The 1,153,433-nt window shown below is 44.2% G+C and overlaps 1 protein-coding gene, 1 non-coding gene and 1 pseudogene across 7 annotated transcripts; 1 reads left to right on the forward strand and 2 right to left on the reverse strand.

Annotated features, from left to right (window-relative positions):
- Positions 1-8,581: 8,581 nt before the first annotated feature.
- On the reverse strand, positions 8,582-938,185 carry NTM (neurotrimin). 6 transcript variants are annotated; one of them, XM_087868270.1, is made up of 11 exons: positions 937,881-937,959; positions 659,721-659,843; positions 403,645-403,729; positions 181,244-181,476; positions 121,105-121,230; positions 30,504-30,638; positions 28,431-28,551; positions 23,821-23,972; positions 20,677-20,712; positions 15,257-15,289; positions 8,582-10,330 (listed from the first exon to the last, which is right to left on the reverse strand). In XM_087868270.1, the coding sequence occupies exons 2-11, from the start codon at positions 659,776-659,778 to the stop codon at positions 10,230-10,232; spliced, it is 1,080 nt and encodes a 359-aa protein (XP_087724396.1). In that variant the 5' UTR covers positions 659,779-659,843; positions 937,881-937,959; the 3' UTR covers positions 8,582-10,229. The 6 variants fall into 6 exon arrangements, with proteins under 6 accessions (XP_087724396.1, XP_087724395.1, XP_045646690.1 ...); XM_087868269.1 differs by lacking the exon at positions 937,881-937,959 and adding an exon at positions 661,022-662,523; XM_045790734.2 differs by lacking the exon at positions 659,721-659,843 and having other exon boundaries at positions 937,881-938,185.
- Positions 287,672-289,571, forward strand: LOC123787873 (ribosome biogenesis protein NSA2 homolog pseudogene; annotated as a pseudogene).
- On the reverse strand, positions 923,544-923,670 carry LOC123787921 (U6atac minor spliceosomal RNA). Its single transcript, XR_006778375.2, has one exon. It is a non-coding gene; the product is annotated as a U6atac minor spliceosomal RNA (small nuclear RNA).
- Positions 938,186-1,153,433: the final 215,248 nt, after the last annotated feature.

Genomic DNA, 1,153,433 nt, shown 5'->3' on the forward strand with positions numbered 1-1,153,433 from the left:
CTCTTGCCAATGTTAGGGTATGCACAGAGGACTGGCCACAGGATGTGAGGGTGTGTGGATGAGGCATGCCAGATGCTGGGGGTAGGTGTGGGCCAACTGTGGGAATCCATGGATGAGGTATCACCAGCAGCTCATGGGAAGCCCTCCTGATGGAGACTGTGATGAGTTAGTAGGATCTGTGTCTTTTTTATAATGCCTTCCTAGAGTCCTATCTGCCACTCTTCGAGCCTCTTCCAGCCTTTCCAGCCCCCCAGCTCATGCAGCTCATGACAGTAGTATGGATGGAATGAGAGAGAAATGGACCCTGTCTGGGAAAGATGAGTGCTTACTCATACACTTTAGCTTTCCCCCACGGAAGAAATCATGGACTGAGAACGTCTCACTTGGCACTGAGCTGTGCTGCCTTGGAGAAAGGGTTATGTAAGTAAAGTCAAACAGTTCCTCTTACCCTTTCCAAGGCAACAAAACTTGTATTTTTAGCTCTAATGCTGTGCTGGAACTTTTCTGTCAGAAACCTGGACTTCCATAAAGGCTCTCAAGTTCATGCTTGATCTAAGATCATGTTCTCTAGGAGCTCCTGACTGTGACTGAGAGGGGCTGGGGCTGGTTCACGGGTCAGTGCAGGGTCCACAGCCAGAACCAAGGTCTGTAGTCTGTTACTTGATGCACAGTTGAGCAAGACTCCTTCTGGCCCCTAGGCATATGGTTCTGGATCCCACAGCTCCCACAAAGACACTTCTGCCTATGCATGGATACCAAATTGTTGTAGAAAGGGGGGATATGACAAGAATGTCTTACTGCCCATGTTGTTAATGTCACTCCTCAAGGAATTTTTGCAGTAATGGCACCTGGGTGTTCTTGGGCGATTGTTCTTTTGTGTGGCTCATCTGAATTAGTCACTAGATGGCGGAAGCTGGATAAATATGCTTGAGTCAAACTGGCTTCTGCCTCAAGTTAACCAAGGGCTAGCATCTACTGCAGTTCGTAGTATAGAACTGTCTTAGAGGTCTACCAAGCATCTGGCAATGATCTGGGCCAATGTGTAGTTCAGGGTACTATATATCTAACCCAAGGTAATGTGTATTCCTAGGTATAGCCCAACCAGATCGCATTTCTTTCATCAAAGTCACAATTACTCTCAGAATGCCTGGTGTAAACAGGGGTACTGGAACAACCCTATGGAACTGATTTTTTTTCCCCTCAAATTCTTAGATCTCTAGTTTCTTAGGTTATTAGTGCAAAGGTTAGGCTGTCCTAGAGGGAGGGAATGGAAGGAAAGGAAAGGAGATAAAGGGAAATATACAGGGGAAAAAATGCTACCAAAGAAGTCATAGTGGGTTATTTAATCAGAGAGACTTTCTCATTGATAGTTCAGGGATGTGTCTTAACACTGCTATGTTTGTTAATGAAAATAGCCTATGCTTCTACTCACAAATTCTAATTTGATGCCCAGTGTTCCAGAGCTCAGGTAATCCTATGCCATGGACTCTACCTGACAGATTATTCTTTTCTATTTTTGAAGACAAGGAATGATGAGACATTAATATAGATGCTCCTAGTGTGCCAGTGTTTAGAAGAATGATTCTACATGTGGCTGGGGGAAAAGACAGGTACTAATGCAAAAACGATCAGGAGGCCAGGGTGTCTGACGTATTTGTAAAGCAGCAGTGCTGAGGTACGTGAGAGAATGGCAACAAGCACATTGTAATGAATTTGCTGCCCTTGGGCTGCTGTGATGGAGGGCGATTACTTCTGACTGGTGAATTACACCGTGGAATATTGATTTCCTTGTTCAGAACTAGGGCTGGGCAAATGGTTTGCCTGACCCTTTTACACACGTGCTGTGCTACTGTTGGCTCAATCAAATGCTCCCTAGATGAAGAAAGCCTTTCACTCTTGGAGGGGGGCATCCTGTACCCAGAACATGAGGAAGAGAATGCTAGTGGGAAGGGTGAATTATCCATTATTCTGGATCATGGGGTGTCTGGCGAATTTATTTTTTATTAAGGAAAATGTCCTGACCACCTTAGGCCTAACAGACATGGGGAGAAAACAGTGGTGATTTAATTTCCTTGGCTTTCTGTGGACTGTGAGCTGTTTGGCTGACAGGAAGAGTCAGAATTACCAGCTAGCACAAATAAAAACACCAACAAGTTTGGTGTTATCTAAAATGGTGACACTGTCAGAGTAAGGAACATACCCTGAGAAGTCAGTCAACAAAAAGAGTTTGTAGGCAAAAAGCTTGAGCAATCTCATCATTATGGGTTTGATTCCTAAATGATGAGCTTTAATCCATATGGGACTCCCTGGGTGATTCCAGAAGCGGCTGTTTTCTGTTTATTTGATTAAAAATCAAAGCATGTAGGACACAATCTTTATCAAATATATTTGAGAAATGTAAACAGCCTATAAGAGAAATCCAGAATGAAGCATCACAGTAGGGTTTTTAAACATGGGTTTAGAATAGTCCACAAACCATCTATAACCATCTAGAGCATTTTATAAGCATTTTTGGAGCATGTGCACTTGTTTGGATTTCTTGTCTTAAGAGTGTGACTGTCTTTTTTTCCTTCAGATTCTCAAAGAAGAGCCTCACGTCCAATGCTTTGAGAATGGTAGCCTTTTTTTTTTGGATTCTTTTATTTTTTTTAATTTTTTTTATTTTAATTTTTTTTTTATTATATTATGTTAGTCACCATACAGTACATCCCCGGTTTCCGATGTAAAGTTCGATGATTCATTAGTTGCGTATAACACCCAGTGCTCCATGCAATACGTGCCCTCCTTACTACCCATCACCGGTCTATCCCATTCCCCCACCCCCCTCCCCTCTGAGGCCCTCAGTTTGTTTCTCAGAGTCCATAGTCTCTCATGCTTCATTCCCCCTTCTGGCCTTTTTAATCCTTATTTCCATGCCAGAAAAAGGGGCCCTTCCTAGCCAAGTGTGAATAGCAATACCTCTTACATAACTCCACAAGACCAATTCAAATGTGGACTTCTCTCATTTTGGGAAATAGATGTGAACTCTGGAAGAATGATGAAGGGAGGTCCAGCATGTTTCAGACCTCGGGGGGCCTTTTAAGACCAGCCTGTCCAATATTCATTTTAGCAATTAGGAAATCAAGGCCCTGGGAGGTTCGATGACCTGTTGGAGATCCCACCACAAACCCTAGCCTATGTTGGGCTAGAACACATCCTCTGGCTGCCTGTTTCATATTCTATTCTACTTACACTTGTTCCTCAAAAAATGAGGGAAAATTGGTATGCAATAGCACGTGCTACCTTTAATGTGGGAAATCTGATTGTATTGTGCCAAGAGCTGGTCTAGGAATGGTGCTCATAGTGACTGGTGAGGAAGGAGGCAGGGCCTCACCCCTACCCTCTAAGAACTTACTTTTGGCACCACAGGCCACATTTGCTGTGTGTCTATGTACACCCCCTCCCACATACAGACTCCGGAATAAGTTGTATCTTTTGAATTTCTTCTCTATTTTATCATTTTATTTTCATTGTTCTTGGTTATTAAACTCTCAGGTGGACACTTAGAGAACAGAATTTTGTGTTTACCAGACAGCAGCTATTACTGTACATCTTAGTTCCTGTCTGTCTTCCTTTCCAAGTGGCCGAGTACAAATGAGAATAATTATGGACAGGAATGAAAAGAATGACATGGCACTGGCTTGAATTGGTGACATGATAAAGCATTTATTTTCTTTTTCCTTCTCTTTCTACCCCATTCCTTCCAAAGGAAGACAAGGACCCCCTCACCCACGTGTGTGCTCTATGGCGTGTGTTCTTCTTCCCTTTGCAGTGCCCAGAGTGTAGGCGATATGGCTTGATGGCTCCACCTGATCCTTCCATCAACTCTGAAGCTTAAGAGGGTGGCCTGGAACAAACATTTGGAAAAAGGGACCAAGGATCATGCGGTTTCCAATGCCAAACTCAGTTTAATCTTTGCCCACTGCCTCTTATATCCTCGTGCTCTTCACGGAGGAGTTACAAATGAAGCACAGAGTCTAGAGGCAGGATGAAAAGTGGGGCACTCTGTGAACTTAGAATTGAACCAACAATACATAAATATGTCAAATGAGGCCTGCACAAACATTTCTGGACTCTTGAACAGAGCACTTATCAGGACGTTGTGATATAATTATGAAAAATCTTATCTGGAGACCTCTTTTCATCACTGTCTCCTATTATTTTAAAGATGGATCTTGGGAATAACAGGTGCCGTTTTTTTTGAAGGATTGTGTAATTTAATAATTACAGTAAATGCTTCCCCGCACACACGTCCACGTGCATGAACATCCAAGAACACGCACGCGCACCCCCATACACGCACACACACTCTTAGTGAGAACTCCCAGTATTTTGTCGAGCCCCAATATCTTTTGCTTCCCTAGACTTTAAAATGTATGGCATTTATTCTCTTGTTTTACTTGTGTCATATAGAGAGCAAAACTGAACAGCAGCTCGGGGCTAGCATCATTTCCTGTTCCAGAAAAAGCCACTGTCTTTTATTAGACAACACTCTTTTCCAGGGGCCTCGGTGTCCATCCCTCAAATCCTCCTTAAGGAGTTACTTCAAAAATCTGTAGAAATAAGAGCTTTGATCATGCATGTCCCCTTCTTATAAGGCATCCTGGGAACAAGGACAATGAATTGGCTCCAGAACTCACCCCAATTCACACCTTCCATTGTCATTTATCAAAAACACAACCTTCCAAAGTTTTTCTCGCTAAGATCTTATAAAGTCTGAAATTACATGATTGAATTTTAAAGATTGAAAATGATTAGTAATCCTCCATTATAACACCTTATATAAAAGCTAAAGAGAAACCACCTAGCTAGTAATAGAATCGGGACTAATTTCTAGTTCTGCTGCTCAGCAATTCAGTTCTATATCCAAAATAGTGCACTGATACTTAGAAATACCAAAATCAGAGTCACTGGAAACCAGGTAAATTCTATGGCCATAGCCAACTTGTATTTCTAGGAAGTTTTAATCAAAGAGATATGCTGGCAGAGGTATGATTCGTTTTCAAATAATGCCAACAATCCCTGAAGTATAGAAATAAATTCATGTACCTTAACAGTGTGTCAGAAGCAATGTCTAAGTTACATGGAGGCTTGGATAGGGATACGATCAACATTCAGAATATGAAAGCCAAACTAAGCCTCCTTCATAAAAAATAATGCGCCAACACGCTTCAGACATAAATTATAAGAAATGATCATATCTTGAGCTCAGGAATTGGACAGTCTGCTACAGAAAACTGTGTTGTTCTAGTCACATAATATGGATAAGATGGGAGAGAGATGAAGTTGTGAGGGACAGGGAAATTAGAACGAAGATGCAGAGACTCAGAGATCCCAGTTACTCACAAATCATGGGGATGTTCATTTGCATTTATTGCCTTGGAGAAAGATAGAGTTGGGCACTCGTGGAAATAGTGTCTGAATTAAAAGCAGAGAGAGGTAAGGATTGATGCTTTAGAATGACCCGATTGAGCAGTTTGGGATGATAAAGGGGAGGCTAACTATACGATCAAATGCCAGTGAGCAAGTTGTGAACCAAATTAGGTCTGGGATTTAGTTTACTTTTTTTTTTTTTTTAATGCTGGGAAGAGGTATTATTTAGTGCCACTAATCTCAGTTCTTTTAAGGTGCTTATCTGATGAAGAGTAAATGGCTGGCATGTGCGTATACACTTGGCCATAGAAGCACAAGGGTGTGTAGGCTTATTGTGAGCAGGGACCATCGACTCTGCCATATCTCTCTTGTTGCATAGATTTTTCTCCTGTCCTGAGAGGTACCTCAAATTTGTACCGTTGTAAGTATGAAAAATTGTGGATGTTTTGCTGATCCCAGATTTTACATTCTCTTAAAAAATTAAATACACGCCTTAAAGGGATATTTCGGTGATTGATTGGTGTGACTGCCCTCCCTCCTAAACTGAATTATACAATAGAGATGGGTCAGTCTAGTGAAACGTACTAAATCTCAGCCCGATTTTAGCGTTAATTCATTTGCTAACTTATCTCCAGCTTGAAGAACAATAGCTGTCATGCATCATCACCATCATTATCACCACCCACAGCAACAAAAACATTTATGGATCATCAACTGTGATTATAGTTCCAGACTTGCAAGTTCCACTCATCAGAAGGCCTTTCCACTCATAATGCTTCAGGTGACACATCTGAACCCACTATGTAGCAGAATTATGGGGAAAGACTTAACTACAACTTGTGAGCCATTGTGCATCTGTGTGGCTAGGAAGGAACAGATATTCTGTTGAAACGAGATGAACGGGGTTCTTCAGGAGTCTTCTTGGAGTGGTTAGGGCTAGAACATACCCCACCACCCCATACCCTAAATACAGGAGAGACTGTTATGGGATAAAACCTAAATATGAGATAAGACCTAAATCATGGCTCCCCCAAAGGACATCCTAGAGTGTGGGGGGGTGCTGGATGATTCCTAAAGTCTGCCAATGACTGGAGTCTCAAGGAGTCCAGTACACCTGAAATCCAGGCCAGCCTATAGGAATAGTCTTCCGTCAGTACCTGTACCGAGAAAGAGAACTTCAGACACTATTCAGGATGTTTTTCTTTAATGAACAACAACTCTCTAGCCAAGCTCCTTTTCCTGAAAAGAAACAGGTCCAAGAATTGTCCCTATAAGCTCCTAATCAAAGCCATGTCTTCTTGGATTGAACTGTACATTTGGTTAAAGGCCCTTTCTTGTGGGGCGCCTGGGTGGCACAGTTGTTAAGCGTCTGCCTTCAGCTCAGGGCGTGATCCCAGCGTTCTGGGATCGAGCCCCACATCAGGCTCCTCTGCTAGGAGCCTGCTTCTTCCTCTCCCACTCCCCCTGCTTGTGTTCCCTCTCTCGCTGGCTGCCTCTGTCGAATAAATAAAATAAAATCTTTAAAAAAAAAAAAAAGGCCCTTTCTTGTGAGCACACGGACGCTCCCTTTAAAGACTGAAATTTAGCAGATTGGGACTCCTGTGGAACGCAAAACAGAAGATGAGAGGATCTCCCTCCTGCCACAGGGTAGGGGGTTCTCCTTTCTGCTGAACCCATCGGTCACGCCAAAGCTGCTTCTACAAGGCCTGTGCTCTTGAATAACCAGTGTTCTAAAGAACCGCAAGACAAGAAGGGCTATTGAATTCTCCAATAGGTAAATTGAAGTCTTCCTCATCAACGCCACTTTATCGAGTTGGTCGTAACTGACAAGTCCCTCCTGGGAGGATAGCGAAGGAGTGATCTAACGCATGCTTGGTAAGTATGAAAGCGAAAGCTCTGATTCAAATGGAGGCCATGTGTCCCCATGCTGCCACGTCCCAGCAAACTCTAGGAAGTGTCTCTTTGCAGATGTCTTTGTACAATTTACTCAGAGGCGTCTGGGCTCACGTTTAGCAATATGGGAGTTACCAGTGTCCACTTTAATCCTGTGAACACCATCACCTGCTCAAAAACCCTCTTGCCAGTGTCTACAGTAGTTTCGGGCAAAGGAGAACTGATAAATGCCCACCATCCACTTTCAGTCTAAGGACACCCAAATCCCACGCCCTAGCAGTTCCGGGATATAAGGGAGGGGTGACTCCAAAGAAGTCAAATTTGTGTGAGGTCTGGCCAGACTCCTCCAGATCACGCTGCCGGGAAGAAGGTGGGGTAGCTGGTGCCTGGTGGTGAGGGTGGAAGGCCAAAGGGCACAGAGAGACCTGAAGTCAACCATCTTTTCTCGGTTTTGCTAGTAACAGTCAGAGCTCCTTCCTAAACAGTGCCTGTTCCTCTGGGGTGGAACCGAGCCCTGAGGACACAGGTACGGTAATTCCTCAGTGTTTCGCCTCTGACCTATTTCTGCTTCTCAGCGAATCTGCAGCTATTTATTTAATTCCCAGAATCAATCAGCACAGATTAGAATTATTTGAATACTATTTGGTATTAAAATCTATTTTTCCTCTTATCTGTGACTGAAGGCAAGGTTTGGGGGTAGGCACGATGGGAAAAGAGTTCCCCAAAACACCGGTTGGTAGAATTTGGGATAATTTAATACTAATCCACAACGTTTTGAGCTTTTTTTCCCCTCTCCCCTGTCTTTTCTTTTTGTGATAGCTGCACTAGGCTGCCTCCCCAAAATAATCACACAGAAAAGCCTTTCCCTAACCGGGCTTGACATTTTGCCCAGGTTGAGAAGTGGGGTGTTTGGCCACCAGCGGAATGCTGCAAAGCTCAGCCAGCACCTTCTTGAAGACATTGGAGATGCAGTCCTCGTGACGGCCAGCCCTCCTTTGCTTCTGTTAGGAGGATGAGGGTGGTTCCCTGAACCCACCTGTCATCAGAGCACATCCCAGAAGGAACCCACTCCACCCCCACGAGGGGGCTAAGCAGCAGCAGCTTGAGTCAGATACAGGGTCGCCTCCATATTCTTCCCACTTGAGCCAGGCAGGCTCTCTTGGCCCTCAGGCCCGCCCCCCAGCTGAGAATGAGGTACCACACCAGGTGAAGAGGGACATGGAACACTTTTTAATGTCAAGTCAGAGACAACCCCCTCCCTCCCCTAGCCCCCAATCCCACTTTCCCTCATCACATCCAGGACCCCTCCCCGAGGCCTCTCCCGTTCCCAGACTTCGGGGGAGGAAAAAAAAAAAAGGTTATCTAAAAACTGCATTTTCTTCTCTTTCATACACACGCACACAAAGGTGGGAAATTAAATAAAATGAACTGAGAGGATTCAATTCTCCAGTAGTCACAAAGGCATCAGAGATTCCCGTAATGGGCTAAAGCAAGTGGTTACTGACTGTTCAGCTGGTCCAGTCGCTCGCTGTTTGCTCACAGCCCCGAGGCATGACGGAGAAGTCAGGCCTCCCGGTTGGGGCCTTCGCCTCCAAGAGCCACACCTGGAAAAGATGCTGTGCCTGGTATTACTGTTTTGTTTTGTTTTCTCTTTTCACTTTTTATAAATGTCTCTGACGTGTAAATAACCCAAGAAAACAAAAAGGCAGGAGCTGATTACACAAGTACCAGTAAACTCTATCATCTTTTAGAAGATCGACACACAGCTAACGCCATATACAGCATGCAGTAATGTCTGAGAAAGGACCCTGCTGAGAAATAAAATGGCTAGAACTCTAACAAAAAAAATATATGTATATATATACTGTATAATATATGTCATCAAAAGAAGCATAGCCAACAAACTCAAGATAGAGTGCGGATCACCCTTCCATTTCTAAACAGCAGGTAGAAGCATAGTATTGTCTGCATTAAATGCCAGGAGAAGGAGAAATGTGTAGCGCTGGTGGAGATGTTGGTTAAATCGTATGTGGTTTTTTTTTGGTGGATTTGACATATCCTCACCAGGTGGTTAATGCCCGGCGTGTGGTCCACCAGTTGTAAACCTAGTTAAGAAGTATACTATTTTTAATGTTTAACAAACATACTTCTCTTCACCCCTTTCATTTGTGTATTTTTTAGTCTCGTCTTGTTTTTGCACTAAATTCTAGACTCATATCAGAAAATATAATTAATAAAATTAATAATGAACCAGAATCCCTTATTATCCATGATGTCCATGTAGTAAAACGAAAACCAAAAAAAAAAAAAAAAGAAAGTGTAACAATATCTTTTGTGGCTGTTGATTGTGGGATTGTTGTAGCTGTCAGGCTGTCTTATTTAGTTTCCTTTTTCTTTATTTTTTTTTCTTTAATTTTGCATTTTGTAACACACACAACAGTGGCACAGTCTCTGAAAGGGGCCACAGTGGCACATCTGAGCCTGCACGACTCGCTCTGCGTTCGTCTCTGTTGAATTTGGGATGGCCGACGCCAGAATTTTCCTTGCTGGGGGTGCGTTAGAGGGCAGAGTGGCTGAGCCCGGCCCACCCTGGTCACAAACAGGTCACAATGCAGCTGCGGGTGGGTCCAAAGCCGGGTGTGCGTTCTTTCCGTTCGGACAAAGAAAGAAAACTCAGCTGTGCCTACGGAACTGCAAGGCCTGCAAGGCGATTCGCAATTTCCCTTTGAAATGTGTTTCGCCAAAGTATTCTTTGTTTCCCCTCCCTCGAATTTGTGTCCCATTAGGCTCTGTGTCTCGGAATTTCATTTGATTCTAGCTCATAAGAAACGGGGGTGCTCTTGTTGCTGTCGGAGTTGCCGTCGCTGTGGGGTGGGTGGTTGCTGTGGCAGCAGCTTCTCCCCAGGGGGGAAGTGGCACTCACATCAAAATTTGAGGAGTAGGTGCAAGACCAGAAGAGGTAGCAGCCAGATGCAGCCCGCCCTCCTCGACGTCCCGTTGTTCACTTCGCTGACTGCGCCGGGGCCTGTGGAGAGAACACACTCGTCATGGGCTGCCTGGTCTAAGAGGGGCCATCCGTCACCTGATCTGCCATCATTAGGCCTTGCCTCTGATGAGGCGTCCCTCTAACTGGGACACCTCATGTTCCCGCTCCATCCGTGGCAGGGGGGCCACACTAGAAATAACCTTGCACAGCTTGGCCCCCGCAGACGCACACTGTATCACAAGGAGCCTTCCTTTGCACGAAGAAAACATGAGGCTCAGGGTCAAGTGTGCTGGTGGCCACGACTCCTTTACTGTGTTGTAACGTGCTAAGGCCATGGCTCAGGGTCAACTTCAAGACGGTGGCAGAATTAATTCACATTCTATAAAGAGCTTTGAGGAAGTGCAGCCCTTGTAGCGTCGGCGTCATCATCTGACTACTTCTGAGCAGTGCCTGCCTTGAGCACGCACGTAACCCTCCAGCTGCTCACCCTGTTGTGCAGGGAAGGACCTGCTGGACACAGTGATCTGTCTCCCTGCTGCCGCTGCCTTGGACCCAGCGCCCGTTCTGTCGATCACTCCATCTCGGGCTGGGCACTGGGCTTCCACCTGCAGCCCTTGGCCTCTTCCCCACCTGGACGAGGTCACAGCAGCCCTAGCTCAAGTATCCCGTCCCTGAAAGGCCAGAACCAGCCCGCTGGATGTCGAGGTGGGATCAGCAAGGAAATAGGTGGCGTTGTGCTATGTACATGCAGTGAGGGAAGGCTTATGTGGACACTAGGATACAAAGCCTGCCCCAGGTACACCTGCGGGTGAGAGGAGCACCTCACCCCGGTCTGCAGCACACTCTTGGGAGACAGGACCAAATGCAGGAGACCAGAAAACCATGAGGTGCTTGAAATTTTCCAGCAGTTTCCCTACTGTTTGAAACATAAGCTTTCTAGCCAAGAATGCCCATAACAAATGGAGCCGGGGTTCATGAATAGTGCACACAAGTTTGGAGGCCCAGCTGGGTCAGTACCTACTGCAGCGGGGCACCTTGTCAGACTGGCCTTGCTCTGGAATGCTCTGTTGCGCGAAATGTAACAGAGGTATTTAAAGCTGCTTTGCCCCCTAGACCCATGTCCTCACTGGGGTCAGGAAACAAAGCCAGAACCTGCTTGCCTGACTTGCCTGCTACGCACCAGAGACACCTCTGGCTAGGGCAAGTCAGCAACAAAGCAGGCCTTTTCGATTCCATACGGGATGATTCCATCATGTCCATTCCAGAACCCCTAGCCTGGAAGCATTGCCTGTCTAACTTTAATTCCTAGACCTTTGGGACAAATCTCTGCTTCTGGGGCAGTGGCTAAAGAGACGGTCATGAGCTTGAAATGGACCGGGTCTTCAATCTTATGTGTCTGGGGTGTCTGGTTCACAGTATTCTCAAGGCCGGGCAGTGCAAGTTCTCATGATGGGAAACACAAAACACACGTATTCTGCGCTCCACCCAGCTGGGAAGTAAATTTCTGGGCAACACAAAACTACAGGCGTCTGTCATGGAATGCCCTCCTTCTCCCAGTCCACAGTGGGATAGAAGGGGACAAAGGGGCACTGCTTTTACGCTCCAATGCCTTACATTTCAACTTCAGAGATGCTTATCATTTACCACTCATCACTCATTGGCTGTCTTGTGACATCTAACTAGTGTGTTTCCATGTAAACCACCATCAGGACTCCTTTTTCCACATTCCATCTCTGCTGTCCGCAGAACATTCTTTGGAACCCCCGGAGAGAAGCCACTCGCCATGCCTTCAAGGCTGAGGTGCTCTGTTCTCTCCCTAGAGGAAGCCCTGCTGCTCTGGGCCACTCCAAGATCCTTCACATCAAGACCCTTGCCCGCATCTGAGGCTGACTTCAAGCCACAAAGGTTGTTTCTGAGGCCAGCGGGCCAGCAGGCCTTTGTGCAGCCGGGTTCCATGTTTAAGTGGGGCGGGCCTGGTGGCTGCACTCTCTCTTCCCATGCGCAAGGCACAGAATTCCAAGGGTGTTCTGCGGACCTGGCACATTGTGCTCCTGGCCAGACACGTGTCTGTGGGTGCCTGGCTCTCTTTCTCTTGCCTGTCTTTTGCTCTCTTGCATGCTTGCATACACAGCCTTGCAGCCCACTCCCCCACTCCCTCTAGCACATTCCCACCCTCACCCCCAGCCCTGGCTGTGGCTTGGAAGATGCCCTGTGGTAAAGGAGAAGAGAATAAATGCCAGTTCTCTGCATTCCGTGGCTCTGGGCTGCTCACCTGCACTCCCTCCTCTTGGGGCCGCCCAGCTCCGGGGAGTCTCCAGGGAGGGAAATGGAGAATGCCACAAGCCAAGCAGACAGCCCAGCGGGGACCTGGCTTCGTTACCATGTAGAAAAGTCAGAAAACCGTGTTTGCAGCCAGGGCCTCTGCAGGGCTGCACGGGAGGCGGCTGTGAGCGGGCAAACGACCCCCAAGGTACCTCACAATGGCTGGCCGCCTCTGCAGGTGCGTGCTCTGGGCACTTGTCTTTGGCTTCATTGCTAAGCCCCTAGGAGTTCCTTTGTGGCTCCGCTGCCTGCTGGGAAGCACCACAGAGAGCCTGCAGAGAGGGGTCCTGACCTGTTGTGTCAGAAAACTCTTCCCATAGAAGAAAGGCAAGGGCCACCAAGTGTGCGGGAGCCTCCTTTTGCCTGCATTGTTACCCTGGCCACGCTCACAGAGCCTCTCTGCTGCGCTCCTGTGCTAGGCCCACAAGCGACTATCACTCACTGCATGGGACCATGTCCGGCCTGCTTCCTCCCCCTCCACACGCTCTCTCCCCTCACCCTAACCCATCCTTCTCTTAGGCACGTCCAGGAAACCTGACCTGGACAAACCTGATCACAAGGAGGAGGACACAGGGGTTGACCCCTGGGAAACATCGAGACACAGGTACTCCAGTTGTCCTCTCAAAGAGGACAGCTGCATCAGCTCTCCTTTCAATTGCCATAAAAATTCACAGAGGACTGGGCCTTGCCCCCTATGGCCTTGACCCCTTGAAGTTATTCTTTATGCTAATTCCAGAGCGTTGTTTCCAGGAGTCCACATTCATCATGATATTAACCTGTGATTCCTACGAACTTTACAAAACTTCCCAGCTGCTTGGTAGAACATTCCCTACATTTTGTCATGTGCTTGCTATCTGCCTCCTCAGCCACTGTTCCTGCCACGTTTTTTGTTTCGTGGTTTCCCCTTGCCTCCCAAGCCCATGGGCGCCACGTACACGCATGCTCACGCAGGTGTGCGTGTGTGAGCCATATTCCCTTCCCTTCCCATCCTCATACCCTCATACCCTCTGCCTGAAATGCTCTTCATCCAAATGATTCCCATTCCTTCAAGATTCCCTTCCATTCCCAGTTACCTCCTCCAAGCAGACTTCCTTGACTTGCCTGCTGTTTTGCTTCCATAGCATCGCATACCATCTGTGTTATATTTCTCTTTATTTATCTAATATGTATTTCCTCCTCTGTGTTATAAGCTCCTTAAGGGCAGGGTCTGTGTCTAACAGGGCCGATGGCAGGCAGTTAACAAATGTTTGTTGAAAGAAGGAAGGAACCAGAATGTTTTGATGCATACTGATGTGTTCATGTTTACTTTGTCTCTGTGTTTTTCTTTCTAAGATTCTACTTGGAGAAAAAAGCAACAGACCAACAGAATCAAAACAAAACAAAACACTCTTTCCCTACCTTCTGCTTTATCTCAGTTTTCACTTCCAAACACCCTTCCCCTCTTTTTCTATTTCCAATAAAAGTCACTGAAAGTTCTTACAATTGAGAGAAAGTACACATAGGAGTAAAACCATATCGATTAGGATTTTGGGAAGAGTCCTTGCATTTGGAACAGTGTCCCAGCCCCTCAAAGACACTCAGGTACGAGATGAGGATTAGTCTCTTCAGTTCTCATATGTGGAGACTTAGCCTCAGAAGGCTTAAGTGACTTCCCCAAGCTCCTTTGACTTCTGTCTCCAAATACAATTTTCTTCCCACTAACTCGGGGCCGCCACTATGTGTAACTCACACATCTTCCAAGAACAAGGAGAGGAGAGGAAGTGAGGCTATGGGGCCTGTCCCACCTGGCCACTGGAGAAAGGGGGGGCCCACACAGGCTACCCCCCACCCGCCAGCACATGAAAGAATTCCTTGAGATGAGGCCCTTTTGTCTAGGCAGGTGTGGGTGCCAGCGTCCTAGGGCAGGCCCCTCTCAGCCTGCTCTGACCAGAACGGCAGCTCAACCCGTCCACCTGGTAACACGTGCCACACAGATGAGGCCTCTGGTCATCACGCAGCCACGCCTCCACTCTGTCTCGGATGCCTTTATTCCCTTTACCTCATTAGAGAGCTGTGGAGGCCTGAAGAGACTAATTACCAAGACAGTTAAGGTCTCAGAGAACTGTCAATTTATCCATCAGAAATACCCAGTGGGAATGAAAGCCTCAAATAAGACGTATTTTATTCGTAGCCAAGTGACTCACCCAAGAACCTCCCTCTTCCTTCCATGTTCCCCTCCCTCCCACCACTTCCCTTCCAGCTCCAAGTTAGAAAGAGAGAAAGAGAGAACAGGATAAGCAAAGGACAGCATGCAAGGCAAAGGTTTAAGATCACTGCATTAGAGCATCTGTGTGTGAGGAGAGGCCGGCCTGGTATGGAGCAGCCAAGACATGGAGCTATTCTGGGCCCTGGCAGGTGCTCATTAGTGCTGCCGGCAAACAGCAGTTAGACGTCTATGGGCGGAAGCTACCCAGGGGGAATGGCAGGTCCTTAGAGATAGGTTAATTGAGATTGGCACAGAGATGGCCCAAGGTCAGGGAAGGATCCCACTGGGCTGCTCCCTGAGGGGTTAGCTCAGAAGAGAAGGCATCTGGGAAGAAGGTGAAGAGTTTTGGATACCCATCCCCTACCCAGGCAGAGCTGCCTGGGAAGAAATATACCAACCTTTCCAAGGGGTCAGAGCTGTAGTTTTCACTTCTAAAAAAAATTAAAAACAAACCACTGTTAAAGTAGAAAGCAGTCAGAGGCATTTGCTTTGCCCTTGGCTCTTGCTGTCCTGACCACAGCCCAGCTCTCATACGTGCATCCCTCCACTTTGCTGGGAAGGCAGTTGCCACAAGATGGAGTGGGGAGGGGGTTGGGACAGGATATGAATGATGGTCAGATTGGATCATTGATCCAATGAGAGCCAGCACATCCATCGGTTCGTAGCAGGAGACTCAGTACACCTTGGAGCCCGAGGCCCCAAGCCAATAAATACTTCTTTGTACAACTTTCTTTCTTTGGCCACCAGACTATCCCCTAATTAGTTGACATGTGTAGGCCTTAAGTGTAAAATGGGCTGATAACAAATGGATTATACTACAGCAATCTGAACATAGGTGTCCGTGCTACATTTGAGATATAAAACTTTGGCATATATCTACGTGTTTTACAAACCCTGTGCCAGAGGGCTCAGACCTGTGATGCCTGACCTCCCTGCATGAGGGGTAACCTTGGGCAGTAAGACCCGCAAGCTGGTCCAGAGGGGTAACCTTGGGCAGTAAGACCCGCACCTATGGGGCTATACTTGCACTTGCTAAGTAAGACCTGCCCGTGGAAATGTACTGGGATGCCAGCTCTTCTCTGATGATTAGACCACAAAAGAACCACATTTCACCAACTCAAACCTTGGAACAATCCACAGAGCCTTTCCTGCTAATAGTAGATGTCCTGAGTGGCCAGAAGTGGTCCAATCTGAAATATTTTACTTCCCACTTTAACTAAGGGTCTCTGCAGTTGTTCAGCCTGGATACAGAGAGGTTGCAAATCCTTTCACAACGTGTTTGCGTATCAAATCAACATGATTACACTTTAAATATACTCTTATTTGTCAATTCTACCTCAATGAAGTAAAAAAAAATGCATGAAAGTGATACCACTCTCTGTGCTAAGGTCCTTGCATATAGAAGGAAAGATAACCTAGATATAATTCAACCTAACCTAAACTAAAATATCTGACCAACCTGAGATGAATACATATGTATGCTTTCAAGCTCTCTATCTATTCTTTCAGGGCACTGAGATATGATATCCCTCTTGACCAAAGTGGACATAGCAACTCAGGGAAGCCACTCTGAAAAAGATGTAAGGAGAGATGTATGACCAGAGATCAAAGGCATGATCCACAGAAGATCTGACGTCAAGTCGAGGTGGTAGAGAAAAGCCAGGAGTGCTGGCACCATGTTGTCTGTGCATGTAGTGAGGACAGTCCCTTGGAGTGATTGCTGGGGCCTCGAGACCCACCCAGAAGCAGAGGTGGGGCTATTTTCACGAAGCGTCTCACTCAGATATGACTGACTTGAGTCCCTCTGTACCAAGAAGAAGGGTGGCTGTCAGGAGGGAAGATGACGAGGGACTCGTGGAGCGATAAAGTAGTCCTAGGCCTTCAACCCCACAAACAGTGCAAATGTAGGGTGCATTTTGGGGGAGGGCAGCCATAGACTGCTGGGGTGCTGGTTTAGACTCTGCTGGAGGGAGGACACAGGGGAGGGTTCTACTTGGTAGTTTGGTTTGCTGGAACTATCAGAAAGAGAAATCAATTGAAAGCATAAGTTTCCACAGTGATCTAGATACCAGTTGTGATTTTCTGTAAGGTAGAGATCAACTTCAGCTGAACTGTCCCCATCTATCTACTCTTTTCCCTGAATCTCTAACACACACACTCCTTGAATGAAGGTCAGTAATCTTCAGTGTCCACCTTGGCAAAGGACTATTTGACATTGATCTTAAGCTAGAATGTATCCGTGAGCTTTGCCAGGTAACGATGTTTCGAAACTTCTAATTATCTGAAATGTCCTTCCGTGCCCTTTACATCTCACCACAATGAGGGGGGAAATGTAGCCAAGATATTCTTTGTATTTACCCTGATGCTGCACTCCATCCCACTGCCTTTGACTTGGTACCAAGGAGAGAGGCAGAAATGTTAACATGTTTTCTGTATCATGCTCGAGATGGTATCACTGTTGCACCAGTTTGCAGAACTGTGGGCCTTGTTTGAGCCTTCAAAGCGAGTGCTAGCCACCCATAAGCTCATGTTTCTGAGTTCATTCTTGGCTATCAAGAAAGCAAACAATCCCTGACAATCCAAGCATGCATTTTCCTTGCCAAGAGCTTGACCGGAATTTGTGATTTTTTGTTGTTGTTGTTGCTATATTAATGAGAAGCCAGGTAAAACTGGATAAAATATTCAAAATAAAGAAAGAATGAAAGAAAAGAGAAGAAGAAAAAAAAAGAAAAAGAAAAAAGAAGCATTCCCTTTAAGCCTCTAAGTCAATATCCCCCGTCAATTCATAACGTGATCTTTTTGCCACCAAAGCCAATGCTTGCGGCTAAATCTAAGTACCTAGGTAGGCACAGGGCTTCTGTCTGATTCTAGTGGGCAGAAGAGAGCTGGTTGCATGCCAGGATGGGTATATTCACCATCCAGGAAGAGGATGAGAGAATGCCTTTTTATACCTTCAGTATTTAGACACACGTGTCATAGAAATGCTCACTGCTGGATGGCTGGGCCTAATTAACTACCTTTAATCCTCTGCAGGGAAGAACTGATCCTCTTTCCTGCTGCAATTTTTTCCTTCTGATACACAGAGTTTACTGACTCCCCCATTCTTTAATAAGTTGGTTTGACAGTCACTGTGAGGTTCACAGGCAATAATCAGCCAACCTTTCCCAGCCCACTGATACCATCAAATCTGACTTCATGCCTAGGAGATAAAAGACAAAGGACCGTGGATGGGAAATGAATGGCTACCAAGACGCTGAGTTTGCAGTGTGGGCCGCGGCACGCTTGCCTGTGAGGGAGCTTGGTGAGGGATGGTGGCCCATCCCCGAGTCCTTATTTATCATGGCAGGAGTCCTGCACCACCAAATAGTAATACGAGAGGGTGACACGCAATCTGTTGTGCTTGCAAAAGGGGAGCAGAGAAATACTTCAAAGGTGGCAGAAAATGCTGAGGAGGAATGAAATTCTCTTATCAGAATCTCTCTAGCTCATCCAGATACTGAGTAACAAAATAGCTTAGAACTTCTCTTAAAAGCCACGTGGACCCTGTCCGTGGAAATCCATGCATTTGTATAAATCTTGTTTGGTATTTCTGAGATAAGAAGAGCATAACTTAGGGGTATTCCCTGAGAAAATAGATAGCTCTCTATTCCATGGGAGACTAGCAAAGGAGGAGGTAAAAAAAAAAAAAAAAAAAAAAAAAGAAAAGAAAAGAAAGAAAAGAAAGAAAAGAAAAGAAAGAAAGAAAGAACAGAACACAGATGAATGGGAGAAATGCCCCAGGTGCAAGGTCTGTTTTCTCTAAGATATTCTTCAGTTGTACAAAAGAGCCCAATAGCTATACTGAAAACCACACGAATCCAAATCTTGGCACGTTCCAGATGTCTACAATCTACAACTTCTGGCAATGACCCATTGCCCTGTATTCAACAAGAAGGATGTGGGATTGAGAGCAGCCCGAGAAGCTTAGAAGAGAGCTGGTGTACGGATTCTTTTACCCAAGTTCATTGTTACAGCAGAGAGGAGTGGGGTGGGATAGCTTTGTCTCTGCAGGTGAGCCTGGTCACAAACTGTCCTGCTCCCGCTCCCCTCCTCAACAGCCGGAAGTGCTGTTTGCTTCTGCTCTGCTGTGTTATCGTTGGGTCTGGTGTGGGACAATGCCCCCTCCATCAGGTGAGTCCACCTGCAGGGATACACTAACTCCTGAGCAGCCACTGACTATTTTAAAAGCTCCTATTCCCTCTGGAAATAAAGAGCGAAGGGATCAGAATGAGCTCGGTCACTTCTGAAAGCACAGCCTGTAACACCATCTGTCTTCGCTCCAGTCCCTCCTGCCTCCCTTTTACCATTTATGGTTCGCTACTTTCCCAACGCTCTTGATTTTAGATCTGTGGATATCACTGCACCAGGGTTCAATAAACATAAGTTGAATCATGAATTGGACCTGAATGCTTCCATTGACTTCACTTTCACTTTTTACTCCTTTGTTTCATTTTCCTGTTTGTGGAGTATCACTATAGTACCCTGCCTTACTAAGGTGAAGAATGCAGCCCTGGATTTTTTTGTGATAAAAGTATTTTTCCTCATCTGTCAAACAGCTTCCCATGCAATTTATCTCTTTCCATCTCCTTCCCCACCCTGCAAGTCTACCGCCAGCCTCTGACGAGTGTTCGGCGGCCAGATGGGAAGGGATGCGGGGGGATGGGTGTGGGGGCAGGTGGGAGGAGAAAGGTCAGCGAATTGGGGTGGCAGGTGGGCAAAACCTCACAGCTGCCTTCCTGCTGGGCCACCCTATGGTCAGCCCTGTCCTTCAGAGGAGCACAGAAGCACACTCGGCATGGGTTCAAATCCACCACTCGGCCAGGCTCACCGCTGCCCAAACGCTCAGGCACAGTCCTAGTGAACCAGCTCCGCTCGGTTTGTGGACCTTCGTGAGTCACTTACGGTCGGCTAGTGGGCCTTGAGGAAGTCGGAAGGCGGTGCAAACATGAGCAGGAGAGGCAGGAGCTGTATATGGGGAAAGGCTTGAAGTGGGATAGGACGTCAAGGGGCTGGGGAGAAGAGCTTTGACGCTCTGACGTGGCACCAAGGGAAATTCCTGCCTTTCGGTCTGCATCTGGAGATTGGACTGGAATGATTAAAAATGCACCTGGCAGTTTCCCAAGCCTTTGTACTATGTAGTTTCAGCCGAATGTTGGAACGACTCTAAAGTAGATACGGCAGATCAATTCTATTTTATAGAAGAGGAAATTGAGCCTCAATAACGTTTAGCGACTTGCTCAAGAGCACAGAACTGCTAAATGTCAGGCTCTGCACTGGACCTCAGTGGCATCCCACTCCAGGTCACTGCTTGCAGACTGTCATGCGTGCGGCGCCCTGCCTCCCTGCCTTTCTCAGAGAACCTTGCTTTGAACCAGCTGATGCATTTTAGGGGGTACTTAAATCTTCACACACACAGTGTTGCTCAGGGCCCATTGATAGGGTTCTTGCTCTGAAAACGGCTCGGGGGGTTGGACTGTCTTCCTACTGGTTCAGACTCATGCTCTCTACCTTTGGCCTTCACACAGATCTCGAGGCTTTGCGAGGTTAATGGTGTTTCTTTTTTTTCCCCGCACCTGGCCCTTCAGGGGAAGCGTGGGCAAGGTGTGAGCAGAGACAGGAGAGCTACCCTTGGAGCTCCAACAGCGCCAGTGACTGCCCGAGCTTCAGAGACCATCCTCTAAGCAACCTCACAGAGAGGAATGCGGGGTTGGGGAGGGGAAAGGGGGGCTCGGGGAGAAAGGAGAGGGGAGAAAAACCATAAAGCAAGGGGGATACTGACCTTGCAACAAAGTTGAGCTTGTAGGCTCATTTAGTTCTAAATCGGGTGAGGGACATACAGGAGAGAAAAATGAAAACAAAGACATTTATTATATACAGCCGCTATATATTTGTCATATATAGTTTGTATACTGCCTTTCACATACAGTTCTGGGGGAATGGATAAATAAGGGAAGACACAAAAACCAAAGGTGGTAGGACAAGATGCAGCATGAGAAACACTAACGTGCCTTATGTTTCCATCCTTGGACGTGATGGTTGGAAAGTGAGGGAGCTGACCCCTCCTATATTTCCCAGAGTTGTGCTGAGCTGGGGGACTGAGCTGGTAGCAAAGGACCAAAGTTCCTTTCCAGATGAGGTTTCTGTCCCACATCTTACCCCCAGTGTCTCACTTTGGGAGACCAAGTTCAGGAATTTCTGGTCCCACGGCACCACAGTAGGAACAAGATAGCCCCAAGAACCACCATGATTCAGCGTTCTGGGGGCCCTGCAATCCCCGCCATCTTAGAGAGCAGGTGCTCAGGACACTATTGGTTCATGATGGGAAGGATGACCCTGCTCCATTTGGATGCGGCCATGATGGAGCCTCCCTGCGCAGCATTCCTCACTTTCCGACGTTCAGGTCATGTGATGAGGGCACACGGTTTGTATGAAAGTTGGTGGCAAAATGGTGATAATGCAGCTGGCTTGTCATGATGCTATAGGACAATGGACTGCATCACAAAGTTCACGGATTTGTGTAACACAAATGCCGCTTTCCCATCGCCCCAGTCTGCTTGATGGGTCTGGGCTCGGGGTCTGCTGATAATGGGAGATGACATGGACGCCTCCAGGATAAGTTTGTATTTGTGATTGGTGGTGGGCCTCCATCTTGACTTTTGGGGCTGCCGTGTCTGGACTAAACCTCGGCAAGAGCCAATGGGGTGGAAACACCCACCTTGCACATTAATGACATTTGGCTAGTTCCTCAGGACTATGTCAGCCACGGGCATTTCGGTGATGAGCTCCTCACAAATGGTCTCTCATTTGAGGTGAAAATTGCTTTCTGTTGGATTAAATTTGGAAAACGCTCCATGCTTTTTCTCCCTCTTAGAGACTTAGCATGTAAAGAAAAGCTCAGAGATTTCCACATTAAAGAACATTCCCACGTGTACCCCATTCATCTTGGTTGACCCAGTCTTTCTAAACTTATCTGAATACATATTATCATTTTTCCATTTTTTTTTTAAGAGAATCCTGGACTCCAGAGAGCTGGCAATTGGAGGAGCGTCTCAATGGCACACAGGGTGAATACAGACAGACCGACGGTGGGGAGGCAGAGGTTCTAATTGCAACACAGGGGTCTGCCGAGAAGAGCAGATTTATGGCACATGCCTCACTGAATTCCTTGTCACAAACGCCAGCTATTTCACTCTCGAAGTTTGTGCTTTCTCCCTGTTCTCATCTTCAGATGGCTTAAGGGGAAGAGGCCAGGGAATTAGAGAGTAGTGATAAAGCCAATTGCAAAACCATGTCACGCATCCAAATCAGAAGAGCGAGGAGGTCCGTGGAGGAGGAAGACTGGGATGAGTGCTGCTGTGGGAGGAGGGCAGGCCTGGGGAGGGGTGGACGGCACGGCTAGGAGAGCCTCAGGTTTGCAAGGCCAGGGAAGGAGGGGTCTGCCCCTTTATAATCCTGGCCCTTCTGTTTCTGCTGACAGACACCTGCCAGAAAGCCAGGAAGGCCTGACAAATGTGAGGGGCAATTATGACTATCCCTGTGTGAGGGATGTCAGACAGATCAATCACTCTAATCACAGCTCTGCCCATTCTGAGCTACCAGCTCTGGGATCAAGGGCAGCCTTCCCCTTCCCAGCCCCCTTGGATAAAGCTGGGTTTTGTTTTATGTGCTGGATAGAAGGGGGGCCGAATGTGATTTGGAAGCCAAGATGGGACAATGGAGCCGCACAGGCAGGTTATTTGGGGCAGGCCAGATGCAATGTGCTGTGGAAGGATGTGGTAGGGGCTGGGGGCGAGGGTGAGGTAATTGAAGCTATGGGTTTTCCAGGAATTCTCAGAGTAAAAAGAATTTATGTTCTTGCTAATTATCTGCTACCTTCCTTGCTTTCCCTCACCATCATATTCAAGGCTGCTTGCTACCATGGGAGACTAGGGGAATGGATTTGAAAAATTCCAAGCTACCTGAGCTTGTGAGGGTACGGAGGAATTTTCCCGCAAAAGCAACCAGAAACTCACCCTGCGGCCTGCAGGGTGAATCTGGATCTACCAAGGGATGCAAGTCACCCCTGGACACCTGGAGTCCTGGCGGATGACACAGACCTACACATCAGCTCACTTCCGAGCGTGGCTGTTTGAGACATCCGGGGTCTGCAAGGAGCTTGTCTGTTTGCTTTCTTTACTTGCTCCCGGCACCAATATAGATGCCAGATAAGGAAGGAAGGAAGCGCAATCTGCTGTGCCCATATCAGTCCTTCAATAAACCGTTGTTTAATGAATTAATGCATGAATGACCATGTGACTTCTGTCAGGATGGTGGCTTGGCTGAACCGATATATCTTAATCCAGTCAGACAACACCCTTTGACACAAATGAAGAGCTGGGGAAATCCTCATTTCCTTTGTGAATTCTCCCTCCGAGGCTAATATTCAGGACCCCAAGGCCCATGATTCTACTTTTACAAACGGAACCCAGTTTCTCCTATGTCCCAACAGCCAGGAAAAGGTTCAGAAATGGTAACATTTTACACGGCTCTAGTGAACGAAGTATTGAAATAGTAAATGTTCCTCTCCAAGTGCTTTGCTATTATGCCCAGTTAGAACCGCCGCCCCCACCCCATCCCTAGTCAGCTGAGGAGCTGTTGAAGAGAAAAAATTAAATGTCACTTCATCATTGCCCACTACAAAATGAAGCATGAACAGTCTTTCTCATTTTTTTCCCTCCTACCGATCCCCAACCATGCACTAGCGCTCCCTCTCTCTTTTTTTTCTCTCTCTCTCTCTCCCCCTCCTCTCTTTTCTAACTCACCCCTACCCAGCTTCTCCTGATTCTCTTACACTTGCCACCTCACCCGGGCTGTTCCTTCTGACTCCTTCTGTCTCACAGGACCCTTTCCTGCTTTCACTGCCCAGCTCAGGGCTCAGTCTTACCAAAGAGCGTGATGCTGGCATTGGTGTGGCCCAACTTATTGGAGGCCACACAGGTGTAGTTCCCATAGTCGTGCTCTGAGACATTGAAGAAGATGAGTTTTGAGAGAAAAGGTCTGTTTTCCACTTTGACCCCCTTCTTTCCTTCAACCAGTCTGAGACCAACAAGAGAGAGACAAAAAAGGAGAAAAAAGGAGTTGGTTATATTTTTCTCATAGGAGGAAGACAGACTCTGGAACTAATGATCTTCTTATTGCCCCCTTCTTGACATCATGATGACTACTTTTTCCCCCACTCAGCTAATGCAATTCACACATACATAATGACACATAATTGTATTTCTCTATTTTTATGCATGTGCCTGGAGACACTCCTGACACTACACAGATATTCACCAAGTTCTCTGAAGGCAGGTGCCTTCAACACATCGAATGTGCCAACCGTGTGACATTCAGACAGTAGGTTCTCCAAGTGTGGACTTAATTGATGTTGATGATATGGCTAATGAACATGATGATGATGGAAATCATAAATAATTTAAAAAAAACCCTCAATCTTCAAAGAGAAGAGCTTGAGAGTTTTGAAAGAACAAAGTGTTTCCAAGGACCTGAGTGATAAATGTTCTCTTAGGAACTTGAGGCATTCTGCAGATAATACCTTATTTTTCTTGGTGAACAGAATACAAGAATCAGGGATCACTTTTACAGCAGGGTACTCTGAAGGGCTTGGGAGAGGTGGTCTGCCCAGAGTATTATAATAAGTCTGTCTGGAAAGGATCATAGATTCCTTAGAGTCTGACCGTATAGAGCCTTGTCAGTCTCCCTGAGCAATCCATTATGGTAGTCCAATATGCCACAAGGGCTAGCACTGGTGGTAGAGGCCACTAAAGAAAGGCCACAGAGGGTGAGTGGGGAAAACAGATATACCTGCTAGGGCCATAGACACCACCACTGGGCAGATGGAGAGGGTAGGGAGAACACTGCTAGGGGCTGGTGGGGTCATATACTCTATTTCAGGATGCTGTCAGCAAAAATTCTTACTGCCATAGCATGTCTACGTGGAAATTATGACACCAACCCTCTTCCTTTTAAAAACTCTGGAATGTCCTATTTCAGAGAATGGGCTTTAAGCCAACCTTTTACTTTCCCTGAAATAATTTGTCTTGCTTGCCCAGAAGCTGAGCCTATGCTATAGGAAAGATAAATGTAAGGGGGAAGAATCCTTCTGAATGGAAGATCTCAGAAAACATGGTTCAGGGCTTGTCTGGGGCAGGATGTGTAGGAAGTAAACAATGTCAAGACACAGGGGACAGGAATTGGGGCCAATGGCTGGTTTTGGAGTCATCAAACTGAGAAAGAAAATATTCAAGGCAGAATGGGAAGTGAATCCCAGCAAGAAAGACAGTGATGAGAAAACACTCCATAAACTATAAAATGTTATTCAATATACTATATTTCTGTTGAGTCAGACATCATGATCTCCTGCCTGTCCCTGGGTCCCAACGTGTTTTTGGCACACAGGACAGCTGCGTTGTCATCACCTGAAGACACTGTCTGTGTAGGACTACAGAACGGTTCTCTCCACCACCCCAACCCAATCAGAAGAGAAAGCCAGGCTCTGGCTTCAGTTCTCCTGCAACATCTGTCTCTTGGGAAGTCAGAAGGTTGGCTGGAGGAACTTGCTTGCTTTTCATTATGCAGATTTTCCTCTGGGAGCCTTTCTGTCTCATAAGCTGAGGGCAGTGAACTGGCCTGAGTCCATGGACTTCATTAAAATGTGAGCACTGTAGGAACTGAAGGAGGCATCCGGCTGTGATGCCAGACGCCGCCGTTCTATTTCCAGCTTGTTATGTAGATATTGATCCTCTAGGGGGTGCTGTCCAAAGAAGGCTCTACAAGCCCACCCACCAGGAGGTTTTCCAGAGCTCGTCAAGTGTATTGATCCCATTTGCCATTTTGACGCCATTCCTGGGCTGGGGAGGAAGCCTTCACATCAGATCCAAGCTGTGAATTAGATTTCAGCTCTGCAGTGGGGAGAGACACTTACCCGAAGCAGGTTCCTGCTTGACAGCTCTGAAATGTCTTTAGCTAAAAGCAGGGTGGGGTGGCGAGCAGCGCTTTGCAGCACTTTGCAGCTTCTGGGATGACACACTTGCTGCTTCTCTGTGTGGTCACACATTTCCCCATCCCATAACGCTCCCAGGCTACAGGTTTTTAAGGAACCTGAGGCTTTTCATTGGTTCATGCCCCCGTGGATGGGTGGCTCTTAGTAAGTATAGCATCCCATTTACTCTCCCTTTGATTGATGGCACACACCAGGGGCGCACAGTTGAGTAGTGCTAGGACGCAGACAAAAGAGGCTTCTACAGTAAATTTTGAGAAAACTGCCTGTCCCCATCATACAGACTCCTTTGATTTGCCTCGGAAGTCCGCTCATGTCCCTGGAAATGGAGCTAGGGCAGAGCTGCTCTTTCCTGCAGGGGGTCCCGTCTGGAGGAGGTTGCCTGCCAGCCTGCCAGGAAGGACTCACAGCAACAAGGACCTTGGAACCAGAGCTGTTTTTGCTGCACTGGGTGGCAGGAGGACAGACAACTCCACTCAGTGGGAGAACACGGGAAATAAATAAATGAGGAGCACATGGAAAGCTGACCAGAATCATTTAAAGGGAGAAAGGAGCCCCCATGAGAAGAGCTTGGACAGCAGAGGAATCAAGGCTGCCTGAGCCAGGGGTGTCTGAAACCCCACTGTGGGGAGGCAATCGGGCTTTCTCCTCCTGGGAAAATAACGCATACACAGCAGCCCCTCTGACGACACCAAGGGTACAAAGCAGGGCTGTCTTTTCATTTTTTTCTCACCACTGGCCATTTCTGCCTATGGCTGGCTCTACTTTCCTCCATGTATTTTAAGATCTCACTTTCCCTACTACCCATCACCAGTCTATCCCATTCCCCCACCCCCTCCCCTCTGAAGCCCTCAGTTTGTTGAGGGTAGTAAGGAGGGCACATATTGCATGGTGCACTGGGCGTTATACGCAAGTAATGAATCATCGAACTTTACATCAGAAACCAGGGATGTACTGTATGGTGACTAACATAATATAACAAAAAAACATTAAAAAAAAATCTCACTTTCCCCTACATTTTTGCTTATATCTTTTTCTCCCACCGAGAATTTAAAAAAATAAGATGCATCTGATTAGGCGAAGACTTGGATAATTGAAGGTTCAGGAACTGGCCGTACAGCTCCATGTTTTTTGTTATTGTTTTTTTTTTTTTTTTTTGGATACTAGACTTTCACCTAGGAGGTCCTTCAGCGGGAAGGCGGAGGGAAAAGGGAAACAAGACTTGCAAGAGAAATGCTTATTTATTGGGGAAATGGTACTCCCTTCAGCTTGATTCTGAGTTCTTAGAAGAAGGGGGAAAGACAGCTTTTTCTTCTTATCTCTTCATGTGTTTGCTTTTCTTCCTTCTGCCTCACGTCTTTCATCTCTAAAATGGGCCAGATGAATAGGATACACCTTGCCAAGTTGCTGCTAGGCTTTGTACTTCAAGATGGAAAAGCACTGCTTCTCATTTGGAAGGATTATGATCAGACACGGTGAAGCTTACAATGGAGTCACGTGATTCCGAGACTGGGAGAGCTTTTGGTGTCTGACCGACCTCATAAAGAAGGGCACCCAAGGCGTGCTGGAGATGTTCTAAGTAGTGCGGGCAACAGTTGGGTCACTGCTGGCCTGGACCCACTCCGTGTTCCCCGTCCCGCAATCCCTCTTGGGCTGTTTTTCTTCCCAGCTTCTCAGCCCCTGGAATGCCTTCCTCCTCCCAGCCATATGCACCTCGGACAGTGTTGCGTCACCCCCTCCCCATTTTTATCAAAGCATTTGGAGCACAGACAGCTCTTGCACATTTATTCGTTGTTCATCCACCTTAAAATAGCTCTTTGATCACAGTAATTGTCATGTTCCCGGGCTGTTTTGAGCCGCTGAACCTTGTGCTAACTCGCCATTTGATAACTCCTCGCAATGACAATCTTCCCTGAATCACAACAGATACCCCGATGATGGCTGCAACAATGAGAGGGAAGGGAATAGTCGCCTTTCTTTTCTTTTACCTTGAAAGAACAACCCGGGCACAAAGGTAGGGCTAAATCCGGTCACGGACTCTTTTATCCACCACCACCGAGGGTATCCGGAACTGAACTGGAAACCCGCTAACTTGTTGGCCACTCCCAGCGCCCTGTGAACATTCCCAGCTTCTTAATGCACGCCTGAGAGTGTGTTAAAAATAGCTTCAGGCAGAACACATTATTTTCTTGCCCTATAACAAAATTCACAGGGCTTGCAATGTTTCTGGTGGCCCTTCTTGGAGATTTTGCTTTCCTAAAAAACATGTTTTCTTTCAAGCCCGTCGATTGGCGGGGGCTAACTCTGCATGGAAACATTAAAAACAGAACTGGAAATCATGAATAATCAGAAAATATCCCCTCCCCAACCTTGCTAGCTAGTTGGAACTAGAAGAAGACTGTTCAGGGATTCATGTGTAAACATCTGGAAACAGAAAGCTGGAAAAACTTTCTTCTCCTTGGAGGCAGAGGGGGTAAGGAGGGAGGCTTTACCTTTTGTCATCTTTGTACCACTGGAATTCTGCGGAGGGAACAGCTGAGGCCTCACACTGCAGTGTTCCCTTCTGTCCCACGGGGACGCCTGTCCCCTTAGCTTCTGAAATGTACGGCGGGTCTGCAGAGAGAAGATGTGCTGTAGCATTTTAAAACGCATCCTAAAACGGGTCAGGTTGCCTCATTCACTGGTTTTGGTGTTTACTCCCTCCTCTACCTCTGCTTGCTCGAGCTGACAAATTGATACAGGAACTGAGCCTGGGAGTGAGACCATTCAACACAGTGCTAAGGAAAAGCTTGTCTTCCTAGCATGTATGGCTGCTGTTTCCCTCTGTGCAGAGGTGGAATGACCAGGTATTGAGGCATATTTCCTGTTTAAACTTCTTAACTCTCATAGGAGAATGCCAGCCCATCAACCCTACACTCCTTTAATCAGCCTTCTAGAATTTCTGCACACCGGGTTCTTGCCAGTCTATAACCTCAAACCATTCAGTTCCCATCAAAAGCTCGGTTGTAAGAAATAATATTCATGGAGAATAGCCTGAAGCATAGACAGATCAGTCATTCTTCCAGGCATCCTAAAATGGATCCCCAAATCCAGCCAGACCAAACTAGACCTATAAAGTTGGCCTGTGTTCATTTGAAGTCTTTACCTAACTACCCTTGGCAATTCCAACAGTTTGCATTGAAGTGCATTATGAAAAACAGCCGTAATAAACTTGGCATTCTATTTATTGCAGAAATACCGCGTGTGATGTTGACTATATCTCAAAGTGATCTTTTGTGGAGACACTAAGGAGAAATTTCTCTGGGGTCTCAGTACCAGGAAAAGCAGTGTTTCTCCCAAGCAACGGGTTTCCTTTCATCTTAGGGACATAAACCTTAAAGCAGATGATGTCTCCCCGCTTTGATTTCACAACTCAAAGCCAAATTCTGCACCTGCACCTACCCTCCTTGAGGTATATATTTCCTGGGTTCATTTATCCCTAGCTTTCACTTATTGTCCTAAAGAGGTTTTCCTTCTGTGCACATCTCCTTACTTTCCAGGTTAATTTTTATTAACTGCAAGTCATTTCAAATCCCTTTAAAAAAATCGGTAGTACACATTTTGGTATAAAAAACGGTGGCATTGTTGTACCTATTTCCTTGCTTCTTAAAGCGCTGGGTATTAAGTAGGTTCAAATTATAACAGAAAGCAAAATATTAAAGAATGAATAATCACCAAGGCACAATATTCTTCCCACACCTCCACCCCCAAGTTTTGAAAGGGAAAGGCTTCTTGTCTGCTGGTTTAGTTCTTGGGTTCTATCCTGTTGTAAGACTTCCTGAAATAAGCACAGCAGAGAAAACTTTCAAAATGTCATACAGAACTGAGTCAATGTATACTATACGGAAGCAAGAGGAGAGAGCGTGAGACAGGTGGGGTAGTGGAAGAAGCTCAATGTCAGAGAGAATCTGGGTGGCTGATAAGAGAAAATGAGGGTTCTAGAGCAGCGATTTCCAAACTTTTGGATTCTGTACTTCTGTTATTCAAAATCAGGTTTTGAGCTACATCCTCTAATATGTGCATGTTTATTTATATTTAAATTATGAATGTGTACTTTGTACATCAACATATGTAATCACAAAAGTATGAGATCACATAAGTATACCATCAATATGTACCATAAATTTCCATAAATATATCATAAATTTCCTTTATACACCTGGTATTTTGTTCCCCACTATGGACATGACTGGGCTAGAGAGGGAGGAGCTAGGAAACAGCACGAACAAAGTATGGGAAAAATTGGGATTCGAAGATGCATTTCTATAAATTATGCATCAAAGGCCATTTGATGATCTTCCAGGAATATAAGTCAAGCTTGGGATTGTATTAAATTACTTTCAGCTGCATTTTTTTTTAAAACTAGAATTTGGAATTGTTTCTCTTGAAAGCAGAGAATGGACAATGCTACGGCATTATTTCCCATCCTGAGTCAGCAGCTGGCTCTGTGATCCAGCTCTTTGCTGTGGCCATGACAGCAGCCAGGCTCACGCACACACAGGGTGGAGGTTCCTGAGACCACTTACAGTTCACGGTGACCTTTACTCTCCGGACCACTGGTGCAGCCACATCATTGGAGGCACTGCACTCATAGTCCCCCGACTGCTCCCGCGTGATGCCCTGGATTTCCAGGTATTCGTCTTCACTCACAAAGCCCACGGCTGCAGGAGAAGGTATGGTGAGAAGAAAAACAAAACACCAAAGGTATAAACTTAGAAAACAAAGTATAAAATGGTTATGTCTGCAGAGAATTGTGCCATTTCCAAGTTCGGATTCTTGGGAACGATGCCTATTCTCCTTCCCCCACTCCCAGCCCTTCTACTGCTTCCATCATTAACTTTCCTTTAATTCCCCAGTGGACCAGCTGAAATGTTTGTGCCCCTACCTAGGCTGAACACAGAGCCTGGAGAATTACTGGTCCTCGAGAAGTGATTTATAATTTTGACATTTACACTGCCCAACTCTTACCAAGCAGTGGGGCTCTGGGATCTAAGTTAGGCACCATAGGTGAATATTAACTCTTTCTGACTTCAGGATATCATTAAGGCTGAACCTTGAAATCTAGGGCTGATCACTGCAGCCTAGACCAGGAGTTAATTAAAAACATCACACTAGCAGTTACACACACACACACACACACACACACACACACAAGCCATGAAAGGCAGTGGAGACACTGACAAAATAAACCTAAACCCTTGCTTTTAGATTTAGACACTCAGTAAGATAAGCGAAGAACAGTTTCCTAAACTTTGATCTGCTAGGGCTCTCGTGTGGCCGATCCTGAAGACAAACCAACAACAAGGACACCACACTTCCACACAGATACGGAAGGAAGTCAAGAGCAAGAAGAAACAGCGGCAAATCTTATCCTGTCATGTCGCCACGCTGAGACGCAGTTTCTCTGTTGAAAAATTATGAATAATAATAACCACCCTCTACCTACCGGTTCCTACCTGAGCACTGGCCATGAGCATTGGCTTATGGAAGCCATAAGGTTAAAGCCGAGAAGACTGATTTCACAGTCCTCTCCCTTAGTCACGGTCAACTTCAGCCTACTCGCGGAAAGGCGAGGGAGGACAAAAAGAACTGCTCACATCCCAGCATCATTCCGCCTTCTCCGTTAAGTAAAGAGAGTTAGCGTGATGATATATAGTTATCGTGTAAACTGGGATACTTTTAAGAGTAAAAGGGGGACTAGTAATAGTTACTCTGGGACAGTAAGCGTAAGTTGAGACTAGACTGTCCCTGGCAACTGAGAGACAGTTCGCAGGCATGTTGTACATACAGTTCTATTACCTCCACGGGGTTGTTGGGGTAACAGATGAAAACGTATATACACGGAAGTGATCTAAAAACACTCACTCACACGCTGCACGCCTGTTGCTTTAGGAGCAAGCTGTGACCTGCTGGGAAGCAGACTCAGGCGGAGTGAAACTATTTTATCAGGAGTGGCCCACATGAGTAAAGGAAAGAGAGGAGCATTTCTCTCCGGGTGATACGACCCCTCCATAACGCCACAGGGAACTGCTGAGCCAAAGCAGGAAAAGGACAACAGTAACACACTAATCTAATACTAAGAACGATAGACACGGTATTTAAAGTTACCATTGTATTCGTTCTGTGACATTGCTAAGGTCGCCATCTTTATCAAGATAACAACAGAAATAACAGTGACAGCAATTAGAAAAGGACTATCTTGTATCTTGAAGGGCTGCTACCTGCCCACCACTGCCACCACTCCTTGCTCGTGAGAAGTCTGTGCCACCATCCAGTAATAAGCCCAACCTGAGGATTTCCTCACACACGTTTAGGTCACCTGGAACCCACACTGTATATGGGTGGACACTCTCTTGCCTCTACTACCTACAGAAGAGCAAAAGAACAGCCTGTGTGTGTTACAGCAAGCAACCCAAATTCACAAGAATCAGGAACACATTCATAAGTAGAAACCAGGGCCCGAAAGTCCAGGCTATGGGGAGAGGACCATCAATATTAACCCACAGAGACTGACAGTCCCAACCGGTAAGACATCTCTAATGATCAACAGTAGCTTTTTTGCTATTGTTTTGTAAGCATCTTTAGGGGGAGAAGTACTAACCTTGATTTGAGGAAGAGTGGAGAAAATAAGAAGGGAAGGGTTACACAAAGAAGTTGTGATTCCTTCTGTGTTGTCATTGTTTATTTTCTACCAACCTCAAGCCTACATTTGTCAGATCTTTCCCGGCTAGAATGCTATAATTACTGTGCAAAGCATCTCGGAGACCAGTGTCACACTTAATATTCCCATTAATTTTAAATGGTAGTCCTTGGTACATATGTGTGGCAATTGGTGTCATATTTTAATTAGGCTTGCCCTACACCATCTGAAATTAATAATAGCTCGAATTACCGATGTAATTTATAAATTAACAGTGCCGTAGCATTAGGAAATAAATTAGCTCTGGACAGCTGTTTCTGGATGGAGCTCCAGTGTCAAAGCAGTGATTGGTAGGACCTCACATCTCCTGGGAGGCTGTGTACTATACCACCAAAGCAAGGAAACTAAAGGACACAGGGGTCTCTGCATCTCTTGTCCTTGCCTCCAATTAAAGGCCATGACTTCACTTTAATTTCACCATCCAAATGGTGGTAATTTCACCACAGCAAGATTTACAAGGACCCAGCTTGGATGAGCTTGTTATATGGACGTCCAAATGAGAAGCAAGTCCGAGGGCTTACAGACTCAAATGCAAGTACATAAATGCCAGGGTGATCACAGTCATGAATTCAAGTGGGGACAGGTATATTAGTGTATGTGTAATTTTGTACATGGATATCAGGCAATCTTATGTAGGAAACGAAGTTGGATGGCTTAAGATTTGGGGAAGCCGTATGTTCTCCATCGATCCAGATTTCTATTACCAGAGGGAAGGGATTTACACTTAAGTCATTCTGCAAAAAGTAATGAGGCTTAATTTTACTATCATATGTTCTCCAGACCAAATGTAGAATTACAGAAAAACCACAAAGACTCCACTGCTCACCGATTGTTACATGTCTACCTTCTGATTAAATTGGGTAAGGCAGATGAAAAGTAATTCATAGAGTAAAATGCTTTATACATTGTAGGTTTCACTGTTATTATTTTCCCCTTTATCCTCACATACTTTTTTTTCTGCAGGAGAATCATGTATAGCAAAAACAGAGAGAAAAAGATCAGTAACGTAACAAATTAAACTCCGAACCACCAGAAATGAAATTCCTGTAGTCGCTGCTTAAAGCAAATGAAGAATTAAATAACAACAATAAAAAAAAAAACCCTAAACTGAAATTTACAGAGTCGATGGCTGAATTTATAGAGTTAATGATTCAAGGAGAGTTTTCTTTGAAACCGCAGTTGTGCTCTGGCTGTAAATGATCAATGCCTTATCACTCATATGAGGAACTTACAAAGAATATTGGGGGAAAAAACAGATAAGCAGAGCATACTTTAAAGTGCATTTAAAGTACTAAAGGAAGTTCTTGGTTAAGAGCTACCAGTAGGGAAAGGAGCAAATCACTTGATGAAATCCTACGAAAAGAAACCCTTCATGGTCAATAGCTTCTCATTTGTAAGTCTTTCTTTTCCAAAAAAAAAAAAAACAAAACATAACCCTCGGTGGAAATGACACGTTCATCTTCCTAAAATACCCCCTCCGTCATGTCACATCTCTCCAGACACCAGAAATGGCTCCCTATTTTCTGTAACATCAAACACAAACTGCACTGCCTTGTGGAAACACTTCAGCAACGAGCCCGATCTACTACTCACGGTGGTTCATCTCGCACCTGTGTCATGAGGAAGGCAACAGGTCATCCTGGGAAAAAGGAAACGCTTGGCATCAAACAAACCCAATCGTCTACTTGAAGCTTCCTGAGGAGTGGACTTCCGTGACTCCTCTGGGCCAACATCCCTTCCTCTCTACAACTCGGTTAGAATAAAGTTACCGACCTCTAGTGGTGATTTGAGGAGGGAATGCACCTGCCATGCCGTTGGCACAGTGAAAGGCATATGGTAAACTTTTGCAGGTGTTAGCACTGTCACCACTGTTGTCCCTGCCACAGCTTCCGAGCCAGGCCCTGCTATTTTTCATCTTGGACACACACCATCGTTCCTTTTGCACATATTGCATCTATCGCTCAGAGACCTATGTTCTTTCTGTCACCGAGGCAGGAAACCACCTGGCTTTCAAATCCCAATTCTTCCCTGAAAACTCCCTGCTATGCATTGAATTGTGTCCCCCAAAAGATCTGCTGAGGCCCTGATCATTAGCACTGCACAGTGTGGCCTTATTGGATATAGAGACTTCATCAAGGTAATCAAATTAAAATGAGGTATTAGGGTGGGCCTTAATGCAGTGTGACTGGTATCTTCATAAAAAGGAGAGATTTGGACACAGGCACAGAGGAAGACCGTGTGAAGACACACAGGGAGAAGATGGCCATGGGACCAAGCGATGCCTCTACAAGCCAAGGAAAGCCAGGGATTGCTGGCAAACCGCAGGAGCTAGAGGAGGCCAAGTAAAGATTGTCCCCTTGCAGTCAGAGAGCACCTGCACCAGCAGACACCAGATTTTGGACAATGCACTTGTGTTATTTATGCCATCCGGTTTGGGCTACTTTGCGATGGCGGCCTCAGGAAACTCACAACCCCCTTCTGTCTCCTATCAGTGCCTGTGGCTGTCCTGCACTCTTGTTCCATGCAGAGCTCTTCTAGGCTTTAAAACCATAAGGGAATTAAATGCAAGAGCTAAAAGAGACATTAATGGTTATATATAACTCCATAGTTGCTATATTAGGACATAGTCTGACTTTAGTAGAATTCCTTAGAATAGCAGTTTAAATATAGATTTCTAGATCCCACCCATACCTATTAAGTCAGAATCTTCAGGAATGAGGAGTTTTCATTTTACTAGGAAACTGCCACATACAGCCAAGTCTGGGAGTTAGCGATATCATTACATCCTTGCATCTTAATGTGGGAAACTGCAGGGCAGGGGAGTTCGTATCTGGGTAGTGACCGAACACCCCAGGTCTCCTGATGTCCGGCCCACAGCCCCTGCAACTACAATAGCATTTTCTGGTGGCCAGTTGTTTTATGCTGTTTGCACTGGTCTGATTTTCCAAGGGAAATGAAACTCTGGCAGCAGCGACCCATCTTGGATATCTCTGGCTCTCAAGGCACCTAGGAAAGTAGTTTACATAATCCAAAATTTGTCAACTTCTTGTTAATCAAATGATTGACTGTAGAACTACAGTCTGAGTTCAATTAAAAAGAAAGAAAAAAAAAAAACAAACATCCGGAGCTCCTTGTTGCTTACCTAATCTTCACGTGGCTCTACTCCCAAGACAGGGCCACTTCTGGTAATTGTTCTTAGCACAATATTTGTATTTCTCGACTTTAAAAAATACCATCACTATTAGTGTTCTAACAAAACAGACTTCCTTTAAATATGTGATTTTAAAAGGTTTATTGAGTGTTTAGTATAATTTATATTTAGTCTTGGGGCCAATTATTTCCTCAGAGGAATGCATTCTTAATTTAAAAATGTGGATCAATGAGGACGTATGATTTATCTAACAGGGCTTGTCTTACAGCCAACTTCTTAGGCACACAGCTATTTCATGAGGTGGAATCTGACAACCCAAGCAGGGAAAGGAAGCAAGCTGGAAATGGGATTACACCTGCCCCTCGATCCCCAAGGAGATTCACCTTGTCCAGAGGGTTGAGCTCAGCAGTTTATAACCAATCACAGGACTAAAACTGCCCGGTGTAAGGAATACTCGCTTGGAAAAGAAAACCCTAAGTTTCTGAGTTCATAGATTGGGTGTTAAAAACCTTTATAACTGAAAATAATAATAGCCACAATTATCATTTTTATTGCACCCAAGAATAAGCTTGTTGGGAGAACAGCTGTAGCTATTGGAGAGGAGAGGACACAGCTGTCTCCTTACTTAATATTTTTATGGCATATATACCAGCTGACATAAAAATCATGGGACCTCAGAAACTGGAAAAAAATGCAGAACACAGAATCCCAGAATTTGAAAGCTGGATTTTTTTTTTTTTAATTTAGATTCAAATACTGTGACTAGTTTAGTCCTAGACTAGTACTCGTGCCACTGCTTTCTGTTTCCCTCTCTGTTTCCATCGGGTTGTTCCCGTTAAACTCAGCCTGGGCTTCAGGGACAGCTCTTTCCAGAACTGGCTGGCAGGTATACCCCCGGGGCCTTGTTCTTTTGAGTTGACCAGCATGGGAGGTTTTGTATTTTGTTGCAGAAAGACTTGGTTTTGTTCAGAGGCTGGGAGGTCGGGGGGACAAGAGCAACGTGGCAGAAGTGTGGTTACTGTCCCACAACACCCACCCCTGCGAGCCGGAGGGAATGGTTTCAAGGTGCACGTGTTAGGGCACCGATGCAGTCCCCGTGCTGCTGGACCAGGCTGGGGACACACGGGATGCACATGGAATAGAGACAGCGACATCGACAGCAACAGGGCGAGACGATCGGTGCTACAAAAGCATTTCCAAACATGGTGACGGTATAGATCTGTCCACACAGCATAGCTCCTGAGGGTCCGGCATTATACGGACGAGCAGATCATGGTTACCAGCACCACTGGCCCGACTGCACGGTGGGCAGGGCGGAGTTCCCAGGCCCTCACGTGGGCCCCGGAGAATGCACTGGCTGCTACTTCCCTTCTCGGGGCTTCAGGTTCCTCCTCTGTAAAACGGGGCACATGATACCACCTTACAGGGTTACTGGGAGTATTAAGCAAATATGTGTACAGTACTTAGAACACAGCGGGTTCTCAATAGATGGTAGCTATCACTGACACCACAACTCTGAGTACATTTTAATACACAAGATCCTCGATACGAGGAAACCTCAATGTAGAGATGAAAGAATAATCAGATCTCTGCTTTCCTAGTAGGAATTTAATAATAATAAACTTTACAAAGGATTCACCACAGATCCTTTAACGAGAAAGTTCTACTCCCTTCACTTAAAATGGGATTTGATTTACAAGGGATGCAGATTCTTGGGATCATTTTTTCTAGGAAAGGCGGTGTCGCTGCACAGTCCGTGTGAGACCTGCTGAGGGTTTGAGAAATGTCTCTCATTTCACAAGTAAGAATAAAAGGAGACATAGACATAGATAGATGTAGATATAAAGATTTATATTCTATCTATAGATGCCAACTGTAAATTGCATGTCTATATCCAATCTTTCTATATTATTTGTCTGTACATATAGATCTATCTATATCAATATTTATATCTTTCTCTTTGACCTTTCCCTTGGATACAGAGAGTACGGCTGACAGAAAAGAGAGTCTGAGGCTTCTCCAAGAATAAGAGAACTTACAAGATCTCTTTCAGGAAAAAAAAAAAAACGTCTAGAGGACCCAGCATGCTTGGGTTAGCCCTGAAGTACAGCCACAAACATTCACTGAGAAAGCTACTCTTGGTAGCAACATAGGGGCCACCTCTGGGGAACGGGACAGACTGACTTGTTCTACACAGCCGGCTTCCACTACGGAAGAAGGCTCTTCCTGAAACATGGTGGTATTTGTTGTTAGAAAGCCGGGAGCTAAGACTGTGGAGTGTACAGCACGTGGCAATGTCCCCATGCCATTACCTCCCTGCCAGTCTCAGATCTGTATCAATGTCCCGTGGCTTCTTCTTCACCTGGGAACCTTATCTCATCAGTTCTGTTAGACACCTAAGGATTGGTTGTTCAGAGCAACATCGGCTGGCTGCAGCATCTCTTGTACCGTGTCCTACACACAGAAGATACCAACCCCCAGGCAGCTTCTATGCTCGTTATCTTCTCTGCTTAAGATGGGAATGCAAATTGAGAGTTGAAAAATTAATCTATTAACCTGATTCCATCATAAAGCGATAGAGATCCAATTAAAATATTACATACACTGATACCAACTATAAATTGCATGTCTATCTATCTATCTGTCTATCTATCTATCTATCTATCATCTATCTATCTATCATCTATCTATCTATCTATCTATCTATCATCTATCTATCTATCTATCATCTATCTATCTATCTACCTATCACAGGGAGAAACTTAGCATAGATCCTGGCATATAATAAGAAATCAGTTGAGGGGTGTCTGGGTGGCTCAATTGGTTAAGCACGAGAGAGAGAGAGCACAAGCAGGGGGAGTGGCAGACAGAGGGAGAAGCAGGCTCCCTGCTGAGCAAGGAGCCCGATGCAGGACTCGATCCCAGGACCCTGAGATCATGACCTGAGCCGAAGGCAGACGCTTAACTGGCTGAGCCACCCAGGGGGTTCCAGTATATATTTTGTTGGAATATGTGTGAATATGCATGCATAAAATGTAATGTTTTATTGTACAGATACATAGAAGGGCAGAAAAAGAATTTCCTTAATTTTTTGATTTTTGAAACTTTCTGGGAATCATCACTAGTGATGTATTCAGGAGGAGCTGAGGCCCACAATGTAATTATATGAAAATGAGCCCTGGGACTCCGCAGGGCCAAGCCCTGTGTATCTCTGCGGCCTAGCCGTCCCCGTAATGATAGGACACTAGTTCTCTGCGCAGATGCGGCTTCAGCAGCCGGCTGGGCCCTGGGAGCGGTGTGCTCTTCTGTGTGCCTTTTCACGAAGCCTGTCAGCTCGGTTTTGCATGCAGACCCTCTATTATGGGTGATGATATCAGAGTCAGAAAGCACACAGCTGGATGCTTGGAGTTTGCAGCTTGATGTCTGGAACCTGGGTATTTGCAGCAGTGCAGCTGATGGCTGCTAAAAAAAATAAAAAAATAAATAAAGAAATCAGCTTTTGATTTGTAAACTCAGCCAATTTGATCTGAAAGACATTGATAGGGGATAAATATAGAACTCCGCAGTGTCATATTACCTCAGTATCTTGGCTGTTTGCTTTCTCTTTTTCTAAATCTCTAGAGATGTAAGTCAGTACCGAGTGCTGAGAAACATGGAGGATTTAATTGGTTTGAAATTTCCTGCTCGGGTTAATGTAAGGAAATTATTTTTACCTGAGAGGCTCCCAATGGGTTAAGTCTCTCCTGACGGCAGCACGCACACCCTCAGGTCAGAAGTCCGCTCACAGAGAGTCCCCTTCATCACCTGGCTCTGAATTGCTTTGGAAGAGCAGAGCCGTGTGCACACCCAGCCTGTAATTTACTCATGAAGACCCTTCCTAGGTTAAGAACAGGAGTCCTTAATCTGAGAACGGTGGAACTCTAACCCCAGGAGGTTTTGAACTTTAAGAAATGAGAGGATGGGCATGTGCATACGAATGTGTATCTTCCCTAATGAAGGATTCTCTGTCTTTTTGCCAAAGATTAATAGTAACACTTCTATGTTTCTTTTGTTCATGATGATACAGAATCAAATCTCTACAACCCCCAGCCCCATAAAGAAAAAAACCGAAAAGCTCCTCCCAATGTAACTGACGATGGCAAAGACGTAATTCTAGAAGAAAAAGCACAGCCTTGTGCATATTTCATTTACTATTTTGTGGAGGATGGGGAGAGAAGTAACTTATAAATAATCTTTTTGAGGAAGAGCTATGCAGATCTGAAGAGTTCTTTTTTCACTAAAAGAGGGGAGTGCTTACCAAGACTCAGGGTGAAAGGAACGAAGTGTGCAGGGTTCTGCCCATTCCCACAGAGCCTCATGACCAGCAGTGATTCACCAGGCGCCCGCTGTACGTGGAGGGAGGAAGGACAAGGCCTTCCCTTCTCACGTGCCATCCCCAGATGCAGAGAAGAATGAAGGCTTTCCTGAAGACTCCCATGTACTGGTGACTGTATCAAGCACACACTCAATGACCATTTGGGGGAAGGGAGGCAGCAGAGAAGGTGGGGTGGGGTCATATCTATAGTTAAGGTAATCTAATATATATATAGTCAGATTAGATCATGACGGGAGACTACTAAGTACCACCCATACGGGAGATGTAAATACTATCCATGCATTTCCAACTGGCATGGCGTAAAAGAACGTGTGTAAGAGAATGCCTTGAGAAAATCCCATGGAAATGCCCATGGAATAGCAGGAAGCCTACCGGTGTAGGATGATCTGGGCCCAGAGAGAAGGGGAGATGTGGCTGAAAACCTTTGTATTTACCATATTTGATTACAGCCTATATATATATAGCCATATATATATGTATATATATATGCGCATGTATATGTGTATGCATGTATATGTATACGCATATATACATACATACACATGTATATATACATACATATGTATATACATATATACATATATGCACATGTATATATACATACATATGTATATACACGAATATATGTATATATGAATATATATGAATATGTACATATATGTATATATGAATATAAATATATCTCTGTATAATAATATATATAATCTTTGCAAATAGTTGTCAAAATCTACCCACCACCAAAGTTACTTGCTACCAAATCAGACTGCCTGCAATGCCCCATGGACCTTGCCCACTTGTCTGTTCTTAGTGTTCCACTACACACGGGTGGAATTTTCAAGCACATAAAATCTATGAAAAGAGAGAGTGTGTGGAAGAGGAAAGAAGGGTTGGCTTACTCTTTCATTATTTCCTTCTACCTCTTTTCATTTCACATAACGTCTAAAAATAGGCATGCACACATGGGTCCCAGATGAAATGCACTCTATGTAAACAAGGCAACCATGATCCACTGGAATAAACATGGTGTTTCTGAATCCTGATTATGGTTATTTCTCTCAGCAATTAGGTAACTTTGAGTAAATTACTGAGCCCCAGTTCCCTCATTACTAAAATGTGAGGGCTTTTCTTATTACTCATTGGTTGGGTCTGAGAATTATATGAGAGACTTTGTGCAGAGGCACAGAAGCGGGGTTGACACATGGAAGATGGCCAATAAATGTTAGAAGGAACAAACTATAGGAAAAAAGATGCCCGATCCAGAAATCAAGGCCACTCTGCTACATCTACCCCTTCTCCCAGGCCAATCTATACTTTGAAACCTCTTTCCTACATTTTAAATGACCCGCCGTGCTCATAATTTCCACATGTGTATCATCAGCCTCAGGAGGCTCTGTTGAACTCTCAGCCCACCAAACGCCTCATCCCTAAGTCTCAGACACCATGGGCTGAATTCATGGTCTTGCCCTTCAAACCTGCTCTCACCCCATATCCACTGATCTCTGTTGCTGGCACAGTTAACTCCCCACTCTCCTAAGATTAAAAAAAAAAAAAGAGAGAGAGAGAGAGAAAGAGAGTCACATGTGATCCTTTTTCTTTCACTCCTCATCTTCAGTCAACAAATCCTATTGTTTTTACCCTCTTTAGAGATTTCAAATCTATTTCCTTCTTTTTCTTGTCATTGTTAACTATCTTAATTCAGGTGCCCATTATCTACTGAGGATTATTTTAACACCCTTTTTAGTGATCTCCCTGCTTCCAGCTCATTGTTTTTATTTTTGTCCAATCATTGCCAAAAATAAAAATCAGCGCCAGCCCAGCTTAAATCTTTTCACTGCTCTGCATTCCTCCTTGTGGCATATACAGGTTTCTTATCAGCTGGCTGTTCTATAGCTCCAGATTTTTCTCTTACCAACTCCTTTCTCCCCACGTCCACTGGACACACTGGCAAATTTCCTAAAACACTAAACTATTGATCTGTGCCTTTGTACCTTCTTCTTCTCTGCCTGGGATCTAATATCCCTTTGTCCACTTTAAAATGTCTGTGTATAACACTCAGTGCACCATGCAATACGTGCCCTCCTTACTACCCATCACCAACTAATGAATCATCGAACTTTACATCGGAAACCGGGGATGTACTGTATGGTGACTAACATAATATAATAAAAAAATTAAAAAATAAAATAAAATAAAAGACAAGAAAAAAAAACCAAAACAAAATAAATAAATAAATAAATAAATAAATAAATAAATAAATAAACTGTCTGTGTATCCTTCAAAACCATCTTATGTATCATTCCTCTGGGAACCTTTTCTTGACATTCAATTTCCTTGCTTCCTTTCTACTCAGCTTATTTTTTGGGTTTGTTTCGAGTGTTGTACTAATCACGCTGCATTGTTATGTATTTACATATGTTTACCCATCTGGACTCACATCCTCAGACAGAAAGGAGCTCTTATTTGTTTCCACATCTCTAATATCTATAGCAGTGTTTAACACAGAGAGGGCACCAAACGATCATATGGTCGGAGACCGAATGAATGAACCGACTGACTATGATTTTGGGGGCTGTTCTTGCTATCATAATGAGCTATTTATTTTTTAATTTTTTAAAAATATTGTATATATTTATTTGACAGAGAGGGAGAGAGAAAGACAGAGCACAAGCAGAGGGTACGGCAGACAGAGGGAGAAGCAGGCTCCCCACAGAGCAGGGAGCCTGACATGGGGCTCGATCCCCAGACCCTGGGATCATGACCTGAGCAGAAGGTAGACACTTAACCGACTGAGCCACCCACACACCCCCATAATGAACTATTTAAAACCTTCTTTGGTGACTTTGGACAAAACAGCAGAGGTCTACTTTTTAAGGTTTATTTTTCTTCCTTCTGATAGAGGCCTGAACCTCTCAAATCTCCTTACGTGACAGAATTCTTCCCCCCCACATTTCCTAAGGGGAACTAAAAAAGCCTTCATCAAGCTAGGGCTGGAGTGAATAAGAGCTGGGTTTGGCCATCTCCACAAATATCCTTAGTTAAAAGCTCTTGTAACTAATGTTCCTGCTTCCTCTGAATGAGTTAGGATCCAGCGTGCCCTAATCAGAAGTGTCTCAGAGAGCTTTCTTATGTCATCGTCAATTTGGATGAATTTTTTCCGACTGGAATCAGCTTGGTGATTCAGCTCTGCCTATATGTAATTAGTGGTGGAATGATTGCAGGCAATGTGATTAGGCTCTTTACCTTCCTGGGACAGGCAGGGAAAAAAAGTGCTGTCATCAACACAAAATGGGCCTCAACAGGGGAAGGGGGAGCCTCTGCAGTAGAAACACCACCGCCAGCCAGCACTACATACAATAAGCCGCACCACAGCAGGAAGGGAAGCTGGCCCCCGGGGATGTGGTTTCAAGCAACGGCTGCTTCTATTGAGAAAATCCTGAGCTCCACCTCGTAGAGCAATGCTGTTCTGTGGCGTCAGAACCAGCCTGGGCTCTCCTCACACCTGCTTCATGATGTCTGAAACCAAAATGCACAAAAAGACTGAATGAATCCCTGTTCTCATGCATGTGCTCCTGAGACTTCCCTGCCTTCCTTCCTTCTCAGGTCCCAGGGGCTTGGCCCGCCACTGACGGTGTCATGGGCTTCTCCCCGCCGTCTGTCCTCAACTGCTTTACTGAAACTGCATTAGCTCCCACTCCTCTGGTCTTCTTCAAACCTAGCAACTTTCTTCCTATCCTACAGTCCCAAGAGATGGGATAAAGGAACATTTTACTCTATCACCAACCAAAATGCCACTGGTTCTTGAATTGAAAAAAACTAACCACCTGAACTGATGGGCCATACATTTTTTCTTTCTTTCTGTTCTAATTCTCTCCTTCAGAAGCTTCACTGCCACGTCTAAGACTCGACTGGCACCTTCCATGGTGCAGTGGGCAACTGGACAGGAGCTCAGGAAGCAAGCCATAGAGTCAGTGGCTGCCGAAGGTAGAGTTGAGAGAAAGACAGAGACAGAGGTAGAAAGACAGAGACATAGGCGGAGAGGGAAAAGGAGGAGAGGAGAGTGTGAGACAGCCAAAGCATAAGCAGATGATGAAATTACACATCAAACAACAAAGAAAGCAAGCAGAATGCAAGTGTTTTGCTAAAGGCTATTATGCATTTGCTTAGGTAAATCAGAATCTCGCTCCCATGACGACTGTGTTCTCATTAAAGCTCAAAGCCACTGTCACCACTCTGGAAGCAGTTAGACACAACCATTCTTTGGTATGAAGCCTGTGGAAGCAGCTGGCCTGAGCAGCACTAGAACATCGTACTATGCTTTACAGACCCCGGCGCTGGCTAGAATGACCGCTTTTTCCAAGAGACCCTCCTCCCCAGTCTTCTAGAAGAAGGTGGTCACACTTTTTCTATACAGATCAAATAGCAAATATTTTAGACCTCGTAGACCATACGGCCTCTGTAGCAGAACCTGAGTGAGAGTGCCTGCCTTCCAGTGAAGCTTTATTTATGGACAATAAAATTTCCATTTCATATCATCTTAATTCTCACGCGATATGATTTTTCTTTTGATTAATATTCAACTATTTTAAAAAGTAAAAGGCATTCTTAGCTTGCAGGACATGCAAAAAAACAGGTGGCTGTTGGATCTGGCCTGTAGATGGTAGTTTGCTGACCTCTGAGGTAGAAGCATGAATCTGTCCAGTCACTTTCTACTTCCCACAGTCTTGCCTCACACTGTTTCACAGGACCTTTCATCTGGCTCAACTCTATACTCTTCCTCTCCTTCCAGACTCTTCCATTCTGCTCTCTGCACGTCTACTGAGGACCAGTCACTCCCTTATCCTTTCCCACTCTTCTTGGACAGATACCTCCCCCTCACTGCCACTGAGTTCGACAGTATGGATTCCACTGTAGCCCTAGCCTGTCAAGTGGAGGCTACCAACTTATTTTATTGTTGGTTGGTATGTTTGCTCTCTAGTGAAATTTCTAGACTCCATCTTTATAAAACCTGTACCTACTTGCACACTCTTCTGCCTTCCCACAAGTCTGTTCTCCTGACCTTCTGGTCATTCCTTCCCATGCAATGAACACCATTGCTCCTGGTAGACTCTTCATCTCCATGCCAACTCTTACCCATCATTCCCAGGGACTTTGTTGTCCAGAAATATAATTTATCAAAAACTTGATTCTCACAATCTTGACCCCTTATCTCCAATGACTTTCTCCTCTGCTCACCTCAGTGACCTATTTCACACGTACACCTGGAACTTGGAAGAAACTGAACCACCTTGGAACTCATGAATCTGAGCACCTCATTCTGTCCATGACTTCCTATCTTTGCTAATACATTTGCTCGGTGACTTTATGGAGACAATGATTTTACTTCACAGAGGCCTCAAATCCACTGACACAACACTTTTTACTCTTTTTTTTTTCCTTTGACATGCCTTTTGATAAAACTTAGGTTTTTACGACCCATCATGGTAATCTCTCCCTGGAAAATACCCACCGTTATTTCACCTCCCCTTGTGTGCTACGTTAGCTTGAGGAAGCCCCACTCTACATGGATGCAGATATCTGTCTTCCGTGTGTCTGCTCTGGGAGTATCACCCCAACAGCAGCCTGAATTCACTGGACATTTACCACAAATAAGCTCTCACCACTGCCCTGGAATTTTACAGTGTTTCTCTGATAACCAGGCTCTCCCACTCTCGAGGTGTATTTTCCTTCTTCGCTCTCTCCAAACACCTCACTGTCTGGTCATCATCTCCCTCCAACTATGCTATCCTTGGATAATGATCTGCTAATGAGGGGGGGAACCCAGATGCCTTCAGACAGCATCACTCCTCTTCTCACGATCAAATTTACAGACCTCTACATCTGTGCCTGTCATCTCATTGTCTCCTGAGTTTTGGAAAATGATCCATCATTGCAATCTCTCACTGGAAAGCACCCTCAACTTCTTCACCTCTACTCCTGCTCTCTAATAGAACAGCTGTCTGTCTCCTCTCAAAAAAACAATTCCTCCTTTTGATCTATAATTTCTTCCCTTCTCACTTTTTTGAGGACTTCTCTCCATCTGTTTTATTTATTTATGCCTCAAAGATTTCTTTTTCATTTTTATTATTTTTAAAGACATCATTCCAGGCAGTAATACCAATTGACTTTGCTTGACTGACAGAAATCAGTTTGCTATCACAGTCTTAGTTCCTAATTGTAATCCACCCAGACATTTTTCATCTTTTAAATGTCTGTCTGAACACCACTCTTCACTGCTGACCCTGTGTTTCACAGTCCTGCTCAATAGCCAACCGTCTTGAAACTATTGTCCAAATGTGCCATCTTAGAATTCTTTACCTCAGATTCATACTTCAATCAGTCCAATTGAGCTTCTGTCCACATCTCTTAAATGAACCTGATCATACTAAGGTCACCGAATGACTGCCAAGTTTCCAAATTCATTGCACACATCGTAGCCTTTTCTTAAGAGATTTCTTGGCAGCAATCTACATGGTTGACAACTAGCTCCTTTAAATGGTCTTCTCTTGGCTTCTCTGATGCCATATTCTCCTAATTGTCTATGCACCCTGTCTGGATACCCTTTCTAAATCTCCTTCACTGGCTTCCCCTGTATTATCCAACTTCTGTGTGTTGGGATTCTCCAGAGCCAAGCCCTAGGCATTCCTTTCTTTTCTCACTGTGCAGCCATTTTTCAGACAATATCATTTGTTCTCTGGCTCTGAACCTCCAGTTATATGTCAACAACTCACAAATTTACACCTCTCCCCTGATTTCTCCTTCATGAGCCCTGGACTCATTTACGCAATAGCCTACCTAAAACAATCACTTGGAAGTCTCATAAACATCCAAATTTGTCCAAGTGGAATTCTTGGTTTCCTCCTTCAAATTTTACTATTTTCAGTTTTTCTCTTATTAATGAATGACATCTGTATTGACCTAATGAAAACTCTGGAAGCCATGCTCAGCCCTTACTCTCTTTGATGACAATACTGAATCCATTACTAAGTCTTGCCAGTTCTACCTCCAAAATATGCCTTGAGTCTATTCTCCTCTTTCTATTTTTACCTGTCTTACCTTACCCTTCAAGGACTACTGAAAAAGCCTCTGGACTTTCTAACTTACAAAACTTGTTTACAGATATTATCTATTTAATCTCTCCCAATAACACTATCAGGTAGGTAACATATGATCCAATCAACCCCCAATCAGCATAAACTATCACATGTCCTATCATGATTTAACCCCTTTTTATTTCTTTGTCACTTTTTCCTTAATATATTCCTGTACCTGGCTCAGGCCTCACTGAAAAAAAAAAAGTTATAATTCCAGAAGAATGTCATCTTTTATTTTGTTCCTGGTTTTACTCATGCTATCACCTAGAAACACCCTCTGTCTCAAGCTGTCTCTTCCTTTTCCTTCCTTTTCTTTCCTGTTCCTTAGATTTCATCTCTTATGAGAATCCTTCCTTAGCCGTCCTGGTGCCACTAGAATAACATCTTGGTCCTCTCTTCAATCTATGTCATGAGCACCCAGTGCTTTCTTCTACAATAACATTTATTATATCATATTAAAATGGTTTGGTTCTTTATCTGTTTCTCCCTTCAGACTAAAAGTCCGTTAAGGGCACATAATAGCTCTGTGTCTGTAGCATATAGTGTTCACAATATATAGTTGCTGAATGAACGAAGGAGTAAATTAATGCATTAGCTGATTTGTTTCCTGCCATCAATAAAGTTATAGTTAACTAGGCCAACACTTACTCTCTATCTATATTGAATGGACAGTTTGTCAAAGTAACCCACTTTACAATCAAATGCATATTGAGGGCCCCCAAAAGAAGACACCTGCCCTTCTTAAATTACTTAATAATCCATGACGCACATACCTGACTCTGTAGTCCCATTTTCTATTACTTCAGCTTCCATCTTTCCCATCAGTGGTTTACCAAGGGCAGGGCAGTGGGCAATGGGTGTTCGCGGACATTGTCCAAAAATTACACAAAAATTGGACTGATTTTAGTCAATTATTTTTAATTTTCTGCAGTTCCAGTTAAGATGAAGTAAGCACACCTTACCCTAAGCACATCTGGGATCTTCCACTCATTACAGCTAGACAGAATGCATCTACAAGTGATCTGATTACTCTGAAACAGAAACAATAGCAGGCAGATTGGGGAGGGAAATGAAAACTTGAGGAAAGACCACTACAGTGGGAACTTTCCAATTGTGCTTTGTTTCCCTATCTTTCTCAGCATAAACTCAGAGCAGCCAGAATCTTGAAATGGTATGGTATGTGCAAACTGAAAAACGCTTCAAGATAATCCCTCTCTTTTGGGTCTGAAGATGGAGAAAGGGGAAATTCCCAAGATGGGGAGAGTGAGGAACGTTGTTTTGGTTTTTTTGCTGTTTCCTTCTTGGCTCTGCCCTGAGCCGCAGTCCTGCAGCAGCAATGTTAGCAGCAGCAGTGGCCACATAAACACCTCAAACTTGGGGGAAAAAAAAAAAAAGTCTTCTTTATGACTCCGAGAACTGAGGAAAGGGGCCCTTGTGTCCTGAAACATATGAAGGAATTTCCATTATATATTTTTTCTTGTCTTTCACAGTTTTGCCCCAGAGTTTGACTCAGTCACAGGAAATGAGAAACATTAAGAGAAGGCTCATACTTTTGTTTTCTAGGCAGAGGGCAAGAAAAGGGGACCCATGGGCACTAGAGAGGAGGAGGAAATCACAGAGATGGGAGCTCAAGAAAGGGGTCACGTAAAGCAGTGGATAAAACCTCAGGTTCACCTCTGAACATGTGTCAAACCCACCCCACACAGCATGCCAAAAGCTTCAAGAACTGACGTCTTGTTTAAAGCAGAGTTCCAGTTAGCCAACGGATGATACATCTTAATAACACTGTGGAGACTTTGGAGGAGAACTAGCATTGGAATCACAGACAGCAAAAGGAAGATCAGTATTTGTGGCACGAACCTAACTGAACTAATTGGCTGTTTATCTCTGGGCATATTCTCAAGGGATTTTTATGAAATCTAGATAACCTAATATAAAATCTACCAACCTAATATTCAAAGTGTGAAGGATATGATCCAAAACCACTCATCGTACAAAGAACAAAGAAAAGCTCAACCGTACAAGGGAAAAGGCAACAGAGACAAATGCTCAGAAGATCTATATGTTGAAAATATCAAAGGCTTTCAAGCAGCTAGTAACTAGGACCCATGAAATAAAAGTAGACACCTTTTAAAGATTTATTTATTTATTTTAGAGAGAGAGCACGCAAATGGGGAGGGGGCAGAGGGAAAGGAAGAGAGAGAGAGAATCCTCAGGGAGACTCTCCACTGAGTGCAGAGCCCCACATGAGGTTAGATCCCAGGACCCTGAGAACATGACCTGAGCCGAAATCAAGAGCCAGACGCTTAACCAACTGAGCCACCCAGGTGTTTAAAAGTGGATACTTTTGAAATGAATATGAAGATATAAATGATACTTCAAATAAAAGACTGGTATCCAAGATCTACAAAGAACTTCTCAAACTCAATATGCGAGAAACAAATAAATCATAAAATGGGCAGAAGATATGAACAGACACTTTTCTAATGATGACATACAAATGGCTAACAGACACATGAAAAAATGTTCAAAATCATTAGCCATCGGGGAAATTCAAATCAAAACCACACTAAGATACCACCTTACGCCAGTTAGAATGGTACAAATTGACAAGGCAAGAAACAACAATTGCTGGAGAGGATGTGGAGAAAGGGGATCCCTCCTACATTGTTGGTGGGAATGCAAGTTGGTACGGCCACTCTGGAAAACAGTGTGGAGGTCCCTTAAAAAGTTAAAAATTGAGCTACCCTATGACCCAGCCATTGCACTACTGGGTATTTACCCCAAAGATATAGACGTAGTGAAGAGAAGGGCCATATGCACCCCAATGTTCATAGCAGCATTGTCCACAATAGCCAAAATGTGGAAAGAACCGAGATGCCCTTCAACAGATGACTGGATTAAGAAGTTGTGGTCCATATATACAATGGAATATTACTCAGCTATCAGAAAGAACAAGTTCTCAACATTTGCTGCAACATGGACGGCACGGGAGGAGATAATGCTAAGTGAAATAAGTCAAGCAGAGAAAGACAACTATCATATGATTTCTCTCATCTATGGAACATAAGAACTAGGATGATCGGTAGGGGAAGAAAGGGATAAAGAAAGGGGGGGTAATCAGAAGGGGGAATGAAGCATGCGAGACTATGGACTCTGAGAAACAAACTGAGGGCTTCGGAGGGTAGGGGGGTGGGGGAATGGGATGGACTGGTGATGGGTAGTGAGGAGGGCACGTGTTGCATGGTGCACTGGGTGTTCCATGCAACTAATGAATCATCGAACTTTACATCGGAAACCAGGGATGTACTGTACGGTGACTAACATAATATAATAAAAAAACATTTAAAAAAGAGATATAAATTTTCAACAGAAAACTAGAAGCCATAAACATGAGACAAATAAAACAAAAATGGAGCTAAACTTTAGATATTCATTGGATGGGCTCAGTAACAGTACAGAGATAACAGCATAAGTAGTTAATGAACTTGAAGAAGATGAATAGAAGTCATCCAATCTGAACAACATAGATTAAGAGAGGGCTAACAGCTTGATTACAAAAGGGCAGCATAATACATGTCTTGGGGTGATGGGGCTGTTGTATATTCTGTTCAGTTCCAGCAGTGGGGAACACATGAATCTATATACTCATAGAAATGTATACTTAAAAAAAAAAGCTAGCTAACTTTAGTAGTTAATACAGTGCATGGTACAACATAGGTGCCAAACAAATTGTATTTCATATGTCAGAATCTTGGATGTTCCCATGTTTTACAGCTTCTTAAAATTTACTTGTCCTTTAAATTTAAGTAAATCTGGATTTTCTGTGCACTGAGAAACTTAATGTTCCTTCAAATAGTTTGGGGTATTTGGGAAGCTCATAACTGTCTTGGCTTCTGTGGCTCTTGGTTCCTGATTCCACTGAGAATCACATTCTCCACTCTGTGCTGTGTCCTGTCCAGGCTGTCTCCCCTCTGCACTGTTTGGTAGAACTGTCTGCTTCAGTTCCCGGGGAAACACTAACTCTAGGCTCTGAGTATAGCACACAATGCTAAAGGTTTTTGACAAGAAAGGAGACTATATTTCACAAAGCATATAAAGAACTAAAATTTCACTTTTAAACAGTCTTGCCTCCAGGGATAAAATACATTGTTCCTGTCAAGCACATAAATGTATACTGAATGACTAGCCTTAATTATTCCTCAATGTTCTTCGAAATAGACACTTATATACCCAGCACATCCCCAGAATGTCCTTTTATTCCCATACACCACGTACGCTCTTTGGACATGCTCAGAGACCCCGAACTGTAAGCTAATAAAATTGTAAGCCTATTTGGGACACACTCACACGCATGCTCACACATACACATATGTTATCACATTTTCTTATTTCTCTACTTAGCAGAATGCTCACATTTGCCATTTATTTCCCTTTAAGTCTATTTTTCAGAAGTTCTATATTGGGAAACATTCATGGAATCTAAGTCCTTAATTCATTTGCACTTGACTTCCTATAATCATATTCTCCAGTGGTTGTTCAGTCTCCCAAATCCCTTTCTCAATTCTTTTTAGTGTATTATTTTCTCTTATAAACCAGATTTTTTTTTTCCCTAGGAAATCACATAACTTCAACCTCATGCACACCCATAGCTTGACACATACACAGCTCAAGGGCCCTCTGCTCAGTCACACGCACGCTGGGCCTGACGTGCAGGCCCGGTGCTGGATAAAAGAAGCTTCCCCAAAGGGACAGGCAAGGGGAGAGTGGGGAGACCAGAGGGAGGAAGATACCAGAAAAGGAGTGGGAGGAGGAGGTGGAAATGGAGACTGTGGGGCGACGACAGAACAAGGGCTTGCCACAGGAGCTGAGCAAGAGGAGTGTTTCATTTGCGGCCACCATTATTGGCAGGAAAATTTCCACTTTCCCTCATAAGCCCCTCATTTAACAGGGAAGGCCTATTTTAGTCTTGCCCATCTTGGCCTCCCTTCCAGCCCTCTTATCTAAAAGCACTGTCAGTCCCCGAGACCAACTTAGAACAGGGTGCTGTGAAGAAGAGCCTAAAGAAGAGATTTAAGCAACTGTAGGGCATATTGGATGCTTCTTTTTCCTTTTTTTTAATCCTCCAGGAATATACACATGATGCAAATATTTTTAAAAATGCCAAATTTTCCACCCAAATTCATGCTCAAACATTAATAGGCATCATGTTTTATCTTCCCAAGCTGTTTGATCTCTGGTCAGGATGCAGTCATAGTTGCCTTTCTCTAAAAAGACTTTGGGCGTCAAACCCTGCACTAAGACATTCAGTCTGTCTTCTCCGAAAGGCGGGGCTCATTACCTTGAAACACTCACTTCTGCTGCACAGGCCAAAGTAGGTTATGACCTTACCTACTTGGAAATAACTGAGAATTAAGAATTAGCCGGAGGTTTAATTTATACACTACATGGTAGGAATTGACCACGCCTTGTTTTTTCGAAGTATATACAACAGTATGAAGGCACGTTGACAAAGGTGTATAACCCTGTGTCTATCCAAACAATTAGTTAAAAATTACATATACCCTATAAACACAGACACAGACACAGACACACACACACACACACACACACACTACTTGTATTCAAGAAGTTACAGGTAAACACAGGCATTCATAGGTATAAGCTATAAGATTGTGTTTAGATTTCTCCCTTAAATTGAATAAGTATTCAATTTATCATTTTCCCTGCCCTAATTTGTTTTAAACCATCTTTCTTCCCCCTGTAAACGTAAAGGAGAAATTCATCCGAGCTGAGTGTAAATATCACAAATTATGAATTAGTCTAGTTGGAATTAATGATGTTTCACTGTATTGGGGATCAGATATTCTTTGGAACACATGAGATTGTCAAGTCATAAGCTGATCATGGAGAATATTTCTGCTCTGGGAGCTGTTTTAGACAAAATCCTCGATTTGGGGGTGGGGTTCTTGGTTTGTCATCCGAAAGCTCCTAATAATCACCATTATCCATCACCATAAAAAATGTGTCTTTGTGTAAACTTGGAAACCAGAACAATTTATAGCTATTTCAAGTTACCCACTCGCTTCCAGACACAAGCTATTCCCCAAACAGCTCTAGCTCAGCTACTCTGATGACAAGAGAATTTCTGAAGAATATTTCATGGAGATTTTTTAAATGTTTACAACAATGCAAATATTGATGTCTCAGCCAGTCAATATCAAAATTTATAGTCCTTCAATATGAACACTGAGCCAGGCTCCCTATTGGTCAATATTTGCACTCAGGTAAATAAATCTTTATACTGACTTCAGCAGATGTCAATAGCTACTTATTCCAGATAAGTAAAAGTAAAAACAGGAAGCATTATTTATTTTTTTGAGGTAAAATAGCAACTAGTTACATAAAGGCCCTGCGGCATTTCTGAAATATCAATATGTCGTTACTTTTGGCAATAAAACATAACAGTATTATAAGATGTGGGCTTAAAGCATGCTGGTTGAAATTTTAAAAGTAGGAGTTAATAAAAATAAATTTCATCTATGTTATTAATATCACAATGTTGTTTTTTAAGACTTGAAAGAATTCTCAGCTTTCTTGTTCTTTTCATCATGAGTGAGGTTAATTTTTGATATTATTCATAACTATGAAAATTCACAAAGAGATATTCCTGAATCCTTCCTAGATTGTGTGATTAACCCTTATTCTAAACCTAAAAGAAAAATATGAACACACTTGACCTATATGTGAGTGACTATGTACTGTCTAGTTGTCCTTTGGGCTTCTACGTTTCATGCTTTGGATCAGGCTTCACAGAGGACTTCTGGGCATCAGGGTTCTATATCTCTACGTATCTAATAAGAATAAATTTGGTTTCCGTTTATAAAAGAAGGTCCCTGTCCATTGGGTGAGCAAGGACCTCAATCATCTTATAGGACACAATAAACAGCACCCAACTGAAAGTGAACCAATGTTTCTGTGTTATTTGTATAAGTAGAATTGTGAAATATCTATCTATATATATTGTGAAATATCTATCTACCTATCTATCATCTATCTATCTATCTATCTAGATAGATAGATATTTCAATTCTTTTCTTTTTGGGGGGCACATTGTGATTTTTGTATGCACAGAATTCATTTACCTAGACACTGTCAGATATTTACTTAAAAATAATAATATACTGAGAAAAGCAGCAATGTTGGTTCACTGTACGAAGAGTTCCTGTACCCTTCAGGCTTGTGATTATGCTTTAGTAATTGGTGTGTGGACTAATAAAATTTAACCAATCAAAATGTGGCCATGCTCTAAATTACCCCTGGTCACACCCAGAGTTGCTCCTTTATAGCTGGTGGCAGAATTCAGTGGCTAAATGAATGATCTTCTGTGGTGATGTGGCACTGTTAAAGCAGCATATGTCAAATGACATTAAATGAAGATTTATGCCCATTATAAAAATGTCTACAATGCAATGGAGGCTAAGAGAGAGAGAGAGAGAGAGAGAGAGGGAAGCTGCTAAAAGTGAAATGTCATTTGTCTTAAGCCTGATTTTCCTGCAGAGTCTTTGTCGCCTGTGGGCAATGACAGCGAACTCTGTAGAATGGTGAAGAACTCATATTTGTTGCCTTGAAATCTGGGTGTGGTCTATATAACCCAAAGCAAATAGAGGCAAATTCAAGAGAATGCACCAAAGGAAGACTATTAGAACAGCATGAAGCTTGGGAGACTCTCCAGGTGTCCTCTAGGGGCGTTCAGACTTGTGTAGCCCCAAACACAAAAAAAGCTGGGCTCCCAGGTAATGTGGCTGGCGCATGTCTGTTGAAGAGACCTGGGATTGCATGATGCTACGTTACTATTTTTTCTTTAGGCTATGGATGTCAACAACCTTTAGGGTAAACGAAGAGAGTTTTAACAGCAAACCTCCAATTTACTTACTTGGATTATGTAAATCACAATTCCATCCCTAGGTGCACAGAAGACTTTCTCTAATGACCCCAGCTGAGATCCATGCAATGCAGGCACATTTCTTCTCAACAGCCTCTTAACAAACTGGTGAGCACCTACAATAGCTCATTGCTTATTTATTTGAAAACTCAACACGGATTTTCCAAATATCTACCAGGAGCTAGAGAGAGACTATGAATGAAGTCCTGGTTACCTGACAACACTGACTGGCATGTAGCAGGGGACACCAGCCACGATTTGTTAATAGAATGAATAATTAAGACGTCACTGAGGCAGAATTCTCACATTAAGAGACTTACAGCCTCGGGAGAGTTCTGTATTACAACCATTATAACACACTAGGATATTTTATACTGCAGGTATGGAGACGAAACAATGGAATCAGAGCATTACATCTAGAAGTCTCAGAGTTCTTGCAGCTGTTAAATTTTGGTGGGTTTGTGTATGTGTGTGGTTAAAGGGAGTTGCTTATCAAGGAAATGTTCATGGAAGAGGTAACACGTCTATTGAGATTCCATTTATTTATTTATTTTGAGATTTTAAAAGGCCAAATATAAAGAAAGAACCTAGAAGATGGTGCGGGGGGGGGATTCCAGGAAATTGGAATAGCATAAGCAAAGGTTCAGAAACATAAAAGAACATAATATTTTTTAAAAGTATTTTATTTATTCATCTGAGAGAGAGAGAGAGCATGAGCAGGGGGAGGGGAAGAGGGAGAGGGAAATGGAGAAGCAGACTCCCCACTGAGCATGGAGCCCAACACAGGGATCGATCTTAACCCCCTGAGAGCATGACCTGAGCTGAAGTCAGAGGCTTAACCAACTGAGCCACCCAGGTGCCCCAAAAGAACATGGTATTTTAAGATACGTTTATAAATAAAATGTTGATCTGTGGCTTAAAGTGAAATAGTGGAAAGAGTGGTGAGCATTTAGTGTGGACATTTGTGCAGGCATCTACATATGACAAACAAAAAGGTTTTAGGATATTCCTAAGGAACATGGGAAACCATTTGCAAAATCTGAGAAAGAGAAGAACAGAGTCAGATACATGTAATATAGACAGTGCCCTCTACCAGCAGAATGGAAGATGAAATAGAGAAGCGCGTATCTCAAAGAAGATTAGTAAGAGAAATAGTGAATGATCCTTATAAGAGATAACGTGTGCCCCAACCAGGCAGTGGTGGTGGTCATGGAGAGAAATTAATGTATTGAAAGGATTTTTAGCAGGATTGGAAGTGCTTCTACGGATCTTGGACTCGGAAACTGCGAAAGGATCAAAAGAAGGAGTCTACGTTAAAAAAAGAAGGAATTTAAGTTAACTTAACAATTTTCTGTCTGAGGCAATAGGACAGTGGTGTCGTTCCCTGTCGTAAAGAATGCAGGAAACGAATGATGGACTCCGCTTGGGAAGTGTAAGCTTAAAGTAGGTTTAAGTGCTTGTAAGGCATTAAAATAAGAATGCCTTTTACACGGTTCGATATTGGGATTTGGAGCTCCGGAGTCAAGCCCGAGCTATACAGACCTGCTTGTCTGGCTGTGTGTTGCAGCTACACATGGGTGCTGGTTACGGCTGCGGTCTGGAAGGAGATAAAAGGAGAAAATGTGGAATGAAAGGAGGAAGAGATCCATGTCAGTCCACCCTGGAGATCACTGTCACTTCTGTAGTAAGTGGAGAAAGAGCCCACACTAAGGTTAAGAAAGAAATTTCGATGAGGGAAGAGAATCTGAGAGTATTACAAGACTAAAGCAGAAGAGTTTCCCACAGATCTCTGGACAATGTCTCCACGTCACATTGACTTTGACGATACGCTCACCGAGGGGTGGCGTCAATGATGCCTTCTTATATCTGGGTGGGATTGTATTACATCCTCACTTGTCTGTAGGAACCCAGCTGCCTGCTGCGAGGGAGCCCAAACAAGGCCATGCAGAGAGACCACGCGTAGCTGTCTGGCCGACATCCTGCAGAGGTCCGAGCCAACACACACAGGTGAGTGAGGATACCCCGAGGTGATTCCAACACCCCCACCCCCAGCTGTCTAGTCAACCCTGCTTTCAGGTCTTCCCCGTCACAGAGCTGAGGCAAGCTGTCCCTGTGGGGCTCTGTCCAAACCCCTGTCTCAAGGTGTCTGTGAGTATAATAAAATGGTTGGTTTACACCACTAAGCTTGGGGATGGTTTCTGAGCTAAGGAGAACAGGGGCAAAGCAAAGGAACAGAAATCCTAAAGAAATAGTGAACAGTCTATAAACGCTACAGAGGGAGGTGGCAGTTGAAAGAAGGTGAGGAGGTGTCTATTAGATTTGGCAAGTACACAACCCATGGTGGTCTGAGTTTCTCCCACTGCAGTGCTGAGTTCAGAAGTCAGACCCTAGTGAGGTAAGCAGTGAACATGGCCTGAGGAAGATGAGGCAATGAAAGCAGACTGCTCTTTCTACAAGCATCTCTCTTATCTTTCAGTGACTGATGGTTTGTCAGTACCAATATCTCTTACAGTTCTCAATAAACTGTCCTGAAAAATTAGTTGTCAAATATGCTTTCCAGTTCTTGGAACTCAGAAAATAAAACTCCCCCAACCAGAATTTACTTATTTGTTTCAAAATTTTAGGGCAAGTGATTGATATTTCTAAAATGCACAAAAAATATAAATTAATTAATTAATTTTAAAAAATACAAGACTTTTAAATATGGTATACCTAGCACCAAGTTTTACAATGATCAATATTCTGAGACCCTCACTTTAGCTATTGTTGTTGTTTGCTGACAATTTAAAGTAATCTCCAGACATTACATCATTTTCCCTGGAAATACTTCAGAATATATCCCTAAAAAGTAATGCTTTTGGTATTACATTACCAAATACAATCATGCATATGACAAAATTAATAAGAACTCCTTTCAGTGATTGAGCTTTGATTCAAGTATTTTAAAAACTTAGTTTTTTTGAGAACCTACTATGTTAGGCATTGGGCAAGGAGCTAAGAGATTTGAGTGAAGAAGAAGAAAGGCAGATAAGAGGAAAAACTGCAAAAGAGGTCAAGTTGTTCTTTAGATACCACAATAGCATCTTTCACTTCTTTTTATCATCATATATAAAGGTCTTCCCCTTCAATTCCTGGTCATCTCATCCCTACACAGCATGTGCTATGATCTTATCTCCTGCTTGAGAGAAATACACTCCTAGAAAAATATCAAGCAACAGTAAAGTTATTAAGTCATAAGTCAGCTGAAAAAGTAAATAATAATAAATTAATAATGAGAGAATGAATGTCTTCCACCTTCAATAAGAAACAAGGCAAGAATAATGTGTCCGGGGTCCCTAAGACCACTCTCACACTCAGAGGTTCACTAGGACTCACAGAACTCAGCAGGTAGGTGTGCTCATGGCTAAGATTTATTACAGAGACATAGTCAAGACATACAGCTGAGTCATAAGGGACAAAGACACAGGCCGAGTCTGGAGGAATCCATCTGAGGCTTCCCTATGCTCTCTCCCTCCTATGAGGGGTCACACAGAACACAGTCTTTCCCCAAACAGTGAATATACAGCAACATGTGTGTGATGTTTCTGGCTAAGGAAGCCCATGAGGGACTCTGTGCCCAAGGTTTCAATTATAGGCTGGACATGTAGGCACCCTCTGCCTAGTATATACCAAAATTCCAGACTCCCAAAAGGAAAGCAGGTGTGCAGCATAAAACTAATTGTACAAACAGTCTAGGCACAGTGAACCTCCCTTTTGAGTTAGGGGAAGTTTTATCAAGTATAGGAACTGTTTACTCATCAAGAAGAAGGGTAAACTAAACCTAAAGTAAGCATAAGGGAGAAAAGAATAAAGAATATAGCAGATACTAATGAAACAGAGAATAGAAATCAATAGACAGGGGCGCCTGGGTGGCACAGCGGTTAAGCGTCTGCCTTCGGCTCAGGGCGTGATCCCGGCGTTCTGGGATCGAGCCCCACATCAGGCTCCTCTGCTATGAGCCTGCTTCTTCCTCTCCCACTCCCCCTGCTTGTGTTCCCTCTCTCGCTGGCTGTCTCTATCTCTGTCGAATAAATAAATAAAAATCTTAAAAAAAAAAAAGAAATCAATAGACAAAGTCAACAAAACTAAACATTAGTTCTTTGATAAGCCTTTAGAAAGAGTGACCAAGAAAATAGAAAGAAGGACCTAAATTATTAAAATCAGGAATGAAAGAGGAGCCAAGCTCACAGGGGAAAAAAAAAAAAGACCATAAAGGAATACTACAAATAATTATATGCAAATAAAATAAGTAACATGTGAAGTGACTAAATCTACAGAAAGATACAAATTATTAAAACTGACTCACAAAGAATTAAAAAATCTGAATAGACCTACAACAAATAAAAATATTAAATTGCTAACTAAAATTTTACTCACAAAGTAAAGCTATGGCTTTGCCAGTGAATCTACCAAATATTTAAAGAATTCATATAAATTCTTCACAAATTCTTCAAAAAATAAAAAAAAAGAAGAGAACACTTCCCAACTCATTGTATGAGGCCAGTATTACCCTGATTCCAAAACCAGACAAACATATCACAAAAAAAGAAAACTATAGTCCAATTTCTGTCACAAGTATAGATGTGGAAATCCTCAATAAGAAATGGAAGCAAACAAAACCCAGAAGCATGCAAAAACTATGACATATTATGACCAAATGAGATTTATACTGGGAATGCAACATCTGTTCAATATCTGAAAATCAATTAACGTAATATACCAGATCAACAGAATAAAGTACAAAAAATGCATGATCATCTCAATAGATCGGAAATATATTTGACAAAATCCAATACTCCTCCCTGATAAAACCACTCAACAGACTAGGAATAGAAGAGAACTTCCTCAAACTGATAAATTGAATCTATGAAAGACCTACAGCTTGCATTAAACTTAATGGTGAAAGACTGAATGCTTTCCCCTTCTTTTTCACGCCATTAGCCATGAATAAAATGCAAATCATAACCACAATGAGATAATACTTCACATCCACTAAGATGGTTATCATCAAAAAGATGGGTAATAGCAAGCGTTGGTGTGGATTTTGAAAAATGGACCCCTCATGCACTGGGGTAAGAATGTAAAATGATGCAGGGACCTTGAAAACAGTTTGGTAGTGTCTCAAAAGGTGAAACATAGGACTGCCATATGAACCCGCTATTCCACTCCTAGGTATATACCCCAAGAGGAATGAATATATTCACACAAAAACTCACACACAAAAGGGCACAGCTGAATTATTGACAATAGCCCAAAAGTGCAAATAATCCAAAAGCCCATAAACTGGTGAAAGGATAAATAACACCTGGTATCCCCATACACGGCATGTTGTTCCATCATGAAGAGGAATGAAGTACTGTTAAATGTCAAAACACGGATAAACTTTGAGACCACTCTGCTAAGTCAATGAAGGCAACAACAAAAATCCCAGATTAAGTAACATCGTGTATATGAAATATACCACGTAAGCCATACTATAAGGACAGAAAGTAGATTCCTGGTTGCCTAGGACTGAGGGCAGGTAAGGGAGTGGGCTGATCCAAAGAGGGATTTCTAAAGGATAGTTTCTTTTGGAGAGTGATAGAAATTTCTAAACTTGTGTTGCATAACAAAAAATGGATACTTGTCCAACACTGTGAATATATCAAAAACCACTAAATAGTACACATTTAAGCAGGTGAACTGTGAGCCCTGTTAATTACATTTCAATAATGCTGACAATTGTATTTATTTTAATGTATTATATTTTATATTTTAATCAAATAATTAATTGTGACACCAAAAATCTATGACACCGCTTCCAAATAATCAAGATGTGGATCAAATGGAAGGCTCGTCTATTTTTGGTAGTAAAGTGGCTCAGCTACCTTGAAAAAACGTCTTGATACATCTTATGAAGTTTAACATACACATAACACGTGATACAGGCTTCTAGTCCTTGGTATTTGTCTAAGGGAAATAAAAATATATACTAGTTAAAAGATACATATACAAATGTTCAGAACAGTCTTATTTATAACAGCCTGAAACTAGAAATAGCCTAAATGTTCTTGAACAAATGAATGGGTAAAATATTACAGTGCAATAATGCCATGGAATGCTACCTGCAGCAACATGGGTATATTTCCCGAACATCAAGCTAAGTGAATGAAAGCCTCATTCAAAGGAATACAGACTTCATGATTTCGTGTACCTGCAGTTCTATCTCTACTTACAGAAGTTACATCAGTGGCCGCCTGGGGCTGAGTGCCAGGGAGAAGGTGGCTCTACAGGGCCATGAAGAAGCCTCTTGGTAGATGGAAAGGTTTTACATCTTGATTAAGGTGCTGGTTGCATGACTACATACAATTTGTCAAAAGCCATCAACCTTAAAATGTTTGAATTTCACTGTATGCAGATTATAGGTCAGTAAAGTTGATTTCAGGAAAACAAATCCCTTGATGAAGTAAATCACACATCTCTCAGTTTTGTTCTCAGAACTTGCTCCGGATGATGGGATCCCGGTCCCATTTTTAAATTGTTGGTTTGCCGGGACCCCCAGATCACAGAATGGCTATGCTTTCTCACCTTCCTTGCTCAGCGGCACTATGCTGGAAATCTCAGTACAGCATTGTGTGACGCAGAGAGGAATCTTGATTAAATTCTGCCTATATCATTTATGAGCTGTGCAATTTTTGGTATAAATCCTGGCCTGTAAAACACCTATTCTGCAGGGTCGTTGCACAGATTGGACTATATAAGCCTATATAACTACCTGCCATATCGGATGGGATTGCTACAGCTAAGCGTTTTATTAACACAAGTCTACACAGAGAAGTACCACACTCCACTGAAATATTTGCCATTTTTAGTGGGGGTAGATGTTGCAATGGTCTCCTGGCCCAGGAGGCATGCCAGCCTGCAGGTTAGAGCTCGTCCCATCCTGTTTCCATCCAGACTCAAAGCGAAGATCTAATTACCTTTAGTTACTAATTAAAAAAACCCACAAAAACAAGAAACAAAAACCAAAAAACAAAAAACCTAAATCACTAGTATTGCTCTCTCTCTCCTTTCACTCCAGATCTTCAGATCTGCAGTGGAACATAAGTCTAAATGGAAGACAAATTCTCAAGCACATAAAACAGTTGGTAGCTATTCCTTATTTTATTTCTTGTGCTATTGTGTGTCCTCAGCCTCTGTGTTTCAGTGCAATAGCTTATCCTTCCTCCTGAGTTTTCCCTCTTTGCTTCACACAGCGGCCACCCTTACATTTAATTCAACTGGACACATGGAGTTAGCCTGCAGATCAATCCCCCACCGCCGCCGCCGCCACCCAACACACACACACACACACACCCTGCATAGCTTTTGCTCTGGAATACAGGGGATAAAAGCATCAGGAGGAATGGAGATTGAGATGATCCTTCCATTATGTCTGAGGCTGAGCCATCACAACTGACCTGGTCTGAATGATCACTTCAGGTCACTCAGAAATATAGCCAGGTTTCTCTGACCTTTACCAGACCCCTGACCCAGATTCAACATTATTTCTTTCCCGCTAGAGATGTTATTAACAATCTCACTGTCCTCTCAGCAAACTGGACCCTTCTTTCTTTCTCCTTTCTTTATCTCCCTCCCTCCCTCCCCCCTCCTCTCTTTTTCTTTCTTCTTCTTTTTTTTTTTAAAGATTTTATTTATTTATTTGACAGAGATAGAGACAGCCAGCGAGAGAGGGAACACAAGCAGGGGGAGTGGGAGAGGAAGAAGCAGGCTCATAGCAGAGGAGCCTGATGTGGGGCTCGATCCCATAACGCCGGGATCACGCCCTGAGCCGAAGGCGAGGCTTAACCGCTGTGCCACCCAGGCGCCCCTTTTTTCTTTCTTCTTGAACTACAAAATTAGCATTTGCTCAGACTGGCTTTAAAAACCGTGCAGGATTGGGGCTCCTGGGTGGCTCAGTCAGTTAAGCATCTGCCTCCAGTTCAGGTCATGATCCCAGAGTCCTGGGATGGAGCCAGGGACTGACTCCCTGCTCAGTGGGGAACCTGCTTCTCCTTCTCCCTCTGTCCCTCCTCCCCCCAGCTAGTGCTCTCTCTCTCTCTCTCTGTCTCTCTCAAACAAATAATACCTTTAAAAAATTCTTTAAATGACTATGGACTCTGAGAAACAAACTGGGGGCCTCAGAGGGGAGGGGGGTGGGGGAATGGGATAGACTGGTGATGGGTAGTAAGGAGGGCACATATTGCATGGAGCACTGGCTGTTATACGCAAATAATGAATCATTGAACTTTACATTGGAAACCGGGGATGTACTGTATGGTGACTAACATAATATAATAAAAAAAATTAAAAAAATTCGTTAAATGAAACAATACAGGTTTATCCAAAATTCATCTCTCCGTCCCAAAGACACGTGCGCACGCTCACACACACACACACACACACACACACTTGAATTAGTAATCACCACCATTAGCCAAGCCTAAACATATGGGCAGCCTCTTCGCTCACCAAACAAGATCCTATGCCAATCTTCTAAAACAAAAATAAAACATGATGCGGGAAGTGTTTGATTATTATGTGTGTGCTGCTAAATTTTTATTGAACTGTTCAGAGAGTCTGAATTCCTCATTTGGAAAATGAGGATAATATCTATTTAGCATGTTTGTGATATAGATTAAAATAACATAATAATGTACATTTAATGCACACAATACCTGGCACAAAGGGATAGTCGACACATTTTCCTTTTCTTCTTAGTTACACAGATCTCCTTTAGGTTTGCGATCATTAAGAAAATACAGGCTCCAAAAGTTTACCTTATAAGACACACCTTGTTGGAACCAGGTCCTTTGTACTTATATTATCTCCTAGGTCACACTGGCACAGAACTTTGGACACTGTAAGCACTCGATAAATATTTATTAAATTCATGATTTGGTAATAATATAGGTATGGATCCTTGGGTTAAGCCCCGAAGATCCAGTGTCTGGCTTTTAAGAGCTTCGTGCCTAAATGAGCCAAGGGGGATAGAATGTTCTCGGTGATATGTTTGATTATCTTTCCCATATATTAGTTTCTTTCCTGAATGTTGAAGAAAACACCACTTGGCTTCCATGGGAGAGGCTTCATAGATAAGGTATGATTTCCCTTGAGTTTTTAAGTGAAGAAAAATATAGGCATCTGGGCAAAGTTAGGACGAAAATTTGTTCCAAGAAAATGCCTAAGATGAGGGCTTGGGCATGTGTTTGAAACCTACTGAATGTGGGTAAAGACAGTGTGAGTGAATGAGACTGTGTAAATTCCAGTAGATTTAAAGAGAGTGGTATAGCCAAAGGGTGAGAAATGTGTATATCTAAATGATAACTTGTCTTCCAATGATCTTTACAATATTTTAGCAGCAGCATCTAAGTAACCAGCTATAATATATTACGCTGTGTTTTTCAAATTAATTGATTTTGCGCTCCCAGACTGTATATCCTGCCTTTCATCTACTGAATCTTTGCTATGAGATTAAATGAGATTTCATAAGGACTCCTTTGATCTAACTCCTCCAAGGAAGGGAAATACCGTAGATACTTATAAGATACTGCCTGTCCTTAGTACAAGATGCTAGCATATGAAAAGTGTGGTAAACGGTGAGTACCCTCCATCTTGCCTCTTATGTTACCTGCGCACGATGTGGGATGTTTTCATCACAAGGTCGTATGCCAACCTTCCCTGATGAGGACCAACAACCCCTAATATTTGTGCTCTCTAAAAAGATCATTCGGTTTCAAATGAAACATTTACAGTCAAACTCTATTAACAGACTTCTCTGGTTCAGATTTTAACTAGGTCATTCAACCATTACATATGCTTATTCCAAAACAGGGGGCCATGACCCATCTATACACACACCCATAGCTTTCCTCTCTGTAACCCTTCCCACACGACCCCAAACTGTCATGAGCATATTAGATCTATATTACTGACAAAAAATCAGAAATCTGGAAGTCTTCACTCAGAAAGGTCTAGGGCACCTGGATTCTCTTTCCACCGCCATGTCTAAATAGCTATAAAACCTCGGTCAAATCACATAATCCTTCTAGCCTTCAAGTTCTCTATCTTTAAAACTTAGATCATGCTGCCATGTCAGAGGAAGAGATTAAAGGCCTCTCTCCTCATTACATGTGGCTTCCGTTTGGCCCTGATAGAGTGATCATGTGAAATAATATTTGGAGGGTTCTCCAAATGGACGATGGAGGACAGGATTCACTTTCTACGCACCCCAGGTTGCTTCGGCTAAATGTTGTGCTTTTAGCGGCAGCGACCTTAGCCTGGGTGACCCTGTTCTGTGACAGTGGAGGCCCCTGCTGTGACAGACCCAGGCACCCACACAGCGCTGGGATGACAAGAGAGATAACAGCTCTGCGGCATCCTGGCCAGACTGCTTCTGGGGAGTTGTTGGCTTCCTGGGAGACTGCGTAACAGCCAGAGATGTGGGGAGTTAATGTCCCCTCGGGTGGTCTTCAGCCAGTGAAGACTGGCCATGAGAAGGGGCCAGTCGATAAATCATTGTCCCCGTTCTGTGTTTCACAGGATTCTCCTGAGTCATCCGAGGGACCAGGTCCCAAGTGCAGCACCGTGAAATTGCACCAGCTCTAGCAACACAACCCCTTTGCCCTTGGTTCTCCTCCTTTTCTGCTTTGTTTCATGTTTGTCCGAGTTCTCCCGTCCTTTGGATTGTTCCCCTGAATAGGGAGTTAGCAGATAAGATTTTGCCCCAAGGCTCTGTTTCCCATGAACCCTGCCCCAAGATGGATGGAGAACAGCGTACTTAGGTGGGAACGAGCTGCAGCTGGAGCCCACCACCTTGATTTGAGATCCAGGTCCACCGCTTTCTTAAGTATTTTAAAATACTTACCCCCACCTCAGGTTCCTTATCTGCAACATGGGGATAATAAGAATGCATACCTCATTCCAGTTGTTGTCACAACCAAGGGAGTTACTCCATGTACACTGATACACGGTGAGACCCATGTCAGTCGCTGTTCTCACTACCACCATCATCAGAATCCTCACTATCGTTTATGTGCTTCGTTCGATCCTCTTCTCTCATGTTCCCTGCTTCTTGCCAGGCTCTCAACAAATTCTGAAGTCCTCCAAATTCTTGACAGTCTACTCTTTTTGGCTTATGTTATTCAGAATCAGTGCAAGTTTTTATTTTTTTATTTTTTTAAAGCAAAGAATCCTAGCTGGTACAACCCAACTACTAGATAGGGTTCAGGAAGCCATGGAGAGATTAAGTGGTTTCTGGGCAAAGTCAGAGCAGATCCGATGCCCCCTTTGAGCCAGGAAAGAACGTTAGCCTATCAGAGAAGTTAGGTAATTTACCTGAAATCACACAGCTGAAACATGGCAGAGGCAGGAGTCCAGCCTAGGTTTGTCTATAGAAGTTGCCCTTTCAACCACACCGGAAGTCTTTGAAGTTTATAACTTCTTAATAAAAATATCTGGCTTTTCTTAAGAGATAGTTATGCTTCACATGCTTCAGATGTGTCATTTTATTTAATTGTCAGAATGATCATAGGAGCTAAGAGTAGATTCTAGTGTCACAGCAGTGGAAAGACAAATAGGGCCTGGGAAGTTAACTTGCCCCACCCCGACAACTAGTCTCCATGGAGCTGATAGGCTAACCTTAGCCTCTGGACTTTGATGCTCAGGTTGGCCTCTTTTCCTCTGTGTGGCCTCATTTTAACATTTTAAGATGTTTTTTGGACTGTCAGTATGTAATCAGTTACGTATAGGGCTGCCTGGACTGAAGTGCGAAGAGAAGTCCCTTTGCCTGCTACCCTCTCTCCCGACTCTGCTTCTCAGCACCCCAGGCAGAGTGACATTTGTAACTCCTGCCAGTCTTACAATGACGGCCTTCTTAGGGAAGAGATAGCTGGGGATTATAAACATCCAGTAAATGATGCCGTAAAGGGTCCACGCCCACTCCTCAATTAATGGGGCGTCCTGGAATACCTGGCACATGGTCCATGCCTGCATCCACTTACTAATGACTTCCCGGGGCGTTCTGGGGGGCAGTCTGGGACAATGGGCAAGGCTGTGGCCCTGGTTACAAACCTAAAGGGGCCTGCACATCCCTCCAGGGGTGGAGCAGAAGGAATGGTGGTAAATACAAGGAGCAGCTGCTTGAGGGAGCCTTCGGCAGCTCTGTCTATCGGATAAATTGCAGACCTGAGTAATGAGATAATAAAGTTGAAAGCACTTGGGAAGTAAAAGTACTATGTAAATATAAGGTGCCTCTGTCTTCCATGTGACGTGCCTGGGAGGAACGCTTCTTATTTTAATTCATTCATTTCTTTATGTCTTGCCTTTTTTTCTTAAAGGGATTTAAGATGGTTTACCGAGTACACAATACAGTATGTATGTGTGTGTGAATGCCTGCCTAAGCCAAACACGGCATGTGATGAAGTCAGAAAGGGAAAGATTGACAGATTTTATTGCATACAAATCTAAAACTGCTGTCTGACAAGCGACACCATAAAATAAAGTAAAAGACACGAGACAGACCAGAAGGGATATTGGCATATTGACAACCTGTTTAACAACGGGTTAACATATATAGTACTTCAACAAACCAATTTTAAAAATGATAAACAATCCAATGGAAAAATGGGTGAAGAACATGGACAAGGAATTCACAGAAGAAATACAAATACCCAAGAAATATGTGAAATATGAAAAAAAATATGCCCGGTAACTTCCCTACTAACAGAGATACACAAGTTCAAGTAAGGGGCAATTTCCTGCTGATCACATCGGCAGAAATGTAAGCCATTGAGAGCATCTCTTCTGAGCCACGGGGTGGGAAAACGGGCACGTCCACGTGTTGGCAAGATGGCTCATTGACATCACCCTCTTAGGGGGGCAATCTAGCTGGAAATACATAAAATTTTCAAATAAACATTTCCTGTGATCAAGGAAGTCCATTTAAGCAATTCAGCCTATGGAACTATTCATATATTCATATGAATATATATATATATACATATATATATTTGTATGTATGTATATATAATGTATATATATTTAATATATATAATTTTAAATTTTTATTATATATATTTAATATATATGATTTATATATATAATGTATATATATAATGTATATATATTTGTATATGTGTGTATATATATTTGTATGAGGTGATTCAGGGAAGTAGCCTTGGAAAGAGTGAAACACTAGAAATGCCTATCACAAAGTTTAATAAATTACAAATTACAATCTGGTCATATTACGGATTATGCAGGGCCACACTGAATGTCATCTAGCTATGCAGATGCAAGAAAATATTATATGATTTATTGTTAAGTTTGCAACATGTAGTTATAGAGGTCTGAGTATAGTAGAATCCCAATTATGCATGACTTGTGTGTTCTATATGCATATATGTATCAATGTACAGAAAATTTTCTGGAAGGGTAGTCACTAAACTATAAACAGGGATGAATGAGGGTTTTTATTAATTAAACAAATATTAATTGAGCGCTCATTACATGCCAAACACTATACTGGGCATTAGGGATAGATTAGTGAATGAAACAGACAAAGATCTTGCCCTCAGGGGGCTTACACCTTAAAGTAGGGAGACAGACAAATAAAATAAATACATAAATATACAGTACAGAAATAGTGATATATGCTGAGAGGCAGGGAAAGACAGTGGGATAGCAGTTCTGTGATGGGAGGATAAATTGACACTGGAAGCTCAGAAAAGATCAACAGAGGTGACGTTTGAGACAAAAACTAAAGGAAATGAGGAAATGAGCCATTTAGATATCTGGGGAAGGACTATTCCATGAAGTAATAACAAGTGCAAAGGCCCTGGGGTAGGATCTTCATGGTACATTTGAAGAACAGACAGAGAGGCGATATGGATGGAACAGAATGTTCAGAGAGAGGAGATGGAGGAAGTAAAGCCAGGGAGATCATGCAGGCTTGTTCTCTTATGACATGGGAGAGCACTGCAGGATTTGGTGCCCTGGAGTGACAAGACACAGTTTTAGTACGATCACTCTGGGTGCTGTGCCATTAACAGGATGAATCAGGGCTGAGGGGTGGCAGGGTGTTATTAGGCTATTGCAAAAATTCCAGGCAAGAGAAGAGAATGTCTTGGACCAGGTAGGCATTAAATAAGTAACAGTTCCCGTCCCTTAAGAAGAGAATACCACATTCTCTAATTTGAATTCTATGAGATTCCTAATGGACCATGATGTTATGCTTCCACCACAAAATAAAAGACAAACCTCTTAGGATAAACTCTATCCTTTTAGCATTGGCACGCACAAGGGGCAGAGACAGACTGAATTAGCAGGAGCCTTGGTTGTGACATGCTGGGGATGGGAGGGGATGGAGCTGGGGAGAAGAAGCTAAGAAAAGTGATAGACGAGACCAGGGCAGAAAGGGGAAGGGATCTGCAATCACAGGTTAAGTCCAAGAGGAAGGGTGCAACCCAGGAGGCATCCAGAGAGAATCAGGGAGAGAAAGGCAGGGGCTGGCCTTTTGAGAGGAAAGAGCGTCATGTTCAAGGTGAGGAGCATCCGGGCATTGCGCCACCTGGGCACTGGCCAGACACAAGACCGAGTCAGGGCAGGAGGCAGAGGCAATCCCTCAGCACAGTGTTGGGCAGGTCCTGCTTCCCCTGGGATTTCAGACCAAAGAGTGCAGAGAAATCCCAGGGACCTGGCACATGGAGGAGAAGGGACAGGGGCCTGGGCAGGTCGCAGGTTTGCATATGTGGGGCGCATCGGGGCGCTGCTAAGGAAGAAATCCATTGGGCTATGGTGGTGGGGGCTGCTGTCCTGCAGACACACCTGAAAGAAATTATTTCTGCATTCACCCTCCACTCCCCCGCCTCCCGTGGCCAGTGAGGTGCCTGGCTTTATTTCCTCCACCTCCTCTCTCTGAACATTCTGTTCGATCCTTATCACCTCCCCGTCTGTTCTTCATTATGTACCATGAAGATCCTGCCCCAGGGCCTTTGCACTTGTTATTACTTCATGGAATAATCCTTCCTCAGATATCTACATGGCTCACTTCCTCCTTTTTTTTTTTTTTTAGCTTTTGTCTCAAATGTCACCTCTGTAGATCTTTTCTGTGCTTCCTGTATCAATTTATCCTCCCATCATTCTGTAGGCAGGGCTCCTTGGATGCTGTGCGGGGAGGCAGCCGGTGGAAGCCAAAGGGACAGAATGCTGAGTGCTCACTGCACATGCCTGGGTGGGCTCCCATCTGGGTGAAGGCCACCAATTTGGAGGCTTCTCCATCCCATCTCGGCCTCATTAATGAGCCCATGAAGCAGGGCCTGGGCTGACAGCTGTTGGTAGACTGAACTCAGTCACTTGCTTCAGCACTAAGAGTTTCCAGTTCAGACTTCCTGAAAAGTTTCCACATTTGTCAAACACGATCGTCCTGCTTTCTCCCTTCCTCCATTCAAAATATTTATACTCATTTCTTTCCTTGAAATCTGCCTGCTCTTATTCTATTAAAACGGCTCGGATGGCAGCTCCCAGCCTACCAAACCCCAAACCCATCTCTTCTCTATCAATGCCTGTGCTCCTGCCACTTCCACGCTCCAATCTCCAATCTTAGAAGGCACCTCAGAGATGTTGCCTTCCAAATGAGCCCTCCAAATGTGGGAAGTTTGAATGCCCCCCAGTCCTGCATTTAACCAGTTCTGACCAAACACAGAAGAAGATCCTGGGTTTTCCCTCTTCCTGGGTGCTTCCCTCTTGCCCGCTGCTCTCCCAGACCCTCCAAAGTATCATAAGCCCCACAGTAGGGAGGAGTGGGTGGTTTCCCCTGCTGCAGAGCTGGGAGTGAGCATCGACAGGCACCAGGCGGACCCATTCCTGGGTGTATCATTACCACCCTGACTCTAGAGTTGAGGAGTTGACTATCTGAAGGCTCTTGAGAGCTTGCTTGGAAGTTCCGGCAGATAAGTGAAGCTACCCGTACTTCCTTGGTTAAAGAATGTTGTCTCAATGGAAAGCCCACCTGTTTCGACAGATAGAGCAGACGGCAATGGCTTAGTGCACCAGACCAACTGATGAAACGAGCAGATCGTCTACCCCCCTTGTCTAGTTAACAGCTATGCCCACGACCATGAAGCTAAAATGAGATGCAAGGAGGGAAACCAAATCCTCAGGCTCCTAAGCATAAACTCTATGCATGACGCCATTCCCACAGAAGCTGCAACGGCTCTTGCCTTCCTTTCCTGAAGAAGGTGAGCCTACAAGCGGTGTTCAGGAGGAAATGAGGACAAGACTCCTAAAAACTACTTTCCAAACCAGGCTGAGGATTATGACTTGCTGAGTCTAGGGCACATTTGAACAGAAGGTTCCCTGGTGTTCTGTCGCCAACACCTAAAAACTCAGCTGTGCATCAGGCCATGCTCTGGAGACAAAGGGCTTTCCCATCTGGTGACCCTCTTTCACTGCAGGTCTTCAGCCAAAACCAGTCAGTTTGGCCAGATTGTGAACAAAAGCATTTTTTGAAATATTTTATAATCTAGTTGGGCCAACTACAGACAAGTCTAATTGGAGGATACAGATTTGTCCCAGATTTTTTGCTCAACACTGCTGAGAACCCTATCAAAGATTTGTAGGGCCATCTTTATTCATCTTCTGGTTTCTTTAGCTTTAAATTATATCATTCACATTTTGAAGCCACTTTATCTAAAATAGAACTGTAAATTTTTCTTAAAGATGAACAAAATTAAATATCTGCATGGTGATACAAAAGGGCAGAAGGGTGTTTTAAGAAGGATATTACCATAAGAGTCAAACTCCAAGATCCTAGTTTTGCTTCTGCTACTAATTAGCTGTGTGACTTTGAGAAATTCACTTAACCTCTCTGAACTTGTGTTCTCTCATTTAAAAAAAAAAAAAAGGAGGGGGGGTTAAACTGTGTGATGTTTCAAATTCCTTCCAGAGTAAACATGTAATTTATCTCTGGCCCTCACTGATCATGGAGGAAAGGACTGCCTACTTAACCCAGTTTTCAGTTTGAGTTTAGGGTCAGGATGAGTTCTAGGCAAAGCAGAGAGTCACGGACTCTCCCAGATGGAAATCCTCTCCCTCCCCAGTAACCTAGTCACAAAATACCCCCCATATTTTCTCAGGGCACATCTTCCATGCTCCCCCTGGCAAATCCTTTCATCCACTGATTCTACAAAACACTCTCAAAACTACTGACTTACTATTTATTGTTGACTTATTAGTGACCAACCACAGGACTGCTTTATGGTTGTTCCTCTGTGGCAACTTTCTAATCCCTAATCCATGTTTCCTTTATTTTCATCTGAGCCACTCACTGAGCCCTCATCCTGCCCCGTGGTCTTCTCTCCTTTAAGTTTATGCTATGTAATTTAACTCCTTACAATATTAACCCCATCAAAATTTACATCCACATTTTACGATGATAACTGTTCTAAGGGCATGACTGTATTAGGAAATCATGTATCTGGGGGGAGAGAATTACAGATATAATAATCTTACATATCATCTGCCCCTCCCCACACCAGCTGCCCTATAGAACAGTGATTTCCCAAAGGGATGGGAGGCATGGAGGGCGGTCAATGCTTACATCATATTCACAAAATGTCGGTCAATATTTCTACCAGTGAAATCACCGGGAGTCTATAAACAGGAATCTTATGGCATTAAGCATAGAAGATGCTTCCAAACAGAACTGTTTTGAACATTTACTGAATTGGACTATTTTGACTGCATTCAGTCAAACATCTGTTTGACTGTCACATGTGTGTATGAAGGATGTCTGTCACTGCCTTACTTCTTGTTCACTATAATACTGTGCTTATGGATTTTTGATAATGCCATAGCATTATTCTGCCCACATGTGGTAACCTGGTGCTTGAGCTGAGTGGAGAGGGCGGGTCCGATAAAAGGCTCATTTTAGATCAGTGGTCTGTTTACGCTGTGGCCCTTGGTCTTGCGCTGGGTACTCTTCTTACTATGGCCAACGATCTTTGAAAGACTGCCAAAGTTATCTAAATGCAGACATTTAAAAAATACGCAGACAGAGCCCAAGTTAGCAGAGTGCACTGGCAAAGTACGAACCTGGGCCTGGGCGTTGCCCCGTTATGAAAGGGCAGCAAACAGACACCCCCTAGGGCAGCACATTCTGTTTGAAATGCACAGGCAGGTCAACAACTGCCCAAACATTTGGCAATGTTCAGAAATCCTCCAGGAGAAAATTAGAAAACTTACTGGTCACTTACCCCAGTGCCTGATATATTTTATCCAAACCCAACTCTGGATTTGAGGAAAGTGTACAATCGCAGAGTGTAATAACCCACAGATGGATACACAGGGATAGAAAAGAGGCGGTCAGGGCAGAGAAAATCAACCCTTCAGTCCTAGGTCCTTTCCACCAGACCAACAAAGAGCCTGGTGTGCATTTCCAGATCCTAAAACCAAAGGCTGAGTTGTCTAGCCTGGGATCTAATTAGAGGGGTCCGTGGGCTCCTCCTCTCCTGGAAGATGGAATCATGCTATCTGCAGTCAGGAGCTCTGCCTGGGAAGGGCCGCGTTAGAAATGCCTGCGCAGCTGTCCACGTGTTCCGTGCTGTCACAAAGTACAAATGTGTCTGGTGGGTAAGACTGCGGCTAAACCCACAGTGAATGCCAGCTCCACTACTATGGCAGGTGAGCAATCTATTAGGAAATCGAAGGCCCCTCCCTCATTATAGGAAAATAAATGAGCTGTGTCTCACGGGGAGCCGGGAGATGGAGAAATTCTTTTATAAAGAGACACAACGGGCTTTGAAATCAGACAGATGTAGATTTGAATCCTGGCCCCGCGGCACACAAATTGGATGGCTGTGAGGAACTGCTTTAAACTTGTTGAGGTCTCTCATCTGTAAAATGGGCAAAAATAACTATCTCATAGGAATGTGAGGCTTAGGAGACATCAAGTGTGGAGAAGTTCAGCCCTGTAAGGGACCTATAGGGAGGGTTTGGAAATGGTACGGCCAGTTCTCCAGGGGCCTGGGGTCTGAACTGGTCAGGAGGCGGAGGGTCAGTCCCGGTGTCCTCCCCTGCTCCCCCTGCTGCCCCAGCTCTCCTCCCCTCTGCAGGGGGCTGCTCATTCTCACTGTGCCTGCTCACATTCTCACCCTCCGGGAGCACCATGCGACTTGGGCTCTTCCCAGGCCTCGCAAAAGTCCTTTTCTCCCCGACTCCTCCCTTCCTTTCTACAGCCAGGAGTGCTTGAGGATACAGTCAAAGCTTGGAGAGACTTAGACCCACCACAAGTTCTTCTTTTATTATTTCCTTCTTGCAAGGTGAGAGAGGACAACGTCTCAGAATGAAAGATTCTCCTCCATGCCCTCTCTCAGCAGAAGCCCTAATTCATTTTTCATGGCCCCTTGCAGTGACAAAAGCCGCTGCTTTCTCTCTTGTAAGCGTGCTCCATGCAATAAGTCAAAGCTGATGTGCATTTTCCCCCTGGGTGCCAGAGCGCGCTTTGATTTAATTTGCCCTGTTGTTTGGCACGGAGCCTTTGCCAGCGAGTTTCTTCACAGACCTGGGGAGGCAGGGCCCTGACAGCGACGGGGCGCAGTGACAGATGGGGTTCAGTGGGTAGTGTTTAAATACTTTGCTGCAATGATAAAGGAAACGCTGGAGAGTGACAGATGCCCCTGCAGAAAGTCAGCCAGACAAACACACACAGCCCGTTTGTGGCAACTGGGGGCCGTGACGATGGCAACGCGGGTCCGTGGGAGGCGTGCCCACTTTCATTCAGCTGGAGTCAGCAGGTGTCACAGGTGAGCTGTGGGCTTCAGAGACTTTGCTTGATGAACCCATCTTGGCCTCTCCTGTAGTCACGGAGGCCCATCTGGAGGGACTTTGTATAGACACAGACATGCTGCATTTCCACTGCTTTCACACTCCCCACCTGAGGCCATGCCATGCCTGGTAGGACAGGCCCAGGAGAAAAAGCAACACAGTAGGAATCGGGCTGGATTCAGAAAGCATCCCTGTTTAAGAATGACCTGGGGTAAAAACCATGTGCGGAGCCGTGAATGCACAGACAGGCAAAAGGAGTCAGAAAAGACAGAGTTATGTGACGTAAAGGTGGAAAGCAATGGATTGGCTCTGCCAATAGGCCAGCACACACGTGACAGAAGCCAAGCACTGCAGGGGCCTGGGGCACTGATGACTTGAAGATCTGGTCAACTCGCTTTGCCTGCTATCTCTGTGATCACCAGCAGCCAGGGGGAAACGCTGGGCAACTGGCCCTACGGATTCCCAATGCTATAGTAATAACCATCACTGGGAGTCGTTAGTGCTGTCTTCCCAATGAACGGCTGTCCACAGGGGGGCCACACTGTGATGTGGACAAGAATACAAGGCAACAATCATATTCGAACCTTAGTGTGTGTGCAAGAAAACATCACAGGAGATGATTACGGGAACCCACCATACCCATGGCCTAGACCGAATTTTCCACATTTGCCTTCTAGGATGGAGCAAAGGCAAATGTGGTCCAGGGGAGAGAAGAGAAGGTGGGGGTGTTTTTTTTGGGGGGGGGTTCATTGAGTATGTGGGGTTTCTTTTATTCTTTGTGGTTTTTTTTTGTTTTGTTTTGTTTTGTTTTTTTGGCAGATTTGAGGATGTGATGGACTTTCTAGAGAAGCGTGGTAGAGAAGCACACCGGACACCAGCTTGTTGGTGGTGGGGGCAAGCTTAGAACAAAACAACAAGACAGCATCAGACTAGGGAAGGGGACGGCTGCCTGGAAAGGACAGGGGGCACCCAGCTGGGAACGGACCACTGAGCAGAGAGGGCAGCAAATAGCACTGAGCTGTCTCCAGTCAGGAGTCAGCAGCTGCAAGTTGAAGGGGACTCAGGTGCCACAGCAGATGGGAGGAGTCATGTCAGAGACGAGTCTGCTTGCTTGCTTACCTGTTGCACATGTAACAGCTGTGAAACTCACCACCCCCTCTGCCTTCTCTCCCCTGACTGGGCAGAGAGCTTCACTCTGAAAGGTGAATTGAGATTTGCCTCTTGGCATTTTCTGGATTTTGTTTTACAGCTAATCAAACAGGCATTAACCACCTGGGAGCCAAGAAGCTGAGTTCCCTCGAGCAGCTGAGTTACACCTTGACCTTCTGAGGGTACAGATGGAACACTGGCGGAGCCTCTTGTGGAGGAATCATTGAGAGGGTTTAATCAGGGACATTTTTAGCAGCCTGGGACTCACGCCTGTCATGTCATCACGTGAAAAAGAAGTCTGGGTTAGAGTGAAGGCAGGCTAAAGAGAACACGGATAAAAAGAAGAAAGAAGAGTTAGTAAAGAAGGTTGGGACAGAGCGAAAGGGACCAAAGACAACAACAAAGAGGCAAGCTCCAATTCATCCTGACAAATGCCTGCTACTTTTGTGTCCTCACCTCCTCACCCCTGCGGGCTGCGGGCTGCGGGCTGCGGGCTGCAGGCTGCGGGCTGTGGGCTGTGGCAGCAGTTCTCAATGTGGTCGTCACAACTGGGGGGTTGGTCTAGTGGCATGTAATGAACAGAACGCAGGCACGCTGCTAAATAGAATACACGGAACAGCATCCCACCCCCATCACAAAGGACCACTCGGCCCCAAATGTCAATAGTGCCAAGGCTGAGTATCTCCAGGTGATAGATCCAAGCGGGAGCCGGAGGACACTCACCCAACTAAATGCACCAGAGGAAGAAGTCCTGGTTCCCTTCAACCCATCAGCCATTGGCATGTCTGTGGAATGGAGCTGCTCTGTCCTCGGTAACAAGGAAAACAGTAACAGAGGTCAGGAGAGATGGAGGGGCTCCCACACAAACAGCAGAGGGATGGGGGAGCACCTTGAGGCAAGAAATGGGTGTTTTTATTTTTTTAATTTTTTAAAGATTTCATTTATTTATTCGAGAGTGAGTGAAAGGGAGAGCATGAATTGGGGGGATCAAAGGGAGAGGGAGAAGCAGGCTCCCTGCTGAGCAGGGAGCTTGACTCTGGGCTCGATCCTAGGACCCCAAGATCATGACCTGAGCCGAAGGTAGATGCTTAACCGACTGAGCCACCCAGGCGCCCCATGCAAAGGGTGTTGTTTAAAGGAAAAGTCAAACAGAAGAGGAATAGTATAAACAAAGGAAAAAGCAAATGAAGGGGGATGAGGAAGGAATGGCTAAGGGAAAGGGAGGGGTGGCAGTGACTCAGGGAGGACGCCATGGGCAGACTTGGGAAGCAATACTATGAAGATGTCTGATGAGCTGAAGAGAGAAATAAAGTGTATTTATTTACAGGGAGCGTGTCCGAAAGATGGTGAGGAGAAGAAGACTGGTGTTCTCAGACATATGGGGGGAGATGAGCAAGAATACAAAACAATAGCTCCAGGCAAAGAGAGGAGGAGAAGAGAAATCATACAAATAATAGGTAAAGCAAGTAAGAGACAAAAGACCGAGGAGAATTAAGAATGGAAGGGTAAAGGCAGAGGGAAAGACGCTTCCATGGGAAGAGACGGGGCAGAGAGGAACACAAGTCTACAGCCAGGAGCTGAGCTGAACACCGTCTGTCGGTGGCCCACTGTCGGCTTTACTTTGCAGCTCAAATCTAGAAGTCATTGGTGCCCTGGAGGCAGGGGGACAGGAAAGAAAGGACACACTGTGACAATGAGGCTTTGTGGAGAGTCTGCAGGTATGTTCCAGGTTCTCCTTGGGTTCATAGCTAGACCTGCAAAGACTCTCTCATTTCTTCAGACTCTGTATTTGAGGAGAATTCAGGAGAATCGTGGACAAGTAACTCAGCTGCTACTCTGTTCTGCACCAGGCACCGTGCTAGGCCGTCAGCAGGCACAGATGAATAGCAGGGTTTTTGTTCTTGAGGCCCTCTCATACATGGAATGAGCTACGTTGGCGGTGGTGATACGGTGGGGCGAGATCCTCATCTTCATTTTGCTAGTTGAAGGCTTTGGTAAATCTTAGCCTGATAAAAAGGTTTTGCTCATTTCAATGAGAGATGGGGGAGAAAGAGTTGCCATGGGTAAAAAGAACTCTAGACCAGGAGCTAGGGTAATTGGTGATGATCATATTGACATTGACACCAGCTGGCCATGTGATCTTGGGCAAGACATTGCACTTTCTCCAGTCTCAGTTTCCTTGTTTGCAAATAGAAATGAAAAGTAGGGCTGGATAATTTTTAGTTTTTTTTTTTTTTCCTGGAGCTAACATTAAATAGTGCTTGTATATAACTTTAGAAAGGTTGTTAAATGTATTTGCTTTTTTGAAAATTGTTTTGCTTTTTAAATGTGCCCCATTTTCCCACTGCCCAATTGATGTAGTGTGGTAGGAAAACACTGCATTAGAGTCAGGCAGACCTTACTGCCAGTCCTGGCTTAGCCACTGCCCTTGGTTGGGCACATTAATTAACAAGTCTGATTTTCAGTTTTCTCATCCATGAAATGGGGACAATGCTATCTATCCTGCAGGGTCATTGTGAGGATTAGAGTTTATGCATGGATAAAGCATGTAGGTCAAAAGTAGACCCTCCATAAATGGGAATATTTGTCATTGCCAGACAGTGAGCTCTTACGACATGGGGATGTGTTTCAGGAAGAGAGTTTTACTCACGGGTACCATTCTGGAAACATGTGGCTTGACAGAAAATCCCCCAATAGCAGAGATAAAACAGAGATGGCTATTGCTTCAGGATTAATGTTTTTTCCCCAAATTCTAAGTGTTCTACAAGTGGTGACTGTAATCAGCATTCTGGAAAGAATGACTTCTTTATTGAATAAGTTTGGGGAAACTTTGGGTTAAGCAGATTAAAGGGAGGGCTTTTCAGAATCTTTGATAGGTTCTTATACACCATGGATCTCCAAATGGGGAATAGAGTGCACACAGTTTTTTAAACTTATTTGACCAAGGTACATTTTTCCTTCCTACAGAAATATCTATTAACCTCTAAGAGACCATCAATGTTACTCTGAACACAATTTCAGAAATAGGGGTACACACAGATGCTTCCCTTGCTTACCCAGCTTAATGTCAGTCATGAACAGACCCAAGCATTCATGTACCCAAGCCCAGGTTTCTTATCCATCATGATCAAAGAGTATCCCAAAGCTGCAATAGTCCTTCTGTTTTTCAACTGGCAATGAACTTCTTGTTCCTACCCACCTACCCACCCACATCCATGGGGTAGATGTTTCCGTGTAGCTCCCCTTCTCCAGGCTTCCTCACAGAAAACTGTTGGTCTTTGTTGGGGCTCCTTTTCCCACTTCCCTACACCCTCCCCCATTTTACTCCTTGCCCACCCCAGCAACTCTGCTTTCAGAAAACGATGCATAGATGGTCTGGGACATCCAGGATGACTCACTGGACCCTGGGGCCAGCCCTGACGTCAGCTCACTGTTTTCCCTCTAGGCTGTATTAGCTCAGCAAATTAAGAATTTGTTAGATGATGCCTGTCAGAAGTAAATGAGGAGAAGTGTTGAGTGGGGGGAGCTGATAAGGAGGCGAGTTGAAAGGCTGATTATAGATAAATTTCTAATTTTTCATGAAACGGGGAGCAAATGTTAAAATAAAGATTAGGGAGTGAAGGTTTGCCAAGTAGAATTGCCACTGAGTAACCAGCCCTGGCTCAGAGAGGGAGACAGGGCCAGTGAGAGGAGGGAGTCTGGGGGCTTTGTGGAACGGGTGAGGGTTCCATTAGAGACACCCTTTCTAGACATGCCACTGGGAAGGTCACACTTCCTTAATGTCCCATAGTCTCCATCTCCACAGGCAGAAGGGTGGGGTAAGGCACCACCCTCAGGCTCATGTTCCCTTGGTGCTCTCATGATGCTGGGCTTTGTCACTTTTAACCTCAAGTCTTCTCTTGGGTAGGGCCGGAGGCAGCTGGAGGTCCTGCCTCTCCTCCTCAGTCTACTTTTGTCACATGACTCTGCCCTCTTTGAGAAGCAAGCAAACTCCAAGCTAGTAAATATGCAGTAGGCTTGGCATCTCACAAAGCACTTTCATAGACACCACCAAATCAGTAAAAAAACAAAAATTATGATCTTCTTTAAGCTTTTCAATAACCCTGTAAGGTAGGCAGTTCAGGTTATTGTCTCCCCATTTCACACGTGAGGAAATTGAAGCTCGAAAAGATAAAAACAGCCAGGGGATATTGGAGTGTAATCTACATGTCTTCCTCTCTCCCTGAGCGTAAACTCATCCTCACATAAATAAGTTTTGGCATGCGGATAGAAAGCTGATATGGATTGTAGTTTAAGAAAATACTGATCATCTTATTTCTGGAAAGGACAGATTAGGTTATCAGCCAGCTCTCCAATTGAAAACAACTGAAAGAGCCGGATAAGACATATTTACAGCCTTTTTGAAAGCACCATAGAGTTTCCTTCCTTGTGTGGATTTACCAAAAATTAAATTAAAGGGAAAACAGAACTCAAGGGGCAGCTGTCCCCTACTTAATGGCCTTTGCTAAGTCAGGCAGGTTTGAACCTTTGTTTGACAAAAGTCCAGGGGATAAGGAATCAAACCCAAGACCCTATTGAAGTGGGAGGACCTACAAGGACAATCTCTCTACTGTAAGTTGAGACTTCAGAAGGCTGCATCCCCAAGATGAGAGTGAGATGAACACTGAGTGTCCCATCTAAGACACTGCGGTTTCATTTGAATTTCCTGAGCTATCTGGGGGACCAGAAGAACCTTAATTCAGATTAAAGTGATTGTGAACAGAGAGTTCCTCAGCCATCTTACAGACACTAACCCAGATCATCTCTGAAGGAAGATACTATAATCGTAGGTCTCAAATTATTTCAAGTTATCTTTAACACAATGGACATCACACAGCAAATCATAACCAGGAACATAAGAAAACAAGATACTAAGAGTGAAAGCAGCATAAGACAGATAACAAAAAACAGACTGAAAAATGTGAGTTAATGGAATTATGAAACACAGACCATAAGACAGCCATGCTAATTTTGTATAAAGAAATAAATAACAAACTTGAAATATCTTCATGGAAAATAAAACCATATTGAGTAAATAGCATAAAAATAGAACTTCTTCAAATAAAAAATATAATAACTGAGACTAAAAATACTGATGGAAAGGCTTAAAAGATAAGACACAGCTGAAGAGACAATGCATTAACTGTAAATAAATAAGAAAAAAAAAATCCAGTAAGTAAAAATACAGAGAATGTAAAAGAATGAAGAAGGGGCAAAGACAGAAGGAGGAGGTCTAGCACACATTCATAAGGAATCCCAGAAAGAGAGGGAAAGGGAGAATGGGACATGAGGCGGTGTTTGAAGACCTATGGCTAAGAATTTTCCAGAACTAATGAAAACATCAATCTGCAAATTCAAGAATACCAACAAATCCCCAAGTAAAATTAAAAAGAAAAAAGAAAAGACGTCCATACCTAGACATAGCATAGTGAAATGGCAAACAAAAACAAAGCAAAAGCCTTAAAAGCAATAAAGATTGTTGGAGGTGGGGGAGAAAAATTAAATTTCGTGGAAGCAAAAATGAGATTGACAACTGAGTCCCTCATAATCTTGTTGAAAGTCAAAAGACCTGGGGCGCCTGGGTGGCGCAGTCGTTAAGCGTCTGCCTTTGGCTCAGGGCGTGATCCCAGCGTTCTGGGATCGAGCCCCACATCGGGCTCCTCCGCTGGGAGCCTGCTTCTTCCTCTCCCACTCCCCCTGCTTGTGTTCCCTCTCTCACTGGCTGTCTCTGTCAAATAAATAAATAAATAATCTTAAAAAAAAAAAGTCAAAAGACCTTTAGTAGCTGGGGGGAAAACAATAATAACAACAACCTTCCAACTCAAAATTCTCTACTCAAAAAATGTTCCTTTCAGAAATCAGGGAAAATTAAGTCATTTTCACTACTCAAAAACTGGGAAAATATACCAGAACAGACCTAGGTTTCTAAGAAGTTTCTAAGAAGAATCTTAAAGAAGCAGGAAAAAAAAAAATCCCAGATGGAGGTGCAGTGAGTAATAAAAAGCAAATTTATGATAAAGGAAAACTGTGTAAAATAATACTTTAAAATATGTTCTTAATTAAACTGCATCCCAGCAATGGCAATGAAGTCAGAATAGGGACAGATGAATTTAAAATACCCTGACATCCTCGGACTATCAGAAAAGAAGGTAAATATACCAATTAAAATTACCCTTTGAAAAAAAGTACAAAGGGAGGGCACACGGCTGTGGCCTTAACCTCTGCCACCACTTCAGGGCTGAGTATCACATTCATGAGTAAATCGGGCTCCTGGCTTCTTAGCCTCGCTCTTAATATTTCTATGTGGTTTTAAAGGTCATGTCCAATGTTGAAGAGAAGGTAGGTTTCCAAAAGGAAGCGAAACAGTGACACACCTGAGACCTAATCCCACAACCTGAACCATGAGACTGGATCTCCAAGCACTTTGTCCTGCCACCAGTCCTTTTGGGCACCGCAGCCAAGGAGACCAGCCACTCCAGCTAGGATAACAGTCTCCCTTTCCAGCGGGCCTGTGGCCTCCCCAGCACACCGGCTGGGGATAGCAGGCCCCGTCTTCCCCAGAGAGTTCCTTCTCCAGCTGGCATAAGGGCTGCATACTCCGAAGGGTGGGATAACCATCTCCACAAGGCCTGGGATTCACCCTCCCACTCACAGCACACACACATACACACACACACGCACGCGCACACACCCATTTTTCTAGCCTTCAGCCTTGTTCTGTCCCCTGTGTTTTATTGCAATGGCATCTTCCTTCATGAAAATCATTTACAATATGATTGCTTTGCCATCGCCAGTTCAGAGGGGGCTCTGGAGAGAGCTCGGGCAGAAAAGACAAGGCCAAAATCGCTTTCGGAGATACAGGTGCATACATGGAAATGAACTGACACGGGCACAAGCAGTGCGCAGTGAATTTTCCAGCAGAGTGATAACTAGCCAGAGATCCAAACCAGAAGCAGGGGGTGCTGTAACATCGGTGTGGGAAACACCAGGGTCAGGCACCCTCCTTCCTGATATCTAAAATAGATGACATTCCCCAGGGAAAGCAGCCCCCGGCCATCGCCTTTCAAGTACTTTGCCCATCCAGCTGAGGCAGAGATGCAGAAGGATGGGTGTGATTGGCACGGCGGCTGAGGAAAAGCTTGCATAGCAACAGCTGAACGCCTCTACACTTGGCGGCTGACAAATGTCCCCCTCCTGGCATCTAGGGGCACAATGAACTTCCTGCGTTCAGCTGACACTGCTTTGTTTGGATCTGATGCCTGGTAGCCACTGGGGGTCACCAGCTTAATATGATGACCATTTCAGAGGTAGGAGCATTTCTTGGACCTTGGCTTCCAAAGTCTTAAAAAATGCCTTGGGGGAAATCTAAACAGAGGCACCAACACCTCTGGTTTTCATGGCGGTGCTAAAGGGAACTGTGTCCTGGGCTAGACCAGGGGCCAGACTGGCCCTACCCTCCCTCTATGAAGGCACAAGGCAGTTTCCTGCTCAGGCAGCTTCCTGGTGCTCAGATGAAAGGCCATTTTAAATAACAGTCATGTATTAAAGCAAGGGGAGAAGAAAGAAAAAAAACACTCAAGGGCTAGAGCACTGCCACAGTTTTAAATTATAGTGTAGGAGGATAAAAATAAAAGAGAGAGAGAGGAAGAGAGAGCAAGGGAAAAAAATTGCCATTGTTTTATGAAGCAGATGGGAAAGTTCAGGGGATCAGAAAAAGACTATTATTATCTCAACTCTACAGTGACAAGCCAGGAGAAGGATGTACAGTTTCCCCCCCGTCTCTCCCTGAGAATGGGCCACTGGTGGAATTCATTCTGAGCGCAGTTTAAGGGCAGGGGTTCCGAGCAACAAGGGGTAGAACTAAAGATTCAGCAGGCGTGCATATGTTGAGAACACTTCCTCTTAATTTCTCATTTTTCTCCCATGTGTAGATGCTTTGGGCTGTGACTATTTAATGCCATTTCTATGTCAATTGAATGCCATGGAGAGAAGGTAAATTTCTTAGGAGATCCCAGGATTGAAGGGCTGCAAGAGTCCTTTCTTAGAGGTCAGGGATCTCAAATTTAACGTTAAAGAACATGGAGGAAACTCCATGAGGTAGGAAGTGTCAGCTACATTTTCAGCTCCAATAAATGAAAGGAATCAGAGAGTCAGAGAGAGAGAGAGAGGAGAGATTGAGAGGGGACAGAGACGGAGGGACCTACAAATATGTGGAGGTGAACCTCCTACGAGTTGGCAGAAGAAAGCACTTCTCCTGATCAAGGATCACTTGAAGGACACCTGCTCCTGGAAGACCTTGACCACACCTGCTCTTGGTCCTTTCCTTCTGCATCCCCCATACAATCTGAATCTGATTCGTTGATGAATTTTGTACTTCATCACATATTTTTCTTACTTATTCACTCAACAAACACTTATTGAAAAGAAGATATATTAACCAACATTTACTAAGTGCTTATTTTATGTTCCATATCTAAGTTTTCTATCATATAGGTATTTTTCACTGTTTTTTTTAAAATAATGTACCCTCTATGGAAGCTAATGATCCCCATTTTAGAAATGAGAAAGATCGAGGCACAAGTAGGTGATATGATTAAGCCAGAGACTCAGAGGCCATAAATAGTGGTGCTGAGTTGAAACCCAAATCTGTCTCATTCCAACGCCACGCTCACAGGCTCTGAGCTGGATATATGTTGAAGGATGGGCATTTTATCGTCCCTGCCCTGAGAGAGCCCACTGTCCCGTGAGGGAGCTGGACATGCAAATGGTTAACAAATCACAATGAGATTAATGCTGGAACTGAAGTGTGTGCCTGTCCAGCTCAAGCTCATAGGGAGCCCAGCAAGGGGGGGGCTGCGCTTCGGGGGCAAAATGGATGCCAAGGAAGGGTTCCCCAAGGAGGGGCATTTAAGCTGACTCTGGAAGAACTGCAAGGGTGAGCTGGAGGTGTGGGGGCGGGAGGAGGTGAGGGAGGGCTGTTCCGGGCAGGCAGAGGGAGCCCTATTTGCAGTGGTGAGCCAGAACAGTGGCTGGGGGCTCTTAGACACCACGTGAACAATCCCAACCTTGCTCTCAAGGTGCACCGCCAGTGAGCAGGCATGCGGCAGGTGCGAGACGGAATGGGTGAAGTATGAAACGACTCCCTGCCCTTGGATTATAGAGGGACACGTTGAGGATTTTGCTTGGCATAGCCCTCATCTTAGCCCACTCCACCATCTTTGCCCAGCTCATTGTCAGCTTCTTCCGCCCCATAGGTTTGTGTTTGAGAACCACGAAATTATTTGAATATTACTCAAAATGAAACAACTGGAAAAGGAAAAAGGGAGTCAAACAAAGAATTGCAGTATACGACTCCAAATCAGAATGTGGGCTTTTCCTTTGACCTCCACCGTAAGTTCCAGGCTGGGACCTTGGAGAAGTCACTTAACCTGGAAGCTGGCTATATTCCTTCATCACGAAGCTGAGGAAAATGACCACTGATGGCACGTTTGGAGCTGTGACCCTAAGCAGCTCAGGGCTCTGTAGCCGCTTGACTCTGATGTGGGATTGTGTACATACAGACACACAGACGTGTGCACACAGGCACACTCTCTCTCTGGGCCACCTGCCTGGGCTCGGAGGAGTCCCGCCTGGGCAGGAAGTACAGGCTGGGGCTCTCTGCCCCAATCAGCACTTTAGCTCTGGGAAGCCAAGGCCATGTCTTCGGGGACCCTCCCGCAGGGCACAGCCAGTTTCTGTCCCCTTTGCTGAGGAGGCTCTGAGCCTGAGGCAATGAGACCCTACTGGCTCCAGCTCAGTCTCCCTATTTGCCTCTCCTTCCCCTCTTAGCCTGGGGCAGCTATCACATCAAACCCTTGCAGGAGGGGAAGCCGCTCCCCTGGGAGGAAAGAACCTGACGCAGCAGCTGGGAGCTGGAATCCTGGAGCTTCGCGTTCTCTACATGCCACATGCCCCGCTGTGGCTCCCCAAGGCAAGTGCTCCCCGCACTCCAGGGAGGGGTGAACCATCTCAGCCCTGCCAACAATGAAATGGAGAGAAGGGATTTGGAAGCTAGAACTAGTTCGAATAGCCCCGGGAGTGGCCTGAGAGGAAAGGATCATAAGTTAGTGCCAGGAAGCCAGTAACTGCCACTCCAGGCCTGGGGGCAGCAGGTAACCTTTGTCCTTAGGCCCAAGCCCCTGGCCCCGCCCCACTACTGCCCTGCTCCAAGCTGCAGGCCAGCAGACAGAAGCTCTCTCAAGCTCTGTGGCTCCTGCCTGTCCCCGCACCTCCCCTGTGGCTCTCCTCATCCCTTTCCAGATGCTGCTGGAAGGCACTGTGCATAAAATGCTGCTGGCTTCCTGTAACCTTATGCCTGTGCACCAGCCTCTCCCTGCGCCCTCTCCACCCAGGCCTGCTCTCTCCTCTGCGACCCTTCCCACCTCCCCCTGGCCCCCTTGCCTCCTCACCCCTGCCCCAGCATCACTTTGCCCTCCACTTCTAGTCTCTGCCCCTGAACTTCCAGTCCCCTTTCACCTCCTGTCTGATTGCTTTTCATTGGCCCCTCGCTGCACATTCTCCATGATTCCTGACCCATCAGCTGCCTCTTACGGCATGTTTCCTCTCCTCCACCATCACTCCAGGAGGTGGCCTCGAAACCACAGGCTTCACACCACAGGGCTTCCCAGTCAAAGTCACACCCACAGCCCAGACAACCTCTGTCCTCTGCCAGGCCTGGGAGGGGCCGGGAAGCTCTTTACCTAATCCCACAGCCATTGCTTCAGTGCACTTAATATTCACGACAGATAGAACATTTCACGGCGAATTGGACGCACATTCAACTGGAAATGAAAATTTTATGACTGTTCTCACTCGGAGCTGCAGATTACACCAGCTGAGAAAACACGGGCGCAAACGTACAACCTGTGAACTGTAAAGTATATTAATAATGAAACCACAGCCTGGGAAATGAAGGCTTTATTCTGTTTATATTCTGCTCCATTAATAGAAGGCACTTGAGCTAGCTCCGCCCCATTAGCTAGCAATCTGTGCAGTGCATGGGCTGGGCTGGGAGACACAGGGCTGGGGGCGCTGGGGGCTCTGGGGGTGCTCCCTCCCAGCACACCACACCATGGCCACGGGACACCGTGGGCACAGGCTTTCTCAGAGCCACAGCCTTTAGCTGTGCACCTGGGCTATGCATGCAGTTTCAGTGTATGGAGAGGCTGAGCACGGTTTGAACCAGAAGGAAACTGCGTCCTTATCAGACCAGCAAGGCTGCGAAGAGAACGTCACCACCCTATCCAGAAACGGGTCAATGAGAGTCTGCACAGAGCCAGAGAGTACAGTGCAATCCGATGTTGAGCGGTTCTTAAAGTGGGATGCTGGTTTGCCACCCAGAAGCACTTGGGGTGCACATTTAAAATGCTTATCTTTACACCCCATGCCAGAACCAATGAATCAATCCATTGCATTATTAACAAAACTTGAGCTAGCCTGACTTCACAAAACTCCAGATGAACTATGAGCATCTCCTTTCACCTCAGCTGCCTCCACTATCAAGACAATACTGAAAACCTCTGGTCAGAGACGCCTACATTCTTCCACTCGGTTGTATTGCCTGAAAGAGGTCCCAGAGTAAGAAGGCGTTGGCAGGGACAGCCCAGGGCCAGAGAGGTCCCCGGGCCAGGGTGATTGGGCATCCCTCCCATCTGCACAGAGCCCTGATGGAGTGCGTGCCTCCGAGGGACCTGCTGCAGGTGTGGCTGGGAACTCCAGCTCCGTGTGGCAGAGGGCCTGCTTCTGTCCCTGTCAGCCTTAGCCTGGGATGATTTACTGATCTGCAGTGTAATTAGTGACAACTGGAAAGAAATCAGGAATCCGATGAAACCATCATGGGAGCTTTTGAGTTGGGGTGGCAGATGGCAGAGACAAAAATGAACTGGGACCCTATGGTGAGGGAAGGTCTGGACTCTGGCAGCATCCTTGTTCCACATCTTCTGCCTCTGCTCGGGGCCTGGGAGGGCTCTGGGCTGCACCGCAGTGCTGGAGGGTCTGGGTTATGATAGGCCAGTCTCACACTCTCCCAGAGACCGTTGGGCACGAGCCCCCCTCTTCCCCTGACCCTCCAGGCTCCCTGGCTGCACCAGGGGCCCACAGTTGGCTAGAAAGTGAGGCAGATGATCAGTTCTGGCAGTGGTCAAAACACACTGTCCTAAAGGCCCACGGAACACTGGAAGGTCATCTCGCTCAGTTTTCTGCTTTCAGCTGGACTGAATGAAGCCAGCAAAGGAAAGAAACAGCATCCCCCACTCCCTGGCTCTGTGCTCCAACAGCAGGCTATCGGTAAGGGAGAACCCCAGGCTTCTCTGATCACCTCTGATTTTGATAGTTTCATGGGACTCTGTGCCTGTGACTGGGTACATCTGCGGCAGAGTGATTCTGCTCTCCGAGGCCAGTCATGCAGAGCGTTCTCAGCAAGCACCAGCACAGGAAAGGGATCAGCTGGCATACACAGGTGCAATGAACCCCATCACGTTCCTCTAATAATGCCCCGATGCCTGAGTGTGTTTGATAGCACTTATAGACTGACCAGTCATTTTTATTTCAACTATATTGGGTGTGAGCCCTTATAAACGTGTACACCTAAATTCTGGGACAAATCAGGTTCTACTGACTTCTTATCAAGCTCTTCGGGAAAGTCCTCCTCCTCCAGATTTTGCTCTAAGACCTGCCCTAGGATTTGAGCAATGACATTAGGAAGCGCTGTTCCCTCATATGGAGAAAGGAAGCTTTGAGAAGGGAGGTGACATGTCCCCCCTCAAGTTAGAAGCTGTTTCAACCCAGATGTTGAGTGACTGCATTTACATCTGGGGTTAGAAGCCTGCAGCATCTGCTTAAAATCTGGGGGGCAAAAATGGATTCTCCTCGCGACTCGGCCCCTGTGTCTGAAGTCTCACTGCTGGGACCATACCCCCGGTGTGTGTTTTCCAGTACAGCTGTGCTCCCTCTGCGACCCTCCTGGCCACACCAGAGCACAAATGCCAGTTTATGCAAAGCACATCATGGAAACTAAAATGAGCTGGAGCCTGATTCCTGCAGCTGAAACATCATGATGTTGACAGAATGGGGACGCATTTCCTAGCTCAAAATTTTGTAATAATACCTCGGGGGAGTCATTGGCAAAGTTTGGCCAAAATATAATTAGTTTGCACAGCTATTAGAAGCTGATAAAGGTTTTAATTTGTGGAGTGATCTCACGAATCTCAGATACTCCTAGCTGCTCTTGCTTTCCTTTCAAACAGGGTGGCTACCTGGACCACATGAAACCCACCTCAAACCCAACACAAGCGGAGCTGGCTGCGGGCATCTGAGAGGGGAAGCCAAGCGGGGATTTCTTTGCTCTTTGAGACCCAGGGTAGGAGAAAGACAACTGAGATGTGCAAATGACTTCCTCTTCTTTCTTGCTTTGGTAGCTGTTCTTTCTTCCACCTGTCCCCTCCCCACCTTTTATTACTATTATCGTTATTATTATTTTTAAACTAAGCAGAACCTTTTAAAATGTACCCTTTGTCTTTTTTTATTTTTACTTTTATTTATTTATTTATTTATTTATTTATTTATTTATTCATATTTTTTGTGATATGTTAGTCACCATACAGCACATCATTAGATTTTGATGGAGTGTTCCATGATTCATTGTTTGCATATAACACCCAGTGCTCCATGCAATACGTGCCCTCCTTAATACCCATCACCAGGTCAGCCCATCCCCCACCCCCTCCCCTCTAAAACCCTCAGATTATTTCCTGTTTGTACCATTTGACTTTACAAATTGAAAATCTTGAAGAATGTACTCAGGATGAACCCCTCCCCCCCTTCCAGGCTTTGGTCATCTTGTATAAACTTAAATTGTTAAGATACTGCTTTCCTTGAGGGTGGATAAACGAAAATAATAACGCAAAGAAAGGAGGTTTGCTGTCCGGAGGGTCCCCCAGGATGGCAAAGGCTTGACTGGTTGATTTGAGGCTAAGGACAGAGACTACCTGCCGAGGGCTTCTGGATTCTGCCAATTAGCCAAGACAAACAAATGTGTTGACAGAAACCAAGGAGATGGTATCAAACTACCACAATCTACCGCGCCTCCGCAAAGTGCACTTGAACAAAGGCTGGGATGGCATCTGATAGCATAATGCATGTTTTACCCACAGCAATTTGCCTCTAAGGGAGAGAGAACACAGCGCACATACCCCGAAACCATTACAACAAAGGCTAGTTTACATTTTTCCTCCCAAACGCAGCTTCTTAACAGAGCATTTCTACTGTTTATGGGCAATTGGGCTTGATGGATGTACTAGAAATTAGGGAGCAGGACAGGAGGGTGTACTGACGGATGACAGGCTTCTGTACAAACACATGCAAAATAATTCTGCATTTTCATATAGCTTTTAAGGAAGGTCCCCAAAGTTTTTTGCTACATCTTGGTGTTAAGTGTTAAGAATAGGGGGCAACTTGCAATTAAACTTCAGTTTATGGAGAAAAATGTGATACATTAGAGGAGGAGGTGAAGGTTCCTGGAGAGAGCCAGTTACAAAAACGACACTGCTTGTATTTACAACTTCGAGTTATTCCGACTGTCTGTCCCTGCTCAGTAGTTGAAACAACACCCCCTTAGTTAATTTGGGTCATGTAACAGACATCACTGAATTGTATTGCTACGAGGGGATGAAGACGAAATAATATTAAATTTAATTACATAGTACTGTGTCCAACACATGGTTACCATTCAATAAATATGTTAATTCCATATCAGAAAAATAGCCACATGAATTTCAACCAAACAAGATGTGTTCACGTACCAAGAGGGAAAACATAACTATATGTATATATATCTTTCATATATTATCATATGCTTATTGTATGTATTAAATATTGTATTTATAGGGGCGACTGGGTGGCACAGAGGTTAAGCGTCTGCCTTCGGCTCAGGGCGTGATCCCGGCGTTATGGGATCGAGCCCCACATCAGGCTCTTCTGCTATGAACCTGCTTCTTCCTCTCCCACTCCCCCTGCTTGTGTTCCCTCTCTCACTGGCTGTCTCTATCTCTGTCAAATAAATAAATAAAATTTTTAAAAAAAATATTGCATTTATATAGGATATATTTAATATGTATTTATATATTAATATAAATTTATTTATATGTGTATATAGCATATATTATATTGTAGGCTTAGTATACAGTGTATATGTTATAACATATACGTGTATATATACATTATATATATATATACACATTATTTGATGCATGATTAAATTTTCTAATAGACAAATGTCATAATACATGCAATAGAAACATTTGGGACTCCCTTATGCCCAGTATTACCGGTTAACTGCTTAAATTCCTCCACTTGATAGGTCAAATGCCTTTGATTAATGACACATCTGTCTCAGAGTTTGGGATTCTTTCCCTCTATCATCATCTCACTTTCTTTTGAGCAGATTTTCTTCAGTAGAGTCTCCCACGTCTGGTTGCTTGAATAAAGGCCAGTGACAAAGCTTTTTCAGCAGGATGGAATTTTTGTCTCGAACATGTTGGGTTGACAGTGGTCAGCTGCTGTATAAAGTAGCTGGGGCTCCACCATGTTTGAAACAATACAGTTTCATTGGCGTGTATGGAAACATCTTTGAGATGGAATAATCAAGTTAGTATAGCCTAGTTTTAACATAGGGGAAATCACGACAAAGAGAGTTTTAGTTGTACTGGAAACCCCCCCCCCCGAAGACTTAAAATCATTATTTCAATATTATATCCAAGTGGACACTCTTAGCTTTCTGCTTGATTCTACACAATCTTTTGTCTCTGGTTCAGTAAAAAGAATTATAGATAATCTCAATAAACAAACTGTTTGCAGGATTAAGGGAAGTAGAGAACAACTGGAATGTATTAAATGGTATCACAATAAATTATTTAAGTGTTTGCCTCTGCTGTTAAATTGTGAAATCCCTGACAGCAGTAGCCATGTGTCATTCATCTTTACTTTTCCGGTCTATTTATTTTTCCAGGTTTACTGGATACTAGTAGATGTTAAATAAATGTTTCTAAATGGATGGACGAACAGATGGATGGATGGATGGATGGATGGATGGATGGATGGATGGATGGACAAATGAAGCATGGAAGGCGTAATACTCCCAAACCATATAAATGTTATTCAACGCCTACTGGAAGAGTTTGGTAGATAATAGGAAATTAACTTGGTAGTGTTCTTTTTCTGAACTATAATTAAATTTAAAAAGGAAAATTAGTATTGTTGTTCTGGTGTTATAAAGAATGAAAGATATGCACATCCTCACACCTCCTCATTATACTTCAGATGCATGCCCTGAGATAGAAATAATAATACTAAGTTTTCGAAATGTATACAACAGAAAGCTTTGGTGGGGAAGATATACAGTAAAAGATGTTCCCAATTTATACTGCCTGCCAGTTCCCGTTACTCCTGAGATTACCTATTAAATCACAGGGCCTTCTCTCCCGTCCTTTCTCTCCCCTCCCGCACTATCTTTTTCAGAAAAACTCAGTGCTACTTGGGAATAGGGATGCAGGGGCAAACTGAGACAAGTTTTTGAGAAGCACGTCAGCTCCACTCTTTAAGAAAAAACAAAAACCAAAAACAACCTCTAGAATGTTCTAGGAAACAATTTTGATAATTTCAACCCTGTTCACCAGGGCTGGATATATGGCATAATTGCTTAAGTTTCAAGTTTATTTAGGTTGTGTGGAGAAAAGGTTTCCAAGATCAAGAACATAGGGGATTTGGGGAAACTCACAAGTGGCATGGCAGAGCATGTATTTCTCTTTGAAAAAGATGATTAGATTGAGGTTTCAAGAGTCCGAAGTTGTATTCAAATCCTTTTGGTTCTTTTTCAGTTTGTGATATAAAAGTAATGCCTTAGGACACTTTAGGAATACAATGCTCTCTACCCTAAAAAACGAAGGCACCAATTTCCGGCAGCCTTTCTCTTCTCTTTTCTTGGAACATTATTTCTGAGTTTTGATGCCTCACTCGGGACCTATGTGGAAGTCACCAGCCTTTGATGGAGCAAAGCAACACATTTCCACTTCCCCACCTCTGAAGTAAGGACCATGCACTGTTTCTTCAGATGGGTCTGGGCATGCTCTGTAAAATCGGGGGCTGGCATTTCTGGAGGCAAAGCTGCTTCTGCTGGATGAGGCTCCTCCCTTTTCGGTAGGCCCTCCCTTCTCAGAGTGTGGTCCCTCTGTGAAGCTGCAGCCTCAGCACCCCTGGGAGCTGGTTACAAATACAATGGAATATTACTCAGCCATCAGAAAGAACGAGTTCTCAACATCTGCTACAACATGGACGGCACTGGAGGAGATAATGCTAAGTGAAATAAGTCAAGCAGAGAAAGACAACTATCATATGGTTTCTCTCATCTATGGAACATAAGAACTAGGAAGATCGGTAGGGGAAGAAAGGGATAAAGAAAGGGGGGGGTAATCAGAAGGGGGAACGAAGCATGAGAGACTATAGACTCTGAGAAACAAACTGAGGGCTTCAGGGGGGAGGGGGTGGGGGAATGGGACAGACTGGTGATGGGTAGTAAGGAGGGCACGTATTGCATGGTGCACTGGGTGTTATATGCAACTAATGAATCATCGAACTTTACATCAGAAACCAGGGATGGACTATATGGTGACTAACATAATATAATAAAAAAAAAAATTAAAAAAAAAAAAAAAGAAATGCCGAATTTCCAGCCCCACCCCAGACCTACTGAATCTGCACATGCATTTTAACAAGATGCCCAGGTAATTATATGCACCTTGAAGTCTGAGAAGTTGGAATGTAAGTGACAAGGGAGGCCTGATGAAGAAACTCTTTTCATCTGCCGCTGTGTTCCCCTGGTGTGCTTCCAGCTGTGTTTCATCCCAGGCAGTGAGCTCTGTGCACCCACACACAGGCCCCTCTGAGCTCAGCAAATGAGAGCTGCATGTTTCCAGGCATCTCTCCCACCCCTTGTGCCAAAAGACAATCGTATTGTCTCGCTCTGTTTTCTGCTTCTCCTAAATCTGTCTGTTGTGGGTTGCTGTGGTCATACTGAAGATGTCAAATAGAAGAAGACAAGAGCTGAAAGTGATCAGAAAACGGTTTCTGTGAATCCACACTCCTGAGCTGCAAGAGTGGAGGCATATTGATTATGTCTAACCCAGCACATCACCATTCCATCTTCCCGGGAGTTTGGTCCTAAAGGATCAGAGGATGAGTGGACTCTGTCTGCTTCCCTCTCCTGCTTCTTGAGACTCACCCACACCTCCAGTCTTCTTCGTCTTGCCCGTGCACCCAGGAACATGGACTGTCTCACCTTCACCTTTTCCTCTCCCCCCAGCCTCATCCCCTTCTCAAATGATGTCTCCCCTCCTCACTGATGAAGTGCACCTCAAAAACAGTGGCAGCTTTACAGGTTAAGAGTGATTTAGTGGTGCGCACAGCAGCCAAATTAATGCTGGCTATAATGTAGTTTACCTCATTAAACAATGCACACCAAGATCCTGTCTGTTGTAAAACAATTGGTCTCTGAAGCCCAGTATTCATCTTCCAGGGGTGCTGGGACATAATAAATGGGTAATATTCCAGTGATAATGGTAATGGAGTCACGGCTCAGAGCTAATATTATGGCAAAGTAGTAATTATTTCAACAGTAAACAAGAGGATGGTTGAGCTGCCGACAGAATTCAAGCCTGTTGAAATGGTTCACTTAATTTACTTGGAGCTCAGCCCTGGGACTGGCTGAGGGTAGGATGAAGTTTTTATCCTCTGCTCAAGTGTTCCAAATCTCTCTGTGCTCTCTGATTTCCTCTGGCTGTGGAGAGAGAGAGAGAAATTCCCTTGCTTCTACTTGCCCTGCTCCTGATTTATAGGGAATGACAGGGACAGTGGCTTTAGGCCTCGGCCTGTGGATTCCGGAAAGAGGGAATGGCAATGGATCCGCAGAGGATACCACAGTCTCAAATGTGAGACTAAGCAGGGATTTGTCAGGAAGAGCAAACGTTAACATATGGGTTAGAAAACCAGGGACCTTTATAGGACAGACTTCTCCAAATCTCCCGTTTTTATGGGTGCTCTGGCCCAAAGGCAGAGACAACAGTGAGTTAATTCTCAGGACACAGTTCTTAACTTAGCCCACTACAGTTCTAGAAGCTCCCTGAAGTCTGACAGAAACACCAGGCTCACCACGAATTCCTGAAGTCCGAAAGGAAAACTGAGATCAGATCATACATCGCAGACACTGGGAAACCCCCATGTGACCAAGATCATTAGGGACTAAGTTGTTTTTGGCCAGAAGGACTGAGTACAGGGAGAAAGGGAAATTAAGGTGAGAAACAGAAGGGCAGTATATCCAAGGGAGCAATTCTGTGATTTCCTCATACAACGTGCCCATGTTCTAGTAATTGACTGCTAAGTAACAAACCAGCCCAAACAGAGGCTCAAAACAGCAGTCGTATCATTTTGCGTATGGAGCTAGAGTTGTCTGGGCTCAGCCAGGCAACCTCACCATGGCTTTACATGAGGCTGTGAGCCAGGTGGCAGCTGGGCTTGGGGCCCTCTCCAAGGTCTGCCCCCTCTCACTCCACCAGCTGGGACTGTGGATCTGGGCTTCCTTGGTCTCTCTCTCCCAAGGTCTCCCCACATGGTCTCTCCATATGTCAACTTCAAGGTAATTGTATTTCTTAGGTGGTGGTTGAAGGGTCCCCAGCTAGTGCAAGTTTCACGGTCTTTTGTGACCTACTCACTGAAGTCACACGGCTTTGCTTCTACCCTATCCCATTCCATGGGAGGGAGCTATGAAAGCAGCTTAGTCCAGCCAAGGGGTTTCTGCTTAAGTTGATGGAGGGGGTCAACACCACTTGCTAACACCAGTACAGCTCACCAAGCCAGTTTTACTCATCCTTTGCCTTTCCCTAGTGGTACCATTTTTCATTGCTCTGTCCACCCATGGTTAACTCATATATAGAGAGGTCTCTCCATCATCTCTTCACCACAACACGAGTAATCATTGCAGCCTTTGATTAAATGTCCTTTATGCCTAGAGTTGACATAAAATAGTTATGCATTCCTACTTTCAGCAATATACTTTATTCCCAATTTATGAATGAGGAAACTGGCTGAAGCAGATTAAACAGAGGCCCTAAGATCCAAACACAGGTCTGTTTGGTTCCAAGTCTATGCTCTTTCCATCATGCTGCTTCCCTCTGTGCAAAATGATTGTCTATAGATACCCTAAGAGCTAATGAACAATAGCCACAGCAGTCATTACTGTGTGCCTTTGGAAAAGTTCCCTAACTTTTCTGAGGTTTCAACATTCTTATCTGTAGAATGGAAACTATAGGGTACCTGTCCCATTGGGCTGTTAACAAAGATTAAATGTAATCACAGGTGTTGAACATTCTGCACAGAGCTTGGCAAGAAATACATTCCCAAGTATGGTTACTAAATGATGGTTTTTGATAACCTCGATGAGAGCAAATCATTCTTCAAGCATAGCTTATATTTTGTAAATAGCCATTTGGATCAAAGTATCATGAATTGAATGAGGGATAAGATGTTTTATATATTATATATATATATATATATATATTTTTTTTTTTTGATGGTTTTATATTATGTATGTATGCGTGTATACATACATATATATCTCAAATATTTGATGGAAGGGATATATGTATTCCTATTTTTTTAAAAATTTTTATGTATTTGTTTGTGAGAGAGCGAGCATGAGCAGGAGGGAGGGTCAGAAGGAGAGGGAGAAGCAGACTCACCGCTGAGCAGAGAGCCTGATGTGGGGCTCCATCCCAGGACCCCAGGATCATGACCTGAGCCGAAGGCAGATGCCCAACCAACTGAGCCACCCAGGGGCCCCAGGTACTCCTGTTTTTTAAACCAGCACTTCCATGAATGGTATTTCAAAAAGGTTCCCAGCATTGCTGATGACTGAGGGTATGACTAAGTACAAAGTTCTGGTACTCGTCAACAACACCATATTGTTCAAAGAGATGGTATATGCAAAGGTGAACATTAATTAGTTGCAAGCTTTCCCAGGGGGTTCACTTTTAAAAGCCCGAATGATGAGATGATCAGATAATGCATACAGCATTCTGTGGAACTATCTTGGAAAACACATCTGACACTTGACTTGGTCAGCTGTTTAACCATTGATTTTCTAGACGGGGACAGTCTCTCTGAGTCCCATGTGTCTCGACATAAATTACCTCAGCTAACTGATAAAAAGCACCAAGGATTCTCACATGGTGGTACAAAGGGAGAGGGAAAAAGAGAAAAAAAGTTGAGAAAAGACACACAAAAAAAGTAATTTTAATAGTTTTTCCCCCTGTTCCAGTGTTACCCAAAGTACTAAATTCTAGTATTGCTAATGTAACTAGAATACAATTGGAAGACCAGTCTGGAGGCTAGAGATGCATGGGAACTAAGGACACACACACACACACACACACACACACACACACACACAGAACAATTACAGCTTGACAGGTCTTTGATAACACTGCTTCCCACTGATGCATTATCAGAGGACTCTAACATTTTTCATCTTCCCAAAAAGTCTGGAGATGATTCTAATGATATTGACTGAGATGGAAGCAGACATGACCACATACCTTTGTATCAGATAACACATTTGGGCTGACTTTAGGATCTGAGCTTTGTTCCAGAATGTATCCCTTGGCAACAACTAGGGAATGGCATGACGCTGACATCATCTAGAACAGAGTCTTAAAATCTGGAGCTCTATGAATCATGGAGCTCTATGGAGTTCTATGACTCACAGAAAAAGGGAAAATAAACCAATCGACCTTCGCTTTGTCTTCAGGAGAGAATTAGTCTCAGATACAGCAATTTACTGGTAGTTCACCCGCAAATTAAGGCCTTGCCTTCTTAATTCAATGTCTTGTCTCTTCTAAGCATATCTTACTAGAATTGAAAATCGAAAATCTACTTCTAAAGGTTAAATTTATGTTGATAAAATTGTTGCAAACACATACTAAACATTTTGAAAAGTAGAAAAGTTATGAAGAATATAAATAACACCTGTACTTCCAACAGTTAGCAGCAACCATTAATTAATTTTTTGATGTAAAAATTGGGATTCATGTTGAAAGTGAGTGACAGGATTTCAAAGTACATCTCAATAGAAAATACATTTCTTTGACAGAATGATCCTTTTTCTGATTGGTCAAATTATTATTATTATAATAATGTGTAGAAAGGGGGGGTAATCAGAAGGGGGAATGAAGCATGAGAGACTATGGACTCTGAGAAACAAACTGAGGGCTACAGAGGGGAGGGGGGTGGGGGAATGGGATAGGCTGGTGATGGGTAGTAAGGAGGGCACATATTACACGGTGCACTGGGTGTTATATGCAACTAATGAATCATCGAACTTTACATCAGAAACCAGGGATGTACTGTATGGTGACTAACATAATATAATAAAAAAACATTAAAAAAAATAATGTGTAAAATATTTTTGAAACTATAAAATAATAATGATGGGATTCTGAAAGACTCTTCATCTAGGAGATGCCTGAGGAACTCAAAAGGAATGTAATAAATGGAGTGGAGCACATATGACCATGATCATCCGGGAACATAAGGCCTGTCTTCACAAATAAACTTAGTTCCACAGACAGATTTTTGACAGAAATGGGAGGAGGGGGTAATGCTGGTGATGGTCAAATATGGATGTGAAACCAGAAGAGCTAAGAGTCTGCAATTACTTGGGATGGATGGAAGGTGCTGATTGAAATGCAGATGTGTTCTTCCCGGAAGATGGCGTCCATCATTAAAACTACTAGGGAAGGCAGGTTCTGATGTTACCAGAAACATATGAAAAAGACAAGCATCAACAACATATGAACACACTTCCCTGAGGGTAAATCAGGAATCAACAGCAGACCAGCGAGCATGTGTTCAGCTGACAGGATCAAAGACCCAGGGTTAGGGTTGCATTTTCATGACCCACCCACCCCCCACTTTGCCCCCGACAAAAGCAACCCAAAAAAAGACAAAGTGGGAAGAGTACAGACTCAGCTATCAGAAGTAACGAGTTCTCAACATTTGCTGCAACATGGACGGCATGGGAGGAGATAATGCTAAGTGAAATAAGTCAAACAGAGAAAGACAACTATCATATGATTTCTCTCATCTATGGAACATAAGAACTAGGAAGATCGGTAGGGGAAGAAAGGGATAAAGAAAGGGGGAGTAATCAGAAGGGGGAATGAAGCATGAGAGACTATGGACTCTGAGAAACAGACTGAGGGCTTCAGAGGGGAGGGGGGTGGGGGAATGGGATAGACTGGTGATGGGTAGTAAGGAGGGCACGTATTGCATGGTGCACTGGGTGTTATACGCAACTAATGAATCATCAAACTTTACATCAGAAACCGGGGATGTACTGTATGGTGACTAACATAATATAATAAAAAAATTAATAAAAAAATTATTAACTTTTATATTCATCAAAAGAAAAGAATGGTTTGAAAATCAGAAGTACTCCTCTGGGGCCCGATAAACGAGTACCTTGCGGTAGAAGACGTTAGAACATAGCTGTCAGGTGGAGCATTACAGCTGCGAGCCAGAGAGGAGCCCTTGAGGAGTAGCATGGGGCCACTCTCAAATGGACCACCCTTGGGAGAATCGTTTTGAATGTGGATGAGCACAGTCCGAATTGGAAGTTCAAGGAGTTACAAGAAAGAGAACCAAGGAAGGGAAATATGGATAAAAATAAGGATTTTTTTTTAATAATTTTTATTTTGTTATATTAGTCACCCTACAGTACATCCCCAGTTCTTGATGCAATGTTCCATGATTCATCACCTGCATACAACACCCAGTGCACCATGCAATACGTGCCCTCCCCAATACCCACCACCGGGCAATCAGTACTATCAAGAGTCAGTCTTCACATAGCACAGAGAGCAGCAAAGTTCTTCTCTAAAAGACTGGATAATAAATATTTCAGGCTCTGTGGGACATATGGTGTAGTGGCAACTAGTCAAGTCTGACATTGCAAGGCAAAAGCCGCTGTGCACAAATGGGTATGCCTGTGTTCTCTTAAAACTTTGTCTTATGTTCTCATAAAACATTTTAATTTCAAAGAGTTTGCACATGTCATGAAGTATTATGCTTATTTCGTTTTTCTTCAGCCATTTAAAAATGGCAAATCATTTCTGAACTCACGGGCTGTTCAAAAGCAGGTAGCAGGTCAGATGCGGCCTGCTGGCCACAGTCTGCAGATCCCTGGCGTCATGAATTAGGGCAAGAAGGACCAGCGCTGGCTCTGAGGTCCTGACTCCTTTGCAAGTCAGAGATCCTGGACTGATTCTAAAACTAGCACAGATCCAATTGTGCCTTTTGCCCTGTGATTTCCCTTTTGGTTTCTGGTCTGCAGGGTCGTGTCCTGTTATTCTGCTCTTTTTAAGCAGATTCAACCCCCCTCTCTCCCTTGGGCTACATTCTGTGTAACACTGGTGAAATGCTTAGTCTAACTTTCAAATTAGTTATGCTGCATAAATAAATAGAAGATTTACCAAATGATAATTGCTGTGGTTATAACAATGGTCATAATCAAAGGTTACAACATTTGCTTTTTTGAGTTTGTGTTGCAAAAATGTAAAAACATCTTTGTCTTAGAAGACTGTGCTGTAGTGGGATTCCATCTCTCCTCCCTGCCCTCTTGACTTGCTTGGCTTTGCCTGGAGACTCTGCGTGGATTAATACAGAACTTGAACGAAGGACCATGCAATCATGTTTTCATGTTTACAAAGCACCTGTGATGTAGGACTGTTAACCTCATATTGTGATCCTATCTTACAGTTGAGGAAGCAGAGGTTCACAGAGCTTAACTGGCTTGTTAACTTGTTAACTTGTCACTTAGTAACTGGCAGAACAAAGAGTCAAACCAAGTGTCCTAATAGCAGTGGGCTTCCCTTTCCAGTATTCCCTGCACCCTCCTCTCGTCATGTGTGACCCTGGGATGCCAGGTGGCATCTATGTATTGCAAATTCTCCTTTCCCAGGTGAAGAACAGAGGCAACCAAGCTGGGTAGAAGGGCCTGGGTGCCTGTTGCTTTTCATTAATGTGCCTCTGTCCGAGTTTCAAGGAATGCTGGAGGATGAGTTACCAGCCTCCCAACACACTCTACTTTCTTTTCTCTCTTTTTTTTCCTTTTTTCTCCTAATGTTTCCCAACATGGTGTATATCATCAGATGGTGAAATAACTTGCATTTGCCCCTCCAAGCACTTGGCAAGCACCTCCTTCCTTTATTCGCGCAGTGGGAGGTTTATAGTCAATATGAATTGTAATAGCTCCGAAGGCCTGTGTTCTCAGTGCTCTCCAGCTGGAGAACTCTCCCAGGCGAGACACGGGGAGAGTGACAACAACTCAACGTGAAGTTTTTAATTCCCTTTCGTATCTAACTTGGATCTTGAAAGAGACACCGCTGTGACCCTCCTGGCTCTCTCTCACTTTGCCTTCAACTCACTCAGCAGCCATGGCGCTCAGGGAGGGCTGCAGACGGGTCTTCTCCCACTAGGCTGCCCTATTGATTAGCTAGGCAGAGAAAAGGGTTTTCGTTTTTAAAAGCACATGGAAACATCCTCAAAGCCGATGTTTAATTTAAGTATCACACGAGGATAGCGGCAAAACATCTCGATATCATCAATCCCCGTGAACAGCATCGCCTCTATTTCCAAGCTATTTCTTTTCAAAGTGGGAATGGAGGAGGCTCTTTGTGTCACCTCACACCCCTGAGGAGAGACAGGTGTCCCAGCTTATGGCCAAATGCCCTTCATTTACGTGGCTAGAATGCTGCGTACCAGAAATGATGAGAACACATCCCACTTCAAGACTGGATCCTTATACGCCAAATAAATTGTTTTTTACAAATAGCAGTTCCTAATTGTGCTTTTGTTTATTAAACCTAGGATACAGTATTGTTTTTGGTTAAACTTCAGTTACTTTCTGCTATTTTAATTAATTAACATCCATTTCTCCCCAAATCAGACACTGCTAATTGTGAATGTGTGTTTTTACAGGTGAGAGAAAGGATGGTACAAAGCCAATGAGCAGTCAGGTATTCACCATTTCCATTCAACAGACGTTCATCAGGAACTTGTGGTGTCCACTGGGAATCTTAGAAGCGGCTAGAGGTTTGACTCAGCGGGAAACTGAGGCTCTGGAAAAGGCTGTCAAAAGGAAATGGTAGCCTGTGTACAAAAAAGTCATCTAAAATAGTATAGGCCAAAGTCTAGTGGACGAACTGAGTTATTGTGGAAAGGCATAAAAATGGAACAGCCCCATTTTACATGCCACACGTGACCTTTGACATGTCACTGAAGTATGTAGAACAGCCCGTTCATCTTTAAAAGTAAGATGCCACTGTCAATGACAGAGATAATTACACACTAATGCTCACTGACAGCACCATCTTTGATGAGATAAACATTTACCGAGCCTTCATGTCATACCAGGCACAGGACACGCATTTGCATACATTATCACATGTAACCTTACAACAAGCCCAGATACACATCCTATCACGATCTTCACTTTACAGATCAGATGCCTAAGGCTCAGAGAGGGTGGGCATTGTGGCCAAGGGGACGCTGCTTCGAGAGTGGTATAATCAGAACTCAAGTCTTGAAAGTTTACCATGTCATGCCTCTGATGAAGCTCAGGCAGTTTCTGGGACCCAGTCCATGCCCAAGAAAGACAACATGCCAATCTGCAGACAGATCTAGAAGGCAAAGTTAAATTTCCAGCTCTACCTCATACTAGCTACCTGACCTTTAATGAACTATTTAAGAGTTCTGTGCCTCAGTTTTTCATTCATCAAATATATAATGACAGCACCTAAACTCATAGGGTAGTTCCAAAGATTAGATGAGTTGGTACAGGTAAAGTGTTAGCACGTTATAAGAACACTATAAGCCTTTGCTACTATTGTGTTTGGTTTTTTCACCTTTATTACCTTAGTGCCGTTCTCCGCTCAGTATATCTCCCTCCAATCTCCTTGCACTCAAATAAGAAGATTCATCAACTCTTAGGCCTGAGCTCCCTCTGCCTTAAAAGCTGTACTTTCTTAGAGACCAGCTTCTGAGTAACTTATTTATGTTTAATTGTCATTTTCTGAAGATCAGCATAGATATAGAGCTGTAATTAACCTTTTATTGGGATTCTCCCACACAGGTTAAATGACTTGCTCAAAGTAGCACAGCGTCAATGGCGGCAGTTGGAATGGGATGAAGGCTGCTGCTCTCCTGCCTAGATTGTGATAGATGAAAGCAGCTACCACTAATAGTGGAGTTATTAGGCATAAAATAAGGAGGGCAAAAGAGGACAGATGGCTACTTGAATGACATTGTAAGGCCTATGGTTTATTCCTTCTATCACCATTATGTTGACTGCTAGCAACTTGAGGTGGTTTGGCCATTCTCTTCTCCAGAGCCAGAGTCAGGACTATATCACACGGTCCGTTACATGGTAGGGCAGAACAAAGCACTAGATTCTGAATGAGTGGTGGTCACGTGTTCAGGCCTAGTCTGGCACACAGTCTAGCAGCCATATTCTTGGGACATCATAGGCTTTCTCAACTTGGGTTTTCTCATCTGTCAAAGAGCAATACTCACCTCATATGGCTGTTAGAGAATCAAATGACAATATTTTAAAACTTAAAAAATGTTATAAAAATAGAAACTATATGAATTCTAGCAAAAAGAAAAAGACAATCTGAAGTAGCAACTCCTTTGGTTGATGGGCTGATTCATCTTGGCTTTCGCTATTGATTATAAAACAGGACAATAGTAAGCAGGAGAGTTATGGGTTCAGAGTGGAGCTTCTGCAACCCATCTACCTGGTTAAGTCTTGTCCAAATCCAAGGTAGTATATGTCTTTGAGCACCTATGTGAGCTCTCTGGGTCTCAGTTTCTTCAACTACAAAAGAACAGTAATAAAACCTATGTCATAAGGTCGTCAAGAAAATTAAAGAGTTCATACAGAGGAGAGGGGGGTGGGGGAATGGGATAGGCCAGTGATGGGTAGTAAGGAGGGCACGTATTGCATGGTGCACTGGGTGTTATACACAACTAATGAATCATTGAGCCTTACATCAGAAACCGGGGATGTACTATATGGTGACTAACATAATATAATAAAAAATCATTAAAAAAATAAAGAGTTCATACATGTAAAGCACTTAGAATAGTGCCTGAAACATAGACAACTACTGTAAAAAAATATTGGTGAAGACGATGATGATGGTGATGATGGAGAGCAGGAGCAAGACATGTTTATAGTAATGATTATGACAATGATAACCCCTCTTTCAGTCTTCTTTCCATGGGTATAGAATCTAATCATTTTAGACTGCTGCTATTTCTCTAATTACTGCAACTTGCATTTTTAGGCACAGAAACACTAGCTCCTAGCCTGAGAATTCAGGCTTGCCAAGAGATCCTAGGGTCCTTTACTGCTGTCTGCTTTATAACAATGAAGTAGGGCTCTCATCAAGAGGTCCTTATAACCATGACAACATGAGCAGCACCACTCTACTGAGGATGTCATTGCCATGACAACACCTGAGTGACCAAAATCAAGAGGCCTAGAAAAGTGCTGTGATAAAGAGAGAAAACATCAACACACAGAGGAATGTGACCGTTTAAGAGAAGAACAAGGACTGGCCAGTGTGGATGCTTGGCAGTGAAGCCAATGGAAGCAAAACTATGTTGACATAAACAGTGTGGTCACATTCATTAAGTTGCCCTTGATTCTCAAGGGCCAAGGGTTCTGGCTGGAAACAGAGATGCAAAGAATGATGGATCCAATCCCTTCTAATCCTTCCATGGATTTCACAATGTGCCTAACAATCAAGGGTTTTTCTTCTCTCGAAGGGAAGAAGTGTCTCTAGGGCAATGTGGGCAATGAGAAGGGAACTGTTAGGACTGTGAGGAGAAATAATTTGGAGGGATTCTCAGGAACTTACTTACAGGATTAGGTGGAGAAGATGTCATTACCTGTCACTGCTGGTACTTTTTTCCAGGTTGGCGAACTATCCCCCATCTCCAACATTATTCTAGATTAAACACAGTACGTCTGCTTCTTCTATCCTGCCTGACCTAGACTCAGCAACACTGAGGCAACAGAGATGTTCACACAATTTCCAGAGCATAGATCTGCAGAGAACTACAGTTATTTGCCCCAGACAGCTGTCTCCCCCAGAATAGGACGTGGGCTGTGTCTGTTGGCATTTCTAGAGTAGTTAATTGGCCTTCCTATCCCATCCCCTTTGGAGCTTCCTGGAGTGGTTTTACCTGGAAAATCATCTGTGGCCATAGGGGTGGCTGCCCAAGGCTCACTGGGTTTCTATTCTGGTGATGAAGAACAGATCAACTCAAATACACTGTTCTAGTTGAGTATCTGGTCATGGAAAGTCAAATATTGAGGACTTTTAGAACTTCTGCCCTGGTCTCTAAGGAAGGGTTGAGAGATAAGCGGATACCATCCTTAATGCTCCCTCTCACGGGCTCTTTCACACTGCAAGCAACATTTCCCATAAATGCTTCAGCTACCAATGCCCAGCGGGATCTTCACTAGATTTGGTGGCAAAGAGTCTCATCTCCAGGCAATGTTTCTTAGCGTCAGAGACAGTTGCTTTAGCAACATGGGTTCTTTGGCTTTAAGTTCCCAGCTCACTCAAAAGCCACGTAGAAAAATTTGGGTGTCACTCAAAATTTGTAGGTTGTGCCACAAGCACAGAGCAGTCTTAGCTAATTCTTTTATTTCACCGGAAGAGCAGGAATAGCTGAGAACCCTAACGCAAGTATGGCTGACCCTTGAACAACATGGGGGTTAGGGCTGCCGAGCCCTTGTGCAGTTGAAAGTCCACATAAAAACTTTTTTTTTTTTTTTTAAGATTTTATTTATTTGACAGAGAGAGAGACAGCCAGAGAGAGAGGGAACACAAGCAGGGGGAGTGGGAGAGGAAGAAGCAGGCTCTCAGAGGAGCAGGGAGTCCGATGCAGGGCTCGATCCCAGGACCCTGGGATCATGACCTGAGCCAGAGGCAGATGCTTAATGACTGAGCCACCCAGGCGCCCCCACATATAAACTTTTGCCCCCAAAACTTAGCTATTAATGGCCTGTCAACTGAGAGCTTTACCAATTACATAAACAGTCACTTAACACATATTTTGTATGTTACATGTATTTTATGCTGTATTCTTTCAATAAAGGAAGCTACTGAAAAGAAAATGTTATTAAGAAAACAATAAAGAATACAAAATACACCTACAATGCTGTAGTGCATTTATAAAAAACAGAAAAACAAAAAAAAACCCAAAAAAACAAAACCTCATCTAAGTGGACCCAGGCAGTTCAAACCCATGCTGTTCAAGGACCCACTGTAATTACACAGCAACAATAACCAAGGAATGGCCAAGGGAAGCCAGCTGCAGACTGGACTTTCAGAAACTATCCTTCTTTACCCTCATACTCCCCTCCAACAACTAACCCTATATTGTGCTATATTTTATAGCAAAACTTCTCAAAAGACTTTATAACCCTCTCTGTTAACCCAGCCCATTGTCTCCCTTTCCAATCCATCTTGTCCCGTACCTCCAGGCACCAGAACCATTCTCACCAGCCAGGGTCTCACGCAAGTGCATTTCGCCAATTCTCGGTCCCCATCTCCCTTGTCTTCCAAATGAGGCTCGTGCTATCGATCACTCCCCCCTTTTAGGAAGCCTCCTCTTCCCTTGTCTTTCAGATTTCTTTGGTAACTCTCTGGCTACTGCTTCACCATCATCCGTGCTGGCACATCCTCTCATCTTGACACCCCAGTATGGGAATGCCCCAAGGCCCGGTCCACAGAGAGTTCTGTAGGACTCCTTGTAGGGGGCGACAGCCCACTTCGTGGTGCCGAATGCCATCTGGATGCTGCTGACCGCTACATTTATTTCTCTAGCCAATGCCCCCTGGTATAGCCAGCCGTCTCCTAGCATTGCCACTTGTGTATCTGAAGTACCAAGCTCCTGTTTTCACTTACAAACATGTTCCTCTAGGAGCTCTTGGTGACAGAAAATGATATCTCTAGTCACCAGTGGCACTGGCCACAGATCTGGCCCTTGATTCCTAACTCGGCCTCATAACCCCCATGTTTAATCAGTCAGTGAATCTTGGCAGCTTTAATTCAGAATATATTTCACATTAAAAACGGTCTTACCACCTTCAACCCTACTACGATAGTCCGCATCATTATCATTTCTTGAGGGAACAGAGCAATATCTGAACTGGCATCCCAGTCGCTACCCTTACACACCTCTTGACCCCTGTCTTTCTCTTCAAGCAGTTAAAATGACTTTTGAGCAACACGTATTCAATCATTTCACTCTCTTGCTTAAGACTGGCCAATGTTTTTTATCCAAACAGATTCCAAAGTTTTTAACATGGTTTTCCAGGCAAGACCTGATCTGACCCTTGGCTCTCTCTAATCACATACCATGTCACTTCTTTGTGTCCACAGCTTCTCCGTACACAATAAGCATATTCTGGATGCATGGCCATGGTCTTTGCAAGTACGTGTGGCTGGAACACCCTCTCTTGATATATCCCATTCATGGGTTCGCTTCCCTCGGGCCTCTAGGTATCTGTCATGGCTGCTCCTGGTACTCTAACAAAAGTAGTACCACTCATCCTTCTTTGCCACATCTCTGGGTAAATGTGTCCTTTTCCTCCACAGTACTATCTCTCCCGAGACTAGGTGGCATGTTTATGTATGAAATATTACCTACACTCCCTTGCCGCAGCTCCATGGGGCAGAGGCTTTGAATGCTGTGTTCACCACACAGTCAGAAGCACCCAGATATGCACTGTTGTGTTTTAGGTAGTCAGTAAATATCTGTTGAATAAAAGATGATCCTTTCTGCCTGTTTATCATAACTCTGTTGTACTCTATCATTTCTGTTCAATCTAATGAATCCTGATTCTTTAAAAAAATAAATAAGTCTGGGGTTGTTATGATCACTTTTGGAGAAAGGGGAGCTAACCTACATGGATCAATGGACAGAAAAAAAATCTGACACCAGCTAGCTCCTAATATCCTACCAATTGCCCCATGGGAGAAAAGCCAGATAGATAGATAATCCCTAGTCCCCAAAAACAGGCAGTAAGGAGAGGAATCCAGACACCTAGGAGTTCTTGTCAACATAGTCTCCACCCGCACTCTTAACCCACACTGACCCTATCACCAGGTTTTGGTAATTTGCCCCCCTACGTATCTCTTAATTCCATACCCTCCTCTCTTCTCCTGTTATCTCATGATCTCTGAATTTGACCTTTTAATGGCCTCCTAAAAGTTAGTCCCCTTGGTTTGGGTCATAAAAAAAGACTTAAACTTGCCCAAAGCTACCACTTTCACCACCCCTCCTTAAGGTTTAGGAAGAAAAGGGATTCCTACCCCTTACCACGGGAACAGGCTACAGCTGAAATCTGAGAAGTATGGTTTTATATCTTCCACTGGGGGCAATTTAAATTCAACATGCCCCACACTGGTCACTGCCAGAGCGACTGTGTAACCGGAATGCCTGTTCCCTCAATGTCCTGCAACGCTTTCATTTCCCCTTCTCCCCACCTTATGTTTTCTGGAACACCTCTCACTACCTAAGCAAAATGCTCCGCTGGGCCCTCAGCCTCCAGGCCCCCTGAACGGCCTTAAGTGATGAAAACCCAGCTACTTCCTGAGGGCAACATTTCCTCGGTGGCTCTCTCAAGAAATTGCTGGATTATCTGTTTTGGCATCTGGAGGTCGGGGTGATGGTCCTTCTCACTCCTCAAGATCGCTTGGAGACCATTCCTCTTTCACACATTTATTGAAAATCCCTTTAAAGCTTTGCCTTCTGGCAATGTTGCATCTACCTATCTTTGCTGCCAATGGCTGATGTCCTGAAGCCCTCATGATTCTTTAAGGGCTTTCACATGTGGCTCACAGCCCTACTTGTCACTAACCTCAGCCATTATCTGCGGTGACTTCAATGTTCCCTTTGATGATTTTCCAGACACCTGCACCATCAGCCACCTGGACCCCTCTTCTCCATGGACCTTCCCCTCTGTCTCAGTCATATTCTATCACTATCATTGGCCTGACCATGTTATTTTCTAGAACCTGCAATCACTAATGAAGGGACTATAATTTCTAATTTGAACCTTGTAACTTTCCAGCATGCTCAACTATTCATCCTATAACCCCATGCTGCCTTGATTCACTCATTCCTTGAACAAATACTGAATGTCTATAATTGGACAGTCACGTGCTAAGCATTGGTGCACCTGGCAGTAAACAAGAAAGAGGATGTTCCTTCCCCTCGTAAAGCTTATAGTCTCTTGAGAGGAAGGTAGGCATTACATTAATCTGGTAGCCCCACGGGCTCCTTGATGATCCTGAACCTGTCAGCTGTGTCCCAATTCAGGCCCTTTGTATTCACTGCCAGCCGTGCCGAGAACTCTCCTGCTGGAGTTAGCCCAGTGTCCTCCCACAACCTTCATGGGCTGTCTTCTTAACGACTCCATCCCCGTCTGCTCTATTTAAGATTACAACACCTACGTAAGCTTAAACCGTGCAAAGCAATCTTAATAATTAATGACAAAAACATGATTTCCTGGAGGATTTAAGAACTTTTGCCACAACATGAAAAAGCTTAAGGTTGGTTCTAAGTGAGTATGGACAGCAAAATGGTTAAACTAATATTTACTTAGTACACTAAATTTGAAACATCAGAAACATTGACAATTAAAGGTGTTTTTTGGTTAAAAAAAAAAAAGATACCAACCCCAAAACACACGCAGATAATCTCTTTGCCTTTTATCCTGACTAATGTTTCTGCAGTAATTACTATACAACACATTATAACGTTTACATATCCATCCTTTTATTTTCTGTCTCTCCCCCTAGAACAGAAACTCTCTGAGGCCAGAATTTTGTCTGCTTTGTTCATTCATGTGTCTCCAATGCCTAGGACTGTCACCTAGCAGAGAGAAGGTAGCTTCATAAACAATTATTGAGTAATACACAAATTCATATAGGAACAGTCAAAATCGTTTTGCCAAGAAATTTTCCGGAGGAAGGTGTAATCTCTGCCACCTTCTCTGATTCAATCCTTTTCTGGAATGGTGGGTGACAGAATAAATAAATCAATGAAGGGAGAAAGCCATTTGTCTTTCTCTATCATGCTGATTATTGGCCAAATATCTTCAACCACGGTGACCCCAGTGAACCATTCAGTAGAGGGCAAAGCACTGATGCAGGAAATTAGAGAAGGAACACAAGGCCTCCTGGGTGCAGAACAGTTCAACAGGAGGAGTCCTGAATCCATTATGGAGGAACAGATGAAGTCCAAAGTCATTCCTTTTAACTCTCTGTGAGAAGAGGGAAGAGGGACTTGTTTTTCAGGGCGAGGGGCGGGTGTGAGCAGAGAATCAGTCACTGTTGGGGAGAAGTGGCTAAGATCTCTTTCTGGGGAAGGAAGAACTGCAGCATCCTGACCTCAGATTCAAAGGCGATGAGCAATCTGAACGTGCAGGAATTCTTGGAGAACCTGCAGAGTCTAGCCAGGAAGGAGGCTGGAGCCTCCTTGATCTGAGAGGATCCGCACTGGTATTCTGCTCATTCTTTCCCAACTGCCCTGGCTCCAGTAGTAAAAGCATTTTACACCACTAAGAAGATAAAATATGCCAAATACCACAAGGACACGTAGGAAAACTGAATGGAGTCAGATAATGAAAAACATACCCTGGAATCCAGCAATTTCTTTTCATATCCAAAGCTGTTAAAGTGTAAAACAACCTAATAATAACAATCAAAGCAGAAGACATACCATTGTGTGAGTGAATGATAGCATTTAACATGAAGAAAAAATAAATCAAGTCAGAAAGCAGCTGCATCACTGCCACAGGTCCTGGGCAAGGTGGAAGGGGAAGGGTAGAGAGCATAAAACTCACAAAGGCCGACTCGGTGGGAGGAACAGAAGTCACGGAGAACTGAGGCAAGGTCAACCCTTCATGCTGGGGCTCTGTCCTTTGCTCAGAGGTATTCATGTAAAGATCCACTGAAAGGAGCCTCAGATCGCTGGGGAGGATGGAATTCCAAGGCCAAGCACAATGCCCCCACTGGAGTCCAGTGTCTGAACAAGGGTGTGGGTGATTTTGCAAGAATGCTGTGAAAAAGTGGACAAGCCAAGGGCCATAAGCCCTGGGCTGGCAGGAAGTCTGAAGCCAGACTGTAGACATGTCTCAGAAGATCCAGAAGAAGCAATGGGTCAGAAATCAGGCAGGAAATCAATACACATTAAGAATATGGATCTTGGAGTCAAAGACACTTGGATTTGAATTTCACCTTGGCCATTTCATATTTGTGGGAAAAACATCCCCTAAAATCTCCATTTCTTATCACTAAAATGAAACTAATGTCTACTTATTAGGGCATTTGTGAGAATTAAGTGATAGAAAGTACGGAAAGCACAGTGCTCAGCACAAGGCAACTACTATAAGTAGTAGCTCTGAAACTCAACTGTAATCACAATCACCTGGGGGATCTGCTAGCGTTCAGTCTTCTGGGTCCCACCTTAGCTCTGGGGTATAAGCCCAATGATGCTAACGTTGCTAGGGCAGGAACCAGCCTTTGAGAAAGGTGCTATACAGCAGCGGTGAAGCACATGTGTTCTGGAGACACCGCTGGGGCCTGGATGTCAGCAGTGCACCTTGGAGCTGTGTGCCCTTGACCCATTAGCCTGACCTGTCTAAGCCTCCCTCTCTCGCTGGTAAAGCGGTGTAATCATGGGGTGTGTTTCACACTGCTGTTATGAAGAATCCATACCACCATGTGTAAATGTCCAGGAGAGTACCTAGCACATATTTAAGCATCCAGCAACTGTTAACTTTGGATAATAGAGACTCTGGTTATAATCTGGACTCCAGCGGAAAAGCAGTCACATCAGATCAAGCCAAGACTCAGGATCCAAAAGTTGGTATAAAGTCAGAACAACACATTGAAGTCCTGGTGATAAGGATATTTAGAAAGGAAACTTTCTCCAAGCTGCCATGGCAATTCTTGGTGGATCCTCGACAAGGGACTCCACAGCCTTTAGTAGTCTATAGAGGGGTGTGACGGTGAGGAGGTCACTGTGGTTGTGGTGGGCGGTGAAGCCCTGCTGAGACCCTTCTGATACCCCAAGTAGAGCTACCTACCATAGGTACTCATCAGAAATGGGGTCTCCAGGCCTGGAGGGGCTGCCATTTTAAGAAGCCCTTTGCAGCTTACTCAGCCAGGGCTGGTTAGCATCTGTGGGGCAGATGATACAATCTTCTTGCTTTTATGTTTCCTTTTTTGTTCTATCAAAACAATTCTGCATAGTAACGGTCACCAAGTACCAGCATAAATAGCCCGACTCAGGAGAGTGTGGGGAAAGATGCTGTTAGCAATGTCTGAATTCCGCAGACGTCTGATTCTACAACATTTTTCAAGGGTTTTAAAATAATTGGGTAAAACCACAAACAGTGCCTGTGGTATGCACTCCTGCCCTTGGTTTCTGGCGGAGGCTTGGTTTCATATGTTCTCAATCCAGGCACATTGAACTCATTAATTTCCCCACTAGTCTTTTTATGATTCTCCTCTTCTTTGAAGTAGGAAGTTGCACAGCTCTAATATTGCTTTAAACCAGATCATAAATTTTAAACTTACGAAAATGCTTATCGACACTGGCAAATTTTACCCTAACTGTATCTGTCCCGCAGTAGTTTTACAGTTAAAGAGAATTACTGAGTTAAACAGTCATCTGTAAATGCCTTCCTCGGCTTTCTTCTTTCCCACCTTGGTCTGTGTGTCTGTGTTTAAACCATTTGCTTAACGAGCTTCTGGATCACTTTGCCCCAGACTTGAAGTTGTGCCGCTGGTTTATCTTTATCATAATAAATCGCTTTCGCTGTATAGGTTGGGCCCCATACCGTATGCTCTCCTGCTATTCTGGACAGGAGATCTGCCAGTTTCACTTATGATGCAATTATTTTTTTTTCTTCCACCATCAATGACCACTGTAATATCTTTTGCAATAGCAATTACTTGGTTCTCCTGGGATAGCTACTTGGGGGTACTTTGGGAATTTCAATCAAGCACCTATGTTAATTAGAAAATGGGGGGGGGTGGGAGGTGCTGATTAAGCACCTTTGAATATCTATCCATTCTGGCAATTGACTGAGCTCCGGCTTTTGTTAAGGATTCAACCTTTCCAGAGAAAAGAATTTTAATTTTCTCCCCTTTTGTTCTTGTCTCCTGAGTGGGAGGGAGAGGTAGGTGAAAGCTGGGGCTACGGAAGCTCATGTCATTGGGCACCTACTACGTGTCATTACGGGGCCGGACGCTTGGCACTGATGAGCACATTTAATCCTCACTACATCCATGTCAGAAAGGCTTTATTATCTCAGTCTTGCAGATAAAGGGTCTTAGGCTCGGTCCTGGGGACAGACCAGTGGAGAGAACCTTTTCTTATAAATTCCTTGGACTGGTTTGGGAAATCTATGATAGACAGGAAAAGATGATGGGAAGAGATGAAACTCCTTTATCTTACCCTTTACTCACTAAAATTGCTTTTGTTTTCAATTTTGCACCAGAAAGACTTAATTTTTAAAAAGGGATGAAACATACTAAATCCATCGATTAGATGCCTCTTTGTTCAACAGTCACTTACAGGGCCTGCAAACATTTTGTGCTGTACGAGGCACTGAGGATAGAATAAAGCAGCTGAACTGTTCCTGCGGTCCTGATCCCTTGGACGAGTAGAGGGCCTCGTGAGCCTACGAGTCACGGTAAGAATTTCCATCATTAGAAACGCGTGTAAAGTGCTATGGGATCTCAAAAAAAGGGATGACTCACTTTGAAGAAAGTCACTAGAGGGTTTCAAACCGGTAATACTTGAGTGTGGTCTTCAAACAAGTGCAGAACTCTATCCAAAAGGTGCAAGGAGATGGTCTAGGGAGGCCAGATGGGAAGTGCAAAGGTAAGGACACCCACTATGTGGTAAATGTCAAGTCGTTACTGTGATTGCAGTGTGCGGGGCAAATGAGGTCCAGAACCAAACAATGAAAACTCTCAGTGCCATGCCAAGAAGCAAGAACAAAACTAATAAAGAAAAGTCCCTTCTGGAAGGTTCATCACTACCTTGATCTGAACTAGTAGTGGAGGGAACTTCAAATCCAGCTGGACCTGCTTTCAAGGCCCATCCCTCTCAGACAGATGGCCACCTTCTACTGGGCAGACTCCACCCATGAGGAGGGAGCCATTAGAGGTAGCCAAAATCTCAAAGAAGCACCAGACATTCCATAAAGCCTGAAGCAGAAGAATGGAGCTGGAAAATTCACACCTGCCCTCAGGAAGCAGAAAAATAGAGCCGACCCACTGGCCATTTCCCAAACCCACCTCCAGGATGAAGGAACAGAGGAAAAAAGCTCCTTCTCTCAACTGTGTCTCTTAGACTCTCACACTCCAACGGAAGACAGGCAGGCAGCTGGCAGCCCAGCACGTTCCCTGGGCAGGGGGCCTGCCCTGAAAAGTAGCAAAAAGACACAGATCCCAAAGCTTCCTTTTTTCCTCAGGTCCCTCTTTCTTTGGAACGTAGGCTACTTGCCCCCTGGTTTCATCGCACTGGCGGCCATGACTGGAGAGTTAATTTAGTCACCGAGTCCCCCTTGGTTTAGTGCAGAAAAGATTTATGGCCTGTATCGATTAACTACAGGGCAATCCAACCAAAATGAGAGTCCAAGAGTTGTCCAGAGTTGGCACAGAAATCTTTTATAAACATTTTTTTTCTTTTTTCTTGTGTGTGTGTGTGTGTGTGTGTGTGCACACGCACGCTTTTTGGTTCTCTCCTACTGGGTGGTAACCATCTGTGGGTAAGGAGATGCCTTTAGTTCCATTTTGTCCTCCTTTCCTCCCATCCTCGGCTCTTCTTTGCTGGATAAGTTTTTCTCGTCTGCCATCCTAATGATCTCTGTGCCACATGGGGCCCCTGATGCTGGTGCTGACAGGCTGCTCATTAGTGCCAGGGTGCTGTAGTCAGCCGATGGCATGCCACAGCTCTGCTCCTGACACTTTTTCACAGAGCTGTCACTGGAGTCATGGCGCCTGCCAGCTCTGGTTGAACTCATGCTGTGATACCTCCAGTGCCAATTAGTGCTTCAGTGTCCTGCTTGGCTGGGGAGGAAGACCTGTCAGTGCTGACAAATGGGGACATAGGTGGGCGTGGCGGGGGGGGCACGGAGGGAAGGACTCAGGGCATTGGCAAGGAGAAGAGCTTCCATCAAGGGTCACTTTGTCCTCACCAAGTTGGTGAGGCTTTTGGTGACTTTTAAAACTATGAGGAACAAGGCCCAGAAAAACCAACAGCTCCCTGGGCCTCTTCAAGTACAGCAGGAGAGCTGAGGTGGGGTGGGGGGAAGAGATTTGGCAGCCGAGGAAGGTTCTTGGTCCCGCGGGTATGGGTCCACTGCATGCTGTGGAAAGAAATGGGTTCCATGACAAGGGCTGGGTTTGGGACCTAATCGACATGTGGTCTTGCTCCAGTTCTGCCCCCAGGGTCTTTATATGGCCCTGGGAAAAACCAATCAATCTCTTTCCCCCTTCAATTCACATACTGTGGGGGGCAGGGAGAATTTTTCAACTAACATTTCTCCTGTTTTGTACTGATTTCTCTCTTCGTATTTTTATTTTTTTAACCCATGAGGAGCAGTGGATTTTCATATACCACTGAACTAACTTTCCCTGGAACTTCCAGGATTATTTTCTGAAACTGTTGGGAGCCACTGAGGGTTTAGGCACAATTAGTGTTGGGAAGAGTAAGACACCAAAAGGATCAAGAGCCCCAGAAAGGTCAGATGAAGACAGGGGAGAGAAACACACGTATCGGGGGAGTGATTGAGAGGGAATGAGGGGGCGCGGAAGAGAGCTCACAGAAGACCCACTTTCAAAGTCACTTGTGAGCCTTCTCAACTTTTTCAAAAGAGTACTTGAAAAGGAGTCTCTCCTTCAAGGACAAGTCAAGCCCTGCCACCGCAGGTCCCCCAGCAGGGGAACTTCAGGAAAGGCTTGACAATCCTGTGAAGACCAGAGAAAATGTCCTGGAGACTCCCCAGTAGAGTGGCAGCAGGAAACACACAGGTCTCAACAGCAACATCAAAGTGGAGGAGAATTCCTCAAGGATCAGGACGAAGTCTTTGAACCAGGAGAACAGGCTTCCCTCTCTGGGGCACTGGCGACGGTAAGTGCGTGTTCACTGCATCAACAAATACTTCTTGAATGCTTTCTAGGTGCTGGGCATTATGCTAGAAGGTGAAGAAGCAAAGTGAGATGTAGGCCCCCAAAGAGACATAGGCCTCAAAGAACTCATGGATCAGAAATCAGGACATCTCTGTAAACAGCTCACTGGACCTTAGCCCCCAACCAGTATCTGGGTACAAAGTATTCTCTAAGCCGCCTTGGTGAGCTTTTTATTTTCAGTGTTTTGTTTGATGGGAGAGAGGTGGAGGTCAGTGAGTGCACTCAGGAGGGCAGCTCCATTAGGACGCTCAGTGATCCCTGATTCCATATGTATGGAAGAACCCACGCATCAGCCATCAGACTGATGCTTTCACCCGAGTTTCATGTTGGGCTCCTGGGGTTGTGCCAATATAGGAATCTCAGCCTTCTCTCTAAAGCTTTACAATCCAACGGCAACTGGAGACATAAAAATTGGGCTTTGAGAACACTTTTCCATGAAGAGAGAGGTCCTAAAAAGCACCTTTTAGGATACCCTGAAAGAGACGGTGTTTTTATTTACTTAGGAAAGACTCAGAGGAATACAGAACATTAAAGGTATTCTTTTGGACACAGAAAGACTAGAGCTTAGGGCTGAGCAAAAACAAATTCTTGCATGCCTAGATGAGGACAAAAGACAAGGCACAGAGCTGTGAATAGGAAATGTGTCTAGAGGAGACAGGGGCCCCGGATGCCGCTTGGACCCCTGCGAGAGGATGCTAGCACTTATAGAGTTTGGCAAGGGGCCAATCAAACATTCATGCAGATCCAGGTGTAATTTCCAGGTGAGACAGGGACATGAGGGCACTTCTTTCTGAAAAGATCTAGGCCCGTGCAGGTAGAAACAACATCCGCACACTCCAGAACAACTATATAGCGGGAGGGCAGGTATCTTTATAAAACTCATGCACTTTCTTCTTGACCTCTTTGGAGTGGTAGGTTCATGAGGGCAACTAGAAGACATATTGCCAATAATAAGAGGAAACTACTCCCCATGATCAATGGTAGCACAGAGTTGTGGCTTGGGAGGCCACCTTGGATATGGACAATTGACACTGGATATGGACAACTGACTTTTTCTCCATCTGATGTGAAGTGCTAGGCAGACGATTCATGGACAAGGCCCCTCTACCCTCTTCCAATCAGATGTCGCTCCTAAATTGCTGTGTATCAAAATGTATGAACCATTTCTAAAATGGTGGTTAACACTCCTGTTCTCCTTTTCCACGTAAGAGGTGGTCAAGGCTAGAAATACATATTCTAAAGAAGTTTATATAAATTTATTGCAAGCAGCACCACATGAGTTATGATGGAAGAAACTAGGATTGTCAGAAATGTACAAAACAAACAGATCAGTCCGGAGGGAGAACATGCAATGAAGCCATCAGGGTTGCCAACGGGCTTAGCCTCCGTCAGCTAACCATTCAGTGTGTGAGAACGGTCCAGATTGAAACATGATCAACCCACACAGAACGGGACAAAAGTTGACAACAGCTCCCTGCCTCTGGAGCCTTTGCTGAAATGTGTCATATCTTTTTTTCTTCAAGGAACCCCAAGCCTGTCCCAACTTATTTAAAGTAAGTACCTTTTTGGACATATTTAGTGGGGAAAGATGAAGGTCTGACTGCTAAGGGTCTCTAGCTTCAGTTCAGATCTGGCAGCAGCCCAATGACACCTCCGATCTCCAAATAATCAGTCACAGGGAAAACGGCCCCCTGGTGAGTTTAAGGTGATTAGTTACTGCTTGGCATGGCTCATCAGTTTGAATCTGGCGGAGCTAATCTGGACCAGGGATCTGGAAAAGGCCGTTCATCTAAATGACTCTGATCCACAGGTAGATTCTGATTATCCTGCTTCTCTCCCCTTGATCCGTCTTCTGTTTCCATAGCAGCCAAAGCCCCAGTAAAATGGAAGCATCTGGCAGAGGCTCCGGTAAAGTCCCCCAGGGAAATGGGTCTGCTGAATGGCCACAACGGGGAAAAAGGCCTCTAAGGTGTGCCAGTGTGAACTTCAGCAAAATAAAAGGAAGAGGGCTCCAGTGCCAGAGGAGAGACAGAAGTAATTGTGAGAAGAGAGGGTGGGGGCTGGGGGAAGAAGGAAAAGGAAATGTGGAAAGAAAGGAAATTAATGAACAAATGTTTAAGATGTTAGGAGAGAATGGTAAAGTAAAGAATTAAAAGACAAAGCATGAAAGGGCAAGACAAAAGGAGAAGATGTACAGAGAAGGGGAAAAAAGGACCCAGGAAAGGACAAAGAGCTGAAGAGCCAGAAGAGAAAGAGAAGATACCCGACAGATACAGAGAGCTCCATGAGGGTGGGGCCCAGTGCTTCTTGACAGAAGGCACAGTGGGTCTCCCTGGGATGATGAATGTTCCACAGATTCTAAAGGCACAGACCACCTGGGCATCCAATAGCACTGGGGACTCAGCATGAGGCAGTGATGAATGGCATGCACCGTGGACTTAGAACTTTGCCCATTTCGATGGCCCCTCCTTCCAACGTGCCTCTGGGCCATGTCCTCTCATGGATGGTCCTGTGCACAGCGTAAGCCTCCTCCCAGATTTGGGGCCAGTGCATTGTAAGGCCATTACAAATCGAGAGAATCGCAGACATGCGGGTACTCTCTCCGATCCCTTTGCTCACAGTGGTAGCGTCAGAAATGGTGGCATGGGACAGCTCCCAGCAATCCAGGCCAAACACACCGAAAATTTCATGCTTTCTCTGAGAACCTCCATCAGGGCAAATCTGTCACTATCTGGGAGAGGGGATTAGGTATTAGGGCCCATTCATAGCCCTACACGGATTTTATTTACAGGTCCAAGCGGAGCGGACACCGTGATGCTCTGCCACCTTCAGAAAGGGAGGTCGCCTGCCCCAGGGGATCACATACTGCTGGTGGGCGGAACTCTAGGGCTACCACTGATGATGGCTGTCTCCTGTAAAGACCCCTGGCCCAAGGTTACAGTCCTCCAGGGGACAGCCCAAATTCCATGACTGCGCACTCTGCTGGTGTAAAAGACCACCCTCTCTCCTCCACAGAGAGCATTGCTAAAAGGTAATGCTAGCTCCAGAACTCTCCACAGCATCAGCTGAGACATTCTACTGGTCTTCATGCAACTTCTCCCTTGGCCCAACCCTGCTTCCTTCCTTTCCCTTTCACAGGAGTTGATCCCAAGAGCTCCTCCAATACAGCTTCTTATACACCAATCACGTTCTCAGGGTCTGCTTTTGGGGACCCAACTTGCAACACTAAGCAGATATCTACTACTGTGGTTCCTTCAGAATCCTTACACGTGCAGTACTCAGCAATACACATACATTCATGCATACATGCATGCACACACACACACACACACACACACACACACTTAAATATAGAATATAGTTCACATTAACCAGCAATTAACACTGAAATGAAGCATCTTTATTCACATCTCTGCTCAAATATCACCTTTTCAAAGGTCTTCCCTGACCAAACCTCTGGTTCTTCTGTCAATGTAAACTGCTCTATCTTCTCATCTTTCCCCCCACCTGTTATACTCTATATTCATTTTTTTTTTTTTTTGCCACTTGTCTCCTGAGATGTAAGCTCATGAGAACAGAAACTTGTATGTTTTGGCCTATAGCTAGAGCCTCATTGCTCAGAAGAGTGCCTGAACTACTACAAGCACTCAGTACATATTTAAAAACAAATGAAATAATTTAATGCGCCTTGCATAAAAGCTAGCTTAATGATAAATGGCATCTCTCCTTAAATTCTAAAGGTTTAATGTTCAATCCATGAAAGCACAAAACAACACTCAGTCTGGTCTACAAAACACCTAGACATTTAGACAAAGCAAATTTTGCAATTTAGTCACACATTGCCCTATATTTGTTATCTAGGATTAATCAGAGTAAAACAACAATAAAACCACAAAGCAATTAATGGGCTGAGGACCAGATATTTGTCAATGCTGAAGAAGCAGACTTGGACATTTTACTTTTAGGGCTACGGTCGTTCAAAGATTTCATTCATCATTGTGTGTTTGTGTTTTCAGTATTTTACTGAACAGTATTTACTGTTCCATCAGCAAAGAGGACCAGTGGAGTTCACCTGGAACATCTCACCACCATTTCACTGAACAACAACTAGGATTCATTTCCCCAGGATTCGAGAGATCCTCAAATATGATTTCTGAAATCTTACAAGATATATTCCTGTCTTGCAGAGAACACCAAAATGTTCGGCAGAGCCATGAGTATATTGTTATCAGGATATCAAAAATGTAGGCCCCTCTGGGCAAAGTCACCAGTGCCACGACCTCCTAGCTATGGCCAACAATTCTTCCATTTCCTCTCTTACCTTTTGGGGAGATGTGTCTCCAGGTAACCGTAGGCTCTGGTCTACCCGTCGCTATGCAGGTGAGGCTGATATTGTTCCCTTCATTAATGGAGATATCTGAAGAAATCTCCACAATTTTGGGAGATACTGTGGAAACAAAGCAGAGAGAAGGGAAATAAAAATCTTGTTGAAACATTTCTTAGTTGTCTTACGATGATAGTTGGCAGAACAACGCAGGGGCTGAAATATCGGGGCTGTAGGAGTAAATGATGAGAAATTAGAGGAATTACCTTAAACATGAAAGAAATATCTTACCTTGAATTTAGCTTCTATTTCCTCCCATTTAAACACAGAGTCAGGAAGTCCGAATGGGAATGGATTCCACTGCAATACCGCAAGAACTGTTCTCTTAGCCTCCACCCGCTTCCTTCTCCACTCTCACCCCCACCCACCTCCGACACACAACCACGAGTCATTCTCCACACTGCATTCAGAGTCCTCTTTATATAACACAATTCTGATTTTATCATATCTCTGCCTAAACACCTCCAGTTCCTCCCTACTGCCTACCTGAAAATACTCAAGCTTCTCGGCCCTGCATACTGGGCCTCTCAGAATCAAACATCAATCTATGTCTCCACTGACATTCCCAGTCATCCCCCCTTTCCTTACCCTCTCTGTTATCCCCGACCCGCCATGTCCTTCCTGGCCATCACACATTCGGGATCTATATTGTTCCTTATGTCCTTCCTGTAAAACTTCTAGTCATCCTTTAAGACCCAAATCAGATGCCACCTTGTTGCAGCTTTCCCTACCTCTCCACCTCTCTGTCCTCCGCAAATTTAAGTTGCTGCTGCTTCTCCTCTGTGTTTCCAGAGTACATTGCACGTACCTGATGGGGAGTCAGAGGGCATACTAGTTAGGTCTCTTTTCCTTCTGCACCCTAAATTAACCCCCCAAGGAGGGGAGGGATTTACCTAATTGGTGGAATTGGGAGTAGGACCCCTGTTTCCTTCAGTCTTTTGCTTTGGAACCAGGCTTCCCTTAGGAAGCTATATTCTGTTGTGTCTTCCTTGTACATGCTTCATGGACAGCATCCCGCGGGGAACTGTAGACCCCACAGGACAGCCAGCACTTGTCTGTGTGCACCTGTCTCGTTCTGGGGATCTGAGTTAGAAGCTCGTTGTTGCTGCACATCTAAGCCTAATTCTCTAGTACCATCTTCACTCCCAGTGAACATGATATTCAGTTCAAATATGACTGCTCACTTGTCTTATCTGCCAATTGGTTTACAAAGCCAGGGTGTCATTTATTGAGCTCCTAGACTCTAATTCTTGGCACTTATCCTACTATAGTCGGGTTATTTGCTTAGCATCTCTTATCCATTAACTAAGAGCATTTTGACAGGCTGAGCCATGATGTACTCATATTTATAGACACAGCAAAAGCCCAACAAATATTTATAGAATGGAATTATAATGGTATTCAAGGGAACCACCTTTCCAACATACTACACACTCATAACATCATGACTGGATCACTAACACGTATCAGTTCAGTCCCACAGACACTAGTTTTGACACCATAGATCTTTACAAATTAAGTGGCCCCTCCATCCAGCTCATTTAGGCTCCTTCATATTAGGTCCTTCCCTTGACTAAGCCCCCCTTTGAGCCATCAGACTGTGCAATTCCAAGGCGCACCATCCACCCAGTACACAATGCCAGCTGGCCTGCTGGAGACCCCACGAAACCTAAACGTCGAACTGACTCCCTGTCCCAAGGCCAGGGATGACCCTCATGTGGAAATCAGATTGATTGGAAATTTCCGTGATGGCCTTTCTTCTACTTGAACCATTAGTTACTCACTTCTAATTGTGTTGCAATTTCTACTCCATGAAAAGGGGGTATCATGGCAGCATCTTCTTCCAGCCTTCGTTCTTTCTTTCTTGCATATTGTCTCCCCCCCCCTTTCCTACACTCCAGCCAACTGGGAACACTTATTTCTAAGCATGTGTTGCACTTTTGGTTCCCAATCCTCATGCCCTTGCTGCTGATTTTGGTCACTTAGACTCTTCTCCCCAACTATGTATACCTATTGGAATTATTCAAGGTCCAGTTAAGTCACCACCCCTTCCATAACATCTTCCAGATATCTCCAAAAAGATGTGACCTCTCTTTCCTGGGGATCCCATAATCTCCTCCAAGGCATTTAAAATAAACTTGCTTATGTTATCCCAGTCTCATTTTTCTTCTATGATATAAAGTATCTGAATATAAGCTGCAGAGCAAGAGCCTTACTCTTCTTTTTATTTCCTGCCGTCTTGAATAGGGTGTCTTGCATAAAGTAAACACAAATTCATCATTTTTAGATTTAAATCCATATCAAGCTTCAGACAGTGAGGCTGTGTGTGTGTGTGTGTGTGTGTGTGTGTGTGTTTGCACATACATCTCACTCTCACAACTATTTGGTAGGAGAGTCAATATGGTGAGGGCTAGAGAGTAACCATTGGTTCTATGATCCTAAGACATAACATTGCAAATTTATGGCTGTACCATTTTAAAAGCTAGATTGAATCTTCCAGGACAGAAATATAATTGATGAGTTAATGACTGAACACTTGAATTGCTGACTGTCTGAAGGATCCAAATTTCTAAATGCTCTTAGTCTTAAAATCATTTAAACTTGATGTATTTTATTCACAGTTTTAACCGGAACAGTCATTTCTTGCGCCACCACTCCCCCAACCCATACATTCACCTGGCCCTTGCTCCCGCCCATCGTTGGCACCCACAGAGCTTTGCTTGCTTCCTGGAGGACAGGCTGCTTGCATAATGACTGTGCTGGCCTTGCAGACGTTGCTTCAACTGCGCAGGTAAGTAATTTATTGATCTGTAAAGCACTCTGAGATGCTCTGCAAGGGACTATGTCACGCCAACGCCATGCAATAAAATAAAAAATGATGGACTTTGTGAACACAGGGTGATTTAGGGTTTGTAGTTGGAAGTGTGCTTAAAGTACATTTTAAGTGGAAATCAGGCTGGGTAATGAATTACTCTTGCTTTGGAAGGGCTTACTGGGAGTTCATTTTCCTGGCTCCTTACATGATAGCTAATCTGCTAATCATACACTAGAGAACAATGGACAGTCCCCAAGTAGAATAGAAGGTGTTTGGGGCCAGAGCTGTCAGCACAGTAAGTATATTAAATGAGACAATCATACCTCATGCTTGGAAGAATCATCTAGAATTGTCTCCCTCCACTAACAATTGGAAAGTGTCCAACTTATGAAGAAGTTGGAGAAATGCTTGCTGTCCTTTCAATCCTGCACAGGAGTGCAGCTCAAAGGTGGCAAAAGGCCCCAGATGAGTTTGAAATGCAGACCATTCATGGCATTGAGCTGAGGGTTTTGACCGGAGGTGCAATCCCAATGATCAGAACTGAATTGGCATAGTGCCTAAGATGCTGGGGGATTAGAAGTATCATATGCTAGGTGGCAAGTGCTAGCACATTGTCAGTATTTAAAATTAAATTGAATTGATAAGGATGCACTGTGGCCTTAGCTACTTCATGTTCATAAAAAAGTTCTGGCCAACTAAGATAGAGCTATTTATATATTTATATTGTTTCCATGGATACATTCTGCATCTTACCTCTTCTCATGATGCAGGCTGTTAGAAACATATTAGGATTGCTTTGTCTTCCTTCCTTCCTTCCTTTCCTTCCTTTATCAATATTCATTGATCACTTCCATGTACTAGCATTGTGCTTAGCACTAAGAACTCAACACTAAAAAAGACAGCCCTTGTCCTCAAGGAGTTCGCAGTCTAGAAATGTAAAAATAGGTTCACAAGTATAACTTCTTAGGGCATCTGGGTGGCTCAGTCAGTTACGCATCTACCTTTGGCTCAGGTCATGATCTCAGGGTCCTGGGATTGAGTACCACACTGGGGGGGGGGTTCCCTGTTCAGTGGGGAGTCTGCTTCTCCCTCTGCCCCTCCCCCTGCTCATGCTTGTACACTCTCTCTCTCAAAAATAAATAAATAAAATCTTTCAAAAAAAAAGAAGTATATCCCCTTAATGTATTGTGACATAGAGGATTAGATTTGATGTTGAGGGAAGACAGAGGATAGATACCTAAGCCAGCCTAGAGATGGATGTCATGGAAGTTTTTGATGTGTGACACCTAAACTAAGCTCAAGATGATAAGTCAAAATGAATCTGAAGAGAAGAGGGAAGACATTGTAGGCAAAGGCAACACAAAAAGAATACTATTATTAAGAGTTCTTGTGGCCAGGCATAATTGGTAATGGACAAATAGCTGCTAAAGGAGCCTGGGCCAAAAGTCACTCAACAAACATTTAGTGAACACCTCCTAGATACACAGCTGTGTTGTAGGTATATGAATGACATGCAGAAATAGACAAATTTGGTTGGCCCTCCATGGACGTACAATCTGTTTGGGAAAACAGTGTGTATAAACATCCCAGAGAGTTGAAAAATAAAGCAAAATTTGTCCCCCAATTGTGTGTGGTTGAATGTCAAATGAGTGGTACAAACATTAAGCTCTGTAAGTTGAGAAGAGGGAAGATCACAGCAAGTAGGAGTGTCAGAGTGGCTTTGCCTTGGCTCTCGAGTCTATTCTGGATACCAACAAATGAAAAAAATAAAAACAGTCACAAAGGCTGAGAAAGTGAAGCTGCCTCACTGAAGTGAGACAGGAAGACATGAGCACAGAAGGGAAGGCAGAACTTCATGAAATGTATGAAAATGCAAAGTTGATTTACTACAAAAGACAAAAGACAGTCGTGGTTGAGACCCTGGCTCAACTATGTTCAAACTGGGTAATCTTAGCCAGATCACTTCACCTCTCTGTGCCTGACTTCCTCATCTCTGCAATGCAGCAATAATTCCATGCACCTCACAAGGTTCTTCTCAGAATTTAAGGAGCAAGTTTATAAAATGGACTTACAGGAGCTCCTAGCAATGTGAAGTACTTAATAAGTGAGTTTTAATATTGTGTGTGCTTGGCAGACACATATATGTAGCGTCAATACAGAATGGATGGTTGATAAATCTTAACTGTCTCAAGGAAGAATGGGATACAAGATCAATGAGGTAAGCTAAAACCAAAGTGGGGAACAGCCTGAATGACCTCGTCCTCGATTTTTATTCTATCCCATAGCCAATGGCAAGCATCTGGAATTTTTTAAAGAAAAAAATGCCATAAATTTTTAATGTACTTTAAGTGAAATAATCTGGTAACAATGTGTCAGAGGGAATGGAATATACAGAAATTAAAGTCAAAAAATTAATCTACAGGAGAGTGATATTCAAGGCATGGATTAAACTGCTGGCTCTATAAGGATGGAAGGAAAAGGATGGATTTGAAAGAAATGCCCAGGAAAATGTGCAGGTGCTTGATGATTCCTTGATGGGGAAATTAGAAACGAGGAGTCAAATAGGAATGCCACTTTGTTCCACAGCAGCTGAATGGCTAAGCTAGCAGATCCCAGGATGCTCTGCAAAGATCTTCTTTTGGGGAGGACATTATTTTGATGAGTTTGATTCTATTTTAGACATTCTGATGATGAGATTATCAAGGACATGCAGGCAGTTCTAGCCTTTCAGCAGTTACAGGGATACCATCAAAGGTCTGGGGCAAGGTCCCAGAACACAGGTTGAAAGTAAACAGCAGAGGAGTGAGAACCGAGGTCACAAAGGTCAATGAGATGGGCTAACAGTTCAGGGTTCCTTAAAAAAGGCCATTAGCTTGTTTCCACATACATGTATGTGACATCTCTGCTGACTTTGAGTTCTGAATCTAGAAAACACACCAGTATGGAAACAGGAAGACCAAGAAGTGAGTAGGTTATGTTTGGGAAGGTAGGCAGAAGCCCAGTGAACCACACTCTGAATACAGCTCCACATTTAATACATTATGTTAAGGTTTAATCTGGCTCTTATTGAATTCTAATTCAAAAGTGTAAATAATTAAATAAGATAATTATTGGAACAGTATTCTAGGGAACTTCTTCACTCTTGGTTTAGCTTCCATTGCCCAGGTGTTAAGTTTTAATAATTATGTCATTAATAAATAGCAATTTGCTGTTTCTAGCACACAGTAGATATCCTATTAAATCCAAATTAAGATGCTTTATTAAGCATTGCACAGTCCTGTGGGGCTGGGAATGCACATAAGCTGCTTGGACCAGGTTACTCTGCATGACACATGCAGATCTATGCATCCCAGATGGCCTCCTTTACCGCCAGTGGCACTCTCCTCCTGCCTCCTCTCTGTAGTGAAGATCTGAGATGCCCATGGCAACTCACAGTGGTTTTCACAGCAAGGACTCCTTCACTGCTAAAGTTTTAGGACCTCTGTCCTTACAGTACTAAAAGGACCAATCTGGAACACCCTTAACTTTCCCGGCTCCCACACAGAGACTCTCGGGAGTATGTCACTAGCCTGGTGCATGAATGTTCAATCTAGATCAAAAAGCTCTTAAAGATGCCATCAAGCAGAAGTTGGTTTGTAGACTAATCCATCTTTTCACACTCTCCACTCTGGACCAGGGCAAAGTCCAGTGCAAAACTGAGTTGTTGAACAATGGAGTCAGGCTATGGTAAAATATGCTTGATCTAGGACCTTCTTTCTTTCATCTAAACCGAACAAAGAGGAGTTGGTCATGGAGCATGAAAACTCCTTCCTTGAGGTCAAAATTCCTTTGTAAACCAGGCCTGCCTCTCTGTCTATACCTCATCCCAAGTCATTTTCTTCTTCTCACTCCCCTGCATGCCTTTCCTCCTATACACCACAAGCCATTCATTCCTTGACTCGGATCCATTATGCTTGTCTTTCTCCTGCTCTTCACCTGGCTGGTTCTGTCTTATTCTTTAAATCTTAGCTCTTCTATGAAGCCTTCCTTGATCACCTTTTCTAAAGTGGAGCCTCCCACGCCAGACAGTTGCATAATTGCCTGCCCCTTCCAAATAAAATGGAAGCCCTGTTGCTCATCTTGTTCAATGAAGATATACCATCATGTCTGGCACAGCTGTTCAATAAATATTTTTTGAACAAATGACTTAGGGTGTTTTAATAAGACTGTTTGGAAATGCAAATACATTGAAAGGAATGACCTTCCTTAAGATCTTGAAATGCCCCTAAAGACTCTCAGCATTTATGATAATACTGATAGTTACTATTTATTAAATACCTACTGTATAATAGATGTTTTGCATATATTGCCTTATTTTATCCCTGCATTAACCCCACAAGTAGATATTATGTCTAAAATGACCACGGTCCTGGTTTACCTGTAACTAAGGAATTTCCTGGAACCGAGGACTTTCAGTGTTAAAACCAGAAAAGTTCCAGGCAAAGGGGGTGTGTTGGTCACCCTAATTATTTCCTTTCCTACATTTCACAGATGAGGATAATTATATGCAGAGGCATCAAGAAAGTTGTTCAAGGACATACAACCTAAAATTGCAATGTTGTAGAGTGTTTTTTTTTTTTTAATGAGGGTTTCTATGATCTAGATTTTTTTTTTAAAGAAGCACGTGGAAACAGACACCAAGTACATACACACACGTACACATGGGCACTGACATATTACGAATCTGTTGTGCATTAGACACTTTACAGGGAGCTTGACTCCATTATTTGATTTAATCTTGATAGAATTCTCTGAGGCAGTACTACCACTATTCCTATTTACAGATGAAGAAACTAAGGCTTAGTGAGATTTTTAATTTGCTCAAAGTTATTTAAGTAAGTGTCAACTGTGGGACCTCAATGTAGGTTCTGTGTGATCCAAGACACACTGTCTTCATACGGAGATATAAGTCCAGTGGGATGCAGATTCCCAACACTGAGACCTCTGAGGCTTGCTGACCTCATCAGTCCCTCACCCATCATCCCCCTTTACCTCTCTGTTTGAATATCTGCATGCCCACAGTACATTCGGGAAAGGGAGCCCTCTCTGTTCATTTGTGTATGGTTGGTGCTATTTTCTGTCAGAAGAGTGGAGGGGAGGTTTCAGTAATATATTTCTTGGACCTTTCCACATTCGCATGCATATCTCCTCCTCCCCCCTGCTCCATCACCAGCACTTCCTAATCAGCACCCTCACATTCCGCTTCTAGTACCTGGAGACAGGGAGCTCTAGCCTTCTTGGATGGTTTTCAACACCTCAACCAGGTGTTCCTAGCTGTCTCTCCACCATGACAGATAAATGATCAATCAAATCCACCGCAAAGTCCACTGAGACCTTATTTGGCTTATTTGGACGGAAAAGACTGTCAGTCTGTCCTTCCATCTTCTGTCTTTCCTCCCTCCCTTTCTTTGTTCCTCGTTTCCATCTTTCCTTCTTATCAATAAAAATATTTGTATAATAGAATGCACATTCCAATATTGTGTGTTCTGTGGGACTTTTCATCCCTTGATAAAAAGAACTCTAACCTTCCCATCAGAAGATCAGGTAAGACCAGACCCAACAATTACTCGCTGCATAAACTCATGTAAATCACCTAACACACTGATTAGTTTAATTATGTTCCTATCTTGCCTCTTCAGAATAGATGTTCCATGCAGCAGACAAAACCACAAGAAATCACATTTTAAACGTAAAGTACTATTCCAATGTGATTTATTAGTGTTACTAAAAATGTGTACCTCTAGAGGCCCGTATGAGGACAAATACAGACATTAGGAGCTGTGGGGGAGGTGCTTCAGTTTCGAGGTTGAGATGGGACCCCCATCCCTCACCAGTGACGCCAACCACTACTGCAGACGAGCTAGCGGTTCAGAGACGAACGTATGTTTAGGTGAGGACGCAGGCTGCTACCTGGTGTGGGGATGTGCAACAGGACCCCACTTCCTTGCCCGTAGTGTGCTCGCTGCCTCTACTTTCCAGAAGGAAAAGGTCAGATTACAGACATTCGGAATCCCAAATTGGAGTTTGAAAACGCTCTTAATGACAAAGCTCGGGCAGACTGTTATTTCTTTTACCAGAACCCTTTTGTCACTTCTTACATCTCATTCTTTCTCTCTCTCCATATTAAAGCCCTTCATGTTGGCTGGAAAATCATGACGCCCTGGGAGAAAAGCTAGCGATTTATTCAGGATTAGTCATAAACCACTGGTTCTGAAGTTTGGAATTTGTTCCTTTCAGGATCAGCTGAAATGTGGAAGGAAGTTTTTATGAGCTCTGCTCCCTGACCCAGTTTAGTCATTCCTGATAGAGACGTAGGAGAATAAAATAAACACCATGCATTCCTCACTCTATGCTTTCCTGCTTCTGGGCATATTAGTGTAAATTGAATTTCACAGCAACTTACCTGTAACCGTAAGTGCTCCGTTATATTTGGCAACATCCAAGAAATTGCCAAGAAGCATGTCTTCATCAATTGTTTAATGTGGGAACAGAAGGGTATTATTACTAATCATGACGTCGACCTGCCATCCAGACAGGACCAGTTGGTTACCAGTTTCTAGGAGAATAACCCTTGCTTTAGGTTAAATGTGCATGACTGTCTTCATGCACCATTAGCCATATAAGACCAGATTTTTAGGGACCAGGTCATGAAGGAAGGAGAGAGGAACAGGAAGGGAAGGGAAGGGAAGGGAAGGGAAGGGAAGGGAAGGGAAGGGAAGGGAAGGGAAGGGAAGGGAAGGGCCACTGAACGCCTTCTATGCTAAGTACTTTGCTGGAGTGTGACATTCAGGGCTTCCTTTTAAATCCTCACGGTAATTTGTACGCATTATCCCCATTGCACAATAAAGACAACAAAACTCAGAGAAACAGCCAACTCAAGGTCTCCACACAGGAAGTCAGACAACTGCGATTCACTAATAAGGTGGCCTTAAAAAAAACAAAAATCGGCTGAAATTTACACAGACTAGAAGTCTTCAAAAACGAAAATAATGCTTCCCAAAAGGGACTCAGTTAATAATCTGATTCACTTACATCCTGTTGTGAATTAAAAAAAAAGAGAAATTCAAGATAATATTACTTTTTACTATTATTTCTCATAGACGAGAACTAATATTTGTTGAGCACTAGGTCCTTGCCATGTATTCACCCATTTAATGCAAAATACGGGGGCTTGACAAAGCCACTAACCTAGCAAGTGGCAGATCCCGGACCCCACCTCTTTTTACACAGTTTCAGAGATCCAGTGAAATATAAGGTATAATTGAAATCACTTAGTGAACTGCTAATCACTCCACAAATGAATGATATTGTGATTGAGAGAATGCAGAGTTCAATCAATTAGTGGTAAACAGCAGAATCGTTGGCTGTAAAAATCCACCCCGGAATCGCTGACCAGGATTTCTTTAGAGCACACCTGTGACATCTTCTGACATGCATGTTTTCTTCACATGCGTCTCCAAGGTGGCAGCTGGCAGGACATTTCTGATGCCCCCTGCTTCTAATTCCTGCCCACCAGGAACTGTCTACTCTTGTTTTTTTGCCAGCAGCCAGAGCCTGCCACGAAGCCTCTTCAAGCAGTTTCCTTTGTTCCCCTCGCCTCTGGCATCTGGCTATGTCTCTGTCTTCCTAAAGGGAGAATGCAGCTGATGTCCGTGAAACTCAAGTGGCCAGTTAAGGTAAGCCACAGAACTGTGTCTGCCACTTTGCTCCAAGCACAGACCCTATCAGCTGTCCCCACCTCCAGAAAGACTTTTTGCATAAGCTCCTAAAGATCTTTAGAGGCACGAGACACAGACCCCATCCGGCTCAGGACGAGGCTGGCTACCCTGGGCTTTAGCTGGAGAAAGTCTTTAGACACATTGCAGTTTTAGGAGCCTGCAGTTCCTGTCCTTTTTCTCCAAATTTAAGAAGAGTTTAGCTAACTCTACCCCTTGGATGTTCTTGCTTCTGCTCAGAAACCCACCTGGTGGAGAGAGGAACGGTCTAAGACAGTGCTGTCACCTGACCCCAGGACAGAGTTCACGCTTCTCCACCTTGTGACAGTACAAGTAACCACATATGTAAGTGTGTCTGTATATGTCACCGTAATCTCTTGGACTCCTGGCAACAGTTCTCTTCACTCATACTCTCCTCTTGCCTCTAAGAGCTGCCCAGATGGGCGGGTACCAGCCATTCCCCTCTCCTGGCTGCCCCGCCGAGGTCAGAGGGAGACTACGGGGCAGAGATGGAACCCCTGCTCCTGGAGGTCTCACACTCAGCCCTGCAGAAGCCTGCTTCCTGGGGCTGCCCATCTGCTGGCTGCTGACGGTGCCAAGATCGCTTACATCCTGACCCGCCTCAGTGGCATCTTCGTTTTCATTCCTAAATGCCTAAAAGCAGTGGTAGTTAGGCACTCACACATGGGCTAAGAAACTATGTGCAGCGGGGGACTGTGCTGGCTGCAGTTGGGAGGTCGTGGTTAAGTCCTCCCCCACCCCCTTGACTGGGGTATGGCATGGCTTCTCCATAGGCTCTTCTCTTTCCCCTCAAGTATGGGCGAGGTTGAATTCAGGGGAAGGGAGACAGCCCTGGGGGAGTTTCTGCCTCTCTCCATCTGAGCACCGCTATCACTTATGCCAGAATGAAAATCTGAGTTATACCCACACTCCCCGTGACCATGGTCTTTGGGAATAATTTAGGCATGTGCAAGAAACATCTCATTATCTGGCCTTGAATCCTGAAGCCCAGAAAGTGGCCCCAGTGCTGTCCAAAGTAACTTGTCAGGTGGTTTTAAACTGATTTCTTGTTCTGAGGCCTTATTGCCACTAAATCCCTCATAAAGGTTAAGGTCTGTGAACAGATCAAGGTGAAGCCTCTTCCCCTCCAGCACTAGGGGCGGAGACGCAGGCTGGTCTGTTTTAAGCTACAAGGTCTCCGTGATCGTGATGGCTCTGTTAATCCCCCTGTGAAATGTCACAGTGCTAGAGCAAGTGAGGGGAGCAGTTGGGGAAAGAAAAAAGTCCAACATGACTTCTTGTTAATACAAAGCTTGTCAAACACATCACCTAGAAATACCAAATGTCTTTATTAGATTCTTTTATCTCCCCCCGAGACTGGAGGGACGCAACCAGTTGCTTCTCAGTGGAGATGTCATCATCCAGAAACTAATTAAAGGCTACGCAGGAAGCTGGGTCTCTCGCACTCTGGAGAACAAAACGCATTAGCAACCGAAGTAAAAAAAAAAAAAAAAAAAAAATATATATATATATATATATATTACAAGTGAACTTTATATCGAAAAGGGCAAGTTGGGAATTTGACAATAACTCTCTTTCTCCCTCATCAGCTCACAGCAGGAGGAAGTGGGCCCATCAGGATGTCCATGAATCTTGACACGGGGCCATCTGCTCCCCCACATCACTCAGGCAGGGATTTCTGCTCTCCTGGTACCGACGGGTGGAGAACACCTGACCGCTTACTCTGGGAAATACAACTGCATGGTCTTCGTGCCAGCACCTGCCCTTCCCCATTAGCATGCAAGACACGCACACTTAGGACAACATTAATTTATCTGTGCACATCAAAGAGCCTCACTTCTCCCTCTGTAAGAAAAAGATGATCTAATAATTACCCTTCTCATAGGGCTTTCCTGGGGATTCAATGAGTTCATGCATCTAAACAGCTAAGAACAATACTGTGTATACAGTGTGTGCTCAATAAAGGATAGCGATTTGGCCTACTTGTCATTTTTATTTCATCGTTCCATAGAAAACTTCACTTACTTTGTCTCAAACAGAGTTCTGGATTCCTCACCTCCCCATTCTACCTACCCCATCCTAGTTAATGACAGCATCATCTATTTCGTTGTTCAGGATAAAGACACATGAACCTGTGATTTCTGTCTTTATCTCAATTTCCACACATATTATGAAGTCCTGTTGGATTTATCTCAAAAATAACCCTCATCCCACCTTGCTCCCATTTTATTCCCTCTTATTATGCAGGCCCATCATCTTTCTGGTCCTCCGGTTTCTATCACTAACATGGACATTCCATTACCTGCATCACAACGGGAGTAATTAAAAACAACAACATAATTCAGATCACATCCCCTGCTTAAAACCCTCTAAAGGCACCTGACTGCAGTGTAATTTGAAGTTCATACCTGTGTCTCTCACATAGTGGGTCCCAGGGGAGCTCTGGCTTTCCATGGACTGCTTTGCCCAAAATTAACTCCGCTCCAGTCCCCTGACCTGCTTTCTGTTCCCTGAAGGTGCCAAGCTGACTTTCCCCTCATGCCTTTGTGATTTCTGCTCCTTCTCCAGAAATGTTCTTTCCCCAGATCTTCATAGGGTTAGTTGTTTGTCATTTGATTCTGATTTCACTTGTCACCTACCCTGTATCCTTTCTGACCTTGCCACGCAGGACAGCTTCCTACCCCCGCTGGCGACCCTGCTTGTGTTATCTTGGGGCACACATCCATGCCCTGAAGTCCTCATTTGTTTGGCATTTGTCATTTACATTTTCTCATTAGAATGTGAAGCCCACGAGAACAAAACCTTATCCATATTTCCCCATGCTGTCCCTGTCACCTAGACTAGTGTTCAGCACACAGTAGGGACTCAGTAAATTTCTGATGGATACCTGAACTCCCCTGGTGAGAATTCATTGTTCCTTTCTTTGTCTTCCTGTGCCCCTTTGTTCAAACCCTCTCATACAGCATATCATATGCTGTCTTAATAAATGTTGGTATAAGCACCCAGCACCCTCCCTAGAATACGAGACTCAGAAGGAAAGATCTATACTATTTTTATTTCTTTTCTGTGCTTCACCTTTCATATCCCCCAGCATAGATCAGTGTTCCCTGCAAATAGTAGGGGCACAACAACTGAGTGTTCACTTGTATGTTTGAACTACATCATACATATTCTCTTCCCTGTGGCTCCATGGTATTAAAATAGATATTTTTGGTAATAGGTTCTGTGGCCTAACTATTGACACTGGAATGGTTAAACTGTTACTGCCACACCAGACACCCCAAAGGCCACACCAGCAGTCTACGTGCGCGCACACACACACACACACACACACAATCTGTCATGAATGAGGGGGCAGAACAACTGTATATCTTACTACAAAATTTGCTGCTTGTCATGAAGCCAGAGAAAATGTCAACACGCTTTTGGGAAGTCCGAGTTCAGCGTCTCCTTCTAGGGCACTAGGACATCAAAGAAAACAATGGCCTACGGGCTGTTCTTCTTTTACCGAGAAAGTTGTGTTGAGTAACACAGAAAAGCTAAACAAAAAATCTGTCACCAGACAATAAATTAAAAATAGGTCTGTGCTACTGAAGATAAATCAGTAACTTTAACACTCCTCCCCTGAGCTGGGCATCTTCAAGGAACATAGGACAGGTGTCTCCAAGCTGAAGTATTGGTTAAAAAGCTGTCCTTTAAATTACATTTGGGCTATTTCTTTTCTGGCTGGCTGTATGTTTTGTGATCTATCTGGAGGCTTAAAAAGACACACAGAAAAATAAATCTCAGTTCCATTAAGCACACACTATGGACTTGCATATTTGTTCTTATCTTTGGCCTCCCTTCCTTTCTATCATCCCCCGGTCCCCCCCGCCTCCCCAGCGCCATCAAACATCAGCACCAGAAAATGTTTACGATTACTCCAACACTGATACTAATCTAATTCCCTGTAACTGCTATTCATCCTCATGTAGGCTTCTTTTCTCTTTTATTAAGCTCTAGTGCTTGCATCCCACACACCCTGTAACTCCAGATACAAACTCATACATGCTTATTTCTAGAGTCAGAATGGTGGGCAAAGGAATCAGATCCCAACTACGCTGTCAATCAGAGAACGTGGGTCAGCGGAGACAGCCAAGGGTGCAACGCTATGGGTCTAGATGAGATTAGCACAAGTTAATGTACTTGCCTTCATTTGAAATCAGGCACAGGCCCCTGCTGAGATGAATCAATATTTAATAATTGTGAGCTACGGTTATGTGTATGGGAAGGGGTCTCCTTTCCACCCTCATGGGGAACTGTTTGCAACAGCATTGCACATGCAGCATCTCATAATGTCTGGTGCTGGCTCCTCTGGCGAGTCCTATTTTTATCAGCAGCACCATCCACTTCTAAAATGCATAACAAAGATAATAAGCTAACCCCCAAAAGAGATCTGCCTAGACCAAAGTGGTTAGGGACTGGCACGAGTTCATAAAAGTAGGCAATGGAATTTTCTTTCCTGGAGCTGTGGACTGGGAAGGGTGCTCTGGAGTCCGGGAGGAGAAGGAACAACTTTATTTCTTAAAGTACTTATCAGTGCAGAATTGGAAAGCCGGCCTCCCAGAGCTAGGGGCATGTCATTGAGAGAGAAAAGACAGGAGCTCCCTCCCCTCTCAGCTCTTCAGTCCTCCCACCCTGTAACCTGGAGCCAATCACGGTCTGCCAGGCTTCAGCTTTCTCAACCACAATGGGAGGGATTGGGGTGAGCCAGAGTTTCTTAGCCTTGGCACAACTGATGTTTGGCACTGGATGTTTCTTTGTTGTTGGGGGGGGGGCTGTCCTGTGCATGGTAGGATGCTTAACAGCATCTCTGGTCCACCTGCTAGATGCCAGTAATGTCTCAGTCCCCTAACCCCTGAAGGGAGTTGAAACAACCAAGAATGTCTCCAGACACTGCCAAAAGTCCCTGGAGGGTGAAGTCACCATCACACACCACCCCTCCACTCCCTCCCCCCCCCCCCACACACACACAGAATCACTGGGCTAGCCAACCCCAGTAAGGAATGTCTCCTAACTACCTGACTCTGTGACAGTTATAATTGTTTGAAGGCTTCTCCCACATATCCCTCTCCTACTAGTTGCCCAATCGGGGTTCACTTTCACAGCAGAGTCATACTTGGTCTGCCTGAACCTCACTTCTCAGCCTTGAAGGGCACGGGGAGCTACATGCATTCACATTCCCCCACCAGACACTGCTCAGTTCCAGCTCCAAAGGCAGATGCCATGTCCACTAGCACCTTCTCGCTCTTTCTTGTCCGGCGCAACTGGAGGTGCCAAAAGCTTCTCCGCTTTTGTACTCTACCTATGCCCGTTTCATCTCACTGCCCCCTTCTGCAGGTTACCAGCAGTGCAGGGTAGCAGCTGCTGAATGGCTCATTACCCAGGGCAAATTCGTCAGAGAGGAGCCTCAGCCTAAGCACTGTAATGAATCCTTCAATTGGCTAGGAATGAATGCATTAATCTGGGGCTATTAGAGTCTTTTATCAGGCTGCCTAAAATATACTGCCTTTCCGAAGCACACTGAGCAGGCATTTCACCCTAAAGGGATATGTGGGAGGGGAGCACTATATTGGCGCTAACTAAAACAGAACAGCTAAGAAAAATATAAAGGGGGGGGGTGCAGAGAAGCCAGATATGGTGTTGCTGAATGTACTTCTAGACTTTTCATCTTGTTTTTTTAAGGCACCCAAGCCTAAAAAAAAAAAAAAAAAGAAAGAAAGAAAGAAAGATCACACCATCTGAGCAACTTCCGTCCCAGTGAGGATAAAGGAAAGACAGGCAAGACTCTGCAAAGGTCCTCAGAGTAGCAAATTTCCCTGTGGAGTTGCATGGGGAGATTAGTGAGGCCACAGACCCGCCAGCTCTGACTGCATCGTGCACACAGCGGAGGCTGCGAGACGGCGCCTATGTGGATGCTGGCATTCAGAGACACACAGTGTTCTCCTAGCATGCGGTCGAGGGAGTGGTCATGTGCACACACCTGCCACCACCATCGCCCCTCTCTGAAAGTATGACCCCAAGCGCATTTCATGTGCCATCATCCAAGTAGTTAGACCCTCCCGCATGAGGTCACAGGGACCTACAGCTGGGGAACCTGGCATAGCAGTGCACTGGGCACTGCAGCCCAGGAGAAACCACAGGACTCCTCGACCCAGCACACACTGGGGCCAAAGGGTTGATGTCTCAGGGCTTATCGGCTCCATGCATAAAATAGACATTATTATGACTGCTTTGCCCGAGAAAGGTTTTGTGAGAGCTAAATTAGATGATTTCTGGGAAAGTGTTTTCATATCAAGAAGGAAAAGAGGATATGAAGTATAGCTGGGATGCCACGGCCCGAAGGCCTGAACATTCCAGAGTTGGGGGAAATACGGGCTGTCCAATGCAGTAGCCACGCAGACGATGAGATGGTGTCTCTACCTGCTGCCGCCATCAGGAATTTCAGGTGGCCCGCAGGTTCCTCCAGAAGTGATACACGATCCAAGCTAAGGACACGAGGCTGCCTGTGTAACCTGAGATGCAATGGGATTTCCACAGAGGAGATCGGGACTGTCAGAAATAGACAAACTAATTTATTCATGGGTCTGCCGGCCACTGACTGCTTCCTTTAACTGTGGCTGCTCTGTTTTTCAATTTGCTTTCCTGCCCTTACTGTGACTGTTGTTTCTCCCAAGCAGAACATCATAATGCGATGGGATCCAGTAAAACTTAGGCTTCTTCGAGGAAGTCCCAGGGAGGCGAGAGCTGATGCAGAGCTCTGTGGTCAAGTCCTGGTCACCAAAGGCTCCTGCTGGCATTTCTTTCTTTCTGTCTTTAGTAAATTCAGAATCATCTCGGCTTCCCAAAAGCCTGGAATTTATTGATTTCAATCATCCTCTTAACCATCTAAAGCAGAACACTTTAGATTTGACTTCAACATCCCCTAATCTCTCAATTTCTAGGGTGGCAAAGAGATTAATAGGCAAGCACGGCCATTATTTTTGATGAGGATGAATCAAGTCCAGTGCAGCTGTCTGCTTTTAAGTGCCTTGACCCATTATTTGCCTGTGCACAAAGCAGGGTCAACATTAGAAAATATAAGCACCCCCCCAAATCAAGTAAAAGTAATTGATGCTACCAAACCCTGCAGCCCCTTGTTATCTATCCTAGGCTGTCTCCCAGATTTCAGAAATGTCGTGCTCTTAGAGAACTAACTTTCTTTCTTTTTTTTTTTAAAGATTTTATTTATTTATTCGACAGAGACAGAGACAGCCAGTGAGAGAGGGAACACAAGCAGGGGGAGTGGGAGAGGAAGAAGCAGGCTCATAGCGGAAGAGCCTGATGTGGGGCTCGATCCCAGAACACCGAGATCATGCCCTGAGCTGAAGGCAGACGCTTAACCTCTGTGCCACCCAGGCGCCCCTAGAGAACTAACTTTCAACCCTCTTCCATGCCAGAGAGCTGGAGCCTACTTTGCTATTGTGACCAGCAGACACAAGAGAGTCCTGTTGTTGTTGTTGTTCTTTTTTTTTTTTTTTTTAATATAATGGAGGTTTGTTGTTTTTTTTTTTTTTTCCCACTATATACAGCAGAAATAGCAATGCCTGGCCATTTGTTTTGGAGTGGATTACCATGGCCCATTTATGTAGCTATTGGGGAAGGAAGAAAATAACTATTTGTGGTATAACAAAATCATATGCAATGGGATAATTGGAAGGCGGCAAGCTCTAATTTTGGGTATCGTTTCTCATTAGACAAGCACTGGAAAAACTCTACGTGCATTATAAATGCAGAGCTTTTTTCAGTTCGATGCTCTGATGAAAGACAACTTCCTCTCTAGAGAAAGAAAAGTGAGAAGAGAGCATTAAAGAACAACAAAAGGTTTGATATCTCTTGCAAACGCTGTGCGCAGATCTGCTTGTATACATGCCTACCTATCTGCATGCAGACGGACCTAGACACATATGTGTGCGTATCCACATACGTGCACACGTACTGGGAAGGGAGTGAGAGCAAAGGCCACAGAAAGGGAATTTGATGTGTAAGCATAGAAAGGCTTCCAACGTGGAGGGCTTCGAGTTTTTTGTTTTGTTTCTCATTTTTGCTAAAAAGTTCTATTTCTATGCCACTGAGCACAGACACGAGACTTTTTTAGAGGAACCAGAATAACAGATCAGATACCATCATAAGGCTGTCACAATGTAGAAACAGTCTCAGCAAAAGAATCTGGAGTGCTGAGGCGCAGTATAATAATAACCCAAATCAACAAAAATTAAAACAACAAAAAAGATGAGCTAAAAAACAAGGCACAGCTGTCCAGTTTCATAAGAATGCTGTTTCCGAATGCACACCTGACCTGACGGTGTGGAGCACAGTTCACAGTGACACAGTACATTAATAATGTGTGTTAACCTGACCGAAGGTCAACTGCTTATAACTGAGTATTTTGCCAGAAAACTATGTGTAGCTGACTCTTCATCAAATTCATGTGTCGGGATTACAAATAACGTACATTCAAAAAATGCAGCATTGAAATTTTAGGGTGCTAATCCTTCCGTGGTCCTTCCTTCCAGGTGCTAACAACTGAGGGATGGAGCAAAGCTTCAGGTGGCAACAAGGCTCTATACCAGTTTTACCAGCAGGACAGGCAGACTGGAGGTGTGGCAGGGCCTGCAGGAAGAGGAACTTCCTCTTCCCCCTCTTTTTATTGAAGTGTTGTGGATACACAATGCACTATGAGTTTCAGGTGTATAACACAGGGATTCAACAATTCTATGCATTACTCAGGGCTCCCCATGGTAAGTGTAGTCACCATGCAATTACTGCTATATTGCTGACTATATTCCTCATGCTGTACTGTTTAGCTCCAGGATTTATTTTATACCTGGAAGTCTATACCTCTTAAACCTCTTCATCCATTTCATCCATTCCCTCTTTTTCTGCCTCTCTGGCAACTAGCAGTTTGTTCTCTGTATTTAAGATCTGTTTTTGTTTGTTCATTTGTTTTGTTTTCTTAGATCCCGCATATAAGTGAAATCATATGGCATTTGTCTTTCTCTATCTGATTTCTTTCACTTAGCATAATACCCTCTAGGTCCGTCCATGTCATCACAAATGGCAAGATCTCATTAATTTTTTGTGGCTGAGTAATATTCCATTGTCTATATCTATATCTACATATCTTCTTTATCCATTCTTCTGTTGTTGGATGCCTGGGTTCCTTCCATATCTTGGCTTTTGTAAATAATGCTGCAATAAACATAGAGGTGTGTCTATCTTTTTTAATTAATGTTTTCATTTTCTTTGGGTAAGGGAGCTCTTTGCCTAAAACCAATCTGATCTACTTATCTGGTAGTAGGTGGAAAAGCTGAATAGAGAGAGGAGCACTCCACCTGTCTGTGTACTGCACGAACCCAGGGCTGCAAGTGTACAACTGGGCGAAGAAGAGTCTAAAATGAGCTTGAGAGAGAACTCTGCTTTGGAAATGGTAAACAATAATCTATGGGTCAGCTGGATCAGCCCATCCTAACCCTTTCTTCTCCAAGAGAGCAAAGTAGGAGAGAAGGAAGGAAATGTTTTCTCTGGCCCTAGCAAGGAGACACAAGTGTTGGTGGAATATCCCCTCTTCTGTTGGTGGACACAGGATATGGGGCAAGAAGAACCATGGGTACTCCTAAACCCAGTCCTTTCAAAAACCAAAATGCATTAAATATTTGAAAGGCAGAATCCCTACCTTTCTTATTTGAGTTCAACTCTATGTACAGGAATTGCTGAAGTCAAAGGATTTTCCACATAAGTAACATAAGCAACTCGTAAGTTAGGAGGGCCAGCAGTGCAGGAGGTTAAAGGGACGCAAGCATCATATTCCAAAGCAAAAGCAGTTACCATTTGGCAATGGAGAACTTGCTGCCATTTGCCCTGACTATAGGGAAGTCAGTGTGCTATACTTACGCTCTTGTGCATTTATTTGTTTATTAGATACTGATTTATAACTTCCAAGTACCCACTAAAATCCTTTATTTTTGAATTAGACGGGGATGGAAGCATTTTATACCAACATTTTCCCAGTCCTGGTCCCCAGAGCTTAATATTCCATGGGAATGTTTTCTGGGTAGTGTGGCATATTTTACAAATGGAAAGAGCATTCATGCATTTTTATAAAATCATTATTTTTCAATAATTAAATTTTGTGAAAATTATTTCTAAATAAGTATTTCTGGTCTCAACCAATAGTACTCTTTGTTTTCAAATACAATAAAGAAAGTGGCACTTCGCCTGATTACAAGTTTGTGACTTTATGTTATTTTGAGGGGAGGGGATCCAAACTTTCTATAACTTTTTAGATCTAGAGAAAATATACATGTCCTGGTTCTCTCAAGGAACATGGAGCTCTTCAGATGGCACATGTCTTTGTAAAGGTAGTCGTTTCTGATTTACAGTATTGTACTAGGAAATGCACAGTCCTTGGGCTCTTCCCTGTAACAGTGATTGCAAATTTGGCTCCAGAGTCCCTTAAGTATAATGTCCACTAATCTAGACTTTCTATTGGAATGAAAATTCCTTCAGAAAAGAAGACCATGTGCTCCTGGTATTCTGTTAAAGTTTCTAGCAAGGTGCCCAGTGCCAAGCACAAACCGGAAATGATTAAAGCAAAGCTGCAGGAGTCAAGGCCCTCAAATATTCCGCCTGTTCACTTCTCCGCCAAATGTAGCCAGTGAGACATGTGCGCTCATCTAAAACAAGTCGGTACACCTCTCCCTGGTCTCCTCTAAGTCTTCAAAGAGTCCTGACAAATGTGTTCATTAATGCAATAATTGAATAACCATTCCCTGAGTACCTACTATGTGCCAGTCCCACATAACAGAGACGGACATGAAAAGAGCAAGAGCATTCAGGGCAAGGGCACCCCATGAGTGCAGAAGTGGAGGATCTATGCAACAAATCCTTTACAGTGCCACCACACGAGATGCATGTGTCAAGTATGATGGGGACACAAGGAGCGGGCATGGGGGGGTGTGAAGTAAAATGCTGTGTGTTGGGGTCTTACAGGAAGTGTGGAAGTATCAAGGTCACAAAGGAAAGTGTTACAGGAAGCAAAAACAGTGTGCATGAAAGCTCGGAGAAGTAACATCTCTGAACTGCTGGGCAGTGAGTTGGTTCATGTTCTCTACTGTAACATGGGTAGTGATGAGTGGTAGGAGACAGTGGCAGAAAGATAATCCAGGGTCCCATTTTGCAGGATCTCATACGTCTCACTTAAGAGTTTGGATTTATCTCAGGAAATGGAGCCATCAAAGAATTCTAAGCAAGGGAGTAACAAAAGCAAATTTATGTTTTGGAAAGATAATTCTGGCAACAATATAGACTGCATATTCTAGACAGTACTGATGAGAGGAAGTTTCTACTCCTACTACCACAGTGTTAGCATCTTTACAACCTCAACTACCACCACTACTTTTCACTTTGGGCATCACCTTACCTTTATTGAATGGCTATTTTTTGTGAGCATTCAAAATGCTTTACACATACCACCTCCATCAATTCCTGCAGCAACTCCGTGTGGTAGGTATTATTATTAACTTTATTTTATGTATGACACAGAGCAAGGTTAGGTAAAATGCCTAAGGTCACTGAACTAGTGAATGGCAGAAGTAAGATCTGGACACATACAGGTGGTGTGACACTGGAGCCCATACCCATAACATCTTCAACCTCATTATTGCTTGAAAATATTAAAAGTACTCTTTTAAAAAGGCATAAGGTTGATCTAAGAGGGGAAAGGGTAGCGTGCAAAAGAGTTAAGGAATATTTGGTAGATGGACTTATAAGGCAGGGACTTACATAAACAGCACCAACAAATAGATTTGTACCATAAAGAAAAATAAAAATTTGCAGATGATACTGAGGTTTCTAGCTTGGTTGACTGGGTGGGTGTTTGCTGGTGTCACTTGTTGGGATGAGAAGTACCACTTGAAGAGAAGATTTAAGTCATGAAATATACAGTGGTAATTTGCATTTCATTAAAAATACTAATCAGAATCTGAGCCATTTTCCTATATTTAAGAAACCCTTCATAGTGTGAGTCCCCTGCAAAACCTGATAAGGTCAAAAAGTTGTGCTTTTACACTCTTGCAGCTGGACCATGGGTATATCACCTGGTCTCTGTCTACTGAATGCTCTCCTCAAGGACTCTGCCTTGATAGCAAATGATAAAGAGGCAGGGACAATTTGGAACTTATTCCTTTTGGGATGTTTAATGCTCAGACATGTCAGAAGGGCCACGACGGTGCCAAGAATGGTGCCTATGTTAGTTGTGATGGCTGCAGTGCCCTGGTGAGACTCTTCCTTCACTGTGATTTTTGTGTATGTGTATTGACCTCTTTCCCTTTTTTAAAATCAACCCTGTCAATTCCATGAGTTCTACATTGTACGTGTAATCAATTCCACTTTGTTAAGTCAGCCTGAATCAATCTCTGTTGATTGAAACCAAGAACCCAGTATGGTACAGAAGATAATAAGAACAGTTTGAAATATGTTGAGTTCAAGTTGTTTGCAGGACCTGGAAGTTATGATGCTCACTAGATATCCTGCAATCATTTGAGAATTTAGAAGAGATGAGACAGAGCACACCGTGATGGCTTCCCAAATCAACACACCCACGCTAATGCCATGACTGAGTAGCATCACCTGGGAAAGACCAGAAGGGAAGAAACTCAAAGTTAGAATCCAGAGGAATGCCAGATTTATGATTTGTGAGATCTAGGTTATCAAGCAAAGGGAACTGAGATAGAGTGGGTCAGAGCCGGGTGAAAATCAGGAGAGAGTGGTTTCATGAAAATTTGGGAAAGAAAGAATATCAGGGAGAGTGGTAGCAATTGAACCAATTTCAGCAGAAAGAATACCGAAAAGACATCAAGGGATTTGACAGTAAGAGATTATTGGTGTCCTTAGAAAAACAGCTTAATTTACCTTGTACTTTTTTGTAACTTTTCCCATGATCCTCGAGTAAAGTAAGTAGCCTTCATTGATACTGTTGAATGACTGAACATATCCATATAGTGCTGAATCAAATTTATCATTTCTTTCCTCTCCTCTCTGCTCATTCTTTTCTTTAATTTTTTCTTCTGTTACTCTACCCAGGAAAGGGCTCATGTGGGCCTGGGTCCAGTAGCAGCAGAAAGCAATGGAAGGGCAATGTGATGGCACAGCCTCATCAGATTTTAATTTTTCATCCTTTAAAAGTAAGTGGAGTAGAGGTGGAGAGCTGGACTACCAATTAGGGCGACTAAAAAGGTATCAGACATAGAAATTAGTAATTCAAGGCCTTGTATTCGTATCTAACTACCTAGGACAGAAATTATAGAAAAGCCTGAGGGGATCCTTTTATTTTGTTTTTCTTTCTCCTGTGAGCTTGGGAAACCATGAGCTTGCAGTTCTGAAATCCAGAACAGACCAGAATTATTTGTTTAGGCGAAGCTGTTCAGTTGCATAAATTTTCTATCATTTGTCCTTTTCCTTTAAGGATTTAAACACTCCCCCCCCCATTTTTCTTGTCCCTTTGCAGTTGTCTGCTCTACTTCTTGGCTAATATCTGCCTTTAATAATTATCTATCATACCTTAGTAACTTCTTTAAATTTGTGTTTGACTTAACATGACTATCAACTTCTCTCTGCCTTCTGATTACCAACATCCCTCTACTGGATTATTTTAGACTCTTTAAGGATGCCCTTATTCTCTTTCATCTTCACAGATTATGCAATAATTTATTAGTCTATGAATACATGATACAATGTGAATGTGAAGTCCCATACCGAAGGAACCACTCTTCTCACCAAACCCAAGATGTTCCTCGTTTACATTCCAACAGCTCTTAAAATGATGTTCATGAGTCTTTAAAGACAATACAGGAAGAGTGTCAGATTTTCCAATAATTTTTGAAAGTATATTTCAATTTACATTACTATTAACATTTGCCATTTTCAGGTGAAGAAACTGAAATCACATGTCAGGGTCAAACAACCAGATTTCAAAAGCACCAGTCGGCTTCAGAGGCCACATGCTAAACCACTATGCTATACTGTCCCTCAGTCAAGGGATTTCCCATTCTTCAGCTTCCTTACACCACACACCAATCAGTCACCGAGTCCCATGGATTCTCACTGATGAAAAATCATTCAACTCTTTATGTTCTTTATCATCAGGCGAATTACCTTAATTTAGGCCATTCTTACTGTTTCCCTGAAATTACTGTACTGGAGTACGACAGTTTTGTCCCCTTTCCAAACCATCTTCCAAAAAGACTTTGAATTAGCTTTTCAAAAATGCAAATCTCATCCTCTTGTAATATTTTAGAGTATTCACTTTTCATTCAGGTTGGCAGTATGTAAAATCCTTAGCTGAGCATATAAACCAAAAACCTGCAGGACTGGTGCATTTATACCTCTCCCATCTAATCTTCACCCAATCTTAGTGTTGATATTTCTCTCTAGATCTATAGCTATATATCTATATCTACCTATATCTATCTATCTATAGAGAGAGAGAGAGAAAGAGAGAGAGTCTCACACACACGCACACATGTTCAGAGCCTTTGCCCACCCCCACCTATCTTTCAACCATTATTACCTATAAGCTGGATTAGGATATTTGTCCTATCCCCCTCTTCCCAGAATTCTCTCTTGTGCATCCATTCTGGTTCCTTCCATTGGCAGACTCTCAATATTCATACAATTAACTACTCTTAGCCCTTTAAATCTAGACTCAGATTTGGAAGCCTTCCCAGACTCCACACCACCTTGAGCCAGTTCAGTATTGAACCTCTTTTTTGTTCCTCTAGCATCTTAAGACAGCTCATTGTCAGATGTTAATAGAGGGTGGAGTTTCCTGAAAATTCTGAGAATAGCGATTCTCTTGTATCTCTGAATGCCCAGACAGGACTGAGTGCCTGAAACATAACAGGTACTCAACAAATGAATGGCTAAATGAATAAAATCAGGAACAAAAAGCAAATTCAGCTTACTTAATTAATATAATTGTTTGAACTGAATGACTGAAATGCCCAAGGTTTTCTTTGCTTTGAATCCATTAATCCAATTGACAAGTTCAATGTGAAATTCTCAGAACTTATATTTTCCCGTAATATTTTAAAAACATTTTTGTTATGACTAAAAATCTTCCCTCTTTTCGATGGCCTAAATCTACACTAATAAAATTCCTATTCTTTTAACTTTTAATTCCCTTCTCCCACATCATGCTTCCCTGATGGACAAATGATAAGCATTCGTCCCCCACCCTCAATTTTTAAAAGGGACAAATCCATATCCACAGAAAGCACAAGTGCTCAACTGTCCAGGACATATTTTAAAACAATATTAAGTTAAGTTAAATAATATATACTAATTTTATGAATATATAATATATATTCATATATATATAATATATATATAATTATATATATATTCATATATATATCAAGTTATTCATAATTATTTATATCCCACTATCTGCACAATAAATCTGAGGCATCTTAAAATGGAAAAATAAAATAAAAGAGTAAAGCAAACACATAAAATAAGGTAAAAAGAATACCTCAAATGGCAATGATAAATGTCAATACAGATTTTGATGTTAAACTTTACATTTTTTTTGAGCTTCCTGACAGAAAGGGCAAAATGGGAGTACTGTTTAGTTATATGGATGCTTTGTTAAGTTAAAAGGAAACGTTACAGCTTCTCTGGGTAACAAAGGAAACAAAAAAGATAGCTTTACATACTATTAACTTTTATCCCCACCCCCTTTACATCAACCAAGTGATAAGCATAAGCCCCAGGTATGTTCGTCCCTGAGAGGACAGTCAAGTGATATGATCCGAATGATTCAGAGTCTAAGTTATCTGAAGCCTATATCATCTTATGTTATATAAATTTTTTTAAGATTTTATTTATTTAGTTGAGAGAGAGAGAGCACAAGCAGGGGGAGGGCAGAGGGAGAAAGCAGCAGACTCCCCGCTGAGCAGGGAGCCCTATATGGGGCCTGATAACCAGCACCCTGGGATCAGGTCCTGAGCCAAAGGCAGACACTTAATCAACTGAGCCACCCAGGTTCCCCTATATAAGTATTTTTAATTCAGGCATCAACATAAGTATACATAGTATAAACCAGTTTAATATTAATTATTCAGCAAAGCCCCTGAAGTTCTCCATCATTAGTTTTCATTTCTTTTGTCACGTGTATAAGGAGTAATAAAGTTGTTTTGGAACATTTATAATCAATCAATAAACAGTAAATAAGAAAGCAAACAGTATCCTGGATTAAGACTGTGTCTATTTTAAAAGTTTTTGAATAGATGCCTGAAGCAATTGGGAATTAACAAGAGGTTACCTAGTCAGGATAAATACATTAGTTCACAGTCATTAAGGCAGAGATCCTAATCTTCCCAGTATTTTACCCCATGCCCCACTGGGGCTTCTTTGCTTTCAACAACAAGATTTTCATTAGCTTTAGGCATTTTGTTAGTCTGTTCGGTTCATTGCTCAGGTGTGGAACCACTGAACTCAATTATGGCTCCTTGCATAGAGTTTTGAGTACAGAGTTACGAAGAATTTGCTTGTTAGGAAAAATCAAACGTCTTCTGAAATGTTCTGTATTTGATCTGATTTGTTGTAAAATATTATCCCTGGTTTCAGCAACAATAATGATAGCAATGATAATAATCTATTATAAAGTCATCCGATCCTGTCCCTTGTTCCATTTTGTGGCAATATAAGTGCAAAACAATGTATTAATGTTCTGGTACTCGCCAGTTGAAATTGTTAAAGCTATTAAATTGAATCATACTGTGGCCACTAGATTGGAGTGCTACTGTTGAGCTCTAATATTTACTTGTTTAAGGCCAACTGAATCTGAATGAAAGAGAGTTTCTGTCCGCGGTGCTGAAAGCAAATAGTCTCCCACAGGATTTGATACTGAACAAGTTCAAAGAAACCTCTTATGTTGAATCATGCATGTATTGTAATGTCTCTAATAAATCAATTACTTTTTGGCAGCAAAATGTCACAGCATTTCAAATTCTGATAATCACCTCCACTTTGCTGAGCTTTAGGCTGTAATAATCCGCACAATCTAGTATGGAATGCATCAAGGAGAAGGTTGAGTAACAAAGGAACAATAAAACTTAGGTTCATATACTTGACTAGGATTCAGAGAGGCTAAAAGCCTTCCTCACTCCCAGAATACTAAGGAATATACAGATATAATACCCCTTGTCAAGCATAAATCTGGGAGGAAGTCTACCCCTTGGTATCTTATTTAGAAAGTCCTTTGGAATGTATACAGAGGAATCCCTCAAATATTTATTATTTGTTAAACACTAGCATATGCATGATATCTTTTGTCCCTTATGTAACCCAGTTTTACGCCCTTCAAATGACAAGATGTGACAATATCTTCTACTTGTTATATCGAAAAGGGAAAGAAACTGCCTTCAACTTAAAAGTGTTTCATCTCCTATACAGATGAAAACTCTTTCTGAAATGGATTTTTTTCTGTGTGTTTTCTTTTCTTTGAAGACTGATTCTATCTCCCTAACTGACCAAAATGCCAAAAACCCATCTTTTGCAAATGCCTACTTTTTATCACCTAACCTTGTGCAAATAGCCCCACCTGAGGGACTGTACCTGACTACATCTCCCTCTGGAATGAGAAGTTATGTGAGTTTCCCAAGGACAGATGAATGAGTAAGCCTTCTGCACACTACACAGATTCTCTTCTGCATATGGTAACACATCACTGGAAGGAAAATCTGAATATGCTTTGATCAAGCAAAATCCTTTCATGGATTTATTCAATGAATCTTTCTTTAGTGTTAAACATATGTCAGGACCTCACTAGATGGTGATGATAGAGAAATAAATTTTAAAAACTTGACTTCTATCCTCAAGGAATGCAATGGGGGCAGAGAGAACACTCATGAGATGGATAATCACAGAACAGTGACAGGAATGCTGCAGTCATAATACAAACAAAAATTTTTTAAAGTTCAAGGGGAGAACCCAACAACTTTCTTAAGATGGGATGGGGTGGAGTGTGGGAATTTCTAAGGGAGGCTTCTCAAAGAAGGCAATTAATTTCAGTCTTAAAGAATGGAGTAGAATTTCTTTTTTCAGGCTGAGAAGGAAGAGACAGAGAATTCCAATTAAAAGTTCTTGGTATTATCTCCCACAACCATTCCAGGGGACTCAGTCTCTGCATCCCCATTCATGGAAAAGTGGAGGAATTATTCTTCATTTGCCATAAAGACCATGTTCGGGTATATTCTAAATTTACACAATCCTGGTTGACCTTACCAAATCTGAGGTTCTATTGCTTATGAACCTGGTATAAGGCAGAGTAAAACACAAAGTGTGGGCATACATGAATGATAATCGTGTGGGCAGACCTGTGTGCCAAAAGAGAGATACAGGGGATGAGAATAATGTGATCATTACAGAATTGAGAGAAGATCACAGGCTCAAGTGGAGAGGGCATGTACCCTCCACCCCGACTGTCACTGAGAACCACATATACCTCACACCTTTAATTAAAAATCTTACATGTATATATTATGCATTAAATCATTCTCTAGTACCAGAACTGGGCACTTTTATTACCCACTTTATCTGCAAAGAAGCAGCCTCCCCCATCCCAGGACTGAATGTTGCTGAGCTCCCTCCAGCATGCTGCAGGGGAAAAGTGAAGGTCCTTGGTCCCCTGGTTCAGAACAGCCATATCAGATAAATGTGAAGTCCTGTTACCCAGAAATATTCATCTAAGGAGAAGAGAGAATTTGATTATCGTAAATTCTGCTCCACACTCCTCTTCCTGCCTGACAATAACCTCCCTCTCTAGAGCAACAATAATCTGAACACAAACAGACGTGCAGCTTTTCAAAAAGTAATGAACTCCGAGGCGTTGGAGCCAAGGCAAGCATGGTTTAAATGCACGGCTCCAGCCACCCAGAGAGGCTATCAATTATACAGCCCTGCCATCGAGGAAGCAAAAATAATATTTCAAAGAGTCATTGCCAGAAAGAGAAAGAAAAAAGAAGAAAATGCCACAGAAATCACGCCATTCAGAGCAAGCAGTTCCAAAAGCAAAAATGAGTGGCTAAATCCTGCCCAAGGCAGCCTTCTCCACCCAGCGGGAAAAAGAGAGACAGGACATGGTGACTTCCCTCTTGCCCTGCCCTTCATCCAACACACCTGAGTCTGTGATGTCACTTTTCCGGCACTGTCTTTGGTTGCTCCTGGGACATGTAGAAAAGTACACTCTTCATTTGCCAAAATATTCAGAAACATTTTTGAAAGCTTAAAACAATGCATCGTATAAATACAGGAATTCATTAGTTTATATAACCAGCTCATACCCATGATTTTATTTTATTCTTACAATAACTATTTGAGGTAGGGAAAGGAACATTATTAAGTCTGTTCTGCAGATGATAGAATTAAGGTTTGGAGAAAGTTAAGTGACTTGTCCAAGGTCAGCCAGCTATTAAGTTTCCAGCTGAGGATGTAAAGTGCGGAAGGTCATCAAGAAGCATTTTTTTGGCAATAAAGATTGATGAGACTGAATCATTAGGTCTTTAAGGCATGAATCGGGTCTTCTAAGTAGTCAGTTAAGACCTCCTTCTAATGCATCTCTCTGTTGAAAGCATTCTGTTACAGGCTAGGTCTCACCAAAGAGTTTTATAAAACATTCTGTGCATAATGATAAAAACATAAGACACATTCTGTGTCTAAAGCATTCTGAACTGTTTTTCTTGGTGGTTGTTGTTGTTCCAGGATTTTAAGGGTGTGGAGGTGGAGACAATCCAATATTAAAGAAAAAGATTCATACCATTTAGGCTGTGATACCTTTAAAAGTAAACGCTTTAACGACATGGATGGAAGTGGAGGGTATTATGCTAAGTGAAATAAGTCAGTCGCAGGAAAACAAATACCATATGATTTCACTCATATGCAGAATTTAAGAAACAAAACAGATGAACATAGGGGAAGGGAAGGAAAAATGAAATTAGATGAAAATAGAGAGGGAGGCAAACCATAAGAGATGCTGAACTCTAGGAAACAAACTGAGAGTTGCTGGAGGGGAGGTAAGGGAGGAGATGGGGTAACTGGGTGATGGGCATTAAGGAGGGCACTTGACGTAATGAGCGTCAGGTGTTATATGCACCAGATGAATCACTGAATTCTACCCCTGAAACAATAATGCAGTATATATTAATTAAATTGAATTTAAATAAAGGGAATTTTTTTGAAGTAAATGTTTTACCTTGTAGAAATGCAAGGAATCAGTTAGACCAGCAGTCCTGAAGCCAGTGGGCTGCACTCTCCACTAACCTGGATGCTTGTCACATTCTGTGAGCCCCACATTCTTAACTTAGAAAATGGAATTAATAACACTTGTCCTACTTAGCCCACACCTTCCTAAGCTGATTGTGATAGGGAAACCACTTGATAAAGTCAGATATATGTTACTATTACAGATGCGATAGGAATTGGGACTACCTGTCCTCCAAGGATCCCAGTGGTCCTTCATGGAAAGTTGAAATGTCTAGCCTACTACACATCTGGTAGAATGAGTAAAATAACAACAACAGGGCAGCAATCATAGTGCTTATTCCTATTGGTATACATATTTGTGGTTTAAAAATACAAAAAAAAATAAATGGAGGTAGTTGAAACCATGGAATCTGGAGCCATCAGAAGGCCCAATGCCCACATTCTGTGCACTCACAGACAATCATAAAAAGATTACTTAACCTTTCCAGGTCTGATTCTTTAGTCATAAAATGCATTAATGATAAAGACAGTTAACTTCAAGCTTCTTTTGAAGATTAAATTAGAAATGTGCATACAGGATGTAACATAGTACCTGGGAAACATATCAAGCAATTATTATAATTATTTGTATTACTACTTGTTGTCTCACATTTTGCACATTTTGTGAAAAACTGCAGTTGGATTGACAGTGTTATTTCTCTCTCTTCTGGATGTCTAACATCGGACACTAACGGAACTCTTGGGGTATTATGAAGTTTAACTAATTGAACAGTGTTGAGGAAACTGGCAGAAGTTTAAACATGGAGAGTTACAGGTTGGCATGTGAGTTGCATGACTTTTTATACTAGTCCTTTGGTATTACAATTGATCTTGCCTGGTTTCCTCCTGCATTGATGTGTTCAGAATGCTCTTGACACAAATGCAATTTTCTATGGCCAGCAATCAAATTCACCAATCAAACACGGCAAAAGGGATTGAAACGAAGGGCAGAAGCTGTGCTATTTCCAGCACAAATGATCCGTTCCTGAGTTTCTGACAGCATCAAATGGAAAAATAAAAATAACTTGAGACAGAAATAGCTCAAAGACCCTGGATCCCAACCCATTTGCAAAATTCTTACGTGACCTGGAGCTCTCTGCTGTGTACCAGTGGGAAATTACACATCTCGTGAGGCTGCATGCTGGGGAGAACGGGGTGTTGGCACAAAGCATGGGTGGCCTTTCCAACACCATTGCTGATTTTAATTATTGGCACTTTGGTAGTTTTTAATAATCTCATTCCACTGTAAGGCCAAAACATTTCAAGTTGGGGTAATTTCAAGCCACTGAACATATTTGCCCAAGTCCAGTTTTTTGAAGAGAAGCCTTGCATTTCCTGGACACATCGACTGACTGTCTCAGGCTGAGACACAACCTTGGCTGTGCTCAGAAAGGAAGTATCTTAGATAAGGGGAACCAGAGAAAAGTAGAGAAGGTCCAAGCTGATCATCCTTGGTTAATAACCTTTCAGACATTACAAAACATCTCTGTATTAGAGCTGCCAATTGCTAACCTTATACTCATATCAACTTTCAAAATTAGCAGAGCCCTGAATAGATTAAAAAATAGCATCATAAATCATAGGATCTCTACCCTCACCCTAACCACAGCTGATTGGAACAAGGGTGAACACCGACTCAGGTAAAGGCAGTCTGACTCAATTTCCTGCTAATTTGAACTTGAGGCACCAAAACCAAGTCATGTAGCTGTGATCTATCACACACCAAGGCAGGACAAGGCCATAAATGAGATGAAGTTAGTGGGGACCAGAGAAAACCTAAAAAAGAGACTCAAGAGACCACAGAAGATGTGTAGAGAGTAGCATCAATAAGAACACCACACGGCCCCCAGGAGAGAAGCACAGAGAACAGTGGAGGACGGTCCCTTCTCACACAGTTTAAACGCCTGTTCTTCCTGCACCTGTTTGTATAAAGTCCATCTTTCCAATAAACCTTCTTTAACTAGTTGAGTGAATTCCTACAATTCAAACAGAATTCTTAATGATGACCCCGACTGGGTTGGTAGAAATTGTTAGTGAGAAAACCAAGGGAAAAATAGAGATAGTTGAAGTGCATGAAAGAGTAAGAAAGGTCTCAGCAACAGGACATGCAGTGACCACATCAAAGTCTGAGGGCTTGTTTGGCCTCCATGAGCTTGTGCTGCCCTGGAGAAAGTTAGCTAACATCTGAGGAGAAAAGGGAAGACACTAGAATCTATCACAGAAGGGAAGATGAAGAAGTAGAAATTCTTCAACAGGCCACATTTACTGAGAAAAATATGTGACATTCAGCGAATGACTCTTGAGCCAAAAGAGTGGGTGAAGTTTCTTTTGAATAAAGAAATAATTACAATACGATGAGGTGAGAACAATGACAGTCAGATGCAATGCCTGAACTATTTTGTTATGGGGAAAAGAGGAGGTTTGAGAAGAATAATAGACATCTTCAAAATTGTAATTCTCATGGTGAGGTCGGGGACCACTTAGGACTCATTTGCCTATGCCCAGCACATACCATTGTCCCTGACACACAGTAGGAGTTTAACAAATATTTGTCAAATTGAATTTTAAAAATATTGAATGCTACTTAATATTAGCCATTTCACCTAATTTCAATCCCCCGCCTCCAGAAACTGATGAGCGGTTATACTTGAGCTGAATAAATGAGAAAACTGGAACTCAAAGAGATTAAATATCAGATTGAAACATATACAGCTACTAATATTCAGCCATTTTTGTCCTATAAATTGTGAAAATTTGTAGGATTCTAAATTCCTAGCTCTTAATTGACAGCCAAGCACGTCTTATTATTACAAAAGATTCAAATTATTCTATATATTTCTAGTGGAAATCACTGAAAGGAACACATTAGAGAGAAGCAAATTTTGGCTTAATGTATTTTTGTAAAAAGCAAGAATTTTATTAAATTTTTTATTTATTTTTTTTATGTAAAGTTCGATGATTCATTAGTTGCGTATAACACCCAGTGCACCATGCAATACGTGCCCTCCTTACTACCCATCACCAGCCTATCCCATTCCCCCACCCCCTCCCCTCTGAAGCCCTCAGTTTGTTTCTCAGAGTCCATAGTCTCTCATGCTTCATTCCCCCTTCTGATTACCCCCCCCTTTCTTTATCCCTTTCTTCCCCTACCGATCATCCTAGTTCTTATGTTCCATAGATGAGAGAAACCATATGATAATTGTCTTTCTCTGCTTGACTTATTTCACTTAGCATTATCTCCTCCAGTGTCGTCCATGTTGCAGCAAATGTTGATAACTCGTTCTTTCTGATAGCTGAGTAATATTCCATTGTATATATGGAAGCAAGAACTTTTGTAAAGGAAGCACCTATACGACGAGGTAGTTAGTTGCCTATCACTGACAATGCTCAAATGAGTCATAGGTACTATTTATCTGCCTACTAAGTATGGAGAGATTTGGGTTTGGACAAAACTGTAAGAAGATCCACAGCCTGAGATTTCCCTTGACCTTTAAGAGCACATCTCTTATTTTTTGGAGGCTTAAGGATGTTGGTGACATGAGAGAGGTTGAAGGAAACGAAGTAAACAGACTCTTCCACCTTGACCATCACATGTATATCTATGAGATATTCCCCAAGAATCTTTTCTAGTTGCATCTGATGTGGCCATGAAGACTTAGCCATCGGCCCACAGCACCTGAAGGTTTACTTTTGGCAGGTGTCAGTGGCCAGTCTGAGTTAGTCGTGCTCTTTCTCTAACCCAGAATGAGTCATTCCTCATTCCCCTTCTAACCCATGGCCTTTTACCAGAAGCTTTGCTTGTTCCTGGAATGATTTCCTAACACCAGTCTTCTGGAGATGTAGGACCGGACAGGGCACAGAGAGAAAGAGGAGAGAAACTGCAGTCTAGACAGGAGGTGATCATTGCTTTCTGCAAACATCCTCCAGTCCTGCCAGAGAAATTCCATAAATATTTACTTGCATTTTTCTCCTGTTGGTCTGTCACTGTTGAAGACAGAGGCATGATGATCGCTTCTGCTTCTTATCCTCAGGCTCATGCCTCCAGGCTCAGGCCAGTGACAGCACTAGCCTAGGAAACTATTCAAAGGACATGGAATTAAACTTGGAGGTCACCATAGCAAACATAGCCAGCTGGAGATGTCAGCATCCCTCAGAAAGTTTGTGTTTGTGATGGCTCTATTCTACAACGGACTGACATAGTTGACCACTCAACCACTGGTCCTCAGAGAGAACAGAGAGGAAGAGGAAATAAGAATAAACCAGACACCCAAAATAAGTAAAAAGGCAAAGGTCTGTGTATTTATATCTGATGACTCAAATCCGAGGAATAATAGAGACCAAAGGAATAGGGGGTGAATGGATAGTGGATTAGAAAATGTCTGAAGAGTTCAGTGATGTCGGATTCTAAAATCAATTCAGCATATCATTTGCCTACTCAATTGTTTTGATGTTATGAATCCAAAAGACTTTCCTGGTACAACCACTTGAATTCCAATGGGGATAGGGTTCTGTGTCTGGAACAAGTATAAAGTGAAGATCTGCTTTGCGGAAGCTCAGTCATTTTTGTAGCGCCCTGGAGAGGCCAGCTACTTCTCAAGTCTGGGCTCCTCCCCTTCCTGCAGGCAGGTTTCTCTCAGGCCTTGGGTTGACTTAAAGATTCCCCAGGAGAGCTGGCCTGAAAATCAGTTCTAAAAGCCAAAAAAATGAGGAGAGCCAGATTAAAGTATCAGCCCAGAATTTATGCTCTGGACTTAAGGTTTAATAATGCAACAGAAAATCAATATTTAATAAAGCAAATGATGGAGAAAAACACTGCCTGGGAGATGAGGCTGCTGCACTGTTTTCAAACGTCTGGGTCCCAGAGGAGATTGAGCTGGCAGAATGGATTGGAGACTAGGTTGACAAGAGAATCTGGCATGCAGACAATGGCGGGTCCCATTGATTCCTATTCTGTTATCTCTGGGCTTGCTGGCCATTTTTATTGAAGGACTAACATAGAATTACAATGAGACTGATATGAGCTATCCAACAGAGCTGGGAAAAATGGTCTAAGCCAGCCTTCAATTAGCAACCCTGGATTGTCCTGACCCATGCAAGAGGGGCTCCAAAGTTCACCACCCGTTTGGAGAAATGGAAGGAGGAGGATGGGCCTAGAATTGTGCCTCTTTAAATGTATTTCAGAGAGGTGACAAAAGATGAGGTGGTGTGTCCTAGGTCATCATAAAATGAGGAACTGCAGTGGAATGTGACCTAGTCCACAAAGCAATTTCGCCAACAGTGGCTTGGGCTTAGTGGGGATGCAGATGGTGACTGAGTGATTATGTACTTTGAGAATACCAGGTTGAGGAATGCAACATTCCTTGGGTTCTCACTGATTACTCTGTGGACTGCAAAGCATTTCCAAGCTGCAGGAAAACAACTGAATTAGACAGTTCTCTATGGCTGTATCCTTTGATAGCAATTTGAGTATTTCTGTTTAATCATTTTATATTGCAAATTATTCTTCGTTTTGGGGAAAGACAGGTTTCATACTGTCAATTTCTTGCTGACCTAGACATCTGGGTCGCAGCTCATTTCATATTATTATTTTGTTGGAAGGAAATATAGTTGTTAGATACCCAACAACCTCTATCTGACCAGGAGAGGGGTTATGCATATCCACCTCGAACAAGCTCACTGTGTTACTGAAACTATGCATGACCACCATGTATAATACAATAAAATCTTTTGAGTTATTGTGTCTTCCGTTCATCTAGGGATCCCAGTGTAGCTGGGAAGAAGTACAGACAACTAAAGCCAATATGTTGCTCATAACGTAAGAAGCCTCAGGCAAGGTACGTGACAGCCGCTGCTTGAATAGGAATGAACTCATTTGTAATGGACAGATTGGCTACTTCCATTTGTTTTCTAAAAAAAAAAGGTAAAATCATGGAATGAAGACAACACAGTGTATTGCCCCTGATTAAATAGGAAACTTCTTCAGAAATCCTTAATACAACTGTAAATTGTGACAAGAATATTTTCTTGAGAGGGAGACATGTCAAGACAAAATGATAGGAAGTAAAGAACCCACACTCCAAAAGGAACTATGTACATCTTGTTCATCACTGTGCACGCCAGCCATCTGTTGGCATGTAGAAAGTGTGTAGTTCATTTTTATTGAATGGATGGCTGAATATAGTACATTAAAAAGAAGAGGAAAGAACCTGCTATGGGGGAACTCGAAGTGGGGGGCGGGGATCAAGTCCCCTAGAATGATTTGGGAGCTGTCCAGGGAAAAATCCCAGCTTGGCCATGGGTTTATCCTGCAAATTCTTCAACATGTCACTGACATTGTTTAAACAGAAGACAATGGTCCTCTCACATCTCTTGCTATGAAATTATGAGGTAGCAGGTAGGTTCCAGAAAACAGCCTTAGTGCTAGAAATGAAGGTGTGTAACCCAGTGACTTTTATCCTATTCCCCTTGTTTGGGCTCCACTTCCTTTCCAGACTGACACAAATTTTGTCTGTGCAAATCTCAAAGTTTAGAGATCTGAAATCCTAGGTGTCAAATAACTGCTGTGATGAACCCATATCCAGCTCTAGAGTACCCTGGAAGAGATTTCTACCACAGACTGATGGATAACGAGGTCTTATTTAGCATGAGCTGGGAAAGGAGGGTTGACTCATTCATTGCAAAACTGACATTTTAGGTCTAGCAAATGGCATTCAGAACCTCAGTGATTCAAAAAGCCTAAAGAAACTAGGTCATGCTCTCCATAATACATTACATGGAACTTTGGCCGAAGTGCTCTCTGCTTAATTCTGATGACGATATAAGGAGAAATGCTACACGACTGTGTCAAGATTACACAAGCAGGAGAGGGTAGCAAAAGACAAGGAAAACTTGGGCCATAAAGGGCTTTAGGTGAAAATTTTCAACACTGAGAGTAATTGATATATCTACTAAATAGCTCAGGGGCTGCTACTGGAGCAGCTGTAATAATAATTTTATTTATAAAGTTCTTGCTTCTCCCAATATGCTCAGGGCACTATACAATAGCACTAAATAAATTAAATTAAAGCATGAAATATTATGAAAATACAATGAAATCAACATTGCTGAGGAAACAAGAAAACCCCCAAAAATAGAAGAAAAAAAGACTCTTCTCTGCAAGAAGTAGCAGTTAGTGAGAGGATGATTTTGAGTAAGCCAAACAAGGGCTCAGCTTCCTGGGGAGGGGGTGGAGCCACCATGGGCATTCTATCAGCAGATAAGGGTTCAAACCCCATCTTCCACTTGTAAGTGTTATGGTCTCTAGTAAGATGTTGAGTCCTTAAGCTTAGCCTTGGTTTCCTCATTCACAAGATGTAAATATCATATTCTTATCTACCTTCTATGGTGGTGGGATTTAAACGAGATTTTATAAACTCTAAGCCTGGTACCCATCATCTAGTGAGAACTCAATAAATGCTTTCTATTACTTTTGCTGTGACCACTGGACAGAGGACACAGAGTGGAGGACTGAGGCTATACACAGGGAAATCAGGTAAAATGGGATAAAAGCCTGAACCAAGGCAGTGACATTAAGATGGAGAGATGTGAATAAGGGACATCTACAGGATCTGATGACTGACTTAATGAGAAGTGCCACTGGGCGGAAAACAAAGAATCAAAGATAACCTCTAGCTCTCTCTCCTGGGCAACAGGAAAATAGTTTCTCCATTTTTCAAGATTGCTAATACAGAAGCAAGAGGTATTTGGGGTGGCAAGAACGGTGGGATAAGATGATTCGTTTAATTTTGAACGTATTGTGGAACTTTCAAGAGGAGAAGCCAACAGGCTCTTACAGAGATATAGCTTTGCTGGTATTGGATATAAGGGTGTGACTGTCATTAGTGAAACCTCTGTAGTTGAAGTCAGGCTTGGGCAGGTCATTGGAGATGATGTAGCCCAAGGAGAAAAACAAGGGTAAGGAGTGGAGACCAACAGGTCATGGGAAGCTGATTATTAAAACAGCCATAGGGGAAAGGTCTAGCCAGGTAAGGGAAGACTTGGGAAGAATACTATTACATCAGCTATGGGAAATGATCTTTAGAATAAACTCCATTCTAGCATGGCTTCCTTGTTGGATAGAATTGAAACATAAGAACTAGGAAGATCGGTAGGGGAAGAAAGGGGTAAAGAAAGGGGGGGTAATCAGAAGGGGGAATGAAGCATGAGAGACTATGGACTCTGAGAAACAAACTGAGGGCTTCAGAGGGGAGAGGGGTGGGGGAATGGGATAGACCGGTGATGGGTAGTAAGGAGGGCACGTATTGCATGGTGCACTGGGTGTTATACGCAACTAATGAATCATCAAACTTTACATCAGAAACCAGGGATGTACTGTATGGTGACTAACATAATATAATAAAAAAAAACATTAAAAAAAGTCTAATACATAAAAAAAAAATTGAAAAAAATATGGAAAAAAAACCATGCCTCCTGAAGTAATAATTCCATAGAGGAAAAGGTCTAGTTAGCCTATAGGGTACCTGTTGACTCTTTCCCCCTTCATCATCATTATAAATGTCTTTACTTCTATTCTGGTGATGAGACTGAGAAGAACCTGGGGAGGCGGAACACTATCCCCATTTGTGATAACACGTTATAGGGGCAAGAACCACATTTGAATGCCTGGCCCACTGCAGCCAACCCAGTGGCTGGACATGACATCGGTAAACACTCAGTGAGGGTCCACAGGTGATGCCAACGTGCCCAAGATACATTTTAAAAACACATGTTATCTTCAATGGGTTTAGAACCTAAAAGCATTCTTGACTTATATACTACTTTATTTTTAAAATTTAAAGTTGCTATTCCTGCTAACTACCTTGAGGATGTCTTGTGAGACTAGTGTTTAATGAATGGTCCTTTCCATACAGTAAAAAAGTAACATATGCTGGGTGGGATTATGAAACTTTATGTGCTATCATCTCCCCACATGACATCACAGCAACTCCTCAAGGTAAGCTTTATTATTGTGCTCATTTTGCAGATGAGACAAACCCAAAACACAGATAACTGAAGCCCAAGCTTACACAGTGACTATTCTAGCCCAGTTCTGTCTCTGTCCAAAATCTTACCCACCATGTTGTTTTATTGTGCTCTTTCACGCACACAAGGAAAGATTTGTCCTTCATCAGGGGCAGGGGAAAGAGCCCTGGATGAGAACCAGGAGAACTGGGATGGGTCCTCACAACTGCCCTTAAGCAGTGGTGTGACCTTGGACAAGTCAGTTAACCTCTTAAGCTTCATGTTTTCCCATCTGTGGTATCAGAACAATGGTTCTCAACATGGGTGAACAATACAAGCACCCAGGGAGTTTAAAAAAAAAAAAAATCTTGCCACGACCTTACTCTCAATAAATTGAATTGGAATCTCTGTGGGGGAAACTTCAACATTGCTCCTGTTTAACAATACCCCAAGTAACTGTAATGTTCAAGAGTTGAGAATCACTGGCTAGATGGCCTTCAAAGTGGCTTCTGGCTCTGAAATGATCTGAACCCATGGCCCAAGCTTCTGGAGACCACGCCTACTTGGGAGCCAACCTCTGAGTCAGATTAACTTGAGTTTGCTCATAAAGGGAAGCACACTGCCTGGGGGTGGGCTATGCGGAGTCAGACTGCCTGATTTCAGATTCTGGCTCTGCCACGTAGTAACGTCTGGTCTTGCCCAGGTTAGCAGGTTACCCTTTCATCTCTAAAGTAAGGGCAATAATAGCATCTGGTATGTGGGGTTGTGTTGAACGTTAAATAATATTCATAAAGTGCTTAATCTGATTCCTGGCTGCTACATAATAGGGTTTCAATAAGGTGTAGCTATAAATATTGTTATTCTTGCACATGAAAACCTGCCAGCTACTGTTTTCCTATAGTTGCCTCTAACCATCCTATGAGATGAGAAGCTGTGTTTATAATCTTCTACGACCAGAACAGAGTCACTGTGCCCCAATAAAGTACTCCAGCCTGGAGCAGAAGAGGCCTCTGAGCATAGCAGAGGCCAGAGAAGACCCCTGTGACTCAGTAAATTTTTGTACTGTGACCACCGTACCACTGCAGGAAATCCCCTTTTCCTGATGCTGTGGCCTTTGGCCTGTAGCTGGTAACAGGCAGTGCTTCTCTGCAGAGAAGGGTTCCAGGTTGCTGGTGGAGTGGCCAGGACATTTCTTTTCTTTTCTTTTTAAAGATTTTATTTATTTATTTGAGAAACAGAGAGTGAGAGTGTGGGGGAGAGAGACAGGGAGAGAGAATCTGAAGTGGACTCTGCACTGAGCACAGAGCCCGATGTGGGGCTCGATCCCACAACTGGGAGATGGTGACCTGAGCCGAAAACAAGAGTCTGATGCTTAACCGACTTGGATTGTCCCTGTCAGTCCTGTTTCTGATGACTGGTGCCTTCACAACTTGTTCTTCAGATCAAGTACAGAGTTACATGGCATAAGGCATCAGGCCTTCTGGAACTGTCCCTCTTCTAGAGCCACCCCAGCAGTCCCCAGTCTTGGGTGGAAACGTTTTCCTCTATGGTCTTCACATTGCTCTGGATACATATTGTAAGTCCATTCCATCCACAATCAGCTGTAAGTTCCTTTGGGCTCAGAAACAGATGGAACCCTCCCCACACAAACACACAAACACACAATCACATACACCAGTACACATGGCATCAGGAACAGAGCACACAGACAACATGCTTGAGTCTCAACAAAGAAATCTTAAATATACCATCTTCCATCTCAGCACTGTGCAGGGAGAGAATTTCAACTAAGTTTGGATAGGAATTCCCCAGGGGAAATGATGTAACCCGAGTAGAACAGCATCTCAATTTCAAGATACGCTTATTAAAGGAAATGAGAAATAAACACATAAAAAGGCTCATTTGATTATCTTAGCCGCTTCATAATGGCAATGCGAGCTCTTAGTGCTGTTGGCAAAACCACGGATGCCGTGTCAAGGGGTAACGGCCCTCATGGACAGGTGGGACCCTGAGACTGCAGGGCTGAGAGGAGCCAGCAGGCTGGGGAGCATGGAGCTGTGACCTGGAAAGAAAGGGAACAGTGGGTGCCAAAGTGTAAGGGAGCCAAAAAAGAGGAGAAAGAAGAAAGGTATAGAGTTTGGAAGATGTAGGTGAGGGAAAGAAGAGTCCAGCAAATATTAGGACAAAGAGCACCTGAGCAAAAGGGCACAGTCCTGAGAACAAAAGTTCAAAACGAAGAACGGTGCTGGTGACAACGGAGAGAGGAGTGGGTCAAATAAGAGAATGGAGAGAGAAGTAAAACAGGTCAAAAGTGAAAAGAAATGAAAAAAATTTAAAAGAACACACAACAGGCTGAAGACAACAAAAAGTACATGTGGTAATGAAAAAGAAGTTGCTGGCAAGATCAAATGAAAGACGGCCTCCAAGAGACAGATGGAAAATGGCAAAGAGGAGAGAATCACCTATGGCCAAAGGGGAAGCTATGTCAACACTAACTCTACCGATCTGGATAGGTGCTCCCTGAAGCCAAGCTGGAGGCTCCAGCCACAACTGAAACCCTGCTCAAGGTTAAAATACAGGCTAAAAGATTGGTTTTGAAATTGCCTCCTGTTAACTCCCGGCAGCTCTGGGTAGGCATGAGTAAGGAATGATCTAGATAAGGGTAATGAACCATGAAGGGCCTTTTTGCCTTTGCTTTGCTCCCAGATACACTCTTTTCAAAACTGACATCCAGTGAGCAAGCCTCCTGAATAGGGTCTGCTCTCTCCTAATTTGGGCCCATTTTCCATTTTTTTTATAATAATTTTTTATTATGTTAGTCACCATACAGTACATCCCTAGTTTTTGATGTAATGTTCGATGATTCATTAGTTGCGTATAACACGCAGTGCACCATGCAATACGTGCCCTGCTTACTACCCATCAGCGGCCTATCCCAATTCCCCACCCCCTCCCCTCTGAAGCCCTCGGTTTGTTTCTCAGAGTCCATAGTCTCTCATGGTTCATTCCCCCTTCTGATTAACCCCCCTTCATTCTTCCCTTCCTTCTCCTACTGATCTTCCTACTTCTTATGTTCCATAAATGAGTGAAACCATATGATAATTGTCTTTCTCTGCTTGACTTATTTCACTTAGCATAATCTCCATTAAGAAAAATCCCACTCTTGCGATCTGGTTCCTGCCCACCTCTTGGGTCTTACCTTAGATCCCTCCGTCCCCTCCTCTAATGGTCTGCCTGTGGGATGCTTTCAGCTTCTCTGAATGGCCCATGTTCGCATTCACCTCCCGGCCGTTGTATATGCTGTTCCCTGTCTAGAACAGTTGACCTTCCCCACTTTACCTAACTAATCCTATTCAGCTCTCAACTAATGCAAAGTTTCCTTTTGGAAGTCTCCTGTAGTTCTCATTCTTAGGAGCCTCTCTAAGGGACTGCCCCAGCCATGGTTCTTGCCCCTACTCTCTGCCTATATTACAATGACCTATTTACTTCTTGAATAGCAATAGAAGAACTATTACTTCTCTTGTCACCCACTAGAATATTATTTCTTTGGAAACAAGTATCTGGTATTTGTGCTCTACCCTCAGAGTTCAGCATGATATGTGGCTCATAGTAGGAACTCAATGGATCTTTGGATAGTGAATGAATGAAGGAGGAAAGAGTTTATGGGATCAATGTTTCTTACTTTATCCAGGCTCTGAGCTGAAAGGTGAGGCAAGAGTTTCTGTGTGTTCAGTGGGAGAGACAGCACTGACTCTATTTCAGCTTACCTTCTCTTGCCAGGCCAGTGGGCTTCCCGCTCTTTTGGGCTATACTTGCCTAACTTTCCCAGTATCATGCAAGCGCCTATAGGGTTACACTTAGTCTAAGTCTGAGGAAGAATTTTAGCTTGAAAAACTCACTTGTCATCTGTATTAGCCAGGGTTCTCCAGAGGAACAGAGTTAATAGGATATATATATATAAATTATAGGAACTGTCTCATGCAATTATGGAGGGTGAGGAGTGCTGTGATCTGCTGTCTGCAAGCTGGAGAAGAGAACAGCCAGTAGTGTAATCCAGTCCTTGACTGAAGGCCTGAGAAGCAAGAGTGCCAACGTCTGAGGGCAGGAGATAGATGCGCTGGCTCAAGTAAAGAGCAAATTTGCCCTTCCTCTGGCTTTTTGTTACAGTCAGGCCTTCAAGGGATTGGAAGATGTGCATCTGCCTTTGTGAGGGCGACCTGCTTTACTCAGTCTACTGATTCAAATTCTGATCTCTTCTGGAAACACCCTCACAGACACACCCAGAAATGATGTCTTCCGGACTATCTGGGCATCCCTTTGCCCAGTTGAGTTGACACATAAAATTAACAATGACAAGCCTATCCCTAGCTAAACTGGCACCCATATCATTTCCTTAAATTATACCTAATCTCCAAATGAAGACAATAACAAGGTTATAATCCATTTAACATTATACATTCTCCTGCATACAACTGAGAGTGTACTAAACCCTTCCCTAGAAGAGGAGGTAAAGGCCTTGAGCGATGTTTGCTCTTCTCCTAATATCCTGTAACTTAAACACTATGATGTAAAATTCACAAGAAGTCAATACATCTTATGTTACATGATGAGGGAATAAGAGAGGAAAGAAAACAACGATGTTTGCTTAATATACGTACACATAACACAAAAGTACTCCTAACAAAACAGAGAGAAGCTACTGGAACCTCAAGACAGAGTCCTTGTGTCTGTAACTGGCCATGTGCTTACAGCTGCTATTTATAACTACCTCTTCTACTAACTACTCCACATTCCCTGTGTCATCAGCCAGCATCTCAGCTCATCAGAGTTCTTTACCTGGCAGGGTAACCATACCTTTATTCTTTTTTTTTTTTTAAAAGATTTTATTTATTCATTTGACAGACAGACAGCCAGAGAGGGAACACAAGCAGGGGGAGTGGGAGAGGAAGAAGCAGGCTCATAGTGGAGGAGCCTGATGTGGGGCTCGATCCCATAACACTGGGATCACGCCCTGAGCCGAAGGCAGACGCTTAACGACTGAGCCACCCAGGTGCCCCCACACCTTTATTCTTGAAAGGTCTGGGCTCTGCCCTCTCTTAGTCGTGCCTAGATTGGGTTGTTGGTTTTCCCTTAGCTTAGTCACAGAGCATGGTGATACGAAGAGATGCCCTAAGGGATCTCCTGGATTCTCAACATACTCTTCCTACCTCCATTTTGAATTTCGCTTGGTAGTCAGGATCAATGCCTAGAGTCAATACCTAACTCTCCTCCTCCTCGCGTGTTGATTCAGAGGCATGAGGAGCCCAGAGTGGACAGGGGGTGGTCTCAACTTCCGGTTCAATGGAATCATTGTTGTGTCTCCTATTGGAAGCATTCCTCCCTTTGGAACCAAGGTTTCTAGACCAGCGGATCATGAAGTTGAAGGAACTGGTGGCAAACATTTTGCTGGTGGGTCACTAGGGGTGATAGTAAGCAGTGCTACTGCCATTTCCACCACTTCATTCTTGGTCCCGCGGAGCGTGGCTATGGGAAAAATAGCCATCTGAGCTCCAGAAGAAGGCTGAACACGACTTGACTGAGCACTGAGTGCTCAGTCTGAGTACTGAAAAGACTGAATGTTGCCTAAAGAGAGAAAAGGGAGGGCTGCAGATGTCTTAGGATATAGCCATGCAGGATGACGATCTAATAGCTCTTTAGAAACATTTATTTATTTATTTATTTATTTATTTATTTATTTATTTATTTATTTATTTATTTAAAGTAGGCTCCACGCCCAGCATGGAGCTCAATGTGGGACTCAAACTCACAGCCCTGAGATCAAGACCTGAGCTGACATCAAGAGTCAGGCGCTTAATGGGTTGAGCCACCCAGGTGCCCCTAGAAACTATTTTAAAACAGAGTAGGGAAATATGGGGTAAGACTGTACTGACCCACTTAGGTGAATGGCTCTTCTTTCTGTCTCTGTTTCTTATTTTTCATTTGAACAACAATACAGCAACAAGGTCAGGGAGATGAAAGGCACACTGTAACTAGAAGCGTGGAACAAGCCCACTCACCTGATTTGACACAATTCCTACTAACAAGCATTCGCATAATTCAGGACACTTTATCAAAAAAATGTTCTCAATCTGACATTCAGTTGCCTCTGGCTCTTGGCTCTGCTGTGCCCTGACCTGTAACTCACAAACCCAGCTACACAGGGCTCTCTGATTCAGATCCAGTTGGACTGGGGAGAGTCAACTTCTTCTTATTACTTTTTTCCTAGAAAGTTCCTCACGAGCTTCTGAGACAGACATCAGGGTGGGCTGACAGGCAGTTTTTGGTATCATATTTTTGTGTTCTCTGAACCTGCCATTCTATTCCCAAATATCTTTTCCTGTTTAAAAGGCCCTCTCGGTGCTTGATTCTCTCCTATCTTGTCTTATTTTAAGCTTTACCCCTCTGTCATGGGCTGCTGTAAATCTTACCTCCTCTTTGCTGATCTGGTTTCGTTTCAACAAGCTGAAAGCCATATTCTCAGAATTCCAAACTGAAACAAAACATGGCACGATCTTTTTTTCCCTTATTTGTAAATATGGAAACCCAGAGCTTTAACAAATATGAAAACATTAAGTTCCCTTCACTTTCAAACTCAACAAACCACACACTGAGAAGAATACACATTTCTGGAATAGGACCATCCAGAAAACTGAGCCCAGTCCACTCCGACTATGTGTACACACCCATCCAGCTTCCACCAGCTGCTCTAAAGTGCTATTTGTCTAGCTGCTTAAGAAAAGAGGGAATCTTTCCAGGTCAGGGACACAGGATAACATGGTATAAACCATGTTCTCATTCTCTACCAGTGCCCCTGCCTCAAAACTCCCCCTCTGATCCATTCCCCATTCTGATGCCAAAAGTCTTTCTAAAATAGAACTCATGTAATTTCCTTGCTTCAAACTTTCCTGTGACTCCCCATCCCCTCCACAGTGAACTCTGACCTTCATGGGTTGGCAGAGAGTTGATCCTCTCCCCAGAGGGACAGTTGGGGCTACTTGCCCACAACTCATGCTTTCTCTCCAGCCTGCTATATAGCATAACCCACACTGAGGTCTCTCGACTCCTTGCCTGTGTGTGTTATTCCTTCCATCTGGAGCATGCGCCTCCTCTTTACCTTGGTAAAAAAAGCGACCCTATTAAACTTAGCTTCATGTCACCTGGTCTGAAAGCAATTTTGATAGAAGTAACAGAAAAGTTCACACTTTCACACTCAAGCAAAAAAAACACAATAAATGCTGGGGAAAATAATAATAATAATAGATCCCCAATGTTCATAGCAGCATTGTCCACAATAGCTAAATCGTGGAAGGAACCGAGATGCCCTTCAACAGATGACTGGATTAAGAAGTTGTGATCCATATATACAATGGAATATTACTCAGCTATCAGAACGAACGAGTTCTCAACACTTGCTGCAACATGGACGGCACTGGAGGAGATAATGCTAAGTGAAATAAGTCAAGCAGAGAAAGACAATTATCATATGGTTTCTCTCATCTATGGAACATAAGAACTAGGAAGATCGGTAGGGGAAGAAAGGGATAAAGAAAGGGGGGGTAATCAGAAGGGGGAATGAAGCATGAGAGACTATGGACTATGAGAAACAAACTGAGAGCCTCAGAGGGGAGGGGGGTGGGGGATTGGGATAGACTGGTGATGGGTAGTAAGGAGGGCACCGGGTAGTAAGCATGGTGCACTGGGTGTTATACGCAAGTAATGAATCATCGAACTTTAAATCAGAAACCAGGGATGTACTGTATGGTGACTAACATAATATAATAAAAAAACATTAAAATAAAAAAAATAATAATAGATCAAGTTCACTTAATGGAAAGCCCTGGTTTTCAATTTTTCACCCATATATGTATTCTACAGATATTCACTGAGTGTCTACTACGTGCCAAACCCTGTTCTAGGCACTTGGATACAACAGTGAACAAGGCAGGCCAAGTCCCTATCCTCGTGGAGCTTGTGCTCTCTTGGGGTGAAACAGACCACAACTCATAAACATGTAAATATATGCAATGCAATAGGTGATCTGTGTCATGAAGGAAGACATACCAGAAAGGTTCTAGGGAGTAACTAGGGGAGCTGGCGAGCTCTGTGTCATACAGCTGGTCAGAGAGGCCCTTCCTGTATGGTGACCTTTGGGAGGAGAGCACCAAGGGACACCTGGCATGGGGTGCCAGCATAGGGAGCTATAAGCCCAGAGATGGGTGCCCTCTTGGGGATTCTAGGAACATCAAGGAGACAAGTTAACAAAGAGAGAGTATCAGGAGGGAAGGCCAGAGAGATGCCAAAGGCTACACACTGTAGGACCTTTCAGGCCACAACAAGGTCTTTGGATTCTACCGTAAGTTGCCAGCAACTGGGGGGACAGATCAAAGGAATGACAGAACCTGTAAAGATGCCAGCAGGGCCATGCTTCCTCTGGATGCTTTAGAGGAGAACCTGTTCTTCACCTCTCCAAGCTTCTGATGGTTGCTGACATTCCTTGGCTCATAGCCACATCCCTCCAATTTTCCAGGCCAGTGACTGACTCCCTCTGGCCCATCTTCACATTGCTTTCTCCTCTGTGTGTGTATCAAATCTCCCTTTTCTTCCCCCTTAGAAGTATACGGGTGGCTATATTTAGGACCTACCTGGCTAATCCAGGATAATCGCCCCATCTCAAATGCTTCACTTCCTCAAAGCTGCAAAGATGCCATCATCTAAGGTGACATTTACAATTCCAAGGATTAGGATCTAATGTATTTGAGTGGCTGTATTCAGCCTACCATAGCCAGTCCCTACACACAATGAATCGTTTTTGCTTAATGATTTAAAAAAAAAAAAGAAGCTTTACATATTCACTTATTATTCAACCTATAGCCCATGGGCCCCTACTAAATTCCAGATATTGGGGACAGAGTGCAAAAGCAGATGGGTCCTTGCTCTCAGTCTACTGGCAAACAGACATAACCAAGTGATCACAAAAACAAATGTCAAATTATAACTGTGCCGAGAGACACAAGAATGGCGCGGCTCTGAATGCTGGGGGAGGGGAGGAACTAATACAAGACAGGCAGGTCTGAGAAAGCATCCCTAAGGAAGTGACGTTCAAGCTCATGCTTGAAGGATGAACAGGATTCACTGAGTGAAAAGAGAAAGAGAATGTAAGACAGAGGAGAGGGAATACAGAAAAAGCCCATGACCCCTTGACCCCATGAACAGAAAGAACAAGATGAGTGAAATAAAACCAAATGAGCAGGGGGAGGCAGGAGCACAGTGCAAACCAGGAGTGGAGAGGACACTCATCACAGGGCTCTGCAGGCCTTGATCGGGAACTGGCTCTCTTAGGTTAAGTCCTTGAGGTTCCATCAGATTCAGATCTGAGAAGATCACTCTGGCTGTGAGTGGAGAAAGGGTGAGTGATCAAGAGAGTGGCTGTGTGCAGACTAGCTATTTTATTTTCATTCTAATAGCCAGGATCTGAAACACTAGACCATCCATTTCCAAAGTCCTCTCTTTGTGTGGCCTTCCCACACCCATACCTTTCTCCCAACCTTGGGAAGTCTCCCGGCTCTCAGTCCTAGGATTCTGGTGAATGGCTCTGTCCCAGCAGCCCCCCTTTCAAACTCTAATTGCTGCCCTCACCCCCATATATATCCTGATGGGAGGAACTGGTCTCCTTCATATTTGTATCTATCTCAACCTGTATTTCATTACCTCACACATGGTGGTCTACACATGTACAAAAGGGAAGAAAGAAAACCAAAATGGCTGATCTGCCTTTCTCAGGGGTGGAAGAAAGGACTTGGCCAGCTTGGATCCTTAAGTGTGGGGCAGCATTAGCACGACAGCCCCTCTCTGAAGTCTGGTTTCGGAGCACTCTAAGACGACCATAAAATGAGTCCAGTTGGAATTCTGAGGCCAAAGGGGATGATGTCTGGAGAGAGGAGGAACATCACCATGCCAGAAGGTCAGAAAACCAGAGGCGCCTGGGTGGCACAGCGGTTAAGCGTCTGCCTTCGGCTCGGGGCGTGATCCCGGCATTGTGGGATTGAGCCCCACATCAGGCTCCTCCGCTGGGAGCCTGCTTCTTCCTCTCCCACTCCCCCTGCTTGTGTTCCCTGTCTCGCTGGCTGTCTCTATCTCTGTCGAATAAAAAAATAAATAAATAAATAAAGGTCAGAAAACCAGGAGAAGTAGAGTTCAAAGGAAGGGCCCAGAATGGAGAAAAGGGATACAATCCAGACAGGTTCTTGGGAATGAGGACCCACACCAGCAACAGAACATGGGGGTATCGCTGGAACAGAGGAGTGGTCTGTTTAAAGGAGTCAAAACAAAACGAATGGACAGGAGAGCCTGGCAACATTTACTATTGATAAATAGTTACAAAAATGAAGGATTTTAATATGTAATGGTGTTTGGCCTCCTTTTATTTGGTGCCTTTCTCCAAATTGGATTATGTGATATATCAAAACATTCTTATAAAGTGCATCTAATCTGAAATAGATTAAAGAAGTAGGTCATTCTTCCGGGTACTTATTGTCAACACTCGGACTGGAATCCAGGACTCCTAAATCCTGAAACTTCCTTCTTCCTACTAAGCTATTCAATCCCCAACAGAGCCAACACCGGGTTCATTGTGCAGACTCCCAATTAATCACAGTAGAAAGCACTATTTGCCAAGTGAAAATCCTCTATTTTGAATTCTTAATCCCCCCACCAGCTGAGTTTACCACAAAGACATGAATATATAATTGAGACATAAAGAAAACATGCCACCAAATTAAACTGTCCTAATTTTAAATCAATAAATTCTTTCTCAAATAACGTGAAATGAAGATCTCTCAAAAGAAAAACATTGTGCTCTGGCAACTGCGGGAGCATTTCACCACTGAGCCTACTTCCAGCAGAAGCCAATTAGGTTTCTACCAGCATTAGACACTAATTTACCATCATGATGTTCAACAGGAATAGAAAGAAGTCTTATGATATATGCCAAATGGTGACACCTTAGAGCCTAAATTAGGCTGTAGACATCTGAAAACTCTGAGACTCCTTCATTTGCATATGGTGGGCTCACGGGTACCAGTGAGAAGGGGCTGCTGGCAACGGGCCAGTCTCCCAGTTTCTAAGGGTAGGGGCCCCTTCCCGCTCACTGTGATCCTTCCTGGCATCCTCTCTCTCTCTCTGGTACAATCGCCACAATGGCAGATTAATGAGCCCCTGGGTCCTGTACTCTATTTGGTTGTGTATAAGGAAATGCAGCTTAACTTTACTATGGAAAAAGAATCATTAGTGTGACTGCAATGGTTATAAATCATACATTTTAGGGTTTTAAAAACTGGCCTGGTGGAAGAAGAGTGTTTGGCAATCTTCCCCTTTGTATCTTTACCATGCAAGGAGCATAGAACCAGTTGGGTTTGGATATATTCTTTCCCTCCAATACTTCCCTCTTCCTACCAAGGTTTATTAACCCCGGTGCTTGTTATTTTCTATACTACTGATAGACTTCTAGATATTTGTCCTTTGCCAGAACAACCTAATGGAACTTTCTTTGAGGAAGAGAAGTGATGTTCTCATAAACATCAAGGAAAACCAAGCCCGTTTTGAAAACCTGCAGGACTCCAAGACCTACCACTCCTCATTGTGCTCCTTCCCAAGGCACACAGGCCACCTATTACCTATGTGCAGACTATCTTTCTGGCCATACACTCGGTGACTTCACCAGAGGAACCCAGTCTTGTGACCACCTTAGTGTCGTCACTCTCCCTCCAACGTATCGTCCATCCTCAGAATGCCAAGCTTTGCACCTGTCACTGCTGCTGGAATGCCTTCTCTCCAGACCTAAAAATTCCTATTCACTGTTGAGGGGGTTGGCAAAATGCAGCCATACAGTTTTGCCTAGACTTACAGATAAATTTAATTGCTCCCTTTCAGTGTAGTAATAGCAGTTATATATAGAAGCCTCCTAACCCCTGTTACTCTATAAGAGAGCTATTTGTAAGTATATGAATGCCTTCTGCTAGACGGGGCAGGAACTCCCTCTGAATCTTTGTGTCCCCAGTGTCTGACTTCAAAATACTGTTCGATGGAATTGAAAGATCTCCATTGAGATTTCTCAATCCGACAACAGATGGACTGAGAGACACAATCACCAACTTCTCCCCATGCCCTAAAAAGCTAGGTATTTCAATTTTAGAAAAAAAAAAAAAAAACAGAAGAATTATCAGAGGCTTTTTGGGGTACCTGGGTGGCTCGGTCGGTTAAGCATCTGCCTTTGGCTCAGGTCATGATCCGAGGGTCCTGGGATCAAGCCCCACATGGATCTCCCTGCTCAGCGGGATGCCTGCTTCTCCTTCTCCTCCCCACTCGTGGCTCCTGCTTTCTCTTGCTATCTGTCTCCCTCTCTCTCAAATAAATAAATTATATCTAAAAAAAAAAGATTAAACAAAGAATTATCAGAGGCTTTTTAAGTCTTTTGAGTACCTAAGGGTCCTCTAGCCAAAGTCATGGTTTTCAGATCAATAGCACTGGTCTTGCTAACACTTTAGACACAACCTACAGGGGAGGCCGACTGAAACCTCTAGGGATGTTGTAAGAGGGCTTTTGTAAACACATTCTGGGATTAGTCAGATCCATACCAGTGGGTCTTGAGGCCATAAAGAGACATCGTGCCATCCTTAATTAAGACTATCTGTTTCAAGTTCTGCTCGGATACACTACAGGGAGCTTCTGCTATGGGAATAAGAATCTACAGGAATGTATCTTGGAAAGGCAACTCATTCAGGATCTGATGTTTGCCCTTCCCCCCAAATAAAAGGACAGCAGGTCTTATTTGGAGGCCGCAGGGGTCTGCAAGACCCAGGAGGAGTCAGAGCTACTATGCTATTCCAATCAGAGGCAGCTCAGACTCCCTGGGGAAAACCAGCTCAGGGACAAGAATTCTGTGGGAGCTTAAAGACCCTCCTTTGGGAGCCCTAACTGCTAACCTGGAGGAATGTTGCCTGGCTCCTGTAAGTGTTTTCGGTGAAGCAACAGGGCGGGTCACCTGAGCTTTCTGCTTCCTTAGAGCCATAAGTGGTAGGAAGGGCTTGGCCAGGGCCAACCTGTTGTTATTTACTGTTGTGACCAGGAAACACGGGAGGCAGAGGTCAAGTCTTCCAAACTTGCTTCTGAAACATGAGGGACCCTCTGAGCCACCCCAGAAGGCCCAGAAAATGCCATTATGAAACCACTGTGACTTTCATTACAGCAATTTTCTCAGATTCCTTTAGTCTAAGAGACTCTTCAGGCCCTCCATTGTCAGGAACTACACAGAGAAATTTAAAAACTCACCAGCTAGAACTGAAATGCTTCATTTGCATGCTGTCTAAATTCTGTAAATCAATTTCAGGTAAAATGCCCTACTTCCTTGTCATTCTCCAGGGGGCTTTGAGGATCACTCTAATTTTGTAGTGGGATTTAATTTCCCGACTTTTTGAAAGTTCTGTCGAATTCAGATGCACAGTCTTGCGATCACACTGAATGCGTGCGTTCATCTATTTCTTGAGCGGGGCAGGGAGAGGAAAGATAATTTGGAAAGCAGTTTGGGACGGCAAATGTGACCTACTGTCACACAGGCTATGGAAACCCGAAGCACACAGATGTACTCAGAAGGTGACTTCTGTTGATTTAGAACCCGATGGTGACGGTTCCCTCTACTACGGGCTCAGCAAGCTGTAGCTTGAATGGAAATGAGTTGGCACAAAGGTCTTCTTAACGCTACGGGGGACTTGCAATGCTAGGAGGGCATGTGGCTTTCTAGGTGATGTGGCTGCAAAGACAGAAATCTTTGCTCTCAATGTACGGATTAGAGCACATTATTCCTTTTGATATGTTGTGCTTCAAATTTCCTTTTGTACAGGTTCAGAGGGGAGGGGGGGCCATGGGGCGTAGGTGTCCAGAAATTAAAATTATTGTTCCTATTCCCTTAATCATAATAATGAGTTTAGTATGACAAGGTCAATTAATTATTCAGGATTGGAAAGCAACACGATTATACAGATCAGGGGGGTAAGAGGAGAGGGCTCGGAACACGAAGACAATAAAACATAAATGAAGGGCTGGTACCGCCAAAGCTCCATTGTTTGCAAGTCACCTGCCTCCGTGCTGACGATCTCCCTGGCCTAGGCCTTTTCTCTCTGGAATTCCTCTAACACAGGGAATGACAGCGACATCCTGGGTTCATTCTCTCATTCCTGCCCCATTCCAGAGGCTTTAGCGTCTCCTCCCTTTCGTGAGCTTGGGAGCTGTTTGACTCCAAAAGACAGGTAATTAAGTATCAAACAATAGCAGGGATTTTCAGATTAATTCTGCTTAGGAAGAAACTGGAAAACTCATTTACACCAAACAAAAGGGAGGGGGTGATTAGATACTCCAATGACAAAAGAGAGACCTCGATAGAGCCTGGAAAACCCGATAGAGACCAAAAATCTCTGTTAATTATTATTATTTCTATTATTACTGCTATTACACTAATATGGCTATCTTATGAGCACTGTATGCTAACATTCGCTATCATGCAAATGTGTCTCTGAGTGAGATTAAAGCCGCTCAGGGATAGCACGCCAGCCTCTGCACCTGGATGAGAGGGACCTTCGCTAATGTTTTACAGACCACAGGGAAGCTGTGCTCTACTGTTATACAAGGGAGCTTGCAAGACCATGAGGGCTTTGAGAGGGCTTCCACGTTGCCCTTAGCAAACAGTTCAGTCCCACCTTATTCACTCTGAGCTCTCCACGAGACATTCTCTTCCAAAGAGCTATGGAGACAGAGGTATAGCCATTTTAGATACCCCGAGAAGCAGCAGGATCAAGAGAGGAAAAGGGTTAAAATATGCAGCTGGACTCCCGAAGAAGCCCCTTATTAATTACACTCACAAAGCAGAACGCCCTAAGGTCAAAGGGATGGAAATCATTAGACCCACATTTCAATAAATCTAAAATGGATCTCCCTCACGCTGGCCTAAAAGATTGTGTTCTGGCTGCCTAAGTGGGCGTGAAAATACATGGGTGGTATTTCTTACTTTTCACAAACTCCTTTTGAATGGAGTATTCAAGGTATCTAAAAATTAAGAAGTCCGAGGGTCCGAAGTGCTTCATGACACTGCCACACGAAGCATTAGTGCATAAGGCTTTAGATGAGTTAGTCTCAACATGTTCCAGAACGCTCAGGTAAAATCTCAGTGCCCTGGTGCACTCCCTCCCCCGCCCCCGCCCCCGCCCCCACCAGTAACCAACCCCCAAATTCTATTTTCCTCCAGATACATCTTCAGACTCTGGCCTTTCTTCTCTGCCTTAGCTAACAGAAGAACTCAGTCCTCCATCTTTGTAATAATCCTCTCTTGTCTTTAACAGACGCCTGTCTTTTCTTATTTGTCTTGTCTCCAAAATTCCATTCTCTTTTCCATACCACACCTGACCTCTTACATTCATGAAACCCACTCTTGCTTTTACATGGACTGGCCTGTAATGATAGTCACCTACCGCATTGCCCAAAAGAACTCTCTAAGACGAGAGAATATTCTCCTGGCTAATAGAATAGCCACTGGTCATACATGGCTACAGAAGCACGTGAAATGTAGCTAGTGCGGCTGAAGGAGTAAATTTTAAATTTTATTTGGTTTTAGCTCATTTAATTTTCAATGGCCATTGTGGCGAGTAGGTACCTAGTTCAGTTCTCCTGTCGCCTCCCCCTCCCCCCCCACCAGCCCCTGCTGCCTTTTCCCTCTTCCTCTTCCCACACCGCCTCCAGAGCCACTCTCTTCATCAAAGCTGTCCCTTACTCCTGGCTCATCTAGAAGACTTGCTCCACGGGATCACCTGGGCTCAGTTCCTGCAGCCGTGAGATCGCACGTCCCTCCATGTTGACCCCGGACAATGCAAATCAGAAGAACTGTCACCTTCTCCTGGCAGGCTGGTCTAACATTCCCAGACACGGAGACTGAGATCTCTGTGACCTGCCACTCACCCTTACTCCACCTGGTGCTCCCCACGGCTCCACTGACTAGCTGGTCCTCCAACCCCTCCACTACCCACAGCAGGGACCCTGCAGCCCAGGCCAGACCAACCCAGTCCACATTCCAGCCACTTCACCAGCCCTGCCAGGACCTTCAGAAACCTTCCCCGCCCCCATCAGCCTGGGGAAGATTTAGGAGAATTTAGGTAGCCCCAGAGCTACCTTTTAAAGAAAAAACACACCTAGAACTTGCCACCAGTGAAAGGCTGTCCTGAGGATTGGAAGGACCAGAGATGCTGGAAGCCCTGGAAAGCATGAACCAAGGAAAGTCCCCTCGCCCTTCACCTCTGTGCCTGAGCTAAGGGACAGGCCATGCTCAGGAGCACTGCCACGCAAAAAGACCAGCCCGATTGCTGTACAAGTCATTTCTGAATTCTATTAAAATGTATAATCAGAGAACATGCAGGTAAGGGCACCCTCACTGCAGGTGTTTCCAGGGGCATCTGGAGTAGGTGGGTGCCCTAGAAGGATTCAGCCAACAGTAGCTATACTTCCAGAAAATGAATTCTTGGGTATGACTTGGACAAACGATATAGAAGCCGTTTCCACACGAATGGGAACTAACTCTTCGAGGGCAGCTTCCCGTTGATCTCCGTGAGCTAAGCAGTTGGCCAAAGTACGAGCAGCGGAGTTGTCAGTGCTTATTCCCCCATGAAGGAATGAAGCACTAAGAAGTGCATCACAAAGGGCCGAAGGTCTGATTCTCTGGCAGATGCAAAGGTGGCATCCCAGCCGCCAGCAAGAACTAAGCACACTCAATCACAACCATGGAGAAGATCCAGAACAAAGCCCTAGTGGGGACAAAGGGTGCTTTGATAACAAGAGGAAAGACATAATCTCTCCTTTAAGCGGCTCACATGATACCATGTAAGTGTGATTACCTTCCTTCTGCGTGGGGTTATTTGTATGTGAAGCTGACTACATATGTATAAATACATATACTCGGGGCGGACTGTCGGTTAGTTCTTCCTGCTACTACCGGTGTGTGTGTGTGTGTGTGTGTGTGTGTGTGTGTGTGCGCGCGCCTGCACGTGTGAGTATATGTCTGTGAGTGTTTAATGACTGTAATACCATTTTGAAAACTTAATATGTCTGACTTTCATTCCAGCAGCGCTGTATTCAGAGTTGAATAGCAACTTCAACAAAATCCAGACAGTCAGCTCCTGCTAGGGGAATTAGGGTTTATGTTCAGTACAATAAATGATCCCAAGATAAATATATTTCTTTTTTTTTTTAAATGCTGGATGGTGATGTATCCTCTTTCCAATACAGAAATGGGGGAGTCTGGCTCTATTTAGTTTGTCTGATTGCTTTTAAGAGGGGGGACAGGTCGGCTCTGAAAAACTATGGTCCACTATTCATTAAAGTGTCAATAATGCTCAGCCCAGGCATATCGACAGCGGATTAGCTTGGGCTGAGTCTGTGTACAAGACCAGTGCCTTTTTTAACCTAGCTTGTTTCCAGATCAATACACCCATCAGCATTCGAAAATTAGCCCAAGATGAGATTCCAATACTTGAGGTGGTGTGTCATGCTAAGAGGCCACCCAGCCAAGTCACAGATGTAAACACCTAGCTGGGGATTAGACATTTTCCATTAGCTTGGACATGAGTGAAGATTGATGTAGACCCCCTCGCCTCGCCCCCCCCACGTCTCTACCCCCACATGCACTCCACTTCCCCTCTTGCAGCCTGTATAACGCCTCTGCACTATAATTCCAGCCATTTGCTTCCATAAGCATTTATTCAATGTGCACTTTGGATCAGGCACTCTCCTGGGTACTTAGTAGGGCAGGGATGCGTGGGTATATAGGTGTGTGTGTTGAGAGGGGAGGGCTTAAGAAAAAAAAATGACAAAAGCATGGTCCTTATTTTCAGGGAGGTTTCAGCATTTTTCACTATTCTTTCCATATTCTGGTTCCAGAAAGGCTCTGCTTCCTAAAGCGCATATCTGTACTAGTGCGCATTTGCTAACTTCTCCTTGGCGGTGCAGGGTAGCCTGCTCCCAACAGTAAGCGTGTGCAGGTGGGGGCGTGAAGGGAGCATGGGGGGCGGCTTCAGAAGCACCCCCTGGGAAAGATGACAGATGGTGTCCCTGGAGCAGTCGCCAGACCTCCTCATCAGATGTGATCCTTAAACTTTTCAGTCAACTATCCACCATAAAAAATGTATTTTGATTGATTGACTGATTGATTGATTGATATTTTTTATTTTTTTAAGTAGGCCCCATGCCTAGTGTGGAGCCCAGTGTGGGGCCTGAACTCAAGACGCTGAGATCAAGACCTGAGCTGAGATCGAAAGTCGGACGCTTAACTGACTGAGCCACCCAGCCCCCCCCCCCGAAACTGTGTTTTGCATCAAAAACTTACACACCCTGAAACAAAAGTCTTATGGAAGGATACTTAGTCTGCTGTTTGTGATACCTTCTATGCAATTCCATCCTCTTTAAACAATGCTAGTTGCAGCCAGCAGTTTGAAAAATACTCATTTATAGAAACAATTAATAGAAAAAGCCATCATAATTTCTTTTTAGCATGAGAAAAAGAAATAAGAACCACATGGTATGGCCAAGCTCTGGCCCAGCACGAGGGGTGCAGACGTCCCTGCGGCCCCTGTTCAGAGCGAGGGCCACAGTGCCCTTGCTGTGGTATGTCTCATCCCCGCTCACCTTGCCTCACCTTTCCCGGCACATGTCCACAACCCAGGACGTGTATTCTCCTCCCTTCTCACAGTTCAGGTTCCCTTAATTCCACCAGCAACGTCACGCTCTTCCTTCTCCAGCCTCTTTCCTGCCCTTGTTTCTCTAGCCAAGCACCTAACAATCCCTTCCCCTTTCCTTGGGCGACCTGACGAGGAGGGGTGGCCAAAAGAGCCTCCGCTTAAGGGGCTTCTTGCCCTGGATGCCGTTCAGCTGCATGAAGGGAACCGGGAACTAGTCTGGGAAAGACGCCCCAGCAGAGGAGCCAGGCTCCACTACTCCAGGCTGAAGCTTCTGACATGAAAAAATGAGGTATTTGGCCCACTGCAAAAGAATTTTAAAAAGCTAAAAAGTAGTATCAGTATTAAAAAAAAATATTGATGGCTAACACTTACCCAACCCTGTAGCTGCCAGGCCCACTTCTAAGGGTCAGGTAAAATTCAGCAAGCTCAGCACAACAGTGACTCCGTTTTACAGAAGGAAACCCCAAAGCCCAGTCAGAAACTTGATCCACATCTCACACCCCATAAGCAGCCAAGTCTGGTTCTTGGCTCTTTCTCCCTAATTAGGAACTGTCCGCCATGGTAAAGTATTGTATGAATGTCCTGGGGCCAGTTTCGCTTCGCCAGGAACAGGTGAGCACCAGCCCCAGGGCCTGAGAAACACAGAGAGGTCGAAATCAAGGGAGAGGCAAAACCAAAACCAATACACAGGCCTCAAAAGCTGGGGGTGAGGGGTGCAGAAAGAGGGGGCAGGAACTTGGGGTGCCACCAAACACGGAGAATCAGAGGCAGGTTATTAAAAGGGAGAAGTGGCACCAGAAACCCAGGGCTGGGAGATGAGAGACACGAGCAGGCTGGAGACAGTGGGGGTGGCTGTGAAGGGCGTGTCCCAGGTGGGCGTTTCGAGCATCTGTGATGGGCTCTGTTTCTTTGAAGGCTGTGGGAGGGTATAGCGCGTGTGTGGTGAGTGCCAGAAGAGCTAAAACACGGGTCTTAAAATAAAGCAAGCTTAGAACTGGATGGAACCTAAAAAAAAAACTTAAGAGGAGAAAAAAGCCAAGGAAAGCAATAATTAGAAGATAATTTTCTGAGAAAATATATTATTGGAACAAAAGCAAAAAAAATAAAAATCCTAGTCCTATTCAACGGGAAAACTTATTTCAAAATTCAGCTTCTAATGGCAAAATGACAATTAGTTGTCCTGTTGTCCTGGCTGGATGGAACAAACAGAACTCATCTGTGCTGAGGATCATAGAAAAAGTGTTTGACAGGGGCTCTCCCAGCCACCCACCCAGACCGCTGCACCAAGCCCCGCCTACCTTGCACAATGAGGTGGACCCTCGAGGTCTTTGGGTGGTTGTCCGTCTGCACAGAGCAGGTGTACGGGCCCTCGTCATACACATCCACGTTCTGGATCTCGATGCTGTACTGGGTTTGAGTGTTGCTCAGGAGGACCACGCGTGGGTCCAGGCACCACTTATCATTCCCAGCGTAGAGGATGGTGCTGCGGTTTAGCCAGGCCACCCGGGTGACCCGGTTGTCAATTGTGCACCTGGGGGGAAAACCAGATGGGTAAGTCCAGGGACCAGAGAGGAAGTGGGGGCCATCAGGTCTTCTTGGCAGTGCTAGGACGACTTGTCACCATGCTCTGTCTTCACCCCCTCCCCGCCCCCCAGCTACCCTCAGTATACACATATACATGTCCTGTTTGGTTTGTCATGAGTGGCACTTTCTGGAACTGAGCAGCAGAGGTCTTGTGGGATTACGGCCTCAGAACACTGGCTATCTGAGACTTCTGGGTCCTGAGTAGTTCGGTGCTTCTAAAACCACCTGAGCAAAGGACTACTTCCGTGGTCACAACTGTTCAATACTTATAACTGGAGGCATCTTCCATACCCAGAACGGCTAGACCCTCGGAGCACCATCAGCTCTCCCTTTGCACAACGATTCCCACGCTGTAGGTATTTGGGAAGTACTAAGTCATCCGGTACTTCTATCAACCCTATGAGCAGGTTCTGTGGGGAAAACGAACGGAAGAACAAAGGAACTAAATATCTCTCCCAAGCCACACAGATAATATGTGCTAGATCACAGAGACCCAGATTTTAACTACTAAACATTATCTCAGAATAGCGAATTCTAACAGAAGGCTTCTGAAGTCAAAACTAAATATGGACCACCACCATCGCTATTTATCTTCATTATACCCAGGGGCAGAAATGTTCAATTACTGAGAGACTAAAGGCATTTTCCAAAATCTCAAAACTGTTTGCACATGTAAAAATAGATTTTGTCTTTTTTATTTTTGCATCTGGAGTCCCCAAATTGTGGAAGCTCCCTTCTCTTTCCTTACACTTTCAAATCTCCCAGCTTCTCTCGCCAAGTCCTAATCACATCTCTCTGTCTGTATTCATTTCCCTCTCTCAATACACCAAGTATGTTCTATGGCCTTAGGCGAAATTCACAAACACAGTGTCCTGATCCTAAGTATAATGCTGGAAATAGCAATGTAGCTCAGTATGTATAATGATGCCTCAAATTTATACATTCTTTTGCAGTGTACAAAATGCTTTTACATCCACACTGTCTCTTTTGATTCTTGCGGCAAATCTGTGAAGTAGATGATCTTACTCATTCTCTACTTTAAAGATCAGAACTCCATCGTTTGGAATGATCTGGTGACTTGGCCAGGTTAGAGAGCTAGGAAGTGACAGACATCTCAGCCAGGACATCTGTCTAATTCCTGGTCCCGTGTGCTCCTTGGAATGTACAAAGGGAGATTCTTTAGAGGGGAGGGATGACTGCCGCTGCTGAGTTCTCAAAATGGTCTGTGACCATAAAAAACCTAAGAAATGCCGCTGAGCACACCAGCTTCCCCGGGCGGTCCCTCTCGAGATGAGATATCCTGTATCATGCCTTCTTTCCGCTTGTACTTGTGTAAATGTCACAGGATCACTGCGGGGCCACTCAGGCACAGGTGGGGAGCCTTGCTGAGAACGCCTATAGGGAAAGCTGCTTCACCAGAAACACCTTTGTTCTGGTGTCTAGCAAGTTCTGTGCTGTTCATTGTGTTTCCTGGAAAATGCAGGACAGAAATGACTCTACTAGGGAAAGATCAAGGGAATGGGCCACTTGCATCAGAATCACACGAGGGGTTTGTTATAGGTGTTTAGTCTCACCTCCTATCCTACTGATTCAGTCTTAGGGTATCCAGAAATAAGAATTTCTAACAATATCCCAGTTGGGTTATAGACCTACCAAAGTTTGAAAAACACTGGTATAGAGCCATGTGTCTGGAATCAGCTCCATAATTTGGAGGGCTCAGTATAAAATGAAAAGGCAGAGCTCGTTGTTCAAGAATTGTTAAGATTTTCAAGATATTGAGAGCAGAACATTTAACCATGTGCAGGGTCCTTCTGAGTGTAGGGCTCTGTGCGAATAAATACATACCCCAGGTGGATCTTGGACTTTATCATGCTTACAACGCTTCTTGGAAATCTTATTAAAATGCACGTACTGATTCGGTAGGTCTGGCATGGGTCCTGAGAGTCTGCGGTTTTAGTAGGCTCTCAAGTGACACCAATGCGGATGGCTCCTTACCATTCCTTAAATAGCATAAACCTAGAGGTGAAATGTACGAACATTAGGGGCGGGGAAGCACTGAGCTAGCCCCTCACTATGTGGAAGTGTGGTCCAAAAACCAGCAGATCATCATCCCATGGGCGCCTGGTAGAAATGCAGAAACTCTGGCCCCATCTCAGTGGCAATGAATTAGAATGTGCATTTTAATAACATCTCTAGGTAACTAGAACACACGCTAAGTTTGGTCTGGTCCAGGGTGTACTTCAAGACTGCCTCTGGCTTTGGTGACAATACCCGGAAGTCTGAGAGTGAATGAGAAGTACAGAAGTCCAGCCAACAGAGGAAGCTCCTAATGCCATCCCTTCCCTTCGGTTCTTCACAGACTTCCGTGATGGTCGTCCTCTCAGGCTGCCTCACCTGAAATCCAGACTTGGAACCACAGTGGTTTGAAATCCCTGAAGAACAATACACTCCATAGCATATTTTCCTGGTAACACACTTGGGATGTTATTTGTCTTAATTACCTTAAGGGTGGTCCCTGCTCTAAATTATGCTTGGGGGACGCCTGAGCGGCTCAGTTGGTTAAGCATCCCACTCTGGATTTGGGCTCAGGTCGTGATCTCAGGGTCATGAGATTGAGCCCCACGCCGGGCTTTGTGCTGAGTTTGGAGCCTGCTTGAGATTCTCTCTCCCTCTTCTTGGCCCCTCCCTGCTGTCCTGGAATCACTCTTTCTCCCCCCCTCTCTAAAATCAATAAATAAATTAAAAAAAATAAATTTTGCTTGGATCCAAGCAGAGAAACTCTGAAATTCATATTCATGGCTAATGTTTATTGAACACATCTTCTCATATGCTTGGTACTACCCAAGCCTATTATACAGACTATGTTACTGTCTCAAAAATGGGGTGGGTTCGCTTATTGATGCTAGTTTACAGATAGGGTTAAGTCACGCTAAAAAAATATCCAAATTGAAAAAATACCTGAATTGATTAGAATCACTGTGATATTAAGTTGCAGAGTCAGGATTCAGACCCGCTTTATTTTAGTTTGTTTCAAATTCAGTGTTCTCGAATGTCCTTTTAAGCCCTCTCCAACGCCCTCCAACATTTAAATTCAGTGTGCGTCAGAATCATCTGGAAGCCCTGATAACGTACGGATTGCTGGTCCCTCCCTGGTCTGGAGACCACATCCTGAAATCCATTAATTCAGACATCTGGTTTCTGGTGAAACGAGATCTGCAGAGCAAGTGGGCACTAGGAAATGACCCTTGTTTGAAATAGGTTTCCATTACTTTACGGGAGAGAACTTCCTTGTAACCAATATGTTCTGGGAAGCCAGAGCTGAGGCCCAGCTATTTGCTCCTCCAGCCGCTCAAATGGAACCAGACACCAGGTGAATGGCCAGCCGTGGTGCAGGAAATTCTGATCAACAACCTCTACACGGCCTGAATAATTGTTTTTGATGCCCACAGTGGGGGCATCTCAGCCTCTCGATGAATCCGAGAAGACGGTCCTGGGCTTCCTGTGAGTGTCTAATTATTGGAAACTGACTGCAACGAAGTAGTCTCACTGCTTTGCACTGTGTTTCCAGGGCCAAAGATGTTCATTCGCAGATACGCTAACGCTCCGAACGCAGCCAATTCCAGCACGGTTATGCGGCCCCTGTGATATACTACACTGAAAAACTGGCACAGCTTCAGCTGTGGTTTTGGGCACATCCAAGGTCATGTCTACATGTCCAAACTGTCACTGCTGGAGATCAGTCTTGCTGAGTCTCCACGGCATTGCGGCCGGCTTCCGCAGAGATGGATCACAAAGGTAACTTGGCAGCCAACTACTGTCACCTCCTCATACCTGTCCCCATCTATCTGTCCCATTTATCGAGTCTCCACAACAATGCAGAGGAGACAATTCTCCTGGGTTAGAAAAAAAAAGAAAAGAAAAAAAGTAAAAGCAAGCATAATTATTCGCAAAGAATGCCCTGGTTGGTGGGGAGTCAGTAGAAGATTAGGGTGGGAAATTCCATCAACAGGCTCCCATTTTGCAGAGATGGCCCTTAACATAGGTCTACAAAATGACTCCTCAAACACACCACGGTATTTCGGTAATTGACGGTATGATTAATGGGAAGGAGGGAAGGCTTCAAACCCAACTCTCCCTAATCCAGGCAAGCACAGCTGGTCACGGCACTTGTCATCAGGAGATAGTCACAGATCAGGGTGAGATAGGCCAGCAAGGAGGATGGAGAGACAGAAAGAGGTGAAAGTGCCCTGCCCAAACCTTGAAATCCTCTCACCTTTATTTATTTTTTTAAGATTTATTTATTTATTTGAGAGAGAGAGAGAGAGAGAGCGTGGGAGCACAGGCAGGGGGAGGTGCAGAGGGAGGGAGAGAATCTCAATCTGACTCCCCACTGAGTGCAGAGCCCAGACCCAGGGCTCAATCTCATGACCCTGAGACGATGATCTGAGCCAAAATCCAGAGTGGGACACTCAACTGACTGAGCCACCCAGGTGCCCGGCCTCTGGCACCTTTTTCCCAAATTCTTGAGATACACTGGGCTCCCAACCCAAGCAACCTCTCCACGCATCCTGCCAGACAAACAAAGAGAAACAAGCCTTTGCAGACCTAAGCCTTCTGGATTGAGCCCTGGAACTCCCAACTCCCCAACTCCAAACATTTCTCAAATCTAAAAGCCTCCTGTCCTCCAGCCTCAGTGCTGTGCTCACTTCCATCCTCCAGCCCTCTGGCCAGTGGCCATCAGCCTTCAACGTTTGTGTGAATGATCTTCCTCTCCCATCATGTCTGTGTGTGGTCCCCATGGACAGCCCATGGCCTGACCTATGCAATATCCTGGCAGAATCCAGACAGACAGACAGATAGACAGAGCCTACTAGAGATGCTTGTTTATCATTTCACCGATGAGCCACAGGGCTATTCTCAGTCTGCATGTCTGTCTGCACCCTGCTCCTTGGAGAAATTTCTTCTTAAAGAAAGCCTGGTCTATTTGAACCGAGATCATCCAGGGTGTGCGGGTCACATGGATCGGCAATGCATTTTCTTTAATGATGAAAAGGTTCATGTGTAGTTGACCAGAAGAACACCAGCCACACATGCCCATGCTGGACCTCGCACCTGAGCCCAGTATACGGCAGAGAAAGCTGTCACACTTGTCATTTTCTGCAGCTGCATCAATTGTGCCAAAGCTCTAAAAATGCAGCCCTCTATGTCCTTCATTTCTTGCTGATGAATGATGGCTTTATTATACTTGCTGCATTTATACATTGAGGAGTAGCAAAAAAAAAAAATGATTAAGCAAGCCCAGGATGAGGGGTTGCAGAGATAAAACCATAAAAGTATGGACTCAGGGCATCAAGCTACTTCTGGATCTGGAATGAAATGAGAAAGGGAGGGAGATGGTGAGTGCGTGTCTAGAAACTGGAAGAAAATAGAGAAAAAGTATCTGCTTGGAATCTTCTAAGGAGAGACAAAGAGAGTGTTGAAATAAAGGGAAGGATTATTAAAGAAAGAGAGAAAAATCCAGGCTTGGCCTTTCTTAAACACCCTGCCTGAAGATCTGAGGACTATAATGGATCCAGACAGTGGGTAATCCAACCATTCCTTCTATCAAATGGTCCTTTAACTGCTTTTGAAAAGCAACACGTCTCAAGCAACGCTTGAGACTACAGTGAAATAAGAGCTTCCGCCCTTCACAGCACCTGGTCACAATCTCTTCTTATTGCAGAGAAATGCTCCAGCTGCCCCTAAATTTGGTTCCTCTGAGCATTTGGCTGGTGCCCTGCCCCTCCCCGCAAGCTTCATGGAGAATCGATGCGATGTGGATGGCTGAGAAATACCACCACCCAGTCCCACAGAGTTGGCATGGGCGTCTTCCAGACCTGTTCCTGGGGGGAAACCAACAAACAGACGAAGCCAGATGCTTTATCACCGACCTGCTGAAAATTCAGACATCACTGGTACCTTAGCTCTTTATTGCAGAAGAAGTCTTCCCTAGTGGGGTTGCTAATTTTGCCCCTACTAGGGTCTAAACTCAGGTTGATACTTATAAAATTGTTTGGGATCCTAGTGAGACAAAAACACTGAACTTAACTGGCCTTAAGTTCACACTGGCCTTGAATCCCTCAACTATGACTGTTTTGCTTTACATTAAAAAGAAAAACAGATGCATGTTAGCAAATCTTTCTTAGTTATGAAGACAACAAAGCTGTCCATGCCATGCCTGGGTAGAAGCAAAATCTTAGAGGAGAAAGAACTGGGGGTAAAACCCAGCCGTGCACATGCCGCCCTGGGAGCTCACACTGCTGCCGGGTAGTTGTGGTCTAAGGGAGGCGGTGGAGAGAGGCAAGAGAACAGGTTCTGAACTCAGACTGCTGGAATCAAAGTCCCAGGTCTGTGCTTATTGCCTCTCAATAAGCCCTCCGAACCTCTCTGAGTTTCACTGCACTCATCTGCAATGGAAATAACATTTTCTCCTGCATGGGGTTAATGAGAGATTGAATGGAACCATGCATGTAAATGCATGGCTTTGCATGTAGTCAAAACTCCCCAAACAATGCAAGTCTACAATCTATCATATATCCTGCTTTCCCATCTTCCATGCATGTATATTGCATCACTAACTAGACGGAAGTTCTTGAAAGCAAGGGCCACGCCTTATTTTTCTCATGTGCCCCTACACGACATCCTGTTGAGTACAGAGTAAGCATTCAATAAATATCCGTTGATGGGTTAATTTTTGTTTAAATTCTCTCACCTTCCACAAACTCCTGAGAAGTAAAAGATCACGGAGGCTGTGTCCAGAAAAGCCCTTGGCTGTAAGGGTTAAGGACTCTGCCTGCATTTACAACATAAAAAGCACACAAATCCATGGCTGCCCACTCACTCTTTGAGGGCATCCAAACAGTGGGATCTATCACCTTCTACTTCTCTAAAGTCTTGAAGATAAATCCGGAAGGCTTGGCTTTGTGGACGTCTGAGAAGTGTTCTCCATAAGCACACCTATCCATCTGTCCTTCCTGTCCAAGTCAAATAAAGTAGCATCCTCTCAAAAAAGCTGCTGAGCTCGGGGGGCCATGACTTGTCTGAAATGAATGGCGTAACATTGTGATTTGTGCCAGTGGCAAAACCCCGATGCCAGCTCAAATGCTAAAGGGCCTTGGGACTACCCAGTAGGTCATACCACGTTTCTAAGCCACAGCTCCCACAAGCCATTTCCTTATTCAATAGCTGCGTCACATGTATGTAGCAATGCGGGTGATGGGTCATCTTGCTCTCGTCATACAACCATAGAGAAAAGCAATAGAGCCTTTTTTTTCCCCAGGTGACCAAAGCCAAGCAGCCAGGAGGCATTTTTTTTTTTTCTCTCATTCCTTTTCCTGACATATACAAAATCGTCCAAACATAGGGGAGAGTCCCCTGACCCCCTTGTTAAAAACCAACATTCCCTAGGTGAGGGAACCCAGAAATGCTGAGGGAAAGTTTAGCGGAAGTTCATGTGGGACGTCATCTGGCATTTGAGCCCTGGGCTTCAGCGAATGATCTCCTGCAAAGCCTCATCTCAGCTGCCACCCCGACAGCTTTAGGCAAGATGTGTATGGTGTATGGACTACTTCTTACTGTTACCTGACACTCTGTTCGCATGTAGGATTCAGTAACTTACTGTATTTGGAATGGCCTTCCTCACTGTGTGTTAGACAAGTTCCTATCCCCTATCAAGGGCAGTTTTAAATATTGTTTTCTATCCCCACTACCCTTCCTCTGCAAAAATGTTTACTCCCCCATCAATGTTCTCCAGACATATTTTTATCCTGGTGTGTATTTCCGCTTATGGTCCATTTTCCTGTGATAGGTGGAATCTGGGAAGGCAGGAAGTAAATACTTGTTTTTTTATTCCCAGGACTCCTGGTTACTTTCGGGGCAATTTGGATCTTGTGAGAGTCAGGGTGGCCATTGAGGTGAGAAGGCACTTGCTAAATACAAGAGGGTAAGCACAGCCTTCCAGGCAGAGGGAAGAGCATAAGCAAAGTACAATGGAGCTTTAAAATTCCTGGTATGTTTGCAGAAGGTTGAAAATTTGGACTCTTTAGGCTCTCTGGCTTTGGGAGAAGAGAAAAGTTAGGGGAGATGAAGCCAGTGAGTGAGTGCACTGCTATTTCTGTGTCCCCTCGATCCACCGCAGACTGACCAATGTGAATCACATCAGTAGGGTCCTCTGTCCTCCAGCTTCCCATTGGGTTAGGCTGATGGGAAGCAGTGGCAGGAGATGGGGTGGAGGAGGTAGGAGAGAGGCTGCCACAGGCGGTCAATGTCCCTCTGTCAAAGATGACAGCCACTGGCCAGTGGGCCTCTTCATGCAGCCCTCTCTCTCTGGTGGGAGCTGTGACCTCCTCCTTTTTTATCCCCTCAGCCCTGCAGGTGTTAATGATGCCCTCCTATCCTAGCCATGCAGTCCGGACTCCCCCCTGCATTTTTCCTACACTCGGGCTCCAACTTTGCAAATATCCACTTTATTAAACTCTCCTCAAATTACTCGATTTCAGCATGCCATCCTTTTTCCCTGCAGGAACCCTGACTTTGGCAGGTAGATTGTGCAGTACGCTGTGTGGAAGATTTTTTTAGTTTATCCTGAAGACAAGAAGGACCAGAGAACCAAAGTGAAAACATTGCAGTGGCTACCTTAAAAAATTACCGATGGCTATAAAAGGCACCAAAATTGATCTTGTCCCTTTGTCTTCCAGTGAGTGGCCCTTCCCAGCATGGAAAGAAATGTGATTCCAGGGATTGAATCTGCCTGCAAACTTTTTGTTTCTTTTCTTTGTCTCCTATCCTGGTCCTCCCCAGCTGATCCATGCAAAGCCTGCACCCAAGATGAAGCTTCATCCTGAAGAAGCTGGACCCAGACCAGCAGGGTATAAGTAGGGAGCACACAACTAAATATTATCCAGTCCAAACACTTATCGCAATGACACTAGGAAAACCGGGACTCGCTCAGTTCAAGTGGGGTGGACAATACCTGTTAGACATGTAGTACCATGCTGGACAAGGGGTCTGGAAGTACCCACCTCCTCCCAAGCTCAGGGCCAGGAGCGGCTAAGAAAAATGTACCAGTCTAGCAGGCCTTGTGCCCAGGAGTCCGCCTCAGGTGAACTAGCATGGTGTCGCTCTGGCTCCAGCTCCGGGACTAGCCCCAACTCCAATTCCTTGTGGAGACAACTCTCAATCCCTCTCCCAGGCCTGGATCCTGCCTCTAGCGCCCCTCCCATCACCGATGAAGACCACCTGTAGTTAGGGCTTGAACATCCCCAGGATGGGAAGAACTTCATGGCCTGCAAAGCCAAAACCACATCCTAGACCAGGGGCAGCTGACGTCTTCCTTCCTGCCGGCAAGTGTGAAGGCCGACACCCAGGCAGTTCTGACCAATCCGAAACAGGCTGCCTTTCTACCTGGTCCTCACCCTGGAGACTGTGTACGTGCATGACCCTGTGTCGGGGGGAGGGTGGGCCGGAATGAAAGCAATCCAGTTTGAGGCCAGAGCTCTTCTTTTCATCCCCTAGGAAGGAAGAGACGGTCTGCTACCTCAAGCTCCCACAGCACACTAGAAGAAAGAACAGGCCAACTAAAGCTAGAATTCCAAAATGACAGAGCTCCTGGATTGGAGGAGACTTCTCTGTTTTCTCACTAAATGACCTGGCCACCCATTATCTCCCCTCTTTGCAGCGCCATTGTGTCTCCAGGGACTGCCCAGGGCCCACCTGGGAGTCAGGGGCAGCGGTAAGCCAGCCGTGCCCCTTCCACCACCTGAGAGGCTGTTCCACAAAGCTGGAACAGAGGAACAGAACCAACTCGGAGTTGCACGCCGGGCAGCTGCGAGGCTCTGCTGGCCTGTGAAGAGAGAGGGAGAGTCTCCAGGGTCCAGAAAAACAGCGTTTGCTACAACAAGGAAATATGAAAATAATTAAGTGGAAAGCGGCTAACTGGACCTCTCCAGATAGCTAATCTATGTGATGTGATGCCTTAGGAGGGACAGGGAGTATCCCCCAGAAAGACAGAAGCTCCCCTTGAAGGAACAGCCTTGGCCCGGGCCCACTGCCCCTCTGCATCCTCAGGCCCCAGGTGGAAGACCTCCCCGTTTGCATGTTTTCTGTCAGATTGCTTTGTCCTGTGACAGTCGTTTGTTAGAGGACCTCCCTCTTAGCGGAGTGCCAGTCTCGCACACTGGTTTATTGTTAAAGGCGTCTGTGGGCCAGCGTCGGCGCCCTCCCCTCCCCTCTCCCCTTCTCTGTCATAAACGGAAGTTGGCTACATGGAGGAGTGCAGGGGGGAGGAGGGCCAACTGGCACTCTTAGCCAATTTCATCTTGCTCATGTACCAAGGATGGTGAGAAGCCTTAAAAATACCTTTCCTAGGGGCGCCTGGGTGGCTCCGTCAGTTAAGTGTCTGCTCAGGTCATGATCCCAGGGTCCTGGGATGGAGCCCCTCATTGGGCTCCCTGCTCAGTGGAGAGCCTGCTTCTCCCTCTCCCTCTGCCTGTTGCTCTGCCTACTTGTGCTCTCTATCTCTCTGTCAAATAAATAAAATGAAAAATCTTCAAAAGAAAAAAAAAAAAAAAAAAAACCTTTCCTAGGCCAGAAGACCTAGAAAAACATCTCCCAGGTATGTTTACCTAAGGGAAAGACACACCTGTTGTTCTGCCTTAATTCCTGGAGGGAAAGGGTGTCCAGCCTCAGGTTAGACCAGGTCTCCAGAGCAGAGATGTGTCAGCCTGCCACGGGGATCCGAAGCATGGAGCCAGAGAATGGTGAGGAAAGGAGGCAGCAAACGGGGCCTGGATCCCTGGTTCTTGATCCTCTATAATGTCCCCACCTGGGCAGGACATGGCCCAGTGTTCAGCCCAGCTTCCTCGGGTCTGTGCCTCTCCAGGTTTCTGTGCGGTTCTGCTTTGAACAGTCCCCATCTGGAGCTCTTTGTAGGGCTGCCTTGAGGCCACAGAGCCCCTTTGCACTCACTCACAGAACTGGAAGTCTGGGAGCCTGTGCCCCCCCGGGGTAGCCAGCAGCAGGCTGGGGAGGAGTGGGGAAGCCGCTCTCCGTACTTGCCAGAGTCCCTTCGCACATCCAACGGAAGCCGCACTCCTGGATGTTTGCCTGAAATTGAGCCTCTCCTTGGCTTCTTGCCCTTCTCTGCCCTGCTTCTCCCACTCTCTCTGGGTTTCTCCTGGGAGCACTTCCTTAATAAGTCCCTTCAACACAAACTCCCATCCCCAGGGCCTGCTTCTGGGGCTCCAGAACTGAGACAGCCCTATTTGTAATGCTCACAAAGTTTTTGTGATCAGAAGGAGAAACCCTAAAGGAAAGGGCAATGCTCCAGAGGCTGCAGGAAGGTGCTAGAGGGAAGCAGACTGCCCTGTATAGGGCACTGGGTGGGTGGCAGGGGGTATCCTGGGCTCCAAAGAGAGGAGATGGGGCGGGGAGAGCCAGAAATCAACAAGAGCCAACAGGGAGGCGGGGCCATCTAGGGACACTGACACCAAGGGGAATACAATCTAGGCAGGTGTAAGTGTGGAAGGAGACAGCTGGTGAGGATTTCAGGTGTGTAGTGGGGGTGGATGGCGGGGGGCGGGGAGCAGGAAGGGTGTGCACTGGCAATCTCACGGAGGCAGGAGCCCTGGGCTCCTGTGGAATCACAAATACGTCTGCGTAAACAGAGAACAGGTGGGAAGGTATTCTCCATAAGTAGAAAACGGAGTCTAAAGCCAGGAAAGTGGAGACTGGGGCAGATGTTTAGGGTCTGGTCTGATAGAAGTAGGGGCTCTGGGGGGGGGGTGCAGAGGGAGTTGGCATAAGCAGGAAGGCTGCAGTCATCTTAGAGAGGGCCTAGAATGTTTCCGTGTATAGCACTGAACTGCATTTAAGGGGTCTGGGGAGGTGGCTGGCATGAGGAAAATCACTTTGGGGAGCAATGCAGGAGAGAGAATACAGCCGAGGTTGGGAGCCAGCCACTGCCAGAAACAACATAAATGCTGAGGTGTCCTCTTCTCAAGAAGGTTTTCCCTTCCCAACTATGCCGGATCTTATTCGTGCATCACATATCTGAACGCAGGCTTTCCTGTGGACAGGATCGAGTTAAACTGGGCTGATGGGAGAGATTGTGCTAAGGGCTGTCTGTGAATCACAGGACTCTCCCCTATTCTGCAACCCATTTAATAACCTTTGCCCTCCCAACGACCCTGTCCCCAGGCTTACCCTTCTCTTTCTCATTCTTTACCCTTCACGTCTAGTTGTTACTCCAAAGATGCGGACTAACTAAGGTGTGTAAGAATCGGTTTAAACAGAATTATCTGTTTATTGGCAAATGTTCACTGAGCACCTGCTACATGCCATGCATTGTGTTAAGCACTCCACATGATACCGAGACAAACGAGACAGACACAGACAGACATTCCGCTCATGCAGAAGAGAGGCAACGAAAAGCAGATCATCATGAAGTGTGAGTCTCCTATGAGCGGATACTACAGGGTGTTGTGCAGAAAACGGGTGGGTGCTCAGGAATCTACCCTCGCCTAAGGGGTCAGGGCAAGCCTTGCAGAAGTGGTGCTTTTGCTGAGAACTTTACAAACCAATATAAATTTGGTGCTTGGAGGGTCCTGAGAGATGGTCTACCACCCTACAGGTAAGAGTCTGAGGTTAAATCTATACAGTTACTTCATGCCTGAGCCTATGGCTGTGTGGCTATTCGATTCAAGAATGATTGGGGATAAGAATCTGCATCTCTTGATTCCTTAAACCAAGATTTAAAAAAAAAAAATTAGTGATTTCTGAGGCTAGTGGATTCCAAGAGAGATTCTGTAATGAACATTCTGAAAGCTTGACAAGGCACTGGGTGTTACTCAGACTTTAACAAGATCTCTACCATCTGGAAGCTGCCATGAATTAGTATATTTTATCTGATATAACCTCAGCTTGCATGTTCATATTTAAGAGAAGCAGTAATCATGCCCAGAGCTTTTGGTCTAATTTCCATGGAGTCGAACGAGCTGGGCCCTTGTTTTATTATCTAATCTGCCGTGACAAGCCTGAGGCCTTAGACTTTGTGTGACTCAGTTTTTTATATGTGTCAAAGGGGGGAAAGTGCGCCTGCCCACTCAACTCTTATGGCTGTCACGAGGGTCAAAGCAGGTAACACAGGAAGTATATGAAGGACTCTAAAGAACAGGGAGGGGTTAATGATTTTTTAATATTTACAAATCTTCTGTGTAAAAATACAGTCGCCCCGACTCTTCGGATATCCCAAATAACCGAACGCCTGCCTACGTCACCCTGCTCAACATTAAACATTCTATTACTGTGTTTCCAGAACTGTGGAGATGTGGTACTCACTCTTTGGGACCATATTTCCTTGCTCCATATTTCCCGAGCTTAGGATACAAACAGCTACTTAACTGGAAGAAAGTAGGGCCACTGCAGGACAAACAGCAGACAAACAGCAGTTCGATTTTAATCCTGAAAGTACAGCGCTCACCCCGGAACCCGAAGCAGGAAACCCTGCAGAGGGTCCTTCACTCTGGCCCATGTGCCCACGCTGGCAGGAAGCCCGGCACAGCCCTGACAGTGATGCCGGAGATGGAAAGGAGGTGGCGGGGGTGCAGAAGCAAAATTGTCACCCAACCGAGTCAGTCCTCTGAGCGCTAGGGCTGTCTTGGCCGCCTCTGCTGCCATAATTTCTTCACCCGGCACTGAGCAAATAATTATCCAAGTCCTTTACAGAAACTCTCCGTGCCTTTGGTGGTGTTCTCTATTAAGTGATCTCTATAGGAAGGAATTCTAGCTGCGCTGTAGGAGAGCCAGTTCTTTCTCTGCATAAAGTACTGCCTGATCTTGACCCAGCAAACTCAAATCATTCCTTAATCTCGCTCAGATCGACCCCCCTCAGAAGCCCAGGAAGCGGGGGTGTGTGGAGGGATCCAATGTGGCCTCACCCGGATGGTGGGTAGCACCACGGTCTCCTAACTGGGCTCTTGCCTCCAGTTGGAGCCCTTCTAGCTAATTCTCTTGCTGCCTCTTTTCTAGCAAAACCATTGGACTCATTTATTCGAAACCCTTCAGTGGCTCCCACGGCTTTCAGTATGAAGCTACAACATTACAGGACGACATACCGGGATGCCCTTGGCCTTGTCTAGACCCATCACCTTGCACAGGACCCACATCACAGCATGTGATTACAGTTTTCTCGCAGATTCCTCCATGCCGCGTGCCCTGCCATGACTCCAAACCGTGTCACATGCTGTCCCCTCTATCTAGAACATCCCTTGCCACCTTATCACCCCCCACACGCCTGCTTTTACAAGGGTCCCTCGGCTGTACCACACCTGCACCGACAGCCACACACCCCAGCGCCTGACACACCTCCACCACATCGCCTACCAAGCCCTATGGCACTTGGGAAGGCAGGACCAATGTATTTTCTTTATCTTTATTATTTTGACCTCCTCCCCCTGAGACCAGTTGTGTTACCATGGTACCTAGCCCATTATCACTGTCTGTTCGTAAATATCTGTTGCTAGAAGCAAACGCACACTGCAGCAGGCATCTATCCTAAACCAGGTGTCTTTGAGACAATAGCTGGCCTCAGGCACAACCCAAACACTGGAATCTCTCCAACTCTTCTCCATGGTTACTCGTCCAGGCTGCCAGGAGCCTGACATGCCTGCACGTGCAGCACGGGTGAGCCCCGCTACCAGAAGTCACCAAGACGCGGGGCACGCTCCACAAACGCTTGCAAAACGAGAAGGAAGGGTGCAACAGATATTCCATGAAAGCCTTTTGTTAATTAAGCAGACAAATATGAGCTCAAACTTTCCTCGTGCGTGACCGCACGCAGAGTCCTGCCACATATCATTGTATCTCGTGGAATCATCAAAACAAAGGCGGATGCTGAGACAAAGCTCTCTCCTCAGACCCAGGACTAGGAAATGTGTGATTGTAGGCAAGTCATTTCACCTCCCTGGACGTCCGTTCCCTCATCTGTACAAGACAAAGGGACCTCGGAGGGCCTGGCCGCTCTGTGTAACTCTCCAGGTCTGCGGTCTGCGCCACCAGAACGCCTTCCCTAGTCTGTGATGGGCAGAGCTGTCTGAAACCCTTAAGTGCTCCTCTCTTCGCCAAGGTGAACAGAGAGAGGACAGGTTAGGAGGTTAGAATAGAAAGTGGAGGAGAATTGTGAGAGCAAGGATGCCAATTACTCAAAATGCAATAAAGGCAAACATGACTTCACTTCTTATGCAAATTCTCGAGAGAAAGAGGGGGGAAAGTGTAAAGGAGCATATTTTCTTTCACCTCAGCAGGACACAGGAGAATCAAATAATATTAATTAGAATTTAAATGCATGGAATAAAATTAGCAACATGATTGCTCCTTTCATTGAAATTATCAAGAAAAGCACAAAAAAGTCAGAGGGATGAAAATGTAGTTCTTTCCCCTTCTTTCCACTTGGGAAACATTCCACTCTTAAGTCTTGTGACTTTATAAGGCATCCCCTAGCATTTCCCAAACAAAGCTCACCAGGTCTCATGATTGAGCTCTGTCTCTTTCCTCCTACCCCACTCATGAAATGATCGCTAGACGCAAGTGGTCCTGTCTGCCAAGATGATTTCCTATCATTGGTCACCTCTGAGCTCCTTTCTCTTGAGAATATTTAGTCTTGAAACAAGTCTCCTACTCCCCAAGTCCTGACAGCCTCTGGAATTAGGTACTTCTCATTAAGAATAGGATTTTAGCTTCATCAAAACCTGTTAAAAATGCTCAGTTATCAGCAGAACACCCAAAGAGAAAATGAACGGCAATACTTTATCCGCAGGAGCTAACGTTGTTCTTAATAAATAACCTGAGCCAAACTGCCCCCAGAAAATTCAGGAAAAGGGAAAAAGGAATAGGGTAAAGGAAAGGGTGGGGCAAGACATACTACTCTCTCAGCATCCCTGACATTGTCTTCCAGGGTTGTGGCCATATGCTCTTCGTACCTCTCATACTCTTTACGTTCTTCTTCCTTGTCTTTCTAATACAGCCATATGAAAAACAAATCGAAATGACTGGTGGAGGGAGGCAACTATTCTGTGTGTGTGTTGAAGAAAAAACAGCCAATCGTAATAAAAATCTACTTTTCATTTCCTAGCAAGTCTTTTTTTCAATGACTTAGATCTACAGGAGACAGAAAGCGGCAGATTGATCCAAAGCTGACATTACTTCCAGGCAGGCATGGAAAACCCACCCAAGGTCTGTATTTAGGAATTCCATCTTAAGTTCTATTTCTCCTGTCTTAAAAGTGAGGATAGAAACGCAGAGGATATAAATGATTGGGTCAGGTTTCCCAGAGTCCTCATGAAAGAGCTCATTTAGAATCAGCAAGACCTGGACAGGCTCCTGGTGCCTCTTCTCTATCCCTCTGTTATTTTATTGGAGATGAAGCCAAACACTTTACATCAATACATGTGTAAGAGACTGGAAAACTACTCTCTAGGTTGGCTCTAAACTATCATTGGAGACCCAACAGTGATGACACTTCTTACCCAGACGTGTGCATTCTACAGTACTGCTCTTTCAGAATGCAAACAGTTTAGGATACCAATCCCTATATGAAGACCTCCACATCTCTCTTCTAGAATACATGGCCAAATAGACTCTACCTGCCACCCCACCCCCACATACATACTGCTTCTTTGTAAACTGTGTTTTCCCAGAAGCACTGTACAAAGAGACGTCCTCCATGCCCAATCCCATCAGTCCGTGCCCAAGGACACCTGTTAGCCCTGTCCAGAGAGCTGCTGACCTTTGCCAGCTATTTGCACCTGCAGGATCTTCCGGCATGTCTGGCTGGCTGGGGGAGCTCCTCCAACTAAAACCCACAACTATAACCCACTGGGAGATGCTCTGTGGCTCTGGTTCCTATAAGAAGGCGAGATACATCTATACAGCCTGGGGCCGGCCCAGCATGAGCTGAGGCCTGTCCCCGGGGAGGCAGCCTCTGTCATTTTGCTCTCTGTTCCCCGAGTAGCTTCTAAATGTTCCCGTGAGGGAAGTGACAGTTGATATGTAACATTTTGTATACATATTCAAAAGACATTTATTATGTGTAGGACATTGTTTAGAAATTGCTCTACTATTTGATTTGTGATAAATGATTAGTAAACATGTTTATCAAAGTAAATAAAACCCGTGGAGTGATTTCAATTGGATTAATATGCATTAGTGTCTGGGAAACCTGAAAAGCAAACCACCCTAGAAAGACCCAGGGTGTCATTTGTCATGTGTTTCCCCTCTCCTTCTCCCTCCTGCCCATCCCTCTGTACCCAGACTTTATCTTCAGCCCTGCCCCGCCTTCTTCCAAAGGCAAACTGATGGTCACCATCAGGGGAAAGTGGAGGGCATACGGACGAGCTTGCCCCAAAGGAAGCACACTGTGTGTCCCCAAAAGCCTGAAAAGAGTGTAAAACTTTCAAAGGGTCACTTCCTTTGTGGGAATGCCGCTTAGTTCAGTCACTTAGAGGAAGAAAGGTGGATGTAGGCCAGAGCTAGGCTCTGGAACTTGCAGACCATAAACCTAGACATCACTAAGCCTGCCGGCATGACATCCTTTCTCCTATTAATAGCAACTTCTTCCATTCTGCTCGCCCCAGAAAACGAAATGAATGAGGCTTGGCTGCAAGTGTAGGAGAGAATAAAACCCAGGATGGCAATAAATCGGAGCGCAGAGTGGCAGACACTGTAATCCGCTGGAATGACGCTCTGGCTCAAGGAAAAGAACCTCTTTGGGGAACCAGTGAAGGGAATCAATGCCCATAAAAGCATCCGAGGCAGCAAGCAACAGCAGAAAAGATAGATACTGTTGACCAGGACATGCAGCAGATTGCAGGTTGTAAAACAAAATAGAAAGTCGTTAAAACGGCGGGCAAAGGGCACAATCGTGTGATGTGAATGTCACGCGGGACGTGTGTTATAAGGAGCTCAGGACTTGCCATCAGTCTGAAGGTCAGAATTGCCAAGACTCTGTCTGCACGGCCTTGGGATCCTACCCTATCGATGCTTCTCTATGCACAAACCACGGAGAGGGGAGCGATGGTTGGTATTTATTGCCACTTATGTAATAGGTCTATTTGGAAACACATTCTGACCAGCTTATCAGGATATTAATACATCACAGGCATATTGAGCTGTATTCATTTAGGGTTCAGGTTGCTTTATCCAAAGACTTTCCTGGGAAGCGTGCCAGGGTACGTTTTCTGGAACGAGTCCCCTTTTCCACCTCATTCTCCACCTTTTGATCCAGCAGAGGGCAGAGTCAACCCATAAGACTCAGCCTCAGGGACCCCGTGGGGGTAGTTTGCGGTAGGAGAAGGGGTCAGAAAAGCAAAAGAAACAAATACATTCTTCATCCTGTAAGGTGAAGGTGGGGACACTTTCTGGAATTTTCAGGACAAAGGAATGAGAATAGGAACCAAAACTGAGCAACTGAAAGTGCCCTGAGTGTGCTGTGCCTCAGTTTCCCAACCTGCCGAAGGAGCCGATGAGGGAATCATAAATTAAACCACATTTTACAGATCACAGAGAGCACCTCTAGCAACACGGGAGGGGCAGCTGGCAAAGAGAAGGGATGCAAAGTCCACAACCCGTGAAGAGGAGGAAAAGAAACATTCAGAAGGCTTCTTTGCTCTGCCATTGCCTCCCTCTCCCCTGGTCCCTTTGTACGGCTCTTTCTCCTCCTGCATTCCAATTCTTGCTCTCTTTCTGCTTTTCTTCCTTTGCTGCCTTGCCTACCCTCCCCAGCTCCTCTCCTCTTGGGAGAAATAAAAGTAAAACCCCAAACAACTCCTAGGGGGAAAATGACAGCAGCTGCTTCCTCCCCCTGCTCCTGCCCCCGCATGGGAGGTAGCTGTGAAGTCCCGGCACACTGCCAGCCGTGGTGAGAGCTTTGATTTCCAATCTGATCGCCTCATTTTGTCAGCCTCTGCACACCGCAAACAGCTCAGTCCCCATCTATCACAGAGAAGAAGGGGTGACGGAGGGGAGAAGAAGAAAGAGCCACCTTCGTCTCCCACAGTGAATACCCAGTGCTGGCATCCCTCGTCACCCTCAACACTGTCCCTGTAACTCAGCACCTAGCTACTAGGAAGTCACTCGCCACAGCTGGGTGCAGAAACACGCCATCTCCCTGCTATTGTTCCCTGCGCTCTCGTACCGACAATTTCGATCCATCCGACTTTTCTTCTAGAAGAATTGATGGATTCAGGGTCCTCTTGATCTTGGCTGTTCGTATTTCTGTTCTCGTCCACATGCGTTGGCTCTCACTACACAGAGAGCTGGACCCCTGCTTCCACTCAGCCCCCTATTCTCTCACATCACCCAGCAGTGCTCGTGGGGACTTGAGATACTTATAAAATGGGATGTTGCCCCTTTTCTGGGCTGGGCTCCTTCCTCTGCCAACAGCCCACACATCTCTTCCCACCCTGGACCCCAATCTCTGTCTGTCCCTACTTACCTACCAGCACGCTATCCCCTCTTCTACTTCCCCAAGTCTTGTGGGGACAGGAGACTTAGTCTAACTTCCTCAGGCCTCAAGGGAAACGGTATTTATTTATTCAGTCAGTCACCAAAACAAGTGTTTTGTATCCCTACTGTGTGAAAGTCAGTGTGCTAGGGGCTAGGGACACAAAAGTGAACAACAGGACAGTGTGCCTATTGCATACGGCTTGAAAGGCACAGGGAACACACTTGTAGATTCCTTTTTTTTTTTTTTTAATTTATTTGAGAGAAAGAAAGAGAAGCAGACTCTCCACTGAGCAGGGAGCCTGAGGTGGGGCTTGATCCCAGGACCCTGGGATCTCAAAGTGAGCCAAAGGCAGGTGCTTAACCAACTGAGCCACCCAGGAGCCCCTCACTTATGGTGTTTTCAACTGCATTTTATAAATAATGATCTACCCCCACGATTATTGAAAACAAGCTCTGCAGATTTTCTTGATGTGTAAAGATGAGGACCGCACGGAGAATGGCTGGAGAGTAGGCTTTGGGTAGGAAACAAATATATAAAAAACTGGGGCGAGTAAGCAAAGACATTTTCATGAAGGGTGTTCTGTGTTGTTGCCCTAAGGAATCTGTAAAACAACTGCAGGTACAAAGAGTTTCAAACAGGACAGGAAGGTACACAAATCTGTGTTCTGAGGCCATCGCTGCCCATGGGAGAGCGGGTTGGAGAAGCAGAGATCGCATTTACGAGGCCGTCATTTGCAAGGCCTGAGGTAGGGCAAGGCTCTGGGGTTGGAGGTGGGGGACAGAGACAAGGGACGTTTACCCAGATTGAACATTCAAGGTGGAAGGGAGAGGCAAGAACAAAGGCGTGTGTACAGTAATAATAGTTTTTTTTTTTAAGATTTTATTTATTTATTCAAGAGAGAAAGCACACGTGCGAGAGAGCACAAGCAGGGGGCAGGGAGAGGGAGAAGCAGGCTTCCCTTTGAGTGGGAGCCTACCGCGGGGCTCCACCCCAGGACCCTGGGATCACAGATGCTCACCGCCTAAGCCGCCCAGGTGCCCCCACGGTAATACTAGTTAACATACTGATCACCAGCACGCAGCAGGCACTGTGCGAAGTAAGCACCTGACGCACTTTGTCTAGTTTAATCTGCACAACCACTCTTTGAGGGCGATGTCAAAAATATCTCCATTTGACACACCAGGACCCTGAAGCCTACCCAATTGCTTAAGGTCACATACTAAGGTACCGAGTAGCGACTGGACCTCTGGTGGTCTCTCTCCGGGAGACCCGTAGTCTCCCCAGCAAGGTCCTATTCCGCCTCCTAGTTTCTGGCTAGCAAAAGGTCCTAGAAGGAACAGAAGTTGAGGGAAGGACTGGGCAGGCAGGGACTTCCGTCTGGGTAATGAACCGTCATCTGTGCCTTTCTAACTGATTCATGTGGGCTGGCCCGCTTGCCACCCTGGTTGTTAATGCCTTTAAGACAGGGCCTCCCTGCTGAGCCTCAGTGGTGGTTAACAGCAGCTGGCCCCATGGCAGGTACACAGACACCTGTTGAGGGGTATCCTGGACATGCACACGACATTGTTCATGGAAAGGACCACAGGAAGAATGACCGCCAGTCACACGCATAACCCTGTCCTTGGTTCCCCTGCACTCCCGTGCCTCGATCTATGTTCTCCGTGGCTCTGTACAACGGACCACACACACATCACATCACCGAAGCTCTTATTAACTGATGGGTCTCCTAGTGAGCCTTCCGGGGACATGTTTGGGTTTACACGAGATAGCAGATTTGTCTCCACGAATGCATTTTTGTGGAAAGCACATAGATTTACCTCCCCGCTCACCTACTCAAGATCCTCTCTTCTGTCTCCCCGCTTTTCCCCAAACCACCCCTGTGCCCTTCCAGCCCCTTCTCTGTCCTTGCCATGGACAGTGCATTTTATATGAAGCTGTAAAATTTGATGACAGCTTTCCTTGTCAATGTGGCCCTCACGCTGGTCCCTCGGTGATATACGGCACTGACCCTCCGGCAGCGAGCAGCCTCATTACAAATGAGAGAAAAGAGAAAGAAAGAAGCCAAGGAGGCGGGGGGAGTCAAGATGGAGAAAGAAGAAGGCTGACAGGACACGGCACAGGAGAGAAAGGGAAAAATCATAGAAGGCCAGAGAGGAAAAACATAGGAGAACATTTTGTAAACAGAGAGAAAAGAGAAAACAGAGAGACGGGGGTTCCCATTCTCTTGGGTTCTTTGTTGTTTCCTATTGGATGAATGTGTGTGTTTGAGTGTGTGCATGTGCGTGTGTGTGTAATGTGTATCACACATACCACCAATCTAATTCTGAGCAGCACTGTGACAGACTCCGAACTTGGGGAAATTCTGAGCAGGGTTAAGATTAAGTGTCTTTAAAGAAACGCCAAGCAACCAAGGAGCTCCAGAGAGAGACTGAGCAGGACGGGGGCGTGGGCAAGGCAGGCGGCAGTCCAGGCTCCGCTCTGGACCCCGCTGTGTCCCCCGGTCAGCTGTGTGCCTGGCCCTTTCTGAGGCTACACTCTGATACCTGCTGATGTCTGTCACTGGCAGCTCCAGGCCAGAGGAGCAACATCTCCAGGGCCCATATAGGCAGGGGACCCTGGTTTCCTTCCTCCTGGGCAGGGGAGACCCATCTTTCGGCTCCCTTACCAAATTTATGAAGTCTGGCAGTCGGTGGCATTGGTAGAGCCCAGGTTCTTTGTTATAAATATTTGTTCCCATGAAAACCCTGTTGATTTGCCTTTAACAGCCCCAGGGGAGGCTGATTTGCTGACTACAGAGTTGCCTAAATAAAAGCAGTTGGAAGAGAATCTTACAGAACACTACAGAGGGAAAAACCCACACAGCCTCTCCAGGTGTCCTATACACCAGGAGACACCCCTCTTTGGTCTCCCCTGTTGTTTACCTCGCTTGGGCTCCTCTCCAGAAGGGACTACCTTTAAGACTAATCTCAGCCTTGGCAGGGTCCAAAGGTCCCCAGTCCTGGATCTCCGCACAGTCTGGCATCAAGCCACCTCTCCCGAGCTTCTGAGCGAGGGCTCCCACCAGGGCACAGCTTGGAGCACGACGATGCTGTGCCACCTTGTCCCTAAACTTGCTATTCGGTGCCTACAGCACTTTCCCTACATTTCAAATTAATAGGCAGTTTGGGTGTTCCCCTTTCAGTCTCGCGCATCGAGGCGGAGGCTGCAATGAATGCCAGCCCATGGTGTCTAGGTTATTAGATATGTCTGCAGAATGCAGGTAATTTGTGTTTCTGCTTTATGCAATTGGCACTAATGGCACATGCATAAAACAGAGCCATCTTCCAAAACACACGTCAAAGGAATATATTTACCCGGCACAAAGGCTAGGAGCAGAAGAATTGAACTCTAATGATAACATGTTTGTAGAAAAGTGATGCACTTAAGTTATTATATATGAAAACTATTGGCAAAATTGTCAGTCTAGGCTTGTTAGAGAGAGAGGATGAACAGAAGGGGTGGGTCTGTCTGCGAGGAGAGAGGGGCGCGAAGCTGCGGAAGGACACAGATTACAAGCAGGAAAGGAAAATAAAATGAGAATTAAAGCTTCCAAAGTAGAATTTAAGAGAGGAACAGGAGGGGATTTCATGGGTCAAAAGGGGGGATGGCAAGAATAGAGCTCGGAATAGGATCTGTAATGGACCGGCTTTTCACTTATATTTTCCGTACTTCATAGTCTTTTTACTTAAATAAATGGAGTCGAGCATTTTCCATTTAGTCCCTCATCTCCCGCATTTCATCACGCCCCTGCTGACCCGGGAGTCTTGCACATGACTTGGGATATTTTCAGCATTCCATATTAGACTCTAGCCTCCACCGTGGCCACCAGTGGCTTTATGCATTTTGGTTTATAACTCCCTTTTTATACTTGGACCTTGATGCTGGTTTGTGTTTTAAGAGCAAGGAATTAACACCATGACCCAGATTTTATATTCAAAGCAAATGAGGTCCCGGGAAGAAGGGCTTCTGGATGTCATCACATGAGACAAGTTCAGTGATTAAGATGAATTATGCTTCCTCAGGCTCACGTAGGGAAAGCCTCCTCTGTCTCTAAAATGGGAACAAAATCACTGGCCTTTTCTACTTTTCTCCTGTAAACACTGCAAACTTGGAAGAGAGTTAAACCAGAAGAGCATATCAAGGTATTCATTTGACAGATTTTGATAGCGGAAAAGGGTGTCAAAATGGTTAGTGCAAGATATCAGATTATCAAAAAATGATACACGCACAGGCTCACACACAGCCCCATGCACGCACGCATGCACGCCGTAAAGTCTATTTCCATAGACTAGCCTCTTCTACCTTGGCTCCACTTGTAGTGGGCCAGTCAGATCCTATCGAGGGGTGCCCGTGGGGTTTAGACTACAGATCAGCTACAGAGTACCCACTGCATCGGTGGACAACCCAGAAAAGTATGCAAAGCTCTCTTTGGTTGCTACTGGCATGGCTCTCTCTGAGGGTCTGGAGGACAATCTTGCTATTAATCCTCGCAGAACCCTAGGCAGATAGGCAAATGCTATTTTCCTCCTATTCCCAGATGAGGGGAGGCAAAGGACCAATCAACACTGAAGATTAGTCCAATGTGGTATAGAAATTCCATCTTCAAAAGTAGCCCAAGGTCTGATTCTTTCTACGGAGTGGTTTAAAATGTCAGCACTGTAGATAGCCCTGTGGCAAAGTGGGACTAGTAGACCCACAGGGCATCAGAGGTCTTGGCCACAGTGAAGATTTGGTGGAGTGGTTTCTCTGCAACCTTGAGGCGGTACCTATAGTGCTAAATGAAAGCCACTGCCATGATCTTAAGGGTCTCAGTCCGTTGTTTCTAGGGAGACCTGAACTCAGCCAGAGAAGCTAAGTGTGGTCACACCTCCTCACGCCTGTTCTCTTTGCTCGTCTTTGAATTCATTGGCCCACCAATCCCTGGGGAGAAGGGAAACGTTCTGGCACCCTTTCAAAACTCTGCCTGGTCACATGGACCTGGAGATCTCCAGAAATACAACATGTACGTTTGAAGAAGCCATTATCTCCGATCAGTCTTAAAGCCAGAGCTGTTCAACATGTGCAGAAAGAAAATAGCAACATAAACAGAGAGAGAAACAAAGACAGGAATTAACAAAAATCATCAGCCGAGCTGTAAACCCAAGCGTGACTGGGGGGAGAGGCAAGCGAGGCTCAGACTGGGGGCTGGATTCAGCGTGGCGATAGTGAATTCGCAGAATCTCATTCTTCTTGATTTCCTATTAATTTCCCTCCTCTATAGCTCTGATGGGGACTCTTTTATTGAAACATATATTCTTTATACAGCATATTATAAATCCTTATCTCCTCAGGAGCTGAGGCACAGTTAGGCATGGCATTGTGATTTCAGCCCCTTGATGGGGAACTTGGTCTAGACCAGCCGCAGTGGTGCCATGTGAACCTCCAGCCCGGTTTTGCCAGGTGATTCATTTCGTTTACCGGCTCTGCCCATCTGTGGCCTTGCAGAAGGTCCCGGAGCCCAGCAGAGATGGCTCTGCAGTAGAGGGAAGTGATGCCACAGGACCAGAGGACTGCCAGCTCATTTCAATTGTGACCCAAAATCCCATTTCAGCTTAGGATGGCAAAGGCAAACAATTTAATGTGTTAACCTGCACTGACTCCTCACCCAGCTGCTTCCCATCTTGATGGAAGGGTAAGAAGGTTAATTATTCCCAGGCTCATCTTCGGACTTCACAGACCATATCATGGCTGCTGGGGTGGGAGGAGGGCCGATCTGGCTAGACCCAGGCGTTAGGAGGACGGTAGTGGTAATGAATTTGGCAAGCTGCTGCTGCTGGCTTTGATATCAGAAGAGTCAGTCATGAGGTCAAGCATGCATTTCCCCATATTCAGACACCAGGAGGACAAGGAGCAATGCTTCCTACCACGGCACAATGTGCTTTGGACACGATGACCAACCCTGGCAGTGCAAGTGTCAGAAACGGACAGTCTCAGTAAGAGACCATATGTGGAACAAGCATCTTCTCCCCATAGATCCTGCTTTGAGGGAAGACCACAGAGCTACCGTGGCTGGGAGCGTTCCCTGCCTCTGGGAATTAGGTCCAGACACTGTAAGAACGTGAGGAGGACCAGCAGATGTCTAGGGGGAAGACAGCATCCCTTTCGGTATCAGAAAATGGGAGCCACCCATGGGCAGACTAGGCTTTCACCCATTGGCAGTTGTTGGCGAAGAAGCCTGAGAAAGGATGAGGCAGGCGGGGGGAGAAGATTCTACTATACACTATCTCTACTCCTCTCCCCCTCCTAGCCCCTTCACCCCCTTGAGGACATCATCCTTAAAATATATTTCATTTCACAGCTGCATTATGGTACCACAAAATCCTGGGAATCCAATTTAAGAACAGATTACCTCCTCACTTACTTCATTTGAAGCAATTACATGTTAATTTTCATTGAAACCAGCCTAATGCATACCAATCTGATGCTGCAATCTCATTTGAATACTTAAGGGAACATCTACCGGGTTGGGGGCTCCAGAGATTTATATTTAAAGGGCCACTTCATCATTCTTTTCATTGGTGGGCTCTCGTCTATTCCCGGCCCCTCCCGCTGTTCCTCAGGAGGGCAGTTTTCCCATGGTGAAGGAAGGAAGAGCGAATCAGCTCGAAGGAGCTGTGCTTGGAGAGGAAACCCATGTTCTGGGGTTTCTATCTTTTCTCTGCCATTTTTGCCGTGTGTGTATGGTGAGGAAAACACCTCCACCTTGCTTTGTCTTCCTGGCAAAGTCAAGATTCATTCTCTGCCACCTGCACGGGAGAGCAGGGAGGGGCGATGCCAAGCCCCAGCCTTTTCTCAGCCTTGATCTACCCTCTCAGTCTACAACCATCTCAAATTGTTGATTACTACATATTGTATTCCCAGCCATTCACCTAAGGAGGAAATAGCTTTCTAGACAAACCCGCGCATTGATTTGAGCCACTGGTAATTAATAATACTCAGGGACTTTGAAATCAGCTGGCTTTTCAGTTTCAGAATGGGAGGTTTTTGTTTTTTGTTTTGTTTTAAGGCTTGTCTGCCTAGCTTATGCATTTAAACTAAAGAAATTCATGTCTGAAGCTACAATTCAATTAGACTGTAAGACTGTGAAGGACCCTGACACTATTGTGAAGAGGCAGTATCAATGTGTTTTCTATTATGCTGTAATTAATCTACACTGACATGGAGGCAGGCAGATGGGAGTGACAAGACTGATTTAATTCAAGATAGTCCAGAGTTGGTGGTTCCAAAGCAGCCCAAGTGCTTCTCCTGTTTCAAGTTAGGTACTTGGGGGATGTGGAGACGGTGAAGGAACTAGACAGGTACCTATAACTACTGGCTAAACTTGGCTGTGAAGTAGAACAGGTGTCTAAAATACATATTATTCTGCAAAACGCATATTTATTGAGCCCCCACCGTGTGCCTCTTCTTAGAGCCAGGAATAGATCAGTGAAATAAGAAAGAAATGACAGAGGCCCTGTTCTCCTGGAGCTCACACAAGCAAAACCAAAATAAGCAAATACATCAGATGATAAATGTGTTGGAGAAAAAGCAGTGAGGCTACGGAGGCGAGGCAACGTGGACGGTCGTAGTAGTTTACTATTGTAGTACGACTGCATCACAGCAGCCAAGCAGGTTAGAGCCTGTTGGCTTTGGGATTTTCTTCCTGGGAGGAATCAAAGGAGGATTTCTTCAGTATTAGTTACACAAATGACAGTAATGCTTTCTGGATCAGGGCATTTTAAAGCCCCTTGCCAAACCACAGCCCTCCACTTTACCAGTAATGACCCGTCACTCTTCCCACCAGCAGAACCCTGCAAAAGCCAAAGGATCATCTGTGATAAGGCCGGTAAGACAGACCGGGAGGTACACACAGACTGGGGAGAAGGGTCCCCACTCCAAAAGCCTAGTTTGAAGCCTGACATACCTTTCTAACCTTTTCAATCTCAACAACAGAAAGAACAAAAACCATGCTCCCTTCCCTGATAGAGAGCTTGGCAAATACACTTTTTGTCTTCACGTAGCAAGACTGAATACCATTTGCATTGCTAGAGGGTTTACGAGAATGGTAGAATATAGTGGCAATACAAAGAAATCATAATTTTAAAAGAACCCTCTTGATTTCTAATATAAATTTTCTAATGCAGAATTTGAAACAAATGTGAGTCACTCAGGAACTCTGGACTTCTATGGCTAGTGGGGGCTAGGGAGATTCGTCTTAATCCATCAATGCCAGGACATAGTCTCACCCCTTGAGAAAATACTAGCATAAGCTCTGTACTGTCCTCTGTGGACCCCTGCCACTTTCACTCCCCTTTCACTTGGGCTCCCCATGGCACTTTTCTTTCTTCCCTTTAACCTGTCATTCATTCATTCACAGTATTTTAATTAACTGCATTACTTTCCATCTTTACATCTACAAAGGAGGTTGGCACCAGGGAAAGGGTCTAGCCCTTTGTCTGTTACAGGTGGTAAAGAAAAGTCCATAACTCTGTCATCCTCAGCTGAGTTCTTGCTGATCTTAATAACAAGTACTTGCCTATCCTAGTCAGCCCAGCCACAGTATTCCTGCCAGACACTGGGCTAGGTGCCTGTGGTGTAAGAATCAGTCCTTGCCTTAACATAGCTCTAATGACAATCATGACACAATGGGGTGACCGCTATGATGGCAGTATTTGCAAGACACTCGAGTCCAGTGAAGGGGGCTTAGCCATCCACATATCTGTTTTCCTGTTCATATCCTGTTCTCTTCTACTCTGCTCTGTATCTAGAGAACCGCCTCTCTTGTGCTCTCCAGGCTTCCTGGTCCTCTTTTCCCAGCATCAGCTTGGTCGGTGGAAGGGCAGGAGGTTGGCAGAAGGCACCCTTCTCTGTTTGGATGGTAGCAAAGCCAGTGGCTGTGATTGACTCTCCTCCCTGCAGGTATAGCTTTTGCCAGCTTTTGCCAGCTCAAGCTAGTGCCATACCCTACATCCCTCCAGCCCTGGAGACACACGTGGATGGGGAGGAAGATAGTATAACTGGTTCTTGTTTAATCTCTTGGTTGCCCGGCCATCCCCTCGTTGGTTCCTGGCTCTCGCATCACCTTCGTCTCCAGTGTAACCAAATATGTGTGTTGATACACAGAGAGTGGTTTCTGGCTGGTAGAGACACCTAATCCAGGCTAGGGAGGAGAAGAAAACACCCATGGAGTAAGCATGGAGAGCCACACCTGCCTGAGCTGATTTGAAGAAGCTGTCGCAGCAAGCCAAGGACAAATGGAGGGTGGGGAGCAGACAGCGGGAGGAGGATTAACATGTTTACAGGCACCTTTAGGTTGTTTTGCTTATCCGTACAGAACTGCAATAGTCAGAGGACCTTCACTCATCTAGCGCTGGTGAAGGAGCTGAGCTCAACCATCTTTGCTGGGCAGTATCTGTAACGGTCTGCATTTCCAGACTCCCAGAAGGTTTGAGTGCTAATCAATGAAGCGACAGGAATGCAAAATCATCGTTTTGTAAATTAAGTAAACATTAGAATGACAAGGACAAGTGGTCAGGGGAACACTAAGTCATGGCATTTAGCACAGATCTTGGGCCCAGAGCTGGCTTCCTAGAATCCCCGCGCGGCACAGTTACCAAGTGTGGTGGAATGTCACTGGGTCCAGACGATGGCTGTGCCTCTCCTTACAAGACGCGTCTGCCTACTCCTTCAGAAATCCCTTCTTGAAGTCTGTATAGGAAAAGTTATGGAGGCCCACTCTTACTTTTACCTACAGGGTGATACAACTCAAGGTCATCAGCGGTAGAGTTGACAAACAATAGGTTAATAGATCACCGTGCACCTGGTGAGGGAGACTTTGGACTAAAAAGGCATTCAGAGTGTCCCACGGACTGGGTTTCAATTAGGGGCTGCGGATCATTACTGTATGACCTTGAGCAAGTCAGACCACCTTCTTGGACTTAGGTTTGCTTATCTTCACAAGGCTGAACTAGAGGCCCCACCAAGATCCTTCCCCTACAACTTACCTACTCTTGCAAACCGCAAGAGCCAACCTGGATTCCCCATACTCTCCCCTGCCCTACCGAACTGACTGTGGGGCATGCAGAGCAAATGGAAATGCAGAGGGGGGGGGCAGCAAAGGGAAGAGGGCAGCAGTGAGTCCACAAGCTATGTTTCCTATATGGGTGACACCATTCTCTCTGAAAAAACAATTTTACCTTATCAAAGTGGCTTAATTACCGTAATCAGAACAAGGCAGCAAACCAAGGGCCCCACCTGTCCCACTAGTGGTGGCCCAAGAAGGGGCGTGTGCTAGGGAGGCCCTGGGGCTGCGGGGACCTCAGGCATGAAAAGCTTTTGCAGGGGCAGAAAAGCATTTCAAGCGGTACCCAGCTCTCCCTACAGGAAGCCAACTGCCTTGACACACGCCTTGTACGACACTTGCTCTTTATTTTAAACACATTTTTAGATGTCATGTCTAAAGCAAGATAAGACCTTTTCAAAAGCATTCCATATTTACACTTCCTTTATTTTTTTAAACAAAAGCTTTTGTCTGAATGGAAACGCACCTTCAAAGGATGCCTTTTAAAGAATCCATGGGACAGAGAAAAATGTGTTGATGATGAAATAAGTTCAACTGTACAGTACGAAAAAAATATTCCTGCCCAGAGATGAGAAAGAATGACATGAGATGGGACAACAGGCTTGGGGCGGGTGAGGAAGGCCGCAGCAAGCGGATAAATTGGGTAATCAGGCTGGAGCTGTCATAAATGGGGCTGAAGTCTCATGCCTGATGTTTCCTTCAGATTCCTTTCCTGTCTCTGAGCATCACCAGCTCTTTGTCTCGTCACTCCCAGAAATGACAAGTCAATGAACCCAAAGAAGTGCATAGGGAGTCCCTTCAAAACACAACTGTACTCTGGAAAGAGGCCGCTGAAGTGACTTGGGGGGGGGGGGGTCTATGTTTACCGCCTCTTAATAACTCCCACATCAGATCGGCTTCCCTCACAGCCCAAGAGACCACGCTCTTCACTGGGGCAGGGCACACCATCTGGGGGTGGGGGTGGCCCAGGAGGCCTGCGTCCTGCCTCTCCGGGGTGGAGGTGCCGTGGTCACAGCTCGCTGGGATCCCTGCTGGGGATGAGCCTGCAAGGCAAGGAACCCAGGGCCCGCCTGAGCCTTCTGGGCACTTCCATCCTCACTCCAGCAAACGCTTGTTTTGATCAGGAGGGTACAGGGATCTGAATGAGACGCAGAGGGAAAATTTGTACTTGGCGCACACGGGCTGGCTTTGAGATGAGAAGAATTCAGGTCATGATGTGGAGTTAAGATAGCTTTCCTCTTTGTGATCTGTGGATGAAAATACTATTTAAATGCAAATACAGAGGCATTTATTACAACTGTGGTTATGATGCCAAAGTTATTTAAAAAGCAAGTCACTGGTTGAATATCTTACCAACCACCCAGGTGAAGTGTCTGGATGAGGTCGGCAGAGAATGCAGTGCCACAGAACACAGCAAGGAAGGAGCCCCCTCTTACCCTGAACTCTGTCAAGGTAATCAGGCAATTTGCATAATGGAAACAAACAAGAACATCCTTTGAGGGAGGGGCCCATAAATAGTAACTAGGAGAGGATGACAGGGAGGAGGAGCTTTCAAGATCTCTACTAGGGGAACCTTTCACTCTGTCTAAAAACCTAAAAAAAAAGATGGTCCAGTAGTCCCAGCAGGAATTCAAGTGCCTTCCAGAGCTTTTCTGGAGGTGGCAAGACCCCCTCTGGTTGTGTCCCCAACTGTGATCAAGGACCATTATCTTTGCCTTCTTTAAACTAAGAGAACAGAGTTGCTCTTGTTTTCATTCAAAGCCAGCCGAACAGAAGCCCTGGGAAGTGGGTGGATGGGCAGCCCCGTCCCCTAACTGGGAGACTGCAGGCCCTAATGTGTGTGCATGTGGAGGGAACAAATTTCTCAGTAAATGTTTATGAAGGACGACGCAGGCGTCCAGGTCCAAGCCTTGCCCTCTGAGAGCCCGGGGAGGTTCGGGTTTGAGAACAGGCACCATCTCTGACGCAGCGATGCACGGGGAGCCAGCGCCAGGTTTGCCCACGTAGTACTTAGCCGCACATGAGCTCCCAGTGGAAGTCTGGTTTTCGTGATGTTGACTCGGCTGGCCATGCCCCATACCAAGACTAAAACATCATTTTCTATCAATTCAGAGAAACTCAAGGGATTTTCTAAGAAGTCCCATTATTTACTAAGTGAATGGCTTCGGAAAAAATAAAAAATACTTTGTGTGTGTGTGTGTGTGTGTGGCTTTCTTCTTTTGTACTTTAACCCCCAATAGGTTATCTGTACCCTTCTACAAGACTTGCCTTTCAAGACATATAGTGAGGCTAAATGTTAGGGGACACTAGTTTCTTTCATTTATCATTCAATGCCTTATAGTGGGTAGAAGAAATGATGCAAGACTTCTTCAATTGTGGTCTGTTTGAGATGCATCCATCTGCATGGTGCTGTCCCAACCTGGGCCACACACTAGAAGCCACCCCATAAAGAAGGCCATGCATGGGGAGATGAGGAAGAAGGGAGGGCAGGGATAGCTTGGCCCTCATTCCAGACAATCGGGGAAGCAAAAGGAGAGGGAAGGAGTGAACTCCTCTTGTGCGGCAGAAAAGCCACTTGCAATCTGAGTCATTTCTAGCCTTGGTTGAAAACAGTAAAGTTTCCCCCTCCCATTGCCAAAATGCTTATGTTAGAATCAGACTGGTTTCCTTCTGCCTCAAGCACGAATCACTGACAGTCTCACCAGCAAATGCCAACTAGTGCCACAGGGCTTTTATTAACAATTGGGATTATGGAGACAGGCTTCGATCCCAGCTGGGGTTGACCAGCTGGAAGACATGTGTTCTATTTTACCTCTTGAAGAACTGAGATAAATAAAGATGTATCCAATGGAATAAATCGGAAGCCTAGTGCTTGTTTTTCCTTAGTTGACATGGATGTTTGAGACATCCACAACTCTTTTCAGAAGGTCAGTTCCTTTAACACTCATTGCTATTCCTGAGGTTTCCCACCTTACACACAGAAGACTCTGGACTTACTGAGGGCTGCCGAGGACCATAACATGGATTAGACATCACTTCCCCATGTCTACCCTGTGTTTCAATCTCTGGGCTGCATTGAAACCATATTCATATTTAAGCTTATCAAAACATAGCCCAGGATGATATATTCCTTCTGTTCACTTACGCTGCTCTAAAGAATTTGAAGTCTGAAGTTCTTCACCCCAAATTTTCCCCCAAAAAGGGAAAGAAAGGAAAAAAAGAAGTCAAGAGGTCAAAAACTTTGGACTGATAGATACATGTATAAGTGTACACTTACACACATACACACAAACACACACACACACACACACACACACACACACACACACACGTGGAAAGCTTTGGAAAATTCTTGCCATACATATTGCCACAAAGGAGACTAGCTTATTCTATTTCAAACTGAGTGTAAACTTTGAAGCATATTTTCACTTCTCTTGTAGCACAAAATGAGAATTCCACATCCTACTTTTCCTCTTTAGGAAAAGGACATGAGAATACATTCTCTATGAAGACGGAAGTGCAAGACACAATTCTGTTTACTCATTTAAATCTTGGAAATATGTCCAGAAATAATAGCATGTTTTAATGTAATTTTCAAATTTAAAAAAAAATCCCTCTTTCCTTAAATTACTTCTTGTCACAAAATTTTGACTTCGCGGGAATATGATTAAAAACATTTGCAGTGAAGCCATTTAGCCAAAAATGAAAAAGGCATTAAGACTGAGGCCACTAGAGGCTACAATATAAGGAACGTTCTTAGTGCAGGCCTACCATCCACTCGCTCACACTTCAGCCACAGGCTGACAATTCAGCTCTCCAGGGAGGTAATTGTCCTTGATAGAGATAAGGCGTATAGCAACACTGAAGAGGATACTATTTCTCAAGTCTGCCCATCTTAGGAAAACCAAAATTATGGGCAGAGGAGTTTGTCATTCCTTTATTCACTCATTCATTCACTTTGTCAACAATTACTTGTCACACTGAACTGGAGCCCAGCACGGTTCTAGGCACTAGCCTAGGGCACAGAAAAGACAAGACTCCTCTCCCATTGGTTGGAAGAGAGACATGCTAGAACAACGTACCAGTTTATATTAGACAGCACTGTGTGCTCTGAAGACCACACACAGGGCAAAGGATGAGAGGATGATAAGAAAATTGGGTGGTGAATGGGGAGTGTTTTATCTTCATGGAAGTCCACTTTGTGGAGGCAGTACTGGTCCTACAATTGAAATAGTGGGTGGGAGCCAACCACGTGCAGATCTGGGGTGGAGAGAAGGGAAGAACAGGGCGAAGGTGCTGAGAAAGGAGAGAATCTGGTGCGGCCCAAGAACAGAGGGAAGACCAGCATGGCCAGGCCAAGTGGGCCCCACTGAACGGAGAGGCTTGAGGTAAGGATGAAGGTAGACAACAGCTCTTGTGGGCCTTGATGCCTCGATAAGGAGACTGGATTTTAAGTGCAAAGATTTTGGTCTGAGGGTTCCAGGCCAAAAACCTAAGTGACTTGATTTACCTTTTGAAAAGATGTTTTGACTTCCTTCTGAAGACAGAGTGTCAAGAGAAGACCAAGAGAGCAGGAAGAATGTTAGGAAGCTCAAGGGATTATTATTATTATTATTATTATTATTATTATTATTATTATTATTTACAGTAATGGCTTTATTTTTTATTTACTTTGATTTTTTAAATAATATTTTTTATTATATTATGTTAGTCACCATACAGTACATCCCTAGTTTTTGATGTAAAGTTCCATGATTCATTACCTGCGTATAACACCCAGTGCACCGTGCAATACGTGCCGTCCTTACTACCAGTAATGGCTTTAAACAGAGGCTGTGGAGATACAGATCAAAGTGTGGGTTAGGGATGTATTCTGGAAGTACACTCTACAAAACCAGTGCATGGATTGGAAATAGGCATGACAGAGGAATAACATTTGACTTCTACCTTTGTTCTCAACAACACGGTGGAAGATGCCGTTCGTAATAAGATGGAGTAGGCCTGATTAGAAGCTTCGAGAGAAAAATCAGTCATTCTGTTTGAAACATGTGCATGTAACAGTCCGTTAAAATCACCCTTTGAAATCACAGTCAGCATCATCGTATGTTTGCATGGGACTGTCCAACAAATCATCCCAGAAGTCTGGCGATGTGGGGGCGCCTGGGTGGCACAGCGGTTAAGCGTCTGCCTTCAGCTCAGGGCGTGATCCCGGCGTTATGGGATCGAGCCCCACGTCAGGCTCCTCCGCTATGAGCCTGCTTCTTCCTCTCCCACTCCCCCTGCTTGTGTTCCCTCTCTCGCTGGCTGTCTCTATCTCGGTTGAATAAATAAATAAAATCTTTAAAAAAAAAAAAAAAGAAGTCTGGCGATGTGGAAGCAATGATGTAAATTTATGAAAGAGACCCCGAGAGTCTATGTGACGATAGGGTAGAGTTAGATGATATAACGGACCAAGCAATTGGCCAGGGGAGTGGGACAGAGAAAGCCAGGGGAGTAGGTGTGTCATGGAAATTCAGAAAATTAGGAACAATGAGAATGTTCCTAATTTCAGGATCTTTAACTCTTGAAAAAATACAGAGATTTTATTTGAACTACGACTCTATGTTGTCACAACCAGAAGACAGGAATGCCTCAGGTGTCATAAACTACTGGGACAAGTTAGTTTTGTGTCCCTGACGCCAGCTGGAAATTAGAAGGGGGAGTCTGTGTAGGGCTAGTCCACAGTCATGATGCCTGTTCACCTTTCCTTTGGCCAAGAGGTAGTATTTGTGAGAACGGGTCTCTACTCTAGCCACAGGGACTGCTACCGTGTCCGCCAAATAAATAGCTGTTGAATGAATAAATGCGTGCATTTGGGAGCTTTACCCGCCTTTCAGGGATTTTTTTATAAAAGCTTTCCAGAACTCAGAAACTCACTCAGTTTATGCTCAAGACTTCACAAAGACCTGCGCTGAAATAATCCAGACGCATCTCCCCTAACCCAGTTGTAAATATTTATGGATGAGCTATCAAGGTCCACATCACAGAATGAAGCATCCCACTGAACCACCGCACCTTTTGACTTATCACAGGGAAGCCGCAAAACGCCATCCAACACACAGGAGGTATGAGAAGGGATGCTGTGGATGTCTAAGATTTATTATCACAATCCACTTGGCTCTGGACTTTTAACATTTTAAACAAACTCAGACAGAGCCGAGTTGGTGTAAACCCTCTGCAGACAGCTTATAGGTGGGCAGCGGGCACGGACAGATGGGACACCGGAGAGAGGAAGCGGCACAAATGCCAAGTGACCAGAGCACTGGCCAACCTGGCCACCTTCTGCTGGGTACTTTTGTTTACTAATCTCCTGTTCTTGGCAGCTCCTTCCGTGTGGTCACATGGCTTCTCCACACGGAGCTGCTTAATTGCTGCCAGCGGAGACTTTGACCCTTTTCGTCCAGATGGCTCAAATCTCCCCAGCACCGATGATCCTGACACTCTCCCGGATGAAGCCCAGTTGCCTCATTACTTCTGAACAGGGCCCCTGTAAAGAATTCCCTGATGATGATCACCTTGGAAAAGCAAAGTGGAACTCTCAAGCAAAGAAAGGCAAAGGAAAAAGAGGGTGGGAAGACAGCGAGCAGTGCCGAGTAGCACTCCCCTAGCCCCTTGCATTTCTGGAATATGCATGTGTTTATTTATAACTCGACATTCGAACTAATTATTAGCTGAAGGCTTTCAAGTAAAAATGTAGGTCAAGCAATATTATATGGGGTAATGGCAATTGTTTCAGCTTCAGGGAACATGTAAGTAATTGAAACTCACTATTTCACTGACTTATTACAGGCCAACATCCACCCTATTAGCCATTGAGCACGTGCTCCCAGACCACCCTCAAACTGACTGGCTTCTAGATTCCCAAGGAGAGGCTGGTGTAGAGAGAGGACTTTGCAGGTTGGTGGAGCCAGGCACTCTACCCTTACCCCCTTTCAGAGCACATGCAGGTGCGGCTAGAACTCTCCCTCTTTCTCCGTCTCAAAAGGATCTTTAGGGTAGGAGAAAGAGCTGGGTATGGCGGAGGTGGGCCCAAAGCCAGGCACACCGTGCGTGAAGCAATCAGCTCAGCACTCAGCGGCCAGCCCAACTAGGCTGTGTGAGGACAGAAGCCTGCAGGGCCAGCCAGCCAAGCAGAGAAAAGTCAAACCACCTATCACCACCCCCCCCACACACACACCTAGGTAATAGAGGAGTCAACTCCTGATAATTAGGGACGATTAAGCATGTGATCAGTCTGCTGGAGGCCCCTGAGCTTTGTACTGACCCTGCAAACTTAGGATGAAAACTTCTCTGCTAGATCCCTTGGCTTGTTTCTTCCTGTTTCTTTCTGTTTCCTTCCACTCTTCTTTCTTAATAAGGCCTTCCACTCGCTCCTTTCTGCTGCTCATCCTTTTCTCTCCACTTCCTCACGACCCAGTGGTTACTCTGCTCCCTTCTCTTCCTCTTCGTTTCCCCCTGCTTTTTTCCTAAGAGATGATTTTTAATAGCTCTTTTCTGCACTAATACAAATGGGTTCCTGGTCTCACAGCACATATTAAATTAATAAGCAGACACATTTATTTATTGTGAACTTAGAGCATCTCCCTCCCTTGGGAGTTTCTATGTTGCAAGTTGCCATTCATCCTCACTAAATGGGGTGCAGCTTCAAGAAATTGCATTACATCTTAAACTCTGCTCAGACCTCTGGTCCCAAATCACGCTCCCTCCGCTGTGCTGGGTTAGAGCCTCGGCTGAGTCCTGTCAGGCGCCGCCGGTGGGAAGGTGACAGGAATCTGGGTCAGACTGGGGGTGAGCTGACCGTGGAGGAACTTGAGGTTTTTTTCATGGTGAGAGGAGGAGAGACACAAGTCAACCACCACTGTGAGGCTTTCTCATGTGACTTCAAGGTTGCTCCCTTCGTCTTGCTTCCCATGAAATCAATTTTTAAAGAGGTAGAGTAGTTTCATATCGTGTACTTTTTATCGAATGCTCACTACTGGGAAGAAAAAGACAGATGAATGGGAAGGAAGGAAGAAATGACGGGAACAAGGAAGGAAGGGAAGAAGAGAAGGAACAAAGGAAGGGGGGGGAAGGACATTATCGCAAAATGTCTTCACTCAGAAACGTCTACTATAAACATGCGGTGCATATCTTTGCACACATTCCTCAATAGCATACATACACTTGTGTGGTGTATGTGTGCATTATAGGCATGACATAAAATGAGATTACACTATTAATAAACTGCATTCAAAGGTGTTATAGGATAGGATCTGCCCGTGAAGGGACACTAGCTGGGGAAGGGCGGGGAAATGCGTGTATCGACTCCTGCTGGAGATCAGGCTTGGTGCCAGCCTGCTTCAAGCCTCTTACCTTGTTGAACCCTCACATCAACCCCGAAAGAGGTGAGGAAATGAAATCTCAGAAAAATTAAAGTGTCTTCCCTAAATTCACAAGCCGTTCGCAGTGTAGTCAGGACGTGGGCAAGGGAAACAAAGTCCGAGTATTGCTAGTTCTTCCCGGGCTACAGAACATGCATGTAGAAGCCACAGAGAACTCGGATAAAGAAAGACAGTAGGTATGTCCCTTAAGTCCTGCCGCCCCTCGCCGGCCCCATATAACTTCACTGGGAGGAATGTAACGGTATAGTCAGAAGCTCGTTTAGTAGTTTTGCTTTAAGACACATTAAGCAGAGCAACTGTACAAACAAAAAAGGCATCGCCACGCGGCTGCACATATCAAAGCTCCTAACCTGGAGATCGCATTGGTACTTATGCGCTTTGGAGCAACAAAACGCCCGGGATGAGAAATGCCAGCACGGTAGCAATGGGAAAACTGGCTGTGCAGCTAAGGACCACACTCCTGTACGTTTTCCTTGAAGCCACAATGGACCCCAAAGACGGTAGAAGGGCCTAATTCCAATCTGGCAGGGAAGGCTTGCCAATTGGTATCAGTCTGTCAAATCTGTCTTATAGAAGCCTGGATAGAGGCGGCTGAGAAGGGGGCTGCTGTGTGTGCCCGCGCGCATCTGGGGGTCACCTCCAGAAACATCTGCTGCTGACGTTCCACAATAGGCATGATGGGGATGAAATGAGGGCCAGCCCTGGCACTGTTTTGCTTTTCTATGGGGCCAATTTGCATTGTAGATGCCACAGGCTCTCCGGGGCCCTCAGGAAAGTGTGGCCTTTACAGTCCAATTTGGCTCTGTTGTGCTCAGTGAGGAATGAGAGTTGCGCTTAGTTTAATGCCTCGACACGAGATGTATGATGTTCACAGGCACCTGTAAGGGGCCGGGCTGCTGTGCCAGGGATGCGGGGAAGACAGGCTCCACACTTCTAGGCAGACCTGGGGGTGAGGGGTTGTCTCTCGGACAGCATGGAAGCCATGCCAGCCCATGAGGCTCAAGTGGACACCTGCAGAAACACCTAACGCTTGCTCTCCTTAGGAAATGTCCTTCAGAAAAGTGACACTGATGGTGTGATCTTCACTGCCAGGCGGGACAGAGACAAATTCCATTAGGAAAGCCAATGAGAGAGAACACCTCATTTCAATGTGTAGGCTGCCCAGCTATTTCACACCGTGCCACCAACCCAATCTCTTTGCACTAATACAATCTGCAATTCTGGATTCTCGGTGGTCAGAGGAAAACACCTTGCTATTCCCTTACCTGCAGCAGGAGCCATTTCCCACCTCTTCTCCCCACCCTGAGAGTAAGGAAGGCTCTACCTAGCTCTGGTTCATGGTACAGCTCTAGGGCCCAGCACTTTTCAGGCGCTAGGGACAAACCCTGTTTGACACAAAACATGCACCAGCTCTCGGAGGTCCACTGATTCTCTTCATAGGGATATTTATTTTCAGTATGAAAAAAACCACATTCTGGGTGCCTGGTCTCATTCCTCACATTGGGGGTAGAACAGAGAAAAATACACAGTCCCTGTCCCCAAGGGGTTTACCTTCTACTATGAAATGGAGACGCATAAAAAGAAAATGTATGCATATTCCACAAGAATCTCGGAGGACAGAAGGAAGACATACTTAGAGGACTCTGGGGGCTAGAGGAATGCTTCCTGAAAGAGATGCCATCGGAGCTCATTCCTGAGGGATGAGAAAGAATCGTCATGGAGAGAACAGATAGAAAGGCTATGACAGGCAAAATTAACAACTGAGCAAAGACTCTGAGGTGTGAGAAAGGTAGTGAGTAAGAAGAACTCTAGACACTTCTCTCCAGAGTGTGAAGTACCAACAGGGGTGGAGGGGGGATGGGACTTTGAGGTACAGAGAGATCAGGTCATAGAGCACTTTGTATGCCGAGAGCGCCTGGGTGGCTCAGTTGGTAAAGCGTCCAACTCTTGGTTTCAGCTCAGGTCATGATCTCAGGGTCCTGAAATCGAGCCCCGCATTGGGTTCCATGCTCAGTGTGGAGTCCGCTTGTCCCTCTTCCTCTGCTCCTCACCCCCACTCACGCTCTCTCTCTGTCTGTCTCTAAAATAAATAAATAAAATCTTAAAAAAAAAGTCTTTGTGTGACGAGAAACATTCAAAAGGAATAATAAGGGTGTATTTCACATTAACCTACCTGCCATCTATATGGAGGGTTTTAGGATGAAAGGCTGAGGTTAGCCAAGGCAGGATAGGAGGCAGGAGACCAGATAGTACACAATCACAACAGTTAAGGGAAGAGCTAGTGAGGAATAGGACTCTATCCTGGTGACAGAGAGACAGCGCTAGAAAGATACAGAAGAGAGGAAATATAATTAGGACATCGAATTGGAAAAACTTGGTGAGAAATAAGAAGGTCTTGGGATCCTGGCCTGCATGGAACAAATTGTGTGTGTGTGTGTGTGTGTGTGTGTGTGTGTGTGCACACGTGCGCGCGCACACCCACACACATGGTTTGGTTCATCAGTCTCCCCGAAAAGGAGCTACTGACCACCGGCTCCATGGCTTGTCTTCATGTGGCTCCCACCTAGTGGGATGGGCAGTGTGTGTGGTCCCATCAGAGGAGCAGAAGGTCGTGGGACCCAGGGATCTGGCCACAGGACCACAGCGGATGAGGCCGAGTGATGGCAAAGGTAGAAGCCCACTTAGGAATGGCGGCTGCTCGGCCGGCCGGTTCTCCTGGCCCTGAGGTTCCTTTTGTCTAAGTGAGCAGCCTCCTGTGGGGGAATGCAACTGGCAGGATCAATAGTAAAATAAAAGGTGGGGAGGGCAAGAGAGGAAGAAAACAGCAGCTCAAGTCCACAGAGGTAGGGAAGATTGATCAATGGCCTCAGGAACAATCCATACTAATTATGGTGATAAAAAGCTGTCAGTCAATACTCCGGATATTAAATTTAGTGGATTGGAGACAACAGGTCTGCTTTCCTTCCCCCCACCATTTTATTTATTGAAACACTCAGATACAAATGAGCATTCAGTGCGAAGATTACATTATTGTTTCACCTGCTTTGAACTGCAAATGCTTTGATAACTGGATTGAAAAAGCTGTCAAATTTCCCTCTGTAGTTTCTATGCAGACGTCTTCCTTCAGCATCGGATGAAATTCCATTTTGTAAAATCTGACAGTGATACTCTTCATTAAATCACAGCTGATAGCTCACCTCGCGTATCTCCACGCGGCTCTGCATCTGCATGCGCCGATGAGGGGCGGGGTGGGCGTGAACCCTCCGAGGGAAGAAAGGAGGGGATTCCCTCAGCAGAGAATGCAGCTAACCCAAGGCAGCCACAGCCGCCCCCCCTTTGGGGGAGAAAGTTGTGCTTCTATGAATGCAGCCATTCAAGTCGGCCAGTGCCCACGTGCCTGGCAATAGGAAATGAGGCAATGCAGTCCTAAGAAGTTAGTGGAGATCACCTGCCCCCCGCACCCCGGTTCTGCACATTGTAGTCCGACGGTCACAGAAGCATGTGCTCATGGGTGCAGCTCAAAGGAGGCTGGCGTCATGCCAACTCAATCTCCTCTACTCTTGGGGCCACCTCATGCCCTCATCCCCCTGACTCACTCCCTGCCTGCCCCGACCGCAGCATTGTGGGTGCCGGCTAAGCCTTGTCCGAATCAATCCCCTCTCTGGGACAACGCGACCAAATGCATACGTTATCAATGATGCCCATCAATATTACAGAAAGGTACTAAATAATCTCCGTTTGGGTCCACCGATTGCTTCCAAGAGTGATGGAGATGAAGCCGTGGGTGTGGTTATCAACCAGGAGGCTTTAATTTGGAAAACTTCTTTTGTTACATTAAATGTGTGCCAACACAGACAGAGAAATGAAGAAACATCTGTCATAATATCCCAAGTCTTTTCTTCTCCTCCTCCTCCTCCTCCTCCTCCTCCTCCTCCTCCTCCTTCTTCTTCTTTTTAATTTGGAGTTCTGGTCTTCCCGAGATGGCCACTTTTATTTACCAGTTCAGTCCAGTGGCTGGGAAGCAGCCCCATGAGTGGAGGGGAGTAGGACTCAGATTAGCTGGTGTGACGTGAGTGCAGGGGGAAAAGGGAGGGGTGGTGGCGAAGAAGGCGTGACGAGAGCTGGTTCTTATGATCTTATACTTCCAACTGCTTCAGCATGGGAACCCAAACCAGGGCACCAAGCACCAGGGGGTCTTACTCATACTTTTCATATGAGAAAGCAGCTGTCCCCACAAAGGGCAGCTCATTGATGTCTCAGCCTGAGTTCCACTGAGAGGAGCAAGGAGTGGCTATCCAGCAGTGACAGGGTTCAGGACATGGCAGGCATGGAGCTACTGGGGAAAAATCATAGACATGGATTTAAGAACAAGTTCTGCCACGGATAAGCTCCCCTGAACAAGTCACTTCACCTCTTTGGCTCTTAATCCTTAACTTTAAAATTCAGGAACTGGGCTGGATCACTGTTTTGCAGTCTTCATGTTGTCAGTCTGTTAGTGGGTCATGAAAGCAACTGGATGATTTTTAACTAGCAGGTTTTTTTTTTTAATGAAATGAATAGGAGAGAATAGAAAATAGCACAGTATATTGAACATTATAAGAATAAACAGTATGTCATGAAATTTTAAAAAAGTATTTGAAAGTCACTGGATTAGAAGAGCTTTAAGATTCCTTAAAAATGGAACAAAATATGATTTGATGTTTCTGAATCTCAGCGGGCCTCCAACAGCCAGCTTGCAGCCAACAACCGGCTCAGGAGAGAGTTCCATGCTCTGTTCCCTGGTCAGCAGAGCTCTTCCCCCTTTATCTTTCATTTACAATTTGATTTTACAATGCGGCTACAATTTCAGTTTCGATAACACGGAGTTAATTAAGACATGATCTCTAAAAGGCAGGTTGTTACAAGGAGATAAGCAGCAGCTTGCACAGGCAGTAAACAGCTGGTGCTCCTGCCCAGCTTCCGGGGATTTGCTGCTTTTATAAAGAAGACAAAACTATCGCTCTGACGAAACATAAACATAAAGTTCATGTGAATATTTAGAAGATCCCTCGGACATTGCTCTGGTTGTGATCAAAACAATCGAGATTGTAGGAGAGCAGGGCTCCACATAAAAGTTGCACAGGTTGTTCACTGCACAAAGGAGTCGGCCAAGGGGTACATGGAGGGCTAAAATTCAGATATGGCCCCAGGCTGGGGTTACATCTCTTGATCTAATCTGCACAAAGATGCTGTAGGTTTAACAAACCTTGCACTTGTGGGCTATGGTAGCCCACTGGGGCATGTTTTCTACTTCTTAAAAGGTACCCTATAGGCTAGCTGTCACCTGTGGCTGGAACTGAAATTGAAGATTGAAAAGCCACAGCCAAAGTAATAGCATTAGTCAGAAAAAGGCCATCTTCTGGGAACAACTGAGGCGTGTGGTCTGGAGCACAAGCCTCAGAGTAGTTCTAGCATCTGGGTAACAAGCGCAGCCCACAAGGAGAATTTCTAGTACTCTGGTTCAGCATGCACAGAGGTAGCCCTCTTTAAAAGAAAGGAACAGACACTGGAAGTTTCAGAATGGGTGACCTAATGGAGATGGTTGTGATGGCAAAGGATCTTTATGCTAAGAGCCTCTGTAGGAGTCCTTAAAATAATGGACCACCTCTTTGCATTTAAGACATTTTGACTTTTTATAAATGAGTCACAATTTGGGGGAGAAGAGATTAATTGCATAAATTAATGCATGTTCTTTCACACACAATGTAACATTGTTTTATCTTTGATTTGTAGGAAGCAGGCGTTATTATCATTTTTAATTTTTGGTCAACTACTGGTATAACTCCTGATGTTTTCACAGTTACTAAATTTAAATCAGCCAACACCTCATAATTAAACAGTATCCTAGCTGTTTTCGCTTTCCAAATCATGACACATTTCTTTCTAGTGGGCTCAATGGATATTCAAGATAACAAATATAACATGATATTGGCCACACATCTTTCTTTGTATTAGTTGGACAAAGGAGGAACTGGTAGAGGGAAAATTTAGGCTGTAGGCAAGTCTATGCAGCAGTGTAAGGTCTGACTCAACTGCACAAGGAGCACAGCAAACAAGCTCCCTTCTGTACAATAAGCAGCCTACCGTCTGTCCATTAGGAGGAACTCAACCAATGTCAGCCCTCTTTCCCTCTTGACCCTTGAAGGCGGATGGGCCTCTTCACAATTACCCAAGTAAAAATATAAGACTAATTTTAAGGAGAAAAACCTGTATTATCTATGAAGTCATTCTTCTCACAGGTGTATCCAGAGCCCCTCTTCCTTCTAGGGCCAAGACCCATAGACATTCTCAAATAGAAAATAGAAAATCGGCACATATTGCATGGTGCACTGGGTGTTATACGCATGTAATAAATCATGGAACTTTAAAAATAATTAATTAATTAATTAATTAAAAAAAGAAAGAAAGAAAGAAAAGAAAATCTGCCCAGACTGGCCTGATCTGAAAGCCCGTGTCCGTGTTACTCACTCACTTGCTATGTCAAGCCAATAGGAATTATAGCTAAAGCATAAAAGAAACTCATAGAGTTGTTTTTAAGTATGAAAAGGGACAAAGTCATTTCCCTAAAGGCTTCACTCATGATGGAACAAGTGGCATTACTGACCATTTAGAATCCAAAGTCACTGTTGTGCAGGAATGCCCTGGTCACCCGTGAACAACGCAAGCATGTTCTCAGCAGCCGGGCTGACATGGAGACGGTGGCCAAGGGAAGCTGACTCGGGATCTTCTGACTCCAGGTTCATTCACACTGGTCACTCTACAAGAGATCGTCTTCCCAAACTCTGTGTCCCCAGCAGAAGGGGGCTGTTATCAATGACACAGCCAGCCCACAGACACAAGACACACTCACATGCTCTCTCCAGAGGGCCAGGCCCCTTGCTGAACCTACAGAAGGGATAGGTATATATGTTGTAAGCTGGCCCTCCACAGCCTAAAGTGTAAGAAATTCCACTTATAGGGAATTCCATTTATCATCTGGAGGCCTTGCAGATCTAGCAGGAGATAAAACCCAAAGTAAGAGCTGGAGCTTTCCACCATGTGAAACACATTTAGTGAGCCAACGTTGGTGACCCTTGGTCATAATCCCATGAAAAGCAGCTACCATCTGCTCAGTGCCTACTATGCGTTGGACAGAGTAACATGCCTGAGGTCACTTGACTCAAAGGAGGCAGGGCCTGATCTATAAGGATTCCAAAGTCTGTTCTCTTTCCAGTACACCAGTGGGTCTCTGACCCTGGTGGCTAGTAGCGTGTTTCCCACTAATACGGAGATCCAGGCATGAGAGAACCCAACTAGTGATGGAGACTGGACGAGCTAGCACACTCCAGCCCCAATGGAAACACCAGAGAAGAGCCTGAGTCCCGGACACTGTGCATTCCCGAGAACCCTCCATCTTCCTTCCGAGGCCCCCTCCTCTGGACCTTCCACAGAGAACTCTTTGGTACCCTATCGCTCTCCCAGCAAGCTGGCTCTCCACCAACTGCGTGATGATTTATGGCTTGGTAAATGTCGACTCCCCTCCCGGCAGCCCTAGAACAAGGCAGTCAGGGAGATGAAGACTGAGGAGACAGCGAGGAAAGAATTCAGAGCTTCTGCTGGCCGAGCAGAGCCTGATTGCTCCTTGATGGGTCAGTAATTAATTGCTCCACAGTGTTGGATCCGAAACTGCAGAATTGTGCCTTGTGAATAGACCCTGGAGGGCGGGGGGAGTTACATTGCTTGTAAGGTCATTAAGAGAATATTATAAGTAATACTCCATGACTCCCTCATTAAATACTAAGTGAGTCATTCAATCTTGGGGTTCTATTTCTATTCCCCTTTCTAAATGCAACTTTAATGATTTAAAATCCCTTCAACCCAATTACAGCCCTGTATTCTGATTAGGAACTCGCGCCCATTGTGAGCGGGAACCATTATCCAGCAGCCTATAGCAAAATTAGCACCTAGAGAGGCTGCACTAGGAAATAAATCTTTCCTTGACATTTCAAGACCGATTCCCGGCCAATTACAACACACTCTGTTACTCTGGTAATGTGTAACTGAGTTGCTCCTTGCAATCAAAGGCCGCTGGTCAGAAAGAAAAAAAAAAAAATATTCAGAAAAAAAAAAAAAAGCCTAAAAGTTAAGAGGGGCAAGTATCTGGCCATGGTGTTGAAGGAGGAGGAGGAGCAGGCTGTGAGATGGTCTCTGTCCCTCTGGCTGGGCTGTACTTTGTCACAAAGGAGCTATGGCAAATGCAGGGGGCCGACAAGACAATAGGGAGCGGTTAGGAGGTGACATCCCACCACCTCCCACTGCCCGGGGAGCTGCTGCATTAGTTAGGATAGTAGTAAGCTCAATGATTTCAATGGCTGACACAAAAGAAAAGTCTCCGGCTCAGGTATAGTCCAGTGTGGGTGTTTCTGCTCATGAGATGGGACAGGGGCCACCGTGGGCTCTGCTCAGAGCAGTCGTTCCGTGGCCCGAGCTCATGAGGTTTCCTCTGTTGCTAATGTGAGTCTTCTACGATGGCCTTGCTTAGCAATAAAGAGCTGGCAGCAGGACTGAAAGTGGTACGTGCAACCACAGTAGGGAGAGCCAGACCCCTGGCCATCCCCAGACGCAAGGATGACTGGAGAGCTAGGTCCTTCTTTTTCAGACACAAGAGCACACAATCGAATGGGGAATACCAGTTGAAGCGGACAGGGGACCTCTGTGACACGCATGCCCTCTCTGGCTCTTGTCTTTTGTCTTCTCTACTGAAACGCCAATCAGAAGGAACGGCCCTCAGTCCGGGGATTGCAAGTCTGTTTCCTTCTTTGCCCTCTGTGTTCCGATACTGCCTAGACCATCATGGCCGTCCTCACGATCACGGCCGCAGTGGTACCAAGCGTGACCAGTCCCTCCAGAGCGGCAAGGAAGACGGCGGGGGATGTGTTCCCCTGGAAAGGGACCTCCTTGTGACCCTCTCCTGGTGGCTCAAGATGTTAGTGCTCTGCTTGACCATTCTGAAAAGGGGCCCCAGGCTGGCTCTTCTTCCACCCCCCAAATTAGGTAGAGCATCGCAGAGGCAGGGAGAAGCAACCGTTGAGAGCAGCAGATGCAAAGCCCAGGGACTGTCAGGCCTGCCAGGCAGCTGCCTTTCCCACGCCCCATTAAAGCCAAACGGGAGGCACCCAGAGCTTCCCGCTCTGAGGAGCACGAGAGGGGGACGCCGCCCAGCCGGTGATTCCATTTTTGAGTTATATCTGCCGCTCTGACACTCCTCCGGCTCACGTTCTGAATGTCTCCATCGCTGCCTTCCCTCCCCCTGCTATTAATCTGATGGAGCTGTCATTACAAAGGCTCCCTAATTGCTCAGAGCTGATAGTTGTCTCCTTGTTGAGCCCGATTGTAACAAATGCCGTGAATAAACATCACAATTTCCCCTGACCCAGCAGCGTGCTGGAGAAGTGAGCACGGCGCACGCATGCACACATAGACACACACGCACACAGACACACTCAGTCTTCTTAAGCATATGGGGGCCGCCTCATCACTTTAACCTCCCTGACTTTTTTGTTCTCTCACTCTGGTAGTTTCCATGGGAACCACAAAAATAATAATAATCATCACAATAAAAGAGGAGGAAAAGCCTGCTGCTCTTAAACTGAACGGGACCTCTATTTACCAACACACGGAGTCCAGAGTCCTGAACGGATTGCTAAATTCTAAGCAAGTAATTCAGCCCTTCCTAACCAGCCCCATCCCTCAGATATGTGGCACCCTAAACAGCTTGGGGGGCCTTCCTAAAGAGAGGGACTAAGATCTTCAAGGACTGAGGTGCTCACAGGGAGAAATGACATAGAGAGACACCAGAGTAGCCAGCCTCAAGTCCTGCCCCACTGGGAACAGCGGGGGGCCCCCTACTGGGTATCAGGAGATCTGTCCAACAGCACAGCCTTCCTGAGCCCACAGACAGCATGACAGACGAGGAGGAGCACACGATGTAACCAGAGATCAAGCCTGCCAACTCACTCCTCCATCTTTCTACCCAGCCAGCCAGCAGACCAATACTTTCTCGATAATCTACCATAATCCAGGAGTCGTGCTAGTTACTGGTACAACACAACTGTGAAATGCTCATTATCATAGCCCTCATGGGGCATATCATTCTACTGAGGAGACAGACAAGTATAGAAGCAATTTATAGTGTGGCCAGTGCCTAGCGCAGTGCCTGGTACAAGAGAGGCATTCAATACATATTTGTTAATTGAAAGAAGCTGCTATGATGGTGAAGCTCAGGGCACAACACGACTTCTACAAAAAGGGAGGTGTGTGTGTGTGTGTGTGTGTGTGTGTGTGTGTGTGTATGTGTGTGTGTGTGTGTGTGTGTGTATTAAAGAAGAGGTCTCCAGAGTAGCTTGTGACTAAGATGCAGCATGGAGACTAGGAGGAGACAGCCAGAAGAAGTGTGTTTTGGCAGAAAGAAGGAGAAGAATGCTTGATCCAATATCTATGGGATGGCTGGAGAGAGAGACAAAAAAAATAAATTGGTAAGCCAGTCTCTGGTTTCAAATCTTGTGTTCTTCCCAGCGCACTGTGCTCTCTGGAAGAGTGACACGTGGGCTCAGTAAGCACGTGCTACTAGAGCAGACCTCTGATCAGTGTCCCAGGCAGAAGGACCAGCATGCACAAAGGTCCAGAGGTGGAAGAGAGCAAGGAAGGAAGCTGGTATCAGTTCTGGGTTGCCAGAGAATAGAATGTCGGTAGTAGGGAATATGCGGTAAGGGATAGCATTGGGTAAGGATATAAGCATGGAAGGCAGAGGCAAGAAGACATCACATGATGAAAGAATTAGGGCTCCAAAAGCCGAGTGAGGGAGGTGGGACTTCATTCTGAACATAAGAAGAAAATCAATGTAAAGTTCAAAACAGGAGAAGGATAAAATCAGACCTCCATTGCCAAGGTTTTCTCTGACTGTAGCATGCGGAGTAAACTGGGTCTGGGTCAGCCTGAGGTGGGGAAGGTCAGTTAGGGGCTGCTACAGTAATCCCAAATGAGAGATCCAGGCAGCCTGAATCAGCCAAGTGGTGGTGGGGACAGAAAGACGTAGCCAGCTTTGAGTTGGCTTTGAGAAATAGAGCAGAAGAGTTGGGATGATCCCAAGGTTTCTGACTTTATCTTCTAGAGGGGGTAACTTGATGAAAAGTGAGGTTGGGAGAAAGGTAATGCACTCAGTTTGGACCTGCTGAGTCTGAGGTATCTGTGGGTCTCTACATGGAGATGTCTAGAGGACACGGATTGAGGGTCAGGGGAGAGAACAGACTGGAACTATTGATTAGGGAGTCATCAGCATATAGATGGCACTGAAGCCCAGGAGAAAGGATGGACTCAGCAATCAAGCTCACTGAGATGCTGACATTTCCATGGCTGTCACGGGGAGTATGGCCACAAAGAACACAGTTTCAGTGGAATGGTGGGGGCAGAGGTTAGGTATGGTGAGGACTGAAGGTGAGCTGAAGAATTAGAGACATCCAGTGAAACAATACCTAGGAAGAGACAAAAGAGAAGCCGGACATAGAATCAAGAAAAAGGTTTTAAGTATAAAATAGATTTGATCATGTTTAAATGCTAAAGAGAAACAATGAGAGGAAAGTACAGGAAAGACAAGGAGAACTGTAAAACAAGGGAGCTAAGAAGATGTGGAAACGAGGCCACAACATCACTGGAAGATGGAGGTTCAGGTGGGAGGGGCACAGCTTCATTTGTAAGAGGACAGAAGATGGAAAGGAAGGAGGACTCGCAGCTTCAGTGGCAAGAGATTATGAAAGCTCTTATGTGATGGTATATGTGTATTTTGTTCTCATTCGTTGATTTGCTTATTCATCCATTTCTCAACAAACATTTATTAGGCACCTATGAAAGTATATACTCACGGACGATGGAACACACACTTTCTGACCTCTTGAAACTTACAGAGAACGCTAAAGTTAAATGACTAATAAAACGTGGGATGTATTATAATTGGTAGGATTAGGAAATTATGAGAGGATGTAGGTATTACGAGGAACCTCTCTAACAAAAACGATGTTTAAGCTGTCTTCAAAGAAATTCGGCAAAGGAAGAAAGGCCAAGTTAAGAGGCCATGTAATCTCTGGGAAGAAGAGAGAAAAGCAGGATTAGAAGGACTAAACTTTATGGAGAAGACCAAAGATGGCCACTTTGGAGAACGGGAGGCAGAATTGCTGGGGTTTTTGTGCAATCGAGGTGAGGTTAGAGATCAAGTGTTTATGGAGACACCACCCCTATAAAGAGCTTTATGATTTTTCTCCAGCAGCACCCAGTGTAAGCTCTAATGACCTCATTTTTCCCGGAATTGTATTTTGCCAGGATACTATGACACAACGGTGGTGGGATAAGGACATGGAGGGTATCAGTGACAGCAGATGAAGCCATGGATGGCTACATCAAGACTAGACGGGGAAGGAAGTGAAGAAAGGATGAAATCTAGAGGTTGAGAGAAAAATGACGTGTTCAAAGAGCCTTGGGTTTCAATGAGGTCCAAGAGGAGACATAATTGAGCAAACCTGAGACAGGCCAGGAGGCTGTGGTCAAAGCACAGGAAATCTGACCCAGTGATTGAGGAGTGAGGAATCTGGGCATGATCATGAACTTCAGAGGCGAAGCACGGCTGGAAAGCCAAAATGGAAGGAACGTGAATGAAGCTCGCTACAGAGGGGGAGGTAGAAACACTCAAAGGGCAGAGTGTTTGCTGACTCATCGCCAAACATGGCATGACGGAGGTCTGAGCAGAGGAAGGCTGTGACCCTCAGGAGAAACCTTCTCTTTGCCTCAGTTTTCTTAAAGATGCAGTACTCTCTTTGGCATGGGAAGGATGAGAAGGACAGCAGAAACAACCCATGGGAAGGGTCAACTGCTCTGCAGATCCAGACAATTTTAAGAGATATAGCACATTGTTTAAATGTTTGCCTTATTCTGGAGTCTGCAGCCTCACCATATTATTTATTAATGTGCTGCCCTCGATCTCTCAGTGCCTCATTGTCTTTGTCTATGAATAGGATTAATAATGTCACCTGCCCTCAGAGGTCGTTATGAGGATTACATGAAACTACACACACACACACATATATAGAGACAGAGAGAGAGGGAGAGAGGGCGCTTAGCACACAGTAAGCACTCCAGGAAGTGTAACTAAAACAGGTTCTCACCTCCTGTGTGCCAGTCACTGTGATACTTGTGTGCTGTTTGGAAGGTTCTTCTGAATGTTACTTTAGACAAGTCTTAGCAAGCTTACAGAGCTACTCTGTCTTTCAAAATGCATAGTGTGCATCTTGTTGGGAAGTGAAAGAAGGTCTTACGAGAAAAATGCCGATGTGCATCACTATTGGCAACAGCAGTTATGTAGCTTTTAGTTATTAGCAAATTAAGTGAGAATGAAATGCTGTTGGTTTGTAGACTCTGTCTTGTATATGTGTGTGTGTGCTTTGGTTTCCATGTACAAGATGATTTCCCAATGATCCATCCTCATCCCCAAATCTCACCATTTCCAGTACCAACTAAATCCTATCCGGCTGAGAAGCCCAGATCCTGTCTTGTCTTCTGGACTTTTCTGGCCTATAGTTTCCTCTTCCTCATTTGAACAACCACAGTATTTATAGCCAGGAGCACATTCTTCAGCACGCACTTGCTTATTCTCCTATCACATTCTGTTACTTCCTCGACATAAAGTGTGGCCCTCCACCATGTTACACAGTCGTCAGGGCTGGGGGGAGGACAGGCAGCCGTCCCTTAAAGTTCTGCATTTTTCTGTCGAGCGCTGGGCCAGGTGCCTCTTAAGAATGCAGGTCCTGTTGCTTAATCAATTCTCTGCATTCCCACTTGTCATAAGCTGCCTATTAGATCTCCATGCAACCTCTCAGAAAAACATCATACGAAACAAGTACATTTCACAGTTTTCTGAGATTAAAATCCAAACCAAGGACTGTTCGCAAGAGAAGAAATTTCCATGGAGATGCATCTGAAAAGCTCTCAGGTTAAGTAAGGACCTGCAGGGACACCCCAGCTCGCAGGCAGAATAGGCCAATGAAGCTTACAGGGTCTGCCAAAACCCATGAGGACAGAGATGAAGTGTGCATAAAAAGTAAATGGAAAGACGGCCAGAGTCACCAGCAGGACCAGTCATCCCCAGGGCCTGGCTATTTCAGCTCAGTGGCCAGCAGTGGGCAAAGCACTCCCCTTGACCGGGAAGACCGGAGTGGCTTTGTCAAGCAGAGCTGCCTACCCTTGGCTGCTGGGGATTCCATGCAAATGCTCAAACCCGGTATTGATCTTTTTGGCATGGGATGCCAGTATGAAGATAAGGGAAATGAGTCCTGTCTGTTCTCTGAAAGCCAGTCCAGCTGAGCCGGCCAGGTGGGCACAGCTGGTGGACGCCTGCTGCAGTGACGGCACGTTTAGTCACTTGGCGGATTGAGAGATGTCCTACACACGCTGTAAGCTCGCTCTCCGTTGCTTACCCAATGGGAGGGCCAAGGGCAATCGATGTTTTCAGCTTTCTTCCAGCATAAAAGTCACCTGAGCTTCACAGTGACTCATCACATGGAGGTTCTGAAGGCCTGGGATCTGGGGGCTCTGAATTTAGTTCATATATGAATTCCTGAAACTCTTCCTGTTGGACCACATCCCCACTTACCATCTAAAGACTCAGTACAATATTCATTCTCCCATTGAATCTCTCATTTTGACCACTTCATCAAGATCCATAAGAAAGCACTATCTTTCACAACAAAAAATCAACTGCAGAAGTACAGGAGAGGATGAACTGCCAGAAAAATGGTTCATGGATGAAAAACTCAATTAGTGACATTATTTCTACGGGAAAAAAAGGGGGGTGATGTGACTTCCCCAAATGAAAGGATCAGAAGACCATATTAGTTAGGGTGTAAGTACAAAAGTGAGCAAAGCCCCGTCATGCTTCACACCGGTCAGACCCCATCTAACACACCCCGCTCACTCTAGTGTGTCAGGACGGTGCAACCAGGGAAGAGACGGCAGAAAGCAGGTCCCTCTCAGGAAGTGCACATCAGATACAGGTTAGGAACCTGGGAGAAGAAGTTTGAGTGCCTATCATAACTGTCTTCAAGTGTGTAAAGACCTGCCACACAGAAGAGGAGTTGGTCTAACTCTTATTTTAGAACTAAGTGATTTGTCAGGGGATCTGGAGACAGAAACACACACACACACACACACACACACACACACAGAGAGAGAGAGAAAGGCACAACTTTCTAACAGTAGTAGCTAACAATAGAAATGGCTTCCCCGTAAGATAATAGAGCGATGACAGCATCTGCAGCCACGCCATCCACAACAGGAGTGACAGGGACAAGAGCACATGGAGCCACAAATGGGGGGGGGCATTCGAGAGCTCTCCTAATGCACTAGAGCTTATAAATGCTGATGTTAGGATTCAAACACAGGTCAACCAATTCTAAAGCCTAAACTCATCTGCACTTTTACTACACCCCCACCTACCTCATAGAGCTGTGATGAGGATTAAGGAAGATGGGGGACATGAAGCACTAAAAGGCAGCTGGCAGTTGGTGGCATTCCATAAAGTCGTCATTACGTGTCACGCATGTCACCGAGTGGAAGCAAGGGCTGGGGACTTCTAAGGCTGACCCTACCCTTTGCTGGCTCTCGAGCAGGAGTGCTTGCCCTCTGAGGTGCACTGCCACTCTGCCCTGGGCCCTCACCGAGCACTGCTCCCCTTGCCGAGCGTACCCAGGATGCTGTGGGTCCCACGACCACGAAAGGATCAAGTGCGTGTCTCTACAGAGTCAGCTCAGACACCCTTCAGGTTCTGCATTTAATCCTAAAGTTGGACTTCTCTTGACTCAAATCCCATTCACAACTGGCACAATTCCATTTGCTGATTCAAAAGGGGGAAAGAGGTTTTGAAAAGGCTTATAACAAAGGCTCATAAGCCTTACAGATCAAACAGCTCTTAAAGAACAACATTTTGATGAGTTAAGTGTAAAAGAACCAGAAACATACGGATTAAATTCCCCTTGAAATTTGAATGCATTTAAAAATTAAAGGGAAAAGCACTTGGCAGAATGCATTGGGGCCCTTTGCTGAATCTAAAACATTTAGAAAAACAGCGCGAGACATCTCGCCCAAATGAGGCAGCTCCCAGTTTCTATCTGGCTTCTGTTAAGTGCTACTTTTTTCCCCCCCATGTCTCTTAGGAGACCATCTCAGATCCCCAGTTCCCCTCCGTCTCTTCTCCCTTGACGGCTAATTGCTAATTAGTAAGATATTTGTGCTGGAAGAAGCAGTTCATTTTTGAAATGGCCAGAGCCTACCGTCATTCAGCAGCACTCACTCAGCTCCCCACTCGGGTGGGCGAGTGCCTCACAGCAGCGGCCCTCAGCAGCTTGGAGGGAGGCTCTGGTCCCCTTTGGGGGGCATGCTAAGTCCCCGGCTATTGATTTGCTGAGGGATAAGGCCCCGCGCCAATGAGTGCCAGCTCCCTATACCATGAGCCAGCCTCACCAGACCATGCAGCCCTCATTTGGAATTCTTGAGAGATAAAGCCTATGTCGAAGAGCCACACGCAGAGATTAAACTGGATTTACCAGGGAGACAAAATAGTGTTAGACTTAATGTGTCTATTTGGCCTGCCTGGGTGGTCCTGTGTAGTGGTCTTCAAAAGTTTACACATTATTCCAAGCAGGGGGCGATCCCGTCACATGGGGGAAGGAGATAGGTGTCCTTCCATTTGTATTTATTTCTAGTGTATCCTTTTTACATTTCTTTTTTGGTGAATTTCGTTTTTGATCATTTGCTCAATATATATTAGCATAACAGATACTTGACTTGTTAATGAATATATATATGTATGTATATATATATGTATGTATATATATATATGTATATAAAATGGATAATACACAAATTATATGTATATGTATGGGTGGTTTTTTAAAATTGTTGTTCTTTTGTATGGTTTGTTTTTCTATTGGTTGACGTAAGCAATCAAAAAACTTTTAGAGACCACTTTCTGGTCAACAGAGTGTTAGCTTTCAAAAGGGCAGATCTTGGCTTCAATTCTGCCTCTGCCACTTACCAGCCAGATCTGACCTTGAGGAAGCTTCTCCAGGTCTTTATTTCCTCCTCAGTACAATGAGAACTTGACCATCTCTGAAGGTTGTGGTAGTGTAGAGCGTGGTTTGGAAAACAGTTGAATCCGATGTACTGGCACAGTTCCTGGCTTATAAGGGCTCAGCAAAGGTCAGCTGCTACGGTGTTTTCTTCTTGCTGTTTCAATTTCGCACACATGCATTCTCTGAGAACTCCGGACTTTTACTGAAATCATCCAGTAAATGGAAACAATATACATTATGCGTGGTCGTTCCGAATCAGAGAGGATTGAACGTGATAGAGTTTAATTATCTCAGTTTGTCATCAGCTTCATCAATCGATGTTTATAAAGCTTCTGATAAGCAAGGACAATTTCTCAGCTTTTTCCCACTTTCTCTGAGGGTCTAGACCAGTTCATGCTGGGTTTTTTCATGTGTTATCAACAAGTCCATGGGACTGGCAACTGACTATGACAGATACTCAGGTAGGGGTTCAGGGTAGATCATCAACACTGGTTTCTCGTGTCCGTTGAAATAAAGAGAGCAGCTTCAGCTTGCCAATGGCTTACAGAAATCCTCTCTCGAGGAGATATGAAAGGCAGAGAACTGCAGTCCACCCAGAATCGTTCAAGAACCTCTATCATGTTTTAGAACAAAACTGCCAAGCAAATGTGAGGGATAACAAAGATATGGGTGATAAGAACAACATCAAAAAGAACCCTTGGGTGCCTGGGTGGTTCAGTTGGTTCATCTCCCAACTCTTAATATAGGTTCAGGTTGTGATCTCAGGGCCGTGGGATCGAGCCCCGAGTCGGGCTCTGTGCTGAGCTCAGAGTCTGCTTGGGATTCTCTCTCTCCCTCTCTTTTTTCCCCTCCCCCCCACTCATGTACACTCTCTCTAAAAAATAATAAATAAATAAATAAATAAATAAATAAATAAATCTTATTTAAAAAAAAAAAAAAACAACTGACAATAGGATGTGATGAACATGGTGGCAAGTTCTACTGGTTCACAAAATCGTGTTTACTCATCCAGGTAATCCTATTGGATAAGGATTGCTATTAATGAACTTACAAATGAGGACACAGAGGTTGAGCAGATAATGCCAGACTCCTTGGAAAATGTGCCTCAAAACTGTTGAATCACTATCTTGTACACCTGAAGCTAATGTGACACTATTAACATACTGGAATTAAAATGAAAAACTTTGAAAAATTAAAAAAAAAATTAAAAAGACATGAAAGATGGTAGGTGCTGAATCGTGGGTTTGGACATGATTGACAAAAAAAATAACTGAAAATATTTTAACAAAATATCTAAAATTCTGTAAAGATTTATATTTAAAAGTATAGAGGTATATATGTAAACATTATTAGAAAAGGGAAAGGGCCTAACAATGCTTTCATAGGGATATTACAATCATAAGGAATATGAACAAAGAAGAAGAAGAGAAGAAAGATGGGTCCCAAAACATGAGTTCATATCCCAAACCCTGTCATCCCTCGCAACAAATCATACCCGACTAACTGTAAATTATTCTTTCACAAATTATCTTGCTTCCACATAGAGCTTACTGCCAACCAAAATTATTTCGTCAACTCATTTTCTTTCTCACTTTTCTGTTTCCCTACCCCCTACCGAGCAGCTTGCCACCCTGGCGTTGGCCCATGCCTTCTACGTAGCTGGCCCTCCACGAGTCATGGTGGTGATTTATGGTTTCTTTCTCCAACCTTGGACCTCCATGGGGAGCAACTAGAGCTTGCGGACTAAGTGTAAGCAAATGAAGTTTTATTGGAACACCGTCATGCCTGTTTGATTGCACATTATCCATAGCTGCTTCTGTGCTCAATGGCAGAGCTCACTAGTTACAGCAGAGACCATGTAGCCACAAAGCCTAAAGTATTTCCTACTTATCTGGCCCTTGATCGAAAAGTCTGTTGACCCTTGGTGCAACAATAGTCAAGCAGAAGTTATAGAAGAAGAAAAGAAATATTTAGCAAGCAGGACTGTTGCTTGCAACACACTTAACTTGTAGGACAGAAGTTTCTACAATGCATACTCATTAAGCAGATTAATGCAGCTACTTAGCATGTAATGTATGGGGTAATCAATACTATTGTGTCTGTTGTTTTAAAAAAAGAAGTGATGAGAGCATGTCATTGATTCCATACTCACCGATGCTACCAACATTTACCTTCGTTCAGGTAAATGCCACAAAGATAAAGGTTACCTATTGCATAAGAAGAATTAGATTTTCAGCCAATTCTCAGTCATTTCAAGGCAGACTGAGACCTTTGCTGTGCTTTCTTTTATCTCCGGATTCCCAACTTTAGGTGTTTCACTTTTTCTTCAGACTTTCAGGGGGAGGGAAGGGGTTGGAAAGAGTCATCCTTTAAGCATTCATAAACATTTCTGGAAAAAGACTGTGTGCTTAGAACAAAATATATTTAGAAATAATGAATAAAACTTTATTTTTAGATTTCTGTGTAGACTGCAATTATCTATACTCTCCTGGCTAAGAATAGCTTGGAAAATCCAGAGCTGTTTGGAGATGACAGGTCTTTGTTTGAAACCCAGAGCATCAGAAATTCTCTTCTTCCTTAGATGTACATGTGTATCAAACAACCAATAAAAGAGAAAATCCTTCACTATCCTAAGAAATGCAATATTAAGCAGGGAATGCCATTGGAAGGCGATGCGACACCGAGTGTGGAGCTTTTGCTGTGCTTTCACCAAAAATCCTGTTTTACCTCAGTTTTACAAAATACATGCTCACATTTTCATGTTTATGAATTAGAAATGTATCTTATAATCTGTATGTGCATGTAACATGGTATACCCATCTTCCCACTTCTCCCGACCCCCAGCAGCTGTTCTTAAATTGACAACACCTTACAGCTATGGCCCCTTCAAATCAACAAAATATCTTTTCCTGGGAACCAAAAGTGAGTGGTGGATAGCCACGTTTCACAAAATAGCTTCTCTGAAATGAACCCCTGCTGCTGATATAACAGCTCTAAGATGTCGAGCCCCCTATTTCTTCACAAGCCCTAACTGCTGAGACAGGCTTCTCCACCCACCTGTCTGATGTCCCCTCATGGGCAGGGATGGCACCCTGAAAAAAACCACAGCCAAATCTCTCACAAACCAAGCCTGTGGCCACCAGTGCCAAAGAGTCTCCAAGCCAGTCATGGGTTTCATTCCCTTGTGCCCTTTTGCTTCTAAAGACCTACCAAGTTCGTTCTATAACAAAAGCCACTGAGTCTGCACATTGTTTTCCAAACAACCCATTATCCCGTGGCCTATTGCAAAATTAGTTGAGGGAGAATCTGTGTGGAGAGATAAATCTTTCAGTGACATTTCAAGACTCATCTACAGCCAATTAGAAGGGCCACTGGGACACTGGCCTGATAGCACACATTCAAATCATGTCAATCTCCCCCAAAGTCCTTCAAGAAACCTCTTGGCAGACCTGCAGGGTTCTCCGCAGTCCTGACTTGATGGGGGAGCAGGTGCGCGTATCAAAGGCAGGCCTATCAAACTCAGAACAGGCTCGTGGCCAGAGATGAGCTTCCTGAAGAAACAGAGAATGGAATCCTGAGACCGTGGACAGTAAAAAGCTTTTACGGGAGGAATGGCTCCTTAGCCCCAGCACTTACTTTGGCCTCTGAATGCAGCCCTGGGCCCCACAGGAGCCTGGACTACTGGACAGATGAATTAATGGTGCTTTATTTCCAAACTGAATTGGCCTTAATGGTTAGCTTGGTGAATTTCTTCATAGGGTTTTGACCTGCAGTTTTTAAGGACTGCTCCAGGTCAGGGCATTTTGAATCTCTTCCCTCCCTATTTAAGTGGCCCTATATTCCTCGTGTACCTTTTCTGGAGAGCGGGTGAAGCCATCTCTCCCTTTTTCAATATTCATAGCCTGCAATTTCCAAGGCTCATTGTTATCAGAGGAGCTGGATACTTTGCAAACTTGTTACGACTAATACAATGCACCACTGATGCCGCTGATATCAGCAAATCATCACAGAGCATTGCTTCCTTAAGTCACGTAACATTCCCATAGAGAATGACGTACCTCTGCTCCCATTTCTCTAGTTGGATAAACTGAGACCCAGGGAAGACGTGTACATGCCCAGGGTCTCCAAAATAAATAAAAGTAATTTACTTTCTTTAGATTCTCTTCACAAATACAAAACTTCCCATTGTGGCTTCCTATTAATAATTCAGAAGGCCACTTAAGTCAGAAACCCTGGGCCTAGAGAAGTGCCAAACTCTCTTTTCTCTCGCCAGTGACACTCAGCCCCAGGGGTCCCCCAAACAAGTGGACCCAGCACACTGCTCAGCTGGGAGGTTCAGCGGCTGCAGGCAGTGTGCCAGAGGGCCGGACTCACACTGGCCTCATTTTTCAGAAATGACACCATCTTCTGATCTGTTCGGATCTGGCTAGAGAGTAACTTTCAGAAAGTGTTCATCAGAAACTTGTTCTTCTCCCAGAAGAGTTCCCAGGAGAGAGCTTCTAGTCCTCTCAGCAGTAAAAGAAAAGCACCCCCTCCCCACGATCCACACACATGCCCTGCAGTGCCGAGAAAATGATCATGTAAAAGAAAAAAACCAGAGACCCATAGAGACCGCCACGGGTCTCTCCTGGGGAGGTGGCAAGGAGATGTGTATCCACAGCATTCTTTCACGGAAATGGGCCTCCTGTCTTCTGTAAAACTGAAAATAAGGATGATAACAAGAAAGATTTATCGGGGTTTGAAAGGAAGTTCTGACATTACCGTAATGGCATCTCTCCGTTCACATCTCCATTTCGTACTTCTCTGAAAACATAGCTAAAGGGAACTATTCTTGCCCCGTGGTTCACAACAGTCGGATTGCCCGAGCTAGCACATACTTTCTCAAAACTTGGTTAATTACTCATCAACAGAAATACCAAAAGCAACAAAGCAGCTTTGTGCATATGTGTTTGAGAACCCTTATTGTTCTAAGAGACTCCTAATTATATGTTTCCTCTGGTATCTCCCCCCTACCCCTCCCTACTTCCCTACGGGAGACTGAGTAACACAATCGAAGAAGATTCTAAAGAGGCTTGTCATATCCTGGGGTTTACATACATGGTAGTCAAAAGGCAGTGATGTTAATATTGTTTTACAGTATGCCGACTGCTTGGGGGGTTCGCAGCCATCTGTGTGCCTTAACCCTTTTTCTAAGTCAGGGGAGGGGCTGGGATCGGCTCACTCACGGAGTTACTCAGTCTTATCACTCTCTCTTACTCTCCCTCATCATTGATGTGGGGCCAGCAGGCATCCGTTATTAGAGGGAACCATATGGAGGGGCCGAGGGCAAGCTACCCCAAGATGGGCCACTTTGGCATGCAGATTATTTCTAGCTGAAATCAGCAATCAAGTCCCAAAAGACTCAGGAAAGAAAAAAAAATTGAACTTTCCCCACCCGTGAAATACCTAAAAGAATTCAGCTAGAGGACGTGCTCCAGGAAGGGAGCTGTCACCACAGATGACTACAGTATGTCATGAAGTAGCTGTGGTAGACAGCCTAGCACAGCCTATCAGCGGCCTCCACGTGCCACTGCTTCTAAATGGCCCAGCCAACATGTATGTACCAAACCTCTACTCTTTTTCACCTTCCTGTGAATTGTATTCCTTCCCTCTGAAGTCTCAGACCCTTACCCTTTTTCCATAGCTCGGGATGACATATATACCTCATTTTGCCCGGAATTTCACCTCTGAATGGATTCCCAGTATGTACAGAATTAAATTTGATTTTCTCCTGTTAATCTGTCTCATGTCAACTTAATTCTTAGTCCAGTTATGAGAACACTGAAGGGCAGTATATTTTCCCCCATGAGGTCTCCAAGAGTTGACTCTAGATTATCCAGGTGGGTGTGAGTTTACAAACACGGAAGATTTTATTAGATCCACATTCTAGACTCCTACTACAAGACTATTTCTACTGATAGACGAGCTGGCTACCATATAAATGAGGTGGTATTTGTGAATCACTGTGAACATTCTTTTGATTCTGATGAACACTATGGACTCTAATTTCAGAAAAAAATGCAGGTGCTCTCTCCCAATCTCTCTCCCTCCCTTCTTCCCTCTCTCTCTCTCTCTCTCGCTCTCACACACACACACACACACACACACACAAACATACATGCACACCAAGCATATAAATCTGGGAAGCTTGTGGACCTCCTGAAGCTCATCTGGTTCCAACAGGCCCAGTGAATAAACTTCATTTTATTAGAAGTTTCACTTCCAGCATGTTCTTTCCCCCACAGTCCCATTATAACCATGTCTAATGGATTTTAATGTCTCTTTAATTGTCTTGTACTTCAATCAGATGATTTCCTCCCTGGTTTGAGGATAGCAGTCTACTACCACAGTATTTCATTGTAATCTGCACACATGCATCAAGCACCCGTTATAAGTAAGCATTCTGGCACCCCTGTGATGGTCACTTTTATGTGTCAACTTAACTAGGGATATGGCCTAGTTATTCATGCCAACAGACATGCTGTTGTTATCGATGTGATTCATGTTTAAAAATCATCTGACTTTGAGTAGATCATCCTAGATAATCTGAATGAGCCTCACCTAATCAGTTGGAAGGCCCCAAGAGCAGGGCTGAGACTTTGGGGAAGAAAAAGAATCCCACTACAGACAGCAGCTTCAACTCATGCCAGGAACTTCTAGCCTGCTCTTCCTGATGTTCTGCTGTATGGACCTTGGATGTCCCCAGCCAACCCCTACAATCACGTGAGTCTAGTACTGGCTCCATTTCTCTGTATAAACTTTGACTAACACAGATTGGGTACCAAAAGGTTAGGCGCTGTTAGAACAGTTACCCAAATATGTGAAGCTGGCCTTGGACTTGGATAATGAGTAGAGTCTGGAAGAATTCTTAGGCACAAGACAGAAAAAGCCTTTATTTACTTAAACAGATTATTAGTAGAAATACAGACCGTACAGGAACTTTTGGTGACATCTCAGAAGGAAATGAATAATATGTATTGGAAACTGGAGAAAAGACGGTACTCACTAGATAGCGGCAGAAAATGTGGTTGAATTTTGTCCTGCACTTAGTGGAAAGCAGAATTTGTAAGTTTTGAACTTGGATATTTAGCTGAGGAGATTCCCAAGCAAGGTGTGGGAGACATGACCTGGTTTTTAACTCCTGCCTGTAGCAAAATACAATAGGAAAAAGACAGATTGAGGGGAAGAAGTGTTAAAAAATTATGATGATTTGAAAAATTCTTAGCCTATTTAAATTGCAAAAGATGCTTAATTTAGGAGATTCACCGGAAAATGTGCTCTGAAAAGAAGACCAAGCACGCAGCTGGGCAACCTTTGGTAAGCACTAAAGGTATCAAGTGTACGACTCATAGATCCACTCAGCAGTATCTGCGGAAACCAGGATTAAGGGCGGGATTCTCTAGGAACGTTCTGTGGAAGATGTTTTTGCCTACTAGAATGAATACCCATGATATACATAGGAGACCCATGAAGTTTTGAGAAAAGTATAAAGAAGAAATATTGCCAGCTTAGATGGAAAAGGAGGGAATGACCTGAAAAAATAAAAGAAAGCTTCTGGGCTCCCAAAATTCTACAGATAGGATATAGGCTAATAAAACTACTGCATTGCAAACATGAACAATCCTTCAAGAAAAGGGAAGGTTGACTCTGAGAGCTAAGCTTTGGGCCCACAGTGTGAAGACAAGCTACAGAGAATTATTCCCAGTCCTTGCATCCTAATGGAATGTACCCTGCTGGATTTTTGAAAGTGCTCTGAACTGGTGACACTTTCCTTCCTTGAGTTTTCTCCCATTTGGAATAAGAATATTATAGAATGTCTATCCCATGCTTGTGCTACCACTGCATTTTGGAAACAGACCTTTTCTACTTTCACAGGTACACAGATAGTGAGGAATTTTGTCTCAGGATAGATCATACCCAGAGCGTTGCCCATCAGAGGATGAATGATTAGATATAGATGATGAAATTTGGGACTTTGGAGGCCGACAATATTTACATGTGATTTCTGAGCTGAGTTGACACATAATGGTTTGAGAAATGTGGGGGTGCCAGAATAGGGTGGTGGGTGTATTTTGCATTTGGAATTGATGTGAATCTTTGGGGGCCTGGGTGCAGATTCTGGTAGGATGGAAAATATGCTCCTGAAAGATATCTGCATCCCAATCCCTGGAACCTGTAGATGTAAGATTATTTGGGGGGGGGGGCGGGAAGAAAGATCTCTGCAGATGTAAGTAAGTTAAGGATCTTGATGGGGACATTATCCTGAATTATCCAGGTGGGCACTAAATGCAACGATATGCATCCCCATGAGAGGAAGGCAGAGGAAGATCTGAACATACAGAGAAGAGAAGGGAATGTGAAGATGGAGCAGAGACATTAAAAGACTCTGGTCTTGAAGACTCAAGCAATACAGCTGCAAGCCAAAGAACAGTGGTAGCCCCCAGAGGTCAAAAGAGGCAATGAAAGGATTTCTCCTAGAGACCTTGAAGGGAGCCTCGCCCTGCCAACAATACATTAGTTTCAGGGCCGTAAAACTGATTCTGGACTTCTGAGCTCCTGAGCTATGAGAGAATACATTTATGGCATTTTAAGTAACCAAGTATGTGGTTATTTGTTATAGTGGCCACAGGAAACCAACACGGACTCCATACAAAACTAAGATGAAAAAGTGATAACCTCCTTCCAAGAGCTCAGAACCCACAGAGGCTGAATATTTGATCACTGTAACACAGGGCTGACAACAACAGAGTCAAATGAAGTGTGAAGGACCTGGAACTGTTCTTTGGGTGCAGAGGATTGAGAAAGGGTTCACAGAAAGCAGAGTGTATGATATGAGAAGGAGAAGTAAAAGCATAGAAATGACTGGTGTGTTCTAAGAAGACTCTGTTGAACATGGAAGAACCATTAAATTCATGGTTCTGAGCGGGAACAGTACTGACTACAAGATACAATTAGAATGCCACAGCATTTTTCACAGAACTAGAACAAATAATAGTAAAATGTGTCTGGAACCACAGAAGACCCCAAATAGACAAAGCAATACTGAGAAAGAAGAACAAATCTAGAAGTATCATAATTCCAGATTTCAAGATATACTACAAAGCTGTAGAAATGAAAACAGTATGGTACTGGCACAAAAATAGGCAACAGAGATCAACAGAACAGAACAGAGAGTCCGGAAATAAACCCACACTTTCATGGTCAATTTAACTATAACAAAGGACACAAAAATGTACACTGTGGAAAAGACAGTCTCTTCAACAAATGGGGCTGGGAAAACTGGACAGCAACATGCAAAACAATGGAACTGGACCACCTTCTAACACCATACACAAAAAGAAACTCAAAATGGATTAAAGACCTAGATATGAGACCTAAAACCATAGAATCCTAGAAGAAAGTATAGGCAATAATTTTTTTGACACCAGCTGTAGCAGCATTTTTCTACATCTGTTTCCTAAGGCAAGAAAAACAAAAGCAAAAATAAAGTACTGGGACTACATCAAAATAAAAACTTTTGCATAGTGAAGGACACCATCAAGAAAACCAAAAGGCAACCTACTCAGTGGGACAAGATATTTGCAAGTGATATATCCAATAAGGGATTAATATTCAAAATATACAAATAACTTATACAACTCAATATCAAGAAAAAAGAAAAAAAACAATCTGATTGGAAAATGGGCCAAGGACCTGAATAGACATTTCTCCAGAGAAGACATCCAGATGGCCAACAGGCACATGAAAAGATGCTCAGTATCACTAATTATTAGGAAAATGCAAATCAAAACCACAATGAGATATTACCTCACAACTGTCAGAATGGCTAGAATCAAAGACAAGAAGTAACAAACACTGGTAAGAGAAAAGAACTCTGGGGGGGGGGAGATAAATTGGTACAGACACTCTGAAAAACAGTATGGAACTTCCTCAAAAAATTAAAAATAGAACTACCATGCGATCCAATAATTCCACTACTAGACATACACCCAAATAAAATGAAAACACTAATTTGAAAATATATATGCACCCCTATGTTTACCGTAGCATTATTTACAATAGTGAAGATACGGAAGTAACCTAAGCGTCCATCGATAGATAAATGGATAAAGAAGTTATGCTATATGTAAATACCATGGAATATTACTTAGCCATAAAAAGGATGAGATCTTGCATTTGTGATAACATGGATGGAACTAGAGGATAGTATACTTATTATGCAAAATAAGGCAGGCTGAGAAAGACAAATACATTATGATTTCACTCACATGTGGAATCTAAAAGAAAACAAACGAATAAACAAAAAACAGAATCAGACCTATAAATGCAGAGAACAAACTGATGGTGGCCAGAGGGAATGTGGGTGGGGGATGGGCAAAATGGGTGAAGGGGAGTGGGAGATACAGACTTCCAGTTATGGGATGGTAAGTATGGAGATGAAAGGCACAGCACAGGGGATAGAGTCCGTGGTATTTAACAGTGTTCTACGGTGACAGGTGCGCGATACGCTTGTGGTGTGCATAGCCTAACATACAGACATGTCGAGTCTCTACGGTGTACGCCTGAAACTAATCTAACGTGTGTGTCAACTATACTCAAATAAAACAAAGTAAATAAATATAAAAAAATTGAAAAGATGAATTTCTAAAAATTCGGGTGTCACAGCAGGTATCCTCTTAGAGGCATTCTATTGATTTTGAAATGGTGCTTCATGTGAAACAAGGAAAATTACACAAATATTGAGAACAACTGGTGTAGCCTACACCCCCACCTCTACTTTATATTGGAGAAGAGAGACACAGACTTTCCATGAATGCACGGGCAGAGGTGAAGAAAGGCATTATGGTAAGATGGTGAACATAGCACAGGAAAGTCACGGAACCTTTCTGAGTTCAGCATACCCAATGGTGGTAAGAGCATCTGCCTCACCCGGTTGGTAGAATAATGAACTACTGTTTGTCACACACCTCCATAGTTCCATGAACTTAATTCAGTGCTCACTAATAGTAAGGAAGCAAGCGGGGAACTCAGGACAATTACCTAGGCTCCCGAGCCTACACTCTTTCCCTGAGAGGCTGGAAAAGTTAGGCTCGCTTCAGAATTGTGAAGTTCCCGAATGACAGACCGAGGGCTTTGGCCTTCATGACATGAGGTGGAATCCATCGAGAGATTTTAAAATATGAACTAATGCAACCTCTTCCGTGTTCTAGACAGACAGTTGTCTGGTGGCAGAAAGACACAGAGTCAAACATCAGCGAGGAAGAAGCCAGTCTGGAACCTGCTGCAAGAGATCCCAGGAAGAAGATAATGAGGCCCCGAAGAACGATGGAGATAGTACAGGAAAGCGCATTTTCAAATACTGTGTCTTTCTAACTTGGAGGCAGAACAGTGGCCAGGCATGTAGGATGACTCAACGGCAGGAAGATGTTGTGTGTCTGTGCTGGTGAAGTGTGGGGGGCAGCCTAATTATGCAAGGCTACTCCAGAAAGGACATCTGAGCTTGGCATCTCTTCCGAAGGAGCTGGTTAAGAAATGCCACAATGTTCAATGGCTGGGGATGTATATAATGTTTACAGAGCCTGCCTTTCAGGATTCCTAAGGATCCTGACGGCCAGCTGCAAATGTTTTTCCAAGAGTCCTACACCCTGTGCTCTCATGCAGCTAGGCCAGGGGGTGCGCGCAACTCCCTAACTGCTTCCTTCAAGAGCAGAGACAAATGTGTTCTTAGAATCTAGCATGTGTGCACATCCTTGCAGGTATGACAATGAATCCATAATGCCCTGCATTTCATAACTAAGCAGAAATGCAGAAACACACACCCTGGATCATGTTCCAGAATGTGAATGAAATGCCGTGGTTTCTTGAAATGTTCATCCATGTGAAATAGGGAGGTATGATGTTCTGACCCCTGACCCAGGGTGGTGGTCACTTATGCTGCCTTCCCCGTGGAAAGTAAAGTCATTAGCCTGAAGAAAGACGAAATGGGAGGGTACCATGTGGCTCAAAGAGTAAAGATCTGTTCTCCTCTGCCTGCTCCTTTAGCTATTTTCAGGTTTATTTCCTGCACTGTGTTATCCAGGGCTTTAGTGAAGCTCATTTTAAATCATCCAAAACCTGTGTCTTCAAATCCTTTCCCTTGAAGAAGTCGCTACATTGTGGGAGGCCTCACCATTAACTCTTCATTCCTGACAGTCACCTTGAGCTTGTCTTTGCTCTGTTCCCTCTCGTTATTCACGCTTGTACCTTTTAGAAAATGAGAGATGGTATTTGATGTCTACGTCCTGTTTCCATCTGGGTAACTCATGGCTAACCTAACTGCAATTTAGTGTGTATGTGTGTGTGTGTACACATATACCTTCATACACACACATATGTATACATAGGTACAAGTCAGGCACATGTTTAGATAGTTACAGATGATAGAAATACAGATAGCTACAGACTGATAGGGTATGGGTATAGATCCCATAGATGGGATTTGTTTCTGGAGAAAAATAGCGTTTTAGCAGCGGCCTGTACAGGTTCTTAAAAATAGTGTGTATGGGGCACCTGGGTGGCACAGCGGTTAAGCATCTGCCTTCGGCTCAGGGCGTGATCCCGGCGTTATGGGATCGAGCCCCACATCAGGCTCCTCCGCTATGGGCCTGCTTCTTCCTCTCCCACTCCCCCTGCTTGTGTTCCCTCTCTCGCTGGCTGTCTCTATCTCTGTCAAATAAATAAAATCTTTTAAAAAAATAGTGTGTAACTCACAGAAGACTAATAAGCTCTTAGAAATAAGCTTTTCTTCTCCTCCCCCTTTCTTTCTCCCATATTTCCCTTCCTCGTGCCTCTCATGCTCTCTTCGTCATACGCTTGTCCAACCTGACCTCCCTCCTCCACCCTCTTCCATGTCCTTCACATTGCAGTTGAGCTAACCGAGCTGCCCCACAGCGCCTGCGACAGAACATTCTGCTCCCTAAACGCACGCTGCTTCTTTGGGACCTTCAGTGATTTCCACCTGGGTGTGACTCTGCAGAGAGGACCGGAAGTTTAGAGCAGGTAGAGATGGAGAGCGGGGCTGCTTTATCACAAGCACTATGCTTGACCCCTTTCTTTCAAAGGCTGTGAAGTGGGAGACTCACCTAAGAGGGTTTCGAATTGTGCGTCCTCTCCAGACAATGCCTGGGAGGCAGGAGAAAATGTCACTTCAGTTCCTCGCCTGCTCTGACCGCTGTGAAACTGAGCCAATGATCCAAGGAAATTTGGACGATGAGCCATTCCCCCTCCATCCTCCATCATTGCGATATGAAAATCGTGTCAAATGACCGAAGTCCAACTCTGAAATAACTGAATAATTAGGGCATAGAGGGGGTGGGGAGAGACTCGGTTCCGTGCGTTTATCAGTCCCCACTGGATCAGGGGCTCCCCAAAGAGGGTGCTATACAACTGGGGTTCACCTTCGCTGTAACCACTCTGTATCAGCTTTGCCGTCGGCCACTCTCTGGCCCTCCACCCCCTCATTAATAAAACAAGGCCTCTCACTAAATGATTTTGTAGGGCCTTTTCATCCCCAACCCTCCGGGATTATGACACTTCTGGAAGAATCACTGCCTTTCCGTGACTTATGGCGGTGTTCTGTCCACCTTTCTCCCAGGCTTCCGGAGACCATACATTTCATTCTGGCCAACTTCCAACTCCAGCTTTTCCATGGCTTCCCTGTAAGGCGATTTTGCAACTTGTACCTGCCCCCGCTAGGTAGGGCCCTCCCTGTGCTTCCCTTTCCAATGCTCAACCCATCCTGCCGGGCATCCACTCCCACACATCCATAAGACACTGAGAGCCTTGGATTTCGGTTTCTCTGTCTAATTCACTCCGTGGAGTTTTTCCTATTCAATAAAGGACTTCATTTCTATTGACTCGCAAAGACCACACATTTCACGTGCAGCCAAAACAAATCAATGTCACATGAGCCAAATAAATCCTTCTAACTACTCCAAAGAGCTAATGATTCTGAAGTCTTCTCACTATCTCTATTTGAGACTGGTTACATCCTCTGTGACCACAAGAATATCTAAAATACTGCTACTATGTAAACTGGACATGTTCAAAATATGTTTTTGGAGGGAAAAGCCCTTTTAGAAAGATTTCCCTCACTGCAAGGTGCATCCCATTTCACTCCTTAGCTCTCCAAAGCACACCGCTCTCTCCAGCCACATTTTTTGAGAAACTTGATTCTTAGGAAAAGTTCTTTTAATAACATCCAAATTTGTCAGACATTCAGAACTGGACCATTAAAATAGTTGCTCTAGAGTGAGTTCGAGGGATTTTCACTTTGCTGCTTGGAACTAGCTGGGTGAGCACCTGCCAAGTCTATTCTTGGCTCTGGTTTGCCTGATTAGCCCGTCACTTTTCCAAGCTCGAAAATATAAAAACAAACAGATAAAAATTACTATGTGACACTGTTCCTCTTTCATGCTCTGCTGGAACATCTTGAGGCAGCTTTACTGTTACTGACCTCAGGGTAATTTTTTTGCACCTGGGGTGGTAAATTACTTCCAGGTGAGGCAAAACCAGATGGCCTCAACTTTCCTGGAGTTGATTAAAATGATTGTACCTGCTTCAGAACTCTACTAATCAAACACCGTGGTTTGATTTACCATGGTAACGTCTCAGCCAGCGGCTTCTGCACTGTTAGTGGAAGATGTCGAATCTACCAATTAAAACTAGCAAATGATACCCCCTATCCGATACACACACACACACACACACACACATATGCATGCACGCACACACACACATCACTTTATTCTAAGTGCTTGCACAGAGCCAGCTGCTGCCGAACAAAAGGAAAAAAAATTTAATTATTTAAAAAATGGAACTCCTACTTCGTGACATATAGAATAATAAAGCAAGTATGTCACCCTCCTGGCATGGTCTCTACTGCTGCACAAATACAGAAGATGCTTGAACTGTGTAATCGCCTTGGGCCTCATGTGACTTTCATCTCCGCTTGGCAAGAATACCCAATAACATAGGAGGAGGGCAATTTTCTCACTTATGAGTTATCAAATGTCTCCGAAGTTGGGCCTATGAATTCCATATTCTGTTATTATTGGATGCTATTAGATCACCATGTATTTGCACTCTCTGGTTTGTAATTCAACACAATTCAATTTATTTCTGTTCAATTCAATTCGATTCAATCTAATTCAATTTAATTCAACACATTCATTAGCCACATACTCTATTAGGTGCAGGCTAGTATGAAAATTAGTGAAACACAACTCCTCCCTGCAAAGAACAGAAAACAATTTATCAGTCGGGGTTTGAGGGATCTTATGATTGCCACACGAAGCACGCTAGACGTCAGTGAGTGTAACACCTAAGAGGCTAAGGACATCCAGATGACTGTGATGTATTGGCCATTCCATTAAAATGTACGCCGAAAATATGCTAAGGCTAAGCAAGATATTACTTATGTATGACACAGAATAGCTGATACTGCTCGGAGAGGCTTTCTTTTTACATCTATTTGTTTCTGAGATTATGAACTTATCTTAATGCACGACAATCTTGATTTCTTGAATAAAAACTGCAACTAGAATGGATATGTTTCTAAAGACAAAGGAAAAGAAGAAACAGGCAAAAAATCGTGCTGTAGCCCGACTCCATCTCCAATGCAGCATTAACAGTAAAACAAATAAAAATCTAGCGGCATTTTAGTGTTCATTCAGAAAATGCCATCTTAAAATCTCTTAGATCTTCATTATTTTTTCAACATAGCAAACGTGTTTGCTTTTGCAGATGCTTTAACACAAACACTCGCATTCCAGACCAATAAAAATAGCAATAGTTTGCAGTTATGACCGCTAACACCATTTGTAGACATGTAAAATCAAAAAAAGATTAATCACACCATATGAAGCAGGCAATACACTGATTTCTAAATTATTCCGCAACCTCAGGTCTAGACCCTTCTGGAAGGAAAATCCTAGAAGCCTGCCATTGCACAAGAGATTGTATTTTCAAGGAAATCCAATGTAGTATATTACTTCTGTAACTGGAGTCAAAGTCCGCCTTTGGTTTCCACGAACAGTTTCCACCAATAACATGTGACAGGGTGAAATGTTTTCTGCATCACTCCCCACTCTCTATCTGCTTTACCAGTTTATCAGTAGCAAAAGCTATCTCCATCCACCTTACATCAGTAGAGAGTAGCAGTTCAAATATTTCACTTTCTCCTATTGCCTGTGTCCCATTAAACCTGGACACCCCCTTCCATTCACAGCACACTAGCATTTAAAATGTAGGAAGTCCTCATTCTAGGCTAGTCTCAAATAAGAAAACGAAAATTCTGCAGACAAGGTCTCCCTTCTCTGTGCTTTCTTAGGCCATCAGCCCTGAGTGCACTGGGTACAATGAGTCCTCCCTTTACCTGTCCCCTAATCAGGAGGGGGCTTGTAATCAGACACTTAAATTGTAAAAGAACACCAGAACTAACCATCAGCCCAAGCTGCCGGGTTTGTTGTGTCTTCAGGAAGAAGTCCAAAGTCAAGGTGTGGTCGTCATGAGAAATGGGGTGACTGAGTGTTGGGCTATGGAGGCAACAGCTCTACCACCAAACCGGAAGCCTGAGCCTCATGAGGAAGGAGACGTCCCTGCAGGGGCCATATTGCTAGAGCTCTGGGCCTTTTCCAGGACTCTTGCAGAAGCTGCGAGGCATTGGTCTGGGGATCTTGGAAGACTACAGGTGTCTAGAGGAGACTCGGACCTGGATAAAATATGCATCCAGCTCCTAGCACTGCTGGACGTGCTCTGGAGAACCCACTGTAGAGAGAGAGATCCCATGAGACAGTATGCGGTCTTGGGTCTGACTGGGGAATGGAGCCGGGGATCCACCGAGAGAGAAGGAAATAAAAAGGGGGGAATCCTTGACGTGAACATCCTGAAGAACGAAACCAGACTCTAAGGCGAAGGCAAATTCATGAAGAGGTTCAAAGGACACATAAATGGATTCCCATGGGAACCAGTCACCTGGCATCTACCCTGGGGCACATCTGGATGCTTACTTTTTGTACACATCGGCCAGGCTTAGGAAGTGAGGTCTGGCCGACCAGTTCATGGGACTGGTATTTTTGAGATCAGAGTTCCGTTCTGGTAAATGCCCTCGACTTTCTGGGAAAGTCATCTGATAGGTCTAGTCTCTGGTTCTTCATTTTTTAAAATAAATGTGTGACGTGATCATCACACATTCCCTAAGGCCCTTCCCTGCGTTCCCTATTCTATCACTTGAGGGAGGCATCTTATCGTAGGCAGCTCAAGGTGCATAACAAAGGAGCACAGACTGGGCAGCTGGAATAATAGAAATCCATGTTCTCACACCTCTGGAGGCAAGAAACCCAAAATCAGGGCACTAGCGTGGTCAGGTTCCGGTGAGAGCCCACTTCTGACCTGCGAACAGCTGCCTTCCCACTGTGTCTATAGATAAACAGCCTCTCGTCAATCCCTGTGTGTGAGGTGAGAGCTCTCTCTGTTTCTCTCCTTATAAGGCCTCTAGTCGTAATTGATTAGATCCCCACTCTTATGACCTCATATAACCACGATTACCTCCTCAAAGTCCTATCCCCAAATACAGTCACATCGGGAGTTAGGGCTTCCACATATGGGGGGGGCGTAATTCTGTCTATTGGTCCCCTGAGAGGCAGCAGGCATTGATTCAGTGGTTCACCCCTCCTTTGTTGGGGCCAGACACTCGAGAGGTCACACGCTCAATCTTGGGGCAGTCACGGGGCCAGGCTGGCCATGAGGAAGTCAGGAGGCTCTGTGCTGTCAGGAGATGTACCACGGAACCCATGTTCCCAGCAGATCAGACCAGCCCACTTCTCCCCACTCCTCCAGAGAGGCAAGAACTGGAGAGGAATCAAGCGGGCAACTAAAAGGGAAGTTGGAAGTCAAGGGCCTGACTCTGAAGCATATGGACTATAAAAAGGCATAGGTATGGTCAAGGCAAGAAAAGAGTTGGAAAGCACCACGCTGGGGATATATGAAATACGCATCTGAAATGCACAGATCACGTATCTATGACAGGTGAAAGGGTTCAAACAACACCATTGAGATCTTGTGCCATGAACCCCTGGTTTGGGGATGTTTTGAGAGTCAGCACATCTCAGACACAGAGAAGACATGTTCTAGATTTACGTGGCTTCCTAGAGTCTCCACCTTCTGCCCAAATCCCCCAGCCCCAGACAAACACACAGAAAAGGAGAGAAAAGAAACATACTAAAAATAAGAACTTGAATAATCCTTGAATGATCAAAAGCAAAGCAACCACCAGGGGGAAGCTTACTGACCAAGGAATGGAGAGTATCACGGAAAGTGCCCATGCCAAGAGGTGGATGAAGTGGTCAGAACCCACATGGCATTAGTTACTCCACTGCAGTGGGAACAGTCAGACAGACAAAGTCTATGCCAAGTAGCAAGACATGGAGTGTCTGACTTAAGGCTGGAACAGTGAGTAATAGGGGATTAGGTCTAACATACAGGGAGGAGCTCTCAAGGCTGGTGATTAGGGGAGGATAAGAGGCCATCCACGGCCAGTGCCAAGCGCATTGCCCCACAGCAGCTTCCACTCCTTCCCCGTTTTAACTGAATACAACACACATCCCACAAGCAGCACCCCCTGCCCACCTCCTCCATCCAAATGCACATAGACTTGCCCCAGGCAGTTTAATGGGCATTCGCGCTTACAGATATGTGTTCAAGAATCACCGCATGATTCACAAAGACCAATATCATGAAATTCAAATGAAAACAAAGAAGCTCAACAGAGAGAAAAACTTGAGAAGAATCAGGGCTAAAAGAGCAATGAGAACCGGACTCTCTACGTTATTTTCATATATACAGAAAGATACAGAAAGGCACTGTGCTTATAAACAAGGAAAGGAATTATGAGATAAGCACAGAGGGTTATGGGGAAAAAATATCCACTTACAAATCTTGGAAATGAGAAACAAACACACTCAGGGCAATGGTCTTAGGTAAGTTACCAAGTGACCATGAGATGAGGTAGAGGCAGAGGAAAGAAAAAAATACAAAACACCCAAACAGTGAAAGAGTAGTCCGTGGATCAACATTCTTAGTAAGAGGGAAAAATAAAATAAACTAGCTGAGAACGGACATAGGGATTCCAGGCCTACTTTAAGATTCAATTAAACTGTTTATTTAGAATTTACTACACGGGCATGATTGCCCATACAAAATAAGTGTCGGGAGTTCCCTGATGGAGTTGGCCCAGACTAATAAGACCAAATGGAAGGGGAAACATGCAGTCCTAGCAGGATCTAGAAGTAGAGAGGAGAAGAATGAGGGTGATGCAGAATTTGGAGAAAAGGCAGCATACAACGGACACTACATGTTGCGGGGGGCGGGGGTGCAGGGGAAATGACAAGTATTTTTTTCAGAGATGTTTTCCTACAAACTGGACAATTTTGAAGATACAACTCCAATTCTTGAAAATGAAACACATAGTCGTGTCTATCTCATGAATTAGGAAACCTCATGGAACATTCTGGAAAAGGAGTGAGAGGATAAAAGATGCATCGCAGTATGGGTACAAATCTGCCATGAAATGGGGCAGGGAGAGGGTGGGCTGGGAGACCAGTAAGAGATTCTTGCGTTGCCACAGGACCTGGCTTAAAAACATGCACACAAGTAAAAAGAACCCAGAGTTATATGTGCATTCCTAGAAACTTAAAGAAGACAATTCAGTTCCAAAATGTACCACGTATTTTTGACTTAATCTTTGACAATATTTACTGCATTGTGCCTGTTTTTGTTTCTTTTTTCTTTTTCCATTCCCTTTTTCATTTCCTTCACAGATGAACACACAGTCAGACAGCTCAAGTGTGATAAGCACCCCACGGAGGCTAAACATTTGCTCTTTTGTGCACGCCTCATGATTTCCATCTTGGCCTCAACTGTGTGAAGTTTATGAAACCTATGCTTCTTATCACTGGTATCAGCATTTTCATTTTTGTGCCAGGGCAGAAGGCCATAAAATATTCAAACAGTCGTACAAATCCTACTATACTACCAAGCAGGCGAACTCCCGAAACAAAGCTGTTGGCTGGCCAGCAGCACTGCTGGGCGATGGCTCACTCATGGGGGGCCCACACAGAAACACGTTTGGGTTTGCATGGTTTCACTGGAGTTACTGCAGACCGTGGATTGTGCAAGAGTGGAAGGCACAAAGGTTGAGGATCAGCCTGGAGGTGTCAGACCTTGGCTAACAATGAGATTAGGGGCCCATCAAATGAGGAAATAACACCTTGGGGGGCACCTGGGGGGTGCAGTCCTTAAGTGTCTGCCTTCAGCTCAGGGCGTGATCCCAGTGTTCTGGGATCGAGCCCCACATCAGGCTCCTCCGCTGGGAGCCTGCTTCTTCCTCTCCCACTCCCCCTGCTTGTGTTCCCTCTCTCGCTGGCTGTCTCTGTCAAATAAACAAAATCTTAAAAAAAAAAAAAAAAAAGAACACCTTGGGTTATAGAGTACAGGCCAGGGAGTTTGAGAAGAGCAAGACTGGGCTGTAGAATAGTTCCAGTGTTCAAGGAAAGAGCGCTTCCCATGTCCAAGAAAGTCGAATTTTCCCCACCTCTCCTTTCCCCTCCCCTCCTGACCTCTTCTCATCTTTCCATTCACTTACTCCAAGATGCATTAACTCATCCTACGGAGTAGAACGCCTACTATGTGCTCTCTGCCCTCAGGGAGAGATTAGTACAGGAGAACAGGCATCAGGTGATGTGCATCAGTGGCTGTCAAACCAGTTTCCAGACACTAGAAACCTCTCTGCCAATGAAATCCTATATTGAAAATTTGTCCAGTTATAAAATCGGTGCTGCTTCCTCGGGGAGGGGGAGATGGAAGGGTGTGGAGGCGCCCGGAACCCAGGCCTGTAATCCAGGATCATTCTCAGCCATTTGTGTCCTCATTCTCTCTCTCTCCCTCTCTCTCTCTCTCTCCCTCCTTACTCCCCCCTCTCTCTCTGCCTCCTTCTCTTTCTCTCTCTCCTCCCCCTCCCTCCCTCTCTCTTTTCTCACTCCCATTTAAATTACCAAAGTTTGGAACAAGGGTACAGATTAGTCACATTTTGTATTTATTGAATAATAATGAACGTTTCTAATCCTTAATTTTAAAAGATGAGGAGTTTGTCCTTCCACATTTCTTCACCCACTGCATAAATGAAATCATAAATCAAACGAGGTCTTCATGCCTTCTCTCCACCTTGCACCTCACCCTCCCTTCTCCCTTCTTGAAAGCACACCTGAATTGTGCCTGTGGAACCATGGAAAACTCCCTGTGGCCTTCTGGAATATTCTACCACAGAACTGCAGCGAGGACTAGTGTTTATTGAGCAACGCCTGGGTGCCAGGTTGTGTGCGAGATGCTTACAATATCATCATCTTGTGCGATTCTGAGACGTAAGACTACCAAGGATGGTTTATGATTGGGACTGTGTAGATAAAGCAGCAGTTTCTAAGAGTTTCTAAGAGTGCTACTAAAGGGACCACGGCCACCCAATTCCTGGGGGAAAGAGATGGGATTCAACCCCAGGTCCACCTGGGCCTCACATCCACCTGTTCCTGCCTAGTGACCTCCATTGTGGCTCTGTGCCTGTCCCTCTGCATCTCTCCAGCCTCTCTCTTTCTCACACACACACACGTACATGCATGACCACCTCCTCGCTTGGAAATGCCCACTCGTGACGTTAAGCACTTTGAAAATACATGTTTACTCTCTTCTCCTCCCTGCCCGTTGTCCCAGGCTGCAGCTGCCACTCCTGATGCTGTCATGCTAGCGGTGCCAAAAAGCTGTTTTTCTTCCACTCTAATAAACATGTTTCTAGTCATTTGCGAGTTGGTATGTTTCTTTATCTGATGGGTTCCTACTATTCAAATATGCCCAGATAATGTGTTAACCCCTCCAAGGCTATGGCTTTCCAGAAACGCGCTCTCCCCGTGCCAGCCTTCGCTTCAGACACATGGGCTCCACTGTGCTCAGAGGTAGTCCTGAGGGAGAGAAAGTGTCTTTGCGAGGAGACATGCAGGTGAGTGGGGTGAGGGCATAAATGGAACATCTGCTTTCATTATCCTAAAACAAATTTAGTGCCAATAAAAAGTGTTCGAGTGAGAAGATCTGAGGATGGAAACTGACAGTCAAAATTACAGCCACACTTGATCCCACCTCCAAGCCAGTGTCATCCTTTGCAGCCTGGCTGTCTCCATACTCAAGCTGAGCAGGGAACTCACACCCTCTCTGATGGTACTCACTGGCCCTGCTGGCTTTTCTCAAACGCTTGTGATATCAAATGCCACTGTCCTATGTGATTTACAAATACTCACTCATTTACTCTTCACACCAGTCTTATGAAGCACAGAGAGGTTACATGACTCAATCAAGGTCACACAGCTGGTGAATGACAGATCCAGGATCTGAACCCAGGGAGTCAACCACAATGCCATGCTGGTTACTGATCAAAAATACTTTGCTGCAGACATGTCCTGAGACCTAGAAGCCAATTGATGGGAATTTCAAATCCCTATCTAAATAAATTAAAAAGCCCTAGTGTAGTGGCTGAGTACCCAAGTTTTCTGGTCACTTTTTGCCGTGTGACCTTGGATTAGTTCCTGAACCTCTCAGAACCTTTAACTGCTCACATCCCAAATAGGGGTGACAATAACACACTGTGAAGGTAGAATGAGGTAATTCAGTTAAGGCCATTGACACAATGACTAGTGGCCTGTAATGTGTAATAAGTGGCATCCCCACTTGTCATTGATGATGTCCAGCACTGAATATGCAAAACCCAGATGAGATTTTTAGAAGGCTGGGGAGAAGCCAAATCAGCCAAAACAAAAGGCAACACACTGAACACATTCTTTCGGGGTGACTATCAGCTCTTGACAACCGCTGTTACATCTGCAATGCTAGCAGAAAGCAGGATATCCAAACGTTCACAGCAGTAAGGTTCTCTGAAGAAGAATCTCCCTGTGGGCAGAACATCTTAAAAGAAGACCCTTGTGTCTATATTCCAGAGCCTCTGAGATCTCTTCACACTCTGCTTCTTACCCATGTCCCACACTTCTAGTGCACCCCTGCACCAAGCCCTGGGGACACCTCATCAGGATCTCCTGCCTTTGTTCCGCAAACTCCCCCAGATCCACCGACATGTGAGCTCCAGCCCCAGCAGGAAGGGCATCTGATCAATTTCCACTTCCTCTGTCTCAACTCCATCATCTAATAGGACCATCTGGCTGCATTATAAACAACATAAATTACCTAGGTTAGCTTTTACACGGTTACCAAGAGAGATATATTTTTTTTTCCTTTCAAGGTAGATTTGATAATGCTCCTAAATTTCACATACGTAATTTGGTTTGCCCACTCCTGCCCCTTCTGCCCCCTTCTCTGTGCTGCTCTTAGATCCAGATCAGATTTTCTGTATTTAGTCTGTTTACTGGCCACCAGCACAATCAAGGGGATGCTGACAATCCTCTAACTTAACTGCAAACGAACCGTGCCTCCATCCATTTCCTTCTCCCTAATGTGAAAATGATCACCGTTGCCCTCCCATCTTAAAAGAATATTTTAAGTAGAAACGACATAATAAACACAAAGTTGCTTTGAGCTCTTCAGAGGAAGGATTTCACATCGAAGTATATTTGAAATTATTTGGCTATTTTCAGTGAGTATGGCTGCAGATTGGAATCACCTGTGTTCATGCCTAGACGGTGTAGACAAATGGCTTTGTAGCTAAATCTACAACTTTGCTTAAAAAAAAAAAGAAAAAGAAAGAAAGTCAAAATAGCAAATAGCTAATTCCAAGTCTTCTACAGAGATCATGTGCCCATATACCAAATCCTAGATCCTGTGTGCAGTGGGACGCAGAGGCACACAATTTTACTTTGACTTTCATTTTTGGTTTATTTTTGTTAAGTAACCACCTCATTTGCTATTGTAAATAGACCCCAAGATTCAGTGAAACTGCTCTGGTGGGGAACTGGCAGCTTCTACTGGAAAAGAACCCACCAATCAGGGTAAGCAGTCCAAGGAAAAGAAAGAACACATATTAACTGCCTTCTGTTATAGGAAACACCTGGACAACTTTAGAGACAATGAATCCACCATATGAAGTTTTGAAGCAAGTGTTTGCATAGTTTGCAAGAATTCTATTTGGAAGGTTGGGTGGCAAGGGAAGAGAGAGTATGTCTTCTTTGTCTCATGTTATTTCATCCTTAGAAGGTCAGCCCCCCCACCCTCATGAACCCCCCTCTACCTCCCCTGTCCCAAATAAACACCAATAGGCTTGGTCCAGAATTCCGCAATGCTTTTCTGTTCTAGTGAGACAAGGTCCCTATGCTACAGTAATTTGTTTTGGTGATTAGATTTTCTTCATCCTCAGCCTTGGCAGGGTAAGAAGCATAGCTGCGAGAGTTGACAAGACCTGAATCCAGTGCATGGAGCTGTTCTTCATTTATTTGCAATCTGGCAATTCCTTGCCTCGCTTTCATGACCTAGAGAGTGAACTTTTTCAGAGGTCAGGCTCTGGAGTCAACTACGCCTTGGATCAAATCTCATCTCTATCACTTACTGGGTGAGTGACCTTGGATGTGTTATTTAATCTCTAGCCTGAGTTTCTCCATTGGCGAGTGAGGACAACGACAGCTACATCCCTGTAGGGTGAATGTTAAACGTTAACTTAAAGTATGCATGGCCAGGGTTTAGTTGATAATTATTTTTGTTGTGACCGATACACCGTTACAATTAGCGATTTCGATCCAATGCAACGCGAAGCTATCCAACACTGCACAAGAAAGATGAGGAGAACTACAAAGGCTGTACTGTTACTATGTTTATTTTTATTATGTGAGCTCTGAATTTAGGTCTATTTTAGAGGTGACAAGAGACATCATAAGAAAGGAATTACAGCGATTCCTCCTTTTACTAAGAAGAGATTTAAAATACCCAATGTGGTTGAGAAATATACATTTGCAAAACATTAGTACATGTTTAAATGAGAATTTACACACAGAGAGACTCATCGAGCCTGGAAAATATGATTATGAAGACAGAGAATTAATTCTGCTCTTCTGCCTGCCTCATAGAAGGAAGAAGACGGGGTGGGTGGGGGAGGAGGAAGCGTCCACATCAAATAACATTTCCTTCAACTATAAAGCATGGAGTGAATAAGCGATTGACTTTTCCATTTGGTGCCTTAATTCCTGTCCGTCAGGTTTCCTGCCATTTCTTGGCTGGAAATGTTATTATCTATCACTCTTCTGGAATGAACGAGACCAGGTACATCTCTCTGAATCTCACTCTCCCTCTCTCTTTCTCTGATAAGCTGGCAGAACTGGGGGTTGTTGACAAGATTCACATTCTCACCTGATAAAGTGCCATTTACACTGTGAATGCCAAAGAGAGGGGTGGGGTGTAGACTCAAACACTACTCTTTGAGGGGGGAAATACCTCCGGACTCCCAAACTTAGAAGACTGGTACCCAAAAAAGCAGGGAAGGGTGGAAGAGAGGGTGAGTTCCAATTAGTATTCATGCCTGCTCTTACTTGGTAAAACTGTGGGATCGTAGCTTTGTGGATTAAGGATTAAGAGCAAATTTGGCTTAGTGACTATTCCTCCTCCGGATAAATGTCTGTTGAGGATTTAGAAAACACTTCTCTAAATCAGTTGGATATTTTCTTTACACGCCAATATCGTTTCTTTCCCTTTAATAATTATATTAACTTCTATACAAAAGGCCCGCTTTGTTGTTGTTTTCCACATTTGAAAGGTGAAACTTCTGCCACCAATGTAATCAATCCTCTTGCCTCCAACCTCTACACAGCCTGGGAGACGAGCACCCGGCCAGCTGGGGCAATCAGTCAGTGACCCCATGAGCAAGGTCGGGCACAGTACTCGGCCAGCTTCCACGGCACTGAATCCAGTCCTCGGGGATCGCAGTGCGATAAGCAACCGGCATCCATGGGTTCCTGACAATCATTTCCGAAATGGACTCAGCACTTGAGACAGCGCGTGCACGGCTTTGCTCCCCACAGCCCGGATCTCAGCTGTGGCTGGAGGTAGCTGGGTGAGCCATGAGAAGTGGCCAGGGCTTAGCAGAAGCCCTTCCCAGGAGCAAGAGAGGAGCAGGCAGCCCCCTGAGCCAGGCCTGCTGGCAGCTTAGCAGCCCGTCGACCAGCGGGGGCTGCTCGTCCAGGCTGCCAGAGCCCACCCTTCGGTTCTGCTAGCCCCAGCCCCGGGACCCAGGTGACCACATCACAGGCAAGTAATGACCCTAGACAAAATAGTGATACCCAGAGAAAGGAGGGTCAGCTCATCGTGGCCACCCCACTTCCTTCCCATGCGGTCACCAGGAACTCAGTATCACCGGCAACTCTGGACTCCACACAGACTAAAACTGTAAGAAAATACGGTAGTAGTAAGGGAGTCCATGCATTCCAAACCCGGGCTCTAACCCATATTAACGGTGTAATAACCTCTCCGTGCCTCAGGTTCCTCATCTGTGAAATGGGAATAAAAATAGCATCTGTCTTGGGGCATCTGGGTGGCTCAGTCGTTAAGCGTTTGCCTTCGGCTCAGGGGGTGATCCCAGAGTCCTGGGATCGAGCCCCACATCAGGATCATCCACTGGTAGCCTGCCTCTTCCTCTCCCACTCCCCCTGCCTGTGTTCCATCTCTTGCTGGCTGTCTCTCTCTCTCTGTCAAATAAATAAATAAAATCTTTAAAAAAAAAAATAGCATCTGTCTTACAGAGCCGTCCTCAGAACGGAATGAGTTAATAACTGTGAAACACTCAGCACTGTGCCTGGCGTGGAAATGTCACTACTACTATTATTATTATAATCATTATCATTATTTACAGGTGAATAAAGGTAAGTATTATCCATATTTTTCTACCAATATGACAGAAACTCACATTCTGCACCTTGGCCAAAGTCACAGGGTGAGGTTTCAAACTGACACATATCTGACTCCAGCGGGCAAACGCTTGACCGTAAAATGAGACACCACTCCTGCACAGTGTTAGCCAACCACCTGCCACCAAGACATCCTTCCCATCCTCGGACACGTGGCCTGACTCTCAATTCACCAGGTCCTACCGATGGAATTCCTGCTACCATTCAGGAGAAGTTATGCATAAGAGGGACAACGATGTAAATTGCTTATAGTGTCTGCGGGGAAGCAATACACATAAATAGGAAAAAGAAAAACAATAAAAGCAGATAAATGAAGCCAGAAAAGAGTAGTCACCCAACAGCCATGGGAGGTTCCCTCTGCTGCAGTCACTGCTGGGGCCTTCGGGTGTCTGTGTTCTCAGCAGCTGCTGGCTGCCGGACCTTTTGCTCATAGGTGTCCTATACCCTCCCTTTACCTAGCCACCTGCTCTTCATCCTTAAGTCTCAGAGGAAATGGTACCTCTTGAGGCGCCTGGGTGGCTCAGTCAGTTAAGTGTCAGCCCTCGGCTCAGGTCATGATCCCAGGGTCCTGGGATGGAGCCCCACGTCCGGCTCCCTGCTCAGTGGGGAGTCTGCTTCTCCCTCTCCTCCCCACCCATGTGCTCTCTCTCACTATCTCTGTCACTGTCTCTCTCTCGCAAATAAATACTTAAAAAAAAAAATTCTGTCCTTCTCTCTCTGCCCCTCCCTAAAAAATTCAAAAAAAAAAAAAAGAAAAAAAATGAAATGGTACCTCTTCACGGAGCTTCTAGACTCCTCAGTCTAGACTTTGTCCCTCATATGTCCTGCTCGGCATGCGCTTCTCATGTGTAAGCAATGATCTGTGTCAGTCTGTGCTTATGTATGTCTCCTCACTTGATAGTAACACCCATAAAGGCAGGGGCAGCTTCTTCCTTGCTCCTTGGGATCACAGTGCCCGGCACACAAAATAAACAGTGCAAAATGCATCTCCTCAAGGGATAGAACAGCCCAGCCCCTCTCCTTTCTCTGTCTCCTAGGAATCTACTTCCAGAATTTCCGGAACGGGAAAACTCTTGAAGAGGTGGGCTTGTTCACCAGGACTGTGAGGACCAACTGTGGCATGTTCTGCTGTTCTGGGAAGGCAGGGGCTGTGAAAACAGGTAGCTCTTTCAGTCTTGCCAGCTTCAGACCCAGGTTCTGCATTTCTCTCAAATAGCCCTGACTTGGGGTCTCCAGCTGTTTGCCCCTGGCTGGATATTATTAGCCAACCAGCTTGCCTTCAAGCTCGCATATCATTACAGAAAAGAGAAGCCTGTGTCTCCTCCTCCCACCTCCCTGCCCTCCTCATTCACCTACCAGCATTTTCTCTCTAAACCCTAAAGTCACCCAACTATGTCACACCATCAGCAGCCTTGGTTAGGTAAATGCCACTGAGCAAATTTCCGATTGCCTCTGGGATAGCCCAACCTAGAAATCCAGAAAAGGTCAGTGGGGAAGCTGGGAGGGAGACACTGCATCTTTCAAAGTAAGCTGGCAATCCCATGAACACTACTGGAAAAGTCCCACAGAAAAGGGCTCAGAAATGGGATGGCAGTTCTCCCCTGAGGGCAGACCCCCTGAGGGCAGACCTCCAAAATAGGCAGCTCCTCCTCCATCAGGTAGGTGCGTCAAAGGGACAGGAGCATTAATGGCTCCCCTCCTGACTGAGCTAAGCATCAATGTATGCCCCTCCTCGGTTTGGCTTTTCCTCCCCTCCAACTTTCCCACACTGCACCTCTTCCTGACACAGCACCACACTAGCTTCCCCAGAGGAGTCACAGCCCCACCTGTCATGCCACCACCAGCATAAGTAAAACCTGGTCCCAGGTGAGTGTGATGGGAGCAACAAACACGTCTAGCAGTGCTGACCACCAGCGAGGTCACAGTGAAGGGCACCCGCCTCCCACTGACTGCAGCTGCAAGAGAGACTTGATTGACTTCGAAAACAATGTTTTCAGCAGGGAGTTGATGCTTTGCTCACCCGAAGCGCTGCAGCCTGTCTCCTCGTCTCTCTAATCTCCAGCCCTGCCTCCACCCAGCCCTGCTTCCAGAGCAGAGCCTGATGTGGATAAAAGGATCCGAGAACCTCCTCATGGATAAGCAGCCCTGATGGCACTGAAGGAATGAAGGAAAAGACGTCAACTCCCCTTTCTCCTCAGAAGTGTCCCATGCCCACGGGATCCCAGATGGCCTCCATTCCTGAGCCATCTGGTGACATCTTCCTCCAGGGGTCACTTGGGATTTTTTTTTTCCCAGACAGACATACTTAATGTTCTGATGTTTCTCCTTTCTGTCAGATGGGTCGAAGTTGTTCTTTCTTTTTCCTGTCAGTAGGTATCTGAGGTTCACAGCCTTAAAGTCAAGTGGCTATCTCACCTTTCCATTACATTTTTCTTCAATTACATTTCCTCTTACCTGGTCATATCTGAAAAAAAAAATGGATTTCCTTTCTTTGGGGCTCCCAATTAACAATAAAATAAACACAAAAGTCCTGAGCCACAAGACAGAAGTCCTTCTCCGCTGAGTAAGTTAGACTGAGAGTCCTACAGGGTATAGGCTTCAGATGTCTCTCCACCTTGCACTGGGCGCAACTGGGGGCTGAAGGAAAGAACCTCTGGCTGTTTTGTGTTTTAGCAGCTGTTCAAATAGAAACATCTCTTTAGTTCTGGCGACCAGAGTTTTTGTTAGTTTTATCTGTTATTGTTGCTATTGCTGCTTTTGTGTCATTTGGTCTGTGTGTTTTATCTGTTTTGAGGATGTTGGACGCTAATGCTAAGACCAAAATGACTTCTGGAATTTCTCAGCTCCTGGGTCCCTGAGCCATTGTCACTGCCATCTGGACCCAACCATCCACAAACGTCAACCATGTCCACACTGCTTTCTCACATGCGGCTTCAGAGGGACTCTAGAGTCATGACAAGAAAATGCAGAATCCTCCACTCTGATGGTGGGGAAGACTCTGTTGTTTTTCTGCTTCCGGAGGTGAACACAAAGATTCAAGGGCTTCAATGGACCTTCTATTCACCACCAGGATGCAGTACTGGCCCCATAGTTCTCAGCGCTGCAGAATGACACACGCATTCCCCACACGGGGATTAAATTTGTGTGTGGTGTGAATCCAGAGATATTTACAGAGCACAAAAGATAATCTGGTCTTTGAGGGAGGCTCTTGGGCTCTGCTTGGGAGCTGGGGGGGAGGGGACAGGGATAAATGTATGCCTGTGGGGGATGTATTGCTACTCCACAAGCATGTTTTCAGATTCAGCAGAGGAGAGCAAGCCTTTGTGTCGGTCAAGCAGCAGTGTGTTTTGAGACCCTCACGAGCACCCCTAGGCTCTGAACTCATCCAAAAGGCAGATCAAGAAGGTAAGGCCTCTTCCTCCTAAAAGTTGAAATGTGGCTAAGGAGTGGCATGCACACATATACCTAGATGCACACACACAAGTTCACACGTCACAAAACAGAACTAATACAAACTAATTTGTATCCTTAATTCAACCGTACACTTGAGACCTCATACAATCAGTCCATCCAACTCTGACGTCAAGGGGAGCTCGCGTACTGGTCAAGGATAGAATGGGGTCCTCAAGACCATCCTGAGGAGTAGTTCATGGGAAAGAGTGTTCTCTTCTCTTGGCAACAGAGGAGTCTGCGAAGAAATGGGGATCCAAGAGAAGGAAGTTTGCCAAAGCCATGAATCTGCAGCTAAACTTGTATTGTCCAGCCCAGATCACTAGGGTCAAGAATAGAGGTTTGGCTATGTAACTAGTATTTCCCCCAAGAACTTTAATGATGACTGGGTTCTACCAGACTCCCTAATTTGGAGTTCTGAAAATTCTGTTTTGGAAATTTGGAATTCTGGCTTCCAAATGAATAATGGGGATTGAGACCAAGCTTTTAAAGAAAGAGGGAAATGACATCCAAGGTGGAAACACTGATATCCAAGTATTTAGAGATGAAGTATTCATAAGGGACATTCAGGATTCAGCATCAGGCTGGCCTGGACACTTTGCTTGAAACTTAGCCTCAACACTGAAAGATTAGTTAGTTAACTGGATAAGACTCCCTTCTTGAGCATTTGGTGCCAGAATCTTGCCCTCTTGCCTAGAATGCCTGATGTCTACGTCAGACCGTAGTCCTTAAGAGCACAGAAGTCTGGACTTAGGCAAGAAAGTCAAGCAGGAACTTGGGAAATAGGCAGATCTGTGTTCTAATTCCTGATCTATTACTTCTTCATCAGATGACCATGGACACAAAACAATCTCTGAGCCAAGATTCCAAATGTAAAATTGGAACAATCATATGAACCTCCTAGGCTACGGTAAGGATTAAATGAAATAGATCTTAATGTTATTTCTGACACAGAGTAAATTCTCAATCTGAGGGAGTAAGTATAAACTGGAGATGGATGGATGGATAGATGGATGGATGGATGAGGAGAGAGAGAGAGAAAGAGAGAGAGCAAGCACTCAGCTATCAGCTATCCTTTCTGCTTCATGCTGCAAGGTCCTTCTCCTCTCTCTAAAGAGTACCTTGTGTCCATCCTACATGCTGGTCAGGAAGACACGGAGAACACAAGGGAGCGCCGTCTGGGAATGATCTATTTTCTGTACTCAGCACGTTCCCGGAAACCTGTTGTCCCCAAGAGAACAGGTGAAAGCCTGACACTGTCGAAAAGTAGGGAGAGCTTGCTGCTTAATTTTTTATTAATGGTATTAAATTTCTTTGCATAAGTCATTAATCATTAGGTCATATGAAAGGCTTATGTTTATTCAGAGACTATAATAACTCACAGCAGTAAGTTTGCATGTTTCCTCCATTGGCCAGTAGAAGTGCTGTGTTATTATATAACAGAATAGATTTTTTTCTTCTTTTTTCCTATTTATTTATTTAGGTTTACTTAGAACTGTTAGTTCAATTTAACAAACATTTATTGAATGTCTCTGACAAAGAGCAATATGATCTGGTCTCTGCTGTGGAAAAGCTCAGGATGATGACAATAATGACAAAACAGTGAGAATTGTCACCATTTCTTGAGCAGTCACTAGGCGCCTATCTCTTTGAGAAGCACTTCATGCACATTATTTTATTTATCCCATTTAATACTCAAGCCATTCTACGAAGTAGACACTGTTATTATCCCCATTTTGTGGAAATGGAGGCTTGAGTACGTTGAGTAGCTCGTCCAAGTTCATGGTTATAGTCCAGTGGGGGAGAGAGATAGCCACACAGATAAAATTTCATTTCAGTTTCTTAACTTTATACAAGCAACCATATCTCTATACATAACCTATACCGGACCAGGACAGCAGTATTCTTGTCATTTAATTTTTTTCATCCACAACACTTCTATGGACCTTCTGATGGGAGTTCCAGAGACAGTGGAACTTCAGAAAGAGATAAGGGCAGGGGTGGGGAGTCACTGATTACAGGGAGACTTTCCCTCCCAGGGACATTAAAATATAGGGCTACCACACTGCATCATGGGAAAAGAGAAGAGAACAGGAAAGAAAATCTCAACCCATTACTATTGATCTATGTTAAGAAATGTGTTTAAGGAAGCCCCTGTCTCCGATCTAGCTGTACTCCAACTTGGGAGTTAAGTACATTCCATTGGTTTCTTGTTGAATTATATTTAAGGAAAACAGTGGAAGAGAATATTAGAAGGGAATATTAGTCGTTGAAATCATGTGTCTGAAAAATACTCAAAAGGGAAATCATAATATTGTATTTGTAAAAAAGCTAAATGTAAGGAAATACACCAAAATAATAACTTCAGATATCTCTTGATATAGAACTATAAACTGAAAAATGAACTGTTAGCAATCTCTAAAGAGCGTAGTCAAATCATAGATACATTTGTGAGGGCAAGTTCCATTATACCCACCCCTAACCTCCCCTTTCTCTCTTTGACTGCCTCCTTCACATTTCTCTCCCCTCCCAGCAATGCCATCAGTATCACCTTTTATTCCACTTCCTTTACATAGCAACTGCCTTACAGAGCTGCTGCCGCTTAACCCTTTGATGAGTACAAAGAGATGTGTAATTTTTCATCACAGGAATGCTCTATCCACCAAAAAAACCGAATGCAACTGACAACCTGATAAGAAACTCTAAAGCTGTTACCATAAAATGAAAACTGCCTTTTCCCTTCATCTTATTGCAGACCTGTCTCTCTAGGATTGCTTCATGGAGGTACAGTTGGGAAAGCACAGGTTGCTCTGGAATACAATTTCATTAGAGGATGTGTACCATCTAGAATCCTGTCATGGAGGCTGTTTTTCCCTGTACCCAAGGAAACACCCATGATAACATGGGGCAGCTTGGTTCTCTCTTGTTTCCCAGCCCTTCTCTCCTGTATTATTCATTTTCTCTCATAGCTGTGGGCTACCTCAAGGACATGGAAATGAGAAAATATTTTGATCCACGAGAAGATTCATAAAAGAGATACTATGGAAGGACAATAGTCGGGAGGTGCATCCTCTCCCTTAAGCTGACACACTTACTGATATCTACAATTCCTATTTCTTTTGGCCTCAGATTTCCCACATCAGAAAGACAAAGTGTCCCATCTGCCCCGATTTCCACATACTGCAGCAGGAATATAAATCTTACCATGCAAAGGCCCTACGTGTTCTTGAAAGAGAGAATCACACAGGCAAAATCATCACTGGAGCCCTGCTGTTGGGCTGAGATTATGAGAGACTGAGTGGCCATAAGCCGTAGCACAGCCTCATACTAGGTACTGCCTTAGGCCAGTTCCAAATATTACACACACATACACACACACACACCACGGAGTCAGCATCTGTCTTTGTAAATGCTGGGGTGGCAGCACTGTCACTTATCTCAGTAAGACTGGGTTTTCTTTAACCAGGAGAATGGTTCTAGGACAAAGTGACATTGGCCAAGGGATATATATTTCCCTAAACCAGAACTATTTATTCTCTCTGTGACTCTTAAATCTTAACACTCACCTCTCCCCCAACAGACACCAACTGATACTGCTAGGACAACAGTAAGTCCAGACCTTCCCTGAAAATCTCATGCTGTGACTGGTTTTCTCTGCCAGCCATCTATGGGGAGAGTAATTGAATCATGTGCTTGAACTGACCCAGAAGTAAGAGCCAAGGGCCATAATGGGTGACCACTTTCCAATCTTATAGAAACTTACATGAACCCAAATCAACAAACTGTGAAAATTGCCTGAGTCAGGGTCTATGGTTTCATGTAGGGGGACATATGCTTACTTCCCTGCACACTGGACTTCAATAATATTACAGCACTGGGTGATGCAAGAAGAGAGCTTGGTGAAGTCTAGACAGCCAGCCAAAAGCATCCTCCCCCCACCTTTTTTGATATGCATGTGGTTCTTATCTCTAAAAAGTGCCCTCGGTTAAGTGACATATGATTAGAATTGTTCTTTTTGCTTTTGGCAAACCCATTTACTAGAATCCACACATTTTGGAGTAGAAGAATTAGGTAAAATCTTATAACTGAGTCCAGTGCCTTTGGTGGCCATGCAGGGATTTGGAAAGATACAAACCCACACCAAAAACAAGCAGTAACAAGAACATGACAATAAAGACAGGAGTCCAGAGTGCACTGCAAAAAACAAATGCCTTTCAACTATCCCTTGGCCCATAGAGTACTATAAAAGGATTTCTAAATTCGACTTTTATGTTCTAGCATCCTAGGAGCAGTCCCTACCTCTAGAACTCCTCCACTTTAATCTTGGCCTCATCACACTTTCACTTACATAACAGAGGCATAAATCAAGTACCTAAGCCCCCTGTAGGAATAAGCTCAGTGAATGGAATAATGCTTAGAAATATTTTGAGCATCAACTGTATGCCAGGCAAAGTCCTATATGCCTGACAAAGTCCTAGTGCTGGGAATATAAGGTAAACATGTGGACCCTGTCCCTCTGGAGATCCAATGCAGTTTTTATTTGTTTAAAGAGTTCTTCTTCAGCAGGAAGAAACACATCTGGAGCCCCTGTAGCGAAGTGATTGACCAGTAGGAAGTATAAATCTCTCTTGGGCATTTCCAGCTACAGCGGTCATATTTGTGTTAGAAATGTAGCTGTTCCCCTCAGCTAATGCAGAGGCCATGGCTCCTTCCAACAAAACAAGGAAAGGGGGCATGCTATTTAACATCTAGGATCAAAGTAAAACATAACCTCTAAATCCTCTTTTTTTTTTTTTTAAAGATTGTATTTATTTATTTGACAGAGATAGAGACAGCCAGCAAGAGAGGGAACACAAGCAGGGGGAGTGGGAGAGGGAGAAGCAGGCTTCCAGTGGAGGAGCCTGATGTGGGGCTTGATCCCAGAACGCCGGGATCACGCCCTGAGCCAAAGGCAGATGCTTAAAGACTGAGCCACCCAGGCGCCCCAATCCTACTCTTTCCATTGATCTATTTTTCCAGTCTTTTGTCAATACCACACTGTCTTGATGACTGTAGCTTTATAATAAGTATTGAAGTCAGGTAGCGTCAATCCTCAACTTTGTTCTTTTTTTTTTTTTTTTGATATTGCATCCACTATTCTTTTACTTCTCCATATAAATTCTAGAATCTTTTCATTGATATCTACAAAATAACTTGCTGGGATTTTGACTGGGAATGTACTGAATCTATAGATCAAGTTGGGAAGGACTGACATCTTGTCAATAGTGTCTTCCTATCCATGAACATGGAATGTATCTCCATTTATTTAAGTTTTTTTGTGGGGGGGGGGCGGTTGGTCATCAGAGTTTTGTAGTTTGCCTCATAAAGATCTTATACATATTTTGTCAGATTTATACCCAAGTATTTCATTTGGGGGGATACTAATGTAAATAGTATCCACTTGTTCATTGCTGGTATATAGGAAAGAAGCCCGTCTAAATTCTGACACCAAATGATTTCTTCATTTTGGTTCTAGAGTCAAACATGTAGATGCTTACCTAACTTGCGATTTGAAGTGTAAGAGAGAGATGGTATTGAGAGTGACCTGACACTCACCAGCATTTAAAACAGTGTATGACAATAAACATGGTAGATACAGGCAGACACCTAATAATTAGGTTATGATCCTGGTACTCATTCCCCAAATTGGAAAACGGAGTAATAGCTCAGGGCAACCAATAACAAATATTATAAATGTAGTTAGTGTTTTACAATTTAACAATCTGCTAATACATGCAACTTACCTGATCATGACAACAAGACACATATTCTCCTCATTTTACAGATGAGGAAACTAAGCCTCAAAGTGGTTTGCTGACTTGCCTAAAGTCACACTGCTGATAAATGGCAGTGTCAGAATGGGTCCTCGTGTCTTCTGGCTCTAAATTCCAGTCTTTCCACTATCACTCAGAATTTTCCAATGATTCAGGAACAGTGGTGGGTATTTGCCCAGCTTCCGATATCAGTCATGTTCCTTTTTTTCTACTCCCATTTAACACGGAGAAGCAAGAATCCTAAATCTTGGGTTTGCTAATGATTGCACATTCATACCCACTGAGTGACAGAAATATATCTTGGGGAATTATAGTTTAATAATCCCACAAGTCAGCACATTAATGCCCAGAGACAAAAATAAAATGTATGACTGTCTAAATATGCTTAAGGTTATTCTGAATACATTTGAGAAGATTTGAAGAACTAAAGCCCTTTTCTTTCAGCACTTTAGACTGAGTCTTGTGACTCTCCTGCATTTCCACATTCTCGTCTTCAGCTATACCTGGATACTCTGTATGTCTTTCTCTCCCATTGCCTGCCTTGCAAATTAAACAGCAACAAAACAAAAAATGATTTCCTCAAATAAAAAAAAAAAACACCGTAACACACACATACAAAAACAAGAGCAAAAACAAGATGTAGGCTGAAATGTACATTTTATTTTTCAAGATTTTATTTATTTTTTTGAGAAATACCATGGGGGAGGGGCAGAGGGAGAGAGAGAAGCAGACTCCCTGCTGAGCAGGGAGCCCCACAAGAAGGGGTTCGATCCCAAGGTCCTGGGATCGTGACCTGAGCCAAAGGCCGATGCTTAACCAACTGAGCCACCCAGGTCCCCCGAAATGTACATTTTAAACAAAGAAAGGCTCCAATCCAGATACATGTAACTAAATAAATGAATCCCCTCCAATCTAAATAAATGAACCCCTTTTCTTCTTCAATATTGGATATGGAAGCTTCCAGCTTCTTTATTTTATGAACAGCAGGACAAGACTAACACTGTGGGATGCCTACTATATGCCAAGAATTGTGTCACATACTTCCACTTACATGAACTTAGTCTTGGCCACAACCAGAAGACTAGCCATTACCTCTTTCTATACCAGTAAGGAAACTGGGTGCTCCAGTGACATGCTTATGGGCATATAGCTGGCAAATAGTGAGCTGATTTCTGAATCAAAATCTGAAGTTAAATCTGTTTCCTTCTCTCAAGACCTGAACAGGTTAATGAGATCACCTGTTGGCAGAAGAAAAGATTCCGCAACAGGCTGAGGAAGATGAGAATATAGGACACTTCGTTCTCATATTTTAATGGCTAAAGAGATTTATAATGGACTGCCAACCACTCCTTACTCCCTGCACTGCAGGTTGGAGAGAGAGGGGATAGACAAGCCACCTCAATATAAAAAGGTTTCAGAGAGAAAGGGGTGATGTCCAGGACCCCAGGACCAATTATTCATTTTTGATCAGTATCCCCAATGTTTTGTGCCATGGGGGCATTGCTAATCTTAGGTTAATATGAAACAAGAAATGACCCCAGGGGTGCTAAGGAAGGCAAAAGCTCTTCTACCAAAAAGCGTCTCGCAAACTGGTCCGCTCCCTGGTACATGTAACTCCCGTTAGTCCTTCCTGTGAGTCGAGTCTTTGGAAGTGTCTAGTGTGCCCCGGGTCTGTGACACTAGTCCGTCTCACCTCTGTGCCCTATATAGGCTAGCTCATGAAAGTAATACATAAGTAATAATAGGGACAGACAGTCCTTCAGTCTCCATTCTCCTTAATCGCCCATTTCTCAGACTGGTAAACTGAGATGCAGAAATAATAAGAAACCCCTCACATTGGAATCGTGACATATCTATGAGATTACAGTCTCGTGGCTGCCTTAACGGATCCTCACCAAAAAAAACCCTATAAGGTAAATATGGCAGATATGTTTGTCATTTCCAGATGAGAAAACTAAGCTGCAGACCGATCAAGTGATTCACTCGGTCACATGCACAGCATGGGGGCATGACTGATTTGTACGGCTGGTGCTTCTCCCCTCTTTGACTGCTGATGTGTGCCTCCGCCCCCCCTCACCCCTGCCTTGATGTGTGCCTCTGCTCTCCCCACTCCCACCTTGACGCATGCCTCTGCACCCCCAACTCCTGCCACGGACTTGTGCTCTGCTCCCCACGCCCCTGCAGCTGATGTGTGCCTCTGCTCCCTTTGGTTCAGGCCCCCTTTGGGGCTCCCTGCCCACATGGCTGATAGCTCTATGTGCTCCCTCAGTTTTATTTCCTCTGACAGCCTCTGGTAAGGCTTCTCTGCTCCACATCCCCTGACCTCAGGTCCTTCTCACTTCAGTCCACCTGGATTCAAGGATGACAAATAGAGGAATATAGACAGGAATCTGTGATTACAGCTTAGGAGGGACCTTCCTAGAGTCATGCACAGACTGAGAATTTGACCAACGTTTATGAACAAAACAAAGACCCCACTTTCAAGGAGCTTATAAGCAAGCAGGGAGAAACAGACAGCAAACAAAATAAATAGGTAAAATGGCGTAAAATAGTAGAAGGTGATGATAGCTATGAAAAAGGAAAGACGAGGGCAGGTAACAAAAAGGGAGATCCAGGAGGCGGGGTGAGGGAGCAGGGTGGAGAGGGTCAGGGCAGGCTGCTCTGCCATAGGCAGGGGTGGGCCTGCTGGGGAAGGCGAGGTTTGAGTGAAGACCTGAAAGAGCTGAGGGCCAGAAGCCTGGGGGAGGGGGGGTCTCCGTGGGAAGAGTGTCCCAGGCAGAGGCAGCAGCCAGCGCGGGGAGCAAGGAGACCAGCATCGCGACAGTACCGTCCCTCCGAAGGCCCTTGCTCAAAATAACCACCCAGGGACAGGGCAAGTCTTGACAATGGGCCTCAAGAGGGTAAGGTTTTGAAAACAAGAAGCATGTCAGAGAAGCGAAGGGCAGGAGGGTCTGCCTGGGTGGAGCGCGGCTATGGAGGAGCTCCCTCATGCTGCACGGAGGAGGAGACGCTGAGCAGTGAGGGGAGGGGGGTGCAGAGAACACAGAAAAGATATACACATTTGACCTCCTTTTAGGGCCCACCTTGCCTGGTCAAAGTGGGTGTGATGGTGAATTTTACGTGTCACCTAGACCGGGCTAAAGGGGGCCCAGAGAGCTGGCAAAGTATCATTGTTGGGTGTGTCAGTGAGGATGGTTCTGGAAGAGAGCAGCACTTGAATGGGTAGGCTGAGGAAAGAGCATCCCTCCTCATCACTCAGCCAGGTACCGTCCATTCCAAGGCAGAAGAAGGGCTGAAATCCCTTTCTCTCTTCTTGAACCTCTTCTCCTTCCCTCAGACATGGAGCTCCTGGTTCTCGGGCCTTCAGACTTGGTCTCAATTATACCACCAGCTTCCCTGGCTCTCCAGCTGGTGGCTAGCATATCTTGGCATACTCCAGCCTCTGTAATCTCATGAGCCATTTCCTAGACTAAACTGTATCTTACATATCTCTGTATATCCTATTGGTTCTGTTTCCTTAGAGAACCCTCACTAACTTGGTGAGCTTCCTTTGGAGCCGATATCCCATGCTGGCAACCTGCCTGAAATTAGTCTCAACTGTGCTCACAGGGCCCACAGGAAGTTGCGCTGGAGTGGCCAGGGATGGCCATGGTGGCACCAAGCATGGCCACAGCAGCAGCAAGCACTGACTGAACCCTGATCACAAGCCAGCCCTGTGCTAAACACTACACACATACACTCACTCACTCGTTTAAACAGCCCTACGGGGCAAGTCCTAATATCACACCTTCCTTTGACAGTTAAGAAAACCAAGACTCAGGAAAGTGAGGTGACCCAAGGTGGAGCCAGAATTCAAATAGCCCTGTTTCACTCAAAATACCACACAGTCCTCGGGGCAATAACAGTCGCCAACACACACAGCCAACTCTCCTCTCCTCACAGGGAGAAAATCTTCACTCCATATTGAACACCGAGCTAGAGACAGCCATCTTGGAAGTGTCGTAGGCCAAGGGAACGCACGAGGATAGTAGGCGAGGTCAAGAAAGGTAGAGGGATCAAAATAACCCTTCACACGTAATGAAAACAATTTCACATTGCCTTCAGTCATCCACATTTGAGGGGAGTGACTCAGAATTACTACTGCAGGACAGGAAATCAAGGGAACCTGGAATCCAAGCAGACCACACATGCCGCAAGCTAGCTCCAGTTCTTCCCTGACACCATCATTCACGCAGGTAGAAAATCGCTTCTGCTCCGCCCCGTGCGTGTGCACACATGCACATTATAATATTTTGTTTGCAGATCTGCCTATTTACATAGTTAATTTGGGATCTGTTTGCAAACACAAATTAGTTTGGTGCAATTACTTTGTGCACGGACATAGAGTTATCCGCATGAGCAGTTTAACAGCATGGAAATGGCTGCATGGTAGCATATGGCTGTCTATATATAATCACAATATTACCTGCACATATTAGTTACATAACAGTTACATTATAATTAGGGCTGCTTTTAAGCCATTCAAAAGAAAAAAAAAGTATTTTAATTAAATCAGCAAGGTGTTTTAAGTGGAGAGAAGTGAGAGAGAGCGTTTACGATGCCCAGCATTCCATCAACTGAAATGTGACGTGCACGTCAGAACCTTTCTGGCTCCCATGTGGGGAGAAGCTTTTCTGGTAACGACACTGAATATTATCTTCCTGTGACCTTGCGCCCAAACAAGGCCAACTGCTCTCAGACTCACCTCGGGCCGACCTCCGATCATGGAGTCACAGGCAAATGTCAGAGCTGGAAAAGACCTCCATGGTTGTCTGGTCCACCTGACCATCATCCAGAAAAGCCAGCTGAGGCCTTGGCAGGCAGGGTAGCAGACTCAGAATCACACGGTTTAGTGGAAAAACAGATACCAGAACCCAGATGGCCTGCATTACGAGGCTGACTCTAGTATACCGCCCACATCATGGCACAGCCATCACACTTTTGAAAGGTGACAGAAATACCCCCTTCAGCCCAATTTCCCCCAAATTAGGAATCCACACATGTTATACACACTCAGAAAATGAAGTGGTATCACACACATCGGTTAATAAATAATAAAAATACAGGGTTAAAGAATTTATCATAAGCCACTCAAGCAAAATGTGGTAATATTCAAATTTCTTCACACCCCATCTAGTACTTGCAGTTTTAAAAGAATGTTGCTTTCAGGGGCACCTGGGTGGCACAGCGGTTAAGTGTCTGCCTTCGGCTCAGGGTGTGATCCCGGTGTTGTGGGATCGAGCCCCACATCGGGCTCCTCCGCTATGAGCCTGCTTCTTCCTCTCCCACTCCCCCTGCTTGTGTTCCCTCTCTCGCTGGCTGTCTCTATCTCTGTCGAATAAATAAATAAAATCTTTAAAAAAAATAAAATAAAAAATAAAAGAATGTTGCCTTCAAATGGGAGAAATCCATTTAAATGTATTAGAATGGAAGGAACCAAGCTTTGTCAGTTGAGTTCCAGACATACCAGGTGACACTGGGCAGGTTACTGAAACTTCTCATGATTTCTCTATGATACTGAATTACACACTTAAATGCTTCCTCTGCTTTATATCATGAGAAGGAACACTTCATCCAATAGGCACGGCATTACCATGAGCTTCAAATTACAAGAGGCAGGGCCATAGTCTTAAGGTTGATATTCCCATCTCATTGCTGGGTGATATGGGTCAGAATATTCCTTACACCCAATTTCCCCCATGCTGCCAAGTACAATATTGTCCCCATCCTCCCTTGTGGAGAAAATGTGAACTTGGAGCCTAGGGGAGGAAAGCCACAGGATGCTGTTATTATCACCAGGCCAATTGAGAAGAACAAATAGCATCTCAGCATAATCAACATCTTATCCCAAATCGCTTCTGTCCTTCCTCCCCACTACACCATTTAACACTCCATGCAGACGAGACTAAACATAGTTGGTTGCATAAGACAAGAAACAGACCACAGTAGAACAGGATAAGAGATCACTGGTGTCCATCAGGAACAAATGACCATGTAATAACTCTGTAATTACATGGTAACTAGAACTGATTGAGCCTGTAAATTATATCCTTGTCACCTCCGGGTAATGATGCAGTTCTATCTCCCATCTACAGAAAGCAGCAGCACATGGCCCACAGTCACTGAGAGATAAGGGAATTCTTGGCTGATAAAGCAGATTTGCCGCTGCTGATAGGTGATAGAGAGACACGCTGAAATCTGGGAGTTAATGATTTTCCAGTTGAGGCATCACTGCCTTGCCATCCATAGCAAGGCATCTATTACGCGGCCAGTGTTCTCCATCCTTAATCAAAGGGATTGATTAAAGTTCCCCAAATCAGAGATGAAAGGAACAGACTCCCCAACACATGCACACAAAATTGTTCCACATGTGCGTGGCCTCACACACACCGACAGCTAATGTGCACTCCCCCAGCCATTTAATCTGCAGACCTTTGAAACATCGCTATTGTAGCATTTCACCAAATATTTTAATACTAGGAAGAATATTGTCTCTTTTTATGCAACATTCTCTCTGGGACCATTATGCAGAGGCATTAAGAAATTGCGTGTGGTGGATTATTCAGGAAATATTGTTTGACAGCAGACTGTGCACATAGCATTCTGTTAGGTGTAAGAGAGGAAACAAAGAAGCATAATACTCAATTCTCTCCCTCAAGGATCTGAGTCCACTTACACAATAATATAAATATGTAAGAAGTTAAATTATAATGCCACAAGGCAGTATATAATTAACTGCCAAATGACTGGTACAGACAGTAAGAGCTGCGGAAATACAGAAAAGAGGAACTCACTTTGGGATGGTGTAATCATAAATATGGCTTCCTAACCGGTTCAAACGCACACATAAGAAAGCTGCAATATCACGTTCGTTGAGGTCTGTTAGAAAGAGACATTTCCAATTTCTCTCTATCCACAGTGCTCTCCGTTCTCCAAAAGCAAATTAACACAAAACTAACAACAACAATAGATATTTTTCTTTAATGAAAAACAGAAATGTTTTTATATAAGTGTTTATAACTTGGGGATAAATAGGTAGAGAGATAGAGAGATAGATTAAGATAGATACTCTGTCCACAGTAGTAGGAACGTCTTCTGGTGAACACAGGGACTTAGCAACTAGGCTAAAACCTGAATGTACAAAAGGCTTCATCAAGGCCCCCATCCGTTGGCAATAAACATGGGGCACAATCCACTGAGGATCAGTAGGGGTACATCTCTGAGATCATGAGGAGAGACAAAGAGCCTGTGAGTCTCTCCTGGTTCCCCTGCCCCTAAACTCCCAACCTTCTAACTGCTATTCCCAACTGGTGTCAAGAGATTAACAACAGGATGGGAGTTCTTATACAGCTATTGCTGAGGGGTAATCAAAATGGCCTCCTGCGTTTTATCTGGATTTATTGTAAACCCACTTGCCATTGTCCCATCACCACTTGAGCAAGCTTTTCACTGGCTGACCTTCCAGCCACAGATCTCCAGCCACATTTACCCTACAAATGTTCTTCACTGATGTGTGAGGTGCACAAACCCACCTGGTATAGATCTTCAAGTTAGTGACCTTCAGGTTCGGGACCCTCCAGAGATCTTGGAGATGCAAAATGTAGCACCTACTGGTAGCTGATCTCGGGGCGAGATTAAGGCACCAGGTAGACAGTGTGCATTTATCCAGGGAAGAAATATAACAATATACCATCTAGCCTCCGAAGCCAGAGGGAGTCAGCACTCCTCCTGACCCTTAAGTATTTGAAAGGTTTCCATGAAAATTTTCTCATTCTTGAGTGAATTAGTGCGATCCCAAAGAAAACATCCTCTACAATCACCAGAATTCTAGTAAGGTTAAAAAGAGTCATATGTTCCGATAATGCTTCACCAGAAAAAAATAATAAAATAAAATAAAATAAAATAAAATAAAATAAAATAAAATAGCCAAGTTAACTATGTCCTTTGTAATGTTACTCATCTCTGGGTCATCATTTCCTGGTTGAAGAAATAAAAGGATTAAATGAGATGATCCTTAAGGTCCTTCCTAGATTGAATAGTCTATGACCTAGAAAGGCTCTAATGATCAGTTCTTCAAAAGCTAATGAAGAATAATCACATCCTCAATCTCAAGCTGTAGATAAAGAAAAAGAGACCGCTGTTTTAACCAACCATTAAGTCTATAAAACAATTCAGTAATCTTGGCTCCTAACCTATGTCTGACTCATGAAACAGCTTCTCTCCAAGAACCAAGCAAGATCCTAGGGACTATACTGGGCTAAACCATGGCGGGTCCACAGAGGCCTTTGTTTGATTTCACATGTAGGAACTGTATTCCCAACAGGATGACGGAACCTGTGCTCCCATGCTGCATCTCATTCCCATGACACACCCCTAGACGAAAGTAACAGCATCAGGGGAACATCAAACTGCTCATAGGCAAGTTGGTCTTTCATTTGGCTTCAGAAGGCAGGTCCTTCTCTTAGTCAGAACTCGATGGCAATGACCGGATGGGACTTCTCTCTACACCTGTGATTCTCACTTTATTTACAGTGGCCACAGGATTGATATCTTCTCCCCTGGAAAGAAAGCTTTCTACTTTGCATTGGAATTTATCTTCAATAGCTGCTGGAAATCATTATCACACAATAATGTTCTATTCACGACTCACGTTATCTCTTCAGCTAGGCAGATTGCCAGACGTTTGACTGCCTGACACCAAGTCCATTTGGCGCACGACAAAAATAAAACCTTGCATTGCCTGGAAATAACATGAGGCACACTCATCATCTAGCTGGGGATGATTGGGCTACTTTCTCTTTCTGAGGAGATGTCAGAATCCATGTAAATCACCTAGTGCTTTTGCCTACAGTCACAAGCACACTCTCATTATGTGTGTATAGTGGGCACGAAGAAAAAGCTTGTGAATAGACCAAAGTTACTACGAATCCCACAGGTGAAGCTATGAGGTCTAGAAGACTATGGGTCCGTGGCTATACCCGGGCCTTGCTCATTTTTAGTTGGATTCATTGATCCAAATGTCATTTCTGTTAAATTGAAAAACGTTTATTGAGATCCTACCAAGTGCTGAGTACTGATGTCGGTACTTGAAGCACACTGATGAATACAGCCTCCTTCCCTGGAGAAGTCCGATTTTGAAAGCTGAACAAAAAGATGTGCACGTAATGATGACATCTAATGAGGCATGTGAACAGGGTGTTGGCGGGGTCCCGAGAAGGACCACCGTATCCTGGTTATGAACTCAGAGGAGCCTTTTCAGAGGACTTGCTATTTGAATCAGATGTCTTTTTTTTTTTTAAGATTTTATTTATTTATTTGACAGGGACAGCCAGCAGAGAGGGAACACAAGCAGGGGGAGTGGGAGAGGAAGAAGCAGGCTCCTAGTGGAGGAGCCTGATGTGGGGCTCGATCCCAGAACACTGGGATCACGCCCTGAGCCAAAGGCAGATGCTTAATGACTGCGCCACCCAGGCACCCCTGAATCTGATGTCTTAAAGCAGAGTCACTAAAAACAGAGGAGGGGCGCCTGGGTGGCACAGCGCTTAAGCGTCTACCTTCAGCTCAGGGCGTGATCCCAGTGTTCTGGGATCGAGCCCCACATCAGGCTCCTCCGCTATGAGCCTGCTTCTTCCTCTCCCACTCCCCCTGCTTGTGTTCCCTCTCTCGCTGGCTGTCTCTATCTCTGTCAAATAAATAAATAAAATCTTTAAAAAAAATAAAAAATAAAAACAGAGGAAAGGATGGTTTAGAAGACATACTCCTGTGGGAACATCACATGGCAGTTCAGAGGTGAATGGGTGTTGGCATGGGGACAAGGGAGTATGATATCTATAGGAAGCTCTGAGTCACTAGAGCTTACAGGAAGAGTGATGGTTTCTACCTCTCCAATCACCAGAGGATGTTTCCTTTTGGATATGCTGAGATTGAGGTCCCTACTGGACATTGACTTGGATGGAAGCTATATGTAGAGGGAAATAATTTGATTACATTCAAATAAGGCATCAGAGTCAGAGATGACCACTTGGGTAGCCCCGACACATTAACAACAGTGAAAATTCGGGAAAGAGATGAGGTTTCCCATGGAGAAAGCTAACAGCTTGGGTCATGGGCAGAACCCGTGTTACAGGGGCAAGCACAGGAGGGAAAGAGAGCACAGGAGACAAAGCCGTGGCAGCCAGAGCAGCACAAGGAAAACCAGGTGAGGAGGAAGCGCTGCAGAAGCCAGAGCGTGGGGTTTCAGGAAGGGGAGAGGTGGGGTGCAACAATTTGAATGCAGCAATGAAAGAAGCACTCTAGAGTGCACTCTGGATTTGCGCAGAGTTTGGAGGCTTAGGTCAGAGCCGTTTTTTAATAGCTGTAGCAGTACAGAATACAGATTCCAGCTGATTAAGGAATGAATAGAAATGAGGGAGTAAATTACTATTCAAAAATGTCAATTAAGAATGAAAGAAAGGGACAGAGAAAAAGCAGGAGAGGGAGCAGAGGGCTTGGGCGTGTTATGTTTTGGGAGAAAAGCCAGTAGATAAGGAGAGGATTTAGACTCCCGCCCACAAGAGATTAGATAAGAGTCTGACTCTGCGTGAAATATTATTTTCAACATCCAAGATAAATACAGGTCTAAGTCTATTCCAAACTTTTATTTAACCCCATCGCCAGCCTGGACCTTTTTCCCAAGCCCTAGGTTCATATAGGCAATTGCCAGCTTGGCATCTCTACTTGAAAGCCTACTGGACATCTCAAATCTTCATGTTCAAAACAGATCACCTGATTCTCCACTCCCAACTCTCAAACTTGTTCTCTGGCCAGTCTTCCTGCACATGGTTCCAGGTCCTCTAACTAAAAGACCTGGAGTCCTTGACCACTAGCCCTCTCTCTCACCCAAAACTCAATCCACCAGCCCGTCCTGATGGCTTCACCTGTGAAACAGACTCAGAAAATGACTATTCCAACCATGCCCACTTCCACCTGACGGCCAAAGCTGCCATCATCTCTCATCTGCAACATGGTAACAGTCTCTCCACTATTCTGATAACCGCTGGACCCTTACATCTATTCTCCCCATGTTATCAGAGTTACTCATTGAAAAAACAAGTCAATCCCTGGCTCAGTGTTCTTTAGTGACTTCCCTTCACATAAAGACTAAAGGTTAAAGACTTTTAGTGGTCTACGGACCCTCCCTAATTGTGTTAGATTCAGTTACTGGGCATAGTTCTTTACTCTTTTCCTCTCCCACTGTGGGCAGGGTGGATCTTCCCGCCTGTCAACTTTGGACTTGGCCCTATTACTTGCTTTGACTTCGGGGATGTTAGCAGACAGGATGCGAGCAGGCTTGAGTCTTGCAAAGTGCACGGGTGATTAGTTTTTCTTCTTGTACTCTGGAGAACAGATTTGGGGGTAGGAGATAGGTTCTGATTCTTCACCCTGGGTCCCAGATGAACCTCTGTTGAAGAGGCCTGGCCCAACTTACAGTCTACAGCCAACACAGCCAAACCACAAATTCAAAAGTGAGGGGAGAAATGCTATTGTCGTGTGCTCTGAGTTATATCTGCGGCACTTCCATGGTAATAGCTGACTAATTCAATTATCTAGCCTCCCACAACCTCTCAGTTCTCATCTCCTTATCCCTCCCTCCCTCACTTTGCCCAAGTCATATTTGCCTCTTATTTTTCTGATCCCAAACGTGAACTCCAGCCTCAGGGCCTTTGTACATGAAGTTCTACCTCCCTACTCCACACTAGCCCAGCGGTTTCATCTCTCTCTCTCTCACTCTTTTTTTTTTTTTTTACTTCCTTCAGGTCTCTACTCAAAATATCTTAACAAAAACGTTTTCTATGACTCCCTCCAGCCCTCCTACCCCATGCTATGGTTTATATTTCTCCATAATACTCCGTAATATAGCTGACATTTCATCCATTTATTTATTTTTTAGCCTATAGGCCAGAGCCTCTAACTTACTTTTGTACATATAATCTGCTTAGTAATTAAACAAACATAAATTCAAGTTCCCCTGCTGATTTTCAATTCTCCCTGTCCTATAGAGCAGTGTTTTTCCAACTGTTGTGTGTGCACCAGGAAGCAATGAGTGAGATGATTTTAGTAGAAAAATAGACAGATTTTATATCAATAAAATATATTTAATTTTATTCTAGATCGAGTAGATGAGCTGGGGGCTTTAAAAGTAATTGGTGAAAAGGGGAGGTAAAGAGAAGCATCGGGAAGCAGGACAGGTAGTGTGGTCAGGTGCAAATGACCCCAGTCACCTCCAGAGCCCTTGAGAGCTGCTCTGAATGACAACAGAGTTGCTCTGTGACTGATGTTTACAATAATGACCCAAGTAACAAAATAAGATAAATGATATTCTCTGTGCTTTGCTCAATAAGACAGAACAATATATTTTAGAAAAAGAACTCTATCAAAAAGGATTGTAATGTTTTAAGTTCAATTTAAAGGATGATAGCTCAGTTATATGACAAATTCATTCATGTGGAACACTGCTGGTACTTCATAAATAAGACTTTCCTATATAAACATAAGGATTTATAATGCATTTGCTGATTATTCTTTCCCCATGAATAATAGGCAGAATTGATTGTATACCCACTCCTCTTCTCTGACCCACCTCCTCCCACCCTGATAGGATTTTCTTCTTTTTGTCTTAAAAAAGGCAGTTTGTAACCAATAGTTGTAGCTATAAGTTAATGTATACTCCATTTCACATCGTTTCAACACTAAGTGCCCACACGATTATTTTTCTGCCTGATGGACTACACAGACTGAATTTGTTAAGTGATAATTATTGGATTAAACAGAACTTCTAGTTTCCAGTCTGGCATGAGAGGGAAGTCATTACTCCCATCCCACAAGAAAAATGCTGAGCAAACTGAAAATCAACAACTCTTCTTAGATCCAGCAGAGAACTGAGGCCACAGAGCAAAGTGCTGTCCCCAACACTGAAGAGACAGACGGGTGAATCACATACAGACAGACAGTCGCAACTTACAGGAGCAGAAGCCCGCAGCAAACAGCTTTGTGGAAATGAGTAGTGAGAAAGGAGCACTTGCACCGTGATCCAGGAATGACCACAGGAGCAGGGTGGACACTGTAGAGAGTTACAAACTCCAAGGGGCTCCAGTCTTCCACAGGCCCACACACACAGTTGTAAATATCCCCTCCAGGAGCCCTACCAGATTCTCTCAGTGATGATCGGAGAAAAATCCTCTTGTGTTCAGTAGCGGGGAAGTAAAGGTAGCCTTTTTAAAACACACCCAGAGCATTCTGTTCTTCTGATCCCAAGAGAAATTATTTTAACAGAGTCTGGGGAATAGGAAATACCCAACTGTAGTCTGTGACAGCCTTCCTACCTCAACTTAAGGGGGGAAAGCAAAATAAAACAGGTGCAACTGTAAAGCCCCCAATCCAGGCACACAGGCTCGCTGAAACACTGAGATTTAATCATAGGACTAGAGAATGCTTCTCTTCCTCCCACATGTTAATTACCTCCATATCAAAAGGGTTTTGTATACTGAAAGAATTACTCATCTCAGATGATATTTAAGAAGTCTCTAGGGAAACCCAAAGACAATCGGGTAGAAAAAAAACGAGAGCAGAAGTCGTAGCCTCTGACACCTGCAGCTACAGCAAACTATAAACACTGTTGAACCCGTAGCCAGATAAATATAAAACCTTACACAAAAATACCAATTTACCTCAGTTCCTTTCACCCTGTACATCCTGCATGGCTTTCAACAAAAAATTACAACACATACAAAAAGACATAAAACACGGGTTGAAGAAACGGTGAGCATCAGAACCAGACTCAGATATGGCAGAGATGTTGGAATAATCAGACTGTGAACTTCAGACGGCCAAAATTCTAAGGGCTCTGAAGGCAAAGGGGACAATGTTCTCATAAGAACAGATGGGCAATGTAAGCAGAAAGGCGGAAACTCTAAGAAAGAATCAAAAGGAAATTCTAGAGCCCAAAACCACCACAACAGAAAAGAAGAATGCCATTGATGGGCTCATCACTAGGCTGGACATGGCTGAGGAAAAATCAGTGAGTTGAAAGAAATGTCAACAGAAATTTCCAAAACTGAAATGGAAAAAGAAAGTGACAGGAAAAAATCAACCCCACAGGAACATAATATCCAAGAACTGTGAGCGGCTATGAAAGGCGCGGTATACGCGTAATGGGCATACCAGAAGGAAAAGAAAGAAAAAAGACCATGAGAAATATTTGAATATATGAATATTTGAATATATGATGGAGATTTTCCCAAAATTAACGACAGACACCAAACCACAGATCTAGAAGTTCAGAGAACACCAAGACGGGAGCCCAGAGAAGACCAAAAACTACACCTCAGCACATCATATTGAAACTGCAGAAAATCAACGACGAAGAGAAAATCTGGAAAGAAGTTAGTGGGGGTAGGGGTGGGGTATCATCTTACATATAGAGGAGCAAGAGAAAGAATCAGATCTGCCTTCTAGAAAATTGAGAGCTTCTTTGTGCCCCGAGAGCTGTAGCTGGTGGCTCCATGGCCGTCACCATGCCACAAAACGAATATATTGAGTTACACCGGAAGCGGTATGGCTACGGTTTGAATTACCATGAGGAAAAGAGAAAGAAAGAAGGTCAAAAGGCTCACGAATGTTCAAAGAAGACAAAAAAGCTGACAGGTCTGAAAGCTAAGCTCTACCATAAACAGCGCCATGCTGAGAAAATACAAACAAAAAAGACAATCAAGATGTATGAAAAGAGAAGCACCAAACAAAAGACTGATGGAAAGAATCCACAAGGAGCAATGCCTGCGTGTCTACGGGCCAGGAAGGGACTGTCCCGAGCTAAAGAACTTTCCAGTATGATTAAACGAAAATGAAAAGAGAAAGCGGGAAAATGGGAAGTCCCTTTACCCAAAGTTTGTGCCAAGGGAGAAACAGAAGTATTAAAGGTTATTCAAACAGGAAAGAGACAGAAGAAAGCATGGAAGAGGATGGTTACTAAAGCCTGCTTTGTTGGAGATGGATTTACTCAAAAACCACCTAAAGATGAAAGATTCATTAAGCCAATGGGCTTATGTTTCAAAAAGACCCATGTAACACAGCCTGAACTGAAAGCCACCTTTTGCCTGCCAATACTTGGTGTAAAAAAAGAATCCCTCATCCCCACTATATACAACTTTGGGTATTTTGGGGTTTTTTTGTTTTTTGTTTTTTGGGTTTTTTTTCCATTATTAAGGCTATTTTATTTTATTTTTTATTTTTTATTTTTTTTACAGTTGTTATCATTTATTTTGGGGTTTGGATTTTTTTTTAAGATATGTGTTTTATTTATTTATTTATTTATTTATTTATTTATTTATTTATTTATTTATTTTATTTTTTATAATTTTTTATTATGTTATGTTAGTCACCATACAATACATCCCTAGTTTTTGATGTAAAGTTCCATGATTCATTACTTGCATATAACATCAGTGCACCATGCAATAAGTGCCCTCCTTAATACCCATCACCGGCCTATCCCAATCCCCTACCCCCCTCCCCTCTAAAGCCCTCAGTTAGTTTCCTAGAGTCCATAGTCTTTCATGCTTCATTCCCCCTTCTGTTTACCCCCCCTTCCTTCTCCTATCTTCCTACTTCTTATGTTCCATAAATGAGTGAAACCATATGATAATTGTCTTTCTCTGCTTGACTTATTTTGCTTAGCATTATCTCCTCCAGTCCCGTCCATGTTGCTGCAAATGTTGTGAAATCATTCTTTCTGATGGCTGAGTAATATTCCATTGTATATATGGACCACATCTTCTTAATCCAGTCATCTGTTGAAGGGCATCTCAGCTCCTTCCACAATTTAGCTATTGTGGACAATGCTGCTATGAACATTGGGGTGCATATGGCCCTTCTCTTCACTACATCTGTATCTCTGGGATAAATACCCAGTAGTGCAATTGCTGGATCATAGGGTAACTCAATTTTTAACTTTATAAGGGGCAGCCCACGGAATGGGAGAAGATATTTGCAAATGACATTACAGATAAAAAATTAGTATCCAAGATCTACAAAGAACTTCTCAAACTCAATACATGGGAAACAAAACATCAAATCAAAAAATGGGCAGAAGATATGAACAGACACTTTTCCAATGAAGACATACAAATGGCTAACAGACACATGAAAAAAATGTTCAAAATCATTAGCCATCAGGGAAATTCAAATCAAAACCACACTGAGAGACCACCTTATGCTAGTTAGAATGGCAAAAATTGACAAGGCAGGAAACAACAAATGTGGAGAGGATGTGGAGAAAGGGGATCCCTCTTACATTGTTGGTGGGAATGCAAGTTGGTACACCGCTGTGGAAAACAGTGTGGAGGTCCCTTAAAAAGTTAACAACTTTGGGTGTTATTACCAAAGGTACTGTCCTTGAAGTGAATGTGAGTTGAGACTTGGGACATGAGGAAGTAAACTTATTTGGGGAAAATATGCCCAGTTTCCCATAATCCTAAAAGCGATGGGGCCTAGATGCAGTTCTGCTGATCTGACAGCAGTTTTAGACAAGGAACTCCTTATAATTATTGGAGACTACACACCAGTCAGGAAAACCGCCATTACTGTGGTAGTTCTGAATACCACCAAACAGCCTGACGTATTTGCAGTCATCAAGAGAACTATTTATTCTATCATGAAAAACATTAAAATAGCCCGGTTTAAATAAAAAAAGAAAAAAAAATCCCATCTGACTTCAGAAAACATGCCATCAAGAAGAGAGGAGGTTAAAAAATGTCATGTGTTGAGAGAAAAGAACCACTAACCTAGAATACTGTATACGGCAAAATTCTCCTTCGACGGTGAAAAAGAAATACTTCCCCAAATAATCAAAAACTGAGGGAACTGGTTGTCAGTAGGCTTGTCTCACAAGAAATTTTAGAAAGTTCTTCAGAAAGAAGGGCAATGATGTAGGTCAGAGACATGGAACCACATAAAGTGTTAATTATTTTGTTTTCCCATTCTTACTTATTTAAGACATCTCTGTCACTCAGAGCTTCTGATCAGCATAAGGCGATCAGCACAAACCCAGCAAGTTGATGCAGTTCCAGCCTTTCAGCAAATACATTTCAGTTCTCATGGATGGCCTCACCAAGGGAAGAAGGGAGAGCGCCATCAGGGTTTTGAAATGGTGATCACCGGAAGGCCTATAGAGGTCTATGGTAGGCACAATCTGGGAACTCTGTATTTTTTCTAAATTGGGATAGGATGAGTTTATTTTGTCAGCTTCTTTCCCATTTGCTACTAATAAATCAGGAATCTATAGTGTGGATAAAGTTGAAGCAATTTAGACTTCCGTGTCTTTATGATCAGGAATTAGGAGTCAGAAAAAACTTATTCAATGGTTTTTTAATTGCTAACTAAACATCATCTATTGATTTGCGCTTTTTTTTTTTCCAATCTGCTTGTCCCAAAGCAATCATGTAATCCTTAGTACAATTTATTTCTTGAGAAATGAAGAGACACAATTCTCTTTTCTTATGTCCCCTCCTCCAAATCAACTGTATGGTGACTAACATCATAAAAAAACATTAAAATAAAAAAAATAAAAATAAAAAAAAATCCAAGCTAAAACTGAACAAAATGAAACCACAGCAAAAATATTTGCCCTGTTCTCAACACCAACTGCTGCTGGTAATATCTGTGAATTGCCAGCACTGGAAGCTAGTTATACTCACCAACACACACTAGGATTCTCAGCAGCACATTTACAGCCGTATGAAAGCAGATGGCAAAAGCACTGTAGATAAAAGACCAGCAGAAGGGGGAAAAAAATGCCTCTCATGAAAATACCAAAAATGAATGGCTGAACTCTATATTCTGGGCACTTCCGTAACCTAAAGAAGAGCTTCTGCAACATGATCTGGCGATGACCCAACAGTCAGGGACATTTCATAACTGGACCCCAGGACGGTTTGCATACTTGACTATTTGCACTCCTGATGAGTGACACTTTGCGGGGAGGTACAGAGCGATGGTCATTAAACAGCTGCTTCTCAAGACTTCCTGACAATGCGGGGCAAAATGTTAACCCAAAGGACATCCTGAGCTCCCACGGCAGGGGAAATGTATTACTAGCAGCAATATTATTGGTATTAGCAATAATTATAATAATTATGAGCATATACACAGCACTTTTGTATCTGCGAAATGCACTGCATTCATCATAATGATTAGCATTTGTACAGTACTTTGTATTTCCCAAACATTCTCCGCTCATTAATTAGATAATGCTGGCAACATCTGTGGGCAAGTGTTACTACTCCCGTTTTATAGACGCAAGACAAAGAGAAATTAGTCGACTTGCCCAAGGCCGCGTGATGAGTCTATAACAGAATCAGGACTCCATTTTTAAGTTCCCAAATCTCTATTTTGTCTACACTCTCTACAAAGCCGGCTAGTTGCTTCCAGTTTAAGGGGAAAGCGAAGTGGGACAGTCATGAAATTTCCTCACTCCTATAGCCCAGGAGTTGTTAGGAAATGCCACTGAAGCCACATGGAATCTATTTTCATGGAAAACTTCAGGGAGGAAAAGTATTTCTCAAAAATCCTTCTAGGGCACTGGTTCCCATAATTGCCTCAGGCCACACCCCAGGGCAGTTCAATCAGAGTCTCCTGGGTGTGGCCCCAGAGATCAGTACTTTTTCAAGCACCCCAGGCGATCCCAATGAATGACCATGGTTGAGTTGAGAACTGTGGGTCTGAGGCAGTCTTAAAGTTCAAGAAGCATTAAAATTCCCTGGAGGGCTTATTAAAGCACAGATTGCATGGCTCCACTCCCCAACTCCTGATACAGGGGGTCCAAGAATTTGCATTTCTAACACCCTCCCACGTGATGCTGACCACCACCCTTGTCCCAGGACCACACTTTCAGAAGCACTGATCTAAGGTATTTTCAATGCAGACAGAAATTAAATTGCTTCAAAGATGCCTTCAAACTCAGGCACTAAGACTTTGATAACTAGGCAGACATATTAGCAGTTATAGTTAATATGGACAGACCAAATTCTGGCCACACAGGAAGGCTCCATTTTCCAGTTTCTGTTATATGGAACCTGAGAGCACGTGAATGACCACTATACAATGGAGCAGGAAGAGAACTGTCACTCTGAGCCTGGACATTCAACGTCCTGGTCCATCTCCCATGCTCTCCCACTGCTCAGTCCAGCCTCCCATTCTTTCACCTGAGGTGTGCAGGCCATGCGATTTCCAAGATGGCAGCACCTCACAAGGGGAAGAAGTCAGATCCGGGAGTCCTTGGTTAGCTGCAACACACTCCAGGCAGTAAAGGGCAGAAGAACTAACAGGATTGTATTTGGCCTGGAAGATCTCAGGGCTTATTTATTTCTGCAGCACAGTCTAGCCCTTCCTGAAACCTGCCCACATCATGGTCCCTGTACATGGTTGGGGGTTGCTCCTAACCTTCCTAAAACATCAATTAAATTCAACCAACAAGTGAGAAAGAGGCCTAAGGAAAATATTTAAAAGGAAGTGATAGCCACATGCCTCAGAGTTTAAGCACGTGACTGAGTCAGAAGTTGACAACTTCACAGAATGCTCAGAATATACCTATCCCAGTGTGAGTACAGACAGACTCCAGATGCATAGTCAGCTACTGGTGAGGCATAAATGTAAAAAGGACAAGCACAGCTCTGGGCTTGAACTACACAGGGCTCTCAAGACTCAGTGGTAAGAAACGGAATGGCAGGAACTGACCTATGCACATACTGGTAGGGAAGGGCGCAGCCTGGAGGTCTTTGGGAATATGAACAGATAAAAACTTTTTTAGATCACAAAACAAATTCTATTCTCCTCCCTGCCTAGAGTCTTTCCTCTTTAATTCCAGCACCCACACTGATGTTGTTCTCAACAGGAAACATCCTAAACAAACCTATGGGGCAGAGGGGTGCTCCTGTGAGTGGACCCTGGGAATCCAGAAACCCAGAGACTGGATTTCTGGGTGGGGTGTACTGTTTCAAAAACAATTAGGACAGCAAGCCACATAGGGTTGTCTGTCCCTAGCTTAGTCAGTCCTCCAGGCGGGGGCAACACCTTTGCCAGGGCTTCTGTCCCTCTCGCACGCCCAGCTGTAACCAGAGGGCCTAATTTCACAGCTGTTCAGTTTCAAATCATACTTATGTTCCCCAGCTGTAGTGCCATATTACTCGGGTTTGTTTGCCATCAGCTTTAATTAAAAGAGGTTTAATTTTCCAACATTATTTTGGCTCCTCCCTGGCCCAACACCCACGTCAAGAGATGCTATGTTTTCTCCCCAGCCTCCACTATGGCACGTGCCCAGTACCACTAGGGATCCTTTCCCACAGCTTCCCATGAGACATGGCGCGCAGAGGTTATAGCACATGGCTAGAGTCTATGGCTCATGAGTCTTCCCTGCACCACGGAGCCTTGTAATGAAAGTAAAATGTTCCCTCTGCAAACCCAGGCCCCTTTTTTATTCTCTACAGTATTTTTTTTTCAAGTCTTCCCACAAGCTTCACATGGAGCCAGCCTGAGGAACTCAAACTTGATTCCAATCTGATTATCCAACATGGTCCTATCAGCTGAGACAGCAACATTTATCACATTAATAGGAAGGATAGAAGAAAACTGGGATCCCATCCAACAGGAGCGTTTTTATCACATGTTGCACTGTCTTACAAATCCAATTATCACCAGCTGAAGGTCTTAACAGCCCTTGAATTGCAGCTTTCAAATCTTAAAGGACCACGATGCACATTTTCTTAGATTCTTTGAACCGTACATTTGTCAGTACAGTTCCAGGCATCCAGTCCACGTGGCAGTTTCAGAGCTAAAGCTGCCTATGGAATGTTTGTCCTGAGTTCAAGCAGTGAATTTAAGAGAAACTTAGATTGGGGATTTCCATTAACTTTATTCTACTCAGCAAATATGAGCCTCTGATTTTACCTCACCGTTAGAGCTAGCATCTTGGAAACAAAGTGTTGTAAGGCTCTGAGGTGAGATCACGGCAACTGTCAGAAACTGGTGGCAGTGCTTTTTGCGGGGCCACAGGGACTAAAAGTTCACTTACAAATTTAGAGAGCTGTGATAACAAATATCATGTGGACGCTGAAGAAACCTCACCCAAAGTTACAAATATAAAAGTCTGAGAACAGTACTAAATAAAACCCAGCAACTTCCACTAGAGCAAAGAAAGGAACTTGGACATGCTCCGTCCACCAAAAAATAGACTATAACATTGAACAAAATTGAAAAAAACAAAACACAACCATATAAGTTATGTGAAAACTGAGCAAAGGCAAACAATAACCGGAGCAGCATATATTCTTGTGAAAGTGCTGAACTTTAGTGAAGAATTCTGGGGATCTCTGGGTTCTGACCCCACCACCAACTCAGTCAATATGGAGGTTCTTTCATGGTAGGGCACGTTGCGAGGACCAGCAGCTCCACTGCCATGATTTAAGGGGCTCACCTAAGCTAGAGCAGTGAGTGATGCTGGTATTGTTGGCAGAAATGACACTCCAAAGGGCTACAGAGGGAAGCCAATGGTTCTACTAACATGAGGTTTGGGCAGGGTTGGGCAAGCATATAGCCACAAGCTTGTACAGCCTAGAAATCACTCATGTCAGCCATATACTCTTCATTGACTCTGAGGCTGTGAACATGAGTCTAAAGGACACGAAGGGCCCTGATAGAAGGTAAAAACCAAAACACATTGGAAAATGGCCTGAAGTCTGAATATGTTTCCCTATCCACACCCTAATCTATCAGCAGAAGATTTAATGGCTTGAGGTATTCAAGCACAGCCTTTGTTCAATCACTGGCTGACAACTCAGCTGCAAAGACCAAGGGGCAACAAGTAGGAGGTTAAGCGTTAAAATTAAAACAAAGTTTTTTGTTGTTGTTGTTTTTTTTTTTAATCTGAGGAGGAAAATTAGTGACTGCACACTGTATAGCAGAGAAGACAGATTTCACCGATTATTCTAGCCAATTTACTAAACAAAGAAAAAAACCCACAAAAATATAGGAAAAACAACAACCTTTACAGGGGGAGGACTAGAATCCAGGATCCAGATTTGCTACAATATATCATCTGAAATATCAACTTAAAAAAAAGAGAGAGAGATGCACAGAGAAACAGGAAACTGTGATCTATACCCCCAAAAATGTAGGCAATAGAAATTCTCTGAGTGTTCTGAGATATTCAGTTTAGCAGTTAAAACTTCAAAGCAGTTTTGATATATATATATATATATATATATATATATATATATATATATATATATAATATATATATTTTAATATATATAATATATATTAAAAACTAAAAGATATATATTATATTTGATATATATATTATATATATTTTTTAATATATATAATATATATATATATTAAAAACTAAAAGAAACCATGTTCTTAGCAATTGAAGTAGGACAACAATAAACCAGTAAATTGAGATTTTACAACACAGAAACAAAATTATAAAGAACCAAATGCAAATTATGGAGTAGAAAAGTATACAATGAGAAAAGGAAAATGTAATTGGAGGACTCAATAGCAGATTTGAGACGATAGAAGAAAGAATCAGTGAATTTGGAAACAGGTCAATAGAAATTATCCAAACTGAAAAACAGAGGGAAAAAAATAGCAGAAAAATAAACAGAGGCTAAGAGTATCAACATATACATAACGGGAGTCTCAGTATAAGACAAAGAAAGGGGCAGAAAATATATTCAAAGAAATTGTTGGGAAGATTTCCCAAAGTTGGTGAAAAACATTAATCTACATAACTAAGAAGTTCTCTAAATCCAAAGCAGGATAACTGCAAAGAGATCCACATCTAGAAACAAAAATCAAACAACTGCAAACAAAAGGGAAGAGAAAATCTTTTTTTTTTTTTTAATTTATTTGACAGAGATACAGACAGCCAGCGAAAGAGGAACACAAGCAGGGGGAGTGGGAGAGGAAGAAGCAGGCTCATAGCGGAAGCCTGATGTGGGGCTCGATCCCATAATGCTGGGATCACGCCCTGAGCCGAAGGCAGACGCTTAACCGCTGTGCCACCCAGGCGCCCCGGAAGAGAAAATCTTGACAGCAGCAAAGTAAAACCGACAGGAGAGCAGTCATATGGTTAGACTGACTTCTCATCTGAAACAATGGAGGCCAGGGCAGTGGAATGACATATTCAAAGTACTGACAGGAAAAAACACTGCAATCAAGAATTCTACATCCAGCAGAGCTCTCTGCCAACTATGAAGGTGAAACACAGGCATTCTCAAATAAACAATCTGTTGCTAGTGACCTACCTTTCAAGTAACACCAAAGAAAGTCTTTTAGGATGAAAAGAAATGACCAGGTGGTAACTTGAATTCACAGCAAGAAATGAAGAACAGAACAAATGGCAAGCACATAGAATAATATAAAAATCTTTATAAATACAAACCATAAAAAGTCTTTATTTTTTCTCATTTCTTCTCTAAAGTCTTTAAAATATAAAATTGAATAAAGCAAAAATTATAATATGTATTGCTATGTTGATAACATATATGGATACAGCATATCTAACAGTCATAGCACAAAGAAGGGGGGAGGAAATAGAGCTAAAATAAAGTAAGTTTTAAGGTCACCTGTGTGGCTCAGTTGGTTAAGCATCTGACTCTTGATTTCCCTTCAGGTCATGATCTCAGAGTCGTGAGATTGAGCCCTGTGTTGGGCTCCATGCTGGGCATGAACCCTGCTTGAGATATTCTCTCTTCCTCTCCTCTGCCCCTCCCCCAGGCTCACATGCTCTTTCTCTCTCTCTCAAAAAAAAAAAAAAGTAAATTTTCTACAGTTTGCCAGAATTTAGTTAGCATTAATCTGAAGTCGACTGTGATAAAATAAACTGAAGAATAAAATCATTAAAGTAACTGACAAAGCCACAATTCAAATATAGAGATAAAATGTCAATAGAAGAATGATAATGATACACTAAAAAAATGTTTAACACAAAAATAGTCAATTTAAAAGAAACAAAGGAACTTAGAAGATAGGCAACATACAGAAAACAAGTAGTAAAATGTCAAATGTAAATCCAGCCATAAAAATAATGATCATTAAATATAAATAGTATAAATATCCCCATCGAAAGACAGAGATGGTCCGATCAGATAAAAATGTAAGATCACGTTACAAGCTGTCTAAAAGAGATACGCCTTGCATTCAACGCTACAAATACGTTGAAAATAAAAAGATACTATGCAAACAGTAACCATAAGAAAGAAGGCATCCAGATTAGAAAGGAAGAAATTTAATATCAGAAAATTAGATTTTAAGACTAGAAACATTATTAATGACAAAGAGGCACATTGCATAATGAAATCCACACAGGATGTGTTTCATGGAAGGTCCATGTATCAGGAGGATAAAAAATGTACAGACGTATATGAACCCAAAAACTCAACCTCAAAATACAGCAAAGAAAAATGGACAAAATTGCAAGAAAAAATAGACTAATCAACAGTTAAATTCGAATATTTCAATACCTCAGTCTCAATAATTGATAGAAAAATCAGAAGTTTTAAAGAATACCAATGTAACCTGTTTATTTTCTACAAGACTCTAATCAGTGTCTGTAGCATAAGTGTGTACTTCCAATGCACATGGAACATTCACCAGAACTGAGCATATAATAACATTTAAAATAACATTTAAAAGGATTGAATCATGGAAAGTATCTTCCCAATATTTGCATACCTAATTATAAATCAATAAAAGAAAAACATCTGGGAAATCCCTAAATTTTGTAAATTAAACAATTTACTTATAAATAATCATTGATCAAAAAAGAAGTCACAAGAAAAATAAGAAAAAATATTTTGAGCTGAATGAAAACAAAATATAACATATCAACATTTACGGGATGTAACAAAAGCAGCATTTAGAGGGGAATTTATAACTATAAATACTTAAGGTTAGAAAAGAAGAAAAGCCTCAAGTGAATAACTTAAGCTTTCACCTTAGAAACTAGAAGAGAAAACTAAATTGAAATCAAACAGAAGAAGAAAAGTAATAATGATTTAGGGAGAAAAATCAATGAAATAAAATGAGGAAACAATAGAACCAATGAAACAGAAATCAGTTCTTGGAAAAATTAACAGAATTGGCAAATCTTTAGAGAAACCAAGAAAAAAGAAGAAAAAAAATCACCAAAATCAAATGAAAGGACATGATCCTACAGACCCTAAGATGATACAACTATAAACAGAAGGAAATATTAACAATTTTATACCAATAAATTATACGTTTTAGATAAATTCCTAGAAAGACAGAAGTTGCCAAACTGACTCAAGAGAAGTAAAATAGCTGAATAGAAATGAATCAAATGATTATATTGGTAATTAAAAATCTCCCCACAAAGGAAAGCCTGGTCCTTGTGGCTTCACAGTGAATTCTATCAAATATTTTAAAAAGAAAAACTAATCCATCACAAACTTTTCCAAAATATAGAGAAGGATGGAGCACTTCCAACTCATTTTATAAGGCTAGTATTACCTGATAGCAAATCCAGACAATGAAATCACAAGTAAAAAATCCCAAAACTACAGACAAATATCTCTCAATAACACAAATGCAAAACCCTTTAACAAAATATTAGTAAGCTGAATCTAGCAACATATAAAGAGAATTATATGCCAAGACCAACTGGGACTTATTACAGGAATAGTAACTTGACCTAGTATCTGAAAATCAACTAGTGAAATACATCATGTAAAAGAATAAAAGAAAAAGTCACATGGTCATCTCAATACATGAATAAAAAACACTCGATAAAATTCAATATCCATTCACAATAAAAACTCACAACCAAGATGATTAGAAAGAAACATCCTCAATCTGATAAAGTTACCTATGAAAAATCCTCAGATAACATCATACAATAATGATGAAAGACTTGGATTGTTCCTCCGAAGATCAATGAAAAGGCAAAGTAGATCCAATTTAGACACTTCTATTCAACACTGTACCAGAGGGTCGACTCAGTACAAACAGGAAGAAGGGAGGGAGGGAAGGAAGGAAGGAAGGAAGGAAGGAAGGAAGGAAGGAAGGAAGGAAGGAAGGAAGGAAGGAAGAAAGAAAGAAAGAAAGAAAGAAAGAAAGAAAGAAAGAAAGAAAGAAAGAAAGAGGGAGGGAGGGAGGGAGGGAGGAAGGAAGGAAGGAAGGAAGGAAGGAAGGAAGGAAGGAAGGAAGGAAGGAAGGAAGGAGAAAGAAAGAAAGAAGAAAGAAAGAAAGAAAGAAAGAAAGAAAGAAAGAAAGAAAGAAAGAAAGAAAGAGGAGGAAGGAAGGAAGGAAGGAAGGAAGGAAGGAGGAAGGAAGGAAGGAAGGAAGGAGAGAAAGAAAAGAAAAGAAAAAAGAAAAGAAAAGAAAAAAGAAAGAAAGAAAGAAAGAAAGAAAGAAAGAAAGAAAGAAAGAAAGAAAGAAAGAAAGAGAAAGAAAGAAAGAAGGAAGGAAGGAGGGAGGGAGGGAGGGAGGGAGGGAGGAAGGAAGGAAGGAAGGAAGGAAGGAAGGAAGGAAGGAAGGAAGGAAGGAGTGGGAAGGAGGAATAAACAAATCTGATTAAAGAGGAAGATAGAAAACTGTCTTTATTCTCAGGTTATAATCCTGGACGTAGAAGATTCTGAAGAGTTCACAAAGAAACTATTAGGACTAATACACAATTTTGCAATGTTGCAGGAATAGGGACAAATAAAAATGAATCGTATTTCTGTAAAGAATTAAATACTTAAGAATAGGGGGCGCCTGGGTGGCACAGCGGTTAAGCGTCTGCCTTCGGCTCAGGGCGTGATCCCGGCGTTATGGGATCGAGCCCCACATCAGGCTCCTCCGCTGGGAGCCTGCTTCTTCCTCTCCCACTCCCCCTGCTGTGTTCCCTCTCTCGCTGGCTGTCTCTATGTCTGTCAAATAAATAAATAAAAATCTTTAAATAAATAAATAAATAAATACTTAAGAATAAATGTCTACACTGATAACTAAAAAACAGTGTGGACAGAAATTTTAACAGAGTAAATGGAGACATTCCACGTTCATGGATATGAAGACTCAATATTGTCAAGACGGTAATTCTCCCCAAATAAATCTATAAATCCAATGCAATTCCTATCCAAACCTCAGCAGGCTGGTATACACTGACAATCTATTTCTAAACTATAAATGAAAATCCAAAGGACGTAGAAGAGCAAAAACAATTTCGAAAAAGATGATCTAGGTGGAGGACTTACACTACCTGACTTCAAACTTACTATAAAGCCACAGTAATTAATAACGCGTGTTACTGGTGCAAGGATAGACATTTAGATCAATGGAGTAGAACTGATATTCCAGAAATAAATCTCATTCAAAAAAGATTCATAAATCCCATTTATGGTCAATTAAATTTTGACAAAACTGGTCAAATTCAATGGGAGAAAGAGTGTATCTTCAACACAAGGACCGAAAGAGCAGTTGAATATCTGTGTGAATAAAAATGAATTTAAGGGGTGCCTGGGTGGTTCAGTAAGTTAAGTGTCGCCTTTGGCCCAAGTCATGATCCCAGGATCCTGGGATCTAGCCCCATATCAGGTTCCCTGCTCAGTGGGGAGCCTGCTTCTCCCTCTCCTTCTGCAGCTCCCCTTCTTGTGCTCTCTTGCTCTCTCTCTCTCCCCCCACCCCAGTCAAATAAATGAATAAATAAATAAATCTTTTAAGAAATGAATTTAAATCCTTGCTTTATATCATACAGAAAATAACTCAAATAGAATCACAGATTTAAATGTAAAACCTAAAACAGTATGATGCTTCTAGAAGAAAATATAGGAGAAACATTTTGAGCAGGGAGAGGGAGAGAGGGATAAGGAGAGAGACAAGAAGACTCCCTAAAGAGTGAGAAACCCAACTCAGGGCTTTATCCCAGGACCCTGAGATCATGACCTGAGCTGAAGGCAGACCTTTAACCAACTGAGCCACCCAGGTGCCCCAAACTTGTTTAAAAAAAAAAAAAAACACCATTAAGAAATGAAAAGACACGCCAAAGACAGGGAGAAAATATTTACAAATCATATATCTAATAAAGGACTTGTAACCAGAATACATAAAATATTCTTACAACTTAGTAAGGCTACAAACAACATGATTAAGAAATCACCGTAAGATTTGAACAGACACTTCACCCAAGAAGATATATAAAGGGTAATAAGCCATGAAGAGATGTTCAGCTTCATTAGTCATTAAGGAAATTCAAATTAAATCCACAAGGAGATACCCCCTGTGGTTTATACACCCCCTAGAATGGCTATAATCAAAAATAGAGACAAAAACAAGTGTTGGTAAGGATGTGGAGAAGATGCAGAACTCATCAATCTCTGGTGGAAATATAAAATGTTATAACCACTTTGGAAAAACAGTTGGCAGGGTTTTTTTTTTTAAGTCAAAAATAAATTTATTATACGACCTAGTGATTCCACTTCTAGGAATCTCTACAAGAGAAATGAAAACATATGTTCACATAAAGACATGTAGGTGAATGTTCATAGCAGTGTTATTCGTAATAGCCCCAAATCTGGGAACCATCCAAATGTCTAGCAACTAGTAAATTAATAACCAAAATGCGTGGTATCTTCACAATAGAATACTAGTAGGCAACAGCAAGGAACACATTGCTGATGCAGGCTACAACACGGATCAAACTCAAAAACATTATGAAAGAAGCCACATGCAAAAACTATGTATTATATAATTCCATTTATATGAAAGATCCAGAAAAGGAAAACATATAGGTACAGAAAGCAGATCAATGGTTGCCTACACCTGGGGGAGGGGTAGAAGTGAAGAATAACTGCAAATAGGCACAAAGGAACTTTCTGGAGTGATGCAAATGTTCTAAAAGTGAATTGTGGTGATGATTACACAAACATAAATTTACTTGAAAATAATTGAATTCTACACGGAAGCAGGTGAATTTTACCTTATGTAAATGGTACCTTACCAAAGCTATCACAAGCAAACAATGCAACAGTGAGCTATGCTCTTCACTCCCCTCCTTCTTGAAAGCACACATGCAGAACTACTCTACGCTACTCTCCCTGAAGGAGAGATGATGCTGGCCCTGATCAGGACTACTCCCATCACCCTTCTGCTAGATCCAATTTATTCCCAGCTCCCTTTGTTTCTCCCAAGTTCCCCACTAGCTGCTTCCTTTCACCACAGTCTGTGACACACATGGCCCTGTGCTCTCTTCCCAACTCACAACCAGCCCCACTGGGGCTCCCCTCACCGGGACAGAAAGCCTGCACTCATCTATAGGGGTCTAAATACCATAGCGTTGGATGCTTTGCACTTCTCCTCGAGATCCCTTCTTAAAAATATTTCCATTTAGGTTCCTTGACATCATTCTCTCCAGGTTTTCCTCTGACTTCTCTGCATACTCCGTCTCAATATCATTTGTCAGTTAACTTCTCTGAATCTTACCTTCAATCTCTGTGGGATCCTTCCCTGTTCAATTCCCTGTGGACCTAGCACATCCCACCTTCGTGAAAAGCTTCACCAATCACATCTGCCAATGACTCCACAATTGGTAATCTTCCAGTGACCCTCCCTTCTGAGTGGCAGGTATATATGTCACCTGCTATCTGAAGAGCTCTAGTTCAATATCAAAGAGACACTCTAGGGACAGTAGGTCCAGCATTAAATTCCACATTTTTCTTCTCCTTCTGTGCTCCTTCATTCCAAATAGTCACCTAAGTATGAAACCTGGAAGCTACCTGGCAGTCCTTCCTCTCCCTGATTCCCGCACTGGACTGCTCACACATCCCACCCTGCCATTTCTAGTTTTTATTTTCTCTCCTCCTTTTTGGCCTCTCTGCTACTGGCTTCATCGTTTTTATTACTCTCTCATTTCAGCATGTCTGAAATAGCCTCAAAATAATCATTTCTGATCTTTTTTTTTAAATGAGCGAATGAAACATTTACTTACTTGAACAAAGAGGAGAAAAGAAGTAATTCAAAACTCTAAGCAAATGTGCTATCATGTTAGCAAATAAGGGCCTATGTGTGTTTCACCAATTACGAAGACCCTGGTTAGTACTGGTTAAAGAGAAAAGCATTTAGAAGCCTCCTCTGCATTCTCTGTCTGCTTTCATCTTTAGACTACAATCTAAGCCTCTAAAAATCTCATTATTTCAGACTGTGCTAATTTTAAATTCTCAATAATCTGGAGATGGGCTGGGCTTAAGTCCACTTTTGCATTTATGCAAAAAGCATTGATTAATTACAGTGGGGATGACAAGACAGTTACCATTTTGTTAGCCATTAATTAACTTTATGTTCTTGAAAGTAACAAAACTACATTTCTTTAAAAGGCTTTATAATTAGTCTGAACCACATGATTTAGCACTTAATTATACACCGTCTTCTATTGTTCTCTAATTTCTTCCTTTCTCACCCTCCTTCCTTCCCCAACCCGATCTTCCATGCATGTGTCCAGAGGGACCACACTGCATTCACTGTTCCAGTCACTCCTGAAGAGTATAGGATGGGTCAAAGGGCATCAAGTCTGCCCTCAAGGAGCTTCCTGTACCAGAAGGAAGATGGAATCAGTCTATAAACGACTATATTATTGGATGAAAGTGATGAATTATGTTAAGGAGACTTAGATAAAAATCTAAAGTGCTGTGAGAATTCCCATTAAAAGGGTGATTACTTCCGAAGTGATGGAGAAGAGGGCTTGAAGATAAGGGGGGACACTCGCAGCAGTAGTGAATTGGGAAAGGCAGTTTGGGCTTCGGATTGAGCATGCAGAGAGACCGAGAAGCAGGAAAGTGCAGGGCATATATAGACATCACCTGATGCACTAGAAGGAACATGAGCTCTGTAATGAGATGGGTCTAGGTTGGAACGGTAGCTCCACCACTTACTGGCTGTGCGACCGTGGCCAAATTATTTACACTCTCTGAACCCTAGTTTTCTCAACTTTAAAATATGTATTATAATGTCTTGGTCATAGAATTATTATGAGAATTAATTGGGATAATGCTTGTAAAGCTCAGGTACATTGCAGGCAATAAAAATGTAAATCATAAATGCAAATATCCCCTTCTTACAAGAAAAAAGAGCGTGTTAGATATGAATACCCCTGCTGAAGTAACGACAGGACAGGCATTGGTCAATTGCTCATCCATTTCGTAGGGAGATGCTGATTTGACCCCCCTGTTATCGTCTATTTAACAGTTTCTCAACAGAAATGCAGGATTGCTTTCACTCCTGAGCACTGCTAGCATTCAGATCACTTCAAAGAAAAGACAACTTGATTGAATTCATTTATTTATACATCAGGAAAATGTTAGAAACAAACTGTTAACTCAAGGAGTTCCTCTCATGATTTATTTTTTTCTCAAATTACAGAGTCATTATAAAGTATGCATTTTTACTAAAAGTGGTTTCACTCAGTTCTTCACATATTTATGGAACAAAGTTTACGAAGTATAGACCTACCTGTTATGAAGGATGACGGTCATACAAGAAATAATGCCACACTTGCTGAGGCTTCTATTTAAAGGTGCAGAAACAACACACTGCCAGATAACATACATAGTGGTAATGCCCATATGAGATATATAAGTATTAGGTCACTTTCTGTTACAGATCAAGAGAGTGTAGAAAGCAGATATAGACAAGTAACTAACAGAAGTCTAAGGGTCTTATCCAAGAGCTATGGTTACACCTTGAGCCATCTGGCATCATGTAAATGAAACTTCCATCAGGGAATTCTAAGGAGGGATGGCATGTGGCTATGCCTTAGTAAAAATGTACGATTTTGATAAGTGAAAATAAAGGATGCAAAGTTTAACAGAGAGGCAGAGAGATGGTGGCAAAGTCCCAAACCTGGGCGAAGTGTAAGAGACCCTTCAGTGATTGCCATTAGTGCTATGCAGGTGCCATGAAACGCTCCTGGGGGAGTCGAGTGAAAGATAAGACGAAAAGAAGTAGAAGCAGATAACTTAATAGAGCACCTCAAGTGCCGGCATAAAACAGGAATGGCCATTGAAGGGAAAATTCACTGAACGTCATTCAAGGAGAGACTTGACACGATCAAGGCATTCTTTTAGCATAAAGAACTATACCTGAACACAGACAGATGGGAGGCTTGAGACTGGAAAGAAAGAAACTAGTTAGGAGGCCATCCTTCTCATCCAAGTCTGAGTCGAGTCATTGGGAAAAGCAGTGGGAGATTCTGAAGACAATTGACCTTTGTACTGTATCAGTCATCCCTATAACTTGATATCTACATCCTTGAAGCGGGTGGTCTAACCACAGAGAAACAGAATCCTTCCTCTCGTTCTCCTTTGATATCTGAGTCACCAAGGTGAGCTGAAAGTTTGGGGCTGCAACTGAATCACACATTAGTTGAATTTCAAATGCTCAGTTTTGTATTCAGTATATTTTACAGAAAAAAAAGTCATTTCTGAAACATTCAAATCCAAACTGATAGTAAGCACAAAGCTAACAAGAAGCAAAAAAGCTGATTAGGTATTATGTAAAAGCCATGGTGTGACTAAACATTTGGGTTTTCTAAAAATTCCAGAATTATCTGTGTGGACATCTACAATCTGCTCCCTAGCTTAAAAAAAAAAAAAATCAGCCTGTCCATTTTCTTCACTCCTGCTGTGCAGAACTGGTACAGTGAGCATGTGGCCGGCTCAGTGACCTTTCACAGCCATTTGAGCCACATGGTCAGCAGTGAGCGGAGAAAGAAGGGTCAACCCTCTCTGCAGGGTGAGTTCCTTAAATATCAAAATACACCCTCTCTTCTCCATCCTTCTGTTCCTCCAAGAACCGGCATCACGATCACCTTCCAACAAAATTGAAAAGGCAAAACACACTGATGACGGATCTTTTTAATCACAAATGTAATAACCCATCATGTCTCATGAAAAAGAAAGAGGGCAACAGGGAGGCAATTTGGTCCAGGAGTTTAATAAAAGCATGCTTTGCTCATTAGGAATCTCATAATGCCATCCTCCAAGTGTGGTATGCAAAACAGAGCTCCGGAAAGCAATGAGTCAGATTCAGGGCTCCATAGACGTCACCGAGGGCATACACTCCATTCTTGCAAGACCAGCCTGCTACGCAGCATCAGGGAGAGCCCAGGACAACACTAGACTGGGCACACAATCAGTGATGGAAAGGGATTCTCTTCCTGTCTGGCTCTCTGCCGTAGGATTTGAGTTTCCTTCTCCCTGCTTACACACTTTCTCTTCGCCCCCAATTTTGGCTTTATAGCCGCACATGTGTATTCATCTGACAGATACTTCCGTGAGATCTGCTGTTCCAATCGCAAGCTGTACCTGTGTTTAAAGACAGCCAGATACACAGTGAGCAGGAGGTCAGGGAAAGTCAGGGAAAATTAGGACACTTTCCTGGGCAGCAGGAATTAACTTGCAGGACCCTTGCGGGCACAGGCGTATTTCAAGAGAGCACACGGCGTGTTTAAAAATGCTTTTAAAAAAACAAACTTCCAACTGCAGCTTTTCCTAACAAAAGACAGGGGACTTCCTCCAGAGGTAAAGCTTCCAGGCCAATGGGCAGGGGGAGGGCGGGCAATAAGACAGCGGGGCGCAGAACAAGGGCAGACCGCCTTCCCCATGGCGCCCACACGGTGTCTGTCTGCCTGCCTTTCACCCTGCAGATTTCCACCTTGGTGCCCCACTGGTGAATTCTCTCCAGTTATAAAACACTTTGGTACCTTCATTCGCTCTTAATTAAAAAGGGAAAAGAAACTCCTACAGCTCTGACAACAGGGGGAAAAAAAAAGAAAACAAGGAAAGAAAGAAAAGGAAAGGAAAAAAGAAAGAAAAGATAGAGCTCTTTGAGTTGCTGAAATCAAATGGTCAGAGAACCTGATGTGCAAAACAGAAATGATAAAAAGGAACACGGATCTCTGAAATGGTTTTAATCTTTCTGAGCAATATGGATTCTGTGAAAAAGACATGATTTTCAGGGGAATTGGGGGCATTTGTAATGCTGGGGAGGAAAGGCACACAATATACACACAGAGACTCATTACCCCTCAGTACCCACGTCTGCTGTCCATTCCACACTCCTTGCACGACCGAGATGGCTCGCTCTTTCAACAAATATTTATAAAAGCCCTATCGCAGACTCGACACTGTACTAACACTCTACATTTAGGATCTTGGGAAAAAATAAATATGCAGTCAACAATATTGATAGTTTTAATTTCCTGAGTCCTGTCTGGGGTCAACTATAATATTAAGTACTTGACATTCGTGGGCTCCCAAGCCACACAGCAGTCCTGCAAGGAGGGATTATGACATTCAGCCTATGGATAGAAAATAGAGGCTCAGAAAGATTAAAATATTAATAAAATTTAAAAAATGCAAACCTTACCCAAAGAGATGCATTTAGCAAGTGGCAAGCGGCAGAGCTGGAATTTAATTTCCCATCTATCTTAAATCAGAAACCATGTTCTTTTTTACTATTTCTTTTCTTACTATTTCTGTGCAGAGTAGTCAAGGGCACATTGGGCAAATCCAATATCACTGCCCCATTTATGCATGCTTAGTACATTCAGACTTGTTCTCTTGCCTCTCCTCACTGAGAGCCTTGACAGGCCTGGGCAAATTTCCCCCAATCTTCTCATGCCAATACTAACACCTGTTCTAAAATCTAAGTTTGGTCCACTCAATGCTTCCTGGTCGACTCCTCATATCCCTTAGCTTCTACGACCTCCCATATAACCAAACGAAGCCCCCGGAGTAATCCCCACCACCTACCCCGCCCCACCTTCTCAAGGGGCAGAGCATTTTCAGTAAAAGCTCACACCTAGTTGTACCTTTGTTTTATCCTCATTACAATGTCAAACTACCTGTTTTTGCTGACCTAAGATTAAAATTCAGCTCTGTTGGACTCTGTTTGACATATGCGTTATGATGTGCCCTAAATTCATAAAATCCGATACACAACATCCATACAGACACACGCGCCCACACACACACTCACACACACACACAAAACCACAATTTACAAAGCAAATGCAAATCAGGGTGGATGATTATTCCTTCACAAAAGGATTCACCACAGACTTCCTTAAATAGTAAGCTTCTCTGATGCATTTATGATATGACTTGATTTTTCCCCCAGGGATATATCCTTTGCATAAATAAAGCAAAGCGGACTATAATGAAAAGGAGCATCAGAAATATTTGCCTGGAGAACTTACATTTTGGGCCTATTCATTTAGCCTGTAGCTGTTGGCAGGCCTCAAATCACTTACTGCTTCTGAAAGTATAGCAGGAGTTATGCCCTTCGGATTCTTCTAGTGGCCCTCCGGCTGCCAGTCTTTTCTGGGCTCACAAGCCATCTGGGTACGAATTACCACTATTCCGTTTTACCAAACTACCCTGCGGGAAAAGCGGAGCCACTGTAGACAGCCAGCCTTTAATTTCTGATTATTTTTGCATTAGAATCAGACTCTGATAGGTTAATTTATGCTGAGCTAATAAACACCTGGAAATTCTCAGCGGCTTAAAACAATAAAAGTTTGTCTGCCACATTAGATGGCCATCCCAGGTCGGTGGGTAGGAGATAGCCCAGGGGTTCTTTTTCATCCGTTAACTTCAGGGACTGAGGCTGAAGGACCAGTCACAATCTTTAAAGCCATTGGTTGCCATGATGGAGGGAAGAAAGAGTTCTGGAAGACCTCACACTGGAAATAAAATGTTTAACCCACCCCCCAGAGATGTCACTTCTACTTGCCTCTCACGGGGCAAGACTCGTCACATGCTCCCCTCTGCCCCACAAGAGAGGAAGGAGAATCCTACCAAAGGAAGTACTGGGGATGCAGAGAGCCCCAAATATTCATTGAGTAGCACCAGTGATTAGCAGAGGCCCACCGTGGGGCCCAAGGCTATTCCATGACCATGGATGACAAGGAGATCGGGTCCCGGGATCTGGGGAATGCACGCATGAAGGGAGCTCTGGATGACCTGGTCTCCGTTAGTCCTGTAGAAGAAATAGATTCCTGTGTACCCCTGATTACATCAGCCCCTTAAGCCTTGCCCCCAAAGAAAAGACTACCGAGCTCTCCTGACTACAGAATGGGTGCCTGGCTCACACCTGCCCTGTGGGATGCCTCCTCCAGCGCTGTCCTCAAGTGTGAAATCCAGGTCTTCTGTGCCATACTGGGGTTTTCAGTACTGCAGAGACACCTTTGTTCTACAATGTTCTTGCAACAGAGACTTTAATTTACACTCAAAGAGACTGTCTTCTCACATTCTCCAGATTCTTCTTCTTGTGGGATTTCTTTCCTCTTTTTTGGGTAGATTTAAACATTTCCTATTTCCCAAATTTCCCCTCCTACCTCTAGTCTTTCCGCAAGGAAGAGAAGAAAAGACACACAAACAAATCAAACTGTCTCTGTTAAATCAATGGCGGCTTCTCTTCCCTCAAGCTTTCTCACCATTTTGGGTTGAGAGATGCAGGTGCTAGGTGTCCCCGGGTGAAGTCGTTTATTTTCGAGCCATGGGAAGATTGCAAGGTAGATTTTTGTCAACTCCTACACATCCCTGAATGCTAACACCAAGCACTCTTATTAAAGGAGCTGTCGAGATGAATTAGCCAAATGGGATGAGTCTTCCTAAAGAAGGGAATACCTAATCAGAAGAGAAGGAGGGAAAGGGGCTGTGCTTCTGACAGGATAATAATGCAAAGTCTCACTTATCTGCACTAATGGGGGCACAGGTGAGCACTAATAACTGAAATATGCAGATGTGGTTAAAAACCTTTCGTTTTTATTTCTTCCGATCTTTTTTTTTATTTCTTGTTTAATGTTGTTTTAAAATTTCTAAGGAAAAGAAGCGTTCTCTTTAGGGAAGCAAGAAGAATTTGAGTCAGAAAGACAGTCTGTAAATCTAGGCGGGCTAATAATGTATGCTAAAAATCTGCTGTGGGTCCACGCGAGTGAAAGAGATACTAGGAAGACCAAAGTCTGAGGGTGCCTTTCCCCTTTGAGCAGGAGAAAGGAATATGAAAACAACGATGAGTGTGCCGGATATAGAAAAAGAGAAGGAGGAAGGAAATTTCTTTGAATTCCCACTCTATGTCAGAAGCATTGCATATGATTACCTCCTTGAAAACACACAACATCATCACACAACCCTTCCTTCCGATATTCATTCATTCACCCACTCACTCATCCATTCTAGAACAACTAGTCCCTGCTCTCTGCCTTGCACAACGAAGGAGCTGGTGACAAAGAGATAACATATAGAGATCCTGACCTCCAGTTGCTTTCCATCTAATGAGGAGATGGTTTAGAACCCCATAAACATGGGAAGAGAAGGATGAGACTCAGAGAGAATGCATCTGGCCTAAAGTTTTCTAGATACGAATTGGCCACAAGAAGATTCAAGCTCACGTCTTTCTGACACCATCTAAAACCAAAGGACCCAAACCGGGCAGGCTGTTAGAGTCAGCTGATGGAACTCCATCCCCAGACTTGCAGAATCTCTAGGCTTGGGGCTGAGGAGCCTGTATTTTTGAAAACTCCGTTGGGGAACCTAACCTAAGAACCAGATACACGGATGCTGTCACTTTGCAAAGCCATTCTACCTCTCCCACACCTTCCCTCACCGTTCCAGCCCTCAGCCACAGCCTCTTCCTATCAGGAGCAAAAGAGTACTCATGGCTGCTACCCCCAAGCACCCTGTTGTCATTCTGGGTGGGAAGGATGCATAAGTAACAAATTTCATGAATGGGTTAACACACATGTCACCCATTCTAAATATAACTAGAAGAACTCTCTCCATTCCAGTAAATTTCTCTCTGTCCTACTCAGAGGACACCAATAATGTCATTACCTAACAGTCCCCATGGAGAGCATTTTATCTTGTTGTCCATAGCTGCTCAAAAGACAGATCAATCTCCAAGGTAGAGTGGACTTCACAAGCTCTGAATGATTGTGATCCCACCATGGATGTGCCCATGTACCAGCTAAGGTGATGCATGTGTGTACAGGTGTGTGGCTCTTTTCTAGAGACAAAATATATTGAGATTCCCTCTAGTCTGTTACGGAGGACACCGATCAAGGGGAATCAGGATTCCAAACCAACCAAGTAGCCCAGACAGAAGTGTTATCAACAACATGGTGGTGAAGAAGTTAACTGGGCAAGGGAAGAGAAATCTTCCAAAGATGAATCAGAGAAGGGTGTATTTACAGAGAGCTAGCCATTTCAAAGAACAGAAGCTCAAAACTGCCCTCTACTTCTTACTTAATAAATGAGACACATTTTTTACAGATTTAATGAGATTAAGAGGAAGGAGAGGATTAGAAGCAATTAAAAATGGTACCTGTGTTCGGAATATATATACACACATGCCTTCTTATTGAAAATAGCCCAGAGAAGACGTGTAAGACAAAGTGGCAACTCAATTTTTCTTTTGCCACCATCACTAATCCACTAATCTGGTGGATACCAGACCCCATACACACACATGGTCTCTCCTTCCCTCCTCTATAATTCACCTCGGTGTAAACAGTCTAAATTATTTATGTCTAGATTGAAGGCATCTTTTAGTCGGACTGGGACTAGAGTAATCAAAATATAATTGTGCTATGGATATGCTAATACACTATGCTAATGTTTGATTAAGGAGACTATGTGACCTGAAAATTGAGGGTAAGGGTGCTGGGCCATCCAGCGGCTAAAGGATACTCAAGAAAGAGGTTCCAAGAGAACTTGTGGAGCTTTTAGAGAATCCACGTGGCTAAGTGAGAAATAAATTCTCAACACGAACCAGCTGGGCGAAGCTAGCTCTGTAAGCAGGAGATCCAGGAAAGGAAAAGCTGGTGAAGAGCTTGTTGAGTGCAGAACTGGTCTAAGCACTTTAGATGTAAAACTCACTTAATCATCAACTTCAAGAGCCTGGTACTAGTATTTCCCCATTTTCCAAATGAGTTAATGGAGACACAGAGAGTTTCAATAACTCATCTAAGATCACGAACAAGGAAAGGAAGGAACTTGAGTCCAAACCCAGGCAATATGGTACCACAAAATTTAATAGATGAGATTCTCGGGGAGAGGAATGATTCAGGAGAATCATGGGTATTAAGGGAAAAAGAGGGAAAAAAAAATGTCTGTCCGTAATAGAAAGTTATGCAAGCAATGACCAAAAGCCTCTTAGTGTGGGGAATACACATAAAGGAACTATTTCATTTTCCTGCATCCTGTTTAGAGGGTATTAATTGCATTCCCTTAGAAGAAATTGATACAGTGAGGTTTATCTAGGACCATTGCAACTCAAAACGTACCTTCTTATCCTCTTCACCCAAATTTTCCCTTCTGATATCCTCCTAATTCAGCTGCTTATCAGTAAACTCCCATTCCTGAATTCCCATTAAAAGATAGGCTATCTTTCTACAGTAATGTTCCAGATAACTGAGGAATTATTAAATATGATGGCTTTTGTACAATAAAGGTGCCACAAACAGCCCATAAGAGGAGTCTGACCAATACCGTGTCACTTCCCTACTCATACCTTCAGGGATGCCTTGTTGCCCAGTACCCTTAATACAACATTTGAAGACCCTCTTTGATCTGCAGACAACATACCTCCAGTCTCAGCTGCCAGGTGCACCCACTGACTCCCCTTCCAGCAAGTCCAATTCATTCAGCGCACTGTAATTCTGATCTGGATTTTCCCATCGTTTCTCTTTCTGTCAAATCTTTCTATAAACATCCAAACTCCACCTCTTCAAATCTTTCCAATCCTACTGGGTTCAGCTTCATTGACCTCCTTCGCATAGGCTTCCTTGACCATCCACGTCTATGTAATTACTCTGGCAAATGCTCCCATGATTTTTTGTCCTTAAGATTACTTGACAGTTACTCATGTATGATCTGATCTCATTTTCCACTGCTGTTGGATGTGTGTGTGAGCATATGTGTACCTGTGTATATGCTTTTAATGTTTTGGTGGTTTGTTTGGGTTTTTTCTGTTTATGCCCTGTTTCTGCAACAAAATGTCTAATCCTTAGAAGGCTGGTACTGAGACACATCTTTATATTGTCTTTGGATCTCTTCATCCTTGTATCGCTGGCACATCTATTAAGCTACTTTGTACACAGCAAGCACTCAATAAGTATTTGCTAAATTGAAGGGCCATGCAATCTCCCACAGTGATATGGTAACATTGGATGCTGTTTTTTTTTCTTTAGTAAAAGAAAACCCACATTTTGTACTTTCCAATACAAATACCTCTCCAAATCTGATCTTTGAATTTCTCTTCAGCCTCTTTATTGCTCAAGGCTTCTCTCACCTATTTGTCTTCAGCAGAGAACTATGAATGCCACAAACATGCTGTTTTATGTTTCTGGGCATTTCTTTTGTTGCTATCTCCACCTGGAATGCCCAGTCCTGTTTCTCTCCTCTTGAGGAAAATCCAAATAAGATTAAGCACTCCCAGAAAGTCACTGCTTATCTCTACTTCCTCCTTACATATCATTACATTTTCTACCATGCTTACTAAGTAATTGATTACACTTTCCCTGCCCGATTTGTTTATGAATTGCAAGAAGACAGACATTGTTTCTTATTTATCTCCATGTCTCCAGGCCCCAGCATAGTACCCAGCACACAGTCTGCGCTTTGTATACTGAATGAGTGAAGAATAAATGAACGATGAAATATAGATTGAAAACCAAAGCACTTTTATAAATTTGTGAAGGAATCTGTCATTAGCCCAGTGGAAAATGAGATGGAATTATGCCACACAATGGGATACAGAAGCACGTTAATATGAAAATGTACTTCCACACATTCACCCCAAATGCTCTCCAAGTTCAAGTCCTATCCTCTTGTAATTTATTGGGTTGCTGAAATCCCTGGGAGAAAACGCTTTACGGTAAATACACGGCAGCCACGGCCACTAGAATGGCATTGGGATCATGAGGAAGAGAAGCCAAAGCCACGTTGAAAGATGAGAGCTTGTGAAGACAGAGCTGCAGATATGGAAATCCTCCACTAGCAAAGAATCCCCCCCCCACCCCAGGTTTGACAAAGGGATGCTAGATATGTGCCTGTCTTTGGAAGGAGACTATAAGGGCAGAGCAGGAAACTCAGCACAGAAATCAGTGTCCATGAAAAAGTAACAAGGAAAGGAGGGGTGGGGGCGGGGCATGCCTGGTAGAGGCCCCCAGAACTTCCATGGGGCCAATTGCTTCTTTGCAACCGGACATCTGCTGCAGTGCTCACCTTCTAGACATACAGATGTAACTCCCAGAGCTGCTTTGGCTCATGGTTCCCTTGATGCCTTAAGAGAGATTTGATTAAGCCAGGTGGAGGAGGGAAAAAAAAAAAATGTCATGTTAGAAATCACCGGTATGGAGAAAGGGGAGGAGGAGAGGAAGAGGAGAGAAATCAACCGTGAAAAAGAAAAAGGGAAATATACCCAGAGACATAGAAAGCCTGTCAAATCTCTCCAAACTGCAACAAAAGCATAGGAGAGATAGTTTCTCTTTAATGAATGCTTTGATCAGCCACAGTTGATATAATAATTATATAAAACTAGAGCAAGACAGAAATAAGATGTGTTTTTCTCTTATGTAGCCTGTAACCTTTGTGATTGGTTCATATATTTAAAAAAAGAATAAGGCCCTTCAAAACAGAGGCATATGTCAGGAGAGAAACTGTTCTCTTCTCTGACTTATGCAGGAAATTTGCAGCAACGCCTGCATCCCACTACGTCCTTGCCTTGGCAGGGTGGATTGCCAGACCATGACCCTAGAAGGGAAGTAATGGTGGTAAAGCTTTCCCCCGATGTATCTTGGTCTAATTTCTCAGGCTAATCCCTAGCTGGCAGTACCTCTTACATTCCTTCCCTATCCCAAGCCTTTCTTCCTACTTCTCTTGGCTCTCCCTGCAATCTTAGTTGGGCATTTCCCATGTAATAAGATACCTCACGCTGCTGGAGGTATTGACTTGGCTAATCTCCAGAAGAGGAGGAGTACGCATCTTTTTTTTTTTTTTTCCAGAATGATACTCCCACAAGCACGTGCTTTTCAGAAACAGCAGGGGAGAGAGGTAGTTGCCATGGGAACAGAGGAGGCCACACAAACAGGAGTAGCACATTTCTCCTAAGGGGGCATGAGCAGAGCCTCCTCCTTCTTCTACCACCATCAGAGCATCTCCGGGAAGCTTTGTTTGCCTGAAAAGGAAGAGGGTCTGGAGAGGTAAAGCGTTAGTCCCTTTCTTCTTAACTTCCAAATTTTGATTGAAGAGTCTGATTGAACCTCCGGTGGTTAGCATGATAATTCAACTGGGCCTGACTGATGCTGGGTCTGGAAAGAAGGGAAGAAACAATGTCTGCTTCTCCATTCAATGTCCTGAGAATTTTCTAGACCATTAATATATTTGAGCCACAAGCTAATAGAAAGTTGATAATGGCACAAAACAAAGCAGCATCCCATAGTACTCACTCTGGTTTGATTTTCTGCCAGGCAAAACCAGTAGAAAATTAAGATGGGTCCAGAGAATGACATTCCCGCTGACCATGTTGGCACTATAATGGCCCTATGCTGGCCCACTGTAGGGCTATGACAGATCTGCTAAGACAACAGTAAGGCATGAGATGGGATATCAGGGGACCCATGGGGAGAAAGCAGGTTATACTCAGCAGGCATACTGCAGCCATGCTGACGGACAGAGTCTGAAATTGTGTCTCTTTAACTCTAATTGATTTAAAAATAAATCAATCGGGTATAAAATAATGAGCTTTATGGAAATAAAGAAGTCAACTAGCTATTTGGTAAAAAGCATAAAAACAGCAAGTTGATTAACAAGTCTTCTCTTGGAAAGAAGGGTTTTGGGCAATGATGGGGTCTCCGAGAGGGTGGCCCCAATCACAGCCTTGCCTTGAGATGGGACAAGGGAGGCCACAAGGAATGCAGCAGAGCTGTAAGCCTTCCCCCTGCCACATGCTGGATGCTGATTTATTGGGACTGGAACAATTTGTCTAAAGCTGTAATTTTAACTACCTCCGTGGTGAGCAGCCAATCAGAGGGTTCGCTCCACGCAGCTTTTACGAGTCCCCATAAAAGCAGCAAAATGAAAACTCAGGGGCCCTTAAAATATACTCCAAGGGTTTCTGCAGTGCAATTGGAGGCTTTTATGACTCCTGTCAGGACTTTTATGACCCTGTAAAACCAGGCAGCAGCCTGGCCCGAGATGAAAAGTGGCCCCACTGTCTTAAAGTCTAAATGGTCTGTACATTTACAAGGCCTCGAGGAAAGATGGAGGGAGCACCACCAGGGGGGGCTTGCCTTGAGTGAAGGCAGGTTGTGGGTGGGGCAGAAGAACTGGAGAGCGAGGGGAGGCAAGGGCAGGTAGAAGGTGGGATGAGCAATGCATCTGAATATGGCCTTCCGGTTCTTTAGCACCTCGGGGCACGCCGATGCCAAAGCCCCTGTGCTCGTCACCAGACACCATGAGAGCCGAAGGTTCAGCAGCAGATTCATAACCAACAGGAGCTGGGTGCCTTCAATGGAAAGATAAAAACTGAAGCTTCCAGGAAATCACAGGCTCCATAGCATTCTTCAAGGACATCTTCCCATTACTATGACACCTGCATCACAGAAGGAAACAAACAACCAAAACACACATACACACACACACACACACACACAGAAAGAATAGGGGCCTGAAATCCAGCTCAGAGCACTTTAGTGTTCCATGCAGTTCAGAGAAAATTTGTCAATCGGGTGAGAACACCTTTCCAGCCAGCTACAGAGCGCGCCCACCCTGCATGTTACCACTCCTAGCTGGGCTCTTAGCTGAGGCCCACACGACCGCTTCTGAGTCACTGTGACTGAGACAACCTGATCCTGTGCTTTGATCTGGAATCTTAAATCATCCAAACTTATTTGCCAGCCTCTGGGTTTTCCATGCCACCAAAGAAAGGCAGTATCATCCTGCAGAAGTCATGGACAGAGGCTGGAGAAATGCAGCATGGGTGTTCCTGCTGGAAGCACAAGGATGGGTGGGGGGGCAAGGGGAGCAGATTTTCTGGGCAGGTCCACGGGGGCCCTGAGGCCTGTACACAGACCCTGAGAAAGGCAGTTGAGGTGAGGCATACTGACTTTAAAGCTCAGAGAATATCTAAGAAACAGAGGTGATGGTGTGTTGAAATGCCTCGGGTAGAGTCAGCCACCACTGCTGCTTGGCCCCCAGAGCTTCTAGATCAGGTGAGGGCCATGGCAACGTTGCCAGGGTTCCTAACATGATTGACTGTGGAAGCTTTGGATTTTCCAGGTTGGGGATGACAGAAAGATAGGAAAGGCAGTGGTAGGTCTGGATGTCTTATGACTGTAGGGAGTGGGTCTCCCGCCATCTGGAGGGACACATATCCTAGAGCAAGGGAGGCAGTAAGGCCGAGGATCGAGTCCCTACAGAGGGCAAACACACATCCAGGGAGCAAGGTAAACCCTGGGACTGTAGCAATGCCTCACAGTCAGTAACTTATTCCTTTTAAATCACTCGTGTTTGCAGGAGCCTTGAAGAGTGGGGTAAACAGGTATGAAAACAAGGAGACTTGGCTGTAAATCCCCAAGCCCCCCATGTGACTCTAAGCAGTCCATAATCTTCCTGAGTCTCTCCTTCCTCATCTGTAAAGTGGAGATAAAACAGTTGCCTCATATAGTTGCTTTAAGGATTAAAGGAGATAAGGTGTGTAGGGTGCGATTTGAGCGGCATCTTAATGAGAGGAGAGGAGCCTGCGGAGAGGAGTATTTCCAGCCAAGGAGCCCTGTGCAGTGGCCGCAGACAGAAAAGAAGCACCCCTATTTTAGGTACAGTAAACCATCTGCTTGGCCTCAAGCGCCAGCTCCTTACAGGGAAGGTGTAGGTATTAAGTCCCTGGCTCGCCCCGTGTGCCAGGCGCTGTGTGGGCTGTGGAAGGGCCTGGGAGACAAGAGCAGATGAGTCCAGTAAGTGGCTGCATTTCCTGCCTTGACTCTTGACCTCATCCAACCCGTTCCCCTCAGAATAATCAAAACAGTCTTCTTGAAGCAAAAACTTGCCTTGTCACTACCCCTTCAAACTTGTTAGGTATTTGCTACAGCCCATGAAAGTCCAAATTCCCTAAGGCAGTCCTATGAGTGCTGGCCTGATCCGGCTCCTGCTAAATTCCAACCAAGTGCATCCTTTCACGAACTTGGCCCTTCGGCTCGCTCTTCTCTACGCACACCTCCACCTTTCACACACCACACTCCCTTCCAATCAGGATCCTGGAGAGTGCCATTCTCCTCCAGGCAGTTTGTATCTACCTGACTCCTCCTCATCCTCCCAGGCCTCAGCCTTGACAGGTGTCCTCGAAAGAGCTCCCATGACAGGCACCCTGTGCCACCATGCCGCCCATACTAACCAAGACAGCTATACGGTCCCATCCCTCCAGGCAGTCTTTCAAACACTCACCAGATTCTTAATCCCATGCTCCATTTGGGTCATCCACACTGGAATGTAAGCCCCATTAGAGCAGAACACTGCTATCACAGGCCCGGGCCCAGTGCCTGGCAGATAATATGAAGAAACAGACCTACACTGGAAACAAATTGAGGCATTACCTGACCTGATGAGTTGTTTAGATGGTAACCTACAGTTAGCACGGAGCCACCAATGGTGGGAGCAGGGCATTGGCCTAAAGGACGCAGAAAGACCACTGTAGCCATGCAGTGGGGGAGGATGCGTAGAGGAAGGGCATCCAAGGCAGGCAGCCCGGCTTACTTAAGTCATTCAGAAATGACAAGAGTCTGATCTACCACAGTGGCAGCATGAATGTAGATATGAGACAAAAGTCACTCGATAATGGGGTGCCTGGGTGGCTCAGTCAGTTAAGCTTCCGACTCTTGGTTTTGGCTCAGGTCATGATCTTGGGGCCCTGGGATGGAGTCCCAAGTGGGGCTCTGTGCTGGGCATGAAGTCTGCTTGAGATTCTCTCGCTCTCCTTCTCCCTGTGCCCCTCTCCCTTCAAATAAATAATGAAATAAAATACGCAACAGAAAAGTCATTCAATAATAAACTCAGCACACAATGGGGAATAGGGATGAGGGAGAAGTCTAGGATGTCCCTTGGGTATCAGGTCTGGGTGAACAGGTGGATAATGGATTTAGGAATAAGAATTCATAAAATGAAGCTGGAAATAGAGTCCTGTTGGGTCTTGTTAAATATGAGGTACATGGGAGACATAGAGGTGGAAATGTCCAGCAAGCGGCTTGAGAATTAGATCTGGTATCTGGAAAGGCCAGAAACATAAATTGGGGAGTTAGTGGCCCAAAGGCTAAAATCACTGAAGTGGGATGACATAATCCTTGACGTCCGCATGGAGCCAAAGAGGCTAGTGGGCTTATGAGAAAACCCTGAAAAATATAAGCATTTAAAAAACTTGGGGCGCCTGGGTGGCACAGCGGTTAAGCGTCTGCCTTCGGCTCAGGGCGTGATCCCGGCGTTATGGGATCGAGCCCCACATCAGGCTCCTCCGCTGGGAGCCTGCTTCTTCCTCTCCCACTCCCCCTGCTTGTGTTCCCTCTCTAGCTGGCTGTCTCTATCCTGTCGAATAAATAAATTAAAAAAAAATCTTAAAAAAAAAAAAAAAAACACAGAGGACTCGTTGCCTTTCTTAACAAACTTCTGCCAACACACCAGCCCGCATTAGCTGGTCTGTGCACTTAGTGATGATATTACTCATTTTTGCACCAGCAAATTTAATAAATATGCTAATTTAATAAAATTTTATTGAGTGCCTACTTAGTTAAGTGGTTAGATATGCCCCCATAGGCTCCCATAATACTCTGAATGTCTCCGTCGGAGCTTATCACTTTCTACTATAATCTTATTTGTCTTTTCATTAAATTATGAGCTTCTTGAGTCAGAAATTATGTATTTTAGGCCTCTCAACCCTGCCCACCACCTAATGTTTGCTCAATAAATGCAGGGATGAAGTTCACCATTAGATGGGGAGGACAGATGTATGAAAATAATATTAAAAAACAAAACTACAGTCCTTAAAGTCACAACTGACTTGCTACTAGCCAAACCCAGTGGACGGTTCTTTCTTTTTTTTTTTTTTTACTGTTGTTTCTTGTTGGCTAATTCTGTCTCCTTTAAAATTTCTCCCTAACTTCTCAAGATACCAATCTCTCTTGCTTTATATTCTACTTCTGTGATGTATCTCCTTCGCAGGCTTCTCTTTCCCGACCTTCTCACCCCTCCCTAAATTTTTGATGTCTCCAAAACTCTTTGTCCTTAATTATATCCACCCTCAGAAATCTGCACACAACATCTTCATCTATCATTTGCAAACAACGATTACAAAAGCCTCCACTGTAGCTCAGAATTTCCACAGAGCCAACTGCTTCCTCCACTTGCGCAATGGGAGGTCCTACCACCTGATGATCCCATTACCCATGGAAAAAACTGTGGGGATCGTTCTGGATGCATTCTTTGTCCCCCAGATACAACTGCTGACAACAAACTGCCAGTTCTACCTTCTAACTTTCCCTCCTGTTCATTGCACTGCTCCTGCCTTGCATGAGATCCCTTCCTGATGGATGAAACCGACTCCTAAGAATCCACTTCACTCTCACGCTCTCCTTGCCAAACTGTTAGCCAGAGTGGGTGTACAATGATGCAAATCTATGCCATGGCATCTCCTTCTTCCTCCTGAGGTTTCCTCTCTTCTTTGAGATAACATCTAAATTTCTTTAAATCATCCTCATTCTAGCTGGGCATTAGAATCATTACTGAACTTTTTAAAATGCAGGTCCTGGAGCTCATCTTAGATCTAATGAATCAGAATGTTGAGCAGATAAACCCCAGACACATACTGGGGTAGGCTCCCAAACTCCAGAAGGTAGAGTGATGTGCCTCCATCAGCGGATGATTTGTGACCCACTTATATTCTAGGTATGTCTTGTAAAATTCACAGTCTGTTTCTCTGGGAATTTCCAATGCACCGACTCCCCTGCACTCTTTTGGTCACAGAAACAATGTTCATGCAACAAAATCATCTTCGAGCCTCCGGCAGAGTGGTACAAGACTCAGGCACCAGATTCAGGCTGACCAAGCCAATTTCCTTTCAAAGAGAATTTGTAAAGACATTCAATCTTTCCTGGTGGTTGTATATGTAAGACATAACATCTTGGAGGATGGTCTTGCCTTCTGTGTTCCATCATCTGGATTGGAAAAGTAGGTAAGCAATCATTCATAAATGAGGAGTATAAAGGACTCATAAAGAGATCAGCAAAACAGGGGTTCCTGATGGCCCCAAAGGACACCTGACATCACTTTTGTCACAAGGCACTGGAGTCATTAGTTGACTTGTCTCCACTGGACTTAGAGATGAAGGCGAAGAGCTGTGCTTAGAACCTTGGCTCATGATCAGTTAACACAGCTCTGGGCACAAAGAGTGACCTCAATGAATATTTACTGAGGGGCTGAAGTAATCCGTGAAAGAATCCCTTTTTAATTACTAATTAATCAGAAGAGAATGCCAAATGAAGAAAAGGTCAGAAAAGTGACTGTCTGTGGCTTGTAATGACCTCCAATCTCTGAACTCTTTTGCTATGGAACTACTGTTCTCAACTATGCTACCTAGCAGATGGAATTTTTTTTCCCCATCTTAGGGAAAATAAAGTAGGTCAGATGGAGAAACGTTCCTTTCAACCCTGTTTCAGGAGATCTCCCCAAGATCGTATAACTCATCTCTGCAACAAGAACTCCCTGGCAGCCAGAAGGGTACTGCATCTCCTCTATAGGCTACACTTCAGTACTAAATGTATAGCAAACATGAATTGTACTGAATGAATCATCTAGTCTATTCACTGCGCAGTATTGGTTTTCCTTGTACCTGAAGTCAATGTTCTTGCATAGGTTAGAGACTGTGTGTATCACACATATAGAATGTGATTTATCAGGCAACTAAGTTTAGAGCCCACCCACTCTAAAAGCAAATATTCAAAATGAAACACTACATATATATATATTTTTTTTTTGAGTAAAGCGTGCATGTGGAAAATAGTTTATAGAGCTCGGTTCTTGCCTCATAGGAGATGAAAACGTGAGCCTTTGCTAGCTCAGACAAAATCCTCCATGCTACATTAGGCCTGATAGCAAATTTTGTACTTGCAAGCTTTTATCAAAACTGTATATCTGAAATCTTAATAATGCAGGAAGGTAGATTATGTTTCTCCTCTCTGTTTAGGTTTCTATCAACAGAATCAGAACTAATTTCTGATTTGAAACTCAGCAGTTCTAGCAGGATTTGTAAGAATATTTTGTTAAGTCCCTGCAGAGGACAGAAGGAGCCTGACATGGCACAGGCACACATACGTGTATATGCCAAATGAGAATCTTAATAAAATAACATAAAATAATGATTATATCCACAGATAGAAAGAACTACTTTGGTTCGATATTGGTCACCTGAAGAAATATGAAGTATATAAATAAAAATTTAACAACAAATCCTCCAGCATCCCATAGCTGGGCCATTTTCATTTTTCATTTTAGTTTCTGACGTAATACAGACACTTACATATGTAGCACGGCCATGCAGAGTATCAGATTTAGATTTAGGTTAGAAAGAGAGTCAGATTTAGATCAGTTTAAATTTAGAATTTGTCATTTACCAGCTATGAGACTTGAAAATGTTAAAAAAAAAATTAGCCTTAGGGTTTTTTTTTTCCCTATAAAACACAGTGAATAACATCTATTCTGCCAAACTTATGGTTACTTTTGAGGCTCAAAATCAGTATGAGATTAGTTATTCTAATGTTCAGATATCAATATTCCAACTATATATAACAGGATGGGATATATTGCTTAATTGTTCCAAGTATTTGCAGCTTCTCCCAATGAAAAGATTACACATTTTACCCCACGGTCATCAGTCTTGGTCATTTGACTTGCTTTGGCCAATGCAATGGAAATAGAAATTTCATGTGGCACTGTAAAATGGAAACTTCAAGAACCTTCATGTGGTTTTGCTCTTCTTTTCCCTCTGGAGCAAGACTGCACATCCCAAATCAAACCTACTCCTTCAGTCTTTGGTCCAAGAATTAAAGAAATATATGTGAGTGTATATGTTCATGTTTATGTGTATGCATGATTATAAATAAAAAAATACATAAATATTATATAACTATATATAAACATACTCACATATTATATAAATATATGTGTGTGTGTGTGTGTGTGTGTGTGTGTGTGTTTGCGCATGTGTATACAACATACATACTCGATTCCCCCCAAAAAGGAGTATTTCATTTTGGATCTTTGGTTGGTTTTAGACAGAGTGGGTTACTCAGTTATCTGATAAATCACATTCCAAATGTGTGATATACACACCCTTATAGCATGCATACAAGAGTATGTGTGCACGCTTGTGTGTGTGCACATATATATAAATAAACGAATAAATAAGTGTATACACATATATATGTGTGTACATATATATGCATGTGTGTATATATATGCATATATATGCCTGTGTGTATATATATATATGTAGATATAGAGAGAGAGACTATATATATAGCGAGAGAGAGAGAGAGAATCACACACACACACAAACACACACACACATAGTTGCAAGCCACCTTTGTGCTTGTAAGCCACTGACATATTGGGGACATTTGTTATTGCAACATAACTTAGCCAAAGCTGACTAATACACCTTAGAACCTCTCTAATTTTCACTGAAATAGCCACCAGATTAACAGATACCCTATTTCCTCTGAAAGACATAATGAAAGCCCAGAATCATTAGACTAATACTTAGTACATTAGCACTTTTCTGATCCCCAAGTTAGGTGAATAATTACCAAGAATCAGTTTCTTGTGTATCATGTATAACCACTGTGAGTTTATATTGTAATTTTATAAATTAAATAATTTGCAAAAACTTTCCAAGAACAAATCACTAAATAAATGGCTGTTGCTTTTGTTAAATCAAATGATGAAATGTATAAGAAAGTGTCATGTAAATTGCAGTTTTCTGTGTTGATGTATTCGTTGATACTAATTTGTCAATTAGTAGATTTCTGAGCAGCTACTTTGTTTTATAAAGCACCATGCTGGGGATAACATGAGGCATGTAACACAGAACTATCTTCAAAGGATATTCAGCCCACTATATTAGAAAAGCGAATCAGGGGCGCCTGGGTGGCACAGCGGTTAAGCGTCTGCCTTCGGCTCAGGGCATGATCCCGGCGTTATGGGATCGAGCCCCACATCAGGCTCTTCCTCTATGAGCCTGCTTCTTCCTCTCCCACTCCCCCTGCTTGTGTTCCCTCTCTCGCTGGTTGTCTCTCTCTGTCAAATAAATAAATAAATAAATCTTAAAAAAAAAAAAAAAGAATGGCAAAGGGAATCAACAGCAGCATATTCAGCAGCATAGCTCAGTGACTGATCACAGTGCCAATAAAAACTATTGTATCAATTAAATCAAAACAAACAAACGAAAAATGGTGCAGAATGTTCCAGGCTACTATTGCTAGATTTACAGGGCCAGAAGGGTGATGCCTCTTTCTATTTCATTTTGTGTTTATATATCTTAGTGTGTCATCTATCCATTCCAAAGTAATATAAGTTCATTACGTATAGGCTTAAAATAAGGAAATACATATTAACTGTTTGGGTATTATGTTTCAGTCATCGAAAGTCTATGTAAAATAGAAGGCTTCCGTTTGAAACCTGCTTGTGAGAGGTCTTGTTGCCTAAGCCCAGTTGCCCACTGGCCTCTTCTGGCAATCAATTCATCAGGCCCAGAAAACTGTTAAAATGAAGGTACTGCCCAGGGAGCCACACATAGCAATTTCTCTAGAGAATCCCTGATTTAAATGGATACGGCAACTTCCATTTCTCTTACTTGGGGGGAAAACCTGATCTGAAGCAAAAGAGGTGATAAAACCCACAAACCTACCTTACCATGTCTAGAACCATCATTAACATGGAATGCTCTTAACAAATGAAACCCACCTCCACAATCAATATGTCATCAGGCCACAACGAGTGGCTCTGTTTTAACACATAAATGCCTTTTGAAGATGGTAGAAAGGAGAGAGCAGTGCTGTATCCCCGCACACCCAGCATACAGCCAAGTAAGAGGAACACCAATTCCCCAGGGAAAGAGGAATACAGTTCAATACCCCCAGTTCAAATCAGTTCATGGGAAGAGTCATATAAACATATGTTCCCTAAGGGTAAAAAGCATGTTGAAGACATCTATGTTTTCAGTGCTGAGCCCCCTGCCTGATATTCAGCTAGAGCTCAAAAATTACTTCTTAAGTGAATGACAATGACTGACCCACTGACAGATGGATGGATGATTATTATGAATAAAACCACACATTAGAGCATTTTACTTTCCTTCAGCTTCATCATAAAATGCCAAGCATCAGGATTATTTGATAAAAACCTAAATTATATGAGTACTATTGCCTGAATGGGTGAAATGTTTATTATTTTAATATTTTCCTTACAGCCAACCCATCATTCAAAGCCTAACTCAAATGTTATCTCCTCAATAAAGTCTTCCCTAATCCTTGGCATGTCATCTGGGACCCCAGTACCTTTCAACACCAGGAAACAGGACAAAGAACAAATACTTTCAAATTCTGCTTTGCAGCCCATTTGTTTTACTGCAAAAACAATTTAATGTGTCAAAATCAAATTAAGAAATAAGGATGGGGAGGGATGGAATTCAACAGCACAGGGTAAGAAATATTAGAAAGCTTTACACAAAAGAAAGTAAATACTGTGTGTCTCTGTGTATATACATATACAAATGTGCAAGCACCTGTCTGTACAATATTACAATTAAAATATGGCTGTTTCTATAGGTTGATATGAAGACATTTATAGACCGCTGTTATAGTCCTGATTAATGTCTTGTTTCCACCACTTGCTAGTTATGTAACTTGAGACAAATAAATCTGCCCTTGTGTAACCATTTGTGTTAAAGGGAGATTTGTGACCTGTTCTTTTAGGTGATGTTGTGCCTTTTCTGGCTGTGTTCTTTCCTCTTCCAACAGCCCACACTGTACTTCCCATCCTGGACCCCAGTCTCTCTCTCTCTCTCTTACATACACACATATACATATAATGCAATATTATCCAGTTTCAAAGAAGAAGGAAATCCTATCATTTGTGACAACACAGATAAACCTGGAGGTCATTATGCTAAGTGAAATAAGCCAGAGGAAAATAAAAACTGCATGATATCACTTATAAGTGGAATCTTAAAAAAAAAAGAAAAATCAAACTTACAGGAATAGAGAGTAGAAAAGTCATTGCCAAGGGCTGAGAGGTGGAGGAAATAGGGAGAGGTTCGTAAAAGGCTACAGACGTTCATGTATAAGATGAAAAAGGCTTGAGGAGCGCCTGGGTGGCACAGCGGTTAAGCATCTGCCTTCAGCTCAGGGTGTGATCCCGGCGTTATGGGATCGAGCCCCACGTCAGGCTCCTCCGCTATGAGCCTGCTTCTTCCTCTCCCACTCCCCCTGCTTGTGTTCCCTCTCTCGCTGGCTGTCTCTATCTCTGTCGAATAAATAAATAAAATCTTTAAAAAAAAAAAAAAGATGAAAAAGGCTTGAGGGTCTACTGTATAACATGGTAACTATAGTGGATAACACTGTGTTGTATAATTAAAGTTTATTAAGAGAGTAGCGAACTGTCGTCAAAAAAAAAAAAAAGGTAAATGTGAGAGGTGATGGAAGTGTTAATTAACTCCAGGGGAGGCAGGAATTCTCTCACAATGTATACAGATATCCAACAATCATGCTGAATGCTTTCAATATCCTACAATTTTGTCAATTACACCTCAATAAAGCTGGCATAAATTAACCCGGCTGAAAAAAATCAAATGAATAGATGGTAAAAAGAAAAAAAAAAAGCAAACATTATAAACAAGTGTAAAATGAAATGGAACAAAAAGTATTCCTGTCGTCGGCAAAGTGATTTAAGATCTGGGGAAAAGAAAATCAAGCTTCTGTGTAAGGTACATTTTAGGGCATGTATGTAAAATTCAGCACAGCAGATGACTTTCACCCAATTTCTGCTATGCTATTTTATGCTAATAGTCAGCATAGACATATCCCTCAGGGCTTCATTCTTAGTGGCCAAAGGACCTGTCAGGGTTGAGGTTTCAACTTTGAAACAGTTTCCAATAGACCAGATGGGGTTCTTTGGAAAATGGTCTAGGTTTCCTCAGAGATGATTCTAATTCAAAGAAATTTCAGACCCAAAGAGATTCAGCAAAGTTCAGTCCAAAACAAGGTCAGATTTCAAAAGTCCCCAATTCAGAGGAGAAAAAACTACAAATATGAATTCATTTATTCTGTTTATTGAGTGCTTACTGAATACCTTCAGGCTATTTAGAGTGAGCGGGGAGTGAAGGGAATGAACACTTACCACGTACCTATGTGTGTTATCATCATGACGGGCCCTTTGTGCAACCCTTACCACAAAACATGGCGGGTATTTGCGAGATTGGAGGCTTATCAACAAAACTTGCCTTCTCTTCTTGGACACTTCATAAGATGCCATTTTCCACCCTCTCTTGCCATGATGTGTGATGCAGTAACCAAGTTCTACCCAGGTAGAACTACCCAGGTAGAAGGTAGATGTGACATGCACAACTTCCCAGGCCTTGCCCTTTAAAGCCTCTTTCTTGTGCTGCTCTACGCCCTCCTCCTCCCCTCGCTAGAAGCTGACACCCATGGCCAACCTAGAAGTCACATGCTGAAGGTAGAAAAGCCTCTGAAATGCAGCATCCCTGAATAAGCACAAAAGGCAGAGCCTCCCCACTTTACAAACAGTAGCATGACATATGGCCATCAAATGGTGAGAGACAAATGCCTACTGGAAAGCTACAAAGATGTGGGTATTTATTTATTATGATCACAAGTGTGACCCTAATTAATATCAAAATTGGTACCAGGAGTAGAGCTTTGGTGTAAACCGAAAATATGTGTTAATGGCTCTTTAGTGGGGCAATGGATGTCAATGAAACAGGCAGTGTGAGCTAGAAGCCTGGCGATCCCTGTTTTGAAATAGCAAACATTTGGTAAAACTGTCACTTGTGATCATTTCTAAAGCTAACTAAGTGCCAACCAAGCCCATAGCTCTAAAAAAGAAAAAGAAAAAAAAATGGGTAGAAAGAGCCAAAGCGTTTATATGTCTTAATTACTCCTCTCTGTTTATACCAGTGATTACAAAAAAGAGATGAGCTCAGAAAGAATGTACCAGTTTCCAATCAGATATTAAAATGAGAGAGAAAGAAAGAGAGATGCAGAAAAAGAGAGAAAGATTGATTCTAGAAATCTGAGGCATCCCTGGTTTGGAGAAGCCAACTGAATTGGACCCCAAATATCAGGAAGGCAGAAAAATAGTTCTAAGCAACCAAGGTCCATTAAGACTTCTCAGCTGGACAAAAGGGCTCACTTCAGTGGCAAATACAAAATCATGGCCATCACCCTTACAAAGCCCTTTCTTTCAGACCACCTCCATGAAGCCATATTAAGTGAAGAGAGAGCAGAACACAGGGGCACAAAAGGAAGGAAATACTGTAGGCTTGAAATTTATAGCCAGTTATGCCTTTGGTATTTTTCACATAGCAAATGGATTTGCCCGAAAAAAAAAAAAAAATAGAGCAGAAGTTTACGACATTTTTGAAGGAATTGTGTAGCCAAAGAAACCATGAGAGTCTGCGGCTGTCGGCAGTTCCAAGCTCTCCAACATGCACTAACAGAAAAGGAGCTACACAATGCCATTCGGCCCCCCAGGAGGAAGTGCTCTACAATAACCACGTTAGATGAGGTCATGGAAGATACCGAACAAAGAGCTACCCAGTGGGTGAACTTCCCAGGGAATGACAGACAAGAAAGTTCCTCCTGGAGAACAGAATCAGCATCTGAGTAAGGAATGTCTCCAACTGCCAGGACCAAGGCATCATCACCACCACAGAGCAGCAACTGTTCGTAGCTCAAGGTGTTTTCTTCTTCAAATTCCAAAATTTTCAAAGGTTTTCTTTTATAATCCTGTCCTACATCCCCATTAAAAAGGATGTTGGAATAAGGCATGGCAATCTTTTTAGTTTTCCCTGAAAAAGCCATGTCTGGTCATGAAGAAAAGGAATAAATATCACCCAGTGATCTTGGACTTGGAGTTAGATGTAATAGCTGGATTGAATTCTGAGTTGTCTAACTTGGGCCTGGGGATGTGAAGAGGGGTGTAAATGGGTATCTGGTGAAAATATTGTAGCGACAGTTGCTAGCTATACACCAAAATCCATTTCCTTTTATTTATTTATTTTTTTTTTGGTATTAGGCCAGATTCCTTTTCTCAGCATGTGTCATCACCAGGTAGACCGAGAGACTGCATTTTAGCCAAAGGAAAGCGAGCTGTACCATAATGACCTTAAGATCCCCCAAGTGTGCTCCTCCGTGCGTTTCCTCTTCCTATGGCCAGCAACGAATGCTTGGGGGCCACTTGGATGTCATGTGTTCCAGATAACACAACCTTTCTTAGCCTGGGTACCAGAGTGACTGTGTAGAGCAGAACCTCTCTCCTCGCCAACAGTTAGAAGCACCCAGAGGGTTCAGTGAATAAGACATAAACTTTTATCGCATCAACTCCATGGAGTTACAGCGTTTTTATTAGTAAATACAGTAAATACTATGCACTCCATTTTACAGATGTGAAAAGTGAGGCTCAGACAGCTTATTTTACGTAACGTACAGAGATTACAAGTGCGGATGTTAGGCTCAAACCTATGTCTCCCCCACACCGGCATCCCCCTTCATTGTACCACACTAACACTTGGCAATTGAAGATACACTACCAGTGTAAGAAAGGGATCTATCAGGGTCAAGATAAACCAAACAATCTTGTCCTACATTCAGATATTAGGTAGATTTGGTTTTGCCCCTAGGTTAGCTCATGGGTTTTCTTCCATACAGGACTTTAAAAAAAATAAATAAATAAAAACTAGTTTTCTTTGTAGAGCTAAGGAAGCAGTCAGGACTCAGTGCAAAGAAACAGAATCTGGGTGTGCCCTGCAAGCAAATGAGAGGACCCCCTCCCTCTACCTGCTAATTCCACAGGGATTCTTTAGGTAAATGAAAACCATAAGCCATTTGATCCTGAAAGTTTTTCTGCAGAAAGGCAAGATCAGGTCCTTTCTTTGTGTTAAATCTTGCCTTGATTAAATTGGCTTTTTTTCTTAGTGAGTTTTCCAAAGTGCCGAGTTACTAACAAGAAAGGTTTTAATAGGGACCTAGACTTTAAAACCATGAGCAACTCAGCCTGGGTCCTTTATGATGTGTAATGAATAAAAGAACCCAAATCACCACCCTTTAGGATCATCTGTCTAAGAACTATAATAATTTTCCCCTTTATCCCATTCTTCCTTCCTTCCATTTTATATGTCCCCAGTGTTGCTTTCTTTAAAGGGCACACATTCGAGAAGCAGACAGTCTACTTTTCGTAGGGCGATCGCCCTGGCTGGAAGGACCCTCTCCTCTGGGCAGGTCCTCTTGCACTGCAATTCAAGAAGAATTGCATCTGTTCCCCACATACCACCGTCCCTTCCCTCCATCCATGCAATGGCTCTTCTTTTCCTTCTCCCAGATGATTTCATCTCTGTTCCTTCACTCTCTTTACTCTCTTACTCCCCATGCCTTCTCTACGTCATTTTAACAAAGAAACCCCACACAGAGGAGACTCGCCAACTATTCTCCAATCAGGGCAATTCCTGTGTACAAAACATGCATGGTGACACTGTGCTGCTGTCTGAAAGTGTCTGTCCACCATCCTCAATAGTTTCGCATAGACTTCTTGTCCCTTTAGGCAGATGGACAGTCTCTGACATAACTGCAAGCTGTAGTTTTTTTGTTTATCTTCCTCTCTTTTCCAGGCCCCTAGAGCATATGCGGGGTTATCAGAAATGAACTAGAATGATTTTCAAATCCTATCTTAGCATAGAAATAGTGGATATTCTAACAGAGGAGGAAAAATAAACCACAAGGATGATGTGTGTCCCCTCTGGTCTTCTCTTGCCACAGAGACACTGCAGTGGTGCCAGGGAACACAGGGTAAGCAGAACATTTCCATAAAAGTGTTTTATTTTACTCGCTTAACAGCTTCATGCCAATGAATCATCCCTTGGTCGAGGAAGAAGTGCCTACAGAGATTCATCAGGACCACTCCAGCCCAAGCCTGAAGAGAGGGTGAGGGAAATGGCCGCAGGGGGCATCCAGCTGGTATCCCACAGTTCTCCAGAAAGCTACATGCTCTCACACAGCTGCACGGGAGGTTCTTAAGTGGAAAAATTGTTGCCTACTTAAAATCTAGGCAACCTGGGACACGGCATCAGGAAACTTTAATTCTCTCTTCCCCAGGCCTCAACAGGTAGCCTTTTCGACGCAGAGTACAAAGAGGCAGGGCATGACTAATGGGCCCAAATTGTTGAGGACTTGTCCACCTTAAACTTAAGGCTAAAGTCATATTTACTGAACATCTACAATATCCCTCCCTTATGTCAAAACAAATGGATCCCTATAGGGGTTGATGAGGCTGTAAAAGGATCCAGCTATGTAAACTTATTATAAACACACACACACACACACACACACACACACACACACACACACACACACTCCCTTCTCCCCCATCAAAGGTGCAGATTGCAGAACTATGAAGTCAACTTGAAATAAGGACAGGTGGTAGGTCTGCGGCACAAAGCATTTCCCATAATAATATAGACCCTGATTCTGATATACATTCATGGGGCTGGATAATCTACTCTTGAATCTACTTGAAAAAATTAACTCTTGCCCTCTTTCCCCCCATAACGGCTGAAACTTGCTCATACATCTGCTGATTGTAATTACACATTTACCTCCCTTTCACCATCAGACTAAGCACCTTAAGGGCCACAACCAAAGGTCCTTCTGTCAATAAATCCAGGGCTTAGCACACTGTTTGGCATATCATATGGCTCATTAAATACTTGGGAATGAAATAATGTATAAAATAATGGTAATCTCCCATTTGCTTTTCCAAGTAAAATGAAAATTCACTCAGTTTATATAGAGCACTAAAATTGGAGTATTCATTTCCTAAATTCTTTTTAAAAATTACTTATAGTAATCATAAAACAATCTGAGGTGTTTGGATGAGATCAATAGAGATAACACAATGCAGTTCCCTGGTTTTAATTAAAATTTCCATTATCAAGTAGGCATTTGGCACACAGACATTGGTTATAGCTACCAGGACCAATGGAACACCACCACTCAAGCTGAATTTGACTTGATAATAGAATCCAACATCTTTGGGGCTCTGTGGAGAGATACTAAATTAACCTTAATCTGGATATGCCAGACATCACTTTGCCAACACTCATCTGTTCAGGCTCTGGCTACTAATCCAGTAAATATTACCAATTCCTATTTTACAAATACATGAGAAGTAACTAACGTATCTAAATAGTTCAATGATGCCTTGAATTTTCCCTTGACATCCACTCCCTACCCTTCTCTACAGACCTTGTTCCTCCTCAATTAATTTTAAAACTATAGTACATGTGCTTTCAAATCAGCAAGCAATTAATTGTGGTATATTGGTAAAAGGCAATTTGAATATGACTCAGTTTACTCGCCAACAATAAAGGCATAAAGCTACCTCTCTGTCACCACCTCTTCATCTATATTAATCAATACGCACAGAGAGCAATGAGTCCCTTGTAGAGAATAGCCCTACATATTCACAAAAGACTATTATCATTAATTGCCATTTAGTAATTCGATGCCACTAGTTCCATTAACACATCCACAGACTTGTGAACGCTTGAACCATCATGTCTGAGGGTAAAGTACTGTCAAAAGGGGATGTGAAATATCTTTCAATGTCACACCCTCTTTTGGGCAGAAAGAATGACATCTTAGTGCTGCCTTCTGGGCACCTTTGAGTTAATAATGAGGCAAGTGTCTCTCAAAGGGCTTCAACAATAACCCCTTATTGGATTACCAGACAATGAATTAATGGCCACAAAGAGGCTGCCTGATCAGATCTTAATTAAGCGTGGGGCCGTTGAGAGGGTTCTAAAGCTCCCTTTCACTGTACCCCCATAGCTCACATGGGCCATACTTCATCTTGGCCAGAGGTCTGCACAATTTTCTAATGCCAACATAGCAAAACACCTTCAATTACTACAAAGGGTTGTGAAAGCACACTGATTTTGTCAAACCTTAAGAGATTACCATGCCAATGGTTAATAATGCCATCACACATTTCCTTTAGTTTAAATCTGTCTTAGCATGTCCTAATATCTAAAAATGGACAGCCCTACCTCTTCCCTTCATCAGGGAAATGAGTTGATTTAGCACCCAGGAAGCAAACCAGGGCACAGGAGGGGGAATTATACAGAGTTTGGGTGACCTTGACTCTCTGTGTCATACTGTACAGCAGGGACAGAACAGACTATGATTGCTACCTGCCCATGGACATGTAGAAATATTAAAGAGAATGTATCTGAAAAGCCCCTCAGCCTCGTGGATTCAAGAGTCCTACATCTGGTTCCTAACTATGCTTCCCACTATGTCACCCAGAAGAGGTTTTGTAATTTACCAGTTCTCTGAGCCTCAGTACCCCGCTTTGAAAAATGAGGGAATTAGACCAGAACCCCAACAAAATGTATGTTTCCTAACCTGCATTCTAGGGGACTTGTTTGCTGCAGATGTTAGTAGGTGTTTCTGAAGAAAGGATTCCCCAGGCAGGCACACTCACGTATGCAGGCAAAAAACTAGGTCAAACATACATCAGTGCATTTCAAAACCAAAGGATTCCTCACAGCCTTCAATGTGCTCCTGTGCATTGCAATTCTCCAAGCTCTGGGTTATATAAGCTGCATTACAAACTTATTAAACTAACAAAACCCGTTTTCGTAGAGTATTCACACGCCGAGTTCGGAACTAACACCAGGAAAAATAGGGTTCCAAACCCGTTCCATGGAACCCTGGGGTTCTGCTGTGGGGGACTCCAGGCCACACACAGGCAGAGAGGAAAGAGCCTCAAACCTCATCCGCTCCTTAGCCAGAGAAAGTCACTCACTTATTTTTTTCTTCTTATTTTGTTTGTTTGCTTTAATTTCTCAATATCAGGTCTGATCTGTCCAGAACAGTTTCTCTGACCAAAGTCATTTGAAAACCACCAGACTAGATGTTTCTAAAGGCACCTTCACTGTAAACAGTCTGTGAGTCTACTACTGTTTTGAAGGAAAATATGTGATAAGATAAAACATCTAAATCATTACTGTCCTTGAGCTTTCTAGATTCAGTTTATTATGATTTTGTTCCAGGACTTCCAGCCTACGCTCTCGTTCCTTCCATAGACAATTCACACTTCATATGAAGGATTATGAGACACACCTCTATTTTCAAAGTAGTTTTTTCATCTCCACTGAATAAATGGTGTGTGCTCTCATTCTTAACATTCCAGAAGTTACATCTAAGACTGACTTCAATGGCTCCCCCCTTTCCTTCTGACCACGGGCCACCCTCGAAAAAGGACCCTCCTCTTTGGACACCACTCCAGCTGCTCCCACTGACAGTACCTCCTGACTTTGTATCTATCTTTGCAGCACTCTTTTCTCCTTAGTTCATGATTGATTTTTCTCCATAAATTGTTTTGGGCTGTTCTTGCATATCAGAAGTCACATTATCCTGCGCCCTTAATAGCTTCCTGAGAATGGAGGCTTTTTTTTTTTTTTCCCCTGAGAACTCACACTGCATTGAATTACAAAAGGTCCTGCTTCAGATCGTCACTGGACATCAGATTTTTATAGTATCTAGTCAAAAGAAACAAAGTGTCCTCTTTCTGACTGTATTTTACCATCCCATCCCTTACGGGATATATTCACATCAGGCTTTAACCATGGCATCCGAGCACAATGTTCGCCATATAATGGCTTTATATATTCAGGGTTAAGAGCAAATTAGTCAATGAACTGGCAAGGCCTTAAAACCCAGACCCTTTTAGCCTTTATATGAGGGAAGCAATTGCTCATGAATGTTCTGACTTTGCTTGCCTGGGGTTGAAGAAGCAGTGTGCACCTGAGTAACTGGCAGAGCCCAATCTGAGGACAATTAAAATGTACACAACTATTTGGCAGGGGTAGAATCACCCTTGCAAGACATGCCCCAGCTCCCTGTTTTCACAATAGGAAGAGCAGATGCTCCTGGGAAATCTGGCAGCACACACGTGGGGAGACAAAGCAAACACCGAAGACATACGATGCGAAAACGGGGAAGCTCAGTTGGTTTTTTCTTCCATGAACAAAGCAGCAAGCTATTCTAGCACTTTCCAGCCCTATCAAGTGATGGTGGTGAGCACCGTGGCAGAGAGCAATCAATGCACTCCTGAAGGATGGGCACTGCAGCCTCAGTGTGTGATATGCCAAATCTATTTGATTTCCAATATGCATGTATGCATAGAAAGCTTCCAATGGCTGGAGCTGACATTTATCTTCAGCATCTAGGACTGGTGGGGCTGGTCACCCCTGTGCTCATGAGTGAAAGTAAATGTCAGGAAAGATTAGTGGCCATGTACTACCCACACACGTGGACATTTTTCATTCTCTGTGTATTCCTCACGCTGCTCTTCATTTAAGTAGCAGTTGAGAGAAATTAAATGTACCCGTGCTCCAGAGGGAGCAGAATTATGGAAATGAGAGTGGCGTTATCACGTGGGACTTTTTTTTGCTGGGGTTCTTTTCAATGCAAAATACTATTCGCCACACCGGCTTGTTTTCCTCTGCAAATTAGAAATGGAGGCATGATGAAGATTATGAGTTGCATCTATTCGTTTGTAAACATGGTTACTCCTGGACGGGGTGGGGGTGACGGGTAGGGGAGAGACAAACACTGAAGCATCCTTCTAAATTATCTGTGTTAACTAATGTGCCCATCTCCTGTAGTTAAAAAAAAGAAAACAGAAAGAACAAAGGAAGAATCTAAGAAAACATGGGCATATGAATGACTCCTTAGGATAGAAAATGTGAAGAGAACATTGCAAACTGTCTAATGTGAAAGGCAGCTCATAAGTAAGGGCCCACTGACGGCTTGTCCAGTAGAGCAGACCGCCTCCCACCTGGTCGATTGGTGGCTGAGACAAAAAAAGAACAGTAATAATCAGAAAAACTCACCTCTTTCTCCTCATCCGTCTCAGGTCTAAGCCCACCCATGGTCCTCCTCTCATGGTTTCAACTTTATGCCATTAAATATATTGAAAGCAGAATTAAAGTGCATTCAAGGGGCACCTGGGTGGCTCAGTGGGTTAAGCGGTCAGCTCTTGATTTCTGCTCAGGTCATGACCTCACAACGCTGAGGTGGAGCCGTGTCTGGCTCCATGCTCAGCGGGGAGTCCGCTTGAGATTCTCTCTCTCTCTCTCTCTCCCTCTGCCCCTCCCCCCACTCACATGACTGCTCTCTCTCTAAAGTAAGTAAATAAAATCTTCAAGAGAAAGTGCATTCAAGATTTTCCAAATTAAAAACAAACAGAAAAATAGCAAATTGCACCAATCACATGTTTAGGTGCATTCAAAGACCACTTAGTTCTTTCTGAAAGGGTAACAAGGCCCCGCGGAACAGGGGTTGGGCCTCACTAAGGACACTTGGCCGCCGATGCTGGAAGCACTTGATTCTCTGATGAGGCCCATGGGGTCCCACATCTGGCGCGTCACATCCCCGCTCCTGCACAGAGCGCACCACAGAGCTCTCCAAAATCAACAGCAGGAGAGTCTGTGCAGAACTTCTTCCTCTTCCCGCTCACCGCGGAGACTTGAAATTCCACTCCCCTCGTGACCCTCTTCCTTTCAAGTGTAAGAGCAGAAACCTGAGGACTCTCAAACTCAACCCATGCACTCCTTCATGAGAAGGAGACTGCTCAGAAAAGACACCCATCTTGTCTTGGGCTGAAATAGTGTGAAACAAGAAGTGTATGAAATCAGGCAGTAAGCAGCTCCCACTCGTGTGTGTGGCCCAGACACGCACACACTCATGCACTCACCTTCCCCTAATCCCGGAGGGTGCTACAAGAAAAGGAAGTCTCTGATGATGACACATTTATCCATGGAGGGGCCTAAGCATTTAAATTTTCATTCTTGATTTTTCATTTCCTAACTTTTTGTGGTTTATAAACATAGGAGACCAGACTTTCCCTAAGAATGAAAAATCCTGATTTTAGTCCCACCCATTACCTAACGATACAGAAGATACAAAGAAAATGGACCAGGAGAGCAGGCAGTTATATGATCAGAATGTTTTCTGAGATATAAAATGGTTCAGGGCATCTGGGTGGCTCAGTTGATTAAGCATCTGCCTTTGGCTCAGGTCATGATCCCGGGGTTCTGGGATCGAGTCCCACATCAGGCTTCTTGCTCAGCAGGGAGCCTGCTTCTCCCTCTGCCTGCTGCTCCCCCTGCTTGTACTCTCTCTCTCCCTCCGCCTCTGGCAAATAAATAAATAATTTTTTAAAAAATAAAATAAATATAAAATAAAATAAAATGGTTCAGGATCCCCTGGTTGAAGAACTTCCACTAAGAGAAGAAGACTCATCTGTCAATATTGGAAGACCCCTATGAGGAGTTTGCAAATTCTGCTCAAAAGACACAATGTAGGCATAAATAATCTAAACATCTCTGATATGCCTTAGCCTTTTCAAAAGTTTAAACTGCCCCAGCTATGCTTTATTTCCCCACCTAAATTTGAGAGTTTTGCTAGTTAAACTGTAATAACACTGGTACCTAGTAATTATAGGCTAAAAAATGTGCCAGGTTTTGCACACACATTATCTCACTAAATTTTCACAATAACTCATGAGAAAAATAGTATTTTTCAGATGAGAAGACTAAGGCAAAGGGCATTTTAGTGACTTCTCCAAATTCGTGTTCTTCTAAGTAACAGCGTCAAAATCTGAACTGAGGCAATCTGACCCAAGAGCTCATGCTCTCATGTTTTGATCTATTTTCACAATACACATCTTTCGCGCACCTTTCAGACATTCTACTGTGCTCATGGTAGACGTTAAATCAATACTTGTTGAATTAATTAACAGGAAAGCAAAGAGGCATGAATTCACATGCAAATGGTAAACAGGTCAATGCTGAGTATCACTCAAGTTACCCATAGAACGAATGTCCAGAGATGCTAAGCAAGGTGCAAAAGGATTCCTGTCTTAAAAGGGCTAGGCTACACATATTTGATGTAAGTAGAAAGTTCTCATTTATGGTTTTACCACAATTCATTCGCTCACCTAGTTTTTCATTCCTTCAAACAGGTCTCCAACGCCTATCTCGTGGGTCACTCTTCGAAACAAGGCAGGTGTAGAACAAGGGACATCACTCCTGCCCTAACAAGTTCACCACTGTGGAACAGAGGGGCGGGTATGGATAATTCACAGGAGAACCACTCATAAAGCCACCAGAGTCTACCCTTGGACAGTGAGGAGCTAAACTGAATCTGCATGCTGAGTGGAAAGGGGTAAGGGAGAGTCCCACGTTTAGACTTCTAGGCTTTGGAATTCCAAAAGCCTGGAGTTATTATAGCCGAGTCCTGTGCTCAACTCCCTCCTCTGCGTTCCCCCCAAAAGAGAGAATGAACCAAAAGGAATAAAAGGGAGATCTGGCCTTGTTTTCACTTCGCTTTCATGGAATCATCCTGCTGACATATTTGTAGATGGGAACATAGAGAAGATAGCTCTGGCTAGGCGAATGTTCTCTGGGGAGCTTAGAGTCCATTTGAATGAATCTAGACTTCTTTGCGAGTCCTCAAGACCCCTGAAGTTAAGTAAACTGTTCCGTACATAGTGTTTTGTTGTTAGTCAGCCTATTTGTTTATATGTCTGATTATTTGTTGGTCTGAACTGTTAGAGACTACACCATGATTTAGACCTCTCTGAATGAGATGAGTTCAAAATGAGAAAGCAGACTCACAATTTACTCACAGCCACAAAAGTCATTAGAGTCTCTTTCATTTAGAATGATATGGTGAGATGGTAAGTGGTGTTATTCTTTTATCCTTAAAAACATCTTAATTAACTGCCTCTGACACTATGCCTGGCAATTTATAGAGAAACAAAAGATGTATCAATGTTGCAGCTCTTAGAGGTTTATAATCAAACAACAGAAGAAGAAAATATATTAAGAGTCCTTTGGTCCAGAATAGCTTCTGAGAACCTTACGAGACCACGAGAGCTGTATCATAAGCTTTACCAACAATGGTGGACAGAAAAATGATGTAGGGATCCAGGCAGAAACACAGTCACAAGTAATAAAGCACACACACAGACACACACACACACACACACACACATAAAAGGAAAACTTTCCTGATTCATTTTAAGACTAGAATAATACACCAGTATAGGACAGGCCCAGAGACCAATGGAATTGACAGGAGCTCAGAGAAAGAACTGAGTATGTATAGGAACTCAACAGGGAAATAGAAGCCCAGCAAAGCAACAGAGAGAACTGACTGTTTAGTAGACGGTACTGAAAATCCTTCTGTGCAGGTACAGTTTGCCCTGTGCGGGCATGGAGAGGGGCCCAAAGGAAACACACTTCACCCCAAGCTCACTGGCAGGTAGAACATGGGACAAACAGGAAACACACAATGGAATCCCATGGCCTACAGAGACTGAGTCAAGGTGAAACGTAAGGAAATTGGAGCCATGATGAGTGTCTTTTAACACCATCATTCTTGACTTGGATGCATGCGGACAATTATTTGGCTGTGATAAGGTGTGGGTGAAGTTTCCACAGCATTACTTTCACTGCCTTTATATATGAATTGTCATCTCTTTTTCCTTACACTAACATGAAAACACAGAAAGGGGAGAAAGGGAAGAGGGCTCTTTGAGTTTAGAGAAAAAGTTCAGTCTGGAGAGCACGATATCATTTTCCAAAATATATAGAGTGTCCATTCTGTGAAGTACTCAAAATTAGAGATAATGAGACAACTTCAAAGCAGCAGATCTGCCCAAAGTCTAAAGTACTTCTGCTCACATCACGTACCACCAAACCCCAACATGGAAGCCCCTGACATCCATAGTGTGGCTCTAATCCATAGTAAGAGGCACGGAGACTCACCGTGCCCTCCCCCCTCCCCACCCAGCCTCGAAACCAACAGATTAAAGGGCCCTGCCCTCCAGAGTTGATCTCCAAATGGTATCAGGTTAAGAAGACATAGTTTTGAATGATCACAGAGGAACACGAACCAGTGCATATGACTCATACAGAGAATGGCTAAAACAACGGAGTGGTTTTGAGGTTAGGAAGACAAAAACCATGAAAGGTCTCCTAGAGAACATGGCCCGCCTTCAACCACCTCCCTCTCTCAGGGCACGTCCCATCTCTCATAATGAACCAAGACGCCTGAGTAAACTTGCTTTACTTCTGATTAAATACTCCTACAAAGACCTTGGCCTTTGTACTAGGATCCTTAAGCAGCCTACCACCCAAATGGAAAGCAGAATGAGTCCTCTTCTGCTGTTAATCCTGAGCTGCGTGCTAATCGATCTGTAAAAGCCCCGCTGCTGTATTGTATTGGCCCCATAATTAAATGTGTGTCATTACAGATGTTTCAGGGACAGAGGCAGAGTCCCCTCACCTGCTGACAAACAAATCCATCAGGTAGGTCTTAAACACCAACGGTCTTCGATAGACACAAGGTGCAGGAAGAGAAACAGGCGGCGGGGAGATAACTTGAAGTAATCATCCAGAGAATTAAGGGGACAGAAGGGTGTTTGTGTTCAGTCATTTAATGTGCTACTGAAAATGCCTTTTTTGGGAGGACTGGTGTGATTTATAGAACTGAAAGAGGAATTATGATACCTGTGCCTTGTGAGAGATCAAATACCCCAACGATCACCTCAGCTCGAAAGCAGACTATGCTCCTACCACACATGTGGGGGCAAAGGGCACAGAGTGAGGAAGACGAAACCCTGCTCAGGCAAGATGGCATACTTCGTGGATAAGAAATAAAGGAACAGACGCTCACTGCGACCCCCTCCACCAGCCCTGGAGTGGACCTTTCACCTTTGCTGGGTGCATTTGGGGATGGCGGCAGTAGCCCGCCACTCTTGAACCCGAATAGTTTCAAGACACAGTTGTCAAAGATGGTGCTGAGCTTACAGGACCATGAGCTCTGCCATGGCACACGACAGGCCTGAGGCTGCGGCAGACACCAGGGGTTCAGTGGCATGGCCCTCTGCGACCAGGTAGCACCTGCTGTGGGAAAGCAGACCTCGGCTTGCAGATCAGTTTGAATCCTGGTGCTGTTTGCCTGTGATGTGAGTAAGTCACTTCACCTGGTTAGGGCTTGGTTACTTTAGTAAAGATGGGGGAGGCAGGGAATCCCTGATTTCTTCACTGCCTTGTTGTGAGAATTCATTCTGATGAAGCCAATCACAGTAATTTTAAACCGGAAAGCAGGGGCACCTGGGTGGCCCAATTGGTTAAGTGTCTGCCTTCAGCTCAGGTCATGATCCCAGGGTCCTGGGATGGAGCCCCATATGGGGCTCCCTGCTCAGTAGGGAGTCTGCTTCCCCCTCTGCCTCTCCCTGCCCCCCCACACTAGTGCCCTCTCTCTCTCTCTTACTCTCTCTCTCAAATAAATAAATAAAATCTTTAAAAATAAATAAATACACTGGAAAGCATTCTTGTTGGCCAAATACTCGTTCCCATGTGCTATGCACATGGCTCGGTACCTCATGCATTTTAGTTTTACTCTATTCCTATGTAAGGTAGTATGACTGCAATTATTTAACAGGCCAAGGGAGTTGGGGGGATAGCGACACTTTCATCTTTCTATCAGAATGACTCGGTTCTATTTGTCTCACAAATTCTCTCTCAGATTCTGAGTAGGCTAACCAATGAATGAAAAGGGACAGCTCTTCACCCTCCACAGTTCAGCTAGGAACTGGTTTTCTGAAATACTTAAAACTCAACGTCTACTTTCCCTGCCTACTGCTGTCAGCTTCCCCCCCACCCCCCCACCACCCCACCCCCCGGCCAGGAAGCAAAGCATTGTAAACCATAGCCATACCTCAAGCACTTTAAAAAAATAAATAAATAAAAATAAAACAAAAACAGAGAGAAAGAAAACACAAAAACCTTCTTTTCAGGTTTAAATTATGCTTTCTTTTCTATTGATCTGGTGATTTCTGTTTTGAACTGGGTGAAAGGAAAATTGGTTTTGCTGTCTTGTCCCTTCTTGCCTTTATCTTTCCCCGCTTCCCTGCTCTCCTCCATCCCCACTACCATGGTTCCCTTTCGGGTCCTCATTATCCCTCCACACAGCCCCTTGAATCCATGCACCAACGTCCTGACTGGTCCTCCAGAGCCATCTGCCACAGGGCCACCAGAATGGCATGTGGATAAAACAGGCAAACAAAAAGCACCAACAAAACAAGCCCAGTTGAGATTTTGTTACCTGATTCTCAAAAAAACTATCAATAGCTTTCCATCAATCAAAAAATATAGTTTCAAACCTTAAGCACAGCATTTGAGAGCAGCTGTGATTTTTGGACCTTTTCTCTCTCTGCTTGTAAAACTATGGGGTTTTTGATTTTCCTTTTTTTGTTTTTTTGTGGAGTTTTTTTTTTTTTACATTTACCAAGTATTTATTAAGCATGCTCTGTGTCAGGCATTGTTTTAAGTACTGGGGATACATATCCATGAACAACATGTATCTATATGTAACTATTCTTTTTTTTAACTGATTATTGGAGTGTAATTGACATACCATGTATTAGTTTCAGGTGTACAATAGAGTGATTCAACAATTCTGTACATTACTCAGTGCTCACCACGGTAACGTAGTCACCGTCTGTCACCATACATTATTACAATATTGCTGTCTTCCCTTTGCCGTACTTGTCATCTCTGTGACTTATTTTATAACTGGAAGTTCGTACCTCTTAATCCCCTTCACCTATTTCCCCCTTTCCCCCACCCCTCCCCTCTGGCAACCACCAGTTTGTTCTCTTTATATGTCTGTTTTGGGTTTTTTGTTCATTTGTTTTGGTTTTAGATTCCACATATAAGTGAAATCACATGGTATGTGTCTTTTCCTATCTGAATTTCACTTAGCATAATACCCTCTAGGTCCATCCATGTTGTCACAAATGGCAAGACCTCATTTTTATACACATATATTCATTTATGTATATGAATATATAGAGACATATATATTCATTTATATAAATTCATTCATATATATGAACATATATATATAATGGAATATTATGTATATGCACACACACATATATATAAATATATATATTTTAAAGATTTTATTTATTTATTTGAGAGACAGAGCACAAGCTAGGGGAGGGTCAGAAGGAGAGGGACAAGCAGACTCCCCACAGGTCTTGATCCCAGGACCCCAAGATCATGACCTGAGCCAAAGGCAGATAGATGCTTAACCAACTGAGCCACCCAGATGCCCCCATACATCTTCTTTATCCATTCATCTATGGATGGACGCTTGGGCTGTTTCCATATCTTGGCTATTGTAAATAATGCTGCAATAAACATAGGGGTGCCTATATCTTTTCAAATTAGTGTTTTCTACCCTCATGACTTTAAATACCATCCATGTGCTTATGACTTCCCAGTGTTAAACCTCTTGCCTGGGTGCCCCCTTAAATTCCAACCTATTTCATATTCATATGCCCACTGCACGTCTCCTCTAGGGTATCTAACAGTCATCCCATCTTACTGTGCACGACATAACTCCTGATCTCTTCTGACATACTTGCATAACCCACAATATTTCCCAAGCCAGATGTTGGCAACTTTAGCCAGAAACCCTAGAGCCACCCTTGACTCCTCTGTTTCCCTCACACTCTGCATCTAATCCATCGGCAAATCTTATTGGCTCTTCCTTCTAAATGTACCCAGAACCTGGCCCGGGGAGCCCACCCACTGAAGACACCTTCCTCGCCATCATCTATGGCTTGTTCCTAACTGGCCCTCTGCGGCCACTCCTGCCCCCACAGAGCAGCCAGAGTACTGCTTTCCAAACGTATGTCACTCCTCTGCTCAAAACTGTCCGGTGGCTCCCTCTTGGTGAGACAGTCCTTGAGGCCTGACGTGACCCAGGCCGCTGTCACCTCTCCACCTGCCAACTTTGCCTGATGCACCCAGCCCGCCGCACTTGCCCCTGGCTGTCCTGTGACTACTTCACGTTCACTTCTCTCCTGGGCTGTGACACAGCCTATTCCCTCTGCCCAGAATTCCTTTCCTAGACAGATGTGTTCATCATTCCATCACCTCTTTCAAGGTATTACTCAAATGCCACCTTCCTAATGATTTACCCTAAATATACTACCTACCCTGTCCCTGTGTCTCATCTCACTATTCGGTTCCATTTTTCACTCGTAGGCACTTACTACTTTTTTACATTCTGTGTACTTTATTTCTATGTTTACTGCCTGTCTCTTTTCACTGGAATGTAAGATCCATAAGAGCGTATTTATCTTCACATTCACTAGCATATCCTGAGCCCTTGTAGCAATGCCTAGGCATAGTAGTCACTCAAAAAGTCTTTGTTGAATGAATGAATGAATGAATGAATGAGCACTCATTCTGTTTCAGCAATCTTATCTTCCACCATTGTCTTCAGTCTAGAATCTAGTTGGAATTCTTTGATCACACACACACACACACTCCATACTTTTGATTATGTTACTCAAGCTCCAGTGCTCGTCCTCCCACAACCATCCCCAGGAAATACAACCTACTCTTCTAGATTCGACCCAAATACAGTTCCTTTCCTCCCTCCCACTCTTCCTTCCTTCATGACTTCTTCCCTCCTTCACTCCCCCTCTGCCTCCCTCCATCTCTTCCTTGTTTCCACAAAGATTTTAGCATATTTTAGGCAGTATTTACTGTGTTAGCCATGGTAGGTGTAGAAAAGAAAAAGACACAGCCTCCACCTTCAATTAGCTTATAGTTCACTGAAGATTTTTCCAATGCCTCCCTAGGAATAAATCACTGTAATGCTTCACTGTGTAGGCGGCAGCCTCGGACGGTGAAAAGAGCATATAGGCTTAGCCTAAGAAACCAGTGCATAGTCAAGTTCCACCATTTACCAGTGAGCTTACTCAAAACACCCAACGTCTAGAAGCTCCCATCTCTTCGTCTTTAACATGGGGATAATTCCTACCTTAAAGTTATTTCATAATTAAACTAAAAAAATTAATTAATAATTATACACATATTAAGTACTACAAAATAATATCATCAGTAATAGATAAACGTATAATAAATAAGTAAACTAAGTGTTGTGCAGATGTCCTTTCAGCACATAGTTGCCATTCAGACATGAAGTCCCTTCCCTTCCTGCAATACACCGCAGTGACCTAATTCCTTTCTTCTGACCCGTACTTGACCCTGCCTCACTCTATAAGGCTCCTAGTTGTCTCCTTCCCGTGGGATGCTGAGTTCCTTGAGACGGCCCCAGTACAGCTCTGCATACTGTAGACTTCAATTCATGAGGGCTAAGGAATAAATCTCCTCCGTTCCTGTATTTCCCTCCCTCAGTTGTCCTTGTGCTTCTGTTTATTATTCTTCCAATACTCTTCTCTCTTTGTCAAGCCCCTTCTCTCCCCATCACTTTATTTTTCATTTCATCCTTCTGGAAAAGTATTTCTCTCTTCCGCTTCACATGCTTCCCATCCCCCCCCCCCGCCCCACCCCTCCACTGCCTCACACACCCTCCCTTTCCTGTTCCCTAGGTTATAGCACAATCTTTCCTTCCCTCTCCTCTTGATCATCACTCTGTCAGGCTCCTGTCCTCTCAGACCAGCCCAGGGAAGTTTTATTGATCTCTCAGTAATGCCCGAGTGCCTCTGAAGGTTAAGGTCAACAAGAGTAAAGCATCCTGCTGAACCACAAAACCTAAACTCGACTTCAGTCTGAGCGGGTATCAATTATTCAGAGCTGTCAGATCACAGGGCACTCTCCATCTGGAGATGCCAAGAAGGAAAACGTGGGCTGAACATATAGAAGGTTAGTGTGGGGAAGACCAATGTAACTGGGCTAGTGCTCACAGCCCAGGGAACCCCCCCTCCACGTGCTGCCAGGAGGTAGACAATGAAAGTAAGATGTAGCCATTGGTCAAGGGGAAAAGGATGCCTAATGCAATCCCATAATAAAGAGAGACCATCAAAGAAGTTGTCAATGTCCAAACAGATTTCCGGCTTTGAATCTTATTCTTCTCTCCCATAATCCCACACAAAGCTGGTCTTAATGTCTCTACTTGCTAACTAATTAGGCACCTGGGGTCTACGAGTTCTACATAAATGAAGCCCAGATAATGATGGGTTTTGTCATTTCCACTATGCCTTGGTTTACTTTGCTGACATTTTAGAAGCTCAGGCAACATCTCAATAATAAAAGTATAGAATATTTTAGTTAAAAAAAACACGTCAAAGAGCTGTGAATTAGAAGACTCATCAAGCTTCTTCGTTCCAAAGTAATATGTAATATTACCCATCATGATGAGTAAAAGAGCCATCAAAGTAGTATCATGACCCATCCCAACTCACTTCCAATGCCTTTGCACACACAGTTTCACTACTGGCAAATCTCTCCCCCCACCTTCAATGAGGCAGACCCACACACCCTTCAGGACTATTCTTCGGTGCCACATGCCTTTGGGATGCCTTTCGATGTGGCTTAGAACCTTCTCCTGCACAACCCCAGTTCTTGTATTGTAAAATAACGGAATTCATGATGCTGTGTGGTGACTCCACTAGAAGCAGGATAGGATAGTGGTTAGAAGCACAAAATGAAGAACCTACCTGGGTCTGAATCTTGACTCCACGACCTTCCCTCTCAGGGTCTCAGTTTTCTACTCTGTAAATATGGGCATAATAACAATGGTATCTGCCTCCAAGTGTCATTTTGATGAGTACAATGTAAATTACCTACAGAAGACCTAGGGCATAGTAGGCACTATGTCACTCTGCTCGTTATTTTGCCTATAGCAGCTCTGTCAGAGAAGAAATCATTTCTACATGAGTTACTATATATTCTGTGTCTATTCTAGAGCCTAGAACATTCTAGAACATTCTAGCAAGTAGTTGTTGAATCAAAGGATGCTCGAAAGCCAGGGGGGTTGGAGCTCTAACAGCCTACTTCCTCAGTGCCTCTGGCTCAAATCTTTTTATCAAAGTCTCAGGAAAAAGTCACCATGGGTCACTTACATTTCTGTTCCTCTTGCAAACAAGGGACCTGGCAATCATATCACAGATATTTATGGAGATAGTATCTCCTTCCAGAGAAGAGGACATGTTATTTACTGCCCAGTATAATGAAGATAATGTCTTCCTCTTAGACATATATCAAGCAGGTTTGCTTGCAGCTCATTATAAAAGATTCAGATTCCCTAAACTTGGGGTTAACTGCTATGAAGCAAAGCCACTCCGTGCATAGCACCCGCATGGCTGCTCTGCACATCGTCTGTGGGCTTTAGGAGCATGGAGAGCTGATGTGAACTCGAAGCTCACACTGTTTGCTGTGACAGAGTAATGAAGCCCTTTGCCTCTGACCCAGGAATCTTGTGCCTTCTGCAAGCATTTACACAACAGTAGCAGACTACCTTGTTGGTTTGATGGTTAAGTAAAATCTCAGACCCTCCACAGTTCCTGAAAGGTTTTGATAATAAGAATGTGAGGGTAATGGAGATATGGCCTTCTGGAACAGAAAGGATATGTGCCTCACAGGCTGCATGAGAGGACATAAACCAGTTAGGATCCCATAGCAAAGGCCATTGCCTAATCAAGAGTGGGTAGGGGGTAGTGAACGAGGGTTTCCATGGTCCTGCCTATGACTGAATGTTTGGAGACCGGTGAGAGGTAGGATTGAACAGTCTCATGAATGGGGATCGGTTGTTGCTTACACTCCTCCAAGTAGGAGGAGCAAGGGATGTTATCAGGACAATGGGGCAGCAAACCTCACAACCCCATTGGGAAGACAATATGGCTATAGCTGTTGAGCCCAGGAATCCCCAGAGCTAACATAAATGGCCTTAGCAATGATGATCCAGAACTCTGAGTAAATTGAAAATACCAGAAATTTGGTTGGTTGGTAGTTCCTGGCCTATTGGCACGGAGCTGCTCTCTCCCTCCAAACCCCTTCATCCTTCTGACTCCTTCTACTCTGTTTAGCGGTCTTAAGAAGAAAGATGATTAGGGATGGGGCTGAGATCCCCCTGTCCCCATGTATGCTCAGGAACCATGAGGAGGGGAGGGAATCAAAATATTCCCTAGGCCATCCCACTTAGGATGGCTTCTCACTCACTATTCTACCAGTTCCCATTGTGGAGAGGCACTCAGATTCAGCTCATGAGGTTTAAGCAGAGTTAAGAGAAGTTAATGCGAACCAGCAGGCTGGGCCTTTTAAGCCAATTCAATGTACCGTTGTTGTTGTGATTGCTTCTCCATCAACAGTAGGAACTGATGTGTTATAAACTTGTACTTTCACATCCCAGAAATGTCAGAGGGATCCTCTTGATTAGGGAGAGCTGGAGGTAGAGAAGTGCCAGGGTGACAAACTCCCCTGACATGTGTCATCAGGGCCTGGGTCAAGATTTAGCAGTGATGCCTCTATACTCTGATGTCCAAAGCTTTTACTCGCTGGTTGATATCTAGCTGATTGGCAAGTTAGAAGCCTCAGTCTCAATGACCCTGGATGCAGTGTTATCACACCTCCACCAGCAGGGAACTCTGGCTGATAAACCCCTATAAAATTCAAGGGCCTGCTTGCCAAGTAGTTTCTTTGGACGATGTGGATAGATTCATAATATCCAGCCCCCATGGACATCAAGGGAAAACTGCTGTCTCTTCAGCCCCTCGCCACCAAGAAGGTCTGGCATCTCATTGCTGGGTAATAGAAAAAAGGATGCACCTTACTTCAGCATCCTACTTGCTCTTCTATACTGACTAACTCTCGAATCACCTTCCTTTCATGGGGCCCAAACCAACAGGCTGTGTTGGCAGCTGTCCAACAACCTGCGGCACCTCTACTTTTGGTGTCCCATGACTCTAATAACCCCTCAGAGCTACTTGTTCCTGTGAGCAATGACTTTGCTGATTGGAGCCTGTGGCAAAGAGAGGCTGGCTCACCCAGAGGTGTACCTTGGAATTTTGGCCCCTCTCCCTCTTTGACATGGCTACCAGATACACCTCTTTTGAAAAGCGGCTATTAACTTGCTACTGGGCTCTTGTCAAAACTGAACATGTTACCTAAGAGGCCTTGAGACTCTCCAGTCTGATATTCCTATTCTGAGGTGTCTCAATTAGGGCCAAATGACTGTCAAGGTGGGAGAGCTCAACAAGCCTTGCTTGTCAAGTGGAAATGATCTCTTCAAGAATGAAGCATAAGAACTAGGAAGATCGGTACGGGAAGAAAGGGATAAAGAAGGGGGGGTAATCAGAAGGGGGAATGAAGCATGAGAGACTATGGACAATGAGAAACAAACTGAGGGCTTCAGAGGGAGGGGGTGGGGGATTGGGATAGACTGGTGATGGGTAGTAAGGAGGGCACGTATTGCATGGTGCACTGGGTGTTATACGCAACTAATAAATCATCGAACTTTACATCAAAAACCAGGGATGTACTGTATGGTGACTAACATAATAAAAAAATTTTAAAAAAAAAGAATGAAGGCTGCCTAGTTCAGCGGCATCTCAGCTTTACATGCAAAGTGTCAGCTATCCCTCTGAGGAAACTTTATCCCCACGTCCATTGTCTGAATCAAAGCCACTGACCCAGTGAAGCCCTCAGTTCAGACACTCCCCTAAATGCCTGAACTTGGCTGACTGATGGTTCAGCTAAGCTGAAACCCAATGGTATCCTCTAGATGGCAACAGCTGTTCAACCTTAGCTCCAATAGAACAGAACTGAAAATGGACATGGTCATTCTGCTCGGTGGGCAGAACTCAAAGCTGTTCACACAGTTCTGGTTAATACTCTCCTTGATGAATCTTGTTACATTTATACTGATTCCTGGACTATTGTCAACAGCCTAGCTGTTTGGTCTACCACCAAGAAAACTATGGAGTTAACGACGAGACACCCCTCTTTGGAGCCATGAACTGTGGAAACAAATCACAGAACTTCTAATCAAACCTTTGGTTTCTCATTTAGATTCCCCACAGCAAGGACTGGTTCTCTCATGACACCAACTGGGATGAAGTTACACAACTTTGATGGGCACCACTGATGTCTGGATGCTTTGCTGAACTTTTCATGACAATGCATCTACCATCCTAGCCTGGGCACATGGCAAATGACTCTATGTGTCCAATGCAAAGGCCACCACTTGTGACTCCTGCCAAAGTTGACCTGTTTATCTTGTGGTAGTGGGGAAGTCCATTGCCTGGGGGCATTGCTCCTGGCCATTACTGAAAAACTGACAACATCTGACCGTTCACTCCCCCTCTTCAGGGCTATTGATGCTGCCTCACTACCGGGGACATTTTTCAGGGTATGGTGCCACTGTTCCAATATAATCTGCTAATTTAGCCACAAACTCTGTGGCCCTTAAAACTAATCTGGGTCAGGTGTTGAGCATTCTAGAGCCTTTGCAGTCTAGCAGTGCTATAGCTTTCATCATTAAAGCAACTCAACAAAGGGCTGATAGTCAAGGTATTTGATGGACCTTTATTCTCCCTATCAGCCACAGGCATCTGATATCAGTGAGTATTGGAACAGCCTCTGAAAAATTGAATCAAAAAGATTTCTGACTCTTTCCCTTGCCTCCTCCTAATCCACACACCTTAATATATCACTTTGGTTCCTGAATGTGTCTGTTCCAAGAAAGAAATCATTTCTTTTTAGCCACTTCCTGGGTAATAAACAGGACAAAATAAATTGGGGATTAGGAAGAGGATAATAACAGCCTTTCCTGAAAATTCAAGATATCACCCTGACCATTCCTGGGCATGTTGTTCCTTCCTTCCCATAAAAGCAACCCCAGGACAGCCTGGTGGGTCTACCCTCTGGATGGCAACATGACCAAAAGGGGATCTAGAGGGTTCAAACTCAATTCTGGGGTAGCCTCCTGGATTCTCTTGTTGGACCAACATGGTCCTAAATCAAAAGGATAATGGCTACGTGGTTGCATATGCTCTTGTCCAAATCCCTCTACAGTGGCACACAGGCCAAGGCGGGAACATAATGCATCTCTGTAAGTTTTATGAAATGCCCTTGAGACTCTTGCACTTGATTCTTCTAGATAAAAGATCTAGGTACAAGCAGAAGATGATTGGAAAAGGTGAAATAATAGCTACTAGATAAGACACACCAATTTCGTTGAGACAGAGGCAAAAACCCAGGTCCCTGGGGAGGGATCGTCAGATCCTGGGAAGTACAGGGAGGAAGGGACACAAATCACCCTTTGTCTTTCAGAACTACCCATGCACCCTACCTCATGAGGAAAAGCACCTGGTACATTACTCCCAAACTGTGGCAAACACCTTAATTTAACCTACTGCTGAGTCTGCCATACCTCTCGTGATGGCTCTGATCACAACTCGGTCACTATTCCCCTTAAACTTACAGAAAATGTATCAGAAACAGTAGGGGATGGCCCCAGGCCCTGCAACACTCACAAGACATCTGCCAACATCCTTCGTTGTCCTCCCCTCCCCCTACCCATAGTCACACAAACGGAGTATATCACATCTACCTGGGCCACACACATCACCCTCCTGGGACTTGAAGGACAAAAGGGACTGGTATGAACACGAAACTCATGCCCCTTGCTGTGCCAGGAGTAGTGAAGTCCTTTGTCTCTGACCCAGGAGTCTTGTGTCTTCAGGCAGCATCCATGAAAGAGCAGCAAGCCACCCTGTTAGCTTAAAAGTCAGGTAAAATCTAGACTCTTCACAATTGTTGAACAGGGCACTAAGATGCCTTAGTAAGTGGGGGTTCCGGTCTCTCTTTCCAAAGACATTGTTCCCCCTGAAAGCTGGTCATACACTTAATGGAATGCCCACAATAAATGACAAGAACTCGCCATTGTGGGACAAAAGCAACATAATGGGAGGACTCCTCTGGGGAGGACTCCCGCTTTTCACTACTTTGCTAAGACACATTGAGCTGCCTGGTTTGTGAAATACCAAACTTCACATTACAAAGTGCAGAGTCACCCATCGGCATATACCAAAATGAATTTATCATCTTCAAAGCCCTTTTGTTTCAGATGGAGAAAAGGAATTAGGGTAGAGGGAAAGTGGTGTGTGTGTGTGTGTGTGTGTGTGTGCGCGTGTGTGTATTTCTCCAAGATCAAAGCCATTGATTTCAGGTTCACATCACAGGAATTGTTGATACAAATAATTTCGTGTTTTTCTTAATGTGATTTTCTCATTGATGAATAGAGTGATATGGGGAAGTTCTTGAAGTGTATGCTAAATTATAAATGAAGATTTAATCCCTGCAGTTTCTGCTCACCTGTGTGGCATTCTTTGTGGCCAGGATATCTCTTTACTCCATCCTGCACGGTTATTCCTTTTACCACCCAGCGGACTCTGGAACTTCAAGTCAAAGCATCCTGGGTGAGCAACGTCCCTTTCCTTGCCTGATGCCATTTCCCCTACGGCACTGAGGTACCCAAGATACTTTCTAAGAGCTTTTTATGTTCTATGTCTCTAAAGACTGCTAAATTGGGTCGGATGTGTGGGATTAAGCTCACCTCATAAAATTTGCTTGAGAAAATCTCAGATCCATTAATGCTTCATAAAAATTTTACAAGGTTTCTGCTAAAGGAAGGAAAACAAACAGAGGTGGTGTCAGCATCTAGGCGCTCTTTAAATCAAACATTCTCTCTCTAATGCATTTTTTTTTATGGCACCAATCAGAAAAGCAATCAACCATGAAGCCTGCGGCTTCTTCCACTTCCATTCCTAGAGCAACGTTTCCAGGATCTTTAAACATTCTACATGAAGCCATGGGAGAAGTAAATATGTATATCCACCTACTATATCCTTTGGAAGAGCTCTCTGGCTCTAAAAAGTCTCTATTAATATGAACATTCCACACCCTCCAATTTGAGATTAGGAAAATAGGATAAGATGATGAATGTATCTTCCCCATTCCAAAATGCTCCAGGGGGAGTGAGAGAGATATAGAAACAGTGGATGTTTACGACTAGCAGGATGAAAATTAAAATACTCTTACATATCTTATCTTTATTTTTGTGCGTGTTGTTCATGAAATAAATAAAAATACAATAAATCATGAGTAAGAATTGGGCTCCAGGGTTTAAGGGTGCATGAGCCCTGTGATGATAAAAGGAAATATTTCAGAATGATTTTAGCACAAGTAGACATAAGCAAAAGGGAAGCAGAGACTGGGCAGGGGAGCCCGGAGTCCAGAGCGGTGAAACTTACAGCCGAGCTGCGGCCACATTTCCAGTGTGACCAACAGACCTTCTGGAATGAGGCTATTGGGGAACTGGTTTCCTGGGATAAACAGAAAGAACAGACTCCCTCCCTTATTTCTCCAAGGCCCCTTATTTCTCCAGCGGTCTCATTTCCCTCCAAAGCCAGGGCCTTTGGAAACTTGCCTTTTCATAACAATTCAGTGACTACACTAGGGAAGCAATAGAACACTAACCAAATAACGGTAAGACTGTTTTATCTTTCATATGTGTTATAATCACCTGATCTTCAAGCAGTCCTGTGAAGTAAGGCAACTGTGATCTCTTGGAGAGAAAACAAGATTTGCATGAAAATAAAAACTGGTGTTTAAATCCCGGCATAACCACCCAGTAGCTTCCATGACTTTAGAGGGCTACAAGCCCCAGTTACCAAATATGTAAATCAGGGGTGACAGTCCCTACTGCAGATGAAATTAACAGCATTAAATGAGGTAACTGACGAGACACAAAGCAGCACAGAATGGATGGCTGGGGAATAAAAGCATATTCACCCACCCTCTCGGACAGTTCAGGAATCTGATTCATGCTACAGGGAGAGTTAGTGATAGAGCTTTGAATTCACGATCACTTCCGATTCCAAACCCTGAACTGTTCCTTTCTCTTACATGACTCAGGGTGTGTTCTAGCATTGCTCCGGGTAGATGGTGCTCCGCATGGACAAGAGGCTGACCTGGAGCAAAGGGGGTGCCTGGTGCCTGTCAATGAGTGGCAAGATAGCCAGCTAGGACAGAAATGCAAGTTTTAAGGGAATGAGAAGGAAGCTAGTAAATGTGAATGGGAGAACATCATCCCTGAGCTGGCAGGAAAGTCCTGGGGGGAGCATTCTTCTGCACTATGGTCCAACCCACCTGGAGACACATCTTAAGATGAATTTATGCTCCGTAGGAGCCCCAAAGGCTTGGAGTCTTCTCAAGGTTTCCTTCTTCCTAAAAGCCTCCCTGCTTAACTGAAAAATCTGGCCAGAGACCGAAAGTCATGACAAAGTATCATAAACGTCTGGAAAAGCCTGCTGAAATCACCTTTGTTGAGAAGAAATCAATCCAAACATCATGCCTGTCATTTTTCCATACCCCTCAACTCCCAAATGGCTTTTTACTGTGGACGGCTCTAATCACGTCTTTAATAACTAAGACTTTCAAACGTTCGAGGTCACTATTCCAACTTCGGTGTGGGGGTACCCATCTTCTCTCTGCCATTGTTATGGGAATTAAAGGAAGCAGCTGTCCAGAAGAGATGAAATCCGCACAAGGAATTCCCTATTCTCCTTGCCTGCCTCTGACCAGGTCTCTACAGTGCTGGCTAATGTAGGTCTGTGGCATTTGCAGAAAGGTTTGTTCTAAAGAAAATCAATGGCAGACTCCCTGACTCCAGGTATCAGACATCCTAGAGACACTGGCTTCCCCGCCAGGCCCTGGGAGTTCTCGAGCATGTTCAGAAAGGAAGCGCCTTCACTCAGGCTCTGCCCCCACGGGTTTTGTAAATAATTCAGCAAGACAAGGAGGGGGCTATCTTAAGAACATTCTGCCTTGCCCCAGGATTCTTAAACGTCACTGAGTGCCCCTCTGGTCATTTTCTGCCGTTGTTTTTAAAAGCTAAAGCACGGACTTTATATTTAGGAGAAGAATATTTTGGGATCAGTGAGCTAGGGTAGAATGTGTCCCTGGTGGGGACACTAGTACAAAATCACTCTGTCCTTAAGTCATAAGAGAGCACTGGGCGTGGGGAAGAGGGTGGTGTTTCTTCTAGCTTTTCTTGATGGAAAGCACTCGGTGCAGAATTCTCACCTAATGAGTGCATTTCCTAAGACATTTTGTTCTTTGGTCATTGTGTATCTTTGGAGTGTTTGCTTTTCTTAAAAATTATAATTGCCCTCAGTTTATAATCAGCCTCTCTGATCATCTACATTTTCCCCTTGTATTTTATAATATATTTTTAACCCATTTGATGAGGTATATTTTCTACCTGATGCCTCTCCAAAAAGAGAGAAAGCCTAACAGTTGCCATATTGTCACTTTTAGGAGCCCAGTCAGGATCCATGTGTGTAGGTAACTGGGGGAAAGCAAAATCAAAGAGTCAATCAGCAAGGGAGGGAAAAGTTCAAACTCATTGTACTCAAAGCAACGTACCTACGTACCAAACTAGCCAACCTACACAGTCAGCCTTGATGGAAACGGGGATGGGGAGGGGCGGGGTGACCCAAGAAATGACCCCGCCTTGTAGGCCTGCTAAGGAGCACACGAGGAACCTATCTGGAGGACAGTCTGACAGCCCATTCCAACAAGCACCGGCCATTTGCATATTCTCTGCTACAATTCCTCTTGGAATCATTTATCCTAAGGAAATAATCATGGTTTTGAATAAAGTCTTAACAACAAAGATGAAAGAACAGTATTTACAACAGCATGACAACTGGAAATAGCCTAACCGTCCAACCAGAGAGGGTGGTTAGTTAAATAAAGATGATCCATCTACAAAATGGAATATTTGGTAGCCATGAAATATAATCTGTAAGATATTTAAGGACATGGAAAGATACTTTATATATATGTAACAACATACCATGTAATATAGAAGTTCATTTCTGTAAATCAAAAATGTAGTTAGATCTATAACCACATAAAATAAAAACTAAATGCATATATATGATTATGTTAACAGTGATGAACTGTGGATGGTGAATTACAGATGGTTTTCATTGTGTGTGTGTGTGTGTGTGTGTGTGTGTGTGTGTGTGTGTGTGTGTTTCTTATCAATGTTTCCTAAAATTTCCCACCATAAACATACAATGACTTTGCTTCCGGAAAAAAAAAAAAAATGTGTTCTGTGAAAGTTAATTGAGCACACAGTTTGTGCCAAGCACTATGGGGAGAAATTACCAACCAAGCATGCAGGCTCCCAGGAGGTGCTGATGGGAAGGAAGAATCTATATAATCCTGCCACAGCATTGGGAACCTTAAGTCAACGTGTTGGCTGAATGTGGATTCAATGAAGGACGTAAGTGGGTCATCTTCTCTCTGCAGAGAGAAGAAGCCTCTGCACATATCCAGGTGCAGCCATAGCCCATAGCCTGGGTGCTGTTGAGCCATAAGAGCAGTCCTCATGCTTCTTTGGGCCTGGACCAGATGGCAGCAGGCTGGTCTTGCCCCTCCTGCCCCTTCCATAGGTCTATGAGACTCCCTGCCTGGAGCGGTGAGAGAATCCCCTTGTGCTACTCGCAATGCCTACGTCTCCTTCCCAAAACTAACCTGACAAGCAGACTCCCTTCAGTGCCAAGAGGCATCCTTCACAAGGTTGGTGACTTTACAGAAAAGGAAACCCTACCCTAAATCACAACTCTGTCAGCATCTCACCCTGGGAAACAGTGTCAGATGATGCTGTTGCATCCCTCTGGTCTGACTTACATAATTACAGATCATTAAACAAAAGGAACTCACCTCCCAACCTTACAGATGGGCTGATAGTCCCAAAGACAGTGGCCAATAAGGTGAGCAAGAAACAGGGTGGCCTTCTGCATCTCTGAAGAGTGACTGGGTTATTCAGACTCACTTTTAAGGTCTGCATTCTCCTTATGGCACATCATTTATTTTTCCTTCTCTTCATTCTGACCTCTGATCTCTTTGTCTTTTCTTCTGGTTTATTAAACATTTTTAAGGCTGCCATCAATTTTCTTTTTTTCTTAGTCTTTCCTCCTCCTCCCTTGTCATGAACGTGAACTGCAACTCTACAGAAGTCTGGGTGCCTAAGGCTGTTCTGTAGTTTGTCTCGCCCTCAGCCTCAACCAGACTTAATGGTGCCAGGCCAGTAAGACCACAGAAAAACAACCACATAATGTGACCGATTCAATGAAATTACTTACCTAGAGAAAGCTCCTTCCTTTGGATTAGCTGGTAGGAAATGTCTACTTGCCCAAAGAATTGAGCATAGTTTCAATACTTTAATCCCTTTATTTCATGCCCCTCCAGGTAGTGTAGTGTCTGGAAAGGCCTGTTGTCTATACTAGGTTGGATGCACACACGCACCCATGCACATACACACATACACACACGTGCGTGCACAAACGTGCCATACTAACTTGGCTTCTGCCATTCTAAGTACCTTACATACCACATACGCCTCACCCTTGTAACCAGGAGAATGGATCTCAACCATTAGTCCTAAGATATGTTTTGAAAATACCTTATAAAAATATCAGTGGGGGGGGGATATATTATGCCTCTATTTTTGGACAACATAGCACTTCATTTCCCATGCTTATTGCAACATCAAAGAAATGTTGCCAGGACAACAGACCATCCAATCTCTTCCTGATGCCTGAAAACTAACCAGTGTCTGACTTCTCTATCCCATGTTCTTCTTTACCAGAAGCTAAAGGAAGCTGAACTTTATGGTTTCTGTCCAGAAGCCGTGGTGAGTGGCAATCTTCTTATCTTGCTAAATCTATAAAACTAACCCAAACAAACAAGTGCGTTTCTGTTACTTAAAGGGTTAGGGATCTTCAATCTACATGACATCTCACTAGCAGAATTACAGCAAAAAACAAAACAACTCTAATTTATTTTATATTTCTTCTCTATGCTCTAGGGGAGCACTCTATAGCGGAGGTGAGAAGACAGCATGCACGTGAATGGTCACCAGCCAGAGCTAGCACACCTGGGAACCCGGCGTACTCATTCATGAAGTATCACTTGCAGTAAGGGTCTTGCATTGAGCAGTGAGTTTCTCTCTCTTTTTTTTTTAATGAAACTTGAGTTTTCAGCTTTTATTTGCTTCCAAAATTTAAGTTAAGAAATGCAGTCAACGCTTTCTAGAAGATGTCTGAATCTAACCCCTTGACAACCAGGTAATGAGCATTGACAGTTGATAGATATATTTTACAAATGCAAACACCTGTTTGCCCACATGCAGAAAGAATGTGGGTTCACTGTGGAGGAGCTGAGAGAAAGAGAGGATAAAGTGAAAATGTCTAGGAATTTGCAGGCGTTGATTCAAAAATTGTCTACATGTGCATGAACACATATGTATACATAACAACATAGTACAAGTAAGCTTAAACTTATAGGAAGTGCACAGATGAATAATACAGAGTCCCTACCCTTCAGAAACTGAATGTACCAAGGTTCATAATACAAGCATGAAAGTCATGAATACCATTAAATATTATGTTCAGATTCAGGGTGAAGGGTGCTCAGAGGAGGACACGGTCATTCGCAGTAGGGGTGAAACTGAGAAGCACTTCATGTTGAGACAGTTGCCTGGGGACAGAGACATTGAGACCCTTCCTTGAAGGATGTGTAGGGTTGCGGGGTTGGCTGGGAGGCATTCCTGGAGGAGGGCTCTCTAAGCAAAGATGCAGACCCAAGACAATTAAGAGTGATAAAGGAGGATTTACTGGCTTCTTGGCAGTAGGACAGAGGTATTGCTTCCTCACTGTGAACTTCTGAAGGCCATATATTATCCACTAACACAAGTTTTGACCAATGAAAGCAGAAATCACTGTGAGTTGTCCTCTTGGTAGGTGGCATGGAGGGTAAGAGCCAGGGGTGCAAGCTGGACTTTATAATCGGGACATTCTCCCCTCATCTCTAGAGTACAGACAACTCTCCTGCAGGCCTTCATCTTTGCAACTGAGTGGAAGGCTCCTTAGTCCCAGGACCAGGCTGACAGCATGGAGAGGGAGCATGCGCTTCCAAGAAGGCCATCAAGCGAGACGTAGTAACCCTGTCTCCAAACCAGCTTTTCATAGGCTCTTACTTGTTATTTAATTTGGCTGCCGTGTATGGAATTAGGCTAATGGCTGTTAAGTGGCTAAGGCACAAACATGGTCCATCTGCCGAGAAGGCTCCAGGCCATTGTCTATTTCAAAGACTAAAGAAAAAAGATGAGTGAGACATTCTGTTACACTAAGAGCCTCATCAAATGCCTTTTTATTCACCCTCTGATCTAGTTTCTTTCAACGCCAGTGATTTTCCTGGTACCATATTAAGAGCTCAAAATCAGGGCCTCACTGCTGGGCCATTACCAAAGTGAAAAATAGGCGATCCTTACCTAATCTACAGGATATTGTGATAGAAAGTAGTAGTCTGAGCAGCAGCAAAATGATTCAGTCCATTAAGACAGAAAAACAATTCTGGAGCAACTGTGATGTTCAGAGTACTGCGGAGAACACGAGACACGATTCCTAACTTCAAGGCGTTTCTCATCTTTGATGAATAGAAGGGAAGGCAGAACACGTGTATGAAGCATTCTGATACACAGCCAACTCTGCCCCAACCGTCAAGAGGATGGTAAGGAAGAAGAGAGACCATGTCTGGGAAGATGAGAAGGGAGTTGGCAGAGGGGGATGTTTTTGAGTTGGGCTTTGAAGAGCAATAACTACTTTATTTATGGAATAACTGCTTGCTCTGTGCCAAACCACATGTATACAGTATCTAATTGAACCTTCACAATATCCTGATAAGGTGGGTGCCATTCTTTCCACCATTGGACAGATTATTAAGCACAAGCTCAGGAAAGTGTTATCAATGGGCCAAACAGATTCAGGATTTGACCAGAGTCTTTGTTGTTTATAAGCCCAGGACCTAAAGATGCAAAGAACAGGCTGAGGAAGAGGGACAGTAAGGGGGCTCTTGGGACACAGGGCACTGCATGAACAAAACACATGAGAAAAATGCAGGTGTATCTAGTGAAAGTGAGTTGTCTGGTTTGGCAGAAGCAAGACGTTGGGCCCAGGAGAGGTGAGACGGAAGAGGAAGGTGAAGCCAGGGTGTCTGATGCCCAGAAAACCAGGTGAGGAAATCTGGATGCTGTCCAGTAAGCAAAGATTTGTATGCTGTGGAGACAAGAGGAAAGTGCTCTGGGCCACACTGTCAACAGCATCCTTCTAAGATCCCCGCTATAGGAGGTACACTGCGGGGTGAAGAATCTAGAGGGGAAAAGACCAAACAAACAGGAGGCCTCTAGAGCAACCTAGGAATGTGGTGGCGAAGGCCGGTGGGGGAAGGGGTGGGCAGCCCGTTTGTACCACCTTCAGGATGCAGTGTGGATGGGAAGGTGAAACAAAAGCCAGTCTGTCCATCGGTGCTCAATAAATTAATATTCTCTGACTATGACAAAGCCCTATGCCTGGTGGTCAGGACAGGGCAGTTCACAGAACAAACAGGGTACCATCCTTCATGGGGTTTACTTTCTAATGGGGAAAACTGTAACAAAATGATTACAAATTACAAAGATTAGCAAGTTTGCAAAGTTCTGGAAGAAAGAATTCTCGTAGCTGTAAGTCTCAACAGGACGCTAATGAATCATCGAACTTTACATCGAAAACCGGGGATTTACTGTATGGTGACTAACATAATATAATAAAAAAACATTAAAATAAAAAAAATTTTAAAAAGAATACAGAAAGGGCAGGAGGCAGGAGATGAAACATTCTGCAAATGATCTGTAAGGGTGATGGTGCTAATACTGAGTGGGTCTGGCTCTTCAACTGAAACTGGACTTGCAAGTGACTTGGGCCTAATACACGCCATTGTTCATGGCTCAAGAGGATGGGCCTCAGAGATCATGGCAATGTGGGTCACGGTTCTGGGACCAGTACTCCAGGGGGACCAGGCACAAGACCCTGAATTTCCAAGGGTACCAAAGCTGATCACTTCTCCAGCCACGCTGGCAGGTTTTTTCATACATGGCCTAGAACTTGGACTGAGAAGGTTTTCCATCTTAGGACATAATTAAAGACAAAGGAAACAGGTGCTGGGATCTGAGTCGAGGAGAGTGTTCTATTCTGGACTCTGAGGATACAGCAGTGAACAAAGCAAAGCTAAGTCCTCATGCCACTTAGGTTCTAATGGGGAACGAGGGGCAATACACAGGCAAACAATAAATATACAAAATATATCAGGACTCACATGTTCATGATTGCACTCTGCCCGATAGCCATGATGTGGAGAAAACCTAAATGCCCACTGATGGATGAATGAATAAAGAAAATGTGGCATATACATACAATGGAATAGTATCCAACCTTGAAAAAAGAAGGAAATCCTGTCATCTGTGACAACACGGATGAACCTAGAGGACACTATGCTAAGTGAAATAAGCCAGTTACAGGGGGACAAATACTGATTATACTTATATGACTTATTGAAAGCAAACTCTTAGAATCAGATAGTAGAATGGACATTGCCAGAGGCTGGGGAAGAGGAAACTCAGGGCTGCTAATCAGCAGGCATTAGGCCTCAATGGCACAAGATGAATGAGTTCTAGAGATCCACTGTTCCACAATGACCCTGCAGCTGACAATACTGTATTGTACACTTAACCACGTGTTAGGAGGGTAGATCTCATGTTAAATGTTCTTCCCACAATAAAATAAAACTAAAAAGATAAAAGTACATGCACATGTCTGGTGGTAGTAAGGGCTAAGGAACTGCCCGTGGTCGGGGTGGTGGTGCTGTGTGACACTGGTGGTCAGCAAAGGCCTCCCTGATACATGGCTCTTCTGAAAGAAGTAAGAAAAGAAGCCATTGAAATACAGAGAGGAAGACCTTTCCAGGCAGAGCAAAGAGTAAGTGCAAAGGCCCTGAGACTGAAGCGTGGAACAGGCAGCATTAATTCCCTTCAATCATTCTTTCTAGATGCAAAACAAGTCACCTTTCTGCTTTACACTAATTCCTGGTTAACAACAACCCATCATCAGAGGGACAGCGATGTTTTGGTAAAGCAAAGTGGCTAAGTTTTGTTAGTTCCCCAGAAATACATCTTTGGATACAATCATCATTGGGCTTAATATTTTTTTTATTGTATTGTCTTGCTCAGTGTAGTGCCTATGGCCTTATGGCCAAAGAAATACTTGCATTTATCATCTTATCACTGGATGATAATTACATAGCAGTAATGATAATAATAATAGTAATAATAACAGAAATCCTATTAGTAGGAGCTAACACTTATCAGTTGCTGACACAAAGTGTCAGGCTCTATGTTAATGCTTACCATTTCAACCTCACTGATAATCGAAGGAGGAAAAACTGAGGCTTACAAAAGTAAATTACACCACTCAAAACCCAGTAGGTGGTATGGCCATTACTTACATTCGCATCTGACTGATGCCAAAGTCAATGTTATTAACGGGTGTACTAACTACTCCCCATATGGGTAACTGAGTGGTATCAATGTGTGAGGAAACCAGACCCCAGAGTGCTAAAACACGAAAACAAGATCACAAGATCAAATTAAGAACAGACCTCAGGGCCCTTGCGTCTGACAGATGTTCTATTCATTCCAAATACTTGGTGCATTCATGCATCATCTTGTCCCTCTCCCCCTCCCTCCCTCTGGACCTTTCTTCCTTATCAATCACTTCTGGAGCACGCCGATGTGCCAGGAGCTCCACCGGGGGCCGGGATTCAGAGAAGACACACAGACACACGCCCGAGGAAATGGCAGGTTGACAGGAATGCAGAACCGCCTGGCTCCACAGGCAAAGAGAATTCTGCAGGTGGACACTGCCGCTATCTGTCCTTAACGCACAAGGAGAGGATGGACAATAAAATCAAGTATGAGGATAAAGCCAGTTTGTCAGTGCCAGGTAGGGGAAGAAATCACACAGGAGAGCATTGTACTAAAGAAAAAAAAAAAACAAAAAAAAAAACACCATAACCAAAAGGAGGAAGCCATGCTCCGACCAGCTGCACATGGAGTCCACAAGCAGAAGAGAAGCCACAAAACATAGCGCCGCCTTTGAGCCCTGACAGCTTTTCCATCCAAGGGGGCCCTATTACCAAGGAAGCTGAAGAAAGCCCTTTGGGGTTCACCAGCTGAACGTCCACTGTCTCAGCTGGAGAGCTGCACACCTAGAGGGCGATCGGGGATCCTGCGGGGGCACCCACACATTGAATGGATGTGTGCCCCCCAGGTGACAATTAGGGAAAATGAGAGGATACTTAATGTGGGGAAATTTCCTGGACAAGTATTGAAAGCATTTACAAAACTATACTACTTAAAAATAGCACAGAATTGACTGTGTTGGGACACCTGGGTGGCTCAGTCAGTTAAGCCTCTGCCTTCATCTCAGGTCATGATCCCAGAGTCCTGGGATCGAGCCCCATGTCTGGCTCTCTGCTCAGCGGGGAATCTGTTCTCCCTCTCCCTGTGCCTCTCCCTCCTGCCTGTGCTCCCTCTCTGTCTTCCACTCTCTCGCTCAAAATAAATAAATAAAATCTTTAAAAAAAAAAAAAAAAAGAATTGACTCAATGTTAGCCTGACAAATCAATGGAATAAAAGAGTCCAGAATCGGTTCCAAGAAAAGATGGCATTACCAATCAGTGGGGGTAGATAGCTTAGTTAACAGATGATGTTGGGACTATAAACCTGTTTATACAGAAGAAAAATACTGGATCTCCCTCTAACATAAAATACATTTCAGATGGATCAACGATTTAAATGTAAAATTCCAATTATGCAAACCATTAGGAAAATAATTCATACTGTTCAAAATCTTGGGATGGGGAGGGGCAAGATCTTTTTCACCATGAGTTCATAAGACATAAAGGTAACTTTGACTACGTAAAAATGAAACATTTTATATAAAAAAATATACTTGATAAACAAAAATAAGATTGTGAACGACCAACTGGACAGTAATTGATAACATACCTGGCTTGGTCAAAGTACTTTAACGTGTTTCATACTTCTTACAGGTCAAAAAGAAAAAGATGAAAAAAAAAAAAAAAGAAAAAAACAGGCAAATAATATAAAGAAGCAATACGGAGAAAAAGAAATAAAAATGCCCAGTAAATGTATGAAAAGATATTCAACTCCATAATTAAAGAAATATAAATTAAACATTTCTCACCTACCAGTCTGGCAATGTCAAAAGTGTGAAAACACCCACTACCGGCCAGCTTTTCTGGAAACTTCTACACATAGTTGGTGGGATGGCACATTGCAATAACCTTTTTGTTAGGCAGTTGTGCAATATTCCCCAGACTTTTAATTTGTGTACCTCTGGTTCTAGCAATTCCATATCTAGGAGCTTGCATTACAGAGACACTTACACGCATCCCCCAAGATGTTCCTGATAGCCTCGGTTGGCAGAGCAGAAGAACTACAAATAACTTGCAGGTGAATTTGTAATGTGAAAATTAATAAAGGCAAACCTCACTAAAATGGAGTCAGAAGCTAGAAGGGGGAGCACAGAAGGGGAAGCCTTATCACTCAAATATTAATGATAGAAATAATTGTCAATTACAGACTACAACAGATGTGTCAATTACAGACCCCAAAAGAATCTCGACAGGAAAGAATCATCAATTACAGGCCCCAACAGGGAAAGATGTATATTGCATCTCCTATAAAAAACTGACTACCCCTGCAGCTCAGGCAATGAGAAAGTGTCATCACTCTGAACTCTTGCTTTTCTCCGAGGGACTTTTGTTCAAAACAATCCCTCCCAAATTCCTCCTTCTCCTCCATAAAATAACATTCCTCTCCTTTGTTTGTGGGACTTGCCGATGGTTTTGCCATACTTGGCATGTCCCGAATTGCAATTCTCTGTCATTTCCAAATGAACCCATATTTGCTGGTAAAATGACTGTTTTATCTTGAAGATTAACAATAAGGAACTAGTGAAATACATCATGGCATCTTAGAAGGAGCAAGATTAATTTATTCATACCAACAAGGCTGCATATGGCCAATATACTGTTTGTAAATAAAAGGATCAATACACGTAACATACTTTATTTGTGTACAATTCTTATTGCATGCGTTGCACTTGGGTAGAAATGAATATAAAAATACATACAAACTTACGGACTCCTCTGGAGGAAGAACGAAAGACCCCTCCAAAGAAACTTTCCCTTTGCCCTTCTAAAAACACTGAACTATTCAGGTGTTCACAATGAGCATGGGCTTTTCTGTTCCTGTTTATTTTTTCCGACAACAATAATAAACGTTAAACTTCCCTTTTAAAGAACAATAAAGATCAGGAAATCTGATCGTTTAACTTATGAAGCCAGTCATTTTACCTAGCTGCTTTCTCGCATCTCAAAGAAGGGCATTGGTCCAATTTTTACCATATTTTCAGGCGGATGTTTCTAGGATTTAGAAAGAAGATTCTTTTTTAAAAAGCACATACGGTTGCTCAACCCAAGCGTGCTAAGGATGGAAGGCAGTGAAGCATTCATCAGCGCTCCATTTCCTCATTTCTCCCCGTTTCCCGAGAGTCCCTCACACTGCCTGCAAGCCCCAGCTTCCCAGGCCTGTTTATAATGTCTATCTACCTGATTTATCTCTCCCTTTACTCTGATTCCCTGGACCGCTTTCTCATCCTCCTTCTGGCCAGAATCTGGCTATAGACTTCTGGGTTCTATCAGTCTTCCTTTTAAGCAACCATCCCCAGTTCATTAGCTGTATACAAAGTATAGATATATTCAATCAATCATCCCACGCCATGCCTGTGACCGTGCATGGAATGTAAGTATCTGCCTGCACTGGGAGACACTTAATAGGCAAGATTGCTTATCACTGGCAGGAAGCGATCTGCCAGGCGCCGTCTATTCATTTTAATATTTCTGTCTCCCGGAGATTTCAGGATGGATGCATCTTAGCGAGCAATTATATTTACCCTTCCATGTGGGACTTTTAGAGGGCATCAGTAAAGGTGCAGGAGGTCACCGTACAATTCAGTGTACCTCACAGGGGCAATTAACCAAGGAATGTATGCAATTTGCCCTTTCTTTTTGACACACACCAGCGGGCTTATGATTGACTTTGGAGTTAATTCCTCAAATGATTTTGGAAATATTGGGTATTTAGGTACAAACTCGAATATCTGGTTAAGCTTTTACTCTTGCTAGTTTACCTCTGAAGTCTTTGCAGAGAGGAGTGCCTGCTTGCCTATGTGTTAGGGGCTCATTCTAGATTCCCTCGCTTGCATCTTTAACCTCCGACGGACCAGAAAGGAGGAGGTGAGAACGTCCAAGGGGTCAAGAAGTTGTCCCCAGAACTATTTCCACACCTGATGGAGTAAAGGGTTTGGAGCAAACTGCAGGCTGATGTTCCCACAGATGAGATGGCGTTCAGGCCCCTCACTTCCTGTACTGCTCCAAATTAAACACCTGAATGCATCGCTAAGTGTTACAGCAGACCCCTGGTGGTGCATGCCTGTGTGTGTACGTGTGTGACAGGGGATCCTAAGGAAACAGGGGAAGCAGAGCCTCTGCTTACACAAATATTTAAAAATCTGACTTGATTTATACTATTTTATGAATCTCCCTGTAAGGAAAACGCTGTAAACCTTTAAAGCACATACCGCTGTTTCTCTGAATTTGTGCTTGATGAAAGGGAAAAACAAAATAAAAACAAAAACAATGAAATCCTACAACACACCAATGGGACTGTGTTTAGTTCAAAACTCCAGGCATGAAGCCCAAATAGATCCAGGCTGGGCTTTATCCTTACACAACAGGGGAGATGATAAAACGCATTTACTTAGTCTTGCATCATGAGAGCCAAATGACTCCAAACTGAACTAATCCTGTTCTATCCCAGGAGCGGCGTTCTGACTCTACACACTACATATGTCAAAATGGTGATGCTGTGGCATGATACATTTCCACGACACCCCTTCGAGTGTGATCAGGCATATACTCCAACACATAAATGCTCTGTATACATTTGCTTAAATAAATAATTCATGAAACTACAAATACCTATCCCTGAAGCAGCCTCCAACTCTTAAACGCTGTAAGTGTGCTCATCCTCATTTTAAGCAGGAGGAGATGAAGTGCATGTTGCAATTCATATGGAGGGGATGCCAATCCACCGGGACCTATTTCAAATTAGTGAGGAGTGAGCTACTGGATTTCAGAGCAGCGGGCAGAATTTTATGTCAAGGGCAAAATACTGAGATTACATGCTGATACCATTGTTCCTTGTGTGGAAGGAAAGCTGGGATGGGGGTTGTACGTTCAAACTACCTAGTGTGTTCCCTATGCCTTGTATGTGAAGCAGAGAACAAGCTGGATCCCCCCCTGCAACACAGGGCCCCCCCACACACACAGTTCATTAAGAACTCATGTCTGACCAGCGGCCCCTGCCTCTTGTGTCCCATGCAATGTGAACAGAAGGATTAATAAAGCACAGCCCAGAACTCAGCTACGGCAAGTCAGTGACTTTTTTTTTTTTTTTAACAAATGGAGAGTTTTACTCTGTGCCTAGTAATTCTGGATATATAGCACTTCATATTTTCCAGGCAAATTGTCTTCACACCAGCCAGTGGCATTTATCTGCTACCAAAAGCGTATCAGTGTCACAGATGACGTTTGAAAATTACCAGCCCTTTTCTAAGCTCCCACAAAAAAAGAGAAAAAAAAAAAAAAGAGGGAGGAAAGAAAAACTGTTTCAGAAAAGTTTATGAGCAGGAAGAGTACCATTTTCACACACAAATAACGCCCAAATGTGGCTTTTATAAAGTTCCTCTAAGAAAGAATCTTCTTTAAGGAGCATCTGTCTAACAGGTAATTTTTTCCCTTTTAGAAAAATGTGAGTCAGAATTAGAATGTCTGCCAGGCTGTAAAGAGAGCAGCCCTGGGCCGTCCCCATGGATGTGTGAGGGAATGATCAGTTTCTGATACTACGCTTTGATTACCTGCATCTTGAAGGATATTCTGGGCTTATTTGTGATCTAATTTGGCAAGGTATTTTTTTTTTTTAATTTTTTTTAGACTATTATTTATAAACTCTCTAGATGGTTATACAGATTAAGAAAATAATAAAATAGCCAAACAAGCCCCAGGGACCAGAACTCTGTTTTAACTACTTAACATCTTGAAAATTCCAGTAATAGCTCGAGTTCTTCTATTCTCCCCATGAATGCCAGCAGCCCACCAGTCCCTCAGGGGGCCCGGGCCCGCCTCAGGATGGAGACCAGGAGAGGTCCTTAGCATGGCAAGGTATTTCTAATGACAGAACTGGCACCCGTACAGAAAAAAAGGAAAGAAAGTTGCATTTCTAAAATGTCTGACCCAAGCGAAGTGGGCCAGTGGGATGGGCAGGGCTGGGCAGAAATGAGAGCAGTGTGCTCAGAGGACAAAGGGGAAAGAGAGCCAGAGAGTTGCACCCCAGAGCCTCCCATTTTGTTCTCTTCCATTCTGGCATGAGGGTCTATCCATTTGTGTCCTCCTTCCCTCTTTGTTCTATTTGTTATATTTCTGAGGTAATGTGAGGGCAGCCTCTCTATGTTTGGGGTAATACAGTGGCAGTCTTTATATTTTTGAGGTAAGGTAGTAGCACCGAGGCTCTCCCAGCGTGGTCCCTAGACCAGCAGGCCCCACCCCAGACCCTCTGAATCAGAAATCTCCCACTGAGGGGGACTGGGTGAGGAAAAACAGGTTAAAGCAATGCTCGTCAGAAGCCCCTGAAGGATTCGTTAAAACACAGACTACTTGGCCCACCCCAGGAAGCACTGCTGGCTGCCAGCTACTCCTTCTTCTTTGTGTCCCTAGCTGACATTTTGGATGTGGCCTCTGTTGGGTTGAGCTTAGATCATGTGTCCACACCTTAAGTGCCAAGAAGGGGGAAAGCAAGTGTGAAGAGAACTTCCACGGGGGAGATGGGCCCGTGGCCCCTCCACGCCACACAACCAGAGAATCTGCCCTAATGGGAAAAGAGTCTAGACGCTACGTAACCCAAATGGGAAATTGCCACCAGCAGGTGGGATGGTGGAAGGCAAGGACAAGAAGAGGACAAGAGGATGCAGTGATAACAGAATGCTGCCAGAAATGCCTCTTCACCTGACAGCACCACAGTGTGGGGCTGAGTGTGGGACAAAGATCCGCAGGTGTGTGCTTAGGTCTTATGAGTCTCTCTGCCTGGAATGCCCTATAACGTTCCTGCATGGCCAAACCCTAGACAGTCATCAAGAGGTGAGGCAAATGAGGCCCCCTCTGCAGAGTCCTCTTGAATCCCCCGACTTCCATTCTTCCTCTTAACAGAAGGAACTATTTTCTGTGCAGAGACAATGTCTGTGCCCACCGGTCTGTTATCATTTGCCCCTGGGGCCCACGGCAAGGATGCCTTTTCGCAGCCACCTTGCATCTGAGTGGGGACATGTTACAGTTCTAGCTCCACTTCCAGGTCTGACCCCAAAAGGTCATGCCTGATTCTCTACCCTCTCTCCCCTGTCCACTTGCATGGAAGCAAGGACACCACTCTAAACATGATGGAAAGAGCCCAGGTCCCTGAATCACCTGGAAGTCGTCACCTAGGAGAGCTGTGTCACCTGCAATGGCCACTATGAGTAAGAAATGAATTTGTATTGTCTTAGTTCACTCGGATTTGGAAGTTGTTAGTTATCGCAGCTGGGACTCATTACCCGACTAATCCACTCTCCCTTCTGTTTTTACAGAGCGCTCCGTCCCTGTCTCTGCTATACCGCTTTCCATTTATATTAGAGTTCGTTGTTTGAGTGTCCATCTCCATATGAGATCATAGCTTTCTTTACTTTATTCTTTTTAAATCTCCAGCAAATAATAAAACCCTGCCATAAAATAGATAATCAACAAATGTCTGCAGAAGCAAGGGGAAGAAGGGGATAAAGGAAGCAAGGAGAGAAAGGAAAGTCAGTTACAATATGGGATGATGTTCAATACCGTTGCGTGCGCTCTTTAATGCGGATCATTATCCCGCCAACACCTGCCCATTTGAATAGATCTACACTTCACCTAGACTGAAGGGCAATGAAACCAAGTGGAAGCACAAGAATTGGGTTGAGAGCCCAAAGACATTATTTAGTGAGGTCTTTTTTTTGAGGGGGGGGTTGTGTTTTGATCACTCCAAGTAATTTATACCTGTTCCCCAATGATGCCAATAAGAACATGCATTTTTCGAGCTGTGTTAAGTGCTTCGAAGGTTTCATCCCCGTCCTCCCGACACGGCACAGGCTTGTGATAAGCAAGACGCAAAAGTCTATGACTCGTTGAGCCTGTGTTTGTTCCCCCATGTTACGGGCCAGGAACCACGCCAGGCTCTGGAGATGCAGGGATCAAAGACACACCCCTCACTCTCTAGGTGCTGATAGTCTCTGAAGAAGACAAGGGAAGAGAAGAGGAGAATGCTTTAAGCCTGGAGAACACTACACAGATGTAAGAAGCCACTGGTCCCTCTTCAGTCTGGGCCCCCAGGATGGCTTCGTGAAGACCAGCAAGGACATAGGAGTCAGAAAGGCTTGGGTCCGAATCTCAGGCTGATTAGCTGTGACCTTCACAGTCATGAGGTCATGTACCGCAGGAAGCCTGCATAGCACCTGTTCCATGTGAGGTCAGCCGCTCCTCCTCTTCCCCAGGTAGAAGAGGCACTGACCTCATGGGATGGTGGCAATACTAAGGCTCAGAAAGACAATGGGCTGCGTGCCTTTGCACTGAGTCCTGTGTTGTGTACATTACCTCCTTTAATCGTCATTTACAAAAATGATTACAGGTAAGAAAGCAGAAGCTAGGTAATGAATTAACTTGCCCAAAGTCACACAGGGCCAAGGAGGGGAGAATTAGGATCTGAATTCTTGTCCCAAGAGCTCTTTCCCTTGAGTTATCCCAACTCATCCTGACTCCCAGGGGGTAGGGGGCGGCTAGCAGGGAAGTGATCAGGGATGCACCTACAGCCCGGGCTAATGAGTTTTTATTCCGCCCCATGGATACAGAATGGAAAAATGCCAGCTACTAAGTGGAATCAAAGCAACAGATTTTTGAATTATTGCCCTTTAAAAAATACGTAAATACAAATAAATATGTGTGAGAGATTACAAAATGTGCCTCTCATCTTTTTATGCTCTAATGTATCCTTCTTCGCCCCTTGAAGGCTTTCACATGCTGTAGTCCCACTGTCATGCAAACTTATCTTTCTGGTCAATAGAATCAATTAAGGAGAAAATTTAATATACTTGGCAGGATAGGTCCACTTTGTTAAAATATTTTGGTAATTTGTACTCATAAATGACATTTTTTTTAAAAAGTCACTGATTATGTCAGCTCATAAACTGATTTTGTCATCAAAAAAAGGTAATTGTCTATTTAAATAATTTATCGAAATAATTTTCATGTTTCCAGGATATAGCGACATTAGGATTACATGCAAGATTTAGCAACCCATCCTTCTTTTACACTTAACATTTGTTGGGGACAAAGAGTGCTATACCCGTCTGGTGTTAGACTCAAACACTCCACTAAACTTACCTAGAAACAGAAAGAACACAAGAATTATTTAAAAAGATAAAATTATTAAAAAAGGAAACATTCCTGAAAGCCCTGGGACAGTCATTTGTCTACACCTCTGTAACGCAAGTGGACTATGTCTAGTCCACATTCCCTGCGAATGGAGTGGCAGGCAATCATATGTACATTGCTCACGGAAATCACTTGTATATATACATGGTAGGATTTGCAGAACACTTGGGACAACCAAGTAAACACAGGCGCCCTGCAGTAAACTTTGTAGTATTTATCTAGTAAATTACATCAATTAATGTCTTTACTTGTTTGATGTCCTAAAAGCACTCCCCACTTTCTTCCTGCCCAATCAACTGCTCCTGAGAACAGATGACAATGTTTTGTTTGTAGTGAAATTGCACAGGAGTGGTACGTGGCACGCTGCATCAGGTTAAGAGTGAAAATAAGAAATCGTAATCGAGCAGCACCTGGTAAGGTTCTCAGGTTGGAGACTGGGTGTAGAGACAAACCAGGTCTCTTCAGAATCACCCATGCCATATTGGGATCGTCTACGATGAAGCTAAAAATAGTGAAGAAGGTTCTCTGAAATGAGGCCTTCTATGCCCAGTTTAAAACAGATTTCTTCTGGTTCAGCTCAGAGCTATAGAACAAAACTACTCAGACAAGAGATGACACAGGTGAGAGTTTTCAGGGTAATGAAGTAACCCATGTTAGGTCTCCTCAAATCAAACAGGACATTGTCCTGTTAAAAGGACTACCACAGGCCCAAGATGGAGTCACTTATGCCAAACCAAGTCACCATATCTGGGCTTAATATCTAACACCTAATTGCAGTTTCAACCTCCCCCAGAAATATAGTTAGTCTTAACCGGTCAGTTAGGAATTTTCACATGGATCCTCTCTATAACCCCACCACCACCACCACCACCAGCAACAAAGGAAAATGAGGTAATCTACATGATTAGCTGCCCTGCCCTTCCCTCTAAGGTAAAATGACCTTTCCAGAACTGATCTTTTCTTCTGTTTTGCTAATAAAATCTTGCCCTCCTCTCCTTCCCACAAAACCCTTCCATTTTTGAACAACTCTTGGGGGTTCCCCTCTACATGCTAGATGGGATTTTGCCTGATTCACAAATCATTTAATAAAGCCAACTAGATCTTCAGGTGAGGTTTATTTTTTAACAATCCTCACACATCTGGCATTGAATCACACATTCCTCCTCCTCAAATCTGGCATCCGTCCCTACTACTCTCTTTAATTTCCCCCATATCCGCGAGATACCATTTGTTCAAGGGAGTAAAAGAGAAATCTTGAAAACCCGCTTCTTCAGATGCTAAATTCCTCATACCGTCCACCGACCCGTTGGAAAATTCATGAAAATATGTAATCGGTTGTCCCAGTTGAGCAGTTTACAGGAATGGTTGATGGGGGTGGGGTCCTAAGGGAAGAAAAATTTAGGAAGCACACCGAAGTGCTGTCACACCAAGACCTGCCCCTGCTTCCGGCAAAGACCAGCCCTCTACCTACGCTTTGCTTACATCTCTGCTCTTTGGGATCACAGTTGATTCTACTGGAACCTTCTCATCAGCGTGCTGCTAGGTTCTGCCTGGCATGTGTGTGAATACATACACCAACACAATGACTTGACTTGATTTTCCTCAGAAATTACCATCATTTTTTTGCTCCCCTTCCCCACTACTCTTCGAAATCCATATTGCCAGGATCACCACACCATCATCTTACCCGGTCGCATGGACAGTCCTCTTTTCTCAGTCTCCAGAACTTAGGGTGTGACTGCGTTCAGCCGCGAAGTTGGTCACTCTGTCCTTAGACCCTTTTCTTCCCTCCGATGTTTTGAACCACGCCCTCCCGGTCTTCTCCCTAGCTGATTGGCTCTCGACTCTCTGCCGGCTTTCTTGGCTCCTCCTCCCTCCAATTTTGTTGCAAAGCCTTGGGGCTCCAATCCTTGATCCCGCTCTGCAGCTCTACCAGTTCCTTATTTTGGTGATTTTGTCCAGTTTCAAGATTTTAACAACAAATACAAGCTGATCTCTCCCAAGTTTATATCCTCAACTCTCAGGTTTTCTCTGAGCCCCACAATCATGCATCCCACTTAAAAACTCCTGATTCTAAATCTTAAATTCGGTCTACCCAGGATGGTCCTTTCTTCCTCACCTCCCCCCGCCCCACCTACTTCTTCTCCAGTCTTTCCATGCTGGTAAAAAGAATCGTGGTCCATCAAGTGCTCATGTCAAATCCTGGAAATCATCCTCGGTTCCTTCCATTCTCTCGCTGCAAACTCCAGCATCACGATCGTTCTCCTCTAAAATACCAACCTCCCCCTCTACCTCCCTGTATATTCACCACCTTGTCCACGCTGCCACGGCTTTCTCACTGGCATGAGCACAGGAACCTCCAAAGTAGTGTTTTATGGGTGTCACCCCCCCCCCACTTGGCATTGTACACAGAGCAGTTGGGGCGTTTTAGAAACATACACACGACCAAGCCATTCTCCTGCCTGAAACCTCCAATCCTTCCCATTGCACCCGGAGAAAGTGCGAAGGCTGCACTGTGGCCAGCAAGGCAGGGCACAGGCTGCTGCCTGCCCACCTACCTGACCTCTCCACTGCCCTCTCTCTGGCCATTGTGCTAGGCCACAGTGACTCCCTTTGTCTTTCCCAAACGTGCCAAGACGGCTGCAGCCACACAAGCTTCCTACTTGTTTTCCCGCTCATTAGAATTCTCCCCTTCCTTCCAGGCTCTCTGCCTGGCTGGCTCCTTCACAGTCTTCAAGGCTCAGCTCAACTGTGCCCATCTCGAGAGTCCATTCCTGACCACTCTGCCCCAGTTACTTTCCGCCGTATCACCTGCTCCTTTTCTTTCCTTTTCTTTTTCATCAAAACAGGTCCTTGTTTAATTGCATTTATCATCTGTTTGCTTTCCCATGAAAATGTGAGCTTCCATGAAGGCAAAAACTGAGCTGGTCACCTGTGTATCCCGACTACCTAAACTAATACTCAGCACACAGTGAGCACTCAGTGTGGTAGATAAATGAATAAATGAATTAACAAATAATGTGCACCAGCTAAATTGATAGCAAGGGTGCCTATTATTATCCAGATATAATGGACATTATTTTGAGCTCTGGCTCAGTAATCTTTTACAAAAAGCAGTCAAGTACAGAGGACAGGGTATGCAGACTCTGAAAGAATGTCATCTTCTCTCTGCCCTTTGAGACATTTTGCTGAACGTTCCTTAGAAAATAACTTCAAACCATGTCATGCCCTTTATCATAAATCTAACATGGGGGCTATGTCTCCAAATAGAATACTGGACATAAAGAAATTATTATTTATTTCTATAGTTAGACCCAGGCCCAGATTACCATGGCACGAAGCACCAATTATGCCCTTGCCTAGATTTGTCCATAGCTAGAGAAACGAGAATAGACTCCATTCTCTCATGTGAAGAATTCTGCATCATATATGAATGGCTTTGCGATTTCATTCACCTCTGCCCAAGAAATTATCCAGAAGACCTCAATCACTTCTGTAGTGATGACAAAGCAAGACGACATCTCACACCTTGTCCCTGCAATGTGCCCCCACTTAATACTGATCACTGTCAGAACCCCTGCATTACACAGAGAGCTCTCTGCACACGGCCCCGTGTAGCCTCACATTTTATCTCCCTGCCATATCTGTCTAATAGAACAAAAAATAATACACAGAATATTAAAAAAACATTAATAGCCAGAATACATTATTAATTCAATTAAAGCACGAGTCTAATAACAATTCTTTTTCATTGTGCTTATTAAAAGGAATAATTAATTGCTAAGAGGGTATTAAAAAAACACACATAAACTGCTGACTCTACTCCTCAGTGGAAATGCAAAGCTTCTGCTTCTTCAGGAATAACGGAGAAGACGTGCCGGGTACAGTTCTAGACAGGGAGTAACATTGCTTCTTGCTCCTTTGCTTTGCAGCTTCACACTTGAAAACCAAAGAGTGAAAAGAGTAGGTAGGTTGGACTTTTCCCTGTGGACCTAGGATAAGAATCTCCTTTGGGGCTGGATTAGAAACTTGGTTCCATTACTTACTAGTCATATTTTCTTGGGCTTGCTATTTAACTTCTCTGGGCCTCATTTTTCTTACCTCAGAAGCGGGAATAATAGGAGAATCTATCTCCAGGTTGTTATGAGATAGCCATAAACACTTGGGACACTATCTGGTATATAGAACAGGCAACTGATGAATCCGGGTATTTACGCCGTATCTGATCTCCCCGCCCCTCGGTTCTGTCTACTGATAGATCACGGGGAGGGTCTTCTTTCCAGAACAGTGGCTGATCTTGAGAACCAGCTCCTTTGACCGCTAGCCTGACCACCCAGCATGTAGCTACAGCCAACACTTGATAAAAAGACACCCAATAAAACAGTACTTTCTTAAAAGACACTCAAACTCTTAGATGAGAAACATGCATTTCTCAGGGATACCACGGTTTTCTGGTATTATATAGAGGAACGCAGTGTGTCATATAAATAAATGTCAAGACAAACTGACATTTAATTCTATATGAGCCAAAATAATCATCTTAATTTTAACCAACTTTGATGACAAATTGCTCCAAATATATGCCTCACTTCAACGCTTTAGGAGACTGAGTATGCGGAATGTAATTTAATATATTTTAAAATGTTGATGCCTCAGATTCATCATCCTGAACACCAGTTTTTATATTGACACTCTTAGGAGTTAATGAGATATTTAAGAATCTGCTCTCTCTATATACATATATAGCTAAGATTTCCTTGATTCCTCTCTTTTTATCACTCCTAGTTATTGCAATACTTGAGCAAAATTACAATACTGGTACTTTAATGCTGATTTTGCATAAGAACAAAATATCAGTACTAATGATAGTGAATGCCAGTATTTTATTAAAAAGTGAGATATGTCACTGTCTTCGTCTGCATAGTCTTTGTTCCTTATTCTGCGTGAGACAGGGCTTGAATCTAGGACTGAAAATCCTCTATTATTTTGGACTAAAACTCTACAGCAAGAGGACTAGAGAAAGAGGCCCCAATTAAAATACACTCTCCTATGGAAGACGATACCAGGTCCACAGCAAATGTATCTGGCCCTAGGAGTAAATGGGAGGGTTGCAGAGGGAATTTGGTGAATTAAGCCAAGGAATCCTCCAGTGTCCGCTTTCCTTTCCTCACCAAATTCCCTCTCATACCCTCCTGCTTCTGTTCTCTTTAATTATTTAATGCTGACCTCAATCTTACAAGTAAAGCAGGGAAAGCTAGTAACAACAACAACAACAACAACAAAAATAGGCACCCCTGAGTGGGTTTTAGGTGTGAGAGGTGGGGAGCAATACTTTCCAAATCAGAACACCCATGTTCAATTCAAATCAGTAATGTCGCAAATAATTCTCCGGGAACATCTCAAAGTACAAATAATGCATTACGTATGTAAATACCTCAATAATGATAATCCAATAAAGCCATCAGTATTCTGTTATTTTCAAAGAGCACAGACCACAGGTATTGCAATCACTAAACACCCTTATATTAACTCTGTCAGCTTTGTCTGGTTAGACATCAAACCGCCTTCACCATTTGTCAACTTTGTGCCATCCCTCACCTGGATCCTGTATGATCTCCATACGCGTCACAGTTTCCACCCCTCAGCCTTGTAAACCACTCCCCAAAAGGCCACCCAGCACCATCTTGTTGTAACCCAGGAACTGAGGCCCTGTCACCGCTCTCTTTCAGATGCTCTGACGGCTCCCTCTCGTATAATGGAATGAGACCCAGATAGGTTACCTGTCTTTCAGAACCCTGCCCGTCTCACCCCTCCCACCCCTTCTGCATCTCTCTCCCCATTATCTACTCTGCTTTGGACACAATGGTCCCTTTCCTCTTCCTCCAACACATGAAGCTTGTTCCCTTTGCCTGGAGAGTTCTACTCCCACATCCTTCTTTCCAATTAGATCTCAGCTCAAATGTCACTTCCTCTTAGAGAAACTGCCACTAAGTCACCAAACTACAGAAGCCACCCAGGCAGCCTGGATCACATCACTTGGTCCATTTCTTTCTTTTTTTTTTTTTTAAGATTTATTTATTTATTTTAGAGACAGAAAGAGCGCACGCACGCAAGCGGGGCAGGGGCAGAGGGAGAGAATTTCAAGGAGACCCCCGCCCGTCCCCCGCTGAGCCCAGAGCCTCAGTGGGGCTCAATCTCACGACCCTGAGATCATGACCTGAGCCAAAACCAAGAGTCACACTCTCAACCAACTAAGCCACCCAGGCACCCCTGGTCCTATTTGATATATTTGTAAAAGTCTGTTTACCATGTGTTCTCTAGAGAATATAAGCTCCAAGAACACATTATATCTCTCTTACTCACCGCAGAATCCACGGCACATTATATGCACATAATAAATATTTCAATGAAAGAATGGCTATTTACTCTTTGCTAGGTATCGCTAAATACTATATATGGACTGTTTTCTTTAATCCTCAAAACATCCCTACAAAGTAGTTTCCATTAATTGCTATCCTTACTTTACCAGTGAGGTGAAGTAAATTTCTAAGCTAACGCCAGAGTCCATTCTCTTCACTGTTGTGCTATATTCTCTTGTATCACCCTATGATATCCTCTAAGGAAAGGTGTTCTTTCTTTTTTTTTTTTTTTTTACAATTTTACTTATTTATTTGAGAAGAGAGTGAGCGAGAGAGAGCATAGCTGGGGAAGGCGCTGGGGGAGAAGGAGAAGCAGGCTTCCCGCTGAGCAGGGAGCCCGATGTGGGACTCGATCCCAGGACCCTGGGATCATGACCTGAGCCAAAGGCAGACATTCAACCATCTGAGCCACCCAGGCACCCAAGAACGGTGTTCTTGAGAGGTTGCCATAATACTGTAAAAAGCCTTCTCATTCATTGCAAAATGATCCAAGCTGCTTCCTCAGCTCCAGTGTGGGGCTTATTTTATTGTGTCCTAACTTCTTTAGAACTGGTAATCCCATACCCGGCCCACACGGTGACTACAAATGGGGATGTGTGGTCCAGCTGCCAAGAGCACAGGTCCTGGGCTTAGCTGTCCGGGATCAAAACCCCATTCCCGCAGTTTGGGCGGAAGGCCTGGGGCGGGTTCCTCAAAGCCTCTGCACTCCGGCTCTCACCTGTAACACAGTGGTGATCACAGATCTCCAAAGGTTAAGTGAGATAGTAGGTAAAGCATGCAGCAAAGGAACGCGGCCAACAAAAAGAGTTCAGTGAGTGTTTGCTGGAATTTTTATTCTTACTAAATATACCCTGACTATTTAATTACCCAGTACACCCTTCTCTTCACTGAGCTAGATTATATATATTACAATAACCCAAATTTATTGCCCCTGGGACTCTTCTATTAAGAAAGATTCTTCCTCTCCCTCCGCTTTTGCTTGGGTACAGGTTAGGAATGCTTGAGAAAGCGTCTTGCAGGGAAACAGGGTACACGGAAGCACTAACTTAATAAAACTCAGTGATTAAGCCCGGGAGAGTCAACGCGGGGTCCAAAGCCATTTGTCTTAGGCACCCGAGGAGGCTACAGCAGGAGCAGAATCTGGCTCTGTATCATCAAATAATCACGTAGAGGCTAGGGTGGAAAACAGCAAGCTCACTATCTCTGACCTCGATAAATAAATGCCTCACTTACGTAGAGCAAACGCACTGGGGGCAGCTAGGGGATCGGGGACCTGGGATTCCCAACTAAAACACCAATGTGCTTGGAAAACAACCGTCCCGGTCAAAACTTGGGCATCAGGACAGGCATGAAAATGCAGTGACCCACAAATCGGCCAAGTGTCACCGAAGGGCCGAGCCGGCCGCAGAGCCCGTGGGGCTAGAGCAGCGGGGCCCGCCCAGGACGCGGGGGGCACCTGCCTCCTGCCTCTGGCACCCATGCCTCTCCCTTGACAGGCCTGCGCCCCGAAGCCAACTGGCAGTGCCGGCCGCACTTGCAGGAGAGACAGCGCGGCACTGCCAGCTTTCAGTGACAAAAGGAGTGTTTATAGCAGGCGCGCTGACAGCTGTCCGAGTGCCACATTTATTTACAAAATGTTAGTTAAATTACTGACAGTTGGCGCTGCGGAGGAAAAGCTGAGAGAAAAGCTGACATTTCTTGATCTAGCGGGTGCTCACAGCACGGGCTCTGCTCCCCTATTTATTAATTCCATTATTTGCTTGTTACTTGATCTATTTATGACTTCTGGCTTATTCACCGGCCATTGCTTTTAAGAGGCTTGGAGTGTCCGGGCAGTTAAACCGCTCCACGCAATTTGGTTCCACAGGCCCCAGGGCTCAGAGCTGCCTGAGGACTGGCTGTTGTAACCAGCCTGGACCTGTTCCCCTCCGACCGGCACTCAGCAGCCTTCTGGAAACCTCCTGCGGGCAGGGTGTGAGCGCTGACCTGTTCCGGGCCGCGCCCACTGGTGAGGAGCCTGTGCTCGTTAAGATATGAATAATCACCACCATCGGCATCATCTCGTCTTCCCTCTTCTGTTGATCAGAGACAGGTTTGCCGTGATGAAGCTGGACGAAATGTTTCCATTTTTTATTCTTTCTGACAGGGGCAATTAAGATAGAGGAAGAAGAATTTGGGTGATAAATGAAGATCAACGTCCTGGCTGTAAAGGGTTTTAGACATGAAACCGGATTTCTGACACAGCTTGTTGGTAGAGCCTCTTTCCCCCAATGCAGAAAAAAGCATACATTGCCTTCAACCATTGTCTTTTTTTCCAATGTGTTTCTTCTCATGTCAAAACAGTGTATGTTTCTGTTCACGATTTGAAATACACAGATAATGGGGTGCCTGGGTGGCTCGGTCGTTTGAGCATCGGACTCCTGGTGTTGGCTCGGGTTTTGATGTCAGGGTCCTGGGATCCAGGGCTGCTTCGGGCTCCCTGCCCAGCGGCGGTCTGCTCCTCCCTCTCCCTCTGCTGCTCCCTCTGCTTGCTCTCTCTCTCTCTAATAAATAAATAAATCTTTAAAAAAAATTTAAAAATAAAATACACAGATAAGCGAGGAGTCATTAATGAGGCCTTGTCTAGACATCCTATTTGAAATTGTGGCCTCCGTGTGTCCATCTCCCACACTCTTCATTCATTCTTCTTTTCCACAGCCTGTACCATGATATTCCATATTGTGTATGTATTTCGTTCATGATACGTCTCATTCTCCTGGAAGGGATGTTCCACAAGGACAGGAATTGTAGTACGTTCCGCAGTGCCTAGAATAGTGCCTGGTACATGGTCGGCACCCACTAAATATTCCTGAGTAAAACCAAACCTAGGGGTGCCTGAGTGGCTCTGCTGGCTGGGAGTCCAACTCTTGATTTCGTCTCAGGTCATGATCTCGGGGGGGCGGGGGGGGGGTTCTTGCTCAGCAGGGAGTCTGCTTGAAGATTCTCTCCCTCTCCCTCTGCCCCTCCCCCGACTCACATACATATGCCTGCTCTCTCACTCTCTCTCACATAAATTAATTAAAAAAAATAATCAAACCTAACATTGCCACACAAAGCATGCATTTCTCACTCTGTGCTCTGACAGACCTTGACGGTTCTAAGCTCAGATTTGAAATGGATATAGGCACAACCCCTGGGGAGGGACCAGCCAGGAGGCCCAGCGCTCTGCTACTCTGTCTTCAGAAATGGGCCAGCTCTGGTTAGTGACCTCTTGCCACTCCAGGCCAGTGTCATATTCTGGCCTCACCAGCCCAGCCACCCTCTGCCCTTACAGACGTACCCCCTTCTTGCCTCCTCCACCACACCCCACAGGGTCCCTTCTATGTTCCTCCAAGCCACCTGCCCATAACCCAGTTTACAGGTGGCCCCCACTCCAATCTCTTCCTGAGGCTCTCGTTTTGAAGCTTGCTCTACCTGGCCAGACTGGAGGCTGAGCGAGGACAGGAGCTGTGCTTTGTAGATCTCGGTAGCCCACACAGTGCATAGCACAATGCCCTACACATGGTACCATTCGTGCAAAAAACCCCAAGACCTATCAGAGCAGTATGGGTTCAAATGGTAACCTAGTTTCACTTTGACTAGGTTTTATAACATTGACCTCTTTCTGATTTTAGAAAAGTAAAACTTTTTGGGGGGGGGAGCCGGGTGATGGGTATTAAGGAGAACATGTGTTGTGATGAGAACTGGGTGTTATACACAACTAATGAATCATGGAACACTACATCAAAAACTAATGATATACTGTATGGTGCCTAACTTAACATTAAAAAAAATAAAAAATTAAACTTTAGTAATCATAGAAAACAAAAGAAGAAAATCAAAGTCACCTGTAATTCCACTACTCAGAAACTTTATGAGCATTACTGTGTTGACATAAGAGCCTTTTAGTGTATATTTTTAGCAGGTGTTTGTACACATACACTCATACACATACACACATACCCTCACACTCACAGGGCACTGAACCATTTTTGATGATGACTTATAGACCAGTTAATTGAAAACACATAATGTTAAATGAAAAACATTTGCAGGACAATAAGTAAAATTTCTTTGGATACATTAAAAAACAAAAGAAAAGAAAGCAGGGGCACCTGGGTGGCTCGGTCAGTTAAGTGTCTGACTCTTGATTTGAGCTCAGGTCATGATCTCAGGTCGTGGGGTTGCGCCCCACATCAGGCTTCATGCTGAGCACGGAGTCACCTTGTCCTTCTCCTTCCCCTCTGCCCTTCCCCCTACTCATGCTAGTGTGCTCGTTCTCTCTCACACTCTTTCTCTCAAATAAAGTCTTCAAAAAAATGGAGAAAAGAGCAAACTAGCATAGACAATATATCATTTAAGAATGTTTATATTTGGTAATGCTCTAAAGAAAAGAAGGAAATAATAAAAAAGTTCAGGGCAGAGGTCAGCTCCTCAGAGGAGACAAGTTGTAAAATAAGGAGAGAACATATAAGACTTCACAGCTAATGGAAGGTTCTATTTTTTAGAGAAGGTGAAGGGCACACAGGTGATCAGTCTGTTATGTTTTTTTTTATAAAAATTTTTTATTATGTTATGTGAGTCACCATACAGTACATCCCAAGTTTTTAATGTAAGGTTCCATGATTCATTACTTGCGTATAACACCCAGTGCTCCATACAATATGTGCCTTCCTTAATACCCATCACCAGCCTATCCCGATCCCCCACCCCCCTCCCCTCTAAAGCCCTCAGTTTGTTGCCCAGAGTCCATAGTCTCTCATGGTTCATTCCCCTTTCTTTTTATCCCCCCCTTCCTTCTTCCCTTTTTTCTCCTAATGATCTTCCTACTTCTTGTGTTCCATAAATGAGCAAAACCATATGATAATTGTCTTTCTCTGTTTGACTTATTTCGCTTAACATTATCTCCTCCAGTCCTGTTCATGTTGCTGCAAATGTTGTGAAATTGTTCTTTTTGATGGCTGAGTAATATTCCATGGTATATATGGACCACATCTTCTTAATCCAGTCATCTGTTGAAGGGCAACTCGGCTCCTTCCACAATTTGGCTATTGTGGACAATGCTGCTATGAACATTGGGGTGCATATGGCCCTTCTCTTCACTACGTCTGTATCTTTGGGGTAATTACCCAGTAGTGTAATTGCTGGATCATAGGGAAGCTCAATTTTTAACTTTTTAAGGGACCTCCACACTGTTTTCCAAGGTGGCTGTACCAACTTGCATTCCCACCAACAATGTAAGAGGGAACCCCTTTCTCCACATCCTCTCCAACATTTGTTGTTTCCTGCCTTGTTAATTTTTGCCATTCTGACTGGCGTGATGGATTCCCCGGGGAATTCTACCAAACATTCAAAGAAGAAATAATACCTATTCTCCTGAAGCTGTTTCAAAAAATAGAAACAGAAGGAAAACTACTAAACTCATTCTATGAGGCCAGTATTACCTTGATCCCCAAACCAGGCAAAGACCCAATCAAAAAGGAGAATTACAGACTGATATCCCTGATGAATATGGACACCAAATTCTCAACAAGATCCTAGCTAATAGGATCCAATGGTACATTAAAAGGATTATCCATCACGACCAAGTGGGATTCATCCCTGGGATGCAAGGGTGGTTCAACATTCGCAAATCGATCAGTGTGATACATCATATCAACAAGAAAAGAGTCAAGAACCATATGATCCTCTCAATTGATGCAGAAAAAGCATTTGGCAAAATACCGCATCCTTTCCTGATTAAAACCCTTCAGAGTGTAGGGATAGAGGCTACATTCCTCAATTTCATAAAAACCATCTATGAAAAGCCTACAGCGAATATCATTCTCAATGGGGAAAAGCTGGAAGCCTTTCCCTTAAGATCAGGAACACGACAAGGATGCCCACTCTCGCCACTATTATTGAACATAGTACTAGAAGTCCTTGCAACAGCAATCAGACAACAAAAAGGGATAAAAGGTATCCAAATCAGCAAAGAAGAAGTCAAAATGTCTCTCTTCACAGATGACATGATACTGTATATGGAAAACCCAAAAAACTCCACCCCTAAACTACTAGAAGTTATAGAGCAATTCAGTAATGTGGCGGGATACAATATCAATGGTCAGAAATCAGTTGCATTTCTAAACATGAACAATGAGACTGAAGAAAGAGAAATTAGGGAATCCATTCCATTTACAATAGCACCAAAAATCATACGTTATCTTGGAATTAACTTAACCAGTCTGTTATGTTTTTATACATATTGATATGTTATACACCTGTTGAGGTACAAAATATTTCGTAATAAAAGGAAAATAATACATATTTGGTTCTTAGTATTTGTGAAATACTCTGTTACTGAAATAAACATTTCATCAGCATGTATTGAGGGCCTACCATGAGCCAAGCCCGGGATGAGGGGCTGGAAGTTCCAACATGGATACAGAGGAAGGAGGACCAATCACGAGGCAACTGGTAACACATTTCTTCACCACCGCCCACGTGCTCCCACCATAACCTCATCGTGACTTGTCCCAAACATCTCCAATTTCTAGTAGAAAAGGACTTGGTGACCAAAATAGTTAATAGAAAAGTTCGAAATGCATTTTGGACAGGAACTATATGTAAATATTTCCTTAAAAACAGGAATATGTTTAATTAATATTTTATCTGCAATTCATCAGCAATTATAGAGAAATACAGATCCAAAATACTATAGACATATACTGTAAGATTAAACAATCCAGCACACTAAGGCAATAATAATAAAGCAAAATGAACAGTAATTATTTACCTTTTTTAAGTAATGAAAAAAAATGTTTAATTAAATAATAACATAAGAGTCATAGTTTATGGCCTCTCTTCTGAAGCTTTTATTTCAGATCGTTCGTTCAGGACATTTCATCAGTTTCAACCATTAAAAGACCAGGAGCAACAGGGGCCTGGCAATGTGGCTGAGCCTTTGATCATAAATGAAAATGGAAGTCTGGGGAAGGAAGACTGTCTATTCACCCAAGGAAGCCAATGGACTTGTACTCCAGGGGAATTTCATGATCCATCAAGGAAATTCCAAATCCGCACAATGTAACAGTTGGAACTGGCTTCATACTTGGTGGATCAATGTAAGCCTAACTGAAGACAGACAGAAAAAGAGCTTTTCCATAATTATTGTAAGTGCTGATTAGATGAGGTGGCTCAGGTCACTGTGGGAGCTCAGAGCAGGTGCATTTAGCCAATGTTAGGGGCTCTGTCCTGTCAGTGACACACAGGAACACATCAAACATGATCTTTGCTCCTAAGAACTTAAAATCAAATAAGGGTAGGGCATGAAAATAATAATAAAATACAGAAAAATGAAAAAAATAATACATAGCCCCCAAAATGATCAAACTGTTCTAGTAGCTTCCATAGGACTAAGAATAAAATCCAAAGGGGTCACTATGGTCACTGCAGCCAAGTGGCCTGGCCTTGGCTCTGCCCTCCTCTCCATGGTCTGTGCAAATCAAGCTGTTTCTACCCCTGCACCTCTGTACCTGCTGTGTTTCTCCCTGCTGTGTCCTTCCTCAAATGTACACACACACTCACTCCCTCCCTTCATCAGATTTCACCCAAAAGCCCTGCCTTAGAAGACCTCCCCCAACCTGTGTGACTAAATTAGCACCTACTCTTCATGTGTCCATCCCCTTACCTGCCTGCTTTCTTTTTGAGAGTGTACATTACTACCTGACATTTAGATAGCCACTTCTTTGTTCATTGCCCCCACATGCCCGAGGGTCTAGAAGGATGTTTGGCCCTGAGCAGATGTTGAATAATTATTTGTTGAACAAAAGACACATTGGTCATAAGCAACAAACTATGGGAACCTGGGTAAGTAAGAGGTTTGAAGGAGATTATGCTGTCTTGTAGGATTTCCACGGACTTGGGCTTCGGAGAGAGGAGAGAAAGAAAGAATAGTGGAGAAGGGTATGGAAAAAGCGATCAGGTTAAATGAGCCACGGAGAACGTGTGCAGGAGCACCTGAAGGGTACTTTGGTAGCAGGACAAAAGACAAAAGCAACAGAACAGGTTTGTGTCAGGAATTCCGGGCAAGAGACAACAGGGACAGGACAGCCTACCTTCCGTCAATCTCCCATCTGTGATAGTTTTAACTTCCTTTTTTTTTTTTTGCTAATTTAATATATTATGGATAAAATATAACATGTTTAATGCTTACTATATGCCAGGAACAATAATTGAGATTTTACAAGTTATCTTATATAATTATTATAAATAATTATGATTATTAAAAGATGGGAGGGCTCATACTAAATGCTGCTAATGATGCTATGTTTTGTTGTTGTTATTATTATTTCATTCTTAAGAGAGCTCTGTCAGGTAGGTATTAAGGTGTTATTCAGCCATGTTTCACAGATAAGAAAATAAAGGCTCAGAGAGGTTAATCATTTCACAGCTGAGGTCCCAACTCCAGACTCCCTTTATTCCCACTCCAGAATAATTCTCAATCAGAGTGTTTTATGTAGACTAGCAAGCGTTGAGTCTGTATGTTTAGGATCTGTATTTATGTATTATCTCTAAACAAGCTACAAAGAAAATTCACAGGGTAGGCATCCGCTTATTGGAGGCTGACCACGTGTTAACCCACCTCTGGGGTTTCCTTCAAAGTCCCATCATTACATATTTCTGTTACAGCTTCAAAAAGTTAAACCTTCCATACGAACAAACTGAGGGCCTCAGAGGGGAGGGGGTGGGGGAATGGGATAGACTGGTGATGGGTAGTAAGGAGGGCATGTATTGCATGGAGCACTGGGTGTCATACGCAAGTAATGAATCATGGAACACTACATCAAAAACCAGGGATGTACAGTATGGTGACTAACATAATATAATAAAAAAATAATATAAAAAAACAAAAACAAAAACAAAAAACAAATATCTCATCTTCCATTCCTGCTTTTAGGTAGTAGGGAAAACCATACTGTGAATGGAATTTTGAAGGTCTGCCGGAAATTGAGGCTCGAAGGGCTAATAGGAACCAGAGTGGGCAACCACCAAGTTCATGGGGCCATCCAGCAGGAAGGTCCCCAGCTCCAGCACAGCACACCTGTGTCCTAGCTGAACACAGAAGGCAGCAGGGAAGTCATGTGCTTTGGATAAAAATTCAGATACACAGAGCCCTTCATCTAGGCTAACTCCCCAAGTCTTGCACTCAGTACGCTCTGAAGGTCAGGCCTGTCTCTCCCAGAGACTGGAAGGGCCTGGGGAGAGGGCAGGACTCAGTCTCAGACGACTACCACCACCTGCTCTGAGCCGCCCCGAGTCCCGGTGGGATCCGCGGAGCCCGGCACCAATTACTAATTATACATTAATGATAACAAGCAAAGCAACTATTTTTTCAATACCAAAGATAACCCTAAGGGCAGGGAAATGTCAAACTGAATGCTTAATAAAGTTGGTGCAAAATGCTCTAGGGGTGCAATGCTCAATTTTCAGGCAGAAATGGAGACAATCCAAAGACTAGGAAAAAAGGTAAAAACCTCACCTTCTTAGCATACGCCGTGTGTAGGTTTGATTACTGAATAGAGATATGAAATATACACTAAATAATTCTTCTGAACAGCTCATTAGGCCTAATCCATCTCTGATTTCTAGGAGTCCATTAATTCCAAATATGTATCTGCTTATACATACACACACATCCACACAGGATCATAAAGTGCTGGCTTAATTTCACAATGTAATATCCTGGAAATGGCAACAGGTAAAACATCAAATTGGATATTATGCAGATTTTAAATGTTTACAATTTTCAGATGTGATAAATGACAATGGCAAAGCATAATGGACCAAAGAAGGATGACATTTCAGTTAGAAAACACTAGACCCATATGGCTAGGTGCGTGTGAGGCAGGCGAGGCACCAAATATTGGCTGCCACGAAACCACAGAGCTGTAACAGCCCAGACAGTATCCACATGGAAACTATGCAGAGCAAATAAAATCAACACAGGTGTTGCCTTTGTTTATGCAGGATTTTTATTTAGTTCTCATCTCCTAAAATTGGTGCCGCTATCATCATCTGCTCCTTAATTTGTATGTTATACTAGGTCTCACAGACACTCAGGGGCCCAAATGTCTCTTTGTACTCCTTACCCCTTCTTCAGTTTTGAGACTGCCTCCTTTTTGCCCTGCCTGTCTTTCAGTAGATCATGAAACTTGCTGACTCCTCTGCCGAGAAGGTTTCTTCTGCTGATTCCTGCAGAGATCATATGCTGCTGACCACCCTGCAAACACCCCTCTCCTCGCACCCCAGGTTACTCTGTCCCTTACCCATATTCTGGTATAGTGCTTTCCAGTACACAAAATACAGTTTGTCTACTTATTTATTTAGTGATAACTGGTCCCTGTTGAGTACAGTTGCACAGGTTGTGCATTGCCCAAGGACGGTGGGTGAAGGGAGTTAAAGAAGCACAGCTCTGTCTATTCCACTAGGAGCCCTAGGGATGGACTTGTCAGACTAGCGGAAGGGCACCTATTCTTAACTGGTCTGTGCAAGTTGTGTGCTGGAACAGGACACCTTTTTTTTTTTTTTTTTTTCCAATTCATACAACCTACAGCCCTGGCCACCCCTCACTAAAAATCACTTCGTGAAAAAGGAAACCCATGCCTAGTACAGAGCCTGGCACATACAAGACGCATAGGACATCAGGCTAAAGTGACACAAACCAGCTCATCCATTTATTCCCCAAGAAGGCATTAAGCTCCTAACATGTGACCAGTGTTCTGCATCATTCTGAGGCAACAACGAACCTAAGACGAGATCGCTGACTCTATGCGTCAGCGTGGCCTCTGCTCCTTGTAGATCTCCTGCCACGACTGTCTTCCTCCTTGCCTTCCCACGCTTTCCTTCCCCCCCCCCCACACTTACTTTATCCTACCACCTGGTCGCACTTCTAAAATCTGACCTCTGACAGTGGTTTTCTCTCCTTTTTCTTCAACATTTTTACGAAAAAGCCTACAAATCACCCCATCTGTCTCTTTACTGTGTCAATTAAAACACTGAGTGCTGGAATATCTCTAGCACAAAAGGTTATGCTAAGTAAGAAACCTCCAGCCATTAATGAGCAATTTGTCATCTAAGAGGTATTCTCACTAATTACGGTATGTCTCGAGTTGTAGCCCTTATGGACATGTGCTAATTTATTTCAAGGTAGAACTTTTCTTTGTCACTGGTTTTCCCATATTCTGTAAAGCAGACATGTTACTTGGTTCAGAGATGTAAAGAGTCAAGCAAATGAAAATCAAACATTTAAGGCTTCAGTTTGAAAAGGCCATGGTTCCCACTTTCAGACACATGCAAAAACCACCATAAGGCTTGCCAGGAAACTTTAATAAGTGCTTAAGTTTGGACTTTAAAAAAAAATCTGTGTATTTCTATGCAATTGAAATCAGAAAATAGGAATTAGGGGGCGCCTGGGTAGGCACAGCGGTTAAGCGTCTGCCTTCGGCTCAGGGCGTGATCCCCGCATTGTGGGATCGAGCCCCACATCGGGCTCCTCCGCTATGAGCCTGCTTCTTCCCTCCCACTCCCCCTGCTTGTGTTCCCTCTCTCGCTGGCTGTCTCTATCTCTGTCAAATAAATAAATAAAATCTAAAAAAAAAAAAAGAAAATAGGAATTAGAATAGTTGTGCTGAATTAGATAGCAGAATGCCAGCTACTGTAACAAATATGAACTAAAAATCCCAGGAGTCTGCCGCAACAGAAGTGCATTTTTCCTTCATGCAATAATCCCACAAACGAGGTTCTGGGTCAGCTGGCGGGGCGGGCATGGGAGCCTTGCTCTGCAGAGGCAGTCAGTGACTTGGCCCATGATGGAGCATCTGCCGAGTAGGACATGGGTTTCCAAGGTAATTCTGGACATCCACATCCAGATGGCGTAAGGAGAAACAGCGTGAAGTATTTCATATGGGAGCTTTTTACGGGCCAATCGGCACATCACTTTTGCTTGCATTCCTCTGGGTAGAACTCGGTCACGTGGCCACCCCGAAATTCAAAAGAGGCTAGGAAAGGGGAGTCCAGCTTCGCGCCCAGGGAGGAGGATAAACAGCCCATATATTTTTGAACAGCTAACAATCTCTTCCTCCAATGTAAAGAACTGAACAGAGCAGTAGGGGCCATGCCCTGCCTTCTCATTTCAGACACAGGGAAACTGGGAAACAGGGAAACACACTAATTTTCTTTGCAGTATCCCATGGTGCGTTGTGACAGAGCCAGGGCTGAAACTCAGGTCACCCCAGCCCTCAGCCACTCTTCACCTTCCAAAAACAATGACAGTTGCTGTTCAAAATCATTTCACCACAAAGATACCGGACTTGCAGCAACATCGGCCTCCACGGGGCACCCAGGGTCACCGGCTTCAAAGCCGTTGTATTTGCCCACAGCGGATACACCCCATGCTCTGCCCTTCCCCCGCTGTATGAAGCTAACTCTGACCCAGTGCCAGACGCTGCTCTAAATACTTCCGATTTCGCCCCTGGCTCACTACTCCTATTATCAAACAATGACAAAACTGAGGCCCGGTGAGGTTAATCAATGTGCCCAAGGTCACACAACTGGCAGGTGGCAAAGCCAAGATTTGACCCCAGGAAGGGGCCTGGCTGCAGACCCTATGCTCAATCGTCATGCTATGTAGCCTTAAGGTAGAATTCCCTTAATAAATACAGTTTTAAAAATACATAATGGACACGGAATAATGTGTTAGAAGTGAGGCTCATAGGCTGATTTCTGACCAGCTGCCACTTCCTTCCCCTTCCGCCATGGCTGGAGGCCACGAACTAAAAACTAATCCTTATTTTCAAGTGTTTCTTAGATTTTCCATAAAACCTCTTGTGAAAATGGAAATGTAAAGGTCCTTTAGCCCCTGCACATGTAGATTTTATGAAGCGTGTCACATTGCCCGCACAAGTCCCCCCCCCCTCAGCCTCCCATTCCACTCCACGTCCTGGAAGACAAAACCAAGGCTAGATGACATCCCATCTGTTTCATCTCTGTTCAGGAACACCCAAACTTCTGTCAATACAGAAGACTCAGAATATACCCGAGTCCCCTCTTCCTACTGAAAGGTAAATAATTTTCACTATTAACAGCTTAGTATTATTCCTAATAAAGTTCCCATTCACTCAACAACTATTCCTTAATACATGCCACGTTCCAGGCCATAATTTAGCCACTATAAATGAGAGCAATAAAGTCAGTAGCCTTAGGGATCTTACATTTTAGTGGAAGAGGCCATAAATAAATAATAGATGAATAAATAACAGGCTTCTCTAAGTGTTAAGGGTGATGATGAAAATTAAACCTATGCAGGGGAACAGAGGAAAGTGGGGGGTGGCGGGCTAGCTGTTTCACACAGCAGGGTTTGGAAGGTCTTCTTTGAGGATGGGATATTTGAGCAGACACACGGATGTCATGAAGTTCCAGCCATACAACATTGCAGTGGGTCCTGGCAGAAGAAAGAGCATTTTGGCAGGCAAGAATCTGGTGAGTCCAAGGAAACAGAGAAGTTCGGTCAACTGCATCCTTGTGAATGGAGCAGGTGTGACAGAGGGAATGTCTGAGGGGTAGGCAGGCACCAGGCAATAAAAAGGTGTTATACCACTGACGTGTCTGCATTTCTTCCTGCATACTACTGGAAGCCACCTTGGGGTTTTGAACAGAGAGTGGTATGAGTTGATCAGTGTTCTTAAAGGACAACTTGAGCCAGGAGGTGGAGAATGGCCTCTGGCAGAGCATCACGGGAGCAGGGAAGACCAGCATCAGATGAGATGCTACTGGAATAATCCAGCCGACAGCAGTTTTGACTAAACAGGTAGTGTTCGAGATGGTGAAATGCGGTCTGATTCAAAAGATATCTTAAAAGTAAAGGCACACAGGAGGTACTGGTGGATTAGACGGAGCATAAGAGAGAAAGAAAAAATATGCAGCTATTGGGCTTTGGGGCCTGAGCCACTGGCTGAATGGTTGTGCCCATTCCTAGGATCCAGGGAGATGGGGAGGGAAGATCAAGTTGGTGGCTGGAGGTGGGTTAAATGGGGATGGGATCAAGACCTTGGGCTGGAGGCATTGGGTTTAAAACATCTGAGAAAGAAGAAAGAAAGAAAGAAAGAAAGAAAGAAAGAAAGAAAGAAAGAAAGAAAGAAAGAAAGAAAGAAAGAAAGAAAGAAAGAAAGAAAGAAAGAAAGAAAGAAAGAAAGAGGAGAGAGAGAGAAAGGAAGGAAGGAAGAAAGAAAGAAAAGAAAAGAAGAAGGAAGGAAGGAAGGAAGGAAGGAAGGAAGGAAGGAAGGAAGGAAGGAAGGAAGACAAGAAACAAAATGCCTGAGCCATAAAAGCAGATGTGTGGATTAGTGCTAGGATATATGGTCTGGGGCTCCAGCAGGAGAGACTGGTCAGGGCAGAGCAGAGGACTGCAGCAAGAACAGCTGGGGGTAACACAACCTCATGGCATGTGCGCCAACGTGAGCAGGGATCCGGAAAAAGAAGGGCAAAGACTGTCCAGAAGCCAAGTGAGTAGCAAGGAGAATATCTATCCAACTTCCAGGGCTCATGATAAGCTGAACATAGGAGAAAAACAGCCACTGTCAACATGACTCTAGGAATGGAAATAATTCAGGGAACAGCCACATTTTGAGGTTCAGCAAAAAAGAAAAAAAGAGAGAGAGAGTGAGAGAGAGAGGAGACATTTACAAAAAAGACTGGCAACCTAGAGATTTTGCTGGTGACAGATCATGAAGCTTAGATAGCAGAAAGGTTTGGAGGATTAGGGGAAAGTCTTCAGTTGGTTTAGGTCATTGGAGGTACAGGACCACAGGGTAACAGTAAGAATCTAGACAATACACATGACCTGGGGCTGGGTGGGGAGGGCTTTGACTTCTGAGGTCACTGAGAAGTGGGAACACGAGGGCCTGTCCTGATGGTCTCTTAGGAAAAAGAGGGTAGTGAGCTCTAAGTATAGTCCTACTCCATTTCAACGTCCTAGATATTTGTAATGGAGAACTTGGGGGGTCACCATGACTAAGAGAGGGACAGCCATGCCAAGAACATTCAGAACTCTGAAACCTCTATGGACTGCAGTGGCCTGTGTCACAGTGGGCGATGGGGTGGTCTAACCTGGCTTTTCAGTGGTCCTTTATATATGATGATTACTTAAGAGAACTCTTCCTTTATCATTTCTTTCTCCTAGTCCATTCATCTCCTGGGGCTGTTATAACCAAGTGTTACAAACTGAATGGCTTAAAAACAACAGAAATTTATTGTCTCACAGTTCAAGGGACCAGACGTCTGAAATCAAGGTGTTGGCAGGGCCATGCTCCCTATGAAACCTGTAAAAGAGAATCCTTCCTGGGGCGCCTGGGTGGCACAGCGGTTAAGCGTCTGCCTTCGGCTCAGGGCGTGATCCCGGCGTTATGGGATCGAGCCCCACATCAGGCTCTTCCGCTATGAGCCTGCTTCTTCCTCTCCCACTCCCCCTGCTTGTGTTCCCTCTCTCGCTGGCTGTCTCTATCTCTATCGAATAAATAAATAAATAAAATCTTAAAAAAAAAAAAAAAAAAAGAGAATCCTTCCTTGCGTTTTCCTTCTGGTGGTTCACTGACCATCTTTGGAAGTCCTTGACTTAACAAGTGTGTAATTCCAACCTTTGCCTTCGTCACCACATGGCATTCTCTCTGTGTGTCTACTATGTTTCTGCATGGCCATCCTCATACAAGGGTACCAGCTAACTGGATCGGGGCTCACCTTTTTCCAGTGTGATCTCATCTTCACTTCATTAATTACCCCTGCAATGACCCTATTTCCAAATAAGATCCCGTTATGAGATACTGGATATTAGGACTTCAACATATCTTTTCTCTCTCTCTCTCTCTCTCTCTCTCTCTCTCTTTCTTTTGTGGGGAGCACAATTCAACCCACAACACCAAAGTACTCCTCTTTCCAGTTTTTATGTGTAACAACTGCACCAAATTAAAAGGAATTTGCATATATTCTCTATCTTACTATCTTCCTCATAGCTTCCAACTGGTTAGAATTATTTTGGATTGAGCTTTCCTGATGAGTAAATTTGTCCAAAGATGATTATTCTGAGTGTGAGTGCACTTTTCCACTCATCCACTCCATTATAGCCTGTTTGAAAGCCAGAGAAAATCAAGAAATTATTTTCACACAAATGTGTCTTCCTTTGCCTACATGTGGCCAAGAGAGCTTTATCTGACTGTTGATTTCAGTTCTGTCATTTTCCATCAGTCTAGCAGTTGATGCTTTTTTCATTAAAAATTCTATTATTTTAAAAAATCCATCAGCAAGATTGTAAGATCATTTCATATATTCATTTTATAAGACAAATCTAAACCCCCAAAGCTATCTGAGCCAAAGCATTTTACACTGAGAAGAGATCAAGTTGGACAAATATGCCCAAATAAACCCAAATAACTCAACCATGTCCATCCATGAGATTGGGGAAAGCCAGATAAGGAAAGAGGAAGACTTCTATCTATGATTTAAATTAATTTGAGCTCCATGGCCTACAGTTGAAGTGTAAAGGTCTGTTTTTTGTGCTTCCATTGGTGATTTCTGTGATCAGTTTCTAATGTCAGGCACACTGGTCTTACCCCAGACTTGAACAGAGGAAAAATTACCAAATGCAGAGAGATTTGCTTCTCAATTTGCACCATCACTGTTCAAGTCCTGAGCTGGCCTCCCAATGCACAGGAGATGTGAATGAATGGAAGGAGTCCAATCAGAGAACATTAAAGCCAGAAGGACTTACCCCCCTCCCCAAGCGATGGCATGCCTACTTCTATTCGCCAGCTGACTCCAGTGTAATTATCACGGGGGAAAAAAAAAATCAGTCTTCCAAGGAAAAAAAGTCTACGAATCCTAAATCTACACGTGAACTCCTAACCCCACCATTTGTTTCAGAGAACTTGCCATTACAGAGCCTTCTGTGTGGCTGTTTTTGGTAGGAAATTCATCTCTAGAGCCATTAACTGTCAGAACTTGCTACGCAACAATCTTGTTATGAAAAATAAAGACATACCTTTCTTCTCACTCCCTGTCAGAAATAAAACAGTGCAAGAAATTACTTGAACTGAAGAAGAGTCCTAGGATCTAAACAGACGTGTGGAGAAATACACGGAAGTACAATTAGGCTGGGTGGAGAGGCATTCCTCTCTCTGCAGATCTTTCATAAGCAAGACCCGGTGTAGCACTCAAAGTGAAGCTACAGGGGTGTTTAAACTACAACAGTTTATAATGAAAATTGCCAAATGTGTGAATATTATATGTAAATATACATACATACATATGTGTGCATATATATATACATATGGAGAGAAAGAGAGTAATAGTTATACACCAAGCTTTATGTGCATGATTCCATTTTAACCCAAAATAACCCTTTGAGGTAGGTAATAACTGTCCTCTTTATACAGACAAATTAAAAACTTTTGCCCGACAGTCATAGATACAGTGCCTGAGTCAGGGTTAGCTAAGTCCTGTCCCCCAGTCTGTTTTCTTCCTAGCATACCATTCCTGCTAGAACATGAGTTAGTAAGGTCTTCATTGGAAATCTTTGCCTCTAGCAATTGTGCTCCCATTGAACATTCCTATTTCTTCCTCCTCCTTGGTGCACATGTGCAATTTGGAAATTGCCTCCTAAACCCAACCAATTCTTAATTTCCTAAAAACACTACTCTTTGGCTATCTAGGATGTTAATTGTATTGTTTATTACTTACCAGTAATCTATTACACAGAGTGGAAAGCCATCAACCTTCTCCCAAGGAAGCAAAATAACCTCAAATAATGCAAGGATAATGTTATATTCTACCCATCAGTGGAGACTTTGAACCTAAAAAAATAAATATGCTATTGACATTAATCATAAATTTTTTCAAGATTCTCCCATCTTGAGAGATGCCAGTGGCCCTACTTCAAGTAAAACTAAGAAGAATGTTTATAGGTCAAGGTCTCACCCACTCTGCCTCCCACCACCAGGGCATCCAGATACACTGGCATGTGGCATGGTCATAGAACTGTGTTTCTACCTCAGTGTGTTCAATATTGCAGGACAGAGAAATACATGGCGATGGCTGAGGATTTGCTAACTCTCTATGAAACAGTCCAAGACTGCTGCTCTCTGAAGCAAAAGGTTGGTGCGAGAACCTAGAACAGATTGACTCTGAGCAAACTACGGAGATTCTAGGGTTTTGTTATGAGCAGGAATTTCTAGAGGCCAGCTGGGTCATTCTCTCTGTCTCCAGGTCATAAAAGCGTAAACACTCCCATATCCCATTCCTCAAATACTTCAAGAAATGAGATTCTTAACGCTCCAGGCCAAGGAGGAAAAAATCAAATCCACCTGGTTTCTAGAAGTACATCCTGGCAGTGAAGCAAAGAAGAGACAGAATGAGAAAAAGTGCCGTGGTACAAAAAAGAGAACCAACTTCGAGTCAGACAAAACTGGTTCCAAGTTCCAGGCTCAGCCACCATCTGACTGTGGGATCTGGGAAAATGCCTCACTTTTCTCCGTGCTTTGGTTTCCTGATCTATAAAATCAGAATCATAATTGCATCCACCTCACGGAACAGCTATAAGGATTCAAGAAGACCCTGCTCGTGGAGGGCTTCGCACAGAGCCTGACACAGTAAACGGAGCGGTCCCATGTGCGATCAGAGTTGGAGCTGGAGGCTAAGGACCTGGGCTGCAGTGCCAGATGTGACCAGCAGCGAGGAGCAAGCTGGGCCATAGATGCTCGCTGACGGTCGCGATGCTGTCAGCAGGGTGTTTTGCACTCGGCAGGAAAAGGTGGCCCTCTTTCAGGCACAGGTAGCCCTACGCTGGGGCTCCCAGCCAAGTGAGGAAGCATGGGCTGATGTCAGCGCCACCTCACCCTTCTGAAGGCGTCTTTGCGCAATACTGATTATCACTACCCTCGTTATCTGTCCAACCAGGTGGCTCAACTCCCTGGCCTCTGCAATCCTTTCAAACTCAAAAGAAACGTTCCTGAGAGGCATCTCTACCTGCAGGTGAGAAGTGTCGGAGGCCCAGGGCCCAGCCTGCCCCTCTGTGCTCTTCGCCAGGTTCCCGTGACAACTGGCATAGTCCTGCTCCTTCTGCCCCATGCCTGCTTGGGTTTTTCGTTTTCCCATTTTAGTTTTTGGCTCCTCAAAAGTCTGAGTGTGCTTCCAGGAGCCTCCCTCCACAACCCCATCTGTCCATGCTCTTCTGAGCCACAGTCCACCGGCTGGATGGCTGGCAAGCCCCGGAGGTGAGCACACCGCGGTCGATCCCGGGAGGAGGCAGTGCAGTCAGAACGGCACACGCTTCCGGAGTGGCATTGCTATTCTGAACGAGTTAACTCATCAAGAACGGATCGATAGTTGCAGCACGAGACCACCACTGCCAGCAAACTGCACACAGAGAGAAGCAAGGATGGGGGGCGGAGAGGTGCGTGTCTGTGCCCCTCCGTATCTGGAAAATGCCCACATCCCCACGCTGCCCCTGGGGTTGAACCCCTCATCAGAGAGGAGCGTTTCTTCAAAGGCTTAAGGACTGGGGCGGGAAGTGACCTGGCAGAAAGGAGGCACTCATCCTGGGTGCAGCTCTGACAGAACGGCCAGATGACACGGCCCATCTGCGTCCCTAACAGAAAGACAACAGCCCAGGTAACTTATGTGTGTTTGTAAGTCCTCGAGAGCAACCTCACCCAGCTGGGTGGCCAGTCAGAAATGACAGTGAGCCAGAAACAGGTCCAGGGCAAGGACAACTCGAGACAACTCAGGGAAAGGGACAGAGAAGGGCAAGGAGGAGAAGACAGTGATCTCGGATTTCCCGCATCCATTCGTGCAGCAACTCCGTCCTGAATACCTTCTATTGGCCAGAAAATTACAGTCCAGTTGGGGAAGATAGACCATAAACACATAATCAAATACCTGAATAGGAAAACTTGACATACGGATACCTGCTCCAAAGAAAACAAATCCTAAGTGGTATGTCAGCGTAAGGCGTAGTGTAAGGAGTAGTAGGGGTCATTTTGACTTAGGTGTCAGTGAAGATTTCAGTGAGGGGTTCCATCTGAGATGAGGCCAAAACGATAAGTACCTGTCCATGGAAAGATCTGGAGTAGGGGAATTCCCAACAGTGAGGATCACAAGTAGAAGACCCCTGTAGCAAGAATTCACTTTCTATGTTCATGAGGTGGAGAAAAGGCCAGGATGTCTACAGCACAAAGACAGGCAGGATAGCCACTCAGACTTTATTAGCAAAAACCATGGACCACGTCATGTGCTGGGTATTGGGACACAAACATGAAGAAGGCATAGTTTTGCCCTCAAGAGGCCTTGAGCTGGCTGGAGAGAAGAGAGAACCCATCTGTTGTAGAGTGAGATGCTAAGTGTTTTACATGATATAAATAAAGTATGCCACAGCTTCCTATGTTTAGAAGGGCACTCCATGGGTTTTCTCAAATATCAAAAACACATTATTCTGTGCTATTCCATGGAGTTACTGTATCAAAATCTAACTTCAATCTTGTACATTTCTCGGATCTTTTCTTCTTAACTCATCCAAAAAAAAAAAAAACAACAACAACAAAACAACAACAACAACAACAAAAATGCCAACACTGTGCAGTGGTAAAGCCTAGAGTCCAGATAAGTGACAGAAGGTACCCTCAGCCCCTGATACTCCCTTACCAGATGATCCCAATGAAATAATTCACTTAACTAGCTGGTGCCTTATTAGGGGAATCTATGATAGCATGGAACACATTCCTCAGAATTGCCAAGCTACAGATGGACACTTAGTGAAGGTCTCCAAATTAGTGACATCCACACTGTTAGGCACCTCAGTCTCTCCCACTCCTCACTCCTTCTTCAGTATTTCCATAGAGGAGCCCAGTCAGGAAGCTCTTTTCTGACCACATGTATACATTTTGCCCATTCGCCAATGGGCACACTCTGCCTCGCCTGTCGGTTACCTCTTTGCCCACGCCGAGCCTTTTGAGTTGGACTCAAGAGCCCGGAGTACGAAGTCTAAGCCTCATGCCTTTTCACACCCCAAAACCCAGCTCAGGGCCCTTCTTGTAAGAACCGCTCAATAAGTCTTTGTTGGTTGACCACAGCTGTATTTTAAAATAAAATGATGGAGAAATGCAGTAAAGAGACAAATGGAACATAGGCTGGGGGATATTTATGTTTTGTTTCCATTTACTTTATCTGCTCAGGAAACATCTGGGAGCACACAGTGCTCATGACATTTTACGGCAAGATCTCTGCTTTCCAACCACTAGCTGCCCCCCAATGCACGAGGAAAAAGAACATAGAAAGTTCAACGACATTGCAGGAGAGGGTCTAAGCCAGAATGACTAGAGGAGACTCTAAGTACCAGCAAGGAATTAGAACACAGAATGCAGTGGGGGAAAGCGAGGTGCACAAGATCAGGGAGTAAACCCTGAATTAGCACTCGAGCTCTGCCCCTTGCTTCTTGTGTAATACTACCTATATCTCCCCTCCCCCACCCCCACCCCCCACCCCCTACCCCCGGGCCTCTGCTTCCTCAGCTAGGAAGTCTGGATAACTAAGTGTGTATTACGGAGTTGTTGTAAGCACTAAATGTTACTATGTATACAAAATATTTAAGACACACTGTAACTGACCGATCACTGACAGTGCTATTCATTTTATTAACATTATTACTAATGCCTCATAATCTGGCTTTAAAACTTCCTATCTGTGCAACCTTAATCAAACGATGTAAATGCTCTGTGCCTCAGTTTCCTCATCTGCAAAATGGGGATAAGAATAGCACCTACACCGCAGGGTCTTTATTAGGGTTGAATGTTAGTATCAGGAGGCTGGACAACAGGTGAGATACTATGTAAAACAGAATTCTCCCTGACACAGAGCAACTGCTCCCTAAACCTTGGTTAATGTTATTACTGCACATTCTGTTCTACCTAACCTCATCCTTTTAAAAAAATATGCATACAGATTAACAGCAGGAGGGCAGAAAGGGTGGGAGATTGCAAATTGTTTGCGCTTCCTTTCAGGCTGTCAATGCCACGGTTGGGTGAAAGGTTTCCCAATACCTCCGCAAGGATCGTTAGCGCTAATTGGATGAAATAAAACATTTTTAAAAGTTTCCTCACATTAGAATCTGCAGCTGAAGCATTTGTTCTATGGGGACTAGAAGAGATCTTCAAAAAATAAAACTGGTGAGAACAAAGCAGACTAACATGAAACCAGAGCAAAAAGTCCTCTGCTGGTTGAGAAGCAAACTACAAGCATGGCCTTCCTGGTCAGCCAAGGCGCTGTGGATAGCGAGGCAATCCAGGGCGGAGAGAGATGCTCCAGGCCTCCCTACTTGTATCTGTGTAGCTTGGTCACATGCTGAACGAAAACGAAGGAATGGAAAGAAGAAGGGACGGAGGAAGATAGGAAGGGAAAGAGGGAAGAAAAAAGAAAAGATCCATATAAATACACAAAAAAGCAACAAACCAAAACAAAAAACCCAGAGCCCTGAGTCACTAGAGGGCTACAACCTGGAGTCAGGTTATGTGCAAATGTAGCAATTTTTACGCAAACAAAATACGTTCTGAAATTCCTATTTGCTTCTTTGCACACAGAATTACATGGTACAGAGACTATGCTTGAGAGCTCAAGGGCTCACACGCCACAAAAGTACAACCCAACATGGCGGACCTCGCTAGCTCCAGTGCATGAGAGCATGAGAAGAATGAAGGTCATCTGGAGAGGCATGAGCACCCTCTGTGCAAGCCGTCTGTGACACCTGCTAACCCAGTTCACACCCTAAATCAGGCCCATGGCCATTGGGTTGGTGTCAGTCACATCCTAGCTCCTCTAATCCCTGCTCTGTAGGGCTCCATCCACTGGAACGCTCTTCCTTCTGCATGTCAGTGAGACATTTCGTCCCAGGAGCTGCCACTGAATGTGGCACAGAATGGCGGGAGTTGTTCTAGGAGGGCCTTTTTATGCCATGGCAGTGTTGGGTCTAAAGAGGAGGCCTCACCATATCCCACCACCTCCATCTACACCCAAACAAGACCAGAGCAGATGGGAAAATTCAAACAGACCTTAGTGCCTGAAAGGAACAGGGACAGGGAAGCCCAGAGTGAGCAAGAAAGGCACGGAAGGAAAAATAAAGAAAGAGAAGCATCCAGCAAATGATAATGCGGTTTTAAAGAGAAGCTGTTCCTACCGAAGGCCCATGCCCTGGCTCAGAGTCTGCTGAATTCAGCCACTCTCCAGAGAGTCTCGGGTCTCATGAACCTCAGGGGCTGCCCTCTGGGGCTAAGACCAGATCCTGGCTCATCCAACCACCCCCCCCCCATCATTGTTCCTACGATGTGGGACCATTGTCTGTCAGGGCCCCTTTGCTGTTTCTTTTTCTCCAAATCTCCAGAGCTGACTACCTTCCACCTTCTCCTTGAAAATACCATCCAATCTGTTCCTAAAATGTTCTCCACGTGAGAATGACTCTTTCTTATCTCTTGGGGACTACTGCTTGCAGCTAAGGGTTGGGGACAAAGGGAACATCCAGAGAACACTAAATTCATCATCGTATTGTGTTAGGGCTTCATTTCTGTATCTCTCGTTAAGTAGTCTGAAATCACAGCATTTTTAGAGCTCTGTGAAATCCCCTTATAAAGCAGATCTAGTAATTCCGGGGTGGGAGGCAGTTAGGTACTTAACCTTTGTTCAAAATTGTCCCTAAAGGGCTTAGTGGAAGAGGTGGGTTTCCTGAGCCAATGAATAAGTAGGAATTCACTGGGGCCATGGACATCAGTTCCCCAAAGGCAGTGGAAGATGGGATGCTTTGCAGGCCCTGTGTGGGTCCGTAAATCACAAACTTCCTTTGGCAATATCCTGACAAGTCAGCCCTGTACTGCCAGGGCCCCCTCCTCAACATTTTCTGCCCTGCGGCTTTTTCCTTGAGGGTACCATCCACAAAGAATGCAATTTTAGAAGAACAGACACAGGGGCAAAACAATGGACACCAGCACCAAGATTATCTTTCCAAGAACCTTCACAGGCGAAGGACAGGAATATTGCCATGTTGCCTTGCAGCCAGCTCAATGGCCCAGTCTGGGAAACTTTATGTAAGAAGGCATATTAAATCAAAGAGGCAGAGAAATCATTCTTCTCATGAACCTTCTTAACTTCTACCTCATGCTGACTCTTTCTAAAATTCTAGAGAGTAAGATTCCCCACTATAATCACTAATTCTCTGTTACCCTCTTACAAGTGGTGCAGTGTGTAGACACTAAAAATTGAGTTAACATGCCAGTAGACAGGGTAAGCCGGGACACAGACTCATCCCACCTTACACAAGACATAGCCAAGAGTCTTCTTCTCCTCCTCAGATACTGCAAGCCTTAACCCCAGAAGCCAATCAGGACCCAACTCAACCCTGAAATCTCCGATCTGTTCAGTACATGAGTTTTGCACATCTTGATTTAGTGGACAGCACCAGAGAGAACAGCTAACCAGAGTTAATGATATTTTCCATGGACACATCAGACGCGTCTCCATGACTTCAATCTCAGAAAGCCATGTTTAGACAAGAAAAAGCATGTCCTTCTACCCACCGGCTCATGCCACTAAGGCACCCCAGAAATGCCCAGACACAGCCAAGCCCAGGACAAAACAGCAGTTCTGCCAGAATACAAAAGCCCACTGGCAACTCCCCATGGCATGGGCAGAGTGAAGGCATTCACACGAAGCCAGACTCGTCCTTTGGGACTCATTAACTTCAGAGATGACTGTTCACGCTGAGCCCCAGCCAGGTCCCCAGGCACCATGGCCACCAGGTTCCGGCACACACAGTGCCCAGGCCACTGCCCTCAATCTCAGTGACTCCCTGCCTCAGCCGCCCCTCATGCTTACCAAGTCCTGAGCCAAGGAGGCCAGTTTTGGGAAAACAACTCATCTCTCCAACCTCTGAGCGTTTCCCTAACACCACCACGTTCCCGAGGCAGGGCACTCAGCTCATGCATGAATCCCGCAGCCTAAGGAACCAGCGACCTCCGTGCCAGCTGCTCCAGTGCACACACCTGCACCCCTGCCCCTCTCCCCCCACAACCCACACACATCATCGTCAATTCATCGAAGAAAGACCGCTCCCTACCTGAGGGTGGCGCTCTCCCCCTGCCGGACCGTCACGTTGTCCATAGCTTTGGGGAAGGTGGCATCTCCGCTGCGCACGGGCACTCCTGTGGGTACAAGGAACAGCAGCCTGAGAGACACAACCACGAGGCACTTCCAGGGCAGGAACAGGTACCCACAGACCCCCATCCTCGACAGCCACAACTTCCCAGAACTCCGGCAGCGGCGCGGCACACACACACCCCCGGGCGAGCACAGGAAGTGGGTGGGGTGAGGGAGCGAGCTCAGGGACCCAGCAGTGAACTAGCGGCGACCGAGAGGCGCGGGAGGAGAAAAGCGCGCAGACTCCTCTAAGTCTAATATTCCTCCCCCAAATCCGGCCTCGGATAACCAATTTCCACGGAGGACAGCGAAGGGGGCTTCCTCGGTGCTGCTTCGGCCGGGGAAGATGGCCAAGAAAGGGGAAGCGCAAGGCAGGTGCAAAGGTGTGGGCACGTCTCAGGAGTCCCTTCTTCCCGTTAGCAGTTCTGACATGGCACTTTGGAGTGGAGTAAGCACTTTGGTACCAGAAGGGGACAGGGGGTGGGTCAGATCCGGCTCCCCAGAGGTGATCGGCAATTCCTTAGTTCGAACAAGGGGAAATCCAACACTTTCTTTGTAAGTTTCGGAGGAAGGACCGTCGGCAGAAAAACAATCCGTAACAATAGCCAAGATGGAAAGTAGAGCACGCAGGAGGCGGCTCCGCCAAGCTTCGTGCGATCCGAACCCGGGGATCCTGCGGCAGCCTCCCGGTCAACTTCCTCCGAGCCGAAATGAGCGCTGCAGCCGCTGCGATCCGGCCGGTCTCGGCAGGGCCAGGCGCCGCGGCGGCGGCCGAGGCAGGAGCGGCCCGGCTGAGCGCACCGCGGCGGCCCCTCGCTCGCTCGCTCGCTCGCTGGGGAAGGCGAGGCGCAGCCGGCACCGGAGCCGCGCGGACGCCAAGCTCAGCGGCCGCCCCCGGCCTCCGCGCCGCCTTCCTCCCGGGAGCAGCCCCGACGCGCGCGGGCCCCGACCGCCGGGGTTGTCATGGCAGCAGCTCCATCACTGACCGCCACTTTCTCCGGGGCTGGCGGCGAGCGAGCGGGCGGACTGCGCGCTCATCCCGGCGGGCGGGCGCGGGGCGCGGGGCGCGGGCGCCCACCTTAACCCCTGCCGCGCCGCGGCAGTGCACCAGCCAAGGCGAGGAGTTTAACCATTTCCCCCCTTGAAGACCTGTCACTTCCAAATTAAGAAGAAAGGCAAAGTTACCACACAGTCTTAATAAGCCCAAGACATCTTAATAAGGGTCACAAACTAATTAACTAGGAAAGGAAAACCCTGCAGCATGCTTGCATGCACCTTTAAAATTACCAGATTAAATCCATTAGCATTTAGAGTAAATTTAGAGTGTTGGAAGGACGCTTTAGAATAATCTAATTTTTATTCAATGGTCAATGCCCACCCCACCAGCCCCCCCAGGAAAGCTACTTTCAAACACCGGAGACTCATCTCCACCATTCTAAACAGAGATCTTCCACACATAAAATAAATGCAAAACCTCAGAAGCCCCTTAGCGTGTGAAACTGGCAAAATCTCATCAAAATTTTGGTCAAGTTTCGACACTAACTTACATTCTTTATTCTTGTTTTGTCGACATTAAAAGATGCTAGCCCTGCAAAAGTGCTCATTCAGATGAATGAGTGTGAGCCACTTGCTTTATTTATACTGCGGGCTCCCAAGTTCCCTGGGTTTCACAGTCTTGCAGAGCTGATTTCATCGTTAAGAGGTGTGTTTTTTGAATTCTTGGAACCCAGGGAAAAACTGGATTTGCCTCAGCTCCTGTCACTTCTCCTCTCTGGCTCTGTGGATCCCTGCATACCTACATTTTAATTTCTCCCTGAAGTCCAGCTCAGACAGAAAGTGCATTCCCCTTCCTGGGCCTGGCCCCTGAGTTAGGCAGAAGTCCCGAGCAGCCCAGTCCACATAGCAGTGCCAACACAAGCATACTCTCTCCTCAAGGAATTCCAGATCTGAGCTCCCTACACTGATCCAGAATCTCCCTGGGGATAGAGAAGAGGCAACCAGCAGTGACTTTGTTTCTTCCCCCCTCAACTTTCTATCAGATCCCACTGGGAAGCTGGTTTTATTCAACAGCTGTTAAATAACAGAAAAATGTTCTTCCCAAAGCCATCTAGCCAACACCAAAAAGATTGAATCATTCTAACTGTAAGAGTCCTGGTGTCAGAGAAGTCCTTACACCTTGCAGGTAATAACCACCACTTACAGGTACATAACACCTGTGTTAGAGATGAAACAAGCATCTTACCCTCCTACTCCCTCCTCTAACTACTTTAGATTGGTAGAATTGGAGGTAGGGTTTGCAGATGTGGGAGCAGATACTCCAGGTCAACAAAGACAGACTGAGCAAACGTGCTTTCCCTTTTAATAGTTGATCGTAAAGTGATCAACCAGAAAAGTTGAGCAACTTACACTGAAGATTTCAATTAATCCACCATTGGGGCCATTTTTCCCTCATCTCCGGTGACTTCTGCTGAGATTAAATTCTCAGGGAAACCCATCTGCTACTTTTGGCCCATGGGGACCATTTGATATATAGCACCAGAAAAATCAACTGTCAACTTACGGCTACGACAAATGACTTTACTATCAGTAAAAAAAAAATAAAATAAAAAAAGTCATCTGTGGAGAGCAGGAGAGTTTTGTTTATATTTTTGAAAAAAAAAAATAAAGAGAAAAACCTATTCTTGCACCAGTCCATTCTTGCAAGACCCTATTTTATGTCCATTTTACAATGGGAAACTTTGGAAATAGTAAGTAAAGAGGAAGATTGTGTTTGCTGATTTATAGTCCACTGAATTTGGGGTTCTTTCCCTAAAGCCGAGGGGTTACCTCTAATCATCCATAGATCTGTTTTACCTGTCCTTCATGCCCCACCCCCACCCCTCTGTGTACACGCATCCTCACCACCTCAGCTGGAAATAATTACAGTAGTGGGGAAGGGAGAGGGATTCGTTCTGGGCTTTGGAGTCATTTCCCTACAGTCTTGGGAATGGCAGGGATGATTCCTTTCATAATAAATTCTAGTCCTGGCTCTTGCGTCTAATTCCCAGGTAGATACAAATGAGCATTAGTTCTTTGCATCTGGGAATGTGGATAATGACAACAACTGGCCTTCCCTAGGGACCTACGTACATGATTAACTCTACAGGAAAATACTTAGAATCCATTTAAGGTGTAAGATGCTTTATTAATACATTTTGCCTGCCACCACTTCATTATTATGACTGGGCAGGAAAATAATTCTTCATAGGGGCTCTTTAAGATGTTCAGTTTATACCAGTCTGCATGCCATTGACAGTCAAACCATCTTTGTCTCTGGCCCTGAAGGGAGAGCGCTGAGCTGCAGCGTCAGGTAGGAAACCCAGCAGAGCTCAGGTAAGGCTCGGGGTGCAGAGAGAAAAATCACTTGCAACCTTTTACCTGCTCTCTGGGCCCAGGGACCCAAACTTTATTCAAAAAACGGAAGTTTAGAAAGTGGTGAAAGACCAGAGATGCCCGCGTAATTAACAAAGCAGAATCCATTTCATTCGAACTCCTTGATGAAGTTGTTTAAATAGATGAAGATCAAAATCAAAATCATATGTCAACTCCCTGCCCATCCTCTAATCCCTAAATATAACCAACACTTAGTGGCTTATCTTGTATCCTGTCTCGTACTTCATAAAAACTGCTGGATTTATTTTATTTTCCCCAGCATATCTGAGTTAATGAAAAAGGGATGACAGTCGAAGCAATTTCATTATTTGTGTTCTTTATAGAAACAACTTCCTTTCTGCCTCCTGGAAAGCAGCATCCTAACAAGCGCCCACCTCCACCTTCTCCTCCCCACCCCCCCCCCGTCTCCCTCTCCTTCCTCCCTTCCCTCCTGCATACACATATACCGTACACATAAATCAACTTGTCACATCTTGTCTCTGTGCTGACAGCTGTAATTGCTTCAGGTTATAAAAATATCTATAGGACAATGCCTTTCAAGCTCACAGACACACATACACATACACACACCCGCGCGCACGCACATACACACACCCGCGCGCATGCACACACACGCACACACACATACGCTGAGCAAAAGAAAACAATCATACTCCCTTTAATGATCCCTTGACTGCGAAGGAGGGGGAGGTGGGATCTTGCCTTGCAGACCCTGGAGAGCTGGCAGGCAGGTGAGGAGACAGGGGTAGAGAGAGACTTCTGGCAGCAGTAACATCTACACACTAAAGCAGGGTTGGAACAGGAAAGAAATTCTCAGCAAAAGGGAAATTGGCTGCTGTTTTTGTTTTACTCTATGTTACCTACAGTAAGCCAGGGTTAGCTACTAAAGAGCCATGAATATTCTACACACACAAAAGACCAAAAGAAGAGCACTAGCTTAAGAAATGCCAGTTCTGCTTCTCCTTCTCTAAAAAGGCTAAAGGCCCCCCTCTCCTGGTGGAGATTCCAAATAGGAGCGCAGGCAGGAAGATGAGAAATGCAGGGCAGTTAGAGTGGCTTGGCACGGAGCACACATTGAAAAGTTTAATCAGAAAGGGCAGTGTGGATCTGGATAAAGAGCTGCCTCTAGGGGAGCCGGGATGGGCTGGACTTTGGAAAAATACACGCTATTCTTTTCCACCTATATGAATATAAGATCAAAATAAAATCATTGTTCATCTGGGCTAGAGTCCAGCATGTTAGGATTTCAACAGATACAGCAAAAGAGCAACTTGAAGAAGGGGAAGAAGCCTCCGAGGAGAAAAAAGGGGTCACGAATAGAGAGAAGAGAAAGGGAAAGCAGGAAAAAGTGGCAAAGGTCAGGCTATCTATGGGCTTTGAAAGCCACGCAACTTTCTAAGAGGTACATGAAGGGGAGAGATGGTCAGAAGAATAATCGGTAGGCAGACGGAAAAGTAAGGGAGAGCACAATGAATGATTGAAATCAAAGTGCCATGAAAGCAAAAGCCAGAGGCCCAAAGGGGAGCATCCCACAAGCCAGGGGTCTTTGGGGCAAAATTTTTCCTTACCTAGGTTTTGGTCATAATAGAATGATATGGTCAGAGGGGACCTTGGAAGATATTCCGTATAACACACTTATTTCCTAAGTGGGGGATTGAACCCAGGAGGGAGAGGTCGTTACCGCGGGGACATAAAGGTCATAACTGGTAAATCAGAGCTAGAACTCAGGATGCCTGGCTCCTTCCCAGTGGAGCTTTCTGCTACAAGTATCAGGTAAGGATACTGCTTGCGAGCTAATGAATAAAATACCTCCTTTGGCTGCTACGTCTGTGGGCAAGAGAGAGAACTACCAAAAAAGTGATACTCTTACTGCTCAGAATACCTCTGGGTATCCAATTATTCAATTGAATTCAGTGTATTCAGTAAACATGGACAGGTAGATTTTGAGCTCTTCCGATGCAGTGGGAATCTCGTTGGAGTTACTGGTACAAAAATGAAACACATAGCCCCTGCCTTTGATTTGCTTATAGTCTAGTGCTGTTAGGTTTGGCAGTGGTCTTATTCTTATTTACATTCATGACTTTTGAGGTTATAATGAACTCAACCCCATGCTCCCTGCAAGCCCTCAAGAACATTCTCAGTGCTAAGAAAAGCAAGCTAAAACATACCTCCCCCTTGGAATCCATTTGACCCATTAGCATGCCCAGATTTCCAGGCACTGACCATGGTTTCCCAAGCTTCATTTAAAGTGGCATTAGGAGAGGAGGAGGTAGACTCTAAGATTTATAAATGTAAGTGAGAAACTCATCTGTATAACAAACAGGCATTTAGTGCACTCTGAATGCCAGCTGTGGGCTAGCCAGTGCCCTGAAGCTGTGGGTGACAGAGGCAAAAACAAAATCAACACGAGACTTACCCTCGAAAAGCACACTGTCTAGCAGGCCAGACAGATAGTAAAGAAATAATTTTACAAAACAGTAGATCCAGTTGTGATAAGGAGGAAATCAGAGAATGCATATGACAGAAGGTTCTCATGGAATCTGGAAGATGAGGAAACGTTTCCCCAAGAAATGACTTTAATCGGGGACTTCACTGTGCAGAGATGAAGGGGACGGGTGGTGAGGGCGGGCATCCAGTTGCGGGCAGATAGGACAGAAGCCACACAGCCCAAGACCGGAAGGGACATGGGCAGAAGCTACCTTTCATATTCTCAGGTCGTCCTCGTTTGAACGAATGATGGGTACAGCTGCAGTACCCTGACTGAAAACCCCTAACTCTTCCAACACTCTGTGTTCATTCACTTACTGATGTTTTCAGTACAAATTTATCAATGAAGAATGACCGTGGGCTTTGGAATCAGACAGACCAGAAGTCAAACACTCATCATCTTCATCACTAGCTGTGTGACCTTGACTTTGGGAAAATGACTTCATTTGTGAAATAATGGTCATCGTGGTACCTATCACAAAATGGTGGTGTGATGAGGAAATAAGACAGTAGATATCAGGAGCTCGGCAAAGGCCTACCACACACACGGCAGGGGTGAAAACGCGGGCACCACTGTCCTGGGACCAGCAGGGACAGTGGAGTGCCAGGTGCAATCTTCAGAGAACCCAGGGGCGACCCACTGAGCACAGGCCTGGGAGCACCACCAGCGTACGGATCCTGAGAGGTTTCGTGACAGAGAGAGCAGACACTTCATGCTGAGACGTGGTCATAAAAGGGAAGTAGCTTAGCCTTCAAACCAGGACAGGAAGAGGGTGCCCCTGCAGCTCCCACCAGAGTGTCTCAGTGTCGCCGTTCTACAAAAGTCCACAGGATATAGGCCTGTGGGAAACCGACCGGGCTTGAGAAACGGGCTAGGGCTTGCTCTCCGTGCGGCAGCCTGGGAACTTTGATCTGTCGCGCCCCCGCATATAACTGAAATGTAGTGAAAGAACCTGAATGAAAGACGAGACACCTTCATCCCATCATTAAGTGAGGAATCCGCTCCGACTTCCTTCAACTCCTTCCACTCCTTCCACGAACCTTTATGCCCTGCTTTTTTTTTTTTTTAAGATTTTTTTTTTTTATGTGACAGAGAGACAGCGAGAGAGGGAACACAGCAGGGGAGTGGGAGAGGAAGAAGCAGGCTCCCAGCGGAGGAGCCCGATGTGGGACTCGATCCCGGAACGCCGGGATCACGCCCTGAGCCGAAGGCAGACGCCCCCTTTATGCCCTTCTTAGTTCCTGTGTGCCTGATGGCTGAATTCAAAGCCTCCTCAGGTCTAGCTCTTAGACTCATCATTTGATGATAATATCCTGTGCTTGCCTCATCTTTCCTAATTCCTACATTGGAACCTCCCGGAACAGGGCTTCAGGATTAGCCTCATGACCTCTGTAGAAGGGAATGAGGGGTCCACGCAGACATCTGTCTACATGCATAGACCGACACCAGTTCCGAGGGTCACAAGATGGAACCCCACCAGAGTTGGGTTGGGGTTTCTCGTAGAGGAACAGCCCTCTGAATGACAATCTCACCAGCCCCCAACTCGGAACTAACACCCCAAGTTTACTGTCAGAGGAACTTGGCTTGCCTCTACGCCTGAATTATTTTCTCCCCAAACAATTCTCCTTTACTCATTTCTTTCTTTAACCTTTCCTCTGCATTTTCCTTAGTGGTGTTACTCCTTGTTCACCAGCCAAGAACAGCAACAGAAGAGACAAAAATTTGCTCAAAACCATACAGGTTCAGTAGTACTTTTTCCTGGAGGTGACATTTTATGAATACAATTTCATAAACCAAAAGATCTAGGTTCTAGTCTCAACTTGGGCCATCATTAGGTCACCTGAGATAAGGTGCTTTTTTGAATTCTTAGTTTCTTTTTCTGATTTTTTAGTTGTCAATAGAACCAGCATGCTCATGAAATATGGGTCTTTGAGAAGATTTTATGCCTCCTAATGCAGCTAAAGGGGCTCATGACCTCTTAAAATTTAACCCCTAATGTAAGATGGCGGCTCCAAAGTGAGGCTGGAGGGGTCTACGGTATCGCCTGCCACCTGCTGGCTGCATGTAGATGGTCAAGTCGCTTCCACTTCGCTTCTAAAGGAAGAGTTTGGTTTAGGTGACCTCCAAGGGCCCCTCCAACTCTCCTAGCCTATAGTTTTAATGCTTCTTGACACTCTCCTCAAAAGCACTTCATCCTTCATATTCACTTATCAGTCCTTCCTGTGGAGAAAAAGCCCTCCTCCTCATGTCCTTCCACACTCTCCTGCACCAAGGCATGCACTTCACAATTCAGAACGCTGTTTGAACAAAGTAATAAAAAGAGCTGCCCTGCATCTAAGGCAAGCTGATGGCAGAGCCAAGATGATTAAAAGTCTTCAGATAAAGGGTTTCTTTAAGGAAAAGAAAATCCCACAATGCAACCAGCAATGTTAATCTTCAATAAATACGCTGTTAATATTTAACTGGCATTTATTTAAACTTACAGTAACTGTCCTATTAAATCTAAATTAATTGCCCATTTGGGAATCTTCCCCTAAAGCCTAGCTGGGACATGGCTGTCGAGATCATAGTCTATGCTAGGCATCCAGCCATAAAAGAGAATATTTAAGCCATCCTTTTAAGACTAGACTATTAGAATATCATGGTTGGAAGGGTCTTAGAGGTCAACTCAACTAGTAAGTTTTATACCCTGTGTCTTTTGACTTTTGGGGGGCTTATTTTCCCCCATCTTTGCCTGCTGAAGAGCTTATTGCATGTTCCCTTTATCTCTATCCCTCCTCTTCTTTTTATTTTTAATTCCTCTCTCTCACTTTCTTTCCTTTCTGTTAGCAATTTTTTTTCTCTCTCCTGGACTTCATGTATGAGATTCATTCTGCTCTTTTTGTCTCAATCTCTCCTGAGTTTCTTAGGATAACCATTTAGGATACTTAGTAAATACTACTTACACGCATATATATGTATACATGCAAATACATATATAAATGTTATACGTATCTTATGTGTCACAACGACCATTTTATAATAACAGTTGTATATAAAAGACTAAGCTGTGAAATAATCCCTGAGTCACACTGCTTTAGAAGGGGCATCGAGAGTGTAATTGGGTAGAACTGATCTTTGCTATCCCTGAGATCAATCAATATTTTTTATTATAAATGGGGTCCTGGCTGAACTTCTGGGATGTTATTTTGCTTTGATCGTAACACATTTACAACATTGCTACATCACACACACACACACACACGCACACACACACATGCACACACTCGCTTGCTGGTTTCCGCAAGTGCATTGACTAGCGCAACATGTGGATTAAAAAGAAACGCCTAATCAGATGGGTTAGTGTTCAAGCTGAGTTAACTTGCCTCAAGAAGTGACCTGATGGAGACTAACATAATTCACTCGAAGGTTTCTGAAGGTGTAGGTGCCTGAGTTCAATTTGTGAAGTGCTCACTGTTTGTGGGGGCTGGTGGAGGGGTGGGAGGGAGAGGAATGGAGCTGGGGAAGGACATGGGTAGACAGGGGAATATGGGGACATGGGTGAGGAAAAGGTGGGCAGATTGGAAGCCAACCCACACATTTTTAAGAGGACTAAACGCATTCTGAACTATTTACTATTTAGTATTTACAGAAGCCTGTGTCTAACTCGGCTAATTCACAAACCATCCCACTTCCTTTTCCCCTCTTTACTTCAGTTGTTGTCGAGTTCGTCTAAAGACACCACACCATCCATATAGTGTCTTTCATTAAAAAAAAAAAATTTTTTTTAAATCCTCCACATTCAAAGCATATTTATTCTTTATTTTATTTAGTCTTAGAAATTCAAGAGATAATTGAACACATTTCTGTAGGCTTCTGCAGCATCCCGACTTTTACCTTATCTGCCCATCTTTATGCATTACCATTAGGAGTTTGGGGACTTTCACAGGGAGCAATGAAGACTGCAGTGAGAACATGTCATTCCTCCTAACCTGAGCGTGGATGTCGGCTTTCCCTCCTGGAAAGAAATGGTTTCCCTAAACCTTTGCACACCTTCTTCCTCTGGTTTGCCAAAAAGCTCCCCCAAGGGGTGCTTCAGGTAGTGAAATAGTCAGAACCACTTGTGAGTGGTTTGGAAGAGTGGACTTCATTTGTGCCCAGGTAGCATTGAACCTGGGGGGAAAAGAACGGGGAAATGTTTTGAGTGTACATGGGAATAAGGGATAACACGTGAAAATAATTAACCTAAGTTTTCACAACAGTTTTGACAAGGTGTCAAGATCAAAGATGCCTTAAAAACAAAATGGGTAATGAGAAGACGATCTTCTTTTTCAAAGGTAGAGAATTAGCTTAAAGCTAAGGCAAAATCAAGGATAGACTGACGTGCTTCTATATGGAGAGGTATTAATTCTAGATTCCCCAAGGACTACCTGCTGGGACCAACCAAATGTAATATTTTTATCAATGACCTCAAAGGGAATTCATAGAGAACTCGACCAAGTTTGCGGAAGATATTAAATTCCCCTAAGTGATTAAATCTGCAATGGACATGGATGAGATGCAAACAGTCCAAAAGTTGTGTGAGTGTGCAGAGAAGTGGGCAAATGCAATACAACATATTTTAGGAGAAAACATCTAAAGTGTGCTTTTAAGGGGCGCCTGAGTGGCTCAGTCAGTTAGGCCACCAACTCCTAATTTCAGCTCAGGTCATGATCTCAGGGTTGTGAGATGGAGCCCCACATCAGGCTCTGAACTGGACTTGGACCCTACTTAAGATTCTCTCTCTCCTTCTCCCTTTGCCCCTCTGCTCCACCCCCTATACATAAATGAATGAATGAATGAGTGGATGAATGAATGAATAAATAAAATAAAAAGTGCTCTTCTAAGATGCTGGACTCTGGGCAGTGGAATTAGGAACAGCCATCAGGAGTGTACGGAACATGGATGTTGGCTTTGGCTTGAACGCTGAGCTCTTCAAATTGCTAGGTTCACCTTGGATGATTTTCCTACCTCTCAGAGCCTCAATTTTCTCCTCTATTAAATACGAATATCACCCACCTCATATACTTGCTATGATGGTTAAATGAGATGGTATTTGTAAAGTACCCAGTGAAAACCTGGCATTCAGTACAGACGCCACGAAGGGTGGCTAGTGATTATTCTTCCACCCCATTCCTCCAAAAAAGCACGTTGGAAATAGTCATGGCCAGTGGCTCCCAAGCTCTGATCCTTACAACCCATTTTGGGTACTGTGGAATATTGTCTGCAGATAGGGTATTTTGTCAAAGGAAAAAAAAAATGTTGAGTCACACATTTTATGAAAGCTATTAGAAGCACATTGGGGAAAATAGAAACAAAAAAAAAGAGATGTTACCTTTACTCAAAATTACTGGTATAAATTCTTCAAATATTACCTCTAATAGTTATTACTGTAGCTCAGAAATAACAGAGGAATCTCGTGCGCCCCGTTTCTGAAGTCAGACATCGGGAGTCACTTTCAATCTCTTCTCCCTCACTGCTGCCAACTCTCACATAATCCAATCAATCCTTCTCCCTCTCGTGGCGTCTTAACCGAAATATCTTTCCTATCTGGCCACCTAGCTCAACCCCAGCTGTCCAGCCACGGCCTAAGCCATCATCCCTCCTATTGTCTTCTCTAGAATGGTGAGCCTCTCTCTTACATGGATTTCTCTCAGCTGCTCTTGTCAGATCTCTTTCAAGCTAAAAATGGGAAATAAGGTTTTCCTGAAAATCTGACTATGTCACTCTGCTGATTCAATCTTTAGGAGCTCCATGAAGTCATTTGAATAGAGCCCCCTCCTTTTTTTTTTTTTAAGATTTTATTTATTTATTTAATTAATTTATTTATTTATTTATTTATTTATTTATTTATTTATTTAAGAGAGAGAGCACAAGTGGGGGAAGGAGCAGAGGGAGAGGGTCAAGCAGACCCTGCACTGAGCATAGAGCCGGACACGGGGCTTGATCCCATGACCCTGAGATCACGACCTGAGCCGAAATCAAGAGTCAGAAGCTTAACTGTCTGAGCCACCCAGGCGCCCCAAAGCCCCACATCTTTGATGTGGTTTCGAGAACCTCATGACGAGGGCTCAGTTTTCACCTTTCCTCCTGTCACATCCGCCGTTAGAGAGCCGTATCAGTCTTAATTTTAATTTGTTCTTTTTTTGATCTGTCACAGGTTCCTCTTCCTCCACTCTGGGCTTTTGCCCATGATGAATTCCTGTTTAGGATACTGCCCCTGCACATCCCTAGCTAAGTTCTATTCATCCTCCTAAGTTCTAGTCTCCTCCTAAAGACCTGACCGAAGCTGTTCCATTCGCTGAGGGTAAATGCTCATTGCGTCAGTAGCTGTAGCATTCACAATCCTTTTAATCATTTAAACTGTCTTTTCCTCTGTTATATTCCTGAGGCCTAACACAATACTTGGCACTTAATAGGTTTCTGGTAAGTATTCGGTGAAATTCAGTTAATAGTACAGCTGGGAAAATTCTAATTATAAAGATTTTCTGGCAAGAACTGCCACTGAAGAACCAGTAAGAAGATGAAGGTATTTGGTATTCATGAAGTATAAAGATAGGGTGGACATGACTTAATGACCAAACTCTAGCTAGATATCAAAAAAAAAAAAAAAAAGAAAGAAAGAAAAAAAAAAAAAAAAAACAAAGCACCCCAAGAAATTGAAAGAGGGAAGTTTAAGGATAAAGACAAGCATGTCTGTATAAAAGGTTATTCAGGCAGAAATAGTATCTAAATAGGATAAGAGAAGGCTGGGATAAATTAATGGGTGACAGACGTATACTGGTTTATTAGGTTAGGGGTGTCTGATGTATACCTCTAACCTTTGAAGTAGGATTCCCATGCAAAAGTGCCACTGTCCGAAAGAGGTAACTAGAAGATCTGAATTGATGTGACCTGGTGTGACCTTTCTAATGTCATGTTCCTATCTACTCAGTAATTCTATTGTCCACATTGCCAGAGATAATGGAATTATGCTTGTCCTTTCCCCCTGCACACCTTACAGCACACCCATTCTAGCATATTTGTATACACTTGGTAGGAGCATGCTTGAAATGCTGCAGGAAAATGTGTGTGTGGTTTCTGTGCAAAGTGAACCCTGAGCAGGGGAAAGCCTCCTGTGGGCAGAGTTTGTCGGACTGGGGCTGCCTTCTGCTCTCATCCTTCTCTCCAATGGCTATTTCCTCCTTGTCTGACTCCTGACTTCTATTCTTAACAACGTCTTGGGACACCTGCTCCGTCTGCCCTCACTCTGCCCTTGAGCACTGTTTCCCGATGTACTCGGGCAGTTTTCTTGGCTCCCTTGACTCCCTCCTTCTAAAGGCTCAACTTGGCACAACCAGAACTGGGTTACGATATGTGTCTTTAAACTCTTGGTCCCATGGCTTTTGTTCTCCACCCCATCACTTCCCTATGTCAGCCACTTTCCAGGAGATGATGAGGAGCAATCAGTTTTACATACAACTCTTCATTTTTCACTGTAGTGGAAGATCATTGTGACAGCCATCGTCCAAAACAATAGATAATACTCAGGGCTGTGAGCCCAGCTTATGCTCCCCCTGGTTTGCTTCACTATAACTTCATTTGGGAAACTCTGTTAGTCACTTTCTTTTCATGAAGATGCAGCTGAAAAATATGCATGGGGCCCCAGTGCTCCAGAGATACGGGAAGCCCAAAACCAGAACGGCTCTAGAAAAATTTCCCCCAAATCAAGATTCAAATAAATTTGTTGGAAAGATTGTTTCTAATTGCCCAGCTGGAGTGAAAGCAGCCATTGTCTCACATTTATGCCACGGGTCTGTGCTAGGTAGGTGGTGTGATACAACAGAGACTGTCAGGCTCTTGGTCCAGCCCCCAAGGCCACAGTCTGCTGCAAAGACGAACATTAGAAATAATTGTACAGATAATCAATGAATCACAAGTGGAGTACATATTACAAAGGAAAAGTGCAAGATTACAAGAGAACAGAAAAGTAGACAGTGTCTTATTCATAATCACTCTATCTCAGCACAGAACGAGATAAAATATTGACAATAATAAAACAATGTAAGATGGATGATTGAATGAATAAACATGTAAAAACACCTAGAGTTTAAAGTCTCAATATTTTACCATGAGGCCATTCCTTCCCCTACACAGATATTTTTTTTTTTAAGATTTTATTTATTTATGTGACAGAGAGACAGCCAGCAAGAGAGGGAACACAGCAGGGGAGTGGGAGAGGAAGAAGCAGGCTCCCAGTGGAGGAGCCTGATGTGGGACTACGATCCCAGAACGCCGGGATTACGCCCTGAGCCAAAGGCAGACGCTTAAAGACTGCGCTACCCAGGCGTCCCAATACACAGACATTTCTACCAGACCCCTTACTTTCTTCCAAAGGGCAGTACAGTTCCAAGGAACTGGGGTGCACTTTCCATGTTCTTATTATTTATCAGACCAAAATAAGAGAAGCTTATAAATCAGGTTTTATAAATATTTTCAGTGCACTCCTTTTGCTCTTGGGAAAGCTAGCTCACCACACTCATAAAAAATCCACTCTAATCCCTACAACCAACTTATGACCTAGCACACTCCATGCAAGAATAACATTAATAATAATCAGACTATTAGCCAGACTGCTTGGTTTGAACCCGAAAAATTTGAGAAACGATCTTATAAATTATTTTCCAAGGATACTGGCTTTAAGCTTTAACAGGCGCAACTGACTCTGAATTCTGGGAATTGAGCGTAATTACATGGAAATTGACAGGACACAAATGCCAAGAATCCTGTTAACCTTTAATATCTTGAAAAAACTCTCCTTGTAATTATCTCTTTCCTTTGTCTTAAATGTTACTGACGAATATTTAGAAGCATAAGCAAACATGGAAGTGGTTGGATGGTAGAATCTCGATTGTCGTTTGGAATCCTGGTTTTCCAGGCATTCCATGAAATAAGGAGGCGCTCAATAGAGCCCTTGGAATTTGACTCTTTCCACAAGTTGTTTCCATCTTTGTATTTGCTCTGCTCCAGTTCTCTGCTTATAATTCTCCACGCTGAGTGGTAGCTCCTTTGCATTTGTAATGATAGTGAAAATGTAGGTCTGAGACATTTGGTGTCTAATGCAATTCCTGACCTGTTCTATGTCTTTGGAAAAGTCACTGCACCATTTTAGCGCTTCAGATTTCCTTTCTGTGAAGTGAATATAATGACATTTAGCTCTAACAGCAACAATATTTGCGTAGCGCTTTAAACTTTACCGCGGACATTAACATCCCTTATCTCACCTGTGTGCGCACGTCTCCTGCATTTTTTCCTCCTTTCCAGACTCCACCAACCACTGAGGCTGCTATTTTAATTAAATCTTAACTCATCTCTCTCTCCCCAACCCTGCTTCTACCTAAACCGATGCTTTCTCACAGGGACAGGATAGACTCCTTGGGGGGTGGTAAGAAGGTGGTGGGGGGGAGATCAGCTGTCACCATAATTGTGGAGACAGTCCTGCCACTCAGTGCATGGGGGCCAGGGAGGCTGGACACTCAGGGATGCCCAAGACATTCAGTCACAGACGTCGAGTGCCCGCCTGGCACTGACGTGAGTGAAAACTTTTTTTTTTTTTTTTTTAATCTAAGCCTAGGTTGTACTCCATTTGCTATATAAACAGAACATTTTTGCAAAGTTTTAATGCTTCCTAATCCTCCAGGAATGAAACTACCTGTAAACTCAGAGAAGAGTGTGCTTTGATTTGTTCATCAGTTTGAACAATCACTGGTTTGAAAAATCGCATGACCAGCAGCACCGCTTCTCATGGGATTTGAGTCACCAATCCTACCCCCCTCCTTTCCGATATTGCAGCCATCACATTCATGGAGAGTCTCTACAGGGACACAGACATCTACACATCATCACATCCTATGATATTGCTGAGCTTAAGGATGTATTTTACACTTATTTGATTATTAATCACTTTCTATTTATTTCTCTCATAGATCCATTTAGCACATTATACAGGCCATTTCTGAAAGTAAGTGTATAGGTAGCTTATTTTTCCATGAACTTAATTTTGCATAGTAATGGGGATATGACAAAATATTTTAAAAATAAGATTTGGGTCAGGAAAAGTAGACAGCACCTGGTATAAATAATTCTGTCCACAAAAGCTAGCTCTGTCTTTCTAAAGCTTAGCTCAGTGACGTTTGTTACCTGTTCAGAAAACTCCGGTGTTTCCCTGCCTACGACATATAGTTCAAGTTCCCAAGTTTGGCAATCACGGCCCTTAGAAGCATCCAAGCCAACTCTCTAGGCTTAGTCCTTGTTGCGGCCCCACCTCTACCCTCATCCTTCATCCCTTGACTCTCCAGCTTCTCTATGTATCTCAGATACTTGACTATTCGGCTCTGCCAGAATTCCCTTCCCTTCCGTTCACAGTTTTCTAAATCCCACTAAGACTTCAAGGACCAGTTAAAATTCTATTTCCTTCATGATATGTATATGTATATGTATATGTATATGTATATGTATATATATGTATATGTATATATATACACACACACATATACATATACAAACATACATACATATACACATACATACATATACATATGTATGTATATCCTACATAATTTTTTGTATTATAGTTGACCATATATTTGTCTGAACTCATCTAAGCGCCCTGAAGGCAGGTACCATTTCTTGTTCATTTCATACCACCGCAAGGCATGGCAAAGTATGTGGCCCAGAGTAAGAGTTCATTGCATTGAACTGACCTCTCGGTAAATGAAAGAGATAGACTAGGTACTATTATTTTTATTTCACGCATGAAGAAATTGAGCTCTAAATGAGTTCCGAAAGGTTATTTTATGCAGAGCATCGGATGAGGCATGATGTAGAGGGGAACACGTTATTACCTCCAGCTCACGCAAGGCTCAGATCCACACCTAGAAAAACATCTAGAGAGGCTGGCCTACATTTCCGCTGAAAGAAAACAAAAAGTTCCATTTCTAGGTCAGCTCTCCAAAGTAAGTGTTTGGATTTGCATCACTCTATATGCCACTGATGACGGCAAATCTCCTATCTCTTAAAGCCTTGTCACCAAATAGAGCTGCAGGTTTCCCCTTTTTTAAGACTATGCTCCCAACAGAATTCAGCCAGAAATAAGACATGGGTTTCCCAGAAACCTCCTCCCGCTCGCCTGGTGGTGGAAGGGTCAGGCTCCAGCTGCGCTCGCTGGCACAGCTCCAGCCTTGACTAAACCCATCCATCACAGCCGAAGCCTGCCCTTCTCGCACGCTGCTTGAGTTGGGAATGGAAGTGGCCTTTTAACAGAACATTGTCTTAGGATTTTGTGAAGCAAGGCTGACAGAGAAAGGAAGATTCATTCCTGACACCAATCATACTAATATCTGTCACCAAAATGACATTTTCCCTTTAATGATGAAAAATTCATCAGGAAAGAGGGAGGAGAAGGAACAACGTTCATATGCTGCTCTGGTCTGATAGGGAAGAAACCTTTGCTGTTGCAGTGGCTGGTGTGTAATTTGAGGAGATGAGAGAGAGAATGGCCAGTGGGTTTACTGAAGAGGCACGACTGGTGCTTGATTTGGAAAAGAGGGGTGCATCAGATGGATGCCTGTGGGTTAGGCAGTGTCGCTGGCCATCTAATTTCCCACCAGGACTTCTGCCTCCTTTTTCCATAGAACTGCCCCCATTCCTTTCAGGTCCAAGCAGGGGGTCAGTCATGATTTGCAGGGCTGCCAGATACATATTTTACCATATCTGGTTTTGCAAAGCAAGTAGACTTCACAGGAATGCAAAGCTGCTAGCTGTCCCCAAGCCCTCCTTCACACACTCTGTTGATGCCCAGCAGGGCTACAGTGGAGGAATCCAATCTACAAGGCAGGTACCCCGGGCATATCCTGGAGGGCCTGCAGTTGGGGATGACCCATGGGTGGAGGAAAGCACTACAAAGCCAAAACTTTGCAGACTGACCACACACGGGGGCAGGGACTGAGGATAAACGAATTAGGCAAACATATCGCTGGCCGTTGGAAAGAAGCTTCTCTCAGTTGTCTCAGGTGTTCACAGAGGGAAGAGTTCCCAACAAATCCCAGATTTTTATCTACAAGTCCATTGTTTACAAAGTTGCTAGTTGCTGACATCTGTATAGAACGCTTTTATTCTCCCCTCCTTTCTTTTCTTCTGGCAGAGGCTGTCTCCCACAGCAGAGGCTAAAAATGCCTGATATTCACTTTCCTGTCTCTCAATTTGCAGCCATGGATGATCGCACCACACAGGAGATGGGCTGCATATCCCTCCCCAACCAAAAAGAAGGAGGTGAATTCTTCCAGACCCCCACCGAACCTGTCTTTGACCATAGTCAGCTCATGGTACACGGGGTGGACAAAGGCGGTCAGCTTAAGGGTTCAGTTAATTGCCACCAAAAGCATCCAAAGTATTACACTCCCATTTAATCAGGAAAAATGTGTCAACTTTACGAGCATGGCACTGTACTCTAGATTCCCTTACTCAGCCCTGAGCTGCTCTCGCTCTGTGTGCACGTGCCGTCTGCTTTCTCCACCGACTTTCTCCGATGCCCTCGCTTTTATAAATACTGGCATACGCAGGCTGGTCAATGCACCCACAATCATACTACACTAGGATTATTCTAAAGTTTTTATGCTTTTGCAATTCTGTATGCCGTTAATTAACACAACACCCACCCATTAGCTGATCTGCCAGCAAAGCAACTCAGCATCATTATCTTCTTCACAGAAAAGGAAACTGAGTCATTTATGTCCCTATATTTGCACAAGTGCGCTTCTGACTCCCCCTTTCCTCCTCCAACATTCACACTTTCAAATGTATTTTTGACCAGCAGTGATGTGATTTCAAAGGGCCTTCACCCAAACAATCAAGCCCCTGAAGGGGATTTTTAAAGGTTTTTAAAACCTTAACCCCACTACAAATTCCTACCAATAACCAAGACCACACTGTCCACATCCTCAATTTTGAACAAATATGTGGTCCTTCTCTCATGTTCTTGGCTTTTTCTGCCTTCCTGTATCCTTTCAGACAAGGAGGAATCTTCTATCATAGAACTCAAAGGTTCAAAGTGACTTCTAAGCTCCAAAAATGACACTGGAGCTCTGCCTTGGGGGGGAGAAAGGATATGAGAGACTGTTCTCAGGGAAGGAACAGCAGGCGGGCCGGAGAAAAGCTTCCTGTCTGGAGGCAGAAGCACTGACCTGGTGGACTGAGGCAGCCTGCTGCCCCTGCTGGGGGCCACCTGCGGTGAGAAGTTGCAGCCTTCAGGAGAAAGATACTCTTGCTTCTTGGAGGAGTGGGCTGTCCTGAAGGCAACTGACAGGTCGGGGCAAGGGCAAGGCGCTCTCTGTGGGTCCTGTCCACAGTGTGATCCACTCCCCGAGAGGAGGGTGAACTGACCCTTAAATTGCCAGATAGGACCCTTCGATTGTCTCCATTACTTAAGTGCTCTTGTCCAGAGGATAGGACGTGGGATAGGACGTGGTCACCCTTTGAGACAGCTCTACAGCTAAATGCCCAGTAGAAGCACTGGAGGAATTCCATACCCAGTAGAAAAGGCACGGAGGAGAATAAATGAAGAGGCACCACATACAGACTTCAGTTAGAAACGGGCCAGCATTCCCTGACTGTAAAGGGAATTACACACTGCTCGAGAGAAGCTATGGGATATGTACACATTATTTCTTTTAAGATTTAATTTCTTTATCTAGAGAGAGTGTGCGGGGGCGGGGGGAGGTGGGCAGAGGGAGAGGGGGAGAGAGAGAGAAAGAGAATCCCAAGCAGACTCACAACCCTGAGATCATGACCTGAGCCGAACTCAAGAGTAGACCCTTAACCAACGGAGCCACGCAGGTGCCCCAATATGTACGCATAATTTTAAATCACATACATTACTTTGTTTATGGAAAGGCTCTTGTTCACTCTTTTTAAAATGGTAAAGAGGATTTCTCTCTGTACAGTTACATTATTGGCAAAATAAATTGTATTTGTCATGTCATTGGATTCTCTCCCAAATACCCTGTCTGGAAAGGCCATTGTGCCCATTTGACAGATGAGTAAACAAAGGATCGTATTTGTAATGGAAGATGACAAAGTACCCATAGCAGAATGGGGAAGAGCTAGGTCTCACATTCAATGTTCTAACTCAAAATTCAAGACTCATTTTAGTTCACTGCAGTTTAATAAATTCAAGAATCTATCTTCCTCCCTTGAGGAGTACTCCCTGTGTCCGGGCTCATGGGGAGTATGAGGGGCACCAGACAGGATAATGGGGATGATTTATGAAGGACAAATGGAAGGCCACATACAACTCAGGAGCAGATAGTACAAGAACCAGAACCATTATTAAGAAGAAGCCCCAGCGAAAGACCGTGATGCAGAGAAAGCAAAGGAAGACAGTCCAGAATGTCTGAGAAATGTGAGAGGCCTGCCATTTATCTCCTGGGTGTCGCTTCTGAGTTTCTGGAAAAGCAGCATTTATTGTCCACAGAACACTAAGCAAGATTTATAGATGCCACAAGGCTTGGGGAACATGAATCCAGTTCCCACCGTAAAGAGCACCGTGGGGAGGTTTCCCAGGTGGCCACTGGCAGACCCGGCAGGGCCCATCAGGAGGACCAGAGGCCTGTTATCTGCAGCAGGGTTTCCTCAGGATGTAATGGTCAGCCTTCTTGATCTCATGGCAGCCTGTGACCCCCTGAGATACTTGAGATGGCCTTTTTCATTGTAATTCCACACGCCGTATCGTTCAGATCACCATTCCCTCCTTCCCAGGAGTGCAATGTTACGATCTCAAGGCATGGTTCATGCTCCACTCAGTCTGTCAGTGAAACACTCACCCCCAAGGACATGACTCAGATGCCCCCTCTTCCATGGAGTCCCCTCTGCTTACCCCACTAAGAAGTGATCTTCACTTCCAAATTCTTATCATGTTTCATATCTTCCCTAGCACGTAAAACATATTGCCTTGCATTGTACTTGGGTATAAACATATGGCATCTTCCCCCACAAAAGGTAAACCCACTGTTAGGACGGTGTGTGTCTTTCATTAGATCCATTTGCTTTAGACCCGAAAAGGCCCATGTAAGTCATCTTGATCAATGTCCCCATTTTATAGATGAGGAAACAGAGGTGTGGAGAGCTTACACATTAGAGACAAGTTCACACAGCCAGGCAGATTAGAGATGAAATTCATTTGCACCCTTGGCTTCTTGAACTACTTGCCTGGAATGAGGCCAGAATGAAGGATTGAATGAACCATTCTGAAAACTCCCTGAGACCCGCCATCCCACGGCCGAAGGTGGACACCCAGAGACATAGACCATTGATATTGAATCCTCAAGCCACTTCATTTTAAAGATAACCACTTTTTTAAATTATTATGTTATGTTAGTCACCATACAGTACATCCTTAGTTTTTGATGTAAAGTTCCATGATTCATTGTTTGCATATAACACCCAGTGCATCATGCAATACGTGCCCTCCTTAATACCCATCACTGGGCTATCCCAATCCCCTGCCCCCCTCCCCTCTGAAGCCCTCAGTTTGTTTCCCAAAGTCCATAGTCTCTCGTGGTTCATTCCTTCTTCTGTTTACCCCCCTTCATTCTTCCCTTCCTTTTCCTACCGATCTCCCTTCTATTCTTGCGTTTCCTACCGATCTCCCTTCTATTCTTGCGTTCCATAAATGAGCGAAACCATATGATAATTGTCTTTCTCTGCTTGACTTATTTCACTTAGCCTAATCTCCTCCAGACCCGTCCATGTTGCTTCAAATGCTTCAAATGGCTGAGTAATATTCCTTTGTATATATGGACCATATCTTCTTTATCCATTCATCTGTTGAAGGGCATCTCAGCTCCTTCCACAGTTTAGCTATTGTGGACAATGCTGCTACGAACATTGGGGTGCATATGGCCCTTCTCTTCACTACATCTGTATCTTGGGGGTAAATATCCAGTAGTGCAATTGCTGGATCAAAGGGTAGCTCTATTTTTAACTTTTTGAGGGACCTCCACTGTTTTCCAAAGTGGCTGTACCAACTTGCATTCCCACCAACAGTGTAACCATTTCATTTAGCACACGTCTGTTGCCATCCAAAGGGGTTTTCCTGAGGGGCTCATTCGAGCTTCTTAATAAGCAATTGGGTGGCAATGTTTTTAATCAGCTGACCAGACATGAAAGTTATTCAGATTATTATGCTTTCATACATTAAAAAATATGAACAGAAAATCAATCTAGCACTAATAAAAGATGATTGAAAATTGCTAATGTAAATCAGACAGTGCATTCTGGCTTTACACAAAAACGAAAATTTGTGGCTCTCCTGTATCCTGCACTGTAAACCCCGCACATGGCTCAGCTCCCACCACCTCCCCCTCTGCACTTTTGTTACAGGCAGGCTGCCTCAAGATTAGTGCAGCAATGCCAATTAATTGCAGGAATGAGGAGGCTTTGCATTTAAGGGAACTCACAGCCTGATGCCTGACAGCATTTATAGGCTTGAAATGTCTAGAGGAAGTTCCATTTCCAGGGGGTATAGTGTGGGCCCACAAAGGAGCGAAGGCGCTGAGGGTCAGGGGCGCAGACTGTGTGAGTGTGTGTGTGTGTGTGTGTGTGTGCGCGCGCGCGCACGTGTGATGTCTGCATACGTGTGCATGCATGTGCCCGTGTGTACAGCTATGTGCACGCACGTGTGTGAATACAGGTGTGTAGCCAGCAGCCGCCCTTTGAAAGCGCAGCACGGTCCGGGAAGAGGGTGTGGTGAAGAGGGGTGGGGATTGCTTGCTGTAGGATGGATGAGTTTTGCATGTCTGGGAAGGAAGGATCTGTGCCAGCAGGAGAAATGAGACTTGGAGCTCAGGGATTTGGGAAAGGTACGAAATGCATGCTTAAGTAGGATGCTTGGAAGGTGTAGTGAGAGGATTCCTGCAGAGACATCCATCCTTGGTTTTGAAAACAATTTGTCATGCAGAACTGGTGTATTACAGGGCACTCTTGCCCTGTTGTTTCCCTTCCCGCGCTCCCCCTCTTCTTCATTAAAGCCTTACAGATATGCCTCTTCCTGCCCTCCCCCACTCTGTTTTTCCTTTACTGCCTGGTCTATTTTCGCAGGTGATAGGAAGCAGTGGGGAAGAAGCAGCTTCTCCTAACTGGGAGGACTGGTTCTGGTGATTTCGTTGTTTAGAACCACATCCAGGTCCTGAAACAACTCCCCAGAGGAACATATTTTCCCCTTGAGGACCTTCTAATGTATTTTTAAAAAAAGCCCACACACTGGGCCATCAAAGTCACATGCGATGTGACAAAGTGGGTAATTATGTTTCACTTAGCACACATCAAAGGAACAAATGGCTAGAGAGTGTGTATGTGTGCGCCCGAGCGTGTGGGAAGGAGGCCTCGCGTGAGGCCGGCCCTGGGTGCAGGCTGGGTGCAGCCCTGGGGCCCCCAGCTAGTCCTCTGGTCCCCTGCCCTTAAAAGGAGTGAGGCCATCAGACTCATTTACATCTGGGAGCTGAAGTGGAATGTGTCTGGCCTTCCTCTTAGGCTCCTTTGTTTGGTTTTCATGGAAACCTGTGTTTATGGGGAAACTCTGAGCATGCTTGCTACAGACAGATGTTTCTGTTCTCTGTCTGTTATCATGTTAAGAATGTTTCTTTTGGGAGAGGAGCTACCTTTTTTTTTTTCCTCTTACACAAATACAAAAGATAGAAAGAAATTATCAACACTTCTAAAATCCAGAGATCCCTCTGGAAGCAGGTGATGCCAAACAGCCTCTGGCAGAGACCCATCACCACTTGGAGCTTGCTGCTACAACTCGAAGAAGGAGGGGCAGAACCAAAGGCACAAATTATGTCCACTGTCCTTGTCACAGATAAAAAAGAGAGAGAGAGAGAGTTAAAGCTGGATGCCGCATCACTGATTCACAGCCCAGGCTTCTCCTTCACCCCCGGACCATTCCCACCCCACCTTCCCTTCCTGCTACTTTCCCCACAGGCTGAAAACTTTGTCACTTTAACATTTAATTATATAAAATCCTGTTCTCTTTACCCCCTGTGGATGAGCAATTGTTCTGCTATTTCTATAAAACGCCACAGGAAATATGAAAATAGGAGGCAGGATTTGGAGCAAGACTGTTCCTGAATGCCTGTGGTTAGCAGCGTCAGAGATGGCTGCGTGGATTTTACATCTGTGACAGGAAAGTGGAAGGGGCGGGGCGGGGGGGGTTGCCACTGGGCAGGCAGGGAGGGAGGGAGAGAGCAGGCATCACAAGGGAGCCATGCTGGGATGCTACAATGTGACCTTTGACATGAGGGGACTGAACCTGGGGCTGAACCCAAAGGCGGGCAGCCCCCACCTGTGCCAGGCTCACTGCTTAAGGCAGGAGACCTCGGCTGGCAGATGGGTCAAAAGTGAGTCATAAGCTGGAGGGGAATGACCTGCCCATTTCCCTGCAGTATAAAACAGGCTGGACAATATCTATGGTCTCACTCATTCTTTAATCAGATACATTACTGGGAAGCAATGTTCAGCAATGACTACAAGGTATCTTTCCCTTGTGAAAGTATAAATGTAGCATGTTCCTCTCTTCCTGCACTGGTTTTCCCCTCTGCAAAATGAGGCTAACAATAAGAGTACCACCTTGATATAAAGTGCCAGAACAGTGCTATTGTAATGATCTAATGAGTAAATACAATGTAGCAAATAGGGTGCTAGATACAACCGCTACAATGGTGTATAAGAGCCTGTGTTCACATCCCAGAGAAGACAGGCATGTATACAAATTATCAACAGTGTGATAAGAGCTAAGATAGTGATATGTAGGAAGTCTGAGCTTTTGGAGATGAGGATCAAGGGAGTTGGGGAACACTTAGCAGTTGAGATGGGTTTTGTAGGTTTTGTGGGATAGGTAGGAAGTTGCCAGTTGGGGAAGAAGGATCAGATTATTTCTAGCAAAGTACGGAAGAAGAAAGAAATGGAGCTTTGTTTAAAGCTTTTCTTTTTCTTTTAGCAGGCTCCATGCCCAATGTGGGACTTGAACTCACAACCCCGAGAACAAGAGTCATATGCCCTCTCAACTGAGCCAACCAAGTGCCTCATCATAGCATGTTTTTAAAAAAGCAAGGTGAGGGGCGCCTGGGTGGCACAGCGGTTAAGCGTCTGCCTTCGGCTCAGGGCGTGATCCTGGTGTTGTGGGATCGAGCCCCACATCAGGCTCTTCCGCTATGAGCCTGCTTCTTCCTCTCCCACTCCCCCTGCTTGTGTTCCCTCTCTCGCTGGCTGTCTCTATCTCTGTCGAATAAATAAATAAAATCTTTAAAAAAAAAAAAAAAGCGAGGTGGGAGATGAAGCTGAAAAGAGTAGTCCTACCTGGCTTGCTGGAGAGTTTGGGTTTCATTTTGTTGGAAATGGGGATACACTGGCATATTTACAAAAAGGTAGAAGCATGATTCATTTTGAGCTATTTTACCTGCTGTCATACTAATTTTAATACCTCTACCACCATTATGGATTCTTTATATAATACACAAAGTTAATAATCCTCCGCCAGCCGTAAAAACTACAGAACAACACAGATGTCTTGAGCAGCAGTGGATGACTGATTGATGAGATGAGAGGTAAGGAGGGGCCACTGTTAAGAGACCCTTGTAATAGACAGTGTGAGAGCCAATGGAGGGCTCTATCTTTAAGAACAACAGTCTAGAGTGTTAGAATTCCTTCTCACAGCTTCTTCTCTATCCTAGAAAACACCTACATAGCAGAAGATATCTGCCTGTTATCTACCTAATATATGTTCTCCCCATCGTCTTTACTCAACTATCCCTGAGTTGGTTTAGAGTACCAATGGGCCTAAGAAGTACATTCACCAGCCCCTTGCACTGAGGGGCAGTCACATGATGAGATCTAGTCTGTGGTCCGGAAGTAGAAACCTTCCAGAGACATCATGGAGTTGTTCCTCGTCGAGCCTGCCTATCTCTGGACTTCATGCTTTGTAGTTAAGTCTACGAACTTGGGTTTTTGTTATCCTTAGTGGAATGCAGTCTCTGATAGCAGGAGGCCCATGTAACATACACTGGTACTAAGGCACAGCTATTTGACATATCAGAAACAAAATCAGTTTCTCTTTGGCACTAGGAAAAAAGACTCCATGTCTCAACAGTATCCTTGGCATATTAGCAACCTACAACCCAAATTCTTCTCTGTTGTCAGATGTTAATCCTAGATCTCCTGGCAGCCAACAAAGACAAATTTCCCTCAACCCCAAAGGCTCAGCCACCACATGGCTAACCCCAGAGAGAAGGATAGAGTGTCAGTGTTAGAGAGTAAATGTTGACTATCAGAGTTCTGCCAAATCAGTGGGAGCTGAGGATGTGTCTTTCACAAGAAGAAGAAAGGTGACTCTGGATATAACATTCATAGCTTGGTTTCAGGCTGGTCAAGAGGGAAGCAGCCCCCTTGGGGTGGGATGTAAGGATACTGGGGAGATAAAGGAAAGGCTTGGAAGAAGATAACTATGGTTGTAGCCTAAAGTCTTAATAGGGGTGAGGAGAAATGCAGAAAACTGGGGACCAAACAGGGCTGGATTAATAACGGACAGGAGGTAGATCAAAGGACCCAGCTGCCCAATGGGGCTTTGGAATTATATTCGGAGGATTTCATTAGCCAGTCAACCTAACCACTCTAAGCCATGGGTTCACAAGTTGTAAAAGGGAGGTTAATTGTGCCCATTTGCAGCTTTATCCCGAGGATTACATGAGATAATGTACAGGAAAGAGCCTAACACACAAGAGGCACTCTGTAAATGAGATTTCTTAAAAGGAAACCATAGGATCAGAAGCCATTTCCAGGGAGCCCCTCCTCGGGGGGGCATAGAAACCCAGACTGTGGGCCCACATGAGCCCCTTCCTCCTTGCTAGAAAAGTAGAATAGCTAATAGCAAGATTTGGCTCTCCCAGGGTCCTGGCCAGAGCTTTGCAGGAAGGATCTCTCAACATCTCTGAGCTCTTTTTGCCCCTTTGGCTTTGGAGTCCAGGGATCCCATCTGAATCCCCAGTGCAGCCCTGCACCTGGGAAAGGGAAGCAGGCACTGAAACAACAACCCCATAGGGAATCCTTCCCTACTGTGTTGGTGAGAAAGGGGTTCCACGTGAACATCTTTCACTCTATAAACCCAAGAGGTATGCCTAAAAAGGATTCTTTCAGATACAGAGCTCAAATATGAGCAAAAGTAACTCACCCCAGGACTGGTCTGCTCCACCAGCTAAAAAACAGAACCCAGCTGAGAGCAACTAAGAGGCTTCCTTTGCACGGCCCCCGCCGAGGGCAGAGGATCTCCTTGCACCTGGGCAGAGGACAAGTGGAAGAATGTAATGTCTGGGGAATTAGACATGGTCCTGGGACACCCAGCAGCCCTCTCAACCCAGGTGGAAACTTCCCTCCCTGGTAAGCTGGGAGTGTGCAGGTGTGGTTTTATTCGAGACCTCAGTCGTTTGCATAGTGGGGGCAACTAGCACACACGGGTGGGTGGCAGGGATTGAAGGAAAGGAGCATTTAATGAGGGCAGAGTGGACCAACAGGGGGAAAGTCACTTGCCCCTTGGCTCCACTGCACCCTGCTTGTGCCTGGCTTGCCCTTGTGCAACAGTCAAGTTGAAATCGTGCTGGCCAGCAGAGCCAGCATGGCAAAGAGGCGTCTCCTGGGAAAACCACGGACAGTGAAGGAAAGACAGAGAGACAGGTGCTCCGTCTCTCCAAGGAGTAACCCACTCCTGTTCCCTCCCTGGGTAGGAAAGAATGAAGCCAAGGGTCTTCAGGGTGTCAGGCTTCAGATTCTGAACAATTTTGTCTCTCCGATCTTCAGTGGCCTCGATGTACAGACTTCCTAAGTGGAAAGTTCGCTCGCTCTTGTGCTAGAAATCACAGGTTCTGGGTGCGCAGGGAGCACTACCCCACCAGGGAACTTCTTGTATGAAATTTATCTAGTTGTTCCATAATTTCACAGCAGCCTTCGTACAAAAAGCTCTTTTGTTGTGGTGGTGGCTGATAATGCAATGAGACACCATCCCCTCTGTGAGCTAATGACGTTTGTGGGGAGATGACAGGTGGGTATGAAAATGGAATCGGATGAGGTGGGGGCAGGCTCTGGCTCCGTTCCTTGCTCTTTGCTGTTTCTGCTGCTCCGGCTCCTGAGGAAGAGCGTGGGATGTTATCTATTAGTCTGTGCATCAGAATTTTCATCTAATTTCATAATAAAGATGTTGCTCCATCAGATACAGATGACGTGTCAGCAGAAATGTAGAAGGCCATTTTTATGTGTCAGCGGGTACTCTGCAGGGTCCCCCACCTGCCTGGAATAGTGTAAAAAGTGCTGTTTGAGGGAACAGCTCTGCCACAGTAGATCGATCGTCAGAGATATGCCAGATCTCTCTTCTCTTTTCCTTACAAGTGATTCCTGTCAGGCTCTAAGCTCTATGAGGGCAGGAGCCCTTCCGGTTCATCACTGTATACCCAGTTCCTGAAACACGGTGAGTGATCAACATAGGTGAATGAATGAATCCCATCGGCCATGCTTCTCGGGCTAACCTATGGTGCTAGTTTTTTTTTTTTTTTTGAGGTATAATGCATATATAATTCATATATATTTGTTTCCAGTGTACAACGTAATAGTTCAATATCTGTATACAAAGTGAAAATATCACCACAATTAGTCCACTACCTGTATGGCACCCAATTTTTGCAGACGTGCTTACTCCTCAAAACTAAGACCTCCATCAACCCTGGTCCACTTCTGAGGACTTGGTCCTCACATTAGGGTGAGGAATTCCAGAGACTTCACCCCACACTGTGAGTCTCCACATTGACTCAACTCAACTCTTATCTGGCTGGTAAATCTGAGTTTATCTTCTGGAACTTTCTGGGCCTCAGATGCGAGATACTGGCAGGACCTCCCTCATGGTTTGCTGTGAAGATTGAACGATATAATGCATATCGAGGGCTAAGAACAGGATCTGGATCTTGGAAAAACTCAATATAGTAACTATTCTAAAGTCCTAGAAAGGACTTTAATCTTCTCTCCCTGTATTTGCATGTTTTGTCCCAGGAATCTACTGGGGATATAGTCCCTCCCAGATTAGTCAATCCATCTTTCAAGAGCATGATTCTATCACCAACTCAAGATAAGATTGTTCACCTCCCTCCTTCGTGTCCCCTCTTGCCAAGATTTCTCACACTGTGATCTCTCCTTGGAATCAACTGACTGGTATTTTATTTGGACTCCAAATGTTTGCCAGTGCAAGACCCAAAGACCTTTTATTTCTGGATGATCTACTTCTCACGGATGGTATTTTCTCTAGATATCTGAAGCTAAATGGGCATAATGGTGTAGGAGTTAAGTTCCTTGTCTCCAGAGTGACAAATTTCAGCTCTGCCATTTTCTAGCTAGGAGACCCGGGATGTATTAATAACTTATAACACCTCAGTTTCTTTATCTGTAAAATAGGGACACTGAGAGTATCTAACTCATAGGATTGCTGCAAAGATTAACTGAGTCGATTCCTTCGAAGGGCTTAGAATAGCTCCTGCCACATATTAAGTATTCAATAAATTTTAAATATTATTATTTGTAGCTACCAAATGCCACCGACGCCAACACACAGAAACACGCAGTCATTTAATTATAGGTAAGACTCCTCGTATTTTATGGCATCTGCCTATGAATAGCAACTCATTCCCCTGTACAAAGATGCATGCCCTTTCTCTTCTTTTGTCATGAAAATAAAGTTTACCTTGAAAATCTATCACAGTTCAGCACCTTTGAAGGAAGCACCTTTGAACAGACACTTTCTGGCACTGGTCTGTCATCTTCTTTCTACCACCTTTCTGCTGCAAAGTGTCAGACACTGAGTGTCTAACATGAGCCAAAGAGAATGTACGCTGACGGGGAGTCCTAAAACTTAGTTCTGGTTTTCAGGAAATGAGTGTATAACACAGAGAAAAGCACTCCTCTCCAGACTTCAGTTCCCTCATCTGCACAATGATGGAGTAGACCAGGTGCGGTGCTGTCTTTGTTCTTTCTCAACCCTGAGACCGTGAATCTGACCATAACTCAGAGGTCTCTGGGAATCTGACTGTGATCTGGACAGGCTCCGGTTCTTGGCACCTTGAGAGGGATTGTGGTTTCTGTTTGGATTTTACGGCATTATGGTGGGGGAGGCTTGCAAGTTCTCTCTCGCCAGTTTTGGAAAGGAGACTGGCGGTGTCATGACCTTCGAATATGAAATATTAATGTTTTGACTTTCCCTTTTTAATTATTTGAGATGCACTGTAATTGGCATGAAAAGGTTAGGTGTTGATGTGTAGGACTTGACGAGCAGCGAACAACCAGAGAAATCCCTGATTTCTCATTTATGGGGGCTGCTGGGGCCACTTCCTGGGTGCGAAGCTGAGGAGCACGGGGATTCTTTCCTCTTCCTGGTACTGCCAGCTTTCCTATCCTCTGCAGGAATGTGTACCCAGGATATGCCCACATTTTCTCTCCCTGGCACTATGGCCTCTGTGCCTTCAACACAGACTGGCCCAGACACACGTGATTTTCTGAATTCTTCCATTTCACTCTCTATTTTCTTAGGGGGAAAAAAGAAGGAACAAAATGAAGTAGAAACCCTTAACTCTTGTCATCTGCTAATTGCATCAAGCCTAAATTTTTCAACATGGCATTCAAGGATCTTTATAATTAGGCTAAGAATCGCCTGCCTCAGCACCCATCAAAAATTAGCAAAGAATATTTACTCTCTCTTCTTTCTATTCTGCAAATACATACTTCTTCATCTCGGTCGTAAGTTGCCTTTTCCCTCACTTCCCCCAGTACAAGCGAAGCTCGGTCCAAAGCCCACTGCCTGGGAGGCCCTCTAGGAATGAAGGGAGCACAACTAAGCTTGCGTGTTGTGAAGTAACTTCTCCATCACGCTCTGATGGTTGGTATTATGAGTCAGCTTGGGGGGGCCACAGCAGCCAGATATGTGGGCAAACATTATTCCAGATGTTTCTGTAAAGGTCGTTTTCAGACAGGGTTAAATCTGTAGATTTTGAGCACAGCAGATTGCCCCCCACAAGGTGGGTGGGTCCTATCCAATTAATGGAAAACTTAAGTAGAAAAACACAAACTTCGCTGGAGAGGAAGAGATTCTGCCAGAAGCCTTTGGACTTGCACGGCAGCATCACCTCTTCCCTGGGTTTCTAGCCTGCTGGCCTGCTCTATTTTAAACTTACCAGCATCCACAATCACACAAGCCAATTCTTTAAAATAAATCTCACTCTTTCTAATATTATACATTATATATATACATATATACCCATGTGCATATATAAAATATATAAATGTATGCACGCACGAACACACAACATATTGTGCATACACACACATCCCATCCGTTCTGAAACCGTCACGCACGTGTGACATGTGTAGTGTAATGTAGTGTAATGTTACCCTTTCCCTATGGGCAAGACGTTCTCTCGGGCACTTGGTTAGAATGTATCCTGCCTCTGTGAAGCTTCCCTGGATTTCGCCCAATTTTCTAAATCCCAATAGATGTACGTTACCCAAAGAGAAGAAAGCCGTGTGAAATTGTTCCCCTCCCATGATGGAGATGGGTCCTACCCCGCAGCGGTGAGTCCCGCACGGTGTGGCGCGTGTCCTCGGAGTAGCCAGTCACGCCTCAGTCCTGTCCCCCTGGGTGGTCTCTCATGGCCACCTATCCTATCGTCCAGCCACCAGCATTGAATGGTACGAAGACAAGGTACTCAGTGATTGGGAAGAAATGAATCATGATTTGAAAATACGACAATGCTAATGTCTTCTTGTTCTTTCCTAAAAGAATGCGGGGAGTGATCGTTCTCTCCTCCAAACTTCCTTAGTGCCTTTTTAAGCTTTTCTTAAGGGGGAGGCCAATGCTCTGGCACATTCTCGCTGCTTGTACACTCCGTTCAGTGTGTCTTTGATACTAGTGTCCACGACTTACTGGCCACTCTAGGTCAGAGGCAGTGTGGTTACAAATGTGTAATGAGAGCTCACCATTATTCTTTTAAAAAATTAAGATTTTATTTATTTACTTGAGAGAGAGAGTGAGCACGAGCAAGGGGGAGAGGTAGAGGCAGAGGGAGAAGCAGATTCCCCACTGAGCAGACGGGCCAATGCGGGACTCGATCTCAGGACTCTGGGATCATGACCTGAGCCAAAGGCAGATGCTTAACTAACTGAGCCACCCAGGCGCCCCTCGCCATTATTCTTTAGGTGCGTTTTATTATCTCCAAACTAAAATCCTGCAGAATCAAGTAAATAAGTAAATTACCCACGACTGTATAGTTAATAAGTGACCACTCTAGGATTCACATCCAGGGTTTCTGACTCTAAATGCATGTACTTTCCATGACTGCAGTGCCTCCTCAAACTCTTGAGAATAAGGATTGTAAAAAAGAAATATTTGCCTATGTTCATGGCTGTTTAAATCTGTCGTAGTAAGTGTTCATTGTGTGCTAATGAGGACGATCAAATGAGGGGCAAATAACAAACAATTGGGACTCAAATTCAGTCGGACAGCTGAGCAAGTGCCTTCATAGGAGATCAGAAAGTAGTGAAATCAGGGCTGAAAAATACAGGAAATCTGTGTAGGAGAGCAGATCATTGGGAATATACGATTCCTTTCAATAAGAAGGTCCCTGACAAGTCCCATGGAGGCTCATGAAATTTGGTTCATGACTAAGTGTTCGCTTTTTATGATTGTACACTTCCTAAGTGTAGACAAGACAAGAAGCAGCAGGAAAAAAGGCCACAATGAGGAGATTCTGAGTATGGAATCTCTTGCAGCAGTGAACTAGGTGGGGATGCCAGATGGCTACCGATTACCAATTTCTACCAGTGATTCAAGTGACCTTTGAATGCCAGAGAGACGGACCTGGCTGAATTAGGGTATAAAAGCAGAGAGCTAGCTTTCAGATGAAAATGGCTAGATCTGAAAAAGACACATGTAGGTATCATTATAACCTCAGTGAGTGGTGTCTGGGTCCAAGCTACGTGTCCATATCCTGTGCCCTGAGATCCATCAGGAGGTAGAGGGCTGGCCCAGAGCACCAGGGCTGGTGTTGCTCTCAGAGGTGTTGGGATCTGGGGAGCTCCGTGGAGTCTAGACCCACGCTTCTATCTAACAATGGTGATCACTGTTGCCACCAATTCATTTCCTAGATGGAAAACAGCAGAAATGATCAGAAATACAGTAAGAACCTCTAGTTTTAAGGATGTCCGGGAAGATGCCAATAAAGCCACCCCATGTAATATAATTCAGTAAGTACTTTTTTCGGGGCGCCTGGGTGGCACAGTCGTTAAGCATCTGCCTTTGGCTCAGGGCGTGATCCCGGCATTCTGAGATCAAGCCCTGCATCAGGCTCCTCGTCTGGGAGCCTGCTTCTTCCTCTCCCACTCCCCCTGCTTGTGTTCCCTCTCTCGCTGGCTGTCTCTCTCTCTGTCAGAGACTATGGACTCTGAGAAACAAACTGAGGGCTTCAGAGGGGAGGAGGGTGGGGGAATGGGATAGGCTGGTGATGGGTAGTGAGGAGGGCACGTATTGCATGGTGCACTGGGTGTTATACGCAACTAATGAATCATCGAACTTTACATCAGAAACCAGGGATGTACTGTATGGTGACTAACATAATATAATAAAAAATATTATTATTAAAAAATTTTTTTAAAAATCAAATAAATAAAATCTTTAAAAAAATTCAGTAAGTACTTTTTAAGCACTTGTCATGTGCTTCCCTTTGTACTAAGTAGGTGCTGATAGAATGGATGGAGAGTTCACAGAATACGTATTGATATCTATAGCCACATCTAGGTATCTATCTCTACACACACACACACACACACACACACACACACACACACACACACACAGGTGTGTGTATGTTGCTATAAGTTAGTCCCCAAATCCAGTAATCTACATACTTTTTTGAAGGTGGAAGGTTTGGGTGGTAGTGGGGGAGAGAGAAACAGAGAAATTACCTGTCTGCTATGGGACAGGCCTCTGTTAGTTCGTTTGCCTGAATCTCACACCATCTGTCAGAGGTAAGCATTATTAGCCTACGTTCTCAGGCTCGGAAAGGCTAAGTTAACACTTCCTCAGTGCCATTCATTCAGCTGTGGAAGAGCTGGAGTTCAAACGAGGTGAGTCCTTATTTTTTTTTTTTTTCTGTTCCACCTAATACTTATTATTGAGTATTCAAAAAGCACACATTCAAAAGTAGTTAAATAATAACATAATCAGTAATAATTATTAGTGGAATTCCCCCCCCCTCCTTCTCCTACTATCCTTTCAGCCTCCAACAGTATCCATTCCCTATTCACCAAATCTGGCTCAGGAGCCCTACATCTTTGCATATGGGATTAGCAGGACTGGACACTGGTCACCATGCCTCGACTGTAGATGCTCCCAGTTTGGGGGGGGGGGGCAAAAGGAGGAGTGAGACTTGGAGTTAGTCTTTCAGCTGTCGCAAAGGATCAAACACAAGGAATTTGTTTCCTGAACAGCCAGGTTAGAAATTAAGTGCTGGAGGCAAAGGAATTTATGTGGATGTCATCCTAGGAATACAGATAATAACCAGAAAGCTCTGGGTTTGCTCCTGTGACCCTTGAATCTGGCAGGAATTCTTCCCAATGTCTACTATCATGCTTCTGTCCCTGGCACCTGGCACTGGACTCCACCGTCCAGAGCCCTGGGCAGGAAACTCTGTGTGAGGAGCTTTTCTGCTAATCGGCAGCCTGAATGTTCTGTTCTTCAGCTCGAGGCTATTGCTCCTTGCCCAGGACCTGCCAAGCAAATGAATAATTCCCTTCCCTTATTTGCATTGTTTCCTTGAAGGTATTTATAGCCTGTGATCATCTGCCCCCTGAGTCCTCTCCTTCTCTAGACTGTAATTTAGTGTTAGACCCAGGTCCGTTAGCCGTGGAACTGAGCGAGCCCAGGAGCTCCATAAGAGTGGAGGCTCCACAAGGCTTCAGCAGTAATTTGAGAAAGGGTGGAGGAAATGTCACCCCAGAATTGCTACTCTTGGTTGTCCTTATGGAGAGTTCTATGATTTGTCTGCTGGGTTAGAAAAGATTTAGATATTTGCCCAGATGGCTTTGTGTGTGTGTGTGTGTGTGTGTGTGTGTGTGTGTGTGTGCGTGTACACGTGTGTGTGTGTGTGCGTGTACACGTGTGTGTATGTGTGCGTGTGTGCTGTGCATGGTGGAGGAGGATGGAGAAACCAAGTAAAAGAGGGAAGTTGATTTTTCTGTGTCTCCTGTCTCTACCTCTCTGGTCCACTATGGCTCTATTCTACTCTTGTTATTCTTGAAGGTGGCAAAACCAGAAAGCAAAGAAAAACAGAAAATAAACAAACCATAAACACTAGGCACCCAAACACAAAAATCCTAAAACAGCCCTTGTAACACAGATCACTCAGCTTTCCAAGATTCTAAGGCCACAGACCACTGAAACACAAAGAAGACTATATATGGAATCCAGGGAGGAGAAAGGAATTTGGGACAACTATTTAAGACTGCAGGAAAAGAGCTACAGCTTGAGCAAAGGATCTTTTTGGAAGTTTATCCATAAGACCCAGGGTAGCTGGATTCAGCTCTTCCTGTGATTCAGAAAGCGAAAAATAAAATAAGCATTTCTCAAATAAATTTTTTTTGAAAAAATAATATCGAGAATATTTTGAATTTGAAGCCTGCCATGTCCTTCCAAAGCATTGCAACTATACTAAGCTGACAGGTCAGAATATTTCCCATTCCCACCTTGCTGAAACCCTCTATTTTGCCCTATGTTGCTAAACGAACTCCACCAACCTTACTTCGGTTTAGGTGCAGGAGTGCTAAAGATTGGGCTTGGGAGAGGGGCATGGCATTAAGACAACTTTGACTTCAGACGTTTTCATGTTTCCAGGAAGGGTTTTTTCCCACACAGTGGGCCAGCTACTACCTGACCAAGGAATCCAGTTTAACATCTGTAGGAGTGGGGCGTGGTGGATATGTCTTCCTGACAGCGATGCTATTTCTGTGAGAGTCCTGCCAAGAATACCTGGTCGTAAACAAAGGTGAGACAGACCCAGGTTCGGAGCCACCCTATAGAATGAAAGGTCCAGATACACTGGACGTCCCACAAGCACATGGAAGACCAAAGGCCAAGGAACGACTCCAGACTGAAGCAGACTGTGAGTTAAGACGTCTGAATTAAAGGGGTGTTACTGGAAAAGATCATCGGCCAGGAAGGAAAGAGAGACTTTGTTAGGGCAGTTGGCAATACAGAATGGGTTCCGTGGATTGGAAGGTTAGGTTGACATCATACTGATTTCCTGACTGGGAGGTTTATATGTCAGTAAGGAAGATAGAATTCTTGTTTGGGGGAGGTAAACACTGCAGTATTTAGGGTGATGGGGCCTCCGTTCAAGCAAAGAGCTCTCTCTCCTTCTTTCTTGGTTTTAAGAGACTCCAAACCCAGAAGGGAGGAGTTTAAAAGGAGAAGTCTACGGATCAATCAAAACGGTCAAGTACGCCAACTCGGGTCTGGTCCCCACTTCTGCTTACTTCCTCTTGAGCCCTTTTCCTTTCTTTGGCTCTAGCTATGGCCTTCTATGTCCTTCTTACAGGATGTTTCAACTGTCTGCTTCATAACCCCCAATCTCTCTGATAATGAGTTTTCCTTCTGAGGATACTAGAACCTAATAGGGAACACTTGAAAAGGAAATGTCTTCAAGGCTCAAAGGAATCAATCTTCACGCAGAGAATTTTTGGCACTTGAAGTAGATGGGGAAGCTCTGACATGCCTCACATGACAGGTGTCGTGAGAACCTCGCCATTTGGGAAGAGGCTAGCCCTTCCCTGGGGACCCCGAGTTTTCCCAAACGACCTGTGCAGTGCTGAGCATTCTCTGGACATCTCCATACCCCTTACTCAAAAGGATACTATTCCCCTTTGGTGCCAAAGATAGTTTGACATAGAGGATGGAATCTCTTTAAGTAAAATTCCACAACAGAGCATTAGAAAGATGTGATAAAATATACAAGAGTTATTAAATATTGTCATCAAGATGAGTAATAAATCAGACATTTTAAGGTTTCTGATTATAAATTCCATCTATTCTGTAAGCGTTTAAAGAAAGAGAAATGGAGACCCAACAGAGATTTTAGCATGCCCGTTACAGGTATATTTCACTCGCAGCGCCCCCGGGAGGAAGCACAGAGGGACCCCTTCAGGGCCGGGAGGTATGAGCCCCCGTGTCTCTGGGACTCCGTGGGCGCAATCTGTGGCAAGTCAGAACATTCCCGTGAGGTTTTTGTGAGTCAAAAATCCTGGCAGTTTCCTTCTGGAAGCGAATTTGAAGACAGCCTACCCCTCCAACGCCCCGGACTGAACCAACAAAGAAGCAACGCGAGAGTCTGTATGGGTCCTGGCAGGCAGCACGGAAAAATGCAGAGCTTTAACAGGGGAGATCCTTAACAGGAACTTTCTGCAAGAGTGGCCATTGTAGATCAGGGCTTAGGTACAATTTCAGTACAGCAAGTACCAGTTCAATAAAAATTATACTTTGTGTTCATAGAGCACTTTACAGTTTACACATGCCATGTCGTTAAATCTTACACTACCCCTCCGGCACAGCCACCGTTATTTTCATTCTAAAGACAGAGAAAATGAGAATGTCTCCCTCATCAACCCAGGTCTTTCTCAGCTCCTGCTCATGCCGCAGTCCTGAGTAAATACCTCTTTAAGCGTGGTCTGCTGTATGGAGAGAAGACGAAAACGCAGTTTCCCAACACTCTCCATGGCAGGATTTGACCTGCTTTTGGCTTAGGAATGCCTCCTAAGTTATTCTCCTACCAGATTTCTCTAATTACGTATTGCTTAGCCTAGGATGATAATTAATTGGTCTCTTCATGATCACGCGTTGGGTGAGTAATAGGGCCAGACACCTGAGGACAGGCTGGAAACTAGAGATTGGGTGTGGTAATCCACGTGCCAGAGAGTCGGAACATGGCGAGAGGGGCGTGGAGCATACCCGAGTGGGCCTCTGGGCGTGCACCCAGCAGCCGGTCGAGTTCCTGGGACCCTATCGTAAGCTTGCGCAGCAGTGTTTAGCCTACCGGGGCCGCAGCTGTTGACCCAACAACGTGTGTGCACTCACATATATGCATGCAGGCCCCCATGCAGACAGGAGCACAAGTGTGCATCCTTGTACAACACTCACACTGTTTATTAGGCTCTGGGGAGTGTTGACTTTTGGAGAAAGACCAGATAAATCACTTTGGAGAGGGACAAAAGGAAAACAATATGATAAAGAAAAAAAAAATCTACTTTTCCCCCTTCAAATGCCACAAGAAAATGTCAAGGAAATCGCTTTGCTGGAAATAACAGAGAAGTTCAAAACTAAATTGTCAAGTGTCACTTCCGTGGCCTGACTCTCCCTTGCACACAGGGCTCCTCTTCCCCTGCCTATTAGCTGTCTTAATGCCTCTGCCATCAGTTACCCCTCAGGATGCCACTTCTTGGTGCTCTCAGAAAGGATGAACCAAAACAATAGCCCTTGGAAAGCCTTTCGCTACGTGGAAAGAGAATAAACAGAAGGACAAGGAAACGAGTGGGTAAGAGATCTTTCTCTGCCAGCTGGCCATATCGGGAACAATGTCCATTGGAGACCAAGTATGAGAGGTTTATCCTCATTTCTGATGACATCATCATCAGAGGGCTTTATTAAAAGATTAATTGTGCAAGGCTATGTACAGTTCCCTGTAAATAGGAAAGTTTAAGTGATACTTCTGCCTTCTTGTAACTTAAAATCCATCACATATTTCATGGTCCTACAGAAAGGTTTCTTGAGTTACTTTCTATTCTACCTCTGTTACAACAGCAAACACAACAGTGCTTGGATTAGGGACATGGAACAAGAAGCTGTTTCTATTATCTGGATTCATTCATGTATTTATTCATTCACTCAAAATTCCAAAATCAATTCAGAGGATACTGGATTACATTTCAGGTCCTTGACTGGGTTCTAGAGGCAGCAATGGGCAAACCACAGATCCTGCCTTTAGGGAACGCACAGACCACTATAAGCTGGGATATTCAATCATTTTTCCTTTTGAAGTGCAGGAAGACACAATTCTCACATAAAATATTTCTAGGAAGACTAATATGAAACCAATAAAGCAGGGTTTTCAGTTAAGTGGGGAACAGTGGATGGTGAGGAGAAGATTCTTAGAGAGAATACTAATCCCAGGTTAAGTGTGGTGAAATCAGGCTGAGGGGGATTTGGCAATTTTTCCAAGTCATGGTTGGCAGGTAGAGAGAGCATCCAGGATGTGACACTAATTCTGTTGGAGCTCAAATCCCTACTCTCACCATTTTTCCAGCTGTTGTCCCACTGGGTCCTAAGATACCAAGAGTCACCAGGAGACAGAATCTCCCTCTCACCTCACTGAGTTTATCCTTCGCAGCATTGGCTAGTATCAGACTTTTCTCTGATCATAATTCACAACTGGTTTTCTCATTCCTGCAGCTCTATCCCTGGAACAGAAAATTCAAACTGGAACTGACAATAGGTTTAGGCGGTTTAAAAGGAATGGGAAAGATGTAACCAACACACACAGAGAGAGAGAGAGAGAGAGAGAGAGAGAGAGAGAGAGACCTTGCATTAAACCAACTGGTAGACCTGGGTTGAGAATGTCCAAGAAGTAGCAAAGTAGTCAAGGTTTAACCACACCCCCCAGAATCAGGGTCTCCAGGATGTACCTATTATAGTTAAGAGACTGGATCCGTTAAATGCACAGAACTCTAGACTTAAAATGGTGTCATATGATGCTTCGCCATATTTCTTTAATGAAGAACATCATCCTGTTATTTTGTTACTGTCATTGTTGTTTTGTTTTTAATACAGGCAATTGGAAAACTAAGCATTGTGATGAAAACAATTCATCTTGAAAGAAATCACTTAAAATCAGAACGAAAAACATGATTCTATGCAGTATGCCACATGCCATAGCTTCACAGCCCTCATTCTCTGTCTGCTGGACTGCCACTCAAAGTGACTGACACCATTTGTGTGCAAAGGAAAGGTAGTGGGCCACATTTTTCCCAACTCACATAAACTGTGAGACCCTCGGTAAGACCAAGAAGGCCTTATCTCTGTTTGCTTTTCACACTGAAGCAACCACCAAAGCATGATACTAAACACTCTATTGCTGCTTTTAAATTTAACTCAATACTCAATGATTCGATAACTTGATTCTTCAACCAAATTTTAATGGTATTAACTTTCAATATAGTCAGCTATCCACTGATGGCGGAATGCAAGTCACCAGATTGCATGTGTTCTTAAATACTACAATTGCATTTTATACTCGTTATATGCATCAACCCCATTCTTCCAACTACACCTGCACGCTGTCACGTTGATATGCCAACTCCATTGGATGCTTTTTTTCACATTTTCTGAAATTGACATAGAAAACCAGAGAATGATAAGTAACTCTTTGGCAATCTGAACAGGAAGGCTGTCATGAGGAGAACCGATGAACATAGATAGTGGCTGAACAAGCCAATATGTGAGGCAGCCACTGGCCCTTTCAGGGAATCAAGACAAATGAAAGGAGGGAGAAGCACACTGAGAAATTGACAAATCTGGGCACTCCTGAGTGTGTCAATATCTAAAACTTTTTGCGCATAATCTTTCTGAAACTTTTCACCCAAAAGCCAGATACTGCTGAGCCCCAGGAAACTGTAATGAAGGACTTCCTCAAGGTTAATGAAAGCCTGGCCCGAGTACCTGAGTTCTGCTTCCTCACCTGTTTGTGAATAATTTGGGCCAGATCTGTCTGAATCTACTGAACTCGTGCTGGAGGATGTCTGGGATTTGGCGGCACTGCACCCGGTGGAGAATGATTGGGTCATAAGACATCTTAGGTGCACTAAAACGCAATCCGGTAGCGCGAAAGAATGAATGGAGCTTGTGAACATGCCAAGGGAGTTCTGCATGTGTACCCAGCACATCTTCATGAAGAGCGCTGAAATCCCTTAAAGGCACTGACAGTTTTTCCCAGTTTTAGGACTGAAATTGGCTGAACCTCTTCATTCTTAATTGGGAGAAACTGCAGGAGCTTCGGGGAAACAAGAGGAAGAAGACAAGGTACATGATGAGAAAGGAAGGACCTAGGGGACCAGTAGTTGCAGATGCAGAGAGAAAAAGCAGAAAGTCTCCCCCAGAGAACCGGGGGCAGGAGGGTCTCCAGGAGTAGGGAAGGGTAGATGCGCTCCGGAGGGCTGGGTGGGGAGAGTGAACAGCTGACAGGAGCAATACTGTCACCCTGTGTCTCCTTGGATTAATTGGAAGAGAATAAGCCCACAATGCAAAGTATTCATATTGATAAACTATTTATGCAAGTTTATACAAATCAATTAATAAACATATCAGAGGCAACAATGTATAAACAATATTTCATGGCTAATAGCTTTAGTTTCATCATCGAAATATAAAAACCCATTATAACAATATCCAGTCCTGCTGTGTCTGCCCGCCTCTGATACCTCCACTTTCTCAGAAGTCACTCATTGCCTCAGTGGCTTTATTTATTTACTCATAATTTATATTCCACCTACTTAGAAAAAAGGGTCTGAGACAGCTTGCAATGTTAAAATATATATAAAGCAGAATAGCTAAAAATGAAAACAGGAACACAAGCCTGTAAAAATGAACAAGGAAAGAAATGTATCAGGCACCACCTGGGCCGGGCAACTGAGCCCTAAATTTAGCTCCTAGCTGTGAACGCTAAGAGGGACAATGTGTGTTGGTTTCAATGTTCTCTCTGATTAAAACAGAAGCAAACCAGCTCACATGATCACACAAAGCCTTTCCTGGTAGTGTTTAGCATGTGAGGCCACAGAGAATAAACGAATCATATTTTTGGCTGCAGTTTTATAAAATATATAACAATGCTTTCAGACGGGCTTTCTTACATCTGCTCCGTACGGATGGCAGCTTGCAGATTCCGTATTTAGGCTAGGTCAGGTCCCTAAGTAGGCCCAATCATAGCACCTTCTACCATGCCCAGCACAGTGGTTCTGAATCAGGGATGCTTTTGAAGCATGGATCTTAGTTTCCATCTCAAATATTATGATTCAGTGGGGTTCAGTGGGATGGGTCACTCAAAGATATGGTCAATAAAATTAAATACTGAGCAGTCCCCACAGGTCATTTCTGATGTTCATTCCTGATTGGGAAGCACTATACTCTGGGCTGAGAGAGTTTTAGTTCAGTCATTTTCTCTCTGAGAACTGGCTTCTAAATTTTGCAGGTTGGCATCTTTTTATCAGAACTCCCTTACCTTGAAAGTTCAAGGGAGATAGAATGTCATGAACCTTGGAAATGGTAATGTAGCTCCTGTCTTGGTGGGGAGGGGAGAGCGATCCCGCTCAAAGCTACAAGGAAGCATTGCTTAAAGAAGAGAACGAACTGTCTCCCAACCTGGTGTCAGATCCGGTGCTAAGCTCCACGGAAGCCAACTGGGGCTTGCGCATCAACCAAGCAAAGGAAAGACTTCCACACCTACTCAGAGGAGAGAAACTGGCATTCAGAGGACACCTAATATTCACCAGACGCCATTCATTGCCAGACTTTCCCCACCTAACCTTCACTTAACGAGCCGCAAGGAAAGAGCATGCTTATCCCATTTTGCTAATGAAGAAACAAAGGTTCAGAAAAATTAAAGTAAAAACAAAATCAAATAGGAAGTAACTGGTAAGACCAGGATTCGACTCAGCTCAGTCTACATCCAAAGCCCATCCGCTCTTTTTCTACTGTGACTTCACCTTGGAACTATTTTTTTTTTTCCTTCCCTTAGGCCTTTGCCTTTGCAAGAGTGCAGTTAAATGGACAAATTCAAAGCAAAGGTTCTATAGTCAGAATTCCCAGGCTTATTTCTTGGCCTCAACTCTTGAAGGTTGGGGGCACCAGTCAAGCTATGAACACTTTTCATGCCTTAGTTTTCTCATTGTGTGCGATTGGGATGTGCTCTGTAGAATTTTGATATGAATTAAATGACTCATATTGCACATGGTCAGTAATTAGTAAATGCCTGCTGACTTTTTTTTTTTAAGAATTATTTATTTAGGGGCGCCTGGGTGGCACAGCGGTTAAGCATCTGCCTTCGGCTCAGGGCGTGATCCCGGCATTATGGGATTGAGATCCGCATCAGGCTCCTCTGCTATGAGCCTGCTTCTTCCTGTCCCACTCCCCCTGCTTGTGTTCCCCCTCTAGCTGGCTGTCTCTATCTCTGTTGAATAAATAAATAAAATCTTTAAAAAAAAAAAGATTTATTTATTTATTTGGGAGAGAGAGAAAGGGGGAAAGAGTGAGCGCGTGTGCACATGCGAGCTGGGGGGAGGGGCAGAGAGGGAGAAAGAATCTGAAGCAGACTCCACACTCAGCTGAGTGTGAGGCACAACGCTGGGCTTGATCCCACAACCGCAAGATCATGACCTGAGCCCCAAACCAAGAGTTGGTCACTTAGCGGACTGAGCCACCCAGACTCCCCTAAATGCCTGCTGATTTAAAGCTCTAGCAGCAATGGTATTGCTTGGGGTCTAGGAGAGATGAGTGAGAACCAGCCTGTGCTCCCTTTGTAGTACTGGTCCAGAGCTGGATGGGCCAAAGTGCAGCCATAAGGACCACCCATATCCCATCAGGAATTCTGGGAGCTATTTTGGACAAGGAAGGACAGGGACAGAGGGAAGGGATAAGACAACAGCGGCAGACTTGAGATCCACAACTAAGTCTTCTAAATTATCACTAAAGGTTTCTTCTGTTTCTAGAAGTCTATAGTCTTACAACGAATAAAATAAAATGAGAACATAAATTTTTAGAAATAGCATTCGGGAGGCTGAAAGCTGGCATCAGCTAAGTCATGTGAAATAATTTTAAGTTTTATTTTGTCCAAAAGACGAGCAAAGAAAGGACAGGCCAACTTCTCGGGGAAGCTAGAGAATGTGTTAACAGATGTCAGAGACAGCACAACATCTCAACTCCAGCTTTGTTTCCATATCGACGTCAAAGGAGAAGAGAAAAATCCTCAAGCTCTGAAGGGTAGAAAGAGTAATGTTAACGTTACACAGTGAGCGATAGACCTGGGAAGGCCTTTCTTTGAAACAATGGTTTTTCAGATTAGTTGTGGGAGAGGTGGGCTGGCCATAGTTTTCTGCCTGGCCCCAATGTCCCTAGTACCTCTTACAGCCAATACGGACGGGAAAGGGCCCAGAGCTAGACCTGCCTGCCACTAGGGGGCAGTGCAGAAATTGAAAAACATACTGATCTGCACTAAAGCCCACAATAAAGGGCTGAGAAAACTAAAGGCGGACTCTGGGAGCGATTGCTCATGGTCATAGGACTAGTCAGAGGAAAAGACAGGGGTCTCTTGTCTTCCATTTCCGAGCTGGGGGAAAGACCACCATAAACTGCTTTGAACTGAAGCTTAGTTAAAAAAAAAAAAAAGCATAGAAGAGCACATTTTTGTGTCCGTTTACCCACAACCCTTATTGCGTTTCTATGCACACTAATAGTGGGGAAAGGAGAAGGTGAGTCACCTTCAAGGTACGGGTTAGGTACCTGGGAACCACACTGTGTATAAAGGGCAAATTACCGAAGAGCTGTCTGGGTGAAAGGCCTGGAGAGTTCAGCGTAGGAAAAGGATATTTCAGGACAGCTTCACGAAGTAGCAGCATAAGACAGAGAGATCTGAGGAGATGGGGGCATTGGGAAATGAAATCAAAGAAAAAATTTTGGGTGTCTGGGTGGCTCAGTTCGTTAAGTGGCTGACCCTTGGTTTCTGTTCAGGTGGTGATCTCATGGCTATGGGATGGAGCCCAGTGTGGGCTCTGAGCTCAGCCAGGAGTCCTCTTGAGATTCTCTCCTGCCTCTCTTGGCACCTGCTAGCTCTCTCTCTCTCATTCTCTCTCTCTCTCACATGGATAAATTTTTTTTAAAAAAATGACACATTTTTTAAAAAGGACAAATTAAAAAGAAGAAGAACAGTCACAAAGGTGGAGAGACAAACAAAGCTCAGTGTGTCCGAGGGAAATGGGGAGGAGCTCCAAGTGGCTCTCGGAGGAGCAGAGCAAAAGAGGTACCGCAGTGGGGGCTGGGAAGGGATGTTGTTTCCAGACCGAGGCCAGGCTAGGGACTCTCGGCTGGATTTCACAGCTGGTGCTGGAGACACCGAAGAGTCTGGGCCAGCTGATGTGACCAGAGCTGTGCACGGGGCAGACTGGCCTGGTGGCGGCTGGGAGGGGGATGGGAGCCAGAGACAGTGTCTGCAAACCTCACTGCTTAGGAGAGGGTTCAAGGAGCAGGCATGTGAGGTAGTAAGGACTTAGCTGGAGGGAAAGGAAGGAGAGATGGAAGAGGTGCTCTGATACAACTTGGCCCCAATAGCAACAGTGGGGTAGAGTGAGGGACACACCAGGGAGCTCTAAGGTTCCATCAGACTGGGAAGTTCTAATTCTAGGTGGGGTGCGGGAGCCCATAATCATAGACAGAAGCAAATAAGCTATTGCTCAGATGCAAACTGCAATTCAATCAATTAGTCAAAACAACACAGTCTCCGTAGTGAAAAAAAGAGAAGTCTTAGGTATGTTCAGGGTTTGCTAGCTGTCCATGCAGATGGGGTGTGATCTGCCCTTAACTCCCGCATTCAACAGGATAATTACTTCGGAGAGGTCTCCAGCAAACCCACAGCCTCGCCTCTTCCAATCTTGTACCTACAGCACCATCTGCTGGTGTGGGCCCCTGTGGCCTGTGGTCATGCACAAAAATCCTCATTTTGTGCCCTCAAAACTACCTCACCACACTCCGTTCCTTGCAATGCACGCACGTGTGCACACACACACACAAGCACGCATACTCACATACACAGATGCACACATATAGACACACAGATAGGCACATACAGACACACACATACACACAGATGCGTACAGATATACCCAGATGCACATAAAGGCACCACAGGTGTGCACAGACACACCCATGTAGACACATGCGTGTACACAAGCTGCAAACACGCAGCTTCCCCGCTCTAGCCTGGGTGGCCTCCCTGACAGTTCCTCCCACTCTGCATTCTGGGAGACCCTGGAGTCTGCTCCCCTGCAGGCCCTGGAGTTTACGTGGAACCCCACTCCATCCCCAGCCCGGCTGCAAAGTGCAAAGGACAGACTGGTAGGACGGTAATATTTGCGAGGACAAACAGTTGGACATCTGAAAAGTTAATTTGCTGGTTAATTTACTTGCAGACTGCTAATTGATCCTGCAGTTCCCTCCTACCCTCTGCTTCCTAGTCCAGGAGACCCAGAAGGAAGGAGACTGGCCCTCTTTCCCCATCTGTGTCCTGCTCTCCATCTTGGCAGCAGCACACGGTGTCCTACTCCCATTCCAGAAGAATCAGGAACACAACCTGGTGCCTCCAAAAACATTTCTTATTAACCTACTTTCCCTAAAGATATCAGTTTGTAGAAAGAATCCCAAGTTCAAATGGATTTTATTTTTAAACCAGAAAAATCACGACACTGTAATGAAAATAAGCACTTTCCTAACCTTTTAAGGAAAATACCATTCCCTGCCGCATCTCTTAATAGCTGACTCCTGGCAGTAGCCTAAATGATGAATCCACCAACCTGTTTAAAATGTAAGGGAGGTTATTTCAAAAGTAATCCGAGGGTGTTTCTGACTGCAAATGCAAATTCCTTTGTCAGCGGTCTCCGGTGCCATGGAGGGCTCAGGTATTTTTAGTCCACACAGACTTGCACGGGAGAAACATACATATACACACGACATTAATGCAAGGTGGGTACTTAGCTCTGAATATTCATTCCTTTGGCATTTTGGAGATCTGAAAGGAAAAGTAGACCCGTCCCTGCAGACAAATGCGCCCGGGTCCCTGGTGCCCTGCTCCATGGGTTTATGCCAGGATTTGAGTCTCCTGGTACCCCCACTGAGAAATGGGCTCTGCTTGTCACCATAGATTGGCCTGGAAGCTCTGAAGCACCAGCCAGCAGCCTACTGGTGATCCTGAGGTGTGCTGCCCCTCACCCCAGGAGGCATTCATGTTTCTGCTTTGTTTTTGCCCTTGTGAATACGGGAGGAGACTGAATAGAAAAAGAATGAAAAGGTGTGTGTGTGTATAAGGAGCAGAGAGACAATGGAGGAGGAGCTGGCCCCACCAGGGCAGGCCAAGCATAGGAACATGAGCATGACCATACCAAGGCTCTGCTAGTACGTGTTTGTTTGTTTGGTTGTTTTAACCAGCAGCAGGGAAGTGTTAGGATATGGCTAAGCAAAGTATCGGGATTACCTTGGGAATAGCTTTGGAGCTAATGACCCCCTTAGTCCATTGTAAGTACAACATATTCAGGATTTTTCTGGATACTCCCAATTTCAAATAGCTGTTTGTAATATACTCACAAGTCCATTCTAACTTAGTAAAGCATGTATTCCAATTTTTGTTTGGGGTGACATAGGAAAACATGCTTTGGAGTCAACAGACCTGCCTTGCACATTGGCTTTTGCCCTGTTCAGCTGTGTGACCTTGGGTAAGTCACGTACTCTTTCTGAGCCTCAGCATTCTCATTCAAAAATGGAGACACTAGTACCTGCTTCCCAGTCATGTACGTAATCAAGCAGAGTAAATGAAGTGTGTGGCTGTCTGTCTCCCTGCTTAGCCAGAAAAAGCTGGGTGATAGAAGGGAAAGCCCCAGAACCTGGTACCCCAACATGGAATGGCACTCCCAGTGGCAGATCCTGTCGAGGAGAGCCCAGCGAAGAAATAGACCAGCTGTCCTGTGTCTCAAGCTCAGGGACTGCTAGGATCAGACGATCTTGGATTGTGAAAGCCCAGCCACCTTGAGGACAAGGCAGAACTGAGACCAGAGCATGGAAATTAGCAAGAGGCAGATGTCAGCTCAACACTGGGAGAGACATTCTGGCTATGAGAGCTGCCCAACAAAGGACCCGGAGGTAACAAGCTCCCTGTCACCAGTTGTGTTCAAACAAAGCCAGGTAATCCTGGTCAGAGATGGCATGTAGGGAAACTCTTTGATGCAGTGGAAGGCCCAACTATATCAAAATCAAAATTGAATGTTCTCCCGATGCTAAGTCTTTGTTTCTGTGAAAGAGAAAGAGAGTATTGCTACTCCTATTCTCCCTTGAAACCTACACTCTGGAAGTCCCCGGTCCCTGCTGGAGGCAAAGAAATAATAGGAAGCCTCCAGTGTTTCAGAGCCTTGCACTGGGACCATTAAGCAATCCTTTTAGAGCAGGAGGAAGAGTGAGACTGAGAGTCAGGTTTAAAATGATAATTAGCTTTTGTTATAGTCTTAATTGAAACTGGTTAGTCCAAAGAGAGGCTCTCCTGGGTCAGTGCTGCCCATCCACTCTCCAGCAGCATTAGAACGATGCCAGCATGTGACAAAACTCTAGTGACTGGAACGCTGCCTTGGGCAAAAGCATGATCTGACTCTTTCCTGATGGACTCTGTCCTCATCAATCTATTTTGTCTTTCACTGGATTGATTTTCCCTTTCCCTCCTTTTCTTCCCTAACTCCTTACACTTTGAGAAGGATACATACCATTCTAAACTCTGTAGTCCTCCCATGGCTTGTATTCAGGGTGATTTTCTGCTTGACCTATCTAACTCCCCAGCTGTCACTTTTCTTTCCCTCCTTCGTTCCTTCCTTCCATTCTTGCCTCTTCTCTGTCTTTCCTGCCCCTGATTTCCCAAACTAGGTGCACCATCACAAACTGAGGAGCCCCATGCATTTTATTCCAGATTTTACCTGCCCCATTCCTCAAGGGACCCCAGACTCATCAGGTTCGCTCTCAGGGCCTGCCCTGGTTTCTCTGAAATTTGATTGTGTCAGGTCATAGTAGAACTAGCTCTAGTTTAACTGACCCAGTAAATTGATATATTAAACAAGAATGTATCAGAATGTTTCCCACGAGCTCTGGCCAGCCCTCCCAGGCAATGGGGCAGCCTGGGCTCGTGTTCATGAACAACAGGAGTTCACGGATGAGTCCATGAGTTCATGGAGAGTCGGTGAAGCTAATGGGTGGCTGAGTGACTTCAATCATCTCTTCCTGAATATAACTCAGTGCTTCCTTGGGACTCTCTGAGTTCATGGATGGTTTTCTAAGGAGGAGAAAGCAGACAGGGATAGGAGGGGGGAGACAGCAGAGCGGGAGCTCATGGTGCCCTGTGTCCTGGATTTGTGGGAGTCAGACAGGAAGGTGCCTTCAAAGTTGTGGTCAATGCAGGCTGAGCTTAGAAAAAAAGAAAAAGAAAACCCCTCCCTTGTGCCATCATTAATCTGCAGCCCTTGGTTTTTACGTTGGTTTTTATTTCTGCTGCTCCAAGCCTAGATTGCTGAGAGTCGGTGAAGCTAATGAGTGGCTGAGTGACTTCAATCATCACTTCCTGAATATAACTCAGTGCTTCCTTGGGACTCTCTGAATAGGCCTAGCTTGCTGCACAATGAGCCCATAGGACTCCAAGAGCATCTACTAACATTAGGTTTGAGATAAAAGACAAGAGCCTCCAGGCACCAGGAAGCAAAAATGGAAACATCAAGAGCATGTGAGTGAAATCCTTCTCAGAGGCTGCAGGCTTTGAGGAGCCCAAGTATAGCAAAGGGAAATCACTGTCTGGGATTCAGAGACAAACCTGCCTGTCTATACCCTCCTTTCCTCAGGGCTTGACTGGCCCCCTTCAAGACACATTATGACAGCCTCCATCTGCCAGGGCACCATTTACAGGAGAAACATGGTTTTATAAATGGAGGAGGCCGATATGGTAGAGAAAAATGAATACTATTTTGGAGTCTAGAGACCCTGGGTGAAGTATGGGTTGTTTTCTTACTAACTCCCTGGAGAAAGGCTCCTCAGGTCCCTCATCTTAGAAGGGAAAAGCTCCGTGTTATGACCTCAATGTACCTTCCAGCTCTGAAATTCTAAAATCCTATAGAGATATTTGTGAAACACAGAGGATGAGCATTGCAGGTTTCCCTTCTCCTCCCGGAAGGACTTGATTTCCCTTCTCCTCCCGGAAGGACTTGAGAGATTGTCTCTATAAATTTTCATTAATTCAGCTAGGTTCATGCTTAAACCTTAAGACAAACATCTAATAACTTATATTGCTAGATGTGGAGCCATCTTGCCTTAAAATAGAAAACCAGTTTGCAGTTCCATACAAGTGGAATAGTCATGGCCTTGGCCTTGAAAGGCCTCCAAAACTCTGGTGTGAGCAAACACCTGAATGTCAGGGCAAGGTTTGGAACTAGAGACTTAGATATGGACGCATCTTTTAAAAATAAAATCACCTTCATAAAAAAAATCCTTAATACATAATCAAATGGCTGTACAGTTCAGAGTGTGGGTTTGTTTCCATTCCCAAGATGAGTTCTGTCTATGACACCTCAATAAATACATGGAATGGACAAATACATGAGTGAATCAGTGAATCTGGTACCTGAAACATAAGCTTCCTGGAGAGAAGACTGCCACAAATTTGCCCTGCTCTGTTGAAGACTCTTCTAGGTACGAGGAAGTTATTCTCTTCTTGGTAACTTTTTAATTTTTTTTCCTTAGTGGGGAGGCAGGTCGGTTAGCAATTACTGCCTTAAGTCAGACCCAAATTTGACTTTGAGTTCCCTGCATCCTCAGCTGCAGTTCAGGTGGAAATACATATCCCCCGGGGCGCCTGGGTGGCGCAGTCCTTAAGCGTCTGCCTTCAGCTCAGGGCCTGATCTCAGGGTCCTGGGATCGAGCCCCACACCAGGCTCCTCTGCTGGGAGCCTGCTTCTTCCTCTCCCACTCCCCCTGCTTGTGTTCCCTCTCTCGCTGGCTGTCTCTCTCTGTCAAATAAATAAATAAAATCTTTAAAAAAAATGCATCTCCCTTCCTCCATACATTCTTCTCTCCTTAGCAGCTACCATGCCTGTCCACGTTATCCAAATCTGAAAATCCCGAGATCAATGGATAACTGACTTTGCAATACACATGCTCCACACCCCCCTGCAAAGTTCCTTCTAGATTTATCTTCAGAATCATACTGTATTTAGGCTGATTCTAAACCTAACCCTTGAGTCCTTGAGCCCACACTAACCACAGCCAATGAGGAGAAAGGTGAGTGAAATGTGTCATCTGGCCTTTGAGAACGGGCTCCAGATATGCAGAGGGGGACACTGAAAAGCTTCCCATAGCCATGAGCCTTCGCGAAGTGTGAACATCTCCTAACGTGAAGGCAGGACTAACTAGCATCCAGTCGTCTCAAGCTCTCCGTGTGGCAATGATCTGTGCCAGGCCAGTAACTGTGCATGCAGCTGTGTGGCCCACAACACCTTTTTTTTTTTTTGCATTCTAAGACATATTCATTAGCGAAATATCAGAAACCTCAGGGGCAGCATGTGCTTCTAATTCATTTTCCAATTGTATAATGAGCCAGAAGTGAAATTTTTAGGGTGAATTTAATTGACCTTTACAGCAACATCAGGCAGATTGGCTTAAATGCTATTAAAGCAAAATGTAACCCGGTGAGACTTTCTGGAAGGTTATTGGAAAATCTATCAAGTTGTTTTTTCTTAATTTTCATCAAGAAAGGAAAAGATGGAGGGAGGACATAGAAGGATGAGCAGACAGAGAGAAGAAAAGAGATTGAAAACAAGAGCGAGATGGGCAGAGAGGGATGAGAGAATGAAGTCGGAGAGGGACAGCAGATCTCTCACAATGGAGGGATTATGTTTTAATATAGAAAAGAAGGTTTGAAAACGTGTAGTTATGTTACAGGTCACATTGGTATGAAGTATTTCCAGCACCTGGGGATAGAACAGCATAGGCGGGGCGCCTGGGTGGCACAGTCCTTAAGCGTCTGCCTTCGGCTCAGGGCGTGATCCCAGCATTCTGGGATCGAGCCCCACATCAGGCTTCTCTGCTAGGAGCCTGCTTCTTCCTCTCCCACTCCCCCTGCCTGTGTTCCCTCTCTCGCTGGCTGTCTCTCTCTGTCAAAATAAATAAATAAAATCTTTAAAAAAAAAAAAAAGAACAGCATAGGCTTCCCTTTGCTAACATTTGGGTGTTGTGTTCGGGCCCTCTCTAGCACTACTGGGGTCCTCTTTCTGGCTTTCTTGCCCCTTCACCAAAAGACATGCTCATTCTCAGTCATAAGGTACCCATGTGGGAAGCCAGAAAGCCAGGCATAGGGCTGAAGAAATCCTCAAGTACAAGATCATACCCTATGGGAAGGCATTGACAGTCGATGGCCAGGGTGCAAAAGCCCACGGCAAATTGGGATCAACTCTAGATCATGTCCGATCAGAGGGAAATGGCCAGTGCACTAGGTGAGACGCCGGGTGTCCTCAGAATCAGCATCGGCTGATTCACCATTGACATTATCATGGCCTCTGGCACTCTGGCCTTGCTCATGATTACAAAGCCAGTAAGATGTGGGGAGAGAAATGTGCGTCCATGAAGAGTATGAAAATCAGGCAATGCATGCAGCTCGATCAACACGTTCTCCAAGAGAGAAACGGTAAGAACTCAGGAGGTGGGCAAAGTGGACAGCCTGGGATCTGGCACAGAGGTCCAAGGCTCATGGCGTGTGTGAGGGAGAGAAGCTGAGGCTGAACAAAAGACAGGGGGAAGTCACAGCCTCCCTGGAGTTCACACGGGATCATCGGTAGCAAGATGAATTACACAGACCACAGGGCTCTTAATTAACTTCCTACCCTGGGTAGGACTGGCTAGAAAATCACACAGGGCTGAGCCAACAAGTGGAAAACAGTGCTGTTAGCTAGGGAAGAGAAGAGCTGTCTCTGCAGAAAGGAGTTGACACAGCAGGTCTGAGGCTGCTGCTTTAGAAAGGCCGGCTTGCAAGGCTGGCTCTTGACTGATGTCAGGGAACTTGGATTTTAGAAGGTTCCTACTATTTTATAACTAAGTATAAATATGATAAACATGATTCTTTGTGCCTAGACTGTTTGTGCATACAATGTGGTTTCTTCTGGACACCTTATTTCCTTCTGGGAGTCTGGGATTTTAGAATGCTAGGCAGAGGGTGCCTCCATGGCCAGCCCCCAGTTAAGACCCTGGGTGCTGAGTCTGTAATGATTTTCCCTGGGCAGAAACATCACTTATTTCTGGTGAACAGTGAGCTCTGTGTAACTCTTTATGGGACAAAGACAGCATGGGGAAGCCTCGTGTGGATTGCCCTGTGTCTTTGTCTCATATGATTTGGCTGTGGATTTTACCACATTTCTGTAATAAATCTTACATAGGAATACAAATATATGCTAACTCCTCTGAGTCTTCTTAGGGAATCTCCAAATGTGAGGTGGTCTGGGGGACCCCCGATGCATCCTCTCTCAATGAAAACTTTCCAGCTTGTTCTTACCCTGCTCTCAATCCTGAATCTCATATCTGCTTCTGAGATTTCTTTTTGACACTGATGGAGGCTACAGATATGAGCCATGGCCCAATATAGATGCATCTCCCCCAGCAGTGACTAAGCTCTCTCAGTGCTCAGAGGACTCTAATAGATATTGCAGTTACTCATATATAAGAAACACATGTTTTTTTCTTGCCCAGGAACCAACAGAGGAATGGGGAGTGGGGAGGAGGTGAGAAAGGAGGGGCAAAATGCCCTTACTAATCAGAACAATCTTTAATAGTCTCAGAAAAAAAAAAGAGAAAGAGAACAAAATAAAAGAGAAAGGAGATTTCTGGAATGGAAATGCAAAAGGTCTCAGAGTCTATCTTTATTACCATGATGAACAACAGTGTCCTCTTTGATACTGTTCGTTGAGCACTTACAGTGCACCAGGCATGTGCAAAGCTCTTCATATATATGGATTTCAGGTAAAATTTATAATGGGATGTGATAGGTGACAGGCAATAGTATCCCTTTTATTTTTTAGGTGATGAAACGGAGAGAAAGAGAGTTTAAATAATGTGCCCAGCTCAGAACTGGTAAGTGATGGAATCAAGACCCCATCCAGATGTGTTCTTCAGGAAGACAAGTTAAGTCTCCGACATAGTGACATCCTTACACTCAGTATTATTAGACCAGTGAAATATGGATCACAAAGGGGAAAGATAATGCAGAACATGACTCCTAAGGGGACTCTCTGAAAAGAACAAGAGGCAGCCTTACCTCTCATTGTCCCTTCACACACCTGAGTTCCTAAGAGCACATGTGGAGAGAGCCTCTGAGATACCAAGAAATTTCCCCAGATTTTCAGTCCTTTATACAATTTTAAAGAAATAGAGAGCTTTCTTGAAACCTTAATTTTCAAATGTTTTGGCTTTTTAAATTTTTTATATGTTTTATGTTTTATCTTTCCTACTGGTCAGGATTGTAAATACATAGGGCATTTTCAAAGTCAGCACAAAATATTTATTAAATGGTGAACTGTACGAATATATTTTGTATCCCTTGAAAAGGATACCTGGCACCAGGAAGGCACCTAACTTGTTTGTCAGATGGATGGAAGGATGGATGTATAGATGAACAGATGGATGGATGGGTGGGAGGATGGGTGGCTGTGTGGATGGATGGACAGATGGATGGATAGATGGATGGATGGATGGATGGATGGATGGATGGATGGATGGACTGATGGATGCTGAACATGAAAACAGACTTTGAGAAATTGAAACCATTTCCTAGGAGTGGAAGTGTGGCAAACCCCTGACTGGATAAAGTTGTGATCATTATGTTCCTGGTTTTCTGGACTAAGAATAAATTAAATTAGAGAACTAAAGTTGCTCTTAACTGTCCCGTCCCTTTCTATGCTTAACATCCCTGAAGTACTCCACCTGGAAGCAGGGGTGGAGAAACGATGTAACAGAGGAGTGGGACTGTCTGGATTGCTGCAAATTTCTCTTGACTTCGGGATTTCCAAGGAAGAATTAAGCCCTACAAAAAGCTCGCTGGTCTTTCACCCTCCCAGTTCATGTTTCAGAAAGGAAGATTCAAGCATGTGGGTTCCCATCTGCTAGGACTCACCTTTCTATAGAGTCTGCTGAAGCAAAATCAGGGAGCCAAGATGTCAGTTTAGGTGAGAACAAAGCATGTGCAACTGCTCTCGTCTCCCTTGCAGAACTCTTCTCACTTAACTCAATATCCTATTTTTATATGGTTGTAGCCCACCTGTGCACAGGAGCCTCCTTGGTCCCATGAACTGTGACCATTTATGCATTTATGGATTTATCCAACAAATGCTGAACTCCTCACACAGGCCAGCTTCTTTTGTAAGTAATAGAGACACAATGATGACTCAGACAGGAACCCTCTCTGCTTGTAACCCAGTGCGAGAAACAGGTAAATAATTCAGTAACGGCAAAACGGTGGGTCTAAAGGCATGTGTGTGTGAGGAAGGAAGGGTGGGGAGGGAAAGAGGATGGGATGAGAGAAAGAGTGAGCTCTACTTATTTTGGAAGGTTCACAAACTTGTTGGCATACTAACTGGTGGACGCATGACCAAGAAAGAGAAATGAAAAACCGTACCAGATAGAGAAAAGCATGTGCGGGCAGGTGGGAATTAACATCCTAGGAAAATGTAATCACATGTACGAAAATCACAAAACAGTTTGTGTAGCCGGAATCCCTCAGGGCTCGGTATGGTAAAAGGTAGGCTGGGAAGAAAGATGAGGAGTAGGGAGCGGGAAAGTTGGAGAGTAGGGACGAGCAATATAGATGGAAGAGTTGTCAGGAACCAGACAACAAAGGGCCTTTTACAGTACACAGAGGAGTCAGGCCTCTTCCCTGCAGATGATGGGAAGGCATTGGAATAACCTGATCAGATTTCTGTTTTAAAAAGGTCATCTAGCAGGAGGGTGGAGGCTGCCTGGAGGTGGGCGAGCCAGGAGATAAGAGACTGATTAGGAGACTATAACGCTGGCCAGACAAGAGAAAAGAGGCCAGGATTCAGGTTTTATCAATGGGAATCAAAAAGACTTACATTTGCGATGTCATTTAGTGAGGGCAGGGAGAGAGAGGAATCCTGACCGGTTTTCAAATTTCTCAGTTTTCCCTGCCTCAGTTTTTTCCTTACCCTACGGGAGTTATAAAGAATAAAACAAGTTCCTACCCTCAGGACAGAGCATGCAAACATGCAGAGACAACAGCAGAGACTCCTATGAAGGCAGAGACTCTTAAGTACCACGGAGAAGGAGATGGGATTGCTTCCAGCTGCCCTCATCACACACAGGATGCTGTTTGTAGAGCAGAGAGATGGGTAGCCCTGAGACGGGCCCACAGGGAGGGGATGGCCCAGGAGCCGGGTGGCAAAGGACGCAGCAGTGGGGATCAAGGCGTGTTCTGAACCTGGTATAAAATAACTTTGGGAGACAATGTATACATGGGAATTATGGAAGATAAACATGAACTAATAGAGGGTGAAGGAATTTAAATGACAGGTTAAAGAGTTAGAACTTTCTTATCTGGGACAGTGTTTCCTAAATCTGTTCTGTGAAAGGCCTGTGTTGAAGGAGACATTTGTAACTGCTTTGTGAAATGAGAGGATTGCGGTTAAATCCAGTTTGGAAAATGCTGAATTAAACCAAGTTTAACAGGTTCCATTACTGATGGACTTCTTAGATACTTGAATATTATGTACAAAGAAGAAGAAAGAGGATCAAAAGCGACAGAGAAATATCAAAGGAAAAAAGCCCAGGACTGGAAATCCATTGGTCAATTCTAGTCCCAGTTGTTCAGATGTGTGACCCGGAGCAAGCCACTAAAGCCTGTCTGGGCTTTAAGGCTCTCTTCTATAAAATGGGCCATCAGACTGGGTGGGTGACTTAACATGTGGAGAATCCTCCAGTGTATTAGAGCCTCTGAAGATGCTGGTGCTTATTTTCGGTGTCTCAAATATATATAATATATTAAAATATACATTCTATATCATATTATATGTTATATACAATATGATATACACGTGGATACATTTATCTCTAAAGGGCAGTTGAACCCAAATAAAATGTGTCTTTTATTTTGGCTGGAATCACAGAAACTCAGCATGGTAATCCTGGATAGTTTTTATAGTCGATCATAGAGTCTGTGTGTGAAAGGAATTTGTTTTTTGTTCATCATTTAATTTCTGGCATCTAGCACAACACTGGGGGCACAGTGACTTAATAAATAGTTGTTCAGTTTATGAATGAATGCTCATCAGTCACTTTGCATGGCAAAAAAAAATGTGTGTGTATATACTTTTATTTAAAGGAGAAAATGAGCTACTGCTGAATATAAATTTAGGGAGACATTCTTGAAAATGGTGTCATGGGGATTTTAAAAAAATGAGTATTACTTGTTGAAAAATTTGGAGACGGTTGGTATGGATAATCTCTAAATGTCTCTTAATTATGAAATTATACGACACACGATTTTTTTTGAGGCCTAGAAAAACATCACTGTATTTGATGTTTCCAAGAACATTGCTACGCTTCCAGAAATGGAGAGGCTGTAGTAACAGTGAGACGTGGGACAACTTGGCAGTGAAGCTACTATGGAGTGAATAGATGACCAGGAAACTGAGGCTGTTGACACGTGTTCCTTATTGTGTTCACTAATGGGAGTACCAGGGCACCTGATGCAGTGTGGTACCCTACAGGGGCACAATAAGTATGCTCTGACTGTCCCAGGAGCCCAAAGTTTCATTCCTGCCATTCATTAGGCAACCACCATCTGTCAGGAATGGGGAGCTGGCAGTGAACACTATAGACCATTTTGTACATAATTCAATTAAACAATATTTCATGAACATCTATTAGGAGTCAGATACTAAACTAGCTACTAAGGATGAAAGGATGAGTAAGGCACAGTCAGCTTCCCCAAGGAGGTTAAAAGTCATGGAAGACGGTGAGGGTCTTCAATGTGTAAGCAGCTTAGAGATCTCCCAAGAGAGAAGAAATCAGTGGAGAGACCCACTGTATTTGCTATTAGGGAATTTGGGCCATCCTGGAGGAAGACCTTTAAGTAGTATTGTTAGAATGGAGGTTAAAAGTAACAATGGAAGGTAAGAAAATGAAGACCAGCAAGTATACGTAGCTATCTAAGGAGACTTGGCATAGCAAGAAAAAGAAAAAGTAGTTTGAAGGTAGTTTGAAGCATGGCAGGGTCAAAGTTAAGGTTGGTTTTGGTTTTGTTTTTGTTTTTTCTCATCTACTTGGTTTCATTTTATTTTTTGTTAGAATGAGAAGGATCTGAGCTTGTTGGTAGGGAGTAGGGAGTTTAAAATGTGAAAATTGTCAACCGGACTGAACATACAGAGATGTTCAGTCCTCCACCGCTTCTGAAGTTGGTACGGAGGGCCAGAGTTACTTTCCTTCACATTAATATTTCAGCATTATGGATGTATCCAAAATAACCTAGTTTCCCTTAGCAACTCATTCCATTCACTTTCTTTTAACCTCTTGAGATTGTTAGCCTGTACCATGGCTCAGAGTTACAAGTTTCATGTACTTACTGCCTGCTGGGTAAAGAAGTACTTCATTTTAATTGCTCTAAATTTACCATTTCTAAGCTGCACATGGTGCCTCTTGATTCTGATGATCTAGAATTGCCAACTCATCTGTGCTCCGGGCCCAACACCATGGCTGGCTGGCTCTCCGTCTCGCTCCCGAGCCTCCTTCCCTGACCACGGGCAGCACATTGGCTCCCACTGCTCGAATTTCCACTCTCGCTCTCCCCTGACATGTTCTCTCTATGGCAGCTACAATGGACTTTAACAAACGGAAATCATGTCGCCATACTGCTCAGAATTAAGGAAAACACAAGTCCCAATTTACCTGTGACATTCACAGGTCAGGTGTAGTTATTAAGGGTGCTCCATTCACCTTCAAAGGCAATCCCATTGGACAATAAATTAAATGCCCACTCTATTTTAAAACCTCCAATATCTCTCCATTGCTATTAAAATATAGTCCAAACTCCAAAGATCCTGGTGGGATCTCTTCCCTTTATCACCCTGAACTCATCTGTACTGTCTCCTCCACTCACTGTGTGGGAGCCACATTGGCCCTCTCTTTCCCCCTGTATGCTGAGCCCATGCTGATGTCAAGACTGGAGCACTTGATGTTTCCTCTGCAAAGAATACAGTTCCTTCTGTGTCTTGTGTGTGGTACTGGATTTTTCTCTCCCTTCATGTCTGCATTCAAATACCACAACCTCAGAAAGGCCTTCCCTGACCGCACCAGGGGTAATCCCCTCCCCAAGCAATCATAGCACTATCTGTAGCGTCTCTACGGAGCTCATGAGTGACAGGCATCATCATTTTTTTCTATATTTGCTTTGTATTGCAGTAACTTTTCACTCAGACGATAACTCCCTAAGGGAAGGACCTAATGTGCGTGTTCATCTCTATGTACTCGGCACCACTCATACCTAAGGCACCGTTGCCACAGACAGGTCAGAGACCCTCTCCATACTTATAGCTGGGATCCTCACAGGCTTTAAAGATGGCAGCCAACCCAAAAACACATATCTGACTCAGAGATGACTTCAGGTGTGAGATTCTTTTATTATTATTAATGCTTTCTTTGGGAGCCTGAAAGAGTTATCACAATGTGTCACGATGTGCCTGGATTGCTTTTCTAACTTACTACACGCATCTGCCCTGGACCCTTCCATTGTCTAATTTTTATTACTGGCACTTCTACATAATTCCAGGAGAAAAGAATATATTACTTACTCAATATGGGACTGTGTAAATCATTCATATCTTGTGTCATTATACACAGTGTAGGAGTGTATAAATCAATCATCATAGAAACAACAGTTGATGATGACATAGTTTTCAAAAGAACCTGCTTCAGAACATCTTTTTAAAGAAGGGCAAAGAATTATTACATCTACTAATGGATGAAAGAAGTAAAGTTCAGAATGGCTCAATTACTTCTTCAAGATCACTTAGTGCTCACGCTGAGACGATAGGTCAGGTTCTCTGACTCCTACCATGGTTCTTGAAATGGGCTCCATGCACAGGTAGTATAGACAGTTGTCCAAATATTTGCTCCAAGTATAGCAGGGCAAATACTGTAAAGACTTTACACAGAAGCATCATACAATTGTGTGAAAACACGATTTAGGAAAGAGAACAATTTTCCAGGCGGTCCGCACAGGGCTTGGCACCACTTTGTTCTGTCACGCACAACATCCTTCCAAGGGGAAACATCCCTCAGCTCTAAGTATACCTCAAGCATCACATGTAATTTCTTTACTTATTTGCTTATTTGTTTCTGTATTAATTATCATTAGTTCAGGGGCCTTATTATCCCCATCGGCACCTGGCTAGCTTTAGCGTATGGAGTCAGTTAGTGAGTCACCACAGGACTCTGAGGACCCCTGAAGACAGAACAATATTGATGGGTCGGAAGTCAGAACCAATTTAGAGCAGTGCTTCTCAAACTTCAGTATTTGAGGGGGTTTGTTAAAATGCAGATTGCTGTGGTCTCCGATTCAGTGGATCAAGGGGCAGAGCCTCGAATTCGCATTTCTGACACATTCCCAGGTAATGCTGGGGCCTCCTAGCTACCTAGGGGTGAGTGGATGAGGACGGCGGGGCACCCTGTGAGAGCGACTTGTTGAGAATCTGAGATGTTGGCAATAAGATGACCACCTGTCCCTGTTTGTCTGAGACTGAGGGAAATGAGATATTCGGTGCTAAAACTGGGGAAGTCTTGAGTAGTGCGGGGCAAACCTGCATAAACTGGGCGCCCTAAGGGTAGTAAAGACAGGATATTATGGAAATGCCATGAAGGAGGCAATTAAGGGGTAGATTACCCAGTTTGTATCAAAGCAAGAGGGTGGTAGAAAGGAATGGTCTGCTTATGAGTATTTCTTGACATAAAATACACACTCCTTAAGAGCAGGACCATTCTTTATTCTCCTCTTGTTACTAGCATCTAGCATAGTTTTAGGCATACAGTAGGTACTCTCAAAATGTTTGTGGACGGATTATCTGCCTGAATATTCAAATGAGTGGATGAGTGAATGGCTACATAGATAGGTGGTAGATGAATGGGTGGGGGGATGGATGGTTGAATGGGTGAATGAATGGATGGATGGAGGTAAACCCTGTCTATTTCCCAGGTATATTCCAAGGTAAGTTTGTCTACTCCAGCCATTAAATCAAAGATTCTAGGGTGTGTGGGCTTATATCCAGGTAGGGGGAAAAGATCTGCTCCCGACCCAACAGGGGCTGCCTTTGAACACGATTCCGTGAGTATCCTCTCGGCAGGGTGGGACAGGGCAGTGGCAGGGCGTTCCATCTGCCAGCCTAGCTCTTTCCTCAAACCTTGCTCACGTCTCTGCTCCCTAAGGAACCTTCCCAAACCTAGGAAAACGAACAGTTCAGTGAGGATAAAAAGAGAAATAGTTAAAACTGAAATGTAAAGTTCTCTGTTTTAGAAAAATTAAGGGTGTGAGAGCCTCTGTTGTAGTAAATGTTTGGTATGTTCAGAAAGTAAATACAGTCAGCGAACAGGCAGGAGATTAAGGTGACAGGGAGAGCAGTTTTGAGCCCCGTTAGATATTAATTTCCCATAGATCATCTGTCCGTCCTCTCCTTGTTTGAAGTTCCCAAGGCTGGAGGCTTCAAAGCACACACCGACTGCCATTTGCACACAGCTCATGGCTCCGTGGGGAGCCGCCTCAGCAGGTTATAACACTCTGTCCCTGCAGGAGCCTTCCCCACACTCCCTCTCTGTCAGTGGCTGCCTTTTTCTCCATTCCAGAACATCAAGGACAATTCTATCAGCAAGTCTAGCAGCTGGTAATAAAGCCAGCTCATCCCCAACATGGTGCGTGTCCCAGGCCCCGGCTCCAGACAGGCAAATTGATTTAGGAGATGAAATGCAAAGTGACCTAAGCCTTCCTCACAACTCTCACCAAGAAGAGAACTTTTTCTTCCTTCTTGCCTCTTTCTTCCCCTTCTTCGCTCTTCCGCTTCCTTTTTCCCCCTTTTATTTTACCTAGGTTTTGAGTAATATATGGGCCATTATTGCATCTATCATTTGACAGAGTTATTTTTAATTATGAATTTATAGCTGTTCCCTGCTGGGGATGGATGGTTCCTGGCCTCGTGCAGATTACTGCCTGATAGGACAAGAATGACAACATGTCTTAAATGACGCTCTACTAGAGACTCCTATAGGGAAAAGTGACACAAAAGAGGGACTCTGAACTCTGTTACCAAGTGCAAGGGAAGCTTCACAGAAGTGGAAGGATTTCTCCTGAACTCACCTTCACCAGGCACCAGACACTGCACGTTTTTGTTTTGTTTCATTTTTTGTTTTGTTTTTGTTTTTTGTTTTTGTTTTGTTTTGTTTTGTTTTGTTTTAACTCAGCAAAGGAGTTTGCAGACACCAGTAATCCTAGTGATATGGTGGGAAACACCAGCCCTCTCTCCTGAATTTGGAAGTGTCATTCTTTGTATTTGCTGAAGGATAATACCACATTAAATGGAAATGTTAGCCAAAAAAAATAACAATAATAAAACTAGTTTTCCCATTAGAAAGAGGACTGGCTTTTGAACACGGCGTCATTTAATCACTTAGGTTTCCAGTTTCGTAACTGTGAAAGGCAGGTGCTGGTCTGTGTATCCTCCGACCCCCTCTGCTGCCTGATCTTTGACAGATCGATGGTACTGAGGACTTTATTGCTATATGGAATCAAAGAATTTGAATCTTTGGATCTCTGCGATAGCTTTTACTATCATTTAATAATTTCTTTAGATCCATTTGACATCAACAATTATATACAACCTGCACTCAAAATACTCTCTTTGGGACTTTGCAAAGCAACCAAATGACCGTGGTGAAATTTGGCTCCCCTTGGATCACAACAAGTAACAACTCAGCTGCTTAGGTGTAGACACTCAGGAGGGCCCGTGCTCACACGCTGACAGTATCAAGACAGCTGTGGAATAGATGACAGCCTGCAAAGATGGGAAGACAAAGCAGGAGGGCAGAGAGGACATCTCCGTACATACACACCACTGCTCGGTAAATAAATCTGTTCAAAGAAGTTTGAGAAATGACCTGCTGCCTATTCTTCTAATCAAGAAATCCTATGGGTCAGTGCCCTCCCCTCGGCCCACACCTGAATTAAAGATGGTGCGGTTTGTTTATAGTAATTCCCCACCAGGTCATTTATCGACTCAACAATCCCAGCGAAATCCAATGGCACAGCCTGGCCTGCTGACCTCTGTTTCAGCATTGATCGTTGCCACTCACCTCATTAGACCATTCTCCTCAGCATCAACTACCTACCCAAAGGAATGCAGCTAATCCTTTGTTTGTTTGTTTCTTGGTTTTAAGTGAATCAAAATCAGTGACTTCATCCTTGGAAGGACGAACCAAACTTCCATGTCAAGGAAAGAAAACCTACTTTGGCCTCGCTACTCTGTGTCTGCCTAGTAGAAATGCACACTCTGTAGGGTCAAGGAGAAAGGGTGACTTGTTAGTCTATAGTCAGACTTGCTGGCCTCAGAGCCAAGTGAAAGTGGGAAAGGAAAGAGTGCTAGCTTTCTTTTTCTTGAGGTTGTAGTGGGCTAGTGTCCACTACTAGCTGCTAGGATACGGATACATTCTAATGAAGGGATTCAGGGAATGCTCATTGTCTATTATTAATAGTGCAGCGGTGCTTTATTTCAAACAATTTGATTGCTTAATCCAAATACCCAAAGCTACAACTGTGAATGTGAAAGAGTGTGTCACCTGTCAATGGAATGATTTCAAGTGTTTACATGCTCACTAATATTAGCAAGCCATTAAAGCTAATCCTGGGCATTAGCTTACTGTTAATGGTCACTGTAACCTGTACTTAGCATCCTGAGTGCAGACCACATGCCTCTAGATCAGAGGTCTTAACTGGCATTCAAAGATGAGTTTTAGCTGATCTATAGTTGTCTCTGAAACATGATGCAATATGTTTTTATCAGTGAGGATTTGTCAGGGAAGGGTCATTGTCCTCAACATAACCAAATAACTACTTGACCCCAAAGTCTACCAGAGGAACAACTGCTCTAAATTACGATCTTTCCTGAGAAGAGGGTCTGTGTCTCTATCTCCCTCTAAATTCTTAATTTGTCAAGTACTCGGCTTTGTGTGAAATATACCATGGGTGAACAAAATGACTGGGCTTAAAAACCTAGCTATATTGAGTTCATTTAGTCTCATATAATTATTCTTGTTGGAAGGAATGATTATACCCTTATTTTGTAGATGAGAAAACTGAAGTTTCCTAAGCAGTGAAATAAATTGTATAAGAAAAGTCAGCAATTTGGCAAAGGCACCCTTTCCTGGAAACATTGAAAAGTAATATAATAAGGTAGTGACTCAACGCTTCTTAGTTTAATAAGAAAAAAAAAAAAAACACAACAGTGCTGAAACGTCACAATGCACTGTGATGTAATTAAAAGAAAAGACTCAAAGGAGAAGATCTGGGTTCTAGTCCTGGCTCTGAAATTTCCTAGAATTGCGATCTAAGGTCAATCTGATTGATGCCTTCAGAGCTAGGACGAGAACCATGAGTGATAACAGATATGAAAGCTCTTTGTAAAATGTAAAGACTATATAAATGTTAGTTATTCATAGTATCTTGAAAATAAGTACGTACATCAAAGGTCAGAGGGAAGTGGATTTCTTCAAGAAGCATCCAAAGGAAGGCTGATATAAAACATGAATGTTTCATGGGATGCATGCATTCTCTGTAATAACAGCCATCGTGACCTTGCCCACAGCCTTGCAGGCAGCTGAAGGCTACATTACTATTGATATTATCACATCATCAGGAAAGTGACTTTCATGTAGATAAAAAAGGATTCCAAATAGCCACAGTTTAACCTTATTAGAGGCGAAGAAAATGGATCGACTGTTTAATAAAAACAATCAAGAAAACTTCAACTTGAGAGTTACTGCTGCTTGGGGGATTCCATGTCTTAATCTATAGTTATTATTTTATTTGTTTAGCTGAAATCCAAGGGGAAAGACAAAAGTAGGCTTGCATGGAGGAAAATACACTTGGGTGAGATTAAGAAAAAATATATATTCAAGATATCTTGTATTTTTATACCAGATTTATATCTGAAGTTCAGAACCCCTGAACAAAATTCCACTCAATGACACAACACATCTATATGATACTTGGAAAACCCATTACAAAAGGAGAAAATAATGAATAGAGAGAAAAACTGTTCATTTGTCCATGTTACTAATATACAGTAGACATCTCCTGTGCATTGTAGTCAGGCTCCAAGATGGTCCCAATAACCTTCTCCCCCTCCCCCCAACATTTATGCCCTTAGGTAAATCCCACCCCTTTCAGTGTGGGCTGGACCTAGTAACTTGCTTCTAACAGAATACAGCAAAAGTTGTGTGATGCCGTCACTCTCTAACATTAGATTGTAAAAGTTGGTGACTTCCATCTCGCTTGCATTCTGTCTTTTGTTATCTTGCTCGCTCCCTCCGATGAAATGAGGCGCCGTGCTGGGAGCCGCCATATGGAGAGGACCATGTGGCAAGAACCTGAGGGCAGGCTCTAACCAATAGTCCAGGAGGAAATGAATCGTGCCAACAGCTATGTGAGTGAGCTTGAAAACGATCCACCCCCGGTAGACTTAACATGACTCTAGCTCTAGCAGACACCTTGATATCAGTCTGATGATAGATTCAGAGCCAGAGGATTCAGCTAAGCTGTGCCCAGACTCCTGACCCAGAACAATTGGCAAATAAGAAAATAAATGCCCGTTGCTTTAAGCCACTAAACTTTGGAGTCATTTGCTGCACAACCATAGATAATTAATTCACAGGTAACTGATTGTACCAGGTACTGCAATGAGTACTCAGTAAAATTGTGCAGACTCATAATATTTTTAATGTTTTAACTTAACTGATGTTTTCTCCTGAAGTTACGGCAAAACTTGTGTAACTCGTGAATCTGCCAGTACCTACTTCCTGGCTCTGAACCCACTCAGGGTGTCTGTCATCCACAGAGTAACATCAAAACTCATTACCGTTGTACAAAGTTGGCCATGACTAACTCCTACCTCTCTCTCCAGGTCCTTCTCACACCACTCCATAATCACACTTTGCATTTCGGCAACACTGAGGTGTCTGTGCTCCCATTTACAAGACTTTTTTTTTTTTTTTTCAAATTCATGCCTTAAGTCTGAACCTTCTGTGCAGCTGATCTTTCCTCACCCATCTCCTTAACTCTATTTCTATATATAAGAAATGTATAGATCAATTAGGAGCCTGCTAGGGCACTAGCTTCTCCAAAAAGGTTTCCCTGATCCCCATAGTTTGAGTTAGGTGGCAGTCCTCTGTGTGTCCCTACAACCTTGGGCTTATTGGTGTCATTACATGCATTGGATTGAGAGCAGCTGTAGGCCTCTGTGTCTGTCTTCAACCCTGAACTCCTTAACAATGGGTCTCTATGCCTTATTCATCATGTATCCTTCTCATCTCTCACGCTGCAGCTGTGATAGAACACCTTCTGGGTGGATAAAAGAAGGGACGAATGGCATCTCTCTAAGCATATTTAGAGTAAAATAAATGCAATCCCAAGCTAAGCCACTGAACTAACCTTAAAGCGCACTGTGGGTGTTAGGGAGGGAAAATTTTTCTCTTACCCTTCAAGATTCTTCTAGCTGGTGTAAGATCAAATTGGCATGAGGCAGATTAACAGGAGAAAATGAGATTTAATTACGTACCTACAGGGAATCCACACAGATGCAAAATTCCAGACAGTCAGGCAAAATGAAGTATATATGTCATCTTGAACCAAGGAGAAGGGGCAGGTGTCTGGGACTTCAAAGGGAAGAAATACAATTTACAGGAAGATGAAAAAGAGTAAATGTTTGGTAAATAAATTTTTGCTGGGCCATTTAGAAACAGTGGCACATAGAGGACTCTGATCAAGCAGGCTGTGCTAGGTTCCTCCCTGTCTACCATACCTGGTTCATAACATGATATAGTTATCTATGGTGATAACTCCCTTTCTGGAGCAGGTCCTCCATCTAAATTCTTTCAGGCAGTTGCGGGTTGAGGGAAGTCAAAATTTCTAACTGGGCCTTTTTCCTTCTTGAGTTTGTTTGCAGCTCAAAATAATCTACATGATAAAGTGGTACGGTTTGAGGTGGTCTGCCCGTGGCCCCTACATTGATAAGGGTCAGGTTGGGGCTATCATCACAAAGGAGATAGAATGAAGTGCAACATGACTGGCAACTAGGCAATTCACAGAGGAGTTTGTACATTCTCGTACCTGGACAACTGTTTGTACTATAGGATTTCCATTTTGTCATAAGAAAACTGGTCAGTCAGGAATTCCTACTCAGGCATTCTTGTGCTATCAGTTGGCTAACTTGTTTGTGATAGGGAGCCTCAGTTATTGAATTTATATGGCTTCAATACGAAAGAATTCTATAAATTGGGATCACCAAGAACCATACTGACTGGCTAATATAGATTGTAGATGGTAGGTATTAACTGGGTCACCGCATTGTGTCCTACATCCTGACTCATAAGACAAATAAATAGTATAGTTTTAGAGTTAGAAGCAACTTCATAAATGAGGTCTGGACTACTCTTCTAAGTTTATAGGAATAATAGTTTAAGTGCCTATCCCCTGTATATGGTACGCTTTCTATGGAAGCCAATGCAATCAGGAGACAGCAGGCTGCTATTGGAGGAAGGTTGTATAGTAGACAACAGCAAAACCCTTACCTAAAGAAAAGAACAACAGTGATGAGTGTAGGAAAATGCCTCCCAATTAAGTGATAAGGAAATGCAAATAGAAGATATTGTTCAAAATAACTTTTAATCTTGGGGCATCTGGGTGGCTCAGTCAGTTAAGCATCCCACTCTTGATTTCAGCTCAGGTCATGATCTCAGGGTCCTGGGATCAACAGAATTCTGCACATTTCCACTGAATTCTCCTCCTGAACTTTATCTCATCTTGTTTTACTATTATTATTATTATTAGCAATGACAGGTATCCATATATAAAATTATATAAATTTAAAAGTTGCAATATACAATAATAGCTAATATTCACTGAATAATCACTAGACTTCAGAGACCAAACTAAATGCTTTGTTATTTAATTTCACAGTAACCCAGTATGATGAACATTATTATTATTTCTATTTTATAGACAAGAAAAGCAAGATTAGAACACAGTAGTAGTGTGTCTAGGGTCCCTACCAAATGCAAGATGAAGACTTGAAATTAGACCTGTGATCACAGAACCCAAAACTTTAAGTATCATGCTATGACCAAGTTCCTACTTTGTTGCTTTTATACCAGACTCTTAGTACTAAGTCCTTAGTCCTTTCCCAGTGCAGGTTTTGCTAAACTGTCTAATTCTTGCTTGTTTCAACTCTGGTCCCATGCCTTGCCCATCCTTACTTCATTTTCTATGTTCCCCCCAGAATAAAAAGGTTTCTGTCACTGAGGCCTAAACCAGTGACTTGGGCCCTGTCCCCTACCCGAGAGCTAATGCGACTTCTGCCTCAGCTGAGCCTTAGATTCAGACTTGTTCCCAGGCTCTTCAGAGGCTCTCCAGAGACTTGCCTAGCTGGATGATTATAGAACCCTTGGCTGACAAATTAGAGTAAAATTAAAGAATACATGTTCTTTTTTATTCTTTAAAAGATTTATTTACTTAGAGAGAGAGAGCAGGGGCTGGACGGGAAGAGGGAGAAAGAGAGAGAATCTGAAGCCAACTCCGAGAGTGGAGTCTGGTGCTCTGGGGCTCAGTCTCGGACCCTGAGATCATGACCCGACCCAAACCAAGAGTCGGATGCTTAACTGACTGTGCCACCCAGGCACCCCGAGAATGCGTGTTGTTTTCAAATACTCAGACTATTTACTATTTAGGCTGCAGAGCAAGTCAGAACTTACATAAATAGATAGATATAAACATAAATATATGAATTTTTAACTCATGGATCTAATATGAAATAACAAAAATCAAAGAAGAAATAAAAATAAAAATTCAGAAATATTTTTAAATTAAAAAAAATAAATTTAAAAAAATTATAATTAAATCTTAAATGTCTAAATGCGTACGGTACAGCTACAATAACACAATACTAACAGGAGATTTAAAATAAAAAAAAAGATTGAAAATTAATGAGTCAATCCTCTAATGAGTATAGTTAGAAAAGAGCAATGAGTAAACCCTAAAATATATAGAATAAAGTCAGTGTTAAAAATAAGAGGAGAAACTAGTGAAATAGAAACTAAATACAAATCTTGTTGGATTAATAGATTTGAAAAGTGATTCTCTGAAAAGAACGACAAAACTCCTTAGCCTCTGTTAACGTAGGTTAAGAAAAAACTAGAGAAGGGGCGCCTGGGTGGCACAGCGGTTAAGCGTCTGCCTTCGGCTCAGGGCGTGATCCCGGCGTTGTGGGATCGAGCCCCACATCAGGCTCCTCCGCTATGAGCCTGCTTCTTCCTCTCCCACTCCCCCTGCTTGTGTTCCCTCTCTCGCTGGCTGTCTCTATGTCTGTCATATAAATAAATAAAATCTTTAAAAAAAAAAAAAGAAAAAACTAGAGAAAAGCACAAATATGCAATCCTATATGATAATAAATTCTGGAGAATTTTCAATTAACTGGAAGAAACTTAACTGGTAAATTTGAAAACACATAATTAGAAACTGACTAAAAACATGGAAAATCAAATTAGACATGATGTTTAAAACAAAACATTATCAGAAGTTAAAAAATCTAATAACCACCGTTAGGCACTGAATAATTTACAGGTGAGTTCTAACAAAAATGCAATAAACTGATAACTTAAAAGTTAAGCAAACTGTGCCCGAGAGGTACGAAGAGGAAATGGTTTCCAGATTACTGTTGAGCTGCAACAGTCTTGATACCCAAACCAGAAGAGGATGGTATCAGAAATGGAAACTTATAGTTCATTTTCACCTACAGAGAGGCAAAATCTAGAGATGTCTTTTTAAAAAAATGACCAAGTTGTTTTATCCTAGGAATGCAAATGTGGAGTAATTTTAGAAAATGTATTACTGTACTAGGTCACATGAATGAATTTGCCTCTGATGTTGGAAGGATGATGTCTAACAAGATTTCTGAAGCTTTAATGGGCATGCGTGCATCTGGGGATCTTGTTAAATGCAGATTCTGATTTAGTGGGGCTGGGTTGGACCTGACGCTCTTCATTTCTAACAAGCTCCCTGGTGACCCTGATGCTCCTGGCCTGTAGATTCCCTTTGAGAAGCAACTGGTTTTGACCCACTGGTTTTGAAGGAGTAGATTTCTATTTTAGTCAAGAACATCTCCCCACCCCATTCTAGAGCACCATCTTGTCAAGCTCTCTGAATTTTTGTGTTAGGTATTCTCCTCGAACCGGGCTTTGGGCTACAGCTACGTGACGAACTTCTGAAATGGTTGGTCACCTTTGAGGGGAAAAACCCCAGTATCATTCATTTCAATAAATGCAGGACAATTATTTAATAAAATGTGACACATTCATGATAGAGACTCAGAGGAAATGATGTATCTAAGGAACGTCCTTAACTTGAAAAAGAGAATTTACTAAAAATGTATAACAAACATCTTATTTAATAGTGAAAGTATTAGAAGCGATTACTGTAAGTCAGGTTCAAAGCAAGGATGCTCATTCCCGTGCCTCCAGTTCATCAGCGAACTGGAGGTCAGAGTCAGCACAGAGAGACAATGCAATGATATAAAGATAATAAGACATAGAAAACAAACTGCCTTGTAATGATTTCTAATGATAGGATTATCTATGTGGAAAAGCCAAGTAGATCAAAAGATTAATTAGAATTAAGATGTCAGTTTAGAAAAGTTGCTGAATATAAGATCAATATAGAAATATGAAGTAAATTTTTAAAGACAAGCTGCACACAAATAAAAATAATTATTTAGTGGAGACACCATTTATAATGGCAACAAAAATAGAATTTGTGGAAATGACTGTACAAAGCATAGGTAAAAGACTTACAGCAAAAACTATAAGATTTTATTGAAAACCAACCAAATGAACCCTAAAGAAATGAAAACATATTGCATGTTCATGGCTGGAAAAAAACTCAACATCATAGGCATGTCAAGTCGCACCAAGTTATTCTGTAAGTTTAGTTTAGTACAACTGAGGTTAAAATCCCTCAGAAAAGTTTGCACGATGCTAGACATTAATTTTAGGAGGATGAATAAAGAGTCAGGAATGACTAAGATGAATCTGAAAAGCAAGATGGTAAGACTCATTGTACTAGATGGCAAGACTCATTGTACTAGATGGCAAGACTCATTGTACTAGATGGCAAGACTCATTTCAGAGCTACAACAATAATTAAAGCATTGTGGTTTGTTTTCGAGAATAGACAAGAAGATGAGTAGAGCAGGATAAAAACCCCAAACAGACCACATTATTTGGAAACTGGACTTAGGAAAGAAATAACATTGCAGGTTCTGGAGGAATCAGTAAATGTTGCTGGGATCCCTTTCTCAACCACACACAAAAATCAACTACAGGCAGATAAAACAGCCAAATATGAAAAGCAAAGCTTTGTTATTTTTAGAATACAAATATGAGAGAGTATTTTCATGTGCTTTTGGTGGAAAATTATTTTTTATGCAAACACATACACACACATAAATAAAAATATGATTACAGTTAATTAAAAGAAAAAGAAAAACACCTCCTATACCCCCACTTCCCCAAAATCATAAAGTGGAAGTTCAAGTCACACACTGGGAGAAAAAATTGGAATCCCAATGCATGTAACTATACAAGAATTGGTATTCAAAGTATGAAAAAAAAATTAAAAACCTGCCAACCAAACCATGAGAGACTCTTAACTCTTAGGAAACAAACTGAGGAGTGCTGGAGGGGAGGTGCGTAGGAGATGGGGTAACTGGGTGATGGGCATTAAGGAGGGCAGTTGATGTAACGAGCACTGGGTCTTACATGCAACTGATGGATCACTAAATTCTACCTCTGAAACTAATAATATAGCATATGTTAACTAAATTGAATTTAAATAAAGAATTTTTAAAAAACTACCAAGAAAGAAAAAAAGAAAGAAAAAAGGCAGTTCAGTAAGAGGAAAACCAAATGACCAATATGTATTTTAAAATATCCTCAACCACACTAGCGATCAGGAAAATACAAATTAACACAAAAATAAGATATCATTATCCACTGAGCAGACTGCCTTATTTCATTGCCCCTGTGAGACTGGAAACTGGTAAAACCATTTATGGAGCAATTAGGCAATATCTGGAAATTTTGAAGAAGGTGTTCTTACTACACCCAGGAATTCCCTCACAAGTATACAAGGAACCATGTACATGAATGTTTACTGCAGCATTGTGTGTGATAATTGGAAACAATCTAATTGTGTTGCAATAATAGACAGCCTAAACAGTGGTATATTCATAAAATGGGACACTACGCTGGAATCTAAATGGATGAAATACGTATGTGATATTGATATGAGATATATATATATAGTCATATGTATATAAAATCATATGTCTATATAATCAAAAGGAATAAATCAAATAAAACAAACAGGAACAAAACAAAAGGAATAAATCAAATAAAACAAATAAATCAGGGGCGCCTGGGTGGCTCAGCCATTAAGTGTCTGCCTTCGGTTCAGGTCATGATCCCAGGGTCCTGGGATCCAGCCCCGCATCGGGCTCCCTGCTGGGCGGGAAGCCTGCTTCCCCCTTTCCCACTTCCCTTGCTTGTGTTCCCTCTCTCGCTATCTCTCTTTGTCAAATAAATAAATAAAATCTTTAAAAAAAAAAGAAAGGAAAGAAACAAATCAAATCTCAGAAACATAAAATTACATAAGCAAGGCAAATAACTAGACAGATATAACCAGATTGAGATTATTTATAAAAGTTTGAGATCAAGGGCACCTGGGTAGCGCAGTCATTAAAGCGTCTGCCTTCAGCTCAGGGCGTGATCCCGGCGTTGTGGGATCGAGCCCCACATCAGCCTCCTACGCTGGGAGCCTGCTTCTTCCTCTCCCACTCCCCCTGCTGTGTTCCCTCTCTCGCTGGCTGTCTCTCTGTCACATAAATAAATAAAATCTTAAAAAAAAAAAGAAAAAAGTTTGAGATCAAGGAGGACGGTATCCTATTTTATTTACACACACAAATGCATTACAATTAGGGAAAATCCCACTAAATTCATAATCATCGGCAGCTCTGGGGAGGGAAGAAAGGATTGAGGAGAAGAGAAGTGAAGTAGAATAAACAGGGTGATTCAGTTTGACTGTGATGTTCTATTTCTCTAACAAAGAAGCCTACATGGGCCAAAATGTTAAGATGCCAGAAAGATGAGGAGTTAGTACGTTTCGTGTTTTATTACTCATCGTTTTTCTATATATTTGGAGTACCCATATTATAAATGTTGATAATAATTTTAATAGTATTTGCCTTAAAATGTATGCAAATTTTCTCATTCAATTGTTAACATAGTCAATTAACGTCCTTCTTTTACAGCATCTTTTAAAAAGATCGGTTCCCTGTGAGTTTTGTGTTTCTTCTGGATGAGCATGCTTGGTCGATGATGGTCATCTTTAGGTCACCTCCAGGTGTCGGCAGATCTGTGGACCCTATTGCGTGGCAGCCTCCTGATTCTCAGTGCTCTACTTACCACGCTCATTTTCTTAACTCCAGTTAATTGTGAGAAATGAAACAGAAGCCACAGCTTGCAAAACTTTACATAACTCGCAGAACTGATAAACTCTATGAAACCATGGGGCACCTGGGTGGCTCAGTTGGTTGGGCAACCGACTTTTGGTTTCGGGTCCTGATCTCATGGTTTGTGGGACTGGCCCACTGTCAGGATCCTTGCTCAGTGGGGACTCTGATTGAGACTCTCTTTCTCTGTCCCTCCCCCCATTCGTGCTTGTGCTCTCTCTCTCTTTAAAATGAATTTTTAAAAAGAAAAACAAAACAACAACAACAAAACCAACTCTATGAAACCATGACATGCAACACAGACAATCTAAACTCAAATATTTAATACCAGCTTATTCAGATCCTTATGTTACAAAATAAGACCATAGAATAGACCAAACTGATTCCCATGATTTCCCATGGAGTCATTTGTTCCAAAGAAAAATCTACTAACTTGTTCTGGCAACTCGACTGGTTTATGAAATCCAACCAATCCCTGCTCAGTCCCCGCTCACTAACTTCTGCCCTGAAACCACCCCATGGCTAAATCCAGCCCCAAGAGCCTTGTAAAGTGCTCTTTCCTAACTTCTCAGCCTTCTGAGATTCTTCAAAGTGTTGCTTTCTCTTGCTTAGCAGGTGGAATTAACCCAGGCTTCCCTGGCCATCTTTAAATGGAAATTCAATAATAGTGTGAGAACAAATGGAGTTTGCCCTGTCCAATGTAGCCCCTGTACACTGGTCACTCAGCAGCTCTTGCCACTTTTCTCCAACATCATGCCCCCTGCTCTGGGCTTACTAAACAACTCACAGATTTCTGAACCCGGTATGTTCCTTCATTTCCCAGTTCCTTGCCCCTTCCTCTCCTTCAGCTGAATACGCTTCCTTTTTTTTTTCCACACTGACTCTCATTCATTCTTTACTCCTTCCAACTGGGCACTCCTCACTGCTCCCTCTACCTGAGGGGGACAACATCCAGTTGAGCTCCCCTAGCATTTTGTGCTTTCCTATCTTACAGCGTTTATGATGCCTATAGCTCCATTTTCTGTTTTCTCATCTGTTTGTCCCTCTCTATCAGCAGTTTTCTTCTTTGCATAGCCTAGGAACTGGAAAAATGTTGCCTTATTGGTATGGGGTTTGGCCCGAGTATCTGGCTTGTTAAAAGCACCCGTCATTCTAATGTGCAGCTAATGCTGGAAATTCCTGCATTCGCTGATGAGCTCTTCGAATGTAGAAGTTATCTTATTTGCCTTTGTAGCATTCACACCTAGCACAGAGATGGACGCTTAATGAATATTATTGAGTAAATGGAAGGTAACTATGGACAACGACTTTCTAATTCTGATGTGAAATACCCCACCAGCTTGCTGTGTCACTATATTTGGCAACAGCATTTGGCAGAAATTCCCAAAACAATGAATATAACTCAATTATAGAGTTACTACAATTTGTTATAGTTATTGATTTCCTATTTCAGTGTCTCTTGCTGCAGGACAATGAGTTCTTTGAAGGGAGGGACTACATCCTATTCATTTTTATATCTCCAGAGCCAAGAGTAGTTCATGAACTAGGAAGTGTCTCAAAAACTTGTACTTAACTTATTTAACTGACCATAAATTGAATGAGCTGAATTTAAATTACTCATCAAAAGACTCAAGAGGGCCTCGTATTGCTGGACAACCATACCATCTCACTGGTTCATTCACTGCCCCACTCCCCCAAGATGATCATTTCACAGGTTCTCCTCTCTTCTTCAACCTCTAACACTTTCCTCTGTCATCCTCAGACTCGCCTCATGACCTCACTTCGTACTTCATTAAGAAAAATTAAAACTTTTCAGAAGAGCATGTCCGTAGACTCACCACTCCCCTGCTTTACCTGCCACATCAGTACCCACTGGGCATCCAACGAACACCAGATCCCACTCCATCTGATGTACCCAAAGACACCATTCATCTGTACCCGATGCTGTCTTCCAAACATCATTTTCTATCTCTTGTGGATCATTCCCATCAGCATATAAACACACTGTTGTGTATTCCATTTTTTTAAAGATTTTATTTATTTATTTATTTGACAGAGATAGAGACAGCCAGCGAGAGAGGGAACACAAGCAGGGGGAGTGGGAGAGGAAGAAGCAGGCTCATAGCGGAGGAGCCTGATGTGGGGCTCGATCCCATAATGCCGGGATCATGCCCTGAGCCGAAGGCAAACGCTTAACCGCTGTGCCACCCAGGCGCCCCATCCATTTTTAAAAAGCTTTTTATTTAAACTTACTTCTCCTATTATTTCTTTTCTCTTCTCTAGAGGGGAAAAAAAAAACCTCCTCAAAAATAGTTGTGTATTTCATTGTTTCCTATTTATCTCTTCCTATTTTCTCTTAAATTCTCTTCATTCAGGCTTTTGCTCTCATTACTCATCAGATACAGTTCTCAAGGTTGTTGTTGAAGTCCCTGTCCAAATCTAATGGTCACTTCTCAGGCATCATCTAACTGGACCAACCATTTAATCACTCCACCCTCCATGATACACTTTCTTCACATAGTGTTCACATTCTTGGTTTTTCTCCTGTCTGGCTGGTTGTTCCTTTATAGTCTCTTTCTCTATGTCTTCATTTCCTCCCTGACTACTTAATATTGGAGTACTCAAGGGCTCAATCTTTAGCCTTTTTTTCTATCCTCATCTACTTCCTTGGGGATCTCATTTGGCCCCATGGCCTTAGATGATTTCCATATGCCAACAACTTCCAAATTTAGATGTCCGAAGCAAATCTGAACTAGAGTGGTGAATATTAGTTGCCTGCTGTTCAACTCCACCTGAACTCAACTTCTTTAAAGTGGAATTCCTTATCTGATCTTCCAAACACCATCCTCTCACAGTCTTTACCATCTCAACTGATGGCAACCCTTCCTTCCAGCTCTTTAGGCCAGAAGCTTTCTAATCATACCTGCCTCCTTCCTTTCTCTCACACTCCAAACTCAGTCCATCAGGAAATCATGTTTTTCTACCTTGGAAATATATCCAAAAATGAATCACTTCTCAATGGCTTCAGTGCTATCACCTTGGCCTGGGCCACCACTATCGTTATTATTGGTTACTCCAGTAGTTCTCTTTACTGCTCCCCCTACATCTACACTTGTCCATGCCTATCCAAGTCTAGTTTCAACACTGCAGCCAAAAAAGTCTTGATTTTTTTAAAATGTAAATTCTATGCAAAACTATGCCGTGGCTGTCCATTTCTCTCATGGTAAAAGGCTTTGTCCTTTGAATGACCTACAAGTCTCTCCTTTTCTAGCTTCCAGTTATCTTTTTACCTTCACTCTTACAATATCCCTGGGCTCACTTAATTTTAGCCACTGACTATTTTGCTACTCACTGAGCATGCCTAGCATGCTCCTTTGGGCTTTTCCACTGGATGATTCCTTACTTGGGCCATTCTTTTCCCTGATGTCCACATGATTCATTTCCTTGTATCCTTCAAATATTTGCTCTAATGTCATTTAATAAATGATGCCTTCTCTGAATACCCTTTCAAAACTACAAACTTCTTCAGGCCTAAAACTCCCAATCCTTAACCCTTTTCTGTTTTTGTTCTGTGTCAGTACTTCTCAGCTTAACACATACGCTATGATTCACCTGCTTATTCCCTTACCATTTACTGTTTGTCCATTCTCCATCTTGAGAATCTAAAGCCAAAGAGGGCAGGAATATTTGTTTTATTCATGGACTTACACAAAGCACTTAGAAGAGTGCTTGGCACATAATAGGTGCTCACTAGATATTGCTGAATGAATGAATAATGGATTTCTTTTTTTAATTCTGGAAAACCCATTTCAAAACTCAAGCCCTTCTTTTTTATGCATCCAGTTTCAGTATGTTCTACTGGACCAATGTGAGCATATATTTTGTATTGAAGTATGTGTATATGCACATACGTCGATACATACACCCACACAATCAGAAATTTTTAACCTGCTTCCACCTGTTACATCTTTTCACATTGACCACTTTCCTATTAACCATTGTCCCTGACGCAGAAGGGCAATGTAGAATTGCTACAATGTAGAAAAAGACTTTTTATACACGATCTCCAATCCTCACAACATTGAAGGGTAGATATAATTATTCCAACTTTAAATATGCAGAAAATGAAGTTCAGAGTGACTACTAATTTGTAGCACAACTAATCAGAGTCAGGGTTTGATTCCCGTGTTTTTCAGTGTAAAGCCATTGCTCTGATCTACCGTCTGCTGCCCCCATAAAAATGCAGAATACAAACGAGGCCAGACTCTAAATTTTACTATTTCTGTATTTCCCACCGGTGCTTAACACAGTATGGGACACTCCTTCAGGATCTCCTACATCCTGAATGTCTAGATGTGAACACGGACAACGGAGCCCACCTTCCTGGATCGGTGGTCACTGAGCATGCTCAAAGTCCGGTGCAGCCCATGCCCCGCCCACTGCAGCCGCAGTGCTGGAACCAGGTCATCCTTCCCACTACCTGATGTAAAAATAAATAAATAACTGTGAAAAAAATCCAATCTCCGTTTGGAGGCACTAAATCCCCTCTCCTTTCCAGATGGCTGGGAGATTTCTCCCAGGTGGTAAATATATTATTAAGAACTCATTTCACCGTGAAATTGACTATTCAAAACACAGACAGAAGTTAATATATTAGGACAACCTGTCTGAAAACGCGCGTTAGAGAAAATTTATTTTTGTTTAATATAAAACCTGGTATTATACACGACCTCTTTCTAGCTCAGGCAGTTAAAGTCATCCCCAGTTAGAACATGTGTTCCAATGCCAGGAGCGCCACCACCAAGAGTCACATCGCCCCGCGTAGATCACCCCTCCCGCTGTGGAGCCTTACATCACGGCAGTTAATGATCACCAGTCTCATATAACATTCTACGTAGCCCTTGGGTGCACAGTAGCTTTTTCAATCAAGGAGCTGGCGCCAGGTAAAAATCCTTAGCTGGGTTTGTTCTAGGATGGCCTTCAGACTAATGATTCAGGATCACCCAGGCCAAATGCGACCGAAAAATTATCATTACATGGGGGTGATCTGTTTCTTCATTAGAAAAACTGTATCAATGAAGAAACAGAAAAAAGACTTTCAGAAAAGACCCAACCGGACGTGAATCTACTAAGTATTCATTCATTCATGCGTTGTTGATTCAGTCTTTGATAGCTAGGCTGATTTCTTAGATTACAAAAACAATTACTCGAGCAGATTACAGCCTATCAGTGAACACCTACATTATAATAAGAACAGTGTTTTAGTATTTGCACAGTCTGTTAAAAAACCTAATTTGTAGGGGGCGCCTGGGTAGCGCAGTCATTAAGCGTCTGCCTTCGGCTCAGGGCGTGATCCCGGCGTTGTGGGATCGAGTCCCACATCGGGCTCCTCGGCTGGGAGCCTGCTTCTTCCTCTCCCACTCCCCCTGCTTGTGATCCCTCTCTCGCTGGCCGTCTCTCTGTCACATAAATAAATAAAATCTTTAAAAAAAAAAAAACCACCTAATTTACAGAGTTGCTAACTACTTAATTGAGGGGGTGAAGGTCAGAGGAGTAACAGAGGAAGTACCTTTCTGAATAATCTTGGAGGGTTGAACTTCATAGAAGCCTGTGTGGAAATGTTTATGCATGAAGGGACCCCCACCTACCTTGATCTTGACACCAACATGACTCAAAAAATACCTATTCTTTCCCTACAAGAGCTTTCTCATGTTAATATATACATACTTTTCTCTGTACTCTGACACTTTATTTTTGAGTTTTGTCAGTAAGCTCAAGTTTAAAAATAAAGTGTAAAATATTTCATAGCTTATATGTAAGCAATACATGGGTTATCCTCAAGCCTCACAATTGATTGTCTTTTTTTTTTTTTTAAGGATTCCTTCAGGAGAGACAGATTTATTACTAATCACACAATGAATTTGTTACACATCACTAGTAGCAAAACTAAACTGACACCTAAATAATGTCTATTAAAGAATTTCTTAATTTAGTCAATTATTTTGATCCAACTAATTACTCACTTAAATAAGAATTCATTCAAACAACTGCCTAGACTCCTTAAAAAAAAAAGTTCCAAAGTAATTAGTAAACCAGTAATTAATAATCCCTTGAGGAATGGAACCATTTTTCACATATTTAAAGTAAACAAAACATCCTTCATTGGATAACTGACTTCTTCAGTGACTCAATAAAAGTCCAGCCACTCATAAAATGGAAAGAACCAGAAAGGGGAGATCATGCTCATTGAAAAAACATTTTCAGTAAGTTTGAATTTCCAGGCTTGGATAAATTGCCTACTAGTATAGACACTAAAAATAACTTATTTATGTAATTTAGAAAACATTAATTCATCTCTTCATTCACACATCAAGCACTCACTGTCAACTTAGTAAGTTCTAGGTGCTGTGCTGCACGATGACATATAAAACTGAGAAAAATTTCCTTGACAATTCTTTTAATTCATTCACTATTTAGGTCCAAGAATATTTAAGTGAGGTTTATAAAGATGAAAAGGAAAGAATTCTGCCCTAGGGAAGCTCTCAATCTAGTTGACAGAATTAGAATTCCATGCGAAATCTTGGAAAACAGAAGAAGAACCGGCAGATGGAAGGTGAAAAATATCCTAAGCATTTTTAAGGAAAGTTTTTATTGAAATATAAGATACATATAAAAAATGAGACATCATAAGTGTGCAGCATAAATATTAACACAATAAACATAACTGTGTTACTATCACAGGTACCTATCCTCAGAAAGCTCTCTCCTGACCCCTCCCCACCTCCACTCTCCAAACATTATTTTGACTTCTATCTGCAGGTTGGTTTTGACTACTTTTACATTCTATATAAACAGAATCACTTCTTATGCATTCTTCGGTGTCTGGCTTCCTTTGCTCAACATTGTATTTGTGAAATTCATCCATGTTGTGTATAGTTTGTCAGTTTCAGTATTTTACAGTATTCCATTGGATAAATATATCCCAATTCATATATCCATTGGACTGTTCACATTTGAGTTGCTTCTCATTTGAGGCTAAAACAAATAGAGCAGCTAGGAAGAAACATTTTTGTAGAATGTCTTTGGGGGCATGGTTATATCATCCATGCATGGGAATCAATGCTGGGAAGAATAATGTCAGATTCTGCAGTTAACACTGCTAAGTAATCTTCCAATATGTTTGTACCAATTTAGACTCCCAACATCAATGTAGGAGAGTTCTAGCTTCTCTACACCCTCACTAGCACTTGGTATTGTCAGTCTTTTTCATATTAGTCATTCTGATGGATATACAGTAATATACCATTGCGGTTTTAATTCACATTTTCCTAATGATTGATGGGGTCTGCCTCCTTAACAAATTATTGGTCATTTTAGGGGCACCTGAGTGGCACAGCGCTTAAGCGTCTGCCTTCGGCTCAGGGCGTGATCCCGGCGTTATGGGATCGAGCCCCACATCAGGCTCCTCCGCTATGAGCCTGCTTCTTCCTCTCCCACTCCCCCTGCTTGTGTTCCCTCTCTTTCTGGCTGTCTCTCTCTCTGTCAAATAAATAAATAAAATCTTAAAAAAAAATATTGGTCATTTTGTAAAATACCTATTTAAATCTTTGGGCATTTCTACTGGATGTCTATCTTTTTTTTTATTTTTAGGAGTTATTTATACATTCTAGAGGTAATTCTTGTCAGTTATATATACTGTGAATATCCTAACTGCTCAGACCAGGTTACTTAAAATCAATCCTAGCACCATTCTAGATGGCATATGTCATCACTGCAAAGTCACACATGCGTACATATATTTGGCAGCTTTCATTCACCCTTCAGAATGGTTAGTGCGGGACTTGTATGTTATACTTTGTACTAACACTTGGATCTTAAAAATAGGAAATGGCTCCAGATCTGAGCCCAAAGAGAAAGTCTAAGTAAAAGGGAATGAGTATCTACTATCCCTAGAATCTCTTATTCTTCTTACAATACAATTAATCTCCAGATTAGGAATCTCCTTAAGGGTGGGGAATTTTGCAGATCTTGTTTACTGCAGTATTCCTCAGCATTGAGAACAATACTGAGCACATAGTAAGAGTGTAAAAGTTGTTTATTGAATGAAATAATGACCAGGGTCACAATGGCATTGACTTGTCTCAGAGGATTTTAGCTGCTTAATACCTATTAATAATGATCATCGAACCCCCCTTCCTGGTTAGATACTAAAGAAACAAATGTTTAGGTAATATATCTAATGGGAGACAGTATCACAATATGATTTAAATCATGGGCTATAAAGCATTTTTGCTTTATATTGCTTTATTTTGTAAATATTATTACTATTTTTCTATTATTTTGCTTTATATTGTAGCACTAAGTAGCTGTGCGACCTGGGCTAAATTATATAACCTCTCTGTGCCCCATGTGTAGGGTACATATAATAATAGTACTTATCCCACTAAGTTGCTGTGCAGATGAAATAAATTAATACATGTGAATTATTTCAGGGAAGCTTGGTCTACACGAAGAGCTCACTCAGTAACAGTGATGATGACGATGGCAGTAACAACAGCGTGATGTTGACGCTGAAGATCCTAATAGAAGCTCTGTGCGGTCAGACCACACCTGTGTTACTCAAAGCTATAACCTCACGCACAGTGCCTGCCCGTAGTTGACGGAATGAAAGATGAATGAGCAATTAGTTCGAGGCAGAAACCATACATTTTCTCCAACATGTGGCCTATAGGTCATAATTAGGGCCATGGGTGTGCAAGAAAGTGAGAATGAGAGAAGACAGAGTGGGAAGGGAGGAGTCCCTCAACGTGAGCCTTAAGGAATTTTGACCTTGAAAAGCTTGCTCAAGGAGAATGTGTTGGTGGGCTCTGAGCCCCCCACTCGGAGTAGCACAAAGACAGAGAAATAAAGAGATGAAACAGGGGCCAATAAACAAAGGCAAGGCAGAGAACATCAAGATAAAAATGAGAATCCGTATACCTAATGTTCTCCTGACCTCACCCCATCCCCATGCCACGAAGCTACACAAGCTTTCTGGAACTTAGATCAATCCCGAGAAGAAAGGGAGAAAACAACAGGGTGGGAAAGGGAACAGGGGAGTTTATAAAACTGCTGAGAAAAACCTTGGAGATAATTAGATGATTTCTGTCATTGAGCAAAATGGAGTCTTATGAAACAGAAATTGAGTTATTATAGGGAGAAAAAGGAAGTTACCTTTTTTGTATAACAAATGTTGTGGCCTTGAATGTCGCACCACTTTTACCTGCTTGGGTGCACGGTTGACCTTTGAGCAACATAGGTTTGTACTACACAGGTCCACCTCTATGTGGACTTTTTGATAAATACAGTACAGTATTGCAAATGTATTTCCTCTTTATGATTTTTTAATAACATTTTATTTTTTCTAGCTTACTTTATTGTAAGAATACGGCATATAACACAACTTACAACATTTGTGTTAATCAACTGTGTTACTGGTCAACAGTAGGCTATTAGAATTTACGGGAAGTTTTGGGGAAGTCAGAAAGTTATACTTGGGTTTTTGATTGTGTGAGGGTCAGCCCCCCCGACCCCCACATTGTTCACAAGTCCTTCCACCTCAGAGCTCCTTCCTTTAGGATACAGGCATTAGCAGAAAAAATGGTGGGTTAGGAGCAAGAACCAACTAAGAACTTACTGTGTGTTCATTTCACTGAATGTTATTTTAAAAGACCTCAAGTCACAATTAATGCTCGTTTACAGACACCTTCTGGCTCACATGTAAAGCTAGAGATGTCCTCAGTCTCATAAACTGGCTCTATCCATGCAGAGAAAAAAAAAAAAAACTATTTTATGGGTGTTAACTAAAATTCCAGTTTTACCATCTCATGAATATTTTGGTCAATCTATGAACAATAGCTAATTAGTCCATACTTAGTAAAGGGAAAATCTCATTATAACAAATACCTTATAATGGACAGCCTAAATTATATTTTAAAATTACTTTATCATTGGATAGCACTTGATTTTCCAGGAGTGTTGTCATATGTGTATGCACTCATATATGTACATAATGTGTATATGTGTGTGTGAGATTGCACATGTGCATATGAGTGTGTTTACATGCACACATGCACGTAGGCATGCACTTCCCTCAACTGATCCCCAAGGCAACCCTGAGAATGAGTTACTATTATTTTCCTTGCCTTACAGCTAGGGAAGCCAGGGCTGGGAAAGTCTTAGGAACTCATCTGGTAAGTGACAGGTCAAGAACTCTGATACCAGATCCTGTTCTAAGTTTCCCTCTGCTAGATTGCCTCCTATCCAGACTGAGGGCAGTGTCAAGATTAATCTCCGTAGGCCATCAGGATTTATCACAACCAAATTTGTCCTGTGTCGTGATTAAAAATAAAGCTCATAGTAAATTCTTAACTTCTAGTGAGTCTACAGAATCATGTTTCTTTTTTACTATCAAAGAACAAGCATACAGGTCAAATCCTCCTTAGGGCATCCATGTTTCTTTCCTTAAAAGTGAGGTTTCTGTGTAATGATTGCTTTGCCAAACACCACATGCTTAGTCCCCTGGCAGTTTAGTCTGAATCTGGTCTCTCAGACTCTGACATTGAGTTAGCAGGTGAAAAAATTATTCTGAACTCATGAGTAAAAAGAAGCAGCAGCATGCATACATATGACCTCTGTTTTTTTTTATTTCCTCCTCTAACATCTAGAATTTGATGTGTTTGTACTTGTGTTCGAGTGTGTGTGGCTTGTTTGACCGGTGACTTGAGAGTTGGAGTAGGTTTTGAAACAAAGTGCTTTCCCTTTTGTCATGCATCTGGTATGCAGAAGAATCTTCCTCTGGAGCAGAATTGACTAATATTGGCTTTTCACATATATATGTACCTGGAAATCAGACCTCTCTGCTCTCTACCTTCAGTATGTAAATTAATTTTGGGATCCTTTATGTTTTCATGAATATTTAAGAGACTTCTATGAACCCTGAGATAATCTGAACACGGAGCTGGTCTGAGAGTAGTCAAGTAAAATTCATTCTCTTTAATTCAGAGTGAGAGTGTCTGCGACCTAATTTTTACTGAAAAGCCATGGTATGAATATAATTCCAGAATGCTCTCCTCTGGAGTTCAAGGTGTGACTTCCCCAGGGAATGTTATTTGCTACATAAGCTGTGAGTGCTCCTGAGAAGTTTACACATTTATAAATTTGAGAGCAGGGAGTTTGCACTGTGTAGAAACTGCCCAGAGTCCAGACCTCCTGAAAACTTGTGGAAGTCACCAGATTGGGACAGGGACTCTCGTTAGAGTTCATACAAAGTCCAGCCTGGGCCTGGTGTGCGTGCACGGCATGGGGTTGGGTTCAGTGTTCTGCTTTGCCATTTCCCAACCGTGTGGATTTGAGCATATCCTCTAATCCCATGGCAGTTTTCTTATCAGGGTGGGACTAGTGCTTCCTCATGACCATGCTTAACCTTCAAAGGAGGTCAGTTTATTAATATGTTTTCTAATCAATTGCAAACCATAACAACTTTGGTCATTTATTAATTTTTCATACATATACATGAGCCCTTCAACATCTTGGAAGCTACTGTTTTCAAAGAAATAAGGAAAATGGTTTCCTTTGAGATAATAGAGAGGGTCAGATCCGTGTTCTGGGAGATCTCATCACTAGCATCACCAGCATCTAGATCTAAGTAGAGGGATCATTAAGGAGGTTGCATAACTTTGACCTTTGGACATAAGCATGCGTGTTTGTGTAGAAATAGAGACAAAGAGAGACAGAGGTGGTCATGGTAAAGTGGTCATCATGAGGCTAAAATAAATGTTTTTGCCAGCTTCAACTTTTTATGGTTAATGGCATTGAATAAATAGTTTCAAATATGAAAGTGAGCTTCAGATATTCCAGTACTTCAAAGGTTAATAGACACTGGAGTAATCAGAAGAACAGAGGGAAAAAAATCCCAGGCGTAATAAAGGTTGAATGAATTAATCTGGCATTGAGAGATGGTATTAAATATGTGAAAAGAAAAGACATCTGATGATTAGAATCAGATGCTAGTAACAGTGGTGTTGGTGGTGCTGATGGTGACGGTGGTAGTGACAGTGGTGGTGGTGGTGGTGGCAGTGGTGGTAACAGTAGAGGTGATGATGGTGGTAGAAGTGATGGTGATGTTAAGAGTGGTCACGGTGATGATAGTGGTAGTGATGGTGGAGGTGATGGTAGTGATGACGGTGGTGGAGGTGTTGGTGATGGTGATGGCAACGATGGTAGAGGTGATGGTGGTAATTGGGGTGAAGGTAGTGGTGATGATATTCACACAAGCAATAATAACAGCTGACATTTATTGACCATTTGGTACAGGCAAAGCTGTGATAAATGCTTTGCATGAATTCTTTCATTTAGATCTCAAAACAGTCCTGTGAGGTAAAGGCTTTTACTCCCTTCAGTTTCCACATGAGGAAAATGAGGCATGGAGGATTTAATGCTTTTCAAGGTCACATAGCTATGTGTTGAGAAAGAAATTTGATCCCAGGCCATTTGACTCCAGAGTGATAAACATAACTATTTTGCAATTCTTCCCCGAAAAGGCAGAAAAGCGAGGAATGAATACTGAGATCTTTTTTTTTTTTCCAAAAAGAAACTGGTTTATGTGCCAAAGCCTGAAATGGGAGTTCTACGAAGTCTTATCACCTAATGGTGCTAGGAGAGAGTTTAAGTAGAGATGAGCATAATCTTAAGATTGGAAAAAGGATGGACTTTGAAAATTAGGGAAGCAACTATTTATAACATTTGGTCATCTTGTTGGACTATGGCAAGCTAAGTTCAGTAAGGACATCAGGTATCTATAACTTACCTACCTGTACATAACTCGAACTTCAAGATGACCACTTAATGTGAAAATAGATTTTTGTTTTCACTCTTAGCTGACCTACGAAGTTTGGGTTGTGCTGTGAACTCACTGTGAAAGAAAGTGACAAAGGGGAAGTCCAAGTTTTCAGATTTTGAAGGAAACAACAGGCTATTGAAAATGGGTCCATAAGGGACAAAATGAAATGCAGGTTGTTTCTAACAGCAATAGGATAGCCAGGAATTGATGGGCATAATTTCTGAATCCACCTAGCCACCTTCCTCCTCTTCTTCTTGCCCTTCTAAGTCCTTTCTCCACAATACAGCCAGAGTGACCCTTCACTACCCCATTGTGTGCAACCCACAAGAGCACCCTGCTGCCCTTTCCCACCTCTCCCAGGAATGAATGGCCCTCAACTCTTTGCATGTCCAGGCCCATTGGATTTTTAAAAATCTCTGGTTGTATTGACCCAAAGTCTCCATATAAGCTTTTTATTTCCCATCACAGCATTTTACCTTTTATCTTTTCGGCACTTTTCCAACATACAATTACATTTATGTGTCAGTTTTGCTTGCTATTTATTTGCTATCTTTTCCAAGTAAACATGAGGAATAATGAAGGTGATTGCATCTTTAATCCATCAATGTATACCTGGAGCCTGCTACAAAAAAAAGTACTAAAAATGTTTGTCGAGTGAATGAAGGAGAAAATAAATGCATGCACGAGTGAAAGAACAAACATACTCCTGGTGAGGACTACCTTCTCCTGTCATGAACTAGAAGGACAGAGACTCTCAGACTTCCTCTGCACATGGGCTAGTCAAAATGCGACTCTTCCATACTATGGAAGTGCAGAAACTGCACACCCGGGTTTGCTATCTTACTACTCCTAGAGCAAAGACTGCAATTCTGGGGCTCCTATTACAATAACTCTAGAACACAGACTCTGGCTATTTGCAATTAACATACATTCTCTTACACCCTCCCCAAAGGGACTACTGGGACTGAACCCCTAACCACCCTGGTTTTTGTCTCTTTTCACCTCTGTCATTACCAAAGTGAAAAGACCCATCCCCACCCATCCCTGACACCACTGGTCTTTCTCCTCTATCTCCTATTCTTCTCTTATCCATCCAGCTTTCCACTGTCCTATCTAGAATATTTCCTCCATAAATTTTTCAGGATTTTGTGGCCAATTCCTTAATGTAGCTGACTGCGCAAACTGGCTAAATTCGGCTATCTCCTGAGGACACTGCTTTCTTTTCAAACTTAGCTTTGTATTTTCTCCAGCTATCACTTGCTTCAGTGTCGGCAAGTGTGGAGGCGTCCTTCCTGCTTATCATTGCCCCTTCCATACAACTACTTATTTATTTTTTTGTTAAAATTGCCCCTTTGAGGCTCATGCCATTTGAGTTTAGAAGCTGCATAATTTATTCAAAATCCTGACTTCTCCATTCTTGACCTACTAAAAATCAATAACCCTTTTCCCTACTCCACCTCAAGGATCTGCTCTCATAGAGATCACAATCTTTGTCACAATCTGTAACTGACCTACTTTATAAATTGACTTAAGTTTCTACTCTTTTGCCATAACATCCTACCATCCAATTTTTTAAATGACTTCCAATGAAAAAATTCTTAAAACCCACTGAGATCTTGATACTATACTTATTATATATTATATTTATATTGAAATATTATGTTGAGATCCCTCTATTTTCCCCCCAACATTAGCATTCTCTCTTTCCACATTTTCTCCTAAATTGTTTGGATTCCATGGCCCTTCTTGTCAATTATATCCTTGCCAATATCTCCAACTCCCACAACCCTGTTTCCTTTGCACCTTTCTTGTATTTTGCATTGGGTAGGAATCTAAACATATGTTTATCCACGCTTGCGTCTGAGCAGCCAAGTATGGCTGGAGATTGTTACACAGTAGGGCAGATAGATCTCTGTACAAATACATCATCACTGATCTCTAGTGAATACCCATTAATGCTTGGAAATCTTCCTGTTACTCTGTCGGACTTGCATTCCAACTAGCTCCCATTCTCAACTTCCTGCTATTTTACTTGTATAATCAGATGAGATAAAGTGCTAAGTAGACCTTTTCCAATTTTTCAGAATTTATCAACCATTGCCTCCCCCACATTATCAGTTCGGATAAATGGCTGTTGGGGTGCCAATCACCTCCTGAAGGGTTTGACTAGAAGGTTTCTGCTCTGGAATCCCTCTGTCCTAATACAGAAGGCTAGAAAGGAGCATTTTTGAAGAAAGTACTATTTGTGAGGAACAGGAAAAGCAAGGAGAATGCCTCTTGACTTACTCTCTTTTCTCGAGTGGAAGAGGATTGCTGCAAAAAAATCTCATGAAATCAATGGCTATCTGTAAGAATGAAATCAGTCTGACAGCTGTCACCCAGTTAATAGTCTGTTGAGCTGCAAGGCTCACTGACCTGACTTGTATTACTGAGATGGGTAGATGAGCACTAAGAAGAAATGGAATGGCGAATGACCAGAGAAGGAGATCACAGACTATACTTTCAAGTTCCTGACGGTCCCTGAAACTTACATGTGACGTATCTAACAGTGTCCATAGGACATGAGGGAGGGGGAGGGATGAGATTGTGTGGTTGAGGCTTGCTGGGGACTTCACTGATTTGGAGCAAAGAGCCTAGAGTAACTGAACAAAGTGATGAGTTGCCACCAGCTGAGGGTCAGCTGGAAGATGCAGTTGATTCCTGGTCTTAAAGGACTAATGTCAGCTAGGGAAGTTACTTTGAGACTCCACCAGCTGGACTATAGGGTTCTCTATATATCTTTCCTGAGTCTATAAATAATAAGCAAAGTGAGTAGTTAAGACCCACAACTTGGAGTGTAAGCAACTCTCTTTGGTCAGAGATTGCCCTTTACTTTTTTTTCCCTAGTTTTATTTAGCTATAAGCTATTGAGTTATATCGACATGCAACACTGTGCACGTTTAAGGTGTACAAAGTGCTGATTTGATACATTTGTATATTGCAAAATGATCACCATCATAGCATTAGTTAACACTAATCTTGTAGTTTTTAATGTACAGTATTTCATCTCCTCAATTAAATTTATTCCTACGTATTTTATTGTTTTTGATACTATTATGAATAGAATTGTTTTCTTTCTTTCTTCAGATATTTTGCAGCTATTGTAGAAATGCAATTGATTCCTGTATGTTAATATTATATCCTGCAACTTGACTAAATGGTTCACTAGTTCTAACAAGCTTTTGATAAAATATTTAGGAATTTTGTATATAAGATAATATCATCTGCAAGCAAAGACAGTTTTACTTATCTCTGATTTGGATGTCTTCTATTTTTCTCTCTTGCCGAATTGCTCTGGCTAGGATTTCCAGTACTAGGCTGTGAACAGAAGTGGAGAGAGTGGGCACCCTTGTCTTGTTCTTGATCTTAAGAGAATGGCTTTCAACTTTTAACCATTGAGTATGATGTTAGTTGTGGGTTTGTAATACATAGATTTTATTATGTTGAGATATGTTCCTTCCATACTCAATTTATTGAGGGTTTTTTTTTTATCACAAAGGGATGTTATATACTGCCAATGCTGTCTTTTTCGCATTTATTGAGATGATCATATGATATTTATCTTTCATTCTATTGATGTGGTGTATCACATTTATTAATTTGCATATGTTGAATCACCTTTTCATCCCAGGGATAAATCCTACCTGAATGTGGTGTATCACCCTTTTAATGTGCTGTTGAATTTGGTTTGCTAGTATTCTGTTGAAATGTTTTGAATTTATATTCATCAGGGATATTGGTCTATAGTTTTATCTTGTAGTATCCTTATCTGGCTTTGGTGTCGGGGTAATACTGGCCTTATAAAATGAATTTCTCCTCCTCAAATTTTTGGAAGAGTTTGACAAGTGTTGGTGTTAATTTTTTAAACTTTAATAGAATTCACCAGTGAAACCATGTGGTACTGGGCTTTTCTTTGTTCGGAGACTTTTGATTACTGATTCATCTCTTTGCTCTTTATTGTTCTGTTCAGATTTTCTATTTCTTCATGATTCAGTCTTGGTACGTTGTATGCTTCCAGGGTTTTATCCATTTCTTCTAGGTTACTCAATTTGTTGGCATAGAATTGCTCATAGTAGTGTCTTATCACCTTTCAATCTTTTTTTTTTTTTGCTATCATATATAATGTCTCTTCTTTCATTTCTGATTTTCTATTGGTATCTTCTTTCTTTTCTTCTTAGTCCAGCTAAAGGTTTGCCAATTTCATTTATCTCTTAAAAAAAACCCACAAAACTCAGTTCTTACTTTTGTTGGTCTTTTCTGTTTTTCTGGTCTCTGTTTCATTTATGCTGTTCTAATCTTTGCCATTCCCTTCCTTCTGCTAACTCTGGGCTAAGCCTGTTCTTCTTTTTCTTGTTCTTTGACTTGTAAGGTTAGGCTGTTTATTTGAGATCTTCATTTTTTTCTGAGTGCAGGCAGTTATTGCTATAAAATTCTCTCTTAAAACTGCTTAGGCAGACTAGTTTGGGTTTTGGTAGGTTCTGTTTCCATTTTTGTTTGTTTCAATATTTTTAAAGTTAATTCTTTAACCCACTGATTGATTGGGAGTGCTTGTTTAATTTCCACCTATGTGTGGATTTTCCAGCCTTTTTCCTGTTATTGATTTCCAGTTCTGCACCATTGTGGTTGGAAGAGAGATTTGATATGATTTCAATTTTCTTTAATTTGCTAAGACTTGCTTTGTGACCTATTATATGATATTTTTTGGAGAATGTTCCATGTGCATTTGAGAAGAATGTGTTTTCTGTTGCTGTTAGACAGAGTGTTCTGTACCTGCCTGTTATGCTCATTTGATCTAAAGTTGGAATAAAATCCAACATGTCTTTGTTGATTTTCTGTCTGGATAATCTATGCATTGTTGAAAGTAGAGTATCAAAGTCCCTACTATTATTGTCAATTGTCTATTTCTCCCTTCAGGTCTGATAATAATTGTTTAATATACTTAGATGCTCAGACATTGGGTGCATATATATTTATAATTGTTATATCTTCTTGATGGATTGACTGCTTTATCATTATATTACGACCTTTGCTGCTTGTTACCATTTTTGGCTTAAAGCCTATGTTGTCTTATGTAAGTATAGCTACCCTTGCTCTCTTTTGGTTTCCCTTTTCAGGGAATATCTTTCTTTATCCCTTCACTTTGAGCCTAAGTGTGTCCTTAAAGATGAAATGAGTCAGGAAAAGGAAATGACTTTCCTTTTCCATTTGTTTCCTTCTTTGCATGAGTGTCGCCTATCCAAGGAGGACCAAAGGGTTTAAGGAGTGAGTGAGTAGACCGTATCTAGAGGTCTATTACATTCTGAGCCATTCAAACCAAAATATGAATTTTTATGGTGAAGCATAATTGAATAAAATATGAAATTACAACATTAAACCAGACTGGACAAGTTCTAAAATTTTAATTCATTGAATTGTTATGGACTAAAACAGATAGTATCAAGAACCCTTAATCGCCATAGGAGAAAGGTGATTTTATTTTTCAGAAAAGTGGCAGAAGTTACTAGAAAACCATTTTCTGTTTATGCTAGAACTGAGTAGAGCCACTATCATACCTATATTAAAACACATTCCCTTTTTCTTCCATACTGTTATAATGTGGGAGTTATCGCTCCTCTTAGCTAAACTCAGTCTCTCTCTCTTTTTCTCTCTCTCTCTCTCTCTTATTTCACTTGTCCTTATCCCTTCCTGCTTTCCCCAGAACCTGATAATGTTGATTTTGCATTCACTCTTTCACGTCAGTAGTTGCTCTCTATATCAGCCTTTAAACATAATCTTTCTTCAGAATCTTTCACTTGACTCTCTACATCCTACATTGATAGCCCATTTCTCTTCTTGTTTTCATGGTTAAGCAAATTGTCAAAAGAATTGCATACATTTTATCCATTGCTTCTCTTGTCATTTACTTCTCATCCCACCACAGTAACTATTGTCTTGTGGTACCATGCTAAGGCTTCAATGAATTTTGTGTTATGAATCCAATGGGCACCTCTTCTGTCCCCAACCTCCTTATGTCAATTAACATTTTTTTAAGAATAATTTTTTATTATGTTATGTTAGTCACCATACAGTATATCCTTAGTTTTTGATGTAGTGTTTCGTGATTCATTATTTGCGTATAACACCCAGTGCACCATGCAATATGTGCCCTCCTTAATACTCATCACCAGCCTATCTCAGTCCCCTATCCCCCTCCTCTCTGAAACGCTCAGTTTGTTTCCCAGAGTCCACGGTCTTTCATGGTTCATTCCCCCTTCTGTTTGCCCCCCTCCATCCTTCCCTTCCTTCTCCTACTGATCTTCCTGCAATTTCTTATGTTCCATAATTGAGTGAAACCATATGATAATTGTCTTTCTCTGCTTGACTTATTTCACTTAGCATAATCTCCTCCAGAAATAATACCTATTCTCCTGAAGCTGTTTCAAAAAATAGAAACAGAAGGAAAACTATCAAACTCATTCTATGAGGCCAGTATTACCTTGATCCCCAAACCAGGCAAAGACCCAATCAAAAAGGAGAATTACAGACCGATTTCCCTGATGAATATGGATGCCAAAATTCTCAACAAGATCCCAGCTAATAGGATCCAACAGTACATTAAAAGGATTATCCATAATGACCAAGCGGGATTCATCCCTGGGATGCAAGGTGGTTCAAGATTCACAAATCGATCAGTGTGATAGATCATATCAACAAGAAAAGAGTCAAGAACCATATGAACCTCTCCGTTGATGCAGAAAAAGCATTTGACAAAATACAGCATCCTTTCCTGATTAAAATCCTTCAGAGTGTAGGGATAGAGGGTACATTCCTCAATTTCATAAAAACCATCTATGAAAAGCCTACAGCGAATATCATTCTCAATGGAGAAAAGCTGAAAGCCTTTCCCTTAAGATCAGGAACATGACAAGGATGTCTACTCTCGCCATTCTTATTCAACATGGTACTAGAAGTCCTTACAACAGCAATCAAACAACAAAAAGGGATAAAAGGTGTCCAAACTGGCAAAGAAGAAGTCAAACTGTCTCTCTTTGCAGATGACATGATACTGTATATGGAAAACCCAAAAGACTCCACCCACAAATTACTAGAACTTACAGAGCAATTCAGTAATGTGGTGGGATACAGAATCAATGCTCAGAAATCAGTTGCATTTCTATACATGAACAATGAGACTGAAGAAAGAGAAATTAGGGAATCCATTCCATTTACAATAGCACCAAAATCATACGTTATCTCAGAATTAACTTAACCAGAGACATAAAGGATCTATATTCTAGAAACTACAAATCACTCTTGAAAAACATTGAAGAAGACACAAAAAGATGGAAAAATATTCCATGCTCATGGATCGGAAGAATAAACATAGTTAAAATGTCTATGCTACCCAGAGCAATCTACACTTTCAATGCCATCCCGATCAAAACACCGATGACATTTTTCAAAGAATTGGAACAAACAGCCCTTAAATTTGTGTGAAACCAGAAAAGGCCCCGAATCGCCAAGGGATTGTTGAAAAGGAAAAACAAAGCTGGGGGCATCACGTTGCCGGATTTCGAGCTGTACTACAAAGCTGTGATCACAAAGACAGCATGGTACTGGCACAAAAACAGACACATAGACCAATGGAACAGAATAGAGAACCCAGAAAAGGACCCTTGGCTCTTTCGACAACTAATCTTTGACAAAGCAGGAAAAAACATCCAGGGGAAAAAAGACAGTCTCTTCAATAAATGGTGCTGGGAAAATTGGACAGCTATGTCAATTAACATTTTATATTGTTAACTACTCCCCTTTTTTTTTGGGCATACTTTCCTCCTTTGACTTGTCTACCTGCTTTTCTCCTACTTCTCTGGCCACCCCTCTTCGGCAGCCCTTTTTTTTTTTTCTTTTTAAAGATTTTGTTTATTTATTTGATAGAGAGAGAGACAGCCAGCGAGAGAGGGAACACAAGCAGGGGGAGTGGGAGAGGAAGAAGCAGGATCCCAGCAGAGGAGCCCGATGTGGGGCTTTATCCCAGGACTCCAGGATCACACCCTGAGCCGAAGGCAGATGCTTAACGACTGAGCCACCCAGGCGCCCCTCCTCTTCTACAGGCTTATTACTCTCTTATTGGCCTTTAGAACCGAAGTTCATCAAAGCATATACCTAGACCTTTTCTATTTTATACTAACCCTCTTCCTAAGACATTTTATTTATATGCATGTTTTAATCTATGAGTTAACATAGAAAACAATCATTCCCCAGTTTATATCTAGCCTAGACCTCTTGCTGAGCTATAGGAGGCTCCAGCAACATACTCAACATCTCCTCTGGCTTATTTCAAAGGGTCTTTATATTCTATGTAGCCAAGGCTAAATTCAAGATTTTCCTTCCTAAGTATGGTCCTGTGCCGCTAAACGGCACTGCCTTCCATCTAGCTGTCATCCTTGACCCTATCCTCCTCTACCACCCAAATCTATAATGGGGTCCCTTGATTTTACCTATTAAGCATCACCCTAATCTATTAATTTCTCTCCCTTTCCCTCTCTCCTTCCTGCTACACCCTAGTCCATCATTTCTCACTCAGATGACTGCAACAGTTTCCAAAGGATCCATCCACACCCAACATTTCTGGGATGAATCCTACATGGAGAAGTAGGGGGACCTTTTTGAAATGCAGATTCGACCATCACACTTTGCTCAAAATCTTAGGATAAAGAGCCACGTCCCTAACATGACCTATCAGTACTCAAATAAGTCAAAGACAAAAAGTGCCAACCTGGCTTGCCTCCCCTCCCCCACCCTATTCATATACTAAAGACTTAACCTCTAATAATTCAGAACATTAACCTACTTGGAAAAAAGGTCTTTGTAGTTGTGGTTAGTTAAGTTAGGATGAGGTCACACTGGGGCGCCTGGGTGGCTCAGTTAGTTAAACCATCTGTCTTCGGCTCAGGTCATGATACCAGGTCCTGTGATCGAGCCCCACATCAGACTCCCTGTTCAGTGGGGAGCTTGCTTCTCCCTCTGCCTCTGTTCCTGCCCCCTCTGTCAAATGAACAAATAAAATCTTAAAAAAAAAAAAAAAAACTCTTAAAAAAAAAAGGATAAGGTCGTACTAAATTAGGGTGGGCCCCTGGTCTAATATGATTGGTGGTTTTACAAAAAGGAAAGATGTAGACACGGACACAGCCACAGGGAGAATGCCATGACCATGTAGAGATCAAGACAGATATTAACATGATGCTTCCACAACCAAAGAACACCAGAGATGTCCAGCCAACCGCCAGAACCTACGGGAGAGGATTATGGGTAGTGGGGAGGGCACATATTGCATGGTGCACTGGGTGTTGTACACAACTAGTGAATCATCGAGCCTTACATCGAAAACCGGGGATGTACTGTATGGTGACTAACATAATATAATAAAAAATCATTATTAATAAAAAAAAAAAAAACAGATTTTTGCTCACAGCCCATATAAGAAACCAAACCTACGGTCACTGTGATCTCAAACTTTTGGCTTCCAGAATTGTGAAACAATACATTTCTGTTATTCTAAGCCACCCAGCATGTGTGATACTTTATTATCAACCCTGTCCAACTAATCCACACACCATGTTCCTCCTCGCTCTTCCTTCTGCTGGAACTTGCATTTCTCCTACAACAGAGCTTTATCCATGCCCTTCCTTCTGTCTGGAACGCTTTCCCTCTCTCTTTTACTTTGCTAACTCCGAATAATTCCCCGGTTCTCTTACCAGTTGAGGAAAGGCACCCCTGAGGAAGACCACAGCCTGAGTAAGTTTCATTTAGTATTCAACTTGTTTCAGTGTATAATTGTGCTTCATTCACATCAAACCTTGACTAGAAGAAGACCCGTCACAGTGTAGGCAAGCAAAAATGATTTGCTCTTGGAGTGAATGAATGAATGCTTACATCATAAATACATATTCTGGATTAATTTAAATGCAAGCCCAGGCAGAATTAATTGCTTACTCTTCTATAGTCTCCTAGTGGTTTATGATTTCCACAATTACAGAATTGGCCACATTACCTTCTATTCATTTATCTTAGGTGTCTATCTCATACTCTGTCACCCCCTTGAGACTCTGACTTCTTTGAGCCTTAGATTCCCAAACCCACCACCAATCCAAAATCGAGTGAGCACTCACCAAATATTTGTGGAACTGAATTATGTAGAAATTATAGGGAACAACGAACTGCAAAGCGCTTAACAAACATAACAGATAATTATTACCAAATGACTTGAATTATTTTCCTCTACACGAAGAAGTTTTTAAAATTTGCTGCTCCTGGTAAGTAAAATTATGCCTGGTAAATTCTTCTGTTCAGCCTCAAGCTTATGTGGAAGGAAATTAAATGTCTCTTCCTCAGATTCATTTATAACTCACTCCTCAGCTGATGTGCTCTACAATGCCTTTTGAGAATTCTTTTCAATTCTCTTTATCCTCTTATCCTCCCTCCTGCCTTAGATGTTTGTAACCCAGGGGAAAACAAAGCACTTAAATGCAAGTAACACTGTAATCATACACAGCGTTGAATTGCACAAGGAACAAACAGAAACTAGAAAGTCTTCCACTTAATCTCACATCTCCGTGACTCGCACTCTTGTAGTCGGACATTGTAAATGTAAACATAGGCTAAAGTAACACACTTTTATGTTAGGGTTAGCCATTGAAATCCACTTAGTTTCAGTTGAGCTAATATAACCGTAAGTACCTCTCTAACTCAAAGTTGTTTTTTTATGATAAGAAAATGCTCTTTTCAATTAAGCAAGGATAACAGTAATACTAATTTACATTTCTACATTTCCTTTTATCCAGGTTTCCCAAGGCACTTTAAAAGTCTGTATTCTGTGATATTAAGATCAAGCAAGAAGTATTATCTCTAGTTAACGGAGAACAGAAGTAGATACTTGTTAATTAGAACTCGTCACAGGTCATCCTGGTGGTTTATAACAAATGCCTTCCTTCGACCAAGATGTAATGTGCATGTCCTATGGACCCGATGAGCTAAATCTGTTTAGAATTTAGTTTCTCCCACTTCTAATTTCATACTCAACTAATGTCTTGGCCATTTAATCTTCCTCTGAAGAGCAAACCCAAGAGATTTAGATCAATTCAAAGAAGTTGGGAGTGACTGCAGGGTGAGAATCTGTTTGGATTCTGCTCTGCCTCCTGTGGCCAAGTTTTCTTTTATCCAACGTCGGAAAAGAAAATCACCCTTTAATCAATGAGGAATGTCCATGGATTCAGGAAGCCCTGTGATTATCTCCATGAGTGCAACTCACCTCCCAAGTAATATCATTTCTTCCCCATTCCTGACATGAACTTTGAGGTGCTTCTGTGAAAGCCAGACTCCTATTGGATTAAAGACCCAGTTCATTTGTTTCCTTTCAGTATTAAAAATAAAAAAGAAAAGTAAAGAGAAAGCTACTGCTCTCTGCCTAAATGGATATTGCTTATTAGTCTTTACATAGAGATTTTCTTGTGTATGTGGCTTTCCTTTAATTTTTTTTTTTTTTTTTGAGAGAGAGAGAGAGAGAGAGCGTGAGTGCAGGGGGAGGGGCAGAAGGAGAGAGAGAATCTCAAGCAGGCTCCATGCTCAGTAAAGAGCCCAAGGTGGGCTTGATCTCAGGTCCCTGAGATCATGACCTGAGCAGAAATCTAGGGCCTCGCTTAACTGACTGAGCCACGCTGATGCTCCCTGTGACTTTCTTTGAAAACTGCCTTTCTTTTGGAAAGCAAATCAGCCCTTCAATTTAAAAATCCACCTTGGGGTGCCTGGATGGCTCCCTTGGCTAAGTGTCCAATTCTTGGTCTCGGGTCTGGTCTTGATCTCACGGTGGTGAGTTAGAGCCCCTCATTGGGCTCCATGCTGGGTGTGGAGCCTACTTAAAAAATAAAAAAATAAAAAATAGGGGTGCCTGGGTGGCACAGCGGTTAAGTGTCTGCCTTCAGCTCAGAGCGTGATCCCGGTGTTCTGGGATCGAGCCCCACATCAGGCTCCTCTGCTAGGAGCCTGCTTCTTCCTCTCCCACTCCCCCTGCTTGTGTTTCCTCTCTTGCTGGCTGTCTGTCTCTGTCAAATAAATGAATAAAATCTTTAAAAATATAAAAAATAAAAAAATAAAAAATAAAAATCCATCTCCTCCCCCACTTTAGTTGCCTTGATTTCCTTTCCTATCTGCCCTTCTTATGGAATAAGGTATCATTAAGCTAGCGGAAGGCAGTGAGCCCTCACTCAGATACTGGCGTGCGTCTGAACCGCACACAGAAGTAACACGTGACGTTGACACTATGAAAAACGATTCATCTGAGAGTCTTCCACTCCCCTTCCCTTTATCAGTTACTCATTCAAGACACTGAAACCAGCTGTTACGAGGGGCTGATATTTGCTTTGCAAAAGAAGAAAAGCTCCTTCTGTACACACATTCTTATTCTTCCTACTGATTCGAGTCTTAATAGTATTTGACAGGTTGGTAATTTGTTTTTTTTTTTTAAAACCATAATTCATTTAGTACCGTTCTGCTTTGTTATCGTACATTTTACACATTGGTGCACAGAAAACATTGTTTTTTTACAATTCTACTCCTTGCAGTTATCATTCATTCAAAAGGGCTGCATGAGAGTCACTGGGGACAGGAGATGCCAGGGGGCCCAGACATGGAAGAAAATGAGGAGATGGTGAGAAGCACATCAAGGAAGGAGGAGCTGGAGACAGAAACAAAGACAGAAGGGGTCATTAACTGGGGCGACAACTGCATGAGGAAACAATACCTGTGAGGAAGGAAACAACAGAAAAGCACCACAACTCTGTGGCCTGCAGATACGGTGGACTCTGGCCCACCCTCTCGCCCACCTCTGAAGGGATCAGAGAGATGTCTCATCATCCTGTTTTTGCTGAGAGAGGCAGGAACTGGCTCCTGAACCTTCCACAGCACATTCGGGTGGGGGAAGAGGATCAAGGGAGGAGCCTCACATGCACATATCGGAGATTTCTGTCTTTACGGAAACTGGTTCTACTTGCTTCCTTGGGGTAAGAATGGGGGTAGGTCTGGAAAAGCTCTCTGAACTTCACCTTCTTTCTAAACTGTCATGAATGAACCCATGAGGTCGCACTCCCCAGTGAGTTCCAGCCCGGGGAAATGGAGTCTAAAGGAAGGGAGGTGAGGGCAAGGCTCTCCCTCTGAGGAGACTTCCCTTCATTGGAGCATTCAGGCCACCCTATGCCAGATGTGCAGAGCCCAACATACCGTTTCAACCACATATGCTATTGGGGCCCCTGGGTGGTGCCGTCAGTTGAACCTCTGACTCTTGCTGTTGGCTCAGGTGGTGATCTCAGGGTCATGAGATGGAGCCTGCGGTGGGCTCCATGCTCGTTGGGGCGGCAGCCTGAGCTTCCCTCTCTCCCTTTCCTGGTGTCCCTCCCCCAACTCTCTCTTTCTCTCTAAATAAATAAAATCTTAAAAACAGCAACAACAACAACACATTGGCCATTTACTGGGCAGTCACCGAGTTCCAAGCATTGTGTTTTTTACTTTGCTTCATTTTTCTAAGCAAATGTCATCATTCTCCCTTTACATACAAGGAAACAATATTTGAGACCTTAAGTATTTGTTTATGACTACAAAACTAGTGAGGGTGAGAATCTAAATTTAAGACAAATTCTTACTGCCAAATCAAAGTTTTTGCCAGTGTGCCCACCTGACTCCCTGAAGCTTACATAGAAACAGGAAAGGGCGTCAGTTGGCTTGGAGTTCTGGGTCAATAAGTATAGCATCTTTTCACAGAGCAGGGGACATCCTGCCTGGCCACAGGAAAGAGTAGGTCTGTGACTAAGGATCTTACCTATCAATGGCTATAGAATAGAAACTAAAGTCACCAAAGAAAACAGGAGCAAGGGATGAGTTTCCAGTTCCATTAGGAAATGGATCTGGTGATGCTTCCGCTCAGCTAGGATACCCTGGATGGTGGGAGAACAGGAAAAGAAACTTGAAGAAAGTGATTTTCTTTCCCCAGTGTGATTGTCTTCCTGGCCAAACATATCTGTGCTGAGATATGAAATGGGAATAATAATGTCTACTTTTCATTTTCTTACCATTTTAGAAGAACACCCCTTGCCTATTAGAGTTGAAAATGTGCAGCCTTCTCACCTGGCAATCCCACATCTAGGCTTGTGCCTTTGGAAAGACTCAAGTGTGTACACGGGGATCTGGAACCCCGGATATGATGGCAGCAACATTTGTAACAGCAAAATGTATGCAAGCAACTAAAGGTCCTCCAACAAGCAAATAGGTAAGTGCATAATTGTGACTTATCAGAGGACAAAATATAGTACTCAAGGTAAACATTGAGGAACTTTAGTTCATGTTTCAAATGGAAGAACGGTACATATAAAACTTTTAGATTAACGAATACACGTGGTATGATAACTTTGTGTATCTTTAAAAGCATGCCAACAGCATTTTACATGGTTGAGTGACACACACACACATGTGCTAGTAATGTAAAGGAATGCCTGAGGATGATGATACCAAATTTGGAATTGTTTCGAACTCTGTGGGGAAGGAGACAGGATGAATGGACCAGGGGAGGACTCTCCAGAGATCTCACCTGTAAGGGTGACATATTTTTTGTTCATCTGGGTGGTAGATAGGCTAATGTTCGTTTTCTGTCTTTCTCTCTCTTTTGTTATGTTTGAAACCTTTAAGAACCAATATTTGGATTGAAAAATATGTAAAAGCAGGGCGCCTGGGTGGCACAGCGGTTAAGCGTCTGCCTTCGGCTCAGGGCGTGATCCCAGCATTCTGGGATCGAGCCCCACATCAGGCTCTTCCGCTAGGAGCCTGCTTCTTCCTCTCCCACTCCCCCTGCTTGTGTTCCCTCTCTCGCTGGCTGTCTCTCTCTCTGTCAAATAAATAAATAAAATCTTTAAAAAAAAAAAAAAGAAAAATATGTAAAAGCAAGCACAGAAGCTCAGAACAACCAGCCAGCTTCAGTCATTGGGGTGGGTAACTCCAATCCCCAGAGAACTGGGGCACAGAGCAGGCCCGATGTCCATGTGGGGAACTCCTTTTGCCACTTGGAATCTCAGGCGGTTTTTCCTCTCCATAGAGCACTGTGCTGCTTTGGGTGGTGGGAAGGGTTCCAGAAACAGAGACATAATGCGGGAAAGACAGAAGGGACAGAGACAGAAGATGGAGAGCTCAGATCCAGCGGATAAATGAGAGGAGGGGCCCTTGTTAATCTCACCAGGCTGTTGTGGTTGAAAGGACCCACTTTGCTCCCAAGCAGCCGCTTATGTTATTATTTCTCTCAGCGGGTTTCAAGCTGCCTGCAATTCTCTGTTAGTTAATAAGAAAAGTGAGAGATGCAACAATTGCTTTTGCTTGGCTGGCTTGTAAAGGCTTTGTCACTCAAAAATGGAACAAAGGCCCTAATAACACCCTGTGCCGCAAAGGCAAGTGTCAGGGAACAGACCAAAATCAATTATCTGGGTGAAATTCAGAGACAGGAGGAACCGCACACACGCACACAGGAGCCTCCACACCACATAATCCCATTAACAGGGTGCCGCTGCTCTCACGGGAGGGCAGAGCCACTCAGTAAAATTATAATTAAAAGTAAATAAAGGGAAACGAGCCCCTGGTGCCTTCTGTCACGGCCCTGAACGTGAACGTGGTCCCAGCAGATGCTGGCACGGCTCTCGAGGGGCTCCCGTGTGGGGCAAGCTTGGAAAACGGGTTGAACTCGGCTTGCGGGGTAATCCTGCTTGTTAGTGACGTTTAGTAACAGGGTAAGGGATTTGGCAAGCGGTTGTGGTGTCCTGGGAGCCTAGAAAAATGTTCCTGACACAGGATATGGACCGCTTTGGAGATTGTCTACGTACATCTCTCTTGCTAAATAAATATTTAGGGAAATATGTGGAGCGAAATGAGTGAATGGATGAATGAATGAATGAATGAATGAATGAATGAATGAACACGACAGCAGCGTATATAGGTGAAGGGTCCATTAGAGTTTTCCTTAAAGCAACACATAAGAATCATCTAGGACATATTTTATAAATTCCGTAGTCCGGACTTGGCTCACATCAAGTAAATTAAAATTTCTGGGGAGTTGAACCCTATCTTCAGTGGGTTTATGTGCTCTTCCAGATGACTCTAAATGTGCAGCCAGTGTTGCAAACCTTTAACCTCGGTTGTCCCTTACAGTCTTCTTTGGTTGGATTTACAGGTTTTGCCACGAACTTATATAGTACAAGGCGTAGCCAGAAGGCAATTAGGGCAAGTGGAATCTGATCTCACCCCCACCAACAACTGATTTTGTGTCTTTTGGCAAATAACCTAAACTTTCTGAATCTCAGTGTCTTTGTCTATTAAAAAACGGGGGGATCTGTTAACTAGATAACTTTACAGTCCCTTTGAACTTGACAGCTCTATGAGCTTGAAAGTCCATGACCCAGAACTCATGTGGAACAATCAACACAATGTTAACTGAGTGCCTTTTCTGCGTGCTTGATCCCTGTGGGGAGATCAAAGATGTACATCTAATAAGAGGGAGAGATAGGACCCTGTAATTCCTGTGATCGTGTGCATAGAGGCTACACGGACAATGTTAAATGTGGGTGAGTGGAGGAGACCAAGTGCTGTAGCAATACACTCTGACACTATGATTATTTCCCCTCCAGCATCTCCAGCTACTGACAATGCCTAACGCAGAAGCACTGGCTGAATGATTGAATGAATGAATGAATGAATGAATGAATGAATGGCACCTCTGATGGGTAAATCAAAGAGCAGCTTGCCTTTGGAAATTGAGTATTTCTGCCTCACTAGCTAGTAAATACTCACCCTCCTCACCCTTCCCAAGAGGCAAACTGCTGCATGAATTGTGCTCAATGGTTCCTAATATCCCAACCCAGCTCTACAAGTCCAAGGAATTCTATCAGTACGCAAATGCATGGCTTCAGAGCCAAGAGGGGTATGGTTTCTCCTTCAGGAAGGATATGCTTGCACCTAGTGAGATTTTAGTCTATGTCAGTAGGTAGAGATCCTTCAGGTTCCTTGAAAAAAATGTCTTGAATTTCATTTAAATGCATTTCACCCACTTACTAAAGTTAATAGGAGAGGGTTTGGGTTGAAATCAGGCAGGTCAGGGGTAGTGGGAGCCCCTCTGCAGAGATCTCAACAGAAAAGAAGAAAGCCATTTTAAATTAATTCCCCGAAAATCATGGTAAAGGACCCACTGCTGCAGGAAGGTAGGTTCTGAAGCAGGGAGGAAGATTCCAGGTCACTGTGCCTCTCAGACTCCTTCCGCTGATGCCTCTTGGGTGCAAAAACCTGCTAATGTGTTAGAGGAAAGAAAGTGCAGAGTGTTCGTTGTAAACACTGGCCTATCATTTTCAGTGTGGTTGGTGATGAAAAATCTCTTTGGAAGAAAGCACAATCAAGAGGATTCACCCTTATTTGCAAAGACAGTAAGTGGTACAATTCAAATCCAGCATTACTAGCTGGCAGAGGCCCATCCACTATACTCCCACTGCTCAGGCCCTGTGAGTTTAGGAAAAGATCCAGAAGTTCCTCAGTATAAACCAATGACAAAAAGAGGCAGTGCTGAGTGTCAGGTCGGTGCATGCAAGGGCTGGTGGTTACTGCCCATTGGAATCGTGCGGCCAACACCTTCGTGCTAGACAGTGAACTAATTCAGAAAAGTAGGGCCATGGGGGTGGAAGGAGGCGGGCAGGGCCCATCGTCAGTGCAGATCGTCAGCACCCACTTCCAGAACAATCTTTGTAAAGACCCAAGTGCATGTTGCACATAGAATGCTGAGGATTCCTGGGATATTCAGATTGGCTTCCTGCCTCTTTAGGTCATTGGCTAAGAGACGACAGAGCAGCCATAAATCCTACGTGGCAATTCTGCTAAAAGAGCTGCTCCTGAGATGCCTAGTAGGAGTCAAGGCTAGTTTGAGGTCAGGCTGAGGCCAGTCTCCTAATCTTAATAAAACCAAAGACTGAGAGAAGCAGTTTCAGGATCAAGTGTTTGTTTTTAAAAGTCAGCTCCAGTTTGTTTCCCAGAGTCCATAGTCTCTCATAGTTCTGGGAAACAAACTGAGGGCGTCAGAGGGGAGGGGGGTGGGGGAATGGGATAGACTGGTGATGGGTAGTAAGGAGGGCACGTATTGCATGGTGCACTGGGTGTTATACGCAACTAATGAATCATGGAACTTTACATCAAAAACTAGGGGTGTACTGTATGATGACTAACATAATATAATAAAAAATATTATTAAAAAAATAAAAATAAAATAAATATCAGCTCCATCCATTATATTCTCACTCTCCCTAAATCCCTAAAGATGATTTTATATTTTAAGCAGATCTGTTCTATGTGAAATAATTCTTGGTCTTAAATGTCATGGATATACCCTGAGGTCATATTGCTTGGGGTGCTATAGTAATGAATCAGATACATTATTAATACACAAGTACAATGACACACTTGAGTCTTTCAGGGAAATTCACACAGGTATACAGAGTACTCAGAACAGCCTGGATGTGAATGCAAAGAAGGCCTGAGGAATTCAGATGGAGACTCACCTCAATGTACTGAAATTAAAACCTAAAACAATAAACCCAGCAAGACCAAAATTAGGTGATGTATCCTCACGTGCTCCTGGGTTTCAAAATGCCCACACAACATGCAGGCCGAACAAGAAATATCTAGAAATAGATGTTGTGCCATGGGGGGGGGGCGGTGTTGTTAAACATCTCAGGGAGGGTTAGGTGAAATATTTGGAAGTTGCAGATACACTCAGAAACCCAATCAGATTACATAAAACTAGATAGCACAAAATCAACATCATCTAATTAATTAGATGCATCTTCTATGTACCTTCTATGTTTTAGGAGATGCGAAGGATGGACCCTTGGCGCAGAAACTCAACTCTAAGCGTTTAAGCTGAAAGGAGCCCCAAATGGTGCATGATCTTGTTTTGTTCTGCATAGATCTCCCTTCAGAAGCACAGACTTCTAATACCCTTAACCTCTAGACCCTCTAATGTGGTATGGCAAAATGCCAGCTCAATCGATCTAGGATTGCATGATTTGGGGGTAAACCTCCGTGACTCATCTTCCTCACCTGTCATTGATGAATTGAACTAAATATTCTTCAAACCCCTTTTCTAGTTTCACATCCAGCAAAATTATTTCCCCACCCAGAAGTCAACTACTTTTGTCTTTATATTAACAAAACCTCTAAAATATGAGGTATCCAAGGGACACGTGGGTAGCTCAGTTTGTTAAGCGTCTGCCTTCAGCTCAGGGAATGATCCCAGGGTCCTGGGATTGGAGCCCAGCACAGGGCTCCCTGTTCAGTGGGGAGCTTGCTTCTCCCTCTCCTTCTGACCCTCCCCTTGAATCATGCTCTCTCCTGCTTGCTCTGCTTTCTCTCAAATAAATAAATAAATAAATAAATAAATAAATAAATAAATAATATTTTTTAAAAAATGGGGTATCCAAGAAGAGATATACCACCAGATTTTGTAAAAATATCAACTTTCTCTTTCCAGGACTTCAAAAAAACCTATCATTCTAGATAATCTTGGGGACGACTGTCTGCTGTTTGAGGAATACCGGGGCTGAGGGACAGACACTGTCCATTCCGTGACACTGTACAAATATCAAATGATTTGAGATCAGTGTATCGAGATGCATTTATGATGAGTGACTAAGCTTCAGATGTTTCCCTCGGTGGATTCACTTGGTGTGATCCAGAATAAATCCTCTTCTGCTTCTGTGTCTCTGGCTTTAGCCTTAGTTGTTACGTAATCCGCAAATGTAGAATTTTCCAGCCACTAATGAGAGCACTTCACATTTAGAAATAGGAAAGCTTTCTGAATGGTAAATAAAGGAGGAGAAAAGAGAAGATAATTCAGTTGGGTTCTTAAAATGTTGAAACGGAAACAATTGCCTCTTTTGCAGATCTCTGTCCCCATTCCTAATGACTGGCTTCCCCAGTGCACAGCCCCCCACAGCCTGCATCTCCAAGGCTCAGAGCCACTGCAGCCCAGCCTGCTCACATGCTGGAATCTGCTCCTGCCACCCGAAAGGAAGCAAGATTAAAGGCTTAATCCTCCTGCAAAGCTTCTTAAGCATCTCTATCAGGGTGCTTACTCAACCTGCCTCTGGAAAATATCCCAATTTAGGCCCTTCTGCTGACTGTCAAGTTGAGAGAAACGAGAGCCTGGATCCTGATCAGGAGAGGGGCTGCGGAGACAGACGGGTGGCAGGAAATCACATGGTGTGGAGGAAAACCAAGCCATTCACTTTTCTTTGAGGATAGGTTCTCACTTCCACTCCCAGGACAATTTTTATTTTATCCTTGGTCTTGGCTTTGTGTCCCCATCTCAAAAGGATTCTTCAGAAGAATTTAAAACATTTTTTTTAAAGAATTCTACCAATATGTATTGAGCACCTACTGTGTTCCAGGTACTGGGCTAGGAGATTGCTATGAGCAAGAGAGATGATGCTTGCTGTCAGGGAGCACAGCCCAATAAGGGACAGAGCCAGTGTGATAAGCACCCACAATAGAATGTAATATGGTAAGTGCTGCGATCGGGGGGTTGAAAAGCTACGGGAGCATGTAAGTGGGTCATAGGGCAGAGTACAGTTGGGTTGGAAAGCTTCCCAGAAAGAAGTCATATTTAAGCTCTAAACCAACAGATAAATTGTGGGTAGCCAGTGTATGCATAAAGGTGGGAGATAAGGGGAAAAGAGAGTAGCAATAGGTAACAAAGAGGGCATCGGGGCTGAAGGGTCATGAAGGTTAAGAGGATCCTTCTCAGCCCATTAGAGTTCAGGCTTGATCCCATCCAGAGGGCAATAGAAAAACTGTGGACTAAGGAGAGAAGCCATATTTCCGTTTTACCAGATGTCTGATTGCTGAGTAGAGAACACACTGATGAAGTGTAGAAATGAAGGAGGACCCTCAGAAGCCACTACCCATAGTGTGCTGGTGTGGAAGATGGCAGCATCGCTATGGAGAGGTGGGTGGTCTTGAGAGACATTTGGGAGGTGGGATTGTCAGGGCTTACTTGGCAGTTGTCTGGATGTCATGGAAGAGAAAGGAATCAAGAGGAGAGTTCAGGTTTCTAAACCGGAAACAAGATGCAGCAACGCAGAACAAGGGGCAGCTGTGGAAGCCATACAGTACACGAGCAGTACACGAGGCCCCAACGTTCAGTGCAGAGTAAGAGGCAAGAACCCAGATTGGTTTTAAATGGGGGTGTGTCTCACTTCCCCATTTTATTTTGGAATTTAATTTTATTTTTCTCACATTTTCTTTTCATTGGATTGAAAGCAGGTCCAAGTTTAGGAGTGCCTCTTAGGATCCAAGCCATTGATAAATTTTTGGCTTTTTTCAACAAGGACTGGGGAAGAATGAAAATGTACCACCATCTGAAGTTGCACTGGAGGGTTCTGGAACCTTTGTTTTCACATGCAATGCAAACGTGTGATAAGAACATATTTTCGTGCGCTCGCAATCTGGTCTAGCAGAGAACCAGGCGGGGGAGGCACCTAGAGGGAGGGAGGCTGAAGGAGGAGAGCCAGGTGTGAGCGTTCGTTGCAGCTTTGTTAATGATCTGGAAGGGGAAGTAAACTGCACATTCATGAACTTTTCAGCTGAGTAGCAAAAAAGGAAACACCAGGGAAAATTGCAAAATAATTGGAGTAAAACCCAAGTGGCAAGGAGAGAATAGGAATGATGCGTACCCACTTTCGTGTTGGTGATTTATTACAGTGGGACCACATCCTTTCTGAAGAGAGATGAGAAGACTGCTCTATTAGGGGTTACAGAAGGTACATTAGCTCCATAAAGGTACCGTGTTGTGGTTCATTCAATGTTTCATTAGGTGTTAAATGACAGATAATAATAATAATAATAATCATATGTGGCTAACATTTATTTAACTCCTATTGTGTGTTTGACACCAAGCTAAGCACATTAGCTCTTTTAATATTCAATGACCTCTATGAAGGAAGCTGTGTTACGCATGAGGGGGATGAAGGCTAGGGAGTGAGTGACTCATCCAAGATCTTATGACTACTCAGTGGCAAAGATGAAATCAGAACCCTGGTCTCTGTGATCCCAGAGGTTCTGGTCCTAACCACTACCTTACACTGCCAATAGCAACATCAAAGTAATACTGCGACCAAATCCTTAGAAGAATAAAGGATTATTGTGTAGAGCTGAAGGAAGCAAAAGAGGATAACATTATTTTGATTTTATTGGTGAAAATCCATGAAACTCTATATACGTGAGCTATTGGTAACAATACTTCCTAGCTTCCCATTTGTAAAATTTACCCGTAGAATACTCCTACACGTTCTTCCAGATAAAGGTCAAACACCTCTTCTGCAGAGCGTCCCAGAATCTGGCAAAGGCCATAAATTCCTCTGCGCTCTAGAACCCCAGTCCCTTCTTTATAAAAATTCAGTTTATGGTGCGTTGACGATCATTCTATAAATACAGAAACAGATATATATACACACGCACACACACACACACATACATAAATATATACATTTATGTATATATAATACACAGATATGTATGTTTATTTACACACATGTATGTATGTCTTCCTCATTAGTTTATGAAGATGTTTATATTATTCATCTTTGTGTTCCTATCACCTAGCAAAGTGCCTTGAACTTAAGAGGTTCTCAATAAATACGTTTTGAAGGAATGAAAGAATGATTGGATGATAAAGTATGGATGCTATTAACTAACATATAAAATTAATTTGCTGTCATGATAATAATCATCTGTATTGGAGAAGTACACAAAAACATTAAACTGAATTGACAAATATGTTTGGAAAATCCTAAGTTCTAAGTATTATGTGCTTAATTATAAGAAATGAGCGTCATGAAAGGCATAGCTTTAATGATATTACTACTGTCGACGTCTCTTTCTAACCACACAACTGACAATCATATCCAAAAATAAGACCCAGCGTATTAAAGGCAAATATACAGGCCAAATCTAAAACATCATCACATGTACCAAAGGAAACTTTGGGGGTCATGACCCACACCACTTAAACAGGAGTGTAGCCAGGCTTTTCAGGATACTGATTGTTTCTTTAAACTTCTCTCTTGACTGTTCCTTTTCAAGTGCCTCTGCGTTCTTGCATCATACTACTTGCATATCCTTGAATTTTCCACTTTCTCACTCTGGACACATATACACCATTTTCTCCTGGGTAAAATCTTCCTTTTCCACATTGCTTTGCTACCTTGAGTCTTGATTCAGACGCTAATTCCTCCGAGAAGTCTTCCCCATTTATCTGACAGTCATCCCCTCTCCCTTTGCCCCATGGAGATATTCCCGTGCAGCCCCAGGGCAGCCATGATGATGCACTGTTAGGAGTCCCCCCCCACCCACTCTAACCTAGTGTCTGCTTTGTTTCTGTGTCTCCATCCCTAGCATGATTCCCCAGGGTGTGTTGCACAGAGGAGAAAACAGGAAAGAAGGGGTGGGGGAAGGGAGAGAGGAAGGAAGGGCAGCTAGGCAAACTCTAATGCTCTACTTTTGTTTTTCTAACGTAGCGGACACATGTGAAGTGCTCTTCAACCAGCACATCTTGGCCTGGGAGTCTATCCTCATGGTTGAATGTTTAGCTGGAGTTGATCCAAACATCATTGTTTGTACAAAGGATAAATCAATTCCCCATTCTCATATATAATAGACATTAGCCGTCACATGATAATGGCAGCCTTATTAGAGGAAAAAGAAAGAGACGGATAAAAAAACAAACACACACACATGCAGAGAGAGAGAGAGAGAGATGAATTCTCTTCCTGGCACAGGGCAGAGAGAACCATGAGAAAGCAAGAGCCTGGAGAGGCAAATGGAGTTTTATAAGTCAGTGTTTCAGTCTTTCACATTGTTCCTCTGCAAGCACTTTGAGGTTGTTAGGGATGCATAGATGCCATGGAGTGTTTCAGGTTGCTAACAACCTCCGTGCAGCTGAATTTCATACCAGCATCACCGTGTACTGTAAACACTTGATCCGGGGTCGGTATGGTGACTTTTTTGAAAACCTTATAAAAGATGTAGATTATCTCAGGGCTAAAAGGTGAAAAATAATTATACCTCTAAAGTCCATTGCAAATTCCAGATGCTTCCACAGCTGTATTTTAATATTCCAATACTAGGACAAGAGTGAGCTTGCTATTGCCTCTTATCTTCCCCTCACATACCAGTGCTGTCAATGCCATTGGCAATTTTACATGTAAATGAGCCCATCCATCACTCCTTACTTTGCAGCAACTCACTTCTAAGCCTGCCATAGAGTTACACCATTAAATCTCCCTGCTTTACAATATACATCATGACATATTTGACATCAATCAGCTGTGTCAGCCTGCTCACTGTAAACCATAAACTTGCTCCACATCCCTCTCTGCACGGAGTGATTAAACCTGCTTGGGGTAGCTTCCTGATTACAGTGATAAATGGTGATTCATTTCCCACTCACTCTTCCTCCACCTGTTTCTCGCCTCTGCCCCAAGCTCCTCATGCCTGCCTGTTGGAGGAGGCAGTGGTCAGTGGAAAGTGTGCACGGGAATGCATATTTGTACGTTTGGGTTAAAATCCTGACTTTGGCAATCATTGCTTGGCTCTGGGTTGTGGCTTTGCTATTTTAAAATGAGGATGAGAAGCTACATCCTTTGCCAGTCTTATAAGGACACAAGAGATGAGTACGTACAGTTCTTCTAAGGACAACCCTCCTGCTTAGAAGAGAGAGACAGACCAGGAGAGTAATTCTCAATTCCCAGTGATAGATGCTCACCACATGCCCATCAGACCCCTAGATACAACGTGTAATATCTGCCAGGTTACCTCTAACTACATCCCATTCCTATTCAAGAAATCATATCAGAATTCATTGTGAGTGAAAATGACATTATTATAAGTATAACCTTGAATCTGTTCTAATTGATTGTTTTAAGTAGTTCATTTGCAAACTTCAGTACTTTATTATTGGAAATAACAAATTACTTGTGACATGCTGGGATATTGCATTATACCATACAGCTGATTGCAACACACCAGGGTATCATGACACTCCAGCTGAAATCCACTAGACTAGATGATAGCCATGCTTTTTTTTTTTTTTCCCCCGGCAGGGAAATCCAAGACAGTTTCAGCAATATGAAGAGATACTCCACTGAACTGACTAGGCAATCCATCTGATCACTCTGAAAGTCCTTTTGCCCTTCCTTCTGTTGAGCCTGACATAACAGCTACTGCTCCTACCTCCTGGCACATGGACCAAGCCATCTGCTGACCAGTGGAAGCAGCCTCGGTCATGTGTGCACTCCAGAATAGCTCTGAGGCAATAAATCAGAGGCTCTTTGGAACCAACAAAACACACAGTAGTAAGCATTCTTTATCCACAATTACCCCATTTCAGCCACAGACGTAGGACTTCCCACCTGCCACTCGGTCCACTTTCTAACAGTCTGGCTGCTGAGGTGCCCTTTTTTCTTATGATCTCGTTCATCTCCTGAGTCCTCAGTGGCTTGTCCAGACCAGGGAGTGCAAACCCGTCTAGAAGGACCAGAGTGGAGGGTTGGGCTATTGAGGATAGCCACAGACTAGATTCAATGTCAGAACACTTTGAAGATGCCCACGAAAACGTCAGGACATCTTTGGGGTGGGTGGCAGGGGATTGAAGAGAAACATAAGGGAACATGGAGACATGGGGAAAGGGAGTAATTCTGTTGGCGGGTTCTGCTGATCACATAAGTAAAGGGAGGGGGTGGGCAGAGAGAGGGAGGGAGGAGAAGCAGAAAGCGTAGGAGGGGGAGAAAAGGAACAAAAGCAGAAAGTTAGCTTCTTGCTTTCATTCTTGGGACATCCAGAGTAATGAACCCTCTTTCCAGAGAAGATGAATGGGCAGCTGTAGAGATTATGAGTGAGGTTTTATTGCAGATCAATAAATCTGTGTCACAGATGCCCATCTGGAGGGAGTTTTAATTTAAAGGAAAGAGTGATGAGCTCACAACGACAATAAATCAAAAGTTGTGTATTCACGTATGCATTAACCTTCTATCAAAACATACTCCCGCGTCAAGGCAGGAGTTTGGAAACAAAGCTGGGAGGTGATTTGGAAGGACAGCCCCGGAGCCCTAGAGCTCGCCTACCTTGGGACACAGTCAGAGAAGCGACTGTGGGAATTGTGGGTTGTCACCAGACTACAGCTGCCTCAGCTAAGAATTGGGGACAGTTGTCCAAAAAAGAGAATGATTTCACAGCAACCGAACAGAAATAGCAGCTGACGAGAAAGGGAGTGAGGGCATATTCAGGAAATCCTGAAACCTGTGTTCAAACACAAGTTCAAGTGCGGGGTGTAACTCAGAAACCGACTGAACTGGTGCCAACCATTTATCGTTTCTCCTCCCTGCACAGTCCCCCAGTCTGCAGTAATGTCCTGCACAAGGCCACTGCAGTGAGTGGCTGCTTCAGAAGGCTCGGTCATGAACTCCTGGCAGCAAATCCCTTGGGACAGGTGACAGCGGCACTGCAACTTGAAGAAGCAAATCAGACATGGACAGTATTAATCAGCTACCACGCTGTCCTAAGAAAGCTGGCGGCGTAGGGAGGAGAGCCACTTATTTGCTAACTTACAACGCCGTCATTGTTGCCCATTGGTCTAAGTGACTGCGCTATTCTTTCAAAGATTTCTATAGAAATTGGGGAAGGAACTAAAGAAGTTAAGCATTGACGGTCTATCAGCAAATCCATGAATATCTCTCTGCAGACATGTTACAGATGTACAAATGTGCATGTGTGCACAGTAAAGCAAAGGCATCCACTTATATATGTATGCACTAATTCCTTTCTTTTCTAGAACATAGTGTGTTAGACATCCCAACTCATACTAACACCTCTAGGTAGATGTAAGAAACTTATATTCTGGATGAGAAAATTGAGACCCAGAAGGATTAAAAAGCTAGGATTCCAAAAAAAAAAAAAAAAAAAAAAAAAAAAAAGCTAGGATTCCAGTCCATATTTCTTGGACCCCACTGGCTACTTCTTTCCTTCTATCCCACTAACCTCTTCCCGTGTATGGTGTGTGTGCATGTGTGTGTGTGTGTGTGTACATATGCACACTTCTATAGATCTGACTCCTTCCTCCCTTTCTAATCTAGTTCTTAATGTGCTGCCTCCTGTGTGTGCCGCTGCCAGTGATGACTTAATACAGGCTTCCATGTGCAAAAGCTTTACCACAGCCGGGAATACCCCCTCCTTGCTCCTTTCATGCTAGTACACCCAGCTCGTGACTCTGGCACCTTCCCTGATGCACACCAGCTCCACTCAACACAGCTGATTCTTCTCAGTTTCCTTCCTCATACATCTCTCTCTACCAGAGCACTTTTTCCCTTTATTTAACCTATTTTTATAAGTATGATTTCTTTGTGTCCACAGTTCACAGGGACAATGCCTTCTATATACGTACTTACATCAAGCTTAGTAGCTCCTAGTGGGTGACCCATAGTGGGTGCCTTATAAATGTTTACTGAAGGCGGCTGGAAGAATATATGTCACTAATGAGGTTTGAATTCTGATCAAGCGAACGGATACATTTAACAACAGAAGCGAGAAGAGAACTCCAGTCGCTGAAGACTTATAACTGGACCACCCATCTCTGATTATCATTAGGAACCTGTGCACACACCATGAACCCTCTTGACTTACCGCCATCATCTTCTCTAAGCCACAACACATATCCACTCAGAAACAGAGATATTTCCATGAGGTCAGCTGATAAATCCCATCCCAAAGATAAGTAAAGTGAGTCATAGAGAGAACCTGGCTGGGCTCTCATGATCCAGTCAACTGAGCATCCAAAGGGAACCCTAAGCTTTTGAATCATTCTAGCCTAACCTTCGTTCACTAATCTAAATAAAATTCAAGGAATGATGTCTGCAAAGTGTTCGTCTACTCTGCTGAACACATTGAAAGTGATAGTTTTAAGAAAGATTGATATTATTATTATTGTTGTCGTTATTATTATTGTTGTCGTTATTATTATTGTTATTATTATTATTATTATTATGTTGAGAAAGATAGAGCAAGAGCAGGGAGTGGGGCAGAGGAAGAAGGAGAGAGAATCCCAAACAGACTCCACACTTAGGGCAGAGCCCCATGCAGGGCTCGATCTCACAATCCTGAGATCATGGCCTGAGTCGAAATCCAGAGTTGTGCACTTAACCAGCTGGGCCACCCAGGTGCTCCGGAAAGATTGATATTATTAATAACCTTCCACATATCAATTTATCCTATGTGAAGATAATATCTAACAATAATAATATCTAAAGATAATCCTTATGTAAATAGCTTCATCTACAATCATATCAGAAGGGTATAAAAGGAGAAAATATGAAGCAGAAACCTTTGGTAATAATAACAAAAGCAATAACAAATATTTATTAAATAATGCCTAATATGTGTCAGACACTTTTTTAGGTACTGGGAATATAGAGCTGAGTGAGACAAAATGCTCGCACTCGGGGCACCTGTGTTCCACATCTTCGACGAACAACAGCCACTAACATTTATTGCAAACTTTGTGGGGGCCAGGCAGCCTTTTCAGCATTGTGCAGCACGGAGAATTTCAGGCACTTGTGTAAGGACACAAAGGGGACAGCCAGACTGAATCCAGAGCCCAGCCTGCTAAGTCTTCCCACATCTCTCCTGTTTGTTTTCTTTCTATTCTGAGCCCTGTTTTCCTGTTTGGAGAGAACTTTCCCTGGATTTTGAGGTAGCCTTGTACAAGTGTCCCCTGTCACCAGTGTTGCCACTGTAGTCACACTGCAGCCAGGATGGCTTTCCAGAACGGGCAGTGCCCATCTTCAACCATCTTCAAAGGCTCCCCATCATATATCAAGTCAAGTTCCTGTTCCCACACATGGCATTCATGGTCCTTAATGATCTGGCCAAACTGAAATTTCCACGCTTCATCCTGCATTCATTCCTTCTATGGCTCCTTCAAGTCACGGGCTTGGGGGCAGAAGGGCCCTCTTCCTCCTTCGTGCTCCTGGACTTCTACTTTGCCCAGACTGGTCCCTTTTCTTCTTAGTTTATGGCTGCCCTGTGTTTCTTTCCAAGAACTGCCTACACATCACTTTTCCTGTGAGTACCATTCTACAGCCTTCAACTTCACCCATCCTAGAATTCGATTTATTAACTGCATTCACTGTGGGCTCACAGCACTTTCCTACATCTCCATTACAGTATTTATTTCCTAACAAGTATTTAGCAGTGGTTTATGCATTTTTCTCCTCCATCAAAGTTTGTGAACTTAAAAGCAGAGACTGTGTAATTCATCTTATAATCCCAGCAGTGCTTAGCACCATGCCTAGTACATAATAAGATTTTAATAAATATTAGTTAAATTGGTTTTTTTTATCCTATTCTCAAAGAGTCTATCATATCTGGGAAATGGCTGATGTGGTTTGGTGTGTGTGTGGAGCTCTAGACCAGGGAACATGGAATCTGGAATCTACTCCTTGCTCTGCCAGTAGTTTGCTGTGTGACATCAGGCAAATTCCTTGTCCTCTCTCTGTCTCATTACCTCATCTAAAATAATAGGACAGCACTAGATAATATGAATTCAACTATGTTACACTGTAAAATCCCCGTATTCTTCACATGTCCAATAAACGTATCGAGCATTTTTTATATCCCAGATACCCTAAATTAGGCTTTGCGGATGTGGAAAAAAGACAAACTCTGAAATCAAGAACTTCACATGTGGTTCTCATATCAACTTTGCAATCCAGCCAAAGTAATTATTACCAACCTTGCTCTCTTTATCAAGAGAAAACTAAAATTCTGAGACCTTTGGGTTTAATGATTACCAGACATTATTAAGATTCTGAGGCATAATAGTTGAAAGCATGTAAACAACTCTTTATAATTTTCCCCATAGTTGAGAACAAAGTTCTTCAAAGATTTTTCACTTAGATTTACAGAAAGCTCAATTTACCAGGTAATCTAATTTATTTCATTGACCACCTTTGATAAGAATGTTGTGAAGTCGATGCCATTTCTTTTTTTTATGCTTAAAAAGATATATAAGAGGGGCGCCTGGGTGGCACAGTCGTTAAGCGTCTGCCTTCGGCTCAGGGCGTGATCCCGGTGTTCCGGGATCGAGCCCCACATCAGGCTCCTCCGCTATGAGCCTGTTTCTTCCTCTCCCACTCCCCCTGCTTGTGTTCCCTCTCTCGCTGGCTGTCTCTATCTCTGTCAAATAAATAAATAAAATCTTAAAAAAAAAAGATATATAAGAGGTAATCCTTACAAAAAGAATGACAATATTTTTGTTAAAGACACTAAATTGCAATGATGGATGGCTAATCAGATTTTCCCACAGAAATACGTAGGTTACATTCTTTTTCAAAGGTGTGATGTCCAACATTTTATAGGTGTGACCATAAATACCATCTATAATTTTGTGCAAATAAAAAAAACCTATATTCTTTTAGAAGCATCAAGCTTTCTAAAAGAATTTGTTCCATTAAATTCAACAAATAGTCTAAACTAAGTTACATAACGGGCTCTGAGAGTTACTGCTGGGAGAGAAATGTGAAAAAGATCCTGTTCTTCCACTGGGAGCTTTGTTCTATCATTGACAAGAAGAAAATGATATGAATGTCTGTGCTAAAAGTCATAAAATGAGAAGAGCCTTAAGGAAGGAAGGACACGTATTAACACTTATTTTTATCATTTGCTGTGTTCTAGGAGCAATCACAAGTATCAGTATCCTCGAAAGGGGATTGGAAGTACTAAGCAGTGTAGAGTAAACTTTTAAAGAGTTAATGAATAAAGTTCTATTTGTCTGAGTCCAAATCCAAATGCCAGTCTGATCATTGCAAACCATGTTCTTTCCATGTTTTGGAGTTTACACACACATAGGTACACACCCTCATATGTATATTGAGTAAAAAGAGATCAAAGAAGGCTTCTCGTGGGAGAAGGTATTTACACTGAGCTTTGTTAAGGTTGGGCAGAATTTTGGTATGTGAATAAGGGAGGATAGACACCGGCTGGAAGGACCAGAGGGAAAGCAAAGAGGAAATCACAGTTACGCTCGTGTGATAACAAACATACAGATTGATTGGGGGGGGCTGTCATTGAGCCCATGTTTATTCTATGTTGGGTGCTGGGGATATAAAGACAAATAAGATGGCCAAGGTGGTCCCAGCCTGATAGAAGCAGATGGTGTAACACAGAGATACACACGATGCTGTGAGAGTACAGAGAAGGGAGTGGCTAACACTGCCAAGTTGGGTGAAAGAAGACTTTGCTGAGAATGTAATCCTCACAGGGAGTTTTAGAAAATGATAAAGCATTTGTCAAGGTGGAGAAGATGGAGTGAGGTTGTGTGGATGGGGGAGCGGGGTGATAATCTGGGCAGAGGAAACAACATAATCAAATTCGGAGGCATCACCCAGTGCCGTCTGTTCAAGAAATGCCTAGCTGTCCGGTGCATGCAGAGATGGGAGGCAAGGGCCTGAGGTGGACAGAGCACGCACACGGAAAGTACTGAGTGTTCAGCTCATAAGTTTGGCTTAACAACCTTCACTCATGCCTGAAAAAAGAATTTGGATTTAACTTTTCTGGCATAAAGGTATCATTAATGGCTTCTGGATAGGGAGTGTGTCAGGGTCAGAGCTATGCTTTGGGAAGATTCACGTAGCAGAGATATGAAGGGTAGAGACAGAAGGGACAGAGATTAATTAGTTGGTTGTTCTGATAGTTCCAGTGAGAAGTGATGACATAATAAACTCGAGTGGAGGTGGTGGAGATGGAAAGGAGAGGTGTGAAGTTATAAAGTTAGGAGCAACAGATCAATAGACCTGAGAGACAGATTTTATGTAGGGGCCAGGGAGAGAGAGCGGGTGATACCCCTTAAGCAATTATAAATGCGGAATTGGATTTTGAGATAGGAGTCAAGGCTAGAGACAGATTTAGGCTTCATTCCCACAGAGGTGATAATTGGACAGTGGGAGGTGATAAGAACGCCAAGGAAGAGAGTATAGAGAAAGAAAGAAAAGAGAAGAGAAGAGAAGAAAAGAGCCAGGGATCAAACCCTGGAGAACACTTTGCTTGGGAGGTAAAGAAAGTCAGAGGGGCCAAGCAGGGGGCAGGGAACAAGTGGCCCCAGAATCAGGGGAAGGCCAGGAAGGCCAGCCTCAGAGAGGAGCAGTAGACGGCCGGAGTGAAATGTTGCAGAAGCGAGTAGTATGCTCTGAGATTCAGCTAATGTGTTTGATTAGTAAGTCGGTGATAAACCAGAAAAGAATAGTTGGAAAAGAGTATAATGAGGAGAAAACAGGTGGCAAAGTATGAAGTTGCCTGAGGACGATGGTAGCCACCACGTACGCCGTGCACCCTCGCGAAGTTTGCCAGTGAGAGGAAGGAAACTATCCCACAAATGAAGCCCACCCCCCTGCCAGCCAGAGCAGGGAAAGCTATTTAAATTTGTCTTGTTGGGGCACCCAGGTGGCTCAGTCTTCAAGCATCTGCCTTCGGCTCAGGGCGTGATCCCAGGGTCCTGGGATCGAGCCCCACATCGGGCTCCCTGCTCCGCTGGGAGCCTGCCTCTTCCTCTCCCACTCCCCCTGCTGGTGTTCCCTCTCTTGCTGGCTGTCTCTCTCTGTCAAATAAATAAATAAAATCTTTAAAAAAATAAAGTAAAATAAATTTGTCTTGTTTGCTGCTTTGCAAATTTATGAAGTGTTTGGAAACTCAGGCTATCGGGTAAATCAAGTGTTAGAGTGATTGGCGCAGATCAGTGATTGGTGCCCGTCCTGCCAGGCCGGAGTTGGGTCTGCATCTGCCCTAATGCTCCCACCCCCGTGGGCGGCACATTGGACTCTCAAAACCAGCGAAAGATATTGCACGACAGAATGATAAACCTCAATCAATAATCCGATGAGCAATTTATAAAGTGGGGGAAATAACACTGTGTTTTTGTTTCCTCCTGTCTTTTCTTCCTTCCTTGGGCTATTAGTTAGCCAGACGAAGTGCAGGGAGGAAGGAAGCAGGGCACTCACATGGCACAGGAAACCAGCCACTGCTTCCCGCACTCCAGACACACAGGCACAATTGACAACTGATGAGTAGATCGTGAGCAGAGCCCCACATGATGCAAGGGGGAGCTGCTCAGCCGTGCGCCCTCACAGCCCAGGCCCCCACCCTGCACTTGTCCAGCAGTGTCAGCACACTGCTGTGACACCCAGGCCTCCAGTGCACTCATTCGTACCCTCTACCTGAAGGCACCCCACCCCTGCTGGGTGCAGGGATGAAGGCGATGCGGGGGCTGATGAATTCTGAGGGAGAATAACCAGCAACAGATACAACGCCAAGTAGCTGAAATGCTGCTTTCATGCAAATGGCCATAAATGAAGAGAGGCAGGACTGGGAAGGAGGGAAAGAAACAAGGAAAAGCTGAATTAATTCTAAATGGGAGATTTTTTTTCTGAGTGGCATTAGCCACTATTGAGGAAACTGAATAGGCTTTCTCCCCACATTTATTAAATTTCTATGATTCTCTAATTTAGGACCCCTTTCTTTTCAATGGAAAGACTGAGACTCTGGTGCATTTCAAATGAGAGGATCTCTGTTACCTATTTATCGTCATGCTCACAATGATTCCTTGAGAGAAGGGGGGAGATGAGGGGAGCCTTGAGGGAGAAACACGAGGTGTAGCAGGAGGTCTGTGTGGGCCACGCAGGACAGGATGTGTTGGCTTGGATCTGGGAGGATGTGCCCAGCTCCAACTTACGCAAAGGGAGCGAGGGAAAGTCAGAAGACGTCAGAGAGTGTCATGGAAGGAGCACTGGATCTGTAGGAAGGAGGCCTTATTCTAATGCCACTGTTCATTGCCTATGTCATCTAACCTTGGTTTCCCCATTTACAATATTGCATTATAAATAGTCCACCTCCCTTCTGTACTGTGAGAATAAAATGGGATAAAAACATAAAAACGCGCATGAAAAACATGGTAAGAATAGCTCTATATAAATACAAGATGCTAATATGCTTAAAGAGGAAAAGAATGTCTGTTGGTAAGAATATTTAAAAAAAATGAAATGACTCCATCCTAGTGCAAAACTGCCAAGTCTCTAAGTGGGTCTCTAAGTGGGTCTCTAAGTGGGTCTCTAAGTGGGCAATGAGGCTTTAGTGGGGGGAAATCTGTTGTTCTGAGGTTCCAGCCGGAGTGGACAAGGAGAAGGAGCGGGTGTGCTACATTCAGCTGCTAGCCTGTTCCCTGGCTCAGAGAGGACGTAGACCTCTTAGCTGGGTGCTTTGCCCACCTGCCGCGGCAACTCTCAGTCTGCATTGAACCAACGGAGCTGCCCTATATTCAGAAAGGCAAATACATTCTACCTGTATCTGCTATGTCCGGACTTAAAATCTCAAGTAGAGAAAAAGTCATTTCTCTCTATCTTTTTTTTTTTTTTTTCTCCTTGACTTGGTAAAAGTAGTTCACATGGATCGCACTGGATTTGATCTGATGCAGAGGTGACTCACTGCTTGTTGTGTAAAAGTGCTAATCTTCCCCCAACCACTTCTGAATTCTTTAATTCCTCTGACACATTAATTCTAACCCCAGCATAGCATGCCCCAACATCCCTGAGAATCCCAGAACAGAAATTATAGCAATTTCCTATAACTGGAATCAAATTCCAAGGTTGGAAAGCATGGGCCACGTCCTGCCATTAATTCAAACATCCATGTGAAAGATTATGGTGGGCAGCTGTGATTCCATTAAAGGGGGCAATTTCAACTCCATTTCCTTGATAAACAGACACAAGCTCGCCCCTAAATTGGGCTCGATAGATTTGATTAGGGTAGAGTTTTTGGAGGTTGTGGTTTCTGCATGAAAATTGCTGTTTGATGTGCAAGGCCAAATTGCACTTGAAATCTCCTTGCATCCGTACAGGGGGGAGAAGGAAGAGGATAGAACACCTAGCCAATTGCTATCATCCAAGCAGCAGGGGAGTCAAGCTGTTGTATTCAAAATCTCTGTTAGGTATGCAGCCAGTGTGTGCTGCAGAAAGCATGCTACGCTCAGGGGAACCTATGATTAAAAGCAGCAAAACCAAATGTTATTCAAACAAAGCAAAATGTACCCATCCAATTTCTTTAGCCCACATGAATCTTTTGCAGGGAGAAGGAATGGTATGTGGACTCCTTCGGGGACACCTGTGGGCCCACGTTTCAGAATTTCCACTGAGAACCTGGGGACCAGGGAAGGATAGAAGTTGAAGTTCATAGCTTTAAAGCACATTCTCCCAGCACAAACACAGAAGGATAGGCTAAATAGCAGCTAGCTTGCTTGTCTTCAGTAAATGAGAAACACTACCTCTTTAGGTCAGCTCCACCAGTTAGACATCGGGGGTTGTAATTCCTTCCACAAACACTGTTGTGAAATTCTCAAAGTCACAAGTCCTTCTGTTGGTAAATCCGTTTGCTTCTTCGGTGTAAGCACTCACAGGAGCACGTGAATTCCTTTGCTGTTGCCTGTTCTGCCTGGCCTGGTGCCAAGTGAACAGGGAATTAAGCTTTATTGAGGACTTAGGATGTGCCAAGATCCACTCTAAGTACTTCGTGTACATCACCCCCATTAAATCCACACATAGCCTTGGAGGTGACTACTGTTTCCCCATTCTCAAATAAAGGTAATAAGTTTCATAAAAGTTTAAAAAATGGCCAGATTTTTTTTTAAGATTTAATTTTTATTTATTGGAGAGAGGGAGAGAGATAGTGAGAGAAAGCACGAGCAGGGGCGCGGGAGGGAGAAGCAGACCCCCACCCCCACCCCTCCCAGCCCCCTGCTGAGCAGGGAGCCCGATGTGAGGCTAGATCCCAGGACTCTAGGATCATGACCTGAGTAGAAAAGCGGATGCTTAACAAACTGAACCACCCAGGTGCCCCAGTGGTCAAGATCTTATAAGTGGCAGGAGGTAGACTAGGCTGTAAGCTAAAATCACCCGGAACCACTGTCCGAATTCACCCATCATAGGGGACTGCAGCCAGAGCTGACTGAGGGCGTGAAGGACCCCAGTGGGGAAAGAGGATGCACCGAGTCAGTACCAGAATGGTTCCAATCCTTGACAGAAGATCAGAGCTTGAAGGATAGAGTCAGTATGAAGACTGAGAAAGGATGAAACCAATACATGTTTTAAATTGCTGGGATTTAGCATTATATAAAGCAATCATCAAATCAGCCTCCATTAAAGAAAAAAATGGATCGTCAAGTGCTTGTTGAAAAGCTTCTGTGTTAGAGCTATATTAGAAAATAAAGAAAGGACCCCTGGTGACACAGGGGCTCCATATACCCTCTGCCACTTGCAAAAATGCTCTGCACTGTATCCTTTGGGACTTGGACAAACCTAGAAATTTATTAAACATCATCTTCTTGGATATGACAGTAGGTTTTAATGGAACCACTATGGTACCCCAAAACACAGCTATTCAAGATTCCAGATCCCATCCATGTGTCCACTTTAAAGCATTGCTTTTTTCTTTTTTAATCCTACAGCACTGTCTCCATATATCAGGATGCCCAACCCAGATGTTTAATAAAATCTACTCCAACCATAGTTTTGAAACTTTGCTGTGGTGTTCCCCATCCTCCTGAACCATCACTCACCTACCTATTCAAACAAAGCTCCCAGAAGGGGCTTTCGGTATGGATCAAACACTTTATTAAGAATATCAGAATCTACTTTGCCAATCTAGCAACTGAGCCAGACTCACACTGATTCTCTATTTCTTTTCTCCTCCCTCTTCATAGGTATGCTCCCGCGCCCACCTCAGAGAAGGACTGACAATCCACTTGGAACTACTGCTTTGGTCAGCTGTCACAAGATTCAAAACTCCAGAATCTCTCTCTCCACCCTCGGCACACAGAGAGAAAGTGAATCTCCACTGAGCCAGGAGGTAACAGGCTGGTCTCCAGACCTGAAGACCTGGCTTCCGTGCAGTCTTTAATAGCCAATAACTGGCACTCGTCTTCTCCAACCTCGCCTTCTTAATGAATCGTATCCTATATACAGCCCATATATCTGAAGATATAGAATACATACATACATACATACATACATACACGAAGCCTTTTTGGATCTGAATTGTGTATCTAGAGTGTTCCTTCTCAATGGAAGGTGCAAAGATGCTCATGGCTCAGATTAGGAACTACTGACATGGTCACTGGAGCCATGCCACTGCTCTGTGCAGAGTAGAACACCACAGCCTGACTCGGCACATCAGCACGGGGCAGCTTGAAGGATACTCTCCATCTAGAGTCATATGGGATGTTAGTCGTGACTGGGCTTAGAATGGGGTTGGGGTTGAAGTATAGTGTACGTAGCCAATTTGTCTGAATAGTTGAATATTCTTAATAGATTATAAAGGGTGTGAGGTATTGGCAATTTTTCCCTCTGCTCTTTTTACTGTTTTAGAATTTTAATCAACAATTAATTGAACAAATATTTGCCTGGGGCTAATTTCAGTGAACATAGAGTTGATTAATATAGACATGATTTCTGCTCTCATTGAACTTAATGGTCTAGTAGGGGAGAGATCATTGAACAAGTAGTTAGAAGTTCATTGGGTATTACCATCTGCTTCCTGAAAGCATCTGAATAACCCAAGGCAGGTGCAAGTACAGATGGTCATTTCCCATCTACAGGGAAGGAGATTGCAGACACCCTGAATGACTCATAATAATATCTCAAAACCCATAAAGGCAGAGATGAGCTGTCCACATCATATCTGATATTCGCACATGAGCAGAAATGGACAATGAGCACATCACTGTTTTATGGATGTAGATCAATAGGCCTTATACTGTTTGAGGTCAAATAACAAAGGAGGTTTATTGCCTCTCTTTTTAAATTTGGAAACCCTTAAAATCAGCACCAACCATAGTACCTAGCACATAGTAAGTGTTCATTAAACGGTTGTTAAGCAAATCAATTGAAAGATTGCTATCTGCTCTCAAATAATCAGGCCTTGGACTCATCACTCTTTTGCCAACTTATTACCTTGCCCTTCTTCTGGTGGAAGCTAGGCTGTAGGAAGGCAAATGCAATGAAGTGTTTGGAAGAGCCTCCCTCTCCTTCCTGCATTTAGATGCTGCTCCCCAGCAGAGACATGAAAAGAAGTCGCACCTCTGTACAGGTCCTCTGAGATCTCCATGATAACAGGAGCCACTGGGAAGTGGGATAAAGAAATGCGAGGAGAACCCGCAGGCTGCAGCCTGTACATACACATGAATCATCAAGATGAGGACCACAGGGCCACTTTATAGCAAATGTTCAGTTAATATATTTAACCCCGCCGCCCATTATTACTCCCCTTTTCTTGTTTAGGTCTTGTATCAATATGCTTGGCTAATTTTTTTTCTGCCCAGCTGCCAACCTTGGGCAGGAGAACATCTGGTGTATCCCCAAAGGGCATTAGCCCATTAAGAAAGGCAAATTGATTTTTAAAAATTTCATAAATCAGCAGTCAAATGAAAAATGTCATTTTAAATTACAAACACATCCAAGTTGAATGGGTGGCTGCTATTGTGCACAATTGGACTTATTTATGATTGTTTAATATTTGTTGGGGGGACATTGTAATTTTAATTGTGTGATACAAGGTGAGATAATTATTTACTGGTGCTGACATGGAACTGCCAATAATTACTTAATATCTGTTGGAAATTATTCAACAGTTTTTAATTAGTGGTACATACTAAAGTGATTGTTATTTTCCAGTGAATATAAAAATCCATCCATGAGAAAAACACCTGGGACTGACATTAGTAATTGTTCTAAAATACATTATTGATTTATACAGATTATCATACTGTGTTATTACTTCTCAGTATTTGAGGGTTTCTTGCCAACATCAGCAAAAGAACAAAGAAGTAAGCAACGACTAACTCTCATAGTAGGCCATTAACCAAAGGAAAGGCATCCATTTGAACAAGTCCCACTTGCCTCGTATTCTCAGATTCTGGGATAAACAAATATGTTGCCATAGGGATACATAAATGCTATTTGTCCAGTGCATCTCTTCCTTTCAATTGTAAATTCCTTGAGGGCAGGAACCAGTCTTTTTTTTTTTAAAGCTTACTGTGTCACGTCCTCCCTTACGGGATCACACTTACAGCAAATGTTCTATCAAACTGTGTGGATGAAGATGTGGAGCAGAGATAGTCGTTCATCTGTACAAAATTCCTTTCCCAGTTTTGTTGTTATTCTTTTGTTCATCCTCGCAAACCACAAAGAAAAAAAAATGAAAAAATGATCTCACGGTCTTCTAATAAATGGTCTTAAGTCATTTACTTGGTGTAAAGATTACTCAGGAACAACATTACTTTCTAAACACATTATTCTGAATCTTTTTTTATGTAAAAAGCATTTAATTAGAATTACATTATTAGAGCCTGTTAAGTATTTCCTTAGTTGTTCATTAAACAATGAAGTGCTTTAACAAGAGAAAGCAAAAGGAAGAAAGATATATCTATTTAATCATCTGCTAAATATTTTCGATGACTTGCTAAGGGTCACTTCCAACTATTTGTAAGTGTAATAAATTCAACTCCTCCCACCCTGACTTGTTAATGCCACCCTGTCTGAGAGGAAGGGGGAGAGGGACTCATCCTCCCCATAAGACAAGGCACAATGCATGGGGCGCCTGGGTGGCGCAGTCCTTAAGCGTCTGCCTTCAGCTCAGGGCGTGATCCCAGCGTTCTGGGATCGAGCCCCAAGTCAGGCTCCTCCGCTAGGAGCCTGCTACTTTCTCTCCCACTCCCCCTGCTTGTGTTCCCTCTCTCGCTGGCTGTCTCTGTCAAATAAATAAATAAAATCTTAAAAAAAAAAAAAAAAGACAAGGCACAATGCAGACAATGGGCCATGTGTTCCAGGGAGGCCAAGTGTTACCAAGCCTTTCCTCCTGGGGTTGGTTCTAGCTAACTCCAGCTCCAGGCTCTCACCTCATCCAATGATGCCAGTCATCCCACATCACTTGTAAGCTCCTGTGTCTCTCAGCCCCAAAGGCACCCTCTCTGTTCTGCCTTGTGATGCAGAGGCTGGGATTCTATAAACTACATTTCTTCTGAGCCAGTTGGCTTTGTGTTGGGTTTCTCAGCAAGGTCATAAACAAAGGATGGAAGACAGAAAAGGGGAAGGGGACTTGCTCCTTCCTGTTGGCTTGCTCTTCCGTCAGCGCTGCTTCAGCAATAGCCTTTCACCCAGAAGAATAAGAAGTATTTATTCCCAAGAACAGCTGGTTCTGTTTCCAGCTTCCTTCCACAGTCCCCAACCCAGTTCGTTGTTCCCTGTCATGGGAACCAGCATGGGTAGGGTCAATGTCCCCTCCCAGAGGGTAGCTACCAGCTCGGCTTGGCCCCTCCAGCATGCTCCTGGGATACAGAAGCCGCCAGGTGGCACCTCTCCTTGGGAGGCTGGCCCCGGCTCTGTAGGCCTTTTTTCAATTTTTTCCAACAGGTCCTAAAACTTCCGATTTCTGACAATCCTAACTTCTTCTCCATGTTCTGCCAGCCCTGGCGGGGCTTCAGTCTATTCTTCTGTCCTTTTCCATCTTCCCACACCTTTTTGTCCAATTCCCTCTATTAGATGATCTCTGGTGAAATAATTGGTGTGGGTTTTCTTACCCAGCACCGATTGCGGCACCTCTCTCCACAAGTGCTGGTTCGTGGCCTTGGCTCATGACGTCCTCTCACCCTGAAATACCTTTTCCCCTTCTTCACATGTGGAATGTCGGCTCAATTCTCATGATGCATGTCAGGCGTCACCTACTCCAAATATGTCACCCTTTCACGCTAGGCTGCACATCCCCTCTCTACATTCTCAGAGCACCCTGTAAATTCTTGTGACTGTGACCGTTGTTCTATCACTGTGATCTTTTTATGGCTCTGCGTCCCCAGTCAGTTGTCGCCCCTCCACTTGTGGCACTGTTGCAACGTGGGTCACTGTCCCTCCCACACCTCAGACCATGTCCTGTGTACAGAAGAAATATCACCAATGTCTGCTGTTTGCCCTGAACTAATGTGAACCATCACTACATTGGCCTAAAAGTGAACTGAACTCCTAAGACCATCTCATGCCTCTGCACTGGTGGGACCGTGATTCTCATCTCTACAATACCGGATGGACATGTCTCTTTGCTGTATTCTGACAGTGCAGTGTTTTGCTATAAAAAAGAGTCATTAAAAAGGAGGATAAAAGACAGCTTCGAGATGACCTGGTATCATTTCTTCCAGTTATTTGTTAAGTATTTGATCTGATACCAATAGTCTTTCTAAAACACCACTATTCCTTTCTTAAGTGATGCTAACAAAGTGTCTAATAACTATAATATCTACCACTTAGTGAGCATACACTAGGAGCTCCTGGACACTGCACTAGCTTATTAAATTCTAACAATGATCCTATGAGGAAGACATTATCATCCTATTTTGCACATGGAAGAAAACAGTGATGCTGAGAAGGTGGGACTAGGGTGCGGTGAGTGAGCAAAATTTAAGGGGTGACAAGAAACTCAGTAATCAACACACCTATGTTAATATACTTTAAAAATCAAATACAATAATCGATAAACAACTATGAAGAGTTTAAATAAAGAGTTCAATATGGCAGCACTGCTGTTTCTGTTATTCGCACAAGGAGGCACATCGGGTAAGACGTGGAGTTGAAATGCAAATTCAGATTCCCTTAGCTCCAAAGCCTCAATTATCCACCACTTACACACGGCTGGGGGACCATACTATGTCTCTCTAGAGGACATTACCGATGCTAGCTTTCTGAGCTGTGCTTTTTATTCAATGTAGTGCCATCCAGGGAGGGGCTTTCAGAGAACATGAACTTTTTCATGTATCATACAGAACTTGATTTCTCTAAATTCTACGCTAACTATGGTTTTAGATGTCATGCATTCTAGGGCTAAAAGATCCAGTTTTGATGATATACATACTACTTATTCATGCATGAATTCATTCATTCATTCATTTAGCCAATAGTCCTCTAATACCTATTTTGTATTCCATCTATTGCCTTTCCTTATTCAAGTACTTGTGGAATTCAGTAAATGGATTGGTTAAAAAGTAGCAAGAAATGAAATTCTGTCATTCTTTAGATAACTCCTAAGGAATAAAATAGTAAATTATGAATGAGACATAAAGATAGAATATTTGTGCCGTAGTTTATTAATTTATACCAGAGAGCATGAAGATCTGGTGACTTCTTTAGCTCATGGCTATTGCAAAAATACTACCTGAGTTCTGGAACTCGGAGGATCACTGAGTTAAAGGATTATCCCTGTTGCCTTATTGTAAAGTAGTCCATAACAAAATAATGACCTGGGTGCTACTGACTGGTTTGTACCCAAATGTCAGTGGGATTACCTACAGATGCCGATAGGGAGGGACCCTCCCCAGCCAGAGTTGCCAAAGAGACCCAGAACACTGGTGGTGGTACTGGGAAGGCAGCAGCAGCTGCACATGCCACCATGCTTCACGCCTACAACCCCCTTCTTCCCTTTTGGACAGTCAGCATCCACTTGCCTGGAGATTTCCGTAGTCTGAGGAGATTCCACCCAGCAAATATTTGTAGATGGTTATCCTCTCTGTCCCACAGTCACAACTCAGACAAATGATAAATATTGAGGTCTTTTAATCTTATCTCACAAGTCAATCCCTCCAGCCTTCTTATCATTCTTGTTGCTCTATGGCAAGAACCTTCACATTTGTCTACCTCTCTGATACAGAAATGACGGCAAGTAGAGCCCAATAGAGCAGCTGGTAGGTAGAACTTGACCTCAGCCCACGTTCTGATGCTCAGACCAACGCAAGGGCCACAAAACTGCATCTCTGCTCTAGGAATCTTCTGCCAGGATCTCTTCCCAGAACACCAGTTGTCATTAAAAAAAGAGTGGAAGCAGGATACATGATGTATACGGTTCAGGTAAAACAGGGATTTAAACTGGTCTAAAAGAAGCTTCTGTCCTGGGCTTGCAAAATCCAGCCTTTTACAGAGCACTGGAAGGTACTTTATAGACTCAAATCAGACTGACCCAGGATGGAAACACCGGTGTTATGGTTTCGAGAAATTGTTTAATATCTTTGCTACTCAGTTTTTAAATCTGTAAAATGGAGGTAATCCTTCTTATTTCTGAGGTTGCTTCAAGTTAAAAGAGATAGCATAGCAAAGTATGAGGCACAGCATCTGGCATTCATTTATTCAGCCATTAAGCAATGTACATTGAGTCCCTAGTGTGAGCCAGATATTAGGTTCTGGGGTTAGAGCCTTAAAAAGACAGATAACCATTCATTTCATGAAGTTCATCACATTCTTAACATAGTTATTATCATCATTATCATTAATAATACTATTTAAAGAAGGGGCAGCAGCCAAACAGTGGACGCATTACCATTATTAGCAGTATGAAAACCATCCCACAAATACAGCAGGCTCCATATGAACCTCTCAGTCTCTATTCATAGGTAGCTCTCAGTGCTTGGCAATTTCTGTGATGGAGATGGGAAATGAAAGTACTGGAAAGTCCTTCTAAGCAGGTTGGCAATTCTCACTAAGGAGAGGTCCCAGGGCCTTCCTTTTAATAGGACTGTCTCCACTCAACTTCCAGATGTACATTTGTCTAACTGCACTCTGGGGAATTCAATCCAGACTATTCCATTTTACAGTAGAGATAAGTGCTAGTAAGAGAAATTAAACAATTTAATGAAAGTAAATATGATTCTTTCTACGTGTGTACCTACTAAACAGATATTTGATGAGATCTACAGAAAACAAACCATTTTTATAGCCTAATCTTTCTTCTTACATATCAAATCAACTGCCTTAATGCTTACTCTTTTTAACTTGAAAAGAAAATGAAAGCAATACCAATTTAAAGAGCAAGGGCCACAGATGGTCATTCAGAAAGAGCAGGGTGAAGATGGTGTGTCCGTTTGTCAAGGATGTCTTATCTGCATCCTTTATGGCGTCGGATGTCACAAGAAGCAGCAAAGATGCTAATGACAGCTGGAGGTGGTGGTCAGAGAGAGGGAGCTTTACACAGAGATGGTGGCAGCACTATAGAGAAGTGAAGAACTTGAACTGTAGAGTGGTAGTTGGGAGATCAAGTGCCTGGATTATCATGGGACTCAAACAACCAAGTGTAGAGTTAGAACTTGGGCTTGAAATGATGCCAACTTACTCCAGTTGGGCAGGGCTGGTGATCCACCACCAGAAATAAGCCAGGGCCTAGAGGACCAGAAATCCAAGAAAGCATACTACGATCAGAGGACTCTGTAGGGAGAGGGGCAGATCTCAAGACCAGGATTTGAACTCATATGAGGACACAAGGTAGCTGCATTACCTTCCATGACATTCTTTGTTTGTTGATTTCTTTTTTTGTTTGTTTGAGTTTTCTTTGTTGTTTTTTTTTGCTAGGATGCTGAGTATGGTTAAACCCTTCCCACTGCATTAAAATGTCATTTTTTTCTAAAAGGATTTGAATGTCATTTATAACAGAAAGGATCAAGGTAAGGGGATTAGTCATGCCCCAAATACAGACAGCTGGGTCCCTTTTCTTCCCATAACAATTATTAGGTACCAATAATAAATGGCCTAGGAGGTGCCAGGCACTGGTTCTACATACATTCACTTTAAGCCTTATGACAAACAGCCCTTGAGATAGACATTGGTGTTTCTAATTTTAGGTGAGTAACCTGAGGTTCCATGAGATTAAATAACTTGCCTCAAATTAAACAACCAATTAAACTTGGATCTCCATGTCAATCTCTGGCTCCAAACCCATATTTGGCAATGTTTCACCCTCTGAAGTTCTCTTCAGTTAATACTTGACTCATGCAGTTACTCCCTGATGCGTTCATTCCTTAGTCATCCAACAAATATTTATCAAGCACAGTACACATTCTGCATTGAATGTTGTATATAGAATTCAGGTTGTCATTGCAAAAATCATCTAGGCTGTTGGAAGTCTGGGTAATGGTCACTCTTAAGGGGTGGGCGATGACTGCAAAATAGTGTCAGATGGATTCATATATGTTGCAAAGTTGTGTTGCTTGATCTTGATGCTATTTACAATATGGGTGTTCAGTTTGGGAAATTTGTGAACTTGTCTACTTATGATATGTAGGCTTTTCCGTATGTACACATCTATGTATGTATATGCACACATACACATAAATGACAACTAGAAGTATAAACACACCAACATACACATAAACAAGCAAAAATCATATTGTCCTTGACTTTAGAAAAATCATATTATACTGAATAAAAGATAATAGCTCTTCTTTTACCAGAATAACTGAAAGTACTCTTTTCATATGGGTGGTGGGCATTGTTTACAGTTTTATATACTTTCCTACTACTTTGCTCTGTGACATTATTACATACTTACATAGAGTAAATAGGATGAAGCTAGCCTTGACTTCCTCTTCCTTGTTAAAATAGTTGTGCAAAAATCACTGGACTTGGGAGAGAAAGCCTTGGTTTTACTGTTGTTCTTTACCAATTTGCAAATTTAGGCATTGCACTAAACACTTTGAACCTGTTTTCACAGACTAACACCCACAACCCAGGGTGATTTCAAGGATCAAATGTGTTTGGTAAACTTTAAGGAGCTACTACTAATTAGCAGTTCTTGCTGCTGCTGCTGCTGCTGCTGCTGCTGCTGCTGCTGCTGCTTGCACTCTGGGTTTAATCGAGATGGCTCCAAAGAGATTTCTGAACGGTTAAAACAAATTTGGAAAAATCGTGACCTGAATGCTCTTTTTCTAGCTTTATTTCTAACTTTCATCTGCTTCTCTTGAGCCACATGTCTGAGACCAAAGGGCAGTCTGATGCAAGCAACTCTGCTGGAATTACTATAAAGAGAATTTCTGTAAGACTCTCTCTCCTGTCCTATAAGCTGAAAAAGAGCTCGAAATTACTTTCAGAGAATCTTTGTCCAAACCAGAAAGTGGCAGACCTTGGGACAAGACTATCTCACAGTAGTCCGTAGGATCCTAGATGAGATCAATTTCTCAACATCTGCCTAGTTCTCCCAGCACCTCAAGAAGCCTAGAAGGAGCAAACAGATGGGCTGAGTCCTCCTTGCTCCTGGGGCCAGGAGGGTAACAGGAAGTGGGATGTGGGGGGAGGGCTTCACTATGTCTATTCCACTGATCCCTAGCAGGAGAGACCACTTCACTTCCCACCACCTATTTAGTAATTTCTCAACGTGACCAGAATCCTAATTTATTTACAAAGAAAAATATCTATATGAGGGAGACAAGCAGTTAGAGAATCAGAATCTGTCAAAACAAAGCAAGCACATACTCGACAAAATACAGCGTTCGAGGATGACAAATTATAAAATAAACAAACATATATATATATAGAGAGAGAGAGATTCAAATGCAGCACATAAGTATTTATGCAATAAAAACATCTGAATAATTAATCAACCCAAAAATTCTATAGTTGAATGGAAAGAGGAAACACCACAATTGAGACCCAAATTAGTTGCCTGGAATGTCAGGGGCAAAGTATTAGCTCGAAGTGCATATTACAAGGATAAAGAGATGATAATCATTAGAGTAGACACAGGAGTTTAATATGTAAATAAACAATTGTTAAATATGGGGGAAACAACCAAGAAGAGAGATGCACAATCTGAGCAAATAATAGAAGAAAATTTGGGGGAAGAGAGGATAGACCTGAGTCTGAATATTAAATGGATTTCTTCTGTTTCCGGCTAGACCAATACGTAAAACACATACCTCAACATATTGCCATAAAATTCCAGAATTCTATATAAATATATTATCTTATAAACTCAAACATAGAGAGAACAAGTGGCTTACAGAAGAAAAAGAATCAGGCTGGCATTGAACTCATCGGCAGCCCAGGAAGCTGGAAGATAATGACATAATGTCCCAGATGACTGAGAGAAACGACTGCAGTATTCGAATCCTATGCTCAGTCAGGATTTCATTCACCTGTCAGAGCAAAAGAAAGATATGGAGACTAGGCAATAATTTAGAAACAGCTTCAGGCATATAGCCCATCTGAAGGAAATACTCAAGAACAACTCAGAGCAAAGAAGGGATGAGGCAGAACAGAGGCTGCAAGGTGGGGAGGACAAGAGAAGGGAACCAGAGATGAGAAATGAGCACTTGCCTGTGTTTCTCACAAAGCGAATAAGGAGAGCTCGCCCAAGAACATACTTAAACACACCCTTGTAAAGGAAGGCATGCACTTAAAAAGAAATGATAAAAATTGTCCAGAATGCTGCACCCAAACCTAGATCTTTAGGTGGGGGGAAAAGAAACTGGGAGAAGTAAGCTAAAAAATATCAAAGATTTGACGGGAGGTAATGGGGAGGAGGAAGGAAATCTTTCCATTTCTAACTGGGGAGGATTCAGAGATTGGAATTGGTAGAAAAACAGAGAATTTTGTGAACAAAAGTCAAACTTAATGGGGAGATTATACGGTTGACCCTTGAACAACACAGGTTTGAACTGCTTGGGGCCACTTACAGGTGGATTTTTTTGCAGTACAGCACTGTGAATTTATTTCCTTTCCCTTACAATTTTCTTAATAATATTTTCTTTTCTCTAGCTTACTTTGTTGTAAGAATACAGTATAGAATACCTATAGCATTCAAAAGATGTGTGTTAATCAACTGTTTAGGTTATCAGTAAGGCTTCTGGTCGACAGTCGCTACGTTTGTGGGGAGTCATAACTTATATGTTGGGGGTTGGTGTCACTAACCCTTGTGCTGTTCAAGGGTTAACTGTATTTTACACTGTTTTCAGATAATAGGTAAATATATGTCCAATTGTGTCAGCAGAAAAGACTATAAGCATTAATAATATAGAATGTAATTTCTAAAAAAAAACAAAGTGGGGAACCATAGAATGAAGAATGATTGAGATGTGGTAGATATCAGTCTATACATACCATACAATATACAGTCAATTATATAAAACAAAATTATCTAAAAACCCTACAAAACTATCCAAATTCAAGAACTTGATAAAAATAATTATAATGAGGGGGGATGCCTGGGTGGCTCAGTCAGTTAAGTTTACGCATTTGGCTCAGGTCATGAGCACCACATCTGGCTCCTTGCTCAGCAGAGAGTCTTCTGCTTCTCCCTCTCCCTCTGCCTGCTTCTCCCCTGCTTGCGCTTTCTCTCTCTTTGTTAAATAAATAAATAAATAAATAAATAAATAAATAAATAAACAAATATCTTTAAAAAATAGTTGTAATAGGAAACAGTAATGCAACTTTCTTAGAATTTGGCATCTTTAGTAGACAAAAAACAATAATAAGAAGACGGAAGAACTTAAGAATAGAGTCAGTAAAACTAGCATCAGATACAATCTTTCATTATTATATGCTATATTTAGATAGTATTAATTTATGAATATACAAGGGATAGTTCGTTTGTTTTTTCTTTCCCTGGAGTACAAAGAAACTTAAATACATTTTAAAAATTAAAGATTTTATGGGCAATGTTCTCTGACCAAAATTCCTTAAATTAAAAATAAATATTAAATGCACGTTGCAGAATCTTTACTTAGAAAATAAGAAATATGTCCCAGATCATCTTTGGGTCCGAAAAAGGATATTAGAAGTTATCAAGTAAGAAAAATAAATTAAAATATTTCATATAAAGTCCATGAAACACGAGGAAACATTTATTGTATCCTTAATTGTCTTTATTACTAATTAAGATGATGAAAAATGGATGAACTAAATACTCATCTTAAGAAATTAGATAAAGAACAACAAAACAAGCAAACAAACCTAGAAAGAAAGGTTTAATAGAGAGGAAATCAAGAATTAATTAAAATCAAACAAACAAATACAAAAGAGAAGGGAAAAATTCCCAACCCAGTTCACTGAAGAGTCTTTTGTGAGCCTGATTAAGAAGAAAACAGAAAACAAATACAGAAACAATTAGGAGAGAAGATAAAGAAGAAGAAAAGAGAAAAACAAATACTGACTTTATACAGATTAAAATATATTAAGAAATACTACCTGAACCTCAATCATAACAGCAAAATGCAAATTTACAATAATTCATCTTAGAAGTAGAAACCCCAGGGACGCCTGCGTGGCTCAGTCAGTTGAGCGTGTGACTCTTGATTTCAGCTCGGGTCATGATCTCAGACTCCTGGGGTGGAGCTCCACATTGGGGTCTGTGCTCAGCATGGAGTCTTCTTGTCACTCTCCCTCTGCTCCTCCCTGCTCTCTCTCCCTTTCAAATAAGTAAATAAGTAAAACTTAAAAAAAAAGTAGAAACCCCAGACAAATCAAACACCTGTTCTATCTATCTATCTATCTATCTATCTATCTATCTATCTATCTGAGAGAGAGTGAGCAGGTGGGGGGAGAGACAGAGGGAGAGGGAGAGAAAGAATCATAAACAGGTTCCATGCTCAGAATGGAGTCCCCATGACCTGAGCTGAAATCAAGAGTTGGACGCTTAACTGATTGAACCATCCAGGTGCCCTATATCTGCCATTTTTAATAGGAATTGGGACCAGATTGGTTCACAGTCGAAGATTAACTAACCTTTAAATTCTGATGATACTTGAAATATTCTGGCCATAGAAGAAATTAAACTTTCGAATTTGTCTTATAAATCCAGTATTACATGAACAAAAAGACCTAATAAAAATACTATAAATCAATTTCATTCTCATATATCAACACAAATATCTCATTAAAATGTTAACATCAGGATTGAAAAATTAACTATAAGAAAAGATGACTTTATCCCAGATGTGGGGCAACTCTAAGCAAAACTGAAATAGTGTCTCCTGGGTGCCTCAGTCAGTTATACTCCTGACTCTTGATTTCATCTCAGGTCATGACCTCAGTGTTGTGAGACTGAGCCCCACATGGAGCGCTGTGACTGGCTGTGGTCTGAGTGTGAAGCCTGCTTAAGATTCTCTCTCTCCCACTCTCTCTGCCCCCTCCCCTCTCTAAAAAAATAAAAATAAAAAACAAAGTCATCTTTAAAACTAAAATAGAATCAAGAGATTACCATAAATTAGAATTGGTTGGGAGCTATTTCAATTCAGGATCTTTAAAAAATAATCCCTCTGCTTTAATGAGTATGGATTCTGTGATTAATCAGAGATTTGGTTTTAGGTATCAAAGACAAAGACAATGAAGTACAGATTTAGTAATGTTGTTGTTTACACAGTGACATATATATGGATGTTTACAGACATCCAGAGTTTAGATAATTCTATTTACATAATTCCTTCTCATTAAAAAGAACACATAAGGGCACCTGGATGGTTCAGTGGGTTAAGTGTCTGACTCTTGATTTGGGGTCAGGTCATGATCTCAGGGTTGTGAGATTAGCCCTGCATAGGGTTCTGCATTCAGTGCAGAGTCTGCTTGGCATTCCCTCTCTCCCTCTCCCTCTGCCCCTCCCCTCCCCAACCCTGCTCTCTCTTTAGAATAAATAAATAAATCTTTAAAAAAATAAAGAGAACATATAACAAAGTTCAGTCTATTGGCAGTATTAATTAAACTTGCCTCTAACTCAATGGACAAGAATAGTGTATGGCCAACAGACTGTATTCTACCAATGCCTCTTTAGACTTTTATCTGGACTCTATCGCCAACCATTAGTGATGAAGAAATAACCTCCTGCAGGTGCAATCTCTAATTTAAATTCTATCAGTTGGAACTGGCCTTTTACATATTATCTAGTTCTCTTTTCATATTTAAATAACATAAGTCTAAAAAATCAATCTTGTCTTTGTATGTTTCAAGCTCTTTAAGAGTGTTTTACTTGTTTTGTTAAAAATTCCTTACAGTGCTTATTACTATTTCTTGATCTTGTTGGTATCTTGGGGGGGGCTGCTCAGTAATCATCTAGGATATTAAATAATGCTGAATAAAATTGCTAACTTCCTCCGGTCACTTTTTGATTATAACCATGTTTATTCTCAAGAAGAATCTGAACCTGAATGTCTTAGCATCACTTTTACAAAAATTGCAAATGCTACATTTGCAAGACATTCATGAGCACAGATATGGTAAAACATATGTAACCCCAATGCACAGGTGAAGTTTTCAACTCACCTGGTAGCTTACTCATCTTGGCAAGTGCATCAAGATGCCGTGTGTCTAAAAGATATTCCCCAGTGTTAAAACTAAGTTCCTTTGATGGACTAGGAGGTCAGCTGTAAGACTTCTCTTAAAATTTTTCAAGCTAAAGCCATTTTATCCATGTTGTGTAAAACTTTGAGGTCTTAACCAAACACGTGCTTAAGTAGTTTAGGAGACAGAAAGCTCTTCCCTGAAGAAAATGCTGGCTCTACCTGAAAGAAATCCTGCTGTCCCCACCTGTTCTAAAGTGCACTAGCCTTCTGCCTGTCTCCTCAGCTTTCACAGCAGAATGACATCTTCCTTCCCATCTGGTGTGGAAAGCATATGGCCATCACAACAACATAGGATGCCCTCACTACAGGTACCTGTTAGAGGATTCAGTCATTCGTTGTCTGATCCCTGGCCTCAACCAGAGGCGCTCCTAATACAGTTGAAATTTACGGAAAGCTGTTTAATAAGCATATGAACTACTTTTTTTTCTTTTATTTTCTCCTTTGCTATTACCACTATATTAAGTTAGATGATCAGAAAGCAATGCCTTAACCTTGTGTCACAAATCGACCATCTTTATCAGGTGTCCATCTTAGTACCACCTCCCACCTCTTGGGCACGGGGACAGTGTCTTTGTGCAGAGTTGCTGACTTTTTAAAAATTCTCTTGACAATACCATTTACCTCGTTACCAAAAGTTCATTGTCCCCATAATAAATTCTGTCTTGAGTTCTACTCCAGGAACACATTTTCTATCAGAAAATCGGCGTGCTTTCCTTCAGTGGAAAAGGATAATTAAGTGATATGACATAATTTCTTTGTTAGCCTTAGTTGCCAAAGGCTCAATTGTAAAATTAGCTTTCCTGGGTATCTGGATGAATCAACTGTCTCATTTTTGAGACTATTTCTGGTCTGTTTTTATCTCCCTCTCATTTCACACTATGTTTCACTTGTTAAAATTCATATAATCTTGGTTTTCGCTTCTGATCCAGCATTGGCCTCACCACATTTCAGGTGCTCTCAGTCTGTAAGTGGTTGGCTTGCCTGGACCCCACCTGCCACACTGGCCACAGCCTTACATAGCAAGACAAGAGAACTGCTCAGATCAGGTCCAGCAAGGACAATGAAGAAAATTGTAAATCTTGATTCCAATGCAAAGGCTGATCATCTGCAGTTTTTGTTTTTTTGCGTTTAATGATGAATTAAGTATGTTTCTGGATAAAGAACATCTCCATGTATATACACAGTAAGGGAGAGTTAAAGGACTAGTTTTTGGAGGTCCTGATTATATTTGGTAGAGCTGACTAGGTTGCTTGCAGAGTATTTATACGAGTTTACTATATATGCAATGGAAGTGGGAAAAATAATCCTTTCATTTGTTCATTTTAATGAAAATATTAATAAATGAGTTTGAAGAGAGAATTTGGAAAGACCAAAAAGAGAAATTTTAAGCCATTTGTAAATTCACTTTTAAATCAACTTTAAATAGATATATTTTGCATATGATAAGATAGGACCATTTAAAGTGCACAGTTCAATGAGTTTTGACAATTATATACACTCATGTAGCTACCACCACAGTCAAGCTTTAGAACATTTCTACAACCTCCCCAAATTAGCTCATATTCTTTTCCAGTGTATGTCACCAACGCTCTCTCACTCTCCTTCTGACCGTAATGCCAGGGACCTCAGCTTTCCTTTTTTTCACTATAACTTGGTTTTGACCATTCTAGAACTTCATATGATTTGAATTATATAATGTGTTGTCTTTTATGTCTAACTTCTTTGGCTTGGGATAATGTTTTTGAGGATCCATACTTTCTGTTTGATGTATCAAAGTTTTCTTGTCATTACTCAATGGAATTCCAACTTGTGGTTATAATACAAATTTTTTATCCAATCACTTTCTGATGGATATTTAGATTATAACCAGTGTGGGCCTATTATGAATAAAGTTGCTCTGAACTTTTGTGTGCAAGTCTTTATCTTGGGTAAATGCTTAGAGATTGGTAGGTTATATATTAAGTATTTGTTTAATTTTATGAGAAAATATCAAATTGTTTTCCAAAATGACTATACAATTTTACATTCTTACCGTCAATACAAAAGAGTCCCACCTATTCACACATCATCATTAACATGTTATTTTTCACGCAATTGAAATTACATCCTTTCTAGAAGGTAGGAAGCTACTCACTGTGATTTTAATTTGCATTTACTTGATGACTTGCTCTGTATTGAGTATCTTTTCATGGGACTTTTCATTGCCATTTCATAAATCTTCTTTTGTGAAGGATTTGTTTAAACATTTTGCCCATTAAATAAATTGAGTTATTTGACCTCTTACTATTGAGATGTAAGATTGGTTTATAGATTATGGATACACGTCATTTGTTATAGACATACACAAAGAATATTTTCTTCTAATTTGTGGTTTGCCTTGCCATTCTCCTACTCTTTCAAAGAGTAAAATATTTCAATTTGATGAAGTTCAACTCAATAATTTTTCCTTTTGATTGGTACTTTCTGTTCCAGATCTAGGGAATATTTATGTATCCCAAGGTCACAAATATTTCCTCCTATTTTTTTCCTAGAAATGTTATAGTCTCTGCCCTTACATTTAGACTGATGATTCATTTTGAGTTAAGTTGTGTGCATGATATAAGGTTATGAATGGATTTTTCCATATGGACATCTAGTTTATTTAGTACCGTACATTGAAAAGGCATCCTCTCCCACCACTTGATTTCCATGATATCTTTGCTGAAAATCAACGGATTTTCAGGGAAAAGCAAATAAAAACACAATGAGATATTGCCTCTCACCCATCAGAATGGTTATAAAAAACAAGAGATAATACATGCTAGTGAGGATGTGGAGAAAAAGGATCCCTGTGCAATGTTGATGTGGGTACAGCCACTATGGAAAATGGAGGTTCCTCAAAAACTTAAAAATATTAACTATCTTATGATCCAGTAATTCCATTTTTCAGTATGTATCCAAAGGAGATGAAATCACTGTCTTGAAGAAATACCTGCACTTCCATATTGTGAGTAGCATTACTCACAATAGCCAAGACATAGAAATAATCTAAGTGTTCATCCATGGATGAATGGATAAAGAAGATGCAGTGTATATACATACACAATGGAATATTATTCAGCTCTCAGGAAGAAGGAAATCCTCCCATTTGCTAAGTAAAATAATCCAGCCAGCTAGAGAAAGACCATGTTCTTACCTATGTGTGGACTCTGAAAACATTGAGCACATAGGAATAAAAAATAGAATGGTGGTTGCCGTGAGCCAAGGGGTGGGGAAATGGGGAGATGTTGATCAAAGAGTACAAACTCTCAGTAGTAAGTTTTGGGGATCTAATGAACAGCAAGGTGACTATAGTTATCAATACTCTAAAGCACACCTAAAATTTGCTGTAAGAATGGAGCTTTAGCGATCTCAACACCACCACAACAAAATGGAAATTATGTAAAGCGAAGGATGTATCAATTAACCTTATTGTGGTAAATATTTTGATATATATATACATACATATATATATATATGTGTGTGTGTGTGTGTGTGTATATATATATATATATCATCACATTGTACATCTCAATAAACCTGGAAAACTTATTCTTAAATATTTCATGTTTTTTGATGTCACTGTAAATGGAATTTCTTAAAATTGAATTTTCTAATTCATTTCTCATTCATTGCTAATGTACAGAAATAAACTTTGTTTCTTTTCTTTTCTAAAAGATTGTATTTATTTATTTGCCAGAGAGAGAATGAGAATGAGAGCAAGAGAGAGAGAGAGAGCACAAGCAGAGGGAGCAGCAGGCAGAGAGAGAAGCCAGCTCCCCACTGGGCAAGGAGCTCGATTTGCAAATGGATCCCAGGACACTGAGACTATGATCCCAGGACCCTGAGACTATGACCTGAGCTGAAGGCAGACACTTAACCACCTGGGCCACCCAGGTGTCCCTAAATTTGGTTTCTATACATTGACCTTGTATCATACAACTTTGCTATTTTCACATTAGCACTAGTGTTTTTTGTGTATTCCTTCATATTTTCTAAGTGCGTAACCATGTCAACTGTGAATTTGGACAATTGACATCTTTCTTTCTAATCTGTATAAAGTTTATTCTTTTTCTTATATTGTTGCACTAGGTAGGACCTTCAGCTCAAAAACAAATAGTAGTGAGAGCAGACATTCTTTCCTTGTTCTCAATCTTATGGAATAACATTATTCTTTCCCCACTATGATGATAGCTATAGGTTTTCTGTGGATGGCCATTGTCAGTTTGAGAAAGTTACCTCTTGACTTAGTTTGCTGAGAGCTTTTATCATAAATAGATGTTGAATTTTATCAAATGCCTTTTCTGCATCTACTGACTTTTTTATCCTTTATTTTGTTTTTAAGAAGAGTTATACTGATTTTCAAATGTTAAACCAGCCTTGCACTCTTAAGTAGTATTAAAATCCACTGGTCATTTGCTGCCACATGGACGGCACTGGAGGAGATAATGCTAAGTGAAATAAATCAAGCAGAGAAAGACAATTATCATATGGTTTCTCTCATCTATGGAACATAAGAACTAGGAAGATCGGTAGAAGGCTAAAGAAAGGGGGGGTAATCAGAAGGGGGAATGAAGCATGAGAGACTATGGACTCTGAGAAACAAACTGAGGGCCTCAGAGGGGAGGGGGGTGGGAGAATGGGATAGGCTGGTGATGGGTAGTAAGGAGGGCACGTATTGCATGGTGCACTGGGTGTTATACGCAACTAATGAATCATCGAACTTTACATCAAAAAAATTAAATTAAAAAAATTTAAATAAATAAATAAAATAAAACACTGGTCATAATGAATTAATATTTTCATTTCAGGATTCAATTTGCTAATATGTTGTCAAGGACTTTTGTGCCTATTTGTGATTGTGGTTTATAGGTTTCTGTTTATCTTGTAATTTCTTTACTTCTGTTATCAGTGAAATGCTGGCCTTATAAAATTTCTTACTTCTCTATTTCCTGAAATTCTTTCTATAGGTTTGGTATCATTTCTTCCTTAACTATTTGGTGCAATTAACCAGTGAAGCCATGTAGGCCTTGAGTTTTCTCTGTGGCTAAAGGAAACTATGCATTTAATTTCTTTATATATAAGGCTATTCAGATTTTCTACTTATTCTTTTTTTTTTATTCAGACTTATGTGTTTATTTGAAAAAGAGAAAGAGCAAATGAGGGAGCAGGGGGAGGGGCAGAGGGAGAGGGAGAGAGAGAATCCTAAGCAGACTCCCCAGTGAGTGAAGAGCCTGACACAGGGTTTGATCTCATGACCCTGAGATCATGACCTGAGCTGAAATCAAGAGTATCAGTAACAAGCTGAGCAAACCAGGCGCCCCAGATTTTCACTTATCCTTGTGATAGTTTGGGTATTTTTTTTTTCAAGGAATGTTTCCATTTCTCCAAAGTTGTTGAATTTATTGGCATACAGTTTTTATTATAAATCCTTACTATCCATTTGATGTCTGTAGGAGCTGTAGTAATACACCCTCTTTCATCTTTCTTTTGGTAATTGTCTTCTTTATATTATATGGATCACTCTTTTCATAAATAAAAATTTCTTAAGAATAAAGTTAATTTGCAGGTGCCTGGATGGCTCAGTAGGTTAAGCAACTGCCTTAGGCTCAGGTCATGATCCTGGAATCCCAGGATCAAATCTGCATGGGCTTCCTGCTGAGCAGGGAGTCTGCTTATCCCTCTGACCTTCCCCCCTCTTGTGCTCCCTCTCTCTCTCACTCTCTCTTTCTCTCTCTCTCAAATAAATAAATAAATAAAATCTTTAAAAAATAAAGTTAATTTTCTTGATCTTTAAAGAACAGACTTTTGGTTTCATTTATTTTCTGTATTGTTTTCCACCTGCCCTCTTCACTGAATACCACACACGTCCAATATGATCTCTCCTCTCCGGCTGGTCAGAACTCAAATTATTTCCTAGTTCTTTTTGAGTTCTAGGAATTATCCAACTTACAAATCCCTTCTAGCCCTCTTCCTGGCTACATACATGTTCACTCTATGCATGTGCCCCTTAGTATTCACCAAGAAAGTCATGGGGACTCCTGTGTTGATTTCCACGGCTCTTTTTCTTCATGTACCTTCCTCCTCCCTGTCTCCTCAACTGCACTGACCACTGATCTCTATGTATTAAACTAAGTAAGAATGATGTGCTTCCAGAAGGTGCTTCTAGGCTGAGAGCTGAGAGGATCACAGAGTTTACCTCATCTGTTCTCATTTATTCAGGGATTACAGTAGTCACCGATTGTTGTCCGATATCTTAAAAACATTGATTCATATATTATGTGCCATTTTCTAGTTTTTACAGCAGGAGTATTCTGATACTAATTAATCTTTCATGGCCAGAAGCAATATTCTAGAAGCTTCTTTATGTTTGTTTTTTGTAATATTTTATTAATTAATTCAACAGAACCTTATTAAGCATTTGTTACATTGCCAAGCATTTAAGTTATAAATTAACATAAAATATAACATATTTAGATTGGGTTCGTATATCATCATGTTCTTTTTTTTTTTTCATTTATCCCAACTGATATTTACTAAATGTGCTATTTCTTCAAATTAAAATATTTATGCAGCTTAGAAAATGATTAGGTTTTGTATGTATATTGTTCTCAATTGGCATGGTATATTTTTACAGGACACAAATTCTCCTTAGGTAAGAGTTATTCTCTTTGCTTTAATTCTTTCATTTCTTTGTTCTTCATCTTTTAATTTTGAAAGGAAAAAAACATTCCCAAATGTGTTCTCTGCATCACTGATTAAATTTTAGATTGCTATTTCTGTCCTATACTCCTTCTCTTGAATTTTACTTTCCTTAAATATTTCTTGATATAATGGAACTCTCTTTTTAACTCAATCTGCTGTTACATCATCTTCTATTTTATTGCTTTTTCCACAGAGCTAGTGAATTCTTTTTTTGCCTTTATGGAAATTATATATAAGATACTCTCTAAAGTTGTTTTGTTTCCTGTAGTATAAGTTTTTTTTTTTTTAATTGTGTTTCCTCCCTTACATCTTGGGTATAATCATATTCATCTTGTAAGTACAACAAAGACTCTACCAAATCTTTTCACAAGTCTCTTATGGTTATTACTTCATTCTTTGTATTTATTCATGAAAGAGAAGGTATATGAAAGTTGATGGAGATGTGGATTTTCCTCCTGGCTGGCATCACTTTCCACCTAGGAGCAGTCAGAAGCCTCATATCAGAATCTACAAGGCTGCCAGGTGTGACTAGCTTATTCCAAAACTTTTATTATTGGATATATGTAGTACATATTGTATATAATGTATATGTATTCTATATATGTATTTTCTAAGTATTATTTTAATAAGGTAGAAGAGGAAAAATCAAGTTCTGGTAGACATCTTGATTCTTTTTTTTTTTTTTAAGATTTTATTTATTTATGTGACAGAGAGATAGCCAGCGAGAGAGGGAACACAAGCAGGGGGAGTGGGAGAGAAAGAAGCAGGCTCCTAGCGGAGGAGCCTGATGTGGGGCTCGATCCCACAACGCCGGGATCACGCCCTGAGCCAAAGGCAGACACTTAAGGACTGAGCCACCCAGGTGCCCCGACATCTTGATTCTAATGTCTTAAAAATTCTAGAGGAAAACATTGAACAGAAATCACTCATTCACTCATAACTTCAGATACACCCTCCAAGTCCCTGACCTGCAAAGTAATGACCCTGACTTTTCTAGTGACCTAGAAGTGATCCAGACTTTTCTAGGGTCCCAGAGACCCATATATCCACTAAACATCTTTGGCTCAATTCCATAGGCATCTCAAACTCAGTATATCCAAAATAAAACTCCTTTCTCCCGTATCTCCTACATTTGAAAACGACCACTTCATCCACATTGTTGTATGAACCAGACACTTGAGGTTCATTTTAAACAACTCAGTGTCCCCAGTCTGTTGTTCAAATTCTAGGCACTTTGTCTCCTTAAAATCTGTTTTACTTGTCTATTCCTCTCTGTATTCACTGTCCCTACTTTGTTCCCCTGCCTGAAGTGTTAGGATAAAGTTCTAACTGGTTCCTCTGTTTTCCGCCACATGTGTCTTTCATCATCCTTCCTGTTGCTTCTAGTGTTTTTTTCCTAAAAGATAGGTCTGGTTGTGTTACCACCCACCTTAAAATATTTTAAGATCTTCCCTTTATCTAAAGGATAGTGTCCAGACTCGCCAGAATCAAGAGACTCTAAGCCATAAAAGTAGCTCTGATTCACCTGAGAATGTGGTTAAAACACAGATTCTGATTCGGTAGATAGAGGTGGGGCCTGAGATTTTGCAACTGTAGCAAGTTTCTGGGTGCTGCCCATGCTGCCACCCATAGGACCACTTTTGGTAGCACGTCTAAGATGTCTTTCTGTTCAGACTTCTCTCTAGACTCATCTTCGTTTCTCCCTCCTCTGCTGCAGCCCTATCCTTTTCACTTACTTGACTCTTTAAAGTGCCTAGAAAAACATCTTTGTGTGATTAGCCATAGACCTTTTCCATTCAGAATGCTCTTCTCTTCCATTGCCACCTGAAGAACATCTATTCCTCTTTAACACTTACCTCAAGCTGTATTTTATAACAGAATCTTTCCTTGAGCCCTCCATCCCACAGGAAGACTTATTTTACTCATTTCCTATTCTTCGTGCCTGGCTGTGCCAGTATGAGCAACTCCTAGGGCACTATGTGTTAAGAATGTGATCTGTTCTCAACAGATTTTGTTTGTATACCTAGTTTCTTGACTAGTCTATAATACTTCAAGGGCAGAGACTGTGTGGTATCACTGGTACCTAGCACACCATCTGTCATCTTTCAAGTTCTAAATAAACAGCTTTTATAAGAATGTATGAATATATAATGAAATAGAAGAATAAATTGAACATTAATTTGAAATTTTATTTATGGTTGTATTAACTTTCTATCAATGCATAAGACATTATCACAGACTTAGCAGAATCTGCCTAGGCTGAAATCACAGTGTCAGCCAGGGCTGTGATCTCAACTGAGGCTCTGAGTTCTCTTCTGAGCTCACTGGCTATGGCAGAATGCATTTCCTGTACTGTAGGAGAGAGGCACCCATGTTCTTGCTAGTTATCAGCTCCTAGAAGCTCACTGGATCTTTGGCACATAGCCCTTATGGGTCATTCACAGCAATGTTGTTTGCTTTCTTCCAGGCCAAGAGGAACACATCGGTCTGACTTCCTATCCCTCTCTGGTCTTCTCTGATGGAAACTGTTATAACACAATGTAATCAAATTTGCCACATAGCATACCCTAACCAAGGGAGCGATAATAGACTATCTCATCAGATTCATAGGTCCTGCCCTCACTCAAAGATGGAGGATTACACAGGCATGTACACCAGAGGGTGAGAATCTGGGAGGCCATCTTTGAATTCTCCCTATCACAGTAGTTGACTGTAAAACTTGAGGTGTTCACAACAAGTTTGGGAAAATGGGAAAAGAAGCCAATATTGAAGACGAGGATAAAATGAGACTTAAATGTATATATAATCAAGATATGAGTTTTACTATCATGATATGCTAATACCGGATTTTAAAAAATTATGTGGTTGAATTCTTGATTTTATACATTACTATAAAATTTAAGGACCTTGAAATTGGTGGTAGAAGCAACATGCCTGATTATAGCTGAATGATCTGTCTTCTACCTTAGAACTGCCTTCTACTGCAAGCCATCGCAAACAAACATCAACCCCCCAGCCTTCGAATAGTGAAGTGTATGAAAAGGGACTTCACCGAGGAATTAAGTCTGATCAGTCACTCTTAAATTTCTTGCTCAACTTTATCAACTCCAAAAAGAATCTTAAACTTCCAGTTTAAAAGAATGTAGCTGATGGCTTTTGAAGTAAGACTGGCAGCTTATCTTTTTGCAAAGCATAAGTATGCACGGAGCCAGCTGCATTAACTTCAGTTTAACCTTCTGGAAAGCCAATCACCACTAGCATGGCAGATTTTAGCTCCTTGTAGAGAGTGTCTGTAGCTTTCCTACAAATCCATGTGGATCCTGGGATTTGAATGACAGGTGCTTAATGTTACTGAACATACCAGGTTTACCTTCTCATCTCCCGCATTGAATGGGATTAAACTTCCGAGCTGTGACAGGTGATGTAATGACAGTATTATCAGTTTTTAAATTTTTTAGCACTTGCTCACTCATGGCTTATTCCCCTGGGACAGTTCTTCTCTTCTCCTGAAATCCACCAGTGATCTATTTATCATAATTCAATGTATTCATCCATCACCATGCAAACATAATTGGGTCAAACAGTTTTGCTCATAGGTAAAAACTCCCACAGGCAATTATCAGTTCCCTTTATGATTAATGTAAAAATGATGGCGTTCCTATTAATGGAAGTGCATGCGGGAGCATTCACAGTCATACTCTGTAGATAAACTTTGTCATTACACTAATACAAAGTAAAAATTCCTGAAGCACCAAGGAACTTGGTAGCACCTGTAATATCTGAGCATGTCAATTTGCCAGGAAATTAGAGTGAACTCACAGTATTACAAACAATACTTTGGGGAACCATTTTTGCAAAAATGAGACTGAAGTTTTTATTTTCACTTTTTTTTAATGCCACAATCTGAAGCAAGAACACAGAACTGGAGAGCACCCTGGGCAGAGCAGGCATCTACTTCAAACTACTCCGAAGAATGGCAGGCATGAGAGAAGACCTCATACTTCATGTTTCAGTGAAGACTGATGCCAGAATTGCATTTGGGAAAGGATTTGCTCATAAAAAATCAAGTACGGGAATTCATGGTTTATGTATTTCAAAACCTAAAAAAGAACAACAACAAAAACCCCTGTATCATGAGGATCGATTAGAATCCCGTTGTTCATGAAAAGGTCTTCGTTGACAGTGCTGTGCTTGTGTGTGTGTTTTCTTCACAAAGCCATGTTTCTCCTTGATGTTGTCTTCCCAAACCAAGTTGTCGAACCCTACCTCTAGAGGGTATTGTTGAAAATGCTATATTTAATACATATATACTACAATATATGATATCAATGTAATACTTATGTACATAAGTATAGGAGTACATGTACTTAAACGTATATGTCACGTAATATATACATACGTTTAAAGAATGTTTACTTTCCCTCTATAGAACTTAATTTCTGGGGCGCCTGGGTGGCACAGCGGTTAAGCGTCTGCCTTCGGCTCAGGGCGTGATCCCGGCGTTCTGGGATCGAGCCCCACATCAGGCTCCGCTGCTATGAGCCTGCTTCTTTCTCTCCCACTCCCCCTGCTTGTGTTCCCTCTCTCGCTGGCTGTCTCTATCTCTGTCGAATAAATAAATAAAATCTTTAAAAAAAAAAAAAAAGAACTTAATTTCTTCTAAAACCTTTCTCTACGTATGGCAGAAGCAGCCTCTGCTACCAAAAATTTGTGATTAACATTTCGTACTGTACTGTTGTCGCCGGGACGTGGCTGCCCAGATGGAGACCACATTTCCAGTCTCCTCACGCTTCAGTGCAGCCGTTCGCTGAGTTCCAGCAAACCTGAACTTAAGTAATAAGGACTATTACTAAGTTGATCCACAACCCCCCTCCCTATTCCTTCGTCTGCCACCTGGAGGCTGAAGACTTGGAGGCCCAAAGGCCTTGGAGTCACAGGACAGAAGGGACCTGGATGCCTACATCATTATGTGGCAGAAAGCCACCCTTCCACGATCTAGGAATACCTACATTGGAATGGATAGGAAGGAAAAATAACTTTCATTTTGTTAGGCCATTAAAATGCGGGGATTTGTTTGATGCGACAACTAACATGACCTGAACCAATACAAAATTCAAAGCCTTGAAGTAGATGTTGCTATAAAAAAAAAAAAAATCTAAACTCTCTGACAGGAACTTAGCAGTTTTGTGGTAGGCAGTGAGGAGACAGATCTAGCAAGCTGGAAGTCCCTGCTTGCTGTAGTGAAACATTTGGTAAAACTGTCACCCTTGTTAGCGTGGAAGGCAGACCAAGTGTCTACTGAGCCTGTGCATCTCGGGAAAGTGGTTGGAATGAGCCAGAATGCTAGCATATGTTGATCTTCCCTTGCTGTGTTTGGCAAGGTATTTCAAGAAAGAGTGAGCTAGTTTGCAGACAGAAAGAAACAGAATAAAAGTATCAGGAATTTGGAGTCATGCAGGTTTGAAACTGCTTCTAGAGGACAAACAATGTAAAATAAGACTTTAAAAGCCTTTGAGTCACAAAGGCCCATTAAAACTTCTCAATTAAACAAAGTGGCAGGGCCCTGGGGCTGAGACCAGATTAAGAGTGGGGTTTCCACCCATGGCCTGTTGTTGCATATAGTTTCAAGGCACAGCCATTACCTTGATAAAGAGAGGCATAGTGGAGAAAAAAAGAAGGCACCACTATTGTTCTAGAAAGGAACGTTTTTTTAAGCATGATTCCCAACCCATGGAATTTGCTGGAAACACATTGAGCAGTGTGGATTATCGTTGTCTCAAAGTACTTACTCCGTCCTTACTAACACAGTCTCAAATTATCACTTGTTATATATAACTCCCATCACGACTTGCACTGGCTCAGTATCAAGTTCACATCACCCTGGCTTATCTAGCACAGAAGGCTTCATTTTGCTATAGGCATTGTGTGGACTGAAATTCCCACATTTCTATATAGCCTAAATTCAAAGCTCCTAGAGGAAAAAGGCCAAGTAAATGTAACTCTCTTTAGGGTGTGTCTAAATTAGACAGAGCTGCAGTGTGTAACGCGTATCAAGTGTTGACTATTCTTTTGGAAGGGAGGAGATAGTCGGAACGGGTATCTGGAAGAGATGTTCCCTAAATTCATACTTTCAGGAGGTGTCAGTGGAGGAAAGATGAAAATCACGGGGGTAAATGTTTTCCTTTGGGGATTTATCAAGTAAGGAAAATGAAAAAGAAAACCTTTTCAGTTTTGTTGATGCTTGCTGTCTAAAAATCGCCAAAATTTCATTTCATCTTTGCCTGGCGGAGAAGCTCACCTCCAGGGAGGAAACACGTGATCTTTCTCCTTGTTAAGCAAGTGCTGTACACAGCAAAAAGCACCCTGATATTAAACCATAAACCAAGTGAACTAATAAATAAAAGTGCCAACCGCAGTTGAGCAGTAATGCTCCGTATCTAACATTTTCAGGGGACAGGCCCCATGCAAAGTGTTTTTACGTGTTTTGTTTTGTTTTGTTTTTTTCTAGGAAGCAGCTGACTGTTCAATAAAGCATAGATTAGCTTTACAGCTAATCTGTAGGAGCCTTGCACTGAGTTACAATCCAGGGACTAGAATAGCAGCCATGGTGAGGCTTACAGCAAATGGGGAAAGACTGCACCTATGTCTAACTTCCAGAAAAACAAAACTCCGAGAGAGATGTGCATCGCTAAGCCTTGTGAACTGGCAGGGAAGTGAGAGGAAGAGAAAGGGAAAGGGGACACACATACTCATTTTCTGCTGAGTCACCACAAGATCTATCCAGTGGGCTGAGCTCCTCTCAGCAGTTTGGAAATCTGAGTCTGCTGTAAAAGCCACAGGCATCCTAGGAAGGAAGTGGCCCACAACAGCACTCGGGTCATTAACGGTGCACTCAGACTGAACGCTGATGCAAAATTATCTTCACCTTAAGTTTAATGCATTCCTGGAAACCACAAGAAGAACAGCTCTGAGGAATATCCCTAATGGCAAGTGTTAGAAAAAAAACTTGTTACGATTCTTGGCGACCACACAATTACCTAAAACAGAGACAGAAAATTGCATTTGGAGCCAAAAATATAACCTCCTCATTTATCCTGCATGCCATGAATTCATCTGTGGCAAGTAGATGCTCTCTTGGCCTACCTGGAGTGATACAAAGAGGAGAAGACTATTCCAGAAAGCAGAAGGTGGGGAAATGTTTGTTCTTGTGCCAAAAAAAAAAAAAAAAAAAAAAAGTTCAGTGACTTTTGAAATGAATTCTCCAGCTCCTTAAGAAAGTGTGTGTAGTTGCGTGAAAAGTCAAGGGTTAGTGTGAGTGATAAGAATGGACATCCCCAAGGGGAGACAGAAATGGGGAGAAGGAAGAAATGAAGAAGCACATCTGTGTCCTCCCTAGGATGCTGCTGTGGAAGAAGAAATTGAGGTTGTAAGGGGCAAAAATCAGCGCCTGAGGGGTAAGAAGCTTAATAAAAGTTACTGAGATAAAGGAAAGCTCTTGGAACCGAGGGGTTGCCCACTGACACTTAGGAAGAATTCACTGACGATTAAGTACGCCAAGCCTGGTGGAAGGCTTCCGAGCAATTTTGGAAAAACGGAAGAAGGCAAAGTCAATGACACCATGGGTATTGACTGTTCTGTTTAAAAATGGCGCAACAGGAGATGTCAGACATTGGAGTTTCCTAGCGCTATTGAGTCCAGGCTTTAACGCACTTGTGGGAATTGTGCTGCGAGTCCAGGGGTCGTCGTTGACAGAATGATACACGAGAATCGAAACCATGTAATAAAAAGGAGGAAGATCACACAGCCCCTATTCCCCTGAAATGAAGAAGCAAGGCATACTGAAGGTGGAACACAATCAGGTTATACCACTCTCGGATAAGGACTTTGTATTGGACAAGACAGCGTGTGACTTAGCGTTGCTAAAATTATGAGTTTGAGTGACCACATTAGCTGTGTGAGAATGGAGAGAGTCGGAAAGAAGAGGCAAATCTCTGGAGACAAGGTAAGGAGGTCCACTCAACTATTTGCTGCTTGCATTTACAACATTACATTTCCGATTTTTAAAACAATGCATAGATATGAGACCAATGCCAAGGAAAGAGATACAGGAAATGCTGGACAACAGCACATATGTGGGACTTTAGTGACATGGCAAACCAAGTGAAAGTAACTCCACTGCTTTCCCCATGGAAACGTGCGTAAATATCACTGTGAAATGGTTGTATTAAGAAAGAACTAAACTGAACATAGGCAGCCCACCCTTTATTTTTTTTTAAGATTTTATTTATTTATTTGAGAGAGAGAGATGGGAGGGCACGAGCAGGGGGGCAGGGGGAGAGGGAGAAGCAGAATCCCTGCTGAGCAGGGAGACTGACATGGGGCTCCATCCCAGGACCCTGGGATCATGACCTGAGCTGAAGGCAGACACTTAACCCACTGAGCCACCTAGGCACCTGACAACCCACCCTTTAGATCCCAGGCAACTGGCAACCAACCCTTTAGATCTATCAGTGTACCCGCTCTTCTGCAAACATATCTTGGATGATATCACAACAATAAACATCTCTCCCCTTTGTCTGGCAAATCTCTACTCTTCCTTTTAGTCTCCTCTCAACTATCACCTCTTCTCTATAACATGCCCACCTCTTCCCAGGTACAGATAACTCTCCCCTTCTCTCCAGTCCCCTGGTGTTTGGTATAAATGCCATCTGTGAGTTTTCTCTTGTTGCAGAACAACTTTCCACAAAATTGGCACCTAAAACAACACAAATTTATTATCTTATGGTTCCCATGGGTCAGGAGTCCTTATGTTTTAGCCAGGTGGTCTGCTCAGGATCTTATAATGCTGAGGTGGGGGACTCAGCCGGCCATATTGGCATCTAGAGGCTCAATTAGGGAATGACCACTTTCAAGCTTTCTCATATCGCTGGGAGAATTATTTCCTTGTGACTGACTGAAAGACTGAGTCTTGTTTTCTTGTTGGCTGTCAACTAGGGATCACTTTCAGGTCCTAGAGTCTGTCCTCAGGTTCTAGGCCATGACTACAGTCCTGTGGTCCCTTCCATAGGCTGCTTTCTTCCAGGCCAGCCAGCAGGAGGGCATTTCTCTGACACTCCACTGTATCTTGATGGACTGGCCTGATTAGATCAATCGCATCCAGAATAATCTCCCTTCTGATTAATTCAAAGTCAATTGATTAATAACCTAATCACAGGGGTAGTATTCCATTATATTTATTGACCCCACATACCCTCAAGGGGAGGAAAATATACTCAGTATATATACAGATGGGAGGAGAAACATGAGGGTCATCTCAGAATCCTGCCTACCATGCTCTATAAACTGTCAAGATGGGGTATAATAATCACATATATAATGACTAGGATATAAATAATATTATAATACATATTATATAATCACAATTATATTATAAATTATTGTATATATGTGTTATATATAAGTATATAATGTATATATTATTATATAATATAATACATATATTATTGTATAGACACACACACACACACACACACACACACACACACACACACACAATCTGCCCTGGAGCAGAGACTATGCCTTTTCCAAATCAGTATCACCAACAACTAGCATGATACCAAAAATCTAGTGGACATTAATAACTACTTTTAAATTAAATGCCTATAGGAAAACAATATAAAAACAAACATCAGCAAAAGTTGGGGTTGGTTTGAGAAGACATTATGAGAAATAGATTTGGAAATGGCATAGGAAGGTAGAGAATCGAAAGAAAAAGATAGTTTCCTGGAGAATATGGAAGATACCTGGCAATGTGTCCACTTTAGCCCTCACCTTTCACCCCAGACTTCTTCATAAAGCCTGCACTATTAATAAAACATGCACTATTTTACACCACCACCAACAGAATTATCAAATTTCTTATGATATTCTCAAAATCAAGGAGAAAGAGCATAACTCCCTTAAAAAGGCAGGGATCAGGGGCCATAGTCTCTCCCAGTCCAAGTTTTAAGGCACTTCCATGGGGCAGAAGTGAGGCTACAGAGAGGATGGTAGTGTCCAAGCTCAAAGCGAGGAAAGGCACCTCTCCACACAAGTGTGTGTGCAGAAGGTGCTGGAGATGGCTGCATCTGGGATAGTCACCTGCATAGAAAAGTTCCATTTGACACCTGAAGAGCTCAGGTTGCCCACTCCATGAGTCCACCAGAATAAGGAGTCCCCCATCTTGAAAATATTGATACTTCTGACTGAATTACAAGGAAATTATGAAAGAGTATGGGCTTGGGCCCAAAGGAGGCCTAATAACTTCAGGTTAAACTGCTACCACGGTTAATTGGGTGATGAAGATGATAAAAGGCTCAGAACATGTCCCATTCGGTGCTGACACATATCCCTGGGAAGACTGTAGTCTTAGCCTAGATGGATTCTGGGGAAGTCATGACCGAAGCCTTGGCATCTTGGTATCTTCATTTCTAACCGTGTCATCTACGTAGTGGATGTTGCTCAAAGCTTGAACCCTGAGTCTTTCACATCCAACAGTAAGCTTACAGAATCACGTAAAGACCAAACTGCATTTTCCTATAATCATAAACAAGAGTAACATAATTGATAAAAGTCATGTGGAGAAAGGGGAACCTTCTTACACTGTTGGTGGGAATGCAAGTTGGTACAGTCACTTTGGAAAACAGTGTGGAGGTCCCTCAAAAAGTTAAAAATTGAGCTACCCTATGACCCAGCAATTGCACTACTGGGTATTTACCCCAAAGATACAGACGTAGTGAAGAGAAGGGTCATATGCACCCCAATGTTCATAGCAGCATTGTCCACAATAGCTAAATTGTGGAAGGAGCCGAGATGCCTTTCAACAGACGAATGGATAAAGATGTGGTCCATATATACAATGGAATATTACTCAGCCATCAGAAAGAATGATTACCCAACATTTGCAGCAACATGGATAGGACTGGAGGAGATTACGCTAAGTGAAACAAGTCAAGCAGAGAAAGACAGTTATCATATGGTTTCACTCATTTATGGAACATAAGAAATAGCAGGAAGATCGGTAGGAGAAGGAAGGGAAGAATGAAGGGGGGGTAAACAGAAGAGGGAATGAACCACGAGAGACTATGGACTCTGGGAAACAAACTGAGGGCTTCAGAGGGGAGGGGGGTAGGGGATTGGGACAGACTAGTGATGGGTATTAAGGAGGGCACGTATTGCATGGTGCACTGGGTGTTATACGCAAACAATGAATCATGGAACACTACATCAAAAACTAAGGATGTACTGTATGGTGACTAACATAACACAATTAAAAATTTTTTTGAAAAGTCATACAGTGAGATAGATCCAGTGTTTTGACAATTCTGAAGATGGCTTTTATCAAGAAACCACTTTTTTTATTACCAGCCTTGTTCTATGTGCTTTACAGATTGGGGTGGTGGATTTTTCCAGTTTAATCAGAGTGGGGGTCCTTCGTTTTGCTTGCGACATGCTTCAGAGGACCTCTTCATGTGAGTCGCCAGGGCTACGAGAAATGTGAAGGAAGCTTCATCCGAATCTAAGCATCCACAAAAGCCAGAGTTCAGGACACAGAACAACACCACAAAGAACAACGGTGCCACCCGCAAAAAGCTATGGACTTTGAGTACAGGGAGAGCCACAGACGGTGTGTCTTCAATGACAGTCCCTTCTGACCTAATCCCGACTCAAGAAACATGGGCTGAAGAACATAAGGCAGCAGGCAGTGACGCTCGTCATACTGACCGTGAGCCTGCAGAGCAAAGTTGTGAAGGGCCAGTGTTGCCGGTCGTCCCAGGGATCGATGGCCAAGCACTGGGAAAGAAACAATGGACAGGAGACTTCAGGAAGCTCCAATTCAGTTTCATGAAGCTCAGAATTTTGAGATTTCGGCATGCGGAAGCTATTGTGTCCGCCCACAGGCTATTGGCTTAATTTAGCAGACATTCCTTACGAGGGAAATCTCATGACCAATAAAGCCAGGGCTCAGGAGCGGCCACAGCCCTGGAGCCTACAAAGCAACACTTAATTCTGATGAGACTTGCCTAAGAACTCATGCAGAGAAAGCTGCACTGACTGTCCTTAGAAGCCTGAGACAGTGTTTTATCGCTTGGAACTCAGTGCTTCTGCTGCTGATGGCAGAGAGGCCCTGCTGGGTTGACCACATCGCATCTGCAAAGATGGGCTGGGCCAACGGATACATCCCCTCATCTTCCCTTCAATCTTAATGCCCTGAGTTCTCCACCTCCAGTAGAAAAGGAGGAGGGAAATAGAAGTCTGAGCCTGCTCAGCACTGGCCATATGGTCTCCCCTCTCAGGGAAGGGGCCAAGCAGGTGACTGGTTAGTTGGGTAAACGATATAATTAAAAACAGATGAATAAACAAAAGAAAAACGTGCACTATTTGGACCTGGTCTCACCTTCTTACTTCTGTAAGGATACATGAGTGAACTCACACTTCTGTAACACCCTCCCCACTGGCCTTTCCCCCTAGGGGAGGAGAGATCTATCTGACTGGTCAGCCTGGGAGACTTCCTGAGCATGTGTGCTCTGGTGGGACTGGGGCCCCAGGATGCATCATCTGCCTCCACCATGCTGGGAAAAGCCCCTTAGTTAGTGAGAGGCCTGAGGTGTCGGATTGCTGGTCTACCTGGACTGGAGGGACCTCTGACTTCTTGGCATATTTCTCAACTGGTTCAGAATCTGCAAGGCAGGGGCGCCTGGGTGGCACAGCGGTTAAAGCGTCTGCCTTCGGCTCAGGGCGTGATCCCGGCGTTATGGGATCGAGCCCCACATCAGGCTCCTCTGCTATGAGCCTGCTTCTTCCTCTCCTACTCCCCCTGCTTGTGTTCCCTCTCTCGCTGGCTGTCTCTGTCGAATAAATAAATAAAATCTTTAAAAGAAAAAAAAAGAATATGCAAGGCAGACATGTGATTGATGCTCCCATCCCCCAGCCTTCCCTCATGAACAGGTAGAGAGAACATAGCATCTGTAACCCAAGGCCTTGATTGTAGTCACTGGCTGTCACCTTGAGCATTGTTACTTCTCACCAATGCTCTGAATCTCTGTTGCCTCATTTGTAAAAAAGAGCCGGTAAAATTCTTTCCACAGGCAGAGTTGTAGAGCCCCTACAGGAAAGCATTATCCTAATGCCGATAATTAATGAACTCAACATATTTTGATCTCCCAGGGGAAAAAAAAAAAAAAGGAAACAGTAAATGCCTTAGAGATACCAGAAGCTAGTTACTGAGCAACACTTATTTTTCTTCTTTGTTCTTTAATTTCCTTCTTTCTTGCTTCCTTCCTTGTCTTGTTTTTACATAGGAGTTTCTCCACTAGCATTTTCACAGAGGCATAAAGCTTGAGGAGGATTTGAGTGCTTTTCTTCCTAATTGAAAGAATAGTTTCAGTAGAAGACTTTTCACCTTAAAAAACTAAAAATATCAAATCATTGGAGAATAAAATACAAACTGATGGGATGGAAAAAAAAAGTATAGGAGATTCAGAGATGGGTGTGAAATGTTAAATCTGGGAAACTTTAAGAGAGGATTTCTATGAGAACTGCAACATAAAAGTTGCCATTAAATGCTTAATTTTAGGTCGTTCTCATAGGAACTGCCTGGAGAATGTGACATATGCCCGGTCTTTGTACTTCTCGACCTATGCCAATGTTTAACAACTTTTTCAGATATCAAGACCTTATCAGGACCCTCCACTTCCTCTGTGAAGATTTGCATTTATTTGATGAAATCAGTAGCACTTAAATGAGCTATATTATTAAATATAACAAAACTTCACACTTTCAAAAATAATACAAAAATATCTAGGTCATATTATTTATTTAGTCCACACTGATCTAGGGGTCTGGGTCCCACAGATTGGGAATCATGATTTACTCTCTACTGGTGCTATTAGAACCATAAACACTTTCACTGCAACTACAAATAATAATAATAATAATAATAATAGTTCACATATTCAGGAATTACTAAGCACTTTACTTGGATTACCCTGTTTAATTCTTACAACAATCCCATCAGGTCAGATTGTTGAACTCCCTTTGGAGATGAGGGACCAAGTTCCCCCCAAAAGGTAAGTAATTTGCCCTTGAACAGAGATTAGGAGCCCAGGCCAATTGATTCTGGAGCTTGAATTTTTTACCCTTACATACTATTTACTGCCTTGCCTGTAGTTCCCAGCCCAAAAGAAAATACATACAAGTGATTTCTACTTAATTACATTAGTTGATAATTTAAAAATAAAATAAAGGGGCGATGACTATTGAGGAAGACAGGGTTATGGTAACAAATCCACTGGGAAAAAGGGAGAGTAATATTCCCATGACAGTGAATTGAGAAAAAAAAAAAAGTGGGGATGAGGAAGGGGACAAAGAGGACTGGATCTAAATATTGATGCTCCCTGTTATTCATGTGGCAGTGACTGAAATGTGATGTGTAGGAATGAAAGCATCCGACTGAAAAGGAAAATAGTCAATGGAAAGGAGAAAGACCACATTGCTCTATGTAAGTAACTTGTATTTTTAAGCTCACACACATATATAAGCCAAGAAAGGAAAATCCTTCAATAAAATAATAATTGGAGGACAGTTGGAATGATGGAAGTTTGTTCTGATTTCTTTGGTGGTAAGTGTACAAACAAGAGGTGCTCTTGGCAGAAGGGGAGCCTGCCCTGTGCCCCCTGGAAGTGTAGCTCTTCTGGGTCCCAGAGTTCCCAGTCAAATGTCAGTTTGGAACAACAACCCTGGCTTTCCTCACATTGATGGAACAAAGCAGGACTCTCTCCCACCCCCTCTCAAGTGTGTCTGATTCCGCTGCTTTTTCCTTGACACGCTCAGCCCTTGGCTGACCACCGTATTGTCCTGCTATGTTCCCAGGTCCTGGCTCCCAAACATACCTCCATCCACGTCTAAACTTTTCAAGATAGGTTCTGTGTCCTAGCTTGGACATTCACTAATACTCCTCAGGAGAAAATGCAATCTCCCTTCCTTCCCATTATACATGAACTATTTGAACCCCAAAGGGATGTATGACCACACAAAGACAGACAGTCATTCTTCCCATAAGTTGCAGGTCCTGTGCCAGGGGTGGGACTGTGAACAAGCCAGACCCAGCGCCTGGCTTCATAAAGTTTACACCTTAGTGAAGGACACACTGCAAAACCCAAATGATCAGAAAAATAAAATAACTTCAGGGATAGTACCTACATAGTACATAGCTGTACATGAAACATATAAGATGCTTGTTAATGAATAGGAAGACATGGGGCCCAGGTTAATTTAGGTAAGGCTTTTAGGGGAAATGATACATAACTGAAGATTTATAGGATGAGATGATAGAAAGCATTCCAGGCATAGGCAACTTGAGTGCAATAGCCTGAGAGAAACGAACGTGGAGCCTGGCGCAGTCAGAGAAGGTCTGGGGCCTGGCAGATGATGGAGAATGGCAAGAGACAAGGTCAGATCACACAGATATTTAGATTCAGGGCCTGGCAAGAGGCTGAGAGTCATGGAAGGCCATTGGAGGGTCTAAAAGTAGCAATAATGGCACAGATTTGCATTTTCTGATGATTAGATACACAGCTCTACAGAGAATGGCTCCGAGAGGTGGAGGAGGGGAAGGAGTTCTTTGGTTCCCCAGAGGGAGGAGGTGCTCACAGGGCTTCTTCTTTCTGCAGCTGAGGGTTATGCACCTGGAAGGAACGTGGAGTGTAACTGAAGGGCCCCTGCTGTGGAAATGATCTGGCTGTGCTCACTACCAATGAGCTGGTAGGACTCTGACCCATTTCTTAACCTCTCTGTGTCTTGATTTCCTCAACTCAGAGATAACAATCGCCCTTACCTTTTAGGGCGGCTGTGATGATTAATCAGATAATGCAGGAAAGGAAGGCAGTGTGCAGTGATCTCCGGCTCCATGTTACCTCTGTAACTGTGTCGGTGATTTTGGGGGGCTCTGGGAGGGAGGGAGCTCCTGGTCATGAGCCAAGAAGGCAAGAACAAGGTGATTCATAATAAGCTGCAGCTTGGAGGCGGGTTTTCCCTCTTAATCTCATTTGACCGATGGCTCAAAAACAATAGCTACCCATAGGCATCGACCACAGACCTGGTCATTTGCACCCATTATTTTATCTCATTCACACACAGGCTTGCTGTTAGCTATTGTGTTCCTCCTCTTTGATATGAGGAAAATGTGGTCCAAAAGAACTAGCTAACTTGCTCAAGGTCACCTAGTTAGTGGCAGAGCCAGAATTGAAGCCAAATCTGTCTCTTTCCAAACCCCATGCTCTTTCTACCAAAATGGCGTATCCACAGCACACACCTGAATCCCAAACACATGTCAGGTTCTCAGGATTCTGCGGCATCTGTCTCTCAGCACCGGGTAGCCGGTGTATGGAAGGTCCCCAGGTAACCTAGGGAAGAAAGAAATCTGCCCACTCCAAGCCTTATAAAAAAGGACAGAACAGACCCGTTCCATCTGGTATTCCATAAAGCACAGCCTTGCCAGGTAAAGTCTGGAAATGAGGTTGTACCCACTGCTGAGTACCAAATGTTATATAGCTAATTAACCACAGAGATTTGGGAAGGAACCCATTAAAGAGACCAAATACAGCATGAAGAAAAAAGCAAATGGTAATGTTGCTGCTTATTACCATTATTGCCATTAATATTAATATTAATACTATTATTTAGTTTTATTATTATGCTGCTATATCATTATTATTGCTGTCTCCCAGCATCTTCTGCATAAATCTATCACCAAATGTTTTAGAGGTTTAATATCGTTATAGTTATGTAATTAAACAAATAGAAATAATAGTTGCAGAATTGCAGAGTTACATAATTATTGCTCCACAATGGAAACAATAAATAAAACTTACTTGCCTCCATAGCAGTTACATTAACAACAATAGAAACACTGAAGGCTGAAGCTGAAGAATTATGTAATGCTGACATAATTAAATAATAAATTATCCTAGAACTACGGGGACATGTGCTATATAAAGCAGCTTACAGAATGGAAGAAAAAAGGAAACCATTAAGCAATACCAGAAAAAAAAGAAAAGAAAAGATTTGTCTATGGATACTAAGGAAAGCCACATGGGCCCAGAATGAGCAACTCTGGCGTTTGTAGTATGAAGACACTTCCGCTTCGCGTTCTAGATGCAGACATGTGCGTGGATTTCTATCAACCCCAGCACACAGAGTAATTTGTCTAAAGCTATAAGTCACTTGGATAATATAATCCCCTTAACTGAATAGTTACCACATGTGATACACATTTAACCTCTGTGTTTTAAATTATCTCAAAATGTAGCTTCAGTCTTGGCTAATATTATACAACTACTCTTCAGTGACTTGCATTGACTCAATGACTACTGAACACACAGGAGAGGAAGCTTGCCAGAGGTTAAGAACGATACTCTTCTGAAAACTGAGATTATTGAAACACACAATCCCCATATCATGATGTTTCTTTGGTTGTGTTATCACAATGTTAACATACTCAAATATTTGGAAAGACAAAGATGTTTAATGTTAAATCAAATACCAGATGACTGACTGACTTGCTAATCTTTTTATCCCAAAGTTTTGCAGTTAGGTTGCCTCAATTTTATTTAAAAAAAAAGGAGGGTGTGTGTTTATTGAGGTCTAGTGTGAGGGGCAGCATTATACCTGAGGATATAAAAATGGGCACCTGCTTTAAAGACTGAGTTCAGATTGGGAAGCCAGTGTATAGCAACACATTTTGCACTCTGAATCCACCTGTCTCCCCGGGTGTCAGCAGATCGAACCCATCGTTGGAATGAATGGCACGATGGGATGTTTCTGGAATGCCAGCAGCATGCGGTATGAATAAGCACATAGCATCGCTCAGCAGTGACAATGGGGAGGCAGAAGGCTCCTGTCCAGAGCCAGCAGGGAACAGAGTCGTAGTCTGCCAGCCTCTCTGTAATTCACATTTCAAGGAGGCTCTCACTTCTCCATCAGGCCTATTCTGAGCGCAGCCAGGTTGGGCCATTATCATAATGGGGTCACCTGGGAGTCTGGGAATAGACAGGGGAGCAGTCTATTGGGGAGAACTAATTGACTCCTGTCTCATTACTTGGCTCAGCTTGACAGGCAAACTTAGTGATGGGAAAAGGACAGCCTCAGAAGAGGACCGTGCCAAGGAGGGGCCGAGAGGCCACCGCACCTGCTGGGCCTGAGGGAGTGTAAGTGGACTGCCCAGTGTCAGCCCCACAAATTCAGGTTGTAATTTTCCAACATGCAGCTCTGGCTTGCCCCTGGCCTACAGGGAAACTATGCTGCCCATCTGTCTGTGTTTGTGAGCTAGCGTGATGAAGGACACTCAGAATTCAGACCCTTTTGGCATTACTTTGTCCCATCCCCCACTATCTCACCTTTAAATCCTATGATTAAGATCCTTTGTACCCTTCCCCAGAGGAAGGTGAGAGTAGAGCTTTGTCTAGGTGAGCAGGATAAGTTTCCATTATCCTGGGACTGCAGAAACTTTTACAAGGCCTTGAGGAATTACCATTGTTACCCTGAGCCACATGGGAACCTATGCGAAGCCTGTCTGGTTTCCTCAGTGACTACTGCGGGGGCTCCTAGAGGCACTGTGGGTTTGTTCAATGTCCCAGGGCTTCAAAAGTAAACACACTTGGTGTATTAGTTGGCTCAGACGGTCATCATAAACACCATAGCCTGGGTGGCTTAAGCAACAGACATTTATTCATTCAAGTTCTGGAAGCTGGAGTCCTAGATCAGGGTGCCAGCACAGTCAGGTTCTGGCAAGAGCCCCCCTCCCGGTTTGCAGAAGGCTGCCTTCTTGTTTTCCTTGCATGACCTTTCCTCCCTGACATGGATAGAGAGGGAGAGAGAGATCTCTTTCTCTCCCTCTCTTCCTCTTCTGATAAGGCTACGAATTCCATCATGAGGGCCCCACCCTCATAGCCTCATCTAACCCTAATTGCCCCCCAAAGACTCCATCTCCAAAACCATCATAGTGGAGATTAGGGCTCCAACACATGGATTTGGGGGGACACAAACATTCAATCCACAGAACACGTGGGTGTGAATTCCAGCTTCCTCTTTCTATTAGGTGTGGATCCTACATGACTTCGATGCCTGAAATCTCAGTTGCCTCACCTATTTAATGTGGCTAGCAATACCCACTAAGTTGTACCACTGTGATGAGTAGAGGGGTTAATGCAGAAAAAAGCCTCTGGCACATAAAAAGTATTAAAAACTACCAGTTTTGTTCCCTCCGTCATGCCTCTTTCGAGGAGTCTCTGATTGATGGTAGCATCTCTGTCCTCAAGACTTCTGTCCTACCCCATCCCATGTGGAGAATGTCTCCTTTTTGAGATGCTGTCCATCCTGATGAGTTGGGCTGGGTTGCACCCTTCTTTCTTGGGAAGCCACAACAGAAATAAGAATTATCCCCTAGGAGCCAGGAGGGTGCATCCTCTCTTGGGGGGGGTCCCACTGCAGAGGAGGGCACTGTCAGAGGGCTCTAGAAGACATGCGGAGGTCATTTTCCATCATCATGATCTCTCAGAACCAGGTGTCCTCAGCCTGTTTACTATCCTGTGTTTCCTATTCCTGGGGCCCCTCTTGCCTCAATTCAAAGTCTCAGTGTCTGTGTCGCCAAGTCCCATTACATGGCCCAGTTTCCATGAGCTTTTTCCTGGATATGGAATCCCCTGGCCCTTGCTTCCCAGCCCTCAGACACCACTATTCTCTCATCAGGGTTATCTCTATTAGCTGTTGCCAACGTCAGTGCATTGAAACAGTGCAATGTTAGACACTTCCCCTGACTAACGTCTTTGTACTGAGCAGGGGAATCAGAACGGAACAGATGTTTTAAGGACTCCATAAATCCGTGAAGATAAAAAACCACCCACCCAGCACTTTTTAACAATGCGCCATGCTGATGAACCAGCATATCGGAAATACCAAAATAAATATAAAATCCCCCTGAAGCCTCAGAATAAATCTTAGGGGTTTTTTTTTCTCTTTTTCCCCCCTTATAACATACACCAGACATCATTTTTAATACTCAGTGAAGACCCACAACTGGGAACAGAAGTCTATAAAAACGCGGCTGCTTCCCTCTGAAGTGACCCAATGATCAACCACAATGTGTGTGAATCACCCTCCAATTGCTTCCTGCAAAACTCATTTCACTCTCCCCCAGAACCTTCTCCCTCTCCCACCACATCCAGTGGTGTCATGTTTCCTCTCATAACTCCTTGCTGAATTCCAATGAGGTTTTCTAATTAGCCTAATTAATTTTCTGCCCAACTTAATAAGACTGTCTCTGGTTCAGAAATAATTGGACTTCCCAAACACCATTTTCCCTCCCTCTGTTTCTCAGTGGTGAGTTGTGAGCCAGCCTCCTTTAATAATTCAAAATTAGCTTCTGTTTTTCAGATGATGGGTTCATGTTCAGAGAGTTATTTAGTTTTTTCATTAACACTCTGACATCACCTTCTCCCTCCTATAAAGAATACCTAAAAAAGCACTAAAAATAAAAATGAAACTTGGATCCTTTCATGGAGAGATGAATCCATTGGGATCAAGGTTTGGATAGATTCTTGCTTCCTGTCATATCAATTTCAGGAAGGTAATTTAGTGACCTGGATGATGTATATTCTTTCCCAGAAAGTTTGGTAACAGCTATGAAAATAAGCTCTAACAAGCCCAAGGATTAACATCACAAGAAAGATCTTAAATACATTTAGGCACTGGCCTCTAATGCAAGAGCAGTCTTCTTTTTGATTTCTTACAATTTTTTTTATAATGGTTGTGAATTTGTTACAATAGGCAAATGAAATGTTGTTCAATACATCAGCATGTGTTCTCCAAACAAATGAGTCAGAAATAAAAGGAGGCAAGGGGTAAAGAAAGAAATGTTGGTAAGCCAATGAAAATGCCCATGTTCCAGTGCATATTTGAATAAGATCTGCAAAGCTGTGTAAATTGAATACTGTCTTCTGTTTGCTCTCAGGTTCCAGAATGCCGGGCAATCTTAGCCTATACAGTATTGGTTTTGCAGCCCCAGGAATACTTCACTTGGAACCATGAAGATGGAATTATTTTCTCATTCCCTAAAAAGCCTGAAGCATTTTTGAGAGAACTCATAAATATGCCAATGAACAGTACCAGGGAATAAAGAGCAGAGTAAAAATGTTGCTTCCAATCCTTCTCTTTGTACCAGAGTGGCACATCTGTGAACCTTCTTGTTATGGCTGCCATGTTCCAAGTAGACTAATAAAGGTGTGAAGGTTTCCAAAGAATGTATTCCAAACAATAGCTATAATGGTACAGCCCTGCTCTTCTCTTTGCATTATGTTCAGCTAAACTTTTCAAAAACGAAATACCTGAACTTATGAAGTTTGGTTCCTTACGTCAGTGAAGATGGGTGAATCATTTATGTTCCAATAGTCATTACTTCTATAGTAGGACTCATCTAGGCAGATAGATGTTTTAAGACAGTATGATTCTGAAAACTCCAAATGTACGAAACTGGTAAATTTGGGGATAACAATCTCCTTCTGAAAAGAGTTTCACTCTCTGTCTCTCTGTCTCTCTCTTTAAAAGAGCTCTGTGGACATTGTTTTGAAGACTGTATTTTGTAGTGAATGTGAAGTGCGACTCAATTTTTTCAAATGTAAATAAGATTCAATTTCCTGCAAATGTCCAGAAATTATATTACAAGCCCACATCATCAGAGTTTGCTACAACTAGCTACTGGGGGGGGGGGGAGGACTGAGTTGGATTAAGAAGTTTACTCTCAACGATGAAAGTGGAAAGAATGGTACCATTTGTATCTCTATATTTAAATGAAGCTTATTCTTAGCCACCCAAGTGGAACAATGTAAAACCGTATAAAGTAGTCTATATAGGACTTAAAAATCTTAGGCTTTCCTGCTTATTGCTTAAGTAAGACCAGTTGCTTCAGCAGACTTCGGCAATGTCCAGTGACTAGCTGGGGCTCTTGGAACTATGACCCATTTAAACTCCTAAACTATTCAGTGGGGATCTGTTTAAAATTTTAAGACGGTAGAATAGTATAAACATTAAATGCTTTATCCACATTTCACCCCCTAGAATATACATTGTCGTGACTATTTTTATTTTTATTTATTTATTTATTTATTATTTTTTCGACAGAGATAGAGACAGCCATCGAGAGAGGGAACACAAGCAGGGGGAGTGGGAGAGGAAGAAGCAGGCTCAACAGCAGAGGAGCCTGATGTGGGGCTCGATCCCATAACGCCGGGATCACGCCCTGAGCCAAAGGCAGACGCTTAACCGCTGTGCCACCCAGGCACACCTGTCGTGACTATTTTTAAAAAAATAACCTTTGCCATTGAATATTGGGGTGGGTTTCTTTTCTCAACGTAGGTACATTTTTACTACTCTTTGTCCTACTGCCCCTGGTCTGGTTAAGTTCCTCCGTAATATAATTGAATGACTTTGAGCCCCGGTTTTGCCTGAATACCTTAGAGATAAGCTCCTCCTAAGCAAACAAAACATCAAACATAACAGCAATAATCACATGGTGATTTCACTTGAAGCCACACTAGTGGAAGTCCAGACATCAAGCACCAGCATTGCTTCCATCTTGCCTGAGCGAAGCTGAGTATCACTCGTCACAGAGCATTGACTACGGAGCTAGCCCATTTTCAGAGCACTAGAAGAACAGGAAGACCGTCTTCACCCAAGTCTCCTTCCATTCACGTTTGCCTTGACCGCACAGCTACACTGATCACCGCTGATGTAGCCACCCTATTAAGATGGTGTGACAGGCAGAAATACTCTGGGACAACGGCACGTGCAGGCACATCACTCAGGGGCCAGTCAGGCAGAATACATACAGGGCAGAACTCTACCAGAAAGACTTTCGTACTGGGAGCTAGTTATCCAGTTGTTGGAAAAGGGCAAGAGAAGCTGATGAAGCATCCTGCAGGTTAGCAACAAAGGAAGCATCTACCAGGTCTAGGACTGAAGGGTCAAAGAAAGATATGATGTTCCCAGGGCCAAGAGCTCGGGGAAATAATGACCTAGGAGAGTGGCCCAAAGATGGCCTGCCCCCGCTGAAGGCATTAGCTTTCACTCTGGGCTCTCAGGTGGCATTCCATGCCCCCACTCCAAGCTTCACTACCAGCCAAGATTTTATGGATCATAAAATTGCCAGGTCCCCTTTTTAAACATAGCCCCTGGTTCTGCTTGAATGACCTCCTGCAGCAGTGAACTGCATAGCAGATAAAGAAGCATTTTCTTTTAATGGCTGGGAATTTACTGGCCATAAATTTCACTGAGTGCCCTCAGGTCTATGTGTTATTGTCAGGTAAAGTAAGTAAGGGGAGTAAGCAGTTTTCACTATCCCCTGGAACAGCTTTCTGCTTCTCTTCCTAAAATAAAATAATCTCCTATTGTAGCAACTCTTTAACATGAGGGGGTCCCCCTCCACCCAGGTTCTTCAGAGTAGATCGAGACCTCTCCCTGTTTCTCTTCAACTCCACACCTCCTTCCTTCTCTCAAAAAGCATTAGCAGGCGGTGAAAAGGACATCTCATTCTCTGTCCTACTGCCACTGCTACACCACCTACCTTTCACAAACAGAGTGTGGGACACTGATGGTGATAATCAAGATGACAGTTCAGCTTCCCTTTTAGAAATACACTTACTGCCAACAACATGCTGTCCTTGCCTCGGGTTCAGGCACCACAATGTTAGTGTTTCTGGAAGTCCAGACGCTGACCCCTACTAGCCAAACACGGCAGCAAAAGGAAAGGAAACCGTCCTCTTGATTAGGAATGACAAATGCCTAATTCTCCTCTTGCCACTCCTCAAATAAAACGGAATGTGATGTTACTATCCTCATTTAGCAGAGATGTTAATTAAATAGCTTGGCCAAACTCTCCGAATGAGTTGGGAAGCAAAGTTGGGATCAGAATCAAGGTCTGACTCACTACGAAATCCACATTATTTTTGCTACATAGTATTGATTCCAATTTTCCATGTGAGTGGCATCATAAAATGCAAAACATGCTCTAAAGAAAATCTTTCCACATACGCATTCGAACATTTTGGTGATAATACGGTATGCTGGAAGAGCTGCTAGGTTTAGAAAATAAAAACACAGGACACCTCGTTAAATTTGAAATACAGATGAGCAACAAATAAATATTTTTAGCATAAGTATGTCCCAAATATTGTCTGGGGCATGCTTATACTAAATTGATGTGTTATTTGTCATAAACTGAAATGTAGCTGGTCATTCTGTTGTTGTTGTTGTTGTTGTTGTTGTTGTTGTTGTTGTTGTTGTTGTTGTTTTGGCAACCCTAAATGTAATCTATCTGTATCTTAACTCCTTGAGCTGTCAGGTTCACTTTGCTGTGACAAACTGAAAATCCTGTCAAAGAAAACTTAATTGTTTTCTCCTCTGTCATCATTGCCAGTCTCCACTCCCCAGCCTTGCAGGGATTTCTCCTAGGCCAAAAGTGAAACTTCTATGACCATTTAAATTTGATATTCCCTGATGTGTCTAACTGAGCTCTTCACCTAACTTTTTCAAGGCATTATACGTACATATACATATATGTGGATATATACATGAGATGTATCCGTTTAGGAGTGTGGCTCAATGAGCTTTGCTCAATGTATCCATCTGTGTAACCACCACTCCAATCAAGATAGAGAGCATTTTCATCACCACAGGAAGTTACTTCACACCCTTAGCAGTCAACCCCATGTCCCTCCAGCCCTGGACACACACTGCTCTGCTTTTTGTCATTATAGATTAGTTTTTCTTTTCCTATAATTTTATACAAATGGAATCGTAGAGTTGTACCATCTGTGCTCTTCTGTATCTGTCTTCTTTGGCTCAGCACAATCATTTGAGATCCATCCATGCTGTTGCCTGCATTAATAGTTCATTCTTATTAATTGTTGAGTTATAGTCCATAATATGGGATTCACCATAATTTGTTTAGCCATCCATCCGTTGGTGGGCACGGATTGTTTCCAGGTTTGACTAATATAAACAAAGCCACCATCAACATTCATGTACAAGTCTTTGCACAAACACATCACTTTATTTCTCTCAGATAATCCCAAGGACTGAAATGACAGGGTGATATGGTGGTTATGTGTTTAACTTTATGAGGAATTGCCATGATAATATTCAGAGTGGTTCTAGTTCTCTACATTCCTACCATTGCCGTTTGATAGTTCCAGTTGTTCCACATCTTGGCCAACACCTACTTATGGTCAACTTTTTAAAAAAATTTTTAAGTATTAGTCATTATAATAGGTGTGATATTTCATAGTGCTTTTGGTCTGCATTTCCCTGAGATCAACTGAGTTTTAAAATACTCAGAAAAATAAAGTTAATGGCTTTACCATTCATTTAGCGATTCTTTGAGCATTTATTCTTTTTGGGGAGTGGGCAGAATATTCGCTCTAGGCAGTGAGGATAAAATGGGAACAACAGCCGCAGACATGATCCCTTGCTACATGACGCCGATAATCTAGTATGTGAGGAAATATTAAGCAAACATTGGTGAATATGTATCTAGAAGTATAAATACCCCCTGTGTGCTAATAGAGGCCACGCAACTTAGATCAGAAAGTGAGAACTGAACCGTCTGGAAGAATATTTGACATATCCTGAAGGGTGAGTAGGATGCGGAGAGGCAGTGATATTGGGGAGTGGGGAAGTCTTTCGGACGGAGGGAAGGATGTATTTGAAGACCACTAGATGGAAAGGACTGAAAAAAAGCCCATGTGGCTGAGAACACAGAGGCAGCAAGGAGTGGCACATGAAGAGAATGCAGAGGTTGGCCGGGCTCGCAGCAGGAGAACTCTCCAGATCATGGAAATGATTCTCTGGTCCTAAGTGGAGTAGAAATTCACTGGTAAGGGAATGAGAAGAGCATTAGCTAATGAATGCTTTTCCAAACTCACCCCGACTCCAGTGATGGGAAAGATTTGAATGAGTCTCTAAGGAATGAGGAGAGAGATGCTAGCCTGTGGCTGTCACTGTGGTTGAAGCAGGTGGCCGGGATGTGGGCTTTGGTGGACAGAGAGGAAATGGAAGATCTCATCATGAATCTTGGAGGGGAAATCCATGGGATTGGTGACGACTCAGATGACAGGACTGCAAGAGAGGGAGGCCGGGAGGCTACTGGGTCCCTGCGTGAGCAGTTAGGCTGATGGAGGTACCAACGAACTGTAACCATCACAGTAACTTGTACGAAAAGCCGGAGTGGCAACCTACAAGGAAGGAGGTGATAATCTTGTTGCCAGAGTAACAATTCTCCTGACTGCAAAAATAAAGACAGTAAAAATACACGAGTATGTGGCAATGTGCATGTGACTTCACCGAACGTCTTAAGGGTCTCTATCTAACTAGTCACTGAGCGAGATTCGGGGCCACCACATACAGATGGGCTGACTGTCCGGCTTGAACAACCATGTCTAACAGCCCTGGGCAAACCTGGCAACACCTAGTCTCATAAATAAAAGATAAAGATGTTTCTGTCAAGAAGAAATGCAAGATAGGTATTCTGAAAGATAAAATTAGGGAGAATTGGGACCATAAGGTAATTGGTGCCTTTTCTCTGTCACATTTAAGCAGGTACCTAATGGCTTGTCACCTAAGTGGAAACTTAGGTAAACAAACCACAGAGCAAGTGGCCACAGGACAGTTCGCCCAGCTTTCTTTCAGTGGGCATTCATGGGGCCACTCCCCCAGGACACATCCCTGCCTAAACGTGACAGACAGACACAGAGGCATTGGTCACTCAGTCTCTGCCCTGTAGAGCTGACAGGAAAGAAGTCTAGTGGTCCTGCAGTTAGAACAATGACCATGTGGAGAGGTACGTGCTTGAGCCAATGCGGGTCCTTGGGGCCTAAGGCATCCAAAGCAGGGCCTCCATTGAACAAGCCAAATTCCTTCAACTGGGAAAAGAAAGAAAAGAATGATTTCCCTATAGGGTTAACTCTGTGCAATCAATAAGAATAGCTTTTCTGCTCATTACCTCTTTTGGATGCTCAGTGTGCCAGACGGTACACAGGGCTGAGCACTTCGTGAGCTCTATGCCATTTGCTCCACAGAACAATCCTGGGAGGTGGATGTCATTGTCTTTCCTTTACAACATGCTAGGACACTGGCTGAAACGCATCACATTCTTGGGGAGTGGCCTGCTGGGATTCAAACCTCAGTCTGTGAGACCTGTAAGCTGATGACTCGTACGGCTGGGGATGAGTTTATTCAGAACAAATTTTCAGTGGGCACGAAGTTGGCTGCATCTATTACATGCTCTCCAGCACCCACGTCTGCTTCAACTATTGATCTATTTAATGCCCAAAAAGGGCTCATTCAGGTGCCACGTTTGTAGAACCGAGTGCTAAGGACATACGCTGCTCTCTGTCCCTTAGTCTTGGTCCAAACAACACAGGAGACAGGCCACAGAGGCGGGCCCAAGAAAAAAGCCAAGCCAGGGCCCCTCTGATGCCAAAGACCCCATGCTGCTGGCGGAGTTTTTCCGCATCATGCTGTGGCACCCCACAGCACGCACGGCCCCCACACTTCGTGTCGAGAGCCCAGTCTCCACAGGAAGCAGAGAGAGAGAGGTAGTGCTGTGTGGTCCCCTCCCATCTGTTTTGCAGAGGAGAGTGATTCTGAAAAAGCACATCAGATTAAATAAATTAAAAGAATTGCACCCCTCTGGGAACATTCTCAAAACAGAAAGTCATTTGAACCGATGTACGATTCACTCACAGCCTCTCTCCTTATAGGAAATGAATACAATCAAAATAAAAATCACTCCTCACTCTGTATAGTAAGAGGCAGTAGACTGGCACAGGGAGAGAGGGAGGAGGGGAGCAGGTCACAGAAGACACAGTGTTTACAAAGCCATTAAAGGAGAATGAATAGATCTAGTCTAGTCCCAAAAGGCAAAGAAATGTGAATTTTCACATATAAATAGAAAACGTTTAGAATGTTATTAATTCAAGACCGAGCTCCTAATGCCTCTGGATGATAGCTGTGTCTGGGCGTCTGGTTAGCTGCAGTGACCCCTGCTGGTAAGAGTCTTTTCCTGCTGCTGCTCTAGGCCTCTATTCTCAGAATGTTGAATGGTTCCGGGGACTACCAAGGAAGCTCGGGTCCACATTTATATACTAGGTAGTGCACACCCTGAACACCTAATCGAGACTCCCTATGTTACCTGGAACCTACTGCAGTATGTGCCCCATAGTAAACCCTTAACAAAGCTGCTTGAGTGACTGCATGACCACACGTACACAACTCTACCATAGAACTGAACACATTTGACTCCCAGCACCTTAATCTTGCATGACCAGCAGCATTGAAATGTCTCAAACCCAATCAATGGATTCTTCTAAGAAAGATGTATCAGGTAAGACCAAAGTCACCGTGACAGGTGACAGGTGCCATGGGGTGCCCGGTGAGCCCAGCGGGAGGCCCGTCCTGTCATCTGTCAGGGTGACACAGTGGTAAGGTGTGGCTGTGTCCTGGTGGAGACATCCTTGAGGTCACAGGATGATGAAGAGCTTGCCAGATGAAGAAATAAGGGAGGGGGATTCTATACAAAGAGAACAGAAAATCAGGGACACAGACATGAAAAGTGCATAGGGCTTTCGGGAAATTGACTTGGCATCCTTGGAGGTTGCAATGAGAGGTAGGACTGGCGGTAGGTCAGTTTGAGAGGTCATATGAGAAAGAATCATCTTTATTTTGATGAAAAGTTTGAGATTATCCTATGGTCCAAGGTGGCTGGGGTGGGGAGTGGTTGCCCAGTTACATTTAGGTTTGACGTGGCTCATGTTGCATTTTATAGACAGAGCCCTGGTACGATTGTGGAAGATGATTTCAGGGGTGAGGACCAGATGACCAGAGGCAGACAGTCCAGCTACAAAGCTACTGAGTGTAGTAGAAACATGAGGAGTTTCACTGAGCCATCAGTGCCTGCAGAGCCAGGAGAAGGCTGAGGGAGAAAGGTGTCGGAGGGACAGTCGGGCTTGTCCACCGTGTAAGAAGGGCAGGCCAGGAAGTGGTGCCAGCTCCTGGCACAGAAGTCTGCGCCTGCTGTGGCAGAAGGCCCCAGACAGGAGCATCGGCTTTGCAGAGAAACTCAGAAAAAGATGCCGAGGTGGGGGTGCTGGGAAGTTATTCAGATGATATCTTGACGTAGGAGTTCTTAGCTCACAGGAGCTTTGTCGGCATTAATAGTTTTGGGAGTTGTCAGTTTATAGATTGCACTACGAAAAAGTACATTTTCCATCTGTGCCTTAGTTTCCCTCTGGCATATTTATATAAAAAGCAAACTGCTCCTTAGAGATGCAGTGGCTTCCAAGAAATGATTATAATAATCATTTCATATTTGTATAATGTTTCACAATGAAGTCGGTATCTCATCTCGGTCCTTACCACGACCCTACAGGTTAGATATCTTTACCCCAAGTTTACAGGTAATGAAACTGAGTGTTGAAGATTAAGCAGCTTGGCTGAAACTACAGCAAGTCAGTAAGTGACTAACTCAGGATTGGAACTCAGAGTTCAATCTCTGATTTTTTTTTTCTGTACCTATTGTTGAGACTTTGTTACAATAATTTGTTGACATCATTGTTACTGTTTTTTTTTTAATCAGGATACAACAGCCTCATGAAGAATAATACTGAAATTCAAAGTTTTATAAGAACACTGAGTGTCTGAAGCAAGGGGGAAAAAAGCAATGTCCCATCATTTATGAGCTCCTTGGAAGATAAAGGTTATTTAAATGCATAGGCTTATTAATGTCTCTGCAAACTCACTGATCTGTCCATGTGAGCACAACCTGAAACTGTTCATTGTACAGGAGGAGACAGACAACATGCTTCATGCTTATCTTGATCTGGAAAATTATGCCATGAGGATGAAGGCAAGCAAACTTAGTGCCTGGGTGCAGAGTGAAGAAAAGCATTCCGGAGAATCCGTCTTTCCCTCTGCAAGCTCCTGCTTCCCTGTCTCTAAAACTTTCACCACACTGATCTGGCTACATCACATCCGTTCAGAGAAGTCAATGAAGAGCTCCCCGTTGGGCAATGTTTCACTTTGCCGGGGTTGAGAAAGAGCAGCGCGTGTCCCCATCCCACCAGCATGCAGGAAATGTGCCCAACCAGCTCTGTGAAAGATGTCCGTCCCTGATGGTTGCCACGGAGAAATAAATTAAATCTTGCCAACCCTGAAAGTCACCTTCTGAAGGAAGAGTCTTTTTTTTTTCTCTACCCTATCTACTTATTAGAAAATCATCCATATGAGTAGGAGAGTATAAAGACTCCCCAAGAGAGGGCACGTCCCCTGGTGGAGGCTGATACAGGAGGAGTGGGCTGAAGCCCCCACAGCTCCCCCCGACAGTGCTCTGTCCTTCTGCCACAAGCCACCCAGCAGTCAGGTGTTACGGGTGCAGCAGAAAGAGGGGCACAGATTAAAGAATGAGCATTTTACCTTGAAATGCCTCCTTTGGTGAAATTTAAAAAACAAACCTGGTCCACCGAGAAGGATTTATTTCAGGGCTCTAACTTCACTTACTCTCTGGCAGGACCTTAGTTTCCCTAAATGCTAAGCCTAGCAGATGAGGAAGGGAGAATGGAGTCGAAGGCATTATTAAACCAGACAGGATGCCCTGATCATGGCAAAAATAGTGACTCTGAGAGCATCAGTTATATTTGCCCAGGGCTTTTAAACTCACTGACACCTTCGTGCTTATTTGATTACTTTGGCCTCATCCAGTAAGGTAGGTAGTAGCTTGAATCACTCTCCCCATTTGAAAGATGAGGATGCCGAGGGGCAGAGGCCTTAACCTGATGGTCCCTCCTAACCCCCAGCATGGGACACGGACCCTCTGTTCTCTCGCAAATCCTTCAAATCCTACCCAGATAGCTCCAGGAAATACAGCCCCAGTAATGCGTGCCGTAATCATTGTCATCCAAGGCTGTAACTTCACAAAGCCGGTTCTGGTACCACCATCAATCACAGTCAGTCAGCGCCACTCCAGCGGAAGTCCCTGCCTCTGTGTGCCAGTGTTTGCTTAAAGAATATCACCCCTTTACCAACACAGGGCATGGCTGCAGCCGGATCATCATTTGGGGACTCTGTCAGTATGCAAAGTGCTTGCATTTGCCCGGGAGATGCCACAGCTGTGTCCAGTGGCCCCCGTAGTCAGTCTCCAGCAATGCCGCCATGATGCATATGTTCACGTTGATGCATCCATGTGGTGGGATTACGTCAGAGAAATGGACAGTAACCGGGATCTGCATGTCTCTGGGGCTGAAGAGAGTCCAGCCAGTTCCAGAGTCCTTCTGTATCCTGAAGAAGTTGGGCTTGAGGGCAAGTATGTTACCCTTATTAGCCAAAATTGTTCCAGAGTCTTGGAAACAGCATAATTCGAAAATGATTCCTTTGTTTAAGCATTCATTGTCTAACTCACATCCAATTCCTTAATAGACTTCTCCTTTTGCCTTCTCCGACAGATTTTCTGCAGAGTGCTTGAAGAGGGAATTGCAGGCAATGTTTGAAACGGGAAGATACTTTCCCCCAGGACACTTAGTGTATTTCTAATGACGGTCATTTCTTTTATGTTTTTATTAACTTGAGTAGGAAGGAGGGGGTGATTTGCATGTTCTATATGGCAAACAATAATAATCTCTATACAAATGTTGGATGGAAAAAAATTCCACTTTTTTGTAGATTTGCTAAAATATTATAAACTTACAAGAAGAAAGTCAATTATTTAGTCCCTTTAGAGTCTAGATTGCAATTTATTTGGATGGAATTTAATAATGCTTAGCACTTTACATATCTAAAGTACTTTACAAACATTAACAAATTAATCTTCTCAATAGCTCCTTAAAGCTAGGAATAATTACCTCTGATTCACAGATGGGGAAATCGGGAAAGGTTAAGAGACTTGCTTCAAGTCACAGAGATAGTGTCTCCAAAGACAGGAAGAAGAATAGGACCTGCTTCTCAAATAGGGGCTAATTTTGGAATATCAAGAGCTCCTAGCGGAAAAGGACATTTAGGTGTGATCTGCTGCTGGCGGACTGTTAGAGTCAAAATATACCTTGAGGAAATAGGGAACACGAACGGTACATCTGGGGTGGGTGCAGGAATGAATAGACCCCATCAGATGGTAGGGCCCTCTAAGTGTCGGGGAATTGCCCTAAGTTTGATAGACTGCATAACACAATTACATGTAATTGAGTCCATGATCCTGAAAGCACTTAAATTCCTCGTAACAGATCATCCTTCTGAGGAAGAGTACTATGAAGGTTCTCGCATTATCTTTTGCCTAATTTTGCCTTGTTTCATAGTTTTTGCATAAAAACTTGTCATACCTGGTTTCTGAAAAATAGAACGTTGGTTTTTAAGGGGAACTTTGTAAATGGAAACCTCATAATATGGCTTCTACATTTTATTTTCTCTTCTGTTTTAGCTTTTTCCAAAATTATTTCTTAAATACTTATCAGACACCAGATACTGATGTATCCTAACCAAGAGTTATTGTTTTTAAAGTGTGAAAAATAAAACCGCACACAATGAGAACAGTCACGAGTGAAAGGCAGGATTGGAAAAGTATTAACAATAAAAAGCCAAGCTGTCAGGTCTTAAACAGCTGCCCGGGCCTGAGAGGTTACCACAAGTCTCAGCTTTTGTTGAAAACAATTGCATCCTTTGTGAGAGGGGGAAAAAAGACAAAGATAGTTTTTCTGAAATCTCTTCTTGCAATAATTGAACAGAACAGTCAAACAGAGTTACAGACCTCAGATGGTTCATACAAATGCATAAACAATTGGAGAAAAAAAAGAGGCTGAGTCTATCAGCCTCTCGTGTCAACCTTCAGAGATCCCTCTTCACACTGTTCCTCGGCAGACAGTCAGTTCTTAGGCATTCAGTTCATACAAATTTAATTTGTGCACTTGCTGAATTGTTACTATGAAAAACAAAATATTATTTCATGTCTGTGTTCTCATCCTTCACCTAGATTTCTATTCTATGTGAATACATGGCCCCTTTTTTTCTATTTCTGTCATAGCCATCAGTTCTCCTACATTGTTTTTTTAGCTGACCAGCCTGTTCGCCAGGAAAGCAGGCCTTCCCCTGCTTTAAATGGAAAGAAATTAAATGAAAAGACATAATTTATGCTCCCTTCTCATGCATTTTACCCAGGGCTCAAAACATCTTTAAATTGGCATAAGTGCCCTTTTATTTAATATTGGAAGTGGCTTGGCTAAAATCACAGTTTCTGTGTAATTCACAGAGGTTATTTCCTCAGCCCGAGAGAAAAACTACACCACACTCCAGATTACAGATACCAAAAGATGCTTTTATCTTCTTCAGCTGCATACGTGCTTTCTTTCAAAAAGAAAAAGAAATTATTGGGTATCCCTCAATATTAATTTTCTCTCAATATCCATTTGGAAAGGATCACCAAATGAATAAGTCTAAAGACATCAAATGAGGCAGATATCATTTGTAAATACAATGAGGTAACATGTTATTACTTAGAAATATTTTCTAAAGGCTGCAACAAAATTTGCCCCAAATTTGCTTATTTTGAGTTTCTTTATTAAATGTATAGTATTTTATGAGTCTAAATATGTGTTTTTAATTTTTCTATGTTTAATTCACAAATTATGGGAAATATAAGCTTCCTCTTTCTCTTTCCTTCTTCCTTCCTTCTTTCCTTCCTTCACTTCTTTCTTTCTCTCTTCTTTCTTTCTTTCTTTCTTTCTTTCTTTCTTTCTTTCTTTCTTTCTTTCTCTTTCTTTCTTTTTTTCTTCCTTTTCTCTTAGTCTCTTAGTCTCACTTTTCAACTATCTTTTTACTAGTACTTCCACTTGCAAACAAATTATTTACAATATTGAACTATTAAATTAGCTTAATTCTTTTTTAATTCGTAATTAGGTTGCCATCAGAAAGTCCAAGGTCACCTGAGTGAATGAAGAACGCAAGTCAGTATTTAGGAGCAAAACCCCAGTGACCAAAGATAATCTGAAACACAGAGTGTTTCTCTGTGGCTCCGACATCATTGAATTTGGGGGTCAGCATGCCCAGTGGAAGTCAAGAATTTCTCAGAGCTCTGACCAGCAGTTCCCTCTATGACCGGGGTCCACACCCGCAGAACACAAACTCGTTCCCCATCACGGGCCACCTCTCTCCTTTCCAAGCAGGCCGGGCCCTCTCTGGGCTGGGCCATCTCTCCTGGACACAGAGGCTCTGGCAGTGTTTGCCAGGTTCCCTGCAAACCTCCTGTCTCTTAAAGGGCACACAATGATCAGAGATGACCCAGCCTCCATTGTGCCGATCAGGCTCCGCCCCAGCCTTGCCTGGCCTCAGTTCCCGCTGCCACGTGCAGGGTCAATAAACTATTATTCTAACTGCTTTTCACAGCCCGCTGACTTGAAATTGACTGCCTGCAGCTCTGTTTTACTGCATGGAGGACAGAGAGAGAGAGAGAGAATCAGGGATTAAACGGAAGGAAACTCCAGAGTCAAGGGAAAATTTTCAAAAAAAGGCAAAATTTCTAGGAATTTTAGTATAAGCCATCTAAAAACCCACACACAGTTTAACTAGTGTCCCATTCTAAATTAGTAGATAAGAACTGTCTATTTTTGTGGATAATAAGCAAAAACCAATAAGGTCATAATAATGTTAATAACAGCCACTTATCAGTGAAAAGGGAGCTATTGTTGAGTATGTGCTCTGTCAGGCGCTGTTCCCTTAGGCTTCTCCTGGGTTCTCTATCAATGACTCCTCACAACATACTTTGAGACAATGATTATTGTCCTCATTTCACAGATGTGGAAACGGAGGTCTACAGATGTAAGCCGCTTTCTCAGAGACCAAGAGGTGGTGACTGGGGGAGCTGAGATTTGAACACAGTCTTGCCCAGTAGCCCAGTGAGCGAAGTATGAGTCTGGTGTTATTTTTTTTCTTTTTCAAGATGATTGAGCTTTAATGCTTCTAAGGAAAAGTTCCTCCTCACACCCCCGCTCCCAAAGTTTTTTCAAGGAACAAATATTCACAGTGGTTTGACTGTTTTTGAGAAATCAACAGCTCACCTTGTTGGAGAGGGAAAAAAAAAAAGATAGGTTTGGGGATGAAGTCATTTTTTAAGATTTTATTTATTTATTTGACAGAGAGAAAGAAGGGGAGAGAAAACACAAGCAGGGGGAGCAGCAGGCAGAGGGAGAGGGAGAAGTGTGCTCCCCTCTGAGCAGGGAGCCCCACGCGGGGCTTGATCCCAGGACCCTGAGATCATGACTTGAGCTGAAGGCATATGCTTAAGCTACCAAGCCCCCAGGCGCCCCTAGTCTGCTGTTATAAATTACAAAACTGAAAGTAAGTGAAAAAAGTAACTCACTCAGCACTTTGCTGGTGTCACACTGAGGCTTTGAACTCACATTTGACTCCCAGACCATTTTTTTTTTCCCCTTAAACCAAAATGTCAGATAATCACACTCCTGGGTCTAGGAGGCTGTGCGTTCAGCTCCAGCCTCATTGTTGGTGTTTCCCCTTCCTTTGAGCCCCCTGGCTCGGGGTTTCTGCAGGCTCCTCACCTTCCTCCAGTTGCTCTGTACCTGTCTGAATTTGAGGAATGAAGAGAAGTCAGGAGCTCAGACAGTCTTTGACAAGTGCAGCTTCCCATCTGGGACGTCTTGCAACATTCACGTCCTTCTGCTCCTGCTGGCAAAGACTGTTACTCTAACCAGGAACAGAGTCCTCATGTGACAGCCGTGTCCTCCCGTCCCCAGGCTGGGAAGCACGCGGTCGGCTGTGCCGTGGCTTGACATGCTCAGGCACGTGGCACTGAGCTCCCTGGATTTTGAAAGCCCTCCACAGACACAGAAAGCACAGGAGAAGAGACCCAGGCCAGCACACTGCGACCAGGGTGTGGGGATGAGAGGGTTGACGGAGGTTATCGAGCCATTTAGAAACAAAACTTCTTGCTCCTGATGTTGAAAGAGTATTGATGTAAAAGACACAATTGATTAATCCTGCAGCCTTTCAGGGAGACATTATTATCCCTACCTTTTAGATTGGGAAAATAAAGTTCCAAGAGGGTAATTTATCCATGGTAGTAGTAATAAATGGGAGGTTTAGGATTGGAATCTTAAAATGCTTCATCCCCAAACCTATCTTTTTTTGTTTTTTTGTGTGTGTTTTTTTCTGCTCCAACAAGGTGAGCTGTTTCGATTTCTCAAAAGCAGTCAAAACGCTATGAATATTGGTTCCTTGAAAAACCTCTGGGAGTGGGGTGTGAGAAGGAACTTTTCCTTAGAAGCATTAAAGCTCAATCATCTTTAAAACGCTACTGTGAAAAAACCATGCTGCTGTGAGCATGGCAGTGGGAGGGACCATTGCCTCACTTGGCAGATGGAAAGACTTGAGAAATGGTCGTTCTGGGCCAATGGCAAGGCTGCAGGAATCAAAGGCCACATCCCTGGGCCCCCAGGTCAACCCAGGAAATTGTATAATCTTATTCTTGAGCTTTGGCTCAAATATTTGATGGGGCTCGGCCACACCTCCTGGGTTGACTTGCTAATGAGCAGTGTCCCTAAACACTCCTATCTCCACACACAAATCATTTGAACACAACATATTATGGGGAAATTGAAGGAATGCTGGTCCTATCTGTGAATAGTTTTCCTTCACCTGCCAGATGTCAGAATCAAAATAAGCTTCTTGGAGGAGTAATACATGGCTTATTGGCAAAGAGTAGCTGTCCACTTGAGGGCCATAAATCTTGGTGTCTAATTATGCCAAACAAACAATAGCTATGTACGAGCAACTTAGAATTAGCTATGGGAGTTGGGATATGAAAGAAGGAAGCTATGGTTTTCCTGGAAATTTTTCTAGAATTCACAGTATTGAATACACCATAAAAGCCACTTCACTTCCATTACTCTGGAAAATTTCTTGTTGGTTCTGCCCTATTTCACAAGTTCTTACCTTGATATTAATTCACAGTGACCGTTTGTAGCAGGTGAACACAGACTTCTGGTAGGCAGGATGGTAATGGGGAACATGTCAAACCTTTCCTGTGGCTGACATCTAAGAGCAGATGAGTGGTCCTGTCTACAGCCAACAGGAAGGTGGGGGGTGCCCCGGAGTCCCCGCCATTCACCCCCACACTGTGGCAAGAGACCCGAATCCTGGGTCCATCTGTGTTTGTCTGGATTGCACGGGTCGCTCCAGAAAAAGGATTCGAGGAGGGATACCTAGGAATGATGGCTAACCCAGCCCATCCATCGCCATCCCCTTGCTCTGCCGCTAATGAAAACTGCCACTGCTGGCTACCCTGGCAGCCTCGGGGACATCACAGAGGAAAAAAAGCCACCGAAAACGAAGGCATCGGCTTGATCTACAGTGTAATTACAGCCATGCTGTGAGACAACACAAATTTGGCCCCCGTGCAGGCATATTTCTTTTTGTCCAGAAATTAATTTTCATATCAAAAAAGAAACCATTTAACTTCTGAAACCGAATTGGGCAGGGGAGAGAAAATGCCGAGGACGGCAACCTGAGGTCTGGGGTGTCAGCCTTGTCCTGGGCATTAATATTTCTGCTAGACGTTGAGGAGAACGGGAACTCCCCCTCGCCTGCCACCCCCGCCTCGCTCCGGGGCAGACATCAAGAATCAGATTCCAAGTGGAAGATATTTGTGGAAGCAGGGGTAAGGGCGGGGGGTGGGGGGAGGAGGCACACAAAGAAGGAAAAGAAAAAGGGGAAAGGGAGCAGAGAGCATAGACATCATAAAACTCAGATCTATTAATCTTCCCCCCAGGATCAGGAAGAGAGAAGTAAACTGATGTTTGATGCTTTTTTCCTGAGCTCTGGAGGGCAAAGGAAATAACAAATAAGAAAATGCTGAAAAATCAACACAGTTTATCCCAGATACAAATAGAGGTACAGTAAAACAAATAGCATGAATGGTTTCTCTTCCACTGACAAGTGGAGCAGAATGAATATCCTGACTGAACTTCAGAACAAAGGTTCTCCTTGATCTCTGAAGTCTGGGGCCCAGACTGGGGGTGGGTCTTTTAAGACAGAGAGATGAGATCCACCAATCCTGCCCCGCTCCTGTGCCTATGCCCCTCCCCTTCGCATTCGCTTAAAATCCTTCCAATCACATGGTTTCCTTCCTTTGCCCTTACTGCCCAGAGTGGTGTCCAGACACCTGTGAGCAACTGTCCCCTCTTGAAGGAGTTACCTTGTGGGGGAATGCCTTACAATCCAATGAGCGTTGAATTCCCTTCCTCTCCTTGACCCTTAGCCTGGCAACTGGACATCCAGAAGCTGCAGCTTTCTACAAAAAAATGTATAGCTATCATGCCTCTGAAGAAGCAGATCTATTTTAAGCTCCCTGAGGAAAATCACTGTGTTCGGGGACCTTGTAATGACACTGGTCCCTGCATAGGAATCCTCAATTAATAACGGCTTCCTTTTAGAGTGAACCCATGTCATGATACTACATGAGAATGTCCCGGATCAGCACCAAATTCTCAACTCAGAGGGACAAACCTCCTTCCAGGGTAGAAACAGGACGACGATGGTCTCCTCATTCATTCTTCCCCTCCCACTTCCCTCCTCTCCCCTGACGCCACCCGAAGAGAAGTCAGGGAAATGTTCGCACTATTTTAACAAAACTGAGTCAAGGTAATCATCTACCTCTCTTTCTCTCCTTTACTGTGTCCTCAGCTGCCTTGCCAGGGAGCGAGAGGTTTTGGGCAGATATGGAATGTGTCTCAGGAGCTGACAGAACACCGTTTCGGAGACATCTCCAGCTGATAAAGTGTCAAATGAGATGGAACAGAAAGCGAAATCCATCCGAGGAGGCAGGCGAGGCTGGGCTGATTGATGTGAGGAGGAGAGAGGGAGGCCGGGGAAGCGGTGCCACCCTGCCCTTTGCTCCGGGGGCCCGAGTGCGTTATAAGTAGAGACGAGCGTGTGGCACAGACAGATGATGAAGTTCTCAGAGTCACCTAATAGACTATATGTGCTCAGTGCTTTTGAACTTGTGAGCCATAGAACAGGCCTGGCAGGCAGGAAAGGTGGGCGTGCGTCTATACCGGGGAGAGGTAACTGTTTTCATGGCATGTGGGATACAAAGGAGGCTGGGGATATGGAAATAACACCTGAATCTAGGACCGGCTGTATATGATTCTAGAGGTCCAGCATCCGTTGAGGTATAGGACCTTGGACAAGTCACCTTTCTCAGATCTGAGTTTCTCATCTTTGGAATTACGGGAAGAATGTCAGAGTTGGGAGAGACAGCTTGCCCAATACCCTCATTTTTTTGTTTTTATATAAGAAAACTAAGTCATGGAGAGGAGCGATTTGTGGAGAACCACACTGCTTTGAGAATTTATACACAAAGTGGCCCAAGAATACTCAAGGATATTTATCTCACAAATAGAAACCTAAGGAGTTTCCAAGGTCCCAGACTCCCACTCCAGTGCTCTTCCCACTATACATACGTATGGCCTAGCAACGTTGTAAAATTAACAGAAGGAGCTACAGCTTACACTGCAAGAAAGCACCCAGAGAAACAGCTAGACATGTAAGCATAGGCGACAATTTCATGTCTATTAAAGGTGAAGTTCAGTAATATATTCTTTGTTCATTGGCAAACGCCTTGTCAAGGTATACGTGAAACAAAACTTGTCTAATCCTAGCTATTTCTTTTTTTCTTTTGTCCCTGACTTCATTTCGAGCAGTAAAATTCCATCCCCTCCAATTTTTAATACCTATATGCTTCAACAAAATGACTGTCACATTACTAGGGTACAGGCTTTGTATAGAAATGAAGAGAAGGGCCATATGCACCCCAATGTTCATAGCAGCATTGTCCACAATAGCTAAATCGTGGAAGGAGCCGAGATGCCCTTCAACAGATGACTGGATTAAGAAGATGTGGTCCATATATACAATGGAATATTACTCAGCTATCAGAAAGAACGATTTCTCAACATTTGCTGCAACATGGACAGGACTGGAGGAGATAATGCTAAGCGAAATAAGTCAAGCAGAGAAAGACAATTATCATATGGTTTCACTCATTTATGGAACATAAGAAGTAGGAAGATTGGTAGGAGAAGAAAGGGAAGAAGAAGGGGGGAAACAGAAGGGGGAATGAACCATGAGAGACTATGGACTCTAGGAAACAAACTGAGGGCTTCAGAGGGGAGGGGGATGGGGGAATGGGATAGGCTGGTGATGGGTATTAAGGAAGGCACGTATTGCATGGTACACTGGGTGTTATATGCAAGTAATGAATCATGGAACTTTACATCAAAAACTAGAGATGTACCGTATGGTGACTAACATAATGTAATTTAAAAATATTATTAAAAAATAAAATAAAATGGCAAAAAAAGAAATAACCATTTTGCTTGGCTTTTCTCACAAGTTGTGTGTCAGAATATTGCATCCATTTTTCAGATGGAGAAACTGAGGTCCAAACCTGCAAGGCTGCACAAAACATGGGAGAAATGCAGGATGAAGTTCCCCTTAAGATCCACAAAGTGGTCTGTAGGATCTGGACAGCTGTGAAAAGTGGCTGGGAGTTTTGCCAGCATCTGGCCAGAGGGGAAATATTCTTCAGTGTGCCTCTAATAATGAAAGAGTTTTCTTTTCTTCATCTTTCTCCCCCTTGCAGCACATTTTTGGCAGGATCAGCTAAATAAGTGTTATACAATCTAGCGCCTCTTGAGACCTCAGTGGCAAAAAGGCCATTGAGTAAGGAGAGAATTTTCAAGTTCTCAGGAAGGATTTTGTCACATATTCCTAGTTGATCTTATTAGCACCTGTCACAGTGAAGTTAGCCCCTTGGTTATGTTTTCTTGGCTTTTTCAGTATTTGTCATCTCATTGCTATTGTTCTTGGTGTTATTTTAATTATTCTTCGTTCTTTTTATTGGATTTTAATTTTCTGAACAGCCCCTGGGTGATGGTGGAGAAATAATAAAAAGAAGTATAATAATAATGATTGTGAATAGTAGCACAGGGGGATTTAGTGCTGCTGGTGTTACTGATATTGTTATTTGGATTATTAATGATGATACTAATAGTGACACTAAGATTAGTTTCTATCCAGGAAGCTCACCGCATTTTAGAGAAATATAACTTGTATACACTCATACATCTTGGGGTAAAGCAAAGGGGAAGAGCCTAATGATTAATTAAGTCACTACCCTAAAGTAAGAAAAAACCAGGGCAATACAAGAACAAGGCATAGTTGGGAGTCACTTATATGAATGGCACAATTAGGGACAAAAGTAAAAATTCTTAACTCTATGTCTTGTGGATGATGAGGCCTGCTCCTTTATGATGGGGCCCTGTCTCATTCACTTTTGGGTCCACCTACCTAGCACACCACCAAACATTTATTTGGCCCACAATATACCCTCGCTGAAAGGATGGAAGGCGGAAGGGCATGCAAGTAGGGAGGAAGGAAGGAAGGTCTCACTAAAGTAGAAAAGTGTAAATGGAAGTCAGAAAGGAACATGGGGAATGTACTGGATCCTTGAGTGGGTCTTATCAGATATTCCAACTGCATTATGGTGGTAATGGTCATTCAGCCACTCCCAAACCAGGGTCGCTTCTAGAGTGGCCATTACAAGGACAAGCCTTAATTTACCCAGGAGGTCAGGTCTGATCTGGAGGATAAGGTGGGTAGAATTATGGTTGGGAAGTTATTGATGAATAGGCTTGTCTCCATCTTCCTTTGCCTCCCTCCCTGCACTGCCCCATTGTAGGGTCCTTTTGTTTTTTTTTGTTTTTTTTTTTTAAAGATTTTATTTATTTATTCAACAGAGATAGAGACAGCCAGCGAGAGAGGGAACACAAGCAGGGGGAGTGGGAGAGGAAGAAGCAGGCTCATAGCGGAGGAGCCTGATGTGGGGCTCGATCCCACAACGCCGGGATCACGCCCTGAGCCGAAGGCAGACGCCCAACCGCTGTGCCACCCAGGCGTCCCAGGGTCCCTTTGTTGTCACATATGTCTATGCCTGGAAGGAGCCTGCCACCAGTTACTATTTTAAGCATACTTTCAAGTTTTCGGGAAGTTATTGCAAGAAACTATCTATTGGTGTAGACAAAAAAATATGAACAACGATGCTTTTTAACATTATTCCTAATACCAGATAAGTGGAAATTATCTGAATGATCAACAACATGGGGATATTAAGTCCATTATGGCATAGCCATATGATGGATTACTATGCAGCTATTAAAATAACATTCTAGAGCAATTTTAATGGCATGAGGAAATATGATGATGTTAAGCAGGGAAAAAAGCCAGGAAAGAAAAGTAGAGGCAAGGAACTTGTTAGTGGAGCAATGAAAGAGGAGGTTGGATTAGCCAATTATAATGTGCCTTGAATGCCGTGCTGAGGACATTTCAGTTTAATTCATGAAGTTGGGAAACAGCAACATTTCTGTATAGAAGAATAACAGCTGCCAGCTGACGGGGGTGGGGGAGTTCCAATAAAGCAAGGCTTTAATATTTGTTTAATAATACCTTCATCAGGCCAATGCTCTAAATTAATAAATGATTATCACTGTAATATTGTTAATGTAAAACATTATATTATACCAACAGAATTGATCGAAGAAGAAACTGAAGCTACATTGGGGACACATGACTGAAGCCTATGAGACCGCAACTTTCCCACGTATACATTAGTTTGCAGGATAGGTGAATATTATTAATTGATGTGAATCCACTCAGAGGGGGCTGCTCTTTAATCAAAATAGAAATTATAGCTAATATTTTTTTGCCCCACTCTGTCTTCTGTAAGCAATCAGTGTTTTAATGTTCGTGTGTTCTTCAGAAAATTTAGCTATGGTTCATTATTGAACTCTGTTTCTGATATTGGTATGTATGTATACATGACAGTACAGCCATTTCTTCATAGATGTGTATACATAAAACCATATTATTAAAGTTTAAAATGCATATATGCATATGGAAAAATACATGTCATCTATAGGTCTCGACCATGTACCCTGGAGAAAGGAAAATGTCTGCACAGACAGACTTCACCAAGAACGACTTCAGCACCCTCTAAGAATACATAAAACTAATAGTACAAAGACTGGAATAATGGACTGGAATGACATAGCACCAGGCTTGGGATGATGAGACTTTGTAGAAACAAAAAGACTTGTGAAAATCAGAAGAGTGAGAGCATTTCATCAAAATTACAAGTGTTGGCAAGGATGTGGAGGAAAGGAACCTTCCTGCACTGCTGATGGCAATGCAAACTGGTGCAGCCACTGTGAAAAGCAGTATGGAACTTCCTCAAAAAATTAAAAATAAAAATACCATGTGATCCAGTAAATCGACTACTGGATATGTACCCAAAGAAAGCAAAAACACTAAATCAAGAAAAGATGCGCACCCTTATGTGTATTTCAACATTATTTACAATAGCCAAGATATGGACACAGCCCAAGTGTCCATCCATAGACGGATAAAGAAGATGTGAAATTTATATGCAGTGGAATATTACTCAGCCATAAAAAAGAATGAGATTTTTGCCATTTGGGACAACATGGATGAACCTAGAGGCTATTACACTAAGTGACATGTCAGTCGAGAAAGACAAATCCCACATGATTTCACTTACATGTGGAATGTAAAAACAAAACAAAGAAACAAACAGATAAAACATATTCTTAACTACAGAGATCAAACTAGTGGTTGCCAGAGGGGAGATGGATGGGAGGCTGGGTGAATGAGGGGTAGGAGATTAAGAAGTTAAGGAAATTTGTACTTCCAGTTATAAAATACATACGTCATAGAGATGAAAAGTACAACATGGAGAATACAGGTAATAATATTGTAGTAATGTTGTATGGTGACGGATGGTGACTACCTTTATCGTGGTGAGCACGGATTAATGCATAGGATTGTTGAATCACTATGTTGTACACTTGAAACTAATATCACTTTGTATGTTCATTATACTTCAGTAACAAACAAACAAAGAACAAATAGACATCATCAAGAACAACGTCAGTGCCCTCTAAGAATACATAAAACTAACACTGCTAACATGGTGGAATAAGACGGCACCAGGCTTGAGATGATGAGACGTTGTGTAGACAAAAAGAGGATTCTCCCCAGGAGAATCAAAATCATGGGGGTATTTCATCAAAATTACAACTGATTCAGATTGCCTTAAAATTTGCTCTGAAATCTCACACTGAGAAAATTAGTTGTTCAATTTGACATGGTCAACTCTGTGTTTAGGGAAAAAAAACAACCTTGATGATCCTGGGAAAGACAAGAGGGATGAGGCAGTATAGGGCGGGAAGCAGAACCACGGAGCCATGGTGAGGGCCCAAACAAAACAATGAGGGTGGAATAGAAAGAAGACCATGAATTCTAGAGATTTCCCAGGATCCAATGAACAGGCGAAGGGGCCAGTTACAGAGAGAGTCGGAATGAGAAGAGAAGTGGCAATTTACAAAGACTCGGAAGTTTCCAGATTGAACAACTGGGTTAATAAATAACAAATTGGGTTAATAAATAACAGAATGCAAGATGGATTTTGTGCTTTCTATTGTACTAAGAACTTGCTATAGCTTATCTAATGAATTCTCATGACAGCCCTATGAAATGTGTGCTTTCATTATGCTCACTTTACAGATGAATGGATGGAGGCCCAGAGAATTTAAGTAAAATATGTCCAATATTACCCATTTAAGAAGTGGTGGGGATAGCTGAATATGGAAGTACATGGCTCTTCCTAACCAATATGCTGTATCACACACAGTAGGACATCAGATGGACAAGCATTTGTGCAGATAGAGACCCTGGGGTGGAGGGAAAGGTGTGCAGAGGAAGCACCAAGGGAGAACAGATGCCAACAACAGCCACCACAAACCAGCCCATGAAGCATTTTTCAGAGAACAGGAATTTATCTCTGAGATGTGTTGAGCAGGTCCTGGCCTCTTTGAATGGATTTTGGTGAACTTAATCATGAGGTCCAGCCAGCCAGCTGCCTGCCTGTTGGTGAATTTCTTCAAGGAAGCTTTGCAGCCAACATTCAGCGCCAATTGTGTTCTGATTGCTTCCACTAAATCAAGAAGAAAATTGAAAAGATTGACATACACGTGCAAAAACATGTGTGGAAGTCTGGAAAGGTGATGATTGGTGCCCCCAGCTATGACCTTTATTTTCCATCAACGGACCCCGGGGAGCGTCAGTTACGCTGCATAAAATGAACTGAAATAAGAGGGATAAATAGGAACAGTTAAAGGCCTTTTCTAGAGGAATTTGGAGTTGACTAAATAACATCCTATTTAAGAAAACACTCTGACATCAGACAGAAAGGGAAGATAAGCATCAAAACTAAGCACTGACCTACCCAACCAGACTGAGTTATTTTAAGCAACATGAAAATGGGAGCTGATCTACACATCTTTGATCTAAAGAAACCAGGTGAGCATAGAGTAAAGCAAGATCCACAGTTCTTAAGATTTTCCTTTGAGTCCTCTAAAATAGAACAAAATTAGGGTCTAGAGATTGAACACAAAGGAACAGAGTCAGAACACAAATTTGGGGGATGGGTTGTGGGCCAACAGCCATGTGTTCCACTGAATGATTTTTTTTTTTCTGGCTTAGAAATTATAAGGGAAGGGGCGCCTGGGTGGCACAGCGGTTAAGCGTCTGCCTTCGGCTCAGGGCGTGATCCCGGCATTGTGGGATCGAGCCCCACATCAGGCTCCTCTGCTATGAGCCTGCTTCTTCCTCTCCCGCTCCCCCTGCTTGTGTTCCCTCTCTCGCTGGCTGTCTCTATCTCTGTCGAATAAATAAATAAAATCTTAAAAAAAAAAAGAAATTATAAGGGGAAAAATTCTGCATTCTGATTCGTAAAATGTTTCATAGATTAAATAAAACAAAACAAAACAAACCAATAAACAACCTAGCAGTCTGATGTAAGAAGCTGTGGATAATAATACCCCCACTCACTTGGGTGAGATCTTACTGACTGGGTTCTGGAACTGGCAATGCTCTTCCTGGGGACTGACTTTTATTTCAGAGAGAAACCACTGATTCGGGCAGTTTGCTGATCCTAATGGAATTCCTGGAAATTTAAATTTTGTTCTCACAGAGGTGGCTTACATCCATTCCTGACTTCTGCAGATCCTTTTCTTTCTTCTTCCCTTCCCCTTTGTACTCTCCCATTGAATGCGGATATTTCTTAAGGTTCAGGGGTTCTCTGCACTGCTCTTCCTCCTTGAACTCATGCCTCTTCATGACTTCAGCGGCCACCCATGTGATGATAGGAGGATTCTAACTCCAGTCTCTTTTGGTCACTTGTATGCCTATGTCTTCACAGGGTGTATGTTACCCCTGGACAACTTTATTTAGATTTACTATTTTCATCCCAAAGTAGCACGTTAAAAACAAATGAGGTGAAGATATACAAACGGACAATACGCATATGGAAAGCTGCTCAACATCATTAGTCATTAGGGAAAAGGAAATCAAAATCACAGGATATCACTTCACAACTACTAGGGTGGCTATAATCAAAATGGAGGCAATGACAAGTATTGGCAAAGACGCAGGGCAATTGGAAACCTCATACATTGCCGATGAGAAGACAAAATGGTTAAGTCACTTCGGTGAACAGTTTGGTAGTTCTTCAAAGTGTTAAACATAGAATTACCATATGAACCAGCAATTCCATCCCTAAGTACATATCCCGGAGAAATGAAGACATATGTCCACAAACAGCTTGTACACCAATGTCTGTAGCAGCATTATTAATGATAACCAAAAGGTGGGATCATTCCAGATTCCCCTCAACCAATAAAGAGATCAGTAACCTGTGGTATATCCATACAATGGAATATTATTCAGCCAAGAAAGGGAACAATGTGCTAATTCATGCTACAACGTGGCTGAATCTTGAAAACGTCATGCTAAATGAAAGAAGTCAGACACAAATGGCAACATATTAAATGATTCTATGTATGTCTATTAAATGGCCAGAATAAGCAAATCCATAAAGACAGAAAGGAGTAGGCTCTGGCTGCCGGGGGTAGGAAGAGGGGATATGGGATGCAATTGCTGATTAGTTTAAGGTTTCTTTTTGGTGTGGTAAAAATGTTCTGGAATTAATGATTATTATGATTGCACAACTTTGTGAATATACTACAACCCACTGAACAGTATACTTTAAAAGTGTACATTTTATAGTATGTGAATTATATTTTAATTACAAGCAAACTGATACACTGTGAAGACTAACTTGTTTTCACAGAACATTTTTGGTCAAGATTTCAACATCCCCTCTTCAACAGTGACCTCCAGGTGCTTGAGATCAGCCCCCACCCCCGATATTTATTGGATGTCCACTGTGTGCCGTGGCCCTAATCGTTAACACTTAACTGATCAATTAGCCCATTCCAAGTGTTTTTTTTTTTTTATGTGTTTTACACATATTAGCTCACTTAATGATCATAACGACCCCGCTGAGTGCATGAAAATCTAGGGGGAGAGAAGTTATGCAATTGCTGAGGTCACACTGCCCGTAAATGCCAGGACATTCCAGATTTCAAATCCATATTATAGTCTGACTCCTAAGTCGATACTTTCTATCATTACATACTATTACCCAACCCTATACTACATTACCCTGCACCTTATTCCATGACCTGCAGCTATCCTGTAGTGTGTACCCAGAGAGGGAGCCTAGCCGTGTATTCTAGTGTCCACTAAGTGGTTCTAGTCTTGTTGCTATCATCACACCACCTCTGCTCTAACTTCGGCAAAGTGGTCGAAGAGGTGACCCCTGCTCTTGTGGAGTGAATTTTCTAATACACATGTCCGTGAATACCTACAATACAGATGTACCAAGCAGTATATGTTGTGTTCCACAGAAGAGCAGACACAGGGATGGCTTCCATGTGGGTGGTCGGAAGGACAGCGGCAGTGGTTGCTTGGAAACTGGCCTTGAATCAAGGGCTGCATTTCAACAGGTAGGTGGGACAATGGGTTCAGGGAGCACAGACAACCCCCACCTGGATCTTGCAGGAGCATGAGCCTTCAGATGGCTGTCCTGATTCCAAATGCTCTCTCTATTCCACAGTCCATCTTACAGACTGTTGCCAGAATGATTTTCCTTCAACATTGTTTAAAACCTGTCTTCCTTAACAAAAAACTTTCAGTGGGTGCCTGGTTTCCTTTCATGCTAACGCTAAGCTCCTCTCCCTGGCATGTGGATATGCTGGCCCCTCTAACTCCCCTAATTACAATGACTCTTCTGCTGCACGTAGCTGATCTTGTGAGTTCACAAAAGAAGGGAAGTGGTCCCCATAGTTTGCTTCCCCGTTTTTTTTGAAAGCATATGAAAAGCTAAATTTGTAACTGTCTTCTAGCAAAGCTTACGATGTAAAAGCATGTGTTTTGTGTACTGTTTCCCCTTAATTTCCTACTCTCATTTTAGTTCCCATCACTGTTGTTGAGCTATTTAAGATGTATTTCATCTTGCTCTCTCATGTGTGTAACTAGAAGGGAGAGGAAGAAAACAGGTGTTTTTGAAACAAGACGCCCCAAGGGGCCTGCCTATTCTGTCTTTCTAAGAGAACCGAGCTTTTCTTAGCAAAAGGCCTTGCTGGGCCCTCTAGAATGGTGAAGACAAAGCCCCTGAGGGTGTAGACTGGAGGCAGAGTGAGGACACAACAGAGCATCAAGGGGGACCCTATAACAGAATAAGAGGAATTTAGGAGTTGACCTGGTCACATGGCAATCAGCTTTGAGAGCAATGGGGGCAGTGGATTCTCTGGGGAGCAAGGGAGCCTTGTCACAGTGCACGAGGCCACAGCTTGGGAAGGATGGCCAGCAAGAAATTCCTAGCATCAGGGATGGCTGAGGAATTTTTAGGATGTTTGGGACTCAGTTTTCAGTTGTTTTTTGTTCTGTGCTATGTAATCACCTGTGGACCTCACAAGCCTTCAGGAAGAGCTTGTCACTCAGAGTAGCCCTGGGCCATGGGTGATTTGGGTGTAGAGCATGGGGTCGGTGTCCCACAGAACAGAAGAAGTGCCGAGAAGAGATGGCAGCCACAGAACCCAAGAGGGAGAGGTGCTGGGAGGTGACGGGAGCTGTGTAGACCAAGGTGACATTTATATGCGAGATCTCTCTTTTCCTTTAAACATAATGCAAGACGAAGAACCTTGAAAGGGGGCACCAGGGAGACTAGAACTTACCAAAGATAATAAGGTCTGTAGACCATTATAAACTGCCCTACATTCTTCCCAGCGGAGACAGCATGGAAAAGAAAAAGCACCACCACTCTGTATCCATTCATATAATCCCTCTTTTCTTGGAAGATTCTCCCTCTCCCCTCTATGTTATTCAGGGCCTAAAATCCACACACCTCCCCCCAGGATGGAGCTTGCTCTGCTTTATCCTTCACTACTTTCTATTGTTTCTCTTGCAGTTCTGGACCTGTGCTTCTCACTACCAACAGTGGCAGCAGCAGTAAGAACTTGATAGTAATGCAAAACCTCAGTCCTTAACCCGCACCCATTGAGTGCCGGGGTGGGGCCAGTAATGGGTCTGTTACCAAGTCCTCCCGGTGATTCTAATGCAATGCTAAAGTTTGAGAACCAACACAGGGACCAAAGGCATCCTACTGGAGTGGCAGGCAGGTCACATTTCTCCTGGTCGATGATGCCATCTGATGGGAGTCCCATCCCACTCTTAACAAACAACAGCAACAACCCAACAAAACAAAGTATTTGTAACGGCCTTCCAGGTCCCACATGTACCTTGGTTCCACCTTTACCTGACTGACCTCATTTGCCCCACCCCTCACTATCCCTGGCACTCACTTCCCTCCAATCACTGAGGCCAGGCTTGCTTCTGCCTCAATACGTTTATTGGGGCTGCTTCCTTTGCCTGGAACCTTCTTCCTAAGATGTCCCCGTGGCTCTGTCCCTCACCTCCTTCAAATTGTTTCTTCTGGGAAGCCTGCCCCAGTTACACTATTTGTAATTAGATTCACCCCCACCATGGGAACTACCCATTCCTGTTGCCTGGTTTATTTCACCCATAGCATTTATTAGCATATAACATTGCATATATTTCACTTACTCAAGCTTTTTTTTTTGTTCGTCTCATTCTTCTAGAAGGTAAGCTCCAGCAGAGCAGAGATCTTACTTCATGCTTTCTTATTTTGTTCATTAATATAGTCCTTGAGCCATGTGGTGATGAGTATTCAATAAATACTTGTCGAATGAGTGAACTTCGCACCGATTTTCTGTCTTTTCATTGTTCATGGACTACTCTACCCGTTGTAGTCTTTGTGGCCAACTAGTTTGTCAGCTCCACTAAAAGAGATAACACGTCCTGGATGTCAGGCTTACCCACCAGCCTAGCACCATGCTGAGAATTCAGAGATCACAAGATGCTCCTCGATTAGGCCTGACCACATTGTCCCACGGACTTGGGACTCAAGACAGAAAACCCATGCAATGCCCCAGAAACATCTGGAGCTCTCTCTCCGCCACTCTCTCCAACACACAGTTCGAAGCTCCAAGCCTGCCTCCTCTCCCTTGTCCAGCTATAATTTCCAGTCATTTCCCCTGATGTGCAAAGAATCCACCTCTCACTGGCTGCTCTCTCCACCCCCAGGCTGTGCCTGCTCAGGCGGCCTCCATCTGTCCCTCACCCTAGTTCCAGCCGCCCAGCACGACAGCTGAGATCTATAATTTATTAGTACCCTTCTGCTGGGCCTTTTCGTTCTTCCTTTTTCGAGGGCATCGTTGGTACACAGGCCTTAGTCAGCACCATCAGAAGGCTGCAGGTGTTTGAAAGGCCCCCAAATGGAGGTAATCTGAATCAAGCATTGGGCTAAGATAAGCAATTTGAGATTCTGGAACATGCTGTGCAGAAAGAAAAAGTCTTTATTACTTTAAACAGTGTCCTGGAATCTCTTTACTAACCTTCTTATTTGCATTTGACTGAATGAGTAGTAAAATCACATTTTGTTCTTTGAAGCTACATGTATATCGATCGAGGCTAAGAGCCTCTGAGACAGGGCCAGACAGCACGCATGAGTTGTCTTCTCAAACCTCAGTAGGCAATATGTGTTTTTAATAATTATCTGGTAATTAACAGCTGTGATTCAAAGCCTTTCATTTGGAAAAAATAATAATAATTTTACTTCCTGGTGCCAGGAGCCAGATGGGCAGCCAGAGAGAAGCTTCCAGCTCTGTAGCAGACAAGTAGAGAAGGTGAGGTCCAGGAGCTTCCTCCTCACCCTGCAGCTGGCACAACATCTGGACAGGAGAACAAAGCAACAGCGCGGATACCTGCCCCCCCCCCCACCCTCCCAACACACATAACTTCGTGCTAATTACAGGATGGGTTTGTAATCCCTGCTATAAAAAACTAGAGTCCTTCCCTCTGCTTACTTGTTCTAAATGACCTCTTTTAAAAGATCCACTGCCTGATAAATAATGTCAAACTGGGAAATTATTTTGAAATATCATAACCGTGAATTCGTTATTTGGTTCAAAGTAATTGCATTGGCCCTGGGGCTTTCTTGCTGCTCACTACCACCACCTCAGCCATCTCCCCCTTCCCCTGCTGATCCTGTAACTTCAGGGTCAATGAAGAACAAACCACCTTCCCAAAATCATGTGTTAGTAGCAGATGTATTCAATATCTTCACAAATCTCTCTCTCTAATACACACACGCACACACGCATTTCTTTGCTGAAGATATCAGGAGAAGAGAGATGAGGCAAAGGAGAGGGATGACAGTAAGCAGGCCATCTGTATATATTTTTATTACATTTCTCATTAAGTTCAGTCTCCGGCGTCACAGAGCCATGGGGTATGAGGGCTGGAGTTGATCTGAAACTTGACATGGATTTGAGGACTCTGTTATTCACACAGAAAGAAAGAAAGGAAGGAGGGAGGGAAGGGAGAGAGGGAAGGAAGGAGGGAGGGAGGGAGGAAGGAAGGAAGGGAGGAAGGAAGGAAGGAAGGAAGGAAGGAAGGAAGGAAGGAAGGAAGGGAGGGAGGGAGGGAGGGAGGGAGGGAGGGAATGGTCTTCTATAACCTGCCCTGTTTACACCTGTGTTTATTTGCTGTGTGTTTAACATGAACCTATCACAAGGGAGATACCACATAGCAAAACCATCATGGAGAAGACTGAATTCCAATCCAGCAGCTGTATGATCTACATCACTTGAGTGGAAGAGGATCAGTGGTAAGTGATTCTTGGCTCTGCATGATTCCATCCATCACCAGGAACAGTAGCAAAGCTGCAGTTGCCTTTCTAATCCTGCTTCGGAAAGCTTAATATTTTGATGGTTGCCATGGCAAGCAAGCTTGAAACACCACTGGATGATATGGATGGCAGAAAATAATGCTTTATAATTTTCAACTGACACTCTGAAAGGAGGATTTTGGTATCTCCATTTTTTAAATATATTTTTTTATTTTTATTTTATTTTTTAAGTGTGTTCCACGCCCAGCATGGAGCCCAACATGGGGCTTGAACTCATGACCCTGTTATCGATATCTGAGCTGAGATCAAGAGCCCAAGGCTTAACCAACTGAGCCATCCAGGAGCCCTGGTATCTCCATTTTTGGTAATGGATAGAATTGCAAGTTGAGGACCAGAAGAACTGGATGCCAGTTTCAGATCTGCCATTGTATAGCTATGTGCCCCTGGGTGGTATGCCACTTAACCTCTCTGGGAAGACAGGCTGCTGTCCTGAAAAGTAAGAAAATAGTAATAAATGCTAACTATTGGTATTTTAGGATAGTAATAATGTAACTTATGGTCAGACAGTTGGAATCTGGCCTTTCCTCTCTGTTAATCACCAGGGAGACTTTAGACATTTTGCTTAACCTTTCTGGGTCTTCATTCTTCATTGAAAAAATTAGAAATTAAAGATGCACATTATAGATACTGCAATTGTGTGATACCAACAATAGATAAAGAAAAGCTGGCATTTCAGGCCAGCAAATCATGGAGAGGAGATGGGCTTGAAATGTTCTTATTTGGGAACTATTGACTCCAGCTGTGACCCTAGTGGCCCTGAAGCTCCCTCCAAGTTTGTTGATGGTAAACTGAATGAATCAGGCATCTTCCTGTGATCAGCACTGTAATCCTTACCAGGAGGATCTATTAGAAAGTACAAAATACAACATCAACATCAGCATATTTACTTCCATCGATACATTTTCCTTCATCTTCCTCCTTCACTCTCTGTAAGGGTTAGCCAAGATCTTGAACTCTGTATGTCTCTAAATTCACATGTGGGTCCAACTATGTACGTCTTGGAGAGTTACCTTGGAATCTCGCCTTATAGTAAAAAGTCCATGTCAACAGAATCTCACCAAAGTGTTCCTTTTAGCAGTCAGGCAATTAACATTCTGTCACTTTCATGCTGAACCATTCACTCTTACTCGTTGTAGTTTGTGAAGGGAAAATGGCTGGAGATCCAGAATACACCCCTACCTATGTGCAGGGAACTACAACTTTGGAGGACGTTATTTAAGCACATAATGATATTGACACAACGGAGACCAGATGATTGAAAAAATAATAATGAGAGTAATTATAATTATACTTGCATCTGTTGTTTTGTATTGAACATTGACTGTATGCCAGGCATTGTGCTTGATGCTTTGCAAGCATTATTTTCTTTAGTCCTCACAACAACCCTAAGAGAAAGGCAATGCAATCCTCATTGTACAGGTTAAGAGGCTGAGAGGAGGTTTAGGGATGTTGAGTAGCTTTCAACTTGGTAGATGGAGGGGGATTCATATTCAAGCATACTTTACTCCAAAGCCAGTGCACTTAGCCAATATGCATATGCAATACTTATTGAGTACTTACAATGTGCTCGATCTATTATAAACACTATTTCATTTCATGATCACAAAATCCTAATGAGGGATTAGGATTATAATATCTCTATATTATAGATGAGAAAACTAAGGCTCAGAAAGCTTAGATAATTTGCCCAGGGCCACTCAGCCCCTAACTGAGGAATGAGGCATATATTCTCTCTCTTTGCCTCCAAAATCATGATGCTAAGATGAAATTCGAGAAAGGCAAGTACAAAGGAAAAAGAAATCCTACAGTCTCCTGCAGTCTAGTAGTAATTTTTCTGCTAATTAGCTGGGTTATTATGGTTTCTCAGGGTCACTTATCCTAATTGGGCAGGGGGCTTTTTTTTTTTTTTTTTTTTTTGGAGCGTAACAACCATATGTACTTTATTTTTTTTAAGGATTTTATTTATTTGAGAGAAAGAGAGAAAGAGAGCATGAGCAGGGGGGAGCAGCAGAGGGAGAGGGAGAAGCAGACTCCCCGCTGAGCAGGGAGCCTGGCATGAGGCTCCATCCCAGGACCCCAGGATCATGACCTGAGCAGACGCTTAACTGACTGAGCCACCCAGGTGCCCCAAGAGTATGTACTTTAAAAAATATTTTCTATTGTTCTTTCTAGTTCTAAAATCATTGATTTATAGTGTCCTGGTTTTTATATAAGAAAGAGAAACTTCTCCCATAACTCTAAAAAGAGAAGTATTTCTGTGCACAAACTGGGAAGAGAAAGATGGTCACAATGATTATTTAAGTATTTACAGTGGACTAAGCATTCACCCAGGTGCTCTGCTCATCTAAGCCTCACAAAACCCCTATAAGATAGGTTCTTCTTATCGCTTCTGTTTTACCAATAAGATGTTGAGGCAAAGACAGGGTACATAATGTACTCAAGATCTCTTAGATAGTAAACAGTGGAGATGAGGCATGATTTCTGGTGGCCTATTTCATACTATTTCAGTATATGGCCTATTTCAGTCCATACTTTACACCACTATAATATACTCCAAAGTCAAAATAGTTCAGTAGCTTAATGGCATTCCACATGGTGCTAAATTATATTGGCAACCCAAGACAACGTTGCAGAAAGAGTTCATGTGCACATGATAGGCTAAACTGAGTTTGAATCTCCACATTGCCACCATCACTAGGCTTCCGGTTTTACCTAGTAAGAGTTCCGTCTGGTCTATTTTCCCCGCACCCCCTCATCACTCCCAAGACATAGCTGTGGAATGAATGAATGATTTATTGGGAGATGGAGCAGCCTTACAAATATTATATTGTCTGATTCCAAAGCCTAAGAGATTTGTTTTCCAGAACTACCTCGCAGAATAAATTAATACATATCTGACCAAAGCTAAGCATTCTTCAGGCAGCATAAACAAATAGCTTGATATTCGAAGATAAACACACTGAATCTAACAGAGTGTATGGCCTTTCTGAGTCTCCACTTATTTCTCCATAAATTTGAGATCATGTTGTCACACATGCTTGTGAGAATTCAAAGCAATAGCTGTCAAGCACCTAGCACATTGCCCAGCATAATGCAGACATACAATAATGGGCAACTTCTCAACTGTCTTTATAAAATAAAAAAAAAAGTCAACTGAAGCAGCAGTATCTATAGTCTGGGTTGGTCGCCTCCTTTTTTGAATCATAATATTTCTTTGTTCTAAGGTAGCACCCACTGAACACCTGGGGGAAGGCCTATGTTTCCTCCCATGAAAGATTTTAAGACAACTTACAGCAAAAATACACTCAAGGTGAAATGAACATCAGTGTGAGGATGACTTCTTGCAGGGAAAAAAAAAAAAGGCAGCCCACAATCTGGGCATCCTCAAAACACAGTCATTTCTAATTATGTGCAACTCGTGCCCTTATGAGTGTCTCCTAAAGCTGTAGCTGTTGTTCCTTTTCCGCTTAGATCTTGGAGAGTAAATTTCCCAGTGGATGTAACGCGTGATGATTTGGCTCCTCAGCCCCCATTAGTATTGATGGAGCACAACAGGATGCTTAAAATAAACAGGGTCCCCTTGGCCTCCAGAAATGCCTCCACACTTAGCAAATAAGTAGCACGTTTAGCTTGGAATCACAGGCATGAAACGGCTTGTTGTCAAGTTCCTACAGCACTCAAAGGACCATTCAGAAACTTATTATTTCTCTGTCTTGGCCGTCTTGAGGCAGTGTCCTTCCTACCATATTAAGCCTGCAAGGCTGTGGGTTCTCATACTTCCATTATGAGCACCCTCCACGTGGCCTCTGCGTACTTTATGGCAGCTTTCACTGTTACGGATTATTAGGAGCTCTACCTTTACCCTTCTCCCTGAATGTTCTCCCCAACATTACGTAGCTGGCACGGCCAAACATCTGTTTCCTGGACAACATTGCATGGTTTTCTCTAACTTCAAAAGCAAACAGCTAACTTCTGCTTCTGGCGGAGAGGGATTAACAGGCATCAGATTACCCTCCCATCTGAAACAACAGTAACACCATCAAGAAGAACAAAACATATGGGGCATTGGTTTTCAAGACACTGGAAGTCAGATACTGAAATATAGTAATCCCTGAGAGATGGAAGACCAAATGAGGTTAGCCCTTCAATTGTCCCAGCTAACTGCCTGGAGAGAGACCCCAAGCACAGTGCAGAGCCTAGAGGACTCCCTAAATCGAGCAGCTAAGAGAACAGGGAAATGAAAGCAGAGTTCTCAGAACAGAATACCAGGGAGGAGAATACCTTCCCAGAGAGAGAACTCCAGAGATCTGTAGAGGGCCACTTTGAGTATTTGCAGAGTAGTCAGTGCATATGTGGGATGAAACTATCAAAGTCTGGGGAAAGAATCATGCAGAGTATTGAAGGGAAGAGAGTTCAGCACTCATAAAGGGTCAGGTACAGTTCCTGTTCCTATCATCCAGATGAGAAAAACTAAGATTCTTGAGGCATTGAGTCGAGTACTCATAAGTACCTTGCCTCAGTAGGGAGGGCCCTCCATCAAACAATGCATTGATCTCACCTAACAAATCTTAAAGTAAGAGCCAAAAGAAATTGAATTTGTAGACAAAAACTCTCCCACAAAACAAAACAACATGTAAGCCAAGATGACTTCATTGGTGAACTTCATCGAACAGTTTAAGAAGAAATAATATCAATTATGCACAAACTCTTCCAGAAAATTAAAGAGAAGGGAAAAATTCCCAATTCATCCCATGAGTCTAGCATTATCCTGACCAAAATTGTAAAAGGACATTAAAAAAAAAAAAGCAACAACAGAACAAGATCCCTCATGAACATATATGCAAATCTTCTAGACAAAATTTTAGTAAATTAAATTCAGTAATATATAAAAAGGATACATCAGGACCGTGCAAGGTTTATCATAGGAAAACAAGTTTGGTTTAATATTTTAAAAAGGCAAATCAATGTAATTCACAATATTAATAAGCTAAAATAAGAAAAGCATATTATTCCAACAAATAAGGAGAAAAGCATTTGACAAAGCTTAACATCCATTCCTGCTTAAGGGGAAAAAAAAAAAACTCAGCAAATGAAGAAAACGTCTTCAATCTGATAAAAAGTATCTGCGAGAAACCAATAGCTATCAGGACATATTAAAGTAAAAGAATGTTTCCATTGTAAAATCAAAGACGAGGGTATTTGTTTACATGATTTCTATTCAACCTTGTACTGGAGGTTCTACCCAATGCAATAAGGCAAGAACAAGGAATAAAAGGCACCAAAATTGAAAAGGGAGAAGTAAAACTTATTTTCAGATGATGTAATTGCCATTATAGAATACCTGATAAAATCTATTTTAAAAAAGCTAGTATAACTAACAAGTGTAGAAATGTTGCAAGATGAAATATATGCAAAATCAATTGAATTTCCATATGCTAGCAATAAATGATCTGAAATTTAAATTAAAAAACAATACCATTCAAAAAAAAGTGTTGACAATTTAAATACTTAGGGCTAACACTGTTAAAGGATATCCAAGACCTGTGCCTTGAGGATTATAAAACATAGCTGAAATAAATTAAAGAAGACCTAGATAAATAAATATGTACACTGAGTGAGTCACAGACATTATTTTAAAATGACAATTTTCTCAAAATTAATCCATAGACTTAATACAATCCCCATCCAAATATTGCTAGTTCTCATTAGTAGTAATTGACAAACTGATTTTAAAATACATATGGAGGGGGTGCCTGGGTGGCACAGCGGTTAAGCGTCTGCCTTCGGCTCAGAGCGTGATTCCGGCGTTATGGGATTGAGCACCACATCAGGCTCCTCCGCTATGAGACTGCTTCTTCCTCTCCCACTCCCCCTACTTGTGTTCCCTCTCTCGCTGGCTGTCTCTATCTCTGTCGAATAAATAAATAAAAATCTTTAAAAAAAAATAAAATAAAATACATATGGAGATACAAAACACACCCAACAACCAAAACAATTTTGAGGAAGGAAAACACAGTTGGACGCTTAACATCACCTGATTTGAAGACTTGTTACAAGGTTACAGAAAGCAAAACAATGTAGTATCAGTAAAAGGACAGAAAAATAAATCAATGGAAAAAAACAGAGTCCAGAAATTGACCCACAGTTATAAAAGCTGCCTTTCTGTTTTTGTTTTGTTTTGTTTTGTTTGTACAAAAAGTGCTAAGGCGACTCAATGGAGAAAAGATATAATCTTTTCTACAAATGGTGATGAAACAATAAGATGTCTATAGTTTTCAAAAAAAATAAATCCATTATTTGCGCCATATACAAAAATAACCCAAAATGGATCAAAGACCTAAATGTAAAACTTTTTTTTTTTTTTAAGCATAAGAATAAAACCTTCCTGACCTTGGGTTAGGTAAAGATTTCTGAGATGTGATACCAGAACACAATCTATAAAAGAAAAAAAAAAAATGATACATTGGGCTTTATCAAAATTTAAAATTTCTCCTCTTTTAAGGGCACTGTTGGGAAAATGAAAAGATAAGCCACAGACTGGGAAAAAATATTTCAAGTCATATATCTGCTAAATAACTTAGATCCAGAATATATAAAGAACTTTCAAATTCAAAAATAAGAAATAAAGCAACCCAATAAAAACTGGCGACAGATTTGAACAGCCATAGTACCAAGGGATATATACAATTAGCAAATAAGCATACAAAAAGATGCTGAACTTTTAATAACCTCATTAGGGAAATTCAAATGAAAACCACAATGAGGGGGCGCCTGGGTGGCACAGCGGTTAAGCGTCTGCCTTCGGCTCAGGGCGTGATCCTGGCGTTCCGGGATCGAGCCCCACATCAGGCTCTTCCGCTATGAGCCTGCTTCTTCCTCTCCCACTCCCCCTGCTTGTGTTCCCTCTCTCGCTGGCTGTCTCTATCTCTGTCGAATAAATAAATAAAATCTTTAAAAAAAAAAAAAGAAAACCACAATGAGACAGTGCTACCTTCTTATTAAGATGAGTATAATTCTAATTATTTCACAAATAGCTAACCATACACTTACTATATAATTGACCAATTCTACTCCTAGTTATTTACTCAAGAGAAATAAAACCAATGACCACACAAAGTCTTGTTTATTCTTACAATGAAATACTACTCAATAATCAAAAAGAATGAACTATTGATAAATGCAACAACATGCATAGAATCTCAAAATAATTATGCTGAGTAAAGTCAGACAAAAGTCAGTATGCGCTATGTGAATCCAAATATATAAAACTCTAGAAAATGCAAATTAATTTATGGAAATAGGAGATCAGTGGTTGCATCTGTGGGGACATGGGTAACAGGAAGGAGGGTATATGGTGACTAGACATCAATGACATTCACAAGTGAACAGATACATTAAAAATGATCAATTGTCATGCTTAAATATGTACAGTTTACTGCATATCAATTATACCTCATAAAGTGGTTAAATGTACATAAAAATAGCAAATAATGATTGGTGGAGGAAATAGCCTGAAGTGCTAAAATAAATCTTCCCACCTATTCGTCCTATTCACCTTCAATCTAGGTTTTTCCCAAACTCTGCAAACTGACTTGCTTTTGGGAAATAGTGCTAGATTTACACACAAGGAACTTCTGCTTTCCCTGATTCGGTTTTGGGGTACATAGGAATAGGAATTCTGTAACTGCCTCCCTCCTTGCATCACCTCTTCCCTGTAAACCTGTCCTTTAAACAAGATCGCATTCAAAGCTGACCTAATATGCAGGAGATTTCTAACAGCTGCTGTGGTGAGGTGAATTGTGTTATGCTCAAGTCCTAACTCCAAACACCTGCTCCTGTGACAATCTTTGGATATAGGAGCTTTCAGAAGGAATCAAATTAAATATAGTGTTACATTTTTATTGCTTTTTTACAAAATCCATATGTTGAAGTCTTAACCCTAGTACTAAGAACGTAACTTTATTTAGAGGTAGGACCTATAAAGAGGTGATGAAGTTAAAATGAGGTTGTTAGTGTGGACCCCAATGCACTCTGATGGTACCCTAATGAGAAGAAATTTGGACACACACAGAGATGTCAGAGGCCTGCACGGAGAGGAAAGGCCACAAGCACACAGCAGGAAGGTGTCATTACCAAGCCAAGGAGATGGGCCTTGGAAAAAAACAACCTCCTCACAAACCCCGATCTTTGGTCATACTAGATTAGAGCAGTCCCTACAATCAATGACTGCTATCTTCGCATAAGAAAGAAGAGGGAGATTCAGAGAGACACACTAGAGAGGAGAACACCATCTGCAGACAGAGACAGACCGTGCAGTGATAGATGTAAGCCAAGGCACACCAAAGATTACGGGCAACCACCAGAAGTCAGCAGGAAGGCTGGAACAGAGGCCCCCTCAAAGTCTCCAGAAGACGCCAACCCTCTCAGCACCTTTATTGTAGACTTCCAGCCTCCGAACAGTGAGAAAATAGACTTCTGTTGTGTTTAGCCTCCCAATGTGTGGCAATTTGTTAAGGCAGGCATAGAACACTAATACGGTCTCCAAAATACCTTTTTTCTCAGTACTAGAAACCAGTTCTTGATATTTGCAAATTATATATCCAATAAAAAGCTAATATCCAAAATATATAAAGAACTCATACAAATCAATTACAAAAAACAGACAATCCAATTAAAAAATGGGCAGAGGATCTGAACAGACATTTCCAAGGAAGACATCCACATGGTCAACAGACACATGAAAAGATGCTCAACATCTCTCATCATCAGGGAAATGCAAATCAAAACACAATGCAATATCACCTGACACCTGTCAGAATGGCTATTTTTAAAAAAGATAAGAAATAACAAATGTTGGCAAGGATGTGGAAAAAGGGAACCCTCAGGCATTGTTGGTGGGAATGCAAACTGGTACAGCCACTATGAAGAACAGTATAGAGGTTCCTCAAAAAATTAAAAATAAAACTGCCATAGGATCCGGCAATTCCGCTACTAGGTATCTATCTGAAGAGAATGAAAATAGTAACTGAAAAAGATACATGCATCCCTATGTTCATTGCAGCATTATTTATAATAGCCAAGATATGGAAGCAATCTAAGTACTCATTGATAGACAAACGGGATACTACTACTCAGCCATAAAAAAGTAATGAAATTTTGTCATTTGCAACAATGTGGATGCACCTTGAGCATATTATGCTAAGTGAAATAATTCAGAAATAAGACAAATACCACATAAGTTCACTTATCTGTGGAATCTGAAAAACAAAACAAATAAAGAAAACAAAATGAAACCCAGATTTGTGGGTACAAAGAAATGATTGGTGGTCAGAGGGAGAGGGATTAAGGGAGCTGGAGGAGGGTGAAATGGGTAAGGAAGATAAAAAAGTACAAACTTCCAGCTGTAAAATATTAAGTCATAGACATGACTTAATATGGGGAATATAGTCAATATAGTCAATAATTTTGTATTAACCTTCTATGGTGACAGGTGGTAACTGAACTTCGTGGTGATCATTTTGCAATGTATACAAATGTCCAATCATTATGTTTTACATCGGAAGCCAATATAATATTGTATTATACTTCAATTAAAAAAAAAGAAAGAAACTGCATCTCCCTATTTCCTATTTTAGCTGGGCAGCAGCTATGTGCTTACAGACTACATTTCCCAGGCTTCTTAGAGTAGGTATGGATGGTCATGTGACTAAGTTTCAGCCAATGGCACATATGTAAAAGAGGTGTACATTGCTTGCTCTACTTTTCCTTCCTCTTTACTAACTGGGAAACTGGTGAAAATTGGAACAATCGTGGAGACCAAGAGTTGGAGATGTCAGAGGAGCCATGGGGCCTTAGCCTACTTACTTCTGAAATGCCAAGTGAGAGAGAAATAGAATCTTATTTTAGTTCAGGCGTTGTATTTGAGGGTGGCCTGCATCCTAGGATATGCTCCCACATATCTCATCATTACCCTTTTATTTGTCTTATGCCATTAGCTCCTAGAAACTAGCATTTGGGGGCGCCTGGGTGGCGCAGTCGTTAAAGCGTCTGCCTTCGGCTCAGGGCGTGATCCTGGCGATCCGGGATCGAGTCCCACATCGGGCTCTTCCGCTGTGAGCCTGCTTCTTCCTCTCCCACTCCCCCTGCTGTGTTCCCTCTCTCGCTGGCTGTCTCTCTGTCACATAAATAAATAAAATCTTTAAAAAAAAAAAAAAAAAAGAAACTAGCATTTGTTGTGAATTTTCCTGAACCACGTGGCATAATTTCATGTCTAAACAGATCTTGCTTCTTTCTTACCACTAAAAACATTTATAAAGCAAGTGTGGTTCTAGGACTGCTTCAGCTTGTGAAATTAAGGCGCCCGATTCAATAAATGTCAATGAGCGTAAATCCAGCGAAAGAGCGCTACCTTGTGTCTTGGCCATGGGAAATGGCAAAGGCCGGGGAAGGTGGCCGTGTCTGTAGAAGGACAAGAGCAATGTGGTATCAAACGTGTCACAGACATCATAGGGTGACAGTGGACTAGAGCGCACTAGGGAAGGGCAACGCTCTATGAAGAGACGAGCTATGTGCCTTACATCTGTTCTGTTCTTAATGGTGGCAGTTGCTTCTTTCATGACATGGCACACTTGAATTCATTCTACAGTGAGGAAAACAGGCCTGAGTAAGACTTGGAAGCACAAAGAGAAGAGGATATGGTTGCCTACCTGTAGTATACATTTTCCCAGGGAGAAAAGAGAAAATACTCAGGAAGAGAGAAAAGGTGGGTTTTTTTGGTTTTGTTTTTTTTTTTTTTTTTTTTTTTTTTTTTTTCCAGAGACTAGGTCTCTAAAAGATAGAAAATAATGAATTGGGCCTAGGAAGTTAAAAAAAAAAAAAAATCACTCCAGACACAATTGCTCCTGGTGGCAGGAAGTGTTAATGAGGCATTTAACATTTGGACTTCACTTAATAGCGGAGGCTACGTTGAGACAGACTAGGCTGAGCCATGTAGATAGGAGGAGGACAATAACGTAAATGGTTAGAAACAGAACTGCATCACAGCTAAGTGGCAACAATACCCTTTTGTGCTTAGCCGGATTGTTATCTTTTCTCTCTTTTTTACTTGCGTGTATGGCATTGTGTAGTTTATATTTAGAACATGTACTCAACTATTTTCTATTTTGTTGCTCTAAAAATTTCCAGTTCTTTATAATTATATACCCAGGGTGCAACATGACATTCCTGTTTTCCCACACAAAGACAGACTAAATTCCTAGCCTTATGCTGTCCTAAAGAGGCGTCAGAACAGCCTGGAAGTCTTACAAGCCACAGGGGCTGGCCCTGCCTCCAGAGTTTCAGATTCACTGAGTCTGGAGTGGGGCCATAAAATCTGCATTTCTTATAACTTCCCCGATGCTGTTGATGGTGCTGGTCTGGGGATTACACTTTGAGAACCACTAGATTAGTGGATTAAGGAAAATAGGCTGAATCTTATGTTTGGGTAGATGGCGGCATCACACTGAGTATATTACATGGTGTTACATGCTCCATTCAACAAGACATCCGGAGCATTTTCCTATGCCATTAAGTAGTTTTTGGAAATAGATAGGAGTAATTGTAGAATAGTTGTATGTTGATAGGAGTCATCTAGGTAAAGGAGCAGACTGATGATATGGGAGAAAGAGCTGAAAATTGTCTCTGCGTTAGTGAAAAGAGATGGCTTCTATGCGCCAGTGGTGGGCTAGTTCAGACTTCCTGTCTCCAATCGCCTTCCTCTACCTCACTCTCTTCTCCCCCACCACACTCACACTGTTCTTGTCAAGATCACTAATGACCTCCACATTGTTTGACCTTACCAAGGTCCTTGCTAATGACCTCCACATTGTTTGACCTTATCAAGGTCATTGCTAATGACCTCCACATTGCATCCAGTGTTGAGTCCTCACTACACTTGATGGAGCAGCATTTCACACCACTGATCATTTTCTCTTTACAGTACACTTTCTTCCCCTATCTTTCAGGATACCATTCTCTCCTATTTTTGTTTTTGTTTTTTCCTTCTATCCCAAGGACTATTCTCTCTTAACTGCCTTTCCTGGTTCCTCTGTCCCCTACTCTCTCAATGGTGGAGTTCTGAGGCTCACACATTGGGTAGCTGCTCTTTTGCTTCTACGCTCTGTTTTGCAATTTCACCCAGGTTTACAGCTTCAAATATAATGTATATATGCTGGTGACTCCCAAACATGTCGATTTTGAGAGACTTCTGCCTTGAACTGCAGACGCACATTACCAACTGTCTGTTCAACCACTCTACTTGAATGGCTAACAGACAACTCGAAGTTAACGTGTTGAACAGGTGACTGCTGGTTTTCCCTAACCAACCTTTCCCATCTATGTTAATGGCAATGCCTGTCTTTCGTATGCTTGGCCCAAAACCCTTTAGGTCGACTTGACCCCTGGTATTCACTTACAGCTCAACTGATCCTTTAGGAAATCCTACTGCATTTTCCTTTAAAATAAGCACTCCATCTATCCTACCACCTTACTGCTTTGACTACCATCCCTTTCTTGGATTATTGAAAAGAGTCTCCCTGTTTCCACTCTGCCCCCTGAAATCTAAACACAATAGAGAAAAAGGAGCAATACTTTGAAACATGTCATTTCATGCCACTCCTCGAGGGAGGGGGGTGGGGGAACGGGATAGGCTGGTGATGGGTAGTAAGGAGGGCACGTATTGCATGGTACACTGGGTGTTATACTCAACTAATGAATCATGGAACTTTACATCAAAAACCAGGGATGTACTGTATGGTGACTAACATAATATCATAAAAAAATATCATTATTAAAAAGAAAAAAAGAAATTGCCAATGGATTTCCATTCACCTAGATTAAAATCAGAAGTCTCTACAGTGGCCTACAAAACCGTACTCTTACACAGGTACATTTCTTCCCTCCTCTCTGCCTTACCTTTAATCTTCATCATCTCCTATCTACCCACTTGTTCCACACTGGCTTCCTAACTGTTCTCAAACACACTAGACAAGCCCCATTTCACACCCTTTGTAGTCTCTTTTCCACAGATGGAAATTTTTTAAAATTTTGTTTAATTTTTTAAAAAGATTTTATTTATTTATTTGAGAGAGAGAGAGAGAGAGAGTGAGAGAGAGAGAGAGAGAAGGAGCAGGAGGCGGGGCAGAGGGAGAGAGAGAAGCACGCTCTTCGCTGAGCAGGGAGCCCAATGTGGGGCTCAATCCGGGGACTCCGGGATCATGACCTGAACTGAAGGCAGATGCTTAACTGACTGAGCCACCCAAGAGCCCCTGAAACCCTTTTTTTTTTTTTCCACCAGAGAGTTCCACAAGGCTTACTCCATCACTACCTTGATTTGTTTGTTCAAATACTACCTTCAAAGTGAGGCCAACTGTAATAATCCACTGTTGCCTCAATCTTTGTCACTCCCCATCACCTACTCATCTGTATTTTTCTTCTTAGCACTTACCATCTTCCAGCATTTGCTATAATTTATTTATGTTATGCTTTTTATCTATTTTCTCTCCATAGAAATGTAAGCTCCCAAGGGCAGCGGGTTTTGTTGTTTGGCTCACTGATGCATTCTCAGGGTTTAAATTCATTTCTAAAACATAGACAGTCCTCGGTAGATTTTTGATGAATAAATGAAACACGTGACTTCATAGTTTTCATCATATTTACTGTATATAGCCATTCTTCTAAGGCTGGGCAGTTAGGTTGTTCCCACTATTTTGTTGTTTTATATAACTGAAAAAAATAGCCTTTCGTAAAAACCTTGTATTAGTTATATTTTAACCACCCTAGGATATAATCCTATAAATGGGAACATCAAGTAAAATGGCATAGGTATTTTAATACTCTTGTTGCATGCAGCCAAACTGCTTCTCAGCTTCTATCTCCAACGGTAGTGTTTGCACATACCCACTGCTAAGATAGAGAGTTAACATTTCTCTAACCTCTGCCAATTTGTGAGGCAAAAAGAAGCACATCTAAACTGTAATTAATTTGAAGTTCTTTGATGGAAAGCGATTAGATGCTTTTGTTGTATTTCTTGATCATTAACATATTTTTAACTGGCTTTTCAGGCTTTGCTTATTTTTCTATTGAAATATTTATGTTTTTCTTATTGATTTTTGAAGGTCATTATGTAGGAAAGACATTAAGAGTTTGCTGTATTGTTAAAAATATTTACCCACATTAATTGTTTGCTTTTACATTTTTGTTTGACACACAGATTTAACTTTAATGTTACCAAATTTATTAGTCTTTCCTCCTTTATTATGCCATTGCATTTGCACATAGAGAGATATTCTCCACCCAGTTAAAACCATGTAGACTTACTTATATTCACTTACAGTTTTAATGATTTTATATTTTGCTTGCTGCTCTGTAGGCTAATTATAATGTATTTTGGAGTTGGGCTTTATATAGATTTTTCACTACTAGAAAAATCTACACTACTTATTGAATACCCCTTTCTTCCCTGATTTCTGACATTGTCATATTCATGCAAAAAATGTTTACATTTTGTAACAGTAGTGCTGGGCAATCAATTATATTACATATATCAATCTATTGATTCTCATGCCAGAACCCCACAGTTTATATTACTATAGTGTTTTGAAATGATTTCAAATAGATAGAACTATGGTGGTCTCCCATGGCCTGGCCTGCTAAGCCTGGTGATCAGCCTTGCCCTGGCCCAGCATTCCTCATGGCACTGCCAAAGCAGGCAGGTCCAGGGAGTCCACATAGGGGATGCCCCTGGAAACCCTGGTTCTGGTCCCTGGAGAGGGGAGGATTTTGGTTCTGGGTCCCAGGAAACTGAAACAATCAGAGAGACAGTTCTTGGCAGACGACCACCCCCGGGGAACTGCACAGATAGCAGACAGAAACACATCCCCCCGTCTTCCTGTAACCACTCCTTCAAGAATGGATGAGACAACTCTTTTACGTAGTAAGTAGAAACAAACACTGAAATTCAAGCAAAATGAGAAAAAGAGGAATATGTTCCAAGTGAAGTAACGAGATAAACCTCTGGGGGAGGGGAAGGAAATTCAATGAAACAGAAATAAGAACTTTACCAGATAGTTCACAGGAATGGCCATAAAGGGGCTCACCAGTCTCAGGAGAAGAATGGATCAACACAGAGGGAACATCGACAAAGAGACAGAACACATGAGAAAGTACCAAACAAGTCACAGAGCTGAAGAATACAATAACTGAACTGAAAAATACACTGCAGGGTCACACAGCAGACTAGACGAAGCCCAAGAAAGGATCAATGACCTGGAATACAGAGCAATGGAACTCACCCCAAAAGAGAAGAATAAAGAAAAATAATAATAATTGTAAGAAGTGAGGACAGCTTAAGGGACCTGGGGGACAGTATCAAATGGAACAACATTCACGTTACAGCTGTGACATAGATGGGATAAACAGAAACTGTAACAGGAGATGAAGATAAGCATTAAATAATGATAAAAGGGTCAATCCAGCAAGAATATATAACATTCGTAAATATAGAAACACTTCAATATATAAAACAAATATTAACAGACGTAAAAGGAAAAATGGACAGCAGTACAATAATAGTAGGGGACTTTAATACCCAGCTTGCATCAAAGCTTAGGTCATCTCGAAAGAAAATAAGGAAACATCTACTTTAAACAAACCATTAAACCATGTGGACTTGAAAGATATACGTAGAGAGAACATTCTACCCAAAACCAGCAGAATAGACATTCTTCTCAAGTGTACATGGCACATCCTCCAGGACAGATCATGTGTTAGGCCACAAAACAAACATCAATAGACTTAAGAAGACTGAAATCATATAGGCATCTTTTCAGGCCACAATGGTATGAAGCTGGGAATCACACACACACACACACACACACACACACACACACACACACAACGGAGAAATCACAAACAGTGGAGAGTAAACAACATGCTATTGAATAACCAATGGGTCAACAAGAAATCAAAGGAGAAAACAGAAAATATCTGGAGAAAAATTAAAATGAAAACAACATGCTGAAATCATAGCTAAAAATGAACATTATTCTCCCCTCACAGCTATCCCAACAAGACAAAATAAAACAATTAGCGTTTCCCTGGAATTGCCTTAAAACTAGAACGTCTCTTAGGAAAAACCGGCGTCTTAACAGCATTCAGCCCTCTTGACAGAAATAGTTTGTTTCTCCTTTTTCTTTTGGCCTGTTGTTGTTTTCCATTTGATTGTATTACACGTCTCTTATTTCACACTTTCTGGACTCTGTAAACACTCTTCCCTTGCTTCGGAATTGGAAGGTGCAGGGTTCTAACCCCAGCTCCATCACGTGGTCACTGCGTGACTTTGGACAAGATACTTGACATTCTAAATCTATAAATTCAACCGTAAAATGGAGTTATACCATTATCTACTGATTAGAAGGTTTTAAGGATTAAATAGGAAAATTATGTTAAAAGCCCTTCGTGTGGAATTAAATAAGCACTTGCTAAATATCGGCTTGTGAAAAGAGAAAATTTTTATTGGTATCATCTTTACTTTTTCAAGAAAGGGGGCAAAAGTCATTGGAGAAGCAGTGACTGATAAATCAGAGGTTCAAAGAATACAGAGTCCCGGTGAAGGAGAGATCAGAGATGTGAGGTCGGGGGCATCTGCTTCTTAAGTAATCTTTGGATCCTTGAGTTGGGTGAAGAGTGAAAAGACAGCCCTGGCTGAGGAAGTAGGTTTTGGCTATTTACAAGCATCTGAGGGGAGGCCACAGGGACCTGTGGGAAAGAGAGTTAGGTCCTCCCCACCAGAGCCACCCGCATAGCTGCGTGTCCCCTGCAGTCCTACAGGACCCCAAGCTCAGAGGGCTTTGAGTTGGTTTGTGCTCTGTTGCTGGCATCTTGCAATGCTTAGTAATTTTTGATTAAGAGGCCCACATCTTCATTCTGCCCTGGGCCCTGCCCATGATGTAGCTGTCCTAACTCCACCCTTTCCATGTCTTCCCTAGCCTTCCATCTGATGGGGTGAGGACAGCCCTGTGTTTGTCTAGGCCCTTATCCCCAAGGGCCCTGCCGACACACCATCAAATTAGGAAATGAAAAGGCGTGTACTTGCTCCGAAGAGGGAGGGAGAGCTGGAGAATGTACTTTTTCAGGAATGTGTGTATTGAACATTGGTGTACAGTTAAAATATAGGTCATAATTTATAAGCTAACTGTATACTCAGCTCTTAAAAAAAAAAGGATATAAAGTGGGAGAGACGAGCATGTCAGAGACACAATTCTTGCCCACGATTCTGAACCTGTACTTTGTGGCAAAACTGACACATCTGCTGAGTTGCTCCCTCTTTCCTTCCCATCCACCATGCCCAGGTCATTCTCTGGCAACTAATTATTTTCTTCGTAGAAGTGGGTGAGAGTGTATAGCAGCAGTGATTGGAGGAGAAGAGGAATAACATTTACTGAGTGTCTATCACATGTCAAGTGTTAAGCTAGGGGCTTTGCATAGAGTTTCTCATTTATTCCTCGCAATGGCCCCATGGGTGGGTGGTATTATCTCCATTTTACAGACAAAGAAAGTGGGCCCAATGAATTAACCAATCTGACCAAGTCACCCATAAAGTAAGTGGCAAGGAAAGGATATAAACCCAGGTCTGTCTGCCACCTAATGCCTTGTTCTTTTTGGTGTGATATACTGTCCACCAACTGGAAACTGAGACAGATGAAGAAATATTCCATTACTATACTCCAAACACTGTTCTAAATGCATTACATGTTTTAACTCATTTAATTCTCACATTGAGACAGGCTCAGAAAGTTTAAGTAAATTCCATAAGGACTTGTAGCTGTTAAGTGTCAGAACCAGGATTCAAACCTAAACAGTGTGTCTTCAAAGCCAAAACCCTTAGCTAACCCATGATGCTACTTTTTCTAAAAAAAAGAAAGAAAGAAAGAAAGAAAGAAAGAAAGAAAGAAAGAAAGAAAGAAAGAAGAAAGAAAGAAAGAAAGAAAGAAAGAAAGAAAGAAAGAAAGAAAGAAAGAAAGAAGGAAGAAAAGAAAAAAAAATGGGGGGTTAGAGAAAAGGCAAACTTAGTTATTGAATATAGATTGACCATGGAAAAGGTTAAGGGTGAATTCCAGGTTTTAAGTTTGAGTACCTGGTGGGAACGACCTGGTGTCATTTAGTAAAATGTGAAATATAGAAAAAAATGAGGTGCAGGTTTCAGGGCAATGATTGTGACATCACTTTTGGACATGCTGGGTTTGGGGTGCTTGGGGTGTATAGCAAAGATCCTAGACAACATGAGCACCTTCCTTTCAGGGTTGCTGTGGAGACTGGATGCGTTCATACGTGCAGAGTACTTAGAATGGTACCCAGCAGAGGAAGTGCTAGGTCAGTGTTCGCTATTATCATGGCCCAGTACACAACTGGGTCATTGCAGAGCTAAGAAGATTATTATGACCCAGTAAGCAATTGGGTCAAATGGAGCTAAGAAGAGAGATTTTGGCCTGAGATATAAACTCAAGAGTTCTGAACTTATAGGTGATAACAGAAGTCATGGGCAAAGAGGAGATCTCTTAAGGAGAAAAACTAGAAGGAGAAGAGAAGAAATCCTTCTTCTCCTAGGAAGAATGCATCTTGATAGACGTATAAATCATCTGAGATATTGGATTAAGGCTTGTCATTTGGAAGTTACTGAAGTTTCAACAAAAGGGAAACCTTTCTTTATATTTGCAATAAAACATTGAGTCTCTGACCAAGAAAGACCATTCCTTAGGGGCACCTGGGTGGCACAGCGGTTAAAGCGTCTGCCTTCAGCTCAGGGCGTGATCCCGGCGTTATGGGATCGAGCCCCACATCAGGCTCCTCTGCTATGAGCCTGCTTCTTCCTCTCCCACTCCCCCTGCTTGTGTTCCCTCTCTCGCTGGCTGTCTCTATCTCTGTCAAATAAATAAATCAAATCTTAAAAAAAAAAAAAAAAAAGAAAGAAAGACCATTCCTTAGATGGTAACCCATACAATCAGAAATAACAAGTGAGATAACATTAAATGACACTCTTAGACAGAGGCGACCACAGCTAATCCAACCGCTCTGTTCCATCACGAGAGTTTGTGCCCAGAATTAGCGTCCACTGGGGATTTCCCAGCTCCTCATTTAGCTTCCAACCCAAATGTGGTATCCCAGCTTTATGTGGTCAAGTGTCCTGGTCTTGAAGAGCTGTGAACACACACACACACACACACACACACACACGTATGTGCGTGCTCAGTCTTTGATTGCTGCTTTCACCAGTGATCCTGGAGGATCCCCCCTGACCTCGAGGGCTCCATATGAACTTCCTGCTAGAAGCCTTTTGTGCCGTTCACCTGGGCTTGGTGCCTCCCCATGGTTCCCTACTCTTGCCTCTACTGCAATGCTTATCCACTAACTTGGAACTTTCTACTTTCCTATTCCACTACATCGTTTTTCCAGAGATTTTTTTTTCATAGTCCCAGCCCTAGCATAATGCTTGGCTATTGTATGTGCTCAAGGACTCTGATTTTAAAACTTTATTCCTAGAAAGTGCATTTTTAATTTCACCATCTTCTGCGTAGTCCAACCCCACTTCTGTTCCTAGATAAGACTTAGACTCTCTGTAGATTAGGTGCTCTGGACCCCTCCTTGTCTAAAATCGGAGTTTTTTTTTTTTTTTAGTTCACATATTTTAAATGTACCAGCCAACGAATTTTAACATTGTATATACTCGCATCATCACAAGGTAATGAAGGTATAGATCATTTTCAGCATCCCAAAAGACCCCCGTGTGTGTTTCCCTCTGTGGTCCCAAGTACCATACTTTGGGCTGGAAACTTTGATGTACAGAATAGATGCGAACAGGTCAATCCCAGGTTTTATGCATTCCACTGATTGGAATGACTGCTGTCGTATAGGAGGTGAAATACATGGTTTGGCAGCAAATTAAAGGCAAAGAGAAAGATATTTCAAGTGGAAAGCATGTTGGCAAAATCAGGAAGGCAGGAAGTTGAACTTGGGGTCATTTGTTCGGAGCAGAGCTTTGGGGCGGGAGTGATGAGAAGGGTCATGGTACAGGTAGGAATGCAGATTTCCTGCACAAGTGGGGAATATCAGGGATGTTGTAGGACCCTCCTGGCATTTTCTCCATGTCCAAGGAGGGCTAAGGTTACTCATGGGCTCTGGACTCCTACGAACTCTAGTTACCAGGCCACATAAAGCAGCATAGAGCACTGAGACCTTGCTCCTGAGAGTTGAAGTCACCGGCCACGCTGGCTGGTTCTTCGCCTCCTTCGACTCAGAAGCCTGCTGTTTCAGACCTCGTCCTGCTCTCTCCTGCCCCAAACCTGTCAGATGCCAAGGACAGCTGGACTCCTAGTCCTGCCCTTTCTGCCTTGTCCCATCTCATGCTCCAGTGTCATTTTTATGAATGGAGAGAGAAGCCTTCAGTACAGAAAGATAGCAGAAAGAGCCCGTGTTTCCCTCTTGCTTTTAACCTCAATAACAGTTGAAAATCTGCCTATAACTTTTGGCTCCCCCCAAACTTAATTATGAATAGCGTACTATTGCCTGGAAGCCTCACTGATACCTAACAGTCAATTAACAGCTACTTTGTAGGTTACATGTATTCTTACAATAAAATACGTTAGAGAAAAGAAAATGTGATCCAGGAAATCATAAGGAAGAGAAAATACGTTTACAGTGTATACTATAAAAATTCTTCAGAGTAATGGACCCATATAGTTCAAACCCATGTTGTTCAAGCGTCAACTGCAATTTCAAAGCATAATCCAGAGGCTGCTTAGTTGACTTCAATAGAGTTCAGCAGATACATTTTCTTTCTTTTATTTTTTTTTCAAAACAACTCACATCAAAGGAGGGCATGCACATCACCCCAACACCTTTCATGGAGACACGTTCAAGCCGTATTTATAAATCTATCTGTATTTGTGAGAAACACCCCCCTAGGAAGACAGAAGTTAGCAGCCGAACTCTTACAGTAATTCCGTGAACAGGGCCCATGATCTCTTTTGCTGTCTTCCCAGTACCCGGTTCGGCTAGAAAGTCCGCAACGTACAGAGATCTGAGACAAGGGACCAGGCTAACCTTCCTGAAAAAGATGCCCTAATCACCCTCTCAGATTTTCCTTGGCAAGTCAAGTCTTGACTACAATGTAAGAAAGAAGCAGAACTTCATAAAAGGAACACAGTTAGTGGGGAAATTTGGCCCTGGGCTAAACTAACACTGAAGGCATAGGGGTAGCTGGTTCTGACTCTGATGTGACCTGCTGATGTGAACCTTGGAATATCATTTTCCTCCATGAGTCTGATTCTTCATCTGTTTCTATAGAATTATATTCTAAATCTCCAGGACTTCCTTTTCTTCCAAAGGGGAATTACTTGTTCTTTAAAGGAAAATATCATTTTATCATCTGTAAAATGGGGATAATTACAGCATCTGCCTCATAGTGTTATGAGGGTTAAAGGAGTTCATTCATAGAAAGCAATTAAAGCAGAGCTTGTATGTAGTCTAAGACCTCAATAAATGTTAGCTGTGATGATGATGTTGCTAAGGATGATGATGATTCCAAGAAAATAAGGGGATTTTCCAAGGACCGACCACAAAGAGAGGACTTAAAATGGAATGGGGAGGGTAAGGGCTGGTGCTCCGACTGCCTGGAGCTGGGGGAGGGAGAGGGCAGCTTCTGGTGTTGTCACCTAAGTGGCTGAGGCTTAACAGGAACTTGGGAACTGACCTTGGGAACCAGCTGACACTTCCACGTAAGACTGGAGTCCTTGGAAGCTTCCAAATGCTGGATTAGGAAAACAATTCCAAAATGTGCCTGAAGATTGTAAAGAACCTTGTCTATCCTGACCTGGGCCCTGGATGGAACAACCCTGCCTGTCCAGGGATTTCGTAATTCCAGGAGTGTGCTGAAAGTGGGTTTGGAATTCAGATGCATGCTTCCCATGCTGATGACCCTCGGGGGCGCCTGGAGGAGGCAGACACAACTGCTCTTCCCCAGGCCACACAGGAGTTCCCATTCCCACATTCCCCTGCTGAAGCTGTGTTCATAATCCAAAATGACCGAACACACGAGGAAACAGCCACATCCTCTGAGCCCCTTAGGAACTTCATGGAATCAAATAATGTAATAGAGACTATGGCATAATTCAGCTTACAATACTTTAAAAAAACCAGGATTCAAACACATGGGAAATTATAAGATATTCAAAAAAGAGGTGCCTTCGAATATAGAGCTTTTAGAAAAAAAACGGAAGTCATGAAAAATTTAAAAATTCAATGAAGGGGTAAGCACTATCGGAGAAGAGAGAATTACCAAAATGGGTGATAAATCTGAGGAAGTCACTAGAAATGTGGAAATGAAAAATATGAAATAGCAATTTTGAGTGACAAGACCTAACACATGCCTAATAGAAGTTTATGAGAGAGAGAGAAAAAGAGAGAGCTCCAACAAATAATATTTGAAGAGATAATGGGAGGTGAACAATTCTCCAAAATTACTGAAGGATCTAAGCACGGAAAACATTCAGCCAACATATAAAACAATCAAAAGCGAAGTAGTCTCAAAGAGGCTGCAGTGGTAACGCCAACCAAACTCTCAGAAGTGCCAGCACCCCCAGGGGTGTCTCCGTGACCGGAGTAAGACAGCCCGAATGGCTGGGGACTAAGGCGTCTGCATTTTCAAGTTCCCTCCAAAATTCTAATGGCTGTGATCTGTGTGTTTCCCACATTTGCTGCCATTTTGCCCTGTATCCTCATCCTGAAATGAAAGCTGAGAAATGAGCAAGTCCAGAGCCTGACAACCCAGTGGCCAGCCGTGGTACCCCCAGCTCACTCCCGTTAGCACCCCCGATTCTCCCCCACTGCGCACAGACCGCCTGCAACTTTGCTCCATGCACTCAAGGCTATTCCACTAACGTTTTCAGGTTCTTGTCTTCAGTGCCAGGGGCAAGGTGACATTCCTTAAGATTTATTATTATTGTTTTCCATAACCTGAGGAATGTCGGTCCTCTAAAAGCCTCTGCACCATGTTGATTTTCTAAGTTAACTCTGACTTAGCATAGATTTATTGGCAAGGTTTGTGGTTTTCCCTGTGTGTGTGTGTGTACATGCTCGCACGTGTTTGAGACACAAAGGGGAAGGAAGAGAGAAGCCCAATATTTATTTAGCTTTCATATGTGCTGTCCCCGGAGCTATCATAGATGCCTATCCTTTCCATTCTCACAGTGATCAGATACAGAGAATATGATCAAGCTCGTTTATCACAAGAGGAGGAAGGCACTGAGAAGTTAGGGAGCGGGAAGGGTCACTTTCCTGGGAGTCTAAGTCCATGCGAAAGAAGAGGAGAACAACAAGAGAGAGAGAAAGCAATATGCTGGTCAGATCCCAAATCCATAAGTCAGCAGAAACACAACGTTGTGCGCTGGGATCCAGGAGTCTGGGGCAAGGGGGAGGTCCACGTCCATTGGAATGCTCTCCTCTTTAGAGCCCAGTACGAGACTGTGCGTCTAACCAGTGTCTCCCAGACAGCCTTCACCCAGGAGACATTAGGACTTCCACACAGAGCCTTTCAGACTGCCTCCAGCTGCATCTGCAGGGTTGTTTTCATGGGCTTGCATGCCACTCCCCTTGCTTGGGGTCCTGGGTCCCTGCTTGGTGGGTCCAGTGCTGTGTTCTGTCATTGTTTTCTCAGGCCTCACAGTGACAGGGGGCACCCAACACTGTCCTGACACTCAGTTCTGCTGAGGAAATTTGTTTGTTTGTTCTGAGGATGATAGTTCTTTTCGTCCCAAACAGAATTAGCCACTCTGCATGCAAGGGGCCAGCTTTCTCCTTGGTGTTGGATTATCACAGGGCTGTTGTATTGACAACACTTTGTCTTGGGAAGCTAGTTTGTCAGGATGTTAATGTGATGTGCACCTTTCTGGGCCGCAAATCCAGCCTTCCTAACAAACTTCAGCTGTCCCCTCCGAGGGGCCCAGAAACTGCGGTTTGGGTCCATTTCAGGGCAAGAAGGGAACAGATGCATGGCGGGGGGGAGGGGGCACAGACCTCTGGTGCTTACTAGCCTCGCTGCCTCGGGACATGTAACCTCTCTGAGCCTCAGTGTCCTCATGTGGAAATGGGGATAATAATCCTACCCACTGGGTTGCCCCAAGAATTAAGTGGGAAACATCCATGGAAACAACTCAGTTAAACATTTTGGATTCTCCAGCCCGATCTGTTGCGGGGACCCCCTCGGTCGTCAAGGTGGCTATGCCTATTAGGCCACTCAAACGCACCACCTATGAAGTAGAAAACCTCATATTTCAAAGGACAAAGGAGATTGAAAAGATTTGGTGTGAAATAGCAGGAAGGGCCTGAGCTCTTGAATCAAAACCTACTTCATTTCCTGGCAAATCACGTAACTTCTCTGAATTGCATTTGTAAAATGTTAGTATGTACCTCGTAGGGTTGCTCTAAGGATTCAGAAAGACGAGGTCTATGAAAACACATGTAGATATTTGAAGTCATTCTTTTAGGAAGGCGGCAGGCTAACTCAATTCAATCTTTCCCAGCATCTCAGGGGGACTGATAGGTGGGTTCCCCTACTACCGTAAACACGGAACGCGAGGGGCGCCCGCAGTACCACGGGTAGCCTGGCGTCTCAGACAAAAGTCCAACACAGATCTGGTCGGTAGGATCACACAGATTTTCTTTTAAACTAAATCCTTGGCCTGACAGTGCCCCAGAACATTTTAAGGTGAAAATGTCCCAGACAACACATTGGCCATTTCCTCCAGCAGGCAGCTCCCTGCTCCGCCCTCCCTGCGGCTGAAGCTGGAGGAGCCACTGCCTGCATCTCACTGCTTCTACCACTGCCCTCTGGTGGCGGCAGCTTGCAACTTCATGGATATTTTGGACTCCCTACTGGGGTGCTTCTCTCCCTGTTCCTCATAGGCTCAGGGCCCCCATGCTGCCTACTCTGGGGAGCATCTCCTCAACTCTGAGAATCCAGTGGTGCGTACTGCATAATTTGCTTTCACTTCCCTCCCTAAGGCAGGCAGATTCTTTGCAGTCTCGGGATCTCTATATTGTCAGCCTGGCTGATCTTTCTGCTCCGTTCATTTCCCATCCAATCCAGAGTGATCTTCTAGGCAAATCTGGTCCCCTCACTCCTTGTTTATGTGATTTTTTTTATTTTTTTTAAAGATTTTATTTATTTGTTTATTTGAGGGGGGGAGGGTCAGAGGGAGAGGGAGGAAAACCTCAAGCCGACTCCCTGTCGAGTGCAGAGCCTGATGGGAGGCTCCATCTGGCAACCCTGAAATCATGACCTGAGGGGAAATCAAGGTTCAGAAGCCTAACTGACTGAGCCACTCCGGCATCCCCGTTACTCTTTGTTTAAAAGCATTTAGTGGTTTTCACTGCCCTTCAGGAAAGCTTATGATGCTTGGCATGAAATAAATATGCTCCTTGTGGGATGTCTCCTTTGCTCCCATATTCAGTCTCAAATCCGCAGCCCGTGACTTCAGAGGTACTGTGTGTTCCTACTCCTTGTCCTGCCTGGGGTTACTGCTGAGACCATTTGCCCCTTGAATGCCCTTTCCTGCCCTCAACTCAACTGGTGCAGATGTCACTTTCTCAGCAACCCAACCCCTCTGTTCCAGGTTAGGTGCATGCCTACACCCTCTGCTCTCAACTCTATGATATGCCTTCCCACCAGCTTTGTGCTCTCAGACCTAAGTGCCACGTTTTTTGCTTGTGTTTTGCTTGTGTTTATCCTAGCCCCAGGATAGCATACAGTGCCTGGCACATGGAACTTGCTCGATGAATGTTGCATGCACAACTTTATCTAGCTCGGGAGCCAGAAGAATCGCGAATGCTGCAAGGCTGACAAATAATCATAATTACTTACATTTGCATACTACTAATAATGGTAGTTATGGAGCATTTATTACATGCAAGGCACCGTGAAGTGCCTTAAATTCATTTTCTCATTCAATAGGCACACAGAGCTCCCCCCTTATACTATCTCATTTAATCTTTACAAGAACCCTGGCAGGTGGGAGGAGAGCAGGCATTAGATCTGTATTTCAGATGAGAAAAGAAAAAAAAAAAAAAAGGAGGCTGAAAGAGGTTGATGGCCAAGCATCCAAAGATAATGGGAGAGCCAGGGCTTTAGCCTAGTTTCTGCAACCTCTCTCCCAGTGACATGAGTCTGCTATCCCTTATTAATACTGCCACCTCTTCCTGACAGAGGCAGGTCCCAGGAGACGAAGCCAAACACAGAAATGTGCTTTGCCTGCAGACCCAGGCTGTAAAAGCAATCACAGCCTCTCCTCTCCCGCCTCCAGTTCCTAATCAATTATGGAGGAAATGACAATGAAGAGAGAGGAGAGAGAGATTCAGGAGTGACTGCAGTTCATCGAAAAGCTACCGGAGGCTTTGTTTCTGCAGCCGCAATGCCCGGCCCGGAGCACCGGGGCACACACGCGTAGGGTTTGGGTGGATGACACGGAGACAAAGGAAAAATGACAAACCAAGTGAATTAGTGAAGGTGAAATAAACGGTGCTCAGCGACAGATGGGGCTGATGCTGGGTAATTTTCTGCTGTCACCTCCCCTCAGGTAATAGACAATCCCGCAGCTGCTGGAGCTCCCGAGCAGGCGGGCACGGAGCCTCGGTCTCCTCCCTGTTTAGAAGCCGTGCCCCCCATCCCTTAACCTGTCTCGATGATAAAGATCTAAAGAGCCAAACTTTTTGCAAGACGTATAGTGGCGATTTAACTCAGTCCCAGCTAAGGTTGCTATCTGTCAGGCTGTCACAGTGACAGGCAGATTTGTAAATGCTCTGGCTCCAGTGTCAGGTTGAAGGTGACATTTTTCAGCCTGAGATTTTTTTTCCCCATCCCTCACTGAGACAGAACGTCTCAGAATTAGGAAAGCAACCCCCTGAATACACCTCTGTCGCACTCACCATCACCCAGGCCGGGGCCGTTGACCCCTGAGCTCTGAGAGTGTCGCTCGGTTCCCCGGGCCCTCCTCTGCCCTGATCAGGGACACTGGAAACAGAGCGATCCCTGGAAGGCCATGCCCCGAGTCCCACGCCCTCTCCCCGGTCCATCCCCAGGCCGCACCTGACTTTCCTTTATAATGATTTGTCTTGGCTGATGGTCGCCCTGCCACTGCCATTATAAATACTTACCCAGATTAATTAACCACAATATAAAAACCCAGAATCTCAACTAAATTCATTTGATGACCTGCCGCGCTATTTCTTGGCTGGAGCATCTAACACTAACCCCGAATGCGCAGTGACATTCTTCCCTTTGATTTCTTCCTGGAATCACGAAGCCTTAATCAAGTTCCTGTTTTAACCCCGCTTTTTCTAGGACGTTATTCTCAGCGCATTAGCCCTGAAGGAGCAGCACGGACGTGGGGCGATTTGGTTCCTTAGCCTCCTTGTTCTCTGCGCTGATCTGCCTTCCTTTATGAAGCTTGGGAAGGCAATTTCTGCTCTGATGCCACACCCACGGCTCAGCTAAGAGTTCCATTTGTCCCCACTTCATGGCCCGGATGCCAAAATGGAGATTCTCCGTCTCTCTTTGTCTGTCTCCTCTCCCTCTCCCTCTCTCTCTCTCTCTCTCCCTCTCTCTCTCAGTTTTGTTAAGGAGGAACTAGCCCTGCGCCTTACCAGAGGTCTGCAGGGGGCAGGGACCAGCAGGGACCCAGCACCACCCAGGGTCGGCAGGGGGAGGGCGCCCCTCACGGCCAGCCGCCAGGAGGGGTCCGAGGACATGGTCTCCGCGGCCAACAAGGAAGGAAGAGAGACCCAAGGAGATGGTGCAGAGCTGCAGGGACACACCCTGGGACTTCCCACCCCTCCTTCTTTCCTTCCCTTCCTCCTGCTTTGCATTCTGTTTGCTTAGGGGAGTGAGGTCTTTGCTCACAGCTCCGCAGGCCACCATCCCCTCACCTAGCCCGGAGTTGTTTCAGCCCTTCTTTCCTTCTTGACCACAGGCAAGGACATTACGCATGCTGCCTTCTCAGGATTTGAATTAGACGAGTTGCTCAAGTATCTTTATCCTCATTGTCTTCGTTTAAAAAGAAAAGTTCATGGTATCTACTCTGGACAGTCGCTGTGTGTGTGTGTGTGTGTGTGTGTGTGTGTGTGTGTGTGTGTGTGTGTGAGATAAGGAAGATGGCATATGAAAAGCTCCTTAGACCCAGTGAAAGCTCGGTGAATGTTGGCTCACCCCTGCCCCAGCCGCTCAGGCTTCCTTCCACTCGGCCAAGTTAACACTAGACGAGCGCAACGAGCTCCACCTAGTGGCGCAGGGGTGCACTCAGCCGCGCTATCACCCCCACTGCTCCGTCTGAGCCGGTGCCCCAGCCTCTGGGGGTCCAGGTCTTTACACTGCTCCCTTCTGGAGGCTTACCGTAAGAGGGGACAGGAAAGGGAAGAGAAAGAGAAGACAGTGAGAGGCCGGGGACAAAGACTTCCAGAGAAAGGAAGGTGGATGGAGAATGTCCTCGCAGAGAGTCCAGGAGGGACGCAGATTGGAGGGCACAGATAGACCTGTTGGCGGGGCCAGGGTGGGCCCCCGAGTTCCGCAAACAACGAGGTTCTGTGGACTCACAGCAGGAAAGGAGCAGCCACCAGAGATGCTGCGGCGGCTCTGGGTGGAGGAGAGGCCCCAGCAGCCCCGGAAACACAGGTAGCGGGACGCTTGCCTGGGACGCAAGGTGAGCTTTCCCCAGGCAGGGAGAAACCAGCAGAGGCCTAGGGATAGAAGGCTACTTGGCAGAGGGGTTAGCTCTGTGCCTTCGGATGCACGGAACTCCGTGAAGGTTAGAGATGGAAGGAAACCCGCTCCTGTCGCTGAGGGAGGAGGGGACGGAGCCGGGTGAAGCCTGCTGGGTGTGCAGGGTGCGCTGCGTGGGCACCAACACCACGCCTGGTCTATGACCCCTCCCGAAGGAGCCAGATGTTTGTGAGAGGAGAGATGGAGAGCTCCGTGGGAACAGGGAGGAGAGTCCTGGGGCAGGTGCAGCCTCACCTCTGCCCATCTGAGCCCTGCAGCTCAGCTCCAGGCTTGCACCACCTTCGAGAAAGCAAAAGGCCTTCTCCTTAGTACTCAGCTCCTGTGACCCTCCCTGACCTCTCCAGGAGAAATCTAAGTATTTCTGCCATTAAGAGCACTCTTCCCCCTGGCTAAGTTCCATCAAAGGCAGATTCCATGTCCCTTTTGCCCCTCATGTTAAATATTCTAGAAAGAGTGATCTCACTGCTTCCCCCCACATTCCCACTTGGTAGATATTTTGCCTGCTTCCTGCCCTTTCCTTCCCTCATCCTTTCACAACCTTAGTCTCAACCCCAGGACTGGCCAGGGGGTGGGTTGAGGAACACGGCCAGTCCCTCCGGCTCTTGCCAAAGGAGAGATGTGGCCAGTTAGCCCAGACAATTGCATCATGTGTGTTAGGACAGGGGTATCCTCGTTAACCCTGAGGTACAGGGGTCTCAGCTGGGCCCAGTCAGGCTGTGGGAGACCTCTGCCGTCTATCTGTGAGCAGGCAGGACACAGCCAGCAACTTGTCTGCCTCTTGGCCTCCTCAGCTGGCTTTCTTGCACCCTCCAGAGGCTCTGGGCACCCCAGGAGGTGACTTGGCATTGGAATCCACGGAGCCCAGAAACTCAGAGGATATCAGGTGGGTGGGATCAGGAATGCTGGGCCCCAAAGAACTCTTACGGGTAGGGCCCATTGCCAGTGATGCTGGGTCTGCCCCCAAAACCTCCTTTCCCTCAGTTTTTAAACATCATCCTCATCCCCAACTCCTTGGGCCAGGTGTATCTATCTAGGGAGAAGAGTTCCTCATTACATTACCTATTATTTTTGCTTTCTATGTGATTGATTTTTTTTATTGGTGGGAAGGGACGGTCATTGCCACCTCTATTAGGCAGTTCATTAGTTGCATATATCTTTTAAATTTTGCATTCAGCTTGTGAAATATGTTCTTCCAGAGCTCCTGGCCTTGGGGCTCCAGCCTGGATGCTTGCGTGCCCTGCCCATCCCCTCGGGAACTGGGTCACACGCTCTACCCACCATGTGCATTCCCCTGCGAGAATGCATACTCCTTGATTTTCCAGAATTTGGGCAGTTTTATTTGTCCTCCTGATGAAATGTTTGTGCATATGTGAACTGGACCAGGGTGTGTGGGGAAGTCCTCGATACACTGTGTGTTTTCCCTCTTCCTTCATCTGGGAACCAGGCTTCTCCTTGCCAGCTCCTCGGGCTCTTGTACCCAGTCCTACAAACAGATGGATTCAGGGACCGATGTGTGCAAGGGGAGAGAGGCCACAAGTCTTGAGTGTGGAGAGCATTCTGCTCACCGTGGACTTCCGCAGCCTGACTTTCAGCCCACAAGACCTCCAGGTTAATGTACTGTTGAATTTCATCTTGTGCAAACGAGGGAGCTGACCCTGTTGATGCAAATACTTCTGCCCTGGGTAATAGGCACATCACCAATAACTGGGATTTGCTATCCAAGCAAAAAATTCCTTTTCACTGCTCAGTCTTTCTCAAGGGCTGGCCAGTGGTGATAGTGGGAAGGGTGGTCTGGGGCACCTTGCCAGCTGCCCAAAGGAAGGGTAGATGCAAACCTTGGTTCCAGCCCTCCCTGAGGTGTTCAATCCAAGCCTGGGGAAGGGGGAGTTGGGGAGTAGGGGAGGGAGACTGAACAGGGTGAACCAGGAATTCAGGTCACCCTTGCTGGCCTCCCTGCTGCTGCTCTGAGCAAGTCTGCCATCTATTTCATGTACATTTCATCACTGGAACCCTGGGAAGCAACAGAATGTGGTCTTTGTTTATTTCTCAATGCACTGGGGACACAGGAGAACCATGGTATCTTGCCAGGAAGCATCTTTCCAGCCTGCCAGTCCTTATTGGGAGATTCTAGAGGCTTCTGCTTATGCAACAGCCCAGCCCACTGGTTGCAAGCATGGGCTGGATGGGAGACCTGGCTCTACCCAAATGAGATATGTAACCAGTAACTTCTCTGTGCCTTAGTCTCCTTATCTGTGAAATGGGGGTGATAATGGCACCCACTTCTGAAGATAGTTGTGAGGAAAGGAATTCAGTGATGGATGTAAGTAAAATTCTTAGCACACCACCCACAAAGAGCCAGTACTTAATATCTAGTAGCTATGTTTAGGTAGTTATCTGTGTTATCTTTTGTGATATGAAGGAAAACAAGAGTATAGCATGCTGGTAACATAAAATTTCCCTATTTTCCTGCCTCATCTCTCTCATAGGAAGCAATGGGTAGCCAGAGAAAGGCAGAGTGGCTGAATCATGGAATTGCAGCAAGAGTCCTGGAAGAAGATGAACATGGTATCTAAAGGAGAGGAAATGTTTTCTGAACTGGGCTTCTCAAAATGCAAGCAGACGAGCCCCCCAGCCTGGGGCAACCTGCTGCCTGCCCACGGCCTGGAGGAAGGCAGAGGAGAAATGGGCAGCCGAGGTCTCCCTCGTGATGAGGCCCCCATCCCCTCCCTGCTCATACCTCCAGGAGGGTACCACTACCGGGCCAGCCCCTCCTCGTGGACTTGGACTCTGCCTGTCCTCAGAAAGAACCTGAACTTTCAGGGGAACCAGACTAAAAGCAACTTTTACAGGGAAATTGAATTTCACAAGTTAAATCTCCCAAGTCCGGCCTAGAGACTGAGCTAGGCTTTGAATTAAGGCCCAGAAAGTTAAAGAAAAGAGTTATTGTCCTGGGCTAGGATCGGAAGGGGCATAAATTCACGCCCACCTGCTCCTTCACCTGCTCCTTTTCCTATCCTGCCATCCGGTTGGAGTTCCTGGGTATCTGAGGGCTCAAGCCCCACTGGGGAGGCTGAGGCAGTGCCAGGAGAGCCCTCCTATCCCCTGTGTTCCTGCCCGCCTCTGGTCTGGGCTCTCCCTCGCACGCCCACAGGCTGTGGCAGAAGAGAAAGGTTCAGCTCTCCCAAGAAGAAAGGCTGGCTCAGGGTTGGAAGGCTGCCTGCAATGTTCCTTCCTTCCTCGGACACCAAGGGTTGCCAGGGATTTTCCTTAACAAATGTCTGATGTACATTCCAGCATTTGCTTTTACTGACAGGTACCTCACATAAAATTAGAACTAAATACATTTAAAAAACACAACTAAATAAATAAAATGTGCCTTTCAGTGTTCATGAATGGTCTGGGAATCCTAAAGTAAGATATACGGGGTTCACAGGCTTTTGAGATAGGGTGAAACCTTCTCAGATGTGTCTGTGTCACTGATGGCTACATCTTCTGATCCCAAATGGTGTCTTGTTGCCTGACAGCAAGATGGGCAATTTGGTTGTCATATGCAGGGGGTAGCTTGGACTTTCTGCACCCGCCGCACCCCCACCCCTGGAAAAGCAATATCAGGTTCAATGCAAACATGAATTGCACACACACCGGCTATTGGCTTGATACTGGGGATACAAAGGTAAGCAGTCGGGTCACTGTCCCTGCTGTAACAGAGCCCTTGGGAGAACAGAGGGGGGTGGGCTCTGTTACAGTGGGGACACACCCCTACCACACACATACCGACTTTATACCATGCGTACCCCCAAGAGAAGCAGATGGAAAGGGGGAGTCAGAGACTAGTATTGCTTCCGGGGTTTTGGATCTCAACTCACAGACTTCTGCTAAAGAGAAATGATACATTCAATCACATTCTGATGTGATTCGAAAGCATTTTTCATGGGCTTTTAAAATAATCATTAACATGCAGGTTTCCGATTTAATGATGTGAGCTACCTACCCTCCTTCCACGGTTTGCAAACCATTTTAGGAAATTCAGCTAGGGGCACGGAGAGAGAGAGCAGGGCAGGTGGCTTCACCTCCCTGTACAGAGTCAGCCAGAAAAAGCCCTGCCCTGGGCGGGCTCAAGGAGCCCCATTAGCGCACGGAGAGCAGGCTGCTCAGGCGGGTGGAGGGGCGCAGGAGTGCCCTCTTGTGGCCATCCTCCGGAGCTGCAGGCACCGTGGCCAGCCCCGCATCTGCAGGCTCCCCTATCCAGATGTGCGAACTGGCTGGCAGCGCACGTCCTACCCCTTTGGGGTTTATTAGCCTGCTGTAATGTCAGCGCAATAATAGCCCCGGGGAGGCCATTACACCACTATTTCCATCCAGAGGAAGGCTATTCCATCAACTGCTCCAGAGGCCTGCTTGGTAAATGAGTTTTCTTTTAAAAATACATTCACTTGATTGCTTTGCTAGAGCGCATTCGGCACCAGGGGACGTGTGTGGGGCGGGAGGACACAGGGTGAGCTGGGAACCACCCAAGGATCAACAGCAGAGGCCAGGAGAGGGCAGCTCAACACCCTCCCACTGCCCAGCTCAGGGAGCCCCCTCCTCCAGGAGGCCTTTTGTCCCTCTCTCTCTGGTGACATCTGGGCTCCGTTGTTTGGCTCTTTGAGAAGGTTCCTCGGCCCTTTATCTCTGTGCCCTCACACCCCGACCCCTAACTGCAGTGCCCTTGTGGAACAGTAATTCCAGTGTGTCGTGCCACGCCGTCCTGCACTCACTCTCGGCGAGACACGGAAGACACACAGTGCCCACTCCAGGCCTGATGCCCACAGAGGTCTCTCCCCCCACCAGCAGCCTGGTGAAGGGTTTGGGAACAGAGAGCTCCAATCAGACTGGAGGTCCAGGCCACGGTGGGAGGCGAATGCTTGTCCTCCTTTTAGCTCATTAGGGTCACTGAGCGATGGAGCAGGGCCATGGCCCTGCCGCAGCCCCGGGCAGAAGGGGCCGACATCTCTGCAGGCAGAAATGTCTCATTCAAACAAGTGTGGCGGGAGGGGACCCTGGGACAGGGTTTGGACACCTTGCTCCCCGCACACCAGCCGTTCAGCTTTATTAACTACGGAAGTTCACATTCTGTCCTGTTTCATGTAGTCTGACGCTTGCAACGCTCCCCTGGAACATCGGGTTAGTTCAACTGTTTGTCACTGCGCCAGAACGGGGAGGTCATACGTGAAGGAGGGGCACATGGAGACCGGGCCCCCCTCTATCCCAGGGTGCTGGCCTGCAAATAGGAAGTGTCCCAATCCAGGGTTCCCTGCAAAGCTCGGCCGCCCCCCCCCCACCCCTGCAGCCCTCCCGCCAGGGCCGCTGGAGCTCAGGCAGCTTGGCTGAGGGGCGCCCTGGCAGATCAGGCCCTGGGTATAATTGTTTCTAATTAGCATCTCCCACAGATGGAACACCCCCAACCCCCAGCCTATAGCTAAGTGGTTCTCATAAGAGGACAGAAATTATTTTCTGCCTTTGAAAACATCAAAGGAAATCAAAGGAAATTAGTTCATTCTCCTCTGTGGCTCTCAGCCTGCCCCGCTGTGGTGTCAGGGGGGGCCCAGCCATTAGAGGGAAAGAGAGAGGTCTCGGAATCAAACAATCCCGAAGCAAGTCCCCGGGCTGGGCTTGCTCTCAGTTGCCCTCTCAGACACTGCAGGGCCCTCCGTCCCTCCCGCCTGTGGCTCTCCCTTGCTGGGGTCTCTCACTGGTCCCCTGGATATTTGACACCTATGTATGCTCCTTCCCTCTCACTTGTGATAAGAGAACCTGGGGGGACAGGGCTCAGTCCAGATTTCTTCATAAACATTCTGGACCAAGCAGGGTACTGCTTTTACAATACAATAGCATGAGATCTCAGAGTTGGGAAAAAAAAAAAACACCTCGAGTCACCATGACTGGATTCCAAACATATACTTATTAAGTGCAGTCCTCATACCAGTGTTCTAGACACTATGGATGAAGATGTGAGCAACGCCCCTGATCAGATGGAACTTCAATTCTAGAGGGGAGACCTTAACACTAGATAAATCAGTAAGTAAATATATAATATTTCAGGTGTTAGAATCAGCTAAGAAAAATAGTCAGCCAATGTGAAAAGACAGCATGGCATGGCAGTGATTCGACAATGTAAGGTGACTGGGAGGAATTTCTGAGAAGGTGGTGTTTGATGCCACACCTGAGAGAAGTGAGGAAATAGTCCACCCCATATGTGGGCATTGCAAGTAGAAGAATAGCAAGTGCAAATGTCCTGAGGCCAGGGTGTGCTTGGTGTGTGAGAGGAATAGCCAGGTGTTGAACAGAAGTTGATCTGGCAGCCTATAGCTCCTGCATTTCCCAGGACCAGCCAGATTATAGCCTTTGTAATGTTGCCAGTTGGTATGTCTCTAATCTCATTTCTTCTCCTCCTCCATTCATTCCCTCACAACCATGTCTGTCCCCTGGCTGTTCCTCTCACGCACCAAGCACACCCTGGGTGTGAGTATTCCCAGGAAGAGGGCGTGTGAAGGGCTGGGTTCTGCTGGGCAGTCCTAGCCCTTCCCCAGCTGGGGGACCTAGTCAGGTTACCCAGATGTCCAGCTTCTGCTTCCTCAGCTCTAAAACAGCCATCAAAAATCCCTCCTCATGGGGCTGTGGTAAATAAATTTAAATGAGACACCTATGTGAGGCACCAGAAGAAAGCTTTCCTCATACCCTATAGGTTCTAGAAAGCTCTCTCTTGGGTCAAGTTTTCCGCCTAGATGGTCCTGGTTCTGGTCCCTGAACAACACAAAGCAGACCCTCCTTCTGGTCTCAGCCAGAGTTCTGCACACATCAGCTTTCTTGCTGGTCCTCAAGGGGAGCTCAGTAACCCTCTAAGTCTCCCTCTAGAGTTTCCCCATAGCCCAGGCCCCTGCCCCTCTCTGCCACCTCAAAATCTCTTTTCCCTCCTCCACAGGTGGGGACACTCACTGAGTCCCAGAGAGTTGCACGGCCTGTTATCTCTCCCAGGCCATCCCTTCAAACCTCTGTCTACAGATGCCTCCCTGGTCTCTGGGAACACGGGCTCCCAAGAGATATGGGTGGAGAGGCAGGAAGCAGGTGCAAGAGACAGAAGTGGGAAGGCCTCAGAGCCCCAAGCTGAGCTAGGCCCAATTATCCATCGTCAGGCCCAAAGCTGAACAAGCACCCAACATACAGAAAGCCAGTGCCTGAGGACAGGAGCCGGGCCAGGACAGTGCCCTGTGAATGGAGACCATGCCCACCTTCCTGCTCCCTCTTGGCACCCAGGAAGCTGTGGCCCAGGCTGGTGAGGGCATGGTAAGGACATGCTTCCATGTCCTCCGAGGCTGTGGGGAGAAGTTTTCTTATGCAGTGACCATCAGGCTGCATCTTCCCTGGTAGAGTAGAGGGCACCATCCTTCTGCAGTTTCTAAGTGGTGAGTGGGGCTGGGCTATAGTCCTGAGATCCTGAGTTGTCACCAGTCTCCCAGCCAGAACAACCCTCTGGGGACCCCTCTGGAAAGGCCGGTGCGGCCAGAGATGGCCACTGTCCTCATATCATGCTCATGGTCAAGTCCACCATCACCTCATGCCTCTTTCTACGCCGGGCACTGTGGTCAGCGTGCACACACCATCCACTCCCTTCTCAAGACCAAAGCCAGAGACGAATAGGCAAGCCTTACTGATGGCACACATGAGGAGGGAGAGGTTAAGTTAACTTGAATGCCGTGTGGCACAGCCAGCAAGTAGCAGGGTCTTGGTGAGAACCCAGTTCTGCTGAGCTCCAAGGCAAGAGGGAATCTGCTCAAGTACAAGAACCTCCATTTACCATGGCCTGCCCTTTATCGGTGACCCTTCTAAACTCCCACGCTCCCAGGGAACCCTTCCCAGCAACATGGGGCAGGGACTGGGAAGATCCAGGGGAAAAGATAGCCTGGGAGCCATCAGTTCCCATGACAATGAAGATTCCAGACGTTTGTGCCTCCAGGACCTTCCTCTGAAGCATCCAGCCACTTTTTCTGTGGCTGTCTCACTGCAGCCCCCCAAAATGTGATCACTGTCTGCCTTGGGGTCTGCCCACTTCCCCTAAGAGCTGACAGGGATACTATTTATTGATTCATGTTCCAGTTGGGCCCCAGGGCAGGTTGGCTACAAACCCGTGGACAAAGTGACAGCTCAGGCATATTTCTACAGCACTGCCAGACAGCTCACCATAGGAAAATGTGTGCCACTGACCCCATCGGCATCCCTCACCCACTTTCACCGCTGGGCTTTGCTCATCAGGCATTTACCTCCTCAGCCTTCTTTTGCACCCAGGCTGTCTGTCATTGCTTCCTGGGAGAGAGATTACCTGCCAGTGCGGGAGGGCAAGGGTCACATCGCCTCCTCCCTCTTCACCCTGCACTGTGCCCAGAACACAGACTAACCTGTCAATGCATCTTAGTGACACACACGTCCTGGGTGCCTTTCCTGGCTTACTTCAGAGGAGCAAAGAAGAGGGAGACCAAGACAGGCAGCTGCTGAAGCCCAGGAAGCAATGCGGCTCTTACAGGTGCGTTAACATAGTCTTTTGATTAGGAAAAAAGCCTGCAGACCTTCTGTTGGGTTTAGCAGGAAGGAAGGGAAGTTGTACTTTGCGAGCGGAAGTTCGGTTATAATGAGGTATAAGCGCTGAGAAGACAAGTGTAGGAGTTATTTACACTAGCAGAATTTCTAGAAAGCTCCATGAACCTGTGTGCCTGCGCGTGAGAGAGAGAAAGAGAGAGAGAGAAAGAGAGAGAGAGAGAAAGCAGGGGAAACTTGTTGGGGTATCCATGTCATTACGTGCCTTTCTAAGTGTATTCTATCTCGCGGGGCAGGCATGGCTGGCAGGTAAAAAGCACAGAGTGAGCTGTGAGTACAGGTGTTTTCTGCACCAACAGCTTAGCTGCTGGGGCTGCCCCTTTCTTGGGCTGCCAGGAACCCGAAAGTATCCAAACCCAAAAGACGAAGGGAGTGAAGAGGCAGAAAACACTTCTGATGGGAGAGAGAGCCAATTTCACAGACAGCTGTCAGAAAGGGAATGAAGTCCGCTAACTCTCTTGTAGATACAGAAAGCCTCTTGGAGCCCAGGTGCACTCCGAGTGGAGGGCGGCCCTCCCTCCTCCAGCCCGGCAAGGCTAAGGGCCTGCAGGATCTGCAGTCGCCACCAGGGGGCACAGTCTGAGCGCCGCAGGCGGAGAAGAAGGTGTCCTAGCTCTCTTCTGCTCTCACTGTGTTCCTACCGCCTGGAGTAGGGAAGGAGAGCCAGCCCCTGCAGAGTGAAGAGAGCAAGCACACTCTGGAAGAAACTTCTGGGCTGGTCCTCCACAGTGTTTGCAGAATGCCCTGAGAGGCAGGGCTAAAGCGCCCGAGCTGCAATAGCTATTTCATGTACGTAGGTTCTTAGATTCTTACAGTTGCTTTTGAGACAGGTATTACCCCATTTTCCAAGGGAGAAAATGGGGGCTGCTCGGAATAATAGCATGCCAACAGTATTGCGTCCATCTCTCAGTAGCTGACAGGGGAAAGACTTGAAATCAGGAACCCGTTGATGGTCTGCAGAATTTAGCCCACTGTCCCTCATGGCCAAAAAGGGGTCTCAGCCGTGATGCGGCCACTGCCCGCGGAGGCCAAGAGGTTCGTGGGGGCGGTTCCGCCTCCAGCTCTGGGGTCTGGGCCCCGATGATCTCTCCCCAGATGTATCACCTGAGATGGGAAGGATGTGTGAGCTCAACCTTCTTCCTTTTCATTCCCCTTGATTCTACGGTCGTGGTGTGCAAGGAGGGAAAACACACACGCACACGTGCACGCACGCACGCGCCCCCCGCCCCCGAAATCCACACAGACGTTCACGTTAAGTATTCTCATTTTCCTCTAATAGCCCAAGCGTGGGTTTGTCTGATTCATTCCAGTGAAATCGGAAATGCCAGTTTCACGAGCCGGCGCCGCCGGGGGAGAGGGGAGGCAAGGCGACGTGGTGGCCCCGACAGGGGCGTAAATACCACAGAAGGATGGGGGGGTCAGGCGCTCTGCGAACATCTTCGTCTGGGTTCACATCACGCCATCACCCAGGGAGCTTCAGCCTGGGGATTTACGGAAGCTCGATAAAATCTGCCGCTGAATATTGCTATAAAATATATAGGTCCTTCTCAAGCCACTTCACCCGGAGAATCCTAAACCAGGAGATTCACCTTTCCATGACTTTGTTAAAAGACAGAAAGGAGTTAGTCAAAACCCAGGACTAGCCTTTGCCATTCACCTCCTCGTCCCCAAGTCTCTCCCGGCCCGTTACATAGCGGTTCTCGGGGGTGAGTGTGCATCAGGGTGACGGGGGGGGGGGGGGGGTCCGGCTATACATCCCACGGATTACTGCGTCTCTCCCCCGGAGTCCTGAAGTCAGTCGGTCCCGGGCAGGAATCCAAGATTTTCCGTTCCTAAGAAGTTGCAGGTGATGATGATACTGTAACATTTTTATATTTCATAGGCTCTTATCAGGGGAAACTCATGGCCCCAGAAGCTGTCAGAAAGAAATGGGAAAGGCTGGCTACAAATGGCAAAAGGAATAGCATACTCAGAAGTACCGGAGGTACAGACGTCAGCTCCCGACGGCTAACCCCCAGCACTCCTCTGCGCATGCCCGCAGAGCCACGGCTCCTCAATCATGGACTTCCTTCTTGCGGAGCCCCGACTTGGCTTCAGCATCCTTTTCAACCTACTACTCCAGAAAGCCACTTAAAACCAACTGGAATCCGTAGGTGAGATGTAACATTGCTACATTTGATCTCGAGTTTGAACTGTGTTCTTGTGGACACCCCTCCCTGTTGCTCATTCCTTCTCTCAAGCATAAAACTTCTGAGCACGAGGGGCCATCTGGACCCAAGAACAAATGAAGAGAGGGAGGAAGAGCCCGGAGGGAATGCGTTCTAATGCAAGCAGGACTGGATTGAAGATCTCAAAGGGATGCGGGTAACTCTCATTCGTGAGCAGCTTCATGGAGTCCACAGCTGTGCTCTTGAGGGGATCCGGGCCATGAGTGGGTGCAGAGCACACGTGGAGACGGTGGACAGGGAGAGTGACTGTTCCCCTTGAGCACTTTCTCCAACAATGGAATATTCCCTATTTTAAAAGCAATTATGTAACATGACAGCTGCAGTAACTATAATAAAAGGATGTCACAGGAAGCTGAGCTCCTGAAGACAGGGATGCATTTGGAGAAGGTGTTCTCATGGGCCCTGGGAACGCACTCGCTCTCCCTGGGTGCAGGCTGCCCTGGGAAGCGCTCAGCCCTTCTCCTTCAAGGGAGGATCAGAGGTCAGAGGCAAAAGGTCAGTAATGGAAGGCAGGCAGAGCCAAGAGCAATCCCTCCCCCAAACTGGAAAAAAGAACAGGGATCTGAAGGGTTCTTGACGAAGAAGGAGACAGAGAGGAGGAAGAGAGCAAGGTCTTTGAAGAACTCTGATATGAAGAGACATCTGGACAGTAAAATGTCTGGAAACCCACAAACCACTGGTCAGGTCTTTCCCGGAAAAGCATGGCTCCAGGGTGCGGTGGGAAGGAGAGAGGGGAAAACTGGCCATTTCACATTGTTTCCTCTTTCTGGGCCATGTTCCTACAAGACTCAGAGATCTTGTCCTTCGTGGCTTCCGCTCTGAGCTAGAGCAAGAACTGGGCATCAGTGTGTTCCCAAACAGGCAAAACCACTTAAAGGTGAGCACAGGCTGAAGGCTGATGGCCCCACCGGCACATGCCAGGCAGTCCGTTGGCCAACTGCATTGCCTGCTATCCCCACGTTTCACATTTGGTGATTCCAGAAACCTTGATGGAGTGTCAGCTCTGTTGAAGCCAGCACGGGGACAACCGGGGAGGGCCTCAGGGGTGCACCACAGAAAGTCATCCAGAAACTCAGTCTTGGCACCTGAGTTTTTGGTCTCCCCTAATCCTGGTCTGGCTCCCAGGCAGGCGAAGGGAGAGAGGAAGCTCATTCCAGGTGCCCCAGAAGCTGCAATATTCATGAATTCCTTAGAGAACGTTCCAGACTTCACCCTCACAAAGTCAGCAAATAAATGAAACTCAGGAGGTCATCAAGCTTGTGGAGCCAGAGCTTATTAGCATACATCTGCATATCAATGAAGAACTAAGGTCCTGCTGAAAGAGTTGATAATTTCCAGATTCAAATAAACCCCTTCCTTCGGAGTGGGGCTTGCTGACAAGCTCCATGTCACTGTGCCACCAAAGATGTAATGGGAAGAGTGGTGGGAACACAGTCACCACACACACACACACACATACACGCACATGTACACACACGCGTGAGCAAACACGCACACACAGCAATGCCTCTGCAGGTGTTGGGAATTGGCTTGATTCTGCCATTTCCTATCTGTATGACTTAGAATTACATAATCTCTCTGCGACCCTGTGTCTTAGCCTAGAGATCAGAACACCTTTCAGGATTAGTGTGAGAGCTTGGGCTTCTCTTGGCAAAGCATCTGACCCTCGATAGGCACGCAGTAAGCTGCAGCCATTACCAGCGCGAGAGCTTTTGGAGCTAGTGTGCCAAGAGGAGGCCCCGCTGACCCCCCGAGAAGAACCCGAAAGCCACGTCCAGCTGCACACCAACAATCCTGCCGGGACCCCCTGCTTTCATTTTCCTTCCTCGTATTTTACAGACGTGTCCCTTGCGCTGTGCTTTTCCACCTCCAGGCGGCCTCGCTGGGACATTAATAATAAATTATAATATAGTGCATTGGTCTAGCACTTGGCTGTAGTTTACTAAGCACTTTTACCTACAACGTGCCACTTAATTATTACTGCCACGGGAAGCCCTCACTTCGGAGAGGAGGGAGCTGAGGTTAACAGAAGCTGGGAGGCTTGCGCAAATTCAGATAGCAGAACAGAATTCAAACCTGGGGTGTCAGTCCCCTGGCACCTGCCGCTTCTGACGTAAGTCAAGCTAGCTGTGGAGCCGGTGGCCCTCCCGTTCACAGAGTCGCTTCCATTCTGCTAATAACACTCATTAGATATTATGTGCCAGACTTGGAACTCTCCGCTGGTGATTTGAGCAGCCTTTGAAAAGCACCCAGTACAGCCAGTCTGCCTGTGGTCTTCAGAAACGTCAGGCTAAGGCCCTGTGGCGGATGAAAGGAGATAAAGCAATGTGACAGCCGAGCGGAGCTAAGTGGATGGGGTCAGCGGTTGGGGGAAACTGCGAAAGGACGCTATTTATACATCTGGGGGAGCTTGAATGCAGACCGTGTACTAGAAAATAGCATTATATCTGTGTCCGATTTCCCGAATTTGATCATCGTCGTGGTTATGTCACAGGATGCCTTGTTCTGAGAAGCTGCCTGGCAACTATGGGGGGAGCTCTTCAATGTGCTATTCTTGTCACTGTTTGGAAGGTTTGAAATTGAAAGGAAAAAGTGCACCAGGCAAATTTCTTGAGCAAATACATCTCTGATAATGAGTGTGGTGCCTAAAGGCCCATCTTAAACATTTAATTACGGAAGTCCAGAAAATATGGAATTTGTAAAGGTCATCTGATTAAACCTTGCATCTTCTCCTTGCCCCTTCCCCTATATGCACGCACGTGTGCATGCGTATTCTCACGCACACACACACACACACACAGTGCCAGAAAATCACCACCTCAGACCTTTACATTTATTTTATGTTGCATTGTTTGTTCCCAAATAATTTAGGCCCACTGCTCTCGGTTTTGCTTTATGGGATCATACAGAAAACATCCCCTTCCTTTCGCACCAAACGGCACTGCAGTGTCTGAACACGCTCTCGTGTTCACACAGCTCCTCTCTTTCACTTCCTCTCCCATAAATTCACATATTTTAAAGCCAAAATAGATCTTTGAGTCTGCTGATGGTCTGCTGTCAAAACTCAAATTCTCCAGAGGAGAAAGTCAAGGTTCTCATTTCAAAATTGGGCTGAATGTGAGTCCTCTCAGACAGGGTGATAACAAACCAGCCTGGTCAAGTTTCTGAGATTCAAATCAAAGGACCACATTTCTGTCCCTGAGCTTCCCGCACCCCCCGCCCCTGCATTAAATATTCAAGCCATCAAAGATCCTTCTGGACCAAGTCTGGGCTGCAGAGCTCGGCTCTTCAGGTGAGCCAGAAGGAGGTCGGAGCCTTTCCTCTCCTCTAAAAACAGGCCCATTCTCTTTAGGGGCTCAGACTATGCACCGTCTGTTTCCAATTTTGCGTCACCTTTATAGGAAAGGACACATAAAACCCTAGTCACTATCCTGGCCAGCATACCATGCCCACTGATTCAAGACCCCGAATGGAATGTGAGCAGAGACATGAGCGGGGGTGGAGCTTTATTATGAGAAATGCACAAAGTCCAGAGCCAGAGCTGGGTGTGAATTCTGTGTCCTCCAGGATTCGGCAGCTGTGAGAACTTGAGTGAGACACTCAGCCCTCCCAGGCCTCAGTGTCTTCATCTCTTAAAATGACATAATACTATCTCCCCTCTGAGGCTTTGATGAAAAATAGAAGAAATAAGTTGCCAAGCTATGTGGCCCTTAGTAGGCCCTCAACAAGTACTAATTATGTATTCAAGTGGCCACCTTTCCAGAAATGTTATCATGATGCCTTTGGCAAAGGTCTGCTCTGTGGTTTAGGCTTTGCGAGACACAAATGAATTTTAATAATAACATCAGTGAAATCAAATCATAGTCAGTAACACAAATTTAAAAATGTGTTGGGAAAACAACCCCTGATATACTGGGATAGAGCCAAGACAAGCAGTCAACACACTGTGGCCACCAGACAAGCTGCTCGGCAGTTTAATACACTTAATAAAACAGTGTAGCTTCCTGAAAGTGCTGTCTGGCCAAACAGAAATATCCCAAGGGTTTAAACAGAAAAGATAAATGACTCTGTTAGCCTCATACAAGAACTGAAGTGGATGTGAGAGTGGAGTATCTGGAGGTCCATCTGGGAGCAGGAAGTGGGGGTGGTGAGTCAGAGTTGAAGTCTGCTCACATGGGTTAAATATTTGAAAAAAAAAAAAGAGAGAGTCTCTTAATACAGAGGGGTGAATGCAGAAAACAGTATTTTTTTTTTCTTTACATGTCCCTCATGCTGGGGAGTTTCTTTTTCTAGCAGTAAGCGAGTGAACTGTGTGAAGATTCAGTTGCAAGGGGAAAATCTAAGACCAAATACCACTAACTGGGAGCCCCACTTTTTGATCCCTAATTCAGAGCTCCGGGTCCACTCATGAGCCTTCTGTGGGTGTCCGTTTTGGAGCTGGAGTGAGTTTAGGGGCCCAGTAATCTACGTCCCCAGGGGAAGGTCTTCTTTGTCATCGTTTTCTCGGAAAGGCAGCATGACAGTAACCAGACAGCGATGTCAGGCTTGGTAATAACAATGGCCATATTTTTGTAACAGCGAATAGGAACAATACAGCTGGTTCTGTGACTCTGAGCTAACACCAGCTTCACCGGAGCTAGAGAAAGGCAGTAATAATAGCGCTGAATGAGCGTAAATGCATGAGACAGTCCCTACAACGAGTTTCCCCACCAGACTAGCATGTGATTTGCCAGATCTCTGAGATTTCAGCGTTCCTCAAGGGCTTCCGAGACTTAACAGAATATCTCGCTGGAAGGAACCAGAAGCATTGTCCATTTCAAGTTTATCCCTTTACAGGGGATAAAACTGAGACCCACAAATGATATGTGGCTGATGAATCACAAAGACTCAACCAAGCTCATGGGCTGAGTTTTATTCCTCTTCTCTTCAAGAGGGCCAGGCAACACTAGGAAGGACAACAAATGTCTTGTGTAGAGAAGGGAGACTTTTGTGAACTGCTCTCCTTTTCAATCAGCTATTTTGGTTTTAATTCAGGCTGTGCCCAAACTCCCCTGCAACTTGCCCACTTCTCTGGGAAACAGAATGGGCTGTGGCACTGTTTCTTGTGGCCACTAGAGGGCGGCAGTACCCTACGTCAAAGACTCCCCTCCAGTCTACCTGATCACCCATACAGCACGTGTATATTTATTTTCAATGAGGTCAGGAGTATCAAGGTTGTAAAATAACATATTTTCACTTGTTTTCTTCCTACATCTCAGACATAGCTTTTCTGAAGTCAATTATCTCCCTGAGTTGCTGCTCCCCCCACCCCCTTCCTCTTTGCGTTGCCTTTCAACACATCAGAGTCTGACACCAGCCCACTGAGAAAGGGGGGGGGGGCGGGGAGTAAAAGGCAACTTTTTTCCTTCGCCGGAGATGCGAAATCCCTGTTTCCCTGTTCTGGCATTTTGTTTTAAAAGGCAGTTTGCAAACGTAAGGCCTCTGATCTCCAGCCCCAAGGGGGAAAGCACAGACGGGGTGTGGGGCCGAGATGACATTACAGAGATTTCAGGTGAGGGCTGAGAACTCTCGCAGGGCAAGCCCCTCCAGGATCATTTCTCCAGCACTGCTCTGGGGGAAGGATGGGAGGACATTTCTGGAAAGATCGCTCCAGAGGAGAAAATTAGGGCGGCAAGTGGGTACCCCCAAAGGGTATCATGTCAGTGTCTGGGTGCTGTGTTTAAATGGAGATTTTGTCCACAGGTGGGTGCCTAGGATGGCAAGAGGATAGGCAGAAAGAACACGCATGTTCACATGCACACGCACACAACCGGAAGTTTTGCAGCTCCTACAAAGGGCGGATCTGGAGCCCAGTATAGGCGCCTGAGCTGCATGGGATCCAAAAACCCACGTGCTTCTTCAAAGGCTGCCATAAGGTCCTGCTCAGACAAGGCCACCGCCCTCCCTGTGTCCCCTAGGGCAGGAGTCCTAACAGGTTGGGAGAGATCTTCTGGGTCAGCTACATGACACAGCAGCTCAGTGAGGAGCCATGGGCCAGCCCGGAGAGAGCACGCCCCCCCACCACCCCACCCCTCCTTGTCCGCACCCCCCACCCCAGCAGTGCCGCTGGCAGGCAGCCAGGAAGGAGTCACCTTCTGGTCTCATCGCTGGCCTCATAATTCACCACCAAAAAGATTGGTGGATTCCTTACCCTCTGGCCCTCCCCAGCCCTCTCGCCTGCCCAGATTTATTTCTATACAGTTTCAGGCTTCCAACAAATAACACAAGAGCTTCTTCCCCCAAAGCACAGTGATCTTTGCTGTTCTAAGGGAGAAGTTTGCCACAAAGCCTTCCTTTTGGGGCTGGGGAGAAGCAGCCAGGGCCAGTCCAAGAGTACTTCAATTCATCAACCTGTATGAAGCCCCGACGATGGACCCTGAGAACTAAAAAGCTCAGTGAGCTCATGACCCTTTCCTCCAGGTACTGGTAGTCTAGAAGGCCATCTGATCGCTGCCTTCATAGCGCTGGGGGAGCAGAGGGACGGGGAAGTGGTGGGTCAGAAGAGACGGCGCAGAAATCCCAGGAAGACCAGACCAAACAGCTCCAGCAAAGTCATGTAGCAGCCAGAGGCCTGGGTGCTGGACAGGGGCAGGGGACAGAGGCTGTCTGGGCTGTCCAGTGCCCCCAGCACAGTTTCCTCGGGGCTGGAGAACCGCATGGCGCTCAGCCCAACTTTGGCACGATCGCTCGTATGTCTTGTGAAGGAGTCTTGGGGTTTAAATACATTTTGAAAGCCTGGCCATGAGGTACATTTGCTCTAGTCTGCTGGCTCTGCCCCCAGCCCTCCCCACCTCACCCCGGGGGGGGGCTTTGCTCATTTACATCCCCTGCCAGGCTTCCACAGGCATTTGGGACCACGTGCTGTTTCAAGGGCTCCCAAAAGGAGGGCAGAGAGAGTGTCCTCTTGATATGTGCTCCGGGGGCTGCTGATGGGGGGGGGGGGTCCTGCACCAGCAAATCAAACACGCTCCTGGCTCCTCCGGACTCTGCCAAGGAGGCCCGTCGTCCAGGTTGCCTGGTGTCAGAAAGTCTAGTCCACTCCAAAAACAGACAATGTGTTTAGAAAGAGAGAGAGGAATTGGGGCATGCTGAGTGGAGCAGGGGAAGTGCCCATCACAGGACCTGGCCATCTGCTGCAGGTGGAGGTGCCGGCGGGGCAGCGGGTGGGGTGGGGGGAGCAGTCCCTGCCTGCTTAGCGCTCCGAGGCAGCCAGGTGCAGGAGGGGGCCGCTGCTACTGAGCTCAGCCACTGCCGTTGTCAAAGGGCACCATATTCCCGGGACCCCAGACTTTGCCTTGACCTTCAAAGAGACCTCAGCTCCCAAACCAAGAAATAGCATTGCCTCCACCAAGCTCCGAGGTCCCCATTCTGGAACAAGCTCAGGGATCACAGTTTTCTCCGCCATTTTTTTTTTTTTTTTTTTTTTTGGTCACGCCTTTGATCAACTATTGTTGACTGGCACTTGGTCAACCTCGGGTGATCCGCAGATTGGCACCAGGCGTTAACTTCTTATGACTCTGGCTCTTGGCTGACCTTCACAGGGCTCCAAGCCATTCACCAGCTAGGCTAAGTTACAGGTATGCCCAGTCCGGGGGGCGGGGGGGAGAGTCCTGTTAGGTCTCATCCCACCGCTCCACCAGATGCAGAGTTAGCACTGATTTAACAGCATTCTCTGCAAAGCCCAGAACTAATAAGGCAAGTGCAAGCAGGAGCTATGAATTAATCCCCTTGAATATGCAGGTAATTTAGATGGAAGGAGACAGGTGCTGCTGACCCTCCATGAATAAATTGTGCAGTGATGGGCTGGGGGTGGGGGTGAGAATGGAAGCCAGATAGAGCCCCAGGGAACAGAGGAGGTGGAACTGGCCTTCCAGGCCGATTATGGGTCTGCCCGAGGGGGACAGAGATGGCTCCTTGACAGCCATAAAGTGCTGAGTGTAGAGCATACCTAGAAAGGCAAGAAGCCAAGAGCCACCTAGCATATTCTTGAGCCAAACCTTCTATGGAGGAATTCCTGGTGCTTTTATGTAGAGAGCAAGCAGGGGGAACAGAAAGGATGAGAAAAAGGTGATGAAGGGGAGGGAGCAAGGAAGATGGGAGTGAGAAAGGCACAGGAGGAAGAGGGGGACACACTGGAGAAGAGTGAGCAGGGAGGGAGAGCGTGCCTCATGGGGAGAGCTGAAAGGGAAGGAGCTAGCAGGACCCTTGGCTTCTAGGAACTAGCAGGTCTACATTCCACAGCCCTCAGGGAGGGGACTGAGGGGGCCTGCGATCTCCACAGGAAGGCTGTCCCACTCCTCACACAGGGCAGCTCGGTCTCATTCACCTACATATAAGGATCTGTCACATTCTTAGTGACTCAGGGACCCACCATCCCTGGGGAAAGCACTGGCCAAGTCGGGAGAGCGGGCTGTGCCGGCGGACAGCCCTGTGTCAGAACAAGGAAACCTCAGAGCCCTCGCAGGTCCATCCATGTTGTCCCCAAGGGCAGGATTCCCTCCTGTGTTAAGGCTGAGTGACCTCCCACGGCTTGTCTACACGCCACGTCTTCGTTATCCATTCACCCATCTACAGACACTTCGGATGTTTCTACATCTCGGCTGTTGTGAACTGTGCTGCTAGGAACATTGATGCTACGTGAAAACAGCCAGACACAGAAAGACAAATACCGCGTGATCACCTGTAAGTGGAATCTAAGAAAGTTCAAACTCATAGAAGCAGAAAGCAGAAAGGTGGGGGGAAGCGGAGCTGTTGGTCAAAGGGTACAAAGTTTCAGTTTCGCAAAATGAGTACGTTCTGGAGACATGTGTACAGCAAGGTGACTATCGTCCATGATACTGTATTGTGTATTTGCAGTTTTGCCCAGAGGCTGGATTTCAAGTGCTCTCACTGCACACAAAGAAAGAAAATGGTAACTAGGGGAGGGGATGGTTATGTTAATCAGCTCGATTCTGGGGATTATTTCACAATGTATTCAAATTGCCACATTGTACACCTTAAATATATATAATTTTTATTTGTCAATTCTACCTCAGTAAAGCTTAATAAAAAAAAAAAGAAAAGAAAAGAAGCTCAGCTCCCTGACCCTTTGTAGCAACAAGAGGCAAGTGGGGTTGGGCAGGGGAAGAGGACAAAGGGGTGGGGGAAGCCTTTCTTAGGTCCCCTCTCCTTGGTCCCACGTGGCCAGGCTCTGTTTTCCTGGACAGAGGGCAGCCCCATGAGCAGCCGCAGTTCCAGGTGGACAGTGAATGAGCTGATCCCCCGAAGTGGCCCAAACGCAGCTGAACCCTGTCCTCCAAGCAACCTTCCTACGGCACTCCCCAAATGTGAACGAAACCAATGCCACAGAATAACTAAGACAGGCATTTGGTCCTCAACAAAAAAAAAAAAAAAAAAGAAAGAAAAGAAAAAGAAAAAAATTCTGGCAGTAAGTTAATTTTTTTCCCCTATTTTTTCTGCATTTGGTTCATTTTGGTTAAAACCCAAAGCCCCAGTTTGGGCCCCCAGGGAAGAGGCTCCAGAGGCAACTGGAGAGAGGAGCGCTTTTGGGGTGCCTTCTGTTATCTTAGAATGATTGCCTAACACGGAACTCATTTTAATCGCCTACAAATGAGAAGTCAGACAATTAAAATTCATTCCCTATTAATTGTGTTTTTTTCCTCTTTCATGACCAAGAGTTGCCATTCAGATAACAAGGAAACCTGAAAAACAAGAGCAGCCGGCCGCCTCCACTTCAGACAGGGCTTGGAAGGAGGCCACCTTTCAGCCCCTCTAACTCCAGCACCTTCCCCCTGCAGCAAAGGCCTCCCGCCGACCCCTGCACAGTCACGAGACAGCTCAAGTCTTTAGAAGTCGAGGGACCTCTAAGCTGTGAAGTCACGGACAAGTTTATTACCAGGATGCTGCCGAGTACTTTTTTTTATAGTTTTTAATTCCGGTTTATTTATTATCCCGAGTCACGGCCTCAGCCACCACGTTTATTACGGATTCAGCCTTCTCGACTTCAGTTCTGAGCGAAGTCCTCCTCCCTCTCCCCACTTCCCTTCTGGGCTCCTACCAAAGTTCCAGGCGACAAAGCAGCCTGAGATGACAGAAGCTTGGGAGCCCGCAGCCAGGAGGCCAGGTGCTCATCCCCGACACCCCACCCCCACCCCCTGTGTGACATTGGCTGGACTGCAGCTCTGTCCTGTCTCACCTTCTTCATCCTTACAAGGGAACTGTCTTGGCTGCCCCAACAGTCTGCCAGCTCTACAGCCCGAGCACTACATTAAAAAAAAAAAAATCGATGCCATCCACTGAACCCTTAACAGGTGCCACGCATCTTCTGTGTGCCCCTTACTTACCCTCATAAACAATCCTCTTAACTAAATACTTCCACTATTACCAGTTCTCCCATGAAAAAACAAGCCAACCCTTTCACGCACGCAGAGCCAGGATCTGAAGCTAGCTGATTCCAGAGCCTGACCCCTTACCCTCCATTTCCTCCATGGTTATGATCTCTGACTCCTCTCCTTTTAGGGTACTGGAGTTCCTGGCAAAAACCAGGGCCTTGTGCTTTCTTTTCTGGATGGAGGAGAATGTGCCTGTTGAACTCCTAGCCTCACCTGAAACTAAGGACCCAGCCTGGGCGGCGAATAACCAAGCTGGAGAGACAGCTAGGCTGCAGGATGCAGAGGCTGGGGCCAGGGAATCGTCCTGAAACATGACCCAGAGCACACAGCTGGCTTCCAGGAGAATCCAGAATGGCCCCTTTTGAAAAGAGAGCTGGTTGGTTCCCATTCCTCCCACCATCAGCGAGTCTCCCGGGGGGTTAGGGCTCTCACTGAGCCTTGACTTTATTATTATTGTTGTTGTTTGAAATGCCTCATAATGACTGGGATAGATTTCTTAGAAAGCCAAATAATGGGATGCATTCCACCCTGGCTTGATAATTAATGTTTGCATCATTTATCTTTCGTGGAAAGATTATTCTGACTAACGAGGTTCTGGGCCACTAATTCATTACACTGCCTTGTCACTTCCTGCTCCTTTTTATTACCCAGAAATAGACTCATTAGTCAGAGTTCAATGACAGGGAGAAATTGTGTTCGTTAATTTAATTCCCTCACTCATTTCTGGGCCCCATGTTTGTCCAAAATTGGGGATTACAAGGGGGAAATGTGTTGTCTTAAGTCTTTGCTTCTGTCTCATTATACCTTCCACCTTACTCCTGTTCGACAAGAAAGGGCCAGCACGGCTCAGAGCAGTGGCCACAGTGCCCTTTGTTCAACTCTCAGGTTGTTGAGCTACCTGGGAATCCCTAGGAATGCCGGGCATCCCTGAGAGTAAATGTCATAGGAGACACAAGAATGGGAGCTGATGGGGCGCCTGGGTGGCACAGCGGTTAAGCGTCTGCCTTCGGCTCAGGGCGTGATCCCGGTGTTATGGGATCGAGCCCCACATCGGGCTCCTCCGCTATGAGCCTGCTTCTTCCTCTCCCACTCCCCCTGCTTGTGTTCCCTTTCTCGCTGGCTGTCTCTATCTCTGTCGAATAAATAAATAAAATCTTTAAAAAAAAAAAAAAGAATGGGAGCTGAAATGATATAGCATCTCTAGGCCAGGCTCTGGAATTAGATAGACATGAGTTCAAATCCTGCCTCTTCATGTGAGAGCTGTGCGTCCTTCCCTGAGATGCTTGATTTCTCTGGACTGTGCTTTCTCATCCACGAAATAGGAATGCCCAAAGCTCTCTTTTGATATTATGAGGATCAAGCTACATGAAGCACCAGAAGTGGTTTGCACAGTGTGCAATGACGAGAACTTGAAAGAAAGGTTCACTTGGAGTTGAGCTAATCAAAGCTCACACAGTGGGGAAAGGGAATGCCTCTAAGCAGGGGCCCCCAAGCCCGGCTGCACATGGAAACACGTAAGGAAGATCAAGCCCACCCAGAGAGCATTTGAGTGGGAACCTCGAGGCATGGGGCAAGAGCACTAGTGTTTTTAAAAGCTCCCCCAGTGGCTCCAGGAAGAGGTCAGAGTTGGGAACTACTCAACCTCTTGAGGTCTACAATGAGCTCTTTCAACCTCGAGCAAGCGCGGAGAGGAACCTAGCTGTGTCCTTCCTGAAAAGGCTGTCCAGAGATGTTTCGCTCTTGATCTAACCCTGTTTCCGAAGGAATGCACCTCTGTGGAACAGGGACATTTCCCCGAGTCCCTCCATGAGCAGGATTAGTACCTAAATTGTTCCAGGTGTTGGGTAGACTATGGGGAGCCAAAGCAGCTCCAGCACCTGCTGTCATGGAGCTACTGGTCTTGTACTGGGCTGGCATCAAATCACCAATGAATACTTCAGGATCAATCAGAACAAATGCACTGAGGGAAAAGGGTGGATCCCAGGCCGTGATCCAGCTTGGGGACCAGGAAGGCTTTTCCAAGGAAGGGTCTTGGATGGAGTTATAAAGGATACCTGGGGTCACTCAGGTAAAGTGAGAGCAGGAGTGCTTTCCAGGCAGAATGACCAAAGACCAAGGCTAAGACCAAGGCTGCCCATGTAGCTGGAGAGAGGACAGAGCTAAGCTGGAGAGCAGCAGAGACCAGAACCTCCAGAGCCTCGTGGCTTTGATTGAGGATTTGGGTCCTCCTCTTTAAAGGCAGAGGGAGGACTCTCTTAAATTAAGGAATTTTAAGTGGACAAAGAGCTGGGATGGCAAGGGGAGATAAGCCATCCCTCAAGGCCCACTCACCTCCTAGCACTGGGGTCCTAAGCGCCATGTTAATGGCATGATGGGAGGGACAATTCAAAGTGCTCCATCCTCCCCGAGCTCCTCTGTCAAGCCCCTAACGGAAAATTACGGTAGCCCTCGGTATGGCCACCAATGGGGGTGGGCAGCTCTCGTTCTCAGCTATGTTGGGTCAGAAAATACCAGAGGACCTCTACTTTAGATCTTTCCCCACCAAAAAACTTGTCAATAACTCAGCTTCCAGAAATGTCCATTCCCACACTCTCTGGAAAGACATGTCTTCCCCCATGGTAAATTATTCAGTGGGAATTCTGGTGTGTCCATCAACTTTTTTGTGAGTGTAGCTCTGTGAGTCACGTCCCTTGGACTGATTCTGTCTGTCCGAGGACCTGAAATGCTGAGTGAGGACTGTGTCACTGGTGAACGCACAATGGGAATGCCAGCAAGGGTTTCTCGGCTTTCAGTCAGCCTCTGCCTGGAGGTCAGGGCTTCCCTCATCTCAGGATGTCAGAACTGTGCGTGTTCGCCAAGTATGTTTCTTCATTCCGAGGTCCGCTGCTCCGGGAGGGGCACATTTCAGGCGAAGCTCCATGTCCAAATAGACCAAGACATTGGCAGAATACTTGACACCCCAGCCCCTTCAATACCGTGTGTGTTTGTGCTGCACTATGTGTTCACGGTCACTAGCCTCATCTCTAATGATGTTCAAATCATTGTAAGTGAATCCTTCGAGGTTGGCCTCAGTTGTTTGTAACTGTGAGTTTCAGGCTAATCGAGGAACACCTACGGTTGGCAGGCGATGAGGCAGCCCAGGAAAGGGGGTCTGGACCTCTCATGAGCAGCCATCCAAGGCGGTCCTTCTCCCCAAGCCAGGAAGGCTGAGCGCTGACGAGTATCAGTCAGGAGGGGTGAAGAGTAGAGAGTACAAGCCTTCTCTCAGACCTTGGCTTGCAGGTTGATGAATTCAACAACCCTAGCACAGAGTCCTGAGGACAGACTCGTCTTCAATTAACAGGAGAAAAGAGGCCCGATTAAAGGAAGTGCCCCAGGTGAGCCTTTTGCCCAATACCTGCCACACACCAAAAATTGCATTTATTCCTATCACTATTAAAAGAAACAGTAAGAGTTAGAGAACTGGATATTGAGCACTAGAGTCTGACAATATTTGTTATTCCGTATCTCAATTAGTCCTGACAACAGTAGTGACATATCTATCATACCCATTGTATGGATAAGGAAACCGAGGATCCGCATGGTAACTTGCCAAAGGTCAAGCAAAATATGGCCGTGCAGGGATTTGACCTGCAAACCTGCCTTCTTTCTGTGGCCCATAGGAGTCTCTGCACGTTCCCAGACAACTCGCGTGGGTCTTGATGAACTCACGCTGTGACTCTATCAGTCCGCATAGGCTGTTATAACACGGTACGCAGGCCAGGAGGTTGAAACAACAGAAATGTATTTTCTCTTAGTTCTGGAGGCTAGAAATCTAAGGTCAAGATGTCTGGAGGTTTGGCTTCACGCTGAAGCCTCTCCCTTTGGCTTATAGATGGCCATGTTCTCCCTGTGTCCTTATGTGGTCTCTCCTGTGTGTGTCTGTGTCCTAATCTCTTCTTATGAGGACACCAGCAGAGGGCCCACACCTATGACCTTAATTTCCCCCTAATTTCCTCTTTAAAGGCGTTATCTCCAAATGCAGTCACATTCTGAAGTACTGGGATAAGGGCTTCAACATACCTACTTTGGAAGGGACACAACGTCGGCCCCACAACAGTGCCCTTGTTGATTAGATAAAGCCCTTTATCCCTCATTTGCCTGGCATGTACATTTGGCTTCTCACATCAATGTAATCACTGTGTACCCAAAATAGTTTTCACCCTGCTGTACAAAAAAGGTTTTTACCATGAATGGTTGGGCAAATGTCAGGATTAAGATAACTCACTCCAGAGATGAGGTATGGAAAGGATGGGGTAAGACAAAGCAGCTGTCAGTCTTAAGAGGAGATCCTCTCTTAATTTCCCTGAGGGACAGGAGGGAGTGCGTGAATGCCACCGGCAAACACAGGAAGCATTTAGAGAGTAGCTTTCCCGACGGCACATGGTGGGCACACATGTGGCCCCCCAGTGCCTAATAGATGAACCCACAGCCTCAGTTCCCGGAGCTCCTCGCCAGCCACACAAGCTCCAAAGACACGCCGGCTGGTCCTAGTTCCTTTGTTCAGCCTCTCGGCTTTTAATCTGCCATTAAAGCATGGTGGCCACTGTAGGAGAGCAGCCGTTCAGTGTTGCTGGAAGAAGGAAAGGTTGAAATCCTAAAGCAGGATATGAGAGGGCACTAATCACGCTCTCGATACCTGCATTTGATCACCTTTGGCCTTTGGGATAATGAGTTACATCTCCAGTCCACTAGGTTTGTGTCGTTCTAGTAACACAATCAAGGGAACCAGAGAAAGAAGAGACACGGGAATGGATACGGGTAGGCACCGTACGTGTTGGTTTGGTACGGGGCAGGCGGGGGCGGGCCGCTGGGGAGGGGGGCATCGCATTTCCTGGGGCCCCACGTGTTTCTGAGTGATTGGCGGGCTCATTCTGCTCCCCCCCTAGGCCTGGTATTGAAAGGAACGGAAGGAAGGCTCAGGAAGCTGCCAGGAACCATTCCTTGCTCTTGGCAAAAACTCTAGGCCTCATCAGAAAAATCAAGAACTGGACTTGGAGATTTGCTGAGCCAGAGTGAAAAGGGGCTTTGGGGAATGACAGAAAGGACTTTCTTGGGTAGGAGACTTTGATTTGATTTGGCCTCCCATTAAGCTTATGAAACAGTATTATATTTCATATGCCTTTGTCATGATGTCTGAGGCTCAGAGAATTAAATAAATTGCCTGAGGGCACACAGCAAATTCATGGCAGGTGCAGGCCTCAAACCCAAGTTCTTCTAGGCCCGTGTCCAGTTCTTGAAATTTCATCTGCCCATGCCGGCTCCTCCACAGCCCTGTCTAGAGACTGCCTATGTGGCCAAGAGTTTGGCTGATGGAAAGAGCAAGAAAGGAGCAAGCCCAATGTAGCTTAAAGACTTTCCTTCCTGTTACCCTCTACACTTCCAACAGAGCACAGGTGGTGTAGGTGGAAGACAAGAGGTTAGGAGCCGGATATTGGAGTCAGAGAGGTACAAATTCAAATTCAGGCTTCAAGGTCAAGCAACCTTAGGCAGATTATCCCGTTTTGTTAAGCCTTAATTTCCTTGTTTATAAAAAGACGATGATAAAACCAACATCATAGGATTGTTTTGAAAACAAAATATGTGTGAGTGTGTGTGTATGTGTGTGAGAGAGAGAGAGAGAGATTGGTTAGCATGGTGTTTGAAACTCAGTAAAGGTTAGTTTCAAAGAAATGTAACAAAATGTTCCTTGCCTGAAGAGTGGGGATTTCAGCAGTCCCCAAAGCAGGCTTTGCGGGGGTGGCAGAAGGCTGGGCCTGTGGAATTCGATATATCCTTTGTTTCAGTCTGTAGCACCTCATACTCCCTGCTGTTTCCTGAAACCCAGAGATCCTGGTGCCCAAGAAGCACAAATCCAACCATCGGAAAGCCTGGCCTTCTGTCCAGGGTCCAGGCCGGAAGTGGCCCAGACAGACAGAAGGGTCAAGGAGGAGCACAGAACCCGGAGTAGAGACAAAAACAGAAGAAGGGAGATCAATGCCGGACCCCACATGATTCACTATGCCAACCAGGGGCCGGGAAGCTGGGGAAGCTACCAGATTGATGGATTCCAAAGCAAATGAAGAATCTGGTGCTTTTGGCCTCTAAGCTGTGAAGTTAAATACGGCTGCTGGGCCAGGCGTTTGATAAATGATGGGGGACTCAAACAGAACACATATCTCCATCTCTTAGGAAACAATAGCGAGAGGGCAGATCTGATTCTGAGAAAGGCCTTTGGTCCTTGTCACCTTTCAACAGCAAAATCACAGCTATGTGCGTTTGCATCTAAAAATACGCATTTGCGTGCATGCGTACTTACAAGCGGTGGTGTGTTCGGGGATGTATGCGTGTGCAAGCACCACCCATTCGTCCCCCTCATCCACAGGGCAGAGCGATGCTGGGGAATGTGTTGTTTATAAGGGAGGTGCAAATAGCACTTTAGTCTCATAGTTCAAGAATTGCAGCCTACTAACGCGAATCAAACCTTCCCGTGCACTTACTTATATGCTCTGTGGAAATTTTTCTTGTAAAATTAACATATACCCTGTTACTTCCTGATGAACAAGAAATTCCGAAGCATCAATTTCCTCTATTACAATAATCCGGGCCTGGCAAAGACCCCTGTCTCTGAGAAGAGACAGAGCAAGCTGAGGTATCAAACAGACGAGACTGGGGGGGGACAGCTGCCTCCCCCAACCTGCCCATTCAACTCTGCCATCTGCAAAAAAAGGCAGAATATCAAGACAAGGAAGAAATTATATCACAGCCCTTACTTGGTCAATGAATTCTAGAACTTGATGAATTTTCCAACTAAGTCACTGACCCAATCAACCTCGATTGAAAGGTAGTAAAAAGACACTTGCACTTTATATTCAAGGGGTTACAGAAAGCCCTTTGACTAAGAAAGAACCCCACCTTCTTCTTGCCCCATTGGGCAAAATTCTAGGACTGCTTCTAGGTTGCAGGGTATCTTCATTCTCAAAACAGCCTGGGGATGTGTGCGAAGCTCTCACTTGGCCTGGGACCCAGATAGATGGCAGCTTCGTTTCCCCCATTATGCTGGGCGGACAACCAGAAGCATTCCCAGTCCTGCCTGACGCCATGAAAATGTAAGATGAGTCACCATGTATTCAGTGAAAATATAATAAAAGACCACAAGCTTGGATACAACATCATGCAAAGAGAGGAAAGAGAGATTTTGTGATTTTCCAAGTACAATGAGACTTCTCCCATTTCAGGGGAGGAAGTTGTGTGTTGAGCTTTTATCCTCTTTGTTGAAACTGAGGAAAAGAGAATTTAAAGAACATCTGTGGGGGCGCCTGGGTGGCGCAGTCTTTAAGCGTCTGCCTTCGGCTCAGGGCGTGATCCCAGCATTCCGGGATCAAGCCCCACACCAGGCTCCTCCACTAGGAGCCTGCTTCTTCCTCTCCCACTCCCCCTGCTTGTGTTCCCTCTCTCGCTGGCTGTCTCTCTCTGTCTAATAAATAAATAAATAAATCTTTAAAAAAAAAAATAAAGAACATCTGTGTATCCACATTTTAGAAACGGAATTAAACACCTTTAATACTGAATTCTGGGTTTTTTTGCCTCTTTCTAAAATTCCCACTATCTACAGATTTGTCTCTTTTGCGTGGATGAGACCTTCTCCTCTGAGGACCTTGGCATGGATTGGACATGTACCTCTCTTCTTCCCCTTCCTATCAACCCATCCTCCAATCAATTGTTTATGTCCCTTAATTGGACAGAACAGAAGATGGCACATTTTAAATATTTTTATTGAATTGGGTTTTATGTTCCCCATCTAGATTTATTGACTGTTAAATAGAATGTTTTATATTTCTATCTCTCAAAGAAAATAACCAATACATGCGGGCAGAGCCATCAGTCAGTTACCCCAGTGGATGTCTTGCAAGTTATAGGAAAAACTAAAAGCATTTCTGCTTTACCCTTTGGGGAGAGCCGTGGAATTTCAGAACAGGAGAAAACCCAAATGAGTCTTTTTGAACTTCAAAATGCCTTCCTTGAATGACCAAGAAGAAATAAGGAGATTATAGTGACTCTAGATTTAGAAAACCAGTCTGCTTCATGCTAAGAGGAAAGTAAGTGGTGTTTTAGCCTCACTGACCAGGCAGGCATAGAAAAACACGTCCACAGCAATTAGACACGCCTTAAAATTAAGTAAATGATGCGTAGTGTACCAGAGGACCTCAATTTCCCCCACCAATTCCACAAATCTCTGTTCTATCCAGAAATTTCCACACCACTTGCAGTGCGATCATGACAGAAACCGTCACCTTCCACATTCCTATGCTGGGAGTTTTCACTTCTGCCTCTCCAGCTGTAAACATGTTTTCTTTCCCCTACTTCCTCTGCCACCAACGCACAGCGAAAGAGCTGATTCATCGCATCAGACACAAAACTCCAGCTCATTTCAGAATCAAAACTTCACCAGAGAAAGACCCCTTGGCAACCAACCGCTTTCCAAGAGCAAAGGTGTCTCCCTTCTCAAAAGCCACAACCACGCCCTGGACCTCTAGTCCTCGGGAAAGGCATTCACCGCCGACTCTCGGGGGGGGGGACAAGCCACCCCCTCGCCTGTCCGTGCAAAGGATGATGAATTCAGTGGGCACCTACCTTTGCGACCCCTCGACTGCCACCTCTTCCCACCTTCCCCGTTTCTTTTTCCGCTCATTTTTTTTTCCACTTTAAAAACATCCAACTTTGCCTTGGGGATGAGCAGAATGAAATGTCACTTACCTATAAAAAGAGAGACAGAAGAGAAAGCCATGCATCACATTACATACAAGTTCTTTGAAATCAAGGCCAGCTTCCGACTTTGAAATTGTAACAATGAGTGAATATTATTTTTTTTCATCCTACCTTTCTATATTTAATGAAACGCGAGATTTTGCAAGAAGCCCATCCCCCGGGCCCAGCCTCCCTTCATGATTTTCCTTTTGTTTTGTCGCGGCTCTCTGCCCCTCTTCTCCACCCTCACCTCCCCCTGCCTTCTCCCCCTCTTCATTGAGGAAAGGTCAGGAAGGAACGGAGGAGACACAGACCATAGAGATCAAGGGGGGAGTTCAGGCATGGGTACTGAAGTTGCAAGGCAAGGGGAGCCTCTTTTCTCTCAGGCGGGGCCTCCGTGACCTGGGGTCAGCGCTGGCCAATGCCTACCCAGGAGGGAGGTCGCAGTCCCCACAGGGTGACTGTCCATCTGCAGCTCTGGGACCTTTTCAAATGGCCCTGGTTCTGAGTCTTTCTCCTCTCTCTGCCTTGCCCAGCTCCCCCCCACTCCTCCTGGCTGGGATGAGCTCATGTACCCTTTCACTCCCCCGCCTTGTCACACGAAGTGTGACACTTAGTACTCACGCTTCAGATCTGCTTCTACAGGATTGCTTGTTATCACAATACCACAAGGCCAGCGTGACCTGCCTGGGTCTTTTTCTCTGTCCCCTGCCTCAAAGGAGGATGCAACTTGGTTCATGCTTGCTCTAGGAGACCCTCTGTCTGAGAACTGCAGGATGCTGGGTCCACACCTCGCCTGGCTCCTGGTTGGGAAGGCTTGCACCCTTCACACCGCAGGGTCCCCACAGCCTAGCGTGTGCCCCACCTCCGTCTGCCGCAGGGGAAGCCAGGCTCCAGCCTTCTATGTCAAGAACAGACCCTCCCTTTGCTATGTACCAAATCCCCTAACGTGCTAAATAGTTTAAATTCGATTTCAGTGGCCTGCCAGTATCTTTTTCTTATTATGCCTGAATAACTCAGCTCTTTTAGCCTCTTCTCAGAGACTTCAGTTTTTGTTTTTTTTCTCCTCCAAGCTTCTCTGAGAACCTCTATGGACGACACCCCAGAGCTGAAGATTGAATCAAAAAATAACCACATGTCCCCCATTTGACCAGACTTAATGTTGAATCCCCCAAAGAGATACTCACTCGGGACGCTCTGCCAGAAACAGAATCGTGGTCAAATATTTTCAGGAAATGCTGCCTCCTCCTTCTCCTCTTGGAGATTCACGACCACATTCGGATTTTAAAGACTGGAACAATGTCCACAGTGAGGGGCCTTGCTTAAGCTTTTCCTAAAATGATTTGACTCAGAAACTTCTCTTCCTACACACAAATTAAAACACCCTACTTTCAGAAGGACGGTGCTCTGTCGTCTTTTTTTTCTTTTTTTTGCTAAGTCTGCTACATTCAGGTTTTATCAGGGCCTGCCGCCAGGGGATCCTGAGGGCGACGCCGCCTCCTGCCAGGACCTGTGGGAAGCCAGGCCCAGGACTCAGCATTCCAGCCTCGGGTTCGGCTCCACCTCTCACCCCAATGCGAGGACTCCACCAGCTGGCACCCCTTCAGCCTCCTCTTTGAGACAGAGGGATTTCTAAACACCGGGCACACCCACTGGGATGTCGCAAGGCTGTCGTGATACTTGAAATGTGCCAAGGCTCTGTGAAGAGCAGAGAGTGTGAAGGGCGTGGTGTTGGGTCCTGCGGTCCTTAGGCCGCACTCCTGGAAAGGGACAGAGAGCGCTGGGTTCAGGGCAAAGGGCAGCTGGGGGAGAATGTGAGGCTTTTGTTTTCCCCGAGAATGAAAAAGCAGGAGCTCCTGCGCCTTGATTACTTCCCCTCCTCTGAGCCCCGAGGGAGGGAATTGATCTCGTAGGCCTTTTTCCATCTTTAATATCTATGCCTACGTGTTTCCCTCTGTTGCACAGGAATGATTTCTCTGCCTTCTCAGTGTTTACACCTTTCAAAGCTTGTAATCCTTTTCTGTCTCTGCTCTGCCGCTTGCAGCGGGGCAAGTTCCTCAGTAGACCAAGAACCTCTGTGTGGGGGCAGGAAGGAGAGAGGTGTTGAATCAGATCTGAGGGGAGCCAGGCCTGTCTGCCTGCTTATCACTCTTAAGGAAGAACAAACAGGCATTAAAATAACGGTGTGTCAATGTAGGCCCTGGAACTGCAACCAGCAGCGGTCTCTGGGGTCGGGGTGGGGGTGCGCGAGGCAGGGTGTGTGGGGGCCATCTCTGTACTTTTGCTCAATTTTGCCAGAACCCGAAAATGCTCTAAAAATTAAAGTTTATTAATTTAAAAAAAAGTCACACTCTTTAAATTTTCATTTATTCAGGAAAATATTCTTGATCATAATCTATGCACAAGGCCCAGAATGATTTCCAGCAGAACAGGGGGATTCTGGGTGATGACTGCATTTGCTTTGTACCATCCCCAAAGTGGTCCTCACGGCACCCTTTTTGGGGCACTACGGGGAAAGAAAACAAAAACGGGACTCAAGCCTCAGCCCTGTGAGAGCTTGAAAACTTCGAGGAAAGAGAGGAATATAAAAATTTGGGAAATACTCGGAAAGGCATGAATGCCATCCCACATACCTCATGCATCTCCCTATCCCACCCCCTCATCTTTGGGAATCATATCTAACTTTTTTTTTTTTTTTTAAGGAGAGAGCTAGAGCAGGAATGTGGGGTGGGGGCACAGAGGAGAGGGAAATAGAGAATCTTAAGCAGGCTCCCCACTCAGTGCAGAGCCCAACGCGGGGCTTGATCTCACGACCCTGAGACCATGACCTAAAGCCAAGTTAAGAGTCGGATGCTTAACCCACTGAGCCACCAGGAGCCCCCATATCTAACATTTAAACCCACCTTCAGTGTTGTGCCGTCGGAGGCCAATTCGCGGCTTCCCTCTGCTTGCAGTGGCTTTTAGCACTTCTGTTTTGCCATTTCTTAGAGATCTGTTGTTTCTACTCTACCACTTTTCGACTTTGCAAACTTGACAACACCGAGCCCAGATTTTACTGCAAATGAGTTATAGCAAACTTTAGATTTTCAGACCTTTTTGAATTTGGAATTAGAGATAAGGAATCGTGGATCTCTGTACACCAGATACTGTCAAAATGCTGGGGCTACAGAGATGAAAGATACGATCCCTGCCTTCCTAGAGTCTAGAGGGAAGACAGACGAGGAGACGCTGAATCCTAATACGGCATCATCACTGACAGGACAGGGCAGGCATGGGGTGCTCTGAGAGGACAGGGTGCCTGTATCTTTCATTTGGGTGCTGAGTAGAATAAAAAAGAAAAATACATATATACCCTGGAATTCAATGGGGACTATCAGGGAAAACTTCAAAGAAGAGGCTGGCCCTTTTGAGCTGCCCCCGCTGCCATGTCGCATTAAAAATCTGCCGGCCACCATCTGTCCCCCATCCTTCCAAGGCAAGGACAAGATGGCCTTCGGTCCCTCCCCGCGTGCACTGCAGAGCTTTCTGCCATGGAATTCCCGCAGCTGTCCTGAAATCTGAGACGGGGCTCAGATGCTCGCCTTTCTGACGCACTGAGAACCCAGACATTGCAGATGGGGCTGACTTGACATTCAGTCCCCACTCAAGGCACGACAAGCCCGATCCATTCCAATGATTTTTTTTAGCTGCTCATTCTAGGGCTGTCGTAAAACCACAAATAGTGACAGCCTAACTGTGCAACATGGTTTCAACCGAAGAGGTTCTCCTTCTCCAGATCTCCACTCCTGACTAAGACAGTGAGTGTGAAGGACAAGCCAGGTAACCCCTTCAGCCCCTCAGCCGGGGACACTCCTCAGCCTTTGAGAGTTAAGAAAGGACGCCCGACATGGAGCACAAAGGACTTGCAAATTCAGAATGTACACATTCCAAAAGTAGTTCAAGAATGTTCCATGGAAGCAGGTCATCTTCTAGGAGAAGAGCATATACATATCTTGCATATATCTTCTGCGAGATGTGTATATACACAATACATATACACAAACTCTGACCCAAAGTGGGGCTTGAACTCACAGCCCTAAGGTCAAGAGTCACATGCTCTACCAGCTGAACCAGCCAGGGGCCCCCAGGAGAAAGGTTTTTTTTTTTTTTTTTTTTTTTTTTTTTTTTTTTAAGATTTTTTATTTATTTATTTGACAGAGATAGAGACAGCCAGTGAGAGAAGGAACACAAGCAGGGGGAGTGGGAGAGGAAGAAGCAGGCTCATAGAGGAGGAGCCTGACGTGGGGCTCGAACCCGGAACGCCGGGATCACGCCCTGAGCCGAAGGCAGACGCTTTAACCGCTGTGCCACCCAGGTGCCCCAGGAGAAAGGTTTAAATTGACAGTTGCATACTTACTCCAAACTTGGGCTCTATACCAGCTCTGGCCTTGAGCCAATGACTACCTTTTCTCAAAGGCTCCCTCCGATGGCTTCTGGGTCTTCAAGGAAAGAGGCAGGATGCAAGGGCAAGTACTCTGGTCCAGGGCTCAGCAGGGTCCCTCCTGTCTCCCCTGACACCCACAGTCCTCCTCTGTGCAAACTGGGAATCTGGAAATCCACCCACCGGAGCCCTGATGGCACATCTGTGTTCTGTAACCTTTAGTAGCACTTCCTTAACAGACCATGTGTGGCCTGTGTCATCTCCCAGCTCTACCCATGCCACTGGTGGGGGGGGGGGGAAATGAGGCCTACAGACCTGCAGTTATTCTCCTGATTCAGAGGTCTATGCCACCCCCCCATGCTATATTACTGAAGGAAAAGAAATGAGGATTGCTTTTGAGTCTCTTTAGGTAGAAAAATTATGTAGGGTCAGCTAGAGGTACAGTATATTTAGGTAAGTTTTCTAAAAGGCAGTGAGATGGATTTAAAACCTCTTTTCCGTGGGGCACCTGGGTAGTGCAGTGGTTAAGCATCTGCCTTCAGCTCAGGGTGTGATCCCAGCGTTCTGGGTTAGAGCCCCACATCAGGCTCCTCCACTAAGAGCCTGCTTCTTCCTCACCCACTCCCCCTGCTTGTGTTCCCTCTCTCGTTGGCTGTCTCTCTCTGTCAAATAAATAAATAAAATCTTAAAAAAAAAAAAAAAAACAAAAAAAAACCTCTTTTCCAGCCACCATTCCAAATGGAATGGAGGTGGGTGGAGCCTCTCAGACTTTTTTCCGTGTTCTCTTCTTCTCTAAGGCAGAACACTGCTGAAATGCAAAAGTCCTTTCCCTTTCCTACCCACATCTTCTCCAAACTCCGGAGAGGTCTACTACTAATACTCTGTTGGTGGGTAAGAAGAGGCCCAGGGAAATGTCAGCTGGAATCTGTTGAATGAAGGGGGGGGCGGATAATGGACAGGCTCTGACTGTCCATCATATGCCCTCTAATTCTTTCCCAGGATAGGGGAGGAGGTCTTCCCAGAAGCTACGCAACATGTCCAATGGTGGAATGGGGCAGATGCCAAGATGGACAATGAATCTGGTCCCAGCATGTCAGAAGGAAACGGGTTTTAGGCTGCTCTGGGGTTTCCAGTGGAGACCAGCATTCCTCTGAGTAATGCTTTTCCTTTCCCCTCCTGGCTTCACGCAGAGCTTGGCTGGGTAGATTTTTCTTTTCTTTCCAGTGAATATATTTATCGATTTTCACCATCAGACACCATCATGTGCTAAACAGCTAGGAAATCTCAATTTTCTTCCTGATCAGCCGCCCCCCCTTTCTCCACCATTCCTAGGTGAGGATTGTGGGGGTGGGGGGAAAGCAGTGTCAGGGGAGGGCGTCTGAGACCAAGCAGCGGTGCAGCCCAACCCACCCACTGCATTAAACCTGCAGCCCCCTCTGTGACTCTGAGCAGCCACCTGTGCAAAACCAGCTGTGCCAGCCACTTCCCTGTGCTTCCAGGAAGCCCCAGGAACTGCTCCTGACCTCGCCTCACTGCACATTGCCTATTTATCTGTGAGATGGCTCCAGAAAGGTAGGTGAGAGGTGCCAGCTTCCATGCGACTAATTAGCATCTTTTCCTTAATGACTGTGCAAGTGTCTGGAAATGGCTAAGAATTCTAGAAAACAAAAAGCACAGCAGCCAAAGTTCTGGGGTAGGGTAAGGATCCAAGGGCCCCTCTTCTCAACAGCAGAACTTTTAGCGTCCTCTCCCAGTTCTCCGCTTTGACTGCACATTAGAATCACCGGGGCAGCTTTTCAAATTCTGGTCCCCAAACTTCATCCCACCCAGTGAAATCAGGATCCCTGGAAGTGGGACCCAGGCATCAGTGCTTTTAAAAACCGCCCAAGTGATTCCAACATGCGGCCACGTTGGAGACCCTGGAAGCACTGAGGGCTGCGGGCGCGCAGGCTCTTGAGCTCCTCCCCTTTCTGATGGAGCGGGTCTGAGGTAAAGCCTGAGAATCTGCATTTCTGCAGAGCTGTGGGTGATGCTGTTGCTGCGGGTAGGAGGAGGGGACTTTGAGAAGCATTGCACTGATGGCCTCTGAGGTTCTCAGAAAGAAAAATAGCCTGTAGGAGTAATTTCCTATCACAATGACAGTTGGGGGAGGGGCTCTGAGGTCCCCTCACCTACTAGGCTGACCCAGAGCAGATATAAGGTCACTGGCCCCGCCATTGAGCAGGGAGTCCACTTGGCTTTTCCTTGTCTACCTAGAGCTATGTCTAGAAAGAAAGCTTTCTGTGAAAGAGACTTCCACAGCCATAAGAAAAAGAGGCCAGCGTTCCCTTCTCCCACTTCGGCTACTGCCCAGAGGGTTGACTTTATACCTCTAAAAAGGAATCCTGTGATCCAACAAGCAGCTTCCTGAGGACAGGAACGAGGTGACCTTACTGTCCCATCACCTAGAGCAGTTGTGTGCATAAGGAGACACGTGTTATATGTTTGTTGAGTTAATCAGTGACTGAGCAACCCATTTCATAGGCGGGAAAGCAAGGAGGCTGTCGCATTGCTTTCTGGTGGAGAGTGAGGCTTTAGAAGCTTAGTCAATGAATATTTAACAAACACCTCTGTGAGCACCACAACCGCCTTTCTGATAAGGCTGGAGGCTATAATAACCTGAGACAGGGTTTATTTATTTATTTGTTTGTTTGTTTATTGATTGATTGATTGATTGATTGTTTGTTTGCTTGGACGTTTGCAATGTGCAGCCTCCTTCCAGCAGCATTTAGCACGAATGCACCCCATAAGCCATTCTTCTGGAGAGCCTAGAAAGAGGCAGAGGAGGCGGTTCCCAATGAGCGGGCTTCTGGGCGCGCTCCCCACCTGTGTTCTCCTACTGCAAGCTGCTCCAGGACCCCACACGTGTGGGTGTCTCAAGCTCTCTGCCCCAGACATTCTGGGAGGAGCCAAAGGCTGGCCCCACCTTACACCTTGCTCTGTACCTGGCACTTTCCTCACATGAGGACCGGGGACAGCTGCAGTGGGGCTGCGTGTTGACGACCCGGGATCTGCTGTCCCCCTTCTGCAGGATTGCTCTGTTCAGGGCAGGTGCATGCCCGCAGCAGGGAGGCATGCACATTGGCCCGGGCCTTCCAGTCCGCTACACTGTGGCAGGGGAGGGAAGGATGGGAGGGGCTGCATTCTCTCCCTCCCTCTGAGCTTGTTCATATAGTCAAACACAGAAGCCCTGCTGTGACTGTTGATCACGTCCCAAGCAGAGGCAGGTTTTGAAATTCATCAGAGATTTCTCCCGCAGCTGCAGGCAGCCAGGCCTGAGCCTCGCCCTCCCCACGGCCCGCCGGCTGCTGCTGGTCCCCCAGTGGGAGCCGACAACTATGGAGTTGTCTTTCTCAAGTCCCACATCTGTTTCTGGAGGCTAAGAGAGACAGTGGGTGGAGGAATATATCTGAAACTGAAAGAACAAAGAGGGAAAGAAAAAGAACCCCCTCAGAAAAAGATCTATAAGAAAGGGAAACTTAAAGGAGAGACTGCCGAGAGCTCTTTCTTCTTTCCTTCCTTTTGGGTCTTTCTGGAGCTGGTTCTGTGGTCCACACGGTGTATGTGGGTGGGGACCTGGTGACGACGGCCGGCTTCCTCCAGCCCCTGGCTAGTAATTGCAGAGGCTCATCATGCAAGCTGGTGCTGTAATAATGCTATAGCCTGTGATCTATGGATTTTATGGGGATTTTTAGGAGATTGGTAATAAGGTTGCTCCAGTAACCAGTGTGGCAGAGCAGTAAAAGATGAAGGCAAGGCACAGCTTGCATTCCAAGTGGCTTTCTGAAGGCGGAGTGACTGTCAGCAGCTGCCACATGTTCCCAGGCTCACTTCCTGCTCTGGGGGTCTGGAGCCCCCCGACTCTCTAAGATTCCCACCCCAATGCAGGGAGGAGGGGACACATGGTGTGGAGCACCTTTCTTGTGCGCTTGTTTATTGATAAGAATGTGGGTATATTCCTTCCTCTTCCCTTCAGGGCCAAAGGGAGACCCTGAGCAGCTAAGGGGTGGGGGGCATGTTGCAGTGAACCACACCCAAAGCTTCTAGCTCCAGAATTCTGACTCCGTGGAACACCTAAGGAAGTAAGGGAGGTAAAGGATGGACCTCTGCTCGACCCAGGATCCACTCTGGCTCTTTCTACAGTGAAGGTAAGTCAGCTGCCGTCTTGCTCTAATTTGTTCTGCTGCCCATTTGGCAACACTTCCTAGGAGCAATCTTCCAAAAGGATTAAAGCGAGGGTGGGTTGAGTGCTTGGGAAGGTGAGCCACTGGCTGTGTGGAGTTGGGTCTGGGCCCCATGCCCAAGATCTTATGTGGTTCTGTTTTGCAGCTACTGGAAATCTGAGTATTATCTGGATACCAACTTCCCCCCCAAATGCATTTGGTTGCCAACGAAGCCTCATCAGACTATATTATCCCAAGCCCTTGCTCACTGGGGAAACATCACAATAATAGTGTATCTATTCATGGGCCGAACAGTGTAAACAACCCTCTCATGTATGTTAGCACTGCATTCAATTCTCACTTAAAGGCTTCTGAGGTCAATATTCTTTTACGCTCCCATTTTACAAAAGAGGGAATCAGTGTTCATTCAGGAGGTCATCATTTGCCCTAGGTCACAAGGTGTTAACTCCTAGATCTAGAACTTGGGTACAGACTCCAATCTCCATGCCCATTTTCTAAGGGTTCTGCTGGAAGGTGTCAGCTTCCTGGATAGAGGACAGCATGGCTGGAGACCACCTCTAGCAGTCTGGGACAGAGCTCCCTGGAACAGCGCAGCTGATGAGCTGGCCTCAGCATTCCCTTCCTAGTGGATTTCATTTGGGCTTTTATGCTTTCTTCATTTATCCCCAGATAGCGAACATTTAAACTTACTAGCCCTGAGCTGAATGTAGACCTGAGAATCCTATCGATGTCAGTGAATAAAATTTATTCTTGGGATTCAGGGAATCCCACTTAAAAATTTACTATTGAATCTATCCAATTGATTTGGCTGCAAATAGTAACAAGTAGCTAATTTAATCACTGGTTAGTATTTATTCAACTTTTTTTTTTTCTTGACAAGATATACTTGACTAGAGTTTATATGGTGGTTGCTGTGCGTTAAATGAAAATCAACTGATTATCAAAGACATATTTACTGGGGATTAATTCTGCAGTAACCACCTACATAGAATCTATCAAAGTAAATCCTCAAAAAATGCATATTCTGGGAGCTTAATTTAAATTGTTTTCCCAAAGCAATCTCAAAGAAAATACTTTCAAGAGAAGTTGGCAATTGCAGGAGCCAGAAACTAGTTCCTTGTTCTGTTCACTAAAAAATGACAGCACTCTCGGTTTTTTTCATCTGTGAGTTATAAGCCACATGTCCAAAAAAACAAAAAACACAAAAAAACAAAACAAAACAACAGCAACAACAAAAAAAAAAAACCAAGAAACAAACAAAAAGCTAGGGTTCCAGATCAGTAGATTTAAATTTGCATGCAATTTATTGATGATGAATGATATCTAAGTGCCTGAAAACATTGGGAGCTGACACTGGAGTCACTCTGTGGCCCCAAACAATGACTCTTTCATCATCCCATAAGGGAGGCAGAGGGATTTTTAGATGTCTCCTTGGAATTAACAGTTTAACAGTAATTGTATTTTTTAAAACATAGATATTTTTTCTGCTGCATTTCTAGCTCATTTCTTTTAATGGGGGACATAGCAGTGATGAGGCTTGGCGGTCTCTTGTCTCTTTTCATCCCTCAGCCCTGCTTAAACTGGTGATGGTGGTAATGACGACGATGATGACTTTATTGAGAATTTTCTATGAACTGGGCACAAACTCTCACTTTTCCTCATAAACATTCTTTTGGCAGTTTGTTTGGTTTGCTGTTTTCCAGTCTTTATTGAGAAAACAGGGACATCTAGATCTTAATGCAAGATCAGAGTCTTGGAAGCTACAGAGAAGAGGGAGGAACAGAGTTGTAGGTGAGGGCATGGAGGGAAGAGGAGGTGGGTCACCTGCATCGAATGAGGACAAAAATGCAGAAGCAGCAAGAGCCCCTGGGCCAGGTTAACCAATATTCACCTTCTATGCGTGAGGACGTGATGCCCCAATTCAAGATGGCGTTGTTCTTAGCATCCCTGGGGAAGGCAGAGATTCCATCTTCCCGACATCTGCTGCCTCTAGCTTCTGCCTTTCCCTCCCTAAGAACCTGATCTTTTGGTGAAATAGTATCCTGGACTAGCTCATGGTTCCATCCACTGTGAATGGCCCGAGGGACTTGGCTAGCATTGCACCCGCCTGGGCCTTGTTTCTCTCATCGGAAACACTGAGGAGGACAGAGGGAGTGATGCCTAAGATTCCTTCCTGTATAACTATCTGCAGTTTACCTCACCAGGCCAGTGGGAAAGAAGTTTGTTCAGACTCTCAAGCCATAGCCCTGTACCACTATTAACCTGTAGACAGCCTATTTGAACCATACGGGGGCGGGGGAGGGTCAGTTTGGAGAATGCTAAATTTGCAAAACAAACCCATTTCACAATCACTGATATCCTGGATGTTTGTACTTCAAAAGTCAAAAAAGGAAAGCACAAAATTGTGGATTATTCATAAACTATCAGCCACTTTTCTTTCTCCTACCTGGCCGTCTCTATTGTCTTGGAATTTAGAAAGACTTAACCACACACACACACACACACACACACACACACACACACACACACCAGTTTCTTATCTACGTGCTTCTACTGAAAGAGGTGATTAACTCCTTGACCTTATGCAACACTAACGTGACCTCCGAGAATAGATAGAATCTTGTTATCTTGTAATGAGTTTTATGGCTTATTTCAGTTCGTTTCAGCCATGTTTCTCCAGTGATTAAGGTAATTATCAGCCTATACATTTCAGGATTATGAATTATGGAGCTCTCTCCAGGTACTGAAAGTGCCTTGGGAATACTCAAACCACTTCTTATCCCATCAATAAGCATTCCCCCTCTTCCTCCCCCACATACATAAGCAAATACTGAATTCTGTTTCTGGAAGCCTCATACTCGCCTATGATTATCAAAGCAGTGCCTTTTAGATTTGCTTGATCTAAGAAAATTCCCTTTTACCATGAACTGGGGCCATGCATGGTGTTTTAATTACCATCGTTATTACTCAACTTTAGACAAAGGCATCTTTCCCTCTTCCACGGCGATGTTATAGAGCAAGTGGCAGTGCTTAACGGAACACTTGTGGTTGTCAGCACAACAGCCTGTCACCACGCACCTGCCGCGTGACATGATGAAATGAACAACCCTAGATACAACATCGGCAGACGTCATGGGCCCACTTTTGTCTCTGGCTCATGCTTCAATATTTGTCAGCTTCCTTTGGCTTCCATTTGAATTCACGCAACTCAGAGTGATTCTTCTTCTTCTATTTCCTCTTTCTGGATAAGCCACAAAAAGCAGTTTGTGAATCCAAGAGAAATGTGAAACAAATCTCACGTTGTACACCCTCACGCCACGTAATGAAGTATAATGAGAGAGGAGACTATGGGGATGGCCCACCTGCCACCATACCCCCCATGTTTTTGCCCCCTCTCTTTTCTTAGTACGGTCGTTAAACTATCTTCATATTACAAAATGATGGGGTAACTGTGAGTATGTGTTACAAAAAGAAATTAGGTCCTAAGCTGTACTTCGCTTGGGATGCAATATATGCCTGGAGGAAATAACCTGAAATAAACATTAAAATCATCTTTTGTAGTAAGTTTAAAACAAAAACAAAACAAAACACAGCTTACCTACAAGGTACACAAAGGTCAACTTTTTCCCTCAGCACTGGTCCTAGAAAGAGCTGGGGACAATAGTACTCCAACCCTGCATGGTGTAGTGAAGAATCAGAGAGGAATTTCTATCCAGTTCCATGATTAACAGACTATATAAACTTTGGACAAATGTTTAACTCTGCTAAGGCTTAATTTTCTCATTTATTCAATGGACATTATTTATAGAATTTCAGACATGTGGCAAGAATCAAATGAGATCATCTATGAAAAAATAAACCTAGCAGACTGAGAAGCGCACTGGATGTGAGATTGCTTACCCCTCAGTTTGTTTTTCATCACTTGCCCTCTCTTACCTGGGAAACTAAGGGGTTCCTCTAAAGGCCTGTTTCCTATAAAATTCTGCATCGTAGCCCACAGTGTGGTGGGTGCCCTCTGTGAGGCCATTCTCGAAGTTTAGAGATGCACTTTTCATGCCTAGCACAATTTCATAACTACTGAGGTCTATCCGTGCACTTAAGAACATTCTTACTGGTGATACTCTCAAGTTTGAAGAAAGTTGTGAATTCCTTTCTTTGCTCAGGGCTCATATTTTCCCTGGATCAAATACCTCTGAGTCTCAAGGACTTGCTTTACTATTTCTGGACACTTCTCCGTGATCCACTTGACCTTTTGTTAAGGAAGGTTGGTGGGGGATATAATCCCACTGATAAATGTGTGAGATTTCAGATGAGTTAGCCCAGAGTTCTCAGCTGGTGCTGCTTGGGTGTGAAGGCTAACCTTTTTCTGTAGAGCCTCAGGTCGGAGAGCCCTGCAAGGCAGCCTACTGGATCCACGTCCCCTTTCACATTTTCTGTCTCCATATAATTCTGGACTGAGGGCTTTACACACTCCTTAGTGAACACATTATGGTGTGAACATGACCCAGAAACAGTGAGCACATCCTTGTATTTCTTCTATAATATAAAAATCAATACTGAAAACCAGGAAATATGTCATACTGGGAATAGTAGGTTAAAATTGAAACAAAACTCCAAAAGTCGAAAAAGCTGAGATTGAAACCCCCTCTAGAGTTCATTTCTTTTCAATTTCCCACTATACATTTCTGGGTGGAGGTGTCTAAAACTGTCTGATGATTATCACACCTACCCCAGAAATTCCTGGCCAAATTGCAGGATCTGGCAAAGAGATTCTAAGTGTGAGACAATGCACAAATAATTTCCGTACGATTTATGCTAAAATGTACTCTGAAAAGGTAAAGTACAATAAAAAAAAAAATCTGGAACGTCGTGGAAAATCTTCATCTAAGTAGACCATGGCATTGAATATTCTGAAGAAATGACTGAGTTGCAGAAATTAAGGTTCTGGGCATCTTTCAAATTGGTATGTATGGCAGGGAAAGAAAATGGATTAAGGTACGGAGGGAGGAGGGAGTTGGACTTTCCGAGATTTTTCCATGTGAAGTTTAGAAGAAGATTGTGTGCATCAAAAATAGAAGCAAAGAACAGGGTTCCATTGTAAATACTTGGGCTTTTGAGTCATGTTGTCTGTGCATTACTACTTGACCTGCTGTTGCAGTGAGATAACGGCCCTAGATCACATGCAAAAGCGCGAGTGTGATTTCTGTAACACTTTATCGTAAAAACAGGTAACTTCGCCAGATTTGGCCCAGGGGGCATAATTTGCTGACCCCTGTCTTAGATAATCAATAGTGTGCTTGCCCTTTGGAGCCTCTTCATAAAGTATACCTCCCCTCTTGTCCACTTCTCTGCGTTGACCGTGCAAAGATACTTTTTTGGCCTTTTGCACAACATGCCTCCGTATGTGCACATTTATAGTTAAGATTGGTCTCGGGGTTTCATACCCTTAATAGTTAGAATATAAGCTTTCTATTTCTGTTGGCAAAGGCCAGGCATCATGGATATTTTTGATGGTGTGGAATGGTGTTGGCGTCATGATCTGGTCCCCAACATTAATTTCTACCCATTCTGGGTGCTCCATGTAACCCACTATCTCCAGATCTATGCAAGGACCAGTGAAAGAATGGTATGAAAGACAATACTTGACCCTTCCCAAGGGCATATGGGAGCTCTGATACAATGGAGGAAAGGAATTATATGTGAATATATATGTATCCAAGAACACCTACAAACCCAGCTATGGAGACCTGAATGCGTAAGAACTAGAAGACTGCCAAGACCAATCACTGGAAGAGGGCTCCATGGTAGAGATGAGTGTTAAAACTGGGTGAGATGGTAAAAAGAGGAAGACATGGCTTGACAGTAGAGAAGAGAAGACTGCTCAGAGTTTGGTGTCATACACAGACTTCCTTTCCCATTTGGCTTGTAAGGTCTGAATGTGGACATTAAGATTGAAATGAAATGCTCTTTCACACCTGCCCCAGAATGCCGGTTGCCTTTACCCTCTTTCCGGCCACTGGGCTCTGACTTGGCCTGACTTTGTGCTTTGCAGAAAGGCTGAGAATAGTAAACAAAAGGAGGCACCCCTCCAGAGGGAGGGTCCACAGAAGCAGCAGCATGATAGGTTTCTCAAACACATGGCCTTGTCGTTGAAACTAGACCTCACCATTTCCTTATCACCATGGGCGGTCACTTCACTTCTCTGTACCTCAAACTTTCTAGCTGTTAAATGGCTAATGATAGTATCTACTTCATGATTATGGTGAAGTTTGCTAACTACAAATGAAGCACTTAAAGGAAGGGCTCTCTCTCCATGGCAACTTTCTGTATGGATAAGAACATAGAGACCCCCAGACCTGAGCCTGGTGAGGCTTGGCAGAGTCCATGTGTGGCGATGTTTCAAGCCTGTGCACTGCAGAAACAGCATCTGATAACAGGGCACAAGGTGGGATAAGTGACGATGAATGTATATGGGTTTCCCCTAAATTCTTTATGGGGGAAAAAAAATCATTTCTTACGCCAAATGGCTAAAGGAAAATGTACCTTTCAATCTTCTTAAGACAAATCTATCATGCTGATAAAATATTTACAAGAGAAATTGAGAAATCCTATAAACTAAGCCCCTTGTAATAAATTCATTCCTAAAAGCAATAGACTTTTCTTTCGATGAAAATCCATGTATGATAGGAGTGTACTGCACAATTATCTTATATAGTATTTGTACGGTAAACTTTCGTAGCAAGTAATGAGTTTGGGCAGTCCCTCAGCAAGAGCAGGCTAAGTAGTAGAAACCCCTTCCTGCTGGTACTTTCTAGAGCGGGACAAAAGGCCCATCTGGCTAATAATCAGTCATGCAAATGAAACACCCTGGCACAGCATCAGTCACAGGCGCTAGGATGAAATTTCCCAACATCCTAGGATGTTAGATGGGAACCTAGATCCCATGGCCAGCTATTATCACAACGTGTTCCCATAGATTCGCGTATTCCGTGTGGTTGGATCAATGCTTAAGAGCTCAACCTGTCTGGTCCCACAGAGCATCTTTGACTTCCGTTGACCTCTCCTTTCCACCCCCTACCCCAGACAGCACCACTCTTAGCTGGGAAGCAGAGAGGAGGGAAGGCTGAAGATAACGGGAAGAAATCTCTCAGGGAGCTTGCACTTGGCCTCTTACGCACTGGGCCGGAGTTGTAGTACCACATTTCCAGCTGTCCAGACTCTGCCTCAATTTCCCCAACCCAACCACTGTGTAACCTCCTGGGAGATTCTACGAAGGTAGTCTGAATGATAAGAAGTGCAGAATAATAGAAGGAGGACAGAATCTCTGTATGTGATTATGTGATGATGGCCATGCTGAAAAAAATCCAAGCCAGACCCACTTTAGGCAGCATATACCGCCAGGATATGCCCCTAGTCTCTGAGGATCCCCAGGTCTCCTTTACGCAGCTCTCCTGCACACACTCAGAGTGAGTTTGTACACATGAACTCTCAGCCTGGCCCATGTCCTATGACCCACAGACGTGCAGGCTTGATGAAGGCGGCGCCTATGTCTAGGTTTTGTTATCGTTGGAGCTCCAGCAGCTGGACACAGTCTGGACTATAGCAGGGAGTCAGTGAATGGTTGAGAGGATAACAGACAGGGTTGTGGTTGGGCCAGCAGTCCAGCACCTTCTTATGGAAGAGCGTGCTCCCTGCAGTCTCAGGGTGAATGTGCCCCCAAGTTCCTGTGCACCATAGTCATTAGTGAGAGCCCCCCAGGAGCGCCGGGGCAGGGCACAGGGCAGTAGTTGGCCAGCCCTTGAGGAAGAAGATACAGCAGCACTAATATCATTCATCTCTTGGGTCTTCTGCCTTCGTGACAAGCACACAGATCTCTGACAGCGTCCACTTACAGGGCACCCAGGTACACTGTGCTAGAATAGTCCGAAGGCTTTCTGCAGCCCCGGGCAGGCGCAGTCAGAACAAAGCGGGCACGTGGAAAGTGTCAGAGCAGCAGGTGTCTCCTGTTGATGGAATCATCCCTTAATTCACTCTGAGCTGTGCCATTTAATTACCTTGATCCATGCTTTGTTTTGCTAAACTGAATGTCACAGATTGAGTATTACTTGCCGAAAACAGCAACAGAGGCTTGAAGGTTCTGTAATGGGAGCTGAAATATGAGCTCTCTTTTTCCCTGGACCCTTTTCTCATTCTCCTCTTCTCAAGTTCCCTTTCAGTCTTTTTTTTTTTTTTTTGTTTCTTTTAAGAGCAAAATGTAAAATATTAATTTTGAGCAGAAGTAAAATTAAGCCCTCTGGAAACGATTCTGGGAAACGGAGCCATAGCCTGACTTAATTAAGAAGCGATTATGCTGAAGAGCCTATATTAAGGCTTCACGTTTCTGGTACAGACAGAATCGCTTTTAGAGAAGTCAAGTCAGGCAGCAGAGGGGGACTCAGGGAGGGGACAGGATGGTAATTGGATAGATGAGAAAAAGCATTGTTGTTGTAGATGTGATGACAAAAATATATAATAGTGGAGAAAACTGGAAATAGGCTTGGAGATTTCTCAATACCATCTTTCAGGAAGGTCAAGATGAGAACATGGATGTCCACCACTATCTCATCCAAACTCTTCGGACGACTCCAGAATGGGCCATCTCCATTCTGCTCCCTACCCCTCCGACTCAGGTGTCTGAAGACAGGCAGGGAAATGGGCTTACGTGTCACAAAACTCCAGGGAATGTGGTTAGCCCCCTGCTGCTCTCAGGATGGCAACAACTAATTAGCCCCACAAATTTATGGGCTCCAGGGATGTGAGCAGATGGGTATTTAAGTTAACAGCAGATCCAATTTGTCCTCCATTAATTCCAGAGTGATACCTGAGTTTATTGGAGTTTTATATTGTTTCATCTGTTTCAAACTCAGTTCTTGCACTTCTCCAAATTGTTATTCTTTTGACAAGCAGCTATCTGGCTCTCTCTCCAGCTTCTAGAATGGAGTACTGACTCAACTCCCAACTGCTTTGACTTTCTAATACGTGGAGGACTCCTGATGGGGCTTTAACCTGGAGCTCTCTTCCCAACCCTTCCCGTTTTCCAGTCTCCATTTGTTTTGTTCATCACTGTCCATTCAGCCTGATCAACCGTTCCAGAGTGGCTGCCCTTTGTGCCAGGCAATGGTCGTGTTGTAAAATTCACCAGAATTTTGATGGGTATCTCTTTTTGTTCTCTACTTGATTTTAAGAGTTACTTTAAGGAGCGAAGTCTTCAAATCCAGGATATGGGAGCTTTAAGAAAACCCAGGGATCATCTATTGCTGTAAATTACCAGTTAGGGTACCACTCACGGCCACACCGATTCCCTTCTCTTTCTTCTTTCCCCTAAAAAAGAGGGGTTGGCCCTGTAAAAGATGGACAGCCTGACAGCTCAAGGCACCCAGACTGGCCTCAATCGCTAGGATTCAGATCTCCTTGCTCTTTCTGAGCTCAGCAGACCTGAGGGCTCCTGGTGGTCCCAGAGAGACCTCATAGTCCGGGAGCTCCGCTTACCCTTGGCTGCAGCCAGAGACCATCCTCTATAATCTGTTTTATTTAAGAAGGATTCTACTGTGAAATGCCTTTTGAAAACCACCAAGCTAGTCTAACTCCCTTCTTTTCATAAGTTAAAAAAACCCGTAAGACTCATTAAGGTTAGTGACTTGTCCTCGGTCCAAGGGTGGACTCTCAAAACCGCTGACACCCCTTCGAAGACATGCCTATCATTTCACTGCTCAGTCTAGTGAATTGGGATATCATCATTATCATCATCACCACCACCATAATGTCCATCTGAGTACAGAATGTAAGTCTGACCGGAGAAATTAGCTAGTAGTTACAGTGTGGACATCCATTAATTGTCCTCAAATGGCAAATAAGCACAGAGGGACCCCTCCTAAGAGTACGTGTTTTCTTGTGTAGACCAATTTCTGGTCTCTTGGGCAACGCCATTCCCATGGTTCTTTTCGTATACGTACTAACAGCTCACATGCAGTGCTGATTTTCGCGTCTGGAAAAAGCCAGACACTGTTGAGTACTATAACCCGGCAGGTAAAAAACAAGGTAGGCACTAGTGGCCTTTGGTTACCAATGAGGAGAAGCCCTGTGACAGTCATTCTCAGCCTCAGCTGGGCATCCGAATCACCTGTGAAGATTTGAAACAATACGGCTGTCTAGATCCCTCCTGGGAGAGCCTGATGCAGTGGTTTTGGAGAGGGGGGCAAGGGCATCTACAGGCATGAGACATGTTCACCGCTAATTTCCATATCGAGCTCGGCTGAGGCCCCAGGTTTAATTGAAGTCACCTGTGGAGTGTGAGGTGCAGCAGTCTGGCCTCCAGATTCACATTCCAAGCTTTCTTCCAAAGCAGTGGGGTAGAGTTAGGCTCGTTTAACAAGACAACAAATGGCAAAGTAGGTCGACCCCATGGTTCAGGCAATACCCAAATACGGCTTATGAGTGCCTGTGGGGGAGCCTTTATTGGGAAGGGTGATGGTCCTCCCTGAGCTTGACCTTCAAAGGACTAGGTTGAGCCGAATGCTGCACATTCTCTGTTAATAATCTGTTTCAAGATATATGGATCTAAAACTTTCTTGAACCCATTTTTGTTTTTAGTCTTTGTCTCTCGTCACAGTAATAAGTTGTGTATGTTTCTCCTTCCAGCCTCAGGAAGTCCTGTGTCTTTCCATGCGGTTTCAGTCTTTTCAGGTGTAAGGAAGCCCTTTGAAGTCTATATTCCTCCCAACTGCAAGGAGGTTGCGCAACCAGCAGGAAATAAACAAAACAAAAAGACATCCTCAGAATTGGGGTGTCCCTGCTTCCACCCTCTCCTGGGATGGATGGTCACAATTTTCTTTGGCTCACTAGAACCAGAAGGGGAATTTGGCCACCCCTCACCCTATTGAAGCGCTGTCAGCCTCTCCAGAGAGGTGCCAGAATAGGTCTTTGCAGGGCGGGGGAGGCAAAGTTTGTGTTTCCAAGGAGACTCTTCCACTCCTGGCTTAACAGGAAATAGTTAGGTCTTGCGACCAGGTCTATGTATCTAAACTACTAGGTAGGATGTCTGTGGTTGAGGCGAAAGGGAGCACATACCCCTTTTTTAGGCTTCTAAGACTTCTTTATTGAAAGCAGCCTTTCCACTTTGACGACCAAATTCTATTTGATAAATAGTGATTTTCTTTGGAAAATAAACGCTATCAGCAAAGAAAAAAAAGTGCAGTCAGCGGCTACTTAGGAAATGCCCCAAACCAGGAAGGAAGAAAGGAAAAAAAAGATCAGTAATACTTTGCATTTCAAATGGTATGACTGCAATTATCTCCATGCTAACAAATATCTTACCATTCTAGAAAACGTCTACATGCACTGCTGTGACTCCCACCTTCCTAAATTAGCTAGGGAGGCAGTATGAGATAGGAGGGCCGGCATGGGCTCAGATGGCCTAGTTTTAAAGCCCAGCTTTGCCACTCAGGAGTTGTGTGACTTTAGGCAAGTTACTCAGCCTCTCTGTGCCTCAGGGTCTCATTTGTCAAATAAGCATAATAATAGTAAACAGCCTTTTACGGTTCCTGCAAAGATTGAGTTAATTCCTGTAAAAGTTTTCCGAAGAGTCCCTGTAAGTATTTCATGAGGCTGAGCTATCAATGTTGTTAAATTGTCCAAATTTTAACTTTAAAAAATGTTTTCAAATGGCATGCAGGGAGAATTATATATTTTTTCCATTCTAGAGATAATAAAACTACTACCAAAGAGAATGTTCAAGATCCCCCAGCTATGCAGTAGAAGAACCTAGAACTAGGATCTAGCTTTCCTATACACACAGTATGGCCTTCAAGGCTTTCAAAAGGAGATACAAGTGGAATGAAGCCAGCCTATCCCTTTCAACCAGAGCAATTCTAGAGTGTACTGCCTTCTTTATCTGGTTTACTTATCATTAATATATCATTATCATATCTTGTTTAAAATTTTTATTTTATTTAAATTCAATTAATTAACATACAATGTACTATTAGTTTCAGAGGTAGAGATCAGTGATTCATCAGTCTTATATAATACCCAGTGCTCATTACATCACATGCCCTCATCTTTCTAAGCCCACTTTGGAATAAAGTTTTCCTAAGTATTTTGAATTCAGTAGACTCCCATCTGATTCTCCTATGATGATAACACTCTTAACCTTACTAATAGGGGCACAACGTTCCTGTAATTGGTAATTTCCATGAACCGATACATCTATAATCTTCCTCCCAGAGGAGTTTACACTGCATGAGAACAAGCGCTTGTCAAAATCGAAGGATCTCCTTAGATAATAAGGTCAAACTATGGAGGCAGTGCCATGCCCAGTGTAGCCAATGTGACCCGGTACAATGTCGCTATTTAGGACAGGGGACCATTGAGGGGGACTGATACTTTTTGGTTATCAGTCACAGAGAAGCTGAGCTGCAAGAAGGAACTAGAATCAAAGTCTAGGAAGCAAATAGAAAATTCTACCATTTTTGCGAGCATATTTGTTCCAAAAACTTTCATTTTTGGCTCATCTTCTTAACATCTCTGCAAGATGCATTCTCTTGTGCACCACCAGGCTAGCTTGGCTCCTGGGAGGTAGATTTTCATGCCAAGTAGCTACCTAAGGACAGTGTTCTTTTGGCTTGGGCATGAGAACTGGAAAGAGGTTAGGTGGTGGCAGAGGTGAGCAGAGAACAGGTTGAGGGGCAGGTGAGACTCGCCCTTAATTTAAGTCAGAAGAAGCCAGTTATCTACCTGTAGCTCAATAGCCTTGATCTGGGGACAGGCTTTCTTCTCCAGCAGGAGGCACAGGTTGAGTGAGTGAAGCTGCTGGCCTGGCAAAAGCAGGGACAACCTAAACAGCATGGCCAGGACGGTGGGCCAACTGGAAGGGACATAAGAATAGAGGTGGGCCTGGTGCACCCAGTTTGGGAAGCAGGGGAGGAAATACAATGTAGCTGTGTGCGGAAAGCTGAAAGCATATGTAACCTGCACACACTATCCTTTGATAGCACTCCCCGAGCACCTGGAGCGTCTTTCCTCCTGCTATTTGGCTTTTTAAAATTTAATGCAATTTTTTTCCATGCGAATGACTAAGACCTTCCATGAAAACACAAAAAAAACAAAAACAAAACAACAACAAACAAACAAATAGCTTCAGGAGTAACATCCTCACTGGACTTTGGTTTTTGTTGGTTTGCTTTGTTTTTGTTTTAATGCTTAAGTGATCTCTACACCCAATGTGGGGCTCAAACTTATAATCAAGGGTCACATGCCTTACTGACTGAGCCAGCAGTCCCCTCTGGACTTCATTTTGGAAGGGAATGAGAGCAGCGCTGTTGGGGCTAATCAGGAGAAGACAGAGGGATGGCGTGGGCATCCATGCTGGCATCTGTCACCATGGACAAATAGAAAAAGTCCAAGAGGTGAGTAGGGGACTAGTCTCCTACTTTCATCTCCAAAGAAAGAGGCCAAGAGGTGAGTAGACTATGGAGAAAGCAATGTCAAAGTCTAACTCTGCCTAAAACTAGGCCAGCAATAATTGGAGAGGGGCTTCGGGAGACAACTAGCATGGGTTAGTCCTACCATGCATGGGATCTCAGTAAAGCCTCCTCACTACACTGTGAGGTGCTAGCATCACCATCTGATGTTCGAGCATAGGGCCTCACAGAAGACGGGCAATAACTTGCTCCAGGTTACATAGCCCATGGAAGGGCACTCGGACAGCCCAGGTCTGCGTGATTCTGAAACTCATGTTTTTGTCCCGTGGGCGCTGGAGCGGTGCAGATAGCGTGTACTCACTCTGAGAAGTGCACATTGAAGAAGAACGTATGTATGACAGAGAGTCTGCATTCTATTATTTACCACAACCTAATAGAATATATAAAGCTATTACTTCAGTTTCACAGATGGAAAAATTGAGGTTTAGAGAGGCTAATATCCAGGTCGGGATTACAGCTCTATTCTTTCTGAATCCAGGACCAGAACGTTAAGCTCCTCTTCCTGGGTAGGGCTAGGCGTTTTCTCCTGATTCTCCTATTCGTTTCCTGTCTGTGGCTGTGCAGAATTGGGCAAATATTTGAGTAAAACATGAACGTATGAATGTATGACCGACTACATAGGTTTTACGTATATCCGTATATAATTTCTAGTGTGTTGAGTGCCAACAATGTACACGATCCTGTCCAAATAGTTATATTATTTCTCATGTTTACAGTAACTATACAAAGCAAGGAAAATTAGATTATATTATTACACTTTTTTTTTTACAGAGATAGAAACTGAAGCTCAGGGAAAAAAAAATGAGTTGCCAATGTCACTAAGTTGGTGAGGCCAGAGCAAAGATTCAAACTTAAGGCTGTTTGATGATAAAGGCTCATGCCTGGGGTGCCTGGGGGGCTCAGTGGGTTAAGCAGCTGCCTTCAGCTCAGGTCCTAATCTCAGCTTCCTGGGATCCAGCCTCACGTTGGGCTCCCTGCTCAGTGGAGAGCCTGTTTCTCCATCTCCATCTGCCTGCCCTCCTGCCTACTTGTACTCTCTATCTCTCTGTCAAATAAATAAATAAAATCTTTTTAAAAAAGTAAATAAATAAAACAATAAAATAAAAGCTCATGTCTTTTTTTTCCCCCCGTCTTTGTGTAAAATGATCCTAAAGTGACTTCAAAGAGAAGTGATAAGACCTCTCCAGCATAAAGGCTCGGGAAGCATATTACAAAATAAGTTTACGGGGGCGCCTGGGTGGCACAGTCCTTAAGCGTCTGCCTTCGGCTCAGGGCGTGATCCCAGCGTTCTGGGATCGAGCCCCACATCAGGCTCCTCCGCTAGGAGGCTGCTTCTTCCTCTCCCACTCCCCCTGCTTGTGTTCCCTCTCTCGCTGGCTGTCTCTATCTCTGTCAAATAAATAAATAAAATCTTAAAAAAAAAAAATAACAAAATAAGTTTACGAGTGTTCAGTATCAACTTTTTTTTTTTTTTTTTTTTGGTCAGTACATTCAAATCACAGAAAAACTAGGTTAGGCTCTGTTTTCCTTACTCCATTATGCAGAGGAAGAGTCTCTTTGAGAAGGCACTTTCTTTTTTCGGGGGGCTTGAAATTTCCTCTGAGCAGCTCTTTCGAGAAGAGTTATTAGAATTTATTTTCAATTATACACCAGAATAAGCCGTCTGCAGTATAGTTAACTTTCAATTTCAGCCAATTTTCGACGCATTCAATCATAGATGCTTCAGTGATTAAGAATCTATGTTGCAAAACAATTCCCACTTTGCAACAATGCAATGAAACAGATCTACAACTCGTAACATATTATCCAATGCTTTTTCAGCTCACTGGTGAAGTGAAATAGAATTTACCAGCCATCCCGCTTACCCAGTGTGCTCCAAGCTCATTTGCAAACAGTTCTGCAACTCAAAACAGCTCACAAGGGGGGATTTTGTTCAACATAGCCTTGAAGAGACAGAGGTGGGGCCATTTCAGAGATTCATGACTTTGGGCCACCTCATTTTCTCTTTCTACTCCTAAGGTACATTTGGCTGAGCATAACATACCATGAGGAACAGAACCCCTCCCTTCAAGATTCTGAAATTGCTCTCCATGATAGAAACAGATTCATGAAGAAGACCAAAATAGGTTTTATGTCCAGCTGTTTGCTCTTCTCATGGCATGGCTGCTGTGTGTGCGTGGAGGGGGGAGTGGAGGGGAGCAGAACTTGAGTAGAAGCACTGACAGGCATATTCAGCAAATTTGGACTTTTTTTTTTTTCCAGTTTGGAAGATAGGGCCATCTTAACAGATGTACAGACAAGTTTGAGTTTCATAGACTGAATCAGCCCACCATAATCATTTGCATTGGACCGCGCTTTCGATACAATGCATCCTGTATTAAGTTCTGTTTGAAGTCCACGGGACAGAAGAGATTGGTAAAATGAGTGAAGAGGAAACAGAGTAACCTCTCAAAGAGGATTGGCTTCCTGCTGACCGTAAGCGAAGTCTTCAGAGTTGCAAAGTGAAATACTCTGAAGTTCAGGATAAGCCCCCTTGGAAATGTACATCTAACAAAATATGAGAGGATAAATCAGAGCCCAATTATTAAGAAATACTTCAAACAGACTCATTTGACCTCTCCCCCTCGTTGGGCCCTCAGGCTATGGTAAAAGTGGAATAAAATACCAAACCTCCGGCTCTCAGAACAGGTTTGGGATGCAGTGAGAAGTGCGTATCGGAACAAATAGATGGTCTGAACAAAGCTGCCCAAGAATAAGTAAGATGAAGTGCGAAGGCAAGCCTGCAAACATATCACAGAATGAAGGAAAAAGGACAAATTAGAAATAAAGAAAGGAGGGCACGTATTGCATGGTGCACTGGGTGTTATACGCAACTAGCGAAGCATCGAACTTTACATTGGAATCCGGGGATGTACTGTATGGTGACTAACACAATATAATAAAAAAAACATTAAAAAAAAAAACAAATAAAAAAAAAAAGAAAGAAAGAAAGAAAGGAATTTTGCTTGCAAACATCAATGAAAAATCCTGTTTGGAAGAAACCCTAACTTGAAATGCCTTGTTCCATACCATGACGTGACAAGAGCATGAATGCAAAATAAAATAAGAATTAGAGAAAAGATTGAAAAATGCTAGACTGAGATGAAAAAGTGGGACTATGGCTCTAAGGCCCGAAATGAGGATCCTTCTAGGACTAATCAATCCGGAGTCAGTAACAAAAGAGGGGACACGATGGCCAATTCAGTTACTGGCATAAAAGAAAGACTTAAGATAATCTCAGCAACTGCTGAGGAAGAAAGACAAAGTGATTAAAGAAATTGAAGAGAAGATAAAGAGTACGGAGGGAATCAAACACAAGGAAAAATGGCATTCCCGGACCAAAACCCCTAACGAATACACTGAGAAAATACTCAAGGACGCAAGACAGGAGACTGGCCCTGGAACCGAGGAATAACTGAGTCTGTGGACCACAGGAGTCCTCTGTGTTCCTCAAAACATTGTTTCGAAATTATCTATGCTGAAACATACCCTCCTCACATGATAGAACCTGGAGGATATAGTAAGAATTCACCGGCATCTAGGAGGAAAAAAAGAGTCACTAGACCAAAATTAAATAAGCAAACACAAGCTCATCTCAGATTTCTGCAAGGTAACAGTCAATGCCAGATGACATGTCGGCAGCGTCTGCCAAAATTTGAGGGAAGTAAAATGTGACCGCAAAATAATAGGGTGGCTGGGTTGCTTTTTAAAGGCATGAAGCAGACATCCTCAAACATGTAAAAATGCATGAACCAATCAAAATAGAGGAAAGGTAAAAGACTCCGGTTGTGGAACTTTAATGCATTTAAATTTATAATTAGGACCAAACAATGATGAAAATTGCAGTAACAAAAGTGAATGACAATGGGAAATAATGACTTAATTAAGGGGAAAGTGATAGTATTATAGTGCTTATTTCCACATCCTTTTTAGCTGTGAGTCAACTGCTACTGTCTACAGTGAAAACATGTAGTTTAAAAAAATACTCCAATCTCTTAATGGTTTTAATCTCTTTTACACACATTAGAGGGAACTTCTAGAGAACAATATATATTGTGATTTAAAAATCCAACTTGGCTTTGAAAATATCTAACAATAACACAGGCAGGAAACAGACCAAATTTGAGAAGTTAGGCTGATTGAAAATTTTATCAGTTTGGGTACTTTCTGTGGTTTGGGTGGTTTCCTCTGTCTGGGGACTTTGGGGGTAGTTAAGTTCATTTATTACACACACCCACACCCACACCCACACACACAATTTATTGAACACTTGGTAAGCTAAGCATGCTTTACACACCGTCTCATTAACTTTTCACAACGCCTCACACTACGTGTTATTACGATCACTTAACCGGTGACAGATCTACAAATCAGAAAGGCTAAGCAACTTGGTAATAGGGGGCAGAGCCCTATTAAAATCCATACATTTCCAGGGGGCGCCTGGGTGGCACAGCGGTTAAGCGTCTGCCTTCGGCCCAGGGCGTGATCCTGGCGTTATGGGATCGAGCCCCACATCAGGCTCCTCTGCTATGAGCCTGCTTCTCCCTCTCCCACTCCCCCTGCTGTGTTCCCACTCTCACTGGCTGTCTCTCTCTCTGTGTCGAATGAATAAATAAAATCTTTAAAAAAAATCCATATATTTCCAAATGCACCCCTGAGTTACTTACCACTATGCTATCCTTCCTCAGCTATTTGCTGTCACTCTGACCAACAGAACAGAGTTTACTAGAGAATGTTGAGAAGTGGGCTGCGCATTTTGGAACATACATGCCCATAGAAACTGGAGGAAACTTTTGGCTTCTGAAAGCATGGTTTTACCTTCAGTGTTTTTCATCCAAACTGGTTCCCTTGCTCTGAGGAATAATATCACAAAGATACCATTAAATATTAGCTTTTTGGAAGAAAAAAATTTCTAAATCCCTAATAAACCCTAGTTAAAATTTCATATAATGTGCCAGAGATAAGGAGAAAAAAATATTCAATAAAAGGCTCAACCTGAAATACAGATCACTAATTAACCTCCAAGAGATCCCAGCGCAGAAGGCGATTATCACAATCTGACCCAGGGGGTATAATGAAGAGAAAACGTAGGTTTCTAAAGTTGGCTATTGGATCTTGATTGGATCATATATTAAGAGTCCTCAACTCTTGACTTGTTCTCTGTCTATAGATCTCATTTCCGTGACTAGGCTATTTGGTCTATGCAGGGAGGATGAATGCTAAAGAATGAGAGAATAATTTGAGAAACTTATCATCAGGACTGGCAAACACTTACCCCACAAAGATTTGTATTCAACTCAAGCGAAGTATGGGAAAAGGTACCACCAAGAACTTAGAAGGGTCAAGCAAACCGAAAACTTCCCTAAGACTTTCCCCTAGATTCAATTCAGAAGGGCTTACCCAAATCTTTGTAGTTAAGACGAACCTTAAGATGTAGTTAAGAGATTAAGTTGAGGCTTGGAAGAGAGACAAACATATTTTAAGAAGCAGCTTCTTTGGGGAAAATCTGATGTTTGGATAATAAATGTAATAGATTTCTCCTGATCCAAAGTAGAGACTGCTAATTTCCTATGCCAATATCCCATATTATGACTGTCATAAAATCTCTAGAATTTAGTGGAACATGGGGCCCAACCTCCTTTGCAGTTAGAGGTAGCCATGTGATTAAGTTCTAGCCAGCAAGAGGTGGGGTGGAAGCTTCCAAGAAATGTCCTCAAGCATAGTTGGTTCATGCTCTTTGACCTTTCCTCTTCCCTTTGTTCTGCTTGGACAGTGTGCTATGTGATGGCTGGACCTCCGATGACCACGAGGCCAAGCGTCACCCTCTGGATGGTGAGGAGGAGGACTGGTCCTGGGTGACTCGAGAGCTGCCGAGCCAGCCCTGGGCTGCCTGTCTTTCAAATTTTATATATGCAAAATGGATTTCTATATTATTTAAGCCATAATTTTTCAGGTTTCTGTGGCTTGTAGCTAGACCTAGTCCTAACTGATACACCTCCTTTAGCAAAATACAAATTTGGACCTTTATTCCTGTACACAGATTGTGGGTCTAATGGAAAACAAATGAGGTGCTCAGCCAAACCAACCAAATGTAAATACTCCCATTTCAAAATCGTGTGCATGTATCCATGCATCCTCCGGGGTGTTTCTTGTAAGTGAGCTGCTTTCTTCCTGGGGCTTCCATCAGTAGAAGCAATTTTAAGCAGATAAGTGTGAGCAAGAGGAAACCGAGTGTCCTATTCTCCCCAGCCAGCCAATTATTCAATGTATGGATATCTGTGTGGGCACGTTTGCTCACCATAGAGCTGCCTGTTTTCAGAATGCTGCTCAGAGAGGGGGTGTCCCTTAGGTTAGGGTACAAACCTTATCCATGCATTGGGCCATTTCAGGGGCTGGACAACCACGCAAACCTGGATGGTACAGGGTAGAGAAGGATAGAGCTTCCACGGGCTTAGGAGGAAATGGGGCTCTAATCCGGCATAACTAGAAATGATCAGACTGAGAGAGCCTTGTAGGAAATGACTTAGGCATTCTGCACTGGTTGTAAAGCTCTAAAAAAAAATCTTAAATGTATTTGCAGTCACACGGCTTTTACTCTTCATTGAATCTGTTATTAAGTCCCTGGGAAGACCTCTGTCATCTTCATTTAAAGGAAGGAGAGGAAAATTCCCCAAACTCCAGTAACAAGCTTCACAAGGGCACAGCTCATGATCTCTGTACTCCCGACCCAGGAGCCTAGCAGAGAGTTGAGCGACAGGCTGGGCACTCTGCCACCCACATGCCGTGCACAAGATGCCCCCCCAAAATGAGTCCACCACCTGCCTCTTTGCAGGACCTGTGTCCTCCTCCTTTATTCTGTTTGCCTGTGTCCCATATCCCTCGTTCTTAGGTACCCGCTTCGGCATTCCAGCTGGACACTGGCCTCTGCACCAAGGGGACAGCAATTCCTCAGGGGCATCTTTTGATTTTTACAAACTTCGACAAGACTTTGGCCGACTCTTTGATTTTTACGTCTCCAGGGAGAAAGGCCCTTCCCCAGTCTTCAACTCAGGTAGCACTTGGTCCGCATGGACCAGCAGCACTCCTGACACATAATGAGATTCCGACAGAGGCAGTAATTTCCTTAGAGAGCAGGATAATTGGTATTGAGCATGAGGATGAGAGATGTGAGTACCATTTGGGTGTCTGACTCTTGGCTCCCAGACATGCCCCAAATAAAACCGATGAGCTGTTAGTTCTAACACACACACACACACACACACACACACACACACACACACACCATTCCACCTAAAAGCTTTCCAAATATCTGCGTGCTTGGGCAAAGGGCCCACAAAGGCTTAAATATTCTTGGTAACAACCATGTTTATTGAGCATTTATTGCATGCTGAACCCTGTGCCAACCATTATTACATTAAAATGCTCTTTGTGAACTATTAGTAACGATTATTCCCCACATTTTGCAAGTTAAAGAATAGATTTAGAGATGTTAAGTAACTTGTCCACGTCCACACTGCTCTTGTGTGGCCAAGCTCTAAACAATACTTCTTCACGTATGGCCAGTGACACAAGGCTCCCTGAGCTGTAGCTTCGGTGTGGACGTGGCCACGCGAGGAACATCCGTGAATAGGTTAAAGGAGTTTCTTGTAATGTCCTGCTGATTTCAGGTGTGTTGAGGGCAAGAGAGCTTTCCCTCCTCTTCCTGCCCTCACATCGTGTTTTTCCTGAAGTTTTGTCAATTCCCTCACCTGGCTGGAAGACTTCTCCAAGCTTTGCAAGTCATCTGGCAGCCGAATTAAAGTTTCACAGCCTCGAATAGCTCACATTGCCTTGGCAAACACAGCTATCCCCATGGATGTCTGGGCTTCAAGGGATTTAGGGCAACAGCTGTCTGTGGTGGGAATATGGGATGCTTGTTCTCCCCTGTGGAGGTAGTATTTTCTTTTGTCCACGCACTAACTCATTAGAACTTGCGTTCCTTTTCAAGGGTGAAATCCTTGTCATGAAAAAGACTCCTGGTGGTACCTGGAAAGATGAGACTTAATTTTGTGCTCTGCAAGGGGACCTTTTCTCCAATATTCATAGAGGTGGCATAGTGTAGCAAAGAGGGTCTTTGCCAACAGACAGGGTTCTGGTTCAGTTTGACTCCTTCATCACATTTTCCTTCATCTGGCATCAGTTACACTTCTTCTTCTTCTTCTTCTTCTTTTTTTTTCAAGTTTTTTGTTTTGTTTTGTTTTATTTCGGGGCACTGGGGGGCTCAGCTCATTGAGCATCAGACTCTTGATTTCGGCTCAGGTCATGATCTCAGGGTCCTGGGATTGAGCCCCACCTCTGGCTCTGAACTCAGTGGGGAGTCTGCTTATCCCTCTCCCTCTGTCCCTCTGCCTGCTTCTGTTTTATTTATTTACTTACTTACTTACTTACTTATTTATTTATTTATTTATTTTAGAAAGAGAGGGAGCACCAGCATGCAAGTGGGGGGAAGGGCAGAGGGGAGAGGGAGAGAGAGAATCTTCAGCAGATGCCCCGCTGAGCAGGCAGCCTGATACAGGGCTTGATCCTATGACCCTGAGATCATGACCTGAGCCAAAACCAAGAGCTGGACGCTTAACCGAGTGAGCCACCCAGATACACTTCTAATAAAACAAAGCTTACCTCAAATGTTGCACTTTGCTCAAAGGGACACTCCAGGCACTCCCTTGCTTCCAAGCAGGACAGGGTGTATCTTCTTCCCACTCCCACTTACATCTTTCTCTCCCCTCCCCCCAAAACACAGTCTGCTGTATTTCATGCACAAATAGCAATTTCCAACCACGAAGAAACACCTGGGAGAGTCAGGGCGCTCGTGGTACAAGATAATTAGAGATTATTATAATCGAAATTTCATTGCCACATCAAACTGTGTCTTTTAGCATTAATTAATCTCCAATCCCAGCCCCTGAGCCTCTCAACTCGCCTGCTGGAGCCACCAGCTTGTCAAACACACCCGAGCCTTGCATCTCATTATCTTATCACTGGGTGCAGGGGAGGAGATAAGCCCAGTTCCTCAGAGCCTTGGCCCAAGCAGCTGTAATTCACAAGGTGGCTTCCCTGGGAAGAGGCGGGTGGGGGAAGCAATTTGAAGGAGAGCTTGGCTATTTATTTATTTACTTATGCTTTCTCAGCAAACCAAGAAGCCAAGGATGAAAATTTCTTCTACCACCAGAGCTGGACCGCGGAAGAAGGTGATTCATAGGTCATAGGTGGGGAATAATTGTAGCTTGGCGAGGCACCTTTGCCCCTTTGCTGATTCTCTGATTCTGTCCTGATGATTTAAATGAGTGAAAAGGTGTCTCCTGATTCATGTCTGTCTTCTCCCTCTGCTCATCACCTCATTTTTCGCAGTGTTTGCTTTCGCTCTACTCATAAGAAGTTTCAAAACCAGCGTTTTATTTTTTATTTTTTTATCTTTTTATTATTATTATTTTTAATAATAATTTTTATTATGTTACGTTAGTCACCATCCCTAGTTTTTGATGTAAGGTTCCATGATTCATTAGTTGTGTATAACACCCAGTGCACCATGCAATACGTGCCCTCCTTACTACCCATCACCACCCTATCCCATTCCCCCACCCCCCTCCCCTCTGAAGCCCTCAGTTTGTTTCCCAGAGTCCAAAGTCTCAAAACCAGAGTTTTAAAGACTGTTTCTTATTGACAAACACTTTGCCTGCAGCTGGGCACTGCAGACTGCCACCTTTTGGATGAATAGCCAAGTGTCCGACAGCTGTGATTCAACGACTAATATGTTTTTCACACATGTCCCTACTCATTTTGGTAACAACATAGAGCTCTTTACCAAACGGGCAAGCATTAGTGGTTATTGTGATTCATAATTCATACCCATTTTATAGTATTGCTCACTATTAGCACAGCAGAATTATTTGAAGAGGTATAAACACCTTGGTACAATTAAATACCTTTCTCACTACACCTCTCTACATGTGTTTGAAGTTTGAAAACTTACCCCCTGCTGGACAACTTTGGTATAGTAATTACCATATCCACACAGTGGGTTCTACACAGCACTGAGCCTGGCAACCACGAATTCAGGCACCAGTACAAATGAATCCCACAACACAATATGGGACAGAAGAGGCTGGCCACGGAGGGGACATTCTATAGGATCCCATCTTGTGAAGTTGAAAAGCAGGTACGCAGACTTAAGGTGCTGGGAGTCGGGCTGGAGATGAACCTGTGGGAGAGCGGAGTCGCGACTGCAAAGGATGTGGGCATTGAGGGAGCTGTGTTCTGATCCTCACTTAGCCTGAGCACCGGCTATTTGGACGGGTCTAGTTTGTGGCACTTCATCGAGGCTACATTTTGTGAACTTGGCTGCATGTCTGTCATGCCCACAAACAAGTAAAAAAAAAAAAAAAAAAAAAAAAGTGAAGCTTGCCTGCCGGACTCCTTTCCTTCCTTCTCCCTCTCTTTCTCTATTCCTCTCTCCACCTTTCCTCCCTCCCCTACCCAACAGCATGTCTCTCTCTCTTTTCCTAGGAAAAGTCTCCGTTGGACTAATTTCTATGAATCCCAAGAAGCAACTATGTTGTCCTCTATGCCTTTGATCAAGACTAAATCCTGAAATCTTCTGTTCCTTCCTCTGCAAGTTATAGGAATGGAACAAGAAAGTCACTCCCCCTCCATGGGGGACTCCCTATAGCCCACCAGGGGAGGACTTTATCAGGGTAACCAACCACATCTGCAGCTTAAATTCTGATAGAGCCACATGCTTTGTCTTTTTTTTTTTTTTTTTTGAGAGAGAGAGAGAGAGAGGGAAAAATGCACGAGTGGGCTAGGGGGGGCAGAGGGAGAAACCAGAATCCCAAGCAGGTTCCATACCCAGTGAGGAGTCTGACATGGGTCTCAATCCCACAATCCTGAGATCACGACCTGAGCTGAAACCGAGAGTTAGATGCTCAACTGACTGAGCCACCCAAGTGCCCCTCCACATGCATTTTTAAAAGTTTAATTAATGTATTTATTTGAGGGAGAGAGCCCCCCAGTGGGGATGGGGGGAACAGAGGGAGAGGGACACGCCGACTCCGTGCTAAGCATGGAGCTCGATGCAGAGCTTGATTCCACGATCCTGAGATCAGGACCTGAACAGAAAGCAAGAGTGGGACCTTCAACAAACTAAGCCAGACAGCGCCCCCCCTTCCATATGCTTTCGAAGAGACATATTCATCTCCAAAGAACATGGAAATTGAACACTTGCAATAGAATGTAAGTATTTTTTTAAACGAGGTGGTTTCTTCTCACGTCCGCTTTCTGTATAGGAGATGAAATTAAACTCCACGGGTTATACAGAGCCTCCGATTCAGCAGCTCTACTTCTCGTTGGATGACAGGTAAACATAATTAGAGGCCCATTACTATTTACACTCCATCAAGCTTTTCAGGTTACAGAGATCTCTATGTACTTCGAATCATCGATAGTTTCATTTTCAAAGGAGCAAATACTTCCAGCAGATCAATCACTAAAGCCCACTGAAGCTAGAAGCCTTGGCTGCCTTGCCCTTCATCACCACGTCCCAGATCCCGGGCACTCGGTAGGCATGTGGGACATGTTTAGTGAGAGAATGAGTGAATGCATACAGCAAACTGAAATGTAAGCCAAAGAAAGGATGGCTTTCCCTCCGCACAGGCCGTAGAGTAGTTCCTGATTAGCATGGATGAATGTTCTGACTTCACTATTGCATTGTTCATAAAGCAAAACAGACTTGGGTTAACAAATCAATCAGTCGTTAAATATCTACCCTATGCTCCGCCAAACTCTAAGTGCTACACGTGGTAGAAAAGTATGTGTGGACCTAATTCCTGCTCTCAGAGGCACTCATGAAACAGTAAGTAATATAAATAGCTCACAAACGATGCAGATATGCAACGGGGCCTGTTGCAATTCAGGGAAGAGTAGTCAAGGGTGGTGGAGAGGCCAGGGGAGCCTCTGCAAGGTCCGTAGTTTACAAGGTGACAGACCCCATCTCAGCCCTGGGTTTGAACTGCTGCACTTAATACTCAGAACTGTTCTGTGAGCTGAATAGCCCTGGACTCATCTGATAGATGAGAACGCTAACGCGATGAGCCCGAAATCACAGAGCTGGTCAGTAGTTTTCTAACCGCAGAGCGACAATGCAGTCTGCCATCGGAAGATGTGTTAGGGGGTTGGTCCTTGAACATCAGGCAGGATACCGATGCACAGGGGGCCCAGACCAGACCTTACTGTGGTACATGCCAGAGAATGGTCCCCGCCAGAGAATGGTCCCCGAAATGGTCCCCGAAAATGGAATCGGAGCCCTGCCATCCACAAGCACAAATGGGAGGGCTTGGCCTCTGGCAGAGCACAAGATGCCCCAAGAAAAGACAGGGGCAAACACATCCTGATATGGCCCATCAGCTCTTTGCACAGAAACAAATGAACAGCCTTTAGCTACCTTTGTAAAAGCAGCTGCTTTTGTTGGAGAAGAGTGGATGTGGGGACTCAAATTCTGGACTTCTAGGGCGTGCCCTCCATTCTGTCCTCTCCAAGTGTAGGGCAGTCATGAGGGCTCTCCCCCGGCTGACAGCGGAAGAAAAGCAGGACAGAAAAGGGATCCGTTAAACAAGCAAACACAGCCGACTCCTCCCCGCTCCCTCCATACACATTAGGTGCTTAATTGCGCAGTGTGCCTTCTTCCGCGGGAGGGAGAGCGCCTGGCCCAGAGGGTAACATGCTGGAGCATGAGGACCGTGGGCTCTGATCACTCGCAGGCTGGTGTCACCGCAGGTGCTCCGCATTCTCATCCGTATCGAGGCCTCGTTCATTGCTGATTATTTGTTTATTTAGTTACTGCTGTCTCGCTGCAAGCGCGCTGCCATCCAAATGAATTTTTATTTAAATATGCAAACAGTGGAAGATGGAATTTTAAAATGGAGGTATTTGGGCTCACTAGCATGATTTGATATAAAACAGAGTTTGGTATACAGCACGCTGTCTGTCTTAGGCTTTAGCTTTTAGTCATTGAACAACCAAAAGGCGTTCATTTTAATGATAACCAGTATTTGTATGTATGTGGCTTTCCTGGGCACAAAGCTTATATCTTCACCTCTATTTTCTTTTCTTTTTTTAAAATAATTTTAACTTTTAATTTTTTTAAAGATTTTATTTATTTATTTTACATAGAGAGAGACAGCCAGTGAGAGAGGGAACACGAGCAGGGGAGCAGGAGAGGAAGAAGCAGGCTTCCAGTGGAACAGGGAGCCCGATGTGGGGCTCGATCCCAGGACCCTGGGATCACGCCCTGAGCCAAAGGCAGAGGCTTAACAACTGAGCCACCTAGGCGCCTCTTCACCTCTACTTTCATTTGATTCTCAAATGCGTCCTGGGAGATAGTACTGCCATCCACACTCAAGGACCTGAGGCTCAGAGAGGTGAAGTGACTTTCCCAAGGGCAGCCAGCTATCACATGGTAGAATGGGGGCTCAGCTTCTGTCTTCTGATCACAAGCTTCATTCTTTTTGCCCTGTGCCCACAGCACCACTTCCCTGGGCTCTGTGCTACCTGGTCGGCTCATCCTGAAGGAACTTACTAAGTCGAATTTCAGGTAGAGGGGTGTCTGGGAACTCACGGGGCTCCCCCTCTCCATGCCAGGGGCATCCTGAGCACATGACTTTTCTAAGAAAGAGAAAATGTTTCTTTGGAGCCATTTCCCCTTTATTTTACTATTTTTTTTCTTTCACTTTTTTCATGCCGGAGAACTACAACTTGAAACCCAATCACCGAAAAGAGCGCCTAGATAAAAGGCAACCGATGTCTTAGTGAGAAACGCAAAGATAACATTTTAATAAATGAACACAAACTGACTGACAATTGCAGGAGAGCCAGTTAGGTTTCTTGGCTTACCAGGGAAAGGGCCCAACAGAGAGGATCCCCCTGAGTTACTGGGGTATGGATTTCCTAGGGGAAGCCAGGACACCTCCTTAGCTTCTCATCCTGTGTGTGTGTTGAATGCCACAGAAAGAGTAGGGGCCCCGAAGCAGAACTGAAGCCAATGGATGCCCATTTCCCTCTTCTTACCTTCAGGGCTCTGTTAACTGCATTGTCACAGAATAGATACAATGAATTTGTATTCTGTTTGTGCGACAGCATTTTGGCTACCGAATAATGGTTCATTTAATAATCTGGTCGACTTAGAGGTAATAAACAAAATATTAATATAAATGAATTAACTTTTCAAGCAAGAAATAAATTATTTGTTCATTCTTTCCAAAAACGGTTTTGAATATTAGGCTGTATCAAGCATACAAATGAATGGCTGTCCGTGGCCAATGCAGGTGATGACAGAGCATGGACATGTGGGGGGATCTGAGTCTCAGCATGCGGTCTTATGTACCTGCAGTCATGCAAACTGGGGGGTAAATAATACACAGATTCACTAATCTTAATTCTATCATCTTTCCCCAGTAAGGACTAGGGTGCCCATGAGATTTACATTATTTTTTTCCCCAAAGATTTTTTAAATTTATTTTGGAGAGAGAGTGAGAGAGCATGAGAGCAGGGGGAGGAACAGAGGGAGAGGGAGAGAATCTCAAGCAGACCCCATGCTGAATGCAGAGCCTGATGCAGGGGCTCAATCCCAGAGCCCTGAGATCATGACCTGAGCTGAAATCAAGAGTCAGAGCCCAGGATCATAGGTAAAATTGGCTTGTGTTTTTCCCCCTCTTATATAACTACCAGGACTTAATCTCCAATTATATCTTCCCCATTTATTGGTATGGGTTCCTAGAAGGGTCCTTACCCCTGGCCTTTTATTAGTGTCTCTCTCCTGCAGGTGGCTGGGGCATGGCACCCACCAGCCCCACAGACATGAATGCCCTGCTCAGAAATCAGCTTTCCTGGCTAACGTGCTGTTTGTCATGCTTCTGGCAAGAGATGGGAAGTCCATATTGTCCCTGATTCTATTTTTTCTGTAGGCCCCCAGATATGCGCTGCATGTCTCACAAAGTCCCAGGTGGAAACAGTCCTTTCAGTGCCTGTCTGTAGCTCTCATTTCTATGGTGTTGGGGGGATGATTCTTGATCTGTGGTTTGCATTTAGGGACAGGCAGACCCTCTCCCTTGCATTTGCCCATGACTGTCCCTCAGACATGCATTCACAAAGCTCTTCTCAGTGGTGTCCAATGAACATCTCTCCTCCTCCGTCTTCATCACCTGGTCACCCTCTATACTGGTGTACTCACAGGTGTTCCCAAATTATTGTCGTGTTAATACATCTGGTTTTCCCAATTAGAATCATTTTTTTTTTTTAGAGGACAAATAGCTTATTGTATAGTGTAGACAGGCAAAACTCTGTCCAGTGAGTATAGGTCTCCACAATACAGGTCTACAGGTCTAAACAATAAGTTAGGTCTGGACCACCACCTAATGGTTATGTGAACATTAATAAATATGATTTTTGGGGTTCCAGTATCTTAACAGGGAGTGGGATTTATTAGCTCTAACTCCCTTCATACTCTCAAATGTCATATCATTTAAGTCTTAGGTATTCTTGCATCATACTCATTATGGAGTTTTGTATTCTGGCAACATCTAATTACTGTTACTTACTGGTATCCTTGGTTAGCATAGTTTCTACTTATGATTCATTAGTTCATTCATTTCCCAAATAATTATTGAACATCTACTGCGTTCCAAGCACTCTTTTAAGCAGTGAAGATGTGTTAGTAAACCAGCAGACCACATAGGTCTGAATCTCACAGAAATGCATCTTAGCCTAGGAGATAGATAACGTGTAATAACATGTGATCTAAAGTCAGTTAGTAATGTGATATGAAGAAGGGCACAGTAGGGATAGTGGTAGAGGATGTGTTATATTGGGAGTAGCACATGTGCGTAGATGTGAGTGGTCATTGAGCAACCATGTGGGTATCTGGGAAGAGGGCATTTCAGGCAGAGGGAACTACACGTGCCAAGGCCCTGAGGCAGATGCCTGCGCAGTGGGTTTGAGGAACAGGGAGCAGAGCCATGTGAGGGGCTGAGTGAGCAAGGGGGAGTGATAGAACAGCAGGTTGTGGAAAAGCCAGGGGCTGGATCATGAAAGCCTTGTCAGCCACGCTAGGGCATCTGAAATGTAGTCTACACGAGATGAGAAGCCACTAGGAGATTATACACGGGGAATAGCAGGATCTGATTTATGTTTTAAAAGGATAACTCTGCCTGGTGAGTCGTGAATAAGAGGGAGGTGTGGGCAAAGGGGTAGAAACGGGAAAATCAGGAAGGGCTTTTTGAAGAACTTGATAGGTTCTGGTAGTGAACATGGGTTTTAGTAACGAAAGGATTTGAAAGGGTTTTGGTGGTGGACGTGAAGAGATCCGTGGTACGATGGAAGGGGGTAAGAAAGAGAAGATATAAGTAAAGAAAAGTTCATTTCAACTAATCCTACTGGGGCTAAACTTGCAGTCATAGAAGTTACCATCTTTGGGTAAAATCTCATATTATCTTTATTTGCTGCCTATAGTCTGGGCTTTAGTATACAGATATGGGAGGTAGAAATATTACTTCTATATAATGCCCTCTTATTTTCCTGGACACGGTATCTACAGTTCTTTCTATATCACACCTGCTGTCCTCCAGGAGATGTAACGTAACAGTTTCTTCCAGGCATTTTTCTCCTTTTCCCACGAGTTTTGCTTTATGATCTTCTTGACTCTGTCAAATGTGTTCTTTCTTCTCTTCTTCATGGGTATATTCTGTCTATTGCCAACTACCCACCTTTTTAGTCTAATCAACTATGGGTTCCAGAGACAAAATCCTATGTTGCAGTACTAAATACACAATGACATCTTTCCTCCTATTTTCATCTTATTCCTGCCCTTGAAGTGCTAGAAAAGATGAACACATCATCTGAGCTCCCTCTGGGCTTTCTTGCCCCAGCCTTCAATGTTACTAGAGACGCATATCTTCCAGTTTCTTCCTTCTGTGTCAAGGTTTTTAATATAAATCCAGAATAGGAGCAGTTGTGGGATTGGTAAACCTTGACTGCCTATCTATATTATTTCATGGTCCAAAAAGCAAGAAAGCTTCTTCTTTTTTAAGATTTTTTTTTTTTTAATTTGAGAGAGAGAGAGAGGGATGGTGGGGTGCAGAGAGAGAGAGAGAAAGAGACTCTCAAGCAGATTCCTTGCTGAGCGCGGAGCCCAGTGCAGGCAGGGATCCATCTCACGACCCATGGCATCATGACCTGAGCGGAAACCAAGATGAGATGCTTAACCAACTGAGCCACCCTGGCGCCCCGGAAAAAGAAAGCTTCTTAAATAACCAAGTCAGGTCTCCGTTTGATTACCTCCATTTTTTAGATTAGGGTATTACCAACCATCGCCAAACATTTCTGATCGGCAGAGGTGAGGGCCTGGCATGCTCTGTTGAGCTCATTTCATATGGTGCGTTACTGTATCTTAGAATGCCCAGTCTCTCCAAGGGCAAAACTCTTAACGTCTTCCTTCCTCCCTACCACCCCCTGCCCTTTTTTTCTCCATACCTTAGTTTAGCATTAGTTTTTCCATTCTCAGCATATTTTTATCTGCAGGATTTCTGTCCTTTGGAATCTCTCTTCCTAGGCTCTGAAAACATTCCAGATAACTATTTCTTCCATGTCTCCACTACCACTTCCCTAGGAATACCATCTTGCCTTGGTAGCACAAATACTTGGTGACCAATATATGTGAGCAAGAGTATACAGCACTTAATTTCTGGCTCATTAGAACACGTTTCCTTGTAACCATGCATGGAAGCTGTTTCTAAGCCATCTGTTTCCAGAACATACTGCTTTTTGTTTTTGGATTTTGCTTTTGTTTGATACTCACTTCTCCCTGAGCTTGCTAAAAATGCAAGTCAACGATGGAATGCTGGTAATTAACAATTAAATTCCAGTTTCCTTGTCTCATCTGAACATCAGGAAAGCTAAAGTCATGCCCACATTCTGATATTATCAGGAGCAAAGACTTCTGCCCACCTCTCTTCTTTGAACTAAAAATGTTGCTCCCACTAGAATGAATCAGAGTCAAATAGAAGCCCCGAGCAATATCAAACTAATTTAATTTGGAAAGCATGTCACCAGAGGGCACAGGAAAGAGGTATAGTGGCACATTTGCTGACTAACTGACTGCTTTTGAAACATCTGTATCCATCTTGGATCGCACTTGGCCACAGTCCAGAGAAAATTTGGTTCTTTTTCTGCTAGGCTTTGTTTTGGTACCAGTGCATCAGGGAGTATATGAAATATCCTTCCTGAAAAATATTTAAAATGAAATGCCATTGTTCTGGAATGGTCGTAGGCACAGACCTGCTTAGGGGAAGGGGCTGCAGTAAGGAATCCCTGGGGGACTTTTGAGGTCTTGGGTCTGTTGAATTCCCACTGTAACCAGAGTTATACCTAACTGCTCCTTCTATAAAAATCCCTCCCAAAGGTCTCCCTTACTGGAAGAGAAGTGAGCAGCATGAAAATGAGTGGCCTCAAGCCTTTCTGGGATTGCTGTTTTGGCACCAACTCCCTACCTCTTTCTGTGCCCAGCTCTCCTCCCAAGAGCTTGGTGCTGGGCCACACCAGAGCAGCCGGCTCTGGCCCAGAGTGGCTCAGCTGACAGCTCTCTGCTTTCTCGAAGATGGCTCCATCACTCCGGCTGAAGGTCAGATGGCACACTGGGTGTGCCTCCCCCCTCCACTCTACCGCCCATCTGCCTCCGGTCTAGATTCACCTCTCTAATCTACAAAAGGCATCTGGTTGTCTTTGCAGTGATCTGTTTCATTGCTTCAGCCTCGACAACAGCAAAAACCCCGGGGGAAAAGAGCTTAGTTTCAACAATCGCTTGTGTGGTGGAAGCTGAAAATGGGTGGAGAACATTGGAGCTCTGTTGACACGAGCCACTGTATGGCCAGTTCAGTTTGTGAACAATGTAGCACTTGGACACATTAGAGCAATGAAAATCAAAAATCGCCTTTAAATTAGACCTGGCACCTGGATGGTGTAATAGACAGCAGCCTTTAGTACGTTCCCACTGTACCCTGAGTTCCATGTAATTCTGCTCTGCTCACGCTTTCACTTTAAAGATGGTTGCTCCATTGCCGGGCGCATGAGGGATGCTCACTAAATATTTGTTGTCTCTGACTCTGTTACATCAAAACCCCTAAACTGCAATCTCAGTAGAGTCACACTGATCTCTTAGTGAGACAGCGGTCAGCGCCTCGGTAAAATCGAGACTAAGATAACCTTCGTGAACAAAGGCAGGATGTAAATGTTGATTTCCGTGTGGGCATGCGTGCACGTGCATAACACACTCTTTCCATAAAGGATACTCAGTTCCCCTGTGACGTATTCGATCTGTGCTAGGAGCTTTGCAGCCATGTAACCCGAGATTCTTGTAGTCCCCGATTGCCCCCCCCCGCCCGCCAGTGCTCTCCACAATTCCCCAATACAAGCCAGCTTCCATTACATACACATACATGCCCATGGACACAAACACACACAATCGAAAAGGAGAACCAAAGCAACACTACCATCTGCCACACACCTGAGATAGCCCAGCCCTCGCCTCGGTAGCCCCCAGCCCCAGAGTGCTGATCTTGCCGATGAGGCTGACACAACGTGGCACCCCCCCCCCCCCAGATTCCTATGATGGAGCTGGTATCTGCTGAATGAGCAGTCTGCATTCCAAACCCAGCATCTGGGGTGTAAGAACTCAGATCCTGGAACTTATTTCAAGGTCAATTTGCTTTAGAATCAAAACCCATTTACCATAAAGTAGAAATATGCTAGAGAGAGGAGGAGGGCCTCGAGAAGCGAAGGCACGTTCATTAAAACAGCTGTAGGAAAAACTGAACACTACAGACGCATGTGCACGCACACACACACACGCACACCCTCACCACCTGTGTCTTTTTAAAGCCCTGTCTTGATCTGCGTTTTTTTCTCCACATTCCCTCCGACGCTGTGGCTTCTGTGAGCAGAGGTACTCAGCCGCCAGAGGAGCTGAGCTGGGGAAGAGGGCTGTTTCCCCATCTCATCATCTTGGGTTAAAAACAGGCGCGATCTCCCCCAGCTCAGCTGCAGCCTTCCATATCATTCCGAGTCACCAGGCCATTACTAAACTATTACCAGCTCCTTGCAGACATTTTCCTGAGCCACTGACAGATTTCCTTGAGCCCATGAGTAAAGCTCAGGGTGTTGGGGAGAATTGGCAGTGGCAATTTTCACCTCATTGTCAAATTGCTTCCTCTGTTTTATGATGGCCTGTCTCTCCCCCTGTCCTCTGTCTGTGGTCATTTCTTATTTCCCCATGTTGAGGAATAGTTTTTCCTTTGTCCTTCAACTCCCAGATCCTGTCCCCGGGCAACGGAGATCCTCACCGAGCAGTGTGCCCCAGGCTGCCTTGGTCAGAGGAGGGGGTGGGGAGGGGAGCGGGTGGCAGGAACACAGCAGAGGAGGGGGGGTGCAGGCAGAAAGCATGTATCCGTGCTGTTCCGTGTTGTCTCGCCAGCCTGCCACGGATGCGAGCCATCTAGCCTTCCCCTCTTTCTCCCGAGCAGATCTGGCAATCATTATTCGTAGGTGATTTGCCACCCCGTGAAGTACCAGCTCTGCAAGGGCAGAAGCTAAGGGAGCAGCTGAGAGCAGCAAGGACCACTGGTTAGCTCGTTCTAAGGATTCTCCTGAAAGCCAAGCCAGAAAATGAAGCCAAAGCTAATTTATTGAGTAGGCTCACCCAAATGCCACTCTCGTGATCCCTCACGGCTGCCTAGACCCAGTCGCCCTCGACCTTGGCTCCTGCGGGACCCGCCTGCCCAGTGCATAGACCATGGCCTAGGTCACTGCTGAAGGGCAATAGAGGTTCTGCCAGGCTCACTTGTTTCAAGTCTAGGTTGTCCATTCATCCGCTGGTCCAACAGTCACTCCATGGGCTCCTGCTTTATACATTCTCAGCACCACGCGAGTGCCGGGAGGTTTAAAAAGAGGCTTGAGACAAAAACCCCTGCTTTCTGGGAGCCGTAAGCTTCCAGCAGCTGGGCCTACACATCCCGGAGAGGCCACTGGGGCTACTGTGAGCCAGGGGCGGTGCTAGCTTTTATCTCCAGCCCTTCACCATCCCCGTATCTCCCAGCAGAATGCTGAGGCTGGGAGAGGTTAGTAACTTGATCCAGTTGCAGAGTGAGCAGGCTCTGGAGAGCCAGGATTCGAACCCCGCTCAGACTCTAGCCTTCAGTCCAGGCGTTGAACCAAAGTGCGTGCTGCCTCAGGGAGTCCTATGATTGCTTTCATGGGAAATCTCTGCGCTCCCCAACACTGTGGGATGCAGCAGTAGGGTACAAGGCGGAAAAGCCTTCTCCGGCTGTAAGACCTCCTGGTTTTACCAACTCCCAATATTTAAGGAGTGAGGGAGGCAGGGCAAAAGGAGGGCCATGGCCTGGGATCCAGTTGTAATGAGATGAGGAGCTGGAATGGAGCCGGCAGGGGCCCACAGCGATGCCGGTCACATGATAGGAGATTATCCAGTGTCTCACTTTCAACTAAGCAATTTCAAATCTCAGCGTGTTTTCCAATTTCATAGTCTTGGTGGACAATATGCAGCAGCAACAGCTTTTTGTGCTCGGAGACCAGGGACAGACAATGGCAGTTTCATAACCCAGGGGACCTTTAAACAAGAACTGACAAAGCAGTGACAATCTCAGTGACAAAGTCACCCAGAGCTAGCCCCAGAAAACTGGGCCAAATCGCATGGAAGAGCTGCAGGCCAGCTCTGGCCTCAGGGGATAACTTCGCAGCTCCCTTGGCCATGGCTCCAGGGGATTCCTCTGGGTCTGCTCTCTTTCCTAGGCCTGACAGAACCAGCAGACGGCTCCGGGTCTACACTGCAGGCGCCAACCATGCCTCCGTGTTGGCCTCCTCACCTCCTGGGGGAACGTAAGCAGTTTTGTGCCCCTTGGGAAGAATAAGAGATCAAAAGAAAAAGAACTGACCCATTTTTTTGGGTAAGTGTTTATTTTCTGGCATAGATCTCTAGTTGCCAATAATAGAGATGGAGTAGGGAGAGGGTCCCCAGCAAGTGTGGAGCAGAAACTCGCCCTTCTGGGCATCAGGGCACTTATAGGAACTGCTCTCTCTGGCCAGGTCACACCAGGGACACCTAGAAATAGAACCATGTATTTGCAGCCCTTTCAGATGCTTACTCTCTGCATTGCGGGAAGGGAGCGCACAATTCCAAAACTCTTCTTCTGGTTCTAGACCAGTGGCAGGCATCACCCCAGAATCCCGGTGACACCTTACAAGCACTGAGGTCTCATCTTGGTGCATGCTGGTGTTAAGAGGCCACTTGAAGTCCCTTTACAATACCAATATTTGAAGTTTTCTGCAAAGCAGGGAGGGAAATACATGATGCATGCCTATACATACAAAACGGAATTTCACAGACAAAGGGAGTGAGCCGAGGGTGTAAGAAAGGAAGAGCCAAACTGCTGGTGACCAGAGCACCACCGCTTCCTCAGCTACGAAGTCAAGGCCGGGACGCGAGGCTCGCTCGGATTCCCTGCAGTGTTATGATAGCAGAAGGGCCCACGCACCTCCAAGTGGGGATGCCACGGACATAAAAAGACCTTGGGTCTCCCAGCTGGTGTGGTTTGGGGCTCAATGCTTAACTTCTCTGAGTCTCAGTTTCTTCTTCTGTGAACCAGAAATGGTAACAATACCTCTGAGTGGTATGGTAAGGATGAAATGTGGTCACGTGTGTCAGCTTCCTCGCACAATGCCTGGCTCTTGATTAATGCCCAGTGAGCAGAAGCTGTAATTAGTAATTTTTGAAGATTAGACTACTCAAGTTGGTTTGTGGTAAGTTCCTAATTTTTACTAAATTTGAAAGAAATGTCCATTCGATCACGGATTCCATCCTCAGGCTGGCCTTTGGTGGTAAATGTTCGAAAGGAAGGAACAATATATTCCACAGAAGCAGCCTGAGGAACGGGCCACGAGCGCCTAATGGAACCCATAGCAAGCAACATGCTTTTCACAGGAGGCCAAGGAGACTTTGGAATAATGGAAAAATCGATTTCAGAGACCACAGCATGAGGGCCCAGATTTTGGGCAAACTAAGATATACGGCTTGTGTCCATGGTCAGTGGGATGGTGCGTAAGGCCATCACAGGTCTGCTAGGAGGAGTTGTCGTATGAGGTCAAGACCAAGGACAGTGTTCAGATGTGCAGGCCAATAGCTGGCTCCCAGATAAAAGCTTCCAAGTGGACTCTTTCCTGCAAGAAGTGGGTCAGATGGAAAAGCAAAAAGGCATTCCACTCCCATAAGAAGAGGGAGGTGAGGAACGGAAGGAAGACATCTTGCGGAGGGACAGACCAGGGGGCTCCCTTGAGGACGGCTCAGTCTCTGTGTCCTCAAATGGGCCTGATCCCAAGGCTGTAGGCCTCGGTCTAGGGAAATGGCCTCGGAGATGATGAATTTCACCTATTTTAACCGAGGTAAGTTTGGAATCAGGGTGGGGGTGGTGGTGGTCACAGAAACAGACCCGTGCAGCAGAGTCCAAGGGAGACGATGACTGCCAGGCCCCTGCCGAACATGGATGGAGCTGGGCTGAGCTTCCTGCTGTTCTGTGAGTGGGCTGCAGCCAGCCAGATGCTGCTATTCCTATTAGTGGAGCTCCGCCGCACACCTTCTCGTGGCGTGGCTGGGTAAACTTGTGTTCCACCACGTTAAGTTTAACCGCGGAAGCGTTGCTCGTAGTGTGCTGTTGTGAGGAGTTCAGCATTTGATAAACACGTGAGGGTACGATGTAAAGTGCTTCATCTGTAACCGTCTGCAATTTCAATTCAATTTAACTCAATAAGCACATGTGTGTCATCGAATATGCATCCGTTTCTGTTCCTGAGCTCTGCTTCCCTCCGTGAGACTTTGCAAACTTTTAGACAGACTTTGGGCAGAAAACATCTTATTCAGAAATTTCAATAGCTTGGTGATGCATTACCACAGCCAAAATCCTTTTCACATTGACATTAGGATAAACACTCTAAACAGCTCTGGTACATTTTTATGACTCTAGTGTATTAGTTATCTATCGCTGCATAACGAATCAGCCCAAATCTTAGTGGCTCAAGCTGCAATAATACTTTATTATCTCTCACGGTTTCTGTGGGTCAGGAATTCAGAAGCAGCTTGGCTGGCAGTTTGGGGTCAAGGTCACGTATGAAGTTGAAATCGGATGCAGGCTGGGGCGGAAGGCCTCTGCAGGCTTGGCTGGGGCTGGAGGAACGGCTTCCAAGCTGCTGCTGCTCCTTGACTGAGGGCCTGTTGAGTGTGCTTCAGCTAAGGGAGTGGGCTTTCCTTCCAGCAAGTGATACAAGACAGCAAGGCAAAAATGGCCATGTTTCACGATCAAGCCTCTGCCCTCACGTACCGTCATCGCTCCATCCTAGTCCGTTCATTACATAAGGCCAGCCTGGCTTCTTTGCAGCAAGAGACGACGTTGCTGTGCATCCCGGGAGGTAAGGCTTACTGGAGGGGAACTCCAAGATTGGCTGCCACAACCAGCAATCGATATTCGCAGTCTACTTTTGGACTATCTTTAGAAGCACATGTCATGTGCACAGACATGCACGTAGACAATTCTAGCTCCACATGGGAAAAGTCTAGCTTTTCCCACCTTGGTTGACGTATTTGAGGGTATTTCATTGGCTCTGGTGACTTCTGTCCCACCACCCAATTCCAGTTCAATCACAGAACCTCACCGCCGTCCTAATGCCTCTCTTTTGTCTTTAGTTCCTTTCTGTTTCGGGTGCCCGTTCCTTGCTACCAGCAACAGGGCTGGGGCATGAGGTCAGGTCCTTAGCTCTGTTTGAATTAAAAACCTTTTTGTCTTTCCTCCTTGCTCTTTTCCTCTTTCCTTATATAAGTGGATTCCCCTCTGATCTATTGTCATTTCAGTCCCAGAGCAATATGATTCCACTCAGAGGAGCTGGAGAGGCAAGGAACCAGAGGACTTCTCCTGTAATTACCAAATTCATGTACACATGCAGAGTGTAGCATATGATTATAAAATGCTATCATACATGTAGGAACCAGGACTTACTTCTGCACAGATCCAAGGTATCATTTGAAGTTCGAGTCCTATTTGAGTTTCTCCACCAACCTGTGCTAGGATCTCCTGCTATGACCTCCTACATAACATATTCAAGTAAAGCCAAATGCATCATTCCTCCTGAGGTCAGCTCCCCCTGCTGACTCACATTTTTCTATCCATGTTTCCACCTAACAAAGTGTAAAGGTTAAAACCTTGAGCATGTCTTTAGTTGACATGACCCTCTTTGCCCCATATAAACACACAGTAACGGGCTGACAAGTCTCTCTTCTCCATCCTTCTTTTCCAGTCTCCTGACCACATTTTCCAGGTATGTGTCATCTTGCTGCCCATTATTTGGACCAGTATCTTGAGTCATCTGGCCACGTCTAATGCCTCTGATCCAAATGGTTCTGCATGTTTTGACCAGATCAATTCTTCTTAAATGTCACCTGGTCATTTCAAAGCACCTTCCGGTTTTTCGCCACTGATGTCAGGATGAAGTCAAAACTCCTTGGCCTGGTATATAAGACCCCTGCCTATCCAAATTATATCCATCCGTGTTCCCTGCAGCCCCATCACACTTCTGTAAGGGCTCGAGCTCCTCCTGGACTCTGCCTGTCTTAAACTCAATTGCAGGTATTGTCCACGATGTTCACTTTCCCCAATGTATAACCTTGTATTAAAATCAATCTCGCTTGGGGCGCCTGGGTGGCTCAGTCATTAAGCATCTGCCTTTGGCTCAGGGCGCGATCCCTGCGTTCTGGGATCCAGCCCCACATCAGGCTCCTCCGCTGGAAGCCTGCTTCTTCCTCCCCCACTCCCCCCTGCTTGTGTTCCCTCTCTCACTGGCTATCTATCTCTCTGTCAAATAAATAAATAAAATCTTTAAAAAAAAATCAATCTCTCTTGCTCTGGGTGCAGAAATCTTGAAACAACAGTCTTCTCGTATACAAGCCTGTGGGTCTTCTCCACCCACCGGGGTGAGCACACTACTCTACATAGGAGAAGAACTCTGGACTCATTTACGGATGAATTCTGTGAGCCAGAAGCCCTAATGAAAGCCCCAGGAACAAGGTTTTTAATGGCTTCCTTTCTTCCTCTTCTGGCTCAACAGCTACTTTGGGTGGAAAGAGCTAGATTTCCCATCCTGGTTAAATCCCAAAGCATTTGATGTTTGCGTCAGTGAGGGGCATGGCAGCATCCTGCCCAGCAGAGCAAACACTCCATTTACTCTGCTGTTTCGGATTCCCCAGCTTTGTTTGTTTGCTTGCACTAGGCTTATTTTCTCTCTCAGTTTACCCTGTTTATTGTTTGACAATTTAACCATTGTTTTTGGTGCCAGTGGCAAGTGTCCTATTTAGGGCTACCCACTGTGGGAAGCTGGGGTAATTGCGCTCATACACTTTTGTTTTCCACAAGATGCTGCTAGGGTGATAGAGCCAGGACGGCACAAATGACTGAAACAAAGAAATGTATTTCTCCTGTCGCCAAGGGCAGAGACTCCCACCTCCTTTGCCTGATGAAGGGATGGAAACAAGAGAAAGAGAGGCATCCTGAGATCTGCTGTCTTCTGGAAGAGGAAAGCCTCTCCTTGGTGTCTTCTCCCTGACAGAGAATAATGACCTTAAACCCACATCCTAATTAGCATTTATATTAAGTGAACTAGGGACTGGGTAGAAGGGTTGAAGACAGAAGCATGTTTTGGCTGTTAGGGAGGAGTGAATAAGGGGGAGTAGTTATTTACTCGTCCAGCAAATAAGGATCCATTAAGTGCCAGCCCCAGGGACTGGCATTGTTACTTGTACAAAAAACACCAAGAAATAAATCCAGCTCAAATGCAAACCACAGTCTGCCTTTGCGGTGCCTTTTCCTCATCAAGGAGTCTTTGATCTTCTCTGGATTAAGTCAAAGGCTGTCGATGGAAACCCAAACTGAGTCACAGTCGGGAAACCACACAGCATGAAAGCAGCAATGGCGGAGGCCGAGGTCATAGCTTCCATTACTAAGTGTGGGCAAGGTGCTTCCCTGCAGTGTGTTCTCTCAGACTTGGCCTTGTCTGGGTTTAAATGACTTTAATAATAGGGCTTTGACCATACCACAATGCCCTACTATTAAGCCGGGCATAATAATAGTGAAATAACCCACCATGCCAAGCAATTTAAGCCTAAACTCTGTGTCTGAGACAAACCAAACTTGGAAGGGCAGTGCCAGCGTGACTCTGAGAACGTCATCCCAGAAGCCACTGCTCACCAATCCAGAGCACACAGGACCGAGGCCTATAGACCGCAAACTTCTGCAGAGGGCAGTCTGCTAGGTGCAGGGGGAGGCCGAGTGGGTGTATGTCCTGTCCACACCCTCACCCGAGCACCTCTACTTTTCTTGGTTTTAAGTGTTGAGGATAGATATCGCTTTTTTTGATAACAAGTGCTCCCTTGGTGTTTAAAAACGTTTTTTGAAATTATTATTTGAACAAATATTTCCAGCTATTATAGGTAGCATGACTACAGAAGATCCAAGAAGATCATGATGAAAGATGTGATAGATCACAATGAAAGATGTGATATCTGATCACGGCTTGGGCCCCACCTTTGTGGGACACTATGGAATTCCCGTGTCTCTGAAGATGCGTTCTTGTTGTCTAACATAAGAAGCAACTCTACCAAATGGTATTAGAGAAGGCTTCATAAGCCAGACATGCGAAAAGAGATAGAGACACAGAGAGAGGGAGAGAGAGAGAAAGAGAGAGACAGAAAAAGGAAGAGGGAGAGAGGAATAACTGACAGACTCGAAGGGGAACCGGAAATGGTGTACACACACTTCCAGGAGACATTCCAGGGAATGAGACCTGGAGACCAGGGCAAGGTCTTCATCTGCATCGATGGAGGCACAGGTCCTCCGGTCAGCAAGTATGAGATTCTCAGGGCCCATCGCTTCTGAAAAATGGAGTGACACCCACATAGAGAAGGCTCAAAAGAAGGAGCTTTCTCTTTAACTGAGATTTTCGAATCTGCCAGTCTGTAGAGGGCATCTGAGAAACATCCTGAGCTTTGAGCACTTTCCTGTCACTTCATCTCATTCCCTCATTCGAAAATATTTATGGAGCACACGGTGTGGACTCAGTTTTGCGAGTGCAGAAAGCAAACAGGATCATGTCCTGCCTTCATAGAGTCTATAGTCTAGCTTACAGAATCAGTTGGGAGAGTGACAATAACTAAATACAACAACCCTAAGTTCTACTATCTTTTAGTAATTGCTTCGTGAGTCTTTGATCTTCATTTCACAGACGACAGGACGATAAATTCAGCAGGCTCAAAAGCCTCGTTCAGCATTTTGCAACTACTGATCATCGGAAGCAGAATTTAAGCCAAGGTCCGCTAACCCCAGACATACCACTCTCCCTACGGTATATACGGGCCACTTTTCTGCCCCCAGGAGAGAAAGGTCAATAGCAGGGGAAGGAAGAAATGGGGAAAACAACAAAATTGAAATCATGGGTCATGGCACGATTGGGGTTGACTGGCCCAGGAGAATTAACCCTTGCTCATCAAAAATGTCAAATGTATAATTGGGCCCTGAAGCCACCAAACCAACCTACCAGAACAAGTGTTATGAAAGCCAGCAAATCAACAAAGTCAACTATAGGAAGGTCAGTATCAATACAGCAGCGAGACGCAAGGACACCATTTTTCCTCTCTCCGAGCAAGTGAATAGAGAATGGCAAGGAGCCCTCCTAAGTTGTCCTCAAAGGTAATTCCGCTCACAGTTTCATAAAACTTCCAGCCATGAATGTGTCTTTTTTGCCAGCTCCTGGCTGCTTGTGAGCCATGCAGACATTTGTGTGAGATATACAAAGCCATTTCAGCCGCTCAAAAGCTATCAGCACTTGCATGCTAGGTTTGAGCAAGACAGATCCTGCAGTACTCAGGGCATCAAAGGGGATTACCCAGAAACCGATAACAGATTTTAATTTAGATGATCAGGATGGGGGCTCAGGAGGAGGAGGCTGAGAAATGGACAGATTTAACTGCAGGGTGGGAAAGGGAAAGCGATGAAACGGATGATAAAGGTTTGTTTAACCAGCCACCATGTGGTCTTTTATGCCATGGCCTTTCCTTTGTGATACACAGCAGGTTGGAGTAGGAAAACACCCCAAAGCAGGCTGGCCCCGTGCCTAGGATGCTAGCCTGCTGGGGAGACTTTAATAGCTATTAGTGCTCTTTGTTATCCTGGAAAGAAACAAAACATCCTGTTAACACCCCAGACTATTGAACAGGAGGTATATACTGGTTTCTGGGTGGGGTAGGAGGGTGTCCCAAGTTCACAGAGCTCTTTTTGCTCTCAGTTCCCACATGCTGGCTCTCCCCGCCCCCCTTTCTTTCTCTCCTTTGTCTTGGCCAGTGTTTAAAAGCTTTCATTGTAAAAGTGTTTCTGCTATATTTCCAATTCATTTCTATCATCTCTAGTTAAAGGCCAATGTTCTGCTTCTATCTAATGAGTGACCACTTAGGACCTATTTCTATAGGATACTCATTGACTACTTTACTCAATTATTCAACAAATACTTATCAATTGATCAACTGCCATCTGCGGAGAACTGTGGTAGATACTAGAAAATACAACAGTGCACAAGACAGACTTGGTTCCTGCCTCCCCGGGGAGAATTTCATTGATGTGATGGTTATAAAGAAAGAAAAACAACAACAAGAACAAAAATATTGAACAAATATTTACAATTTCCAATAAGTAATATACAAGAATTAGTACAGAAATGAAAGATGATTGTGAAGCTGACTTGGATGAGATCATCCAGGAAGGGCTCCAAGGATCCTGTGATTAGAGATCCCAAGAAGGGACCATTTACATTGATTTAAAATTGAAGAAGACATGTTTACATAATAAAAATATTTCAGGAAACCTAAAACTAGAAGGGAACATCTCATCCTGATAAAGGGCATCTACAAAACACCCATAGTTATCATCATACCACCTGGTGAAACACTGAGCTTTCCCCCTAAGATCAAGAGCAAGGCAAGTATGTTCACTCTTGACACTTGGATTCAGCATTGCCCTGAAGGTTCTATCCAGGGCAGCTAGGCAAGAAAAATAAATAAAAGATATCCAGGTTGAAAAAGGGAATATGAAAACTATGTTTGCAGATGACATGATCTTATTTAAAGAAAATCCTAAGAACTAAGAAGCAAGTTCAACAAAGTTGCAGGATACACGATAAATATATGAAAATAAGTTGTACTTTGGTAAATATACAGAAATAAGCATAGGCTACCAATGAATAATCTAAAGGTAATATTAAGAAAATATTCCCATTTACAATAGCATTGAAAGGAATAAAATGTCCTGGGATCATTTTAACAAAAGATATGCACACCTTACACTCTAAAACCCACAAAGCATTGCTGAAAGAAATGTAAAAGATCTAAGTAAATGGAAAGTCGTTCTATGTTCGTGGGTTCGAAAACTTAACATTGTTAAAGTGCTAAACTTTCAAATTTATCAATAGATGTAATATAATTCCAAAATCACAACTGCCTTCTGGAGGGAGGAGGGCAGAAACTGACAAGCTGATACTAAAATGATTATGGGAACACAAGAGACCTTTATGGAATTGTGGAATAGTCACAACAGTCTTCAAAAGGAAGAACAAAGTTACAGGACTCACATTTCCTGATTTTAAAACGTACTGCAAGGCTATCTATAAATCAAATGTCAGTGTGGTACTGACATAAGGACAGACATATAGACCAATGAAATAGAGTGTCCAGAAATAAAACCCTCACATTCACGGTCAATTAGTTTTTGACAACCATGCCAAGAAAATTCAACGGGAGAAAGAATGATCTTTTCGACAAATGGTGCTGGGACAACTGGATAGTACATGCAAACTAATTAGTGTGGACTCCTGTCTCACATAATATATTAAGATTGACTCAAAACTGATCATGGACTTAGACGCAGTAGCTAAACATAGAGGTACATTTTTGTAGCATTAGGTTAAGAAATGGCTTAATGATTTTCATAACCGTTGTTATATACAGACCTTGTTATATACGTTGTTATATATATGACAAACGAACACTACTGACCAAAGCAAAAAACAAATACATCGAACTTCATCAGATTAAAACCTTTCGTGATTCAAAGGGCATTATCAAGAAAGTGAGATAGAAGCTCAGGGAATGAAAGGAAGTGTTTGCAAATCGCATGTCTGATAAGGGACCACTAGCCAGAATATATGGAAACCTCTTACAATGCAATAGGAAAAAGATCAATATTCCACGTAAAAAATAGGCAGAGGATCTCAGTAGACATTTCTCCAAAAAGGATACACAAACAGCATATAAGCACATGAAAATATGCTCAGTTTCATTAGTCATTAGAAAAATGCAAAGAAGGGGAGCCTGGGTACAGCATTCGACTCTTGGTTTTGGCTCAGGTTGTGATCTTGGGGTTGTGAGATCGAACCCCGAGTCAGGCTCCATGCTGAGTGTGGGGTCTGCTGGAGATTTTCTTTCCCTCTGGCTCTGCTAGTGCTCTCTCTCTCATCCTCTCTCAATTAAATAAAGAAATCTTTAAGAAAATTCAAAGGCAAACCGCAGTGAGACACCACTTCACACTTGCTAGGCAGGTTATAATAAAAATGACAGATAATAACAAATGCTGGAGAGGATGTGGAGAAACTGGATCCCTTCGGCATTGATGATGCGATTTTAAGATGCTGTGGCCATTTTGGAGAACAGTTTGGAAGTTCCTAAAAACCTTAAACATAGAGTTTCCTAGGACCCAGCAAACTCACTTCTAGGTATATATACACACGAAAGGAGTGAAAACAAACCTCCACACTAAAGCTTGCACATGCGTGTTCAGAGCAGCATTATTCATTATAGCTAACTGTGAACGTAACTGAAAAGACAGCTAATAAATGAATAGACAAAATGTGGTATGTCTGTATAATGGAATACTAGTTGACCATAAAAAGGAATGACAGATTAGTACAGATAAAACATAGATAAATTTTGAAAAATTATGCAAGTAAAAGAAGTCAACCATGAAGACTGTATATTATATAATTCCACTTACATATACACTGTCCAGAATTGGCAAATCTATGCAAACAGCAGTAAACTGGAGGTTGCCTAGGGCTGAGGGTGAGGGGGTGTCAAGAGTAGACAGTTAATGGGCACAGGCATTTTTTTATAGGGGAATGAAAATGTTTTAGATTGACTGGTAATGGTCACACAAGTTTGTCAATATACTACATGAAATTGGGGGTGCGTAGTCGTTACGCGTCTGCCTTCAGCTCAGGGCATGATCCCGGTGCTCTGGGATCGAGCCCCACATCAGGCTCCTCCGCTAGGAGCCTGCTTCTTCCTCTCCCACTCCCCCTGCTTGTGTTCCTTCTCTTGCTGGTTGTCTCTCTCTATCAAATAAATAAATAAATAAATAAATAAATAAATAAAATCTTAAAAAATATATATATAGTACACGAAATTGAATTATACAATTTAAATTTGTGAATTGGCAGGTACAGGCACATCCTGTTTATTACGCTTTGCTTCATTGTGCTTGGCAAATACTGCATTTTACGAATTTAAGGTTGATGGCGACCCTGCTTCAAGCAAGCGTATCCATGCCATTTTTCTAACAGCATCTGCTCACTTTGTCTCTGTGTCAAATGTTGGTAATTATTGCGATATTTCAATTTTTTTTATCATTCTTATATTTGTTATGATGATCTGTGGTTAATGATCTTTGATGCTACTATTGTCATTGTTCTGGGGTGCCTCGAGCCAAGCCCACATAAGATGGTGAAATTAATCATTTTAAATGTGTGTGTTCTGAGCGCTCCATTCACCAGCCGTTCCCCCATCTCTCCCTCTCCTTGGACCTCCCTGCTCCCCGAGACACAATGATATGGTAATTAGGTCAATTAATAACCTTACAATGGCCTCTAAGTGTTCAAGTGAAAGAAGAGTCACACATCTCTCACTTTAATTCAAAAGCTAGAAGTAGTTAAGCTTAGGTGTGGAAGGTGTGTCAAAAGCTGACACAGGCTGGAAGTGAGGCCTCTTACACCAGTTAGCTGGGATGTGAACACAAACAAAAAGTTCTTGAAGGAAATTAAAAGTGCTCTTCCAGTGATCCCACAAATGAGAAGAAAGCAAAACAGCCTTATTTCAGATGTGGGGAAAGTTTCAGTGGTCTCAGAGAAGATCAAACCAGACCTAACATCCCCTCAAGCCAAAGCCTGATCCAGAGAAAGGCCTTAACTCTGTTCAGTTCTACGAAGGCTGAGCAAGGTAAGGGAGCTGCAGAACGAAAGTCTGAAGCTGGCAGAGGTTAGTGCATAAGGTTTAAAAAGAAAGAAGCTGTCTCTATAACATCAAAGCACAAGGTGAGGGAAGCAGCAGGTGTCGATGCAGAGCCGTGGCAAGTTATCCAAAGAAGATGGGGCTAAGATCATTAACGATGGAGGGTACATTAAATAAACAACAGATTTTTCAGTGCAGATGAGATAGCCTTATATGGGAAGAAGGTGTCACCTAGGACTTCCATAGCTGGAGAGGAGAAGTCAATGCCTGGCTTCCAAGCTTCAAAGGCCAGGCTGACTCTCGTGTTAGGGGCTAATGCAGCTGCTGACTTTAAGTTGAAGCTAATGCTCCTTTACCACCCCAGAGATCCTAGGGCCTTTAAGAACGATGCTAAATCTACTTTGCCTGCACCCTGCAAAGGGAGCCACAAAGCTTAGATGACAGCACATCTGTTTACAACGTGGTTTGCTGAATATGTGAAGCCCACGATTGAGACCTTCTGCTCAGGAAAAAAAAAAAGATTCTTTTCAAAATATTATTGCTCACTGGCAATGCACCTGGTCACCTAGGAGCTCTGGTGGAAATATACAATAAGATTAAGGTTTTCATGCCTCCCAACATATCCATTCTGCAGCCCCATGGATCAAGGAGTAATTTCAACTTTCAAGTCTTATTGTTTAAGAAATACATTTCATAAGCCTATAGTCACCATAGATGCTGGTTCCTCTGATTCATCTGGGCAAAGTAAATTGAAAACCTACTGGGATGGAGTCACTATGCTTGATGTCATAAAGAACATTTGTGATTCACAGGAAGTAGTCAACATATTAAAATTAACAGGAGTTTGGAAGATGTTGATTCCAGCCCTCACGGATGACTTTGAGGGGTTCAGGACTTTAGTGGAGGAAGTACCCTAACCTGCAGATGTGGTGGAAAAAGCAAAGTAGCTTGAATTAGAAATGGAGTCTGCAGGTGGGACTGCGCTGCTGCCATCTCATGTAAATCTTGAACAGGTGAAGAGTTGATTCTCATGGATGAGCAAAGACGGTGGTTTCTTGAGATGGAAACTGCTCCTGGTGGAGAAGCAGTGAAGACTGTTGAAATGACAAAGAAGATTTAGAATACTACGTAAGCTTAGTTGATAAAGATGTGGCAGGATTTAGGAAGACTGACTCGGGTTTTGCAAGTTCTACTGTGGGTAAAATGCTATCAAACAGCATTGCGTGCTATAGAGAAATCATTCATGACAGGAAGAGTTAATCCACGGGGCAAACTTCATTGTCTTATTTTAAGATATTGCTACAACCATCCTAACCTTCAGCCACCACCACCCTAAATAGTCAGCAGCCATCAACATAAGGCAAAATCGTCCACCAGCAAAAAAGATTATGAGTCACCAAAAGCTCAGATGATGACTGGCACATTTTAACAATGAAGTATTTTTAATTAAGGCATATACATTGTTTTTGTTAGATCGAATGCTATTCCACACTTAATAGACTATAGCCTGGTGTAAACATAACTTTTATATGCACTGGGAAACCAAAAAAAATTGATTTGACTTACTTTATTGCAAAACTTGCTTTTTTGTGGTGGTCTGGAACTGAACCTACAACATCACCAAAATATGCCTGTATATGAATCACACCTCAATCATGCTTTTTAAAAATAATTGAAGAAGAGTTAACCAAGCAATAAACCGGGACAGGAGGGGTACAAACCCCTTTTACTCAAATTGTGGTCCATGGACTAATGATCAGCATCGCTTGGAAAATTGTTGGAGATGCAAATTTTGGTCCCCACCCTAGATCTAGGAAACCATATTCTGCATACTGATAAGTTATCCAGTTATTCATATGCAAATTATAGCTTGAGAAACACAGATCTAGATAAACAGTGAATGAGGGTCAAGGCTCTGTCGTGGGAAAGATATACCAACATATTATTATATTGGAGGGACTGAGAGAAGCCAATGTGGTTTAGCATGGAAGAGAGGGAGAAACGACGCGGGGATTAATGGGGAGAGATAAACATAGAGCATATTTTTCAGGGCCTTAGTGTTAGAGTATGAAGTTTGGATTTCACTGCAATTGGGAAGGATCAAAAGGTTTAAGCAAAGGAGGGACATCACGACACTTGCTACTATGTGGAATATTCATTGGGAGGCAGCAAATGTAGAAATTCAGAGACTAGTTTGTTGTGGGCAGAAAGCTGTTTGTGCTTTGAACTAAGAGGATGGTAGGGGAGATGGAGAGAAGATGATTACAAGATATGTTTTGAAGGCTCACAAGACTTGCTGATGATTAAATACAGATGGGAGAAGAAAGGACCCCTGGGTGTTCAGCATGGACACTTGAGGTATGCCAGTACCATTTACTGACCGTGACACTGGGTGGGATGGGGAAGAGGTATAGAGCACAGATCTCAAGGAGATGGATGTGTGAATCTAGAACGCAAGGTGTTTGAGCTGGGGATACAAATTTGGGAGTCATTAACGCGAAGATGCTATGTAAATGAGATCATCTAGGAGAGTGTAGAGAACAGAAAGCATTGTTAAAATAACCAAAAAAGAATGTTAATTCACTATCTGATTGTTAAGCCGGAAAAGTGCTAGGAACTCTACAGGGAGTAGATGTCTATTGGCACTCATCTTCTAGGAACCTAGAATCTAAGGATGCATTGATATAGACTGGCTTTGGGGGAAGGGCATTATTCAGCGTATTTAATAATTGGTAAGGTACTGGCACTAACCACAAAGGCCAGGCTCTGGCCATGACACTGTATGGCCCTAGAACCTCCCCTCTTCTACTTCCACCATTTAGAAGGGTAAGTAGATCAATGAAAAGTTGGGAATGGGTGGGTTCAACGTAACGGGGCAGTAGACGACACTCAGGGAACTCAGACAGAGTCTACTCACCAACTCACGGGGGAGTATTGCAATATTTTAACAGCTGGGCTAGCCATCCTGTTGCAGCCTGGCTGACTAGCAATCGGCCCTTAATACAGAGGAATGAGGGAATAAGAAAGTATTTTAATTAATGAAGTGGCCTAGAAAATGGACTATAGAGCTGCTCAGTTAATTTATTTGTAAGTCTAAATCCTAGTTTTTATTAGTAAAAAATACATTGCTTGTACCTCTACTGTCACTCTTCTGTCCTGTGTTTTGAACCATAGCACGTGTAGACGCCTGTTGATCCTAGAACAAGGAGCATGTCTTACACATGTTCTGTATTCAAGCAGTATTGAGCTCAGCATTCCACGGGCATTGCACGTACAATTCTCAGGAAGGGTTTGTTGAATGAACGGGTAAATATCTGATGAGTCTCACTACGTAGGAGAAACACTGAGGCCAGAGGAAGCCTTCCTCTCATTTCATCTAGTCAGATGCAGGCCAATATCAGAAACTTGCAGCTGGAAGAGACCTTCTATATCACCAAAGACGCTGGTTCTCACACTGTACTCCAGGACTCCCTACAGAATCAGAGCTCTGGGCTTCCTGGGAGTGGCCTTAAAAAAGGGGATGGAAGGGACGCCTGGGTGGCTCCATTGGTGAAGTGTCCCACTTGTGATTTCCGCTCAAGTCATGAGATCAGGCCCTGCACTGGGCCTTGCATCAGGCTCCACCCTTGCGCACTTGCGGGGAGACGGCTTGAGATTCATTCCCTCTCCCTCTGCCCCTCCCCCAACTTGTTTGCATGGGTTCTTTTTCTCTCTAAAAAAATTAGTAAATCTTAAAAAAAAGGAGGGGAGGGAAACTGGTTTGAGGTTTGAAGCAATTTGATCCCCTGATTTTTACCCAGAGAAACAATCGTATCTGCTTCCAAATGAGATTTCATTAAAACAAATGGTATGATTATCTATTTTAAAAAATAAACATTTAAATTAAAATATTAAAAATCATGGTCTAATATAAATTGCTCTATTTTTCTTCATTAAACTGAGACCCAGAGAAGTTGAATAATAATGGCAAAATGACACAGTCGGTAAAAGGGAGGGACCTCATGGGCTATCATCATCCATGTGACTGAGACAGCACTGGGCTATAAAAGCTGTCCAAGCTGAATCAGAGCTTGAGGCTCATAGGATATGTGTTCCTTCCCTCTCAGATCACACCCAGTCCCTGGAGACTTACCCAAGTTACAGGAGAAAGAATACGGAGAAAGAATCAGAGAGCTGCACTATCCCAAGCCCCACCCTCGGATCTATTAAAAGCCAGCTCTGAATTTTACGGGGCATAAGGATCTTCAAAGAGCTCCATCCTGCCCAGAAGCCCATGGGTGAATCAGATGATCCCTGATCCTAAGTTGAGTCGTTATTCAGAAATATAAACCATTTAGAAGTATACCTCCAAGTAACTCCTGGTTTCACAGGGAAAAGTTGATGAATGTCTGCTTAGAAGAGTAGCCACACTTTGGGTTTGGCAGGGATTGCAAGCCCTATACACTGAGGCTTTGTTTCTCCTTGTGTCTGGACCAGCAAATGCATTTCCAACCCTCTCTTCTTTCAACCCGTAAGTACTGGTCAATGGTCAAGTTGCTTTCTTGGCAATTGACATAATAAATGTAGGCAGGATATTTACATTCCCTATTCTATGTTTTAAAATTTCTTTGGCAAAAGAACCGTAAATGCAAAGCCGTAGTATGACTGGGAGGCAGGGGGCCATAATTAAAATCCCTTTTTGTTTTTTAAATGGCTTATTAAAATGCTTGGGAAACCTGCGACACAAAGCCGCAGCCAAAACCCCTTTGCTGCTAAATGGAATGAAATGGATTTTTCAAATGTCACGCTAGTATCCACTTAATAATACATTTTCCTATAGACAGGACAATAATATATATTTTAATCACTTTTCTACAGGCAAATAGACTGCAGGAGCTGCCCTTCACTGGCACTTGGAAATTATGAATTTTTCAATAACCTTTTCTATTATTCATCCTGTGTTATTCCGTAACATTTCTGCATGAGGAATGTGCTTTCCAGACACTTTATGAATCTCTTCTATTATTTATTAAACAGCAAGGTGTCCCCCCACAACCCTCACCCCAATCCCCCAGAGAAAGCTATTTGGAGGAGGGGTCCAAACATGTACATCTACATCCTGGGTTATTAATAATTTCATATCTATAAGAGATGCGGATTGAGTAGCTTCCTCCATGCAGTTCAAGTTCGGCCGCCAGAGGTGTGCTGGCTCAGAGAGAAGGCTGAGCTATACGGGAAGAGGCAAGGAGGATAATCAGCCTGAGACAGTCCCTGCTTACGGCAATTGGCGTCTATCGTCTGGGCTCCTCAACTGTCCCTATTCCAGAAGGAAGGCCACTTGGGAGGGTCACTCTGACCAGGAAGACGGGACTCCTGGATTTCATTCTCTGCTACAGATACAGGACTTGACTTGGAGAAACCTCACTTTTTCATTATTCCTCCCTCACCTCACCACCCATATTTTCTTTGCCTGGATAACTTCAACTCCCTGAACACATGAGCCCCTCCTGCCAGGTGCTTCCACGGTGTGTCTTTCCTATGACAGCATTTTTCATGGTTTCATTTCATTGTTGAGCCATCTGAGGGAGGGACAGCATTTTTCTTGCTCTCCATTGTGACTCCAATGCCTAGATGTATGCTTGGCACAAAGTAGGTATTTAGTAACTATTTAGAATGATTGGATAGATATACAAATGACGTAGACAATCAAATGCTCCTCTCCAAAGTGGCTGTGAAGAAGGTCTAAAAGATGCTAAGGACTTCTGTGGCAGAACTATTCATTACTCCTCCCATATCCATAGGCTTCCACACGTTTCCCGGTCCCTTTGAAGTTAGGAAGGACCACGTGACCAGTTCCGGTCAACGGATGGGTGGAGAAGTGGCATGGGACACCAGCGAGGTGTGTGGCTGTCCAGCTCTCTCTTCTGCTGCTGTGGTGATAGTGGAGACCGTGTGTTCCAGATAGCGTGGCTTCAAGATGGCGGAGTCTCCATTTGCCTAGATCGTTCAGTGACTAAAGTTGAGAAGTGCTCCCCCACACCACACATGTGTGCACGTGCACTCACACACACACACTGACCTTTGTTGTGCTAAGCCACTGGGATGGAGGTGTTAATTTGTCACTGCAACATCATCTTGACAACATAACCTATATGTAAACAGAATAGCACAGAAAGAGAAACGTGGTGGAAGGGATTAGTTGTGTCGTTTTAGTCTATTTTCTTTATCATTTCGGGACCCTTCCACTCTGAAGCATGAGAATTTACCAGAATATTACCATCTGGTACCAAAGCTAAGAGAGAAGGGGGTTCTGGAAAAGCTTCTAGAACTCTGGCAATGTAACACACCCTGCTATTCCTTTGAGAAATCCCCTGCAAAAAAATAATTGCTAAGGTAATTCTCCTGCCTCCAGTAAACTAGTGAGTTGTCTGTCCCTGACAGACTTGTTTCCTCCACTCACATCCTGGAGATGGCAAGGTTTGGATCAGCCCCCAGAAGGTGAACGTGTCCCCTCAGCGGTGCTCCAACGAGCAGAACTCGATCACAGCCAAATGGGTGGAAGCATAGAGTCCCGAGCCACCCAGGTTGGCAACGTTAGAGTTTTGTGGCTTGTCTTTCTGGGCCATTTCCTGATAAGCTGTGCAATTTTTCCTCTTCCTGTGCAAATGGACTCTTTTGAATTTATCTGAATGTTGTTTTCCTAAAGCTGATGATAGAGGGTGTCAGTAATGATGTGACCACTTTATACCAGGAGATTTATGTATATTTGAGTCATCCATATGCCAACCTCAGGAAGCAGAACATTCTGATGGCGTGTTTTCCCTGCTTGCTTTCCTGCCTTATCCTCTTCAATCTGGGAACAGCATGAAAAGTGGAATAATGTTTGTGGAGACCACTGAGTGCAAAGCCCAGGAGGCTGGAACATTCTTTCAAAGTTGACTCCTGGTGAAGGGAAGGGTGCAGGGTAGGGGCAATTCATACAGAAATAGGAGGCATGACTCCCTGACCTCAAGATTGGAACATCCAATTGGGGTAAAAGAGGCTCCATGCCCGGGGAATGGAGGGGCTCACGTGAATGGATGGTCTGGGAAGTGCTGGGGGGCGACCCCTGCAGGTGGTTCACCACCATGCTGGGTGGGAGAGCAGTGAGACTGGAGGCATTGAGAAGTGGGGAGAGAAGGAGAGGTGAAGGGGGAGAGAGAGGAAGAGAGAGCAATAGACAGCTGAAACTTCCGATGTGGCATTAAAGGGGCCCCTAAATTTCCTGAGGACCCAAACTGAACTTCAAATCAGCCATCATCCAGGGGGACACTGGTCACCAGAGAGATGCAGGTAGAGGACCTACGTGGGCTTGCACCTCCATGGTGTCCCCAGACATCGCTCCTATTCCCATGGGTTCACCAAAACCCCAAACGTTTGCCTTGCTCCCCTCCCAGCTAGCAGAGGGAGGGGAGGGCATGTGAAGTAAGCAGAGGAGGAAAACCCAGACGGAATATGTCAGAGTGAGCACACTACAGCCCTTGGGCCAAATTCTGCTTGCTCTCCCTTTTTGTAAATAAAATTTTATTGGAACCCAGCCATCGTCCTTTACCTCTGTTGCCAACATGGAGTAGAGACCTATGGCCTCAAAGCCTAAAATATTCACTGACTGGCTCTTCAGAGAAAATGTCTTTTGACCCCTGAACTCTTTTTTTTTTTTTTTAAGATTTTATTTATTTATTCGACAGAGATAGAGACAGCCAGCGAGAGAGGGAACACAAGCAGGGGGAGTGGGAGAGGAAGAAGCAGGCTCCCAGTGGAAGAGCCTGATGTGGGGCTAGATCCCATAACGCCGGGATCACGCCCTGAGCCGAAGGCAGACGCTTAACCGCTGTGCCACCCAGGCGCCCCTGACCCCTGAACTCTTAAATAATAATCTTGACTTTGACTGAAGAAGCCAGACAAACATTTGTCCAAACTGAACATACTTGGAGGCACCTGGATGAAGATTTCCTACCATCCAGGGAGACAAGGAGTCAGGTCGAGAACACTTCTGGTTCAACAGAGAGTCCTGTTGTTACATTTCACAAGGGAGATGCAGTCAGTCCCCAGGGGGTACCCTCCTCTCCACAGGACAGGGGCCGAGGCTTTGACGACCGGCCAATGGTGAAGGCAAAGGGACCCAGCTTCTAAGAGGCAAGTCCATCACATCCAGGTGTGGTTTCCAGTGTGTTATGTCCCTTTGAATTTTTGTTCTCCGGGATGGGCAAGACCTCCTAGCTTCTTTCCACTGCGTGTTGTTCAGGGCATGTGAACCACGTCTGTCAGTTCCATCTCTGAATCTTCTCTGAAGTATTTGGGGTTTGCTTTTGAGGTCTTCCTGAGCTACTCTTGCCTCCCTCCCAGCTCCCTTATTCCAGACAGAGTCCCTACTAGTTTCAAACAGGAGACATAGAGGTTTGATGTGCCGTCTCTGTCACCCCCCAAACTCCATGCACGCACAGCCCGTCGTAGGGGCACGCGAATGGGGTGTCCTGGGAAACAACACAGGCCTCCGTTCTTTCATCTCAGCCAAGCCTCCTTCACAGTCAGCAGCTCTCTAAATATCATTTATTTATGTGGGCTTCAGAGGGAGGGGGGAACACAGTCATTGGAGATGGAGATGTCATTTGCAAAATAATAATAGTGTCCCAGCCGATGAGAGGCAAACACCCCCGGGGTCAATCCTGCTAAATGATACATCTTTTTTAACTATGTAGCTTGTGAAGATACACGAGCAGAGCACTTAGACTAATTTCAGGGTCTTTTCTTCGCTCTGTATGAAATGCTCAGCCCTCTTGAATGCAGAATCTGTATTCCTAATTGGATCTCATCAAAGCTTTCTCGTTGTCTTCAGCTGGTGGCAGCACATTGAGATGTGGAGGGAGGGGGCAGATCCCAGAAAGTGGTCAGCTGCTGGACTGTGTCTGGGCCGTGGCTCTGGGAGCCCATCTGCCCCCTGTAGAGCTGAAACACGGCAGCAAGTCTCATGCTGCCACCGGGCTGTAGCTGCCCGCCCTCCTTCTAGTCACTGTCCTTGTTTTCAGAATGTCAAAACAGCAATGGTATTAAGAGCCCCTTTAATTGAAGGATCATTGTGTCTTAGACACTGTGCTACACATTCTGCACACATTTTGTGATGATGTGAGTCCAATAAAATCCTCTAACTTAGAGGCATCATTAGCCTACTTTTATAAATAAGAAAATGGAAGCACAGAGAGGTTGAGCAAATGGCTCAAATACACACAGCTAGTGGGTGTCTGAGCAGGGACTGAACATCAGGAAGAGGAAGAGTGATGCTTAGAGTGTGGAATGGTCCTCCCTTCCTGCAGCTTCTCTCGGTCTTCACGAAGATCAATGAGGCAGAACTCATTGGGTTCTTTCTACCCCCCCCCCACCCCCGCCGAAGAGTGCAATATTTTCCCCAGCAAGAGGATTGCTACCAGTATTTCTCAAACTAGTAAACATATTATCTGTTGTTGATAGAACATAAGAACATCACATAAGACTTGGAGGGAAAGGACTATAAGGACATCCACTCCTAATTCTCCCCCTAACACAAACACTACTAGCACTTGGACAGCTACAGGACAACTTTGTGGAGACGGTAAAAATCTGTAGGACATACCAGAATTCCCCTCCCAAATCTTGCGGAGTGCCAAATTAAACAACATGTAAATGAACCATAGGTATGGATTTTTTTTAATCCGATTGTCATGAGATAGATATTCTGAAGTGTCCTGCTTTCTAACTTCGTCTAAAACAACCAAAATTATGTATCTAAAGGCAAATAATTTTCTATGGCACTCAGAAACAAGAATATATAAGGCTGGGGTATAACATAGCAATTGCCAAACAGCAACCTCACTGAAGACATAGCAACCCTCCGAATACATTTATTCTTAACAAATATGTATAGAAGATCCACTAGGCATTGGACACTCCGCTAGGTGCCAAAGAGAGAAAAAGAAATAAGACATAAACCTTGCCTTCATGGATCTTACAACCTAGTAGCAGAGAGACGGATAAACAGATGACTGTAAAACAATATTGGAAGTGCAGAGATGGAGTGTACCCGGAAACACAGATAAGCATGCAACACCGAACAAAATACAGTAAACCACTAAGAGTCTTGGAACTAGACGGTGTCCATTTTAAACGCTAGCTTTCCCCACATACCACTAGCTGGGTGACCTTCAACTGGGCCCTTGGGTTCAGTTTCCTCATCTGCGACACAGGGGTAATGGTGCTTCTCTGCAGAGTGGTAATGGGGATAAGGTCATGTAAGGCGTGTAAAGTCCTTAGAACAGTGCCCGACATGGAATAGATGGGTCTTTCCCTGGGTCTGTTTCAGAGACACCGACTGAGCGACCTTGCGCTCACGTGCTCTGGTGACACCCAGCTCCCTGCCCGGAGGGAGTACAAACTGTCCCCAGAAGAACCTAGACACCCCATGTATAGAGAGTCCAGCAAAGAAGTGGCTTTCTTGATTGACCTCCATGGGTCTCCAGTCTTGCTGAAGCAAAATCCAAGCTGAAGCAGGAGACCCGGTGGCTCAAGGAACTGGAGGGAACAGGGAAAAAGAGGTGTGGGGTGGGTGGGGGGCTGCAGAAAGACCTGGTCTGCTCGTGGTCTATTTCGTCTCTTGAGTGCAGAGGAAGAGAAAGAGAGATAAATAATAGTGTTTTTTTTTTTTTTTTTTGCTGGATGTTGAAGCACATTCCCTGCCAATAGCACCTCTCACAAGGGCAACTGCTTGACACTTAGGCAAGGGAGTGTGTGGGGAGAGCAGGACAAGATAAAATTACAAGTGACAGCATAGCCTGTGTCCGCAATTACAATGCATTGTAAACAAGGAGGATTGCAATTCCAGCTGCCAGGCATGGCCAGAGATTGACAAGGACAGCACGCTGTCAGAGGAGATGGCAGGCTGCAGCACAGCTGCTTTGAGCCCGGGAGGGTGGGGACACAGGGACTGGAGAGACGACCTGGGGGCTGCAGCCTGGCAAACATGGCAGTCAAGGGCTGGCAAGGAGGGGCTGGGGAGCAGGAGGTGGGGGGGTGGTGGTGCCCAAAAGTCAAAAGAGCATCTGTGTGTGTGTGTGTGTGTGTGTGTGCGCACTCACACAGGAGCACATGTGCATGCATGGACGTGTGTGTCTGTGTGTTGTAGCGGTGCATAGGAGAGAGGAAATCTTGCTGGTTGCACCACTCTCCCCACCACTACAGGGCAAAAGAAACCAGCTTTTCTGAGAAACCTACTATACACCAGCTTCATAAAGCATTTTATTTTTTTCCTAGGATTTATTTATTTATTCGAGAGGGAGAGAGTGTATGAGTGGGGGGAGGGGCAGAGGGCGAGACAATCTCAAGCAGAATCCACGCTTAGTGTGGAGCCTGATGGCGGGCTGGATCCCAGAATCCTGAGATCATGACCCGAGCTGAAATCAAGAGTCGGCTGCTTAACTGACTGAGCCACACAGGTGCCCCCTTCATAAGGCATTTTAAACGCGGTATTTCAATGATCTGCACCACAGCCATTCAAACAGTGACCTCTTCCTGAAGAAGGAATTATAGAGCATCTGTGTTTTCCAGGCCCTGGACTAGTCATTATGCATATGAGATTAAGCGGATAGGGCACCTGCCACTAAAAAGGTAGGTATTATCACCCCATTCTGCAGATAAGGAAACTGAGTCTCAGAGGGGTTAAGTCACATGCCCAAGGATCCCCAGCTCGTAATGACAGTGCAAAGCCTGAAGCCGGCCTTCAGCACGCTCTACTACATTTTTTATGAATAGGAATTCTAATGTCCTCCACTGTCGAAGCCATTCTGCTTTCATCAAATATTAATTTACATAGGATCAAATGTGATGAGTTCATCATAGATGCTCAATAAAAAATAGTTTTCTTCTGCTCGTCACCAGCTTGGCCAACCCAGGCAAATATCATGAGAAGCATCATTATCAAACTTGACCCCAAAATGCTACTTGGAGCGAGGACAAGGAAAGAAGGGCAGTCTCGGACTTATCATAAGAAAGCCTGTGGATGACACCATAGCCATGGTACTTCCTCAGAGCCTACACGAGGGGCACTTCTCCAGTGAAACCAGAAGGGAAGATGGGCTTAACTTGCAGCAGGAGGGACTTACTTAGGTCAGAGACATGAGAGCTTGTTTCAGCCGTGAATACAATGTCCCCTTTTCATTCAGGGCTGGTGCCCCAGTGCCGGTAACATATGTACTTGGGATTTCCCCAGTGTCTCTGATGAGCAAGGGGCCAAGCTACCCACACGGCCCTGTTTCCCCCCATGTGATTGAGGGCGCATGTCTCTATCCTGTGGGAGACATGCCGAAGGCAACAGAGTGGTGACTTTCTTTATCGGTGGCTTTTATGGGGACCAATCCCTGGCCTTGCCTCATTCACCCTGGGAACTCCTGGCTCAGCTCACCTGCAGACCATTGCATTGGGCCGGGACTCCATGCATCCCTGTGTGGGGCTGTCAGATGGGATGAAACTTAGCAGGCTGGGCTAACCCGGTGGGGTGGCCAAGTGTTCCCCGCCATGCATACGGCTCCCCAGGCTCAGGTCCGTGGCCTGTCAGCAACAGAGAGGCCAGGCAGACCCACAGGGAGATTTCAGCTCTCCTCCTCAGGGCCTCTGAGCACAGCTTGTCTCCATGGGAAGTCGTTTGTTACAGATCCAGCCTCCCCCAGGAGGGCCTTCCCTCCCTAAGGACCTTCCACGGCTCCGCCAGGCTTTCTGGTCTGAAGATGAGTGAATGGTGCTGCGAAGTTGGGAATGGGGGGCTGGGAGGACATGAGGTGTTCCAGACTTCAAGGCTGAGCAGGCAAGAAATTTCCCTAAGAAGTTGAGGCTCTGGTTGGATCAATGCCGCTGCCTCCCAGAATGGATGAACTGAAATCACACCCAAGCATCTCCCTGGGTCCATTCGCCTGCTTGCTGCACTTGTCACCTCCTATTACATTGGACTTCTCCTAGGAGCATCCCATGCTCACAAAAATGGAGCACAGCCCCATTCTCCCAAGCCCACCTGCCCTTCAGGGCTATTGGGCGCTGTCCAAATGCTGCACGGACATTGGCCAGCATTCTCACAGCCTTGGAGGTGAGTGGAGACAGCAACAATCAGTATTAAGAGCACTGGATGGGGGGTCAGACCTGGTGTTCAAATACTGGGTATGCCGCTTATTACAACACACCTTGGACACATTGTTCAAACTGTCTTAAGAAATCTGTGTCCTCATCTACAAAGTGGCAAAATAGCCTTCACTTCAATGTGATTGTCCTGTGGATCAATTTTCATAATGACATAAAGCTAGTCCTCAGTGCCTTTCCAGAGTAAGCATTCAAAGAAGGAAAGTTATTCTTGTAAAACCTGTAATGGGCCATCAACCTGATATTGGGACATTAAGCAGCCATCCAAATGTCCTCATGCAGAGTAGGGAACACCTGGCCCAGCATTCCATGCTGATAGCAGAGACCGGATTCCATGGCATTCTCTTGGAAGAAGATCTGTAGGGCGTGCTTCCCCCAGCTCTCTGCCTTGTTCCTACCCTCCCAGACCATTACTCTCTTCCCTTGTTTGCAGCTCACACTCGACCTTCCAACCCGACCCTTGGCCTTGCCCCTCTGGCATCAACCTGCTTGCTGTTTTTAGGTCCAAAGAGCACTCAGATCTTGGTCAACCCCACTTCTACTCACCTCGAGAAGCTGTTTCTAGTTCCATCTAATACCTGAGAGTTTATTTTTGACACAAGCCCTTGGGACCAGCATTGCCACGGGATGATCCTGGCTCTGGAAACAGAGGGGACAAAGATGGTTGTCTATCGGGGCAGGGCAGAAATCAACCCGTCACGACAATGAACCCTGCCAATAGCAGTGAGGTCAGAGCGGGAGCAGGGGTGGTGCAAAATCGTCTGAAAGACTGCAAAATTATATTCACAGATCATCTTGGGAGTAATGTTTCCAGTATCGGGGTTAGAACACATTAACTCCCGAGGGAATATCTGTATTTAATAGGATCCTGGTGCATGGCTGTGGAAGAGTGTATTTCTTGCTTATTTTCTGGTTTTAGTTTGAGAGGACTATTCTTCCCTACTTCCTGAAGTGAGAAATGTACTACTTATATGGGTTTCCACCTATCACCCTATCTTGCTTGACATCAAGCCTTACACCTCTAGCTAAGGAATACTGGGCAGGGGCCAATAAGTCCCTTCAAAACTTGGCTTTTCCTCTCAGCTGTGAGGCCAGGGCAGTAATGCCAGTGGATTCACCTGACATCAATGGTGTGAGATGTATGTATGAGAGAGGTGTGTGATATGGTGTGTATGTGTGACATGTGAGGTGTTTGAAGTGTGTGGTGAGGCATCTATAATATGTGTGGTGGGGTGTGTGGGAGGTGTGGTGAGATATGTGTGTGGTTGGTGTGTGAGTGGTGTGTATGTGTGAGGAGTGTATGAGAGGCGTGTGAGGAATGTGTGAGGTGTGTGAGTGATAGGTGTGGATGTGTGAGGAATGTGCAAAGTGCATATGTGTGACGTATGTTGTGTGTGTGTGATGGGTAAGTGTGCGTGTGTGTGTGTGGTGTTTGTGAGGTGTGTGTGAAGGATGTGTGCAGTGTAAGGTGTGAGCATGAAGGGTATGTGGGCTATGTGTGTGTGAGGGGTGTGTGTGTGTGTGTGTGTGAAAAAGGAAATGAGGAAGGGTTGGGATTGTGTTTCCACACCATGTATATGTGATATTCAAAATCTAGTCCTGATCTTCCTCGCCTTACCACGGGGTTACATGTTTACAAACCCATCACAATGGAAAACATCGTAAGTTGAAAATGCCCTTAGTACAGCTAACCTACCAAACGTCGTAGCTTAGCCTAGCCTACCTGAGACATGGTCGCAACTCTTACATTAGCCCACAGCTGGGCAATATCATCCCACACAAAGCGTATTTTAAAAGGAAGCGTTGAGGGGCACCTGGGTGGCACAGCGGTTAAGCGTCTGCCTTCAGCTCAGGGCGTGATCCCGGCGTTATTGGATCGAGCCCCACATCAGGCTCCTCCGCTGGGAGCCTGCTTCTTCCTCTCACACTCCGCCTGCTTGTGTTCCCTCTCTCGCTGGCTGTCTCTATCTCTGTCAAATAAATAAATAAAATCTTTAAAAAAAAATAAAAGGAAACATTGAATATCTCATGTCCTTTGCTGACAGGGCTGAAGGTGAAGAACAGAGTGGTTGGAAGTGTACCGGTTGTTGACCCTTGCGATCACTGGGCTGACCGGGAGCTGCCGTTGCCCCTGGCCAGCATCCTGAGACAGTATGGTCGCACCGATCACCAGCCTGGGAAAATATCAAAATTCAAAATTTGAAGTACAGTTTCTATTGAATGTAGATTATTTTTGCACCATCATAGAGTAAAAAAAAAAAAAATCATTATGTCAAACCACTGTAAATCAGGGACCGTCTGTATGTGGAAGATGCTAAACGTGGAATAACAATCATGAGTTGGGATTAAACAAGCCAGAGAAGAGAAACCCACTCTGCTTTCGTCATCACATGCAAGGAAGGAGAGGATGAGGCAGTCTTTGGCTCTGCAGAAGCTGGTGTGAGCAGCGCCGGTCTGCAGTTGCAGGGTAGCGAATGGCTGTGCTTTTGACTACTGAACTAATCCAGGGGAGCAGTGGTGTGAAGAATCCCAGGATACTAGCACTGGCAAGAACCGCAAGATAATCTTCCTTGATCTCATCTCTTTATGATGAAAAATGTGTGTGCAGGGGAGAGAAATACTCAAACTCACTCAGATTATTAACAGCAGAATATTCACTAGAAACTGGGTAGCTTGACTTCTAGCCTGGTGCCTACCCCCTATAGCCAGAACCTAGATACTGATTTTCGGGTTAACCAGAGCATGCTTCCCTGTATAACTCTGCTTTCTTAATCTCCATTAAATATTGCTTTCATTACCTTAACTGTCTCCTCAAAACCTTCAGCAGCTACTCACGACCTAAAGGGTAAAGATCAATGTCTCTCCCTAACATGCTCAAACTTTGAGACCCACGCAGCACTATCTTTCACTCTCACGCTGTGTGATCCACACATTTGATAGCACCCTTTCTCCTTCTCTCTCACTTGCTCAGTAAGATCTCTTGCTCAAAACTCAGGTCACAGCACATCAGCTCACAGTGATCTGTCATCTTGCAGTTAGTATCTTTACCTCATTTAGCGATGATTACACATCACCCTGAGTTGTAGATTTATCTGTCCTGTCTTCCTACAGGACCGAGACCTTGTCTTATATTTCTTTATATACTCACAACACTTAGAGCAACGCCCTTGCCCATAATAGACACATAAATAAGTGTTAAATGTTTGATGCTTAGTGAAATTCTACCAGGACTGAATATTCCTTCCCAAGCTTTCCTATTCCTTTTGATTGTCTGGATAAAATGAGGCTGCTAAGATGTCAGATCCCTCTGGCTGCAGTTGTGTTCTGTATCCCTGCGCTACCCAGGTCCGACACCTATAGAAGGCACTGGAAGATAAATATTCCTATTCTTCAGTTCCAATTGCTTCATAGCCTTCACTCACTAGTACCACTGCCTCAAACTATACTGCCAAAGAAATTTAGTATTAGGGATAAGATGAAGGACTTTGGATTCAGGCCGTATTGAAATTGTGTTCTGACTCTTTTATTTACCAATTGTGGTTTGGGATTAACAGTAGTCTCTCCATGCCTTGGTTTCTTTATCCTTGAAATGGGGATAATTTTAGCATAAGGTGATGTGCAGATTAAGTGAGATAATGCACACAAGTCACGTAGAACAGTGCTTGGCATGTAACAAACATTCCATAAAAGTTGCCTTTCTGAGTCCTTGTCTTACTTCATCCTCAATTTTGGGTCACTCTTCTTCATCCAAGTTCTCATAAAGATTGTGATTTGGTTTTTCTCTGTCTCACTTTCTATTTTATGAACCCTGAACTTATTTTGATCTTGGGCCACCTCTTCTTTAATACTGACAACTACCATGCTCTCTCTGGGCTGACTCTGGTCTAATCACTTCTTCCCAAAGTTTCTGAAGCAGCGTCATGGAAGAATAGAGCACTGTACTGGGTGCCATGGAGCATTTCAGATACAATTCTACCCATGTGGGTGTATGTCGCAACTAGCAAAAAAAAAGTCTGCATACGTGGGATGGAATTTAAAATATACCTTGTAATATCAAAGTAATTCCACATGTAGGTAATTCATCAATTTTTCAATCAACCAACATGTGTGGCCTTAATACCCAACATTTATTTAATAACTTGAATTTGTGGTCAAGAGAATGGGCTCTGAAGTCAGACTTCTATTATTATTAGCTATAGCGTTGAGAAATGTATTTAAACTCACTGTGCCTTAGCTCCCTCATCTGTAAAATGGAGCTGAAAATAGAAGCTACTCAGTAGGATAAATGTGAGGCTTAAATGGAATATAATGTAAACCATGTGGAAAACTTCTGCATACAGCACTGCTTAGTACGCCTCACTTTTCAGAGAACTTCCACTAGTTCCATAGGCTTCTCAGTGAGCATTTACTTATATTTTTAAGTCACTGAAGTTAATTTGATATCCAGTATTGTCTGATATCTCTTTTAGTAATTGAAAGTTGCTCTAGTTTTAGATATAGCTAGTGTGAAATTAGTAACATAGATTCTTCCATACAAGTTAAAAACACTTAAGAAATAGTCCCTTTGTGTTGCAGCTGGTTTCATATTTTCTTCTGGAGAACCTACCGTCTTTTTCTTTAAAGCATCTTAAGAGAAGGATGGAGTTTTACAGTGGCCTGGGAAGCCACTGTGCTAGTTATCTATTCCTAAGTAATAAACTAAGCGGCTGAAAACAGCAAACATTTCTTAATCTCACAGTTCCTAGGGCCAGAAATCTCGTTCAATGTCTTTCATAAAATTAATCAAGCTGTTGGCCAGGGCTGTGGTCTCAACTGAAGGCTTAATTGGTGAGGAGGAAATCTGCTTAAGGTCACTCACATGATTGTTGGCAGATTTTAGTCCTTGGACAAATAAGCTTTTCCACGGGGCTGCCTCACAACATGGCAGCTGGCTTTTCCCCTCAACATGGCAGCTGGCTTTCCCCCTCAACATGGCACCTGGATTGGTGAGCAATCCCGGAGAGTTGAGAGAGCTTTCTCAAGATGAGAGAGCTTCAATCTTTCAATCTTTTTATAACTTAATCTTGGAAGTAACATCCTATCACTTCTTCCATATTCTGTTTGTTAGAATTGAGTCAGTAAGTATAGCTCACGTTCAAGAGGAAAGGATTACACAAAGTCCTGAATACCGAGAGGCAAGGATCTTGGGGGCCATCCTAGTGGCTGACAACCACAACCACTTACACAAAAGGTGACCTCTGGAGACACTTTGCACGCATACAGCTTTATGAACCTGAGATAAGGAAGGAAGAACTAAAATATTATTTAAAAAGACTAAGCTAATATACACACACACAAATTACCTATGATAAAATATCACCTCATTGACCTTTTGTTTTTTTTAAATTTTTTAATAAGATTTTTATTTATTTGTTTATTTTAGATCTAAAGAGAGCACGCAAGTAGGTAGAGGAGCAGAGGGAGAGGGACAAGCAGATTCCTCGCTGAGCACTGAGCCCCATGCAAGGCCAGATCTCAGGACCCCAAGATCCTGACCTGAGCTGAAATCAAGAGTTCAATGATCAAATGACTGAGCCACCCAGGAGCCCCTCATTGACTTTTTATTTTATTATTTTTTTAAGATTTTATTTATTTATTTGAGAGAGAGAGCAAGAATGGTGGGGAGGGGCAGAGGGAGAGGGAGAAACAGATTCCTCTCTTAGCAGGGAGCCCAGTGTGGGGCTTGATCCCAGGACCCTGAGATCATGACCTGAGCCAAAGGCAGATGCTCAACTGACTCAGCCACCCAGGCACCCTCCAACTGACCTTTTAGATAGAAGTTACTATGCGCCGGGTTCTGTGCTCAATAGTTTATAAGCTATTTGTTAGTTACCAAAAAGAACTTTGTAGAGGATATAAGCCTTGAGTTAGTTCCTGGTAATTGGTGAGAATTTGCCCAGCCAGGAAGAAGAAAGCAAGACAGTAAAAACAACACAAAACTATGAAAGGAATCCAGCCCCCAGCCCGGGTAGGGAAAAGGAGAGAAAGAAGGAGAATGAATTGAAACAGAGAAGCAAAAGATAGGACTAGCCATTAACTACAGTCATTTTGGGGAGCAAGTTTTTTATACTTCTTATGTATTGACGTTTTGATGAAATGCCTTAGGTGGAGACAGAGGAAGGGGGTGTGGATATACGGTCTTTCAAGATGGACTCGGACTTTGAGCATCAGGGATTCTACACCAAAGGTCACACTGACAACAGTGGGGAACATTCCGCGCCAGCCACTGTGTAGGCTGCCCTGTGGAGAAGGACCAAGATGGCGGTGAAGGCCTCGCACCCTCCATGGGCAGAGTGGTTCAGGCCTGAGTGGAGCTGCCCTCTGCCCTCCTTCCCTCCAGGCACTAAAGCCCAAACAAGGGCCTGGGAGCGTCTCCCAAACTTCCTCCCACAAAGCCTGGGAGAACTTGTCAGTCGCAATCAGCCACCAGCGTGGGTTCCCCCAGCCAGGCCAGCTGGCAGGAAGGCTGCCAAGACAGCAGATCTGACGAAAGAATTCTCAATCACATTTACATGTGCATGGTGCAAAAAGGGAAAGGAAGGGGGGGAAACCTCTCCGGAATCCAAAAAGAAAGTCACTAACTAATCCACCAAAAAAAAAAAAAAAAAAAAGTAAAAGAAAAAAAAAAAAAAGAAAGAATCAACCACAGATTTGTCTCAGATGTTCTCAAATTGCTGTCCTTAAAAGCTCTGCTTCCCCATCTTCCTCCTCCTCCCATCCGTCCAATCGCCCAAAGAAAGTCTCTAATTTTGCCTTAATTTGTGCCTTGGTTGCAAGAACAAAACAGAACGTCACTGCAGCTTTCCCGCGGCCCCTCCCCTTGGCCCCTCAACAGCTGCGCTTCCTCAATGGCCTGATAGAGCCCTTTCTCCGCCATCATTCTCTATTCTTTGCCAAGCTCATCCTCCAGGCGCCGGGCCCAGTGGCGCACTGGGTGGGGGGAGCCCGAGAAGGTGGCCTTTGCCACCATACTGCATTACATCAAAGGGTCATATTCACACCAGCATTACCCTTGACCTCGCTGGGAGCCAGGGGCAGCGGGCTTTGGGGCAGGGAAGAGCAAAATGTGAAGTGGCCCAGGCGGGGGTGACGCAAAATGCCATCTTGCAAAATACAGATATCTTAGGCACTTTGCCAGGACCCTGGGGGTCATAACAAATTTGGGTATTTACATCATTTTTGAAATAAAAAATAAACACACACAGCCTCCTTACTTCCTCCTAATTGAATCCAGTCCAAATATCAGATGACACATCGTTTCTCCGTTGCCTACTAATGGGGACATGGGGTTTTATTCTCAGATACAGCCCAGGCTTGAACCAGACAAGTCCTTCCTTAGAATCGTCACTCCCCACTCTCGCGGGAGGATAATTTAAGTCCCCTCTCACGGCCTCCACCTCTGCCTCCACCAAGGATGAGAGTTCTGAGGAGCTTCTAATTAATCTTTGTAAATTGCTCTGCGATCCTGGGATATAAAGGCAAAGTATTATTAGAAAATGCTGGCTGGGTTAGTAGCCGGCCATAAAAGTCGGATGCTGATCAGCTCACTTTTCATGCTGCAATTATTCGGAATGGTTGCAAGTGGTTTTATGCGATGGGCACATCATAAGTCCTTAAGAAAAGCACGGAGCAGGGACCTAGGGACGTACACTTGTGACTCAGGGCGGGTGTCAGCGAAGAGAGTTTGCAGCCCGTTAATCTCGAAGCTCTTGCCTGCACGAGTCAGAGTGCAGCCCCATCCAGCAAGATGTCACGGACCTCTGTTTTGTGTTCTGCTAGAGCAGTTCTCCTCCTACTTTTTTTGGGTGTTTAGGAAAAAACTTGTGACTTCACTTGTGACTGAAACGGGCCCTCAAAAGCAAGTAGGCCCCGTCTCATTAGCGGGAGGAGATCCTCCTTATGATATCTAGACAGGGCCTCTCGGAACAAGTGAATATCTGATTTAAGGGGGGAAATGAGGGGCGCCTGGGTGGCGCAGTCCTTGAGCGTCTGCCTTCGGCTCAGGGCGTGATCCTGGTGTTCTGGGATCGAGCCCCACATCAGGCTCCTCAGCTAGGAGCCTGCTTCTTCCTCTCCCACTCCCCCTGCTTGTGTTCCCTCTCTCGCTGGCTGTCTCTCTCTGTCAAATAAATAAATAAAATCTTTAAAAAAAGGGGGGGAGGGGAATGAAAGCATTTCTCAGGAGCTCATCTACGGGGTTCATGCAAATCAAAGAATAGAAGAGATGGCTATGAAATTTAGGGTCAGGAACCCTTGATTTCTTAGCCTCACTTGTGACTTATTCCTGTCCATTCACGAAGCTTTAGCTGGAAATTCCTGCCTCGGAATTGTTGCATGATGCGAGAGGCAGGACTCTCCTTGCATCTGTATCTGCATTAATCAGATATTAATCCACCCCTCCTAGGATATTTGGCGGAGTCACTAATTAATGTTTAAAGAATGCTCTTTGAACACAGAAAAGCACAGTGTCTGAATGTAAGGTGCGATCACTCTTCTGAATTGCACATTTGCAAGGGCGATTTTGGTGGAGGCATATGACCTTCAGAAGAAAAATATCCAATTACTGCAGTTTGTTTATTATTTCATGTTAAAACATTGTTAACACAGACATTTTCCCTTAATATTTTATGAAGAAGATCTCGAAGACAGATTTAATATTTTAATATCTATTTGCCACGAGGGCTCAAGAATCAGATCGTGAGAGGTATGCATTGTGTGCGTGGTGGGGGAGTGGCTGGGTGGGAGGGGTACCATTATGAGGCTTCAAATTTCTCTGAAATGAGTTAAATTAATTCAAAGTGCAGAGAGCCCGTCTTCTCTACTTTCCAGGGCCGGCGGGACGGTGTTCAACTTCGGGGCCTGAATCCAATTGGAAAACCACAGAGCATAATCTGTTCTGTTGGAACTGAGGAGTCTGAGAGCAGCTTTCCTCACAGCTTCCCAAGCACTGCGGAAATGGGCTCGTCACGCCTTTGGGATAATCAAGGGGAGCAGGAGAGATGGGTGCCCACACTGCGGAGAGCGACATTTGTGACAGCGGAGCCGCCTTTGGAGCCATTGTCCGAAAGGAAGTCCCTCCTAGTAGAATCACTTAGAACCTCAGTTAGCAAGGAGCATGGGCCTTGATTCACAGACGGGAGAGTGAACCATTAGGGACAGGGAACCGGAGACAGTGAGGCTCACAGGTGCCCAGGCCTGAGGCAGGGCTGTCGCCGCAAAGCTCAGCAAGTCTGAGAAGGGACGGTTTTTTGATTTTTGAGGTGTTTGCACAACAGGAAAGTAGTGGTTGGGGTGGCGGGGGCGGGGGACGTGATATTGATTACTATGAATATTAACAATGTGTAAATTATGGAGTATTAACTCTGTACCAAGAACTGTCCTAAGTGCTTTGAAGGCATTTTTTGATTGTTCCTCCCACTAACACCGAGGTAAACATGACTCTCTTTTTTAGAAGGTAAAATGAAGGCCCGTCCAGAAGAAAAACAAAGCGGAGCGAGTTAAGTGGCGGAGCTCAGATTTAAAATGCAGGCAGTCTAACCGCAAAGCACAGCTTAACTGCTAAGTTAACTTTAGCAGTATCTTACTTAAATTTAGAAGTGCAGCTACTGCTGGGGTTCTAAAAAAAGCCTAGGGGATTCATTTACATACAGTTAGGACTCACGGCTGACGGGGTGGCTGAGCTGGACTCTTTCTCCATGTTTCTTATAAGCTGGTTGGTGCCAGTTGGTAGAGTTTCAGCCCATATTTCCCCCTCAAGGCTATTCTTAATGTTCACTTAAAACAGATTTTGCCAGCATAGGAAACCCCTCAAAGGTAGAACTTTCTAGCAATAATGCTTTCTGCGTTTTAGGGGCTGAGTAAAACTGGCTCCTTGGGGGAATGTGAAGGGTGGGAGTGGAGGGATGGGAAATGCTTTAGCAGGCTTTTTGATTGGCAGAGTTAAGAATTGGAGCTCCCACCCTCCCCACCACTGGAAAAAAAAAAAAAAAAAAAGAATTGGAGCCCAGTTGAGAAGGGGATTTTGAGAACATCAGGATGGAAAGGCTCTACACAATACTGTCAAAGCCTGTGTCCTTATGGGCACAGCAACATCTCCGGTGAGTTAGGATGGCTAAGGCAGCTAATTTGTCTCCCTTGAGAAGAGGCAGGGAGAGGAAGGGGCAGGCCACCAGGAGAGCGCGGGCCAGGGAGAGCCCCTAAGGGATGGTTTTTGAAGTGTGATGTCTGACGTCTCTGAAGTAACTCCCCTCTCCTGCCACCATGCGACCAGCCTCTTTGGGGAACAGTATTGACATTTGGGGAATGGCATAGTAAAGAGGTGTCGAGGCTTTCAGACAGGATAGAAGCCCGAGCAGGCAGTTAGGGCCCACCTGCGGAAGTCTGTGGAGAGTTTCAGAAACACAGGAAAGATGAGTAGGGGCTAGAACCCCTCCTGTGGCTCTGTGAATAGGAAGAGGAAAGCATGGCCAAAAGACTGAAAATTGGAATTTTTCCAGAAAGAAAAAGCATTTTCTTTGAAAATGCATGTGGCGTTTCCAATACCACACACTCTTCTAGCAATAACCCAGGGCCCTACTATTCTCTAAAATTTTACTGCCTCCCTGGATTTTCTGCTTTTCTCCTGACCAAGTGTAACTCTCTTGCTAGCCTCTTAAGGGCCTCGATGACTTCCAAAAGAGGGAATTTTTGCTGCTTCCCTTGTGCCAGTGGTTCCAAGGGTCCATTCACAGGACTCACAAGAGGCCAAATGCAATAAAACAAAAAAATATATATTCTTTAATTTCTAGAAGAAAAGTAATCTGATGAATGTGGCAAGCCTGATGCAGAGAGTAAGAAGAAATGCTAACTTACGTTCCTGATTGCAGACATAAGATGAGGAAAATCTATGGCTCCATTGTCAGCGCTGAGATCTAGGGGCTCCGGAGAAAGGTCAGTTCCATTACAGACTTCTCCGTCTCCCCCCTCTTTTCCTTCCATAAACTCTTTCCATCTGTCAGGTCACTCTGCCAAAAGGCCACAGTCCTGTGAGCTCTCAGCCTTATGGAAGAGCCCCGGCCTACCCTGAGCCCTGGTGGAAGTGTGCCTGGCCCTCTGTTCTCTGTCTCTCTGTCTCTGTCTTCCACAGATCCCGATTTTTCCATGCCTATAGCGTGATGTAGCTGCCCACAGAGGGCAGGGGTGGCAGGTGGGTGGGTGAGGGCCAAGTCACCGTCTGCGGCCTTACAGGGCTGATGTGTAATCACAGCTCAGCCATATACCGTAATGTGGCCATAAAGACCTCAGAACCACAGTATATGAGAGTTATGCCTGAAATGAAGTCCAAGCTGTGATAAAGCAGCCCGCATTAATGCCACAAATATGTGACAGCGGGCAGAGAAATGACTGATGGGGGATGTTTATAAATATAGGAAGTGAGCTGCTTGTGGCATCCAATAGAGGGGTTAGCAAAATGAAGACAGATGGCGGCCGGTTAGCTCTTACATTCCTCTACTGCTGCCAATCCACACAGAGAGCTCCAGTGCTCAACTTCATCCGCACCCCCGCTCCCAGTGGGGCCTCCAGGTACGTTGGAGACCGGCTCCACCTCCTGGCTCGGTGTAGAACTACAGCTCGCTTCATAACGGCTGCTTCTGCAGATGACAGCGGGCCAAGACGTGGTCCAGCACAGCCATTCCAAAGATGGCATTGACGCGCTGGCACGACGGCCAAAACCCTGGGATTTACTCAACTGACTCATAGTACTTTTCATAAAAACATTGAACACTATGCTTGGGAAAAGACTGTAAAGACCACATCTCGGCCAACTCTCCAAGTGGTGCAGACATGCCCTCTCTGTCTTTGCCTAGCCCATGGGAAGCATATGCTTTCCTAAGGTGGAGATTTTCCGTTTTGTCATTTTATTGACTCTGGATTCAAGAGTGAAAGGTCTTACCCTAGAGCTTCCATCCTCTGGTCCTTAGCAGCACATTGAGCAAGGAGTAGCCAAGACAGCCCTTCACAAGACAGCCCTGCAAATATTTGAAGAGGTCTTATGCCTGTGTGTGGACATGGCTTTGGCTCCCTCAAAGGATGACTGCAGGCTCTAATGTCCTTCGTTCACACAGTGCACATGCATGCTGTTAGCCTGGCACTCGGGATATTGTCTGCTTGATTCATACTAACGCATCGCCCGTAAATGTTTTTGTTCTGTGTAATATGAAAGGGGAAAGGAATCCTACTCTTGTAACTTGTAGGAAACTGACAATTAGCAAACCCAGTACATGCTTTTCCTCTTTTTCAGTCTACTAAAACAAAATTCTTCTTCAATCCATTAGCCTCTTCCTAATTTCCAGCCTCTGTGCTACATTGCTCCTCAGAGCAGGATTCAGATCAGAAATTGTCCACAAAAGTTTCCACCCTGCCTCTGTCTCTATAATCAATCCTGATCTCAAGCAGAGGAGATCTAAAGTGCATTAGACCCACACCTGGACCTCTCCATCAAACGTTACCTTGATTTGGACTTTGCATTTCTTTTGATTGCTTAAATTCCATTTTAGTCCTCAAATCCAGTTTGCTCCTTGTTATAAAGACCTGGCTACTGGCAGCCTGTCTTTCTTCCTGTGACTGTCTTGCTAAGCTTCCAGGCCTTGAGATCTCCAGCCCAGGCTGTTCTGCTTGATGCTACCAAACTTCCCTCCAAAGGAGTAATGTCCCTCATCCCTCCTCCCTCAATCAAGCTGCACACCTAACGAAGAATAGTCAAAACAATAAATACTCCTTGTGCATTATTGGACAGTGTCTATGCCAGAATCCTATGACATAGGGAGCTAGAAATATACCTCCATTTTATAGATGCAGGAATTGGGGTGCAGAGAAGTTAAGAAGCCGTTAGCACACAGCTGGTAAATAGCAGGGCCAGTATTTAAGCCCATCTAGTCTGAGCCTAGAGACTGGCCCCTTAAAGACCACACACTGTGGCCTCATGATGAATATTTTCAGAGAATGACTGAAAGAGTTATTTCATGTACCTCATTCTCTGTCACCGTTCTCAGTCTGGAATTGTTGCCGGTTCTGACCCACCACCCTACAGCCATACGCCATGTAATATGAAAATATGTTGTCCTCATGTATTGGTCTTTCCCCTAACCCCGTTTGCCAGTATTCAGATCTATCCAAAGGGTCCTCTTAAAGAACCCCGACCTCCTGCAGTTAGCTAGGCCATGCCTGAATCTAGCATGAGATATGACATAACCCTATATTTGAATAATTTGCTTTTTGAACCTAATTATAAGATATTGCATTTCCCCCGTTAAATTCCATCATCTTAGATTTGGCCCATTCCTGCAGCCTGACAAGATCTTTCTGGATTCGATCACCTGATAAATTTGCTTTTCCTCCCAATCATGTCATCTACAAATTTGATAAGTGTCATCTTTATGTCTCCATCCAAGTTGCTGATGGAAACGATTAATGATACAGGACAGAGCCAACGTCCTGTGTATCCTGGCAGCCCACTGCCTGACATTGATCGATAGTTGTTCGACACCTGCTGGCCGCAGTGTTCGTCCACTTACTAATATACCTAATTTTGCTGGTATTCAGCATAAATTTCTTCATCATTCCAACAAAGCTGTTCCAAAAGGCCTGTAAAATGTATTCCTGAAATACCAATTCACTCTGTCTACTACATTTCCCTCGAAGACACTGTCAAAGTAGGAAATGAGGTTTGTTTGACATGCCCTAATATTAATAAATCTAAGACCGTAGGAAATCACTATTCATCCATACTGTGCATTTTAGGAGTCTAAAGAACACCCCACACCTTCAGTGCCTTGGTTTCTAAGCTGTCTTTTACAGACAGAGTCCCAGATTTTTTCGAGGTTTCCAGAGGCTACCGCAGGGGCTGAAGGAGAAAGGGAGCAGGCACCCAGCCCCTTCCTTCCGAGCGCCTCCACCTTTTTGTGTATTCTAACAGTGTTCGATTTTAGATCCTTCTTGAAAAAGTGAGACGCAAACTATAATCTGAAAACTACTGCTTTAAAGGAGGAAAGCAATCTGTCTATCTAGAGTTGTACTTGATTATGCCATATTGACTGGTGCTCGGGACGCTCGCTTTGCTAATAAAATCAGGACCCCATTATCCACATTCGCTCTGTGCCTCGCAGAAGTCCTATCAGAGTTGATAGATAGCCTTAGGACAGAGTAACTAAGCAAGTCCATTATTGAAACGCACACATCTACATGCCCGAAAGAATCCTTGTCATTTTTTCCCGAGCGATCTGTTCAGCGGATGTTTCTCCCATCCCCACACATTTATGGAATGCCTCCTAGCTACAAGGTATTTTCGAGCACATAACTTTCTTCGACCTTTACAACAATCCTAATGAGGGAGATACGATTTTTCCTGTTTATCGATGAGGAAGCTGATGCGAAAAAGAAGTTAGGGGAGTTGCTTACAATCACCCAGCCAGTAATCAAAAGAACCAAGATTCAAACTCAGGTTCGATTGATCCGAAAGTCCTTGAAATTTGCTTTTAGGTCTCATGGGGTATTATTGTCAGTGCATTGAGATCTAGTATTTTTGAGTATTGACAATGAGCTAGCCACTGCGCTGAGTGTTTACAAAGATGATCTCCTTTAACCCCACAATAGCCGTGCTGTTGGTGATATCATTATGCCCAATTTTCTAGACGAAGATGAAGAACTTCCCCAGGGTGACACAGAAAGAAATTGGCGGAGCTAAGAGTCAGATCCACGTAAGCTAACTCCAGACACTCTGCTGTGGAGAATCATGCTATTATTTATATCAGGGCTCATCTTATTATCAAACCTGACACAAGCAGGTGCCCCTTGGCCATTCTTTGAGTGGTCTTGGAAGCTCTACCTACTCCCCTGAGCTCCCCTACGTGAATATACTGTTAGAGATGATCTTTTTCTTTTGAGCGAGGCATTGTCTTACGTTTAAATGGAAGCAGTCTTTGTCAGTCAGTACAGATTTGCTGTGAAGTACAGCCTCTCCAAAGTGTCTAGTTGAGAGGAGAACATCGAAAGATCGGGGCAGAAAGACAGTAAGCTTTGATAATCTTAAGGGTGAAGAATAGGGCAAAAGCTCAGACGATGGGTGGAGGCAGGTCTGGGCCACAGCCCCAAGAACTGTGGAACCGAGCACTGTCATAGGAGGGGAGAAGGTACTAGGCAGGTTTTACCGTCAGCACGTCTAGCTACAGACTAATCCTGGTTCTTTTGAAAAATGACCTCTTAAATATCCACGTCCTGCTGTTTTCTCTCGTCTTTTTCCAACTGTGCTGGAGAATAGTTGAAAGGCACGCCAGCCTGTATGTAGCCAATGTGAATAGAACCCCGCGCTGAAGCAGGGGCATTTCGGTGGTGTAGCTGTTATTTATGGTCCCAGGGCTGGCTCCCCTCCTCCCCTAATTGGCAGGAGCAGAGTGGAGGGAACGGAGCGCAAATCACAATGGCTTCCCCCTTCCAGCCCATCTTCTTGATATCACGTCGGAGGCTGGCTTTCTGCCGACATATAAATTTCTATTGCCTATTGAACACAAGGGAAGATAACAGTCCTGAATAGCATCAGACAGGGAATGAAATGAAATTTTAACCCCGGTAATGTAAGATGCATTGCACTTCTCCTTTTAGAGTATATTTGCCACTTAAGATAATTCGGCTGGAATCCACAGAGTACCCAGTGAGCCAGGAGACCACAAGCATGTAAAGGTACCAGAGAGAGGATATGAGTTATTAAGAGAGAGAGGTGATCTAAGGGATGGTGTAACCCGAATTGCCTATACTTTGGACTCTTTCAGAATAGGGAAAAGTTAAGCCATCATCATCATGACCATTATATCATTATCATCGTCGTCATCATCACCATCATTATTACTATATAATTCATTATATTATAATGAATTAGGGAAATAGTGTGAAAGTAGGAGGAACAGTTTGGGAATTACAGTAAGGTAGGTCCCGATTCAATTGTTGGAACTCCAAAAGTTTTAGTGATTTGATAATGAAACAAGGTTATTTCATTAAATATGTTACTAAGTTAGAATGTACTACTTTATATTATTTTAATTTTTAGGCACCTTACTGAAAAGAGCAGTACTAAGCATCTTTATATGTTGTGTACTATGATATAAATAATACCGTATATAGTTCTTGAGTTCCAGAAATGTCTCACCCGGAAAAGAGAAGAAAATCTGCTCTTATACCCAAAGACATATACTGTAAGGATACTTTACGGAAAAAAAAAGTTTTAATGTGATAGTAGGACTCCTTTCCCTGAAGCTGTTTAAACCATGTCTGTATAAAAGCCTGGTAGTCTTACCCTAATTTAACAATGTTTTCCTTGTTGCAGGCCTTCTCAGAGCCTTTATATTGCAAAGTTCATTGTGAATCTTTCAGAGGAAGGTAGGTGTCCAACAATTTCATAAACTAGTGAAGTATAGAGCCCTCTTCCCTCTTTCATTTAAAGGACCATCCCAAGGAAATGATTGTCTGGGAAACGCTGCTGAAGAACACGTTTTTTCACTAAACACAGACTGAAGTCGATGCTGTCTCAGTTCTCTTCCGGGTCTGAGAGAACTCAGGCCACTGGGCAGGCAGGGATCTCTTTGGAGAGGGCAGGAGACTGGTATAGGCCTGCCGCTATTCAAATAGCCCAATGGCCCTAGGGAGTGGAGAGAAACTTCCCTTCGTCCCTGCTGTGACGGCAGTGCTAAGGGACCAGGACTCTGCTCCCAATGCAAATTTGGGGGAAGAAAAAGGACTTTCTAGGAGGGATATGATTGTTTCCTTTAGAAAGTTTAGTCTTCTTCCTTCTACCTTGATGTTCTCCTTTTGCCTTCTTTTTCTCTCTCATCCAGGACAGTATCTATCACAGGAAGGTATCGCAGCAGTCGGTGTGTGAATGTAAATGCACACGTGTGTGCATACACACAGACACATACACACCCACTGACACACACACACACACACACACACACACACACACACACACACGGTTGCATTGCTTGGGTCTATCCAGTGGGTATACCACAAGCATGGATTCTGAAGTTCCCCCACTCACATTGTATAACCTTGAACAAAACATATCACCAACTATTCCGGTCTCAGTTTACGCAACTTAGAGAGGCTGCGAATGATCCTTTCTCCCTAGGATATTGAAAGAAAGGGCGTAGAGGACATTAGGAGGCTTTAAAAAATACAGCACACGGACACTTGGGGATTGCTTTCGCTCATGTTTCGTGAAAGAGACAACGCAGCGAAATCGTTTCCTAGCCCACAGTCCCCACTGCAGGGGCGCACCTATGAACAAGCCGAATCAAGTGGCCGTTTCACCATCACTTGGTTTTCAAGAGGAGGAACTAGACCTGACTCCCCAAGCTCTTTCTACATTTGCTTAATCCAGATATTGGCCACCTACCTTCCTGCACCCCCAGATCTGAATCCAGCCCTAACACCCATTTGCTGGAGCCACGAGAGGCAAGACACAAAAGTTCATGAAAAAGAAGGAAGAGAACCCACAAGCCTTCATCACGAAGCTGGTATGAATCCGCTGTGGTTTCCTATGACCCTACTGTGTCTGGTGGCTTAAAGAAGAAACCTCTGGGAATTTGAATGTTCCCAGGCAGAAAAAGTCTAGAGAAAGGGGTAAGCTCTTTCTCATCACCAATATCCCAGAGATGACTGAGTAGCCTGTCTTCAGATTCTGATTCCTTAAGAGAAAGTCCCTAATATTTTCTTGAAAAAATAATTCTATGGGGTATTACTCTAATCAGGAGAGATTTAGGGACAGGATAATGCTGATCAGACAGAAAGTCCCTTTGTGGGCTCAACTAATCTCTATTTTCCTTCTGGGTTCTGCCTGGCAGTCTTAGGAGAAGGAGCTGAATTGAAAGAAGGGGCCCTGGCAGAGCTGGGCCAGCCTGGAAGAGTATTAATCCACCAAGCAAGCCTTCGAGAAAGGCAGAAATTCTCTTCCAAACCAAAAGATTGGAGGAAACTGAAGTGACTACTTTCAATTGAATTGAGCCCTAACCTGCTGGCTGGGAGTCCCTGTCTTCGTTTTCTTGCCATCTGAAAACACCACACACGCTAATTTATGTCGGCTTTCCAGCGTGAGGCACTTTGTGGAAAACATTTCGTCTGTTCCTTTCCACAGCCTTGAAAGGCAGGAATTTTGCAAATGAACACACTGGCGCTCAGGGATGCAATGAGAAATTAGCAGAGACAGGATTGAAACCCTAGTTTTCCCGCTTCCAAGGTGACACTCCTGGGTCCAATTTTATTTCTAGTAATGCTAAGAAAGCGTCTGGGTGCTAGCCAGAAGGTTGGGATTTCCCAGTGGTTCTGAAGCCCTTTCCCAGCAAATCACCAGGCTGGGTGCTGCTCCCTGCTCTCGTTCAGGGTCCCTGAGCGCCCGGGAGGAAGAGGGTACAAAGGTGGGGTGGTGTTCCCCTGACCAGCTCTAACTGAGATCTTTACAGGAGCTGGGCTTCCTCGGCACCCCCTCATGCTGGCTCTGGAGGCTGGCGGCGGGGGGGGGGGGCATGCAAAGTGGACAGAGGTGAGGTGGCAGCCCGGGCTGCCTGGGGCTCTGAGCTCTCAGCCAGGTTGCTGACTGGGTGCCAGGAGCCTGCTTCTCATTCCACGTGCGTCGGGGCATGTTCTCCTTCATCAGCAGAAGGAGTTAGATATCTTGAGACACTGAAGTTTTCATCTTCTCTTGATTGGGCTCTACAGCAGTTTAAAAAGCCTTTGCCTGAAAGGGAGAATCGTGTCACACCTTAATAGCCTCATTTCTGGGGCGACAGGGGCTTTTTAAACTCCCTGAGCCTCGGCGAGGATGTCTGAGCTGCTTGCTTTGTTTGTCTCCTGTGTATTTCTATTCAGGGAGCCGTCTCAGAGAAGTCTTTCATTGAGCACACAGTCCTCCAAAGGGAAAGAGAAACATGCTGTACATGAACATTAGTGGCAGCTGGAATTCGTCACACCGAAGATCAAAAAGCACAGGCAGGTAAAGGAAGACAAAGGGATGGAAGCAGGGACGGGGGAAATGGGAACGCCCAGACTGGGAGGATGGGTGGGAAGAGGAGTCGACACAGTTCAGGTCTGGCACTTATCCCTCTGGAGAAGAACAATGGCCGAGAGCTTTCTTTTGGGGCAAACGTGTCCCATTGCTCTGGGGGTCGGAGGGATCGTTGGATCAGGGATGTACCCACTGTGAGCCCGTGAGCAGGCTGTCTCACACCTTAGGGCACCTCTGATCGGGTCAGGCTGTCCTCCCTAAAAGGGAGGATGCTCTGCATATGGCCCCAACGCTGTCTGCGCGTCAGTGGGGACACATTCACACACTCCCCTGCAAGCCAGGCACTGGGTATGTTCGCCTGTGCGCATTCTGATGTATGTATTGTCTTTCCACCTGCATTTTTATTTTTAACCAGGACCATAAACAGAACAGAATTGGCCCCCTGGGGTGCAGCATGGTTTCTCCTGCCCAGCCTTCTCCGCTGACCATGGTACCCAGAGACATGGTGTGGGAGGGCACGGTTCTGTCAAATATCTCGGTTCTCCTCAGAAACGAATTGCTTCTTTGCAGAAAGTGAATGCTAAGAACGTGTCTGGCCTTGTGTGAGATTTGGTTCCGTTTCCAGCTAGATGACCTTGGACAAGATGCTCAAACTTCCTGAAAAGTGTCAGTTTCTTCCTGGGTAAATTAAACCAGGCATAATCCCTACCCTGCAGGACTTTTCTGGATTCCTATTAATATATGCAAATCATCAGGCACAATGCTTGGAGCCACTGCGATGTTGTTGCATCAGAAGCTCTCCGAGACAAGGAAGGGCTCCCATTACACCACCGGTTCCTAACGCTTCCCAAAACTATGGCTCATGAGTTCCCCGACAGTCAGTGCTTCCTGAGAACCTGATGTGCGTTGGATGCCATCTGCGGCCCTTCTTACAACAGCACTACTGGTAGCTCCACTTTAAACCTCAATAATTGGAGACACAGAGTAGCTAGGTCACTTGTCCAAAGGCACACAGCAGGACTGGGAGGTGGCCATTGCTCCTGCCACTGCATGTATTGCTTACGGGGCCTTACTGACTTGTTCAGCAGCCCTCTCCTCTGCGACCCTGTATGTTCTGCGGGGGCAAAGACTGCATGACTCTTGTTCATTTCTGAGTCTGCTGTGCTTGGCACATAATAAGCAACCCCATGAATTGACTGAACGGTTATCATTTTTAAATTATTATTTTAACAAGCATTTATCCTGGGGGTCAAGGGCACCACAAATTCATGACCTACGAAGGCATTCCTTTAAATGTGGTTTAAATGCATGTCTTTCAAGATTCATGTAGAGCTTCAGGGTTTTAGAATTTTCCAGAATTTGAAGAAGTCCAGTTCACGCTCCTCTTCAGGCGTTATCGGTGCCGGACATCTGCCTGCTCCATGCACACTTTCTATCCCAAAGGGTCTGCATAAACTTTAGTCAGCACCCCGGTCTGCTCGATCAGTTCTTTCAGCTGCTTTTCCCTGGCCTGCTTCAGGCCGACCTTGTTTTCACCGGGGTGTGCTCATTCAAGGGCCGTGAGGCTGGGGCTCAACTTGGTGGGAGAGAAGAATTCTACAGGGATTGAAGGCAAACAGACTCTTCCTCAAGCAAATCAGGGGCACCAGCTCAGAAACGAGGTCAGGCAGATTAAGGGCCTTCCTGCCTGTGCCCCGGCATCCACAGGGTCCTTGGCACCTCACTGTGGGCCTTGCACTGGACGCCCTTCCTGCAGGCCTTCGCAGAACTGGGTCTTATTTCTCTCAGGCTCTGCTCTCACTGCATCCCTTCTGACCTCCTTGTATGAAGGAGGGGTCTCTTCCCAGTTCCTCTCCACCTCTTACCCTTCTTGATTTTGTCCGTGGCACTTAGCACTCTGAGGATATCTCACTTATTTCTGTTTGTGTGTTTATTTATGTCTGTCCTGCTCATGGCTGTGGCCTTCTGCTCAAAGGATGCAGGGCATTGAACAGTCACACCATATGTGACGCAGGAATTCCAGGCATAGCTAGTCCCACAGCTGGATCTATCCCAGAAGGGTGAGCCCCTGGAGATCAGGGGCCATGGGCGACTCATCTTTGCTGGCCTTGTATCTCGCATGCCTCAAGTTCAAGAAATGCTTCAAGAGAGGAGTGAATGAAAAACTGAAACTTTGAGGTTTGGACAGCGAAAATGGAAGGCAGGGCAGTGGTGAGCTGGGTGGAAAATGGGCAGGCCTGTCCCCAGAAAACGTGGTGACCAGGGATAGAACCAAAGAACGAAGAGGGTTTCTGGAACCCAGGTAAGGGGTGGATGAAGAGAGAGTCAAAGAATTCTACTCACTTCATAAATTTCCTGGAGAACTCAGGGAAAATGCTGATTCAGGTGAATACAGCCTTGGAGGCTTAGATCCGAGAAGTAACAGGGGATTCTTTGCACTTTGCCGAGAGAGGAGGCCTGAGTTAGAAGACTTGAGAGAAAAGATCAGAGAGAAAAGAAGAGTGAGACCGACAGACCAAATGACTTCTGGGAAGAATGCAAGAATTAACAAAAGGAAAAGCCCAAGAGGCAAGGTGAGCTCGCTCACAGCTGCCCTGCGCGGGGCCCACAGGCCCATGAGAAGCTTGGCTCATTCTCAGGTGCAAAGTCTCTGGGGCTGCGAGTGTGAACCCAGAGTCTAAGCCACGAAGGCCTGGGTTTCTTGGAGCTGGAAAATGAAAGAGAGAAAAACCGGATGCCTAGGTGCGAGTGAGAAGAAATTTCTGTAAATGACAGTAGGAAAATGGGGGACCCGAGAAAGACGCGTGATGCTCTGACTCACGCTACAACACTGGCACATCCTGAAAATGTAGGGCTAAGTCCAAGAAACCAGTTACAAAGGACCACGTGTTGTTTGATTCCACAAATACGAAATGTCTAGAACAGCCATTATTATTGCCCCTTAGTGCATTTATTCAATCAGCAATTACTGAGTGCAGACCAAGTGCTAGGGTAGCACCACTGTGACTACAAGTATTTGTAAGAATTTGGGTCCCTGGGACCTCGGTGACATGCCATCTCTCCCCCCCGCTTCCCCCCCAGCCATGGCCCGTGCCAGCATTCTCATTTCGACGGACGCGTGCGACGGATCCAGGAAGCACCTCCGCGAAGTTCTCTGGGGGCAGAAACACGCATCACTTCAACATTCACCCAATCGAGCTGATGTAGGATCACATTTGCTTTCAGAATTATTATCATTTCTAAAAAACAAATAGAACTTAAAAAAAAACTGTTTAAGATAAATTGTATTACTCGTGAAATGAAAGGGCTATAGGTCGGGTCCTAGACAATAGTACTTCCAATGAGGTTTTTAAGGGTTTTGGAGCTAGAGTTCTTTGACATGCCCGTGACCAGACTCCAGGTTTTTTCTAAGACCCCCTACCCCAGCCTGTCCCTTTCCTGCCCCCACCCCAGACCGCAGTCTCTGGTAATGAGGACATGGCCTGCTCCTTCCTGAGACAGACGGGAGCAGAGCATGAAGCCTTTCTTTCAAACCCTACCCCTCATACCAGCCTGGCCCTGTCCTCCCCAAGCCCCTGCCTTCCCTGGCCGCTGTGAAGGCAGAACTTCAGCTGAACCATTTTCCACACCTAAAATGTGTAGCTTCTCTGAGGAACTGCTCTCCCTTCTAAAGCCTCCTCCGTTCACGGTAGTACCTGGCAGGACTTCTAATCACAGGCAATTAATATTCTACTGAGCATCTTTGGAAAATAATCTGCAAACAAGAAGCTGCAGGCTATAAAAGTCTCTTTCTCACTTCCTCTTCTCCCTCTATCTTTTTTTAAAAACACAGCTTACAGCTTAATAAAAATACAACCCGGGCAAGAGCAGGAAACCTTAGCACGTGGCCCAACAATATTATCCTTTGAAGAGTTTTATTAATTGCTTTAAAGTCGTCCCGCACCTGGCTGAGAGGTGCAAGGTGCCTTCCCCTGCCGATAGGACCGTCCGTGCGTCTCAGGAGTGGGCACGGCTGCCTCAATGAACAGAATGGCCAGGAAAAGAGGGTCAACCTGGCAAAGCTCGAGGCTCACACTGTGTGTATGACGAGCTGAGCGAGCAGCAGTTTGGTTCTTCTGGTGCATCCCACTTGCACCCAAGACACACACACACACACACACACACACACACACGCATGCACACACACACCATGAGCAGGCACACCAGGACTGCCTCCTGGAGAAAGGAGCACAAAGGTAGAATAAAGGAGTTTCTGATTTGTTTTTATCTCCTTGCTGTTAAGGCATTTGTAATACATTCTGCAGGGAAGACTTGCTAGCTTGCAGGAACAGACAAACGCATCTGTCAGTGTAGTGGCATCGTTTGAGCTCAATCAGTGTGGCGCTGGAGGAGTCCCCTAAATGTTTAATTTCTTCCAGCATCGCAAGTGCTGTGATAGGTCTTATCAGGATTGTATTGACTGCGCGAAATGAGACACGGTGTGGAGCGCTTTTCTGGAAGGGAGAAACATTAGAAGCACACACCAGGAACCCTTTTAACAGGTTGCTAATAATATCATCTTCTATCGACACCGCATTTTCAATCCTAACCACTTCGGTTTTCTGTGTACACACAGCTTACTCATCCCCCTCTACGACACAATGTTTTCTAGCCGGGGGCTGATAGGACTGAAGGTAAGACTTCCTGAGTATGTAGATTGCTTGGCATAAGGACCAAGATTCTCTCTTGGGAATATCGACTGATAGAGCAGCCACTAAAATGCGCCTATGGTTTCGCTGGAACGGAGTAAGTCTAGATGACTTCAGCAAGACGCGTGAGATCACGTTGATCCGAAGTGATATGCAGAGTTCCCATGTGATTCAGGGCCCCCTACAGATTCTCATATATTTTTTTTAGCATATATGCAAAATGAATCAAATGTATGATTAAGTTTTGCTCTAAAGAATGTGGAACATGGAGGTACTTACTGGCTCACACATTCATTCATTAAATATGGCGCGCCAACTAAGGGCCAGGCACTGATCTCAATATACTTTTAGACTAGAAGGGGAAGGAGCCATGAAAACAAAACTGCGCAACCCAGCATGGAGAATACTAGCGATGGCGTCACCCCCAAGGCACTGTGGTGGCACATGGGAGGAGGTGACAGGCTCCAACCACCTGAGGATGGGGAGGAGGGCAAGGAACAGACTCAGGAACGTCACTGAGGAGAAGCTTGACCTGGGCCAAGAATATTGGGTGAATTCTTCCAGACAGAAGGTGGGGTTAATGCTACTCCAAGCAGAAGGACAAGCACGAAGAAAGGCACAGAGGAACGGAACACGACACATTTGGGAAATGAGAAGCATTTTGTTGAGGCTGGAGGCCGACTTTGACACAAGATGACAAATCCGTGGAGAGGTCAGTCTGCTGGAAATTGTCACCATGGCCTGCATGCTGCGGTCAGACGGCTCCTAACCACTCAGAGTCATCATCCTTCTCACCACACATGCCCTGTCCATGTCACTTGAGACCCCCAGAAGCCTCAGAGTTGGTACATATGTTCCGGAGTGTCACACACTGTGAGGGTACAGGTATTAGTCAACCCAGGAAGGATCAGGTCACTGTGGCCTGGGTAATATACTCACGCAGTCGTCCTAAAGAAAGTGAAGGAGTTAGATGACAGAAGGAATGTGTGTGTGTGTGAGTGTGTGTGTGTGTGTGTGAGTGTGAGCATGGGGTAAGAATATTCTTGAAGGAGGAATGTGGGAAGAAAGACTCGGAGAGGAAAATGAGTATAGAAGTTGGGAGGTGGCAGTGACATCCGGACTAGCTGCACAGACTGAAAGAAAGAGGAAGGGGAAAGCTGTATATTTGTTAGTTTTGTCCCAGAAAAACAGATTCAACACCAACTTTTGAAATCCAAAAGCATGTGCGGACACAAGGGGCATAAAGTACTGAGGGAAATCCTCGCAGGAATGTCTACTCGTGGCTCTGAAGCTAATACGCAATTACAGGGTCCCTGGAAGAACGCAGACTAACGTGACTTTCTGTGCAGCCCAAGGTTATAGGGTCAGGGCCAAGCCTGGGGAGCAGGAACATTTCTGCCCCTCAGTAATGCAGCAAGCTAAGTATTGCGGGCTGTTTCGAGAAACAGCAAAGGAGAAATCCTGGGGGTTTGCTGGAGGAGCTGATAAGAACCTTAGCTGGGGGAGCCAGGCAGCCCATGAAGTCTCCTGGACAGGAGAAAAAAAGGGGGAATAGGACTACCACTCTTTTTATGCCTACGGAACACACGGTCCATTGTCTTGAAGGAGGTGGTTCATCTAACACAGTAAATTCCTTTGATGCTTTTAATAGAGAAGGTGCCCAGTTATTTGAAATCAGTTCAAGGATATCGTATGAAGTCTTGTTTCTTAAAAATACTTGGCATTTGGCTTCTATGCTGAGCCAAAGAAAGCGTCCAGAGCGGGAGGGCTGGCTGGTGTAAATAAAGGGCAGTCGGTGGACCCCAGTGCAGGGGCGAGGACCCCACGGCACAGGGAGACCAAAAGTGCAATCAGCAGGGGTGTTGCCCTGGCCCGCGCAAGCTGACGCCTTGACCCTGGGGAGAGGGTGCAAAGAACAGGGATGGGAGAAGAGGCAGGGGGAGAGGAGAGGATGTCCAGGAAAGACGGTGCCATAGGAAGATTTTCTTGCAGTCTGCACCTGAGAGGGGCTGCTGGAACTTCCATCTGGACAACGCTGTCCTTGACAAACGGTAAATTTTTTCCCCACGACCTGGTAAATGACTTGGAATTAAAATTAATATCTTTTTTCTTCAGAAAAGAAATAATTATTAGCCTCGGCCACAAAATTGGAGTTAAGGCTCCAGCGATATAATAATAATAATTTGCACTCACACGGATTCTTTCAAGCAAAGGTCTTGGAAGCTTTGCCAAACATTAATTAATTAAGCCTCGCAGATTCCCCCCAGGAGGCTACCTGCTATTATCTCAGCTTTCCAGATGTGGAAACTGAGTCTCAGGGAGGTGAAAGTGATTTGCCCAAGGTCACTGTGGGAATGAGAAGCGAGACCGAGATGGAAATTGCAAAGGCTGCCCCGTGCCCAGAGTTGGGGAAGCTTTTTGCTGCTTCTCCCTCTGGGGTGCTGGGGGTGGGGGGCCGGGTCTGCGGAGGTGGGAGCAGGGGAGCTGGCTGGCTCTTTAATGCGAATGCAGGACTGAGAGAATTTCAGTCCACGAAGCACGTTTAAAGTGGCAGAGAAAGGCTCCCCCAACTATCCATTTTCATTTGCAAGACTCAGGCTGGTTGTGACAAGGTGAGGCTCTGCTAAAATTTGGAAATGAGCCGGGGGGGGGGGTGGTTCAGGGAAAACACAAGGACAAAATGCCCTAGGGAGAGCTCCACGGACCACTCGTCATGGGATTATTTATACCTGACCTCCACCTTTGGCTTCCGCGGAGCTGAAAAGTGAGACGCACAAAGGGAAAGAGGCTGGGGGTGAATTCGAGGCAGGGGGAGAGGCCTTCAAGGAGGTCTCGGCGTGCCTGCTGAAGCTCCTGCTTCCATTCACCATGAAATGCCCCAGATCTGCCTGGCCTCCCCCAGAATGGGGTGGGAAGGCTGTTTGCAGGGGAGAGCCCTGGAACCCAGCGCCTCTGTGCCTCCACGCCTGGTTTAGCAGCTGACAAATACCATCAGTGAATTCCCCACCCTCTCCCCCACCCTCCCATCTTGGGTGCTGCTGACATATTTTGATATTTCCTCGTGAGATTATACTTCACATAATGAATTTGATTCTTCAACTCTTTCTCTCTTCCCCTCAAAACTCTGCAGTTTCTGAGAGTTTATCTGCTGCAAGATGAATCGCCCAGAGACTCCTCGTGGATCTTTCTTTACACTTCACCTCCCCCACTATGGATGAGAAATAGACTTTTCCCTCATCCATCATAAGTCAGCATGACAGGGCTGTCGTTCCCCAGGCCCGGATCACTGTATCATCCTTCTCTCTGTCCTGCTTCAGTGCTTGGCCGGCTTGCTTGGAAACAGTCAAGACCTTTGCAAAAGACTTTAAATGGTAGTAGAAACAGACCCCCAAATAAAACAATAATAATAATAAAAACAGTAACAATAAGAGGGAGGAATGAATTTAAAAAATAATATAAGAGAAAGTTATTTCCAAATTTCTTTTCTCTGTGGGCTATTCCGTTTAAATAGGATATGGTGAAATTCTAATAAATCCAGTCTTTTCCTTGACATGTTATCAATCTTCAAACATCCCTAGAGGGTAAAGGGCAAATCCTGTTTGCCTGAATTTGCAGGTGGGGAGATGAGACAAAAGGAGGTGAAGAGGCAAGGTTAGAACGCAAGGCCAAAGGAATTCGGGGAGGGAGAGGCAACGTAGCCATTGCCCCTGTGTGATGGGAAGAATGAATATAAGTAGGGTACCGACAAATTGTTCCATCACTCCACCTCCTGCCTGTCTCCCAATGGAAACTGAAAGGAATAAAAATAGATTTAGATTTTAACAGAGGAAAAATCCATTTGTAATGCTGAAGCAAAAGGTCGCTGGACTAGAAGCCAGGAGACCCAGGTTCCAGGCCAACCTAGGATGAAAATGACTGAAATGAGCGGACCTAGTCTTTAGCCTTTGGGTGGAGAGGGGGCTGGGTGGGAGCTCAGGTGCCCACCTCTAAAATGAGGGGGTCCATCTGGAAAACCTCGAAGTCTTTTCCAAATACTAAGATTCTCAGATTTGATTCTTAATAGAGTTCTAGACAAAGTTACCGTAGATTTTAGGAAAGCGGTTATAGTGAAGGTTTTAAAAATCAACGTAGGCCTCCATTGTGGGCAGATTTTGACGAGGGCATCTCTGTAACCCAGGACAAGCGCTGAATGAACCCAGCTGGTGGCCAGCGGCCGTTGCCTGTGACCCAGACAGTAGCGGGTCTTCTCTTTACCGAGACAGGGTCAGGGGGACAGCCTTCTAGAACTGCGTCAGCAAACCCTCAGGGAGCTCAACCCAGAGCGGTCGGTCCTCCGTTCTCGTAGACGCCGTGGAAATGAGCGAAGAAGTCTACGGAGGCCCTGCCCGCTGTGAGGGGGTGTCGCAGCCGGCGCCGTGGAAAGGGCTGGGTTATGGAGAACGCTCTCAGCGCTGCAGTTAAGTAAGTGGCCACAGCTCTGGGCTTGCTTCGGTCTCCCGCAGCGAGCTCCTGAAGATTCCTTCCACTACACTATCACTCTCTTTGCTTCATGGATAGCATGGGCAGGGTGCACCTTTGCTTCCGAATGTTATTGGAAGATTTAATTAAGCACCATTTGAAATTTTTGAATGGAAATTACCACATTAGTCACGATTATTATCCATTTTCTTTAAACATAGGGCCAACTGCTAAGCTGTGAGGCACAAGCATGGAAATTACAAAAATATTCAAATATCCATTATCTGAGACTCTGTTTGCCAAGCATCCCATCTAATCAGGGAAAGCCTGCTGGAACAGATGGGCCTTACACTGTGCCCTAGAAGCCAGGAAACTTGGACACGTTAGAACCGAGGGAATCAAAGTGCCAAATGTTACTGCTACCACAGAGAACTCATTTTTCTCCTCGGCAAAAGACTGGTTGTGTTCGTCCTTTTCAAAGAACGCACGTTTCCCACCTGCACCAAGTCCTCTGAGTTCTTCAGCTCTGGACCAGGAAGGGAGCGGTTCCATGCCTGCGGGACAGAGGCCCCAGGTCACATGGCCCGCAGCCAGGAGTCTTGAGGACCTATTTCCAGGTGATGGGAGCCTTCAGCCTGGGGAGGGGGTGGGGGTGCTGGGAAGACAGAGCAGCCTTGCAGGAGAGGGCTGTTCAAAGCTGCTAATGCAGGTGCTTCAACAGAGAGAAAGTGCCTTCATTTCAACTTTATATTTATGAGTAGTTTACAGAAAGCTTTGCAGTCAAAGGAAACAAAATTGGTAAACACAGTAAGTAATAGATTCAACAAATACGGCTGAGGATAAAGAGCTAATTTACATTTAATGAGACAGCGATTGTTTATTAAATAAGAAATGGTTGTGTTTCTGAAGATGGCCTTAAAGGTTTTTCCGAAGAATACATTAAGCACTGAATATAGCTTTTCATATTCAAAGGATGAGACTTGAGGAAAGGGGGAGGGGAGGAGCCAGGGGACTGAACCAAGAATGTAGGGAGCTGATAAGTTCTGGAATATAGGGCACACACCAGGCCAGAACTTAATGGAAAACAAATTCCACAGAAGGTTCCCTTCTTCGAACATTATACCACAGGCTGACTGTACCGTATTGATCTTTTTTTTTTAATAGTATATAATTACTGAAGAATTTATGGCATGTTGGGATATATATTCTGGCCCTGACCCTGTGTAATGGATTTTTGAATCAAAATCTCTGCCACCGTGTTTGCAACTATGGAGATATATGTTAGTTGCTGCTATCTTTGTAATTTCTAAGTGAGGAAAAACTAGGGCTTTCCATGTAGAAAACTAGAAAACTCTCTAGCACCCTATGACAGATAAGACCAAGCAGAAAGTGTGACAGAATAGCAAAGTCAATTCTGCCTAGGTTTTGCAAAGACCGGCTGAATCACAGGACTGGCCCAAGACTCTTGCAGGATCTTGTACAAGACATGTGGTGTAGCAGTTTTGCTCATTCATGTTAGAAGGCAAATCATTTTTTAAACTTGCTGTTTCATGTCTTAAATGGCACCATATGCAGAGTCAGAATACCTGAATTTGAGTCCTGGGAGCCACAAGCTAGGTGTGGCAGAACATTCTGATTTTTACCAGATCTTCTTTTCTTCCTGTTTTAATAGCCAGTCTGCATTTCCCATCCACTTTTGCAATTAGGTCTGCACGTGACATTGTTCTGACCAATGGGATAAAAGCGAAAGTGATATATTCCACTTTCTGGTCCTGTGTTTATTTTATTTTATTTTATTTTATTTTATTTTATTTTATTTTATTTTATTTTATTTTAAAGATTTTATTTATTTATTTGACAAAGATAGAGACAGCCAGCGAGAGAGGGAACGCAAGCAGGGGGAGTGGGAGAGGAAGAAGCAGGCTCCTAGCGGTGGAGCCTGATGTGGGGCTCGATCCCATAACGCTAGGATCATGCCCTGAGCCGAAGGCAGACACCTAACCGCTGTGTGACCCAGGCGCCCCTGGTCCTGTGTTTAGAAGGAATACATGTGTGATTCCCTTGTTCCCTTACTCCTCCTGGCTGTTTGGGTTACAGATGTGATGGTAAGTGCGAAAGCAGCCACTTTGAAGCCAGAGGTAAACCTGTGGCTCTCAGGATAATTCCAGCAGTCTTAGGTCATCTACCTTGAAAGAGAAATACAGCTCCATTAAGATTAAGCCACCGTATTTGGAGTTGTCTTGTTAGAGCAACTCAGCCTATATCTTGCCTAATACAGAACTCAGTTATAAAGGCCTTTGAAACTAAGATGCCATTTTACACATTTTGCTTCTGTTTTTAAACACACACTTCTTCAGGGTCAGGTCTATGTGTAATAAATTTGAGACTGTGAAGAGAACATACCATACTCTTCCCGTGTATATTGAGAAGAAGAAGAGAAAAGTATAGGAGAAGCAAAGCAGTCTCCTTAAATGTAAAAGAGAAAGCCGGTTTATTGCATTACCAGAGAACTGTCAAGAAACACCGGATTGAAATACCAGGAGTAGTTGATGGGCCTTTTTGGTGTAACACGAAGAATACTATTTGTTACAGCCACATGTGTCACTAAAGAGAATAAGTAGAAAAGTTTTCTACCAGGCTTTTGGGAACGCAGCTGAAAATGTATAAAAATGGAAGTTGGTTTGTCAAGAGAAATCCTAGTCAGCCAGAAAAAATGCTGGTCATGTGACACAAACAAAGATAAACAAACAACACCAGTCTTCATTCTTGCTCTGTTTCTTACATACTCTGATTTGCATTTCATAATTACCCCTTCAATTATCTTTTGAATTTATTTCTTATTAAGAAAAGAGTCAAACATTCGCATTAAAATAAGAACATAAACCCCATACATCCACCGTTCGGACTGAACAGTTGTCAAGATTTTGACACGTTTGCTTATCCATCGTTGTGCTCTCCTCCAGCAGGAGTCACATATAAGGGGAATGGTGTATCGGAAGCCCCAGTTCTCTCTCCTACAGGCTTAAGTTCTAGTCAGTGTTTGTGAAGCTGCTCCTGGAAATCCAAGAAGGGGAGGGAGCAGCATCCTGCCCCTCACCTTGACCTCTGTCCTCTTAAAGACATGAAAATGATGTCCAGTGGTCCCAATGATACTTGCCTGACTTTCCAGTACCCTGCACTTCAGACCAAGGAAGGAGCTGCTTGGTTTATTAGGATACTGCCAACCTCATTAGCAACTGATATCCTCAAAATCTCAAGGGATCTTCTTGGAACGATTTTAATAATAGGATGGGCATCTACACAAAAAGGGAGAAATCTTGACAAGTTGAGAATAAAATAGACTTGTAGCTCTAGGCAAAAGAAAAGAGGCAGCCAAGGCTTTTGGAATAATAAAATCAGTAGCATTTTTACATAAAACTTTGAGGATTAGGGAACAGACCTCTCTGTCCTTTGATTCCCTGACAATAGGAATAATTCTGAGTTACTGGACAGTTACGGGTATTTCCAGGCCCTGTGTTTTAAGCCCAGCAGAATGGGTCTGTCGAATGCACAGGTGGCCAAGTGGAGTCAGGGCTTAGCACCAGGGAGGGCCACCGGGGACTCCGTGCTGCTCCCACGGCAGCCCGCAGAGAGGCTCACCAAAAGAAAGAAGCAGCTATGGTTCCAGTCTAGTCCCATCCCTCTACATAGATGGTCTCTCTCTCTCTTTTTTTTTTTTCTTTCCAGTGGCCTTAAGGCAGACTGTCTAAGGCGCAGCAGTGGTAGCAGCCCCAAAGGCCAAGCTGTATGCGGCAAAGCGAGTTATGTGTTGGGCTCCAGGGCTTAGCTCTTTGGAACATTTGCTCAAAGATACAAACTTGAGGGAGCACCACTCACTGCCCGCATCCCCACTGCCCTGCTCCCCAACCCACCTAACCTCATCATCGAAATGCTTCAAGAAACATCTAAACGGTCAGGCACAGGGACGCCTGGGTGGCTCAGTTGGCTGGGTGTCCAACTCTTTATTTCAGCTCAGGTCATGGTCAGGATCATGAGATCGAGCCTGGCGTCAAGCTCCATGCTCGGTGGGTAGTCTGCTTGAGATTTTTTCCCTCTCCCTCTCCCTCTGACCCTCCCCCCCCTTTAAAATAAATAAATAAATAAATAAATAAATAAATAAATAAATAAATAAAATAATCAGGCACAATTGGATCAACGACAGAATCCCCTACATTCTGGAAGGTCAGCCCAAAGCAAAGACCCACACACTTCTATACGCCACATAATAGAGCTGATCAAACATGATCGAAATAATTTAAAAGTGTGTCTTGCAGGTAGGAGTAAGATAAATCTATTATTGGCTTTAAGTCAGGGAGCCTAGGCTTCCTGGTGAAAGGGATTATGGTTTTATGGGCATCAGAGTTTTGGGCAGTTTTGACGCTATGATTTGGTCATGAGGACAGAAAGAGCCAGATCTCCTTCACATTTGCAAAAAAAGGACTTTTTTCTTCACGCTACTTTCAACAGAGAAGCTGGAAGCACAGAAAGGTGAAGTGGATTTCAGAGGGTCAGGAGTCAATGCTAAGACATAGGTCATGAATCTGGCTTTCCTTTTCACTCCTCTGAGCCAAGTTACCCTGTTCACGGAACGACTCACTGGCAGCGGAGCGGCCCCAGCCACAAAGACATGAGATGGAGCAGTTATCCACCTTGACCATGGCCTTGTCCTCCCAAAGACAAGTGGCTCAGATGGCGAGAGAAGATTCATCTTAATATGTGCTTCAGGAACAGTGGTCACAGTGGCAGGACTGTCTCCAGCCTGATTCTGCAGTCACCCGAAGCCTCCCCTGACGCTCAGCGCAGCCTAACCCGTCCCCACCCTGCCCCTCCGTCTGGACCCGCACTTCTTGCCACTCACACACACTGCGGGCTCCCACTGTGTCCTGCTCCCCTTCCTGGGAAAGTCCAGGAAAACAGAATCTGCTTCAAAAATCTAGAATGAGCTGCCCCTGCCTGTCATGGCAGACTGGTTTAAAAAATACACACACACACACACACACACACACACACACACACACACACACACACATATATATATATATTACAAACTACCTGAAATACCCCTTCCCGGTCACACACACGTAAACATTGAGAGAGTTATTCTACCATTAGTGTTCTGCCCCAGAACGGTTTAAGTATAAATAACAATAATAGCTAACATCTACAGTGTGGTCCTCTATGATCTGTATGATTTTACTTAATTCTCGAAATTCCCTACTAGATAGGTAATGTTTATAGCCTTTTTTACAGAAGAGGAGGCTGAGGCACAGAAAGGCATATAGTAAGTAATCCGCCCAGGGTTTCACAACTGCTAAGAGGCAGAACCAGGCTTTAAACTAGGTACGCTGACTTAGCCATTATTAGACACCATTTCCAGTAAGAGTGTAATTATATGATAATATGCTGCCTTTAATGTAATTCATATATAGATTGTTGTTTGTCCAAATTTATAGTGATTCATAATATTCTGTCTACCTCTTTCACTCTGTTTGCAGGTGAGTAAAGGAGCGGGTAGTGACTTCTTGGTCTTAACGGCTTGATTCCTGATGTGGGAAGGTGAGTGGGGATTGGACATCAGTGAGAGACTGATATCAGAGGCATCTGGGTTTCTAATCTTGCCACTTGTGTTGGCTTTCACACTTGTTTCCAATCTCCCATCTGTTTTCCTGCTGCCTTCAGCTCCAAGGACATATTCTCTCCGTGACAGCTCTCAGAACACTAACTTTCGTCCACAAGGTGCTAAACCATCATTTCCTCGCAAAAGCAAGAGGCTTTCCTCTGGCCATTCCGTTAGAGGCTAGTTAACTTCCTCTCAAGGCCTGTGCACAGAGCCGGAGGCTACCAGTCCTCCACAAAGGTGTCGCCTTTGTCCCTTTGCCATTTGTAGTCCTTCCTTACTAGCTGCCCATGGGGCCTGGGGGCTGGGGGCTCCAGCACACTGTCACTCCTTGGCATTTAAAAATGTTCTATTAAGTCCATTCCCTGAGGAAAGTGACTGCTCTGGGGGAAGAGATGCTATCAGAGAAAGTGTGTTTTGTGCCCAGTGGGGTTATCTTCTTCCTGGCGGACAGCACTGATAAAGGAGAGAGAAGTACCTTTCCTGCCTGGGCAAGAGTTGGAAACACTTCTCTTTCCAGACAGCATCTGAAAACCAGAGCTGACAACTGGGCTGGGACCAATTGATGAAAGTGAGGCAAGAGACTCCCCCAAATGTTCCTGGACTGCTTTATGCTCCACTCATTCTTAATCTACCTGTAATCAGGTGTTCCAGAGGCTGGACACAGTGGGGATCTGTGGGCAATTCAGGACCATTAGTTCATTCTCCTGCACTGGGGGGCTGCGTTCTATAATCCTTCCATCACCAAGAAAAGACTTGGGGAACTACTCATGGGTTTCAAGAACTGTGACCTTTAGAAGACGGTCTCCAATAGATGCATGTAATCCTAAGGACCAAATGACCATCCCGTCTATTGTAATTCTGCTCCATTTATCCCATATCTCCCTGAAGAACCAATAAAAAAGAACCAGACAAAATGGCATGAGGTATAAATTGACTTTGACTACAGTTCGGAAAAATGATTGTATTTCTCTTACATTTATGACATGGAATTAGCTGCATATAATACATATTGGTGACTTAGAAAAATGTATGATTTTTTTAAAAAAGAGACAGGTTTCTTGTGTCTTACTAAACTAGTCCCCCAGAGACACCCTGAGTCGTTTCATTACGATGAACAGTTGGGACAAATGCCCTACCAACGGTAGCCTCCATTCCCTGGTCAGGAGCAGAGCGGGGAGGCAGTGCTCAGCAGAAGGCAAAGCAAAACACATCCAAGCAAACGTTCACTTTCTCCAAGAAATCAGGGGGTGGGGGGGGTCCAAGTGAGTTCCAAAAACTTTGTTGAAACCTAATTGTTCTTGGTCTATAGCGAAGCAGTGTTAATATATAACATAATCCTGGAGATTCTTTTCCTTCTCACTTGAGAATTATTTAAGATAGCAGCCCAGAGTAATGAAAAAGCCCGGTGAAAATAGTAGAATGGAGGGATGAGAAACAGCATCCTATCTTCCTTTGTACTCATGAGTTATTCCTTTGTGCTTGTGTGTGGGGGTGGGGGGTACGTGTGTGTGAAGGTGACCTAAGTGAACTCTATATAAAGAGTATTTGTAGCCATGTTTGTTTATAAGTTGTTATATCCCTGAGTATCTTGAGTTCCCCCGCCAAAAGTGGTAAGTAACTAAATGTTGTATTTGGTCAACAACTGACAGGTCACTAAATATAGAGGGACTTAGCTTCTTCGTGTTATGCCGTAAGCCTCAAACTATCAAGGAATCTTCATGTACGTCATTTATTGTTCACACATCCGTTCGGTAACTTTTAATGAGATCATGCTTTGTGGAAACCATTGATCTGGGGGCTGTGGGTATACATATGGCACAGCCATTTAGAGGTTCGCATGATCTGAAAGAGAGACGGACATGTCAACACATAAGGGCCAAAGAACATGTTAAATTACACAGTAAACTTAAGTCCAAGCTATCGAAGTGATAAAAAGTGTGGAAGAAGAACTCTTACACCATCTCAAGGCAGGAAGAGAAGCATTCATAAAGGAGGTGCCATTTGATTGGGGCTTGAACACTGATAAGTGAGAAGGGATGACCAGGGAAAGAATGGAATGAAGCTATTGGCAGCAGGGAGAATAACGGGTACACGGGTTAAGAGAATTTGAAATAGCAAGTGGTCAAGTTCACTAGAAATGGGAGTGAAAATGTATGTAGGTGCCAGGTTTTAAATGACTGGGTGTGCCACATGGAGAGGTCAAGACTTGATTTTACAGATGATGGTGAAGATCTTAAAACAAAAAACCGTCACACAAGGTAGGGATTATGCAGTTCTAACAAAGATTGTGATAGTGGACATGAGAGTGTAGATAATGGTTTTTTAAAATGTGTAGGAGGTGGCAATAAATTGGGTTTAGGAACTAACTGAACATAAACAATAGGGGAGGAAGAGGCAGGATGACTCCCAGGTTGCTAGCATGGGAGGTGTGGCCATTCATAACATTAGAAAACTTTCCAAGAAGGACTGGGTTTGGAGGCTGGAGTGATGAGTTTGGCTATAGTCCTTAGAGTCGGGGTGTCTATTGGACATCAGGTGACACTGTCTGGGGAGCTGCTAAGTATTCATCGAGGCTTCAGGGGAGTGGAAATGGTCTGTATTCACGTGTAGGGTTTTGAAATCTTGTCCAAAAATCTTAGAATATCAAGTACCTAAAAAGTGCATAAAACATCATGTGCAGCTTGACAAATGCTTGAAAGTGGAACCCCTTTGTCACCACCACCCAGACAAGTAAAAGCACACTGCCAGCATCCCAGAACTCACGGGCCCCCTCCCCATCTCATCACTCCCCTTGCACACTAAGAATCCCATCCTAAATTTTATCATAACCCCCTCCTTTGGGATTTGGTTTGGTTTGCTGGGTTTATGTTTTGTTTGGTTACATGCATCCCCAAACATGAGAATTTAATTTTGTCTGTTTTGAAATGTCATACAGTGTGTGTTCTTCTGATTCCAGCTACTGTAGCTCAGTGCGTGTTCTGTGAGTCATCCTTGTTCCGTGTCTTTAGAATTGACTAATTTCCGATGCTGTTTGACATCCCCTCGAATGAATATACTACAATGTATGTCTTCATTCTACAATGATCGACATTTTCATTGTTTCCATCTTGAGGCTATTTTAAACAACATTGTCAGGAACAGTCTTGCACACATCCCCTGACGCACATGGGAACACATTTCTTAAACTAGGAATGTAATTTATAAAGTCACATTCTATGCAGATCTTACACATTGGTAGAAAGGCAAACTATTTTCCAAACCGACTGCCCCAATTCACACTCCGTCTCGCTGTGTGCGAGGCACACATTACTCTGTGTCTCACCAACACTTGGTATTGGCAGGTTTCTTTTCTGTTCTTTCTCTCTCTCCTTCTCTCCTTTGTCTCCTCCCTCCCTCCTCCACCCTGTCCCTTTCCTTTTCCCTTCTTCCTTCCCTCCATTCCTCCTTTACTTCTTTCCACATTCTGGTGGGTGTGCCTTCGTATATGACTGTGGTCTTAACTCGCCTCTCCCTGATACCTAATGATGTTGAATTGGCCTTTTGGGTCCTCTTTTGTCAAATGCCTGTTTAAGTCTTTTGCTTGCTGGAGTCCACCGGGCTGTCTAAAGATTTAGACTTTGATGAAGGCATGTGAATTGCAGGACACTTGCTTTAAAGGTATCTAGCGATTCTAGCCAACAGAAAGCTTTGGTTCCCCTGCCTGTTGTATCGTGGCTACGGATGGCCAAAGAGGTCCTGCCCTCCTTTCTATTCTTTCCAGTGTGTGGCAGTCTTGATATAGGAGGTGAGAGTTTAATTTCAAAAATTAATTAATTTTTTCGCTATGTCATATCAGCTGGCTGGCTGTAGCTCCCTGCTCCTTTTCCTCACCTGAAAACTCAGGTTTTGCTACTGCAGGCATAGCCTCTGTCATGTGTCCCTTTCTCTAATCACAAAGAGAAATCCCCACAAGGACATTTGTGCGTCTTCTCAAGGGCAGGACAGGAAGCAAAGTGACCGTGGGAATAAGCATTTTATCAACAGAGCAGTCTCACGGATAGAGGATATTTGAGCACCTGCAAGGATGTTAACAGGAGATAAAAAGAAAAACAATAGTTGGTAAGTGTTGGTTTATGGTTCCATGTGTTTGAAACACAGCAGTTTTAACAAAGTTAATTCGGTTTCTCAGTTACAAGGCTTTCTGAAGCCTTTATGGACACTGAGAATTGAATTTCCAAGAAGGTGATCATAGTAGAAACTAAGTTCTCAAACTACTTTGGCCATTGCAGTCATGAGATTTTCTTTTTATTTATTTATTTATTTATTTATTTATTTATTTATTTAGGAACACCTCACAGTATTTTCCTGCTACATGTGTTCCCTTCACCGTCAAAGTTCATTCTGTGTTTGTTTGTGCAGTTCTGACAGACTCACCTACTCTTGGCTACTAGAGTAGTCTTTCCTTTATGAGCCACTGTCTTCTTCTCACGCTGTCACTCTACTCTGTAAATGTCGCCCGAATCCCTCATCTTCATGAACTGGTATGGAGCAGGGTGCCAGGTAAAAGCAACGTCTTGAGAGTAAGATGTTTGGGTCTCCATCTGGGCTTTGCCACTGCCATCTGGGCCACCTGGGTAGCCTTCACAAAACGACCTTATGTATCCAACCGCGGTTCCCTCACCTAAAAAGGAGGCAGAAGACTGTCTGTTCCACGGGGCTTTCTTTCTTTTTTTTCCTTTTTGACCCTTTATTAATGCTTTTCCTGTAGTGTGTTCAGAACAGTGCTTGGCTCATAGTAAATATTTAATAGAGTTATTTACTGTTCTTGTTCATACTTCTGCGTCCTTTGCCAGTGTGGACCCTGATTCTCCAGATTCGGAGACACATGCTTCCCCTGAAGCCATGCAAGCACTTCGTGGGTGCTCATGGGCCTGCCATGAAATGCAAGTCATTACATATTTAATTGCATGAACATAATTCACCACGCGCACACGTGCATGTGAAAAGGACGTGTCCTTACACTGTGTGTTGTCGTTTGAAAGATGGAACCTCATCGTTAGTGTTAGGAGAGGTCCATCATCTTTGGGGCAGAATTTAATTTCCTCCTGTGAATATTTTATCTCCCGCCCCCACCCTAGCTTCCCGACTCTTCGCTAATGAAGATTTTTGAAAGGCTGCATGGAACGGCTTTGAATGACCATGAATAACCTCCAGTAGAATCTGTCCTTGACTGAAAACACTTTCTCAAGGTGCAAGGGACATGAGCACATGGGGTTAAAAAGCTCGGGGTATCAAAAAACACAGCCCCTTGTGACTTGGGGAAGACTGTTTCCCATCCTTCGATCAGTTTTTTTGTTTGTTTTGTTTTTGGGTTTTTTTTTTTTTTTGGTCTTGTTTTTTGTTTGGGGGTTCTTTTTCCTGAGAATTTAAGGATGCAATCACTAGTCCATGGTTCACTGTGGGATAATATGTATGAAAGGTTTAGCTTAATGGCCGACATCTTGAAGGCAGGCAAGAACCCTTTGACTCTCTCTCCTGTTTCTTTCTGCCTGTAGTTTCTTCCACATAGAGTGTGACCCTAGACCTGTGTTTCTTCATTCACTTGCTTACAATGAGCTGAGCAGAGTTCTCAGAGGCACCATCCCAGATACATACACGGTCCTTTCCTAATTAAATGTCCCAAATTCCATGCTTCTAGACTTCTGCTGCCAAACTCTAGAATGGGATCAGAGAATACTCCAGAAAGGGAGAAAGCTTCTTTCCTAAATCTGCCTCTGACCTGTTACCATGCTTTTCTTGGCATCACTTCTTCGGCACTGAGAAAAGTAGTGAATGGTGGGGATGAGAAGTTTTCCTGCCTCTGGGTATTTCATGCTTTTAACCATCAAATATGCACAAGTACCACATAGAAAACCAAGACGCACAAGACATGAGTTCTGCCTTCAAAGACCGCCAATCTGAGGGCAATCAGATCATGGCTGTGAAGCCCTGTATTCCCAAAGCTTTCTTACCGCTACCCTTTCCATGCCAGTGCTCCCAATTCCCAGTTATCTGGTAACTGACTTAAAGTTTTTAGTCCATAGTGGAAGTCTGCTGTTGGCTTGTTTCTTTTCATTTGATGTACAAGGTACCTGCCGGATTCAGATTATAGGAAGACGCCTGGAGGCAATGGCTTGGATGTATATTGCATAAATAAATAAAGCACTGAGAGGTCAGCCTCTCCTCTCCCCCACACCACCAGCCCCCAGACAGTCCCGCTGGATCAAAATGGAGAAGTCTGGATGGTAAAGCAGACGTTACTCTACTCATTCCAATGGGAATCAGCAAACTTTTGTATCTCCAGAAGCCTTGTCAGTATCACATTTAATCTGAATGTTATCATAATTATTGTAACTTTACATTTATATGGCACTGAGTCTTTGGGGAGGAAAAAAACCTCCGTGAATATGAAAGATAATCAAACTTCACCCCTCCCTTCTAGGGAGACAGAATACATTATTTTTTCCCAATTATTTTTCTTCCTTCTCCTGACCCACTCCTCCAGGCATCAGCAGGATATACTGCCTGGGGGCTATTTTGATTTCTTGGGTGGGACTGACTTAGAAAAATGCACAAGGGGAGGGTGATGGTGGAGGCAAAACATACTTGTGACCAAAGGAAAAAGTTCTTGCAACGACTTCAGAAGGAAGGGAACTAAGATTTATGAACTACCTAGTAAAATCCAAAGCCAGAGTCCCTTGTTTTCCGTAGCTACCTAAGCAGTCACTGAAATTCCCAGAGAAGTCCCACTCTCCCTATTTTATAGTTATGGGAAGAGAAGCTCCTTTAAATTTGGGGACTTACCCCAGATCACTGCATGCATAACAGAGGCCGACTTTGAACCCCTCAGTCTCTTTCCAAATTTCCTGCTCTTTTTGGTGTGACCTTGAAAACAATTTTGTGAGCTTATTCCCATGCCTTCTGGGCACCTGCTGCCTCACACTGTGCTAGGCCTCTTAGGTTTGAGAGCAATCAATGATTTATAAATCCTACCTCTCACTTTCTAGGATTTTCCAAAAGAGAAATAGAATTAGGGCACAGAATCCTAGGATGACCTATCCATGTGAATTAGGTGTGAAAGTACATGGTGAGGTCTGTGGGGGTGGAGAGGATGAGGGCATAAATAGGAATTAAGTCCTAGGGAAGTCTTCCTGGAGGAGGAGGGTTGGAGCAGAGCCTCACAGACAGGAAACACTGAGCGGAGAGCATTATGGAAAGGCAGTAGCATGGCCCAAAATCCAGAGAAAGAACAGGGAGAGGGGAGAAGCAGCCTTGCCTGGGAGACTGAGGCCAGCCAAGGGGAGGGGCGCAGGAACATACAGAGGGTCAAGGCCTGGGAGATGGGTTCAGAGGAGAAGAAAGGTACAGCTCGAGAAGCAGGGAAATGAAAGAGAAAGGTTCTTCATCTGGGCCTCCCGCTTTCATCACACACCCCAAGGTCAACTGGTTTCTCATTGCCTCCCAGGGCCCCTGGGCAGTTTTGCAGAAAGATCAGCATGGTGCCTGTCACTCCTGGTTGACTTGGCTGCTCCATTTACAGTCCCCCAGTGCCGAGGCAGCTGCAGAGGCTGCCGGGTCTCTCTTGCTACCGGGGAATGTGGTGTCACCAGACAGAAAAGCTCCAAAAGAGCTCTGGGCAGCTCGGTGCATGGGCCAGTGCAGGAGGCACAGGCTGGCTCCGGAGTCTGGAAAACATGACATGGTTGACGTCAGCCAAGGTTGATAGGCAATTTTTTAGCCTTAGCAGAAATCCCTGCAGTGCAGAATTGTAAAAGGAAAGGCAGGTGTCTATAAATGGGATGACAGGGAAATGGGACAGCCATCAGGGATAGAGTGGAATTGCTAATGCAGTGGTGGGGAACCTGGCTCCTATGGAGGGTCGCTGACCAACAGAAAAATAAAATCAACCGAGGGTTACTTAGAGATAACATACAAGGTGGTTTCCTTTGTTAAAGACATACAGCATGAGCTTCTACTTAACCTATCTTAAAGCGAAGGGATAGGAAACAGAGAGCAGTAGAACTGCTTCGAAGAGCATTGTCTTGCTTGAAACCCTGCCTGCCTCCCCACTCTCAAAAAGGAAGAGACTTAGCATCTTATCACAGCACATGCTGCCATAAATTATTACTGTTACCTTTTAATAAAAGTAATGCATGCTCACCGTATAAGAATTCCAATCGTACAGCAGGGTACTAGGTAAAATGTAAATGTCCCCCTTCTGCCTCCCCCAGCTGACAATCCACGTGGAAATGCCGTTTGTATTTTCTGGCCGCTTGCCAGGTTCCCGATCATCAAATTCAGCAGCCCTTCCCTGGATCATTTCTCAGTGCCGCCCTCCCCAGCCAGGTTAGATTACTTTCAGATATTCCAATGCTCGGGCGCTTCACGCCTCCAGGCTTTTGCTCCAGCAGCACCCTCTGCCTGCAAATCCATCCTCCCACAAGCTCCCTGCCTCTTGTGCTCCACTCCGCGACACCTTCAACACAGCTTAATATTCAGCCCAAATGTCACTTTCTCTACGAAGCTTTCCCTGATATGACCCCATAGGTCTGCTCGTCACCTTCTTGAAACTCCCATCATCTCCTGCATGTATGTAATAGTTTTTTTGATTTCATGTCTTCTTCCCCGTGCTGATTCAGTATTGCTTGAGTGTGTGTGTTCTTCGCTGTGTTCTGAGCACCGAGCAAGGAGATTGGTGCGAACTAAGAGCTCTGTCCATGTTGGTGCGATGAATGAACGGCTGCATGAGTGAATGCGGGAAATATACCAAGCCAAACTGAGATTGCTCTTCGATTCCTTATTGTAATCAAAAGGAGAGGTAAGAGAATGAGAATGAAGAGAGAAAAAAAGGGGTCGAGTAGAGAAAAAATGGAGGAAAGTCTTCCAGCTGCAGAAAGGGAGACATAGAGAAGAAAAAAAAACAAAAGACAAGAAAATAGAGGTGTAAGATCCCATACGTTCAAAAAGGCAAAAAGATAAGCCATTCTACTCTACACTCTATTTACCTGGATCTGTTCCTTAGCATTCTAGAAATGTAACTTAACAACTTTCCATAGTTCTTTATATTCTCTTCTTTCTTAAACCCTCAGGGAACCGGGTCTGGGTGGGTTAAATGGAGGAGCACATCAAAGAAGACAGTGTCATCTGAATCGCTGTGGGTGGGAGAAACATCAGTATCCTTAGAGCTGGATGAACTTTCTCCAAAAGGAAGACGAGGATAACAAAGAAAAAAAAAATGACAGATTGAGAGGGGTCTGAAGTCTTGTAGCCAATGATTTCGGATGAGATTTTGATTCCATGGTGGCTTGTTCCATTTCTCAGATCGCCTCTGCCCCTCCACCACAGTAACCCTCTTAGGTGGCGAGACATCCATTTTTACCATCTGGCTCTGGGACCACTGGAGAGCCCACAACCTGGCGTTGATGGCCTCTGTGAGAAGGGTCTTTCAAACTCACCATGTGTGTTCCTTGCAATTCCTTGCATTCCCAGGGCCATGGTGTCAGGGCCTGTTTAGAGCAGGAAAATACTCTCCAAATTTTGATTTAGACATGAACAATGGTATCTAATTGCCATGACTCCTGGAACTTGAAAAAGAAAATATTCCAAGATGAGCAATCCTAAGGGTACCACTCTTCTTCCTTTTTTTCTTCTTGGACCTAAAAGTCATAGGAAGAATCCTTGAGTCAGGAGAAAATGTCTAGAGATAGAAGATGGGTACAGCTTGTAGAACCAAGAGGGAAGGGTGTATAACAGGGATAATTCAGTAGTGGAAGGAAGCCACGTGTGGACCAGGAATAGAAGAGAATAAAATCGAGGCAGGAACTGAAAGGAAGAGGAGATGGAAGAAACCCAGAAAAGTGGACACACCAGCCAGTGACTCAGTCTTGCCTCTGGAGTAGGACTAAGGAAGGCTCTCCCTTTCTTCTTCACATTCTTCTGTAGTACTGTAAGCAAGCTGCATTACTTTGGAAATTGGGGAAATAGTTTCAAAACAAGGGAAACAAATAGAAAAATTTGCTTCATCCTGAGTGCTGGGGAAAGCTGTCTCAGAGTCCCCAAACACCCAAGGGCCTGCTCCTGAGACCTCTGGTCTAGACAACAGACGCTCTCTGTGTGACTGGGCTGTGTGGGTCTTATTCTCTTCTCATTTGCCGGGACTTGGGTGAGAAGTCCCCCAAGATGTACTAAACATTGGGGCAGGGCCTTGAGGAAGGACGGCATCTCTGCAAGAAACAGACCCAGCCTCTTTCCTGGGAAGGGAGGAGAGGCCACCTGCCTGGCGTGTTTGCTAACACGCAGGAGCTGTGGCCTGTAATCATCATTAGCTCTCTTTGGTGTTTACTGACTGTTATTAATTAGAATGAGCAAACTTGGCATTAATGTGCCTGCCATAAGGATGAAGGCTCTTACTGCACGACCATCCTGCATAAGCAGAGAGACTGGGACTCATTTACCAACTGTTACTGGTATGACGCAGGAGCACAGACACTGGCTGATGGAGGACCAGGCAGGAGAGGGGCGGGGGTGCTCCGACCTGTGTCTTTCTAGAAGCATAGAGTTAGAGGAGTTTGGCCAGAGCAGAGGGGAGCAGAGCTTCTCCTTAGTTCATGCGGTTGCTGCTAGCAGGCTTGAGGTAGCTTCCCAAAGCAGCCCAGGCAAGCTCGTATGGGTCTGTGACCAGACAACTTCCCTCTTGCCCTGGACACAGCAGCTTCCTCCACAATCAGAAAATCACGGCATGTAACTTCCTTTATGAGTCAGTGGACTGTGTTCTGTTGCCCTTCAGGAGGGTCTCTGCCCTCCATTGAATTTTGGGAAAGAGGTTGGTGGGGAGGGGGTTTCTTATCCAGAAAGAGAAAACCTTGTTCGGGGGTTCTGATCTATCATCCACTACTAAAATTCTCCGGTTTCTCTGGAAAAGACACTATAGTGATGTATTGCCTCCCCCTCCAGCTTTCAAAGAGGAGACTGCCACCGTCTGGGGGATTTAGAAGACAGGAGGTAGAGGCCATGTCAGCTGGAGAAGAGGGTTAATGTGCTCCCGCATAGATAAGCAGCCTGCGATGGAGAGGGAGCTCTCAAGACAAAATGGTGAAGTTTCAACTGGCTCAGAAGTAGGGTGCTGGAGAGACGCAAGATAGGACATAAATTCATTCCACCCAGAGAAGCCCCGTGCTCCCCCTCGGCTCCCCTGGAAGAGGCAGAGTGACCCGCAAGCACGAGGGTAAGGCCTGCTAGCGAAAGGGCACCAGGGCCATGTCCTCTAGGCGTTTGGCCCATATTCTGCATTGCTTTGTGCATCACTTTTACTCTCCCAGAGGAGCTGGGAACGGGCGAGACCTGTTGCAGGGCTCACGTCTGAGTGGCCAGGGAAATGAGCAGCAACTCTCACGCGGACAAGGACCTGAGCAGGCACGGGGCTGCGGGCCTCCCCACTACAGCCTCCTTCCTTCTCTGGCGTGTGCAGAGGTTTCTGTGACTGACTAGGCCGTGGCATGTCTGAATGCGTTTGCTCCTCGGCACACTTAGGCCCTTTCCGCTGAATCATGAGTGCGACTAGAGGGATTGCAAAAAGCAGGAGAGCTGATGAATGAGGGCACTGAACGGGATCTGGGTGACCTGGAAATCTGGGGGAAAGGATGGCTTAAGATTTTGTGTCATCAAAGACACCTATGGTCTCAAAGAAGTCCACAGCGGGGGCGCGGGGGGGAACCCTCAGGCAACTCCACATTTCTGAGATCTCAGCTGCTAAGGAAGGAAAGGCCCCTTTGTCATCAAGGTTTGGGCCCGTGAGAGTATCTGGCAAACAGCACTTAGCATTGCCATGGTGATCGAGTATCAAACACCTAGAAGTGCACAGCGCTGCTCTGAAAAGGCACTTCTTCCTGCCTCCCTGTCTTGTCGGGTGCTACTTGCTCTGTTGGAAATCTAGTCACTCCATTAGGAATTTGAAGAAATTCATGAAGTTGCAAGGCCCATCTCAAATGCCACCTCCATGAGGCCTTCTTGACCCTCCAAGCTGAGCTGGGTTTCTCCATCCTCTGGGGGCTTATTAGACCTCCTACATTCCTTGAATGCAAACAAAGCATCGAAACAGAATGAACAGTCTTTCTCATTTGGTTGTGCGCTGTCCAAGGTCAATACCTATGTTTTATTTATCCCTCCACTCCTCTAGATCCACGGCCTGGCATGCTGTAGGTACTAATGAATGAGCTAAAGAACACAAACCACCATGCAAAGGTCTTCTGGAAACTTCTCCTCTATTAAAAATACAATGATGTTCACAGACAAGAAAATACATAGTTGATAAATTTACGGTTATTATTGAGCCAAGGCATAAAGAGAGAAAGAATTAAACTTTTGAGGATAGATGTTAAAGTGTGGAGGAAGTAGAGTTGAAGTGGGGATTTATTGAGCAGCTACTCTTCACCTGGTGCAAGATGAGGTCTGTAAATATGTCATCAATTTCAGCCTCCGCCAAAATCCTTTCAGGTGGATGTTATGACAGCCATGTACTCACTCCTTAGATGTACATGGGGCACTTCCTCTCTGCCAGCACTGTTCTAGGTGACTGAGTCCAATTGTGAGCAAGAGAAGCTGGATCTCATCACTCACTTACGCATAATCTACAATTGATTCTACAACTCAGAGAGGGTCGGTGTCTTACCCAGTTTCATGTATTTCAGAAGGGTCCAGGCAGCATTTAAAGTCAGATCTGTATAGCTCTAAAGTCTATTCTCTCTCCCCAATCTAGCTTGTATATATTCCAAGGAACCCTGATATTTCCATTATGCAATCAAGAAGGACATCCTATAAGACTGATCAGTCTGGAGCATTCTGGGGCCTCCAAAAAAGCTTTGTTGATGTTTAATAAACCCACGGTTTCATCCTTCAGTGCTGGGCTGGGCAGTAGGCATTGGATGGGGAAGGAGAGCAATGCCTCTCTGTCACTTTAAGTCCTAAACTGTTGTTAGGTGTTTGTTTAGAGACAGCATTGGGATGTTGCCTGCCTCGCAGGGAAGAGGGTGGACGTGGCCTCCTTTAGACCTCTCCTCATCAGAGTTACTCTTTCGAGTAACGAGGAAGCACGGGAATTGATTTGATGCCTAATGAATAATCAGCTGCCATCAATAATTGTAATCACTAATCTGGTGCAATTAGAGGCAATTATAATAAATGCAATTTCCTCCCGAGCCACTAACGAACTACAGAAATATGAATTGACTTAAGGGGGCTGGCACTGATTTATGTGATTGTGAGATCACGAATACCATTATCTTGGTAAAGATTCTTAAAGGAGCAAGGTCCTAGTCTGATTTCGCTCTAACTAATGAGAAGCTAGAAAATACAATTCCAGAGGTGAGGAGCACAGGCGGCTACGGTATTTCTCCCACAACTAGCTTCGAATAATCCTAGATAGCTGCACAGACTCAGCTCGGACTGTCACTTGAAGGTCTGTTCCTGTATGTTTTGCTTACTAGAGAGAGATTCTGAGTTCATACCTTCAAGTATCCAATCAATTCTGCAAGAGAGGGTGTTGACAGCAACATCTGGGTAGAGGTGACCTTTGTTATGCCCAAGGGAGGCATGTCTATTGGCCCATTACTCTTTCCGCATTCAAATGAGTCCCCAGATTTCATAAAGATTTGATCTTTATGGAAATTGAAGGACCCTAGAGGTTGTCAGGATCTTACAAATGCTTAAATAACTTTAATTATGTTATTCCCATTCCCAGAAATTTTGATTGGCCATCAATTTTCTAATGAATCAGCCAGAGATTTTGGAGGGACTCCACAACATGGCCCCAAACAATTGTAACAAGCCTGTAGTGCGCAACAATGAGAGCGGGAGGTAAGGTGACTGAGCCCTACTTGCTGAGGACAGACGGTGCTCCCAGGATGCTGGCCTTACAGCAAGAAAACTGGGAAAGTCTTGGGCAAACCAAGATGAGTTGTTCCCATGGAGACACAGGAAAAGGCCAGAAAATGCAGGAAGGGAGGTTGGACTCTGTTCCTGTCGCCCTTAGAATGAAATTCAATCTCCCGGACATGGACTAGAAGGTTCTACAAAATCTGACCTCTGCTCGGCTGCCCAACTCCTCTCTCACTGGTGGACTCCCCCAAAATTCATTTCACATGGGCCTTTTATTTTTTTCTTTCTCAAGTGTGCCAAGTTTGTTCTTGCCTCAAAGCTTTCCACTCGCCTATCCTTTGCCTGGAGGGCTCCGGGCCTCTGATTTTCCCACGGCTGGCTTCTCCTTGTCATTCAAGGCTTACCTCAGATGGCCTCTGTCAAATTAGGCTCCCAGGCACTTGCTGTTACATCATAATCTGCGTGTGGGTGTGTGCCTCCCAGCCTCAGCCTCTCTGTCTTATTCGCTGCAAAATTACAGGCCTACAGGGGTGCCAGCACATGGCAAGACCCTCAGTAAATCTCTATCCCATGAATGGCTGAAGCCACTTTCCAGGCCCACTTTCTGCTGCCTCTGTCCCTGTAGTCATCCCCAGGCACCCTGTCTGTACGCCATTCCCTGAATACATCCCATTTCATGTTCTGCCTTTCGCTGGCAATGCCCTTCCCATGTGGCTGTCAGAAGAAATCCTTCCAGAAGGTAACTTCAGTGCTGTTCCTTCCACAGCCTTCCCTGGGCCCTTGATCCAGGATGGCCCCTTTGTGACCTTTAGGAAGCATTTAGCGTGTACCGTGTGCCAGGCCTTAAGTGCTTTAGCTTCTGACATAGACCATTCCTTATCGCATCCTATCTATTTGGTGTCATCACCTCTACCCGATGGTACCGTCCTGCAGGGCAGTGACCGCTTCTCCTTCTGGCCCCGGCTCTGCATCACCTGTTCCGTGCTCCTGGTACTTCGATGGGACAAATGCATGAGATAATGTGCAAGCCTCTTGCATGCTCTTTACAGGGAGTGGGATCTCTTCCCCAAAGTCGGATTTTTGACTTGAATAGAAATAGAGCCTGCGTGGTATAGGGGTAGCAAATTAACTTACAGTTCTGCAGATAGAAAATGCTAGTTTCGGGGCTCCCACTAACTAGGTGTTTGGCTTTGGCCAGCTCCCTTTCTGCCCTGCCTGTGGCTTCCTTGTATGTCAAATGAAGCAACACTGTTTGGGTTTCCCAAGTGCTTCCAACTCTCACACTCTCTGGTTCTATGCTTTGCTGGAACAGCAGGGGACGACAGAGGGGAGGGGAGCCTCACGTGTTCATGTTTAAAATTTCAAATGGAGGAAGTTGTTGTTTTCTTCTCTTCTCCCTAGTGGTAGCAAACAAGCAATAAATATGGAAATCCTAAAAGCCAGAGAAAATAGTCAGTGTTCTCCATCTTGCTGACAAAGTACACAGAGGCTGCGTCACCAAATGAATGGGCTTATCCCTTCACTGCACTTGCCCGAATTCCTCCTGGCCCAGACTGTTCACAGGACAGGTATCTTTTGTTCTGCCAACACTGGGCCCTGGCCCTGTTCCAGCCAGCGCAGCCCAGGGCGACCAACGCAGAGCGAAGGTGCAGCATTCCTTCACCAGGGAGCCTGAATGGAACGGACCGAACCCACGCTTACTAAAACGATTCACAGGCCCCTGAAAGGGGAGGGTGGTTCTGGGAGAGAGTGGAGGAGGAGAGAGACAGCAAAGGCAAGGCAGTATCCCCGCTGCAGGCAGCCAAACCCTCTCCTGCCAGGGGATAGGTAACTGGTTTTCAAAATTGTGCAGACATACGCAGTCACTGCCCTACTTTCTCTGTCTGCCTTTTCAGCTCCAGCCGGGATTGCGCCTGGATCCCAGTATCGGAAGATGTCCCGGGAGGAACCCAAGTCATAAAAGCCTTTTCCGGCTGATTTTCCCAGGATGGCAGGGAGCAGAAGGCTGGTATTTAGTGGGTCTGTTGGCTCCTGGTCTCTCCCTGAGCTGCCTCCACCCAACGCTGGGCCTGCTCCATTTGGGCCACTGGAAGGTGGCAGCTCTCCCCGAGGCCCCCATGTCCCCCCTCGCCCCCAGCAGGTCTGTGATATGTCCGCTGCTCTGGAGGCTGGCCGACAAGCTCTTAGGTCTCCACCAGGACCTTCAGAATGGACTCAAAATCCCCTACCTACTTCTCAGCTAGTTCTGCAGATTCCAATCTCCCATATGTACCTTTTTTTTTTTTTTCTTAAACTTCACTCTGGGTGAAAAGGGCCCATCCCTCTGTACCAATCTCTGGAATCCCAGTATGTGTCACTCAACCAGAAAGATACCCAGCTCCCTGAGAGTCCGAAGCCCCCGAGGTATTCGTTTGAGCTTTGGTCCTAAGACTGATGATGGTAAGGACGGTGCTGGCCCCAGAACAGGCGGGAGGGGGAGGAGGAGGAGTTACCGGCCAAACAATGCTTCCCACCTTGTCCCTGGGATCCCACCTCATGCCACACCATGCTCTTTCCTTCTCCTGTCCAGATCTTCCACATTCTTCCAGGCCCAGCTCAAGTCCTGCTTCCCTACATGAAAGGGCCTCTGAGGATTTAATCCCTCATGCGAGGTCATCTTTTCAGCTCCAACCAGATGCACATCTCTATCTCATTCTGTAGCCCTGCTTTGTAGAACACGGAGTAATTGTTTCACGTGTATATGTTTTGTTTCCGTAAGTGGAATATATCCTTTATACAATCAGAAGTGTCATGGTGATGGATGGGTTGCAGATAGAGAGATAAACTTCTGATAAAGAACATGGAGTAAAATGCTAATTGTAAGAATCGAGTGATGTGTTAGTGGGGACCGACGGCAGAATTCTCGCCTCTTTTCTGTATGTTTGATGACTTCCCTAGACACACGTAGAAAAGCATTCAAAGTTTCTTATCTTCTGCTTCATGCCCCGATCTGTTTCTTTGGCACTTAGGAAGCACTTACGACATCCTGGGATGGGAACTCAACGTGCAGGGCCTCTCTAATAACCCGGGTGAGGCTGAGAACGTTCAGGGCACGTTGCACAAATAATTGCTAAGTGTCACTCCCGTCCACTCATGGGCTACTGGTTCATCTTCCACCTGCTTCTGCTTTTCTGATTCGCCATCGGGGTTGACCAACATTCACATCATAAGCTTGGGAGGTTTGAGGGCTATCAGGCCATGGCATCTTCCTCTCGTGGCTACTGTCCACACCTCCACGCCCACGGGAAGGAGGTTGAGTGCACCTCTATGACCGCTGGGGTACAAGTAGCCTGTCTGCCCCGGGACTGTCTCAGGGAAGATAGAACTGAGCAAGACCCCTTGTCCCCAGGTTTTCTATCAAGGAAAAGAGGAAATACAGTCAGAGCTGCCACCCAACCACCCAACCTATACGTTTATTACAAGTATTGACTTTTTTGACACGGAGTCGTTCTTTCCAGGAAGGCATTGTCCACACTAAGAATTCTGCCATACATAATCAGACGTGTTTGGCAGTAGTCACGCGTTAAGTCAATAGCATGCTAGAAACATTCAGTCAGCCATGTTGGGGACTTGTTTCTGTGTGTCAATCACAGTAAGCAGTGAAAAAGGGAAGCTACTCTATGTTGGCTAATTGAATTTAAATTTAAAAAAATTAAAGAATTTTAAAAAAGGAAACTATGAAAGCAAGTAAAGCAAGCCCCTGTTTTTGGATGAGTTGTGCTCCTGTGACGGAGACAGATGCGTGAAGTTTCAGGGCCATGTCACAACGGCTTCAAACCAGAAGATGTGGGTGACAGCCTCTGTTGGCGGTGATGGCGTTCCCTGCCTTCTTCTCTTTGGGGACCTCAGCACCATGCCTGAGCATCTGGAACGGGAGGGACAGAGATTCTGATGAGGACATTGATGCCATTTGCTTGACACGTAACGGGCCACCAAGAACTTCAAAATAGCATTAAACGACGGGGCCGGGGCAGAGGTCCTGAGAAATGCGTAGCCTGCTCCGTGATCAGCGGCCTGCACGAGGCAGTCAGTAAATACACACTGATTGATTTTTCTCCCACAGCATTTAATGTCTGTGCCTCTCATTTGGTAATTAATCATTGTGTGACATCTGCTATAGCATTGCGCTGAGTTGTCGTGTCTTTCTTTTACTGCTATTTCACTTTTCACGCGCTTATGCGTTATCACACTTGGCTAGAATTTAAGACACCAGAAGGCAAGACTGGGCCTTGTCTTCTACACCCCACTGTGTCTAGCACAGTGCCTGGCTCACAGTAGGTGCTCAATCAATGCATCGATTAATTAAGTCCTCCTTCTGCCTAGGGCCCATCATGCTTCGGAGCTAACAGCTGTCACCTGGACCACCCTCAGCCACGGGGGCACACAGACAAACGAGCTTTGTCTACCTTCCCTCCGTGAGCAGCATCAAGGACCCTGAGAGGCAAACCTAAAGTGAATTTTAAAAACATGTTCGGGGGTGGTTACAGAGCAAAGCTGCTTGCAAGGAAAGGCCTTTTTCCTCCTCTCTCTCCGATGCCACTGGAGCGGCTTGTTCCGTTGAAACTACAGCGGGGATTTGTGCCGCACGGCTATGCGGCCGGGGCGGGCCAGTTCACACGAGCCATCAAGGGCTCAGCGTGGGCTGGAGGGCTTTGTGCTCAGACACTCAGGCAGCCAGCCTCAGGCCGAGCACACCCCTCTTCCTGCTGAGGCCACAGTGCCACGATTTCTGTAAGTGACTCTTCAGTAATGGCCCCATGCCTCAGAAGGATACCGGTATCATCGGGGGTGAAAGTTTCTTTTCTCCCTCCTCTTCTTGACCTCTCCCCAAAATATCATAATAGGACTTTTTATTTGGACAAAGATAATAAGCCGGTGATTTTCTTTTATGTTGGGTTAGGAACTGAAGAGCTAACCATGATTGAGCACCTGTGACATGCCACAGACCCTACCATGGGCTGTCCTATTTGTTTGTTTGTTTGCTTTTTATTTATTTATTTTTGTGATGTCTTATTTAATCCCAACAGGAGATTTTTGGTAGAATATTTGCCCCATTTCACTGAGGAGCTGCTTTGCAACTTGCCTAAGCCACATGCTAAAAATGAAAGTTCGGTTCCCTTGCTGTCCTTAGCCCCCTGGCCCTGGTCTGACGTCACTGTACATACCAAATCCCCATAAGCCTTAGGAGAGGCTCTGCTTTACCCACGTTTCAAACTCTAAAGAGCCTGTCCTAATAGCAAGGGGGGGCAGGGCTTGGTGACTGGGGCTTCAGATGCCCCCAGGAATGTCATAAGCTGCTCACTTATTATTCAGGGAGATACCCAACAAAGTGCTGACTTCTCTCCTCGCTATCAGTATCCTCTACCAGCTGTTCACTTGGACTGGGGGATATGAGGGATTTAACTCTGAATTCGTGAACGCTGCTAAATCTCCTTCAGAGAGGAACCACAGGGATTAGTGCTTACGGGGCACGACTGCCTGGCAATTCAAAGGACCAGGGGACAAGCAGAATGCTCGGTGGGGGTGTGTGTGGAGAGTGCCTTCTGTGTGCTGGGGTGAGGTGGGGGAGCACAGAAGGGGGTCCGCGCCTTGGAAGATGGGCCTTCAAATCTATGAGAAAACACGGCAAATAAAACTGTTAGATAGCATCTGCCTTGGGCCCTGGACAGACTGCCATTTGTTTTCTATGTGTGCCTGCTTTGCTGCTGGAGCCTTTTTTGCCTTGATCTGCACTTTTTTTCCTTCTTCTTCAGCATCTCTCAAACTGGATTTCCTGTCAGATGGCATGCACAACAAACTTAGCTTCCTATGAACCATATCACAACCCTCGAACGACAATTCCTTTCCCCACTTTGCAGAAGGGAAACCCAAGGTCACCCCAGAAACAGAGGAGGAGCTAGGATGTGAGGACAGGAGTTCTGACCTCCGATCCTGAACGAGATCCGTTAGAAAAAAACAGCTAGTTCCTTGCTTTACCTGACTATCCACGATCGAGTCAAGGCAGGGAGAAGCCCTTACATTGATGGACACAGGTCCTCCGTGGCCCAGGTCCCCCACTGACATGTTTGGAGACACTTACCTCCTTGTTCTCTGGGGTTGGAGTTAGAGACAAAGAGAAAGGCATTCATCAAGGCCAGGCTGGATCACCCTTTTCCCATTTCCTTAAATGTCGGATGTAAATCACACTTGAAGCTTACTTGGAACATGTGGGCGTTAGCAAATCAGACAAGGGTAATGTGCTTCTAATCCAATGGCTTTCACGATGTAAGATTTACACCCTCAGATTGCTTCCTGGTGGTTTTCTGGGTTTTTATTTAGCTTGGCATTCCCACATCTGCTTTGAGTTTTATTACCTTTGGCCATGGGGGACTGTGGAGGAGCTGCTTATTGAAGAAATACCAGAAAATACATAACAACAACAACCGACTTTTAAAATACTTCTCCAGTCTCACACTTCAGCAAGGCGGAACTGTGTTTTACTAAACGTAAAAACAAATAAACTTAAAACTTTATTGATTATGTTTAGCTCCAATGCTATAGCCCCTGATCCTCAAAGCTTATATATTCAAAGCAAACAACAACAACAACAAACCCAAAAGTCAAAAAGCCCAAACAACTCAATTCAAAAATGAGGACTTCTATCAAGATTTCTCCAAAGAAGATATATAAATGGCCAATAAGCACATGAAATGATGGTGCGACATCACTAGTTACTAGGGAAACGCACATCAAACCACAATACTCAGGAGGCTGGCTGTACCCTACAACCACCACCACCACCACCCCCCGCTCTCCCCAGGAAATTGGTGAGAATATAAAGTGGTATAGCCAGTATGGAAAATGGGTTAGCAGCTCCTTGAAAATTTAAACACAGAATTATCCTACAATCCAACAATTCCGCTTCCAGGTATATACCCGAAGAAATCGAAAGCAGAGACTTAAACAGCATCTCGTACACCAATGTTCATAGCAGTGTTATTCACAGCAGCCAAAAGAAGGAAACCATCCATTATCCATCGACAGATAAGTGTACAAACACCATGTGGTCCTATACATACAGTGGAATATTAGTTGGCCTCATAAAGGAATGAGGTTCTGATACATACTAGTTAAGCATGGTTGAATTTTGAAAACATTATGCTCAGGGAAATAAGCCAGACACAAAAGACACATTTTGCATGATTCCACTTACACGGAACATTTAGAGTTGACCAGTTCATGGAGATAGAAAGTAGAACATAGGCTAGTGGGGGCCATAGGGAAGGAGGGATGGGGAGTTATGGATTAATGGGAGCAGAGTTTCTATTTGAGATGGTGAAAGAGTTCTGGAGGCAGATGATGGTGATGCCCCACGTTGTGAATATACTTAATGCCAGTGAATCACAAACATTTAAAAATAGTTAAGATGGGGCAGCCTGGATGGCTCCGTCTGTTAAATGGCTGCCTTCTGCTCGGATCATGATCTCGGGGCCCTGGGATCTAGCCCAGCATGGGGGGGTGGTCCCTGCTCGGTGGGGAGTCTGCTTCTCTCTCTCCCTCTCCCTCCCTCTCTGGCTTTTGTTCTCTCTCTCTCAAATAAATAATCAAAAAATTTTTTTAAAAAATAAAAAATGGTTAAGATGGTAAAGTTTAGGGGCACCTGGGTGGCTCAGATGGTTAAGCATCTGCCTTTGGCTCAGGTCATGATCCCAGGGTCCTGGGATCGAGCCCCACATCAGGCTCCCTGCTCAGCAGAGAGCCTGCTTCTCCCTCTCCCTGTGCTGTTCCCCTGCTTGTGCTCTCTCTCTCTCTCTGTCAAATAAATAAATAAAATCTTAAAAAAAAAAGATGGTAAAGTTTATGTTATGTGTATTTTACCATAATTTAAAAAAGACCCCCTTGCCCCCCCAAAAGCAAACAAACAAAAAACCCCTGTATGTTAAGGCAGCAGATTTTGAAGACTGACTTTGATGTCTGCTTTTCCACCCCAAAGAACCTGGGTGACCTTCTTCACCCCAAATGCAATGGTCCCTGTCATGGTCTAAGCCTTTGTGCCTGCTGTTCCTTCTATCTGAAATGCCTTTCCCACATTGCCCTTGAAAATATCAGCTTATCATAAAAGCTTTAGCTGATTCCCCCCACATCAGAGGTCGTAATGTTCCCCTACTTGTTTTCTGAGCATTTACACATGCCTTATTACATCGCTCTACCTTGCTTTACAATGATTCCGTGAGGTAGACTGGGAGTTTCCTACCTCGGGGACAATGTTTTACTCATCTTTATATCCCCTGCACATAGTAGCACTCCTAACCCATAGTAGGAGCTCAATAAATATTTAATTACGCCTGTTGGTCTTTGAAGTGTCTTGTTTTGTTTTAGTTCTGCGCGGGGTGGGGAGGCAGGGGCGGCAGGGGAGACGGGCAGTCACAGGGGCTCTGAGAAAGCTGTTGCAATTGACAGCAGTGAAAGAGACACATCAAGGAAGATAAAAGAAAGTGTTTCCTCCCCTCCACAGGTTCTGCTTCAATAGCATTGCTCTGGCATCTGACCCGTGTGGGGTTCTATCCTCACTCTAGTGTGGCCCTTGGAGTCTCTTTATTTAACCTGGCGGGAACCGACCGTCCTCAGCCAGGCTGTGGGAGCAGCCGGGCTGCATGGACTGTGGATAGTGAGGACCCAGTGAGATAGCCCCAGGGAGCCCCTGGCCCCTGGCAGCTGCTCAAGGCCTGCCTTGTGTTTGTTGCGGGGGCTTCTCCTGGTAACTAATTTTGCTCAGTGCTCATTCCACCCTCCAGGACTTTTCTCCCTGCTCCCCTACCCCCAGCTCAGGTTTCTTCCTTAGTGGCCCGCATATTTTTTCCTCATAAGGAATTCGCTCAGCAATCCATCTTGGCTTTTCCAGGGGAATCATGAACTCTTTCTTTTGCTTCCTTTAGCAATGGGAAGGGAGAGAATTAGGGCGAGGGCCTTCGAGCACAGCTGTTCTAAGGTCACCATTAGTCTGCTCAAATCCTTTTCCGTGGCTGCAGCAAAGGGCAAATGCCCCGCATGCACTGAGGTTGGCAGGCCCTCTGGCGCCTTGGCACGTCCTCGAAGGCCTTTAAGCTTCTATTCTTGAGTGAATCACAGGGCTTTTATTTGTGCCCCAGCCCTCCCTGTGGTGGGGAAAGCACTTCCCTTCCCCTCCTATTTTCCCACCCTCCTTTCTCTTTTGGGAGCTTTCAAGTCCCCCAATTAAATAACTTGTAAGTTTTCTTTGTGCAGAGCACCAAACTTTGCTGGGTGACTCCCATGGTAAATGTATTTCTTTCTCTTTTCTTTTTGCCCTTGAATTCTTACGTATCCAACCTTCTCATGGGGGAAGAATGGACTGACACAGGATGTGAAGTGCCCAGCGCAACAGTGAAGGGCTATCTCAAAGCCACCCAGACTTCCTTCCATTCGTGTGTTCAGCGTGCGTTTACTGAGCACCTACCATGCCCCAGACACTGGGCTAGGCACCAGAAGGGCCCCTCTCCCTGGGACATGGTCCCTGCCCTAAAGGGGCATCTGGGGAACGTGTCACGGCAAAGCGACTTGATGTCTGATCTACGGAGGGGTTTCAAGGGGGAGAGGCAGCATCACGTGAGCCCGTGCTCTCAGACGGGCCCAGCGGTGTGGGTGTGGGATGGATACACGAGCATGGACAAATACCTAGTCTGGTCCCTTCTAAAAGCCACTGGCAAACTCCTCAAACAGGCTGTACAGGGTGTGTGGGTGGCGGAGAGGGGGATGGCTGAGGAGGGAGGCAGAACAGGCTAAAAGGGTTCATTCTTTCAAAAGGCAAATTATTCGTAGAGTCACAAAACAGGGATCGTTATGCCTTTTTGCCAACAATGTCAAGCTGTTTAAGTGAAGGGGGGTTAACTAGGGGGAGGTGAGCCGTCACTCTAGGCCCAGATTTTCCATCTTCCTCTTGACTCTTCTCCTAATTACTTCCTAGAGAATCTACGCTCTTTGGATAAATATCCGCGTGGTGAAGCCAACACATGCATCAGTCGGTCTTGATGTCAGGTGGTGCTCATTAAGTCCTGGAGTCTCAGGTACTGAAGGAAGCCATGAGTCCCCTGGCTACTCTCCACAGTTATTACCGTCCTTGAGCCCTGAGAGCCTCTCTGCATTTCCCCATCCTATCTGCCCTCTGAGAATTGTTTTTGCTTCTCACTTCCAGGAAGGAGCAAGATGGAGAGTCAAATTCTGCCTTCAACTTTAAGGAAGAGTTCGGTTGGGTCTTGTGTGTGTGTGTGTGTGTGTGTGTGTGTGTGTGTGTGTGTGTGTTTGCAACCGTGTCAGGGCACCGTTCATTCAGTTAGTGGCATTTTATCAATTACCTTGGGGTCTCTCTTTCTCTCAGCCCATTGCCCTCTGAATTTCCTAAAAGCTGCATAACACCCTTTCTCTCCGGAGACCAACACTCATAAGGCGGATGGTAAGTACACTGTGGCAGTGTGTCAATTGTGCCTGAAGCCAGCAGCCTGGATGGTGCTCCCTGACCTGTCAAAAACATCTGTTTAGCACAAACCACATGGCAGTTTCTCTGAAGACTAAACCAACAGCCCAGGAGGTACTTGCTATTTCGGTGTTCCTTCCGGCTTGAAGTGTGCTGAGGCAAAATGCTCCATTCCATTTCACTCTGTATTTACTGAACACTCGTTATGTTCGGGGCACCACGCTAGGCACCATGGGGAATACGAGGGAGACAGAACACAATTTATTGGGGAATACGCAACACACACACTGAACAGTTAGAACCAACAAAGGACAGAATATAATCAGACGACTAAACACAGAACAGTTAGGAGAGGTCAGAGGAGAGACAGGTCCTAAACTGCTAGACCTAGAAAAGACTTTCATGGTCAACCGTTCATTCAGTGTTCACGGACTACATATTTACTGAACCCGGCCATGTGCTGGGGCCTGTGGAAGGTGTTGGAGGGGTGAATAAAGCTCAGTTCTATAGAGGCAATGTTCAAGTTCGTAACGGAACTGGAGCCGGAATCCATGTCTTACTCATAATTCCTTCAGCTGATACTAAATGCTCATCTGGTATGTGTCAGGCACTGGACTAGATGCAGACAGAATGCATTGCAGGCTGACGAGGTGTGTCTGATAATGAACTAGCTGCATACACCTGCCCCAGTGTCTCAACATCCCTCAACTTCCTTTTCCCGATTATAAAATGCGGAAATTAAGAGTGCTCCCTCGCAGAGGAGACGGGAGCGTTAAATGAAGAAAATATAAAAAGACAGAGCACAGTCTCTGATGCAAAGGAAATGCTTAATAGACGCCATCTGTTATTATCGTTACGCAGCTGCCTCAGTGGATGAAACGTGGTCCGCCTCCTTAAGAAACTGATCTTAATTCTAGTGCGGAAGATAGGCATATCCCCAGATCAATATGTCTTCCTGACGCCAGAGCTTTGGGGAAGACACAAAAAAAGTAGAATGAAAGTAAACCAAAGGAGAACAAGAGTGAAGAGAGGTGAACGTTTTAGAGGACGGAAGGGGCAGACGTTATGAGCAGCCAATTTTATTTATTGCTTTTCCAAATCTATAAGAGAGGCGGATCTCTCATCCTAGAAAGTAAAACGTTCAGAGGCCATCTTGTCCATGCCCCTGTCTACCATCTATTAATTAATTAATTATTAAAGGGCACTAATTAAAAACCCATTATCCTCTCTCTTACACTCCAATAGCATAGGTATCGTGACCTGTGGTCATTTGGCCTTGAAGTACTCTGCAGCGCTGGCATATTGAAAATAGCCAGGGGAGAAGGAAAGAGTAGAAATGGCATTTGCAAGGATGGGTGTCGGGAATCTAGTTCAACAGTGAAGTTTCTTCCTTTCCTATCCCCGCCTGGCGCAGAGCAGAGTTCAGACATCAATGTCCAGGAGGAAAAAGCAAATTTTAGTTCTGACCCATACAGGGATATGCCAGGGAAGTAACTTGGGTGATAGAATGGGCATGGCAGTAGGACTGTCCAGGTAGTGGTGGTGCTGGCTAAACATGGAAGATACGTTATAAGATCACAGATCTGATCAAGCTGATATGAGACTAGTAATCCATCACTAAGTGTAAGAGACTGCCAAATATGAACTCCAGCTCCCAAGGGTGGGAGAATAGAAGCTATTTTTTAGAAATCAGGGCAGCAGTCAACCAAGCTGGAGTTCAGAATCAGGTGACTTTCTAGGGATGGGGACAAAAGGGGATCCATTTAAATCAAACACATAAAATGAGAATAGGTGGTAAGCTCTGGGTGCCCAGGGGTTTCCATATAAGCGCATCAGCTATGGTGTGGGCAAAAATTACTCCATGTTCTGGTCTTTAATATGGATGAGACGTCTAACATGTAGCCTGACTGAATTCTCATGGCTTGGGACTACCTGGGACTGACACCCCCAATTTCATTAACTCTTCCTGGACAAGCACCCACACGAAGACAAGTAGGCGGGTCAATGTGCCCCAGCGTACACCCTGAGGCTTCTCCTCTCCGAAACAAAGCTAAGTGAGTGCCAGGGTCTTCCTAGTCCCTTCAAATTCCCTGTCACCTTAGCAGCAGTCTTCTGTGATGACACCCACGCAGGAGACACACCGCTTAGCCCCGCCCCAGCCCTGATTCAAATCAAATGCTGACACTTGCCAATATTGCTGGAAATGTCACTGTGGCAGAGGCGACCCTTCCTCACCTTCCCTCCCACTCCCAAACTGCCCCCAATATACTATTGTTTTTAAACAGCTCATGTGTTAATTAAAAATAGGAATCAATTGGCCTCATCTCTCCACTCAGGCTCCTGTGCACACAAGGATTAGAGCTGCCTCCACTTAAGTCAATTAGAGATAAGGAGAAGCTGACATTTCCACAACCTGCCTTATCACACTGCTCAAAAAACGGCTCAGATTAAAATGTACAAAGATGATTTCTTTAGTCCTTTTCCTCCTCCTTTACTTTCTTTTAATCATTACGAAGAAAGCTGACAGTCCAATCTGATGGTGGAGATGCACGCTCTCCCCTGTGGGGACCAGCCATCTCAATTGCCCGACCTATCTGTGGGAACACGGCTGCAGACTGGGACTCTGCTGGGTGCTGGGGTGCAGAGAAATACTTGATCTATGCCTCGCTTTGGGGCCAATAATTACGATGCAGTAGAAAGGGTAACCAAGAGTCTAGACATTGGTATAATGCTGCTTAATGCACATATTAACCTCTTTGGTCCTTGGCTTCTCTGAGCCTCAGTTGCCTTATCTGTGAAAGGGGGCAGTAATGCTGCCCGCAAGTAGTTTTGTGAGGCTCAAGAGAGAGCACGGGTGTGCAAGTGCCTGACACGGAGCCTGACACAAGGGGTGCTTAATCAATGTTTCAGTTGAATCTGAAAGCTCCAGGATGCACACTAGGTAATTTCTGCGTGGAGGAAGGAGGCAGCTCACAAGTGACCCCGTCTATCATAAACATCTCTACTTGTTGCTCACAGCCCTTTATTCCAGGCAATTTAGATATACATGACCACGAAAGCAACCCAGCATGTTTGCCATTGTGATCTCCGCTTTAAAATGAGGAAGCTGAAGATCAGAGAGATTAATTAACTTGCTAAGGTTCACCCATCTGGTGAATGGAGAGCTGGGATCTGAACCCAGAGCCCATTATCTCTCCATTACCTCGTGCCCCAGCGGTGCTGAGCAACCTTGGGAAAGAGAAGAAGTGTGGTCTCATGACCTTCACAGTGAAGAGAGCACTACCTTATTGACTTTGGTCTGGGAATGTATTAGCAATTTTCCAAATTTGCCTAGTCCATTAGCTAGGCTTTTTCTAGCTACCTTTGACTCCTTGCCCACCCGGCCTCTGGGAAATGCTGAGGATGAGCCTCATACAGTCTCACCAGCCACCTCCGGGTCCTTCTCCACATCATCACTCAGCACGCTGCCTCTCTCATCTGGCCTGCCACCCTTTCTCATAACCACCACCGGCAGACAATGGCGGATGTGAAAACAGTGCTTACAGCGTCCAAGAGCTGCGCTGGGGTCTGTAATTATGGCTAACACCAATCTGTGGACAACGGGTGTGCTGCCCAGATCCCCCTCCAATGAGGACTTGGTGCTCCAGCTGCCAGGAGTGGTGGAGGCAGGTGCCTGTAGCCATCAGCCCCCTGAGGGACCCTCTTAGCTGGAGTGAGTCATCTTACTCAAGGGTCTTTCCTCTTCCCCAGGTGGCCCACGCTGCAGCAGACGTGGCCACCTCAGGCTGCTCAGGGTTACTCTGAAGGGCCATCGTCAGCCAAGGCTCCTCTCTGTGGAGCACGCTGAGGGGACGTCGGCCTGCCTCATTGCTTGGATTGTCGCTTGTCCAATCCTGCTTCCTTACTCACCTTTCCACAGGTGTTCATTTCAAGGACACTCCTCAACTAACAACTTTTTGCTGACTTTTATCTCAGGCTCTGCTTCCTGAAGAACCCAATTTCAGAGTCAGGTAAGTCCTACCATTAACCACACTTTACAGTTGAGGAAACAGTAATTGGTTAATAACGGGTGGTAGAAACCAGATTACATGTACCTGCTAGTCACTGTGTATACCACTGAATTTTCACTATTTTCAACCTCAAAACTATCATTTCTCTGTTCGTATGTTCTATCTGGAGAGTGACTGCGACAGATTAAAGACGACCACAAATTATTTGATAGTCCCACCATTGAGAGGCGGGTTCCAGTTATGCTCGCTCTGAATCTGGCCCAGCCTCCGTGCCTTGATGGACCAATTGAGTAGAGCAGAAGTGACACCATACCAGTGAAGGCCCAGCTGTAGAAGACTGGCAGCTTCCGTCTTGGTCCCTTGGAGCTCTAGGTTACCAGACCAAAGCCCAGCACCCATCCTGGAGAGACCACACAGAAATGTCCTAAGTCTACATGGACAGGAAAAGAAGCCCAAGTGAATATGGCCTTACAAAGCAGCCAGGCATGTGAGGAAAGCTGTCTTAGACCCTCTAGACCTACGCAGTCACTAGCCAAATACCACCAACTGACCCTGGTTCATACCACAGGAAGCAGAAGAATTGTCCAGTTGAGTTCTGACCAAATTCCTGATCCACATATCAGGATGGATTCAGTGCAGTTTAATAATAACCTACTAGATGAGAAGCGTATGTCCTGACTTACTCTGAGAAGTCCCCTACCCTTGTCTTCAATCTCATGTCCACTGGAGACCTTTTCCCTCAGCTACGCTCCCCTGCCTAGCATCTTAACCCTCTCCCAACCCCACCCTTCCTCTTTATCCTCACACTGGCAAAGAAAATAAATCACCTCCAGGTGTATCTCACTATCTCTTCTTGACTTTCAAACCTCGCAAATGAGTCATCGTCATATACAACCTCAGCTTCTCTACCACCTGCTTCCTTGTTGGCCTTTCAATTCTGACTTCTATCTCTTCCATTCTTTGATTTCAAAGTCTTGAAGTTTAGTGGGTGTTTATGAATCATAACGTCTAGTGGCATTTTCTTATTTTAAGTGACACTTGCTTTTGGGAAGCCATTCCTGAAATTCACCTCTGCAGACTAGCATTACAACTGCCAGCTCTCCTCCTTTGACGACTTGTAGCATTCATTCCTTCATTCATTCATGCAACAAATATTGATTGAGAATCTGTGCTCAGATGCTCTCTGTGACTGGAAGGTCCTAGACCACTTAGTAGTCGAAAAAATGTCCGAGTCAGAAATGGGGAATCCATTTACACAGTAATAACCAATCTCGCCTAGATTTTAAAGATATCTATAGATGTTTTCCTCACCAGTTTCTGGGACTGAGGCTGTCCCAAGATTTGTCCTTCTAGTCAACAGGGTAATTTCCAACTCTGGTTACATATCACCAAATACTGATGCTTGGGTTTCACTTCTGGAGATTCATGAGTCTCGGGTAAGACCCAGCAAACAGTGTGCTTTAAAGGGTTGCTGAGTGATTTTAACATGCAGCCGGAGCTCGAGAGCCATTGGCTGACCTAAATCCTTCATAATGCAGCTTAAGATTGTTTCTCTTGACCGTTGCTCTGTGAAGACAGAGAAAAGCACTGGTTGGAGAATGTTTTAGACACTTTAAGTTTTCCTGAAATCTCCTTGCAGCTTTTCTGTCCCACATTAAATGATCCCAGTTCCTCCAACCTTTCCACATAGGTCTTATTTGTAGCACTTTAATCACTCAGTAATCTTGTTTTGATTTAGCTCAAATAGGTCTGTTTCCCTGGAGAAAGCGTTTCCAAGTTAGATGTCTCTGTTTTACAGAAACACATAACCCTGAGAGCTCATCAACTCAACTGTGCATTGCACAGTAGTTGCAGTGAAATGCATATCAGTAAAGATTTCAGCAGAACGTTTTGTTTTATTTCTGAACTTTAACATTCGCTAAAAAGGAAACACCACACATGTCAACGGATGGGTTTTTCCCTGTTGTCCCTCAAATATTGTTATCAATGCATATTGATAACTGATTTGTATGGAGCTTGACTTTGGTTCTCTCACATCTTCTATCCTTCTTCCAGTAACTGCACTTATCAACAATCCTAAGAAAAATAAGACTTGCTCGGAAGCCGGCCTGTAAATGCTGGACTTGGAGGGGGATCATGGATGGCCCCAGCAGTTAATCAATATACACCCATGACCCTTCACTTCAATCCAGGAACCAGAGCCACTCTTTGCTGTTGTATTTTCATATATATCTGCATGTTTTTTTTCATATAAAACGCAGCAATTTAAATTTTACTTTGCTTATGATTTCAAAAGAAGTTTAACCTATTATTTTTTTTTTTAAGATTTTATTTATTTATTTGACAGAAAGAGAGACAGCCAGGGAGAGAGGGAACACCAGCAGGGGGAGTGGGAGAGGAAGAAGCAGGCTCCCAGCGGAGGAGGGACCCCAATGCGGGGCTCGATCCCCAGACCCTGGGATCACACCCTGAGCCGAAGGCAGATGCTTAATGACTGAGCCACCCAGGTGCCCCTAACCTATTATATTAGGAAAGAAACATGGATTGATGAAAAATCCAGATGTAAAGGTCTTCAAAGATCACAAAGGGGAAGCAGAAGGTAGAGATGTATAGATATAGGAGTCTTAGTAAATTTGCAGTAGAGATGAACATATTTTGACTCAGATATGTGCAGGTCCCTTTTAGTACATAACTTGGATTGAGAGATGCTGAGTGGTAGTTTTCAGAAAAAAAAATTTCCCTTTAAGGGTAGTATACATATAAAACTTGTAACTCATTCAGTCGTCAAGATAAAGTAAGGGCCCATGGCAGAGCAATAATGACTGGCAGCTGTCATAAGACACAAAGGATAGAATCAAAGTTAAGCATCATAGATCAATTGTATTTGGGAGGATTTTTAAAAAGCTTTTCCTGCTCCCTGAGTTTCTAAGAAAAAGTCAAGATCTAAGGATATTCATAAATCAAACTGCTATCTTAGACACCACCTACAGATGGTGGACAGATATTAAAGAGAATCGACATTTGTTGTTTTCCACAGTCATTTGAACTTCTTGATGGAGTGGAGTCAACAGACTCCTGGTTTCAAATTTCATCTCTACCATTTATAACTTTTATGGTCTTAGGACAATCATCTCAATTTTTTAAGCTTAGCTTTTTATCTCAAAATTGTGATAATATCTGATTGTCAGAAGGACTCAAGAGACTTTTTATAAAGTACCCAGAATAGTGCCTCCACACTCTGGAGGCTTAGTAATAATAATAATAATAATAATAATAATAATAATAATAATAATTATTATTATTATTATTATTATTATTGGTAGCCCCTACATTACCAACACTAGAGAAATTAGAGGAGCACTCAGAAATTTGAGGTTGTATTATCTGGTGATTCTTTTTTTTTTTAAGATTTTATTTATTTATTCGACAGAGATAGAGACAGCCAGCGAGAGAGGGAACACAAGCAGGGGGAGTGGGAGAGGAAGAAGCAGGCTCATAGCGGAAGAGCCCGATGTGGGGCTCGATCCCATAATGCCGGGATCACGCCCTGAGCCGAAGGCAGACGCTTAACCGCTGTGCCACCCAGGTGCCCCTATCTGGTGATTCTATGATGCAAATGTGGATGGAGACAGAAGTTGGAGACCCTACTCATCACCTCCCGGGTACAGAATGCAAGATACTGCCTCTTACGGAGACCTGGAGGTAAAAAAGGATTGGGTTGGTCAGAGCTAACTACATTCCACCCCATCAAGCAGAGTTGGGGGTCCTCGTGAAGTCTCACATGGGAGAAGGAGCCAGGAGAAGATAAGGAAAGATATGTCCCAAGATCTCAATTTTGAATTCAGGGCTTTTCTCCATGAAGCCAACCCTGGAAGTAGCTAATCTGATTACTGTTCAGAAAAATAGGGGAGGCATAATATTTACCTAATGCTACTTCAACATACCGAATGGCAGAATTCCTGATTTCCATTCATTTAGTCTCTATTAAAGGCATCAGAGGTTATTTATTGATGGTACTAAAGAGAAATAAAAAGAAAAATATAGCTGCATTATGGGACGCTTGGAGTATGTTACATCTGAAATGCCCCTGAAATAAGCTTTGGAAAACATGTTGGTCTAATTAGTTATTATGATCAGGTATCTATGGAAACAGCTATATATTTGTCCTTAAGCCAGACAATCACTTACTCATTTAATAGCATACAATCCACACAAACCAAGCTTCCTGCATATATATATACATACATATATATATATCAGCTCCTTGCAACACATACAAATATAGAGCAGAAAATATAATGAAAATAAACAAATGGAAGGAAGTGGGTCTGTTACACTGGGATGGTGCCCTGCTTACTGTGAGTGGTAACTAAGGAAATCGAAAAGCCCAAAGTTGATTTTATTCACACGGCATCAGTTTGAATGAGCCCAGTGAAATACCTCCCCAATGGTGTAGCCGGGGAAGAAATTGTCCTATTAATAGCGCGCTTCAGCTACATTATGGGTTAAATGGGTTAACTGGGCTTTTGTTGAATGGCCTTGTAACATAGTAACCATTTATAACATAATTTCTATGGGAGAATGTGTCCTGAATTCCAAGTACTCAACTCCTGAAACACAGCCTCTGTGTGTGATGAGGACTTCCTGAGTCCTCAGGGAAACAGCCAGGTGAAATGGAAGGAACCCTAGGGTTAATGTCCCCCGATCTGGGTTCTAGTCCTTCCCTTGCACCGACAACGTGACTGATCCAACACTTGCAACTTCTCCAGGCTTAGCTACGTCAGCCGTAAAATGGAAAAGGTGGTATCTTTTTCATCTAGAATATAAGCTACATCAGGGCAGAACCGTGCCTGTGTTAATCACCTCGGCTTCCCTAGCCCCTCAATAAATATTCTGTGAGGGAAGGAAGGAATGAATAATTGCCTACGTCTCGGCATTGTAAGCAGAATCAAATGGGATAATGCATGTGAAAACAATTCAAGAAGCTGTAAAATGGAATACAAATGAGAGACATGATAATTATAACCTATTGTTACAGACAGAATGTCACCTTCTGTGCGTTCCATGTAAATGAGGATGTTTGTGTTCGTGCTAATTCGAATGGCTGAGCCGATATCCAGAATACTGAGAGCTACAGATGGGCCAGGCAACCTCGGAGAGCAGCGGGGGCTGGCGCTACAGGGAGGGGTGGGAGAGTGGGAAAGTAAGTAAGAGAAGTTAAACAAGGGAGCTCTTTGGCTAGAAAATGGGCTAATTAGACCCAAGGGCTGACAGCAGGCAAATATGGGTACCCTAGTCTTTTCAGGGACCGTTCCGTGGACTAGAAGGCTATTTTGCCTGAGCCTGAGCAGAAACAAAGAAAAGCCAGACCAAAAAGACTGGCTTCCACTCTGGTCGGCTTTAAAAAAATAATAATAAAAGTGAAAAAATGAAAGAGCAGTGCTTGGCCAACATGTTAGGAAGGACACAGGTAGGGCATATGTAGAGAAGAGGATTTAACATTTAAGTGACTGAAGCAGAACTCCACTGGGTCTCTCCACACCACTGTTTGCCAGCCTGTGGACCATTTTTGCCTGTTAATTATGACTCTTGTGATTACGTTGTTGGGGTGCACTCAGTACTGATATTCAGACTGGGCAGCAGGGGAAGGAAAGGGCGAGCATGAAAAGGGAAGGGTCTCCAGGACGGTTTTATAAGCATCTCAGGTACAATCAAGCATGCATTTGCAGGCCATGATTGGGATACCCATAAATTGAGAGGCAATCGGCAGCTCAGACCTTAGCCACAGCATAAACCCCGAGAAGTCAGGCTCTCTGATCACTACCCAAAAGATGCTGTGCCACAGCTGGGGAAGACTTCCCAATCAGCAGGCTTATCTCCCCTCGAGCAAGCACATAGCTACTTCCAGTGGTGACCACCATATCAAGATAGATAGCCACCTGATAGGCCATCGTCACCTTTCCTGCTCCAGCAACCAACCCTGAAATGCAATCCAAAATGGCTCTATATCTACTTCTGTGGAAACCACTTAAAAGGGCCCAGGAGGAGGCAAAAAGAGTCTTTTTTACATTACACAAGAGAGAGGGATAGAAAAAAAGACAGAGAGATGACCTTCTCCTTGAGGCCTCACACAAGACAGTCTTCTAGGCCATTTTTCAAGTTCTCCCTCCCCCAGTGTCAAGTTAATACAATACATATTTTCTCATAATGCAGGGTGCAACTTTTCAAGAGGGACGGGGTCGTCCTGTGGAAAGGGTACAGGCTGGAGACTCAGAAGCCTGAGGCTGGAGCTCTAGCAAAGCTACCCCGTCCCTGAACTAACTGCCTCAGGAGCCCAAGCCTCGGGGTTCCATCTGTTCTGTGAAATAAAATAGTATCCCCTGCTGCTTCACAGGACCGTCGTGTAAATCAAAGGAGATAATATATGTAAAAGCACTTTGAGAAATTAAAAGCGTACTCTGGAAATCAATCATTGATTAAAGGAAATTTAGCAGTACCTTCCATCCGGCGTATCTTCTCTATGCCTAACATATTTATTTTTCAAACAAACGAACGAACAAACAAAGGCACTCAGCTATGAAGGGGACGACTAAGTTCTAGTTAGCACATGGGGAAGGTGCAAAGTTCAGCAAGTTGTCCGTATTTTCTCTCTTCTTCTTCTTTTTTTTTAAGATTTGTTTATTTATTTGGGGGGGGGGCAGAGAGAAACCGAAGCCCACTCTGCACTGAGCGTGGAGCCTGACTTGGGGCTCAGTCTCACGACCCTGAGATCAAGACCTGAGCGGAAACCAAGAGTCAGATGCTTAACTGACCGCGCCACCCGGCACCCCAAATGGTCCATATTTTCTAAACCCAGTGCCATATGGCTCTTCTCTTTGTGACTATTTTCCTACCTAGAAACTGGGTAGAGAATAGATATTTGTTCGGCACTACCATGGCGGGACTCAGCATAATTAAGCAAAAATGACTGTAAATTAGCCTGGGCATTCGCAGGAAGCTTTATACGTGCAATCTCTCTGAAACATTTCTCATTTCTATGCTTACACACCTGATCCAGCCAAACTGGCCAAATGAGCAAGAGGAGAGCTTGATCCTAGGCCATAACTCTGTAAGTTCATTAACTGTGAATTATTGTTTTGAACCGGGCTTGGCTTCCAAGGCCAGAATCACACATTCCTAAACTAATGTGCCTGACACCCGCAGAAAATGATCTCCACAATTCTCACCTTGACCTTGTGGAGAACTCCTACCTCATCTGTCCCTGCTCTCTGGGTAGGTGACTCTATCCAAGTCTGCAGTTTTGGCTTTAATTACCCACCACATTTAAGGGTTGCAGGAGGTCTGCGTTTAAGTCGCAGAGGAAAATACACAGCACCAAATTGTTCTGTAGCTGAGTCAATGTTCAAAGGGAGGGAGGAAACACCACATAATAACGGGCGGAGAGCCCCGCTCCTGGTAATATTCTCTAACGCCACGGTCAGGTATGGGTATGAACAGATGACGCGACCCTACTGCGCACTGGCCATTGCGTGGGGCACTTGGCCTACGTGAATGAACGGGCTCCTGTATCTGCACTTTAAAATCGTCTAGAGGTGATCCTGGGGCTTTTCCAAGACCGGCGCTGGTACCAGTATGAATAATAGCTCACAGTGTTTGAGAGGTATTCCACGCTGCACAGTCAACGGAATGCTTTGCATGGTGCTTCCCATTGGAATTTTACAACACGATGAGGTCGATATTAATATTGTCCATACTTACAGATAAGGAGGCTGAGACTTAGGAAAAAAACAAAGGGATTTGTCACAAAAGGCACGCGTACCTATCAGGGCAGGCATTCCCGCCCCACCTTCTCTGACCCTGAAGTCTGTGACCCTTCTCCTTCGTCAGCTGAAGCAGAATCCTAACTGAGAGAATGAAGTCAAGCATTTCTGTCAGGGGCAATTTTCTTCTGCTCTCTCCCCTGGGACATTAGTGACGGTGTCAGCTGACTTACTATTATTATTATCATTATTAATATATTATTAATACGTTTTCAAGGGGAAACCTGATGCCAGGGCTCAGTAGCCTAAGTTCCGGAGGCAGGAGTCACAGTGACAATACTGACGTCCGTCAGGAGGGCAATGATGCCGCAGGGAGGCTACATTTGAATGTCTTCCCCTTGGGCTGGGACTTGGCAGAAAGCCACTTCCCGACACATAATAAAAATAAAACTTAACCTCTGGCCCTCCATCACCCTTATAAATCTCCTTTCGAATCTCAGTCTGTCAAGGTCTTTGCACAACAATGCTTCTAAATACGCCCGGCTTCCAAGGACTCTGCCCAGGCAGCCAGAGACACCCTACCATCCCCCATATAATCAATATTATCATAGGGTTAAAAGGTAATCATCATACTTTAGATCCTTAAGCTCCTTTGAGCCTCAAAAAGTTCCAAGCACTTTCATATTGGTTCTTTCATTCTATCTTCCCCACATCTCACGGTGGAAGGAGGAATTAAGGAAGGAAGCTGCTATCGTTCCTTAATCCCATCTCTCACAAACTTGAAATTGGAGCACCTTCGCCTCATACTGGAGGCGGAGCTGACCCTTGGCTTGTGTTCGAAGGTCTTTCTCTGTCGTTGTTCAGTGTTTGCGGTCCAGCTGGCTGGGCCGCCTCCATGGCGTATTGGCGTCTCTCTATCCTGCTCTGGAAATCCCAGAGGCTGGATGCAGAGGCCCTAACTCCTTCTCCGTAGGCTCCGTACAATGTCCTCCAACAGGCTGGTGAAGGGAAGTTTCCGACTGACAGCACTTTCTAGAAAGGAGGCGCTACCGGTGCGAAGTGTTGACCTCACTTTGCACTTTGGGTTCACGCCCTCAGCAGTCCATGGGACCTTGCTTATGCACTAACACAGTGCTGCTTGCAAGGCCCTGGAGTGGGGCCCGGTGGGGGGTGGGGTGGAGATGGAGCCTTCCCTAAGGAAGTGAGGAGGATACAGCCTCATAGGCAGAAAGGATACATTCATATTCACAGAACAGAATAAGGAGCTGAATGCAGCTGGAGAAAAGGGCTGGAGAGGACAAGACGGATATCAGGACAGGCCCCTTGTCCAGGCTCAGAACCTGGCTCCAGGTCAGTGATGCCCCGTGCAGAACTGAGCAAGCAAATGCTCACTTGGGCAATTTATCTAGACGAAGGGACAAGAAACTTTCCAGAAGGCAAATCTGGGTCAACACAAGGTAAGAGCAGAGTGTGGGGACGTCCCTTCAGGGCCTAGGCAAGTGACAAGGTGTCCTTCTATCCCAATTGTGTATCCAGGTCTGGCAGGTGGCTGTGGAGACAGGAAGAGGACAGACAACACAGTAGGGCAGCCTGTGATGTACCGGCTGGGTCTGGGGAGTGATTTCATATCCCACTCTGTGAATGCCTTTCTTCTCTGAGTCGTGAACTCAGTAACGCAGAGCTGGGGCTAAGCTTGCTGCCGGGCAGAGCCGGGACAAGTCTAGCTAGAACTCAAACCAGCAGAGCCCAAGGAAGGAGACTCTGGCCATTTTACCCTGGGCTCTTCAGAGCCAGAGTCTTTGGGGAGTGAGCGTAGCTATAGGAGGTGGCCCCTGGGCTCTTCATCCAGGGGAGATCTCCAAGGTCCTGGAGTTCGGGGCCCTCTACCAGGGCTCGGTCTTTAGAGAGCCCCTGCCTAGGCTGGGCCAAGCAAAGGTGATGAAGAGCAAGGGCAGTGGGCAGTGGCCGTGGTCATGGAGACCCTACGATCAGAGCTGGGCAGCAAGGACACAGACAGAGATTTTAAATGTATTCGGAAAGAGAACCAACAAGAGACACATGAGCAAACACATAACAAATGATTTCCATCATCAATTCAGCGCATGCTTCAATGTGCGTGCAGCGGGTGGCTTTACAATGAAACAGCCCCACAGTGAAGTCCACTCATGTCCCCCGGGGCTCTCATTCCACTCCGCTCCTCCCCAAAGAGAGATTCGGCCACCAGCTCCCCAGTTCACAGGTGGGCTACGCAGTGTGGAGCTGCTAGGTCTCTGTGCTTGGCTGGGCTCTCCAGCCCCGTTCCTCTTCTTCTTTTCCCTTCCTGTACCAGTGGAATCTGTTTGGATGGCAGGTGGGCCTGGCATGGCCATATGACTGGAAATCCTGGGCCATTGAGCTGGGCCGTGTGCCTGTCATCCCAGGTGTGGGTCAGGCCCTTCTGCATTCCTGCTCCGTAAGGTCACCCTCTGACACAGAGATCGGCTTTGCAAAGTGCTCCCGGTTATAATGGGCTTTAGTAAATGCCTCTGTTTGTGCCATGAGAGCTGAGGATCATGGGGACAGAATGGAACTAGATGTTGCCTATTTACAAGTGAGTGGAAGGAGGGAGGTGGAGAGCTCAGCTGCCAGGTGCCTCAGCTCGTGATTGCCCAAGACAATAATCCCATCTTTCTGGCTTCCTGCAATTGGGGATGGAGAAAAATCAATCCTAAGCAGAGATTGGATGCAGTCATGTAATATGTATAACCTTGGGGTTTTTGTTTGGTTGGGTTTTGCTTTTTCTTTTTTTTTTTTGAAGCGCGGACCTGAAGTGAAGCTTACATGAGGCATTAGGCTTCACATGAAGGCTGGAGGTATTGGTGGTGGTGTATTCACGCTGTCCTTAAGCAGGAAGGGAAATGAGGGGTGTTTTGGAGCTTGCTGGGTAATAGCATGAATGTCATGGGAACCCTGGCCAGACACAGGCCAAGACTGAGGGTCTCTGGCAGCCCAGTTGCCTTCATCTCACTTTGATTCAATTAGATCTAGGGCCTGCAATGCTCTTCCCACTGGCGGCTGGCCCGGCCCCACTTGCTGGGCTCATCTGGCTGGCTCAGGCCCTGGGAAGGTGGCTTGGCTCCTCCTGAACTTCTGTTGCTGGTCGGGAAACCCATGTCCACCAACTACCTGGCCTCTCTGCTCAGACGCATCTACATTTGCTGTGGGTCTCCGAGGAATATCTGATGAGCCCCTAAAAGCATTGCTCAGAAGGCCACGTGGTCTGGAGCACAGGGCTGATAAAGTGTCTCCATGGGCACCAGCTCCCTTGATCCTCTCAACAGCCCTGGAGGGGGGCTCATTCTCTTCAAAGCTGCATTCAACCTAGAGATCCAGTTTATGAGAGGGTAAGTGATTTCCCCCAACCACACAGAAAGTTGGAGGCAGAACCCAGGTTAGGGTATGATGTGCCAGGTTCTTTCCACACAGATGGCCCCTGGCTCCTTCCAGAGAATCAGGGGGAGGACTTCACTGAAAGCACTCTTCTCATAGCCTAGCAGTTCCTGTGAAACCTGTCCAGCCAGGGCTGAGCAGAAGGCACAGCCCCGTGCCAGCCACCCTCATACAACATTAGCCGCTCCAGTTACACAGGCCCCTGGGACTTCGAGAAAGGTCTAGTGATAATAAAATGAAAGCAATGATAACCAAATCATACTAACAGTGACATGGCAGGTAGTAATTGTTATTCAAATTTTTAAAAAATGAGGCTCAAGTTGTTAGACACTTAGGAGAAATGAATAAACTGACCACAATCTTACAACCTGAAACTTGGAGCTGGACTTGACCTGAGGGCTATCTGGCTCCAAGCCCCATACTTTGGATGGCTTGGGAAAGGAGAAAAGGTAATCAGAGCCATCCATTTCCCATCTCTACCCGAGAATGACGCAGGCCAGGTGCCTTACCCTGGAGAATGCCCCTGGATAGGTTCTGCCTCTCTCGGCTGGAGCCACGGAGCCCTTGAGCCAGGGTGGAGAGTGAGTGGCAAGCCTGCTGGCGCTGGCAGGTACAGGGAGGAGGGGAGTGTGAAGCTGGGATGATGGAGGAGAGCCCCGACATCCCAGGGCTCACTCCCAGAACTGAAATGGCAGAGTTTCTCCCTGAAGTGGAAAAGTCTGAATCTTTTCACGTAACTTTTGAATTGCCATCCCTACAATGGCCATGTGCCTCCAAGTCTCACAGTTTTCATCTCCTCACCCACTGCTGGACGCTCAATCCCTGAGCCTCAGAGACCACATTCTCAAGAAATGGAAAACAGGATAATGATTTGGTTCTTCTTTGATGGCTTGTGGCTTTCGTATTGGTAACATGCAAACTGGCATCATTTTATTTACTGGCTCCTTTCTGTGTGAAGCAACTGCCCTAGATGGAGCTTTATTTAAAAAGCTTCTAGGGACGCCTAGGTAGCACAGTCGTTAAGCGTCTGCCTCTGGCTCAGGGCGTGATCCTGGCGTTCTGGGATCGAGCCCCGCATCGGGCTCCTCTGCTGGGAGCCTGCTTCTTCCTCTCCCACTCCCTCTGCTTGTGTTCCCTCTCTTGCTGGCTGTCTCTCTGTCAAATAAATGAATAAAATCTTTTAAAAAATAAAAATAAACATCTTCTAGCTTTGTAAATTTCGGCAAGACTCTGTACCTCTTTGAGCTTTCATCAGCTTGGAATTAACATCCCAACCCTCTCTTACCAATGGAGACTGGAATGAGACAGTGCTCTGAAAATATTCCATACTATCTAGAGCCATATCATGACAGCAATTACTTCGATGTTTAGCTTACAGATATATCCTGCTTTCTCAGGAAATTTGTAAATTGCTTGAAAACTAGAACCGGGTTTTATATTCCTTCGTCTCCTTCCTAGGGTCTGGTTATAAAAACATTGACTCTGGGTTTGCTGCTGAAAGCTTGCCCTGGAGATGCTTACACTTTGGGATGGACAGCAGCTTGCTCGTGGGGCAGTGAATGAATCCACTGAATCATCTATTTGCATCTGGGGGAGGAAGGGGGCAAGCAAGCAAAGGAGGAAAAGAGATGTGAAACCAGAGAGAACTGACAGGCATGCTGTAAGGTCAAGGTAAAGGGGAGCTTGAGATGGAGTGTTGGGGATGTGCCCATGGACCGGGCACCCTTGTTAGGTGGTCCTTGGGCAGACCCCTAATTTAAGATCGCTCTTCAGTGAACCTTTCCTTCTGAGGCACCCTGCGCCCAACCCCAAGAGGGAAGGGGATTGTGCCCAGCTTCCTGGAGAATGCAGCTTGATGCAGTGGGGGAGGGGCAGGTTGGGTTTCAATCCTAAAATCTGGGTTTGAGGCCTAAGTCAGCAGCCTAAAACTGGTGCGTCCCGGGACAACTTTTTTTTTTCAGTTTCGACAGTGACCATCCTTCTCTACCATGGAAAAGCTATAATCTGCTCTTTCCCATCTCTTGTGATGATCTAATGATACTGTGAAACTGTGTACTAACCTAGGGACCCAGCTTCACAGGGAGCTCATGTTTAAAGGTACTTCATCTCGACAGAAACTATTGTATTCTTTTTAACAGTGATTTTACTCTGAGGCATTGATTCTTACGCCTTTAACAGGATGCGTCAATTGCACGTTTTTCCATAATATCCACCATGAAACTTTATCCGGGTCCCGTTCCTTTAGACTCAAGATGACAGAGATACCAGCTTTTGGTAAATATCCTTAAGTCCTCTACCCTCCAACCCTCAGAAACAGAGGCCTGAGAAAACCAAATGCAAAGGAAAGGAAGCAAAGAGTAAAGTACGTTTCCTACAGGCCCATTGCCTCGTGTCCATCAAACTCTGTCTGGTTTCTTAGGCCCCGGGACTGTGGACCCTGCCATGTTTCCCTGGCTTCTCTTGGCTCTCTGGCAGAGTGAGTAACTCATCCCGAACTAGATCCAGAGCGGCCCCTCAGCGGGCCCAGCACGCGGCCTGCACCACCGAGAGAGTCCTCGCTCCCTGTGGCTCCTCTCCTCCTCCTCCTCCTCCTCCTCGGAGCGACTTGGCAGGATTTATAGGGCTGTCCCAGCGACACGCCATCTCAGTAACTGCAGAATGGCAGTTGTAAAAAATCCCATTTGCCAGGGTATTAGAATCCCATTAGCACTCCCGACGGAGAAATAACCTCGACCCTTCAGAAGGAATTAAAGATATTCAGGCACCAGCATTTGGAGCGCTATAGGCCCTTCCCCTGTTTGGATGATCACACCAACAGACATAAAGCCTCAGGCACCAGATGTCCTTGGTCCATAAACCCCTTGAGGGAAGTCCTAGGAATGATGTATGAAAGGGCCTCCAGTCCCACAAACAAGCTCCAGAATAATCACGACGAGTAATTGACACAGGGCCCTCCGATCCGTCCGCGCTGGAGAATGAGTCATTTTAGAAGAAGCCAGGTTTGGATTACAGAATTTAAAGATTCTCTTACAACCTCTTACATCTTTTTTTCCCCCCTATTCCCCCCATGCTCACTCCATTACTAGAGTGGTAATTGACATCACACAGAAACACTGACAAAGCTCTCATGCATACAGAGTGTCAGAACAGAATCACCCGCAAAATAAAAGGATAATAGCCGAGGCACGTTATTATGATATCTGGTTTAATCGTCTCATTTTATCAATAAAGAACAGAGGCTCAGAGAGGTGAAGTAGCAAGCCCAAGATCACACAGCCGCTTAAACTGAAGTCTCCTCATTGCCCGTCTGCATTCCTGCTAGTAGCCTTTCTGCCGGGGAGGGGGAAGATCGTTCCCAGCTTGTCTGGTCTCTCACCCCCAGGCATTTCAGATCACGGACTCTGAATATGCGGAGTGGCCACCCATCTGTTTTCCATGTGCATGTGAGTATATGTGTCTGTGTTTCCTTGGTCACAGCACACAAAGCCACCGTGGCGAGGACTGATGTCAGGGAAGTCAATCTTACAGTCCAGAATTTGCCATGTGCTTGCTCTGTGGCCCAGGCCAGGTTATTTACCCGCTTTTGATCTTAGTCTGTTCATCTGTAAAATGAGGATAAATAAGGGCACTATGTCGCTTTTCAGCATCTCGGGGATCTTGTTCAAACGCCAGCTGACTCAAAAGGTTTGGAGATGGAGCCTGAAGTTCCATGGTTTTAAATATTCCCGGGCAATACTGACGCTACCATTTCAGGGACCACACTTTGAAGATCGAAGTCATTGGGTTTTGTAAAAATTAAATGCAGTGAAACATATAAAGTCCTTAGGATAGTGAGAATAATAAGTCAGTAAACGGTAGTCGTTCATATTACATGTTTGAGATCTGGAATTTCTACCATAGAGTCGAGCATTTTGAGAGACTTGCCGTGTGCTGTGAACTGGGTTGGACACATGGTGTCAGCTCGTCGTCTAACTGTGAAACTACTTCTGTAGGACAGGTCCCATGACCCCTGTTTCTTAGATGTGGTTCCAGAGAGGTGAGTGACTTCCCCAAATGGTCAAGTAGGACCGAGGTGTGATGACTCTGAGACCAACGTGTCTTTCCACCCCTGTTGCAGGTACAGAGCAGCATCTGGCCTTCCTGCTAACAGCCTCTGTCTGCTTTCTGGCCCAGGGTTCAGATACTGCTGAGGACAGGGGGTGTGGATTTCAATAAGGATATGTTGATTTGGAGACATGGATGCCAACCGCCAAAAGAAGAAAGATGGCTGCAGTCAGGCCTGCGTGGGAGGAGGTACACGTGCGGGCAGAGGGATTGGGAGGGGATGGACGGACTGACAGCAGATCGATAAACAGACAGATAGCCAGGACGTCTGACGGCTGTCAGACGTGTGGGGGTGCACCAACACCCAGACGGCCGTGGAGTGCACAGACCAGGTAGAGTTTGTAAGAGCCGTCAATCTAGGTAGATGTAGACAGGCCCAGGGACAGAGAGAAGCACATGTGATTTTGGCAGCACCATCTGTGAGTGGAAAACCCCAGTGCAAGTGTGGAATGGACTCCAGATTCCATCTGGAGCAGGGAATGGGCGGTATGGTGGCCCTCGGTGATTTTCAAGCCCTTCTAGCTCTCTGCCAAGAAACTTGACCTGAGAAAGTCATTCCTGCCAAGCCCCAAGGGGTTCACCAGGGCTGAGGTGGGTGACTGCAGCTCTGATTTGAGGGCACCCCCTGTCAGGAGAGGAGAGGTGTCTTTGTGTGACCCTGGGAGCTCAAGCCCAGTGGATCTGCATTTCGAAGTCAGAAATGGCCACAGGCCACCAGAAGAGGCCAAAGTGTGTGTGTTTGGGGGGGGGGGTGCCATGCAGCACGGAGAGGAAGGGGAGCACAGAGGCAGCTGGTGGGGCGCTGCACCAGGCAGGTCCAGATGTGGAGAACAAGCCACAGTATTTAAAGTGGGTGCATCAGAAGCAGGGGACCTGGGGTGGGGGAGGCTGGCAGCCAGCCCAGATGGTCCCGGTATGAGTGGTCCTCAGGAGCCTGAGTCAAAGCGAGCCAGGTAGCACTTTCACTGGAATCCAATCTATCAGAAAGGCTGTCATCAGTCCCCCTTGCTCAGACCTGCCTGTTCTAGAATCACTAACAGCCCTTTGTGGTTGACAAGGTTGTTGATGGCACCTGAGTTAATCCCTCCTCCTATTAACTGCACCGCTACGTGGAGAAAAATGCATAAGCATGCCACCTAGCCCAAGTTGAAGTTTATGACCTCAAATACCCATGCACCTGAAATTGCCAGTGATCCTGGGATCCTTTCCCAGTAAATTTGCTTTCCCTTCCTCCAGAGAGGACTATCCTACAGCTCCTGCTTTCTCCTTAAGTCTCCAAACCTCCTTCTCTTCTCCCTCAGCTAAAGATCTCACTTCTTACACCTCAGAGGAGCTGGAAACAATCAGAACAAAGCTGCAATCCCTAATCTTTTCTCCCCAGATGGCCCACATGCCTATCAGTTCCACCATTCCTCCTATTTCCGCCAAGTGAACTGCTCCTGCTTCCACTGCAAGACAACACCTCACCGGGGCTCAAGATTCCCCTTTCATCCTGTTTTGTGTCCCCTCCACTCAGGACTTTGTTCCTGCCTTTATTCACCTCTTTGTTTCTTCTCCATTCGTTGCTTCCCCTTTCCTGGAGAACTCCCACCAGCACACGTACTCTGCAGGCTGACGTCCTTTACTGTCTCCCCGGAAAACAGGACCAAGCAATATCCACTGAACAAAGGTGTCACCAAACTGTCCCGAAAAGTTCCCAGTGTTCTCCACCTGTAGGTCTTACCGATTTCTCCCTCCTACAACAAATTAATTCAATAAGGACTTTGATACACACCTAGGAAGTGCCAGGCCCTGTCCTGGGTGCCAGCGATATGTCTTATTAATTACACGAAAGAGGCGAAAATCCCTGCCCCTACGAAGCCACATCCCAGTGGAAAGACAGAGGTGGGAAGGGCAGTGACATGGAGAGAAATAGGGCAGGGAAAGGGGGAGCGAAGGAGTGCCAGGGGCTAGTCAGGATTTAAAACGGCATCTGCCTGGCCAAGGGCTCACCCCTCTTGCCATGCTTCTGTCGCCTGACGTTCTGGGACAGCGCACTGTCCTGGGTCTCCTCCCTCGTTTGCTGGCTTCTCCTCTTCTTCCTGACCCCCCAGTCCTGCAGGCCCTGGGTTCTTCCTCCCCTCCCTGCTCTGCCGACGCTTTCTCTGTGGGCTCTTGTCCAGTGCAGGGCTTTAATGCCATCTGAACGCCGATGTCTCCATCCTCCACCCTTCCCTGAAGCCCAGACCCAAGGACCCAATATGCCTTGACATCACCGGAAGTCAACTGGTCACCTTGAACTTCGCATGTTCACAACAGAGCTCTCGATTTCAGGCTAACCCAATATATATATACACAAGCGTGCACCTGAGCGCACACACACACACACACACACACACACACACACACACGCCTGTTCCTCCTCTGGTCTTCTCCATTTTAATAAATGACGTCACCATCTAACCAGCTGCTCAGGCTAAAACCCTGGTAATCAGCATTGGTTCTGCTTTTTCTTAGCCCCTGCCATGCACTCAGCTCTACAGCAAATGCTAGCGAAACCGGCCCTCTAAAATACAGTCTGACCCAATTTGTGTCACCCCAACTTCAACATTACGGTGGCCTCCCCTTATCTGTGGGGAATACACTCCGAGCCCCCCAGTGGATGCCTGAAACCACAGAGAATCCCCAACTATATTTCTCCCTATACACACACACTGAGGATAAAGTTCAATTCATAAATTAGGCACAGTAAGAGACTGACAACAATAACTAACCATAAAATAAAGGAATTATAACACTATACTGTAATAAAAGTTATGTGAGTTCTGGCCTCTCTCAAATTATCTTATTGTACTGTACCCACCCTTCTTGTGATGCCGTGAGATGGTAACACGCCTACGTCCCACGGTGAAGTGAGGGGAATGACATCGGCCCTGTGATGTAGCCTTAGGCTATTATTGACCTTCCGACAGTGTGTCAGAAGGCGATCTTTTGCTTCTGGATGGTGACTGACCCCAGGGAGCTGAAACTGTGGGAAGCAAACCCCCACATTAGGGGGACAACCTTATCTCTCGCCTTGACTGGCAGAGCATGGCCATTCGTCCTTTTAATTTCATTCTCCAAAAAAAGCAGCCAGAATGACCCTTTAAATACGGCATCGGATCTTAGCAACCCTCTCCTGAAAACCCTCCAGTGTTTCCCAGCACGCTGCAGTGAAGCCTGAAGTCTTTCTCTCGATGGCCTCATCTTCTTGCAGTGGCCCTGCCTCTTCTCTGGACTTCGTCCCCTGCCGTGTGCCTCCCCCACTCCCCATGTTCCCGCACAGAGGCGGTTCCCCAACATGACAGGTCCTCTTCCCCGTCCTCTACCTGGAACATTCTTCATCTGGATATTATACAGCCAGCTCCTTTAATCTGCCTGAAAGTTGCCTCCCCAGAAAGGCCCCCACGGACCACTTGACAGATGCCATCACCCCTGACTCCCAGCCGCTCTGTGTCCCTTTCCTCCATAGTCTTCCCAGCACTGGCTGTTGTCCGAGAAGCATGGTCTGTGTCTTGTCTCTGTTTGTGGTCTGTGACTCTCCCCAGAGTGTAAGTGCCGTGAGGACAGGCGGGTTGCTTGTCTGGTTGGACTGTACACGTGTAAGTGGGCAGCTGGGAGGTCAGACTGTCCGAGTTTGGCTTCCAGCCGTACCACTTACGAACCGCGTGGTCTCAAGCAAATTACTTCCCCTGCCCGTGCCTCAGGGAGCTCGCCTGTAAAACGAGGGTAATGATAACAGTGCCTACCTTGCAGGGATGTTGTAAGAGATGATAAATAAATATAGAACATGTGGAGTAGAGCTTCATGGGGATTTTTACTCAATAAATACTCGTGGAATACATAAATCTTAGAGCCTAATGATTCCCTTGGGGATAAAGATCTTTAAAAAGAGGCAAATGCTCCTTCCTGCACAGGCTCCTGCCGTCTGTGCGAACAAAACATATAACCTGTCCAAAGAAGGGAAAAGGACGTGTGGGGTCCTCTCTCAGTGTGAGTCCCCATAGTTCCTAGTTTGTGAGGGTTTATTCTGTTCCTATGACCATTGCAGTCATAAGGGGGCAAGGCTGCTGCAATCTGGAATCCAGGAATGAGCAAACATGCTAGTCCCCACTTCCTGGGACCCAGGACGGCACTCCTTCGAGGCACGGCAGGCCTGGGAGGGCAGCGGAGCACCTGCAGCCTTTCTAGAAAATTCCATTCTGTCTATCCCTTCCAGTGCCACACAACCCTTCTCCTGTCCCGTGATTGGTGCCAGAGCACACATCACCCAGGGGTTTCATTTGCAGTGAGGTAGATTCTCTAAGAGGCAAAACGATTCACAAAATATTAAAAGAGAAACACATTAATGGAAATATGTATACAGCTGACCTACAGGTACACATCAAAAGCACAGGATACTCTCGGAGCATATTAATGAAGGCGGAGAGGAACTTAATCTGGATTGGGGTCTCAGGAGATGTTTTTTCCCTGATGCAAAAGAAGCTTAGCGTATTTAAAAAAAAAATTAGAAAAGGCCAGTGTGGTTGGAGAATCGTGAGCAGGAGGGGAAGAGGTGAGACGAGGCTGGAAGGGCACAGAGGACAAGTTAGAGATTTTTGCACTTTTTTTCCCCAAGAAGAAAGGAAAGCCAATTTAGAGATTAAAAGAAGAAAATTAGACAATCCAACTTGGGTTTTACAAAGGACATTCTGGCAAAATGTGGAGAACGGATTGGAAAGAAGCAGAAGCGATGGATGGGAAGACCTTCACGAGGCCCCTGAAGAGGTCCAGGTAAAGGAGTAGAGTGGCTTGGACCAGGGTGGTGACAACAGAGGTGAAGGGGACCAAGTGGGTGTAAGCAAGGCCCTTGGTCCATTTCAGCACCATCTGAATGTTGGGGAGTCATTACCATTAAACCCATTTTAAAGATGAGGCTGAGGAGGCTCAGAGGAGGTGAGTACCCCGGTTACCCAGCTGTTACTTGACAAGATCATATTTAAGCCCATGTCTAGAGACCCCAAGAATGTTTTCTTTGCCTACCACATCATTCACTCCAAAAAGCCTGCGTAGAACTCTCAAATCCGTGCTCCTCTGGAATTGCGGACACCTGCTTAGCGGATATGATGTTCTCCAGTGTTTCATGAGCTGCAATAACCATTTTGGCTTTATTGTTTAGCTCCTCCGGACTCCCGAGTAAACTCCAAGTGCTGGAATGGAATGTCCCAGGGACCCCTTGGCCAAATGACACTGCTCTGAGGAAGGCAGAGCCAGGACCCGCCTCCTGCTACTGCGGAGTGCACGGGTCACATCTCCTGCCTGGAACTGACACCGGCATGACAATGCCAGCGAGAAGTGCCCATGGCAGGAGCCGGCGTCCTCCTGCTTAGCAGCAGGTGCCTCCAGGAGAGGGCAAGCGAGAACAAAGGAGATCAAATGAGGAGCTGCGCCAGTGGTCACCTCCTCCTGGCAGCTCTGGCCCTGGCTCCCCGGCCAGCCCTCTCCAACAGAGCTCCTTTTCAGGCCCCAGCTCAGCCCTACTCCAGAATGGGAATGAGCTGCTCATGTATATGCAAATGCCAAGATGGGAAGGCAAGCTGGGGGAATTAGCATTTTTAATGAAACAAGACCACAGGGAAAGAGCAGAAGTAATGAGCAATAACTTGCTGTGATTTTTTTTTTTTTTTTTGAGGAAAAAGAGGGGAAAGGTCTCAACCCCAGGACAGACCTCCGAGTCTTGTGCTGGACTCTAGGAATCTTATAATATAATAGAAATAATAACAGAATCAATAAAACAATAATACAAAACAATTAAAATTATTTCAGTAGCTGTTTGTCAGCATTCAATAAGTATTAGCTACGTGCCAAGCACCATGCACACCCATCTTCCCAAGCACCCCACAAGTGGGGGAGTATGGTTACCTCTCTTTTAGGGAATGAGGAAGCTGAAGCTCATTCTGTCATAGCACCAGGATGGGGCCGAGTTGGGATTTGAACTCAGGTCTGTCTGACTACAGAACCCTTCCCAGTCAAAGCTACCTCCTTCCACGGGCAGCTGTTACCATGGTCACACCATCCACAGCACCACCATGCAGGCTCAGGAAGGGCCTGCTGGCAGCAGCGATCTCAGGTGCAAACTGGGGGCGGGAGACAGAGGCCCCGCGCCACAGGGGTGATGTGGAATGGAGACGAAAGGGGCAGTTCTCCTCCCAGACCAGAGCATCACATAAACCAAGTTTCTCCCTCTAAACCTGACCAGCTTTGCTATGAAGCAAAGCCCCATCTCTGAGCTATCGATTACTCGCTGGAGAGGATTCAGTAACAGCAAATCCCATCTGCGTTCCGGAGGGAGAGGTGTGAGGTGTGTCCGCCCCATTAGCTTGCGTGGGTTCTGCTGTGTGGGTAAGGCCACACTGAGCCCCTCCGTGCCAGCTCCGACACTGCTGTCATAACTCCTATTACCTATGCAAATGCTGTTAATATCACTTGGTTTTCACTTGCAGGACAGGGGAGGGGTAGATGTGCCCGCGGTCAGACCGGGCAGCCGGCATGCCTGTAGTCACACACCGATCTGGGATTCATGTCAGGCAGTACGGTTTTATGGAATGGATTATTGAACTGGAACGAGACGAATGCTCCCCAAGAAGCTGATGAAGGTGCTGGGTCTGGGGACTCCCCCAGTGAAGAGGGCTCAGGTCATCCTCACCCACTCAACATTTAGTTCCCAAGGGCTTCTTGGGGCTCCTCCGGGGGAGTGATGAAGGGCGCGGGGTGTGTCTGTGACCCACGCCCCAGTGCCCTTTGCCCTTGGCTGTGTCTGCCTTTGACCTACCTGAGTTTTGTTCCCCTGCTTTGTCTGAGGGCCGAGATGCTGCCCCTATCCTCAGGTGGGTCCTTCTCAAGCTGAACACAAACGGCCAGAGAGCAAGGAGGCTTTTGCTGAAATGCGGCGGATGTGACAGGAACACAGCTGCAGACTCACTAGGTGGCCTCCCCTTTCGCAGACAGAGGCGGGACCCCAGTTGGGTGCCAGCAGGACCTTGAAAGCACCATTCTTTGGGGCAAGGGGGTGTGAAAGCCATTGCCTAGGTTATTCCCAGCCAGGAACCTCTCAATCTCAGAACAGGAAAGGACCCAAGAACGCCCCCTCCTCCCCAGCCCTGAGGTGTGAGGGGGTTGGACACACAGGAGGGTGGGGACTTCACTGGGAGAATCTCAGTCTCCACATAAGGGAAGGGAGGGATCTGTTTCATTCCAAACATTAGGTCAAAGACCACTCACTTTCCTCCACGGAAGTCAATTGCCCTTTACCCGCCGAGGACCTGTTTTGAATTCAGCCAAACTCTCACGTTTGCCTCTCCCTGGAGTTGGAAGACCCTTCAGCCTTATTTTTTTTAAAGATTGCATTTGTTTATTTGAGAGTGGGGGGGGGCAGGGGGTAGGAGTGGATGAGAGAGAAAGTGCGCGTACACAAGAAGGGGTGGTGAAAGGGGCAGAGGGGGAGGGAGAGGGAGAGGCAGATTCCCGATTGTTTGCAGAGCCTGAGGCAGGGCTCAATTCCAGGACCTTGAGACCTTGACCTGAGCCAGAGTCAGACACTTAACCAGCTGAGCCACCCAGGCGCCCCAGGCCATTCAGACTTCTTGCAATCTCTTTTCAAATTCTTAGCATCCCTTTTGATAAACTGACATACCTCCCCACCCTGACAGTTTGCTAACAAAACCATCCCACCAGTGAACTGGAATGCATCTTTTGCACAGAGGGCACTGAAGCATTCTGTTGCTGTACAGGCAGTCTGGGAGTAAGAATACCAAACTTTCTCCAGCCTGGGGCCTTTGCTGAGCCAGAGGGGAGGAAGGCAGCTCCCACACTGGGAAAGGCATTGTGGCTGGGGTGTCCACCACCTTAAGAGCATGGGAGCGTGTTGCACCCCCAGAGCACTTTGCCCCCCCCCCAGCCTCATTTCTGTGCCAGATACTTCTGGGTGCCTCCCCCTGCCCCCAGGCTGCGGTCCTGATGCCAGCACCCTGGAGAAGGGAAGCAGAGAAACCTCTGCTGGGTGGGAGAGAAAGTTTGCGGGGTAGAGAGCAGGAGGCCAGGAGCCAGACCAGTGCTCAGGCAGGGGTGAAGCTGGCCTGGGCTGCGGGCCACGGGCTCCTCCCCACAATCAGTGTGATTGCAATCAGCCCCAGAGCCTAAGTGCATTCACCGGAGCAGGCGAAAACATGCATCTGCAAAATACATGTCAAAAATCGCAAACCAGCACAACACAGACAACATGAAGGGGAGCATGGGGAAACCACCACAGCAGGCTTCTCCTAGCCTTCACCTGGTGACCAGACAGAGGACAAGGAACTATGTGTGGAGGGCCACAGACTCCCCCCAAAAACCCGAACCTGTGTGCATGGGTCGCCAGGGCGGGGGAGCTCAAAGTCAGCCCACATCAGCCCTTCAATCAGTCTGTTTTACTAGTAATTTCCCCTCATGTTTTTTAATTTAATTCTCGGCTTCCTTCAAATACCAGTCAATGAACCGTCCAAATTTCCTCCAAATACCCTTGAAAATGTTGAATTATGCAATTAAGGATGGTGTAATACAATAATACGAGAAGAAATGTTGTCATACATATTTTAATGAAATACACAGGCTTGGGAGGGATTGAGAAGCAGAGGAAGAGATTTCCCAGAGCTGCACCTCGCCCACCTTCTGGTGACAACTCCATCTTCTTTGTTATTAAAATCCTGCCATCAAGGCAACCCCAAAAAGAACACTCACTGTGGAAGGACACCTTAGGGGTAACTGCACCCTCCCAGGTCAAATCCGGGTTTGCAAATATTGAGAGGTAGGTCAGTCAGTAATGGACTATTCCTCTCATGCATTCATGCATAATTTACTCATTCATTCATTCAAAACTATTTACCAGGCTCCGTTACCTCCTGTCTTTGCACAGGTGACCACAGTTTGGGGCTGTCCCAGTTTTTGCACTCAAAATCCAGTGACTCAGAAAATCCCTTAGTCCCAGACAAACATGGATGACGGGTCCCGTAACATGACGTTGTATTTGCTTGACTAACAAACCACGTTCCTTAGACATCGGCTGACCTCCTCTGGGAAGTGTTTGTGGTGATGCCAGAATGAATGTCATTAGTTCACAGCACCAGTAGTCACCCTTTGATCCTATATTGGATATCGTCACACTTTCCTCTCACACACTCCCCACCACGCACACACACATACACACACACACACACACACACACACACACACACACCCTACCCCATGGTTCCTTGGGGCCAACATCATGTCATATTGTCATTGGATTCCTAACATCTCACAGTGGTCAGACACGTTGTAGGTGCTCAACTACTTATTAAATGACTGGTAATAATGATAAAAATAGTAATAACATTAATAGCAATAATTTATTCAGCTGTATTATGTGCCTGACACATGAGAACAAACCTCAAGTGACATACAGGGTTTGAATGGTCTAGATGGGGAGAAGTACATTCAGGAAAGGGAGAATGTGTGTGTTGAGTGCAGTACTTGATAAAAACTAGGTAGTAGGACTTGTTGAATGACAGGCCTTAAGAGGTTCAAGAATAAAAGGCATTTGAGGAGAAGTTATTATAAATTTGGTAAGATAAGAGAGTTGAAATAAGAGGCTCCAGAGGAAAAAAAATACGATGGGTATGTAGGTTTGGCTCCATCATGGATGCCGTGAGTATGAAAATTAGTTGCTCAGTCTTGATAGGTAAAAATTAGAGTCTCAATATTGGTCTCTGGGCAAAGGAATGGGAAGGTCCAGAGTAGGAAAAGATCCTGGTATTTGTATCCTTTTAAACCCAGGTTTTATTTTGATTTACCACTTGGAAAAGTCTGTACATGTGTCAGCCCCACTGCCTCTTCTATGAAATAAGGGACTGATATTTGACTGACAGAGTGGTTTTGGATCACAGGCAATTTCTGTGGGCTCCTCAACACAGCAAGCAGTGAACAATGGCAGGCACCAGCATCACCACCACCGACAACAACCACCACGACCAACCATCACCACCACCATCACCACCAGCATCACCACCACCATCACCATCACCATCATCACCACCACTACCACCACCATCATCACCACCACTACCACCACCATCACCACCACCATCACCACCACCATCACCACCACCATCACCATCACCGTCATCACCACCACTACCACCACCATCATCACCACCATCACCACCAGCATCACCACCACCATCACCATCACCGTCATCACCACCACTACCACCACCATCATCACCACCACTACCACCACCATCATCACCACCATCACCACCAGCATCACCACCACCATCACCATCACCGTCATCACCACCACTACCACCACCATCATCACCACCATAACCACCAGCATCACCACCACCATCACCATCACCATCATCACCACCACTACCACCACCATCATCACTACCATCACCACCACCACCACCATCATCATCATTATTACCACTGGAGAACTTGAGGAAAATTAATCTAATGAGCTGTGGGTGATAGAGAATCCTCCCACTTTTAAGTAGCCGCCTACAAAACTACAAAGTAGGTCACCTTCTAGGTCAACTGTAAACAGAAAACAATTAGTAAGCAAGGCTCTTTTCCCCATGGATCCCTGGACCATTTTAAATATGGTTATTATATTATCCTTCCATTTATAGTAATTGAAAGACTCAGTAGACTCAATATTAATTTTCTATATCACTTACCTATTTTTTTGCAAATAGTTTTAAGTTGCTTTTTTGTGTGGCAGTTTTCTTCTCCTTCCTTTATACATGTCCACTCCCAGACTAGGGGGCAGATTGCAACTAAAGAACACATTTGGATTTCTTCCACTTATTCACCCAGTGTTGAGGACAGATCTCTGCGTATACTCAAGGCAAAATAATGACCACATCATGGTATTCCAAGCCTCTACCCTCTGGCCCTAATCTTTTTTTTCAATTTGATATCCATCCACGTGGATATCCATCCACACTACGCTCCTGCCACGTTAACCCACTTAGTTTCCTTAGTCCACCACGCACTTCCAAGTCCTTCCAAGTTGGCTCTGTCTTCTGTTCCCCTACCATGGGAAGGGCCAAGTTGTGTTTGGGATTCTACAAGCAGACTGGAAATACTGCCATTTGTGCAGGGGTGAACACTGTAAATGCTGTTTGTGAATTTTCAAATACCCAGGGCTCAAGCACTTCTTCTCTGACCTGCATGTTTCTCTTTGGTAGCACTGGGATAATAATAATAAGACTTTTTCTAAAGTTGTAGAGATTGTTGTGTTAGCACCATACATAAAGATGTTTTAGGAACTGAAAAGTACTATTGCTGAAATGTATTAATCCTTAGTGTGATATAATGAAAAGCCTACAAGAGTTGGCTCTCTATTCCAGTACCACCACTTCCTAGCTATGTGATCATGAATAAGTCACTTTGCCATTTTAGATTTCAATTAAACAACCATAAAATGAGAGTAGCAGCAACTGTCCTGCCAACTTTTCAGGGCTATTAGGATTGCAAGTGAGATGCTCTCCGTAAAACTGCTTGATAAACTGCACCGTGTTAGACCAAGGCAGGGCAGGCTCAGGAGCTGCTAAGGAAGCATTATCTGGCGTAGCTGAACTCACAGGAGCCCGGTTCCACTACACACAGACAGCACGTCCTAGGACAGCTCCCTGCCCCTCTCTGTGCCCGCTTCCCCTATTTACAAAACGGACAGGGCGCTGGAAACTATTTTGCTGTTAGGGGGATCAAACGAATGAATGCATACAAAGTGCTCAGAGCAATGCCTGAACAATAATTAAATAAGTGACCTATAATCGTATTGTTGGTGTTATTATTAGCAGCGTTATTTTCCCTGTGCCCCAGACCTCGATCACGTTTGAGGGTGTCCTGTGGCCAAAAGTTACTGCTCCCATCTCTGTCTCAGCAGCTACCACGTAAGGCTACTTTCTTCTTTGCTTTTCTCATCCCTCATCCTGTCTTATCTTGCTTTGTATCCTCTGGCTCTCCAGCCACCCCCCACCCCCCCGCCCCAGAAATACAAACCAGACAAGTGATTTTGCAGTGAGCATGATTCTTCCATGCTGAGCGATAGCACCAACTCCAAGATTTTATTAGTTAATATCCTGTCATGGCCTTGGAGAGTCAAGACTCTGATCTAGGTACAGACATGGCCTAGATTCAGTGGGGACTGAATCTTATATTATACAGTTTTGAAGTTCTCTTTAAGAAAAAGAACATACAATTACCAACATAAAAATAGGTGTGGATGTATTTATTTAAAATGAGAAATCTGGGGCGCTTGGGTGCCTCAGTCATTAAGCATCTGCCTTCTGCCCAGGGCGTGATTCCAGGGTCCTGGGATCGAGCCCCGCATCGGGCTCCCTGCTCTGCTGGGAGCCTGCTTCTTCATCTCCCACTCCCCCTGCTTGTGTTCCCTCTCTCACTGGCTGTCTCTCTCTCTGTCAAATAAATAAATAAAATCTTTAAAAATAAATAAATATATAAACAAAATGAGAAATCATAAGTTGTAAATTTTTAAAAGCTGAAAAATACTCATATGTATCAGAAACTCTAGAAAAATAATATACATATACTAAATATCTCCCCAATACACTGCAGTAAAACTTTTCTTATGTTCTTAGCTGTACGCTTTTTTTTTAAATCACTTTTTCACTGGAAGCAATTTTATATCTTCTATAGAAAAAACAGAAAAATAATTCAGTACGTCCTCTAAGATGGTTGATTTTTTTATTTTTTTTTTATTTTTTTTTTATTTTTTTTTTAAAGATTTTATTTATTTATTCGACAGAGATAGAGACAGCCAGCGAGAGAGGGAACACAAGCAGGGGGAGTGGGAGAGGAAGAAGCAGGCTCATAGCGGAAGAGCCTGATGTGGGGCTCGATCCCATAACGCCCACAGACGCTTAACCGCTGTGCCACCCAGGCGCCCCGGTTGATTTTTTTAAATTGGCAGTTCAAAACAGTTTCTTTCAGCTTCCCAAGTCATGATTGGTCACATCATGAAAATTTTTAGGATTTTAGGCAAACCTGGGAAAATGCCTATCATGTTTCTTTTATTTATGTGCTATGATATTTGGAAGAATTTTTTGCAGACTAACCAGCTTTTGGTTCCTTACCATCATTCTTCCATTCCCCACATATTTCTAATATGGCGCCTCAGAGGACCCATTCATGTCACAACATGACTTCTGGGTAACACTGGCTGTCTCCTGGTAGGCAGTGGGAACTTTCTGGAAGCCATCTCTACATTGGAAGAACTAGTAAGAATTTAATATGCAAGGAAGTGACTATCAAGTGTATAAAGTACATCAGACTAAACACAAACTCCACATATCCCCAACTCAAATTTATCTTAGCTGGATCCCCAGAATGCTTGTGGCCATTCAAACAGCACCTGACACAGGGAAGAGTGGCAAACATTATGTCAGATTAAAAGTAACAGAAGTCCTGATTGGGTTACAGTTAAAATGTCTTACTTTTCTATTGCCATATCGTTGAACAGGTGACTATTTTTAGTGCCTCTTCCAGGGTCTTGGAAAAAGCCAGTACAAGCCTGTTTCTGTTACGTACTGTTGTATAACAGACTGTCCCAAAACACAATGGTTTGAGGCCGTCTTAGTTGTCCCAGTCCCAGAAGACCATCCTGCTGAATGCTGCCACAGGAATGACCTCAACCATTCACCAGGTGGCAAAGGCCTCCCAAAGTAGGAGAAAAGATCAAGTCAAGGCTGTGGCTGGAGTACCCCTTGGTAAGAGTTGTAGAAGATTTAAGGCTATGCTCCTACACTCTGAGCAAGACCAGAGTGCTCCCAGGAGCCCTAAGGCTGCCCCAGAGCAGTGTCCTATTCCCAAAGTAGAAAGACTTCGATCTCAGAAAAAAATGTGCTGGTCCATGGGACAAGGAGTAAATCCCTGTGAGATTACTAGATAGCACGGTATTTTAAAGAGCTTTGTCCTGAGGAGAGAGAACTGCCAGATTGGATAAAGAAATAAGAAAGTTCAAAGTGAAAAGAGGCCTTGGAGCTCCAAACTTCTGTGGGAAGAAAGCAGGTTGAGAAAGTTATCCAGCAGAAAACTTGGGCTATTTCTTACGAAAAAGGAAAAAGTGAACCAGAGGGCAGAGTCTATACCGTGGTTCCAAAAGCAATGTATTTGAAAACCCTTGCAGAGGCAAAATTTGGCTCTAAAAAATAAAATAAAATAAAATAAAAATAAAAATAGATAAATAAATAAATAAAAAGTGCCCAACCTCATGCCCGGGGAAGGGTGAACAGCCAGAAAACCCTCTTTAGATTTTAGAATTGCTATGGACAGCAACTGCTATGTGCTTCTTGTTCATCTCCTTTTTGAGCAGGAGTGTTTATTGTAACTGTTCCTGTATTAATGCTATATCACAACCACCTGTTGAGTATGGGGGAATTCGACTTGTATTTTGTAGCTCACGATTCTTTAGTTCAAGAGGTGCTCAACCCAAGGACCCTCGTGCACATCTCTATCCATTCATTACAGATCATGAGATACTGGACTTGAGGTTGCTGCCATATTGGAATGAAAATTTGGGGTGTCTTGATGGGGTGAATACATTTTCCACACAAAAAGGAGGAGAACGGCTGTAGTGTGAAAGCAGGCTGTGATGGACTGTCTGAAAAGAGACCCCTGACAATTCTTCCCACCCTGTGTGTGCGCACTGCTCTTCCCATCGTAAGATAGAATCTAAGATTCTGTCTTTTTGAATCTGACCAATAAATTGAGGCAGAGGGGATGTTGTATCAGGTCCTAACCTAGGGCTTAGGAGGCCTGACGGTTTCTTATTCGTCCTTCAGGAAGTCTGGACTACTGAATCATGAGAGACTGTGTGCAGGGGACACCAGGTGCAGGAGAACCGAGGGGCGAGGCACGCAGGTGGAGCTGTCTTGTATGTTTCAGACCCAGGTGAGCTCTCAGCCGAAAGCAGTTGCATGAGTGACTCCAGCTGACCCCATGGGAGTCAGAGAAAAACTCCTAGCCAACCCACTGAAACGCGAGAAATAACAAATCATATCTATTTCAAGTCATGGAGTTCCTAGGTAGTCTGTTGTGCCGCAAGACCTAATGGAAATAGACCTCAAAGCTTAAACTTCATAAGCTTCATGGAAAATCCACCTTTGGGGTTAGAGTCTGGGCAGGAAGGCAGTGACCCTTCTACATGCCAACCATATGATGAAGAATCATGTGCTGGCTCTCTGTGCTGGTGATTCTCCATGGTCCCTGACAGACCATTCTCTACACTTCTCTGATCTTCTCTGTGTCAAGGATTGCTGACCACACTGATGCATCCCTTCCTCCTTTGCTGCCTGATTCCAGTTGGGTTTGGCAAATGCCTACAAAGAAAGTAGCCTTTTTTCCTGTTCCCTCTATACTTCAATGCTGATATAATGACAGTGGCTAAGCCTTCAAAGTCACAGATCCTAACAAACAGACACTCTTCTGTGGCTCCAGCTTTCACCTGGTTCCAATTACATCATCTCTTCCCCTTTTCCCTTTAGGAGTAGAGGTGGTCATAGCTTCCCTTGATTGTGAACCCCTGGGTGCCTCAACATTCCCCTTTGAATTTCCCTTATTCTGCCTACAAACTCTGTAAATTATCTCTTTGTTACCATGTCTTCATTTGAACCAAGTGGAATTCTGTTTTCTGCTATTACCTTGACTTATAAACTCCCCCATCAGTTCCCAAATTCTGAATCTTAATCAGCTGAAGGAAAAATGAATATGGAACATGAAGTCATAGGTACCGGATTTCAGCCTTAGACATATAATTTCTTAGCCCAGTGACCTTGAACTAATAAATTAACTTATCTGAGTCATAATGTCCTCAACTGAAACTAGAAATACTAATAACCTACTCTACAGGTTTATGTCTGAGACATACAGCATTCGTCTTGAATATGGAACTTATTAGGCACTCTACTGAAATACATCAGAGTAGCGATGTATTTAATACTCTGTTCGAGGTCTTTGTCCCTTTCATGGTTCAGCAAGTATCAAGACATCAAAACTATAACAAGAGTTTAAAATAGTGAAACATGAGTCTTGAATCAATATTAGCCTGACTACCATTATTGCAGGTTTCCAGTGGCCCCAAGAATGGCAGCACAAGATTTAGGAGGGGATGTCAGATAGGCCTTCCTGGTCACGAACTGGGATCAGACAGCAGGAGAACCATTGGGCACTCTGCTAGGGCTTCATACTGATGAACAAGTAGATGTGTGTGTCCACTGAATAAGGAACCAGGGGCATTAAGAAGAGCAAATAGGAAAATGTTATTGAAAGATCTGTTCTTTGTAACCAGAGGGCCTTTCCAGCTGTTTTTGTGCACTATGCATTATTTATGGACCATCCAGTACTGGCATCCTATTCATGTACTCTCTGAGAGGAGCAACAAGAGAAGAACTCTTTGACTCACCAATTTTGAGCAAGACTAAATGACAAGCAAGGAAGAAAGAGAAGTTGGAGAAGAATATGGAGAGGAAGGAAAAGAAGAAAAAGAAAGAGGTTGACAGTTGGCCAGGGTTGATTGGGTTGGTCAAGTTGACCTGGAGAAAGCTCAATGCCTTAGGAAACTACCTCCAAATTCCAATGGACATGGCAGAAGGGATGGTATGGGGCTCAGTTACATCAAGTCCCAGCCAATTCCTGACCAGAGCAGTGCAATCTAGGAAATTCATTTCTGCCAGGCATAAAAGGGTTAATCAGAGGCAGAGCTGGGTGGCTGAAGGTCAGAGAGTTGAGAGAACTCCACCTGAGAGCTTCCTCACTGTTGGGAAGAGAGATGAACTGGTGGTTGGCCCTTGGGCACTTGAAGTGGAGATTTCTGAACTGAGTGATCAAGCAGGACTGTGTTTTTTCCTGGTGCAACCTGGTGTCATACATGTCACCGGTGGCTCTTCTGCCTGGAATTGGGACTTCAGGGCAGTGCTGGTCCATGAATCAGCAAAGACTAATCCACCTCCATTTCCACTCATAGCACCCGACTCACTGTCAAGTTCTGGAAGCAACAGAGTCCCATGTTTGTCTTCCTTTCCGAACACCCACAGTGATGTTCCTATTATCATTATCATCATCATCAAACACTAAATCTTCGCCAAGTGCCCTTCATTCTGTATTCTGTGTAAGGGAACTAATATTAACCGAGCCTTCAGTAAATGGTGGTTGCTCTGTTTGGTATTTAAATTGTGTTATCCAAATGAAGGTTCACAAGCACCTTGTCAGATGTTACCATCCCCATCTTACAGGGGATAAAACATGCTCAAAGAAATAAAGTAATTTGCCCAAGGTCACACAGCTCATCAGAGGCAAAATGTCTCTGCCTAGGCTTTCCAAGAACTAGAGGCCAATACCTTCCACTCTCTCACAATCATGCTCTTGAGGCTGCATTTAACCTTGGAGGTTGTTAGCCATTTATTAAGGTTCCATGATGATGTATGAACTGCAGGAGCAAGGGAGTGTGTACAAGTCAAGTAAAAACCCACCTCAGCACTAGTCCATGCACAGGGAGACGAGTTTAAATTAAGTCCCAGGTTCCCATTCTGGATACTTGGTAAGCTTATCTTCCCTGGTATTAAAACTGTCTATAGGGGATGCTGGATAAAACACTGACTAATTGCTAATTTACAGCTTATTCTCAACTGCAACACAAATCTTCACTTATTTTAGGAATGAATGATCCTGCCACATGTCCTCAGAAATGGACACTCCTTGGTAGTCAAAGACTAAGGCTTAGCACTCTGCTGGGACTCTGGGATGTTGCCAGTCCTAAACTGTCCGTCTGACCCCACTGGGGACATTCTCCTGGAGTTGCTGAGATTGGATGGGGCTGGGGTTCCTACCTCACACACAGGTCTACAAAATAATCCCTACGAAATGCCTAACGTGGCTCCTGGCACAGAAAGTCCTCTTACCAGTCCTTGTTGTCTTCCCTTGGAGCCAATCCCCAATTCTCCCTGCCCCACTGAACACGTCAGCCTTTGTGCCTCCTTCCAGCCTCCTTGTGTCAAGAAGATCATAGATCTAGATCTTAACAGGCATAAGTAAGTGCCTCTTGTTGTGAGCCTGGGGGCCGGATGCCTGATGGTTGAATGTCAGAGCACCCCCGGGGCCCGGGGGGCAGTTTTCGTGCCAAATGAGAATTCAGAAGGATGGAATCATCTCAGTTATCGAGCACTGCTGTGGTGACAGGCTCTACGCTGGTTTCCTCACCTGTATTGTGAATCCTTTCAACAACTCTCTGAGATAGGTCCTCTCCCCACTCCCCCAGTCTACAGGTATGAGATCCTAAGTTCTTTATCCCAGGCAAGATGGGTTTTGGTACAATTTTCCATTCAGATGGTTCTGATGTCCATGCCCGCATTCTGCTTCTGTTTCACTATCATGCTTCTGGCTTCTTTTCCATAATAGTGTTTTTGAATTCCCTGCGCTTGGCCCACTGTCTGCAACCCAGGAGATGCTCAGTAATTAAATGTTCATAGAATGGATGAGGAGTGAATGAATGAATAGCACACACATGCCTTTAGGACTAGATGCCCAGACTGGAAGAGTAGGAGCCTCTCAGTGCAGGGGCTGAACTGACTCATTGTTCCCAGGAAGGGGACAGAGTTGATGTAGACGGTCCACCTGGAATGATACAGGAATGGCTAAGTTTATCAGTTTCCCCTCACCTATGCTCCCCACTGCAGACCACCATCAGCTCTCTTGCCAGAAAACCACGTGTGTCTGCATCCTTCTAAGGCTAAAGGCTCGGACCTCCCAGACCTGAACACAGCGAAGTGAAAGAGTTGGACCAGTTCTCCTTCTCCTATATTTGCATTTGAAAAAGAAAATCAGCTCTTGGGAGCGTGCCAGTCTTGTATCTTTTGCTGGTATCCGAATAGCCTTACCTTTAAATTGAAAAATCTTCTTTTAGTCTCCTTTTAAAAAAAAAAATACAAAATTTACCAATAAGAGGAATTCAGTAAAAAGATTTCTGGCACAAAGCAATTGCTATTTGTGTAAATGACGGGACACTTAACATAATGCAGGCAGAAAATTAGCCTGTAATCACTGCTTTCTTTTGGATCTGCTTTACATGTATTTAAGCCCAAGAGACTTCCCCAGAGAGTGTGCCCCTGGGACTCGGTGCCTCCTCATACTCATTACCTTTGGTTTTGTTGTCTGCGGCAAAGAAAATTAGGGCGCCATGGCTATTGAGATGCTTGTGCTGAGCCAGTGAGATGTTCAAACGGAAAGATGACAGTCACCGCATATGATTTTGGATGATTTAATGGCTTGAATTATCTTGCAGGTTCGTGGCGGAAATGCCAAGGCTGGCAGCACCATGCGGACACCTTCTCCTTGTCCCATCTCTACCCAGTCCCTAATTGCCACGGGCAGAAGACAGGCTGTGCTTCCTCCACTGCCCTTTTGTTGGGTCCAAATAAAAAAAGGGACAGTTAAGTGAGGAGACCACCAGGCATCTGAGGCTATTATGCAGGATGAAATGTCTCAGGAAGAGGTGCAGCTCTGTGTCTCTGCTGGTTTCCCTCACTCTCTCAACAAAGGGCTCAAAGTAACGGTGTGCAGAGAATCACCCAAATGAGCAGGAAATGTGAAACCCAAGAGGAGACAGAGTTTTCACTGAATTCCTGCCTCTTTGTAAGAACTGAATTTCCACTTTCAGCATCTCTCCTCCTTCTTCATCTTCTCTTTTATAAAAATTCTAACTTCTGTCCTGGGTTGAGGTGCTTCGTAGGAGCGCTGTCACCCTGGATAAGTGAGTGTCTCTCTGGCGCTAGACCTCAGTATTCACGTTTGAGAAATGGGAAAGCAGTACCGACTCCTGAGAGTTTAGGCGGAAAGCGGAATGTATGAAGCTGCCGCGTCACCCTAGAACCTTCTAGGGTGGATGTGTGTTACCACAGACGGTGTGGAGCCTCTTGGTGTTCGGGAAATCTTTCACACACTCTGCTTTTTCAAATCCCTCAGGGAAGGTAGCCCCACAAAATTCTTAACTCTCAGGTTAAGAATAGGGTTAAGAATAGGTTAAGCGACGTCCCTGTCCCTGTTTGAGCTTCTCTCCGAGCGCTGATTTCAGCCTTCTGGTTAAACATGTGAACTTGGATAATCCCAGATCTGCACATAACACAGTCTCAGGAGGATTTTCCATGCAAAGGAAAATACTCCAACAACCAGACCTAATTAAAACTAATACCAGTGTTTATTTGTATCCCTTGAAGAATACTCCCTGCTTGATGACTACCCACCAGACTTTCCCTTACTGTGCTTATGCTTTCTCTCTCACACACACAACCCAGCTACCTTGAAGCTTCTTTCTTTTCACGCCCCATGCTCTTCTTCCCCCAACAAATCACGCACATATTGAATTAGACTTTTCTCCCTTTCTCCTTTGCTCGTCTCTGCTTTTTTCTTCTCTCCGCTGAGTTTATACCCTCATCTCCCCTATTCCAGTTCTGTCTCTGCCTAGCCAGGGTCCCAAATTTGCATCACAAAAGCTTATCACATAAGATTAGCTTATGGCAAAGGTAGAATTCTCTTTTGGAGGGTAAAGGGACTAAGGGGAGAGGAGAAACATTGTGGACAAAAATAGCATCCTCTTTGTCAATCAAGTCAGGGTGGAAGACAGGGAAGAGTCACATGTTAATAATTCTTGTCACCATCAAATATGAGTGGGGACACATTCTGGGGTGCTTAAAGATTCCATTCCAGCCTACCCAGGAGTGTGTAGAAAATGGAATACCAGCACCAAACAGGTGGAGACAAGAGGATGTCATGCTTTTATCAGTCTGTTGGATGAAAACCTGAAGCAATTTTTGCCCATGAATATGCGTCATGTCTATGTCTTCGCTCTCATCAGCAGTCCTCAGCAGAGGGCTCGTATGTGTTGAGATCTGCTACACACTATACCTGAATATTGTGATGGTGGGGGGCAGGTTCAAGAGCTGGACAGAAGCTGTCAGAATGCATGACACATTGTCTGGGGGAGTGGCGACTCTCCATTACCCTTGGTCCCAGGGCCAAAGGCCACAATCTTATAGAATATAAAAGGTAGCTCTAATGAGTAAGACATGAAAAGGGGCTTGACCATTAGTGGTCATTAATGCTCCCATTCCCAGGGCCATTAACCTCGGGTTCCTTGGCCCGGTTCCAACTAGGTTAATTATATACCACCTTCCCGAATTCCCTCCTGCCCTGACAGCTGCATGTCGTATAAGAAATGTTAGCGGCATCTGTCTTCATTATCAACCTGAGGATGTTGCCTTTATTATTGACTCCCGTATTGGAGCAATTGCATTGCGAGTAGGGGGAACTCACTGGGCTACTAAGGGAAATACGTCTTCTCTTGGTAGAGAAGACTTTACCTGTTCCTAAATGGTGTTCCAGAGAAGCAGATAAGACATCTCCTACCTAAGAGGAGATTGTTTGGCTGCATTTCAAGAGAGGAGATAGTACAATGCAGAATTCATGATGATTGTAGGGATGCCAGGCTAACAAATGGGGCCCCGGTCGCTAAAAAGTGAAGGCTGTGTGGCAGTCTGGGTGACCTATGGCTGAGCCTACAGAGACAGGACCCTGTAATCACACAGATCCCTCGGCCATTTCTCGCACTATGGAAAAATGACATAACACTTGGGTGCTTGGGGCTCCGGCATCGTTTGTATCTCTTCATCACTGGTGTTGTGTGACAGTGATGTCACCTCATCGCTGATCTCATAAGTCACTGCCCCCAGTGCTAGCTCCTTCTACAGTTCTCCCTCTTCTACCACCCAGCTCCTTCACCTGTTGCATGCCCTACATATTCCCAACTTGGGATCAGTCCTGGGGCCCCCCTTCCCAAGCCCTTGCCCAGAAACCTGAGCACAACTGGAAATAAAAACCATGCAGTTATGTAGACTGGAGTCACATGCGTTTGGGTCCCCAAGTGCAGAAGTTCTGCAAGGAAGCTTCCAAATTCACACATTATCTTTGGCCAATTCTCTCTCCACTTCTCTTAAACTTCACTATCCTGCTAACTATTCACCCCAACTCCATGCCCCCACAAGACAATCTTTTCTCTAACTTCTTGACAAAGATTGAAGCCATCAGGGAAGCTCCACTTAAATTTTCATCCACTCTTCTTCATTATTCAATTATCTATAACAGTGCCCAGCCCTACCCACTGTATCATGTTCTCCAACCAGGCATTGCCTTATACACAGTCTTGTGATACAGCTAGTACCCTCCCCTCTTCCACCTCACCATCCCCAATGGATTCCATCTGTACATTGCAATTAATTTGGGAGCCCCCCAAAAGCCTCTTAGATTTCCAAAGGCCACGATATTTTTCAGCCCAAATTTTTGGCACTGACAGAATATATTATATCTGCATTGAGCCAGGATATGAGTGAAAAGAAGCTTCGGGGGATGGAGAGAAATGAGTTTCACTGCACTGAAGACATGGAGAGAGAGCTGACTGCTCTCCCTGGCAGACCCCATTTCCCTCCTGCACCGTCCTTTCCCAGGGATGGCTGGGTGCCCTTTATGACTCCTCCCAGGTTTTCCATTTTGGAGGCTCACTGCTATTTCCCCCAATCTGCTCTATAGGAATCCCTTTTTTAGTACTGCTTTATTTTAAACCACTCCTATTTTAGAAACTGCTGGAGCTTAGAAACCAATTTCCATGCTTATTCCAAAGCATTTGTGGCATTTAGACAAGTTGTACACAAGCTCTATGTGCGTTTCATCAGGGGAGACCCAAACCCAGTTTGCTCAGAGGGAGGGCACGAGGCGGGGTCTGCGTGATGTCTGCGTTTGGTGGAAGCAAACATAAGATGGCAGCTTTCCGTGGGTAGAGGAAAGGTTACAGGGAGACAAGTCACTTTTAGAAACAGACTGAATTGTCCTTCAAGGGAGTAAGGCACCAACGTGAGGCACTGATGCATCCTGTCTGACAACAAACACCCTTAGGAACATTCCTGACACACACACCACCCCCATTCTTGTTTTCTGCCCCATTCCAGAGCCAAAACTAGGGGACGTGAATGAAATGCAAATTTCAGTGCAAAATTTAAGAGAGTGTCCCTGGAAAACAGTAATGAAAATCAACAGCGATTTATTTATTTATTTTTTTTTTAAAGATTTTATTTATTTATTTGACAGAGATAGAGAGCCAGCGAGAGAGGGAACACAAGCAGGGGGAGTGGGAGAGGAAGAAGCAGGCTCATAGCGGAGGAGCCTGATGTGGGGCTCGATCCCATAACGCCGGGATCACGCCCTGAGCCGAAGGCAGACGCTTAACCGCTGTGCCACCCAGGCGCCCCTCAACAGCGATTTAATACGATATTTCTAAAAACTCAAGATCATGTCAAAAACGTAACGAACAAGCTATCAATTTTTAAAATAAAGCCAGGATCAGTGCATGACCATGTTGAGCCTCATTGGAGCCAGAGATGAAAGGAAAAATCAGTAACACTGATCTGTCTTTATTTAAAAATTTGATATTTTGTTAATCATGGGTGGTTATTTAGCATTGATTTTGATGTTTTAAAATGTGGCATTGAAATATTACTCATCTTTATTGCTGAGTTTTGTTCCTCCTTAAATTCTATCGTGGGGTGACTACCTCACTTGCTTCACCCTCCTCTGGGCCCTGCCCTGTTCCCACACACAGCTATTTATCCTGACCTTCAGCGTCGCCTCCCAGTTACCTTTATTTATTTTTTTTTAAAGATTTGATTTATTTATTTGACAGAGAGAGACAGCCAGTGAGAGAGAGAACACAAGAGGGGGAGTGGGAGAGGAAGAAGCAGGCTCCCAGCACAGCAGGGAGCCTGATGCGGGGCTCTATCCCAAGACCCTGGGATCAGGCCCTGAGCCAAAGGCAGACGCTCAAGGACTGAGCCACCCAGGCGCCCCTCCCAATTCCCTTTAGAATCTCTCCCTGTCTTCCATGCCTGCTGCCATAGGCCCAGTTCCTTTCCCCCGTCACCTCTTTCTTGCATGAGTATAATAGTCCTCTATTTGGTCCACTAATTTCCAGAACTATCCCTGCCCAGACTGCTGAGTCTGCTTTTCCCACTGTTGGAGGACCATTCAAGGGTTCCCTAGGGGCTAGTAAGGAATCCAAGCCTGTAGCAGCCACAGACTCATTTCTCTTAGTTTTGCCTTAGAAAACCTTGAGTTGGCCTCTGCACCTTCATTTTTTAACATTTCCTGTTCCAGGCTCCTCAAAGAATCCATCAGCATTCATTTTAGTATCTAACATTTCTCCGAGCCACTCATACTCTCTCCACCCATCTCACACTCTATGCATGCTGTTCTCTCTTCCTTCTGTCTGGAAAACTTGCCCCTTGTGTAGACTTCTGCTAGAACTCACTTTCCATTGCAGTGTAATTGTCTGGTCGTACATCTGTCTCCTGCACGGCTCTAAAATGCTTCTCAAGGGCAGAGACACTGTCTCCAATTTATCTCTATATCAAAGGCATATAGCAGGTGCTCAAAACAAGTTTGATGGTTATATAAATGAATTATGAATAACTGAGTAATTGAATCATCATGGTCAGAATGCTTATAAATAAGCCTTTATTAAGCTCTTGGTTTTGCAAGGTGGTGTGCAGGGCACTAGTAATCAGTGCTGGCCTTACCAGTGAGTGTTCCAGTGAACTCCACAGGCCCTGGAGCTATCTGGCATTCGCTTTTTATCCCTCCCGCCCAACACATGCATGAAGAAGAGTAGATACTCCGTGAAAAGACAAAATGAACAAAAATGCAAGTAGTGGCTGATGTAGAGAACCACTTCATGACTTTCAAAGGGTTGAGATGCTCATTTCAATTAAAAATCATTTCATTAGTAGAACTCACCGTCTTTGAAATCCCCAAGAAAAACCAAACAGGAAAGCCATTTCCAATGAAAGGAAAATCCATCTGGGGTAAGTGGATTGAAGGTGGGTATCATAAGACAAAAAGAGAAGTCAAGTGCTTACGGTATGTGGGCCCTGAGATGATGATTAGAGAGTTCTTTTGCCTATGTGTTGGGCTGGGTACAAGAAAGGATGGGGTGGGGTGGGCATGGGCAAAGTGTGGCACTTGTTCAAAGTGTTCCCTCTTAGACTCTTGTAGTATAAAGGAGCTGTGTTCACTTGAGGGTCTTTAGGCTCTTGCCTCTCTTTTTTATTGTCTTGATAAATCCTTTATTGAGGTAGCTGTCTTACAAAACTGGCCCAGAACACACATAAACACTTTGATCAAAAGTTATAAGCTTGTCCTCACCCCCATTGCTTTGGGGCCTGTAAGTAAGACTGATTAAAAAGCAAAGACTGGATGAAGCACCACGCCACCTTTCTTTCCCCTTTCTGGATGTGTGCCAGATGGGGGCCCATCAAGTGGACAAGCAAGGAGGCATCCATTCCCAGCATGTGTACAGAGCCTAGGTACATGATTATCTGGGATCCTACTGCTATTTGGTTTCAGAACCTCAACTCTACCACTCACTTGTTGTCTATTTTAATAACTCATCAAATCTGACATGGTGAGTTGATATATAGTCCACAGGTTAGCCTGATAAAGGGATCCCTAGCCTTCATGGGGAATATATTTTGTGTGAATTTCCCAGAAGAACATGCCATAGCCTGGAAAGCTAAACAGTAAATTGTTAACGGAGGTGCAGTTAATTTAAGCTATCTTAGACCAGCTAATAATAAGGCCCTTCCTCCCTCCTTCCCTTCTCTTGGCTTCCCCTTCCTCCCTTCCTTCCTCCCTTCCTTCCACAAGTAGTTATACTGACTACTTACCATGTGGCAAGTAGATACTCACAGCAGTGAGTAGATATTCACAGAATTATGTCCCTATCGATCACCATATAATCTCAGTGACATACCACTCTCTGGGTAGTAGATGCTTAATGCAAGTTTGTTGAATGTGTCTTTCTCTTCCTGCCTCTCTTCCTTTTCTTCCCAGCCTTTTGAGAGTAACATAAGTTCTTCCTCACTCTATCTCCAACAACCTGTAGGATACTGACTTCATTGTCTTTATCTTTCATTTCTAAAACTCAGATATACTTTGGCTTATCCCACAAGATCCCATTAAACAAATAATCTATCTTTGACAGGTTTTTTTTTTTAAGGAAATGAACATAGAGCTATATAGGTGATGATTCTGTATTATTCAGAAAATCCTTTTATCTTTTCTCTTTTTCAGTGACCTGGGTATTAATTTGAATCCTAACTTATGGCATCATCCCCATGATTCAACCATATTAGTTCTGTGCTATGACCGCTTTATTTGACATTCTCAGCTCTCTCTATACAAACATTCCTCCTCCCATTACAATTCTTTATCTCTTGTCCCATTTCTCCAAGAGCCTCACTCTCAGCTAACTGCCATGACCCCCTTTCCATACCATGGAAACTGGTAAAAGTTAAAGGATTCACCTCCTCCCACAGAAATGTAGAGATGAATCTCCAAAAGTAAGAAGAAATGAACTAATAATGAAATAACCGAAATGACCCAATAATGAAATAATTTTAAACAATGAAAGGTAACTCCTTATGAGCATTTTAAAGCCCCACCTTTCAAACCACGTGGGAGGACATCTACTCTGTCGACCTATAAACGTGGGCTGGGCTGGCCACATTTATTCCCTCATGTCTGTGAAGGACTGTGCTCAGTCAACTGAGAGAAAAATGAAAGATCTAATGGAGCCAAAGACGCGATGGAGGAGAGAGGAGTGCAGGATGTTGTAGGCAGAAGTAGCACTCTGCGCAGAGGACTAGACAACATTGGACCCAGATAGGCTAGTAGTGATTGCAAGCGGTATCATAATGATAAGACATAAAGAGCAAGGGTAGGTCTTCAGGTAGAGAAATGGGCTGATGTCACGTAAATTAAACCTTTCTGTGTAACACAAGAAAGCTTAGTCTATGTCAGATCGAAGAAGGTTATTCACAGCGTCAGCTCAACAATTTGGAAACACTCTCTGGGAGCAGTCTGGAGGATATATTTAGGGGTAGGGGATGGGCAGAGTAGAGGTAAGAATTACGAATAGGAAGCTATTGTAATAGTCTACGAATGATACAGAGAGAAGCTAACCCAAGATGCTGGCAGCAGGGATGACCAAAAGGGGATATCTTTGAAATGAAAATTTCAGGACTGGTGACTAGTTGTAAAGGGAACTCTGGAGGAAGATGAATATTGAAAAGTCTAGGTTCCTGGCTGGGCAACTGAGCAGATGGAGACGCTAACAAATCAAGAAAGAGAATTCGGAAGAAAGCAGAGTAAGAGATAAAGATGATGAATTCAATGTTGGGGTGTGAAGCATATGGTGCCTGCGAGGCATCCAGGTGACTCTGTCCAGCACACAGTTGGATATATAAGTACAGAACTCATGGACCAGAGATCGACTTGGGAAATATCAGCATGTAAGTGGAGTTTTAAAACGTGAGTATGAATGAAATCGGCAAGGATAACAGGTAGAGTAAAAAGTGAGCTAAAGGTAGAACCCAAAGAAAACAACCATCTAAGGTGGTGGTTGGAAAAGAAAGGCAGGGATCGTGGAAGCCAAAGAAGAAGAGTTCTGCGATGGGGAAGTGGGTAGTTGTGTCAACTGTTACAAAGATGTGACTTGTGAATACGTTCAGAGAAAGATCAGAGAAATTCTGAAAGTGCTTTGTAGTTTTTGTCATACAGGAGGTCATTATTTCTGACTTTAATGAAAGCAATTGCAGTGAAATAGTGGGGCTAGAGGCCAGATTACGGCTGATTGAGGAGTGAGTAAGAGGTACTAAGGTGAAGACAGCAGGGGTGTGGACGACCATTTCAAGCAATCTGGATGGTAATGAAGGAGGCAATTATAAGGGGACATATGTTTAAGGTTTACTGTTATTCTTAATTTTTAAGGAAAACTTGATAGGTTGGAAAAAATGGGTTGAGAAAAGGGGGTCAAAGGGAGGAGAGGTTAAAAATGCTGGAGAGAGAGGGAAGAAATAAATGGACCAGAGTTCTAGAGGGAATAGGAGTGGGCGGAATGGGTGGTAGAAGTGGCAGATCAGCCCTTAGTAGAAAGAGGCCCACCTCGTTCTCTGAAAAGAGAGGGAAGAAGCCAGTTGCAGCTACGCATGGTGGTTCGGCATCAAGAGCGATTCTGTTTGGCATAAGCACGGGGTGAACGGGAGAGAGAGCTGAACACAGTCCATCACACTGCCATGATCTATGAGGGTGGCCACTCGATAATGTTAGCTTCCATTTGCCCTGCCCTAACTCAGTTTTGCTTCCAAGTTTCTCAAAAACCTTACAGCTGGGAAATTCTAAGTAATGTCTAATGTCTAGTTCTTCTGGTATGATTTAAACCCTGCCCATCCCAGCCTCTTTGCTGAAAGAATCAAGGACATCTTTATCAGTGGCATCCCCAGGTGCTGCAGAGAAAAACTGAGCCCTTAATAGGGGATGGGGAACAATTCAAGTGTCTGATAAACACAACCTCACCCACTGATTTAGAACCCCTCCCTCCTCATCCAGGATCCGTATATTCTGCTCATGGTCTCCATTAAGAAAGTTTCTTGGAGCAGTTGGCAAAGCATGGAGAATTTGTTCGTGTGGAGCCAACAGCCCAAGCACCCCTGCCTGCCCTGGCCTTGGCTCTGGGCTGACAGTCTGCTCTCTGCTCTTGCGTGCTAGCTGGCCCCTAACTAAAGAATAATCAGGGGTGAGATGCTCACTGTTCCACAGCATGGCAGTAATACACTTGGAAACCCACTGTCTGGATGTAGGTGTCTCATTACAACAATTAGTATTTATAAAATGTTCTGAACAAGGCTTAGAAAAGAGGAATAACCATGTAAATATCAGCTACTATGGCTGTTATTATATTTTACTGTTTCTCATATTCCCTACAGGACCCAAGTCTGTTCCGTGCATGCAGCGTAAACTCAAATGTTTTGCACAGTAATCAACCCATGTGATATCCAAGAAGCATCAGAAAAGTTTGAGGGGTGGCTGAATCTCTGGCTTGTGGTGAAATTAATATGGGATTTGGAGTCAGACAGACATGGGTCTGAATTGAATATCTACCACTTATTAACTCTGTTTGCTTAGCCTCAGCTTCTTCATCTGCCAAATGGGTATGTTAAATACTAATGCAGAGGCTATCTTAAGGAGTAGTATTAAATATATTCATTGCCCAACACCCATGAGTTAAAAGAAAACAAAGTCTCCTATTTCTTAATTCTTGAGAACATTGTTTGGATATGTGACTGCGCGTTTCTTGAGGCATCCAACATTGGCTAACTTGTCTTTTGTGAGGATGTGCTTTCTCCAAGACTCTCCTCCCTGTTTTTTCAACCACCTCCCAATACACACACACACACATGCACGCGTGCATTTACACTCCAGTACACGTGTGCACGTGAGCACACACACACTCAATCAATGTTAGGTTCCAAACAGGTTAAATCTGTAAATCAGGGCAGCTATTTTTGTTCCTGGGATCAGTCTTTTCTTCTCTTCTGTGTTCCCTTCATTTTTCAAACTCTAAGCTGATTCCCTTTGTCCCTGGTCTTCCCTAACCCTTCTGCAATAGTTTCCAGGGACATGAGTGATGTCCAAGAACCCTTCCAGAGCTGGGCACTGACACCAGTGGAGGATACCCAGTGCAATTAAACAAAGAGGGGCTGGCTTCCCTGATGAGTTACTCAATTAAATACCCACACAGTAACTCACTCAAGGGAATCCCGCTGATGTCAGCAGAAAAAAGAGATTCAATTACAGCCTCTGACTGGGCCAGCTTATTGTTATTTCTAATACGCATCCTTCTGACTGGGAAGCAGGGAAGAGAGATATTCTGGGATAAAGTGCCACCTGTTAATTGTGATATCCTAGTTTCAGGAAACTGGCTGGGATTCCCAGCCACTCCAACACCGAGCAGCATATCCATGTCCCCAATAAAATCTCCGGCTGAGCAAATTTTGATTCTCCCCCTTGATAGTCATTCATGAGAAGAGGTCATTCCAGGCTGATGCCACTGAGCATGTAAGATGGAAAAACGGGCACCAGGTGATCTGTATAGATCCCCATTCTCAGGCTTAGCAGATAGAACTCCCAGGAGCAACACCTCTACCCTTCAACACATGAACAAAGGAAGGCTAATGTGAAGACACCCCAAGCATTTCCCTTTAAGGGTGGAAGGGATTTCCTGGTGTGCTTTTGTCTTGGCTAACCCACATCAGTTAGGGAATCCTTAAAGGCAAATTCATTTCAACATTGGCACCTCAACCTGCCCTCCCCCAAACTTTTCTGGAATTCTCCTACTCGTTCCCTAAGTCTTTTTTTTTTTTTTAAGATTTTATTTATTTATTTGACAGAGAGAGAGACAGCCAGCGAGAGAGGGAACACAAGCAGGGGGAGTGGGAGAGGAAGAAGCAGGCTCCTAGCGAAGGAGCCTGATGTGGGGCTCGATCCCACAACGCCGGGATCACGCCCTGAGCCAAAGGCAGACGCTTAACCGCTGTGCCACCCAGGCGCCCCTCATTCCCTAAGTCTTGATATAAATATCAGGTCATCAAAGCCTTCTTCCCTCACCGACGTCCTGCCCTCATGGGGAGATATCAGTCGGGCTTCCTGGTATATTCCTGCCTAATTCTCGGTAGCATAAGTAACTATTGCAGTGAGACAATTTATATAATTATGGTATAATGTGGATCTTTCCCCCATCTGGGAGCAATTCTGCATGGACAAAGACTGCGGCTGTCTTAATACCCTGGCATTTCCTAGTACAGTGTCTGCATGAGGTATGCACTCCAGGAATATTGGTTGAATAAGTGAATGAATTAAGCAAGGAAAAACTTCTTTGGGAAGGCAAATAGACACATAAAACTATGTATTGTATTTTGGGAATTTAGGATTATCTTGCACATTGCCCCTCCTGTTGGATTACCTGAGTCAACCGCCCTCCACCCATCATGGTTTTAGAGCTGGCAACACTCTTGTACAAGTAATGTTTCTGTTGGCTTCAGTTTGGTCAATCTAATTAGATTTTTCAGGAATTCACTGAGCCTCTACTATGCTCTATGTTCCCAGCACGATGCTAGGCTGCTGAGGATGTCAAGGTAGATGACAGGTTTCCTGTTCACCCTGAGCTGTGCTCTCCAGAGGGAAATGAAATATAGCTCTGAAACAGGTTAGATATCTAGATAACGCAGGCTGTGAGAGTTTGGAAATGTAAGCGTTAACAGGCATTGCTTTTCTGCTTCTCTCTCAACAAAAGCTCCAAGAACACTGGCTGCTTTCTCTTTTAAGTTCACAGGTCTCTGGCCTTTCCCTCTCCCTCTAGACCTTGTCTAACCTTCCTGCATGCAAATGACCGAGCAGTTTCCTTTGGTGTTGTGACCCGAGAGCTCCTGCCTGCAAGCCAAGGGAAGCAGACCTGTCTCCCCAGATGACAGCTCAGAAGGACTGGAGGAGCCTTTCAGGGCAGCTTTCACTGGTTCCCACTGGCCAGGCTTTGAACTTTCCAATCCTTCTTGTTGCTCTGGGTGATTTCACTTTTCTCCTCTCCCAGGGATTGGTGTGTTTTCAAGATAGTGGTAATGCATGCCATCGTGAGGGTCTAGAGGAGACAAGATTAATCACTCTCTAGTTCAAAAAAGGAAAAGTGGTAAATTTTTATGTTTAGAGAAAGATGTGCTGGTGAAATACAGCCAGGACGCTTTGCCCAGTCTTTTATTTTGGAGGAGAAAATGCCTAATACAGTCAGACAAAAGCTCATTTTCTGAGGCGCCTCCTTGCTTGGGCTTTAACTCAGAGTCTCAAATCCCTCTGTCTTGCGGACAACGGAGAACCCCTTAGAAGCTGGATGTGTGGGCTGACTTCCTGCTTTCCCACTCACTTTCCGACCTTGGGCTAATTGCCGAACAGGTCTTTAAAAGAGGGAAAGTAATCCCCGCCCTGCCCAGGGGGGCCGATGTGCAGTTCGTACATTTGTATGAACTGAGAGGTAGACGTGAGCAGGCGTTGCCCGTGTAAGAAGAGAGATTCATGTGCAAGCTGTTCATACCGCTCCTACTTCCCAGTTTTCACCCTCCAATTTTATTCTCATGGGCATAGCACCAGAAATAGCTACAGAGCTTCAAGGAAGTGTAAACACAGACCTGATTCGTAGAATTTCCAAACCAAAGCAGACCTTAAAGGCAACTGCATCTTATGTTATAAATATGGACACACAGACAGAAGCTAAGTAATGGTATCGAACATGCACTGTTTACTATGCGCGGTTCTCATTCTTACTCCACATGCAGTAACTCATCTCATCGTGGAAACCATTCGCACGAGGGAGATAGCACGATGATCACCTCCCTGTTAGAGAGGAAAGCTAAGGTCCAGTCACCCCTCTCCCAGTTACATTGTGGCAGTACTAGGAGCTAAACCCCAAGCCCACTCTTCCCATTATCATAGCGATCGGCCTGCAGAAACTGAGTTCCAGGGAGGTACGGGCAACTGGCCCAGATAACTCAGCAGTTAGGGATCAAAACTGGGTCCCCTGATTCACAGCCCAGATGTCTGCCTGTCTCCCTGTATGGTAATACAACGTAAGGCTCAGATGTAAGCTGGACACGTGGTCGTGGGGTTGACGTTGGGCAAGTCACTAGCTTGCCTGGGATTTGCTTTTCTCATCTGTACAAAATGGTCATAAAATAGCGTCTTCTTCACAGGTTGTTGTAAGAATTAAATGAGATCTTAAACATAAAGCACTTAGAGAAGCCCCTGGATGTAGTTATTAAACAAGGAGTGGCTGTGACGCTGAAGGACAGGCTGCTTTTTCAGGAAGGTTCATGGCGTAGAGATCAAGCAGCACTGTGGTGGGACCCAAAAGGACTGGCAGTAGGAGGAGGGAGAAAGGGAGAGGACACGCTGGAGGCTCATGTTTGCAACAGAGAGCAGCAGCCAGCCCTTCCAGGACAGAGATGAAAAAAAAAAAAATAAAACAGAATGAAAAGGCTAGGGCCGCAGACAAGCTAACGCTGTATAGCTTGTCTCTCACCGTGGTATTTCGTCCATTCCCTCCGTCTTACACGGACAAGTAGCTAACCGGGGACAAGCACTGCCTCATTCCTCAGGTCCGGGCACAGATGCCTTGGGCTACCTGTCCCCCTCAGCCTCCCAGTTCATCCTGTGACAGGCTCTGACAGCCAGTCTGGCCGACCACTCAGCTGCCAAAACTCAAGGTTCCAGGCCAGGGAAGGAGCTGCTTGCTTGCTCCTCCCGAGGGAGCTCTGGAGATATGCAAACTTTTGCAATTGCTCCTGCCTACTCAAATCTCTCTCCCTCTGTTAACAACTCGACAGACATCTTGTCTGTATTTGATAAATAAGCTTCTCTATTTATTCAGGGGAGTGAATTTGTAGCTATTATGATTCAAATGACATTGACATGATATTTTCTCTTTTTCCCCCTGCTGTTGAATCAGGAAAAGAAAATCCATAGGAAAAAAAAAAAATCACAAAAACCCAAAGCAATTACTCTGTATATCGGTCCATGAAATAAATGAATGCATAAGCCAACTCTCTTTTGGGGTGGAGGTAAGGGAACTGATAAATAATTTAGAAATCGTTGCTGCTTCCTGGTTCCCAGAGATGCAGCTGGCATGTGCGAATGTGAGGCACATGCTGCATTCATTAGGCTCCGAACAACGTTTTAATTCCTCAACCATTAACATTATCTGCAAGTGGGGCTGTGCACAGAGTCAGATCCCTGGGATGTCAATCAACCCATTACACAGCGTTGGCTTCGTCATATGGGGTGTTACCTCTCATTAGGTTGCCTGAGTCAGCCAGTCAATCAGATGTGACTGAGCAGACGGGCAAGAAGGGGGGGCGGGCGGGCGACGTGCGGGGCGGGTGGGAGGTGCGCCAGCCAGGGAGTGAGCTCTGCCTCTTGGAAGCCATTGTGCTAAGTGCCCTTCCTGGGGGATCAGCTTAGATTTACCCTGTCTCCTTCCTTTCCCCAACTGTGTTCATCCCAAACTGTCCAAAGGGTCGGCCGAAGAGGGGTCTGTAAAGTTTTGGATGTGGACGATAGGCTAGAATCTTCTCAAATATCTAATTCCAGAAAACATGGGGTGGGGGGGGGGGAGAGGAGAAGGTACCATCAGGAGACTTCCTTGCCGTATTTTTTAGACTCAGAGGCTCACAGACTCTACAGGCCTGCTGGTTTATTTGGTCCCATGGCTTTCAAAATTTGGGGAAAATTTTTTTTTCTTTTTTTTAATTACAGGTGGAAGCCACTAGTTATTGAATGACCTCTCCTGGGTTGCAAGCTGCAGGTTGAATCACATTGATTCAGTGCAACAATGTGGGTACTCGGTTCTGTGAGGATAAGCAGACCTGTAGCCAGGGCATGCCTCTACCCTGAGGAAACAGTACCAAAATATATGGGGAAACTTTCTTCAGGGCCAGTTTAGAACTTCAATAGAGTTCTGAAGTGCAGTTGAATTTCTTAGTTGTGTAAAGCCAATACCCAGAGGCCATGTGGCTGGGCTGATGAAGTCCAGAGCACTCCCGGTGGGAGCCGGGCTCCTGAATGCTACTGCCTTGTAATGGGAATGAGAAAAATGTATATATATCTTGCGAAATGGGGACTGCCGAGGGCATGACTGTCAGGATCACGGCTTCTCTGAGTTACAGCTCGTTTTCCCTGGGGACCTCTCTCCTGCTTTTCCCTCTTTGCCCCTCTATCCCTTTCCTTCCCTTCTCCTTTAGTTCTGCTTACTTTCCCTGTGCCCTCCTTTACTTTCTCCCTTCCCTATCCTCTATCAATAATAAAAATATTTCTAAAACTTCATTCATCATTCACAATCTGCTAAAGCAATTCTTTAAAGTCCCTGGAGGCCAGACACCTAAGCATCGTGTTGACAGCCATGTATGGGATCCTGCACACTCCCGTGTGAGTCCGCACATGTACGTGGGCACACGCGTGTGAGCTGGAGAGCAAGCCAATGATTTCATTTCTCCTGTATGAGAGGCTGTGAGAGCACGGCATTGAAAGAGGAAGAGCCTGCAAATCTCCAACACGAAGAAAATAATTTGAAAGGAGAGAAGAAATCATCACTTTGTTATTTTGCTTTCCAGAAAAGCTGTCTTCTTTCTAAGTATATTAGTTTTACATTTGATTCTATTGCTCTATCAGCAACTGCAGCGATCTGGAGCCATGACAGACTCAACCACCTAATTTCAGCGGAAAGGAAGGAATTTGTAGAGATTGTCACCGAGAGCTGAGCAATGCCGTGAATGTAAGGGGTGCTTTCCCTGTGGAAAGAGCATTATAAGCATTAACTAATTGTGCTATACGACATCCTCGAGAGAGAGAGAGAGGAGGGGATGGGAGAGAGACAGAGACAGAGAGAGACTGGTTGTCGTCTCTCAGAGCCTGAGGAAGGGCTGGCACGCAGTGTGCATGACCCCAGGGCAAGGTGAGTTCCTCAAGAGCTGAGATTAGAACTGCGTTGTCATTCTTCTCAAACCTTCACAAATGCTTAAGCCTTATGCCAGCTGCATATGTCCTGGGACAGGTTATTTACACTTTCGGAGAGTTAAGTTTCCTCAGCTACTCACTGGAGATAATAATAGCACCTAGTGTAACAAGGTCAGTCTATGAATTAAATGAGATCCAGTTTGCACATGGTCTGGCCCTTAGAAAGTACTCAATGACTCATGGCTGTGTTATCAGCTTGGAGAATATGCCCACATCTCTTATTTAGACTGTCCTCTCCATCTTCTCGCTCTCTTTTTCTGCTCTCTTCCTCTTTCCTTTCGTGGGCATAGTCCTTGGCTATCAGGGCTGGGAACCAGCAGGCATCTGGAGTATCAGTCATAGTTGGGGGGAAACAGATCACGTACCTGTCCCCCTGTTGCGTCTCTGCTGAATGTCCTGAAGGTGATGGGTTTGGGGAAAAGCTTATAGGATCCTAATAGACTTGTATCAGGCTCTGCTTGAAACCCCTGCTGGGTCACAGCTCCTCCTCACAGGGTAACTCTGGGGGTCATGCCCCCTGGTGGTCACCAGCTATTTCTTGGTCATTAACAATCTTTAAGGCATCGTGTTGTGGCTTTGGAGAACAGAGCAGGGCTCTGTGGCTCCAAGAATCACCAGGGCACAACCACAGACCTTTTCCGCCAGCCTGGGTACAATTGCTTACACATAGACCTCCAGAAGCACGCTCTGTGACTTGCTCCAATGCATTTAGATGGGAGTATCTAGTCCTATCTGTCTGTACTAATGATAGCCCAGTTTGGGATTCTGAGAAAGGAAGAGACAGTGTTCACTGTGGAATTCAATACTTTATTGACTTTCAATCAGAGTTTGTGCTCTGCTCTGTGAAATCACAGCACCCAAGAAACCTCAGGTTAGCACACAAGTCCCAAGGGCTTAAGCCCACAATAGGACCCACTCATGACAAGGACTTTGATTGTGTATAGAACAAGATGTATTCAGCGAACAACACAGAAGAAATCATAGGCATGATCCTCTCCTGGTGGGCAGTGGCCTCTGTCAGTCTCCTGCTCCTGTGAGTCTATTATTCCTGGGACATGGCCTGCTGGATTTTACTCTGGTTTTGGTCTGATTCAGAGTTAGTCTGGAATGCTATTACTCTAGCAGCAGTAAGTGTGTGTGAGAACAGTAATCCCAAAGAGGTGAGCATCCAACGGGCCACCCGTTTGTGGGGTCGTCTGTGTGCGGGTCACCCCTGAATAGCATGGCTTCACACCCAGCTGGGATCTGTTCAAGGAATACAAAGTCATTTATCAGCCAAGTGAAGCCCAATTAGAAAGGTGATGGTACTGTGCGTTAACTGCCCAGCATACACCAAAGGCAAATATAAGTCATCCTGGGGTCATCCATTCTTGGGCTTTATCTGCCATTGGGGGAAATTGGGAAATGGCTAGACTGGGAGCAGGGTATGCTTGCATATATGTGTAATTTCCCCCTAGATTTCAATGCTACTTGTCCCTGAATCAAGGTTGTAGAAACTCTGGGTAAAAATGACCATTGGAGGCCTGATCCAAGAGGGGTATCAATCTGGTCTGACATGTTCCAGGGCTGGAGATTTTTAGGAAAAGCAGGCAAAATATTTGGCCAACTTTTTAAGCATGACTTGTTGCTACCCTTGACCCCTCACATCGCCCGGGTTGGACATTGATAAATGAAATTCTGCCAGAGTCTCCAACAGAATGTGGTTCTTCGCTGGCAGAAGGACATCTTGGCCCCTCAGAGGGCACAGCTGGTTCCCAGGATTCCTTCAAAAGACATCCCTGATTTGTGTGCCTGTTTGGGGTGTCACAGTGTCTGAGTCTGTAGGACCTTTGCCAAGTCGGGAGTAGGGGAGGAGGCAGCGAGGAGGAGAGTGGAAAAAAAGAGGGGGAAGCAGGCAGCAAGAGAGAAGAAAAACAAGTGAGTAAGACTCCGTTAGGAACGAACAATCCGGAGTAGGGGCTCCGCTAATTTATAGCCTGTGAATTACACCCGTCAGGTTGGAGACGGCTGCCAGAAAGAGTGGATTTAGTAATGAACGTGTCAATGGGCTCCCTCCCCTTCCTGCTGGTTTCTGCAGACATTCCCTGGAGATGGCTTCCTTCTTGACAAATAGGACTTGGGGATCTTCGTTTCCAGGCGCTGTGCTGTGTTTGTCCCTTGCGGTTCTCAGGAGGTCTCCACATGCTGTTGGGTCTCCAAGGACTGCTTTCCCAGACACTTGAATCAAGGAGCAAGGGCCAGCCACTCGGGAGTGGCGTCCGTCTCTCCGCCGGGTCCCTGCCGGGTCCCCAGGCCCTGCCTCCGCGCCCCTCGGGCTCAGCAGGGTTCTCATCAGCAGTCTCCGGAGGGAGGAAGCACTGGCCTGAAGTAGGAGACAGGGAAATTGCCTAGAAAGCCCAGCACCGCGTAAACAGCGTTTAAAAAACAAGAGCTGTTACTTTAATTATGGCTCCGTGCTGTTTTATCACCACAGCGCTTCTCACACATTCATCAGAAACCTGGGGATCAATCAATTTCTGGGAGCCAGAAGCTGCCACAGCCACGGCCTCCAGTCTCCGGCCTCTCCCCGTCCAGGGTCCCAGCTGGGTTCTTCTAGACCCGTTGCTTGGTGACGCCTCCCGGATTCGGGTTCCGCCTGGGTTTTGCACGCGGGCTGCCAATCAGGCTGAGGCCCTGGCAGCGATTTCATAGACAAAGTTTTAGCAAGGAAGAAAGGGTCAGAAAGGAGAATGTTTGTAAGGGTCAGTTCTGAAGGTAGGTGAGAGATATCCTGCCCATTGGCCTGTTGGACTGTTTTTCAGACGCTGACTTACACTTTTGATGTTAATGACAGCAGTAGTAAGAGAAATATGAATAATAATGACATATATTAGCAGCTGTTATTTACTAAATATTTATATGCCTAGCTGATACATTTTCATCCTTAGAAACGACTTAGCAGAGTAAGGATTATTATCTGCATCTTTCAGCTGTGGAAATTGAGGTCAAGCCTTTTGCTCAAGGTCACAGACTGAGGGGTAGAGCCGCTCTGCTGTGGTTGACCACCTCCTGATCCAGGGATCCTGGCCTGCGTGCCTGGTGGCATCAGGTAGGGGGCACCGAGGAGCTGTGTGTCAAGAGCAGAGCTTGTGCTCAGAAGGAACAGTAAAAGCTGCTTTTCACGGATAGACGGGGGAGGACACTGTGATAGGATGTTGGAGCCGATAAAGGACCTCGGACACCTTGGATTCTTTGTATCCCCTTTTTCCAGAAGGGGAAAAGGAAGCCCAGAGGGGTGAAGTTACAGTCATCAAGGCAAACCTGGGCCTAGAACTTAGTTCTCTAAAGTCCTGGGGTGGCAATCCCCCTACGTTATCAGAGGATGAGAAGTTGTATTTGAACCTCAGAAATAAAAGCTTCTTCTTAGCCATTCCTTTTTCTCACGAGTAGATAGGTGGACCTTCGAAATTCAGAGTTAACCTTTGATGGCATCAGAGTTCCGCTGGAAGGCATGGAGCCTCAGGCTCGCAGGCTGCCTGCCCTCGGGAGCAGCTGGTCCGGGCAGCAGGGCCTGTGGAAGTTGTTGTCCAGTGCTCGGAAGGGGTGTTTGCCCCAGTGCAGGAGAGAAGGAAATCACTGAAATAGAATCCGTCCCTTAACCTCAACAGTAGCAACCATATACCATGGACGAGAGTACTGGGGATAAAGAAACACAACATTGAGGTGGGACTCCTCCGTCCTTGGCTAAACCTAATTCATCACCTTCGAAAGCCAGTTTTTATTCTCCCTCCTCTGAGGTTGGTCTGGTCCTTAACAGACTCTATTTTGTTGTTGTTATGTGTTGTCTTTTTTTTTAAGATTTTATTTATTTATTTGACACACAGAGAGAGAGCACGCACAAGTAGGAGGAGCGGCAGGCAGAGAAAGAGGGAGAAGCAGACTCCCTGCTGAGCAGGGAGCAGGAAAGCAGGGCTCTATCCCTGTCATGACCTGAGCCAAAGGCAGACGCGTAAACGACTGAGCCACCCACGCACCCCTGTTACGTGTTTCCTTAAAGTGAGGTATACTTTACGTATACATACAGTAAAATTCACCACTTTCTATGTGTTTGAGCCTGTTAGAGGTTTCTATGCATAGATGCGCTTGTGAACGTACGATCTCATTTCTCTCGGGCTTGCTGGGGTGTAAGGTAAGGGTGTGTTTAACTTGAATCTCTCTGGGTTTGATCTCTTACATCTCTGAAGGTCAGGTCTACAGGGAGTTTTCATTAGTTGTCTTTAAATTTTCTTTTAACCCACCGAACATTGTTGATTACAAGTAGGTGCCGGGCACTATATCGGCCCTGAAGATACAAAGATCCGTGAAATGCTGTTCTAAGATTTGTACGTCTGCATGGCTTCCAACTTGCTGGTACAGTGGTAGACATTCTACTTCATCACAGGAGGGAGCTGGAACTGGAAAGCACCGACCCACCCAAGTCCTATTGGCATAGTATGTCCATAAACAACTAACAAATGGACTGTTTATAAGCAATAGAACAAACAGGGCTCCCCTGCAGACAGGCGCATGGATGCTGGCTCACAGGCAGCACCTCACTCAGATGTGCGGCAAGTGTAGATTTCGCAACTAATACTCTCATCTTCACAGTCCCTCCCTATGTGGAAACATCCAGAGGAAACAATCTAAGCTATTGCAAGAATAAAAATATTGTGTACCAACAGTTGTGTCCGTGCACAAGCTTAAGAAAGCACAGTCATGGCGCTTCCAGAACACAAGGTCCTCTTGCTCAGCCTCTTCCCTGATGCTTGACTCTCCTTTGCAACATCAGCGCTCAGCCAACGGCCGCATCTCCCCAGTGATACCAAGCTCAGGCTCCTGATCGTCTAGCTGATTCAAGCACCGTACCTGGCCTAAGATGGGCTTTATGCTGTGTGAGTTGTTACCTCTGTGGTTCATTTCATCCCCATGCTAATTTCACCTATAGATAGTATCGGGTACTAGAAATGTTACCTTTAGATTAAGCCAAGATCTATAGCTCTATTACTCCGTTGATTGATCTCATATTTGGCCTTTGGAGTCGTTCAAAATAAGTGGAATTCACATAAGATATTTCAAAATATCTGAATCACTGTGCCTTCCTTCCGTCTTTTCCTCTTCAGGCTTAAAGCTAAACTCCCCCAGTCCCTTCTGTTACTCACCAAAAGAAACATAAGACACATTATCCAATCTATTCATCATCCAGGCTGCCTGGACATGATTCTGTTTGTCTGTGAATCCCTAACTGTTTATGAAGCTGCAAATATAGTTTGTTCTGGGCACCGCGGGTCTATTAATATAGTCCCATGTATCAACTCCGGGGGAACTTACATTGCACTAATGACATGTTATGCTTTCCAGCAACTAAAATTTCTCAATTTTTTTTTTTTTTTGCATGTGCTCTGCACTGAGCCTGGTTTCCTTTAAGTGCTTTGAAATAATTGTTCCTTTTTTTTTTTTTTAAGCTGGCCCACTTCCTGAGCTTGTCAAGATCTTTTGAAATTCAAGTCCATCCTACTGACAAAACACTACCCATCCCAGCTTTGAGTCAGGTGAAAGTGTGATCTGTGTGCCTGTCATATCTTCATCTAATGTTAAAAAATATTAAACAGGATGGGTTAGTGGACTAAGGACTTCCTCCAGGTTGACCCCAATCTATTACTCAGAACACCATGGAGACTGTCATGCAATCAGCCACGAATCCGCCCATCAACTGGGAACATCACGAAGACCCCTGGGAGATACTATGCTTAAATTTAAAATTGATGTCTAACAAATTTCCCACATAAATCATTATACAAAGGAAATGAGGTTGGAGTGCTAGGACTTGGCCATAGTGAACCAACGCTTGCTTGCTCAGAATCATCTGATCGATCCTTTTTTTTTTTCTATAGTCTTTCTTCTTAAGAGAAGGCACTATGGAAAATCCAAAATTCTGAATATTCAAATAAATATGGCTCATCTCTTGCTCTCAAGAATCTGGTAGAGGGACATAGAATTTAGGCCTTCAGTGACTTGCATATGAACAGATCTCTAAGATCGTTTAAAATATGTCGTTGGGAGCCACAGAAGCCTTTCAGAACCTGGGTGGGAAAATGATAGAGAAGGAGGTGCAGGAGAAGCTGCACCTGTTTATCTGGCACCCTTGCTGGTGAGTGCAAGAGGCCTGTGGCCTTCAGTCTCTGCAGGTCCAGAAGGGCCAGTGTCTGGTGGCTACGCAGTTATCTGCCCCTTCTCCATGCGGGAGGCTGATGCATGGTGTCATGCTGGCATTTAACAGCACGGAGAGGGGCCGTTCACATTCCCCCATGCGGCCAGACCAGATGCCTTTCTGCACACACAAAAATAAGACCAGCTTCTCCAAGGAAGCCAAGTAACAGACATGCTTGAAAGAAATCACATTTCAGCTCTAAGGCAGTGGTTCTCAGGGTGTTTTTGCCTGACTGAAGTAGAAGCTTTTGCATCAATGGAGAGCTTGTTAGAAATGCAAATTCCTGCGTGTTTCCAAACCTACTGAAGCAGAAACTCTGCAGTGGGGCCCAGCAATCTGGGTTCTAATAAGCCCCCCAGGGGATTTGGAATAAAAAATTTGAGAAGCCTTGCCCCAGCATGAGCCAACCCAGTTTAGACAGCCCTGGGAAGGGATGGTGTAAGGTTGGGGACAACTCTGAAAATTCAATTCAGCCAACATTTTCTGGAGTGGCTGTTCCACGGAAGGCAATGTGCTAGGTGCTAGAGGCGAGCAGAAATTTGAGTAAGACATAGTGCACAGCCCCTGACCTTAAGTTGCTCACCACGTAGACGGGAACAACCAGTGGCAGAGAGTGACAGGTGAAATGCCATAAAAATTCTATAGCGTGTTAAAAGAAGTGAATCAATCCAATTAGGTAGGGCGAGGACAAGAGGGAAGGTAGATGAGGGTCGATTAATGGAGCAGATGGCTTTTGTGATGGGCCTGGCAGGATGGCTGGAGTTTTGCTCTCTTCCTTCTCTGTACTCCACTGTGCCCTATATATATGTCGACTCTGGGGCTATTCCCCAAGTGTGATATCTTCACGTCTCCACCATTCCATCAGGAAAGCTCTCGTCAGGTCCTGGGTAACCTCAACACAGCCAAACCCAAGGGTGTCTCCCTAGTTGTCAGCTCGTGCCACCTGTCAGCCTGAGAGGTGCAGGGGGTCACTGTCTGCTGAGAATCCACTCCTCCTTCAGGGCTCGTCCTCCTCAGCTATGTGTTAGAGTGACCCAGGACCCAAAACTCAAACCTGTTCTTTTTCTCACCCACACTCATTCCTTAGGTGGTCCAGTCTCAATCAGAAGAATTCCATATCTAGAGGATTCCAAAACTTCCAGTCCAGACCTCTCTAGATTCCATGCAAACACCGACCTCACATTCTTCCCTTTGCTATCTCATAGGTGTCTTAAACTTAACATGCCCCGATGTCATTGTTTGCCATTTCCAGCATACCTCCCCCCCACCCAGTTGTCTTTGTTTGATAAAAGGAATCCCCATTCTTCTCAGACCTCTGGTCAAAAACTTGGAGTCATCTTTGTCTCTACACTTTCAAAGCCGTATCCAAGTCAGCAAATTCTGTTTGACTTTGAAATTGCAGAATCTGTCCACGTCTCATCTCTTCAAGCCGTTCACTCTCTGCTTCCTCTATTCACCACCCCAGTGGCATTCCATCTCACTCAGAGTAAAATGCTTCACCTAAGAGGCCCTGCAGGATCCGGCCCCTCCTCTCCCTCTGACCTGAACTCCTACTGTCCTGTCTTCCCTCATTCCTCTTTAGCCCATTGGTCTCCAAGTTTGTGCTCACCGCAGGGCCTTTGCATACACGAGTCCCTGCTAGGCTGCAGCGTGTTTTCTCCCAAACCATCTGCATATCCTCACTTGTTTTAGGTCTGTATGCAATTATCACCTTATTTAAGAAGCGCCCTCTGGCTATCCTATCTAAAGGAGTACACCTCATACCCTCTATCCCACTTAGCTTTCTTTATTTTTCTTTATCACAGTTGTTTGTTTTGCTTTCTTTCTCCACGTGGATACTATAGGGTAGAGACTCTGCTGTGCTCATTGTTACATATCCCTAGCTCCTAGAACAACCCCTGGAACAGAGTAGATGCTCAATAAAGATTGATTTGTATTATACTACAAGTCCATTTCCCAAAAATGAATGTTGTGCTCCTTGAGTGTGATTAACGTGTCTTACACAGGGGCGCCTGGGTGGCTCAACTGGTTAAGCATCTGCCTTTGGCTCAGGTCATGATCCCAGGGTCCTGGGATCGAGCCCCACATCAGCTCCCTGCTCAGTGGGGAGTCTGCTTCTCCCTCTCCCACTCCCTCTGCTTGTGTGCTCTCTCCCTCCTTTCTCTCTCTCTCTCTGTCAAATAAATGAATAAAATCTTTTTTAAAAAGTGTCTTACACAATGTTGGACCCCCATAATCTAACACAGTGCCTGGCATATTGCATTGAGTGAATTGAGAAGACGATATTGCAAGTATTAGAGGAGCCTAACCATAAACATAGATACAGGAAAACACAGGGACCCGAGGTCCAGCGAACACTCCAATTTAGCTGTAACAGAGGACCACATGAGAGAATAAAAAGATGTACAGCTGCGGGACTCAGAGGAATATGCAGGGCATCGACTCCAGCCCCAGCTCGAAACGTAACCACCCACAAGCCCTTGCAAGTAGATGGGATTTTCCCTACAGTCAAAGATGTTCTTTGGTTCAAAGTTAATATTATGCCTGATATTAAGGTTGGCTTTTGAGCTCTGCTTTCCCTTCTTAGTCTCAGTTCCCTTGGAGCTGAACTTGACCTCCAACTTTTCATGCTAGCTACCCAGCAGCACTCTTCCGTGAGCTATGCTGGCTATTCATCTTGGAAGCTATGGTAGGGTGATTAACTTTGGCATACCAGATGAGAACCAAGGAGGGAGGGAAGTCTTAGCCCAGCTTCCAAAGCGGAGAAAGAGTATGCCAAGCTGAGGAGTGCCTGATGCCTTGCTCAGAGAGCCTTTCCTTGCCAATGCCTCCTGCAGACCAGACATGCCCACTAGCACTGAGCTGCTTTGCTTCAGAACCATAACCTCTTAAGTCCATACCTTCCTTACAGTCCTCTATCCAGGCTGGTCTTAATCCTCCACCGGAGCCTAACTTAAACCTAGATCTATTTGACATTGAGCCCCATGACTAAGCCCCTGTCTCCATGCTGTTTGAGACCCTTCCTCCATTTTTCTCAGTCTCCGTTCCTACCTCAGGGGGCCAATTTCCTCCCATGGAACAGTTCTTTCAACACAGTGATGGACCCTAACCTGACACATAGTTCTATTCATTTGCGGTAAGGCTCTCGGTAAAATATTAGCTGAAAGGCAGAAGTGTAACTCAGTGGCCTAAGTCTGATGGTGGAAATTCTCGTAGCGGGCTGAGAACAGGAACACCCGGGGGCGTGTAGCATTTAGATGATGCCCACCAGCCTGTCGGGTGCGCCCCCTCTTGCTCTGCCTGGCTTGGAGCATCTCCTTGCCTCCCATCTGTGACTGAGTGTCACGCGCTCAAGGGGCTGGCTGTAGCTCCTGCGTTGTTACATTTGCACGTTTCAGGTCGATTGCTGAGCCACCCATTGACAGCACCTGATGCCTTCGCTGCCAAGCGGCTGCCAAGCAGAGATTTTAAGTCTTGCTGAGCCTCTGAAATGAAGACTATCAAGCTTTCATTGAATAACACACAAAAAATCAGAAAATGTATAGCCTGCTAACGTATCTGCAACAATGTTTCCTGTTTTTGGAAGACAGGCTGATTAAAAATATTAAAGACTGTGATGTCTCCCCCCTCATGAAGCGCCCCCCTCCCCGCCCTCCATCATCTCTGTCTTCTCTTCTCTGTGTTTATCTTTTGCTGGAGGCACATTTCAGAGCTTAAGGCTGACAGTTTCATTTAAAATTATTTAAACGATGCCAAATACAGGATCTGTATACAGGTGATTCTTCTTCTCTCTGTGGCCCCAGCTTATTACCAAATCAGGATGTGGCGGCTCGCTGCGGATGCCATTAATTTCTAAGTCTCCAGCCCCTTCTTCCGTGCTTCTCCTCCTTCCCCTGCCGCTCCATGCACACACACTGCCCATGGAGGCGACTTGCTCAAATTTATAGCACCTGCAAATCGTGTGCTTCCTTGGATGGGTATAAGCGTTCTGCCGTTCCACCTCGTCCACTTCCGCCCACAGAATCCCTAGCCATGGTTCCAACTCTGAAAAGAAGCAGGAACGCAGCAATGTGTCCGAGACTGCAGTCCAGACACAAAGAGAGGGATAATGTGTAAGGGGGGACGTCTGCCATTGCCCTGTGGACTTCTAGACATGGGAATGAGAGAAGAAAGTTTTTAAGAGAGAAAAAGAATAATCCTCTTACAGGTGAGCTGAGGGGTGTCTGTTCACAAAAGGTCAAAGAAAATAAATATGGGCTTAGAGATGTGGAGCAGTGTGTGATGGGGAAAGGACCCCAGATGGAAAGGAGAAAGGACACCACCGAGGGAGTCCCAGAGTTGAAAAGGAGGAGAGGTTTTGGTGCAGGGTACTGCCCAGCCTGCTACTGAGAGTGGAACCCATTAGTCCAGTCCACTGCCAAGAGCTCTGAGGACCCCCACACGGAGTCTCTGGGCCCTTCCACCTCCTTCTCCTCCAGCCTGGCCCCTGACAGAGGGACACACTCACTCGCACTCCCAAGAGCCCGGGTAACACACGGATGTTACGGTGTCTTCACGCTCTCCTCATCATGTGAATATTAGGAGCAAAGGCTGGGCAGATGTTTGGGATGGCAAAGAGTTTATGCTTTCAATCTGAATGCCATGGATGGGTATCTGACACACAAAACACTTGACTTCACTTTCGAGTGCATATTGTACACCGACACACAATATACCGTTGCACCAGAAAGGCAAATCTTCCATAAGGCTCCTGCAGGTGTGGTAATTCTTAGATAAGCTCTTTTTCTTTTGTTCGTGTGTTTTGTTTCTTGAATAAAATGACTCTTCCTTGTACTTGTCTTTCCCTCTCTCTGTCTCCCTCTCCTCCTTCTCCACCACTAGGGGAAAGCAATTTCTAGTCTTCATGCGGAAAACTTGCTCTGTGATTTGTGGTGGGAGTGATAGTACCTGGTAACTAACCAATGAGTTACTGTTCCTCAAGCCTTCTAAAAATGAAAAGTATTTCAGATCACTAATAGTTATTAATTATAATCACAAGAGGCCTCCTCTCTTTGAAAGCACCTGTTGGGAAGATGCAGATGCTGGATTTTCTGCAGAAGGCATTTTTACCCCCTCTCCTATTTCCCAGTTCCCCAGGCTAGGACAGATTTCCATGTGCACCTGTAAGACGTATAAGTCCCAGGAGTCCACAACTGATGATCTGGGTTTCTGTCCCTGAGCAGCAATCCTGACAGGATGTCCTGGGTATGAGAGGAGGCTCGGAGATCCAGAAAGCATCTATGCCCCCAACCTACGTCTGCTGGTAGGACAGACGACCTCATTGCGGTATGAAAATATAACAGAAATACGGTCTTAGAAAAGCTGGTCGAGAGCAAAAAGAAAAAGAAAAGAGTCTGTGTGTTTATCACCCAGGACCTTGACAATTGCAAAGTCCTACAGGGAATCCGGGCCACAGGGGTGAGTAGTATTAATGTGAGTACTTTTTCCCAAGTGGCCACTGGATAAAGTAGCAGTCACGGTCGCTGAGTGATAAAAACCCCACCCAAAGGCATCACGGGACCTGCTCAGCCTGTTCCTGAGCACTGTATGTGCCGAAAGACAAGGGTGTGGGGCTTTCAGGAATCTCCGAGGAGCGGGGTGCCCACTGAGGACCATAACTAGCCAGGGGGGTCTTGGGAAAGCCAAGAAGCTCCCCAAGTCTCACAGTCTTCCTCGGGATGAAGATGAATGCCCACATTAATTACAGCTTTCTGTACGGGCCACCTTCGACGGGGTAGATATATTCATATCTTATCACTTGCATTTACACGGCTGAAAACGAGGTGTTATTCTCCGCTTTCTACAAACGAGAATGCACACCTCCCCTGGGCCAGAAAGCTTCCCAGAGACCCGTTTACCTTCAGCAGTGCTGGAAACAAGCAGGCCCCTCTGTAGAGGTTCTAGGCTCAGGGAAGGGGAACGTCTTTCCTCAAGTCACCAAAGGAGGATGCCTTCAAAGCCGGGACTCCCATCACCCACAATTGCCAATGCACCGTGGGGAGAGCAAAGAATGTGTCTGAGCTAAGGCTTCCATGCCGTGGCAAATCGCCGAGAGCCGGTGGGGCCCACAGACGGGGGGCTGCCCCCGTGCTGGAGCAGTAAACAGCAGGCTGGGAGGCCAGGCTGCTGCCAGCCGAATGACTTTCCATTTCTCAGCCCATTAAGCTCAGAAAACTCTAAACATTCAGAAGATTTTCACAGTGATAGAATAGCATCTAGCCCACCATGCGACTGGCCCCACCCCTTCTGAATGAGGCTCTACCCCAGTTCCAAATCCAGGGACCCCAACTTTCCTCTGACTCTGGGAGGAAAGGATGGGAAGGACACAGGAAATGGGGCCACAGCACCAAGGCCCAGGTGAGTAGCAGTGGTCTGTGGGTGGGTGCTTTAGGCTTTGCCGGCAGCTGTCCTAGAGAGGCTGAGGGCCTGGGTGGTTCACTACCCTGAAGCCATACACCCAGCCCTCCCTCCACCACCACATGGGTGGGAGCCCAATGGTATCATGTCCAGACAACCTGAGTGGCCCCTTATGGGCCTGGGGGCTGCGGCTCCTCACGCTCGGCTTCCATGCACACCGTTACCAGAATCCACTTTCTAACTCACGATGCCCAGTGTCCCCCGATCACACAACAATGATGTTTCCCATCCCCTCCAGCTTCAGTCTCAGAGCCCTTCGTAATGTGGTCCACCCGCCCCAAGCATGTGGATTTCGTGTTCTTGCCCCGGTCAGACCTGTCTCTCTAAAAATGTCCAGTTGCACAAGCCCATTTCTGAATCTGTACATCGAGTCCCCTGGCCTGGCTTCCATCTGCCCCCACTGAGTTCCACGTGGGCCCATCCTCCCAGCCTGCACCCACAGCCTCTCTCCTCTGCAAAGCCTTCCCTGGAACTTCAGCCCACAATGACTTCCCCCTCTTTCTACTCCTTTTACATTATTTTCTGCACTGCATAATTAGCCCCTGATGGTATGCTGTCTTCTTCTCTAATTATCTGTACCAAGTAATGTACTCCTTAAAAATATCTAGAGAAAATACTCATCTATAAAACTCTTGTCTTTGTGCATCTGCTTGATTTCCCTACCTAGATTGAAAATCCATGCTTTCATACTGTGCATGTCTCCCCAAGTGCTCCTCGGGATTAGGCATAGAGTTGGCACTCAATAAATGCTTATAATAAAATGTTTGCTAATTTAGTTTTCTTTCTCTATATAGATACCTTTTCCCAAATATTCTATAAGTAGAAGGGATTTTATTATGTTCAATTTATAATATCTAGAAAAAGTTTGAATGACTTTTTAAAAATGACAAATACAGATTGATTTCTATGTATAGAGACCACGTGGGCCTAACCCACCCAACAGAGTTTCTGGGCACTAGAAGGGCCTCCATTGTGCTATGCCACCTCCTTTGGATTCCTAAATGTGGAAAGAAGCATTTATTCATTCAACAAACAATGTGGCATCTCCTATAATGGCTTTTAACCCTGAATAGATATTGAGCTCTTTTTTTAAAAAAAGAAAATCAAGATCCCATACTCAAAGATTTTGATTTATTTTTTGAAGGTGGGGCCTAAACACAGATATTTTTAAACATCTCCAAGTAATTCTAAGTTATAATTTCTATTAAGAACCACTGAAATATACTAAAAAACAAAAGCAAAAAACAAGGGAACAGTCCAGGCCTTGAGATGGTCATGGTCCATTAAGAGAGATGGGTGAGGAGGCCCCCAAATTGTCATGAATGCCCTAAGGCCTGTTCATGGCCACATGGGTAGGTCAACTGTCCAGGTTAGGGGTTGGGGGGTACAACCAAAACCTGACTTAGGAATTTGACACAGTAGGAATGAGTCAAATGAAAAAGGGAGGAGAGTTCTAGGTCCACGGCCCAGAATGAGGTTCGAGGCAGTAGGAACAGCATGAGGCACGGGTGGGTGTGACTGAGTTCTGCCAACAGAACCCATAGGAGCCACGTGCCACTTCCCGGTCTGGCCCACCAGCCCCTCGATGGGAATCCCTGCCCCCCTCCACGTAAATCGTGGTTTTCTTCTCCATCTCCTGGAGAGATGGAAAGGAAGCTGAGGACCGAGAGAGGAGTTAGAAAAGACAGGGAGGTGGTGCGAAGGTGGCACTTGGGAAGACCATTCCACATGGCAGTTTAGTGTTCGAGAAGGCTTTTTGAGAAACAAAGTAAGTGGTGGCCAGTTTAAACAAAGCAGCTCACTCTGAGATCTGTAAGAAAGGAGGGAAAAGAGGTAAAGATCTCCGGCTGGGGACCTGGAACAGCAACTCCTTCCAGAAGTAACTCTGCATGCCTGGGTGTCTGCGACTGCGGGTCTCCAAACCCAGTGCGAGTTTGAGTAAAGGCAGAGGGAGTGTCTACCCTGAAAGGGTGCCGTGAGGGGGCAGGAGCCATCTTTCCCTGAGTCACCCAGCTTCCATCTGGCGACCAGCGTGAGTCGAATGTGGGGCCCAGTTGTCAGGACAAGTTTTTCCACACCCAGCGCGTGTGAGCGTGCGTGAGGTACACTGGGCTTCCAAGGACATTGCGGTCCCTCCCTGGGAGTGTGTGATTGGCCAGGATACCTGGGTCCCCACTGATTCTGCACACACACACACACACACACACACACACACAGATGCTCCTCTGAAGGGCCAGCTATGGAATTTGCCACAAGGACAGAGAGAAAGTGGGAGGTAACTAGGAGGGGAGAGAGGGTGTGATTGGAAAAGATGAAGGAGACGGGAAGCTGCCATCTGGCCATGTACCCGCTGCACGCTCTCTCCTTCCTGCGCTCGTAACCCCCCAAAGGCGAGGCGTCTTCGCAGAGGAAAGACACGCGCGCTGTAAAGGAACGTTTATTGCTCCAAACACCGGCCCAGGCTTTGCCACCAGCTTGCAATGTGATCCTAGGCAGGTCCTTTCATGAATCGGGGCCTCTGCTCCCCTTTGCAAAATGAGGAAGCTGGACTCTAATTATCTCTAGGGTCCCATCCCTGTCTATACATGAGAAATGCTGGTCCCAGTCTCTCCCCACTGGAACCCACTAGAAAACAGCCACAGCAGGCCCCCCAGGTTCCCCTCACTGATGCCTGCCCTGCAAACAGCAGCTCCCGGGCTGTCCTTCCTCTGTTGCTAATCTCATGCCTGAGTTACTGCACGGCAGCTCCATTACCAACAACAGTGTCTGGGCTGATGAGAAAAAAATAAATGTAAGCACCTAATCTGACTGCACGGATTTATAGCTCAGAGCCCCCAAGACTCTGCCTCCTTCCCTTCCCTGGGATCACCCAGCACAGTCCTTTGTTTGCCAAATGCTTCACATTCATAGTGCTCTGTCTCCCTTCTTTTTGTATTTGTGTCTTGTAGGCCGTGCTGCTGTCCCCTGAAGGGTTCGTGGAGGATGAACGAGAGCTTTCTCCCAAGCAGAAATCGGGGCTTGAGGGGTGCCCCCAGCAAGACTCCTCGAAATAACTGTGGCCACCATGTCTCCAGCGCTGGTGTGCTCTGGTCCACCGGAGGTCGAAGGCATTAGCAGGCAGTGGTTTTTTCATGAGTCTTGGGGTCGTCACCATGACTGGCCTGTTAGCTGGGGTCGCAGCAAGGAGCCTCAGGCCTGAATGGAAAGGCTGCACCATGAGGGGGACGCCTCCAGGATAGGCTCGATAAGAAATACGTTTCATCTTTGTCCCAGTTCCAGGCACAGAGCTCCTCAAACACTCCTGAGTGAGCGGAGTGTCATTCATAAGAAGCCCCCATCTGAGTTTATGCTAATGAGGTGACTGAGGGTGGGACCCCCAGATAACCTCTGGATGGGGCTTGTCACTAGCAAGGACAGGTGATTCAGGGGGCTGAAACTTTCTGCCCCACCCACTGACCTCTGGGGAAGGGAAGGAGGGGGCTGCAGATTAAGCTTGATAAAAACTCTTGAGGGAGATTTGGTGAGCTCTGGGTTGGTGAATAAGTCCACCTGCCAGGAGGATGGTGGAGGCCAGTTCCTCAGTGACAGAAGTTCCTGCACTTGGGATCCTTCTAGAACTCCTCTATGTACCTCTGTGTCTGCCTGTTCTGTATCCTTTACAACACCCTTTATAACAAACTGAATTTCCAGTGAACATGTCTCCGAGTCGTATGAGCTACTCTGGCACATTGATCGAAGCTGAGGAGGGGTCAAGGGAACCACTAATTTATGGCAGTCGTGAGAAGCACAGGTGGCAGCCTGGACTTGGGTTCGGTGTACGAAGTTGGGGCAGCCTTGTGGGACGAGCCCTTCCCCTGTGGGATCTGATGCTCCTTCCAGAGGGGTGGTGTCAGAATCGAGTAGAATTGTAGAACCCTCCAGTCAGTGTCTGCCCAGAATTGGAGAATTGTGTGGTGGTGTTGAGAAAAACACACGGGAACAGGGAAAGCACTTCTCTGGCCTAAGGCACCCCTTTCTCTTCCACATGGCTTATACTGAGAACTACACAGCAATGACAGAACTTCAAGGGCTGCAGCCTCTGCGGGTTTCCTTGTGAGCTAGGGCTCTTGTCAGCACCTGGAAGGCCTTCCTGGTCCCCTGGGAGGGCAGAGTCCACCTTCCCTTCTTGGCTTTCAGATTGCACCTGCTCGTCCTGGGAGATATCATGCTTTCAGGCACAGGTGGGGCCACACCATACACACAGGTGTATATCCTAGCCACACGACTTTCTCCTGCTGTTCCTCTTCACATTGGAAGCTGGTGTTGGAGGCACGGACAGCAAGCCAAGTGAGCCTGAGCCCAGATGGGTAGGAGAGATATCGGGGGAGGGGGAGAAGGTCAGACTGTCCAGGACAGACTGGGCACCGGTCAGAGGAGAGAGGGATGCAGCAATGACTGGCTGTTGTTGCACCACCTGGCTTCTCACTCAGGGCTCAAATGGGTCAAAGGCAGCATGAACTGGGGGAGGGCCAAGTACAGAGCAGTCCCTTCCCCCTCTGAGCTGCAATCTGCGTCCTCATCAGAGTCCGGCCTCTTCAGCTTTAAGATTTGGAGCTCAGCTGGGCTACCAAGCCCCCATTTGTAGTCTCAAATCAGGAAACATTGCAGGCAAGAGGGACCTGACTTCCCCAGGCAACACGACACAGTCTGGCTATGGTCATTCGGCCAGGCTGCGTGACCCGATGCACCATAAGGGGGGGAGATGCCACAGTCTGAGGACTCAGGAAGGTCCAAGTTTCTATGTTCCATCTTATTTGCTCTCTGGCATTTGTCATCAATGGGTATTAAATCTAACTGCCCAAGACACAAAGTACGAGAAGGTTCTGTGAAGGACAGATACGGGAATGTGAGGATAGGTCCCCTCCTCACCTTGTTGCCCAAATGCAGCTTCTTTTTAGGCCTCGGCTCTGGAGGCTCAAATCTCATCATGAAACATCTGTCTTTCCTTTCCTTTCCCTTCCCCCAACTCATCCAATTACAGCATCTAACATTATCCATCATCTCGTCTTTGTGGCAGCAAGAATCGAAGAGCAGACGGGGGAAATTAATAATAATTGTGGTGTCAAGGCACAGGATGCAATCAGAATTCAACGTAGAAGCAAATACAAACACAAACAAACCATATTTATTCTGAAAGATTGCTCAATTCCCTCCCCTCCCTGCTTGCCCCAAGACCAGCCAATGGCAGCGCTCAGGAAAGAGATGCTTCAGCACTAACATGGAGTCTAGGAGCCGATTCTCCAGCCTGGCCTGCACCACACGGGGAGTGCTCTAATTGAAATTGGAGTGGGGATCTGGGAGCCTCTGAGGAGACGACCAAAATCCAAAACCCACCAGGGTCACGTGGGAAGCAAAGGAAAGAGACATCCCTCTAATTCAGTGTTAAGCACATGAACTCTGAAAAGATAAATGACAAACTGAAGCATCGATCCAGGAAGAAGCCAAGAAAAGAAGGAACAACCCCCCAACCCTCACCTTCAGGGGATCTAGGAAACAAGGTAGAGGATCCACAACCAGACCTCTTTGCTGGTCCCCCCCACAGCAAGCTGTGATGACCCACAGGTACAGCTCATGGAAATCATCACAAAATGAGGACATGCAGCCACCTGCAAACACAAACAACTCAACAAGCCATGTGAAGGAGAAGGGAACTCTGGCATGGGTCATGTACAATGGCAGCATATTGAAGCAAAAATAATTATTTTTGGCTTTGGTGTGCATTACACATTCATATTTATATCCTGTTACTGCCTTTCCTTCCTGGCATTATTTTTAGTTAGGCTAGTAGTTAAATGCATTTGCTTTCCATCATCTTCTCCACCCACCGCCCATTCAGACATGGTAACTGACACCTGTCAGTTTCCCCAGAGGGCCCCAGGCACATGTGAAGGTCTGCAGTGGGGCTGACCAGGAAACCCATCTTTGCCTCTTACTGTCACTGTGATTTTGGACAACGTACTTAACCTGTCCGAGTCTATGTTTAGCAATATTAGCCACTTCCAAGAACTCTGTTGAAGAATAAACGAGATGTATACGAAGTATATAGGGTGGTGCTTGGCCTGTAATAGGTGCTCAGTAGAGTCGGCTCCATGTAACCTGTAAAAAGCTGGGTCCCTTCGCAGCCGGGTGCAATATGCTGTTTCAGAATTTCAGTGAAAACGAATATAGGCATATTTAAAGGGGAAGTCAGAGAGGTTATAGCACGTATCACACAGTGACACTTCCCCAAAGTCCTCAGTATATATTAACGTTCTCTCAGAAGTTTCACATTCATGGCACCTACTCACCCTCAAATGCGTTCTCCACTATTAAGTGCACACCACCACCTCCTACCAAACAAAGCTCACAGTCCTGCCACCGGAAGCCTTCAGCTGCGCATCCTAACCTCTGGGAAGTCACCTGTGGTTCCCACTAAGAGCTTTTCTTGTCAGGAGCAGTAGAGTGGCAATTCTGGTCAGTGACACCCTCCCGCCACGTAGCTAATGGATGCCAAGAGCCCAGCATTATCTGGCCGCACAGTAGGTGCTCAATGGCTAGTAGGCCTCTGTAACATGCATTAAGAGTCGGGAAGTTTCTGCCATGCATGTGCTGGTAATGTTACAGCCATCCTTTCCTCCATGTCCTGAAACCCTAATCTAGCTCAAAGAAGGAGCTGCTTTGGGAGTAGATGGGGTTTAACATGAATTGCTCTGTGTTAAGTTGTTAGGAGATCACTGAGAGCCTTGTGCACCCATATAACCCTGCAAATTATGCTTCCCCCTAACTTCCAGCTTCATGGCCTAGATTGAGGGAGAACCTGCAGATGTTGGGGACCTGCCCTAACCTCAGTCAAACTGACTGGGTCCAGATAATCAGTGTCCCCTTCGGAGGTTCTGCTGTAAATAAATGGATTTTCTAAAACCAAAACACCACTATCTGTATTCCTGTTGCTGACTCCATGTGTTGTATTAGACCACAGTGGTTTTTGAAGTCAGCCATAATTAAATCTGAATTTGCCACATGCCTTTAAATGCAGTGAGGCTGTGCGCTGCGATGTTCCACAGCCAGCTTCCAGCTTAGGTCCCTGTAGCAACGGAGACCTATTCAAATTACAACACGTGTCTTGGGAATACTCCGGATAGCAGTAAAGATGAAGGCCCCGAAGTGTGCTAAGCATTGTAAGTCAGTCATCCAGATCTTACAAACTGCATTAACCACAGCAAATCCTATGTAGTCCGCACTGGCTGGACATACATGTAGTTGGAGTTGATTTCATCCCAAAGCCTGAATCAGAGAAGCGTTTATGACTTGAGGAAGGCTCTGGGTGGGCACAGGGGGTCCAATGCGGTGGGAGAGGCTGTGAGTACTTGCCTCACTTTGCTCCAGAGCCTCTGGGCTTCCAAGGTAAAGGAGAGGGAGGTGAACGAATGTGTGCCTGGATGTGATGGATGGAGTAAACCATTTTACATAAAGAATTATTACTATTTTTTTTTAATTTGCTTACTAGTTCTGTTCTCTTTTCTACTAAGGATCAAAGAAGAATGAAACAGCAAGCTTTGAGTCCAGAAATCTGAGGGTGCTTTCTTGGAAGTTCTAAAAGGGAGAAAAAGTAAAATTTAAAAGGAGGAGAGCAGCTGAGAAGGGTGAATAGGGAGAATGCAAAGGCTGGTTTCGAATAGAAATTCTGCAAACTGGAGAATTTGGGAAATTGTTGTAAGGCTGAACTGAACCTACGAAGTTCTGTTGGAATAAAAGCTGTATTTAAATACAGAAAAGTCCAAATGCAAACTTGAAAGGGGGCATTTCAGGTAAAGGCTGAGAAATCTCTTAAGTGTATGATAGCCCTTCCTCCATGAGGCTTGAGGAGTCTTAAATTGAATATCTGAAAACTCATAATTATTGTTGACATTGAGCAGGAATAATCTGCAAAAATTGTTTGTTAAGCTTTATTTTGCAAGATAGGTCGGTCTAGAACAGGGGTCTTTTTCTATAAATAGCCAGATAGTAAATATTTTAGGCTTGGTGGACCATAAAGTCTTTGTCACAATTACTCAAATCTGTCATTATAGGGAAAAAGCAGCTATGGACAATGTGTCAGCTAATAAGCCTAGCTATATTCCCATGAAAGTTTTTTTTTACTTTTTTACTAAAATAAATGATGGACTGGATCTGACCGGTGGGCCTTAGTTTGCCAACCCCTGATACAGAAAGGAAAAAAACAATACTTTGACTCCTAATAATTTTACGTTGTCCCCCAAAAACAAAGGAGGTAAGATGGTGCATATAAGTCTCATCTTGCAGGAACGCCTGCCAGGTCCATCACTTACAAAAGTTGGAAAGTCAAATGTGTCTTTGTAACTTACACCACTACACTTCTCAAAAACTCCCACCTATCCGTATCTAACGTGAACACTCTGGGGCTAACTGCCATATGCCATGTCTGACCTCAAAGATCAGCGCCTCCATGATGCCCTACAACGATACCCCTGGCTCCCCAAAGAAACCTACCCAATTCTAGCAATGTCACCCCAGGCTTAAGATTGTTGCCTCTGCTTTCTTAACTCATCTCCCCGACTACAAGTAAATTTTCTTTTTCTCATTCATTCACTTGGATAAAGCTCTGTGCTTCCCCTGGTGACCATTGAAAACCGAATGAATCTCAAAATCTGATTGCGCTAATGCGTCAGTGGGTGCTCATGGTTTAATGCTGGGACTCTCAGACTGCTCTCTAAATACGCTTACGGGCACAAGCCAATGTGTCAAGATAAACATACCACAAGATAAATATAATGCAGCTTTCAGAAACATACATTTTATTTGAATAATTTTGGAGGAAAGCTAATATTATAACCAATTCAAAACATCTTATATTAAGGCATGGCTAGAACATGAATACAATATAAATATTAAGTATTAATAATTAATTTTAATTTTTGAGCTGACCACTTTGTGCTACGACTTCAGATTGCTAAGGATTTGCATTAACTCTTTTTTATCGCTAGGGATAAATATAACATTTGAGAAACACTGTCTTGATATCCATCCCTTCCTGCTTTGATAAGTAAATCAAGGTCAAGTATAATCTCCCACAATTTCTCATCTTCCTTTCCAGAAACATATTTATGCCCACATTTAGTCTTCCCTTACATCCTTCCTCCAGTTCTGACTGATGAGCTGCAGTTCTATTTAAGCCAACTGCCACCACCTGTGTACTTGACTCTACCTTCTCCCATTTTCTCTGTGGCTTTCTCCAATTGGTCACCCATAACCTATCCTGAATTTTCCACTCTCCCTCTTCTTCTGGACCTATTGTAATCTAAACACACTCAGGTACCTTCATAATGAATAGCTGTCATTTTATATCATGTCTTCCTTTATCAACCAATCCTTCTCCCTTCCTCATTCTTCTCAAAACATAATTAAAACAAAACAAAAGGCATAGACTATGATCTCTCATTCTCTCTCTCTCTTACTCTCCCCCCCCCCCTTCTCATGTGCCATTTATTTCTCAACCACCTGCCATCTGGCTTTTATCCTTCGTACTCAACTGAAACTGCTTTTAGTAAGATTGCCCAAGACCATATCCCAATTGCCAGCCATATAGGACACTTCAAACCTTAAATTACTTGAGCTATCTGCAGTATTTGATAATGTTGCTCTCTCTTTTTTCCATAAAATGCATTCCCTGGTCTTTCATAATGACAAGTTACCCTGGTTTTTCTCCTTTTACCCTGTTTGTTCTGTCCCCCATCCCCCATGTTGGCTCCTTTTCTCCTTTTTCTTCCTTCCCTTCCCTTCCTTCCTCCCTCCCTTCCTTCCTGTCTTTACTTCTTCTTCCTCTTCCTCTTTTTCCTCCTCCTCCTCTTCTATTTTGTCTATCTAGACACTGGTGAGCATCAGGGCTCTACTTACCTTTCTCTACACCATCTTCCTAGATGGGCTCAATATTCTCATAATTTTACCTACTAGTATTAGTAATCATTTCCTATGTTATAAATGCCTTCATCCTCTACAACTTAATACCACAAGCATTTATTATCTTATGATTTCTCTAGGTCATGAACCAAAAAGAGGCTAGAATGAGTGCCTCTGGCTCAAGACCTCTCATGAGGTTGTAGTCAAGCTGTTGGGCAAGACTGTAGTTTCATCAGAAGGCTCTTTTGGAGAAATGGTCGGGGCAGTGTGTGTGTGGGGGGGTGGAGATCTTTCAAGCTCACTCACAGGCTTTTTTTTTCCAGGCCAGTTGGGTCTCTCCACAGGGCTACCTCACAACAAGGAAGCTGGATTTCTCCAAGATGAGCAGTCCAAGAGGGACTGACAAAGACAGCCCAAGGTAGAAGACCCAATACTTTTATAACACAATCTTAGACATGATTCCCCATTGCCTCTGCTGTAGTCTACTCATTAGAAGTGAATCAGTTAGCCCAGCCCACCTCAAGGGAAAGAGATTACACAGGGTGTGAAGTCAGTAGATGGGGATCACTGGGGACTATCATGGAAACTGCCTACCACACCACACTGAATGTCACATGTTTATGTCTGTATCTCTAGGTATCTCTAATGAGTTTTAGACTCATATACTCACTGCTTTCAGGACAGCCCTCTTTGGATGACTCATAGGCATCTCAACTAATATATTCCAAAGAAAACTTAGGTTTTCCTCTATAAATATGGCCTATTTTCTCCTATTCTCCAAATACGGTACAACCACAAACCCAGGCATCCTAGCTAGAACTCTAGAAGGCACACTTCATTTTCCACTCTCCTTTTTCCTATCATGGTATGATCAGCTTTTATTTCCTGAATTTATTTGCTACATATTTTCAACCTGTTTCCATTCTTTCCAACCCCTTACCACTTACAAAGTTGAGTTGCTCATTGTTCTTCACCTGGACACCTGACGCGAATCTGGCCCGTGAGCACTACAGCCTAAGTAACACTGTCCAGCACCCTGCATTTAGTAGATGCTCTCCACTACTCAGGTTATGAGAACAAGGATGGACATGGATAAGGGCTGAAATCGGTAATGCCCACTCTGTTGCCTTGCTGTTGCCGCTGCCCTCATTGGCAAGGATGGTGATGATGGTAATGACAATATGTGATGAATTACACCACCGCTATAATGAAACGTGAGGTTCAGTCTCAACCATGGCTCTAAACAAGTTATATCTATATCCTGAGACTTTTCAGCCCTTGTCAGAAATGCCAAAAGCACGAGTTCCAATGCCACGTGTCATCATCTCTGGTTTTGCACCTGGTTGCTCAGTTAAGGCTGAGTCCTCAAAATAAACTCTGTTTTTGAATGAGGAAATCATCACAGTATAATTGGAGCTGCTGAAGAGCCTGAGATGTCATTCTAATTGAACACTATTCTGAAGTTTTCCCCAGTGATCTAAGAAGTACATCTAATCAATCATCTAATCAATGATTTAATCATTGTTGATGGACCCATACACAGAACCTCTATATATGTTTTCTCCAGGCTTCCCATTTTGTCCTGTCTCCTGTAAGGATATCAGCACTTCCTCGGAGGAGAATCAACTACGTCATCACCATCGGCCCATGCTCAGCAGAGAGAGAGCCATGCTGGAAAAGCTATGAGATAGATACTATCACCCAGCAGCAGCAGCCAACCCTATTCCTGCCTGTGAATTCAATGGACTTCCAAATGCAAAAAAAGACAGTTGGTGCCTTAGGACAAATTTAGCTGTGGCTGAGCTAGATCATGGATGGTTACTAGCATGAAAATTCATTCATATGACTTTGGAATATAATACCTGACACAAGATATATCATGGCTGCCATGCTCCTATCCCAGATAAGGACACAGCAGTAACAGATGGAGGAACAAGGCACTTATCTTGTTAGTTGATGGATTTATCTTTTTTTCCTCTTTCCTACATATTCCATAGTGTTTAGTGAGGGGTGGTTTTTACCGTGCAGCATATGGAGAGTGAATTGATTTCTTTTCTCCCTCCTTAATTCAATAAGAACCAGAGTGGAGGATAAACAGCTTGTTGTGCTAGAAAAATTTCCAAACAGTGAAGAAAACGTCAAACTGCGTGTTCTTCTTTTTGTGGTGGGGATTTTAGTTCTGGGAAGCATTCCTCCCTCAGCAGGAATGGAAATGAGAGTGCTTTGCATGATTAGGATAATGGCACATTCACGGTCTCTGGGCTTTGGTTGGGGACAGCATCAGCTCATTCTAAGCGTATGGCCAATGAGAGTGGTGCCTGATAAGGGGAAGGGAGGCAATGCCCTGCAATCGAAATACTCTTGACATGACTAATTACAATGGCCTGAAGAACTGTGTTAAGTTCTACTTTCTTCCAACACCCCTCTAAAATAACAGTAGAGAAAAAAATTGGTATAGACAAATTAAACAAGAGAGAAACATCAAACATCAGCAGATGAAATACGTCGACAAAATTGTATAGGATGGAGAGCAGATGAATGAATAGTAACTGATTTAGCCACGCAGGGAAAGTTAAAACTGCGATGCCTGGATGGGAGAAGCCAGCTGATTCAGGCTGCGAACTTCTAGAAATACTCACCGTATATTTATGGAGGCTGTGGTAATGGATGGGGCAGGAAACCAGGATACTGCTGAAGGTCTCTATGAGGAAAAGTCATCTTCCCCAAATCCTCTCTCAGACTGGGGAATAAGACTTTTATCCTGGTAAGAGGTGGAAAGCTTATTCTCTAGAGTAGTGGGGGGTTTTTGTTTGTTTGTTTTGTTTTGTTTTTAAAATTTTATTTATTTATTTGAGAGAGAGAGAGAAAGCAGGAGGGAGAAGAAGAGAGAATCTGAAGCAGTCTCCGAACTGAGCGTGGAACCTGGTGCAGGCCTGATCCCAAGACCATGAGATCATGACCTGAGCCCAAACCAAGAGTCGGATGCTTAACCCATTGAGCCACCCAAGCACCTCTAGAATAGTGGTTTTTAAAAATGTGGTCCCCAATTCAGCAGCAGGAATGTCTGGGAACTTGTTAGAAGGGGAGATTCACGGGTACCACTGAATTACTGAGTCAGAACTTCTGTGAGAGGCCCAGCAATCTGCATCTTAACCAGCCCTGCAGGTAATCGTGACCCATGTTAGAGAACCCCTGGGGGACGAGGCACCGTAGAAGCAGAGGCAAGCACAATTAAGTAGATTGGAAGAGTCTTCTCTGAAAAATGCACCCACAAGAATAGTGCAAAATTGCCAAGACATGAGTGCTCCCCAACAAAATGTCTGTTCCTTACCATTAGCTTGCAATGAAGCCCTCTGGTCAGCATGGCCACATGCACACTTCCAAAGAGCTGCTAAGCCCTTACCTCTCAAAAACAAACAATAAATAGAAAACAATAAAGAACTCTTGGAAATGAAAAATGCTATAGCAAAAGAAAAATTTTTAAGTAATATTAATTTTAAACATAGTATGGTAAAGTTGAGGAACTCTCCCAAAAAGTAGAACAAAAAGATAGAAAATTGAAATGAGAGAATATTTTTTAAAAATACCATGTCCATTTAATGGGACTTCTAGATGGAGAAAGAGTGGAACAAGCAGAGAAAATTTACAAATTAATATCAAAACATACGTTTCCAAAACTGACTGAAAAGGAATTCATCAAGTACTCATGAGAACAAATTAAAGCAACAAAAACAACAACAACAACAGAGTAGCCTACACCAAGCCACTGCATAAAAAAATTCTAAAGTACCAGGGATAGAGAGAATTGCCTAAGACGTTCCTAAGAAAAACTATAGATCACAGAAAGAATCAGAAATCAGAGTGGCGCATTTCTAAACAGCCCCCCTGGAAGCTACAGGATAATGAAGAAAATTCTGAGGTAAAAACATTTTGAGGTGAGAATTCTATATCAAACCAAACTAACATTCATGTGTGAAGAAACACATATGATATCGTTCAAACAAGCAAGTTGTCAAAGCTTTCCGCAGGAAGTAACTGGAAAGTGTACTTCTCCAAAGCAGGGGAAATTGAGAAAACGGAAGCCACCGGGCCCTGGAAACAGAGATTCCACACTGGGGAAGGGGCACCGGATGACTAATGAGGAATTTCTGGGTGAGAGCTGTAGGCAGGCCTGGCTAGCCTCCCACTCAGATTGGATGAGGACAGTTGGGGGTTCTAGAAGAGACTCTCAAATAAATACTGTGAACAGCAACAATGAGAAGAGGTAGGTCACTTCATGCATGACAACTTTGTGTAGTGCCATGGGAACAATTCTGGAGAAAACAAGCACACACACACACACACACACACACACACACACACACACACACAAATAAGTAGCCCCAGGAAATGTAACAAGCTGTATAAGGAAGCAAATGGAGTCATAATTCACTTGATTCAATTTGCATTATATTGATAATTTGAGTATTGACTGCTGATTCAACCAAAATCATGAGGTAAAACTACATGTTAGGAAAATATGCGAAGTAAATGTAATGGGGGAGGGGGTGTGAGAATGCTAAATCTCCACTTTCTGTAGCAAATTAATGTGTAGAATTTAAGAAATAGCTTTATAAGCATGTTATTTAGAAATCTGGAAGTAAATATCAGACTATTCTGATGGCAGTTAAAGATGGTCACCTTTGGAGAATGGGATTCTTGGATGAGGGACATGGGGCCAATTTTTTTTTTTTTTAACTACACTTGTCGTAGTATTGATATAGTTATTTTGGGAAAAATATCATTCTTTTTCAAGCCAAAGATTTGTGGTCCTCTGACCCCTAGTCCTAATTCTGATATGTCCTAGTGATGTGACCTTGAACAATTCATTAATCTCTCTCAACTAGGCCAAGAGTTTATCTCTTTGCCTTCTCAATTTAATTGTCACTTCCTTAGAAATGTCTTTTCTGACATCCTCCAATATAAAGGAGGTCCTCTGTCCGTTTTTCTCACAGAAACTTGTTCTTTTTCTGAGAAATCATCATACTTTTTAATGAGAAAGTTATTCATTTATTATCTATCTTCCCCACTAGATTGCTGAGTCCATTGAGGAATGGGTCTTGGTTTCTTAATCATTATTTCCCTCGTGCCTTGCAGAAAATAAAGGAATGAATGAATTTGTCTACATACAAGTTCATTCTGAGGACTATCTTTCTACATCAAAAATGGCAGTTCTCTTCTTGTAGAGGAATTAAATCTTCCCCACTGCACCCCCTCTGTGCTATCGTGTTATTATCGGTAAGAAATCACACTGGTCAAAAATGGGGTCTTGGAAGTGCAGAGGGTAGAATCCTCCTTCCGTTCTAGGTAGGTTCAAAATCTCCTGCACTTACCAAACATTTTACAACTTCTCAAATAAGAATCATTGAGGAGGGCACGTATTGCATGGTGCACTGGGTGTTATACGCAACTAATGAATCATTGAACTTTACATCAAAAACCAGGGATGTACTGTATGGTGACTAACAATATAATAAAAAATATTATTATAAAAAAAAAAGAATCATTGAGTGTGAAAGTGTTTCTTCCTTGAAATTTAATTCTGTAAATGCCTTTCATCAACCCTCCTTCCACCACCCAAAACAAGAAAGTTCCAGAAAAAGTGGTGTGGAAGGTGGGGTGAAATGGGGATGGGGGCTGATGGAGAGGGGTAGGGGCTTGTGGGGGTAGCAGTGGAGGAGATAGAGGGTGTTGGGGGAGGTGGAGAGTGGGAGGGTTGAGGAGTGGGGAAGAGGAGGTGGGGAGTGATGTGGGAAGTAGGGGGCAGTGGGGGCTGGTAAGGAGTGGTAGGGGGAGGTTGAGGTGGGGGGGACAGTGAGGTGTGGTGGGGAGGTCAGGGGTGGGGGATTGTGGGAGCAGGTGGGTAGTCGTGGGCAGTGGTAGGGAAGGTGGGGAAGGTGGCTGGTGGTGGGGAATGGTGGGTCTCCTTGTTGGGTTCTGTCCTGCCCAGGGCTCTCCTTGCTGTGTGGAAACTCCCTGGGGGGGCAAGGAGACCCTCACTCAGTCTGATGCATCAAGAGATGCACACACTTGACTCTAGGCTCGGTGTAACCTGGAGAGGGTCACCTGTTCATCTGTGAAATGGGCATAGAGACCAACCCACTTCATCCAAATATCAGGGTGCTTATGAGAATCAAATGAGATAATTAGCGTTTACTGAATTACTGTGTGGACTGAAGGGCCAGCTGCATGCCGGAGGGTGGGGGTCCTTCAGGGGCACAAGAGTCTCTGGTTCCCCGCAGCTCCATATCTATGGTGGGAGGCAGATAAGCCGAGTTTAACAGTCATTAACCTAGACTTGTCTTTGCTCAGAGGTATCTTTTTAACTTATCTGCCTGTCATTCTCCTCCACCTCCCTGAGAGTGAAGTATATGAGAAGGTGTGTGTGTGTGGGGGGGTGTCTTGAACAGGAATAAAATATCAAGGACACGTGCCTCAACCAGAGCAGTAGCCCTCACAATGCTGGATGAAAAACTCCGCTTTTGCATCCTCCGTTGCTTTCCTGTCCCCACCCACTGTCCACAAAGCGCAAATGAGAAAGCCATACTCCGAGGGAATGATGGCCATCAGGGAAGCTGCAGTCCCGCGCATGGCTGAGGAGTGGCTATAAACACAGACAGGTACCACTGATAAACAGCAAAAGGCACACATAATCAAGATCATGGGGATTTTTGCAGGTCTCTGCGACACTTTGCACCGAGCTGCTACAAATCAAGCTAACAGAGCCCATCTCCCATCCCCAGAGCCCATCTCCCTGCCTCTTGGAGGAGACCGCAGTGAGCCTCGGGGGACAGCCCGGTGGATAGAGAAGATCCTGACTGGGATCCAGCCATGGGGTGAGGAGGCCTGTGGGGAGATAGGCTATTAGGGTGGCAGCCCGCAGGATCCTGCTGGGAGATAGCATTCTGGGGGAAGCAGATTATCTGGGGTGTGTGGGCCAGCAAGGCCCCTGGTGCTGTCACCCGCAGGGAGGATGTCTAATAGAGGAAAATGGGCAGGGTGCGCCGTGGGGGCCCAGACCTGTCAGCTCTGCTCTTGCCATCTGAGTGCTGTGATAAGGTACAGGACAGGTGTCTTGCTGAAGAAGAGCCATTTAGTCCCGATGAACTTGCTGCTTCCCTTTTCTGTAATCAGTCTGGATCTTTGCCCACTGTCACTCTCAAACCGCTCGAGGCTCTCTCTCATTTTCCTGACCACAGCTATATGTTGTGCTGTGTGGCCTGGGAGAAAACCCTGGATTCCTGTCCTTTCTCTGCCGTTAATTGACTTGGCAGCCCAGAGGAAGCCAGTCCTCTTGCCTGTCTGGGGCTCAGGTGTTTTGTAGCTTCTGTGTTCCAGACACCTTCCCATCGCAGGCTTTCTGTGGCTCTCTTGGTCTGGATTATTTACCCCTCCCCACCATTCACACCCCCATCCCTTAGATTTTAGATTTTCATATTATTTCATCAAAAATCCTTCCCTATACCCTTTCCATGGTTGGGGACCCTTATATATTCTCTTAGCGTATTATATTTTTGATTTGTGGCACTTATCACAACTTTAATTAAAGCACTCCTTGTGGCTGGGCTCTGCCCATCTATGGCCTCTGTGCGTAAGCATGACCAGCCCCGCTGCCTGTCCAGGGCCTCGCACAGTGAAAGGCACTCCACGAATGTACAGGAATGAATGAATGGTCAGCAAATGCCTTTTGAGCACAGCTTAAGTGTTTTGTACCATGCAAGGTAGCAGGATCGTGGTGAACGAGACACCATCCCTGTCCTTCAGAAGTTCGAATAACATCTGAGGCACACTGAGGAGTCTACCAACAGTGGCCCTGTCAGCACCACGATCAGGGTAAGTTCAGAGTGCCTTGGCACGCATTGGAGGGAAATGCAAGCTATTTCTGGAGTTGAGGAAAGGTTTATGGCACGAATTCATAATTGTATTATAAATCTTACTGAAAAAGTATATTAGAACAATGCATGTGAGGGAAAAAAACAATCCTGGTGTTACAGAGAGTAGACAAAAACGCATTCTTAAGCATTTCTTTGCATGAGAGACCCCTGGCTTGATAAGTGTTCACATAGCATGTATGGGAACGTCAGAGCCATCCATTCAAGTGGCTTTAGTGTTCCCTGTTTTTTTGATTGTTTCAACATTCCTGTTTAAGTTATACAGCTTACTTATTTTTGTGTTACTTTGTGTCTTTATTATTCATACTTTTTCATAATCATAATTATCATCAGTGATACAGATAATTACTCTAAAAAGTAATGATGTCCAGAATCTGGGCTCACGATTGACTTGTGAAAGCACTTAGGACCCTCACTGAATTCTTACAACATCCCTACAGAACAGGTATTGTATCCCTATTTACTTATCTTTGGGCTCAAGGAATCTGAGGTTCAATTGGTCCTTGCCCACATCTTTGAAGTGAGGAAGAAGCCAGGTGTTTTCTTCAGCCCTCCTGTGTTCCTTGCATCCCTCTCTGAGGAGACTGCTCCTCTCTCTTGGCCATCTCTCTACTCTGTGGCTCAGGGAATCCATACTTCATTTTCAGCTGCCTTCCTCATCATCCATGCAAAGTATTACCATCACCTAGGTCTCAGGCGAGAGCTTCTTGGCAGGAACACATCTACTTTGAAGACATCAAGATCAAGAAACACTTCAAGGAAGAAGTGACCCACTACACCAACTCCTTCAAGGAAATCAAGTTCAGGAAGGAATGAGAAGCTTAGCCACTGGTAAGATCATGGTTGTCCAGGGGTCACAATAAAAGCTGATTTGCAGTATGCTGAGAAATAAGATTTGATGACCCATTTTCAAGAAGTTTCACTATGAAGCAAAGTGAAAAAGCAAAGGGTTGTGAGCAGAACATTGTGGGGTAGGGGGCACGGAGGTGAGGGCCAATCCTAGTCATGATGAATTAATGATTTTAAGCTATCAGTCTGCAGATTTTCAGATTCATTTGCCTTGTGAATGCCTGGGGGCCATAGTTCAAAAACGCCGAAGACTGAAGGTAACATCCTCCCAAGATTCATATGTCAAACTTAGTTCCCCATGTGATGGTATGAGGAGGTAGAATCTCTGTTTAGGTCATGAGGGTGGAGCCCTCATGAGTGAAATTAGTGCCCTTATAAAGGAGACTCCGGAGAGCTCCCTTCCCCTTTCAGCCACATCGAGGATACAGTGAGAGGATGGCTGTCTGTGAACCAAGAAATGGGCCCTCACCAGAGACTGAATCTGCTAGAACCTTGATCTTGGACTTCCCACCCTCCAGGACTGCGAGAAATAAATTTCTGCTGTTTATAAGCCACTCAGTCTATGGTATTCTGTTATAACAGCAGCCTGGAGGTAAGAAAACGAAAAAGTCTCACTAAAAATATATATAATGGTCATTTCCCTCTTTCTTGTCCCTGGATCTGAAAAGGTAAACTGAAAAGCTGTAACTTTTAAGACATTCTGATTTGTCTGCTAGATCTTTGTCAAAAGATCCACATTTCTTATCTCAGAGATTTATTTGGTTTGCTTTGGGGAGTAGGAAAGGGCCTTTCTTACAGTTACCAAAACAAATCAAAATTAAGCAAAACACAAAACACAAGAAACACAAATGAGATACCTTGGCCTCTCAGGTGCTACCTAGTCTTTTGCTTCAGAACTGGACAAGCTGGTGAGACCCCTGCTACCTCTCATTTCATCCCAGACACAACCTGAACTCAGGGAAAGCTACATATCTAGTTTATTCAAGGTCAAAGTCTTTCTTCTCCCTGGCAGGCCCCCCACCACCAGTCCTGCCGCCTCCCTCCCCCTCCACCTCTGAAGGTCAAAGGGGTAAAGACCAACTCGGGGGAAGATAATAGAGTGACAGCACCTCATAAAAGGGAAATATAAGGATCGAGGCACAGTGCTGCTGGCCAGATTAGGTGCTTCTGTCGATATGGTGAAGAAGAGTAATGTTGACCCTGTGAACTCAATTTGCTTCACTGCTTTACACTTAAGAAAATATTCCAGTTCTTCCTCTGCCTTTTATGCCCCAAGAAAGCCCAATGGCCACAGCTCTCTGCAACCTGCCACCTGCCTACTAATTTAGTCGTTGAGCAGGGAGGCCTAGTTCTGACAGGTGGGCCTTCTGACAAGGGGAGAATGGATATCAGGGTCTCTGGCCTTTGGGTCCAAGCCCAGGCTGATTTCATTTCAGATTAAGAGCTGCTGAAATGCAGCAATCGATAACTCAGCTCTTTTGTTTGCTTGTTTTTTCCGAGTCCCCAAAGAGATTAGATCTGATTTCTCAGACCTTTAGCAAATTTAATTGTTTTTTATTCACAGTTGCTCAATACAACTCCTTAGAAGCTGGAAGCAGAGAAAGTCTCCCCCCGCATACTGGGTTACTTTGAAATAAAAAGCCAGAGTTCCTCAGGTGTGCCGAGGAGCACAGGATCATGTCAGCATGAAGATACATTTGCTTCCTGTGGCCGCTCATGGCTCACCACCACCCCTCCCACCACCACCCTGGACAGATTTCTCCTCCTTACTCATAGGATCAGCAAAGAAATATGTGAACATGAAATCAAGAACTTGTACTCTCAGTTCTCAGACTTCATCCTGACACCTGATCTGAAGGGAAAGATGACCTCTTCACCGAACAGGACCCTTCTGGGGATAAGGAAGGAGAAGAACATGGCTGCAGAACTCACAGGCCCTCAATGACTGCTTCCAAGAGGGTGACACTCGCAGTCTGTCAGCAGGAAAGGCCACTGGTCTCCTGTTCAGAGACAGCTCCCACTACAATCAGCTTTGATAGGGTCCCACTTGGCAAGAACCCAAACTCACTGCATACACCTTACTGTCTTCACTGTTCCGCTGTTTTCATCAACATTTTACTATTCCCAAGACTCTTGCCCAAGTAGACAACAGTTGCAAATAACTCCAGGAACTCCCTGAAAGCCCATTAAGTTATCAAAAAAAAAAAAAAAAAAAAAAAAAAAAAAGACATGTTCTACCCCAAGACTCTTTGCATCTATTTACCTACTCTTTGCATCTCCTCCAGCCCTAACCAATTATATTATGACCCTTATGAATCCTAATCAGCCCCTCCTTAGCACTCACATTGAAAGACCCAGGTAAAGCCAGGCTTGGACATCTCAAAAAGTAGCTTCAATTTGCCCTCCCATCTCAGAAGTGGTAAGAAGGATATGGAGAGATGGTGCTCTCATTACAGCAGGAAGTGATGAACATGGTTTTCCTTTATTAACAGGGTGTTTTAGTGATTTTGGAGGGGAGCCAGTATTCGACCCTACCTTTTATTAAAGATAAAAAGAGACATCAGACTTAAAACGGAGTCATTTGTGCTAAGCCCCAGGTCTGCAAATCAAGACTTAATATCTAACCAAATTGCAGTTTCAGCCTCTCCAAGGAATGTGACCTTAACCAGTTAATCTGGAATTAGCGAGTCCCCACTAATAAAGTAATCTGCATGACAGACCCCGGCCTTCCCCCAATGGAAGGTGACCTTGCCTGAAACAATCTACCCAATAGCACCTTCCTTTTTCTGTCCCCTTCTGCCTATAAAAGCTTTCCATTTTATACAGATCCTTGGACCTCCTTTCTACTTGCTGGGTGGAATGCTGCCCAATTTATAAATCATTGAATAAAGCCAGTTAGATCTTCAAATCTACTAAGTTGAATTTTAAAAAACATATTTGGTGGCAGTGGTGGGATCTGAAGCAAACTTCTGATGACATTCAGGGACAATGAGAAACACAGATATGGCTTCTGCAAACACTTTAGAGTTATCTGTCTTTCTACCCATTTCTGAAGGCTGTGAGTAAGTTTCTCTCAGTTCTGAGCTCTTCTCTCTTTGTGTCAAGTGCCCAATATAGTTGGCTTCCTGGTCAGTTTCATGCGGGGAGCTTCTGGTAGTTCAGGATGCAATTCTTGTTGAATGAGTAGAAAACCCCAGTCCTTGATTCTATCCCAAGATCCGCATGGGAGCTGTTAGTGGGAGTTTACATTTCCTCCATTTATGTGCAGCTCCCAGTCCACCGTGCCCATTTGTTGAAGTCTGTTGATTCAGTTCTTTCCCCAGTCCAAGGTTCCATGGTGAGAATAGTGGATGGTGCATAGAGGGCCTTCTCTTGGACAAAATGCAGTAATGTCTCTTGGTTACTGCTGAAATATTAAGGTTTGCATGTTTATTTGTCTTGATTTGCATAGATAAAGTCTATTGCTAATGGAAATCTCAGAAGCAGCTGAAAATCTTGGGAGCACAGATTTAAAAGCTGCTAGAGCTCTCACCACCTAACCCCAATACTCCTATGTTAAAAGAAGTTGGTCACAGAATGGGCTATATTGACACCAGGTCACCCAACGACCTCAACAAAATTTCTGTGCAACAAGGTACACTGTGAAACATGACACATTTCCTTTCTCAATGCAGTGGTCCATCCCTTTTGGGTATTAGTTTGGCTTTGTGGGGGCACAAAGACTTAGCTAGCTAGCTAGCAAGCTAACTAGCTAACTATCTAACTAGCTAACTAACTAAATAAATAAACAAAACAGGACCTTTAAAATCCAAAGAGGTAAGAGTGCCACTTTCTAGTACACCTGCTTATTTTATGTCTAAGAACTATGGTACTGAAAGTTATAAATATCTATAAAAATGGCAAAATCTTACCAAAGACAACCTAGAGTTACAACGGCCATTATGGGGAACATTTCAATTAGCCAAGATCATTCATTTAAGAAGGACGTTTGATAGCAAGTGTTCCTGCATTAAACAAATAGAACGGAATGCCTATTTTAATATCTAATATTTAATTTAAAGCTTCCAAAAGGCTTCAAGATTCCAAAATAGCCTTATTGAAAGTTTCAGTGCAAAAGTGTAATGAAAAATTAAAGACATAAAAGGCATCTAAAAGAACATGGCGACCTCCCCCATTACTCCCACTTCTAAGAGTTTATCATTAAAATACTGGCCCAGAAATCGATATCTCATTTGTATTCAACTGACAACCTGGAGAAAAGATTGTCCTCAAAGGTTTTGTGTAAATTCTTCAACGCCAACTTGAATGACTCCACATCTACTTTCAAAGGAAGGCCCCATATGGGCCCATCCCAGAGTAGATGAAACTCTGATGGGTTTTTCTGGAAAACTGCTAGGCAATACCTTAAACTACCAGGGGAAACGAAAATTATTCAAAACCTTAGAGGAATTTTGTTTTGTTTTGTTTTAGGACTCCTCCCCTAAGCTAATGTACCCAGAGGGGAAGAGAAACCCTGTGAAACTTTTGTGAAAGGATTTACTAAACCATTCCAAAGGCAAACAGCTCTGAATCCAGAACATAGAAACCTTTTGATTTCCATCTCAGTTGGAAATCTTTTCCTTGGTGTGTGTGTATGTGTATAATTGTGTTTGTGAAACACACACACACACACACACACACAAATTAGGATAATGTGGTTAGATGTGTAGATCAATCTATGATGTCATTTAAGTGGAAACCTCATTTTTGAGGAATTGAGAACAACTGTCCTTATCTTACAAATCTTAGCAAAACTAGAAGTGCAGCTCTAGAATCAGTTTGAAGCCCATCTATTATTCCTTTTTACCAATCACCAAGTCTCCCCTATGTATCTCAAAAGACTTATAAATATTGGCCTTAAGAAACTAAAGTTCTCCTTGGTGGAACTTGGATTCTTTCCTTATGCCTTTGAGTTGTAAAAGTTAACATATCTAGCCTGTCTCTTTAAAGTACACACTTCAAGGAGGTAATTTTTATCAGATGGAGAACAAAAAGGGTAAACAACATTTGAAATTTAGGTGAATGAAAAATCATGTATCTTCTCCACAAATATTAGTAGAAAGCTTTAGTCATCTAAGCAGGTAACTTTAAATTATTCCATCTACCGCAAAAACAACTTAGGTCCAACTCCTTTTATAACTTGTGACTTTTGTACTATTATACCTGATTCATACCTAAAGTTTTAAAATGGAAGCTGTGTGTGTGTGTGTGTGCGTGTGTGTGTGTGTGTGTTCTTACTCTAGAATGTGTGGTATTTTCTACCTCCAAATGGTATCACTAAAATTAATTTGTAAAAGAGCTCTATTTAATTGCCTTGAAGAGAAATAGGACTTATATGACTAAAGGATTCCTAAAACTCTCAGAAATATACTAGAAACTAACCCAAATGTTTTTCAAGTTCATGTGATCCCAAACAGTCTTTGGTAAATAAAAGCTAGTTTAAATTCGTTAGATTGATTAAAATAGGTATGTTTCCAGAATTACCAGCATTAACAATAACGCAGACTTACAACTTTATTCTACTTGGGTTTATTAGTCAAATAAATCCAAGTTATCTCCGTTACAAAAATTTGTCAGCAAGAAAAATAGCTTGGGATGATGGCTTGCTTTATCTAATATCTCATGAAGTTTTTGTGGGTAATCTAAACATAATTCTTGAGAACAAGTGTAAATAGATGTAGTGGGATAAAAGTTTCTAGGTGAACTTGCTAAATAGTTTCCCCAAATCTTTTTGGTAACCGGAAATCTTAAAATTTGCTAAGTTAAATTAAATGATGCATAATTATTTCATATCTATATCTTTCCAAATAAGATAAAATACTAAGACACTAATTACTGAACATAGGTTTATGTTTTGGCTTTCTTTTAGAAAAGATATTTGGTTCTATTAATAAACAGGTTTTGCGCTAAACTAAATAATTTACTAAAGAAAGTATCTGTTTCTAAAATTATAAAAAGTATTTATAATTTTTTTCTAGCCACAGAATGCTAATGTAAAAGACAGTTCACAGTTGTTCACTTCATTAAAAATTAAGGTTTTCTGGGATTAAAAATTGTAATATATATATTATAATATATAATTACATATAATTAAAGTTACTAGAAAGAATAAGGAAGATATCTCTGTATGCAAGAAAAGCAGAATATGTTTTTGGTAAAAGAAGGTATGTGGAATGGAAATGCATTTTTGTTAAGAAAAAAGAAAGTAACTTTGCCCTAAAATGAGACTGGTTATTTCAGCATGGGAAAGAGAAAAAAAAAATAAGATAAAATTGCAGAAAATTTTTGGAAAAGGAATCTTGGCAAATGAATTTTGTGTGTGGTCAACCTGGCTGAGACGAAAATGAATTTAAGTAAAAAAAAAAAAAGTTTTAATGTCAAAAGCACACTGATGCAAAATCAGAACTGGTTTTCTCTTTGTTAAAAGGACAACATTTTTTGGACTTTTGGTCTGTTCTCAGTAACAGATTATGAAAGTCTCTTTATCCTTTAAGTAATTGGCCTAGAAAGCAAAGAAATTATGTCTTTCCAAAATAGCTTGCTGTGTTTCATGTTATCTTTACCATCAGGTCTCTGATTACTAAAGAAAACTGAGTATTCTCTATTAAAAGAGCAAAGGTTGGTTTTGTTGGTTTTACAACTATGTAACTTTGGTATTTGCCTGCAAAGTCTTTGTCATTATGGATAAAAAATTTAACTAAGTATTGTTTCCCAGTAACCTATGATCTCTTTGATCAAAGGTTGTTTAACCTTTTGATGCTTTTGACAAACTTTCCCAAATCAAATTCTGAATGAAGTCTTTTTAACCTCAAACTAATTTGGGGATTTTTCAAAGGGTTCCAGGAACATCTCAAAAGATTTGTTCTCTCTACTTATAAAAAGGGAAATTTTAAGCTAATTAGGCATATTTTAGATGTTAAGTTGCATGGGAAGCATTGTCAAATAAGAAGTAATACTAAGCCTTCTTTACATTGCATTAGTAGAAGTATGTAAGTGTTCCAGAAATTATATAAAATTCCCAAAGTCTAATATGTTCTAGTATAAAGTTATTATCATAATTTCACTTATCATTTAAAAATGTGTGTCACAAAAATAACCAACCACATTTCCTTGTTAATTCCATTTTAATGAACTCTCATAAGATCTTTAACAATGGGCATTTTTAGGTCTTTTGTCATTTACAGACAGTTACTGTTTTACTCAGATTCTTTTGCAAAAATGCTCCTGAAAAATTGCATCATTTTCAAGGAGATTCACAGAAAAAAACTTTGACAAGTAGAGGTTTCTGATAACTTTAAGATCACAAAACTGAACTGGGTAAGAATTTCTAGAACTAATGGAAAAACTGGGTTTAAGCAGAACAAGCATCATTTACATGGGTCTGAATGAACTAAGGGGGATGATTATAATTCTCTATGACTTTTTGTTTGAAACACTGATGATTCTTTAATGTTTTATTTTTCTAGATTTAAGGAAACCTTTTCTTAAGCTATCTATGACTTACAGCAATTTGGTAAACTATATCATTATAAACAAAGATGGAACATTTACTTTTTCTCCCTACTCGATTCTTGCAGAATTTGAGAACTTGAGTATTCTTTTCAGGGCAATAGAATTAGTTACTTGCATAAGCTCAGTAAGAATCTGTTCTCCTTATAACAGGACACTATTGGAAACATTAGTAACATTACCAAGCCTTGCGTGGAATGTCGTATTTGAGAGAGATATGTATAGACTCAGAAATGTCCGGACAGCTTTAGGGAGTTATTTGGAGAGATCAGTTCAGTACCTTCCTTATAGGGTTCCTGGAAGCCTTACCAGGTAAATAGGGAAAGTTATTGCCTGGCAGGCCCAGAAATCTCAGGTCATTTTGGGGGACGTCAAGAAGAAAGGAATTTACCCAAACTACAGTTATTATAAGTAAAATCTAATGGTGAGTCCTTGGCTTAGCTTCCTGGCCTCAGAGGCTTTTAGTAGTTAAATTTGAGATTCCTTTTGCAAAGTTCCAGCAAAACAGTCTTTAAAAAGAGCTTATATGGTCAATCACTATTCTTGCTGCAATTACGCAAACAATCAGACCAAGTTTAACGCAAGCAAATTAGTTTTACTGTGATTATCTTTGGTTAAAAAAATGGGGGTTACAGCCAAGAGAAGTTATATTTGTACCTCTGTGGACATTTGATTCTAGTCCTGTTAATTATCTTTGAGGTTTTGTTATATACCTGTAAACTGGTCTGGTTCCTGAATTATCCTAGTTTCCTCAAATATCTGTCTACGACTCTCCAAACTAATGTTTCCAACTTTCTCTTACCCTCCTGATTTCAAACTATTAAGAATAAAGGGTGCCCTGGAATGTCCTTGGAAGGGACTATATCAGATACTCCTCTCTCCCCAGGTGGTAGACAAACTTCAGGGACTTAAACTTTAGGTAAACATCTCCCATATAAAGAAGGCTCCACCTGACATCAGTGTAGACTGCTTCCACCCAAGCCACTGGATCAAGACTTCCTACTTTAATGAAACACAAAATGCTTTCATCTTTTCTTTCTTTCCTATATACCTGCGTTGTCCTGGAAAGATAATGACCTCATCTGTATTTCCTAGGCCATTGCTAAGGGTGTAACTTTTCAGACTGCTAGATTTGTCATCAGAAGCTCTGATCTGTCCACTAACAGTGTCACCTTAGCAAGAGTGGCTTGTACCCTCACTGAATTTATCTTTGTCTGCAGTGGTTATCATTTTCCCTGGGCCTAGGGACACCTAGATGCCTGGCACATAACTGGGCAATGTCTCTTAGGTTATCTACTGTGCCCCGAACTGTTTACAAACAGACCAAGACACCTCATGGGTCCACTCCTCTGAATTTACACCACCAATCGAGAAGAGACCTGTCAGGAGGGGTTCAGAGTTCTGGATTTACCTCCTTTACCGGGACCCTACTTCCCTGGTTAGGATTGAGTACGGTGAGGCCATGATAGGGAAAATCTGTTGTGAAAGCAGTAGCTGCCCAACAAAAGTCCTTAGACTCTGGCCAAAGTTGTTCTTGTTAACAGGATAGCCCTCGATTATCTTTTAGCTGAGCGGGGAAGTGTCGATGCCATGGCCAGCACCACCTGCTGCACCTGGAGTAACACTTCTGGCGTGGTTGAAACCCAGTTGCATGAGATCACCGAGCAAGCCATTTGCCTTAAGAAAGCGACTCCTTCAGTGGGGTCTTTCTTTGACTTGTTGGATTTTGTTTGGTTTGGGTCTTGGGGACCGCGACTCTGAAGTATACTAGAGACATTGGGAATTATCCTGCTTATAATAATCGTAGTCATCTTCCTGGCATGCTATATTTTCTCAAAAACTTTAAATGCATTTCACAGATGCTAGCCACCAAGCAAATGATCTCCCTAAGACTGGAACATCAGAAAAGGAATGAAGACAACGACAGACTTAAAAATTGTGGATCTGAAGTCATGGCCTGTGAGTATCACAGAGGTTAAGCAAAAAACATCATGACCTGTAAATGCCACACAGAGAATCAACAAAAACGGTGAGCGGGTTACTTGAGAGTGGTGCTAGTGCCTTAAATTTTAACCACATCTCTCGGTGAAGCTGAGAATCTAATCAAAATGGGGAAACTGTTAAAGAGAGAGAGAGAGAGAAAGAGAAAAGGTCAAAAGTTGAGTCACTTGTGCTAAGTCCACATAAGCAACCAAGACTTAATATCTAACCTAACTGCAGTGTCAGCCTCTCCCAGGAACGGAACCTTTAACTAGTTGATCTAGAATTACCTGGTCCCCACGGTGAAGTAATCTGCATGACAGACCCTGACATTCCTACAGAGAGAACAATCCACTCTCCCTTAGCAACTTCCTTTTTGCTGTCTTCTGCCTACAAACGCCTTCCATTTTCTACAGCTCCCCAGACCTGCTTTCTGTTTGCTGGAGGGGATGCTGTCCATTTCATGAATCATTGAATAAAGCCAATTAGATCTTCAAAGTGACTCAGTTGAATTTTGTGCTTTTTGGGGGAACACTTCAGAACTCTTCCTCCACTCATTTTTAAGTGTTCTTTACCATGTTGTAAGGTTTTAAATGTGTTTATTATTTAGTATTTGGGGGTCTTAACATCCGAAGGCTGCTATTGATTGAGATGCCTGACCCCAGACTGTTTAGATCTGCCTGCGTGTGACTCTCAGCTGGGAGCTGTGGGAAAGTGTTTGGTGTCTATGTATGGCCTTAACGTTGAATAAAACTTGGCACATAAGCAATTCTGTTTAAATTATTTCTTAACTCCCACCTACCAAACAATACCCCCCAAAACAAACCAAGCCACAGCAAACAACCCTCAAAAAGGTAAGTAGCAAATATCCCCACTTTAAAAATGAGAAAAGTCTGTCCTGCAATGGCTGCCCCAAGGTGTGAAGAGAGGGGACAGAATAAGACCTTCAATTCGGACCTTTTCCACTTTAGCCCAATGTTCTTTACAACGAAGCGCACTTCAACCCCAGAAGATAAATGAAAAAAACAAGAGGTCACAAATAGAACTAAACTATTGCAAAGCAGGCAGTAAATTATCACGACGCGCCTTTTGAGGAAAATGCTTGTTCACAGGCCAATTAGATACCTGAGGCGTTTATCTGTAATAACTTGCCTGCCTATCAAATGGGTCTACGTGGTTCGTGCATCCCTGAGAAATGGAAAATTCAGGCTGGCAAAACTTTTCCGGTATGGAGGCAGGCAGCCAGCATTGTCCCGGCCAGTGTCGCGTGAGCCACGCCACCCTCCACCCACCCTCCACCCAGGCCTGTATGCAAATCACCTAGCAGGAGACCAGGAGTCAATTGCTTTCCCATCTGCTATTTTCTCTCTTTCTCCTTCTCTTTCAAAAAAAAAAAAAAATTGCAGAAATTCATTCCACTCTGCATTAGTGCTTGATGTAATGGTGCAAAGCATTTTTCATTTATCATCATAATGCCAGTCAAAGGAACTCCTAATAATGTAAATGCAGGAGAAAAGCCATTAGGGTTTATTTGCATGGTAGCTTTAAGCTCATTCTCCACTCAGGGTGTGAAGTGGGAGTCAATGGCCAGGGCTACCTCCCCAACCAGCTGGCCAAGTGGACACTACATCTAGCCTCTGCCTGGCGGAGCCTCGGAAAAAATGGAAATGACCTATCGAGCTGGGGACCCGAGCTGGGAATGCAGAGGCTGTTGATTTTCCCGGAGGAACTCCAGACTGCTCCGTACAACTCCGTTCCTGGACAAGAGGCGGACAGGTGCTGCCTCCCAACCTGGAGGCAAGTTGGATTTGTGGACCTCTGGCAGCCTGCCATTTTTGAGAATTCTGAGTTGGTATCGGAAAACTCTCGCGGTTTCCGAACAGCTAGTGCTTTCCTGTCTGCTCAGCAATAAACACTCCTGGGTGAGTGCTAAGTCCTTCATTCTTTGTACCCTGGAAGTGCCTACCATGCAGCCAGATACCAGGAGAAGCTAAAGAACAATGTGATCTCTCAGTGAATGAACAAATAAACTGTGCTTATACAGATCCTACCGATCAGCACCTTTAGATATTTTAAAATATATATCAGCTTTATCCCGGCAAAACTTAGGAAATCGGGTATCTTGGAGCTGAATCTTTATTACAAATAGATTCTCCTCTAAATCATCATACCAGAACAGAAAAAGCATGGAATATGGAGACAGAGAGAACTGAACTTACATCCCCGATCTGGGACCTCAGTGTTCTCCTCTGTATAATTGGTGTAATGACTCCCCCCGTCTAGTGTCACTGTAAGGGATAACTGAAATGATGTAACGTAGCACCTTGCAAGCTACAATGTGCCTATGGATCACCCAAGGGTCTTGTCCAAGTGCAGATTCTGATTCAGAAGGTCCACATGGGGCTTGAGTGACTCTATTTCTAAAATGCTCCCAAGCAAAGAGAATGCTGCTGGTCCTGGCACCACATTTTGACAAGCAAGGATGTAGCGTGCTGAGGACAATGCCTGGCACGTAACAAATGCTCAGCGCACGTCAATCTTCTTATTGATCGTTTGCTTCTTGCAGACTACTTTATTCACCGTTACAAAGTGGAAACAAGGACAATAAGAGATGTGGTGCCCGACCTTAAGCTCACAATTTATACACTATTCAACAATGATTTAAAATTTAGGAGAAATAAATTTCACATGTAAAATGCCCATCAAATAAGCAAGCGGATTTAAAGTGTAGGAGAAAGGAGTAAAATTAGCCATCTGCAATGACTTCCTGCATGCTGTCTTCTTAATTTATACTGGAATACGTATTTTTGAAGGACAGGGGAGGGAAGAGGGTTCTGATGAGATTTCCTCCCCAGACTAGTGTCTAAAATGGCTCAGGTTCCATATGATCTGGAAGAGGGAAAATGGGCCAATTTACTTTGGAAGATATTTGTGAACTTTGGGGATTCTGAGATTTACCCTAGATATTTGTCACCCAGGGGGTTTCAGGAGGACCTCACAGCTTCTGGTTTTCTATTTAATCTGTGCCTGATCAAAAACTAGCGGTCTTTTTAAAGAAGCAGGTATAAGGCTGCCATCTCTTCTCTAACACTGGTTTCCAAGCACCCAGTTCCGTGGTAATGTCCTGTAACTTCAAAAGCCAAAGCAAACGGCTTCTTCCCAAAGAGAAACTGAACATTTGATGGTACTTGATAAACCATTCTTTCTCCAGCATTTCAAATAAGAAAAGTTTTTTTTACTCCTCTCTTCATCTTTTGATCAGTTTAATTCTATTCCCCCTATGGGAAAACCAAGGCATAGAAAGTTAAGGTTTTTGCTTAAAATGGTTCTTCCAGAGCCAAGTTAGTGGAGTCACGACTGCTATTTCTCTTTAGAGATGCCCCCATGATTTCTTACCTCCTAATAGTCAGGAGGCTGCATGGTATGGTGGTCAAGAACTTTGCTCTGTATAGGCACAGACGTTCAAGTCCTGACTGGGATATTCACTAGCTTGGTAACCTTGAGCCGGATCATTTTTCTCGCCAGTGTCTATTTCCTCCTATGGGAGAGTGATTTTGAAACACTTTATGAGGGGTCGTGGTGGTGATTAAATGAGATAATGTTCATGATGCTATTAGGATCATGCCTGCCACATATGAATTCTCAATAAATGTGATTGTTATTAATAGTATTAGTATAGCAGAGAGGTTAAGAGGAGATTCAGAGCCAAATTTCTGGGTTCAAGTCCTATATTTACTACTTATAGGCTGAGTACCTCTTGCAAATTACTAAGCTCTTTGTGCCTCAGATAATGAGATTATGTATAATGCCTACTTTGAAGGGTTGTTGTGAAGATTGGAGGAGATGTTTTTAAGGGCTTGAAATAGTGCATGGTATACAGTAAGCACTCACTGTTTTAGGAATTCTTATCACCATCCTCATGTCTATAGGCAGCAGGCTGATTTGCGTCCCCCCAAAATTCACATGTTGAAGTTCTAACTCCCAGTTCATCAGAATATGACCACAGAATAGGTGGAGGTAGGGTCTTTATAGGGGTAATTAAGGCAAAATTAAGACATATGAGTCAGGCTCCGATGCTACTTGGCTGGTGTCCCTATAAGAAGGGGAGATCTGTGGGCGCCTGGGTGGCTCAGTCAGTTAACCATCTGCCTTCAGCTCAGGTCATGATCCCAGGGTCCTGGGATCAAGGCCCACGTTGGGCTCCTGCTGAGCGGGGAGTCTGCTTCTCCCTCTCCCTCTGCCACTCCCCCTGCTTGTGCATTCTCACTCTCTATCAAATAAATAAATACAATCTTTAAAAAAAATAAAAAAGAAGAGATCAGGACACACAGAAAGACACCAGGGATGGGTGCACGCACAGAGTAAAGGCATGAGGACACGGAGTGGAGACCATCTACAAGCCAAGGAGAGAGGCCCCAGGGGAAACCAACCCTGCCAGGCCCTTGATTTTAGCCTCCAGCCTCCAGAGCTGAGAGAGAACACACTTCTGTTGGTATTCTGTTATGGCAGCTCAGGCACACTCATAGGGATGGACCCCATCTTTTTTTTTTTTTTTAAAGATTTTATTTATTTATTTGACAGAGATAGAGACAGCCAGAGAGAGAGGGAACACAGTCAGGGGGAGTGGGAGAGGAAGAAGCAGGCTCCCAGCGGAGGAACCTGATGTGGGGCTCGATCCCACAATGCTGGGATCACGCCCTGAGCCGAAGGCAGACGCTTAACCGCTGTGCCACCCAGGCGCCCCTGGACCCCATCTTTTGTCACCTCTTTCGTAGCATCTCACTGGCCAGGTAGAGAAAGTTAGAGGTCCTAACCTGAAGTATCAATTCTGGAGGGTAACCACCAACACAAATCCACGGTCAGAAGCTAGAATTGGGGGGGGGGGGGGGCACCTGGGTAGCGCAGTCGTTAAGCGTCTGCCTTCGGCTCAGGGCGTGATCCCGGCGTTCTGGGATCGAGTCCCATATCGGGCTCCTCAGCTAGGAGCCTGCTTCTTCCTCTCCCACTCCCCCTGCTTGTGTTCCCTCTCTCGCTGGCTGTCTCTCTGTCACATAAATAAATTAAAAAAAAAAAACTTAAAAAAAAAAAAAGAAGCTAGAATTGGGTACAGCGGGACAGGAAGTGCTGCAAGAGGGATCATTGGAAGAAAGGAGGAGGTGAACGGGGCCAGTAGAACAGGCCATTTAGCACCTTCTTCAGCCAGATTACACAGGACAGGGGGCCAAAGACAGAAAACCTTGTGGAGATGAGCCAGACATCCAGACAGATGACAGGTGTCTAGATGGAGAATCTGGTAGAAACATCAGAAAGGAGGCAGCAGATTGGAACTGAGCAAATATCAATTTCTGAAATATGTGGTAAAAAATATTCAGATGTGACTGCTGTCAGATGTCATTGCTCTGAACGGCCTATTAGAATCCTAAGCTTTTCTCTGCTCAGCCAAGAAGGACCACAGTTTTTTTTTTTCCTTCCTCCCTTAGAACAGAGTGGCATACCTACACCAACTTCACTACATTGTGGCTAAAATATGGGGCTCAGATCCAAACATGCAAACTTCAATCCATTGATTCCTCAACAGTGTATGCTCCTGACCCCAGCCTGCTCACAGGACATAGAACAGCTAATTTCTCTAGAGAACATTTAAATCCCTCAGTAATTATGGAAGTAAAATGCATTTATAGACACAACCCTTATTAGAGAGGCAGTCACCATAACAAAGTTAGGAGGAAAAGGAGAATCCTCATGTGTATTCATAAGAGGAAGAAAATGGCTAACCCCAAATAATCACAATGCTAAATATGTCTCTCTCCAAGGCCAAGGTGGAGCATCCTTAATAAAGATATGTAGGTGAACCAGCGATTTCTTTGTTTAAATCTGAGGTAGAGCGTGGGAAGCCCTCATGAGGCAGGACAGAGGCGACAGTTCTGGGAAAGAAAGAGTCTAAATCTTGACCCACGTCACCCCCCGTCATCTTGGCCTTGGGCTCTTGGGGAAGTTGTCTGTAACTGCATATGCAGTATCTTCCTATAAATGAGTCCTAATTAAGCCCCTGTTCCGGGAGGCCTGTCTGGAGGGTGACCAGATCATTAGTCTTGGTTTCAGAGGAAGAGTCTATGTGGGGAAAAGGTCAAAGGATCCAGAAGAACCTTCAGCACTGTCCAACCCATTTTCTTTCCTCCAGGCAGGACAGCATGCTGGCAGCCCCTGCAAGGAAAGGACCATCGAGCAGGGCAGGATTCTAAGTTTTTCTTAGATGTGTTTGTCCTTTCCTCTATGGTGAGTCCCATCACTTTCACAGAGAAAAAGATTAGCCAAGGGTCTTTTTCAGCCAGCACAGGAAGCTGGTGAGCCAGCCATGCCACTGGGCTTGAAAGCCAGCTGCAGACCTGTTGGCAGGTGGTGTCCGTGGTGGGGGCAGAGCTGCTGCCAGGTAGATGTCTAAGTTGCGAAGTTGGTATACTCCCTCTTCTGGTAGAGTCCTCTTCAAGCTTCTAGCCCCTGTCACATTGCACAGCAATCCTCATACTCTGTTCCAGAGTCCCAAGGGTCTGCACACTCCAACTGGGTCAGCATGAAGAGATGCTGAAGGTAGGGACGAAGGCACAAGAGAGAAAGGCCAGTGCCAGAGATGGGGTGGGAGGCTCAAGGGCATGGTTCAGAGTTGAATAGAAAAACTTTAAATCATGTAAGACAGTTGGCTCAAGCATGTGCCAACAAACGCTCATGAGTTCTAACAAGTTAGGATTCTTGCCATTGTTTCCTATTTTTAATAAAGTTGACTTTTACCAAACAGAAACAGCAATACAATAAATACATTCTTTGTGAGCTTATCTGGGTCATGTCTCCTGAGCCTCTCTCGTTCCAGAAGCCCAATGCTTCAATGTCCTCCGTTGGCTGCTCTGCTAAGGGAAACAAACTTTAGATGCAGGATAAGGGGAGGCCCGTCTCAGTTGGGTGGATGCCAAACAGAAGGCCTGGGGGTGTAGAAAACAGAGCCTACCACATCAAGGGGGGCCTTGCGCCTCTATGGTTTCATTATTACTTTCTGTATTAATTTTTATGGCTGCTGTAGCAAGTCACCACATACTCCATGGCTTAAAACAACATAAATTTCTTATCTTACAGTTAGTTCTGTAGGTCAAATATTTGATATAGTTGATCACTGGGCTTAAGTCAACTGCGCGACTCAGTTGGTTAAGCATCTGACTCTTGGTTTGGGTCCAGGTCATGATCTCAGGGTCCTGGGATCAAGCCCCACATCAGGCTGCACACTTAGCGGGAAGTCTGTTTAAGATTTTCTCTCTCTCTCTCCCTCTTGCCCCTCCCTCCCTAGTCTCTCTCTCGTTCTCTCTTCCTCTCTCTCAATAAATAAATAAATAAATAAATAAATAAATAAACAAGCAAATATTTTTAAAAATAACAAATATAGGCAAGATGTCAGCAGGGTTGGTTCTTTCTGGGGTCTTGGAGGCATATCCATGTCTTTGAGTTCTGTGTTTTTCCCCACCTTCTAGAGGCTGACCCACATGCCTTGGCTTGTGGTCCCTTATGTTATCTTTCCAGCCTTTTGCCTCTATTGCTCCTGCTACTGCCTTTGACCTTATTGCCTCCCTCTTTAAAGACATTTGTCTTTACATTGGGTCCACCTGGATAATTCAGGACAATCTCCCCATCTCATAACCTTTAACCTAATCATACCAGCAAAGTCCCTTTTGCCATAGAAAGTACCAGAGTCAAAGGATTAGTGCATGGACATCTCCACAAGCCAACTCTATAGCCTATTCCACTTTCACTTATAAAATGCCAGTGAGCAACTAAGTGAGAGCAGGACACTGTACCTGGTGCTGATCACCTGCCCACAACAACCAAAGGAAGGGAGAAGGTCGAAGAAGGCTTCCATAACAGAATCCTCCCATGACATTCCCGGGCACAGATGACTCAGCTTTATGTCCCCAAGAATGGCATGCAACCGGTCCTGACCCAGGTTCTCTCTTGTTCACACTATCATCATCTCTTGTCCAAGCTACTATGATGGTGTCCCAATGCCTGCTCTTGCCCTCCTCCAATTTTATCTACACATAGCAACTAAAAAAAAAAAAAAAAGCCTTTTAACTCCCATCCCTCCCTCCAATGTCTTGCCTTTACTTAAAATAAAAACCAACTTCTTTTTATGTCCTCCAAACCCCTACACAATCTGGCTTCTGTCTCCTACCCTTTCATTTGGTTGCACTCTCTCGCTCCCTTACCCAGCCCAGCCGTAATGGCCTCTTTCAGTCCCTTGAAACATGCTGAGCTATTCCCCACCACATAACCTTCTTGTCAGCCCTCTGCCTGAGATGCTCTTCTGCCTTCTCTTTCACCACTGGTCTCTTCTCAACCTTCAGGTTTCAGCTTGAATGACACTCCTCCAAGGGCCCTTCTCTGGATCACTCTATTTATGGGAATCATCCTCGTTGCCCACCTTATTCTCTCTCTGTTCTCTTTATATGCTGTCATAGTACTTAGCACAAATTACAGTTTTATATTTATTTACTTGCATATAATAACAGATTTTCATATATGTAATATATATGCATATACATATATACATACATATATAATAATATATATTATATATATAATATGTATATATACATATATATATTATATATATAATATGTATATATACATATATATATATTATATGACGAAATGAAACAAACAAGTTATAAGAACTTTAGCTGTTCTTCTAGGATGACTTGTGGATGACTCCCCCACAGGACTACAAGCTAATGACAAGGACCAACTGCAGGCCCCTTTTCTTCATCAATGTACCCTGAGCCCTTAGGGTGGGCTGGATCATCTGTTGGGTGGGTGAATAAATGAATGGATGATGGATGTATGGGTGGACGAATGGAAGGGCAAATGGACCTATGAAAGCTAACCCAAGGGAGATGGTCTACTCACCCTGACCCGTGGGGTTTCTCTGTACTGGTCTAACTAGTGCACACCTTGGTGACTGCTTCTGCCCATTTGGTGATGAAAGTACAGAACTTCAGAGCTCCTAAAGTATGCCCTGATTTTAATTCAGTGTGGGACACAGACCCTCCTCGTACTGAAACCTGGTCCATATGTCTATACACATGCGACACACAAGTATCACCAGACAGGCTGACAAAACTTATGATTTGTTTTACTTTCTTGCAGTTTAATAGAGAATCAATAGACTGGTCAGGAAAATCTCTATGTTCATGTCATTCCTCTTAATTTCTACAGTGATTCTTGCCAAGGTATAAGCAGTAGGCTTTGCACAGGCGACAAAGAGGAACGTAATCTCATCTGGTCTTTGAGTGGATGGACAGGCTTTGGAGCCCGACTCAATCATGTCCCGCCTCCTTCCCATGCCTCCACCCCCTTGCTCACTCTGCATTTGCACACTGTGGGGGGTGCACGCAGGGTGCTTATTCCTTCTCTATCTGCTCAGTGTCGCTTAAAGCCCAGTCTTTGGAAGAACCATTACCAATTCCCTGGTGAGTGGGAGATGAGAAACAAAGGAGATTTGGCTATCTGTGGGTGGTGTCTGACTCCTACTGACACTGTGATTGTGATCCGTGCAGATAGCTTCTAGCTCATATTGCTTCCGATCGGCCATTTTCTGACACGCTGATAAAGCCATGGCAGGCCACAGTCCATGCAGAATGCTTCCCTTAGGGTACAACAAGGCATTTGGTTCCTGTGATTCCTTTATACCACAGCTCTGATACTAGTCTCCCAGTGAGCTCGGAATTCCACTCAAAATTGTTTTGTTGACATTTAAAGGTTTCCATCAGTCTAGTCGTGTGGCAAAAAGGACTGGATGAAATCACGCCGCCTCACTACCTCCTAGCTGAACCTGAGACAAAATGATTGCGGTCTGGAAGGCAAGCCTGAGTGTTCCTTCCAGCTCTAAAATTCTATGGTCCTATGATGCCTCCTGTTCAGCCAGTTGTCTGAAGCCCTTCGACTGCCAATAACTAGTAGAAAATCCCATTAAAAGCGCAAATGAAACCTGTACCCAGACCCATCAGGGGACAGCCAAAAGCTGAGGACATTTTCCACCACGACTGTTTGTTTTCCAAAAGCTCTGCATTGCCAAAGGGGAATCTTAGGTGAGGTGTGAACTACAACTCCCTACCTGTGTATATGATGGATCAAGGGAAGAAAAGCATTGACTCACCTCCTTCTTGTTGGGAGGATTAAGCCCCATTTTCCTACAGGAAGAGGGATGGTCCAGGAGCATTTTGAAGGGCTATGCTTGCCTTAGGTTCCGTCCTTTTCTTCATAACATTCCATCTCAAGTGCCATCTCAAATGCCACACTGAGCACCTCGAATAAGATAATGAGGGTGCCATTTTCTTTCCAAATAAAAAATTTCAGCCTGGAACTGCAGCAATTCTAATGTTTCTTCACAGAAGTTCTCTGCAGCATTAAGCTGTTTTCAGAACAACCCAACATCCAGGTCGGAACTAACTGCTGGATCCTTCTCTTACGTGGAAAGAACCCCAGGATGTTTAGAGAAATTAAATGTTGATCAATCCTGTGGCAACTGGCACTCGGGGGCCTTTGGGTTATTGTGGTTTCAAAATGTCCTGCCTTTCCTTTGCCTTCTGCAGGGATCCAGCTAGCCGATCACATAGTTTGGTGCTGTCACTTCCGGCTTGCAGGTCTGCTCCAGAAGACACATGCACAAGACCACAGGCAGCCTTGGAAGCTGGCGAGCACTCAACATCCCATCCAGCCGCACAGTGCACATAAATACACAAGTCTCTTGCTTTTATTAGACATTGTTCTCCCTCAGTGATTAAGTTTTGAACCGACGCACGGAGAGCGGCTCTAGAGTTGTTCAGATTTCCTCTAGACCAATGAACTTATCTCTTCAGTTCCCACCAATATCAAATAACAAGTCCCTTCATGTCTAAAATAAAAAAAAAAAAATGCAGCCCTTTCCGGAGTCAGGAAAGCCTCCCACCAAGGATAGGCTACATTGATCCAATCAAAGGGACCCCTGGTGCAGACTCAGATTTCATTAGAGTCTGCCCTGAACCCACAATTTGAGTAGGCTCTGCTATTATCACTGTAGAGGTAAGGGGAAAAAATGATCAGTTGTCGTTTCTCCTTTCTGGTGTTTGATGAACAATATCTCAATGAAGCACATGGTGTTTGAGCAGTTGACATCTTCCCCAGCCTCAGGTTGCCAGGGCAGCAATGGGCTTAAGCTGCCTACAGATAAACAGAGGTCTGGGAAGGAGGTTAACAGATCCCAAGAAAAAAGGATATAGTTTGAGTCATCAAATTAAAAGTTGTTTAATTTCAAAAACACCCTCATTTTACAAATGAGAAGATTGGGAATAAGAAAGATTTGGGGACTAAGTCAAGGTCACATGATAATATTGAAATAGAACGGAGACTAGAAAACATGTCTCCTGATAGCCAGCCCTAACTCTTTCCACCACCAAAGGAGAGCCAACAGGGGATATAGGATGAGAAAACATTTTCTTCGTATTCTACTCTATTTGCACCTGTCTGCCCAAGTTCCTCCCCATCTCCCGATCCCCTCCCTAACTCAAGTTCTGTTAATTGGACAGCACATCAAAACAAGACTATAGATCCATTTCCTTTGATTTTCAAATTAAGTCCTATTGGAGCTTCAAGTTCCTTGGGAAGTTCTATTAGACCTATTAGGCCAATGGTACTTTCTTTGTCCCACAGTACGCTCCTCACTTCTGCCTCCACACACGGGAGAGTCTGTGTGCTGAGTCTAACCCTGTGTCTTACAAACATGGACTCGGTTTTGCAGGTAGAGTCTAGCTGAGGCCATGAGCAGTTCATTCGCCAGCACGGTGAGCTCATCAGCAAGCACTGGGGGTGGCAGCCAGGCTATGGAACTTGCTAGGGCTGGGAGCTGAGAGCGAGGGCAGAGAGGCAGCCCTGTGATTCTGCAAAGGTTCTCTTGACCTCTTATTCAGCAGTTTTTATAACGTGGTGAATGTGCAAGTGAAATAATGATGATAAAAAATGATGAGTTTGAAGGTTATTTCCTTCCCCATTTCATACACGTTAGCTCCTCTCTCTCCCAGCTTCTCCCACCAACACAGAAAGGGAACTGGGTAATAAGAAGACAGTATTGAGATGTGTGTCTGACTTTGAGTGCAGAGAAAGAAGGAGAAAAAGACTGAAAAAGGAACACCTCCTAATTCATTATCTGTCCCAAATAGGGTTGCCAGATGAAACACAGGGTGCCCATAAAATTTGAATTTTATATATATCTTGTATATATATATATATATATATATATATATATATATTTCTTTTAATTCATTTTTTTAAAGTAGCCTCTATGCCCAGTGAGTAGCCCAACCCAGGGCTTGAACTCACCACCTTGAGATCAAGAGGACACTTAAGCAACTGAGCCACCCAGGTGTCCCAATAACTTTTTAATATAAGTATGTCCCAAATAAAGTATTTTTCACTGTGTATTTGAACAGTAAATATAACTGGGTGTTGTGTATTTTTGTTTGCTATATCTAGCAACTTTAGTCCTAAAGAAATGTGAGGCATTCTGTATATTTTAAATCTCTCCTAGATCTCATACCCACTACCAAAATTAAAACATAAAAATACCAAGGGGGAAAAGACACAAAGCATTAACCCACCCAACACTAAGAACATTCTAAATTGCTGCGAAAATTCAAGGATCAGCATGGTTTAGGCCTTGGCATAAACTTCAGCATGCGTCAGAATCACTGGGGGCCTTGTTAAAACACAGATTTCTGGGCCCCATCTCCATGGTCTCGCATTCAGTCTGTCTGGAGTTTGGCCTGAGAATTCACCTTGCTGGCAAGTGCCCTAGGGTGTATCTAGGTCCTTAGCATTACAAAACCAAGCCGAATGGAAATAAATAAGTTACTGAAGCACTATTCTTAGTGACTTCATCCATAGTGGAGTTTAGCTTAGATCAGTAGCATTCAGAATGGGCTCCCCATGGTGGCCAGGGCATAGGGGAGGTCTATAGGGCTTCCATGAGGAGCTGAGCATACCGGGCTCTGGGTTGAGTCGGCTTCCACCAGAGCAGGCCCGCTTTATCTGCTTTGTATACTGGGAGGTGATTCTCTTTGCATAAAGGTGCCACGCATTAAAAAAAAAAAAAAAAAAAAAGTCTGCAATCCATTGACTTAGAAAATCACTTAGGATCCTTTCTAAGAGTCTACGATTACAGCTCAACTCCATTCCAATTCCAGGCCCTATTATTTTCCCAGACAGCCTGCCCTTGGCTTTGCTGTCAATAAATGGTCCTCTCAGTCTCAATGGAAAGATCAGCTCCTGGATGACACCCAGATCACCCCCAAAGTTATCATGAGTGTTCACACTAGGTACCAAGGGGCAAGACTGGCAGCCTGGAATCTGGCGGGTCTGGGGAATGCATACTTGCTGTCCAAGGCCTTGGGCAGCTGCAGGGTGCAGATGATTCTGTTTGGAGATTGAAAGCATAGCACGCAAGCCTATGAAAAGCTAGAAAGGGCCTGTAGGAATTAGGAGAGCTCCAGGGCACGTACAGGGAAGACAAGGCATTCTCATTGGAGGAATAGACATGTGGCTTGTGACCAAGTTAGAGAAGGGACAGCGTACAGGGTACACGCCTCCATTCATCACTGGCAACACACAAAGTCAGACACCTGCAAAACCCAAGGGCACCGGGCCAAGGGCCAGGCTAGCACATGGGAGACAGTGATGTATTTGTCCAAATAACCTCAGACCATTGGCTTCAGTCTTTCTTCCTCCAAAGGACCCTGTAAACTTCTGAATGCTCTTGAACTTCAGAAAGAAAATGGTTGAGTGTAGTGGCAGCCCCAAGCCAGCTGCCCCGGTATGCTGCAGTGCCACTCCTCACCGGAGGGACTTTGGTGTGGCCTTTAGCCCTGGCACCTGCATGGGCTCCGTGATCTAGGGCCTCAGCAGAGGGCCCGTGCCACAGAGGCAGGCCAGAGGCCAGAGCTGCTGGCAGGCTCAGTCCTGGGCAGGAAGAAAAAAATGGGCATGCCATGGGGGCTGGCATTTCCTCCTGACCTGGATTCGTCCCAGGGTTTACCTCCACTTTCATGACATAGAGGACCCCTCCTCTTGATCTCCCAGGTCCTCCTCACAGCCAGATCACCGCCTAACCCTGCCAACTGGCTTTCCTGCCTCTTGATCCCTGGAAGTTTTCCCACCTGTCTCCGAGGGTCTGGACTGCCAGGAGCCTGCTGCCCGTCGGTGGGAACAGTGTGTTCACATCCAACCTCAGAAGGAGATACCGCTGCAAACACTATTATTTTTAATAAAATGCCTTGGGCTTGGCAACCCAGCTGTTCACGTGTCTGGCCCCATTTAATCAGACTACTGTTTCTTTCAGGCTGTAGCACAAAGGAAGCCGTGCCAAACTGACAACGGTTCCCGTCTTGGGGAGAAGGCACCAGTTGTACCCACAGGATAGGGCTCCTCCCACAAAGGCCCTGGAGGCAGGACAGCGCAGCTCAGGGGCTGTGTCTGGGTTAGTGGGTTCAGCCATGGCATTGGTCGGGTACTGTCATCACCTTGTACTCAAAAAGAGAACCAGCACTGATCCAGGGTTATGCCCACAGTGGCTAGGCTGGAGTTCCAGAAAGCAAAAGGAAGCATGCTCATACAGTTTATTACTGAAACAGAATAAAATGCTATTTAAAGGCAATCAGTTGGAATTACCTTCAATACATAAATATTTTGGGAAATGATTAGTTCATTTTAATTACTTCCTTAACATTGATAACAATATTTTTGCAAGCGGTGGCTTCTCCCAGGAGGTTACAAGGTGGCATCGATTCTACTCCTGACACCGTCACTCTTTCCCTTGGAAAAAGAGCCATTGTCTATTCAGTGGTCACAGGGAAGGGTTGGGGTTCACAGGCAATTGTGTTCAGCTCACAAAACCAAGGGGTAAAAATCCTACCTCGTTTTCACCCAAATCCAGAATGAAGTCTTATTAGGTCTTAAATGTTCTCTGGCCTAAGAGCTCTGTAACGGGGCCAGGCCAAAGCTTCTCCCAGAATATACAACCATCTTAGGACCAAATGGTTCTCCTATCATAGATGTTCTCCATTTAAACAACCAAGAGAAAGGAAACATTTTCCCTTTCTTATGATTGGTGATGATTCAGAAACATACGCACGCACACACTCCCCTCAAAGAGGTAACTGCTTTGCTGAGAATTATATTTGAGTATATATTCTTTTTTTTCTTTTTTGAAACAACTTTGTAGATTTTAGTAACTCCACAAGCTAAACAGAAATCCTGTACTTGTAACACAAGGAGTAGATCAGACAAAAGTGTCACCAATAAACCTACATTACTCAGCAAACCAATTCATGGCTATCAGTTACTTGGGGAATTAACAAAACTCTTCTACTTCCGCTAAATACTGAACTGTCTAACTTGATGTAGTGGGGAAGGGATGGGAGGACAATTTTGTCTTAACATTCCAGATTATTATTTGGAAGTCAGGTGACAAATATTATAGAGGTAACTGTTAGGGTCACAAACGTATGCTTTGAATTTTGAAAATGCACAGATATGCAAATTGTCTATTTGCTTTCCTTTTTCATACCACTCCCTAGCTCCTTCCTTCCTTCCTCCCTCCCTTCCTACCTCCTTCCTTCCCTCTCCTCCTTTTCTTCTTCTCCTTCTTTTCCCCTTCCTTCCTTCCCCCCTTCCTCCCTCTTTCTTTCTTTCTTTCTTTCTTTCTTTCTTTCTTTCTTTCTTTCTTTCTTTCTTTCTTTCCTTCCTTCCTTCCTTCCTTCCTTCCTTCCTTCCTTCCTTCCTTCCTTCCTTCTTTCTTTCTTTCTTTCTTTCTTTCTTTCTTTCTTTCTTTCTTTCTTTCTTTCTTTCTCCCTCTTTCCTTCCTTCCTTCCCTTCTCCCCCTTTCGCCCTCCCTCTTTCATTCTTCCCTCCTGCTCTCCTTCCCTTCCCCTCTTTCTTTCTTCCTTCTTTCCTCCTTCCTTTTTTGCCTCCTTTGTTCCTTCCACACCATATTATTTCCATGAAATCCAAACACTCAAAAGGTGATTTACACTAAACCTCAGGGTTGGTCTTCCTGACAAGTGTCTGGCAAGTGCTTAGTTCATCATCATTCCATGATTAGAATCTATAAGCTTATGAAGGCAAAACAAAAGCTGTCCTTCCTTCCTCAGCTCCCACATCCCTTCTGGCAGGAGTTTCCAGGCTAGCACAGGACAGGAAAGAGGAGGTAAAGACATAATTCTTCGGGTTCAATAAACTGAAGGGACATTTCTATTAGAATTGCAGTGGCACTGAGTGACACTTCACTGAGCTGGCGGCCAGCTTGCTCTCCCCAGGAGAAAGGGCAGGGTACACAGCAGCTCTGGGGCCAGGAAGCACCCGGCTTGAGAACAGAAAGGAGCCAGCTATGTTTTCGGATCTAGCCATGCAAGGGATTTTGCAACAGCTCTTTGGACATAAGTAAGACAAATGTTGCTTATAGTTTTGTTCCCTTTGCTGCATAAAACTGTCCTCAGGGCTCTGTTCCAAACACAAAATCAAGGAAGAAGAATAAAAAAGTGACAGCCATGTGCTCTGATTTGCCCCAAATGCTCTTTGTGCTCTGTAAATCTGGCACACTGTGCAGAAAGATACCCCCACCTGCAACTGAGATTCAGGGCTTCTGGGGTTCCCTTCCCCCAGGTTTTGGAACAGAGCATCGTGTGTTCTTGATTTGGGGAAACCCAGTAGTTGCTTAACTGGGGTCTCCTTACTGTTGATTGGCTTCATTAGCTCCCAACTATGCATAAACACACACACACACACACACACACACACACACACACACACACACAGCCTCGCTTAAATCCTCCAGCAGGCCTTTCTCTCCATCCCCTTACTCTTGCCTGATTGGGAAAAAAAAAAAAAAAAGACTAAAATCTGCCTATGCCTCCTCTTTCCCTTCCTACCTTTGAATGTTAGGGGGTGGCTCTTGTATAACATTATTATATCCTTGGCAATCTGTAGCTTAGACATGTGTTCAGTGTCAATTAGGTCCCAGGCATTGTGCTAAAAAGAAGGAGAAAGCACATTCCCTGCTTTTTAAAAATCTCATGGAGGTACAAAAACTGTCCACATAAACAAATCATTAAAAGAATATAATAAGCACATTATTTGCGGGGCACATGGACCGCCAAGTAAGTATCTCAGAGAAAACGATTAAAACGTCCATGAAATGCTCATGAAGGCTCACCGAAGAAGTGATCTTTGAGCCGAGTTTTAAAGGCCAAGAGGAATTTGCCAGCAGAGAATGAAGTGAAGGTCCAGTGGGTAGAGTCATTCCCGGGGGCAAAGTCATATCAGAACATGGCTTGTTCAAAAGGACCAACATGCAGGGCATTGGGGAAGGGGCCTGACCGCGAATAAGGATGGAAAGGCTTATCAAATTCAGGACACAAGCACCTTAAACCTTGCTGTAGCGTTTGATGTTTTATCCCGGGAGAAATGGGGAGCCATTGAAGATTGAAGCAGAAGAGTAGCATTTTTTTTTTTAAAGAAATGCCATTCTAAAGCAAAAACCATAGTCAGAAATTGGGAAGATAATGAATCTGTTTACGACAAAGTCGAAGAACGTGACCCTCTAGCAAAGGCAAACTAATTACAAAAAAATAGGTTGGCAGGGGGACCACGGACGGGTAAGAGGAGGAAGAAAAGGTACAAAGGATACAACCAGTTGAAATCCCTCCTCCTCGAAGGGATGAGTTTGGCCCGACTGGCCACATTTGCAGGTTTGCACCCCAAAAGCAGCTTTCTCGGAGCCCAGACCCGCCTCGGTGAGCACCTTGAAGCCACCACCCCTCCTTCCCTCCCTGAGTGACCAGCAGCCAGCTCCATGTCCTTCACCCTTTCTGACTCACTGTCTTCTCGTCCCTTCTCTCACTTGAGTCCCCCTCCACCTGTCTTTCCCTTGCTCTCCTGTACTAATTGCTTAGATTCTGTGTCATGGGAAGCTGCTGTTAACAAAAGATTAGCCCTTTTTACAGGAAGAGGTGATTAAAAAAGGAGAGATTTTTTGTTTTTAAGGCAGATGAAAGAAAGTCCAAGGAGATGTGCATTTGACCCTCCAACATGCTTCTTCAAGCCTCCCTCAGCAGTACTTAAAGCGCTTCCAAAGGAAGGCTTTATGAATGCAAAATGAAGTCAGTGCCTTGTGTCTGCTCCAGAAGAAAGGGAAAACAGATCTTTTATATACAATATTTCCTTTATGGCTCGCGCTGCTCCTCCGGCCCCAGTGATGCTGCACCACTTCAGACGCCAGCTTGACCTTCTCAAGGTCACTCCACTCAGCAGGCCCCCTTGTGCCTCTCCCAGGGACCCGCGGAGGAGCTGAAAGGGCCAGGTTTTGTTTTCTGTGTCTCCTCAGTCACAGTAGAGTCCTTGCCCGGGGGCAGAGACACCTGAAGTTCCCAGCAGGGTGGTCCCAGTCGGTTACTGTAGGACTTGTGCCCCACTCTGCGGAAAGAAGCCCCTTGGCTGTTTCTAACCAGCTCCACTCCACTCCGCCACTGGTGGGGTCCATAGACACAGCACTCACTCGGGGAGCTTGAATGTGCACACAGGGAAGTGCCCATTCTCAGCCTCCCTTACACACTGGCCTTGTGTCCTTCTGCTTCGCAGACAGCCTTTGATGCTAATAATTTGCAGTCTTATTACATTTCACTTTGCAGTTAGTATTTTAGGCTGTGCACCTGTTACCGGCTTGCCGACATTAGTGATTTGTCGTGGATGGCATGTCTCCAGTGGGTAGGGATGGGGCTCCTTCTCTGCATGTCTTGACAGCTTTGGAGGGCACAAAGAGTGGCTTAGTCACCTGGGTATCTGCCACAGTACTTGTCGGGCACTGTGCTTTGCACAGAATGGGCACTAGCGACATGTTAAATTGTTTCTTCTTCTCCAAACATGGGTTCTGATGCAGGTAGAGGAATCTGCTTTGTGGGATGAACATCCCTGCTCCAGGAAATTTCTGTATAAAGGAATAGGCTCAAAAGAATGTTACTAACCAGCTTGAACTTTAGTTAGACTCTCTGTGTGTCCAGAGCTGTGGGGATCTGGGCAAGAGAATTCCCAACTCTAAAGCTCGGGTTTCTCTTCTGTACAATGGAAACAATGCTGTTTTTTATCTCCTAAGGTTCTTGCGGAGAACTTACATAGTATCATAGCAAATGTTCAAAAAGCGACCATTCTTTTTACCGACAAGCTGATCATGATAAGGGAGAGGGACACAAGATTCAAATTCCTCCTGAAATGCTCTTCATATTTCTATGCATATAAACTGATGCCTTTTTTCAAGATCCCGCTCAAACACTACCTCCTGGAAGCTTCACCCAATTCTCCCTCTCGCCCAGACAAAAGTAATTTCTCCTTGTTCTTCAGAAGTCCCTGAATTTCACTGCTCACCTCTACCTATGGCACTTCTAGACCATAAGTTCCTTGTAGACAAGATAGGAGTTTGCCCAACTCGGTAAATATTTTGCACAAGTGAACAAAAAGAAGACAAGGCATTTTGTTTCCCTCTTTGAGCAGGGGAGGGTGTTTCCAAGACCTGTTGGCCATCCCTAGGCAAGAGCCTGAAGAACACTGAGTGACCTAATGATAAATAACTGGCTTTTAGTTTAGGGGAGGCCTGGAAATGCCCATTAAGGGGGGCATTGAGGCATTGCACATTAATCCTAAACATTTCCCCTTAAACCCAAATGAAATAACTAACTGTTGCATAATTCAATAAGAAGCCCAGGCTGGGGGCTGCATTCACTTTCCAAGTAACCAGTGAATAAGTACCATCCATGAAACTATTAAGTTAATTTAAAATCCTGACAATTTAGCACCACTCTGGTGAGATAAGAACCATTTATTAAAAGGCACAGTTCATTAACCCAAATGCTCCTGGCTTATTTGCGCAGAGAAAGGGGCGGGTCCAAACCCCATCAGGAGTCACCTTTTCCTCCCCCACCCAGAAGCCAAACAGATCCAGGCAGTGAGGCCAAGAAGTCCCTGCTTGTGGTGTCCTGGGCAGTGTTTCTGACCATATGACTCCTTCTCTTTAATATCCAGTCTGTGGGGACCGTGTCTCATAGTATTTGAGTTAAGGCAGAAAGTGTGACGAAGTCTGAGCTTTGAAGGTATCCAAAGCTTTTTTTTTTTTCCTGCCTTCCACCCCCACTGACTGTTCTCTGCCCCAGATCTCCTCCTCTGGTTTCTCGGTAAGCCTTACCTGGACCTGGGGCATGTTTCCCCATAAATTTTACATGTCACATTTCTGTCCTCTGTCATTGGGGCTCTTGAGCATGCACACAGGGTGCTGCTATAAAATATTTGATAATTTCACCACAACATTGTTTTCCAGGGCATTGCATGCCACTCTTGTATAAAAACTGACAAGCAAAGGACAGCACAGAGCACAGGACTCCCTTTCGTGACACTGTTTTTTTTCTGACCACATAACATCTATTTAGGAAGAAAATGCACTGAACCCCATGACGGACATGTTGAGTCACTAAGGTCCTCCCCTGAGAGCCTTGGGTTTTTGTTTTTGTTTGTTTTGTTTTGTTTGGGGGGAATGTTTAAATCTAGTCTTGCAACTATTCACTAGAAACCCTCAGACCACTGATATAAGTAAAAGTGGAATGTGCCTTTCAGAGTGAACCAGTACCTGGAACAGGGGACAAGCTGGGGTCTTCAATATTTCCAACCTTAAATGTGAATCCTATCTCATTAATTGTAAAAAGTAAACATCTTAATTTACCCAATTGTTTCAATCAACTCAAAAATGGGCTTAATGTAGACCAAGGTAACAATTAATGTTTGTGTAGGGGAAGGTGTTTCTATCTGTGATCTTCGGAGCCGTTCAGTGCAGAGCCCTTTGCTCATCTACGCATGTTCCTAGACCACAGATTTGCACTTAGATTGCTGGGGTAGAGCAACTATCTGGTTCTCAATGAGTAATATAATAAGGGTTCCCATTTGGCAAAGTATTTGTTTGCATAAATTATTTCATTTAGTTCTGAAATCAGCCAGGTACATAAGGATTTCTGTATGGCCACAACAGAAATAAGTAAACAGAAGGTAAATGAGGTTTAACAAATTTCCCAATTTTCGGAAGGGTGTTATATTTTATGTTTTGGAAGGATGGTAGCACTCTTACATTCAGAGACACCTCTTCAAAGAAGAAAAGGTAGAAGATCAATATGTATTCCTTCATTAATTCTGAGATTATTGATCAATCTACGTGTTACCAAACATCACCTTAAGTCTCAAGGATACAATAATAAATGAGATGACTCCTTTCCCTCTTTTTTTTTTTTTTTTTTTAAAGATTTTATTTTATTTATTTGACAGAGAGAGACAGCCAGCGAGAAAGGGAACACAAGCAGGGGGAGTGGGAGAGGAAGAAGCAGGCTCCCAGCGGAAGAGCCTGATGCGGGGCTCGATCCCGGAATGCCAGGATCACGCCCTGAGCTGAAAGCAGACACTTAAGGACTGCGCCACCCAGGCGCCCCTGACTCCTTTCCCTCTTGAACTAACATCTTCGTTGGATGAAATAAATAACACAAGTGTAAATAAGTTAACAAAATGACTTCAGAAAGTGAGAGGTGTTCTAGAGAAAGTTGTATACGTGATGCGATAAAGAAAGATGGGGCACATTCAAGTAGTCTGAATGAGAAATGTTTCTCCAAGACTTGAATGATAGAAAAATGTCCTGCATGGAAAGGTCTGGAAGGAAAAAGTTCCAGGTAGAAGACATAGCAAAGGGAGAGTCCCTGAAGTAAGACCAAAGTCGGCAGTCTGAGAAACAGAAGAGCAGACAGTTACTGGAGCAAAATTACTGAGGAATACGGAGATATGTGGGGACATCATGGAGGCAAGGGTCAAGGCTTCAGAGTCTTTGGGGTTGTGAGGAGGAGTGTGGATTTTAGTCTCAATGTAAAGGAGAGGTAACAAAGTCCAATTTATGCTGAAAAGTATTACTTGGGCTACTGTTTGGAGAATGGATTGTAGAAGGCATGAGGCAGAGGATGTGTGGAAAGCATGGAAGCAGCAAAATGACTACCACAATGGTCTAGGCAAGATGTCATGGTCCCGTGGACAAAGGTACTTGAGTGAAAGGGAACGGAAATGGATTGGAGATTTACTTTGGAGTAAAACAAACAAGAAATGCTGATAGATTTGAAGTTAGAAGTTCTGAAAAGGGAGGAACAAGAGTAATTCTTAAGTTTTGTGCTTGAGTGATATGTTTAAAAGGGTGCCATCAAATGATTTAAGGAAGATTGAGGGAAGACCAGCCACCCCATGGGGCGCAAGGTGGTGGAATAACGAGCTCCATTTTGGACATATCAAATGGCAGATGCAATCTATTCTAAAACACAAAATTAGCTTACATACTGCTTAGGAAGGAAAAATGAGACAAAATACTTTCCACTGGTCATACGAGCCTCTATGGATCTGAAGTCTTTTTGTATAGCAAAGGACTTGACAATTTCCTCTACCCTTGGTAGAGGGTGATGGGCAACCTTATTTATGTATCTCAACAACAAGGTCGTCAGCTGTGGGCGTCCTTTTCTATCTTAGGTTCTACAGAGCACTTGATTGTTGTGGTCATTTTTTCTAGAAAAATATGTACTTTTCTACCCTCAAATTTGCACCTTACTCTTCTGTTTCCATGCATTTTTGTACACAAAATAATTTTTATTTTATTTCAATGCTGAAGCATTGTGTGATTCAAAGAATCATTTCTTGAAGATATTTTAAACGGCAATTAAACTAACTCATGCCATACCCACAATGCATAGCACTCAAGGAAGTGAAGAGAATGGGAGCGAGTTTGTGTCTGTGTGGGCAGTAGTGACTACACTTCTTCACTTGGCAGGCTGAGGTTATAAGATGCCATTGAATATAAGATACATCCTAATTTCAGAGATTAAAAAATTTATAGAAATATGAGCAACTGAATGAATGAAATGACATAATAAATTTGAAATATGTTTATGAATCTGGAATCCGTGAGTGAGGTCTTGACTGGTGATACAAATTTGGCAGTCATCAGTAGACTGAGGTATTGAAAACCTTAGTACTAGATGAGATCCAGAAAAATGGACAGATACAGAAAATACCTGAGGACCAAGCCCTTGGCACCCCAGCATACAGAGATCAGACAAAGGTGCAGTCAGAAAAAGAGATAGAAGAGGGATAGTTAGTGAGGTAGGAAGAAAACCAGGAGAGGGTGATGCCAGGGAAGCCAAGAGGAAAATTCTCAAAAGGAAAGAAAGGGTCAACTCTGTCGAGTGCAGCTGAGAGGTAGACTAAAGATTGGAAATTGACCACTGTATTTGGCAATATCAGTGTTGCCGATGACCTTGATGAGGACAGTTTTAGCGGAGTGGTAGGGACCAATGCCAGACAGGAGAGATGAAGAGAGAGTGACAGGAGAAAAAGTACAGATGGTAAAGTAAAGATCATTCTTCTGAAAAGCTTTACTGGGAAGGGGAGCAGAAAAATATGGCTGAAGCTGTGGGAGACTATGAAGCCAAGAGAAGTTGTTGATGCTATAGTTGTTTTAAAGATGGGAGATACTAGAGCAGGTGTGTGCCAATGGCAATAATCCAGTGGAGTGGAAAAAAGTCATGATGTAAAAGAAAGAGAAAGAGAATTAGAGGGTTGAAATCCTTGAGGGAGGAGGGAAGCCACCCAGAGCATACATGGAGAAGCTGAACTCTGAAATGGAATGGGATATATTTCTTTTCTATTATAACGGGACTGAAGTATGGGTTTAGAAATAAGAGGCAGGTATATTGGAAGATTTGGTATCTCAAAGATGAGTTAGTTCCTGATTGCTTCTATGTTCTCAATGAAATATGAGTCATCCACTCCAAATGGGAGCAAGAAGATTTTGGGAAGACTAAACATGTTGAGGAGAGGCATGGAAGTACCAATCAGATGTCTGAAGAAAGAAAAGCAAACCTCCCAGAAAAGCATAATAGGATTCATGGGCATTAGTAAGTAATTTAAATTTAAAATGGCATCAGATCACATTGTTCTTTCCCAGCAAGGTCCAGCTTCACAAGTCCAGGATCAGAAAAAGTAGATAAGTGGTTTCAGCTCCGCTCAAGGATTTGCCAGGGAAATAGAACAGAAAGAAAAAGAACCAGAGAGTTGAGGGTGTTTGCAAAGGAGTGCTTATGGGGACAAAGCATCTATAGTAAGAAAGGAGTGACGTGAACACAGGAGAGGGGAGAAAACTTGTGTGGCGCATGATTTAGGGAATGTGCTGTAACCTTTGGGACAAGGGTTGGGGGGAAGACTGTCCTTGGTGAGCAATGGACATGGAAGAGATGAAGACAACCTCCAGAAAGAAGGAGGTGAGTCCATTTGAGATCAGAATATAAGCAGGGTCTCTTCAGTGACAACAGTCCAGGAGGCCTAAAGATCTCAGCATCTGAAAGAAGTGTGAATGGGTTGGTTGGCTTTTCCTTTTATGCCATCTAAGCTTTTCTTAGTGCAATTAAATTAGGTTTCACCTTCTCTAGTCCCCAAAGCCTAATGAAGAGCAGCTGCTTATCTTCCATAGGGAGAATCCTTTATTTTAATTGTGAACTTGTATTAAGTCACCCTTTAAATTTCTTTCCTGCTGAACAACCCTATTTCCTTGTGACAGTCCTCATAGGCCCTATGATATGGCCCTTTGATCATTTCCATTAAGTTCCTCTGGAGTACTGTAGCAGATGCCATTAAAGTTTAATAAGGGTCCTAATAAAGGTTCAATAGTACCAGTATGACCACAGGATATCCCATTGTGTCTATACTTTTTTTTTTTTACCTTGGATAATATGCTTTTTTTTTTAATTTTTTTTATTATATTATGTTAGTCACCATACAGTACATCCCCGGTTTCTGATATAAAGTTCGATGATTCATTAGTTGCGTATAACACCCAGTGCACCATGCAATACGTGCCCTCCTTACTACCCATCACCAGTCTATCCCATTCCCCCACCCCCCTATATGCTTTGTTTTAATGATTACTTTCAGATAATTAGCATTTTCTTATAGGTTAAAGTTCAATTCTTGTTTGTTTCAGAAAATCCTTCGATCCTGTATAGGTAGACGCTTATATCTAGATTGACTCTACCACTTATTGGCTTGTGCTTCCTTTCTACAACTCCCTTGAATGGGACCCATCTTTTATGGGTATTCATGTAACTCCTTATTTTTTCTCTTAGTTTCTCATCTCTTGACCTTTCTCAGGAGATCTCCTCTACCAAACTCCTTTTGGCCAATGGGCAAGCAGGATCCTCCAAAATTTAGTTCTGTTTTCTCTACAAACTAGGAGTCTTTCTTTGGGGAGAGAATTAATTACCTCCATCGAGCATTCTCTTCCAAATACCTCAGTACAAGGTACTGAATCCTGGAGATGCGCTCTATATGGAACTGAGAAATGTACCAGAGATCGCAGTAATTGCTAAAAGTGGGTCCAATATCTGATCATTGGAGTTATGATATGGCATGCAATTTTCATGATGTTGCATCCATAACATTATTTATGGAATATAATCTATTCTTAGGACCCTGTGAAGCCAAATTCTCCCATCCATATAAATCAATGAAGATCCTTTACCCAGTTCCTGCCAGCTGCCTTTCCAAAGTTGGCACTGAATCCAGAAACCATCTGAGAAGGACTCTCAGCTCACAGGGTCACTATCCCACAGTAGAAAGGTGACTTCTGCCAAGACTCTGATGACTGAGAAAGGCACAGCTATCATCTCTCTCCTCCATCTGCAACTAAGACATCAGGCAGTGGCCACCAGTCACAGTTTAGTTCCTCTTTTGGTGAAAGTCTTAGTTTAAATTAATATATATAGGGGTGCCTGGGTGGCCCAATTGGTTAAGGGTCTGCCTTTGGCTCAGGTCATTGATCCCAGGGTCCTGGGATCGAGCCCCGAATAGGGCTCCCTGCTCATGGGGAGACTGCTTCTCCCTCTCCTCCCCACTCATGCTGTCTCTCACTCTCTCAAATAAATAAATAAATAAATAAATAAATAAATAAATAAATAAAATCTTTAAAAAATAAATATATATACATACACACATATATAAATATGGCCAGACTCAAGTGATGATGAAGATAATTATGGGGTGATGAAGAGGATGATGATGAAATATATATGAAGGAAATTCTTTCAGTTTACCATTTCTACTAATTGCCCCATTTAAAGCATTTTGTCTGATTGTGCGATATCCTCAGGGAGGAGAGACATTGGTGAGCACTAAGGACATCCAGTGGAACGTGGAGAAGGAAGTAGCTGTGACTGAGACATCTAAACATCCGATATTAAAATGTAGTATCTCTCTATACTGAATACCTAATATTAAGCACCGCCATATTCATTTATCTTTGTAGCACCACAAAGACTTAAGTTTTATAGCTGATTAAATAAGGGTAAAGAGCTTATAGCCTGCAGAGGGCACATCAGGTATCTGAACCCTTGTCTACTTGTGATCAACACCCATGTTTTAACCAAAGGAAACAATCGAAAGAGACTCCCAATAGTCTTCCCTGAACGAAAGAGTGTAATGAACACACTGTCTCAAATACTACAGATACTTTGATGGGATTTGGGCCTTTGGGGGAGTAGGTAAAGCTACGTGACCCGGGAGTTTATTCTGTGTGGCCTGGGGATGCTTTATAAGGCCTTTAGGATTTTGTTTGTTAATTAAAGACCTTTCTGATCACTAAATATTTTTGGCTTTAGGGATTTTAAGGGTTTTAACATCTATCTATCTATCTATCTATCTATCTATCTATCTATCTATCTATCATCTGTCATCTCTCTTTCTCTCTCCCTACCACTTCCCCTGTCTTTTCTTTCTCTGTCTCTAAGCTCCTGTCTATTTCTACGTGTACCTCACTTTTTATTTTTCTTCTATCTCAATATGGGAGAGGCGACTATGGTTGAGGAGGGTTAGTAACAAACTTCAGAAACTTAAAAGGCCCATTGCTGGGCCCAGAGAGAGGAAGAAGAAAACTAGTTTTACTCCAAGCTCAAGGGAGAGAAATTAAATAATAAGCAACACATGTCCTAGATTTTCTAAAATATGCCTCACTTTAAATCCTGTGGTCCGTCATCCCCATAAACATATCTGCACTTGTTGAAACTTCGGGGCCAACTAATAGTTCAGTACATGGGGTTTTTCCGGGAACAGATAACCTCAGACTTCCTTCTCTGACATCCCTCCCAGGTCACCAGATTAAAAAAAAAAAAAAAAAAAAAAAAAAGAGGGAGCAAAAATGTGCTCTAAGTCCATAATGTATGGATACTTTTATGTATATTCTGGCATTCGATCATCAAAATCATTTCATAGTTGACAACACTAAAGCTGAGTGAGAATAAACAAATTATTCAAGGTCAGATAATAAGTGGTAGAATCAAGATTCAAACCAAGGCCTCCCAAGTTCTCTGCTTTTGATCGACACTGCAAGATTTTAAAACAGAGACACTAAGGATAAAGATGGTGCATCTGGAAGGAGCTCCTCTGGTGCTTTATACTTCAGAAAAGGCATATGGTCTTTAGCATAAAGAGATAAGTACCCTAACATGAATTCTCAGGAAAGCCAGCAGAAACAGAAACTGAGTAGCTATAGCTTCAGGATAGCTGGTAAACCTGAGGGAACCTGAAGAGAGATTGAAGAAAAGGGACAGATGATATCCTAATTATCTATTCATTACAGCTTTCTTATTCTACAATACTCTAAGTTTGTTGGGTCCCTTTGCAGCTTCCCTGTGTTAACTGGGGGGTGGGGGGGCATGATGGTTATATATCCACCTTTCTCCCTTTACTGCAATGTGCTACCAACTGGTGATGAGCTGTATTAAGACGATTCTGTCCCATACACGTACTAGGATAAGTCTTATGAAAATGATGTTATTGGACATCAAAATGGTTGAATATTGGCAAATTTGTATGGTCCAATTTAACACTGTAATCATGCATAGACTTTTTCCTAATCATGTTAGAGCACAGAGCCACCCACCCATTTCTGTGCAGCAGGAAGAGCCATCCCAGGGATTCTGGAGAGCCAGATAGATGGTAAAGAAGAGGGTCCCCAGAGTCTTACATTCTTCCTCACCCCATAACTGACTTGTGAATGGGCAGTTAGGGTAAGAACAAGAGCTGAACAAATAAGGAGCATGACCTGCCTCATCATACTTTTCAGATCTCAGGAGGACACTGGGTGAAGGAGGTGGTCTGTGTAAGAGGTGCATAGTGTAAGAGATAGGCTTGGTGGCCATGCTTCCAAGGCTTGAACCCCATCCTATCACTAGTTTCTGTGTGGGCTGAACCTCATTCTTCTCGTCTGTAAAATTATGATAAACGTAGCACCCACTTCATAGAACCGTTGTAAAAATTAACAGAAATAATACATGCATAGCAATTAGGATTATACCTAGTAACTAGGGGGCAGTCAGTAAATTTAAACTATTGTTATTATTGGAGACTATTCCTTTGGGTTGTAAAGCCTTCAAGTCTTTACATAACACTTACTACAGGCCTGTTCCAGCTCTCAATATTCAGAAGGGTCACCCCATCTCTCCTCTGTCACTTGCATATCCCTTTAAATTGAAGAGGGCAGGAAAGATCTAGAGGGAGATAACTGTGGGTTCCCAGGGGTTCTAGCTGAGAAAGAAAACTAAGGGTGCCTTCCTTTTAAAATACAATGGACCCTAGTTTGGGGTAGGGTGTGAAGAGGGAGGCAAGAGTTTTAATAGGAGTATGGGATCCTATGCATATCAAGCACTGTGGACAGATGGAATAGGCATTTCTCAACACACACCACTCACGTTATTTCTAAATACATATGGATGTTGCTGTATTTAATTGCATACACACTGTTTACAAATGCTACATAATTTGTGATGGCTTTTACTGTGTTTTTTTCCTCAATTATTGCACACTAAAAATCAAATTAATTCTATGTGGACACCTAACACATTTTTCAAGTCCTTTTACTTAGAAATATGGAAGACCATGGTATAATGGAAGAAATGGAAAACCAGGAGATAAGAGACCTGACTTCTGGTCAGAGAGCTGCTCTTCTAAACCTCCATGGGGTCTGGAGTCACTTTACTTCTCTATGCCTCAGTTTCCCCCGAATCAAGAAATTTTGTGGTAATAGTATTTCTAGTGACTTGGACTAAGGAAACAATCATAAAACTGGAATGAGGCTATATTCATGACAGTGTTCACTAAAACATTATTTATACCAGCCAGAAATTAGAACAACATAAATGTCCAAACATAGGGTAATGGTATTATACATCTATTTGATGTAATGTAATGAAACCAATTAAAATTATGTTCACTAATACTATGTAACGGCATGGAAAATTGCTTCTGATCCATTCTTAAAAGAAAAAATGAGATATAAATGATATGATTATAACTATATAATAAAAACCATGGCAGAGAAGAAGGAAAAAATTGGAAGAAATACATTAAACGAAATTGTGCATGAGTGACTTTAAATCTTTAAAAACTACTTTTGTATGGTGTCCAAATTATATTCAATAAGGATACATTACTTAAACTAAACAAAACACATCAATAAGAATCAGCTGAGAAAGTTGGGGTAAATGTTGCTAAGGCCCCTTCGTTTCTAAAATCCAGCTGCAGTCTTCAAGGTTTAAAGACATGATAGATTTGTAGAAGCCCTTTCAAAGGCATCCAGCACCACACAATTATACTGCCTTATTATTATTAACTTGCACCAAGCAAGAACTAACACAAATCCATTACAAAAGCAAAGTAGGGAAATGAGAAAGAGGCACATGACACAATATTCCACTTGCTGTGAAAGCTCTTTTCGGTTAGAATATTCTTGACGCAACCTTTGGAAGAATGAATTTTACACAGCTTTCTGCCATGCAGCCCTCTCTGCCCTTTGTGCTGACATAATTGTCAAGCAGGTTTTATTGCATTCTCAAGTGATGGGCAGAACAGATGGCCAAAGCCCAGCCTGGGGACTGGTGTCTGCTTAGAGTGTCAGTGATGCTTTGCAGGGAAGGGGGAAGAGAGGTATGGCTGGCCCTGTAAGGAATGGGGACTGGGACCACACAGGTAGGGAGACTCAAAATGAAACAGAGTGGCTGGCTGGCCTGTAGGAAACCCCATGGAAGCTCATTTATACTTTGCAATGCCAATGTGAATGTAAGCACAATGGGGAATCAACCCAGGAAAGCAGAAGTTTAGCCCAAATCATAGGTCACTAGTTATAATCCACACCAGAACAGGAGCAGCTGAAAAAGTAGGTCTTTATTTCATGCAAGACGGTGTGTCACCTCATCCTTACTTACAGGACCTGGGAGAGTGGGCGAAACAAGATGAATACTGAAAAAAACAAAAAAAAACAGCTGGACTTAAATTCAGGCGATCTGGGTTTGACCTGTGACTCTGCAATGCACATAAATCTCAGACTGGACACACTACCTCTTTAAGCCTCAGTTTACTTACCTATAAAATGAGGCTAACCCACTTTGGAAGAGTATTATAAAGGATGAAACGATATCATCTATGAGGTGCCTGGTTCCTGGTAGACCCTGAGGGGTCATCGCAGTTTAATGTGTAGATTTGAGACAACCTTGAACATAAGTTCAAGTCCATAATTCCGAATGCTTAGTACAAAAATGGGTGGTATCAAGAGAAATCAGGTGATTAGTCAAAAATGAATTAAATATACATTTTCTATTTTCCTCATCTATTTGCGTTTGATTTGTTAGAGTTCTAAGCTCTAGGGCATGGTGTTTGACAAGATAAGAATTTAAGAGCTCAGCTGCTCGAAGGGACCTGAGTCACTGGCGGGGCTCTTTGGGCACACTCATAGGTCAAACAATAAAATCACAATATTTACTAAAATCAAGGAGCCTTAAAAACACGAAATCCAAAAATAAAAGAAGTGAAGCTTAGAGATGTGAAGTGATTTGCTCAGAGTCATACAGCTAACAGGTGGATACCCACGTCTAGACGCCCCCATTCCCAGTTTAACATACTTTCTACGACATGTTTTGATGATTCAAAATACATTTTTCTGGCTTGAGAAATATGATATGAGTGCAACAGTATGGAGGTTGGAAAGGACTCATACTCGTGCGTATGAATGAAGACAGGGGACCTCTTCGGCAAGGGGTTGGGGTACACGTGCAGAGGGGCAGATAAAGGCAAGAAGTGATGTCGATCATGACCCCTTGCCTTGATGTTATCAGTTTTAAAAGTTTAATATAATTGCAACTCCGTTTAATCCTTACAGATTTCACCTTATTAGTTGGGTGGGACAGATGTTTTATAAATACGTTTATAAATAAATAAATTATTTATTTATTTATTTTTTGGAGTTGACACAATGTTACATTCGTTTCCGGTGTACAATACAGTGACCCCACAGCTCTATACGTTGTGCTGTGCCCCCCAAAAGCATAGCTACCACCTGTCACCCTACAATGCTATTACGATACCATCGACTCTACTCCCTAAGCTGTGCCCTTCATCCCCACGATGGATTCGGTCCACAACTTGAAGCCTGTGACTCCGTTTTGTAGATGAGGAGGGAAGTGAAATGTTCCGCCCAAAGTCTCGTAGCCTATTGTGGCAACAGTGGGGCAAGTGTGAGTTTCTTGACACGAAGAAAGAATTCCTTACGTGACCTCGTTCGGCGTGCTCATTTGGAACCTATTCTTGAGTGCTTGAAGAATCACATGGATAGTTTCCGACGTGACTTACCCCTGGAGCTCCCTACAGTCCGTCACTTCCAGGAGCTACAAAACCATGGCATGACACTGGGTCAGTAACTCCGCTCAGGATGTTGCCTTGGCCCTGGGAGCCCAAAGATATCCGAGTTTGTGTATCTGCCTGGAACTTTAAGCCACTAGGCATTTTTTAAAAGATAAATACAGGCAACCAAAGAACAAACTGGGTTGACATCTGGTGGTGGGGATAGGGGGTGGAGGACAAAAGAACAGAGGAAATCAGCCAGGCTTTATCAACTCTACCATGCCTTTCCCTTGGCGGGGAGCAACTAGGTAGCAGCCACTTGCCTCTTTACAGTTTTAACTAAAAGGAGCATTACAGAGGTGAATTAACATTTAAAAAGAATGTAAAAACTCAGAGCTGTTCTAATGATGATTAATGGAGAGCTATAAGGGGGCCATGACCTGCTAGTGTCATTAAATGGATTGGCAGGTTTCTGAGCATTAATTATAAATAGCCACAGGAGTTCTCCTGCTTCACAGAATGATGATAAATCCAAGTCTCAGAGAGAGAAGAAGAAAGGAAAAGCAAAGAGGGGGAAAAAGTTTGCCTCCGTCTGCCCGGGTGTTGTGGGGAGGAGGAGAGAGTGGAGGGAATGAGATAAATGATAAATTAGACCCTGCCAGTCAATCACATTTTCTAAATGTTTTATGTCCCAAAAGCTATAAAAGCAATATTCCTTTCTGCCCTTATTGGAGCCATTTTTGTAGAGCAATCACATCAGTTTCCTTGGGGATTTCCACTGAAATGTGCTTTGCCTTTTCTTTTTATATTTACTCTCCAGCCTGTGACCAAGGGAGGGTCAGAGTCCGCATACCAATGGGCAGGAGAGAGACCCAGTGACCAGGCAAGGCAGACGGGGAGTGAGAGGCACTGGCTGGCTGGGGGCCCTGGCTCCCTCCGATGCCCGTAGCAAAGTCACCGACGGCAGAGGCCCTTTCCCTTCATCCTGGGAGGGTCTCCGGGAACAGACCAAGGGCCTGTTAGGATAGACAGTGAGGGCTCAGCACAAATTTTGCTGACTCAGCAGACCGCAAGCAGCATGAGGGCAAGGACAGATTTGGGGTCTGCTTTATCCATGGCCAGAACCTAGAGTGGTGCTTGGCACATTAGAAGCATCCCGTGACTTCCAGACAGAGAAGCACAGCCATCTCAGCCTGGGTGCAAGGCCTGTGTCCGCTGAGAGCCGGAGCCGGGGCCGGGCCCTTCTCCCCTGGCGGCCCTCCTTTGCCATCTACCTACTGTAGCAAAGCCCCTCAGGATTTGCTTGTCATCCCTGGTGAAGAGATGAAGACGGAGATGGGGCAGGGTGGGAGACAGAGAATGAAAGAAAGAACCCCAAACTAGGATTTGAAATAATGGATACTCCTGGACGATGTTATATTTTTCTGTGTCGTTACTTTTCAAGGCTTTCGGCTGCAAGTCATTATTTCAGCTGATTGGAAAATGGTGTTGAAAGACCTGCTTCTCTGGTACAATTTTCTTCATATCCTATTAGTTGCAATACAATTACAGAGAATACATCAATTCCTGGCCTGCCCGCCGCTGCCGACGGAGCCGCCTATTAAAAAGCGGCCTTATTAATGGAATTGTACATCTAGGATTAATCGGCTTGCGTTGGCCATTTACATTTCTCATTCCACAAGCACTTTTGTTTGCTTAATAGGCTGAAGGAGGTAGGAAATGACACAACAAAAGCCTCTCCCAATTGCCACGCGTATCACTGGTGGATTTAATATCCCCTCCTTCTTTCATCCTGAAGTGCTGCATAGGGATAAGATCTGGCACATGCCACTAGGGAAAAGCGAGGCAGCAGCAAAACAGCCATTGGTGGGTGAGCAGGAAGGAAGGAGGGGCCGAGAGAGAGGCCTGGGCCAGAAGAAGATCTTTGCACTTCGGGGAAGGAGCACAGGCTCGTGTTTTCCACCTACCCTGAGAGGTTCGCCTGGGAGGAAGTAGCACCTTGGGGACAAAGCCCAGGAAAAGGGGATCCCAGTGGCAGGGCAGGGAGGGAGGAGCACAGGGAGGCAGTTGCCGTGCTTTCCTGGGATGGACGTACCCGCCCGCCCCCCTTTGCCATGAGTGACTTCAGCAAGTTGTCCTTTATCTGGGCTGCTACGTTTTTGTGAATCCTGGTCTGGCTCCCTGCCCATCTACACACTCCTCCATCATTTCCCTTTAGGGCTTAGGGAATAGACGTAAGGCTAGTGGATTCCAGGTCCCTCTACTACCAGGCCAAGCCAAGCACAGTGTAACATGGAGGGAAACGGGGTTTGCGGGAGAGATAGAGGAAATCACGTAGGCCCAGTTGGCCCCCTGTTTTCCTATTGGTATGGGTAACTTAGAACTGACAGCTTGGGATTTCTCTTTGGAACTTACGGAAGGAAAATGCAGAGCATCATGGCAGAATTCTTATGTTCACTGGATTCCAAGAGATGAGCGACCAGGCAGCTGTCCGCAGGAGTAGTCTGCCTAGGGAAGAGTGTGCCAGAGAGAGATGCCAGCCCATCTGAACGATTATCCCTGACTGCAGGGCAGTGGTGGTGAAAGCAAGGTAGGAGGGAGGTGAGGATGTTCCAGGCCCTTCCTTACCCACTATTTTCTTGGAGGGTGTCAACAGTAGACCCGTAACTGCTCCGCGACACACTGGCCTACAGGGAGTTCCCCGGAACACCAGAGAGGCTTGGACACCCCAGGGAAAAGTTGCTCAGAAATAATAGAACTTGGACCTTTTCATCAAACCTTATCTCCAGAGAGTTCAGCTTTTCCTTTCAGGAACAGGATGGGGATGGGGAGGAGGGACACGTAGGTTCTGCCACTGGGTGGGCTTCAGCATCAAGCCCCTGGGAGGGAGTCCAGGTTGTTGATGGACAGCGAGCAAATTTCCCCTCTCCAGGCAGGAGCCACCCCTCCCAGCCGGGGCCCGTGCCCACCAGACCATCGTCTTCTCCTTCCTCTCTTCAACCTGCTCCACTAGGTGATGCTTATGAAAGCTCATCCTTCCGACAGCGATGCTTTGTTGAATTTGCTCCTCCCTTGGTCTCTGGCAGGCTGGCTTCGCCCATGACCCAGGGAGGTCTGTGAGGTCTGAAATGGTGGACAGCTGAGACGCATGAAGCCAGACTCCCTTGCCAGCCGGGGGCTCTGTGGTGAAACAGGGGGCTCCCGTCTCAGGGAGGGCATTACCCCAGCAACGGAGTCCATGTGTGTTGGAGCGATGTAATATAGTACGACTTTTCGCTTTAATGGGATTTTTCTAGACCACTAGGAAAAAAAGACTCCATGAACCACACTACAAAGGCCTCTACTTATTAGTATTTTAGAACAGTGGCAAAACATTTCGTGAATCTAATTATTGCTGACAAATATGAAAATTGAAATCAAAGTTAAATTTTCAGCTAGTGCCTCATATGCCAGCCTTCTCGGACTTCAGCTACTGCACCACACATTTCTTCTCCCACTAGTTTCAGCAGAAGATTGGCTATTTTCCCTCTCCCCTAATACCGCTTGCTTGCTTCCCCCAGCCCCTCAGCCCTCCCTGGCTCGGACCCTATATATTTTGAAGCATTAAATCTGACATATTCATCTTGGTGGCTGGCACGAGCTAACTAACTCCATGTTTACTTGTCACAGATACGGAAATGGGCTGAGCAGGGTGCTGGGAAAGCTGCCTCCCTCTCCCCACCCTCCCTCCCTCCACCCCCAATCCTAGCCTTCTTTTTTATTTTTTTTCGGATAAAAGTCATTTGACTGATTTCAAATTCCTCGTGATATCAGGACATAAAAAAAAAGGACTTGTCAACACCTTTCTTTCTTTTTCCCTATTAAGCATACTGTAAAAATCAGTCCCTTTTGTCACTTCACTCTGCTTGCGAGAATGTTTAATGGATGTCAAGGGAGCTAATGATCGCTGGTAGAAAATTCATTTTAGATTTGCTATTTATAAAGTACTCAGTACTCAGGTGGGAAATTAACATGAGGCAAGGAGTCGGGTGGGGTGGGGGAGGGAGAGAAATATAGAACTGGGGCCCTGCCAGGCTGCCAGTTGCTTTGTGTGGGTGGTACCCAAGGCATTCTGGGGGCAGAGGCCGTGTGTGTCAGAGATGCTGGGTGGGACAGGGCAAAGAGTATGGGCTCAGGAAACATCCAGACCCGGGGTAAGTTGATCTTTCTGAGCCACAGTTTTCTCAGCAATAAAATCGTATCTACAACACCTAGCTCACAAGGTTGTAGAAAGGATTAAATAAAATATCACACATAAAACATTTACCAGTGCCTGGCACTGAGTACTGGGACATGTTTAATAAATGTTAAATTTCTTTCCCTGTAGCCCCGTAGCCCTGTGAGGGGATCAGGACAGGGTGGGTCAACACAGAATTGCTCCGGGATCTGGAACCAGCCATGGGTGCATTCACACATGAGCCCAGGTAAGGGGCTCCCCTGGTGTCTACAGCAACCCGGTGATTGGATTAGCCAGTGGTTGTAAAACATCAGTGAGCGTCAGAATCACCTGGAGGACTTCTCAACACGCAGACTGCTGGGCCTCATCTCAGAGGTTCTGAAGGTCTATAGGCCTGGGGTGGGGCCCGAGAATGTGCATTCCTGATTAAGTTCCCAGGCGATGCTGATGCTTCTGGTCTGGGACCACACTTGGGGAACACAGAGGTAGGCCTACAAACTCAACAGGTCTCCTGAAACAGTGTCACCAGCACCTCCCCGGTGGAGCAAGTCTTCCCCACCCCTGATTCATCCACACCCCCTCAAACCAGCTTAGGACTTGGAAGTTTGAGGCAAATCACTGAGCGCTAGTTAAGGCATCCCCCAATTTTACATCACTGGCCAAGCAGGAGAGGCAAGTGCTGAGGTTAATTTTCAGGCTTGCTGTGGTATGGAGCCAAGCCTCAGTTTCCCCTCTACATGGCTGGGGCCCCAAGTGCTCAGATGGACCCACTTTGTCGCCCCAGTGTTCCCTCAGTTGCACGTGGAACTCCAGGTCAGAAAGCCCCAGTCTACCCACACCCTTGTAATTTCTCCTTTTCCCGGCCCTTCTCTTGGATACTTCGCTGTTACATTTGGATTAACTGCAAATCTCCTTTGATTACTCACTCTCTGTTGAAACAGACAACCTGTTGCCACGTGTTTGATTACTGAATCCCAGGGGAGTTCCTATTTGTAATGCAGCCAGTTACAGTACACTTGGCATTACACACAGTCATTGAGCTGCTAATTCATTGTCTAAGAAGTTGCTTTTCAGTTTCTGATTTTTCAATAATAGGCTTCTCACGAAGCCCTTAAGCTTCGGAAATAGGCCAAAAACTGCTTTTCCAGTCATTTACATAAACACAAGCGGATCAGGAGGGGGAAAAAATGGAATAGTTTTATGTGTAATTCCTGGGGCTCTGGAGCCTCGGTAGAGAGCATGTCAAGGCTGCAGGTCTGCAACAGCTCCGTGGGAAGGATGCCGGCTCGCAGAAAACCTGACACCAAGGCGAATGATAAATCCCGAAATTTCTCCTGACGCCTAGGCTGCCGCTTTGCCGGGGCTGGGCGGATGTCCTGCGCACCAGCAAATTGTTCTGTCAGCAAGCCGCTCCCTCAGCTGCGTCTTGTTAGGGAGTCTGTCACTCATTCCCCAGTCACAGCGCCACCGTCCCACTTCTGAGGTGGTGTCCTGTCACCTGGGACAGGTAGGAGGTGGTGTGGAAAACCTGTCCAGGAGACAGAGCCTGGAGGGAGGGAGTCCCATCTCCCTGAAGCTGCCTCCACGCTTGGGCTGTGTGGCATGTGGAGTCAGGGTCTGGCCCGTCTATGGGTGCTCCCTTACTTCAAGAGGGAGGAACTTTCTGGCAGGCGGGCCCCTTCCAACCACCATCTTGTTTCTTTCTCTCTTCTCTCTCTCTCTCAATCCCCTCCCTGTTTTCAAATGTAGATTTTACAAATAACCCAATGAGCCAGAAAGAACAGCCATTCTTTTTCTTCCCAGACAAATCATTTTTCTCTGTATTAAAGAGGAGAGAAATAGACTACTAAAACTTCTACTTTTGAAACACCTAATTCTGACCAGGCTGTTTTCCTGGTACACCTAGCCCTCAAGGGACAAAAGGGAAGGTGCCAGATAAAAACAGAACAGAAACAAGATGCCCAGTTAAATTTGAAATTCAGATCAATAGCAAATATTTTTTTTTGTATAAGTATATGCTGTGCATAATAAAAAAAATACTTGTTGCTTATCTGGAATTCAAATTTATTAGGCGTCCTGGATTTTTATTTGCTAAATTTGGCAATCCTAGCAAAAGGGAATATTCAATTACTTAGTTTATATATTTTCATAGCTTACATACCACCAAGCTTGCTTTGTCCTGATATTTTGTTTTGTTTTGTTTTGTTTTCCTGAGGTGGGTGTATTCAAGAGAAACTGAGACCCCTCCCATGAGGGCAGAGAGGTGACTACACCCGCCTCAACACACACACACACCAGGAGCCTAGACTGGGAGCGGCCCTTCCAGGCAGATCTCCCTCCGTCTGTGTTCACCATTTCTCTAAGTCAGTGGTTCTCCAAATTTAGCATCAATCTCCTGAAGGGCTTATTAAAATGCACATAGCTGTGTTTCAGAAAGCCCCAGACTTTCTGATTCAAAGACCACACTTGGACAGCCACAACTCGAAGAGCATTGTGTAGAAACAAACCCCTTCCTCTTTCCCATGGGCAGAGGAGGAACAAGGAAACTGCTGTGAGGGGTCTGCTTGAAGGCTCAGTATAGAAATGAGGGAATCGAGTAGGTCTCAAAAATCTTTGCCCTCTTTTTTTCTGGCCTTATTTATCCCATCATTCCACCTTCAACATTAAAGCAAGTTAAGACAGTGTTGCACTGGGCTAGTCCTGCAGGAAGGACATCCCTGACAGAGAGCAGTGTGTGCAAAGGCACTGTGCTGTGGCAGGGCATTAGTGCCCAGGGTCAGTGCCTGGGGTCGGTGTCTGGGGTCAGTGGGGCAAAAGGGCAGAAGCAGAAGGATGCCGGGAGACAGAGCAAGAAAGAAGCTGGGGCAAGATAGGGAAGTGACTTCTATGCCAAGTTAGGGAATTTGGGCTTTTGTCTTGAAAGCCAGCCATGTGGAGCTAATGGATATTTTAAGAAAGGACTGAGGTGACAAAATTTGTTTGTTTTTTTTTTAGCAAGATCATTAATTATTAGCAAGAGAGAAGATGGACTCATCTGAGGAGAAAACTGGTAGCAGGGGACCTAGTTAGAGGCTGCATTATTTAGCAAGACATGGCCAGAGCTTGAACTGAGGTAGGGCCGCCAGGCAAGAGAGGAGAGACAGAGAGATATAGGAGGTCACTCAGAGGCAGACCTGAACTGAGCTGGTGAGTGATTATAGGAGCAAGAAAGGTGGAGAGGGGTCGGGGGAAAGTGCAGTCCCCAGGTTTCACAAGCATAATTCAGTGAAACATGGAAGCCTATTCTAAGGAAATTTAAATATCCTATTTTACAGATGAGGAAAACAAAGGCTCTGGGGGAAAACAACAACAACAACAACAGCAACAACAGCAACAACTCAATTCCAAAAGTCAGAGTTAATGACAGGGCTGGGATGAGAAAGAATATTCTAACTGATGTGAAGATCAAGAAATAGGGTCTATGGGGACATGCTCTGCAAACTGTAAATATAAGTCTCTCTGGTGTAATTCCTTCAAGAGCTAACTCAAGAAAGGAGTTGGAGGTGAGCCCCTGTTTGAAAGATAGTCTGCTACCATCTCCTAGATGGTAGGACCAGGACCATAAAAAGAGTTGGAAAAATCAGGTAGGAGTGGATCAGATTGTATCTTAACATCCAGAGAGAAGAGCATGTCATGAGGAAAGGAGGGAGATTCTGTGCAATCCCGAGTCAATAGTCAGCCCTTTTGCCCATTACACAAGTCACTGTTTCAGTCCTTTCTGCTTTCTGGAAAACACAGCCTACTGGTTTATGGATATAAACATACACACACGTGTGCAAACACACATCTTCCCCAAATTACACTCAGAGAAAATCAAAGCCATTGAATGCAGACTCCTTCAACTTCCCACAACCATGCCGAAAGGTTTACACGAATCCATACCACGCAAGGACAGCTGCTTCTCTCGTTTCATTTTTCTTTATCAGCGTAAGTTCTGTACAACATAAAATTTACCATTTTAACCATTTTAAATGTGAAATTCACTAGCATTAAGTACATCCACACTGTTGTGCAGCTCAACGTCACCATCCATCTCCAGAACTTTCTCGTTATCCCCCAAGAGAAACTTTCCCCATTAAATAATAACTCCCCATTTCTTCCTCCCCTCAGCGGCTGGAGACTTCCGTTTTCTGTCTCGATGAATTTGCCTATTTTGGTGCTTCATATAAGTGGAATCATACAATATTTGTCCTTTCGTGTCTGATTTCTCTCCCTCGGCATCATGTGTTCAAGGTTCATCCGTGTTGTAACACGTGTCAGAATTTCATTCATTAATTTCATTGAGGCTGGATAATACTTGGATAATACATATGCACCATATTTCGTTTATCCATTCGTCCACTGTTGGACACTTGGGTTGCTTTTTTGTCAATTGGGAATAATGCTACTGTGAACATGGCTGTACAAATACCTGAGTCTCTACTTTCAAATTTTGGGGTTTTTTGGTATATACGTAGAAATTCAATTACTGAGTCATATGATAATTCCATTTATAATTTTGGGGGGAACCACCAAACTGTTTCCCACAATGGTTGCTGCACTTTACTTGCCCACCAGTAATGCACAGGAGGGTTCCAATTCAACTTCTCCATATATTCGCCAACATTTTTTACTTTCCTTTTTTAAGTTTTTTAACAATAGCCATCCTAATGGGTATAAAGTCTTATCTCATTATGATTTTGATTTGCATTTCCCTAATGACTAGAAATGTTGAAAACCCATGGTTAGATGCCACAAAGTACATGGTGATATCTTAACCACACGTGTGCTGTATGGGCCCAAGGGCTTCTTCCATCCTTTTCAAGGCGAGATCTAACATTCCCTCCTGTCATACAACATGCTAATTGCCTCCTAACATCCATCCTCCTTTTCTTCTATAAGAAGAAAATATTACACCAGCCATGAACAAAGTGGAATGTTTTGTGGCCACATAGAAAAGCTTTTATTGTATCTAATCCACTTTTATTGTGTAGTTTCTGTCATTTGCAGTTGAATCCAATCCTAATAGGAATTCTGAATAAGTTTCTCCTTCCTTACTTTATATAGTAATGCAATTTGTCTTTCTCCCTGTCTCCAAGACTCATTCTTTTACCAGTGGTCAAGATCTGCTACCCCTTACACCCTCTCATATTCCCTAGGGGATCTCACTTCGTCAATATCTCCTGAGTCTTCCTTTCCTCCTTGCTGTTTAGGTACACCTGCCTTTCAGCATTCAAAGAGGTCTTTCCCATCTTATAAAAGCAACAACATCCTCTCCAACTGCAATTCCCCTTTGTTTCCCCATTCCCTCCTTCTTTATTTCTTAACAACGACAATAGCGACAACCAAAAAAATTTGAAACAATTGTCCACATTTTCTATATCCTTACCTTACTTTTGTTCCCCACGCTAGGGCTCCACCCCACAAAACTGTTCTCCCAAGGGGATAGAAGATATTTTCATCACTCAGTGTAATCTTACTTGATTCTTTAGTAGCCTTTGACACTGTTATTGTCCCTGCCTTCTTCCAAACATACGTCATTTGACCTTGAAGGCATCATGCTCTCCTGGTTTTTCTCCTATATTTTTGGCCACTTCCTGTCAATTATCTTCCCAAATCTCCTCTCTTCCCAACCTTTAAATACTAGTCATCTAGTAGGTACTCTCTACTCCCTTCTTGGGTAGTTAATTGTATCTGTGTCATAGACCATCTTTGTTGAAGCTCAGAGGTCTCTCCTGAATTCCAGATCAGTGTAGCTGACTTCATATTGGATAGCACCTCGAAAATGTCCATTAGGCATTCAAACCCTTCATGACCCAAACTGCATTCATCACCATCTCCCTAGAACACACCTGAGCAGCATTTACCCCAAAACAGAAAGTTTTCTTTCACTTCCCTTTATTACTTCTCATCCTCTTTCCTATCCACTTCCAAGTCATAACCCTTCTACCTCCGTAACACTTGAATACTCCCAAATCTCCCCATCTCTGCAGCACTCACTGTGGTTAACTTATGCCTGATTAGCCTCCACATCCTCTAGAAGGCTCCCTTGCCTCTAGTCTTGCCCCCATTTTAATTAATTTTCCACACTGTTGCTAGAACAATATTTTAACATTTTTAAGTAAACCAAATAATGTTATCCAACAAGTAAAACTGCAAATCTGATCATGTTACTATTGGACATGCAACCCTTCAACACACTTTCTTCTCTCAATATAAAATCTTTTATAGGAAACATAAGGCCATTCAAGTTCTGACCTCTGCCGACAGCTCTACCTACACATCTTGTCTTTCTACCTACTTCCCTTCTCCCCCATCTGTTTGAGCCCCAAAACCACACACACACACACACACACACACACACACACACACACATGCTCCATCTTGCCAGATTGGATACTGGATTCCTGAATTCCTACCATGTTCCCCTGACTCTAGGCCTTGGCATATGCAGTCTCTTATACTTGTAATATTTATCTCTCCTCTTACCTGGTTAAATCTAGTCACCTTCGTGTCTCAGCTTTCACATCTCTTCCTTCTAGAAGAATTTTCTGACCTGAAAAATCTCCTAGTTGCTGCCATTGCAATCAACACTTGCTTTTATCTCAGCACTTACCATGTTGAATTGAATTGTCTACTTCGTTGAGTATAAGAACTCTGTTTTGTTGTTGTTTATGGCTTGCATACAGTAAGGTATGAATAAATCATTCTGGAGTGGGTGAAATATAAATGTAAGTAAGAACTTGGCCATGCCCTTGGGTCTATTATGTTGCTTTTAAAAAAATCATTCACCTTGATGATGTGGAGATTACATGTCTATATCATTTGAGGATGACATAAAGCTGGTGGTGACAACTCGTCAGAATCCAAAAATAATCTCAGTGGATTTAAATAAAAGACCCAAGATGCAGTAAAATTTCAAACTTAGATGAAACATTTAAGGAAAATTAACTATAAGCAAGAATAGAAGAGGTCTGGGGCGCCTGGGTGGCACAGCGGTTAAGCGTCTGCCTTTGGCTCAGGGCGTGATCCCGGCGTTATGGGATCGAGCCCCACATCAGGCTCCTCCGCTATGAACCTGCTTCTTCCTCTCCCACTCCCCCTGCTTGTGTTCCCTCTCTCGCTGGCTGTCTCTATCTCTGTCGAATAAATAAATAAAATCTTTAAAAAAAAAAAAGAATAGAAGAGGTCTTACATAGTAACATTTTTGCCAGAGGAATGAGTACAACATCAATATGAACTAATAGTGTGGTAGCTCTGAAGAAAAAAAGAGAAGAAAAGAATACCGTAATAAAGTGAACCTATGTAACTAGAAAGTCCAAAATATGGTAGGTAATAGTCCATGCCCCACTTTACCAATCAAACTACATTGGGGAGAATTTGTCTGGTAATGTATTTTAGTGGATCATTATCAACCTGGAGCATGTTCAGAAGACAAGGATCAGGATGATTAATGGTTTAAAAGTTATGCCATATGATAATCATAAGAAGGAACTAAGAATGTCAAGATAAGTAGGGTTCTTTAGAAAGAGGATCACACAATATTCCTTATATTTTTGAGCAGCTCTAATTGGCAAAAGTTAGTAAGAGGAAAGTCTTTGCTCCACATAGATTCATTAGGATTATATTCATCTGTGAATAATAGAAACCTAATGAAATAAGGGTTTTATTTCCTCGTACGTGACAGTGAGTATGGGAACATGTATTCTAGTGCTGGTACAACTGCTATGTCATCTTGAACCCAAGGTCCTTTAATTAGATTGAGCCATATGAAATTGCCTATACTCAACTATTTTTGATTTACCAAAACAGCTGAGTCCATTCGGTTCAACCTAAAGGCTTCCTTCTTTGCCATTTTTTTAAAAAGTATCCTCCGTGCCCATTGTGGAGCCCAATGCAGGGCTTGAACTCACAGCCTTGAGATCAAGACCTGATCTGAGATCAAGAGTTGGATGCTTAACTGACTGAGCCACTCATGCGCCCCTTTGCCATTGGTATGTATTATTTGTCCTCCTGTTTCCAAGCTGTTTCCTGGATCTCCAGGTTATGCCATTCTCTTAGTCAAGAGGAAGCAGCAATGGTAAGGCTTAAAAAACACAGGCTTCCTGAGTATAATCCTCAAAACTCCAAGGAAACTTGTGCTTACATCTCATTAACCTGAACTGCGTGGCATGACCATACTCATCTGTAAGGGAATTTTGGTGATGACTATTTTGAATGGGCACACTGCTGTCCTGAACACATTCAGATCACTGTTTATACAGAGAAAGGATAATAATTGATTTTGAGGTGTCATCAAAAGTGCTTGCCAGAGTAGTGTTTTCTCACAGAGTTGATCAACTATGGAAAGGGGTGCTAATATCATTTATTCTCCATTGTATCTGCACAATAGAATCATCTGTAGTTATTTCGAAGTAGAAGGGACTTTGTCCTACACTGACCTATTCAATGAGAATTTTTGTGAGTCATCCCTGGGCATCTGCTTATAACAATCTCCACAGGTGATTTTGATAGGCAGCCAGAACCGGGGACAACGATGCAGGGGGTTGGTGTCTGCTCACTGGGAATCTCTGGAATTGTCGGGCAGAAATTAGTGAACATCATTCAGATGGGATTGTTGCCTTAGGGGTGGAGAGAGAAAATTCCATGATCTCTCACAACTCTAGGAGTCTGTGAAAAAGCTTTTGTATTTGATGATTAAATTATTTTGGCCTTGACAAGGCTTCAGCAGTGCAAGAAAGCAATGAAAAAAACGGTGACAAGCCATTTAGATCCTTCTATTAAGAAGTATTAGGGGGAAAGGAAGGAGAAATGTAAAACAATCAATTAATTCTTATTTGTTGTCAAAATTAGCAACATGGTTTATCCAACCACAGATGTCTATGCATCCCCAGTTGCATTGAGAAAAAAGCTGTCAATTAACGTTTTCCATGTCTGGGCCAAGTCTTCTTGAGCGTTGAGGAGGAGAGTCAATGCCTTAGTGGACAACTTTGTGAAAGAAAGAAAAAGTAGATCTGAAGATAAGAAACACCTGACCACTTCATCTTCTCCAACTAAATATAATCCATCCAGTAACTTCCTTCTTTTCTTAGATCCAAACTTCCCCTGTCTGTCTCACTCCTCCTGATGCCAATGTAGGTTCAGAGAGCCATGCCGTCCTCCACTCATCTGATCTATTGACCACTAGAATGACTATTTTCTGCTCTTGGGTAAGTTTAGTCATAAATGTTGAGCTCATCAGCCACGACCCAGGCACCTGCAACATAGGTTTTATGACTGATTATCACTAGGAGGGATTGTTAAAACATAGTATCACAGATTCAGAGTCCCAAAAAGATCTTGTCAGAAAGAAGGTATCAGTTCAATCTAATAAGATAACTTCAGAACGGGTAAGTTTTGAGACCGGGTTATTGTGTACCAAGTAAAACACCACAGGCATAGGATAAGGAAGGGTTGAATTGATAACAGCTCATCATAAGTTGACAGGTCATATGGCTCCTGAAAAACCTAAGGCGATCTCATGCCCTTTTCCCTCTGTCTCTCCCTCTCTCTGTCCTTTCTTTCCAGCCATAAATGCAGAAGATTGAATTTGTGCCAGGTGTTGTGCAAGGTGCCCTAGGAATGTAAAGATACGTAAGGCAGTCCCTGACCTCTAGGAGCTCAGAGTCTGGCAAGGGAAGATAGACGTGTGAGCACGTAACTACGCAGTGTGTGATGGATGTTAAGAGTAGAGGTAAGTACAAGAGAAATGGAGGCATGAAGGATGAAATGAGAGGCTTCAGAGGGATGCTGAGCCTGGAGTTTCTTCTTGAATTATAAGAAGTGTTTTCGAGGTAGACGAGGACAGCACTCAGCAGAGGGAGCAGTGTGCACACATGCTGTGAGGACGAGCCCTCAAGCAGTCTATGGAACAGGAGTGCAAAGGATTAGGAGAGGCTCACAAACCCAGGCCAGACCCGTAGTGTTTCCAATACCTTTCCAAAGAGCTGAGACTTCATCCCCTTTGGGTTTGGAACCAGGAGAGGTCATATTCTATAATATTTTGGGCTACTCAGAGTGCAATGGGAGAAGAAGACTTTAAGAATACGGAGTAACCAGAACAACCTTAGAGAAAAGCAATCAGCACCCTTTCTATGGATGATAATATAGAAAATAGGAAAAACGCTGGGGATATTTAACCTCGTGGAGAGAAAATTTGAAGGAAGGGGGAGGAAATCATTTTTTTCAAATATTTAAAGAAAAGTCATGTTGAAGAAGGACAGACTTGTCCTGTGGATGGTAGTATTCATATCAATCATAATACTATTAGGTCATATTTATTGAGAACATACTATGTGCTAGGCAGTGTTCCAAGCACTTTATCTGCAGCAACTTATTTAATCCTCAAAACAGCCTTAAAGCTAAGTCTCATAATTACCTCCATTTTATAGAAGAGGAAAGGGAATCACAGAGGTTGACTGAATTGCCTAAGGTTTCAAAGTAGGAAGTGGCAGAGCCAGGGTTTGGACCCAGGCAATCCAACCACTATGTTATAATGTCTCTCTGGACCTAGAGTAAATGGCCAGAATCTATAAGAAGACAGATTCTCCTTCTTTGTCTCCTTCTTTGTCTTCCTTCTCTTCCTGTCTTCCTGAAATCCAATGGTCAGTTATAATAGACTATCTGGAGAGATGCATGTTCCCCCTTATTGGAGATAGAAGCTAGGGGACCACTGCAGCAGCACTGTTGAGGTATCAGAGCTCAAGGAGAGGGACTGAAATAAGTCATCTTGAAAGTTCTTCTGGGCTTGAGCTGGTTGTGACTGTAGGGCTGGCTGACACAGCAGCGTGAGCACTCTGGGGAACCCTCAATGTGAGTACTTCCTGAGTTAACCAGAGACTGCCCTGGGCACAAATTTGCATGGTAACTCTGTTCCCCAGGTGCCTTCTATCCTGTGCACCCTATCAAAACAGACCAAGTTTTCACTCTTGCATGCCCTGCAGGAACTGACCCTGCTTGGGGAGTGGAAGCAGCATCACTTCTGCCTAACACACTAGCTGCAAAATTGCCATTGATGTTCTCAGCGTTGAGCTTTTGTTGCCCATGAGAAGGAGAGCAAAGGAAGCAACACTGCGGGCTAACTGACTCTTGGGGATGAGAAGTGGAGCCTGAGCGGAAGAGAAACATGCAAACCTTCACACTAAGGAATGGAGCTTCTTCCAAGACTCGCCATCACTTAGCACTCACTAAATCCGCTCTAACACATTCTTTCTTGACCCACATTGAAGGGGCTCCTGAATTTCTCTTATAAGATGGGTCAGTTAAGAATCCTTATCATTCCTGATTCCCTCTACCTAAAATGCTGTTAATCCTTTTCCCCCATTCTAAGGATGCCTTAAAAGAAATGCATGTATAAATAGGTCCGTGACGTAGTAGATCTGATAGAGCATGCGTGTTCGCATGCACACACACACACCATTCACACATTCTGACTTTGGTCATCTATCTGTAACTATCTGCCTATATTCTAAGCTTCCTGCAAGCAGAAACTGCTTCCGAACACTTTCTTCTAGCATCACTATCTTTCAGGTGCTATACTCGAAAAGACTATTTGCAGAATTGCAAAATGTTGAACTTGAAATGAAACTTGACAATTATTTTAGTCCAAGTTCTTTATTTTAGAGATGCGGAAACTGAGGCTCATATGGAGGAGGTGAATTACCCAAGATCATAGGACAATTCAGATGACTTTAGAGGTATAATTTTTAAACCTGACCACGTGCGAGAACCTCTTACAGAGCTCTGAATAAGATTGATGATGAAATTCTGATTTCGTTGGTCTGGGATAAGGTTCAGTCATTGGTATTTTTATAAAGCTCCTCGGACAATTTGATGAACCAGGTTAGAGTAACACTGATATCGAGGATGAAAATATTGCAAATAAACACACATGGCACCTACCCTCTGAGGACTTTCCGGGCTTTGAGATGGGGTCAGGGAATGTAGAATTGCTGCAGGCTGCTTGACTTGGAAGAATTGGGATCCATGACAAAGGCAGTTATCTGTTCTCCTACAGGAGAAAAGCTAAGAACAATCATCATCACCACTGTGGGAATGCAGATAGAAGCAGCCAGGTAAACAATCATTCTAGAGTGTTCCAGAGACAGCTAGTACCCAGTGTGAGCCTAAGAGAAGCTATATTCCCTCTTTTACATACAGCTGAAAACACAAGGTGATGGATTGGAAAAAGGCTTGTGTCCCAACTGGGGTATATGACCAGAGGAGAGCAAATAAATCACGATGCATTTTTATTATTCCAGGAACCTTAAGTTAGATGTGATGAGTGGGTAGCAAATAAAAGGGCTCTCAGAAGGGAGATTATCTTAGATCTGCCCTGAGTTATGAATCCCTCACAGAGGTTCCCTGCACTTATTTGCATCATCCAGACTAGCTGCCAGAGGCAAATCCTTCCCCGGCCTGATATAAGTTGTCTACCCACCCCGCTCCCCTTACCTTCTCTGGCCCTCTAGTTCTGTGCAGAAGGCAGGGCCAGAAGGAGGTGGGGAGGCTACCAGACAGGGTGGCATCGTGCCAAGAATCAGCTAATAACTTGAATGACAAAAGACAATTGTCACAAAGCCAATAAACTTACACCAGCTTTCATCAGCCACATGCTAACTGAGGGCATATCAAACATGCAGGAGCCCTTTCTTGGCAGGAGACAGCGGGGAGGAGCAAAGGCAGCACCTCTTACGTGCTATTAACACATAACTGGAGTCGTGCACCCTCTCCCGGTGCTCTCTAGGTAAAAAAGGATCAAGGGCTAGTTGCTGTCTGGCCGCCCACCATCATGGCCGTAAGAAACCAGAAGTTTTCATGCACTCTTTCCTCTTGCTTCTGGCACTCCTGTTGGTGCTTCTGAATGCTAGTAAAAAGGATGGCAAACCAAGTCAAATCTTAGAAATTCTACTCTGTCTTTGGTCTCATCCTTTAGTTCATTTTAGTTACTGATACATTTATCCCCACCACCTACAACTATACATGGAACATAATAGACACTCAATAAACACTTGCTGGGTGACCGAACCAATACACACACAGCTACAGTCTGTGTTGAGTTCAAGTCTGGTGGCACCACCAAGATAAAGCAAAGGCAGCATCTCCAGAGGGTGAATCGGAATGAGCCATGAAGCCAAAGCTAGCCAGTTCTTTGAACAGTCTTTTATAACTGTGAAGGCAATACTCTTAGAGAAGAAAAAAAAAATCAAATTTAGTAACCTAAGATGTCCTTAGTAACAGTGCTAAAGAATGTGTTTTCCAATATTTGATTTCTTAGCTTGACAGTCTCTCTTGAAATATTCTCTTCTCAGCACCGAAAATGTGAATCTTTGTTGGTTTGTTTTGCAGTTTGCAAATGACTTACAGAGTTCTTCTGGCAGGGTTTCTGTTTTTCTTCTTGCAAATAAACAAAAGGCCATCTCTCTAATATGACTTAAGTGGGGGAGTATCTGTGATCTGTCATGGTTTTGGAAGGAGAAGAGGACAGGAGGGGCAAGTAGAAAGGAAAATGAGGACAACTGGAACAGACAGGGTATAGAAGCTGAACGAAACATGGGCAAGTGGCAAAGGTAAATCGGATATGGGAAATTAGAGTGGCAGGGATATCAAAGAGCTGAGGACTCCGTAATCAATCAACAGGGTCCTGGGGACCCTTGCTGGGGACGGCTGAACTCACCCACCAGTTCGTTGGTCCCCCCTTCCTCGTGCTGCGCCCTATCATCAGGGCTCCTTGTGAACTGGGAAGACAGACCTTCCCTCCTTCTCCTGGGCAAGCCTGCACGAAGTGGAGCAACCCCTGCCAGCATGACCTAGATCTGTCAACTGATCAATTACTGTTCCCGTAGAGGAGAAGAAGGAAGAATGGAAGAGGGGAAAAAAAAGGGAAATGGAGAAAAAGAGGAAAGGGGGAGAGAGGGCAGAATGAGGGAGGGAGGGGAAGAGACAGAATGAGAGCGAAGGTGGAGGAACACATAGATCTTTTAAGTTTAAGCAGTGATATCACCAGCAAGCTTCATCCAGAAGGTTCCATAAATAAATACAGAAATACAGAAAATAAAATAGAAAGCTCTCAGAGATAATTGACCAAAATCGCAGTCAAAGTGGAGGATTGAGTTCTCTTTTCCCCCACTTTTTCTAATCCAAACTAGAGCTGTTTTTACCCTTGAAACTCTCAGCTCTGGCTTTCTTCCCCTAGTCCTCCTCCTTTCCGCCACCTGCCCGCCCCTCCAGCCAGCATTGCACCCCCCATGCAGAAGTCTCCTTTTACAAATGGATGGGAGGCAGGCCACCTTCATGCTCCTTCCAAAGCCCCTCCGCCCTTCCCCAGCGCACTTGGGAGTGGAATGGAATGGAAGCATCCACTACCAGGGGAGGAAGGCTACAATGGCACCACCGGACCCCATCTGACCTGTATACCATCGATTACTTTATTTTTGTATGTTTCCAGCTTTTATGTTTAATTCGTTTTATTGAATTTCAAATGACTATAGACATAAAGTAAACATTTAACAAGCCAATAGAGCAGAAAGGAAGTAACTGCATAAATACAAGCGGTCTCAGCATGGAGTTCCACTTAGCACCACATGTCTGGAGTGTTACAAGCATTAATGAGTCCTTACAACACCCAGGGGAGTTGCTCCCCAGCCTGGCAGGCAGGTGGGGAGACAGGCTCACAGAGGGAAAGATTTTCCCCTACAGAAAACATAAGCGACTTTGAGCTCAGATGTACACGCTCCCCGCCGAGCCTTGCACCGGCCACCAGAACCACACTGGAACCTGGAAGCCATGCTCATGAGAATGTTTGAAGAGTGTGTAGGGCCTCTGCTGAGGTCAAATATAAAGCAAAGTTTGTTTGCATCTTTGGTGTTCTGGTTGGTAGGGGGGAGCAGACCATGAACGCCAAACCCAAAAATCCTGGAACAGAGCCAACTCCCAGACGTGATGATTCCACCCAAAGCGTGTTCATCCTTCGCAGACAGACATGAAAAGATGCTGCAAATCTTTTCAGCCTGTGTCTTCTGTACATGCCGGAAGCATGTGGCTCGCATTGATTTAGAAATGTCATCCGTTCTCAGGATATTAAGAGAGATCACTGCATCCCAATGGATAAACTGTGGCTGAAGGCAACCCCGGTTTGTTTGAACCATCCGTGACCAGTGGGCGGTCCCAGCCCAGGTCACTGTACCTCCAGGCAACCAGAATGCAGGCATGCCAAGGACAGAAGCCAGACATTCCAGAATGGAGCACCTGAGCAGGGAAGCAGGAGAGACCATCTCTTCGAGGACACAGTTGAGCACCTCTAATGCCAGCATGATGGGAGAAGCTTCCTGAGAAACAACAGAAGTCTGGGGCTAGGCATCCAGCTCATCAGAAGGCATTATTGGGCTGATATTCGGCTTGAACAGTGCCACCAAGGGAGAACCAGCACCAGGACGAGGCTTTGCACCTGGTCACTAAAGCTGCAATCCCAAGAATGGTGTTCATGCAGCAAGGCCTGCTGGTCAGGGCTGGGACGCTCCAGGTGCCCTTGATCAAACGCTCGGAAGACCACCACCGAACATCAAGGATGATGGTGAGCTGCATTGATTGTACTGTGCCCGGCTTGCCTCTCACTTGCCCCAAGCTGGCAGCAGCAAGCATGGCAGCCAGGGTTTACTTTGTAAGGCTCCTCTGTCTCTTTGCCCTGCCTTTTTTTTGGGGGGGGTGGGGGAGTGGGGCGTTGCGGTTGTGATTGCAAGTGCCCACAATGCTTACATCAGGCTCAGGATCCCATCATCCCACACTGATTTTTCACTTTGCCAGTAAACATTGTTATGGCCTCATCTGCCTCCCTCACATCCCCGAAGCATCCCCCAACACAGCCTGCTGCTGGCACCCAGACGTTTCCTGTGAGTGGCAGGAAGTTGGCCGATCTGCCCAGCTGAACAGTGTCCGCGTCGTCGGCGCCGAGTGAAGGAGAGTGTGAACTTAGCCCCAGAGTCCTTTCCTTTCTGCTCTGCCTGTTTGTGTCTCAGGTGGGTAGATATAAGTTGATGTGGGATGTGAGGAGATGAGAAAATTTGAAAGGTAAGACAGGAATCTAGCCAAGCTCATTGGAAGGTGTTAAAGGGAGCATTAATCCTTCGAAGGAGAAATGGTCGGGTTTCTAGAAAGAGGCTGCAGCACCACCAGCCATTCCTTTCAGAGCCTCTCCGTGGCAGAAGGTGGGCGGTGTGCTGAAAAGGACAGCCGCCTAATCCAGCTTCCCCAGCTCCTGCTCCCAGGAAAGAGGGAGCCGCTAGTTAATCAACCCTGGTGCGTCTTAGGGCCAGAGCCCCAGGGCGCTAATCACCCCCTCCCTCCTGCCCATCACTAATCAGTGCTGATTCCCTTGGAGATTCCCTCCCCCTCTAAGCTGGATCATGGTTGCTGGTGGGGTTGGGGGGAGGAGAGGGTCAGAAAGGGGTCCCTCATCTGCCACTAGCCCTGGACACCTTTTTTAAGAAAGCAAGAAACCCAGGAAGTAGCATCTCTGGGAAGAGCCAGCTTAAAACAAAAACAGAGAAGAAAAAATTGCCTTGGAATGTGTACTGCATTCTAACTAGTCCCACTGGGTCAATGCAATAGGGGTGGATTATTGCAGGCAAGACCCGGGCTGCCTCAGTAATTCTGTAAGTTTGATAAGAGATAGCTGGCAGACTCCCGCTTCCATCCCCTCGAGAGAGAAAACAGACATCACCTTTGCCAGTCCAACTGGCTTGTGGTGTGGGGGTCTTTGGGGGTTTATTCGTCCTTAAAATTGGGCAGCCTGTTTTATTATGACACACTGAAGCCTATGCGGAGCTGGCTCGAGGTGGGTAGCACAAATGAGGCCATTATTCTCCTAAAGAAAGTCAAACTGGGCAGAGTACGAGGAGGTTTAAGATACCCCTGTCACCTCTACCCCACGCCAAGATAGGAACAAGCCCACAAAATCCGATTTCACCCTGGAGAATTTTGTACCGCCACTTTCTACTCATCTATTTAAGGATGATTCAAAGTCTGAGCAAATATTATGCTTCCCTGCATTTATTTCTGATGGGGGGGAAAAAATCACGTATGCTAATTTATATGTAAATTCAGTATGGCCCTGGGGCTCCTGGCATGCTGCCAATAGGGCTGTTGATGGTGGAAGTTTGGCCATTGTTTCCAGTTTGATGTATAGATAGAAGAGACACAGACCAGAGGCCAGATGGAAATTACTGAGGACTTGGGACCTTCCCTTTCCCTTCCTCTGACCCTTCACTCTACCCTCCGTCTACTCAGTTTTCATTTCTGCTGTTAGCATCATAGAAGCCTGGCCCTGAACTCAGTTTCCCCACTGCTGGTGTTGGAGCTCTGCTCTTCTCAGGTGAGCCCCTACGCACCCAGAACAGCAGGGGTGCGTACCCTCCCCTCCGCACACATGCATATACACATACATGCGCACACGCGCTATTGCTGCTCTGTATTACGTAAGACGACTCAGTCAAGGGTGCCTCCAAGTTGGCTCCTTCACTCTTACACGCACTAATGCTCCCATGGGAGAGATACTGAGGCCAGTGCCCCTCTGAGGCTGAACGCAGCAGACGACAGCAAGGATACCCCTGCAAAATCCACCACGGTGAACTTCCTTGTCCTCGGGCTCCCATCCCTCCAGCACCCCTTGCCTTCCTCCTTGAGCCCCAGCCAAGGGTACACACGCATTTGATTCTTCCCAGCCTGGTCCTCTCTGCCCACCTCGTGTGGGTCTGTATGGTAGCCACTGCAGCTGATGTCAAGGGGACAGAGGCAGCCCCCAAAGCCTACCCTCAGAGAGGGGTCCGCAGGACCAGAGGTGGGGACAGACAAGACCCTGAGAACTCCATACTGCGGTAGGAGAAGGGAACGAGGTGGGTGGAACTCCCCGTTCTTTTTCGCCCTGTGAGACTGAACTTTCCTCTGGGAATACAAGGCACAGCGCTGAGCTTCCGCATGGGATCCTGTCTGCAAGCTCTGCTGGACCACCCAGGGAAAGTTTCTCTGCCTGTCTCAATCCCTATGAGTTTAAGCACCTTCAATATGAAAAAAGCAAGTCAGACCCTCCAGAGGACGGGTGGGCGAGAGCAAGCAGGTGAGCAGATGATACCGCTGCTGGAACGTCAGCGCTAGGACAGAGCGTGGGGCCACACGGTGCAGCAAATGGACTCAAGGTGGAAGCAGATTCCAAATGCACCCCAACACAGCACAACCAACATCAAAGGGTGCCCTGGGCCAGAGAGCTAGCCCACCCTCAACTGCCTCCCCTGTGCCTTGGCTTCCCGCCCCCGATAAATAAACAGAAAATTAGCATTCGACTCTTCTTGCCTCTCTCCCTTCAACTTGGAAAATCTTTCCCGAATTTCAGATCCCCCTGAGTGTTCCCACTACCTTGTTATCCTCCCCCAAGCCCGCTGCCCCCACCGCAAACACACCCCCAAACACATTAAAAACTAATACAGTTGTCCCCCACTGCCGCAAATTGCAAATTGATTCATCCGTTCAAGCTGGGTCTCAGACCAGATCTTTCAGGATACAGTTACCTGATTCTTCCTAGCCTGCATTTTTCAGTTGCTCCTTTTAGAAGCTTTGCAAGTTTCCTGGCCGATATTTAAAGTTTCCTCTTGTAATTTCTTCCCAGTAACATAAGCAACACATTAGCAACCCCGCTGCCCTCTGAATCTGTAATTTTCCCCTGCTTCTGTGTGTGCTCTGTTGTGTATGTGTGCAAGAATGTACATAAAGCCAGGGAGACCAGGACATTGCCACGCACCTAACAGGAGCACCAGACACATTTTACTTATGCATATACATTCCCCCATTCCGGTAGCAGCCAGAATCAAATCAATATTCTCACAGCCTGGTAGGGAGAATGAAGTCCCAGCCATGCTGTTTAAACGCTCTCTCCTCCACCTGCAAACCGTGCAGCACAGCCGACTCGGGGAGCCTGCGAATCCTATAAAGCACACTGTACGATTCCTGGGTCTACTGTAGGCAAATCAATAGCAAGCTCTTACCTTGAAAGAGAAACAGAGCAGCCAGCCCCGTGAAGATTGCCCAAGAGAGAGAATTGTGCGTTTTTGCCTGGATGGTTTTCATGATTTTTTTTTCTTCTTCTTTTTCTTCTTTTTTGTCAGGTTCGGTTTTTTCTTTCTTTCTTTCCTGACAGATTGCGTTGCTCTCAAGCTGTTGGAAGGAGATTTAAATCCACTGTTTTGCTGAAGGACACAACAAGAAAGCCGAGGGTGTGAGAGAGTGTGACTTCTCAGTAATTATCTCTACTCATACTCTGGCACTGAGACACATCGTACAATCTGGCCCTGGACAGCCCTCCTACAAGCTGCAATCATTGGTTCTAATCCAAGGATTGACAGAGCTACAACACACGCGCGCCGGCACACACACACACACACACACACACACACACACACACACTCACTCAGGAATCATTTACTGGGCAAATCAGGCTAGCTGATTAAAGAGACAGGAGCCTGGAGAGATGGGATGATAAATGCCACTTTGCCCCTTCTATATTACTTTCATTTTTTAAACTGACAGTCTCAGAGCCCCAAGCATCCAAAAATCCCTTTCCTTCTGGCATTCCCTGGCCTCCTGAACTCAGATTCCCTGTGCACTGGAAAAATCCCATAGCCAGCAACGGCTTACGGGAAATTTTAAAGGGACATTTTCATGCTCAGTGAAACTTGCAAAGATGAGTCAAATTTCATTTGTTGGTACCTATTTTCCTCTCCGATGAAAATATCATTCAGTGACAGATTTTTTTTTTCTCTCTCTCTCTCATCTTTCACCTTTCCCAATCAACCTCTTACTTGGTTGCTTCGAAAATAATAAATAACTTTCTATTTTCTTCTGCTGTCACTCTGGTTTCAGAATACCTGTATTACTCCTATTTTTCATTCACTTAATTTATTTGCTAAAGTCATCCGTGTGTATACAATATGATGAAAAAGGATGAGGCTTCTGAGATCTTTGGAGTGCTGCAGTCTGAATGAGGAGAACCTTCTCCAAGAGAGAGCAAGAAATGAGTTTATTCTCCATGCCTCAGTCAACCTACATTCATTAAAAAGAGTAATATAAATTCTGTGGCTTAAAATGCAGCAAGACAGATTGAAGTTAGACAGGCTGAAGGACTTTCGGAGTGTGGATTTTGTATGTGGTTATAAAATGTCCTCAGAGAGTTGCAGACATTCATCTCCTTGGTGATGAGTAAGAAGAAAAATCAGACAGAAATAGTCAAATGGGCGTAATGACTTCTGGAGGGACTTCTAATTCTAAGGACCTGGAGGTTGATGTGAATTTTTGGTTACTTCTTTTGGGAAGGAAGTTATGGGATGTGAATAAACTTATGGAACACTTAGCCCCTCAAAGACTCTTTCCTAGCTGATTCTGACAAATATATACCATCACGATGCCTCAATATACATTTTAGAAATATTTCTTCCAAATCTCCACGGCTAATTACTGTACTTCCTTGTAACCCCTATAATGCATATATTCCTGAACTGCATAGAACAAAAGTACTTCTCATCCGTTTCTATTTAAAAGCGTACAGGCAAAATGAGAACAGTTCTGCCATTCTGCGCCAAGTTTACGTGGTGCGTTCCCCCTGTGTTGTGTGTGAAGAGGAATGGTGGCCCCCTGGATGTGTGCAGCCCAGCGACCAAGTGGAAGGAGCTCTGAGGTTTGCTTACACAAACCGAAGGACCATGGCTAGCTCATTTTACCTCTGTGAGCCTTGGCCTCTCATTTGTAAAGTTAGAGAACTGGAATAATGTCTAGGATCTCTCCATTTTAAAGGTGTTTTATGTTAACGGAGGTTCCCCCCCCCCCCCAGCTAACTATGTTCTAATTCACATGTCCATCAAAACGTCCTTGATATTGTGAGCTCCCGGTGGAAGGGAATTTTATCTCTCTACTAGCCTTTTTGTGTGGTGCTCAGCAGAGTGACATGGGCAATTAAATGCTTTGGAATGGCTGTGGCAACCGTGAACGATACAGTACGGAAAGAAGGAGGGCTTCCTTTTACCATCATGCCACGGCTCTCCAGAATGATGATAAACACCGTGGGTCATTGATAAGTCTTTAGTCCCTCCCTGGACAGGCAGAGACACTAACATTTGTAAATGTCCTCACCCTAAATTGCCATAAATCTGTACACTGACCCATTTTTATTAAGCGACTGTATGGGTGACAACAGTAGTAAACGGATAATTCTAGGTGATATTTACTGAGCTTTTGCTTTGTGTCGGGGATGATGCTCAATGTTTTGCATGCATTTTTCTCATTAAATCCTCACCTATGAAGTGTCCTCACCTGTTATCATCCCCATTTTATAGATGAGAACATTAAGGCTCAAAGGAAGCACGTCCACATTCTGGCACACAGTGGAACCAGAATTCGAGCCCAAACATTCACCTCTCAGACTAACCTCTAAAATACTACCTACGCGGAAAACTGACGGACCCATGCAGATAGCATTCTTATATATGATGTCTTTGCTCTTTTAATAGCATATGAGATTACAAATTATATGAAACACATGTATCAATAGAGGTACTGTAAGAAAACCCTTATATTGTCTTTAGTGTTAATTGAGTTGCACATGGTTGGTACACATAATTAATTTTATCAGAATGCAAAGAAGTGATAGATGAGATTTTTCTGATAGTTTTTAAAAGTTCTGTGGAGATGGTGAAAGTCATGATACACCTTGAAAGTGAGGTAGGGACTAAATCTAAGGCAGATGAAGAGTACTGCAGGCAAGGGAAGCCATAAATTAAAAATTAGAGATGGAAATACATCACATAAATTCGGGGCTCTAGAGACCTGTCTGAGATCTCCCATCTTGTCCCACTGTGTTGCAATAAAATCTTTTAAAGATAAAAAAAATGAAACGTAGTCTGATGTTTGATCCATATTAGTTACTCTCTACACACAGATAATGTAACCACCCCTGGTACACGACAAGAACGCTCAACAGACAGCTGTCGCCATCAGTGTGGCCTGTTGGCTGAGAGCACAGGTGTTGAACCTGGCTGGGTTCAAATCCCAGTTCTGACTCCTAGGGGCTATGGGCCTTTGGTTGAGTCCTATGCACTCCAGGTCTGAAATGGGGACAGTGATTCGAATTCCATTATAAGCATCACCATACATCATAACGATCAACTAATTTTCATTTGTTTTACTATTTCCACCAAACGAGACCGATGTGGTCTCCCATGTGCCATTGGGAAGAGCTACCAGGGCTTGTGGACTATGATTCCGGGAGGGAGGGAGTCGTTTCAGAATTGTACTTTGCGCATTCACTAAGGCAAAATATATCCTTGGGGATTGCCAAACCAAAAGTCTAATTTGGGCTCTGAGTGCTGCTAAATGCTAAACTATCTAGAGAGCTATATCTCTTTCAGGGCTTGAATTTACCACATAGAGTAATTTCCCAATGGCCTTCACGTTTCACAAAAGCACACAGTTAACCTCCTCTTAGGGAAGCCATCTTTGTCTCTCCCTTGTCATGGGGTTTCACACAATGTCACCTCTCTAGGCCTGTTGGGTCATTCGGCAGCTCGTGGATATAATTACAGATTGCAAAGCTGATCGTGGGCTGTATACAGAAGGGTTTTGTTCAACCAGGCCCATCTCTTAATGAAATGGCTCTCATCAAAACAGCCAGAATTTTTCCTCTCCCTTTTCCGTTTTAGTCTCACAGTCTTTCAGGCCTAGAGCTGGAAATCTCTATTGTTGCAACTGCCCCAAACAGCAGGTGACTTGGCCCTTTCGTGTTGGGATGGCCTGTGGCTGTGTTTGGGATTTCTGTGACTAGACTAAAGAGGCTCTGATTGGGGGAAGCTCTGATTGGAAGGAGATACTTTGAAATCGCCCTTCCTTACTCAACAATCACAGCTCCTTCCTCTGAATTAGGAGCTGCAAGTACTTACAATCAGGTGTCTGCAGGACTCAATTTGCTTCTGGAATTATCTGGATGCACATTATGCACCATTGACTTCCCCGTTCCAGGGTCAAAGGAGGATGAATGGTCTTAAGACAAAATTAATGTCAGGAAAGGGACCTCAAAGTTTAGGCGGAGTGGTGTTCTCCCACCTTCACACTCCTTGAAGATAAGAGAACTTTACGACAGAAATCATTTTTTTTCTGTTTGTAGATAAGGAATAAGGAAAAGGCATAAGAAATAAGGAATAAGGAAGGGGAAAACAGATGAGATCTCTAACTTCGGAGAAGAGGGCAGCCAAAATGGCATTTCCTAAACCTTCCATCGTCAGGTAGCTTAATATTCCACATGGCGTGCGGTGAGCTAGTCCAAATAGTGACTGATTCTCTGCAAACTGCCCCCCTGCACACCTGTCACCTCACCGAACCAGACAGTAAGTCCAGGAAGGTCACTGCGGGGCCTGGCTGTCCCACTGTCCAAATGCCATCTGAGCCCTGACGGCAGCCCTCCAGCCCCGGGAGGAGGGACGGACAATGGGTCCCACATGGTGCTCCAGGCCCAGAGGACTGGCGGGCAGAAAGCCCCAGTGAGGAGGAGAAGGTAGGTGTGTATGGTGTGTGGGAAGGAGGGAGGAAGGGGTGTGGGGCAGTGTTTTTTATTTCTCTCAGCTATTATGGAAAGAACCGCAGGAGCTTAAATCTAAAGAGCAGCACTGAAATAATGTTCAGGACTTAACAAAAGGCTCTGCTCTGCTCTGCTGTCTGCCCGCTGTGGCCTGCCTCAGCTGAGGCTCGCTGCCGTGGGTGATCTCACAGACTCAGAGGCTGGGAAGAGCCCTGCCTCCAGGGAGGGAGGGAGCCGGCCTGCCCTCCACACACCTGGGGGTGAGGAAGATCCAGCTCTGACTTGCGGTGTCACTTCAGGGAGGGAGAAAGCCTGGGTGGGAAGAAGGCAGCCTTCTCCCTTTTCCAGGGGCTCTCCCTGAAAAGCCACGTGGCCTGTGGCTCCCGTCTTACAGGGTCATTTTGGATGTGAATGGACTCAGTCTAGGGTACAAATGCTGGAATTATGTGCGGTCTATTTTGAGAATTTGACTTCTCTCAGGAGATTTCCTGATTGATTGATAAATTGCCTAAGCTGATATTAAAAATGAAAGCCTAACTCTTCACAGTGCAGAGATGAAGGACGCAGAGATTTACATCTGCGTTCCTACAAATTTCAGTGTTTTCTAACTGGGATTTTAGGCACAGTCATCTGGCCTTGATTTCTATGAATTATCATCATCATCTCAAAAAGAAGCAATATGGCATCATAATATAACAGCAAGAACTTCACACTTAAAATCAGAAGACCTGGATTTGAGTCTAATTCCACTTATCAACTTCAGTCCCGTGATCCTCAATTTTCTCATCTCCTCTCCTCCCATCTTGTCCTTAAAGTGGAAATAGTAATATCTACTTCACAGAGTTGAGGTGCATTAACCCAGTGGAACACTTTGTAAGCTTTCCTGTAAGGTCTAACGCACACATTGGCTCCCATGTCTTTGTAACCAGCTTGCTTGCAAAACAAATCACCGTGCTGGATCATATTTAGTAAGAACGTCACAGAAAGAATCACTTTCTTCAGGATGCATATTACAAAAAGTTTCCCCTGGGATCTGCAGGAGACTGAGGAGCTATTGTCTGTCTTTTTGTTTTTGTTGTTGTTGTTCCGACATAGTTTCATTTACTTTGTATATAATTTCTGTCTTGATCAAAGCATACTTACCTAATTGTTTCATCTCTTTTGTACACGTACACATTCTGCTAATAATTATTCTTATCTATGTTAAAAAATCAGGTGGTATTCTTATAATTATTTGATTCCCAACATAACTCTCTTCTTTATGTCTATTTTTACTTGCTTTTCCTAACCTCTTCCTTTACGTTGCTGAGTACTCTATCATTTGCTTTTTCTTTTCCTGAAGTGTATTCTCTTTTGTCATTTTCTAAAGAAGTTTGTATAAGTTCACTATTTGCTTTCCTCAAGAAATTTACCATTCATTAAGCTTTCCTTTTTCTAGAGGAACTTTTTTTTTTTTTGCTCCCCCAGCCCATGTTTTATGTGTATGTTGTCATATTTTACATCTTCCTATTCATAATTTTCTTACTTCTAATTAGGCCTTTTCTTTTCCACCTAAAGAAGTCCTTTAAACATGTTTTTGTAAAACGGGTTTAGTGATGATGAACTCCTTTAACTTTTGTTTGGGAAACTCTTTATCTCTCCTTTAATTCTTAATGACAACCTTGCTGGCTAGAGTGTTCTCAGCTGCAGGGTTTTGTTTTGTTTTGTTTTGTTTTTCCACTCAGCTCTTGAATATATCATGCCCCTGTCTTCCTGCCAACAGAGTTTCTGCTGAAAATTCAGCTGATAGAGTTATGGGGTTTCTCTTTTAAGTAACTTTTTGCTTCTCTCTTGCTACTTCTAAGATTCTCTTTACCTTTAAACTTTTATATTTTAATTATTAGGTACTGTCATGTGGACCTTTTTGGGTTCATCTTATTTGGGGCTCTCTGTGCTTCCTGAGCCTGGATGTTAGTTTCCTCCCCCCTCCCCCGGTTAAGGAAGTTTTCAGCACTATTTCTTGAAATAAGTTCGCTGCCACTTTCTCTCGGTCTTTCTGTGTTTGTTTCTATGAATTGGGTAGAATAGCTACTTCTGTACTGGAAGAAATAATCTCATGTACAGTAATCCCCTGTGTAGACTGTGTTGCCTGGTGACATTGGTTGGCTGTCTAGAGCTGTATCTGGCAGGGGCTGGGGATTCCAGGACACTCTGGGATGGCCAGAACTGAAGTGCGCATGGCTGGGGGCCTTCCTGGAGTTCTCTGTGTACCCTAACAGGGTAGCTAAAGCTGAGGTGAGCATGGACCAAGGCAATCGTTGGGCTCTCTGCTCAGAGGGAGCCCCACAGGATAGATGAAGGTGAAGTGAATACAAGCAAAGAGGACCTGGGGCTCTCTGCATAGAAAGTGCCCTGGTAGGGTGGCTTCAGCTGAGATGGGGCTCGGGCTAGGGAGTCACAGGGTGCTCAGCACAGGGGGCACCATAGCAAGACAGGTGTCACTGAAGTGGGCTTGGGCCAGGATGTCCCTGGGTGCTCAGTGCAGGGTGCCCTGGCCAGATAGCTGGAGCTGAGGTAGGATGTAAGCTGGGGGGTTTGGGGCACATCACACAGAGGGCATCTTCATAGGGTGGCTGGAGCTGAAGTTGCATGAGCTAGGAGTACTCTGTGCCGGGGATGCTCTAGCAAGCCATCTGAAGCCAAAATAGGGCCTGGAGTATCCTGGGGTTCTTTGCACCTGTATCACCTTGGCATAGCAGCTGGAGCTGTAGGGAATGCTAACCAGGCGTGTCCCAGTGTATACCACCCTGGGGACTCCTTGGTGGGCTAGCTCAGGCTGATGTAGACTAGGGAACTGGGGCTCACTGAAGCAGTAGGCCAGCTAGGGCAACTGGAACATACTCCCATCCACTCTCTCAAGGTGGAGGGGAAATGTAAACCATAGCACTCACCAGCCACTTCATCCCAGAGAGAGTTCCAGCAGCTTACCCACCTTTGGCAGGCTTTTAGGGCTAGTTCCTTTATATCCTAGTTGCCTTTTAAAACTGCAGCTTTTTTTTTCTTCTTCTGTTTGCCAGCACACTGGAGCCAAGACAGAGCTCACTGAGGCAGCCATGGTGCTGAGACTTCTGTTCCCCTGGTGTTATCACAGTGGAGGCAGGCACAAACTGTGGACCCCAAAAGAGCTCCAGCAGCTCCCCCACCACTTGGTGGAATCTCAGGCTGAATATTTTATATTCTAGTTGCTCTTTTAAATTGCAGCCTTTTTTTTTTTTTTTTTTTTAACTGTGTCCCAGGACAGAGAATGTGCTCCTATCCCTCAGTACTATCCCTCCCACTGCAGTTCACAGTGTAGGTACTGGGGACTCCCTTCCTTACCGTGTTTTTGTCTCCCTTGCCATTTTCTATGTGCTCTCTCTACCTTTTTTGTGCAGGAGCTGTTCAGGCACCTTTCAGTTCTTCCTCAGGAGGAACTGCCCTATAAATAGGTATAGATTTGGTGAGGTGGTGAGTTTAAGGTCTTCCCACCTTATCATCTTGGACCAGAACCCAAGCAATGTCTTCAGATGCCTGACAGATTTTCCTTCCATTTGCCCATTAGGGAATCAGTTCTGTGTGGTTTCATCGTGGCTGCTATACTCTTGGTGTGGGAGTGGACAAATGACCCTGGCCTGGCCAATCAGTTTCTTCTCTGAGAGTTTTCTAGGCACTTTTCGGAAAGAGGCATTGCTATTAGGAGAATATCTTTCCCAACAGGTGGAAAAAGTCTGCAAGGAAATGAAGTCAATAAAAAAGAAAGTAGAACCAAGGGGAGAGGGCATTATTGAAAGTAGGATGAGTCATGCCTAAAGGCAGACACACCCTCAGACTTCCTGACTCCCCTATTTGCTTGTTATTTTTTTTAAAAAAGATTTTATTTATTTATTTGACAGAGAGAGAGACAGCCAGAGAGAGAGGGAACACAAGCAGGGGGAGTGGGAGAGGAAGAAGCAGATTCCCAGCAGAGGAGCTTGATGCGGGGCTTGATCCCATAACGCTGGGATCACGCCCTGAGCCGAAGGCAGACGCTTAACGACTGAGCCATCCAGGCACACCTGCTTGTTATTTTGAATTGAGTTTCTGGCACTTGGAACTGAAAGGGTCCAGACTGAGAGGGTCTATGTGGAGGGTGGTTGAATACAAACTTCCTTTTCTTCCTTCTCCTTCTTACATTACTTTCCCTGATACATGGCAAATATCTGGATGTTATATGACACTTTAGATACAGATATATGTGTGTGAGGCCCTATATTTTATAAAACAAATAGTCAGGGCTATTATTAAATTGGGATTAAAATAAGGTCATAGATAGAGTCAAATGGGACCGAATCCCTTCTTCTTCTAAATGTTGGGATGCAGAGTGAACCACCATTTAATGAACATCTCATATGCTATGGACTGTGGTAGCATTTTGCATGTACCTTCTTACTTAGATTTATACAAGTTAGAGGTTGAATACCACTACCCCTAATTTGCAAGTAAAGAAGTATACTAACTTGTCCGCAGTTGTAGTATTTGATCAGGACTTCTGAACACCCAAGACCCTGCTCTTCTCCTATATTTGGCTATACCCTAAGGACAACAGACTCAAAGCAGAAAGATCAGGGCAGCTCTGGGTGGTCAGTTAGAGCTGTAAGAAAGACATCTGCCTTGGCCAACTTTAAATAAGAAAAAGTGGGAGTTTATTCAAACTAAGGTGAATGGCTCAGTGAGGGGTTGCAAGGGAACACGGAGCTCTGTGGGAATCAAGACAATCCAACTTGGGTGGATTTGAGGCTATGTGTTCAAGAGAACTGAGAATACATGTAGTTTGGGCCAAAATTGGAGGGTCTTAAATGTTTAAAAGGTTTGAACTGAATTTGAGAAGCATAACTGCTGTTGATTCTGAGCAAAAAAGTGAAAACTAAAAATCAGTATTTCTGGTGCTTAATACGGCAAAATGCATGGTAAATCAGATCACTCCCTCAGGGGAGATCCTCCTCCCCTGATCCAGTCCCCAGCCCTGTGGACTTGGACAACTTCCCATCCTTTGCTTCTTCTAGTCTAACTGGGCAGACTATGGGGCAGTGGTCCCTGGGCTTTTAGCAGGTGACACACACGAGTGACTCTGGAATATACACAGGCCCTGGCAACCTCTTCTTGGTAGTTCACTGTCCACCAGGCAGTTGAACAGACCATAGTAAAATGGTGGGACTCAAGCTTGAACTTAGAGGAAAGCGGGAGCATTGTAGGGATACCTGGGGCAGCCCCACTTCCCTGCATTGAATTGGTGTCTCAGCCTATTTGACAATCAAGTGCCTCTGTACTGCCTTTGAGCACTTACCCCCATGTACATATCTAATTTGGAGATTTAATGGGGAGGAGAAGTCTGGTCTGAAGAAAGATTTATGTATTTCCTAATCACTTGGCCTCATATAATCTTAATACTATCTAAAACATGCTGAACTCTGTCAGCCGGATTTGGGCAGCAGCGTGAAATAAACAGTCCGGGAGCATTTCTGTTGGTCTCCCACACTCATTTTACACTGGGAACTGGTTCAGAGAAGGGCAATAACATGCTTAGATTTACACAAGTTAGAAGCAGAACTGGGAGGAGAATGAACTCTTCTGACTTCCTGTCCAGGGGTATTTCTTTTATTCCAGAATATATCTGGATGCTTTAGTTCAAAGTTTGATTGAATGGCTCCTTGCAAAAACTCCCCAGCCTAAGCAATACCCCCTGGCTCGCTCTTCCTCCCCCAAATTGTCTTCTTTGTAACTGAAAGTTCTGAATCATACCTGGATGGAATAGATAAATTAAATTGTTGTCTTTTATTGAAAGTTTAGGATGAAAGGGTTTCAGCTTCCTTACAAAGCATAGGTTACAAAAGAAGGGGTGACAGAACAAAAGAGTATGTATGGTGCGTGGAGGGTGGGATGGAAACCAGAGAGGCTGTGTTTGCCAAGGATGATGAACTCGGCTTTCATAGTGATTCTGAATATTGCTCTGCAATGCAGGAGACAGAAGATCTAGTGCTAAGAGGGCATGGTGTAATATTCTTATCAAGCCACTGACTTGTCCATGAGCTGCCCCCATCAGCTACACTGATGACTCTTACAGAGAGGGAGAGAGAAAGATTCTTCCAGGAGGGTATCAACGGAGTCTATGTGGGAGATGCTTAGCCTAGGCAGCAACAGCGATTCATCTCAGACATTTGACTGATTCTAACCCACAGTAGGATATAGACGAGACATATAAAGGCTTAAAATCAAATCATGTGTCAGGCTGAAGAATAATGGTACTTTCTGTAAGGAGTATGTATATATTTTTAATTTCTGAGTGAATTAAGTGCCTATAAAAGGTGTTGAATTGGCAGCCTAGAAAGCTAGAGTCTTTGATTTATGCCCAGAAAGAAGAAAGACAGAGACAGTTGCCTGAATCACTCCTGAGTGTTCTGAGCCACCTACCCGCATAGTCTGCCCTTTGTCTAAGACTTGTGATCCGTCGTCCCTCCCTCGTGTGCAGGTCGCTCCCACCATTCTGCATAAGCTTTAGGTTAGGATGAGAGAAGGGCTACCTGGTAGGGAAATAAAATCAATGGGGTTTTAAAATCCTTCACAGACAGATTATTCTATGACTTTCATCATGGGCAGAACCACAACACTAGTGCTTTGTGCCTCTTTCTCAAAGTTGAATTTCTATTTTCAAAGTATGTTGGCACAACTTATTTCCTCATGGTTTCATAAAATATTTGTAATCCGTGTTACTGTCATTCCTGTTTTGGGCTGGGAAACTGAGATAGAGAAAATGATAGCACGTGAGGTCTGAAAGTAATCTTAGAGAAGTGAGGGGGACGGAAATAGAACCCGGATATCCAGAAGGGAGAGAAGGAGGAGAGAAGGTTCTGGTGAAAAATGATGAGGTGGCAGTGGAGGTGGAGAAGGAACTCAGCCTCCCTAACCCCCTGCCCTTGCTCCTCGGGTTCGGGCATGAGTTATCATTAACACAGAGCAAGACAGAAAGTACACACGAACACAGTGATAATGTAATGATGATAATAAAAACAGTAACAGAAATGCCATCTTACGAGGAAAGAAAGTAGCAAGATAGATTAGAAGCCTAGAGGCAGAATAGACCAGAATAGACGTGTAGTCTTTGTGAGGCAGAGCTGGGTTCTCCCCGTGTCCCCACTTTGCTTTTTTTTCTTAAAGGAGATTTGAGCTGCCTGAGCTGCAGGCACCCCATCCTTAACAACAGCCTCATAGGACTAAATGCGGCGTCTACGTAAAGCCACCAGCACTCAGTTGCCACAGAGTATATATTGATTCTCCTATTAAAAGAGCATTATTTTTCCATCAGGTGGACAAATACAAGTGTTTGGAGAGAAACTTTTTATGTAAGCCAAAGGTGGATTTTAACATTAAAATTGTTCTTTTTATTTGCTCTAATTGCGATTAGAGCTTGAATTGCAATTCTTGACCTGATAGAAGAATTAGGCCTCCATATATCTTCTTGGCATTTAGTCCAGAAAAGCTTTCTGGGGGTGGCATATGCCGACAAAATATCAGAATATTGAAATCAGCTGCTAAAATATGGGGGAAGAAAGGACTCCGGGTAGAATGGTGCTTCCGCACCCATCCCATTCAAGAGGGAGGCCTGTGCCCAGAAGCAGTGGGGATTCTGGGACCCTCAGCGCACAACTTCCGGTCACTCTTAATTGAAGCGCATAGACATGGTTCGTGCCTTCTACACTTCTACATTGCAATCCAGAAATATCACGCAATCACAAAGGCTTATATGGAGAAAAGTGGCTTTCATGAGTATGTTTGTATTTGATGTTATTAGAAATGAAATGTTTGAAGAAACGTCACTGCACAAGTAAGGCACCTACATGGGGCAAGACGTGGGATTCTTAATAAAAGCTGGAAGTAGAGTTATACATGCTCACATGTGCGTGCACACACACACACACGCGCACACACACACAGGCTCTCCCCCCATTCTTTTCCACCCTTACAATTGTAGTTCAATCTAAACCACACCTGAAAGTAAAAGGGCTGAAAACACAACCAGAAATGTAGTATGTTTTTATTGGTGGTTGTGGCATGCTTTGCTCACCTTTATTTTTCTTCCCTATCCTACGAATGGGAAAAGTGAGCAGCAAAAGGATCCGGGTGATGGATATAATCAAAGCAGAAGGGAAACTGGTGAGGCCTGACCCCCAGCCCTCACGCTGCGATCACTGATTGCAAATGACGTCCTCACACTGGAAGAACATCGGTCATATTGCAAAAACGTTCATGGGTTTTATTTCCTTTAAATGTAATATAAAATTTTATTACGTTTCTCTACCAAGTAAAAGAGACTTAAAGACATGTATTCACAAATCAAACTATCAGCAGGTGTTTACTGGGCTCCAGCTTTCTTCAGGCACGGTGATAGGCTCTGTATCTTATCCAGGTACAGTAAGAATGCATCCTTGCCATTCACGGGCACACATTCATCCATGCGACGGATGGGCTAGTACTGACTTAGCACCCACTGCGAGCTAGACAGTTTACAAATGCTACAAATACAGCTATTCGTAAATTTGGGGTTTTTTCCAAAGTTGGTCACAGTTTGAGTGAGAGACTGACCAGCAGTTATAAATACAATGACTGTTTGATTTAATCAAGATAAATGACATGAACTGACACAAAAGAACAACTCTAGAAACTGTGGCTTAAGGCAGAAAAGTTGTTTGCAGGGGTGTTTTGGTTTGGTTTCGTTTTGCTTTTTTTTGTTTTAGCTCATGCTAAGTCTCATAGTGGGGCAGGGTCACCATTTAGGAAGTCAAAAGTGGAGTTCAGACAAAAAATGAGAAGGACCAGAATTAAGGAATCCCATGAGATAGCGAACAGAAGTTGAATTCTAGAAATATCTCATCTAAGGTGTTATGCTAAATGATAACTTCACTAGGTGCTGGTAAATATCAGGACAGTTTCATCAAACACAGCGATTATTAGAAAAAGCAATCAAGAAGATAAAGAAGTATATTCAGAGCACCAAAGTGATACAGCTACAAGTAATAGTAGAAAGAAACCAGTAATGCTTACAACTAAATATAAATAATTGTTGATGTTATGGTTTTGTGAGAAAAAAAAAACACACATCAAAAACTCAAATATTAGATGCTCTTAACATGGGTTTGATGGATGGAGAGCCATGGAATAAGAAACCAGAAAAAATTTTTTAAAAAGTTTAGATTCTGCATTCTTAAAGAAAGATAAATTCTACGTATTTTTAGAAAAATACATTTAATTTCATAACTTAAATATGTATGGATACTAAGGACAAAATGGATAAGATAAAAAAATCTGAGACAGGGCTAACTAAGCAACTACAAAGAATAATATAGAAAACAGAGAGGTAGAAAACTAGAAAAAATACTAAGATTTCACTATCAATAATTATGAGTGTATTAACGTTCTCTGTTAAAACACAGAGATTTGCATATTGGGGGAAATTTGTTTTTAGACTATTTAATGATACATATAAAATAAAACAATACAGAAGTTTTATTAATATGCTGGGAAAATAATAACAAAGACAGATACGATGATATTAATATCAAAAGAAACAGAAATCCGGGTGGAAAGACTAATCATGATAAAAGGTGGTATTCATAGGATAAATACTGCGATCCACCAAGAAGAAATAATAGGAGTTTCAGTGAAATTAGCAAAACGGTTACAAAATAAAAAATTTTGCATATGCAAGGATAAATGGACAATTCCACAATTCATGTAAAAACATTAATACAACTCTCAAAAAAACCATAGGTGCACAAATAATTAGAAGTAAGTACTTAGAAGATTTTAATGACAAAATCAACCATCTGAAAATAAATACATGAATAATATAGATATATAGATAGACATAGATACATAAATAGGCAAATGATAGATACATAAAGAGACAGAATTCTGAATTATGAAGATAGAGAATATTCATCCTTTTCAAACACAATGGAATTTTCACAAACTATCTTCAGGTCAAAATATCTTAATACATTTTAATGTTCTGAATGCTGTGGGCCATGTTCTCAGATAAAATACAATAAACTTAGAAATTAACAGAGAGATAAGAGAAACTACTTGAAAGGAGAAAAATCCTAATTTAGACAGGAATTCAAGTGACAATTACAAAATATTTATGAAAGAATTAGGACATTGTGCATTCTATATGTAGAATGTGGCCAACAAAATTTATAGCCTTAAATGACATTAGATAACCAGCAACACTAGAAATAAATTCAGGAGGCATACATGTTTGTTAGGAATATTTCTACAAACAACAAACAAAAAACTAAATTCAATGCCTTAAAAAAGGAGAATGAGTTATTGTTGTTGCTGTTTTTCTTTACCTAAAAAGAAGTCCAGAGATGGATGTTTGCTGGCATTGGTTCAGTGGTTAAGCAGTATCAGGGCTAATGTTTTTGTGATTCTATTAGCCTTTGCCTTACCTCTCATAATGCCTGGTGCTTCTCCAGACATTGCGTTCATATCCCAAGCAGGAAGAAAGAGAAAAGTAAAGAGTGCTTTAGCCATTGTCCACCCCCCTGTATCAGGAAACCAAATGCTTTCCCAAAATCCCAGTAGTTTTCACTGGCCAGAGCAATAGCCATTGGCCAATGTTGGCTACAAGGGAAAATTGGAAAATGAATAGTGGTCAGTGGAAGAGATGAATAACAATAAGAGGAAAAAGATGTATGAGAAACAATTAAAACAGAACACCTGGTCAATAAAAATAAAAATCTTGTTATTTGAAAAGACTAATATAATAGCTAAAGCTCAGGTCAGTCTGATCAGAGGAAATATACAAGCAACATTACAAATAAGAAAGGAGACATGAATTAAATTTTAAACATTGGGAGAATGCTGGGTACATCTTTAAGCCAAAATTTTTGAATATCTAAATGAAATAGAAGATTTCTTAGGCATATGGAATTTTAACATTGACTCAATAGGCAGTAATCTGAGGAAGAATAATCATCAAATACATTTCAGAATATATCTACCAGTATTTTTAGAGAATACAATGGAATCTCATCATATACAAAATTGCATACAGTCAAAAATAGCTTTTAAAATCTCTTAGGAGTCTAGCGTAACCATTTTTTTCCCTTCCAGAATTGGAAGAGTTCACTGGTTTTTAGAGGTGGATCAAAAATGAAGTCGCTTGTTTAAATTTAGAGGCACGTTGCCTGAAAACATATCTTTAGATACGCGGATCACATTCGTTTTCATGAGATATACACAGAAATGGAAGCCAGCTGAAGGAAAAACATACTTACCACTCCCACCTCATGCTTACTCTGTGTCTTAAACACTCCCGAATAGAGCTTAGAGCAAGATTTGTGTGCCTACTGCAATTTAGTTAATACTAAAGGTCGTATTTTAAATCAGTGGGGAAGAAAGTGGCTATCAAATAAACGATGTTAGGAAAATGATAATTGTCCATCCAAAAGGAAAAAGGGGAGAGTGTGAGATAGAGAGAGGGAGACTCTTCCTTTCTTGATCTCGTACAAAAGGATAATTTAAGATGGGATGAAGAATTTAAGGTTAAAAAAAAACCCCACAAAATTCTTTAAGTCTTTGAAGAAAATATCAAAGAATATATTTTTAATTTGTATATTGGAAGGCTTTCCTAAGATACAAAACCTAGAATTTATAAAAGAAAAGATTGACAGGCTTTTCGGTACAAAAAATTATAAATGTCTGCATGACAAAAGACTCCATAAACAAAGTTAAAAGACAAGTAAAAGAAATATTGGTGCAGCAGAATAATATTTTGATATTAGAACTGATTTCTCCCTGACTTCATGTCATACCTGCCACCCAGCCCCCACCAACGGCCCCCTCCTTGTTTTGGCAACAGCAAGGGTGTTCTGTGTTCATTGCCTCAGAGAACAGATGACACAGCATAATGCAGAGAACAAAGGAGTCAGTTCTCCGTCTTTGAATTTCAGAAGCCTGGGCACGGCATAGAAAAACTATTTGGAAAAACGTGTTTGTAACCATCTCATTCTGAAGATCTGATTGTCTAGGTTATCAGTCAAGATTCTACTGGTTTGGGGAAGAAGAGTTGAAAGGGAAGTAAAGAGAAGGGCCAAACTGGTGGATTGAGCAAGACATCCTGCCCCTGCCACAAGCTGAGCTTGGTGTGGTGGGGGTACTGTGTGTGTGTCTTGGCGGGGGGGGGGGGGGGGTAGTTCGAAGGTGTGCTAGGGACAGAAAACTCAGAAATAAAAGCTTTTATTTCTTTTTCCCAAGTGGAGCCCAGCGCCAAGCAAGACCCTTGTGTTCCCACTTCTTAACCCAGCCCTTTGTTGTGGGAGAGCATTAGAGTGAAGACATCTTCATGATGAGCCTGGGAGGACAGGCTTGACATGTTTTCATAGGTTTCTCTCATGTCCAACATGAACAAAGCAGCCAGATTATCCCAGGGTACCAAGTAATGGCACTGAAGTAGTGAGCAAAGTCACCTTGAATGGGAACAAAGGATGATTCAGCTTTAACTGAAAGATCAAGAACTACAGGATATAAGGTATTTCTCAGGGGCGGCAGAGTGGACAGAAGGTGGCTGAAGACCAGATGTATCCTGCCACCAACACCTTTGCAGTCTCCTGCCCCAGGAACTTGGCCCCAACCAAAGGGAAGGAGGGGTGATGATTGGGTCTCAGATTCAGCTTCTGCCATCTAGTGGAAAGGGCTGAAATCAAATTAAGTGAGAGAAAAACGAGATTTTCACTTGTTGCTTTTTGGGGTCTGGAGCCCATTACATTTGCAACATTTATTTGGTACCAGAACACCGAAGGTACTCCTACAAATTATTACAATAAAGACAGGCCTCCTGCCCCAGGTCCAATTCTCTGTGAAGCCGACTCCAAGATGGGGTATAGGATGAGGATGCTTATGGGGCTCCGGTGTGCCTCGCCCCCCATACCTTGGCAGTGCGTCTCCTTCCCTATCAACACCCAGTATAAAAACAGCAAACAGAAGATACACCGAAAGGAATACAAGAACCAAATAAATAAACATATGAGGAGATCTTCAAGGTCACGAGTATGCACAGGAATTCAATTTTAAACAATAATGAGATTCTCCACACCACCCCCTGCCCTAGATAGGCAATATTTTTAAAATATTGATAGTATTGAGGGTTGTTGAGGATGAAAGAAAAGAACATTTCACACACTGTTGGGCAGTGTCAATCAACATCTTAGATGTACCTTTTCTTCTAGTCCACGATGGTATGTTGAGGTGCTCTGCTCTGGAGAAATATGGAAAGGCGCTCAGGACCATGTACAATGTTGGTTGTAGTTATAGAGATGAGGACCACCCAGATGTCCATCAGATGTGATGTTTTAACGTACACGTTTGTTCTTCTCTTCTACAGAATGCTATACAGCTGTTTAAAGAATGGGGTGAGGCTGTGTGTACTAAAATATCTCTGAGTGAAATTATTAGATGAAAAAAAATCAAAGTACCATGAGAATAATATCCATTTATTGATAAAAGGTAAGTACACATGTGCACATATCTTGAGAGGGGAATGGAAGTGAATCAACGGGTAGACGGTGCTCACCTTGGGATTGGGGCCAAGGAAGGCTGAAGAGCGACTTCTATATTTCACTTCGTGTATTTCCATCTTCATGTATTCTTTTGAAAACCTGATCAAGAAACATTTCTATAATAAATATAAAAGAAGTGAGAAACGCACATGTGCAATATTAGAAAATATCTGGCTTTTGTTTGGGTTATCATAAAAAACATAAACGCTGCATTTTGTAGTATTTAACACTCTCAGCACTTGCTCTGAGCTCCTGACTCATCAGGATGCCCTTTCCGGAACGAAGCATAGTGCATGGAGAATGAAATCCCCCTCTCTTAGTCATCGTCCGGGAGCCAGCTCCTGATTACTGGAGAGGGCAGGGCAGGTGGAAGGCGGGACACACTGTGGGGTCAGGGGAAGCCAGGAACCAAGAAGGTGTCTGATCATCCTCAGAAAGACTGTGGGCCTATTGGGTCTGAGAGAAAAGAGAAACAAGCAAGAGCACCTGACTAGAGGCATTCAAAATCCTACAGGTCACTCTCCCTTAGGATTCTTTCCTTTGTCAGAAATTCTTTGCAAATATATCGGCATCCCCCTTTTCCATCTCAACCAACCTACCAAAGGTCATAGGTTCTGTTTTAATCTTCTATATCCCCAGTACATATGGCTAGCGCAAGATACCACACCTAAGAAATTCGCTAACTATGTGTGTGCATGGATTGGTCTATAACAATGTTGCCTCTGTTGCCTACACGCTCCCATGAGCGGCACACGATAAAGTAGTAGAAAGACAAGGGATTCCCTCTATTGGAAACCCCTGTTCTAAGGCCCCATAGCAAAGATAAAGAAACTGCCATTCTTAATGATCTTGTGTTTCTGCTGCACTCAATTCATTCTGAGAAACGGTTTTATGAAAAGGATGTTTCCATAAGGTGGACGGTGTCTCTCTCATCTATAGTCAGGGAAAACTTCCTAAAGGAGCTTGGTTGGAGAGACGGCAGGTGTTTGAAGAGTTGGCATGTGTTCCATGTGTAAAGGATGCCTTACAGGCACTCTTTGAGGCATGAATTGGGACTGACATGAGTGGGAGAAAGAGAGATGGACAAAGACCCATTTTGCTGAGCTTTTGCAAAAACAGAAAAGCTGGTAGAGGACCACAGAATAGGACAATGAACGAAATCTAGGCCACAGTTGTTGGCTCTGATAGAAGATATGATACAGAGATGCGAATGGGCTGGAGAGAAGCACATGGAGGGTACTAGTTAGACACCAGGGAGATATGTTGGCCCTGGCATGTCGACTCAGCATATTAAGAGGGCTGTGATCGCGCATCAGAGGTGAGGCACCCAAAAGCTGATTGGGCCCTTGGCGCCGCGCCGGGACTAGCTCTGTGCATAAAGCGTCGTGGTTGAATCTGATCCAAACCCATACTTTGGCTCGTTGGATATGCCTTGGTTTTTTTTCAGAGTTGCTGAATAAGACCCTTCGCTACCTGAGAAACTCCCTGACTGTATTTTTGGCTGCTCTGAAAAAAGCAGGCTCTTCCAGCCCTTCCATGCTATTCAGTAAATTGTTCTTTCTCTAATCAGTGAAACCTGGAAGCCTGGGGGGAAAAAGAACTTTTACATGGCCACTTATTTACAGCTGTAAGTTCCAGGCACCAGGAAAACTGCTTGAGTCTCTTCGATATGCTTTTAGATATCAGGACAGGCAGCCAGCACTTCCTTCCGCAAGCACCTGCCCCGAAGGTGACACTTGTGGGGAATGAGGACATTGGTGTTTGCTGTGTTCCAGTTGCTAACGCAGGGTCTGGAATGTAGTCAATGCTTTTTTGCTTTCTTTGGTTTTGTTTTGTTTTGTGTTTTTGTTTTTTTAATGGATCTGAACTGTCTCTGCTTCTGTCATTATTCCAGCTCCCCAAACTTAGGACAGTCTCCTTCACAAAGGTTACCATTGAGAACCAGTTGGCCTGCATGGAACATTTCACACTGATTTCCCTCACGGATTCCCTATGACCCAAAGTGCCTGGAGCAAACATTTCGGAGTGTAAGTTTGCATTGTACTGTATCAGTGCCTTATTATTTCATGTGAAGTCTTGCGTTCCAGGAGAGCTCTGTGGCCTATACGGAGTCAGTTAGCCTTTCTGGGCTTGTTTCCTTACCCAGAAAATGAAAAGAAAAATACACATCTCACAGGCTTTTTGCTGAAATTAAAAGAGGTAACTACAGAAAGAGTTAACAGAGTGCCCGCTCGAGGGTAGGAGCCTGGAAGTGTTAAGGGGCTTTCCCTTCCCTGGACTAGGTCCTCCATTTAGGAAATGCATCTTAAAAATATTTGTAACTGCAACATCTCACAAAATGCTCGGCGCAGATTAGAAGAATCATGGAATTATGGGACTTCAGGTGTAAGAGGGACTTAAAGGTCATAGACTCCAGTGACTTTCAAAAATGTTATTGCAATGCACATTTTATACCAGGACACATCGTGTGTGTGAGTGTGTGTGTATGCGAGTGTGGTGTGTGTACCGCAAGTTTTTATTCTATTCTAGTCCATTCATTTTAAAAAATGCTGCCCATGGCCCAGTACGTTGATTTTGTGATCCATCATGGGACATGCCTTACAGTTAGAAAATAGTGATCTATCCAGATTCTAGATCAGCTACCCAGGGGAAGGACATTCCCTCCCAACACCGTCCATCCCATGGTGACTATCCAGAATCCACTCGCTTAGGGAAGAAATACTCCTTACTGAACAGGGTGCCAATTTTGAGGCACTCGGTATAAAGGAATGGTGAGGCCACAGAAGATGCTGTCACAGCAGCGGCTCCACACTGCTGCGTGCATGCACCGACACGCCCCCTCTGCTCTCATAGAGGAGGGGGTTCTGACCTTTCAATTATGCACGCTTCTTTTGCAAAAGTTCTGACTAAATGAAGTGCCTGCAGCAAGGATACCCATGAATTCTTCGTAAGTGCAGGAGAGGGAACGCCTCCATTCTTCCCTCCCTGGTGATTTCCAGATGCATTCCTTATTATTTCTCATGGCCTCCCACTCGAACTCTGTTGGGATGTTGTGTGGGTGACTGGGACCATGCTTCTTGCTGGCCAAGAAGTGGGAGCTGCCCTGTGCAGGGGGACTGGCTGGCTTTAGTTTCTCTAGGAATAAAGGACCCCTAGGATGTCTTGGAGACAGAGATGCCCATTTGCCCACAGAGCAGGAAAGGAGACATATTTCCAGCAAAGATACCATGCAACTGGATTGGTCTCCCAAACACACCTGAAACCCCACCTAAGACGTACAGATTCAAGTGCTCTCCTGCCATTGTCATTTAATGTTCTCCCTAGGAGTCCTTTCTGCCCCTCATCCTATTGAGGTTGGTGTGGGGAGTTGATTTTGAGGAACCAGAACCCAGAAAGAATGCAGGCATCTGTGCAGGACCGGGTCACTCCCTTTTTCCCAGCAGAAGTATCGCCCTCTGAGCCACCCCTTCCTCTTTTCTTTCTCACTCGGTGAAGAGCCTGGGCTGTGGCAGCTCAGGGAAGAGACTAGAAGACATCTTTCAAAAGGATGAATTAGTCCACTTGGGCTTCCATAGTGAAGTGCCATGAGCTGGTGGCTTCGACAACCCACGTTTATTTTCTCGCTATTCTGGAGGCTGGAAGTATGCAGTCAAGGTGGCAGCATGAGAGCTTGCTTCCTGGCTTACAGCCAGCCACGTTCTTTCTGTGTTCCAACATGGCATTTCCTCTGTGTGTGTACAGGTGAGAAGTTCAGGGTATGGAGAAAGATCCGATACCTCTTCCTCTTCTTATAATGACACCAGTCCTATTGGATTAGAGCCCCACGCTCATGATCTCACTTCATGTTAATGACCTCCTGAAAGTCCTTATCTCCAGATACAGTCACATTGGGGATTAGAGCTTAAACTATGAACTTGGGGCGGGGGTGGGTGTGGACAGTTCAGTCCAGAACAGGACGATTTATTATTCTTTGTGCCAGGGCCAAGAAATGTATCCCAGGTGGTTCCCTTGCGAATACCTGTTGATGTGGCTAATAACATACCTGGAACAGAAAAGACCTATGAGATTAACACTTGGCTAGGGCAGGACCTTGTTTCAGGAGCAGAAACTCACTCAATTCAAGTTATGGCAAATGGTAATATCAGCATCAAACAGGATTTTGGCTGGACTCAATCATGGCAACCTGTGATTTAATTAATAACTTATTTTAGTCAATACTTGAAATATTATTCATGGACAACATTGGGAAGAACCTCTTACTTCATCATTTCCCTGGACCCCAGACCAGCTTAACACAGCTCCATGTGAGAGAGATATGCAGCCAACACGAGACACTTCTAGAGAAGAAGGATCGGTTCATAGGTGCTTTGCTTGCACTTTGAAAGCTCATACTTTCTAGTATTTATTTACATGCTTCCTGGCTGGGCACACTGAGGACTGGGAGTCAGGACTTCTGGGACACTTACAGACTGATGTGTGATCTTCTTCTGATTGACTCAATCCACCTGCTTTCCAGAACGTTGAACATTGGTTAAGGATAAAGTTTTCTAAGAGGACTTTCCAGCAATGTATTGGGATCTGCGCACAGTTCTAACAAGCAGCTCGCCCAACGCTGGAAGGAAGTGATGAAGGTGAGCGTTGAGAGAGCGGGGAGATTTTTGAACGGGGGTACTCATTCAACCAACTTATTTCCTTTTTAAGTCTCAACTCCAAAATTTATATTCCAGCCATTCAGATGCTCTTCGCATCAGACGGCTAGCTGCCTTCCCTCTTCTTCCTACCCAACCTGCTCCTCTCCACACTTTGCCCCACTTCTCTCCCCACCTTACTGTGCCTGAGAAATCAATATCTGTCTTTCAAGCAAGAACTCAGGGTTGTTATGTCCAAGAAACTCGCCTCAATTTCCACAGGCTTGGCCAGGCACATTCCTCTTGCATTTCCATGTATCTGGGCTCCTTTCCATCATAGCACTTACCACTCACCACATTTTATCGCCATCATCAGTTTGCTGATCTCTCTCCCCACATCAACTGTAAACATTTAGAACTCAGGGTTCATGTCTCAGTTGTCATTGTATATTATGTGCCTAACATAGTACTTGTTATATGATTGATACACAATAAGTGCTGAGAAAATGAAAAAAAAATATTTTTCCTTGATCCCTGCATTTCCATAAGAGATTGACCATAGCATTTCAACCCATATGCATGTTGCTGGCATGGAGATGGGAGGAAGGAAAGGTGGTCTTCCTTGGCAGTAACTGAAGCATCAATGAAAAAAAATTTTCCAAATGAAACCTGGGTGAAGGTTGACCAACCACCTTGGTTTCCCTGGGACTGAGTAGTTTCTTGAGATGTAGGAATTTTACTGCTAAAATCAAGCCCCCAGTTAAGGATGATGGTCCTACCTGGGGACCACCTGATTCCCCACTTACAAGGCTTCTGTGGTAATCACCTTCCCATGTCTTCAGCTCTAGCATTTTCTGTCACTCAGATGCATGGACTAAGCTTTATCTGATTTAACTTTCGCAGATGAGAGGCTAACCTTGCTTTGCTAAGAATTTTCCAGGTGATCTGGGTGGATGTGTCTTAGACATTTTCCCCACTCAATTTTCCTTGACCAGAGTCACCCTGTTCTCCTTTCTCTTCTACCCCATTATCCGTTCTCCTCTTCTAGCAATAGAACTCCTATGAGTTTTTAAAGATGACAGAACGAGAGCGGTTGCCTTGTACTCAGAGGCAGAGCCACATGTTGGGGGTTTCAGAGCTGCTCCACAGACTCTGTCATCAGGAGAGAAAGGAATAAACTTCTCTTTTGTTTAGAGCATGGTAATTTCCAGTCACTTTATTATAGACATTACCATCTCCCATAAATAATATATTAGCCAAACTTTTTTTTCTATCTATAGAGCCCATGATTACCCACCTGTTGAAAAAACTCAGAGATTTCCCACCCCAGAGACCCATGGAAATGAGTAACAACAAAATCAACAATAGTCACTACTCCATTTAGTGAGCACGTACTTATTGCCAGATGGGACGTCTGTGAGAGGCCCTTAGGATTCATGAGCTTCTGTTATCCCCACAACAGTCCTCTGTGGTGAGTTTTATTTTCTCTATTTTTCATATAAGAAAATTGAAGCTAAAGATGATGTAATTAGTACAGGTTATCCACACAATAATGAAGTCAAGATTTAAGTCTTGACCAGTCTTTCAAACATAGACTATGAAGGACTCAAATCATTTTTCCTGATATCTAATTCCCTACAAACAAAAAGTTACTCAGAGGTCAAATGAACCTCTCTCTTCTCCCAGTCCCCTGCCAAGACAAGCATCTTGATTTCCACATTACCCACCTTCTCTGCGATTCCCTTTAGTCTCCTCTACCATCTGTCTGTTTTTTACCTTACCGCCGGAGCTGTGTGTGCAAATCAAGTCTTAGTAGTCATCTACATAAAAACTTTCAAAGGCACCCCATTATCTTCTGCAGCTATTCTTAGCAGGGAGAGGATCCAGTTGGAGGGAATATTGAAATTGTGTCTAATATTAAGAAAAAAAAAATCCTCTGCTGGGGTGAGAGGTGCTGGAAGCATTGGGAGATGCTGGGAAACAGTAAAACAGCAGGGAAGCATCACCTAGCAGCCTGCACCTGGAGGCCTGTTTGGAAAGGACATCAGCCTCAGAGAGGATGTGAGAGCAAAACTGCAGAACAACAGGGGCTCATGGGGCGGGGGGCGGGGGGGGGGGACTTGGACTCTTCCATTCCTCAGAGTCTTGGAAAGGGCAGGTGGCCATGGGATCCAGAACCTGGAAGAGGCAGATCCCTGCCCTGCTTGCCTATGCCAGGAAACAGTATGAAAGCCCTCTGGAGTGCAAGGGAGACCAGCTTCAAGACAATATGTAACAGAGCATAAAATATGGAGGAATTCCTGAAGGAACAGAATTTTAAGCCAGCCTTTCAAAGAATCAGAAATTGGAAGAGAGGGTTGGCAATTACCGAGAATGGCAAAAGCCCAGGGAGGGTGAAGTCATGTACAGGAGACCACAGGTTGTTTGACTAAGGCAGAGTAGCCAGTGAAGGGGAGGCTGGGACATGAAGTTCCAGCCAAATGCAGGACCATCTGATGAAAAACAAACAAAAACTACCCAGATGAATCAAAAATCCCCCATTTCTTCTGTACCCCGCCCACACCTACATTCTAAGTGTGAACCTCTAGTCTAAAAAGAAAACAGAATGAGCAGACAAACAGCAAAATAGAATACCAATATTTATTAAACACTTATTCTATACAGGCAATATGCAGTATCATATGTCATCTGATTTATTCTCTTAAATATAGTAGTTGCATTTACATATCTTATCTCATTCAATCCTCATAAATGTTCCATGAGAAAGATGTTATTATTATCCCTAGTTTAAAAATGAGAAAGCGGATACCTAGAGAGAATAATTCACCCAAGATCATACTCTAGTAAGTTTCAGAGTCCAAATTCAGCCTACGTCTGGATTCCAATTCCACAGCTTTTTCCAGAACAACAATCCCTAAACACAGTACGTGAGACTTTTCCCCATGTGGGATTAACCACATCTCCTGTCAGATCATCTCAGCTCCTTCTAACACAGGCTATCCTTGCATACCTCCATTCATTAGGATATGCAACCCATGGAAACCAGATTTCTCAATTTCATTATCATAAGGAATGTTTTCTATTCCTTCCCAATCAGTCAGCCCCTTCTTGCCTTCTCTTTTTCTCTATCTGGGCAAGAATCCATTGTCTAACACTCCAACCATATTCCTGCCCTGTTTCCAAAATGTCCATGCTTCCCTCCTTTCCATTATATTGACCTGAAAAATCTTCAACCCTGGATCCATCCAAGTGTCTTCTATCCTCCTATCGGGGGGCTGCTAAGAACCTTTGGAAAAAATCACAACTTTCAAACGTTTTCATGGTCTCCAAATGCTACTGGTTCCTTAACATTTCACCATGATACTTCTACCCTTCCCGAGACACTTCTCTTCCCTGTGGACATGCTCTCTTCTCCCTTGGCAGATGGCATTGCCTCCCCTTTCACTGGGAAAAAAAAAAAAATAGAAGTCACTATTCATTCATCCATTTATTCATCCAACAAATATTTATTGAGCCCCTTCTGTGAACCAGGGATACTTCTGGGTTCTAGGGATACAATAGTAAACACAAGAGATGAAGATCCCTGAATTTGTAGAGCTTACATTGTGACAGACAGTAAATAAATGATCAAGTTCACTACTATAGAGTATGTCTGATAGTGAAGTTGTCATGGAGAAAAATAAAGAGGGGGCAGGGAAGGGGCAAACTGATATTTTAAATAGATGGTAAAGAGAGGCTTCACTGATAAGGTGGTGTCTGTACAGAGACTCCAAAGGAACATCAACCCGAAAATTTCTCAAGCTCTTCTTTTTTTGCCTTCAAACAGCTTTATTTCCACACCCATCTATGTGGCCACAGTGGAAGCCAAGCTGTCCCTCTGCTGTCATTCCTCAGTGCTCTGGATTGCATTTCCTTCCTCCTTCCTCCACAGAGGCTTCCTTCCAACAATTATATCTTCTCACTCCTGTATATCCAACCTCTCTTTCCTTTGCCAGGCCCTTCCTACTGCCACTTAAATATGTCATGTTAACAAAAGAAATTAAAGAACAAAACCTCCTCCTCCTCCTTTGTGTTAGTTTTCTGGGACTGGCATAAGAGAGTACCACAGACTGTGTGGCGTAAACAATAGAAATGTATTGTCTCATAGTTCTGGAAGCAGAAATTCAAGTGTAAGGTATCAGCAGGGCCATGGTCCCTTTGAAGGCATTGAGGGAGGGTCTGTTCCAGGTCTCTCTCCTGGCTTCCAGTAGTCCCTTGGCTTGTAGCAGCGTAACTCCAATCTTTATATGGCATTCTGTGTGTATGTCTCTGTGTCCAAATTTCTCTTTTTATAAGGACACCAGTCACACTGGATTGGGCCCATCTTACTCCAGAATAACCTCTCTTGACTAATTGCGGTTAGGGCTTCAACATATGAATTCTCAGGGGACGCAGTTGAGCCCAACATGCCCCCAGGACTACACATCTGTCTTTCTTCTGGCCTCACAGTTATGGTTCCTGAAAGAAATAGCTCCTACACCATTTCTACTTCATTTATAACACTCTTTTCTTCTCATTCTGTTTACTTTCACTTACTCAAATTTGTTCCCAAGGCTTCAATTATCATCTTAGCCTAATGATTCCCTGAATCTCTATCCCTAGACAGATCTCTCTCCTTAGCTCCAGACCATACATCCAACACTTAAAGGAGGTCTTCACTTAGATGCCCCAAATTGAGCTCACCCACCTCTCCCTCTCATCCACATCTAAGCCCAATCCTTGTACTATTTCCCAAGTGGAGAGAAGAGCATCACCATTCATTCACTCCCCCTCCAAAACCTGCAAGTCCCCCAGCTTTCTTCTCTCTAATTTACCCCTCACCGATTGCCATGTCTTCTTGATTCCGGTACCTGAGTATCTCCAGACTGCATTTCTTTCTCTCTGTTTACCCTCTCTCCCACCTTTGCATGGCAAAAGCCTCACAGCTGCCTCCTTGGTTTCAAGTTTTCTTTCTGTCTTCAGTCAATCCTCCAGGTGCAACCAGTATGATCACTTTCAAATGCCACGTCACTTTCCCCCACCCCCTGTCTAAAGCTCTTCAATGACTATAGTCTAAAAGATGAAGTCCAAATTGCTGGCATAGCACAGAAAGGTCTTCAAGAGGTGGCTTTTCTTAACTCCAGTCTTATCTCTCACTAATCTGTTCCCCAACTTGCCCTCTACACACCCTCCACACTTTATACACATACAGGCTCATAATTAACCCTCAACTATACTAAATTATTGCCAGATCCTCTTACATATCACATTAGCTTTCTGACATTTGGGACTTTACATGAGTGTTCCCACTTCTTGAATCATCCTTCTCCTTCCAAGTTTTCTTTCCTCAGGACTCAACTTAGATGTGCCTCTTCTTCCAGTCAGTCTTTGTTGACCATTGCTCAAGACTGGCTTTTGAACTTTTTGAATGTTTTCTCACTGTATTCTCTACTTACCTCCACTATACCACTAAATTATTAAGTTTCACTAGATCACACGACATAACAAACAACCCCAAGTTTCAGTAGCTTACAGCCCAACCGAAAAGATATCTTTGCTGTTCGTGTTGTACGTCTGCAGATAAGAGCTGGCTGATGAGTCTCTGCTTCAGCCTGTGGGTCAGGTTCAGGTCTGTTCCAGGTCACCTCTCTTCAAGGACCCATGCTTAAGGGGCACCTCTCTTCCGAAGCATGCTATTCTCATGGCAGTTGGCATAGGAAAACAAGAAGCTGAATGGAAGAATCCAACAGAGTGTAAAATTCCTCATAGGACATGGTATTATGTCACATACATTCACATGACTAGCCAGAGCAAGTTCCATGGCCAAACCCAACATCAGTGAGGAAGGAAAATATATTCATTCTCCAGGGAGGCAGGGCAGGAATGGGCATATATAATACTCCTACAGAGGAGGAAACTCATAATTGTAAACAATATTACAATCTACCACAAGCACTTAGACTCAAATGCCTTTTCATTGCCTGTTTCTCCCAGTAAAATGTAAGCTCCTTTGGGACCAAATTGATTTTACACCATTTTATTTTCAATACTTTACAAAACACTTGGCATGTCATAGGTGCTCAGTGTGGATTAAGCAAATACAGATTCACATATTACTTTTTATTTGTTCTCCCAATGTTATAGGCTAAGAGAGTCACTTCTTTCTTTGTTCTTTCAAAAAACAATAACGTAAGTCTATTCTAGCTTTTATGACATTATACATTTTTTTTATTACGTGTGAATTTCCCCCTTCTGGTCTAGAACCTACAATGGCAGGAACATCATCTCACTTCTATCACCTAGCACAATACCTGGAAGAGAGGCATTCAATAAATGGGTAATCTAATCAAATAGTCTCTCTGTTTAAATCAGCATGTGTTTATTGATTACCTCCTAGGTGCCAGGCATTCTCATTTTAACAGTTGGGGCTAGAAGCTAGGAAGGCAAGGGAGGTGGAGAGAGGAAAAGACAAGGGACAAGAACATTTCTGGGATTCTATCTTGAAGGGCTATTCTTGCTTTGCAGTGAGCAGACTCAGTGCCACTCCACCAGCCCATGCTCATTCCCACTCACCTCTGCCTGAGCCTCTCACCCGACAGCATGACTGTGATCTAATCTTCCCATCCAGTTTATTGCTTTGCACTGCTCAGCTCACCAAACACATTTGTGTTTATTGTGCGATTAGTGCTGAGTACACTGAACGAGGTAATGACACGCAGCAAAGGCCAAGAGATGACGCTCTGGCTCTGTGCATTGCTTAATACCTTAGCAGAATGAAGCTCTCCTTTCTCTCTCTCTGAAGCCCAGCTGCATTATATATTTAAGCCTGAACCCCAGGCTCCCAAGAAGGAGCCCAGTGGAATGAAGCCTAAGGAGCTCTTCAGAGGCAAACCTGGTTACTGACAACACCAATGATTGGGCGTAGAGAGCATTATTTTCCATTGAAATGTAGCCAATAAAGAATTTCGTGTTTGCGGACAATGATCATATGGTCTTCCAGAGACTGAGTATGAAGGAAACAGAGGCTGGATTTTCAACATGCTGATCTTGAATTTAGGGAAAAGTGGAAATTTGGAACAATGTAAAAAGAAAGAAGGTCCTGGAAAAATGGTGGGCAATGCTGGGTTATGCCTTCCCATCATGGATCAGGGTCAGACAACTTTTACCAAGTAGATACAAAGATCCTCCTGTGACTAGACCATTAGGCAGCGTTTCCAGGGACCTGGGCTACTATTGTTCTCTCCTTACCTGGATGAAATACAGTTCACAACCCCCACTCCCACTGAGCAATAAATATCATCTCTTCCCCAAATGACCACCACACTACCATCTTTTTTTATATTTGTATCAAAATACTAGATTCAAACATCTCCCTCCCTATTTCTCCTCTAGCCTGTTTACCTGTTTATATAATGCGTAACTTACTGTCGGGGACAGAAGGAACACCAACAAGCACTAACTCATTCATTCATTCAATTCATTTCACAAATAGCTGAGACATATATTAGCTACCAGGCGGTGGGTATACATCTTTGAGTACAATAAGCTGTCTCTGCTATTGTGACACAATCCAGTGAGAGAAATATCAAGAAGTAAGCAAATAAATATATAAATACAGATTGTGGTAAGTGTTATAAACGAATCTTTTTTTCTTTTACAATAGGAATCTTTCTAACCTGAAGACTTCAGGGGAATTATAGGTGGGTTTAAAGGAATCCATGAATTCCTTAATGTCATATGCAAAATATCTTATGTATATGGGTAGATTTTTTTTCTTTGTAAAGTATCCACAGCTTTCATCCAATCTCAAAGATCTCATAAGAGTTAAGAACTGATGCTTTACAGGCACACCAGACAGGATTTTTTTTTTCCAGTGCTGTCTCCCAAGACTGATTAAATTGTTGGTGTTTGTGAATGACACTGAAGCAATCATGTCAGAAAAGCAAAGCAAGAGGCTCGTGTTGTCTCCTGCACAGACATACAAGCAGGGTGAGCACCTGCCTTGGTGGAGAGTATCCACCAAGATGTTCATATTGGCTGTCTTCAGAGTGTAGGAGATAAGGTGATGTCCACCTTCTTTTCCATAGGCTCCTGTGTTTTCCGTATTGTTTACAATAAGTATGTGTTGCTTTTGTAATCAGAAAAACTAACACATTAAAGGGATTGTTATTTTGGGAGAAATAATATATTTTACTACTTGTATACATCTCATGGACTAATGCAGAGAAATCTATTATACATACAATACACTGGTGTTGTGATTATATAAAATCTTTCTCTTATTACAGGTAGCCCTGGTGAGGAGATAGAATAAGAAAAGTCTGTCTGTTCAGCTCTGAACCACAGTGACCTCAGTGAGCTTCTTGCTGGGGAGCTAGCATCTTGGGCATGTACAGTTCTATCACCTCTGACCTTGGCCTCCACCATGTGTGGTTTCCAAGTCACTGAGCAGGAATCCATTCAGATACAAGGCAGGAGTATTTAATACTACCTTTCCTAGGTCAGGAGTCATGAGTGTAAAGAAAGTCTAGGATTAAGAGTCAAATGATAAGTGTATGCCCAAGCTCTTCAATTGTCTAGATATCTGATCTTGGGCAAGATGCTTCTCTGATCAGTGCCTCAATTTACTCACTTATAAAAAGGGGATGTCGCATTATCCCTGTCGGGATCATATAGAGTGATTATGAGACATAAACAAGCTAATGAGATCTGAGATCTCATAAAGATCAGAGAAGAAAGGATGTGCTACAACACAACCATGTGTCAACGAGAAACATGATTTTGCTCCTATTCTCACAAAGTCTGAGAATAAAGCACAGTTGACCCTTGAACAACATAGGAGTGAGGGATGCTGATCCCTCACACAGTCGAAAATCCATATATAATTTTTGATGACCCCAAATCTTAACTACTAATAGCCTACTGCTGACCAGAAGCCTTATTGGTAACACTAATAGATTAACACATATTTTATATGTTATATGTATTAGGTACTATATTCTTACAATAATTAAAAACTGTTTCAGTATTTCTAAGCTACATGGTTCATCATCACATTTTTTCAAATTGCAAATCTCCAAAAATTTTCCCAACATATTTAGTGAAAACAATCCACATATAAGTGGACCCCTGCAGTTGAAACCCATGTTGTTCAAGGGTCTACTATATATTACTGAAACACATAATCTTTATAGACATAAATAACAATATAGATGTAAATATCACTTCAGAAATAGCTCTTATACACTGTTAAAAAACCAAGGAACAGGGATAACATGGAGGACATTAGGAGAAGGAAGGGAAAAATGAAGGGGGGGATTCAGATGGGAAGACGAACCATGAGACTGTGGACTCTGGGAAATAGACTGAGGATTTTAGAGGGGGGGGGTAAGAGGATGGGTTAGCCCGATGAAGGGTATTAAGGAGGGCATGTATTGCATGGAGCACTGGGCGTCATACGGAAACAATGAATCATGGAACACTACATCAAAAACTAATGATGTACTGTATGGTGACTAACATAATAAAAATAAAACAATAAATAATAAAATAATAAAATAAACCAAGGAACACTAAGGAAGAAAATATCACAATCCAGCCAGAAACTATGTTTCCAACAATATATGTCCAACCTCTGGCCCCAGCCACCCATCTTACCTACAAACTTTTATCCCCAGACAATGTCTATCACATCCCATTGCACAAAATAGGAGAAAATGGTAAAGAACGCATGAGCATGTGACGAGTCAATCGTGGCACAGGGAACCTTGAGGCAGGAAGGGGATCTAGGAAATGGCAGATTATCTGTAACTTTTGGTCTGTGAGCTCTCCTGCAAGGTAGAGCAGTAGGGTGATTATTGCTGTTATTTATAGAGCAATTTCCCCCCTCATTTAGACATACAGTCTAGCAAAGCACAGGGGCACAGATAAATAATACCTAACAGTTCTGTTAGACATTGTTCTCAAAATTTTACCTATTTATTTTTGTGCACCCTGAAATTCAAAGTAGATGGAGAAGCTTGAGGGTAAAAAGAAGAGGATCCGTTTCTGCAAGAACAAAGTGAAAGAATGAAAATGGGCTGTGAGAGCCACGGTCTTTTTTTTTTTTTTTTTCCTCCCATGTTTGATGACTTTATTTCTTATGAAGTAGGCACAAAATGGAAAACATGACCCTGAACTGTATTTAAGTCATGGCCAATGTCACCCTGCCTCTGTGTCACAATGGGATGAGTGCTTAACCCTTCTGGTCTATGGTGTAGTTTTCAGGTAAACATGAGATTTTGAGCAGATCAACATTTCCCAAGCTGTGTTCAGCAGAACATTAGTTCTACAGAATGTTAATAATCATTAATGTACGGGAAAAAACACAAGGTTCTGTGGTCAATTAACTTTGGGATATGCAGGGTTGAATAGGTTTCTGTACTGCAAAGATTGTCAGAGCTTTTGCTATGCTAATGTGAGTTCTGAATCTCCAAAAGGTGACCATAAATAGGAGAAAATCCACCCCCACCCCCATCTTACTTGGCCATAGAAGTTTGGGGCTTGGTTTTAGTTTCAGTTTGTTTTTGCTCTATTGTGCTTTACTTAGCACCAACAAAGATCTGGAGATAATTTCGGAACACTAGACCAGATAGTCTTTAAGGTCCCTACCAACCCAAGAAAGAATGGCATTCTGCAAATGATCATTAAATGGCCATTGCACATTTTATGCTTGGGGATGGCTGAGAGGGACCAGCATCATATTGATGACAACGGGGGTGTAACTCCACGTGTCTGTTTTCTCATTCAATCTTTATAATAACCCAGCAAAGTGAGGACCATCATTCTAATCTTATGAGAGGTTATTGAAGCTTTAAAAAACCAGCAAATTTCTCAAGATAATGCAGCTAGAACTATGAATCCTCTAGTCAAACATAGAGATGTATGGATGTAATCTTTTTTAAAAGATTTATTTATTTGAGAAACAGAGTGAGAGAGTGGGGGGGGGAGCTCCATGCTCAACAGGGAGCCCAATGTGTGGCTTGATCATACCTGAGATCATGATCTGAGCTGAAATCAAGAGTCAGACGTTCAACCGACTGAGCAACCCAGGTGCCCGTGGATGCAACCTTAATACTGTGGCATTTGAACAAATACTTGAACAGGGTGAGATTAAAAAATTGAAGGTGATGGCCATGCATATATCTAGGGAAGAGTGTTCTAGGAAGAGGGAGAAGCCAGTACAAAAACCCAAAGATGAAAGTGTGCCTGACTTGTTTGAGAAAAAAGAAGGAGGTCAGTGGCACCGGAATGGAATGAGCAGAGAAATGAGAAGTAGGACACATGGGACCAGAGAATTAATGGGGTATCATATCATGTAGCACCTTGTAGTAATCATAAGAACTCTGACTTTGACTCAGACGGAAATGGAGAGCAGAAGAGTGATACCATCTGGTTTATGTTTTAAAAAGTTCACTCGGTCTATTAGGTTGAGAACAGATCCTAGGAGGGTGCCCGAATCATTAGCGCTGTCCACAAATTATTTCCGATTCCCTAGGACATGGGTGGATTGCACTTTCCTGCCCCCTTGAAGTTAGGCATGGCCATGGCTTGGCCAATGAGATGTGACAAGAAGTCTTATGTTTCACTTCCCGGTGGAAGTTTTAAGGGCCTCTGGGCAATTCTTTCTCCATCACATGACTGGCAATGATGGATGCTTTGTCAGTCTGGGTTGGTAAGAAACTGCAATGAAGAGAGTCCCTCCATTAACTAACTTACGTTTAATGTGAAACTGAGCAAGAAGTAACTTTGTTGGTTAAGTCACTGAGAGATTGGTGATATTTATTTGAGCGCCATAATGTAGCCTATAATTACTGATAGAGAAAACAAGTATAGAGGAGGAGAACTACAGGAGACCATTGCAATAATCCAGGTGAGAGATGGTGTTGGCCTGAGTGAGGGTATTAGCAGTAGAGATGGTAGAAGAGCTTGGACTGTGGATATATTCTGTAGGTTGGGCCGAAAAGATTTCCTAACCGATTAGATGTAGGATGTGAGAGAGGTCAGGGAGTCAGCCTTGACTCCAGGTTATTTGGCCTGAGCAATTAGAAAGATAGAATTGCCATCAATCGGGATGAGGATGACTAGGTAAAGAGACTTGGGGTAAAGGCGGTTTATTGTGTTTTTTTTTATGTTTCAATTTCTATTTTATCCTTTTGAATTTTTTTTTATAGTTTCTGGTTATCTGCTGAAATTTTCGAGTTTGTTTTTTATTTCCTTGACTATAGTAGGAGAAGTCATAAAAGGTTCTAAGCAGAAGACTGACAGGTTCCAATTTATGAATCCTGCACAAAGCTCAGTGCAAAGAGTAATGTTTTGTTCTGTGTTCCTCTGCTTTCGGGGGGGAAGTGAGCAAACTAAAGTGCCTAGGGAAGATATTACAGCATTTTATGTGACTCCCATTTGGAGCCAGGGTTCAAAAAACAAACCATTTGGAACTCATTGATTTTAGTTTTCTCTTTATTGTTTTCCACCTTGATTGAGTCCTTTGACTGTAAAGAGCAGATTGATTCAGACACTTCTAATTTCCTGCCTGCTTGATGATTCCCACCTATCATGTTTGCTTCCCGTCTTCCATCATTAGAGTCTCCTTCTTCTGGACCCTGTTAAAATCACACCACCTAGGAAGGATGGCTCTCTGGACTTCACATTCCTCTGCCTTGAGGTGGTTTGCATTTGTGAGTTTCCACAGCTCTAACAACAAAGTCAGCATCCCGGAAGCCCTTTACAAGGCAGAGGTGCAAATGGCAGCCTCAAGGCCAAATCCTCTCTTAGATTCCTGGTACTTTGTTTGATCAGCAATGATTTTAAAAACATTTATTCTTTTGACCTACAAATTCAGAAGATTTCTTTCCAAAAAATCAGAAAAGTTGGCAATACTGACATGCTTTCTGAATCCCTGGCAACAGTCTACTAGAACTGAGTAGCCGTTGCCTCTTTAAATGGGGCAAGACTCCTTCCTAAGCCTTGTCCCCACCTGGATAGCTAAACTCGTTTATGCTACCTGCTTGGCTCCTGTGAGCATTTGTGCCTCTGCTCTCTGCTTTCAAGATTACAGAGGACTTCCATATACATTATCGTATTTAATCCTCACAACCTTATAAGGTCAATATTTTATAGATCGGGAATCTGTCCTCAGAGCTATATTAATTGCACTTTTTATTTGAGTGCATTTAAGCGTACTTAAGTGTTTCTACTTGGATTCTCTGAAGGCAAAGATGAAATATTCTGCATCCTCTCTCTTTCTAAACAAATAGCAACCTAGACTCTGCTCAGGGATATCCACCCAGGATGGTGTCTGGTCTGTGGCAAGATGGGTAAAGTTGTGATGGGAGTGTGAACTCTGGACTCATACTACAAATGATCACTGTGTCTCCTTGAGCATGTTCTTTAATCATGCCATACCTTAGTTGTCTCATCTGTAAAACAAATGTAGAAAAATAATATTTATTATTTTCTCAGGATTTTTCCTGTAGAATATAGACTAGAAGATATTAAGCGACAAGGGGTCAGATTAAGGAGATAAACTAAGATAAACTAAGGCCAGGTCATGGAAGGTTTTCACTGCATGGCAAGATCATTTTATTCTTTAAGCCGGTGATTTTCAAACTATATGGCTTGGATCTTTAAGGACCCTAGACTCTACATTCCTCCGCGGACAGTCTGGGGACAAAGCAATGAATGTTCTGGACTCCAGATTCCCAACTAATGTTGAAGGCTATGAGGAACCACCAAGGGCTTTCAAACAGAAATTGAACTGGTCAAATACTGAATTTATAAAAATTGCTCTGTATAAAAGACAGATTTAAGGGGACAAATCTGGTAACAGACAGGAATGCAAATAGAAGACGATATATTTAGTAAGATGGAGAAGAGAAAAGGTTATGAACTACCTAGTTGGGTGACCATATAGCATTAAGGAGAGAGAGAAATCAAGGCTGGCTTCCACTGTTTAAGTTTCACTGACGGTTACGGGGAATTAAAGAGGGGTCGTTTAAGGATGAGAAACAGATGCAGAGAAATAGCAATGAGCATGAGCGTTGCGGTGGGGCATCCAGGTTGAGGTGCTGCTTAAAAAATTGGAGGAGATATTAGGCAGTCCAAACAAAGAGATCTCCCCACTTAGCTACTTAAGAGCTCAGAAGAGCTTAGGAACATACGAGCCCATTTCCTTATCCACCAAGTGAGCCCATGAGTGTACTGGGAGAATTGGAGGATGAATAGACATGCAAGGATTTTGAACACCATTCATTTATACGTAATAGTCACACTTTACGTACCAACAGTTTCAGTCAGTAAAAATGAGAAAGATGAGCAAAAGATTATTGAATTTTGAAGTTGGAAGTTCTCCCAGAGGTAGGGCTAATCTAACTTGAAACTCCTGTAGAACCCACAGTAAGATCTTCAGGGAAGTGTCTCCACAGCTTCTCAGCACACCCTGCAGAGAGAAAAGTTTGGCCCTGTTCTCTAATTTTGTTTCCTGGTGGGAAGATTCCTAGAAGACCCTGCTCTAAGCATTGCCGGTAAAAGTGATGCCCAACAGTTGACTCTTGGGCTTTCTGTACTGTCCAGGTAGAACTTACCTCTTTTTGGAAGTATTACTTTGTCAATTGATCATTCCTTGGTTAGTTCCTTATTGCCTCAAGTAAATATTATTTGATTAATTTCTATCTAATTGAGATTTCCTTCTAAGTATTTTTTTTTAATTTGAGTATAGTTGGCACACAATATGCTAGTTTCAGGTGTACAACGTAGTGATTGTACAAGTTTATAGGTTAGGCTGTGCTGACCACAAGTGTAGCTCCCATCTGTCCCCATACGTCGCTATTACAATATCATTGACTATATTCCTTATGTTGTGTCCTTTTATTCTCCTTTTAGGTACTCTTAAGAAGATTAAATGGGAGATAGAATATGTATACATGAGAGTGGAGACTCTTCTATCAAAGGAAAAAAAAAGTTTATGTGTTCTGTAACTTCTCCGCCCATTTCTTGATCTCAGAGATGCAGCTATGGATTAGATAGGACGATTATAGGAATAGGCTCTGTTTTTCTGTTTGGTTTGCTTCTTTCTAGTTTTACTGAGAACTGTCTGATGCACATCACCATATAAGTTTAATGCCCACTGCATGGTAGTTTGATTTACATATATTGTGAAATGATTTCCACAGTAGGTTCAGCTAGCATCCAGCTTCTCATATGGATACAATAAAAAGAAATGAAAGAAGAAAAGAAAAAAGGGAAAAAATTCTCCTTGTGATGAGAACTCTTAGGATTTACTCTTCTAACAGCTTTTCTGCGTATCCTACAGCAGTAATAGCTACTGTCGTCACATTATACTTGACAACCCCGTACTTATTTATATTAGAACTAGAAGTTTGCAACTTTTGACCCCCTTCCCCCAATCCCTGCCCCCAACTGTGTCTCTGGTAATCAGACGAGTCTGACCTCTTTTTCTTTTGTTTTTCTTTCAAAGATTTTATTTATTTATCTGAGAGAGAAAGAGAGAAGCACGCACAAACAGGGAGGAGGGGCAGAGGGAGAGGGAGAAGCAGACTCCCCCCTGAGCAGGGAGCCCAACACGGGGCTTGATTCCAGGACCCCAGGATCACCACCTGAGCTGAAGGCAGATGCTCAACCCACTGAGCCGCCCAGGTGCCCCTGATCTCTTTTTCTATAAGTTTGTGGTTTTGTTGCTGTTGTTACTGTTGTTTTTAGATTCCGCATATAAATGAGATCAAACAGCATTTGTCTTTCTCTGTCTGACTTATTTCACTTAGCAGAGCACCTTCAAGATTATCCATGTTGCTGCAAATGGTAGATTTCCTCATTTTATATGGTTTAATAATTTTCCATTGATTTTGCCCTGCAGTTTTCCTTTCTAGTAGTGTCATTTTCTGTTTTTGATATCAGAACAGCGTTGGCCTTGTAAAATAAGTTTGGGAGTGTTTTCTCTGCTTCTGTTTTTTTGGGAAAAGTTTGAGAAGGATTGGAGTTCATTCTTCTTTCAATGTTTAGTAAAATTTACCAGGGAAGCCAACAGATCCTGGGCATTTCTTCTTTGGGAAATTTTTGATTACTGCTTTAATTTCTTTACTAGTAATTATTCCATTCAGACTTTCTATTTCTTCCTAATTCAGTCTTGGTAAGTTTCATGTTTAAAGAAATTTCCATTTCTTCTAGGTTGTTCAATTTGTTGGTGTGGAGTTGCTCACAGTAGCCTCTTACAATCTTCTGAATTTCTGTAGTATTAGTGTAATGTCTCCTTTTTCATTTATGATTTTGTTGATTTAGGTCCTTTCTCTCTCTCTCTCTCACCTTTTATTTTTAATTAATTTATTTATTTATTTTGGTCAGTCTAGTTAAGGGTTTGTCAATTTTGCTTAGCTTTTCAAAGAACCAAATCTAGGTTTTGTTAATCTGTTCTGTTGTTTTTCTATTCTCTATTTCATTTATTTCAGCTCTAATCATTATTATTTCCTTTCTTCTGCTAACTTTAGGCTCAGTTTGTTCTTTTTTTTCCTTGAGTTCTTTAAGACATAGAGTCAGGTTCTTGGGATCTTTCTTGTTTCTTTTTTTTTTTTTTTTAAGATTTTATTTATTTATTTGACAGAGATAGAGACAGCCAGCGAGAGAGGGAACACAAGCAGGGGGAGTGGGAGAGGAAGAAGCAGGCTCATAGCGGAGGAGCCTGATGTGGGGCTCGATTCCATAACACCAGGATCACGTCCTGAGCTGAAGGCAGATGCCTAACCGCTGTGCCACCCAGGCGCCCCAGGATCTTTCTTGTTTCTTAATGTAGATATTTATTTCTGTGAACATCCTTTTTGAAACTGCTTTTGCTGCATCCCATAAATTCTGGTATATTGTGTTTCCGTTTTCTTTTGTCTCAATTTTTTTTTTTTTTACTTCCCCGTTGGTTTTTCATTGATCCATTTGTTGTTCAGGAGAGTGTTGTTTAATTTCCATGCATTGGTGAATTTTCCACTGTCCTCTCTTGTTGATTTCTTTTTTCATGGCCTTGTGGTCAGAGAAGAGACTTGGTATGACGTTAGCCTTCATGTTGCCAAGACTTGTTTTGTGACATAACATTTGGTTTATCCCAGATTTTGTTCCATGTGTACTTGAGAAGAATGCACATTCTGCTGTTGTTGGATAGAATATTTTGCATGTGTCTGTTATGTCCATTTTGTCTACACTATTGTCCAAATCCACTGTTTCCTCATTTATTCTCTGTCTGGATGATCTATCCATTGTTGAGAGTGGGGTACTAAAGTTCCCAATTATTATTATATTAGTGTTTACTTCTTCTTTTAGCCCTATTATCTTTTGCATTATATATTTGCATGCTCCCATGTTGTGTGCATATTTACAATTGTTATATCTTTTTGATATATTGGCCACTTTATCTTCATATAATGACCTTCCTTGTCTCTTTTGACCATTCCTAGTTGTTTTTTTTTTTTTAATTATTTATATACTTATTTGAGACAAAGAGAGAGAGAAGGGGAGGAGCAGAGGGAGGGGGACAAGCAGACTCTGCACCAAGTGCAGAGCCCGACACAGGGCTCAATCTCCCAACCCTGAGATCATGACCTGAGCCAAAATGAAGAGTTGGACACTTAACTGACTGAGCCACCCAGCTACCCCTAACCATTCCTAGTTTAAAGTCTGTTTTGTCCAATATAAGTACAGCTAATGCAGTACTGCCCTTTTTTTGGGGGGGGGGTATCATTTGCTTGAAATGCCTTTTTCATTATCAGTCTGTGTATATCTTTAAAGATAATTTCAAGATAAAATGAGTACCTTGTATGCAGAATAATGTTGGATTTTATTTTTTTTTTATTCCTTCAGCCACTACATTCCTTTTAATTGGAGAATTTAATCTGCTTATGTTTAAAGGAATTACTCATAGGTCAGGATTTAGTGGTGCCATTTTGTAATTTTTTTCCTGGTTGTTTTGTAAATCCATTATTCCTTGCCTCTTATTCTACTGCTTTTTTAAAAAAAATGTATTTTGATGTCTTTTGATATCAGTATTTTTTTACTGTGTTACTGTGTTATTTTGCATAATTACCACAAGATTTTCCCTTGTGGTTACCATGAGGCTTACATAAAATATCTTAAACGTATAACACCTTATTTTAAACGGATAACAACTTAAATTCAACAGAATTCATAAACTTTACACTTTTCCTTTTCCTTCCCCTCATGTAGCTAGAGTTAGACTGTGAACAAGGTTCTCTCAGCTGCTGTTCCTCAGATATGATTCTTGTGTGACCTCTCAGAGCAACGCGCCAAAGCCCAGCTCCCTCTTATCCCTGTGCTGTTGCTGAACATGTGGCTGTGCTGTCGCCAAAGGGGCAGAGAGCTTCATCAGAAGAGGAATAGATATGGTACTGCCCTCATTTTCGGAGGGATGCTAGAATGCCTGTTGAGGACATCTAAGCCCAGCAGCGCAGCCCCTTGGGTGGCTTGGCGGCAGGTGTTCACAGTAAGGCTAAGTCCTTCTTCCTCCTTCCCAACAACTGACATCAATAAAAATTAGGGCTTAGTCCTGCGAGGAGGTTGATTTTCAGATGGCCAAGGGAGGCATCCAATTCCTCCTTGCTGCCTTCCTCAGCCCATTCTACTGTGTATCTACCTCGCTCCTGCTGCTTGTGCATTGGCCGTCTAGCCTCTTACTGCCCAGCAGAAAGTATAAGCAGCATCTAGGGAGATTAGTTCTGTAACTTGCCCATAAGAACCTGAAGGAAATTGAATGTGGCAAGAAAGGGGCCCAAGAAATGTTAAGGAGAGGGGTTAGGGATGGGATTTCTTTCTTTCTTTCTTATTCTTCCTTGGTTGTTTGTGTTTGCACAAGATGTGTTTCCTCCCTAAACCTCATGCAGCTGTATTCCCAGCAAATTGAAGAAAGGAGGGAAAAAGCTATTTAAATTTATACTATTGAATTTCTGTAGGACACCGAAATATTTTTGAAGTTAATGGGGAGCTTTGAATAGTCTGTTTCAAATAATTACAGGAAAAAAAAATACATTGAAATAATTAGTAGTTGCTACTAGAACATTCAGCAAAATGAAATGACATCTTTGCATGCCTATTAAACAGCACTTTATTTTCAGTTTAGGGTGTTTTGGATGAAATTAGATGGCAAACATACTGCATCATTGAGTGATTAGAAGAACGAGTATCATTTAGAGTTACACTAGTACCACCATCAGCTTTTTTCTCTTTCCTCTGGGGAAAAAAAAAAATACTGTGCTCTCCCTCCCGTTAGGGAGATTTTAATAGAAATGGGACCAACTGCAGCCCTTGAGACTTGAGCTTAAGTGGCTTAGGTGTAATCCCTCTGGATGCAAGGAAAGCCGTCAAACAGAATCTGATTATTCCCTGTTTTCTAATTCTGGAATTCTCTTTCTACTCTGCTTAGAGAATACTTAAAGCCCCCCACTCCTCCACCCTCTCCAGTCTCAAAGCAGGGTGGTCTTTGCCAAAAACAGAAAATGGTCTTCATCTAATGAGGAAAACCTAATTTGCCTTTAGCTCCACCCAACCACCTTCACAGCATTTCTCCTCTCTACGTAAAAGAAAACCAAAACAAAACAAAACACAAACCCAATTTAAAAAATACTGGCAAGGAGCCCGATTTTCAACATTTTAATTTATGAAAGGCATTTGCCAAACCCTGACCACAGCCTGATGCCTCTTTCATACTTTTGCTCCCCTTCTCCTCCCCCCTTTTCCTCTTCTTCCTCTTTACCGCATCTCCACGCTCCTCTCTACCGCTTCTTCCAATTGCTTCCCCTTCTCCTCTTCCTTTCTTGTTCCCGTGTGAGAAGAAAAAATGGAAAGAAGAACAAAAAGAAATCGAGGAATACTTATGACGCAACAGTGTCACAGATGCTCGGGTGTCTACTGCATAAAACACTGTTTAGTTTTTACTTTTACACTATTTTTGAGGCAAGAGGGACTGAAAAAAATCTGCACGAGGCTCTTCTACTTTTCTCTAATAGTTTCTCATTGTGTTCCAAGACATTTATCAGAATAATGGCTGCTTCTTCATTAAAAATAAATTAATAAATGTGTTTTAAGAAAAGCTGTTTGAGAGTTCTGAGGTTCCATCCTAAGCAGAGAGGGAGGAAGAGACGGGAGAGAAGTGGCCAGAGAGAAAGGTGGGTTCCTGATCCATGATGGGAAATGGCAAAGGAATAAGCAGACCAGAGATGGCTCTGCTCCATCGCTTGACTTAGGGTCACCATGTTTCTTTCCTAAGGCCCAGCCATATTTTTTGTATTGCTGGGCTTCGCTACTAATGCATGTCTGGTACTTCCTTCACCCAAAATGCCCACACGCTCTCCACAGGCCTTAATGTCCAGAGGTACCCCTCATGATGCTCTTTCTGCATCCTTAATTCTGGGTTGTGTCTTCTGTCCCCAGGAAAAAGGGGCATTATCTGTCTCTCCTGCCCTAGAAGCTTCATTCTCCATGTGTCTTCCAGTGGGACACTTAAGCAAGGTTGCCGTGTACTCACAGAGAGCAGCCAAGTCTGGGAGCTTTCTTTTGTCATATGTGCTATTCAACTAGCTCCCCTCCAGAAATCAGTTTGTTGTTAATGCTATAAGGGTGACACCAAATTTTAACATTTTCAGTAAAAACAAAGAGAAGGAAGGAGAATACGCTCTGGGGCATATGTGGGGTAGGACTCCTAACAATGGTCCTGCCATCTGCATACCTTCTGCTCAGGGCGCCCTGGTTGGTATGCTGTTCGCCTGGCCCTGACACACAGGGGGTGACAATGAAAGAGCCAAGGCTGCTGTGTGGGCCAACACCCGGGACCCCCCAATGAGGAGAAGTCCTCTTTGCAATATCACCCGTCTCCATCAGCTTAGTGAGGCCGCCTCTCCCTCCTCCTTCCCTCCTGGATCCCCCTTTGTCTCGGATCACCCTCTCTTCATCCCCGCCTGTCTGGCTCTCATCCCCACACCTGCTGTTTTGTTTGACTGTGTTCCTCTTCTCTCTCCTTCTATTAATAGAGCCCCATCAGGTCGCACATTTTCTTTTCTTTCCAGTGATACATTAATGGACTCTCTCCTTTCTGTCTCCCCTTCCCTGGTCCTACCTGTGGTGACTTCTCCCATCACCCCATTTGAACAGCTTCCCTCTGACTTTGATGTAGGCACAGTGCAGCGCTTAATAGGTGGCCTGCCCCCATGCAAAATGCTGCGAAATGTTCTTCTGTGACTTCTCTCCCAATACCCTCCTGGGACAAGCTCTGGATCTGGTACCTACAGCTCCAGAGCACTGTCTCTTCAATTGTAACAATGACCCTTGTCAGTGAGGACCTGCTCCTGCTGAGGCAAGAGGCAATTTTTCAGGCCCTGAACCCAAAAGAAGCCAAGCCCTTCTAGTGAGTGCTGTTTGAGAACACCCCTGCGGGAGCTGCTGCCACTCAAATCTATGCCTGTCCAGCTCACCTGCTGACCATCTCCCACTTCTGTCTTTAATTCTGATCATTCTTCCCGACTCTGAGATCTTAAGAAGATGTCAGCTTTGGTGCGCCTTGTTCCCTGTGCTGGGGACATGGCTGTGCTGGGCCGCTTCCCCAACTCCTCAGCTTCAGCTGTGAGGTGAGCCAGTGGCTCCGCCAGGCAGCAGTTGCTGCAGAAAGGAACAGAAGGAAATTTGGTTTTATAGGGCAGCAAATATATTGAAAGCCCTCAGGGAAAAGCCACGGCCTCAGTTCCCAAACCAGGTCGTTTCAGAAGCTCGACGCTCTGGATTTATAGCGTCTGTACTGAGCCAATTTAAACAATTTCAATCAACAGGCCCCATATGATAAATTGCATGCAACGCATCCTTATAAAAGAAAAAATAGGCTTGGATTGAATTTGAACTTTGGTGATCCAAGGAGTTTCAGAGTTTCCCATTATAGTCATTAAAACTAACTAGGCAAGAAGAGACCAGTACATCAGCTAACAATAACACCGTGCCCTGGAAATATGGCTGAGGCTGGTCAGTGGTCCCATAACAAATGCCTTGTGGGGGTTCTTGGGGTGGCTGTCTGCATTTGCACCTTACCAGGAGGCTGGCTTTGGGAGAGTTCAATAACCTCACCAAGCTTACTCAGAATAATAGTCGTATGTACCTCACTGTGTGGTTTGTATATTAGAGATAAAATAAAATACCTAATACTTATTATACACTTAGTATGGCCCAAGTCATATTCTAAGCACTTTCATGTACTAGTCCCTGCAGAGAAAGTTGAACAGTTAACACAGCTCCCAGCACATTCTAGCTACTTAATAATTGTTGGGTGCTCTTGCTAATAGCAACAGTCATAGTGGACACTTGAAAAGCACATGTCATGTATCAAGATCTGTTTAAATATCTTACATATTCCAGACTTAATATCTGTAACAACTCCGTGAGTAGGTGCTGTTACTATCTTCCCATTTTACAGATAGGAGAAGGCTAAGTGAAACATTGACCAAGGTCAAGAACAGAAAGGGAGGTAAGATATTCACTGTGTGGGGAATGTGGACATTTGGGATCAGAGAAAACCTTACTGAGAAAATGGCATTTGTATAAAGACATAAAGTTGCTGAGGGAGCTAGCCATGAAAACATGGGGTAAGGGCAGCCCAGCCAGACAAAACAGGTACAAAGTCCCTGGGGCCTGTATTGTTCAAAATAATTGGGCTAATTTGATCCATATTCCCTCCTTACTGCAAACGGCTAAACTTAGCAAACAACCCCACTGCCAGGGACAAAGGAGCAAGTGTTGGAGGCGGAATTTGGGAATGTTCCCATTTTTTCACAAATCCAGCTCTCAACCTGTGCTTGCTTTGGGTGAGACAATGACCGCCAGGGGACAGCTCATGCGTGTGACACCTTTAGGACACATCAGTACCCCTCCCTGCAGAACTAGTTCACGTCTTTTGCTTGCAGTTAGAGTGAGTGAGAAAAAGGGTAAAGCTGAGCACAACCTTATTTAAAACCACTTTGATCCAAGGATTGTAACCATTTAGTGTTTATCGATTTTTCTTTCCTATTTTTAGGAAGGTGGGAGCATGATAATTAAACATTTGTGAGTGGAGCTGGTTTCTAGGGAGGATGGCTTAAGAGTCCCTGAGAGCCAAATCCTTTGTTTACTTTCCAACACAGGCTCCTCAGAAACGAGGAACAAGTGGGTGTGCTGGTTTCCTGCCTCCCGGTCAGTCAGATTCTGGAACTCGGCAGAGGACAGTGATTTCCATGCCTCTTCTTAACTTGTCTTTGGCCCTTGGCCTCCTATGTAGAGACTCATCAAAAGAAGGCTGAAGAGTCCAGGAAGTAGGAACTGCCCTGCTGAGTTTACTGAAACATGTCTCCATTACATGTGACCCCCTTGGGACAAGACCACTCTGGAATCTCAACCGACTCCATATCCGTGACTGGCAGCACCAGGGAATAGTCACAGTTGGCCCCACAACCAGCCCGTAGAGAGGCGTGGGAGCTGAGTGCTGATGTTCTGCTCACTAGACCACCCCAAATGTCTTAACAGCCAAGGCAAAGAGGGGAGACAAAGGGGCCCTCCCAAAGACACGCAAACCGACTTATATTTCCCCTTCGACATATTCCTTTCTTCTCCAACTTTAGATTTGTCCTTTATTCCATGTTAAAGTTCCAGTGTTATTTTACTATACTTCTAACAATAACAACTAACATTCAGACCTACGCTATCCTACTTAGTCTAATGAATTCTTTTAAAAACTCTGAAAAACATGTATTATTGTTCTCATTTTCCAGGCAAGGGAAGTTAAGAGATATTTTGTACTCCCTCAAGAATAAAAGATTAGTAAATGGTAGAGTGAGGGTTTTACCCAGATCAGAAATCTCTAGAACACAAGCGCTTAATCATTTTGTTGTACAGCAGTATTTGTGTCAATTATCTAATATCTGAAAATGTGTATCTGCTCACCTACAAGCACATGTGCATAGACATTGCATGCATATGTACATATTACCCCCCAAACCCTATCTAGTTATATAAACACACACACACGCACACGCACACAAACACACACTGCACCCTTGGCTATGGTAGGATTGGATAGAATTAAAAAGATGGTGCTATGCACTGTGCACTATTGTACGGAGCAGGGTGTAGGTAAGGAAGATGAGACTTGAAGTACACTGATTGTGGGTGGGAAACATTAATACCCAGTGCTCCAAATGCTTCCTGGAGACCCTAGCAAGAGGGAGCTGGGCGGTGTGTCCATGCATTTTGGGCATTTTCAGTGCAGACAGGCTGTAAATAAAACTGTTGTATAGTATAAACTCACCATTAAATTGGCAGATGGAGGGATATCATCAAAATAATAACATAGGTTATTTCTGACTTTACTCCTCCTTGCAGAAACAGCTAATAATGTTTCAGGAAGATACTCCAGAGAGAATCGTAGAACGTGGGGTGAGGCTGAAGCACCCCTTTCACCACAAACACCAAAACAGACCGCATTACAAAGGTAAGAGAGGCAGCTACACACGAGCTACGTTGCCTCTCCCCCAGACCAGCACAGTGCCACATGCAGAGGTCTTTCCTTAGCTTCCAGTTCCTCCAGTGGGAAAAGAGAACCCAGGGAGGACGCTAAGCCTCCTCCAGCACTGTAGGTCACTTTTTAGGAGCCCCTACTCTGATCTCACACCACAGAAATTACAGTGGAATATGTGGGGTTCAACCACTGGGAATCTGACTGCGACAGAGAAGGGCAGAGGGGCTTGTTCCAAACCAGCATGTGGATCTCTGCGGACTGAGCTCATAGCTGCAGTGCCCAGTACTAATCCCAATGAGCAGCTTTGCTCATCTGCAGAACCAAGTCAGGAGCGCACCGACCAGGGACCTCAGCAAGGTGCAGATCTGCCTGATGCTGATTCCCAAAAGAGACATTTTGTAGCCCTAGATCCTGGATTGGACATGCTGGCGCAAGGTGATGAGTCACATCCTTACCCAGTGGAGGGTACCTTGCAACCTTATCTGACCAGAGGGCTAGTGACAACCCCTAGAATCTGTGTGGCCCCCCAGAGCAAAGCCAAGACTGTATGGAGGTTCCCTGGGGTACACACAGGCAGAGGAATTCATTCATAGCCAAGGCTGAGAGTAGTTCCTGGCCCATGCCATCTAGAGTCCCTGTTTAGGAAACTGGCAGACAGAGGCTACAGTTTACAGAACAAAGCTAGTGGCTGTGCTCAGCCATGGAACTTGGGGTGTGGGTCAGCTCGAGTTAAGACAAAAGGCAACTTTACTAGTTTCAGAGTTGCTTCTTCCACAGCACCCAGTCAGGGAATCTAATTCATAGGCCCACACCTCCCTGGGTAAAATCTTCAGCTTGTCTGACCAGAGAACCTACTCAAAGCATAGGAGAAACTGCATAACCTATTCAACAGCCCTATGCACAGCGGCACTTGAACAGAGAGCACAGCCTATGGCTTCCCTCATTTGCAGAGCGATATCAGTGGCCTCATTTGACCAGGGAATCCAGTGTACACTTTGGCCTAATTCAAGGCCACAAACAACGAGCTGCTCAGGCCCTGGGCCATGGCCTGCTGCCCTGTGAGAGCAGGGAAGCTAATTCATAGCCACTTCTACTACTGACTACAGTACCCAGTTCAGACTGTTTAAGTGAGCCTGACCAGAGAATTCATGCAACCACAGAGCCCAAGCCAGTAGTCCAAACCAAGTGTTCTCAGTCAGAGACACACACCTCCATTCCTATCCTCAGAGCACAAACAATTGTCTCACCAAAGATAGACCATAACAGCAGGCCCTACCTGACCAAAGATAATACCAGAAGATACAACCAGAAGCCCAAACTGAGCCAACTGGTGAAGAATAGTCTCTGCCAAAGCAAACCTGTAAAGAGAAGCCTGATTACTCACATCTATTCCAATGTAAGAAACCAAGGATCATAAAAAATCAGGTAAATATGCACCACCAAAGGAAATTAATAACGCTCTAATAACTGACCCTAAAGCAATGGAGATCCATGAACTGTCAGACAAAAAACTCAGAATAATCCTCTTAGGGAAGCTTAGTGAACAATAAACAAAACAAAACAAACAAACAAACCCAGACAACTAAATGAAATTCATAAAACAATGCATGAACAAAAGAAGTTTGACAAGCAAATGGCAACTATCAAAAATACCCAAACAGGAATTCTGGAGTTGAAAAACACAATAACCGAAGTAAAGAATTCAATATAGAGTTTTAATGGTAGACGACTCAACCATGCTGAAGAAAGAATGAGGGACCTGGAGGATAGGATATTGGAAATTATCCAGTCAGAGGGGGAGAAGGAAAGAAGAAAATTTATGAAAGCCTACAGGAATTAGAGGACACAAGGAGAAGAAACAATACCCCCAATATGGGAATCCAAGAAAGAGAAGAGAAAGGGATGGAATGTTTAGTTAAAGCAGCAATGGCTGAGAGCTTCCCAAGTCCAGGGATAGAAATGGATATCCAGATCCCTGAGGCCCAAAAGACTTCAAACAGGTTGAATCTGAATAGGGCTATAGTGAGATACATTAAAATTGTCAAAATTCAAACACAAGGAAAGAATTTTAAGAGCAGAACCAGAAAAGAGAGAAGTTACATGCAAGGGAACTCCCAAAAGACTATCAGTGAATTTTCAACAAAAACTTTTCAGGCCAAGAGAGAATTGGATGACATATTCAAAATGCTGAAAGAAAGTAACTGTCAACCAAAAATTCTATACCAGAACTTACTGGATATAGTAAAAGCAGTTCATAATGATAAATGTCTACATTAAGAAGCAAGAAATTATCCCAAATAAACAATCAAACTCTATGCCTTAAGGAATTAAAAAAAGAACAAACTGAGCTAAAAGTTAGCAAAAGAAAAGAAATAATAAAGGTCAGAGCAGAAATAAATGAAACAGAGAATAAAAAACAATAGAAACATTAACCAAAGGAGGAGTCGATTCTTTGAAAATATAAACAAAATTGACCAACAGTAGCTAGAGCAGCCAAGGGAAAAAGAGAAAGGACCCAAATCATCAACAATGTAAATGAAAAAGGAGACATCGCAATTGATAACACAAAAATTCAAAGGATCATTAGAGGTTTCTATGAGTTTATAGAGGTTACCACGTGCTAATAAACTGGACAACCTAGAAGGAAAAAAAAAAAGTCTTAGAAACATACAACTTGCCGAGACTGAATCAGGAAAAAAATAGAAAATCTGGATATACCAGTAAGGAGACTGATCAACAATCAAAATTCTCTGAATAAAGAACTCAGGAACAGAAGGCTTCCTGGAGAATTTTACCAAATGCTTAAAGAAAAATGAATATCAATTCTCCTCAAACATTTCCCAAAAACTGAAGCAGAGGGACACTCCCAAACTCATTTTACAAGGCCAAAATCATCCTGATTCCATAATCAGAAGAGGACACCACTAGAAAAGAAAACTACCAGCCAAAATCTCTGATAAAGATGGATGCAAAAATTCTCAATAAAATGCTAGCAAACCAAATTCAACAACACATTAAAAGAATCATTCACCATAATCAAGTGGGATTTATTCTTGGGATATGAGGATTGTTCAACATACACAAAGTAATCAGGGTGATACATCACATTAATAGAATGAAAGAAAAGAATCATATGATCATCTTAACAGATGCAGAAAAAGAATTTGATACAATTCAACATCCATTCATGATAAAAATTCTTAATAATTAGGCATAGAAGGAACATATCTCAACATAATAAAGGCCATGAGGACAAGACCACATCTAACATCATACTCAGTGGTGAAAGGATGAAAGCTTTTCCTACGAGATCAGGAACAAGGTAAAGGTGCCCACTCTCCCCACTCCTATTCAACAGAATACTGGAGGTCCTGGCTAGAGCAATCAGGCAAGAAAAAGAAATAAAAGACATCAGAATCAGAAAAGAAGAAGTAAAGTCATCTCTATTTGCATGTTAAATGATTTTATATATAAAAATCCTAAGGACTCAACCAAAAATGTTAGCTCTAATCAATAAACTCAGTAAAAATGTAGGATATAAAATTAACATACAAAAATCAGTACTGTTTCTATACACCAACAATGAAATTTCTGAAAAAGAAATATAGAAATCAATTCCATTTACAACAGGATGAAAAACAATAAAATACCCAGGAATAAATTTAACTAAGTAGGTGAAATATCTCTACTCTGAAAACTACAAGACACTGATAAAAGAAATCAAAGAAACCCCAAGTAAATGGAAAGATATCTTAAAAGAATTAATATTGTTAAAATGTCAATACTACCAAAAACCATCTGTAGATTTGACGCAATTCTTACCAAATTGCAGTGGCATGTTTTACAGAAGTAGACAAAACACTCCCAAAATTTATATGAAACCACAGAAGACCCTGAATAACCGAAAAAATCTTGAGAAAGAACAAAGCAGGAGGCATCACACTTCCTGATTTCAAGCTGTACTATAAAGCTATTGTCATCAGAACAATATGGTACTGCCATAAAAACAGACAAATAGCCCAATAGAACAGAATTGAGAACCCAGAAATAAACCCAAGCACATAAGGTCAACTTATAATTCAGCCACAAAAAATGAGGACATCCTATCACTTTTAACTTACGGATGGACCTTGAGGGCATTTGCTAAGTGATATAAGTCGAACAGGGAAAGACAAACACTGTATGATCTCACTTATATATGGAATCTACAACAAAACCCCTAAACTCATAGAAAAAGAGACTGGATTTGTGTTTACCAGAGGTGAAGGGTTGGGGGAGAAGGAATTGGAGGAAAGTGTTCAAAAGGCATGAACTCCAATTATAAGATAAATAAGTACTGGGGATGTCATGTACAACGTGTGGATGCTAGCCAACGCTGCTGGAGGATATATAGGAAAGGTGGTAAGAGAACAAATTCTCAGTGTTTTCATCAAAGAATTTTTCCCTTTCTTCCTTTCTCCTTTTATTTTTATTGTATGTACACGAGAAGATGGATGTTGGCTGAACGTATTGCAGTAACCATTTTAAACATATGTAAATCAGACAATCACGCTGTTCTGTGTTAAACTTAAACAATGGCGTATGTCAATTATTTCTCAATAAACTAGAAACAAATGAAACAGAAATAAAAATGCAGAACCCTTGCTGCCTCTGTGTGCCCCTTTGGGCGTTTGCACACAGATAAGTATCAGGAGCCTAAATAAAACCCAGAAGTTTGTCTTCGTGGTGAGCAGGGCTCTGTCACATCTTGAGAACAAGGCTCTAGGACTTTCATTGGAGCAGAACTGGACTGGATATCTTTGTTTCATTCAGTATGAGAAAACAAGCTTGGCTGTGGACGTAGTGCCAATGAGGGGATGTTTTGTTTTTAAAGAGATAAACAAATGATTCACTACTCTTTTCCGTTTCTCCCTGCTGTCCCTCTTGCCTCACAATCTTCCCCTCCATCTAACATGCTCCTTTTCTTGAGAATCTTACTTAAAATCCACCCACTCATTCACTGAGTATGTACTGAGTCCCAACTATGGCTCAGTGTGGGGTGTTGTGTTTTGTTTCTTAATTTTTCATAAAATTTGGTTAACTCCTACTTTTATAAACAATTGTTCTCTGGAATCATCTATAGAGATTCTGTGATTTCTTTTTTTTTTTTAAACAGAACAGTATCTAACCAGTGCATGGCTTCTCAGACCTCAGCGTCCCTGTGCTCTTGGTTGTATGACCCTCAACACATACCGTCCATCACACAGGAGCAACAACCACGCCTCTTGCACCTTCCCCCTTCTTTTACCTCTCCAACTCATTTGTTTATTCATTTATTCAACAACTTCACTGAATACCCCCTCTATGCTCGGCGCTGTTCTAGGCACTAAGGACAAGGGTGGGAGCAGAGTAGCCAATGCTCGTGCAGAGGCAGACAATAAAATATGTTAGGCATTGGGGAGTGAGGGGGACAAAGGAGAGACAAGAAGGGTGGAGGAGAAAGGAATGTCAGGGGCCATTGCAATTTTACACGGGGCATCCCAGGAAGGCTCTGCTGTGGTGACATTTGAATAAAGGAAGTGAGTGAGGGAGCCGTGCATTCATCAGGGGCAGAGTGCACCCCGAAACTAGGATATGACAAGGGCTGAGAGCCTGATTGGGGAGCACATCTGACAAAGCAGAACAGGAATGGCCACATGTGACTGGAGCGAGGGAATGGCAGGCGAATAAGATGAGAAAGGTAGAAAAGGGATGTAGAGGGGTGCTGGGGTCCATGCAGGGTTTGTAGAACATACTAAGGCCTTTGACTTCTACTCTGTGTGAAACGAGAAGCAACAGAGTCTTTGACAAGACCTGTTTTAATGGAATCTGCCTGCTGACTAGTGAATAAACTGAAGGAGGGAAAGGGTAAAAGCACGAAGACCACTAAAGAGGATATGTCTATACTCTTTTATTTTATTTATTTTATTTTATTTTATTATTCTAAGTAGGCTCCACACCCAATGTGGGACTTGAACTCATGACACCAAGATCAAGAGTCACATGCTCTACCCACTGAGCCAGCCAGGCGCCCCAGGACACCTCCATACTCCTGATGAGATACGCTAATGGCCAGGTGCATAGCCATAACAGCAGAGCTGTAACTGGAGAATTTGATGGAAATATCAGGAATGACTCCCAGACGCTTTGGACTGATCAAGTGGAGGAACAGAGTCGACATTTGCCAAGACGACTCATGATTAAAAAACACCAAGCTCCACTAGCCTTATCTCTTAGGGATTTCTAAAATCCTTTTCTTTCATTCCTACCATTAGTTCCTTAATTTATCCATTTATTGTTTCTTATCTGGATTAGTGCAACAGTCCTCCAACTGATCCTTCTGTCCATTAACTGTCCCCAAATCCAACCACAGCACAGAGTGAACTGTGTAAAATAAATATCTGCTGTACTCTTCGAATAAAATTTCCACTCACCCTAGGTCACCCACTCTGCCTCCAGGGAAAATCCAATATCCTTCACATGGCTCAGAAGATCTGCATAATCTGGCCTCTGCCTATCTGTCCACTCTCTTCTCCCAGCACGCCTTCCTTTGGAATTTATGCTGTAGGGGCACCAGCAACTTGAGGTCAAGTGAACCCACGCCCAACCCTAACACATATGTAGCGATCCATGCCATGTCTCATCTCGGGACCCTGCTTCTCTGTGGCCTCTGCTGCAATGACCTTCTTATCCACTCTTCACCAGGCTACTCCTTCAGGCCCTTGAAGACACATCTCAGGCATCACTTTGTTCAAGAAGCTTCTTTAATCACCCCTTTACCCAATGTGCTCTGTCCTTACTCTGCACTGCTGTAATTCACTCTATGGCCTCCATTGTCAGCTCACTGTGTGCATGGCAAGGTGCTGCTCCCACAATGCCTCGGTTCTTGAGGAAGGGGGTCATGTCCTAGTCATCTCTGTGTCTGGGACTCTCAGCCCAGTACTTGGCACAAAGTCAGGTATCAAACAATAATTAAGAAGTGAATGAATCAAAGAGAATTTTCTGGGCTACATTTTTAAAAGGAAATATATTCGATTCTGATAACTTCACATTCTGTAATGATAAAAACAACTCTAACCTGAGAAAACAAATATCTATAAAATATATCTTTTGAGGGTTGTTTTTTTTTTTTTTTTACTTACCTCTTCATCCAAGAAGTCTTAGTGAACTTCCCAGCACATTTCAAAAGTGTACGCTCCTTTGAATTCTATTTTTGTAGCTGCTTACATGTTGGTTTCTAAGCGTTTCTGTATTACATAAATGTGTATGGGCATACACTTGTGTAAGAGAAAGAGAGGAAAAGAGGAAGTAGGGGAGGGGGACAGGGACAAGGAATGATAGAAGGAGGGAGGGAGGAGTACAGGGAGGGAAGGAAGCGAGGGAAGGAGGAAAATGAAAAGGAAGGAAAGGAGAGGGGGAGGGAGAGAGAATGAGAGAGTCAGCGAGAAACTTCCTCCCTGAAATCTAAGTTCTTTGAAGTCAGGGACATTCATCAGGTATCCTGATTCTACTCTGGCTAACTTGGGAATGTACAGAGCTGAAACTCTCAACAAATGGTATAAACTATTAAAGGAATATCCTCCTACAGAGGGGAACTTTAATAAAATAGCTGCTAATTGAATTAAAGCAGCTCAGATGAAAGCAGGTCTACCCCTGCCACCAACTTGCACCCAAAATCTTTCCATCCAGGTTGGGAATTCCCTTAAGAATTGTCTGCCTGTTGAATCAAAATGTGCAAAGATGCTTCCAAACATGGGAGAATAGCTTCTCAGAACCAGAACACCACCTACACATGCCTTCCTGGGCCAAAGCCTGACAGCAAGCTCAATTGCTGACTTCATAAAAAAGATCCAAGCAAACCTCTTTAACATGGAAAGCAATCAAGAAAGTATTAGCAGGTGCACCCTCTCTCTCTCACATACACACACGTTTTAGAAAAGAATTTGTTCTGGGTCATTTCTCTGCTTTACTTACTTACACAAATCTGGGTAATGGGACAAGGAAAAGAAAAAAACAATGGGTCAGAGGGTCTGGCTGAGGACATAATAAAAACCTAGTGTGAAAGACAAAACAGAAAGAAGTCACGGGAGATCATAAAGAAACACTTTCCCCTTTGAGGGACTGAGTAAAGATTTTAGAGACTTTCAATTAGTTTTTGATTACTGGACCTTTTTCTTGGAAAACAGTAGAGCACTGAGACTGGACTACAGGGAGCTTAGGAATATAGTCAGTTTATGCGCTGGAGGTACTAGTGCAGGACAAGCTTCAGAATTAATATTCTTGAACAACAATTGCTGGAGAGGATGTGGAGAAAGGGGATCCCTCCTACATTGTTGGTGGTAATGCAAGTTGGTACAGCCACTCTGGAAAACAGTGTGGAGGTCCCTTAAAAAGTTAAAAATTGAGCTACCCTATGATCCAGCCATTGCACTACTGGGTGTTTACCCCAAAGATACAGACGTAGTGAAGAGAAGGGCCATATGCACCCCAATGTTCATAGCAGCAATGTCCACAATAGCTAAATCATGGAAGGAGCCAAGATGCCCTTCAACAGATGACTGGATTAAGAAGATGTGGTCCGTATATACAATGGAATATTACTCAGCCATCAGAAAGAATGATTTCTCAACATTTGCAGCAACATGGACGGCACTGGAGGAGATAATGCTAAGTGAAATAAGTCAAGCAGAGAAAGACAATTATCATATGATTTCTCTCATCTATGAAACAGAAGAACTAGGAAGATCAGTAGGAGAAGAAAGGGATAAAGAAAGGGGGGGTAATCAGAAGGGGGAATGAAACATGAGAGACTATGGACTATGAGAAACAAACTGAGAGCTTCAGAGGGGAGGGGGTGGGGGAATGGGATAGACCAGTGATGGGTAGTAAGGAGGGCACGTATTGCATGGTGCACTGGGTGTTATACACAACTAATGAATCATCGAGCCTTACATCGGAAACCGGGGATGTACTGTATGGTGACTAACATAATATAATTAAAAAACATTTAAAAAGAAAAACAAACAAAATTAGTATTCTTAAAGATTTGGGCCACTTTTTTTTTTCTGATTTCTTTCTTTTATGCTTAAAGAACAGCACCTCTCTTTATCCCAGAAAAAGACTATTAGATATGACAGATTCTATGGGGTCATTTAAAAAGACCATTGTAGTGATGGTGAAGTTGAGGTGCCCTTTACTGAAGGCAAAGCAGGGATACAAAAGCCAGAAACTTATCAATAAGTTCATGGCTCTTGTTCCTTGGAATGCAAGCAGCCAGGTGACCTATGACGAATTCTTGGAGCCTCCTTTTGAGAGGCCCCAGAGATCATGCCATTGGACTTAAATTCACAGGCAAGACTGTGAAAATTCCCAGGATTCAAGCCCTCTTGGCAGAAAGACCTAGAAGGCAGTGTCTGACAAAAAGGAGGCAAACTGGCTCCCTACCAGAAGGAACAAAAGCCAGGAAGCATGAATGGAGATTTAGCCAGAAGAGGAGGATAGAAAAGGGAAGGTAAATATCCTGATTAAGGAAAAAAAAAAAAAGACAGGATGAAATGAATAGAATGCATTAGCATTCAGTGAAAACTTTCACAAGTCTAGTAAAGGAGAGAGAGATAGGGTAACTCAAGATAAAAACAAAGTTTCTTGGAGGAAGTGACTCAGGTAGGGACTAGGAAGACTGGCTGAAGTAAGTTCTGATTTCGTATCAGGCTTGCACCTGAATTGCAGCTAGATGACGTAGTCATAGACTCTGCTGGGAACGGTTCAACTGAGCATCCAGGCATTTTTTTTCATGTCCAAACTTTGGAGGAAATAGAGCATGGAATAAAGTGTGGGCTGAGCCTGTGATCTCCAGATGTGGATAAAAGTGAATGAATATCCCCCTATTTCCCAATGGGGTGATGATGGCTTAACCTCAAGAACATAGGAGCTCTGACCATTCAGCCACAGATATGAGTTCCACAAAAGAAGCTCAGCAAATCTCCCTGGTGCCCCCCATGAAGTCGCCTTTATGGGGTAAGCACAAAGAACTCATTGTCCCCACAGATCTCTGTTGAAGGGACTCAATATTGACTCACATTATATCGATCCAGGCCAAAAACTTCCACTTAGCTAGACTTCATGGTAGCCCAACTCTTGCTTCTGTGTCCTATTGGCTTTATCTGGAATAATTTCCTCCCTGACTCCACATTTTGTTCACTCTTTGATAAGCAGGGTGAGCACTAGCTCTTCCTTGAAGATTAGTGAATCGTTCACCCCATAATGCTGTCCTAGTGTGGCCCAGAGTCTAACACACGTCATACAGAGCCTGATTAGACATTCTACCTTGTTCAACTCTTTTATGGACGATAGATGATGCTTTGAGCAAATTACTTAACCTCTCTCAATCCCAACTTCTCATCTGCAAGAAGGGTATCAGCAAATCTAGTCTTAATAAACATAGGTTGGGATGGCTGTTAAGTTTCTAATGGTTCTCCCAGTGACTGTGTTCCTCCCCCCGCCAACCCATACTTCCCCATCTACCACGTGGTATGAATGACATTTTTTATGACCTTTCTTTGCTGGTCATACATACTGTTTAGCCTAGGAGTAGGAACTTGGTAGAAGACAAACCAATGTCTTTACGAAGAAATTTCTTACAGTTGGAGGAGGAACCTTGTACTCTCATGTTGAATGTGTGAGGTTGTAAGTCAGGGGTTGCCACATTTCTTTGCCTCCACCATGTGATAAAGTGGGTGTATAGTAGATAGTGGAGAAGCTGCCAAGGACAGTAGAGCAGAGACAGAGACAGCGAGAAGGAAGGAGGGAGAATAGAGGTGGGATGAGAGATGAGAGAGAGTCCTAACAATGTTCATATTCCTGGTTCCAGACACTGTGTTCCTGGGATCTGCGCAGTTTTCCTTGATTTTATGAGCTACTTGTGTTAAATTCCTCTTCTTGCCTCAGTCTGTTTCTTACAACCCAGAGTCCTGACTGCCTGGCTCAGTAGTTTCAAGCATTAACTTATGGAATACGTGTTCAATGTTTGTCAGATTGGTTAGCCTACAGTTTAAGCACACACACACAAATGATAGTTGCTCATCTCTATTAGAAGCTGTCAAGCATAGTGGTAAGGTGCATGGACTCTTGACACTAACTTTTGGGTTTCAATCCTAGACCCACTACTTAGCATCTGTGTGACCTTAGATGAATTATTTCTCTGTGTCTCAGTATTCTTGTCTGTAAAATGGAGGTTATGGTGAAGATTGAATAACTCCACACATACCACATCCTTAGAATGTTTATTATTATCCAAGGTTTGTTTGGTCACCTCCCCAAGTAACTAGGATCAAAACTGTCTTAAATGCAGAGTACTTGTCTTAAAATTTTCATATCAAACAGCACATGTAAGATATGCAGCGGGCTTGCATAAACATTGAATGAATGACTAAAATAATATTCCTTTATAAAATGCTCTCTAGCTGTAAGGAGGGTGAGTTTCCTCTTCTAAGTTAGACCCTGCACACGGACAGGTGACAGGGCCAGTGCGAGAGACATGTTAAGAACGTGTCCTTTACTGATTTCTGGGCCACATCTGAAGAGCAAAAATGGGATGCCCCTTTGCCTTCCTGAAGTTTCTTTAGCCGTTTCTCAGGAGCAAATGGGAAAAGCTATGTGGCGAATACAGAACTGTTTTGTCCCATTCCCCAAAGCACTGGTCTTTGGATGCTAAATGGAATTGTTCCTAGATTTGTTCCCAGCAAGTACTTTGTGAAATTCTTAGGGCCCTTTTGAGGTGACAGTCATAGGAGAACCCTAGGGTAATCTTACGCTGTGGGGTGGTTATGAGATTATCTCCTTGTCCACTGGGGACTGTCAGTAATGGCAGCTCAGAGCAGCTGCAGAGTCTGAAGGAAGATGAAAAGAAAAAAAACAAAACCCTCACCAATCCACAGCGCCTTGATGCGGTCGATGAATGCAGTGTCTATCTCCAGCTGCTTTCATCTAATGTGATAACACTCATGATAATAAATATTGTTAAAAATAAAAGTCACTCTGGGGATTGCGAATCACTGGGACAGGTGTTCAGAATGAGAAGAGTGCAGTAATTGGGTGACTTATTCATTATTGGAAATGCCGTTTAAAATCTATTGCATTTAAAAAAACAATACTTCAGCTGCTCTCTGGCCTTCCAAAGTCATTAGCTGGTGTTCTTTATCTGTTTGTTTTCCTCACTGAAGTGAGGTTTTTAATGTCACATAAGAACTAACTTGACTCTGTGCCAATGTTTCAGAGTGAATGATGAAACCCTTCTGAGGCTCACACATCACTCCGCACCATGCTTCTCCTCTTTGGAGCTCATTGTCTCCCCAGTCTGGGGACGGGTTGCAGGGAGGGAGGGAGAGCCATTACAATCCCTGCTTGACAACAAAGCCCATGGAGTCATGGGAGAGGGCCGTGGTTTTCCACAGTCCGCACAGTCAGGCTGTTCGAGAACTCTGAGGGAGAGCCTATGTGACCCAACTCTCAGTCTACATTATCAGGCAGGAGAGGCAAATCAACGATGATAACACTGCTTCAGGCAGGACCCACTTCTGGCATTTTTGAAATACTTCATCTGTCTTTATCTCAATCAGGAAAAGAGTATAATGAGGGCCATTTGTCCCATACCATAAGCTGGAATGACCAAGGCTCCAACAGAAGAAATGAGCTCCTGGTATCTTGTAGCAAGTTTCTAATTGTCCTTGAAGTCAGTTTTGAAACACCCATTCACATTCTTTTCTCGATGTTAGTTCCAGGTTCTACGTGAATTATCCATGATTTGAATTTCTAAGGCTGGGTTTGCTCTTGTCTGTTGGAGGAATCCTTACCATGCCATATGTGTGGGAAACTGGATTTGAGACTTTGCTTTGGCCTAGATTTGCGTTCCCGTTATGTTCCTGTTGAATCTCATCTTCTGAGGTGGCCTCCTCAGGGTTTTTCTGAGTAGCAAGGGAAAAATCCAGCCATGAGTAGGGAACCATAGAGGTAATTTACCCCTATTTAATCCTACATAAATTCGGCTGGGGAAGTCTTGGACCAAGGCTTCCCTTTCCAACTTCTAAAGGTAAACCGTTTGGAGTGATTTCCTGCCAAAGGTATCCGTTGGGGTTGTAGGAATGGGGTGAGGAATGGCTAAATGTTCCCCTATGCTTCTCCCAGGAGCAGAATAATTCACAGCCATATATTGAGGATTGGCAGGAAATGCTGGATATAAATAGAAAGATTCTATTCTACCAAGCTCTCAGAACAAGACAGCATACTGAACACTGGGGACCAAAAGACCAAAAGAGGCAGAGTTTTTGCCCTCTGAGAATTCATGGGTATTTGCCACAAGGCATCTTAGCTTCTAGAGAGGCAGCAAAAAGGATCAATCCCAACATGATCGGATCCCTGCTAGGGAATGACTTGTAGGTTGAAAGCCAGGAGGTCTGGGCTTTACTCTCTCCTCTCCTCTCAGCCATTAAATGTTCATTTCCTCCTGATTCTCACTCATCCTGCACAATACAGTGGAAACCATGTTTCTGTGGAAGAGTTTTCCTGAAATACCTCACTCTGGATTAAGTCTTCCATGTGTCTTTCTTGTAACATATATCAAAACTAGAATTAACTAGATCTTTGTGTGATTGTCTATAATGTGTCTCCTCTATCAGGCCAGAAGCAGCAAGAGGCAAGGGGTCATGTGGCTCTTGTATCAACTGTACCTCAGGATAGTGGGTGGCATAAAGTAGACAGCATTAGATATTCAAGAATAAATTTAAAAAACAGATAAGCTTTACCTATGTTAGTCCTGAGCAATGCCAAAGCTGATACTTGACATCCAAAAAAAAAAAAAAAAAAGTGAAAACTGTTTGAGCCCCACAGAAAATTATTTACCCCCCTCACTTTGTCCCACAGATGGGGAACTTTATCTTGGATGGAAGTGATTTCTTTACTGATGAGAACACTAGGAGAAGACAGCTTGGAAAGATGGTAGATACAAGTCTTTTGTGCCTATCTTGCCCTATATTTTGACTTGTCCATTTTTTTTTTTCCAGCTAATGGCCACTTATGGATGAGGGGGCGGCGCCTGGAAATAGAGGGCCCACCCTGTTCCTTTCCGTGGCTGAGCCACAGCCCTACAGAGCAAGGCAGTGTGGAGACAGCCAGAGTGTGTCTCATCATAGAGCAGCTTACAGGGCCAGGAACTCCCAACTGGCGCTGCATAGCGTCTCCGATACACCAAAGAGGTAAATTAAATGCATTAATCTCAGTGAGAGTCACCACTGAGGCATTCAGGGCTCCACAGAAACTTCCAACAATTGGCCTCATTTGCTTCAATAACAAATAAAAAAAAGTGGGGGAGGGAGAGTTTGGGTGGATACAGGCGGCTTTTTTCTGCTCTCCTTCTCCAGACGGGTAATCACAATGAAGGTCCACATCGAGAATATGCATTTCATTTTAGTCTATACTTGAAAGCAAACACATTTGGCCCTTTCTCCTGTAATAAGGCAAATCCTTTATCTGTTATTTATTTAAGGACATAAAGATGATGTTGGTGACACCAAGACCCTGCAAAGCTTCATTTCAGCCTCCTCTCAGCATAAAAAGGCAAATTTATTCTGGTTAAGATAGGTTTGTGCCGGGTACATGACATTCATTCTCTTAACCTGTGGAGGCTGCAGCTATATGGATCTATTTATGTTTTTATTTCTATTTTTCAATCATTCTATTTCCATTCATGGGCCTGGGAGAACCCCCCCTCCTCCCAAGCCACGCACCAAGGTTGACTATACATTTCGTAGGAATTGAGAGAAAGTTCAGCACAGACTAATGCCAAGATGCCTGATGTGGGCTCATGTTTCAGAGCCTCACCAGGAACATGGAATGGTAGGAAAGACACAAGACTGGGAGGCAGAAGAGCTGGGCTCAGCCTTGGCTGGGTTGGGGGATTTTGACTGAGTCAGTTAATAGAAATGAAAACTCCTTGCTTCCGTGATCCCATTTAAGCCTGAAGACAATCCAGTGGATTGAAATATTATAAATTTCATGTCATATTTGAGAAAACAGTCTTAGGGAGGTCAGGAAGGCATCTTTGGGCACACAGCTGGTACACAAAGGAGCCAAGATTTGGACCCAGGTCAACTGATTTAGAAGCCTGAGCTCAGAAGAGCTATTTCACACTGCCTCAGGGCCTGAATTACCTTTTGAAGGATTTGGTTTTCTTCTTGCTAATACCTAATAAGGCCCCTGTCCCAGGAGTTTTGGGTAGAATCAACTTAGGGGAAATAAAAGTATGTTGGAAATTATAAAAATAATATAAAGATAAATTATAAAAATAATATAAAAATCATAATGTATTGAACTTATTAACCCAAATATTTTTAAAAAATCCCACTGTCTAATCACTTTTTAACTATTTTCTCAGGATATACGGACAGAATATGTTCCTATGGGTATGGATGTGTATTTCCCGGAAGGAATTCATGTGACACACTGAGAACCCCTCTGGGAAGAGACTTAATCCTGAGGCAGAAAATCAGGACTTTGGGAGGTGAGAAAAAGTATAAATAAGGGATGGATGGGGAAATTTCTCTTTCTCAAGCTAGACGTCAGTTGTCTCTGGGCACACAGGATGAAGGCAATAAAATTGGGTTGGTGTGAGCTTGTTTAGGTCCTAGGGAGCTAAAAACAAAAAGGGAATTTTGCCTAGTAATGACCCTTGTGTTACTCTAGGCTCCCAGGGCTCTGCTCATCCCCCTTGGCCCAAATGTTCTCATAGGTGACCAAAGAATCCCATGGCAACCTGTGATTCTCCAGCTGAGGGCCTTCTCTCAGGCGACTCGAGAGTGCTTTACCACAAATGCCCAAGAGTTTATGCTCTAGGAGAAGCCCTCCAGCAAAAATGGATGAGAATAGGGACTAACATAACATAATAAAAAATCATTAAAAAAAAAAGAATAGAGACAAATACAAGAGCATCTTCATTCCCAGGTGGGACAACTGAAGATGCGTGAAGTGGTCTCCAGGAGGCGTTCACAAGGATGAGTCTCGCTGGCCCCAGAGATACTCTGCTTGATAACACGCCCCTGGTCATACCCCTTCTTGTTCCTGTCTTATTTTCCTACTCCTCTTCCAGAGCTTCCTGAGTTCATTTCCTACCTAAAGTATTTGTACTCAAATTCTTATTTCAGGTCTCCTCTTAAGGAATCCCAACCTAAGACATAGAGTGGGAGGGCTCTTTCTATATTTGTGGCAAAATGGCAGAAAGAAGTGTGATGACTCACTCCCCAAGAACAGCAGTGAGGAGGACTCTGGCAACAATAGGGTAGTTGCTTAGGGCAAGCTCTTAGGAAGAAGCGATGCTGAACCTTGGCTTTTTGGTGCTGGCAGCTGGCAAAATGCAACCTTCTTCTTTTTTTCTTTCTTACCCAAATAGCAGGTAGAGCTTTAATACCATCTTGAGAAGAATCCCTAAGTTGTAGCATTTTTTCTATTTTTTTAAAATTTTATTGTTAATACAGTACACCATTAGTTTTCGATGTAAAGTTCCATGATTCATTGCTTGCGTATAACACCCAGTGCACCATGCAATACGTGCCCTCCTTAATACCCATCACCAGGCTAGCCCATCCCCCACACCCCTCCCCTCTGAAACCCTCAGTTTGTTTCCCATAGTCCACAGTCTCTCATGGTTCATCTCCCCCTCTGATTCCCCCTCTTCATTTTTCCCTTCCTTTTCCTAATGTCCTCCCTGCTATTCCTTATGTTCCACAAATAAGTGAAACCATATGATAATTGTCTTTCTCTGCTTGACTTATTTCACTTAGCATAATCCCCTCCAGTTCCATCCATGTCGATGCAAATGGTAGATATTCATCCTTTCTGATGGCTGAGTAATATTCCACTGTGTATATGGACCACATCTTCTTTATCCATTCACCTGTTGAAGGGCATCTCTGCTCCTTCCACAGTTTGGCTATCGTGGACATTGCTGCTATGAACATTGGGATGCATGTGGCTTTTCTTTTCACTACATCCATATCTTTGGGGTAAATACCCAGTAGTGCAATTGCTGGGTCATAGGGTAGCTCTATTTTTAACTTTTTGAGGAACCTCCACATTGTTTTTCCAAAGTGGCTGTACCAACTTGCATTCCCCCCAACAGTGTAAGAGGGTTCCCCTTTCTCCACATCCTCTCCAACATTTATTGTTTCTTGCCATGTCAATTCTTCCCATTCTAACTGGTGTAAGGTGGTATCTCAATGTGGTTTTGATCTGAAGAAACCAGGACCCAAGACCAGGGTCCTGGGTTCCATGATGCGGTAAGAATGTATCAGCCACAGTGAACAGAAAACTCATGTATCCCTAACCATTGGACACCGGACAGTCATTCCAGGAGGAGATATCTGGAGGTACACAAAGGAAACCTAGACTTCTTCCTAAACTGGGAATATGCATTCTCAAAACTATACTTCGAGATGGCACCAATGTGCTCTGTCAATATTTATATCCTAATATGCAGCTCAACATAAAGGATTATTAATATTTTTAGCAATGTGGTTATGTTTTTTAATCTCATATTTACTCAATTCATGAAATAGTCCTTTCCCCAAATGAAAAAGAGAGAGAGAATGTTTTGAGGAGGGGAGGAGCATTGATCTAAAAAGTGAAATTCTTCCAAGGCTTTGCTTCCACTAACACTGATGCTCGGAAGAGGAGCTGCAGCGCTTGGATTTTAATTCAGTCCATTAATAAATGAATTATGCAATTAGTTGATATACAATTAACTGGACTCACAACGCATGCAGAGCTAACTGGGTCAGCCTGCATCTGTATGACTGTAATGTGCCTAAATGAATATGCCATCAAAGGACATGCAGTGGAATGGTGAATCAGATTTGTCTGAGGCAGGGAATCGTGCCTGCCAGCTGCTGAGAGGGCTGCAGATAAAGGCTTGGTCTGAGTTGGCAGGAGAAACAAACGCAGCACAATACAGGACCCCAAGTGGCACTCTCTCTGTTGTAGCAGAATTGTTCTCCCCAGATGAGTTTGGACAGAGATCAATAAATCCCAAATCCTTCTGGGCAGAAAAGATGAGCAATTGGATTTGGATTGAGATCTATCAATCAATCACTAGCCAAAAGTGGTTCTGGCAGCGCAAGACGAAAACCTCTTAGCACAACATAGCCACTCCCTGGGCCGTGCAATGTTGACTGATCCTGAGGCAAAGTCAATCAAAACACCCTGTCCTGTGATATCTAATTCCAGCTGGAAAATGTAAGCCAATAAAACATTCAGTTGTGGTTTGTGGGTGTGACCAATCAATTCATGTCCAGGAATTTGTCTTACAGTCAAGGCTTTTGCTGATCAAGTTAAGGTCGATATCAGAAACTCCCTGATATCTGTGACCAAAACTGATGTGTGTGTGCGTGTATGTGTGCGTGTGTGTGTGTGTGTGTGTGTTTCCTTTCTAGGGAGAGAGGAAAATTAAGGGAACGTCTAAATTAAGTTTACTTAATTTTGTTTTTGAATTCATCAAAAATGTTTTGGGATTCTCGAGCCTTTCTGAGTCAGAATCTGTACTTTAACAAGATCCCCACATGATTCACTTGTACATTCTGGTTCTGTCTGAGAAGCATGACTGTAAAGCACTTCACATTCATAGGAATAGTCCTTGTAATAAAATAGGACATTAAGAGCTCTTCTTGTGTGCAGAGGTCCTGTGATATGATAACTCATTATCGATATGAAGGTATTGACATCACCACCCTTAGCACCATCACTGGGCCGAGAGCATACTTCGTGTGGGCTCTGGTCTGGGCTTCACCATGATTTGCTGCATAAATCACCTCACCTCTCAGTGTCTGTTTCCTTATTTAGACAATGAAAAGGTTGGATTGGATTGTTAATTCCCAGCCCGCATTACCTCCATTGTGACTAGGGTAATGAAAGGGAGCAGAATAACATGGTAGTGAAAAGCATGGGATCGGCATCCAACGGTCCTTGGGTCAGATCTAGGGTCTGCCACTTGAGAAATTTAATCGTTCTAAGCTCCAATGTCTTCAACTATAAATTGAACAAATTTAAAGTGTTCAGTTGCATGGATTTTGACAAATGTATTCCATAAAACCCAAACCCCATTGAGACAGAGAGAACTTCCATCACCCCACTGCTCACTCTTACCCACTATGCTGTGGTGGCACACCACCAGTATGGCGCTGTGGGTCAGGGTGGATGGTGGGTGATGGAAATGCTCTGTATCTTGATTGGGGTGCTAGTCATATGTGGCTACATTTCTTGAAATTGTAGAACTATGCACTTAAGGCGTGTCCGTTTTATTGTATGTCAATTACACCTCAATAAAGTTGATTTAGGAAAAAAAAACACCTTTGGGAGTAAAGCAGTTCTTTAGCTCCCTCTTCAAGAGCAGGTTTCCCCGTGTAATTCCTAGAGCATAAACCCAAATAGCAGAGGAACAATAGAAGTGAATTGAATAGGATGGGTATTCATGGCAAAGCCACTGAATTTCCCCTTGTGGTTGACCTTCTGGGGCTAGTAAGTGCTTCACGTGTCATTATATTTGGCATAAGGTTCTTCAGGGTACTAAGGTACGACTTCTTCTGTGACCCGTGAGTGAAAGGCAGTCTGACTCCCTGTGTGGCAATCCTCCCTGGGGCAGAGGCGTCTGAAGTTTCCAGAAAAGATGGGCAAAGGCAGAACCTTAGCCTTCCTCACAGACCTGACCACCATTCTATAGCCACCTCAGAGGGGAAATGAGACAAGAGACAGCCTCCCCCATGACAATCTCCCAGAGCTCAGAGAATTCGCTTAAAAACAAAAATGCTCATACACAAAAAACAGCTACAGATTTAACCCCAAGTGTCAAATGTAAAGAAGTGAGCAAATTGCTAAAATGAGTTGAAACACAGCCTCAGGACTTCTTACCACAAGCTGTTAGTCTCTGACCCGGGTTTATGATCTGATCCAATTAGCAGGTTCTACCTTAAAATTATAGAGCTGAAAGGGCACCTTAGAGATCATCTAGTCAAAGGATTTCAAATTATTTTTAGCCACCAAATATTTTCCTCAAACCAAATCTTATGCAAAGATGTAAACTGATAAAAATGATAAAAGCACAGGAAATCTCGCAGAAGCCGAGGTGGGGATTCCAGCATCCCACCCTATGATGGGATCCCACCAGCCCTCTGATGGCCTCTGAGGAATATAGTTTGATAAGCACAGGATCTGGTCCAATGTCCTTATTCTACCAGCCAGGAAACTGATGCCCTGAGAGGCTTCTGTAGTTAGGCAGGAGCAGAGGCAGGTCTGGAAAGCTCCCGACAATAGCAAAAAACACTTTTGTTGTTGTTGTAATGCAAAGCTACCTCAACTAATAGCACAGAAACCCATTACTCTGGGCCAAATGATTTGTTCCATTCTGAGCCACTCCACGGAGAATCCTGAGAACTTCATGCAGGAGTCAACCGACTCAGATTTGCTTAGCAGCCATGGGTCATCATTCCCTAAGTGCTCCTCTCCAGAGATAGCACCCTGATTGAGAGAATCCTCTTCTACCCAGACTGGAAGGAAAAAGTGCCTTTGCAGCTCAGGGGGAAAGAAAGCCTGGAATAGAAAAAGAAAAACAAAGATCTCCCTGTGGCAAACCATGTAACTGGCCCAGGGCAGGGGACGAGGGAAGTGCTGTTAGAGACACCTGGGGGAGAGTGGCAGCCAGCTTGTCTGATATCCCAGAACCACCTAAAGGACAGCCTCTCACAATCCCTCCCCCTATGTTTAGTATTCAAGTAAGCCACTAACACTTAGAATCCAGTGGCCCACAAGGTTTAGTGGAAAACACAATTGTACCTTCTTCATGTCCCAAAGAGCTTCTTGGAAAGGCTGCTCCAAGAGTGGGCTCTCAGGTCAGAGTGGGAACTAAGCCAGGAGGTGCCTCAAGCTGGTGTTTCCCCCAGCAGCTCAGCCTAACTGGGAAATGCAATGATTCTGCCATTTACAACCAGGAACCTCACACCAACCAGGGGCCGCCATGTTTGTTCCCTGAATCACGCTGGAGAACAGGAAGCTGGATTACCATCCCTTCAGAGTGGGTCTAAAGGTTCTATCTATAGCATCTATAGAATGCCAAACTCCTGCCACCTGCCCCACCCCTAGTCATCCCTGGATCCTTGTTCAACTTTAGGGTAGGTCTCAGGTGTTCTGGAAGGAGGAATGAATCATTCTAAATGAGTATCAGTGTGTTCTGAAGCACCGGTTCCTGGAATACTATTGATGTGCCCTGGTGTTTGAACCCTGGAAGATACTAAAGTGCTCCCAGCAGATGCCTTCAGCCTGGGGGCTGCACACTTCACATGCTGGTCTCTGCCCTAAATCCACCCCCCAGCCCGCTAATGCCCCAGTTTTGAGCTGTCTGTGGCCAGTTCCCATGCTGAGCTGAGAAGCAAAGTGGACCCCAAATGGTCCTCTGAAGAGTTGAATAAGCCTCCTAGACTGTTAGAGAGGGATTTGGGAGAACCAAACCCTCGCGCTTTTAAAAAAATTGCCATCCTGGTCCAAAAGCTAATGAAAGTCAAGAAAGTTCCCAAAAGATACTTCTAGACAAGCCAGTCATGTTTCAAGGAGCACAGCTGGATTCAGCCAAGTGTAGAGTCAGCTGGGTCTCTTTGCCCTTCAAGATCGTCGTGGTCAGTGAATTTCCTGACTGCAGCAAGGGTGCAAGCTGAGAAAGCCCTGGTCTCCAGATGTGTGCTGTCGGACCCTGTAGCCATGGTCACTTGTGGCTAGTGGCTCCATATGTACCTCGCAGCAAAGACCGAGTGCATCTCTATCACTGCGGAGAGTTCCGGTGGGCAGTGCTTCTCTGGACCTTTTGTTCAGTCATTTATTCGTCTGCCATCACCTATCTGATACCTACTAGATCGGTAGCTGCACGCTAGGTATGATGTCAGGTCAGGCTTCAGAGCAGCAGTGGTTTGCCGGGCTCTCAAAGGCTGAGCAGTAGCTCTGGGTGGAATGGGGTCGGGAAGATAGGGAATGCCTTATGGGGAGAAGAAGTGGCACCTGCCGGGACAGCGCTCCTTCCCTTCGCTCCTCTGGACTCCGCCTTTGCTTGGTTCTCGGCACTTCCCCTGCAGTCTTTGTTACGTAGCCATAGACTCCGCTCTCCAGCTGGGTGGGCTTGTTGAGCCTCAGTTTCTTTATTCATGGAATGGGAGTAAGAGCCTCTCACAGGATTATTTTAAAGAGCAAATACAGCACAGCAGACGGAGGTATGCCGCAGAGTGTGTGACACGTAGTAAAAGCTCAGCAAACGTTAGTTCAATTTTGGTCTTGATCATGTTTCAGCTGGAGAGCCTCAGGAACCACGGTTTCTTGGGTGTCTCTGCCCCAGCCCCGGCCACTGAAGCTTGCCCTGTGGTCCCTGCATGTTCTGCCGATGTGCTTGGCCAAACTGCTACGGTTAATTGCAACTATTTGCAGCCCACAGTGGAGCCCTTTCTCTTTCCCTTGCTTTGTTTAGCGGCAGGTGGGTCTCATTATCACGCAGGGTGGTGGTGGTGAGGGACGCACTGTCACGTGCCGTGTGATTCTGGAGCCACGTGTCTCACGCCCAGGGATATGGGCGAACTCTACTGGTTGTGCAGTTTGGAATTTTCTCTGATTAAGCTTTAGTCTTGCGGGGTGCAGCCTAAGGATGGCGAAAGGCCGTGGATTTTGGAATCAAAGCCAGGATTCTCAGAGTCCCCACTCCATCGCTTATTGGCAACCTTGGGTAAGTCTCTTATTTTCTCTGCATTTCAGTGTCCTCATCTGTTAAGTGGGATTCATTCTACTCACCTCATAGGACCCTTGTGAGGTGTGATATGATGACACACAGTAGCGTGTCATGTAGGCTGTGTTGTTCTCTTTCCCTCCTGGTGTTAAGAATTCAACACATCTAGTGTAAAGTGGCAGCTCTCAAGACATCATCTTGTTTATATGACAGTCGTGCATCCCTCATGCATCATGGGCGGGCCCTTACATTGCGTGGCCTCATTTGGTTCTCTCGCCAGCCTATGAGAGAGGAATTTTCATCTCATGATGGAGGTGAGGAAAACAGGACTCAGAGAGGTGTGGTAATATTTTCAAGGTCAGGCAGCCCATGGTGGCAGAACCGGGAGTCCATTTCCGGCCTGTCTTTAAATTCATGCCCTCAGTCCCTTGTCTTTCCAGTCCACAGCTGCGTCATGAGGAAGGAAAAGGGCTGATGGGGATGGTTGGGTTTCTCTGCTGCAGGCATGTACCTAACGTCCCAAGGAAGCGACCACGTGTGGGCATTCCACACCTACCATCACAGGAGAACAAAAGAAGAGCTAGGGACCCGGAGAGAGACAGTAATGGGAAAACACCTGGGCCCAGCTGCTCTGAACTTTTTAGCCATGCGTTCTTTACAAGGCCCAATGACTGGGGCAAGCTGTTTGCCAGAAGGAGCGGCCTGGGTAACTAGAATTGGACAAATTGACTTCACACAAATAAAATGACCCAATGGGAACAGTAATCAGGAGGTAGAGCCCCACGTCCTCACTGCTAGTTCTCTGGGTCCTCTTGTCTGCCCTAGTTAGATGCCTAGTTGTTTCCCTCGGTCCTGGCCCCACCTCATCACCCAGAGCAAAGTGTGATTATCAAGACTTTCAGTTCCTGCTGCTGATTCACCTACCTCTCCTGAGTCAGCAGAACTGGGGGATATGCGCTCCCCAGAGATTCCTGCCTCCGGCTCTGCTTCTGGAGAGCCGGTGACGGTATCATAGCCTATATTTAAAGCACGGGCTCCAAAAGCTCTCCTCGCGGCTTCTATACATAGTACCTTTTGTCGGGTTTCCACTTAGTAAGTGCACATCTTCTCCGACACACCCCACAGACACAGTGCAATGGTCTGGGCTCAATTTTGGGGGGTGCTGGGCCCCCCAAATCACTTCTCTTTGGATAGGGATGGTCTTCACGAGCCAGGAGTTTAGAACAGGTAGCAGTTTCAGCCATGGAGTGGGAAACACACACATACCACCATGGTCTGTTTGCTGGTAATTGCTTTCACAGCATTTATGATGATGGGTATCCCACGTGATGTCAATAGTATGGACGTGTTTTATTTATAGAGCATTTCATGTTTTTCAAACACTTCACACAAAAGGATCGATATATCATCCCCATTTTCCAGGTATGAAAACTGAGAGGCAGGGTGGTAGCCCGGCGCTAGCTCACTGTAAGGCTGGGACTAAACACAATGACTGGTTCTCATTCATTCTTCATTAATCAATATCTACCTACTGGTATTCTAAGTGCTGGAGATACAACAGTGAGCAAAATACACAAAACTTCCTTTTCTACAGCAAAGTTGGACGAGACAGTCATTGAGCAAGATTAAGAAGTAAATGACATGTTCTGTGAGGTGAAGGGAGCCAGCGGCAGGGGTGGGGGGTGGGGGAGAGGGTAGCCACTGTAGTCCCATGAACTCCAGCAAAGCCTGAGGACTTGGAGGAGGTGAGGGAGATCCTGCTAAAGCTCTGGAATTTTCCAGTTTGCTTTCCCACTCTGAGCCACAAGTTGTGCACAGGAACACTGTCTGAGAAGATGAATGAGAGATTGTCAGAAGCTGAGACTTTCTTGGCTTGCCCCAGCCAGCAGTCGGTGTCACCTTGCCCGAGGCTTGCTTCTGAATGGCAGAAGAACAGAGGCCACGGAGGCCGCGCTGAGCCCAGGCACTGTCCTTCCTCGTTGGGGATGTGATTCCAGGGCTCAGGAAACCAAAGGATGTCTGCGTCACCAGGAGAAAATCTTAATGAGAGCAGGGAACGGAAACAGTGGGGGTGAGGTTTTAATTAGCAGAAGGGGAAAGGAGGGTGGGGGGCTGCCCGTTTTCATTAGGAGTCACCAACCAAAATGGGGAGCAGCATCCGCGGTGCACACACCACCCCTCATTCCTGGACCCGCTCCTTCAGCAACAGAAGCGGGCTGTACTCTCTCCCCCTTTCACCCACTCTCCTCCTGGGCGTCTAGTTCTTTTCTTTCTCTTGACACCCACAAGCTCAGATTTCACAACCCCTTCTGGGCACCCTTGGACCCATCAGTCCTAACTGGGGGTTGGTCCTTCTTTGTCTGCTTTTGGTCTCCCCCTCCCTCTCCATGTGCCCTATCCCTCTTCCCTGCTCGCCTTTCCTATGCTGGGGCCAGGCCTGCAGCCTGTCACCCATTTATCAATGCATTCCAACTGTAACTCAGGTATTGATCTGTGTTTGTTGTTTTTTTTTCCCGGTAAACTCGGGCTGTAGAGGTTTCATTAGCCTGCCTCACAGTCATTACATCAAGTAATAGGAAACATCCATCTTCCTTGGGCTTCACTTCTGTACCCAATGGAGATTGGTTTGAAGAGCGTTAATCAAGCTATGAAAATCATTGGCAGCTCATTCCTTTATGATGAAAAAGCTGGTTTGCAGCCTCACTGGGTAGCAGAGGCCTGACACCTTTAGATACCTACAGCAATTATGGGCTGTGTGGTTTCCTGCTTAGGGACACTGCCTAATGCCTTTTGCATATCTCATTCCTTAGGATTCCCCGAGTCCTGGGCGGTAAGAACAAGGCCTGGGCAAGGCTGGGCTATTCTGCAGATACCTGAGCAGAAGGGAGGGTTGTCAGTCACTGCCATGGATCCCTGCCAAGGCCAGACCTGCACAGAGGTGGGAAAGGAGTCTACAGAAATGGTGTCTTGTCTACGGTTGGAGCTCAAATATCACTGACTTGCCCACTTACTCAGCTCCTTCCACCCAGCCTTCCAGATAGAGCTCAGTTCTTCAAAGATCATTCTGGCTGCTCTGTGGTTAGTGCAGGCAGGGCAGAGGGTACAGAGAGAACAGAGACAGGGACACAAGCTAGGAGGAAATTGCAGTATCCCAGGTCAGTGGTGGAGGTGGCCAGGGCCAGGGTAGTCAGAGGAGGGATGCTGGGAAGAGCCAGAGAATGTGCTAGATAACTTAGAGACATATATCTAATCCCACTATAAGTCTGTGAAGCAAGTATTAAGAAAACCCATTTTCCAGATGAAAAGACTGAGGTGCAAAGAGTTGGAGACTTATCCCTGCTCACAGCTTTCTAAGTGGTGTTCACTCTAGCTTAAAACTAGAGCGAACTTTTCTCTACAGCCATGACAGAAGCACTTGTTTGATAGGAAGAGTTGGAAGGAGTTGATGAAGGAAATAGGAGTAAATGTCTATTATGAAAAGAGCCCCAAATCTAAATCTCCTGTTAACGATCCTCCGCTAACACACTGAACTGCTCTCTGCACATGTATCTCCTGTGTTCCTCCCTGTGTGGCTTAAGCTTTATTGTTTATTTCTCAAGTCTTTGAAAAACCTCAAACAGGAAAAAAAAAAAAAAGAAAAGAAAAAAAAAAGAACTTCTATCCCCAGGGTATCAGAGGGGGAGCCTGAAGCATGGTGAGCATGAAAGTCTCTGGAAGTCACCTGTTTTATCTTAAAAATTTATATGAGTGTTGACTTCTGCTTCACAATGCATCTATGTTTATGTTAGTGTTGAAAATATGTTGTAAATTGCAGTCGAGTATAACTACTTAAAAGCAAAGAACTTAAAAAAGTTTACCTTCCTGAATCATCTCTCATAATATTATAGGTACTTTGTACTGTTACTTACTATGCACCAAGCATGGTTCTGAATGTGTTATTGAAATGACCTCATGGTGAGATTTCATTATCTCCATCTGCAGATGAGGAACTGGGTGCTCAGAGAAGGAAATATATTTGCCCAGCGACACACAGTTAGTAGGTGGCAGAGTCAGGACTGGGGTCTGGCTATGTCTGTTTCGACACCTGTGCACAAGGCTGCCTGCCGCATATCTGCAGGGATTGGTAACCTGGCTTGGAAAGCAGATCTAGATGGTGTCTGAAAGTTTATGCAGTAAAATAGCATCACTTATGGTTCAGGTGGGTTGGACACAAAGCACATTCAGTCTTCAGTTTGTAGGTTTGGGGAGGGGAAGATAACAGAGCCGGGAGGCTGAGGAAGAAGCTGATGTGATTCTGGGACCGGCCTCTGGAGGGCGGTAGCTGGCAGGTCAGCAGTCCTGTCCAAGGGTATCATTAAGGCTCAGATTGCTGTAAGGGTAGTAGATAGCCACAGGGTCTGGGATTTCTGGGCAGAGTTCTGACTGTCCACTCAGAGTGGGGTCCAACTCGACACTGAAGAACTGAGGTCCGTTTGCAGCCTTTGCTGGAAGGGTTGATAAGAAAAAGCAGGTGCAAAGAACTGTTAAACAGATCATGTCTCTAAAAAGAATATGAGCTCCAAGAGGGAAGCCAGTGAAACGAGGCTCCAGGCTTAGCCCTGTGTAGGGATTGACAGGACAAGGGAGCAGAGGCTGCAGCTTAGATCTGAGGGCTACCAGCCCATCCCCCCCTGCCCCTCACAGCAGGGTTTCTGTAGCCACCACCAGCCTGCAGGTCTGAGCCACTGTTCTTCTGTCTTCTCTGGCCCAGTATGGCTTAGGAGGTGGGGAGGGATGGCTCTAAGGTTAAGAAATGTGCAGCCTCCATTTGTGAAATACTGAGAAAGACAGCAAAGAAGAGGTCTACACAGCATTTCCTTTAATGGGTCACGGATTCAAATCCTAGTCACCGTGGCCCAGCCTCCCTGCAATTCTAATTTAAATTACAGTATGCTACTATGGCAGACTCTTGTTTATGTTTTGACAAAGGGAAACACTGTTAGACTAGTCTCCAAATAACAGCATTCACAGGTTAAAACCTTTTTTTCCCCTTTTAAATGTAAACATTCGTGCCCAAAACCTACAAGGCAGTTTGGCTACCTTCTTTTTCGCCAAAAGTTCTGCTCTCTGTTTACGGGGTAAGACAGAATCTGGACACAAGATGGAGGGGACAACGTTTGAGGGGTTCTCTTTTTCTAATACATCTCTTGACATTTGGCCATTCCTTATTCCCTGCTAACTCCAGCCGAGGGAAAATCTGGCTTGGGTCATTATCACTCAATGTAACAAGAGGTCAAGAATCAGGCGAAGAGAGGAATGAGTTCATTTGCAACCTCAGGGCTAGAAGCACAGGCTCATTGCAAACCCCAAACCAGTTAAAAGACAGGAAGCAAAGACTACGGGGAAATTGTCAATAACCGTCTTGGGAAAAAGGTTAATCTGGAGCTTTGGGGAACTTGTGCGAGGGCTGAGATCATTCAGGACCTGTTCAATATGTTAAAAGGCTGTCATTTCCCAGGGACACGGGGCACCCTAGTTTCAGAAGGGATAGAGGAAGAGATAGAGAGAAAAGACATTTCTACCATATCACACATTAACTATTTGTTGATTAACATTTATTGAGTTCTGGGGCGCCTGGGTGGCACAGCGGTTAAGCGTCTGCCTTCAGCTCAGGGCGTGATCCTGGCGTTATGGGATTGAGCCCCACATCAGGCTCCTCCGCTATGAGCCTGTTCTTCCTCTCCCACTCCCCCTGCTTGTGTTCCCTCTCTCGCTGGCTGTCTCTCTCTGTCAAATAAATAAATAAAATCTTAAAAAAAAAAAAAAAACATTTATTGAGTTCAGTTCTATACCACACCCTGTGCTACATAGGTTGTATGCATTTCATGTGATTTAACCTCTGGAAAGCATTGCGAGGAAAGAACTGTTTTGTTTTTTTGTTTTTTTCTGTTTTACAGATGAGGAAAGTATGACTCAGAAGCGAATTGTCTAAGATGTGTTAGAATTGGGACTTCAACTCAGGTATGCATAACTACAAATCCTTTAGTCTTAACCATTACATTTTATTGTCTCTCTATACTACTTGTAATAACTTTGCTGTTGTTGTCTTGAGTTGAGTTAAACCTTAGATTATTTCAAATTTCGTATATAAACAGTTTGGGTTTCCTACCTGATTACGAGTTCCATTAGGAAGAGACAGTTTCATGCTTCTCTAATATCACCCCAAATGAAAAACTACCCTAAATATTATAATTTGCCTTTTCACAGTATTTTATAATCTTCAAAACATTTCTGCATATGTATATTTCCTCGCTGCACTCCTATGAGAAAAATAGGCCATTATTATCTCTAATTCACAGGTAAGAAAGCAGAGGCATAAGGATTTTTTGCAATATGTCTCAGTTAGCAAATGGAAGAAAATGACCTGACTTCCCTGTTCGCTTTACTTCTAGTACAATGCCCTTTTGTGTCAGGCGCTGTTAGCTGCCTTCCTAAAAGCCAGTTCTCCTTGCTAAAAGGCAGAACCTCACCTCACATTTGTTTAGGAATCAGAAGGGATCCTTTGATTTGAGGAAACATGAACTCAGCCCCTAATCCAAGAGTGGGCATTAATCTCCTTTTAGTTAATGAGATATAAGCAAGGAGTGTTTTCCTCCCTGAAAAGAGAAATACACTGTGCTGTTCCATGTTTCCTAACTGGGATGCAGGACCTGATTCTTGACACTTCTGCAGCTATCTTATCAGCATGAGGAGATAAATAGAATTGCAGACATGCTGACTTGAGCCCTAACATCTTTGAGCTGCTGAACCAACATGAGCTACTGCCTACAATATCATCTTTGTTATAATAAAGCATAAAATAAACTTCTGTTACTTGTAACGGAATGAGTTTCTACTGATTTCATTTTCTACCGCACCAATGAAATGACACTTAGCCGATGTGTCTTTGGAAGAAGATGATCTATAAACATGCTTTCAGCATAGCCAGCAAACACATTCACTATATGAATGCAAGTATCATTGTTATTGTTACATTTTATTTTAAACACTTACAGGTATGATTTTGGGTTTCCATTTGGATTCCTAGAACCCAACTCCCCACAATGAAGAGTGAACATACTTTACTGAGAGTAAAGGCTGATCAGTTGTCACTGAGCCAGGTGCTGGGCGTGTGATTTGAAGTGTCATTATAGGCAAGCCTTCTGTGCCTCAGTTTTGCTTTCTGTTCACTAGCATTATAAGGTTTACTCTCTCGGCTCAGAGTTTAGTGTGAAGACAAAATGGAGATAGGAAAGGAAATTAAAGGAGCAATGGGGAGGGACATTCAATACTTATTAAGATGATTATTATGTCCTTGCATTGTGTTTGGCATTTTACCTGTGAAATCTCATTAGCTGGCGACCTTACGAGGTAAACATCCTCTCTCAACACTGAGGGACATGTTGGGGGTATAGCGCGGTAATCGGAGATGTGTTGACTCATCTCACACCCACTAGGGATTTGAGTGGGTTATCTGGGCCTGGAACCCTTCTTCGTCACTTTGAAGAGCTTCAGACTATAAAGCAGTCTGGAAGGGCCTCTCTTAGGCCAGGGTCCTGGGTCACAAGGAACAAAGTCAATAGAATTGATTTTTTAGATAGACTAAGCAGGAGTCTTTTCATCGTTATGGTGACGGTGTGTTGAATTATAGACAAAAAGGAATTTTGAAAGAGAGTGAGCTCTGTCCCCCAACTCTGTACAGTTATCAGTCCGATAGAAAGCAGAATTTGGCTCTCTCCTCTCTAAGGACAACGATGTTTGGCCAGGGGAAGCTGCAAAATTCGCCAGGCATAAGCAGGGGAAGGATTGGTCAAAGCATGGAGAGAAGAGAAAGAAATCAGAGAAAACAGTGTGAATGCAGAACAGTCTTCTAGAAATCTGAGAGTAAGGGAAGGGACTCAGTCAGAGTTTCCACACCCAACCTCTTACACTCACCCACCTCCCAGATTCTATGTGGTTTTGAATCAATTCCCAAAAGATGAGTGTTTAAGCCTTCCTCTGGGACTATCACAGATCAGATTCATAAGTGAATAAAACTCAGTTCCTGTCCTCAAGGTACTCAGTGTCTGTATGGAAGCTTCAAGATGTAAAACCGTAAATAGCATATGTGGCAACCATGGCATTGACCTTATGATTCGTAGCTGGAATCTCTGAGCTTTGCTTACTTCTTTATTTTAATCAGTAAAGTCTTCCTCAAAGACTGGGATATAGTTTGTTTTGAATGAGTGTGGCGACCTGGGGCTCTTCAAATAGGCATACCATACTGAAATTTCGATGATGTATATAAAACAGTTAATGCATTGCCTATTACACAGTAAGAAGGAAATAGGTATTAAAAAGCTCAGTGTCCAGAGCCAGGATGCCTGAGTTCCATTCTGTCTTCTTCATGTACTAGCTGTGTGACCATGGTCCAGTTATTGGGCCTCTCTGTGCTTTGATTTCCTCATCTGTAAAATGCAACAATAATGGACTCTACTTCCTGAGTTGTACAGAGACCAAATGAGTTAACACATGTGACGTTCTTATTTGTGCCTGGCACATAGTAAGTGCTCAGTAAATTTCAGACACTAATAGGAATTGCTCCTTACATGGCAACAAGCCATAGTAGTAGTAGTAGTAAGTTGAGGTTGGAAAAGCAGAGACACATGCAACCAGTCCGTGATTGGTTATCCATTGGGAAGACCCAGAAAGTGAACACAGAATGTGGGAACACTACATCGTTAATGGGAATGGCTATGATTTGATGAAGGCTTGAACGACTCTCAAATTCTCAGTTCTTCTTAGATTTACATCTGGCCAGGGTAGACCAGTGTGCTCCCAGAAAACAGCAGAAAAAAGAAAACAACAACAAAGAAAGAAAAAGGCAAAGAAAACCATTGTGGAGAGTATAATTTACTGAATCTCTCCAACCTCAGCATTAAGTTAAGGTGAATTTGGGATAGGGGCAACTACTCTGATGTAATCTGAAGTGACTTTCCTGTTTGATACAAAGCCATAGAAAATGCACAGGGACAGTTTAAAGAACAAGCAAGGTGAGTGAGCTGCATTAAAATGGGAATGAAAAATAACCCAGAAAATGCTATTTATTGTAAAAATTGCTGGCATGCTTAGAGCTGCTTTGATCATCTTTGCCTCAAAGAAAGCAGAGCCAACAAAGTGAAGTTTCAGAAAAGGGCAGCGAAATGATCAGAGGCATAATGGGTGAAAGGAGGTCTTTATCCCTAGAAGGAAAGAAACAATTGGAAAAAAAAATCCTTTGGCTTAATAGAGATCTATTGGATAATGAATGGTGAGTAGCGGCCATTCAGGTGCTGCCCTCTCCCCTGTCCCAAATCACAAAAACGAGAAGGAATTTGAAAGGACTGAAAATAGATAAATGGCCATCATATGTTTAAAGCCTCAACTGGGGGAACTGGCAGCCTCGGGGCATTTTTGAAGCAAACAATAGAGTGACTTTCTACGAAGATCAAAAGTTCTGCTCTTGCCCAATCGCAGCTCATCATCCAGGGGTGTTTGCTGAAAAACAGAGGGGCAATGCCCTCCACCAGACCCTCTGCAATAGAGAGAGCCCTTCCCTGTGGCTGTTCAGAGGGACTGTTCGTTGAAATGGAGGCAGCGGGGGGAGAAAAAGGCTGAATTTATTTCCCCTTTGGGATTCAGAAAATGCAATGGGATAAAGTTGAGAAGACACTTTCAGGTTTTAGATGATAAGAAGCAAGTTTTCCCACCCTCCAGGTCCCCCACACCCCCTCCCCGAGGAAGAAAGAATTCCATCTTGGCCCGAGCCACTCCGAGTTGATCCAGGATCAGCTGTAACACTTCCCCAGGGAGCTTATTAAAAATGCAGAATGCTAGCCCCATCCTAGACCCTAGAATCAGACTCTGCATTGTGACAAAATTCACTGGTGATTTGCAGGCACATCAAAGTTTGAGGGTTTACTATAGTCTCCGGACAATCAAAGAGAAGATTAGGTGTGCCTCAACCCCAGCTGTGCTGTTCACTCACCATGGGAACAGCCAACTGTTATCTTATCTCTGTGAGCTGCAGTATCTTCATCCAAAAACTGGGAACTAAATTCCTATGAGTATGAAATTAGATAATGCATTTAAAGCATTAGGAAATAGATCTGACACATAATGAGAAGAATTCAAAAAGCATTAGTGAATATGTAGGTTACTCTTGTCGTTTATAATCATCCAACACCAAGACATGGGAAGACAGCTGCAAGAATGAGCCTGTGTTATAATAATGGAAAATCTCGGGGCGCCTGGGTGGCCTGGTCCGTTAAGCACCTGACTCTTGGTTTTAGCTCCTGTCATAAGCTCAGGGTCCTGGGATAGAGCCCTGAGTCAGGCTCCATGCTCAGCTGGGAGTCTGCCTGTCCCTCTCCCTCCCCCTTTGCCCTGCCCCCTGCTCACGCATGCGCACACTATCTCAAATAAATAAAATATTTTTTAAAAAAGAATGAAGAAAAACTGTACAAACATTAAGAACAAGAAACAAGGACACTAACTCAGCGTCCCAACTGTGAGTGAGATGTGTACAAGTACAGGTGACAGCGGAAACCTGACAGTGTTCCAGAGTATGTAAATGGCTTTATATAAAGCCCAGCTGTGAACAGACTTAGACAAGTAAACGGATTACAAGTTCATCAAGAAAGACAATACATGGCTCTCCTGTGTCTATTGTGTGTGTTCTTTTCTTGTCATTTATCAAACATTTTGGTATTATTTGATTTGCTCCTGAAGTTGCTAATTAAGATAAATTAATTGTTTTTTAGTACCCTAAATAATTATCATTTTACTTTTTAACTACAACAAAAACAAAATACTGCATGATAATCGCCTAGAATTTCCTACTAACTTTACCAAAACAAGATTCAACCTGAGACTAAAGTAATTCTTGTAATAGTTACACAATCCCAATATTATCAGAAGAAATACCCGGTGATAGTAAAATGATAGTAAAATAATAGATTTTCATCAGCCTCAAATGACCAAAACACTGGTGAGAAGGCATCACAGTAGGAGAAGTGATACAAGCTGCACTTAGAGCTCACATGAAGAAGAATTCTGGGAGAAGATGAAACTTGAATTTGGAGGTAGAGTCATCAAGTGACCTGAGGCCAGTCCCTTGTACCCATGACCACAGCCTGAACTGGGTAGCTGAGTAGCCCATCTATGATGGAGTCACTATGATCACTTAGTTCATGCTCCCATCATTTAGATACCCTTTGGAGCAGACATTCCCTCCCATCCTTATCCTTCATCTAATTAATAGCATGAGTAATAAACAGCCACCTGTTATTCACAGACAGGTGTATACCCTTGTCAAAGGTCTTGGCTAAATCATCTGAACTGTCTCTAATAACAATGTTAACGACCCTCTGCCTTAGCTTCAGGTTGTAAAATATCTTTCTTTGATGTTTGTTCAATATTTTCATGAGAATTAGAAATATATATTACAGACTCCAAGATACTAAAGGGCTCCTGGAACACAGTGCTATAATTCACGCTGGGGACTCAGCTGAAACCACACTTTTTGGAGCCCTGCTCTATCATTGACCAGAAAAAAAGAAACGCAGTCCTGAGACTGTCTAGAATTTTCCTCCCAAGGAATATATATATATATATATATATATATATATATATATATATATATACCCCCACAGCTGGAAATGATGGATTTCTAAGTAGATTTGCGTGGTTCACAATTTCCTAAACAGAATGGTTACTACATGTAGGTGAGTTTAGCAGCCAAACTGCCTATTCTGATAATGAATTGTATATTTTATCAATATGTAGATATGCAGGACAACACATACAAGAACAATTTAACTGATCAGTAATGTGGATTAACCAATGAGAGACATTAAAAATAGCTGGGAGCATATCCAGGGAGTATTAAAGAACCAATAAAAGTAATTTCTTTTATATGGGCACGTGTTCCCTATTAACAAGTTTAGTGCTCCTGAGATTATGAGGGATCCAGGAAAATGAGCAGAAAAGATATCCCCTTGAGAGTTTACTTCCAGGAAAATGAACAAATATTTTCTGCTTGTTCATTGGAAATCTCTTTGTACTTAGGAAAGAACTTAAGTCATATCTGGACTATTCGGAAGGCAGAACTTTTGAATTTTAGTTCTTGTTTTCACTTGGTTCAAATTTCTCGTTATGTCAATTAATGCCACTCTAAATCGCTGTCAAATCTATGTAAATGTATGAAATTTGCATATTCTGTAGCCTGCCAACTGGAAGCTAGGCTTGATGTCTTTCCCCTCTTCCAGCCCAGATCTCTTAACCCATGTTCTATATTTTTAAACTGACTATCCTAAGTCTACACTGGAATTGTCTTATTATCACCCAATGTTATCTAATGTAAAACAGAACTCATAATCTGCCCTTCCTCCTCCATGTGTCTACATTCCAAATATCTTAGGCCTGTTCCCAAAGATTGACTCTGTTATTAGCAGGACTCGTTACACAAAGTCTAGAATTTTTTTGCTATTTATGATCCATTCTTCTCCTTTTTTCTTTTCTTTCTTTTTTTTTTTAAAGATTTTATTTATTTATTTGACAGAGATAGAGACAGCCAGTGAGAGAGGGGACACAAGCAGGGGGAGTGGGAGAGGAAGAAGCAGGCTCATAGCAGAAGAGCCCGATGTGGGGCTCGATCCCATAACGCCAGGATCACGCCCTGAGCCGAAGGCAGACGCTTAACCGCTGTGCCACCCAGGCGCCCCTCTTCTCCTTTTTTTTCCTTGAATCTAACTTACTACTCGGAAATAATTATTTTTCTGAATTCTCCATCACAGTTACTCTCCAGACCTCCCCCCCTCATTCCCAACATTCATTCACTTTATCACTCATTTAATAAATATTTTGGGGGCATATATGATGTTCTATGTCTCAGCACCTTTGAAGGGCTGGACCCTATGAATGGAGTCAGAAAGTAGCTTTGCAGTTTGAAACCTTGTCTTTTTATTTTAGCTCCTTCTCTGACTGAATTGATGGGATCTATTTCTATTCTAGTTGGCTGCTGGAAAGTGAACTACTCTGCAGAAAGATAACATCATCCAGAGTCTCTAATTCTTTATACTCGATGTTTAAAATCTAAAAAAATTACGAGACATATTAAAAGACAGAAGCAAAAGGAAAAGAGATGGTAGAAAACAATCACAAGTGACACAGACGTGGGTTTTCAGAGATGGACTTTAAATAGCTATAATTAATATTGTCAAGAAAACAGATGACAGGATGGAGAATTTCACCAGAGAATGCAACATATATAAACAAATCAAACAGAAATTCTTGAACTGGAAAAAAAGCCCTGAAATTATAAATCCCACAGATGGACTTCACAGCAGATTGGATCTAACTAGCTTTATGAGGCCGACATAACTTTTTACGGAATGTGACAAAAACATCGCACAAAAAATGAAAAGTGCAAACCATTTTTCTCAAAATCACGGTTTCAAAATTCAAAACAAAATAATATAATCCAGTACATATTTATACTAAATAATAAATATATCATTTCATTAGATACAGAACATTTGATGACATTCAACAACCATTTATGATATAAAATTAAAAAAGAACTCTTACCAAAATAGAATTGAGACATTTCTTAATTTTATAACGATTATCAACAACAACAAAACTACAGCCATAGCACTTAATGGAATTTTGAAGACTTTCCTTTGAAACTAAGAATAATAACCACTATCACTATGTTACATTAAAGTGGATGTAATAGCCTATGCAATAAGGCAAAAAAAAAAAAAAAAGAGGGTTACCATGATTAGAAAGAAAGAAATAAAAACATCACTATTCACATTATTCAGCTGTTGATGGCATGAAAATGAGCCTAGAAAAAATTTATTCAGCTCCCACACTTTATGAGCCTAAAAAATCTTAAATAACATATAGAAAATAACTATTAAAATTAATAAGTAGGTTTAGCAAGGTCATTAGATATAATTTTTATAATTATATAAAAATCAATTATATTTCTATACACTACCAACGAGATTATGAAAATCACAAAATGAGTCTTGTTTACAACTTTATATAACATCAAACATGAAGGAATAAACTTAACCAAACAGGTAGAACGTGCATACACAGGAAACTACAAATTACTACTGAGAAATATTAAAGAAATCCTAAATAAATGAAGAAATATATCACGTTTATAGGTTGGTAATTCAGTAGTTAAAAAATTGTGAAAATACTAATTCTTCTCTTATACATACGTTGGTTCCAAGGCAATCTGAATCAATATCCCAACAGCATATTTTGGTGGAAAATGATCAGGTAATACTAAAATGATCAAAATACAAAGGACTAAAAATAACCACGGGTATCTGGAAGAATAAGAAAAAAGTTGGAAGACTTGAATTGCTAGATATCATGACTCATTACATACTTCATAAAAAACTACACTAATTGAGAAAGTATAGTATCGTGCAGGAACAGGATAAAGAACCCAGAAAAAAATCCACTGTAGTCATTTGGTTTATAACAAAGGTAATACTCTGGTGGTATGAAGAAAAGACAATCTTTTCAGTAAATGATATTGAATAAATTTAATATCGATCTTGGAAAAATAAAGTTTTAACATCTTTCTCACACTATATACAAAAACAAATTCCAAATTGATTGTAGTTCTTAATTTAAAAGAAAAATAAAACTTTAGAAGTTAGAACGCTATTTACATTCACTTGATCTAGGGAGATTTTTCACAAGGACATAAACAATACTAACCAAGAGAAAATGGTTGATTTAAACAAACTTTGTTAAAACTAAAAATTTGTTTTCACAATTAAGAAAGTAAAATCTCAAGTCTTGGAGTGGAAGGAGATATTTACCATATATCCAACTGACAAAAGAGTGGACTTATATCCAGAACACATAAATAGCACACTTAAATCAATAAGAAAAAAAAAGACACAAAAGTCATGTAAAAATGGAGAAAAATGTTATATACAAACAATGGATCATGGAACACTACACCAAAAGCTATTGATGTACTGTGTGGTGACTAACACATCATAATTTAAAAATGGGGAAAAGATTTGAACACACATTTCACAAAATGTTAAGTATAAATGGCCAACAATCACATAAAAAGTATTCAATCTCATTAGCCATCAGGAAAACAGGAAGTTTAGAATACTGAAATATTACCAATCACTTACATTGAAAAGATCGATAATACGAGTGTTGTCGAAGAGATGGAGCAACTGCAACTGGTATACAGGACTTGTGGGAGTATAAGGTGGTGTAACAATTTTGGAAAACTGTTTTTGCAATATTTCCTGAAGGTGAATACATGACCCAGAAATTTCACTCCTAAATAAATGCCCGATAGAAATGTATACATACGGGCCCCTGAGTGGCTCAGTGGGTTAAGCGTCTGCCTTCGGCTCAGGTCATGATCTCAGGCTTCTGGGATGGAGCCCCATGTTGGACTGCCTGCTCAGCAGGGAGTCTGCTTCTCCCTCTGCCTCTGTGCTTTCCCTCCCCGCCTCAAATAAATAAATAAAATCTTTTTTAAAAAAATGTGTACGTCTATGCAACGAAGGAGTGCACGCGATAGTGTTCATGGCCCCACTACTGACAGTAGACACAGACTGCAAATAACTCAAGAATCTACTAACACTACAACACTTGATTATGATATGTCTACGGAATGGAATCCTGTAGAACAGTGAAAACAAACTGTTGCTATGTGCAAACATGGATGAATCGTTCAGACAAACGACTGAGCACTAGAAATCAGATACAAAAGTAAGCACAACATATAAGTCCATTTCTGTTGAGTGCCCAAAACAAACTGATGGTGGTAGAAGTCAGGACAATGGATACTTCTGGAGATCAGGTGGGTAAATAGGAAGGGGCAGGAGAGGAATTCTGTTGTGTTGATAATATCCTATTTCCGCCCCCCCTCTGGATGGCGATTTAATGGAAGTTTTGATTTTATAAAAGCTAATTCATGTGCACACTTTTTATTTGTGCACTTTTCTTGATAGATATTATACTTAAATTTCAAAATTCCTTAAAAGATGACATTTAAAAGGAACAAAGTAATTGACAGTGTCTATCTACAATGTTAACAAGTTAAATAAACTGAAGACAGTAAATGAATATCATATTTTTAAAAATGGATGTTATTGACAATCTTGACAAGAACAATTTTCGTTTCCTCGCGTTAGCTACAACAATCTTCAACTTCTTTATTTAATTGCGGTAACCTTAGAGCTCTTTCTGACTTGAATATTTCCCTGATTTTAATTCACCAAGAATTTTTATGCTAGACAACCCTCATTAAACACTTCTTTAAATCATGCGATTTCCCCAGGAATGTAATGATTTTCTATTTTCAACCTTACCATATCCACGTTTTTCTTCTTAACATTAAGATTCCTCCATCAGCTTACTTCTCTCTTCTCAAAAACTTATTTTTGACTCCCTGTCATGAGTTTTCCACCTTGGTCTGGCTGATTTCTTTACCAAATCCTGTATGTTTTATTTTCATTATCATTCACATTTCTTTATGACCTTTATAATTATTCATGCACTTATACCCAACATTAAAGTTCTATTTCACTACTGTAAACTCCTGTAGAAATACTAGAATGCCCTGCCATTGTAGATGAAGTTTCGAATCTCTATGACAACTGGAGAAAAGAATTCTATTGCACAGAGATCTCAAAACAAAAGATTTCATGAGAAAGAAGTCAGAAAACTTGTAACTACTCAAATTCAGCCACGGAAAGAGTTAGTTGCTTACCAGTTCTGAACCTATAATATGACAAGGCTAACCAGGGACAACCTTGATCTCAGAAAGGATCCTTGTGAGTACTGGCTTTTTGTTTTTCGAAGTTATGGAAGGTATCTCTTGGCTTGAAATTCATCAGTCCCATTTCCTCCCAAGATACCATAATTTTTCCCTCAAAACTTCATTTCCACGGCTCTATACATGGGTTAATATTATCACCCTCTTGCTCGCAAGTGCCGATAACTCTTCAGCTCACTGTTACCCTCCCCTTCTTCCCCTCATTACTTGCAAACCCCCATGACTCTAACCTAATTAAATTTCTTGCACCAAACACTCTCTTTTTCTGCCCTGTTGTCTGAGTTGATTTAGATTCTTGCTTCTTGTTTACACCGTTGAAGCTACCTCATAACTGAATCCTCTCTCTTCTATGCATTCTTTGCATTCCAGGTTCTAGAATACCAGAAGAATCTAAGTGAAAATAATCCTCAAAAAACTCCATCAGTCCTATATTGCCTACAAAATAATACCGATGATAGAGTCTGGCATCCCGGGTCCCATGTAAATAGCACCAGTTCACTTTTCTAGCTTTGCCTCCCACCATGGCATTTTCTCTAACTGTGGACTCCCCCAAATACCCTACACATGATTGCCTCCCTTACCTTTGCTTGTGCTGTCTCTTCCCCTGAAGTTTCCTTAATTATCTCTACACTTATCCATTCCCTTTTATGTCTATGAAAGTCCTGGCAAACCCCCAAGACTTTATGAAAACCCTTCTCAGATCTCCACTCCATGTTCATTTGACTTTCTTCCTCCCATTTGCCCATGACTTCTGATCATGGCTGTATTTAAGCCTCTATCATGGTCTGGATCACATCACAGGTACTTACATGTGTTCATCTGCCACTCTAGGAAGTACATGTCTAAGGTGAAAAAAGGTGTCTTAATTACCCTCGCACTTCTTTCTCCATTATGCTCGATCTGGCAGGTATCAGTTGGTTGTTAATTGGCTTGTCTCTTAATGCAATAGCCATAATCATCATTTTTATGATCTGGAGTATCTGTTACTTGGATTACACCTTTTGATTTTCAAAACAACACCAAGCAGAATGGTATTATGGTATATAAAAAGTGAACCCATCTAGGAGTCAAATCGCCTGGAACTGGGGGGTCTATCTCTGCCACTAATTTTTTGTGAGTCCAATTTTGGGGGGCAGGTCATGTCTTGTTTCTAGTTCCTCATGCCCTGAACATTAACAAGAAGGTACTGGACTAGCTCAGCATTTCCAAAAGCATGCTCCATGGAACACCAATTCTGCGTGATACTCTCTCCACCAGAAATGATTCTACGGTCAAATAAATTGGGGAAATACCAAATAATATGTTCCCCTTGCAGAGATTTGCACTATACTAGTTTTTCAAATTGCAGGTCATGAACAATTAATAAATAGGCCATGAAATTAAGTGGGTCGCAATGAATATTTCTTAAACTGAAATAAAAGATACCAGAAGACATTTCATATAGAAAGGGTAAATATTGCTTCATGAAATTCCTGTTTAAGTTGTGTATGACTATGTATGTGCATACGTGTGTGTATGCATGTGGCTTTTCTATTGAAGGTTTTGGCCAAACCTGCTTTAGAAGCACTCAGTATCCCACATGTTAAAGTGGGATACTGTTAAAGTGGGATACCCACAGTATCCCAACATGTTAAAGGCTCTAAATTATCTTGCAATAAACTGCCTATTTAATTCTTCTATCCCAATCTTTTTCAACTTTAAATATTACCCACCCACCTCTACATACATTCCTGAAAATCCACATTCCTCCCTCACTCTGTGGATGCGGCTTTCCCCTGCTTGACCCTGGGCTGTGACTCCCCAGTCTGTCTTTTCTGGTACAACAGAGTCAATAAATAAAGAGACACAAACTGCTGTATTAGCCTGGCAGAGAACCTTGGAGTAGAATTGTATACAAATCTTGAAGTGGAATCACAGGGACACAGCTTCATAACATTCAAGCATTTGACATAGTTTTCCTTCTGTATCTGCCTTGGACCGCGGCTCAGGACCTCCTTCTATTACTCTCTTGCTTCAGCCCCAAAGTTCACAAACCTATTTCTCTTGACTCCCTTGGCACCTGAGAAGTACAGTTTATCCTTTCTATGGCACAAGATCACCCCCAATCTCAGGTTAAATTGTTTTTCCACTTGGCAATCACTCAAGGCCCAACTCTGTGGCATCACTAAGTTTTCACTACAGATTATCCTGAATGAAATTTATTTCCCTCTAGAGCCCAGCCCAGCCCAGAATAAAGGGTCAAACGAAGTTTCTCTCCAGTAGCACTCTTCTCACCATGCCCTCTGCACCTCTCCACTGTATCCACATCTATCCTTTATCTCAAACCAGTTGTATTTTCATGTGTGTGTGTTTTCACGATTCCACCAGCAGCTCTTGGGAGGAGTATGCTTTTCCAGGTTAATGTCTTCTCAAGTCAAATTTCATTAAAATCCACTTAGTTTGGTTCAGAGGGATCAAAGAATGTTAGAATGTTAGTTGACAGTTTCTTCTAGAACAGTAATGATTGGAATATATGACTCAGATCATGTATATTACCCATGCGTTAGTTACAACAATAAGAGAAGGGTAATATATTTAAAGAAAAAATGATAAAAGGGTCTGATGTTTTCTTTTGAGACAAACAGCTTCCAAAGGTAGGTGTATTAGTCAGAGCTCTCCAAAGAAACAGAGCCAATAGGGTGTGTGTGTGTGTGTGTGTGTGTGTGTATACGAAAGAGATATATTTCTTGTGATTATGGAGGCTGAGAATTCCCAAGATACACAGTCAGCAAGCTGGAGACCCAGAAGAGAAAATGATATAAGCTCCCATTGGAAGGCAGGAAGAAGCCCATGTCCCAAGTCAATATTCCTGCAGGAGGATGAAATCCTTCTTACTAGCAGAAGGCTCAGTCTTTTGTTCTGTTTAAGTCTTAATTGATTGGATGAGGCCCACCCACATTAAGGAGGACAATCTGCTTTACTGGGTCTACAGATTTAAATGTTCACCAAACCCCAAAACACCCTTATAGGCACACCCAGAATAAAGTTTGATCAAATCTCCTGGCACCCCATGGCCCAGTCATGTTGACACATAAAATTAATGATCATAAAAGAGTTAATGAAACTATCATTGGCTTTTTCATTCAAAACACAGAGGACAAGAAACATGGCCAGGCCAGTGGGCAAAGAGGAGCATACAAAATTAATTGACCAGAGATTGAGCGATGATGGGAGGAATCATTGCACCTGAGAGAGAGAAGAGAGGTCAGAGATGGTAGCCTTCCCAGTACAGCTGATGCTGTTCCTAAAGGGGTCAACTGGCTAGTAGTCGCTACTGTCACTGTGGCTAGGTTGGCCGGCACGATGAGAACAGCATATGGCCAGGGAAGTGAGTGACCACAGAACCGTGGAGGCAGAACAAAGCCTCTTAAAGTTCCAGGAACCAAAACCTAAGTTTAGGGGACAAATGCCTGAAGGGAGTATTATGGACTACATGTTTGTCTTTCCAGCATTCCTATATTGAAACTTAAACCCCCGCTGGGATGGTATTAGGCCTGTGAGGAACATCATTAGATGAGGTCATGAGGATAGAGCCTTCATGATGGGATTAGTGCCATTACAAGAAGAGAAAGAGACTAGAGCTTTTTCTCTCCACCATGTGAAGATACAAGAAGATGACCTGCCTTCAAACCAAGACCAGATCTCTCGCCAGACACCAAATCTGTGGATGCCTTGACCTTGGACTTCCCAACCTCCAGAACTACGAGGAATAAATATTTGTTGTTGAAGCCACCCAGGCTATGATATTTTGTTACAGCAGTGTGAACTCACTAAGACAGGGAGATCCCTCTCTGGAAAGTGTGTGCAAATGCCCCCCCCCCCAAATTCATATAGATTAGTATAGCTCGGTTGTTAGGGAAGCTTGGGGAAGCCACAATCAACATGCATCAATGACATACAACAAAAATCAAGTACAGCAGATTGAAGCAGTATTATTTCTCCTGCCTAACAAGACAGAAGCAGATGTCTCATATCTGCAGTGCCATGTCATGTGCAGATGTACAGATGCTAAAATACAGAAACAGCTAGAAAAAAAATTAATAATGCCATAACACTAGTAGCTGTGGCTTTTAAGAGAAAGGTGCTTAAAACAATATAATTGAACTTAAATAAATAGAGAACAATATTGTAGTGTATTAGTAGCCCACATGCTCTAGAGACGTGGTTATCACCTAAGATGACCCCCAGCCCGCAGGGACGAATGTGGAGCCCGAGGGGGAGCCTGTGAAGACTGGGATCAACTCTGCGACTTCACCTGTAGCTGTCTATAGCTGCAAGAATGTGCTAATCCCTTCATGAGATAGCATCATACCTGTGTTATAAATAGTTCAATTATTGACATAGGTAGCTAAGCTAACTATTTAATAAACCTCTGTATAATTCAGTCATCATCTTATGTGAGCTTTTCTCAATTTTTAAGTTCCAAATTTCCCATTATATAATCAATGTATTGATGGGTTACATGGTGTTGGTGCTAAAGTCACCCAGACATTGCCCCTCCACCCTTATAGAAACACACTTGTAACTCACTGTTCTTAACTTGTGTATTGGTTAGTTTTTGCTGTGTAACAAATCACCCCCAAACCATGGCTTTAAACAACAAATGTGTACGATTTCTCACAAGCTCTAGTGGGTTGCCTAGGTGGTTCTGGTTTGGAATGGTCTGGTTGATCATTGTGAACCGTTAGTGGCTCAGCTAGGGCTATAGAGTCTAGGATGGCTTCCCTTTCTTGCTGATGGATGGTGTCTAGGGGAATTGGGGGGGGCAGTAAAGATGACTTTTTCACACATCTCTTCTTACCCAACAGCCTTGCCTGGGCTCCTTCGTATGGAGGTGGTCCCAGGATTCACCAAAGCAGCACAAGAGGGCAAGCCACAAAACACGAAGCGTAAAGACCTTGCTTAAGTTATGTTTGCTATTGTCTCATTGACCAACACTAGTTGCCTGGGCAAACCCAGAGTCAGGGTGGGAGAAGATAAAACAAGGGGAATTGCTGCCACCACATTATAAATAGGACACTACAACTGGGTATTGTCAGCGAGACCTGCTTCTCAATTAGCATAGCTGCCATCCCACTCAACTCAGTTATGGCAGTCTCAACAATCCTTTATATGAATTTGCAGCTATGGATTATGTGAACCACATATAACCTGTCATGTCTGATACGTTGTCACTTTTCACATGACACAAGGGTAACCACCACAAATACATGAACATTCCACACACTTTAGCGTAGCCCCATAACCTATGAACAAGGCTCTTTTTCAACTAGATAATGATGATCATGTACAAACTTCTATCCAAAGTCTTGCTTTCTGCTTCACGCCCTTTGATGACTCAGCAGTATGTGGGTAATGTACATAAGGTAAGAAAAACTTAATATGCAAAATTCCAAACCCACAGAACAGATAAATTAGGGAGTAGGGAGTGAGTCATCCCATCACAATAGGCTTCTTCACTCTTGCATCAAGATTCTTTAAAATAGCCCCAAGGGCCCCTAAAATAAAACTCATCGTCAAACTTTACGTGTAAATTCCCGGGACAACGCCCCCTGCATATAGCAAGGGATTCCCGAATTGATTATTCTATGCTTGGGCTTTTGCTTGACTTAACCTCTCTGCCTGCCCAAAGGGTCAGTAAAGAACTGTGTCCTACTTGAAAAAGTGTACGAGTCAAACCAGCAATACTATGCCCAGGGGACATCTATAAAGCTCATACCATTACATGATTTCAGACATGTGAACATTTCATCTCATATTACAGTCTTGTGGAAACTGAACCTACCTCCCTTCCCAGAAGCAGAGAATTAAGTTCAACCAACAGCCTTCAGTGGTCAAGGGATGTGGGTGTGGGGCGGTGTCAATCAGGTAAAGCAAGGACCAAACTGGGGTAGAAATCCCTGCACTTCCCCAGGGCCCTGTCTCAAGCATCCAGTCCCCCACACAACCTGCTTCCTCCTGTCCTGCTGGCTCCCAGCTTTGCCATGATTCATTTTCCTCTCTTGATTGACACAGCCCTTCAAGTGCAAGCCATCTCCATCCGCTTGCTGTGTGTTCAACCATGGCAGCGCAGGAGGCCTGGAATCCATTAATGGGAAGAATAGCAGGGCCCGGTCCCCCACCTCACAGCCCCTGCTCCGTGCTGCCCTCCATTCTGTTCCACTGGGACAGTTGTGAGCTAGCAGGTTACGGAACATCCTACAGAAGGCTCCGCTTTAAAACTGATAGGTGACAGCCCAGATGACAAACAGCCTTCAGTCTGTCAAGCGAACATCCCCAAAGCATCTGCATTTACTGGGCTGCTATTTTCCTTCTTGTAGTTTAGCGGGGCTGCGCTTGGCTATTCAGGCCCTTCCAGGGGATGGGAGCTGCTGTGTCTCAGCAAGGGGCTGTCAAATTGTCCCACTTTTCCTGCCTAATTCATACAGGAGTATCCATATTTATATTGATCTAGGCACATGAATGGCATACTCATGCTAGGCATCAACTGGCAGAAATGATCCAAGCAACTTTGCACTCACTAAAAATTTCAAGTTACCCACAAAATGCATATATTTAGCCTTGACTGATGTGATTTGTTTCCCCACTACAAACAGAAATCACAACAGGGATTGAATATATATGTGTGAGATATATAGAGAGAGATATAGAATATATATAGACTATACAATTATATGGGGTTTCTTTACTATGTTAACTTTTTAGAAATCCTGTCCACCGTTCAGTCTGATTGTCAATTTTCTTTTTTTTTTTTTTAAAGATTTTATTTATTTATGTGACAGAGAGACAGCCAGCGAGAAAGGGAACACAGCAGGGGGAGTGGGAGAGGAAGAAGCAGGCTCATAGCAGAGGAGCCTGATGCGGGGCTGGATCCCATAACGCCGGGATCACGCCCTGAGCCGAAGGCAGACGCTTAATGACTGCGCTACCCAGGCGCCCCTGATTGTCAATTTTCTACCGCAGCTCACCTATAAATTAAAGACTTGTAGCTCCCACCTTAGAGTTCTCTTCTAAGCCCACACTCAAATGCAGCTCAAACAAAACACAAACCACGGAGGGAACAAAGCATTACGTTGACTGTCCCAGGCGTGTCCATCGCAAATTCACTTGTGCCAAGATGGAATGTGCCTATTTCCGCATTACTGAACTTTCCTATTTTTACTGTTGTGGCAAACGTAACCTGGACCATTTAAGCTGATCTGTTTCTTCTGGCTCAAAACTCAGTATCTTCTAGCTAAACACTCACATCCCATGCCCCCCTCTGCCCTCCAGGTCTATGACTTGGGTGTGGAGAGGAGGGAGGGTGGCATGCTCTCTCCTCCGGGACTGTCAGGGAAGAGGTTTCTCGGTACATTCCCCTCTTCCACCTTTGTCAGTCACCTGTGAGATGCCGCTGGCCTCTTCTGGTTCCTTTGGTGTCTTCTGCGGATATCCGCCATTCCAGCATCCTGTGATAGCCCGGAGTAAACAGTCGGCATCACCTGTGTCCTAGTCACAGGCTCTCTCATTCTTCAGCGCCTCCCTGGGAGCTCAGCCCCACCACCCCAGAGGCTCTTCCATGACGGTGAGGGGGTGCTGGGATTCCGCAAAGCTGTTCCTAGACAGTTTTCATTCACTTGGGCTACTCCACAGCTAAAGTGCTCTGTTGCTACTGTGTATAGCGAGGTACACCCAAGGGATGGGGGGACTGTATGTGTCTCCTCCGTTCGCCTTGTATTGAACTTACCTGGGATAGTTGGCCACCATCCATCATCTACCATCCATCCACTGTTAGCTCTGAGATGGTATAGAGGCGGGGCTCTTATGTAGTGGGGTCCATAACTTTGACATTGTCTTAATAGCCACTTGCACATCTCTCTGGAAACCGTTGCAACCAGAAAGGATTTTGATCCCTTCTGCAGGCTGTGTGGAATCTCACATTTCCACTATTCTGTATTTTTTACTTCATTGTTGCTGTGAATTACATTTTATGCCTTCAAACTTTTCTTCTCTCAAAAAGCCCATCACTGGCAAGTCAAAAGTTTTCATTTTCAAGACTTTTGTTTCTGTTCTCCATTAAATTATGTGTTGTAATAACAAAATGGACTTTCACATTTTAGTATCTACCCACGTTCCCCCAAGAACAGTGCTTATAGGAAACAGTTGTCTGAATCTTGGCACAGAAGGTCATAAGTACCTCAAAACTCGGTGTTCTGTTGTGGGGATAAGAAGAAGGAGTTTATATCTAAAAATTTTATCTGTTCTTTTCTCATGAGAAATCCATACTCATGTTCTTTCAGCACAAAAACCCTTAATATACGGATGGGTGTTGATTACTACCACTGTCACCCACTGTATTATTACATAGCATAAAATGGCATGCCTTTAACTCTTTTATCATGAGGACTTTTTTTTTTTTTAATGATTTTTTATTATATTATGTTAGTCACCATACAGTACATCCCCGGTTTCCGATGTAAGGCTCGATGATTCATTAGTTATCATGAGGACTTATTCATATCTATTTGAACAGCATGGACTTCATCGTACTTGCGTGTCAGCAGGACTAAATTCTGTACATAACGTGTCACTCACACCAGCTGCTAGGTGGCCACCTCTTTGGGGGCAAGGACAGCACCCACCTTGCCCGCTGCATATGTCTAGTGCCCACCATGATGCCTGCATACAGTCGGTGCTCTGTAGATGTTGGCTGATTGAACGACTGACTGCCATCCCCTTCACAACTGCTGAAAGGGGGGTTCCATGCAGAACAGGGTTAAAATATCCAGATTTAGGTTTTGTCTTCCCAAAGTACTGTGCAGAAAGGAGACATGAATGCGTAATATATCCGAATTTTAGAATCCCTGTTGGCTCTGTTGACAGGAAATGTAAGGTGGCTTGTCAAAATGAGCCAGGACTACCATCCAGAAAACTCCACAGACTCCAATTTAACCTTCCTTTTCAAACTGATATGCCCATTTCATCATTGGTCACCTCCAAAATAGTGAAAAGTATTTACTTCCTAGGCCCTCTTGTTCAGATTGTCTTCTGTTTTCTCCAGAACCGTTTCTGCTGGTTAAAAAACAAAAAACAAAAGAACAAAACAAAACAAACAAACAAAACATAACAAGCAAGCACACAAACAAAAGAACAGCATCTAAATCCATCCTGAGAAAATGAAACAAATATAAAGCATGCTGCTAGAAAAAAAAGAGAACTTTCTGGAAAGGGAAATTCAAGGCCAAGGACACCTGCATCTTTTTGATGAGGTACAGGTGAATATAGGTGAGGTTTAGTGGGGTGGGGTCTGGAGCCGACGACCGAGAAAGAATTCTTGAGACATCTTTGGTGCAAAATGTTGGTTTATTAAAGCACGGGGACAGGACCCGTGGGCAGAAAGAGCTGCTGCCCCGGGGTTGTGAGGAATGGCCTATTTTATACCCTCAAGTGGGGAGGGGGCTAGGGATAGCGTTAAGTCTCTAAGGAATTTTGGAAGCAAGGTTTCCAGGACCTTGAGGGGGCTAGCTACTGTTGGGAAAAGGTCATTTATTACCGTCTAATAAAACCTTAGTCATGAGACCCTTCAGGTGTATATCGGTGGGCCATATGCTTGGGGGATGATTGCCAACACGTATCTTGAGGGGTTAGAGATAAAGGAAGTTTCCAAAGGAATTTCTATACGTTAAAGTAGACTTTCAGGATCTTGGTGGAGGGGAGGGGATCAGGCCAGGCCTGCCTTTTGCCCTTAGCAAAGTATTAACATCGAGACAGCTGAGTTCCTAGAGGAATGTCACCATGCCTGTTTCAAGGACTTGTCAATGGGCTGTAGGTAGTAAGGACTATTTCTTTGTCCTTTAGGGCAGCCAGGAGTGCCTGAGGAATGTCACATACATCCCATGGGGGGGGGGGGTTGCAGGGTGTCAGCTTCTGACTTGTCTTCAGCTTGCCTTCCGTTCCCTCATCATTTCCCCCTGCACAATTTTGACCCTTAAATCTTTAAGGTTGTTGAAGGTGGAAGGTCTCGTCTTCTGTAGCTTCTTCCTGCTGAATAGGGGCGTAGAGATGTCCCTCCCTATGGGTCAACATTGGTCATTTGGGGAACATACAGGGAAGCTATGAAAGGGGAGGCAGCTGAATCCAACATGGACAACATGGATGAACCTCCTTGAGGAGAAGGTATTATCTGTTAGCCGGAAGTTGCGGCGGTGAAGGAGTCTTGGCGCCAGGCAGGGAGACATCAGATATGACAAAACAAGGTTAATATTATAAGGAGAAAGAGAGGTCTGAATAAAAGACCTTTGATAGTTGACCTTCGATAATCTTCCTCCAGTCCAGGAGTTTAAAACAATGACTAAAGGAAAGAGATCATTTAAAGTGCCAATTTAAGTATTTATGTCAGTTAGAAACCCAGAAGTATTTTGTGGTAATCTGGACTGTATACACAGCATTGTTTTTATGCTACCACATATTTCACCTTGTATAGCAGTTAAAAACATCTAACATCACTCTATTCTATAGAGTATCACTTAGGGCTTTGACCATGTATTCAAGAGTTGCCATGTGCCAAACAACGTGCTCCAGTCTCAAAGAGGTAACAAAGATAGATGCTAGGTGGTCATACCAGCGAGACACAGAACATGTCCACCATGGTTTTAAAGTTGGAAGGTTGGCTGGGTTGGTAATGGTTTTAATAATGCATCCATGCATCCAGGTAAAACCCATGGTACAGTGGCTTATCCAGCAAGGAGGAAGCTATGGACACAGGTTAAGTTGCAGAGCCACTGGGTCCCAGCCAGGAGCCAGTCATATAATACTGGGCCTCCTTGAAACTGCGGTCAGGATTTCAAGGGCACTTGGTTTTGGAGGGCCATACATGCAATGATTTCAGGCCCCTATTTAATTGGGGAGTTATGGCTTAATAATAATCCCCTTTTCTTCCCCAAATTGCACCATGAGCATGGAGGACCAGGGAAATATATTTGAAGTCAGTATAAATATTTTTAAGGCTTTTGCCAATTGCAAAGCACAGGTGGGCGCTCTTAATTCTCCTTTGAGGGCAGACATGTTTGCTGACAGGGCTTTGCCCTCAACGGTCTTGAGTCAGACCTGACTATAGCATATTCAGTTTTTCTTACCCAATTGCCTCTGTATTTTCAATAGGGACATCTTAAATCTGGTCAACTAGAATAGACAAGATCAATAACTTCTGAACAGTTATGCTCTATAGAAGTATGATGGTCAGGTCCAGGCTTAAGGGTAGCTGGGTTTAAAGTTTGACAGGTTTTAAGCATTATTTTAGGGATACCTATAAGCATAGCCTGGTATTTAATAAGTTGGCTTCCCATTACCCATTGGTGGCTTTTGTTCTTGGACCTGATGTGCAGTCATTACAGTCAGAGACTGTCCCATAGTGAGCTTTGAGGCTCCTTTTACCAGGAGGGCTGTTGTCTGCTCGGCTAAAGCCTCTCCTTGTAATTATACATCCACAGAGGTGGCTTCTAGGATTAAATGTAACTGTGCAGGATGAAAGCATTAAGAAGCCCTCTTTGTTTGAGGTCTAGCCTTAATATCTAAACAAGGAATCACTGGCGAGTGGGGGGAAGACTTGTCAAGAGATAAAGGCTTCCCCAAGTCATCATCCAGTCCGGTCACGAGGAAAGTGGGGTCATCTGTTATCTCCACAAGCCCATAGTTAACCCTATGGAGTGGAGTATGCTCTGGCTTTCAGGGAATGATTTCGTCATCCCAGCCACATTGGTCAAGGTGATAGCCGAGTTATACGATCATTGGGGAATCTGTCCCATTTCCATTTGTTCAAATAGCTAAATACATGCCCGTGGGGTTCTGTTATTGGCCCCATAGAATAAGAAGCATGAAGACTATCTATACATGAGCTATTGTATAGGGATAGAAAAAAGCTGTTTCTCTTAAGTTTACCTCAAGTTGTCTAGCTTAAGCAAACGTTTAAGGACAATCAGATCTAGAATTTAACATCCACAAAGGTGGGTTATTTAAACATAGTTTTTGTCTCTAAAGTAACCCTCATTTCCAGAGATAGTCAAATCAGGACTAATTTGTTTGCAAAACAAGTCCAGTTTTAACAAACTTGGCCTAATTATTTACATAAATTCAGCAAGAATAGCGATTGACCTTATAGATCTTTTAGAATCTGCTCTGCTGGAACTTTTACAAGGAATCTCCAGGTTGAACTTTTAGTAGCCTGTCCAGGCCAGAAGCCAAACCAAGTACTTGTCATCAGTCGTGCCTGTAATACCTGTAGATTTGGGCAGACTCCTCTCCACAAGGTCCCCAAAGTATCCTGAGGTTCCTGCACCTGCCAGGAAGTGACATTCTTTACTCACCTGGTGAGGCTGCTGGGAACTCTGTAAGCCAGGTATCAGGCCATTTCCAGGGGCTTTATGGCTCCAGGTTTCATAAAGTCCACCTTAGTTCCTGAAAGCTGTTTGGTCATATCTGAGTCTATGCATGTCTCTCAAATATGACATTCCAGTCAAAGCCTTGGTAAAATAACCAATGTTTCCAATGGTGTCCTGTTACAAGGAGAATGATACTTATTGAACTTATGCAAATGATTATGATTGCCATGGAAGAAAGAATACTTACTGAGACCTTTTTAATTTCAGAGGGTTCAGGTAGAGAGAAAAGTTAAATGCTTTAATTTGCTTTATTATTATTTCTGTATATCACTGATGTCTTAAGAGAAAGTTTCCTCAGTCTGGAAGAGTAAACATTAGAGAACCAGTAATGTTTTAAACAAGAGTCACAACACTATAATCTTTTGATCTATTTAGTCCCATGTTACTAATTCTTGTTTAGTTTGAATGCAGCTTTATTTAGTTCTGGAAATTTTTACCCATTTCAGTTTTAGGATTCCATAAAGATATCGAATACCTGTACCTGTCCTAACAGTCCTTTATATGAATCTCTTTGAAGATGAAACCCATTTTAGAAGAGAATAAGAACAGTTACAAATAACAAAAACACAGACTGGACATGGTTAGTAACTGATGAGTTTACAGCATAGCTGGCAAGGAAGTCAGGTTCCTTCTGTGACACACAACACTTCGATAGCCAGAAAAGAGTGATGACGACCTTAAATTAAAACATTAAAACTTTAGGAATTGCATATTATCTCTAGAATAGTTACAGCATTTACCCAAATGTAACCAAAGGCTTATCATTTGTTTAACAGTGCTTCCAGAGTAACTCAGCATACCAAAGAAAAAGGCCTAATGAGTTAAACAGACTTCATTTATAATTTAAATCTTGGTAAAGTTTGTTAAAACCTTAAAATTATAGCACAAGCCTGAATAGGATTACAGATCACTACAAAACTCTATTTTTATTTAACCAAGGTGACAATACGAGACTTGAAGGCAAATATGTAGGGTTCTATAGTTGTCAGCAAAACTTAGCTTAATACGGAGAAGTTTTAACTGAGTAATTGAAGACCTGTTAATGACAAAACATAGAAACTTTGTTTTCTGGGCAAAGAGAAAACTGTTTACATTTTCTTATCCAGAGCAGATGAACAATTCGAGAAACTTTTGTCTTTCTAAACAGAGAGAAAGCAGACATACATCTTATACCACTGTATCTTAAAAATCCATTCATTTCACTCTCAGTCGGTTCTGACCACACCTAAAATTCTGTTCCAAACCTTCTACAACTTTCTTTTGCATTCAGATTTTATCCCACACTATCTTTCCAAACAACCATCTTATTTAGGACAAAATAACCTTCTTTTACCTTCAGCAAAAATGCATTCCCATTCCTTAGCCTTCTTACGTATCTCCTACTTTTCTACATACAGAGTTGCTTCCTTATTTCCATCAGCCTTCATTATGTTTAGTAGTTTCGTTTTCTTTTTTTCTTTTTTTTTTTTTTTTAGAAATCGTAGTCTCCAGTGAAAACTAAGTAGTAACCAACTGTGAACTGTTACACCAGAATTCTTTAGATGGCAAATTTATGAATCAGTTAAGCACAAAACATGTTAACCAACAGATTTAAATATCCTTAGTTTTTTGCAATAAGTAGTCAGAAGCACAAACCTGCATCCAGTACTCAATGCTTCAGCACTGTATCCTATTTTAAAAGACCTAGATGTCCAACGAATTCAAACTCATTTTCCATCCAAGCAATAAAGATTCAGTTTACCGAAGACTTTGAAAGCTATTTTAACAATTACCCATGAAAACTTTGAGACAGACAATTAACCATCATTTTAGTCATATTTTTACGAACAACTCACAACAGAGGGAACGCAAGTTTGTTTGACCTTCAGTAAACCTCGATAGAATACAAGTTTTACATTTAGTGCCGATAACATTAAAGACAGGTCGATCTTAATTAAACCAACAAACTTGACTTAGTTTAAATACTGAATTATGTTCCACCTGGGCCCACCCCGTTTTCAGATTTTACCTGAGACACTGGTGGGGAAATCTGGAGTGGGTGACGTTAGGTCCAGGGGTGCCCTTCTTTCTCCTTGATGGTGAGGGCAGGAGGAGCCATGGTGCCTGAGGCACCAAGGACGGTACAGAAGCCAGTAGTGCAGGCCATACCCCAGGTGGCGCAAAAAGAAGGAGGAGGGGGGGACAGTAGAGACAGAGTGCTGCCAGAAGGCAGAGACAGGGTTCCTGGTTTTCGAGCTCATCAGCTCCAACAGGAGCAGAGGCCATGTTTTCCCGCCAACAAGGGGGGATAGTCAGTCCATGTCGGGCCAGAGAAGACAGGGAATTTCCCCGAAACAAAGGGAGTTTCGGCAGCTGCTTGGGAATATTCCTTAAAGTCCCCATCCCGAGGGAGACTAACCACAGATGGCTCCAGTTACAGCCATTAACCCGGGAAATGAGTGAGGGAGAAGCCCACACGTCTGTTAGAAGGAACAGTGATAGAGAGTCAAGAGTCCCCTTTGCGTGGCATGGGCTGTGTTTCCTCCAGCAACCTGGGTTGACTCGGAGGAGGCCTATCTAGATAATTATCATCCAATATGTCAGGAGAGAGTTTACTAGCTGACCCACTGGGGCAAACACATTCTGCAAGAGGCCCTTATGTCGGGGTCCTGGTGTAGAGCAGTGAAGGCCTAGGTACGAGCAATGAAGGTACCCAGGTCCATCTGCTCGGTTCCTTACAGAAGAGATCTAACCGATAGATCCCACTGAGGCTGAGCAGTGTTACAGGAGCTCAGTGCTTTCCTAAATTTTGTAATCCGAATTGTTTCTAATGGGTTAGAAGGCACTCCAAGGGAGAGTCCTTGGGAACTGAAGAAGCAGCCTACTGAGGCCATGCTCAGAAAAGTAAAGAAGGTCCATTACCAAATCCCCCCCGACTCCCGGGTGGCGTCCCATGCAGGATATGTCAGAGGTTCCCGTGTGTCAAAAGCGACCAGAGGAGTCCCTCAACAAAAATCGCTATTGATCACAATCCTGGCTTCCCGTGAAGGCATTTCTGCAGTAAAAGGCCTGTAGGAAGGATGCCGGCGTCCCTCCCCTACCCCATCGCATCCTAGGCTGCCAATGGGTGCCTGGTGAATGGACTGAAGGTCCAATATGCCTTGAAGGTCGTGCCATGAAAGTCACGCCTTATTTTGTCTTGCCTTGAAAGTATTTTACCTTGCCTTGAAGAACCAGCTGTTTTTAACCCATGGAGAACACTAGAAAAGTTTTACAAGGGGAAATTACCGAATTTTGTAGCCTAAGTAATTAGTAGAGGACATTGACAGAAAACAGTAAAGACAGAAATCCATCATGGTCTAAGTGACATTCCAACACAGGTGGTCCTTACAGCCAACTTCCCTGGGAAACGTCCCCGGTTGGGTTGTAATTCCATTGGGTACTGGTTTCGGCCGGCTCCAAGGGGAGGTCCCGCGGCCAGAAGCGGCTAGACCAGCAATGTGGAGGGGATCGCATTAGATCCATCAGGAGGAAACCTCACACAGGAGTCTTAAGATTGGCAGCCGTGCTAGTCACTTAGGTGGCTGTCCCGTGCCCAAGACAGACGACTTTGTATAAGGACAGAAGTACAGAGAGGGCCTCAAGTTTCTGGGTCTTATTACCATCCCAGCCAGGGTACTAACTTCCAGCCAAAAGGCAGGCCTTTTCCTCCCCATAGAGTAGCCATGGGCTAAAGGATTACAGCCTGAGCAGTCGGCATGAAAGTGTTCCAATAAGACCGTACTCCTTGAAGAGCCCCAGAATGGAGAGTATAGGAGGAGAAGGGGAAGTACTCACCAATTTTGCACCAAAGCTCAATGCCCCACGTTGGGCGCCATTATGATGAGGTACAGGTGAATATAGGTGAGGTTCAGTGGGGTGGGGTCTGGAGCCGACGACCGAGAAAGAATTCTTGAGACGTCTTTGGTGCAAAATGGTGGTTTATTAAAGCACGGGGACAGGACCCGTGGGCAGAAAGAGCTGCTGCCCCGGGGTTGTGAGGAATGGCCTATTTTATACCCTCAAGTGGGGAGGGGGCTAGGGATATTTTGGAAGCAAGGTTTCCAGGACCTTGAGGGGGCTAGCTACTGTTGGGAAAAGGTCATTTATTACCGTCTAATAAAACCTTAGTCATGAGACCCTTCAGGTGTATATCGGTGGGCCATATGCTTGGGGGATGATTGCCAATACGTATCTTGGGGGATTAGAGATAAAGGAAGTTTCCAAAGGAATTTCCATAAGTTAAAGTAGACTTACAGGATCTTGGTGGAGGGGAGGGGGTCAGGCTAGGAATTTTGGAAGCAAGGTTTCCAGGACCTTGAGGGGGCTAGCTACTGTTGGGAAAAGGTCATTTATTACCGTCTAATAAAACCTTAGTCATGAGACCCTTCAGGTGTATATCGGTGGGCCATATGCTTGGGGGATGATTGCCAATACGTATCTTGGGGGATTAGAGATAAAGGAAGTTTCCAAAGGAATTTCTATAAGTTAAAGTAGACTTACAGGATCTTGGTGGAGGGGAGGGGGTCAGGCTAGGACTGCCTTTTGCTCTTAGCAAAGTATTAACATGGAGGCAGCTGAGTTCCTGGAGGAATGTCACCATGCCTGTTTCAAGGACTTGTCAATGGGCTGTAGGTAGTAAGGACTATTTCTTTGTCCTTTAGGGCAGCCAGGAGTGCCTGAGGAATGTCACATACATTCCATGGCTGGGGGGGGGGGGTTTGCGGGGTGTCAGCTTCTGCTTTGTCCTCAGCTTGCCTTCGGTTCCCTCATCATCTTGGTTGCTGTAGTCTGAGGGCACGATGAGACGCCACCTCTAACAAAAACTTGAAAAACTTGGCCTTCACAGACCATGCTGGTGCTCAGTTAATAATAATAATAAAAAAAAAACAGTCAGGCAGAGTATTTAAATATCAGCTCTTAACATTGTGGCCCCTCACAAGAAAGACAGTCAGATTTTGTGCTCCCACTCTCTTTAGGCCAAGATTAGTGTGTGCCTGAGAGAAGAGAGAAGGCTCTTTTAGGACATAGGAGAGGATTTCAGGAAGGGGTGGGTGGAAGCATCTCTCAGAGCTCAGAGGCGGCTGGAGCAAATTGATCAAACAGAGCCGTCCTGAGGTTGGCCTGCCAGGTAGACAGCTTTCCTAGAGTTTGCCATGCTTTGTGCTCAGAATAGCCCCTCAAGGAAGAGCAGCTGTAGAGAGCCAGCTCTTTATAAGCTCAGACATTTAACCTTCCCCTACGTCTATCCCCCCACACTTTGCTTTATCCCTTCTTTCTAGCTCAGGCTTTATTCCTCTTATCGCCCTTCCAATATTTGTTAGATTTATAGATAATATGTCGTATAATATCTGAAATACTTTAAAAATCAACTCAACTTGTATTATTTAGATACATGGATTTTAAAAATGCATGCATATCAATAATACATGTATATCAATGAGAGTGATATTAGACACCCATATCTATGGTTCATAAAATGGTAAAGGACTTTTAGGGAGTGCTAAAACCTTTGAAACCACACCACCTGGGTTTGAATTCTGCCTCTATTCTTTCCTACCGATGCGGCTCCTGGACCTTGATTTTATCTTCCCTAATGTGGAAAAAATAAAATTTTATTTCATCAAGTTACTGTGAAGATTAAATGAGTTCATTTACAAGTAAGGTCCTTTAAACACTGCCCAGGTTTACATGTACTTAACAAACGTTAAGTAATATTAGTATTATTTATCCTCTTCCTCCTTTCTTACCAACACATTACAAACCACGGATGTTGCTGAGATGCCCCACTGAGCACTGGTCGAGATCACAGAAAATTGGTGTTCATATACGTGAACCTTCTTGTCGTTAGGTCTCAGCTCAAATGTCACTTTTTGGGAACAGAGGCTCCCTTGCCCATCCTGGGTCCGCCGTGTCACTGCCTGCCATGGCTCCCATCAGAGCTCTTAGATGAAGTTCATTTCTGGAACATACGACAGCCTGTACTGGTTTCACTCATGTATGTGTTAAATGTTTATACATTATTTTTATCTAAATAAATGCCCATACAGTGCAGCATATTTTGTTCTCCTTTAGACTACAAAATGAATTCAAAGACTCTGTCTGCCTTTTCTTGGCTATATCCCCAGGGCCGCATGCAGGCAGAGCATGGTAAGCGTTAGTAAGTATCGTCGAATGAAGAAAGGAAGGATTGCTGTTATCTTGCAGACAAGGAAAGTCGGGCACAGTAGATAGATAAAAGTACCTTCCCCAAGGTCACCTGACACTCAAGGGCAGGGAGGGGGGTCTAATACTACTTCTATGGCAGCAATGCCATGTGTGCAAGAGACTAGAATCGTGTGCACAGAGTGTGATCACAGCCCCCCAGGAGTCCTCGACACCTTTATAGGAGCCCCTCAGGGGTCAACATTATTTTCATGCTTATATATACTAAGAATGCTATTTGGCTTTTTCACTCAGTTGGCATTCGCCCTGGAGATACAAAAGCAATGGTGGGTAAAAATGCTGACCACTTAGCGGGAATTAAGGCACAGGCACCAAACTGTTTTAGCCATTGTATTTTTTACTGCTACGTGCTCGCAGTAAGGAAAGAAAGCAAGCCAGTTCACCTAAGAATACCTTCTAAAGCAACAGCAAAGGGGCGCCTGGGTGGCACAGCGGTTAAGCGCCTGCCTTCGGCTCAGGGCGTGATCCCGGCGTTATGGGATCGAGCCCCACATCAGGCTCCTCCACTGGGAGCCTGCTTCTTCCTCTCCCACTCCCCCTAATTGTGTTCCCTCTCTCGCTGTCTCTATCTCTGTCAAATAAATAAATAAAATCTTTAAAAAAAAAAAAAAAGAAACAGTAAAAATGATTAATTTTATGAAACCTCAATCCTTATATATAAACCTTCTTAATATTCCGTGCGATAGACGAACGTCCACAGAAAACACATGGACTGGCAAAACCAAGTATGAAGGTTAGCTCAAGGAACTGAACACGCATGATTAAGTTATGAGCTCAACTAGCTGCTTTTCCTTGTTTTTTTGTTGACGAATAATTGACATATGTTATTATAATTGTTCCCGATGTACAATATAATGAGTCAATATTTACGAACATTAAGAAATGGTCACCACAGTAAGTGTCGTCACCGTCTGTCACCATACAAAGTTGTTAGCCACTTTTTTCTTGGAACACACTTTTTGCTTGAAAGAACAAATTTCAGACAAACCATGGTTATTCAGAATTGGGCATTTGGCAGACATTTTCTCAAAAATGAGCAAAGGGAGCCTACCAGTTAAGGGAAAACAACTTAGAGTATTTGTTGCCAATGACAAAATGTGAGCATCTGAGCAAAAATCAGAATTTAAAAAAAATGTGTGTCGGCAACCATGAGCTAGACAGGGTCCCAATACTCAGAGGGGATTTTTTCTTATATGATTAGTAGCTATATTAATAAAGGGTGGTTTTTTTAAAATATATATATCAGATTTAAAAACGTGTCCACTTTTGGATGATCTGAAAAACTCAGCAAACCAGTATTTTACAAATGGCTAATGCCTGATTTTATGAAATCATACAGGAGTAAAAGATCCATGAAGTTTTATAGAACAGACTATAAGACTTCGCTAATGTAGTTTCAGATTCCATATTGCTTTTAACCTTTAAGAAACTACTGCAAACTGTCAAGTTTTGGTATAGTAACAAAGAATATCCATAATTATTTGAAAAATCTATGAGACTACGTCTCCTTTTTCCTAATACCTGTCTGTATGAGGGCCAATTTTTCTTCACATACTTCAACCAAAAGCAACCTATTCCAACAGATTGAATGCAAAAGCAGGTAAGAGAGTCCAACTGAGTTCTATTGTCAGGCGTTAAAGAGATTTGCAAAATGTAAAATAGCGACACTTTTCTTACTAAATCGTTCTTTCTTTGGGAACTGTGGTGAGTTTTCATAAAAACATTTTATAAAGGGTTTATTGTTATTTTACAATAATATTCTTTTTTTTCAGTTTTTCTCTCTAATATGGCACATAGTGATCGCGATAACTCACAAAATATTACTGCTTTGAGGACCTCAGATGTTTTGAAGCGTGTAAAGGGGATCCCGAGACCATAACTTTTTAGACCTGCTGAATTTGAACATACTGGCTGCTGTTCAAACCTATCAGTGTTTATGGAAGTCTATGGAGGTCTCCTGGTCGGTGAGTTCCAGGGTCATAAAGCTCATACCATCTTGGGATCTGCGCTAGAGTTCTGCAAGGCCATATTAGTATCATTTTAGAACTAACAAAAGATCTGTAAAATTTTAAAATTAGTAAATAATACCTATCTACTGATCAGGATACGGGTAGAAAAAAAAAAAGTCTTCAGGGTAAAAAGAACAAAGATTTATTTTTTCATATGCGGTAAATGTACATGTCATGTTGTCTGGGCTCTGCTGCCTGTCTCTTCACTCTGGGATCTTGGCTAATGCAGTGTCTAGCATTTGAAAAGTTGCCTGTTGCGTTGGCAGGGGAAGGGAATGTGATGAATCGTCCATCCTAAGAGGACCAGCTCTTAAAATTCCCACCAAGAAGTGGTGAATGGCACTTCCATGTGTATGTCATAGGCCAAAGCACATCTCATGACCCTGCCTGATTTCCCAGAGATCAGGGGCTTGCCATCTTGCCATGAAACCTTGATCCAGGAAGTAGGGAGGTTGGGGTGCGGGATTGGTGAGAGGCAGGATGCATCAGCAGCCCTAATGGCTACCCCAATATACTACTCCATTCAAAACATAAAAGCTCATTTATGAAATTTACTGATATCTGATTCTTAATGTAGTCATCCATAATTTTTCATACTTAAATTATTTTGTGCATAATGTTTTGTGTTCTTTTCATTTGACATCAGTTTAAATGTCTCCATAGTTCTTGCATTTGTCATTTTAATGTCAATATTAAATTTTGCTCTATTGATAAATTGTAATTTTAGACATTTCTTAATTGTTATTTGGATGGTAGCTAGTCTTTCACTATTACAGACGGCATAGCAAAGCACGTCATTATAAGGAAACATTTTTTAAATGATTAATTTGGGGTTACTGAGTCAAGAAGTAGGATGGATTTTTGTAAGGACACATCTTACATAATGCCCGCCATTTTATAAACTTTTGTGGACAAGGATCTGGCCTGATTTGTTCCTGTGTCCCCGGAGCCTCACAAAATATCTGGAATTTGGTAGGCACTCAATATATGTCCACTGAACGAATGGCTTTTGCCAGATTGCTTTCCAGAATTATTACACCAATTTACAACTTCACCAGTACAGAATTATATCGCTCTAACAGACTCTTTAATAGTTTGAGCAGTGGTTTTCCTTTCATTTATTTAATGATTAGCAGGGCTAAAAAGAATTCCCAGATTTTTCTTTTACTATTTGTATTTTCTTTCATGAGTGCACCCCTTAGTGAAGTGAATCTGGTGATCTCTCCAAGGAATTTATATACTGTCCGCACATATTTTTGTTTTCAAAGATTTGGGGGCATCAGCTGGGGGCTCATAGAAAGAGAAAATATAGGAGGAAATAAAGCACAAGATCTCATTATCGTTGTTATATTATTCCTGCTGCTATTACTACCAGTACCAGCAGACACCATGTATCGCACACACTGTGCAAATATTATCTCTAGTCTATGTAACATTATTGAAAGGTAGAAACTATGATAGCTCCATTTTTTAGGTGATGGAAAAGTTGCAATTGCCCAAAACTATACAGGTAGGAAGAAGCAAGTCAGGGGCTGAATCTATGTTTGTCTGAACTTGGATCCTGAGTTTTTTTCCTCTACTTTCTGTTGCCTCCCATCGCTCACTTGAGGGCTGCAGCAACAACCTAACCAGAGTCTAGGGAGGAAGAGTTCACTTGGGCCCATGGGCTGACGGGCATACTGGCTCTGTGGGTCAGCTGTCTGCACACAGAGGTGCTGGGGGCGATACTGTTGTGATACTAATAATTGTTACAGGAGTTGTGTCTCCTTAGTGACCAGGTTCCTGGTCACACGGCTTCGAAGAATGAAGAGGTAAATCAGATGAAGAGTGGTGGGCAGCAAAGCAAAGTTTATTAGCAGTAGTAGAAATCTCCCAGAGAGGAAGGGGGGGCCCGAGTTTGTTGCCCCCGGAGTTTCTAAGTTTAGGGGGTTTTATGAGTTCTTTTGCGGACCTATCTTAAGCAATCAGGTTGTGCTGAGTCGTGCCCGTCAGGGCTTTGGTCATGTATCTGGCTACCTATTAGGTTAATGTCCACATGCTGATGGTCCTTTTTTTTGCTGACATCTGGGGGCTTAGGTCTTAACTCCCCTTGCCAGTGATATTGCCAAATGTTTTTGTGGCGAATGGTCTTATTTTAGGATGTTTTGCAGAAGTCATTCCCACAAAGGCTGCAAAGCAGAATGTCAGTGTGGTCCTGTCTAAGCTGCAAAACAGGATGTCAGCGCTGTGTTATTTTAGTTGTCCTAACTCCACATTACCTTGTCGAGGACCATGGCCCTGAGTACCTAACTGTCCAACTAACTCCTAACACAAGGACATATGACCTGATGCAGGGCCCCCAGGGGCCTCTGAGGTCATGCAGCACAGGATCTAGGCCTCAAGGACAAGAGTGTACAGTCAAGAGGTAAGTTATTAGAGCCCAGTCGAGAAGGTGCCATCTCCAAGCAGATGCCATCCAGGGAAAGAGCAGGCAGCAGCCCAGGAGGAAGTCTGCAGCTTGCTGGGCACTCTGGGCTCACAGCGGGTCTCAGATTTAGAAGGCAGACCTCGCCTTCTGCTGATAAGCATTGGCTAGGAAGCCAACTGATGGAAACTTCTTCCTTAGTTCTCCAACAGGCAGCCTCTAGTTACATATGACTATTGACATTTAAATTAATTAAAATGGAATAAAATTAAAACATCAGTTCCCCAGTGACACTAGCTACATTTCAAGGGCCAGTATCCACATGTAGCTAGTGGCTACTGTATTGGACATCGCAGATATAGAAGGAGTCTGTCATCACAGAAAGTTCTATTTGGACAGCGGCTAGACCCCTCAAGGTGGACCAGCAGCAGCAGCAGCTTCATGGGGGAGCTTGTGAGAAATGCAGAATCTCAGGCCCTGCCCTGGCACTACTGCCCTGGAAGCTTCTGACTATAAGATCTGCAGGTGATGTGCGAACACCTTCAGGTTCAGGGGCACCTGTCCGGGCAGGTTCAGGAAATGAGTGGCCGTGCTCTACTACCTGCAGGGCGTGGGGCGAAGGAAGAGAAAGGAAGCTTTAATTTGTCATCTTTACTGCAACCGTTTTCCCGGTCTATTGCTTTTCCTTTTATTTTAGTTTTGTTCATTTTTTATGAACATATTTTTGGAGCCTGTAAATATTTAAAAGATTGTGATGGTGGGAGCCCGCCTTGGCTCTTACTTGGGAATAGTCATATCCCTCAGCCCCCCTTCTCCTCCCCCCTTCCTCCTGCGTCCCCCCCTTCTTCTCCCCTCCTCCTTCTCCTCTTCCCCCTCCCCTTACATTCTGGCTCTGTAGCCAACCCCCCTGCAGCGTCCCTCCGCTGAAGTGGTGATTTCACCAGCTCAGAGCTGTGCAGTTTAGCAGCATCAGAGAAGCGACTGGAAGGACTCTGCACACCCCCTTTTGCAGCGCAACCCTGTATGATGCTGGAGAGCGTTTATATATTCCCAGGCAGTGATGGGGGCCCGTCTTGCAAGGCCTCATAAATATTTAACAACAAGCACTTTGTAAAGAAGAGTGTTATTAAGGGCGGTGCTGCCAGCCGCTTCAGAGATACCCATATATCAGGAGCTGCTAATGCTGTGTGGACACAACCCTCTTGCAATAACAGCCCCCGGTGAATCAGCTCCTTTTCTTTTAGGGGGAGTTGGGAGAGATTTTAGAGGAATTTGAAAATATCCCTGCTCCTCAGAAGAAACAAGCAGGTTCCTCTCCTAATAGAGAAGTGCCTTGCAACAAATCATGCATTTCAGAAAAAGCAGTGACCAGAGGAAAAAGGAAAAGAAAAAAATATGTATATATGTGTGTATATATATATATATATATCTCCATATGTGTGCTTGCATGTCTACATAGAATGTCCACACAAGGAAGATGCCTGCACACACAGTTTTTAGCAAGGCTTTTATTCTGATGCTAACAGATGAATCTTTTATCCCCATAGAAGCCAGGCCCAGGCCACTTATTTCAACACTTCAAGCTTTAATGATACTGTTTCAGTTTTCTTTACTCTGTGGATTGGATACAGCACATTGCAATCCAAATCGCCCCAAACACTATAGTAAGCATGAGGTGATCACATTTCTTCCTAAGTGTAAATGACTCGCCACGGGGGACGCATTCTGAGAGCATGGGGGCTGGGGCAGCATGGCCCTGGCAACTTCTTTCTCCCCAGATGATCATTGCTGGAGGTAAATGCTTGGAAGATTAAAATCCCCAATCCATGAAGCAAATTCCAGTTAGGCTCAGAAAATATCCTCCACTGGCCACTCTTACTACAACCAATAAATCACAAGGGATTAGAAAATGAAAGGTTGTACGGAGTGTGTGTGTGCGTGCGTGTGTGTATCATGCTTATTGCATTTTCCCCCAAAATAACTCTCGTGAAGGGGTCTGAAAAGCTAAGTTGACTGGCTCAAGGTGACCCACAGAAGCCATTGAAAGAGCACTTGTGTGTTTTCTACCATAAACACTGCCCCCCAAGGTCTGCCAGGAAAGCAATTGACTTTTGAGCACTGGCATAGATTACGTTCCATACAAATAAACAATGTTTCCCTCGAAATCACCCTCTCCGTGCAGAGTAGAGCCCTGGCGCCATATACGTGAGTGGGAACTGCTTATGTAGTGATCCATCTGCCTTTCTGTGAGTGGTTCTGCGCCCGTAGTTAGCAAATTGCCCGGAGCCTGGCCAGCAGCCCTGTGTTTGCTGAGGACAGGTGAGAGCGAACCTTAAGAAAATCTCGCAGACTGACTGAACCGTGCCCTGATGTAGCCATCGCAAACCTGCCCTACATATTCATGAGCAAGCAGTTTCCAGTATATACGCTTTGTTCCAAGTCATAATCAAAAAGTTCGTTTTTAAGTTAGTTGCTTGGGACCTGGAATAAACTTTCCCATAGAAACGATGTTATAAATAGAGCTCGAGCCTAGCCCACAAATGATTATCTAATCCGTAATGTGGTTCCAGTATTATATAGTTGCAAGGAAACTTTGTGGAAAACAATAACTGTGCCATACCAGTAATTAAGCCAAACAGTGGAACAATAAAATGAAATGTCTTTTTCTTTTTACAAGGAAGCTCATTCGTGAAGAAAGGAAGATTAATTGGAGAAAGATAAGCGGTTAAATGGAGACTGTGTGGTGCTCTTGAAGGAGGCTTTGGGGTTACCTCAAGGGCTGTTGAGGCTGATGGCCCAGGCTCTTTACGACGTCTCATTTCACTTCAAAACTTATGACTTGCCTCTGCTTTGTACAGGTGTATAGTGAGCCCTACTTGTACTCATCCTCCATAATTAGAGTCAGTTTTGATGTTTCTCTCACTAGTTGAAAAAAGAGAGCCAGGAAACTGGGAGAAGGAGGAGGAAAGAAAAAGAGAGAGAGAGTCCGGAGGGAGGAAAGGGGGAAGGAATTTTTTCAACAGGAGGGAGCAAAAGTTAAACCATGAAGAGTATACATTGGGAGTTTAAAGAAGAACCTATGAGTGAAAGAGTGCCTTCAGGTGTCCAATGAATCAGGCAAAAGAAGGGGAGGAGGGGATCCTGGGTGGAGCAGTTGGTTAAGCCTCCCACTCTTGGTTTCAGCTTTGATCCCAGGGTCTTGAGATCCAGCCCCAGGTTGGCTCTGTGCTCCGCGTGGAGGGTGCTGGAGATTCTCTCTCCCTCTCCCTCTTCCTCTGCTCCTCCCCACCACCCCACCACGTGCTTGGTCTCTCTCTCGCTCTCTCAAATAAATAAATCAATCTTAAAAAAGAGAGGGGGGAGAAGGAGGGAGAGAGGGAGGGGAAGAGAGGGACTCAGGAAGAGAGAAGGGACCCAAGGAAGAGAGTGAGGGAGGGGAAGAGGGGAAGAGAGGGGGAGGGAAGGAGGAAGCAGGGGGAGGCTTGACACTTGAGTAGTAAATCCTGAAGGAGGAAGGAAAGGAGGAAAGCAGTAGAGGGGGTGGCATGATGGAGGGAATGGGATGGTTTGGATGAAAGAAGGAGCTTTTAGAGGAAGGGAACCTGGAGGCTCCCCAGGGTCACTGAGCACTGGAGAACTAAGGGCTTTGTTCTTAGACTCTGGCAAAGACAAACTCAGGAGGTGCAAACCTGAACTCCAGTTTGGACTGTGTGGCTTTAAATGGGGGCAAAGCTCTTGGATCACGTGAGTCAAGGTTTCTGCTTTATTATGCAGAGAGATTTAATTCTCTTTTGTCTCAATACTTCACTGCAGACTAGGCTTTGGAGCCTAACCCAAAGGCCTATTAACTGGCTTTCCTAAACAAAAGAGCCGTCTTCCCTGAGATAAAACCTGCACTTCCTTATAATGCACAAGTGGATGAAGTCATTTATTTTTTTAAATAGCAATCTTTTCCCCTCAGGTTACACTTATTATATGGGTTTCTTTACAATCCACAAAGAGTTTTCATAATCCCCACGTGGCAAACCCCATCCTCCAACCTAAACTCTCATTATTCAGGTAGTAGCTGTTTAATAGTAAAAAATATTTAATCGCCACCAAAAGAAGTAAAAATAGGAAAATATTGCCACCTGGAAGGCTGGATCAAAGCCAGTGACAATTATCTTCCCATTACTGGCTGTAAGACCCAGGGGGAAAGAAGGAACAAGCAGGAAGCGGAGAGACCAAGAAAGGCCGAGTTAGCCAGAAGCCAGGCTGAACTGGACTGGGAGCCTGACCCCACCAGCACTAGCCTGGAACACTGAAGGTCTTGGGTCCCTTTTAGATCTCTCTGGACCTCCCTCCCCACAGCCCTATTCTCTCCAGCTTGAGCCCCTGAACCCTGGTGCGTGAGTTATTTTCCTGACTTAATTCCTGGTATTGATGGTTTAAGGACTTTCTTTCCTCTAAGAGCTCCACTTCACAGTTTGCTGGGGTGGGGGTAGGTACGGGGGAGGGAGGAGATTTACCTTGAACTTTCTTTGCCCTCCAAGTCCTGGTGTGGTAACTACTAGAACTGATGATGTAATTGACATTGTAACTGACCAACTCTTCTTTTGTTTCGGTTTTGGTTTTTTTTTTCCGGAAGACTTGCTTTAAGATTCCATTTGTGAAAACAGAGAAGAGTGGATTACAGATTTTGTTTTGTTGTTATTTCTGTAGTATATCCTATGTGAGAAGATTGTCCAGAAAGTAAGTTTACATGAATTAAAAAAAAAAGTCAATCGTAAAGCAAGACATAAATTAAGTATAATGCAACTGACAATTTACTTTGAAATTGACTGATTTGACCTAACTTACAATAATACAGTTACAATATAAAAAATACTGTTACTTTTTCTTTATGTCATTTTCTTTAAAAAAAATTTTTTAACCTCATGTTATTTTAAATCTTTTTCATAAAGTGACAGAATATAAAAATTTAAGTTTTTGCAGAGATGCCATAATATAGTAGGTAGGAAATTTCCAAGTGAGTGGTCAAAGCAATGTAGATTACCAAAGGAAATTAATGTACAGCTCTGAGCATTTCACATGCTTTCAAGATGTAGAAGAGTCAAGGGAAGGTTTGATGAGTGTTTCTTTGGAAGTAGATGTCACCAGGCTTCCATACTCAAGCCCTGCGGGAAGGACTATGCTTCCTCCTTTAACAAGATTCCTGGCCCAGGTTTTGGTGGTCGGTGTGAAGGAGAGCAGACTTGTACCCAACTCACAGGAAAAGGATAAATCAGATCAGCCTGCACTCCCAGCTACCTATGGCCAGACATGGGTCATGCCAGAGAAGGAGAAGTCGGCCAGAGCCAGTTTGAATCCCACCTAAGAGGGCTCCTTTCGGAGGGTGAAGAGACTCAAGGGCAAGGGTCCATGAAAATCCACACTTGGGACCTCGTGCTCATTCTGTCGATGTGGGCATGCCCCTTTTCCTCACTGGCACATCCTAACCCCCTCCATGAGAAGCCTGGCTCAGGTCCTATGACCACTTCTCTCTCCTCAGTCGCACTGCCCACCCCCAGCAGAGGAGATCTGCAAGCTGGAGTGGGGAGAGGAGAAGGCTACTCTTTTGCTGGCAGAGTGTTGGTTTGATTAAATCAAGTTCCAAATCCTGATGAAAATCGTAGGCTGCATATTCTAATTTCCTAACTCAGATTGCATTTGTGACTTAATTAGAGGATTGGTTACTTACGAACCAATCTGATATGGAACCAGCCAGCCTCAGGATACTCACAAGGTTTGCTTACTGCCGATGTCCATCCTGATGGGCCAGTGTGCACACCTGTTTCATAGGAAGCAAAAGAGCCATGAGCCTGCCGGCATCTACATCCAAATGCAGGTAGGGACTAGAATAGAAGAGAAAAAAAGAAAATGTTTTATATATTGAATAACATGTGAGATCCTAAGCTTTAAATTAATTCCATGTGGTTGCTTCCACAAAATCATTTCAAACTTGTTTTACGTGCTCTGTAATACATATTATGGCTCTCCTCACTTTTGGCCAGGATTTCAAGGAGATAATCTAATTAGGAATATTCTGGAATCAGGTAGAAACAAAAGACCAAAAGACCACACAGAGATGGGACTAATTCAGAAGTCAGTAAACATCGAAAACAGTTCTTCATACTACCAACTATGATCCATTCATTATTTAGGAAATGAATCTAGTGGCTTATGACCCAGTGAATTATTATTATTTTTTTAAAGATTTCATTTATTTATTTGACACAGAGAGAGAGACAGCCAGCGAGAGAGAACACAAGCAGGGGGAGTGGGAGAGGAAGAAGCAGGCTCCCAGCGGAGGAGCCTGATGTGGGACTCGATCCCACAACGCCGGGATCACGCCCTGAGCCGAAGGCAGACGCTTAAGGACTGTGCCACCCAGGCGCCCCCAGTGAATTATTTTTAAATGAGATTGAATGGATGGGATGGGACAGAAGAGAACAGAATAGAATAGAAAGTGTCAATCACGGTAAGGTTAAATATGGTTCAACAATGGCTTCGCTTGCTTTATGTGTGTGTACGTGTGTATTTGTGCCTGGGTGCTGGGGTAAGGACATAAAATGCAGTTCATACTGTACCTCACAGTTAAAACAAGTTTGAAAGATTTGAAAAGCTTCATATACCCAATCTATGGAGAAGAACTGAGTCCGGAATCAATGGCAGTACCAGAAATAAAACAGAGAAAGTGAGAAACAAGAGTGTGACAGACGAGTCAGACAAGTTCCAGATGTGTTTACAGCTGTTCCCTCATGTGTTTGGGGTTTTTTTCCCCTTCGAGTGGAAGGTGATGCTCACACCCAGAGCTCCTTACAGGCATGTTACACCTTTTGCCTTTGCCAAGGGAAGGGAGAAGGAAAGGGGAGAGAAGGAGAAGGGTAAAGAGGAAGGAGAAGGAAGGGAAAAAAGAAAGAGAAGGACTAAATGAAAAAGTGAGTCAGTCTGTGAAGACAGTTGGGGACCATTTTACACCCACCCTCTCTCTTCCAACATCTCAACCTACTCGGCCTCTGGGGGCCATGTGCCTATAAAAAGCCACTTTGAAATGATGGGAATTCCAAGTTACAATCAATGCATGATGCACTTTGCTGAATTGTCACATGTGACATATTTTTATATGGTTGTGGTAGGAACAAAATCACTGCACCATGTATAATGCCCCAGTAATACCCTTACTGTACTATGTATAATACCTCATAATCTTTTTTATTTATTTATTTATTTATTTATTTATTTATTTATTTATTTATTTATTTATTTATTTTTAACACTCATCCCATGCTGATCAAGTTCATGGGACTATTTCATTGCAGATAGCGTCTTCCCAGGGTATGTGTTGACCCCAGAAGGTACCATCATAAAGGATGGACTATACTCAGGGCTGCCACCTTGGTTGACTTCGGATGGCACTTTTCCCATGTATTCTACATGAATGGTGCCCTTGGAGTTGTAAAATGCAGTGGCCCTGACTATGCACTCCTTGCCCTCCTGGGCACCTGCTGTCATGCCTCCTGCAGGCCAGGACAGCATCTTCAGAACTATGTACATCCTTGCCTTCTGTAGCTGGAAGTATGGGCACTGAGTCCCAGGTCTCCTGTGGGCCTTGACCACTATGGAGGTCACTGTTCAGTCTTCATCTGTTCTCGCATGGCCTTTGCCTGGACTGGTGGTAGTAGGACTACCAGGTAGTATGCGTAGAACTGAGATTTTGCACTACCCAGTTTAACTCAGTAAATGCTACCCTGTGCTGCTCACTGTGGTCTCATGTATTGGTGCGAGTCTAGAGTATTAGTTAGACTGGGGATTTCATAGTGTTTGGTATTCTTTGCAGCACCCAGCATCCTGCAGAGTTTGAAAGTACAGGCCACACTCAGAGTTCCTTGTAAGAAGTCAGCTCTTGGAGCATCATTCTCTTCATGTGTGAAAAGTAACTTCTAGACCAATGGATCTCTCTTGGAGAACTTATGAATAGTTGGACATGGTTTCTGGAAATAAGAAACTGAAAAATAAAAGCAACTTACATGTCAGGCAGGATATAAAATGCTTTATACACATCATTTTTCTTAATACCGACCACAACCCTATTTGGTATTTTTTAACCACGATTTATTGAAGAAGAAATAGAAAATCAGAGGTGAGTCTCTCTAAAATTGTACAGCTAGTAAGGGGCAGAGCCTGGATCCCAAGTCTGTGCTCCCTTTACAAAAATAGTGTCTCTTATGTAGATTAGTCCTGTTCTGAATTTCAAATAATTCAGGGAGAATGAAAAGTGCTTCATGTCTGCTAGGGGTTCATCCAGTTCCTCGGAAGGTCTGAGAACATTCCTTCCCAGGGACTGTAAGCTAGTATCCCGGGGCAGATAGGACTTCCAACTGTATCTTATGGATTCACACTGGGCATTGGTCATTCATAAGAAAATCACCTCCAACCACCAAGCTGAGATGAAGGCTGAAAAAAAAAAAAAGTGATGGCACAAGTGAATCGTGTAATCTGGGGAAAAGAGCAAAGAAATCAAAGATCTAGAAAGATTGGAATCAACCAATGACAAAGTAGCAAGGTGAAGTAAGTGAAGAAATGCATGAAACAGGTCAGAATGTGTGTACAGATTTGGAAAGACCTGATATTCTTTTAGAAAGGCTGTTGTGTCATTGCTCCAGGAAAAATAACACTCAAGGCTGACATGGCCAGAAGGCTTAGTACTCCTAAGCCAAGGGGAAATGGTGATAATGATTAAAAAAAAAAAAAAAAAATCTTTGTTTGGCATTTACTATGCTGAATACGGTGTTAAATTTCGAACATAAATGCGTTGCCTAAACTAATGAAAGCCAGGCGATGGGGATTGTTTCTGCAAGTATTTATTGATCTTCTACTATGAGGGTATGGTAGTGAACAAAAGAGACAATTCTCTTTCCTCCACATTCTTAGAAATATTATTATTCCTATACTACAGATGAGTTAACCAAGGCTTGCAAAGGTCAAGTAATTCGTACAAATCACACACAGAGAGTCGATGGCAGAAAGCTTGAGTTTGAATCCAACTCTGTCTCATATGGAACCACACCCTGCCACCACTTCCAGCAGCACTCAGAACACAGCCAGCCGTGTCGCCTGTAAGACCCCATTCTTAATTATCTTACTTGCTGGAGCATTATACATGTGGTCTTTATGGTCTGTTCTGGCCCTTGATCATACTGTCATTTACTATTTTCTAAAAGTTTCATGGATATAAAACTTGCTTGCCCACCTAAATTGAAAATTCCTAGAAGGTTGGGCAAGGCAATATATTCTGCAGCATTTCCCAGTGGGCTGGGTGCATGTCACACAGGTTTTAAGCACCTGTTAATCTCCCGGGGCACCGTGGAGAATTAAAAAAATAATAATAAATAAAATAAAATATTGCCTCTGCCATTCAGAGTCTTATAACTTGGTGGGCACTGTCATTAAACATTGACTGATAGGATTTTAGTTTCAACAAATCCCATTTTTAAGAACTCATGACTGATGGGATAAAGTTCCCAAAGACTAGAAAGAGACCAATGCAATGTGTGTTTTCAAAGAGTCAGAAGGATTGGGGTTCACAAAGTAGATACTGGTAATAACGCCTAACTTGCCTATGAGAAAGAACTTCAAGACACATGAAGAGAGAATTAATTGAGAGGAGATCATTGGGTGTTGGGCGACAATGAACATGGCCTTGAAAGGAGTACATCCTGTCTGACCAATCCAGTTTACATTTATCCTAGGATCAAGATGGACCTTGTAGAAATGGTGAGTTAATAAGTAAGTATAGCTTTACTACAGCAAGGTTCTGCTCTCTGAGATATGCTCATAAGTAAGCTAACAAACCACAGCCTAGGTGACTATGCTGGAAGGTACGTACACTCCAAGGAAGCCACAGAAGGGGGGTTTCATGGGAACTGGCCTTGAGTCCTGAAGTATTTCCAATGTCCATTGATGATGTGGAGGCTAGGAGCACGGATGAGTTTATGAAGTCATGAGTAGCCCCAAAGTGCAGTCGCAGGGACTCCCTGTTGACCAAGCCTGGAATTCTCTATAGCTCAGGCAAATTACTGAGGAAATAGTTGAAAATGGGAACAGGTTGGATTTTAATAGAGAAAGTATATAGGGAAAACCACTCCTGATCTTTCCCTCTTTCTCTCTTGACTTTACTTCTGGGAGCCAAGTGTGGAGGAAGCCTCTTCTTGAAGCCAGAGGCTCTGATGTGGGAGAAGGATTATCTGCCTTTGGGTTGTGAGTCGGTCCACTGGGGCCTCGGTTTTCCCATCTGTGCAATGGGGTAACAGCTGGCCAGCTGTACAAGCATTATCTTGTGTGGATTAGCTAATGAATGATCATCTGGGGTCTTAAACATACCAAGTGTTGCATAAATGCTAAGTATGATTATGCTTCACATAAAGGGCAAAGATCTTGACTTGGAAAGAAAATGGGAGGAAAAATTACAGGAGACAGTAGGGGAAAACACAGGAGAGAAGCCATTAGCCAGTTGGGGGGGCACAACTGCAAGGGCTCAAGCATCATAAAACATCTGTAGGTAATTTCCACTCACCTCTGCTCCTGCAGTCGCCGTGAGGGAGAACGCAGTCTGTTGTCTTTAAGTAAAGAATCAGGGAAAGCAATAAAGTGAGCTTTTGCCCTTGCCAAGGTTGAGGAAATCTCTCAAATGTCATACAGTTTGGGATGTTCTAAATGAAGAAATTACTTAATCTACCTGGGGGTTTGTGGCTGTTACATAAACCAACGTAAACCAGCCTCCGAAACCCAGCTACTGAGAATCCTATGGACACACAGCACACTGCTGCAAATTGACAGGGTTCCTGGGCTGCCCTTGAAACTCAATTTGCTGACACTCAGTTCATCCCAAATTAATGAAGTCGCCTGTTCAATGGCCAAAGCTGCCCTTCTGCGTTGGCCTCAAGAGTCCTCCCTGGGGCAGAAGGAAGGCCATTAGGACACATTCTAGATGTCCAGGTATCACAGAGTGATGTCAATTAAGTAAAATGCATTGGCCTCAGAGGAGGGGAAGGGGCACTATGGCAAAGGCTTCTCCTATCGGAGGTGATCAGCTGAGCCCCCAAAGTGTCAAAGAGATTGGAAGTAGGAGTTGTTTCAGAAGCCGATGCCACAGGCAAAAAGAAACATTATTCGCCCACTTTTTTCCTTCCAGGTTCCAACCACCTGCCACCTGAAGGGTCCCTCTAATAAATTAAAAGAGGCTTGTCAAGTAGCTGATTCTATTATTAACCGGACGTGTCTCTCCTGGGCTTTCTGGCAGATCAAGAGGACTGTCAGCCTCCTCCACAGGGTTCCAAGACCACTTAGCTGTGCTTCCCACAAGGGAAGGACAAGGAAGGCAATGCCCTGAATGTGGCCAAGTGGCCCAGGAGAGGCCCAGGGCTAAGTATGTGATCACGGTTGGACTCTTACTGGTGTTGTCCCTCCCAGCTTCCTCCCAGTGCTGGCTATGAACGTGGAGTAGAGGCCTTAAATATCCTATCTGAAGACCCACTGGACTTTTTACCTGATTGCATAGCTCTGGAGACTTGAGAAACAGAGAATTAACTTTCTGTCCTTGGAACTCAGTTGTCACTATGATAATGCAGTACGAATTAGCATGTGGCCAGGACGTAACAGAAGTCGAGACAGATGAAAATGAAACAGGCAAGATTCTAGATTACTTTTTGAATCTTGACCTATTCTAGGATTGTTTCATGACTCACGGGTCCTGGGTACTCTTGTTTATAAGTACACATATATCTTCTTATGCTGGCAGGAACAGAAAGAAGGAAGAGTCAAGATGTCAGGAGGCAGAAAGGAATGTGGATGAAACATTATCGGTACTAAGTCAGCAGCACTTCCTGGGAAGTCCCGCTCTCTTCAGCTCCAACCAGCCAGCTAAAGGAGCAAAAATAACAAATACAGAACGAAAAGGATCTTGCTACTCAAATTTTTGAGAATGTTGGCATCGTCCACTAAACGGGGAACTCCTCCAAAGCCAAGATCACTTTTCAATTTTTTTTTGGAAGCCTCTTCCTCAATGGCTACCAGATACTAGGTCTTCAACAGATATTTGTGAATGAGAGCATAATTAAAGAGTAAATTATAAAGTGCCCAGAAATGTAGTATAGGAACTCAACCTTTGTTTTAAAAAATGGAGAGGATCGCATTTTACTTATATTTTTAAAAATTTTTTTTTAATTTAAATTCAATTAGCCCACACATAGTACATCATCAGTTTCAGATGTAGTGTTCAATGATTCATCAGTTGCATGTAACACCCAGTGCTCATCACATCTCGTGCCCTCCTTAATGCCCATCACCCAGTTACCTCATTCCTCCAGCCCCCTCCCTTCTGTAACCCTCAGTTTGTTTCCCGGAGTCAAGAGTCTCTCATGGTTTGTCTCCCTTTCTGATTTCTTCCCATTCAGTTTCCCCTCCCTTCCCCTATGATCCTCTGTGCTCTTTCTCATATTCCACATATGAGTGAAACCATATGATAATTGTCTTTCTCTGATTGACTTATTTCACTCAGCATAATCCCCTCCAGTTCCATTCACGTTGGTGTAAATGGTAGGTATTCATCCTTTCTGATGGCTCAGACATTCTACTTTTATAAATGCAACTTAAATGCATTTTTACCAAAATGTAATCTAGATTAGGTCCTTGAAACCCTCTTCCTTAGAAGTAAATTTACACAGGCTCCCTTGGTTGGTGAGGACATAGTGTGGAACTAACAATGGCTGTTTCTTTCCCCTTTCTCATGTCAACTACTCAGGAAATCAAAGATCTGTGCTGCTACTCAGGCTGTCCTGAGCATAATTCATGTTGGTTTAGGATTTAGGCTTATAGGATTAGACTGACGATCATAAACCTTGCCCATTATAAAATCCTAAAATCATTATTAATTTTAAAAGGAGTATAAAACCTTGGGCAAAACTAATAACAAATGTATGCCAACTCTAAGACCAATATGAGGCCTAAATCCTGTCTAATTTGGAGAGCTCAGGCTAGAGCAGATTATCGAGCGAAACTGAGGATTCTCCCTCCCCGGAGAGCTCAAGGATGAGGAGGTCAGGCTCACTCTTCCTGCCCAAAATCAGGGGACTGACAAAGATCAGCCTGATAGTTCTCTAGTCTACAGTTTGAACAGAGAAAGATTAGGGGAACTAGAATCGACACTCCCGGGCTGAGGAATGTCCAGGGAGGGTGAAAAAAAGAGAGAGAGAGAGCTGAGACGAGGACTGCATCCAGGGAGGTGAGGGCAATACTCCTTAGTTACGCGTCTTAAATTGCTGCCTGCTTTTCATAGGTATGGAAGATAAGAAATGGAAGAAAAACATGCATTAGCATCCTGAGGACGGGGCTCATGACCAAACAGAAAAACTTGCTTCCAGCAAGATATACCATGAATTTGCCCGTGCAAACAGTCCACTTGGCGGTGGACTGAGCACAAGACGCACAAATGAAGGGGAGGAGAGGCCAGTCTCAACTAGGGGTGTGTGATTTACAGCTGAAGTTCAAAGTGATGATAATACCATGTTTTTACTTTTTAAATTGTTTTATCCTATTTTTCCAGCCCATAAGGAATGCACCTTGGTGTCAACAGAACCCCTTTGTCTTTGTAAGCTATTTTGAAGCAAAATATCGGTAAATTACTTCCCAAACCACCACACAACTAGATCATGCTGAGAAAATGGGCTTTGCAGGAATGCAGTAAATTGTTTCTGTCACAGAAGAAAATACAACCAGTAGAAATCGTTATGGATGAGTCATTATGAGAAGGGGCCAAAAAAATTAACCTTCATCCGTTTTCTTTGTCTTTGTGCATGCGCGGGAGGGTGTGTGCGTGTGTATGTGTTTATTTGAATTCAGCGGCCACACTTAGGAGTCTGGAGGTGGGAACGGTTTCAGGGATAAGCAAAGCCAGCCCCTTCATTGACATGCACACGGGAGGGGGAGAAAGAGGAAAAGCGACTTCAGAATACGGTGTTGCTGGGAAGGTGTTTAGCATGATTGAAGGACAAGGGGTTCTGTGATCAAGGAGGAGAGGGAGAAGATCCTTGTATTTTAAAACATTTATTTAGTGCTATTGACTGAGTGTGTCACCCCTAAATTCCCACGTTGAAACCTAATCACCAGTGAGATGGTGTTGGGAGGTGGGCCTTTGGGAAGGGATTAGATCACGTGGGTTTCGGGTCATGAGTGGGGTTAGCGCCCTGATAAAAGAGGCCCCCAAGTGTTCCCTCATTCCTCCCACCGGTGATAATGAGCGAGGAAGCTGGTCATCTTCACCAGACACCAAATTGGCAGGCACCCAGCTCTTGGGTTTCCCAACCTCTGGGACTGTGAAGAAATAATGTCCATTGTTTATAAGCCAGCAGTGTTCTCTGTTACAGAAGCCCAAATGGACTGTGACATTAATATTTATGAAGTAGTAGCAGGCACAGGACCGAATGTTTTACACTCCTTCTGACAGTTCTATTAGGTAGGTGCTGTTATGATGCCATTTTATAGATAAAGAAACTGAGGTTTAGAGAGGTTGGGTGCCATGTCCGAAGCCTCACAGCAACGAAGGGGCTGGATTGGGGTTCATATCAAGGTGGTCTGATTTCAAGCCTGTGCTTTCAAGCAGGCGTCTCTATGTACTCGGGGAGGGAACAGGCGGTGCGTGGGGCACCATGGACAAAAGCCAGCCCTCTGGAGTCAAGCTGTCCACCTGTAAGACTCAGAAGAAATTATTCTCATTTGAACAAATATTTTCATAATTGCCTGGTGTATCCTCACCCGGCATGCTCCTCTGAGAGCCCTCCAGTCACTGGGAGGCCGGCCTAGGGACTCCACGGAGTGCCCTCGGACACTCTGAATTCACTTAGCTCCTGCCTCTTGTCCCTTTGTGCTGATATAAAAATCCATTTCCAATCACTTGATAACGATTCTTCCTGCACCCCCATGCAAACAATAGCACAGAAAAATGCTCCGTTAAAGTGTTAAACATGCCCTAATGTGTGGTAATTGATTTCACATACGGAATCAGGGCCAGGGTAACACTGTGCGACAATGGATTTGACACAGGCGCTGTCTGACTTGAAGAACGCAGCTGCACGGAGCGGATTCTCTGGGCAGGCACTAATTGCCCACCAGACCTGGCTGAGGGCCTGCTGCCATGAAGCGGTGCCCTAGGTGGACAAGATAAAACTCGGAAGGTCACCTTAGTGCCCGTCAGGGACCATTTTGTCTCCTAGCCGGTGGCAAGACAGATCGGTTTACAAGTGACACAAATCTGCGGGTTCTGTCCCACCACGCGGAGCTGTGGCACGAAGCCACCTCTGAAGCCAGGCAAACTGGGGAGACACCCCGAGGCAGGTGCAGGTCCACACCAGTCGCCTGGGGAGAGCTGGAGAGAAGAGTGTGAAAGCATGCGATTGGGGGGGGGGGCAGTTAGCACTGCATGGAGAGAGCGTTCTCACTGCTCACCGACAGCATCGCATCTGGACTCCAACTCCGAGCTCTGGGTCTAAAAGCCAAAGGCGACAAGAAGCCTTTGTACGCATGCTGCTGTCTCATTTACAAAGAATTTCCACAGACACAATCACATTTTGAATTTCCTCATCAACCTTGCAAGGTTGGGGTACTTCCCAACGTAGAGTGAGAAGTCGATGACTGGTTCTCAACTTGGGCCACCTCGTTACCTGGGAAGCTTTGAAGGAGCTACTATTCCCAAAGACATTTCCTCTCACACCCAACCCGATCCCTTTTTAGTGGTCTGAGATGGAACTCAGGTGCTAGTATTTATTTTTGTATGTGTGGTACAATAAAACTTTATTAATAGACACTAAAATTTGAATTTTATATTATTTTCATGAGTTGCAAGTATTATTTTTCTTTGCTTTTTTCTTTTCCAACCATTTAAAAATGTAGAAACAGCCTTAGCTATAGAAATAAAACAGACAGAAGGCTGGATTTGGCCCAGGGGCCATTGTTGGACAATCTTGCTTTAAAACAACCCATATTTATCTTCAACTTGCTAAAATTCCTCCCTTCCTCCCCTTCCACGTCCCTCATATGCTCTGTACTCCCATTTTCCCCTAAATCCCCTTGACAGCCACCCTTACAGGCACCCCCTACCCCAAGCATCCCACACTCAGATGTTCCTTCCTTCCCCATTCCCTACGTAGAGGTTTCCAACTAACTCTTCTGTTATTTGCTTTCGGACAAATAAAAATTGTGTATATTTAAGGTGTATAAAGATGATATTGTGACATATGTATACATTGTGAAATGATTATCATAATCAAGCTAATTCACAGATCCGTCACCTCGCACCGTTATCTTTTGTGTGGGTGAGTGGTAAGAACACCTGAAATCTATTCTCTTAGCGAATTTCAAGTATACAACACGTTATTATTAACAATAGTCACCATGCTGTGCATTAGGTCTCCAGAAGGTATTCAACCTTCTAACTGAAAGTTTGTATTCTTTGACTGACATCCCCTCTTTCCCCCACCCCCCAGCCTCTATGGGCCAGTATTTTTTTAAAGTTCCCCAAGTGATTCTAACATAAGCATATAAAGACCCACCAAATTAGAGAAACATTTATAGGTGAATTGATTGAAGGGAAACATGTTAGAACTAGAGAGGGACATCAAATCCAAGTAAATAAATTTGGGAGACAGGAGCAAAAAGACTAAAGCCATGAGAACACTTCTATCCGGTCTGGTCCAATGGACAAAAGCTGGAGGATATAGACGAAGTCCTGATGCCCGGTGCAAGGGGAACACATCCTCTGTTGTCATTAGCAGAATGCTTTCTTGGCTGACCTGCCCGAACCCAGAGCCATGCTTCCAACCATGTGATTTCGAAAAGAGAGAAGAGAGATGTCCTCTCCGACGCAGGGTGTGCGTGGCGCAACGTGAGCACGGAGGAGGCCCGAGGAAAAGACCGTTCTCTGTCCTTGCTTTATACTCCACAGATGAACTTAAAACAATTTTTAGAAATGTCCTCAACTCCTAGGGGACTCATTTAGCAGCACACAGCCTTTTCTAATGAACTATGAATTGTACCGATGCACTAATCTCCAGGCAAGGAAAATACTCTTTTGCAGCGTGAGTTTCCACGGGAGTGGGGACAATTCCTACATGATTTGATGAACGGGCAATGCAATGATGATGATGGTGATGATGGTGATGATGGCGATGATGGCGATGATGGTGATGATGGTATGATCAACAACAACATCTACCATTTCCGAGCACCTCTTCTGTGCATAAGCATGCAGTATACTTTAGCTGGACCCTCGCTTGTTCCTTCTTCCTTATACACTGCCTTGTGAACGCCCCCATCATGCCAATGAGGAACGCGAGTCACAGAGAGGAGAAATATCATGCCTGGTGTCACAAGACTGACGAGCGTCAGTCCCAGATGGGATCGAGACATGCCTGCTGGAACTCCTGATGCTTACGGGTACAGATGTGCAGCATGAAATGCAGGTTTGCTCCCTGCCACTTGCAGGAGAAAATAGTTAATAATAATATTATTTCCTGAGCAACTCTTTTAGCCTGGCATTGTGTTAGCCATTTAAATAGATTCTTTCATTTAATGCTCACAAGACCCTGAGAGGCAAATATTTTATCCGCAGTTTATCTTGAATCATTACAGGCTCAAAGATGATGATGTGAGCGAGCCCACTGCTGGGAGGGAGTAAAGGCGCCAAGGGGAGGGTCACTGACCTGTTTAGTGCTGAAGGCTCTGCTCTTTACCCCGTGCCCTGGTGAACACAAGCGCTCTCAAGACCGTCTCTCCTCAGCGTTGCCCTCACCCATCAGAGAGGGAGTGGATTCTACTCTCCAGCTGGGGAAGTGCACGGAGAATCTCAGGTTCTGGAGGAAAGGAGATGCCCCTTGTTCTGACAGACTTCCTAGTCAAGGTTGTCCTGGGACCACAGCATGAGGTGTGCCCAGTACCCAGATAACAGGCTGCATGACGGCGGTGTGTTCAGAGCAAGGCTTTGACAACCAAGCAGACTGAGGCTCAAGTCCCGGCTGTGTTGTGTGAACTGAGTGAGTCATGTGGCCTCTGCGCCTCAGTTTCTCCATCTGTAAGCCACTGATTAAAACAGCAACTTCCCCAGAGTATTAAAAGGATTATAAGAAATAATGTATGCAAAGTGCCTAGTGCCTGATTGCTTGATGAATGGAAGCTATTATTACTCTTAATGGCTAAGGGAACTGAGGCACTGACCCCATATTTCACCCCTATTTCCAGAAGTGGGAAAAACTCCACCATAGTTTTCCCATCAATAATGGTCAATCCCATCCCCCAGAGAAAGCCCAGCTGCACCTGGGCTTGAGAGGATTCGAAAGCACACAGGTAGGGATGGAGATGACCTAAGACAAGAGGTCCCCAGTGCCCGAGGAATGCGCATGTCCTTACGCATGGTCCAAAAAAGCAAACCAGCCTGGATGAGGTCAATGGCCATGTGCCCAGGGTCCCCGTGGATGCACAGATCCTGCTGTTCCTTCCAGCCACTGGCACAGGTGCACACGCACGCACACACCACTCACGTGCACACGACATACATATGTGTATGCACACACACCAAACATGCACGCATATGTGCACACAGAGACACATGCACAAACACACACACAAATGCACACACACAGCCCCACACCACGCACCCCAGGGCAGGCAGGATTTCTGCTGTTTATCAGGCACTGGAGCTTCCCCGGGGTTGCAGGCGTGGGGAGCCCCCCGAGGCGTTTGCAGCCCCTTCAGTGGCTGTAGAAATCTGCTTTCCCCTCAGCCATCTTTCTGCCAGTCACCTTCTGTCAAGGAGTGATTATGCTCCTTTCTGTCAGGAACACTGAGTGATTGTGGCAAGAAAATTGCCTTCGGCGATAGGGATTTAAGAAACGCTTTTCCTGAAAGTAGTGCTCAAATTAATTAACTTGGAGGAAAGGACGGCTTTTTTTTTTTTTTTTTTTTTTTGGTCTGGATTTAATTTATTTTTTCCCGAAGAGTTTTATGTTGTGTGATAAATGGTGAGGACAGCGTTACCTCCTTGGACATCACCTCAAGTCAGGGAGGTCTTGCGGGCGCCAGTCCGGAGAGACCCCAAGGAGATCTGGAGCTGCGGGCTTTGCCGCCAGCAGAGGGGGTGCTGGCTGGGTTCCGGGGCTTCTATTGAGGAAGCTGCTCCCGCAGGGGAAGCAGGGTGTGTCCGAGGGGCGTAGTGGGTGCTGATGAAGAAAAATCCACAATAGGTATATGAAATCGTGCGGGTAGTGGAACAAGAGTAGTCACGTGACAGCCTGGATTCTCGCACTCTCTGGCACTACCCAGATAGTCTCATCTCATTTCTCTAAGCTGCCGTCCCTTCCTTTACACAATGGGATGATAATTTAGATTAGTTCTGCAATTCCGGCTAGGTGTCATGAGGATCGGGGGGCGGGGGGGGGGGCGTCTCTCCGTGGCTGCATTTCGTGGTCAGCTCCGTGATGGCTGGGCAGGAGCCAGCAGAAGGCTGCTTCAGGCAACCACCAGGGCCGAGGCCGGAGAGCAGAGAACACAGGCTCTGCTGTCAGAGAGATCCGAAACCAAGGCCAGTCTTCTATCACTAGCTATGTGACTATGCGTAAGTAATTTAAACTCTCTGAGCTTTTATTTTTTAAGATTTTATTTATTTATTTGACAGAGAGAGAGAGACAGCCGGCGAGAGAGGGAACACAGGCAGGGGGAGTGGGAGAGGAAGGAGCAGGCTCCCCGCCAAGGAGCCTGATGCGGGGCTTGATCTGAGGACTCTGGGATCACACTCTGAGCCGAAGGCAGACGCTTAATGACTGCGCCACCCAGGCGCCCCTAACCTGTCTGAGCTTTTATTTCTTCATTGCAAAATGGGGGTAAAAATAAACACAACCCAGCATGGTGAAAAAAAAATCAATGAAAACACCCCAGGTATAACTGATTGATAAATGTTAGTTCCTTCCTCCACCCTAATACTATGCAATTCAACTGGCCCTCCAACAAAGGCGGGTGTATAATATATATTTGAATAGATACAATGTTAAATATTATACCCTCATTTTTTAATAACTATTATTTTTTTCTAATGCACATCTTTTTTTTTTTTTTTTAAGATTTTATTTGTTTATTTGACAGAGATAGAGACAGCCAGCGAGAGAGGGAACACAAGCAGGGGGAGTGGGAGAGGAAGAAGCAGGCTCCCAGGGGAGGAGCCTGGTGTGGGGCTCGATCCCAGAACACCGGGATCACGCCCTGAGCCGAAGCAGACGCTTAACGACTGCACCACCCAGGCGCCCCTGCACATCTTGATCCTAGTCAGACCAGAAGGAAAACCATTAAAATGTCGTGTAAAAGAACTTCCAGTTTCTGCAGGAATTTCGGATTAAGGCGCTCCAAATCAACTCGGCGATCCACATTGGGTTGGCAAACTTTCCTTTTATTTATTTTTTAAGATTTATTTATTTGTTTGAGAGAGAGAGAGAGAGGGAGGGAGAGAGAGTATGTGAGTGGGGGGAGGGGCAGAGGGAGAAGGAGAGAAGCAGACTCCCCACTGAGCACGGAGCTGGGTGCTGGTTCCATGTGGGGCTTGATCTCAGGAACCTGAGACATGACCTGAGTCTAAACCAAGAGTCAGATGTTCAACTGACTGAGCCACCCAGGCGCCCCAAGAGTTGCCAGCCTGTCTGATGGCCACCTTTCCTGGATCTTGTCTCCAGGTTATATTCAAGAAATGCAAAGGCATTTCTTACCCACCTCAACCAGCATGTCTTAACCCAGAGTGCATGGGTGGACTTTTCAGGGTCCACAGTCCTTTGAAATTTAAAATACTGTGTTCAGTTTATGAAAGTTTTCTTGGGAATTACATTCATAGCTTTCATTGGGGCAAGGATGGGGCTGATTTGTGATCCTCCTCAAAAATATTAAGATAAATTGGCTTACACCAAATAGAATATTGATGGCGCACCAATTTAAAATATGTAACATTCCCAAGTTGATTATTACATCAAGGCTTTTTCAATACTCGTTTTATAAAATTTTAAAAAGCTGATTTGAAGAATTCCTTTCGGAAATCACTCTTTTTAAAGTGGAGGTCTACTCCACGCACTTACATGCGGATTTCACACACACACACACACACACACACACACACACACTCACTGCCCCAGTCTTAACGCTCCCCATAGCGGCTCCTTACTACAGAGACCTAGAGAGCTGAAAACTGTGTTTCTGCAGCTTCCTGCCCCAGGATCATGCAGGCCTTTCAAAGCATCTCAGCAGCCCTGGTCCTGCTCTAGGCTGGTTATTCATGGCTTGTAGGTGGAGCAAAGAGAAGGAAAATATCTTGCCCCAAAACACACAGCAAGGATGATTCCACTAATCCCTGACTACCAGATCATAATTAAGAGAGGAAAGCAAGAAGCAGAATTTAGGCAATCAGAGTGACTGCTGCAGAGTTTTCAAGCAGAAGAAGGCAACCCTCCCACGGGGAGATTTTGCCGAGATGTTAGGGTTTACACCCAACCTTCTGGAATGCAGTCCTGAGATCCTGGCTATGGTCAGAAGCAGTATGGTGGGCATACAAACGCCATTCCGAACAAAGGCAAGAGTGAGGTATGATGTCTTTCCTACTTTCAAAGGCCTGTGGAAGAAAGGCCACACTAGGATGTGCTTAGCGCCATGTCCGTAGGGACTATAAGACGTTCTTATAGACTTTCACTCAGCTATTATTATTACTGCCAATAGTATAGTTATTATCTCATGTTCATGACTCATTTGTGTTTTTATACAGTAGTCAGACAGCCCGCATAGGAGGCCGAGGAAAGAGAATGCGAAAGTGAGTACCCGAGTATATTGTGACACGGATAAATTATCCCAGGTTCCAAATTTGGAGGAGCAACTAGAGACAGATGAAGGACTGCTGACACAGACCTGGGCTTCTCTTTCCTTGTCTCCCACTCAGTGCCTGGCAGAGAGCTTTTCATACAGAGAGTACTCAAATTCTTATATAATATCAAGGAGTACTCACAATTTTTTCCCTCGCCCTCATCTCAAGGATAAAGACATCCTTTGCTCATGGAAGCAGCGTTTCTCAGAGTGTCGTCCATGAGTGATCTGTTTCAGAATCAACCAAGGGCCTTCTTTAAAATGCAGCTTCTTGGGCCCCTTCCGAGACACCTTGAACCAAACTCTTTAGGGATGAGGTCTAAGAATCTGCATTTTAATAAGCCCACCAAGTGAGAGGCTTGTGAGCTTTGAAGTTTGAGAACCACTGACTTATTGAACAAACGATTATTTGTCTAGCGGTGACTTTTAAGTCTTCTCTGAGAGCCCTTGGTAAATCAATTAAACCATGCATTGAGGCATCTCTAAAGAGGCACTCTACAAAGCCTTTCTTTGGACTGATTGAGAATTGAGTATCAGGAAGGTTTAGACAAATCAACTTGGACGGTAAGTTTACTTGTAGTCCCTTCCTGAAGAGTATTTGCCTGCAAGTAAGAGATGGTGGGCCCAGAATGTTCTTCTCCTATCCATAACTCATCTCCTGGGGCACATGGGCCAAGAGACCCCCACTCAGTACCGCCAGTGAATTTCCCTCAGCTAGTGACGTTATAGACCGACCCTACTAGTCACTGCCATTTTCTCGATAAAACTATTATTATGGGAAGGATCGGCTGAGACTGAGAAATGGAAAGAGATGAAATGAGTGGGGGGGGGGGGGAGAGAGGAGGGAAAGGAAGGAAAGAGACCAGACAAGAGAGGAATTGAAGTGGGAGGGAGGGCAGGGAAGGGGAGGGGAGAGAGAGGAGTTGCTTCTCTAGTGAGAATAAACCCCTGTTGCCTTGAAAGCATTCTGCATCAGCAAATCCTTTAATGGAGTGGGGATTGAAGGACTGGCCCAGAGGAACAAAAGGGAGAAATAAAGAAAGGTGACAAACAGAAGAAAAGAGCAAAGAGAAATAAGGATTGGCAAGAGTAAAGAGAATGTGAAGTACAAAGACCGGAGAAGGGAGGGTTTTTTTCTACTTTGCAAACACTTCATTTTACTACACTTAATTAATCATAACACAGGGACATAAACGTTTAAAGGGTGAAATAAAATGTACAGAAATATAGTCATACTCAACAAAAATGAGAACACATAAATTTAACATAAGGTTGTCAGGCCAGCGCTCTCTCCCGCGCACAGGACGACGGCGCGCGTTCCAGCTCTGGCAGCCATGAGCGAGCCCACAGTCATGAAGCTCTCTGTGAGCTCCGGCTAAAACCAATGAGGGAAATGCAGAAGGAGGGGAAAAAATGCTCCAAAAAGAGAGGGAAAAGGGCAGAGAAAAAGAGCGAGTATGACAGGGACAGAAGTAACTTCATTCTCTCCTGCCAGGCCCGTTCAGGCAGGAAGTTCCCTGACGTGTCTAACTCAAACCTCCCTGTCATTCCAGACAATTTCATGTTCTTGTGGACCAATGCAGTAAGAAACTGTGCCAATTTACTGATTCAAAAACTGTTATGCTACAACATAAAAGAAAGACATTTAAATGGTGTCCACCAGGCTCTGTTGCTGAAATCTTGGATCTGTGTGGAAGAAGGGCCTGACACGGACAGGCACAGGCAGGAAAGACAGCCAAGGATGAAGAAATCCCTCTCCTTTGCCAACTGTAAAAACCACCTTCTGCCACAGCCACAGCCTGTGAATTGGGGCCTGCACGTGTGGGGTGGGACCAGCATAGTCCTCCACAGGGAGCAGCTGGGGCGTCCTTCCAGTTGACTCGTTGTTCTCAGCTGTCCCCTTTGAGGGTCTGTCTTGGGTCTGGTAATGGAGGCTGAGGAGTGGGCACACCTTGCAATCACACTTGCACTTTGGTCTCTGAGGGGCTAACGGTCTCTGCCTTCCTGTTGCAGGACTCACTTGTTCCCCAAGACTTGAGCCCTGCCATTGTGTCCCCACTCCATGGCGGGGTCTGCTCATGCCCGTCCGATCACTCCATGTTGACTGCCCAAGTGGACTTTTATTACCTGTTTGCATCTCCCCAGTCATTCCTTCCTCCCCTCCCTGCTCTGATACACCCTAGCTCCCTCTTACTAGGCTTGTGGGATGGATAGCTCATCACTTCTGCCAAGTCCTAAGGAGACTGTCCATGTCCAAATCCCATGCTTTGTGGTTGGTCATGCATCCAAGCCCCAAAACTTGATACCGTTCCTGGTCTGCCTGCTATTGGGACCTGAGTCCTACTTGGCTGGCCAAAGCACACAGGGAAGGCCCTTGGAAGTCTGTTGTGTCTTTGAGGGACTGCAGAGAAAAGCAGTTCGATCCATGCTCTGCCCATGACCCGGCTGTGGCTGTTTCAGTCTTCCCTGGAGAAGTATTGCTTCTCCACCACTGAAGCCTAGCCTTATCCCTGGAACAACCAGGCCAACCCCTACTTTTATCAAAGGTTTAAAATTCTTGAGAGCCAAGAGAGTACAGTGGTCAGGATATAAGTCTTCATGTCACATGTCCAAGTTGAATATGGACGATATAACCGATTCCCCATGGAACCTTGGGGTTCTAGACTTACAGAGTCGGTGTAAACGTTCAATATGATTATGTGAGATTTTTATCATAGTGTCCGGCACAGAGAACTGAAAAGAAAAAAAGCTGGAAAAGAAAAAAGCTGATGAATAGTTTCTGCTTTTCTTAAGTCCCTAGGGCTCCATAATTATTCTTCAGGAGCTTTATCATTGTTACAGAGACAGACTTCAGCTAATGCCAAGCTAGGGAGACCTCTTAGTTTGTTAAGAATTCCAGCAAATCTCTGTGGCTCGCCAGTGCTGGATTCAGCCACGCTCTCTGAACCTGCTGGCCACACTCACAGCCCGCTAGCTAAATCCATGATTCCTGCAGCAGAGAAATCCTCATCTTCCCGTGCAGCTCCCCGTTCCCTCTGCCTTATCCATCTAGTGCCCCAAGAGAACATCCAAAATATTTTATCCATGGCCTAAATTCGGACCTAGTATGGTATTCAGGTTTTATTTGTGCCTTTCTTGAGGATTTCTAGTGTTGTAATCACATTTATTATCCTCAATTATCCCAAGACTAACAAAAATGTTAATATCTTAATGCAGAGAAGCTCCGGGAAGCCCATATGCAACCTGAGGCTACCTAACCTATGTGGAAGAACATATGGTTTCATTGACAAAGACCTGGCAGTTCTTTTCCTTTCCATTGGTAGATAAATGTTCATGGGCCTTGTAACTGGGCAACAATTAACCACGAGGGGGGTCAAGAGTAATACCTCAGGGAATAGTTACCTGGTATTAAGCCCCTGTCCTCTGAGAGGCTGTGGACCCTGAGCTGCTCCCAACTGCCCGTAATTGAAGCGTTGAGTGACGGATTTTAATTTGTAAACCCAATTCTGAAAGATTCTAAAGTCACTTCCAAGTGAATCGGCAGAGTACAGCAATCAATTAATGGTGTCTATTTTGGTCACTTGAGGAAGAGGGGGGCAGTTTTTTATCAATCGCCCTTAGGGCCGGGAAATCAGGCACTACCATCTGAAATCTGAGATCACCGTGATATCCTGGATAATGTGGAAGCTCATACAATTAGCCAGGACCTGGTAAGTTGATTGAAAAATGGCCCCCGTTGTTTCCTTCTTCTTCTTCTTCTTCTTTTTTTTAAATCCAGTACCTTATCAAGTGGAATCTATCCTCCTCCCTGGAATCTGTTCTGACCTTGCGGCTTGCCTGTAGAATGCAGTGAGAGTGACAATGTGCCTAGGCCTGAAGAGGCCTTGCAGTCCCATGTGTGTTCTCTTGGAACCTGTGTCTGTCACAGGAACAAGCCCGAGCTGGTCTGCTGGAGACTGGGAGACCATGTGGGCCAGAGCCAGCCACCTGAGGCCAGCGAGGACTAGCCATTTCCCAGCTGAGCAGCCAGCCGACTGCAGACACATCACGATGAGTCCAGCTCAGAAAGCTGCCAGTGAGCTAGGTGAATGTTCATCGGTTTATACCACTGGTCCTGTGCGTGTTTGGTTTTCTTACACAGCATTGTTCTTGTAACAGATAATGGATTTAAAGGGTAGCAACAGATCACATCCTGATGAGTCTAGCCATACTACTGATCATAAAGTTAGGATTTTTTTTTGAGTTAATCTTCCCATATGCATCTGATTCAATGCTTCTCTAACTTTTTATGGCGTAAGGACCAGCTACATATTTTCACATTTTTTGTTTTGTTTTTATTTGAAAGAATTATAGATTCATAAGATGTTACAAAAAATAGAATAGTACACAGAGAGCTAGGCTTTAGGGTCTGGTTTCCCCCCCCCCAATCTGTTGTAGATTAAATGTTTTTATAAAATATAACAGAAATGAATTAGCAGGAAAATGAAAAAAAATTATGAGACCTATAAAATACTACACAAAATCTTTATTAGATTTAATAGAGCAGACATAAAATTCTAGAAACTTTAGCGAAAATTTCTAAATGTTTATTGTCAGTTTGTATCTGCATCTAATCATAGACCAGTGACAAGTGTGTCATGGCCTCACAGTGATCCTCAGACCACGCCTGACTTCAAACCCTTCTGGAGATCTTCTGAGACAAGAAATGGAAACGAGGCTTGAGTATAACAAAGATAATTTTGGTCTCAAATGATCTTATCACAGAGAAGTTCTCTTGAAGAGGATATTTTTAAAATATCTTTTACCCTAAGTGCTATAAAAGAGTGTTTTTGTGGTTATCTAACGCTGGATGATGGGAAGAAACATTATAAAGCACACTTCAGCCTCTATACAGGAATTGTCCTCTACTGATTTCTTTCTTTATCCCTAAAACTGAAGCAAATAAGCAAAACAAAATAAGCAAAAACGTGGCCACATCAGTGCTGAAGTGTAGATATTCAATACGTGTGATTTTAAACCATGTGAACCAAAAAGAATTTATTCCTGGTTAATATGCATCTGATAGAAGATTGGTTTGTTTTTTTTTTTTTAATTATTTGTCTGGTTTTTTTGTTTGTTTGGGTGGTTTGTTGTTCTTGTAGCTGCTATTTCTGAAACTTGTCTCTCTAAGTAAGGGAGACACATTGAGCCAAAGAGAATTGGACTCTGGCATTCCCCACCCAACCTTTTCCTGAATTTGGTGGAAGTCAGTCCTGGGAGACAGGTCCCTGTCTCTTAGATAGCTCAGGATGGGGATCTAGTGAAAAACTAGTTTTGTTCAAAAAGGCAGAAGTGGAAAAGGAATTATAAACGATCTGGCCACAAACCAGGGCTGCTGAAGTTGGTATAGTATCCAGATTCATTACAGTGATACCTGATATCCGCATCTACTCTCCTGGGCCTCTCTCCAGGATGGGAAAGGTGGGGCCACACTGCAGAGGAACCAGGAACTCTATGAGCATCATAAGTCATGTGCACCCGAGGGAGAATCTGTCAGACATTTGGCATAATGACAGTGGAGGGGCCGATAATTTGTGCCATTTTCTCTTTTCTTCTTTGTTCACTTACCTAATAAATGGGCATCTGTCCCCTAAGTCTTACAAGAGTATTTAATTTGGTTGGAGTCTACAGAAGGACCAGAGAATGGCAGAGACCATCGGTAAATTATTGCCATCTTAGCTCACTTTCACCTTTCTGCAACATCCTTCTGCATCCATTCCTACCTCTTTCCAGTCCATTCTCCCTCACATAGTCGGATCTGACCATGTCATGATCATGTTTTAAAAGAATTCAGTGGTTTCCCATTGATCTTAGAATCAAGTTCCAAGTCTTCAGCATGGTCCCTGTGGTCCAGCTTGGGTAAGCCCCTAATTAGCACCTCATACGATCTCCCTCCCTCCCACTTTGGCCCCTTCGCACTGGCCTTTTCTCTTCCCTCAAACTTGTCAAGCTCCTTCCCACTTCTCCATCTGCACATCCGCCCCACTCTTGCCCCTTGTCATCTAACTTCTCATTTTTCATTCCTCAGCGTTCTATTTCCAGACTAACGTAAATCCTTACCATTAGTTCTGAGCACTTTAGATGTATTCTACCCCACAGACATGATCCTAACTGGCCTCACGTAATTATGTGTGTGATTCCTCTTTAAGATTAGTTCTCTGTCATGAGATCGGGAGCTCCATCGAGGCAGGGACAATGAGCACTTTATCTTTGTGTCCTCATCCTCTTGCAGCATCACTGGCTCATTCCATATATTTCTTGGATGAATGCAAAGCCACTTCAGTACCAGTTCTACCACTGAGCCTGAATGTTTAAAGCCAAAACACTGTCAAATTCTGCATTCTAACGCCAAAGAAAAACAACACAAGACCATTCTCTTCTGAATTTGAACTCAGATGAGCTCAAAACGGGAACACATAGTTTTTCCAGGATAAGAAAAAAATTATATATAAAAAAACAAGTTTTCTTGGAAAGCACAGCTAGATAATGGTAATCTTAAAATTGAACTGATAAACTTGAACTCTATTTATTGATAGACACCTATCTGCTGGAGTGGTGATGACAATCCATCATGATGGGATTCCTCCAATTCCTGCTCTGAATCAGGGCTATCTCCCTGTGACTGCGGCCTTACCTAAACTAATTAAGAGGATTTTTTCCTTTGGCCTTGGCTTACGGCTGCTAACATGACTTCCAGTAGCAACATCTTTTGAGGTACAGAGAGCCTTCTACTCTGGTTCGGCAGGAACGCATTGGAGTACATGTGTGTCAGCCCAAATTATCTTTTTAGGACTACATTCAAATAAAATCTATTCAACCCTCAAATTCCCCTGTATTTAATACTAAGTGTTACTCAATTTCTAGGTAATCCAAGATATTTCCAAAAAGAATAGTAAAATCTTTTTTCCCCTAATCTATGTAAAATCAGCTACTAATTCCATAGATCCCTCAATTATTCCCAAGATCAACTTGGAAACCGTATTTCTAGGTTGTACACCCTGATGTTATTTTGGCTTTCCTGCTTGGCAGCTCTGGCCTTTGACCTTTTAATAAAACTGTTGATGCATTGTTTTTCAATACAGTGCTCACCTATTAAGCTTCTGCCGTATGCCTTATAGGGAAGCCCTGATAGGACTGTTTACCCAGCATGTGACTCCTTTTAGAGACAGCCCAACAAAGTATGCTGATTGCTTGTTCAAAAGGAGACCTTCTAAAATGCCTCTGATGTTTTTCCCTTCTCTTCACTGTCAAGCCCATGAGTATTAACTTCACATTCTGACAATTTTCAGTCCTTTCTGCTTCCTAACCTTGAGGAACTAAAGACAAAATTGAACAGATATTTATTCTTTCATCCACAACTCGAGTGGCTGCTCAGTATCTTTGTCAATGGAGGGATCCCTGTAGTCGTGCTTCAAGCTTCAGTTACTAGGCTGCAATGAGAATCCCTGCATATACACACCGCCCTCACCCAGAGACGTATCTCCATTGTCCCTCATAGTTGTTGGACCTCCAGGATACATACCATAAATGCTTGTAAACTGGCTTGAATGTAGAAAGAAATGAATGATATTGAATTCATACCTACTACAGTTAGTTTGAGTTTTAAATAAAAATTATTTTGTTCAACAATATTCGTCCCATGTAGGAGGCAGTGGTATGCAGCAGGATGTTTTCACCCACACATTTTATTTATTTATTATTTTTTTAATGATTTTATTTATTTATTAGAGAGAGAGCAAGAGAGCAGAGTGCGAGAACACGAGTGGCAGGGGGAGGGGCAGAGGGAGAGGGAAAAGCAGACTTACCACTGAGCAGGGAGCCCGATGTGGAGCTGTGGGGCTGGATCCCAGGACCCTGGGATCATGACCTGAGCTGATGCTTAACGACTGAGCCACCCAGGCGCCCCCCCCAACCCATTTTAATGATTATTAACAATTCTTCAATTAAAAAAAAAAACTTTAGATTGTCACTACTATTTCTGTACAATCTCATAATGTCAAATATCACTGAACCTAGAATAGCATCACTCCATGAAACAAGTCAGAGGTCATTGAACCTACTAGCATTCTGTCATTTATTGCTCATTTATTGATCAGGCATTTTGTCATAGAAGGACACACTAATATAATGTAAAGGCTATTTGTAAATGGAGGACAGGCACCCCCTTGTGACAATTCATCTTTAAAAGGCTAAAAAGACCTTGCTTCTAGCCATGATAGGGGTAACAAAGACTGGGCTTATGTGACCATAATAAATAACTAGAAAACACACCTTAATGTATTAATCCAACTGTTTTTAGATATTGGACAACAGACTGGAGAAAATATCAATGCCTGAAAGAAGAGGAAAAAATTAGGTGAACTCAGTGATTCTAGATTCCCCAGATTTCTACCTGGAGGAAATTTCTGAACTATGCTTTCAGAAAGGAGAACCCTAACAAATTGCAGTCTGGGTGAATTAAGGAAAGGAAGAATGGAGTTCAAGGAACTGGTGGCAGCTGGAAGTTGTAGGACAGAATTCCTTAAAGGACGGAGCTATATAGAAAAAATGTTTAGAAATCTACCTAGTGTTCCCCTTGAGTCTCTATTGAATAGTAGGCTATGCAAAAGAGACTGCATGCCCTGCAAAGTCTGAAATATTTATTATTCATCTGTTTACAGAAAGAGCTTTCTAATCTTTGCCCTAGAAATGAAAATATGATATTTAAAGTGAAATTTTCACTGGATGAAATTAACAACAGATTAGACATTACAGAAGAAAATATTAGTAATTATGAAGGTAATTTATCAAGTAGTCTAACATACATGCAATAGGAATAGCAAAAAGAAAGGAAAAAGGGAAGGAGGTATAAGAAAAGTGAAGGGGGAGGTAAGCAGAAGGGGGAATGAACCATGACAGACTATGGACTCTGGGGAAAAAACTGAGAGCTTCAGAGGGGAGGGAGGGGCACTGGGATAGGCCAGTGATGGGTATTAAGGAGGGCACATATTGCAAGGTGCACTGGGTGTTATACGCAAATAATGAATCATGGAACATTACATCAAAAACTAAGGATATACTGTATGGTGACTAACATAATATAATAAAAAATTATTACCAAAAAAATTGAAAAATATAACGGTTCAGGTTTTTCCAAATTTGATAAAACCTATAAACTCAAATGAAATAAGGTCAATGAATTCCACCTAGGGTAAACAGAAAGAAAACCTCACTCTGGTGCATCATAATCACACCACTTGAACTTCGTGATAAAGACAAAGTATTAAAAACTGCCAGAGGAAAAAAGTCACCTTATGTACAGATAAAGATAAGAATGAGAGAAGAAAACTATGCAACCCCTAAATCAATAGAACAAGGTCTTTAAATAACTGAAAGAAGAAGAAAAAAAGCCTGTCAACTTAGTATTTTATATTCGGTGAAGATAGCCTTTAAAATGAAGACAAAATAAAACCTTTTTCAGACAAAAGCGGAAAGAATTTATCACCAGTAAATCAGTTCTACAAGAAATATTGAAAAAAAGTTCTTTGGGCAGAAGGAAAATGATAACAGATGGAAGCAGGGATCTACACAAAGAAATAAAGAGCCCTTGAAAATGTCAGTATTTGTGTTTTTTCTCATCTTTTAATTTCTTTGCAAGATAAATGAATGTTTAAGGGAAAACAGATAGCAATGTATTATGGGCTATTATAATATGTGTAGAAGTAAAATGTATGAATATAATAGAACAAAGGGGAGGTAGGAAAATGGAAGTATTTTGTTATAAGGATCTTATGTTATACAAGAAATGATATTATTTCAAGGCAGTCTATGATAAGTTAAATGCATATTATAACCCCTAGAACAACCACTAAAAAAAAATAAATAAAACAAAAAATATAACTAACAAGGCAACAGTTGATATAAAATGGAAAAACAGAAAATCCTTAATTAATCAAAAAGGCAACAGAAAATGCTGAAATAAGAACAAAGCACATGAGATGAATAGAGAACAAATAGCAAGATGGTAAACTTGAGTCCAAACATATCAATAATTACATTAAATGTAAATGGTCTAATAAAAGGCAGAAATTGTCAGACTGAATACAGAAGATACAACTATGTGTTGACTACAAGAACCTTCCTGAAATACAAATACATAGCTATGTTTTAAATATATATGTATAGATACATACATACATGTGTATAACAAACATTAGAAATAAGAAAGCTGAAGAGGCTATATTAATATCAGATCAAGTACACTTCAGAGCAAGTGAATTACCAGGAATAAAGAGGGGCATTTCAAAATCAGAGGCTAAGGAATTACAAATCTTCAAATCCAGCCCAATTAAAGTGAATTGCCTTACAGGATTGCCACTATCAAGCATCCCAACTGATCAGAGTTAAGCACCATTTAAGCCAGTTTGGACTCAAATTTAAAGAATGGCATAGATGACATACTCCTTTTCTGTTCCAATTCCAACTTCTAATATACCCATATATGTTTGACCCTCTTTCGCTAAGTCTGGGATGACTACCTTTACCTACCTCGTTTCATTTTCTCCTTCTCTGTTTTATTCCAATTGCTATTTCAGTCCAAGCAGTAGACTAATATCGAATTTGAGTTCCATGTTGCCTTGCATTTCTTCTATGTTTAAACCTGTGGAAGAGCTTGCGAATTGTCCACCAATATAATGTGGCCAATCTCTTCCTTTAATAACAGAACTCCTGTCTTTTATCTGTGAATATGGGACCCACCTGAAGGTCGGTTTCCTAGACTCAGTGGGCTATGTGGCCATGTGACTAAGGTCTGCCATTTCCTGGTCGTGCTTTAAAAGAAATGATGTGTGAGCCCCTTGCTTTTGTACCCCTTCCTCTGGCTGAGAATCACTTTTGATAAAGGGTCTGAGATTTTTATTCTTGTTAAACACTCTATTGAGTGGGTCTCTTTGTAATAGCAGCTTAGAGTAAATTCTAATATAGTACCTCTTTAATTTTCTTTGCCCAAGAGAATTGGTAACTTTGCATAACAAGCCAAATTTCTCATGCAATCCCTGTGTTATCCCTATTTAAAGAAAACAATCAGAAAATTGCTGTCACTTTTTAACTGAGGATAAGGACTCTGAAAATAGAATCTTGCCACTACCTCCCTACTTTATTGCTTGCTAACTTTATCCATGATAGAATCAATTTATGACTTAAAAACACAATAGTTTATTGCTAGTCTTTAAGGAAGTGGAGACCCTCTAGGCATAGATATTAAATGTAGTTTTGCAGTAACAGAAAACAACGAACATGTATAGTTTCAAGTGTTAATTTGCGTGGCATAGAATGAGCCCTTCATTCTTCTAAACCTCTGTTGGTAGTCTAATCCATGAAAGGGGAATTAGTAAGCCTGCTCTGATACTCTAAGGGTTTTCTAATCACCTAATCATTTGCCTGGCCCCAAACCCAGCTTTTTCTGGGCTGCAGGCTTTATGGTCTCCCAGGTTCCGCTGATCCTATTTCTAGAATTCTCCTTTCGTTTTCAGGTGAGTTTTGTTTTTGTTTTTTTTCCTTTCAGTGGTCATAATGGAGACCCTGCTACCCTCCAGTCTCTGCATGTTAAGATTAGAATAATTAAGATAATGGGAAGAATTTGATTTTGGAACACTCAGCAAAGCTAATTTGAGTTCCTGCTATAAAGTTATTTGAATCCTTCCAAACAACCTGTGGTATATGCTGTTGAGTCTCCCAGCCCTTTTTGAGGCTAGGGCCTACCTAACCTCTAGAAAATCTCTTTTCATGATAATCACTGTCTCCGATTAAACCTAGGATTCTCAAGGGGGGCTGTTTAGCATCAACATGTTACCCTACTTAAGTTAAGCCATCTCTGCTCTGGTGTCTGGATAGAGAATAATAACCAGGATTGTGTGGAGACCCATCACTTTGCTTTCTGTGAAGCTGCTTTATCAGGAACAAGCCCCAGGGTGGCATTACTTAATCAATAGCAGAGATGGAGAGAGAGAGAGAGAGAGAGAGAGAGAGAGAGAGAGAGAGTTCACAATAAACTGATTACTGCATCTGGTTTCCTATGAGCAGTTGCAAGACTAGTGAAAGTCCTCTAATCTCATCAAGCAACCAGACAGATTGATTTTGAGTTCATTAATCGTTGCCAGGGTGGATGAGAGAGAAAGAGAGATGGGAAGTGAGTGCATCGTTGATATCTACACCTTTAACAGAGATCAAGAAGCTCTTAAAAGCTGTCATGGCCTCTGAGAGCACTGGGCCAGGATCTCTGCTCCCTAGCCCAGAGTCAAGGTCAACATCCAAGTCCTCGGAGGAGGGCAGAGGACCTGGGAATAGGAAGCCATGTGCTTTTAGATTTGTCTACAAAGCATCCAAAACTCCAAAAGAAAAGGGAAAGTCTTAGTTATTTATCCAGATAATTTGTCCACAGAATATCAAATAGCTTTCCATCCAAATATTTGGCACCGTATAGATCTACAGAGGTATTTTGGCAAACTCAAAGTTGCTTATCAGCCTTATCTACCAAAGAAGAAAAGCTGGAACTGCGCCTGAAAAGGACATCAAATAACAATAAATCAATTTAATTTGGGGTGTAGGTGTTTTTAACTCAGTTCAGAATTCAGGATTCTGTCTAGGCCATCCTGTCCCTCTAAGCTGTTTATTCCTATACCTGTTAACCGATATGCTAATGGACTGAAAGGGCTAGTGACTCGCCACAAATTGTTTATTTCAATGCAGATGCCTTGTTGCTTTGTACAACAGGTATCTTCTTTGGAGGTTGTATTCAAATTGATTCAACAATAAAATACATGGAAATGGGCAGGTTTGCTTAGGAGAAAACCAATCTTCTAACCAACTCACAATCTGTCAGGTTGTTAATATTAATTTTTATATATTGCTCTCTCTCTAAACCATCATAATAATTTCCTGCTAATGTGAGGTTCAGTCGAAGGCAAGAAGGTACCTTTCAGACAGGCTCAGTGTAGAGCAACATTCTACTAGGCAACATTGTCCACGTGCCTGTTTCCTTCCCTGTGGTACAAGGTAACTTGTGAGAGTCCCTCATTAACTGCACAAATATTCACTGTCTATTATGGGCTACACATTGAACTATTATTAGTGATAGAAGGCATGCTCCCATAAGCGTGGTCCTTCATCTCAGATGATTCAGGACTTCTCATAGGGGTTGGGAGGTATGCTCTGGGAGGACCAGGAAGTGTCAATCATTTGGACTTGAAGTGTATGGGCTGACAGAACTTAGATGAGTAGGGCTTGCCCTGGGAAACTGGGAGATTATTCCAGCAGGTCCAACAGCTGAGATGAACCTGAGGGGAAAGAGCAGGGTATGTTTGAGGCACTCCAAGAAGCATGGCAGGAGTTTAGGGAGGAAAGCAGACAGCAGGAGGATATGGGGCCAGGTATGTTCAGATGGGAATGCTGCTGCTAAACTCATAAGGAAGGTGTGTGGATATAGATGATTCTTAGAGACCAAGAATGGGCCTGAAGACATCCTCACAGAGAACTGATAGATTGGGTTTAGGAAAGGTCATGTTGACTGCAGAATAGGGAATCCACAGGGATAGAGGGCTAAGAGACTGTGAAGGAGATATTGTAGTCATCATGGAAATGGACAATTATAGGAGGGGGTACTTTTGTTGCTCACCCCAAACCCTGTACTTCCTACAGTGTGGTGTCCCCACCAGGCTTTATCCACCCTGACATGGCTCAGTGAAGGAGGCCTGGCATCAGACCCTTTCATGATCCTATTATCTACACTTTGTTAGTGAGGCAGCAATTTTGCTCGGTCATAAAGAGGTAAAGACAGTAATAACAACTGTGAAACTAAACCAGGTGTGTTCTAAATCTTCTGTGAAGTAGACACAATTTTTCCTTGTAGAGAGGAAAGTTTGAGATAAATAGCAGAGAATCGGTAAATAGTTCAGCCTATGACCTTGATGCTTATTGATTCCTGCAGCTGTTTATCTTTCTCTAGGCTGCCCAGGAAAAAAAAAACCAAACCTCCAAAAAACAATTATCACTTAATTATAAAATTGCTTGTCTTGGGAGAGCCTTCTGGTTGGTTGCTGAACACTCCAAGGGGGTAAGTTAATCTCTATAAACCACCCAGCCTCACTGAAGCTGCTGCTTAAAATTCCTAACCACAGCCTTCATTATTCTCTGGTATGGATGAAAAATCAAAGGAAAAAAGGAAGAAAGGAAGAAGCACCCACGTTTTCTTCTCATTTTCAGACACTTAGGGTGTTTAGCCAATCAGAGGACTCGGATGACTGTCTATTTCTCACCTATGGGATTTGAATACTGATGGATTCTGGTCACGGGGGTGCCAGATGTGGTAGACAGTGTGCCCTTGAGTCATGTGAGTAGCAGTGCTGGTGGAAATAGTTGCTGAAGTTGTGGTAGTAATTTTCAGATTGGGCTGCAAAAGGGAAAATGGAAAGGATAAGAATTTTTTTTCTTTTTTTTACACACAAATAATTTCTTCTTTAACCTTAGCTTAGATGAAAGGTAGGGCCCTAAAGTCAAACGCCTGTTCTCACCATCTTAGGGGGTGGGAGTTGGGTTTCTCACCATTAGTGTCACAGGCACTCTGAGCCAGAGGTTTAATCATGCCAGTGCGATAGGTGATAAACTCTTCAACCTGCTTGCCCTATTCCTTTATATTTATTTTCTTATCTTGGTGATCGTTAAAAATGTTTGGCTAGCAAACACACAACCCTATTAAAAATGGGCAAAGGACTTAAATAGACATTTTCCAAAGAACATACACAAATGGCAAATAATCACATGAAAAGATGTTCAACAGCACTAGTCACTAGGGACATGCAAACTAAAACCACAATGAGACACAATTCTCACCCATTAGGATGGTGGCCATCAAAAAAGGAAGGAAAAAAATGCAGCGAGGGAGGAAGGAAGGAAGGAAGGAAAGAAGGAAAGAAGGAAAGGAGGGATGGAAGAAGGAAGGGAGGAAGGGAAAGAGAAACCCTAAAATAGAAGTGTCAATGATGATGTGGAGAAATTGGAACACTGTGTCGAGTGTGTGGGAATGTAAAATGGTGTGGCCACTATAGAAACCATTATGATGATTTCTCCAAAAGTGAAGAAGAGGGTTATCATATTGCCATTCAGCAATTCCACTTTGGGAAAAGAATTGAAAACAAGGTCTCAATATTTGTACATCCATGTTCAAAGCAGCATTATTCACAATGGCCCAAAGATGGAAGCACCCCAGATGTCCATGGGTGGATGCATGGATTTTAAATACTGGTGTATATCACAGAATATTATCCAGCCTTAAAGAAGAAAGAAATTCTGGCGTATATGATAACATGGATGAACCTTGGGGACATTATGCTAAGTGAAGAAAGTATGTCACAGAAACGTAAATGCCATAGTATTCCACTTATCTGAGGCACCTAGGGTGGTCAAATTCATAGAGACAGAAAGTACAACAGTGCTTGCCAGGGACTGGGGAGAGTGGGGAATGAGGAGTTTTTGTTTAATGGGCACAGAGTTTCAGTTTTGCAAGATGAAAAGATCTCTGGAGATTGGTGGTACAACACTGTGCGGGCACTTAACACTTCTGAACCGTACACTTACAAGTTAAGATGTGATGTTTTGCATATGTCACCACAATTCAACATTTTTATAGACTGCTTGGCCAGCTTTGGAAAATTGAAACATATTCAGCAGGAGAACAGACAGAACTGTGGAGCCCTATCTTGGTTCCTCTTCCAAGAGTTGGCTTTCTGGAAGACCTCAAACAAAACACCAAACTATTCAGTTTACCTCTCTCTAAAATGTGATGGATGTTATTCTTATCTTATTGAGGGGTGGGGGTTGGAAGAAGGTGTTCGAAGCAAGAGAAGTGTCCAATATGGCATAGAGACAACACTCCTGCCTCTACCCAAACTCCGATGGGAAATAACAAGTCACACACTTACTTCTGGTAAAGGGGAAGTTGCAAAGGATATCTGTTTCTGTGGAAAGTTATCTTTCTTTAGCACTTGCTACCTTGGCACACATATAACCCAGCAACATCATGGGGAGAGCCATTTTCCTGCTTTATAATTGTACAAACTAAGGTCTACGTGTGGAACTTGAATGCCTGTCCTATGGCTTCAAGTCCAGAGCACATGCAATGGTCTCAATTTCCCACCTTCCCTCACGATCATTTCCCATGTGTAGAACACCCTGATTTCTTTCTGCTGAGTATCCACATTCTACCCATCCTCCGGACCTGATTCAAATCCTTCCTCTACTTCCAATTCCTTCTCTGAGGCTCTCTACGATATCATTTCAACATCCCACTCTGACCATTCCTTCCTCCTATCCCTTAATTTCCTCCACACCCACCCCTTGATAAGTGCTTTGGCTCTCTCATAGTTGTTCAAATCCAGCAGGCACATTCCAACCTCTAAGGGTAGGTCCTTGGTGTTTTCTCCACCTAGGATGATGTCCATTGGACTTATCTCCTTCAAATACTTCCCCGGCTTCTCTGCTTAAGACGTTAACCCGTCACTCTTGTCCTTGGAATCCCTATCTACACAGAAGCAGATGGGGATTACTGTTCACCATGCTTATCACCATCTGATGTATCAAAGGTTTTATATATTTACTTATGGTCTGTTTGTCTCGGCCCAAGAGAACGTAAGCTCCATGAGGTCACAGATTTTTGTCTTCATATTCATTGCCGCATAAGGGTCTGGGGCACAATAGGTGCTTAAATATATTTTTGGATGAATGAATGAATGAACCCCTACAGTTTACACAGAATCTAGCACATAGCTATATGTAACTTTGTCTTTTTTATGATATGTTCTGACAAACAATAGTCTATGCAGTGTTAATAGTTATTATGAAGAAAAAAAATATCATCCTACCAATCTAATTTAGGGAAGACTCAGCTAAATAAGTCACATGTATTTTTTCCTTCGGGGTTTCTAAAATCCCTTGGTACTTTGATAGGTCAATGTGCGTGGCAGACCTCTAGGGGCTGGGATACCATAGGCCACATTTTCCCAGGGGGTTGCCCATACAGTCAACGTCCGAAGGGCATCTGCACAACACACTGGGAAATGCTATGCTGCGTGAGTGAGCTCTGAATTCCTTCCTCTTCTGTGGCCTCAAGTTCTTGATTTATTTATGGTTCTGAATGGGGTTCTGACTGGGCTAAGGCTTGCTTTGATGGTAGGGTTTCAGTCTCAAAGAGCTATTCTTAGTTCTACTTCATTCCCATCCACTCAAAGGTGCTCTGCTGGAGAGGGGTACTACTTGTGTCTCCATCAACACGCTCATTCTATCTGATAATCTGGAAAGTTGCTTAAAAGACGAGGATCCTAAACTGGGTAAAACCAAAAATCTCTAAACCAAACGTAGCCCCCTGCCCTGCTTGCCACTTGCAGCATTAAGCAGGAGTTGGTGGGAAGAGAGACCGTGAGCCAAGTGGGGGTCATATTAGGATTTGTACTCTGCCTTTAGAAGGGAAGCCATTGGAGATGCATGAGATCTGTGTCTGGGGATTATCTATGGAACTGCATAAGCAGGAAAGCCAAATGTTTGCACCCCAGAGCCAGAGCTGACATCCAAGCTTCCCACTTCAGGAGAACCTTGGGCCCGGCCTGGATACCCATCCCTGCCTCTCCCGGCTGTCAATGGCAAGCCCACTAGGGGGCAACCTCATGTCAGCTGTAATGAAGAGAGGCAGCATCTAAGACACAGAGACGGTAATCAATTACCATTTATTGAGTGCTCACTATGCATCTGACACACTTGGAAGCATTTTCATGCTTTATCCATTTGGTACACATAATAACCGTGAAATACATATTACATCCTTATTTCACAAATCTGAAAAGTAAGGCTCAGAGAGGTGAACTAATTTGCTCTACGTCGGACAGCTAGATCTCCAGGCTTTAACGTAAGGTCCACAATAGCACAGATGTATCTGAGGGAGAGTGTGAAAGCAGAGGAGCAAAGCTCTAGGAGACCGGATTGGCGAGGAGTGGAGGAGGGGTTGGAGAACACAGAAAGCAGGGCTTGCTCACCCATAGACCCCTTGAGGTTAGATGAAAGCATGAGACCTGATCCAGAAGACAGAAGGCGACTGGGAGCAATTTCAGGGATTATATTACTCTCTGGTGGGGAAATTCTAACTTTGAAGAAGGAGACGGGGGGAGACAGATGGAGACAGAAGATAGAGGTAGAGTAGGTGAAGAGCCTTTAAGTTTGTCCCCTTCAGATGACCCACTGACCCTTCTTCAGTGTCAAGCACAGCCCCAATTCTCAACGTCCATCTGGTAGGCTTGGCGAGAAACAAGCAAGCTCTTTGGAATAAGGATGAGTTTAGGAAGAGTGGCATTTAAACCATCAACCCTGCTTTGTTGGATTCTCACCATGTGCCAAGGCCATGATTGAGCTACACAAGGAACATGCAAAATGATCTCCAACCTCAAGTGACCTACGATAGAGTTGGAGGAATGGGAGGAGAAGTCTCGCACGATTACGTAACACTGTAGGACGATATATAGGAAATGCCAGGAATGATAAATACGACAGGGCTTCAGAAAAGCATGTCCAGGTAGTGAAGGAGATAGTCCGATTTGAGCTAACACCTGCTGCACCAGGAAGATGGAAGCAACACCTACAGGAAAGCATGGGAGGCAGGAGTAGGAAGCAGTGGGTAGACCCACTGGACTAGGTAGAGAGCTTGCAAAGAGACAAGGTGAGGTGAAGCCAAATTGTGGTGGCATTGAATGCTTGTCTAAGAAGTTCAGACTTTAGCTTCTAAGCACCAAAGATCTACAAGCAGGAGAGTCGCAGATCCTAGAGTATAGTTTACGAGGTCAGAATGATTGCAGGATGAAGACAGGGTGGCCCAAAGGGAAGAGGCTGGGAAGCAAGTGGGGAAGTATTTGCAGTGAATATAGGTTCTTTTCACCTGCCCAGTATCCATTTCCCTTTCTCCTGGGAACTGTGCCAGAATTTTCCTGTGGGAACCTTTCTCATCAGTCTCAAACTCTGTGCTCTGGGTGGGGCTGATGCCACTCTCAGTCCCTTCCTAGAGGTGAATGCATGCCCCAGACCCAGCCAGTCAGAAGGGTCCCTTCCCCTGGCCACACAGTGGTTAAAAAACAAGCCATGCCTCAAGTCGGTCCAGTGAGAATCCACGCTTGCATTTTTTTCACAATCATTGGAAATGAAGGATGTGCTTTGCGTTGGGTTTGTCAACTGGAGGCTTTGCTGGCCATTTGCCAACACTGGAGAGGGGAATAAAATCTAACCAGAGGAAAGAAGAGTCAAGAGATGGGAAGAGAGAGTTCTAAATTATGGAAACCCTGGATTCAGCCATGGCTGATATGTGGTCTGGAAAAAGAAAAATCAAACAGCAGAGGTAAGAGATTGCCAGAAAGGAGGAGTGGTGGTCAGGGACAGCCTCTCTGACAAGGTGACTTTGGATGTCTTTCTCACCTTATCTTCTTGCAAGCTCTCTACCTAGCCCAGCTGGTCTACCCTGAAGGAGGCAGAGGAGTGAGCAACGTGGGTGTCCAGGGGAAGAGCCCTCTAGAGCGAGGTAAGAGCAGAGCAAAGCCTTTGGCTGGGGTGTGCTCGGCATGTGTGAGGAGCAGAGAGAAGGCCAGTGCGGCCTGAGGCAAGTCAGCAAGACGGAGAGTGATGGGCCAGGGGTCAGGTCATGTAAAGCTTTGTTGTCCCTGGACGGGAGCTTGGCCTCTCCTCTCAGAATGAGTGGCAGCCATTAGAGAGTTCTGAGTTAAGCAATGACATAATGCAACCAATGTTTAAAAGGGTCACTCTGCTCAGCCTGCCTCTGAGAACGGAAGGAGGCAGGGCAAGGGTAAAAGGAAGGAGATGATTCAGAAAGCAGCAAACACCCCAGCCCTTTTGCTTCAGCCAGTACGATTTGAGATCCGGTCTCCAGGCTAGGCACCAGGGAGTTAGAAATGAGGGTCTGGGATCGAGTGGTGATCGAGAAAAGGATCGGAAGTCGGGCCCGAACAGAAACAACCCCAGAGGACCGGCACCCAAAGAAAGAAGGCGGGAGAAAGGGTTAGCGGGCTCATGGCTGGGCGCCGGCCAGAGGGGAGCACAAGGAGCCAGCAGCTGCCACATCCCCAGGGATGGCAAGGTCACCAGGGTGCCCCCACCTGCACAGCAGGTGCAACTGCGAGCGCCTGGTGGAACTGAAGCCTGGCCCAGGCTGCGCAGCCAAGCTGACCTGCACTGGCCCTTGTCCCACAGTCTGCTCCTGAGCTGCGACGGGGAGGCTCCTGGAGACCAGGGCCGAATCCTTGCAGTCTGTGAAAGCCTTCTCGACCATGGTTGTGCTCCCAACCTGCCTTGGTCCTGTCTGCAGGCCGGGGGGCAGGGGTGGGGGGTGGTGGAGGAGGGGGCAGGATCTCTCCAACAGCCACAACCCAGCGACTTCCTCCCATGACCTGAAGCCAGCCCCTTCCTCCCTCCACCCCCACCCTTCCAACCCTTTTCTTTCCTTGCTTTCTTTTCCCCAGGGAGGACTAAGAATCAGATCGAGCTCAAATGTCCACTTAAAGGGGACCTTGGCCCTCTGAGGGGGCTGGGAGGGCAGAGCTGCGGGTAAATTCCAGCAGTAAGCAAGAAGCCCCTCCACCAAGGTCAGGAGGCTTCTCCTACACAGAGAAAACGTCAGAAATTGATCTTGCTTTTAGCATTTACCAGGCATTCTCGGAGGAGGCCGATTCATGGGCTGCACGGTTTGTCTTTGGAAAAGACACCGTCTTGCTCCGCCTTGTCTCTGCAGTCCCACCACTGCTGGGCTATGGTTCCCAACTGGTCCTCCAGAGTCACAGGATAGGTGGCAGGGCCGGCCCCGGAGCCAAGTGTCCCCGACTCAGAGACTCCACCAATATGCAAGTCACCATACTTCCTCCCATTTGCTTTGTGACATTTCTGTGTCCGGCCTTCACATCTACCTCACTTCCAACCCTAAAATGCCTCCATTGAAAAGGGCCTGCGCGTCATCCATCCCAACATGCTCATTTTACAGACCAGAAAACTGAGATCTCAAAATGGGAAGAACTTGTCCATGGTCGCGGGTGACTTTAGGGGCAGAGCAGAGATTGGAAGTCCACACCCCCTCACGGCCAGTGCGGTGAGCCTTTGCCCAGAGTGTTTTCTAGAGAGCTGGGGCCGCTGAACACTTCTGTAGCCCGAGGCAAGCAGCACGGAGCCTTTGGAGTAGGCACTGCTTAACAGACAGATTTTTATTTGGTAAGAGACAATGGCATACACCTGTCTAGTTTCCTCTCCCAGGGAGTTGAGACAAGTGTACAAGCCAGAAGTGTCTTTCCCATATTTTCCTGGACTATGATTTGGCTTCTTCTAAGGAGGACAAGGAGCCGATGTGAGGGGAGTGTTACAGAATAAAGTGGCTGGTAGTCAGGAGCAGTACTCACTCCTTAACCAACATTCAACAGATCCTTGTTTACCTACTCTGTGCTGAACTCTGAGACAGGACAGTGGGTCCAAACGTAAGCAAGAAAGCCTGGAATGGGCGTGCCTGGGTGGCGCAGTCGTTAAGCATCTGCCTTCGGCTCAGGGCGTGATCCTGGAGTTATGGGATCGAGCCCCACATCAGGCTCCTCCACTGGGAGCCTGCTTCTCCCTCTCCCACTCCCCCTGCTTGTGTTCCCTCTCTCACTGGTTGTCTCTATCTCTGTCAAATAAATAAATAAAATCTTAAAAAAAAAAAAAAAGCAAGCAAGCAAGCAAGCAAGCCTGGAATAAGATGTGCCCATTCAAAGCCAGAATCAGGAGTCTATGTACCATGTAAGCTTTTTGATCATCAGTTTGTCCCTGCATAAAATGGGAATAATAAGACCACCACACTCATAGGACTGCTATTGGGATTAAATGAGTTAATGTATATTAATTTTGGCGAGGTATCTAACTACAGCAGAACCTCAATAAAGAAGCATGCCCAGTGACCAAATCTATAGTCGAGAGCGACACTGTACGATAGAACTTTCTAGGTTTGCAAATGTTCCATACCTGGGCTGTCGAACACAGTAACCACCAGCCACATGGGGCTGTTGAGTGGTTTAAGCGTGGCTAATGTAACCGAAAACTGAATTTTAAATTTTACTTAATTTTAATTATTTTGATTTAAATAGCCATACTATTTAAGTTTTACGTGGTCAGCGGCTCATGCACCAGACAGAACAGGCCTATACGTTAAAAAGTACCAGAGTTTAAAACAGAACAGTGAGGTGTGGTACATTCAGACAAGAGGATATTTATTATTCAGAGCTGAAAAGAAATGGCCCATCAAGCCACAAAAAGACATGGAGGAAGCTTAAATGCGTGTTACTCAGTGAAAAAAACCAATCTGAAGAGACTATAGACTATATAACTCCAATAATGTGATGTTCTGGAAAAGGCAAAACTATGGCGACAGTAGAAAGATCAGAGGTTGCCAGGGGTTGGGGGAGAGGGAGGGACGAATAGCGTGCAGCCCAGAGGATGTTTAGGGCAGTGACACTTTTCTGTATGACATTCTAATGGTGGATACATGTCATTATACGTCTGTCGCATCCCACAGAATGAACACTAAGAGCAAAACATCATGAGACGATGGATTTGGGGTGACAATGACGTGTGACGTAGGCTCGTCAGACATAACAAATGTATGGTGCTGGTGGGGCGATGTTGATAGTAGGGGAGCTGTGGGTGTGTGCAGGCAGGGGGTATATGGGGACCTCTGTACTTTTTGCTCAATGGTTCCATGAACCTGTATTGGCTCTAAAAAGTAAAGCCGATTTACAATAAAGAGTGACGCGGGAATGCGTGGGAGAAGCGAGATTTGAAGTTCTCAAGAATGGGTAGATAGGGCCGGAATAACAGGAACTGTGTTTGCCCGGCAGGGTTCAGGGCTGTGAGTCAGGCAGTGGGTCAGAGCAGAGGGTTTTTATGGGAGACATGTGGGAGCCAGGCTAGAAAGTAACTGGGGAATTTGATTTCATATTAAAGAGCCTAAAATGTATCAGCAACCAGTTGAGTCCCTGAAGGCTTTCACACAGGGATATGGGATATCCAAAAAAGTGTTTTAGAAATATGAATATCCTCAAAAAGCATCCTCTCTGGCACTTGAAGGGTTTTCTGAGGGTCAGGTCCATGTCTCGAAGTTAAATCATGTGAGGGTTCCTATCACACCAGGAACTCGAAAGTGCTTAAAACAATTTAAATCAAACAAATTGATAGCTTAGCTCAGGATCGTGCTGCTTCACAAGAATCTTCCATTATCAATGTGGTATGTCCCATATTGCCTGGAAAATTACGGGCTTTTAGGGACTCCTGCTTGATGGATTTGTCTAAATGTGTCTAAAAGGAAAAGCACAATGGAGACCCCATCAGCACTGGGGACTCAGCCTTCAGAATGCTTAAGTATCAGGAAAAGATTTTCCTTTGTGCTCTCCTATGGTGCACTATCTTCAAAGGTCCCCAGATTTATTATTTCATCAACAGATCGGAGAGGGGAGTTTGTATGAGATCAAACAACCGCAAGTACTATGGGAAGGCTGGCAGGTGATAGTGTATAAATTGCCCGATGGAAAATGTCAAAAGTTGACATCAGAGCAGTGGGAGCAGGGGGGAGCATTCGGAACACAGAACAAATGACTGTACCTTTCTGAGAGCCGATTCCTTATACAGTCCGGCTAATGCACTGCAAGAAACTCGGGGCTCAGAAACCCACTGAGAATCCACTGAAACCCATTAACTCAAAATATATCCTTTATAAAAAGTTTTAAAAAGCATCTCTTCATTTCTACGCCTGTTCTCATTTCTGTTATCTTCGCTTTTTTCCTCTGTCTCTCTCTTTCTGTCTCTCTTTCTCTTTCTGTCTCCCTCCCCTTCTCACACACCAATGTACATACACTGCTGTGTGCATTCTCCTTCCCTACCCGGCATTCATCACCTTGTTTCTTTTATATGTCATTCTTTACATCTGCTTGACCCATCTTCCAAGGGCAGTGTCTTGATAGTTAAAGCATCTTCCAAGCTAGAAAACTCTATGCCCCTTGTTACTGCCAGAGCTTTGCAGATTCAGACACTCAGATACCAGAAAGTGAGTTAAAGTCTCTCCTGCCCACATCCGTGCCCACGTGCTGGATCAGCTCCGTGTAGGTGAACGAGAGGGCAGCAAGCAGTGGTGGGACATTCAGCGTGGTCTGAGTGGTAGGTTGTCCTCTATGTCTACCAGTTACTCCCTCGCCTCGCCCCAGTCTTCATTCAAATGCCAGCTCCGGAGAGTGGGCCTTCCCTGACCGCCCTCCTAAAATCACCACCACCTCTGGGCGACCATCTGTCCCCTTGCCCTGCTTCGATTTCACAGCACATTTCATTACTTGCCACAGGAATACATATTAACTTCTTTGTCGATAGCCTATCTCATCTGGTAAGATGGAAGTTCCATCACGTCTTTAATCCTCAGCAGCAAGGTAAGGACTGCGACGAATTGCATTTTCCAGATGGAGACACAGTAAGACTTGGGAGCTAAGGGGTGGCACTAAGGTCATGCACGGGAGTTCCAGAGCAGAGATCGCAACCCGGACTGCCTTTGACTCCAGAGTCAGTGTTCTCAACCACAGCAATTGCCCTTCCTCGTGGCGGTGGAGTTCGCGTTCTAAGGTTATGTGTTTGTGCCCAGTGGAAGTCAGGTTTCAGGTTTGAATGTGTCTTCCATGTAAAAACTAAAACAGCCTGAAAATCTATTGCCTCCCAACCTACCTTCTCGACTCTCTTGTTTCCTAGTGAGAGGTGCTAGGGAGTAGCAACCAATTCTAAACTCCTATAAAAACATAGCCTATCAGAATTTCTCAGAATGCAAGTTCTTCGAGCACGGAAACTGTGTTATTTGTAGGCGGCACTATGGCTAGTGGCTGAAATAGCATGGGGCTTAATCAATAATCTAGTTATTTTCATTCCCATGTTTCTGTGAAGTTCCTAGACTCTCTAAGAATACACAGCTGGTATGCTACCAGAGTCTAATAAATGTCACCTTACTTTATTTCTCAAAATCAGGCTTACTTTGCTCTAAGCTCCCAGCTACCAGTCCCAGCACTTCGGGCCTCCTCCTTCCTTTCCTCAGTAGAATCATCTAGTGGGCCCAAGCTTTGTTCTTCCAATCGTTGCAGCCATCTGTGGATGCTGCTGGCCAGCACCGGCCTGGGGCCTGGGTATCCACCATCCATCTCTTGGCCATTCTGCTCTGGGCAGGCTTGAGTATGTTCTTCGCTGCAGTCTGCCTTGTGGAGTCCAGCCTTCACACGTGGGGCATGCTGAAGAGCTGGTCTCTCCTCTTACCTGTCTCCAGGAAAGTTCCAGCACTATCCTTGATACATCTTCTACCTCGGCTACGCAACGCAAATATACGAGCCATGCCTTCCTCTCTAGGGACAGCCCCACACCACCTTCCTCAACAAAACGTTCAAACATCATCCTGCCCTTCTTTTACTGAGGTGAGGTGCAAAAGGAGAAATGAAATCCAGTTACATTTTTCAAAAATTAACTCAACTCATTACCAATAGCGTGTGTTTTAGATTCATTTACGATTACGGAAGATTTCATTAATTCTCTTCACACGCTGACAATGTGGACTGCCAAATCGGTACCATATTTGGCTGACAAATATATCTACTGTGGCCAAGAAAGAAGAAAACTTCTTTCCTTTCTCAGTTAACATCAGGCACATGATTTCTCCCGGGTTCGGATTGCATTAGCTGCTTTCTCTTGATGGCTGGTGGTGCCCCCGATAACCCCCAGTGAAAGGAGAGCCCAAGGGGGTAAGGTTGCAGGGGCAGGGCTCCCGTGGTGCTCCCCGGGCTCAGGACTAGCTCACGCCGCTGCCCCACTGACAGTACTCACAAGTTATTAACAGCTGAACAGAACTCCAAACCTTCTGTTCCTAACACATTTCTAACACCTTCCATAATCCACAGTTATCAAAAGGCATTTGCAGCTGTGAAGAAAGGTGGGTGGGCAGGCTAAATAAATTAATAAATAAAGAGTTTCCATGCGGAATGCTCAGCTCAGCATAGCTGGAAACCTTCCCATGACCCATCTTGGAATAAAACAACTTAGGAAGTTTCTTCTCCCTTCCTGTCCTCGTGCAGGAGGACAGAGTGCTAACGTCCGTCAGGGAGCACATCCAGTTACAGAGCACCTACTGCATGCAAAGAAATACTGAGGTGTTAGTGAAGAGACAAGTAACAAACCAGGAAGGTGAAAACCACATACAATGGCCCAGATCCCACGGCCCTGACTCTTAAACATGCTGAACATGGAAAGTGCACTATGGGTAATGAACAATGAGCATGTGTTAGAGGGGAACTTCAAATCCAGCAAAGGCAGATTTGCTTTAATCCCGACATCTACCATGTTCCAACTTCACTCCCTCTTGCTTTTGAGCATTCGATGGTGGGAAGAGATTAACATTGAGGGCCCTTTCACTTAATACTGCACAGACGAATATTGGAAAAGTAGCTGATGCTTTGCCAAATGGTTTACAAATTTCTGAAGATCTGGTTTAGAAAGTTTCTGGTAGATTCTAAGGTTTGAATATTATCTAAGTTAGGGTGTCAAACAAAGGTAAATGATTGGGCTGAACCAACAATGATTAATGGCTACAGCCAGCCAGCCATTTACATGAACAGTTATTGAATATTTCCTCCCTCTCCTCTATGGCAGACGTTGTGGTAGGCGCTGAGGAGGAAATGATGACAAAGATACATTCCCTGCTTTTGAGATGCTCATGGGCTAGTGAAGGAGTCAGAGCAACAAGCAAGTTGCTTTCCTTTGGTATCACATAGGGTATTATTGTGGCCTGCATGGGATACTGCGGAAGGCAAATGGAGCGCACGATGGAGGAGGAGTTAAGAAAGATTTCTAGAGGGGCGCCTGGGTGGCTCAGTCGTTAAGTGTCTGCCTTCGGCTCAGGGCGTGATCCTGGTGTAACGGGATCGAGCCCCCCATCAGGCTCCTCTGCTGGGAGCCTGCTTCTTCCTCTCCCACTCCCCCTGCTTGTGTTCCCTGTCTCTCTGGCTGTCTCTATCTCTCTGTCAAATAAATAAATAAAATCTTAAAAAAAAAAAAAAAGAAAAGAAAGAAAGATTTCTAGAAAGAAGAGATCCCTGGGATAAGTCTTCAAGGACAAGGAGGCATTAGCCAGATGAAGAAAAATGGGAAGAAAATTCCAAGCAAAGTGGAGCCAGGTGCAGAGGTTTATCGAGAAATAAGGAAACCAAGAGCCTTTGGACATTTCCCCCCAGCTCCGTGTGATTGAAATAGAAGGTCAGTGTGGGCGTGGCAAAGAACAGGTCTAATTCATATTAAGAAGTCTTGTGAGTCATGCCAATGGATTTAAATTTAATCCGGAGGTTTGAGAGGGAGACTCTGGAGCATTGAAAAAGGAAAGGTATAGACGGATTATAATATGGCAATAGCAGTCTTACATAACTAAAGAGCAGAGACTGGGTAAATGGATGGAGTGGAGACACGGAGACTGAGAGAAATGTTTAGGGACCACTAGAAACTTTTAGGTAAGAATAGAGAAGGTCCTGAATTGAAAAGCAGCAATAAATATCAATGATGAACATTTAGAAGTATTTAGATTCTTAGGAGTGGTTTCCTCTATTGAGAATGAACCATACAGAATACCACTAGCTAACTTTACCATAATAACAGTATTACTACAAGTACTAAAATAGTGAACTCATTGGGAAACCTAACCAATGTACACAGTTTTTTTTTTTTCTTCTTCTGACATTTCTAATATCAGGAGAAAGGGATATTCTTTTGCTTTTGCCTACAAAGTCTCCTGTTTCAGTCCTATTCTGCTTGAAATAGGAGCCAGGAGGTTAAGATACCTTTCTAATCAATATGGGTCTGTGATGTTTTCATACTGAGAAATGAATTGGCTTAACGTGTTATTCTATTCTCTTCCTCTTCCACTCCCTCCCCTCCCTCAGGTCAACCAAGATTAACTTAAACTAAAGGTGGACCCTCTGATATTGGAGTCTTTCCTGTGGTTGAAGTTAAGAGGAGAGAGGGACACAGGTGTTCCAGACCCAAGGTCAAACTGGACCACAGAAGAGCATCACTATGAGGTCTCTCCATAGCTTTGCCATGCAGAGTGACTGTCCCTCAGCGAGGGAACATCCAGTAGACTCTGTTCCAGTGGGAGCGCTGTGTACCAAAGAGACCCCAGGCCTTGGAGTCAGATAGATCTGTGATCCGGTCCCCGCCTGCTTTCTTGCCCATCACATGGGTGGAGAAAGGCCCGTCTGTGGTGTGTGTGATGGAATTCCATGCGTAATGCACCCAGCACAGAGTCTGGCTCAGTTTCTTAACCAGGGGCAGTTTTGCCCCCAGAAGACATTCGGTGATGCCCGGAGACACTTTCGATTGTCACAACTAGTGTTGGGTGGGGGTTGCTACTGGAGTCAAGTGCGTAGATACCAGGTGCTGCTAAACACCCTAGAACACACAGGACAGTCTTCTACAAGAAAGGGTTTCCTGTCCAAAATGTCAGTGGTGATGGAGGTTGAGAAACTTACCTAGCTCCGTAAAGGGTTCCTTTCCTTTTAGCTCCTCCTTCCGACCAGCTTAAGACCACCCCCTCCAAGAGTAAGGATTAAAAGGAATGCTCTCTAGCAGAGACACCCACCCCAGGGGATAGCCTCTGGCTGCTGTCTGGAGAGATTAACCAGGTAATCCTCGCTGCTGTCTTCCCTACCCTGGTTAGAATGACCGGTTTGTGAGAAGTCAGCTCATTCGGGCTCCCGGCTCTGCTTTTCCCTTTACTACAATTCTGAGTGAATTTTATTTGCCCCCTTGCTGGCCTTGCCCCTTCCCCTCACTATGCTTTTTGTCCACCCCCAGCCTCCATCCTCATTTCCTTCCTCCCTTCCTCACTGCTCCCTCCCCCCAAGCCCAGAGAGGACTGTTTACTGACCAGGAGCAGGTGTGTGTGTTCTCAGCAAATATTCCAAGGGACCTTTAAGGGACTTTTATTTTTTCACATTTATAAGCCAGCTTGTAAAGCAGGCTGCTCTGATTAAGAGTCGGATTTGCAGGTTGCGTTTGAGCCCCTCCCTGTCCTTTATCCCTCTCTGCAGACACAGTCGGTACCAGACAGCTGGGCACCTCTCTGAGCAGGCATCCTCCAAGTGACGCTCCCTTCCAGAACAAATACAGGCAAACCTGTGGAGAGAAGAAAGGAAACAATCCTTGCTTTTCAAGGTTCGTTATCCATATGTATGGATGGACGGATGTACGGATGTAAACCACACAGTATCCGCAGAGGCAAGGTGTTCAGGCGGGAGACTCAGAAACAATGCCGGTGCCAAAGGGAGCCTGGCTTCTGGCTGTGGGGGCCCCCAAGGGCTGATTAGTTAGTGGTTCTGCCTGGGGGGACTGGAGGCTGGGAGCACAAAGAGCAGATTTCACCTCCCTCCGGGGCACTGACTCCAGCTGTCCCCTTCTAGCTCTCCCCTGTGCCCATTTGCTCTCAGCCTCCGTTTCAACCATTCATAAGCTAGCCCTCAAAATCAAGCAAATGTGGTGATGGACACTGATCAGCGTCCCTAATTGTCATCAGCTCAAGATTTGCCATTGGAAGACCTCCCACCCCCATGTCCCTGTGCTGAACAAATCGGCCGGTGACAATGTAACTGAGTTTAAGGGAAGGTGTAAGGGACAAGCGTGATGGAGCAGCGACAATTCCGGGCACAAGCAGAAGTCTGCGGGTTCCTTGCCTTCCTCTCTCTGGAGCTTGTTCTCTTCCGGAGGGGAGGGGGGGAGGGGCACAGAGGTGGGCAGGAGTGGGGAGTGGGAGGAGACATGTCTCTCTCTCTCCTCGGTTTTAGGTGCTTCGCCTAGTGAAAAGAAGGGCCTAGAAGCCCCCCCACACACACAAAAGAGAAAATTTTATTCCTGAACTACTGACCTTTGTACTAGAAGCCACTTTGGTTAAAATATGACTTTTTGATCTGTCATTTCACATAATATTTTATGCCAGCACTATTTATTTTTCAGGGCCGAAAGCCTGTGGAAGTCAACCCATGAAGAGCCTCAAATTCGACTCCACCCCCTCTGTGTCCTCCCTGTGACAGAAAGTAGAGGGAGCAGGCAGGTTGATCCTGAAGACTGATCTCCCACCTGCTGTTCCCTTTCCACCCCAGAAACCTTGCCAACCTCATGCCAGCCCTCCCCGGAGCTGAGGACTTGAAGGAGACTGCTCTGAGGACATGCCATGGGAGGCCGCCTGGGGAGTCAGGGAAGGCTTTCTGCAAGAAGGGATGTCTGAGGAGAAGAGTTTAAGGTTGAGTGGAAATTATCCAGGTGACAAGGGAATTAGGGGAGAAGAAATGTTGCCTGAGGGAACAGCACGAATAAAGGTGATAGGGCATGAAACAACATGGGAGGCGCTGAGATTTATAAGCACTTAGCATGACTGGAATATAACACAAGAGGCAGGCGGTAGCTAGGAAGGAACCTGGGGAGGTGGGGGAGGGCAGAGATCACAGAGGACCCTGCCAAGACACATAGACCTGATCCTGCGGGCAGGCAGAAGCCCCAAGGGATTGCAGTTCTGGAATGAAACGATCAGATGCACCTTTCGGCTGGATCACTTTGTCAGCTTGTGTGTGTGTGTGTGTGTGTGTGTGTGAGTGTGTATGTGTGTGTGTGGGTGAAGTGGGGTGTAGAGAGAGACATGAAACATTGCTTTGTTTTCAGGTGAAGTTTGAAAGTCTTTGAGATTTATTGGTAATACATGGGGCCAGTGTCTGTGAATCACGGTCCACGTATTTAGGGGTGTAAGAAATACATCTTCTTATAACTCACCTTAATTTCTCTTTCAAGTTCCTTATGTGACCAGGTTGCTAGAAAACTTTAACCTTCATCTTTCTGAAGTGCTTCCTCCCCATAGATTGTGCCAAGGTTTGGGGAGGGCTTCAGCCTTTCCAGATAAGTGGGCAGACCATCTCTCCACGTGGGTTACTTCCATATACCCAGGTTCCTGGCCAGTGCTGGTGACCTGACTGTGTAGAGGGGAAGAGAGATAAAGGGAAGAAATCCCAGTTAACCCTGAAAGTGGCTTACTCTACCAAATTGGTTTTTTTGTTTTAAATCAAATAAATATGCATATCTGAGGAAGGGACACCAAGACTTTATGTAAGATACTAGGAAAACCTGAATCAGGAGTCAGAAGGAATAAAAAAAGAGAATTCAAACAAAAGTTATAAGAAGCAAAATACATACAAGCTGGAAACTGATGGCAAGTGGAGGGTAGAGAGATGGGCTCTGGGCTTGTGGACCAGGCAAATGGCAATATGGTAGCAATACAGCCAGAAATTACAGCAGGAGCAGGAATGTGGGGGGACAGGGGAAAGGGATCACCTGGGGACAGCTGAGTTGCAGGGCCCTAGGGCTCATTCATGAAGGCGACCTCCCCAGCAGCCGAGCTGTGTGCCCAATGCCAGCAGTCCCAGGGGTCCCACTGGGAGCTCCACCCACCAAGCCCCGCAGGAGCCCAAGCCACAACTTCAGGTTGTTTCTTTCTCTTGTCCAGATTCTTCCGCATTCGTATTTATCTTTCTACACTGACTCAATTGCATTACCTTCTTTAAATGTGCACGCACATGTCTACTGTACATTTTCTCCATGCATAAAGATGATTCTTCTCTCCTTACACTGTAGCTTCCATCATGACAGAGCTGCTCCGTCCCCTGGACACCACAGCAGCCATCCCAGTGCAGGAGCCCCAGGTGCAAATGCTGGCTGTGTTTGATGCCAGCTGGCAGATTGGAGCAGGTCACCGGCTTTCTCAGCATCGGCTCCCTTTTTGTAAAATGAGAGCAATGATACATACTCTGACCAACTCCCAAGGGTGTTATGGTGACCAAATGACATAATGCACAGAAAATGACTCTTTAAATGGAATATATTGCTCAAATGTAAATTATTAAGTCACCTCTACATTACTTATCTCTGCCCTGCTTCTCGTCTTTCTTTTGCTTAGCAATTGCTCACCCTGTGAATCTAAGCATGGAAAACCATCTCGGGAAAGGGAGGTTGTGAGCGGAAAAGGCTTGGAGCTGCAGAGGACGGGGTGTGGGCAAAAGGACTGGGGTGTCGTGGTCAAGAAACCATGATGCTGACCCTCTGATAGGAGGCAGTGTCAGAACTCAGCCATCACAGCCGGTGGCCCCAGGCTCTGGACTGAGACCGCCACCAAATGAACATTTTTTTTTTCCCTTTTTTACTCTTGGCAACCTGGTAGAAAATGGCACCTGCTTATCCCCATTCCAAGCCCAACAAAACACAGCTTTCATCATTGGATAGCGTGCATGTACAGCTCCCGCAGAGGCACAAAAATCAATGTGCATTGATTCCTAAGCTAGGAATTCATAAACTTCTTTAAGGTCATGGATTGATTTTTTACTTTCAGTAAAAAAATGTAAGACTCCAGACCTTTCCCTTCATTTCGGCCCCCTTACTCATCTGCGGGGATGCACACTCTTACACACACGCCTCACCTGTGTGTGCCCTGCTTCTCTGGGTAGGTAAAACCGGAAGGGAGAAGCACTTAGATGCACAGGGAGAGGAAGAGAGGTACTTAAACACTCGTGCCCGCTGCATCAAAGCCTCCTCGCTCTGACCTAATCCCTGGATTAATCAAATAATGGAACAAATGGATTTGAAGGATGACACCGCAGAAATGAGCACAGTGGTCAAAACAGACTCATTAGCGTTTGCCAAATCAAAGCTGGGCAGTAAGAGGTTTGATTCAGAGCTGAGGCCAAGGGCTCGTTCGGTGCTGCACCCCGACACGGATTCTGCCCCTGACTCCGAGTGGTGAGTGGAACAAGCAACTTGGGTTCACGTCCCAAGGTTGGTACCATTACCAGGGGGGTTTCCTCATTGCCTGGACCTCAGTGGATCCACCTCTGAAAATTGAGAAAATATCTGCTTCCTGGGGCGGGGGGGTTACGAAGACCAAATATGATTACAGATGTAAAGGCACTGTTTAGACTGTAAAGCATCAGATGAGTACAAGATAATTATTACTCCAGGGACACAAATCTTCCTTACTTATAATTAGAATCAAAAAGTTTTCAAGAAATTCATGAGTGATATGACTGATGGGGTCATGGTGAATTCTGTCCTCCCTTCTTTTTTAAAAACATGTGTTTTATGGTGGTAAGAATGTGTAACATGAAATCTACCCTCTTAACAGTTTTTGAGGTGCACAATACAGTATTGTGATTTATAAGCACAGTGTTGTACAGCAGATTGCTAGGACTTCTTCTTCTTGCATAACTGAAATTTTGTACCCAGTCATTAGCAACTTCCCCCCCGCCCCCTTCCCCAGCCACTGGCAACCACCATTCTACTCTATGCTTCTATGAGTTTGACTATTTTAGATCCCTCCTAGAAGTGGAATCTAGAACTTCCAAAGGATCCTGCAATCTCTCACTCTGGGTATTTATCCAAGAGAATTGAAATCAGCAGCTCAAAGAGATAATCTGCATTCCACGTTCACTGTAGCCAGGATGTGGCAATGACCTAAACGCTTGGATGGATAAAGAACAGGTGATACCGGCGCCTGGGTGGCGCAGCGGTTAAGCGTCTGCCTTCGGCTCAGGGCGTGATCCCGGCGTTGTGGGATCGAGCCCCACATCAGGCTCCCCCGCTATGAGCCTGCTTCTTCCTCTCCCACTCCCCCTGCTTGTGTTCCCTCTCTCGCTGGCTGTCTCTATCTCTGTCGAATAAATAAATAAAATCTTTGAAAAAAAAAAAAGAACAGGTGATAAACAGTCTTTGAAAAGAAGAAAACCCTACATATTCACAACCTAGATGAACCGGAAGACATCATGGATAAACGAAATAAGCAAATGATAGGAGAAGGAAAAAAATTTTTGTTTTCCAGATTATGCTATCTGCGGCTGTCGAACATGAACTCTGGAGCCGAGGACCACTGGGGTCCCATCCCAGCCTTGCTACTTGTTAGCTGTCGCCCACTCACCTAACCCTCCTAAACCCCGGGTCTCAGCATCCCTCAGATGGGGATAACCTGCCCCAAGAGAAGTTGCCCAGCGCACGGAGGGAGGCAGCACCCGAGGCCGCACGCGCCGAGCCACGACCGCAGGCTGCTGCCGTTATCACTCTCATGGCACAGAAGCTGCCCGTCCTGCCAGCTGGAAGGCTCGTGTGGCGAAGTGGAGCGCGGGAGCCAGGCCTTCGGCGGGACAGCCGCCAAGGCCCTTGGCTCGGGGCTGGCTCGCAGGCCCAGCCGGGCCCGCTCTCCCTGGCACGGCCGGCTTTCTCTGCAGCCCGCGGCAGTTGGTTCTCCCTGCTCCGCAGTGAGCCCGGGGAGCCCGAGTCTCTGGTCTCAGCTGCGGGTGGGTCACGTGCTCGCGCCGGTGTCAGGCTGCTCAATTAGCAGCAAATCAAGATGTTCAGATGGTGCAGCCACACACCGGGCCAGCCAGACCCCCATCTCCCCGCTGAGGCCGGCAGATTGCGCCTGTGTTGGCTACCAACTCCCTGTCAGCCTCGCAAGCCTCTTTGTTGCACGCCAGTCTCCTCTCTGAATCCTCCAAGTCCTTTTTACCCTCTGGCTCGGGTCCTGCGCGCTGTCAGCGCCTGTCCCCGATCGCTCGGCTCGCTGGCGCCTGCCAACAAGTTCCCTCGCGTTAGCGGACGCCCCCTGCTGGCCGGTGGATGCAGCGCAGGCCGGGAGCCCTGGGCGGCCCCACACTCCCGGGTCCTTCCCCAGAGCCTGTGGCCTGCCGCCTTTCCGGCAGGGGCCTGGGCCCTGCGACCCTTTTCCCTGGCCAGCCTGTGTCCCAGCCAAGGTTCACAGGGGCTTTTGGCAGCTGTGCTTCCCCCGCAGCATGAGGAGGGGATGCACGATCTTAGGCTCCTGAGCCCAAAGTCTTCGTTTATGACTCTGACAGAGAACGTCCGACAGGTGAATTGGCAATGACCCAGGGAGGAGATAGACACTCCTCCAGCCAACCAGCTGATACTATCATAAACACAGGGAGACTTGATCACGTGTGTGCAAGTAGGTCATCCATCTTTCCTTCCCATAGAGCCTGTGGGTATCCCTTGATCATCTTTTTGACTCAAACATGAATGTTAGGGATTTGGGGGAAAGGAGAAACATAGGCAGGAGGAGAGAAGGACCAAAGAATTACTGACTCCTGTTACTGACTCCTGTTTCCACCCTGCTAGCCTATTGACCCCCTCAGGACCCCGTATTAGGCCACTTGTGGGGACAAAGCCTCTGAACCCAGGAGGCTAGGGTTCCAAGGTTGATGCAAGGCTTAAAGTACAAGAAAGAGGACTGCTGGGGCGCCTGGGTGACGCAGTCGGTCAAGCCTTGAACTCTTGGTTGCGGCTCAAGTCTTGATCTCCAAGTGGTAAGACTGAGCCCCAAGTGGGGATCCAGGCCCAGCGAAGAGTCTGCTTGAGTTTCTCTCTCTGTCTCCCTCTGTGCTCTCTTTCTCTCTCTCTCTCTCTCAAATAAATAAATGAATAAAAAACCTTCGCAAGCAAGCAAGCAAGCAAGAACTGCCACAGGTAGGATGTGTCCAGGTACATTTGAGGAGTGACCTGGTCTAAGGCAAAGGGGTTTCAAAGGAGGACCAGTGCCCTGAGGTGAGGCTTAAAAACACAAGGTTAATCCCAACCTGCCCTCCCCTGGATTGCCTTTCAGAAGGTGGGTGCTTCAGAAATACCAACTCTCTAAAATGTGCTTCTTTGGAAAACATGATTGAGAAGGTGAAGAAACCCATGCCCTTGGGTGGGAGACTGGGTCACCTGCAGAGTAATGGCTTCCTACACAGGTCAGAAAAATGGGGTCAGTTACGGCTTCCTGTGGATGTCACGGTGAGTCCGTAGGAGTCCTTGAAGCAAACTCACGCCTCTCCCTTCCCCACTTCTCTCTCCTCATCCAACCTCAGAGGGACTGGACCGCACAGAGAAATATCCAGACTCTGCTGAGCTGTGTGTGCCAGACGTCACCACCTCTCCACCTGTCCTCCCAGGAAAATCTAGAATTGCAGGGCAATCAGTTACATCTTGAATAGCTGGAGCAAGGACTCCTAGGGTGAAGTCCTTTGGGGATCAGCCAGCCAGGCTCCTCTGTGGTATCCTGTGATCTCTTCTCTCTTACCCATTTCAGCATCCGGCACAGAGCTTGCTGGGGCTGCTTCCTGAAGAATATTGTTGGGATCCTGGTCTTTCTTCTCTATTACCTCCAAGTAGTCCCAGAAGACAGACGTCCGCAGAGATGTGATTCCCCGAAAGGCAATTCCAGTTCAACTTCAGGATAGTAAGATTCTAACCTAGCTCAATGGGCCTATCACAAAGACAGTGTGAAATATATCTCTTCTTAGCTTGGAGCATGACTCCGGTCAGTGCCACTTTTGGGGAGGTGGCTGACAGTGGAGTGACATGGGAAGATGGCCAGAACCTAGAATGATCAGTGCACCAAATAAAGAGTTCAATAGTTATTTTTCAATGCACAAAAGAGATCCTTGCTTAAAGAGTTGCTGGGGACTCCTGCATTTGTACTTGGCATTGGTACGGTAGTTCAGATGCCGTCTCCGCCCTCCTTGGTGTTCATCTGTCCAGCCAGGTGAAGCACTTCCCTCCTCATCAGTTTGTCCTGAGACTAAAGCAAACACACACCGCCTCTCTTGCTTCATGAAGCTGGAAGTTTGTTGCTGTTTATTCAACTATAATGGCACCTAGTATCTTTCTACTCCAGCGGATTTATTTCCAGGGAGTAGCCAGAGCCCAAAGGAAGGCCTTGGGAGAGACAGGGGAGGGGACACAAGATGTACCCTAGGATTATGCAGGGACATAGACCCAGGGAAATGGGCTAGAGCTGTTACCAGGAGCTCTGAGCCCCAGGATGCCAGAAAGAAACCCCAAGGCATAGAAGTCAGTAAGACCAGAGTCTGGAAAATTTCCAGAATAGGCAGTTTGGGGGTAGGGGGGACAAACCAGAGCCTATTTGTTTTTGAGCAGTGACTTTATGATTTTAAATGCAAATTGTACCCCCATCCTGCCTTTACCCCCAGCATGTCTAGGTCTGGCTGAGTCTTCTGAAAGAAACTATGTTGGGAAGTGCACTTTTATAGTACATTCACGACCACATGGGGCGAGTAAGATCCTCTTTTGCCTTTCTGTTTTTTATAAAAAATTTCTGGTGATTCACTGTCCCTCAAAGGCAAATTTCCTCAAGTGTCCCTGGGTCCCAGGCTAAGAAGACCTGATGTGAGCAAGAGCATCTGGCCCGGTCCAGCCTCCTGGATGTTGCACTTTGGAGTGGTGGCGGAGTGTCCTGTGGATGGAGGCTACGATGGCCTGCTGTTGTCCTGAGGACAGGATGTGGACCCTGTGGGAGCAGGAGCCCCTGGGACAGTCAGGTGTGGCACTGCTCCCAGCGAGCCGTCAGGTAGAAGAGGTGCTGAGGACGGAGCCATCACCCCGGCAGCAGGCCACAACTTCCTGCCCTCCTCCTTACCCCGCTGGCTTCTGGAGATTCTCCAAAGACAGCAGCAGGCACCAATGGCTAATTGCTCCGAAATAGCTAGTCTCCATTTCAGGGTGCTGCTTGCTTTTGCTTTCGGAGCTGGCAAATGAATCCTCCTAGGGATTATAATAACCCTGTCCTGGCTGTGTTCCCTGGAATCTTGGCCTCTTTCCCTGGCACTCATCCCGCAAGGGATGGAAATCTCTTAGTATTTATCCCCTTGAAGATTCCCTGCGCCTGCCTGGCTCCCAGCCACTCTGCACACAGACGGCCCGCTTCCTGCATTTCTCCAGGGAGCAGATTGTGCCCTGGCTCTCCCCCGTGCCGTCACCCCCTGAAAGGCAGCCGTCTCCCTGCTGGGGCTGCCCACCGCTCCTCCCTAGCCTCTCTGTTGGTACTCTCATCCCACTGGGCAGAAATACTTCTTCCCTACAGTATCTTTTCCACCAAAAGGCCCAAGAGAAGAATGGAGATGACTTCTCTGACGGAAAGATGCTAGCCACCACCGAAACACGACCAGTGTTTGCTTCCTCAAAGAGCGGACTGTCCTTCTTGCTTCCTCCTGACAAAGACAGGACTCTGAGGACAGGGGACGTGCTGACATGTTGGGTCTGCACCTGAGAATGTGAACATGGCCTATTTAGTGATGCCATGCTAGAGTAGAGGAGGGAGCCGTCAACTCTGCTCATGTACCACGTGGTGTTACTCCAGGCTGTTCTGTGTGGCCGTCCCGCCGCCCCCCACTCCACTAGACTGAGCTCCATGAAGATTAGCAACTAGATCTTACAATTCTTTGCAGCTACTACCAGCCAGTCCTTGTCTCTGGTCACCAAGGTTGATGGGGGTGGGGAGGGGGTTGGGGGAGGACCTAGCAGAGGACTGGCATATATTAAAAGCTCAATAACTCTTTGCTGAATGAATGAGCTATGATGGCCCAGCTCATATGCTCTTAGCAAAGCCCTTTCACAGAGCATTAGGCTTTAGTGTAGGTGGACCTTGCTGGTAGATGGCCACTTAGAACGTGAGGTTGACCTGTGCACAGCCATGATGCTCATTTTTATTTCACCCGGTCCTTGGCCACTGATCCCAGCGGGGACTGGATGAGACGGTATGTAGCTAGATCACAGCAAAGCCATCCCTCTTGCTGGAAAAAACATTGAGTATGGGTTGGGAGTGTTATTTTGGTATAGGAAGTGCAGCATATTTTCCTTAAGTCAATCCCACAAGTGCTATGCAACACTCAGGAAGATTCTCAGCTGCTTGCCTCTAGGAGAACTTACCCTAAATAGACACTTAACTGAGCAACTCAGTGTAGGCTCGCCATTACACCACAGCCACTCTGGTCAGCAGGACGCCCCCTTTCCTTTGGTTGCTTTCACTTTGTAATGCGGGCCTGCTGCCTTCCTAAAAACAATATTGTAACATTATCTTTGGGTGCCCTTTGCCAAGTCACTATTGGCTCTCCATTGCAATTCGAATGCAATCATAATAAATAAACAGCAGCCATTGAGTCAGCTTATAATAGATCATATAAAACCTTTATATGGCTGCAAAGCCCAATAAGTGGCCTATTAACAAGAGAGAAGGGGTGGGTGGGCCAGCTCGGAGGGAGTTTGTGTTTGGAAAACTCAACTGTTTCCAAGCAGCAATTATGAATTCCCCAAATTCAAAGTGAATTCATGATTTCACCGCTCCAGAGACAGACTGACTTTCCCTGGGCACCCAATTGCAGAGGCTGTCAGAAAATCGAAAATGGTGCATAAGGGAGAGCTTGAAATTTGGTCAGAAACTGCTTAGTTAAGTCAGACAATCAGGAGGCATAACACCTGAAGAAGTTGGACGCAGGGTCAGACAACTTCTGCAAAAGACCGACACATCCCCGAGAGGCTAGGAGGAAGGCAGAGTTCTCAGAAGCAGGTGGTCCTGGTAAAGAGGGAAAAACTTCCTTCCACAGGAAGCAACACAGGGAAAGAAAGTCCAGAGAGACAGGAATTTACAGAAGAATCTGCCATTTTTATGAGATCTGCTCTTAACCGCTGTAAACCTTTCCTCATCCATTAAACGGGATGGAAACGCCTACTTTCGTTTATTCTGAGGATTAAGTGAAGTAACCAGGTAGAAGGGATTTGTCAAAGCATTTAGCACATAGTAAGCACTAAGAGATGCGGTCCCGTTCACATCGATTCCTATTTGGAAGGCAGCCCTACTCACCACTATACCGTCAATGTCCACTAGATTCCCCAGTACTTAAAAAGGTCAAGGTGACCCTCTCCCATGGGAAAGTCTTGCTTGCCTGGGGAGTTAGGCCTGCTCTGGCCTCATTCCAGGTTTGCTTTGTGTCTTGAGAGCACCCTTGGCTCCAAGGATGGTTAAAATGGATGAGAGAGAGCCCAGATCTTATCAAGAAATTTGCAAATGAAAGAAGAATCATCCCCCTGATTACTCCGTCTGTGCCTGAAGGCAACAGAGAATCACAGGAGCCTAGAGGTCATTGGAGAAAGCATCAAAAAGGGGGGAATCCCTGAGCTGACCTATGAGAGGCCCCACCAAAAAAAAAAAGAAAAAGAAAAAGGAATTGCAGAGGAAGGAGCATGAGAAAAGCTGTGGAGGAATCCATGTATATGGTACATTTGCAAGTTCCTTAGGAGCAACCGAAACTCAGGGAGCAGGAGGGGGGTGGAGGACATACGGACCTCTGTCGCCTTCAACTGTCTTCACAAGCCATGAGATCAGCGCTTCCTGGAAGACCTGCGAGGAAAGGTTCGGGGCCATGAACCACAGAGGATGCTAGTGAGTGAGTTGGTGGGACCTTCCACGTTTAGAACCTGAACTTGGGGCAGGGTTAGAAGTGGGGGCGGGGGGGGGAGTTGGCAGTAGGGAACAAGCTGACTCCACAGTTCTCTGATTGAGCTGTGATCCGCCCCCCCACCACCAGTTTTTAACACCTTGTAATATAAAGAGCAGAAATTTAAAAAGAAAGCCAAAGATGACAGTTGTAGGGTAAAAAAGGTGTGGGAAATATGCGAGGAACAGAAGGCTCAGAATTCTGCTCTGCTGTTAGTAACTCATGAAGGGTCCTCAAAAGAACCACAATAGCCGGGCCTGGGGCTTGGGGGAGAGCAGCATGGGGACTCGGGGACCTGCAGAGAGGAGGCTCCAAGGACCCCATGGTTTTTGGCCTGGTCCTTTCATGCCCTGCCCCAGGGAGAACGAGGTTGACCCCGGCTGTCCTGGGGCTGCCCGGCTATTGTCCCCACGCTTGCCTCCTTCACCTCTCTCTTTAGTACGGACTCCGCAGGCTGTGATGGTGGGGATGCTGTCCGCAGAGTACTTAGCACTTTTAAAAGGAGGAAGTGTTCCATAAGCCTTCAGTGAAATCATCCAGACACGTGAACGAGAAGGCAAATCATGCTGGCTGCTCAGAAGGTCCATGGAGAAGGATAAATAAGCATGAGAAATAAGAGTTTTGTCTTCTGACCGAAGATGGCCTGTTATCATTAGCCAAGCTCATTTTCACCAGAAGAAGCAGAAAGCTCTAAGTTACCCAATCCACATGCCAAGATCTTCCTAAATCCTAGACCTTCTTTCATCTCAGTAATGGAGAGGCCAGCTGCCTTCATGTCTCCACAAGGCTCAGCTCTCGCTGATGGAAAGCAGGGAGACAGCAGCCCACTTCCCACTTGACCACCATTACAGACCACATTTGCTACCTTAAAAGCAAGTCAATCCTATTGCCATCACAGTCCCCCATTCCTTAAATCCCAGACACTTGCCTGCTTACCTGCCTGTGCCCCTCAATGAGAAACAAGGAGAGTCTCTCTGTAACCACCAAAAGCTATAGAAGATGAACAGTTATTTCTGGAGATGATGATGGGCATTTGACTTCCAAGACAGCACCATTTAATGCAAGAAATATCTCACCTTTGGCTTTATAGGTTCCTGTGGCCACGATAAGCAAGTGGCTGTTCCAGGAATGAATGATGTACTGGTGTTCGGTTAAAGGAATAGGCTGGGGGAGGTCCACACCCAGCTGTTCCCTCCTCGTAACATCTAGAGGCACAGACTGCCCCAGCCTCACAGGTGTCACACCACCGGCGTCTGCCTGACATCAGAACCAGCCTTCAATTAGCTGAACAAATGTGTTTAGTGTTGTTACAGATCATCTCAAAGCCATTTATATCTGGCTTCATAATGCATTATGGCAGGGAGGTGGGATGAGGGTGGGAGGTGGCAGTGGAGAGGTCTGGGTAGGAGAGAGTTGCTGAAGATTTATCTTTCTAATTATGCTTTGCTTAGGGCTAATATTAAAATTAGTTTTAATTCCCTGAGCACACAGCAGCTCAGGAACACGCTGGGCATTGGGGAGGCTGGCCTAGGATTTTCAATTTGCTTAGGATAGACACACATGGGTAATGGCAACTCAGCTGTTAAGGTCCAACTCTCCTGCCCCTGGGGCCGGCCTGAGACCTCGCTGTCTGGCTGTCCCATTGTTCACACAAGGAGGGAGCAGTCCTACCACACTTGACTCACACTGGCAAATGGCGTCAGCAGGTGAGCCATGCTTTCTCATTCTCTGGTGAAATATCCCTAGATATGGTAAATAGTATACAATTACTAAATTAATACAGAACGGTGTGTCTCCTTTACCCACAGTGCCAGGGATGTGTTGAGCTAATGACTTTTGCACCTGCTGCGGGTAATTAGTAAGTAATGTACATGGGTGTGTAATTACAGGGTAAACACGTATTTACCAATAACTTCCCGCCAGGTAAGCACCAATGAGCACTGACAGGTAGCTGGTAGGACTAAATTCGGGTGAAATGATAGCTAACTCAGACTTTGGTTTAACTCTAGGCTCTAATGAAAACTTACTTTCAGGAATATAATTTCATTTATGAGCAAGCTCTCTACCAACAGCATGCCCTCCTGGCTTTTTAATCAAACCAGGAAGCATAAATACCAAATATCCTAAGACATCTTATTCCTATATGAGAAATAGCTAGGTTCAGGAATCAGGAGAGCTCTATGTGGACGTTGAGCAAGACACTCGAGGTTATTCCTAGTTTTTGTTTTTTTTTTTAATCTGTAAAATGGAGATAAGCCTATTTCATGAGCTTGTTCTGTCTAGTGAATGAAACAATTAACATGGGAGTAGGGTTAGAAATATAAAATCTCACAAGCGTATGTTATTAAAACTATTATTCCAAACTGGCTGACACTATGGGGCCTGGGATGTTCTATGGGAAACCGTAGGAGAGACAGATACGGTCAGACAGGGATTAGAATCCTCCTTCACCCTGTTCCCACCCTTCGTGGTATCTAGAAACCTTCAGTCCTAAGAAGGGAAGCAAAGGCCTTTCATCCTGCAACCTCTCCCTATACACACACACACACACACACACACACACACACACTCACACACCTGCCTGCCACTCTCACAAAAGTTTCTCATGCATAAAACATTATGAGTGTTGATCTTAAGCAGAGTGCAGGGGAGGAATTCATGCTCTGAAGCCTTGAAGACTCCCAAAATGTGTTTAGCTATAGTTTGAACTTCCAGTAAAGCTTTTCAGGCATTTTAGCCACACAACTAAAACGTACTTACGTACTTGTACTTGCACCAACTCTGGCCCTAAAGCCTAAGAATCAAGGATTTGCATAGGGAAGGGCGTGTGCAGGAAACGGAAGGAGGGTGTGGTTGGATGAAACCTGCTAGTTCAGCCTGTAACAGAGCCATTCCTGCCATAGGGGCATATTGTGTCCAGGTGTCCTGTTGTATTTCCTGAATTCTCGTCTCTGACGCTGCCATCCTCTCCGTTTACCCCCACCCTACATGGGGGCACCTCCGATCCCCCAGTTTTCTTTTTACTCGGCAATGAACTTGTGTGGGGTTCATCAGCCCTTCACCCAGAGTTGTCACTGCCAGGCCAATGGCCACATACACAAACAGCTAATCAAGGAGAGAGGCATAATCTGTGCCCTCAGAATATAGTGGAGTTGGGGTGCCTGGGTGGCTCAGTCAGTTAAGCGTCCAACTCTTGATTTCGGCTCAGGTCATGATCTCAGGGTCATGAGATTGAGCCCCATGTCAGCGGGGATTCTGCATGAGATTCTCTCTCTCCCTCTGCCCTCTCTCTAACATACGTATATATATAACTCCACTATATACATGTGTGTGTGTGCATATATATACACACACATATATATAACTCATATATATATATGAGTTAATTGGCCATCTGTGGGTCAAATGCAAGACCTCAGCTTCATTGGGGGCTGAGGCTTAACCAGAGGAACTTACTATCCACAGACACACAACAGAATTAACACTGGTAATACTCCACTTCTGGGAGTTACTCTTTGGTGAGATAGTAACAGATCCAAACTAAGGTGATTTTCTCTGGGTATGCATCAAAATCCACACTTTATTTTGAAGGACATTGGCTATGGCATGATTTTACAAATATTTAAGTAACTGCTTAGAAATGAACAGAAACCCCTTTGACTTTCACTAGATACAATGTGTATTTTTTTTAACTTTGAATAGCTAATCAATACATTCACATAGTTCAAAATTCTTTTTTTAAAGATTTTCTTTATTTATTTGATAGAGAGAGAGAGCACGAGCAGGGGAGGGGGATGGAGAGGGAGAAGCAGGCTCCCAGCTGAGCAGGGAGCCCGATATGGGGCTCAATCCCAGGACCTGGGATCATGACCTGAGTGGAAGGCAGATGCTTAACTGACTGAGACACCCAGACACCCCAACATAGTCCAAAATTCTAAAGAGACACAGGACACCTAGTAGCATCATCTCCTTTAATTCCTGGTGTATACCACCAAGTTCCTCTCCCTAGTGTCACCAAGTTACTGATTTCTTGTTTATTGTTCCAGAAATAGTCTATCATATATAAGCATACACACACACACGCACACACACACACACATGCTTTTTCTCCCCCCTTATTTTACATAAATGTAAGATACCATACATATTCACCTAAGTAAAATCTCATTGGGAATCTTCAAAATATTTTTAAATGACTCAAACATAATTTTCTGATTTATATAACTTTTATACTGGACTTCAGATTGGATGACCCCCGGCTCCTGGAAGATTCTTCCAATTCTTTGTTAATTTCCATTTGCATGAATACCCATCCATCCCCAGGGTACCTTGTAGGTTGAATGTACTCTCTTTGCTTTTTCAGCAAACACACTATCTTGGGTTCAAACTTGGAGGTGGTAAGGCTAAAAACAGCCATCTCCCCACACAAAATAAACACAAAATAATAGCTTATGTTGCTGATTTCTTTTACTCTCTCCTTTAGCAGAAGCAGTGACATCTGATGATTACTGCTGAGGGCGACCGAGCGCAGGAAACAATTAATTCAGCGCCTGCTATGTGCTGAGCAAGTACATGCATGGCTCCCTCACCCTTCCCACCGCTGGTAGGTGAGGAGTATTATCCCCGCCCGCAGGTCAGATAGCGAGGCTCAGAGAGGAGAGTTTGCTTACAGTCCCACGATTCATTAGTGGGGAGACAGGATTGGAAGATGAAAATGTTCTCTAAGCCCCCACTTCTCCCTCTTCATTATCCTGCCCTACGAAATCTTAAAAGTGCTGAAAAGCCCAGGAATTTTAGAGCAACACTTGAGTATGGTAAGGTGGGAATGCAGTCTGACTTACGCCAAAGCCTCAGCACTAGCACGGTGCTCCAAAGAAGCCAGGGCGTAGTACTTAACCCCTGGTTTGGTGACTGTAATGCTTGGCTTTCCTGCAGAGCATGTCAGAGTAGAAGCCAGACTTTCCCCCAAGGCTGGTTAGCACCTGCACTTATTTTAAGTGTTCCCCTGGAGACTAAAAAGTGGGTTAGCTGCCTGCTAACCAGGATTGGGGATGCGCCTGGAACTAATACCTACTCATCTTTGCCTAGATGTAAAATAGGATAACCTGAGTCTCAATTCCTGCTCTTTATTTTTATTTCTAGCTCATAAATTTTCAAAATTGGCTTATACGGAAAAAGTTCGTATTTTCAATTATATCCCTAAATTATTGTGGGGAAAGGCTCCTTTCTTTTTTCCCCATTTTCCCCCTTCTCAATTTCCCTAGACACGGGAAGACTACGGCTGTGGCCGTTTCCATCTGGGTGAACTAGAGGATGAAGACAGACCTTGAGATCTCAAATCTCAGCCCCTCACTCACTGCCTTTAGTCCCTGAAGATGCTGTACAGCCAATGTTTTTCTTCCCATTTTGCCAGTTGGAAAACTAAGGCACGAAAGAGTGGCCAGTGGCCCCCAAGGCCATCCTTCTGAAGAATGACTCCCTAGCACAGGTCTACGTGCAGGAGGCATCTGCAGGAACACGTATGCGGAGCGTCAGCAAAGGGGAAAAAGGAAAGGCGAGGTGTCTCCCATCCACGCTCGGCTCCAGGCCCTGAAAACACTGTGCAAACCACTGTGAGCAGCTAAGGATCCATTTCATTCAGCAAATACTGTTGGTCCCAGCAAAAAGCTCCGGGCCTGGGAATTCCCGCCACGGCAGGAGAATCACATTTCACCAGCTGCTTCTAGCCCAGGATGCAATCCCCGGCCGCCAACACCCATCCCACCTCCAGAAATAGTAAACATCTGCCGAAAGATAGCCCCATTAGCAAAATTCCCCACTTCCGAGGATCTCTGATTGGATGTCTTCTGAGCTTTCTGCACGTTTCCCGCAGCCCTGGCAGTGACACGCTACTTCTCTCGGCCCATTGGAGCGAGCCCAGGCCCAGGCCCGTGGGCGACCCCGATGTGCTGTTCTCTGCTGTCCTCCGCCCGCCATCGCTTCCCCTCCAGGAGCACTGACTCTGAGCTGTCACACTCCGGTCAACCAGATGGGAGACCAGCCACAAGGCTGCTAATGCCTCTTGCAAGGACAGGGCTGTGGTCGCAGGCAGGCTGTCTGAGAGCCTCTGTGCAGGAGAGGGTGGGGGCCTCGGCATCGCTGTGGTCACCATAGAGGAAAGGGGCCTTTTGGTCCCGAGGTTGCCGCGGGTAGCCCCGCAGCCCTCCTCCCCAGCACTTGCCGTTCCCGTCCCTTCTGCTCGCGCTGCCGAATTGCAGCCAGCCAGCATCGGAGCAGCGAGCTGACAGCAGAGGGGCTCCAATGAGCTGCGTTCCAGATGTCAGGAACACGCTCCCAGGTAGGAGCCCTGTAGGATATTTATGGCTTTAATTCCTCAGTAGAGGGTTTTGTTCTGTCGCGCAGCGACATATGAATTGCTACTCATTTGCTCCTGTGTTTCTGCGTCAGTGGCAATTATGGAAGGGCTGCTGGCTTCTTGTACGACCCCACAAGTTATGATCCCTACACATTTCAGACGGAGGGAAGCCGAGAAGGATGGCAAACACCGGTGAGAAAGGGCGAGGAGATGGCAGAGTGACAGAGGCGAGAGCAGGCTTCCAAGCCTTGAGGTGGCTGTCGACATGTAAGGGCAGGCGGGGACAGGCCACCTGTTTCCAGGGGGGTTAGATGGCCAGTGTTTCCTGATCAGAGCCAGGGGGAGTTCCGATGGGGGGGGGGGCTTTCAGGGATGTGGGTCTAGGACCGGCTGTAGAGAATGTTCTTTGCTCCGCCCAGCAGCTACTACCCCCTTCGTCCACCTGTGACCTTGGAAAAGTCACTGGACCCAAGTTATCTGGATCCTTCTTCCTCAGTTTTCAAATGAGGGCAGGCAGCTTCCCGCCTCCAGGAGGGAGGGAAGAATTCCCGGGTGTATGCACAGACGAGAGATTCCATCCAAAGACCCAGAGTCACGTTGATTTTCATGGAACTGGGGTGTAGTCTGGCTCATCCATAACCATTTTTACACTCAGAAAAGACCAAGGCCTGTCAAAATGCAGTATGCCACCAACTGGGGAGAATAAGTCCCCCTCTGCCCCCTTTTTTGTAATCTGCAACAAATTCATAAAACAAAGAAGCTTTTTTATTTCATTTTGTCAATAAACCTGGCAATGGAAATACCAATTTGAACAGCAATTTTCCCCCTGGTCTGAGCTGAAATTGGCTCTGGATGAATTGGTTTTCAGTCTTTACATGTAAATTCTCTCCACACCCCTCACTTTCACAGGCAGTCCTGGGACATTCCCTTGCTCCACGGCCACTTCTCCGTCCAAACCTCTGGTTCCTGGAAACAATATGCATTTACTCTGCAATGACTCCAGTGCCTTCGGCTCCAAAGTCCAGTCACAAAAGGTATGTTGCCGCCAGAAACTCTGGGAAGAGCTGGAGGTTTCTCATAGCCCAGCAGACCAGGGGAGTGGCTGGCAGCCTGTCCAGGCAGGGTGGAGCTAGGACAGGATACAGGTGTCCTGAGGCCCAATGCACGTTCCCTCTGCACTTCCCTGACCTTCATCTCCCCTACTTCCAGAAACACTCATTGGATCCCAGCTAAGCCCGAAGACCAAATCATAGGTGTAGGTTTTAGCAGATTCTAAACAATTCTGGGACTGATGTCTTCATACAGTAAGGTTGTCATATTTAGCAAATAAAAATATAAAAATAATGTTGAGTGTAAGTATGTTCCAAATTTTGTTTGAGATATACTTACGTTGAAAATTTATTTATTGTTGGGATACCTGGTTGGCTCAGTCGGTTGGGTGTCCACCTTCAGCTCAGGTCATAATCTCAGGGTCCTGGGATTGAGCCCCACATCGGGCTCCCTGCTCAGTGGGGAGTCTGCTTCTCCCTCCGCCTCTCCCTCTCCCTCTCCCTCTGTGCTTTTCCTCTCTCTTTCTCTCAATCTCAAATAAATAAAATCTTTTAAAAAATTATTCATTATTTATTTGAAAATTCAAATTTAACTGAGTCCCTATATGAAAGAGGCTTTGCCTCCTCCTCCCTCACATTCTTATAAATCAAACCCACCAGTTTTTAAGAATTCCAACTGCTTGTCCCTCGTGATGCTAAAGTCGAAAGGCCGAAGTGGTCCAGGCTTTAGAGAGACAGATGGTCTACCATCTAGCAACTCTATTATCTTGGGGTCAGCTAATTTCTTTAGGCCTTAATTGACTCATCTGTAAAATGTGGACAACAAATAGTATCTATTTCACAAAGGTATTACAAGGATTAGACAACACATATATAATATCTTTACTGCAAGCACACAGCAAACATTCAGCAAGTTCCTATCGATGATGTTTAAAGTTTTCGTGAATAAATCAGGTTTCAAACAGTATAGTAACACGAAACATATATGTTAAACCAGCAGTTACAAAAATTTTCTCAGACCTCATATTTATTTTAATATCAGTGAAATATATCACTATTCTCTTTTATAGATGAAGGTTAAGTACATTTATAGAGCCTACTGCAATTAAATGACAAAGTTGGAAGTTTGAGAAAAAATATTTTGATTCTCAGGTCAGTATTTTTCTAAGAGTGTTTCACTACTCTGGTCCCTGCCCTCAAGTCGATTATTCTGGGAGGTGTAATGCAATATGGCGTTACTCCCCAAACCAACGCACGTGCCAGTGCCTCGCTGCTTACGCTGGACTTTGGAGACCAGTCCTTTCCCTTAGTTCTCCTGGGTAGTGGGCTATTCTTGACCCAATTAGGAACAGTGTGAGGCACCTGAGGACACTGACTGTATACAAATCTGCAAATTATAGGCACGCAGTGTAGGTGTATGGTCTGGCTTGATCGAACTCAGGAAGACTGTCTGGATTCTTTCTTTCATTTCATAGGACTTCAGCTGTCTAAACCAGCCAGAACTCGCTCTCAGCTCCCGTTCTGTAAGAAATTCCTTCTCCACAGTTCTCTAGATCCAAACCTTGGGTTGAGATTAAAATCTAAAGTAGTTCCAGGCATCCCAAGCTGATTAATATTCCCTCTCTTCCTGGGTTCTACATCTCCCTGCACTATTAGAAATTGGATATGCTGAATATTACTCAGCTATCAGAAAGAACGAGTTCTCAACATTTGCTGCAACATGGACAGCACTGGAGGAGATAATGCTAAGTGAAATAAGTCAAGCAGAGAAAGACAATTATCATATGGTTTCTCTCATCTATGGAACATAAGAACTAGGAAGATCGGTAGGGGAAGAAAGGGATAAAGAAAGGGGGGGGTAATCAGAAGGGGGAATGAAGCACGAGAGACTATGGACTCAGAAAAAAACTGAGGGCTTCAGAGGGGAAGGGGGGCGGGGGAATGGATAGGCTGGTGATGGGTAGTAAGGAGGGCACGTATTGCATGGTGCACTGGGTGTTATACGCAACTAATGAATCATCGAACTTTACATCGGAAACCGGGGATGTACTGTATGGTGACTAACATAATATAATAAAAAAAATTAAAATAAAAAAAAAGAAATTGGATATGCTGCTTTAGTTTCTCTGATGACTGAGAACAGAGGATCCCAGGAGGATGTATGTAGAAGATGAGCCATTAGGCCCTTTCTGACGGCCAACCCAGTGGTGACCACTTTATTCACCGAGGCAGGAGGATGGTCCATGGTGATGGTAGATGCATTCGTGATATTACAAAGTGTGCAGGGACTTTCGGGAACACACCCACTCTCTCTACTTTCTCCATGTTGGTAAAGTCTTCCTTTGATCACCTTATTATTCTTCACATTTTAAACTCCCCCAGCAGCAGTGATGGGTGAATAATACACTAATTTACAAAAAGGACAAAGAGCAGAGCATGAGACAGTCCCTCTTCATGAAAAAACACTACACTCATTCTGCAGCTTGTAGGAATCCACATCTAAAACCCAATGGCCACTGCCTGTCCCTGCTTTCCAGTCTAAGACATTCTCAAGAATTCTCTCTAACTTGCTTTCTGAATAATCTAAAATGCTGCAGGTTTATCTGTTTTACGTTCCTGGCCCTACTTCTAATCAATTTTTTTTTCACACTTTCCTGTCCTCCAGATAAATCAAATACCAATTTATCTTCTTCTTCCTTATTTTCTGCCTCCTTTCATTTCATCTCTGCTCGTCACTAATCAGCTTGTGCAAGCATCCGCATGAACATCCCGTGTTTATTTGATAGTTCTTGTTTGCAGCAAGGAGTGGTACCTCAAATTCGTCAAATACCCAAGCGATAAGGAAGAACGCTATTAACTGCAAGGAAACAAAGTAAAATATTTAAGGCAATTAGAGAACAATTCAAGCTAGTAATACAATTAATGACTAATAAAGTTTGTATGCAGCTATACAGGGCACAAAGCACCAAAACACCCTGAATCTTATTCGATCTTCACAATATGTGATCTAACCTGATAATAGAGAAAACAGAATGGTGGAGGGGAGTGAAAATGGCATTTATCGTCAACCAGATTAGGTTTGAATCGCAACTCCGCCAGTTATGCATTGCATGGTACCTGGCCGGCATGATGCGGGATCACTTTTCGCAGCTCGAAAATGGAATAAGAATATCCAAGAGGCAAGAGTTTGGGATAATTAGTATGGATGCATATAGAACGCCTCGCTCATGGTTAGTGACTTATTATGATCCTCCTGTAATGACTTAATGTATAAGGAAACGGAGACCCAAAGCATTTTACAAGTTTATTTGAGGTCATATGACTGGTAAGTGGCAGAGCTGGGATTCAAACCAGGCTTTTATGAACAAAAGCCTCTGTGTGGCCCATCCCATCACAACCAGAACCTTTAGCTCAATGCATCTCAGAACTTAGTGTACCCACCAGTCACCTTGTGAAAATGTAGGTCCTAAGTATGAGGTTCCTTGAGATTCTGCATGTTTCACAAGCTCTCTTCGAGACGATGCTTACCCTGTCAGTCCACACTTTGGAGAGCAAAGGGATAAACTATGAATATAAACCAGAATTTAGGATTACCCTGGGGTGATGCAGGTGAGCCTTTAAGAACTGAGGCTTTTACATTCAATTCTTGGTTTCAGCTCTGGTCGTGATCTCAGGGTCCTGACATCGAGCCCTGCATTGGGCTCCACACTCAGCGGGGAGTCTGCTTGAGATTCTCTCTCTCCCTCTCCCTCTGCCACCCCCCTAAAAATAAATAAGTAAATCTTAAAAAAAAGAATTGAAGCTTTCAGTGTTAGTGATAAAGATAGAATACAAGGGTCACAACCCTTTATTCAATGGGTCGAGTTCTTGCCACGTGCACGACACAGTATCGAGTGCCTGGGATATGAAGATGAACCAGATATGCTGAGAAGCACATATGTTAGCAAACAACTCTAGCAAATGGGCCTCATAGATTCGGAGGCCGATAGGGTGATCCACACGTTCAGAGAGAAATGCGGGCTGTGTGCTTGCAAATGTAGGGTAAGGACAGATGATGGAGGACCTTGACAGATTCCTCGAGAGCCTGTAACCTCGATCCAAGCCCCCAGGGACCCGCTGTAGGTGTAAAAACAAGGTCAAGTTTAAATCTGGATTGAAATAGACCAAAACCAAGAATGCCAACCACGAGGCTATTGTAGAAAGCAGAGGTGAGCTGTTGTGGGCTTGGCTTTGGTAGAATCTGTGGCAACAGGGAATGAAACAGAACTGTAGGGCACGCTGAGGAGAACCACAGTGCAGGGAGCGCTGGACCTTAAACTCCGAGTGAAGCCTGGGCTCCATGATAGCTATGCCTCATGCGAGCCGTTTCTGAGCTTCCTCCTTCATCCATAAAACACAGACCATCTATTTCAGGGGCCATTGGGAGGATTAAATAAGATAATGCATGTGGATGCCCTTTGAAAACTCTAAAGCACTATATAAATTAAGGAGTTATTATTATTAAGTTTCTCATGCAGTATCTGACACATTATCACTGAATTAATTAAGTCATGAAAGAACGGAATTTAATGAATGCTTGGCTATGAAGAATGAAGAAGAGGAAAAAAAACCAAAGGTGATCTCAAAATGTCCAGAGTCCTAGAATAAGAAAATAGTTGTACTGTGTTTGGTGGGAATGGGCGCAGGGAATCCGCAGGGGAATGAGATGGGTTAGGGCTTTGTGAATCTTATGAGAGACTTGGCCATGATAAGCCTGAGAGTCCCAGAGGAAGGACATTTCTCTGACTCTCAAAAGCTATCTGGGATTTTTAATAACGTCACTTAATTTTTATCATCCCCAACACCACCCGTGGTCATTTGGTGCCCAGCTGGTTGGCCTCGGACAAGGTTTTGCTGAGTGTTTGTCGCCTCATCTGTAAAATGGGCATACAGATAATACCTACCTTAAAGGAATGCCATGAAGACTGCAATTAATAATACTTATAAAGCCCTTCACCCAGTGCATGGTGTGTCCTGGGTTCTTCATAAACCCCTCTCCCTTACTATTGTCATCATTGCTGGTGATGCATGGAGTCCAATGTGCGGGGCTTGAACCCACAACCCTGAGATCAAGACTGGAACTGAGATCAGGAATCAGATGCTTAACCACTGAGTCACCCAGGTGCTCCTGTTATGGTGATATTTAAAACAGAAAACAGAGAAACATGGAAACAACCTGTGTCCAGATGAAAACATAAAGAGCGTTAAAGCTAAAAGGACCCAAAAGATCATGGGTTCAAGTCTTCCCATCCATGCTTCTACCATTCTACAGAAGAGGAAACTGAGGCCCAAGGAAGAGGCTAATGATCAATGTCATTTCTTTGGGAGCGTTCCCATCGACTCCGAGGGTCCAAAAAATCTCCAGGTAACTAAGTGAAAAAAAAAAAAAAACTGCTGAAAGGACTGATTTGTGAGCTTGCTCCGTGGTTAAGGCCATTCTTTTCATCTAAGCGGAAGTCTATTCCTTCCAAGCTGGACTATTAATTAAAATTCAGTGATGCTAATTTTACTGCCAACTTAGGAGATTCTTATTACATTTATTTTCCAGGTAATTGCTGCTTGTACAGGAGTTCAAATAGATGTCTTTTTTAGATGGTGCAATAGATCAGAATTATAATAGTTAAATTCCTCACCCTTCATTGCGCTACCTCTGATTCTGAAGCCCGCTTACTCAAGTTATACCAAGAACTCCCTCCCTCCTTCTCTCTCTCCTCCTCTCTCCTTCTCTCTCTCCTGTGCTTTTTGCTGTAGTCTGTCCTGTGTTCTCTCTCTCTCTCTCAATGGTAAGATCCACAGAGGCATGGGGTAGCAAAATAGAGTTTCTGTTTTGTTCTTCACCATTTTATCAGACCATTTCCCCTTAGAGGAAGAACCACAGATAATCCTTTACATAGGTATGGAAAGAGATCCCAAGAGCTTCTCCTTACACCAGCCATTTTTATGCTAATTTATATTCCCACTTTGCAGATGAATAAATTGATACTCAGAGGAATAATTTCCCCAATGTCACATGCGCTAATAAAAAAGGTGGATTCTGGCTCCACCGTTTATTTTTTTTAATCTTATGCAGGAAAAAAATTGTAATATGCTGTGCTCCAAAATAGAAAAACAGAGATGGTGAAAGGGAGTGACTTCACTCTCGGGGACGAAGGGCACCTGGAGGGGAGCCGTGGAAGCCGGCTGGAACTCCTCAAGTCCTGTCCAAAATCAGAGGCGCTCTTTCTCCCTCCTGTGTGTTCTTGGGCCTGTCTCTGACAGTGGGAAGATTTTCTTCTCCCTTCTCCATAACACTGACTTCTGTGATGATGCTCCAGGAGGATGAGGCCCCACTGGAAGGCACTTTCCAGGAGGAAGCAGCAGGTGCCTGAGTCCAGGCACAACGAGCTTCATAGCTATGAGCTTTAATGCTCTTGAGACGCTTGGCTCTTCCAGCCAGAGGACCAATTAACTGTATTTTGGGGAAGAAGATGGTTGACAGGCAGAAGCATATATTAATTTAAAAATCTCAAAGCTGGGGTGCCCAGGTGGCTCAGTTGTTAAGCGTTTGCCTTCGGCTCAGCGTGTGATCCCAGGGTCCTGGGGTCAGCCCTGCGTCAGTCTCCCTGCTCTGCTGGGAGCCTGCTTCTTCCTCTCTCATTCCCCCTTTTTGTGTTCCCTCTCTCGCTGGCTGTCTCTCTCTCTCTCTCTCTCTCTCTGTCAAATAAATAAATAAAATCTTTAAAAAAAAGAATTAAAAAATAAAATAAAATCTCAAAGTCAGTTGCCATTTACTGTATCCTTATTATATACCAAGCATGATACTAAGCATTTTACATGCTTCATCTCCATTTGCCCCAACAACCTTGTAAATTGGGAAATATTATTATAATTGGGTCAATTTTATGAGTGAAAAAGCTGAGGCTCAGTATGTTAAGTAACCAATATGAGGTCATGTGGCTAAAAATTGGTGGGACCACGACTTAAACCTGGCTATCTCTGACTCCAGAGCCCCTCTACTCTGAGTGGCTCTGCAAACTGCCCGCCTGGAAGTTGTGGGTTGTCTAAATCCCTTCGGTTCTACAAAGTAGTATTAGGTAAGCAGGGGAAGCAAGTATTGTGACGATAGCAGTGGTACCCACATGAGAAGGCTTATGCCTCAAGGGAGGTGTGTACGCTTACCCAACAGGGCCCTAGAAGAAAATATTAGCTTGTCTATTTATATTTTGATGCCACCCTTTGAAAGTATGTACATACAAATTTTATAACATAAATAACACATTAGTACAATAGTACATACATAATTCATAAAGAAATAAATATAGGATCTTTCTCAAATTTATTTTACAGATTGGGATCAAAAATATTCTTTGTCGGGGCACCTGGGTGGTTCAGTCAGTGAAGCATCTGTCTTTGGCTCAGGTCATGAGGGAGCCTGCCTCTCCCTCTCCCCCCCCAACTCCTGCTCTCTCTCGCTATTTCTTTCTGTCTCGAGTAAATAAATAAAATCTTTTTAAAAATATTCTTTGTCTTGAGATCTAGAATTTCAGGACCTTAGAATTGGGACAGAAGTTTCAAGAACCTCTAATCTAGGGGCGCCTGGGTGGCGCAGTCGTTAAGCGTCTGCCTTGGGCTCAGGGCGTGATCCCAGCGTTTTGGGATCGAGTCCCACATCAGGCTCCTCCGCTATGAGCCTGCTTCTTCCTCTCCCACTCCCCCTGCTGTGTTCCCTCTCTCACTGGCTGTCTCTCTGTCAAATAAATAAATAAAATCTTAAAAAAAAAAAAAAAAAGAACCTCTAATCTAATTGTGTGCTTCCAGCCACTCTGGCTAGGTTTTCCAGGATTAACCTCCAGCCTTCTCCTGAGTGCTCTGGGTTTGCAGATTTTTGGGTGGTTTTCGTTGCCACTATTTCATAGCTATGGCGACATTAAGCATTTCTTTTCTATGACTCAGATCTAAGTGTCTCAACTCTCAGCCTAGTGAAGCGCTGTGAACTCTGCTGACTCAGCAAACACAGAATGGGACCCAAGTATGGGACATAGACTTTCATGTGAATGGTGCCCCAGGACTGACCGACATGGCCGCCGAGCAGACATAATGTGGGGAAACCAGCAAGAAGTAATCAGGAGACATCAGAAAGACTCATCAACACTCCGAACACATGAATCCCTGCAGCGGTGAGAGCTTGTCCATCACCAGACTGCTAGCCTGGTGAATTAACTTGGAGCACTGCTTTTCTCTTCTGACATCAGCCCCTCCCCATTCCTTTCCCTTCCTGTGCTTATGAATTGCAGAAGTCTTCAATCACCACCGCTGAGCTGGCTCTTCTGGAAGAAAACTGTCAGGGCACTGACAGAGAGCTGGTGGACATGCAGAACGAGGCAGCGAGTAAGGGACCCTGCACTGATGTGCAGGTTGGGGGCAGTCAGTAGAACCCCAAATGGGCTGGAGCTGTGACCGACAGAGAAATAACAGGTGTTCTTAAAGTTTGGGCAGTTCCAGAGAAATCACTCAGTGCCAGCTGGTTCTTGCATGAATGGTTCTCTAGATAGGCTGACCTTTGTCACTTAGTAGGGCGTATGCCACCTCTAAGCCCATTTCCAAAGCACTGACACCCAATGGAGTCTTATTCACCATTGAGCTTGGCCTGAATAGGGCTGCCCAATGCCCCAGACCATCCATTCATTCAGCAGTAGTCATCGCTGTGATCGCCACAAGTATCTCTTAGCATCTTGCCGCCATAAGTCAAGGAGCTATTTCAGGCAGAAATAAGGGCACAGACTGTTGGGACAGGGCATCGGAGTTCAAATTCTGCTTTGCCAGTTACTAAACTGGCAACATCTGGAAGCTGCTGAACTTCTCCAGGTCTCCCTTTCCTAGTCTGCAGAAGAGGCAATCACTGCCATACAGAGAAAATGAGGTGGGATGTGCTGCTCCTTGCCAGTGTTATGTTTCTGCATCACTCTGCCTGAGAGCCACCTGCTCTGGCCAGAGACTGCCCTGCCCCACCAAGTGAATCAAGGCCTCCCCATCCCACTAGAGGAGCCCTCAAGCTGTGATTGATATCATCGGAATATAAATATCCCAGCTCTCTAGCCTCAGATTTGAAAATGTTGAGGTGCGTTTTCCACGCTGGGCCCAGAATTTCCTAACGGGCCAAGCGCAGGCAGCATGGTGGTAACTTACTCGATGATATGCCACGTATTGGCTGCCTTCCCTTTCCCATCTCAGTCCCCACTCTCCCACTGGTGTAACCTGGAATCACCTCCCAAATCATCTACGGGACTTGAATCCTGGCCTCTGGTTTTGCTTCTGAGGACACCCCAACTAAGATAGTATGCATTGCTCTGTAGACAGTGTTTGATAGAGAGCAGACAATGAGAAGGAGCTGGCACTTGTCCCCTGGAATTCTTGTGCAAGTGGTGGACCCTATCCCTTAACCCTCTACAGTTCATTTCACACCCTCCTCCTAGCCAGAGTCAAGAAATCTTATCTCCTAAGAGAACTTCTTTTGTGGCCTGGGTAGGGGCTCTTAGAAGAGTATGCAGCTAGGCCAGGTCAATTAGCCAGTAAGAATTCATCCAGTTGTTCATAGCATGCCCAACAATGTGCTAACCTCTGTAGGAAACTTTGATGGTGTAGACAGGGTCCCCGTCCTCAGGTTGGGGGGGGGATAGGACATACAAAATTAGGAGCAGTGCATTTCTAACCCGTGCTGCTTGGACTGCGGTGGTACTTCTCAATGCTTAGGCTGCACGTGGTGAAGCCTGCCCACGTCCCCCCCAGGTCGCCTTCCCTGGATGGTGAGCTGAGCCCCAGCTGACGTGGCGGTGGGTAACTCGTAGCCATCTGGCCACACCTTCATCTGGGCGGCTACCTCCCTCCACCACCAGCCCCTCTGCTAGACCAGACCTGGGCAGTGACTGAATGGCCAGGGAATCAAAAGGGGACTAAGCTGCAGGGTGCTTGTGCTACAGAGCTTCCCCGTGGGATCAGCCTGAAGTCACTCTCCCGCTGAGACCACATCCTTGCTTAGGCTTTTTTCATGGGCCTCTCTGGTTCACCTCACCCCTCTCCTCCTGAGAGCTGTTCCCCAGGGAAGTGGGTGGTCTCGCACCTGGTTTCTAGGAAACCAGATCTAAAACACTGCACATCAGAATCGTCGGTGGAAGTTTGTAAAAATATCTCTGCCTAGACCTAAACACCTGGACCTACTGAATCAGGATCTACAGATCTTCCTGGGTGGGGGACAGACAACTGTATGTTTTAGACCCTCAGACATCACTTCTCTCTCAACTTTTTATTTTGGAAATTTCAAACATAGAGTAATAATGAAAGAATAATATAATAATAAACACCTACACACTCCCCATCTAGATACACCAATTATTAACATTTCTTCTTGCATTCTCTCTCTCTTCCTCTCTCCTTCCATATCAAAAACAATTTGCAAGTAAATTATAACCATTATGACACTCCATGCTCAAATACTTCAAACATGTGTCTTCCAAAAATAAAGACATTGTATATAACCCTTCCGAAGTTAGTAGTAATTGACTAATATCATCAGAGTATACCATCCATATTTAAGACGCACCCTCTTTTTTAGGTCAAGTGTTGAGATTTTCTCCACTGCAGTTACAATAGAAGTTCAAAAAGGGAAAGAGAAGTCTTCAAGCAGGAAGTAGGATTTGATTTGGACTTTGAAGAACTGAGATTAGAAAAGAGGACAAAGAAGAAATAGCCAAATAGAAGTAAATAAATATACGCAGAGGTACAGAAATGGGAACCAACATGGCTCTTGGTGGGAGGAAGTAACTGCGCAGACCCGGTGGACCGTGGAGCAGAGTAGAGAGAAACGGCTCAGGTCCCACGGAATCAGAGCACAGAGAGATCTGCAATTTAAGCAATCAAAGAAACGATCACCACATACTAAGACATTTTCAATGCGACTGGCCTTATGAGAGTCACATCAGAGTTTTGGAATACATTCAGATGGAAAAGGGGAGGAACAATGTTTAAAGATTTAGAGTCAAAATTTCGCTGGGAAATTAATCAGGAATTAAAATCCATTCATTCACATATTCGTTCCACAAACATTTTCTGAGACTGTGTTATGTTCCAAGTACCAGTCTAAGCACAGGAAAAAGAAGCCTTGAAACAGACAGACAAGGTCCCTGCTTTCCTGAAGCTCAGGTTGGTGTGTGTGTCTGCACGCGCGCACACGTGTGCTTGAGTGTGTATGTGTGTGTGTTGCCTGTTGGGTAGAAGGATGGCTAGGAATCATTCGATAGTTATAAGTAAATGAACAAGAAAAGATTAGATTGACAGTGATATGGTTTAAATTAAAAAAAAAAGAAACCAATTTAATAGTGATTGGGGCCTGGTTCAAATTAGGTATTTGGGGAAAGCAGTATTTAAAGCACTGTTTGCTGGAGCCGGCCACCAATGCAAAAGAACAGATTGCTAAGATTTCCACGATTTGGGTTGCTGTTTGACATTACATTGGTAGCTTTAAGTAGGCCATGGCAGAATATCTACACAAATTGGCAAGTGCGACAAACCATGGCTTCTTTCTTCCAGAGAGCTGCCTATCACACAGTTGCCAGCCCACCGCTGCATCGAAGCTGGAGCCTAAATGGCAGAGAACTAGCAGTGTCAAGATCCAGAAGAGGATATTCTAGGCTATCAGAACAAAGGCCCTACAATATAAAATAAGCCTGGCATATTTGAGGAACACAAAGAAGGCTGAAGTTTGGTGACACTGGGGAGAGAGAAGAGCATGGGATAGGGATGGAGACTGGCAGAAGCTGGATCACTGGGGACCATATAGGTCTGTCCTGACATTGGGGCTTTTATTTTGAATGTGACAGGGAGTCGTTGGAGGATCGTAAACATAAAGATGCATAATTTGAGTTATGTTTTTAAAAGATCACCTTGGTTGTTAGAGAATGGTTGGGAGGAAGGGAAGAGAGACAGCAAAGAACTCAGCTAGGAGTTTAGTGCTTACAAAGCAATGCATGTGCAAGGTTATTCACTGCAACGTGGTGTCAAGGCAAAATACTGGAACCAGCCGACTGTCCATTAATAGCAGAAGAAGTAAATTGAAAATGGTCTTTCCATATAATGGGGCTGCTCAACGGTTGTTTTTCTAAAAAAAAAAAAAAAAGACCCTTTTTACTTAAGATTCACAAAATATCTCTAAGATATATTATTAAATGAAAAAGAAGGTGATACAAACCAGATTGTAAAGGATGCTGCTCTTTTGTGTAAAATGGGGAACAGGGGACAGATGAGACCTTGTTGGGATTTGCATGTATATACATTGCAAAATATCTAAAAGTGGTTATAAGGAGCTAATAGGTCAAAGCATATTCAATTGTCATTTTTGGAAGTAAAAGGATTTAAAAAAAAATCAGCAATTGCATGATTTGGCCTGAAAGTTGTTATTTATTTTTGTTGTTGTTTTATTTGATATTTGCTATAGGAGAGCGAATAGATGTGGAACGGTATTATGAGGTGCACTTCTCAGTGCACCCTTTATGCTTTATTAAACCATGATAAAAATGATCTTTTATTCCCTGTTTTAAAATTAGGGTAGGTAAATGATTGATTGATAGATGACAGAGCGAGGGAGAGATGAGAGGTTCATGCAAAAGTCCAATAAAAGTTTATGGGAGCTGAGGCTAGAGTGGTGGCAGCAGAGAGGAAGAAAAGACAGATTTGGGTTAGAATTCCAGGGTAAGGTTGATAGGACTCACTGTTAGATTTATGTTTGGGGTAATGCATTAAGGCAAAAGAGGAAGCAAGGGGATATCTTCACTTAAGCAATTAAATACAGTTGCTCGAGCGACTAAATCAATGTGCTATCATCTAGGAAGACAGGAAAGACGGGAGGGAGCACAGTTGGTGGGGAAGGGAGACGATGGGAGAGCACTATTGACCCTCAACTGGGTGCGCCAATTAGGAACGGAGTCAGGCAAATCTGGGGTTCGGGAGAGAGTTCAGGGCTTTGAGCTCTGAAGTCAAGAGTGATCTCAACTGTCAGAAGGGAGAGGAGGATATTTTCAAAAGGGATTCTGCGAACTTCAAGGCTCTTTCTTTTCCCTTTGTCCGGGAACATCACAGAGGTTTGCACAAGAGGCAAATCAAACCGTATCTCGGGGAGAAATGAGTAAATCAAGAGAATCGGAACACGTTTCCTCACAGGCAAACGCCCCTTTGTCCACATAACACGTAGTATTCCGTCCATGCGCACTCGCAAACATCACCTAGGACGTCGGGAGGAGAGGTTTCCAAGGGTGGCACCATCACGCGGGGGCCAATCGCGGCTCTCCAGCGACCCAAGGACTGAAGGTAGTTTCCTGAGTGTCAAATGCGGCACGTCTTCCCACCAGTTCAGTGGGAGGTGCGGAGGCACGAAGTAAGTTCAAACAGGGGCAAAACCAAAATGATTCTATTCCCCCCCCTCCAACTAGCTAATCCTACTGGAAAAAATAACTCAAAGAGAAATAGAACTCCGTGGCGGCAGAAGGCAATCAACTGACCCGGTCATGTGTGGGACTGCGGATAAAAGAGTAAGTGACAAAAACAAGATAAATGGAAACATGATCAAAATAAAAACTTTTGAGAGCTCTAATGATTGGGATTCTCTGCCTAGGATTCGGGCGCAGTCCCCAGCAGGGTTTGAAGTGAGCTTGGCAGTGGGGAATGGAGCAGAGTCTCTGTAGGTTTGCAGAAGAAGCATGAAAACGCAGGCTCTGAACACAACCACACACACTTATCTTCAGAGAAGATGGTCCCCGGGCGCTTCTGGCGAGCGCCGAGCTGTTAGCCTTGCATCCTCGCTCAATTCTAAAAATGGATAATTAAATTCTATTGCTCTAATGAAATTCCCCCTGTCGTTTACACCGCGGAGTGTACATGGAGCCTTCCGGGAGACTAGGGGGAGCCCGGCCTAAGCAGGAGATCATCTACACAGCACAGAGCAAAACAGAGATGAGTCATTAGCTAATGAGGGTGAGCCCTGGGGGTGACTCCAGCGAGAAATTCAGGACTGAAACCGGACAAAATTAGATCAAAACATCTTACGTTCTTTAGGGGCGGGGCTGTCCCCACTGAACAAAATCTAGGTAATGGCCACGGTGTGTACTTCGTTGGGTGTTATGAACATCTGGGTCTTAGCTCGCCCTGGAGAGAAATACACAGAAACTGGTAGGCTAACAGCTCTCTTGTCTCCTCGGAAATCTTCCAGAAAAAGAGGATGTGACCGTATATAGAAGCATACGTTGTTCTTACACTCACTACTGCTATTATTGGATCCATGACTGACAAGGAAGGAAGATGATATGAAATACATGCAAAATTTTAAGTATACATATATTTATGAATATACATTTGAGGGCTCTTGTGGAAAACCAAAAGCTCGGTGCCCTGAAGATTCTTACAGAAACATTTTAAAAATAAGAACTCATGTTTCCTCTTTGAGTGTGAGGTCACGAGGCCCTCGAGGTCACTGTGGTGCTCTGAGGTTGGTCTGCTCCAGTCAGTGAAACAGCAGAGGCCCAAGAGAGTCTGTTTTTATGATCTCTGTTACGTTCTGATTCCCTTTTTAACAGTGGGAACTTGCCACTGACCCTTGCAGGGAGTTCATTAAAAAACAGAATATAACAAAACACACACACACACACAAAACACAAACCTTTGGGATCCAAAGAGATACCAAAAAATATACATTGATATTATAACCTAAGACAGGAGCAACGGGTAGGTGGGGGAGGAATGAATTAAGGGAGCCATCATGACAGTGAAATGCATTATTACCTAGTTATTCATGCACTCTTGGCTTTTCAGGTGATGAACTTTTCACACCAGAAGTGGGGAAATTAATCAACTTTCCCTCCCTGTATGTCTTCTTGTGTCTTCTCTACTGTCTCATCTAATTGTTTTGCACTCAATATGGACATTGTTCTCATTTCAACTTTCTCTGCAGAGCTCGGGCGCCCTTACCTGACCCTGAAACACATTCTCACCTCTTCCAGCATCACGTGCCTCTAGTTTCTGCAGCAGTTCCTCAAGCAGACATGAATGAGGAAGTTCCTTGGCTTCTTTTGTGATAGTTGTGGGATCCCGGAGCCTCGGCTCCTGCTTGATCACACTAGTAGAAACTTCTCAGTTTCCCTTGCTGCATTTAACAAACTCTCCTCTCCTCTCCCCTCCCCTCCCCTCCTCTCCTCCTCTCCTCTCCTCTCCTCTCCTCTCCTCTCCTCTCCTCTCCTCTCCTCTCCTCTCCTCTCCTCTCCTCTCCTCTCCTCTCCTCTCTCCCAGTCACCCACGAGAACATGAAGGGTCCAAAGATCTTGGTGACACCTAGGACCGGCCTTTGTGAAGGCCCCGAAAAATGTCCAATGACTCCGAAAAATGACCACCTGTAATGTAACGACCTCGCTGCAAAATATATCACAGATGTTTCTCACTTTGACTAAATGAGTAACAAAAAAGAGAGCGTGGGAGAAACCTTTGGATCTATCCAACTTCTGAATACCTCCTGATATAGAGACTCAACTTCTGGAAGGCTAAATAAACTTTGTAATTATTGCCCAGAGTTTTCACATTCCGTAGGGAAGCTCCTCTCTTCTGTGACACAACCCATTTACACGCCTTCAGAATCATCCCGGGAATTTAAGACCTTTTGAGCACCAAGCTAACGACGGCCCTGGACGTCAACTCTCAGGTTGAAAACCATTTATTTGAGCCAGTGTTGACATCACTCCTGTGTGACAAATTTACAAAGGAAGGGATGCAGCCTGGCGCATGAAATATAAGATGATTCTATGTCTTAAGTACTTAAAGCCTATTACCAAAATAGGTGTGCAATGTTGCCGTTATAAATATCACGCTTAACACCTTTTGATTCTTTTTACTCTGAAGTGTCCAACGTATTACGGAACAAAGAAAGGCCGTCTTTTAAATCTCGCTCACTTCGGCTTCCTCAGAGATGGATGGGCCCCTCTGAAGCCCGGCTTCACATAAAAGCACGGCAGTGCACGGCCGTAAATCTGTTTTACATCAGCTTTTATGTGAGCCAGGTCTGGGCTGGGCTTCATTATCCCCTTTTTTGTTTTGTTTTGTTGACTGAAAAAATAAAATGTAGTCTCCAGCAATTCGGATGATTTGCTTTGTAAATAACATGAAAGCACTTTCCCTTAGAGAAAACCACCGGGACACGTGGAGCCCGTGGTCTCTGCTCTGGTGTGGTGGGATAAGCCACCGGCTCTGGGAGGTGCCTCGCTGGGCCATCCCAGGGTCTCTGGACCTCGCCACTTGGCTCCGGCAGAGACATTGTTGGCCTTAACTCTTCAAGGGCAGGCCCCCAAAATGCCATGTGGAAACTGGGGGAAATCAATACGTGTCAACCTCTTGAGTCTATCATGCGGTCTCTACAGAAACGCTCTAAAAACTTGGAGTTTTGTTTGAACGTTCGAAGCTGTTAAAAGTTGTGATTCTCTGATACGATCACATGTACATCCTGAGCTGTGCCTATTCAAACGCAGCCTTTTAACCACCAGTTAAAGGATCGAATTATACTTTAATCAACACCAATTCAATTAGAATGAAGGGTGGTGTCGTGGAAAGAACAGTGGAATGAGAGAAGATGCAGGGTCACTGGCTGTGCGATTTGGGCAGGTCAGTTTCTCTGAGGAGCTGCTTCCTTAGTCCTAAATGAGAGGCTATTACCAGATAATCGGAGGGGTTTTGTCTGATTCTGGCTCGTTCTCTGAGGCTGTGGTTTTATGACCACTGGGTGGGTGCCTCTCACAGAGGAGAGAAACCACTAGGCCTCAACTGGGTTTTATCTGGCTTAGGGTAATAGAGCTTGGATCCCTGCCAATTGGGTCCAGAAAATGTTTGCTTTCCCAGAAAACTGTCCTATCTAGAACAACAATTCAGATGACTTAAAAATAAATTGGAGCTGAGGACTTTTTTTCCAGCAATAATGTAATGTCTTCAAGTATCTGCTAGGATTAAATTGGTGGACTAAATTAACACTCATTTGCTTTCCATTTCCTCTAAAAAACATAAGTACAGAAGTGAAAAAGGAATAAACTATTACTAATTTTAATAGCTATGAGAAGAGGGGCTTGGATATGGGGATGTCATTAACAAGCCGGCATTTTAATGCCTCTCTTGGAGACAGAAAGCTGAGCTGAATAATGAAGCAAGTACAAAAGGCTACCACCTACAAGCAGCTAAGAGGTGAGGTGGGATCCATCCCCCCTCCATGGAACCCTAAGAGGTTGTGAGCTGGGAGAGAGCAGGCATAGCTGAATGAAAAGAGGGAATGAAGAGTCACACTGAAAACAAAGGAGGATAAGAAATGCACACATTGTGGAAAGTTGAGACTTCTAGTTAAGTATGTTGATACTCTGTTGTGGTTCTGGCTCTTACCGCCCAGAGCCCACAGTCAGAATTCCCAGTTATTCTCTTAAGTATCAATGTGTAACTAAGGATTGTTTGGAATAGGGGAACCAGAAGCAGGAAAGACAAAGGCTCAGATAAACAAACAGGGAAAAAAAAAAAAAAGGAAAAAAAACAAAAACAAAAACAACCCTCTGCAAGGGAAAGACGTGATTTTGAACCCAGTGAAGAACTTTCCTCCTCATCACCAGCACCACATCATCGTCATCAGCATCGCTGATGGACTTGAGAAGGCACTTTCTCCATTACGAAAGAGAGAGCAATTGGAGTGCAAGAAGGGGCTCACGAATATTAGAAATACAACTGACAAATTTTGAGGGCTATACCTAGAAAACGAAATTAAGAAAATAGCCCAGATATAAAACAAAAAGTCAGAGACAAAGAAATTAGAGGGAAATCTACGAAGGGAGGAGGAGCAATTCAAAAGATCTAACACCAGCTCAAGTGAGCCTTAGAGAGAGAAAATGGAATAACAGAAAGAGACAATCGTCGATGAAACAATAGATAAGAATTTTCAGAGCTGAAAAATGAGTTTTTAAATAAAAAGAAAAAGGTTTACATCTCCATATATTTCATTGATAAAGAGAGGATTCTAAAAGCTTCCAGAGGAACAAAATAAAGTCGCCTACGCAGGTATGAGAATCAGGTACACATCCCATCCAACTTCCCGTTAGCAACCTACATGTAGGAAGATCCTGGAGCAATGTTTACGATGATCAAACGGAATAGAATTTTAATTCAGACGGCTCACCTGGACGGCCATGCAATTGTAAGGTAGGGACTCACTTTCAAAATGTAGGGGCTCAAAAACGTTGCTTCTAAACCACCTTTGATGGGGGAAATTGTTTGAGAATGTGCTCCATAATCCCAGAAGGGGAAAATGTGATCCAAGAAACAGGATTTCATTTAAGAGAGCCGCGGAGGACATTTCAGGACAGCTGCTATGTGCGAAAGCCTACTCCGAGATTGGAGTAGCCTGGATCTCCGAGATCGAGGTGAGCAGGGAACAGTGGAGACTCCTGAGGCCAGATGGTGTAACTGAGAGTTCGAAAACGTTGAAAGCCACAACAAAGGCAACGGTACAAGAGAGGGGTAATTATTCCTCACGAAAAAAAATATTGTATCAGAAATTCATGTTCTAAATAAGAAGCAATGTAAAACGAGGCATGATTCTAGGCAAATGATAGGGTATGAGAAAAGAGAATTTGCCTTTGAATCGAGGAATAGTCTCCTCGAGAGGACACCCATAGAGAAGGAAATGTAATCGCAGCCCTCTCCTTGGCCAGAGATTGAATAATACTTTTCACGGTCACAATAATGTAAATGTTATTTATTAGTTTTCAACTTTTAAAGAAAACCTGTGTATGTTGGGGGGGCGCTGGGACAGAAGCCTTATTTGCGCTGCAAATCGGAATATAAATGATGTATCAGCCTTGTCAATGAGAGAGAAAGGAGTGTGATATAGAAGGGATGTAAAGGAAGAATAAACAGGGTATGAATGCGGTCTTCTTCATCAGAGAATATTCAAAAAGTGCTGTCAAAAGGCGACGCTGTAAAAATAAGGATTTAAGAATATTTAAATGTAAGTCAAGCAGAGAAAGACAATTATCATATGGTTTCACTCATTTATGGAACGTAAGAAATAGGAAGATCGGTAGGAGAAGGAAGGGAAGAAGGAAGGGGGGGTAAACAGAAGGGGGAATGAACCATGAGAGACTATGGACTCTGGGAAACAAACTGAGAGCTTCAGAGGGGAGGGGACGGGGGAATGGGATAGGCTGGTGATGGGTAGTAAGGAGGGCACGTATTGCATGGTGCACTGGGTGTTATACACAACTAATGAATCATTGAACATTGCATCAAAAACTGGGGATGTACTGTATGGTGACTAATATAACAAAATAAAAATTATTAGTAATGAAAAAAAAGAATATTTAAATAATTTTAAGTGTAACAAATGGGATAATTTTTGAAAACAATAATAAAATTTCAAATATTAACAGGACATATGTGTGTGAGAGAGAAGCAATAATAACCTGAATTATCATCATTCATGTGAGAAGTAAATTAATATTGACTAAAATTGACAAATGAAGAAGTCTAGTTTTAAGCTTACTTCCTAGGTTAGAGCATGGTCTCAACCTTGGCCCCAGGCCACGATCACTGATGTCTGGGCCCCACCCCAGAGTTTCTGATATTATTCCTGAGGGGTGATCCTGGAACTCTGAGGTGTTTTTAGGTCCCTGGGGGGAATGGGAAGTGGAGTGCAGGCTGAGAGCCCCTGCTCTGGAGGGCCTGGAATAGGACTGCAAGTAGAGGGGGTGGGAAGGGGGCAGGGACAGTTTATCTGCATCATCAGCTGCTTCCTACTGTTGGATTTATTACCATATGTGTATACTATCTTCATAGAAGTTGAATTTACGGGGCGCCTGGGTGGCTCAGTCATTAAGCATCTGCCTTTGGCTCAGGTCATGATTCCAGGGTCCTGGGATCTAGCCCCACGTCAGGCTCCCTGCTCAGTGGGAAGCCTGCTTCTCCTTCTCCCACTCCCCCTGCTTGTGTTCCCTCTCTCTGTGTGTCTCTCTCTGTCAAATAAATAAAATCTTTTTTTAAAAAAAGTAAGAAATTGAACTTACAACTTTAAAAGTGGATTTGATAACAGGGAACATCACTGAGGTACAGAAACCAGGTGAGTCATGGTTCAGAGCAGTGTAGCCTCCAGGGCCCTGGGGTTGAGGAGTCCGTGGGTGTCCTCTTGTCCTCCCTCCTTCCTTTAGAGAAGAGGATAATGGGGCCCACGGAGGCTGAGTCACAAGTTGCCTGCGTCAGGTTACCAAACTCCTTAGAAGTGGGGCGGGGCTTGTAGGTACCAGCAGACACCTCTCCTCTGTCTCTCCCAAGATTTAACCTTCCTCTCCTTTTCTCTTCTTCTAGTCCCGTCCTCCCCTTCCCCTGCAAATGTGCTCTTTGTGTCCTATCTTCATCTTCCCATTTTCCTGAATCCCTCCCCTTCTCTGCACCATAAGGAAAACACAGAACACAAGGTATGTCTTAGTGTTCACAGTTCAGTCTCACCGAATTGGAATGTGCTGTCTCCTTGTTAGCATGGATACACTTCACCTGCATTGGGCCACCTTCCCTTTCAAAATAAACTAAATTATCTTGCATTTTACTTCGCTTGACCTTCAGCTGCCCTTCCCTTGCCTCAGCAAGCCTCCATGGAGAAATGGGTCTTCATCCTAGCTGCAAAGACACCTCTTCTTCAGAGAAGGAGGCTGAGCGAGGGGCTCGCCCAATGTTATTACACATCACAATATGGACAACCTGATTTTACTTTTTTCCTGGCTGTTTTTACTCTGTTTCTTCTTTTCACTTTGATCAAGGGAAGGATGCATAGATCTCCATTGTTCTCTCCACAGCCATGGAGAAGTAGGGCAGGGCCAGAGACAAGGGTGAGAGATTTAGAGACCCCAGGAGATCCCAATTAATACAAACCGGTGGGACTGTGCCCCGCCCGTCACTTCTGAGGCCCCTAGACGTGTAGCCCGCATCCTCTCGTAAAGCAGAGCTTGTTGGCATTCGAAATAAACTATCAGTAATGGTGCTCAGAAAAATGCTTTATAGGCATTCCTGAGCCATATTCTGTATTTAAACTCCAGCTTCTTAGTATAATTTTAGTCTTAGAACTTAACATTTTTACTGCCTTTTTCTCCAAATAATCAATATTGATTTTACTGTATCTGTTATTATCCTGACATGAAGATTTATTTTCTTGCTTTGCTTTGCATGAGATGATAGTTTATAGAATGAACATTTATTCCATTCTTTCAGGAAAGCTCCTGGGATAATTATCTTGCCCCACTGGCAAATCTTTCAGCTTCTATTGTATTGAAAAATAATAATTGGCTTTGCCCCCTCATCAGGTTCGAACAGCTTTATTATGATTATGTTTGCTGGTACTGTGATAGCATCTTTGCAGGTTTGGGAACAGTTAAGGACGCAGAAACCTGAATCCTTTTAAGTGAGGTCCCTACTCCAAGCTTTCCTGGACCCCGTTTGCGGTGAACAGTACAAAGTCCACTTCTCAGAGCCAGAAAACCACCTTTCACCCAGATGAGCAGCATCTTGGGTGGCGGTCATAAGAAGTGAGCAAAGGCGTGACTGAAGAGAACGCAGCACCAAGGAAACTGATCTTGATGTTCGCATGCTCCCTGTGGCTTGTGCACTGGCGTATTTCACAAGGAGGCTAACCTTCAGAGGGAGCCGCAAGGTGCAGTGGAGAGAGAATGAAATGGGAAGTCCGTGAGCCCGGGACCTACTCTTTACTAGCCATGTGGTCCTAAACAAATTACCTAATCTCTCGGAGCCTCTGAGTCTTGACTTAGCGGGAACCATAGCATAGGAATATGCCTAGTATTTGGTTGTGTGCATTAGAGAAATAACATTATGTATAGTGGTTCACAAATGTAGCTATATACACATAATATGTGTTTATATGATATCAAAATGGAAGAGTTCGTGCAAAATGTCCAGAGGGAACACAGTTGTAGGGAGATCTACCTATTCATTCCCTCCCTAATTCATTCGCTCGACAAATATTTATTTAGCACCTGCTATGTGTATCAGGCTCTGGGCTAGGTGTAAGAATTCTGAGAGGGGATAAAACACAATCTTGCTCATGTTAGTTGCAAACATAAAGGTTGTTCTGTTAGTCCCACAAACACATGACATGTGGACTATGATGAGGACCACGAGAACAGGTGTGAAGAGCTGTGAAAGCTTCTCATGGGGCTGGAACCCTAGGAGGTGGTGCTTGAGCAGAGGATTGAAGGAGGAAGGGAAGGTAGCTACTTGCTAAGATGGAGGGAAAAGCATTCCAGGCCAAGGGAACAGCAGGTGCAACAGCCACATGGCCGGAAGAAACTCCAGGAGCCCAGAAACTGAAGAAGGTCGGCATCTCTGCAGAGGGGGGGAGCATGTGGAACAGGGGTTAGAACAAAGGAAGCCCATGGCAATTCTAATGAAGCTCTAAGAGTAGGGTTAAGTGGCAACGTTTGCTCTGGGTGATAGCCTTGTGGGCTGTTTGTGTTTTCTTCTTCGACATTTCTGTGCATTAAAGCAAAAGAGTAATAAATTGCCATGGGAGGTAAAGACGGAAATAGAGGACATGTGGCCAGGCGAGTGGCCGGCTACCAGCAGAGCAGCAGATCGCAAAGGAGATGGGCCGAGGGGAGGAGTCCCAGTCGCAGGGGCACAGGCCAGGCGTGCCCCGCGTTCTTCTCGAATACCCCCAGTGTGCGTCATGGGGCGGGTGCGGAATTTACAGGCGCTGTAATGGGCACATTACGTTCATCAAGAAGGGAGAGCAACACAAATAGAAACAAAACTGGGTGCTGTAATGAGAACACAGTGGGCTGGGCCCAGAGCTTATTCCATGATCTCTAGCATTTCCTAGAATTCAACGATCCTCTCCTCTCCAAAGAAATCATACGGGCTGGCAGATACAGCTTTCCATTTCAGGGGACCCCGCAATTCCGTCCTGCTGCTGATTTTGGCACAGTCACTCTTGCCCCAGCCTCCTGTCTCTGCAGCTGGGCGAGAAGACGGTGGAGGCCCGGAGCGGCTCCAGTTCAGGGGATCTCGGTTCTAGAGCAATCTTCAGCAGAAGCTTCGGGGACGCGGGCGGAGCGCGCGGACGTGCTGCTCCAGTTGACCTGCCAGGAGACGGAGCAGCTGACCCCGACACTCAATTAGCAGAACAGACGATGTATAACGTATGCTCGACACTGATATGATTTAACGTTAATAACTGGTTTTCAAATATTTATTACAATGGCTGTTTTAATAAATATTTCATGAACACCATTTTTTTTTCAAAAACCCTCTGTTGCCAGCTTTGCTGCCTTAATTTGCCTTAATGAGGATTTTTTAAAATGCGGTGATAAATTGCTTTCCTGCCAGTGTGCAGGAGGTGAAGAGGGCTCTTCTGGAATATCCGTCATCTGGGGCAGCGAACCCAGGAAAAGAGGAAGAACCAGAAAAAAAAAAATCCCCCAAAACGGGCTGGCAGCTGTTGTATTACTCCTCAGAGGAGAGGACCGAACTTAGACCATGGGCCCCTCGAGATGGGGAAGCCTTTCCAAGACAGAGAAGGTCACAAAGCCCCTGAACAGGTGACTGAGGACTAGGGGACCTCCCTAGGAAATCCTGGAAAACGTCAAAGCAAATGAAGAAGCCTAGTCTGGCCCTGGGCTTGCTGGGAGGGCGGAGGGGGCTCGAAGCCATTTTGGGCCTTGCAGCCTGACAAGGAAAGGCTTCAGAGCTCGAGAGAAGCAGTGATGGAAGATGATGCCACAGGCAGGAGAGTGTCCCCTGCCTTCCCTCACTCCGCCCCACTGCAACCTGAGGACCCTGTGAATCCCAGGCCCAGAGTGTCCCTGGGCCTGCCTCTGTGTTCACTTGCCCCAAGTGCCCACTGATGAGATTCGTTTTGCCTCCCTTCCTGAACCACTCCTCACAGACCTACTAAAAACTGTATTCCTCGAAGACAAATCAGTTTTTTTCTTTGGAATATTACTAAATTAGGATGCCTCTCACGATCCACGTGAGAACTGTACCCCCTCTACCTGGGAAAGCTTTTAAAATGATGCTGCATCCTCTCCCCGAGATTGTGCTACATTCAGGAAGGAGAGGGCGTGGCACCCCAGCAGTGCCCGCAACTGCATTCGGTGATGTTTGAAATTAGCTGCCTTCCCCCATCTAGAACCCGGGAGCCCAGGCCCAGCTGCCCGGTGACCCTGTTCCTGCCACTGCCACTGGCTCCACACCGCTACCAAAGTCTCCCCTGACCACACTCCCTGCCACCCCCTGTGCAGCTGACTGAGATCCTGCCTGAGTCACCTCTCCCTGGTTCTGGCTGATTAGCCTTCCTGGCAGGACTGGAGCCCAGCCTTCCATACCCCACCTAGCCAATGAGAGGCATTGTTACCCTGCGTTGCTCAAGTTCGTGTGCTTTTCTGACCTGGGAGACTGGTCCCACATGTCTGCCCAAGGGCAGAAGAGTGCCCTTGCGTGATAAAAAACGCAATTAACACGTCTCTCTCCTACTTTCTATCTCTAGTGGGGGCCACTTCTGGAATTGTGCTTGTCCCTTCCAGCTCTCTGAGCCACCCCCACAGCGGCTTCCTTCCCCTAGACCCTGTCTCAGCCCAATGTTCCCATCTTCTGCATCTTATCACTGGCCCTTGTTGCCTTCACTGATCTCAAATATTAGTTTGAATCCTTTTCAGAGCAGCTGCTTCTTAATGATTATGTTCTTCCTGCATGGCCTCTCCTGGAGGGCCACTGTGAGGCAGGGCTCCAGGAGACACTGTCCACACTGTATTCTCCCAGAGTGGAGGTCCCTGGAATTTTGCAGCCTTGTTCTCCCACTTCCCTGATTCACCGCCATTGTAAAGCAGTGGTTTCCGTGGGCCCATTTAGGGAGAACCTAAGCCTAGAAAAGAGGAGACAATTAAGCACAGTAAGCATTTCAGATATCTACTGTTGGCCACACCACACGCTGCAGGTGCAAAGAAGAAAAAGATGTAGAGACCATAACACGTAATTACATATATAGTTGTTGAATTCTATGATGTACTTATGTGTAGAGGCTCTGAGTTAGGGACACCTAGCCAGGTCCATAAAGGTTCTGGGGGTGGGATGCAGGGGGCACACATGAACTGAGCCTGGAAGTGGCTTAGATCAGCCATGTGAAGAAAGGTGTGGGTTCGAGTGGGGGTGGGGCACATCAGAGGAAGAGGATTACATGAGCACGGGCACCTACTTCCCTGCCTCCAGTGATGAAGTCATTATCTACACAGTTTAATGTAGACAGAACATAAAATATGAGTCAGAAAATGCCAGGAGCAAGGCTGGAGTACTGGACAGTAACCACGTCATGGAGGAGCTCATTTACCTTCTTAAGAAACTTTATCTTATCATAGGTAATGGGAAACCATCAAAGAATTTAAAAGAGGAATGATATGCCTAGATTCAGGTGTTATATCATCACTTCCTCCAGGAGCTCTGGGAAGAGTAGTTTTGAGCAGGACAAAATAAGGCAGAGAGCCCAATAGTCGATAACACAGTTTTATACAGACAAGATAATAAAGACCTTGACTAATAATAATACGGCTAATATTTATTGAGTGCTTATTATATGCCAGACATCATTCAGATTCAAAGTATTATGTATTCAATGTTCACAGTAGCTCTATTAGGAAAGCACTATTAAAATGTCTATTTTGCAGGAGAGAAAATAAAGTCCAGGAAGGTCAAGAGCTTGTCCAAGGACATACAGTCAAGGGAGTTGTAGAAAGGAGAGGGAAAAGATTCCAGAAAGAGAAAGATGTAGGGGGCCAATTGAGACAAAATGCTAAGCAATAGCAGAAAGAGTGGGAAAGCTCAAGTTCATGGGCCTTTCTGACCTGGGGGACTGGTCCCGTATGCCTGCCCAAGGACAGAAGAGTGCCCTTGAGTGAGTATTCAGGAGTGCTGCCCATTTTCCAGCATAGGTCACTAGGGGATAGGGCCATTAACAAATCTGGTAATTAATTTAGGAAAAATTAAAATATAGCAGGAGAAAGATAATGAGTTCAGTTTGGAACCTGAGCAGGAGGTATACGTGGGACATCAAGGCAGCAATGACATCCAGGTAGATGATGGTAAGACAAAACCTAGGAGAGGCCGAGGAAAACACTTGGTGGTCAAACACAGAGACTAGGAGCTTTTCATGGTCAGAGAAGCCTATTTAAACACTGGAAATACCCCTGCCTAAGTAACTATAATCTGGGAAATGATCTGGTTCTCAGTTTTCAGAGCTGATAGAAGGTGAGTCTAAAAATACAAAGGCACCAGCCCAGCCTATTATAAATAGCCACAGTTTCCAGGATCCAGGGCCACCTCTCCAGCTGAACTAGACAGTGGCTGACCCCCTGACTTATTCCTCCGGAAGTCCGTTTGTTTTTAATGTTCTTTTTATTACATTATGTTAGTCACCATACAGTACATCCCTGGTTTCTGATGTAAAGTTCAATGATGCATTAGTTGCGTTTAACACCCAGTGTACCATGCAATACGTGTCCTCCTTACTACCTATCACCGGTCTATCCCATTCCCCCACCCCCCTCCCCTCTGAGGCCCTCAGTTTGTCCATTTGTTGATCCTTTCTTGTTTGATAGCAAATGGAAGAGTGAATGTATCACGTGGTCAAATGAGTCAGTGCAAAGGGGCTGGGTCATGCTGACTGCCAGCCGGTGGTGTCAGGAACTATCGCCTGAGCTTAAATACACACACACACACACACACACACATATGTTCTGTTTCTCAGCAGAACACTGACTAATCCAAATTTCTGTCTCTGTCTTTGCCTTCTCTGTGTATTTGTCTCAAAACTTACCCTCTCTCGTATAAGGTCATTTATGATTAGACTTAGGGGCAATCTTGATGATCCCAGGTAAGCCTCTCCTTTCAAAATATTTAACTTAATCCCATCTTTTGCTGCTTAAGGTAATATTTACTCTTTGCCATACAGGGTCATAATAACAAGTTCCAGGGATAAGGAAGTGAATATATCTTTGGGATGCCATTTTTTCAGCCTACCACAGGCGGAAGCAGTATCCTTTTAGGCAGAGGAGAAGAAATCAAAGGAAAAAATAGTTAAAGAAATGGGAAAAGATGAAATATTGGAGAAAAATTCTAAAAGACTTGGAAAGCATCAGGAGAAGGAACTGACCCAAAGCAAGTAAAAGGATTGATGAGTGGTGTTAAGTTCTGAGAGCACGAATCTTTATTTTGGCAGTAGCCAATGTGTCACTTCCATCCACTCGTTGACCTAGGATAGGAGCAGTTGTGGATCATTAACTCACAACCAGCATTTTGCTAGCTCATGCGTTACCCGTGTCACGTTCTATGAGCCCCCCTTGCAAGGGGAAGAGGATAACGCAGTCAGGGTTGCCTGAGTCAGCCCACTCCCAGCAGTGCACCAGGGTAGACCAGTTGTATGAGCTGTCACTCTGGTTATTTCAGAGGACACAGCCAACAGGCAATGAAAGTGAATGTGCAGATTTCCACGGGCCATGGGCTGGGGGGGAGAAGTATTGCCAAGAGGAAAGAAATGAGAGCAGGCATCAGTCCTGGGTGGCCTTGGGACAGGAGTTGTGGAGAGGGTCAGGAATAGAGAGGGAAGTGCCCAAAGGCAGGGCAGCAGAAGTCCCCACAGGGGTGCCCAGGGAGGGGGAGGTTGGCATTGCCAAGAGGAGGACAGTGTCAGGGGAAGAGACAGCTCATGGCACCCCCAACTGCTTCTTCACAATCTGCAAACCATTGTCCCCACAGGATGCTACTGAGCTTCCTCAGTCCCCGCGGGCTCACTCTAATGGGATGTGTTCTTGGACAACTCACGTCACCTCCTAGGCATCAATTTTTTCATCAACAGTAGGGGAATAAAAGAACCTACCTAGGGGAGCCTGGGTGGCCCTGTCAGTTAAGCATCTGCCTTTGGCTCAGGTCATGATCCCAGGGTCTGGGATAGAACCCCACATCGGGCTCTCTGCTCCGTGGAGAGCCTGCTTCCCTCTTCTTCTGCCCACTGCTCCTCCTGCTTGTGCTCTCTCTCTCTGTCAAATAAATAAATAAAATTTTAAAAAACAAAACCCTACCTACTTCAACGTGTTGTTATGAGGGTCAAGGGAGTCATGCATGTAGGGCCTAGGGCACAGCCCCTGACACACAGAGCCTCCTGACGGAGGATAGTGGAGCCATTATTACTTGTGTCTGGAACTTGGACCTCGGTGTGATTCATATGCACTAATCCACAAAGTCCTCTCCCCTCTCTGGCATCCACATTTTTCCATATTTCTGCAAAACCCTCTGCTCCAGGTTGCTAGCCAGTGGACTTGCTCCTTGCTCCCGTCAGCCCTGCCAGGGGATCGCTGCTCCCACCACTGAACCCGGAGCCTACCCAGCTTGGCCATGGCCCGGCAGGTTCCCATCTCCTGCCTGCGGGGTCAGGAGGGCCTGCTTCTCTCTCTGATGGCAGCCTTTTCTCGCCTGCTTGTCTGCAGCCCAGCTACCCGTACGGCGATTTGTTCCAGATGCTGGGCAATTTGCGTAGCCCTGCCCAGCATGAAAAATATTTCCCCGATGCTTATCGACCTCTGGAAGAGCTGGTGTTTTCAAGCCTGCCAGCCGTCACCTACTCTTAGCTGGAAACGTGTGGGCCTTTCATCATCATTGTCCAAACATGGCAAAAGCAGCAGCCAGTGGAGAGAGAATTCTTGCTGGCTCACACCTGGGAAGTGGTGAGTCTCTCACCCACTGAGCTGGGGACGGAACCCCCCCCCAAAGAGTCATTGTTTGTCTTTCTAGGAGATGTGTCTCCAGGAGTTTGGGGAGAATGTACCTAATGAATCGAGTGGGATTCTCAGAGGAAGCAGAATCAGTGGGTTGGAAAAAGTGGTCCGAGAAGGAAGACCAGTGAATCAGGCCCTTCCCGCCTCTGAAGAGGGACAGTACTCCTGGGACACAGGAACAGGAATAGCTGCTATCATGCGGCAATTTAGTGCCTCGTTATTATAGTGTGTGCTCTGAGGGCCAGCAGCGGCCAGCACCTTTAGAAATGCAGATTCCCAGGCCCTACCCCAGACCAACTGGATCAGAACCTGCACTGTAACAAGATACCTGAGTCATCTCTATGTAAATACGCTTTCAGAAGCACTGACTTGTGGGACACATAAAGATACTATCCTCCGCCTCATCCCAAAATATGTCCTTTCATTAAGCGCTGCTGGAGGCGCTGGCGAGTTAGACATTCATTACTTCTTAACTAAGACTGGGAATGTTTCTTGAAAGAGGTTGCATATAAAGTCATTATTGTAATGGGGTCCCACTTCTGCAGGCCTCTGACTCCTTCTGTGGACCTTTCAGTGCAAGATCAGGTTAGATTTTCCTTTAAAGCCTTTGTTTCTCACCCACAAGGCTTTGGCTGAAACTCTGGAGCAGCAGCTCTCACAAACAATGTTTATTACAAGCCCATGTGTTTGTTTCCTTAATCACCAGTGATGGGAACCAGCCCAGAGGCACATCGAAGCTGCTCCTAGTAGGAGGAGAATATCATTAACATGTCAGAAATGCACGCCTGCCTCGCGTGCTACACGGGGATCTCCCGGCATGGCTGCTACCTTCCCAAAGACGACTGTGTGATCTGTCGTTTTCATGTGCAAGAACTTAAAAATAATCTTAGATTCCCAAGCAGCTCCCTCTGGGATGGACATCTTTCCTCCTGTGACCCCAGGACCTTGCTCGGTGTCCAGCTCAGCATCAGCCCTCGGGGTTTGCAGGGAGGCCAAACGCTCTTACCTCGCCTCCAGTGCCCACCACATGCCAGGCAGTGAGCTAGGTACTGCCACCTGCTCTCTCTTTCCATTTCTCTAGGTGTCTATTGACCTCTCCTGACCGGTCTGTGTTCCACACAGCAATCCCACCGAGAAGGCAGTAACGCTCTCCCTTGCTGGGGGCAAAGCTGGCAGAGAACAAAGCAGCTTCCTTGGCTCCAAAGCTCACGCTGTTTTCACCAGGTTGCCTTGCCTCCGAGGACAGGGCTGAATGGGGAGATGCTGGGTGAATTGTGAGAGAGCATGTGAGGACACCTTAGCGAGGTTTGCTTTCCCAGGGCCCCGCCCAAAATGCCTCTGAAGGGGAAACCCCAAACCAGTAATGAATGGGAGAGCAGCAGCTACTGTGGTCAGGGACCTGAGCCAGCCTTCCGGGGCTGCCGGGTCATTTCTGCCCAAAGACTGTCCCTCATATTCTAACAGACACCAACTTCACTGGGCATGTGGGGAAACCAGCAGATTAGGATTCAGCGCGGGTTCCTAAGCAAATGCCCAAATCCTATGGGGGGGAATCAAGCTCTGGAAATGAAAACAAAAGCAAGGATCAAAAATCAGTTTCAGTAAGTATCAAGGTAAAAAAAAACAGGATTTGCACTGTCCCCCTACCACCAGCTTTTCTCCCCACGGTTTGAGAAGTCCAGAATGCCTCTTGGTACACGATTAAAATTTCCTCTTTCGGTGGCTCCCTCCCTCTCTCCTTCATCTTTTTTGGTCTGAGCTGACACCAGAGACAATTAGGGACTGTATAATCATTGCTGCTGGGGCTCCGCTTGCACATACATTCTCCTCAGAAGGGGCTGATTACCATATTAAGCATCTTTCACTTGACAAAAATCAGTGAGAATGTTTCCCTCCATTTTCCCCAGAATACAGACAAGAGAGTCAAGAGGGAGAGGCAGCCAGCCACCAACGAGGTCTAAATCATCAGAAATTTCTCTGTCTTTCATAGCGTTTATTTCCTTTGATGTTAAAAATCTCTTTTTTCTTCTTGTGCTCTATTTATTTGTTTTTGATTTCTTCTTCTTCCTTTTTTTTTTTTTTAACTGCCATTCAGAGCGGCTGTCCTCTCTGCAGAGCGCTGAACCTGCCATCGTAGATTGGAAAGGTCAGCAGGTCTGGCCCTCTGAATCATCCTGTAGCTGTGGCCGGAGGCAGACCTGCCCGTCAACTCAGATCTAGCCAATCGGACTGGAGGATCTCACTGTGATTGACAGCTCGCCGGAGGACGGCAGGTTTTCATTCACCATTTTCCATACACAACAACGGGAAAGAAAAGTAAACCCCAGAAGCCAACTTTGCAACCAGCCTGCAGTGCTTTCTGACTTGAAGGGCAAGAAAAGCGGAGACTCAGATCAATTACCTAAATAATTCAAACCCCCAATATATTTCCCCTAGAAACACTCAAATAATTGAAGCAAAGAGGGCTTTGGGGTGACCTACATCAAGACCTCTCTTTATCTTGCCTCACCAATTTGTCTACCTGTCTCGGACGGTGTCAGTAGGGCCAGAGGATGTGGGGAGAATGGGAGTCATTTATTAAGTGTTTATCATGTTTGTCATATCAGCTGAGAACACACCATTAAGATTCGGGCCTCCATGTGGCTCAGTCTTGGAGTAGTTTCATTCAAAGGATTACAGTCCAAAACACATAAATAAGGTTTAAAGGGATTGCAGTTTTAGCTCTCTTAAAGTACCTTAAGAGAACCCAATTCATAACATAGGGCAATACTTCCTAATAACGAACAAGCACACAAACACTGACCTCACGTCCAGTTCTATGCTGCCCCACAGCCACAGGAAGCCCTCTCTACGTGCCCCACACCCTCCCAGCAGCCCCAAAGCACCTGCCATGAGGCCCTGGTCTTTCATTCCTTTCTCCCTTCACTCCCACCTCTCTAGACACATCTCTATTCATATTCACTGGATTCTATATCACATACCCGCAGAACTAGCTGTCAAAGACTGAATTCTCATTAGGAGGGAGGAGAAAGGAAAGCTGTGCAGGCTGCAGCAAAGACAAAATGTTCTTCGGTGGGCTGGGGCCGATGGGGCAGGGGACAGGGAAGGCTGGCATGCTCACACGCTAATGAAATTCGTACCTGCCTCACAAGCCATGTGACAACTTTCAGAAGACGATATTATCTCTACTCCATGGCGGACAATCTGAACCCCAGGTGAGTTGTCCAAGGTCACAGACCTAACGAGTGGCAAAATTAGAACCAAGGTATATAGGACAACAAAGCCCACCATTTTTTCACCAAACCACGAGTGTCCGGCAGAAGAGATCAGATGAATCTGGGATGATAATAAGAATAATAAAATTCATATGATCAGGGGCGCCTGGGTGGCACAGCGGTTAAGCGTCTGCCTTCGGCTCAGGGCGTGATCCCGGCGATCTGGGATCGAGTCCCACATCAGGCTCCTCTGTTGTGAGCCTGCTTCTTCCTCTCCCACTCCCCCTGCTTGTGTTCCCTCTCTCGCTGGCTGTCTCTATGTCTGTCAAATAAATAAATAAAATCTTTAAAAAAAAAATTCATATGATCCATTTCTCATCATCCTTTTGGTGAAGCAGATGTAGGGGTGGGAGAGGTAAACCAAAGGATACTGCAAATAACTCCCACTTGGTTTGTGACCCAACTGGTCTTTCGGCCCTTACATAAAACTAGCTCATGGCTCTTTCTGATTATATTTGGGTGTGGCTGGCTTTCCTTGATAAACGCAATTTCATTCATATCACAAATATTAAATTCCTGCCATGTGAGGGATTATGTGAGGAGATGGAAGGCAAATAGAAAGACAACAGGATCCTTGCCCCAAGAGAGTAGGAGTTGACTTGGAGGTGCAGACATATACAACAATTCGGACTGTGCGGGGTGGTAAGGGAAGCCAAAAACATTCAACGGAGCCTGAATGGATCAGGACAGACTTCACCAAAGGCATTTGAACTGCTCTTGGAGAATAGTGTTCTACTGCCTTTTTTAATGGCTTCTCTTAGTTTTCAAGGTAATCTTCAACTGTTCAAATTTCATACTTAGCCATTGTGTTCTACTCAATCCCTGACAAAATTGTTACATTGACTGGACCCCAAATCACACCCTCCCAAGATGGGTCACATAGAGAAGTCTTATTTTCTTGGCCTCTCCACAGTTCAATTCTATTATCACTAGCATGGCTCAATAAATGTTTTTTGAGCATATAATTGTAAGCAAATAAAGACATCGCCTCTGGCCTCGTGGAGCTTAAAGTCCATTGGAGGAGATATGTATTCTTCAAATATTTTTAAAGGTCATGTGGCATTTCATACACGTAAGTATAAAATTTCAACTATGCCCTGAGCAGACAGAAGAGAGGGATCTGACCACGCGTGGGAGTGGGGGGCGGGATTGTGGGAGATTTCTCAAAGAGTCAGTACTTGAGCCAATATCTCAGGGCCAGAAGGGAGGGGAGAGAATCATCTCTCGCAGAAGAAACAAAGAGACTGTGGTGGGAGGGAGCAGAGGAAAAGAAGGGCTGAAAGAATAGCAATGTGCTCAGAGTGGAACACGCATGGCGAAGAGCAGGGCGAGATGAAGACAGAGACACGGGTGGGGCCAAACCCTACAGGCCTGTGGGCATGTGAAATATATTGGCGTTGATCCCATGAGCAAAGTGAAGTTGTTTATGCCACGACAGGCAAGACCAGGTCTGCCTTTTAAAAAGACCACTTGAGCTTCTCCTTAGAGCATATGTTGCAAAGTGGCAAGAGTGAATGGGTGAGAGAGTTTGGGAGATCCTGCCATGGGCCATGGGAACCAGAAAGGGTGAAAACATGATCACCTTGGAGTGCAAAAGCAGGACTCTGGTTCTGAGCCCTTTGGCTCGCTGGTCAAGGCAGCCTGACCAATGGCATTGTCTTGTTTGGGTTTCCCCATCTAAGAAACTGGGGAAGACACTTCCCTGCCTCTTTCCAGGGTGCTCTTGAAGATCAAATTAAGTGATGAAAATGAACATACACGACGTACCACAATAGGATAGTGATAGCAAAGAAACAATTAAAATATGCATAATGGGTACCTATTGCTCACGTAAGCCCTGCCCAAAGAAACAAAGCCTGGAGAAAATAATGTGGCTTTTATTTATTTTTTTATTATAATAATAGTTTTTTATTATATTATGTTAGTCACCATACAGTACATCCCCGGTTTCCGATGTAAGGCTCGATGATTCATTAGTTGTGTATAACACCCAGTGCACCATGCAATACGTGCCCTCCTTACTACCCATCACCAGTCTATCCCATTCCCCCACCCCCTCCCCTCTGAAGCCCTCAGTTTGTTTCCCAGAGTCCATAATGTAGCTTTTAAAATTAGCACGTATTCTAGGAGGTATCCGAGAGAGAGACAGAGAGAGAGAGAGAAGAGAGAAACATAAAAGGAGAGAGGAAGGGGGAGAAAGGATTCGAGGACCATTTGCATTTAGCTCTTTCAGGCAGAGAATGGGGGGAAGAAGACTAATGTGTGAATATGGAGAAAACAGACGAAAAGTGCATTCCCCTCTTCAGGATGTTAGTTCTGCCTCCTGCTCCACCAGCTCAAGGATCTATTTATGAATCATGAGGCCTCCTTTTTGAATAAGCCCTGATGCTATTTTTGTTTGCTTTTAAAAGAGTTACCTCAATTTTCCGCTTCCCCCATGTGAACCTTTGCATAATTACCCAATTGATAACATTCTCCTGACCAAAAAACAAGCCCAAGGAAGAAAGGCTCACTCTGAATTTTCAAAATGCTGATTCCAGAAAGAACAGAAAAGATTTCTTATTTTGCCCCATTCTACAATTGTATAGCAACTTCTTGGCTTTTAAAATGATGAATAAGTAAACCCCATTATTCATCTTAATAAAAAAAATTCTACCGAAACCCTTTTAAGGCTTATGACAAATGGAGTGTCTTGAATTAACAAAGTACTTGGAACGTGGAGCAAAAACTCCCTGCAAATATCCCAAAATGTGTTCTCAGATCGCTTCTCCTGAAAGTTATCTTTGGAGAGCTGTTCACCGGCTGTCCCCCACCTTCTTTTCCCATTAACCCCCTCCCATGGATGGCTTTGTTCCTAGAACCTTCATTCTGTACAGTGTCAAATGCTTCTGAGAGCTTGGAGAGGTGTGCTTCAGGCTCTCCATGCCAAGCCTGGCTGTGCCAGCTGCACAGAGATCCAGGGCGATGGGGTGAATGCCACCTGCTTGTTGGATTCCCTTCCCTCTCCCCCTCCATGCCTGCCTCACCCAAGCTGTGGCAACCTCTCTCAAAGAGTGACCCAATCACCTTGAAGCAGAAATACATCAATGTGTGAGTTCTGCAACAATGGGATTGAAATTAACCTGCTAGCCTGGCAGATAATTATCTTAATAAGAAATTTTCTTTGAAAACGCAGATTCTACAAACTACCCCTTGATCTCCAAACTCGAACCAAGCAAACAGCTCCATCTCAAAATATGATCTTAGAATGAAATTAATATTGATTATGAGGGATAAAAAGTGCTGCATGGAAGATAGTAAAAATTATTTCAGATTAGGGGGTGGG

This window comes from Ursus americanus, chromosome 16 (assembly GCF_024610735.1).
Source record: "Ursus americanus isolate L20-20 chromosome 16, mUrsAme1.1.p, whole genome shotgun sequence".
Taxonomy (NCBI): domain Eukaryota; kingdom Metazoa; phylum Chordata; class Mammalia; order Carnivora; family Ursidae; genus Ursus; species Ursus americanus.

Coding starts and splice junctions, on each gene's coding strand:
- NTM (XM_045790734.2), bottom strand. CDS start 937,962: ATGAAAACCATCCAGGCAAAAACGCACAATTCTCTCTCTTGGGCAATC. Junction 23,973..28,430: donor TGGTACAAAGATGACAAAAG/GTAAAGCCTCCC, acceptor TGTTGGTCTCAG/ACTGGTTGAAGGAAAGAAGG. Junction 10,331..15,256: donor AGCTCTGACCCCTTGGAAAG/GTTGGTATATTT, acceptor TTCTCTCCACAG/GCCCCGGCGCAGTCAGCGAA.